At 44.7% G+C, this 1,153,433-nt stretch overlaps 8 protein-coding genes and 1 long non-coding RNA gene across 51 annotated transcripts; 4 read left to right on the top strand and 5 right to left on the bottom strand.

Annotated features, from left to right (window-relative positions):
* Positions 1-12,020: 12,020 nt before the first annotated feature.
* Positions 12,021-28,519, bottom strand: AMER2 (APC membrane recruitment protein 2). Of its 2 annotated transcripts, XR_007473206.1 has the most exons (2): positions 26,033-28,519; positions 12,021-12,157 (listed from the first exon to the last, which is right to left on the bottom strand). XR_007473206.1 is itself a non-coding variant. In XM_033409374.2 (1 exon), exon 1 carries the CDS (start codon positions 28,460-28,462, stop codon positions 26,645-26,647), a length of 1,818 nt encoding a protein of 605 aa, XP_033265265.2. In that variant the 5' UTR covers positions 28,463-28,519; the 3' UTR covers positions 19,266-26,644. The 2 variants fall into 2 exon arrangements, 1 of the variants encoding a protein (XP_033265265.2); XM_033409374.2 differs by lacking the exon at positions 12,021-12,157 and having other exon boundaries at positions 19,266-28,519.
* Positions 28,520-90,468: 61,949 nt separating this feature from the next.
* MTMR6 (myotubularin related protein 6) lies at positions 90,469-119,130 on the bottom strand. Of its 6 annotated transcripts, none has more exons than XM_049701306.1 (15): positions 118,758-118,914; positions 107,658-107,774; positions 105,761-105,923; positions 104,338-104,495; positions 103,768-103,896; positions 102,364-102,498; positions 101,593-101,706; positions 100,113-100,245; positions 99,032-99,141; positions 98,496-98,621; positions 95,901-95,950; positions 95,255-95,455; positions 94,742-94,873; positions 94,528-94,654; positions 90,469-92,688 (listed from the first exon to the last, which is right to left on the bottom strand). In XM_049701306.1, exons 1-15 carry the CDS (start codon positions 118,779-118,781, stop codon positions 92,428-92,430), a joined length of 1,980 nt encoding a protein of 659 aa, XP_049557263.1. In that variant the 5' UTR covers positions 118,782-118,914; the 3' UTR covers positions 90,469-92,427. The 6 variants fall into 6 exon arrangements, with proteins under 6 accessions (XP_049557263.1, XP_049557264.1, XP_049557266.1 ...); XM_049701307.1 differs by having other exon boundaries at positions 101,656-101,706; positions 118,758-118,913; XM_049701309.1 differs by lacking the exon at positions 94,742-94,873 and having other exon boundaries at positions 118,758-119,130.
* A 14,876-nt stretch (positions 119,131-134,006) lies between these two features.
* Positions 134,007-169,378, top strand: NUP58 (nucleoporin 58). 6 transcript variants are annotated; one of them, XM_033409397.2, is made up of 15 exons: positions 134,007-134,329; positions 138,670-138,812; positions 143,303-143,419; positions 144,050-144,187; positions 145,641-145,751; positions 147,441-147,465; positions 148,777-148,842; positions 149,161-149,335; positions 152,776-152,855; positions 154,848-154,966; positions 155,392-155,474; positions 158,626-158,827; positions 164,227-164,325; positions 165,919-166,014; positions 167,247-169,378. In XM_033409397.2, exons 1-15 carry the CDS (start codon positions 134,223-134,225, stop codon positions 167,414-167,416), a joined length of 1,731 nt encoding a protein of 576 aa, XP_033265288.1. In that variant the 5' UTR covers positions 134,007-134,222; the 3' UTR covers positions 167,417-169,378. The 6 variants fall into 6 exon arrangements, with proteins under 6 accessions (XP_033265288.1, XP_033265287.1, XP_033265289.1 ...); XM_033409396.2 differs by having other exon boundaries at positions 143,270-143,419; positions 144,059-144,187; XM_033409395.2 differs by having other exon boundaries at positions 134,008-134,329; positions 138,673-138,812; positions 143,270-143,419.
* A 19,570-nt stretch (positions 169,379-188,948) lies between these two features.
* On the top strand, positions 188,949-720,064 carry ATP8A2 (ATPase phospholipid transporting 8A2). 3 transcript variants are annotated; one of them, XM_033409347.2, is made up of 37 exons: positions 188,949-189,099; positions 277,739-277,883; positions 307,137-307,236; positions 307,708-307,806; positions 308,714-308,759; positions 309,800-309,840; positions 314,220-314,293; positions 316,173-316,242; positions 316,891-317,018; positions 318,190-318,301; positions 324,033-324,198; positions 327,018-327,145; positions 327,964-328,041; positions 330,500-330,588; positions 335,546-335,590; positions 337,976-338,051; positions 340,502-340,607; positions 340,963-341,045; positions 343,934-343,983; positions 344,931-345,000; positions 346,837-346,921; positions 348,144-348,283; positions 349,497-349,635; positions 360,018-360,082; positions 435,653-435,825; positions 502,907-503,090; positions 507,279-507,389; positions 560,150-560,224; positions 567,002-567,124; positions 569,084-569,162; positions 586,866-586,927; positions 587,586-587,642; positions 589,228-589,335; positions 661,606-661,694; positions 668,072-668,176; positions 703,538-703,629; positions 714,941-720,064. In XM_033409347.2, exons 1-37 carry the CDS (start codon positions 189,072-189,074, stop codon positions 715,036-715,038), a joined length of 3,519 nt encoding a protein of 1,172 aa, XP_033265238.1. In that variant the 5' UTR covers positions 188,949-189,071; the 3' UTR covers positions 715,039-720,064. The 3 variants fall into 3 exon arrangements, with proteins under 3 accessions (XP_033265238.1, XP_033265237.1, XP_049556867.1); XM_033409346.2 differs by lacking the exon at positions 188,949-189,099 and adding an exon at positions 202,001-202,164; XM_049700910.1 differs by lacking the exons at positions 188,949-189,099; positions 307,708-307,806 and adding an exon at positions 202,001-202,164.
* Positions 195,978-257,118, bottom strand: LOC125961885 (uncharacterized). Its single transcript, XR_007472981.1, has 3 exons — positions 256,750-257,118; positions 244,595-244,723; positions 195,978-196,022 (listed from the first exon to the last, which is right to left on the bottom strand). It is a non-coding gene; the product is annotated as an uncharacterized LOC125961885 (long non-coding RNA).
* A 16,708-nt stretch (positions 720,065-736,772) lies between the features above and the next one.
* Positions 736,773-742,249, bottom strand: SHISA2 (shisa family member 2). The gene is made up of 2 exons (XM_004281780.3): positions 741,917-742,249; positions 736,773-738,967 (listed from the first exon to the last, which is right to left on the bottom strand). The coding sequence occupies exons 1-2, from the start codon at positions 742,245-742,247 to the stop codon at positions 738,414-738,416; spliced, it is 885 nt and encodes a 294-aa protein (XP_004281828.1). The 5' UTR covers positions 742,248-742,249; the 3' UTR covers positions 736,773-738,413.
* A 38,156-nt stretch (positions 742,250-780,405) lies between these two features.
* RNF6 (ring finger protein 6) lies at positions 780,406-838,535 on the bottom strand. 19 transcript variants are annotated; one of them, XM_049700922.1, is made up of 7 exons: positions 838,105-838,504; positions 837,333-837,410; positions 832,634-832,840; positions 831,643-831,738; positions 827,813-827,931; positions 788,723-788,806; positions 780,406-781,626 (listed from the first exon to the last, which is right to left on the bottom strand). In XM_049700922.1, the coding sequence occupies exons 3-6, from the start codon at positions 832,824-832,826 to the stop codon at positions 788,750-788,752; spliced, it is 465 nt and encodes a 154-aa protein (XP_049556879.1). In that variant the 5' UTR covers positions 832,827-832,840; positions 837,333-837,410; positions 838,105-838,504; the 3' UTR covers positions 780,406-781,626; positions 788,723-788,749. The 19 variants fall into 19 exon arrangements, with proteins under 19 accessions (XP_049556879.1, XP_049556877.1, XP_049556876.1 ...); XM_049700920.1 differs by lacking the exons at positions 780,406-781,626; positions 788,723-788,806 and adding exons at positions 822,326-822,892; positions 824,062-824,179 and having other exon boundaries at positions 838,105-838,514; XM_049700919.1 differs by lacking the exons at positions 780,406-781,626; positions 788,723-788,806 and adding an exon at positions 822,326-824,179 and having other exon boundaries at positions 838,105-838,513.
* Positions 838,536-852,799: 14,264 nt separating this feature from the next.
* CDK8 (cyclin dependent kinase 8) lies at positions 852,800-1,004,837 on the top strand. 9 transcript variants are annotated; one of them, XM_033409443.2, is made up of 14 exons: positions 852,843-853,424; positions 905,283-905,358; positions 916,656-916,766; positions 920,051-920,191; positions 938,421-938,478; positions 940,810-940,941; positions 947,587-947,715; positions 950,140-950,209; positions 951,013-951,085; positions 953,675-953,772; positions 954,388-954,466; positions 954,590-954,748; positions 972,443-972,537; positions 973,354-974,520. In XM_033409443.2, the coding sequence occupies exons 1-14, from the start codon at positions 853,297-853,299 to the stop codon at positions 973,415-973,417; spliced, it is 1,413 nt and encodes a 470-aa protein (XP_033265334.1). In that variant the 5' UTR covers positions 852,843-853,296; the 3' UTR covers positions 973,418-974,520. The 9 variants fall into 9 exon arrangements, with proteins under 9 accessions (XP_012392880.1, XP_004281826.1, XP_033265334.1 ...); XM_033409441.2 differs by having other exon boundaries at positions 852,845-853,424; positions 947,572-947,715; positions 954,593-954,748; positions 973,354-974,511; XM_033409440.2 differs by having other exon boundaries at positions 852,847-853,424; positions 947,572-947,715; positions 973,354-974,508.
* Positions 1,004,838-1,059,565: 54,728 nt separating this feature from the next.
* Positions 1,059,566-1,150,110, top strand: WASF3 (WASP family member 3). Of its 4 annotated transcripts, none has more exons than XM_049701147.1 (10): positions 1,059,566-1,059,680; positions 1,093,334-1,093,428; positions 1,110,676-1,110,818; positions 1,128,122-1,128,256; positions 1,130,542-1,130,695; positions 1,134,261-1,134,378; positions 1,142,349-1,142,515; positions 1,143,307-1,143,570; positions 1,144,877-1,145,244; positions 1,146,974-1,150,110. In XM_049701147.1, the coding sequence occupies exons 3-10, from the start codon at positions 1,110,686-1,110,688 to the stop codon at positions 1,147,129-1,147,131; spliced, it is 1,497 nt and encodes a 498-aa protein (XP_049557104.1). In that variant the 5' UTR covers positions 1,059,566-1,059,680; positions 1,093,334-1,093,428; positions 1,110,676-1,110,685; the 3' UTR covers positions 1,147,132-1,150,110. The 4 variants fall into 4 exon arrangements, with proteins under 4 accessions (XP_049557104.1, XP_004281825.1, XP_049557101.1 ...); XM_004281777.3 differs by lacking the exon at positions 1,142,349-1,142,515 and adding an exon at positions 1,139,285-1,139,460; XM_049701144.1 differs by lacking the exons at positions 1,059,566-1,059,680; positions 1,142,349-1,142,515 and adding exons at positions 1,062,136-1,062,262; positions 1,139,285-1,139,460.
* The last annotated feature ends 3,323 nt before the right edge of the window (positions 1,150,111-1,153,433 follow it).

The raw sequence follows: 1,153,433 nt of genomic DNA, 5'->3' as shown, positions 1-1,153,433 counted from the left end.
GAGAGAAAGGGGCAGGGCACAACCTTTAAAAGAATGACATAGCCATAGGACATGACAAAAACTGGCTTGAACCAACTAGGTCCAAGATGGTGGAAGATTTGACTTCCAGTGGACCTTGAGCCTCATCATACACTCATTGTAATATATCAGCTAAATGACACACCCATAGGTGCCACGAGAGTTCCAAGGCTGACCATCAAAGACCAAAAAGTGGGGCTGGTGGCCCAATTCTTGGAAATCTCTGCCCCTTCCCCAAAATAGTTGGAATAATCTTCCCCCTCATTAGCCTATGAAATTACCCAGACCATAAAAACTAACCATGCCTGGGCTTCCCTGGTGGCACAGTGGTTGAGAGTCCGCCTGCCGATGCAGGGGACGCGGGTTCGTGCCCCGGTCCGGGAAGATCCCACATGCCGCGGAGCAGCTGGGCCCGTGAGCCAAGGCCGCTGAGCCTGCACGTCCGGAGCCTGTGCTCCGCAACGGGAGAGGCCACAGCAGTGAGAGGCCCATGTACCGCAAAAAAAAAACCTTACCATGCCATATTTCAGGGCCTCTTGCCTTCTGAGATGGCCCATGCTCTGTCTGTGGACTGTGTTTCTCTCTAAATAAATCCACTTCTTACCTATCACTTTGTCTCTCACTGAATTCTTTCTGCAATGAGACATCAAGAACCTAAGCTTCATTAAGTCTTGAGACCAGATGTGTGATCTCCATTAAAAGACCGTGGATTCAAGTCCCAATCTGAGGTGTGCGGTTTCAATGTGATCTGCATGTGAGCAAGGGTTTTTGGTTTATGTTGTCCGTTTATCCCAAGCACCTAGAAAAGCGTCAGCACATCGAAGGTATAACCGCAGTTTCCTAACATCTGCACACGCACACACACGCGCACACACACACACACACATGAATGTGAAGGCTCCCTCCTTCTACCCCCAATTCAAAATGTTGTTGACGGGTCTTCGTTGTGTCTTCTTCTGGGGAGGACCGGAGCTCTCCCTCCCTCAAGGCTGTAATGGTGCTTCACAGTTCCGGGCAACCCTCGCCTCCCCAGCGGCCAGCGAGGGCTTATCTGATTCTTGCTGTTGGCGTCTCGGATTTGATTCTGGCCCACTGGGTCCTGGGTTGGCCCTGTGGGTTACTTCTGCTTCACCTCCGCACTCGGGTCCCCAGACCCAGCTTGCAAAGGGCCCTTGCTTCTTCTTTGCTTCACTTTGATGTACTTCTTTGAAGCTCCAAACAGTAACTAAACATGACATATCTGGTTTCTGGTGTCTTCAAGCATTACAGCATCCTTTTCAGCTGTTCCTTGGTGCTAATGGTTGGTATTTGATGATATGCAACTAAGAGCTCTCAGGGAACAAAGCCAGCTGCTGGGTAACGCCCTTTGCACACCATCATATGGTCAACCAGAACGAGACTGGCCAAAAGGCTGCAGACTGGCTAAACTGCTGGGCTTGCTAACATGATAACTTCCAAACAGGCTTCACCTGAAGGGGCCGATACAGCAATCATTAAACTCTGCTTTTTTCTCTTTTAAGGAGTTACGTACATTCTGAGATTAACCAGGCCTGAGTACAATCATGTGTTTGTCTGGTCTCTGGGGCAGAGAGGCCGGGGGGCGATACAGAACAGGATGATGGGGGTGTTTGTCTCTCCAGGAGGCCTGCCCTGTCTCCTGTGAAGTTGGGCTGATAGAACTTGGCTGGTGCAGAGCCCCTGTAAGGGCCCTCATTTCTCTGCCTCAAAAGAATATCAACACACCTCTGCCCATGAAGACACCTGAGAACTGACAAACGCCTCGGTCCTGTCTTCCTTCTCAGTAGACAGCACCACGGAGCAGGTAAGAGCCTGGCTGGCAGCCCGTCACAGGGGGATTCCAATCCCTGCTACTTACTACCTGCATCGTTTTAGGAAAGTTGCATAAGTTCCCTAGCCTTCGGTTCCTGTCACTGTAAAACGGCAAAAGTTATCACCAACCACACAAGGCTGTGACAAGGTGGTGTCAGTAAGCATAGAGTGTGGAGGGCACAGAGACCCTGGGGGTTCTGTCCTGACTGTTCCCCCATGGTCATCGTAACACCTGGATGGACCCGCCCCGCCTGGCCGCCTCTGTGCATGCCCCGGGCCCCACTGGGCGGCATCAGACCCATCTCCCATCGCTGACCCAACTGCATGGGGCAATCACGCGAAACGTGGATTTTATTCAAGATTTTATGAGGATTCAGTAAAGAGGACTCAGCGCCCAGTGCACACCCGTTTAACACCTCAGAAGTTTCCCTCGACTGCAATCAGCCTCAAACCAGCTGGTACGGACCTGAAACCCCACGGCTTTGGCCCAGACATCTCGCTGGGGCTCTCCAGCCCTCAGGGGAGAAAGACACAGGCAACCCCGACGTGAGAAGCGACCAGCTTCTCTGACAGCTTCTCTGGGGCTGCTGAGTCCGCACCGCAAGGTGGGCTCAGGGCTGCCCATCCAGGCCCGCGACTGCAAGGCCCTACCTGTCCTGCCCTCCTCCTGTGTGCCCCTGGGCTTTAAGGGGACAACTGCCTTTCTGCGCCGCCCTGCCCCGGGGCAGGCGCAGTTTAATGAGAACACTGGACAGGCCCAGATCAACTCCGTCAGCCACGACGTAAAGCGAATCAGAGCAAGAGGCCGGGAGCGCCTGTGAGTAATCCAGCCACAGGTGTGGTTTCTGGCAGGACACAAGGTGCCCGCCCCCCCCCTCCTTCCCTCCGGCGGGTGCAGCTTACCTCCCGCTGCACCTGCCTGCAGGTCTGGATCTGTCCAGTGGTGGCAAGTGGAGCACGCGCTTTATGTCCTCCTGAATCTTGGGTCCCCCGCTTACTAGTGGGCGGGTTCCTTAACCTCTCTGAGCCTCAGTTTCCCCATCTGTAAACCACGGATGCTATCACCTCTCAGAGAACTATGGTTGAGATCCAGCACCTGGTACAACGCACATTTCCAACAGAGAGTGACTATTTGTTCCTGATTTGGGCAGAGCTGGGTTTGGGGTTCCCATGTCCACCTGGCGGGCTTTCCCGTGGGGCTCAGCCCCGCAGGCCTGCGTGCCGCCCTCAGGGGCTGCCACCACGGCCCCGGGCCGCAGGATTTCACTCTCATCACCCTTGCTTTCCCTCGTATAATTTTGCCGAGTCCCCCACCTCCAGGGGACATTGGGCCATGTCTGGAGACATTTGGGGCTGTCACAACCGGGGGGCCTGGGGTGCTACCAGCACCTGGTGGGTGAGAGCGGGTCTGCTGCTAAGCATCAGACAACGGACAGGACAGGCCCTGCCACAAAGAACCATCAGCCCCAAATGCTTGCGAGCTGAGGTCAGAGATTCTGAAACAGACCTGCATCCAGAAGGTATGTGCTCTCAGATCAAACGGCATTTCTTATTCAGGGCGGATGGGAAGACCGTCGGAGACAACTATGTACAAAGTGCACTTGTGGACAAGTCTCTGAAAAGAAAACCGAGAATTGTTATCGGGAGAATAAGATCTCAGTTGATTTTTCTTGCTTTTTTTTTGTGTGTGTGTGGTATGCGGGCCTCTCACTATTGTGGCCTCTCCCGTTGCGGAGCACAGGCTCCGGACGCACAGGCCCAGCGGCCATGGCTCACGGGCCCAGCCGCTCCGCGGCATGTGGGATCCTCCCGGACCGGGGCACGAACCCGCATCCCCTGCATCGGCGGGCGGACTCTCAACCACTGCGCCACCAGGGAAGCCCTTTTCTTGCATTTTAAATCTTCCCGTTGGGTTGTTCGGGCAAAGATAAAGAAGAAGAAATGAATTATTCTAGAGTGTGGCACAAGATTCAGCTGGTAATTGAAACAAGATAACCAGACTCAGAGATTCAATGACCTTTCAACTCTCCCCATTCACCCGATGGGTCAATTTGTCCGCATCCCCTGCCCGCTAAGAGACACCACCATTGGGGGAGGGGTGAGAAAGTCCATCCAGATGAAAATAACTTAAGTAGGGTTTTTATATGCATTTCATTTTTACTTCATTGTTCATTAAACCAGAAAATGACAGTGGCTGCCATGACCAGTTAGGTCCGTTGGGAAAAAAATTTCTGGTTTGACTGGTTTTTCCTTTAAAACAATTTTTTTTTCCCCAGAAAATGCTTTGCCCTGCCAAGTCATTCAAAACTGCCAAACTGATCTCTGTGTGAAACAGAACCGAAGCAGAACAGTAGCTCAGAGGGGGAAAAGTAAGCACTTAAAATCCCTTCCACATTACGGACAGACAGCTTCCATCATCAGAAAAGGAAAAAATAGGACCTTGATAATGAAATGAAGTGGCTGAACATCAGAAGTTGTTATTAAGTTGAGTGGAAAAACACAAAAGTTTAATCAGGGCAAGACATTGAAAAGTCCTATTCATTTGAGGCCAACGAACGGCCTAGATCCCCAACTACTATTAAAGAACTAGTTACACCCCACGTTTCTTGTTAGCTGAATGTGGGAGACATGATAACTGCTTTCAGTCACTTTCAGCAAAGTGTGCTAATTTGCATATGATTTACATACACCCTTCTGCAGGCAGATTATGTTAGTCACAAGCCTGAACTTTTTATTATTCTTTTTCTTCAAAGGGAAGGATCCACTGACTAACGGTGTGGGTTAGTTATAACAGCTTTTGTCGTTCCTGCCTCTAACCTCTGGATATTAGCAAGCTCGTGAATTGTCCTTCTGATGTTTTTACTAACACTGATAAAGCAAGGAAACATGACACTCCAACCTTTAATCTTGGAGACAGTTATATAGGATGGCGTTGAGCTGAGTTCCCCAGTAGAAAACACTGAAGTTAAGAAATTATAAACTATAGGGCTTCCCTGGTGGCGCAGTGGTTGGGAGTCCGCCTGCCGATGCAGGGGACACGGGTTCGAGCCCTGGTCCGGGAAGGTCCCACATGCCCCGGAGTGGCTGGGCCCGTGCACCACAACTGCTGAGCCTGCGCTCTAGAGCCTGCAAGTCACAACTACTGAGCCCGCGAGCCTAGAGCCGGTGCTCCGCAACAAGAGAAGCCACCGCAATGAGAAGCCCGCGCACCGCAAGAAGAGTAGCCCCCGCTCGCTGCAACTAGAGAAAGCCTGCGCGCAGCAACGAAGACCCGACACAGCCAAAAATAAATAAATTAAATAAAAAAAAAGAATTTGGATTTATTTCAAGTCCCATTTCTGGGATTCAAGTATCAGTATTTAAAAAAAAAGAAATTATAAACTATATTAATTTTGAAAGGGGAATTTTGTCTTGACAAAAATAAGCTTTTAGGCAGTATTCTGTAATGGGTACAGTTAATGTGATCTGCTCATTCTACCCTCTCTAGTCTTGCAGTCTTGCTGAAATAATCTGTTTATTTATTCACTGATTCATTTATGCTGCACTCCACAAATGCTTCTGGGAAGCACACACACATACAATACACGCACAGTACTTGAGGTGATAAAGTGGAGGGAAAAGACCAGGGAGAGATTAGAACACAGAATCCCTGCCATGCAGTGCTATGGAGTTCCCAGTGTGGGCTGCAAATCTGGTGCCAAGCTTCTTAGCAGCCAAAGCAAAAAGCACGCTCCAATTACTATAAGGGTCACAGAAAAAAAAAAGTTGTTCAGAAGTAGAGTGTTTCTTGATTGTGAAAACTGAAAGAACATTCTCTGTTCTGCCTCGTAATGGCAATTTCTTGAGGGATTTGGTAAATAATAGTAACATTTGTGTTTTCTGTTTCATTACTTTCTGCACTTATCTGTATTGTTTTCAGAATAGGTTAATAGAACACAATTTTGAAAAACCACTGCCCTAGAGAAACCCACATATATGCATGAGAGCGTTGCTGCATAGAAACAAAATAAATGTTCATCATTAGAAGAATGCATAAATACATTTTGATATTTCCATACATGGGAATATAATACAGCAGTTGAAATAAATTAGATCTACATTATTAACGTGGATAAATCTCAAAAATATGGACTCTTAAAAAGCAAGTTGGAATATGATACATATAGCATGATTTAATTGATCTAAAAATGTGTCTCCTTGAATAATACTAGATAGTGTCCATAGACACATATAATTAACAAGAACACATAAACTTGGGTGGGAAGGATACAGAACAACTTCAGGATAGTGATTCCCTCAAGGGAGCAGAGAGGGATGCTGGGGCAGTGACACTGAACGCCACCTGGGCATGCAGGGCGTCAGGGGACTTCCGCTGGACCTGTAGGCTCTCTTTAAACAAAGATATGAAATAAACAAGGCAAACTAATTAACAGTCTAATCTTGGTTGTGAGCGCTTGGATGTCTGTTATATTCTTCTCTGAACTTTTCTGTGTATTGAAATCTTTAATATTTAAACATAAAAAATTAAAACAATGAGAGGGAAGTTTGAGGACAGAGTTTGAAGGATCTAGACTGTCATGCCTAGGATTCTGAACTTTATCCTCTAGGCGTTAAAAGTATCTGAGCAGAGGGCAGCCTTGGCAGAGCTGTGCTCTAGAAAGATTATTCTACCAGCCACAGAGTCGATACGAAGGAAGAGGTCTGGAGGCAAAGAGATTTGCTTGGAAGTTGCTGCAAAATGCCCATTATAAGAGATAGGGTGCAGCCTACCACACTAGTTCGGGAACATACACGTATTTGCTTACAGTACCAACAGATAAAACATTATTCTCTCGCTCTTCCTCTGACACATACTTAATTCCATCCCTATACTCTGATATCTTAGTCTCAGAGTTATTCCACGGGAATTATTGGAACCCTCACTGTCCCATTTCACCACCGGGGTCAATGTTTCTTGACTCAGCTGTAGATCTTTGAGAGAGAAGACTTAGTTATTGTAGAGAGTGAATGAGAAAAATTCAGACTGAGGGTAGGGAGGGGATCAGGAATCCAGAAACATTATTGCTGCTATTAAAAATACCCTAAGGGGAGCAACATAAAATTAAAACTGAAAGCAGAGTTTATGTGAATTACATACCAATTCACTGGTGGCCCAGCTATTTTAAGTACCGGCTTAGCTACATGTGATTAACACGAACACATCAAATCTAAGAAGGGCACATCTCATCATTCCTTGTTCCTCCTTGTTTGGGGACCATTCCAAAGCATGTTGTTACACTTTTCCCAAGCATAAATGAGGAAGCCACGGGCCACACCCGCCTTTGTCTTTGGTCTGTGTGTGCCCCAAACGAGGGCCTCCAAGGGCAGGTTGGGAATCTCTCATGAGTCGGTGCACTGTCGATGAGACAGAACACTTTACATCCTGGCTAGAAGTGTCTGCAGTGGGTCTATTTCTACCAACATTTTGGCTTTCTCCCCTCAAACTCCAAGTGCTGCTAAAAAAAAGTCTCACAACTGTGCCAATGGACTCAGCTGTGTATTTGTGCTCTCTAACCCCAGGGCCGGGCGCACAATCCTTTAATTCATATTTCAGTCTCTTCTTCTGGGTCCTCACGGGTTGTTTCTGACTGTAGGTCATCTGAAGCTCCTCCCACACTCTGTTCCTGGCAGCAGAAGGCTTCCCGTTCTCTTTACTAAGAACATATGACTGTTTGTACTAAAGCAATGCCTGTAGTTCACATCAATTGTCTCCCTCCCCTCCATCAACCTCATCTTCCTCCCTCTTTGGTGATTGGTTTGACCACGGGTCCCAGCAGTCTTTAGGGCTAGAATGTGGGACCCAGATTTGGCTTTTCCTCCCTCTGAAATCTCCCAGCGATGTGATTGGATCAGAGGCAGTCACATGTTCTGGGGGCCAGCCAATCGGAGCCATTCAAATCCCTGGCCACGGTGATGGGCTCAAGGATGAACTTAAGATCCAAAGTGGTCTAGTCCAGGCCAATGCAGGACTGAGGCAGGATCTCCAGGAGGAAACCTCTCCTTTTTCACTGTACTTGATCCCAAGGAAAGGATCAAGTTGCCAGGGACCGGTCAGTGGCACTGAGAACTGAAGCCAACATAAAGGAGGGAGGGAAAGAAGCCAGTTCTGATGGCCTTGTCTGAACTCCTGGGTGCAGCCCTGCCCTGGACTTCCCATGGCATGACCAGTAGCTTTCCCTTCTGTTCAGGTCAGGCTGAGCAGGGTTTTCTGTCACTGTTGTTGGACAAGCCTGACTGATCCCGAATCCTCTCCACGCCCCAAGGCAGCCCCCGCCGTTCCTTGCCAGGCCCCACACACACACCCCGTCGCCCTCCTGCTTACCACAGAGAAGAGAAGCCATTAGGCACGAGGAGGGGCGGAAGGGGGGAGGGAAGGAAAGAAAGGAAAACAATTTCCCTTCTTTCTGAAAATCAATCTATCATCCTTTTTCTTTTCTTTACTTCGCGTGTTTGCTTCAAAAACATTCTATACCCCCCTGCACTTTCTCATCCTCATTCACTCCTCAGAACGCTGCAATTAGGATTCTGCTTCCACTTTCCTGAAACGGCCAAGTGCAGTGACCTAATTCCGATATCTCTCTCCTCTAGAACAGTCGATTCTGCTGATTTATCCTCCTCAGAATGGCCCCTCCAGCACCCTGCCCCCAGAGATCTCACTGCTCCTTCCCAGGGCTCCTTCCTCCACCCTCCATCCCTCAAGCCAACAGGGCATAGCCTTTTGGGGATTACAAGCCTATTGAAAATTTGACAAAGGCTGTGGTTTGTTTCCCTAGAAACATGTGCTTTGCACAGTATTGGTCAAGGTTGTTAGCGGCACACTGCAGACTCTACTCCAGCTAGTTTAATCAGAAAGGACTATCCTAAGACGATAGAGTTCCCACGAGGGTCGGGAGGGTAAAACTTCAGGAACCCTAACCCACGCACTGGAACCGCTCTGCCTCTGCCCGGGGAGAAGGCTTCCAAACAAAAAGCCACCACTGGGCTGCTGGCACAAAATTTCTACCAGCTCCGGCAGGAACGGCACGGGCAGGGGATGCCTGCACCCTGCTCTGCTCTCAGTCTGTCCCAGATCAATCTCACATGAGGCTCACGGGGTCGCACGAGGCAGCCCAGTTTCTCATCAAGGTCTGTTACGGCTCATCTTACTGGCAGGATCTGAATCCCACCCAGAAGCCGCGCTTCAATGGGGAACGGGAAATGTCATTTCCATCTTCCCAGCTCTGCACTGTAGGAAGGGAGCGTTACCTCACCAAGCCCCCGGAGCCGCCGTGCATGTACACGCAACGTCCAAAGACAAGTTCGAGAACCACATTTTAAATGTTAATGTTTCCTAGTGCCCTAGACAGGATCCTTTTTTTGGTCACAGGTGTCAGATGGCTACTGAAATCACCTTGACTACAAGAGGGGACTGATCAGCTCAGTCACAGAGCGAGCTTGGTCACACCACGGCCATGAGCCCGGGCACCAGGAGGGCTGGTCATCAAGTAGTGTTACTATCTCCTCAAGCCCTCTCATCTCTGGGTCTCTCCCTCCTCCTCTGCACTTGCCTTCATTAATAAGGCCCTTTTCAGGAATTGCCGACATCTCACTTGAATTTATAGCAAAAGCCTGAAAACGGGTTTCACATCGCCAGTCTTGCCCTTCCCATCCATCTCTGGAAAAGACCCAGACAAAGCTCTGCCTTCAGCTCTGCCTGTGGACCTGTCCCCTCACTCACTGTGGGATCCCGAGGAGATCGTTTCCCCTCCTTGGACCTCACTTTCCTCATTTGTAAGTGAGGGGGCTGGCGTTCATCATCTCCAAGGACCCCTCAGCCCAACAGTTCTGGGATTCTGGTTCTAACCATCCTGCCCCATTTAGCTCACAGGGTTGTTGTGAAAATATGAGAATGTCCTTGAACCCCCTGCCTTATTAGTTTCCAGATCTCCAGGCAGGTGGTTAATTACTATTCATTCATCGCGTCACAACAGATAACCGCTAATATTTACCGAGCGCTTACTGTGTACCAGACGTTTGCTCAGCTGCCTACATTCGTTAGCACTTTTGTGAGCTCATATAAAAGGGAAAGTCTCCCGACGCTCACCAGTTCTCAGAAGGCGCTCTGCCTGCTGTCAGAGGCTCCGCTTTTGCTGCCCCGGAGGTGAGCAGAGGCAGGAAGACAGAGCAGGTGAAGCGAAAGCTGCCCGGAAGCGTTCCCGCGCAGCAGGACCGCGGACAAACGAGGCCCCCGGGCCCCACTGGGGCGCAGCTTTCCGTAACCGCGTCCTCAGGGGGCAAAATTGCAGCCCCGCCTGCTAAGGCCAAGGACACGCGCTGCAAACCTCCCCAGGTGCCTTCGAGAACGTTCCTACGGCCTCCACAGGCGGGGACCACGAACCCCAGTGCAGCTCGCCCCCAAAAGGCAGGACGTGGCCCCCTTTTCACTTTTGCTCGCCTTTCTCCCCTCACAGCTGTTACTTTCAAATCAGACGGTCTCTGATGCTCCCATGTATCCACCTATCCTCGTGACCCTCCTCCTCTGAACCTTGGCCTCAGGCTGGGCGCCCTGGAATCAGGGACCCCGGGCAGGTGGCCCCAGGAGCATCCTGTAAGGAAGAGGAGACCAAGGCTGGATATGGTTCCTGGGGGTCTCCCCGCCGCCTGACCCCACGGGGGCCCAGGGCACATGCTTCACCGCGCGGTCTGTCCGGACTTCAGCCTGGGGACGACAGGGCTTTGTCGCCCTCCCGAGTCACGGCAGGCAGGCCCGGGACGCAGCTCCAGCCAAGCACGCTCGGAGGCTTCCTGGGCAGCAGCAGGGAGCTGTCTGTGAACACCCCTGGGCCCGGCAGGGCTCAGAGCACCTGCGAGCCTCCTCTCCTCCCCGTTTTCTCTACTTAATGACCTAGATGGCAAGGGTGGGGTCACTGGCCGCACGGATTTCTACTCAGGAAACACCTGCGTACGAGAGGCCCTGACTCGGCCTGTCTGGGGCTGGGCAACAGCGTGGTCCCTCGGAAGTCGGGGAAACCCAGGGGGAAGCCCGGGCAGGGGCGCAAAGAGAAAGAAACCCACGTGGCCAAGAAACCTAGACAGAGATGCTGGCCTCACACCCACGGCTGATGGTGGGGAGGGTGCAAAGCCCTGCCCCTGGGCTCAGGGAGGGGTGACTTTCTGGTGAATTACACATTCCAGAGCCCCCAAGGGGCACATGGAGGGGGCTTCCCCTGAAACCACATCCTGGCTTAATTGGGTTTCCCACCATTTGAAGGATGGCATTTAAACGCAGAGGCCCAGGCCACTCAGGCTGTCACTTATGTTAGTAACATAACACAATGGCATTGCTCTCTGATCTCCTTTAATTAAAAATGTATTAAGGGACTTCTCTGGTGGCACAGTGGTTAAGAATCCACCTGCCGATGCAGGACACACGGGTTTGAGTCCCGGTCCGGGAAGATCCCACATGCCGCGGAGCAACTGAGCCCGTGCACCACAACTCCTGAGCCTGCGCTCTAGAGCCTGCGTGCCACAACTACTGAGCCCGAGAGCCACAACTACCGAAGCCTGCGCTCTAGAGCCCGTGCTCCGCAACAAGAGAAGCCACCACAATGAGAAGCCCGCGCACTGCAATGAAGAGTAGCCCCCGCTCGCCCCAACTAGAGAAGCCTGGGCACAGCAATGAAGACCCAATGCAGCCAAAAATAAATAAACGAGTAAAAAAAAGTATTAAACCTGTGTATTTGTCCATGTTTGCTATTACACGTCACACGAGAATCCATTGAGATTTATGGTGTTGGTACTGTTATTATGTAACAGCTGTCGGGGGAGGGGGGTGGAACAATATAAATGGGTTTTTCTGATGTGAGCCAGGGAGGGTAACTGCAGACCACATCCTGAGTTTCCCTAAAATGTTAGTGAATCTCACCTGAGCCTGGGCACCTCCTGACTGAAGAGAGCCGGGCCCCAAGATTTTCCCTTTACAACCGGCCGGTAGAGAATGACAATCGGAACACAGCACTGGGGGGCAAGGCAGAGGGGGCCTGGGAACCACCACATGGGACTGGGTAAAAACATTACATCTTCTTCATATTATATAATTATGTCAAGAAAAATAAGATAGGACGTATCAGGGGAAATACGTACACTGACCTTCTATAAAACTTTTCAATAAAATCTCTTCGAGAACTGGCCTGAGAAATTCCAGCTTGCTCTCCTGTACGTAGCTCGTGTCTCTTGGGGTTTCAGCCTTACCTGGCTCTATGTTTCTTTTCCAGCTCGTGACAGTCACCATCTAAGAGAAAACGTGTTCACACAGATGGGTGATAAAAAATTGAAAACCACTTTGCAAACCTCTCAAACATTTATAACAGTTGAGATTAGCTTTCGACGGTCTAGGAGCTCTGCCTTTTCTTTCGTGATGGAAGTTCTTGGAAGAAGAGCGAGCGGATTTTGAACCCCGTGGGACTTTTTGACACCAGCGACTCCGCAGTGTGGAAGCTCTCCTTTGCTTGTCTCGTGAGTGTGAGAACAGCCACGCTGGGGGCAGCCACTCTGCTGAAAGTCCCCTCAGCCAGAAACAGACAGAAGCACGCAAGGTGGGTGGGCCGATGGCGGCCTGGCCTCCTGACCCCAAGCCTGGCTGTACCCTGGACTGTGGTGCCCTGCTCCCTGCCCTGTTCAGCCCAAACTCCACTCACAGCCCTACCCTTCGCCCATCAAATGGGCAGCAGATGCTGGGTCACCTTGCCTGCCCTTTCTAGCACTGCAGGGGGTCCCAGGTTTGTGGGTACCATGTGCTCAGGCCTGTGGGTACCATAGGATGATGTCAGGACCCCCATCCTCTGCCCCAGCCATACTCTAAGGACCCCCAAACCGGGGTGCTGGCGAGCCACTCCAGGCCCTGCCAGGCTGCCCAAAGGGCCGAGGAGATCAGGTCCTCCTAGTAGACCTCTGAGTAATATCCAGTTAAAGCCATAAGCAGTGAGTGGAAAAGTAAGTCTTTAAAAGCTCAGAGAAACAGCCTCCTAAAATGACTCAGATTCAAGCGTAGCTGGTCGGTCAGTTAGATATATAAGCTATGAGAATGGAGTATCAATTTTTATTTCTTTCATTATAGATAATAGAATAAAAATAATTTTTAAAAAGGTTTTATTTGGGCCTGTTGGAATCAAGCCTTCCTTTTCACCGTGTCCCTGCAACACTGCAATCCGCTTCTGATGCTAGCCACCCAAAATAAGCATAGTTTCGTGCCCCCTCTCTGCTCACCCACCAGGAGGCTACCCTGAGAAGCCTCAGTGCCCAGGGATTTGACTGGGGTTTCATTTCATAGGCATAAGTGATTCAAGCATTGGCCATGTGGTTGAACTCAAGGTCCAGCCCCTTCCCCTCCCAGGAAGTCAGGAGGTCAGCTGATATCACATGGCTCAGAGCCGCACCCCTCCAGTCACACAGCCGGTCTTTCTGGGTGACCATCCTAGTCACCTCACTAGCGTAAATTCGGGTGTGGCTGAGAGACCCACCATGAACAGCAAAGACACTCGTATAACTCAGGAAATTCCAAGGATTTCGAGGTTAACTCCCAGGAAGCAGGAACAAAGACCAAGCAAATTCTTGATTATACAACAATCCCTGACAACACTAGTTTATCAGTACAAAGCTCTCAGGGCAAGCCTCCCAGAAAAAGCAGATGTTATATGGATTTTCCCCTAAAGGAGAACAAATGAATTGCTGGGAAGGTAATTCTGGGCTAAAGGTCAGTAGGAAAGAAGGTTGTTAAGAGAACGAAGAGCAAAGATGGTAAGAAGAAAGAAAGATTTCGACCAAAATACATAGTCTGAAAAGAAGTGATCAAGTAAAAGATGCAAGTCCTTGGAATGGGAGCACTTAGACCACAGGGAAAAGGGTGGAACCAGCTAGGGTTTCGCCTCTTATTGCTGTTTAAAGACCTACAGGTGGAGGGTTATCACAGTCGGGAGACAAGCACCCTGGAGCAAAATGCTGGGCTTGGAGCAGCCAGTGGACAGGCTCCCCACTCAGAAGAAATTCCCTGACACCCACTGACCAGGCACATCCTGGTGAGTGTGGTCATGCATCAGGCCAAGAATGAGAAAACAAGATGTGACAGGAGGCTTCTGAAATGCAGTCCCGTGGGCAGAAGAAAGATTTAGACGCTTGTTAAGAAGCACATTACCATCTGGAAATAAGTATGAGACATACACCTATGAGAAATTTGTGTCTTCTGGGAAACACTAAGGTGCTAGCCACCGACAAAGATCTTTTTAGATTATCATTCTGCTCTTGCCTGCCAACGTGGAGGGCCTGGTAGACAGAGAAAGACAAGAAGCAAAGATGTCAAATGTGCAGGCCTTCGTTTTCTTCAAAGTGAGAAGCTTGAGAAATAACTTTACATATGTGTGAATTTTTTTCAGCGTATAATTCTGCACAAAAAGGAACAGACCATTTCCCTAAAGTTTGAGACCTTGATTCTGTGTCTGTTTGGTATCTTCTTCACTAAATATTCATTGCTTCCAAACATCTGGACATTTGGTAGCTGTAGACCCAACATTTAGAGAACTGTTTTTTTCATGTAAATCTTTATTTCCCTAAGTGAGGAGGAAGAATATGATTATTAAAACTCTTAACAAACACATCAATATTTCATCCATTCTAAGATGCGCATTTTAACAACTTACATCTCTAAAATTGGGCGCTTCTCTCAATCAGTGGTTTCTTACAATGATAACTGCCAGCACTTTTTTCTTCCTTCACGATATAGAAGAGAATGGTGTACCTATAGCATCTTAGATTGGATGAAATATGGTCAACTGCTTAAAAGAATGTTACGAGACAAAATGTTTTAAGAAACCCAGTGTCCACAACATCGCAAATCAACTATACTTCAATAAAATTTAAAAAAGAAAGAAACCCATTGTCCTAAGACCTTGAATGTTTCAAGAACATGACAGGATTTAGTGTTCGGATTCTGGATTTGTTAAGGAACCTTAAAAACTGCCTTAGGCATGTGAATCCACAGCTTTGAGATGTCATATGCTTCTCCTTAATCTCTTAATGTGGTGAATTATTTTAATAGACTCTTTTTTTAAGGTGAACCATATTTGCATTCCTGGAATGAGGATCGGTCTTACAGACGACTAGATTTCGGTTTTCCAACAGCTTATACAGAAATGCTGAATTCCATGATGGAGAGATGTCTGTAGTTTTCCTCTCTTGCTGATGGCAGACAATGCACTGAGGGTTTCCCTCCTTCTAGGAAAGAGGTTGGGTTGGACTGAAGTTATCTGATGACTAGAAGTTTGGTGGCGCACCCATTCTGCCATCTGGTTTTATGGTGTTGCTTTGTTTGGAAAGGCAGGAAGACGTTGACCTGCCAATTCAATGCCTCTCACAGTTTTAGGACTCCTTAGGTTATTTCTTCTCAAGTCACTTTCGGCAATTTTTTTTGGGGGGGGGGAATTTGTATATTTTGTCTAAATTTTAAAACGCATTGGCATAACTTCTATAGCATTCTTTATCTTTTTATCTCTGCTGCAGCTATAGTTACGCCCATCTTCTCATTCCATACCTTTCTTGTATCTTCTCTATTTCTTTCTTAATAAATATTATTAGATATTTTTCCCCCCAAAATCAATGTTTGTCTTTGTTCACCCACTTTAGAGTATTTTTGTATTCTGTTTCACTACTTTCTGTTGTTGTCTATATTACTTCTTACTTATACTTTCTATAGGTTTATTCTTTTTCTAATTTTTCTTACAGTTGATTAAAATGGGTTCTTAACTCATTAATCCCCAGCTTACTTTTTCCTAATCTAAGCATTTTAGGCTATAAAATTCCTTCTAAGTAACCTTTAGCTACATTTCAGATTTTAACATACAATGTTTTCATAATGATTACTCCTAATTGTTTTCTAATATTTATACTCATTTCTTTGACCCATAAGTTTTTGAAAGGTGTATTTTCTAAACATTTGCAAATGTATGGGGTGGCTTTAGTCATCTGTTTACTGATAATTTCTAGCATAGTTGTATCGTAGTCAGAGAAGATGTTCTGTATGGAGCTGATGTTTTTGAAACGTGTTAAGACTTAGTTCGTGCCTTAGGATGTGGTCAGTTTTCGTGTTTCATTTGTACTTGAAAAGAGTGTGGATTCTCTAACTGTTTGGTCCAGGGTTATATATGTGTGCAAATGTGTTGCTCAAATCTTTATCTTTAAAGATTTTGTGCCTGCTCGATCTTTCAATTACCAAAAGAAGGTCTACAAAATAGCCCTTCTGCTTTGACTGTGGATTTAAAGTCTCCCATGTGGCCCCAGCTCATTCTTCCATGTTCTAGGCCTCCAGGCATCAGTAGTTACAGCTGGGGATTGCTGGCCTCCCTTCCTGGAGAGCTCAACTGTGCATTTAAAGAAATAAAAATTAATTTTGTCAGGCATTGGTAAGTATTCTGTACAAGAAAAAAATTTAACTCTATCCAACCTTCTGTTGCCAAAAACACTTAAGATCTCTAAACTTCACTTTTTCACCGGAAAATGGAAATCAGAATAGGTTGGAGTTCCCTGGGAGATGACTCTGAGACACAGATTTGCACGGGCAGTTAACTGGGAAGTTACAGCAACCTTAGCAGCGGGGCCAGTGTTATGTCTCACCCGCACCCACCACGCCTGGCACACAGCCCAACACATTAAGTTCTAGATACTTGTTGAGCTGAACCAAAGCTGTGAATCCATTTACTGCCACATGTGATGGATATGACGTGTTGTCAGATGGACAAAGCTCGAAGAAGCATGTGACCTCGGGCCCGGGACCACGTGAACACCTGCCAGGGTCATGCCTGAGCTGCCCACGAGGACCAGAGACATCTAAGAAGTGGCTCGCTCCACCAAACAACTAACCCAAAACAGAGGCGGCTTCTGGCATGAGAATAACCACCAAGGACTCTGAATTAACTTCTAAAGGCCACCTTCACCCAGGGTGCAGGGCTAGAAAGACCTCAGGAGCTGAGAAGGAAACTAACCTCTCAGATCCTAGGACTAGAAGCCAGAAAAACATAGAAAAGCTGATCTGAAATGGGGAACCATCTCTGATGGAGCCCAAACACTCTTTGGGGCTTCTCCCCGGATAAACAAGGACAACGGGCTCTGTCGGCAGCCCTGAACCCTGGTCTTCGCCCAGGCGCCTTCTTTCTTGGAGACACCTCTCTCCCCACCCCACCACGTGTCACCCAACACCCCTGCTGGTCATGAGCACCAACATGCCCTCTGCAAGTGCAGGGCCTAGGTGGAGGGAAAGGTTCCAGGACACTTTTCCACTGCTCTGTTCTCTTGGGTTAGATTCCTGACACAGTTGCTTTCACGGGACTCTGAACTTGCAGCCTAAAGTTCTCCCTACAGTGAAAACAGCATAAAAGGTAAGGATTGTGGACACCCTGAAAATCCGCTGAGAAGCCCACACCAGAGGCTGACACCCATCCAGTCTGTCCAGAGCGGCCACCAACCCCCTCGATGTAGGAATAGATGGTGTGTCTCTGGCCTGGCGAGAGATGAGATGCTCTGAGTTTGAGAGCCATGTTGTATGAAAACGGTGTTATCCTTAAGCCCCAGAATCCCACATCCCAGGGCAGGGCGATGCTCACTGGGGGGGTGGGGAGCATTCAGGAACTGAGACCAATTCAGAGCACAGGCCTTGCTCAGCCGTTGCTTGAAACGGCAGAAGAAATTGCCCTTGAGCTTAAATTATTTCCTATCTCTCAAGCCCATACAGTTACTTTTTTTTCAGATGGAATGCACCACTGATTTCTCTCCACTGTACCGAGCCCCCCGGCTCTCTGCCTGAGGTTCTGCGTGCACCAAGTCTTACAGCCCGTTGTTTGGAGTCTAGGGCAGGAAGCCGCCTTCTGACTTGACTACCATGGTGTCTGATCATTGCTCTTGAGGCTGCCAAGACCCCACATACTCAGCTGGTGTCCGTGACGTCGTCCCCTCGTCTCCCCTAAGCACATGTAGGCTTTTCATTTCAGAGTAATGAGTCTCAGAGTAACACACTTCAGAGCCCTCTACCCCTCAGCACACTTCTCTCTCTTCACCAATCCGAGAAGTTTGATTTACCTCTACCTACATCAAAGCAAGTTCTCTGTTCAAGAGTATTTCAACTCTAACCCATGAAGTTTTAATGTTTATAAATACCCCCTTTTTAAAAAGCAAAAGGAGCTCAACTAACATATACAAAAAATACACTATGTCTTCAACTCCTATCTTTCTGAAAGTTAATCATGGTACGAATACCCTGTAAATTAAATCTCCTTATCCTCCTTGTATAGAGCAGGAAACTGTGGCTCAGAGAAGTTTGGGAAACTGCCTGGATTCACAGAGCTGGTAAGTGTCCAAACCAGAATTCAAACCCAAATTCTGTTTGGTTGCCAAATTCGGTCTCTGTTTACCAACTTCACCACCTCAGAGGCTTCAGGAAAGTCATGGCATCCCTGGGCTTTAGTTTCCTCGTGGCCTCATGAGTGTGTTATTGTGAAGTGCCTTCTGTGTGAATTCTAGGAAAAGCGGGGAAGAGGAGGGATGACATGGGCTGGGAAAAGGGGGAGCCAGCAAAGGCGTCCAGGTTTTGTGAATCTCTTGTCTCACTATTTGTGGTTCTATGTCCATTTACTCTACCTCTTCTCTGTACAAATAAGATCTCCCTTTGGAAGTTTATGCTAATCAGGTTCTAAAGATAAGTATGAGTTTTTTCTTGTCATTTAAGAGAAATGTAAGTAACTGCAGTGTGGACAAGCCCATTCTCGGGGAAGTGACTTCCAGACAATCTAGGCAGACTCCAATTCTTACTTTTCAAACAAGATGGCGCAATCTCATTATTCTTCACATTAGGTTTCAAAAGTACTATGGATTTGAATTATTAGACAGATGAAGTGAAAACAAGCCCCCCCAAACAAAACAAAACAGAAAACAGCTCTTCAGAAAGACTCCAATTCACTGCTCGCTGCAGTCACACACAGCAGGCGAGTCCAACTCAAGGAGAGTTATAAGGAACAGAGATTTTCTGAGTAAACGGCTCAGAAATCAGATCAGAGTCAGAACGAACAAGCTTTTCCAAAGGCACCTGCTCAAAGCAAACAGTAACTTTTCACCTGTTCACAAAGTGTGGAAAGAAATACGGGCCTCCTGTTGGTCACACACACACACACACACACACACACACACACACACACACACACACACACACACACACACACACACACACACACACACACACACACACACACACACACCACACACACACACACACAGTCATTATCATCATTAGTATAAATTCTAAAAATTGAAGAGGCTGGAAATAAAATTTATCCTGGAAGAATAACCACCGACAGAATTCACAATCAATGTAAAGGAGCAACAAAATTTATTGACTGAATTAAACACAACATTTCAAATGGCAGTGCTGTAGTTTCATTTTAAGATGTTTGAAAGAAGAAAAGTGCTAATTAGTCCAAGCTTCTTACATTCATTAAAAGAGTGACTATCAAAACCAGCAACATGCACGGTGATACATATGCACGAAATGGAATTATATCAACAAATATACAAAATACCCAAAATAAAATATTTACAGGTTTAAAAATATAAACATTGGTTCATCTATCCCATTAAACCACTGGAGAGGAGAAAAGAGAAAAGACCCTATTGCTATTTAGAACCCTTTTTGAAAACAAGTCTTAAAAACATAGAGTAATTTTAGGAGACAATTTTTGATGTTTGGGGGGACTTTAACATTCTATTATAAAAATAATATCTATAAACCTACTAACAACTTTCCTCCTGTGCACAAAAATAATACAGCCAAAAGTTTGTCCTCAGAGACATGCCTGACTTTCAGGAAAACTAATTCTAGAAATGGAGTTTCTCATTTGGGTTTTCTTTGTCTTTGTTTTCAAATAACCTGCAATTCCCTATATTACACTGAGATATTTCCAATAAATAACTTGGGCAAAACCTGAAGTTAGCAATGAGCCTGGTCCGTAGCTGGAGTCCATTAAAAAATGACAGGAATTTACTTTGTCTATAACATCTAAACCATTTTCCCCGATATTCTTGGTAAAAAGATCAGATCTTCCATGTTCAGTTAAATGTATCCTGGAAGCAATGAACATGCTAGATATTATTTTGTTAGAGTTTCTCCTCCTTTATTTAGAAATAACTGTGTAGTGGGGGATTTGTGGTTTGTAAGGTAGTTATTTGAGGAAGTTTATGAATTCCTCCAGGCTCCCTGGGTCCATTTCATCTTATGACATGATAACAAGTATTTCCTGTGTGTCACTTCAAGACCCTTGTATAATCTGACCAGATATTTTTAGTATTTTCTGTTTTAGTGTATTAGTCATCCAGATAGGGATCTGAGAAAGTTTATTATGCCTCTAATAACCAATGACCTAGGCTGTATTTTATTAAAAATCTATCTTCTCACATAGAGCAGAAAGTTACTCTACCCAATTACTGAATAATTTCCAAAAATAACCCCAGTTTACAATTCAACACAATGATCATCTGTGACTGAATTCTTTCACTGCTTCTCATTAAAAAAGCATTTCATCAAGCGTGGGTAGCCCGTATATGAATAAAACGCTTTTGTAGGGTTTTATTATTGACAAAGCAGTCATCAGATTATAAAATCTGTATGCAGACCTGCTAGCATGTAATAATGGGTGACTATGGCCCAAATTTTTGACTGGTCAGGTGTGGGGAAAAAAAAAAAAACCCTGCTAGCTCTGAGATCTACCTTTCAGGCTTGCAGGTACAAAAGGCATCAAATACTTTTTTTAAAAAACCAAGTTCACTTTTAACTGAAATAGTTGTCACTTTAATGGTATCCACCATCATAAAAATCTGGTTTGGTTCTTGCGGTTCAGAATTTTGATCAGTTTCTTACTAAATCATACAAAAATTGAATCACATGGCTAAAAAAAAAGGTTTATAATTAAAGCACAAGCAGGAGAGTTAGATTTCTGGTTCATATTCCGTCCACTGCTTGCTAAATGGGTGGCTTCGGACAAGGTATTCTACCTTTTCGTTATTTTCTGCCTCTGTAGAACAAAGCCGAGCCCCACCTTGCCTGGTTCTCGTGGACAGACTGTCAAAGAAAACAGGGCATCATCCCAGCTCGCAGTAAACACACAGCATAGGTTAGGCTAGTTCACTTAAATATAAAATACTCAAATTCACAGTGACTGACTTATAGGTGTGCAAAAAATATTAGCTGAATGAATGAATGAATCAGAAAATCTAGGCCAGGATTCAATGGTCGGAGACAGAACATGGGATGCGCTACTTTCCAAAGAGCCAGGAGCTTGTCTCTGCAGTTCAGAACTGTGTCAAGGCGAGGCGTCACGGGGCCAGCTACTATCTCAACAAACAACCCGGGACACCCAGAACCAGCTTGGGCTGGGCTTAAGGTAGAAAAACAAGTGAAACGTGCTCGACGTGACTGAAATCCTATCAGGGCAGAGGTATCATCATGACAACAGAAGAGATGTCTGTCTACACTTTTGAAGTTAATCCTCAAAAGGCAGGCTCCCTCCAAAGCAAGGCAGACTGTTTGCCTCTGGAACCCAGCAGCAGCCTTCCCCCGGGATGATGTGAGTACCAGCGTCTCAGACACAAAACCAATTCTCAGCTGCGGGACAGGGGGTGGCTTTTTTCTATTGAAAGTGAGCTGGTGATGAGATTTAGCAGCTCTTAGCTCCTGTATGACTGTAAGTCACTAAAGAGTGTCTATCCCTGTCCTAGGTGAAGAGAGAGAGAGAGATGGATGGATGCATGGATGGAATGAATGGGGGAGAAACAAACCAAAAGGATGAATTAAATATGCTCTGTGAGGGAGACAGTATTACCTAACCCACATGGCTGTGAGAGGGCTAGGTAAATATTTGTTAAACTCCTGGAAGGGGCTGACACGTAGTAAGTACTCAACACACGTTAATCCTTGTTGTAATTACTATTCCTACTCTTAGAGGAATTTGTGGGACTTAATCTACACCACCCTTGTTCAATCTCACCCCACCCTGCTCCACCCCACAGACTATCAGCAAAAAATACAAAATAAAAGTAGGTAAAATAAAATAAAGGTGTTTTTAATGAATATTAAGAATGTCTGATTACAGTACAGCTACTTGTGAGCTCCAAACTGAACGGGTTTTTATTAAGCATGAGATCCAGTATATGCCCTGTGAATATGTGTTGCGCTGAATTAAAGTAAGTATCAGTCATGAAATGTGCCCAGTTGCAGTTCTGGAGGCTTAGTGGCTATTTTAACCTTTTGTTTTGCAGCTTGAGAAGGAGCTGCTTTTCATAATCATGAAACAACCATTCTGAATCAGTCCTTAGAAGCATTATCTTCAGGGAGATAACATCTTTCCTTGTAAGTGGCTATTGTTACAACGGAAGAACTGTCTCATCTCCGTGGTCATCACAGTGAAAAGGCTGTAAGAAGCCATCCAGCACGGCCATCAGAGAACCTTCAGAGCAGCATGGGGTCGCGGAACGGGCGCCTGCCCCGAGGAGGGACCACATGGCCACGGCACCTGACACTGTTACAGCCTCCTCTCTTCACCAAGTGAATGCCAGCCTCTGGCTTTCCCACCTGAGAAACCAAGCTGCCATGCTAGCCTTTGGCTCCTGAACTGCTTTATAAACGTTTGTGCGTGGAGAATTGAAAATTCCTAAATAAGAACTGTGTTGTTCATCCCTCGGTCTGCCTGGCCAGGGAGAGGGAAATGGGCTTGGGCCGGGTATTTGGGTTTCTCCTCTTATTTCATTCAGGTACTTCTAATGGGCCGTCCTCAGTGGTGGAAAATAAGAGGCAACTGTGGTTCTTTTTCCATATGTTTAAGGGCATAAACTTCTTGGATTAATTCCTTAACAGTGATAGGGGAGCTAAGTGCGAGCGAATGTAGAAGCCAAGCACAGGGGGCCGCGTCCAGATAGTCCTAATTCAGGAGAGAAATCAGGAACGACTATAAACGGGGACTGAGTTCCACTGTACGAATGTCAAAACAGGCAAACGTCCTGAGCAGCGTCCCAGTACTGCTACCTGAGGGCACCAGGCAAACGTGATGGACACCGAGGGAGAAGACAGCATACGCTCACTAAAAGATCTCTTCATACACAGTTAACAGTAAAAGGTTGCTGAAAATCCCTCTGACAAAGACGTAAATAACGAAAACTTGGAAAGTCCAGCCAAAGGCGTCTTGGTCCCTAACGCCACCTTTTTACCTTGACAACTGTGTAGGCAAAGGGTTATATGAATATTCATGGGAGTGCCAATACCTGAACACTGCTTCTGAGATTAATGAATAAACCCTTAGACTCCTAAGTCATCGCTTCCATAGATCTCCCACACTTTGTATTTAAATAGGCAGATGATTTGTGGGAAATGGAGCTAAAGGAAGTCCGTAACAGTCTACATTCCATTGTTGTTATTAGGTGAAATAACACAAATCTATCTCCTCTTGCGATTACTCAAGATGCTACAGGGCTAATGGAAGCATGAGAGCATTAGCACTGAAGCACAGTGGCCAGGTAACGCAGACACTGAAGCCAGGCTGTCTCTGCGCAGGGCTATTGAGCTGACTGACAAATTCAGGGCCAACAGTCGATGTGACTTTTTCCTATAGAATTTGGCCAACTCTGACTAAAGGGACTTAATCAACCAAGTATCTCAGAAACACAGATACACAGGAAGGGTGTCACCAGCACCACATCCAATCCTTTCCTTAAAAAATCAGTAAATATGGCCAAATTAGACAATGCATTAATATTGGGTTGGCCAAAAAGTAACATCTTACGGAAAAACCTGAACAAACTTTTTGGCCAACCCATAACAATTGGAATGTAAATCCATTAAAATCCTAGGAAACAATCTCCAGGAACATGAATGAGAGAAAGTAGCCCTTGGTACAAAAAGGCAACTACCATCCCCTGTCTGCGGTTGGAAAAGGTTAAGACACACCTCCCTGTACTGGTCTTGATTTCCCATCAAGTGATTGAGGCCATTTAATTCATTGCCTGAATCCTTCATTTGACTGGTGTGGGTGGAATTCTTAGAGATAGAGTTAAAAAAACAAAACAAACAAAAAAAAACCATGGAAAATATATGGAAAAAAGAACAAAAAAGAAAATAGTTTAAATCTTGCATAAGTGGTTCACTGACAGGCAGGGGGAAAATAAAGCAAATGCTGCTGACATTTTCCTTTACTTATAAAAACGAGACACAGCACAGTGGGGTAAATGCAGAAGTACGTCCCAAAACCGTGAGTGAAAGCAAAAATACTTTGTTCCAGTGCTTACAAAATAGATAAGTAGGTTGCCTTTACTATTACAATATCCTCATGAGTCCTTCAGGGCCTCCTACCGTCCCTGTGCGACTGAACAAGTGAACAGATACAACTCTGTCATGGATTCATGCAGGGGAGACCCTCCTAACCCCTGCAAGAAGATGCACAGGAAGAAAATAAAGATCCTTTGTCTTACAGCTAGGAATAAAATGTATGTTCTTCCCATTCACCGGGGGGAAATGAATGTATCTGGAGTCTAAGTAGTACTACCAGCGTTGAATCATATTCAAATCCCTTTCTCAAGACAGAACTAATTTCTAAAACATCTCCAAGCGTACGGTGAACGCCTTTGTCTGTTAGTTGCACACAGCTGAGTGCATGAGCACGTGTGAGTGTGAGCCGCTTTATGAATTCTTGGTGGTGTATTCAGAGTGCTTCAGGCTATGTCTGCCTATCAGACCTCATCTACAGACATAAGGAAATTAAATATTAAAACACTACTTTAAAATCACATTAAGGATCTGACATGACACAATAAAAGCCAGTAATCTGAATAATAAAGAGATTTAGCCAATCTCTACCACCTCTTCTAATTGAATCACTGCATATTTAAAACAGGGAACAACCTGCTTTGTGCTACTGGCCCGGATCTGTATTCCTCTGACATCTGTTTATTTTGTTACTCCTTTCATATTATTAAAATAAGCTTTCATATACTTAACTTGCCTTTTTCTTTCCTTTATAAAACAGAAAACGAACTTAAAAAACGGGTACTACCAGTTCATTACTCAGGGAATCTCTCTGGAAAATGACAGTTAGAGAGAAGGGTGCGTGTCTCTTACGTGTGTGTATTTTCACTTGAATATGTGTAATCTTCCCGATACTGTGAATCACCTCCTAGTAGAAGCTCTGGTCTTTTGATTAAATACACTCAAATACATTTCAAAGAGGATATTCTATAATCATTAGCCCCTAAGAGCATTCTAGGAACGGCTTCAGTTTATCATTCAAACTATCGAGGCATATGGTAATGCTTTCTGAAATAAATATTTCATCTAAAATAATAGAAAACACACATATAAGTCAACCACTTTTCAAAAATAATCTTGGCACACAATGTTTATGATACATAAGCTTCCCAGTGTCATATTCTGAACATATGTGGCTCAGTCCTAAGTCTATAAAGCAGACGTCAAATGACAGGAGAAACTACATTTTCTATTGTTTTTCTTTATGTGTTCCTCGTTTTGGACTCCCCATACTGAGAAACGGTTGAATCCAAAATTGTTATAACCAAGGTAAAATCTCTGAAAACCAGGGTCTGGGGTGAGAAACAGACTCTTAACCCAAGACAAGGCAGAACCATTCCTTTGGGACATCAACACAATAGAGTTTTTTTTCCTGCACTGAAAGCCAGAGAACCCACATAAAACAAAAACAGAATTGCTTCCGCTTAGAGTACATAAAAGACCACCAATGGTTTGGGAACGGTTATCGTGTCTAGCTATGAAACCAGATTTTAAACTCGAGGTTAGTGACAGATTATAAAAGGTTGACAGCTGGATAATCTGTAAAATATGCATCATGTACACATGAAAAGGTTACAGTTTATAAACGCTAAAACACTGTGTCTGTTGGCGTTTAGTGCAATCTTTTCCTGATCTTGATCTCTGCACTGGGTGGAAAAAAAAAAAGGGAGGGAAACCTGCTCTGCTGAGCTTTTTTTTTTTTCTCTCCAAACAAATGATCTAAATAAACCCACCAAATCCAAACTCTCCTTGATCGTCCTAGTGGTAGATAAATACCTATTTGCATACCTAGCAACTGAAAGTACCGGGGGTTTCTGCCAATCAGCGATGCTTCCGCTCATCAGGTAAATTATCTGACTCAGCTTTGTAGATGTCTTCCACACAGTGATACAGCAAAGGGTCCTTTTTTTTTTTTTTTTCCTGGAAAGGAAAAGGAAAAGAAGGAAGGAAAGTGTCAGGAAGAGGAGGGCTCCTCTGATTCTCCCCATGGTTCCTGCAGGCCTGCTGGACACCGGCACAGCCAAACATCATGGCGTGACGCTTCCTTAGATTGGGTTAAGTTCTGTTTTCTGCAAAGGCAAGTAAAGGTGACTTCCTAGCGTTCAGTGCATTAAAGAAAAAAGAAAGAAAGAAAAAAAAGATTTTTAAAAAGGTAAAAAAGAAAAAAAAAGTGCTTGAAAATAATTCTCAGGGACTTATCTGGAGGGGAAATCCCGCGTGTGGCATCCCCTGCCTGGTGTATCCTGCCCCTGCTGGCGACACAAAGACCTCCTTGGTCCAGGCTCGGAGCAGGGACGGTCCGAAAGGCCTTTCTTTGAGGGGTGCAAAACTTGCTGCAGTGGTTTCCGAGGAGAGTTGTGTTCCTCGACAAGCGGCCCCTCCACCTCGGCCTCGGAGACCTCACAACTTTTTGGCACTGTCGTGGCACGCCGCGGCCCGGAGGGTGGTCCCGGCCAAGCCCCGGCTGCTGACCCGGCGGACCAGCACCTTGGACACCGGGATTTTGGTTCTGGGTAGCTCGCTCCTGGTTGGTTGCTGGTGCACCACCGCGTGGCTGGGTGGAAGGTTCGCGAGGTGCTTGATGCTGATCGGGATCTTGGAGTCCTTCAGCAAGCTCCCCGGCGTTCGCAGGGCACAGGTGACGGTGACCGGAGACACGGGCTTTAACCGGGACGAGCAGGACGTGTCCTCGGCGGCGGCGGGCAGGGCCGCGGGGCTTCCATCGGGCTCGGCGTAGAGGTCGTAGAGCGCGTCACCGCTGTCGCTGTCCCGGGGGAGGCCCGCCTTCCTCACGCCGCCGCCCGAGCCGTCCTCCCGCGGCCCGGGGGTGGGGGAGTCCCAGTAGCCCTCGTCGCTGTTGGGGACGCCTTCCTGCGGCTCCTCGTCCGGGTGCTTGGGCTCCTCCTTCGGCTGGAGCTCCGTGGGGAGCCGGTGCAGCCTCCGGCGCTTGACCGAGGACGCGTCCTTGGCCCCCTCGGCCCGTCTGGCGTCCTTGGGGGTCTCGGGGGCCACCTGCGCTTCGGGCGCCGCCGCCGCCGCCGCCGGGGCCGCCCCCTGCTGGGGCCCCGGGCCCTGGTCCTCGGTCTGGGAGAGCATGTCCCAGAACTCCTGCAGGTACGAGTCGTCCGCCTCGGCCGGGCTCGCCATCTCCTCCCCGCCTCCCTGGTAGGCCACCACGCCGGGGGGCTTTTGGGCGGGGCCCGGCTGGCCCGGCGCGGGGGCATGCCTGGCACAGCTGGGCCCTGCCTCGTCCTCGGGGTCTGCGATAATATCTCCGCAGCCTGTAAGAGAGTCAAAGCTTTTCAGTGAAGTCACGTCAGAGAACATCAGACAAATACGATCGGCCGATGGGTCGGAGGGTGGATCGGCCGAAGAAGGGTCGGGGGCGGCGGGCGCGCGTCCGCCTTCGGAGTCGGGCCGGGGCGCAGTCTCGGCCGGCGCGGCCCCGGGCCCCGCGGCGTCCTCGGCCGGCCGGCCCTCCCCGGCGCGCGGCTCGGGCTCGGGCTCGGGGGGCGCGCGGGGCCGCTCGGCGCGCCCGGGTCCCGCGGCGCCCTCTCCCGGGGCGCAGGCCGGCTCCGGCTCCCCCGCCGCGGGCTCACCTGCTGGCTCCGGCTCGCGCGCGGCCGCGGGCGCCTCCTCCTTGACGCACTCCAGGCTGGCGGTGAGCGAGCCCGGCCGCGCCAGGCTGCCCTGGGCCCCCGCGCGCCCGGCCGGCGCCGCATCCTTGGGCCGCCGGTCCTTCCTGCGCCAGCGCACGCCGCCCAGAAGCCCCCGCAGCCCCCGCTTTTGTCTGCCGCCGGCCTTGCCCGCGTCGGCCTGCTCCGCCCCGCCGCTCTCGGGCCGCCCGTTCTTCCGCAGGAGCGAGAAGAAGCTGTGCGACTTGGCCACCGAGCCGCCGGCCGCCGGGCCCGCGCCGCCCGGGGCCGCCCGGGGGGCCGCAGGGCCCGGCCGCGCCCCGTCCCCGCCGCCCGCGCGCGGCTCCTCGCGGCGGCCGCCCTCCAGCGCCAGAGCCTCGGCCAGCCCGTCGTGCGTCCGGCTGCGCACCAGCCCCGCGGGCCCCGCGCCCTTCCCGTCCCCTTTGTTTTTGACCCCGAAGATGCTAGGCATCGCGCCGCCCGGCTTCCTCTTCTTGAACAGTTTGAAGGCGGCTCTGTTAATCTTGCCCGACGGCGGCTCGGCGGCCGGCGGCTCGGCGGCGCGATCACAATGCAAGTCCATGTCTGCCGCGAGGGTCCCGGCCGCGGCCCGCGCCTTCCTCCGGCGGCCCCCCGCGGCCGCGCGCCCGCCGCTGACAGCCGCGCCGCGCCCGCCCGTCTCCATGGCGACGCAGCAGCCTGGCGTCAGCGCGGCCGCGCCAGCCCGCTGTCAGCCGCGCTCTAAATCAACCCGAGCCGCGCCGCCGCCGCCGCCGCCGCCGCGGGAGGAGCGCGCAGAAAAGACCATCTCCCCTCCCGCCGGGGCTTATATAACGCCCTAACCCACTTCGCGTCCGGCTCGGCTTTGTGCTGCAGCTCTTCTGCGGCGAGAGCGGGCGGCGGAGCCTCCTCGAGCTGATTGCAGAAATTAGAGCCGTAATCTTGCAATACAAATTCCATCCAGTCTCACCCACCTTCAGATTCCTCCTCCTGATCGCTCTTTTCAGAAGCCCAATCGTGGATCGCAAAATGCCCCCGACTGGACAAAGAAATCCAACCCAACACAAAACACTGATTTCTCTAACCACCGGCCCCGGACTTCATGACTCCTCATGCCTTTCCCACGCCCTGCATGTCCGTTTTTATCATTTGGGTACCAATCCCGGCGGGCACGGAGGATGTCTGTTTACATCTGTCTTGTCCAGGGCTGAGCACAGCCTCCGGGTCGATGGGGAACCTGGATCACTGAGGTTCAGATTCTTGCTACAAAAGCATCGGCCATCAGTCAGATACCAGTCAGCAACTCTGCAATGAAAGTGCAAGTTCCCTGGGGTGGAAGTTGACTGGTCCTTTGGGACAACCTTGGCTTTTATCCCAGACTCCAGCTACTGGGGCTGAGGCCACAGAAGACACCACCCAGTCTGACCGAGCTGAGGACGGAGGGCCCGGTTTGAGGTCCACTCCACAGGTGGTCCTTGGAGTCCAGGGTCTACCCTCTCCTTTTCCATCCAGCGGGACACATGCGTTACTCCTGCCCCTGCTGCTGCAAGCCCCGTTCACCACCTCCCAGGACTGTCCTGCAGTCCTCTCCCCTGTGGGGCAAGGAGAAGCCTGGCAGTGTCCCTGAGTGCCACTTGGTCTGGCTGCTCGGTCTGGGAAAAAGGAAATCTTGTCCCAGGGAACAGCCCCATGCGGGGATCTCTGCTATGTTTTGACTTTGAAAGTGGCTGCCAATTTGGAGAAGCTGTGCCTACATATAATCTATGTTTCATATTATTTAATAATACGTAATAAATATGTAATAATAGTAGTTATTACACAGTATTTATTGTTATTCATTAAATATTACTTAATAACACGTGGTATTTACATATACACAAATATCCATCTTTCCCCTAATCATCTTGAGCTTTGTTTTTTGTGCACTACTCAGAAGCCTCAGAAACCCCAACCCCATGGACTGAACTTGGAGTGTTCATAATAATGGTCCATAATAACATATGGACCATTGCAGCTTCTGTAGCGTGGAACACGGTGTGAATTTAGGCCTTGGGGTTACTAGTTGTATAGTTGCCCTCTTCTGTTGATTTCGATCAAAGACACTCTTTTAAAATTGAGAAATCAGAGTTTGGATTCAGGAAAGGGTTTTCTTCCCAGCTCTCTCCCACTATTTGCATGCATCTCTGCCAGGACAGACTGCAAAGCTGAGACCAGACAGACTTTTCCCAGTTCGAACTGACCACTTGCCCTGATGAGCCAGAGTCCTCATTGCCATAGGGAGAAAATAGGTATGAAGCACCATAAAGAGAAACCCATTTGTTATTTCTTCACAGCCTCTTGGGGGACATTGAAAACCTCTCAATTCTTTTACACACACCATGCAATTGCTTAGCTACGTGGGTTACTACAGAACTGTAGTAACCCTGGGGTGGAAGGCTAAATGAACTCTTTCATAAACTCTTGCAGGGTCTGAAAGAGCTGATGACTGGAATCAGAAGGAAATGAAGTGGTCTATAGAAACTCTCCCCTTCCCCATCCCTGAGCCTGAGATTTGGGAGAAGGTGGACCTGCTTTTCCACTGGAGACCTCTGATCTCACAGGACGGACCGAATGAGTCTCACTTACGTGAGAATCCTTGGGACCCCAGGAAGAAGTCTGGCCAGGACTTTGGGATGGACATCATTCCTTTAGGACACAGAACCTAACTCAAAGAGAAAAGGACAAAGCAGTCTTCAGCCTAGGGCAGGTGCCCTGGTGGTCCTGAGGTGGAAGGGAGCCCGCATGCAGGAAGCATCTAAGGGCCCCGGGGAAGGTGAGCTTTAGAAGCTGTGGTGTGGGTGGGGACCCGCAGATGTCCTCCAGCCCAAGGGCCTGGTTACAGGGACCAAGAGAGAAAAGAGGGAGGCCAGCTTACAAGGACTTCACCAAAAGGACCGACAGATGGGGAGACCCTCCGGCCACTCGGGAGGGTGATGGTTAGGGTCCAATCATGCCGGTGGGTGGCAGACTGAAGTCAAGGCCATTGTCATGAATCCCTGCAAAGGCTTCTCACACCTTACATTGCTCTTCACAGGCAAGCGTGGGGACGCAAAGATTGCACAAAATGGTGACTGCTTCTCTGAAAGACAGATCGTGACCGTGAAGATCATTTACCAGAAGCACCTCTGTTTAGGTTATGCTTTCTTCTCTCATTCTTTCTCCTCCAGCTTGCCACTGCCCCAAATTTAGAGAGTGAACAGAAAATTAGAGGAGAAGGGAATAGAGGAAGCGTCTCTGGGGCTTCAGGGTAAAGCTATTCCAAAATGGCGGGATGCCTCACAAATGTACACAGCGCATGCCTTCTGCTGGAGATGTGTGCACGCTCGTCTTTTCTGCACAAGGCAGTGCGTGCCATTGGAGGAGGATAATCAAAACAAGAAAACTGGAGAAATGCATGAGGAATCACTTGCGAGCCCACCATCACCACCACCATCACCACTACCACCAGCATCATCACCACCACCACCAGCATCATCACCATCACCATCACCATCAACTGCTTTCTCAGGTGTCTTCCAACCAGCCTGTCCCTTGCCTTTGTCCTAAGATTCCTGAGGGGAATTTTCCATCTCAAGGGAACCACCCAGAACATAACGTGGAGAAGGCGGGGCTCCAAGCTGCCCTTCAAGCCACGGTGTGGCTGCCAGAGGAGCTGCCCCTGCCCCTCCCCATTAAGGAGACCACGGGCTCTACTTTAAATTTGCTTCAGGTCTTTAAAGGGATAATGTTTAATCAATGAAGTCTGGAAATGATGCTTGACTTGGGACCAATACCTCCCATCCTCAGACCACTTAGCTGCTCTGGACCCCAGCCCCACTGGAAATGCCAGCTCCCCACTCCTGTCCATCTGTACTCCCACCCCCACGATTATTCTCCAGGGCAAGCGTCAGAAGCCCTGTGATGTAAGTGAAGACCTCAACTGTGCTCCAAACCAAAGTCCTTGTTATGGGGACTGTTAGGAACAGCCCCAGCTTTGCGAGCCTTGACCCTCAGCCAGCGTCTACTCTGTCCACAAATCCCAGGCCTGGCCCTGCCCTCTGAGGAATGCTGTGGGCCTCGTACAAGCTGAGACCACAAGAAGAAGTGCACAGTTGCCAGGAGAGACCTGAGTGGGTGCCCCTTGCAGGGAGCCTGGCCAGGGGTTACCGTGCCCTCCTTCCTGGGGAAGGGGTGCCGTGGACCAGGGCCGGGAGAATGGGGACTAGAGGGACCTCAGCACAGCAGGCCCCAAGCTAGATTGAAGGTCTTATGTTTTCTTTTTCATACTTTGATTCCTGACTTTCCCGAACATCAGCTTTCACTGTGGGTTAATAGCTGTTCCGGGTATATGTGTATTCAGAGGAGGAACTCATTTCTAACGAGTCGCGTGCAGGTGTAAAAAGCCCAGCACGACGCGTAATTTCCCACATTAACCCGGTGCACACTGGGGCTGCTGAGGAGAGAGAGCTTGTCCCATGAGGAGCGAGAACCCACGTGGGTTCTGCAATGACTGGGAAGCTCAGTGCGTGAGGTGGTCTGGGCTCAGCAGGTCATCACTCAGAAGATGTCACTCAGCCTGGGCCCCATGGGTTTGTACCTGGATTCTGGGGCACGGGGGTGTGCAACAGGAGACCAGATAAGAGCAAAATGAGCGCTTCTCTGCAATGCCGGGGATCCGGGCGCAGGGGCCATGCAGCAGCTGGCAGTGCTGCAATTGGGCAGAGGCCATGCCTCTCTGGTGGCTTCTGGTGATGGCTGCAACCCTGGCGTCCCTCGGCTTCTAGACACGTCATCCTAAACTCTGCCTTCACCTCCATGCAATGTTGAACTTACACCTTAGTCACACCTACAAAGACCCTGCTTCCAAATAAGGTCGCATCCACAGGTGCCAGGGGTTAGGACTTCAACAGATCTTTGTGGGGACACGATTCCACCCGCAACAAGCATCCTTGTCAGCATGGTGATGGTACCCCTCCCCTCCGTCCCTCAGCGCAGTCACCAGTGCCCTCGACACAGACACCCACGTTGGTGGGCTCAGACTGGGCGTGGGTGCTCCAGCAAGTGGGGGCCCTTGGCAGATTTCAAGGTCATGGGAAGCACTTCTGGAGTTGCCAGCAATGAGGGGACAGTACCACCGCCAGCCAGAGTGAACAAGAAAGAAAATGGGGGCTTCCCTGGTGGCGCAGTGGTTAAGAATCCGCCTGCCAATTCAGGGGACACGGGTTCGAGCCCTGGTCTGGGAAGATCCCACATGCCACGGAGCAACTAAGCCCGTGCACCACAAGTACTGAGCCCATAAGCCACAACTACTGAGCCCACGAACCACAACTACTGAGCCTGCGAGCCACAACTACTGAAGCACATGCACCTAGAGCCCGTGCTCTGCAACAAGAGAAGCCACCGCAATGAGAAGCCCGTGCACCATAACAAGAGTAGCCCCTGCTCGCCGCAACTAGAGAGAGCCCGTGCACAGCAACGAAGACCCAATGCAGACAATAAATAAATAAATAAATAAATAAATAAATAAATAAGAAAATGGGGGTGGCTGCGAGGACTAGGTCCTGACATCCATCTGTGAGATCCTGGGGTCTCTCGGGATTATCCAGAGGGGACGTAACTCAACGGTTCCCTTTTCTCCTGGTCTGCTACCTGGGTGGAGCTACTCAGAAAATATTCCATCCCCAAACTAACACAACATTGTTAATCAACTATACTCCAATATAAAATAAAATGTTAAAAGAAAAAAATATTCCATCCCAGATTGCAGAGTAGGGCAGTGTCTCTCCAAGCTGTCGGCACCAAGGTGGCCGCAGGGAAGCCAAAAACAGGCAGAATGAGGTCAGGTAGCAGAGGGCGTGTGGATGGACACCAGGCCCCGGTCACGGATGAATGCACATTCGGGAAGGCCAGACTCAGCCGCGGGAATCATGTCATCTTAGCAGGGACGCTAAGCAGAACCAGAACCCAAGATGTGGGCCCACAGGTGTTAACAGGAGGCCAGGCACCGGAACTCTCCAGCGTGAGCCGGAGAGGCTGCAAACAGCCACAGAAGCCCAAGCACCCGGCCGCTCGGTGTGCCTCTGTCCTCTCAAAGGAGCTCCACTCCGTATCAGCTTCTCCACAGGAAGCAGCACCACACACAGGGCTGGTCCAGCCCTCTCAGCAGGCAGACAGTGCGCAGGAACCGCCTGCACGGCTCAGGGAGGTCAGGGAGGCGCTCTGCCCAGGCACCGCCTCATCACGGCCACGCAGATGCCTGAGGGGTTGCTGGCTGCCTTTCTCAGCTACTTCCCTTCAGACTCGGAGATTCGAGAAAGTTGCCCTGCTTCCCTGCCCCGCCCCATGTCATAGCACCTCCCCCCCCACCCCCGCTGCTGCAATGGCCCAGGGACACACACAAGGGCGCTCACCTTCCTAAGCCCGTGGGGTGTCTCAGCCCCACTCCTTTGGGGCTGACCTGGAGGCAGTGCTAGCCATGGGCTACAAAGTTTACTTTGGACTTCAATAGGTGAGTCTTCTCTTTTTTCCTGCATCTCTGCCTACCTATGCTAGTCTAATTTCCTGGCCCTGTCCCATCCCTAACCCCCTACACACAACACACAAACACACTCGCTCTCATGTCTGTGTGTTCCAACAAGTCTGAACATAATCCCTGATGCGTATTGTCCTGCTTTGAACCACTGGAGCTCGGATACTAACCATCTGGGACAGTACTGTCCTCCCCCGTACAGCTAACGAAACATATGCACCCCGTGATGGCTGGGACCCCAGCTCCTCTGTGTCTCTCTGAGCTGCAGCAAATTGCCATGGTACATCACAAATGGTCAGGCAGTTTTCTATGTAGTGTCAGTCCTTGTGGCGCCCCAGGGCCCACCTCCCAGAAGTGGACCCTGACTTTTGGGAAACGAAGGTGGTGATGAGAGTGAAGAGTGTGGTTCTTCCCCTGCAGGTGAGTAGCTCCATCACCTCAATCAGAGGCTGATGCCTCGCTTTCTGGGGCCACCATCTCCCCCTTCTGAGTCTCGTGGGCTGCTGGGTTACTTCCCTCGGTTATTCTAAGGTGTTAACTTGGAATTGTGCTGGCTTCTAAAACAAACAGATCCCCCAGTATAATGACTCAACCCAGCGGAGGACTGTTTCTTGCTCAACCCCCAGTCCGGGGTGAGTGTCCAGGTCAGTGGAGTGGGTCGCATCCACGTGATCAAGCACGCGGGTCCCAGGCGCCACGGCCCCGTGTCTCCCCGGGGTCCTGTTGCCATCTGCATCCAGCTGACGGAAGGGAGAAGAAACCCTGGGAGAAGCTTTGGCTCAGATGTGGGGCATTTCACTTCCTTTCACGTTCTGTTGGTGACACCTAGTCATATGGCCGCATCTAGCGACAGAGAGAGTGGGAAATTCCGTCGGATCCGTGCCTGGCCGCATTCCTACGACTGGGGAAGGAGAGAAGAGATTCGAGCTGACAGCTGCCACAGACCCACCCACCCTGCAGCCACGCGGGGAAGGGAGTTCCCCCCCGGAGTTCACCTTCCTTCCCACCTCCTCTTGCACAAGCCGGCGTCTTAGATCCCAAGACCTCTGGGTCCCCAACTCCATCACCCACGTCCAGCTCTCTCATACCCTGCAGCCTTCTCCTTCAGAGAGAATATTTTCTGTTTAAGGCAATTACATTACATACATGTAATGCTTGTAATTACAAACATTACATTCCAATGTTTGAAAGAGACCGAATTAACCACCTGCCCATGGTTACTGCCACCTCCAGTACCTTAGGAAGGGCCTCCAGGTCACCTTAGCTCTGTCCATTTGCATTTAACGGAGCGTCTACCGTGTGCTGGGGGCTGGCATGAAGCAAGCACGATGCCAGCCCTGGATGCTGACCAGAAGACGCGTCACTGTGACACTTAGTTCAATGTGAAACGCTACCACCTGGTCAGACTGACAGGACCTTGTTCCCTCCCAGGTGCTGGGCCGGTATGACGGGGACATGGCAGCTTACACGTTAGATTTTTCTCCTTTGGAAAAAAAAAACCAAACCCTATGTTTACCTCCACGATGGGTTAATCCCCAAACGGCAGGCTTAGCTTGTGCCCAGATGCTGGCCACCTCCTGGGCCTCCTTGCTTTGGGCTCAGCCCCTGATCCGGCTTCACGCGGCTCCCATTTGTGTTTCCTTTGCCATCCACCACTACAAGGGTACTTTTTTTTCAAAAGACAGACATCTCAGCAGATGAATTCATTCTGGGATGTTTCCCAGACACACACCAGTGAGCTCATTAGCCCAAGCTAATACCAGGAGGCTTTCTTTCCCCCCTCCCTTTTTTCTTTTTTTCTTTTTTTCCAGTTTGCAGCAAAGCACAGAATCATGTGATCTCCTCGCGGCTCTCATTCCTGTCTGTTCAGGGAGCGGGGACTAAAATCACCCTCGGGGAGGGAGGGCTGTGCATTCTAAACACGCCTGCTTCTTCGGAGTGTCTGCTTTTGTTTAGGGGAAGACAGAAGCTCACACAGGAGATTTCTAGGTCACCTACTCTCTGCTCTAATGAAAGAAAAGTCATTACAACAAGCAAAAACCGTGGCCTGGGCTTCTTGGAGTGCCTTGTCTGATTAGCCAATGATTACAGCTCAGACGAGGCAGGGATGAACCCCCAAGGTGGCACAGATGGGGCACGCTCTGAAAGTACCCCCTGGGGGCCTTCAGACTGAGTGGCAAAGTGACCACCTGTCCCTGTCTCTTGGGTCAGTCTGTCCTCGTTTAGGGCGCCAGGACTGCTGCCCTTGAGGCCCATGTGTGGAGAGAGTGAACTGCCCCAGGCTCACCCAGGGCCCCTGTCCCCCTGCTTCTCTCTCCCTATCTTGTGCCCTGCCCTAGAATGACCTGGTAAGAAGTGTTCAGCTGAATTGCAAGCGACTTTGGGGTTGTTATCTCTCGGGGCCCTTGGGACCAGGGCTGGGACACTTTATCAGATCGGAACGGACAGGAAGTTTTCCCTGCCTTTTCCCATCACACTGGCCCCAGCTCACCCAGGCCTCCCTTTCTCTGTGAACTTCTGTGTGGGCAGCTCCTTTCTTGGCCTCCGTGATTCAGGGGCTACCTGGGCTATTTCTTTGTCTCAGAAGCTGGAGAGAAGTGAAGAGAGCTATGTTCTGTGTCTTTGTGCCTTTTCGGCCCTGCATTTGGGGAGGTCGGGACAGTCTGGACAAGGTCTGGGCAAGGAAACCCAGAGGTGAGGGCCTCGTGGTCCAGCTGTGACTTCACAGGCAGGAATGGGCTGCAAGCAACCCCTTCAGTAGTGAATACGCCACGTGGCTCTTCAAGGCCTTGATCTTACAGAAGTGGTGATGCCGGCCTCACAAGGAGCGGCCCAGGAACACTCGTGGCTGATGGGAAGGCATTACGGTGGATCAGATGCGTTGGCTGATCTCAAAATTGTAACGACTGAGCGGGATGAGGCCTCTTTCTTATCTGTCGACTCAAGAGCAGCGCATGGAGCACACTGGGCACCTCCTCCAGCAAGGTACAGCCCCCGCACAGCGGGACCGAGGACCTCGAGCTCCACGCCCGGCCAGCAGCTGCCTATGCGTGACTGGAAGGCTCCCAGGGGAGGGGTCTCAGCACCTCCCGAGGCAGCTCACTCTGCATCTGCATGATTCCATTGGAGGCGTTTTTAATAGAGTTGGATTATTTTGTACCTTCACAGCTCCCATCCCTCCCTCCTCGTTCTACCCCAGGCTTTACGGAACAGTGATTGTTCCAAGTGATTCTCATGCACTAAATTATTTAATCCCCACAGTCACCACGTGAGGTGGGCCCTCCCTGATTTACAGAAGAAACTGGGACAAAGAAATTAAGTGATTTGCTCCAGATCAAATAGCCAGTAAGTGGCCACGCAGCTGGCTCCAAGCCTACGTTCCCAATCACCGTCTGGTATACTTATTGCTGAACAACATTCCTCTCCAAAATGTCAGTGGCTTAAAACAAGGACCATTTGATTTGCTCGGAATCCTGTGTGTCAGATGTTTCGGCAGGGCTCAGCTGGGCAGATCTTCTGTCCCACTGGCACCAACTGAGGTCCCTCGAGGACCGAGGTGTGATGGCAGCTAGAACTGGGATGTGCAGGTGGCTTCACACACCTGGCACATGACAAGGACAGCTGACGTTCCACATGGCTGTCGCCAAATGACCAGTGTGTGCTTCTTTTCATGACAACTGGACCCCAAAAGCAAGTGTTTCAGCCTGCAAAGGCAAAAGCTGCACACCTGCCAAGACCCAGAAGTCACCTGACACATCCACCAGATTCTGTCGGTCAAAACAAGGCTCAGGGCGACCCAGCCTCAAGCAGAGGATGACCAAACTCCACTTAGTTATCAAAGGGTGGCAAGATCATAACACAAAAGAACATGTGAGATGAGAGACACTGTCTTGGCCACCTGGGGACACACCATCTACCAAAACCACACCACCACACCACCTCTCCAGAAGAGAAGTCCATGAACCTTCCAAATGACACCTCTCCAGATAGTCAAAGCTCTACCTCCCACGTCTCTCCGAGTCTCTGTTTGTGAAGTTAGCCTTCTTGCTCCTTCAAGTGTCCTTTATGAGACAGGGACCCACGCCATCCTTCTCCTCTGATGTGCTCAGCACTGAGTGTCATGGTCCAGGAGGTACCTAGGCGGGTGCAGGGCAGAAGGACCATCGTCTCCTGTGCTCAGCACTGAGTGTCATGGTCCAGGCGGTACCTAGGCGGGTGCAGGGCAGAAGGACCATCATCTCCTGTCTTGCAGCTGTGGATACTGGACCAGATGGGAATCGCTGACTGCCACACAGCCGCACGTGGCAATTCTGTCACCTGAAATCCCGTCCCCCACACTGCACTTGTGCCGTTGTTTCCAGGGACCCACGTTAAATTCCATCTTATGAAATCCAGCCTGGCTCTCTGATCCACTGAGCCTTTCTGGATCCTCATCTTGTCTGCCACCGTATTCACGCCCTTCCCAGCTTTCAGCCAAACCTGCATTTGACTCACGACTTAGCTCCTCCTTCTACATGTCCTGCCACATGACCAATAACACTACTGGCCTGTTTGGAGACAAGAACAAAGCTCTGAGAACCACCACCAGAGCCTGTTTCCACATCACAACCTAGACATGGATCGGCAGCTTTGCAAATGATGGGGCGGTTGCTAGGCAGCTTTGGCTTCACTAACTTGTCCTTTCATCCAACCCACCTCTTTCCGTTTTTGCATAAGAACCACCGCTGGCACTTTGCTCAAGTTCCAGAAACTTCCCGCTGTGTGCCTTCCCCAGGTGTGCCGCAACCGTGATCCTGGCAGAACGAGGAATTCAGTCAGTTTGACTTTCTCATGGAGCCCCTGTTGACTCCCAGTGATGGCAAGTTCCCCCCCTGCCCCAACCGTCCCTTTAGCATCCGACGGTGGACTCCTGCCCCCATCTCGTCCATCTGCTGCCCTGTCTGGACACCACTGCACCGTCCACCCATCTGAAGCCCTCCAGAACTCCTCCTGGGCTCCAGAGCCCCCAGAGAGAACCTCAGGGATGCGCTCATGGAATTAACCACAACACTGCTTACAGTCTGATCCTCTTATGAATCTGGGTCAGCAGATGTAAAGTTAGAGCACAAGCACTGCCAACTCCTTCCAAGAAAAGTGGGTCTCTGCTCCCCTCAACGTTTATTGCACGGCAAGCACGAGAAAGGCGCAGATGCTCCCTTCAAGCTGCTTACAGTCTAGTTCAAGGTGCATGCTAGTAACAATAAGATAAAAGAGACTATAATCGCCACCTTTACAAGGCTGGAAGTGAGCCATTACAGGGTTTGTAAGACAAATTACTTCTCCTTGGGCAGAGAGAAAGCTTCTTGGAGGCATATGGATTAGATCCTAAACAGCAGCTAAGTGCTGGCGAGGATGCAGAGAGATGGCTCCGGCACCGCTGCCTGCAGGCCTATACGTTCACGGACATTCCTGAGAACAGCCAAGTGACAATGCAACAGATCTCTTTAAAGCGCTTATACCATTTGACCTAGTGCTTTCAAAGTCAGAGGAAGTCATCCAAACACAAAGTTGTTCAAGCTGCTATTTAAATGATACCACCGTTGAATGGAATACTAGGCAACCAGCAAAAGACCATGGTGGACGCAAACCTGATCTCAGCTTAGGGACCTAAGAGGGTGTCCCTTGCTGTCTCAGATAATCACGGATTAACGTGCCCCGATTTTCCTTTCCACACGTTATGAAAATGCAATGCTTTCCCGCTCATTGCGTGGATGATCAAGAACTTCCTTCCTCCCAAATGCATTTTTTCTGTCTAAGCCCCTTGTCCAGGGCTGCCCAAACTCAGCTTCCACAGCCCCCAAGCATTTCATGGTTTGGGTGACTTTAGTGTCATTATGGGGATGTGCAGAGGGGCTTAGATGAGGCCGCTGGGTGCCAGCCCACTCTCCATTCCCTGGAGAAACGGACAAATCAGTCTCCACGCTTCTCCAGAGCTTTTTCCTCAAAAAAGGGGGCAGATTTTTCCCTAAAAGGAATTCTTGTATCAGTTGCTAATAATATACATTTCCCCCCCCCTTACATTATTGTATGAGGAATTTCTCGTGACATGGGAAAATGCTTATGATAACATGAGCTAAGCAGGAAAAAAGCAAGATACCATCTTAACATCATGCCCAGGGTAGTCTCAACTATGCAAAACGACGTGCATCCAGGAGGGACTTTAATCAGACAGTAGTGGTGGCCATCTCTGGTCACTGGACTCTGGGTGATTTCTATTCTCCTGTATGTCCATGGCTTTATTTTCCAAGTTTTCAGAGGTAATGAAAATATTTGGAAGTACCTGAGAGAATGGTATTACCATTTGGAAAAATTAAAAAGTCAAAAAGCCAGGAAAAGCCAGTGTGGGGCAGGAAAATGCGGTTCCTTCCCACCCAGGGCGCAGACAGGCTGATGCTCCGGCCCCGCTTGCTGATAACCACCGACCTCACGTGACCTCATGTGAAAGCTTGAGGGTCCCGATGTTTTTAAAGGCAGATCTATTTATATGACTCCTCCTCATCCTGTTGCCAGACTGTCCCCGGGCCACCTGATGCCTCGAGGACGTGGCTCCTGCCGGAATGGTGGGCCCGAGTCCCTGCAGCCCCGAAGGCGCACCTGCTAGTTCCCAGGCGCACAGAGCATCCTTTCTCCCTAGCGCTGGAGCCGCCCAATGAGGTTCTCACGCCCACGCGTTCCCTTCTTTCCTCAGAGCAGCAAAGCCAGGGCATTCACCAGGGCGGCTCTGGGCTTATTACCTGTGCCAAACGTGTAGCTTCCGATTAATCGACAGCCAAGGCCGGGATGCAGACGCAGCCTTGCGCAGCTGGCAGGCGCGTTTCCAGAGGAAACGCAAGCATCCGCGAGGATACGGAAGGACCGCTACGATCTCAGTCCGAAGCGGTTTCCCTGACTTTTCGCAGGGCATACCGTGGAAGCACACACACATCTTACTGTCCTGGACGTCTCGGAGGCAGCTGTTCACAGCTCGTCTGAGGCCAGACACGGCTCGTAGGTGGTGATTCCTGAGTAAGCTTCTCTCCTCCCTTCTGACCTCCAACAGGAAGCACGAGGGGAAAGAAAATGCTTTTCCTTGTTCAGAATGTGCACATTTCTCGTAGGTGGTGTGCGCTCTTCTTTTATTTCTTTAAATCATTACGAGAGGCTGGTTCTCTGGGCAGCCCAGAAGCGATTCTTCCTGCACCTGGGAAAGTGATGCTGTTCTGTCACTCGGGGTGAACAGCACTGCCCGTTCACCTGTGCGAATCCTCCAGGGGCCCCGCTCCACACCAGCACTCCCGCCACGTCTCCTGCCAACCGCCGCTCGCCCTCAGGCAGGACCAAGGCCGAAGGAAGCCAGGCAAGAATCCCCTGTCCTTGCGGAGACCCAGGGAAATACTCCGAAAGAAAGGGGCCCCACTTAGACATGCGGCTCCCGCCCCCTCGCCCCCGGGGGAGACGGAGGCAGCGCAGGGGCTGGCGGATCTGAGAGTCAGCGCGGAAGGAATACAAAAGAGGAAGAGGGAGGGGCTTGGAGAGAGGACCCTCTGGTAGATCGCGGACCAGGGCAGGGCCCCGACGGGCAGGGGTCTCCGCCTCCTTTCCGGTTCTTCCCACGTAAACACACTCCAGGTGTGAATCGTGTACCAGCAGCCCGTGTGGTTTGGGGAATACCTCAGCTTTCTCCATCAGCCGTCCCGTAGCAACCTCAACTCTGATGAAAAGGCAGTGTTCTGGGTCCTGGGAGATTTCTTTTTTTTTAAAAAAAAAAATTATTTATTTATAGCTGTGTTGGGTCTTCATTTCTGCGCGAGGGCTTTCTCTAGTTGCAGCGAGCGGGAACCACTCTTCATCACGGTGCGCGGGCCTCTCACTATCGCGGAGCACAGGCTCCAGATGCGCAGGCTCAGTAGTTGTGGCACACGGGCCTAGCCGCTCCGCGGCACGTGGGATCTTCCCAGACCAGGGCTCGAACCCGTGTCCCCTGCATTGGCAGGCAGATTCTCAACCACTGCGCCACCAGGGAAGCCCCCTGGGTGCTTTCTTTCGTCAGAGAGGAGGGACAGAAAAAACCCACAGCTAAGGAGCTGGAAGGAGAGAGGGTCAGCATAGAAGCTATCCAGAGAGCTGGGTTGATATCTTTGCTCTGGAGACCTTTAACTTGATGTCGCCCTCCCACACAGCTGGCTTACAGTGTTCCTCCTGGTTTGCTTGGCTGGGTTTTCTGTCTCTACTTCGTTGGACACTATGATTCCCAAGTAATAGAATGTACTGTTGCTGAGAAAGATCTTTGACAAAATTTGCATCACAGAATTTGGTTCCATGACCTTGCTGATCTTCATTTTTCAAATCATACAATAGTTCTGCATTTTTAGGCCTCCAGAATTCTATATATTTATGTCTTCCCGGCTATCTCAAAGTCATTCTGTGCTCCTCAAACCCTAGGTTAGTGTATCTGTTGGTATTTTTGGTTGGTGACAGTGCATTGCCGTTCATGAATACTACTTCTAGGGATGATATCTTGTTTTAAAATATTTTATATTGGATTGATTTACAGTGTTGTGTTTGTTTCAGGTGTATAGCAAAGTGATTCAGTTATACATATACATATATCTCTTCTTTCTGAGATTCTTTTCCCATATAGGTTATTACAGAATACTGAGTAGAGTTCCCTGTGCTATACAGTAGGTCCTTGTTGGTTATCTATTTTATATACGATAGTGTGTATATATTAATCCCAAACTCCTAGTTTATCCCTCCCCCAAATCTTGCCATGTTTATGTGTTATCAAGATCAAAATAAAGGTGCTCACCCAGTAAATAGTCCAATCCTGCATGCATTATGTACAAAACACACTTACTATAGACCTCAGCATCCTTCCTGAGTAGAAGGGTGAGGTAGGACCTGGGAGGAGAGAGAGAGAAGCAACCACAGCTCAGATGGTAAGTATGTGCCTGGTTCAGACCACAAAGCAGGGCCGGCTTCGTGGCATGGCCAGTGTCACAGGGCCCCCGCTGGGCTAATGGCCCACTGTCACGTCTTGAAATTGCTAATATATTTTGAACAGGGAGCCCTGCATTTGTATCTTGTGCTGGGCCCTGCAGATTCTGGAGCCAGCCCCTGCTGCAGAGCTCAAGGTACCAGGAATAACAGAAAAGGTCATTGGGGTCACTCCTGCAAACAGTGTTGGCAGTGGCTCTTTGGGTCAAAGTGAGCCAGGACCAGGGGGTGTGGCGCCCTGGGCTGCCCGCACAGTGGTCCTCTGAGATGAGCTTGGGGAGGGCCAGGGGCTGGCCAGACGGCCGGGCGAGCTCTCCCTTTGAGGCTGCGCCTGGCAACAGCTGCTCACCCTGCCCGGCTGAAGAATTTAGCTGCAAAAATCTAATTTGGAACTCCCTAATTAAGCTAATGAAGTCAAGCCATTTTAATCTGTTCTTGGTCCAGTCCTGTGTCTAGTCCCAGAGTAAATAGATGATGGTGACTTTGTGGCATATGTGGTTTTTTTTTTTTTTTTTTGATATATGAGCCAGGCAACATCTTTGTATGATTCTTTTTTAAACTTTATGAAAGGAACTGATTTTCCTTAGCCTTGAATGTTTGAGATGAGGTGAAACCATACTGCCTTTAAAATAAGTCAATCATGTTCTCATTTTTTATTTACTGACAACTGCAAACCAGTTGTGCTGAAATAGTCCCTTAGTCCCGAAAGACCCTTGTGAACCTCAGGGTTTTCTTGTTTAAGGAACATTTATGAACCATAAATGTCACTATACACAAATGTCTCCTGAAACGGGCTGAGGTTAGTGGAAGAGAGACCAAGCCCTTTTTGTCCTTTGTCCTCACAATTCTATAAATGAGGAAAATTCACTCATTAACCTTTAAACTATATAAATTATTTCCCTGAGACACATACATCTCAATAACATTGGGCAAGCCTATGAAATGCAGAGATGCTCGGTTTCATCCACCCGTCTTCCTGCCAATCATGATCGTCCTTTATGAGATATTTCCACCTTCTCTTCAAATAACTGAGATGAAGTCATTCTCTCCCTTTGGAGTTGATCGATTCATTTTCTGTATCTTTTAAACATGAATCCAAACAGTAGGCTAGTTCCAGGCATCATCTGTTTCTCTCTTTAGAGGGCTTTGTTTTCCACCCATGTAATTTAATTCCTAAACATTATTAGAAAATACAGGAACCATTTACAAAGAGCCCAGTTGGTTAACAATAATAAGAATAATGACAACAGCAGTAAGAGGTAATGTTGGTCGAGTGCCTACCCTATGCGTCAGGCACCAGGCAGAGGGCTTTGTATATATTATTACTTAATTCTCCCGATCACAAGAGGCAGGGACCCCCACTGCTGGAAATGAGGGAATCGGGGCCAGACCAGCTCTGCCCTTAGCCAGCGCCCAGCTGGCAAGCGGAGGGAGGATCTGGCCCAGGCAGTGCCAGGGCTCCAGGCATCGCTTGGGTTCTTTTCTGTAGGAAGATCTGTGTCCCCCGACTTAGCTCCAGAACAGCCAAGTGCTACCTGTGAGTTCTCCACATGCAGAGCGACGGCTGAGACAGTGTGAGCGCTCAGCGCCCTTGGTCCACACCACCAGGAAGAAAAATCTCTCACGTCACGGTTGAGCACTCTTTGCTACGTGTGAGGCTGGCAGTTCACTCGGGGACACAAAGATCAGAAAAACACAGACCCTACCTTCAGAAATCATATGCAAATCTTCCAGATTTCCTTTAGAGAGACAGAGCCCAACCATCCTGGTTTGCCTGGAACTGAGGGGTTTCCTGAGATGTGTCTTTTAATTTTAAAATCCCTGCCAGGGCTTCCCTGGTGGCGTAGTGGTTAAAAATCCGCCTGCCAATGCAGGGGGCACGGGTTCGGTCCCTGGTCCAGAAAGATCCCACATGCCACGGAGCAACTAAGCCCGTGCACCACAACTACTGAGGCTGCGCTCTAGAGCCCGCGAGGCACAACTACTGAGCCCACGTGCCACAACTACTGAAGCCCGCATGCCTAGAGCCCGTGCTCTGCAACAAGAGAAGCCACCGCAATGAGAAGCCCGTGCACCGCAACGAAGAGCAGCCCCCACTTGCCGCAACTAGAGAAAGCCCGTACACAGCAACGAAGACCCAATGCAGCCAAAAAAATAAAAATCCCTGCCAGACCAGGGTGAGTTGGCCATTCCATGGGTAGAAAAGCAAGCAGCATCACTGTGTATGTTGAAAAGAAAATACATGCACCTCTGTGTGTGGACGCTCCGAACAAACACCAGCTCCTTGCAGCCTTCTGTGTCTGCCCCATGCCCACAGAGGCCGAGGGGTCCCCGAGGTAAGCAGTGTGCTCAAGACTCACATCTTAGTGCTGTGAGTCCCTAAGGACCCAAGGTGAATAGGGGCCAACCTGGGGGAAGACAGGCCCAGAGGAGGACCTTCCAAAGCCCCGAGGATGCAGAGAGGAGATGGGAGTGAGGGTGGGGCTGCCTGCAGGTGGGAGCGCCCTGGGAGGGACGGGTACCCCTCTCCCTCACTCCCCCCACCATCTCATGACTCCCCCCGACGACACTGGACCCTTTCAACAGCGGGAAGCAGGGACCACTGCTCTGGTTGACCACTCCAGGACACCCCCTCTTCTCCTGCTGTTGACCCCAGCAGGACTGTTCTAAGAGTCCTGGACTACCTCCTGTGCTTTGCGGTCCCTCGCGGGCATTTGGACAAAGTTCACGAGGGCTGACGTCCTGGAGGGGCACACTGACCCCAGGACAGATGCCGCCCTGCCATCTGTCTCCAGAGAAGCCTTTGAGCTTCCATTTAGGTGGAAACCAGTATGGTGGACAGAGCCAGAGCGTTTTCATGAAGCCTTGAGAAGGAATCCTGGGGAACCAAAAATAACAGGGAAAGACAAATAGCTTTTCTTTTCTTTTCATTTTAATATTTGTTGCTGAAGAGCCCCTTGTTTATAACCTTTGGGCATGTGCTCAGTTCCCATGACAATGCCACGGCGGAGCCAAAATGTGAAATCAGACTCATTGTCAACCACAGATGTGCAGCAGGGTCTGGGCGGGGCTGCAAAAAGGAGGGATCGGCGTCAGCTGAGCACGAAACAGTGGTACATTCTGTGCTGTGGACCCCGGTAGCCACTACAGTCCAGATGCGGGCGTTTCACACAAGGCTGGAAAACCCTCAACAGAGGAGATTCTAGGGAGCGAAGAGGAGAATGCAGCTGAATTTGGGTGATGAACTGGGTCTGATTTCAGAGAGAGACAGGGTACTTCCCTGTGGTCAAGGCATTTGCTGAGCCAAGAACTAGTTCTTACTGTTGGGCAGTGGAAACACAACAGGGTCCTCTGGGAGGTAACAGATGCCCAAATCATATTAATACTTAAGCTGATTAAAGATTTATAGTAGCTCGGTTTAACCATGTCACTAGACTAACATCTTTTACTTCTATTTTTATTTTGAGGTTAAAATGGGAACCGCTGTGAAAACAAGCATGGAATTAATTTCCTGTCATCTTTTAGGAGGAATGTGACATCAGTACTATTGCTTGCACTGGAGGGCTCTCTGACTCAATAAAAATCGAATGTCGGGCACTACATTAGTCCTGCAGAAGGGTGACTCTCCTGGTAAACATCTATGATATGTTCATAGATAGAAGGTACAATATTGTCATCAGGCCAGTTCTTCCCAACTTCATCTGTAGATTCAGTGCAATCTGAATCAACATCCTAGCAATTCGTTTTGTGGATATTAACAAACTGATTCTAATGTTTATAGAATTAAAAGACCCAGAAGAGCCAACACAATATTAAAGGACAAGAACGAAGTCAGAGGACTGACACTCCCCAAATTTGAGACTTACTATAAAGCTATGGTAATCAAGACAATATGGTATTCGAGGGGAAAAAAGACAAACAGATCAATAGAAGAGAATACAGAATCTAGAAATATAACCACATGAATATAGTCAACTTTAACAAAGGCACAAGAGCAATACAATGAAGCAAAGATCACTTTTCAACAAACGATGCCAGAACAACCAACAACAATGAATCTAGACGCATACCTTACACCCTTCCCACAAAATAACTCAAAATGGACTGTACAATGCGAAACTATAAACTCCTAGGAGACAACATAGGAGACCGTTTAGGTGACCCTGGGTATGGCAATGACATTTTAAAGAACACCAAAGTAGCAATCCATGAAATAAATTATTAATAATCTGGACTTTACTGAAATTAAAAACTTGTACTCTGCAAAAGACAACATCAAGAGAATGAGAAGACAAGGCACAGACTGAGAAAAAAGTATTTGCAAAAGACATCTGATTAACAACCGCTATACAAGATGTACAAAGAACTCTTTAAACTCGACAACAAGGAAATGAACAACTGGATTAATAAATGGGCAAAAGACCCGAAAAGATACCTCATCAAAAAAGATGTACTGATGGCAAATAAGCATAGGAAGAGATGTCATGACGGAAGTACATACCTTTAGAATGGCCATAACCCAACGGAGACAACACCAAATGCTGGCGAGGCTGTGGAGCAACGGGAACTCTCATTCACTGCTGGGGGAAACGCACAATGGTGCAGCCACGCTGGAAGATGGTTTGGAAGTTTCTCACAAAACTGAACATATTCTTACCATGCAATCCAGCAATCACGCTCCTTGACATTGACCCAAATGAACTGAAAATTTATATCCACACAAAAACCTACCCACATATGTTCACAACAGCTTTATTCATAATTGCCAAAACTTGGAAGCAACCGAGAAGTCCTTCAACAGGTGAATGGATAAATAAACTGTAGTCCAACCAGACGGTGGAATGTTATTCAGCAGTAACAAGAAATGAACTGTCACCCGTGAAAAGATGGGGAGGAACCGTAAATGAATACGACTAAGTGAAAGAAGCCAATGTGAAAAGCCTACCTACTGTATGGTTCCAACTCTACAACATTCTGCAAAAGGCAAAACCATGGAGACCATAAACAGATCAGTGGTTGCCAGGGGGTGAATGGGAAGGAAGGATTTTTTAAAGCAGTGAAACTACTCTGTATGGCACTATAATGGTGGATATATGTGATTACACATTATGCATTTGTCAAAATCCATAGAATTTACAATGCCAGGAGCGAATCCTAGCGTAAACTCTGGTCTTTGGATGACACTGGGTCGATGCAGGTTCATCGACTGTAAGAAATATGCCACTCTGGTGCAGGGTTTTGATACTGGGGAGGCTGTGCATACGTTGGGGCAGGAAGTATACGGGAAATCTCTGCACTTTCCACTCAATTCTGTCAACCTAAAACTCCTCATAAAAAAACAGTCTATTAAAAAAATATATATAGCGAGGAAAGGAAATGATTAAAAGATGTGACTATATAAAAGTTAATAATATGAAATGAAAATTATAACCTTTCAAAATAAAATAACATCCTAAACATTAAGTCACTGGCAAACATAACATTGTAACATTGTAACACTTATGCTCAGGGTTCCAAGTATAATCTCCCCCAGCTGAACTGCTTCCACTCCCACATTTGCTGGGACACAAAGCACCTCTCCTCCCCGCCACCACCATCAGCTGGTCCTCGTGTCTCCATGGAGAGGGCAGCTGAGGAGAATCAGGAGGACGCAGACCTCATCTACGTCATGCTCTCCATCCTGAAGGAAGGACACCCCTCCACTCCCAGAGCCAGAGTGCCTGCCAGCTTTCCCTTCCTCCCTGGAAGGCCTTTTACAAAGTACTTCCCTTGGCTGTGGCATCTAGAAGCTTCTGTCTGGCGAGAAACAGCCTCTGATGTGGAGAAACAGCCGATGCCCTGCCTGCCTGGGGCAAGAGGGGGAGGGTCTGTGCTGGGGTGTCTCTATTTCTGCTTTGCAAATAAGATCATCTACACCATTTTTTGCGTTTTTTTTTTTTTTTAAGAGAAATAATTTCTGACATGAATGTCAAAGGATAAAAATTATGTGAGTAGGGACTTCCCTGGTGGTCCAGCGGTAAAGAATCCGCCTTCCATTGCAGGAGATGCAGGTACAATCCCTGGTCGGGCAACTAAGCCTGCGTGCCGCAACTACTGAGCTCGTGCGCCCTGGAGCCCGGGCGCCACAACTAGAGAGAAGCCCACATGCCGCAGAAAAAAAATTTATGTGAGTAGAGAAAGCATAGCTTCTTTGGCATCCGTGCTCTTTTTTTTTTTTTCCCCAAAACAATGCACTAGAGAAACACAACTGAGAGATCAAAGATATGTCAATAGATACAAATATAAAACTAGATATAGATAAGAGGAGATTTATTACAGGAATTGGCTCCCATGGTTATGGGGGCTGAGAAGTCTCAGGATCTGCCATCTCCAAGCTGGAGGCCCAGGAAAGCAGGTGATGCAGTTTAGTCTGAGTCAAAGGCCCAAGAAGGGGAGGGGGAGGCCAGTGGTGTGAGTGCCAGTCTGAAGACCAGAAGCGCTCATGTCGAGGGCAGGGTCAGCTGAAGCAGCACAGGCAGACTCCCCCTCCTTCCCCCTGCTGTTCTACTCAGGCTTCCGATGGGTTGGATGTCGCCCACCACATTGGTGAGGCTGGTCTTTTTTTTTTTTTTTTTTTTTGTGGTACGCGAGATTCTCACTGTTGTGGCCTCTCCCGTTGCGGAGCACAGGCTCTGGACGCACAGGCTCAGCGGCCATGGCTCACGGGCCTAGCTGCTCCGCAGCATGTGGGATCTTCCCGGACCGGGGCACGAACTCGTGTCCCCTGCATCGGCAGGCGGACTCCCAACCACTGCGCCACCAGGGAAGCCCGAGGCTGGTCTTCTTGACTCCACCCGTTCAAATGCTAATCTCTTCTGGAAACACCCTACAGACAGACTCGGAACTCCTCTTTTACTGGCTCTCTGGGCATCCCTTAGGCCCATGGGGTTGGCACATAAACGTTTGTTTCTTCACCACTAAGTTGCAGGCAACTTTCTGCAACAACGCCACACGAGTGAGCTTTTGCTGCCATAGTGCGGAGTAACAAACCAGCCCAAATCTCAGGAGACACCAACCAAAAACATCTGTTTCTCATGGCCAAATGCCCTTCCTCGCGGCCTTGCTCTTTTGATCCTGTCTCCCCAGCACTCGTAACTCCACAGCATACCTGGTGGGCCTGCTTGGTAAAGCTGGGGACCGGGGCTCATCTGCGGCCTGAAGCCCTGTGTCCCAGCAGGGCTGCAGGGCATCGGAGCCACAGACTCAGCACAAAGCTCGACATGAAGCAGTGGGTAAAATCAACCAGCTCTCTGAACGGCCAGATGCGGGGTTTCTTCCTTTTTGTCCACTGCTCCACGTAGTTCTATGTCCATTATTTCAATTCTCAGGGCGACGGTTGCATCTCAGATGCTGGGTTTGTGTGTGATTAGTGCAGTTCCTATTAGTAACAGCCCGTAGATCAGAATGCCCAACGTGCTGTCTCATGGGGACCTTCCATCCTGCTGCAGAGCTGGTGTCTGTCATCCACAGGGTACACAGTCAGCCTCTGGTCAACCGTGAGAAGGCTCCTGCCTACCCAGCTGAACCCTCCATCCTCTGGGTGACTTTCCTGTCTCCAAGAAGGGCGAGTCTCTCCTCTGTGTTTCAGAGACAACAATAATTATCACGACGTCCACCATTTGGGGAGCATTCATTAGCATAAGAATGATACGCGCACTCCTACTTCATCCTCATCAGAGCCCACTGGTAGGTACTGGCTATTCCCATTTTACAAATGAGAAAACCTGAGGCTAGAAATGTTCATTCAATTGCGCAGAGCTTGGCCTGAGTTAGAGCAGCTCCTGTGACTCTCATCAGCCTTGGAAAATAGAAGTCTTCCCATCAATTTTAGCACGGTCTTACTTCTCTGTAATTAAAAATGTCCAGTTCCATGTGCTATCTGAGGCTCCAAATTCATTTAAAGTGAAATGCTTCTCCATCTAGATTTGGTTTCTAAGTATCACTTTCCACTGAAAGGAACCAGGGCTCCTTGAAGAAATTACTTTGGTCAGATTTGGGGCAGGAAATGTACAAGATGAAACTGACATCCTGAGCGTGAACATAGGAAACCATCTAAGAGCCCAGAGTATTTTTAAAACGACCACAAGACCCAATCTGAAGGCTCATCAGTTCACGAAAAATTGGATAATTTGAGCGCCCAGAAGAAGGATGATGACAACCAAATATACACCAACTCATGGGTTCATAATAATATGAAAACAAACAAAATTAAACATACAAAGAACAAAAATCCCAAACCTACTGGTTACCCTTGGAGGCAGCTAGGACACCCACACATTATTCTGAAGACGGAATGTAAAGAAGACTCCTTTCCCAGCAGTTGATGGGGAAATTTCTTAATAGAAGAACCCAGATAATTAATATGCAACTAATTATATTCTTAGAAAATCACAATCTTGCAAAGAAACGGTGGAGCTTGGGAACGAGCATCAGTGGCTGTTAAAAGCCATCAGGAGGACGTGAAGACCTATCCCATGAATGCAAGGCAACAGGGAGTCTCGTTTGGTTCCTGATTTGAATAAATGAACCGAAGCACTCATTTTTGAGTCAAGGGGAAAATCTAACATGTGCTGCCTCTCAAATATTAGATATTATGGGAATACTGCTAAGTGTGGTTGGGTGTGATAATAACATTGTGGTGATTTTCTTTTTAATGTCCTTATGTATTAGAGACACATACTGAAGTGCTGATCAGTATTGTGATGCCATGTCTGGGATTTGCTTTAAAATCCTCCAGGAGAAACCACATTGGGGAAGAAGAGGTAAAACATAAAAGGCAGAATACTGATAACTGTTGAAATTAGGGGATGAGTAAATGGGGGTTTATTACTCTATCCTTTCTACCTTTGTGTATATGTGAGACCCATTTCCATAATAATTAAAAGAATTTTTTATTAACAAGCCAATGCTTCTCTCTAGCCCAGTTCTATTCTAGCCTGAGGACCGGAGTGAAAGGGCTCTTCTCCCCTCCTTCCGCCCACGCCTGATGTCTGGCTGGGAGCAGGACCAGAGGGGAAACAAGGGCAGGAAGCGTTTCACCTGACAGGTGCACTTGCATCTAATGCTGGTGTCTTGTGAACCTGGCAGGTGTACGAAGCTCACTCTCCTTCCAGGTAGGGGTGGATTTTACGTAATTATTGTTTAGAGACTCTCCTTTGTTGAGTCTTTTCACCCACTGGCCCCTTAATGTGGGCAATGCCCCAGGCTGGCCCTCATCTTCCCCGCCACAGCCACAGCCCCAGTCCCACAGGGTCCATGTTTCCAGCAGTGCACCCCCTGCCCACATACACAGACCCTCTGTCATTGTCCCAGTGTTCCTGCCTGGGACCTTGTCGGATGAAGGCCCTTTTAAGATGGCTCCAGGCTGGTTCTCTTCCATGTAGGCACAGCTCATCCTAGCCCAATGTCCCAGAAGCAAGATACAGGGTATTCCTTGACTTTGGGGTCTCTTCATTCGTTTCCTTTCCAAATTCTCCCAAGAGAGACAAATAGGTCCCCTTGACTGGGATACCATCTGGGAAGGGGTGGGGACAACAGAGGATCCTGACATTTTCTGGGAGCTACTGCTGTTTCTCAGCTAGGGGTTATCAAAAAAAAAAAGAACGTGTTCGACTTATGGACATAGAGAACAGACTTGTGGTTGCCAAGGGGGAGGGGTTTCAGGGAGGGAAGGATTGGGAGTTTGGGATTAGCAAATGTAAACTATTATATACAGGATGGATAAACAACAAGGTCCTACTGTATAACACAGGGAACTATATTCAATATCCTATGATAAACCATATGGGAAAAGAATATTTTAAAAAAGAATGTATATATACGTAAAACTGAATCACTTTGCTGTACAGCATAAATTAAAAGAACACTGTATGTCAACTGTACTTCAATAAAAAAATTTTTTAAATAAAAGAACCTGTTCCGTCTTCTCCTGTCATTCTTGCTTTCTGCCATGTATGCAACAAGCCTCACCAGACTACATCACCACTGTGGGCCTCTCAAGAAAGTCCCAAGGCATGTTGTGCCTGATGTATCAGTCAACCAGCTCTTGATAGCAAGTAACAGGACACCTGACTAAGAGCACATAAGCAATAGTGACCTAGTATTATATATAATAAGTATAGAGGTAGAAAATTCCACATTGATCCAGTGGTTTGATGATATCAGGGTTCTAGGTCAGCCTCTCTGCATTGTCTTGTTTTCTTTGTTTGTTTTTTCTCCTCGTGGTCCCAAGATGGCTGCCACAGTTCCAAACATCCCATCATCCACAATAATATACAAAGGCTGGAAGGAAAGGGTAAATTCACTTCAAGTACATCTGTTCTCATCAAAAAGGAAAATATTTCCCCCAATTCTCCAAGACTTTCCTTTACATCTCACTGGCCAGAACAGGGTTGCACACCCTCACTCCACTGCTGCCCAAACCCAATCACTAACGAAGGGGAATAGGATTCTCAGGATTGTCTTAGCCCAGACCCATCATGACTCATCCTCTGGAGCTGGTTCCATCTCCCCTCAGTCAGCCAATCCCAGAATGGAAATGAGATTTCATTACCCAAGGAAAAAGTGGGACTGGCTGTCAGTGGACCACGGGCACCAGAGACAAATACCACCCTTCGCCCAGGGCAAATCATAGCAACGTCAGGCCTTCTTCTTCGAAATGAAACAGTCACACTCAAGCGTGGTTTGGGTGATGGGACCGGAGCTGAGTCCTCCAGCCTTAAGAGGCTTGTCTCTGCATTGTACATCCTCTGAACAGGCTGTCACAGAGTGGGCCCCATGTCAGGGGGCCACACCAGGACACGTGCCCCGGCTGCAGGGTCCTCCGTCTCACCTGGGGATTGGCTACCCCGGCCCCTCCTCTGGGCAACACTGCCAGCCCGGCTTCCTCTCCCCTCCCACGTCCCCGGCTGGGAGGCTGGGTTTGCTCAGCCAGGGAGGGGGTCATGCTAAGGACTGACATAGCCACCAAGTGTGGTTTGGGGTATGTACAGGAGAGAGAGGGAGGTGGAGGGGGGTGGGAGGATGAAGGAGGAAAGAGAAAGGGCCGTTCCCTCTGGATTCATAGGGTCGCGTTTACAGAGTTTACTTCTACTTCTGTTTTCTGCTGGTTTATGATGAACACTTAAGCAGGTTAGAGCGTGGCTTATTTTATTATTTTTTAAAATTAATTAATTTATTTTTATGTTTGGCTGCGTTGGGTCTTCAGTGCTGCACGCGGGTTTTCTCTAGTTGCGGCGAGGGGGGCTACTCTTCGTTGCAGTGCGCGGGCTTCTCATTGCGGTGGCTTCTCTTGTTGTGGAGCACGGGCTCTAGGCGTGCGGGCTTCAGTAGTTGTGGCTCGCGGCCTCAGTAGTTGTGGCTCGCGGGCTCTAGAGCGCAGGCTCAGTAGTTGTGGCGTATGGCTTAGTTTCTCCGCGGCATGTGGGATCTTCCCGGACCAGGGCTCGAATCCGTGTCCCCTGCATTGGCAGGTGGATTCTCAACCACTGCGCCACGAGGGAAGCCCAGAGCGTGGTTTAATTAGTTTGAATATCCCTGCTGTGGACTGGGGGTTAATTTAATTTTCACCACTGGAATAGACTAATCGGATTCTCCTCTTGGGGAGTTTGAACGTGAAATACAGAGACAGAGTTAGCAGAAAATAGTGGAAGCAAAGTGAAAGACAGAGGCGTTGGGCAGTCCTGCCCTGAGAGCTGAGGTCCGTTCAGACTGAGAGAGACAGGCTTCTGCTCTGTCCTCCTGAGGCCACAGGACCCAGCCTCACGTCTCCATCTCCCCAAATATCCGTTAATGAGCCCTCCTTACACAAGGGAACCAGGTGAGGACCTTTTTTTAGCACTAAAAAGCTCGTTAAGATCTTAATCGGTACTTACTGTTTTCTAACCTTCTTCAATGTCTTGCTTCTCAATTTCGATCCCAAATCAGCAAGTGAAATATGTCCCAGTTCTCTGTTCGTGAACGACATGGTCGCCTGGGATTCGGCCTGGCTGGTGTGGCTTGGGTGGCCAAAAATGAAGTTCACTCCTTCGTCCTGTTAGGGAACCGCTGACCGAAACAGCCCGCCTTGGCCACAGAACGCTAACCACTTCCGCGAGTCGTCTCACCACAGGAGGTCCGCAAAAAGAACGCGGCGCTGCCGCCGACAACTAACCGCGAGAATTCGGGCGGGGCCGCGAGGAGGAGGGAAGAGACGATTGGTCCTGCCAGCCTCCCAGAAACCCTCGCGCTGAACTCCATCTTGGCCGAGAGATGCGCGCGCCACCAGGAAGGACCGAGTCAGACCAAATATGGGCCGAGGGAGATGATTGGCCAGAGACAACCCGTTAAGTAACCCCGTCACCGTAAACCCCGAGAATGTGAACCACGCGGAGAGCAGTTCTCCTGGGTTCCCTTACTCTCCTGCTCTCCGCCCGGGCCCCCCTTCCCAGTAAAGCCTTTTGTTTTGTCAGCACGTGTGTCTTCTCGGACAGTTCATTTCTGAGTGTTAGACAAGAGCCCGCCCTCGGGCCCTGGAAGGGGTCCCCCTTCCTGCAACAGGTCATTCGTTTGTTCAGCGTGTATTTAATCTGCCCTGGGTGTCACATTAGGGGATGTCCAGGGTGAGCAAAGTGGCATCAAAATGCCACAGGTCCATCCGGAATATCTGACGCTTTAGAGAAGAGCGCGGAAAGACTGAAACCAAAAATAAGTGAGCTCTGGAGGAAGAAAGATCACAAAAGATGCTCACTGGTTCCTGGGAAGAAGCAAGGAGAGAGGGCCGCGAGGCATCCGTGTCACGGTGGCGGTGGGAGGGACGTGGGGTCAGCCAGGCGTGCACCTCAGGCCCCAGGTAGGCGGTCCTCTCCAGACAGGCAGCCCGTCCTGGGGACAACCTGGAACTGATCCCGCCAGCACCCCCAGTGCAGAAAGGCCCCTCGGACCCTGGGGCTTCCGGCGGAGGCCAGCCCAGCCGCCGGCTCTGCGTGCCCTCGGGGATGGGGCGTCCGAGGACCAGGTGGCGAGAACAAGGTCTGCGCTCTGCACAGAGATGGCTGTGTGTTTGGCTTTTGAACCTGAAAAATGGTAGAGGTATTTTATAATAGCAAAGTGTTGTAAGTGGCGGGTCCACTTTCTGGAGGAGTGAGGGTGTGTGTACCGGGGTTCCAGATGTGTTCCAAGGGAAGGACACGTGACTTTGGTGTCAGATGCCAGGTGTTCCTATATCGAGTGGTTGGCCAAGGCTTCCCAGTTACAGTTTGGACAATTAAGAAGGATCTGCTGCAGCTAACTGGCTGCCTGATTCAAGGCCAAGATCACAGCCTGAACGCCGGGCTCGGCTGCTTCACTGACGTGATCCTTTGAGGACGTGGCATCACTCAGAAGTCCGCTCATTCATGTGCCTGCTCAGAATCCTTCTGACCCGGACATGAGAAATGGACTCTAAGCACACTTTCAAAAAGGAGACAAGAACGATTGGAATGATTTTTCTTACTTTTTGCAACAGTTGGACGTTACACTCAAAGAATCGCCTGCAATCTAAAAAAAAAAAAATGGTACTGAAGAACCCAGGGGCAGGACAGGAATAAAGACGCAGCTGTAGAGAATGGACTTGAGGACACCGGGAGGGGGAAGGGTAAGCTGGGACGAAGTGAGAGCATGGCATGGACATATATACACTACCAAATGTAAAATAGATAGCTAGTGGGAAGCAGCCGCATAGCACAGGGAGATCAGCTCGGTGCTTTGTGACCACCTAGAGGGGTGGGATAGGGAGGGTGGGAGGGAGACGCAAGAGGGAGGGGATATGGGGATATATGTATATGTATAGCTGATTCACTTTGTTATGAAGCAGAAGCTAACACACCATTGTAAAGCAATTATACTCCAATAAAGATGTTAAAAAAAAATAAAATGTGAAAAAAAAAAAAGAATCTCCTGGTTCCACGTAGGTGGTCAGGGCTACGGACACAGTGGGTCCCACCATCCCTGCACGGTCCCCACCTGCCGGGCACCCTGAGGCAGGACTGGGGGGCAAAAGCTCTGCTGACCCCAGGTGGGGACCCCGTGCCCCAGCCTCCTCCTTCACAAACTGGGGATCACGGTCACCCTACTTCAGGGCCCCTGCAAGGATGCGGTGACTGAGGCTTGTTGCGTGTTCAGCCTGAGAAAAGTCTTGCAAGTGTCATTGTTGTTCGCCAGCAAACAGGGTCGGTGTGCATGTGGGCCCGCGTGTGCGTTTACTGATTTACACGCATCCTCGTTGGACAAAGGAGGAAACTGGGGCTTGGCGGGTGAGGGTAACAAACAACGTCCAGGAAGTCGGCCTGGCGGTGTCAGGTTGTCCGAGTGTGGTTGAGATGCTCTCGGCCTTTCTGTCCACCAGGCCTGTCCCCCGGCACTGCCATGACCTGAAGGAGGAGAGAACAGCCCCCTTTAGAGAGCCAGTGGGAAACGTCAGAAGCAGCTGCCCTCGGCCAGCTTCACCCACTCTTGGGAAATGGGCACCACACAGTGGAGCCAGAAGGAGGCTTAGCCCAGCTCTAAGCTGGGAAACTGGTCCCTCTGAGCTTCTGATCCTTACATCAGATGAGAACAAGACTTCTTGCTATACATCATCTATAGGGTTGTAGTGAAGACTAAAGGAGGTGCTAAGCAGTACAGTTCCTGGTAAAGTTACACAGATGAAGTGTCGGGGGTTTGTTCTGGTTTTGCCCAGAGGTTGCTCTGAGCCCTGGTTCCCACAGAGCAGCCCTGGGACCTCGGTCCAAATCCCCGGCACCTCCCTGACTCTGCTTCCTCATTGGTGACATTGGCGTGAGCACACCCCCTCCCGGCAAACCCCAGCGCTTACATCCTATGCCATGATCCCCCATTTTTCTCCCTTCCGAGGTGTCGAAAATTGCATCTCTGTGTGCCCCAGAGCGCAGGGAGGATTGGACCTCTCCAAAGCTCGCATAGCTGTTTAAATTCCATTGCAGACTTCAGCCCTTCCCCGCAGCACTGGTGCTGATGAAACAGAGCAGAGCCTGGTGTTTCCTTCCCGGGGCAGCTCTCAGCTGAACATCCCAGGCTGGGAGTCGGCCTTCCCACTGCACGTGTGTGTCCTGTGTAGCTACACACATGGCTCTGATCTCACAAGAGCCTTTCCAGAGAGGAAATATCTGACTGAGCAAATGCTCCTGGGATAGTGATTCTGCAAGCTTTGATATAAAATAATATTTATGAAATATCCTAGGCTTTGGGTTGGAAGTGAAACATGAGGGTCATAAATGTTTCATCTCCCTCATTAGGCAAAGCGTCCTCGTGTCCCATAAAGTAGGTCTGCAGCTCCATCTGTCACATTGTTCTGTGATTATCTGGAAACCCGTAGTGAGTCCCTTTTGCAGGAGTGATGACTCAAGATGAAATTTATAACTAGGAAATGCAGAAGCCCATCTATCCTCCGATACTTACAGAAGTGCTGGGGACATGAAACAGAGGATGCTCTGGGGTTCTGCCCCAGCAGCTGCAGCCCACGATGAACCTGACTGGGGCATGTACGGCCCGTGCAGCGCCCCCCCCACACACCCCTTCCTCTGCCCCTCTCCATCCCTGAGCTGCCTGTCCCCAGGAGCCTCGGGCACTGCAGTTAGGCGGTGGGGACGGAATTTCCCAGGATTCAGTCAATCCAGTCTGATGGGATTACTGAAGCATTACCCTCAGGGACCTGCTCATTCCCTTCGGCAAAAGGCTCAGTCCTCATATATTATCCCCTCTTCCCGCTTTCCTCCCAGATGGCTGGGCAACCTCGTCTCCCCTGGGGGCCTCCAGAGACCCTCTGGTCCTGACCTCAGAGCAGCTGATGGGGCCAACCCCAGAGCAGCTGAGGACTTACAGGGCCTGTCCAGAGTGGGGGCATTGTGCCTCTACAGGGTCCTTGCTCTGATCCCTCATACCACACAGGCTTCCACCCATCGGTGAGCCCTACCAGGGGTATGAGGACATGGCCGGGTCCCAGCTTCAAGCTGTAGTGGAAGGGGCCACACGGGGGACCAGCGACAGTTACAAACTGCACTGGGGACCAGGCTTCACAGAAGAGGCATCTGTTTCTTAGCAGCAGAAGAGAGAAGATTGACATCAACACTGGTGACATCTCCCTTTATCACCGGTGGTGGTGCTGACTGGGACAAGCAAAGGGTTGGGGTCCTTTTCACTCTCAGAGAAGTGAGTGATCAGTTTGCCATCAAAAGGATGCTGTAAAGCAAAGATCCTGGATGTGACCTCTTCCGTGAAGCCCTCCAGGGCAGCACCAGGGGAGGGAAGCTTGACAAACTGTCACAGACCAGAGGAGGTTACAGAGACATGACACCTAAATGTAATCTAGGAACCTAGACAGGATCCTGGAACAGAGAAGAGTATTGGGGGAAACTGATGAAATTTGAGTACAGAATGCAGGTTACTAGTAACGTACCACTGTTGGTTCCTGGAGCAGACCCAGCTGTAGTAAGATGTCGGCAACGGGGGAAACGGGAACGGTGTGTCTGAACTCTCTGCATCTCTGTAAACTCTGACCTAAACCTAAGGCTATCCAAATATTAGCTGCTTTCTAAAAAATTAGATGAGTCACAACTAAAACAGTATTAACCCATTTATATAAATAAGACTAACAAAGAGACGGAAAAAAAAAGTCTAGGGCTCTCCTGGTGGCGCAGTGGCAGAGAGTCCGCCTGCCGATGCAGGAGACACGGGTCGTGCCCCGGTCCGGGAAGATCCCACATGCCGCGGAGAGGCTGGGCCCGTGAGCCATGGCCGCTGAGCCTGCGCGTCCAGAGCCTGTGCTCCGCAACGGGAGAGGCCACAGCAGTGAGAGGTCCGCGTATCGCAAAAAAAAAAAAAAAAAAACTCTAACCTACACAACACCTGGACCCTGTAATTTCAAAGAGCAGTTAAGACAGCACAGATGGAATCAAAAGCAGATAACGACTTCGCCAAACGTCAGTTACCTCAGATTTGGGACTTAGGATGCTGAAATGATCAGTGGCTGTACATGGAGTAATTAATTATAAAAGATTAACTAGACTATGATTCAATTTAAAATTAGAGTTTCGAGGTATGCTTCAAGATGGCGGAAGAGTAAGACGTGGAGATCACCTTCCTCCCCACAGATACACCAGAAATACATGTACACGTGGAACAACTCCTACAGAACACCTACTGCACGCTGGCAGAAGCCCTCAGACCTCCCAAAAGGCAAGAAACTCCCCACGTACCTGGGTAGGGCTAAAGAAAAACAAGAGAAAACAGAGACAAAAGACTAGGGACGAGACCTGCACCAGTGGGAGGGAGCTGTGAAGGAGGAAAGGTTTCCACACACTAGAAGCCCCTTCACTGGTGGAGATGGGGGTGGTGGGGGGAAGCTTCGGGGCCGCGGAGGAGAGCGCAGCCACAGGGGTGCGGAAGGCAAAGCGGAGAGATTCCCGCACAGAGGGTCAGCACCAACCGGCACTCACCAGCCCGAGAGGCTTGTCTGCTCACCCACCGGGGCGGGCAGGGCTGCGAGCTGAGGCTCGGGATTCGGTCGGAGCGCCTGGAGAGGCCTGGGGTTGGCGGCATAAACACAGCCTGAAGGGGGCTAGTGCGCCACGGCTAGCCGGGAGGGAGTCCGGGGAAAAGTCTGGACCTGCCGAAGAGGCAAGAGACTTTTTCTTCCCTCTTTGTTTCCTGGTGCGCGAGGAGAGGGGATTAAGAGCGCTGCTTAAAGGAGCTCCAGAGACGTGCGCGAGCCGCGGCTAAAAGCGCGGACCCCAGAGACGGGCATGAGACGCTAAGGTTGCTGCTGCCGCCACCAAGGGGCCTGTGTGCGAGCATAGGTCACTATCCACACCCCCCTTCCGGGGAGCCTGTGCAGCCCGCCACTGCCAGGGTCCCGGGATCCAGGGACGACTTCCCCGGGAGGACGCACGGCGCACCTCAGGCTGGTGCAACGTCACGCTGGCCTCTGCCGCCACAGGCTAGCCCCGCACTACGTGCCCCGCCCCCCCCGCCCCGCCACCCCCCCGGCTTGAGTGAGCCAGAGACCCCGAATCAGCGTCTCCTTTAACCCCGTCCTATCCGAGCGAAGAACAGACGCCCTCCGGCGACCTACACGCAGAGGCGGGGCCAAATCCAAAACTGAGCCCAGGAGCTGTGCGAACAAAGAAGAGAAAGGGAAATCTCTCCCAGCAACCTCAGGAGCAGCGGATTAAATCTCCACAATCAACTTGATGTACCAGCATCTGTGGAAGACCTGAATAGACAACGAATCATCCCAAATTGAGGTGGTGGATATTGGGAGCTACTGTAGACTTGGGGTCTGCTTTCTGCATCTAACTTGTTTCTGGTTTTATGTTTATCTTAGTTTAGTATTTAGAGTTTATTATCATTGGTAGATTTGTTTATTGAATTGGTTGCTCTCTTCCTTTTTATATAGATATATATACTTTTTTCCTTTTTCTCTTTTTGTGAGTGTGCATGTGTATGCTTCTTTGTGTGATTTTGTCTGTATAGCTTTGCTTTTACCATTTGTCCTAGAGTTCTGTCTGCCCATTTTTTGCTTTTTTCTATAGCATAGTTTTTAGCACTTGTTATCATTGGTGGATTTGTTTTCTGCTTTGGTTGCTCTCTTTTTTCTTGTTTTAAAATTACTTAAAAATTTTTTTTATTCTAATAATTTTAAAAAATTTTTATTTGGATAACTTTTATTTTTTAAATAACTTTATTTTATTTTATTTTTTTCTTTCTTTCTTCCTTTTTTTCTCCCTTTTCTTCTGACCCATGTGGCTGACTGGGTCTCGGTGCTCCAGCCGGGTGTGAGGCCTGTGCCTCTGACATGGGAAAGCCGAGTACAGGACATTGGTCCACCATAGACCTCCCAGCTCCACGCAATATCAAATGGCAAAAGCTCTCCCAGAGCTCTCCATCTCAACACTAAGACCCAGATCCACTCAATGACCAGCAAGCCACAGTGCTGCACACCCTATGCCAAACCACTAGCAAGACAGGAACACAACACCACCCATTAGCAGAGAGGCTGCCTAAAATCATAATAAGGTCACAGACACCCCAAAACACATGACCGGATGCAGTCTTGCCTACCAGAAAGAAAAGATCCAGCCTCATCCACCAGAACACAGGCACCAGTCCCCTTCACCGGGAAGCCTACACAACTCACTGAACCAACCTTAGCCACTGGGGGCAGACACCAAAAACAGTGGGAAGTATGAACCTGCAGCCTGCGAAAAGGACACCCCAAACACAGTTAAGCAAAGTGAGAAAACAGAGAAACACACAGCAGATGAAGGAGCAAGGCAAAAACCCACCAGACCTAACAAATGAAGAGGAAATAGGCAGTCTACCTGAAAAAGAATTGAGAATAATGATAGTAAAGATAATCCAAAATCTTGGAAATAGAATGGAGAAAATACAGGAAATGTTTAACAAGGACCTAGAAGAACTAAACAGCAAACAAACAATGATGAACAACACAATAAATGAAATGAAAAATACTCTAGATGGGATCAATAGCAGAATAACTGAGGCAGAAGAACGGATAAGTGACCTGGAAGATAAAATAGTGGAAATAACTACTGCAGAGCAGAATAAAGAAAAAAGAATGAAAAGAACTGAGGACAGTCTCAGAGACCTCTGGGACAACATGAAACACACCAACATTCGAATTATAGGGGTCCCAGAAGAAGAAGAGAAAAAGAAAGGGACTAATAAAATATTTGAAGAGATAATAGTTGAAAACTTCCCTAATATGGGAAAGGAAATAGTCAATCAAGTCCAGGAAGTGCAGAGTCCCATACAGGATAAATCCAAGGAGAAACAAGCCAAGACACATAGTAATCAAACAATCAAAAATTAAATACAAAGAAAAATTATTAAAAGCAGCAAGAGAAAAACAACAAATAACATACAATGGAATCCCCATAAGGTTAGCAGCTGATCTTTCAGCAGAAACTCTGCAAGCCAGAAGCGAGTGGCAGGACATATTTAAAGTGATGAAAGGGAAAAACCTACAATCAAGATTACTCTACCCAGCACGGATCTCATTCAGATTCCACAGAGAAATTAAAACCTTTACAGACAAGCAAAAGCTAAGAGAATTCAGCACCACCAAACCAGCTTTACAGCAAATGCTAAAGGAACTTCTCTAGGCAGGAAACTCAAGAGAAGGAAAAGACCTACAATAACAAACCAAAAACAATTAAGAAAATGGTCATAGGAACATACATATCAATAACTACCTTAAATGTAAATGGATTAAATGTTCCAACCAAAAGACATAGACTGGCTGAATGGATACAAAAACAAGACCCATATATATGCTGTCTACGAGACACCCACTTCAGACCTATGGACACATACAGACTGAAAGATAGGGGATGGAAAAAGATATTCCATGCAAATGGAAATCAGAAGAAAGCCGGAGTAGCAATTCTCATATCAGACAAAATAGACTTTAAAATAAAGACTATTACAAGAGACAAAGAAGGACACTACATAATGATCAAAGGATCAATCCAAGAAGAAGATAGGACAATTGTAAATATTTATGCACCCAACATAGGAGCACCTCAAAACATAAGGCAAATGCTAACAGCCATAAAAGGGGAAATCGACAGTACCACAATCATAGTAGGGGACTTTAACACCCCACCTTCACCAATGGACAGATCATCCAAAATGAAAATAAATAAGGAAACACAAGCTTTAAATGATACATTAAACAAGATGGATTTAATTGATATTTATAGGACATTCCATCCAAAAACAACAGAATTCACTTTCTTCTCAAGTGGTCATGGAACATTCTCCAGGATAGATCATATCTTGGGTCACAAATCAAACCTTGGTAAATTTAAGAAAATTGAAATCGTATCAAGTATCTTTTCCAACCACAACACTATGAGATTAGATGTCAATTACAGGAAAAAATCTGTAGAAAATACAAACACATGCAGGCTAAACAATACACTAGTAAATAACCAAGAGATTGCTGAAGAAATCAAAGAGGAAATCAAAAAATACCTAGAAACAAATGACACTGAAAATACGACGGCCCAAAACCTATGGGATGCAGCAAAAGTAGTTCTAAGAGGGACGTTTATAGCAATACAATCCTACCTCAAGGAACAAGAAACGTCTCAAATAAACAACCTAACTTTACACCTAAAGCAATTAGAGAAAGAAGAACAAAAAAAACCCCAAAGTTAGCAGAAGGAAAGAAATCATAAAGATCAGATCAGAGGGCTTCCCTGGTGGCGCAGTGGTTGAGAGTCCGCCTGCTGATGCAGGGGGCACGGGTTCGTGCCCCGGTCCAGGAGGATCCCACATGCCGCAGAGCGGCTGGGCCCGTGAGCCATGGCCGCTGAGCCTGCGCGTCCGGAGCCTGTGCTCTGCAGCGGGAGAGGCCACAACAGTGAGAGGCCAGCGTACCACACACACACACACACAAAAAAAAACAGATCAGAAATAAATGAAAACGAAATGAAGGAAATGATAGCAAAGATCAATAAAGCTAAAGCTGGTTCTTTGAGAAGATAAACAAAATTGATAAACCGTTAGCCAGACTCATCAAGAAAAAAAGGGAGAAGACTCAAATCAATAGAATTAGAAATGAAAAAGGAGAAGTAACAACTGACACTGCAGAAATACAAAGGATCATGAGAGCTTACTACAAGCAACTCTATGCCAATAAAATGGACAACCTGGAAGAAATGGACACATTCTTTGAAAAGCACAACCTTCTGAGACTGAACCAGGAAGAAATAGAAAATATAAACAGACCAATCACAAGCACTGAAATTGAAACTGTGATTAAAAATCTTCCAACAAACAAAAGCCCAGGACCAGATGGCTTCACAGGTGAATTCTATCAAACATTTAGAGAAGAGCTAACACCTATCCTTCTCAAACTCTTCCAAAATATAGCAGAGGGAGGAACACTCCTAAACTCATTCTACGAGGCCACCATCACCGTGATACCAAAACCAGACAAAGATGTCACAAACAAAGAAAACTACAGGCCAATATCACTGATGAACATAGATGCAAAATTCTTCAACAAAATACTAGCAAACAGAATCCAACAGCACATTAAAAGGATCATACACCATGATCAAGTGAGGTTTATTCCAGGAATGCAAGTGTTCTTCAAGATATGCAAATCAATCAATGTGATAAACCATATTAACAAACTGAAGGAGAAAAACCATATGATCATCTCAATAGATGCAGATAAAGCTTTTGACAAAATTCAACACCCATTTATGATAAAAACTCTCCAGAAAGTAGGCATAGAGGGAACTTACCTCAACATAATAAAGGCCATATATGACAAACCCACAGCCAACATTGTTCTCAATGGTGAAAAACTGAAACCATTTCCTCTAAGATCAGGAACAAGACAAGGTTGTCCACTCTCACCACTATTATTCAACATAGTTTTGGAAGTTTTAGCCACAACAATCAGAGAAGAAAAAGAAATAAAAGGAATCCAAATCAGAAAAAAAGAAGTAAAGCTGTCACTGTTTGCAGATGACATGATACTATACATAGAGAATCCTAAAGATGCTACCAGAAAACTACTAGAGCTAATCAATGAATTTGGTAAAGTAGCAGGATACAAAGTTAATGCACAGAAATCTGTTGCATTCCTATATCCTAATGATGAAAAATCTGAAAGAGAAATTAAGGAAACGCTCCCATTTACCACTGCAACAAAAAGAATAAAATACCTAGGAATAAACCTACCTAAGGAGACGAAAGACCAGTATGCAGAAAACTATAAGACACTGATGAAAGAAATTAAAGGTGATACAAACAGATGAAGAGATATACCACGTTCTTGGATTGGAAGAATCAACGTTGTGAAAATGACTCTACTACCCAAAGCAATCTACAGATTCAATGCAATACCTATCAAACTACCAATGGCATTTTTCACAGAACTAGAACAAAGAAATTCACAATTTGTATGGAAACAAAAAAGACCCCGAATAGCCAAAGCAATCTGGAGAAAGAAGAACAGAACTGGAGGAATCAGGTTCCCGTACTACAGACTATACTGTAAAGCTATAGTAATCAAGACAGTATGCTACTGGCACAAAAACTGAAGTATAGATCAATGGAACAGGATAGAAAGCCCAGAGATAAACCCACGCACATATGGTCACCTTATTTTTGATAAAGGAGGCAAAAATATACAGTGGAGATAAGACAGCCTCTTCAATAAGTGGTGCTGGGAAACTGGACAGCTACATGTAAAAGAATGAAGTTAGAACACTCGCTAACATCATACACAAAAATAAATTCAAAATGTATTAAAGACCTAAATGTAAGGGCAGACACTATAAAACTCTTAGAGGAAAACATAGGCAGAACACTATGACATAAATCACAGCAAGACCCTTTTTGACCCACCTCCTACAGAAATGGAAATAAAAACAAAAATAAACAAATGGGACCTAATGAAACTTAAAAGCTTTTGCACAGCAAAGGAGACCATAAACAAGACGAAAAGACAACCCTCAGAATGGGAGAAAATATTTGCAAATGAAGCAACTGACAAAGGATTAATCTCCAAAATTTACAAGCAGCTCATGCAGTTCAATATCAAAAAAACAAACAACCCAATCCAAAAATGGGCAGAAGACCTAAATAGACATTTCTCCAAAGAAGATATACAGATTGCCAACAAACACATGAAAGGATGCTCAACATCACTAATCATTAGGGAAATGCAAATCAAAACTACAATGAGGTATCACCTCACACCAGTCAGAATGGCCATCATTAAAAAATTTACAAACAATAAATGCCGGAGAGGGTGTGGAGAAAAGCGAACCCTCTTGCACTGTTGGTGGGAATGTAAATTGAGACAGCCACTATGGAGAACAGTATGGAGGTTCCTTAAAAAACTAAAAATAGAACTACCATACGACCCAGCAATCCCACCACTGGCCATATACCCTGAGAAAACCATAATTCAAAAAGGGTCATGTACCACAATGTTCATTGCAGCTCTATTTACAATAGGCAGGACATGGAAGCAACCTAAGTGTCTATCGACAGTTGAATGGATAAAGAAGATGTGGCACATATACACAATGGAATATTACTCAGCCATAAAAAGAAACGAAATTGAGTTATTTGTAGTGAGGTGGATGGACCTAGAGACTGTCATACAGAGTGAAGTAATTAAGAAAGAGAAAAACAAATACTGTATGCTAACACATATATAAGGAATCTAAAAAGAAAAAAAAAGGTTCTGAAGAACCTATGGGCAGGAGAGGAATAAAGATGCAGATGTAGAGAATGGACCTGAGGACACGGGGAGGGGGAAGGGTAAGCTGGGACGAAGTGAGAGAGTGGCATGGACATATATACACTACCAAATGTAAAATAGATAGCTAGTGGGAAGCAGCCGCATAGCACAGGGAGATCAGCTCGGGGCTTTGTGTCCACCCAGAGGGGTGGGATAGGGAGGGTGGGAGGGAGACGCAAGAGGGAGGGGTTATGGGGATATATGTATATGTATAGCTGATTCACTTTGTCATAAAGCAGAAACTAACACAGCATTGTAAAGCAATTATATTCCAATAAAGATGTTAAAAATAAATTTGAGTTTCATATCTTGCTGCCTTTTCTCCTGGGGAATCCCGGTTGAATCTATCTGTGAACTGTGAATTGAATTGGCAGTGACACCCGAGGAATTTGAATCAGAAAGTTCTCCTACAGGAAGGGGTGACCAGCCCGCACTTCTCCTCTCTTTGCTTTCGGCTACCTGATGGGACCTAACCCACCGGCGGCAGCAGCAGCGAATCCTAGGTTGTGGGAGCTGAACGGGGATTTACAGTTTTGGAGCTTGAACTCGGAAGGTGCTGGTGAAGATGACGTGGGTGATGCTGGGAGGGGCCGCATTTTCCCACGGCCGTTTCTCCACGGAGATGGTCCTTGGATGCTCACTCGGCCTTGGCAGCGGGGTTCCCGACTTCCAGTCCCGCTGCGTCTGAGTGGCAGCTCAGTGGGAAACCCAGCTCAGCACAATGAAAGCCCTGGTCCTCAAGGCTGAGGCAGGAATACACGCAGCTCTTTTCCCAGGCCTCCCGAGGAAGGGGGAGGGGCAAGGCCACGGGTGCTGTGAAACTGCCCTCTTTCCGGCAGGCGTCCCGCTGTTCCATTTCCCATCGCCTTCAGTAAGCAAGCATTCATACGCTAAAAGTGGTAACATCAGGGTTTTGACAGTGTGTTTGATTTTGTCTTCCTAAGAAAGGATTTGTGATGAAGACAAAGGTTCCTTTCATCCCATTCTGGGGAGGTTGGCAGGGAAGAGGTTACATCCCCAGCGAGGGGCTGAAATTTTATTCCAAGTGAGCTGGGCAGTCATTGGGAGGTGCAGCCATTCAAGGACGGTGTGTGCTCTGGAACACAAGAGGCTTGCCTGGAACTGGGGGAAAGTTTATGAGCTCTATCTTCTCCCTCATAAATTTTCATAGCGTGGTAGAAAATTAGGGTCAAAAGAAACAATTTCCCACGGTAAGATGGAATTAGGTTTTAATTTGGGAAGGGGGTCCTGGCACTCTGGGCCATCACTGTAGCATGATTAATTAATTAATAAATATTGATTTGGTATTGTACTAGGAATAATGGTGAACAAGACTCAGCCCCTGCCCTTAAGACGCTTATAGCCTGGTGCTGGAGAGAGGCTGTAACAGGTACTGGTTGGAAAAGATTTGCTCCAATTTCACCTGGCTTTGATAAGTTTTATTAACTCACCCCAAGTGGAAACATCTACAGAATGATACCCACATATTCCCTGGTACTGAGATCCTGCAGCTCTTTACGTGGTGAACACTCCTTCAAGCATCTTTAAAGTGTCCGTGATTTAAGAACAACTCTTTCTGTTGGCGCTAGTGAATTAACCAAGGTCCACACCTACCCACTCAGGTGCCGGGAAAGTTGGGGCACACACAGTTTGATTTGGTGAACACCCCTGTTCATCTTTCTATGTCTTTTCCACTCTCTTGAGGATTCCAAAATCTCTCATTCTCTCTCCCCACTCCATCCTCTCAGGAAAAGAATCTGAAACTTAACCCACACCGAACTAATGAACTAATGAAGCTCAAAGTGTGCTGCAATGAGGGGCAAAGTTGTTTTCATGGTTTTGGCCTAAGTTCCCCTAAATTCCACATAGGTGGTTAATATATGTGGCATAACAGAATAAATGAACACACAAGCAAAAAATAAAATAAAACAATAAGATGTATTGGAAAGCCCAAAAAGGGAAGGGGAGTTAGGCAGACAGAACGCTAGCATTCTAGTGCTCCAAGGAAGGTCATTAAGCAATCAACAAACACACACACAAAGAAAATATATTATAACAGCAAAAAATGTAGAGATTTTCAGAATCATCCAGGCCAAAGACGGTAAACAACCTGATCCCAGCACAAAAGGGGAAGCAGAGTTAGGCAGACAGAACAGTAGCACTCTAACATTCCAAGGAAGATCATTAAGCAATCAACAAACACACACAAAGAAAATATAACAGCAAAATAAGTAGCGATTTTCAGAAACAAAGATCATCCATCCCAAGAGAAGACAGTAAACTACCTGAACCCAACACGTGTACACACTACACTGCCCTTCATTCATTTTGCCAAAGCGTTACCATGGCCTGAGGCCTGCAGCAGCCACAGGCTCACAGGCGTCTGGAGCCACTGGGTCAGAAGGTGACCCTCCTGGCAGAAACCCTTTGACAGAATTTTGTACCCAGCGTGTGTGTTGCTCTTCCCGTGGAAGCTGAGCCTCTGATCTGGGATGTCGCTGCCCGGAGAGGTTAGGGCGTTTAAAGTCACCACAATCTCCCAATGCCTTTGCCACCTACCTGCACCCCCTTCTCCCGTCCGGTTCCACTCATGCGATCCATCACTTCCAGAGACCAATTAACTCTTGATTTCTTTTCCAAAAAGAAAAGCTTAAAGGTCTTAAATTATTCAACTTGCGCCAAGTGATATCGACCCCTTGAGTAATTCTCTTGTCAAGCTGCCCTTTAAACAGCACGAGAACACTGTGCTGTATTTTCACCACCCCCCTCTTCACCCGCCCCTGCACACACCCCTGCTTTATCCAAGTGACTCTCACCTTTAAGATCAGTTTCAAGCGGGGCAGCTTCCTCAGCCTGTGCACTTCCCCGTAGGCAGGTGCTGTACGGTAGACTTCCCAGAGTGAGGAAGAGGGAGAACCACATTGATGGGAAATCATAATAGTTTCTTAATGAAGAAGGTTCTGGTCCCACTTCTGAATTAAGACAAACAGTTTGGTTCGGACCAGACAAAGAATGCAGCAGCATGCTGGTGTGGAAGCAAGCTCTCAATTTTTAGATATTAGTTATCTGCATCCAGCCAGTTTGCTGATTCTTTATCAGGAAATGCTTCTTCAGTTGATTGTCTGGGGTTTTCTTAGGTAGTCAACAATATTGGCTGTGCGTTTCTCCCCCTCCTTTTAGGTAATTATATAGCTTATTTCCATTTGATATCTAAGTGCATTGCCCAGAGCTTCCAGGAAACGGTGAGTAATAATAACGATATCAGACATCCTTGGTTTACCCACGGTTTTAATGGAAATACTTCTAGGGTTTCACATTTAAGTCAGCTGTTGCTCAATAAAGCTACATATTCTATCCCACATTTGCACCTTCTTATCTCTAGTGTTTTAAGGCTTTTTCTTATCTCAATAGGGCAAGAGCCTTGAACTTCACAAATCTCTTCAGCATCTAATGAACTTTTCCTTTTAAGTTACCGATAGGATTTATTAATATATTAGTATTAGTGTAGTTATTCTTGTATTCCGGTAGTAAATCCTACATGATCATAATAAATGATTCTTTAAATGTGCTGTTAAATTTAATTTGCTAGTATCTTATGTAGGATTTCACACCTATGTTAAAAGGTCAGGTTGATCTACAGATTTCTATTCTGAAGTTTGGGGAAAATAAATCTTTAACAAATTTTTTTTAAATTTTTAATTATTGGACTATTCAAGTTTTCCATTTTGTCCGGTTAAAAATTTTTCTGTTTATTAGCATTTATTGTATTTTATAATCTTTTAAAACTCCTCCATACTTATTCATTCCTTCCTTCAATAAATATTGTGTTTAACTTTATAAACTCAATTCATAATAAGGACTCTGCCAGGGAGACTTGACATTTTAGGGGTTAAATCACTGCCTGGTGTTGATTTAGGTGCTGATGATACAGTCGTGAAAATTCCCAGAGATCTTTTCTGATGGAGCTTGCATCCTAGTGAGGGAAACCATAGACGAAGTAAACAAATTGATAGCAGTGACATGAAGATGACAAAGCGAGGGCTTGTGATGGGGACAGGAGAACGTGGCTGCCTGGGACACAGGGCTCAGAGGAGCTGGGGTTTCGTGGGAAGCAGGCCTGTGAAGGCCAAGGGCCAGCAATGCCAAGGCTCCAAAGCCAGAACGTGCGTGGTAGGTTAAAGGACAAAAGGAAGGGCAGGAAAGGGCTTCCCTGGTGGCACAGTGGCTGGGAATCCGCCTGCCAATGCAGGGGATGCGGGTTCGAGCCCTGTTCCGGGAGGATCCCACATGCCGCAGAGCAACTGAGCCCGTGCGCCACAACTACTGAGCCCGCGTGCTGCAACTACTGAAGCCTGTGCACCCACGCGCCTGGAGCCCGAGCTCCGCAACAGGAGAGGCCACCGCAATGAGAAGCCCGCGCACCGCAACGAAGAGTAGCCCCCGCTCGCTGCAACTAGAGAAAGCCCACGTGCAGCAACGAAGACCCGAGGCAGCCAAAAGGAAATTTAAAAATTAAAAAAAAAGAAGGGCAGGAAGGAAAGGCAGGCAGGTGATGAGCAAGGAGGCCAAGAGACAGGCACAGGTGAAGTCCCTCTTGGGTATCTCTGGAAGGCTGGATGGATTGCTAAGGGCAACGGGAAGATGCTGGAGGACTTTTCACATGGCTGGACAGGATCCACGCACACTTTCAGAAGGGCAGTCTGGCTGTGGTAGGGGTGTTGGGGCAGAGAACCAGAGAGGCTGCGGGGAGACTAGTTTGGGGTTGAGGCGTTGCATGGGCAGGAGGTGAGGGTGTGGCCACGTCCCTCCTCTCATTTTGCTTGTTCTTTTCCTCCCCTGAGTAGATATTCTGGAAGTATGCCTGCTTGATTGCTTTCATCTAAGAAACAGCTCTTGGCTTTCCTGATGTACTCACTCTTCTGATGTTCTGTTATCGATAATTCATTAATGGTGTTTTAGCCTCTGTGATTGCCTTCTGTCTACTTTTCCTTTGACATTCTGTTCCTTTTGCTCTCTTCTGAGTCTTAGCTCATTCGTGTTTTGCTTTCTTTAAAAACAAAAACATTTAGAGATTTCAGTGTATCCTATAAATCTGATAGATAGCAAAACCTTAGTTTCAGCAGACATTGCCAGTTAGGGCATTAACATCAGGGATCCAAAGTTCACTAGATCAAGGTCCAACATGGACAACTGTGATTGTTTTTGAACCCTCCCCCCTTTGAGTAACTCTCCACCCTACTGAAACAGAGCAGGACCCTGTGGTCCTCGCCCCCCATGTCCTCAGCCTTCCTCTTGTCTGTGGAAAAACTGTAGGCAAAGAATAAGTTTAAATCAGAGAAGTGAGAAAATGCAGAAACAAAGGAAAACAGCCCAACAAGACAAAACAATAATAGTTTAGTCAGTAAGCAAAGTCAGGGACCTTTAGTTCCTCCTCAAGGAATATTCTGAGCCCTATCCTGTGAGCTGTCTTATAGATACAAAAACCCTCACCAGATGGAAGAAGTTAACTACGTGATGACCAGACTGTAGCCATGACAGAAGCTGCCACAATTCCGAGAACTGGCCTCAAGGAAATGGGCACAAACCGACCCTGGAACTGCAGACGAACTGTACTTAAAACAATCAAGATGACGCTGATCAGACCACCAGTGACCAATTTCAAGATGACTGTCAGAGCCGACTGTGCTGTTTTCTGCAGGTAGCCCCTCCCTCCGTCTATAAAAGCTCTTGTCCGCTGGTTGTCAGTGGGGGGAGTCGGCCTTTGGACAGGAGTCTGCCCTCCCCGCTCTGGTTGTCAGCATCCGAAACAAAGCAGACCTTCCTTTCCACCAACCTTGCCTCTTTAGTGGCTTTTGAGCAGCGAGCTGCCAGACCCCACTTTGGGTTACACTATGGAACGCAGCCTGCCTAACCCATATTAAATGATCATCCCAGATGCCTTCCCAGTCCCCTGTGCCAGGACACGGGCGTTAGGCCCTAAGTCAGAAGCCAGGGAAGGGAGAACCAGGGCTGCGCACACCTGCTGGGAAGTGGCAGCAAGGGCCACCTTCACACACAGGGGCCAAGGAGCTGATGAGAGCTGATGGGAAGAGAAGTTCCACAAAGGAGAGACAACCAAACACGTCCAAGGTCCCTAGAAGACCAGATAAGGGGGGCAAAGAGAATTGGCCACTGGAGGTGGCAACAGGGAGGCCACGGGAGGGGAAGCCCTTTCCGATGGTGTGAACAGGGAAGGCCGGCCATCACCTGGAGGAAGGAGGTACCACGGAAAGTCGGAGGTTTGCGGGAAGGAGGCTGTGAGAACCCCCTGGAGAGAGACCATCCTCTGCTGCGCTTGCCAACTTTTTGAGATTTTCTGAACATCTGAAAATTTTTTAGCAGCCAATCTCCATGGCATGTGTGTGTGTGTTTGTTTCAGAGAATGCAAGAATACAAGTTAGATAAATTGCATCCTAGTCTAAAGCCAGTATGAGGAGAGAGAACCGTGGGTCGCCAGGAAGGTCCCCAGGTCCCAGGGTCTACGGAGGGAAATTCAGGACTGTGATCCCTCTGGTCCTGAGCAAAGCAGAACCATGCCCTAGATATGGCCTCATCTTCCATCAGGAAATTGGACTTCATATGTTTGGAAATTGAATTTCACTGATGTGGACGCCCAATATATTTTTTCCCTCCAATATAGCTTTATAACTGCAAAAGCTAGTGGAGGCTATCTAACAAACCCCATTTTGCTTTTGCTGAATACAGCACATCTCTCTCCTGGTGAGCACATGTTTTAGCTGTCTCCATCCGAGACCCCCGCTTCCCTCCGTGGGCCAATGCCTATCTTTTCATAAATTAATTAACTAATTTATTTAATTTTTGGCTGCATTGGGTCTTCGTTGCTGCGTGCAGGCTTTCTCTAGTTGAGGCGAGCAGTGGCTACTCTTCGTTGCGGTGCGCAGGCTTCTCATTGTGGTGGCTTCTCTTGTTGCGGAGCATGGGCTCTAGGCACACGGGCTTCAGGAGTTGTGGTGCACAGGCTTCAGGAGTTGTGGCTCGCGGGCTCAGTAGTTGTGGCACATGGGCTCAGTAGTTGTGGCTCGCGGGCTCTAGAGCGCAGGCTCAGTAGTTGTGGTGCGCAGGCTTAGTTACTCCGTGGCATGTGGGATCTTCCTGGACCAGGGCTCGACCCCGTGTCCCCTGCATTGGCAGGCGGGTTCTTAACCAGTGCGCCACCAGGGAAGCCCCACCAATGCTTATCTTTTTTTTTTTTTTTGCGGTACGCGGGCCTCTCACTGTTGTGGCCTCTCCCGTTGTGGAGCACAGGTTCTGGACGTGCAGGCTCAGCGGCCGTGGCTCACTGGCCCAGCCGCTCCGTGGCATGTGGGATCCTCCCGGACCCGGGCACGAACCTGCGTCCCCTGCATCGGCAGGCAGACTCCCAACCACTGCGCCGCCAGGGAAGCCCACCAATGCTTATCTTTGAAGGTACTCCCATCCTATGGGCGAGCTGGAAAGAAGTCAAGAACAAAAATATTTGATGAGGCTAAAAGCAGGCTTTCCCTGTCAAAATGCTGTACTTTACCACCAAAAGTGAATCCCAGACCTTAAAACCTTCCCTTGGAGCCCACACGCCCCAGACGACACTTGTAACCTTGTCGTTGGCTTTCTGGTGACTGATTTCCGGTGACTGACCCTCCCTTTTCCAGGAGTGTCTCCTCTCACACGTACAATGTTAAGTCCCCACGGCAGACAGCTAATCTTAAACTGAATCTACAGAGTGAATGCCAGATGCTAGAATCCTCGATTAAAGGGCTTTCACCCTATTCCTATTTACAAAAGGATATTTGACTACCTGACCCACATTCATTTTCCTGTCTGTGTTAACCACGAGGTGTCTACCTAGGAAGAAATAGACACAAAGGATCTGTGTTCCGAGGATGAACGACTGTATTTGATTTTGGACGTGCAGCTCGCCATCGAGTGGGGATGTCTGCATCGGCTGCATCGGAGCCCTGGACAGACTTCAGGATAACCCTTTAAATAGCTTACTCTCATCCTCTTCCCAAACCCACTAGGAAAACATTGTGCTGAACAACTGAACATCCTGCAGGGCGACCTTTGAGGCCATAAATAGATGATGAAAATAGATAATCCAAATAAATAAAAAATTCTTTATAGCTTTTATTTTAACAGGGCCCATCTGAACTCAAATCAAGAGGCAGAGCCAGAAGAGATGGCCTTTCACGAGCACATACATGGGCCGGGGGAGGATGAGCATGGATTAAGTGTACAGCCACGCAGAGCACTCGCCTTGTATCCAAAGGGTTTCTTCTCTGTAGTGACCTGTCCCCGTGGAGAGCTTCCCAAAGGCAAAGGTCCCCGGGGCCTATTTTCTTAAGTGACTCTGTTGCCTTTTGCATTGTAATCCCTCTCCTTTCCAAATCTTCCCGGACTCCCGGCATCAGTCCTGCATTTGACCCGTCACTGAGCGCCCACCGTGCACCAGGCCCTTGAGTCACATCACACACGACGCCCCTGTCCTCGCTCGTGACGCTGACGGTTTAAAAGGATCTCTCCAGGGACTTCCCTGGCGGTCCAGTGGTTAGGACTCCGCGCTTCCACTGCAGGGGGCACGGGTTCAATCACTGGTCGGGGAACTAAGATCCTGCAAGCCACGTGGCACGGCCAAAAAATAAAAAGAAATAAAATGAAAGGATCTCTCTGGAGCTGTGCTACAAGTGGACCAAAGGGCGGACCCAAGTCTGCTCCTGTCCATTCTCCTCCAGGAAGTTCCCAGGCAGCTCTGCCCAAGAGCCTTTCTACTCCATGGCTAACTCCGTTCCCCTGCCCATCTTGGCTCCCATGCCACCTCCTCCAGGAAGCCCACCATACTCACCCTGTGCAACCCACAGCCTCCCCGCCTCCTAAGCCCTGTTCGTCTTCGCAGCCTTCAGTTTCTACCATACATACACATTGCTTTCAATGGTTTTATTTATTTATTTTAATTAATTCATTCATTTATTTTGGGCTGCGTTGGGTCTTCGTTGCTGCACACAGGCTTTCTCTAGTTGCGGCGAGCAGGGGCTACTCTTCGTTGCAGTGCGTGGGCTTCTCATTGCAGTGGCTTCTCGTTGCAGAGCATGGGCTCTAGGCATGCAGGCTTCAGTAGTTGAGGCACACAGGCTTCAGTAGTTGTGGCTCGCAGGCTCTAGAGCACAGGGCTCAGTAGTTGTGGCGCACGAGCTTAGCCGCTCCGCGGCATGTGGGATCTTCCCGGACCAGGGCTCAAATCCATGTTCCCTGCATCGGCAGGCGGATTCTTAATCACTGCACCACCAGCGAAGTCCTCAACGGTCTTAGTTTATTGATGGCCTCTTCCTCCCCAGCAGCCCCCTCTGAGTCTCCTGAAGTGTCTCTTGCCCCAGCCATACCTTCTAGTTCCCTCAGTTCTTTTCAACAACGAGTGATTTTCCGCCTGTTACATGTCAGACGCTGACGATACAAAGATGAAATAAGCCTGAGTCCTTGTCCTGAAGGAGCTGACATGTTTGAGGGGGCAGGTGTGCAAACATCTCACCCCACGGTGCTACGCTCAAGATAACAGAGGTCTCTCTGAATTGCTGGGAGATCACAAGAGGACCACTCAGCCCCAACTGGGAGTGAAGGGAAGTCCTCCTGTTGATCATGAATTCAAGGATTCACTGGCCTAAGACGAAACTTGAAGGATGAGTAGAAGTTAGCCCAAAAGAAGGACTAGGTTACACTAGTAACCAATAAACTTGCCCCCAGCCGCAGGCGGGTCTCCTCAACCCCCAGCCCACGTCCAGTGACTCCCCAGCACACCTGGAGTAAAATCCAAGGACCTCACCTGGGGCCGCGCCTACCTGCCCACCTCTCCTCCCCGCGCTACCCTCCCACATGATAAAGGGTTTTTTACTTTATCCTGAGTTCTCTTTTTAGGAAGACCAAGTTAAAAAATAAGACTATGATAATATGACTTTTAATGAATGAATGTCCTCTTAGTTTAAAAAAAAAAAGGTGACGGAACAGTGATGGGAAGAGTGGGATGCGGGAAACAGGGGCGCCCTGCACCGCGCCTCGCCCTTCCCTCCGCCAGTGTGGGGAGAGAGCCACCCTGAGGCGATTAGACGCTAAGTGGGTGCCCTGCACTCCTCGACTGTTCATCGTTCACAAACTGCCCAGCGCAGACCTCTTTCCTGAGCCCTAGGCTCTCGGATCCAACTTCCCACTGACCATCTCTGCCTGCGTTTCCCACGGTGGCCTCTTAAATTCTTACGTGCAAAGTAGAACCTGTGGTCTCCCCTGTACACCCCGCCCTTGCAGCTTTATTTCTCAACTGAAACTGATAACACCACCAGTGTCCCTGTCAGCAGAACCCCTCCCCCTCCCCCAACCGCACTTGGATGGGCCTTTGAGACCTTTCCATTCTCCCCGCTGCAACCTTCCCCACTCCTTCCCCTGTTGATGGCCTGGAGGTTAACGTTTTGAGCGGATCCTTTATCATCTTCACCTGAGCTACTGCACCGGCTTCCTCACTGGGACCTGCTGTCCCAGCCTGGATATCCCCCCACTTTCCCCCTGATAGAGGCTTGACTGACACCTGTTGAGTGGGACGCGGCTTTGGGAGGTGCTCACGGGAGCCTGGAGGGAGGTGGGCGGAGCAAAGCCAGTACAAGGATGAGTTCCTGAGGTCACCTGGCTGGGCAGCCGGGCCCCTCCCACTTGTCAGGCATGTGCAGGTTGCCTCTCTGACTGTCCTCCGCCCAGGAGGGACCAGGAGACGCACTGACCCAGTGCCTCCCATCCTTCACCACTAGGGTGTGAAACCCTGCACTTTGGAGGCGCGGGGAAGGGGAGTGGAGCGAGGCACCAGGGGCATCGGACCCCCGCCCAATCGCATCCACCTTCCTTCCCAACGTCTTCCTAAAATAGAAACCTGCTCACACAGCCTCCCTTCATAAAGCCCTCCAGTTCACTGAGGCTCACAACACAGCACCACGCCCACTGGACTAGAGGATAAAGGCTGCCTGGTCGGGCCACCACTGCCCTCCCCACCTCGCCCCTCCCCCCAGACCCACCGCCCCGGCTCCGTGTCAGAGCACCTGCATCGCCTGCACTACTCGTCGTTCTTGTCCATCCTTCGTGTTTGTTCATCCGTCCACCTCTTCTCCTCCACCTGGTGGATTCCACTCATCGTCTAAAACTCAACCCAACTGCCACGTCTCCTGTAGAATCTTCCCGGCTCCTACACATGTCCCCCGCCAGGCCCACAGAGAATCAGCTAAGGCTCCGCCCACCTTGTTCCTATAACACAGTTACGAGGAATAACGCACACAACTCAGATTCCACCTGTCCACTGTCTTGATTACATGCCCGTCTCTCCCCTACCAGCTACCCTTGAGGGCAGGAACTCCTGTGTCTTATTTTTGTATTTTTAGTGCCTTAAACAGGGTTTGGCCCATAGGTCATGCACAATGTTTGTTGAATAACAGCATGAATTTGTCACTTATCATGAACCAGCCACTTTGCTAAGTGGTTGATGTGTATGTCACTTAAAGGCAGGCGGGAATCAAAAAGCTGCCCAAGTAAACTGCACCTGGGAGGCCACCACCAGTTGGGCAGGGCAGGCAAACATGGCCAGGCACATGCAAGAGCTGAAGACCCCCATCCCTCTACCGCTTGTCTTTTCCACCACAGACAGCAGCTTCCTCGCTTTGCCGTTCACGTTCTACCCTTTAAAATATAGTCCTGTGAGAGCAACTACTGTAACCTGTGTGAGTTCAAAATCCCCAGGAACTTGAAAATGCTTTCGAGAAAGAACTGGGAGGGGAAATGAAGAGAGAATAGGAAATCAGGGTAAAGCATTCGGGGCAGCAACGAAGGAAGAAAGCACCAAACACAAGCTCTCCGCAAGGAGGACGGCGCTTCGTAGCAGCTGCTGAGGAAGGGGAACATTAAACGTCTATTAACGTTGCCCGTTTTCAGAAACCACTTGGCTGGGAGCGCCTGACCTGCCTTCTGAAGCTGCGGCCCCGGCCCTTGGGCTACTGGGGCTGCCCTCAGAGCACACTTCCCAGGCCTAAGGAGGAGAGGACACCAAACTCAGGTAGCTCTCTCCCAACACTGTCGGAGGCAAGGGCGAGGTGCGGTATAGAGCACCCCTGTTTCCTGCATCCCACTCTTCCTATCACTTTTTTTTGTTTGTTTTTTTGGGTTTCTTGTTTTGTTTTGTCTTTTTTTTAACTAAGAGGAAGCTGTCAAACAGCACAGGGGCTCAGGGCCGTGGTGAAACATTCCCGCTAGGATCCTATGTTCTCATTATCTGGTAACAACACTCAGATTTTAAAAGCCTAACTCATTGCCAAGCTCTGTAAGATACTAAAATATTTAACTACTCTGCTAGGATTATGAGGAAGGGAAGGGAAAGCACATTGAGAGAAAAAGCATCATCCTAGAAAATTGGGGAAAATGACAGGCTATTTGAAAACTAAAAGTATCGTTCTTGGTACGTATCAATATTTTAACATGATTCTGTTTAATTCCCTTCCTTTTAACTCCATCTGAAACTACAAAGAAATAAACCTAAAAAGGCTGGGCTTGTATCTCCATCCACCATCCAATCAATAAAGCTCTCCTGCCCAGCTGCCTGCTACCTGGCCACGTGCCCCTGAACGGCGCATAAAAAGAGGAAGACGCCCCATCGTTTTAAAGGCTGACAGTCCGGGACCAAGTCCCCTAGGAGACGTTCTTTTTCTGTGTCCATTCCATAGGCTGTGTGTGCTCGGGTTTTTAAAATTGTTGGTCTTTAATATACTTCCATTCCTTTAATGGAAAAGTTATATAGATAAAGAATTTCTTTTCTTCCCAGTCATAAGCACAGTCTGCATCCATGGTCTCCACTTACTCTCTCCTTCAACTATAAAGTCGCTGAAATCTGATTTCTGCCTCTGCCATCTGATACTGAGACTGCTCTTGCCAGATGACAATGGCACAGAGAATTTCTACTCTTTAAATTAAACGACCTCTATGTGGCATTTGACATAGTAACTTTCTGAAACTCTACTCACTGGAGCCTCTCTTTGGTTTTCCAGAGCGTGCTCTCTCCCTCTTGCTGTTTTTCCTTCTGTCTGCTTCTCAAGGTGTCGTTCTCAGATCTATCTCATTCTAAGACCTCCCAATAAATTGTAGGCACACCCTTAGCTTAATCCTCCACTAGCAACCGGTGGCTTCCAGACTTCCCTCTCTAGTTGAGGTCTCTTCCCTTAATACCAGTCCCATGGTCCAATATTTATAAAATATCTCCACTTGGATGTCCCATTTCCAACGTAATATGCCTAAAACCAAGAGCTTTTTTCCCCCACACACCTGCTTCTCCTCTTCTTCTCCTTACCTGGGTGAGTGGTGGCGTCAACCCAGGGGCCCTACGAGAAACCTGGAAGTCACGCTGCCTCGCATCTGTGCACAGCCCAGGCCCTCAGCAAGCCCTGCCGCTCCCAGCCCTTCACCTGCTCAGCCCCACCCTCTCCACCAACCAAGTCTTACTTCAGGCCTTCATAACTGCTCTCCTGTGTGATCTCAGCAGCCTCCCTTTGACCCCCTCCAGCCCAGAGCAATCCTTCTACAATGCCAATCCGACCTCACGTCACTTGTGCCTCAAACTGCCTTTCCATCTTCGCCGACATAACATTCAACGTCACCCCTTACCAGTCTCTCATCATGCTTTTCATTTAGCTCACATTCTGAGCTACTTACAATTCCCCACAAAAGCCATGATCTCCCGTATTTCTGTGCTCTTGTTCTAAATGGATAACTTTTTTCTTGACCTGGCCACAACCTACAGGTTCACCCCAAGCCTATTCCGGTAGGCAAACAGTTCAAAAGGAAGCCTTTGACGACCCCTCCCCAAGCTGGGTTAGGATTCCTCTAGGCTGTAACGGTAATAATTTGCAGCAGCTGCAGCAGAAAATAACAAAACAACAGCTAACATTTACTGAGGGCTAATCAGTCCCGGCGGTTCTCAGACCTAAATGTGCATAAGAAGCACCTGGAAATATGTTAAATTCCAACGTTCAGATTCATCCGGTGTGGACCTGGGATCTACCTGTTTAACGATGTATTCTAAGCGGCTCTGACACAGTTGATCCAGGAACGATATTTTGAAAAACACTGAACTACTGGCTCCCCTGCAATTCACTCGAAACGTTGCTGCCTAATTGATATTCATAAAACAGCTTTTACAATTTTAAAACATCAAGTACTTGGCACCAAACACGATTATGTGCTTCACACGTACCTGTCAACTGTCTTAAACCCAGTGAGGCTGGTATTATCTATACATAAAGGAACAAAAGATTACAGAGATTAGCTGGAGCGGATTCACGCATGGGGGTGACAGGGGTCGAGCTTGGGCCTCGTTCCAGGTGACCATCTTGGGTCATTCACTACTATATGAAAGCAATAACCAAAAGCTTCAGCGGCGTCCCCATGACAGTCAGCTGCCTCAAATCCTTGGCCTGGATTTGAAGACGCTTAAGAGGCTGCCCCTATGTGATAGTTCATTTTATGTGTTAACGTGACTGGCTAAAAGATGCCCAGATAGCTGGTAAAACGTTATTTCTGGGTGTGTCTCAGGGCGCTTCCGGAAGAGATGAGCATTTGAATCCTTGGACTGAATAAAGCAGGTGACCCTCCCCAATGTGGGCGGGCACCATCCAATCCGTTGAGACCAGAATAGAACAAAAAGGTGGAGGAAGGGTGAATTCACTTTTTTTCCTTCTTTGAGCTGAGACATCCATCCTCTCCTGCCCTTGGACATCAGCTTGGGCCTTTGGACTCAGACTGGGACTTACACCCTCAGCCTACCTTTCCCCCTTTCTCAGGCCTTTGGACTTGGACCGAATTACACCACCGGCTTCCCTTGTTCTCCAGCCTGGAGATGACAGATCTTGGGGATGGATATGTCGGCCGCCATGACTGTGTGAACCACATCGGTTCTGGTTCTCCAGAGAAACAATACAGATTTTGGTACCGAGAGCGACTCTAGAGGAACAGAATTTTAAGGATAAGTTTTCTGAATTGGTTCTTAGGATTCTGGAATTTTCTCTCTAATCTGACTAGATTTAAAGATGCTAATGAGTCTATCTCCAGTAGTAAAGAGAGCACTGATGGTCCATGGGGTGAACTGTTTATAGAGATATGCCAAGTACCTGCATTGCATATGCTTAATCAACCACTTATAAGAAGCAAGGAGCTAAATGGCTGTACATGATACTTTCAAATATTTTTGGAAATCTAAGGAATGTAGTAACACTGGAGGGTTCCTCCTAATGTCCCAGGCAAAGTGGTGAGAGAAAAAGATGAGCTCCTAATTCCCAGTACACCGCGCCCTGAACACCCTCTGATAATTCTCCCATCCACATCTCCTTTCCTCTTATATTGTAAATCTCTTCTCTAATGCCTTCTTAACTACCACAAGTACTCAGCTCTTCCTTAAATAAAATCCTAAGATCTCACAAGTATCGGGGACTTGGTAAGATGGCCCTCTACCTCGTAGGTGAGGAAACCGAGGCTCCGCGGGGAAGGGCCGTACCTGGGGGCACAGTGGCCGAGCCAGGACGAGGTCCTGGTTCTCCTGGCCTGAGGCCGGTGCCCCTTCCACACAAAACACAGCCTCGCCTCACTAACCAACAGGACAAAATGTCTTGCTCTTCCTGAGGATGAGCTTTATAGAGCGATGGGAATGTTCTACGACCGGATGGGGGTTGGCACAACTCGATAAACTTCCTAAACATCACTGCACTGTGGACTTAAAACGGGTGAATTTCAGAGTAGGTAAACTGGGCCTCAATAAAGCTGTTAAGAACGGAAGCTTGCCCTAGAGAGTGGGGCAGAGTGGGAAGCGAGCGCGAACACACAGAAGGCCGACAGCAGTGCGCCGCAGCTACCGTGACTGTTTCCTCCTCGAGCTGGGGGTCCCCGTCCTTCCTGTCGTGTCAGCCCTCTTACTTGCCGCACTGGAAGGTAAGCTCCCTGAGGGCAGGGCGGGGACCCTCAGTGCCTTGTCCTCTCCCATCTCCCCAGCTGCCCACGGCAGGCCCTTCGAAGATTTGCCAAATGAATGAATGCGTGGGAAGCACGCAGCCTGTTTCTTACCATCCACTCGTTCCGGCACAGAGAATCTGGCTTCTCCCCCCCCCCGGCAGGGGCTGACAGCCTGCCCAAAGTCCACAGATACGGAGGGGCTTCGGGGCGGAGCTGGGAACCTAACCACTGCTCTCCACTGCCTCCCATAAGCCCCGAACGCATGTTAGCTGGTGTCATCACGAAATCTGCAAAAAGCTGGACTATCTGTGTCCCAAGAGAGCGCCAAAGTAATCCGCATCATTTCTTCATTAAGAGAGGGATGTGGACATTTTTTTCTAAAGCATAAGAAGGGTTTAGGAGTAACAGAGAGTGTGGATTTTGGACTCAGAACATGGAAGTGTGAGTCCAGACTGCTTGGCTGTGTGATGGTGGGCAGGTTCCTGCACAGAATGAGAAAAACGCCACCATCCTCCCAGGCTCACCATGAGACTTTAAGGGAACAGTGCCTGTGACGCACCCAGCATCCTACCTGGCACGCACCAGGCGCTCAAGAAGGGCCAAGCAAGACCCGGGGAGAAGGCATCAAAGGGGAGAAAGTCAGAAGACAGCACGAGTGAGAGAAGGCAGGGAGAAGGGCAGAAAGGTGGCGGAGTACATCTGTGTAAGTTTAAAACACACACACACACTTTAAGGGCGAGCATCCTGAGAGGCACGTTAGCTACATTAAATGGCTGCTTTGCGGGGACTGGAAGGAATACAAGGGAGATGAGAGGGTCACACAGAACGAGACCACGGCCTGTGTGAGCAGCTGGTGACGTGCGACCCAACTCACCACCCCACAGAGCTCTCGTTCGCGCTCACACACGGGCAAGAGAGAAGGAAAGAAAGGCCAGCCTCTCTGCCCATCGACTTGTGTCCCCAGACTCCCTGATGTTCTCTCTCCCGTCTACCAGCTGCTCACAAACTCTCCCCCCGCCCCCGCTGGCTCCCACGGGCCTAAGACCCTCCACAAATCCCCCCCGGCCCTCATCTGCCACAAACGACCCAGCCACGGCCCTCCTTCCCCTTCAGAGGCCAAGACCGCTTGCCAAGGGCTTGTGTCTTGACAGTCTGCCCGAAGTCTGCTATTTCTAAAGACCGTGTCATTGCACAAACTAAAGCTTCAGGATTTACACCTCCCTACAGGAACTGTCTTGCGGTTGGATCCCTTAAGAACAGAGGGCAGGAAAGCGATCCACTTCATCTGGGAAGCTTTGGGAAAGTAAACAGAGGAACAGAACTGGACAAGCGAGACCCCCCTGCTTAGGTTTCTGCTGCCCCAAACAGGTAGGCACGTGTGGCTCCTGAGCTCGTACGGTGCGGCAAGTCCAAGTTGGTATGTGCTGTAAGCGGAAAGTGTACCAGGTTGTGAAGACTGAGTACCAAAAAATATGTTAAATGTCACATTTATGACTTTTACCTCAACCACTTGTTAGAATGATAATATTGTGGATACACTGGGTTAAATAAAATATATCACCTGTTACTTTTTAAAACGTGGCTTCTTAGAAACACTAAATCCTTGGCTCGCACTATACTTGTATTAGAGAGCACTGGCCTGGACCCCTCACCACCGTCTTCAGTCACTGCTTTACCACAGGAACACCCTCTGATGGAAACGTAGGGCAATCTGGAAATCTGAATAATAGCTTCCCTGTCGCCCAATTTCACACTCATGGTGTTCAACACGTCTCCAACGCCATGTCTTTTACAGTATTCTGCCTTTGCTTTCAGATGGCTGGAATGAGTCTAGAATTTCTCATATATTTTACGTGACCCTTTTAGCCACAATGATTTTAATTTTCACATTTTTGGTAACCACATCAAAAGAAAAATTTAAGATGAGCTGAAGGATGATGGCTCGGTTTATGAATCTGAGAAATGCTTTTCTGTCCTCTTCCTTGCTGAAGTGTCAGGTTTTCATGGTGGTCACTCTTCTAGTTTACCAATGCATGTCAAAAGTCAACCATAAACAACAGCTGGGCCAAAGCCAAAGACATGGTAAGAAAAGAAACTACAGACCAATATCCCTTATGGACACTGATACAACAATCCTCAACAAATACTAGCAAACTAGTTCAACAGCACATTAAAAGGATCATAGACCATGACCAAGTGGGATTTATTCCCAGAAAGATGGTTCAGTGTATAGAAATCAATCAGTGTAATATACCACATTAACAGAAAGAAGGAAAAACCCACATAGTCGATCTTAATTAATGCAGAAAAATCATCTGACAAAATTCAACACCCTTTCATGATTAAAAAAAAATACCCAACCAATTAGGAAGAGAAGGAAATTTCCTTAATATGGTAAAGGCCATAAACGAAAAACCCATAGCTCATACCAAAAGATTGAAATCTTTTCTCCTAAGATCAAGAACAATATAAGGACACCTGTTTTCACCACTTCTATTCAACATAGGACTGGACGTTCTAGCCAGAGCAATCAGGCAAGAAAAAAGAAACAAAAGGTATCCAAAGTGGAAAGGAAGAAGTAAAACTATCTCTGTTCACAGATGACATGATCTTACATGTATAAAACCCTAAAGATTCCACATACAAAAATGGTTAGAGCTAATAAATGAATTCAGAAAAGTTGCAGGATACAAAATCAACACACAAAAATCCGTTGTGTTTCTATATGCTAAAAATGAAAAATCTGAAAAGGAAATTGAGAATAATTCCATTTCTAATAGCATCAAAAAGAACAAAATACTTAGGAATAAACTTAACCAAGGAGGCAAAGACTTGTACTCTGAACACTATAAAATGTTACTGAAAGAAATTTTAAAAAACACAAATAAATGGAAATTCCTTGTTCACAGATCAAGAAGACTGAATATTAAGACGTCAACAGCATCCAAAGCAATCTATTGATTCAATGCAATGCCTATCGAAAATCCCACAGCATTTTTGCAGAAATAGAAAAGCACATCCAAAAATTCATATGGAATTCCAACGGATCCCGAACAACCAAAACAATCTTGCAAAAGGTAAAAAGGCAACTACTGGGATACAAATCCAAATATATAATTACCAAAAGAAATGTTCTAAAGTATTTTAAAAATAAGACTACATAGTATAAAGACAAAAATTATAAAGTATAATTATACAAAGTTACACTAAATATACTCATAATAAAGACAGTAAAATATGGATGGCAGAGCTAACACCAGACACGAGTCCATGTTGATTATAAATGAATGAATTGAAATTCTGATGATAAAATACATCTGCACATTATATCATAGGGAAAGGGTTAGTCTCCCTAAAATATGAAAAAAGATCTTAAATAAAGAAAAAAACCACTACCACCTGCTGGGGAAAAAAATGAGAAGACATGGACAGGCAATACACAGAGAAAGTAAAAATGACCTTAAATATATGGAAAAAGAAAAAAAAATCGATGCCTTACCCATCAATGCCTTACCCATCAATATCTCCACCACACACACACACACACACACACACACACACACTCACACACAAATACACACACATTTTGAACTATTTGGGTAAAAAAGCAAATTAAAAAATCACAATTTTGAAACACCCAATGAAATAACTGATTTAGGCAAATATCAGTGGATAGGTTGTCAGGGAATAGGATGTTCATTTTGATGCCAAAACATTACCCTGCAGAGCACCTGCTAAGTCCAAAGGGAAAAAATGTACCTTTATATCGGTGAGATCAACCAAGCGACCAAAGTCAGCATCCTAAAAGTGAACAAGCCTGACATGATACCCTCCTGAGGGATTCAATGTGAAGTACACAGCATCTTTCCTGAAATGTTAATCTGAATCTCATCTCGTGCCTACTTTACAGGAGGTATAGCAGATAGAGGAACAAGTTAAACTACACCACGAGGAAACAGCTAGACAAGCACAGAGGGCGGGGTGGTACTTCACAGCTGGTCTGGCTCAAGGAGTCAATGCCAAGGGGCAGAGGGGAGGCGACTGTTGGAGATAAAGAGAGGAAAGAGCTCTGGCCAAACACAGTGACCCGTAACCAGACACGAGTGCAAGCACAAGTAACAGGCCACCTGAGGACGGTGAGGGACTGGTCTTTAGATGAAATCAGATTTGTTCTCCTCTTAGGTGTGCCAGTGGTTTCATCATTCAGGATGGACCAGGTTACCCACAGTAACAAAGAGCCCAAACTCTCAGTGGCTCAGGACGAAGGTCTATTTCTCACTCCCACCCGTGAAGCACCGTTTCAGAAGTAAGATGCTCCCCGATCTACTGCTCTTTGTACAAGACAAATTCAGCTTTTCCTTTGAGAATGAGAGACTCCTACTGATCAGGGCAGGTGGTTGCAGGCAGTGCGCCTTGGAGTGTGATTCTCCTGCCATTTTGCATCAGAATCTCCAAGATATTTTAAAATGCAAATGCTTTATCGCTATGTAAATGCTTTTTTAACCCCAGAGTCCCAACCAACACTTGCTGAATCAGAAACTCAAAGCTAGGGCCTTAGGAGTCTACTAAGTCTTATAGCTCCTGAAGGCTGCTTTCAGTTACACATCCCACTATTTTATAAAAGTTGCTGTGCAAAGGGTATTTTACTTGCTCAGTGATAACTAGAGTAGCATTAATACTGTTTATAAAAATGGCAGAAATTCGTGTTTGGTTTTTTTTTTTAATAAGACGGCAAACACTATAGTGTACTCTTTTAGAGATAGTCAACCATTCTAAATTACAGGCTTTTTTCTAGTACACGTTCCTAAAGCTTATAGTGACTTTAAAAAAAATTTTTATTGGAGTATAGTTGATTCACAATGTTGTGTTAGCTTTTGCTGTACAGCAAAGTGAATCAGCTATACGTATACATACATCCACTCTATTTTAGATTATCTCCCCATATAGGTATAGTGACATTTTTAAAAAGAGGTTCTACATTTTATTTAATTAATCGAGGTACGCTAACGCCAAATGGACAACTACAGAGCAGCCAACAGAATATCTCAAACCTGGGTAATGAAAATGGACCGATGTCATTCATAGTCTGCAACTGCAGGTGACTGCAGGCATTTCTTCCAACTCGGAATGCCAACTGGAAATTGTCCAGTATTCTGAAGCTGACCTTCTGCACAAGGAAAAAAAGTCAGAAAACACTGGTTACACATCCGTAAGAATGGCCAGAATCCGGATCACTGACGACACCAAATACTGGTAAGGACGTGAAGCAGCAGGAATTCTCATTCACTGCTGGCGGGAATGCAAACAGTAAAGCCACTCTGGAAGACTGACTGGCGGTTTCTTACAAAATTGAACACACTCTTACCATACACGCCAGCAATCATGCTCCTTGGTATTCAGCCACACAAAAATCTGAACACAGACGCAGGTGTTTATATAGCAGCTTTATTCGTAACTGCTAAAACCTGGGAGCAACCCAAATGTCCTACGATAGGTGAATGGATAAATAAACTGTGGTCCACCCGGACAATGGAATATTATTCAGAGCTAAAACGAAATGAGCTACCAAGCCACGAAAAAACATGGAAGAACCTTAAATGTATATGACTAAGTGAGAGAATCTGTAACCAATCTGAGAGGTTACTTACTGTATGATTCCTGCTGTATGACATTCTGGAAATGGTAAAACTATGGAGACAGTAAAAAGATCGGTGGTTGCCACGGGGTTGGGGAAGGGGAAGGATGGTGGAGCATAGAGGATTTTTAAGGCAGTGAAAATACTCTATACGATACGTAAAGGTCATTATACATTTGTCCAAACCCACAGAATATACAACACCAAGAGTGAACTCTAAGGTAAACTATGGACTTTGGGTGATTATGATGTGTCAGTGTAGGTCCATTGATTTTAACAAATGTACCATCTGGTGGGTGATGTTAATAATGGGGGAAGCTATGCGTGTGTGGGGCAGGGGTATATAAGGAAATCTCTGCACCTCCCCTCCAATTTTGCTGTGAACCTAAAACTGCCCCAAAAATAATGAGCTTAAAAGATGTTAACCTGACACTACCCCCGCCCTGCTACCCCACCAAATAATTTTTTTTTTAAAAAAGAGGTCTTCCAGCCATCTTTATTTAGCCACGATTCCCCAAGCTACTTCTAGCCTAAGCAACTTGTTCAAAACACCCCCAAATAAAGTCACATTCCTCTCTGCCAGGCAACTTCCTGTGTCTGATCACATCCAGGCCTGTCTCTGGAGAGACACTGCACCTTAAACGTACAAATTCGTTGGATACCACCTTCTATCAACAAGTTGAGAAGGACACAATAAAATACTGATATGACAGCAGGAAGTGACAGGATCACACAGAAAATGTAGGGACATTATCAACTATATCTGCTGAAACTTTTAGCGCACTATGCTTCTTTTAATATTTTGGTAATTACTTCTGTATATAATAATGATTATTTATCAACATCCCCTTTTGAAAAATTAACTGCTCAAACCTTATACTGTGATGACTGGTGTCATGTGCAGGTCCATTTGCTTACATGAGGGAGAAAAAACCCCACCACAACTGGATCCCATTTGTTTTTTCCAAAAAAAAATAATAATTCAATGTAAAACATGAACATTTAATTACCTTTAAACAATGTATGTAATAACGTACATGCTATACAATCCCAAACACACTGAACACAAATGCAATCTTATAAGACGTATACACAACTACTTTTTGCCAACATATACCCTGTAGGTCACTTAGGATGTTAGCTGGTTTCTCAGCCCAGGTGTGAGCATATAAACACACATATATATATGCCTCAAACTGAAGATTAAGATAATAAACCAAAGAGGTGAATGTAAGAAGTCTGCCGTGGAAGATGCTAAAACCACAATTAGTCACTGGAACCAAGTAACAAGGCACAATAGCTTCCCTTTGTGGTCACAAGGCTTAAGTTTCTCGTCCCAGTGCTTAAATATGGAAATAGACATGGCTAAATCACAAACTCTACTTTATAGTGCATTTCCGTCACTGTTTAAAAAGAAGTATTTTTCTTATTACATAATGCATTACAGAAAAGCATTGGAAAAATAAATAGGATAAGCTCATACAATAAAGCCTTTTTTTCCATTTGAAAAAGTTATTTATGTTCAAAATTAATATAACAGATGTAGGTGTAATAAAAAGAAGCATAAGGGATCCTATGCAGATTTCCTAGTACCCTTCAATCATATCTTGTGCCACCCATGTTAAGTTGTCCATTTTAAAGCCAGCTGGGTGATACCGTCAACTGAAAGTCATTTTCTTTCTTTCTTTTCTATTTTTTTTTTTTGGTGCTTTAATAATATGTACTAGTATAGAGAATAAAGTTATCAATAACGTGGCAAAATGAAACTCTTCCTAGCATTTAAGTTTTTTTGTTAAACATTAACTTTGTATTAGGCTAGCCTTAATTTTCCTTTTTTTCTTTTTTCTTCTATGTTAACAGAGAAGAAAAAAATGTTTCACAGAGAAAAATTCACGCAACCAAGCAAAATCTAAACTATCCGTATTCCCTTTTTTTGACCCCAAAATTCTTGGGTAAATTGAAAGTTTCTTCTAGGAAGAACAATTCACTGAGAGAGAAAACAGTTTAAAAATATACATATATGTACTATTCATTGTCTCTAAGAACAGTTTAGGGCTTTAGCTTCGTAAACTTCCATACTTATCAAAGGAATAAAGCCAACCACAGAACAAGAACCAACAGGATGCAGTAATCCATTCATAAGAGACAGTCAAATGTGCTTACACATATGCAAGAAATCAACAAGTTGTAAATAGTAAGTCGTCAAATGTAGCACTAAACAAATTATAAGCAGAACAAAACCGTCGGTTTCGTTAATTTTGACCACGAAAGTGGGACCAGCCAAACATGGGCTTGGCAGTGTCCTTCGACCACCGTTTTGTTTCCACAGGGGCACTGCAGCTCCTGCGGGGGCCAGGGCAGCTGCTCACAGACACAACCGGACCGACCAAGGGAAACACACAACCAACCATCTTGCTCTAGGCTCTAAAACTGAAGAGTGGTGTAATGAATAAACTGAGACTTTAAGGCTTCCTTAGAAGTATTTTTCATGGCATTTCAACAATAAACACCACTAATAGGCAAAATTTGCAAATATTCATAGTTACATAGCTACACAATTGAAAGTACATGCCATGTCAATTATTAAGTAAGGGACCACTTTGTCAGTTTTGTTTTCTGGCAGTCAAATCATACTTATGGAAGGCTATTCCTATTTGACTGTAATTAACATGTAAATCATAGACATGTCAGTTCACTAGTGTACAGTACAAACTGCATCTGCAGTAAGCTTCTTAAAGAGCTGAAGGTCATTCATTTCTTGCTAGAAATGCAGCTAAACTGCCTTCTCTCACAAGAGCAGTTAGCATCCTGACTTCAACTATCAACCTACTGGTAAACTCTAAGATCATCACTAGGCAAATTGCTTGGGTCACGCACACAGACCATCCTCACAATAATCCACTTCTCGCACCGCAGGCAGCCAGAAAACTCTCTCTGAGCCTAACACGTCATTCTGGCCACGCCATACTCCGAGCTGACCACAGCAGGCTCCGCTTTGGAAAACTCGTCTGCGTACTCGCTGTAGCGGTTATCTGCGGGGTTGCTGCCCTCTATAGTTCGGAGAGCATCATTCACAGGCAGCAGAGTCTGCTCCTTGAGACACAAGGAGGTTTTGAGGGCAGGTGATTCAGGACGAACTGAATTTAACAATTCCTTGGTGAGAACTCCATCTGTCTGCTTATTTTTATGTTGTTTAATTTGCTAGAAACAAATCCAAATTTGAAAAAAAATTACAAACTGTACACGCTACAGGTTCAATATATGTTAGATGAAAGTACACAAAAATCGAGCTTCTGCAAATGTTCTCTTTATGTACGATGCAAAATTAAATCTCAAAAAATTAAAATCTAGTGTAGGTGAGACATGGCTGAGAACCCCAACTGTGTACAACTTTTGCGATGGAAAACATATCTGACAGAAGATCACTAGGCCTTCATATCTGAAAAGCACACACATTTCCTAGAAACTATAAAAAGTAAACACTTTATAATGAGAGAAATATATATGTGAGACAGTCACCCTGAAATCACAGCTATATAATGTAACAAACACACACTCATTTAGTTGAAGGTGTGACGGCCTGAAGAGCTTTCTTATGTGGTTTTCCTACAATGGTTTGGTAGGTGAGCACAACAGGCTATAGAATACAACAGAATTTTTTTGATTTTAAGAGATTTTAAAAGGATTCTTTGGCAGAGTTCCACACTCTCTAGATCCTTGGACTGATCTCCAGACAACCTTCTTGTACCGTCTATATCTTGGGCTTGCCTCTCCTACAGGTCACTCAGGCAGTCATGACCTCCTTATCTGAGAGGTGACCAGCAACACTCCTGTCTGAGAGGCAGACAGGATAGTCTCACTGAGTTATAACAATTGGCCAGGATTTCTTAAAACATGGACTTACTGATCCTTTTTGTTACATATAATGGTAAAGAAACGTCTTAGGGTGGAGAAGGATTTCTTAAACAAGATATATAAAAAGGCATAAAACATAAAGACTGAGCAATTTGACTATATTAAAATTCACAGTAACTATATGAAACATACCATAAAGAAAATGGAAAAGATAAGAAAAGTCTGGACAAAGCCATTGGTGATACATTTAACTAAATAAGAATTCGTGTGTGGTATATAAAGAATTCTTATAAATCAGTAAGAAAAAGGCAAATACGCCAACAGAAACATGGTTTGAATAGGCCATTCGCAGAAAGGGAAAAATTCAACTTCACTCGTCATGGAAATCCGAAACTGCAAATAACTGAAATGTCTAGCAGAGCTGAATTGATGGACTGTGATACAGTCACACAAGAGAATACGATACAGTAGCTACTGATAAAACAGATGAATTAAAGCTACGTGTATCAACGTGGATGAATTTCAAAACAATGTAGAGCAAAGTGAAGCGTGACAGTGTGACAGCCTTCGTATAGCTTTAAAACGTGGTTTCTTAAGCCGAGTGAAGGGCACCTGGGCATTCATGTTATTTGTCGCCCTCTACATCTTACACATAACTACTTTCTTTTTTCAATATATAATAAAAATAATATTTCAAACCATATGCAACAATACTATAAATTGTTTGTGGATATAAACATATATAGAGGAAGTATAAAAATAGGCACAGGAATGACTAACACCAGATTCAGCGCAGCAAGTGTAGTGGGGAAGACTCAGTAGGGCTCACAGGGTCTGCAAATAGATCGATAATGTGTCTTCCCTTCAAACAGAAACATGAAAGGTCTGAATCAAACACTGTAAATCTTAAAACCTCACAAAGCCAGGTGGTGAATAGCCTGATACTTATTATATCTCTATTTCTCTATATATCATACTTCAAATAGTTCAATATATTTTAAAATTCAGAGAAAGCGATTTAAACTAACCTGTTCAAAGCACAGGAGACCTGATTTTGAAGCAACCGTGAGTACTTACAAGATTTCTATTGATACGTACACTACATTTACACTGAGAGCACCAAGTAAGGAAATAAACTAACTTAATATCCCAAATATATTACATCAGATACTTCAGAATACTTACAGATTCTAAGTCTTTAACATCTTTCTGTAACTGCTTATTTTGCTCATTCATATTCATAATTATATTAAACACAGACTGCCTAGGATGCAATGTTCGATCAAATTGGTGGTACATGTTTCTCCAAAACCTTTATGACAAAAAAAGAAAAAAAAATACTTCAATAAATTGTGTTGGAGAAAAATTGAGTATAAATACTTCAATAATGCCGGCTTACTTGAAATTGAAAGATACTGTATTTGGCTCCAAAACTGCCAGTTTCTGAGACGTGGAACTGTAGAGAGGATTGAAGTACTTCTCCTGGTCGTCCAACAGAAACGGCCACAGGGAGTACGTCTTCTCCTTTAACCTAATGGGATGAGAAAAACACGAAGATCTTCCCAGAGACGCTAACGCTCACTTTTATAAAGCAGGCAGTCATTTCCCATGTAGATTTAAGTTTTAGTTTTTACTCCTATTCACAGTCTAGCCTCACCTCTGAATTCTTCATACTTCCACTGTACATACTTTTCCGTATGTATGCTACACTTCAAAACAAACTTTAACTATTAACCCGAGAGTGTGAGGGGTACTCAGAGCATACTCAGCTTCAGAAAAACAGACAATAAAATCTTTACAATAAGACCCAGTTCTATATCATACTGTCAAGATAGTTTAAGTTCAACTATGATTTATGTTAGACCTCAGCTAAATAGGAAAGAAGAAAGCCCATTTCAATCAACTGTCTTACTTGAGTTCTTCTCTTTCCTTCTGACAATTTCCAATAAAGTTTCCAAATTGGCATGAATGAATATGTTCATGGATCTGAAGAAGAAACGCTTCATTGAATTCGAAGGCTTGTGGAAACTGTTCAGTCAAATGCCACACACATTCCAAGAACTGAGTAAACACCGGTGAAACTTCCTTTGGGTCACCATCCAAATGGCCACACCTAACCCCCCAGAAAGTACAAGCTTTTGAAAATGCCACTGAAAGAGGTCAACTGTTCAGGTATTGTTACATTTAAATACATATCCCCCCCCCCCCCGCCAAAAAAAATCGTAAAACATTGTTACATTGGCATTTTAAAAAAAAAAAACTGTCACGTTTTTATTGAAACAATTTACACCTATGAGTTTTTCAACCACAATTTTAACAGGTCTGTTACATTCTAACTACTACAATGCAGACAAAACATAATAAACTGCTATGAAAATTAACAAAAGTATCAGACTTGAAAAAAATGACACAAAAAGAATTAAATCGGGCTTCATACAAAAAAACACCACTCTCACCTCCCATCAGACATGGGAGTTCATGAAGAACAGGAACATTCAGGTACTCTAAATTAGTTCTACTAACTTTACCAAGTGCCTAAATGTATAACTGTGACTCACCTCTCCGAATATTTATGTCCAAAGGAGATCCAATCTTTTTCTATTAAAACCTTAACGAGAAAAAGTAAAATCCATTTTGTAACCACAATTCTTTTGTTTAGAATGGATTAAATCCTATTATCTTAAAAACAGCATTTACACTTTTAACTTATGGTGGCAAACAAAATGAAATTTTAAAAATTACAGGCAAAAGACAGCAAGAACCTGGGTGAGAGGCTGGCTTAACAAGGAGTGAAAATGATACATAAAAAGAAATACAGTAGGTCTTGTGACTTAAATTTACTTCAGTTGCATTTATTACATTTTAAGTGAAAAGTGCATGTTATAAAACACTATTGCATTTACATTTTTTGTATGTATGATGATATATGCACAGAAAAAAGGTTAGGAAAATGAAAATCAGAAGGTTACCAGTGGTTACTGGGTGGCAAACTGGGGTGGATGTTTAAACCTTTTGGCTTACTTGTACGTTACTTCTGTAATACTTTAAAAAAAAAAAAAAGGATGGTAAAGAAACCAATGAAAAGTTTATATTCAAATTCAAATGTTGATATGCGACCTCCTGAGTGCACTCTTTTCTGTTACAACTCTACTGAAATAATAGGTTTCTAATTATTTTCGGTCTAATCTAAACAACATTATCTTCTTAGTATTTACTATACTTTCTAATTTCGTTATATAATCACCAAGTACATTCTCTTCAATGTCAAAATTGCCACTTTTAGCTCCTCTGACTTTGTCTTAAATCTCTCCAGAAGGCCACGGCACGTGTGGGTAAAGATGCAGATTCTGAAGTCACAGTGCACGGGCTCAAATCCCAGCTTCCCCACTTCCACACCCGGCAACCTCGGGCACGTGGTCTGGGCTGTAGCCTCGGCTTCTACCCTGGGACCTTTGCCATTCTGCCACACACCCACGTCTGAAACTTAACTCAACACCGTTCTCACTCAACTCACTCCGTCGCTTCTCTCAGCACAGTCCATCCTGGCAACTGAGCGCAGAGCCTGGAAGCAATCCGAGAAGAGGCGTCTCCTCTCCCACCCACACCCAGTCCGCGAAAAACGCTTACTCCGCTGTCTCGCCCTCCCTGGAGGGGCCCATCGCCCACTCCTCCATCCGCGGGGCACTGCCTTAGTTCTGGCCCTCTTTTCTCTCCTAAGTCATCCTATCGGCTTCTATGCGGGTCTCCTAGCCTCCATTCCCACCGCTCTGCATTCCAGACACCATCGTTTTAAAAAGATGAGCTCTGAGCATGTTCCCGTTTCCCGCGTTTAAAGCCTGTTGCTGGGCTTCCCTGGTGGCGCAGTGGTTGAGAGTCTGCCTGCCGATGCAGGGGACACGGGTTCGTGCCCCGGTCCGGAAAGATCCCACATGCCGCGGAGCGGCTGGGTCCGTGAGCCATGGCCGCTGAGCCTGCGCGTCCGGAGCCTGTGCTCCGCAACGGGAGAGGCCACAGCAGTGAGAGGCCCGCGTACCGCAAAAAAAAAAAAAAAAAAAAAGCCTGTTGCTGGCTCTCACCCCCCAGCAGGGGGACGTCCAGATGCCTGCCAGACTTCTCCTCCTCGGGCCCTAGCCCACCCCGTTCTTCTGTGCCAGCCTCACCCCTCACACAGCCTGCACCCTACCCATCACCCGCTGGCTGCAGTCACCTGCAGGAGCCACGCTTTAGTCCTCACCGTTCCTCTAGCCTGCGAGGCTCCCACACGGTCGCCGGTCACTTACTGCACGCTTTCATCTGGACGCCCGGCAGACAGTGAAAGCCAAACATGGCCAAGGAAACATCCCTATCTCACATGCCCAAGGCCAGCGGAACCTTACTTTATTAGAAGCCCTTGCATTTGACCTGTCCCAGATGCAACATGCCGGCACCACGAAAACAACGGTTCTGAAAAGGGTCTGGCTGCATTAAACCTTCCCCTGCTTTAAGACAGCACTATGCTTCATAATTCTAAACTAATAAAAACTGCCTACCAGCTCTTCATTTATTTTACCTGCCCTGAGTTAAAACAAACTGTGAAAACAGGAGTTAATCTGACCATGCTCGTGCATTAAAAAGCACACAAAACCCAGGAGCCGGGGCTTCGGCGCCACAAAACAGGGAATCTGCTCAACTAGAAATCGCACCTTCAGGTTTAAAACATGCTCCCTAAAGTGTAGTTACAACTAACAAGTGAAGGTGCACTAAATAGAAAGCTTCCTCTAGAATATAGTTTACAAGTACTCTTATCTATGTCTTGTCTTACTACAATATTTACATTTGTTAGATAAAAATGAGGGAGAAATACTGAATATTTCTATTGCAACATTTTACGGGGGAAAAAAAACCTTTTAATCTAAAACTTTTTGTCAAAGAGATGGCACAAGTGGAAATTAATCTAACTCAGAGTTTCTCAACCTCAGCAGTACTGACATTTGGGGCCAGGTAATCCTCTGTTGTAGGGACCGTCCTGTGAATTATAGGTTATTAGCAGCTGGCCTCCACCAGCTGGATCCCAGGTACACCCTTTCCTTCAGCTCTAACAATCAAGATGACACCTGGAGGGGGACAAAATCACTCCTATTTGAGAACAGTGGTCTGGCCAAACAAGTCCTTACCATGAATCCTCTGATTGTCCTGTAGTAGGGATCCAATAAGAGAGAGCCCAGGGAACAGACCTGGGAAGTCCTGTCCCAGCCATCAGAGCAATGTACCAACACACTCGCATTTTCAACCATTATTGCCTGAAAAGAAAGACCACACACTTCGATTCTAGCAAAATCCATTTTAGGTAAATCAGTAAGTGCTATTTACTCAAAAACCAAAGTAGCAGGTATTGTATTATAAAGAAGAGCTAGGATCGCAATGATTATGTTGTCACAGCATAATCTCCAAGGAACCGGACAAAACACAAAGCGAACAAACAAAAAGCACAGACAAAAATGCCGTTTCAATGTGTTGGGGAATTTCTCTTGAAGTTCCTACATTAAGTGCTACATGATATTTTCAAGGTTCAAATTAAAGTGAACCTCGTTAAAGAGGTAAAACATAATAGAAGTTATCTGGCAGGAAAGGATACCAGCACCCAACAGAATAAATCCATTCCTTCCCAACCAGTGAAAGCCCAGATCAAACGTGAGTGAAGAAGGGTTACTTTGGCTAAGAAGATTGCAGCGTCCATAACGGCTTTGATGTGGCGCAGCCATCCTGCGTTCTCCAGACCCGAGTAGAAATCACTGACGGAAAGCCCTTTGGTACCATTGACTGCAAGGGGAAAGACATTTCAGTTAGAAAGGAGCTTGAGTGCCCACTTCTATTCAAGAGACCCCTGGGGAGCGAGGTGGGGAAGAAGAGAAGAGGACAAAATAAACAGGCAAGACTCTTTATACATGAACACATGCTATTAAAAGCTCAATAATGGATTTAGGTACATTTTTCTGTCATTCCTCATGCTTAAAAAAAAAAAATTGCTCCAATACCCTTTTTAAAAAAATTTTCAACACAAATGTGTAACTAAAAATAGTCTGAGGGGCTTCCCTGGTGGCGCAGTGGTTGAGAGTCCGCCTGCCAATGCAGGAGATATGGGTTCGTGCCCAGGTCCGGGAAGATCCCACATGCCACGGAGCGGCTGGGCCCGCGAGCCATGGCTGCTGAGCCTGCGCGTCCAGAGCCTGTGCTCCGCAACGGGAGAGGCCACAGCAGTGAGGGGCCCGCATACCGCAAAAAAAAAAAAGAAAAAAAGTCTGAGATTCCAGTTTTTTAAGTTCCACACCAAGACTGGAAAGATAGCTGAATATTTAAATGGAACACTGTCATAAATTAATCTTCACTGTACTGACTAATCAAGAATATCTAACAATAGCAATTTTTTGTAAAACCAGTAGAATTATACTGTCTAATAAATATAGTAGCCGCTACTGAAATACAGCTATTACACACTTGAAATGTGGGTAGCCCACAGTAAGAGGTAAGTATAAGAGACACACTAGCCAATTTCTAGGACTTAAAGGAAAAGAAGCAAAATATATCATTACTAATTTTTTACACTGATTACATGTTAGCATGTTTTTAATATATTAGGTTAAGTATATTATTAAAATTAATTTCAACTGGTTTTTACTCTTCTGAACGTGACTACTAGAAAATTTTTAATTATATAATTTTAAATTTTATAATGTGACTAGCATTACATTTCTATGGGACAAAGCTGCCTAGAAGGTAAGCAATAATCGTACCTTCCAATAATTTCTGAAGGCTGGACCGCATGACATGAATATTTTCAATTCCAACAAACTGAAATCTAATATTAGAATAGTTGTCTTCATTTTCATAACCTTTTCCAGCTGCTCTGTTGGCCATTGCATTCAGCTAAAATTTTAAATTTTAGAAATTTAGAGACAAATTGCTTTTACCTTTTAGTTTACCAAAACATCATGAAAACACTAAATAAACCACAATTTAGCTAGCAGAGTTTAAAGGAACTCATCAAAACTGAATATACGACCATTTTTTAATAAGTGAAAAGTGTCATATATGTTATTCATAGTACAGAAGGATCCTATAAAGTAACAAAATGATTGCTATATAAGAATCAGATAAGAAGTTTCCCACATATAATTCATGAAACTAATTCACATATGTATTTAGTCAGTTTTCCATATGTTTGTAATATTTTAAAATTTAAAAAAAAGAAAGAAATGTCTCCTGTCCAAACCCTATATGATTCAGTGTTGAGCAGAGCTGGGGAGTTTTTACAGAATGAACTTAGAAGATTGACTTCGGAACAAGCCTGGAGCACTTAATCATTCAGAAAGCCACAGGGACCCTGAAAAATCACATCTGAAACATGCACTAGATTGTTCCAGGTCCTCCATATTCAGGGTTACTGGAAGACCACACCCTATACGACACAGCATATGATGAGCTAGCCTGATACATCTCCAAGAACTGGGGCAAAAACAGCCCAGTTGCTAGGGAGAGAAGACTGCCTATAGGCCCACTGTCTTTGGTTATTAGATCAAATGCTATCAGAGGTTAAGATTTGGCATGGTTAATTCTTTCAGACTAGGATTTCATATGGTACGTCATGATAATTTGCTAAATAGTCTTATGAACTTGGATGAAACAGAACCTAAGTTGGAAGAAAATGTTGCTTTTCATGCAGTGGATTGGGGCCCAGGTAGGTAAGAAGTATAGTTAAATTGTGTCTACTGACCCACTGGTCATTCAGCACCTGTGATGGCTAAGGCAAGAGTTAGGTGTTTAAATGCTTCCACATTATTACCACTTGAGTTTAACTAGTAAAACGAACCAATCAAAGAAAGATCTATTCTCTGTGTAGGAGTCAATTATATAAGTAAGAGATATGAGGGCCTGAGAAACAAATCACCCTCAGACCTCATGTTCAGAAAGTCTTACGTTACAATCATCTTTTTATACCTAGTATTACCTAAAAATAGTTCTAAGCAATTAACCCACCCAGATTATACAAGGAGGTAAACTAAAATTTTTCTTACAAGAGGTATCACCAACACCCTTGAATTCTAAGAAAGGCTTTTTTTAAAACAAAAGAATATCAAATTATCAATTTCTAATTTTTAATACTTGTTAATTTATGCAAATTAATCTTATCTTCTGTTTTCTCCATTATCTTTGGTGAAATTGCATGATGAGAATTACTTCTAAAACAACTACATTCCTCTCAACAAAGCTCACTCGCTTTTTCCCATCGCTCTCTCTTATTTTCTCATCATTCCAGATTTTTGAAGAAATTCTCACTATAATTCTGCCAATGTCCTTTTGTGTAGCCCACCAGCTCTGCATGCGATGCTATAATAAAAATTAAAAGTAATGTTAGCTATTACCATTGAGGATTTTAATTACTTTAGTTTCAGTATCTTACATGAATTGGTTGTTTAACTGTGTTTACAAAAAGAAAAAGGGATTCTAACATTTGTTCCAATGATAAAAATTTATCCTGACATTATAGATACCTAACAGAACAACTATTTACTGTTCACTATTTATAATTCCCTAGTTCAATATTTCCTAAGTTAGCTCACTATCTATTCTCCTTATTTTCCTGAATATTCCAAATTACAGTCCATTATTTTAACAGCGTTTTGCCAATTACAAATTCCACCAAAAAAAGTAATAAGAATTTCTAATTTTCACAACACATACTTTTCAGTATTTCTTCACAATAACATAAGGCTTACATATCATCTAGAGGTCCCAATATAAAATTCAGGTTTCCTAAATTTGTATATATATCAGAAGACATAAGAAATCACCACCTGGGTTATTGGGAAATTGGTATCCTAAGTTGGTATCCTTTAAAAGACTGATTTCCTTAGTATCATTAGCCTCGGTTAATTTACAACTAGGATTCAGATATGTTAAATATGGACGAAGTGATCAGTTCCCACTAACTGAATTAGCAGAGACAAGTGAACTGCCAGACCATACTAGACTTAAGACACATACTCTGGGCCTGGTGTCCATGACATACATGTAGCGGTTGGCTGGGTTGGCTTTGCTGATGGCCTGAAGCAAGTGTTCATCCTCCAGGCACCGGGCACTGAATCCTGACAGTGGCTGACTACATCGACAAATGGCAGCCTAGTTTTAAAAAGAGAGGAAATAGATTATCCAAAGATGTCTAAAACACACCTCAAAGACATGCTTAAAGGAAAAAAACCCACAGTTAAAATCAAATGTGCAATCTATTTAAAAGTCAGGGAACTAAGATCCCACATGCCTCACAGCACAGCCAAAAAAACAAAAACGAAAACAAAACAAAAACAGAAAGCAAAACAAAATCAAAAAACAACAAAAAATCCTATAGCAAAAATAAAGGAGCCGGGAGATGGACTGGAGATAAGGTTGAGGGAATCTTCTAGAATGAGATAAAGAGGAGAGAATTTAGAGGGTATTAACTTCCTAGCATAGAAAGTTTATGCTAGGAAGCCCACTTGTCCACATCCACACACAAAAGTACAAAGAAAATTAACAAAAGAGAGGAAGCTACCAAAGAAATAGAGGGGCAATTTCCCAACTGAGTCCTGAGTTTCCACGGAGAATTTAAAACAACATGCCAAGGCCTGAAATCATTGTGAAATTTCAGGACACTGGGGGAAAAGAAAATTCTAAAACCTTCTCAAGGAAAAAAATCAGGCCACAAAAGACTGGGAGTCAGAACTGGCATCCATCCCTCAAGTTACCAGCTGTGAGGACAGGAAAATGATTCGCCCTCTCTGAACCACAGCTTCCCCATTTGAAAGGTACAGGGAATAATACCCAGAGACTACCTTATAAAGTTATATGAGGATCCCATGCGTATAAGACATTAAGTATGCAGTACCTCCTGGCCTTCTGTGGAGACCACAAAGGCAAATTGTACTGGGACGGGCAAGTCCGATTACAGAATCTCAGTGAAAAGACTCCTCCACCCATTCATACAGCAAAAATCCTTCTGATCTGAAGAGCTGACTATTAAAATGGGAGCCTGAAACACCCTTGGCTCTCTCCCTTTTCTCAATAGTTGGCTTTTCAGAACTATCTGGTTTCCCCCAAAACAAGCAGGATCAAAAGAGAAGCACAGGAAAGGAAGGAGAACCTATCTGTTCACAAATCCTGTTATTTTCAAGTCACTACTAGAGGAAGGAAGGAAAGGATGAGAGGGAGGGGAGGAAGATGACAAGTATGAAAGTTTCTGTGTTTCAGATAATTTTGTTTTAAAATTTCAAAAATGTAATCAAGCGAAAAGCCAGCATTTCTCTATCGGCAACACTGTAACAATGACCTCTAAATGTAAAAATGAGTGTTCTTTTGGACACAATCTGAAGAGGGGTTACACTCCATTTGTAAAATCAAAAGACAGCTTCCTACCTCCTTATTTTGATGATAGTAGGAAAGAACTGGGAACCTTCCCTTGCTCCGGAACTTGGAACTACCAACAATGATTGGTTTGCTTGCTATTCGGGGAACATAAAGTTCTCTGGGATAAGTTTCACAAATCTGTAAAACATCAAATAAAATATAACCATTCTACTCATAGTTCAAAAACCAAGAGGTTAAAAATCACCTTTAAAAACCACTACAGGGCTTCCCGGGTGGCGCAGTGGTTGGGAGTCCGCCTGCCGATGCAGGGGACGCGGGTTCGTGCCCCGGTCCGGGAAGATCCCACGTGCCGCGGAGCGGCTGGGCCCGTGAGCCGTGGCCGCTGAGCCTGCGCGTCCGGAGCCTGTGCTCCGCCACGGGAGAGGCCACAACAGTGAGAGGCCCGCGTACCGCAAAAGAAAAAAAAAAAAAAAAAAAAAAACCACTAAAACTTATTAAATGCAAGAACAGTACTTGGCAGTACATAGACAAGTCACTGCTATGACGGTCTCTGACACTCCCCTCCAGTATGTTTTCTGAGCTCCTCCAACAGGTGACAATGTTTTCTGAGCCCCTTACCTTGTAGTCGCGGTTGGCGTCGGACAGCTGCCAGTTGGAATTCGGCACGCCCATTCTCTTATACTCTTCAGCGAGGTCGACGAGCTGCCAACCTCGCAGCCTTTCTGAATCATTTTGTTTGGGATTGTAAGAGAATGCATAGAGATCTTCATATTTTGCTATGGCATACAAAACACATGAATGTCAAAATGCAATTTATAGGACCTAATACACTGCAAATGAAAGAAATTTTTCAGTTTTATCCCTCCATTTTAAAAAAATCTTCAGAGAGATAGCTAATACCTGAACATACTTGAACTTAGTATTTTCTCAGTTCTTTGATGCAGATGATTATACCTAAAGGCACACATACTGATCTGAGATTCAATTTACACCATCGGCAAAAGCTAGTAAACAGTACAGACTCATACATTAAATACTCTACTGCAATATTTCCTTTTCTTAAAAGTAAAAATTTAAAGATACAAGTAGACCCTTCCCACCCACCACTTTTCCCAAATGAGATGTAAAATGGAAGCCCAGCGCTTTAATGGAAAGCTAGAGGTGGCACATAGAACCTGAGATTGCATACACCCCAACAGGACAGCGTGGACCAAAATCGTCAAAGGCTGCTCAGAGCTCCAGAGAGCACCTGCTTCTGAACAAGGCCAAGCTCCAAAGTCACAGAACCATCCCCGCTGTAAGGGCTGCCCTGGGGACAGTGGGACCAACAGCACAGGCTTCCAGGGTTAGGAGAGCAGAGTGAGTGTGGACCTGCTCCCAGATCACTGCGACCCAGGTGTTCAGCACAAAGGAACATTCAGGAACCGGTGCGCTTTGCCTCCAGAGAGAGCTGTGGAGTCCAGCACGTCAGCGTAGGGGCGTAAGATCTCAGGGGCGTAAGCAGTGATGCAACTCCTCTCTAGGGCCATGTCACCCTCACTGCCACCTCTGCTAAAGCAGGGGTCACCCTCTCTTCCCTCTGCTCACCCCCTCAGGCTCCACTCCCTCAGATTAAATGTACTAGTCCCACTGCTACCAGAGGAGCCTGACCGTCCTTAACTTCTCGTTCAGGAATCAATTTCCAAGTCATTGCTCTCAGTTGTGGGATACCATTTAAAAAAAAAAAAAAAAAAGCTGTGCTAATGGTTTTATCAACTTTAAAGACACCCACGTAAATCTATGGTTTTTCAAGTCTGTACTACTATAAACGTTTCGCTCTTTCCTTCTTATTATCCCTTCTTTCCTTCTTATTACCCCTTCTTCTTACAATTCAGAGCAGAAGTTTCTCATTATTTCTAGGCCAAACTTTTTGGAACAGAGTGCACAAGACCTTGACTTAAGAGTACTTAAAGTACAAAATAACAATAATGAGATATTTTAAAAGTATCTTAGATAATCCATCTCATTTGAGCAAGTAAGCTTTGGTCCTGAAGAACAGTACCTTGTTTTGACAGCTGTAGCAAAGAGTTGTAAATATCGTGGCAGTCTCTTTCTCTGGGAACAATGAAATGCACAGTCCGGAAGTTCTTGCACTGGATCACAAGAGGGCATCCAGAAGTCGTGAGAGCTAGTTTCTCCACCAAGGCAATATGGTGGTGCAGTATCTACAGCATGAGAAAACGTTTGACCATCATTATAAACAAGCACTAAGTACCTTACTCGCTTCCCAGAGTGCGTAAATGTTAGAAACGCCCTCTTCAAATAAAGTCTCAGAGGTTATACGCTACACACCCAAACTGAAACTTTTAAATGACCAAATGCCCAAGCCGGAAACACACCCTGATACTTCCCCATCACTGCACATGTTCCACACACCATCAGACCCCGAGAACGGCATCTCCTAAATACCTCTGCACCATCTCCTTCTCTCCATCTCCACTGTCACGGCCCTAGTTGCAATGCCCCCACTGTTTCCCACCTGAATTACTGTAAAGAGCCTCCCGAATGCTCTCTCCACACCTACTCTTGACCCTCTCTAAGCCATTTTCTACAAGGCAGAGGAGTGACCATTAAAAAACAATTAAATAGTTATCATATGATCCAGCAATCCCACTCTTAGGCATATACCCAGAAAAGATGAAACCACTAATTCAAAAAGGTAACACGCACCCCAATGTTCACCGCAGCACTATTTACAATAGCCAGGTCATGGAAGCAACCTAAATGCCCATCGACAGACGAGTGGACAAAGAAGATGTGGTACATATATACAATGGAATATTACCCAGCCATAAAAAGAATGAAGTAATGTCATTTGCAGCAACATGGACGGACCTAGAGATTATCGTACTAAGCAAAGTAAGTCACAAAGAGAAAGACAAATATATCACATATCACTTATATGTAGAATCTAAAATATGATACAAATCAACATATCTACAAAACAGAAACAGACTCACAGACATAGAGAACAGACCTGTGGTTGCCAAGGGGGAGGGGGAAGGGGAGGGAAGGAGTGGGAGCTTGGGGTTAGCAGATGCAAACTATTACATACAGGATGGATAAACAACAAGGTCCTACTGCATGGCACAGTGAACTATATTCAATATCCTGTGATAAACCATAATGGAAAAAGAATATGAAAAGAATATATATGTGTGTAACTGAGTCACTTTGCTGTAAAGCAGAAATTAATACAACATTGTAAATCAATAATACTTGAGGCTAGGGAAGTGGGAAATAACATGACTAGATGGCTTTTTTAATTGCTTTTCTAAAATTTTATTTATAAAAATAAAATAAAAAGCAATAAAAAAAAAGCCACCTAGGGGTGGGATAGGGAGGGTGGGAGGGAGACGCAAGAGGGGGGAGATATGGGGATATATGTATACATATAGCTGATTCACTTTGTTATACAGCAGAAACTAACACACCACTGTAAAGCAATTATACTCCAATAAAGATGTTCAAAAAAAGAAAAGTAAATAAATAAACAATAAAAAAGCCACCTAGTCATGTTATTTCCCGCTTCCCTAGCCTCATTTCAGGTCCCTTGCCACATCCCTAAGTTCTGGTGACAACAGCCTTCTTTTGGCTCTTCCAATGCACCAAGCTCCTTTACACAGCACTGCGGTGCTCCTACCTCTTCACCCAGGAACTTCTAGTGTTATTTCTGGCCTTTGCTTAAAATTCATCACCGAGAAAGAATGCCACTCCACAATGACATCACTGTCTTATTAAAATAGGAGGGCAGGTGTGAACACGTGACTTTGAAAATTTTCTGGTTGAGACAAATACCCAACGATTACAATTTTTTGTGCATATTCAAAATAAAACATGAGCTAGACCATGTCCAATAATATAATTACAGTAAACAGCACAGCAGAGGTCTTCCTTACCCAGGTTTCTTTCTGATGAGAGTCTATAAACAGCAGATGTGTGGCCGTGAGATACAGGGTTCCTGTTAACGACTTGTTGCTCGTACTGAATCGGTCAAGCAATTTCACTTGCTCAACCTGAAAAAGAGAAAGGTGTTATTTCTCATTTCAAAAGTCGTATAAATTCTTTTTCTGTTATCCCAGCATTTAAATGTACATTTTCTCCTTCTGTTCAAAAACATAAGTTTATTTAATATTGAAAGTTAAATTGCACATATCTTGGGGAACATATAAACCACCAACAATATAAGTATTATTAATATTTACAGTTACAAATATAACCAATAGAGAAGAACTCTGTAAAAAAGGTAACATAAATATGGAAGGGAATGGGCTTCCCTGGTGCCGCAGTGCTTAAGAATCCGCCTGCCAATGCAGGGGACATGGGTTTGAGCTCTGGTCTGGGAAGATCCCACATGCCGCGGAGCAACTAAGCTTGTGCGCTACAACTACTGAGCCTGTGCTCTAGAGCCCTCAAGCCACAACTACTGAGCCCGCACGCCTAGAGCCCATGCCCTGCAACAAGAGAAGCCACCGCAATGAGAAGCCCGCGCACCACAACGAAGAGTAGACCCCGCTCGCCGCAACTAGAGAAAGCCTGTATGCAGCAATGAAGACCCAATGCAGCCAAAAATAAAATAAATAAGTAAATGAATTTATTTAAAAAAGAAATATGGAAGGGAACAGCAAGGATATGGTATAAACAAGCATAAACGTTTTTTGTATCCAAGAATCAATATCTTTTATTAAAAGCTGGCAAGTCAAGAAATAAATAAGGTTATTATCTAGAGTTAGGAAACTAAAATACCAGAAAAAAATCAATCAGGAAACAGTTAATAGGTTGCAGCCTACAACTTACTCTGCTCACGTCTGCACCCAGGATACTGCTCTGTGTCCAGCCCTGTGCTTTTACTCACCCCGTCCGCCCTGCCAACAGTCTCTCCTGCTCAGCTAAGTGAGAGGCATTCTTCAGGGCTCACTGATGTCCTGTCTTTTAACAGGAAGGCTTCTCAGTTAATTAATTAATTACTAATGTCAGCTTTGTATTTCTTCCTGGCTCTGCACTCCCTGGCATAGATTATGTTACATGTTGCTCCCTCACCCTCTACAGCTGACGCAGTGAAGTACATAGTACATCTTTATTGATAGTACATACACAGACACACACGAACACACACACACACACACACACACACACACGGGTGCCACTGGAGAGAGGGTTAGAGTTGGCCAAGAATTTGCAGGAGACCACTGTTTTGAACAGACAGTATTTATTACTATTCATTCGTATGGGGGGGGAGTAAAATAACCATTACCAACTTAAAAACATTAATCCACAGCTATAGCAGCAGGTTGTAGACAGTTCTTTAAATCGTGTGTTTTCAAAACCACATAGCTAACCATTATCTCATTAATTCTATGCCTTTACCTCATATATATTTTCTTTTCTCTTACTAAACCTGAAGGAAAAAATGCCCCCACTATGATTTCCAAAATAATCAGTAATTACCATTTAAAAGACTAATCAGGGACTGCCCTGGTGGCGCAGTGGTTAAGAATCCACTTGCCAAGGCAGGGGAAACGGGTTCGATCCCTGGTCCGGGAAGATCCCACATAACGCGGAGCAACTGAGCCCACGCACCACAACTACTGAGCTTGCACTCTAGAGCCCACGAGCCACAACTACTGAGCCCACGTGCCACAACTACTGAAGCCTGCGTGCCTAGAGCCCGTGCTCCGCAACAAGAGAAGCCACCGCAATGAGAAGCCCGCGCACCGCAATGCAGAGTAGCCCCTGCTCACCGCAACTAGAGAAAGCCTGCACACAGCAATGAAGGCCCAATGCAGCTAAAAATAAATAATAAATAAATTTAAAAGAAAGAAATATAAAAAAATAAAAGGCTAATCAGCTCCTCCTCCAAGATATTCAATGCCATAGTTTTTTTTTAACTTATAACAGTATCCATTCAAATAAGTTAAAATTTAAATGTAAAAAAATATCTGGTTTTGATACAAAACTTTACTGCATGGGTACGGCAATGAATTGAGTTTTAACACCTTCCTCTGGAAACTTAGAGACATGATCTAACAATGTATTCTAGCTCCAGTCCGAGAGCTGATTTGAGAGACAAAAACTGTCAGATCGTCACACACTGTCCTTTAAGACAACAGGAAAACGTCCTTCTTATAAACCTGAATGAAGACTGGAAATCAGCATCTATTTCATTGCTCAGGACCATTTCTTCCTTAAATAAAAATGTAACTTTATTATACCACATACTTCTCATCAAAACTTAAACACTGTTAAAACAATGGGATCAACTACTGTTGCCTCGTTAACTGTATGAGGTTCGGCTGCAAGGAAAGTCTGGCCAACCAACAGCGACCCCAGAAATATTTATCTCACCTGTCTTATTTCCTGCAGCAATTAAAACAAAGTGTTAACGGCTCTAGAGAAAAGAGAACTGATGAATATATATGGAGATAAAGGTTATCATAAGGTATCAACTTTACTCAAGCAAACAACCTGTGCCAACGTCACTATGCTGCACTTCAGATACCCCCAGAGAAGAGAAAAAAGTGTACTGACATGTAGTTTACAAAGGCGGGCCGGCATGGGGCGGCGGGCTGATTTTATTACCATTGAATTCAACAGTAAGTTTGTTTTTTACAAAAAAGTCCACATGAAGGGTTTGAATCTGTGGATTTTAAAAAGATCATAAATATTTCTTGTTTCCTCCAATCACAAGGCTTAAATAATAATTTCTCTACAAGGCACAAAACCGTGTACACACGATTCTCTACATGCAAGACAATCACACCCTCTTCATCTGGATCTTGACCCTCTCTTGCCCACCCCCTACTTGCTACTACTACTCTTCAGGGCTCCACTCTCTATAGGCAATCTCAACCACTGTCACTGTTGTAGTCTGTATGTTAGCGACTCCCAAAACCGAATGTCCAGCTCTGCTCTCTCCTGAGTTCACACTGTCTGCTGCACACACAACAATAAGAGTTCCTGACGTAGTGCTGAGGTCGTATCATATGCTCAGTACGACAATAAGTGTTTAAATGAACATACGTGACTTTTTTTAATGTTCACAAGCCCGTGCGGTAAGTACTATTACTATCCCCATGGAAACTGAGAGGTAGGTTAGGGAAATGTGCTAGCGTCAGCTGGGGAGTGGAACAGCCCAGTCTTAACCCTACATCAGAGGTCTGATTCCCGCCGCTCTATTCTGCTCTACTTGGACATCTTAAGGGGCATGTTAAGCAAACTGAGAACGAAACGGATTTCCCCTGACCTCTCACAAATATGTTCCTAATGCTGTATTTCTGGACTGAGTTAATGGTACTCCATCCTCACCCACGCTAGAAACCTCAGATCCATCCTATGACTTCCTGACCCCTAACATTCAGTGAATCACAACGTCTACCAATTTTATGGCCTGAATATACATATATATATATGTATACACACACACACACACACACATATATATATATATTTTTTTGGCTGTGCCGTGCGTCATGAGGAATCTTAGTTCTTAGTTCCCCAACCAGGGATCGAGCCTGCACTCCGAGTGGAAGCGAGGAGTCCTAACCACTGGACCACCAGGGACGTCCCATGGTCTAAATATGTTTAAATTCTGCTCCATCCACCATTTTTCAAGTGTTCCCACAGTATAATGAAAGTGTCTGTTCAAGGGTCCATCTCTCCCACCAAGGCTGTAACATGTCCCAGGGCAAGGACTGTCTCTTATTTGTGTCTGAATACCTAATGGCTAGCATAGCACCAGACACAGTAAATGTTTGTGGAACTAGGGCGAACTGCCACAGAGAAATTCCCCACAGGGAGAAACAGAAGGTGCCCGAAATTTACCAGTGGTCTCTTGCTGAAGTCATCAAGGCATTTATTAAATAGAGTTCTTTATAACATTATACTGTTCCTCACTTCTCTCTGCCACCTTTTCCCTACAAAGTAGGTGAACGGTAGACACCCATTCAGTAACTTATGAACAAATCTAAAGTATACAAATGACTAACAGAGTGTACAATTACAGTTCAGTTCCTTTTTTTTAAATAAAAGTGTGGACTCTCAGCCCCCTACCCCACTCCTCATTTCTTCCTCTAGGGCTGTACAATATTCCATGCTTCTTTCTGGCTGGGTGTCTAGCGAGATTGGAAATTCAGGTTGATAATACTCTTCCTAACGCTTTAAGCCTATTTCTTGATTTCTCCTAATTTCTACATCCAAAATTTTCTGAAATTCCCTTGGTTAGAGCTTTAATTTGGGTTAAACATACAAGTTTCAAAGCCTAGCTGTTCATCTGATTCATCTCCGAAACTTTACAAAAGTACAAATCCCACCTCCCACCTCCCACCACAGAATCGTCTCAGGACACGGAGACCAAGAATCTGTATTTTTAAGAAACTCACCAGATTGTTCTCGTGCACCTGATACTCCTTCTAATGTTAACTCCAAATGAATCACTCTTGCTCTTAACTCACATTAGGCTCTGTTCCTTCTCTATCTTTGCACTCTCTCCCCAAACAGTTAAGGCTCCGGCTTGCCTCATCCTCCCACTTGTTAAAAGAGCTTCTTACAACTTTAGCCATTTAAAATATACCACTGCGTTCCGTGTGCACGCACACACCCCACACACGTCTTTGAAGAACCTGGGAAGAAGATGCACATAAATATACAGAAAGAGAGTTTGCTAATTCGCCCAAAAATATGGGCGAATCAGCTGGAGGTCAATCTGTCTGGGTTTCATTTTCTTTATCTGTAGAATGAGGACAATAATCTCAACCTCAAGGGCTGCAGAAAGGCTGGATAACACATGTCAGGTACTTTACCCCAAGTCTGCTTGACAGATAGTAAGCAATAAAGTGCTCAAATAGATGTTTAACAAATTACTATTGTTAGTAAGCTGATAAGCTAAGTCGAGCCCTGACGCTCCTCTGTATTAAACTACTGCCCAGTGAAGTTCAAACAGAGAAAGGAAGGAAGAGGTACATGGACTTCAAAAGCAAACGCACTATTCTAATGTGCTCTATGGGCAGAAAAATCTATGCTTTCCTAATGTAAGTGTCAAAAGCAAAGATCAACAAAATTTTCTTGACTAATCCAGAGAAAACACAGAATTCTCAATACAGGAGGAAAAATGTAAAAGGGGAGCCATAATATTTTACCTGATGAAAAAGTAACACCTGTAAAGGTAGAGAAACTGCAGCAGGTAAAGGGACACGAGTGGAGGATTGTGGGCACGGCAGTCTGTGCTCAGATGGGGGTTTTAAGAAGATCTTTCCAATGGCAACATGGAGAGAACGCTGCGTTGGGAAGAGTCTGCTAGTGCAGTGGGCAGGCGAGAGGCTGCTGAAATAACCTAGGGGTGCCTGGGAGAGACGTGACACGGGCCTGGAGGATAAAGAAGCCCACCTGGGGGCAATAACTGATGTGAGAAGTAAAGGAGGAGAAACGGGCTTCTTGAGATGTTAGCTTGTCACTGGTGGCCATTTGCTAGGACAGAGGATCAAAGGGAATGTAAGTGTGAGGGAAAGAGAGTGTATCTCAACTATAACAATCTGAGGATTATTCATGACCTTAGTAAATGGAGGACTATACTCAGATCAAGGCCACATAACAGAAAATCATGACATTTCTCCTTCCATATGGCAACCTCTATGTGGATGTGACAGATAATAAATCTGAAATTATTCAAAAACATTTATTTACTACTTAAAGGTCTGGAGAATATAGAAGATCTTCTGATCTTCTATATTCTGAGAAACACAGATTATTCTGTTCTTGGCTGAAAATCCTAAGATAAATATTAAAAACACAGAAATCGGATCTTTTTCTTTGCTAAAACCATCAGCATACAAATTTCCAACCACAGACTTAGCCAGTTTCTCAACACCAACTGCTGCTTCTTATTTCCCCCCTTCACCGAGGAACTGAAAGTACTTTACAGATGTCGCTACAGATTTTTCCCAGTGTTTTCCTGGAAGTGTTCTCAGTCAGATATTTAGGCAGCACGTGTCTCTCTCCCCCCTCCCCTCCCCACCCTCTCTCTGTCATCACTAGCCCTGAGGAAATGCCAGCACATCACTTTATGGGCCATTTAGGGGAACTGTGGCCAACTCTGGGCCTGCAATAAAAGGTGGCCTAATGGTGTCTACGGCAAGTTCACATTTCAGCTGACTACAAGGCTGGAAATGAAAAGCACAGGGAGTCACACATACACGGAATCACATTCTGAAAATGCAAGACACCCATCTGCCCCTAAGAGGGATAAGCGGGCCTCTGGGACAGAAGGGACCAATGGCCTCCCCCAAGGTTCTGTGACCGCCAGCTGTATGTACCCACTCTGCAGCTACAGGCCGAGGCCAGTGAAGCAGGAAACGCCCTGTCAAGGCCTCTCTGGCTCCGCGTGGTCCCTCCTGACAGCCAGGCCTCCACCTGGGACTCCTGTAATCATTATTCCACACTCAGAGCACTGACACCGTGCCAGGAATTAGCTCTCAGAAAGAAAGAGCGCCAGGAGGGATAGACTAGGAGTTCGGGATTAACATGTACACACTACTATATATAAAACAGATAGGCAACAAGGACCTACTGTACGGCACACGACACTGTACTCAACATTTTATAATAATCTATAAGGGGAAAGGATCTGAAAAAGAATACATATATATATATTATATACACATACGTATAACTGAATCACTGTGCTGTACACCTGAAACTAAACAACGCTGTAAATCAACCATACTCCAATTTAAATAAATAAATGAAAATAATAAAATTTTAAAAAAAGAAAGGGCGTCACGTTGCCTTTGTGAAGTGGAAGGTAAGCATCAAAAAGGCAGAGGCTTTTGACCTTTTTTCTGGCCACGTATTCCCCAGCACCGACGACACAGTCTGGCTGCATAAATCACCACACGGAACAGACCAGAAACCCAGGGGCACTTTCCAGCCCCGGCCTACTCTGCGCTCCTGCAGCACTGGACGGGCTGCACTCGGGGGTCACCAGCTCTGGAAGGGCGTCCCTAGCCACCTCTTTCCAGCTGTCCTCTCCCAGGCCCGGCCCAGCACCCTCTACAGGATTTTACCACCATCCACCATGGTATACATCTGACTCATTACTTTGTTGATTGTTTCGTCTTCCCCAGCTAGAAAATGAGTTTTCGAAGGGCAGGGATTTTTGTGGTTGATTCAGCGCCATTTCCTCAGTACCCAGAACAGTGCCTGGCCCTGGGAAAAGGAAGGAGCAGAGGCGGGAGCAGGGGGGCAGGGGGAAGCAAAGAAGGAAACGAGAACCAGCAGGGCTGTGCCTGCCCGCCTGGGACTCTCCTCTCCCCTCTGTCCCTAACACTCCTTCCCTGGCCCCTTGATGAGTATCCCCAGGGCTCGGCCTTCACACTCTTCTCCAGTCTCCGCATGCTCTCCCGGCATAAACGCACCCTCAACGGAAGATCTCAGTGATCCCCTAAACGCCCACCACTCGCGAGCCTACATCTCCGGGGCACACCTTCTCCCTGACTCCAGACCCTCGTGATCAGCCACCTGCTAGACACAGGGCTCGTCCATCCCTCCCTTCCCTGCCTGCTCACACCGACCCACCTCCCTCCTCTCATCTCCTGACCTGACGCAGGGGAGTGTGGCAGCTAAGAGAACAGCACAGACCTGGCTTCAAGTTCCCAGCTCCACCTCTTCCTTGGTGGAGCCAGCTGTTTGAGCCGGGACAGGCTATTTCATTTGATCTCTGCAAGAGTCACTTTCCCCAGTTGCGTAAGGGGATAATACCAGTGGCAGTCAACGTAGCACTCTGCGTGGGGAGCACTCAGGTGCTCCTGAAAACGTGCTGGCTCTTATTTCAAAGACAAAATATCACCGGTCTCCTTGTTCTTGATCCATTCTTAGTTTTGCACACCCTCGCTCTCCATGACACGTAACATATATGTACACACACACGTACGACTGATCTCACACTCCAACGACAAAAAGGGGGAGCAAGCCAAGAGCAAACTGAGCGTTACTGTTGAAATAACTCCATTTGAGTCCCAAAGGGGTCAGATTTTCATGGGACAGTCCATGCTTTAACCAGCTCTAGGAAGCAGTCTTTCATACACGGATAGCTGAGGAAAACATCCTTCCATTCCATTCCGTGAAGTTCCACTCACATTAGAACAATACCATCGGCATCAACACATGATGTCAGCCGAAGCACCGGAGCCTGGCGGGGAAAGGAGGAAGACACACAGCTCCCATTGTTTCTTGGCAAGACTCTCTCCTATGGCAAAGTTGGAGCTCAAAGTGAGAGGCAGCAGCTACACTGCTGATACATATAGCCTGGAAATGCACTTTCAAAATTGCCAATTCAGACTTGACATCTTTATTGACGCTGTACAGTTGTAAACCAAATGTGACCCAAACACGATGATACATCTGTTCCTGAATTTTAGAACTATAAAGCCACTTAATTAGTAGTCAACTAAAATACTTTATCTGATATATCTCTGGTTAGTAAGCAATAATTTTTAAAAGTGACTAAAATCAGTACAAAAAAACAACAGCATATAAATATGATTTACTTATGTCAAGAAGAGGTTTGGGGAAGGAAAAGCTCTTAGAATTATTATTAAGATTCCTGAATTAATATTAATACATTTGAACAAAACAGACTGAAAGCAGAGAGATGATGGAAAGGTCATTATGTAGACTATGGAGTTAGACAAACCTCTACCCTCTCATGAGCTAAGTGGGCACTCAAGCCGATTTCCTCATCTGTAAATGGAGATAATGTCCCAACTGGCAGCGTCAAGAAATTAGTGATAATTCTGTACAAATTAACATATTTGTGAACTGTAAACACTGTGAAATCATACTGTCGAGTTGGCTATACTGATATACAGTTGCTCAATAAATGGCAATCATTACTTTAAAAATACAGTGGTCTGAACAACACAGAACAAGTCACTAGTTACACAGCACTACTTACAGTCAATTCTTGATCGTGACTAAACTACACAGAGTTCAAAACAGCTAAATAAACTGAAAGAAATTCGTTTCTAGTTTTCAAATGCAATTACTTTTGCAGCAAATTAACTGTCCAGGTGAAGGCTATGCATAATAGAAACAAAAAGTTGGCTATGTTCAAATCAATCTTTTAATAAGTTATAATTTAGGAGAATATTATAGTCTACACAACAATTCTCAGAATGCATTGTGAGGGCCATGCCTGCCCTGCTCACTGCTGTGTGCCTGTACAGTGTCTGTAAAGTGCCTTACACATAACAGGTACCTAGTAAATATTTGTTTAATTGCAGTCTACATACAGCCACTTAAGAGAGCAGGAGTGGTCTAATGCTAGAAAAATAACCCAGAGTAATAAAGGAGCACAGTAGAAAATTAATCTTAATACGAAATTAGTCAGAAATCTTTTAGTCCTTAAAAAACATCATAAAAAGACCTTACTAAACCACCAGCATGGGCCCACTGTGAAAGGGTAAGACTAAATCAGAAAACTAAAGAGAAGTCCATCAACTGGCAGTTACAGAGGAACATCAGGCCAAATGAAAGTCACCAGAAAGAATCGTAAGGGAATAAGGGAGGGCTGCTATGACTATAGAAATAAAAACAAAGATATATACTCATCATAAATTTCAGATGGAAAGACTTAAAATAAGCCAAGGGAGCCTAAAGATTTTCTAACATTCTGTTCCCTCTTACCAATCCCGAGGAATGGGATTTGTTCTGATTAAATTCAGCTCACTTTTACTGTTTTCCTATTACATGTTCTGCACTGTAGCAAGCACGATGAAAGGTGCAAAGATGGGGTTTAATTTGGCACAGAAGGAAGCCACGCGCATACAGCTCCTATCTGTGTGCACAGATAGTACAAAGACATCTGGAACCTGGGAACCAGGACCAGACCCTGATCTGATGCCTACTCTAGTCCGCTGCACCTTCTACTAGTTCGGTTATTTACTTAATCACCCTTCTATCTTCAAACTTTAAGCGGCAGCAACTTGAATTCTAGAGTTACTTTACTTTTCTGCTCTTAAAGGCACAAAAAGAAAATTTTTAAATGGGGTTACTTTTTAGCATCTTTAATTTTATTAGATATAGTACGTGCCATGTTAAAAAAAGTTTTAATATAAATCCATGTCCATCTTAAAAAAGTTTGTGAAACATCTGAATGACATAGATCTCACGTCTTCCCTGGAACAAATGAAGAAGACGGATGTCTGCTCTTTCCCTAAATGAGCTATAACTTGAGGATGGGCAGCAACTGACCGATGGTTTCCGCAAAACCCGGAGAATCAAGGTTCACAGTGGTCCTCGTCCCGATTCTGTTAGGCTCTGCGCGGAGCTTAAAAACATGCTATTCAGTTCTGACCTCGACTTGTTTCCTGCCCTCTCAAAGTGGAAGCTGAACTTCAACGTTGTCGGTAAAGTAACTTGGCAATATTTTGAGGTCACTTCCGTCCGTGTTCACAGTTGTACCAGAATCATAAGAATATGTTTGTTCTCAGAGTAAATGCACACAAAACTGAAAATCACACACAAAACTGAAGCACGGGATTTAATCAGCTCAGCTGGAGAGCATTTCCATCAGCCGTCCTCCGTAACTCGTCTGCCCAGCTGACTTGCCACTAAAAACACCCAAGTGTGAAACGGAGCCGGAAACCCCAAAACCCCAGGGAAGTGAGGTGGAGCCCAGCGCCGGTCCCAGCTCCCCCGACGCCTGCACCGAGCATCCGTGACCCGGGACCGCAGGACCCGAGCAGGGGAGGTGCACAGGCGCCCAGGTGTGTTCCGGGCTACCAGGCCGCAGCAGCCCCGACTCCGCCCAGGAAGCCGCAGCGCTGGGGGTCGGCCGCCGGCCCTACGGAACGGACCCCAGACCCTCCGCACCCAACTCCGGACCAGAACCCCGCCTCACGCCCGCCCAGGCCGCCCCGCGTCCCCGGCCCGTCCGCCGGCCAACCGCGTCCCGCCGCCCACGCCAGTCAAACCGCCCAGCGGCGAGCGGCCCTCCGCGCGCCCACCTTGGTTGTACGGATGTGCTCCATCCCGAAGACGCGTCCGCCGGCGGCCGCAGCACCTGCGCACCATAGAGCGGATATCCCGGGCCGCGGCGCCCCTGACCCGGCAGGCACCACCTCCAGCCGGCCGCGCCCACCGCGCACGCGCAGCTCGCTCGTCGTCTCCTGGAAACACTTCCGCAAACCGGGGCCGCTGAGAGGGCGCTGCGCGGTGGGCAGAGCGGTGGCGGCGCTGAGAGAGCGGCTACGGTATCGCCTGGGGCCGCCGTGAGAACCACAGCGTCTCCTATCGGTGGAGGTCTTCCAATCCCCGAGAGTGCGCGGTCCTCTCCTGGGAAACTGGCCAGCAATTCTCCCCCGTGGACAGGGTCGTGTGGACGTGCTGTGAGAGGAGAATTCGGTGGGTGAGGGCGAGACAGGGTGACACCAAATTTCAGTACTTCGTCTTTTGTCTGAGCTGCAGTTCTTCTCACAAGAATCTACTCTAAGGAAATAATCAGATGTATTTATTGTAGCCTTATTTGAATCCATCACAATCTCCAATATTATGGGATTGTTATGTAAAGTGTGGTATGTCCATACACTGTTGATATCAGCATACCTTAAAAATTATGTGAGTAGGGACTTCCCTGGTGGCGCACTGGTTAAGAATCCGCCTGCCAGTGCACGGGACACGGGTTTGAGCCCTGGTGCGGGAAGATCCCACATGCCGTGGAGCAACTACTGAGCCTGCGTGCCACAACTACTGCAGCCACGTGCCTAGAGCCTGTGCTCCGCAACAAGAGAAGCCACCACAGTGAGAAGCCTGTGCACCACAACGAAGAGCAACCCCCGCTCGCTGCAACTAGAGAAAGCCCGCGCACAGCAACAAAGACCCAACACAGCCAAAAATTAATTAATTATTTATTTAAAAATTATGTGACTAAAAGTAAAAGCTGAACAAACTGAAAAATCAGCAACTTTATTTAGATCTATGAGAGAACTGAGGTCACAGGGCAAACCACTGACCCCCAAATTAGAGAGAGAGAGAGAGACAGACAGACAGGCAAGTACAGAGAACAACACCTTATGGGAGCAGAAACCCACCAGCAGCAACCTCCCTGGGAACCAGTGCCGGGCAGGTCGTTTCACCCAGCACATAGTGTCCGACTATCCAGGAGACAAGACATACTAAAAGGCAAAAACACAGTTTGAAGGGAAAGAGCAAGCCTCAAAACCAGACTCAGCTATGGCCTAGATGTTAAAATTATCAGACTGGGAATTGAAAACAATTAGGATTCATAGGCTAAGGGCTCTGCTGGGTAAAGTAGACAGAATGCAAGAACACACAGGCAATGTGGGCAGAGAGATGGAGATTCTAAGAAAGAACCAAGAAGAAATGCTACAGGTAAAAAGAACTACGACAGAAATGAAGAATGCCTTCGATAGGCTTATGAGTAGAACACATGTGACGCAGGAAAGACTCTCTGAGCTTGAGGATACCTCTATAGAAGCCTCCGAATCTGAAAAAGAGAAAGGAAAAAGACTGAGAAAAACAGAACAGAATGCGCAAGGATTGTGGGACAGCTACAAAAGGTGTAACATACATGTAATGGGAATATCTAAAGGGGAGGAAAGAGAGAAAGGAACAGAAACAAATATTTGAAACAATAATGACTCGAAATTTCCCCCCAATTAATGTCATACACCAAACCCTCAGAGAACACCAAGCGGGATAAATGCCAGAAAAACTACAATCATTCTCGAACCATGGAAAATCAAAGATTACAAACAGAAATCCTGAAGAAGGCAGGGGCAGGAGAAACCCTTATCTATAGAGGAGCGAGGAAAAGAATCAGATCTGACTTCTCATCCGAAAGCGTGCAAGCAAGAAGAGAGGGGAGTGAAATAAAGGGTTAACAGAGGAGTCCACCAACCTAGAATTCTGTACCCTGTGAAATGCTTACATATAAGGGAAATTAATGACAACAGTGAAACAAGGGGCGGGAGGGAGAAGCTAAGATTAGTTTATTAGAAAGTACTCACACTTCAAAAACAAGTTATGCTGTAGAGGAGCATTACATAACAAAAGTGTTGATGCTGAATTACTGAGTGAAAAATAAAGCGGCTATAGAATGGTAGGTTCAATGTGAGTGTGTTGGGTCACTTTTATTTATTTAAAATGAAATACTGGGGCTTCCCTGGGGGCGCAGTGGTTGAGAGTCCGCCTGCCGATGCAGGGGACGCGGGTTCGTGCCCCGGTCCGGGAAGATCCCACATGCCTTGGAGCGGCTGGGCCCGTGAGTCATGGCCGCTGAGCCTGCGCGTCCGGAGCCTGTGCTCCGCAACGGGAGAGACCACAGAAGTGAGAGGCCCGCGTACTGCAAAACAACAACAACAACAACAACAACAACGAAATACTTAACATTTCTAGATGGTTAGGATAACAGGTGATTTTTGTAATTCCTCTGTTTCAGCCATGCTGAAGTGATTTCAGCCTGGAGTGATCTTGCCCCCAGGGGACATTTGGGACATCTAGAGACATTTTTGGTTGTCACAACTAGGAGTGTGTATCGGGCGGTACTACTGGCATCCAGTGGGTAGAGGCTGGGTCTGCTGCTGAGCACTTTAAAATACACCAGACACACCCCGCACCCAACCACCCACCAAAGAATTATCCAGCCCAAGATCTCAGTAGTGCCGAGGCGGAGGAGCCCTGCTCTATGTTCTCCAAGTGTTCTGTCCTAAGCCGCTTCACTCTGTTGTAACTAGAAAATACTATTTTTAAAACATCATCACCATTTTTACATCATCTTTCTTACTATGTTTGGTGCTACAAAGACCTCTCTACCCTCTAGGTTTTCTTTTCTAATTAAAATTTATGTTTTATTTTGCCAGTGTTTCATTCATTTATTTTATTCAAGTTGTCTTGGTGTTGCTTTGTTTTGAGTGCAGGCTATGTTTCAGACAGATTTTCAAAGCAATGGAGATACTCACGGGGCATACATAATGAGGATAAGATTGCCCGACCTAGAAAACAGCCTCGTACAGTATCACATCCAAAAGACACAAATACGGCTAAAAAAAAAATTGAAAACTAAAGCAGGTCTTTTCCAGAAGATCTTCTGAAAAAGCAGAAAAGGGTGAATTATATTGCATAACATACATCAAGACTTCCTTGATAAAACCTCTTTTTATATTATTTTCCCTCAGATTTTTGTCATTTTCTCCATTCCACATCCCCAAACACGTTATCCTCACAACATTATCTCCCTCGTCCCTTATCATTTCTCACTTTGTCTCTTTTACCAATTCTCATAGAAGGGTAATAATAATCATAACTAACGCTTAAATGATTACCAGGTGGCAGAAAGAGTACTAAGTGCTTTACCTGTACTATGGGGAAAATACTATCACCTTCCTCATTTTAAAGATGAGGAAAGTGAAACACAATGAAGTTAAGTAACTTGTCCAATATCACACAGCAGATAAAGCCTAGATTCATGAGATAAAGCCAGACAGTCTGACTCTAGATTCTGTATTCTTAATACTATTCTATATCGATTTGTTTTTCAAAATCCATATAAAAGTTTCAGTTATGGTAATATGATAGGCTAGGAAATGACTCTGCTTTTTTTAAAAACTAAAATAGTATCTAAAATAGAAAATCAGGGCTTCCCTAGTGGTGCAGTGGTTAAGAATCCACCTGCCAATGCAGGGGACACAGATTTGAGCCCTGGTCCAGGAAGATCCCACATGCCATGGAGCAACTATGCCCATGAGCCACAACTACTGAGCCCGCGTGCCACAACTACTGAAGCCCATGCACCTAGAGCCCATGCTCCACAATGAGAGAAGCCACCGCAATGAGAAGCCCGAGCACCACAATGAAGAGCAGCCCCTGCCCACCACAACTAGAGAAAGCCCGCATGCAGCAATGAAGACCCAACGCAGCCATAAATAAAATAAATAAATAAATAAAATATATTAAAATAAAATAGAAAATCAAATCCTGTAAAGCACCTATAATGTAACTGAGAAGAGAGTGAGGACTCACAAGTGCAAAATATAAGGGAAAGTGTGTACCCAGAAAGGTAAGCAGGATACGGAAATTCCTGCAAGAGGGCCATTTCCAAACCAGGTCAATTTAGTACCTGTTTTTTTTTTTTTTTTTTTTTGGCTGTACGTGGGCCTCTCACTGCTGTGGTCTCTCCCGTTGCGGAGCACAAGGCTCCGGACGTGCAGGCTCAGCGGCCATGGCTCACGGGCCCAGCCACTCTGTGGCATGTGGGATCTTCCCAGACCGGGGCACGAACCCGTGTCCCCTGCATCGGCAGGCGGACTCTCAACCACTGCGCCACCAGGGAAGCCCAGTACCTGTTTTGATGTTCTCACAGGACTTAAAGTCCAGAAGTCAAAGTCTAGAGCCCACCCCATGGAGGAAGTACAATGGGGGACTCTCCCTACATAAAGCCTGGGCCAGAAGGAAACTCAACCAATCCAATGCCCAGAATACTGTGGGAAATTCACCTTGACATTAAGAAACAGGAGGGGGGCAATAATCTCCTGTCTTGCAAATATTATAACCACAAAAATGTTATTAGATGAATTTGCAACCTAGATTCATACCACCTAAAAAAGTTTCAGAAAAACTTCAAGTTGTGAATATAGTTTTAAAAGTTTGGGATTAGTAGTGCCTAGGAATGTTATTAAAGCAAACTCAAATCCTTTTTGGGTGGAATGCCACTCTACAATAGGTTTTAAATAATTCTTACAATTAGCTTTCCAAGGAAAATTGTTAGTCACAATAAAAGATAACTAGCACACAAGGAAACAATTCTCAAGAGATAATTTGCAAGAACAGCATGAGTGGCAATAAGAGCTTTTATAACTATCAGGCTTAGTTTATAAAACAATTATGCTCAATGCTCATTATGTTTAAAGAAATGAGTCATGATGAAAATATCTGCAGTGTATGGGAAAAACAGTGTCTTAATGAGCAGACATGAAGAAGAACCAAATAGAACTTTTATAAATGAAGTGCAAAAATTGAAATGGAAAACCCACTGAATGGGTTTAACAGATTAGACACAGTAGAAGAAAGAATTAGAAAACTGGAAGTTACTTTTGGAAATTACCCAGAAAGGATTACTGAGAGACAAAAAGATTGTAAATAGGAAACAAAAGTTAAGAGAAATGGAGGATAGCATGAAAAGATCTAACATAAGTCTTGCCACAGTTTCACAAGAAGAGAATGGGGAGAGAGAGACTGGGGCAAAGATAATATAATACCTGACATTTTTCAGAATGCATGGAAGACACCAATCCACAGAATATGGAAGCTCAACGAATTCCAAGAGGAATAAATAAAAAGAAATCCATATCTAGACACACCGAAGTGAACTAGAATCACTATGGTGAATTTACTATGGTAACACCAAAGACAAAACTGGAGAGCTTAAAATCATCCAGACTAGAAGAGGAACAAATTACCTTCAGTTGATTAACAATTAAACTGACAGCTGACTTCTCAGCAACTGAGGAAGCCATATAACATTGGAATAGTATCTTCAATATGCAGAAGGAAAACAATGACAATCTAGAATTCTCTTCCCAAACTATCTTTCAAAAAATGAAAATGGAAAAAAAAAAACCCAGACATTTTCCAACAAAAAATACAGACTGAGAGAGTTTGCCATGACCCATATTAAAGCAAATTATTCAAAAGTATACTTAAGGATAAGGAAAATGATCACAGATGGAAGATCTAAGATAAAAAAGAAATGAAGTTTTTTGTTTTTAGAAGATGTTGGGGGTAGGAGTTTATTTATTTATTTATTTTTGCCATGTTGCGTCTTCATTTCTGTGCGAGGGCTTTCTCTAGTTGTGGCAAGCGGGGGCCACTCTTCATCGCGGTGCGCGGGCCTCTCACTGTCGCGGCCTCTTGTTGCGGAGCACAGTCTCCAGACGCGCAGGCTCAGTAGTTGTGGCTCACGGGCCTAGTTGCTCTGCGGCATGTGGGGTCCTCCCAGACCAGGGCTCGAACCCCTGTCCTCTGCATTAGCAGGCAGATTCTCAACCACTGCACCACCAGGGAAGCCCTGAAGTTTTTTTAATGTAAAGAAATTAGTAAATGTAAACAAATATTGATGGCACAAAATTTTAATAAAGTTTTAAGAAGTTTAAAAAGAAAAGAATTCAAATATATGAGTTAGGCATGAGATAAAATACTCTGAAATACTTGTATTCTCTTGGAAGATGGTAGGAGTGTTTGTTAATTTTAGCCTTAAAAAGTTATATTTACATATGTTTTAATTTCCAGGGTAACTGCTAAAATATAGAAACAGCACATAAGTTCCAAGTTAGTATGAGGAGAAAATGGAATTTTAAAAAGATGTATTTGTCACAGCTTAAAAAGAATATCAATAAATAAATTTAGCAAAATGTGTATAAGATCTCTATAGAGCGTGTTATAAAATTACCTGGATGGATGGACGGATGGATGGATGGATGGAGAGATAGAGAGTTAAAAAGATAGATACATAGATAGGTAGATAGATATTACACACACACACATACACACAAACACACACACACACACACACACACACACAGAGAAGACCTAAATAAATGGAGAGATGTACTTTGTTTACAGAATAGAAAACTCAATTTTGACAGTTTTTTGGAATACTGGTCAGGTATTTTGTTGAATGCCCCTCTACTGGAATTTGTCTAAAGTTTTTCTCATAGTTAGACCAGGGTTAAGGGCTTTGTGGGAGAAGACCAGACAGATAAAATGCCATTCTTATCACATCATAACAATATCAAGTCATATTGTCAATATGATTTATCATTGTCGTTGTACACCTTGATCGCCTGGCTGAGGTAGTGTTTGTCAAGTTTCTCCACTGTAAAGTTACTATTTTCTCCCATTTCTATCCTCTCCTCTCTCAAAGGAGCTCACTCTTCAAAGTCCATACTTAAGGAGGAAGGAGTTATACTCCCCATCTTTGAGGGCTGAGTTTCTACATAAGTTGTTTGAAATTCTTCTGCACAAGAAAATTTTCTGTTCTCTCCCATTTTCTTATTTACTCCATCATTTGTTTGTATCAGTATGGGCTCATGCATATTCATTTTATACTTCAGGCTATATTCTGATAGTTCTTCGTTTATTTTCGTGCTCAAATTGTTCTCGTTTTGGCCATTAGCAGCTCTTTCACTTGGCTCCTCTGTCCCTTTGACATACCCCCATCAATACTGGGGGTTTTCTTTGTTTGTTTTTAGCACTTCCTTACTTTCTGGCGCTACAAGAAGCTCCCACCTCATTTTGCATCTTTCCCACCTCAGCCCTTAGAATTAACTATTTCTCCAAAGAGCTCTGGTTCTTTTATTGAAGAATGATATTAGAATCCAAGATCTGGGCCTTAGGTATGCCTTTTCCTACTGGAATATTAGCAAGAGTTCTTTTTTTATTTTAATTTGTTTATTTTTGGCTGCGTTGGGTCTTCATTGCTGCACACGGGCTTTCTCTAGTTGCAGCGAGCGGGGGCTACTCTTCATTGCGGTGCGTGGGCTTCTCATCGTGGTGGCTTCTCTTGTTGCAGAGCATGGGCTCTAGGCGCACTGGCTTCAGTAGTTGTGGCTCGCGGGCTCAGTAGTTGTGACACACGGGCTTAGCTGCTTCGCGGCATGTGGGATCTTCCTGGACCAGGGCTTGAACCCGTGTCCCCTACACTGGCAGGCGGATTCTTAACCACTGCACCACCAGGGAAGCCCCAAGAGTTCTTTTTGTTTATATACATTTTCTGTTTGTTTGTTTTCTTTTCCTATCACCTTGTTCTGATTTTGTGGATCTCATCTCTCTAGGTACATAAGGTATTTGTTTGTTTGACTGTTTGTTTTTGCTTCCCAAATTATCTCCATTCCCTCAAGGTTTCTTTCTAGGTTTGTTGTTTTGGCTTCTGACTTTCATGTCAGAACTCTCCTCTAATATCTGATCATCTTTGATCATCCTTTCAAGTAGTAAAATGTTCATTGAGAACAATCTTTGTTGGAGAGCTTGATAATTGGCCAGGATTGCTACAGAATGATGGGGTGGCGATGTGGCACTTTTATTGGGGATCTTGCACATCACAACTTGAAGGTCTTGTGCATGGGAATGGACACAAGGAGCCCTGGGAACAGATGTCCTGTTAGCAGCAGTAGCAGAGCCTGAGTAGAAGCCCCAGTTGGACACCACACACAGGACGCAAATGATTCAGACCATCTGCTTCTCTGTTGCTAGCTCTCCCCCTGGTGAGAACTACAACATAACAAAGAGCCCCAATTCCTCTGTCACTACGAAGGGGTGGGTTCACTCAAGGGAAATGAGTAGACACTATAAAGGAGAAGAGTTTTGTTCACTGAGATTCATTTTTATTCTTACTAATGTTCATAAAGCATAGGGTCCAATTTAAGAGGACCTGTATGTGCACCAGTGTCCCTAAATTCTAACCTTCCCTAAAAAAGTTGGATCAGTAAAAATTACCAGATTAAGTATTTTCTGCTGTCGTTATCACGTTACTTACGCAAACAGTCACTTAATCCAGTTACAGCACCAACGGAGGAGTCCCCGAGACTTATAAGCTAACCTGAGGGAAGGCCAGCCAGCCAAGAAGAGTTCTGTCTCTTAGGGTTAGTCAGACTGGTGAATATCAAAATACCAGCTTGCTCACTGGCCATGAGAAACACACGTTAAAGTGGACAGCAGTGAGGGTCAGCGTATTCTCTTCCTATAAAGCTAAGTGGACACTTTGCATTGAGAAGCTTACTTAGCATGAATTCGGGCAAGGGAAATGACCTAAATGATATGACAGGCTGTTGTCATCCAGGCAAGATCCTGATGCAGCTGTAAACCCATCTGTAGTTGTGATGTACCAACTACAAGACAAGAGAGCAGTGTTTCTGGGCCAGGAAAGCCTCCGGGGGCAGCCCTGATGTCTCATTATTATAGGGGTATGTTACATATCCCCAACCTAGTTTCTGAACATCTCTGCGCTGAGACCCCATTTCTTTAGAAACACCACATGGTCTGCTAAGTTCCTATCAAGATGTAGCCTGGAAGCCATGCTATCTTTTGGAGGGAGTCTTAAAACATCTGTGCTTTGCTTAATTTTGTCTTGATGTATATATTTATAATTTCCTTTATTATCCAACTTCTAGGAGACACCTAGAATTTGCCTTATATGTGCCTACAAAGACTACTTAAAATAACATACTAGTTATTGATGACTTTAATAAAATATAATTTTCTTAATTGACCTTGCATTTAAAAATGGAGGGTTTTTTGCATCAAAAATTAGCAAATACACAAAAAGCAGTAAGTAAACAATCATGGTGGTTTGAAATAATGAGGAATCAGTCTTCCACATTCATTTCTCCCTAATGCTTAGTGTTTATTTTTACACTTTTTTTTAAAAAAAAACCCACTGAGTTCCCCTATAAAATACACAAGAGATGTCTGATGCTATGATTGTCATGTGAGAAAACATTTCGTATTTTAAAATTAAATGTTAATGCTTTTATAATTATATTTACTGCTTACCGTCTAATGGTATATTATGAAAGCAATCACACTTCCTAATCTGGGTGTTTCTTAAATAGAAATAAATCATTAAAAGAGCCAGAATTGGCTGCATTTCTCAGCTTTTATTTTTAGGTGGATTACTGCAGAAGCTGAAGCCTATGCTCAGAATTCTTTCTGGAATCAAAGCTGTGTGAATTCAGATCTCCTATCTGCCCCTTATTAACTGTGAATCTAGTAAAATTATTTAACTTCTTCAACTCCTGGTTTTCTTTTCTGTAGATAGCAATGCTTACCTTTATCCCCTCCATCGAGTTATTTGTTTTGGTTAAGCGAAATAATGAACCCAAATCCGTTAAGCATAGCAGCTGGCCTTAATAATTCTATAACTAACAGTTGTGCGTACGTGTGTATCAAGCGTTCTTAACTGAGTGCACTGCATACTGTATCCCAGTGATCATATTTGGTATTCTATAACCTGTGATTGAGGAGGCCCAGCCACGTGCATACCTCCAGGTTAGGCCACGTACAGGGCTGCTTCAGTCTCATGCTGAAGTTGAGACCTAGTATAATGTTTCCAGGTCAATGTGAACCTCACTCTCTCAGGATATGAGGGTTTGGAAGCTTGCCCCTTATTCTGTCTTGAAAGTTATTTGTAATTTTTCTGCTTTTCCTAACTGTGTGACCTTCTCTCTGAATCCTTAAGATAAGTGAATCTTGGTGATTTACCCCAGGGGCATATGTGTCTGCTCTTTCTGTCCATTTGTACCCGCTCTCAACTTTGGTCTATACAGTGGCCGGTCGTGCCCTACTCTGTGTAACCACTTTACTGAACCCTGGGCTCTTCAGGGGTGAAGCGGGCAGCAACTTTCTTTTTCTCCACGGCTGCCCTCCAAGCCTGCTTTGTCAGCTATCCCTTACCCTCTCCTCAGTAGGAGCTTGAGCTCGTAGAGAAGGACCGGTCATTCTTGGGTTTTAGAACAATCTGATTTTTAGGAGTTATAGGCTCATCCCACTTTCCCCCCATGTGCTTGCTAGCTCCTGCCTCTGCTCCCTGGGAATCGGGTCTTACTTGGCTAGCTCCATTATAATCTGGCATCACTGATGCATGAAGGCCCCCTCTTTCTCCCTCGGGCACTCAGTCAATTAGTTAACCCTTCACCCATCCTCTGGGACCTCCAGACCGCCTCATTGCCTGAAGAAGGTATCACCCTCTCCAGTTTGTTTCTTTCTTTTTTTTTTTTTTGGTACACGGGCCTCTCACTGTTGTGGCCTCTCCTGCTGTGGAGCACAGGCTCCAGACGCCCAGGCTCAGCGGCCATGGCTCATGGGCCCAGCCGCTCCGCGGCATGTGGGATCCTCCCGGACCGGGGCACGAACATGCGTCCCCTGCATCGGCAGGCGGACTCTCAACCACTGCACCACCAGGGAAGCCCTGCAGTTTGTTTCTTAATGAGCTAGCTCTTGGTTTCCGACATACTCAAGGGCCGGCTATTCCTCTTCTAGATTCGTTTGAAACTTCTCAGTATCTGTACAATATATCTGTCTTCTTATGTCTCCCCAACACGTACATACACTTGTGCTTGAACTCCGTTGAGAGGATTTCGATTGCTTGCAACCAAAAGAGGCCTAATTAAGGTATGGGAAAACAGATCAAAGGGAATTGGACAGGCTTGGGGGAAATTTTATCCATGCTATGGGAAAGTCTTAAGAATGCATTCCTGCTTCACAGAAGTGGATATTGGTCTACGAATATGTGCCAGAATATTAAATTAATATTATTAATATCAATTAATATTATCAATATTAAACAGCATTTATTGTTATATTCCAGTCCTATAGATGTTCTGGACCTTGGTTCATCTTGGATATTTCCTATGTTTCCCCGGTAACACATGTAAAATTCATCTTTTAGTGTGGATTCCTACTAAAGATGGTATCCTAAATTTAGAATAATAGGGACTCAACTATAATGGCTTAACACAGAAGTTGATTTTTCTCTGAAAAGAAATTGGACGGTAGGCAGACCAGGGTTGGTTCGGTGGTTCTATAACCAGTGTTCATACTGTTTTTCTGCTACATTCTCCTTAGCATATGAATTCCATTCTTAAGTTCCTCACGGCCTAATATGGCTGCTGGAGAGCCAGCCATGTGTCTTGAGTCCAGGCAGTGGGAAGAAAGAAGGAGGAGAAAGGCAAGAGGGATGTATGCCAGCTCTCTCCTCCTCTACATGAGCCAACGCTCATCTCATGTCTCCCACTTACATCTAATCGGCCACATTTACCTGTAAAGGAAGCTGGGATTCTGGTTAGTGTGCCACCTTGAACAAAACTGGGATTATTATTTATTTTTTAAATAAATTTATTTATTTACTTTTGGCTGCGTTGGGTCTTCGTTGCTGCGCTCGGGCTTTCTCTAGTTACGGCAAGCGGGGGCTACTCTTCACTGCGGTGGCTTCTCTTGTTGCGGAGCACGGGCTCTAGGCGCACAGGCTTCAGTAATTGTGGCTCGTCGGCTCTAGAGCACAGGCTCAGTAGTTGTGGCGCACGGGCCTAGTTGCTCCACAGCATGTGGGATCTTCCCGGACCAGGGCTCGAACCCACGTCCCCTGCACTGGCAGGCGGATTCTTAACCACTGCGCCACCAGGGAAGCCACCTAGAATTTTTTACAGTACTATTGCCTTTCAGATAATTCAGCTTGATTATAACATTAACAACGTCATCATACACAAGTAAATCAGCAAAAGATGGGGTTTCCTAACAGAATTTTCACAATATAAAAAATAAGGGGGCTTCCCTGGTGGCGCAGTAGTTGAGAGTCTGCCTGCCAATGCAGGGGACGTGGGTTCGTGCCCTGGTCCGGGAAGATCCCACATGCCGTGGAGAGGCTGGGCCCGTGAGCCATGGCCGCTGAGCCTGCGCGTCCGGAGTCTGTGCTCCGCAACGGGAGCCACAACAGTGAGAGGCCCGCGTACCACAAAAAAAATAAATAAATAAGGGGAAGCAAAATGGCTTGCTATCGAATTTAGAATTCAAATCACTTGCTTCATCCTCAGAAAGAAGTAATTCACATAGAACTGATACAAGGGTTCAGGTCCCATAATGCCCAGTAAGAATATTTGGAAACATGCTTTGGAATAGGATGTTACTCTTGTCAGGAAAGGAAGGTAAAGCCAAATTCCAGTGCTCCATGGTTTTGCCTGGCTGGAAGGGGTTTTATCTTACACAAGCATGAAGTTTACGTTATTGCCACCTTACTGTGAAGTTTTCAATTGAATAAACAAACAATTGGGCTTACAGAAACTGCTTTCTTTGGAATTTTATTTCTGTAGAGCATATGGGTGAGAATTTCTTTTCTTTTTGCTAATAGGACAAACAGAAGAAGGCATATAAGATTACAAAGCCTCTTTGAGGTCCAGTCTTACATTTGGTGCCTCTAGAGGCATGTGGTAGATTGTAATACTGTTTATCAAACATTCCAGTTTCCATTTCTGCAGTGCGCCTCTGTGTGGGATTTTGGGGTTTCTGCAGCAATAACTTAAACTACTCTGACAGATACAAGACATAAATGCTGTACTAAAAATTTTTTTAAATAAAGTTTAAAAAATAGTTTGTCGGGCTTCCCTGGTGGCGCAGTGGTTGAGAATCCGCCTGCCGATGCAGGGGACACGGGTTCGTGCCCCGATCCAGGAAGATCCCACAAGCCGCAGAGCGGCTGGGCCCGTGAGCCATGGCCGCTGAGCCTGCGCGTCCAGAGCCTGTGCTCCGCAACGGGAGAGGCCACAACAGTGAGAATCTCGCGTACCACAAAAAAAAAAAAAAATAGTTTGTCAATTTGAGTGGCTCACCTCCAAATTCTCATCTCTGAGTGATTTTCTTACTATTTTCTTTTATAAACTTATTTTTAGAACTGTTTTAAATTTACAGAGTTATTACAAAGAGAGTTCCTATATACCCCACACCGAGTTTCACCTATTATGAACGTCTTATATTCATCCCTACTACATATTTACATGCTCTTTCCATCCAGCTAATCTTACATGTGTTGGTAATTAACATATATGCATTTAAGTGCCAGGAATTTTGTTCTTACTAATTTTATGTTGGTATTCTTCAAAAGTTTTGGAAAGAATATGCAATGAAATTAACACATAGGTTGCCACTTTCTACCTTTTTACAAAAATCATCTGGATCTATCTTTTTTTGTTTCCAAGTTAAAAGTACCCTTTGATTTTATATCCCCAGTTCTCTTAGTGACCATCCTATACTCATCACTGATAATAGCATTCTCTAGACCACTGAAGCTCAAAACCCCACAATATTTTTTCTCTTCCTGTTTAATCACTATGAACTTTTTCTTTATACAATAGTTCAAATATGTCCCTTTTCTTTTTTATCATTCCCACAGTGACTGCCATAATATTTGAAATGCATTTAATTTTTAAATTATACACAGAGATGGTGTATTAGGCTGCTCAAGCTGCAATAATAAAATACCACAAACTGGGTGCTTAAACAACAGAAATTCATTTCTCACAGTTCAAGAATCTAAGTTCAAGATCAAGGTATTCATGGGCTCTCTTCCTGGTTTACAGAAGGCTGCCTTTTGGATGTGTCTTCAGAGGCAGAGAAAGTGAGTTCTCTGGTGTCTCTTACTGTTAGGGAACTAATCCTATCATGAGGGTCTCACCCTCATGACCTCATCTAAACCTTACTACCTCCCAAAGGCTCCATCTCCAAATACCATCACATTGCAGGGTTAGGGTTTCAACATGTGGATTTTGGAGGGACACAGTTCAGTCCATAGCAGTTGGCAATGCCCAAGATCAATGCAGGAGAAAGTGCTGCATTAAGGTGAGCTGTGAGACGTCAGGTTAGAAGGATCTGTGATATGTAAGACTCTGAGCGCCACACGGGAAGTCCCACGGTTTCTGATCAAGGCAGTGTCCTGGTGGGAATTGTTTTAGGAAAGCAAATACGGTGGTTGCTTATAAGACGTATCTTATTGGAAGAAATCTCAGGTAGGAAAACCCTCTGCTAGAGTAATGTAACAACCCCTGATGGGAAAATAAGCATCTGCATTATGAAGGCAGCACCTCAAACTCACCACCGCCTGCAAGCCTTTCCTCATCCTCCCGTCAGAGGGACTCTCCTCTTTAAAGCCCCATTTTCCTTATGTTTAAGGGTTGCTCACAGAACCCTTACATCGTTCTTGCTTCTGTACTTTTCTTATCCCGTCTAGTCTGTGCATCCTCCCTGGCAGGAGGCAAGGATATAAGCAATAACTGAGATTAAGCAGCCATAATGCAAAGGTTACGTCAGCACAGATGCCAAAACAGGAAGAACCGAGAGAGACACGGTCCCATCAAGATCTCCAGACACCGCCCCCTCCCCTCCCCTCCCCTCCCCCTTCCCTTCCCTCCCCCTCCCCTTCCCTCCCCCTCCCCTTCCTCCCCTCCCCCTCCCCTTCCTCCCCTCCTCTTCCCCCTCCCCTCCCCTTCCTCCCCTCCCCTTCCCCGTCCTCTCCCCTTCCTCCCCTCCCCCGTCCCCTCCTCTTCCTCCCCCGTCTCCTCCCCTCCCCTTCCTCCCCTCCCCTTCCTCCCCTCCCCTTCCTCCCCTCCCCTTCCTCCCCTCCCCTTCCTCCCCTCCCCTTCCTCCCCCTCCCAGCGGCCCCTGCGTGGCCGCCGGCCCCACTCACTCCCAGCGGCCCCTGCGTGACGGTCGCGCTTCCGGAGGTGCGTGCGGACAGCCGCAGTATACTTGAGCTGCGCCATCTCCACACCGTTGGGCGGTCTTCGCGTCCGCTGGGCTCCGCGTTCGCGCAGGGTCGCGGCTGGGTGGGAGCGATGCTGCCCGGCCCGCTTGGGCCTTGAGGCGGGAGCGGCGAGCCGAGCCACTAGTTTGCCAACCGCGCCGAGCCCGCAGCCATGTCCGCGGGGTTCTCCTTCGGGAGCAGCACGCTGGGCTCCTCCACCGTGGCCGCCAGCGGGAGCGGCACGGGAGGCGGGTTCTCCTTCGGGACCGCGGCGTCTAGGTAACCGCGAGCGGCCTCCTTCCCGGCGGGGCTGGGGCGTGTGGCCTGGGGGTCGCGGGCGGCTGGGGCGGGGGGCGCCGGCTTCCACGCGGAGGCCCGGCCGCGGTTTCGCCGCTTCTCTGGGCCTATCCCGGCGCCCGGTGAATGTCGCAGGGATGAATGGAGCTCAGGTTGTCGGATCTAAGCTCTTTTTAGAAAAAGAGACTTAATAGGAAATTGTAAGGGGGACAAAGACAAATTTCTCCCCGATAATTGAGACGCCATTGCAGGATATACGTTTTGGGACATTAATGATTTCGTGGTTATTTTAAACGCGCTTTCAAACCTTTTGTGCCTTATGGGGCCCTATCTGTCCTCTTGGTTTTTTTGTTTCAAATACTTGTTACAGCACTTTTCGGTGGTAGTTTTGAACAGTATGTGCAAATTAGTATATCACAGGTGAGGATATTGTGCTGACTCTCATTGTCTTTTACTTAAATTGTGAAATGTAGGCGCCATAGTCATCGTCTTTGTGCAGCCTGCTACCTCACCTCTTCAAGTGATAACAATTTGGCCAGCAGACGTCCAGAAAGAGGCAATTAAAATAAAGATCATTTTAATGATGCGAGGTTTGCTCTTTAGAGCTCAAACTTTTAAAGATAAAAATGGAGATCGTTAAATCAAATAGTGTGCCTAGAATGAGTTACAGGATAGCTCCCGGAGCTGGTAGATCAACAAAGCAAAAACCCTTCAATTTTGTCTGTATGGGAGGGGGTAGGGTGGGCAAAGACTACACGGTGAAGTCAGAAATCTGGAGTTCTCCTTAATAGCTCCTATGCTGTAAGTCTGTGCACTTAATCAGTAAGGCCTGATCATTTTAATGCTTTACTTGCCATTTGCTTCATTTCCAGGGCCACCACCCTGTTGCAGGCTCTTGTCATTCGTGGAACAAATGTTTGTTGAACGCATTCCTAAGTAGTAGGCTCCCCTTTAGGTGGTAAGATAAATAAGTCCTGCTCTCCTGAAGCTTACATGAAAGATCGTAATACTTAATGATTCCTGCCAGCTTCTCAACCAGTAACCTTCTCCTGTTAGATGAAAACTGCTCCCATCACCTCCTACTTTGATTAGTTCTCTGGAATCCCAGTTGCTGTCTCAACTGCTTTTACATCAACTTTTTTTTTTTTTAACAACGTTGTAGCCAGATTTAAAAAAAAAAAAAATTCCCATTGCCTCCCTTCAATGATTTTCCACTATCCTTGGAATGAAGTAAAATAAACCTTACCATGGTCTGCAAGGCCCAGTCTGGAACCTCTTCAGACATCCTGAGCCCATCTTCTCATTTTTGTTTGCTCCAATTCAGTGATTCAGACCCAACTGTAAAAGAAAATAATAATAACATCTACAGGCATACAGATAAGTAACTGACACAGTTTCAGCGAAAGATACTACCCTTACTCTTTGATATTTTCTATGCACTTTGATATTTTCTTTTTTTTGGCCTGATATATTTTTTTTTTTTTTTTGCAGTACGCGGGCCTCTCACCGCTGCGGCCTCTCCCGCCGCGGAGCACAGGCTCCGGACGCGCAGGCCCAGCGGCCATGGCTCACGGGCCCAGCCGCTCCGCGGCACGCGGGATCCTCCCGGTCCGGGGCACGAACCCATGTCCCCTGCATCGGCAGGCGAACTCCCAACCACCGCGCCACCAGGGAAGCCCTGGCCTGATATTTTCTATTCTGTTCCATTTCCTTATTTTAAAATGCTGGTTGTGAGCTATTAAATTGATTTTTTGCTCATCTCATGGGTCCTGATCTTAGTTTGAAAAACACAACTTGGGCTTTTTCTCAGTTCCTCAGGTGAAGGCCAAACCCCTTCCCACTTCAGGGCAGTTCCCTCTGCCTGGAATTGCCCTACCACCTCTTGTGCTGAGCTGATGCCTGCTTGTGGGACTCAGGTGCTTACATCGGAGGGAAGCCTTTTCTGACCTGTCAGTGTAGAGAGGTTTCCATCCCTTACCCTGTACCATAGCACTTATCACAGTTGTTTCAGTTCCTTACATTTTTTGTTGACTTCTTTACGCTCCATGATGGTGGAGATCTTTTCATGCTAGTTTTCCAGGAGACACAGTGGAGCTCAAATATGTATTTGTTGAATGCATGAATGATTGATAAATCTCTTTCTCTGGTTGGAAACTTCCTGAGGGCAGGGCCTGAGTCTCATCTGCCACTCTGAGTCCCTGTGACAGTGCCTGGCAGGGCTTTTATAAATACTTGTTGAATGACTGAGTAAATGAATTATTAGCAATAAACTAGAAAAATGTATACATGCTGTAGAAAGGCTTGGGAAATTAATAAAAGGAGAGACGGTCTAACACCTGCCCATTGGAGTACTGGTTTGGAGGCCTAACATTCTTTTGGTAAATGCACCTGGGTTAGGTTAGCTCTCAGGTCCACGGTAAGGCAAGATTCCATTCTTCATCTGGCAGGGTCTGCTGGCTTTTCTACATCATGTCCTTGTTGAGGAATTGGCAGATAATAGTCGTTGAGGCAATAATTGGTTAGGTCTGAGGTAGCTTTTTGTTTTTCTTTAAGTGAATATTTCTGCCACAGAAATTTCTCCTTTGCTTCTCTGGTAAAGTAAGATTTTACTTTGATATATTTTCTTTGGTAATGTTTTCAACTTTATGAACTTGTGAAACACTTCATTGTATCTTTACTTATCTTAGATTGTCAAGAAATTTTAAATACTTTAATTGTCTTAAAAATACATACTTTCACTGTATATCTTTTGTGTATTTATGGAATAGCAGTAAAAACATGGGATTACTGACTTGTTTGGGAGGAAGGGTAGCATAATAAACATTTCCTTAATTTGATTCTTCATAATTTGCCAACAAAATGTTTCTTAAAAATACGTTTTGGTTCAGTTGTGCTTTAATTCTGGGTGAGACCTTGCAGCCCTGCTCTGCCAGCCCCCTGTGCTTATATACACAGAGGGGCACGTACACACGTGCTAATAGGGAAAGACACAATTTGGGTGCACCCTCTCCTTTTTCCTGCTCAGTGTTGATGACTGATTTCAGGTTCTCCTTCCTTGAAAACTCCTCCCTCTCCGTTGCCCTCACAGTGGTTAACTGGCGTAGAGCCTTGTACATGATATGTTTAGTTGAATTTATAAGTGCTTCTTATGGTAACAGTAGCAACAGCATTTATTGAGTGAAGTTAATTTGCCCTTCGTAATCTCTAAATCTTTACCAAAAATCTTAAGTGGGTACTGTTATTCCCATTTTGCTGGTGAGGAGATAGAGGCCCAGAAACATCATGTCATACAAGTACCAGCACGTTGGAGAGCTGGTACCGGAGCCTGGTCAGAGCAGTACTGCCTGCCCCTTCCATTGAAATGCCGCAGGCTTTGAAGCTTTTTTAAAAAACTGACATGCAGTTCCGCCATGGTGTTTACGTCTATGTGGAAGGCCAGGGAGAGAAGTAATAAAGATACATATGTAGCATGAACGGGATTTCCCATTATGTTATACATGTTGTAATCTCGCTTAACTCTCCGACATAATTTTTGAAGTGTCAGATTGTCAAGATTTTTTGGCTTGTTTTCGTTTGTTCTACCATTTATAGGTAGCAAATTTTAGCCTCTGCAGCTTGCTAAGAACAGTTGAAAAGCTGTAAACTTTGTTCACATCACTTGTTATTATCAGCTGCTCTTTTCTAAGCTTTCAGAACCTCTGAAGAGGGTTTCTGCTGATCTTACACAGTCTTTTTAGAGGGGAGCTTTGCTTTGCAGCTTCCTCGTGCCAGGGTATGTCTATTCTTGTCCCTCATCCCCACCCCCAGGGCTGGCGATACAGCAACAGAGAGGTGGTGGGGACAGCTTCGAGTAACGTTCCTATTTCTGGGCATGTCTTTATGTGAGCAGTCGGGGAAGAACAAATGAGCTTAGCAGTGTGAATTGTACATACATAGTTCAGAAGGAAAATGATCCGTATTTGTAGGATTTCCTATGGCTGTTCTAAAATACGCTAGCTTTCAAACAAAAACTGGTGAAAGCAGGATATATGTGATCTTGTTTATGATTCCTTGGCATCTGAAATCCTAAATGCTATAGATTCTGCTTTTCTTGAAGACTGCTGTTGCATTTTTTAAGAATAATTTTGTATGTGGATTTATTTTTATAGAGAACAGAAAAATATTTGAACGTGGTTGGTTGAAGGTGAGTTGTGATTACTTTTGTATCCTGTGGAGATGTGTGAGGTGCTTAAATGGAGAAATAACCTCGAAGAGCTAACTTGCGTTTCCCTTAAATAAGTATTGGCTCTAGTAGACTTTATTTTGTGTTTTCTATGAACAAGCAGCCCTTCTGTGGGGCTCAGTCTTGGGAGCCTCGGGAGCACGGCAGCTCCAGTGACAGCACCTGCTCCTTCTGCTGGCTTCGGAGCCGGGCTCTTTGGATCTAAACCTGCCACTGGGTTCACTCTAGGAGGAACGAACACAGGTAAGGAGGGTTGTCAGATTCTCAGGGAGTGGGTTTGGGGTATTCATTCTTTGCAGGTTCTGTCCTGTGTCTCCTCCCTTTACAAGGATCGTCACTGGTGGTAGACCTAAAAAATGGTAAATACTGAGATGAAAAGGCAGACAGGGATGTGGGATCAAGGGTCAGAGATAGGGCCAGCCATTAGCTGTGACTTACTTCAGTGTAAGGAAGGACAACACACACATACATTTAAGAATTAAAGGAAATAAATCTATTTAAAAGTAATGAATTAAAGTAATTCAAGTTTATGTTAGATTATGTAATGCAGTGTTTTATCTTGGTGAAGATTGAGTCAAGTTTACAATTTGGACATTAATTAATTTAGCATATGGGACAGTCAGCTTCCTTTTTTTTTTTTTTTTTTTTTTTTTTTTTGGTACGCGGGCCTCTCACTGCTGTGGCTTCTCCCGTTGCGGAGCACAGGCTCCAGACGCGCAGGCTCAGCGGCCATGGCTCACGGGCCCAGCTGCTCCGCGGCATGTGGGATCTTCCCGGACCGGGGCACGAACCCGCGTCCCCTGCATCGGCAGGCAGACTCTCAACCACTGCGCCACCAGGGAAGCCCTCCTATTTTGCTATAACATTATAATTTACATACCTAAGAGATGTTTCAGATTTTTTTATTATTAAAACAATTGTTGCACTGGGAAAAGGGCAGGAGGTAAAGGTTTCTGGTGGGCATTTCAATAATAAAAAGTTTTAAAAAACAATACAGATATTTGGGCTTCCCTGGTGGTGCAGTGGTTGAGAATCTGCCTGCCAATGCAGGGGACACGGGTTCGAACCCTGGTCTGGGAAGATCCCACGTGCCGCGGAGCAACTAGGCCCGTGAGCCACAACTACTGAGGCTGCGTGTCTGGAGCCTGTGCCCCGCAACAAGAGAGGCCGCGACAGTGAAAGGCCCGCGCGCTGCAATGAAGAGTGGCCCCCGCTTGCCGCAACTAGAGAAAGCCCTCGCACAGAAACGAAGACCCAACACAGCCAAAACTAAAAAAAAAAAAAAAAAAAAAAAAAAGTATAGCATTGTCTAGAGTCTGTGCATGTACTTTATTTCTGATATTTAATTTAAAAAATACAGATATTTTGTTATTATAAGCCAGAAATATGCTTCACTGGATCCACCATTTTAAAAGTTTACTTCCTTATTTACCTCTATTCTCTGCCCTCAGAGTCTCTTGGTCTGTGTAACCACCTTTTGCATTGAGCTGCCAGCCTTGACTGCAGCACTTTCACAGCTACACAGAGACCGTGGAAGAACTGCAGGCGTAAACGTGAGACCAGCCAGTGTGCCTCTTGAGACAGTGCCGGTGTTTTGTTTGGACTAGCTTTTTTTCCTCCTTGCCGGATTTTGTTATAGGCAATAGTTGTTTGCACTTTACAACTCTTAATCCCTAATTGATCAAATTATACACAGCCTATGATACGAGAACCAGTGCTATAGAAGGAACGCTGTATTAGGCAGTGGTTGTGGTGGAAGATACTGTGATACGCGTTAGCCTTACCAGCAGTGTCATCACTCCCTGAGGGTGATTCCAAGTCTTGCCCTGTTACAGGCCAAAAGAATGCCATCTGCCACTGGTGATTAAAGTTTATTTCTCTTTTTGTCCCCAGGAATAGCAACAGCTGTAACTACAGGATTAACTCCGAGTAGGAATTTTTGAGGGAAGGTCCCAGATCTCTGGTTTTTCTACTCTTTCCTAATCTCTCACAGAGCTGGGCTATAGAAGAAACATATAAGGAACTGAATATAGATCATAGATACTGACTTTTCAAAGAACCTTTCGGTATTTGACTATTTTTAAAAAATCGATGATTATGTAATCCTTTTTCAGTTCAGAAAAAAAAATTTAATACAGAATTGGCTTTTTCTGTCAAAATTTATTTCACATTTATATTTTTCAGTCATTTAAGCCCTTTTAGTGAAAAAAGAACCAAACTTTAGGCCAGAAGTCTTGGAATTAAGCGCTGGTTGTACCTCTAAATAATTGTGAGGCCTTAGATGGTCATATCTGGCGGCTTTTAGTTATCTGTCAGATGAGGGTATTGTAATCAAAAGGTTTTGAATTCCCTTCCAGCTCAAAAATATCGTGGTTCTCTATTGTGATATGCTGCAGGGAATGTGGGTAACCAGGGTGACGGCACCTTGACCTGGATGCCAGGAAATGATGTGAAAGGACGAGAGGACAGTGAGGAACCGCAATTAAAGTGACTTAATTTAATTAAATGTAAACTTAAAATTGAAATAAATTAAAGATTGGTGAACTTTCCTCACTTAGATGCCACTTACATGTTATCAACAGAAAGCACGTCTGTCTACCACCAAAGTTTCGGACAGGACTGGTTACAAGGGCGAGCAGTTGGATCCTGTCCTGAGATTTTAGAGCCTGTGCGTGTTTCACAGCACGTTACTCTGGCAGGGACTTCCACTTGTGGCAAGGACGATCCAGAAGCATAGTTTCTGACTTCTTTTCTCTGAGTGCCTTCAGGAGAAGCCAAAATGCAGGTCATTCATAAATTCTCCGTTTAGTAACTTAGCGTAACTACTGGTTCCTGGCTGTGGCCGGGAGTCTACACAATGCCTTGATCATTGAGTATCAGCGGAAGGTGGTGCAGGACCCTGATGAGGTCAGGGGCCGCTGGGTGCCTGAGCAAGACCTTCAGCCTGTTGTGAGGCAAAGGGAGCAGGCAGGCCGAGCGATGGGTTCTTGTGTCATCTGACATGCGCTCTAAGAGACGCATGAAAGGCACTAGGAAGGCTGAGGAGGAGGAGAGGAGTTGTTGATTGGCGGGGCAGGAAGCACTGTTCCAGGCAGGAGGGGAGAGCGCAGAGGCCAGTCGTCAGAGGATCCAGGGAAACAGGAAAGGTACTTTGCTCGTGGAGTTTAGGATTCTGAGGGTAGGCATGGTAGGAAGAGGAGATTGGCGGAGCGGGTTAGGACCACATAGGAAAGGGTTTTGGGTACCAAGCCTTTAGAATCTATTTTAAAGACTAATGTATAGACTTAGTGGGAACCTTAAGTCGGGGGAATCGCCAGCATGTTATTTTGTTCTTTTTTAAAGTAACTGAGATAATTCCAAGAGTAGATTAGAGGTTGGAGGAGACTGATCATGGAGGTTATTGTAATAGTTCTTGAGAGAGAGATGGCCTGAACTAAGGTTTTTGAGGATGTTTGTAATCCAGGGATATCTCTGAAGTAGAATTGACAGGACTTGTACTGATAGAATACAGGGGAGCGAGGGAATGTCAAGGATGATTATGATTTCTGGCTTGAGCAACCACATTGGCCCTGGGGGATTTAGGAAATTTTTTTATAGGGAGATGTGTAGGGGTCCAGAGGGACATCCAGGTAGAGCTATAGCCTTTGGAGATTCAGGTAGATGTAGATTTAGACCCATGAACCTATAGTGAGATTCTGAAAGTGGGTGAGATATTTCAGGAAGTGAGGGAGCAAGAATGGAGCCATCGGGAGGAGCATTTAAGAAGTGGACAGAGATACACAACTAGTACGTGTAAAGCAGATAGACAGCGAGGACCTGCTGTATAGCACAGGTAACTAGATTCAACATCTTGTAATAACCTATAATGGAAAAGAATCTGGAAAAGAATGTGTGTGTGTGTGTGTGTGTGTGTGTGTGTGTATAAAACTGAATCACTTTGCTGTACAGCTGAATCGCTGTAAATCAGCTATACTTCAATTTAAAAAAAGAGGCGAGGGCTTCTCCGGTGGCGCAGTGGTTAAGAATCCACCTGCCAGTGCAGGGGACACGGGTTTGAGCCCTGGTCCGGGAAGATCCCACATGCGGCGGAGCAACTAAGCCCATGCGCCACAACTAATGAGCCCACGTGCCACAATTACTGAAGCCAGTGCGCCTAGAGCCCATGCTCCACAGCAAGAGAAGCCACCACAATGAGAAGACCACGCACCAGAACGATGAGTAGCCCCTGCTCGCTGCAACTAGAGAAAGCCCACGCGCAGCAACGAAGACCCAGTGCAGCCAAAAATAAGTAAATAAATTAAAAAAATAAAAAGAGGTGAACCGAGGAGGGAGATGGACAGAAGGGACTGGAGGGCACTGACAGACACGGAAGCAGAGGAGGAGGATTTCAAGCAGCAGAGAAGATGTTTTAAACAGTCTTGGAGAAGAAGGACTGTGTTCTGTTGAGTGTAAAGGAAAGGAGGGGGAAGTGCCGTTTTAGGTGTATTTAGAGGTAGGGCTGAGATTGAGTTTCAGTATTACCGCATAGATTGGATTTTCATCTTTAGTGTGCACCCTGATTTGGTGAATGGTTTTTCTCTCTCATACGTATATAAGTACATATACCTTTGTTCCATCTACGAAAAGTAGACTTCTAGGCTCCTGATTGATACCTGTGTAATACACATGCAGCTACGGCAAGCTGGGATATTTTTTTACAGGCCCACCGGCCACCACCTCTGCGTCCACGGCAGGCTTCAGCTTAGGCTTCAGTAAACCCGCGGCGTCCGCCACACCGTTTGCGCTGCCCATCACGTCTGCCTCGGCTGGCGGTCTCACGCTCTCGTCCGCTCTGACGTCGACTCCTGCAGGTGAGGCGTGTCGGGGAAGGGTGGCATTTTCTGGTTGAGTTCTTATTTCACTCGGTCAGTGAATGTAGGTATCCACCTTTGGTAAAGATAACTTCAGTTTGGGAGAATTTTTATTTCAGTCATTCAGCAGCGTTGACCTACTGAATTACTGGTTTGTGAAGATCAGCCTTGAGCATTAAAGCAGCAGAGGCCCTCTTGGAAGTTGGTCTCGTCTCTTTACAGAGCAAAGCAGGGGAGCGGGTGAGAGGGCACACGTGAAACTCTTGATGTCTGCGTTGTTTTCAAGGCGCACTTTGGTGACAGGGAAGGGTAGAGAGTTTGCATAAACCTTGCTTGCCTTAGGATTCATCTGGTTTTGAGTGTGGAGCTGGTGGCCTGGGTTGAAAACTCTATTACTGTCTGGAGTCACTTACCTGATACCATGCTGGTATTAACCAAAGCCCTTATTTCTGTCACTGGTTTTTGCTTTAAAGGTACTATTTCTTTCTGTTCTTAAGTATGTATAATGTTAGCTTTAGTGAGTGGTTTTTCTCAAGAGCCAGGTTTATCGTGACGTCAGTTTTTAAGAAGGTGTCTTGTGTTTTCTGTGATGCTCGCGCTCTTGGGGGCTTACGGGCTCACTGTTTATAGCGTCCACAGGATTCACTCTGAGCAGCCTGAGTGGGACGGCAGCTGCAGCCACCACTGCACCAGCAGGCCTCTCTTTAGGGGGAGCCTTGACGGGTTTGGGAGGGCCGCTTTTCCAAAGCGCAAGCACGGCAGCATCAGGTAACTGTGATATTTACTCTCCAGAAGAGTAAATATTCATGTTTAAATTTACTGTCTTTGTTTTGGTCTTTTGAGCAGATCATGTGGTCTCTTGAACCTTTATGTTTTCCTTTTAGTGTAAAAACTGAATTATAAAATAAAGTTGTTCATACATTATTGCTATATTTTAGAAATGCATTTTCTCAGCATTGACTGACTAGGTAAGGAGGCAAGAAAGAGCCTGTTTCCGGAGTCAGTAAACTATTCTATAGAGAAATTTGTCTTTTTAATAAACGGCAGTTGGATAGTCTTGAATCGTTTAGCCTCTAAATTCACTGTGGCACAACTTGACCTCATAAGCCGGGTTCTGGGAATGGCTTTCTGTTATAGATGTTAGGAAAGGGTGTTAGAGTGCTTTGAAGTCAGGACATTAAAAACAAGTATTAAATGATTTTATTATAGTCAATTTTGTAAGTGTCTTCTAATAAATCATTAGTTGACTATAATGTACATTTCTTTGCAGGATAAATAAACATCTTTCCCAAAGATTCCCATGGGAGCAAACCACAAAAATAATAGAAACAAGAGTTAGAGGGTAGTTTTTGTGTCTTGTTATTAAGTTTTTAGGTCTGTTCTGAATTTTGTTAGGTTCTTTGACACAATATTCAATGCTTACTTTATGGTTATGTTAACCTAAACGTGCCACTGATTTTTTAAAAATTCATAACATTCATTCAGCTGTGTTTTTTAACACATTATCAGGATTTAAATCCAGTTTTCATTTATCCCATGCTCTTATCCAGTATATCCTGCTATTTCCTGTTTTTAAAGTAAATAGCATCTTGTCTAAAAAGAACACAATTGTGTCAGCTTGAGAATGCATGGACTTATGTGATTGACCAGTGCAGGATCTTTGAAATTTTGCTTATTTTATTTATTTATTTAATTTAATTTATTTTATTTATTTTCCCCCAGCTTTGTTGAGGTGTGATTGACAAATAAAATTGTGAGATATTTAAAGTGTACAACATAAAGATTTGACTGTATACATTGTTTCCCCCCCATCAAGTTAATTAACACATCCGGTACTACATTATTTTAAAAGTATAGAATTCCAAAGCATGATTGGAAGACAAGATGTATTCACCTGAAAATATGCAAACTAAAACTGCTTTGATAGAGAGGGTTTAAAAACAACAAATAAAATCGAGTATCCACAAATATCCATGAACAGATATATTCTGGCCGTTTTAATAAACAAAATCACATCATTCAAACTACATATACCATTGAATCCAAGCGAGATTATCAGTCTTTGTCCAAAGCATGCTCTAGACTTGTATCTTACTATTTGTCTAAATCAAGAATGAAAATAATCTGGGATCCAACTTAAATGTATTTGAGTGCTTTGGTCAGTGGGGAAATCATTATAAAGACTGAGGAACTTCATGAGTGGCATCTGGCTTGTTTGTAGGACTTGGACAAAATGCTTTAGGTCTGTCTCTGGGAACTGCAGCAGCTACTTCAGCTGCTGGCAACGAAGGCCTTGGAGGTATAGATTTTAGCAGCTCATCGGATAAAAAGAGTAAGTAATGTTACTCTTAATTTCACGTTCTAACAGTCCTGTTTACGGAACTTAAATTCCTATGTCTGGAAGATTGTTAGTTAAATATTCAATAGTAAAGGTATTATTTTTAAGTTTGCATTATAGTTCACAAATTTTGTGTGTGTTGTGCATTTAAGATTTTATTTTTGTAGACAGATTTGTATGTGCATATGTCTTATGTAACTATCTTAATGCGTGTTTTAATATGCATTTTAAAAATCGGGACCGTGTACATGTTTTGTAACCTGTTCTTTCTCGTGTGATATATCACAAGTTTTAGTCAGTGTCCGTAATTCTTTACAAATATTTTAATGCTGCTTAATGTCAGTTTTATGAATGGATGTGTCATCGTGCAGTCAGCCACCATCCTGCGGTTAGTGTTTGTTTCCAGATCTTCGCTCTGGGAAGCATCACTGTATTGGGTATCCTTGTAGAGAGAGGCAACATAGTATGGTAGTTAAGTGTCAGCTCTGTAGCTGGTTTGCTGGCTGCAGGTCCTGGCTTAGCTGTCCCCAGGCTCTGTGACCTTATTCAGGCTATCTCGGTGCTTTGTAAAGTAGGGGAAATAACAGTCCCTGCTTCATGGGGTTGGTTTGAGGATTGCTGTTTGTAAAACCTTAGGAGAGCCAGGCACGCAGAAGATGCTGTGTGCTTTTATTATAAATTTTGTTCATATTTTGGTTATTTCCTTAGGGCAGATACCTAGAAATTGAATCATAGGCTTATAGGGAGGGACATTTTGGAGTCTCTTGGCATATATTGTGAAATTGCTTTCCAGAAAGGTTTTACCACTTTATTTATTCACCAACCAGTATGAAAATGCCCTTCTTGCTGTGCTCTTGGCATGCCTAATATTCTTTAAAAATTTTTTTCCAACCCAAATTCATTTTGCAGTTTTTTTGTGGTTGTTGGTTCTGTGTGTGTGATCTGCTTGTTGTTTGCTTCGCAACACCTATTCTGTTTCTGATGAAAGCATGTTCGGCTGGAGCGCGTGCGTACACACTGCACTGACCGCTTGGAAGAGCTTAGAATGGCATGATGCATGAAGTTGTAAAATATTCAGTGTCCTGTATCTGTATAGGGATTTCAGAAATTGGACATGGGTTTATTGTAGGAGATACTTGTTTTAAAGAGTGAATTACTATCCTAAAAGTTGGTAAAATCCTTTTAATCTTAGAAAATTTGGATTTATTTCTCTTTGAATGAAAAATTTTAAACATAAGGTCCTGTCTCTTGTTTTTACTTAATTTTCTTTGTAGTAACTCCATAATTCAGAAAATAGCCTTAGATGTTTTAGCAACTTATTTTTTTTTCTCAGGTGGAGCAGCCTGTTAAGAGGGCCTTAAAAAGTGTCAGATAAAGCTCTCAGGAGTTAAACTCCTAGGCAAGAAGATTTTTCAGGGAAGATAGTTGAAAAAGGAAGATTCTTGCCCTTGAAAGAAATGGATGCACATCAGCTACATAACTATTTATGTGCACATAAGCATGTCTGTAATATGCTGTGTTTAGAGTTCGTGACAAGTCGTGACATCACCTGCTGTTTAAGAGGCATTCTAAGAAATCCTTAACAATTTTTATTTATACCTTAGTTTGTGTTAACTTAAAATTTGTATTTGGAATACATTGATAAATAACCTATTTTTACACGAAGCTTCTTGAATTTTCTAGGTGATAAAACGGGAACAAGACCAGAGTAAGTTTACAGTTTGACTTTTAAAATATTTTAATTAAAGAGTTTTACTTATTAAACTATAGGCCAATGTATGGTTGGAAGTAAATGGAACCTTATAGGTATTTAGAAGAAAAATTCTTTTAAAGTTTTTGTCAAAAATAAAATAATAAGCATAGGCTCTGGAGAGATTATGGAAGGTCAGATCTTTAAGAAAATTTATAACCATTTATTTCTAGGAAATAGTTGGCTTTTCCCCTAATAATATAAATAAACACAAATATATGTATGTGTCTTTTTAACTTAGTAAATGTTGAACAACTCATGGAACTTTACTCTTGGAGCACTTTTTATTTATATATACAAATTAAAAATGTATATATACTGTTTATTTTATATATAAATTACTGTCCCAGCACCATTCACTGATATTGAAGAGGGAGAATAGCCTCCATGTACGTCATATATACATTTGAAGATCATTATTTTCTTGCCAATTGTATTCTCACATAATTTCTATTACATTAAATAAAACATTTGTAAGTAAATGACGAAGCTCCCGCCTCCCAAACATCTTGTGTGTATTTGTTACGTAAAGGGGGAAGCAGCGAGAGCCTGCCGTTTGCCCAGGGTTATGTCCCCGAAGTTGTACAGATCTGCGGCTCCCGCCATTACAGCCCAGTTACATTTATTCCTGTCTTCCTTAAATAGTCATCAATCCTTTAAGCTACTCCTAGGTCTTATTTTGTTGAAGAACAGATTGACATTGTAAACTATTGTGAGCAACTCATTGTGAGAAGTTTTTCAGACTTCCTTTAGTGAATGCTGTAATATTTTTGAACTGAATGAAAAGTCAGTCATGGAATTTTTGAGCTGGAGGAACTTAGATTAATATTTCATCCCGTCTGTAGTATTTTCTTATTTTGTTCTTGAACATTTAGTCAAATGCATCTACGTGTACTTATAATAGATGCCAATCTCCTTAGAAAAGAAACCTCCATGTCAGATGAATTGTTATTTTGTAGATCATGAAGTTTATTGTTCTTTATAAAGAACTTCAAAATCATCCAGGAAGACTGTAAATGGGGAATATTTGCTCTGTTTTCTTGTATCTTAACACATACTGTTGTAGAACTCAGCTGTCAGCTTTTTTTTCCTAACATCTTTATTAGAATATAATTGCTTTACAATGTTGTGTTAATTTCTGCTGTACAACACAGTGAATCAGCTATAGGTATGGAAGACCTAAAGAGACATTTCTCCAAAGAAGATATACAGATAGCCGTCAGCTTTTTATGATCTGTGGTATTAATGCGCCTGTGGCATCTTTCTTAGGGACAGTAAAGCACTGAAGGATGAGACTCTACCTTCTGTCATCTGCCAGGACGTGGACAACCTGCAGTAAGTGTGTGAGGTGTCATCAGTAGATGAATCAGACTGGAGTGCTGGGAGGCATTTCAGGGGGACCCTCTCCTCCTCCTAAGTGTTTTAACTTGGGGAGCATTGTGGTGCTTTTAGAAATCAGGGAGAACACAGAACAATGGAATTAAATAAATAAAGGAATTAAAATTCTGTGACTGCCATTCTGTGAACTGTAGGTGAATTTTTAATAGTTGCTTGTTAAAACACTTGGACTTAAAACTCTCACCAGTCTACTTTTTTTTCTGTATAAAACCAAAGGTGTATTTTTTTAAAACTGAGTTTTATTTATTTTTTTAGGAAATTTGTGAAGGAACAAAAACAAGTCCAAGAAGAAATTAGTAGAATGTCTTCAAAAGCAATGCTTAAAGTGCAGGAAGATATTAAAGCTCTGAAGCAGCTTTTGTCATTGGCTGCCAGTGGATTACAGAGGAACACTCTCAATATTGACAAATTGAAAATAGAAACTGCTCAGGTAAACTGACATTTCATTGTAGGATTTTTGTTTGTTTGTTTTTCAAATAGAAATAGGTCTTTTTAAAATTATGAAGTTTCATACCGACATGCTATAAGAAAACCGTACAGCGCATATACTTTTAAATTACTATACTAATAGTTACTGGGTTTTATTGAGCATTTACTATGTATGAGGCAGTATTCTAAGCAATTTAGATATATTAACCTAGTGATTTTTCACAACAGCCCTATGAGGTAGGTACTGTTATTACCTCAAACAAGAAAACAGGAGAGCTTTGTTTCCAAGAGCGTAGATTCAGACCCTGGTGACCCAGCTCTAAGCTTATGCTCCGACTGCTTTGTTTCACAAGTGTGCCTACTGCCTAAATTATTATATTATACAAGAGGGAAAAACACATTTTTTTTAATCTGTCAGTTGTTAAATATAAATTATATCATGCTTTATAGATATTAAGTTCCAGTGACTTGCTAGTTTCGTTAGGTCTTAGTTAATAAAAATGGTAATGAGGCTAATACCTTCTGTCACTAATGTCTACTTGCTTCTTGTCCCGGTGGTATAATATATAACGTAAAATATTTTCTTTACATCAGTGGGGAAGAATGATAGATGATTTACTTGTTTTATATTTCACAGTTATACAGTATACTTGATCTGATCGTGGCAATCTAGAAATCTTTCCCTAAAGTTTTCCCTGATCTGTTAATGAACTTTATGTGATATGCCTTTTTAATGGGTTTATCAGAGTGCTATGCTTTTCATAAATTAAGTGATAATATTTTAAGTAAAAATTTTTTAAGTGCTTTGTGTCTTTTTATTGAACTGTAATTGACATATAACATTATTAGTTTTAGGTGTACAACGTAATGATTCAATGTTTGTGTATGTTGTGAAATGATGACCACAAGAAGTCTAATTAATACCCATCAGCACAAATAGTTACAATTTTTTTTCCTCTTCAGATGAGAACTTTTAAGATCTACGGTCTTAGCAACTTTCAGATGTACAGTGTATTGTTGTTACCTGTTGTCACCAGGCTGTAGGTTGTATCCCCAGGACTTATGTATTTTGTATATACAGTGTAGTGTTGTTACCTGTTGTCACCAGGCTGTAGGTTGTATCCCCAGGACTTACGTATTTTGTAACTGGAAGTTTGTACCTGCTTATGTGTCTTTAAGTCAACTATTGGAGAATACTTCGTGACATTTTTAATAAATGTGTTACCAAAAAAAAGCTAATCTAAACTATGATACTTAAAGAGGATTCAAAGGCTTTATTGTCTGCTTTCACGTTTCCCGGTCACTTAACAAATGCTTTGGTTAAATATGAATAAAGTATTCCCCCATGTTTCCTGCCCACTTATTCTTCCCTTATCATCAGATATTCCAGATATCAGAATTCCTAGGAGGAACAGAATGTTACTTAAGCCTTTAGACTGTGGAGAGTGTTTTGACTCTGATGAAACATTATAGGAAATTCTAAATTTCATGTGTGAAATTTTTATGAAATTATATGCACAAGGTCATTATCAAAGTAATAGAGGAGGCAAACTCAAGGGAAAAAAATGAACACAAGAATGGGAACCATTGTAACTCTCACACTGGGTGATTCCATCCACAAGCACTTGTGAGACACTTGTCACATAACCAGACTTGTCTTTCAGAGACAAAAGGAGAACTCCAAAGTACTAAAGTCTCGTGGGGTAAGTGAAGTGCTCAAAGACTGAGAGAGAAGAGGGTGGGAGTCAAGAGTTCCCTTGAGGGAAAATGGCTTCTGAGTTGCGTTGAGGAAAGTTTATATGAGAACTCAAAGGGGTTTGCTCTGTGGTTTCTCTTATTTCAAATACACAGGGATTCGTGCTGTACCCACAGTCTCGTGAATTGCCAGTTGAAAACAGAAACATTCTGACTCCCTTAGTGAAGGAGTTATCCATCTTATTAAATCCAAAACCTTTTGTTCAAAGAAAGCCTTTCTGGGAAATAAAAGCAATTCTGAGGTAAGGAGCAGCGTTGAAGTTGTGAAGACCAGAACCTTATGGAAGCGAAGTCTTTCACATGCCCCGTTTGGGGGACATCACTTAAGAGTTCAGATAAGTTGCGTGGTTAATGTTTTCTATGGGCAGGGCAGGTGCCACGTGGTTCATTGAAGTTATATTGCTGAATCCACAAATTCAGAGAACCTTTTTAAGTATCTGTTATGTGCAGAGCACTTCCTCTGGCATTTGGGATCAAAATGCTTACAGTATCCTAGGGAGAATGAGCTAAAGCACTCATGTAAGTGTTCCAGGGACAAGGTGTGACGGAGTGCAGAGGGCTCAGTGGGCGCTTCCAGCCCCCCTCCGGAGCAGGATGGAGCGGTAGTGGCACACTCAGAGTTGAGCCTCCAGAGCTGCGGCGGTGGTTCCCAGGCCGCGAGGAAGGGGCAGGGTGACGGGGAAGGCGCAGAGGCAGGAAGAGGGCGTGTTGGAGGACCCGCAGGCTGTTAAGCGTTATGGGAGGGGGCCCCCGCCAGTGAGACCCAGGCGCGGCTCAGCGCTGGGCAGTCCAGGCTCTGGGCCCGTGTCCAGAGTCACAGGACGGAAGGCTGAGGTGGAGGGTAACACGGAGGTGGAAGGGACAGTTAGAGACCGTTAGAGACTTCACAGCTGGGCAGTAAAATGAGGGTAGAAGTTGCTGCAGGAGACATAAAGTTAGGATAAGAGACTTCTTTTTAAGTAAGGGAAACTTAAATAGACGTTGAAATAGAGGTTGCAGAAGCAATGAAATGATAGGAATGTGGAGTGTAAGTGGGTTAGACGCATTATGAGTCTTGAAAAACCATTGGCTGGAAGATAAGAGTGGCACTGCAGAGGAGTGGAAGGGAGGTTAAGTGTGTGAGGCATACAAAATTGGGCCCCTAGACTCAGGTCTCAGGTCTTCCAGCTACGTGGCCTTGGGCAAATTACTTAATGTCTCTGTAACTTCGTCACCCACTTTACAGAGTTGTTACTGAGGAGTGACCGTGATAATAGAAGGGGAGCCTGTAGCACAGGGCTTGGTACACAGTAAGTAAGTACCCAGAATGTTAACTGCTGCTGTCATCAACCTCAGGGTTATTACTACTACCTTGCTTTTTTTAAATAGTGTTTTCTATAGTTGTATTATTACAGATTTTAAAATAGTAACACCGTCTTTAACTGTGGATGAATTGACTTCACAAATCCTACAGGAATCCATGGTTTCTTAAAATAGACCATAAATTTATTATAAAGTTTGTTAAAAGTGTAGTTTGTCTTGCCTGGAAGGAGGTTTTAGCACCTTGTGAAGCGGCTTCATCCATAAGTTCTCACAGCATATGAAGCTCCAGGAATGGCGTTGTTGAAGTTTCAGTCCAGAGGTAGTTGGTATTTTTAGCCTAACTTTTAATTGACTTTTTCTTTTTCTTAACCTCTATTATATCAGGAGTTAAAAAATGCTGAAATAGCTTTAAGAACCCAGAAAACACCACCTGGACTCCAACATGAGAATACAGCTCCTGCTGAGTAAGTTAAACAAATGTTTCTCTCTTTAAAAAAACAGAACAGTAAAAACAGTATACAGGGTAGGGATTTTTAGTTTACTTTGTAGCAAGTCTGGGCACCTTATGTGGATTTTTAAATTTAATTCTCATCATAACTCTGAGAGGGTATATCATCCCCATTTTATTGAAGGGTAAGTGAAGGCTAAGGTCTGAGCTTTTACCCACTATTATGCAGTTGCACTTCATATTACTTACAGGGTCTATTCTACTTGATTACATTGTGCAGATAGTAGAAACTTATACCCATAAGGACTTTCAATTAAAAAATACTTTATGATAGTCCCTTCCTTAAACAGGGCATACTAAGTATAGTTTAGCTCTTTCACGTATTTCCATAACTTTTATTTGCATACATAATAAATCTTCAGGAAGAAAAATTACAAAGTGTAGATAAGTGAACCTGAAAAACCCACCTGTACCCAGCTTGTATATTCATGTGGTTTCCATGCATGTGGTATATGTCTTGCCTGTGTTGTGCAAGAGAGTAATAGCTCATATTCTCAAATGCTTGCCATATGCCGCACAGCGCGCTTGGCCCTTCACCTGCTGTATCTGCTTTCCCACAAACCCTCCACAGCTGTCACATTCCAGTCTTAGAAATGAGGAGCCTGCGGCATGAAGAGGAGAGTCCTGAGCTTCTGCGCGGTAGGGGTCTGGTTGACTCCTGGCCCCTCACCCTTTTGTTTTGTTTTTTCTTTTTATTATAATTTCAGATTTACAAAAAAAGTTTCAAGAATGAAACAAAGAATTCTCATGTATCTTCCATCCAGATTCCCTGCATGTTAACATTTCTACTGCAGTTTCGTTCCTTGCTCTCCATATGTGTAAATACATTTTCCCCCTGGACAGTTAGGGTTGTTTGCAGACATGATACCCGTTAATGCTTGAGTACTTTAGAGTGTATTTCTTAAACATAAGGATATTCTCTTATGTAACCATAGTACAGTGATCAAAATCAGGAAATGGACAATAACAGTGATACTCCTGATATCTTATTCGGATTAGCATGGGGTGAGCTCCTTCGTTGCACTTCCTCAGTATTTTATTCTGCTGTCTTGTTCTTCATGCTGCCATCAGAGATAATTTTGAGATGGGTTGAATTGTGTGATTTTCCACTGTGAAAAGCTTTCACAGTTCCCCATTTCTCGTGGAGTCGTGTTCAGACTGCGTTTTGTGCTATTCAAGGTCCCTTTTTATCTTTCTAGCATTCTCTCGTTAAATTTATCAGAATAGTGATTATAATTACGTACTCTTTCTGTAGCACACTGTAGTGTTTTCAGATTATAAATATCAGTAGTATTTCAGATTATAAACATAAGAACTGTAAGTATTTGGCTGTAAAATCTAGTTGACAATTGCACGGGTTTTTTTGAACTTTTTCTTTTGAATTTTAGACTTATAGAAAAGTTGGAAAAATGGTAGTACAAAGAATTTTTTTATATCCCTTACCTGCTTCCCTTACTGTTAACATATTACATAATCATAGTATAATTATCAAGAACAGGATTAATATTGGTACTATATTAACCAAAATACAGAACTTATTTGAATTTTACTGTCTTTTCCACTAATGCACTTTTTCTGTTCTAGGATTCTTTTCACACTGGATTTAGTTGTTATTTCTCCTTAGTCACTTCCAATCCGTAACATTTATTCAGTCTTTCCTTTTCTTTGATGACCTTGACATTTTTGAAGAGTATTATTTTGTAGATTATCCCTTAATTGGTATTTTTTCATGATGGAGTAAGGCTGTGCATCTATTTTTCATACCTTGATAACTTACAAGTTTGGGTTTTTGTTTCAATAATACCTCTGTCACTTAAAGATACATTATGTCATCAGACTAATTCAGAGGCCCTACTTAAATAAACAGGGGCATATTTTTGTTGGAATTTTGAATATAAAGGAAACAGTGTTTTAAAACTGATCTGACTTGGTAAATGTTATTGTATAGCTACTTCAGAATCCTGGTTCAGCAGTTTGAGGTGCAGCTCCAGCAGTACAGACAACAGATTGAAGAACTGGAAAACCATCTTGCCACCCAAGCGAACAATTCACACATCACCCCTCAAGGTAATATGCTTTCCGTGGTAATTTTTTTTTTAATAGCACTGTTTTTTCAGTTAGAGAGCTTAAGCTGTTATATAGTCGATATTCTAGATTATTACTAGTAGTTGTCTTAAACTGCCGTAAGACAATTTCCTTAAAAGTCCTCGATTAGATCTTTATTTCCTATAAATATAAAATGCTTTGTTATGAATTATTATGATGTAATGGCAGATGTCCTAGGGCACCCCACCCACCCACCCCGCCCCCCAGGTTACTGATGGAGGAATCCTTCTCTCAGTCTGTTCTGCTGTCTTCTCTCATCCATGGAAGTATTGGTGTAGTTTATTCATCCTGTACATTAACTGTACCAAAAATTGGACTCAAGTAATAGAAAAATGATATCGATTGTCGTATACATATTTGTGTGATAATATGATTTTCTCTTATAGATTTGTCAATGGCTATGCAGAAAATTTATCAAACATTTGTAGCTTTAGCTGCACAACTTCAGTCTATTCATGAAAATGTGAAGGTAAGTTCTCATTGCCTGTTCATCTATCTGGACAAGTGAAGTATTTATTTGTTCATTCACAGGACAAAAGTATCCATGCTTACTACAGAAATAGCTAAAATTATATGTAAGTGAAAAAGACTAAAACTAAAATAATCCAGATCACGCCCAGACACAACCATGGATAAGATCTTTAAAAAAAAAACAAGATCCAAGTGTCCTATGCACTCTGTTATTTTAACTTTTTTCATCATTGTGAACCACATTCCACGTTCATACACACACTTCTTCACCATCATCTTTAGTAGTCAGGATTTCACTGCATGTGTGTACGTAGTCTGTGTAGCCCGTTGTCTTCTGTTGGACATTGGGTTGTTTCCATCTCTTTTAGTTTATTTCTGTAGAAAGTAAACAGTCTTAGTAGCAAAATCATGTCTCACTGCTTTAATTTTATGTGTGTTTTAAATGTTTATTGATCCCTGCATAAAAAAAAGCTTGCTAACAACATTTGTCCCTTCTAAACACAGGAAACTGTATTTATTAAAATAATAAAAATAAAATAATTTGTCACTGAATATTTTGAACCTTGTGTAATATGTTCATTTTTAGAAATTATTTGGGTGAAATGTTAATATACATACACTTTTTCCATCAAGCAGATATAATTAAAAGTCTTTCTTGGAGTTACGTATAGTCGGAGAAAACCTTTAAAATTCAAAGGATCCAAGCCTGGGTCTAAATCAATCCCTAACTGTAATAGAATTCCATGGAGATTACCAGTATTTTCATTTTTATTTTCACTTGATGCATGGTAATAGAATTCTTTTTAAGTTAACCTCTTAAATCATACCATTTTTGAAGTGATAGCATACTTCAGACCTTTTGCCTTAACAGATTTAAAATTTTAAACCAAATCTTTAAAATAATTTAGTTTTAAAGGAGGAATTTTTATTAAATTCTCTTGAAACTTTGTCTGCAGTAAGTGTTTAGTTTTTTAAAGTGCTAAAGGTGATTCTCTGTTGGCACTTTGAAGTCTGTGTTCTGCAGATGTTTTTTCCCATTAAGTTCTATTATGAAAGTTTTCAAATACACACAAAAGTAGAGCACTATTATAATGAATGCTCAGGTACCCACCACCCGACTTGGGCCCTTATCCAGATCCTGCTGATGTTGTTTTATCAGTTCTCCACTCATGCTTTTTTCCCCTGGAGTATTTTTTTTTAATTAATACTTTTTTTTTTTTTTTGCGGTACGCGGGCCTCTCACTGTTGTGGCCTCTCCCGTTGCGGAGCGCAGGCTCCGGACGCGCAGGCTCAGCGGCCATGGCTCACGGGCGCAGCCGCTCCGCGGCATGTGGGATCTTCCCGGACCGGGGCACGAACCCGTGTCCCCTGCATCGGCAGGCGGACTCTCAACCACTGCGCCACCAGGGAAGCCCCAATACATTTTTATTTTATTAAAAAATTTTTTTCATTGAAGTACAGTTGATTTCCCTGGAGTATTTTAAAGGAGATCTGAGACGTATTTGTAAATATAGATGTTTTTTCAATGGCAGTTTCTTCTCTCTGGTTTGAAAACTACCTTTTTCGGTAACAGGGCCATAATACAATGAGACAGAGATTTGCACAAAAAGCTCCAGTTCATGTTGGATAAACTTTACCTGAAATTTTGACCTACTCCTTTTTTGAATACACATCCCAAGAACCAAAGGATATTCCATGATCAGATTTGACATTTATTTTCAGCTGCGTTTAGTAAACTGTAATTTCTAGACTTGTTCACCTCTTATAAGAGGTGTTTTGTTTTGTTCCTTTTGTGGTGTTATTAACAACACAGATAACCTCTTGAAACAGGCTTGAGCCACCTGATCAGCCAGGCCTCTGCAACATTAACAAAATTAGGCGTAAATTTTATTAATTCTGTAGGTAATGGCTGGTGTCAGTTTTTTGTGTTTTTTTTTTTTAAAAACTAAATGTCTTTTTTAAGTTTCTAAGATAGGTCATTATTTCCCATTATCTGAAGTAGAACTAAAATTTATGGGCTATTGATGTCACACGCTGCATGGTATGTGCTTGTAATTGCACAGAAAGAGGGAGGATGCGTTTGGGGGAGATCTGTTCTCGTAAGCTGTGGTTTCTGATGTCACAGACCCACTTCTGAGTGTATTTCCCCAGTTTCCAGCTCTTGGCAGGCCCACTTGCACACGTTGCGGAGGTGGGAAAGCTTGGGACTGGAGCATGATACACTGACGTCCACACGGAAGGAGGCGATAGCTTTCAAATGCTGGAAATACCTGTCACAACCCAAAGCCTCATGTTTAGTAATTTCCTGTAAGAACAGGTTGGAAATATGAAGATCTTACGTCTCTTCAGAAGTAATATAAAACTGATCTAAACTAAGCTCAACCCTTAAAGTATTTAATGATTCTAAGGTGAAACAGAATCCTTCCCATTAATGGCCTTAATTAAGGCAAATGTTGTATTGGGTAATCCAGCCCACTTTATGAACTTGGTAATTTTTCTTTCTTACTCTGAAATTATAAACTCTCTCTTTTCTTTTCCCCCCAGTTTGGTTACCTAAGCTCAACATGAGTTATTCTCATTGTAAAATAAACAATGTTGAGCAAGTAAGAGCCCTCTTTATACCCTCCAAACTCTCTCTGCTTAGGTGATGTCTTATTTTAGTATGTGTCACCTATGCCTTTTATTATTTATTTATATATACCGATAAAAGTATTTAACAAATACATATTTAGTGGGCTTTTTTTTTTTAAAGCTCTTTGAATCTAAAAGTTATCCAAAGTTTTGCCTTTGGAGGGGAAATTTTCATGAGAAACTGGAATATTTAATATTTAAAATGGAATTTTAGATATTACTTTGCTTGTCTAAAAGCTTAGCTAACTTATTTTAAAGGGGGCCTCCTGAAGCCAGAATATGTTAGGCAGTTGATCGTAAAGACATATGACTAAAATAGGGAACACAGTATACAAAGGTGTGATAGAACTCTCCGATCCATCACTCAGGTCCTTCTGATTTGAAGGTTAGATGAAGTGTGTAATGTTGGCAGTGTTTTTGATCTGTCTTTGCTAACTTATTTCATGGTTATGTTCATCCTTATATTATCCAAGTCAGCACAAAACTTGATTAACCTTTTCTTTTTTTCATTCCTGTAGGTGCTCAAAGAACAGTACCTTGGCTACAGGAAAATGTTCTTGGGAGATGCTGTGGATGTGTTTGAAGCCAGGCGAGCAGAAGCCAAGAAGTGGCAGAATGCGCCCAGAGTCACTACGGGACCCACCCCTTTCAGCAACATGCCAAACGCAGCAGCCGTTGCCATGGCTGCAACACTTACACAGCAGCAACAGCCTGCTACAGGTCTGAATGCATTCAAGTTATAGCTTCTTACTGTTAAAATGCAGAGAATTTATGTGCATTTTTATGAGTCTTCCTTTTGTGTTAGCACTGAAGAAATTTCTCTGAGTAGCTGTTCCAATACAGTCTAAAAATTGTGATGGACACAATTATAAACCATATACCTGATAAAAATGCAGGGTAGTCTTAGCAATAATTATACATCAATTAGATACTGAATATTGTGAATTAATGTTATTTGCTGTATTGCTATAAATGCCCTTTAGAACATGGTGTTCCACTACTGAATTACATTTAAGAGCAACAGATTCTAAAATTGTGACTGTATTGTGTATTGTTCTAAAGTCAGAGGTAAACCAGCCATAGGTTGGCATTTTTCGTACCTGATGCTGACGGGTGGTGTGCTCTCACATGCAGTGGTTACAGAATGCCCACACTCAGGATGAAGTATGTCTTTATCGACTGAAGTTGTGTTGAAGATCAATAGGTTTGTTTGATCAGAGAACAGGCCTTCTTAACCAAATTTGGAAGAAGGTACATGCTAGAATTATTTGTACCTTTTCAAAATGAACAGAACAGTGGCAAGAGCAGGAAAAAATGTTATGAGATGCTTTGGATTATACATGAAGAAGTATGAGCTGGGAGGTTGAGCAGATGAAAATAACTGGTGAGATACTGGAAAGCAGATAATTTTAGTCCATGGTTTAATTTCACTTCTTATGAGAGAAACATTTTTGTGGTCTAGTTCTGCAGTGTTTAGTTTGGTCTTGTATCTTTCAGAGATGATTACTTATCTTTTTACTCCTGTAGTCCCTATTTTGTCAGGCTTGAAGTGTGACAGAAAAATGTAGTCTTAATGGATACTGATTTTTTTTTTACTTGTTCATAAATTTTTGCGTAGCGCTTATTAGTTATTCTATAGCATGTGTGTTTCTGAGAGTTCCTTGTAGTCCAGTAGTAAATTATAGTACAAAAAAGTAAAAAACGTACATCTCTAGATTGCGTTCAGGCTGCCTCTACTAGGGAAGCATTCTCTGGGTTTCACTGTTGGCAGTTTAAAAAATTGTTCTTCACATTTGGAGATGACAGAATTGACTTACCATCAGTAAATGGTTGATGATGGATTTATGCCAAACCCTCCACGCTCCATGGCTGGACCCATGTGAATAGTGGCTGACATAAGGACTGTGTAGTAGTTCTCTAGCTGGCTGGAGTACAGGGTTGCGTTCTCCAGTTACAGAGGGAAAAGAAGTCACTGTGGAGTTGGTTCCTATCAGGTCATTATGGGATGGATAGATATCAAATCAACCCCATAATGACGGTCATCAGTTCTCATGATTATTTACCCAGCTCATCCAACCGACTACAGCACCAGTTTACTTTTTAGGGTTACTATTAATCCCAAAATAGATCAGAGAAGCAGGATTTGGTTAGGTGTTCTTTAAACATAAGGGATTTCTATTCTAATCAATAAAACTGGAGAAAAGTCAGTTAACTGCTGTGCTGTAAGGGAATTTAATTATATTCTGCGGTGTACAGCTAAAATTGAGGCAGAACCACCTGTCGGATTTTTGTTTTATACACTTTCTTACGTAGGCAGTTTTGAGAGGTTTGTAGGTTTTCACTCTCACATTTTGGGCTTGTGGGCATCTGAAGAAATACGTTCATTCTGTATGAGTGCCTCCTATGTGCTAGGCTCCAGGGACGTAAAGGTGAACAATAGAGATATGGTCTTTGCTCTCTGTGGTGGTGGAGAATGTTAGCTGAGTTTAGAGTCATCATCTTGAAGAGCCTTTTGCTCACGTGCTTCAATTTTTTGTGGACTTTCACCAGGCTTTGGGGAAACTGACTCCCTTGAACATTCCCTGCAGTTGTGAAGCCCACATAAGGGCTTTCTAATCAGGTGGCAGGAATTGTAATTTATTAACTTAAACAGTCTTACAGTGTTTTCATTTTGAGTTGTATGGATTTTTGGAACTGAGAAGCCAAACAATAGCGATCATTTTGTATCGTCTTCTTGTTTCCCACCTGTTTCTCTAAAGGTCTCGCATGCTCCACAGCCCATCCCTTTCTGTCTCTCCCCGTCAGGATTAGCTATTTCAGTCCTGTCACCACTAGAGTGAGACGCAGCAGCTCCGTTAGATGCATGCAGCCCATTAGAAATGCCCCTCTTTATTGCATTGTGCTCTGTACCCAGTGACTTATTCCTGTCCTGTGACTGATGAAATCTTTTTAAGTGCCAGTAACAAATTGTAAAGACCATCTAGATGAATCTGGATGAGGCTTGTGTGCTGTTTTTACACAGCCCTGTTGGTGTGTGAAAGGTTTGAGTTGTCAGGGGGGGATTTGCTTCTATTTGCATATGGATTCTTGACTTTTTAATGTAAAAAAGCAGGCAGCTTCTTAGGCTGATACCTTCTGAAGGTGCTTTCTGTGTAGTCTTTCTTGGAGGTGGAAGTATGGACATAAGTGACTTCTTGAGCCTTCTTCAATGTCTTTTAATGAAAAAAAAAATATGATAGAACCTAGGCCTGTGTGATTTGTGGTTATTGCTTCTGAAGGCTGAAGAGAACTGATGCCAAACTCCACAGGCTGCTTATGTATGAAATAAGCATCACCCGTGGATTGCATGACGGCAGATCTGGAGTGCACTTGTCCACCAGTGCTTCTGAAGCCTCTTAAAAAGCTTAAGACATTTACGTTAGACTTTTCGGTATAATTTTAACTTAGGATAGATTGTTTTAAGCTAATGTACTGGGATTAAGTTTTGCTGTTGTGTTTTGACACTTTTAAAAGTTCTTGATGTTTACATAAAAAGACTTTTCTCATATGACTTAGCTGCTGTTTTTAAGGAGAGCTGAGACATTTTGTTAGGAATTCCTACTTTCTAGCTTTTAAGTGTATGTTTGGACGTTTAAGGTGTAGTGTTAAATAGGAAACTTCTTCATTTTACTTCCTTGTGGTTTTATGATTTTGTTATATTTAATAACCAAAGGACATTCCCCATTAAATCAGTAAAATATTTGAAATTGGGGAAGACATTTTTTGTTTTTTAAGAAAAATTATTATTTTAAAAAATATGACTTAGGAATAACCATGCTAGTGACATTAGGTATCTTGAGTGATCATTGAAAATTATAAAAAAATTTTAGCACTTTAGTCCTTTTCCTGTGAATGCAGTTTTACTTTTAAGAAAGTAGAATTTATTCTGGAAAATATGAATTACAGTGCTAAACTTGATTTTGTTGTGTGTGAATATATTATTCAGTAACTTTTGTAAAATGTTACTCTACATGAAGATTTCACTTTGGGCAATCATTGGGATATGTTACTACTAACTTGGTTTTATTTATGGAACTAAGAGCCTCTCATTGAATGACTAATGACTATTCAGATTTTAAAACAGATTTCTTGAATTGTTTACGTAACATTTGCCTGAAGGATGTAGATTCTGCTTTCTAATAGTGAAAATAATTTATATGGTGGCCAGAGTGTAATATATGCTGATACTTTGGCATGGGAGATATTTATCATGAGTTTTTACTATTAAAAATGTTATACATTTGCCTACTAGTTTTATAAATGATGTTGCCTTCAGAATTTGTGTGAAGGTACAAAACTCAAAATATCATGTACCTGTTGTGCAATGGAAAGTCTTGTCATCGTTAGAGTTCTTGATTACCTGGATCCTGAATATTAATGACTAGAGTTGCTCTTAAAAGCAGACCCGCACACAACACGAAGCATGTTACTTGAGTAACTCTTGGGACTTGTAGGGCTGAGGGCTGTGGTGTGCATTATGCTCTAGGGTCTTCCACCAGCAGTGCCTCCTGTGAACATGTGACACTTAAGTCTCTCAATGTTAAAGAAACTGGACGTGTGTTTTCTACATATTACTCTCATTAGAAATAAGAGGGTAATATGCTTAGTTTCTTTTTCCTGTAGTAACATTTTACAAAAGAGCTGCTAGGCAGGTATTTTATTCTCAAACTGATCTCAAACTGGATGTAAAAATTTAACTCTTTTTTAATTTATTTTGTAATAGTGGTATAAGAACTCTGGCTGCTGTTAGTCCTTATTCTTTATTCTTGGGTAGAAGCTATTGGGAAAGTCCAGTTTCTGTCCCAGTCTAGCAAAATGTAGTTCCTTAGTTTCTTTTTTCTTTTCTTTCCTTTTTCTTTAATGTTTTATAATTTTACACTACCTTTTTGAATATACAAACCTCATTCTTCATTGAACAACTTGAAGGCTTTGATTTCTTTAAAAAGTCTAAATATCAATCTGTATATTACTTTGGCAGTTCCCTCAACTTTGAGATGCACTGATCACTGTGCTTGAAAAAGACAAGACTGAAGATTGTACTATGAAATTTATCAAATAATTTTCATAAATTATTTATCAAATATGAGAGATTTATAGATTTTTGTATTCTGCTTAGTTAAAAAAAAAGGTAGTTAAAAAAGGGAGGCTAGTAAGTTTGATGCTATTCTTGCCAAACAAACTCAGCCAAAATCTTTAAAGTAACAAATGGGAAAAGGATGACTAATCGTTCTGCATCTGAGTACATTTTCCAAGATGTTGGAAAGAAACTTCTGAATTGAAATCTTGAATGTATTGAATCTGTCAAGGTACACAGCGGTGCCTTTGTAAATGTTCATTCTCTATCTTATTTCATCAGGTGATAAGTGGTGTAATGTAGCAGAGCTTAACAGTAGAACTCAGTTATCACTCTTTGTGAACAAGTTGGAATTGTCATGTTACTGTGTAATTGATTTGCTTTAAGATGAACAATAAATTTAATAAAATAAAACATTGTCTTGTTTTTTATCTATTTATTTATATATCATTTATATTTCCTATAAGAAATCATGCCTAGTTTTTGGTACTTACTCTTATGAAGTAACATGATGGTTTTGCATGTTAGTGTCAGTCTCTTTTGATCAATTGAGACTTGACTCTAACAGTTAAGGAGCTTATTTTAAAAAGAAAAAAAGTAAAAACGTTTACTGAATACAGCAACTAGTTTTATCAGAAAACAAGCGGAGAGATCTAAAACCATTCTAGAAGTAGAACTAAAAGAACTATAATTTACAATACATTAAAGATTTCAAATTATTTAAACTAACACTCATCTTTCCGTGTGGTAAGCCTCTTTTAATTGTCTAGTGTGAACAAGTTAATTTTTTTAAATTTATTTTTGGATAGGTAAATCAGCTGGGACAGATAAATTAGGCTGGAGGGACATCCTGAAAACTAAGTTTTAGCAAATAGAATTTGTTAAAAGTAATCACTGTTCATTTTAAAAATAATTTCATAAAGTAACTTTAATCTTGAAAGAGTAAGGCAAATTTGTTTTTTTTTCCCCCCCCATTTTTTTTTTTTTTTTTTTTTTTTTATACCAGGGCCACAGCCATCTCTGGGAGTTAGTTTTGGAGCGCCATTCGGCTCAGGTATTGGCACTGGCTTGCAGTCAAGTGGCCTAGGTTCTTCAAACCTTGGAGGTACACTTTAACTTTTCTCGTATTGCATTGGACTGTGATACATTTGAATTGCTACCAGCCTGTAAACACTTCTAAGAGGATCTGCTCTTTGGGAAGTTAAGGTTCTATCTGGCAAAAAAAGGATTCTCCAAACATAATCAGTGCTTTCTAGTATTAGATTTAGAACTTAAAAAATCATTTCATGTCTGTGAATAGTAAATATAAAAACGTATTAAAAATCAAATGGTAGGGATGTTCATATTTTCAAAGGAATATGCTAAAATATGAACTTGAAAATTACTTCGTTTTATTAAATTAACTTAAAAAAATTAGTTGGAGTCCTAACTACTGCTGGACATACATTCTACTAAGCATCTTCTCTTTCTGCAAATGAACACTTTAAATGGGGACATAATTGTATTATAAATCGAACAGCTTGACTTCTCTCCATTCCTGAGCGCTTCTGGCATATTTGCCTTTATGCATACTTGTATACATAGGCAGTTAAGTTTATCTCAGTAGATTCATAAGTTAAGTCTAACTAGTAAGGTAAGTCTTCTGCAAAAGTATGTTAAATACAAATGCATTCCCAGTTCTCTGGTGTGGATAATTGAAGGTTGATTGTATTTTGACAGGTGCATTGTCATGTAACGAATAAGATTCCCTTATTTCCATTAAAGTATATCATTATAAGAGGGAAAGCCTATAAGCTATTATGGTTATGTAATATATTACACTCTAATGGGAATTATTGGGAGTATGGCAGACAGCGTAATTCCTATGATCTGTATTCCCGTTTGTTGCCATATTTCGTAGAGTTACGGGCAATAATACTGTCAGGCTCAGTATTTTAGATAAGCTGTTGCAGAGTAGCCGAAGATGAATCGGATTCCATTTTCTGAGCACTTGAAACCAATCTTCCAGCACTTGGCAAAATCCCCTCTTGCACTCTGTATGATGAAGACACGTGCTTCGTTTAAATTGTGACTGTAGTGTTGTTGGGAGAGAAGCCTCGACGCTCCCCCTCCCACTTTCTCAGCATTGCGTTGCTGCTTCTGTGGCAGGAGCCTGCTCTTCCTGAGTAGCTGTAGAGTGACCGACCCTTGTGTAGTCACACAGGGTTCCAGTGGTAAACTTCGTAAGTGAGAATGTCTTCGCAGGAAGCAGAGTAAAATTACTGTGTGTGGTACTTTGCATTGAAACTGTTGTGCGTGCCTTGCTTATTTATGAATTTAGTCTTTTTTTTTTCCTGAAATGAAATATCCTTAAGTAGATATGTGTCTATCTGTTCGACTAAAATCATACTTGAATGGTCACTGAAATTTCTAGTCCGTTTGGGAGAGAAAGTACTAATATGACCTTGTTTTTTATGGCTTTGTTCTTTAAAAATTACGGATCGGTCATAAGCTTAGTCTAAGTAGATCTAAATGTTTTATTTCAGAATTGATCTGGTTCTTCCAAAAGTCTTACGCAAAGGAGTAAAGCAGACCTCCTTAGTAAGGCCGTGGTTCTCAACACTGTTTATTAGACCACTGATAATTTGGGTATTACTTGTCAGTATCCTTTCACCTGTGTTTTTACCTGCCGTGTGTGTCTCTCTATCACCCCCACTAGGCTTTGGAGCTAGCTCTGGTTTTGGATGCAGCACCACAGGGGCCTCCACATTTGGATTTGGAACAACAAATAAACCCTCAGGAAGTCTTAGTGCAGGTTTGTGTGTTTTGGCCTGAACTTCAGGCAGATTCAAAGGTGCACATTATTTAATTTTAAAAGTATAAGTGTTGTTATTTCCGGTATCCAAAAAAGATGCCTGATTCAGTTTCTACCCACTGGATGAAGCCTGCAAGCCTAGTAATCATGCATAGCTTTCTCTGTCTCATATGCTGAAGGTCAGGTTTGTAGAACGTTTCTAACAACTTAAGTTTGATATAATAAATAACTACATCGTCTTTTTAACTAAGTAGAGATTATTTTGAACCCAAAGACCAGTTTTATGTTTAAACAGTTTTCTTCGTTATTACAAAAATGAACCCATTGCGAAAGTTTTATCATTATTCATTCAGGAGAATAGTTTCTCTTCTGAAGAGGTGTTCTTTAGTTATAAGCCCCCCTGATTTTAAGAATACCAGTCTTACAAATGATGATTAACTGGCTTCTTTGTTCATTTTTGACATAGGTATAATCTCTTGACGCTTCTACTAGAAACTTCCAAATTCCATCTACTTTTGCATTTGTTTCTATATTTGTAAATAATGACTTGTTTTAACGTGCAATTCTTAGGGATAAATAGCATGCCTAAAATAATAGTACCGATTAAAGTTTTTAATCGCGGGAATTTGAAGGAAATTCCATTTAAAATTAAGTGGTGTTTAAAATCAGTAGTTCCTAGGGAGTAAGATAATAGAGTTCAGTGGTATCAGGATTATAATATGCATCTATTAACATTTAGTTAGCTAGGCAGTAATAGTATTTGATCTTAATTATTGGAGGGCTCTGCTCTTCTGTGTAGTCATTGTCCTGGAAATTGTGGGTTAAGGCTTTCTTGGAGGACTTAGAATTGCAAGGGTGGGTCCAAAGGCTGTGAAAGTCTCTTCTTTACATTTTGATAAAATGTTTCTGGAGGGCTGAGGAGGAGGGTACCTTGGCATATTTAATTAACACGAAAGTGGCTGCCAATTTGAAGTTTTCTGTCGAGTTCAGTTATTTGTGTAAGGTTTCTCTTGCTCTGGATCACTAAACTTCTGTCTGTAATGGTGCCACTTAGTTGTCCGCTAAATTATTTTCCTGTAAAATTCCATGTTAGAAATTCAGGGCCCTAAGATATTTGCTATTTGCATAGGTTATATAGTCTTTCAGCTAGACACTTAGCTCTCATCCCCATTTTTTATGTTTGTTTTTGTGATTTAACTTCTGATATGAATATTTTCTTCCCTAAACATAAGGCTTTGGCAGCTCAAGTACATCTGGGTTTAACTTCAGCAGTCCTGGCATCACGGCGTCAGCTGGTTTGACATTTGGGGTGTCCAATCCTGCCTCTGCAGGCTTTGGAACAGGAGGACAACTCCTTCAGCTGAAGAAGCCTCCAGCTGGAAACAAAAGAGGAAAAAGATAAACATGGGTTGGTGTGTTGAGAATCCGTAGCAGCATCGTTCATTCTCTGAATCTATTTTTCTAAAGTTGAAGCAGGAACTAAATTGCATCCCAGGAGATGTATAAAGTTTTGATAGTTTTTCCTTACTTCTGGAATTTGAACTCTGTTCTCGTTTGCCGTGCTAAACAACTTTTCTCTTGTGTATCTGAAACCTACTTGTGTATTTTTCATTATTTTGATTCTCAGTGTAAGAAATATTACATCGCTGATTGGTAAAACCTACTACTATTTAACCTAGTGTTTTAGCAATGTTTTTGTTGATAAGGTTTACATTATGTGAATATATGCACATTTGTTTCTTATGTAGATGGTATGAACTCTAGGGCCTATACCAGAATCACTTTGTTCCTTGATAAAAGGCCTTCTGAACTACACTGCAGGGCATCTTGTGAATATGTATGTAAAATATATACAGGATAATACACACAATTGTGTGTGCATATAGAATATATATTTACAGACCTACAACTTTTGCCTCAGACTGTTCCCCTTTTCTAAGGGTACTCCATTTTTCACCTTTTATGCTTCAAATCCTCAGTGCTTGTAGAACAAGGAGCTAAAGGCACCAAGTCATTGTAGTTATTTGCTTAAAGACTTAGTGAAATGGTTACTGGTGTAAATATTGGCCAACTCAACTTCATTGCCCCCAGTCTCTCCCATTTTTGTTTCCATGTTAATCTCAGCAGCTGCTCCAGATGAGGGCTGCTGGGACTCATCAAACCGACTTCAACAACTTTATTATCCTATGTATCCTCATATCTGAAATGAACCTTCAAGAGCATATTTGAACTCCAGACTGGTGTTCTGGGGGCAAAGAGCTATTAAGCCAAACTGATTCTATGCAGGTGAAGGATGCACTATTATTTTAGTGGAGACTTTTCTAGCTCTTCCAATAGAGAGTTCTTTCTTATAGGGCTATCGATATTGACACCAAATGGAGTCGCTTATCAGCCTCTTTTATGTCTTAAGTAAGTGCTTAATTTGGAATAAAGAAACAGTATATTTTAAGAAAAAAAGTATTCTTTGTAGCCACAGTAAACTATCCCCCGTTTTAACAGTGAACAGAGAGCTCCAGGTAATAACATATATAGACATGTCAGGTTTCATCTGTGTGTTATTTGTATTAGTATTAGTGACAGAGAGTGGGTGAAAAAGAGAGCCCTTGGGAAGAGAACTGCCTTAGCCATGATTTCAGACAGAAACCGTTAAGTAGACCTGTTTTATCTTTCAGGTGCAGTTTTCAGTTGGGATGTGAACATGGAATTTCACTGAAAATAGTTTAATTTTTTTATGTAGAAGGTTTTGTACGTAATGTGCACCAAGTGAGTATTTTCAGAACCATTTTCACCAAGGGCACCTTTTTCTAAAACAGGTGTGCGCATATGTGTGTGTATATATGCGCGCGCACGCACACATTTTAGTACAGCGTTAGTTGGGTTTGATTATGAAAGTGTTGTCAAATCTGTTCTATTTATCTGCATATAGCGATGATTGGCTTTTGGAATTGAAATTTTTGCGCCTTGATGCATTAAAATAAGGAAAATGCTTTGTGTCTGAGCATGAAAGTTGTTTTTATTTTTGCATACTTCCCCAATACTGCAGTCACCAGATCCAGGTTTTGGGGAAGGGTAGGAAAACATGTGGTTTTGTGTTTTGAATTAATGTCAGAATTAAATACACATTACAGCAAGCTTTTTTTAAAAAGGACATTGCATTGTACTGGAAAAAGCTGGATATTTATATTTCTTGTGTTTTTTTCTTTATATATTTTACATTTTAATATGTTGACCATTGGGAATCTGTAACAGATCAATTTGTGACAGGAGTTTAAATGTGTCGTCACTGTGTCCATTGTCTCCACTTTGTCCAGAGCCTGTCATTATGTAAACAATAAAATTTACTGTGTCACTTGCTTTGAATCTTTATAGGTGTCAGTAGTTGTTATTCATATGTAATTTTCTTATTATTCCTCTTCTATTCTCTGGTTGGTTTTTAGTGTTTTGTTTTCACTGGTTTATACATCTTGCTCTTTTGAAAAAAAACAAAAGGCTGAATACAAGATAGCAAGTTCTTTGTCACTTGCTTTTGTCTTCTCAAAATTACAAAAACGTTTTAAATTATACACAAAAATATTGAGTAAAAAGTGAAAGTTGCCTTCAGCTCCTGGGCCCCAAACCCACTTTCTTCCCCACAGTGTCTGCTCTTTGTGGTTTGGTGTGTATCCTTTCAGATCCTTTTTAAAAATGCCTTTTCAGCTTGTGTACAAATGTTCATTCTTTTTCTCTCTCTCATTTTCTCACATTTATTGTCTCTTAGATTCTTTTTCTTTTTTTTTAAACAAATGGGTTAACAGTCTGTGTGTTCTGTGACTTCCTTTTTTTCCCCTTTAGTGGCGTATCTTCTCTGCGTGTCAGTCCGTGGAGATTGACTTTTTGCTTACTGTCCCGTGGCATGGACGCCCGGTGATTTGTTCCAAATGTTCCCTTTTCTTTCCAGTATTTTGCTTTCACAGAAGAGCTGCAGTGAATATCCTTGAACATGACTCTTGGTGCTTACGTTTAATGTTTCTCTGGGATCGATTGTAGAAGAGGAATTGCTGAAGAGGCATACAAGCTGTATGTTTTAATGTCAGACTGCCTTCCAAAAATGCTATATAAACAGACACTCCTGTGGTATGTGTGAGTACCCACTTCCTGTCTGCAGCCCTAGATAGTATCAGTCCTTAAAACAAGTACATGTGAGGTTGAACTTTTTAGCATGCATGTTAGCCATTTACATATTAACCTAGTTGCATGGTAATGTCCTGTGTCCGTTTTTACACCAGATCATTTAGGAGTTTCTCCTTAGGGTCTCTGTAGACAATGTGTGCTAGTATTTTTCTTATGAGACAGGTTGGACTTCTGGAGTCAGCTGGGCCCAGACCCCTGCCTCGAACCTGTGTGGTCTTGGGCAAGTTTCTTTTCTACACCCCAGCTTCAGCACCTGCCAAGTGAGGACAGTGAAGGCAGGTGGCTGTGTGAAGGTGAAGTCTACGTAAGGCACTTGGGTGCAGGACCTCTGACGCTGCAGAGGCATTTACCGTTCCCGCTCCGGTTCCCCAGCTGCTCACTATAGCTGGTTGCTTTATTTCGGTTCCTGACGGGGAAGCTGCCCTATCTTCTTTTTCTGTTTTTTTGTTCTGTTTTTGTGTTGGGTGGCTATTCTACAACCCTTATACTCTTTAGGATGTACCTATTTTGTCAAGTTCGATTTTTCTTAGGAAAAATCCTACTGGGATTTTTGATTAGGTTTATACAAATAAAATATATATCTGGGGAGAATTCACATCTTCATATGTACAGCATGGTATATGCATTTCTTAGGTCTTTTATTTCAGCAAGGTTTTACAGTGCTTGTTAGATCCCTGGTGGTTTTCCCTATCGGCATCTTAATTTTATTCCTCAGTGAGGAAGTGTATCCTACAGTTAGTACAAATGCAGATTAACTGTTCTTTTGTGATAACATAGTAAGCCCAACTTAATGTACTGCTAATCTCAAATAGAGATTTTCACAACGAGGGAAGCTGAATAGTGCCTTTAGAAGTTTTGCAGTGGGATACTTTCGTGTGCGACATATTTGGGTTGCAACGGTCTATCGCGAGATGGGCAGCATCCCCTTCCTCTGTGCCTTGCCCCCGCCTCTCACTGTGGGTAAGTCTGGCTGCGCTGTGCCTTTGGGAGCGCGCCACACGGTGTTGCTCAGGGGGCACAACTCTGGGGCTCGCTAACGTGGGCCCGGGGGTCTCATCTGAATCTCACGGTCGTGTCTCATTTGTTGTGTGTAGTCTGTTCGGGCAGCACACTCAGAACTCTGTATCCTTGACCTTGTTCAGTCTTAGTATGATCCTAGAAGGCAGAAATCCCGTGTGTCTAGATGGAGGAACTGAGGTGTAGGCTAAGCGGTTTCCCCAAGGCCACACAGCTCTTAAGTCCTGCAGCTGGGGATTTTCTGTGAAACAGGGATAGCAAGCTAACCTTCATGCCCATCCTTTGGAAGGCACCGAAGGTAACGTGGTTACATGATTTATACGGGGCAATAGCACACATACAGTAGACTGGTCCCTGCAGGTAAGGGAAGTACCGAGGGCCTTGGGGCCTGAGGGAGAACAGTCACCCTCTAGGGTGTAAGGAGTGTTAGGAAGACATCCCAGCTCCTGGCAGGCAGGGTGGTCTGTCCACCTCGGACAGGGTAAGGGGAGCAGTTTGGGCTGTTTGAATCTTGTAAGAAGTTTAACAAGAAAGCCTTTCCAGGAAGGCTCGCCTGACCCCTGTAACTGAAACGAACACCACAAACTCAGACTGAGTGCGGCTGGATCCTTTTCTTGCCATGCGGAGATGCACCTCAGTGGCCCAAGAAAACCATGGAAATGGGCTGCAGGGGCTGAGAGACAGCAGCAGATGGAGGATAGGGTAGGGATTACCAGAATAATTGGTCTTGGCCCAGAATATTTTTGCCTTTCTCACTCCTTCATTCAGTGCCCATTTTTCTCTTCTTCTTAATCTGTCAATTCAAACAAACAACCTACCAGGTCACAAAGGTTGCAGTGCTGAGGGTAGGCTGTAGATTTAAGTTGCAGAGAACTTGGTTTTGTCATCCTCACCCCTCTGAGTCCCCTGGTAGCAGGTCAGTTTACTTCAGTAAATACTTAGATTTGCCGTGTGTGAGTCGCTGATGGGAGCTTAGAGGGTACAGATATAACTTGTTTCCCTCCCTCAGTCCTGTGAGGTAGATACTATCATTCCTTTTTTACAAATGAGAAAACAGGCACAGAAGTTAAGTAGTTACGGTCACTCAGCTAGTAAGTGGATGGGCCAGAGTTCAAACCCAGGCAATTTTCTCAAGAGTCTAGACTTTGATGCAAATAAGTATAATGCAGGCTGGGCTCTTTTATTAAGTTATGGGATAAAGATACAAAAAAAATTCTTGTGAGCACGGAATAGAGATTCTTCAGGCTTGGGGGAGTCAGAAATTTGTTGTACTAGAAAGTGGCTTTGAGCAGTGAGTATGAATATGATTTATTTTTATAAAGTATTTACAATTTGAAATTAAACATTTTATTAAAAGTAATCATAAATAAGTGTGAACAGCATAAAGGGATAAAATTAAAAACCACCAATACCCCCGTCTCCAGAGGAAGTTCCTACGTTCCTTTTCATCTTGATTCTTGTTTTTCTTCATTCTTTTTAACAGCTGCATGGCATATATGCCTATATCCTGTTTAACTAGTTCCTTTGGTGAACACTTAGATGGTTTCTGGTTTTTTTGGCTATTAGAAATGATTCTACTAGGATAGGTGAAAATAGTATCCAATTTTATTGACATTTCTTTATGTGAGTTTGAACATTTTCATGTGGGTATTGGCCATCTTAATTATTTGTAAGAGCTCTTTGGATGCAATCACTTTCTGTAGAAATGTTTGGAAAAATTAACAATTTTAAATCTTTAGTCTTGGATTAGTGTGACTGTTTTTTAAAAAATCACATCACCCCATTTCATGTTGTTTTTAAACATTCTTAATATTTAAATTACTTGTCTTATGTATGGCAAATGTTTCACAGTTAATCTTTTCACGTCTGTTTATGGTCACTTGTTTTCGTTGTGTAGAAATTTTAATTTTCTTACGTTGCCAACATTTATTAGTCCTTTTGAAATGACTTCTGGGAATGAGTGAAAACTCGGTGGGAGGAAAAAAGAGAATAAGACCTTTTAAGTTATACAGTTTACAAAGTCATATTAATATTTCATTGACACATCATAACTGTATGAAGATGCCTTTACAAGATTCAGCTGGGTGGCTGGGGTCAGATTGTAATGGGCGTGTCTGGACCGAAAGACTTCACACCTCGAAGTTTTTGAGCCCTGCAGTAACATTAAGGTTAATAACGTTAACCTTAATAATGGTACGGTAATATCTCTTTTACAGATGAGGGAAGAAGCTAAGTAATTTGCCCAAAGTTATGCAAGTACGAAGTGATGATGCCAAGACTCAAACCCCAGTATCATAGGTGTCATTCTAGTGAAATCCTCTTGCAACAGGTGATCATACGGAGAGCACTTTCAGCCCAGTGTCAGATATAATTAAAATTGCTCATATATGAGTAGAATAAAATGTCATTGACAGTCATCCCTATTTTTGATGATATGTAAATATTTAAAGATATATTTTGTATATATTTTTATATCAATATTTTGCCCATTTGACTTTATATTATTAGTCCAGGGAATTTATTAGCCTTGAAAATAGCAGGATTTGTCTTCATTTTTTAATTCTTATTTTTTATCAGAATCACATAACAAGGTTTAAAGAGTCAGATGTCTCTCTAAGGTTCATTACAAAAGCAGCACTCTCCCCTTCCTCTCCTTTTTGAAGGGGCTGTTTTGACCTTGTTAAGCTTTCGGTCAACTGTTTCCAGTCCCACCTCCACTGCTATTTGCAGAAATACTAAGGCTTCCCCACTGCAAGCTTCACATTTAGCTTTCTTGATTTTGCTGAGTCAGTTATTCCCATTCCAGTTTCTAAAATGTCATTGCCTCTTTTCCTATTTTCATTGTCTCTGTGGTTTTAGGCCACTTTTAAAACTTTAATCTTTTTATGGTGGTAATTTTATTGGAAATTCATTTAATTTAAAATTTCAATTTTCTTTTCTGGAAGTTGTGATTGGTCCTTTAAAAAGTATGCCTGGGTCACTTTTTGGTAATCTCTTATTCCTTATTTACACTTTCTTTTCTTTATGTATTATTCAACATACTTATTTTATATTTGTCATTGGTAAGTCCAATACCTAAAGTCAATAGGGTCTGATTTTGTTACTTGTTTTCTCTGCTGTCTTTTGTTCCATGTGACTTGTCTTTCTCCTTGTGTTTCGTAATTTTTATTTGTGAGCTCATCTTTGATAGGAATTTATCAATTCTTTGAGGCCGAAGATGTGCTCCTCCAGACAGGAACTTCTGTCAGGCCCCTGAGGGCATGGCCAGCCCGGGTCCACTTTAACGTAACGTCTCACTCTGAGGATGTTTTGGACCATGTATGAAGTGTGACTTGAAACCATAGTCCCTGTTGAGAGTCAGCTCTAAGCAGTGAATTCTCAGAGCAGAATTTTCTTTCACTTCAGAGAGCCAAGGCTACAAGAGGCAAGTTTTCTTTGTCAGATACTTTATCTACATATCTGTCTATCTGCCTATCCTTTCTATCTATTATCTGTCTATCTATCTATCTCCCTCCCTATCTATCTATCTCCCTATCTATCTATCTGTCTATCTATCTATCTATGGTAGTGCTAAGAAAGGGGTTGGCAAACTATAGCCTGTGGGTGAAAACCAGGCCACTTCCTGTTTTTATAAATAAGGCTTTACTAGGGCACAGCCGTGCCCACTTGTTAACTGACCATCTGTGACCCTTCTGCTCATCCACAGCAGAGGTAAGTAGTTGGGACAGCGACCGCATGGCCCGTGAAGCCTAAGATCATCACTATCTCTGGCCCGCTGGAGAGAATGTCTGCAGACTCCTAGCGTAGACCTTTGACAGCCCTGTTCTGTAGGGGTTCTTTGATCTCCTTGCCTCACATCCTTACATCACTTAGGGTGTGGTCAAGCTGCTCTATTAGAGGACTCAAGGTACAGTGGCTTAGAGAAGATGGTTCCTCTTTCACACGGTGGTGCAGGGAGCTGTCTGGGGGTGACATGGCTGCTCGGGGGCCCAGACTCCCGACAGTGTGGTTCTGCCCTGTCTGCGTGGTGGGATGGATCTGCACTCAAGCTCCTGGAGGAAGGAGAGGGTGGAGAGGAGAGGGACACTTTTCCTCTGCAGAGTGTGATCCAGCGGTTGCACATGTCGCTTCTGCTCATGTCAACTGGCCAGAACCTCCTCGCAGAGCTGCATGTGAGGCTGGGATGTCTTTTGGTGGGTGGTCTCACACTCCCCTAAACTCCTGTGGGCAGAGAAGAGGAAAGAAGGGTTCCTGGGCCTCGGCTTGACTCCTGAACAGCTGCTGAGACTTGGCATCAGGGGCCACTACCAGTCTCAGGTACCCCTTCCTCAAGCTTTGACTTCATTTCTGGCTTCTAAGAATTTACCTTACTTTCGTGCTAACTCAGCTGCGAGTTTAAAAGGCATGTTTAAAATTATATCCATCACTTTCAGCTGTTTCGTATTTTTGGACATCTAATCCAAATACAGTTTTAAATAGAGGGCTTTGACTTAATTTTTATGGGCCTACCTTCTGTTGAATCTCGCTTATTCCTGATTTGGGTGTAAGCTGACCTGAATTGCATCTGAGCTCAGTAGTGATTGTAGTCTCCTTTGTCCATGATCTAGTCTATATTATTCTTTCTTCGGAATAACTTTCCTTCTCTTGGCTTTTATTTATTTATTTATTTTTTTCGGTACGCGGGCCTCTCACTGTTGTGGCCTCTCCCATTGCGGAGCACAGGCTCCGGACGTGCAGGCTCAGCGGCCATGGCTCACGGGCCCAGCCGCTCCGCGGCATGTGGGATCTTCCCGGACCGGGGCACGAACCCGCGTCCCCTGCATCGGCAGGCAGACTCTCAACCACTGCACCACCAGGGAAACCCGGCTTTTACTTTTTCACTCTGTTTCTGGTGTTGCTCTTTAGTTTTGGCTTCTGTGACTTTACGTTCAGAGGTTACACACTAGAGTTCTGCCACTTGATCTTTCTAGTCCACAGAATGTTTGCTGATTTTTAAAAATCAGATTTTACATAAAATTCCAAATCTCTTACTTCTGAGAACTCAGTGGAAGGATCTGGCAGCAGTGCCTCAGCCTTCCTGCAGAGGGAGCTGCCCCTTCAGCTGTCGCTCACCCTCCAGTTAGCCCCACTCCCCACCCCTCTCTACCGCCTCCTGCACTCACATCACTCTACTTACTGAATCATCTGTTTGCCACTGGCTTTGTCCACCCCTCCTTCCCGCTTTCATTACCACAGGAGTCCTCTCCACACACTCCCCACTGGTGCCATGACTTGTGTAGGAGGGTGGGGGAGGTATTTTCTACATTTCACAATAGGGAAAACGAACTCACACAGGGCAGGTGTCACGCACAGGCGTTAAAGTTCCAATGGTCAGTCTGTTCACAAATAAGCCTTAGGAAGGAAAATGTACTCACGTGTAGTAAATTCCTCAGTGCTGGGAAAGCATTTGATGTCAATCACTTTGAATGCGGTGAATCTGGAGCTCTGCAGTTTCAGAGTTGCAGAATCTGGAGCTCTGCAGGGCAGGGCAGCTGGCAGCAGGGGCAGGAGGGGTGGTTTCCTTCCTATCCCAGGGCGAGTTATAAATGCTGCACAGGTACTCAGCGCACAGTGTATGTTTCCTAACCTGTTGTGTTATGACAGCCTTCTGTAATGAGATGTTTTTTGTGTTTTACTCTTTTGTAAGTACGTTAATAACAAGGAATGATTCTTTCCAATCATTGTTTACATCTTCTGTGTTAGCTGCACAGAAGATTGGTCTAAAGAGCAAGGTTCTTTTAAATAATTTAGCCCAAAACAGTAACGTGCTGAGTATTTATTCCTCCTGGTCTCAAAAAGAATTCCTTCTGCTCCAAAATACTATGTTTTATTTACAGTTGGTTTAGAATGAGTGATTCTTCACTTTTTAAATCCTGTGTTTGCAGATAATAACATATTTCTGAACTATTATAAGCCAAGCAGGCTTTAATCTGTGCTGTCCGAAGTGGTGGCCACTAGCCCTATGTGGCTACTGAACACATGAAATAGGGCCAGTGGGACTGGAAACCTGAATTCTAAAGTTCATTTGAATCAATTTAAAATTTTAAAACTGACGTTCAGTTCAAATACTGGGCAACATTTAAGTGTGTGTGGAACTACTTGGGTACGTGAGTCTACTTTTTCAATTGTAAATTTTACAAAACCTAAATGCAAACCAAGTAGTTCTAAGGTACATTTAGCATCCAGATTGAGAAGCATTTGCGTATAAAATTCACACTGGATTTCAGAGACTTAGTGTGGAAAAAAATGTAAAATATTAATATTTGTATATTGATTTCATGTCGAAAAGATAATATATTGAGTTAAAACTTGATTAAAGTTAATTTCATGTATGTCTTTTACTTGTTTTAATGTGGCTAGTAGAAAATTTTAAATTACGTATGTGACTTTATATTTTTTGGACAGTGCTGGTTTAGATGATACTAACCATGGTCCTGGGACCATATATAGCTTATTATACACCAAAAAGAGAAATAAATTGCAGATTTTTAATTTGCTTCTTTTTAAAATAATCTCGAGGTCAATCGTTGTAACAGCCTCCTGTGTGGTATCCCTGCTTTCATTGTCTCTGCCCTCTCCACCAGCAGAATTCCTAGTTACCTTCTCAAAATGCAAATAGGATTATGGGAAGCCAAGCTCTTTGGCGCTCTTTGTTCCAAACTCTCCAGCATAAAATGCAAGCCCCTCACAGCCTCGTCCTTACTTTCACCCGCCCCTTGGGGCACCGTCACACCAAGGCCCTCCTAGAACTGCACATCCCTTCCACCCCTCTGCTTGTGCACGAGCCGTTTCTTTGGAGTAAATGCTGGCCTTTCAGTGCCATCTTGCCTCATCCTTCCCAGCTCCTCCTGCAAAGTGAATACACACCTTTGCACTCTGCTTAGACTTCGGGCCTCAGAGGGCAGGCTTCCCACGTCATGGTTTTGTTACTTGATGGTCTGTTTGTCGCCCACGTTAGATTGAGTAATCCCAGAAGAGGAGCCCTGTCTTGTGTTTGTTTTGGTTTGGTTTTGTATCCTCAATACTTATCATCTAGTTGGACTCCATAAATACCTCTGAATTAAGTAATTAGTGCAGTGCAGTGGGAAAAGGTTAGTTAACTCAGTGACCCATTGCCGACCTATCTCTGTCTAGACGTTGGAACCATGCTGCTGGGGTAGAATCTCTCCTCCACCACTAGTAGGTGTATGACCTTGGCCTAGTTTAACATCTTTGTGCCTCTTTAGTAAAAGAGAGTGACCAATACCTGTGTTCCAGGTTGATTGTGCAAATGGAAATGCGTTAACTTATGCAAGGTGTAAGCTAAGCATGTAGTAAATATTAACTACACTTCTCCTAATACAGTCTAAACTATTTTTCTTTTTCTCTCAGGCAACAAATCACGGGTTTTAACTGGATTTCGAAAACCCAGTGTTATAGAAACCAATGAACTAGGAAGAAAAATCCAGTTCTGAGCAGGCATTGAATCAGCAAATATCTACTTTGCAAGGAACTTCTGATTATCATTTTGGGAATCTCATTTAAGAACAGAGCTACATGTTGTAGAGTGTTTGGTCAAGATTTTTAGAATTCAGGAAAGAAAACTTGCCCCTGTTGTTTAAGGACAATGGGATGGAATATATACGAGATCCTGGGAATGTTTAAAGTGATTGCAAGCAGCCCACTAATCCAGTGTATGGAAGGAGTAGTGGAAAATTCATAGATGGGACAGGCAAAGTTGATATAAGAGACAACTGGCCAAGTAGAGTGAATTAAATGTGTGTAACTTTATGCAACTCATTCTTTTTTAAAAAAAGAACTTCACTGAGATATGATTCACATACCGTACGTTGAATGAAGGGTGCATTCCAGTGGTTTTTTAGTGTATTCACAAAGTTGTGCAATGTCACAATCTAATACTAGAACATTTTTGCCACCCCAGAAAGAAACCCCATACACATTAGCAGTCACTCCCCATTCCCCATCGCCACCGCCCCAAGCCCTAGGGAACCATTCATCTACTTTGTGTTTCCACGTATTTGCCTATCCTATTCATACAAATGTGACTATAGCTTCTTTCACTTAGCATAATGTGCCCTAGGGTCATCCATGTTGCAGGATGCAACAGTACTTTATTCCTTTTTGTTGCTGAATAATATTCCATTGGGTGGATATAGTCTATAATCAATAAAAATGATCAAGTCTGAAGAGCAGAAGAAAGATTGAAAAAATATGAATAGAGTTTTAGGAACCTGTGGTACAAAATTTATAAATCTAACATTTGTGTGTAAAGAGTCCCAGAAGAGGAGGAGATAAATGTTGGAGCAGAGACAACATTGAAAGAAAGAATAGCCAGAAACGTTCTCAATTTGATGAAAGACATACCTTTACAGATTCAAAAGGCTCACCAAACTTTGAGCAGAACAGATTCAAAGACAGTCTGCTAGATATAGTCAAACTACGTAAGACCAAAGATAAAGAAAATAATATTTAAAGTTACTAGAGGAAAATGACAATTTGAATAATGATGGATTTCTCCTGAGAAACCACGAGTGCCAATAGAACCACATCTTTAAAGCGCTGAAGGAAGATGTGTGTGGACGTAATGCTTACGATGACTCTGAGGCCAAGGGCCTTGGGGGAGGAGGAATTGGACCTCTGTGGTTGCAAGGTTTCTACAGTTCATTAACTCCAAATAGATTCGAATAGTTTAAGGATGTATATTATAATCCCTCGAGCAATCACCACCACCAAACACAGAAATACAAGATACAGCCAAAATGCCAAAAGATGAATTAAAATGGAGATGGAATGCTATGTAAGCTCAAATATTGAAGAGAAGGCAGTGAAGGGAACAGATGAAAACTTCTGGGGTGAAGGAAATGTTTGTTATCTTGACTGTGGTCACGCACAGATAAAGGCATTTACCAGACCGTATCACACTGAACACTTCACGTGTATGTGGTCTACTGTACACCAGTTTTACCTCAGAAAAGTAAAAGAGAGAGAGAATGGGAAGAAATTAGGGCAGCAAGAAAAGGCAACCCTTTTGAGGAGATTCTTGAAAAGTAGGGTAAGAATTGGAGGAAAAATTAGAATCAAGAATTTTTTTTCACATGCTAGAATAATGGTCTATTTGTATGTTGACTGAAAAGACCCAATGAGAAAGAAAAATTGGTATGCAATAGAGAGAGGAGAGAATTGTTAGAGAGATGTCCTTGGATAAATGAGGGGAGAGGGGGGTCTGTCTTAAGATTGGAGACAGCAGATCACAGTCACTCAAGGGGAGTGGGGTTTACGGGCATCCGTTGAGGAAGGTGGGAAGACCAGGTGAGCGCTTGTGAAAGCTGAGTGGTGATGCGGGTGGAAGTGTGGAGGGTTCAGAGAAAGTTATGAAATAATCACCTCATGACAGCGAGAGAGTGAAGAGATCAGATAGCCAGGCAGTACTGAGTACCCTTTAAGGTTGGCGGTCATGAAGTCAACAAGCCCAGTCAGCTCAGTGGGCATTTTTCTTCTCCACGTTCAGATGTTCAGATTTTAGTGTATGGAAGGTAGAGACTTGCACGAAGTCGGGTTTTAGGTTAGCCAAGCAGGTACAATAAAGGTAGAGAAGGACAAGGGGTTTGGGATTGTAGAATTGAAACTGGATAAGGAGGGAAATGAAGAGTTGAACTCAGTGAAATTAGAATCCGTGGGTTTTAGGTCCTACGGCAATGGAGGGATTATTTGATATTCAAGAGAATGTGCTGGAAAACTAGATGATGGAGGAGGATGTGATGACTGAGGCCGAGATTCGGGAGGTTTTCCAGTTACTCGTGATGACCAAGTTTAGAGCTGCGCTTGCCAACACAATAGTCACTAGCCTCGGCTAGTGGTTACGTAAATTAATTAAAAGTCACTGAAAGGGAAAATTCAGTTCTTCAGTCACACTAGCCACCTTTGAAAGCCGCACGTGACAGATGAACACCATATTGCACTGCACAGATATAGGGCATTTCCATCATCGTTGCAGCCCTCCCTACTGGACGGTGCCGGGCGTGTTGCCGTGGGAGTGGATGCTGACAGAATGAGTGGAGAAAGGGAAGTTGAGGAACCCTGAGTCCGGGGCACCGCATGGATCACGTGCAGGGATATGGAGTCATCCAGAATCATAGCAGGAGTAGTGTTGGAAAGAGTGGGAGGCACTCAGGAGCTGAGTCTTTGAGGAATGAGAAGGAGGGATGACCCAGGGTAGCCAGGGGTACAGCCCGATGGCCTGAACTCTGGAGCTCAGGGGTTCTTTGGAAGAGGAGAGAGACTGGCCCAGAAGCAGCCATGAGGGGGAGAAGGACAGGTCGACTGTCTCCTGGCCAGGTGCAGGGGATGAGGGGAAGGCTGGAAGAGATGCAGTGCCCTGGGGGAGAGGGGTTTCCATCACAGCCAGAAGGCGAGGGGTCTTCAGAGCTGAGGCTCTAAGGGGCTTGCTGATGACTGACCTCCATTGCCGAGGACACTGAATTGAAGAACTGGGGGCGGGGGGGGGGGGCGAGTGACAGGACTAGGGGTCAACGTGCAAGGTGTAATGTGTGTGAATGTGGGAGTTGAGGGGTAAGTGGGGGCCCTGGGGTAGTGCGGGTCTGGCAGGAGGGTAAAGGGCATCTCGGGCTTCGTGCTGCTGGTGTCAGGGCTGCAGGGTTGAGTGGTGGGACTGGGAATCCAGCCTGGAGCTTGCAGAATCCCAGTGAGCCCCTCAGGACCTGCGGCCTGGGGCAAAGCTGTTCTTCCTTTGAGCACGTGGGGCTCCCTCAGGACTCTCGTACACGGGAACCTGGACCAAATCTACAGTTTTCTTCACTTAAAAAATGTATTATATAATCTTTGATACATACAAAAAAAGGAAGAGCAGTTTACATGGGATAATAAAATAAATACAGGTATCCTATAAGAAGTCTATAATAATAACAAGCATATGATATATAATAATAACCACTAGGATGCATAATATGTATAAATATAAAAATAATAAAAGTATAAGTTATGAGTAATAATGATAAACACTCATGAAATCACCGTCTAATTTAGAAGCCAGAAGATGGTCAACGTTTCTGAAGCTACCTGTGTATTCTTACCTGACCCCACCTCCCTGGCTCCCTGCAGAAGTAACCACTGTTCTAAGTTGTATTCTCCCCTTTTCCTTTGATGGTTTACACGTAATTTTTAAATCCCATATGCATATTTCCCTAAACATTTCCTTTTCCTTTTTTTTTGATTTTATTTTTGGCTGCGTTGGGTCTTCATTGCTGCTTGTGGGCTTTCTCTATTTGCGGCGAGCAGTGGCTTCTCTTGTTGTGGAGCATGGGCTCTAGGCACGCGGGCTTCAGTAGTTGTGGCGCACGGGCTTAGTTGCTCTGCGGCATGTGGGATCTTCCCGGGCCAGGGATCAAACCTGTGTCCCCTGCATTGGCAGGCGGATTCTTAACCACTGCGCCACCAGGGAAGTCCTTTGCTTGTTTTTGAGTGTTACAAAAATGCTATCTTGTATGTAGTCTGCAAATTGCTTATTTTCACTCAACATTATATTTCCACGGTTTACCCATGCCATATCTAGGCATATCTAGGTTCATGAATTTTCACTAAGACATAACGTTCATTGTGTGAAAGTAACTGTCACGTCTCCTTAGGGTGGGCACTTTGGCATTCCTACACTGTTTTCTATGACAAACCCATGAACATTGCCACGTGTGTTCCTGACACACCATGTAAGAGGGTCTCCAGGGTGGTGTTTTTCAAACTGTGGGTCACGATACATTAGTAAGTCATGAAAACAAATTTAGCAGAATGCAACCAGCATGTGTAGATTTCAACCAGATCTGACATCTTTTAGTAATCTCCCGAATGGAGAACAGAGGAGGCGGCCTGGTTAGACACATGGGGATCCACAGAAAGGCCATACTCTGGACCAGGAAATGCAGCCCGTTCTAACAGGAAGGCCTCACACACGTTACCGTGGCAAAGCCGGGAAGGATCCAGAACATCAAACAGCAGGTTTCTGAAACTGTTGGGTCAAAGAAGATACTTAGCAAGAGAATGAATGTGTGATTTGTGCATAATTACTAAGCACTCAAACGAACAGAGGGCGCTTCCAGGAATGTGAAGAAAAATGATCAGACACAAATGGAAGTGGAGAGAGAGAGAGACACCTGGGTTCAGGGGAGCACCCGCCTGCTATGCCCCAAACAAGTGCCTTACGGGAGGCCCCCGCAGTAAGAAGTCTAAGCTGCCGGGTTAGATCCGGTGCAGGGTTGGTATAAAAGAAGGGAAGACTTCTGTATGAAGAAACAGAGCCCATCAGACTGCATCACACACAGAAAGAGCCAGCACTGTTTTTCTAAGCACTGGGGTATTCTGGATGGGGGTGTGAAATGTATTATTTTGTGCTGAGGGTCCAAAGGCGTGAGGAGTGTTTGAGTGTGTAGACGGTCAGTGTTGTCGTGGGACTTGTGTAGATTTCCATCCCCAGCGGCAGTGTTTGTGAGCCCCTGTTCTTTCACATCCTCACTAGTATTAGGAAAGAGAGATTCCTTAATTTTTGCCAATCTAATTGGTATTCAGTGGTACCTCCTGGTGGTTTTAATTTTGTTACTAAATGACTAATATGGTTGGAAATATTTTCGTATGTCTACGGGCCATTCATGCTTTCTTTTCAGTTAAATACCTGTGATATATTCTGCCCATTTTTTCTATTGTGTTTTTTTTCTTATTAATCCATAAATTCTAGCTGTTCATCCTTTGTTGGTTATGTGGGTTAACAATATTTAACCACAGTTTGTGGCTTGTCTGATAATGTCTTTGGATGAGAAGTTCTTTGTTTTAAAGTAGATGAAATCATTCATCTTTTTCCTTTATGACTCATGGATTTGTGTTGTTGTTTATTTTAGAAGTCTTTCCCTACTTAGAAGTCATAAAGGTCACTCCAACTGGAATTGACTTGTGTATGGTGTGAGAAACACAATCTCATTTTTTTTCACTTGGAAACTCAACACTGTTTATTTAATAATCTATTATTTCCCCGCTGCCTGGAGTGCAGCCTGTGTCATAGGTCAAGTTTCCTGTGTGTGTACATCTCTGGCTCACTATTCTGCTCTGTGGGTTTCTCTCTCCCAGCATCAATTCTACACTGACTTAACTGTTATAGAGACTAAATTATGAACCTAATTTCTGTAACTTCATAATAAGTCTAGTAGGTTAAATTCTCCTACTTGGTTCTTTTGGGGGTATCTTGCTTATTCTTGGCTCTTATAAAGTTGAAAATCTACCTTTCAAGTGTCATGAAAATTCCTATTGGAAACTTGTTTTAAATTTGATCAAGTCTGTGGATTAATTTGTGGATAATGACATCACATAACACTGAGTTTTCCTTCCAATGAGCATTGTATAGGGGTCTATTTTGGCGAGGTCTTTTTAATAGAACTCAGCACGAGTTCTTTGATTCGTGAGTCATCTAGAAAGAAATCTACATTTTCAACCATATTCCTTAAAATATGTATATTTATTGTTGTCATGAATTTCTAACTTAGTTGGATTGTGGTCATAGAATGTGGTCATCTGAATATTACATGTTTTGAAATTTTTGATATAGCACTTGTTCCATTTTTACAATGTATACTTGAAGAGAACATTTATTCTCTTGACCGTTGAGTGTGAGGTTTCAATGCCTATTAAAAATTAAACTTTTAACTGTGTTATTTAAATCCTCTACCTCTCTTGTTTGTTTGTTTGCTTTTGGTCCACTTGACCTATCAGTGATGAAATAGCAGTCATAGAGCATTTGCTATGTACCAGGCAACGTTCCAAAGTCTTTATATTAGTTACTAGGGAGTGATCTTAACTGTCCTGTGAGGTGAGTACTATTATTATCCTCATTTTACAGATGAGGAAACTGAAATAAATTGAGTAACATCTCCAAGGTCACACAGCTAGTAAGGACCGGGGTGAGGAATCACACGTGGCCTTCTGGCTACAGAGGGCATGCTCTGAGCTCCCACAATATTGGCGTATATATTTTCCACTACAGTTCTATCAGGTTTTCATTATATGTACTAAGGCTATTGTGGTCGGCAAATTGAATCTTTTCTCATTAGGCAGAACCCTTTTCACCTCTAGTAATATTACTATCATCTACTTCGTCTCCTATTAACATAATCACTCCTGCTTCCTTTTTGTTAATATCCGCAAAATGTTGCTTTTGCTTTCAGCCTTTCTGTGTGCTTATATTTTTGGCATGTCTCTTATAAACAGCATTTAGCTGGATCATTAGTTTATTTCAATTTGTATTTTTCTTGGTATACGTGTTTAAGACTACACATTTTATCATTATGTTTAACAGTACGTCATAGATTCTGATACTTAGTGCTTTTCAATATCTTGATTCTTTAGAAATTTTGTGGTTAAAAAAATTTTCCCCTTTCACCTAAGAGTTTCTTAAAGGCAAGGTTTTACATTTCCAGTGGAAGGACTTTTTAAAAATGCTTGTTTTGCTGGGACTCTTTAAAGGGAAAGAAGCACACAGACATACACTCAGGCCCACTCTCTGACTTCAGTCTATTGGGTGTGCTACGTGTGGTGAAGTTTCATCCAATATCCCAATATGAATAAAAATAACCAAACTAAAATGGACGGAAATACTGAAATTGAGATAAATATTTCTTCTCAATTTTTTAAAAGATTTTTTTGATGTGGACCATTTTTTTAAAGTCTTTGTGGAATTTGTTACAAATTGCTTCTGTTTTATGTTTTTTGGTTTTTTGGTCACAAGGCATGTGGGATCTTAGCTCCCTGACCAGGGATCGAACCTGCACCCTCTGCATTGGAAGGCGAAGTCTTAACCACTGGACCGCCAGGGAAGTCCCTAGAGGCAAATATTTCGTGACTGCAGGAACTTCTTGACTTAGTTTCCAAACAATTTCTTTTGTCTGAAGGTAAGACCATGAAAAAATAATGAGAGGCTACAGTCTTTATACTATATATATTTCTTGCAGCATGCGTTAATTTTAAACAGTGTTATTAGCTTCCTATTGTGGAGGGTGAAAGAAAGCCAGTAACCCCATCTCATTCCTCTCACTTCCCATCTTTCTATACCCAATTTTTATATTACAAGAGTCATATTGCTATTTTTTGTTGGTACGGTTTACATCACTTACCTTTCCAGAACGATGCTTCCACAGTTATTTAGTTGTAATTATAAAATCATTTGGACTTCACCAGTCTTTGTTGGTTTGCACTCCATTTTGATTCCTCTGTTGCTTGCTTGAATTTCATCTCTAGCATTTTTTTTTCCAGAAATCTCTATAAGTGCTATGTTGACTAGTTCTTACATCCTAATTGTCTTATTTTCCTTTAAATTCTTTGTTATTATTGCTTCCTTATGTTTTTCCCGTTCTCAAAAATAGAGTCAAAGCTCTCCTATCCCCCTTTCCCTGCATATCTGCTTACTGAAGCATCCACCATGTTGCACCAATTTAGATCAATTTCCATTTCCACACACAACTGTCATCTTGGGATTTTCCCCCTTAATCTCCTGGGTAAAATCTATGATTTCCTAAATCCTGTCTTCCTTTTTTTTAATTTAGTCCCTTGTTTTTCTGGAACACATCCTAAAAAACTCTGGTCACTTCCTGATGAAGGATGTATAAGAGGTAAACTTTATGAGTCATTGCAAGTCTGAAAATAGCATTATTTTACCTTCATTCATCTTATGTAAAGGCTTGGTTGGTATAAATTTTAGGTTAAAAATTGTTTGCCTCAGAAATTTGAAGGCCTCATTCCTTTGTTTTCTGGCATCAAGTTAATGATGAGGAAAGTTATCTCTGCCTGTTTGAATCTCATTTCTTTGAGTAATTTGCTTATTCCTTTCTGTGAGCCTGTTGCTTCTTCCCTTTCTTTCTTGATATTCTAACATTTCACAATATTTTGTATAGTTGTAGAGTTTTTAGTTTTTGTTTTGTTTTTTTTAATTCCCTGTGTTAGGCACTTGACTGGTCCTTTTAATGAGAAAACCCTTGAACACAACTCCAGAAATATCTCTTTAAATTTTTATAAAAAATATTTTCACCTATTAATTTTTTCAGTTTTCTCTTCCTGGAACCCCTATTAACGATCAGATTGATGTCCTAATTTTTTTATCCTGTTTTATTTCTCTAAATGTCTGGTTGCTGGAAGTTCTGTGCGTTGAGTAGGCAGGTGTGTCGTATGTGTGTTGGGGTCTGCGTCTGTGTCTGTGCTTGTGCATGTGTGTACAGGTATGCAAACGTGTGCATCCACACGTGTGCCTGCATACAGGAGCGTGTGTGCACAGTCTGTGTGTGCACACGCTGGTGTGGACTCCTCAGGGTTCACTAACTCCCCCGCTGTCAGTTCTTTCATCCGCTGTCCCTTGAGCCCGTGTTTCTGAGCTCTGAACCTTTCCCGGGGGTTCTGCTAGGCAGACAGGCTCTGTCCTCGACCCTGTCCCCCTCCAAGCCCACCCAGAGGCCATGGGATCTTCCAGCCCTCAGAGCCCAGTCCCTGGAGTAAAGGATGGTGTTCAGGAATAGCCGTAGGTCTCTGTGGGAATCGTACGGAGTAAAGATCCGCATTACAGGTGGTGTCGCCGACGAGGAAGAAATGGCTAGTCCAATAAATGGTGGGGACAACTCTGCTTGCCTTTCAGAAAACAATAAAACTGGACACCCCCGCCTCTTAGAAAAAGCAAAAGAAATTCCAGATGGGATGACGATTCAAATGTGAAAGAGGCGACCACAAAAATACTAAAATAAATGGGTCATTAAAAAAGTATAAGCTTGAGATAAAGAATGCTTTCTTGAAATGTCATGGAATCCGGAAAGCTAAGGGCTAAGATTAGAAACAATTTGACCACCTGAACCCTTGGGGCTGGCTGTTTCTGTGGCCTGGGTGGGCGAGCCCCTCCCATCCCCACGCCCCCTACTGCCTGTCCACCGAGGCTGGGCCACTCAGGCTCCGCCCCCAAGTGTGAATGTGGAGTTGTGGACACGGGGACTGAAAGGGGACGGTTCCCTAAGGAGACTGTCCAGTGCCTGGACCTCGGAGCGCAGGGGCTTGTCCTGCCTGAGGCTCTCCACCTCCTTCTTCTACCTTTGGTCATCGAGGCCGAATTCTCTTTCTGCTGAAGTTAGCCAGGGTCAGTGTTTATTGCTTGCACTCAAAGGACTCTAGTGAATTAGGGACCTGGATGCCGGGGTGGAGAGGGGAATCCCCTGCCCCGCTTCTCCCTCTCACCCCATAAAACATTCTAAAGCAGTTGAAAGAAAAACACCAAACTGGAAACACATTTACAGTAAGGATAAACGATCAACCAGAGAAAAACAGACGCAGAACGTTCATGGCCAATTCACAGGAGGAAAATACCAATAAACATATGAAAGGATGTGTAATCTTTCTATTAACCAAAACTATGCAAACTCTGAAACAATCACGTATTTAGCACCTCTTACCTGCGCAGTGGCAGAGTCAGCCACAGGCTGCGTTCCCACGCTGCCGTTGTCCCTCTTAAGGAAATCTTTTCGGTGAACATCCCTCTTCCCTTAACCTGGCTGGCTGTGTGGTTCTGTCTCCCCGCTCCCTGTTCGTCGGGTATCCCTGGCCCGCGCGGCGCTCTCCGCTTTCTCTAAGGCGTCCGCCCCTCAGTGGAGAGACCTCCCGAGGGCCGGGCCGGGCCTGCGTCAGGACCCGTGCAGCCGGGTTAACGCGGGTCGGCGCGTGTCCGCCCGGGGCGCTCAGATCGGCCCCCGCCTGCCACCGTGCACACCTGGGCGGTTCTGTTTGGGGGGCTTTGCCGCGGGTCCCCTGAAACAATGGAGGGCGCTGCGGGGGATGCCCGGGGTAAGAGGGGGCGCGGTGTGGGCCGCAGGGGAGGGGAGGACAGGAGGGAAGGAACGGGCACGGGACAGGGAGGGGAGTCATCGCCCAGGGCAGCCCGCCGTTAGGGGGGCGGGGGAGGGAGAAGCTTACCTGCGCAGGTGAGGGGTGCGCGCGGCCACGCGCGTGTGGAGAGGCGCCAGGAGGAGGGCGAGGGAGGGCGCGGGCATCCAGAGAGTGAGGAGGGGGCCGGGGGAGGTCGAGCGGGGGCGAGGCCGCGGAAGGGCCTACGCCCCCGTGCCCTCGCTCTGCCCGCCCTCACTCGCCTGTTCTCTCGTCCCTTTACCCGGTCTGTCTTTCCTGCCTCTCCAGGCTCCGGCAGTCACATCAGCGGGGGGTTGGGGGGGCCGGAGAGAGCGGGGTGACTGTGTGTCCGGGGCTGTCCTGGGGCGCGGGACCACCTGTTGGGAGGCGCCCCAGCCTGAGCGGCTCTGCGCACCCGGGTACCTGCGCTTAGCGGCAGGGTGCTCTGTTGTATCCATAAATGTGCACCCCGTTCTCCATCATCTGAGGGCGCATTGGATGGGCTTGTTTTCCGAAGTTCGGGCACAAGTGGTGCATCTTGCCGCTTCTTCGGGAGGATGTAAATGGGTCTACGTCAACTGATAGCTCACCAGCAGGGCTGCGCGCCCCTGAGACTTCCGCCCTCCAGCCTGACCTTGCGCCACCTGGGTCCCCTGTCCCCTCGCGTCCCCACCCGCGCCCACCTGGAGCAGCCTGGGCGGAGCCGACTCCCCCTTCCTCACCCTCGGGGCGCGCGGTGGCCCGAGTGCCCGGGTCACTCCGCCAAAATGCAGCCCAGAGCACTTGGTGGTTGAACAATTCAGGAAGAGCCTCGGTCCAAACATCCATCTGTCGTGGCCGCTCCTTTTAGAACTCCCAGCAAAAAAAGTAGAAAATAGTAAGGAAAAAAAAAATGTTTAAAATGAACGTTATATGAGCATGAATGTTTGTAAAATATAGCAAACCAAATATTAAACGTTAACTTCTCAAAAGTTAACGAGCTTTAATGTTTCTATTTTTTCATAACTTATGTATTGTTTTCATGAAGGTTGCTCCATTAGGGAAGGATGTTAGGAGCTTTTCCCCCCCATGTAAAATTGTGTCTTTTGAATCCCGCGTAATTTCAAGCAGCCGCTGTTCCCGTGTCTCAGCAACACTAGTAACAGAACCGGCCACACCTGTAGCTCTGACGCAGCTGAAATAAGCCCTGGGCTTAATCCCTTAAAGAAAGGGATTCTTGTGACTTGAGAAAAGAGATCATCTATCAATGGTAAGGCATAAGGTCCCTCATCCATTATAAAAACGACAGTTGAAAAGATGATGAGCAAATTCAAGAACATAAATGAGCCAGACCTCCCCCTCACCCAGGGCGGGACCCGCACCCCACCCTCACCTCTTTCTTGTTTTTGTGTCCCTGGCTCCTGAGTCTGCGCTGCAAGAGCTTCTCAATGTGGCTAAGATGACAATCACTGTGTTTACTATCATAATGCAATTAGCCATAAAGAGTGAGCAGGTCTTGCTACTCCATTTACTCTCAGGGGAAGCAAAGCACATTACATTTCTGTGCCCTTTTCTTTTTCATAAGGGTTTTTAAAAAAATTTATTTATTTTACTTATTTTTGTCTGCGTTGGTCTTCATTGCTGCGCGTGGCCTTTCATTAGTTGCGGTGAGCGGGGGCTAACTCTTCATTGCGGTGCACGGGCTTCTCATTGCGGTGGCTTCTCTTGTTGCGGAGCATGGGCTCTAGGTGCACGGGCTTCCGTAGTTGTGGCATGTGGGCTCAGCAGTTGTGGCTCGCGGGCTTAGTTGCTCTGCGGCATGTGGGATCTTCCCAGACCAGGGCTCGAACCCATGTCCCCCTGCATTGACAGGCGGGTTCTTAACCACTGCACCACCAGGGAAGTCCCTTCTTGCCTATTTTTAACATGGGTTGTTTGTCTTGTTGAACTGTTCTGTATAGTCTGTTGCCAGATATATGATTTGCAAATCTTTTCATAATGGCGTTTTTTGAAGTGCAAACAATTTTATCTTGAGGAAGTCAAGTTCACTATTTCCTTTTTATGGACTGTGTTTTTGGTATCCTATCTAAGAATTCTTTACCTAATCCAAAGTCACAAAGGTTTTCTTTGTTTTCTTATAGAAGTATTATGGTTTTAGTTTTTATACTCAGCTCTGTGATCTATTATGAGTTAATTTTTTTACAAGGTGAGATGTAAGGGTCTAAATTCACCTTGGTGTATATGGATATCCAATTTGTTCCAGCATCCTTTGTTGAAAAGTATTCTTTTAAAATGTATGAAGTGAAAAGACATTTACCTTATTCCTAGGTACTATGTAGATGTATTATAGTGTCCTCGCTGAGTTTGTAAGTCAGTCGGCATGTCCTGTAGTCACATTCATACCTGGTTATGTGGCTGTACTGACCGTGTCTACGTTTAACTAAATTAACACTCATGAAGGTAACAGTTGCTTAAAACACTGGGTGAGCATCGAGAATCACAGCAGTCACCTGTTAATTGCAAACTGGAAGCGAACTGCCGTTGTTTCTACAAGCTCTGCCTGCATGGCCCAGTTCACACCATGCTCTACCCTTCACTCTCTCTTTTTCACTGGACACTCATGCTTCCCTTTGTGTCTCGTCTTTCTTGGAGGCAGAGAGGAGAGGAAACTCCTCTAAGTCTTCCTGAGAAGCAGCCGGGCAGGGTCAAGACTGCCTTTCAGGCTGTGACTGCTGGTGGGAGGGGGGATGGCAGCTCTTTTTCCAAGACTGTTTGTTTCCCAGTGAGCTGCCTTCCTTATAGTATGGCTGACAGAGTGGTGCAGGCTGGTTCTCCTCAGCTGGTCCCTGGGCTTTGACGTCCTGGATGAGAGGTTGTCACTGCGCTCCAGGCCCCCCATCACTAGAGGAACAAACACCACGCCTGAAGGAGAGCCAGCTTCAAGATGCTTCCCATCCTTGTGCACACGTGTATACGCAGGTTACATCACAACCACACGTGCTCACGCCCCCACCTGAGTGCCTGCCTTTCTCTGGGCCTCCATACACCCCCTCTTGTCACTCTCTGGGGTTCTTTCCGTCTGAGCCCAAATGGAGCAATTCTGACTCTCAGGTCACGTGGGGACAGGGCTGTGACCACAGTCGGCAACCCAAGCACACGGGTCCCATCCTGACGGGCCAACCAGATGAAGGGCTGCCGTGCTCTCTGTTTGTGCAAAACACAGACAGTTGGATTGAATCTAAGGCAGTTTTCTCAGAATGGGGCAGAGACCATGCATATCAGAACCACCCAGAATGCTTGCAGACAGGCAGATACCCTTGGGACTAGAATCCACGACTTACTGAATCAGGTGCGGGTGAGGATCAGCGGTTCCTAAGTTCCTGGGTTTTGTAAGAGGTGCTCTTCTGTGCAGAAGCTTTACACCCACTGGTCCAAGGTACACAGAAGGACGTGTAGAGCTGTCCACAGTTGACTGCTGTTGTGAGTACAAGTATGGCTCTAGACCCTTTATACCAAATGGACTTAATTATTTTTGTCATCATTGAATTCCAGAGTTTAAAGAGACTTACTACTCATCTAAATAAGGCCAATGGATACGTAGTGACTTGGCTGAGAAACCCATTTTTCTTTATTCCACTGTGTCTCCTTAATAGCACAATCGTTCAAGCTGCCCAAATGGGACAACAAGCCTTTCACCGAAAGGTAGAATGCAACTCAGAGAAAGAATTGTGGGAGGCAAACAGGGAAAAAAGAATTACGTATTAGTTATCTTTCACTTTCATCTAAACATGAAAGGTCAGCTTCCTCTGGTGATAGAGAATATTCTGAGATCCATTAAAAATGCTGACTGACACAAAAGCGAGTCTGTAAACCTTGTTTTACTTGGCCTTGTAACTGAGTTTAAATTGCGAAATCAGATCTTAATAGAAATCACATATTTAAAAGCTTTTTATAAGTCTCTGAAATTTCCTCTTGCTATTTGGAATTTATCTTAGGTAGAAGGCTACTGCTTGGCTACTTCAGACTCTGAGCCCTAAACTTTCTCTAAGAAAAGGAAATACTGGAGAAAGTATTTGAGGAGCTGTATCATCCTTGAAGTTAGGAAGTAGTTACCTGATTTATGGAGAATTTTGTAAGTGACAGTGAGACACTGATGGGGAATTTTTAGTAGATAGGCATTCTCTATGTCCATGGTCTTAATTACTTCCCAGTAGAGCATCACATAATGGACCTAAGAAGGTCCAAGTACACATAGGATACAAGTTTAGGGAATTTTTGTTTTTGTGATGGGAACACCATGGCCAATATACCAGCTGATGCTCACAAACACATTTTATTTTTGAAGTAAAAAAGTATTCTTCGTCTAAGGACTTCCCTGGTGGCACAGTGGTTAAGAAAAATCCACCTGCCAATGCAGGGGACACGGGTTCGAGCCCTGGTCCTGGAAGATCTCACATGCCGTGGAGCAACTAAGCCCATGCGCCACAACTACAGACCCTGTGCTCTAGAGCCCACGAGCCACAACTACTGAGCCCACATGCCACAACTACTGAGCCCACATGCTACAACTACTGAAGCCTGCGCACCTAGAGCCCATGCTCCGCAACAGGAGAGGCCACTGCAATGAGAAGCCCGCGCACCGCAGCGAAGAGTAGCCCCCGCTCACTGCGACTAGAGAAAGCCCGCATGCGGCAACGAAGCCAAATAAATAAATTAATTAATTAAAAAAAATAAGATATTGAGACACTTTAAGAAGCTTTGCTGGGGCTTCCCTGGTGGCACAGTGGTTAAGAATCCGCCTGCCAATGCAGAGGACACGGGTTCGAGCCCTGGTCTGGGAAGATCCCACATGCCGCGGAGCAACTAAGCCCGTGTGCCACAACTTCTGAGCTTGTGCTCTAGAGCCCGCGAGACACAACTACTGAAGCCCGCACACATAGAGCCCGTGCGCTGCAACAGGAGAAGCCTCTGCAATGAGAAGCCCGTGCACTGCAACGAAGAGCAGCCCCCGCTCGCCGCAACTAGAGAAAGCCCACACACAGCAACAAAGACCCAACTCAGCCAAAAATAAATAAATAAATTTATATTAAAAAAAAGCTTTGCTGTTTTAAGTTGACACTCATTCATCTACACACAGCCTGTTCCAAGCAAATTTGATGACAAAGAGCAGAAGAGATGCAGAAATGGTGCAGAGATTTGTATTAATCAGTAATATTTTGGTTGCAAGTGATACTAACGGAGCTGGTTTCAGGAGTGGCTTGGGGAAAGTTTAGTTCCCCGCCCCCGTTAATCTCCATGATCCCCCCCAAAATCTACACTGTGAGTAACGCAGCCTTTGGCACAGTTCAAGCTATGTTCCCTAGCCCTTTCCTCCCTAAATCCTTCCTGTGTAGAACTTTTGCACAATTACCTGAAGTGCATAAAAAAGGAATTTATTCAATCACATGAAGTCCAGTGAGTGGCCTGGGCTTCAGAAAAAGCTGAACCGATCAGGTCAGACAATATTATCAGAGGGACTTCCCTGGCAGTCCAGTAGTTAAGACTCTGTGCTCTCAATGCAGGGGGCCCGGGGTTTGATCCCTGGTTGGGGAGCTAAGATCCTGTAGGCTGCATGGTGCACCCCCCCAAAAAAAAACCCAATGTTATCAGAAATGCATCTTAGAAATGCTCGCTAGACAGGGTCTCTCCCAATGGTGCCAAGATGGCTGCTGGAAACCCCCAGCTCATGTCCTCCTTATAACTTCCCACAGCCCCTCTGTCCTCAAGTGTCTCTCTGTAAAGCCCTCTGGCTTCCCTGCTGGGATCACCCTTTCCCCTGGAGGTAAAGCCCAGTTTCCAGGGAGACTTATTCTGGTTGGCCAGCACGCCTCTGATAATTGGAATATTTATAAATGGAATATTCCCTGCCATATCAGTAAAGAAAGGATGTCACAGTCATCAAAGATTGCAGCCCTCCAGCGGGAGCCGGTGAGCCCTGAGGAAACTCAGGATGTGAAATCACAGGATACTGGCCCCAGAGAGCTGAGGTGCACGTCAACGGCACGATGTCAGTGAGCCCAGACTCGTGCATCTTCCTGTACATAGAAAAGCGCTAAATTCCTTGACTTGAGATACCTGGTTTTCTTTAATTAACAATAATCTTTTGATGTTCCCGACTACCTGCCCTTTTGTTGCAAAACTTCTATATAACCTGGCTCCCCCCTCGCCCCCTCGGAGTGGTTTCTCAGAGTTATCTGAACGCTGTCTCCCGGGCTGCAGTCCTCATTTTGCCCCAAATAAAACTTAAGTCGCAACTTTCATGTTGTGCATTTTCTTAAGTTAGCACCACCCAGGGGTAATACCAGCTAAAGTTTTAATACCTCTCCTTTTAGATACGGGTGTGTGTGTGTGTATATATATATACATACATATATAATATATATGTGTATTTAAAAATAGATCACAACATATACAGTTGCATTTTCCCTTTGTTCATTTAACATTTGACATTCATTTAACATATTATGGTTTCTCAAGCCATTAAATAGTCTTCAAAAAATTTGCTTTTAAAGAGAATCATTTTCTAAAAAGAACTGTAAATTATTTAAATGCTCATTCTTTTGCCATTGGGCTTGCTTTCCAGGTTTTTGCTATTATAAATAACATTATTATGAGTATCCCAGTACAAGCATTTAAAATTTTCACTTCCTTTATTAGTATTTTAATTTTTTTTTTTTTTTTGGCCACGTCACGCAGCTTGCGGGATCTCAGTTCCCCTACCAGGAATTGAACTCAGGCCATGGCAGTGAAAGCCTGGACTCCTAACCGCTAGGCTACCAGGGAACTCCCCTGTATCAGTATTTTATTTTATTTTATTTTATTTATTTATTTATTTATTGCCGCACCTTAAGGCTGTGGGATCTTAGTTACCCGAGCAGATATCGAACCCGTGCCCCCTGCGGTGGAAGCGTGGAGTCTTAACCACTGGACCACCAGGGAAGTCCCTTTATTAGTATTTTAAAAGTTGAGGTATAGTTTACAGTGAAACATGTACATCTTACCTGTACAGTTTGATGAGTTTTGAAAAATGCATACACCCGATATCTACTCCTTTATAGAAAAAAAGAACTTTTCTATCATCCCAGGAAGTTACCCTTCCCAGTAAATTTCTGCACCCTGGCCCTGAGATATATTTTTGTCTTTTCTTAAACTTCATTTAAATGGGATTGTTAAAATAAAAATTTTCACAGACATTTTATAGATCAGTTTACTAGATCAAGTAGGCTTTTATTCAACAATTCACAAATCTAGCAGCATCCAATCTAGCAGATGGAAAGAAGTCCCAAAGAGCTGTACAAGGCGAGAGATTTTTTTAAAGTTGAGATATAATTACATATTATATTAGTTTCAGGTGTACAATATAGTGATTCAATATTTGTATATACTGCAAAATGACCACCGCAATAAGTCTAGTTAACATCTGTCATCACACATAGTTACAAGCTTTGTTTTCTCGTGAAGAGAACTTTTAAGATCCACTCTTTTAGCAACTTTCAAATATACGTACAGTAATATTAACTATAGCCTCCGTGCTGTACATTCCATCCCCAGGACACTTATTCTACAGCTGGAAGTTTGTACCTGGATCCCCTTCACTCATGTTTTCCACATCCTCCCCCCATCTCTGGCCACCACCAATCCGTTCTCTGTATCTATGAGCTTGTGTTTGTTGTTGTTTTAGATTTTACATACAAGTGAGGCACCATATCATACAGAGATATCATACAGCCTTGCTTTGACTTATTTCACTTAGCATAATGCCTTCAAGGTCCATCCATATTGTCACAACCAGCAAGATTTCCTTCTTTTTCATGGCTGAATAATATTTCACGTCATATATATATTATCTTTCTCTCTCTCTCTCTATATATATATATTTATATACACATACCACATCTTCTTTATTCATTCATTTATGGATGGGCACTTAGGTTGCTTCCATACCTTGGCTGCTATAAACAATGCTGCAGCGAACACAAGGTTGCATACATCTTTTCAATTTAGTGGTTTTGTTTTCTGCTGATAAACACCCAGAAGTAGAGTTGCTGGATCGTACGGTAGCTCTATCTGTAATTTTTTGAGGAACGTCCGTACCGTTTCCGTAGTGGCGGCCCCAATTTATACCCCCAGCAACGATGCACGAGGGCTCCCTTTTCTCCGTATCGTCGTCAGCACTTGTTATTTCTTGTCTTTTTGGTGACAGCCATTCTTACGTGTGTGAGGTGATCTCGTTGTGGTTTTGATTTGCATTTCTGTGATGATCAGTGATGTTGAACACCTTGCAAGAGGTGTTTATAGACCAGAGTGAGCAGGTACAAGGAAGTTATACTGGGCATTTGCTGATTGGTTAAAGCAGGGTAACTTAGCTTAAGGAGCAAAGGGAAGTCTTGGAGGGGTCAGGAAACTTGTGCTGAGCAGACAAGCCCTGATGGGTAGACTAGGCTTTCCTTTTCTGGGACAGCCAAGCATAGAGCATAGCAATTTAGTTAAGCTTTGGTTTGCTGATGTGGGGTTTAGCATGAGCGACTTATCTTGGGGCTAATCTGGTTACTTTAACATAACCATCCTGTATCTACTTTCTTGTGTCTTGCTTTCCTCCAGCGTCAGCCTTTTGAGATCCATCTATGCTGTTGTACACATTGGTAATTGTAAATTTGTTCCTTTTTACTGCTGAGTCATAGCCTATGAATATACTGCAATTTCTTTATCCATTTACCTGTAGGGTGGTTTCCAGTGTGAGGTTATTATGAATAAAACTACTATTAATATTCTCTTACAAGTCTTTTTTGTAAATAAGTGTTCATTTCTTGGGGGTAAGTACCTAGAGGTGGAATTTCTGGGTTTACGGAAGGTGGGCACTTAACTTCTACAGGAACTGCAAGTTTTCCAGGGTGGTCACAGCAGTTTACACTCTCACCAGCAGTGTCTGAGTTCTGGTTGTTCGTCATCCTCCACGATAGTTGGAGTCATTTATCTTTATTTCAACATCCTGGTGGGTGTGTGCTGGAATATTGTTGTTTTTTTTTTAATTGGAGTATAGTTGAGTTAAATGTTGTGTTACTTTCAGGTGTACAGCAAAATGAATCAGTTATACATATACATATATCCACTTTTTTGTAAGATTCTACTCCCATACAGGTCAATACAGAGTATCGAGTAGAGTTCCCTGTGCTATACAGCAGGTCCTTATTAGTTATCTATATAGTAGTGTGTATATGTCAATCCCAATCTCCCAATTCATCCCTCCCCCTGTCCCCCCCTGGCAAACCATAGGGTTGTTTTCTACATCTGTGACTCTATTTCTGTTTTGTAAATAAGTTCATTTGTACCATTGTCTTAGATTCCACACATAAGCAACATCACATGATGTCCGTTGTGAGGTGCATTTTCCTGATGATGAACAAGTTGTTCTTTTAGTGTTGCACTGTGGGAATTATTTAGACCTTCTAGATACAAGTCCTTGTTGGATGGACGCATCGTGAATGTCTTTTCCCAGTCAATGGATGGGCTATTGATTTTCTTGGTGGCGTCTTGATGAGCAGAAGGTTTATTTTTGATGATGTTCAATTTATTAGTTTTTCCTTTTATGCTCAGGGCTTTTTACGGTCCTGCATAAGAAGTATTTTCTCCTCCATTTTCTTCTAGACGCTCTATGTGCTTAGTGTTTTACACTGACATCTGTGATCCAGGTTGAGTTCATTGCTGTGTATGGGTAAGGGGTCAAGGCTTCTTTTTTCCCTATGGACATCAAGTTGTCACAGCAGCATTTATTGCAGACGACTTTTCCCCTCTTGAATTGCTTTAGTGCCTGTCAAAATCATTTCCCTCTATGTGCAGGCGTCTGTTTCTGGACTCTGTGCTGTTCGGTGCTCTGTCTACTCACATGTCCCCATCACAGTGTCTTGATGAGTGTCAGCATTAGCCTAAGACCTGAAATGAGGCAGTGTAAGTCCTTCTGTTTTGTCCTTTGGGAGCCCAAATGCCTTGTTTTCAGTGTGGAGGTCTTGCATATCTTTCATTAATTTTTCCATAAGTATTTTATGATTTTGGTACCATTATAAATAATATATATATTTTTTGCGGTACGCGGGCCTCTCACTGTTGTGGCCTCTCCCCTTGCAGAGCACGGGCTCCGGACGTGCACGCTCAGCGGCCATGGCTCACGGGCCCAGCCACTCCACGGCCTGTGGGATCTTCCCGGACCGGGGCACGAACCCGCGTCCCCTGCATCGGCAGGTGGACTCCCAACCACTGCGCCACCAGGGAAGCCCTATAAATAATATTTTATTAAAATTGCTTCTTGCTCGTTCTGGTTCCCCAAGTGGCTGCAACAGTGTTTCCAATCCTCCGGCTTCTCCAGAATCTTGCCGCTTTTCCATCAGTAGATGGGGTCTCTTTCCCGTCCCCTTGGACTGAACCAGCCTTTGTGGCTGCCTTAACAAACAGGATGTGGTGGAAGAGATGCTGCACGATTTCCAAGGCCAGGTTAGAAGGGCTGACATAGCTTTCACCCGCCTCCTCTTTCCCCGCACCACTGGATCCAGCCACCATGGTGTGAGGAAGCCTAGGCTACCCGAAGAGGCCACGTGTAGGGGTCCCAGCTGCAGCTGGCGTCACACGCTGGATGTGAATGTGAATGAGTGAATGAATGATTGAGGGGGACAGGGTCTGTGACAACTGCCCCTTTGTCATTGGAAAATAGATACTGCTGGTTCTACTAATAGATATCAATAGATATTGATAGTTCCATGTCCAGTGTGGCCCACTCTCTCTAAAAACAGTGTGTAAAAATGAGAAGAATCTGGACACGAGTCATCAGAATGCATTCGCAGAGTGCTTTAGGCGACCACCTAAGGAGAATAAGGATGTCCACGAAACGGTCTTCCTTCCCGGACGCTTCGCCCAATCCTGTCAGAGTGGCTCTTTAGTTAGTTTGTAAATAAGGACAGGAGAGAGGCCTTATGAAGAAAGCCTGAAAGGAAATTGGTCTGGGGACAGAGGGAAAGGAAAGGGATTGGGGACTGTTGGCTCCACTGTGTCTATATTGTTTTGTTCCCTAAACTGGAGAGTAGGGACATGCGTGATAGCTGTATGCTTATCTATACCTTTTTACGTGCCATATATATGCCATTCCTTTAAAAATGTCTATAGAGGGACTTCCTGGGTGGCGCAGTGTTTAAGTATCCACCTGCCAATGCAGGGGACACGGGTTCGAGCCCCTAAGCCCGTGCACCGCAACTACTGAGCCTGCGCTCTAGAGCCCATGAGCCACAACTACTGAGCCTACGCTCTAGAGCCCGTGTGCCGCAGCTACTGAAGCCTGCGTGCCTAGAGCCCATGCTCCGCAACAAGAGAAGCCACCACAATGAAAAGCCCACGCACCGCAACGAAGAGTAGCCCCCACTCGCCGCAACTAGAGAAAGCCCGCGCACAGTAACGAAGACCCAACGCAGCCAAAAATAAATAAATAAAATAAATAATTTTTTTTAAATGTCTATAGACATGACAGACATAGACATATAAAAGGTAGACATACAGATGTATACATGTATGAACATTTTAAAAAGGAAATGGGGTTTTAGTTTACGGTAAAGAAGGGCTTAAGAAATGGCTTAAAGTCTTATGTATAAATTTATAAAGAGAAACGCATTGCTAGGAATTTTTAGGATCACCCTCAGCATCTGTGACGACCCACTGAGGAAACATTTTCTCCCGCCCTGAAGCTCAGCTCAACAATTTAGAACATTCCTTCTTCCTCAGCTTCCTGCTAAAGACTCATTTCTTATCAGGAACCCATTTTGATTTGTTTTAGGCCCAAGATAGTCAGGCGGGAATCCTACTTGAAGCTGAAATTGTCAGCCTACAGTTTTCAAAACAAGTTGTCCATCCCTTCTGCATTTTTTCTAAGAAGATGCGAGTCAGAGGCCAGCGGGACGGGAGCTTGGGGCCTCATGGCTCTGCCTTCCCGGGCAAGAATCCTCTCTGCTGAACCCTGCTCTCCTTGTCAGCCCCTGGTGTTTAACTTGTGTTCAGTGAAGCTTCGCGGTCACATCGGTAAACGCAGGGGCCGGCTCTTCCTTAAATTGTTTTTTCGTGTGTGTTCACTCTGAGGTCAGAATTTTATCAGATATTAAAAAGATGCAGCTTTTTTTCCTTTTATTTTCTTTATGGAATGGTGCCCAGCAGGACCAAGCACAGTTTCAAAATTAACATTAAAGTAAAAACAAGCAAAAGTAGATCAAGTGACCTTGGACCAGTCACCTCACCTCTCAACGATTCTGTTTCTATGGAAGAAGGTGTGTGTGTGTCGCGCGCTAAGTGATGCCCAGAATTTCTTACAGCTTCAATACGCCACTAGCTAAAGGTGTAGGGAGGCTGCAGGGCTCGGGTGAGGAGTCCAGAGACCCAGGACCTTACTGAGTTCCAGGCCACATGTCAGGCACCTTAGAAATACCTGTTCGCAGAGGTCCCACCGTACTGGACACGGAAGGACAAACTGCGGCGGGATAAAAAGGAAAGTAGGAGCCCGAACGACTCCCACCTGCGCCCCCTGACAAGTGGCAGGCGGGGCAACCAGGTAGCAGATGGGCACAGAGAGAAACGGTCCCTGAGGGGCGCCCGGCTCCTAGGCGAGCCCCTAAAACACCGATCCCGCCTCCCGCGTGCCTTCTCCGCACCTGAAGGCGCCTCGGCCTGCGCGACGTTCCAGAGGCTTCCCCGGAGGCCGGGCCCCCCCTCCGCCCGCCCGCGCCCGGAGCCCGCAGCCCCGGCGCCGCCGCACTGGGCGCTGCAGCTGCGCGGACGACGCAGCCCCGCGCAGGAGGCCGCCCGCTCCCGGCCCGGCGCGCTCCCCATGGCCCTCGGGCCGCCGGCCCCGCGCCCAGCCCCGCGCAGCGCCCGCGGGGGACACGATGCCCAACGGCCCCGGCCGCGGCCAGACTCTTAAGATGTCCCTGCCCCGGAGGTCGTGGACCCGCACGTCCGTAGGTGAGAGCGGGGGCGCGGAGAGGGGGACGGTCCGGGCTGGGGGTGGGGAGAGGGCGGGGCGGGGTGGGGTGGGGAGGGGATGGTCCGGGCGGGGGGCGGGGCGGGGGGAGAGGGCGGGGGCGCGGTCAGGACCCAGCGCCCCGCCCCCCGCCCTCCCCCGCGCCCCCGCCCCGCCCCCGCCGGGGGCTGGGCGCCCCGACACCAGGGAGGCCTGGGCCGGGGGTGGGGACAAGGTCAGAGCCCGGGCGCCGGGCAGGTGCTCGTGAGGGCGGCCGCCACCCCCCCCCCCCCCCCGCGCCTGCCATTGTTCCCCCGCCGCCGGTGCCCGTCCCCACCGCGGTGGGTTCGGGGCGGTTTGCGCACCAGCCTCTCGCCCCTGCCGCCTCGCCGCGCGTTTTGCTGCAGAGCTGGGGGGTGGGGCGGCGGGGCACCCCAGCTTTGTGACTCCCTGGGGCCCCGGGGCCTCGCGCAGCGACGCTCCAGCCGGTGACCCTCCCCCCTCCCTGGGGACGCCCGGGCTGGGCCTCGGAGGCCGGTCTTTTCGAGCCACACGCCCGGTGCCCCCAGGGCGGCATCCCGTCCGCTCGCATCCTTAGGCGCCGTGTTGCGTTCGTTTTGTAGCATGTTTAGGGACCCCAGCCTTGTTGAGCTGGATGTCACGTGATTGTGATACTTGATGGGCTGTCGACACCCTTAGGGAATGAGAGGTGGAAAGGGATTAGATTTCATTCCGTTTCAGGACTCTTGGCAAGTTTGTAGGTCCATCTCTGATACAAGGAAGGTACAGGGTTTGCGGTTTGGAGCTGGGGTCGCTTGGAATCGTGGGTTTTGTTTGCTCTCTTGGAGAAAATAGGCCTATAAAAATAAGTGACTTTCCTATTCCTGTAGTTGAATAATGTGAGAGGAAAACAACTTATCAGACAGTTTAGACCAGTGTTTTGTAAACCTGAGTAACGTAAGGGCGCCTTCAGAGACATTTGCGGAGAATCCCAGTGTCAGAGGCTCCCAGGGCTGACGCGCTCAGGCTAGACCTGCTGCGGGGAGCCCGGTTGGGGGGCGGGCGCCGTCCAGGTGCCAGATGGTCCCCGCGTCGGTGCCAAGGTGTACGTGAGGGCACAGCTGCCCTGTGTTAGGAGGTACAGCCCGCAGCATTTGCTCACGCTTGGGCTGTGGGGTCTCAGTGAGAGCGGAGACGCAAAGATGGCTCGAGGGGTTTTGGTCCGAGAAACTGGAAGGATGTACCCTTTACTGAGATAGGGAGAGCTGCAGGAAGAGGAGGTTCTCCTTTTGGCGGGGGTGGTGGTCAGGAATTTGTTTTTGAACGTGTGAATCAGGCCGGTGTCCAGACCAGAGAAGGACGTTCACGATGGCCCACGGGCCCAGCAGGATGGGCTCTCAGGACGGGTGTGTAACCACGCCTCACACGGGCCCCGGTCTTGGAAGAGTCCCGAGTTTGTCTTCATGCTCTGCTCTTGCTATGTTGGGGGTCTTACTGATTTTTGAACAGGGGGCCTGCGTTTTCATTTGCCACTGGGCCCTGCCGCTTACGTGATGTGTATCCACGTGGCCAGAAAGAGAGGGGTCCTTGTGCAGAGCCCTGGGCACTCCAGCATTTCAAGGTCAGGGAGATGAAGGCAACAGCAGGGGGGCTGTGAGGGTGGCCAGTGAGCTCGGAGGGAACCCGAGAGGCGGTGTCCAGGAAGCCGGGGTGTCCAGCTGGGCCCAGCATTACCAAGCGCTCAGGACAGGTGAGGCTTGAGAACCGCCCATTTCTTCAGCAGTGGGGAGGGGACGACATGGGTGACCTTGAGGGGAGCTGATTGTGTGTAATCACAGGGAAGCGTATCTGTAAGGGCAGCTTCAAGAGAGACTAAGAGGACAGGTATTGGAAACAGCATGACCGGAAAACTCTTTGGGGTGAATTTTGTAACTGGGGGCGCGTGGCGGGGAGCACAGTGAAGGGTCACTGAAGGAGGATATGAGTTCTAGAAGGCTGTTTTAAGGCTAAAGCTACTGTTGCACAGTTGCTGGCATGAAGGTCAAAGGCAGGGCATTACAGGGAGAAGGAAGGGCAGGGATCTGAGATCCACGGTGGGTGGCAGCAGCATCAGGGCGGAGCAGTGCAGCCATGTCCAGAGGGGGGGGGGAGGGGGAGGGGCTTCACTGACGGATAGGCTGTGAGTTCAGGAAGACAGGGAGGAAGGTTTTAAGAGACGGTGGTCTGTTTGGGGTATTTACACATTGTGTGAGGAAGCGGGCGACCTGGACAGTGTGGGCTCCCAGGGGGCAGGCATTTGAACTTGGGTAAAGGGCCTGCTGGGATCAGTTTGGACGACAAAGACGGCAGATGGAAGTGGGGGAGGAGCTGTGAGGGCTGCGAGGGAGGGTCCTGAGCTCTGAGGCCTCTTCTTTCCACTCGACAGAGTGGCGAGGCCTGGACAGTAGCCCTGTACTCCTCCACGGGTATTTTTAAAAGAGCCTTTTCTGAAAACAAAACCATCCTGTTAGGATTTTGGTTAAAGTTGCATTCAATTTGTAGATTAATCTGGAGAGAAGAGACATTTTAAAAATGTTGAGCCTTCTTTTAATTTATTTTTATTTTGGGCTGTGTTGGGTCTTCGTTTCTGTGCGAGGGCTTTCTCTAGTTGCGGTGAGTGGGGGCCACTCTTCATCGCGGTGCGCAGGCCTCTCACTGTCGCAGCCTCTCTTGGTGCGGAGCACAGGCTCCAGACGCGCAGGCTCAGTAGTTGTGGCTCGCGGGCCTAGTTGCTCTGCGGCATGTGGGATCTTCCGGGACCAGGAATCGAACCTGTGTCCGCTCCATTGGCAGGCGGATTCTTAACCACTACGCCACCAGGGAAGTCCCCAAAATTACATTTTCAATTGGTGTTGCCGGTGCCTAGCAAAGGTTTTGGGGTTTTATATTGACTGTGTACCCAACAACCTAGTGAACAGTCTTATGAATTTTGATAGTTACGGATTCTCTAAATTTTTCAAGTGTAGATATTCTTATTATCTGCAAATAATAATTTCATTTCTTCCTTTATAATTGTTATAACCCTTATTTTTCTTATCTGATTATATTTGCTAGTACTGACAAAAGTTTACCAGAAGTGCCCTTTCTGCTTTGCTCTTAGAACGTTAAAGGGAATGCTTGCAGAATTTCATGCTTCTAGAGTATGATATTTGCTCTGAGAAGTTGGTTGTTGTATTACACTAGGGAGGTACTCTTGTATTCCTACCCATTACTCAGTTCATTAAGGGCAGAGGCTGATTTACTGTGTACCTTGAAGATAATCATAAGGGACCAGGAAGATGCTAAAGATTCCTGGTGGCTGTAGAGGGTGTCTTCCTTTTGTCTCTGGATCCTTGTGTTCATTAAAAGTGAATCATGGGGGCTTCCCTGGTGGCGCAGTGGTTGAGAGTCCGCCTGCCGATGCAGGGGACGCGGGTTCGTGCCCCGGTCCGGGAAGATCCCGCATGCCGCAGGGTGGCTGGGCCCGTGAGCCATGGCCGCTGAGCCTGTGCGTCCGGAGCCTGTGCTCCGCAACGGGAGAGGCCACAACAGTGAGAGGCCCGCGTACCGAAAAAAAAAAAAAAAAAAGTGAATCATGGCACACCTGTCAGAATGGCTGTAACGAAAACTGCTGACATCACCAGATCCTGGCCAGGGTGCAGAGAAACTGGATCCCTCATTCGTTATTGCTGGGCAGGTGAAGTGGTCCAGCCACTTGGGAGAAAATGTTGGCAGTGTCTTCCAAAGCTGAACCTGCAGTGACCATTTGACACAGCACTTGTACTCTTGGGCATTTATTCCAGGGAAACAGAAACTTACCTTCACACAAAAACTTGTACTTCAACATTCACAGCAGCTCTACTCCTAATCACAAGAAGCTAGATGTCCTTCAGGGGCTGGATGATTGAACAAAAACAACTGCGTCCACAGCACGGAACACTGCTCGGCAATAACAGGAACCAACTACAGCAGCTTGGATGGAGCACCAGAGAATTGCGCTGAGAGAAAAAAGTCCAACCACAAAAGGTTATATACTGTCTGATCGCATTTATGTAACGTTCATGAAATGACAACAGCATAGAGACGGAGGGCAGATTAGTGCTTGCCAGGGGTGAAGGAGGATGCAGGGGTGGGAAGGATGTGAGGGCAACGTGAGGATCCTTGTGCTCATGGGGATGTTCTGTGTTGACTTCCTGCATGTCGGTATCCTGGTTGTGATGTTGTCCTGTAGTTTTGCAAGGTGGTGCTGTCGTGGGAAACTGGGTAAAGGGTACACAGAAAGTTCAGTGTCATTTCTTACAACTGCATGTGCATCTGAAATGGTCTCAAAATAGAAAGTTTAATATACAAAAGTAAAGCACAGTCATTTCTCATCAAATAAACTAGTTAACTGTTACGTTTCAGGTCTTGTCATGTACTCCAATTGAAGACATATGAGTTATATCATTGTAATTTCATTGATAGGCTATTCCCTCAGGGCCATTAAGTTGTAGAGCACCTATTCTAGAACACCGCTGAGCCTCTGTGTTGGATGGATGTCACTCTGCCCGTCCATCTCTTCTGCCCTCTCCTGTCTTCAAAGGTGGTTTTAATTTTTAATTTTGTTTTGTTTTAAAAGGCATTCCTACATGGGCCTAGTTTTCCCCTAACGAGCATTCCTACTGGTCTTCAAAGGTGGTTTTAAGTTTTAATTTTGTTTTGTTTTAAAAAGCGTTCCTACATGGACCTAGTTTTCCCCTAACAATCTGACCCAAGTTTCAAGGGAAGGATGAGGAGAATTGGGGCAGCTGAAAGGGCAAAGAGCTCAAATGTAAGGGCTGGAAGGGATCTCAGAGTTCATCCCCTCATTTCACAGAAGAGAAAAGCAATCCAGTTGTGTCTTGTTTGCTGGTCAGCTTCTGGTAGGACCAGGTAATTTCCGAAGCCAGGGTGCTTTCCACTGTTTCCAACCTCCCTAGTTCAATATCAGACCTGCATTCACAGAACAAATTCATTCATTCTATATTCTTTTCTCTTCCTCAAGTGGAAATAAAGAACTGGGTCTAATTTCTTCCATTTTTTGTACTATCTATCCTGTGGGTACTCAATAAATACAGATTTGACCGAGCTTTGTCATGGATTATTTTTGGACTTGATCTAAGGGTCTAGATTGTGTTTGGAAGAGTCTTAGAGCTCGTGTATATGGGATTTAAAACATCGGGCTCTCAGGTTAGAGAGAAGTGGATTTAAATTCTGACAGCGTCATTTGCTACCTGTGTGACATTAAAAAGCTTCCTCTACTTCCGTCACCGATAAGGATGAAAATAAATTTTGTAGTTCACGGGATGGTTGTGATTAGCGAGTAACGTGTATAAACGTGCGCGCATTCATTACTCGACCCATTGAGAGGGCTTTATGATACGGTCGAGCTCGTATCGACAACACATCTGACCTTTCTCATGCTGCCTGTCATCAGCTAAGGTCAACTCCACCACCTAGACACTTACCCTGCAAACAGCAGAATTGGCAAAAACTTCAGTTGTCACTGTTTTCCCGTCTCCATCGTATGATGGAGGCCTTAACTAGGAGATGACTGCATAGTCCTCACTGGGGAATTTGTGTTCTTTTTGTGTCATTATTGGGTGTATGTGATTACCCAGCTAGCGCTCTGATTATGGATAGAGTTTCCATCCTCTGATGTCTCTGAAGGTTGTCACCTTCCGTGAGAAGTAGTCCTGCCTCCAAGGTCATTTTTTATCCTGCAGAGGTCAATAAGCACCTCAGCTGATGCCTTCCGTTATTTCATCATTCATTGATTTTATTTTTACAGTGAATGTTTTATCTTAAACCCTCATCTGACCAAGGTGCCGGCTAGACAAATTAAAATGATTCTCTAAATAATTAAGATTAAGTTAAAATAAAGTTCAAGTTAAGTTAGAATTATTCTCTAAAAAGTTTTCAAACATTTATGGGAGGGTTTGTACAGAACACCTTTAAAGATGGGTCTGTTCCTTTCCTCCCTGAATCTTGACATTGACTAAATATAACCTCTGGTCAATACCACACTGCATACAAGGTATTATTTACATCCATTTAGGTGTTAAAAGTGCTTAGAGCAAATGTTAACACCCATTAAGAAAGGCTAAAAATAAGAGTGATCTCATATCCGTGCCCTGGGAGTTTCTCCCCATTATCAAGGGGCAAACGCAGAAGCAGGACCTTGGAGAGAGCCCTCGCCTGGAAGTGAGGATGGCTGGTTGCACCTGCAGATACCCTGACAGCGCAGAGGGACACAGTCCCACGGGCACAGCTGCCTGGGTCTGCCCGCTAGCTGTGTTCCCCAGAGTGCACGTGCCGTTCATTCATCAGCAGTGGTCGTGGAGGCTCACTGTGTCAGAGTGTGCGTGCACATGTGTGTGTGTGGTGTGTTGTTTCCGTGTGCAGGTCTCTTGCTCTCACAGTTCATCTCTCACCTTGCTCACTGCCTCTCTGTAAGAATCGAAATCTGATGTATCATCAAATTTCACCCTAAAAAGCAATCTAATCCTGATTAACTTTGATCTCGAGGTTTTACATTTGCAAGGACGTTTTCCAGTCTCTTGTAATCTCATGCCAAATAATAAGCAAATGGCACATTTCCCACATTTTGATGGAGCGTTTGGGAGCCCCTTTTCCCTTTTCTGTCTCTGTGTTAGCCGTCAATGGCACTGAGGATGCCAGGATTACTGCAGTATTTTTTTTATTTTTTTTACTGCAGTATTTTAAGCACGTCACCGAGACTGATCATATGGGGAACTAGGGTAAGCGAACAGCATGAGGCGTCAGCACTTCTCTGTTCTGACATTTGAAATCGCATTCCAGACCCTAAGTACAAAGACGTTTGCTTTTTCCCCAGCTTAGATGACACCTTCCTACCAGGGAGAGGTTCATTCATATTCAAAGGGGGAAAGAGCTCCCTGCTGGGTGATTGATTTATTCAGGCCAGGGCGCTGCAGGATCAGGCCTCTTATCAACTATTTTTAGCCTCATCAAGATTATCCTTGTTTAAGACTCTTTCCCATTTTCTTTTTATTTTCTGTATTCTAAATGCACTGAGGAAACATAACTTTGGTTTTAGAGCTACAGAATTAAAAAAAATTTTTTTATTGAAGTATAGTTGATTTACAATGTTGTGTTAAGTTTGCTGTACAGCAAAGTGATTCAGTTATACATGCATATATTCTTTTCCATTATGGTTTACCACAAGATATTGAATATAGTTCCCTGTGCTCTCCAGTAGGACCTTGTTGTTTATCCATTCTCTCTCTATATACTAGTTTGCATCTGCTAATCCCAACCTCCCAATCCTTCCTTCCCCCACCCCTGTCCCCCTTGGCAACCACAGGTCTGTTCCTTATGTCTGTGAGTCTGTCTCTGTTTCACAGATAGGTTCATTTGTGTCATATTTTAGATTCCACATATAAGCGGTATCATATGATATTTCTCTTTCTGACTGACTTAGTATGATAATCTCTAGGTCCATCCATGTTGCTGCAAATGGCATTATTTCATTCTTTATTACGGCTGAGTATATATATATATATACCACATCTTCTTTATCCATTCATCTGTTGATGGACATTTAGGTTGTCCATCTTTAAACCCCCAAAGATGTAGTTACTATATATCTAGCAAACAAGCTGCGTGATCTTCTGTCCTGTGGAATCTCAGGGGACTCACTCAGCAGTGGAGTGCAGCCTGACCAAATTGCTAGAAGTGTACGATCATGCGGTTTCTGTTGTGTCCCCTGCCCTGCCTGTCCCTTCCCCAAAGTACCTGAACTGTTCATTTTTACTGGTTCAGGTAACAAATAGATGCTCTGGGTCCATTCTGCGCTCGTGTGCACGTGGACCCTTCCTGATGCTTGGGAATGCGTTACTCGGCTCTGCTTCTGAGTTAGGGTTCAGGCACTTTTTTCGGGGGAGGGGAAACACCAGCGTGGGTAGGTGACTGAGAAGGGGCCTCCCGTGAAAATGAATCGGGCTGGACGGAAACACAGGGCATAAGTGAAGACTGCGAACAAAGCGCACAGTTAGGGGCTGCTGCAATATCCCAGGTGGGAAATAATGATGGCCTGAACCAGGGCAGCATCAGAGATGAAAAGGGAGGGTGACTATGGAAACATGAGCTGGAGAGCTGGACACCAGGCAGGTGAGCGGCGAGGGAGGAGCTTTCTGGTAGTGGGGAAGTAGAAAGTTGTATTTCCATCTCGCTGGTCCGATATTTGTCCTTCAGGGGGCTCAGGATATCTGCACAGAGTCAGACGTTATCAAAGCTGAAGGCATCCCTCTAGGTCTGTGCCATCCAGTGTGGAGCCGCCAGGCGCACAGGGCTGCTGGGCACAGTGAATGTGAGTCAGAAGCAAAGCTTCTGGTTTTTTTTTTTTTTTTTTTTTTTTTTTTTGCGGTACGCGGGCCTCTCACTGTTGTGGCCTCTCCCGTTGCGGAGCACAGGCTCCGGACGCGCAGGCTCAGCGGCCACGGCTCACGGGCCCAGCCGCTCGGCGGCATGTGGGATCTTCCCGGACCGGGGCACGAACCCGCGTCCCCCGCATCGGCAGGCGGACTCCCAACCACTGCGCCACCAGGGAAGCCCAGAAGCAAGCTTCTTATAAGCAGAAAGTACACGCTGGATTTTGAAGACTTATTACGAAAACGGAATGTAAAACGTTCATTAATAATATTTTATACGTGTTATATATTGAAATAATATTTTGGCTATGTCAGGTTTAATAAAAAATATATCATTAAAATGATTTTCCGTGTTTCTTCTTTTTAGTGTGGCTACCGGAAAATTTCAGATTGCATATGTTTAAACGTTGCATTCTATTTCTGTTGGACAGCACGATGAGAGATCATCTTGTCCAAACAGTTTCGATCGACTGTCCATGGAATTACAGACTTTCAGGAATAAAATCATCCAGCAGTCCATCACCCGCATTTCCAGGCAGGGGAAGCAAGGCTGGGACGGGTGAAGCCAGGACCCGCCGGGGCTCCAGGGATGCTGATGGAGACCACGGCCTGTGTCTCCGGGCTCTGGCTGTGTTCTTGTCAGGGTTGTTTTGTCTTCCTCTTACACTGAGTGCAAATCTCCCCTGGGCACAATCTAAGATCCACCTAGAATTAATTTGGAAAACGAACTGGGTCATAATACTGCAAAGTCCTACTGTATTTCTTTGAACCTAATGTCTCATAAAACCTAGCTGCTTGGGAGTCTTCGTCGTCAGATATTATCCGTTGATCTTTGCAGGGAGGATCTTCAGACGTTATAGACTTGCGATTTATGGTGGAATGAACTTCTGACCACGTGCTGCTCTGTCCGGGGAGAGCAGCTGGCTCTCTTCACAACCAGTGGCATCGTCTTCCCAGAGGCCAGTCATTAATTGGCATTGAATTGGGTTTTTTTTTTTAAGCAACACATTTTTAAAATGTTTCCCTCTTAGTGTCTATTTTCTCCGTCACGTATTACTTTCTTCAATGAGGGTCCCAGAAAAAAATGGAAGAAGTAGATAGGAAAGAAAAAAAATCCAAGTAGGTAATGTTCAAACACCATCAGGCTGTGAGTGGTACTGAGTCTTGTTGAGAAAACAGGGTAAGTTTTATTACTGGGGGATGAAGTGAGACTTTGTAGGTTGTTCATGACTTTGAGTTTTTAGGAATTTCTTCTAAACTACACTGATGAAACTTTGGGCAGCGATCATATGTACAGTGCTGGTACCCCAGATGATGCTTGTGCTGTTATTGGTGGTCTGATAAGTTGCATCAGTGGTGTGTGGGTATTTTGCTTTAGGGATAGGATTTGACTCTTAGTCGGTAAGTCTGTATAATGAAGAGCTGTGCGGTCTGCAGTCTGTGATTTCAGTAGAGATCTGGGCTTTATGGGTGTGTCTGTGGAGTACGGCAAGGTGCTCAGGGTGGGAGTGGTATTCTGTGCTTCCAAGTCCCTCATCCAGGCTCTTCTATGCAGGATGGTGTGTTGACAGGACACACCAGGATAATGCCAGCAGTGTTATACTGAGGCCAGGGAGGTGGCATCTGGGATGTGATGACGTGTGTGTTAACTCTGAAGTTAGTGCTGTAGGGTCACATGGTGACAAATGTGCAGTGATACGCATCCCTGCCCGCTGTGGTCCGCTAACTCATTCCCCTCCGCCACCCCCAGCCCCTGCCAACCACTGATCTTTTTTACTGTCTCCATAGTTTTGCCTTTTCCAGAATATTCTTTTGTTGGAATAATACAGAATGTAGCCTTTTCAGATTGGCTTCTTTTGCTTAGTGATATGCATTTAAGGTTCTTTTCATGGCTTATAGCTCACTTCCTTCCTTCTTTCCTTCCTTCCTCCCCCCCCTTCCCCTCACCCCGCCACACAGCGTGACTTGCAGTATCTTAGTTCCCCCACCAGGGATCGAACCCACGCCCCCTACAGTGGAAGCGCAGAGTCTTAACCACTGGACTGCCTGGGGAGTCCCTCCTTCTTTATTTCTTTTTTTTTTCTCATTAAATTTATTTATTTTTGGCTGCGCTGGGTCTTCGTTGCTGCGCACGGGTTTTCTCTGGTTGTGGTGAGCGGGGGCTACTCTTCGTTGCGGTGCGCGGGCTTCTCTTGTTGCGGAGCACAGGCTCTGTGCACGCGGGCTTCAGTAGTTGTGGCTCATGGGCTCTAGAGCGCAGGCTCAGTAGCTGTGGCGCACGGGCTTAGTTGCTCCACGGCATGTGGGATCTTCCCGGACCAGGGATCGAACCTGTGTTCCCTGCATTGGCAGGCGGATTCTTAACCACTGCGCCACCAGGGAAGCCTGTGGGCAGGCTTTTGTGTCCGGCTTCCTTCACGTACTGCCTTTGTGGTTCACTCCTGTCTGTGGTTTCATCCCTGTGTATCACTGACAGGTATTTTCTTGCATGGATGTACCACAATCTGTTTATCCGTTTACCTGGTTATCCTCAGTTATGTCTCAAAGGCTGTATAGATCTAGATGGAGGTGGTGGTGGGAGGGGACAGGGCAATTTGGAGGTAAAGCGGCATGAGATAGAATAGAGTGAGTTTCTGAGGTACATCCTGCCTCTGGGCAGAACCAGTAACAGAGAGGAAGACTCTTGAATGGGAGGATTAGTCTGCATTTTTATTTTTGATAAATTCAGCTCAAGCATTTTCTCCCTCTTGTACTCCAACCAGCAGTAATTGTCCCCTACCCTGAACTCCTATCATTCTGTCTATTCTTTGCCCATCCATCCATTTGTCCATTGATCCGTTCTTCCATCAATTATTTACATATTCTAAAGCACAGGAAAATATATTCACCATCGCTAATTATTAGAGAAACGCAATCAAAACCACAAGGAGGTATCACCTCACACCAGTCAGAATGGCCATCATTTAAAAGTCTACAAATAACAAATGCTGGAGAGGGTGTGGAGAAAAGGGGACCCTCCTCACTGTTGGTGGGAATGTAAATTGGTGCAGCCATTGTGGAAAACACTATGGAGGTTCCTCAGAAAACTAAAAATAGAATTACCATATGATCCAGCAATCCCACTCCTGGATATAAATCCAGACAAAACTATAATTCAAAAAGACACATGCACCCCTAAGCTCATAGCAGTGCTGTTTACAATAGGCAGGACATGGGAACAACCTAACTGTCCATCGACAGATGAATGGATAAAGATGTGGTACATGTATACAATGGAATACTACTCAGCCATAGAAAAGAACGAAATCATGCCATTTGCAGCAACATGGAGGGACCTAGAGATTATCACACTAAGTGAAGTAAGTCGGAAAGAGAAAGACAAATATCATATGATATCACTTATATGTGGAATCTAAAATATGACACAAATGAAGCTACCTATGAAACAGAAACAGAATCATGGACGTAGAGAACAGACTGGTGGTTGCCAAAGGGGAGGGGGTTGGGAGAGGGATGGAGTGGAAGGTTGGGGTGAGCAGATGTAAACTTTTATATATAGGATGGATAAACAACAAGGTCCTACTGTATAGCACAGAGAACTACATTCAATATCCTATGATAAACCCAAAACGAAAAGAATATATATATCAAAATGAACATATATATATATGTGTAACTGAATCACTTTTCTGTACAGCAGAAATTAACACAACATTGTAAATCAACTATGCTTCAATTAAAGAAACTATTTAGTTATTCTATTTATTCATCATTCAGCAACATTTGTTGAAGGCCTCCAAAGTGCCCGGCGCTGAGCTATGATCGGGTTAAACAAACAACATCATAATCCCCGACCCCTAGAAGTTCTTAGTCTAGTGAAGGACATGGCAGGAAAGTCAGTTAACAAAACGCTATCCTAGAAGGATTTAAATTACTTAACTCTCCTTGTGGGTCCTTGAAGGCAGGAGGCTCACCTTACCTCTCTTTCAGTGCGTTGAACATCGTAGGCATTAAACAAGTGTGAAAGATAATTTAAGTTGAAGCCCTTTGGGTTAGTTCTGCTCTTTGGGAAAGAAAAGAAACCTACTTGTATCGATGTTTACGTTGTTGTCCTTGCAGGATGCCGTGCAGAAGGTGTCTTGGCCATGGTGGGCACCCTGGAGCAGCCTGTGTTAGGGGAGGCAGAGCTCAGGGAGGATCACAGTGGGCAGCAGGGACCTTTTCCTCAATACCTGTTCGTGGTTGAGAATGTGCTTTGCAAAACGCCAGCAAGCAACCATCTATCATAATGTACAATATATAAGTACACGGATTAAAAAATAAAGCTATCAGATTCCGTTGCACGGAGGAGTAGCCAGCATGTCCCTGGTTCCACTTTTTTAGTGCTGAGTCCACACAACGTGAGGTGTAGTCAGGCTCAGGCCCCCATCTGGGGAACAGAAACACTGGCCGGCTGGCGCCGTGGATTCGCCGTGGAGTCTGGGGTGTGGCGCTGGGGGCTGGACAGTGGCCGCTACCGGGTAGAGTGAGGAGAGGAGGGAGATCTGTATAGATTTAGGTCCCATACAACGTGATACGTTTTACTGAAAGCGTGGGTAAGGTTAAGAGGTGACAGTCTGAGTACACGTGGGTTCTGTTACTGCCCGGCTCCACGATGGGTCTTTTATTATTTAGCGTCTCTTTCTTATGATCACGTCTTCAGCTGTCATTAATTGTTGACTTTTATTCAATTCACTGAACAACGGCCACACTGGGTTTATACAAAGATGAATCGATTAGGCACTTAGTGCCGCCCAGCTGGGAAATGAGACGGGTCCCTACCTGCTCTGAGACGCCTGTTCTTTCCGTAAAATTTGAATATGTTCTTTGCCCTTCCAGCATTAGCAGAGTCATGAGGATACAATGAAAAGTATGCAGAAGCCCTTTAAAATGGTTCAGTATTATACAAACGAAAGGGATCGTTGTTCTTTTTACTGAAAGCGTTAAAACTGGGATCTGCAGATTACTGGCGTGATGCTGTCATAGAAGCAGCGTTTTCTCCCAGGCTTTGCCTCACCGGCGCAGGTGTTTGTGTCTCTCGGGTTATAAATCGAATCTGGGAAAAAGGCTGCAGCAGTATTATTAATAAACGCTTGCTCGGGCTGTAATAGGAGGCTTTTGTTCCCTTTAAGAGGCAGCCCAAAGCTTTTTCTGCCAAAATAACCATTTTTCGTCCTTATTCTTCTGCTTCAAGCTGTTCTTCTTTTTAGCAATGAATACACTTTAGGCCAGATTGTGAGTGACAAAGATAAGTGCTTTTTGGTTCCGGGGTAAAGGCAGCGGGTGTGTGCGAGAGGCAGGAAATCAGCCACGAGCAGGCGTCGTGGCCGCGGGGCCTCTGCCTGTTGGGGGATGTGTCTTTCTGAGTGGGTGAAAGGGCAGGATTGATTGAAAGTGCCCTTTACAAAGAGCTTGTCTCCCCTGTTGGTTTGCCGGGCTGGTGGCCCCTGGGTCTGCATCAAAACAAGCGGAGGGGGCTTCCCTGGTGGCGCAGTGGTTGAGAGTCCGCCTGCCGATGCAGGGGACGCGGGTTCGTGCCCCGGTCCGGGAGGATCCCACATGCCGCGCAGCGGCTGGGCCCGTGAGCCGTGGCCGCTGAGCCTGCGCGTCCGGAGCCTGTGCTCCGCAACGGGAGAGGCCACAACGGTGAGAGGCCCGCGTACCGCAAAAAAAAAAAAAACAAAAAAAAACCCCACAAGCTGAGGACTTGTCTCCGTTTGTCTCATTCTTTGTCTGCCTTTCAGTAGAGGGTGGCTGAGTCTGGCTGGGTGCCAATTCAAGGCTAGTGGAAATAGGGTCCTCTGAACTTTAAGTTCCCCACACCCACCTAGAGGGGCTTCCTTGGTAGAATGGTTCTTGTCCCATGAAACAGCCCACCTTGGTTAGCAGTGCTGAGCTGGAGCAGACTGGGGCCGGAGAGAATATGGAAGAAGCATCGCTAAGCAGAATTCAGGTTGAGCTGTATGGGTTATGGAGTCAACCTCCACCTTTGCCAGGAGCTCCCCGGGTGACCTGGAATCAGTTTTCATCTTCTCTGCATCCAGATGTTTTCCTTCCAGGCCAGCTTTCTCTAGAGCGAGGTGGGGACTTCCCTCTGTATGTGTGGCCACCATATCTTCCCAGAACCCAACGGGAACACATGGTCTTGAAATATATTTTTCTAACATATACTTCTTTTTTAAGGGACTGTCGCCCACTGACTTGAGGCATTTCCTAGCTAGTTGCAGCCATGACACTTTGAGGGTTAGGTTAGAGGAGTAGAGACCTTGAAGTTGGGAGTATCCAGGAAAATCCCACATCTATGATTCTATGACCTGCGTGAAAGGTATCAGTTCGCTTTATCACAGATGATAAATCTAGAAGCACAAGGAAGGAGGGGCCGCTCATCTGTGTTCTCATCCATCCATTGGGACGCTCGTTGATTACTTGCTGTGTGCAGGCCCTGATGATGTGCTGGGGGGCTGGGGGGATCCAGACGAGCCGACAGGCTTGTTCAGAGCGATGCGTAGGTGCCACGGCAGGGGGGGAGGGGAGCCCGGGAGGGGGCACCCAGACGTGGCGGCCAGAGGAGGCTCCACGTAAGACTGAGTCGTGTGAAGGAGGGTGTGGGTGACACGAGGGTTCAGGGCACCGGAAGCAGCCTGAGCAGAGCCCTGGAAGGAGAGCCTGCGGGATGGGGGGTGCTGGGCGTGTCCAGTCTGGGGAGCGGGAAAGCCCAGCCCCATTAAACAACTTGAACTTCTTCTGCAAGGTGGTGGAGGATCCTTTGAAGGACTTTAAGGTCCCACAATGGGATTTGCTCTAGAGAGTTTTGACTCTGGTTCCACTCTGGGGAAAGGCTTGGAGAGGAAAGGGATGACGTCCAGGAAACGGTTAACGGGAGAGGAATGCATGGGGGGCACATCCGGGCACGGCAGTGAGGGCGGAGGGAGGGATGCTCACGGGAGAGACTTGATGAGGTGTGGGGATGGGGGGAGACAGGAGGCCGGCCGGCCAGCCGTGCAGATGTCTGGTCGGGCACCTGGGTGGCTGGGGAGCACGGCGTTAGATGGGAAACCCATGTTGGCAAAGGCTAATTTGTAAGTCGCGGTGTTACCCCTGCCTACCCGGGTTCCAGGGCACAGCAGGCTCGCAGTGAACATTTACTAAATAAAGGAGAGATGGAAGGAACAGCAGTTTCCTCAGATTGCCGTGGTCAAGCTACTGTGAAAGTTTAAGGTTTCCATAACAGTTGAAGTTTCCTGCTCTTGAATCCAAGTGGGCCGCCCTCTCCCACCGGTCCCTCCAGAGCAGTAAGTGACCGGAGCAGCTGTGGCTGAGTTCCTCTCTTCTCCGCTGTCAATGCCTCACCTGAGGCCTCGGTGACATCTGTCCTTGTGGGCAGCCTGGATTGTTTTCACTGTCCAGAACTCTCTGGAAGTCATACATCCTCAAGGACTGCATACTGTGAGAAATCCATGAGCTTTTCCTGTCCGTTTATAGGTGCAATCCTGGCTGTTTCTTGCTGGCCTTAATGTGTCTGGTTGCACCCTGATGGTTCAGGAATTGGTCCCTCTGTGAAGAAGCAGCGTCCTCCTTTCCGAGGGGCTTTGGGGGCCCCGATGTCCAGACCAGGCCCATGTCAGGGGCGGGCAGTAGTGTGGTGACAGCAGAGGCTCGGGCCATCCCATCATGTTCTAGGTCCAAGGTCCCCTGGGAACATGCAAACCCTTCTGAAAGGATCAGGCCAGAGAGCAGTTGAGTGGGGATGAGATGTTGAGGGTGCGGGTCTGCAGGGAGCAAGAAGGATGGTCCTTCAGCCCCAACACTTGGCATTTTTCCCCGCCCTGGGCCCAGACTCCTGAGGGAGGGGAAGGCAGTTGGGTTTTATGCTCCCCTTACTCATGACCAAGAGTTAAAATCCACCAAGCAAGGAAGGCGATTTAAAAAGTCAAACTCTTCCAGCTTTCTGTGTCTTGGAAACTGCAATCCGAATCAGCTGCGGTAATACCGAAACAGAGTCTGAATTTGACACTTGTATCCCAAATTCCCAATGACGTCAATAGAACCTCCCTTCCTCTTGAGGTCTCGGGGAATGTATGGGATTGGGAAGTAGGGATTATTTCCTCTATAGGGGGCTTGTGCCAGGGTCTCATGGGGAAGACGACAGCAGCTGTTAAGACATTTCACAGTGGGGACGTGATCGAAAGGCCTGGAAGGAAGTGGTTAAATTGAAGAGGGTGTTTGTGGCTTCTGTCCCAGGACATGTGCATTTGCACCGGTGGTGGGAGCCGCTGCAGACAGAGCTGGTGTCATCACTCTAATTTTATTAACGCGGAGCTGGTGTCTCTCGTGGCCAAAGATAACGTTTCCACTGACGCCAGAGGGGCGCTCTCTCCCCTGGCATCAACAAGTGTGGTCAGGGCCCCTGGCACGTCAGCCCTGCCCCTCGGGTCCCGCTGAAACAAGGTGGAGAGCACTGAAGACCCTGCGGGGAACGCCCCGTTTCCGGGGCGGGATCACGTGCGGTGACGTGTTCATCTCGCAGAGAGACATTTTTCCCAGTCTTCCGTCAGTGGATAACTACTTGGTCGCCAGGTTTGTAGTATAGCAAAGTAAAAACTCTCCAAGTATTGTATTCACGTCTTATTAATGACTTCTATTTATGGGTTTTCTATACTAAGCCGTTACCTTCGACTCTTCTCTCCCCCCAGATATGCTTGACCTGATTTTATGAGGTGGATGGACCTAGAGTCTGTCCTACAGAGTGAAGTGAGTCAGAAAGAGAGAGACAAATACCGTATGCTAACACATATATATGGAATTTAAGAAAAAAAAATGTCATGAAGAACCTAGGGGTAAGACAGGAATAAAGACACAGACCTACTAGAGAATGGACTTGAGGATATGGGGATGGGGAAGGGTAAGCTGTGACAAAGCGAGAGAGAGGCATGGGCATATATACACTACCAAACGTAAGGTAGATAGCTAGTGGGAAGCAGCCGCATAGCACAGGGAGATCAGCTCGGTGCTTTGTGACCACCTAGAGGGGTGGGATAGGGAGGGTGGGAGGGAGGGAGACGCAAGAGGGAAGAGATATGGGAACATATGTATATATATAACTGATTCATTTTGTTATAAAGCAGAAACTAACACACCATTGTAAAGCAACTATACTCCAATAAAGATGTTAAAAAAATAATAATTAAAAAATTTTATTCTATTTATTTATTTTTGGCTGCGTTGGGTCTGTTGCTGCACGCGGGCTTTCTCTAGTTGCGGCGAGCGGGGGCTACTCTTCGTTGCAGTGCGCGGGCTTCTCATTGCTGTGGCTTCTCTTGTTGCAGAGCACGGGCTCTAGGCGTGTGGCTTCAGTAGTTGTGGCTCGCGGGCTCTAGAGCGCAGGCTCAGTAGTTGTGGCTCATGGGCTTAGCTGCTCCGCGGCATGTGGGATCTTCCCTGACCAGGGCTCAAACACGTGTCCCCTGCGTTAGCAGGCAGACTCCCAATCACTGCGCCACCAGGGAAGCCCTCTTGGCCTTATTTTAAAAGACAGTTTAATTTAGGGAATCCTCATAGCTCTCTCTTGTGCTTTGGAACAGCTCTCATGGTTCCTGGAAACTGATTTTCTGTCTAATAATTTTAATTTCTGATTATAGATGCAGAACAACACTGTGATCGTCTTGGAGTGTTGCACAAGGAACAGCTCAAATATAGACATAATGGGCTTTCTGAAGACATGGGAAGAATTATAACACTTTAATAAAGCACTATTTTGATGCTTGATTTTAGTACCTTCAATTATAGTTTGCAAATTTGTATCTCATCTTATGGAATTGTTATTTGAAATTCTTCTTTTTTAAATTTTTTCTGTTCTCTGACTGTACTGGTGTATGCTCTTTTTTTTTTTTTAACATCTTTATTGGGGTATAATTGCTTTACAATGGTGTGTTAGTTTCTGCTTTATAACAAAGTGAATCAGTTATACATATACATATGTTCCCATATCTCTTCCCTCTGCATCTCCCTCCCTCCCACCCTCCCTATCCCACCCCTCCAGGCAGTCACAAAGCACCGAGCCGATATCCCTGTGCCACGCGGCTGCTTCCCACTAGCTATCTACCTTACGTTTGTTTTGATATTCCTGTAAAGCTTACTTTTTCTGCAAACAACAATTTCTGGAAATAACACCAGCAGGCTAGACCCGCAGGCTGGCTTTCATCCTGTCTCTGCCGTGATACACTCTGTCTACTGAAGTATTGACTCAGTCTGCAGGCTCAGTACTAATGTCGATTGTGTCTATTTACAGAAAAGGGATTTGCCTGGGCCTCAGTTCTTTTGGGGGAGGAAGGAGACGGTTACGACGTTTGTTTCTCAGTCTGACCGTGATCATTACAGAGTGTGAAAAATACAAAACGAAAAGACGAGACCTCTGACATCCAGGACTCAAAATCTAAGATGAAAAATTCCAAATAGCATAGCAAATAGCGAGGTGGAAGTAAGACAGAGATGGTCAAATAGATAACCTGCAAGTGTAAATGGAGAAAGTGATTCAAGAGGATGATAATTTTGTTTTTGTTTTTTTAAATAAATTTACTTATTTATTTTTTTATCTTTGGCGGCATTGGGTCTTCGTTGCTGCGTGCCGGCTTTCTCTAGTTGCGGCGACAGGGGGCTACTCCTCGTTGCAGTGTGCGGGCTTCTCATTGCGGTGGCTTCTCTTGTTGCAGAGCACGGGCTCTAGGCGCACGGGCTTCAGTAGTTGTGGTGCATGGGCTTCAGTAGTTGTGGCTCACGGGCTCTAGAGCGCAGGCTCAGTAGTTGTGGCGCACGGGCTTAGTTGCTTCACGACATGTGGGATCTTCGCGGACCAGGCATCAAACTCGTGTCCCCTGCACTGGCAGGCGGATTCTTAACCACTGCACCACCAGAGAAGCCCCGATGATAATGTTTTATTTCGGGTTCTTAGAAGGATAAATCATGACCTTCAGGAAGAGACAAAGGTTTATACCAGGGACGTTGAAACTTGGGTCTAATGTGGTTACTGCCTCTGAATCAGAGGGCAAGTGGGGAAAAACATGGAAACTATTTTTAAAAATTAACATTCACCAAGGAAATAGGATGTACTGCCTTATCTGCAGGAAGGACTATGGGCCTTTAAGTTTGCCAACGGGGGTAGAAAAATTTTTCTGTTGCACCGACACCTAATCGTTTTACAGTGAGTAGCAAGGGCCAGAGAAGCCGCCCCTAGGGCAGCGCTTGTCCAGAATACGTGCGAAGCTTCGTGCAGCGGGGCTTCTGTGCGGCCCCTCCGCAGGGCCTTGGTTCCCAGCACACACGGGGCTGTGACACTTACACGTGCAAATGAGTTTGTGCAGAGGGCGCTTCTAGGGCCTTCTCCCCCTTCGAGAGCATGTTCCCTCCAGTTTCTGAGTGTTGAATTCACTTTGTCTTCAAGACCTGGCCAAAGGCTCTTTCCTCTGGGAAGCGTTTCCTGTCTCTTCTCATCTGTGTGGATTTAACTTTTCCCAAAAGCCCCAGTGCACCGTTGTCTATTTCTAGGGAGACGTTCGTTCACTGTCCTGTATTGATTTACACTCCAGTCTCTCCCATTGGTTGCTGTATCTTCTTCTCCCTTCTGTTCTCAGTGTCCTGTGCAGCGCACGGCACACTGTAGGCTCTCGGGAAATATTTGCTGGAGGACTAAATTAGTTCGAAGTAAACCGGAAAGATTGGTACCCTCACAAAGCAGACTGTGTTGAATCAGCCCACGGTTTTCAACTCCTCCAGTGAGCAGGGCGGGCGTGTGTTCTGCTAAGCCTGCCGTCAGGACTGGAGGGACGTTCTCTGCCACTGACCAGCCCTGCTGTGGCCTCACCCCTTGTCAACAGGCTGAGCCAACGTCTTCCCAGGAATTGCACTTTGGGAAATTCCAGGAACCGGCTATGCCCTCCTCCTGGGCCCACCACTTGCGTCCACGTTTCCCTGACTACTCCCTCCACCATCCTCTTTCCTGCTGTTCTCATCTTCCCGTGTGGGGTCCTGCGAGGTCCATCCAGCTGTTGTCAGCATCCTTGCTTCCTAGCGACTCTGTCTTCCAGGAGTTCTGGGCTCCTATCCACCTCCCCACCCCGATTAGATACTTCCCTTATCCCTTCTCTAGAAAGCTGCCCATCGGTCAATACTGGCCAAAGACAATGGCTTATTTATAATGTTGTCAAACATATTTTTTAAAACCCCTCTTATCAGCTTCACACCATCCATCCATTTCAAGGAGGAAGATTTCTTTTGCTAAGATGAAGGTTTTCTCCGCGCTCACGCCGTGTCCTCGTCAGCCACAGAGAGGATGTCCGAGGGTGTTTGCACCTGGTTAATGGCTCACAAGAGGCAGCTGGGACCAGGAGGGCGCCTGGAGTCTAACATCTGTGTCCTGCTTCTCCACTTACTAGCCTTGTGACTTTCCATAAGGCACTTAACCTTCTCAGCCTTAATTTTTTTACACATAAAGCAAGGTTAATAGTCCCTGTCTACCTTGGAAAGTCGTCATCTGTCATGTCAGCAAAAATGTTTCCACCATCGGGACTTCCCTGGTCGTGCAGTGGTTAGGAATCCACCTGCCAATGCAGGGGACACGGGTTCGAGCCTTGGTCCGGGAAGATCCCACATGCTGTGGAGCAACTAAGCCCGTGTGCCACAACTACTGAGCCTGCGCTCTAGAGCAAGCGAGCCACAACTACTGAGCCCACGTGCCACAACTACCGAAGCCCGCTCACTCTAGAGCCCATGCTCTGCCACAAGAGAAGCCACTGCAATGAGAAGCCTGCGCACCGCAACGAAGAGTAGCCCCCGCTCGCCGCAGCTAGAGAAAGCCTGCGCACAGCAACAGAGACCCAACGTAGCCAAAAATAAATTAAAAAAAAAATTGTTTCCACCATCGTTAGGAGAGTGGGCACAGGTATGCCAAATTCGGGGCATCCACCTAGCAGTGCCGAGTCGTAGCTTTGTAGTCATGACCCTGAGAAGATGCGTAGGAGGCACTGTCAAAAAGTTACCACATGATTCTATTTTGTGTAAGAAAAGGGTGTATGTGTGTCTGTGTATAGGTGTAGGAGAAAGGGGGCAGATCCCAGGAGGATGTGCAGTGTGGACGGGGAGTTGGTGTCACTTCCTTCCTGTAGATGGTGGGATTCTGGGTGACCTTTACCTTCTCTTTCTCAGCATTTAAAACAAATTAGTAAAAAGAACTATAAAATTTCCTGACAAAACTCTTCTCCTTCTTGTACTGTATACATGAAACGCAGTTTCCGTCTGCCTGTAGATCGGTTTCTTCTTGCCTGAGACCCAATGACCGTGTGGATTTCTCTTTAGCGAAATTGGCAGGGCGCGCTGGGAATGGTCTGACTTAAAATACGGGCCACTTTGTAAACTGAAGATTCGCTTGAGTGGGCTTGGGGTGGGACCGGGGGCACTGCACGGACAGACAGACGGCCACGCCAGGGCAGGTACAGGTCGGGTCGTGGAGCTGCGTGGAATATGTGAATGGCCGAGTCCACGCGGGGGTCCTTCAGGGCAGTCGTGCCGGGATTTAGTTAACGATGGGCCGAGTTTACCTGACCGCTCCTGCGGGCCAGTGAGTACACATAAAGCAGTAACCCAAAGTAGGAAATTGTTTACTGTAAAAAACTATAGCGTAAGCCACAGTGTTCAGGGACTGGGAGTGGTGAAAGGGATCTATTTTTTAATCATGGCTTCGTTTCCTGTGGAAACATGATTTGACTGTGCAGAGATCACCTGCTTTCCACAGGCTGGGCTCAGTGTATTAGGTGCCAAAGTGACCCACTTAAGGAAGGCAGAGCTTAGAACTTACCGTCCACCAAGCTGCTGGCCGGGTGTCTGCTGGAGGGCTCAGGAGAGGGGCCTCAGACCCCAGCAAAAGGCAGACATGATCACCTGGGGATGCAGTGCAGTTGGTCGTGGTGGCCAGAGGCAGCAGAGGCCTAGGTACACATGGACTCACGGGGAAGCCGCAAAGCTGGCTGGCCCCCCAGCCTGTGCTGTCTTGGGCCCACAGCATCTGAGCAGGACACGCATGGGTGTGCCCCCATGACGCCAGATGAATCCATTTGTTAGTTCAGTAAAACCCAAACAAAAATTGAACCTGTGCTAGCTTTTTCTTTTTTAATAAATTTACCTTATTTTTATTTATTTTTGGCTGCGTTGGGTCTTTGTTGCTGCGCGCGGGCTTTCTCTAGTTGCGGCGAGCGGGGGCTACTCTTCGTTGCGGTGCGCTGGCTTCTTATTGCGGTGGCTTCTCTTGTTTTGGGGCACGGGCTCCAGGCGCACTGGCTTCAGTAGCTGTGACACACGGGCTCAGTAGTTGTGGCACACGGGCTTAGTTGCTCAGTGGCATTTTCCCAGACCAAGGCTCGAACCCATGTCCCCTGCATTGGCAGGTGGATTCTTAACCACTGCGCCACCAGGGAAGCCCCCTGTGCTCGCTTTTATGTGAAGTACTGTAATAAATAAATCAAGTAGTTTGGTGGGAATATCTTTTATACTTTGCCATCAGACTTACTTTTCAAAAGATTTACAACCTGATTTGATCATCTAAGTTAACAACCGAGTCTGGTTAGTATTTTGGTTCTTATTTAAGCTAAAATATAGTGTGGAGTTAAACCCACTTTTTTTTTTTTTTTTTGGCCGCACCGCATGGCATGTGGGATCTTAGTTCCCCAACCGGGGATTGAACCTGCGCCCCTTGCGGTGGAAGTGCGCAGTCTTAACCACTGGACCTGCAGGGAAGTCCAAGCCACTTTTTTTTTTTAAACAAAAAAATGGAGGCCAGAAATGTTCCTTGACCAGTGATTGTGAGGCTGGCGGGGACCTTGGGAGAGGGCTTCCCACCTGGGGGACCCTCTCCTCCATCGCTTACCCAAGGCCTGGCGGTGCTTTCAGAATAAGGCTCTTCAATTTCTCGAAGGCCTTGCTGTTGCTATCCCTCAGTAACCCTCTGCTTTCATTTGTATTTCTTTGTTTACTAACGAGGGGTCATCATTTTCCCACAGGTGGGCTGAAAAATCTTTGAAAGTGGCTGGCGGGCTTCCCTGGTGGCGCAGTGGTTGAGAGTCCGCCTGCCGATGCAGGGGACACTGGTTCGTGCCCCGGTCCGGGAAGATCCCACATGCCGCGGAGCGGCTGGGCCCGTGAGCCATGGCCGCTGAGCCTGCGCGTCCGGAGCCTGTGCTCCGCAACGGGAGAGGCCACAACAGTGAGAGGCCCATGTACCGCAAAAAAAAACCAAACAAAAAAACCAAGCAGCTGGCCCTCTTCTTGCCTTAGTGACTTCAGTGATGAGAGCAGGGGATTGGTCAGCGTTTGCCGTGTGGGATGACCATGACCAGAGAGCAGACCTGTTGGAGAGGAGGAAGCTGGGTGGTCACTGACCTTTGACTTTCAAACTCTGACACTGAGACCCATGGACACCAAATGGCTTGTCAGGGACCAGGGCTGTGATTGGGACTCGAGACCCTTGACGCTGTGACTGTCTTCTTGAAGGACGGTATTTCTAAAGAGAAGTATCAGTTGCATTAAAGTACAGAAGTAAATGTAACACATTTTAGGAGATGCAGCTGGCCGCTGTTTACCCCAGGACAGAATCAGAAGCGTCTATTAATCAGTCCCTGGGATCATCTTACATATGTCGCTTTTCCATAAATTGAGTGCTTCCATGTAGCTAATTGGGGCTTCCTGTATGTTAATGACCCTCATTGTATATTAATTCCATGCTGCAAAGTCTCAGAACCACAAATGATGCTGAATGTCATTGCCGGATCTGCGGTTTATTACCTAATGTACATTTTGTTCTCAGAGCGTTGCCCTTGGTTGCTTTTAATTTATTTCCTCCTTGCGTGTCCTCACCACCACCCAGCTGTTATTTTATCTCTTCATTTGTTCTTTTATCAGTTCCTGGTGGCCCAGGGCACGTCAAGCAGGTACTATGTAAATAATTAACCAGGAGAGCGTACATATTTGAAATTTTCAGGGAAGAAGCGAAAGAGCGTAGTACTTTTGCAGATCAAGGAGATGATAAAGATGGATGGTTTCTGGGGAACAGATGCTCTGAATTCCTGCTCCAATACTCATGTGTCTTTTCAGTCCCACTTAGAATTCAGTCTAAAGCTCATGGCGGGTACAGGTCCTCCGTGGCTGGGCCCTGGGGACCTCACTGACTGTCCTGCCACCCTCCTGCTCTTGGCCTGCACGTCCGGCACGTGGCTTCCCCACCAACTTTCAAACGCACCTTTGCACGTGCTCTGGCCTCCGTCAGGATGCTCTGCCCTCACGGGGCTGACTGCTGTTTTCTGCATCTGAAATTGAACTCTGGGCTCACCCTCTATGTCCTTAGCCTTTATGTTTCTTTTGCTGAATATATGATAAATGCATCTGTGTGTTATCTGCCCCTAGACTAGATGGCAGGCGCCACGAGACAGGCATTGGGTTTTGATCACTGTTTCTGCTACAGAACACCAGTATTTGTTAAATGAATAACTGGGACCATCTGAGACCGTATTGCGATGATTAAAATTCCTATTAATACCGAGAGCTTTGCCGCACATTAGGGCTGAAAGGGTGTCGGCCACGCGCAGATCGTTAAATACTAGGGTTTGCTCTCATTGTCCCTCACTGGATTAGTTTGTGTTCCCTCCGCCCCACCTCCCCAAGCCCCAGCCCCACTTATACAAGCTTATCTATAGATTTCATATCTCTGGAAGACTCCAGGGCAGGTCCTGGTGCCAGAGTTGGAAGGTGAGCGCCCTCTGGGTTTTTCTCGTGACCTGGCATCTGGCGACAGCAAGCCGAGACAGTGTGTGTGGGTCCGGGGCAGCCCTGTGGTCCAAGTGCTTGTCACCTTGACGGAAAGCTGAGGATCTGGGACATCCCTGGTGGCGCAGTGGTTAGGAATCCACCTGCCAATGCAGGGGACACGGGTTCGAGCCCTGGTCGTGGAAGATCCCACATGCCGCGGAGCAACTAAGCCCGTGTGCCACAACTACTGAGCCTGCGCTCTAGAGCCCGCGAGCCACAACTACTGAAGCCTGCGTGCTGCAACTACTGAAGCCCGCACACCTAGAGCCCGTGCTCCGCAACAAGAGAAGCCACCGCAGTGAGAAGCCCGCACACTGCAACGAAGAGTAGCCCCTGCTCGCCACAAGTAGAGAAAGCCCACACGCAGCAACGAAGACCCAACGCAGGCAAAAATAAAGAAATTTATTTTAAAAAAAAGAAAGTGAGGATCTGTCTTCCTCTCCCCAGTTCTCTCAAAATGAGCAGATTCTAACCCCCTCGTGGTCCATTACTGTCATTCTTTGTGTCGCATGACAAGACATACATTGCCCAGGAGAAGCTTGAATTGTCCATAATTCTTGCAGAGTGACTAACTTCAGTACCCCTTATGATTAATCCCTGAGTGGTTTCTTGTCACTTTACTACTTTCTTTTTTTTTTTTGTGGTACGCGGGCCTCTCACTGTTGTGGCCTCTCCCGCCGAGGAGCACAGGCTCCGGACGCGCAGGCTCAGCGGCCATGGCTCACGGGCCCAGCCGCTCTGCGGCATGCGGGATCTTCCCGGACCGGGGCACGAACCCGTGTCCCCTGCATCGGCAGGCGGACTCTCAACCACTGCGCCACCAGAGAAGCCCTACTACTTTCTTTTATTCATGCGAGATGCTAACAGCAGCCCCTCCTCTATTTGGGTTGAAAATATTGAGACAGGCATGTATTAAACACCTTGAGGGAAGCAGCACCCAGGGCCCTATTTTGTACCTGTGGCCTGTGTTTCTCATATGATGGGAGGTCTGGGGCCGGTCCTGCTCGGAATCGTCACCAGGCTTAAAACTTGGGCCACCTCAGGGGGGCCGTTTCGGAAACTGGGTTCCAGATGAAGCGATGTCATTTATCAGCTCTTTGTTTCTTTCCACTTGACTGAAGACCCTGTCTTTGTCCCCTGGGGCCTTCTGTCCTCAGCTGTACAGAATTCATGGCCATCTCTGGAGGCAGGTGTGATTCTGTTTTCCCCAGTTTAGGCTGAACCCAGCATTTCCTTCTGTCCTCGGCCTGATGGTATAACGGGGTCTCCGCCTTCTGCGACGATGTGTCCTGACCACACGGCAGGTTTCTCCCCCCGCTCTCCCCCCCTCCCCGCGAAGATGCCTGGCCCTGTGTCCTGCCTTCTTGGTCTGGGCAAGATTTCGTCACAGTCTAGCTCTGTGATCTTGGCCAAGTTACGTTGACATTTTGTCCCACTCCATTGTTCACCTGTAAGATGAGACGGTTGTATCACACCCTCTGTCAGAGAATTCATTCATCCACAGATATTTATGGGCTATCGCTTTCTCGGACACTGGATAACTCGTCATTGATTGAGTCACTTATTCATCGACTCAAATTTGTTTCGGGAAGAATTTAAGGCAGCCAGGTGATATAGTATTTGCTCTCACAGCATATAAAGCACTTTCACATATATGATCCCACTTGGTTGTCATACCATTTCTGTGAGGCAGGTCATGTAGATATGATGAGCTCCATGGTACCGATGGGATAGAAGCCCCTTCCAGCAACCCGGATTTGATGATTCTGTAGTCCAGGCGTTCCACTTCGCCTAGTTAGTATAATGATTCCCTTTGAGTAATTCTCAAACTTCACTGGGTGTAAAGAAGGAGTTTGTTTAGCGTGGAGATTTCCCACTGACTGTTTGGGGTGGAGCCCAAGGATCTCCACCCCAACAAGGAATCGTAGCCATTCTGATCAGGGGGCCGTTGGCTGCACTTTGAGGAACACTGCCTCTGTGCTGATGGTACCAGACACAGCGTGGATGCTTACCCAGTGCTTGTTGACTTAATCTTTGGACAACCAGTCTCAAGTCAGTATTAACCATAGAAACAGAATTAAAACTTCTAGGTGGAGATTAACAGGTGAAAGTCCACTCGGCGGACAGAATGGGAAACCCACCTTTGTTACGGCCCCCAAGTGTCTGGAGGTACAGTTAACTCCCTGGCGCCCTCCTGGCCTCCTAGACCGCAGACACCCACACTGCCAATTAACCATTATCCCCCGCCCCTGTTCACAGCCTGTCTGCCCCTCTCTTTCCTGGGATGCCCTGGTGCAGGAAACCCATGAATTCTCCCACCAAGATCTCTCTGCCCGGAATGAATGACTCAATGACCACAAACCCACCAACGTGGAGGAAAGGGGACCTGAAGAAAAAGACCCCCCGCCCTCTGGAATAACACATCTGACGCGTGCGCAGGACCAGGGAGGCTCTGCATTGAGGAGGGTCTGCTGAGGTTTCCTGCAGACTTTGAAAGTCTCTGCGTGACGGGCAGGGCTGCAGAAGTTGACACACAGGGTCTTAGCCTGGCAGCTGTCCCACCTCCCCTGAGGGACTCTGGTCTCCTCGGGGACAGGGCTGCGCTGTCTGCCTCTTGACCTGTTACTACACTGCGTTAAAGGATGATTTGAAAAAACAAAAAGCTAAATCCAGACTCTCTTACAGAGGAGGGGGACCCGGTAACACGTTATAATCAGTTCAAAGCATAATCCAAAGGGCTGACACATTTAGAGTCAAGGATGTTGACATGCACCGAGGCAAAGCTGGCATGCTCCTCGATGGGAGGATAACTGCGCCATCCCTTGACGGCATCTCCCTGTCTATGAGAGAGCTGTTTTGCGTTGCCTTCCATTACCTGCAGTTCACGGAGCTCAAGGCCATGAGAGGCGAGTGTCAGATCCCCACGGAGGGCGTGGGCGCAACAATTCATAGTTTTCTGCTGAAGCACCATTTTCCCTGCTTTGGCTTTAGGTGTTAGTGTTCACAGTCTGTCTGCAGAAGGGAAGTGATCCTGAGTTGGCGGCTCTGAGATGTGTCACCCGGGCCCTTGTGTTAAGGCAGGAGCACATCCTCTAAGGAGGGAAGGGCCTTGAAGGTAGTGGATGGGGGAGGGGGAGGAAGGCTGTAGCACAGCCATGTGTATGGCCACTTGTGTGCACGTGTGTGGTGGAAAAGCTCCCAGGCCTTGTTGAGACACGCCACTGCTCTAAAGCCCTGGGTACCCGCTGTTACCAGTCAAGGCAGTGGCACCAGCCCCCTGACCTTAGGGACGTGAACACTCATCCTGCCGAATGGCTGGCGCCCCTCGGGGCTGTGGTCCAGCCGCGGAACTGTAGACCCTTCATCTGGTCATGCAGAAGCGCCGCGGTGCCTGTCGGTGAGGTCTGTGTGACGATCAGCTCAGATATGCCTGTGGAAGCACTTTATACATGATCACGTGCAGCCCATGTGTCGTGTGGTCCTGTCTGCGTTGTCACGTGGGTTATTACCTCCGTCCTCACCGTCGATTTTGGTCCTTCCCTGTATGAGAGTGGAGGAGGCAAGGATCCGGTGTCAGATCCTTCTTCTAGCTCTTTCTTCGTGCTGCGTGAACTGAACAGATCACCGAACTTCTCTGACTCCCCCGTGGTTTCATCTTTCAAACCGAGATAACAACATTCGCCTCCTGGGATCTTGTAAAGTTGAAATCAAAGGACGTGCAAATTGCCCGGCTCGCAGCAGGCCTTCTCCAAAGGCGGGTTTGCTTCCCTTCCGCCTCCTGTCGCCCCAGCTCTGCTGGCTTTATCCTCATCCATCATGGGCTGCGGCTGAGGGAGGAACACGGAGCCCTACAGCGGCCAAATCACAAAACTTCCACGAAGTTTAACTAACACCCAAGGAACCTCTCGCTAGGCTGAGTTTCCAGCCGTGGAGCATTGGCTATGATTCAGATCGGCAGTAGTTGGTGGGAACCATCACTGAGCTTGTTTTCTTCCATCAGCCACGATGTATGGAGTATTAGCACAGATCCTGCGCTGGCCTCTGGAGAACCGTAAGCCGTGATCACTTGCTTTGGGGATCTTATATTTAATTGGACATAAAGGCTTAACAGGGAGGAAATTCTACCAGAGTAAAATGGAGTCAAGAGCTGTGAAGAGAAGTAATGTAAATAACTGATAACAGCTGTATGGGTGGTCAGGAAAGGGCCCTGGTTCTCTACGTGCACAGCTTAACAATCCTGATAAAGGGCCCTCTTGACTAGGATTCTGCTGACAATTGCCAGGAGCAAAGAACTGAGGCAGGTGTGTGAATAGTTCTAGAAAGGGTGATCAGAGGTAACTCGCGGAGGGTGTGTGTGCATGCATTGGCCTGGAGAGTAAACCGTCTTCCCGGGGTTCTGGGTTTTTCTACTGAAGCGTTTCTATGGAAAAACCATGGCAGAAACAGCCTTCAAATGGCATCTGGGAGCAAGCATGTCCGAACTTGACTCATTTTGAGGGTGGGGAGAGGCCAAAGGGGATTCATCCTCGGGGCCATTAGAAAAGAACCGCTTTAGAATGAATTGGCTGGAAGAGGGTTGGTTCACGCAGGACCCCAGCTGGGGCGAGTGGCAATCAGAGACCAGGATAAAATGGGGCGGGGTGGGGGTGGGGGCTAGGGCGTGGTCCTGGCTTTGGCCGGAGCAGAGGGCAGGCTGTGGAGGAAGGTAGGTCTCTTTTGCTGGCATCTTAAAACCTGTTTTCGCAGAAATGTGATGTACCAAAGATTATTACATTGAATACTAGCCACGCTTTAGGTGCAGTGTTGTGAGTACAAAATAAAACTTGGGGCGATAATTGAAATGGGCTTAACATTGAATCTGTAAAGTTATATTCTTTAGTATCACGGTCAGGGGAATGTTGACCTTGTCTTAGGAGAGCTTGAAGTTTAAATGATGAATTTCAGTTTTAAGATTTAGCTGGGATAGCTGTAAACAGGTCTGTACAAATACCTTTTATCTTTAAATTACGTCCATGGAATGTCTCCCTGGGGTTATTTTATTTAAGTTGTGCCTTCCCTTTATTTCCAAAACTTTGCTTCAAGTTCCAGGACTGAATGTGAAATAGCTCAGATTTTCTCTGTTGTGTAAAGTATAAGACAATTCTAGAGGGACAGAGACCTCACATTCTTTAAGAAACGATCGCCGATAAAAGAAACTTTCACATATCGAGGTCTGGGGAAGTCATTCTGGCTTCACATGAGTTAACTTGAACTTGATGCTAAGTGAAGCAGCCTGTTTGTGGTCTATCAGACATATATTGTATATCTGCTGTAATTATTAAAGAAAAGGGCACATTGACCAGAAGTAAAGAATGTCTGTGTTAAAGAGAAAGATTAAATGCCCCTCTTCCTGGGATGCGAGTGCTGGTTACTCGTTTGATGATAAGCTTCCCTTTCCAGGTGCCAAGGCCGTGTTGACTCGCTGTGTACGTGCTGGTCTGTTGTTTTGAAACCTTGAGAAAATGTCTCCCTGACTTGTTTTAATGTTCTTTGTTCTGACAAGATATAAAACTGTGCTGAAAAGCTGCTTCTCCGGAGCGGTTTCTGGGAAGAGGGCGTCCGGGCTAGTTCTCAGCTGTTTAAAATAAAACCCTTTTCTCTTCTTATTACTGATTGCTTACTGATTATTTTCATTGACATCACCTTGGTGTAGAACGCACAGGTGACATTTAATTTCACGTGGAACATTAATGGGCTGGCGTTGTAGCGGTGCCCAGATGCTTGCTGGGCAGTACCTTTTGTTTTCGGGGTCCCTCCGGGGCCCTGTTCCCCGCTGTGGGGGGGGCATGCGACTGCTCTTCTTACATGTGTTAACATGTTTCTCCGTAACTTACGGTCTCTCTTGTCCCTCTAAAAGAAGAGTAAACTGTATGGCCCCCTGAAAATTACCCAAGTAATGATCACTTTTTACCTGCACAGACCTGGAAGTATACAGCAGGGCAAAGAAAACAGAAGTAGGTCACCTTGTGCCGGCTCTGTTCGGTGCCGTGGAAATCTGAGAGGAAGACTGTGTGTATGTTTACTGCGGAACTCTGGGGCCTGGCAGGGATGACAAAGGCAACTGAAGTCCTTCTGAGGGTACTTGGATCTCTCTTTTTGCTCTTGGCAAATGTATCACCATTCTTCCACCTCACATGGTGTCTAGAACGGATCCTGTTCCACGCTCCTTAGTCCAGCCCTAGCAGTTATATAATGGTGACACTGAGCAATTATTGGAAAGGGATAAAAACAGGTGTAGGGCGTAAACTCTGACTTCCGGTTTCAGCAAAGACATAATTGTCATTTTCTGGCTTGGTTCCTCAATTGTCGTATGACTTAGACACAACTCTTCTGAACCAATTGTGATGTAAAGAATTCCGTAAGACGCCTCCAGAGGTTCTTTGAAAGCCTGTAGTATTTAGCTCCATCAGGCGCTCCGGCACAAGCATTGGCTCAGCAGACGAAGGGATGCTTGTTTTGCTAGCACTGACTTGTTTTCATGCCTCACCTGAGGGCGCAGGTGAGGTTGGAGGGCGCCCGTGCTCGGTGAGTTGTTTGGCGTAGATCTTTCAACAAGATGATTTAAGGTCTCTGCTGCGTATCACGGACTCGGAGGGGGTGGGATTCGGGGGTTAATAAGGTGAAGTGTCCTCCTTTAAGGAGGACCCAAGCCAGGGGCAGCAGCAAGATATGCACACATCATAATAAAATAGGTATTGTGGGACTTCCCTGGTGGCGCAGTGGTTGAGAGTCTGCCTGCTGATGCAGGGGACGCGGGTTCATGCCCTGGTCCGGGAAGATCCCACATGCCGCAGAGCGGCTGGGCCTGTGAGCCATGGCCGCTGAGCCTGCGCGTCCGGAGCCTGTGCTCCTCGGCGGGAGAGGCCACAACAGTGAGAGGCCTGCGTACCGCAAAAAAAAAAAAAAAAAAAAAAAAAAAGGTATTGTGCTCCGTGGGGAGTGTGGGCAACAATTAGAGGAGGGGATGTGAGGAGAAGGTGTTGGAAGGGTAAGGTTCCGGCCGGCTTTGAAGATTTCTCCAGGTGGAAAACGGTGAGGCCAGTGGGCAGGAACAGCGCGAAATTGTTAGCACGTGGCGCCGTAGAGAGGTGAGTTGTCCTGGGGGCCTTGGGAGAGGCTCCTGAGTGTGGAGGGCAGTGGAGCTGGGAGGTGGGACCAGCTGTGCCCGGCTTGGGAGGGAGGCCTCCTCCATGGGGCCCGGTAGGGGAGCCCCTGATTTCCTCTCCAAGTGCTGCTCACCTGGTACCCGGTACAAGTGTGCGCTGACTGAACGTGGGATGGATGCCGTGTCTTCAGTCGCTCACCTTGCTGATTCCTCCCTCCTTTTCTCCTTGTGTCTCTTGCTATGTAGCTGATCATTCGGACAGGACAGCAGTTTTGTCCTGGCCTCGTGGCCTCTCTAATCGCATCCTCCGGCAAGGTTGGTTTTGAATTTCAGACACCTGCTGATTTGGGGGAGTAAATCGGTGCTTACTTCTGCTCTCCACGTGTGGCCCCTTTTCTGCAGGGACTTCGGAGCAGGTGTCCCCCTCACAGGCACACGCGTGGGCTTTAATGCTGTGATACTTAGTGTCAAGTGTATTGCAAAACAGTTGAAAGCATTCACGATTTCTTTGAAACTTAGTGATAAAATACTCAGCTAAAGTTCTTTGGTTTGGAAACAAGCTCACTTAAGCCACTCAATAAAATGACCTCGTTTATGTAAGTACGACACTTCCTGAATATTTTCATGATAGATCGTGTGCCTTTCACGGATAATTGGGATTCATCTCTTTTTCTAGCTCTCAGTGGTTTTCGATACTTGCAGACACAGCACATCTCAAAAAATTAAGGAACTGCCTGAGGTACAAACCCTGAAATACGTACTCAGTGTGAAAACCTTAGCCCGTGGGCGTCTTACCCTATCAGATGACTTGCGATGCACTCTGTGCCTGCTGGGTTTAGAGTATACATGTTACCTATTTGTATTTCCCCGAACTATTGCCCAAGATCATTCTGTTTTTAAAGCTAGAAGCTTCCAAAAATCGCAACTAGGAACCATCTGTGGAGGACACAGCAGGAGAGCTTTCTTGTTGCAGTCAGTGGAGATGCGGTTTAAAGGAGGGTGAGAAGCTGCCCTGAGGTCAAGGTCAGGGTTGATAGTGTCGTCCCCCTCCTCCCCCACCACCCCACAGAGCTTCATGATCGAACCTGAATCAAAATAGATCTCTTTAATCTTGGCTTTTTCTATTAAATCTTTCGATGTTTTAAACTTGGGGGAAGGGGTATGGGGGATAAAATGGGACTCGCTAAAGAATTAGGCGTATGAGTGTCGTTTAACTCCTTTCTGCTGTGATGCTCTACCTCCCAGAGGCACTCTTCTTTGACATGTTGGTGAAAATTTTACTCTTCAGATTTTCTTGGAAGGCAAGTCTTCGATAAAGTGGGACGTTTGAGCTGGTACTGGTGAGTCAGGGATGCTTTGTCTGGGCCTTGCTGTCCTGAATCTCCCTTGGCATCACTGATGGAGGTTCTGCTGCTTGCTGGGACGCCGGGGCTTGAGGGTCTCCTCTTTCTCAGGACCCAGAGGAGCAGCAGACAAGTGTGGGGAGGGTGTACGGGCTAACCACTGAAGGAAGCACGCAGGAAGGATGAGACACGCAAAGGACAGGACTTCATGTAAGGGAGCTGGCCTTCCTCACTGCTTTATAGATTCAACACAGTCTCAGTCAGAATCGCAGCGGTGTGCTTTGTGGATATCCAGACTGATTCTGAAGTCTCTATGGAGGAGGCGAAAGACCTGGAAAAACCAGGTCACGATATTGAAGGAGAAGAACAAAGTTGGGGGATTGGCACTGCCTGACTTTGTAATAAGCACTCCAAGGCTTATTACAAAACTACAGTCAGCAAGACAGTGTGGTATGGGCGAAAGGACAAATCAATCAGTGGAACAGAGTAGAGAGTGTAGAAATAGACCCGCACAAATACAGTCAACTGACCTTTGACCAAGGAGCAAAGGCAGTTCAGTGGGGAGAGGATAGTCTTTTCAACAAATGGTGCTGGAACAAGTGGGCATAACGTGCAAAAAAATCTAGACACATCTTATATGAAAAATAAATCAAAATCTAGCTTAATCAAAAATAAATCTAAAACATAACTATAAAATTCCTAGAAGATAACATAGGAGAAAGATGGTGATGGTCCGGCAGTGGCCAAAAAAACATCCATGGGGAAAGAAAGTTGGACTTTCTTAATATTAAAAACATCTGTAAATGACTGTTAAGAGAATGAAAAGGCAAACCACAGATGGAGAACACGTGCAAAACACATATCCAGTAAAGGACAGGTATTCAACATATACAGTGAACCCTTAAAATGTAATGGTAAGAAGACAGTCTGATTAAAAACCGGGCAAAAGATCTGAACAGATACCTCAGTGAAGAGAAACACATGGCAAAGAAGCATTAGGAATGATCCACATGTTATTAGGGATGAGATACCACCACACATCTGTTAGAACGGCTAAAATACAAGACACCGACAGCACCAAATGCCGACGAGGGTGTGGAGACAGGAACTCTCATCCACTGCTGGTGGGAACGCAAAACGGTACAGCCACTGTGTCGTACTACAGTACGGTAGCTCCTTACAAGATAAACATACTCTTGCCGTATGATCCAGCCATCACACTCTTTGGTATTAACCCAAATGAGTTAAACATGTGTCCACACAAACACCTGTACCTGAATGTTTATAGCAGTTTTCTAATAGTCATCCAAACCTGAAGCAATCCAGATGCCCTTCCGTAGGTGAATGGATAAACTGTGGTCCATCCAGACAGTGGAATTTTATTCAGCTATATAGATATAAAAAAAAGAGCTATCAAGCCACCTAAAGACAGGCAGGAACCCTGAATGCGTACGGCTAAGTGAAAGGAGGCGATCTGAAAAGGCTACATGCTGTATGACTCCAGCTATACGCCGTCCTGGATAAGGCGAAACTATAGCGACAGTAAAAGGATGAGTGGATCTTAGGAGCTGGAGGTGAGGGGGAGAGACGAATCGTTGGAGCACAGGATTTTCAGGGCAGTGAAACTATTCTGTATGATACTGTAATGGTGGATACACGTCATACACATTCAGCTAAACACATAGAATGTACAACGCAAAGTGTGAACCCTACCGTAAAGGGTGGACTCCAGTTAATGTATCACTACTTGTTCATCAACTCTAACGACTATACTTCAGTCATTCAAGATGTTAAGAGAAACAGAATGTGAGCGCGTAAATGGGAACTCTATACTTTCCGTTCATTTTCCTGTAAACCTAAAACGGCTCTTAAAAAAAACCCAGTGTATTAACAACATGAAAAGTAAAAAAAAAAACAAAAAAAAAACCTGGCAAACCTAACTGGCCCCATGTGGGGAAACTCCTGAAGCAGCGCTTAGTCACTGAGCTCTTCCTCTTGCAGAGTTCTCTGCGCTTGTTGCCACTGTCATGACACCGACCGCTGCTTCTTGGTGTTCATTTGTTCTTTGAGTGAAAGAGGACCGAGCATCAGCTGTGTGCCAGGTGTGTCGGATTCAGGGAGGAGCAACTTCTCCCTCTTGAGATCTTGGTCTGTTGTGGGAAAGAGCCATAAACGGGACTGGCACTTAAACCCCTGTGGTGCGGTCTTTAAAGATCTGAAGAGTCCTCTGGGTCCCAGTCTCTCCGGGATTTGGATTCTCCCAAATCCGGTGATGGTAGTTGCCTCCAAGGAGGGACGGAGCAGCTGAACGATGGGCCATTCTTCATGCTACAACCACTGGTGCCCCTCGAGTGTTTCCCTTCTAGTGTACTGATTATTCAGGAAATCCATAACCATGATAGGCGGCTGAGTAACAGGAGAGACCCCATGGTCCTGCCCCCACTTAGGGATGCATGTTCTGCCCGTGTGCTTGGGTGAGGCCACAGATGAGGCGGGGTACTGGTGAGTCAGGGATGCCTTGTGTCACAGGCCCAGCTGCGTCGCTGTGGAGGAGCCGTGAGGGACTCGCAGGGCGGCATTGTCATGGCCCGGGGCTGTGGGTCCAGTGTCGGTGACAGGGGACAGCCTGGGCGGGAGTCAGCAGGTGTGCGGTGGTCCTGATGGGGGTGGGGTGGGGGGTGGGCAGCAGACCCTGGAGGACAGGGCCGGCCTTTTAGAGGTGAGACCAGTAAGTCGCCTGAGAGGCAGAAAATCAGTGACGTCTGTGATGCTTTTTGTTTGAGAGCTTAGTTAAAGGGGAGATTTAATGAGGAAGGATCATTGAGTTTGGAGCTGGTTGGAGAAGCACATGGGACCGCCGGGTGGAGACGTCTCGTGACGGCAGTGTGGGCTCACGTCCAGGACAGAGACCTGGGACCAAGATGAGCTTGGGAGAGGATGGGTGTTGGAGCAGGGCGGGGAGAAGGGGGTATCGGGGCTCACGCGTGGGGAATATTGGGGGCGCTCGGGCGGAGAGAAAGGAAGGAAGCATCAGCTGTGAGGGTAACCGGGCACAGGGGTTCCTGGGAGCCCCCATGGGGTCCTTGCAGGAAGTGCGGGGTGCTCGGGAGGCCAGGGGCTGCGGGGGGCGGGGGGGCTCTGCAGGAGCTTAAGCTGATCTCCGAGGCTTTAGCTGGAGGCCGCTGCAGGGGGTTGAGGAATGAGTGGTCGTTACACAGGATCCCTGGAGACAGGGAGGCGGCTTGAGGGACGACCGGGGAGCTGGTGACCTCCTTGCTTCAGTGTGTCTTCCCTCCTGAGATGTGTTTTACAAAGTAGACATTCAGCGTGTGTGTATAGATACACATGTACATGTATTACTGTTACCGAGTCCAAGCTCACTCCGCTCGCCCAGGCCAGTGAATCGGAGATGCAGCTCTGAGGCAAGGAATACATACAACTTTACTCGGGAAGCCGGCAGACCGAGGACGCGGCCAACTACAGTCTCCAAATAAGCATCCCAGGGGGTTTGGATGCCAGCTTCTTGTACAGCACAGAGAGGGGGAGGAGATGAGGAAGTAAAGTGAAAAGGCCATACGATTTGCAAATATCCCCTGTCATGGCCAGCGTCGGGGAGGGGATGTGTTCATTTCTTCTTTCTTGCAGCCATCCGCAGGTGGACAGGGTCCGGATGTTCCCCTGAACAAAGGCACTTAGGTTTAACAGAGGGGCAGGGTTCCCCGGGGAAGGCCCTTATGTATAGACTGTATCCTTTTAGTGAACAAAAGCAACAGGAAGCAGCCATTAAAGGAAAGAAACAGATCCAACATGGAGTCAGGATTGGTTCTTCCGTTACATTACATATAATACACAATACATAACACTGATCATATTAGTTATATAAATGTCTGTGTTTATGTAATCTCCTATTTTGATAATAAAGGCTTTCAATGGGCCAGGAGACCTCAACACTGTTCATTTTGTATGCTTTCGCTAAACAGCCTTAAATCAATGAGTTCTAATAGTGACCTTTACTTTGGGAAGAAACCCCACGCAGTAACAACAAAATGGGCATTGATTTTTGTTTCCTCCGAGCTCTAGAAAACAATCCGAGGTTATCTGAGATTCAGTTTAGCTCTCGCCTGATTGCTCCTAATTTAATAGGAGGTGCTCCTTAGAAAAGTGCTTACAGCATTTTTTAAAGTTTAACTTGTTATTGTACTGTGACCTACTTATAGAAAAGTGCATCATTTTTATTTTTGATGATTTTAATCGCATACATTAAATGTACCCTTTTGAAGTGTACAGTTCAGTGGGTTTTACTATATTCAGAGTCCTGCAACCATCACCACTCTTTAATTTCAGAACATTTCCATCAGCTCCAAAGTAAGCCTGCTTACCCTTAGCAGCCCCTCCCCATTTCCGCCCTCCGCCGGGCCCCCACCAATCACTAACCTGCTTTGTCTCTACAGATTTGCCTATTGGGGACATTTCTTGGAAGTCCTAGGATACGTGGCCTTTTGAGTCAGGCTGCTTTGAAGTACCATAATGTTTCCAAGGTTTATTCAGGTTATAGCTGGGATTAGAACGTGATGCCTTTACTTACTGGTGAACAACACCCCACTGTAGGGTTGTCCCACGCGCATTGTTCATCCACGCCCACGATGGCTCTGTGATGTTTTCATTTTGTAGCGTTGGGCTAGGCTCGTGCAGGAGGAGACCCGCAGGAGCCCGCGCTCAGGCTCGCCCTCCGCCCAGCCCACATCTCTTTGTACTTGGGGTTCCTTTGCCCTTCGACCTCTGGGGCCCTGGAGTGTCCGCACGCTGGGGTGCTCACGGCCAGGGCACAGTTTTAGGTCTTATCTGCAGTGCACCCAGGATAGGGTGTTTCTGAGGACCCTAGGATGGAGCAGAAAGCCCACACAAAGTACATCCATTGCCTTTCTTTCCTGGGGAATCTTTAGATTGGCGAGAAACAGTGAATTTTTTTTCCTAGTGTGAACATGACACTTGAGTTCAGGGGCTTTGATGGTTTCTGGCAAAATCCTAGGGCTGCATCTGGCCCTATGTTGATGAGCAGAGGCCTGAAGGAGTGTCTTGGGCAGGAGCTCCCACTGTGAGCTGGGCTCCTGGGCCCCTTGGGGTGTCCCTGTGTTACCGACCAGGGTTCTGGACCTCCTCCATCAATAGAAATTGGTCAGGGGCCAGACAAGAAATTCAGGCAAGGCTTTACTGGAGCCCCTGCTGCAACCGGAGTTGGGGGGAGCGAGAACACACAGCAAGGTTCTCTCGCTCGCTCCCAGAGGTGGTTCCTTGTCTGGGGTGAGGGTAGGGGTGTGTCCCAGGGTTGGGCCACAGGGACAGCTTAGGTGGTCTGCCCACGCCCCTCGGGGGCCCTGTGTGCAGCGGGCGTGCGCAGCACCTCGCTTTTGCTCCCGGCTCTTCAGCAGTGGCAGCTGGGGTGTTTTTGCTCTTTTTCTGTCTTGTCCATAACTTGCCCCAACCGGGCATGCCTCTGTTTATTTTTAGTCCCATATAGTTTCTGTGTATTTTGTTGCTCAAGGAGACCTTTGTCCAGGTGCAAGCACTGCAGACAAGGGTTCCAGGTCCCAGCCTGTCTCGCTTGTGTATTTTTATCACGGTTTTGGAGAAATCTAAATCTGTCTGGAGAATGACTTCTAATTCTCTTTTCCTTTTGGTTTTATCTGTGAGAGTCGAGTTGTTGGAAGGTCTGTCCTGAGGTCCTAAGCTTTGGCCCCACGTCCTGCTGGGATTGCGTGGGGATGGAATACATGTTTATTCCTCGACTTGGGTGTGTGGGGGGGAGGAGGGGGGGAGGGGGGAGGAGGGGGGAGGGGGGAGGAGGGGGGAGGGGGAGGAGGGGGAGGGGGGAGGAGGGGGGAGGAGGGGAGGAGGGGGGAGGGGGGGAAGGAGGGGGAGGGGGGAGGAGGAGGAGGGGGGAGTGGTGTGGGGTTTCTCTGAATCTCAGGCTCATCCTGCAGTTCCTGTTGTTTCTGGTCTGTCTTTAGAGCGTCCCACGCGTCTATGAAAGTAAATGCACACCCTGGTTCTTGGGCTTGGGCTGAAAGGCTTAGTCCCACACAGACCCGTGGTGCGTTAGAACCGTGCATTTGGCAGTCGTGTAAGGGAAGCGTGCTAGACCGCTGCTTCCTGCAGCCTTCCTTATGTCGGGTGGAGGGGGGACTTCGTCAAAGATGGCTACGACTGGAGGCCGGCACCCGAAGTTGCGTTCGGGACACTTGGCCGCGTGTCTGTCCTTTAGGACTTGGGCCGGGGCTCGCCACCACTCGGTGCAGAGGATCGTGGGCTCTTCTCCTACCTCCCGTCTCATCCACATCAACTACCCCGCCAGAGTCACTGAACCACGCTTTATTCCATCCAGCCCCGCCCACCCCAGCCCCGCCCACCCCCCTGCCCCTTTGTCTTGTTGAAGGCTGTCTCTCTCCGACTTTTTACTCCTGCGTCAAAATGCTCTTGTCTAGAAGGCCTGAGTACAAATGAGCTCACTGCCCTCACACACGGGTTTTTTTTTTTTTCCCCAACACAGAGGTGGTCTCCTGGTGCCGACACGCCCCTGCCTTGTTGATCCAGGTGTGGCTTGTGTGGCATTTTACTTCTCATCTTGTCTCAACCCTGGTTGATGGGGGGAATTTGGGGGAAACAGCCACAGGACCCTTTTTGGATCCTAAATACCCTCTGTGGGGTGTGTTCACCTGTTGCATGCTGGGACACCTTGGAGGGCTGTGTGCTGACCTGACAGAGCCTGGTAGGAATGTGTTATGACCAGAGATTGACAGCTTCAGAAGCGGTCTGATCTGCAGGAGTTTCTGGCTATGGGAAATCCTTATACAGTCGATTAAGCCATGTGGGATATGTCTGCTGGGAGAGAGAACCAGGAAAGTTTAGTTTGCTTTTTTTAAAAATGTATTTTTTAAATTTATTTATTTCTGGCTGCATTGGGTCTTCATTGCAGTGCGTGGGCTTCTCATTGCGGTGGCTTCTCTTGTTGCAGAGCACCGGCTCTAGGCGCGCGGGCTTCAGTAGTTGTGGCTCGTGGGCTCAGTAGTTGTGGCTTGCGGGCTCTAGAGTACAGGCTCAGTAGTTGTGGCGCACGGGCTTAGTTGCTCCCTGGCACGTGGGATCTTCCTGGACCAGGACTCGAACCCGTGTCCCCTGCATTGGCAAGCGGATTCTTAACCACAGCGCCCCAAGGGAAGTCCCAGATTATTTATTTGTTTAGCTAGCTACCTGGGTCTTTGCTGCGGCACGCGGGGTCTTTAGTTGCAGCACGCGGCGTCTAGTTCCCTGACCAGAGATCGAATCCAGGCCCCCTGCGTTGGGAGTGCAGAATCTTATCCACTGGACCACCAGGGAAGTCCCTGAATGATGCTTGATGGTAGAAACTTAACCGTTAAACAGAACTAGAGAGTCGTGTATCTTTTAAAGTCAAATTAAAAATGGAATTTAAAGAACATACATTAAGTGAAGCTCCTGCTTTATCTGAAGTCTAAAGAATAGGTAGGGAAAGAGAGTGGGGAACTGTGAACTTTGCTTTACAGAGAAAGGAAGACAGATTTTAAACAAGTTGACACTCTGGAATCTTCATAATTCCCCAAAGGACATTGAACAGTCTCCAGTTTAGATATAGAATATCATATGGGTAAGACAGCAGTAATATTCTTTGTCGGATTGTATGGTAGTTCTATTTTTAATTTTTTGAGGAACCTCCATGCTGTTTCCATAGTGGCTGCATCAATTTACATTCCCACCAATGGTGCAAGAGGCTTCCCTTTCCTCCACACCCTCTCAAGCACTTATTTCTAGTCTTTTCGCTAATAGCCATTCTGACAAGTGTGAGGTGATACCTCAATGTGTTTTTTTAAATTGAAGTATAGTTGTACAATATTGTAAGTTACAGGTGTACGATATAGTGATTCACAATCTTTAAAGGCGATACTCTATAGATATTATAAAATATTAGCTATATTCCCTGTGTTGTGCAATATATCTTAGTAGCTTATTTTATACGTAAGTTTGTACCTCTTAATTCCCTCCCCGTGTATTGCCCCTCCCCCTTCCCTCCCCCCACTGGTAACCACTAGTCTGTTCTCTTTCCTTGTTGTTATAGCCACTAGTTGGTTGGATTTTTTAGAATCCACATATAAGTGATATCATACAGTATTTGTCTTTCTACAGACAGCAGTAATTTATTAATCCAATGTTAATAAGGCATTAAAAAATAAGATATAGGGCTTCCCTGGTGGTGCAGTGGTTGAGAGTCCGCCTGCCGATGCAGGGGACACGGGTTCGTGCCCCGGTCCGGGAAGATCCCACATGCCGCGGAGCGGCTGGGCCCGTGAGCCGTGGCCACTGGGCCTGCGCGTCTGGAGCCTGTGCTCCACAATGGGAGAGGCCACAACAGTGAGAGGCCCGCGTACCGCAAAAAAAAAAAAAAAAAAAAAAATACAGAAAACAACCCTTCTTATTTTTCTAATCATAAAATGTTCTCATTTTAGAAAATGAGAACAGAAAGAAGAATGAAGAAGAAAAGTCATCTCTATTCTTTTAAGATGATGATGATTTATTTTTTTATTTTTTTATTTTTTTGTGGTACGCGGGCCTCTCACTGTTGTGGCCTCTCCCGTTGAGGAGCACAGGCTCTGGATGCGCAGGCTCAGTGGCCACGGCTCACGGGCCTAGCCGCTCCGCGGCATGTGGGATCTTCCCGGACCGGGGCACGAACCTGTGTCCTCTGCATCAGCAGGCGGGCTCTCAACCACTGCGCCACCAGGGAAGCCCCGATGATGATTATTTTTTGATGTGGACCATTTTTAAAGTCTTTATTGAATTTATCACAACATCACCCCCGTTCTATGTCTTGGCCTTTTGGCTGCAAGGCATGTGGGACCCCAGCTCCCTGCCCAGAGATCGCACCTGCTCCCCCGACACTGCCCCAGCATTGGAAGGCGAAGTCCCAACCACTGGACGGCCAGGGAAGTCCCTCATCTATATTCTTAAAGCCCAAAGAAGGTAACTACTACTAACATTTTGGTGTCTATCCTCTTAACAAGAAATAATGAGTTTTAATTCTTTGCTTTCACTGGTTTTGCTATATGTTATTTTTCAGAGTCACAATTTTGTTTTAAAATCTTAAATCTGTGAATGTGTCTAAGGCATTCTGTGATCCTTAGTGGATTTTAAAGTGAGAGAAGAGATAATTAAACCTTGAAAAGGCAGATGAGATATGAGGGAAGTTCTGGGCAGGAGATTGGTTGCCTAGAAAAGTCTAGTAAATACTTAAGGAAGAAGCCCACTTCTAAAAACCTTCTCCTGTTTTCAGTAAGAGCTTTTAAGTGTGTTGTCAACTTTTTTTTTTTTTTTTTTTTTTTTGGTGGTACGCGGGCCTCTCACTGTTGTGGCCTCTCCCGTTGCGGAGCACAGGCTCTGTGGCCATGGCTCACGGGCCCAGCCGCTCCACAGCATGTGGGATCTTCCCGGACCAGGGCACGAACCCGTGTCCCCTGCATTGGCTGGCGGACTCTCAACCATTGCACCACCAGGGAAGCCCCTGTTATCAACTTTTGGGGATGATTTCTTTAGAAAGGTTTTCACTTTCTACAAAAAAAAAAAAAAAAAAAGATGAATTAGAAAATACAGTCTCTCCCAGCTTTGAAGCACGTTTGTTAGGAGATTCAGCCTTGTTTATGCTGAGGTTCTGTTTCTATGTGACAAATTATTTTTTACGTCACTATAGTCCTTTTGTGGAAGAATAATTTACCCCACCTATCAATATGGCATGGTATGTCACAATTGAAAACAAGCAAGAAAACGGGGTAAGAGAATAGGAGTAAGAAGTAAGAGAAAGTCCGAGGGCAGAGAAATGCACTTGGCTCAGGCTCTGATCACCCAAAGCGAAAAGGAAACATGATTTGTCACAAGAATTAGCGTCTGTTAGAGGAGAAGAATTCTGCCCTGGGGACGCTGAGCTGTTTCTGAGCCTAGGATGGAATTTCTCCCGTGGGAATCCAAACAGGTGCTGTGATCCGGGACCACAGCTTTCACACCATCCCTGAAGAAAACAGAACCATGTGTTGCCTGGGATGTACCTGCCAGCAGCTCTCCTGGTGCCCGCTGTGTGCCACGGCCAGGCGGGCACAATTCTGGGACCGTTCCTGCGAGTGGTCCCCATTAGACGGACCTGGAGCTGCGGCAGGGTCTCCCTACCAGGGAGGTGGTGTTCAGTCTTCTCTGGAGGTGGGAGATGCTTCAGGACAGAAGAAGTTACAGAGGGCAACGTTGCCGACTCTGATGTCCTGGCTGTCTTTGTGGGGAGCCACAGAATCGATCAGGCCATTTGGTATAAGAAAGAGTCTCTGATTTTTGCCGTCGAATTCAAGGATAACGTTTGCCGTTGCCTCTGCACATCCCTTGAGGCACGGCAGGCTTTAAAAATGTCACGTGATTCCAACTCTTTCCCTCCACTGTTCCCCATATGGTTTCGTTAAATATATTTAATTTGGGGACTTCTGTATATTTTCTAGATGAAAGTCAAAACCAAAAGCCATTGTGCTGAGAGACCTTTGGTGTCTGTGGAGTTGGAGGATTAAAATCCAAGAGCCATTTTATTTATTTTTAATTGAAGTATAGTTGATTTACAGTGTTGTGTTAACTTCTGTACAGCAAAGTGTTTCAGTTATACATATATACATTCTTTTTTTAAAAAATATTTTCCATTAAGGTTTATTACAGGATATTGAATATAGTTCCCTGTGCTATACAGTAGGATCTTGTTGTTTATCCATGTTATATATACTAGTTTGCATCTGCTAACCCCAAACTCCCAGTGCATCCCTCCGCCACCCCCTTGGCAACCACAAGTCTGTTCACTATGTCTTTGAGTCTGTTTCTGTTTCGTAGATATGTTCATTTGTGTCGTATTTTAGATTCCATATATAAGGGATATCATATGATATTTATCTTCACTTATAATCTCTAAATCCATCCATGTTGCTGCAAATGGCATTATTTCATTCTTTTTTATGACTGAGTAGTATTCCATTGTATATATGTACTACATCTTTATCCATTCACCTGATGGACATTTAGGTTGTTTCCATGTCTTGGCTACTGTGAATAGTGTTATGAACACTGGGGCGCATGTATCTTTTTGAATTATAGGTTTGCCTGTGTATATGCCCAGGAGTGGGATAGCTGGATCATACAGTAGCTCTATTTTTAGTTTTCTGAGGAGCCTCCATACTGTTCTCCACAGTGGCTGCACCAATCTACATTCCCACCAGCAGCGTAGGACGGACCCTTTTCTTTGCACGCTGTTATGAGAGGTGGTTAACCAGGGAGAATCTCCGTGGGGTGCACGTGTCACCTGTATGCACCTTCTTTGTAAATGACCTGACCGGTGGTGCTGCCTGGGTATAACTGGATTCTGCAGGGAGATCTGGTTAGTGGGAAGGAGCTCCGCTGTGGCCAGGGCAGCCTGGGTCTCGATGTAGCTCTCCCTGTGATCTGATCACAGGCTCTACGATGAATCCTCAGGCTGGGAAATACAGCAAGCCAAGAAGACTTCTACTGATGTGGAGAGTTTACTGTAACATAGCAGGAAATACCATTGAGTATTATTCCCCTCTCCCTTTGTTTCCCTTCCCTAATTTAGTAGGTAAAAGAGTTTTTTGTTGTTTGATTTTTCATTAAAAATGTCACCCCCCCCCCCAATTCCATGTGATCCTGTACTATCCACTGTGAACTTCTCATACTCAAGGGTTGTGTTTCCTGCCGGGTGAATTAGAGCAGGACAGTTTCAAGCCATAGTACGATTCTCCCAGATTATCGTGCAGATCAACCTTGAACGTTCCTAATACTCAGACACCCATGAACGGTTACTGCTGCCTCTGTCTGTACGTGTCTGTGTAGAGGACGGAGTGCCATGCCTGGGACCCACAGCTGGAGAAGATGCTGTTCTATAGGTAACAGACACATCTGCACAGCTGTTGAATATAGATGTAGCCCACACAAGGCATGGGTCACGGGGGACCCTGAGAAGAGCAGCAACTTTTTGAGCAGGTGGTGAGTCTGTAGCTAGCAATTCTTCATTCCTACGCCTTCTAGATACTGACTGTGGGTCCTATAGCTTAAAACAAAGCCAAAACAGCCTAGATGATGATTTAGGGAATTTTTTCTTTTTGCAAATGTTAGCCAGATATTTTTAAAGTGTATGTTGAGAGCCTTGAAATAGCTTTTGTAATCAAAATATTTAGATGAAAGCTTAAAATGAATTAGATGGTATTTAGAACAGAAGTGACATGTGAAAATGAGCTAATAATATTCTGTGGTCTTGGAATAGGTTTTTTTCCCCCTCAGTGGGCGACAGGGATATTATAAGCTCAAAACTTTAAGCTCCTGATTGGTGAGAGAAGTAATTTTAAAATACTGTTGACTATCACAATCCCCTCTTTTTTTTTTTAACTCTTTAGTTTAAATATGGTGAATTATTGTTAGGTATTGAATTTGCTTTTGCAACAGTGATGTAGCAGCTGCTAAAGTATAAAAATCCAAAGAACATGAGTTGAACTCTGAATTTCTGGGCAACTTCTTTTAATTGGTAAAAATTACAACTGTTAAACTGTAGCCGAGCAGACTCTAAGCTCTGTTTGTCAAGGTACAGTGCTTTCGGCAATTGAATGTTTGGGTCCCTACCGTACAATTAGAACAACAGTGTCAGGAACTTGTACAGCATTGATAGTGATTTATACCAAATCTGTGTGATTAGGATGCTGATACACTGGGTACCATGAAGTATTCCAGGAGCTCTCCTTATCCTGTCTGGTCTCCTGGCCTATCTACTCATTCAGTTTTTCTCCATCCTAACTATAACTTGGAACTCAGATTTTTGTAACCTGATACAAATTGTGATTCTTTCAGATATACTTTATATGAGTATTATTGGCTGACCGAGAAAATTGCTATTGTAAACACCCAACACTAAAATGTCCTGCTTTGCATATATACTTTTCGAACAATTAGACTAGGTTTTGTAAAAATTGAGATAATTGACCTATAACATGTTAGTTTCAGGTGTGCAACATAATGATTTGATATTTGTAGCAAAATGATCACCACAGTGAGTCGTGTTAACATGCGTCACACACAGCTAGAAATTTTTTTCTTGTTGTCTTACTGTGTGTAACAAATGAAACCTACTGCTCTCATAGAGACAGTACAGTGGTGGTTGCTACAGGAGCTGGGGGGAGAGGGGAATAGGGAGTTAGTGTTTAAATGGGGCAGAGTTTCCGTTTTGCAAGAAAAAGAGTTCTGGAGGTTGGCTGCACAGCGCTGTGAATGTGCTTAACACTTCTGTACGCTTAAAACATATTTATCCTAACCAGTTTTACCACAATTAAAAACCACACATGGGATTGTGTGTGCATATCCATCATGATTCAATTTAAAAAGTAGTTTATGGGGTCAATGCCAAAACTGTAATCCAGCCTCCCTCCCCATCGCATTCCCCATCCTCACTCATTAAAAAAATTTTTTTTGCTATTTTACATTTCTCCTTATAAAATACTGTAATTTATTTTCTTTATTGTCTCTCCCACCGACCCCCAGAATGTAAGGGCAGGCACTTCTGCCTGTTTTGTTCATTGCTGTAGCTCTCGTGCCTAGAAGGGTTCCAGGCACATAATAGGTGATCAGCCAGGATCTGTTGAGTAATAGAATATTGTAAGTAAAATAAAGTCACTTGAATGACAAATGCATTTGGGATATCTTATTTTTTTAAATCTTTTATTTTTGAGATTTAACATACAAGGCATACACATCTAGAGTACATAGCTCAATGAATTTTTGTCCATCGATATGCCAACACCCAAATAAGAGTATTTCCATCACTCCGGAGGAAGATCCCTTTCACCCCTTCCCAGACAGTCTGCTCCCTACCAGATGCAAACACTGTTCTGACTTTTATACCTAAAGATGTGTTTGCCTTTGAACTACGTATAAATGGAATCTTACAGGATGTGGTTTTTTTTGGTCTGGCTTCTTTTAGCCGCCGTGGGTCTGTGGGACTCAGCCTTGGGAGTGTCTGTCCTGTGATAGATCACCATATGTTTATCCACCCCTTGATGATGGGACGTGGGGTTATTTCCATTTTTTGCTATTTTGAGTAAAATTCTTTATATTTTTGTGGACATAACTTATCTTGGATAAAATGCGTAGGCGTAGGATTAACTCATGATGGGCTCGATGTATACTTTGAGAAACTGCCACGTGGGTTTTTTTTAACGTGTTTGATATGATTTGTATTCTCACCAGCGATTGTTCCACATTATGGTGAACACGAGTGTCTCATTTTTTTAAGCCCATGTGTGGGCGTTTCATGGTGTCTTTTTGTGGGTTTAATTTGCATTCTACTAGTGAGCGATGATGAGCATCTTTTCATGTGCTTACTGGCCATGGGGTATCCTCTTGTGAAATGCTGTTCAAGTCTTGTGCTCGTTTTGCTTTGACCTTTTATTGTTTTGCCTGAATTCTTTATTTTGGATGCAAGTCTTTTGTCAGATACACGTATTGCAAATATTTTTCTCCAATCTGTGACATGCCTATTTCTTTTCCCAATATCTTTCAATGAATGGAATTTATCAATATTAACGACGTCAAATTTATCAAGCTTTACTTAAAGCCTTTTTTTTTTTTTTTTTTTTTTGCGGTACGCGGTCCTCTCACTGTTGTGGCCTCTCCCGTTGCGGAGCACAGGCTCCGGACGCGCAGGCTCAGCGGCCATGGCTCACGGGCCCAGCCGCTCTGCGGCATGTGGGATCCTCCCGGACCGGGGCACAAACCCGTGTCCCCTGCATCGGCAGGCGGACTCTCAACCACTGCGCCACCAGGGAAGCCCTAAAGCCTGTTTTTTGTGTTTTATTTAAGAAAACTTTGCCTATATTGGAATGATTTTGAAACCAATAATCTAAGTAGCACAATAAAATAAGCTTGAATTAGACATTCTCATTTGAAAGGGAAAAAGTTCAGTTTAGACAACTGTGGAATCGAAACACCTTTCCATTAAGAATAAGGCAAAGACACAAGGCCTCTTTTCTGTGGTCTTTCACCTACACAAATAATTTCTAATCCACTTTTTAACTGAATATATTTGTGTAACATTGTGTAAGTTTAAGGTGTACAGTATGGGACTTTGATACATTATGTATTGTAATATGATTGCCAGTGTAGCGATGTTTATCCCATTACGTATAGTACAATAATATTATCTGTATTCATTATAATGTGTATTAGATCTCCAGGGCTTATTTGCTACTAGTTACAAGTTTGTACCCTTAAACACCATCAATCTTATCCACCCCTTTCCTCTGTTAACCACCATTTAATTTATTTATTTTTACAAGTTTAGCTTTTTTTAGATTCCACTTACAAGTGATATCGTGCATATCGTGCAGTGCTTGTGTTTCTCTGACATCTTGCTTAGCATAATGTGCTCAAGGTCTATCCACGTTGTTGCGAATGGGAGGTTGTCTTCTCATGGCTGAGTAATATTCCCTTTTGTACGGGTACCACGTCTTTTTTATCCATTCATTCACTGATGGGCATTTGGGTTGTTTTCATATCTTAGCTACTGTGAATAATACTGTGATAAACATGGGAGTGCTGATATCTCATCAAAATCCTGTTTTTATTTCCTTTGGATAAATACCCAGAAATGGAATTGCTGGATCATATGGTAGTCCTATTTTTAACGTTTTTGAGGAAACTCCGTACTCCGTAGTGGTTGGCCCAGTTTACATTCTCACCAACAATGTATGTATAAGCGTTCCCTTTTTACCACTTCCTCGCCAGCACTTGTTACTGTTTGTCTTTTTGATGATGGCCATTCTAACAGATGTGAGGTGATAACTCACTGTGGTTTTGATATGCAGTCCCTGATCTGTGATATTGAGCATCTTTTCATGTACCTGTTAGCTGTTTTGATGTCTTTGGAGAAATTTCTGTTTAGTTCTGCCCATTTTAAAATTGGATTGTTTGAGTTTTTTAAATTGAGTTGACTGAGTTCTTTATATATATATATATATATATATATATATATATATATATATACACACACACATACATACACACACAAATGTATATACACATGTATATATGTATATATATAAATATATAATTTTATTTATTTTAAAAATCTTATTTGAGTATATTTGATTTACAGTGTATTAGTTTCAGGTATACAGCAAAGTGATTATATATATACATATATTCATTCTTTTTCAGATTCTTTCCCATATGGGTTATTACGGAATACTGAATAGAGTTTGCTGTGCTATACTCTAGGTCCTTATTGGTTATCTGTCTTATATATAATAGTGTGTGTATGTTAATCCCAAGCTTCTAATTAATCCCTCCCCCACATTTCCCCTTTGGTAACCAGAAGTTTGTTTTCGAAATCTGTGAGTGTTTTGCAAGTAAGTTCATTTATATAATTTAAAAAATTAGATTCCACATATAAGTGATATCATATGATATTTGTCTTTCTCTGTCTGACTCATTTCACTTAGTATGATAATCTCTAGGTCCATCCATGTTGCTGAATATGGCATTACTTCATTCTTTTTTATGGCTGTGTAATATTCTATTGTATATATGCACCACATCTTCTTTATCCATTCCTGTGTTGATGGACATTTAGGTTGCTTCCATGTCCTGGCTCTTGTAAATGGTGCTGCTGTGAATATAAGCGTGCATGTATCTTTTTGAATTATGGTTTTCTCTGGATATATTTTGATATTAACCCTTTATCTGATAAGTGGTTTGGAATTATTTTCTCCCATCCTGTAGGTTGGGTTTTCATTTTATTGTTTCGCTTGCTGTGCAGAAGCTTTTGAGTTTGATATAGTCCAATTTGTTTTTTTTCCTTTTGTGCATTGGAATCCTGCCCCCCAAATATTGCCAAGACCAATGTCAAGCTTCTTCCCTGTGTTTTCTTCTAGGAGTTTTATAGTATGAGGTCTTCTGTTTAAGTCTTTAATCCATTTTGAATGAACTTTTGTGAGTAGTGTGAGATAGGGGTCCAGTTTCATCGCTCCGCACGTGTTACTCTACTTTTCCCAGCATCATTTGTTGAAGAGAATCCTTTTCCCATTGGGTATTCTTGGCTCCCTTGTTGAATATTAGTTGGCTGTCTATGCCATGATTTAATTCTGGACTCTCTATTCTGTTCCATTGGTCAGTATGCCTATTTTTTGTGCCAGTACCATACTGTGTTTATGACTATGGCTTTGTAGTGTAATTTGAAATCCAGAAGTATGATACCTCCTAGATTTTTTTTTTTCTTAGGACTGCTTTGGCTGTTTGGAGTCTTTTGTGGTTTCACACAAATTTCAGGATTGTTTCTTCTATTTCTGTGAAGAAAGCCTTTAGTATTTTGATGGGGATTGTGTTGAATTTGTAGATGGCTATGGGTAGTATGGTCATTTTAACCAATTAATTCTTATACATAAAGAGTTGTCTTTCCATTTGTTTGTGTTGCCTTTGATTTCTTTCAGCAAGGTTTTACAGTTTTTGTTGTACAGATCTTCCACTTCTTGGTTAAGCTTATTACTAAGTATCTTCCTGTTTTTGCTGTTGTGAATGGGACGGTTTTATTCATTTCCTTTTCAGATGCTTCCTCATTAGTATAAAGGAGTGTAATTGATTTCTGTATGTCGATTTTTATATCCTGCCACTTTACTGAAATCATTGATTAATTCCAACAGTTTTTTGACTGATTCTTTGGGATTTTCTGTACATAGGACCATATCCTCAGCAAATAACAATTTTAATTCTTTTTGGTTTGGATGCCTTTTTTTTCTTTGTCTTGCTTAATTGCTCTCTCTAAGGCTTCTAGTACTATATTGAATAAGAGTGGTGAGAGTGGGCATCCTTGCCTTGTTCCTGATCTTAGAGGAAATGCTTTTATATTTCCTTCCATTGAGTATAATGTTAGCTGTGGATTTGCCATATGTGGCCCTTATTATGTTGAGGTGTGTTCCTTCTGTACCAAGTCTGTTAAGGGTTTTTATCATGAAAGGATGTTGTATTTTGTCATATGCTTTATATGCGTCTGATATGATCATGTGACTTACCTTTCATTTTATTGATGTGATGTATGCCATTCATCAATTTGCTTATGTTGAACCATCCTTGCATACCAGGGATAAGTCCCGCTTGGCCATGGTATATCATTCTTTTAACGTGCTTTTGAATTCAGTTTGCTAATATTTTGTTAAGAATTTTTCCATCTATATTCATCAGGAATATTGGTCTGTAGTTCACTTTTCTTGTGGTATTCTTATCTGGTTTTGGTATCAAAGTAATGCTGGCCTCATAGAATGAGTTTGGGAGTGTTTCCCTTCCTCAATATTTTGGAGGAGTTTGAGTAGGATTAATATTAATTATTCTTTAAATGTTTGGTAGGATTCTCCAGTGAGGCCATCTGTCCTGGGGTTTTATGTGTTAGGAGTTTTCTGATTACTGGCTCAATTTCTTTACTAGTTATTGGTCTGTTCAGATTTTCTATTTCTTCCTGATTGAGTGTTGGTAGGTTGTGTTTCTAGAAAGGTATCAGTTTCTTCTAGGTTATGTATTTTGTTGGCATATAATTGTTCATAGCAGTCTCTTATGATTCTACATTTCTGTAGTATCAGTTGTAAGGTCTCCTCTTTCATTTCTAATTTCGTTTGAATCTTCTCTCTTCTTAGTCTAGCTAAAGTTTTGCCAATTTTGCTTCTTTTCAAAGAACAGCTCTTAATTTTGTTGATACTTTCCATTGTTTTTATGGTCTCTTTCATTTATTTTCACTCTGGTACTTATTTCCTTTCTTCTGCAGACTTTGAGCTTAATTTGTTCTTTCTCAAAATCCTTCATCTGTAATATTAGACTGTTTGAGATCTTTCTGATTTCTTAATATATGTGTTTATTTATCTAAACTTCACTCTCAGAACTGCTTTTGTTGCATCCTGCAATATATATGTTGTGTTTTCATTTTCATTTGTCTCAAGCTAATTTCTAATTTCCTTTTTGATTTCTTTTTTGACCCGATGGTTGTTTAGAAGTATGTTTAGTTTCCATATATCTGCAGATCTTTTCTCGTTGATTTCTAGTTTCATTCCATTGTGATCAAATAGTTGGTATAATTTCAGTATTTTAAAATTTGCTAAGATTTGTTTTGTGTCCATCCTGAGGTCTATCCTGGAGAATGCCCCATATGCACTTGAGAAGAATGTACATTCTGCTGCTGTTTGATGGAATGCTCACTATGTCTGTTAAGTTCATTTGCTCTAAAGTGTAGTTCAAGTGCAACATTTCCTTGTTGGTTTTTCTGTCTGGATGATCTATCCATTGCTGTTAGTGGGGTATTGAAGTCCCCTACAATCACTGTATTGCTGTCTTATTTCTCCCTTAAGATCTGTATCGCTTAATGTATTTCAGTGCTTGGGTGTTAGGAGCATATATATTTAAAATTGTCACATCTTCTTAATGTACTGACCCCTTTACCATTACATGACCTTCATTGTCTCTTTTATCCTTTTTGGCTTGAAGTCTATTTTATCTCATACGAGTATGGCTACACCTGCCTTCTGGTTTCTGTTTGCTTGGAATATCATTTTTCATCCCTTCACTTTGAGCCTATTTGTGTCTTTAGAGCTGAAATGGGTCTCCTGTAGGCAGCATATAATTGGTTTTTTTTTTTTTTAATCCATCCAGCCACTCTGTGCCTTTCTTCCCTCCTTTACATTTAGGATGATTATTGATATATTAGGATTTTACTGCCATTTTATCTTTTGTTTTTTGGTTATTTTGTCTTTCCATTGTTTTTTTTTCTTGCGTTTCTGTCTACCTTTTGTAAGTTGGCAGTTTTTCAAGGTGATTTGCTCAATCTCCTCTTTCATGTTTTAAGTCTCTGCTTTAGATTTTTGCTTTGTAGTTGCCATGAGTTTTACATAAAATATCTCATAGATAAAATAGTCCTTTTCCTGCTGATAGCAGTTAATCTTCATTTGCCTATGAAGGTTCCATCCTTTTACTCTTCCCCTTTCATATTTTTGATGAAACAAATTATCTCTTTATGCTGTGACTTCATTACCAAGTTGTAGTCGCTATAGTTATTTTTAGTGCTCTTTTCCTTTAATCTTGATGTTATAATGAAGAGTTTAATATACTATTCTAAAAAGTTAGAGTATTCTAATTCTGATTATTTTTCATCTTAATCAGAATTTTGTGTACTCTCCTATTGTTTCAGCTTGAAGAGCCCCATTCAGCATCTCTTGTATGGCAGGTCTGGTGGTGGTGAACTCCCTCAGCTTTTGTTTGTCTGGGAAAGTCTTTATTTCTCCTTCGTATTGAAGGAGAACTTTGCTGGACAGAGTATCGTTGTCTGACAGTCTTCGTTTTTCAATATTTTGAATATGTCATTCTACTCCCTCCTGGCCTGTAGATGTTCTGCTGAGAAATCTGCTGATAAACAATAGCCTAATAGCGGGGGTATTTGTAGGTTCTTGCCTTTTTTCCCCTGGCTGCCTTTAAAATCCTTTATCATTGACTTTTGACTTTTTTTTTTTTTTTTTTTTTTTGCGGTACGCGGGCTTCTCACTTTTGTGGCCTCTCCCGTTGCGGAGCACAGCCTCCGGACGCGCAGGCTCAGTGGCCATGGCTCACGGGCCCAGCCGCTCCGCGGCACGTGGGATCTTCCCGGACCGGGGCACGAACCCGTGTGCCCTGCATCGGCAGGCGGACTCTCAACCACTGCGCCACCAAGGAAGCCCGACTTTTGACATTTTTAACATGTCTTTTGGAGAAACTTTTTTTGCATTGAGATGATAAGGTATCCTGTTAGCTTTGTGGACTTGCGTATCCAGAACCTTCTCTAGGTTTGGGAAGTTCTTAGCTATTATTTCCTTAAATATACTCTGCTCCTCCTGGAATACCCATTATTCTTATGTTGGCTTTTCTAATGGAGTCTGATAGTTCCTGTAGGTTTCTTCACTTTTTTTAAAAAAAAATCTTAGTTCTCTGTCCCGTTCTACATGAATCATTTATGTTTTTCTGTCATCAAGCTCACATAGTCTCTCTTCTGTCTGATCTCTCTTTCCAATGTATTCAAATCCATTCTTCGTCTCATTTATTGAGTTCTGCTCCAGACTTTGTTGGGTTCTTGTTTAGAATTTCAGTCTCCTTGGTAAAGTACTCCTTCTGTTCGTTAATTTTATTCTTGAGCTCGTTGAACTGCCTGCCGGAGTTTTTCTGTAGCTCATTGGATTTCTTCATAACAGCTATTGTGAATTCTTTATCAGTTATATTGCAGTATTCCATGTCTCTGGGTTTAGTTGCTGGAAAATTGTCATTTTCTTTTTGTTTTACCATATTACCATGATTTTTCATGGTGTCTGATGAAAAGTGCCTGTGCTGACGCATTTGAAGTCATGCGCACCCTCCTTATTTAGTCTATTCTTTGCGTACTTTGGTTCTAACAGTTCAGCAGGTCGCTAGCTAAGAGTCTTTTTGTTTTCCAGGAGGTGGTGTTACGGCACAAGTTTCTGGTTTCTCTTCTCTGAGCTAACTCCCCGCGAAGGTTGGGAGTGGGCACGTTAAAAACAAAAACAGAAAACAAAGGGTGGCGGCCGAGTGGGGTGAGGTGTGTACCTGGCACCTGGGTGTGCCCACACCCAGTAAGGGGGTCCTTGAGTGGCGGGGGGATCCCAGAGGTCTGGGGGTGGTGCTCTTGCCTCCTGAGACAAACAGGAGATGCTTCCCTCCAGTCTTCTTTGTCCAGCCACCTCCCTGTCCTTTCCCTCCCCTGGTCCCTTGGTCTCTCCTGAGAGAGCAGCTGGTTCTGGCAGGTCCCCATTCACCGCCTTCACCTTGCAACATCTCTGTCAGAAAACTTGCGCTCCTTTGCTGCCAGATGGACGACTATCTCCTCTGCCACTGCTGGCCCCGTGGCCAGTTCCCTCGCTCTGCAGTCTCCTCCAAGGTGCAGTCCGCCCACTTGCAGGTGCACAGATGGGTGCATCTTGGTGTCCTGGTCTGCTGTGCAGAAGTGCTTTTTTCCCCCAGTTATGGGTGTCTGATTAGTTGTAAATCAAAGGGGAGAGAAAAAAGAAACGACTCACACCACCATGATGCTTCACGAATTTTTTTTAAACTTTGTTTTTGCTTAATGTTAAAAGAAGATATGTTCTTTTTGCTACAGAAAGGGGGTAATAATTTGAGAGCAGATAGATGTTCGACTTGGACTTGGAACCTTTGTCCTGTCTCTCATTATACTGTTGGGCAGATCTTCTCCGGTTTGCCCCTCACCTTTCCTTTGTGAACCTTCAACTGTAAGCTTTTTTTCCCCTCTTTTTTAAAAAATTGAAGTATAATTGACCTACAACATTGTTAGTTTCAGGTGCACAACATAGCGTGTCGATTTTTGTATACATTTCAAAATGCTCACTGTGATAAATCTAGTTACCGTCTGTCACTGCACAGAGTTATTATAATATTGACCATATTCTCCACGCTGTACATTTCACCCCTGTGGTCACTTACTTTGTAACTATAAGTTTGTACCTTTTAATGTCCCTCACCTATTTCCCTCCTCCCTCTACCCACCTCCCCTTTGGCAGACATGTTTGTTCTCTGTATCTGTTTCTGTTTTATGTTTGCTCATTTGCTTTTTTAGGTCCCACATATAAATGAAATCATCCATATCTGTCTTTCTCTGCCTGACTTATTTCACTTAACATAATACCTTCTAGGTCCATCCATGTTGGCACAAATGGTGAGATTTCATTCTTTTTTATGGCTGAGTAATGTTCCATCGTGTATATATGCCACATCATTATCTGTTCATCTGTTGGTGGGCACTTAGGTTGTTTCCATATCTTGGCAGTTGTAAATAATGCTGCAGTGAACATGGGGGTGCGTGTATCTCTTCAAGTTAGTGTTTTTTGTTTTCTTTGGTGGGGGGAAAAAAGTGGAATTGTTAGATCATATGGTAGCTGTATTTCCAATTTATTTTTAAGGAATCTCTGTACTGTTCTCCACAGTAGCTGCGTCAATTCACATTCTCATCAACAGTGTACGAGGGTTCCCTTTTCTCTGCATCCTCCCTAACACTTGGTACCTGTTGTCTTTTTGGTGACAGCCATTCTGACAGGTGTGATGTTATAAACTTTTATTATATCATTTTCCTAATGGGACAACCCAACAGCTAAAAGAAGTAGCAGTGTGGTCTTACATGTCAGAGTACATCATGATAGTTGAAAGTAGCCCCCATTGTGCAACTTAATTAGGTGGTAAAATTTGAGGTTACTGTACATGTTCTATTAACGTTGCTTCCAAGCTTTCTCTAGTGGTGGAGTTCGTTCTTTAATGCAGTCTTGTGGGGAAGCCACCTTGCAGTTGCACCAATGCCTTTGTGGAGGCTGTATTTCTCCTTTTAGTCTATTGTCAAACGAATTACCTGCTATGGTGAAAATTTGAAGGTATGGCTAGGGGAAGCTTTTATTTTTTTAGGCTACTTTAATTTTTTTTTAAACTTTATTTTTTTTAAGTTTTTTTTTATGTGGACCATTTTTAAGGTCTTTACTGAATTTGTTACAATATTGCCTCTGTTCTATGTTTTGTTTTTTTGGCCATGAGGCATGTGGGATCTTAGCTCCCCGACCAGGGATTGAACCTGCACCCCCTGCATTGGAAGGCGAAGCCTTAACCACTGGACCACCAGAGAAGTCCCTAGGCCATTTTAATTTTACTTTTGTTATGCTCAGGTATATAAAAAGACTTAGTTCTCAGAAAAAATGCCTGTTTAAAAATTTGTTTTTGTTTCTTCTTAGGCATTTTAAAAAATTCTGTACTCAAATTGTCAGATAAACTATAGCAAAGACTAAGATTTGTAATATGTATATTTTCTATTTCTTTAGTTTCTTTTCTCTCTTCCCTCTTCATTTCTCTCCTTTCCTTTGTGTTTAATTTGCTCTTTTTCTAGTTTCTGAATATAAAAGCTTAGCTCATTTATTTTAGACTGATCTTCTTTTGAAAGGACAGCTTTTAAAGCTTATTTTCTCTCTAAGCCATAGTGCAGCACATAGCCAGTGCCAGTCTGGATTTTCTCAGTGAACATACTCTCCTGAGACGATCTCATCCACCCTTTTCATGCTGATGGTTCCTTAATCTCCAGCCAGACCTGGCTTCAGCCTCTGTGTACAAATGCCCAAATGTATACTGAGCGTTTCCCCTTGAAGCGTTCACAGCAACCGCAAACTTGAAATGTCTTAAACCCAGCAAAACCCCTCTCATCTCATTCATCCTTTCCTCCCTCTGCATTCCCTTCAACCACTGACAACCAAACACCATCCTTTCCCTTGCAGTTCATGGTGTCGCACCCACTGTTCACGTCCCGAGCTGCGGTGTCATTCCTGCCCTTGCTTTCCCCTCCCTCTCTGAGAACCGCCCTGTTGATTTACAGGGACTTAGTGTTTTTCCGGATCTGTGAAGGGCAGGGACTGTCTCGTTCACCTCTGCCTTAAGTGCCGTTCTGGGTACAAAGTGGCCGCTGGTTTTATCGACTGAATTGATGTATGCTGACTTCAGTATTGATTTAAAAAAATAATTTTTAGCTGAAATGTACGTCTTCACGTACTGGTATAAACTCTTACTGTGCTTATTCAGTAGAGACCATATAAGAGAGAGAATGTAAATTCTAAAGAGGTCGCAGGAAAGGTTCTAGGGGAGGACTCCTCGGTCTCATGTAATGAGTGAGATTCACGTAGAGAATGGCAGGGTGTGGGGAGAAGCTTTTGGGCAGAGTTGAAGCAAAAGCATAAGGATGCCTGGTGGGTTACTGGGAGATGGAGTGAACTTGATGGGACAAGGTTGTGGATGTGGGCAGCCTGGGGATGGGAACCCAGTGATGACCGTTCGGTTACGGTTAGGGTTAGGGTTAGCTGGCGGTGACAAGGAGCCTGGATTCTGACCTTCCGCCCACTGCAGCCATTATTGTGAACTTGCACAAGTCAACCAACTTGTAAGATCCCTGCGTATGGAGTGAAGTTAATACCAACCTCCCGGAATTACTGTAAACAAAAGAGAATGTGAATATAGAGCACACTACGTGCTCCAGTGTCCGGATGGTATTCCTGGTACTCGGGTTTCCCTTGCCTTCTCCTCGCAGCACGGCCTCCTCTGTCCCTTCCCTCCCTTGTCCGCGTGTCCCCGCCAGCCATCCTCCCCTCATGACCACGACCCACTCACGGAAGGACAAGCTTTGCCTTTTCTGAAGGCACTCTTCATGACTCCTGTGGTGCTTGTAACACAACACAGTGTGTTTTCGTGTATCTCGCTTACGTTTTACCTACACAGCCCTGACATGAATGAGGGCAGGATCTGGTTTGACTATTTTAATGTGTCTTCTTCTCAGACTGCTGCCTTGCCTCCCCCCTGCTCCAAACTCGAGCGTTACTTTATCTTTATTCAGTTTGAAATACTTCCTAATTTTCCTTTTACTGTCTTCTTTTACCCTACAGTTTAGAAGTGTGTTTAATTTTCAAATATTTCAAAAATTTCCAAAGAGCTTTTCATTATTGATTTTTAATTGTGGTCAGAGCACACGTTTTACATAATTTCAGTCCTTTTAAATGAGTTGAGACTAGTAGAGTACAACTGTGGTTTCTCTTGTTGAATGGCCCACTGTGTGTTCTTTTGTTGGGTGGAGAGTTCTTGAAGAGCCAGCTGTGTCACGTTGCCTTATAATGATGTTCGAATTGCTACATACTTTCTTTTTTGCGGTACGCGGGCCTCTCACTGCTGTGGCCTCTCCTGCTGCGGAGCACAGGCTCCGGACGCGCAGGCCCAGCGGCCACGGCCCACGGGCCCAGCCGCTCCGCGGCATGTGGGATCTTCCCGGACCGGGGCACGAACCCGTGTCCCCTGCATCGGCAGGCGGACTCTCAACCACTGCGCCACCAGGGAAGCCCTTATAAGTTTTTATGGATCTATTTTAGCTCCAATGTAGTCAACACGGTCTGTCATCTCTGGCTCCTAGGAACTCTAACAATTTTCTGGCTTTGTGTGAACTCTGGAAATCTTTTCTCTGGCAGTTCCTTGGTCATTATTCTTCCCCTGATGAATTTTGCCACGCATATGTGCAAATTGGAATTTAGCCAAAGAGTCGAGGTGGCCGTATGCAAATTTCTAGAGGGTCTGTTTTGCATAGTCCCACCCTCCTCAGTTCACGCTCTGTAAATTCTCAGCATTTTGGCCTCATCACCCTGAGATGTCTGTCTCCTCAGTTTGGTGAGCCTGCCAGCCTTTTGTTTGGGTTCCCCCTTCATTGCACTTTTGCCCAGAAATTGTTTTCAAGTAGAAAGGTATGATCGTTGGGCTCACCTTGTTTGTTTCTGTTCTCTCAAGTTACTTCCCTACACTGCCTGTTGTTTGATATCAGAAAAAAAGTAGTTTCCTAGGGCTTCCCTGGTGGCGCAGTGGTTGAGAGTCCGCCTGCCGATGCAGGGGACACGGGCTCGTGCCCCGGTCCGCGAAGATCCCACATGCCGCGGAGTGGCTGGTCCCGTGAGCCATGGCTGCTGAGCCTGTGCGTCCGGAGCTTGTGCTCCGCAACGGGAGAGGCCCGCGTAACGCAAAAAAAAAGTTTCCTAGATTCCAGTTTTCTAATTGTTACAGTGAAAGGACACTTATTTGGACTTCCTTGTAAACCTCACGGTCAGAGACAGATCTCAACTGGTGTATTTTAAACTGTCAGTTTGTGAGATAGGATAATCTCATTTTACTGTATATTTCCTTGGTCATTGATGTGTGCTTTTTTTTTTGGTCTTAATTAGCTCAGACTTTCTGGGCTCGCTGTGGCATGGTCTGAGGGAGCCAGCTGATTAAATATCCTCTAACTTGGGTTGTTATTACAGCCGTGGAAAGTCACCCCATACCAAAAACTCAGGTGTCATGCTGGGTTCAGTTTTCAAAATCTCAATGTAGAGTTTGCAAGGCGGAGAGAAGGGGAAGAGAGATCCTTTTCTGTAAGCAAATACATCTTCCTGAACTTGAGGAAGTCCATGAGTTTTAATTGGAGAACTTAGTGGAAGTTTGCAACCTAGCTCTAATGTTAGTCACACAAGAGACAGCTGTGACATGGGGAGAGGAAAAGTACATGACTGCTGGCATCTCCCACCGTCAAGGGCTAAAAGTACAGCAAGAGGATGTTATGTTCTACAGGTGACATAGAGCATCATCCTGATTTTTTTTTTTCTTCACTAAAATAAGTCAATTCTGTTTCGGGGCTTTTTCTCTTTTTATAAACTTAGGACTGGTTTTTAGGTCCACTTGGTTATGATATTTTTGTGTAAATCGAATACCAATGTAGTATGCTTGAAAAATGCGCTATTAAAGATTGATATCCTATTTAAGTTTGTATTAAGTGTGTGGAAGTAATTCACTTGCTATAAAAGCATTTATAGGCACAGATGTGTTTAAGATACACTACTGTATGCTGTCGTATACATCTTATATTTTCAGAAAGATCTCAAATATTTAAAACAGCAAAGATCTTTGTTAGCTTGATCAATAGATACTAAATTAAGAATTTAAGCTTGCTTAAAAAGGCAGCTCTGATACATTAACTGTTAATTTACCAAAACATAATAGGCAACTTTTGAATTAAAAACTTTTGCACAAAGCATCAGGGCCCCTAGGAAAGTGTTATTCAAATTTTTCCTAATGACACAATGGTAACTGATCATGAGTGGCTATCTTGTGCTTCCTTAGGGCTGTCTTTGTGTCTGGGCATGAGGACAGTGCACTCCCTCTAACTTACGTTCTCAGAGGTTGCTGTGCTTGGTAAACGTGTGTGTGTGTGTGTGCGTTTCTGTGCCCTTCCCTGGGATGAGCTGTCACTTCTGACCAGTGACTAGTGTGCCTTTACTGTAGCAATCTTTTTCCTCCCCTTGTCTCTAATCTGAGGTAGAGCTGTATCTAGTCAGTCTTATTAGAAACAGGGATAAACAAATATATGCTCACTTCTAAGGCAGGACTAAAGTTCTCTTACAAGGAAACTCTTTGGATTTTAGTGCAACTCTTTCTTCCATGAGCTTGAATTTCTCTACAGGCATTTTTATCCCCAAATTGCAGCTGGATAGGCAGTTTGCCAGCGGGCTAAGTTAGAGCTGGGTGAAGTGTTAGTACTTAGCATTAGGATGTGGTGATTTTAGGTACAAATCGTCTTCCCTATTAAATTTTCCTTCAGCTGGAATCGAAATTACTTCTCCTTCTTTCGATACAAGCTGCAGGTTTAACTGAAGGGTGGGAAGGGCTGCGGGAGATACTGAGAGGTAAGAAGCAGACAGAGAGTAAGATAATTATCAATCATAACTGCTAACCCAGCGCTGTCCAGTAGAAATGTGAGTGTATTTGTACTTTAATAGTATACTTCCCTTGACTCAGTATATCCCACATGTAATCTCAACACAATCATTATAAAAATGGAGACATCTTACATTCTTTTCTTGAATACCAAGTCTTTAAAATCCGGTGTGTGTTTTACACTTGTGTGTATCTCTCTTCTGACCAGCCATGTTCCAAGTGCCCAGTCCTCACGTGTGGCCAGTGGCTACCGAGGTGGACAGCACAGTGGTAGACCCTGGTTGTTGTCTGATCTGCATGGCTCTTACCATTAAAGGTTTCTACCTGCACACCCAGATTGCAGTAAAAGTAAAGTGTTGAAAGTTTACAATGTAACGAAGTCCAAGCTCCTGTTGCTCTGCTCACTGCCCAACAGGGAAACAAATAGAGCAACAGGGTGTCGGGCAAGGAAGAGCGACTTTATTTGCAAAGCTGCCAGACGGAGAGGATGGTGGACTCGGGTCCCAGAAAACCATCTTGCCTGAGTCAGAATTTAGGCTTCTTCAACTAAGTGTCCATCGACAGATGAATGGATAAAGAAGATGTGGCACATATATACAATGGAATATTACTCAGCCATAAAAAGAAACGAAATTGAGTTATTTGTAGTGAGGTGGATGGACCTAGAGTCTGTCATACAGAGTGAAGTAAGTCAGAAAGAGAAAAACAAATACCATATGCTAACGCATATATATGGAATCGAAAAAAAAAGAAGATTCTGAAGAACCTAGGGGCAGGACAGGAATAAAGACGCAGACGTAGAGAATGGACTTGAGGACATGGGCAGAGGGAAGGATAAGCTGGGACGAAGTGAGAGAGTGGCATGGACATATATACACTACCAAACGTAAAATAGATAGCTAGTGGGAAGCAGCCGCATAGCACAGGGAGATCAGCTCGGTGCTTTGTGACCACCTAGAGGGGTGGGATAGGGAGGGTGGGAGCGAGACGCAAGAGGGAGGGGATATGGGGATATATGTATATGTATAGCTGATTCACTTTGTTATACAGCAGAAAGTAACACATCATTGTAAAGCAATTATACTCCAATAAAGATGTTAATAAAAAAAAAAGATGTTAAAAAAAATAAAAAGCAGTCTTCTTTGATACTAAAAGGGGAGGGAGTAAAATCAAAACATTTCCTTGTTCCCATCAGCCTCTGGAGGGGATGTGTTGATTTCTCCCTCCTGCAATCATTCACAGGTGGGCCTGGTCAGGATGTTCCCTGTGAGCCAAACAAGGGTGTTTTAGCTTAATGCTCTTTAGCTGGGGGGGGGGGGCAGGGGTCCCAGAGATGGGCTGTTATGTGTAATTTAAGCTTATAGGCAACATCCCTTTAGTGATGAACTTGTAACAGTATACAAAGGTTCTTCCTTATTACAACAATACCTGTTATAATGCACTTGGGAGAACTATCATGGAATAATCTTTGGGCTGCAGGCAATTCATAACTCTTACTTACCAGTACTCTAGCCAGGAAGTTTTTACCTCTTTGGGTAATTGACAGGGGTTTTTTATGATGCAGTCCCTCACCATGATACAGATTTGGGGGCAACCTTAAACACCTGGTAAATATTTTCACCATGAACCGTGACTCCACTGTAGGGAAAGAAGAGTTCGTTGGGTCAGCTAGTACAATATACCAGTAAATTGTTTTTGTGTGCAAGGAAAATATGGGACTTAATTTAGACTTCTGAGGTACAGGAGCAGTATGGTTGGAGGGAAGAGTGGACACAGGGATGCCCCTTGGAATCTGAGACTCAGAGTTGATGCTTATCAGTGCACTGAGCAGAGGGGTTCCTGGTTGGAATATTGAGTAAGTAAATACAGAGGAATTCTTGGGAGAAATGACTTTTGACAAAAAGAGGGTTGTGCATGCGTTGAGGAATTATAGTAGCTGATACTTAGATGTTTAATAAGTCTTGCGGTGTTGGAACCGTTTCATTTGACAATTATCACCATATAAGTTCACAGAATTAATTTAAAAAGTTGTGCTGGGCTTCCCTGGTGGCGCAGTGGTTGAGAGTCCGCCTGCCGATGCAGGGGATGCGGGTTCGTGCCCCGGTCCGGGAAGATCCCACATGCCGCGGAGCGGCTGGGCTCGTGAGCCATGGCCGCTGAGCCTGCGCGTCCGGAGGCTGTGCTCCGCAACGGAAGAGGCCACGACAGTGAGAGGCCCGCGTACCGGAAAAAAAAAAAAAAGTTGTGCTTGTAAAATTAGAGAGTCTTTGTTAAGTCTAATACCTTGCAGGAGGGCATATCAGTGTTTGAGGTCAGGAAGATTAAGAGATTCTTCTGAGGTTTGGAGGTAGGATTATGCCTTTGGATTAGACAGGCTTGAGTTCATTGTAACATGTGGTGTAGTAGCTGTGATGAGATCATTGCATTAATAGTGTCAGCATCAGGTGTGGGAGCCTGCCACAGAGTTCAGCTTTGTATTTACCGTAAGGGTGAAGTTTTAACCTCAGGGAGTGGCTGCTTGACAGCTGTGTACACCCATAGCGATGGGGACGGGAGAGTACAGAATTAGGAAATACATTACCTGGAGTGAGACTCTGTTGATGACGAGCTGTACCTTTCAGGTGGTTCCATCTTACGTTTCCCTCAAGGAATTCTTTTTTGGGGGGTTGGCTTTATTTCTTTCCTATCCTCCTATAAAACATGATTAAGTTTATTTATTTTTTAAAGTGCACATACTGCCTTTTAAAAAAATTTAATTAATTAATTTGGTTGCGTTGGGTCTTCATTGCTGCACGCGGGCTTTCTCTAGTTGCGGCGAGCGTGGGCTACCCTTCGTCATGGTGCGCGGGCTTCTCATTGTGGTGGCTTCTCTTGTTGCAGAGCATGGGCTCTAGGCACGCGGGCTTCAGTGGTTGTGGCTCGTGGGCTCAGTAGTTGTGGCTTGTGGGCCCTAGAGCTCAGGCTCAGTAGTTGTGGCACACAGACTTTGTTGCTCCGCAGCATGTGGGATCTTCCCGGACCAGGGCTCGAACCCGCGTCCCCTGCATTGGCCGGTGGATTCTTAACCACTGCGCTAACAGGGAAGTCCCCATGATTGTTTAGCTCATCGGCTTTTGACTTTGAAACTTCTGCTTAATAGCATCGTTTTTCGAAACCGATTTATTCTTAGAAGGTGATGGTAAAATTCAAAACAGAAAGTAAAAGTCTTTCTTTTGAACGTTACTTAGGCCAGCTAACATGCCAGCACGCACTAAGCATGGAGATGAAACCTGCATCCCTGCCAGCAAGCGTGACTCACCCGTGTGAGAGCAGGGCAAGTGTGCTGGACCCTTCTGTGTCGGCTGTCCCGTGTCTGTGGCTGGAACCAATTTCCTGGTGTCAGGGGTCTGCTTGACACCAGGGCAGAATGCGTGTGTATGTAGACCCTGAGCTGACGGGAGAGCTGGCTGAGGTCTGGGGCCTGCAGGTGTGTGTAGGAGGGGCCTCGCTTCCTGCTGCGGGTGAGTCTGAAAGTGGCTGCTTCCGAGGACGTCTGAGGGACGGGGACGTGTTATGCAAGTGAAGAAAGACCTAGCGGCTGCTTGTGTTGAACTGCAAAGAAACTCAACTTGTAGATACTGAACTCATTGCTGAGTTACTCTTCGCCCCAGTTTTTTCTACGAGGTGAGCGTGCTCATCCAGTGATGGTTACAGCAATGATAAGGGTTGATACAGATGAAATGCTTAGACAGGGCTCAGCAGAAGATAGTGGTGCTTTTTATCATAACGATGATCCTGTGACCTGAAAAGGTCGGCTGACCTGGTGACACCGAATTGGTGGAGGGGCTGGAGATCCAGGTTCCTCCATCTGCGTCTCCTTGGCATTGTGCTACCTTGTTAATGATTTTCCATATTTGAAACTTTCTCACGTCTCTGTCTGAGAAGAAACGTGATACACAAAATGTCGCTTCAACATGAGAGTCGGGAAGAGCTGTCGCACTGGGAGAGCATCTTGTGTACCTGAGGAGCTGGGAGTGAAGATGGATGACTTGGCCTCCGTGCTGGTTTGTTCAAATCTGCGCCTGCTTTTGGAGGTTAAGATCGTTGATGGAAGAAAAGCGTTATGTTTGCTTGTCACCACGGGTCATAGGACCCTAACAGGCTGGTCTGCACATGACACGGGATGGTGGCTGACGCACACACGCGTGCCTTTCTCTTGTATGTGGCATCTGACTTCAAGGCACTCAGACCCTCCTCCGCCCTGGGAAGGATTAGGAGAAACATCAAGGTACCTTTCAGAACGGGCAGGAATAGGCAAGCTAGGCTTTTGTTTCTGAGGAGACTTTGCAGATCAGTTTTTCTCTCCCTTTTGTCATATTTACAACAGACGTTGCAGGGGGCTTGACTCATCGTTTTCTACACTGAAGAGAGAGCTCAGGGGGTCTTTAAAGTGTTGTATGGCATCCAGAAGGATGATGTCAGGGCAGGACATTAAAAAGCTCGCCTCTGTTTTTGATCCTTAGCGGGTAGACAGGGGAGGGGTTGGGAGAGGAGAATCATCTGACAAGAGACATCTTAATTTTTCTCTCCTGGGGAAAGTTTGCCCAATCAGAGAGCCGAGGTGTGTGGGATACATGCGGATAAAACTGAGGGGTAATAGTTTTGTTTTCTTGCATTGCCCACCTGTACATTCAAAGTGGTCTGGAGCTGATTTGAAAGCCGCTGGCTCTTCCAGCCGGCAGGTCCTGCAGGGCTGCAGGTGGATGGCTGACGCAGGCAGCCCGGAGGCAGAGGACGGTGGGCTCTGTGGTCTGCGCAGAGGGAGCCCAGGTGAGAGGGAGCCAGCTGGGGACACGAATGCCCCCTGACGAAGCCAAGCCAGACCCGTCATGGACTGTAGCCCCTGAGGGTGTGGATCAGAGGAGGCAGGAGGCATCCGTGTCCAAGGACCCCGGCTCTTCCCTGCCCCCCATTTCCCCAGCGCCATCTGAAGGAAAGAAGAGGAAGAAATTCTGGGAGGCAAAGCATCTTTCCTCAAGAGAGACTTAACACCACTTACAGGAATTTTTGAAATTATCAAGTTGGATTAACTTCTAAACAAAACCGGGTATTTCCCCTTTTTCCCCCCAATTCTCTTTTGGGTGGTACCTTAGGGTCCAACTTGTAACTCCTTGAATTCAATCTACAGCGTTTTTCTCCGTCCACGTAAGACAGGATGTGAAGTGTTGTGGCCGTGTCCACTTTGTTTGTTGGATACACTTCCGGAGCACCTTCTGTGTCCCTTCAGTGGGGAGTGCAGGTGACTAAGATGAACGTGGGCCCCGTGCTCATGGAGCTTACAGCTAATGTTGGAAGACAGAGGACGAGCAAACCAATTTCCTAAGTGCAGTGAAAGAAAGGACACGGCGCCAGGGAAGAATGCAGCAGGGCATGCGGTAGGGATGGTTGCCAGGCAGTGCCATGGGAGGAAGTTGGCATAAAACAAGCCTAGAGGAAGAGAATTCTGGGTGGAAGGAAAAGCAGGTACCAGGGCTCTGGGGGGAACAGAGTTGAGGAGTGGGGAGAAGGCTGCTATGGGGGGAGCTTCAAGACCAAGGGAGAGATGGGTCACCAAGGATGCTGGAGAGGTGGGCGGGCTGTGAGACCACGTGCAGCGAACGTGTGTGCCTTTGCCCAGTCTTGCGGGTCTTCAAACTGCTTAGAACAGGCCAACTCCGACTTCACACTGCCCCCTCCTAGGATGAATTGTTCAGAGACCGCATTTGTGCATGTTGAATCGGCGATGGGATTTTAAAGTCTGTGTCCCTAACCTGAGCCCAGTTTTGAGGTCCCAGGAGGGATGGAGAATATCCATCCCAGCAACAGAGGGACTTGCTCCAGAAAATGCACTGGGCTTGTATTTTAAGCCGTAGCCAATCCAGCCCATATAGAAAAATCCTCTGAATTGAATATCTGAAGCATAGCTTTTCTTCTTTGTGTTTAGTTTTGTCTATTAAACGTATTTCCTTAAAAGCACATTTGTCTTCACGTAATCTACATGATGGATTTCAACATATCTAAGGTATAAAATGGGTTTCAAGGAACAGCCCAGTTTGCATTACTGTACTTACTGGAAACTAGGCTTCAGAAGACCGTGGCTCACCTTTCACCCGCCAGCTGGAGCCGGCCAGGTTGTGAATAACGCATCACTGGCCTGTGTCTCTGCTCCCGTGGTACCATTCCTGGAAGGCTTCGTGCTTTCTCTGCACATCCAAATCATAGCCATTCTTTTTTTTTAAATTTATTTATTGTTTTTGGCTGCGTTGGGTCTTCGTTGCTGCGCGTCGGCTTTCTCCAGTTGCGGCGGGGGGCGGGGCGGCTACTCTTTGTTGTTTCGGTGGCTTCTCTTGTTGTAGAGCACAGGCACCAGGCGCACGGGATCCAGTAGTTGTGGCACGTGGGCTCAGTAGTTATGGCTTGTGGGCTCTAGAGCACAGTCTCAGTAGCTGTGGCCCACGGGCCCAGTCGCTCTGCGGCATGTGGGATCCTCCCGGACCAGGGCTCGAACCCGTGTCCCCTGCACCGGCAGGCGGATTCTCAACCACTGCGCCACCAGAGAAACCCGAAACTTTTTCTTAATGAAATCGCCCTGGTTTTGGGCCCTGTTATGAGCCTGGCAGTCACCTTTGTCCTCTGAATTCCCAGATTTTTGTTCTCTCTGTTTCTGTTGCCTCAGCTAAGATGTAAGCTTCTGCCTTAAGCCGTGTGCCTTTTCCCTGCCCACTACCCGGCAGCATGCTTTCCGTCTAGGAGGTGCCCGTAACTTTGGGTGAATTAGCACCCCACAACATTTTAAATCATGGCTGCACAAAGCCTCTTATTTCCCTCCCCATCTCCTCTTTCCCTGAAAAAAGAGAGGGCTTCCCCGGTGGCGCAGTGGTTGAGAGTCTGCCTGCCAATGCAGGGGACACAGGTTCGAGCCCTGGTCCGGGAAGATCCCACATGCCGCGGAGCAACTAGGCCCGTGAGCGACAACTACTGAGCCTGCGCATCTGGAGCCTGTGCTCTGCAACAAGAGGCCGTGATAGCGAGAGACCCGCGCACCACAATGAAGAGTGGCCCCCGCTCACCGCAACTGGAGAAAGCCCTCGCACAGAAACGAAGACCCAACACAGCCAAAAATAAAAAAATATACATATCAAAAAAAAAAAAAAGAAACCCATCAGTACTTGCAGTAATGAGAGTTCCTGATCCATCGGTGTATTTCCTTGGAATTCACCGGTGGATGAAGATTCCATCGGATTCACCGACGGTGGAGATGGGTCATCGATGCTATATCTGGAGAGATGTGGTTTGTCCAGAGTGGGGGGTCTAGCAAAGGCCTCCAAAGTGTGTCTGTGAGGCAAGAAGACTCACATTTTGCTTCTGTACAGTGTTTTCATTGTGTTGATTTGATTAGGGGAGAGAATTGGCCCAGGTGCTTTCCCGGCGGCTGGATTGCTCTGCGTCTGTGTCCTGAAGGATTAGGAACATCTTTGTAAACACGGGGTAGAGGCCAGAGCTGAACTTGAAACTCTTTGGGAAGGGGAGTGTGTGCACGTGCGTGTGCCCATGCCCATGCACATACCTCTTGTTGCAAAGTTCTGTGATGATTGCACTAGTTTCCTGGAAATCTTTCTGGAGGCAAAAAAACCCACCTTTATTTACAAGTACATAAAAAAATTAGGAAGATGGCATAACCAACTTTAAAAAAAATTTCTAAAAATACCTTATTGAAATAGAGTTGATTTACAGTGTGTTAATTTCTGCTGTACAGCAAAGTCACTCAGTTATACATATATATATATTCTTTTCCATCATGGTTTATCACAGGGTATTGGATGCAGTTCCCTGTGCTCTACAGTAGGACCTTGTTGTTTACCCATCCAACTTTTAACTGACGTAGGAAAAGCCCAAACACCAATGTTTCCAGAAATTTTATGTCCTATCTTATTGATAAAGGGGAAATTTAGTCTAATTTCCCCTTGAAGAGGGTGTTGGGATATAGTCAGTTTAACTGTAAAAGAACTTGGTTTAAATGAGGGGGTCAGTGAAATCTGGCCTGCGGGGCTGGGGGCTGGAATGGTTTTTACATTTAAGACTTTTGTGTTTAAAAAAAAAAAAATGAGACTGAGGCCACATGTGGCCCAAAGCCTAAAATATTTACTACCTGACCCTTCGCAGAAAAAGTTTGCCAACCCTTGATTTCTGTAATTGATTTGTTTTGCGGATGAAGAAACCAAGGCTCAGGTGGCCTGAGCTCATAGGGCTGCTGGTTCCAGTGGAAGGGGAATCGGGTTCAAGTGTCTGCACATCTGGCTTCTCACCCAGCTCTCCTTGGACCTAATACACTTTTGTGATTGTTAACAGTTTCCCTTTGACTCCGTCATCCTAGAATTCAGTGATGTCTGCAGGGCGATTCTAATACTAGCTACCCAGGGTTAGTCAAACTTCACAGGTTAAGGACACAGTTCTCTAAGTCTGTCCTCGTTCAGACCCCAGCTGCAAGGTCTGGGGTCCCCGGACCACCTGCACTTCTGAGCAACTGGCTACAAATTCAGGGCTCCCACTGACCCTGTAGTTTCAGTAATAACTAGAATAACTTACAGTGCTCAGGAAAGAGTGCTATACTTACGATTATAGTTTTATCAGAAAGGGTACAAATCAGGACCAGCCCAAAGAGACAGCGAGGTTTGGCAGGGTCTCGGTGGGAAGCTTCCTCAGGACATGTCACCTGTGCTTTGGTGTCCATAGTTTTGTTGGGGTTTCATTACATGGGTGTTATTACTTGTCCACATGTTGAACTTTGACCAGAGAGAACTTTCTACCTGAGACACTTTGCTGCCTAACAGGGCGACCTTTGTTTTCCAAATGTTTCCTCCGCCTTCCCATGAAAGCTCTTCCTTCCTGTGTGTCCTAACCCCTCCCCTTCTCTTTAGCTCAGGATGTGTTAGAAGCTGCAATTTTCTGGCCGCCTCTTTTTTTTTTTTTTTAACATCTTTATTGGACTATAATTGCTTTACAATGGTGTGTTAGTTTCTGCTTTATAACAAAGTGAATCAGTTATACATATACATATGTTCCCATATCTCTTCCCTCTTGTGTCTCCCTCCCTCCCACCCCCCCATCCCACCCCTCTAGGTGGTCACAAAGCACTGAGCTGATCTCCCTGTGCTATGCGGCTGCTTCCCACTAGCTGTCTGTTTTACATTTGGTAGTGTATATATGTCCATGCCACTCTCTCCCTTCGACCCAGTTTACCCTTCCCCCTCCCCATATCCTCAAGTCCATTCTCTACGTCTGTGTCTTTATTCTTGTCCTGCCCCTAGGTTCTTCAGAACCTTTTTTTTTTTAGATTCCATATATATGTGTTAGCATACAGTATTTGTTTTTCTCTTTCTGACTTACTTCACTCTGTATGACAGTCTCTAGGTCCATCCACCTCACTACAGATAACTCAGTTTCGTTTCTTTTTATGGCTGCGTAATATTCCATTGTATATATGTGCCACATCTTCTTTATCCATTCATCTGTCAGTGGACACTTAGGGTCCTGCATTTTTATGGGATTCCTGTATATAGGTCTCCAGTCCCCGTGTCTCCCTCCCGCACCCCCAGTCAGGAGGTCAGGCTGATGTCAACTGGCTCAACCCCCAACTCTGCAGTCACCTGGTTTTTCTGGCAGGTCAGCCCCCATTCTAAGACTGTCCATGGTCCACTGTGAGTCACCTCATTGGCATAAATGCAGGTTGCTCAGAAGGGCCCATAGACACTCTTATTACTTGGGAAATTCCAAGGGGCCAGAGGCCACTCCCCCAGGAAGCCAGCCAGGGCTAAGACCAACCAAATTCTTTATTCTGAGACAATGTCCGAGGTCTGACTCTTTCCACAGAGCTGGTTAGAGGTGCTGCCCAAAGGCTTCTCACTTTCATAGGTTTCTGACTTAGGAAGACTAGAATATTTCCTTTCCAAGAATTTCTTCTGTGAGATAGTAAAACTCCTTTGCAAGTGAAAAGGGCAGAAAAATTTTCCTTCTACCCATTGAGGTTCTTCAGCTGGTCTAATAATCAAGTTGGCAGAAGACAGCTTAACAGAAAAACAGATCATCTCCCCGGGTCCCACGTCAAAGTTTCCAGAAGGCAGACCCTTAGTGGCCCGACGTGGACCAAGTAACTGTCCCTGGTGGGAAGGATGAAGGGGATTGCAAGACACAGACCTGCCTGCCGGGCTCCCTGTCCCAAGCGAGTGGGGAGGAGAGGGGTCAGGTTACCAGACCAGGGAGCAGTCCTTGGCTCTGGGGCTGGGCGGGGTGGGCCTCTTCAGAAGGCACACGCTACGTTAGCCCTTTGTGTATCCAGTTGACATGTGCTTACAGGCCCCCTCCTGTGTGCTGGGCATTACGCAGGATGGCGGGGTGGAGCCCGGAAATAGACAAAAGCCTTGCCCCCCCCAGGTCTTGGCCGTCAGCTGTTCCGTCTGTGTTGCACTGTGCTCATGTGTCTCCTCTTTCCTTTTACCTCGGCTTCTTTCTCAGTAGATGCTTCCTGACTTGCCTCTGTCTGCTGACACCGGGTGTGTGTACGTGGGGGAGTTGTAAACACACACTCTGATTTGTACGGTGGTATTTTCAAAGCGCGTTAACGCAGGATTCGTCTCATGAGTCTGAATTTGAAACCGTCGTCACAAAGTGCTTTGCCATGTATGGTACAATATTTTCCTTAGGCAAGACATTTTCAACAAATTGTGTTATTTTGAAAATATTAACGTTTTTCTCCAAAGGAGGATTGGGTCAAGATGAGGCCACTGAGGCAGAAGAAAGTTATCTGAGTCTTGGGGGTGGGGTGAGGGAGACTGTATTTCTACTTAAAATAAGTTCCAGATTTGGCCCTACTGTCGTACAGAAAGACGAGCTGGCCTGGTGCATGCCACGTACTTGGGACATATCTCACTTAGTTCTGTTATCACTAATTGTTTGTATCAATAATTTTTTCACCCTAATATTTATTATCCTACATTGAAATTCTTGTTTGGGCAAACTTGTTTCCTTTTTTTTTTTTTTTTTTTTTTTTGCGGTACGCGGGCCTCTCGCTGTTGTGGCCTCTCCCGTTGCGGAGCACAGCCTCCGGACGCGCAGGCTCAGCAGCCATGGCTCACGGGCCCAGCCGCTCTGCGGCATGTGGGATCTTCCCGGACCGGGGCACGAACCCGTGTCCCCAGCATCGGCAGGCACACTCTCAACCACTGCGCCACCAGGGAAGCCCCGGTTAACGTTTTTGAGAGCAGGAGCCAGCTCTTTTTTGCTTGTGTTCTCGGCTGCCTCTTACAAGGGATTCTCAGTTCTGACTGCCCGTTTGTGTCCCTTGAGGAGCTTTGAAAAGAAAAGCGTCAGAATTGGTCAAGATTGGGCCCAGGAACTAGTAAGTTTTGAGTGCTTTCTCGGTGATGATGTGCAGAGTTGAGAGCCACCGAGCGAAGACCACCTGGCAGTGCACCGTTTTGTCCACAGTAGGGTCACGGGTCTGAGCCCTCGGTGCAGGTCACTGCATCCCTGCCTGGAGGATTCAAATCGACCTTTTATTAGACTGAAGTAAAAGGGACTTATTCAGCCAGCGAATATGAGTGCCCGCCGTGTACCAGGCACTCTTCTGGGAGCTGAGGTCACTGCATTGAACAGAACATGTCTCTGCTGCCCTGGAGCTTTTGCTCTTGGACTTGGGAAGACAGACCATAAATAAATAGTGCCAGGTAACGATGATAAAGCCGTGGAGGAGAGCAAAGTGGGATGAGGGAGCAGAGCGGAAAGCAGCACTTCGATTCAGGCTGGCTTACAAACTATCCCCTGTCGGCCTTAAATCAGCAAATGCTTCAAAACCAGCCTACTCCGGCGGCTCCCGGGCCAGCCAGTCTCCAAGGACCTGCTGCCCTCTGCTGCCCCTGTGGATAAGCAGAGGCGGAGCAGAGGGACCCCGGAGAGCGGAGGCTGGAGGACAGGGTCTGAGGCTGGGGTCGTGTACTGAGACTTGCGCCTGCTCTGTGACCAGGGACCCGGCTGTGAGCACATCTCAGGACAGCACAGCAGCTCTCAATACCCAGTTTGATATTTGGGTGTCCTCTTCTTAGGATGAGGATTATAATGGGATTCTAACCACTTTAAAAAAGATGACATACTTCCATAGCCAAAGCTGTCTCTTTCAAAATGTTTCTGAACGTGCTTTGTAGCTGTGAAGTGGCTGTTTACTGAAGTGAGATGCCCGTTTCCTAAGTGATATGCAACACCTGTTTCTTTCATAGGTGGAAAGTGCGGCAGGTATTAGGGCAGATGCAATTTAAGGAAAAGCAGAGAAGACTCTGTCATCTGTAGGGCATTTATTTTTCTGTGGGCCTTGACGTCAGGGCCCCGCCCCCACCCCAAGGTCAAATCGCGAGGTGGGTGGCCCCGTGCAGTGAGGGACCTTGTCTTGTATTTGGAGGGGTGTGTGTGTGGAGGGGTGTGCACCTGGGCAGACATATTGGGTGTGTCATCGTTGTCCCTGCCGACACCTCCTCAAGTGAAGGTTATGGGGAGCTTTAGCCCAAGAGAGGCTCGGCTCTAGAGAGGCTCGGCTCTAGGACTGAAATCGCATCTTACGGAGATAGACTGGCTTGGGTCTTAACCACAGAAGCCCTGGATGAAGGCTCACGTCGCGCCCGCGAGCGGGGATGGGCGGGATTCTGCTCTCAGGTCGCCAGGCGCGTCGGGGGAGAAAAGCTGCTGGTTCGTTCCAGAAACCAGGGGACCAGCCCTCTGCACGGAGGGTCTGGAATTTCATTCTGGAGCACAGAGGTGTCTTCCACCGTCCTCTCTGGCGGCCGAATGCAGGGCACACCCCCTTAATGTGTCTCTCCGTTCCTCAGCGCAAAGAAGCCGGGAAAGCCTAGCTCGGGAATTCACTCCCTGGGCCTGGAGGGGGAGCTCGCCCCGGGGAGGGGAGGCTCTGGCCTCTGCTCCCCGCATCCGCTCGGCCCACGTGGCCCTACCTGCAGGGGTGCGCCCCTCGCCACCCCTGCGGGGACTGCGCTCCCCGCGCCCAGGCCCGGCTGGCCGGGGAGTGGGGAGGGGAGGGAGGGCGGGGCGAGGGGCGGGAGGGCCGAGGTTCCCACCCCCGGGAGGGGCTCCTCAGCGCTGGGGACCAGCGCGGGCGGGGCGGGGCCGACAAGCTGCGCGCGTCTCCAGGGGCCGCCGAGGTACAGCTGCGGCGCGTCGCCCGGAGCATCCTTTCCAGCTGGTCCCCGCCCGCCCGTGCTGCTGCCTGTGCCGGGCGTGACTTCTTTGTGTTCTGCTTTCTGACCGCGCCTCTTCTCCGCAGGACCTGTTCGTTCTTCTTCGGGCTACAAGAAGGCAGATGATGAGATGTCCCGGGCCACGTCTGTTGGGGACCAGCTGGACGCACCAGCCCGCACCATTTACCTCAACCAACCGCATCTCAACAGATTCCGTGACAACCGGATCAGGTAGGAGGCGGCAGCCAGCCGAGAGTCGCAGGAAGCGGTTAATTCACAGCTGGGATGTGGCTCGGCTTCCTCTCCTGGGCTTTTCCACGCACCTGGCCAGCCCCCCGCCCCTCTCTGCTGTCGCCAGCCCCCTCCGCTCCCCTCCCCCTCAAGCCTGGCAGTCTACACCCGCGTTTCCAATCGGGTCATGGGAATATAGCTCGTACCTTTCTCTCCTTTGCGTTGGTTCTGTGCTCAGGCTGGCTGTGAGCCCGGAGGACGTTTTTAGGCTTCCGTCCCTGGCAAAAATGAGGTTTCTCGTCTCTTCATCCCTGAGTGCCCTTCCAAGAATTCCCCAGCCCTGTTTTAAACCAACCGATAGCCCTCCTTAACAAGTTACCGACTGTCATGTGGAGAAGTGCTTTATACTGGAATCCCTCAGGTCACAAGAACTCGCATTCAGCTCTCAATGCCCAGGACCTTTGTTAAGAGGGCTTTATTTGCTGGGAAACTTTGCCCAGAGTTAGCGGGAAGATGGATGGACGCTAACATGTAAACGTCTGCTTTTTGCGGGCCGCTCTCTTGGGTACTTTCGCTACACTGGCTTTATAAAACCTCAGAACCCCTTGAAGAAGGCAGTCTTACCTTCACAGACTGACAGAGAAGGATGTTAAATATGGCCATTTAGCTACTAAATGGCATAGCTGGAAATAGAACCTAGCCTGCCTGACTACTAAACCCAAAGTCTTTCTGCTGTGCCAAGCTAGATCTTTTAGGCATGTGAGTTAGCATGTTTGCAAATTTCATTAAACTTTCAGGCTTAGACGGCTTTATCTCTGGGAGGGACTTCAGAGGATGTAGTTCTGTGCGTGGCTCAGAACACCATGCTCAGGTGTAGAGAAGGTAAGTGATTGGTCAGGTTACATACGGATTATTGACAAACCTGAATCCCAGGCCAGGGCTCCTTTGTTATGTGTTAAGCTTTGTTATGTGTTAAGTGTTCCTCTGCAGCCGTGGCACTTGAGCTTAGCCTGACATCTTTCTTCAGAAAGGCCTGGCTGTTGGACATTATTGTAGCTTGATAGGATTTGGGATAAAATAATGGTGCATATACTATGCAGAAGTGACGCTTTCATTTATTGAAAGAGTGTTAGATGATCCTGGATGGCTCTGTTTTGGGTTTTAAGAATGACCGTTGGGGCCTATTTAATACTTAAGCGTGTAGCTTGGAAGAATAGCTGAGACCGAATTCAAGGCTGAGTGGGCTTGGTTTAAGATACAGAGCCTCAAGCGCTAGTTCCCGCTTCACCCACTAGGATAGCTCTAATCAGAAAGACAGTAGCAGGTGCTGGCGAGGATGTGCAGAAATGGGAACCGTCCTGCATTGCTGATGGGAATGAAAAATGGTGTAGCTGCTTTGGAAAACAGTTTGTTTCTTAAAAGGTTAAATGTCAAGTTACATATGATCCAGAAATTCGAGGTGTATATACCCAAGAGAAATGAAGACGTATGTCCACACAGAAACTGGTATAGAAGTCCCTAGCAGCATTATGATGGTAGGTAAAAGTGGAAACCGTCCAAATGTCTGTCGACTGACAAGTAAGTGAATAAACCGTGGTACATCCATACAGTGGAATATCATTTGGCCACAAAAAAGAATGCACTTCTACAACATGAATGAACTTTGAACACATTATGCTAGGAGAAGCCAGTAATAGGCCTCCTGTATGATTGTATTTATATGAAATACCCAGAGGAGGCAAATCTACGGAGACATAAGATTAGTGACTTCTAGGGCTGAGGAGTAGGTTGGGAAAAGAGGAATGACTGTAACGTACACGGGGTTTCATTGGGGTGATGGATACACAACTCTGTGAAATATACTTAAAGCATCTGCAATCCGGCACTGACATTATAGTTTCATTTCCTTAGACTTTCTCGTGTGTGACCTTAAGATATTGTCAAGTAGTATTTTTGCTTAGTTCCTATTAATTTCGGTATCCATTTGTGCATGCTTAAAGCCGGGAGAATGAAATAGGGGTCTTTGTTTTTTGTCCGAATTCTCTAGTTCCCATGGAAGGTGAAGCTTTTTAAAAGCCTTGGTAGCGAGGCCTCACAACCTGTTCTGTAATTAAGACTCACATTGACTTTAAAATTTTTTAAATTTATTTTTTATTGGAGTGTAGTTTATGTACAATGTTGTGTTAGTTTCTGGTGTACAGCAAAGTGATTCGGTTATACACACATATATATATAAATCCTTTTTCAGATTCTTTTCCATTATAGGTTATTACAAGATATTGAATATAGTTCCCTGTGCTGTACAGTAGGTCCTTGTTGGATCTGTTTTATATATAGTAGTGTATAAAACACTGCTAATTTATCCCTCCCCTCACCCCTCCCTTTTGGTAACCATAAGTTTGTTCTCTATATCTGAAGGCTCACATTGACTTTTGAAACTGATTTTTATTATTAATCAAAGAGATTTCCAGCGGCTGCCTGTTATACAGTTTCATTTGTACTCTTTTGGGGGTGGGGGAGGGCTAAGTGGGAGTATACCGTGGGTTGGCTAGGAAGAAAGTAGGTAGACACAAACCATTCCATTTAAAGCCTTGTATGTGAATGTATAATTGAATTAGTTAAATATGTTAAATCTTACAATTCATACAGTTTGAGTTCATGGCTTATACTGTGAGCATAGGTTTCAGAGTCTACTGAATAGGCTCTAAGAAATTAAAGTATGGTGCCGGCTGTTCTAGAAAATGGTCTTCCAATACTCACTTTACCTCCACTGTATATTTAATTAGGAACTACTGCTGGTGATGTGACTCGTAGTTCATTAAAGAATCGATTTTAAAGCTTCTTGGCATATAGTTTAAGGATTTTACAAAATGTTGAACAATATTGTTTCAGCACTTGAATATCGCTGAAATCGTTTTATAAAATACTGATTTTTTTTAAAAATAAGGCTTTTTGTCTTCGTCATGGCTGTTTGTTGAAAGTTGATAAAGCTACTCAAAGGAGTATTTTCATTAAAGGGAGTTGATAAAGGAGTTATTTTTCTTAATATAGTTTTTCTTGGGAAAACATTAATGGTTTTTCCCGGAAGCTGGGGCGTATGGAGTGTTGATCCCAGATAGCTTGCATCTAAACTGAGGCTTTTGAAAAGAAGGGACCACGTGGGACAGATGGGGTCACGCTGGTCCATGGAGTGGGGGTGTCTGGTGTATCCGATGCCCTGCACCTCCGTAGGCTGGCCGTCCCTGGAACCGAGCTCTCGCACTTACCTTCCCCACCCGAGGCCATCTCTGGCTTGGAAGCTCATGATGGTGGGGCAGTTGCTGTGTGACTGCCTTCATGGGCAACTGGTGTTTTGACTTCACAGAAGGGGTTGGAGTTTGCCAAGGCGGGATGTGGTGGTTGTGCGTTCGGGGAGGTTGGCGAGGGGCAGCATGGTACCATTCAGGGCAGCGATGGACGGTCCGGGGTTAACGTTTGGACTGGTGTGTCCATCCAAGAAGGAAACTCCCCGCCAGGCGAGTGGGAGTGAGAAGGTCACTGCCGGGGTTAACTGGCTTTGGCAGCCCCAGGGGAATGCCAGACATGGTGACTCAAATTCCAAGCAATTCCTTGAAATTCTGGAAGGGTTCGTGCCGTGTCAATGGATGTCTCTCTAAACCTTGTTCTTGACGCTGCAGGTAACACCAGCATTTGATCTGAAGCTGTGGTATGTTGAAGTTTTCCATTATTGAAGCCAATGAATTTGGATTATCAAAATCATAGAGAAATAGAACATGGTCTTTTTCTCCTAGGCATTGATCTTCTAGGACCTTAACCGTGAAGACAGTAACTGTCTTCAGTCATCCAGCAATGACTAGATTTTACAGTGTAATTATTACATCTACACATGAAAGATTGTATATATGTCTACTTGACAAGATTCCTTTTTTCTCAAGTGTACAATCACATCTCCTTTAAAATTTAACAGCTTTATTGAGAAATAACTCACATACCATATAATTCACCCGTCTAAAGGATACAGTCCAGCGGCTTTTACTGTATTCAAGGTTGTTCTAAAGTTGTGGTGCTGGTTGTACATTTTATCACTTCCAGAGGAAACTCTGTGCCCCTTAGCTGACATCTCCCCATCCCCTCCTCCCCGGCCTGAAGCAACCACTAATCCACTTTCTATCTCTGAAGATTTTCCCGTTCTGGACATTTCATATGAATGATACCATTTCCCTTTAGGCATTTTAAGTGAAATATTAAAAGCTTATAGAAAGCTTGCTATCTAGTGGAACCTGGTGGCGAATAATTAATTTTGTGTATCTAAATTTTAAAAAATGTTTCAAGTTACACAATTTTTCTCCCGGAAAATACCTTGAAATGATTTCCTGGTCAAAGGAATGGGCAATATTTATGTCATCAAGCTCAGGCACGTGCAGTCTTTTTATGTGACTATCGAGCGTGCCATTTAAAACAGTGAGTTTCAAGGCTGTCAAACGCTTTTCTCCAGTATTTGAAATGAGGCCTTCAAAGCAAGTTAGGAATGTTTACAGACACTCAGATGTGAATGAGTCATTCATTTCAGGTGGGAGTTAAAGACGGCGAAAATCTTCATTAAAGCAATAACTCGAGCTTTGTCAAGCGATTGCATTGCTTAAAGTTGCTTTGCCTTAAGAGAATATTGCTTCATATGAATAGTTTGCTGATCTTGTCAGGATAAGTTTGGAGTAGAATTTTGCCTTTATAGAAAGGAGAATTGAGAACTGGGTGGTAGGTTTAATAGCATCACGGTTTCATAATATTAGGGTGGGATCCTGATGCCTGAGAGGAGATTTTTCTTTTACGGAGTGAAGAGAACAAAATCATCTTCAAAAGCAGTTTGTACCCGAATAGCGGTGGTAAATGTTTGTATATGGTACCAGATCTAAGATCATGGAGGGCTGCGAGGACGAGCGATTCTCTCTAAACGGCTAAAGCCGCAGAATTTAGGTAGGATCTGGTCATCCCACTTAAGGTGCTTACAGTTTAACAGAGAAACCATACCAAGATACCGGTAACAATCGTAACTTCCTTTTGATTCACGTGCAGATCGTTGTGTTAAAAAACAAGGTTTATAGATCTCACGTGAGACAGTCATCCTTGTCAAGTTTGGCAAAGGTAAAGGTATATAAAATCCTTATCAAGAATAGTTGATGATGTTGAAAGCATTCCATTTGCCTACTTTAAAACGGCCTCAAGATTTTCTTCCATGTATGCTGTTTTTTCTTGATCTGTTTATATTTTGAATAAAACTTGTATGTTCTTAAGGCATACAACGTGATGGTTTCATACACAGAGCAAAGTACTACAGTCAAGCTAATCAACATATAATCTCTTCACATAGTTAGCGTTAGCTGTTTTTAATTTCAAGGCATATACTTGGTTAATCTCCAAACCAAGCACTCCTAGCCTATATTTTCTGAACATGAATGTCACAGCACATCAAGAATCCTTACTTTTATACGTGCCAGTAGCAAGGAAGGCCACAGAAGATGCTTGTAATTAGAACACTTATTAGGTCTGCACCACTGGACAAGGCTTTGGAGGCATTTTGCAGATAAAAGCATTCAAATCGGGGGCCTTTGGCGCTGTTTATTTCAGGTAACTATGACGTGCTTGAGCTTTCTTGAAATGTAGTATTTTTAGAAACAGAAGCATGTCAGCCTTGGGCCGCTTTTGTATTTGATGTTTCTAAGGAAACAGCAAATGTCTAGGAGAACCGACTTGGACGGGTGAATTGCTTTATCGAGTTGACCCTTGTATGGGTAGATCTGGTGCAGATTTTGAATTTGACTAAAGAAATGTCTGTGCCATTCCCATTTATAAAAACAGGCAAAGGTGTTGGGTTTGAGTTCTAGTCAGTCACTTATTTTCCCCTCCCCTAGTCCCAGATTCTGTTTAACTCTTACTGTCTGTCTGCTGTGAACTTGAGCGCTTCTGACTCTTACTGATAAAAAGAATTAAGCATCAGGATTTGTGAAAAACACAAGTTAAAATTAACCAGAATTGGAGACGACTACGGCGATGTGACAGCTACACACAGTATCAGTTCTAAATCAGACCTTGGCACAGAAAAGGTACATTGGAGGAAACACTGAACTTATTTTTTAAATTGAAGTATAGTTGATTTACAATGTTGTGTTAATTTCTGCTGTCCAGCAAAGTGATTCAGTTATACACATGTATACATTCTTTTTCATATTCTTTTCCATGATGGTTATTGAATATAGTTCCCTGTGCTATATACAGTAGGACCTTGTTGTTTATCCATTCTCTACGTAATAGTTTACATCTGCTGATCCCAAACTCCCAATCCAGCTCTCCACACCGCCCCTTGACAACCACAAGTCTGTTCTCTATGTCTGTGAGTCTGCTTCTGTTTCATAGATAAGTTCGTTTGTGTCTTATTTTAGATTCCACATATGAGTGATATCATATGATATTTGTCTTTCTCTTTCTGACTGACTTCACTTAGTATGATAGTGTGTACTTGCAACTGTGTTGCTGCAAATGGCATTATTTTGTTCTTTTTCATGGCTGAGTAGTATTCCATTGTATATATGTAACACTGGTGAATTTTGAACTCTGTAGTTGGGGTAGTATTGTGCCAGTGTCGTTAAATTAGTTTTGATCATGATTCTAAGGTAATAGGAGATACTGACTTCGTGGGGTGCCTGGGTGAAGGTTTATGGCAACTCTGTACTATGTTTGCGACTCTTCTGTGAGTATCAACTTATCTCAAAGTAAAAATACACTAAAAACCAGAAGTATCTGGGACAGTAGGAACTAAATGCTCAACTCTTGTCTTTCTGTTGGATGCTTTGGGCGATGTTGGGTCCTTACTGGGGACAGATGTGTGTTTGAAGGGGTGGTGGTCAGGGGAGACTGGACCAGTATCTTCACATATCCACGGTGCCGATCAGATGGGAAGGCAGCATCCCCTTAGCTGGCAACAGTAGGGTCTGTTTGCAAACGTCCGATGTAGTTGTGTCGAAGTTGAAAAAGTAGAACCGTGGGCTGCAGAAAATTCTGCAGTCAGAGTTCAGTCATGTGAGCTTTTGTGTAGTTATCTAGAAAGTAGCGTCTAAGTGTTCATTCTGCTACTTCTGGCTGAGTCACTCAACAGACAGCAGAAGCTTACTCAGAAATGCTAATCAGCAGCCCTTTCAAGAGGGACAATGCCTCGTGAGAACAAAAGGGGAGGTCTGACCATTGTTGGGAGGGAGGGAGGTTTTACAAAGAAATTTCCTGAAATCCATGAGGTTGGCTTTGATCATCTAAATGCTGATCTGCCCTTTTCTCCTAAATGAACGCCAGCTCTTCACAACTCAAACTGTAGGCTTTTAGATACCCTTACCTTTGATTAGATGTAGTTAGGAAAGGATTTGGGGTTGAGTTTGGGATGTTGTGGTTGGTCCTTCAGAGCGATTATTCTCTGTATCTTCAGTATTTGTCCTCCGTAGGCTCCTGGAGAGGTTCGGCTGGCTGGGGCTTTCAGACCTGCCTGAGACGAGCTGACAGCTGGGGAGAGGGCCTCGCTCTGTCACACAAGCTCTACAGCCATATCAGTGGTCTCCAGAATATTTTGATCACATGTCCCATCAGTAAAACTTTTTACCATGAACCTGGAATGTATCTATTTAACTATCTGTCTATGTGTATTACTGTCATTATCTGAAGACCCAATACGTATTTACCAAGATTCTCAGTTAAGAATTACGAATGTCAATCCACATTGTTGGTAACTTTCTTGAGTTTTGAATATTTTCGGCTGATTTATCAGATTTAATTAAATTATCCTAACATTTAACCTGGAAAAATGATTTTGAAGAGCTTTTATTTCCTAAAGGTGCCAGTTGTACTGTTTATTTGCTTGTCATTCGTTTATTATTTTCAAAACGCGGTTTGCTTCATTGCGTGGTTCTTTTTTTTTTTTTGGCTGCTGTGTTAGGTCTTCTTTGCTGCGGGCAGGCTTTCTCTAGTTGCAGTGAGCAACGGCTACTCTTTGTTGTGGTGCGCGGGCTTCTTGTTGCAGAGCACGGGCTCTAGGTGCGCAGGCTTCAGTAGTTGTGGCTCATGGGCTCAGTAGTTGGGGCACGCGGGCTCTAGAGCGCAGGCTCAGTAGTTGTGGCGCACGGGCTTAGTTGCTCCGCGGCATGTGGGATCTTCCCGGCCCAGGGCTCGAACTCGTGTCCCCTGCATTGGCAGCCGGATTCATATCCACTGTGCCACCGGGGAAGCCCATTGCATGTTTCTGAAGCCACTTGTTCTTTTTGGGAGAGTTAGTCTAGTTGACAAGCGCGCCTAGCTGGATGCAGACACTGAAACATGCAGTAATAAGCTGAGAGAACGGCCAGGGGAGGGCACCTTTGTCGCTCCCTTAGTCACTTAAGCTGCCAGGACAAAATACCATAGCCTGGGGGTTTAAACAACAGAGATGCATTTTCTCACAGTTCTAGAGGCTGGAAGTCCAAGAGGGAGGGTGCCAGCATGGTCAAGTTCTGGTGAGGACCCTCTTCCTGTCTTGTATACCACCACCTTCTCGCGTGGTGAGGAGAGAGAGAAAGAGAGAGAGAGAGACCAAGCTGTGTGGTGTCCCTTCCTGTGAGGGCACTAATGCCATCATGAGGGCCCCACCCTCATGACCCCATCTCAACTTAATCACCTCCCAAAGGCGCCATCTCCAATACCATCACGGGGGATGCGGGTGGGGTTAGGGCTTCGACATAGGGATTTTCAGGGGACACAGTTCAGTCCACAGCATCCCCTGACCCCCACTGTTAGGGCACTTCTCCTTCAGCTGTGTTACAGAGGGTCTTGGGGCATTCAGTAAAGGCTATTGAAGCTAACTTTTTGGAGGTACATGTACATATAAGCTCTGATACATTTCTCCTACACCCCAGGGTGGAAGCACCTGCTCTAGATTCTTTTCCTTGGAGAAAACCTGTGTGGTCCGACCCAGTCTGACCTTGACCTTAGGCTTCAGCAGCACTGAGACACATGACAGTAAGGAGGCTGGAGCACCGTTTCCAAGTCTGCGCTGGTCTGTGCTAGGGACGCACGTCAGCCCCCGACTGTCAAGACTGATGCTCCGGCGCTGGGCGTGGGTCATGGCTCTGCAGGGCAGGTCAGTGGCAGAGTGGGTGTGGGTGAAGCTGATGGTAGATGACCAGGGAGCTGGGTTGGAGGTGAGTAATGGCTCACATCGGGAGGGCATCCAGGCATGCGGGAGGCACGTGCGAAGGGCAGAAGGTCTACCAGCCATGTGTGTGCCTTTCCAGAAACAATGCGGATGATACCTGAGGTGCCGAGAAAAGCCAGGCCCCTGGAGGTGAGTTAGCTGCAGAGAGGAAGGCTTTTAAAGGGGCAGGTGACAGCGTTACATTGTTTCCGGGACCCTTCTGGCTGATGCAGTTATATAAAGGAATATTCCTTAAGTTATCCAATCAAAAAATGACTCCTTTATTTCTGCTCCTGTAAAGAGTGGAGGTTTCAAAAGTATTGTCTAGCATATGAAATGTGTTACCAAGCTCTGACAATTTAAAAAGAGCTCTTTATTTGAAAACAGTAAGGCTATATAGGCTGAGTAGTGTCATACTTACTTCCCCAGTATTCCATCTCTGTTACAACTGCCTCCTGTTAATGTTTCATGTTACCTTTACAAACCATTAATCATTCTAGGGTTGATAGATCAGAATAAATTGAATTACCTCATAAATGACTATGGCAGAAGGGCAAACAGAAACGTTGACTTCTCTCAGTGTTACTGTTTTGCTGGACAGCTGCCACTAGGATTTCAGTAAAGTTTTGTTCACTATGTTTCCTTAGATGTTGCAGGAGAAATAATTTTAAGGAGAGGAGGGAGTGTGTGTGCACGTATATACAGAGTTATTCTCTGTATGGAGGTCTTGACATGGGTCAACCATGTTTATAAGCTCAGTATTGTCAATATTATGAAGTTGGGAAACTCCAAGGCCAAAGAAAACACCATGGGAGATTCCTTCTGATGTCTTTACCAATCTCCTTCCTCCATTCTGTGTAAATGTCTGCGTGCGCACACGCGCGCACACACACGTACACACATACACACACACGCACATACGCCCGAAATGCTCACTTAATGCTTATAATTCATTTGCCTACAAAGGAACATCTGTCTCCATTGAGGGTTGGAGAAGTTATCTATGATATTTTTGCCCTTAAAACTGTACCTGATAACTCCAAAACTACATTGCTCCCATTAAACCCTGAGGGCATGTTGAGAAAACTTCATGTTACTGACCATTTTTTCATGTTTCTCATTCCAAGTTCTGAGGACCATGTGTTTTGAGATTTGCGGTCCATTTGATAGTAACTTTCTTTGGATGGTTCATGGGCACAATGCAGTGCTGCAAATTTTTTTTCACAAGTCATACGCTTACCTAGACCAGAAGCGATTTTTAATACAGTGCTGGTGTTTGCTACGGAATAAAATAAGTGTTTTATAGAAACCAACCCCTGATGTTTAAGGATTTGGGAATAGTGGATTGCTTTATAAGAAAGTTAGCTCAGTTAGGTTTTAAATCATAATACTTTCTATGTAAGTAGTTCGCAGATATTAATGTTCTCCACAGCCAAGTATGTTTTCTCACCTAGCAGCTGAAGATAAATCAATTATGCATCGCGTGTTCTTTTGAACTGTTGGGCTAAGGGACCTCATGAATTTTGATATTTTGAGATACTACAATTAGAAAAAATGAATACAGTAAGAATGGCTAGGCTTTTTGAGAAACTCATATGCTGTTTACTTTTTGAAATACATCGGGTATTTAAAAAATTAGAACGACCTAAAAATGGGTCCACATATGTCCGTGGAATAATAATGTTTATAACATAATGAATAGAGCAGTAGTTGAGTGATAGAGCTTTGTTGTAATGTCTGAGATGTGTTCTCTGCTTAGTAAGACTTTGAAGATAGTTGCTGACTGAGGGGGCAGGGTGTCGGGGAGAGATGGATTGGGAGTTTGGGGTTAGCAGATGCCAACTATTATATATAGAATGGATAAACAACAAGGTCTTACTGTACAGCACAGAGAACTGTATTTAATATCCTACAAACCATAATAGAAAAGAATATGAAAAAGAATATATCAACATATATGTGTAACTGAATCACTTTGCTGTTCAGCAGAAGTTAACATTGTAAATCAAGTATACTTCAGTAAAATTTAAAAAAAAAAGTGAATTGTCTCTGAAACCTTTTTGCCAGGTTGATGTAGCCCATAAATGATCAAATGCATTTTCGTGGAATCTTTGCGAGACAGCATCAGTGCCGATGGTCACTTCATGCTTGCACTCCACAGGCCGTATTGCGCTTCCCATCTCCTGTCGCATGGTTGGAGAGACCAGGATATATAGATCATTTTTTTAAAAAACCTTACATTGCATAAGAAAAATCTGTTTATTTGGTCTCGGGTGGGGCTCTGATTTCTGTTGGAAACTAGCACGTGGTGATTTTGTTGAAGGCGATCCTATTGTCACCCGTCCTGCAGTGCGTATGTCACGGGATTATTGTGAGGATTAATTAATTAATATGCAGAATTACTGAATTAATATGCAGAAAACACTGTAAACAGTGACTGAGTGCCTTATGAATTTTGATGTTCCCGTCATTTGCATTTTAGATAGTATGTTTGGCAATAACTTTCCACTAAACTTTGTATATGATCACTTGAGTTAAAAAAAACAAAACAAAACAAAAACCACCAGGTTTGGTGTTGTGTTAGTAGAGATTAAAAAATAATGTGCAGGGCTTCCCTGGCGGCGCAGTGGTTGAGAGTCTGCCTGCCGATGCAGGGTACACGGGTTCATGCCCCGGTCTGGGAGGATCCCACATGCCGCGGAGCGGCTGGGCCCTTGAGCCATGGCCGTTGAGCCTGCGTGTCCGGAGCCTGTGCTCCGCAGCGGGAGAGGCCACAACAGTGAGAGGCCCGCGTACCGGAAAAAAAAAAAAAAAAAAAAAAAAAAAGTGCACCTTGAGTAGGCTGAGTGGATGTAAGGAACAAACACAAACATTTTCGTTTTGCTTAAACCTGATTTTTAAGATTTAATTTTAGTGTTTGCCTGAGGTTATCACAGAGAATTTTAAATTACTAAGTACTTACTGGAAAAATAGTTACAGAAAAAACTAGCAGTGTAAACTTTTTTTTTTTTGAATAGCCCGAGGAGGAAAGGCAATCAAAGTGAAGTAAAGTGGGCGAAGCAAATCTGGTCTGTAGGTCTTGGCTCTCCTGATTTCTGGCTGAATGACCTGTGCCAGTAATTTCCTGCATTTCCTCATTTGTCAGATGGCAAGCACATTTCCTTGAAGGTTTCTTGTGATCACATGAGGCTCCAAGTGTGAAAATGTCCAGAACGTGATGCACCGTGGATATCGCCTCTCCGGTCCTTCATAATATGTCATGTAGGCCTATCGCTTTTTTTCTTTCCCTTTTTAATTGTGCTAAATACACGTAACATAAAATTTACCATCCTCATTCTTTTAAGTATACGGTTCAGTAGGGTCAAGTACACTCACGTCATGGTGCACACAATCGCCAGGACGCTTCATCTTCCCAAACTAAGACTTTCTATCCCTCCAGCCTCCCCACCCACACTCCCCCTGACCCCCACTGTTCTATTTCCTGTCTCTCTGAATCTGTCTACTCCGGACGCCTCCTGTAATCTTCTTACTGCCCTTTGAAATAGTAATTCTCCACCATTGTTGGGAGTTTCAGGACTCTATCAAGCTGTCATTGTTTTTATGGTGTCTCCATCCTTTGATTCTCCTGTGCTTGATCTTACGTCTTGCTGTGTACCATGGTACAAAAAAGCCCCATTTTTCAAAATAGGTATAAAAGTTTAAAGGAAACTCAAATGACTTATTTTCTTCCCTGTTTCTCCCGTCGACTTTACCCATTTTCCCCTGGTGGTCCTGGGAAAGTTGGGATATTCCTGGACCAGGAAGGAGAATTGAAGGCTGGGGAAGAAGCTTGGTGGGATTGGGCATGGGCTTTAACCAGACCTGCCTTGTCAAGCAGGTGGGTTCTCCTGCCCCGGTTCAGGCTCTCTTTCTCCACTTGTTACGGTGACCCCCACCCCTCAACCATTTCCCTTCCAGGGGGTTATTTTTCTAGAACAGTGAAGGCTCTGGGATTCTTCATCCAGGGACCATTTCTACTTGTGTTGCGTCTTCGGTAAGGTATGCAAGGCTGTGCTCATTCTACCCTTGGATTCCCGGTCCATCTCCCCCTGTTTCTTCTCATCCTGTCTTGTGGCTGCCGCGAGATGCTCCCTGGGCCTTTAATCACGCGCTTTCCCTGGAGTGCTTTCTCCTTCCTTGCTAAAGCCTTTCGGTCTTTTAAGATTTGGGTCTCACATCTCTCTTTTTAAAAATATATTATTGAAGTATGGTTGATTTACAATGTGTTAATTTCTGCCGTACGGCAAAGTGACTCAGTTATACATGTATATATACTTTTCCATTATGGTTTACACAGGAGGGTCCCACATCTCTTAAGAAGAGTGCCCTTCTTGTCTCGCATCTCCCACCCCCTTGGCTGTCCAGCCCACTCCCAGCCCCGCAGCACTGCACTGAATGACTTTCTTCCACAGGTGAAGGTCAGAACTGAACAGAAAATAGGAATTGGCTTCACACGTTGTTCTAAGATTTCCCTTCCTACTTAATTGCTATTGAACAGAACCGAACCCCCAAAGCAGTTACTTAAGCCTCAGAAATTTGTGTTTTGTGTGCTTTTTATGTTTTGCTTTTATATATAAAGTACTCCTGAAAGGGGGGTGCTGAGTTAAATGCTTTTAATGTCAGTTCTTCAGACGTAACAGATTTCTGTCTGTCCTCAAATGCAGGTGCCTTTGGGATTTAATGTGATAGCTGGCACCCTTAGTCATTTCTATCCGCTGAAGTTTAAAATGTGTTCATTTGGCAAATTTATTTTTAGTGTCTAGTACACACCAGTCACTGAGCTGCCGTTGGGGATGTGATGGAAAAGCAAGGCATTGGTGACTTGTTTCTTTTCCCATGTTGCTTTAGTTTTTTGGTGGGTTTGGGTGCAGGTGATGACTTAGGGATCACACGTGTTATCCAGGCCTGGATCAGCTAGTTCCCCTCTGCTTTCCGGCTCACACCCTCAGCCTCTTAGAAAAGGAATTCCAGGAGCAGAAGACTCAGCGCAGCCTTCTGGTGTGTTCTTTCTGAGTCGTGCCGTGTGGCACTTTCACTACCACGGCACCTTCCCCTTAGGCTCACCTTGCGGTACAGACTGCACCCAGGTGAGGGGGCCAGGCTCCCACATCTGAGCCTGCACCCCTAAGGAGAGGCCGGAAGGGAGGTGTGGGCGAGGTGGAGCTGGAATCCCCAATTCACAGGAAAAAGGTACGTAACTCACCTGAACCCCACAGTTTGTGGAGGACCAAGGAGCCACCTGCCCGAGGTGCAAACAGTAAAACCGACTACAAGTCTGTCTGCTGTGCCTTGTCCTCATGCACCAGCATTGGTCTGCAGTGTCGGCAATAAAATAAATACACGTGTGTGCTTCAAACTAGTGCATTTTTATTACTTTTAAATACATGTTATATTCGACATGGGGATTAGGAGCAGTCCCAGGTAACCCTCTGGCCCCCAGTGCACGCAGACTAGATTTAATAAAAATCTTAAAATGGAAACATTTTCATAATTATTCCTCGTTTGCAAATTGGAGACCAAATCAAGAAAATAAAAAGCTACCATTAGTGGTGTGATTCAGTAGTTGTCTAAATTATATATTTTTACAGATGTTTTGGTTTTGTTAACTTTCACCTACGAGTTACTTGACAATTATTGACGTAAATGTTGGAGCAGCCTATAACCAAAGGATCAAAATTCAAACTGTTATGTAAATATAAAAATGATGGAACAGATAGTTGTGCTTTTTTTTAAACATCTTTATTGGAGTATAATTGCTTTACAGTGGTGTGTTAGTTTCTGCTTTATAACAAAGAGTTGTGCTTTTTCTTGTACTATGATTTTAGTATTTATTGGCATGATCAGATAAAACTTGATAAAGGCAGTGTTTGCTGCTTCCCGGTCAATTTTATATGTTTTAGTTTCATGATTGTTACTGAATGTAATTTTGCCACACGGAGGAGGGGACTACTAAAACGCAATCTTCTCTGGGTCTGTGACCCAGCGGAGGCAAGCTGCCCCTCTACCATCGTCCTGGGTCTCAAGCTGCCCTTGACCGTGGGCTGCATCTTCTCCTGCACCTGTGCAGCTGTATCTGGCCATAGCATCCTGTCTTCCGGGCCTAGGTTTCCTCTTGTGTCAAATGAGGGGCTCGAAGTAGATCTTTCAAGCACCGTTCTGGCTGTGAAATCCTGTGGTGACTGTATCCTGAGTCCGTGGCCTGGCTTGGGGGAACAGGTTCCGTTGACCTGTTGACCAGTTCCTATTGCAGCTCCCACGCCTGCTGTCCTTAGTGCCTGAGGCAGGCGGGACCCGTGTCTCTCGCCCGTTGGCAGGTGTTGCAGGTGGTCTGTGAATGTGTCACGGGTTCCCTGTTGCTTTGTTCCCTACGACTAGGAGTGAGAGATTTGCTCAGGTCTCCCTCTGCATTTGGGAGGAGATAGATTCTCTGTAGGCTCCAGAGTCTTACATTACATTCTTCTATGTTCGCACCCATCCAGTTAGGAGACTAATGCTATTACCAGACTGTCACAAATTTGGGGGTCAACTCGCTCCTGAGTTTTGCCTGACATGCTTTGAGCTGTGTCACTTAATACACAGGATTTACCATGCTGGTGGTGACATGGCTGCAGTGAGTATTTTGGCCTTAGTCATTGTTTTGGCCTTAGACTTAATTTTGACGTAATAGTGCAGCCTTTGCTTTCTTTTTGTTCACGTTTGTGTTTGTTGCTCATGAACTGGCTCTTAGTTTTTCTAAGTAACAGAGTCCCCACCGAATCCCACCCTCTTCTTCTGTTCACTGGGGGCGCCTGACCTCTCTGTTGTCACTTGTTCCATCTCCTATTTTTGCGTTTTTTCTGGACTCCTGGGCGTGGCCACTGGCACCCGTCATAGAATCACTAACCAAATGGGAAACGGGGGGCGGAGCCATCAGTTTGGACCACACTGACCTTGCACGTCTGGGATGGGTAGGCAGGTGTGTCCAGAGGTAAATATATTGGTCCAGGGAGGGCTTGTGGTAGAGGTCAAGGCTGGAGGTGGATTTGGTGACCGTGCACACACTGGTGGTGATTTGAGATACGGAAGTGAGGGGACAAGACCCTTGGGGATGTTGAACAAGAGGGTCCTGTCTAAGGGCCGCTCAGCGAAGGAGGGGACATGGTACCTGGGGAGGAGGGTACAGAAGCCAAGGATGGCCCTTTGAGGAGGGAGGTGGGTAGGGACCCTTCCACAGAGATGAGTCGATGAAGAGAGAGAGGCTGATGAAGGGGAGAAGCTCGGGCATGACTTTATATAAAAACAGATCTTGCCAGGAAGAGTCGTGAGCATGTTTGAAGGTTGAGGGGTCAGCAGTGAAGGGCGGGGGCGGAAGGCTGAGGTTTTGGACCGTCGGATGGTACGAGAGCCTGGTGGACGTGCCCGGGGTTAAAGGGCAGCCCGTGGACTTGGACGCGGACAGGAGAACCGTCCCTTCCTAAGAGGATGGGAAGGGCTGAGGCCCGAGGAGCAGCGGCAGCTAGGGAGCTGGGGGTCGAGGTGAATCAAGTCCTGTTTCCCCCACGGCAGGGGGAGGGGCACAGCTTCAGAGGGAAGGAGCCAGGCTGGTGGGGGGTTGGTTAGAGGTGGGGGGAGGGACCGGAGCAGCGACCTGGTGGTTGGGGGAGGGAGCTGACCTCCCCCCCCCCCCACCCCGTGGCCCAGAGAACCCAGGGAGCCACATGTGGGTCACTGCACCGCAGTGGAGGGCCCGCTGGGCTTTGCTTCCTTGAGGAACACGTGTTAGTGTTTTTTTAAACCTTTGGGGAAACGAAAAACCCCAGTGAGGTAAAGAGATCAGCCTGGATTGGCCGCAGTGACTTCTGTGTGTGCTGGAGACTGTCCCGAGGGGGCTTTGTGCCTGGTGGGGGGGCTTTGACCTTCCTGCCACTGCAGAGGATTGAAACACGCATAAATGTTTTATTAGGTTTCCTGGGAGCCCAACCGCTGCCGCAGCAGAGAAGGTATGGAGGCCGCTTTGGCAGAGACAGTGAGGGAGGCGGCAGGTACGGCGAGAGGGGAGACAAGAGGGGACGCAGCCTGTGTTCTGTTTCTTTGTTTCCGCTTGTGGAGGGCCAGGGACCCTGGTACCTGTGGGTTTTTAGAAGAGCTTTGCTTCTCTGATAGTCACAGGACCTTCATCTCTGTTCAAAAAACTGAAAACAGAAGGATAAAAAGTGAATTGAAGCTTCTGACATTTTTATAACTGTTTGCAAACACAGTCACCACTATCTTCCCACTGATTCTTTCGGACGCCTTCCGTCCACGTCCATCCAGCAGCGAGTAGGCGTGATGCTCCGGTGGTTTCGTTGGTCACAGCGATGTCCTTGGGCTTCACTTGTGAGCTCCCCCTGCCCCTCCTGTCCCCTGGCAGCTCTTTGCTAGGGGGTGTCCCGGAGATGACTGTACTCTTGTCCCAGCGCCACCTCCCTCCTTGCAGGATCCCCCTTCCTGAACCGAGTTGGGTGTTTGCTCAGCTCTCCCCTTGGCTGGCATCTCCCTCCCCGACAGCTGTGGGAGCCCCGCTGTCCTGGCGTGTTGCTCTTAAGGACTATAAGGGTCAGATTTGGGTAAAAACAAAACAGGACCTGGGGAGCTGAGAATGGTGCTGTTGCCACCCTCCGCTTCCTCCCTGCAGGGTGGCACCTACCCACCTCCTCTTAGCTCAGAAAAGGCCAGAGTATCTAATGACCTCAGGATTGGCCAGTGGTTAAGACGTTGACGAGAGGTTTGACTTGGTTTTAAGAAGCAACGGGATTTGCTTTTGCAAATGTTGATGGAGGGCTCCGGGGGAGGGGGAGAGGGACCTGGAAGCGAGGATGGAGACTGGGGTCCCTTGTCTCCCACCCTATTTTTTCTTAACATCTTTATTGGAGTATAATTGCTTTGCAGTGGTGTGTTAGTTTCTGCTGTGTAACAAAGTGAATCAGCTATACATATATCCCCATATCCCCTTCCTCTTTCGTCTCCCTCCCACCGTCCCTATCCCACCCCTCTAGGTGGTCACAAAGCACCGAGCTGATCTCCCTGTGCTATGCGGCTGCTTCCCACTAGCTATCTATTTTACATTTGGTAGTGTATATATGTCCATGCCACTCTCTCACTTCGTCCCAGCTTACCCTTCTCCCTCCCCGTGTCCTCAGGTCCATTCTCTACGTCTGCGTCTTTATTCCTGTCCTGTCCCTAGGTTCTTCAGAACCTTTTTTTTTTCAGGTTCCATATATATGTGTTAGCATACGGTATTTGTTTTTCTCTTTCTGACTTAACTTCACTCTGTATGACAGACTCTAAGTCCATCTACCTCACTACAAATAACACCATTTCGTTTCTTTTGATGGCTGAGTAATATTCCATTGTATATATGTGCCACATCTTGTTTATCCATTCATCTGTCGATGGACACTTTTAGGTTCCTTCCATGTCCTGGCTATTGTAAATACAGCTGCAATGAACATTGTGGTACATGACTCTTTTTGAATTATGGTTTTCTCAGGGTATATGTCCAGTAGTGGGATTGCTGGGTCATATGGTAGTTCTATTTTTAGTTTTTCAAGGAACCTCCATAACTGTTCTCCATAGTGGCTGTATCAATTTACATTCCCACCAACAGTGCAAGTGGGTTCCCTTTCCTCCATACCCTGTCCAGCATTTATGGTTTGTAGAATTTTTGATGATGGCCATTCTGACCGGTGTGAGGTGATACCTCATTGTAGTTTTGATTTGCATTTCTCTAATGATTAATGATGTTGAGCATCCTTTCATGTGTTTGTTGGCAATCTGTATATCTTCTTTGGAGAAATGTCTATTTAGGTCTTCTGCCCATTTTTGGATTGGGTTGTTTGTTTTTTTGATATTGAACTGCATGAGCTGCTTGTAAATTTTGGAGATTAATCCTTTGTCAGTTGCTTCATTTGCAAATATTTTCTCCCATTCTGAGGGTTGTCTTTTCGTCTTGTTTATGCTTTCCTTTGCTGTGCAAAAGCTTTTAAGTTTCATTAGGTCCCATTTGTTTATTTTTGTGTTTATTTCCATTTCTCTAGGCGGTGGATCAGAAAGGATCTTGCTGTGATTTATGTCACAGAGTGTTCTGCCTATGTTTTCCTCTAACAGTTTGATAGTGTCTGGCCTTACATTTAGGTTTTTAATCCATTTTGAGTTTATTTTTGTGTATGGTGTTAGGGAGTTTTCTAATTTCATTCTTTTACATGTAGCTGTCCAGTTTTCCCAGCACCATTTATTGAAGAGGCTGTCTTTTCTTCATTGTATATCCTTGCCTCCTTTATCAAAGGTAAGGTGGCCATATGTGCATCCCACCGTATTTTTATTTCTTGCCATCACTTTCCTGCTTCCTGTAGCCACGTTCTAACACAGCTTCATGTTGTGCGGACCTTGATCTGAGCTCACAGCTCAAGCTTCCTGGTTAGTGCGTTTTGTACCCGCCCCGGATTTGAAGCCTCTGAGCATGGGGTGAATTGAAGCTTCTGTTGGAGAACGACTGAGGACCGTGGTCTGGCTCAGACTGGATGGGGCAGTGAGGTCTACCTGGCAGAAACACTGCGGTGACGACCGGCCAGCAGAGGGCGCTGTGCTGCTGCTGGTCTGAGGTGTGCTCTGGGCTCTCCACCCGCAAGGCAAGCACAGGGGTTAAGGGAATACTTATTTGATGTGGCCAACCTAGAGCTCAACGGTCAGAGGAGAGAGAATTGCTTTCCCTGCTCTCTTTCCCCTACCCCTCACCCCCGCCCACACTCATACTCACACACACAGTTGAAATGATTGTGCACTGGGTAGATGTGAATAGAGAAAAGCTTGCAGAGAAGGTGACCCCTTGGGCTGTTGGCTCAGAAGAGAAGGATGTGGTTTGATGAGAAGAAGAGAGATGTTCTAGGAATTTAGCAGAGGATGAAAGGAAGCAAGAGAACTGAATAAGAGCTAAATATGCTACAGAATAAAGTGACTTCCATTTAAGGGGGAGGAACTTTACTCTCTTTTCTCCCATGGGCTGAGTTACAGGGTGAAGACTCCCGTCCTGAAAGCCAGACTGCTCTTCTCAAAGCAACGAGTGTGTAAACACTTTGTACTCTGGGTGCCAGGCTCTGGGTGTTTGCTTCTCGTTAGACTCATGGAGGGCAGGTTAAAATTCCCTTCCTTTTATCCGTGACCCGGGGCGCAGTTGCTGCTGGTGGAAGGAGGTGATCGAAGGGATTACTATCAGATACGAGTGTAACTATCTCATTTTGTGGTGGGAAGCAGTATACGAGCAAACTAGGTCTTCAGCCTAATTTCATGTTCTAATAAACAGGTCCTTATGTACAGCCATTCCTGAAATTAGCTGAACATCCAAGAACTGATGGCCCCTTGACAGTTACATCTGGTACTATTAATTTTTATTTAAAATATTTATTAAAATAATACATAAGGTAGTTAAAAGTTCCAATACTGTGGAAGCTTATCATGAAAATCAGTAGCTTCCAGCCCTGTCTCTCCCATTCTGGTTCTGTTCCACCAACGGCAACCACTGTTTTTAATTCTTTTGGTGGTTTCCACCGTATTTCTAAGTTAGGTTTAGAAGAGATCTCTCTGAATTCTCTTATAGATGAAGATTTAACTTACTTACTTCAGGGTGAATTAGTGAAGTCGTATATCATGTTTGTCTCCTTTCTAGTATAACTTATTTTTCCTGTCTCATTTTTCTCCTGGAACATTTTTGTTTTTTACATATCAATTCTTATTTTTTCCATCAGAACACTGTATATTTTGCAACCTTTTGTTATGTTTTATTATTATTATTATTTGCGGTACGCGGGCCTCTCACCACCGCGGCCTCGCCCGTTGCGGAGCACAGTCTCCGGATGCGCAGGCGCACCGGCCATGGCTCACGGGCCCAGCCGCTCCGCGGCACGTGGGATCTTCCCGGACCGGGGCACGAACCCGTGTCCCCTGCATCGGCAGGCGGACTCCCAACCACTGCGCCACCAGGGAAGCCCTTTCTGAGTTCTTTGAGCATCTTTATGGTCGTTACCTCGAACTCTTTCTCAGGGAGATTGCTTTATCTCCACTTCCCTTAGTTCTTCTGGGGTTTCTTCTTCCTTTGTTGGGGACATATTCCTCTGTCACCTCAGTTTGCCTCATTCTCTGCTTTTATTCCTATGTATTAGGTAGGTTGGTTATGCTTCCTGATCTTGCGGAAGTGGGCTTATGTGGGAGACGCCCTGTGGGTACCAGCGGGACACTCCCCTCTGGTCACCAGAGCTGTATGCTCTAGGGGTACCCTTTATGTGGGCTGCATGGGCCCTTCTGCTGTGGCGGCGCTGACTACTGTCGGTGTGCTGGTGGGCGCAGCTGGCCCCTCTTCTGGTTGGTTGCCAGGCCCTGCCCTGTGTAGAGGCTGCTCGCGGCTGGTGGGCGGGGCCGGGTCCTGGGCCCTCTGGTGGGCAGGGCAGGGCCGGGTCCCGGCACTGTTAAGCTGGAGGAGGTGTTTCACAGCACTGCTCACCAGCCCCAGTGTCCTTGTGGTGGGGTGAGCCCCCAAACTGGCTGCTCTGAGTGTCCTTGTCCCCAGGTACCTCCTTTCTCTCCAGGAGGCTCTCCAAGGTCAGTCCTGCCTAATAGGTGACTGTGATGGTGAATTTATGTCAACTTGATGGGTATTTAGTCAGACATTATTCTGGGTGTTTCTGTGAGGGTGATTTTGAACGTGGTTAACATTTGATTCATGGACTGAGTAAAGCAGATTTCCCTCCCCAGTGTGGGTGGGCCTCGTCCAATCAGGTGAGGGCCTGAATAGAACAAAGGGCTGAGTGAGAGGGAACTGTTCCTTCCTCACAGGCTTGGTGCTGGGATGTCGTCTGTTCCTGCCTCTGAGCTAGAGCTACACTGTCGGCCCTCCAGGGTCTACAGCTTGCTGAGTGCAGATCTTGGGACTTGTGTGAGCCCATACATGTACATATACATCCTATTGGTTCTGGTTCTCTGGGGAACCCCAACGAATGCAGCGACCCTCTGCTGTCTTGAAAAGGGGCTGACCTGTCTTCTCTGGTAGGTCAGGCTGCCTGCCTCACAGCCCAGGGCCCTTCCTCAGGCCCCAGGCCCCTCTGCATGCCCCTCTTTTCCCATGGCTCATTCTCAGAAGGCATCTTAGAGGCAAGGAGACATCTTTCTTGCCAAAAGCAGAAAGGAGTCTATTTTGGGGGTGGGGGTGGGTGGAGAAACTCCTTAGCTGATAATTCCGCTCCTAGATTTTAAAAACGTGGCAGTATATTTTTACACAGTTTTGTACTATTTTAATGGTGCCTGAGTAGGCAGAAGTGATAAATGTGTGGGTCCATTTTACAGTTGGGAGTCAGAAGCCAGGTGCCCTTGCGATTGGCCTTTATGCTGTCGAATCCCATACCTAAAGACTTAGGCCCCTCGTGTCTCTGTGTTCAGTTTCTGACCAGCGCCTCCATGGGTGTGCTCACTTCCGGGAACTCCAGCTGCATCCTTAGCTTATCCGGCATTCAGGAAAGTGCACAGAACCCAACAGGAAATTTGTAATTAACATCAAACATTTGGGACTTCCCTGGTGGCGCAGTGGTTGGGAGTCCGCCTGCTGATGCAGGGGACACGGGTTCGTGCCCCGGTCCGGGAAGATCCCACGTGCCGCGGAGCGGCTGGGCCTGTGAGCCATGGTCGCTGAGCCTGTGTGTCCAGAGCCTGTGCTCTGCAACAGTGAGAGGCCCGTGTACTGCAAAAAAAAAAAAAAAAAAAAAAAATTAAACATTTGGATGAAGGTTGGCAGTCATGTGAGAAACAGACAAAAATAAAATGATAAAGGAGAGACAGACTTGCTTTACGTTCAGCTCCAAGTGAGGTTTGTGTGTGTCCCACACCAGTGAGCTCTGCACCCTGACTCCACCTCTGCTGGTCTCCCATGTAGATGTCACTCATGGTTGGAGCTCCTGGGCTCTACCTGCTTGGGAGTGACCTCTTGGACAGTCATGGTGACCTCCCTTTGCGACCAGCAGCGACACTGCCTCTGTGACTGAGGGCAGAGACCTGCAGGATGGATTTGAGCGCTTCTGCTTCCTAACTTATTTTCAGAGTCATGTCACACCTTTGACTTCCAGGGCAGCCTTAATCCTTCCCTGTTGTTAGGGCTTGTTTCTCTGGGTTTGGAAAGGATATATTGAATTCTCAGTGAAGGGCCAACGGTGTTGTAATTCAATAGACTGACCCGTAGTGCTTTTCTTTGGTGGCAGTGGTGGGATTGGGCCTGAACTGTGACTCCTTCTGTACTCGTCTGCCTTTAGGCCAGGTAGTTTCATAAGAGGTATTTGCTGTATCTTTTTACTGAAGATGGGAAATCCCATGGAAAGGGATCCTTTGAGATTTGCCATGTAAAATTGTGTCAGAGTCTCAAACTCCTTTTCTTCTGATTTTATAGCAGAAAGTTCCCAAGTTTTCTCATAAAGCAAACGAATCAAACCTACTCTTCCACGGTGCCATGTTTAAAGATGTTAGCCGTAGGCATGTCTAATGTCTGGCCTTCAGAACTGCTTGCCTAGGAGTTTTCTTCACCGAAAGATTCGCCTGGCAGCGAGCTCCGTGCTCAAAATGTTGCCTTCTCTCTGTTATCTTCTTTTCAGCCCACGTTTCTATGTGAGATAAATTGCCTTGTGTCCAAAGCTATTCATTGAATAATGTATTGAGTAGAAAAACCAAATTAGAAATGTGATAGGAACAGGGCACTCATGCTGTTTAATGGGAATTACAGGGGTGTCTAATTTCTGAACTTATGTTCAAAGGTATATTTATAAGCTGATCGATTAGGACTCAGCCCATTTTTCTCATTGGATGTGTATTGTAAAGACTAGGCTGATTTTTCAGCCCGCATGGTCTATGATGAAGGGCTGTGAGTAATTACAGCACTCTCAGTACTGGTCCAGGTCCAGTGGCTGCATTCTGGGAACAGGTTATGAGGCCAGGCAGTATCAAGCACATCTTTTCCAGTTGTAGACAAAGAAACTGGAAAAGTGTTGAAGATAAACACGTCCACGTTTGGGAATGAGCTTATTAGTCTGTTCTTTGTAACTGGTGAAATTTCAGTAGCTCAGTAAAATGAAGTAAAACCTTCTAGTGAGGTGGGCCTATCTTGACAATGGACGGGCCCTGGTGATCAGGGATTTTTGCGTTCAAGGTTTCCAGAATATAATTTGGGAGGGGCGACTGACAATGCGTCAGGAGTCCACGGCAGGGGAGAGGACCTGTCCGCGGCGGGCTGTCTGTCGGCACGTCCTCCGGGGCGAGTCCCAGGTGTGCGGTGAGGCCCGTCGTCAACGGGAGTGGCAGGGGGTCCCCCAGGGGCTTTGTATATACTGGTCTCATGGCTGTTTCTTAGGGGTTGGTGTGTAATGTACTCTTAAGGGATAAATGAATTAAGCTGTTTATGAGGACATGAATGGCCGTCGTAGGCCGTGTCTTGTACCTTCAGTAATCCGGAACTCCTTGCTGAGCAAACATGTGAGAGCAGAAAGGTGGAAGGTCTCCTGCAGGGAGCTGGGAGAGGGAGGGTTCCCAGAACAGGGTCATGGAGCCACTGGTCAGCTCACAGAGTCAGCTTCTGTGAAGGGGTTTAAAGGGGCCCCCCGGTCTTCCAGTAAACACTGAATGCTGAGGCTACCTTGGGCACGTACGAGAAATGTATTTGTCCACGTGAGGCCAGAGAAGGAAGACACCCCAGTGTGGGTTACCGTTCACATCTGGAAGGAGAGTGTTAAGCTAGTTTGGTTCCTGGGTTTCCGGAGGCTTGTGGTCCAGAGAAGTTAGTCTTTGGGCAGCTACTGCATTGTCAGATTTGCCTTTGGAGAACAGCCGTCAACTTGGATTTTTTCTCCCGGCTGGAAAATTGCACTCAGGCATCACCCCGGGGTTGGTTCCGGGGCTGCCCTCCGGAGGTCAGATTCTGGAAGTGCTTTTGTTGTGACAGGAGGGAGCCCCTGGCCCACGTGTCTCCAGGCCCTGTTTTCTGATGCTTGTTTCCCATACTCGCCAGCTCCTAAGAGTTTCCACGAGGAACGTGCCCACCACACACGTAGCCAGGTTCCTTCCCTGCTGGGTCAGGGGCCCGGAGAGAGGTTTGCAGGTTGGCCTTGTCGTCAGACCTTGTCTTATCCTCGGAATCCTGCAGAGACTTCCTGTCTCCTGAAGACAGAAAGGCCAGTGGGGACATGAGCTGCAGGGCCTGAGTCAGCCCCATCGCCCCGCCCCCCGGTCCCCTCCCTGTCCCTGCAGCGGGAGGACGGCGGCTGCCCTCCCTCTCAGCGTTTTTGTGCGCGCTGTTCCCTCTCTCTGCAGATTTCTTTCCTGTGCATCCACGTGGCTGGTTCCTGCTTCGTCACCTCCCTTAGGCCTTTGCTCACAGGTCACCTTCTAAGTGACACATTCCCTGATCACTGTCGAAAATAACTTCTTCCCCTGCTCCCGCCCCCCTCACCCCGCAGTGTCCTCTTCTGTGTCCTCCATCCCTGGTCTGTTTTCCTCCACGGTATTCTTCACTATCTATCCTGCCGCATATTTTATTTGGTTTTAAAGTGTCATTTTGTCTCTAGAATGTAATTCCCTTGCGATAATGCTTTTGTGACCCTTTGATTCCCCGCAGTGCTGGGCACGGTGCCTGGTACATAGATAAGGCTCAGTAAATACCTGTGGAAGGATGGATGGATGGATGGATTTTTGACAAGTCCCTGGTCGTTCTTCATGTCACCTGATTTCGGGAAACACTGATCTAACAGATACTTAGAGGGAAACTGGGTGAACCATGGGAAACAGTCCTGTTTTCTCCTGGTCATTTCTCCCCGTGCCCCAGGCCCTACAGACTCACTAAACGCCTGAGATGTGCTTGCAGCCAATGCCTGGCCAGGCCGTCAGGGAGGCTGACACATGCAGTTTGAGGAGGAATCTTCTGGGGTAACGAATTCAGCTGGCGAACAAACTCTTCTGCTGGGAAGCTCTTCATTCACCCCTTTCATCCTGTCAATTTTCTTTCCCCCGGGGAATCCAGTTACATTGTATCCTGTTCAGCTGGGTGGAACTCAGATGGGTGACTCGAACACATCTACCTCCTCAGGGGTAGCTGCCACTCAGGGTGGGTCTCAGACCAGCACCTGGGAACTCATTAGAAATGCAGAATCTCAGACCCATTCCAGACCCACTGAATCGGAATATGCGTGCGGTGGTTAATCTTATGTGTCAGATTGGCTGGGCCAGGGCGCCTGGACATTTGGTCAAATGTTATTCTAGGTGTTTCTCTTAAGGTACCTTTTGGATGAGGTTAACATTTATGGATAAACTGGTGGGCTTTGAGTAAAGCACATTGCCCACCGTAATGTGGGTGGACCTCATCCATCAGGTGAAGGCCTGAATGAACAGAGACTGACCTCCCTGAGGAAGAAGGAATTCTGCCAGCAGATGGTCTATAGACTTAAATGGCAACATCAGATCTTCCCTTGGGTCTTCAGTTCTCCAAACCTGTCCTTTTGGTTTTTTATGGAGGCTTCATTGCAGACACGTGATTGGTAGAATCATTGGCTGTCGGTGATTGAAATCTCCAGCCCCTCTTTTCTCTTAGGAGGGAGTGGGACTGAAAGTTTCAACCCTCCAATCATGTGGTTGGTTCCCCTGGCATCCAGCCCCCATCCTTAGGTTACCTAGGGACTTTCCATGAGTCACCTCATTGACATAACAAAAGATACCTTTATCGCTCTCAACACAACAGATATCCCAAAGGTTTTAGGAGCTCTGTGCCAGTAACTGGGATGAAGACCAAATATATGTTTCTTGTAATAAATCACAGTATCACAGCGCCTTCAGAAGAAGGCTAGAAATAATTCTGTCTTAAGGATGACTCTTAATCATTGTGTATTGCAAAACACCAGGCTGTGACACCAGATCTTCCCTGCAGCAGTGGCCACAAATGGTACATGGAGCTATCCCATCCCATTCCTTCCCCACCGCCCCCATCATATGGCCTCAGGCTGCTGTGTGTTTTGAGTTGTCAGTTTTTTAAAAAATAAATTTAATTTATTTATTTATCTAGGCTGCTTTCGTTCTTCGTTGCTGTGTGCGGTTTTCTTTAGTTGCGGCGAGCAGGGGGCTACTCTTCATTGCGGTGCACGGCCTTCTCATTGCCGTGGCTTCTATGGTTGCGGAGCACGGGCTCTAGGCACGTGGGCTTCAGTTGTTGTGGCTCGCGGGCTCAGTAGTTGTGGTCCACGGGCTCTAGAGCGCAGGCTCAGTAGTTATGGCGCACGGGCTTAGTTGCTCCACGGCATGTGGGATCTTCCCGGACCAGGGCTCGAACCCGTGTCCCCTGCATTGGGAGGTGGATTCTTAACCACTGCACCACCAGGGAAGCCCGAGCTGTCAGTTTTGGCATTTCATTCGGTCATTCCAGGTTTGGTCACCGTCAGGTGTTATAGAAGTACATGTGCCTCAGGTGCTCTGTCTTCTGAGCGCCTGGCTCTTCTCTTTGGTGCTTCTAATTAATGTGTATTTTAAACCCAGAAAATCTCTCAAGACTGTACTTCAGGTAAGAGGTGGCTTCAGAAGGTGAGCTCAGACTCGGCAGGTATTTTTATGGATGAGGCTTTGAGCAGCTAAAGGAGGTATGGTTCGTTTTATCCCTCAGGTCCCCAGTGTATGCCTTTCCATTATCGCACTGTTCGTTGATGATCTGCTATGTGCTAGCAACATACAAAGTAGAAGTTGTTTTAAAAAAAAAAATCAGGTGAGTAAATGTTAAAGATCTTATTGCCTTTATTCAGTGATTTATGAGTTCGGCAGTATCCCATCGAGCAGATAGAGTAGCTCTGAGGAGTTGTACAAAGTGGAAGACTTTTATAGGTGAAAAACAGTGGGACAAGGAAGTTACTAGCTAAGAGACAATTGTTTGGGGCAAAGTCACATTCCTTTGGGGTGTATCAGGTTGATAACCTCCCTAGTGCTGACCAGGTGATTCCAGACTGACTGGTTAAGATTAGATTCCTGGAACAGGCTGAAGCTGCAATTAGGTCAGGCATCGAGTCTCAGTCTGATGATGTGGGCTGAGCACAAGTGACTCCATTTTGGGTCTGTTATTTGTTTTTTTAACAAAGTAAACATTCGTACTGTTCCAAGAATCTATTCTGGGGGTACATAAATATAATACGAAGCAAAGCAGAGACTATATTACGCAGGTGTAAACATCACCCTGTGACTTGGAGGAAGAAGAGCCTTTGCGAATTGGACCACACTTCATGGGAGGGCAAGATTAGTCCTGGAGACACGGCGTGGAAGGAGAGGATGTCTCACATGGAAGTGGAGTGTGAGTGAAGGTGGCTGAATGAAGGATGTGTGGAAGGGGGGTTCATTCAGGTGTGGTTGAGCATAAAATGTCTGTGTTGAGTGTCCAGAGGGACACATTGAACTGTCAACCACACGCCCCCGTTACCAGGGCGTGCTTGATAGAGTGGACGTTCTACGTTGAATCAGCGGCTTTGTGATAAGAACTGTAGTGACTCAGCAATCCTGGGGTAACAGTTCTACCTTGGTTTGTGTGAGTTACTAGGCAGATGCCTCACCTCTCTCTGTGTTCGTATATTACTGCTTTGGGAACATGTGCCTCTTTCTGTTTTGTGATCTTTGATACGTATCTTTATCTATACAGACATCGTGTATACGCTTAGTGTGTTCATAGCACAAGGCTCCTAGAAGGTGGGTACATTTCCCTGGTTACACCGTGTGAGACTAAATGAACACGTATGTATCAAAGTTTGAAAACAGAGATCCCATTAGAAGATTTTCTTAGGAAAGGTGTCTTTTTACAAGACGGAGAGGGCCAGCACAGCAATGTTCTTGTCCTGAGTTTTGAAATATTTTGTTTTTACAATCACTTGTGTAATTTTGGAAACTTTGTTTTCCTGTGTTTTAGAATTTACATCCATAACTGATAGCAGCGTTTTCCTTTGTCCTCACAGTACGGCCAAGTACAGCGTGTTGACGTTTCTACCTCGATTCTTGTATGAGCAGATCAGGAGAGCTGCCAATGCCTTCTTCCTCTTCATTGCCTTATTACAGGTGACATTTTTTTAAAAAGTTACTTAAAATTCATAACCTTAATTGTATGCAAAATAAGATCTTGCTAAAAAGGTCACTTAACCGAGAAAGGGTCATCAGACTTGAATGAAATGTGCCTCCTTCATCCAATTACTGTTTGCTTGAACAAATGGGATCTTTGCATAAAGGGAGACTTCTTTAGGTATATCCTTCTTTGCTTAAGGATAATTGCAGTTACGAAAAGAGGCACTGAAAGAAGACTGTGGGATCCGACTTCTAACCCTCTTTTCTGATCCAAACACAAAACGACGTTGGGTAGAATTTTAAAAATATGTAACGGACTTAGCTAGCTCTTAAAATAAGGTAATCGCTTTGTAACAGAAATGAATGCAACAGAACTGCAGAGGAGCGAGGAGTGTGAGCCATATTTTCTTTTTCTTGGAGAGGATTTTAATTTGCCAACTTCCCGCTTTTGGTCTCTCTGTCTTACAGCAAATTCCAGATGTTTCTCCAACAGGAAGATATACCACCCTGGTGCCATTGATCATTATTTTAACAATCGCAGGCATCAAAGAGATTGTAGAAGATTTTGTAAGTTTTTGCTTTCAGATAATAAAAACATTTATTGAATGTAACTTACAACTTATTTGCTGCTTTGGATATTTTAAGACAGAAAGGTTGGTCTATAGGCTAACTAGGCTCAAGTTTCATGATGGTATTTTTGGGGACAGAATGTGTGCACACAGTGTCTGAACTATACAGTGAAACAGAAGTAGTTCAATCTGTATTTCCTGATGTTAGGTTTATGGACACGCTTTGATTTTTATTGCCGATGTTCCTTACATCCTCCTTGAGAGCGTGCTAGTCTGGGTAGCAAATGGAGGACTGAATTGCTGTCTAGTGTAGCAGCATTGAGATTACTTTACAAGAATCTCCTCCCTCCTTATACTTCAGTGCATCTCCAAATTCATCGGCTACAGCCATATTCATGCTCTTTCCTGTTTTCTCTCTGTCCTCTTTTCAGGCTCTTCCTTCTCCCCTTCCTTTCTGTCTGTCTCCCCCTCTCTCTCATACATGCATGCACATTTTTCTGGGAATAGGTAAATGAATAAATGCAGTACAAATCAAAGCAGAGGTACTTTGCCCCCAAAGTTCTTTATCAATAAAATGAGTTCAGTTGTTTGTTGTTAGTTTATCTTATAGAATAATTCTTTTAGTTCGATCTAAAACAATCAAGGGGTAGAAAGTTTTATGCTTCCAAGTGTTTTTTCCTTGCTGTAACCAAAATACAAGCATTTAAACCGCATCTACATGTACGGTGTTAGTCTCTGAATTTCGCGAGTGGCGCTGGATCACGACCATTGAACTGAACTTTAGGACGTTAGTGGAGCTGCCCGTTGGTTTCCTTGTCTTGTTTTTTGCTGGATCTTATTGTTCGCTGTTTCAGTTATTCACCTGGAACTTTTGAAACTAACACCTTTTTTTCTTTCTGTAACAGAAGCGACATAAGGCAGACAATGCAGTTAACAAAAAGAAAACGATAGGTAAGACCCCAGGCTGACTCATTTTTTCCACTAGAAAACTTAAGAAGAAGACTTGCAGTTAAGGAATTTTAAATAAGTAGTTAATGGTGTTGAGATAAATTGAGGGAAATCTTGGACTTCCCTGGTGGCGCAGTGCTTAAGAATCCGCCTGCCAGTGCAGGGGACCACGGGTTCGAGCCCTGGTCTTGGAAGATCCCACATGCCGCGGAGCAACTAGGCCCGTGCGCCATAACTACTGAGCCTGCACGCTAGAGCCCACGTGCCACAACTACTGAGTCCATGTGCCACAACTACTGAAGCCCGCGTGCGTAGAGCCCGTGCTCTGCAACAAGAGAAGCCACCACGGTGAGAAGCCCACGCACCCCAACAAAGAGTAGCCCCCGCTTGCCGCAACTAGAGAAAGCCCGCGCGTGGCAACGAAGACCAAAGGCAGCCAAAAATAAATAAATAAATAATTGAGGGAAATCTATAAGATACTTTAAAAATAGCAAAATGACAAACAAATCCAACAAAAGGTGAGTCCTGGTAATTAAAATCTGAACAGGCTTTGTGTATTTTAGAGTTTTAGAAAAGGTTTTAATTTTCAGGAGCTAGACATATTTTATGTCCATAAAAGTCAAAGCGTTCATAGCCTTGGTTTATAATTGCCCCCGACCTCTATCTGCTTATTGTTGCATTTCTAGAATGGTAGCTCTGTGTTAATGCGGGCGGGGGGGCGGTGTGTTTATGCGAGTGTGTGTGTTTTGGTGAATCTTGTAAATGCAAGGTGATTATTTTCTTCATATGGGCTAAATGTGAATGATGTAACTTATTTGCAAACATGAATATTTATGTGTATGCATTCCTCTCTATACGGTACGTAAGTACCTAGTTGGGGCTCTGTTTTGGGCAGTGATGATGTTATACGTTTATGTCTAAGGATATGGTATGTTGGAATTAATCAGTGGAATTTTAAAAGGAGCCTTTTGGATTTTGGAAAGCTGATTTTATGTTGATTATCATCAGTATTAACCGATACTTGTTTTGTTTTTCTTTTGCAGTGTTAAGGAATGGTATGTGGCATACCATTATGTGGAAAGAGGTAATAACAAATTTTAAAGATATGCCAGAAAGTACTGGTTTGGAGACCTGTAATTCATTGCTAGTGTTGATTTTGGTATAAAGTTTGTGTTAAGACACGGGCCATGTCCATGTCATGTAAGTGGTGCAGTGTGGTTTTTCCCTGAGGCTTTCCTGGAACGTGGGTGCATGTTTCCTCTGTTGCTGCATCTTCTAGAAGCCATTCCCTGTGTCAGTTCAGAGCTGGGAAATTCATTGCCCCTGATGGATATTTCAGAAATTTCACATCATTTTCTAGTTTCTGAATCCAAGTAAAGAAGCGTTTTCCCTTGGTCTTCTGTTGTTCTCTTTATCTCAGTGCACTCTTTTAAAGACTTTTTTTTTTAACTTCTGAAATTCTCACTTCTGACATTTTTGGTGGAAAGAGTTTGGGTTTATAATTAGCCCTAAATGGAAGAAGTGGTAGACTGGGGGCTGGGAACCATCCTGGGTGGGTTCTGAGGCTGAAAGTTGCTGCTTTTAGCTTTACAAGAGCAAGGAGTGTTTGCCTCGCTGGAGTTATGGGGTCGGCGGGGTTTGAGAACGGCGTGGTGATTTGGTTGTTACTAGTGATAAACAGAAGATTGAGAAGAAATACCCCGTGCCACCTGGGTGTTCTCTGGCTGCTAAAATTAGCTTTTTCAGTGAGTCTCTGCTGTGGCTGGAACTTAATGGTCACAAGATGTTTTTGGAGGGTGACTCTCATGCCTCCAAGACTCAAAGCTGATTAACATGATTTCAGAAGAAAACTACATTTTAGAAGAGTAACATATAATAGTATCTCTTGCTAAACATTTAATAAAATGTTTTAAAATGCCTCTATGACCTTGGGAGTCTGCAGGATGCCTGTGATGTGGTAACCGCAGCCTTCCTTTTGGCTGTCATTTTCTTTTTACTTTGTTACAGGAGATCCATTAAGCCCCTCGGTAGTGTTTTGTGGCAACACCTTAACCTGGTAGCCATCCGGAAGCCCTGTGTTGTAAATATTAATTGACCTCGCTCTCACTGGGAAGTGTGGTGGTTCTCGGTCAGGTGCTCGGAGTTTCTTGCCTTCACAGATGGTAGCAATGCTCCTAGCGTGCCATGGGAACTTGAGAACTCCCACGGCACTTAGGAGTGGCCTCTCTCCCCGATGTTCCTGTTGCCACTCCCCTCCCCAGGAAGGCGCTCATACTGGCAGGAGTGGAGGATTATTTGAATTTGGGCTGTTGACACTACTTGAAACAGTAGAATATGGAGTGATGATCTCAGAATTCTGGATCTAGGAGTGGATGGCTTCAGACCCCTAAAGCTCATTACTGTTTCCTACACACATTTGGAGAGAAAAAAACCAACCCATCAACCAAAATACCTGTTACGTTTTTCCACCTGCATTTTTATTTCAGTTAAGAATGGATTTTGTTGTTTTAAATGGAGCTCTTAGTATGTGCCAGAGGCAGTGTTAGGCGCTGGGGATGCAGATAAGAATTAAGCATGGCCCCTGCCTTTCTTTTGCCTTTAAGCTGGATACGAACTTCAGATGTACAGGGGCTCTGAAATTTAATGTTTACCACCCTTCTTGATGCTGAGCCCGATTCCTTAGACTTACCCACACACTTTGATAAGCAAATCAAGGCACTAACAGGATGACTTTTAGCAGCATTCCTTTGTCCTGATAAAATATTAAACACAGTCACCTGTCAGGCCGTTTTCCTGGATTGTAAGATGCAGTGGTTTTTTTTGTTTTGTTTTTTTTTTAATTCTTGATTTCAAAGAGATGAGTAACATGGGTTAGAATAGGAAACAGAAAGCGTAGTGCCCTTCTGTTACTGAACCAAACGTAAGTCCGCTTGCCCGCCTGCAGTAAAGCCAATCTGCTGACACGGAGTCATGGTGAAGGGAAGTGCAGTCTTTTTTTTTTAGATTTCTGAATAGGTATATGCATGTGCTTTATTTTATTATTATTTTTTAATCTTTATTGGAGTATAATTGCTTCACAATACTGTGTTAGTTTCTGTTGCACACCAAAGTGAATCAGCCATTTGCATACACATGTCCCCATATCCCCTCCCTCTTGAGCCTCCCTCCCACCCTCCCTATCCCACCTCTCTAGGTCATCGCAAAGCACCGAGCTGATCTCCCTGTGCTATGCTGCTGCTTCCCACTAGCTATCTATTTTACATTCGGTAGTGTATATATGTTGATGCTACTCTCACTTCGCCCCAGCTTCCCCCTCCCACCCCATGTCCTCAAGTCTATTCTCTACATCTACATCTTTATTTCTGCCCTGCAACTAGGTTCATCAGTACTATTTTTTTTTTTAGATTCCATATATGTGTGTTAGCATACGGTATTTGTTTTTCTCTTTCTGACTTACTGCACTCTGTATGACAGACTCTAGGTCCATCCACCTCACTACAAATAACTCAATTTCGTTCCTTTTTATGGCTGAGTAATATTCCATTAGCATTCTTCACAGAATTAGAACAAAACATTTTAAAATTCGTATAGAAACACAAAAGACCCCAAAGAGCCAAAGCAATCTTGAGAAAGAAAAATGCAGTTGGAGGAATCAGGCTCCCCAACTTCAAACTATACCACAAAGCTACAGTAATCAAGACGGTATGGTACTGGCACAAAAACAGACATATAGGTCAATGGTACAGGATAGAATGCCCAGAGATAAACACACACACATGTTTATGACACCTAATTTACGACAAAGGAGGCAAGAACATACAATGGAGAAAGGACAGCCTCTTCAGTAAGCGGTGCTGGGAAGTGCAGTCTTTATTGCAGGTGCCAAGCAAGGAGTCCAGGTGGCTAGTGCCCAAAACACCCAAACTCCCCAAAGGGTTTCAGCAAAGCATCTTTAAAGGCCAGGTGAGGGAGGGGCATCCCAGGGTAGGTGATCAGCTTGTGCACAGTTCTGTGATTGGTTGATGGTAGTAACAGGGTGGTGTCACAGGTTTAACATTATCGTCCTTAGGTGCCAGCAGGTCTGGGGGCTATGTGCTCATGGTCATCAAGTAGTTAATTTCTCCTATTTGGTGGGGGTTTTAACATCTGTAAAACGACCCAGGGAGTGTGCATCACATGCTGTTATCTAGGTACTTCAGCCAGGAGCTAAAGCAGAGGATGTGGGGGAGAGGTTTGTCCTGGGAAGGCCCCATAGGGTCCTGCTCAGTTAGACTTTGAGTTTTGAAATTATATACCAGGAACAGCCTTGCTTGCGCTGTCAGAGAACTCCACCATCCTCACTCTCACACTCATGGTGCCCATTCGGTTACGCTCAAGGCTAACACGTAGCCGTGCCTGCTTCATGTCTGGTGCTGGCATATCCCTCCTTACTCATTGCAACAACCCTGCAAGGTCAGTGGTGGCGTTTCCCATTTTATAAGTGAGGACACTGGAGTTCAAGGAGGTGGAGAGCCTGCCTGCCAGGCTCTGTGAGTTCATGTGTGTCTGTGAAGCTCAGATCTGAGCCTGGGCCTACCTGGCTTGAAAGCACATGTCCTCTCCAGCCTGGTGTGTCTGTGAGGTTATTTAAAGGCCCTGTGGGCCCTCGGCCGTGGGCTTGTGTCCTGCAGACGAGCACCTGTTTCCGTGGCTTGGGGGCTTCTGTGATTCTTTTCTGGCAATTTCTTGAGGCCACACGAATCTCTTTCATGTGGAGTATTTCCAGGGGACCTTTGAGATGCATTGTTCCTGCATGAATTTAGTATTACCTTTTAATCAGACCACTGGGCTTCCAGCCCGATGGCTTGGTTTTGAGTCCTGGCTCTAACACGCACTGGTTTTGTGACCATGACCCAGTATTTCACTTTGTATCTCAGTTTCCCCAGATGTAAAACAGAAGACATTTGCCTGTGTTAACTCAGTTGATCCCCACAATAACCCCATGAAATATGTGCTGATGACCTCGTTGGACAGATGGGAAAAGTGGGGCGCCAGAGTTTGCATGAGTTGCTCAAGGTTTACGTGCACTAGGAACGGGTCCCACGGGGGATTTGACCCAGGCGTCCAGGCAGGCTCTCGAGCTGTGCACTTAACCGCTTACCCTGCTGCCCACAGCTGTGGGGATAGATGTGCATGTATCTGTAAGCCAGTGAGAAAGTGAAACCTGATGGTTGTTTTGACTCATCTATTTTCTCCTCCTTTTTTTCTTCTTCGTTCGGCATCATTGCAGAAAGGCAGCATTGCCTTTTGTCTGTATTGAAATGTTCCTTTTATTCTTGTCGAGGAAAAGAATTTGAGCTCCTCTGCCTTAAACTTCACGGCACACTTATACAGTAATTTTTTTCTCCCGACGTTTAACCACTTTTATCACCATTTGCGCTTCCCTGTCTCTCATGTTTCTCGGTCCTTGTTCTTGTGTTCTAGGTAGCCGTGGGAGACATCGTGAAGGTCGTCAACGGGCAGTGTCTTCCCGCAGATGTGGTCCTGCTGTCCTCCAGGTCAGGGGGCTCGTGGCATGGTTTTGAAATCGGTGTTGAGAACAATGGAGTGTTACCTAGTGCCTGCAGAAGCCTCCAGCTACCCTCCCTGCACCCTCTGGGTCCCCACCCTCTCCCCCACGTTTTCTCCCTTTACTCCTTTGCATTTTTTTGCCTTAACCCTGAGTTTTCTTTCTCCCATTCATTTCTTTGTACTTTTTTTCTGACGTCTTTTTATATGTATTGATTCACTTTCATCTCGTGGCTGTTCTGGGCTATTCCTCGTTTGTGGGGATACATTCCAGAGCAGTGGAGTGATTTGTTCGGTAGCATCCAGGTCACGGCGTGTCTGAAACTTCAGGAGCGGCTCTGGTGGGTCCAGCCAGCAGCCTTCTCCGCAGAATCGAATGCCTCCCCTTACGGTAGTTCAGAGACCCACAGGCACTTCTCAGTGTGCACATGACTTGCAGATGGTCCGTATTTTGCCCCCTTTCTGTCTAAGCACCATTGCCATGTTTTTTGGGTAATTTTGTGCTACAGAGGTTTCATCACCAAATGGTGTAAACGATAAACAACACAGTCCTTGACTTTTCCTTGGATGATACGTAAAAGTAGATATCAAAGAAGGAAAGCCAGAATCAGGATACGAGTAAACTTCTGTTTGAGCGCAAGATTAAATTAGACGATGCCAGGACTAAACCTCCCTGTACTGATGTGCTGCTGGGCATCAGATCTCCCACCGCATGTGTTTGAGTGCAGACAGACTCTCTTTTATGGGATTGAATCACTTATTTTGTCAGATTTTAGGGCTTAGCACAAATTTTCTGCTTGAGATAAAAGGTTTAATAAAAGGACCCCAGGTCTGTAGAGGGGGAAAGGCCCCATATACATGGGGCAGGATTCATGTTTGTCCCTATTGATTAGTAACAGAGAAACTCTCAGAAATAGTAAAACGTTGATCACTTGAGATAGTTTGGGTTATGAGTTTTGGGTGTGACCCTCAGAAAGCCAGCTTTGAATAAGGATTGCCTGAGCTGACATCACATTTTCCAGGTTCCCTGGTGTTTGTCCCGAGTGGCCCGTTGAGCACATGACCCCATTTAATCTTCCCAACAGCCCTTGACAGCCTTACTTGGTACATGAAAAAACAAGGGCTACAGAGAGATCGTTGAACTCGCTGAGGCCACACGGCCAGGAAGGGCAGTGCCAGGAGATTGTAAGTGGCTGGTGGTCATAGAATCTTGTTAAACCCTAACTGTGCTCCCTGGACCTGAACATCCAAGTAGGAGTATAGTATCTGCCGTGCTTATGTTTAAGCACGGCAGGTGCTATACTCTGTATCTATTCTTTGAGTTTTCTGTCCTTAAAATCAGGTGTTTTGATTAAAAAGTTGCCTGTGGACACAGTAAAAACTGCAGGGAAGAAAAACCCTGCCAAGCCTATGCCTTGATTTCTCAGTTCCTCTGGCCGTAATCTCCTTCAGAAGGTGTGTGTGCTGGCCTGGCCTGGCCTGGGTGGCTGTTTCGGTCAAGGGCAGGCCAGCCTCTGACTTTCAGGGTCACCTGAGCCCACTGGGCGGTCTTAGCTGGGACCTCTTGTTTCCTATCACAGGCCTGTCCCCTTCCCATGCATCCTCTGTTATTTCTGTCCACTTGGAGTCGGGCGGCCGTTTTGTGGGGCCTGTGTGGGTAGATCATTGGAGAGACAGCTCGTCTTGGCGCTGTGCTCTCCACACACCTGTCTGTCTGTCCTGTCTGTCTCATCAGTCACTCTTCCTGTGGCGGTCAGTTATGACATCACTCTGAAGGGCCGGTCAGCAGAGTTTCCATGGTTGAGGCTTTCTGAGCTGTGAATTGGTGGAGGGGACCTTACTCAACTTTTTTTTTTTTTCTCTCCTTAGTGAACCTCAGGCAATGTGTTATGTTGAAACAGCCAATCTCGATGGGGAGACGAACCTTAAAATACGTCAGGTAAAAAGTCACCTTTTATGACTTGCACTGTTATGGGGCCCAAATGGCGACGGTGCTCCCCTCACGTACCAGTCAGTGCTTTTTCTGGAGTTCAGTGAAGCACAGTTCAGAGTTCAGTGAAGCACAAACTCAGGACTCCACCACTGTGCTGACACATCCGTGCTAAAGTCATAATCGACACACCCAAACCCTTTACAGAAAGCACACTCCATTAGCTGTACCCTAACGTGGCCATAAACACAGAATAAAGTACCCCTTTAACATAGTGTGATATCTGGCACCCTGTAACTCTTCTTTAAAGAGAAAAAAATGCCTAAGTCAGATATCTCAGATAGAAAAGAAAGATATGTGGACAGAATCAGCCAATGCAACTTGGTACAGCAGAAAATTTGTGTCAAAATGAGTTATTAATTGAAATTTAAAATTGTTATTATATATTGAATTCTTCCAAACCTTTTGTATTAGGTTGCTGTGACCGAAGCTGCCTGTGAAGTCCATCCTGAAGGGATGGTAGCTTGAGGACCCCACCCAACTATTCCATTTTAGTTGATTCATTATTTCCTTTTGACTAACAGTAGGGATATGCTGAGTGTCATTCGTAAACCTGGAAGATTGTGTTCAGTTTCCTCTTTGGGTTGAACGTTTCAGGGTGTGAGTCACACGGCTGACATGCAGGTGAGGGAGGTGCTGATGAAGTTGTCTGGGAGCATAGAGTGTGAAGGGCCCAATCGCCACCTCTACGATTTCACCGGAAACTTGAACTTGGATGGGAAAAGGTATCGCTTCCTCGTGTCTTAGTGGATTTTCTTTTAATTTATTTTTAATGTGACTAAGAATTATAGGAGCTTTGGCAAATGTCAGTCTGTTTTCTGCTTTCATAATATTTTTAAAACAGATCTCTTCATGTTTAGCTTAGATATGGGAGACTGAGCTTTTCTTGAAACACCGTTTTAATCCATTTAAACCTTCCCTTAAATTTAAGGAAAGACCTGATTTTTGGCAAGGAAATATCCCGAGGGTCTGAAGTGAGGTTCACAGAACTGGCCTGGTCTTTCTGTGTGTATTACTCGCCAGGGAGGAGAGTAGTTGATTTTGGCTGCGTAAAATTGTCCAGAAAAGCAGAAGAGAGATGTCTGAAGCGTGTAAGAGCTGACATTTATTAGAGAAACATCTTTTTTCCCTTCGCTGTCTTCTAAGTAGTCTGTGTTTTTGGCAAGTTGAATGGAAGGACCGGTTACCCTGCCTTCAGAACGTTCACTGCCCTGTTGTCTCTATTCTGTTGTCTTTGCCCTCTTGGCACTTATCATTTGAGTCATTTTTTGTCGTTACATTGGGGCGTGGTTTCTCTCTTCTGCTTATCTTCAACCTGCATGCTCCTTACCAGTGGTCTCCACCTTTATGTTTTGAACAGACCCAAAGGGAAGGACCCGATCACGGGAACCAACCCAAAATAACTCTGACAAGTCTAAGTGTGGCACCCTTCTCGGTTTCATGTAGTACACAGGGCTGTTCTGTAGGCTCCCACTTTAAAGTTCTAAATTATCACTCAGACTTTTATTGAATCATTAAGTTAGGTTTGACACATTTGTTATTGTAGCTTTTTTTTTTCTCAGAGTCTAGAAACTGACTTTCCCAAATGAATAAACTTCTGGTTATCTTAATTTCCTTTTCAGATATTGAGTTTCATAAGAGAGTTATAAGAGACACAATTTCCTTTTAACGTTTTATAGGAGAAAAAAAAAACCTTTTTCTGTGTTGATGAATGGATGAGATAAACCTTGGGTAGATGAAGCCAGGGGTAACCTTTATGGCCCCTGTGTCCCCGTTAAATAGTCCAAATTTGACTAAAGGAAACGGTTGATGTATTGTGGGTTTATGTTTAAGGGGAAAATTCATGCTCATTTTTTCAAAGTGTCATTAAATATAAATGTTGTTTCTTGTTTTTAGCCCTGTTGCCCTTGGGCCCGACCAGATCTTATTACGAGGTACACAGCTTAGAAACACTCAGTGGGTGTTCGGCATAGTTGTTTATACTGGACACGACACCAAACTCATGCAGGTAAAACATTTCTCTGCTGAAAAACAATGCTGATTTCAGTCGTTTTTTCTGTTTTTTATGGAGTCGTGGGTAGAGAATGCAGGTGTTGCATTTAGGAACCTTAAGCTTTGTCTGTGAACCTAAATGTGGAAAGGAGGTGCTTTTCTTTTGGTTCCTAGGTAGTTCCTCCTGAATTTCTGTTACTGTATCGAGTATTTGTTACCCCTTGCCTGAAATATCAACAGTCTTTGTTTTCTGGATTTAATGGGACAGTCAGGCCTCCCCTAGTTTATCTTCGAACGCGAGGGGGGATTTGTTCTAACCTCTTTATTTCTCTCTTTACTTCTCCTCCGCACCCCGTTAATTCAGATTTTATAGGAAGTTGTCTTATTTAACTGAATTCTAGGCAATTGAAAATCAGTTATCTTTGAATTCATGTTTATTCTTCATATCATTTACCAAAGAGAAAAAAATACTAAACTGATTTTCTTCTTTCTCCCTGTTAAGTTTTAAAAATTGTTATCTGTGACCTTGTAGCCCACATTTCTTTTATGACGTATTTTTCCGGACAGCTTTGAAGTCCTGCATAAATCAGTGCCCCTACCTGTCATTTCTTACATTTCTTCGGTATCACTTGGTATCTTATTTTGCTAATGGTCGCTGTCAACGAGGATTGGTTTTTCAGCTTGTCTGCCCTTTTGTGTGACTTCTAAAGTACAGATCTGGCAATATTTCTTGATTTAAAAGTGTTTCGTGGCCACCGTGCACCATATCTTGTGCCAGGCTGTGTGGGTACAATAGTGAAGGCACAGTCTCACCCCTGGGAACCAGGCAGACTTGGGAGTGGTGGGGATTACAGAGTGGAGAGATGATCGTGTGATGCGTGTCGTTACGGGGTGCTGGGGGTCCATATGGAAGGTCATCCAGCCCAGGTTTGGAGGTGTCAGTTGACCAGATACTAAGAAGCACATTTCAGATGTCAAGTTGAAGAAGGAAGGCTGTTGTGTTGGTTCACTCAAGTGGTGTAGGAGGAGAGAGTTAACCATTGATTAGAACCGATGGAGTGATAGAGCCCTGTGTCCACACCAGCTGGGTAACGCAGTGCAGACGGGGTGGGCGGGGGGTGGGGCAGAGAGACTCACTGGAGTTGAAGAAGATTGTTGGAGTTGCTCCATGACAGGCCTTGGTGTGCAGGGGGCTTGGTTTTGATCTTCTGGGGCGGAGGGTTTGTGGAGCGGACAGACCCAGGGGCAGGAAGCTGAAGCGGAGCTGTTGGAGGCGTTCAGTGTTGAGGGGTGAAGGATGGAGGGACCACGGCATTTGGTGAAGATGGGACGCGGCCGGGCCGGGGTAGAGACGGATGCTGTAACCGGTGGCTCAAGTCTTTAGGGAGTGGGGGGGAGGGGAGAGCTGGTGGACTTGCTGAGGGAAGAGGCAGAAGGGCGTGTAGCCAGATGGCAGGAATTTTACAAGGGGGTTTTTAACACGGCGTTAGAGGCAGCAGGTGTCGGAAGTATGACCGGACCCCGAGCATCCGTTCGGCAGTGCTGTCTTCTGAAGCGCGTGAGTCTGTGCGGAGCAGCCCCTGCTGGGGGACCTCAGGGGAGGGGTGTCCTCGGGGTGGGGGGTGAGGCAGGAGCAGGAAGGAGGGGGGAGGGCCCGGGGACTGCGAGGCCGCACATGTGGTGGGATGGTTATAGAGGAAGGTGTGTGTGTGCGTGTGTGTGCGTGTGTGTTCTTTGTGTGTTCTGTGTGTGTGTTCTGTGTGTGTGCGTGTGTGTGTGTTCTGTGTGTTCTGTGTGTGTGTTTGTGCGTGTGTGTTCTTTGTGTGTTCTGTGTGTGTGTTCTTTGTGTTCTGTGTGTGTGTGTTCTGTGTGTGTGTTCTGTGTGTGTACGTGCGCGCACTGACTAGGATGTGTAAAGTGTCTTGGGTCTGAGCAGCTGCGTGCAGACTTTCTCTGGGTGACGAGCCGAGCCCCCTGCCACCTAGTGAGTGTCCTCAGACTCCCCCAGGCCAGCACCCGCCGCTGCCGCCTAACACTGGGAGCCCCGCTGACCACAGATCACTTGTGTTTTTACAATGAAGTGACAGATCACAGGGCGCTCGCTCAGATGCGGGCAGGGCCCCAAGACTAGTTTTCAGATTGTGCATTTTACAAATGTGACCACTCCCCAAGATTCCTTGTACCCTGGAGGTTTTTTTTTCAGGGTACGATGCTGTTTCCCTAGATCGTACGTTGGTAATACAACTTTGCAGCTGAGGTGTAAGGAGAGCAATGAAGTGACACCTAAAAATAATTCCATCCTCCCTTCAGGGAGCAAGGTGTTCACTAAGTTACCCCGTGACGTTTGCATCCCGTGAGTGTGCTGGGTGCCTTCCTTGCACCTACATGTGCTAAACCTCTTTGAATGGCTTATTACATGTTGACTGCTCAAGTACAGAACACTCCAAAGCCCCAGGAACGACCACAGAGAGGAAACACAATTGCTTTAGGGTTCTTCTACTTTTTTTTGTTTTTGTTTTTGTTTTTTTGTGGTACGCGGGCCTCTCACTGCCGTGGCCTCTCCTGCTGCGGAGCACAGGCTCCGGACGCGCAGGCTCAGCGGCCATGGCTCACGGGCCCAGCCGCTCCGCGGCATGTGGGATCTTCCCGGACCGGGGCACGAACCCGTGTCCCCTGCATCGGCAGGCGGACTCTCAACCACTGCGCCACCAGGGAAGCCCCGACTTTTTTGTTTTTTAAACTCTCACCTCAATGCCTTCTACTCTCCTACTTCAGAGTTCCCTCGTTTCATGTTGAGTGTAGTTACCTGCAGAAATATTTCAATGTCTGATGTTTCTGTCAGTTGATTTAATGGGAAAGAGAGATTGTCACAGTAATTCCAGCAAACAGTGCCCCATGCATTGCTCCAAGAAATTCTCATGTATTAACTCACTGATTCCTCACAGTGACCCTATGAGGAAGATACTGTTTTTGTTTTTGTTTTCTAGATGAGTACACTGAGGCATCTCTCAGTAAGTTAGCAAAGTTACATACCCAGTAAGAGAGAGAGCTGGGATTCCAACCCAGGCAGTCTGGCTCCCGAGTCCTTGTCTTAACTAGTACTCTGCTGACTGCTGTCTTAGAAGGGAATCAAATGTGTAAAATTCAGGCCAGATTTAAGCTTTTTCAAAATCTGACATTTTGGTCTATTTCTATTTCGAACTCCAGTACTCAAAAGTAGTATTTTCTAAGGATTTTGGAGAAGAACTTTTAATGCTAGCAGGAATTTGACATTACAAGCTCATCACTGCAAGGTGGAATGCTCAGGGGATGGGGGTGAGTAGCTAGAGCCTGGCTTTCCTAAGTGCATGGGCTGAAGCCTGAAGTGTTGGGTCGTTGCTCTTGTATTGGATGAAACATAACTTTTCTTAATCCTATTCACTGGCCAGGATTCAACCACTGGGAAAGGTCAAAAGTCAATAAACTCATGGAGTCATAGAAGTAACGTTTATTGTAAATTTTTTTCTGCTTGTGCCTCCAACGAATGTTTATTAAAAGTAAGATTAGCTTTTAAAAGATTGGGGTAGGCGGTCTTGAAACTGGTCTTCTGGCTTTTGCCGTGAGGCCAAAGGTGATGTGTCGACCCCATCGACCTTGAGATGATATTTGATTGGTAAGTTGTCCTTTACTGATGGATTTCCATTTAGATTCTAGAGGAATATTTTTAAACGTCTTTAAAGGACAGATAATTCAGCGACTTAAAGTGAAGTGGGAAAAAGAGCATACGCAGAGGAACGGCAGCCGTGCTGTTTAGATACTTACAGGGCTGCACAATCACCAGCGTTGCAAGTCCCCGACTCCCCACCCCTGCGGAAAGCCATGGCCATGGTCGCAGCAGTCCTGGGTTCGGGGATAGAATTCAGATGAGTTTCAGCCACCTTGTGGTATGAGCTACTCGATGGAATGTAGGAATGAATGGCCGCCCATTTTCATCTCGGTTTTGTTTTCATGTTGTGACTTTATTTGTATCCTTATATTCGGAGACATTTGCATCCTAGCTCTGTTAGGGATCAGGTGGGTTGGGAAGACGAAGACAGAGTGCTAACTCAAGTCTGGCCCAGGGCACCATTTTTCATGGCCAGTCAGTGCCTTGCAAGCATTCAGATCACCTGATCTTGCGTATCAGTATTGCCTGTGAAGGGACAAGGCTCATGACTTGTGGACGGAGACAGTGGACTGAAGCTCCCGCCATCTCCCCCGTCCACTCCTGGCTTCTGATCTAGTCCAGGGTCTGTCCTCCTCCAGGCAGGGGTTGTTACCATCTGCTGTGTTACACGTTAGTTTCCTGTCGCTGCCACAACAAATGACACAAACGTAGTGGCTTAAAGCAACACGAAGCTCTTAGGTTCCAGTTCTGTAGGTCGGAAGTCTGCTCTGGGTCTCACCCACATCATGATGTCAGCCAGGCAGCCTTCCTTTCTAGAACATTCTAGGAGGTTCTAGAGGAGACCCCATCCCTTGCCTTCTAGAGGCTCCCGGAGTCCCTTGGTTTATGACCACCTCTCCTCTGTCTTCAGAGCCTCTTTGGCCATTTGTCTGTACTCATATCTCCCTCTGACCATAACTGGGGAAGGATCTCTTCCTTTTGTGCTTTTAAAGACCTGTGTGATTAAATTGGGCCCATTTGCGTAATTCAGGTTAATCTCCCCAAGTCAAGGGCATTGATTTAATCACACCAGAAAAGCCCCTTTGCCATACACAGTAACATATTCATTGGTCCAGGTATTAGGACCTGGATGTCACTGAGGAGGGCGGTTACTCTGCCCACCACAACTGCCTTCAGGAATTTTTTTAATAAAATGACTTTAAGTGAATAACTGTCCAGGGCAAACAGTTCTATTGACTTTTCCACTGCTGAGGGGATATAGTTCCAAACCTGCTGTGCAGTGGTCCTTGAATCTGGTTTTAATGGATCTTTCTGGACTCACTCCCGACACTGGCTTGTTGTCTAGCTGGGCTGGTCTCCCCACCGGCAGTGAGAAGGCAGGCCTTGAGCATTTACAGATGGCTGGGCTGTGTTTCCACTTTCGTCGTAACTTCCTGCCCACATTCTGTTTGTGGTTTAGGACCCCGTTCAGATTTCCACTGGCCACCAGAGCTTCCCCGGCTCTTCTTGCTCGTTTCTTGTTCATAGTTTTCCAAATGGACTCTTTATCCATCCATTTATTTTGACACCTGTTGTTCTATTTTGCATTATTGATGTGTGTGTGTTTGTGTATGTCTTTTCTCAGATTCTGAGCCACTGGGCTTCAAATAGCTCTCTGTGTGTTAATTACAGAGCTACGTCATTGCCTTGAAGATTCTAGATTTTTGTGATATAGAATCTTGGTTTCTCTTGAAGGAGCAGCCGCCTGATTTCTTTTAAACTGGGCTTAAATGATTTGGAACCTGTATTCTAAGATCGTGAAAGTAGCTAATTTTATGCTAAAATTAAGAAGTACGGACTGTAATTGTAAGAAGTACAGACTGAGTCATGCAGAGTTGAAATGTGCCCTTTGAAAATGACAGTGTGTCTTCTGTGTTCTTTATTTAAAACTAGCTGCTGATTCAGGAGCATAGTACACTTCTCAGTCTCATTGGTTATTTGACAAAAAGATAGTCTTTTACTTTTTCTGTGTTGAATGTGGTTAACTTACCTCCTTTGCTCCCTGATCTTTGCCCCCAAGTGTGTTCTGTGACCCTTACTGGCTTTACATGCTCTCGTACAGAATTCCACCAAAGCGCCTCTCAAGAGATCGAATGTGGAGAAAGTAACTAATGTGCAGATCCTGGTACTCTTTGGCATCCTCCTGGTCATGGCCTTGGTGAGCTCGGTGGGAGCCCTGTACTGGAATGGGTCTCAAGGAGGAAAGAACTGGTACATCAAGAAGATGGGTAAGTGGCGAACGGACTCCTTGTTGAAGCTGACCATCCTTCCAAGTGTGATGTACGTGTGCGGGCCATGCCCTCCTTCTCCGCCCGTTGGCTGTTGTAGACAATGCCCACCCTTCAAGAACCGAAAGATGAGTCACGTGGCGCAGTGAAGGTGGACACATTTGGGGATCATTTTATATTCAGATGATTTTTTAAAGATTTTATTTATTATTTTTGGCTGCATTGGGTCTTCGTTGCTGCGTGCGGGTTTTCTCTAGTTACGGCGAGTGGGGGCTCCTCTTCGTTGCGGTGCGCGGGCTTCTCATTGCGGTGGCTTCTCTTGTTGTGGAGCACGGGCTCTAGGCGCACGGGCTTCAGTAGTTGTGGCTCGCGGGCTCAGTAGCTGTGGCTTGCGGGCTCTAGAGCGCAGGCTCAGTAGTTGTGGCGCATGGGCTTAGTTGCTCCGCAGCATGTGGGATCTTCCTGGACCAGGACTCGAACCCATGTCCCCTGCATTGGCAGGTGGATTCTTAACCACTGTGCCACCAGGGAAGCCCGACTTTTTTAAATCTAAGAGAAAGTATAGAAAATATGTAATTATATGGTCTTTTATAAGTTCCTATATAATTACCTTTATTGCCCTCTGCTTCTTTACGTGGATTTAATTACTGTCTGGTGTCACTTCCTGTCATCCTGGAGGATTTCCTTTATTATTTCTTGTAAGGCAGACTGGATAGCAACAAATTATCCCAATTTTTATCTTAGAGTGTCTTAATTTCTCCTTTGTCTTTTTTTTCTTTTTTTCTTTTTTCCCGCAGTACGCGGGCCTCTCACCGCCATGGCCTCCCCCGCTGCGGAGCACAGGCTCCGGACGCGCAGGCTCAGTGGCCACGGCCCATGGGCCCAGCCGCTCCGCGGCACGCGGGATCCTCCTGGACCGGGGCACGAACCTGCGTCCCCCGCACCGGCAGGTGGACTCCCATCCACTGCGCCACCAAGGAAGCCCTCCTTTGTTTTTGAAGGATAGTTTTGCTGCTACAGAATTCTTGTAGGAATTCTTGGTTGACATTCTTTTCTTTTCAGTACTTTGAATATACCGTCCTCTTTCCTTCTGACCTCCACTGTACCGATGAGGTCAGCTGTTACTCTTACTGAGTTTTCCCTTGTACGTGAGTCATTTTTTTATTGCTGCTTTCAACGTCTTCGTTGGTTTTCAGTAGTTTTGAGTTTATCCTTTTTGAAGTTTGTTGAGGTTTTTGGATATGCACATTAATAGTTTTCATCAAGCTTGTTTTTGACAGTTTTGTCCAGTTTTATTGCTTTTTGTTTTGAGAGAAGAATTGCCAATCTCCTTACACAGCAATTCCAGAAAAATAAAATTTAATGACAAAATTTTTTTGAATAATAAATTTGAATTTTAAAACTTTGGGATATTTTCTCGGGATGATTATTATTTCCATCTTTCTATATATTTTAATTAAACTGATGGAAACATCTTTTTCCCCTTTTCTAGTTATGTCATGTAGAAAACTCACACCTTTTGAACTGCCCAGGAGCGTCCTTGTCGCTGCTTTACAGATGTGGGAAATGTGACTGGGACCTCAGTTGGAGCTTGGGTCAAAATCCTTGATTTTGGTTCTTAAAATCTAGATTTCAACTGTGTTGTATGTTTAGCTTCAAATGTGAAGACAGATACATTTGTTTACACATTAGTTCCAAAATATCATGGTCTGGATAAATAAACAGCATTGACACTATACGGGTATACAAGCTTTGTGGAAACTCATTTAAATTGCTCAGATAATGTCAAACTCCAGTACAGGGTGTGTGATTTACAGTGGAAGAATTAATTAATTTATTAATTAATTAATTTATTTTTGGCCCCATTCATAATGCTTTGTGCCTTGTTATCTTATTTAAAAAATTTTATTTTATTTTATTTATTTTTGGCTGTGTTGGGTCTTCGTTGCCGTGCGCGGGCTTCTCATTGCGGTGGCTTCTCTTGTTGCAGAGCCTGGGCTCTAGGCGTGCAGGCTTCAGTGGTTGTGATACGAGGGCTCAGTAGTTGTGGCTCGTGGGCTCTGGAGCGCAGGCTCAGTAGTTGTAGCGCACGGGCTTAGTTGCTCCATGGCATGTGGGATCTTCCCGGACCAGGGCTCGAACCCGTGTCCGCTGCATTGGCAGGCGGATTCTTTTTTTTTTTTTTTTTTTTTTGCGGTACGCGGGCCTCTCACTGTCGTGGCCTCTCCCATTGCGGAGCACAGCCTCCGGACGCGCAGGCTCAGCGGCCATGGCGCACGGGCCCAGCCGCTCCGCGGCATGTGGGATCTTCCCGGACCGGGGCACGAACCCGTGTCCCCTTCATCGTCAGGCGGACTCTCAACCACTGCGCCACCAGGGAAGTCCCCTGTCCTTTTTTCTGCATCCGTTTTAGTTAGCTGCCCTCTCTCTATCCTCCAGGACTTGTCTGTAGCCTCTTTTCTTCTGGGCGGCCTTCAGTGACTGGGCCTCCGCATCAAAACCCTTGTGCCTCGGTTTCCTCAGTGCCCTGTGAAGGCCTTGTTAGCCCGTGTGCCCTGCGGCACGGTCACCCCCCTACCCCGCAGCCTCCTCTGGGAAGCCAGCTCTCTGTTGGAAGCAATTGTGGCATCACGGTCTTTGTATCCACAGTTCATGCCACAGAGTAGGTGCTCAGTAACTATTTTAACTTGAATCTCTAAATGTATACTTAAGCCAATAAACGTTTTTGTGAACATCTTTCAGAAAAATTCCAGCAGCGTAAAGTACAAGGAAACTGAGCCGAGACTAAGCTATGCAGATATTCTGGTTTTCTTCCACAGACACGAGCTCAGACAATTTTGGATATAACCTGTTGACCTTCATCATCTTGTACAACAATCTGATTCCCATCAGTCTACTGGTGACCCTCGAGGTTGTGAAGTACACACAAGCCCTCTTCATAAACTGGGTGAGTGTCACACCTGGCTGGAAGCTGAGGTGCTGGGCACGTGTCAGCTGCCATTTCCTAATACCCTCCTGGAGCCTCAGTGATGGAATTCAGCTCCCAGAAAAGGAAGAATGTCGTTAATTACGATTCAGTCTGGGAGTTGAACTGCCTAGAGAATGGGCAAGGGTGTCCCTGAGCCAGTGGTATCTGTGACTAGTCACCTAATGTCTTCTTGGGCTGTGAAATGGGCAGGGCAGGGGCTCTGAGGAGAATCAGTGGAGAAATGGAGCAGAATGTGTAGCAGGTGCCTGTCTTCTGGTGAGGGGGGATGAAGTCGCTGCAGCTGTTCATGCTTTAAATTCTCCTTAGTGCTGAAGTAACGTTCTCTTAAGTGTGTCTACTTACGTGTCGCCTCTCTGTCAAAATTCATGGTGACAGTAAATTTGGATTCTGTTGCAAGAGTCGAGGTGGAATTTTCAAGGAACTGCCATGGCCATTAAGCAGCAGACCTCAGCAGCCAGTATTTGGAGACCAGACACTTGGATGTGCGTTTTTTATTTGAGCTTCACAACAATCCTGTGAATGAGGCGTTCGCTAAACTCGGAAGTGTGAGTTAGTCTAGGTCAGGAGATGATCACCTTGAAGCCAAATCATCTAGACGTAAATAAATACCATGCTTTCCTCTGTATCTGTGTTTCTCTACACTAATAGACTCTGTATTTTCACCCCCAGATGAAAAACTAACATTTATATTGAGTTGTATGTTTTTAGTTTCTTCTTAATCGAAATGAGGAATCGATGGTAGATAATTTCTGAAGTGCCCCGCCTCTCTCTTTCAGGACACAGATATGTATTATCTAGGAAATGACACTCCTGCCATGGCCAGGACATCAAACCTTAATGAAGAGCTTGGGCAGGTGAGAGCCTCTTTGGGGACTTTGGGAACGGTGTATGAACACGGTGGCAGACGAGTGTTGGAAGAACCATGGAGAGATTTTGCAAAAATAGTTCTCCATAAAGGTGGTTTTGATGTCTAAAAGAGCTCTGTAGTACTTGGAGGTACTATTAAATACAAATGTTAATTGATTTTGACTTACTTTTTGAGGCATGGGTATATCTTATCAGCTGGAAGTTTCCTGCGACAAATTTAGTGCAAAAAAATACAGTGCAACATTACTTTGGACTCTTAAAATTGTTAATCAGGGGCAAGTAAAGGGAAAATAATGGTTAAGATCCTCGGATATTGGGTAATCGTACAGAATATGTGGGGGCTGATTTGAAGGACATAACTCCATACAGTCTCTCACGTGTTCCAGGTTTTATCTCTGGAACATTTCAGGGAACCGGTTTCTTTCCCACCATCACCCTTAAACCCCTGCTGCCTTTACTGATGCATTGTGTCTTCATCTTCTGTTGAAATCACTGCAAGGAGTACCTCTTTTGAATGCATTGCAATTACAGATTATAATTTCATTTTATAAATCTTATGTGAACCTCCCAACAACCCCGGGAGGCGAGTGCGGTATGTGTATCAGATGAAATTTACCTCCTGTTTGAAGCCTTCTCCAGACTTCCAGGAAAGTTAATTTATCTCTCTTCAGTGTTTCCATAACAATTTTTCCAAACATAAATACAGTAAAGTAAGAGGTGTGGTAGTAATATATGTCCATTTCCATCCTGGGGCTTTTGAGCCCATTCAAAGGTGTGGACGTGCCTGAGACACGGTCTTTGGTCGCCTCTGTCATTTTAGCACAGTGCTCACTATGACTGTGCTCTCAGTTGCCGTTGAACTGGACCTGGATGATTGAACGATTCAACATACTCAAGCACCCAGGATGAAATAGTTCATCCTAATTGGGAATAGGGAAAGTTTTCATGGGGGAGTTAGTTTTGAGTTGGGACTTAAAGGATAACTTAGTGTTCAATAGACACAAGGATAGAAAATGCTAATAATTCCTTATTATAAAATGTCATTTTAAAATATTTTCATATCATCTTTAAATTTTTTAAGAAAGAGGCAGAAAGAAATACTGCTATTGGAAGGCTGATCCCACTGAGCTTTTTGTACCCCTAGACTTGCTGCATATAAAACTTATATAAAAACTTACTATTTATAGTTAAAGCATTCACTATCCACAGTGTACTGATTTCATATTTCTAGGTACTATTTGACTTCTTTAGGATCATTAATAATCTTTCTTAAAGGGCCTTGAATTGCTTTAAAAATAATTCTCAGTGTATTTGCTTATAGTGTATCAGTAAGAAAAAGTACAGTACACACTTCATGGTATTAATCCCTCTTCTACAAAGCGGGGCAATGTGGCTTCCCCAGAACAGTTCTTGGGGATCACTGGAGTCTCCCTCACATCCTGCCGCGATCATGACCCCTCTTTAGAAAATCCCTGAGAAACTGGAATCTTTCCTGGAGACAATTCTGTTGATTCCTCCCTCTCACCCATCCATGATGTAATTTCCCAGAAAGTTACACGTAGAATGATGTTACTTATCTTCTGGCCAAAACTTTTATTTCATAGACATGGAAATTGAGTCCAAGTAGGGTGAGGTGGCTTTTCCTGAGCCCACAGGGCTGGTTAGCATCCAGAGCCTGACCCGGGCTCTCTTCCTTTGTGGTCCTGAGTCCTTTCTCCCCCTCCCTCTCACAGCATCCACCTGGGGGGACGAAACTCACACAGCACATGTACATTTGGGTTCATCTCTTTTGCAGTTAATCATGTCAAAATGGTTTGCTTATTAACCTCCACAGGAATTTCTCTTTTCACCTTTGTATATCGAGAGCTCAGTGTGTTATGTGTGTACAACGTCGTGCCTTGGAAAGTTCTATAATCTGTAGCAGTTCCAAGCTGCCTTCACGTAACCTCACTGTGATCGTGATCGAGAGGCCTCGTGTTTGTTCCGTGCTGTTTCAGGATAGGTCTTCTTAGCCCAACTAGGGGATGGATTCTGCGAAAGAAATATATTGTGGTTGCTAAAGTCTGAGCTTGTTGTCTTGACATATTGGACACAAGAACGAATTCTGTATAAGTGTCATTGAGATGCCTAGTGGCAGGACTTGGTTCTTACAGATCTGAAATGGATCCAGAGCTGTTACTGAAGCCTCCTTTGTACATTTCCACACAATTGGACTCTAGAATTGGTTATTGAAATGGTTTTTAAGTGGCCTAAGCATTAAAGTATATTAATTTTTTTAATATATAATTATTACGTATAACATATATAATTATAAAATATATTTTGCTCGCTTAAGGGAACTTACCTTTGAAAACTAATACAGATTTTGAAAAACACAGAAGAAAAGACTTCATTTGTTGGTCTCTTACATTCTTGGTGTATGTTTTTTCCTTTTCTCTGATTTAGGTAAAATACCTGTTTTCTGACAAAACTGGAACTCTTACATGCAATATCATGAACTTCAAGAAGTGTAGCATTGCTGGGGTAACCTATGGGTGAGTGTCTTGATCACTTTCTGAAAATTTTATTTGTATTCTTCCAACAAAATAAGTTTATTTTTAGCTGCTTAGTCAAATACCTTGACTTTCTGATACTTTGAAAGGACATTTATAAGGGATGTAGATGTGTAATTACTGCTGACGGTGTTTAAAACTGAATGGGTCCCAATTTAGACCAGTTAAAGCATGGTTTATTCCTGCAAATACTAACCTAGTGAGAAATCTCAAGGAATCTATAAATTTATATTTCTAATCTAATTATACATTTCTTACTCATGTTTCGATCTGAACGCCATTTTTTTTTAAATTGAGGTATAATGGACATGTAAAGTTATATTAGTTTTAGGTGTACAACATAAGGATTTGATATTTGTGTATATTGCAAAACAATCACCACGGTAAATCTAGTTAACTTGTCAGCATACATAATTAGAAATTCTTTTTTTCTTGTAATGGAATTTGTAAGATTTACCCTCCTGGCAATTTTCAAGTTCGCAATAGAGCATTTAAAAAATTTTTTTTAACAGTTTTTTAAAAAAAATTATAAATGTATGTACTTATTTATTTTTGGCTGCGTTGGGTCTTCGCTGCTGTGTGCAGGCTTTCTCTAGTTGCGGCGAGCGGGGGCGACTCTTCGTGGCAGTGCACGGGCTTCTCGTTGCGGTGGCTTCTCTTGTTGCAGAGCACGGGCTCTCGGCAAAGGGCTTCAGTAGTGGTGGCTCACGGGCTCAGTAGTTGTGGCTCGTGGGCTCTAGAGTGCAGGCTCAGTAGTTGTGGCACATGGGCTTAGTTGCTCCACAGCATGTGGGATCTTCTCGGACCAGGGCTCGAACCCATGACCCCTGTGTTGGCAGGTGGATTCTTAACCACTGTGCCACCAGGGAAGTCCCTGTAATAGAACATTATTAACTATAGTCACCATGCTGTATGTTACATCCTCATGCCTTATTTATTTTATATCTGGAAGTTTGTACCTTTTGACCCCCTTCACCCATTTCACCCACCCCCATCCCTGCATCTGGCAATTACCAACCTGTTTTCTTTATCTTTGAGCTTGGTTGTTGTTGTTTTTAGATTCTACGTGTAAGTGAAATCATACAGTATTTGTCTTTCTCTGTCTGACTTATTTCCTTAGCATAATGCCCTCAGGGTCCATCCATGTTGTTGAAAATGGCAAGGTTTCATTCTTTTTTATGGCTGAATAGTATTCCATTGCATATATACCATTTTCTTTATTCATTCACTCATCGATGGACACTCAGGTTGTTCCCATGTCTTGGCTATTGTAAATAATGCTGCAATGGACATGGGGGTGCATAGATATCTTTTAGAGATACTGTTTTTGTTTTTTTCAGATATATACCCAGAAGTAGAATTGGTGGGTCATATGAAAGTTCTATTTTTAATTTTTGAGGAACCGCCATACTGTTTTCCATAGTGGTTGTACCAATTTACATTCCCACCAACAGTGCACAAGGGTTCTCTTTTCTCCACATCCTTGTCAACATTTATTTCTTGTTTTTTTTTTTTGGTAATAGCCATTCTAACAGATGTGAGGTTTTGATTTGAATTTCCCTGAGGATCAGTGATGTTGAGCATCTTTTTGCATACCTGTTGGCCTGCTGTATATGTTCTTTGGAAAAATGTCTATTCAGAACTTCTGCCCATTTTTAAATTGGATTTTTTTTTGCTATTGAGTTGTATGAGTTCTTTATGTATTTTAGATATTAACCCCTTATCAGCTTTATAATTTCTAATTTAGGATGGGAGCAAATATTTTCTCCTGTTTGGTGGGTTGCCTTTTCATTTTGTTGATGGTTTCCTGTGCTGCGCAGAAGCTTTTTAGTTTGATGTGGTCCCACTTCTTTATTTTTACTTGGCTTTTGGTGTCAGATCCAAAAACTCATCGCCAAGACCAATATCAAGGAGCTTATCACCTATGTATTCTTCTAGGAGTTTGACGGTTTCAGCTCTTACATTCAAGTCTTTAATCCATTTTGAGTTAGTTTTTGTGTATGTTGTAAGATAATAGTACAGTTTCATTCTTTTGCATGTGGTTGTCCAGTTTTCCCAACAGCATTTATTGAAGAGACTGTCCTTTCCCATTGTATATTCTTGGCTCCTTTGTCATAAATTAATTGATCATATATGCATGGGTTTGTTTCTGGGCTCGCTGTTCTATTCCATAGATCTATGTATCTGTTGTTATTCCAGTACCATACTGTTTGGACTAGTATAGCTCTGTAATATAGTTTTAAATTAGGGCACGTGATGCATCCAGCTATGTTCTTATTTCTCAAGATTGTTTTGGCAAATCGGCCTCTTTTGTGGGTCTGGATAAATTTTAGGATTGTTTATTCTGTTTCTGTGAAAAGTGCCACTGGAATTTTGATAGGGATTGCATTGAGTCTGTAGATTGCTTTGGGTAGTATGGACGTTTTAGCATTATTAATTCTTACAATCCATGAGCATGGAATATCTTTCCATTTACTTGTGTCTTTTAAAACTTCTTAACGTATTACAGTTTTCAGTGTATAGATCTTTAATCTCCTTGGTTGAATTTATTCCTAGGTATTTTATTTTTTTTGATGCAGTTGTAAATGGGATTTTTAAAAAAAATTTATTTTTATTTTTGGCTGCATTGGGTCTTCGTTGCTACATGCTGGCTTTCTCTACTTGCAGAGAGAGGTGGCTACTCTTAGTTGCAGTGCGTGGGCTTCTCATTGCAGTGGCTTCTCTTGTTGAGGAGCACAGGCTCTAGGCGCACAGGCTTCAGTAGTTGTGGCTCGCAGGCTCTAGAGCGCAGGCTCAGTAGTTGTGGCACACGGGCTTAGTTGCTCCGCGGCATGTGGGATCTTCCCGGACCAGGGTTCGAACCCGTGTCCCTTGCATTGGCAAGCAGATCCTTAACCACTGCTCCACCAGGGAAGCCCCATAAATGGGATTTTTTAAAAAAAATTCTCTCTGTTAATTCTTTATTAATATATAGAAATGCAACAGATTTTTGTATATTGATTTTGTATCCTGCAACTTTACTGAATTTGGTTAGTTCTAACAGATTGTTGGTGGAATCTTTTAGGATTTTCTATATATAATATCATGTCATCTGCAAATAGTGACAGTTTTACTTCTTCTTTCCTATTTAGATGCCTTTTACTTCTTTTTCTTGCCTAATTGCTCTGGCTAGGACTTCTAATACTATGTTGAAAAAAGAATATGAGAGTGGGCATCTTTGTCTTGTTCCTGATCTTAGAGGAAAATCTTTCAGTTTTTCACTGTTGAGTATGATGTTAACTGTGGGCTTGTCATATATGGTCTTTATTATATTGGGGTACATTCCCTCTGTACCTATTTTGTTGAGTGTTTTTTTTTTATCATATATGAATGTTGAATTTTATCAGATGATTTTTCTGCATCTGTTGAGGTGATTATATGATTTTATCCTTCATTTAGTTAATGTGGTGTTGTCATACTGATTTGCAGATATGAAATCAATCTTGCATCCCTGGAATAAATCCCACTTGATCATTGTGTGTGATGATCCTTTCAGTGTATTGTTGAATTTGGTTTGCTCATATCTTGCTGAGGATTTTTGTGTCTATGTTCTTCAGGGATATTGACCTGTAGTTTTCTTTTCTTGTGGTGGTCTTTCTGGTATCGGGGCAGTGCTGGCCTTGTAAAATGAATTGGAAGTGTTCCCCACTCTTCTATTTTTTGGAAGAGGTTGAAAATGGTATTAATTCTTCTTTGAATGTTTGGTAGAATTTGCTAGTGAAGGCTTCTGGTCCCAGACTTTTGTTGGGAGGTTTTTGATTACTGATTCAATCCTTTACTAGTAATCAGTATGTTCAGGTTTTCTGTTTCTTCATGATTCAGTCTTGGTAGGTTGTATATTGCTAGGAATTTGTTTCTTCTAGGCTGTCAAACTTGTTGGCATATAATTGTTCATAGTAGTCTCTTATGATCCTATTATTTCTGTGATGTCAGTTGTAATGTCTTCTCTTTCATTTCTGATTGAGTCCTCTTTTGTTCTTGGTGAGTCTAGCTAAAGGTTTCTTAACTTTTCTTTTTTATCTATAAATTTATTTATTTATTTTTGGCTGCATTGGGTCTTCGTTGCTGCACGTGGGCTTTCTCTAGTTGTGGTGAGCGGGGGCTACTCTTCGTTGCAGTGCGCAGGCTTCTCATTGCTGTGGCTTCTCCCGTTGTGGAGCTCGGACTCTAGGCCTTGTGGGCTCTAGAGTGCAGGCTCAGCAGTTGTGGCACATGGGCTTAGTTGCTCCGCGGCATGTGGGATCTTCCTGGACCAGGGCTCGAACCTGTGTCCCCTGCATTGGCAGGCGGATTCTTATCCACTGAGCCACTAGGGAAGTCCCAAGTGTTCTTAACTTTATCTTTTGAAGAACCAGCTTTTAGTTTCATAGTTTTTTTTTTCTCTATTGACTTTTGAGTCTCTATTTCATTTATTTCTGCTTTAATCTTTATTTCCTTCCTTCTAACTTTGAGTTTCATTTGTTCTTTTCTAGTTCTTTTAGGTATAATGTTACGTTGTTTATTTGAGATTTTTTTTTGTTTCTTGAGGTAGGCATTTATTGCTATGGACTTCTCAGAACTGCTTTTGCTGCATCCTGTAAGTTTTGGTATGTTGTATTTCCATTTTCATGTGTCTCTAGGTAGTTTTTGATTACATGTTTGATTTCTTCATGGATCCATTGGTTGCTCAGTCACATGTTGTCCAGTCTACACATATTTGTGAGTCTTCCATTTTTTGGTGATTGAGTTCCAGTTTCATACCCTTGTGGTAGGAAAAGAAGCTTGGTATTTCAGTCTTCTTGAATTTACTAAGACTTGTTCAGGGCCTAACGTATGATCTGTGCTGGAGCTTGTTCTTTGTGGGCATATCTGTATTTTTGATCACAGTTTTGTAACCATTCTGTTTCTCTCTCTCTGTCAGTCATTTTCCAGAATTGGCAAGGGAACCATCATCAGATGATTTCTGGTAAGTAGATTTTAGCAGTTCTTGACACTTCAGTGGGAAAGACTTTGGAACAATTTTATATTGGCACTTCTGACTTGAATATTTTGAAAATAAAAGTTGCATGTGTTATTTCAAGAGAGAACCAGAATAAAATTGAAACATGAATGTGGTTTTAAAAGCCCTGTGGTACTACAAGGCTTTAACAAAAATATCCAGCTATCGGTCTGATATATCCACTCACTTTCCACTTCTTAGCATAATGTCTTCAAGCTTGTACCATACATGTTGTAGCATGTATCAGAATTTCATTTATTTTAAAGGCTGAGTAATATTCCATATATGTATATACCACATTTTGTTTATTCATCTGTTGATGGGCACTTGGGTTATTTCCGTCTTTTCGCTATTGTGAATAATGCTTCTATGAACGTTGATGTACAGGTATCTGAGTTTCTGCTCTTATATATTTTGGGATTATGCCTGAAAGTGGAATTGCTGGCTCATGTGGTAATTCCATGTTTAACTGTTTGAGGAACCACGAAACTATTTTTCATAGCAGTTCTACCATTTTACATTCCTGCTGGTAATGCACAGTTTTCCCACGTCCTCATAACACTTGTTAATTTCTGTTTGTCTTTCATATATATAGTAGCCATCCCCATGGCTGTGACGCGGTATCGCGTTTGCCTTTTTTAGATATATAATAGCCGTCCCAATGGCTGTGAATTGTGGTTTTGATTTGCATTTCCTTTAAGACTAGTGGTGTTCTCTGCTAACGTTTTAAGATTTTTACACTAAGAAAGCTGATTGCTGGGGCCATGTATGTAGGGGGACAGCCAGGACTGTTTTATTAGAGGATCTCTGATGTTAGCATCTGTGTGTCTTTCTTTTGAGCCGATCAGTCATCTTCTTGCAAGAGGACCTCTCCAGTTTCCTGCCAAGCGCTGTAAATCTGGCTGAAGGTGTTATGGGAACTGCGTGGAGGCAGAGGGCTGTTGATCATACCTTTCACTTAAAACTCCGGTTTAGGGAGGATGCTGTATCCTGTCCACCTGTGCGCTCAGTGTTTCTGGGTCCAGGGCTCCTCTGGTTTAGGCTCTCTGGAGGATAGACCTTCATTTCGTTCTGGGGGCAGAGGGTTCAGGTGCCTGGCTGCCTGGGATGAGGGAGGTTTCTCACAGACTCAGTCTTGGTCAGGTGGACTTGGAGCCTGTCCTGTTTTCCACCTTCCCTTTGTCTCACAGGTACCTCGTGCTGCCACGTCCTCAGCTTCCACCAGGGTCCTGCTGGGGTCAGCAGCTTGCATTTTAGGTGCTTCCCCTTGCAAGCTGTTGGTTTCTGTTTTCTCTGCTGCACTAAACTCTGATATCTATTCAGCATTCCGCTTGACATCAGCTCTGCTGTCATCTTGTCTTCCCTTGTCTTTGTCCTGAAGACAGGGTTTCAGGAAGAAGGGAGCACACTCAGCCCTTCGCGTCTCGTCAGTGTGACGGCGCGGAGCCATCGCGTCACGTTTCCTTTTTTGTAATTATTTGCCCCCTTTTTCTCTTTCACATACAAGCTCTGGCCACGAATGGCTGCATAGATACATTTGCCACAATTCCTCCTGTTTTACATGCTTGGAGCAAGCACGCTGGGGAGTTCTCCCTGGTAGATGCAGGGGCCAACAGAAATGGTAAAGCCATGGCGTTCATCCTTGCATCTCTTCTCCTTGTAACTACAGATCCTCCTCCATTTACAATGGAGTTATGTCCTGACGAGCCCATCGTAAGTTGAAAAGATCAGAATTCAAAAGTGCATTTAATACCCCAAAGCTACCAAACATCACAGCTTAGGACAGCCTACGTACAGCGTGCTCAGAACGCTTAACGTTAGCCCACCGTTGGGCAGTATCAGCCCATTTCATAGTAAGGCATTGAACAGCTTATGTAATTTATGGACTACTGTACTGCAAATGAAAAGCAGAGTGGCTGTCTGGGTCCAGCGTGGTTGTACGTGTATGGGTCGTTCTCCCTCGTGATGGTGGGGCTGACTGGGGCTGCGCGTGTCGCCCGGCATCACGAGAGAGCGTTGTCCCACGTGTCGCCAGCCTGGAGAAAGATGAGAATTCAAAGTTCGAAGTACGGTTTCTACTGAATGCATATCAGTTTTGCACCATCATAAAGTTGAAGAATTGTTAAGTCGAAACATCGTAAGTCAGGGACCATCTGCATTTTGTTTATAGTCGGGTTAAAGATTTACTGCCTTGAGGTTTGAAATCATAGCGAGTATTTCAAATCTTGAAAAGTTTAATACAAAGTTAGACGCTTTTTAGGTGTGGTTCTTCCTGAAGACGGACTCTTACTAGGTGTGAGTTATCTTGAAGGAACTTTTGAGCTGAGTAAGTATCTTCTGTTCTCTCTTCAGCCGGATACCTCCTCCGCCTAGTGACTCATGTGACTTTGATGACCCCAGACTCCTGAAGAACATTGAGGATCATCATGTAAGGCTGCCGTTTGCTTCTAGAACTTTATTTTATTTTTATATGTTTATTGGAGAATACTGGATTTACAATATGTTAGTTTCAGATGTACAGCAAAGTGTATCAGTTACACATATACGTAGACCCACTCTTTTTCAGATTCTTTTCCCGTGTAGGTTATTACAGAGTAATGAGTTCCCTGTGCTATACAGTAGGTCCTTGTTAGTTATCTGTTTTATATGTAGTAGTGTGTAGAGATTATCATACTAAGTAAGCCAGACAAAGAAAGACATATCATCTGCCACTTATATGTGGAATCTAATAAACGATACACATGAACTTATTTACAAAACAGAAGCAGACACACAGATCTCGAAGTCAGTGGTTACCAAATGGTTACCAAATGGTTACCAATGGTTACCAATCTCGAAATTTATGGTTACCAAAGAGGAAACACGGGGCAAAGTGCTAGGAGATTGGGGTTAACATATACACGCTTCTAGGACTTTAAATAACTTGTGATGCAGTTTCATTCATGTATGTGTGTCATGTCTTGAAAGTTACCATTTTGGCGTCTGGGGAAGAGATGTGACCTCGCTTATATAGTGTTAGTGCTTTAGGGATGTGATCAATTTGTGGTGAACACTTCGCAGAACTTAAAGCCAAATTAAATACCTAGTGAAGTTATAAAGTAGCACATCACGATCAAGATGAGTCTTACCATCGAATCCTCTAACATTTCAGATTTCTTTTGCTTTGTAAGGTTTCTGCAATACTAGTTCTTCGTAGTTGTGAATATAAGACGCCATGTATTTTGAAAAGTAATTACAGTATCCTTTGGCTAGGATCATTTAGGAAACAAAAGTAAGATATAGCAACACGTAGCATTTACAGCATCCTACTACGTGCTAGGCATTTGAAGTATATTTCCTTTAGCACCCGAGTCACCCCAGAGAGGTGATGGGAAGTTGCATAGAAAGATTGACTTGGCCAAGAGTCACCTGGCAAACAGATGTAGAAATGAGAGTCAGGACCTTGGTCTGTTCACTTCTTAACTGTGATGTCACATTCTGAACTATTGTAACAGACCAGGATTTATTGCCGGTTCATCTGAATTCATTTTTGTTCTAAAGGCTATTCTGAAAAACACCGACTTAGAAAAGTATTCAGTGATCAAAGCATTTCACAACCAGTTTAACCTGTATAAATTAGACCTAATAAGACTCTTTTCTGAAAAACATTTTAGTTTTAAAATTAGGTAAACTCAAGCAACATGAAAACTTTATCTTTCCCAACTTTCGTGAAGAGATAGATATACTTAAAACTTTCTCTGAATTTTCAGTGAGGAAGCCTCCTTTTCTCTATTTCAGTTAGTCCGTATTTGTTGATGCTAAAACTTTCCCAGCAGTGGTTCTGAGATGGGAGTGTGGAAGGCACCCATGCTCCCGGGCTGGGATGCAGGGCCTCAGCCCTGGTGATTCTGACAAAGTGGTCCCAGACCTCACAGAGGATGCTGCTGAAGGCCGTGCTCTGTGTCATGGTCACAGACACTGATACTGTCCTTTCCTGTATTTGATCTTAGAGGTAGACACAGCTACTAGGGTAGAGCAAACAGAGGAAGGAACAACATCTCAGAAGAACCGTCTCTGGAGAAGAGTAGTTTTCATTAAGGTGGTCAAAGAAACAAGCACCCCGTGAGGCCTTGCTTTCTGAAAGAGGACTCAAGCATCCTCAAATAGTATTTAGGTTGAGGGTAGTAATGCGGGTGGGTGACTGAAATGGTCTGTTTGCGTTGGGATGGTGGAGGGGCAAGGAGAAAGTGCAGGGTGACAGACAGGCCTGCAGATGGCTCTGAGTCTAGTTTCCCGAAGTTTGTTTTCCTGCCATAGATCACTAGGTGCTAAAGCAGCAGAGGAGGTGAGAAGAGCTAGTCCCACGGAATCCCAGTGTTGTCTTAGGAACAGCACCAAACAGTTTAGACTGTGAAACAGCAAACTGATCAAATAAGAGACCCATTCACTTAGCAGACAGTGTAAGGGCCTAGTTGACATCAGACACCTTGCCAGGTAGTAGGGGAAGAGACCGCATTCCAAGACGGGGTGTTAACAGGCTCCTCGATGAAGCAACTGGTAAACTGAATCCCCGAGGATGCACAAAGAGAGGGACTGGCTGACAGCAGGTGGAGGATGGCCATGGGCCAGCGGGAAGGGTCGAGCTCAGTTTGAAGAGCTGCAGACAGAGTGGCTGGTGGTGGGTTCAGGCTTGGGGGGTGGCGAGTGGCAGGAGATGGGCCAGGTGGCGAGCAGGTGCTGGGTCCTGGGGCACCTGGGGTCCACACTGGGGCTCCCGACCTCTGTTCTCACGGGAGCAGGAAGGCGTCCGGGGTTCTAAGCGGGAGGGTGCCTTGAACCTGACTCTGGTGTACGTCAGCGGTGTCCCGACAGTCGGGTGACCTCGGCTTCCGTTTGCAGCCCACAGCCCCCTGCATCCAGGAGTTCCTCACCCTCCTGGCCGTGTGCCACACCGTGGTCCCCGAGAAGGACAGAGATAACATCATCTACCAGGCCTCCTCCCCAGGTGAGGCCTCCTGACTGGGTGTGCCCTGCTGCTCCCCTCTCTGGGGACCTGGGTGTTGGGAGGTGATGCGGCCCCGCAAAGCCCCCACTGCGTGCCCCTGGTCTCACGCTGGCTGCAGAGTGCCCGGGGGGACTAGCTCCAGGTCCGTGGCTTCTGCTCTGATGGAAGCGCTCCTTTCAGGGTCCTGGTTGGGGGAGAGTAAGTGAGCGCCTTCTAGATCCTTGGTCTTTACTGCACGAAAGGCCAGGCCTCTGTCGCCGGTGTGGATCTCGTTCACGTGAAAGATAACACGTGCTAAACAGAATCCTGTCATTCCCAGAGACTAGTCAATGCCTCATCAATTCTTTATTGACAGATGAAGCTGCTTTGGTGAAAGGGGCTCGAAAGCTGGGCTTCGTCTTCACAGCCAGAACGCCCTACTCTGTCATCATAGAGGCCGTAAGTGACACCCCAGGGCACCGCCGGACGCTCTTGGTCACCCGCTTTTTGGAAGACTGTATGTTAGAAATAGCACATCTACTGTACATATGAGAGCTGAGTTTTTGGTTTGTTTTTTCTCTGTGAGAATATGTCGTGTGCTTCTGTCGCCTCAGTGTTGTGTGTTGTTTTTGCGTCATCTCTCTTAAAGGCGCTGTCTGCAGTCTTTCATCCACTGATGTGGAGTAACGCGCAGTAAAGAATGCGGGAAGCCTGCTCCGGGTCCCGTAGTTGTTGGGAAAAGCTCCACAGCCTCCTGTCCTCGGGGGCGGGTCTGCGTCTGTCTCCCTGAAGCCCTCGGTCACTGGCTCTGGTCTCCTGGGCTGACAGAGGAGGGAGTTGGCACTTAAGATCTTTTTTTTTTTTTTTAATATGGGTTTTCCCCCCCTGAAATCAAGAAGTTTATTTTATGATTTTTTTGAGTTTCCCTTTCAAGGAGCCAGAGGGAGAAATCTGGGGAGAAGAGAAAGTTTGAATCGGGAATGAGGTCAAATAGGGATCCTTGGGGTGGCAGCAGGGACACGGGTGGTAGGTGGGATGGGCGTTCTCTGTGTTGGGCAGTTGGAGGGGCCGTGCTCACTGCTGCCCGGGTGGATGCGCGTCTCCGGGCAAGTCCCCGCCTGCTCGCCCCTGTGCTGTTCCCACCCGCAATCTGGGGAGGACTCGCGGGTTTTTACAGCTCTTGGCGTTCTGCATCCTTAAATCCCTGGATCTCTTGAAGGCATTTGAAGTTCGCTTCCATCTGGTGTAATAACTCGATGTTATTCCTCACCTGGCGGCAGTCTGTTCTTTCTTTTCCTTACGTGCAAAACCTAAAAAGTATCGTACCGTGTACAGAGCGCCCATTTCTCGGCATTTTCAGTTTCTTCTTTACAGAGTACGGAGATCAGAGGATGTTTATTTGTGCTTGATTTCAGCCAACACAGGGAATTTAGCTTAGGGAAGCGTACAGTCGCTACAAGTTGGGACAATGTACTGACAATATAGAGTTTCCTCCGTGGAAGCTTCTCACCAGTGGTGTCGTCTTCACCTCCAGTTTGAGGAGATTTTAGCCTTCACGGCCAGGTTTCAGGTGTGTGGGTGCTGCTGTATTTCTCCGCAGTGCAGCCATGGGGATTGGGAGGGGCGATGGAGTAAATAGACCATGTGATTAGATAAGATTTATAAGTAACAGTAACTTTAAAAATCCTATTCAACTGTGAATACCGGGGGATCCTCAACCCACAAGTCCTCGAGGTGGTTACCCGCTACTTACAAGAAGTGGTTTGGGACTTCCCTGGCGTTCCAGTGGTTAAGACTTTGCCTCCAATGCAGGGGGAGCGGGTTCGATCCCTGGTCAGGGAGCTAAGATCCCACATGCCTCATGGCCAAAAAAAACCGAAACGTAAAAAAAAAAACAGAAGCAATATTGTAACAAATTCAATAAAGACTTAAGAAAAAATCAGATGCAAAAGTGCATACTCTAAAAAAAAAAAAAACGAAGTGGCTCTACTGATCATCATTCGGTCTGTGGGGGCCGTGAGGGTGTTGATGTGACATCGGCACAGAGGCGGTGGGCTCCCGGCGGTCACGGCACGGGTGCCGAGGGGGTGGCAGCGGTGACCCTCTGGACGGGGACCTGGCAAAGCTGGGCCAGGCTGAGGGGAAAGGGAACTGGGGCTTGCAGAGAGAAGGGGGTAAATGCTGACGGAGGCTGGGTTAAGTGGCCCATTCATTGTGTTTTAGGAAGCGAAGGGGCGGGGCATTGTGGAGGGGACAGCGTGACTTCCCAGTGCTTTGTGTGTCAGCCACACACTTGGGGATCTGTGTGTTCCTTCAGTTATTATTTCTCTCAGACCCAGGGGACAAGGGAAAGGGCAGATTCGATTAAAAAGTTTTCAAATTGTGCACACATAATCTGGAATCTCGTGGAGAAAAATTAAGAATTTTATTTATTTTTCTTTTGCGGTACGCGGGCCTCTCACTGTTGTGGCCTCTCCCGTTGCGCCGGACGCGCAGGCTCAGCGGCCATGGCTCACGGGCCCAGCCGCTCCGCGGCATGTGGGATCTTCCCGGACCGGGGCACAAACCCGTGTCCCCTGCATCGGCAGGCGGACTCCCAACCACTGCGCCACCAGGGAAGCCCAATTAAGAATACTGACGTTCCGACTTTGAAGAACCCGAAGAGAAAAGGCATTTGATGAGTTGCCCTAAAATCTGGTGCAGAGTTATACTCCTTTGTTTCTAAATCCAAAATTGAAAACGTTTTGAATTCCACGCTTTTTCCCCTAAATTTGGGGTGTGGACATTTGGTAGGGAAGCCTAATGGAACTCCCGTGGGGCCACTTCTGTTCTTTATGAATCTCACTTGGTGGGGATAGCCGTGCATCTTGCTGCAGGAAACATGTGTTGTATTACAGGGTGTAGTGCCTGGGCCCCCTGGGGATGTAGTGGCACACGGTGTGCACGTACTTCTGCGAGATGTGTAAAATTCTGGATTCGGAAGCATAACTGGCCCCAGGTCTCGGATGGACCTGTGTAGCTTGTGTCCCTTATTTGTATGTCTTGGAAGTTACTCTGTCATCAGCTACTGTGACAGCCACTCCTGCTGGAGGAAAAGGAGACGCTTCCACCAGAAGGGGGAGCTATGGTCCCACCAGACTGACGGGGAAGACAGTACTTGGCGGAAGGTGTCTGCAGGGGGATGGATGGATGGAGGGAGAGCGAGAGAGGGAGGGAACAGGAGGGGAGGGAGAGGAGGGGAGGGCTTGGGGAGAGGCATGGATAGAGAGGTTTATGATTGGGGAGCTGGTTGTTTTGAGATTTTAATACTTTGCACTTCAGGTAAAAGCCTGTTTTTCTTCCTCTAGATGGGACAGGAGGAGACATTTGGAATCCTTAATGTCCTGGAGTTTTCTAGGTATGTTTCTCTTTTGTGCACTTGAAATAAACTGTCCCTCTCTATCTATCTGTCTACCTGTCTACATATACACACAGTAAGTCCCCTATATACAAACTTCAAGCTGTGAACTTTCGAAGACACGAACGTGCATTCGCACGTCCAGTGAGTTAGCTCATGTGTCTGTAAGATTAAAAATGTTTTCTTTATCTTTTGTTTGTTTTTTATGTATTACTTGTGTGAGAAGTATTATAAACCCATTACAGTGTGGTACTGTATAGCGGGTCGTGTCAGTCAGGTACCTGGGCTAACTTTGTTGGACTTACGAACGCGCTGCCTCAGAAGGGAACTCATTCGTATGGAAGGGACTTCCTGTATATATACAGATGGGCGAGAAATGAGTCAGTGACTGAGGGCGGGTCCCTTTGAAAGCTGAGGAAGGAGGTGCCTGGGCATGTGCTTGGGGCTGCGGCTGGGGAGGAAGCCAAGGGACCTCTGCGCTAAATCGGGAGGTCCTCGGAATTCATCATTTCTTTCCACTTCAGTCAAAAGAAGATACGATGAGATGCTTTGGAGTGGAGTGGGTTTATACTGCATCTTGCATTTTGCTACTTACTGGGCAGGTAACTGAACATTTTTGAGCTGTGAAATAAAAGTACGTGGACACAGTGTGGTCAGGAGCAAATTAGACACAGAGTAAAGCGCTCAAGTTGTCCATTTCTGTCTCTTCTTCTATCATAGAGCTGTGCTAGTGAGTTTCCACGGCAGGGAAAGGAATAGGTTTATGCCAAAGAGTAGGAGATACACAATTAAAGTCTGACTTTGAGGACAAAGGTAGGGAAGACGGAGCTTGGCCATTTGGGGGACAGCCAGACCACCTTTTGGGTTGTTTGGTGTTTAATCACAGGATGTGGTCCTAGAAAACAGACCAATGACAGTTTTCTTTCCTTTTTGTTTTTACCCTACAGCGACAGAAAAAGAATGTCTGTAATTGTGCGAACCCCTTCAGGACAGCTTCGACTCTATTGTAAAGGGGCTGTAAGTACTGGCTGAGGTCTGCACGCCAGGGACCCCTGCTGCTTCCCTGACTGCTGTTCTCAGCATCCTTGATGGTCGCCCAGGGTTGAAAGGCTCTTTCAGTCAGCCTGCCGCTGACTTAGTAGTAAAAGCCCCCTGAAGATGATGGGGGTTCAAGCCAGCGTGGCAAGGAGGTCGGTGGAAAGCTTGCTGTTCATCGGTAGTTGGTTTCAGAAACAGTAGCTGGCCATGTCCTGCAGAATCCTTAGAGTGTGAATTCTGATTCCTGTTTTCTATCCTCGTGTGGTGACTTTGGAAGATTCAGTCAGTTGTATCAACCTATGATCTTTTAAGGACTCTGATGTGTTTTTTTTTTTTTTTTTTTTTTTTGGCGGCACGCGGGCCTCTCACTGTTGTGGCCTCTCCTGTGGCGGAGCACAGGCTCTGGACGCGCAGGCTCAGCGGCCATGGCTCACGGGCCCAGCCGCTCCGCGGCATGTGGGATCTTCCCGGACCGGGGCACGAACCCGGGTCCGCCTGCCTCGGACTCTCAACCACTGCGCCACCAGGGAAGCCCTCTGATGTGTATTTTTTTCTGTAGCAGCTATTCTCAATATTCGTGGTTTAGTTTTTATTCACTACAGAGGCTGGCTGGCGGGTTTGAGGTAGTGTCCATTTGTGGTCTATTATTACTGCCCCCTCCGGTCATTTCCTATGTCAGGCTTTCTGTCCTGTCTGCCTCCTGGTCATCGAATCTAAATCTTTAAGGAAAGATGCTACTGTTCATGAGCCTGACCTACAAAACTACATTCTGTCAAACTGTGGTCTTATGTGTTGAGGGAAAGACTTATTAAGCTCATTTTTTGAGACTATGTCGGGAAATATGAGGCTACGCTAGGATCAGTGATTCGTTGGAAATCTTACTCGTCTTTACCAATTGTGGGAAGAAGTATTTGAGGACAGTGACAGAGCTTTTTAAAAAGTGAGTAAAAACGTGTGTGAATTCTAAGGCATCTGATCTGGACTCACAGAGGTCCAGATTATATTGGATTAGATTGGGAAAGATTAGATAATTACGTTAGATTCTGTTCTCATATGATACTCTTTCTTACCTTTTCGGTTGTTTATTTGCCATTGTGTTCTGAGAACCACAGCAAGGCCAGAAGGGGGTCAGTGTGAGGTACAGAGGAAGGGGGGCAACCACAGAGCAGAGTCAACAGGAAATGCTGCAGGGGTGCATTTAATTTGTTATAGGATTTAATTCTCCTCAAACCTGCCTCCCCTAAACCGAACTAAATTTCTTAGATTTGGGGGGGGCCCCAAACTGCCATTTATCACATGTTTGTTGCATGATCCGTAGCCTGCAATCCTCCAGCCCTGCTTGTGGGTCATGGAAATAGTCCCCAGGTGATGAGCTGTCCACACCGTGTGTTCTCAGCTGAACCAGGTTCTGTGCGGGGTGGGTCGTGCCCTCCCTGGGTGGGAGCTCCTGCAGCATCAGGAACGGAGAGTACACTTGAGCAACTTAGGGTGTGTGTTTTATGCTTCCCACTTCTGCAAAGGGTGTTACCAAAGTCTGGTGTGAGCTTTGCAAATCGAGGTGAACGTCGGCCCCGTTGTGTCCCTGATTATTCATTCTCCTGACACCCAGGGTCCTCCCCGGCGTGTTTGTGTGGACGCATACCCGCCCCCAGGTTGTTTTCCAAAGCTCATGACTGAATCCAGCCAAGAACTGTGTTTCCCCTCGCCCACCCAGGTGTGCGTTGGATCCACACCACGAAAACAGAGCTGGGCTCGCGGCGCTAGAGCGTCAGCTGACCTGAGGTTTGCCGGTCATAGCGTTTCCCTGTTTTACAGGATAACGTGATTTTTGAGAGACTTTCTAAAGATTCAAAATACATGGAGGAAACACTATGCCATCTGGAGTATTTTGCCACGGAAGGTGAGTGGAATTTGGAAACGTTATTTCTGCCCTTGGAGTTGTGCTTTCAGGGGGCAGTCGGGTGAGCCTTCGTGTTCACGTGTCATTTTTGTGCAGCACTTGGCTTGCTTCAAAGGCGGGTCATTTTCTAGTGCCAAGCCCGTCCCCACCCTCTGCACCGGTGGCAGTGACGAGAGTCGTGGCTGTAGACCGACTGCTCTGTTACCTAAACGTCATCCGCTAACTCTTAACCAGAGGGACGAGGGTGAGGCAGGCCAGCCCACGATGCTACGCAGAATCGCCCTCCAGTTTTGCACTCCTTTCTCGGAAGACTCACCTTATTTCCCAGGCCCTCTCTCGTTTCCCTTATGACACTGGCTTACCCTAGACTTCAGGCAAGAATAATCCACTGTACCCGTGGAGAACAGGAAGGGAGTTCTCAGAAGGGCTTTAAACAACACTCCTGTCAGGCTCCCCTGCACGTGGATGTGATGAGAGCTTGAGTGCCGGCTGCTGCCTCGTTGCCTTCCTGAGCCTCTCTGGCCGCATGTGTCCACGTCTGTGCACACACAGGCACACGCATGTACACCAGAGAACACACGTGCACACATAGGAACACATGCACACAGGGACACACACAGAGACACATGCACACAGGGACACACACGCACACACAAGCACGGCTGCTTGAAAGCCTGTGTGTTTCACGTGGTAGCACACTGGGCCTTTACTGCTGTCGTGAAACACACTTCCCGTCTTGCCTCCTGGCTGACGGGAAGTCATTGCTTGCTTGCTTTTCTCATTCCTTTATTTTATTTATCTTTTTTAAAATTCCCCTTTGATTTTCTTCCCCTTGTTTGTCATTTTAATGGAACTTGGGTATGGATGGAAGTGAAATCGAATGTTCATTTACCCTGCTTCCCTGGAAATGCCAAAATTACTTTGAGAATCATAGAGCAATTCAATAGGTGTGATGTCTGTGCGTCCCTCCTCGTGTCCTTCTCTGCTGTGAGGAGTTCAGTCTCATGGCTTTTCCTGTTCCGTCATCATCTATAGAAGCAGTGGTTTATATTAAAGTAAGGTCGCTTTTCAGTTCATTTTGAGTGTGTGCACGTTGACTTAGAGTGACCTATATAGTGGATGGTCTCTTCCATTTTCTGCAAACGTGGTGTCCCCTGGGGATAAGGCACCCTGCTTGTCCGTCACTAGGGCCCTCACCGGGAGACGCGGGACTGTTTTGCAGGCTTGCGGACCCTCTGTGTGGCTTACGCCGACCTCTCTGAGAGTGATTATGCAGAGTGGCTCAAAGTCTACCAAGAAGCCAGCACCATCTTGAAGGACAGAGCTCAGCGGCTGGAAGAGTGTTACGAGATCATTGAGAAGGTAATTGCACGTGGTAGATGCGTTACATTACATGCCCGGTGACACCTAATGAGCCAAAAAGTTTTGGTGCAGAAACCTTTTGGCTATATAGTGATGTTCTCTGATCTTGTAAGTATCTTAACTCACCATTAGCTTTTCATCGTTTCTTTGCTTTAAGAAACACTCAGTGTTTATGAGCTCTCCGAAAGGTCTAGCCACCCTCTGCTAAGTGTTCACGTCTTAAGAAGTATCAGGTCAAAAACGGCATCGGCGACTTTCTGGGTTTGCCTGAGATGAGGTGTAACGACGTTAGCTGGCCCTGCTGAGTTTCCTGAGCAGTCAAAATGCCTAGGCTGGCTGGACATCGTACCTACTAAATGTTTTCACGCTTGCTGTCCTCTTTGAGCTTTGCCGTTGCCGCTCCGCGCTGCCCATGTGATTTTGTTATTTCAGTTCCTCCCAAGACATGAGGTAGCTTCCCACAGATTGAATCCCTCGAATCTGGGAGCTGGATTTCAGCTTTTTCCGTTTCATGTCAGCAACCACTGGTCCATCCATCTTCCAGTTTCAGTAGCTTTGAAGTCATTGCTTGCTTGCTTTTCTCATTCCTTTATTTTATTTATCTTTTTAAAATTCCCCTTTGATTTTTTTCCCCTTGTTTGTCATTTTAATGGAACTTGGGTATGGATGGAAGTGAAATCAAATGTTCATTTACCCTGCTTCCCTGGAAATGCCAAAATTACTTTGAGAATCATAAAGCAATTCAATAGGTGCGATGTCTGTGCGTCCCCTGGCCAGAGGTGGGCACTCGGGAGGTAGTTGGCCTTTTTGGTCACTGAATAGTTTTTTCTCATGTGTTAACTGTACCACAGCCCTTGACTCATGAGTGGAGTGAGAGAGAAGCCTCAGTCCTGTTAGTGTCCCCAGGATAACTCACCCATGTGCTCTGCTGCCAGGTGGTTTCCCAGGTGGTTTCCTATCCCAAGGTGCCCGTGTACCCAGAAGTAGATGGCATGTGCTGGCCCGTGTGTGTGGAGGGGTTCTAGCCCTGTGGGTGGTTTTGAGATGCCGCACATGTGACTGTCATTAATTATCTGCAGACAAAGGTTTAATGTGGAGGAAATGAGGTAATTGTCTCAGAACACTTTGACTGCCTTTCTTTTGTCAGAGTTTCGTCATTCATGCTGCTCTTACGTGTGTCCCCATCTTTAATGGAAGCTGTTTTTTAATTCAGAATTTGCTGCTGCTTGGGGCCACAGCCATAGAAGATCGTCTTCAGGCAGGCGTGCCAGAAACCATAGCAACTCTGTTGAAGGCAGAAATTAAAATATGGGTGTTGACGGGCGACAAACAAGAAACTGCAATTAACATAGGTAATTCATTTAAAGAATAATTTCCCAATGCTGATTTTTGTATTACGTTTTTGAACCGTCTTATAGAGGTGCCTAAGGGCTCCTCCGATGCACTGACAGAAGTGTTTTATAGCATTCTTCATTCACAAGACCGAGAAAAGGTTAAGATGCTCTTATGAGCATTATCTGTCCGTTATAAACAATAAGACCATGACACCTTCCTGAAAAGTATTAAACATACTTACAGAGGCCAGAGAATTCAAAAGTTGATGAGAGTTTGATTTTCTTATTGATTTCTTCACAAAAATTTAGTCTCAGAGACTAAGCATGTTTTCATTAAGTTGAGATATGCATTATTATTTTATATAGCTATAGCCATTATAATGATTTTTAGCAATTCATAGGTTTTTCTAATAGGCTTGAACCTTTCCCTTCCCCATCTGGGTTGGCAACCTCTGCCTGCTAAGCATCGCAGAAATGAAAATTGAAGAAAGGGAATTTAAGCCCAGATTACTTCATGAGTGTTAAAGCAGCAGGTTTTAAGTTTGAAAAGGACTTGTGAAACTACTAATTTTAAAAAAACCTAATTTTTTTTAAAAAAATTATTTATTATTTTATATTTATTTTTGGTTGCGTTGGATCTTCGTTGCTGCGCACGGGCTTTCCCTAGTTGCGGCGAGTGGGAGCTACTCTTCGTTGCGCTGCACGGGCTTCTCATTGCGGTGGCTCTCTTGTTGCGGAGCACGGGCTCTAGGCACACGGGCTTCAGTAGTGGCGGCACACAGGCTCAGTAATTGTGGCTTATGGACTCCAGAGCCACAGGCTCAGTAGTTGTGGCGCCCAGGCTTAGTTGCTCTGCGGTGTGTGGGATCTTCCCGGACCAGGACTCGAACCCGTGTCTCCTGCATTAGCAGGCGGATTCTTAACCACTGGACCACCAGGGAAGTCCCAAAAAATCTAATTTTGATTGTTTGAATTGCTTTAAAATTATCTAGGACTTCTGTCACCCTTGTGTCACAAGCTCTGGTGCATAGGTGATAAAATGAAAGGGCTACATGACTTCTCATGTGTGGATGGGAATAGAGTCCATGTCACAGCTCACTGCAGGAAGAAACATACAGAAAGAACATCTGAAGTTGAGTGACTGGTGTCCTATTCAGAGGAGTCTTCCTTGGAACGCGATCAGCTGGTTCCAATGGAGCCCCTTCCTTCAGTCTTTTCTTTTGAATCAGCCCCGACTCTCAGAGAACCTCAGTTATAGACAATGCCTACTGTCTGGGGTGGATTTCCTCTTTTTTTTTTTTTAATAGACAAAAAAAGCCACTTAATCATTTCTTATCAAGACTGTAGTCCTCTTGGACTCGCACACAAGTGAGATTAAAGTCCCCAGAGACTGACATGTGATTCACAAACAGTCTCTGAAGGATTAGATGTAGATGTTGTACCTGTTGTTTCCCAAACACATATTTTTGGAGAAAAGTGTGGTGATATTTCTGTGTAGACCTGTCACTACTACTAGATAATAAAAACCCATTGCTTACAGCTGTTTGGTGATGTCAGCAACATTTTTATAGATGAAGGATAATACGTTTGCTTTCGGTGGAATGTCTCTTTCTGTGTATATACATCAGCCCTTCAGGTATTTCCCATGTAAATTTGGTCTAAAACACCTGCTGTTGATCCACGGCTCCTGTTCACAGAGGGCGCAGAAAGCATGAGAGCAGTGATGCTGCACCTGCCCCGCCCCTGTCCTCCTGTCCTTGTGTCACACCTGCATCTATCAGGGTCTAGCCAAGGTTAGGTAAACACAAGTGAAAGCAGAGTTCCCCAAATCAACCCAGAAAACACGAATGGCTTATTATTCCCGAAGGAAGGTGTTAGTCGTTGCTGGAGTGAGGCTTGTCTGAACCTCACAAGGTGATTGATACCTCTCCAGTTTTTTCCATTAACAGCTATATTATTTTGTGCTTTTTTCAAAGAAGGTGTAGCAGTGTTTGTGGTTTTGGTTTCAGAAGCACTCATATCCATTAGATATTTTAAAATTGACCTTTTAAAAAAATTCTAATCCAAGTCGGAAAAGAAGAAGTAAAACTGTCACTGTTTGCAGATGACATGATATTATACACAGAAAATTCTAAAGATCCTACCAGAAGACTACTAGAGCTAATCAGTGAATTTGGTAAAGTATCAGGATACAAAATTCACAGAAATCTCTTGCATTCCTATACACTAACAATGAAAATTCTGAAGGAGAAATTAAGGAAACACTCCCATTTACCACTGCAACAAATAGAATAAAATACCTAGGAATAAACCTACCTAAGGAGGTAAAAGACCTGTATGCAGAAAACTATAAGACACCGATGAAAGAAATTAAAGACGATACAAACAGATGGAGAGATATACCATGTTCTTGGACTGGAAGAATCAACATTGTGAAAATGACTATACTACCCAAAGCAATCTACAGATTCATTGCTATCCCTATCAAACTACCAATGGCATTTTTCGCAGAACTACAACAAAAAATTTCACAATTTGTATGGAAACACAAAAGACCCCGAATAGCCAAAGCAATCTGGAGAAAGAAAAACAGAGCTGGAGGAATCAGACTCCCGGACTTCAGACTATACTACAAAGCTACAGTAATTAAGACAGTGTGGTACTGGCACAGAAACAGAAATATAGATCAATGGAACAGGATAGAAAACCCAGAGATAAACCCACACACATATGGCCACCTTATCTTTGATAAAGGAGGCAAGAGTATACAGTGGAGAAAAGATAGCCTCTTCAATAAGTGGTGCTGGGAAAACTGGACAGCTTACATGTACAAGAATGGAATTAGAACACTCCCTAACACCATACACAAAAATAAACTCAAAATGGATTAAAGACTTAAATGTATGGCCAGACACTATAAAACTCTTAGAGGAAAACATAGGCAGAACTCTCTATGACATAAATCACAGCAACATCCTTTTTAACCCACCTCCCAGAGAAATGGAAATAAACACAAAAATAAACAAATGGGACCTAATGAAACGTAAAAGCTTTTGCACAGCAAAGGAAAACATACACAAGACAAAAAGATAACCCTCAGAATGGGAGAAAATATTTGCAAATGAAGCAACTGACAAAGGATTAATCTCCAAAATATACAAGTAGCTCATGCAGCTCAATATCAAAAAAACAAACAACCCAATCCAAAAATGGGCAGAAGACCTTAATAGGCATTTCTCCAAAAAAGATACATAGATGGCCAACAAACACATGAAAAGATGCTCAGCATCACTAATCATTAGAGAAATGCAAATCAAAACCACAATGAGGTATCACCTCACACCAGTCAGAATGGCCATCACCAAAAAATCTACAAGCAATAAATGCTGGAGAGGGTGTGGAGAAAAGGGAGCCCTCTTGCACTGCTGGTGGGAATGTAAATTGATACAGTCACTATGGAGAACAGTATGGAGGTTCCTTAAGAAACTAAAAATAGAACTACCATATGACCCAGTAATCCTACTACTGGGCATATACCCTGAGAAAACCATAATTCAAAAAGAGTCATGTACCACAATGTTCATTGCAGCTCTATTTACAATAGCCCAGAGGTGGAAACAACCTAAGTGTCCATCAACAGATGAATGGATAAAGAAGATGTGGCACATATATACAATGGAATATTACTCAGCCATAAAAAGAAACAAAATTGAGTTATTTGTAGTGAGGTGGATGGACCTAGAGTCTGTCATACAGGGTGAAGTCAGTCAGAGAAAAACAAATACTGTATGCTAACATGTATATATGGAATTAAAAAAAAATGGTTCTGAAGAACTAGGGGCAGGACAGGAATAAAGACACAGAGGTAGAGAATGGACTTGAGGACACGGGGAGGGGGAAGGGTAAGCTGGGACGAAGTGAGAGAGTGGCATGGACATACATACACTACCAAACGTAAAATAGCTAGCTAGCGGGAAGCGGCCGCATAGCACAGGAAGATCAGCTCGATGCTTTGTGTCCACGTAGAGCGGTGGAATAGGGAAAGTGGGAGGGGGACGCAAGAGGGAGGGGACATGGGAATGTATGTATCCATATAGCTGACACACTTTGTTATACCGCAGAAACTAACACACCATTGTAAAACAATTATACTCTAATAAAGATGTTAAAAAAATTATATTCTTTATTTTATCTTATTTTTTAATTGAAGTATTGTTAATTTACAATATTGTGTTAGTGTCAGGTGTACAGCAACGTGGTTCAGTTATATGTACATATTTTTTCTTTTCATATTCTTTTCCATTATGGTTTATTATAAGATTTTGACTATAGTTCCCTGTGCTATACAGTAGGACCTTGTTGTTTATTTTATACATAGCGCTATATATAGTGTGTGTATCTGCTAATCTCAAACTCCTAATTTATCCCTCCTCCCTTTCCGCTTTGGTAACCATAAGTTTGTTTTCTATGTCTGTGAGTCTGTTTCTGTTTTGTAAGTAAGTTCATTTGTGTCATATTTTAGATTCCACATATAAGCGATATCACATGGTCTTTGTTTTCTCTGACTTACTTTACTTAGTATGATAATCTCTAGGTCCATCCATGTTGCTGCAGATGGCATTATTTCATTCTTTTTTATGGCTGAGTAATGTTCCATTGTGTATATGTACCACTGAATTAGGGCATCTGTTGAGGATGCAGTGTAGACATCTAGACACGGTGTTAGACTTGTCCACGTCAGACCACTGGTGACGGCTTTGAGCAGCCCGAGGCCATGCTCCAGATCCAGGAGGATTGTAAGCCTGTGTTCTAGTCCCATATTCCTCATACCTTCTGTGATATGAACCATTATTGGTCTGTCTCCCACAATATGGATTGGGTATTCTGTACGTTTTAGTGCATTCTGTGTGCACATTAGGGTACCCAGAAGGTATTTGGGAAGCAGATCAAGTATCTAGTAGTTCTACTTCTAGATGAAATAAGGAGAAGAGTGCTGAATGCCACGCACTGTGCTAGGAGTGCTTTCCCTACGCTGTCTTTGGTCTTCACATGTCAACAGTCTTAGAGCGCCGGGGGCTGGGGGACGTTCAGAGTTTACAAGGTCATGCTCCACTTAATGACCAAGCTAGTTCATGCTGGGTCTCAGGGCCAATCACTCCTGGTGCAGGGCTCATTTTAAACAGATTCATGAAGCTTTCATGAAAACCCTCTCTGAAATTTGAGTTAGAAAACCGTGGAGAAGGGTACTAAATTTCATCCATTCTAAGACACCTTGTTTTCATATTTCACCGCCTCCAGAGTTGGGATGTCTTATGATTGTTGACTCTTACAGTTTTAACTGGCAACATTTCCATTTAGAGGTGTTTGGTGCTGTTGGCTGTCTTTAGTATTTGCTCTCTCTCTCATTTATCTATCATCTGTCCATCCATCTATCCTCCAATGCATCTACTCTCCATCCATCCATCACCTATCCTCCCTCCATCCATCACTTATCCTCCCATCCATCTATCACCTAACCTCCCATCCATCCATGTATCCTCCCATCCATCCGTCTATCCTTCCATCCGTCTATCCTCCCATCCATCCATCTATCCTTCCATCCGTCTATCCTCCCATCCATCCATCTATCCTTCCATCCGTCTATCCTCCCATCCATCCATCTATCCTTCCATCCGTCTATCCTCCCATCCATCCATCTGTCCTCCCATCCATCCATCTATCCATCCATCCATCCATCCATCCATCCATCCATAATCTATCACAGTTTGAGAATTTAAAGTGTAACTTTCAGTTCATACCTTGAAAATAAATACTTAGCCAAATTAGGTTCCAGGATATTTGTGTCTATTATGAGGCGATGAGTGTTAGGTAGATGCAGTCATCCTGCGTGTGGCTTTGAGGTCCTTTGGAACTGACACGAAGCCAGGACCCTGCTGCGCCGTGCTTGGATTTATGCTAACTAACTGTGTTTCCAGGAGTTGGAAGTTGTCTTTTTTAGCTTAAAAATTTGGCATCACCTAGTCTAAAGTGAAATTTCAGCTGTATAGCCTTTGTGAGTCATGTAGTCGTCACTTCCTTGCTATGACTGGATAAAGCATCTCTTACATAGTTAGAAAATAGATGTGAAGTTTTCAGAGTCTATAATATTTTTTCTAACGGAGATAGGATGAGTGAGAACAAAATCCTAGTGCATATTCCATTTTAAAGTCATAGCATTGGGAATCGCTTTCACAGTGAACCATCTGAGTTGGAATTTGGCCGCCCCTCCCCCATGTTTTGTTACCCATTATTTGATCCCTTTAAACCACTTCTATAGTCTTAGAAGTTTAATTTCTGACCGTGAGTAAATGTGGACTTGCCCACCCTATTCTTGTCCATTGGCAGGGAGGCAAGTCCGGTTTTCAGGTGGGGCTGGGGGAACACGGCCACAGCCCCAGTAATTTTCACAGAAAAGTCAGGTGTGTGATTTCTTGATTACCTGCAGCTCTGTTGTTGCCAGGTGCTCCCCTATAGGCTTGGGGCACTTATGTTCCCTTATTGGGGACTGAGTTAATTTTGAGACAAACTCGAATAAAATAGATGAGAAAATACCAGTTGTGCAGTGTACATGCTGAGCATGGCTGGTGTTAGTAATAGTTACTCATTAAATGTTAGCACAGCATTTGTCATATTACAGCTAAGTCCTTTAGGTAAGTTTAATATTCCCTTTGAGATAGGCATTATCCCCTTTTAAAGATAGAACTGAGGCACAGAGATCCCAGGTAACTTAGCCTGGGCCGCACAGGTGTGAGAGCTGAGAATCTGAGCATATGACCATGACACGTGATAATTCAGTTCTCGGAAAGATAGGCGTCAAAAAGATCAGGGAGGGCTTCCCTGGTGGCGCAGTGGTTGAGAGTCCGCCTGCCAATGCAGGGGACTCGGGTTCGTGCCCCGGTCCGGGAAGATCCCACATGCCGCGGAGCGGCTGGGCCCGTGAGCCATGGCCGCTGAGCCTGCGCGTCCGGAGCCTGTGCTCTGCAACGGGAGAGGCCACAGCAGTGAGAGGCCCGCGTACCGCCAAAAAAAAAAAAAAAAAAAAGATCAGGGAAGGCTTTGCAGATGAGATAGGTTTAGATCTTGATCCTCAAGAATCTGTTTAAGACAAATACGTAAAGAATGAGAATAGCATGAATCAGGATGGCCTGGTTTGGGGGAAGATCAGAAGGTAAGGTGGAGGCAGCATGTCCCTACCTGTGATGGTGCCTTTCTGAGAAGCATCTGAGGGTCTGGAGGGAAGGGTGCCCAGGTGTGCTTCTGTGGATGAGTCCTTGATATCCTGGTTCTCAGATGGGGAGGGATTCTGCTCTCAGCATCCTTGATCGAGTCTGGAGCAGATGAAGAGTTCCATTCCTGACGTCTGTCCGTGTGTTTCATACACTTACTTTCAAATATTGAGTGACCAGATTCTCCCTGAAATTATTTACAACCAACAACACACCTGTTGAGGGTTTGGAACCAAGGTGAATCCCACTGAGGGGTAACCTGATGCATCCTAGGTATATGGTTAGTAGGAATCAGTCATTGTTAATCCTTCCAAAAGTGTCTCCGAAGCAATCTAGGTTGGGATATCTTCGACAATATATGCTTACCTCAGAAAAAAGACGCTGATTGCGAGATCCAAGAGAGGTTTGGGTTGGTCCTATTTTCTAGTGTGAATGATGATTTTATTTTCTTAAAATCAAGTCCTGCTCTAAGGACCATAGATGCTGTAATATTTTAATTTCTTTGAGTGTTGATTATGCTCAGGTAGTAGAAAGACTAAACACTTTTGTGGTGTGCTGTTAACTTCAGCTGTAGTGAAAAGTGAAATCCCAGAGGTTCCCTTCTCAGTCATTTTATGGTCATCTTGTTAGATTGTGAGATTAAAGAAATAGACCACAATTTACAAGTGTGGATTGACATTTCATAGCTGGCTGTTCTCCAAGAGCTGATCTCATTTTATCCAAAAACATTAGAAATCAAGCACACCGAACTTGGATTGACATAATTTAATTTGCCATGTTAGCTAAGTCACATTTAACTGTGTTAAACCCCCATGGTCTGTCTAGAGCAAGTGTTCTGTGTGATAATTAAGCAAAATCTTGCTTCGTTTTCCAAACTAAAAAAAAAGAACCTGTTTCTTCTCAGAAACCTTGAGTTTTGCGTATTTAAATTCATGAAAGTGTCAGTGGTTTTACTTGTTACCCTCTCCCTTGCAACGGCTAGAAAAATACTTCGAGTTTTTCCATAATATCTTTATGCAGCTTCAGTTGTCAAGTGGCATTTTACTTAAATTGCAAAATATAAAATCAAGCGGGAAGCGATGGCTTAAACATTTCAGCTTGCTTCTGCAACCGCTGTTCATATCAAAAACTACCAGCAAATCCTCTTGTGTGAGTTATACTAAATTTGTAACAGTCTCTATTGCGTGAAGTTGCTGGAAGTTTCTGGGGCAAGGGAAGAAAAATGATGAAAGTTCCAATATCCCTGTTTGCAAATGAAAATAAAATATTGACCTCCCTTCTGCACTTAATCTAAGAATTTATAGAAAGGAAGAATATATTTGTAAGATTTTAGTGGGAAACAAAGTTCAGTTATTTCCATCGTGCTGTGCAGAATTTTCAGTGGCATTCTGGGAAACTCTCATTTCTACTCATCACTATTGTTAAAATACAGACTTGAACAAGTTTGAAAATGTGTGGAAAATTGTGCTGTGTTTCCTCCCTTTAGTTTTCCTCTTAGAGGTTGAACAGGTATTTGCCCATGTGGTCCTGTGATTTTAAACTATTCAGTTGTTTTCGCTTTGCAAGTGATACGTGAGGTTTTAACCAGCAAAATTATCTCATTCCCTTCACATAACTGTCATTATGGAATAGATCTTCAAGGTATTGCTTTAAGAAAATGACAGTTAGATGAAAAGTCATAATTTTGTGCTTTAAAATTTGTGTTCTCAGGTGGTTTATAATAGTCCTCTCAAATGATACTCATCAGTGAAGGATACACTTCATACATTCCAAAATAAACACAAATATTTATTTTCTACCCCCCCAAAAATACCCCAAGCTTTCTCTCATCTTAATTGTTGTCTGTCTTGAGTTCTGTTTTGTGCCTGTTAGTTGGGTTTCTTGAGGATGAAAAGAGGACCTTCTGGGTAGAATTGAGCACGTGAACGCAGCAGTTCTGTGACTTGTCCGCTAGTTAAATGCTTGTCTCCTTTTCTAGTTAAATATAGCATCTGTGGGAAGGGGTATTTTGGCTCTTCTGCGGAGGAGAACCCAGACTCCTGTTGCCTAAGCATGGGTTACGGCCCTTCCTTGAGATGGTCACCCGCGTCCTTGTTTTGAAGGTTGACGTTCTTTACGCGGACCACTTGTTCCCTGTTTCTGTGATCATTGGTCCATGATCGTTGTAAGGACCACTTCTCTAGGTGGAAGGACTGTTTCTTTGACTTTTCTCGATGAGCTAAATTAAGATGGAGCTTGGTGAAAAGCACATGTTGATGGCAGCTCTCTTGAGGGGCACCAAGATGGTGGAGGGTGATTTGAAAGAGAGCCCAGGGCCCCGACAGACACCCCTGGACTTGGCGTTGCCTGGGGCCACCGCCTCGTTCTCCCCAGAGTGTGGGGAGAAGGGGAAGAGTCCGGAGAGGCTCTTACCTTGGTCGTTGTGTCACCAAGCATCTCCACCTGTCACGCGTGTACTGCAAAGTCTGAGTAGGAAACAGCTTCGTAGAAAATACGTTTGCCTTCCGGGAGGAAAAGTGGAAAAGAGTATCTTGCTGAAATTAACCTACAGAGATACCATTGTCTAAAAATGTAATGGGAATTGTTAAGAATTAGCATTGGGATACTCTTGACTCAGGTTTATTTCTTGCAGTGGGGGTTGCTTTGAGCTTTCGCAGGAAAAGTGACTCTCTGGGTATCATAGGCTTCCTTAGAAGCCTGCTGTGAGAATTACCTGGCTTTCTATAAAGCAAGTGAGGGACCTTGGTATCACGGTAGGCACATGTATGATGCTTGAGGAGCACCGTTGATTCCGTTTGTCTTCCTAAAGCGTTTGCTTTTACTTTAGAGAACCCGAAGCTCATCCTAATACAAAGATAACAGGGATAAGGAAAGTCCACAGAAAACTGATGAGTATTTATTTCAGCCATTAGTTATGAAGACCCTCCCGAGAAGCGCTACTAGAGCTGTCTGCAAGTCAGAATCCGTGTAAGCTTTTCCTCCCCACACTTGCTCAATTCCTCTGTGTGAGCCCATAGGCCAAACACGGTGATAAGGAAGGTACAGGAAGGGAGGCTGAATTCGGGGGACCTTGAACGTGGTGAGTTCCTGGTGGGGATGGTAAATTCACGTATGTTGCTCCTTCTTTTATTCTAGGCTATTCCTGCCGGTTGGTGTCACAGAACATGGCCCTTATCCTTCTGAAGGAGGATTCTTTGGACGTAAGTAGCTTTAAAAAAGTTGTATTTGATATCACTGTGTTAAACCCTTTGTTTCTGCTATGACTAATAATCAGAATTTAAATTTTTTTTTTTTTTTTTTACTAAAAAAGCAATTATAAAACTACTCAATGTGTTTTCTCTCTTTATTTATGAACGGATGTCATAAAGTCATTTCTTTAAACATCAAAATGGTAAGCTCTACCTCTGGTACCAGATATAGGAATTTATGTATGTTTTTAGGTGATGGCCATCATTGAAATTCACTTTGTCTTCAGATTCAGCTACAGTTTCTGTCATATTAGAGGAAGGAGAGAAGGTTTTTGTGAGAAGCACACTCCATATATAAAAAAGTCTTTCTGGCTAGCTGCATGGTTGAAAGCATACTCTCCCAGTACTGATAAAATGGACATTAAGAATTTGCAAGGTCTGGAGAATAATGTACATCCATGTTAGAGTTATGGTTTGGAAAACGTATGATATTGATGGTTGCAGTATTTGTAAACTTATTTGCTTATCATTCTGTGATTCTAAGAATGTTCCTCACTTTGGCAAATCCTAAGTAGATGACTTTATACTCTTGATTAAGGGGTACCATGGATGTTAAGAAATACAATAAATATTCCAAACTGATATAAAAACTAGTAAGCCCAGAAAATTGCTTTGCGATAACACATTATTTTATTCACCTAGAACAGTGCATTTAAAATGGGGTAGTTTTAATCTGGTTTGACTTCCTGTTAGGATTTCCATTAAGGGGCGATGTTCAACTCCTGGTGGTTGCTAGGAGACTTGTAGGCGTTTCTTTGTAGTACAGACACTCAAGATGATATTCACGTGTCAGGAGTTGATGACGTTTACGTCGTAATGGGATGCACAGGCTCTTAGTTCCCCAACATCCTAGTGCCACTGGCTCACGGAGAATGGTACAGATGTGTACCCAGCCCGTCATGGCCTAAAGCTTCTGCTGAGACCCTGGTTGGGAGCTGATTTGAGAGTCCCCAGTGACCTGCTTTGGTGGCTTGACATGAAGATAGGAGCTCAACAGTGAGATTCCACCTGTGCGTCGTTTAACAAGAGCTTGTTCCTGGCAGGCACCTACGGCCACACTCGCAGTCAGCGCCACTGCTCAGAGCAGATGACAGGGTTAGTTACGCTTGTAAAGGGAGGCTCTGATGGTGAAGCGAACGAGACAGGGACCAAGGAAGTGAACCACGAATCAGAAGCACTGGGCCTGGCTTCCTTCCCTCATCTCCTGTGTACGTCTGAGGGAATTAAGGGGGTCACCTCAACGACCATCAATTACCTGGCATCCACCCCCTTCAGTTGACCTGTACGTAGGTCCAGGCTAGGACCCCAAATGCTTGTAAATGCTCAGGATTTATCCCTGTTTTGAGTGTTTCAACTGTTACCAAAATAACATCTAAGCTCTGTAATACAGAGATCAGTGGTCTTGGAAACAAGGCAGGTGATGAAGTGCACGCCAGGGGGGCACTAGATGATATGTTTAAGATACCAGTAGAAAACGTCATTTTCTTTTTTCCTCCTGTTTTTTTTTTTTTTGGTTAAAAAAAGTACTGTGAAATCACAGTATTGCTGATAGCACATGGACTGGCTCTGGCACACCCAATCCTGTTTCTGGTGTGCTAACCAGGGATGGGTCTGGGAGGAAGGGGAGGAGGGAGGCGTGGGGTCCCACAAATAAGAAGGGGTGATGCTGGGACCCTCACTCTTCCATTTGCTTGGAGCTCATTGTGAAATCTTGCCGTTTGTGTTACTGGTTAAATGGGTTTACAGACTATATTTAGTTTCGGTTAAACTGACTCTTACAAGGTGCTGGCTTGAAAAGATTTCTGTTTTTTTTAAAAAAAAGGTATTGAGATTACAGTAGTATAAGCAGAAGCTGCAATGGTGTGGCCTTGCTGGACACGCACGCTGCTAGTTTAATTTTTCTTCGGCTGCTTGATGAATTAAAACAGTGATCAGATCTGACAAGCTAAACAAATTTCAGTATTCTCCCTAAGGCTACTATCATTAATCATGATTCTTGCCCTAAATGTATGATGGTATCTTGAAACCTTAGCTGTTGCAAAATGAAGCTATGAATTAGTGAGACTTTAAAAACGAAGAATACCGAGTATGAGAATGAAAATCTACAATGTTATCAGCAGTTTATAAAAAAACATGTAATATTCAAATCAGTTACCCTGTCAAATTTCACAGCACCTACTGCTGGCTTTTTTTTTTTGGCTGCATTGGATCTTCGTTGCTGCGCGCGGGCTTTCTCTAGTTGTGGCGAGCGGGGGCTACTCTTCATTGTGGTGCGTGGGCTTCTCATCGCGGTGGCTTCTCTTGTTGTGGAGCATGGGCTCTAGGTGCATGGGCTCTAGGTGTGCGGACTTCAGTAGTTGCAGCGCGTGGTCTAGGGTTCGCAGGCTTCAGGAGTTGTGGCACACAGGCTCAGTAGTTGTGGCTCGCGGGCTCTAGAGCACAGGCTCAGTAGTTGTGGCTCCGTGGCATGTGGGATCTTCCCGGACCAGGGGTCGAACCCGTGTCCCTTACATTGGCAGGTGGATTCTTAACCAGTATGCCACCAGGGAAGTCCCACTGCTGGCTACTGAATGCTAGACATCTTTTGATATTTGTTAGTAAAAGACAATAAGGGCCAAGCCATTTGAGGATCATTTGTTTTTTGTGCTGCAATAATTAAAATGAATATGGATGGAGACATATAGAAAAATTTGCCAGCATTTTCTAAGAAACAAATGATTGAACTAACCATGAAATTTATTTGGAGGAAAGTGCAGTTGTTTTTAACATGTTAACCTATAGAATACACAAAAAACTAGTTCTGATGAGCCATTAAAAGGAAGATGAATGGGTAAGGATATACTTGAGCAAAATAGTCATTCTTTAACCCAAAGTTTTATGAAATAAGTACGTGTAATCAGTGATGGAATGAAAATGTAATCATGTAAAATTCATTAATGGCATGTATGGCAGAGACTACACTTCCCAGCATCCCTGGGTCTGGGTGTGGCCGTGAGATTTAATTCTTAGAACCTTGCAGGGAGCCCACTGGCAAATCAGGGATGAGGTTTGTAGAATCCCCACTCCTGTATCACAAGCTGAGTATGGAAGGGTAGGTTGGAGGCTGAGAGATGTTAATTCAGTAACTGGTACAGAAACTAATTTGAAGTATAGAGGAAGTTAAAACAGGAAATTAGGTGCTTGCCAAATTATTGGATAATCCTGAAGGCGCAGACGTCAGCAAGGTAGGCTTCAAGTTCATATGTCTGTGGCTCTGTTCCCAAGGTCAGGACTCTGTTCTGCTTCCCCAGGGGACTTGAGGCAATCACAGCTGATGGTCCAGCTGCCTTGCTCCTGTGAACCTGGGACTGGGTGAGAGAATGTGGAAAACTTCCCCTGTATGAAAAGGAATTCCTCTGTCTCTGCAATCTTAAGCAAGTGTATCTTGTTGCTAGAATTCATCCAGAATCCTGCTGATAAGGGATTCTGGGAAATGTGGCTTTTAGCTTTCCAGTCCCTGTGATATATATATATATATAAAAAAGAAGAGGATGAAAATAGATGCTGAGAGTCAATCAGTAAACAGTATCTAGCACTGACTCATTTATAAGCAAGGGAATCAGGAGGACACAGAATGCTATAGGATCTCACAGGTATGGTTGATGTTTCACAAGTTAGACCTTTAACATACGCTAGGTTCTTTACGGTACTTTGTAACGACATGCAGGGTGACCATGGACATCTTGTGGACCTCAGAAGTTTACTCTTTTATTTCCGTTGTTTTTGTCCTCATGACAAAGAACCTGACAGTCATCAGACTTCAAAGTGATGCAGAATTGCATAATGGTTAAGGGAGCCCGCTCTGGGCTGCCTGGCCGGGATCACACCCCACCTTCTGTACGTGGAAAAGTCTTTGACCCACAATAAATTCTTAAGTCGCAGTCACTATTTCTCTTCTATGTTCTTTATGTCTGTGAGTCCCTATATAGATATAGAGAGAAATATAGAAATAGATAGATATACATATATATATATATCTGAAACACTTTATGTTTTTCAGATTACTTTCCATTATGGGTTATAACAAGACATTGAATATAGTTCCCTGTGCTGTACAGTAAATCCTAAAAGTCCAGTTTCCTAATTTGATCTTTTCTGTGACAGGTGGCTCCATGTTCAGTTACTTAAAATATGTTTAAAATACCTACATACAGGCACATATTCATACCCACAGGCACAGTGCCATTATTTGTTGCTACAAGAGGTGATGTTTATGTGAGCTGTGCTGAGGACTTTTTTGGTGGGGCGAGAACACTTTGAAAAGGTACGTTTAGAAATGCTTGCGTTAGGTGACTTTCATTGCAGCACATGTGGGTCCCATATCTTAGGCAGTGAACTAAACTGCCTCTCTAGTAACAGATGCTCACATCTGTTGAGTGCTTATTCATGAGTGCCAGGCCCTTTCTGGGAACTGGCTCTCTTCATCCTCCTAGTAACTCCTGAAAAAAGAAAATTTCACTGCCTTTAAGTCTCGTACTAAAAAATATATATATATACATATATATATTTTTTGCAGTACGCAGGCCCCTCACTGCTGTGGCCTCTCCCGTTGTGGAGCACAGGCTCCAGACGCACAGGCTCAGTGGCCATGGCTCACAGGCCCAGCCTCTCCGCGGCATGTGGGATCTTCCCGGACTGGGGCACGAACCCGTGTCCCCTGCATCGGCAGGCGGACTCTCAACCGCTGCGCCACCAGGGAAGCCCCACCACCTCATTACAAATAGTTCAATTTCATTTCTTTTTATGGCTGAGTAATATTCCATTGTATATATGTGCCACATCTTCTTTATCCATTCATCTGTCAATGGACACTTACGTTGCTTCCATGTCCTGGCTATTGTAAATAGTGCTGCAGTGAACATTGTGGTACATGACTCTTTTTGAATTATGGTTTTCTCAGGGTATATGCCCAGTAGTGGGATTGCTGGGTCGTATGGTAGTTCTATTTTAGTTTTTTAAGGAACCTCCATACTGTTCTCCATAGTGGCTGTATCAGTTTACATTCTCACCAGCATTGCAAGAGGGTTCCCTTTTCTCCACACCCTCTCCAGCATTTATTGCTTGTAGACTTTTTGATGATGGCCATTCTGACCTGTGTGAGGTGATACCTCATAGTTTTGATTTGCATTTCTCTAATGATTAGTGACCTTGAGCATACTTTCATGTGTTTGTTGGCAGTCGGTATGTCTTCTTTGGAGAAATGTCTATTTAGGTCTTCTGCCCATTTTTGAATTGGGTTGTTTTTTTTTTGATATTGAACTGCATGAGCTGCTTGTAAATTTTGGAGATTAATCCTTTGCCAGTTGCTTCATTTGCAAATACTTTGTCCCATTCTGTGGGTTGTCTTTTTGTCTTGTTTATGGTTTCCTTTGCTGTGCAAAAGCTTTTAAGTTTCATTAGGTCCCATTTGTTTATTTTTGTGTTTATTGCCATTTCTCTAGGAGGTGGGTCAGAAAGGATCTTGCTGTGATTTATGTCATAGAGTGTTCTGCCTATGTTTTCCTCTACGAGTTTTATAGTGTCTGGCCTTACATTTATGTCTTTAATCTGTTTTGAGTTTATTTTTGTGTATGGTTAGGGAGTGTTCTGATTTCATTCTTTCACATGTAGCTGTCCAGTTTTCCCAGCACCACTTATTGAAGAGGCTGTCTTTTCTCCATTATATATTCTTGCCTTCTTTATCAAAAATAAGGTGACCATATGAGCGTGGGCTTATCTCTGGGCTTTCCATCCTGTTTCATTGATCTGTATTTCTGTTTTTGTGCCAATACCATACTCTTGATTACTGTAGCTTTATAGTATAGTCTGAAGTCCGAGAGCCTGATTCCTCCAGCTCCATTTTTCTTTCTCAAGATTGCTTTGGCTATTTGGGGTCTTTTGTGTTTCCATATAAATTGTGAAATTTTTTGTTGTAGTTCTGTGAAAAATGCCATTGGTAGTTTGATAGGTATTGCATTGAATCTGTAGATTGCTTTGGGTAGTATATTCACTTTCAGAATGTTGATTCTTCCAATCCAAGAACATAGTATATCTGTCCATCTGTTTGTTTGATCTTTAATTTCTTTCATCACTGTCTTACAGTTTTCTCCATCCAGGTCTTTTACCTCCTTAGGTAGGTTTATTCCTAGGCATTTTATTCTTTTTGTTGCAGTGGTAAATGGGAGTGTTTCCTTAATTTCTCCTTCATTGTTAGTGTATAGGAATGCAAGAGATTTCTGTGCATTAATTTTGTATCCTGCTACCTTACCAAATTCATTGATTAGCTCTAGTAGTTTTCTGGTAGCATCTTTAGGATTCTCTATGTATAGTATCATGTCCTCTGCAAACAGTGACAGCTTTACTTCTTCTTATCCGATTTGGATTCTTTTTATTTCCTTTTCTTCTCTGATTGCTGTGGCTAAAACTTCCAAAACTATGTTGAATGATAGTGGTGAGAGTGGACAACCTTTCATTGTTCCTCATCTTAGAGGAAATGCTTTCAGTTTTTCACCATTGAGAACGATGTTGGCTGTGGGTTTGTCATATATGGCTTTTATTATGTTGAGGTAAGTTCCCTCTATGCCTACTTTCTGGAGGGTTTTTATCATAAATAGGTGTTGAATTTTGTCGAAAGCTTTTTCTGCATCTATTGAGATGATCATATGGTTTTTCTCCTTCAGTTTGTTAATATGGTGTATCACATTGATTGATATGCGTATATTGAAGAATCCTTGCATTCCTGGGATAAGCCCCACTTGGCCATGGTGTATGATCCTTTTGATGTGCTGTTGGATTCTGTTGGCTAGTATTTTGTTGAGGATTTTTGCATCTATGTTCATCAGTGATATTGGCCTGTAGTTTTCTTTCTTTGTGACATCTTTCTCTGGTTTGGGTATCAGGGTGATGGTGGCCTCGTAGAATGAATTTGGGAGTGTTCCTCCCTCTGCTATATTTTGGAAGAGTTTGAGAAGGCTAGGTGTTAGCTCTTCTCTAAATGTTTGATAGAATTTGCCTGTGAAGCCATCTGGTCCTGGGCTTTTGTTTGCTGGACGATTTTAAATCACAGTTTCAATTTCAGTGCTTGTGATTGGTCTGTTTATGTTTTCTATTTCTTCCTGGTTCAGTCTTGGAAGATTGTGCTTTTCTAAGAATTTGTCCATTTCTTCCAGGTTGTCCATTTTATTGGCATATAGTTGCTTGTGGTAATCTCTCATGCTTCCTTGTATTTCTGCAATGTCAGTTGTTGCTTCTGCTTTTTCATTTCTAATTCTATTGATTTGAGTCTTCTCCCTTTTTTCTTGATGAGTCTGGCGAAGGTTTAGCAATTTTGCTTCTCAGGGAACCAGCTTTTAGTTTTATTGAACTTTGCTACCGTTTTCCCTCATTTCTTTTTCATTTGTTTCTGATCTGATCTTTATGATTTCTTTCCTTCTGCTAACTTTGGGGGTTTTTTGGTTCTTCTTTCTCCTATTGCTTTAGGTGTAAGGTTAGGTTGTTTATTTGAGATGTTTCTTGTTTCTTGAGGTAAGATTGTATTGCTATACACTTCCCTCTTAGAACTGCTTTTGCTGCATCCCATAGGTTTTGGGTTGCTGTGTTTTCATTGCCATTTGTTTCTAGGTATTTTTTGATTTCCTCTTTGGTTTGTTCAGCGATCACTTCGTTATTTAGTAGTGTATTGTTTAGCCTGCATGTGTTTGTACTTTTTACAGATATTATCCTGTAATTGATATCTAGTCTCATAGCATTGTGGTCGGAAAAGATACTTGACACAATTTCAATTTTCTTAAATGTACAAAGGCTTGATTTGTGACCCAAGATATGATCTATCCTGGAGAATGTTCCATGAGCACTTGAAAAGAGTATTCTGTTGTTTTTGGATGGAATGTCCTATAAATATCAATTAAATCTATCTGGTGTATTGTGTCATTTGAAGCTTGTGTTGCCTTATTTATTTTCATTTTGGATGATCTGTCCATTTGTGAAAGTGGGGTGTTAAAGTCCCCTACTATGATTGTGTTACTGTCAATTTCCTCTTTTATGGCTGTTAGCATTTGCCTTATGTATTGAGGTGCTGCTATGTTGGGTGCATAAATAGTTACAGTTGTTATATCTTCTTCTTGCTTTGATCCCTTGATCATTATGTAGTGTCCTTCTTTGTCTCTTGTAATAGTTTTCTTTTAAAGTCTATTTTGTCTGATATGAGATTTGCTACTCCAGCTTTCTTTTGATTTCCATTTGCATGGAATATCTTTTTCCATTCCCTCACTTTCAGTCTGTATGTGTCCCTAGGTCTGAAGTTGGTCTCTTGTACACAGCATATATACGGGCGTTGTTTTTATATCCATTCAGCCAGTCTGTGTCTTTTGGTTGGAGCAATTTATCCATTTACATTTAAGGTAATTATTGATATGTGTGTTCCTATTACCATTTTCTTAATTGTTTTGGGTTTGTTATTGTAGGTCTTTTCCTTCTCTTGTGTTTCCTGCCTAGAGAAGTTCCTTTAGCATTTGGTGGAAAGCTGGTTTGGCGGTGCTGAATTCTCTTAGCTTTTGCTTGTCTGTAAAGGTTTTAATTTCTCTGTGGAATCTGAATGAGATCCTTGCTGGGTAGAGTAATCTTGGTTGTAGTTTTTTCCCTTTCATCACTTTAAATATATCCTGCCACTCCCTTCTGGCTTGCAGAGTTTCTGCTGAAAGATCAGCTGTTAACCTTATGGGGATTCCCTTGTATGTTATTTGTTGTTTTTCCCTTGCTGCTTTGAATATTTTTTCTTTGTATTTAATTTTTGATAGTTTGATTAATATGTGTCTTGGCATGTTTCTCCTTGGATTTATCCTGTATGGGACTCTTTTCACTTCCTGGACTTGATTAACTATTTCCTTTTCCATGTTAGGGAAGTTTTCACCTATAATCTCTTCAAATATTTTCTTAGTCCCTTTCTTTTTCTCTTCTTCTTCTGGGACCCCTATAATTCGAATGTTGGTGTGTTTAATGTTGTCCCAGAGGTCTCTGAGACTGTCCTCAGTTCTTTTCTTTCTTTTTTCTTCTGCTCTGTGGTAGTTATTTCCACTATTTTATCTTCCAGGTTACTTATCCGCTCTTCTGCCTCAGTTATTCTGCTATTGATTCCTTCTAGATAATTTTAAATTTCATTTATGGTGTTGTTCATCATTGTTTGTTTGCTCTTTAGTTCTTCTAGGTCCTTGTTAAACGTTTCTTGTAGTTTCTCCTGTTTCCAAAATTTTGGATCATCTTTACGATCATTACTCAATTCTTTTTCAGGTAGACTGCCTATTTCCTCTTCATTTGTTTGGTCTGGCGGGTTTTTACATTGCTCCTTCATCTGCTGTGTGTTTCTCTGTCTTCTCATTTTGCTTAACTTACTGTGTTTGGGATCTCCTTTTCACAGGCTGCAGGTTCATAGTTCCTGTTTTTGACGTCTGCCCCCAGTGACTATGGTTCGTTCAGTGGGTTGGGTAGGCTTCCTGGTGGAGGGGACTGGTGCTTGTATTCTGGTGGATGAGGCTGTATCTTCTCTTTCTGGTGGGCAGGACCATGTCCGGTGGTGTGTTTTGGGGTGTCTGTGACCTTATTATGATTTTAGGCAGCCTCTCTGCTAATGGGTGGGGTCGTGTTCCTGTCTTGCTGGTTGTTTGGCATGGGGTGTCTAGCACTGTCGCTTCCTGGTTGTTGAGTGGAGCTGGAGATCTCTGGGAGGTTTTCACTGTTTGATATTACGTGGAGCTGGGAGGTCTCTGGTGGACCAGTGTCCTGAACTCGGCTCTCCCACCTCAGAGGCACAGGCCTGACATCCGGCTGGAGCACCAGGACTCTGTCAGACATATGGCTCAGAAGAAAAGGAAGAAAGAAAGAAAGAAAGGAAGGAAGGAGGGAAGGAAGGAAGTTATTAAAATTTTAAAAAGTATTAAAAATAAGAAAATTATAAAGTCGTAATAAAAGAAAGGAAGAAGAGAGCAACCAAAGCAAGAAACAAATCTACCAATGATAACAAGTGCTAAAAACTATACTAAAAAAATAAAAATAAAAAAAATAAAACGGACAGGCAGAACCCTAGGACAAATAGTAAAAGCAAAGCTATACAGACAAAATCACACAAAGAAGCATACACATGCACACTCACAAAAAGGAAAAAAATATGTGTATCTATTTATATAAAAAAAAGCAACCGAATCAATAAACAAATCTACCAATGATGATAAACTCTAAATACTAAACTAAGATAAACATGAAACCGGAAACAAGTTAGATGCAGAAAGCAAACCCCAGGTCTACAGTTGCTCCCAATATCCACCTCCTCAATTTGGGATGATTCGTTGTCTATTCAGGTATTTTCCACAGATGAAGGGTACATCATGTTGATCGTGGAGATTTAATCGCTGCTTCTGAGGCTGCTGGGAGAGATTTCCCTTTCTCTTCTTTGTTCGCACAGCTCCCGGGCTCAGTTTTGGATTTGGCCCCACCTCTGCGTGTAGGTCGCTGGAGGGCGTCTGTTCTTCGCTCAGACAGGATGGGGTTAAAGGAGACGCTGATTCGGGGGCTCCGGCTCACTCAGGCCGGGGGGGAGGGAGGGGTACGGAGGGCGGGGCGGGCCTGCGGCGGCAGAGGCCGGCGTGACGTTGCACCAGCCTGAGGCGCGCCGTGGCGTTCTCCCGGGAGAGTTGTCCCTGGATCCCGGGACCCTGGCAGTGGTGGGCTGCACAGGCTCCCCGGAAGGGGGCTGTGGATAGTGACCTGTGCTCGCACACAGGCTTCTTGGCGGTGGCAGCAGCAGCCTTAGCGTCTCCCGCCCGTCTCTGGGGTCCGCACTTTTAGCCGCGGCTCGCGCCCGACTCTGGAGCTCCTTTAAGCAGCGCTCTTAATCCCCTCTCCTCGCGCACCAGGAAACGAAGAGGTAAGAAAAAGTCTCTTGCCTCTTCGGGAGGTCCAGACTTTTCCCCGGACTCCCTCCCGGCTAGCCGTGGCGCACTAACCCCCTGCAGGCTGTGTTCACGCCGCCAACCCCAGTCCTCTCCCTGCGCTCCGACCAAAGCCCGAGCCTCAGCTCGCAGCCCCGCCCGCCCCGGCGGGGGAGCAGACAAGCCCCTTGGGTTGGTCAGTGCCGGTCGGCAGCGATCCTCCGTGTGGGAATCTCCCCGCTTTGCCCTCCGCACCCCTGTTGCTGTGCTCTCCTCCACGGCTCCGAAGCTTCCCCCCACCTCCACCCGCAGTCTCCGCCCACGAAGGGGCTCCTAGTGTGTGGAAACCTTTCCTCCTTCACGGCTCCCTCCCACTGGTGCAGGCCCCGTCCCTATCCTTTTGTCTCTGTTTTTTCTTTTGCCCTACCCAGGTACGTGGGGAGTTTCTTGCCTTTTGGGAGGTCTGAGGGCTTCTGCCCGCATTCAGTAGGTGTTCTGTAGGAGTTGCTCCACGTGTAGATGTATTTCTGGTGTATCTGTGGGGAGGAAGGTGATCTCCGCGTCTTACTCCTCTGCCATCTTGAAGATCTCTCTGCATTCACATTCTTAAGTATTTTACAAAAATGATTGTACAACTCATACAGGAAGTCTCAGTGGCATTTTAGAGAATTGGTTACCATTCACCTCATGTCCTGTGAATCCAAGGCCCCAAACTAACAAATCAGTGATTAAAAACAGTCATTATAAAAATTTGTACTCTTGGAAAATTTTAAAACTACACTTATAATTCAGGACTCAAAGAGGAAATCACACTGGAAATTAGAAAATACGTAAAACTGAATGATTGGAAAATACTTTGCATCCAAACTCATTGGATTTAACTTTCCCGGAGAGAGAACTTTGGAGCATCACTGCTTATCCTACAAAAGAGGAAATGCTTAAAATTAGTAAAAGCTGTTCATCCAGTTGAAGATGTTAGCAAAAGACCAAAGATCAACAAAACTGAAAGCGGATTCTTCAGTTTTGTTCAGAAGGCAAACGAGATTAACACACGCAAAGCTGGTCAAGGAAAAAATTAAGAGTGAGAAAAGAGGAATAACTGCAGCTAGAGAGAGCAGTGATTAGAACAATGTGAAGAGCTCTGTGTACGTAAATTTGAGGCTTAGGTGAAATGGGTAATTACCTAGGAAATACGTAAAACTTTAGACTTGAGGAAATGGGAAACCTGAATAACCTTACATCCGTTAAAGAAATAGTATCACTACTTCTGATTTTTCCTCTCAAAAGAACGCTAGACGCCCTTGCGATGTTCATACTCTAATTTTGTCAAGAATTAAAAGAGCAGATAGTTGCAATTTTATAGAGTCTTCCAAAAAATACAGAAAACAGTCAATCCTTTTCAATGTAGGTTGATGTTTAAAGTAACCTTCAGATCAAAAGCAGTAGGGGCAGAATGATAAAAGTTGCCGTTCAATCTCGGCTGTGAAGTTAGAGGTAACAATCTTTGATAAAAGACTGGCAAACCAAATCCAATAATATATATATATATATATATATATATATATATATATAATCAGACATATGATGTAGTTGCATTTAATTCCAGGAATGTAAGCATGTGTTTTCTTTAGAAAAATGTGTTATTAATATACTTTACCTCATTAACAAATAGAAGAAAAAATACAACCATCTAATTGAATGCAGAAAAAATTTAGTAATCATTTATCTGTAACCAACAGTAGCAACAAACTTTAAATCCTGGTGTAGGCGTGGAGTTTCTTAACCTGCTAAGGTGATTCTACCTAAATTCTTTGTCAAACATCATTCATGGTCAAGTGATAGACTCATTGCTTGTAAAGCAGAGAGATGGGCACCTTACCGCCAGTAGTGCCTTTTGTTACTAGATGTCCTTTTTTTGCTGTATGTCCTGGGTTGCAAGATGGTTTTTTCAAATAAGCAAAACGTTAACAATTGAAGCTTCATTACTTCTCCTTTATCCACTGTTTGGAATGTTTGGGTACCTTTGCCATCCATGTGTGTGTATCCATAAGCTATGTAGAAACTGGTTTTGGACCTTTTATTTTGTATGTAAATGATATCATAGTTTATGTATCTTTGTGAAGTTTGCTGTCTTCCCCCATGTTTTTTGACATTTATTCGTGATGATCAGTCTAACTGTAGCTCTTTGCTGTACGGCATTTAAAACTTGCTGGTAGCCATTTCAGATTGTTTTCCACTTTTGTATTGTCATGAGTGCTGCGGAGGACGTTGTATGTGCGTGTTCCCTGAGCCTAGAAACAGGAATCCAGCTGCTTACTGTGCACATCTTCAGTACTACCAGGTAATGCCTCATTTCTCTCTCGAGTGGTTCCACCAATCTCACTTTCTCCAGGAGTGCGTACATGTTTCCATGGCTTCAAATCCCCATCCACACAGATGTTCCATCCGTAATACAACGGGCAGAGAAGGATGTCAGTTTCCTCTTCTATCTTTGCTGAAGGGTGGCGGTCACCTCTTAATGGGACTTATTTTTTATTTTTATTTTTTTGCGGTACACGGGCCTCTCACTGTTGTGGCCTCTCCCGTTGCGGAGCACAGGCTCCGGACGCGCAGGCTCAGCGGCCACGGCTCACGGGCCCAGCCGCTCCGCGGCATGTGGGATCTTCCCGGACCGGGGCACGAACCCGCGTCCCCTGCATCGGCAGGCGGACTCTCAACCACTGCGCCACCAGGGAAGCCCTTAATGGGACTTACTGATACTGCTTCCTGGCTGTCGGACAAAGTTTGCAGCGTATTCCTCTGACCTGATGTATCACAAGTTCTTCTGGGACCTGTGTGACAAACTGTATTATCAATATGTGAAACATTATTCTCTTTTTAAGGATGGTGGACTCAATACGTCCTCCATACCTTTTTGGTGGTCTTTTTTTTTTCCTTTGTGGTTAAATGGTTTCTGAAGCAACCCCTTTTTTCCGCCGATGCATGAGTATGAATCCTTTCCTTGTTTCCATTCTTCAGTGACCACTTAATGAAATCTAAGTTTTAAGAGCAGTATTTGATGTACAGCTTACCTTGTCAAATTCTCCAAGTCCCTAAATAGTTACCTATTTGGGGATCTAGAGAGAAAGTGATACTTCTAGGAGGCACCCACTTCTGGAACATTTATTTTCTGTTTCTGAATCATGAGTTTTAGGAATCACCCTTTGTTCCTTTGAAAAAAAAATTAGCAAAATCTGATAGGTTGAATTAGGTCATAGGGGACAGATTGTCGTGGCCGACCGGCACACATGGCTCCTACTGAAGAGGTAATAATAGTAACCCTTTGACACGTGTGGCAGCTGCTACCAGAGTCTCCAACCAGGATCTGGGCTTAGACGGTGGTGCACGGGTAATTTAAGCAGTAACCTCGAGATTAAATATGTCATTGGCAATGATTTTGTAGAATAAAGCGAAAGTCTGCTGTATCTTGAGAAGGAAATTATTGCAGACATATAAATAGCTTACTGTACAGTTTAATTATAGTGTTAGTAGGAGACAAGGCTCAATTGATACGTCTCCACAAGGAGATTCACGTAGGACTGAAAATCCTGCATTTGTACGGAAATGACAAAAGCTATAATGCCAGATGGAATGTAAAAACAGTTTCGTTTCCTTGAAGTTAATTTTTTTTGACTGTAATTATATGAAGAGTTATTATTTCATGACCATACAGTTTCTTTATCATTGTCTAATAGATTAATTTGAAGGTCTTTTCCTTGTTGTTTATATGGCATTTGCAGTATTTAGATATTAGGTTTTAGATTTAGAGGTTGATTATTTTTGTATCTTTTTTTTCTGGCTGTGCCGTGTGACTTACAGAATCTTCATTCCCCGACCAGGGATGGAACCTGGGCCACGGCAGTGACAGCACCGAGTCCTAACCACTGGACCGCCAGGGAATTCCCTTTGTATTTTAATTTATTTAAATTTTGGGATTTTCTGTTCCATTGAATCTGAGTTATAACCACTTTTCTGTATTTCAGTTCTTTCCATTGAGAATTGACAGTAGGAAATGATTGGAAGTGTTTGGTAGAATAAAACTAAGATCTGGTTTATCTGACAAAAACTCTTAAGTTAGGAGCTGACCTGATTCTTACTTGGTGTTACCTCGACGTTGTTGTTCATTATGGCTTTCTTTATGAATTTCTCATTTTTGTGAGAATTCCATCATGCAGTTTACTGAATTACTTCTCTTTATATTTCCCCATGGTTTTTCTTCATTACTGCAGATTTGGAAAAATCAGAGTGGTCGGGTGAGAATATTTGAAGTAACACCCTTGCTCCCTCACTCTTCCCTCCCATGAGCTTCCCCTCACCAGTCTTACGTCTAGACTTAAAATATGCACAATGGGTAAGAACTAATAGATACAGGGAAAGAAAGGAGAGGACTTCTTACTGTTTGGCAAGATAGCAATTGGTAGTGTGATGCGTATGTGCTTAGGATTTGATACGCTAAACCCTTTCTACCCATTTAATCTACCAACTCCTCTGCCTCATGACACATTGTTTATGTTAGCTAATCTATGGGTTCCTGTGTTTTATATTTTGAATTTAAACAATGCAGAAACTGATTATTGGTCTGTAAATTACGTGCAAGTTCCCAGCATGTAAACATGTCATATTCATGAAAGCAGTGTTAGAATTCAGGGCATAGGAGCTGAAAGGCGATGTGAGCTTGGGTGACTATTTAGGTGTACTTTGAAAGGAGATTCCTTAATGTACTTAAGAATTGAAGCTGTTGATGGCATAAGTCCCTATGTTTAATTTCACTTAGATTTCGGATATTTTCATCTCTGCATACGTGGGTATAACTGGCCTTGCTCTACCACTTCTAGGACTTCAGTAATTTTTTAATGTTTAAGTAGGACAGGCAGGTTGAGAGTGACTTGCCGTGGTACCTGCCCCAGGATTGGCTGACAGCATACGTTGCACGTGTGTGGGATAACTGTGTGCACAGACCTCCGAGGCGTGAGGCGCTGAGGACTCCGGTAGGGCAGCATGGGAGGGGAGGGTGTGGAAGAGATACTGGTGTAGGTGGTTCTTTTGCTGGGTGGTGGATCTGCTCCAAGACTGGTCAGTGCCATCAGGAAGGCTCCGTCACCTGCGGGAGAGAGTGTGCCAGGCTGGGTGTCAGGACGGGAGGTGGCGTCCAGCGGCCCCCATGTGCACAGAATGCTGGCTTCGCCTTCTCTTGTCACCTTGGTGAGTACTTGAAAACCATTTATTAGGAAATTTGTTCGTTGGAAGCTCTAGAGCAGTAAAGAATTCCCTTAATGGGAGTAAAAATTGATTTAAAAAGACCATGTCTCTTTTTAGAAATTACAGGACTTAAGGTTCTCTTGGCAGTTGAAATTTCCTTTTTCAGCAGGACCTCTCTGCGGGACAGGGGATTTCACGCTGCTGGTGGAAAGGTGAGGCCCAGAGGTAGCTAGTAGCTACCGTAAGTCTTTTTACGGAACAGCGTGCTCCTGGACTACATCCCACATTCGTTTTTATTAGGTTCTTGGATGATGGGAAAGACCTTGCTTTATCAGGTGCTTAGACCTGAAATAGAAAGAATTCCCAATTCTCTAAATGGCACTAATGTAATTAAAACCTTGAGTTTCTGTTTTACAGTAGTGGTAGTTAAGGGTACCCTAACTAGCCCTCCTGCTGAAAATAAGTAAGACTTCTGAATTAAAATATTTAAATATATATATATTTTTTAAAGCACTGAAGAGAAGATAGGTCAGGGATTCTCAGGTAAAACTGGAGGAAGAGAGTGAACCCAGGAGGTGAGGGGGCACTTGTCCTGACAGCCTTGGGGCCAGAGCGAGCTGGGGTGAAGCTGGCTTCCTGTGGGCCTGAAACCTGGGCTCTTTCTCCTGTCACATGCAAAGCACTCACAGAACAAGGTCTGAGAAGTTGAAGGTTGAGTTTTATACAGAGAGAAAATGATCTTGGGCAGAAGGCCTGAGTTGCACAACAGACTAAAAAGCAAAGAAAACGTTAAAACCTAGATTAATATTGAATGTATTCAGTAATACCTGGGGGATAAAACGTGGATTTGAAATATAATATGACAATAGCCTACACGTTGCAAAGGGTGGGAAATAGATACTAAGTGTTGAAAATCCTCCTATTGTTTGGAAATAGTTTTCAAGCAGAAGTGGCTTTACAGTTGAAAGAAATCTTATGACTAAAACATTTTTTTTTTTTTTTTTTTTGCGGTACACGGGCCTCTCACTGCCGTGGCCTCTCCCGCTGCGGAGCACAGGCTCTGCACGCTCAGGCTCAGCGGCCCACGGGCCCAGCCGCTCCGCGGCACGCGGGATCCTCCCGGACCGGGGTATGAACCTGTGTCCCCTGCATCGGCAGGCGGACTCCCAACCACTGCGCCACCAGGGAAGCCCCAACTAAAACCTTTTCACTCCCTTTGTAATAGAGTAGCGGAACAAAATGTTCAAAGTAGGCACAGTGAATCCTATTGCTTGATACCTGTCATCAGAGGGGAAAACTGCAAACCAGTGAACCAGTGGTGACGTTCATTTTTACTGAAGTATAGGTTCATTGACAAAGTTGTGTGTTTCTCCTGTACAGCAGTGATCTGAAATACATATATATTTCTGCGTATTCTTTTTTCATTACAGTTTATTACAAGATATTGAATATAGTTCCCTGTGCTATATAGTAGGTCCTTGTTTACTTATCTTATATATAGTAATATATATATGTTAATCCCAACCTCCTAATTGATCTCCTCCCCACCCCCATGCTATCCCCTTTGTTAGCCATAAGCTTTCTATGTCTGTGAGTCTGTTTCTGTTTTGTAAATAAGTTCATTTTTTTAGATTCCACATATAAGTGATAGCATATGGTATTTGTCTTTCTCCTCCTTGCTTAGTGTCAATATGATAACCTCTAGGACCATCCATGTTGCTAAAATGGCACTTTTCATGGCCGAGTAATATTCCTTTGTATGTTGTACATTCCACATCTTCTCTATCCATTCCTCTGTCGATGGACATTTAGGTTGCTTCCATGTCTTAGCTCCATTGGCGACGTTTTAATTTTTTTTTCAGTAGAACTGTGTGAAACTGTAGAGGGAAAAGAGACCTCAACAAAGAAGGCTCAAGAAATATATGATCTTTATGATGGGAAGTTCTTTTGAGGGAGGTAAGGTGAGGATTGAACAGTGTCCCTACAGAAGGATTATTGGTGTTGCTCTCTGGCCTGTGTTTTGTTGCTTCCATTGCTGTGTTAGAGGGACTGGTCCAAGCGTCTTCCCCACTGGCCTCAGCATCCCCAGGGTAGCCATCTTATCCTCATTATCCTTGAGTCTGCCCCCTTCTCCAATACACAAGAAGGTACCTTGAGATGTGTCAAGAAACATTTACTTAAAAATCAGGAAAGAGGCTCTTAATATGGCATGTGCGTTAGTAAGTATAAAATCTACTTATGTGTGTCAGATGTCAGATTTCTTATTCCCTGGGCTGAGTGTTGGTGGAAACATTGCATGACAAATTAACCATTAGATTTGGCCTACTTTTGATTGCATCTATTTATGTTTCTATTTTTATTTTCTGCACCTTTTCTGCTATTGGTGCTTACTTGCCATTATCTTGGGTTTTTAGAAAAAGGATGTTTAACTCCCTAAAGAATTATCTCAGGTAGATAATGCTTCTAAATGTTGATCTTGGAAATTCTCGAGGGACTTTGCAGAGCTAAGAGATCAGTTCCTTTCTCTTAAGTATAATTTTCTTGGGCTTTATTTCATGCATTTTTATTTTTTACCAAAATGTAATTCACATATAGTAAATTCACGTAATGCCTTCTTATTCCTGTATTGTAAGACGTATGTGCACATGGAGTTTTTATGTTTAAAAGTTTTGAGACAATAAAAGAAGAACATTTCTTCCTCTAAGTAAGCTTGTACTTTTTGTTTTAAATTGTAAACATGCGGCAAATACGCATTAATTATAAATTCATTTCAATGGGCAAAATATATTTTCTGTACGCCCTTTCTCTAGGGACCCTGGTTGGTCATTTCTGATTCTGAGTTTGTGTCAAAGTCTATATAATGGCAATGAGTCAGTGATTGAAAATAATTACTCAAATAAAAGACTGAATTGTAGAGGAAAAAATAAAGAAAAAAACCCCTTTATAATCTATGTTCTTCCCAATCAGAGGTGTTGTTGACAGATTTTCATAGTGTTTTTTTTTTGGTCACACCCAAAATCATTCTGCCTTTTTAGAGTGAGGCCACTGTTTTTTCATTCCAGCTAATGTTGCTATTTACCAAATCCAGTCTTCATACAGAAGTAGGAAATTGGGGCGGGTGGTGAGGGTGGGAATGCTTATATGACAATGGATTCCCCGAGGAACCTGAAGATCTGTTTCTTTTGAAGTGTGGAAAGGTTGGTGTCAAAATTGGAAGTTGTAGAGAACAAGTTTGCACTGAATCTAGAACATATTTACCTCAAAGGTTGACGTCTTTAAAACCCACAGCAGACCTTGAATTTTGACCTGTGGACATGATTCAATCACACCTTGACCCTGTGTTATTTTTATAAATTAAGACGTTCAGGGAATTTATATGCCAAGTGGGAGATGTGTAAGTGGAGCTAAGCAGACTTTTGGCAACTGGCAGGTTTAGTTTCTTATGGAGAGAAATAAAGAAATGAGAATGTTCAGAATGAGCTAAGTGGCCTTGTGAGGGGTGATGGTGAGTAGAAGCCAGGAGAAGAAAGGGTATCACGAAAGAGTGGGAATGTTGATGCAAGAGAAAGACAAATACTGTATGATACCTCTTATATGTGGAATCTAAGATTCAACACAAATGAACTTATCTACGAAGCAGAAACAGATTCACAGACACAGAGAACAGACTTGTGGTTGCCAAGGCGGAGGAGGGTGGGGGAGGGATGGACTCGAAGTTTGGGATTAGCAGATGCAAACTATTATACATAGAATAGATAAACAACAAGGTCCTACTGTAGAGCACAGAGAACTATATTCAATATCCTGTGATAAACCATAATGGAAAATAACATGAAAAAGAATGTATATATGTATAACTGAATCACTTTGCCATATAGCAGAAATTAACACAACACTGTAAATCAACTATACTTCAATAAACTTTTTCAAAAAAGAGTGGGAATGTTGAGGTGTAACATGATTACATTTGAAACCTAGAAAAGCAATGAATCTTGTCCTGCCCCACTTCTCCCCGCTCCCGTACTTTGGGAAAGTGTTATAATCTGAAACAAATGTTTATAGAACTTACTGTAGGGTCATTACAGACCTAACTTATCATGTAAGAGAAAAATGGATTTGCAAAGATTTTCTCATTTAAAAATTAGTGTGTTGAGCCTGTTAGAAATATTCTCAATCAAATACCTTTCTTTGTTTTGTTTTGTTTTTGCGGTACGCGGGCCTCTCCCTGCTGTGGCCTCTCCCGTTGCGGAGCACAGGCTCCGGACGCGCAGGCTCAGCGGCCATGGCTCACGGGCACAGCCGCCCCGCGGCACGTGGGATCTTCCCGGACCGGGGCACGAACCCGCGTCCCCTGCATCGGCAGGCGGACCCCCAACCACCGCGCCGCCAGGGAAGCCCAAGAAGCATATTTTCTGATGGGAGCTGTCTTGCTTTTTCTTCTCTGTTTCTTTTCCATTTGACTAGTTGGCATATCCCTCAGTTTTCTTGGCCTTTGCTGGTCTGTACAAGCCCCTTAAGAGACTGTAAGTTAAGTCAAGGGGCCAGGGTTCCTATTATCACCTATGTATACCTGTGGTTTATGAGTACAGAAGTGAAAATGGAGAGGAATTTGGAGGAAATTAAATTATAGAAACTGCCTCGGGTTGATTGAGTTATAACCTTAACGCTCTAATTTTTTGTAACTGTAGACAAGTCCTTTACCTTTAAAAATGTCATCTCAGTTTAATTTACATTTTGCTAAGTTGTTAGGAGAGCCAGTGGACTTTGACAAATACTTGATGTTAGTCTTTCTGTATATTTTTAACAGCACCTGTATTGGAAAGTATTGCCTGAAGGTTGAACAATGCACTTCCCAAGCGCAAATTACAGTATTTCCCCAAATTATAAGTACGAAGGGCACTTGAGTTATGTATGCAATTATGTGTTGATGACATTGGTGATTTGCTATGAGTTGGGTCAGTACAAGTTGTATGAATTACACTTGCCCAGGGGTGGTCCTGTCTACGTGAGCTGCTTTTCAGAAAAATAGTCAATTTACCCAAATAAAGTGATTAGTACAATTTTCCTGGTGACCGCCCCTCTAAGTTTTCACTTCTCTTTCAGCTCCTGTAAGTTTAACAACTGTCTGATTTTAAAAGAGGTCCCTTCCATGTGCACTAGTGTGTTGCTTGTGGCGTACTTGAATTGGCCAAATCTAGAAGGTTTTTGCATTTGAACTGTCTCTAAATGCTCAAAAAGGTTATACTTTAATGGTATAAGGAAAACTTCACAGCAACAGCGGACTGTGCGTGATCAGTTATATGTAGTCACATTTGGGGTAGAAAGAACTTTTAGTAGGAAGGGCGGGCGATGAGAAGATAGACGTTTAGTGACGGAAAGAAAAGAGATCGGTGTGGATCCAGACACGCACTTGCTTCAGCTTCCGACAATCAGACACTGTTCCTTAGGGGGACACCTGAGCTGTGGTTCGTTGAGAAGAAAGAACCTTTTCCTTTTTTGTTTTTCCATTAAAAAAAAAATTACTTTATTGAAGTATAGTTGATTTACAAGGTTGTGTTAATTTTTGCTGTATAGCAAAGTGATTCAATTAAGCATATATATTCTTTTCCATTATGGTTTATCACAGGATATTGAATATAGTTCCCTGTGCTATGCAGGAGGACCTTGTTGCTTATCCATCCTACATATACTAGTTTGCATCTGCTAATCCCAACCTCCCAATCGATCCCTCCCCCACCCCCCTCCCGCTTGGCAACAAGAAGTCTGTTCTCTATGTCTGTGAGCCTGTTTCTGTTTCATAGGTAAGTTCATTTGTGTTATATTTTATTTTATTATTTAAAAAATTTTTTTTATTTGGTTGTTTTTATTTTTGGCTGTGTTGGGTCTTCGTTGCTATGCGCGGGCTTTCTCTAGTTGTGGCCAGCGGAGGCTAATCTTCGTTGCAGTGCGTGGACTTCTCATTGTTGTGGCTTCTCTTGTTGCAGAGCATGGGCTCTAGGCATGCGGGCTTCAGTAGTTGTGGCACACGGGCTCAGTAGTTGTCGCTTGCAGGCTCTAGAGCGCAGGCTCAGTAGTTGTGGCGCATGGGTTTAGTTGCTCCGCGGCATGTGGGATCTTCCCGGGCCAGGGCTCGAACCCGTGTCCCCTGCATTAGCAGGCAGATTCTTAACCACTGTGCCACCAGGGAAGCCCTGTGTCATATTTTCGATTCAACGTGTAAGTGATATCATATGGTATTTGTCTTTCTCTGTCTGACTTCCTTCACTTAGTATGATAATCTCTGGGTCCATCCATGTTGCTGCAAAGGGCATTATGTCATTCTTTCTTATGGCTGAGTAGTTTTCCATTGTGTATATGTACCACATCTTCTTTATCCATTCGTATGTCGATGGACATTTAGGTTGTTTCCATGTCTTGGCTATTGTGAATAGTGCTGCTGTGAACATAGGGGTGCATGTATCTTTTTGAATTATAGTTTTGTCTGGATATATGCCCAGGAGTGGGATTGCTGGATCATATAGTAACTCTATTTTTAGTTTTTTAAGGAACCTCCATACTGTTTTCCATAGTGGCTGCACTAATTTACGTTCCCACCGACTGCATAGGAGAGTTCTCTTTGAGAGAAACTTTTTATCACATCCCTCAAATGCAGTCCCTGAAAACATGGTTTAATGAAAAGGGTATAGAAATGCAGTAGGGCGAATGTGACTTAAAATAACGTGGCTCTTACACCCGAAGTTTCCTGCATGGTGTGAAGTAATTGTCTGAAATTACACATGCTGCTGTAGTGATTGAACTCTAGCTGCTAATTGAGCCATCAGGTTTTAAAATACACAGACCTCAGCAATTCAGAGATGCTTAAATTACACGTTCTTGTGGGAACCAGCATCCGTGGGTTTGAGCAGTGGGGAGGCGGGTCTTGGGGAAGCAGGGTGATGGGTGTCTCGTTACAGCCTTGCTGCCCTGGAGCTTGTGTGGGTTGCTGCTCCTCTCCTAAGAAGGGAGATCTGAGCCTTCATTCCATCGCATGCTTGGAAAAAGCCAAGGTCTCTTGAATCACTGGACTCTTACTTTGAATGTTGGGTTGATCTCCAGGTAACTGGAAATTAAATGACTTATGAACCAAAGAGCACGCATTGGTACATAACTCAGTTCTTTTGATTTAACTCTCCCAGGAGCTCTGTCTCCATCTCACACATGGAGGTATCAGGCTCAAAAGTGACTTATCGACGGTCACACAACTAAGTAGAATTGCTGACACTGGCTCTCCTGGTTCCAATTTTTTTTTTAATCTTAGAAACTGTATCTTAGCTATTCTGAGATTTCAGATGTATTACAGTCAAAATCGAATCTACAGTGATTCTGATTTTCCAATCCAAGCTCAAGAGATGAAGATTGGATGCTCCTTAAAAGAGGTTGAATTCTTCGGTTGAATAAATTTACTGAGCACCTACTAGGTGCTGGGTGCGATTTTAGGCAACAGGGAATAAAAGGGTATAAAGGACATAGAAGGTGCCTTAAGGCACCAGAAGCAGGTCACGTGGGGCCCTTGTAGGACACAGAAGGAGGCAGGAGTATCCTAGACATTCTAGAACTTGAATTCTAGAAAATGTGGTGTGATTAACACAAAGGATCAAAGCAAAGTTGTGTGACATTCTCTTAACGAGAATGAATGGCTCCTGGGCTAGTGGGCCTTTACTGTAACGTGACTGGAGGAATTAACATTAAGGAAAAAAAAAAAGCAAAGAGAAAAAAGTTGGTATAAAAGGAAGAAGGATAAGCGTCCTTAGAGGCCGATAGCATGGATGTTTGAATCAAGCAAAGGGAGGTGCCCAGGAGGGTCCGGCCGCGCTTTGTGGAGGTCCTTCACAGACCTAGCCACACCGTCTGATGCCGTTAAACGTTTAAATTATAGGAGGACGTTCCCTTGTATCCTGAATCCAAGTTCACCAGGCAGCCTTCTGATAGACAAGCTTGGCTAATTGGGTCAGCTCAAGCCGTATGCTTGGCCCATTTGACAGGTAGCACTTTATTGCCAGGTAATACACTTGCATCTTGACTCCTAGAACTTTGTGAGCTTGGGTGGCATCACCAGCCCTGGTCGCGTCTGAATCCAACAGGACGGAGTGTGCGTCACTGCGCTGAAGGCTAGAGCGGCCTTGCCGGAGGAGAGGACGCATTTCCCCCTGCCTTCTCCATCCCAGTCAACTGGGTCACATTGCACCTAGGGGAAAAAAAATTATGTTTTCAATTTTTGTAGCAAGAAAAGACACTTGATGTCACCTACGCCTTCGTGATAGCATTTTTACTAGTCTTAATTTAAAAGAAATTAACCTCTGTTCTTTTTGATGATGTAATTAGCTCTTCTAAAAAATAAGTTTGAGTCAAACGATGTCTGGACTTGAAGGCCACCACAGTGTGTAGCCATGTGTTCCTGCCGTGAGGACTTTCTTGGGGCCCAGGGACAGGCTCCACAGCTGACCAGGTCAACCCTGTCCTCAAGACGACCATGGGCTAGTGAGAGCGACAGACCAGTCAGGATAAACATGATAGAAGAGGTACAGGTTGGTGAGTCACAAGCCACAGCAAGGTCACCTGCAGGGGAGAGCATCACACCCAAGATCGGACGAGGGGCCAGGGTGTTTTTGATGTAATATTTACACTAAGATACGGCAGAAGAGGTAGTGTTGAGGGTGGAATCATGTCTCCCAATAAAAGCCCTAACCCCCAATCCCTCAGAGTGTGACCTTATTTGGACATGGGGCCTTGGCAGGAGTAATCAGAAGGGCCTGAATCCGGTATGACTGTGTCCTCGTGAAAATGGGAAATGTGGACCCGGACACCCCAGAGAGAAAGCAGTGTCAAGACACAGTTTCACACTGGGGAGCCCTGAGGCCAGCAGAAGCGTGAGGAGGGCTTAGAACAGACCCTCCTTCACAGCTGCTGGAGGAACCAACCCTGCCGACACCTTGACCTTGGACTTCTAGCCTCCAGACATGTGAGACGATGATTTCAGTTGTGTAAGCCGCCCAGTGCATGGCACTTGGTTACAGCAGCTGGAGCAGACTGATACAGGTAGTGTTGCCCAACTGGAATTAGGAAGGGAAGAAAGGGTATTCAGACGATAGGAGTCAGGGTGAACAAAGGCAGGGAGAAGTGAAAACAGTGCAGTGTATTTGCCAGCGTGGACTACAGAGATAGAGCCTGGTAGTGGTGGCTGGGGGTAGAGAGACACTTTTTTTCCTTGGGAAATGGTCACCACGATAAGTGCAGTTAACATCCATCACCTGACATAGTCACAATGTTTTTTCCTTGTGATGAGAACTTTTAAGATCTACTCTTTTAGCAACTTTCAAATATACATACAGTATTATTAACTATAGTCACTGTGCTGTACATTCCATCCCCAGGACTTATGTATTTCGTAACTAGAGTTTGTACCTTTAGACCCCCTTTACCCATTTTGCCCACACCTCACTCCCCTCCCCACCCCACCTCTGGCCGCCAGCAATTTGTTCTCTGTATCTGTGAGGTCTTTTTGTTTAAGATTCCATGTGGTTGCAAATGGCAAGATTTCCTTTTTTATGGGTGTATAATATTCATATATATACATATGTATATATCACATTCCCTTTATTCATTTCTCCGTCAGTGGACATTTAGGTTGCTTGCGTATCTCGGCTATTGTAAATAACACTGCAGTGAACATGGGAGTGCACATATCATTTTGAGATCGTGTTTTTGTTTTCTTCAGATAGGTGCCCAACGTGGAATTGTTGGATCATGTGGTAGTTCCAGTTTTTAATTTTTTGAGGAACCTCCATCCTGTCTTAAGTAGTGGGTGTATCAATTTACATTCCCACCAGCAGTGCACGAAGGTTCCCTTTTCTCCACACCCTCTCCAGCACCTGTCATTTGTTGTCCTTTTGATGATAACCATTCTAAGAGGTGTGAGGCGATCTCTCATTGTGGTTTTGATTTGCATTTCCCTGATGATTAGTGATGTCGAGCATCTTTTCATGTACCTGATGGCCATCTGTATGTCTTCTTTGGAAAAATGTCTATTTAGGTCATCTACTATTTTTTAATTGGATTTTTTTTTTTGCTGTTGAGTCATATGAGTTCATTATATATTTTGGATATTAACTCCTTATCAGATATGATTTGCAAATATTTTCTCTCAGTTGGTGTATTACCTTTTCATTTTGTTGATGGTTTTCTTTGCTGTGCAGAAGTTTTTTTAGTTTGACGTAGTCCCACTTCTTTTTGCTTTTGTTGCCTTTACTTTTGGTGTCAAATCCAAAAACTCATCACCAAGACTGATGTCAAGGAGCTGACCGCCTGTTTTCTTCTAGGAGTTTTATGGTTTCAGGTCTTACATGCAAATCTTTGACCCATTTTTAGTTAGTTTTTGTATATGGTATAAGATAGTGGTCCAGTTTCATTCTTTTGCTTGTGGCTGTCCGGTTTTCCCAACACCATTTATTGAAGAGACTGTCATTTCCCCATTGTATATTCTTGGATCTTCTGTCATAAATTAATTGACCGTGGATGCATGGTTTTATTTCCGGACTCTGTTCTGTTCATTAATCTCTGTGTCTATTTTTATGTCAGTACTACATTGTTTTGATTACTATAGCTTTGTAATGAAGTTTGAAATCAGAGAGCTTTGTTTTCTAGTTTTGTTCTTCTTAAGATTGCTTTCGCTATTTAGCGTCTTTTGTGGCTCCATAGAAATTTTACGTATTTTTTTCTGTACTTCTGTGAAACATACCATTGGAATTTTGATAGAGATTACATTGACTCTATAGGTCACTTTCAGTAGTATGGACATTTTGACAATATAAATCCTTCAAATCCATGAGCATGGAATATCTTACCATTTATTTGTGTCTTCTTTAATTTCTTTCAGTATGTCTTGCAGTTTTCAGTGTACAGGTATTTCACCTCTGGTTAAATTCATTGCTAGATATCTTATTCTTTTTGATGCAGTTGTAAATGGGATTGTTTTCTTAATTTATGTTTTTGATAGTTCTTTATTAATGTATAAAAATGCAACAGATTTTTGTGTATTGATTTGTGTCCTTCAACTTGACTGAATTAGTTTGTTCTAGCAGTTTTTTGCTGGAATCTTTAGGGTTTTCTATATATAATATCACGTCACCTGCAAATAGTGGCAGTTTTACTCCTTCCTTTCTGATTTGGATGCCTTTTATTTTTTAAATTCATGCTAAATTATTTTCCTTAATCAGTCATTCAATCTTTTTTTTTTTTTGCGGTACGCGGGCCTCTCACTGTGTGGCCTCTCCCGTTGGGGAGCACAGGCTCCGGACATGCAGGCTCAGCGGCCACGGCTCACGGGCCCAGCCGCTCCGCGGCATGTGGGATCCTCCCGGACCGGGGGACGAACCCGTGTCCCCCGCATCGGCAGGCGGACTCTCAACCACTGCGCCACCAGGGAAGCCCTAGTCACTCAATCTTGTAGTAGTCTTCATAAATTACTTCTGATCTTCTTTGGGAATATTCTTTCACTTTGAAGTAACAGCTCAAAACATAAACATCCTTACTCTGTTTCATTTGCTATTTGAAGAGCTGCCAGCTGTTTTGCATTAGGCCGGATGATATGTTTAATGTGCTGAAATTGACTGTAGCTTTTGGAGAGACTACCTTCTGGCGTGAAGGAGGTAGTATAGACTAGACGGCAGGGCCTATCAGAGTGTCCTCTTGTGTTCAAATCTCTTTTCTCCTTTCCACCCACAGGCTTTCCCCCTGGTTCATCTCTCTGCTTAGGCCACTGTGGCTTCTCTTTTCCAGTATAAAACCCCTGACCTCAACAGAAGAAATGCTGGCTTAACATACAACGTAAATTGGTCTTCTTTCTATGACAACTTGTATACTACTATTTTTATTATTTTGATATTTGAGAGAGAATTTAAGATGTGGGGAAAAAGGGGTAATGTAATATTGCAGTTCACGTGGCAGCCACAGTTTAATTTTATGGCAAAATCAACGGCCTTAGAAAGGGTGATGTATTTATAGTACTGAAAGCTTTGTGTTGGCAATTCCTTTCCAAGAAAGCCATTCCTGTTATTCTATCATAGACCTGCACACCACCCTCATTCTGTTAAAGACAACTTTTTCTTTTTTTCCTTCCCTGAACAAGCAACTGGGAGGGGAAACCATGCCTAGGATGTTTTGGTGCTTGCCTTCTAATGTTTTATTTCTAAGTGAATTGAGACCATATGGTCACATGAAGCCAAAGCTAGGTGGTTCAGAGGTTTAATTTTGTGGCCTTGAAGTGTTTTAGTTTTGCTCACAATTAGTGGGAAATCATATGTTCACAGAACAACTTATAACTCACACAGACCCACTGGCGAAAACGCGCAGTCCAGTTACGGTCATGTGTCCAATAGAAGTGGCAGGTCTCCGTAGAGATGGCCAGTCAGAGGACACTAAGCCCTTTCCCTCTTTATCTGACGACGTTTATTTGGTGCGACACTGACTTCCCAGTGTCAGTTCCCTGGCCGATATGCCGCGGCCCTAATCCTCATTTTACACGCACCCGTGTTCATCCCGCATGGGTGAAGCTTAGCTCCAGGCTAACGATATTAAGTGATGGAGCTGTGCTTTGCCCATGCAGCGAGCTGCGTTTTATGTCCTCCAGTGGATAGAAAACTCCTCCAGATATTTCCTGGAGGAAATGGCTCTGCAGGAAGTCTGCATGCAGCCCTTATGTTGACACGTGTCAAATATGCTTCTTAGTAATAGGCGTCGGTGATAATCAGACAGATGTAGTGATGACTGAGAGCTTGGGCAATCTGATTAGCTGACAAGCAGGATGTTTATGAACACGCTAGACATACCAAAGGCCACTGCATCATTTATTGAGAAGTCCTTAGAGTTCTACTTCTCATCCTTCATTTTAATTTACAAGAGCAGTGACTGCTTCGGGGACTGACTTGGAGAATTTCCTGGGGCTTAAGTCTTGTTCAGGGGCCTTTGACTGTGCTGAAGGCCACAGCCTTCGCCGTGAGGGGCCTCTCTTGTTGTAACTTAATTACAGCATTTGCGTCTTGAGTTGTGTTTTCTTTTTTCTGTTAGACTTATATATTCCTTTGCTTATCTCGATTTAGGTAACATGTCTGTATAAGTTGTTTCTTCTGCTTTATTTTTTTAAATTCACTTTTATTGGAGTATAGTTGCTTTACAATGCTGTTAGTTTCTGCTGTACAGCAAAGTGAATCAGTTACATGTATACATATATTCCCTCGTTTTCAGATTTCCTTCCCATTTAGGTCACCACAGAGCATTGAGTAGAGTTCCCTGTGCTATACAGTAGGTTCTCATTAGTTGTATGTTTTATACATAGTGGTGTATATATGTCAATCCCAATCTCCCAGTTCATCCCACCCCTCCTTCCCCCCTTGGTATCCATAAATTTTTTCTCTACATCTATGTGTCTATTTCTGCAAAAAACAAACTCATCTTGAGTTGTTGACAGTGGGTTTTCAGACTGAGAGAGCTTAGTGCCATTTCCTTTTCAGTTTCTGACCCAGCAAGCGAAATACTTTCCCCAAGCATCAATCACATACTATATATGTGATTTTTTCCATGGGGAAAAACTTGTCTTCAGAACTTACAGTGGCAGTGCCCCATTCTGCAGGGATGGAGATGCTCACTTGAGTTGTCCACTACCATGGCAACCTCTAGTCACGTGTGGCCAGTGCGCCTGAGGACCTGAACTTTCTACTTTATTGAATTTATGTATAACTAACCGTGTGTGGCTGGTAGCTACCATATAGGACAGTGTCGATTTAGAATATTTTTTTAAAGACCTGAGACAGTTCTACCTGCTGGTAACTGTCATGTGCTTAGGTCCCCTCCATGATACGTTTATATTTTTGGTCCTAAGTTGATGTGAGGAAGAGGCTTCTGTATTTGATATCATCTAAACTTTCTGTTTATGCAGCGTCCTTTTGTCCAGTGCTGGTTGATGATGATATCGACTCTCAAAGAAAAACCTTGCTGCTTGTATGGGAAGAGAGTAACCTGGTGGGTACTGCTTCATTCACAAGCAGGGGAGGACCAAGGCTGTACCTGTCCTGTGCATGATACTTTCTCAGCTGAGGCCGATTTACCTTATAGTGGCTGTGGAACATTATTACAGTGTTTTGAAAGAGCTTTTAGAAAATGCCACTACCGTCAACATAGGTATCATCTCTCCACTTCTTCCGGCTTTGTGTGTTGTTCACAGCTCACCTGGTTTTTGCCCTAAAGCTCCTGTCCTTCACCTCACGCTCTCTTGTACCTGGTTGGCTTCTGCAGGCCGTGGATGAGGTCACAGCACGGGATTGACTCACTGAGGGGGGGAGGGGAGAAACGGGGTAGATGGATGGTGGAATCCTGGGCTGTATGGGGGCAGCCCTGTGGAGAGCAGCTTTCATTTAGCAGAGATTCGGAGGAAGAGTGGGCATCTATGTCTTCCGTGATGAGGGGCCTTCTTTTTCTTGTTTTTTTCAGATTTTTTAAAAAATTATTTTTATTTTTGGCTGCGTTGGGTCTTTGTTGCTGTGCGCGGGCTTTAGTCGCGGTGAGCAGGGGCTACTCTTTGTTGTAGTGCGCGGGCTTCTCATTGCGGTGGCTTCTCTTGTTGCGGAGCACGGGCTCTAGGCACGTGGGCTCAGTAGCTGTGGCTCGCGGGCTCTAGAGCGCAGGCTCAGTAGTTGTGGCACACAGGCTTAGTTGCTCTGCGGCATGTGGGATCTTCCCGGACCAGGGCTCGAACCCGTGTCCCCTGCATTGGCAGGTGGATTCTTAACCACCACTGTGCCACCAGGGAAGTCCCGAGGGGCCTTCTTGAGTCTCCAGCTCAAGTGGGGAGCTGCTCTTCTCGGGGGAAGCGGGGTCCTCTGCTTACCCTCCAGGTTGTCGTCACTTCCCCAGGGAGGAGGTTCCGGAAGACACTCTCAGAGTCGCGCGGTTTATCTGCTACTGACGGTGGTGATGCTTTTATGCTTAGGTGATGAATTGTTTGTAATTCAACCTTTTAAGTGAAAGCGCTGAGTCATGGGGGGGGTATATTTAGTGTCTAAGAATGTTTGACTGATTTCCAAAGTATTGAATGAAGAAGGGGCATCCTGCAGATTGGTTTGCTCGAGGCTCTGCTTATCCCCATTAGCAAAGAAAGATGAAGTTAGGTTCCTCTTGAGCTTGGTGACATCCGTTACAACACCCTTCAGAGGTCGATGTTGATCTGGCCGAGCGCGCTCTTTTTTACAAATAGAGTCAAGATTGAGGTTCGAATGTTCACGCCCGGTAACTAACGCCCTCTCCTTCAGTGTGGCATGTAGAGAAGTTCATTGCTTCCTGGAGTGTTCATTGTATATTCCACGTTCATTGCTTCTAAGGGAATTCATCCTATAGTATGATCTCTAAAAATGAAGCATGGATAAAATCTATCACCAGACTCAGTGGTTTGAGTTACAGCCTTGACTTTTTTTTTTTTTTTTTCCAGAGAACGGGGTAGGAGGGAGAGGGAGAGAGAGAACGAGAATATGAAACGCATCAGAGCGCGTGAGCGCGATCACCTCTTTGTCTTTTTACAGATCTTAGATGTAGGCATCAAAATTAATTTCTTACTTTGCCCTTTCAGTGACAGCAGTAAGATGACAGTGGTCACAGTGATGATGACGATGATGATGATGATGTGATAGCCACTTGATGTCAGTTTGTCTTTGGGAAAGTTCTGCATCCCAGGAATTGAGGTGTGGGGTAAATCGGATGTAATGTAGCATCAGCTAAATCAAGATCTTAGTGAAGAGTACCTTGCAAGTACCTTTGTTGATGGAAAAAACACTTGAATATTAAAAGCGGTCAAGAAAAAACGAACTTGAACGCTGTCTCTCAAAATCTACAAAACTTCGCCAGAAAATGTAAGAGCTGAAAGGATTAACTCAGTCAGGCTCGACATGGACCTGCGCTGTCTCTACTTTTAGCTCCAGATGTTTCAGTAGACGGCGTCTCCAAATGAGCTGTCAGAAAAGCCGTCAGGTTTTCTCTGGGGACTGTCTCTACAGTTGGGAACTGTGCTCCTGATGGAGTAGGCATCAAATCAATTGGACTCATGAATATTAATCATTTCTAAAAGGTAAATACTAAGTCTCTAGCCCTTTAAAATGGCGACATTCTGCTTCGACGACAGTAAGCGCTGTTAGGAGTTGTGTGTTCAGTTTGTCCGCCCTATAAAGTGATCATTCAGAAATAAAATTCTAACACATCGTAAACTCAAGCTACATCTAAACTATAACAAAAATTCAAATTTTAATGAAGTAGTTTTTCTTAAGGCTTTTCAATTATGACTACAACGATCTCTTAAGACTCTCGTAGGAAGTTGGAACTGATGTTTTCTTTCAAATTCTCCCGTACCAAATAGTGGCATATTGAAAATAAGTCTATCTTTGGTTTGCTTTTGCTGCTGTGTCCTGTGGTAGTGCTTTTTGCTTTCAGTGGAAAACATTGGAAAGAAGACCTGTGCCATGCCCTTCTTCCACTTGCCGCCTCTGCATCTATTCAAGTTGACATAGAATTACGATTTTTTTTTTTTTTTTTTTTTTTTGCAGTACGCGGGGCCTCTCACTGTTGTGGCCTCTCCCGTTGCGGAGCACGGGCTCCGGACGCGCAGGCTCAGCGGCCATTGGCTCACGGGCCCAGCCGCTCCGCGGCACGTGGGATCTTCCCGGACCGGGGCACGAACCCGCATCCCCTGCATCAGCAGGCGGACTCTCAACCACTGCGCCACCAGTGAAGCCCCAGAATTACGATTTTAACTCGTTGTTCTCTGACCAGCATAGGTCTCCTGGGGAAGTTAGGACTATTAAGACTCACCTCATTGACACTTACCATCATGGTTAGCCATTGGTTTGGAAGCTGTAAACACAAAAAATACAATTACCCAGTCATTTGCGAACACTTATATGTCCAGAAGTTTCTCTGAGGAATGTTCCTTCTACTGATAATTTTTAAAAAGTACCAGGAGTGGGCTTCCCTGGTGGCGCGGTGGATGAGAGTCTGCCTGCCGATGCAGGGGACGCGGGTTCGTGCCCCGGTCCGGGAAGATCCCACATGCCGTGGAGCGGCTGGGCCCGTGAGCCATGGCCGCTGAGCCTGCGCGTCCGGAGCCTGTGCTCCGCAACGGGAGAGGCCACAACAGTGAGAGGCCCGCGTACCGCAAAAAAAAAGTACCAGGAGCAAAACTAGGAAGAAAGTGAATTTGCATTGCTGTGTGTGTGCTGTTTCTGACTAGTGTTTGTCAACTTTTACTCAACTTTACTGCGTGGTAGGGGGGCTTTGCTCTGTGCTGGGGAGACAAGCCCACGTCGCCACGCTCACCAAGTTCAGTTCAACGGAGGGGGACCCACGTAACGTTTTAAAAGTGCAGACTCATAACCAGACATACAGAGGGCTGTGGAAATAAGGGGGGATGCGGGACAGAAGTGGGCTAAAATTGGGGAGGGTTATGTCTGAGAAAATGAATTGGAGAGAAAGCACAGGGGGAAAAATGAGGTGGGAGAAACTCTTCCTTAAAGGAAATTGCCGTCATGTGGGGAGTGTCCTGCTAGGTATTTGTGCTGCAGGCTGTGAGCAGGTGCGCCTTGAGAAAGAGTGATTGTGGCTGGGGGGATTTGTGGGCGCCATGTCCCAAGTCTCCTGTTGGAGATTCTCTAACCACACGACTGTGCTGAGGTCTCTGAGATGTCCCCCTGCCAAGAAACCTGCTGCAATTGGTTTCATCCGGGGTTTTGCAAACTTAGTTGAGCATGGAATCCTTGTAATTCTCCGAAGAGTAACTTCTGTTCTGTGGTTTGGGGAAAGCTATCTGCTGGGGTGTGAGAAGCCTGCAAAGCTGGGCTGAGCCGGGCTGGCGGAAGCCTTGATCAGCCATGGTCGCTCCAATTTTGCATTTTGCCTTTGTGTAGAACTTGTAGTGTCTTCACAACCCCTATCACAGCTGTTCCCAACCTTTTTGGCACCAGGGACCGGTTTCGTGGAAAACAGTTTTTCCATGGACTGGGAAGGGGGGCTGGGGATGGTTCAGGAGGTGATGCGAGCGATGGGGGAGTGATGGGCAGCGATGGGCAGCGATGGGCAGCGGCAGATGAAGCTTCGCTCGCTCGCCAGGTTCCTAACAGGCCATGGACCAAGACCCCTGCCCTGTTGGAAACAGAGTTGCCATTATTCCCAGAGGCTCTCTGCCTTGGAGAAGGATAAAAAGAAGTGGCCAGCCTCTTATTCTCAGGGGACTCATGGCTTAGGGGGAAGGCAGACATGCAAGCTACCTCGATACACAGATAATTGTCAATAGAGCTTTTGCAGAAGGCTCTAAGCAGGGAGGATGCTTCCCAGTGACGCCTGCTGTCCAGATTTGCACGCCTGGAGGGTGGATGGAGGGGACACAGTGGTCCCAGGGTCGTGGAATGGTGGAGGTGCAGGGCTGAGACCTTGGGGATTGGCAGGAAAGATGCAGAAGGTGAAACCGATGGGATTGGGGGAGTGGACTTGGGGGATGGGATAGGAATATCTTGGGATGCTGAAAGCCTCTATCTTGAGCAAATTAATAGTAAATATTCTCCCTGGCCAGAGGCAGGGCTTTTTTTTTTTTTTTTAAAACTCCCTGCTGTGTCTCCAGCTAGATTCCTGCCTGTTACAGGGCAGAGGTCAAATCATATGAATGGACTGATTAAATTTTATAATGTGCAAAGTCCTTCTACAGAATATTATTGATGACAAGACTCAGTTCACATGAATGATGTCACAACGTTTCGATGTGCGTGTGCAGACCCCGTGATGCCGCCAACCACCAAATTTGTAAATTCTTTCTTCTAGGTATTTCCTATTTGGAGTTTACCCAAATGTTCATAGCTCTCCAGAAGATACCATCTTCTTACTGTTTTTTTGTAAAAATATATAGTATCAAGAGTCACAAAATAGCTATGACAAACTGTGAGACCTCCACAGCCATGAACTCGGCACTGACCGTTGGGGCACCTTCCAATCCCGAGGAGCTGGACTTGAAAAGGAAAGTAGGGGGAAGGTGGTGACATTTGCTTTCCCCCCTCTGTACCCTGAGGATGAGGCAGCATGGAGTGTACTTTAGGAATTGTTCTTGGCCTCAAATCCAACAAAACTGTCAGGGGTGACTAGAAAGCAGTCTGTTTTGCTTACTTGTACTTTCTAGTGAATTGCTTCTAAAGACTGTGGCAGAGTTTTGAAAATAGTCGCCGTCATGTGAAGCCACTGCGCTGAGTCACTTGTGCAAGATTGAGAATGTGGGGATCCCACCCTCTGTGTGGTTCCCTGGGGTGGCAGACCTTCTCCTGGGAGAGCTCGGTCCTGCCCTTGGTCTCTGCCCCGGGCTTGTAGCTGTAGACGGTCGAATCCCTGTGTCTTGCCTTTGTCCCTGGGGCCCCCTTTTAAGGCTCTTTGCAGGTGACGCCCTGTAGGTGGTTCGATGACATACTTGTCACTGGCATGTGTTTTGATGATGCCGTGAACCTGAGGTGTTTTCAGCAGATACGTGCTCTATGCGGGTACCTTTTGGCACCCCACTGTGCTCAAGGAAAGCCTCCACAATTGGCCCCAGTCCCGGGTTTGCAGTTGCCTGGTTTACAGAGCAGCGGGTCGGGGAGATGCAAACGGGTGGAAGGTATTAACCTCTCAGTGAGACCTGAGTGTTTTACAAGTGGTATCTGGGGGCGGAAGAATCGGAGTGTCTCTTATCTTACATGGTGACGAGACGGTCTGTCACCCTGACAGTGGGCTCATATCCTTGCTTCTTTGGTGGATGTCCTGACCTCATTCAGAGAATTAGTATTGTTGCCGTCAGACACCATCGGGGGTGCACTGGGGTTGCCAGGAGAGAGTGACGTTGTGCACTTGTGACATGAAATACTCCCCAGTGCAGTGACCCCTCACGGTGGGGAGTGAGACACACCTGGGGGTGGGGGACAGCAGCTGTCTGACATCACTAACTGGGCACAGATCCCTCAGGTCCGTAGCGTCCACGTGGTGTTCCCCAAGCTCACAACCCCAAACAGATCGCTGGAGGAAGCAATCTATGATCAGATCCTGCAACATCGTTAGTTGACTGTCCACTTCCTGTAGTTTAAATGAATCTTTGCTCAACGTGATTGTAGGGAATGTGGCGGGTACCCCACGTAATTTATATTTGTTTTAGAAATATTTGTGTCCATACAGGCTGAAAGAATTGGGAGTGCCAGCCATTTTACCAGCCAGTAGGACGTCAAGGTTTAGGTCACTTGATTTCAGCATCTGTTGATGAGCAAGCTCTTGCTTCCAAGTGCAACAGCGCTTGTTAGTTCCAAGAGTCTCTCAATAAATGGAATAGGAAATAGGAAGCAGGAAGTCACAGGCAGAGTCAGTGCCTGGGTTGAAATCCTGACTCCGTCCTGTGTAACCTGGGGCCCGTTACTTCAACATGCTGGGCCTCAGTTTCTTTATTTGTAAAATGGGGATAACACAGTACCCTGAGAAAGCTACGAGGACTAATAGGCCCACGCGTGTAAAGGTATGGATTGTATCTGCCAAAGCATGAGCACCCAGATGTTAGCCTACGTTACTATGAAGCAGTCCCTAACATGTAGCCTCACTTACAACCAGGATGCTGACTTAATTGATTCTTAGTGAATTGCGCAATTATTTTGGTTTTTCTTTCCTTAAAAGTCCCAATGGATTCTGCTTACTGAAATTCATAACCGTATTAAAGTATTTTTTATTCATTACTTCAGAATTGAAAGTATCTAAGGAGGTTGGGAAAAAGCCAGTGTAGAAGCTACACTTGTTTTTTGTTGCGGTACGCGGGCCTCTCACTGTTGTGGCCTCTCCCGTTGTGGAGCACAGGCTCCGGACGCGCAGGCTCAGCGGCCATGACTCACGGGCCCAGCCGCTCCGCGGCATGTGGGATCTTCCCAGACCGGGGCACGACCCCGTGTCCCCTGTACCGGCAGGCGGACTCTCAACCACTGAGCCACCAGGGAAGCCCTACACTTGTTTTTTAACCCCAGAAAACCACGTAAAATGAATTGAGGATCAAGCTGTGGACTTCAGGTCAGGAAACCAAAGTGGGAACACAGAGCAGGAAATGTTTGTTTCTTCCAGATGCCTCGTCTGGAGACGTGTGGGGTGTTGAGAACGGCTAAGTCCTAGAAGCAGTACAGTTTGATGTGCACACTCCCCCCCATCCTAGAAACCGACTTTGTGTCTCTTTCTGTGAAGCGGGAGTAGCAACTGTTAACTGAACTCAGGTCCGTCCGGCTGCTCACCGCTCGAAAGCCAATATCGAGAGGCAAGTGTGGGTAGAAAGGAAAGGTTTCTTTATCCAGGAGGCTGGCAACCTGGGAAGAAGGCAGACTCATGTCTAAGGCCAACTCCCCCCCGTCCCAGCCAATCAGAGGTTGAGAGCTTTTAAAGGGGAGTTTCAGGGGTGTATAGGTGGAGGGAGGGGCTACCTGCAGAAAACAGCACAGTCGGCTCTGACAGTCATCTTGAAATTGGTCGCTGGTGGTCTGATCAGCGTCATCTTGATTGTTTTAAGTCCAGTTCGTCTGCAGTTCCAGGGTCCGTTTGTGCCCATTTCCTTGAGGCCAGTTCTCGGAATTGTGGCAGCTTCTGTCATGGCTCCAGTCTGGTCATCACGTAGTTAACTTCTTCCGTCTGGTGAGGGTTTCTGTATCTACAAGACAGCTCACAGGATAGGGCTCAGAGTATTATCTGTAGCCCTTGAGGAGGAACTGAAGGTCAAGGTCATTTGTTTAATGACTAATATTTCTTTGTTTTGTCCTGACCATTTTTCCTTTGTTTCCATATGTCTTCATTTCTCTGATTAAATTTATTCTCTGACTAAAATTTGTCTACAGACAAGGAGCAGGGAGGGGTAGGACGTGCCGGGCTGTGGGTGTGGGCTGTCCTGGGAAGGCCCCGTAGGGTCCTGCTCTGTTTCACAGACTCAGGTGCCTATGGGGTGGGATGGTGACATGCGTGAATGTGGTGGCCAGGTGGGGACTGTCACCAAGGCAGAGCCTTCTCCTCCTAAGGGAGCAGCCACTAACCAGTGCCGACCATTTGTTTCATGTAGGAATTCAGGGCCACTGTCCCAAAGCCTGATTTTTCAAAAGAAGGCAGAAACCTAGATTTTTACATAAAATCTCTTGATTTTGACATGTTGGAAATGATGTTTCAGGAGTACTGCGTGGCCGAAATGAATCAGGTCTGTAGATTAGATCCAGGCTTAAAGCCCTCAGCTGACAGTCTCTGAAATTGGAAGAAAACATTTATGTTGCATGTAGCATGCAAATACTGACGATAACCCGTGATGTTACTAGAATCTCTGAGTCAAATGACCCGGGTGGACTAGTTAAGGTTATTGTGGGATGCCTGGTCTTGGTTATTTGGGACACACCTGCTGTGTGAGTTAATATGTAGCCTCGTTCAGAGTTTCTCTGTAGAGCAATTGCTCCAAGTCAGACATGACCCGGAGGTAGCAGGTGCCGTTCTGTAATATGCTTGGCATGCATGTCTTTTGCCTTTTAGTGATGTTTCCCTTGTCAGGATTCAAGGTTTGGTTCTCCTGTTCTTTCATGTTCCACTGACCCTATCATCTTGGAAAAGATTTCAGTTTTATGGCTCGGAGTCCTGAATTCAGGGGAGGCTTGGGAACCGACAGAGGCACCTGAATGTGTGGGACCCCCTGACCTCCCGCCACGGGCATGGATGTGCAGACCATCGTCTTAGTGCATCACAGCTGGTTGAACGACTGATTGGCCACTTCGGCAGACAGTTACTTGCCTTTCGTTAAAGATTCCCTAAGTTGTATTATTTGAAAAATGTCTGCGAATTTGCAAGTTGACCATATAGGCAGATACACGTGAGGAATTACCGATGTCCAAGCCACAGATGTGAGCATGTGCTCTCCTCCCCTGGCTGACTGCTCTGCTCTTCCTGTTGAAGATTGTTCCTTACTTTGGTCTTTCCATCTTGTCGATAAAATTACCAAGACCCCCAATCATAGATTTGCCTCTGCTTCCGACAGCTCCCAATCCAGAGCAAACTCACGCTTCCGTGAACCTGTCCCCAAATCACCTAACAGAACCCAGATCGGTCATAAGCCCCTCCTATACATCTGTTTCGGAGCTCCCCCCTCGCCAAGTTCCCTTAGCCTGCTGGTCCCCTGATTCCCATGAGCTACTACAGTCTGTCCTGGTGACCTGTGGATGAAGGGCATTGATACCTATGGAAGAGTTGCCGTTATTCCATCGTTATTACTTTTGGTACTTGTGAAAAATTAAAGGCAGAAGGATATATTATAGGAGGAAAGTTTATAAAGGAAGATGAATGGTAAAAAAACTGAATGAGTGATCCATTTCATTAAAAGCTGTTTCACAGACGGCTTCCCTGTCCAGGTTGTGGGACCTGGGGGGTGGCCCCTTCAGGATCTGGGAGAGCCCGTGAGTCTCCGGGGGCAGATCTGCAAGACGTGGTGATTCTTAGACAGGCGGAGCAGATGACCCTCGGCAACCTAGGTAGAAAAAGTTCTTTCTAAAAACTATCGATTGTGCGGTTTACGATCATAGCAGGTTTCAACCTGCTGTCCCAGTCTGGAACTTGAGACAAGTTAAGATCCACAAGCATTTAGTGGTCACGTTTCATTTCATTAGAGTTTGCTGCCAGGTCATGCTTGGGAGGCCAGCTTTCATGCCAGGTGCCTTTCAGCCGTTGCCATGGAGAACCTCCGAGGAGGTGCTGCCTTTTCTCCAGACCAGCTTGCTGGTAGACCCGATGCCGGGGGCTTACCCTGGGCCAGCCCTCTCTGCACCGCTGAACGTAGGACGCTTTGTTGCTGATGCCTGAAGACAGAGCAAAATCTGTGAGTTGGTAGAGTTAGGGAAGCGGTTTGGTAGGCTTTTCCCCAAAGCCAGAGAAAAGCATTTTTAGCCCTTTATCAAGACAGTTTTTTTTTTTTTTTTTTAATGTAAGCTAACTTTTATTTTTTCAGGTCACTTTTCTAGGAAACGTGCAAGGTCCTCTCTCAGGCACTGGCAGCTCCCTCTGTGAGGCAAACGCGAAGCTTTCCCTCGCCAGCTTTATTATGTCAGTGAATTAATAATGTTGTAAAGACGGCATCAGAAGTCAACTTGGCAGTTGTGCCTTTGGGGAAAGTTTCGGAAGAGTGACCTTCCATTTTTAATAAGCATGTTATTCACATTTAGAATTAAATTACTGAGAGCCAAGATACCCTCTTGATTTTGCTATTAGCCATTTTCCCCCTTTTATTTTTAATGAACTAGAACCAGTCGAAGCCAGTTGTTGCAGGCAGGATGCAGTCAGAAAGGAGCTCAATCTTTTACTGCCAGGACCTGTATTTCAGATAATTTCAGCTCTTCTAAATGTTAGACTATTAAAAGTCTTCTACACAGTATCCATTTATTTCTTTCTTAATTAAATTGGGATGGGAGAACCCATTTTGTTACTTTCTCTATTTCTATGTTTCAGTGCCCTTCGGTCCTCACCCTTAAGCTTCCGTTCCCTAAAGTAAAACACATCTTCATTGAAATCTTGTTGTGATTCTAAAATTCATGTGGAAAATAAATGGGCCAGAAAGGCCAATAGTATATTCTGAAACAGCAAATCTGGGGAGAGGGCTTAACCCATCAAATACTAGAGCCCAAGTTAACACGCTGATCCTTAAGCAGAAACCCTGAGGGCAGCTGAGAAATCGCCAGCTCGCACGTTGAGTTTATTTTGATATCAAATAATTACTCCCAAGTAAGACATTAGAACTTACCGTGAATGATGTGGGCGTAGAAAAATGGTAGTTCGGAGCCACAAATTTAGATCCCGTACTGTAAACCTGAAACAAAGGCTGCCCTGGGTTATCTAATGATGACAAATGGTCAAGCTGCAGAAAGCATCGTAGAAAATGGACTGTGCTCAGGAATGAAGCAACAAATCAAGACACAAAGCTAGAAATATTCCCTTATAACAGACCTCCTTGAGAGCAGGGCCTGTCGGGTAGTCTTTTGGTTTCTGGCACCTAACACACCTCCTTAGGAAAAGCCCACACAGTTGCTAGGGTAGTCACCTACCCTAGCTATAAACGAATGCTACAAAGGAGGGGCCGGTGTCCGAACTGGTCTGTGTGGATGTGTTAGAAAATACACAGAAAATATTTTCAATATGCTAAGGTGATGACATTGTGGATAGTTTTTTAATAAAAACTCCTTTAGCGTATTTCAGAAAGTTGGGACAAACAGTAAACTTAACAGTATGATTTATATATGGCTTTTAGCTTATAGAAAGTCTTTGAGCCAGCAATAAGGTATTTACCTTGTTGTCTCTTTCTCAGGTGGATGGTAGTGACAGGATTTGTTGAGTTCTTACCACATGCTGGATGCTTTTAAAATAAATGTCTTTGCTCACAGCAACTGTATGAAATGTCTTGCGGTTCTGAGTTCATGTTAACAATAAATCTGTAATGAGAGCTGATTTGTGTGTGTGGATACACACGGGTCTGAGAGAGAGAGAGTTAACTTGATATGTTCATGGAGGATTTAGATTCCTCTGCTGGATTGGGAGTTCCTTGAAGTTCAAGAATATTATGATACACGGGTTCAGTGACACAGGAATGTACCTGGCCCACCTATCAGATACTGACTATAAGACCATCTGTTCTATTCTGCCATTTCCCCAAAACGTGCTGCTGCCTAGAGCTCCCCCCGCCCCGCCACCTAATTTAGACGAATCTATAAGCTGAAAAAAATGAATGGTATTAAAGATCAGAATTATTTTTCTACTTTTCTTGATTCAGGTGATATTGGTTCATTCATTTTTTTTTGTTGGCATATTGATGGGTCTTTTGGTCCTGGTTAGGATAAACAATTTTTTTTTTTTTTTTTGCGGTACGCGGGCCTCTCACTGTCGTGGCCTCTCCCGTTGCGGAGCACAGGCTCCGGACGTGCAGGCTCGGCGGCCATGGCTCACGGGCCCAGCCGCTCCGCGGCATGCGGGATCTTCCCGGACCGGGGCACGGACCCGCGTCCCCTGCATCGGCAGGCGGACTCTCAACCACTGCGCCACCAGGGAAGCCCCCAATTTTTGTTTTTGACCACAATTATTATGTAGATCATTGAGTGGAGCCTAAGAGTTATCTTTTTCTTGTTCATTAGCTCTTGATATTTCAATTATATACTAAATCAAGTGAAAATTCCTTGAAGAGAGCAGCAGGGAAATGCTTAGGAACTTAAGCAGGATTAAATCAATTTGCATAGCTCTGGAGAAGCTGTTTTTCTTTCTACCATTTGTGTAAAGCAGAATTTAGAAGGTATGAGATGTAATGTCTGAATCATGAACCATGGGCCCTACCTATGGCATCTGTTTCTAACATCCCGATGGGCACTGACATTCAATTAAGCACATTGTTTGGGAGTGAGGAGGAAATTTGTTGTTTGTATAAAGATATTTTAAAAATAAGGCATCACATTTTAAAGTAAAAAGGAAGGATTAGATGCTAATTGAAGTGATGGTGTGAGGCTGTGATTGACACGCGTGGAATCATTGATTTGAAGCAAGAACCAGTAGAAACAGTGAGGATTATGTACTTCGAGCATCTTTGTTTCCAAGACACTTGAAACGCCACAGGGTGGCGATTAGCTGAAGAACCCCCGAGGTCAGCCTGTCTGAATTTGAATGTGGTTCTCCTTCCTGGCTCTGTGACCTAGACCATGTTTCTTAAACTATCTGTGCCTAGACTTTCCCTGTTGTAAAATGGTGGTAATAATAACAGCAACCTCGTAGTATTGTGAGGATTAAAGTGAGTTAAAATAGGCACATGTTTAAAAAGAATGATAGCATATTGTCAGCACCATATGTGTTGGCTCCCATGACTTGCTGTGATTAATGTGCAAAGATTTCCTAGGACACAAAGGAAGCTCACAGCATCAGAGATGAAGTTATTTATGGGCTGCATCCTTGATAAAGTTTAGTAGGTGCCTGTGATAAACCATAATGGAAAAGAATATAAAGAAGAATGTGTGTGTGTGTGTGTATGTAAAACTGCACCACTCTGCTGTACAGCAGAAATTAACACAACATTGTAAGTCAACTTGACTTCAATAAGAAAAAGTTTGGTAGGTGCCCCAGCATGGTTCCCTGGTTTTTTAGAAAGAAAGAATCTGTAGGCCTAACGTGTGGCTGATTTGAGCCTAAATGCTGACCGCCTGCCTCTGTGTGGGATTCTGGTTCCCCGATTAACTTCGTTGCTCTCTAGCTCTGCCTATTGAATACTTCTTTCTTAATTGTATTGAACAGGAGAGCGGTCTTACTGATTTTTAGGTTCTTTGGTATAAATATAAGAATGTTCTTGAAATGGTCTGCGAAACTGACAAAAAACGGACTGGAAGTCCACAGCAAGTCGCTGCAAACGGAAACGATTATTCTGGGAAGCATGAGTTCCCAATCCCTGTTCTAAAAGTGAATTAGTGATTAACCTGGGGGAAAAAAGGATCCCTTGGCAACAGACCTTACACATCAAGGTACCTACGTGCAGCTGTCTTTAGGCTGCACATGTCCCTGAAAACTGTTAGCTGAGGGATCTAAGAAGGTGCCCTTGAAAAGCTTCAACCTGCGTCTGTGCTGACGGTTCTTTGGGGAACCGGGAATATTTGCTTGCAGCATCCTGTTATAATGAAGAAGAAAACCCTCCTATGCAGATACGGGCTCCTTTCCAAGTACTCTGTCAGTGAACAGAGGGCAACAGCCCGAGTACAAAGGAAAGGGATCACCTAGAACGCACAGAGCAGGTAGACAGTGAGGAGGTGGACTTTTAACCACCCACACTGCCCGCCGTCATCCCAGTGAACGTGCTCTGGCGTCCAGGATGGCACGTGGAGGCTCCCGCAGGCCTCTGGAGGAGAGCGAGGCTCAGCCAGGGTCACACACACACAGGAGGGCAGAGCCAGGGCTCCCATCATTCAGTCTGGAGTAACTGCAAACCTGCTGAAGCTCCTGAATGGGCAGGTTTAATAAAACTCAACGAATGCGTCTGCACGTTAACTCAGTGCAACTGCGACTTCTGCATCAATATTTTTAATTGAAGTACAGTTGCTGTACAATATTACATAAGTTACAGATGTATAATATAGTAATTCACAATATATTTTTCTATTATTATTATTTTTTTGCTGTACGCAGGCCTCTCACTGTTGTGGCCTCTCCCGTTGCGGAGCACAGGCTCCGGACGCGCAGGCTCAGCGGCCATGGCTCACGGGCCCAGCTGCTCTGCGGCATGTGGGATCTTCCCGGACCGGGGCACGAACCCGTGTTCCCTGCATCGGCAGGCGGACTCTCAACCACTGCGCCACCAGGAAAGCCCTAATTCACAATTTTTAAATGTTATACTCCATTTATAGTTATTACAAAATATTGGCTATATACCCCACGTTGTACAATATATCCTTGTAGCTTATTTTATACAGAATAGTTTGTACCTCTTACTGCCCTGTCCCTATATTGCCCCTCCCCCTTCCCCCGCCCCCTGGTAACCACTAGTTTGTTCTCTTTCTCTGTGAGTCTTTTTTTTTTGTTATGTTCACTAGTTTGTTGTATTTTTTAGATTCCACATGTGAGCTCATACAGTATTTATCTTTCTGTAAGTTATTTCACTGAGCATAATGCCCTCCAAGTCCATCCATGTTGTTGAAAATGGCAGAATTTCCTTTTTTTAAATGGCTGAGTGGTATTCCATTGTGTATTTATACCACATCTTCTTTATCCATTCATCTATAGTTGATGGACACTTAGATTGCCTCTGTGAACATTGGGGTGCATGTATCATTTTGCATTAGTGTTTTTGTTTTTTCTGGATATATATTCAGGAGTGGAATTGCTGGGTCGTATGGTAATTCTAGTTTTAGTTTTTCTTAGAAACCTCCATACTGTTTTCCACAGTAGCTGCACCAATTTACACTCCCATCAGGGTGTATGAGGGTTTCCTTTTCTCCACGTTCTCAGCAACATTTGTTTGTGTTCTTTTTGATAATGGTCATTCTGACAGATGTGAAGTGATATCTCGTTGTGGTTTTGACTTGCGTTTCCCTGATGATTAGCAATGTTAAACCCTTTTTCATGTGCCCATTGGCCATCCATATGTCCTCTTTGGAAAATTCAGGTCTTAACATCAAAATCCTCTTTGTCTATTCAGGTCTTCTGTCCATTTTTTCATCGGGTTGTTTGGTTTTTTGATGTTGAGTTGTATGAGCTGTTTAAATATTTTGGATATTGACCTCTTATCGGTCATATCATTTGCAAATCTTTTCTCCTATTCAGTAGGTTGTCTTTTTTTGGTTGATGGTTTCCTTTGCCGTGCAAAGGAAAGTTTAAGTTGGTCCCATTTGTTTAATTTTGCTTTTGTTTCTCTTGCTTTAGGAGGTGGATCCAAAAAAATATTGCTACAATTTGTGTCAAAAAGTGTTCTACCTATGTTTTCCTCTAGGAGTTTTATGGTTTCTGGTCTTACATTTAGGCCTTTAATCCATTTGAGTTTTGTGTGTGATGTGAGAGAATGTTTCAATTTAATTCTTTTACATGTAGCTGTCCAGTTTTCCCAGCACCACTTATTGAAGAGACTGTCTTTACTCCATTGTATATTCTTGCCTCCTTTGTCATAGATTAATTGACCATAGGTGCGTGGGTTTATTTCTTTGCTCTCTATTCTGTTCCATTGAGCTATGTGTCTGTTTTTGTGCCAGAACCATACTGTTTTGATTACTGTAGCTTTGTAGTATAGTCTGAAGTCAGGAAGCATGATTCCTCCAGCTCTGTTCTTCTTTCTCAAGATTGTTTTTTGGCTTCTCAGGGTCTTTTGTGTTTGCATACAAATTTTTTAATTATTTGTTTTGGTTCTGTGAAAAATGCCAATACAAATTGAAGAATAAAAACCATAGGATCATCTCAATAGATGCAGAAAAAGAAATAGATGCAGAAAAGAAAACTCTCCAGAAAGTGGGCCTAGAGGGAACATACCTCAACATAATAAAGGCCATATATGACAAACCTACAGCTGACATCATACTCAATGGTGGAAAGATGAAAATATTTCGTCTAAGATCAAGAACAAGACAAGGATGCCCAGCCTTGCTGCTTTCATTCAACATAGTATTGGAAGTCCTAGCCACAGCAGTCAGATTTAAAAAAAAAAGAAAGAAAGAAAGAAAAGGAATCCAAATTGGAAAGGAAGAAGTAAAACTGTCACTATTTGCAATGATATTTGAGATTTTATTACTGCTCACCCCACCCACACCACTTTCGGGGTGGGTGGTGGGTTACATGACCCTCTGTCTCCTCTCAGCTGGTTGGACCGTGCATGTCACTATCAGGAAGTGTGTCTATAAGTTGCCAACAGAGACACGGATGCAGATGGACTCAAAAAACGAGCTATGCCAACAAGAGTGCCCCAGGGCACAAATATTCAGTTACAAGACATAGTAGTTCTGAGGATCTGGTGTACAGTATGGTGACTGTGGTTAATAATATGGTATCTTATACTTGAGAGTCTCTGAGAGTAGATCTTAAGCATTCTTATGATACACACACACACACACACACACACACACACACACACACACAGAGTCAACTATGTGAAGAGATGGATGTTAACTGTCTTGATCTTGGCAGTCATTCCACAGTGTACGTGTATGTCAGATCATCATGGTGTACACTTTAATTATGTATAACTGTATTTGTCAATCATTCCTGAATAAAGTTGGGGAAGAAAGAATGCCGCAAGACACTGTTCAAGACAGAGCAGTTGCTAGGGGTCAGTGGTTGCTGGAGCTGGAAAGTCAAATGAAGTTCAGGTCTGTTTGGCGAGGATGGGTCCCGTGAAGCCAAAACTGGGTAGGGAGAGGGAACCAGTCAGTAAAGAAGATATAAAAAGCCCTCCAGAGAGAACCAGGGACACCGTGGAAGAAGACACGTGAAAGGTTTTTTCCACATTCCCATAGCCCACCAGGTTGTGGCTTCCCCAGGCTTGGCTTTCCTTTTCTCCTGCATATCTAGTGACCTTTTTCCTTGAGGGAACACGTGACATAACTAACTTCCTTGGATGTTATCCTAACTGCAAGGAAAATGACAATTAAAAGACATCTGTTGCATGTACTCAGGAAGATCCACCCTTTGGTCTGGAATGTTACAGAATCACTAAAATCATTTCCCGTAGCATCATAGGTAAAGAAAGCCTTTGAGACTGGGAGCAAGACGGGCGTGGCTTCTTCCAGGGTGCACACGTCCGGGACAGGAACAAGAGGCCATGGTTGGCAAAGTCCTGGAGGTGGAAGTCTCCACGCACGGTGAGGTGCAGGGTAACTATTTCCTGATAACTAGTGTTCAAGTTAATGTCTAGCTTTTCAGGGTAATGTCAGTGGACCCGGAAGTCACGACAGATCGTTCAGCTTTATCGAGTATTTCAGAATATGCGGGTCAGAATTGGGATGATTTATCTTTTTTACCAAGTGCAAGATGCTATGTGTAAACTTTCATTCCCTGGAACATGGCTTTCATCCGGCTTTAGCTGCACACGTGAAATATGGTCACGGTTGTGGGTCTCACGGGGAGGAATACTCATAAGTGTTTGCGCAGTCGTGCCTGTGTCAGGTGAGGGCTTCATCCAACCTTGAATTCCAGAAACTTGGATTTTAAAGTTGCACGTGGTAACCATGTTGGCTAGGTTTTGAAATCCAGAGCTGGATTATTAAGCCTTGTTTATTCATAAAATGTGTGGTAGAAATTTTAAGGTTAAGAATGGTGTTTCTTTCCTTTGCCTTTTATTGGCTGGGGGGAAGGACATCACGGGATCATAAACATAAAATGTTTACCCAGGCCAAGGCGGGTTTGCCTTCCTGTTTTCAAAAATTGACATGGTATGACATAGGCCTTAACCTTCATGGGAAGAGATTCTTTGGAACATTTAAATTGTCAAATCTTAAAAACATTAGTTTTAAAATGAATGATTTCAGGTTAAATTTCTCTGCAATATTGGGGTTTATTATCATAATTACTTGAAGATTTTGGCTTAAAAGTGGGTATTGTGGGGATTTTCCCTCTTTTCATTGTTACACATGTTAAGCTCTGAGATTTTGACACCAAGCTGCAGTATGAAAATGAACATGCATTTTAACTTTGCTTTCAGGAAGATTAGGGCCAAGGAGCAAAACTTCGAGATGGAATTGCAACTAGGTTATCTGGGTAGGGGCAAGGTTGAAATGATTCTGGGACTTCTGGTATCTCTGTAGAGGAATGATTTTGCTCCATCTGTTCTTACAAGGGATAAGCATTGGTTATTTTCTTTATATGACTAGCAGAAGGAAAACAAAATTAGAGCTAGTTACTTTTTTTGCCAGCTTACTCTTCCATTGAAGTAAAATTCACATAACATAAAATTAACCATTTTAAAGTGGACAGTTCAGCAGTATTTAGCACATTCAGAATGTTGTACAACTGCCACCTCTGTCTAGTCCCAAAATATTTTCATTATCCCAAAATAAAACTCTGTGCCCATTAAGCAGTTACTCCCCATCCCTTTCTCCCCACAAACCCTGGAGAGCACCAGTCGGCTTTCTGTCTGTGGATTTACTCATTCTGGTTATGTCATAAAAACTGAACCATATACTAAGTGACCTTTGATGTCTGACTTCTTTTACTTAGCATCCCATGCTGCCTTCTTTTGTGTTTGATTTTTTTCTAATTTATTTCTCTATATTTTAACTTGAGATATAATTGACGTATATCATTATACTAGCAGGTGTGCAATATAATGATGGGACATTTGTATACATTGCAAAATGATCACCACAGTATGTCTTATTAACATCCATTCCCATACATAGTTACAGAAAAAATTTTTCTGTGTGATGAGGACTTTTAAGATTGACGTGTATAACCTCTCTCACCGTCAACATCCCCCTCCAGAGTTAACGACTGATGAACCTACACGGACACATTATTATCACCCAAAGTCCATGGTTTACCTTAGGCTCACTCCTGGTGTACATTCTGTGAGTTTGCACAAGTGTATAATGACAGGTGTCCATCGTTACAGTATCATATGGAATACTTTCCCTGCCCTAAAAATCCTTTGTGCTCTACCTATTTATCCCTGTCTCTCCCCTACCACCTTTGGCTAACACTGATTTTTTTTTTTTTAACTGTCTCCATTGTTTTTCCTTTTCCAGATGTCATAGAGTTGGCATCATACAGCAGGTACCCTTTTCAGATAAGCTCCTTTCACTTAGCAATATGCATTTAAGTTTCCTCTGTGTGGTTTCATGGCTGATAGCTCATTTCTTAGCGCTGAATAATAGTCCATTGTCTGGATGGACCAGTTTATTCATTCCCCTACTGAAGGACACCTGGGTTGCTCCACGTTTTGGTAATTGTGAATGGAGCTGCCATAAACATCCACGTGCAGGTTTGTATGTGGGCATAAGTCTTCAACTCCTCTGGGTGAATGCCAAGGGGTGAGATTGCTAGATCGTGTGTAAGAGTGTGTTTAGTTGTGTAAGAAGCTTCCACGCCGCCTTCCAGCGTGGCTGCAGCGTTTGCGTTCCCACCAGCAGGGCGTGAGCGTTCCTGTTGCTCCACATCCTCATCACCGTTTGCTGCTGTCAGTGTTCTGGAGCTTGGCCATTCTAACGGGTGTGGGTAACTACTTTTTGAAGGCATGTATTTCCACTTTGAGACCTGAGTAGTCATATTTTATGTAAACATGCTGTCGTTCAAGCAGCCTTTCAGAGCCTGGGCATGTCTTCCTGCCTGGGGGTGACTGAATCGGCTGTTCTGCCCAGCAGCCTCCTGCCCCGGGGTCAAGGTCCCAGCTGAGAGGATGGAGTCTGGGCTGAGGTGTTGTCTTCCCCTTACTTTCTCTCTCAGCTGACCGACCCTCGGCCTCGAACCTGTGTTGTCATGGTGGCTTCCTGCATCTTGCCTCTTCATCCTTCCCTCCACGTCCAGTGTTTCTGCCCGTCTCATGTTTTTTTTTTTTTTTTAAATTAATTTATTTATGCTTGGCTGTGTTGGGTCTTCGTTGCTGCACGCGGGCTTTCTCTAGTTGTGGCGAGCAGGGACTACTCTTCGTTGCGGTGAGCGGGCTTCTCATTGCAGTGGCTTCTCTTGTTGCGGAGCACAGGCTCTAGGCGCGCGGGCTTCAGTAGTTGTGACACGCGGGCTCAGTAGTTGTGGCTCACGGGCTCTAGAGCGCAGGCTCAGTAGTTGTGGCGCACGGGCTTAGTTGCTCTGCGGCATGTGGGATCTTCCCGGACCAGGGCTCGAACCCGTGTCCCTTGCATTGGCAGGGGGATTCTTAACCACTGCGCCACCGGAGAAGCCCCTGGCTCCCATTTCTTTTCTTCATTCTCTAAATTCCTTTGTCAGCAGCATTTCTGGAGCTGCCTCTTCTGGTTGCCGGGCACTGGCTAATTTACTCTTCCGAGTGTGCGTGGATTTGACCCTAGGACAGGGTCAAAATCTGTACCAGTGGGTCCCGGTTCTGCCTTCTTGAGCTAATAGAGTCAATCTAATTTCCCTTGCATATGATAGCTATTAAAACATTTCAAGACTGCGAACATGCTTATTTAAGACCGGAAGAGCCTGGGTCACAGAGCAAGGAGGCGATTACAGAGGGTGGGAGCCACAGTGGGACAGGGCAGGCTCAGGTGGTTTGGGAGACTTTGGGGACATGTATAATCCAAGACAATGTGGGAAAGACAAGGGCGCAGGACAAAGACAAAAGCTGTTCACGTGGTAGTTTTCATGGTCAGTATGCCCTGAAAATAGTCTCTCCAGCTTCCGTCTTCAGAAGGAAGATATGTGTGGTGTTTCAGATTGAAAAATCACAGAATTCCCACAGTAGCACCATCTTTCCACTTAGCCCCTGTCCTATCGGGAGAGGAGGGCCAGAGGGGAGACAGGCACTCTTCCTGACCTCTAGCTCCTCGCGTGGCTTTGAGATCACACTGTCTGTACCTTTCTGTGGCGATCCTTGCCGGTGAATGCTGACGGCCTTCTATACGTTTGTAAGGAATTCTACTTGATAATTCTTGTTGAACTTCAGAGATTCTGGATCGGTTACAAGGTGACCCATGATGAGACCAATTGCTATAACTGGAAAGCAATGACTCTGATGTCTGTACACCACACAGGAAATTGAGTCTCATTACTCTAATCCTGTCGTGTATAATACGGATGTAATTATAGGAATGGAAGTAAAAAAAATAACCAATGTGATACTGAGAGTCATTACAGCCTTACCGACTAATTTACTGTAATTTCATGACATTTTACAAATTGGCATTTATTGCTCCCTGTTTACCCTGCTTTGTTCCCCTAGTAAGCTCGCTTTCTTACCTCAAACACAAATGGAATTGTGGTCTCCCATCTACCCTACCAGAAAAGCTCTTGGTAAGTGGGGAAAACGGTTTAGGCTTACAAAGAATGATTCACAACACCGGAGTTTAAAAAAAGAAAGAAAGGAAAGTGACTACTGAACTAACAGAAAAGAAATCCCGTACTTCAGAAGATGTGTTTATTTGCTTGTGTAGTCCTAGTTACACTTGGTTCCACAGGGGGATGGGAGAAAAATAAAAAGTGATTTTAGGGCTTCCCTGGTGGCGCAGTGGTTGAGAGTCCGCCTGCCGATGCAGGGGACGCGGGTCCGTGCCCCGCTCCGGGAAGATCCCACATGCTGCGGAGTGGCTGGGCCCGTGAGCCATGGCCACTGAGCCTGCGCGTCCGGAGCCTGTGCTCCGCAACGGGAGAGGCCACAACAGTGAGAGGCCCGCGTACCGCAAAAAAAAAAAAAAAAAAAAAAGCGATTTTAGGGGAAAAAAGTGAAAGACGGTACAGAACATTGGGTGGAAATTCTGTAGTCCGTTTGCTGCTTTGTCATCCTGAAGCCTGTGTTTTAAACTATTTTTTTGTGGTGCAGCAGAAGACACCCAAGAGCTTGACTGCAATCATGGAATCCCGTTTGGTTTTGTTTCCATCATGGCCATACCCTGCCTGAAGAATGATGTCTTAGGTTAAAAGCTGTCCATCCAAGGATCTCCATTTTCTGCCCAAAGTAATCTTTCTGCGTTCACATCTCTCTGTGATGTGAACACATTCATCCTGGTCGAGGTGCCTTTCCAGGGGTCCCGTTGAGGGTCCAGATGCATGCCCCCAAGAAACTGTATCTGTTCTGCAGGGACCTAGGGCAGGCTCTAAGCTTGTTTTTTTTTGTTTTCAGCCATCTGTGGGGGGAAGCATGCATATTTTAAGTATTTTATAAATTATGCCTCCTCACATAATGTTTTTTTCAGTTCCAGTCCGTTTTAGGCCCCCAGTCAAGTCATTAGGTCCTGAGTTGGTTGAAACAAATTGGCTTTCAAATGTCTCTGATGCCTGTTGGCCCCTGTATTTCAGCATGAGGAGGTTAGAATGGGTTCCCTGCCAGGGCTGCCCTCGTGTTTCTTTCTCTCCTAGGAGGTGGTGTATTTGTCACTTTACAATCCCTGAAACACACTTAAGTTTCTTACTCCCTTTTCCTCTAAAGAGTTATAAAATTCCCGTCGGACTTGGAGAGCAAAATGAGATGGAAACTTCGAAAGAAAGACTCTTCTCTGGCACATTCTCCGCACCCCGAAATCCTCAGCAGTACGTTTCTTCCCAATGCTTGGTTATCGAGAGTGAAACTTGCATCAGTTTTCAAAATTACAATGTGACTGTAGTTTTAAACGGCACGGAGTTGGGAGTAGTGCTGAAGGGAGCCGTGGCTTGAAGGCTGAAACCACATCTGAATCATTTCCCACTTGCCTCCCGAATATCATTTCACTGGTGGGCTTTTGAACGTATCAGATTCGCCGGTCGTGTTTCTGAGCGGTTTGAAAGCAAACTGCAGTCAGTCACCAAATGAATTCAAGGAGCCGTGGAAGGACCCTTTTATTCTTTGCCCTTTTCCGTCTCTGTTTTCATGGGAGCGTTCTGGAACCAAATGGGGTGAACCTGCTTTCTCTCGCTCCCTTTGTCCCTCATTCCGATTGCTCCCTGAATGTATCTGCCTTGCTTGTTAGCGTCAGGCTTTACAAAGAAGGTGAACTGATGAAACAGACACGGTCCCCACGAGGTGGAGGGGGAGGCCTGGCGAGGTGGAATTTGGGGAATGGCAGCAACGTACCTTACGCGTCTGTGGTGTCCTGAGGATTTGGGTCACGTGACCTGGAATGCCAGGTGGCTGTCTCCAGGGCCACTGCCCTGCAGTTGTCAATCTTGAAATGCTTAAAAATGTCTGACATTCTTCCTTTCCAGAAGGCGTGCTGTGTGTACACATCCTTGCTGTTGAAATCAAGCCTGGTGGATATACGAGTTGTAGGACAGTACAGACGGAATCACGGCAGGCCAGGTGCACAGTGGCACCTTGGGAAATGCCTCCAGTTTTTTTTTCAGATGCCAACGACTATGTGGAAGTTAGGCATGTTACCAAGTAGTTTCTCACTTTCATATTTTGGGAAATGTGATGACACAACCTTGGCGCACGAATATCTCTTGTGCTTTTGATAGAACGTGAAGTCATTCCACCAGAAGTAGGACAGGATTATGAAAGAAAGATATCGTATGCACACATTTTGGAAGATCTGGGCATTAATTTTTGTTCTGATGAGTGTACTTTAGAGAGGGAAGGTGTTTGGAAGAGTGTTGAAAATATTCTCCTGGGCTCTGCTGGAGTTTGTGGGTTGAATAAGCTTACCTTCAATTAGCAGGCCTGAGTTGTCCCAGTGAGTGATGGAGAGGCTCCAAAAAGAACACTGTATTTTACTTTATTTTTTTATTTTATACTGGAATTTAGTTGGTTTACAGTGTGTTAGTTTCAGGTGTACAGCAAAGTGATTCAGTTATATATAAATACACATATATACACTCTTTTTCAGATTCTTTTCCCAGAATATTGAGTAGAGTTCCCTGTGCTATACAGTAGGTCCTTGTTGCTTATCTATTTTATATATAGTAGTGTGTTTATGTTAATCCCAAACCTCTAATTTATCCCTCCCCCCAACCTTTCCCCTTTGGTAACCCTAAGTTTGCTTTCTATGAAAAAAGGACATTTTAAATGGAAATCCCCCAGTTGGTGCTTTCTCCCTTTGATTTAGGTTACATAAATCCAATTACTATAATTATATTACTTATTTACTTGTTTGTTTACTTATTTGAAAACTTGGAGTGCCTTGGAGGGTAAGTCTTCTGACAGGTTAGAAGATACTGGTTGTCAGCTCATGGTCTGATTGGTGGTACAAATCAGAGGACTGAAGTTTCAAATTAAGGACTGTGTTTCTAAATTGAGAGCTCAGGCACAGAGATGTTCAGATGTCCTTAATGTCCACAGGTGTCAGGGGCAGGGAGGTGAGCTAGATTGTTTTTTCCCCTGCGTGGCTTAGCTATTTCCGAATTTGCTATACTCAGTAGCTCTTCCCTAAAGTTGAGTTATACGGGCAAAGTCCAGACCTCTGTGTGAGGAGAGGGTGGTAAAGAAATAAGTCGTTTCAGGGGGGTGAGATCTAACTGGCTCAGGGACCGCTTGTGAACTCTCCCTCAGGACATCCTAACCATTTCCCTGGCAACAGTTGAGTTTGTTGATACGTGAGCATATCATAACACCCCACGACCTCTACCCAGCCTCCCCACGCTTCATCAGAAACAAATCGATTGTTTTACGTGTGCCAAAATAAGAAGGTTGAATTTTGCCAAAGTGGAGAGGGAAAACCGGGATAGCCTATTACATGATTATTTTACATTTTATATATTCTTCCTAGAAAATAATTATTTCGTATTTGACTTGACAGAACGATGAACTTATTAGTAGGGAATCAAAATCTCTTACTGGGGGCTTCCCTGGTGGCGCAGTGAGAGTCCGCCTGCCGATGCAGGGGACACGGGTTCGTGCCCCGGTCCGGGAAGATCCCACATGCCGCGGAGCGGCTGGGCCCGTGAGCCATGGCCGCTGAGCCTGTGCATCCGGAGTCTGTGCTCTGCAGCGGGAGAGGCCACAGCAGTGAGAGGCCCGCGTACCGCTAAAAAAAAAATCTCTTACTGGTAGAGTTATTCAATAGGAAATTCAATTTGACAAGTTAAGACTCCCAAACAGAAAAGTGTCTTATCTTCTCTAGTCTTTTTTATTTTTATTTTTTTTGAAGGGATTTAGGAAACTCCCTACTCCTTTTTTTCTTTTTTCCCTTCATTTTTCTTTTCCTAGTGCCTTGGTGATAGGACAGAGTGCTTTCTTCTCCTTTCTAGAGAAAGAGAAATCTGTCCACATCACCTCCAGGGCCTCCTGGCTAGCTTCTCTCGCTGGGTCCCCAGCACACTGTCTGCCTGCCTGCTGGACCAGCCTCATCTTTTTAAAAACTTCTATCCTGGCATTGACTTAGTCTAGAAATCTGCTGCCCACTCCAGCTGCCACCAGCCACATATGGCTATTTAAATTAGTTAAACAGAACGGAAATATTAGCTCCTTAGTTGCGTCAGCCACATTTCAGCTGTTCACTGGCCACACGTGGACAGAACAGAAGAACATTTGTATCATCACAGAAAGTTCTATCGATGATGCTGGTCTAACACCCGTAACGGTTTCCTGTTTTTTAAGACTTTACATGTAAATACCTTAGCCTGGCTTCTGTGTGACTTGTTAGAAGGTGGTCAGGAAGCTCCACGGGCTGGAGCTCCCAGGAGACTCAGAACGGGAGAGGCGTCACATTCCTTTTTCAAGAATGAGTGGTGCTCCAACAGGCAGGAGGTGGTGGAAGGTGGTTCTGGGGAAAAGTGTGAATGGGGAGATCAATTTAGGAAGCGTAGAGGATCTTGGTCTTGGTAAAGTCTAAGGGGAGTAACAGGCAGCAGGAAAAAGACGGCCTGGGTTCTCTGTCGGGGTTTTTATGGGAAAGTGTCTTGTCATGATTTCAGTTTGTGTTTGAATTCAACCATCTTTAATCTCCTGTGTCCTCAAAAAGAGAACTTGAAAGAGTTTATCCAATAACTGCAAATAGGATGGGAGCAAGGATGTTTGTAGATGATGCTTCAGAGGGAGGAGAGCTGGTGATGAGAGAGGTCCAGAGATGCTGGAAGGAGCCCCGTGATAACGCAAGGCACACAAGAGAGGAGGGAAGGGGGAGCAGGGCGTGGGGGACACAGCAAATACCACAGGGGGTTATGAGGCAAGGGGTGTCTTCGGAGAAAGTCAGCTTTTCATGGTGGCCCTGTTGCAGGAATGTAAGAAGTTTAAGATCAGTGGAGGATGGCTCCTGCCTGCTCAGGTCCCTGGGCTGAGGGAGGTGGGGAGGGGTCATGGAGGCACAGGTCGTTCGTGGTGGCAAGAACTTGGCCTTCAGCTCTGTGTGGGAGGTTGAGCTTCGCCCCACTGAGCAGTCATGGCCTCTGGTGCTGAATAGATTTCCAAGCCTAGGGTGGTCATCTTACAATCATGGAAGAGGTTGGGGAGAAAGGGACAGGTACTCCATGATGGGGCTGGCAGCAGCTGGAGGTCGTGGCCAGGAGCCTTGCTGAGTTGATGGAGTTAAAAGCCCCGCTGGGGAGCTGCAGAGCTTACTGGGTTACCTAGACCCAAGGCACCGAGCGATCACTGCTGGTTCAGCCTCGTGCCTCCCTCCAGGTGCCGGCTCCTCCCCCTCCCCCGAGAGCAGCGCCTAGGGGTGGGGATGGGCTGTTTGCAGCAGAAGGGCAGGGTTGGGGGAGCCAGCCGGGGCGAGGCCACTAGAGCCCCATCCGGGAGACGCCTCCCAGGTTGTGGCTGTCTGCCGGACACGTGTTCTGTGCAGAGAGCTGGAGTCGGAGGCGTCCGTTGGAACGATGATGACTGTGCAGCAGTGTGGCCGTGGGGTCAGGACCTGAAGTCCAACCTGGGGTTGAGAGCTTGCTCTGCCTCTGCTCTGTGACCTTGGGCAGGTCACCTAACCTCTCAGGCCAGTTCCTCTTCCCAAGACAAGGAGAATAATGCTCACTCTCCCAACCACTGCAGGCTGACCTGGGGATGAAAGGTGGTTGGTGTGGAAGCGTTTATTTTATTGAAGTCTAGTTGATTTACAGTGTTGTTAATTTCTGCTGTATGGCAAAGTGATTCAGTTATACGTATATGTACATTTTCTCTTTGTGTTCTTTTCCATTATGGTTTATTACAGGATATTGAATATAGTTCCCTGTGCTCTACGGTAGGACCTTGTTGTTTATCCGTTCTCTATGTAATAGTTTGCATCTGCTAATCCCAACCTCCCACTCCTTCCCTCCCCCTTCCCCCTCCCCCTCGGCAACCACAGGTCTGTTCTCTGTGTCTGTGAGTCTGTTTCTGTTCGGAAGCATTTTATAAGTTGTAACACGTGACGAAAATGCAAGTTATCTATCTGTAAGTTGGGCTGCAGTTGGTAGAGATTTGAGAAGAGGTAATCAGGGGCAGATATCTTTACAAGATTCACAATGAATTAATGAGCACATGAATCTAGGGTATGGTAATGGAAAAAAAGTAGACAATAATGGAAAGTTTTCTAGGAAGAATTTAAAAATTACGCTTGGAAACCAGTTAAGCAATTTGGGGTGGGGGAGGAGGGGTGGGTGAAAGAGAAGGAAGGGTTAGGAAAGATAACAGGATTCCAGTTTGAATGACTGAGAGTCTGGGGGTGAAATTAAGTAGAAAGTAATAGTCGTGCAGGGACAGACTGGAAATCTGGCAAGGACCTTGGCTGTGGGCTTAATGAGTTCCCGGTGCTACTGGGACCTCCTGCTGGACAACGGCAAGAGGATACCCAGCTGTAAGCACAGAGGGACGTTGAGGCTGTGTTTGGGAGCCAACCAGCAGAAGCCGTGGAATCGACTGCTGTCACCGGGGTAGAGGTGCAGCATCAGAAGGCCGGAGACAGACTCCGGGGGGAGATGATGGGATGTGACATCCTTTGGGGTTAGGGCTTCCTGGATGCATTGGTAGCTTCCTCTGCTGCCTGAATCCTGGCCCTTGTCACACTTAGCACCATGTGTTCCCTTGTGCATATTCCTGACACACTCTTCATCTGGGAGCGGGGGATTCTGTTCATCTTGGGTACCATCAAATCTTGAACATAAGTTAACTGCCTAGTAGCACACAGTAAGTATTTGCAAGTCTTCTGAACGAATGAATGAATGCTCTGAAACTAAGGTGGGAATTGGGAGGGACCATCAGGGGAGGGCAGGGTCAAGGTCACCATCCTGGGCCCCTTCCAGGTCGAGTGACATTCTCTGAGACCACGTGATCTTGGTAGTGTCTTTCTCCTCTGATGCTCTGTAGACGAGAGCACCAACTGTTGATGGTGGATTAGGAAAAATGAAACCCAGAAGGTCAAGGGGATTAGGGCAGAGTCGGGATTCGTATTTGTAAGCAGGGTCACTGCAGATGGGATCCGTCAAGATGAGGACTTGCTGGAGGGGTGGGCCCTGTCCTCTCACGGAGAGATGCGTGTGCACAGGGAGAGTGCGGGCGCAGAGGCCGCAGTCAGCAACCCACCAGAAGGTAGGAAGTGGCCGGAAGTACCCCACCCCCCCGCTTCAGGGTTCAGAGGATTCTGGCCCTGTTGACACCTCGAATTCAGACTGCCAGCCAGAGAATGATTTTCTGTTGTTTAAGCCACCTGTTTAGGGTTAGCTATGGCAGCCTGGGAAGTGATATGGCTAAAGGGACGTGGGCATGAAGGTCATGGAGGCCATGCTCCAGGTTCAGAGGACAGTGTGCAGAGATGGAGGGAAGGAACGTGCCAAGCGTGGAAAGCTCTAGATGAGGGGCGTGGTCTGTAGCCTCCACGGGTCGCGCCGTTACGAGCTCTGTACCCATTTCTCTGAAAGTAAAGTGAGGGGCTCACGTGACCATCACGAAGGTGCCTTCTCCATTCATGGTTTTACTCATCTCAGCTGGCAAGAGGTTCCCGGCACGTGGGGTTTCTTTGCAGGTTTTATAGAAGGGGCTCCGTGCATCTAAATGGGCCTGAGGTCTTCAGGTTGACAGGGTCCAGTGTGCCAGCCGCCCCCTGGTAATTGTCACTGCAGAGAATGTGATCAAACAGCCTTGGGATGTTTTCTCTAAAGAGAGGGAAACAGCTGGTTTTGAAGGTGAGCTTGGCCTCAGTGCTGACGTTTTAGAAGATTCGTCCTGTGTTGGGTGCAGGGTGAAATGTTTGTGTTCCCCTCACTTAGTGTTTCCTTTAAGTTTCCATGCTTGTGTTTCTTCCAGAGATGGACAGGTGTGTGATTCGGGGTAGCAGCGCGGCCTGTGTGCATTCCTGCCATCCTGGCCGCCGTGGGCTCTGGGCAGTGGCCCCTCTGTTGAGTCCAGTCGGGGAAGGAAGCCAGCGGGGAGCCCTTCTCGCAGTTTCCAGGGCAGCTCCAGGAGCAGCGGTTTCTCCTGGTGGGAAGAGGGATGTGGTCCACTGAAACTGTGGACGGGCCTGCTTCTCCTCCACAGATCCGGCCATTTCATTCCTTCTCTTTTTACCTCCCTCCTGCCTCTTACCAAAACAAAGCAGGCGGCTCCTTGAGAATACCTCAGAATGATTTACTTGCTGAAAATGTGTGAAAACAGTGATCTAAGATGGCAAGGAAAAAGGAGACCCTCAGCGGTCTGTTCCATTCCGCGTACTTTTCAGAACAGAGGGGAGGAGGGTAAAGCTTTGGGCTGACGCTGGGGCTGGGGTCTGGTTCGCCCTCTCACTGATAAAGGGCGAGCCTCTACCCAAGTGACTGTGTTTGACTGTAATCGAGGCCAAAAAGAACACTCGGGTCCTCGGCTGAAACGTACAAGAAAAACACGTCAAACAGAAGCAAAACGACCACACGTCGTTCTCTGTGCGTGACTACATGTGCGTAACTGTAGCCTCAGGAAAGCTGATGTTTTGGGGAAGAAACTTACGATTGCTGTTCTTTGTAATTCAGACTCTATTACAGTAAGAAGCGTCACTGCAGTTTTAATGAAAATGTGGGAAGATTTGGGGAAGCGTTGCTCTCGGGCAGCCACACTGCGTTTCCAAAGTCGGCCTTCCTAGCCTTCCCTCTTCCCCGTGGTCTGTGGTTAACTGGACCCTCCCTCCACCCTCCTCTCCAAACACCTCACAGGTTTGAGAGATGGTGACCAGGATGGAGTAAAGCCCCTCCCCGCAGTCTGGCCCTGGGGCCCCATGCGCCCTCTGGATGGAGTGGCTGGGTCAGCCTGGCCTGCTCCCCGGCCGCTGTTTTCCTTAGTTGTGTTGTTGCTTTAATTGGCCGCACTTCTCTTCGTCTGTGATGAAAACTCACACGAGAGTCATTTTCCCCACCTTCTTTATTGGGGTTATTTTCTCTGCACAGGGTCCACGGCTGGCGAGGTGATCTGTGCCCGCTGCTTACTTTGTAGGCAAAGCTGTCACCTGGTAGGTTTCTGCAGGGCGACTGATAATGTTACACCCTGAGGACTGTCGAACCCGATTGGTTCTCAGATGCAGGATGTCTTTCCCCAGAGTTCTTGGGCTGCAAGCCCTGCTCTGAGGATTCATGTGTGTGGATTGGTTGACAGCAGCATTGAAGGTTTTTTCCCCGGGCTTCCCTGGCGACGCAGTGGTTAAGAATCCGCCTGCCAGTGCAGGGGACACGGGTTCGAGCCCTGGTCCGGGAAGATCCCACATGCTGCGGAGCAACGAAGCCCGGGCGCCACAACTACTGGGCCTGCGCTCTAGAGCCCGCGAGCCACAACTATTGAGCCCGTGTGCCACAACTACTGAAGCCCATGTGCCTAGAGCCTGTGCTCCCCAACAAGAGAAGCCACTGCAGTGAGAAGCCCACGCACCGCAACGAGGAGTAGCCCCGCTCACCGCAACTAGAGAAAGCCCGCGCACAGCAACGAAGACCCAAAGCAGCCAAAAATAAAATAAATAAAATAAAATAAAATAATGAGCTCCCCCCGCCCCCTGCAGTGGATGGGTGAGTTACTTGCGGGTGGTACTCTCACAGGGCCCGGAGCTCAGGCTGACTTGCTGTCCAGGCCGCTTCCTTCTGCCTGGTTTCACACATATTAATGACTTTTTTTTTTTTTTGCGGTACGCGGGCCTCTCACCGTTGTGGCCTCTCCCGTTGCGGAGCACAGGCTCCGGATGCGCAGGCTCAGCGGCCATGGCTCACGGGCCCAGCTCCTCCGCGGCATGTGGGATCTTCCCGGACCGGGGCACGAACCCGTGTCCCCTGCATCGGCAGGCGGACTCTCAACCACTGCGCCACCAGGGAAGCCCAACTTTTTTTTATACCTAACAGTCTTGCCTTGAATTGTAATTTTTTTAATATTTATTTATTTTCTTTATTTTTGGCTGCGTCGGTCCTTCGTGGTGGTTCGTGGGATCTTTTCCACACGGTGCGCAGTCTGCTCGGGTTTCTCTCTAGTTGTGGGACGGGGGCTCTGTATTTTGCGGCACGCGGGCTTATTTGCCCCGCGGCACGTGGGATCTTAGTTCCCTGACCAAGATCGAGCCCGTGTCCCCTGCACTGTAAGGTGGAGTCTTTACCACTGGACCACCAGGGCAGTCCCTTGCCTTGAGTTTTAAAGAAGACATTCTTACTGCAACTAGAGAGAGACTCTGTGGTCATTTGCCATGAAAGGTTTGAAAGCTCTAATAACAGAAGCCATAAAATAAACAAATACTAAACATTAAAGTGATCTCTAAATACTGACTTGGATAGGACAGAAATAGCAAAAGACCATAAACAGAAAGATGACTTGCTAATATTACTATGTGAGGCTATTTTAGTAATGGTGCCTAGGGTGAGACAGCCGAGGAGACCAGTGAAGAGGGAGGCTCGGTGAACACATGGCCCTCGGGTGTGAAGCTGTGTCAGCTGCCACGTCCAAGGGGAGGTTCTGGCGGGGCGTGTGGACGAGTGATTTCTGCTGCTTCTCTGCATTAGCCCTGTCTCTACGGACTGTGGCTGGTCCTTTGGGTTGTAAGTCTTCTAGACACGTGAGATTCTCAAAATGCTTGATTTGGAAGAAGAGTCCTATAGGTCTCCTGGACTGAGTGTGTATTTCTGGGTGAATATTGGTGGGTGGCACAGGCACGTTGCAATTGGCCACAGACCCCACCACTCCTTAATGTCAACCGTACTTGTATTACCTGCCTGGTGCCCTGACATCATTTATCTACATGGGTACCAGAAGTACATTTTCAAATTCTTCCCCAACCAGAAGCAAATAGATAGTGGTCTCCCGGAGATCATCATTTCCCACATATTTCTGGTGTTGGTAATTTTTCTTTTATTCTGGAGGACAGGGTGTAATCTAGCAGAGCTACATAGTGAATCTGAGCCCTTGTGAGTCCTCGGGCTTCTTCAATTTGGGAATAACTTAAACCTCTAAAAGCTGTCTTGGAGGAGTTCATTAGGCTTTGAACTACGTCCGAGATCAATTCTATTCGATTTATTTAGTTGCCCTTTGAACAACGCAGGGGTTAGGGGCGCTGACCCCCATGTAGTCGAAAATCTATGTATTACTATCTCTGCCTCAAAAACAAAGGAATTGATAACTCACCCAGGGGCAGAGAGCTGAAACATTTGGGGTAGAATCAGGACTCAAAGCCTCGTTCTTTCGATTTCACATATAGTGATCTCTAATGGAACACAAACTTTTCCCCACAGTTAATTGAAAGATCTGTAAAATGATGAAAAGACAGGCACTATATTTTTTGGAAAACCATCTCCAGATAGGTGGACCCACACAGTTCAAACCCCGTGTTGTTCAAGGGTCAGTTGTATTTGTATTTCTCTCTCCAGCTGTCTTCTGACAGTGGTGGACAATGAACAGTGAAACGCTCAAAACTCGGAGAGGAAATAAAACTGGTAAAGGATAGACTAAGAAGGCTTAAGGCCAGGATTATAGATTAACCGCCTAATGAGCCCTTCCATGGGTGACACCGATCTGAAGGACTGTGTTTAGCAGTGTGGGAAGCGTGTATGTTTCACATTTGCGGAGGGCACAGTCCTGGTATTGAATGATTCGTGTTTCCCCTTTTTCGATCTTCCTGGAAACATTTTTGCCGCTAGGTTTCCCTCATTCCCCAAGTGTTGCTGAATTAACACAGGCCTTGGAAACCCCTGAACAGTCCTCTCCGTTCGACATACTTCTCTTATTTGTTCTTTTGAACGCGTTGATCTCGAGACAGGCTGCAGCCTGAGCCTGGATGGTAGCGATCTGATGGATTCCTCCCTGGCTCCGGCTCTGTGGTTGCAGGCCTTCTTCTGGAAAGGCCGTATCAAGTTCGTCCACTGTTGTGAATGAAAATAATCCGTTGGTGAAAGCACAGAATTAGAAACCTCTTGGTATATTTATTTCTGTGTCTCAAGAATTCTGATTTAAAGCAGACATTATTTCAAGTAATGTGAACAGTAGGTCGTTCAGAAGTCTCGGATGAATCAATGTTTTCTTCCCTTCTCTCCAAGAAAATCTATTTAAAGCAAAGGTCAAATCTGGGCTGGATTTAGAACCTAGTAAATGTAAGTCTGGAGAACAGAGCCGCTTCTCTTTTTTTTATTCTCTACATAGTTTCAAGCACTAGGGACGCTCTGGTCTCCTGCAAATCATCATTTCCCACATATTTCTGGTGTTGGTGATTTTCCTTTTATTCTGGAGGACGGGGGGTAATCTAGCACAGATACCTGGTGAATTTGAGCCCCCGTGAGTCTTGGGGCTTGTTCAATTTGGGAATAACTTAAACCTTTAAAACTTGTCTTGGAGGAGTTTATTAGGCTTTGAAGTACATCTGAGAAGGATGGATCAAGGTACCTCGTGTAATTAACAGGCTCCAAAATTGAACCGTATGTCCACCCGCCCTCCGCTCCCCTCATCCCTCTGGCCTTCTCCGCCGTCTCCATCTCCACAAAGGTCGTCCGGCTGTTGTTGAAGGTGACGGCCCCTCCCACGGCCTGGCTTTGTTACCAACCCCCCACCCCGGTATTTCTGCTCCTGAAGTCTTCATCTCCACTCTCCCTCACCCCGGCCTCACCGTGTGTGGCTCTTGGCCCAGCCCCTGGCCCAGACTGCACTCCGCACGCAGGGCTCCCTCCCCTACGCCATCCTTTCCCTCGGGAAAGATTGGAGCATATCTGCGGGTCAGCCACCTGAGCCTCGAGAGGTAGCAGTGAAAGCATCAGCGGAGAGATCCCTCCTCCGCAGGAGGGCAGATGGTGAGAGGGTCCGGCAGTAAATGGGGCGAAGGTGGGCTTGCTGAGTGCCCTGAGGGTAACACAGGTCCTTGAGCTGAGCCCTGAGTCAGTTTCCTTATAGGATGCAGAAACTCAGCTTTCTGGAGGGATAAATTAGGAGTTTGGGATTAACAGACGCAAACTATTAAATATAGAATGGATAAACAACAAGGTCCTACTGTAGGGCACGGGGAACTATATTCAATATCCTGTGATAAACCATAATGGAAAAGAATATGAAAAAGAATATATATGCATAACTGCGGGCGCAGTGGCCGGCGTGGCTTCCGAGAAGCAGAGCCCCCCAGAGCAAGGCCGGGTGTTCCCTGCCATCCAGCTGGCCTGCCCGCCGCGGTCTCGCAGGGAACAGGGGTTTCCTCTTAAACCAAATCTGCTCTGCTCTGACCCCCAGTCCCGGGCCACCCCCCCCCATCCTCCCGTGCCTTTCCCGGTGATGCCCAGTTTATCCACCTGCCGAGGGGCTTACGCTCAGCCCCGTCTTGCCTCTCGGCCTCCGCCTGTTCAGCGAGCACCGCGTGTGCTTTGCTTCAGCGCCTGTCTTGGTTTTGTCTCTGTCATCCCAAAGAAGGCGAGACCCTCATCACGTGAAGGCCCCTTAGCTGCAAGACGCGTGTCATCCGGTGGGCATTTTACACGTAGAAGCCCGCGTCAGCTCCCTGCAGCCTCTGGGAAGGGGTCCTCCTGCTTCCGCCTAGCGCAGCCCGCCGGCCTGTCCCCCGGTGCACTCCAATGCACGCCTGGGGCCCCCGCGCCTCACAGGCCTTCAGTCCTGCGGCCTGGATGTGCGCACGCGGTGATTCTTGGCACTTGTGTATTGTCTGCAAGGCTCTTTCTTTGTCTCTGGGCCTCTCTACCCCCAGAAGCGTATGCACATAATAGACCCTTAATGGGTGAAGGTGACACGAAGGCTTTTTGTCCTTGCTCTGTATTTCAGTGTCAACTTTATCTCCATAACCCTGAGTCCTTGCCAGTCTGCGGAGAGCCTGGTGAGGAGTGTCCCAGGCTGCCCGCCCTCGCCCGCCCTGGTTGGTCATGGGGTCTGCCTCTCGACCAGGCGCCCAGATGAAACACGACGAGGCTTCCTCCCCCCTCCGTCATCAGTGTGGAGGTCTCCCGTGGAAACGAGACCTTTCCTACACTTCTACTGATTCATGTGGTCTTATTTATTGATTTTGAAGACGTGTGTGTCATGGAACATGCCCCTGACTTTTCTGACTGGAGGCGATCGTTTAGGAAGTGTATAAGTGTGTGACAGTGTCCCACGCCGACGTGAGATGTTTCCCTAACAGAGCAGAGGTTGGTAGGCACATGACAGCCTGTTCTCCCCAACGACAGCGATTCCAGGAAAACTGAAGAGGACCCATGGACAGGCTCTTTCCAGAACCGGGCCAGGGTGGGTCAGCTGTGGCTGGGGAGTATGTGGGCAGCAGCGAGGCCCAGCCCTTCGTGTCCCGTGCTTTCGCCTCCATGGACCCAAGATGGGAGCCCAAGGGCCCATTTTCTCGCATGGCTACACCCTTCACTGCCTGTCAGCACGGCCTGCTGCTGCCACACGTGCATTTGGGGATCTTCCATGATCTGCCTTCACTATTTCTCTTTCAGAAATGTTTTGGTTTTTTACTGTTTTTCTTGTTCACACCGGTCTAAACACAGTCTGGACACATTATAATTCCTCTAAGAGTCCAGAAGCCTTTAGAAGTAGGAAGTGCAAAGGCTGTATTATCGAAATAGTAACGTGAAAAGCTTAAATCAACCCAACGTCGGGAAATTAATATTATCATGTTTATTTTCTTACATGGCATCCATAAGGTTTATTTTTAAGGTTAGCGTATGTTTATTAAGACATTGGTCTTATCATACAGCAAATAGGTAAGTCAAGCATTGAGATGATTTTGTGGTACCTACGATGTGCTCCCTATGAGGGCGTAACAGATGTTAGCATTTGTCACTGTGGAGCAAATGTAGATCTTTAGTTTGCAATTGGTATTTTATCTTTTCTTTAACTGAAGTATAGTTGATTTACCATGTTGTGTTAGTTTCAGCTGTACAGCGAAGTGAGTCAGTTATACATACATATATATGTATATGTGTATATACGTATGTATTCTTTTTCAAATTGTTTTCCCTTTATTATTATTGAGTACTGTAGTACTCAGTATTACAAAATATTCAGTATAGTTCCCTGTGTTATACAGTGGGTCCTTGTTGGGGTATTTTATCTTTTTGTGTGAGACTAATAGCACTCTGTCTTCCTTGGCCAAAGTTTAGCTGACATACTTAATCACACAGTTCATTAAAAATACTCCAGCAACTTTTTCTGCAGTACTTTGTTTTAAAATTTCTAAACTCGGTCACCATTGTGTTTGCTTTGGGCATTTTATAATTCGTCCAAGAATCAAGGCCACTTTAGAAATAGTTAAACCAATGACTCTATTATAGATATATAATAAAGATATGTTAAAAGTTAAAAATGTAAATCTCCAAAGGTCAGGAAATTAAGTAGTTAAGTTGAGGTTGTTATGTTGACAGTAAAATTATTCCTGGTAGGGCTTCCCTGGTGGCGCAGTGGTTGGGAGTCCGCCTGCCGATGCAGGGGACATGGGTTCGTGCCTCGGTCCGGGAAGATCCCACATGCCGCGGAGCGGCTGGGCCCGTGAGCCATGGCCGCTGAGCCTGCGCGTCCGGAGCCTGTGCTCCGCAACGGGAGAGGCCACGGCAGTGAGAGGCCCGCGTACCGCAAAAAAAAAAGAAAAATTATTCCTGGTGAGTGTGATGGTTCTTTTTGGGAGGGGTGTGCCCGAGAAGCTTGGAGTGCATAAGGTACTTTAGAGATTAATGTGTTATTTGTGACTCTTTCAGAATCACTGACAGTACTTTTTTTTTTTCTGTTGTATGAGTTCTTTATTTTTAATTTTATTGAAGTATAGTTGACTTACAGTGGTGTGTTAATTTCTGCTGTACAGCACCGTGACTCAGTTATACATACATACGTTCTTTCATATTATTTTCCATTAGGGCTTATCACAGGGTATTGAATGTAGTTCCCTGTGCTCTGCAGTAGGACCTTGTTGTTTATCTAGTGTGATGATTTTAAATGTGATTCATTGTGTCCCCAAAATAGACAGTGACTTCCTGAGATCCATTCTGGACAGATGTGTGAGAAGCAACTGTTCCATGGAATTAGAGAGGGTCATTTTATACGCAGCTGAGGGATCCCTCACAAATGGGGATGTCACATTCTTCCTGCGGGAGGGTCCCACTTTGAAATCATTTCTTAAAAAGGGTTATCTCCTTTCTTAAAAACTGCAAAAAGATTCCATAGTAGAGGTTCAAATAGCAAACGCTTTTTCACGCATCTGCATTATTTTTGAGATCTTATTATACACAGCTATGCAAGAACACATTTGTTTAGTATGTAAAAGGATTCCTGGCGCTAAAATCAAAATCTAGTTTTGTGGCAGAAAATAAATTAAGCATATTAGGTGTGCTATTTAATATCCTTTGAGAAGCGAAAGAAAGTACATATTTTCAGGGAGGTTTTTAACCTCGGTGATTTGAGCTCTGTCACAACTGTTAGTCAAATTTTCTTTCAATAAATAGTGGTGATTGATAGTTTTCAAACTTTCTAGGCTCTGAAGCCTAAGGGAATAAATGGTCTCTTTCTTAAAAATGATACTTGTTGGTGAGCAGCTGCTGCCCAGTTTCTTTCACGTGCCCCACTTACTTTATATCTCTTCTAATCTTGCTGGGGATGCCTTTCCAGGAAAATGTGGATCTTTGAGAGATGGAAGATGTAAAAAGAAAAGAAGAAACTGAAAAACAGGGTCTCCAGCCCTAAAGAGAGATTCTTGGTGCTAGCCTCCGTACATGGTTGTTATTACCCTATATAAAAAATATTCCCCGTGGGCTTCCCTGGTGGCGCAGTGGTTGAGAGTCCGCCTGACGATGCAGGGGACACGGGTTCGTGCCCCGGTCCGGGAAGATCCCACATGCCGCGGAGCGGCTGGGCCCGTGAGCCATGGCCGCTGAGCCTGCGCGTCCGGAGCCTGTGCTCCGCAACGGGAGGGGCCGCGGCGGTGAGAGGCCCGCGCACCGCAAAAAAAAAAAAAAAAAAAAAAATTCCCCGTGTATTACGGGAATTATTCCACTGTGCTTAGTTGTATGCCGTGCAATCCCAGCAAATAGAAATCCATTTAATTCATTAAGCATTAAAAGAGATTTGACACCGTTAGTCATTTGGGAAATGCAAATTAAAACTACTAAATCTAACACAACGCAGCCATTATTATGTAAGGCTGAAGTTAAACAGACTGCTAGTGTCAGTGTCGACAAGGAGGCGGCATAGCTAGAATGCTCAGACGGGACCGTTGAGAAGGCAACGGTGCGGCCACTTTGGAAAACAGTCTCATGGTTTCCATAAAGTTAAACAGGCGTGTGCTCTGCATGTATCTGTATAGACGGTATGACAGAGTAATTTCAATTTAGGTATCTACCCAAGAAAAATAAAAACATGTTCACACAAAGACTAGGATACGAATATTTATAGTAGAATTATTTGGAATATCCTAAAACTGGAAACAGCCGCAATGTATAATAACAGGTGAGTGGACAGTTGTGGTATAGTCATACATTGGAATACTACTTGGAAACAAAAAGGAATAAGCTATTGATAAGTGCAAAAACTTTGGACAGATCTCAAAGGATTCGGCTAAGTGAATAGGCCAGACAGAAAAGACTAGCAACTGTGATTCTGTTTGTGTGGCGTTCTAGAAGGGGCAAAACTATGGTAACAGAAGTGGATCAATGATGGCTGGATGCTGGCGGTGGGGGAGGGGAGGGAGTGCTTGCAAAATGGCTCGGGGGGGACATTCGGGGTGATGGAAGTCTTCTGTATTTTAATTGTAGAAGAGGTTCAAAGAAGCTGATTAACAAAAACAAAACAAAAGCAAAAAGACTTCTGTAGAGGTTATATGCTACTGTGAATTCAGTAAATTGAGTAGGTTTACACTGAGAAGATAATTTTTTTTTTTTAATCAGAAATGGAAACCTTCTATGGGAGGTAGAGACGGCCAGTGTAGAGAAAAGCCTGATGGGGGTGGTGATAAAAGGTGATCTGAGGGTACCAGGCAGGCACCTGGGTACCTGTAGCAAGAGTCCACATTATCTCTTTAGGATGTTTGCTTCATGCCTGTGAAGTATAATCTCATCTTCCTTGAAATGATTTGTATTATAGGAAGTCCTTGAAACATGACACATTTAATAGGTTCCTCTTATCTACAGATTCCTCTTCTCTTGAACCTGTGGTCTAGAGGATGAGCATGACCGTTAGAGGCTCACAGGCCCAAGGTTCATTCAGGAGAAGGTACTTTGCTCCTGAACTTTAAGGCTGAGTGTGATTTGGTTGAGTTGCTGCTCCTGAAACTCGAGCCATCCTGGCTTTTCAGCATCGTCAGCTCTGAGCCCGTTGGAATTTGCAGAACATCAAAGTGAGGGCTGAGGCAGCTGCTGCTACCACGGCGACTCAGAAATTCCTCAGGACACTGCCGAGCTCGGGGAAGGAGACGGTGACCTGCCTCGACAGGGTTCACCGCTGCCGGCACTGTTTAATTTTGAGGAGAGATTCCTGCTATCTGCAAATTGGTAAAAATGCATCCGGGTTCTAGAAAGGGTTGTCTCTCCCGCTTTGTTTATTGAATCTAAAGTGATTAACAGTAGAACTGCCTTCCAGGTCCCATCTGCTTGCAGGCTGAGCGGGGTGCACTTCAGCTGTGCTCAGGGGCCATCAGAGGAACCTCTGATCTGTGAATCAGCAGAGAGACAACCATTTCCCGAGATCACAGGGTAGCACTGTCTATGGTGTTTATAGAATCTTATTTAAAAACCGGGCAAGGCAGAGACAAGTGCTGACCTTACTGATAAGAGGCGCAGGGTTCATCGTACAGCATGTCTGGGGAAGAGTGTCTGGCGTGGCTCAGAGATCAGCCTTTACTCAGAGTTGCCCACTCTTGGCTTTAAGTCATGTGTGTTTTCAATTGTGAAGGAAAACAAAATGGAAGAACATGTATGCTAAGCTGGAAATATATTTTTTCAGAATAATGCCTAAAAGGCAAATTCTAATGAAGAATTTCGGGATGTTTCGTAACTTTCAGGAAATGAAGCCCCAGCCCCAGCTCCCTATGCCCCCGCTAACAGCCAAGTCCATTGTAACTTCCGTAGTCGGTGTTTTATTAAGATCAGAGACTGCAGTATAAGTTTTAGCAACTAGGCTAAATAGGCATTAACAGGCCCTGGGATCCAGCCACACTTTGTAACGTCGTTCCTTTGGGAAAATAGAGTCTAAGTGCCCAATAACTAACTCACCAATAGACTTTTGAACCACGGTCCATTTGAGAATAAGGAACTGTTTGGGATATTAACACCTCCGCTTGGCTTGCTGGAGAATTGCACAGAAGGGACCTATATTCTGCCACACGTGTGTGGTGGGCCGAGCTAGTCTGGGTTTGATCAAAGATTATTGCTGAGTGGGCATTGAAAACGTAGGAATTAAAGACCAAAGTAGAGGCTGGAGACAAGGGTAGAGTTGGAAGGATGAATCTGGAGGGAGTTTAGTGGCAGGAAAGGTTTTCAGTCTCAAAGGCACAGGTGTGATTCTGAGCAGATGAACTGCCGGGAGAGCAGGATGGTTCAGGTAAGGGGGAAGGTTAGGCCTCGAGGACATTGAAGGCAAAGAGTCCGGGATACATGGAATAAGAAGAATCAAGGACCGGTCGTTTTTAAGGAAGATGTAACGTAAAAATATACCAGGAAGGCTGAATAGCCCCCAGGAGGGTCAGACAAACAGAGGCCTCGAAGATCAGTAAATAATCTCTTAAAGATATTACAGTGAAGGCTCAGCTTAGACACATCAGTTAATTTAGGGAGTCAGCACATGTATGGCACGCCTGCCTTGCGCTCTCGTGATCAGAGATTTTTGGCAAAAGGAGTTTCTGCCTTCATAGAATTTAAAATTTAGTATAATTCCAGCTAAACACAAAAATGAGCCACACCAGGCAAGGTATGATGCTGGTGGGGTCTACAATCTGCCCATCAGGAGAATATTAGGTTTTGTTTAGTTCATTCTTTTGTGTGTGTATTTGCCACCCTGATTGTATTGTAGGACTTATGGGGGTAGATACCATAGAGCATAGTAGGAACTTCAGTAACTACATCTTGGTTGGTTGACGGTAATAGGTTTGACTCATGTAATTGTTCAGTTGAACCCATTTATTAATGTACTGTACTCTTTACCAGCGTGTGAGAAAGCGCCTGGTCAATGGAATATAAATGTGAAGTCTCTTCTACCTGTGTTGCGTGATTTAGGAATGGTTGGTGTTCTCACTGCAAGTGGACAGCTTGGCCGCCATGTTTCTACAGGGTGCAGTTCAGCACCGCCAAGGGGTCATTACTCCCATGGGCATCGCCTGCTCCTAGAGGCCTTGCCCTGACCACCTGCCACTCCCAACCCCGCCATGCATTCACAGCCTTGTCTCCCGTGTTGTGTATGCTGTCCCTGCAGTTACGATGTTAAAGTAGAAACCTTACTCCAGGCAGTAAACGTGACAGCTTGTTGCTTGCGCACTGACGGTACCCACATGGTCCTTTCATCTCTAGATCCGCTCGCCAGTGAGTTCCAGGAGTGACCTTTCGTCTTAGTCAGCTCGGGCTGCTGTAACAAAAGTACCATGGCCTGGGTGGCCTAAACACCGGGAATTCACTCCTCACGGTTGTGAAGGCTGAAAGCCCAGGATCAAGGTGCCGGCAGATCCAGGGCCTGATGAGGGTTCTCTTCCTGGTTTGTCTTCATGCTGTGTCTTCATGTGGCCGGAGGGGGAAGCTAGGGTTGAGGGGTGGAGGGAGGAAGAGGGATCGCACAGCCAGTAACAAGACTGATGCTGACACTGGGACAGCGCAAGCTTTACCGAACGGCCAAAGAATGGAGAAGCGGCCAACTGGGTTGAGAAGCTGACACGTATACCAAATACATAGGAGGGTCAGAGTGAAAGGGAGGGATTTGGAAAGAGGAGCAGGAATATTCAGGGGTTATCCGGGAATAGGGATGTGTTTGGACCCGGAACTGATGTAATACTCCTTTTCAGTCGTCGTTTGGGTTTTTCTGGTTGTTGTCATGGCAACTGTCAACTGTCCTGGCACTGGTGGGTGTGTCATTTAGCAGCTAACGAGTGTACAGTGAGGCTCAAAGTCCACTGGAAGTCAAGTCTTCCGCCATCTTGGGCCTAGATGTTTCTAAGCAGTTCTTGTCAGCTTCCTCCTGAAACTTAGATAAGAGCTATTGGTTTCCATTCCCGGGAAGGGCAGGGGTATGATTCCGGGGCAACAGCCTTGGTAACATCAGGAACATAGTTTTCTCAGCATGTTTCTCCCATCATATTCCCTTTGCTCAGGCTTCTTCTGGTGGTACCCCTCCGCATCATGCCCGAGCCTCCCACAGTGATAGGTGGTCAACCACCAACACTTGGACCTCCCCCAGGAAGAAGAGCTGTCAGTGTCTGGTCTGTCCTCGTGCACACTCCAGAAATAATCCCAAGCAGAGAAAGTACCCTTCATAATATCACTGCCTCTGTGTAGCTCCACTGGTGCTGTGTCCCCATAAAGAAGAGCCGTAGGCAGGGTCTGCGCACCTCAGGGACTTGTGCCCTCAGCCTCTTCCTCGAAGGACCCTGGGCTGGTCTGAGCCTCTGCCACGGCGCCGGCTTGCTGTCCGTGGACCAAATCTGCAAACCGGCCTGATTGCTTTGGCGAGACATTTCCCAGGAGGGTTTTCTGTCTGCTGTGCTTGGACCCCGGCAGGCACGCCCTCCAGAGTTGCCCGGACCTGTCTGATTCCCCCGGTGACACCCCCAGGCTGCCAAGCTGGGGTTTCCCTAAGTGGGTGGAATTTTCTTCTCTACCCAAACTCTAAAGGGCAGGCTGTTTGCACAGATAAAGTAAACATAGGTGTTTTGTTTGAGATTCGGGATTACGCAACTAAGCAAGAGTAAGAAGTATAAAGTGTCCTTTATTTTTACTAAAAGTCAATTTAACTTGTTTTCTTAGAGCATTATTTTATCAATTCCTCTATTATTGCATTGACAAAGCAGGCGTTGTCACTTAGGGCATTTATTCACTGTCTGAAGTGGCGGAGGTGTGTGTTTTCCTTGGTGTAGGAAGTTCTCCATGAATAAATAGTAACAGGAAGAGGAATGGGTTTTACTGGATGCTAATTATATGCCAAGTAGATTACTCCGAGTAGCTCACTTTTCATAAGAAAAGTGCTATGACGTGAGTATTCGAAGTGAGTATCCTTAGCTCGAGAAAACTGCTGTTTAAAGAGGTTCTGTATTTTGCTCAAGGTCACAGAGGTAGTAAGTGGAGAGTTGGGACCAGACCCCAGGCCGCCTAACCATAGCACCCCAACTGTGCCTTAGGTGCATCTTTTTAATATTGTCAAAGTCTCTTGTTTAAAGGGTAACCGAGCAGTAAGATCGTATATTCTGCTTCTCACTTGGTGATGGTAGCTGATCCTCAGTTTAACGAGGGCTGGAAGAATCCCTGTTCATTCCACATATTTCTTTTTTTTTTTTTTTTTTTTTGCGGTACGCGGGCCTCTCACTGCTGTGGCCTCTCCCGCTGCGGAGCACAGGCTCCGGACACGCAGGCTCAGCGGCCATGGCTCACAGGCCCAGCCGCTCCGCGGCACGTGGGATCCTCCCGGACCGGGGCACGAACCCGTGTCCCCTGCATCAGCAGGCGGACTCTCAACCACTGCGCCACCAGGGAAGCCCCCGCGTATTTCTTAATTGTAATTTATGTTACCAGATGATAGATGTAAATATAACTTAATAGCCAAAGGACAGTTGTCCAGACGGAATGATTTCAGCTGACCTATGTGCTTCCCTGATTAACTTAAGCAAGCTTTTTATCATGAACCAAAAATTGTCTTTTATATATTATATTTGAACTTGATATCCTATTCGTAATCACAAATTCCGTTGGAAGATCAGAACGTCCTTGTTTTTAAATCTCAAAAGTGGTTCTATGCTTTAATTCCATCTGATCGTAGACATCACACCAAAGCACTTATTTAGGTTGGTAGCAATGTTTTAAAACGTATTGGCAGTTTAATTTATTGGATATTTTTTGTAACATGAAAAAATTATCAGTTCGTTTCTTACTCTGATGATACGTGGAGAGAAATGGTTTAATCTGCAGATCTCAGCAGAGAATGGAAATTCATCTTTTGTGTTATTTTTATATCCTCTAATATCTTTTGGATGCTTTAAAGGTGACCTTGTGTGAACTGAGAGATGCTTGGCATTTAAGCTCCAGCAACGTTACCTCTTCCCAAAAAATGTATTTGTTTTTATGGAGTTTCCTGTTCTAGGGACACCAAGAATAATATGTGTGTAGTGTAAAGGAGGGGAGAGAAAGATAGTCATCAGAACCTAAGCAATTAAAGTTCCAATGGAGAAGAATTTGGATAGACGGCAACCAGAGTAGGTTATTGTAAATATCAAATGTAAATATCACTATGTGATATTCCCTAGCAGTCCAGTGGTTAAGACTTGGCCTTCCAATGCAGGGGGTACACGTTCTTTGGGGATCTGAGGTCCTGCATGCCTTGGGGCCAAGAAAATCAAAACATAAAACAGAAGCAATATTGTAACAAATTCAATAAAGACTTTAAGAATTGTACACATCAAAAAAAAAGCTTAAAAAAAAAATTTCACGATGGGGATGTTTTCACCCATAGCACAGACCCAGAGGGCAGGCCAGTGTCATGTAATGTGTAAATATGCCAAGTTGAGCGCTGTATGTTTTACATTAGAATGGGCATGTTTTCATTTTAAGGAACGTACTTTGGATTTCTGGGCCTTTCTTTCTGCTTTTTAAAAGCTTCTGTTTTTGATTTATTAAAATGTGACACGTCCGCCCCCCCCCCCCCCGCTTGTTTCAGGCCACGCGGGCAGCCATTACTCAGCACTGCGCTGACCTTGGGAGTCTTCTGGGCAAGGAGAACGACGCGGCCCTCATCATCGACGGGCACACCCTGAAGTACGCGCTGTCCTTCGAGGTCAGGAGAAGCTTCCTGGACTTGGCCCTCTCGTGCAAAGCGGTCATATGCTGCAGGTAGGCTCACGGAGGCTGCCCGAGACTCATATTCTGACTTGTCTGAGTCCTGGGTTTATGTGAAAGAACCATTCATGGGAATAAGCTTTGGGGAAAAAAAAAAAAGCAAAACAATAATACACATTCAACTGTCCACTCACAGACTGCGCGCAAGGCGGTTAGTGGTTTTTGCATTTTTGTTTTGTTTGTTGACTTCTGAGCAGATCAGAGTGATCAAAGCCAGGGTCTCTGGTCATATTCACAGAGGTAAAATGAAACACTCGGCCTCCAGCTCGTGGGATGTTACAAGGGTCCCAGGGACTTGGTTCCTTGGTTCCGGAAGGATGCTCTCAACTTCCAAGTCTTGTGGGGTTTGGATGCCTCTTTCCTGAGGGACCGTCGGTGCTGCTTTTCAGTCCACAAGGAGCTTTGGCTGGGGACCGTGCTGTGACAATTTTTGTTTTAAGGTCTAACCAGATGCCCCTGCTGGCTTTTCTCGAAATCTGGGAAGGGTTTTTAGGGTGGGATTGTTAACAACCCATTGGCTACTGGCTATACAAGGTCCAGTTTTGATAGAGATTTGAAAGTCAGGCAAATTATAGGCAGACCTGGGAGATACTATCGGTTTGTTTCTAGACCACCACAATAAAGCGAATATTGCAATAACACAGGTCAGGAGAATTTTTTGGTTTCTCAGTGTGTGTATAAGTTATTTTTACACTATACTGTGGTCTATTAAGTGTGCAGTAACATTGTGTCTAAAAAATGTACAAATAAATCAGAAATATCTTATTGCTAAAAATATGCTAACCATCACCTGAGCCTTCAGCGGCGGTCATTTTTGCCGTCCAGGGTTTGAAATATTTTAAGAATTACCAAAACGTGACACAGAGTCACAGAGATACAAAGTGAACAGATGCTGTTGGTAAAAAGAGCACCAGTAGATTTGCTCAGCTCAGGGTTGCCACAAGCTTTCCATTTGTAAAAAACACAGTGTCTGGTGAAGTGCAATAAAGCAAAGCACGATATAAAGAGAATAAACTAAGTAAAGACGAGTGGCACCCTCCCAGTTTTGCAGCAAACAACTTGAAAGGTGAGAGGGGAGCTTCCCGTTTCTTAAAGCACTGTGTTCAGGCCGCGCCTAGTGTGTGGTTGTTAAATGCTCAATGCATGTTGCTGGATTCATCATTTCACTGCTGCCTGTTCTTATATTTTACGGTTATACACTTTTCATACATTGTTTCCTTTGATACTTTCTCAGAAGCCTGTTATCAAGATGCTTTGAACTTCCTTGCTGTTTTAGTCTCTGAGGAGCGCCTCCTGCGGGTTTGAGCCTGGTCCAGTTAGAATATCCGTTGTCACATTGACAAGTGGCCTTGGCATTTCTGCCTTACCCGAAGGCCCTGGTGATGCCACGCGTCTCTGCCCAGCCTGCAGGACCCTGCCTGCTGGGGATGCCCAGCCAGTCTGAGGGCAAGCCCCACGGCCCTGCCATCAGGAAGGTCTTCTCTCCCAGGTCTCCCCAGCCTTGCCCCCTCCCCCTACTGGTTTCTGTACGAGACCAAAGAATCTGTTCTCACTGTCCCCACGAGTACACCTCCCCCCAGAGCCCTGACCGTCTGTCTTCACATCATGATGTTCCGTGTCTTTTCTCTGTCCTGATCCCTTTTCGTAATTTGGAACCTGCCACCGAAGGCCAGGGAGCGCTGGAGGCTGGTGGGGCCTCCCTGCTGGAGAGAAGTGTTGCTTTTGTGCGTGTGGCTGTAGGACATCTGAGGACCGTGGGGGCAAGGAACAGATGCAAATGCGCTTGAAACGATGGATGAGAAGCCCATTTTGCCTGGAAGTCAGGACGCTCAGTACAGCTCTGAGGGACCTGAGACAGTGAGGGATGATCAGAGCATCTGGAAATGAAAGACCGTGCTTCCTGGTTTTATGGTGGTCCCCTCCCTTTTTAATTTATTTTTATTTTTTGTTTTGTTTTTGTTTTTGTTTTTTTCGGTACGTGGGCCTCTCACTGCTGTGGCCTCTCCCGTTGCGGAGCACAGGCTCCGGACGCGTGGGCTCAGCGGCCATGGCTCATGGGCCCAGCCGCTCCGCGGCATGTGGGATCCTCCCGGACCGGGGCACGAACCCGCGTCCCTGCATCGGCAGGCGGACTCTCAACCGCTGCGCCACCAGGGAAGCCCTGTTGATACTTTTTGACTATTATGAGTAATGCTGCTGTGAAGATTCATGTACGAGGTTTTGTATGGATTTCTGTGTTTATTTCTCTTGGGTACACACCCAGGAGGGAAAGTGCTGGGTCAGGAAGTAACTGTATATTTAACCTTTGGAGGAACCGTCTGACTGGCTTCCAAAGTGACTGCACCGTTTTATATTCTCACTAGCAGTGTGTGAAGGTTCCAGTTTCTCCACATGTAGGCGAACGCTTGTTATTATCCATCTTTTGATTGGGTATCCTAGTAGGTGTGAGGCGATTCCTCATTGTGGGTTTTTTAAAATTTTTTACTATTTATTTGGTTGCGCTGGGTCTTAGTTGCGGCAGGCGGGCTCTGTAGTTGCAGCTCACCAGCTCCTTAGCTGCAGCATGCATGTGGGATCTAGTTCCCTGAACAGGGATCGAACCCGGGCCCCCTGCATTGGGACTGTGGAGTCTTATCCACTGCGCCACCAGGGAAGTCTGTCATTGTGGTTTTGATAGGCACTTCCCTGATGGTTGATGATGCTGAGAATCTTTTCATATGCTTATTGGCCATTTATATATCTTGTTTGGAGAAATGTCTGTTCAAGTCCTTTGCACATTTTTTTAATGGGATTATTTGTCTCGTATTATTGAGTTGTAAGAGTTCTTTATGTGTTCTGGATAAAGTATTTATCAGATATATAATTTACAAATGTTTTTTCTCCTTCTGTAGGCTGTCTTTTCATTTTCTCAGTGGTACTGTTTGTAGCACAAAAGATGTTAATTTTCATGAAGCGTTTTTTCTTCTGTCCCTTGTGTTTTGGTGTCGTTATCTAACAAGCCCACTTTTCTGAGCAGTTGGCACCGCGCTTTCTTTCCTGGATTCCACTGGGAAGGTTTAGATGAGGGACATACACAGGGCAAGAAGGCTAGAAAGAATGATGGGGAAGGACTTGCTCACAATTTCCCCCTTTGGGTCTACGTCGTTAAGTGGCTGGGTAGGCAGCACCTGATGTCTACGAAGTGTCACCACCCGAGGTGGTCACTGTCTCACGTAGAGCCTGAGGTCACGGTGAGAAAGTCAACGGTCCCCAGCAGTTGCCACATTAGGGAGTCGTCACCGTGCTGTGGCGGTGAGCAGAGACACACCACACCAGAAACAGCAAGAGATGCGGAAAATCTGGTAAACTGTAATCCCTAGCACACATGCTCTAACTTCATGGTTTTTCAGAGGGAAATCAGAACGAGTCCGTTTGGATTCTCAGGGGAGAGCCAGGAATGCCTTCCAGGCTCTATGGGAGTACGCGCTCTGCTTGCCAGGTGCTTGATACCAAAGAAACACATCTTTTTCCCCTTCTGACTGTGCCCGCGCTCAGAGGGCTTCGTGTGTCACATCACGCTGTACCCCTAACGGCTCCACAGGAAGGCGTTCAAACTGGACTTGGCACTGAAAGAGGAAATTTCAAATTAAATACGGTTACTGTCTACAAAATAGAAACACGAATTGAGAAAAGGAATCCAGGATGGTGCACTATTTCACCTTCAGGAGACGTTTCTTGGCTGGTCTCATACTTCAGATTAAGGAAAAGAAAAAACCCACAGACTTTTAAAAAATTTTTTTTAAAGCACTCACTTTTCAGATGTGCTTTCTATTCACTGAGAATTTAAACTTAAGTTAAATTTAATATGTGACTTCAAATATAAGGTTCACCTTTTCACACTTTTCATCTTTAAAATGCAATAGTTATAAAAGTTACCCTTTTCTCCAATAACAAAGTAGTTTTTTTTTTTCAGAAAATAATTTTTCAGTGAAATCGTGATGCACTGTCTCCCAGCTGTATTGATTCAGAGACTGGCAAAGGTTGTGTGAAAATGGATAAATACTTTTAAACTAAAACAATACTTCAGGCAGCAGAAAGAGGGAAAGTCTAAGAATTTGTTAAAGATTTTGCTGAGATTGGAATCACACTATTTTGCTAATTACACATTGCTATTCCCGAGTATTTTACACGTGGTTAAAATCCTCAAAAAGTCATCGTCTGGTCAGCGGAACAGTTACCGGTCAATGTGGACGGCAGTTTACTGTTGTCTGGCAGGGGTGTTATTTGTTGAGGTGTAAACTGGTTTGTCCAGTAAGATCTTTATTTTAGGCTTGATATTGGCTGTTCCTGGGCATCGTAGGAGAACAGAGACAAGACTGGTCTTTGCCTTAAGTGCGAATGATGAATGTGTGTCTGTAGCCCTTGCCTCTCGTGCACGCCCCTCCTCCTTGAAATCAGACCTCCTCCAGGAAGACCTCCATCTTGCCATATGCACAGCCTCTCAATTCCTTTCTGGATTCGTCCTCAGCCTCTGATATCCAGGGCTCCCCTTGGATTCTGTTTCCGTGACACCCCCCTCTTCTCCCTAGTTATGTATTCCCCCATGGACTCTTTCACAGCACCTTGGAAATGCTGTATTTCCAAGGGTTTGCCCTTGACCCTGTTGTATTCCCACCCTGCGTCTTTCTCTGGCGCGTGCCCTCTGCTCATCCACCTTCTCCATCAGTGATCCTCAGCACTAGTCGTAATGGCCAAAAGGTGGACACAACCCGAGTGTCGATCGATGGATGAATGGGCAAGCAGAATGCGGTCTGTCCATACAGCGGACTTCTTTTCAGCCATAAGAAGGAATGAAGCACTGATACGTGCTACAGCGTGGATATACCTCGAAAACATAGGTAGGGAAAGAAGCCGGTCACAAAAGACCACGTATTATAGGATTCCATTCCTATGACATATTCAGAATAAGCACATGCATCCAGAGGGAATGCAGATGAGTGGTTTTCAGGGGCTGGGGGAGGAGGAATTGGGAGTGACTTTCGAGGGGGTACGAGGTCTCCTTTTGGCGATGATAATGTTCTGGAACTCGATAGGGGTGATGGTTGCACAGCATCGTGAACGTACTAAATGCCACTGAACTGTTACACTTTAAGTGGTTAATTTTATGTTAACTTTACCTTAAAGATATAGGCAAATGAACACAAGAACGCATCCCTTGAATTGAAATGTTTGTTGAATGAAAAAACTGAAATGTTGGATGGAAGTTTTATTTATTTGCACAAAATTTTTGTTGAGAGACATCAAACAAAGAAGGTCGTGAGCCCCAGATCGTACCCCAGAACAATTAAAGCAGAAGTCTAGGAAGTTTACGAACTTCCAGGTGGTTCTGATGAGTAGTCAGGGTTGAGAGTAGATGACCTTCCCAGTCTGCGTGTCCAGCGTGGCCTCTTCCTTGAGCTCCAGATCTGTAGATCCATCTACACCTGGGATTGTTCACACTGACGTTCTTGGGCACCTTTAGTTGGAATGCGACTGAGCGGGTCACCATCCTCTCTGGTCCCCGCACTGCCTCATCCCTGCTGGTCTCCCCACTGGTCCTCCTAGTTTACTGTCTCAGTGATACAGTACAGTGGTACTCCTCTCCGTTGCCAGAGCCTTCTCATAGCGGAACAGGCAGGATGTTATATCCAAGGGACTTTTAGAGAGACTAAACCGTATAAACAAATTACGATGTCAAGGTCTGAAACTGCAGTCTCGCGATTTGTTGATCTTTGATAAGTGTTGTCTTGGTTTCTATAAATGAGGAAATAAGAGCCTGAGACAAATTATATCATCTTGCCCCCGGGTTCAGCAGGTGATAGAGGCATTAGCTGTGCTTCCTGGATCTGAATGAGATCAGGGCCTCTGCTCTTGAGTCATGTGATTGTCTCTGCCAGCAGAACCATGGTCCCATGTTTATTACTGTCAAGACTCAGTGTCAGATGACAGGTTTGGCTTTTAACACATTTTTCAAAAAGTAGAATTTGTTTACACCGATTTAGCATAAAGTCTTGTGGGATTTACCATTCTCCAGGGGGATAACAGTCATGTAGAAAACGGGTAAACCGTTTTCAGTGTGTTGAAGAAGGAGTTCTCTGTTCTCTCTTCCTTGTTTTCCTTTACTTAAAACGACCGTCTTTCTTGTTTTCATTTTCCCTTTTTCTGTGCAGCTCTTTATTTCTGTCAAAATGGGGATCAATTTTGTAGGCACAGATGGGAGCTGGGGGGACACTTCGACCTCTTGAGAACATTGAGAAGTTTAAAAGGTTTGTATTGTCAGGAAAAGAGTCATGAAAGAGTCATCAGGGCTCCCCTTGTGAGGGAGCTGATAGATGGCCTCACTGCAGCCCCCTGCAAACACAGGAGATGCTCAGGGCCCCAGTGCCGCCACCCGGGCAGACGTGATTTATGGCTTTGAGTCTCTGGGCAGGAGATGGAGTGGAAGGAAAACATCACAGCAGAGATTTCCCCCTGATTGTGCAAATTAGGGACCTCAGAAGACATCGTTTATTTTCTCCAATGTGTTTAGACTTCTGTCTTTCAGGATCGATTTGAAGATAAACATGTATGTACTTACTCTGATACCGCAGGAGTAAAGACACTCCAGAGGAGAGGGCTGAGGGAGAACAACCAATGTTTCCAGAAACTTTCGGGGCTGATTTTGCTAACTGTAGAGTGATTTATATTTCTTGTGGAGAAAAGTTAGAAAGGGCAGATAAGCAAGAAGAAAAAACACAGCATTCACAGTCCCGTAGACTGGAGATCATTACTGTTAGCAGTTGGTATTTAAATGGAGATCTTTTTCAGTTAAAATGCTTTTTCTTGAAAGAGCGTTAGCCAGTTCACAATATGTAAAGTGAAAAGATGCTACACAGTTTCTACGGCAAATAGTAACATAAAATGTGTTTTAAAAAAGCTTTGTAGTGTTCTGTTATGAAAACACAACGGTTGGTTTAATTTATTCCTAGTTGTTGAATATTCAGGTTAAGAGGGCTTTTTTCACTATTTTAAGTATCACTATGAGTAAGATTTTTGTAGCTCAGTCTTTGCAAGGACACATGATGATTGCCGTACAATAATAACGCATTCAAGAGTAAGCAACATAGGGACTTGCCTGGTGGCGCAGTAGTTAAGAATCCACCTGCCAATGCAGGGGACACAGGTTCGATCCCTGATCCGAGAAGATCCCACATGCCGCGGAGCAGCTAAGCCCGTGCGCCACAGCTACTGAGCTTGCGCTCTAGAGCCCGCGAGCCGCAGCTGCTGAGCCCGCGTGCCTAGAGCCCGTGCTCCGCAACAAGAGAAGCCACCGCAACGAGAAGCCCGCGCACTGCAACGAAGAGTAGCCCCCGCTCGCCGCAACTAGAGAAAGCCCGCGCGCAGCAGCGAAGACCCAACGCAGCCAAAAATATATAAATAAATTTTTTTTAAAAAGTAAGCAGCACAGAAATTTGCAAAAGTATCTGTGCCCGTTCCCTAGGAAAGCAAAGGGATGTGTCTTAGGTACAGTCAGTAGCTCACTCCCTGCCTGGTTGGGAGACACGTGCTGTCCCCTGTTTAGTCAGCAGAGCTGGACTTTGTTAGTCTCACTTGGAAAAGGGAGCAGATGAGAGATTATTTTGTGGCAGGACACATATGAGCAGACTCTAGAGAGAAACTGATGCTGCATTTTTACATGCTGACAGTCTGTCGTTCCCACGCCTGGCTCGGTCTTATACCCATTTTGTGGACTCTCTGAAGCCTCTGACGCCCTTATCCAAACCCTGTGCATCGGTCCTTCCTGGGGACTGCTCCTGTGGAAAGGAATTGCCTCTTCCCACTTGGTGTCCACTCCAGCTGGAGGTGTGATGGACGCTAAGACATCTCAGGATGCTGTGCATTTGTTGTGTGGTATCTTTCAGCCTGTGAACCATCCCCAAGAATCGTATCAAAACAGAGTTCAGACACACTAATTAAAATTGTACCACCGATCATGTTTTGATTGGCCTCTATGTTGGTGGGGATCCAGTCATACAGTTGTAAAAATAAAACTTTTCTTTGGTTTCTTTCATGGTGTGATTTCTCAGCATCCTACATGTTTAGTTAAAAGTCAGTTCCCTCCTTGGATCTTTTATTCCAGAGAGCGTTATTAACTTGTCGAGGTTGTAAGCCTATCCTTGGGTTGTTTGTGTTATGGCTTAGTGTATGTTTGCCCATTTGTTGATTAAATGCAATTAAGGGAGAATTCATTTTCAGACAGGTTTTTGGGGGTGAGCTCTAAAATGAATGCTATTATTTGAATGATTGCAGCAATTTATGTGGTCCTAACTGGCCTTATTGTTAGTCTGCAAAGATGAGTGCTCAGATGTAACAGGTCTTGGGCAGCATGTTGAATGAAAACAATTTCCAGAAGCCCAATGTGTAAGAAATGTTTTTCCACCCACAGGTTTTACTAGTATTTCTCTGGAATGAAAATTAGGCGGATGAAGATTTTGGAGTGCTGAAAAAAATCGCTTGTGTTAACCATTGTAGAGACTGGCATATTTGGAGATTTCGGAGAATTAATCCAGAGTAGAAAAAGGAATCCCTTTCTAAACATTTCTAGCATAGAAAAAAATTCTTATTAAACTTTTGTAAACCAAAGATAATTTTGGTGATGACTCATGTTTAGAAGTTAAGGACTGTTTTCATCTTAAATAACTATTTCAGGAAATAATTTATGCTTATCATTCTGCGAGATCAACTTTTGACTTTTAGGGGTTTCTATTATGTTTGATTCTCTCCTCCAGGTAAAAGTTACATGTTATCACTATTTATTATGTTTTTTTTAAAAGATCATTATTGGAGTATAGTTGCTTCACAATACTGTGTTAGTTTCTGTTGTACACCAAAGTGAATCAGCCATATGCATACCTATGTCCCCATATCCCCTCCCTCTTGAGCCTCCCTCCCACCCTCCCTATCCCACCCCTCTAGGTCATCGCAAAGCACCGAGCTGATCTCCTGTGCTATGCAGCTGCTTCCCACTAGCTATCTGTTTTACATTCGGTAGTGTATATATGTCGATGCTACTCTCACTTCTCCCCAGCTTCCCCCTCCCAGCCCGTGTCCTCAAGTCCATTCTCTATGTCTACGTCTTTATTCCTGCCCTGCCACTAGGTTCGTTAGTACCTTTTTTTTTTTTAAGATTCCATATATATGCATTAGCATACAGTATTTGTTTTTCTCTTTCTGACTTACTTCACTCTGTATGACAGACTCTAGGTCCATCCACCTCACTACAAATAACTCAATTTTGTTTCTTTTTATGGCTGAGTAATATGTCATTGTATATATGTGCCACATCTTCTTTATCCATTCATCTGTCGATGGACACTTAGGTTGCTTCCATGTCCTGGCTATTGTAAACAGTGCTGCAGTGAACACTGTGGTACCTGTCTCTTTTTGAATTATGGTTTTCTCAGGATATATGCCCAGTAGTGGGATTGCTGGGTCGTATGGTAGTTCTATTTTTAGTTTGTTAAGGAACCTCCATACTGTTCTCCATAGTGGTTGTATCAATTTACATTCCCACCAACATTGCAGGAGGTTCCCTTTTCACCACACCCTTTCCAGCATTTATTGTTTCTAGATTTTTTGATAATGGCCATTCTGATCGGCATGAGGTGATACCTCATTGTAGTTTTGATTTGCATTTCTCTAATAATTAGAGATGTTGAGCATCTTTTCATGTGCCTCTTGGCCGTTGTATGTCTTCCTTGGTAAAATGTCTATTTAGGTCTTCCGCCCATTTTTTAACTGGATTGTTTTTCTTTTGATATTGAGCTCCATGAACTGTTTGTATATTTTGGAGATTAATCCTTTGTCTGTTGTCTCATTTGCAAATATTTTCTCCCATTCTGAGGGTTTTCTTTTTGTCTTGTGTATGGTTTCCTTTCTGTGCAAAAGCTTTGAAGTTTAATTAAGTCCCATTTGTTTAATTTTGTTTTTATTTCCATTACTCTAGGAGGTGGGTCAAAAAAGATCTTGCTGTGGTTTATGTCAAAGAGTGTTTTTCCTATATTTTCCTCTAAGGGTTTAATAGTGTCTGGCCTTAGATTTGGGTCTTTAATCTATTTGGAGTTTATTTTTGTGTATAGTGTTAGGGAGTGCTCTAATTTCATTCTTTTACATGTAGCTGTCCAGTTTTCCCAGCACCACTTATTGAAGACGCTGTCTTTTCTCTATTGTATGTTCTTGCCTCCTTTGTTGTAAATTAGGTGCCCATATGTGCGTGGGTTTATCTCTGGGCTTTCTATCCTGTACCATTGATCTATATTTCTGTTTTTGTGCCAGTACCATACTGTCTTGATTACTGTAGCTTTGTGGTATAGTTTGAAGTCAGGGAGCCTGATTCCTCCAACTCCGCTTTTCTTTCTCAAGATTGCTTTGGCTATTCGGGGTCTTTTGTGTTTCCATACGAATTGTAAAATTTTTTGTTCTAATCTGTGAAGTATGCCACTGGTAGTTTGACAGCGATTGCAATGAATCTGTAGATTGCTTTGGGTAGTATAGTCATTTTCACAATATTGATTTTTCCAATCCAAGAACATGGAATATTTCTCCATCGGTTTATGTCATCTTTGACTTCTTTCATCAGTGTTTTATAGTTTTCTCAGTACAAGTCTTTCACCTCCTTAGGCAGGTTTATTCCTAGGTATTTTATGCTTTTTGTTGCGATGGTAAATGGGATTGTTTCCTTAATTTCTCTTTCTGATTTTTCGTTGTTGGTGTATAGGAATGCCAGAGATTTCTGTGCATTAATTTTTTATCCTGCAACCTTACCAGATTCATTGATTAGTTCTAGTAGTTTTCTGGTGGCATCTTTAGGATTTTCTATGTATAGTATCATGTCATCTGCAAACAGTGACAGTTTTACTTCTTCTTTTCCAGTTTGTATTCCTTTTATTTCTTTTCTTTCTCTGATTGCTGTGGTTAGGACTTCCAAAACTATGTTGAATAAGAGTGGTGAGAGTGGACATCCTTGTCTTGTTCCTAATCTTAGTGGAAATGCTTTCAGTTTTTCAACGTTGAGTATGATGTTTGCTGTGGGTTTGTCATATATGGCCTTTATTATGTTGAGGTAGGTTCCCTCTATGCCCATTTTCTGGAGAGTTTTTAATCATAAATTGCTGTTGAATTTTGTCAAAAGCCACTTCTACATCTATTGATATGATCATATGGTTTTTACTCCCTAATTCGTTAATGTGGTGTATCACATTGATTGATTTGCATATATCGAAGAATCCTTGCATCCCACTTGATCATGGCGTATGATCCTTTCAGTGTGTTGTTGGATTCTGTTTGCTAGTATTTTGTTCAGGAGTTTTGCACCTATGTTCATCAGTGATACTGGTCTGTAATTTTCTTTTTTTGTGATATCTTTTTCTGGTTTTGGTATCAGTGTGATGGTGGTTTCGTAGAATGAATTTGGGAGTGTTTCTCCCTCTGCAATTTTTTGGAAGAGTTTGAGAAGAAGGATTGGTGTTAGCTCTTCTGTAAATGTTTGATAGAATTCGCCTGTGAAGCCATCTGGTCCTGGACTTTTGTTTGTTGGAAGATTTTTAATTATGGTTTCAATTTCATTACTTGTGATAGTATCGTCTGTTTGTATTTTCTAATTCTTCCCGGTTCAGTCTTGGAAAATTGTACCTTTCCAAGGATTTGTCCATTTCTTCATGGTTGTCCATTTTATTGGCATATAGTTGTTTGTAGTAGTCTCCTATAATCCTTTGTATTTCTTCAGTGTCAGTTGTGATTTCTCCTTTTTCATTTCTAATTTTATTGATTTGCATCCTCTCCCTTTTTTTCTTGATGAGTCTGGCTAAGGGTTTATCGATTTCGTTTATCTTCTCAAAGAACCAGCTTTTAGTTTTATTGAACTTTGCTTTTGTTTTCTTCGTTTCTATTTCATTTATTTCTGCTCTGATCTTTATGATTTCTGCTACTGATTTTGGATTTTCTTTGCTGTTCTTTCTCTAGTTGTTTTAAGTCTATAGGGTTAGATTGTTTATTTGAGATTTTCTTGTTTCTTGAGGTGAGATCGAATTGCTCTTAACTTCCCTCTTAGAACTGCTTTTGGTGCATCCCATAGGTTTTGGGTCATCATGTTTTCATTGTCATTTGTTTCTATGTATTTTCTAATTTCTTCTTTGATTTCTTCAGTGATCTCTTGGTTATTTAGTAGCATACTGTTTAGCCTCCATGTATTTGTGTTTTTTTACAGTTTTTATTTTCCTGTAATTGCTTTCCAATCTCATAGTGTTGTGGTCAGAAAAGATGCTTGATATGATTGCAATTTTCTTAAATTTTCCAAGGCTTGATTTGTGACCCAAGATGTGATCCTGGAGAATGTTCCATGAGCACTTGAGAAGACAGTGTATTCTGCCACTTTTGGGTGGAATGTTCTATAAATATCAATTAAATCTATCTGGTCTGTTGTGTCATTTAAAGCTTGTATTTCCTTATTTATTTTCTCTTTGGGTTATCTGTCCGTTGATGTAAGTGGCGTGTTAAAGGACCCTACTATTATTGTGTTACTGTTGATTTTTCCTTTCATGGTTGTTAGCATTTGCCTTATGTGTTGAGGTGCTCCTATGTTGGGGCATAAACCTTTATAATTGTTATATCTTCTTCTTGGATTGATCCTTTGATCATTATGTGGTGTCCCTCCTTATCTCTCGTAACAGCCTTTACTTTAAAATCTGTTTTATCTGATGCAAGTATTGCTACTTCAGCTGTCTTTTGATTTCCATTTGCATGGAATATCGTTTTCCATCCCTTCACTTTCAGTCTGTATGTGTCCCTGGGCCTGAAGTGGGTCTCTTGTAGACAGCACATATATGGGTCTTGTTTTTGTATCCATTCAGCCAGTCTGTGTCTTTTGGTTGGGGCATTTAATCCATTTACATTCAAGGTTATTATCAATATGTATGTTCGTATTACCATTTTCTTAATTGCTTTGGGTTTGTTTTTGTGGGTCTTTTTCTTCTCTTGTGTTTCCTGCCTAGAGAAGTTTCTTTAGCATTTGTTGTAAAGCTGGTTTGGTGGTGCTGAATTCTTCTAGCTTTTGCTTGTCTGAAAAGCTTTTGATTTCTCCATCGAATCTGAATGAGATCCTTGCTGGATAGAGTAATCTTGGCTGTAGGTGTTTCTCTTTCATCACTTTAAGTATATCCTGCCACTGCCTTCTGGGCTGCAGAGGTTCTGCTGAAAAATCAGCTGATAACCTTATGGGGATTCCTTTGTATGTTATATTTTGTTTTTCCCTTGCTGCTTTTAATATTTTTTCTTTGAATTTAATTTTCATTAGTTTGATTAATATGTGACTTGGTGTGTTTTTCCTAGGGTTTATCCTTTATGGAACTCTCTGTGCTTCCTGGACTTGGGTGACTATTTCCTTTTCCATGTTAGGGAAGTTTTGGACTGTAATCTCGTCAAATATTTTCTCAGACCCTTTCTTTTTCTCCTCTTCTTCTGGGACCCCTATAATTTGAATGTTGGTGCATTTAGTGTTGTCCCAGAGGTCTCTGAGATTGTCTTCAATTCTTTTCATTCTTTTTCTTTATTCTGCTCCTCAGCAGTTATTTCCACCATTTTGTCTTCCAGCTCACTTATTCCTTCTTCTGCCTCAGTTATTCTGTTATGGATTCCTTCTAGTGTATTTTTCATTTCAGTTACTGTGTTGTTCATCGCTGTTTGTTTGTTCTTTAGTTCTTCTAGGTCTTTGTTAAACATTTCTTGTATTTTCTCATCCGTGCCTCCATTCTATTTCCGAGATTCTGGATCATCTTTACTATCATTACTATGAATTCTTTTTCAGGTGGATTGCCTATTTCCTCTTCATTTATTTGGTCTTGTAGGTTTTTACCTTGCTCATTCATCTGTGACATATTTTTTTGCTGTCTTTTTTTTTTTTTTTTATGAGTGGGATTGTGTTCCTGTCTTACTGGTTGTTTGGCCTGAGGCTTCCAACACTGTAGTTTGTAGGCTGTTGGGTAGAGCTGGGTCTTGGTGCTGAGATGAGGACCTCCGTGAGACCTCACTCTGATGAATATTCCCTGGGGTCTGAGGTTCTCTGTCAGTCCAGTGATTCGGACACAGAGCTCCCACCGAAGGAGCTTTGGCCTGACCCCCGGTGGTTCACTTGGGGGTTCCTCCTGTCTCCTTGGGTGTCAGGGTCCACCACCAGTGGCCGGCAGGTGCCCTAGTTGTGGGGAAACACTAACTCGGTGTCTTCCCACACCACCATCTTGACTCCACCCTCATCACTATTTATATATAACTCCTTTGGGTGAGAAATAGAAAACTAAATTAACCCGTCCACTTGGTTGCTTGTGTTGTGAGCTAGCAAGATGGTTTGGTAGGGAGATATATATAGTACATGTGATAGAATGTGGGCAAATATTTTAGTATAGGTTGAGCATGCAGGAAAATCCTCTTTAAGTAACCCACATTAAAAGGTGGTACTTACAGTATGATAACATGACAGAAATATCTCTTGAGGGGCATTTAATAATAGGGTTTGAACTATAACAATATGCTGTGAAATTAGAAACACGTCTCTTAGAAAAACATTTTTATTGGTTATGAAATTGGTGTGATCACATCACTTTTCTTCTATAATAGAACTATCCATGTGAACAGTTCTGAAAAGTGCTTTACATGAAAAGTGCTTTACATGACGGGGATTCTGTCTGGTTGGTGCCCTTCACACTAGTGGGTCCACACAGAAGCTCAGGTAGAAAATGGGCAGCGTGAGGAATGAGGACCTTTTCTCTTTCGGCCGTAGTCTAAGAATTATGGCGATAGAATCCCATGATCTCCATCCCTCTGCTCTGCTGCTTCCAACACACTGGGACCCACAGGAGATGCCGGAGGTGCTCAGAGACACGTAACGTGTCACGTTTTTTCCCGTGTTTCTTCCTCCCCCGCCTTTTCATGAATGGTTAATTTGTCGGTGCCTGTTATTTTTGACGATACTGCTTGCCAAACGAAACAAGGTGTTGTTAGGTCAAACTGTGGTCCAGGATTCTGAAAGAGAAGCTCAGAATATTTGGCATCTTTCCTACTAGAAGAACAAACCAGGGGAGGAAAAGTCAAGAACAGAGCTCAGTTAAACATGTGCAGTATGTCGTGAATGTTTGTCTCCTCGTTTCTCCCTGTGGTAGGGTTTGTACTTAAAGTGGTTTTTTCTTTTTCCCGTGCAGTCGTTCTGAACGTGTTTCATTAATGCAAGAAAGTGTCATGTTCACTTTCACTAGGATAAACATTCCACTTCTTCTGACAGCATCGACATCTTTCTGCTTGAGAATATGCAAAGCAGCTCTTACCTTAATTGGTCCCAAAGAAAATTATGTTTTCCCTTTCCCTGTCTATACATCTGACACTTGCCCTCATTTATCACCTCCTGAATTATCGATGCCTTCCCTTTCCTGATTTGACAGCCAGGATTCCTCTTATGACTTTGAAAATCGTAAGGACTACTCCACCCTGAAGCTTTACTGTCCTCCAGTTTGAATAGGAAGGGCCGGCCTTGCAGTTGCAACTACCCGCGGACTGCAGGCTTATCTGTTTCTGATTGTTTTTTCCAACTTTATTGAGGTCTAATTGGTGTACCAAAAACAGCACATAATTAACATATACAGTTTGGTGAGTCAAGATGCATATATCCACTCTTTTTACCGCCACCATAATCTGGGTGATTAACGTATCCACCACCTCCCAGAGTCTTCTTGTGTCCCACTGGTATTTGTGTGTGTGTGTGTGTGTGGTACGCGGGCCTCTCACTGTTGTGGCCTCTCCCGTTGCGGAGCACAGGCTCCGGACGCGCAGGCTCCGCGGTCATGGCCCACGGGCCCAGCCGCTCCGCGGCATGTGGGATCTTCCCGGACCGGGGCACGAACTCGCGTCCCCTCCATCGGCAGGCGGACTCTCCACCACTGCGCCACCAGGGAAGCCCCCACTGGTTTTTTCGTTTTTGTTTTTGTTTGGTTCGGTTTGGTGTAGTAAGACTGCTTAGCGTGAGATGGACCCTGTTGACAAATTGTCAAGTGCACAGGACCTCCTTGTGAACTGCAGGCACTGTCTCTGGAACTTAATCCTTGTGTATAAATGTAAATTTGTACCCACTGGACAAAGCTCCCCTGCCCCCCACACCCCTCCCCTGGTCACCACCGTTCTGTTGTCTATTTCTGTACCTTTCACTATTTCAGACGCCTCGTGTGAGAGCAATTGTGCAGTGTTTGCCCTCTGAGACTGACCTGTTTCACCAGCCAGATGTCTTCTGGGTCCATCCTCCCATCACAAGGGTAGGACGGCTTCTCTCCTTTGAGCCCCTGTGATTCCATTTCTTACTTGTTGAACTCGAGAGAGGATGCAAGACAAGAGAAGAACGTTTTCGTCTTTCGTTTCTCAGAGTTCTTGATATTTTATTTCCATTTAGTCCCACTTAGGGTCACAAGTAAATTGTCAACAGGAGATAAGCCAGGTTGGTGAAGCAAAGTTGCCGAACTTTGGAATCCCTGGGCTTGGCTTGAGCTCTCTGACGGGTGATTTCTGAGCTCACTGTGGTCCTCTGCACAGCTTTGCTGGGTTAGCAGAGGCTGAGAGCTTCTGCTGAAAGGTCTGGTTCCTGTTGTTTCTTGTTAATCAGGTAACTGAGGTTTGTCCACGTTCCCGGGCTCAACAGTCTCCAGCGGCTGAGTCCTGATAGCTCCGCAAATGAGAGACAGGCAGACAGACAGGCAGACAGGCAAACAGACAGCCGCTCGCCCCCCGCAACATCCCATCAAAATCTTGACATCTGGGTCATCTGAGAAGACCAGAGACAGCCTTTTTCTCTTGCAAAGCAAGTACTCCTAGGGGCGTCCTTTCAGTTGGGTGCACCAGTCATTAAAGACCAAAGTAAACACACCAGCATGAAGGTAATCCTTTCGCAAATATACAAGCGCCAAGTTAAAACCATCTGTCAATCGTTGGTGCATTTTTCCTTTTATTTGTTTCAATGAATAGATGTTGTTTGAAAATACCAGAGCCTGAGAAATTAGGAGTCCTATGTTATCACGGTATTTTGCCAATGTAGAGATAATTGAGCCTTAAGTCCTTATTTTGTCTTTATAAAATCATGATGAACATATATTATTTTTCCTGAGACAGAAGATAACAAGAGCAAGGGAATATACGCTTATTTGTACATCACCGAACAAGTGAACGTATAGGTATATGTTCAGTATTTTTTCAAACCCTAATGCTTCACATGAAAACAGGAATTTTGAATGATCAAATCTGGGAACAAATACAAGATTAATATAGAAGGCGGTGAAGTCTGTTTGAAAAATGGAAGAAAAATGTTAATGATGTTCATTTACTTTCATGACACTTGGGATATGCGTTTCTATTCCTATATAGCTGTAATTGTACATTAACCTATGTAAGTGTAAGCATAGCTACTTAAGAATAATAAATAACAAATGCATTAGGGCTGGTACCAACATTTCATAAATTTAAAAATTTTTTTTTTTTTGCGGTATGCGGGTCTCTCACGGTTGCGGCCTCTCCTGTTGCGGAGCACAGGCTCAGCGGCCATGGCTCACGGGCCCACCCGCTCCGCGGCATGTGGGATCTTCCCGGACCGGGGCACGAACCCGTGTCCCCCGCATCGGCAGGCGGACTCTCAACCACTGCGCCACCAGGGAAGCCCTTAAAATATTTTTAGTCAGAGAAGTTAGAAGGCAGGGGTTTGCTGTGGTCCTATTTGTGTTTCCTGTATTTAAAAACTGCAGCCGAGTCTTTAGCGTGATTCCATCCTTGGGGGCCTTGCAGTTCCGCTTATCTACCTGAGACTGTCTCAAGCTAAAGATTTCTTTGGATTCAGTGTCATGTGTATTTAGCTAATGTTGAGGAGAAAAAGAGGGCTTTTTTTGTTGTTAACCATCTTTATTGGAGTATAATTGCTTTACAATGGTGTGTTAGTTTCTGCTTTAAGAGGGCTTTTAAACATCTTTTTTTTTTTTTTTTTTGGAATAAACTGGTTTTAGTGGGATTGCACAGGTAACCACATTGCCCCACATCACAGGGCCGCCCAGGCTCTTCGCTGTGACCCAGCTAAGCAAGTGTCTATCAATGAAAGTTGATGAATAAACACAAACGGTACCATCTGTGCCTGCCAGGAGGACTCAGTGTGCCGGGAGGGCCAGCCCAGATATGACAAATAGGAACACAGTGTACAATGCAAGGTGCCGTGAAGTCAGATCTCGGGAGCTAAGTGGCCTTGTTGGTTCCAAGGGGAGGGCGTTGGTGGGAATACTAGTGATATTGACACTAACACTTGTTAGCACTATGTCCCGACCCTCTGTAGACAGCTACCGTCTACCACTTCTGAGAACCCCTGAAACGATCCCACAGAGAGGAAGCTTGCCATCCTGATGGTACAGTTTAGAGACCTGAGCCTCAGAGAACTGAAGGCGTTGCCCCCAGGTGCCCTGTAGCTCCAGCGAGCGGATCCAAGGTCGGAACCCCACGGATCCACCTCCAGAGGCCGTGCTGAAAGGCTTTAAGGATGATGGTGAGGAAGGTGAGGGGTTTTGAGCAGTTTCACAGAGCTGGCGTGTGTGTGGGGGAAGGCAACAATGCGAAGGTCAAAATAGACTCTGCGAGGTCTGAGGCCCTTGCAGTACTTTAACTTAGTGATATTGAACTAGGGTAGTGGTAGCCTGAGCCTCTGACACAGAGTAGGGATGCAAAAAGCTGTCAGATGTAGTTTATCGATTTTCTGCAAGGGACGGGGATCCAGATTCTTGGTCATTAAGGAGTTAGAATCAGTAACTCCTAGTGATGGATGGAGTGTAGCGGGGTTGGTGGGTGGAAGATGAGTTAAGACTCACTGTAGGACGGGCCACGTCAGAGGGGACACTGGAGGGAAATTAATTTCCAGCATTTCGCGGTGCTGCGCACTCTCCAGCAGCTGCCGTGCATTTGGGTCTGTGCAGGTGGGTGTCCGAGCCCAGAGTCCCCCAGAGACAGCCTGTCGATCTGTCAGAAGCTAGAGAAAATGCCCCCCTGTTCCATTTACCGTGTAGCTATCACGTGCCAGATGCCAGTTTTTGGCCAGTCACGATAGGTTGTGCAGCTGCAGGGTGAAAATGAGACTCCGGGTTACACACACAGTCACCCTTAGCTTACATACAATCTAGTGGGAAACAGTAATATGAATAGCCATAATATGGCTTTAGAAAATACATAAAACGACTCATGTAGATGATGAGAATTGATCGCAAATTAAATACCGTAAAGCTGCAAGTTCCAGTATCTATTATTGGAGTTTGTCTAATCGGGGGAAGTTTTCTGGAGAAGGTGAATTCCCTGTGCAGCTTGTAGAAGGTGATGGAAATTTTTAACACGGGGAGAGGCTGTCCTTCTAGACGGGCCAGGCTGGGTTTGAGAGGACAAGACTTCAGGAGGCATGTGCATCATATTAGGTGACATCGGTCTTCTAGGACACTAGGTGACATTGTCATCGTCATTCATAGAACAAGTTTGTCACCCTTTTTGACTGTGGGAGGAAGTTCAGATGTTTTGTAGTCGATTTTGAGGGGCCGTTGCTTTTCTGTATTAAGTCTCTTGATGCGTGAAGTAGCACCTATAAGCAGCCCCTGAAAGCATGTGACCTCTTGTCCTGACTTGTTTTGCTTCCATCAGGTGTAGTCACCAGGCTCTTTGGCTTTGGGTTTGTGAGCCAGGCTGTTGGACCAGTTCCCCATGAGAAAAGGGTCCTTGAGCTCCTCTGGGTTTGCACAGAACCATGGGGGTCTTCACCTTCAAGGCATGGAGATCTTCACTGGTCAGTGATGCTGCCTCTAGGTTTCCAGAGCCAGGAGGACGAGCCTTGTAGGAAGTCCCTATTTCTAGCTGCAGGCTTGGAACAGGAGGAAAAGTCGAGAAAGGTGAAGGGTCCCCCATAATTCAGTCCCTCTGTCAAGGTGGCCGAGAGGCAGGGCTTTGGGTGAGGTCAGACGTGCTTGCTGAATCGTAAGCCTATTCAGGGTAGGATGCACGTGCTACCTGTAGCAAGGCCAATCCCGTGGGTTTGCTGAAACCCTTACGGACTCAAGGGGATGAGATGACAGAGATCTAAGTGGCTCCCCTCATGCTTTGCCCAAGACCAAAGACATAGTGAAAGGAAATATAAGTACTGTGGACATAATTATGTCCTCCTGAAATTCATATGTTGAAGCCCTAGCCCCTAATATGACAGTATTCAGAAAGAGAGCCTTTAGGAGGTAATTAAGGTAAAATGAAGTCATAAAGGTGGGGCCCTGATCCAATAAGATTAGTGTCCTTGTAATAGGCACGAGAGAGCTCTCTGCCATGTATGCACACAGCGAGAAGGCACCATCTGCAAGCCAGGAAGCAGCTCTCACCAGACACCCAACTGGCCAGCCCCTTGATCTTGGACTTCCAGCTCTAGAACTGCAGAAAAAATAAATTTCTGTTGTTTAAGCCACCCAGTCTGTGGTACTTTTTTATGCCAGCTTGAGCCAACTGATATAGTAAGCTTAGGTTTCCATACTGCCCAAACTAATTAATAAAATCCTCAGCTGGAGTTCCCTTAATCAATTCTGAGTTTGTGTATGTAAAAGGATTGGGGGGAGTTGTGAATGGTGGGTGTGGAGAACTGCATGAGTAGGAGATGATAACCTTAAAAATATTTCCTTGCAAAATAAACCAGAGACTGCTTTGAATCGAAAATGATGCCATTCCAACAAAGGATAAGTTACTTCAGCTGATAGAAGCCAAAGTAAGGAATATCTTCATGGAACTGAAACTTTAATACTGTATTTAGTTTACTATATCGATCTTCCCTTAAAACTATCCTAAGATTAACTTGATTTATTTTGTCTTAAGTTTAGCAACTTAATCCTTAAAAATAGAGATGACGATCACTGTACAGAATTCCCTCCTTTCCCAAAATGCTGTCTGTTTCTCTTTTACTAAATTCCCAGCTTTGTCAGTTCATTCCATTTTTCAGTTTTGATGTAAGCTTTGAGAAGCAGAAATTGCCTCTTCTGTTTCCAACTTGAAAGGCACGTTTACAATTCTGTGTGACAAATTTCAGCGTTCTCGCCTAGTCTGTGGTCTCTGATGGGACTAAGGAGTGACTTTCATTGGCTTAGAAATTTTCACCAGTTTTATATGTATTACACTCTTCAAGCATACCTTTATGTATGAAAAGGTACTGATTCAGAACAAATTTATATTAGCCCACTTTTCAAAATCCTGAAGTTAGTATGATTTTGAGTACTACAGCTTTCATGTAGATATTTTATGGAAAAATAAATCTCTCTTTGCCCTGAACTAAGATTCTCAGTCAAGGTTCTAGAAAAGCCCAGTCTGAATCTAGTAGTTGCTAGTGATTGATAAGTTTTTCCCGTTGATACCTTAGTGTCTTTCCTGTGACTATTCCAGCAGATTTAAAAGTCTTCTGAAGAGTATTTCAAATGTAGGTCACATTGTGTGTCTTGAGTTGAAAATCAGTATGAAATCTGCATATGTGTTGAATGAGTTAAAGGTATGTGCTGCAAAAATGTTTCCTGCCCAACACCTCCCTGGGGCTCCCTGTGTGTTCTGGGGGCTCAGCTGTATGGGGTTGGGGGGTGGAAACAAGATCAGCACAGCGCGCATCTCCATGGTCTGGAGGACAGTAAAAACCACGCGGCTTGAACAGTTGTGAATTTACTATTCGGTCTCTTGTATTTTGGTATATAGATACCTTTGGTCTTAGCTTCTCTCCTGCTGTAGCTGATGCAGATTTCTCTGGTTACCCTTAATGATCTGCTTTGATTAGCCCAGAGTTGGGTTAAAAGAGAAGCCATATGCCCAGCTAAGAAGCCTTCTAGCGGCTTCTCATCTCTCTGAGAATAACATGAAAAAACCTCGGTGGATACGCCTTCCCCCTTGCCTACCAAGCCCTGGCCTCTTTGGCCTCCTTTGTGTTCCTGGGGCTTTCCGAGCAGGTTGCCAGCTCAGGAACATTGAGGGGTCTGTTCCCTTTGCCTGTAAAACCCTTACCCTACAAAGCAGCATCCTCACGTGATGCAGATCTCTACTCTGATACTGCATTCTGAGTGAGGCAGTTCTTAAACGCCTGGCTAAATTAGCACCCCTTCCTCTTTCCGTAGCTTTCTTCTGCTTGATAGCACTTGGCACTACCTGACATGCTGTAGTTTTGTTTAATGATTGATAGTCTTGTCTCCACCCAACAGAATGTAAGCTCCATTAAAGCAGGGATTTTGTCTGTGTCCTCTGTGCCTACCTGATGTCCAGCACAAGGTGAGCGCTCAGTAAATACCTGCAAATAATGAGTGGTGTGATACCCTCCCTAAACCTTTATTTTCTTGGAGGCAGTGGACACCCTTCTCAGGACAATTGCTGAAGTTGTGCTGATAACATTGAGGATGTAACACTGGGAAAGAAGATGTTTATGCTCTCAGAGTTGAGCTTCTTCTCCTTGCCTTATCTTTCCAATTCAGGGACACCTCCTTAGCTGCGTTTATGTCCAGGTTCTGGGCTACCTTCCTGTAGGAATTTGACACCTAGTCAGAATACAGAAGCCCAAGGGGGCAACAAAGAGCTTTTGTATCCGAATTGGCATTTGATTCTGAGGGCAGGGTGCTCATAGAATCTTTCCTTGGGCTCTAGAAATAGGAAAAAAAAAAAAAAAAAAAAAGAATTGACTGGAAATTTGAATAAATGCTTCCTTTGAAAGTCACCTACCTTATTTTTATCTTTCTCATTCTCCTGTGCCTTCTTAAGGCTGAAGTTGGCTTCATTTGTAGCTAATACCACTGAAGACTATGGTAAAATCAGTTCACTAGGCTCATGTTTATTGAGCAACTACTACGTATATGCGTTGCATTGAGGAGAGTGATGTAAGGTGAGGCTGGGGAAGCAAGTTGGGGCCCATTCCAGATCTTGTTGGAATTTGGACTTAATCCTCAGCACAAGATGAAACCTTTGAAATATTTTAACCAAGGACTGATGTAATCAGATGTGTATTTTGTAATACCAGCTTTATAGAGACTTAATTCACATACCATACGGTGTACACATTTGAAGTGTATAATTTAATGGTGTTTAGTATCTTCACAGAGTTGTACAACTATCACCACAGTCCATTTTAGAACATTTGTGTCACCCCCAAAATTTTTATCACCTTTTCATCCCAGTTTACTACCCCACAGCCCTAGGCAACCATTGATCTACTTTCTGTCTCTGTAGACTTGCCTATTGTGGGCATTCTGTGTAAATGGAATTACATGATATGTGGTCTTTTATGGCTGGTTTCTTTCAGTTAACATGATACTTTGAAGAGCCATCCGTGTTGTGGGACTTCACGTCTTTTTATTGCCAAATAATATACCATTGTATGGATATACCATTAATTGGTGGACATTTGGGCTGTTTCTACTTTCTGACTGTATGAGTAATGCTTCTATGAACATTCAAGTCCAAGTGTTCCTATCCATGTATGTTTTCAGTAGCCTTGAGTGTATATCTAAGCGCGGATAGCTGGGTCAAACAGTAATTCTACGTTTAACTTTTTGAGGGTCTGCTAGACTGTTTTCTAAAGTGACTGCACCATTTTACCCACGGCAATATATGAGCTCTCCAATTTCACCCCATATTTGCCCAGAAGTGTGAACTGTCTTTTTTTCATTATAGCCATCTCAGTGAGTATGAAGTAGAACCTCACTGTGGTTTTGATTTGCATTTCCCTGATGACTAATGATGTTGGACATACTTGCAGGTGCTTACTGACCGTTTGTGTACCTTTGTTGAGGAATATCTATTCAGATCCTTTGCCCACTTTAAATTTTTTTTAACATCTTTATTGGGGTATAATCGCTTTACAATGGTGTGTTAGTTTCTGCTTTATAACAAAGCGAATCAGTTATACATATACATATGTTCCCATCTCTTCCCTCTTGCGTCTCCCTCCCTCCCTCCCACCCTCCCTACCTTTGCCCACTTTTAAATTGGGTTGTCTTTTTATTATTGAGTTGTAACGTTATATAGTCTGGATACATGTATCTTACCAGACACATTATTCGCAATATTCTATCCCACTCTATAGGCTTTTTCACGTTCTAGATGGCATTGTTTGCAGCACCAAGTTGCTAACTTCGGTGAAGTCCAGTCTGTCCACTTAATCTTTTGTTGCTTGTGCTTCTGGTGTCACGTCTAAGAAGCCATTGCCTGATCCGAGGTCATGAAGAATTATTCTCCTGTTGTCTTCTAAGAGTTTTATAGTTTGGCTCTTACATTTAAGTCTTTGATCCATTTTGAGTTAGTTTTGTCTATGGCGTGAGGTGAGGGTCCCATTTCATTCTTCTGCGTGTGGCTGTCCAGCTGTCCCAGGACCATATGTTGAAGAGACTCTTCTATCTCCATTGAATGGGCTTGGCCAGATTGATATTTTTAAAAAGATCACTCTAACTGGTGGTGTGGAGAGTGGTCCAAAGGAGGCGTGAGAGGAGAGGTGAGGAGATCAATTTGACACACACTTATTTAGTTCTTGTCATGTGTTAAACATTATTCTAGACACTAGAACTATGGTGATAAACAATATGGTCAAACATTACCCTGGCCTCATGCAGGTACAGAGGACGAAGATGCAAACCTAACATGAAAAAGAATAAAAGCAAATGAGATGATTACAAACCGTGGAAGAAGAAACAGCGATGTTGCACATTATAAATGATGTGGATATTGAATCCATAAAACGCGAATTGCTTGTTTATTTTTTTCCCTTTAATTTCAAATGCGTTTCCGCACTCAGGCTGAACACACCAAGTCACACACAAGTTGGGTAGAACGGAGTCAGAAATAGTCGTGTGGAAAGAAAGATGTCTTTAGTTGTCATTGCCCCGTATGTGCTATTTACACCTGTGAGGGTTTTTTTTTTGCGGTACACGGACCTCTCACCGTTGTGGCCTCTCCCATTGCGGAGTACAGGCTCAGCCGCTACGCGGCATGTGGGATCCTCCCGGAGCAGGGCACGAACCCGTGTCTCCTGCATCGGCAGGCGGACTCTCAACCACTGCGCCACCAGGGAAGCCCTACACCTGTGAGTTTTCATTTAATGTGTGTTTCCAACTGCTGGCAACATTACCAGAGATGGGCAGACTGAAAGAATGACCATTCTTTCATTTCTTCATCTCATTCATTTATTCATCCATAGTAAATCAGATCTGGGTAGCTTGGATTAAGGAGGTGAAGAGAAATCAACAGATTTGAGGGAGGTCAGGATGGAAAATGGAGAGCACTGTGTAATCACGTATGAAAAGTAAGAGTGAAAGGAGCAGACTGTCAAGAACGGGATCAGGGATGCAACATTCTGAGGGTAATAATAGCTATTTAATGCTGAGAATGAGCTCTCTACTGAGCACTTTTCAGGCATCATTTCACGTGATGTCCAAAAAAATCCTTCCAAGGTGGGTACCATCACTACCACCACCGCCAGACAAAAGCCATGGCTTAGGGAGATGAAGTCACTTGCCCTAGATCTCAAAACTATGAACCTTAATAAATAATGGCGCCTTTCACTACTTTGATGAACTTCCTTTTACCTTGTTGAGCTCTTCTTTTCTAAACGTAGCCAAAGATTGAATGAAAGACTATATAATAGCTGTAAGTAAATCTTTAATAGAGAAAATTCTGAGGGAAAGCTGACCAAAACCAATACATTTCCCATAATCTCACTGACTCTATGTAACGTATGAGTGTCTTTTGGCGGATTTGCTCTCTTTGGGGGAGATACACCCTAATCTGAATGCTCCTCTTTGTATAATAGATCCTAGTTGTTAGAGCCTGTGCTCCGGTGAAGTCCCTTATGGTGTGGCAAGGGCCTAACGCACACAAGTTGGATTGAAGAATTGAGATCAAGCTTGCTTATCTTCGGCATTTTAATTTTCTCCCTTTTACTACATGATGTATATTTTAATGATGGTGCTTAAAAGTGCAGGCTAACAAGGAAAAGGAAACGATGTTGTGTGTTAAGGACTTGGGGATTCGATGGCAGGAGGGCCTGGGCCCTGGCATATGGGGCCTGTTCCTAAATTATGTCACATGTATCCCAATACCTTATTTCCTTGATGTTGGAAGTGGATAGGTGGGATTTGAATTTGTGTGGTGTTGCACTATTTGTTTTTTTGGGGCAGGATAGTGACATCAGGAAAGTTGGATTGAGATCACCTCTTTGTCATAATGATGAGATACTACAACTATTTCAAAACTGAGCATTTTTGTAATTCCTTGAGTTGGAGCAAATCTTGAGTTATAATATTTATTAAGGAGCATTTTCATATCTCAGAGACTCAGGGTCAGAAAAAAGTTCACTGACTAGATATAAATAAGTAGAGTTTTTCGTTTACCCTTCACTTTTGAGCTTTGTTTCCTTTTTATTGTCCTGTTACTCTGAATCAGGGAAAAGAAAACAGGTGCTTTTAGCCAAGAATAACAATGAGAGATTGAAACACCAGTAAATTGTTTTAAATTGATTTTTTAAAAACTTGGTTAGCCGTAAAGATGTACGAACATGGACTGTTTTATTTAGTGATGGTAAAGTGTGGGAATGTTTGTTCTGTTGTAACTGGCTTTTGGCTTCAATTAGAACAAACTGAATGAATGGGCAGAGTTGGTGCAGAATGGCAGAGGGAGTGAAAGTAACCGGGCCCCTGTTCATGTGTAAAAAAACACACGTGGACACCCGGTGGCATTTTTCTGTGTAGTTGAGGGTTTCAGAGACTGTGCCTTGTTCTGCCCCTTTGAGTTAGAACGTGTGTGAAATGCTTGTCCATCGGTTTCCGTGGGCGCTGTCACCCCAGGTTTCCTCCGCTGAGCCCTGCCATCCTGTGACTCCAACTCAGTGCCAGAGAAAGACTTCATCGTTCGTCTCCAGGCTTCAATTCGGAACGTCTCCCTATTTAATTTCTTCCAAAATGAAACAGTTGCACAGCATCCCTGCCCTGTGCTGGTTCAGCAGCTGCCCGTTCTCCTTCAGGGATGACCAAACACATTTTAATTAGCTCACGCTCAAAGGAGAGGGAAAATCAGATGCACCGTCGCTTTGGCATGGTTGCCTTTCTCAGACCAAGGAAATGGGTTTTTTTTTGCAGGGCTGCAGCCTGCCTGGATCTGTGCGGACAGTTGCTGTCGGGTTGAAGGTTGGCTCTTAACTTGGAAAAAACCAATCGGTGGGTAGGCAGAGGGCTGGACAGATAAATGATTCCCTGGGGGTGGATTTCAAGGACATCAGCTGCCTCCTGCATTTCAGGTGTAATTCTGTAGGCGTTGCTGACGACAGTCTCATGTTCCCAGCTGCTCTGTGAGCCTGCTCCAGGAGCATCCTCAGAGCCTTTCTCCTCTCTCTTCTCCCGCTTCACCATCCCCATTAGCCGTTCTTGGTTCTCGTTGGTTATGTCTTTAACTTCTTTTCCATTCATTCATCTCTGAGCAAACGGTGCCGTGGCGTCTGCTGAGAACTTGGTGCGCCTTCTCTCTTTTTTTAAACATTGTACTGAAGTATAGCTGATTTACAATGTTACAGTGTTGTGTTAATTTCTGCTGTACAGCAAAGTGACTCAGTTATTCATGTATATATTCTTTTCCATGATGGTTTGTCACAGGACATTGGATGTAGTTCCCTGTGCTCTACAGTAGGACCTTGTTGTTTATCCATCCTGTATATAATAGTTTGCATCTGCTAACCCCAAACTCCCAGTCCCCTGGGAGTTCATCCCCTTAAGCAGAAACCCTGTGCCCGAGAGCAGCCCCGGCACCCAGCCCTTAGCGGCCACTCGTCTACCTCTGTCTCTGTAGACTGGCCTCCTCTAGTTATTTCATGTAAATAAGACTCATAGCACGTGGCCTTTTGTGATTGGCCCCTCTCACTTAGTATTGTGTTTTCACGGTTTGTCCGTGTGCCGTCACGGATCAGAATTTCCTTTGCGTGGCGGAATAATACCTCATCGTGTGGACTTACCCTGTTTTGTTTTGATCGGTCGATGGACATATGGGCTGTGTTCCACCCTCTGGCTCTGACAAACAATGCTGCTGTACATTTACGGACAACTCTGTGTGTGGACATGTTTTCATCTCTCCTGGGTGAGTACCTAGGAGTGGAATTGCTGAGTCGATGGTAACCGTATGCTTAACTTCCTGAGGAGCTGCCGGGCTGTTTTCCCCCGCGGTCGCACCATTTTCCATTCTCACCGGCAGACTTTCTCTACATCCTTGAGTCCACAGGTGGTGAGACTGGGAAGAAATCATAAGGATTGGTTTTCTGGCTCATAGACAGTTCTTGTGCTTCTTAAGTCCTGTCCCCATCAGGACCACCCGGGATCAGTCTGACGATACCCGTGGCTGAGTGTCACCTGCTGGGGTGATGACACAGCACGCGCTGAGCGCTCATCATGTACTGGGTGTTATGCAAGACATTTTATGTGTTATTTATTTCATTTCCATGGCTACACTATTTTTCTAGAAAGAAAACTGAAGCTCAGAAGGGGTAAGTGACTTGACAAGCACTTACGGTTTCTGAGCTCTATGTTTACCCACGGTGTATAGAGACAAACACATTGAATAGGAAATGAAGGCAAAATATTTTGGACCTGTTTATATCAAAGGCATCAGTGGTGCTTATTAGTTAAAGAATCCTTTAATGAGAATTCTCTTCCAAAGAGAAAAGTTTTCCAGTTTGGGGGAGATAGGTCATCATGTTCTGTGGTCCACAAGCTGAGGCACACTGTGTTTGGAAGACGGGCAGGGCTGGGGGAGCCTCAGTGGGTGTGGGGATCGTGGCAGGGATGGGGGTGGGAAGGGCAGGCACGATCTGGAAGCTGGATGGTAGTTTCCTGTTGCTGCTGTAACAAGTTGCCGCAAATTCAGTAGCTGAAAACAGTGCTCATTCGTTTACAGTTCTGGGGGCTCCAGGGGGAGATGCTCTTTTCTTGCTTTTCCCAGCTTCTGGCGGATGCTGAATTCTGAAGAGTCTCTTTAAATAGTAAACTCCCTTGGGCTTCCCCGGTGGCGCAGTGGTTGAGAGTCCGCCTGCTGATGCAGGGGACACGGGTTCGTGCCCCGGTCCGGGAAGATCCCACGTGCCGCGGAGCGGCTGGGCCCGTGAGCCATGGCCGCTGGGCCTGCGCGTCCAGAGCCTGTGCTCCACAGCGGGAGAGGCTGTGGTGGTGAGAGGCCCGCGTACCACAAGAAAATAAAAATAAAAAATAATAAACTCCCTGGCTTGTGGCCCCTTCTCCCATCTTCACAGTGCACCACTGCAGTCTGCTTCTGTCATCACATTGCCTTCTCTTCTGCAGTAAAATCCTCAGTGGACATTAGGGACCACATTCAGAGCCCACACACCCAGATAATCTCAGATAATCTCTCCATCTCCAGATCCTTAATTATCTCTGCAAAGGTCCTCTTTGCCACGTAAGGTAACATTTACAGGTTGCAGGGATTGAGATGTGGACGTAGACTGCCATTCAGCCTAGAATGGTTGGCTTGATGGATTAAAGGAGTCCTTTTCATGAGAAGTCGGAATTGCCAGGGTCTGGAGGACGTATCCAGCAACAAGGCAGGAATGCCAGGACGCTCCTTAGGGAAGAACAGTTAAGAATCGGCCAGAGTGGGACTTCCCTGGTGGCACAGTGGTTAAGAATCCACCTGCCAGTGCAGGGGACACGGGTTTGAGCCCTGGTCCGGGAAGATCCCACACGCCGCGGAGCAACTAAGCCTGTACGCCACAACTACTGAGCCTGTGCTCTAGAGCCCACGAGCCACAACTACTGAGCCCACGTGCCGCAACTACTGAAACCTGCATGCCTAGAGCCCGTGCTCCGCAACAAGAGAAGCCACCAGAATGAGAATCCCGTGCATCCCAAGGAAGACCCAAAAAAGCCATAAATACATAAATAAATACATAAATTTATATTTTAAAAATCGGCGGGAGGGGGAGGGGCTTGGGTGGACACGTGTGTGCATTTCAGCCCCCCTTTCCTTTGTCTTGATGTGCAGTGTAATCCCTGGTTCCTTTAACACTGCATCGCCGTCCTCCTCCAGCTGGGGTGCGGTGTGGTATGGTGTGTGCATATTTGTTGTCTAGGACTGGGGTGAGCAGAGCCGCACAGAAAACCCGGCCCGTCTCAGGTACATTTTTTTCTCGGCTCTCAGAGGAAAGCCTTTATGTATAAATTAACCTAACTGTGGTATGATGGAGACTGTAAAGGTCACCTGAATTTTCAAGATAAACCATGAAACCTGAAACCTATTGAAGCTTAACCCTCACGTGACAAACTTTGGTCCTCTGAGAACTATTGTTTACTGCACTGGAATATTACAGGAAAAAGTTTAGAGCTTTTGGGGTTCTGTCGGTTTCAGGAAGACATCAGTTTCCACAAGATGCTGTGGACCAGGGGAGTGATTTTGTCCCTGGTGTTACTTTTGTTCTCACTTGTCAAGGGCAAAGCGACCACCACGAGGTAGGGAGGTGTTTGCAGTAGTGAAAAGCGGATATGGCGGGCATTTGGAGAACTTGAGAACCTGTGTCCTAGAGGACTGGAAATGCTCATGGCTAAAGCCAGCCCTCACCTGGAATAAACTTCCCCAGAGGGAAGTTTCCAGATTTACACAGGGGACCAGTAGTAAAACACAAACTATAAAGAGTCCTCCAGCAACAGAAACACGTGGGATGTTGTCCTATATAATATTTCACACTAAATGTAATTGTAGATTAACTTTTATAGAGAAAACATTTATTCAAGCCAGATATGCTTAAATCCTTTCATTTCCTCCAGTGTGACACAGCGCTGGGAATATGCCCCCTTTGTAATTTCCTACCGGTTGGCCTCAGTTAACGGGCAGAACGTTAACTCTGCAAAGGCTGCAGATGGGGAAGGACCCAGACGGAAACCTTAAATTGGTCAGACCCTCAGTCTGGCCTTGAGGCTTGTGTTCTGAGGTCCCAACGTCGCAGCCCACCTGTGGTCCCTGGCACGTTTCCCAGGTGTGGCCCCCGACCCTCACACTGGGCATGGCGCGGCGTGGCCGGGGCACAGTGGGCGTGGCGTGGTCAGGCGTGGCCGCGGCGTGGGCATCCGCGGGGCATCTCCTGCTCTCAGTCCACACATAGTCTGTCGAACAACCGCGTACTGTGTCAGATGAGTTAAACCAAAACCCGTTTTCGTCGTCGTTACCAATCATCAAAATTTGGAACAATATTTATTGTTTGTTCATTTATTTTAAGTCATCACTATTAATAATTTATTATCATTAGGATTTAACAATATCTAAATATCTTGTGTGAAGAAACTTATAAATGAGGAGGGCGTGGTTTCTGAACCATGCCTCCTCCGCTTCCCAGCTATGGGGCCTTCAGCAAAGAATGGACCGGAATCGTGGGTTTTCTCCTGTGCGACGTGGGGACATCCATCTCCCAGACACATCCGTGCAAATGTGAGGTGCCCAGCACGCTACCTGGCTGATGGTATTACCTGTTTAATAATGGTGGTAGAAGCAGCAGCGAGGTCTTTTTTTTTTTTTTTAAGCATCTTTATTGGAGTAGATAGAATTGATTTACAGTGGTGTGTTAGTTTCTGCTTGCAGCGAGGTCTTGCCCACTGTTTCATCTATACTGAGCTGCTCCTTTTGAGCTGAAGCCACCAGGACAGATGATCCCTAATCTATGATGGTTCGACTAACAATTTTTTGACTTTACGATGGTGGGAAAGTGGTTTGTATTCAGGAGAAACCGTACTTCGAATCTCGGGTGTGGATGCTTTCCCAGGCTGGCACTCTGGGGTCTGAATCTCCCTCGTGATGCCGGGCAGTGTCGGTGAGCAAAATTCCCCTGCGATCCGGAGGGAAGCGCCCGATACACCGACTGCCGTGCTGGATGCGGACAGCCATTCTGTTTTTCACTTTCAGCGCAGTATTTGATAAATTACACAAGGTACTCAGCATTTTCGTATGAAATAGGCTTTGTGTTAGAGGAGTTGGCCCAACTGTAGGCTAATGTCAGTGTTCTGAGCATTGAAGCAGGTGGTACTAAGCTGTGATGTTCCGTAGGGTATTAAACGCATTTTCAGCTTACCGTATTTTCAACTTGGTGATGGGTTAATCAGACCATAACCCCGCCGTACGTTCAGGAAGGTCTGTACTTAAAGGTCATCTTGCTTTTCAGGACAGCTTAGGATATTTGAGCCATGAAATGGACAGATAAAAGGTCTTTGCCTTAGAGAGAAAATGGACTTTTTAAGTGGTTGGGATTGCGTCACACTATTGCCAGCAGACATTTGAGTTGAGCGTCTGAAATCCGAGTGGTGAAGCATCTGAGCCTCCGAAAAGGGCGCTGCTGTGTCCCCAGGCATGGCTGCGCTGAGAATGGAACCGCCGAGATCTTACCTCCTGTCTCGTGCTGTTGGCGTGGCTGTGGGTTTTCAGGCTGAGATGCTCACTGCATCCACTTCAGGGAGTGTGGGGAGATCTGGAATTAGCATGTACGTGTGGGTGTGGAGGTGTGTGCGAGGTTCCCATTGCGTTCTCCTTGGACAGTGACTGCTGGGACTGCTGGCAAACCAGACACATCTTCCACAGGCGAGCAGTGCCTTCTCTCTCGGAGCTCTGGTGTCCTTACGGGGTCCCCAGTGTCATCCCCTGCTGGTTTGCCCTCCCTCTTCACTGTCCCTCCTGTGCTTCTGTACCTCGGACATGCTGCTGCATCTCCCTCACGTCAGGGTAAAACCAAGTTTCTCTCTCCCCAGCCCAAAGAGCTGGGCTTTTCCAGGAGGAAAGAACCCCCTACTGCAGTCATTGGGTTTGGAGAAAGGAGGCTCTTTTCCCCCAGAGCAGTGTTGGGACGTTGGACGTGCAGATGGGCCTCTGCGGGCGGTTACTACTGATGGGTTTGCAGGGATGAGCGGCACTGCATGATGGGAGAGCATCTGGACCGGGGCTCAGAAGATGTGGGTTGTGGCCACATGGACATTGTCACTCACCATCAGTCCTTGAACAAACTGTTCACACTTCAGGCCGCCCCCTTCCTGGTTGTGAAATAAAAATAGTCTCCACGATCTCCAAGGTATTGTTTGTTGATCAGAAATTCTAGATATTTAAATTTCAATACCTAAGGTAAATAAATGAAGTGTCTCCTGAATTTATTTTGGGTATGTAGTTCGTAGCCAAGAATATTCACGCATGTCAGTGCATCATTAAGGAAGTGCTTTTTACATTTTCTGTGGAATTATATTTGACTTGAAATGTTTTATTTTCGCGGCGTCCTGACTTGTCAAGGATCTCAGCCTGTCTGCGAGCCGAGTCGGTCCAACAAACAGCAATAACACAATGGATGCCCCCTTTTATGAGTCAGTCAGTGAGGTCTCAGAGGGATTAAAAATTATGAAAAAAAATACATAATTTGTCCCAGTAAAAGAACTAACTTAGGGCTGAAAAGAATATCTTATACTCGGTATTATTGCTGATTTGTCCCACAGGTGTGAATGAAGCCGGAAAGAGCATGAACATTTGGAAGTTATTGAAAATTTATTGGACGCGTAGTACAAAACTCCCACCCTTCCTTTGTTCCCATCCAAACTCTAGAATTATTATAGTTGGCTGGGGTTTTTCTTATATCTCAGTGGTGTCATTTCCCACATGTGAGAATATTGAACGGGGAGGATCTGAGAATAACAGGCTGTGAAACGACAGTTTTACACGCCTTTAGGATGCAATACGGACAGTGGGATGCGTGCATCGTGAAGTCTTCAAGCCAAATAAGGAAAGAAGCTGACTTAACAGCAGGTGTTTTGATGAACAGAGAAGTTAGTTTATAGCATAATAAAGAATGGCATGAAGGATTATATTGCCCCAAAAAACAAGACAGATTTTTGGGGGGAGGGGGAGCAATTTCTCCCTCCCCCAACTGTAAAAGCAATAGATATTTACTATAGAATTTGAAAAAAGTGCAGGAACTAGAAATCACTAATGGTGCCCCGTTTTCAGACATTTCCTGTTATTTCCTTATTAACACTCTTTGCATGTGCTTGTGTGTGTGTTCACACGTGGGTCTCATTTTTCTTGGTGTACGCTGTGTCTGTCATGCGTTTTCCACAAGGTCAGATCGGTCATCAGTGGTGGGAGAAGGTTGCAAGCTTAGGCCAGCAGGACTCAAAAGTTATACTCTTCCCACTAGGGAACCTTTCCCTTTCCATTCATGCTGATCCAGTAGTTATTTATTCTGTTCTTTGTACTTGGTCAACTCTCGTACTTGCTGGATTATAGTAGTGTTTCCAGAGGGTGTGCTGTCCAGTGGTTGCAAGTATGGAATCACTTAGTCTGTTTTACGCATGAGCCCACTTTAAACAAAAGTCAGTCCGTTATGATCCAACGGGGTACCTTGAGAATTTATCAGTTCCCTTTCCTTTCTTCAAATAGAACCGCCCAGATTCTCTCAAACTGTTTAAGGACCTCCTGAAAGTACAATTGTAAGCCACACGTAGTGTTTAGCACCCTTTGATGTTGGCAAATTATTCCTTCTACCTAATTTCAATACCTTATGGCATAGCTTACCCCATTTCCTTTAGATTTTTCTTCATTGGAGATGGAGGACAGCTGGTCAGCTCTTTTGTAACGTTACCTTTTCCCAGCGTACAAACAAGATCAAGTTCCCTCTAACTTTCTCTTCATGTTAAGTTTCTTCTTTTGTCCTCTTTTACCATGACGGACTGGCTGTGGATACCTCGAATATCGTGCCCGCCGTGTGATACGCGTTCCATAAATACGTTTGATTAGATAAACTTCACTATTGGCTGTGAATTGCTGTGTAGATGAAACATCACCTTCCTTCCGAATTACCTTCTCCCCACCTTCATCCCCATTTCTGTCTTCCCGGTTCATACTACTCGGAAAGGCCCCTGTGTCCAGTTGGGAATGGAAGTAGGCCCATTGCTAAGATAACACTTGGGAAAGCACTTGGCTCAGAATTCGATCAAGCCCTCACAAATGGCCTTTCCTTCTCCAGTTTGTGTCTGTAGGGTATGAAGTGGGTAGTAAACTGAGCCTAAAACAGTGGGAAGCATAGGTTTCTCTGTTTTCAACTCGTGTAGTACTTTGCAGTTCACAGAGCATTTCGTGTCTTAGCAGGTGTTTATTGAGCACCTATTACGCACTACAGTGGAACTTCGGGGTTGCTCAAAACAGCTCTTACCCCGAGTTCACAGCCCAGCAGAGGGGACAGTGCAATGAATAGTCATGACCCGTTGTGATCAGCTTTCTAGTAGCGGTGAGATCAGGGCACGATCATGGCAGAAAGGAACACGTGATCAGTTTCATCTGCTGGTCAAGGGAGACTCAGGAAAAGGTGGTTGACTTGGGTCCTAGCCCAACACCTAGAATCCAGTTTCATTGATTTAGTTCTGTGTTTCCATCCCCCTCACAGAAGGTGGGTATTGTATCTTCCATCTTGGAAATCCTAGCGCAGGTTGTTGGATCTGTGGATGTGAAGGCAGAGCGAGTTTAGATGTTCAGGAAGTGTTGGGGACCGTATCTTAGGGGACGCCCGTAAGAAAGAAGAGTTGGAGATTCTTATGCCAGAAAAATGCCTTGACAGTGGCAGAAGGGTGAATGAGAGGAAGGCGAGGTATGGGGGAGGGGAGGAAACCAGGAGGCTTTTGCAGCGTTCCAGGGGGGAGTGGATGGAGGGGCGGCAGCGGTGGAGCCGGGGGAGGGGCTTAGAGAGCAGAGGTAAGGCCGACCTCACTGTCACAGGTGGATTCCTGGGTGTGGATGGACCACACTTCCATTGATTCCAAGTGCGACGTGAGGGTGATGGATGATAGGGGAGTGGTCACTTGTAGACGTTTGGAGAGTGGCCTGGGAGACACCCACGTGTCTCCCGGGACACAGTGTGCATCGAGGGTTGGCAAACCTTTTCTGTAAGGCGTCAGATAATAAGAATCCTAGGCTTCGTGCAGCTGTGGACGGTCCATAACAAACGAGGGGGACTGTGTTCCAGGACAGCTGTACTCCGAGGATGGGCAGGGGGCTGGCTTTGACCACGGGCTGCAGTTTTTTGATCCCTGGTCTAGGAGATCATCCATGTCGAGATTGCCATTGAACGTGGCAGTGGCTGAGACCCTGTGCTGTGTGGCTGTCTGACGCAGAGCCCTGGGGGACACTAACCTGCAAATAGAAGTGGGGAGAGGCTTCAGGTATTTGCGGGGTGGGTGTCGAAGCCAGCTGTCACAATGACAATCTGAGTGCTGAGATAACGACCTTGTGATGCCCGACAGGCAGGAGGGATGTGTAGGGGAGGCGTAAGCCAGGAAGGAGGGTCACAGGTAGCTTGAAGAGTGAATAGAAGGTGGGCAAGTGAGCACAGGGATCTTTACCCCAAGTTTAAATACAAGGAAGTGGACCCTCACAAAGGTAAATAAAATTACTCAAGCCTGGGCTTCCCTGGTGGCGCAGTGGTTGAGAGTCCGCCTGCTGGTGCAGGGGACACGGGTTCGTGCCCCAGTCCGGGAAGATCCCACATGCCACGGAGCGGCTGGGCCCGTGAGCCACGGCCGCTGAGCCTGCACATCCGGAGCCTGTGCTCTGCAACGGGAGAGGCCACAACGGTGAGAGGCCCGCGTACCGCAAAAAAAAAAAATTACTCAAGCCTGAGACAAAACTCAAACTCAGGTGTTTGCGTACAGGTTTTTGTGTGTTTGTTTTACTATACCCACCTGGGCCCTGGCGAATTCTTTGGGTTATTTTGTTAAGTCCCAAGTTAAGAGAATCCTTTCGGGCTTGACCAAGAAGGATTAGTTACCTGTTGGTCTGCTGGATGCAGGTCAAAGCCTCTCTCCTACAAGTACTGGATTGGCCGAAAAGTTCATTCGGGTTTTCCATAACATGTTACAGAAGAACCTGAACAGACTTTTTGGCCAACCCAGTAATCCACGACAGGCTCCATTCCTATTTCAGTGAAGTATCACGTTCATGTCCAGAGACCAGACGGCCCTTTTTGTACCTAGGATACCGCGGGCTGAGTCCTAAGACCAGGTCCTACCCTGGGCCCAGAGCATTAAGCATGCCAGCTTGCTTAATCTTTATATCAGCCCTCTGACTTCAGAAGTGTTATTTCCATTTTACCCACGAGAAAAGCCTCGTAGACTCCAGGATGCCCCCAGAGTAAGCGGTGGGCTGGGATTTAAACCCCCATGTGCCAGAGACTTCTGACAAGCAGGCAGCATGGACGGCAGATTCGGAAACACAGATGTGATGTTCCTCTTGCCTTATTTGTTTCTCTTGTTTCTGCCTCTTCCCCCTGCCCCCCACCTCCTTTTCTGACAGTTGCTCTGGTTTCATCTTTAAGCTGTGGAATTTTTCATATCCTGTGTTCTCATCCTGAGGTCTACCGTCACGGCTGGGCTGGTGCACTTAGCCAACAGAAATGATGGAAATGGGTTGTGATGGGATGGACGTGGGCAGGGGGCACCCAGGGTAGGAAGTAGAAAGGGATTCTCAGTGAAGGGTGGGAAGGGGGCTGAGCCTGGAGGGCCCCTCTAATGTGTCTGCGTACTCTAAACACATCTGTTTTCAGCTGGCTGGCTTCTGCTAACAGTTTCTCAATTTACATATGTAAGAACTACAGGCAAACATGGCTGGAACCAAGGCGCATGCCACTTGGATCCTTGCCGGCTTTTATTTGGGGCTGACAATTTTTTGGATGTAATACAAGATTTATAGTTGTTTGTTTCTTCTAATGAGGTGGCGAGATAAGGCTGCATCTGTTACAGCTGTTCAGCACAGGATATCTGAGTATTGGTTTCCAGTTTAAAAAGAAACATGACACCTGAAAACAGAAAACTTTTCAGCTCTGAAAATCGTGTAGATTATTGAGCCAATAATTGGTCTCATCATGAGTAAACTTCTCTTCCCAAGTTGGCGAGTGTGGAAGGGAGACATGAGGCATGAAAGGGTAGACTGGCATGTGAAACTGGTGAGTAAAAGTTCTGCCTTTTTTTTTTTGAGCTTCTGGGGCAGGAGAGTCACATCCCGCATTTGAGGAGGGGAAGGAAATAGACTGGGGTTTCTCTCTGATGCCTGAGTGAGTGCCTCCTAGTCACAGGATGAATGCTGGGGTGCCGTTCCTCACACCACTTGCCAACACAGGTCCCAAGGCATCAGCGGTGCTGGGTGGGGGGGAGGTGTTCTCTCAACCCCTTCATTATCCTAAATTGGGCTTGTTGATCTTGTTTGCAGGAGAAATTCTTTTCTCCCTCAGTCAAACCGTATTGAAACAGAGAGAAACAGGAGCAGAAAGATTTAAAGAGTGAAACCAGTGGACGTTAACTTCTTCCTCTGTAACTAGGTAAACCGAGAGGTGCAAGCAGTCATGACACAGAGAGAAGGAGGCTTTCGTTTTCTTCGGTTTATTTATTTATTTATTTATTTATTTTTTTTAGTACTTTTGACCCTGTTCTATTGCCAAGTAAGTTCAACTTGGCTTGGAGAAGAGCCACACAGATGGAAAATAGTGGGAAGACAGTAAATAAATGTACCATAAATGGCAGGGTTACCACTGCAGCTTGACGTTACAGGGATCTGTAGGATCTATCCCATTTTATTTAAGGAGGCATAAACTTTGTGTTAATGAGGTTGGCAGATGGTCCTGAATCCGGAGATTTCAAAAATCTGGAAGAACAGATTATAATTATACCTTAAGGATTAAAAATATAGGCAGGAAATAACAAAATGAGATACAGCTTGCAAAACGCGCACTAATACAACGGGGGAAAAATAACGTAAAATGCAGGATCCAAGTGGACAGAAGAGATGTGTGCTAAATTGCCAAAGAAGAGCAGTATTTGGAAGTATCCGTTGGGCTGTGCAGTACACTGCAGTGGATTGACCGTTAGGGGCCACCTCTAGTGCTCGTCCTCAATAAAGAGCTGATTTAGTTTGCAGAACGATGACCGGCAGTGCTGGCTTCAGTTCCCATCATTTCACCGTGTTAGGAGTTAAGGAGATTGGAAGGCAGCCATTGGGAGGATACCACTAGGGAGCGTGGGAATGGAGATGAGGACTGAATGGAGACCGTGAGAGCAGGGTATGTTGGAATAGATGGACCTCAGTGAAATTCAGGAGGCAAAGTCAACAGGATGAAAATCCAGGAAGGGAGAAGGAGAAGTTGAAGATGGTGCCACTGTTACGGCAGCAGGTGAGCACCCACACGAGGGAGCTTAGGAGGCAAGCCAGACCTGGCAGGAAAGATACAGAGTCCCTATTTGTCGAGTTGCAGAGGCTAAAAGGTATATTCAGCTGTAGGGGTTTCTAGTATCCAAACAGGTGTTTAGGTCCAGCTGGGTTAGTCTGTAAAGAATGACGTGTTAGTGATTGATACGAAACATCAGTTATTATGTTGTAGAGACCTTTAGCATTTCATCCTAAAAGGGTGAAAAGTATGAGAATCTCAGACACCTTGGGCAAAGCAACGGAAGCCAATTACTTAAGCATCTTTTCTCTTTTCACGAGACTATGCTTCTTCACCTTTCTGAACTATGGGTATGGTAAATAACGCTATTTTAATCATCAGAGATTTAAAAACATGTATAGCTGCTAAAAATTATATAAGAAAATAACTTTTTAAGAACACACAGGTTCTTATATTTTAGTTTTATAGGAAAGACCTTTGCCTGAAAAAAATTAGTTCAAAAATCCACTAATTCTAGCACATCATAGAAATTTTGATGAGTACTGGATGTAAGTCTAACGTTCTCGGGATACTGAGGATGTGCGAGGTTGAAATCTGATGGTTGCTTTGTTTCTTAATGTATTGGAACTTTCTCCCCCATGGTAATTAGCAGTTAATGAGCAGGATACCCAGAATAGAACTGCCCCCCCAAATAGCCGAAATACACATGCAAGCAAAATTTTAGCTCTTAAGTTTAAACGCTTAGGGAAGTTGAATTACTGACCTTCAACGAAAATGCAACCTTTACAGAATGAGGGCTCATTGTCATGGTATTTGTGGGGAGAGCGCTGGACCCCGAAATTGGGAGAATTGTTTTCCGGGGTTGGATCTGCCCTTTAGATGTGTGAGCTCTGAGAAGGCGCTGGCTGCTCTGCGCACGTCTGAGCCGGTTACCTGAGGGCAGGTGCCTGCCCTTCTCTCCTCCTTCCTTGTAGACTTTCCGGTGTGGATGTTCATCGATGGAGATCTCAGCAGCCTTCCTTCCAGGTCTTTCTAAGAGTCAAATTCCTAAGGGTGCGTATGAGGTATGCGAGATGAACTGCCTGTGTGAAGTGCATTGTAGCATGTCAGCAGTGACCACGGGACTAAAGCAGACAGCATGTAGGGACACGTGGGTTTCCTCCTAAGAAAGAATTAGGATAGGTCAGGGGCTGAGGAGTCGCTGAGGCTCTGTACTTTGCAGAGCGTTTCCTGCCTCTTCTCACCACCATTAGTGTCTCCCTGTTGGCATCGTCTATTTTATTTTATTTTATTTTATTTTATTTTATTTTATTTTATTTTATTTTAGCGGTACGCAGGCCTCTCACTGTTGTGCCCTCTCCCGTTGCGGAGCACAGGCTCCGGACGTGCAGGCTCAGTGGCCATGGCTCACGGGCCCAGCCGCTCCGCGGCATGTGGGATCTTCCCGGACCAGGGGCACGAACCCGCATCCCCTGCATCGGCAGGCGGACCCTCAACCACTGCGCCACCAGGGAAGCCCTATTTTATTTTTTAATTTTATTTTATTGTTACTATTTTTAAAAATTTTTATTGGAGTGTAGTTGATTTACAATGTTGTGTTCGTTTCAGGTGTACAGCAAAGTGAATCGGCTATACATATACATATATCTATTCTTTTTAGGTTCCCTTCCCACATGGGCCATTATAGAGTATTGAGTAGAGTTCCCTGTGTCGTACAGCACGTTCTTACTGGCATCGTTTATTTTAAATTTTCAGGAGGGGGATCTGTAGTCGGCTGTGATTCCCACACATATTTGACACTCCCCCTTTTTTACTGGCAGTGAATCTTTTCGATCATTTACTCTGAGGAATGTGCCTCGGGAAGGGAAGTCATAACCAGGGATTTTACAGTAGGTAGAGGAAGCAGAGGTTTGGAAATGGCCTTGGGAGGTTTAGGAGAAGGCGGCTGCTGCCTTTTCAGTCTGAAGGATGTGGAATGTGAGGCAGTGTGGTGGGAGCGCCCAGGTGGGGGGCACCCTTGTAGCACAGGCCTTCCAGGGGGACCCAGGTTCCAATTTGGGAGGTGGAGGATTTTCCAAGAGGTGAAAAACGTAGGGGTGTTAAGTGTTGAATCGTCTTGCAAAATTCTTATGTTGAAGTCCTAACCCACCCAATTCCTCAGAATGTGACCTTAATTGGAAATAGGGTCATTCTGATGTAATTAGTTAAATTAAGGTGTAGTTAGTTAAATTAAGGCGCCTTAGGATGCACCCTGATCCAGGATGACTTTATATAAAGGGGTAGTTTGGACACAGATAAGCACACGGGGAGAATAGCATGCGATGATGAACGCAGAAATTGGAGCAATGCTTCTGCAAGCCAAGGAAGGCCAAAGATCACCAGCAAACCACCAGAAGCAAGGAGAGAGGCTGGGACGGCCTCCCTCGCAGCCTCAGAAGGAACCTGCCAACCCCTCCACCTAGCCTTGCGCCCTCTTGCACTCTGAGACAATAACACTTCTGTTGTTTAAGCCGCCCAGTGTGTGGTACCTTGTTATGGCAGCCCCAGCAAACGAACACAAGGGGAGATGGTATCACGAAGGAGAAGTTCTTGCAGGATTCTTGCAGAGGGGAGGATGGTCCCCTCCCGAGAAGGAAGCACAGAGAATCAGCTTAAGGATGTGGAGGAGACGTGCCCAGCGTGGGCGGCCATTTCCAGTCACATTTTCCATCTGCAGTGGGAGATGCCGCATCAGCTTCAGGCATATGCTGGCTTGGGAAGGAAACATTAGACCAGCGTGTCTCTCGGGGTGTCAGGCAGCACACTGAAAGAGTTCTGCCCTGATTTGTTCGAAAGCTTTCAACAAGTTGATCCATTTCACCCACTTCACCTGTTGCGGAGTTTTTCTTAACCTTAGCAAGAATGCTAATTAGTTGTGAAAACCTATATTGATGAATGAGGTGAAGGCCCTTGAGGAACATGCTTCCTATCAGTTAACAGTTGATTTATTCGTTGATGGACTGTCCTTGGTAAAAGCATTTTGGGTTAGAAGGAAGGTATTTTGAAATGCTGTAGGCTGTAAGTTAATCCTGTGACTACATCTATTAGGAAAGAAAAAGTATATACCGTCCTTTAGCATAGCAGCAACGTTTAAAGCCATTCATTACCTTCTGTTGTGGATCTGGTTTACTAGGTTTTACAGGCTAACATCTTCCAATAAGTGCCTTGATCTTGTAACGGGGAAGAGACTGACATCCCTTGACCCGAAGTATGAGTTTTCTTAGACTGTTGCCCAGTCTTTCTAGCTTCTCAGCTTGTAAACCAATGTGAATGCAGCAGATTTGATTTGACCCTGAAACATTAGGTAGAATAGTTTTCTTTTTCTCCTTCACTTGCTTCCTCCTTCCCCCACCCTTCTTGCTCTTTCCTTCCTGCCGCGTGTGTGTGTGTGTGTGTGTGTGTGTGTGTGTGCGTGTGTGTGTGTGTGTGTGTGTGTGTGTGAGAGACTCTCTGTGAGGTTCATTCTACCCAAATATGCAAGGGTATGGGGTCAGAGACACTACTGGGAAATGAACACTCTACGTGGTTTCGCACATTTCATTTAGAATGCACTTTCCTTGGCCCTTTCAAGGGGACCAAGATGGGCGAAGGGGAGAACTTAATTTGTATCCATGTAGTTCCACATTTTGAGATGATGGGATCGTTTCAGTTCCATCTGTGGTAGTAATAATTAGGAAGTAATTGCAGGCTGTTAATTAGATTAAGAATCGAGATGGCACTGTGGATCCTAGCTCAGCTGTGTCCTTATTATGCGACCTTGGTTAGAAATCTCAAAGCCACTGTGGTGAGAGTGACCTGCCTCAAATAATGTAACAATAAGCACAAGGCCTGCTGTGAAATTAACGGTGCGTCCGGCTGGAGAGAAATACTGGAGTTTTCTTAATCTTTTTTTTTTCTTTCTTTCTTTTTTTTTTTTTTTTGGTGGTACGCTGGCGTCTCACTGTTGTGGCCTCTCCCGTTGCGGAGCACAGGCTCTGGACGCGCAGGCTCAGCGGCCATGGCTCACAGGCCCAGTCGCTCCGCGGCTTGTGGGATCTTCCCAGACCGGGGCACAAACCCGCGTCCCCTGCATCGGCAGGCGGACTCTTAACCACTGCGCCACCAGGGAAGCCCTTAATCTTTGCTAATTAGACACAGGTTGCATTTCAGAGGAAAGGATCTTAGATATATTTTCTGAGGATACGGCCCCATGTCCTGCAGATAAGAAAAGGGAAATTGTAAGTCAGAGAAAGACAAATACTGTGTGATATCACTTATCTATGGAGTCTGAAGAAGCCGAACTCATAGAAATGGAGTTGAACAGGGTAGTTGTCAGGGGCTGGGGAGATGTTGGTCAGAGAATACAAACTTGCATTTGTAAAATGAATAAGTCCTGGGGACCTAATGCACCTAACAGCATAGTGATTATAGCTAACACTGCTGTTGATACACTTGAAGCTTGCTGAGAGTAGATCTTAAGCGTTCTCTCCACAAAAAAGAAATGGTAATTATGTGATGTGACGCAGGTGTGAGCTAAGTGAATCAGTTTTACAATATATCAGTGGACCAGATCAACATGTTTATATGCCTTAATGTTGTATATCAATTATATCTCAATAAAGCTGGGGGGAGGGAAATTAACACCGTTTTGAGAAAACCTGTAGTGACTTTATGGTTGTACTCAGTGGTCGGGAGGAAGAAGGGAGGAGGACGCTAGGTCAGGGACCACCTGTTCTGCTTTGGCTTCGGAATTTTCAAGATTAGATGGGAGTGTGGATGGTGTATAACTCACCTCGCTTCTTGTTTTCCTGAGGCTAGTGACAAGCCCTGTGCGTTACGCTGCAAGCCGATTGGTGTCAGCGGGAGTCGTGTGCCAGTGACAGGGGAGCCGGCCTAGAATTCAAAGTCAATTATACTATTAACTCACCTTTCTGTAGAAAGGTATAGACAGACTATAAAAGTCTGTCTTGTTCCCGGTAACCTATACGAGGTGCTTGCATTTGATTTGGTATCATTTTCAGGACTGTCTCATGAGGACTTAGACTGTTTCATTTCCATTGATGCTCTGGACTCCATCCACCTGTGACTGGGTGTGGAGTTCTCCTGGTGACTGGGTGTGCTGGAGAGTTTACACGGAGAACACTATGAATTCAGGCGGGATAGAGTTGATACTTAGATGGGGTAATAGGGTAATATTTAAAGAATGAAATGAGTATTGCATGAATGAAATAAGTGCTGGTATCCATTTCTAATGCTAGTAGAGCTTTTCTGGCTTATTCTTTTCGAAACCAAAATTGTTCTTAAGCAAACAAAAAACACCTGAGTTTCATCCTCTAGTTCGGTTTCCTAGGAATGCAATATTTTTTTGGTGCCTAAAATGGTATTTTAGTCAGAGAGAAATAGTATTGTAGGGATAGGTCTCCCTGGATTGGACAGAATTGCTGAGCATGGGGTGAGAACCGCGTCCCCCCTGCCCACGTCTGTGCCCTCTGATGTTTTCACCGCACTCTGGGTACCTTTTGGGGCTGAGTTCTCATTCTTGTGCGGTGACACTGTAACAGTGTCATTCCGTACCCAAGAGACAGCTGCCGTTGAAATATTGCTTTTCAGGAAAGACTTTAAAATCCAGATAAGGTCATTCATATTCATCATGTTTCCAGCTGAAACTAATGTGCTCACTGACGTTCTTAATGAACTAATGATAAAACCAATTCAAGTCCAAAAACCTAAAAAGAAACAAAACTCCAGGGGTAACAGGGAAGACTGATTCAGAGCTCTCTGGCTGTCAGTGTGCTCCGCCGCGGACATGGTCTTCAGGCAGGGTAGGTGACACGGCGTGGGCATCTCCCCGGTTACCGAACTTGGGCAACGAGAAGACTGTTGCTCGCACACAGGCAGGTGAAGTTCCTTAGAGTAACGCTGTCACAAGAATTTGAATCTGGACTTGGAAGGACTTTAAAACGGTCCTTTTTGTACACATAATGGTGTCTTTTTTTTACGAAAACACTTAAGATGACTTTGTATATTATAGGTGCTCAGATGTTTGTGAAATTACATTAGAGTTGGAAAGAAATGAACCCAGGTTGAGTCTACTGTGTTCCCTGCTCATTCGTTGGAGATCTGAGGATCAGGTACTGAAAGGAAACTTGACCAGAACATTCTCTGCTCTAGACGGACACTCTTTATGCCTCAACAACAGTTACAATAAACAGCAAAGCATTTCCTCAGTAACTAAAACCTGACAGTCCCAGCTCAGGGTGTTTAGAGAGAATCGCATTTGAGTCTGAACTGTTTAAACAGGTCAGAGTGAAAGCCGATTTTTACCACCGGAGCGAAAATCACTGTGGAATAATTTGTAGGTATTTCTTAATTTTATATCTTAAACATTGTGGTGTCATCTCTAGCTCTTCCATCTGGGCTTTCAAAATACGCCTGCAATGGGAGCATCTTAGATCGGAGGCATTTATGAGTTCATTTTGGGGAATCCCAGAGTCTGTTGGGGATCATGTTCACATTCCTTCTCTTCCTCTGTAAAATGAGACCCTTCTTCCTTGTGTTTCCTGATCTCACCCAAGAGTTTTTCAATTATTTTTTTTAACAAAGGAGGATGAAAAGCTTTGGAAGAACAATTTTTGGTTTTCTGTATACATAGGAGAAATCAGAAATAGGAGTCAATAGAAACCCACGTCCATCTCATCTATAACCCATTTATTTTCTCCATTAGTAGTAATGAAGGATTTGAGCCTGCTAGAAACAGCTTAAGCGGGAAAACATGCTTATGCGTCCATACTCTTTGGGCTCACATATCTTAACAAGAGGGACAGGATTGGGGACAGGTCAGTAAAACAGTCAGTTTTCTGCATTCCCCAATTTCTGTGGTCTTTCCACATAAGGGTTTAAGGGATTCGATTTTAATTTTTTGGCAGAAGTAGTAAAGGGCATCGTGATGTCTTTCACACACCAGGGAACCTCTGCAGAACAAACGCTGCCCTTAAGGCTGCTTGGGAAGGAGCCCTTAGGGTACGTGGGATCAGTGTGAAACTGGGGGTGAGGGTCCAGCAAGGAGGGGAGCTGGCCATGCGGGATGCATCCCAGGTAGAGGGACCGCTCTGCGGACGATCTAGTGCGACCAGTGCGGAGTGTGCAGTGAGGCATGTTCTGTGGTAGAGTTTAAAGATACACGCTCCGTGTACACTGTTGCAGTTCATCTTAAAATCCTACGAGGCGTGCCCCATCATCCTCATTTTATGGATTAGGAGAGAGTAGCAGTGAGTAGCCCCAAAGACACAGCAATAAATTTAAAAATAATATTGAATTAGCTAAGACATGTTCCCCGGGGATATAAAATTAGCCAATTTTGACTTTCCGGTAAGCTGACATTTTTAGCTGGCTTTATCCAGATATTTTTCCACAAGTATATAAATGACTTTTGTTTCATTACAGAAGGTTCGTTGGGTTTTTTAAAAAATTGATTCAGCTGATCACTGAGAAAATCCGAGGGTTCGTTCCTAACATATTTGTAGTTCATCGTGACTTGGGAGTCGGTTTGGTTTAAATTCCACTTTGTTGGTTCAAAGAAGAAAACATGAGGTAGAGATCCACGTGCACTCTATTTGTTATAGCTCTATGTTTTCAAAGCAGGACATGTAGCTAGTATTGCACATTTGTAACTGGGCTAAATGGTTTGAGAAACTTTCACTCATAGTAGTACAGTTACTTTTTGAGGAAAGGAGACAATGAGATTTCCCCCCCATGCTGTTTCATGTTGAAGATTTTTCAACAAACTGGACAGCCTCCTGCCAACCCGTTTGGAAGGATCTTTGAAACTGACCTGACTTTTCTCCGCACCACACATCTGAATTTTCTTAAGCTGTTGGAACTTTTTCTCTGTTTTAAATGTTATATAAACTCTTTGGTTGGACCCTTGAGTGAACTGTTATGACATTTAAGGGGGAAAAAGTCCTATAAGCATTAATCAGTGGAAGCTATTTGTTGCTTTTTCATGCGACCCCATCCTGCTTTCATCCTGACACACACCAAGCTAGAGGCAGTGGCTGCTTGTTTAATTGTTTTAGTAAAGAGCGTGGTTTGATCTCTCTCGTGCTTTCAGTCCTGGTAAATTAATCAAAAGAAGTTACTGCTGTTCTGGGCATTAGCGTGGGTTTAGATGTTTCTGCTTCAGAGCCTGTTCATCAACTAAGATGCTTTTAAGCCCCCAGAGGAGAGTAAACAGTATGGCTGCGGCCGCCTTGAGGTGACCCATGACTTGTGACCCGCTTACATTTGGGAAGGAGCCTGTTTGTATTAGCAGTTATTTCTGGTTTGGGTTATAGCATTTTCAAAATGTCTTCTTCTCTTTCTCTTTTAACCTTTTTTTTGTATTTGTGAAGCGTCAGCCCCATCGTCATTCCCGAACGTACATACCATGGGCATTTCCTTAGACCTACTGTAGAACACAGGGAACTATATTCAGTATCTTGTAATAACCTGTCATGGAAAAGAATCTGAAAAAGAACATGTATATATATGTATAACTGAATCACTTTGCTGTATACTTGAAACTAGCACAACATTGTACACCATACCTCAATTGAAACATAAGACATGGAGGTCAAAATACAGGAACCCCGGGCTTCCCTGGTGGCGCAGTGGTTGAGAGTCCGCCTGCCAATGTAGGGGACACGGGTTCGTGCCCCGGTCCAGGAAGATCCCACATGCCACGGAGCGGCTGGGCCCGTGAGCCATGGCCGCTGAGCCTGCGCGTCCGGAGCCTGTGCTCCGCAGCGGGAGAGGCCGCAACAGTGAGAGGCCCGCGTACCGCAAAAAAACCAAACAACAACAACAACAACAAAAATACAGGAACCCAGTTTGGTTCTATGCTGAGATTTTTAGGAGGTTTGAAAGCTCACATAGGTAGAGTAATCAATGTTTGTCCTTAAAAGGCAGTGAAGTTATAACACCATGTGAGAGAGAATTTATAGGGATAGTTTTTATTAACATCAAATTCTGGGTCTTTAGGGGTTTTTTTCCTTCCAGTGGATAAAAGTTGACACTTTTATTATCATTGGCACATTTTGTGTTGTACTAGGCGCTGAGGATACAAAAGAAAATCATCTTTGCCTGTAAGAACTAGACGACAGACACATAAATGGTCACTTCAGGGTGATGGGGTGAGGATTCTGATTGAGCCTATGTACCAGGGGACAGCAGGAGGGTAGCAGAGGGCGGCTGGGCTAGGCTGGTGGGTAGACCGGAGGTGGAGAAGCATCGGGGCAGACCTCTCCCAAGGAGGAGGTGACCTTGCATCTGGTCATCACAATGGATAGAAGTTAGCTGAGGGGACACGGGAGACTGGGGAATTGGGGGAGGAGATTTTGTCGGGAGAAGAAGCGGGCACAGGAATGTGGGTGGGCGGGTGTGGACAGCGTGTGGTTCTGGTTGCTTATGTTCTCAGAGAAAGAGGCGGTGTCTGGAGGAAACAGCCTTATGCAGGGAATGGTCAGGAAACCTCGTTTTTTGTTTGTTTGTTTGTTTTAGAAAAGGGATTTACTGTAATTTAATACAGTGGTCCGAGTTCGGAGAAAGGAAGGGAAGATTCTGTGTTCGAAATATTAATTTGCAGCCCAAATGCAGAAGAGAGTCAAACAAAAGAGAAAGTGAAACGAGGTATACGCAGGAAAACACAATTAGAGGTATAAAATGTGATGCTCTCTGCAGAGTCCATGACTGTTGCATATTTTAAACTTTTGTGGAGGTATAATTGATAGACAAAAGCTGTGTGTATGTACAATTTGATGAGCTCGAACACATGCAAACACCCATGAAACCATCACCGCTGTCAGGGTACCAGCCACACACATCACCTCTGAAGCTGGTTAGGAAGCCTTTTGAATGGCGAGCTGCTGAGCCGGGGCTTGTTTCTGGAGGGGAGAGGTGTGGTGTTTAAGACAAGGTACACTGGGTAGACTGGCATGATGAGCAGAGCAAGGCTGCAGGGTAGACAAAACCCATTGTGTTTGTTCAGATTTTCTTTAAAAATGGAAAGAACATTAAAACAAGAAGTTCCGGTCATTTTTGAGAAGAATGAATTACTCCAGATAACTGTAATAGTGTCTCCTTAGTTTCTGATCTTTTATATCTAAGTTTACTTTAAAAAATAATTAGTTGCGTGTAAAGAGCTCCTACTTGTGTCTATAAAATTTCTATTTTGAAAGAGTTCCTTGGGGAAAAAAAAATAGAAATCCCTTGGGGAATTGTGTTGCTAGTTCAGGAAAGCGATATAGTAACAACATATCCATTTTTCAAGCCTGAGAATGTGTCGTTGTGTTGGTCCAGAGTCTAAAAGTGAAGTGAGTTTTCTGACTGCATCCCAGTGGATTAGAAAACCAACGGAGGCTCTGGGGCACTGACTACACGGTGCCCATGAGCTCGGCCAGCACCGCTGTCTGCAGGGGACAGACGCACATCTTCCTGGTGAGGTTGAGCTCTCGGCGTGCATCTGATTTATTTGGTGGGGTTCCTGAGTCTCCTGCAACCTTCTCTGTGGTTATTTGAAGGTAACTAAGTCAACCTCCTACACCCGTGGTTTATTTTGAAGTCAGTCTCACCCACAGACGTTTAGCGAGCCTGAGACTATGGGTAAGAAATCGTGCCCATCGTGAAAGGGATGGAGGTACGGTGCAAAGAAACGTCCGCATCTTGTTCTCTTGCTCCTGTGCTTTGTATGTGGAAGGTTCGGATGCATCTCTGATGAATTTCCTGTAGGGTAATATAACTCAAATGGCCAGGATCTGGGCCAGAGGTGGTCATTAAGGGAGTGTGGAATTAAGTGAGACCTTAAAAAGTTGTTAATCAGCTTTTGTTTTTAAGAAAAACACGGGCGCCGTACTTGCGAGCACAGTCGGGGCTGTGCTGACACTGTGACCTGCCTACTATCCGTTTGCTTTCTTAGCAGAAGTTCCTGGAGTTGAGTTGCGTGTGTGGTTGTGTCCCCTTCCCTTAATGAACACAATACTCTGCCTTTCTCGCAGACCACAGCGATGTGCAGCTGTGGGCCTGGAGGCTCTCATTCTAATGCAATAGGTCCGTCCACAAACACCATGAGTGTGGACCACGTGCCAGGTAGTGTGGTGAACAATGGCGTTATGTTGGGGAACAGCGACCCTGGTGCCGCCTTCAAGGGGGGGATTGCAGAGCGAGAGTCGGCCTCCCCATGTCTGTGATGCCGTTTCCCAGTTTGTCTCTTAGGGACATGTTGTCTGAGAACTCGCAGCCCCATCAGGGGCCCGGAATGATGCTCTGAAGTGAAAGGGCTTCCTGCCTGTGAAGGGTCTCTTTTTCCCCTGAGCTTGGTGAGCAGGTGTGCACGAAAAGAGGTACTGCACCTGCGTCAAAATGGACCCCCAGAATTCCGGAAGAGTCTGTTTCCTTGGTTAACGTGCATCTGGAAGAAATAGAAAATGGCTATTTCCCAATTATCATTAAGGTGTGTTAAGCCAGCATTCGTATATATTTTTCTCTCCTTCATTCACACAAGAACTTGGAAGGAAATTGCTCCCCTTGCATTTAGCACCGTGTCTGTGTGACTTCTTCCAAGAGCCATTGGGTGCCCTGCAGATACATTTGACTCAGTGGGGATTGATGGCCCCACCTTACCCCTGCAGGACCTAGGCAGTGGGGCAGCTATCTCTACATGTCCAACTTGCCTGCCCCATGCATTTATATTGGTTGACCAGTTGGCTGGATTGTTGCATGTATTTTCCTTTGTTCTACTGATGACCTGAACTTTGTAACATGCTGATTAAAAAGTCCCAAAATGTAGAATGAAAACCAACAAAGCGTGTCTGTGTCTCATTAAACTAACTGGGCCAGGCCTCTGCTCAGGACATCCGTGGGCAAGTCACACAGAGCAGACACATCCCCGTGCTGACGGCTCAGACCCATCAGACCATCATCTTCCCAGGAAGCAGTGGTCTCTGTTTGCTTCTGAGGAAAACTCCAGCATTTAAACATTTCAGACGGAGAAATGTGATTGTTTTTTTGTTTTTTGGGGTTTTTTTGGGGGGTGGTTGCTTTTGCTAATATGACTTAATAGGCTGTAGCTAGCTTCTTGGAAACCAAAGCATCTTTTCAATAAGGCTGAAAAATCTTTTCCTTTGTCTGAAAATTAATGCCTTCAATTTTAAAAGAACTCTACGTGGAGGTTTGTAGCTCACACGAGCCCCAAATGAGTAAAAGGTCACCCTGGAGAATTGTCTGACGTGACAGAGGCAGGAGGCCTTAGCTCTTAAAGTTGTTTGGATCAAATATAAAGAACAAATTCGAGTAATAATTTAATTTCTTTCTGTAATTTTAATCATGTCAGAGATGAAGTGCTTTTCAGATTCTGTTATTTTTTACTCTAATTGCAGATTCTCTCTGATATAAGAGAATAATTGCACATTTTATTAGGTTTGTGGGTTAACTGAGAACAGTCATCTGCGGGAGGGGGTAGTTCTCTTTTTGACTTGTTCACTGGTGGTGTTTTACGTAGTTGCGCGTGTGTGACGTTTTTCCTCTATCAGTTTCTATCCATTTTCTTTAGGACGCGTAGACTTCCACTCGCATCCCTTGCATCGCAGCGGAGTCATGGTTTGCTACTCTGTCCTGCCGCCGGAGCTGAGAGCAAGAGGAAGAACGCTTTGGGGTCGGGGTGTGCGTGGAGAGAATCACACTTCTGTGTGAGACGTTGCTTGAGGAGGACGTGGTGCTTGTGGTAGCTGCACGTTGTCGTGTTTGTAACTTACTCTGGTGAACAGTTGGCATTGTTTTAGGGCGTGAGGACGGAGTGGGCTAACTGCCCATTTCTAATCATTCAAGAAACGCTGATGTTATTACAGTTCCATCTTCGGACTCAGGCCTCCGCCACTTAGCCCCCCACGTCCCCAGGGACAGAGCTACTGAGCGAGGGGTGCTGGCAGTGACAAGGTGGCTCACTCCTCACTTGCTCTCTGCCGCGTGCCTACCCTCCCCCCAACACACACCGGAGCCGCTTCTGCTGCCCGAGTCCCGTGGGCAAATGAGCTGCAGCCCTTGTGGGCCGAACACTTGGTTGGATGTGTGGACGGTTGAAAAAGGGAAGGCCTAATCTTCACCCTGCAAGAACTGGAAATCTTTTTTTTTAATAACTAACTAGATAAAATTTAATTAATTAATTTATGACTGCGTTGGGTCTTCGTTGCTGCACGCGGGTTTTCTCTAGTTGCGGCGAGCGGCGGCTACTCTTCATTGAGGTGCGTGGGCTTCTCATTGTGGTGGCTTCTCTTGTTGCAGAGCACAGGCTCTAGGCGCGGGCTACAATAGTTGTGGCGTGCAGGCTCGGTAGTTGTGGCTCGCGGGCTCTAGAGCGCAGGCTCAGTAGTTGTGGCGCACGGACTTAGCTGCTCCACGGCATGTGGGATCTTCCTGGACCAGGGCTCGTACCCGTGTCCCCTGCGTTGGCAGGCGGATTCTTAACTACCTCACCACCAGGGAAGTCCAAGAACTAGAAATCTTGTTGGTGTTCACTTACATTCATATTCATTAGGTATGAAAATTAGCGTAAATTATTATACCATTTAATGGGTTGGTACAGAAAGAAACCCTCTACTAAATCATACACGGAAACAATCCAACACAGGACTTTAAGGGAAGGGCTGATAAATTCAAACAAGGACAAATCAGCCAAAATTTTCTTCTGACTCTCATCCCATCTCCATCCTGAAGACCCCGAGAGGCGCTGAAGCCAGAAGCTCACAGAGGATGTTCCCAGCCAGGGCTGGCGCAGAGCTTGTGGGGGCATCCTCAGCGGAGAGGGGGGCTGCTGGTGCTTGGCGGTGAGTCCAAGAGTCAGGTAGACACTAAGATACGGGCTTTTTCTCCTACCTTTCAGAATGCTTATCCACGTTAGCATTTCTTCGGTCTTCATGGCTGTCTTGTGAGACCGATGGCAGTGGTGACACCCCCAAATTACAGGCAGGACACTGAGAACCAGGGGACAGAGTAATAACACTGTTGGGTCCTCAAGGTTGGGGGTGGAGACCGTAGCCCGGCCTCATGGCTCAGCAGAACGAAGTGAGAATTCCAGACGTGTGTGTCCAGGTAGCCAAGAGTGGGACACGGTGGTGAGTGGGCAGGCCCTGGAGGTAGACAGCTGTGTCCAGTCCTGTCTCCGCCACTCGTTAGCTTTGTGACCCTGCACACATGTTGATCTTCCTGAGCCTGGCCTCATCACCCCTGAGATGGTCAGGATACTGGTGCCGGTTTCTCAGCGTTGCGGTGAGGGTGACATGAATCGTCAGTGTAGGGAAGGTTACTGATGAGTAAACAGTACTTCCTAAATCACCACCTGCTGCTCCTATACTGTTGTTATGCTTTTTGTTGTTATTAGAGTCACATATTTTTGCTTTCAACTTAAAAGTGTGGATTTTAGAGCGTGAGGAGCAATAGAAATCTTCACTGTTTCCCACAGAGGAGGAGAAACAGAGCCAGGGAGGTCGTCCATCTGGATGCACAGAGGCCAGGACCCCATTTAGGCCCTGTCATCTGATTCCTCTCACGTGACGTGTTCCCCGCGGAATGCAGCTCGTTCATTCATTCACACGTGCTCATCGCTGGAGCTCCCTTCCCCACGGCTTTAATCATGGGAACCCTGAAAACTTATAGGGAAGAGAACAGCCTCCAGGGGATGGGGAGGTGCCTGTCCAAGGAAGGGTGGAATTTTCTTAGCAACCACAGGACCACAGAGGCTTCTGTTGATGAAAATAATCAATGAACAATCAATAATAAGAATAGAAGAGTTTTTGTTGATCCAGACTGAGGACTACAGCCCAGAAGCCAGCTTCCCAGATTTCTCTGAGAAACTTCTCTGGAGAAGCAGGGTTTTCAGCCCAGTTTTACGTCTTGTCAGAACAAAGAACGTTCAACAAGTCAGGGAGACATTTCTTCAAGGTTTCCAAAAACAGACCAGCACGTACACCGCGAGTCAGCACGGCCTTGGCACCAGGGAAGGAAGGCTTATCATCAAAGGAGTAACCAGCGCTGGCGTCCCAGGAAGAGGGGCATTTAATCTTTATGTTGAATGTGGACATTCTTTACTTTTGGTCAATGTGTGCTTTTCTTTAATTATTAGAGCAGATGTGCAGTGTATGTCTGATAGACCACAGACAGGCTGTTTTAGCATCAAATTCAGGTTACCTCCTGTAAAGCCAGAATGACTTCCCCAGACCTCAATATGTGAGAATTTCTTTTTTTTTATTTTAAAGAAACAGCGTTATAGAAGATATAATTTCATATACCATACAGTTCACCTCTTTGAAGTGTACAATTAATGGTTTTTAGTATATTCACAGATATGCAACCATCACCACAATTTTAGAACGTTTTCATCACCTCAAAAAGAAACCCCATACCCTTTATCTATCACCCTACTAACCCACCAAAGTACAAACAGGAAACTGAGAACCAGAGGACAAAGTAACATTGTTGGGTTTTTGTTACATTGCTTGAAAAAAAAATTACGACACCGAAGGTATTGCTGCTTTAGATTCTATCTGTAGTGTATACCAATTCAGTTTAATGAGACTGTGTGTGTGTGTGTGTGTGTGTGTGTGTGTGTGTGTGTGTGTGTGAAAATGAAGGGGAGAGAGCAGGTGTTTGCTGTGACTTTGTTCACTGTGACACTGCTCTAGCCGCCCCCTCTGTCACATTCCCTTGATTGGGGGCCAAGTTTGGTCAATGAGTCCCATTTTGGACTGTGAGTCGGGTGGAATCATAAGGTTCCTTCCCTGTTGTGGGCCGAGTACTCAGAGCCATCTGCGTAGAGCTGGGAGCCCCTCTCTAGGAGCACCCCCCGGTACATCTCAAGTTTCTCATCTGGAACTTTCTTCACTCTAACCCCACGCCCCCCCCCCCCCCGGATCTGGTACCAGCCCTAACCCCTCGGTCAGGTGTCTGGGGAGCTCTGCCTTGGTCCCCTTTCCGAGCTCAGCATCAGGTGCTCTGCCCTGAACGCGGCGTGGTCCCACCGGACGAGGTGGATGTAGCAGGTGCTGGTGGCATCGACCCCACTTACCAGCCTGTAAACAGCAGCCTTGATATTTAGGCAGTGGTACAAGAGGTTACAAAATGTGGTAACGCCATACACGTGGCTGTTCCTGAATTCATTTCCTCTGAAACGTACCAGGTAGAATCAAAGGCTATGATTTGGGCTTCTCTGAACAGGCAAATGAATACTCTTAATCTTGCACTTTCTTTAACCAAACTGCAAGATGATCATTATTCACTTAGTATGATAAGTGTGTCCTTGAACATGAAATGAAAACTGTTCATTATAATTAAGAAGGAGGAGAAAGAGACCTGTGTTTTTTAAAAAATTGTTTATTTATTTTTGGCTGCGTTGGGTCTTCGTTGCTGCACGCGGGCTTCTCACTGTGGTGGCTTCTCTTGTGGTGGAGCACAGTCTCTCAGCACACAGGCTTCAGTAGTTGTGGCACGCGGGCTCAGTAGTTGTGGCGCACGGGCTTATTTGCTCTGTGGCATGTGGGATCTTCCCGGACCAGGGATTGAACTTGTGTCCCCTGCATTGGCAGGTGGATTCTTAACCACTGCACCACCAGGGAAGTCCTGGGACCTATGTTTGAAGTCCCAAAAAAATCATTTAAGAAATGGGTAATTCAACAAACACTTGTTTGTTACCTGTTGTGTTTGGTGCAATGGGATTTGAATTGAGTAAAGCAAGTCCCTAACACCGGGTAGCTCAGAGCCCAGTCATGGAGACAGAAGTACACAGCTGACTGCGTTGCAGACCAGACTTTATCCGAAGAAGCACTATTACAATGGCCTTGATCAGTTAGAAGACCAAGTTACAGATTAAGCCTGTGGTAGACTCAGCGGGCTGCTCTTATAGTTCATTTCCTCTGGGGGTGCACGGTGTATTGGGTTTCGTGTCCTCTCTTTACACAGACCCACATGTGGATGGTCACGATGCCGGTGTGCCCACCAGCCCAGGACCTGCTGCCCCAGGTGCTTGATGGCTAGCCATCTCTCTCTGCCACTGTCCAGGACTTTAGCAGATGACCAGAACCATCACGACTGATTTTCGTGTTCGGTCTGGGGAGTGGTAGAATGCTGCTGTTTCTTTCCTTTTTTTCCGCAGTCCCTTTATGCTTTAGAACAGTTTCAGGTTCAAAGCAAAACTGAAGGAAAGGGACAGAGATTCCCCTATGCCCCTGCCCCACACATGCATGGCTTCCCCCACTGTCAACATCCATCCCCCGCCAGAGCGGTACCTTTGTCACAACCAGTGACTCTGCATGGACACGTCATAACCACTCAGAACCCATCGTTGACGGTAGGGTGCACCCTTGGTGTTGTATGTTCTATGGGTTGGGACAAATGTACCTCTTGATTTTGACAGTCTTACGTGGGTGGTAATGAAACAGAAAAGCATTATCCTTTCCTGCTATCGACACCAAGAATTAGTGGCTTTTATGTAATATAGGCTTTAGCTTTGAGAAGGGTCTATGCTATTTGGAAGAAAGAGCTTTGTTTAATTTACCTCCATTCCCACCCAACAAATCCCACTTCGAAATAAAAAAAATAAAGGGATGGAAAAGAGAGAGGCATTCATCTGTGCACTAACGCCCTGGATGTCAGAACCTAGACTGGCTACCGCTACCGCCATCCCCGGGGCTCTCAGGGCTCCTGGCTGTTTGGATTGGGACTGGGGTGAAGGTCGGCGGTGGACAGCTGCCCCCTTTCTCAGAGTGCAGGTAGTTACAGCTTGGCCTGCTTGTTGGATTGGTAACCAGGTGGCCTTTGTTCCAGGCACCGGTGACAGGTGAAGGGCAGGTGTAATTAAGATCATTCGCTCAAGCACGTTGCTCGTCATTCATTTTCAGCGTTGCATCAGCTCGTGCCGCCTGGTCCTGATGGGGCCACAAGTTTGCTCCAAGAGCATCAAAACTCAAGCCCTTCTCACCTTTCCTCTGGGCTCTGTTTCCGGTACCCACCCGCCCCGCAGCAGAGGCCAGGCGCGCTGTTTTGAAACAGTAGTGAAATTTACAGTGGGGAACAGTAAATGTATGTTAACTTCAAGGAAGGCAGACACTCCTGAGAGGGTCTTGGGGGCCTTAATAAAGCATTTCAAGGAAGTGGAGTATCGAATTCATGCTTTTTGTGCTAAAAACATTAAGGTATTTAAATGTGTTATTCTGATCCCTGTTGCAGCCTGGGAACAGGAGAATCCAATATCTTTTATTTAAATCCCAGTCTTCCTCGGCCGCGCCGTTCTTTTGAGCCTAGTACAGGAAGAAACAGAGTCTATAACCAGTCGACGTCGGTGAATATAAAACTGTGTGTAATTCACAACATACAACCTAGTAAAGTTTTTATAAAATGCGGTTGCCCAGATCTTAATCGATTCGACACCATTTAATGGAGATGTTAGGTTTCCAGAAGCCAGCCTCCTGTCTGAGCGCCCCTTGAATTGCTCTGTTTCCCAGACACATGATAAAGTTGTCACGGACGCAAGGACGGATGATAAATTCTGAACCCCCAAGCAGGGTATCCTGATTTCAAAGGGGGCCCATTCTCAATTGCAGAGTAAGCTGATCTTCAGCAGACGGGGTGTCCTCCCTTTACCGAGAGCCCTCTGAAAGCCTGAGCTGCCCCGGCAGCGTTTACGGCCGTGGCGCAGGATCAGGTTATAAGGGTTTTTGTTCACTTAATAAGGAGGATCAAGTTCCCTCTCGACTCGCAGCGTTACATGGTCTGCACCCCTGAGGCTGGGGAGGATGGGGCTTGGGGGGGGGGGCCGTCACCCGGCAGGTAGTCATTGAGGTCGGTGATAAATAGATTGCTTCATCTCAGTTGGTAGCATCCTTCCCTTTGAAATTCCTGTTTGTTGAGGAAATTTTTAGAGTTTGGAATCAAGTTGTAGAGGCTGTATTAGGATGACTTCAGATGACTAGAAGATCTGGTCTTAAAATTCTTCATCCTTAAACGCTGGGGGATTCATCCTAGTGAAATTGCATGAGCGAGTTTGTTTTTCAAGGTCCAAACGTAGGAGGATCAGGACTGTATTTTGTGCAGTGCATGTGTGTGTACAGCCCTGAGATATCAGGGACCCCTTCAAACTTTATGTGATTCTTAAATATTAAACATTGAATGAGGTAAATGAACCTTTTAAACAACGAGGATGTTATTAGTAGTAAAGGTTAATATATCGTTATAGTGGCAAATTTATATAAATGGCATTTTTTAAAAGTCTCTCAAGGTCTCTTTTGCTTCCACCCTTCTTCCCCCTCCCTTCTCGTTCCCCTTGTCCCCTTCCCCCTTTCTTCTCCTCCCCCTTTTCGATAGAGCTTGAAGATGAACTCAACTGCTGCTTTTGAAAGTTGAGTTATACCTAAAGAGTCTTTTCTGGAGTGTGGAATCATTCACCCTTAATATTTTTGAAAAATGAATACTTAGACCGTGTTGAAAATCATCTTTGCACTTACAGGACGCCATGGATACTTTAAGCCTTCTGCAGTTTGAATTTAATCTATGCCCACATATATGTATTAAGTTCCTAAAATGACCACAGAATTGCTCCACCAGGATATAAAGCAAGATGGCAGGGCATCTGCCTGCGTCCTGCCCCACCCGGCGCAGTCAGAATCGTCCTATTGCGCCCGTAGTATGCACTCAACCTTCAGTGTGATCAAAGGGAGGCCGCCCTATGGCCGAAACTGGCAAAATACCGGAAATGTTATCAGAACTTGTACATTTCAGCCGTACCAAAATAAGTAATGCCATTGGTATATCTGGGCCCTTGGATTCATTTCTCAGCAAATCCAGTGGCATGTTGGCCTGTATTTCCTAGGGTTGACTGAATCACATCAGGTTCGTAGTTATTTCATGCAGATATTCATCACCAGTAATGAGATACAGGCCATCATTTTATTCAATCAGCAAGTTCAGTGCTTACTCTACTAACCACTGAGTTGAATAGTTATTAACAGGGCAAAGGTACTGAGGTATTCGAGATTGCAATAGAGTGTGATTTCAGACTTAAATCCTTGTGCAAAGAGCAAATACACGGTGAGGTGCTTAAATAGAAAGACTTTGGAGGATTTGTGCCACCCGGCATCCCCAAGACCATCTGTAAAGACTGGGTAAGCCCGTGTCTGCTACGCCTTCAAAGTGCTTATGCAAGATGATACTCAGGGACTCGCTGTTGGCTTATAATAGTCAAAGCATCGTGATTGAGAGAGGCCGGGGAAAGAGAGCAGGCTTACGTGCTGGCCTTTCCCGGGAGAGCCCAATGCCAGAGAGCGTTGCCAGCCATATGTCATTAAGAGCTGTCACAAAAAGCCTGTAATAAGCCTATAATGTTTCCAAGGATGTTAGTAGAAAACAGAATCAAGACCATTTGCTTGTTTGGTCAGGAAGTTTGCAAACAGTGTCCATTCCTAGACCACAGGAAAAGTGGGGTGTTTTTATCTGCTTCTGAGGGTGGTAAGTTTAGATCTTATAGAGGCATCTGGTCATTTTGGGAATGCTTTCATTCACCATGTTTCTCGGTCTGTTACTTACATGGAAGTTAACATATTTTTGTGTGAGTAGAACTATATTTTTTTCCTCTTGTTCATAGTTACGGTTAGAGATGTAATTAGTCTTAGAATCATGATTGTGGTAGTTAGTTCCCATTGATTGAAAGCCCACCGTATGAATCGTGGATGGGCAGTGAGGCTGGGGTGAGGGACGGGCAGGATGTGAAGGAAGGAAAGGTAAATCTAAGAGACGAACAAACACATCCCACAGAATGGATGTGGCCAATTATACTGAAAATATAGAGTTCATAGAAATAAATACACCTGTTAGAAAATTTGGGGATCAGTCCTTAAAACATTGGTGGCCCCCCCATGTGGTCTGTCATCCTTTCTGCTCTTTTATGAGGCAGCCAGTGAGGTTAGAGAAAGAATAGTAACTTCAGTCCTACGGCATTTTGTAGGAAACCCCACCTTTTATATTACCAATCAGATGTGGTTTTGAAGTTTGTTTTTAACTTTTATATTGGAGTAGAGTTGATTTACGATATTCTGTTAGTTTCAGGTGTACAGCAAAGTGATTCACATACATATATCTATTCTTTTTCAGATTCTTTTCCCATTTAGGTTATTACAGAGTATTGAGCAGAGTTCCCTGTGCTCTACAGTATGTCCTTGTTGATTATATCAGTGTGTATATGTTAATACCAAACTCCTCCTTTATCCCTCCCCCCTACCTTCCCCCTTTGGTAACCATAAGTTTGTTTTCCAAGTGTGTGAGTCTGTTTCTGTTTTGCACAGAAGTTCATTTGTATCATTTTTTTTTTAAGATTCCACGTATAAATGACATCATACGACATTTGTCTTTCTTTGTCTGATTTCCTTCACTTAACATGATCATCTCTAGGTGTATCCAGGTTGCTGCAGATGGCATTATTTCACTCGATTCCAGATGTGGTCTTGAAATTTTTAAGGATCGAGAGAAACGCCAAATGATTGGAGGGTCTCCATAACACCTTAATCTTCAGGGGAAATGCTGGGGTAGGACAGAACCCTTTACTGCTGAAGCCGCCATGGCTAGAAACCCTCATCCCCGAAAGACCCCTCGGGTGGGGTGCCGCTTTCTCAAAGCCTTCAGCTCGTGGACGGCATTTTCCTCTGCACGTTTCCATCCTGCTTTTAGAGTGTGTTCTGCACTAGCCCCCACTTGTGAGGCTGCCTCTTGGTCAGGCACTGTATTCTTTGGAAAAAACCCTGGAGTGCTCGTTGAGCTGTTGCGTCTCTCCAAGGCACCATCTGTCATGGCTTCCTCATGGATTGGGTTGGTCAAAAAGTTCGTTCAGGTTTTTCCGTAAGATGTTAACCCAACCCAATAGAATACAGCCCCTCTCTACTTGTAAGTTTTTATGATGAGGGAGCACCTCAGTCTCCTCTAGAACCATTGAGTGATTGAGTTTAAATTTCACTTCTTTGTGCCCACAAATAAGCCAGCCCATGGGCTCCAATTGGGTTCCACCAGACACGCCCCCATCCTCCTGCTACCCGTCTGCCCTGAGTCCCGCCTTTGCTGCTGGGCTCCGGGGCCCATCCCAAGCTGCTTTTTGGAGCTTCAGGCTGTGGTGAAATGCACTGCAAACTGGGACATGTGGTTAAGTGTGACGGCCTTACACATTTTGGGTCGGAGCACAGACGTAAGACATTCCAGAAGAGGGTAACTGTCCAAGAAGCCTGGACCACTGGCCCTACGTAAGTGCACCAGATACATCTAGAGAAAGAACACAGGGGTCAGAGGGACGTTAGTAAGGCAGCCATGGAAACATTTATTAAACAGGTATATGATCGTGCAGTTATTTTTAGATTTTAGACTCATATGTTAGGTGTTTGTATATTACAAACTCTATATGATATTAAATTTTTTAAACTATATGAAATTTTTAAGGTTCTACAATTTTTAAAACATTCAGGATAACCGGCTGCTTATAAGAAATTAGGTGTAATGCTTTTTTCAGTGGTTTTTTTTTTTTTTTGCCGTACATGGGCCTCTCACTGTTGTGGCCTCTCCCGTTGCGGAGCACAGGCTCCGGACGCGCAGGCTCAGCGGCCATGGCTCACGGACCCAGCCGGTCCGCGGCATGTGGGATCTTCCTGGACCAGGGCATGAACCCGTGTCCCCTGCATTGGCAGGCGGACTCTCAACCACTGCGCCACCAGGGAAGCCCATCAGTGGTTTTTTAGTCAAAGAAAATCTCTTTCATGGGATAGTATCTTTAACGGAAAAACAGAAACTTTCACAAATGAAATCATATATGTTGGCTTCTGCATCATTAAAAAAAAAAAACCTAGGAAGTCTTGTATACCTTATTTTGGTTAGTATTTTTCCCTCTCACCCACATATGTGAGGCACTCGGACAGGAAGCTATTTTAAAGGAAATTCCAACCCAAATTTGTACTTAGATGGGGTTTAACAGCAAAGAACCACCTACATATGTCAAGCTTGAAATAAAAGAGGATGAAAATCACTGTTTCTGCTAATTAATTTTGTTATTCTTTGAAAATTTTACATGACTCTTGTGCTATGGAAATATAAACTTAGCTAATTAAAACGCTGAGCGAGAGAGAACTTGCTATCCTGTCCGAAACGGCGCAGGCTGCTTCAGTGTGGTCTACGGACAGCAGCATCTGGGTCACCAGGAACTTGTCAAAGTGCACATTCCTGGGTCCCACCCCAGACTTCCCGAATCTGAATGTGTACTTTTACAAGCTTTCTAGGTGGTTCTGATGGTCCCTTAAATACTGAGACTCAGTGATCTCGGGCAGTGGTCTTCAGACGTCCATTTCAGTCATGAGGACTGTCCACATGGAATAAAGAAGTTTGGAAGTCGAGTTAGTGGACGTGTGTAGTGCGTCTGGTTGATTGGTAGGTGTTGTGGTCCTGGTCGAAGTTCTCTTGGGTGCCCCTGGGTGGAGAGCCTCGTAACACCCCTGGTTCATCTGAGCTCAGTTTACAGATCAGTCATGGAGATCCAGCCCCTTTTTGACAAATGGGGCAACTGAGCTCTGAGAAGGGAAGGGATTTGGTCAAGCTGGATTTTGCAAATATCAAAATTTAGAAACTCTGGTGATATTGCAAATCCGAATTGAAAAGCTCACTCTGAGACCAGGGCTTTTGTAGATCAAATAAATTAGTGCATGGACACTAATCTTATAAAAGTAGTTACCAAACGTTTTACTTAACGGTTATATTTGAAATAACTTTTAAAAGTGAGTTTTAAAATTTCAGGAACATGTATCATAAAATGAGGGACTCCAGGATACTGAATATTTTTAAATCAAAAGGAAAATTTGTTTTGTATGTTAAAATCTGCTGTGTTAGCTTAAAAAAGTGGGTAGAATACCTCTCCAGGTGATTGAAGATCTTTGAGTTGATATCTTTATTCATAATGCACCCAAATAGGTTATACAAGTGACCCCGCCTAGCTTGGCTCAGATATGGTCTGGAATTCTTATTAGATGGGTTGAATGTATTCTGCGCTGGGACTACTTACTTCAGTGTGACTTGTGATTCCAGGTCACAAATGAAGAGTTAAAAAGAGCTGTTACTGCTTCCTGGTAACTTGGTCTACTAAAATACTGCTTATGGCTTCAGTGTAGTGAAGCCTCTTCAGTTCTGTAAACATTAGCTGTTTGACACCTGTTTTGAACCCCTCGTGTGTGTTAGAATTATGTTTTCTCGAGGCGTTACAGCTGAGGGCGTAATGAATTGTGGATGAGAATCTCATGCTTCCAAAACACTGCGATATGACTTGGTTTATTTACCCCAGTCAGGGTTTCTCTTTGCTTTTTGCTTTTTGGGAAAAGGCAGCTTTGGGACTTGCATAGATTTTACTTTAAGCCATCAGGACTTCCCTGGACCTACCTGAGATACGGATCTCAGAGAGGCAAGCGCAGTGAGCCTGTTGGACTTAGTACTGTCTCAGCGTTGGTTGGCTTACTGCTAAAACCCCAAAAAGAAAAGCGACAGCTGCAACCTCGGATTTTCTCAGCACCCTCCCTGGTCCACCACCTCGGCCCTTCAACCTCCCAAAACACCATATTCGCATGGCTGGGCGTCTGCCCCTGGGCTCCCTTCTCTCCAGACCACACCTGGTCACCTTGCTTGGTCACCTGGGTGGCACATAGCATCTCAAGGAGCTGCAGCCTCAGTCCAGTCCAGTGCTGTTGAAGAGTCTGTTCACGCTCCCTTGTGATGTCTCTGTGGAAGCAGAGATCAGGATGAAATGATGGCGCTGTTAGGTGAAGTTCTAGCGGGTTGGCCAAAAAGTTCGTTCGGTTAATGAATACGTTGTTCAGTAAAGTTGGTGAAAGTGAAAACTGTCTTTTATTTTTACTTAAAACTGAATGAACTTTTTGGCCAACCCAAGGCTTCAAGGAGTGAATAGTTGTCCTTGAAGAGTGATTGATGTCATCACAGAGAGGCACGATGAACGCAGAGATCCCCGGAGTCCCTGCATTCACGGTACCCTAGTGTCTTCCTCGTTGCTTTGTAAAGCCCCTAGGCCAGACGAAAACGGAACAGTTTCTAACTCTTGGGTAGGTAAAGTCAAACAGTTGAAGAAGGATTCTGTCCTAACCACTGAGCAGACGTTTGAAACAAGAATGCACCTCAGTGCAAAGAGATGATACTTAATTCCTTTCATCCTTAAGCGACCATAACCATTTCCGATGGTAAGGTGGGGGGCACCTGTAGGGCACTGTTGAGCTTCTCAAACCTTGACCTAAGCGTGGGTGCTGCCCTCCTCACTTCCTGTTCCACAGTGACCTTTCCTGGGGCATTTGCTTTGTATCCCAGCGGCCATGAACACTCAGCTTCGCAAAGCTAGATCATAAAGAGGGATGTAGAGTGAGCTAATGCTGAAACTGTGAGCTCTTTCCAGCTGGTGTTTTGTACCACCCCACAGATGCTGTGCTTCCCTTGGACATTGGTAATTACCCCTTCGGTACCCCAGGGGCGCACACACATGGCCTGGGAATCATGGGTCAGATGGCGTGCACTTCTCAGGTGCGTCCGTTTATTTTTTCCAATAATTGAGATTTTTGGGCGAGGTAGGAGACATTTGTTTCACACCTGCTAGGTAACATATGGCTTCACATAGGTACATCACAACCATCTCATGAGGTGGGCGGTTATCATTTTCCCCATTTCATTGATGAAAGACAAGAACTTGTAGAATTAGTTCCCTGTTTAAATCATTAGTAGGGGGCCCAGGAAAAGGTCATGCTCAGCCATTTAAATTTGAATCCTCTGCTGTTTTCTCTGTACCACATTTGATCTCTGCTTCTATCGAGTTCAACAACGGGACGAGAAATCACATTTGTGTAGCAAATGAGAATTACTGGCTGCGTCTGCCAATAAGAAATTTACTTGGATCCAGGTAGCAGTTGCGTGCACTTGGAGGGAACAGACAGAGCTTACACGCCTGTATGTTAACATTGTTTAATTGCTTTCACATAGTCGACTGGAAGCTCAGGGATAAACAGTGAAAGCTTCCAGTAATTTCCTTTCAGGCTACATTAAAGTAGGTCTGTCATCTGCTACCAGAGAGATGGTGGTCTGTTCTGTTCTGCTCTCAGCTGTCTAGAAGACCCTCCATGGAAGCTCTTTTTAAGGTCTGCAGCTTGCCTGTTAGATGACGGATGGAGGACCCGACTGAACCAACAGAAACTGGGCTTTAGGAGGAAAGAGGTGATGGGTGTCATCATACTTCAGCCTTGTTAGTATCTGGAAGAAGAGTTACATTTGTTCTGCTCTAACCCGAAGGACACGATTAGGACTTTTAACTATGCTTATCAACAACAAAAAAGCAATAATAATTTTCAGTGGTTGCAACTTCCCCAAGGAGGCAGTAAATTCCAGCCCATCATTGAAAATACCTGTGAAAATGATACAAGAGAGAGTAGGTCACATGACATGGCTCCTACAGCCCTTTCGACACTTAGATTCTGTTTTTACAACTTGTTCGTCCTCATTTCTTTGTAACGAGCAAAGGCTTCCAGAATACCTGTCTGCGAGTTCAGCTTGCTGTCTCACCAAACACATTTCCTTCCAGGGTTGGTGAAATTGAAGTTTTCTGTTGGAAACAGGTATTCCTGTAGGTTGGAGGCCACATGAAAGATGCTACTGAGAGAGTCTTTGAGGGTCCCTTCTAGCTTGTAAGCGCAGTCCACACGTAGGTGCGGAGGTCTGTCTCCGGGAAGCTCAGAATGGTCTTTTGCTGTGTGTGTGTGTGTGAGAGAGAGAGAGAGACAGAGTGATTTAGGGATTTACCTGTAAATTTCACAGATCAAGTATCAGCTTACCAATTTAAAATGTAGAATAGGTCAGTCCTGATGTACTAGTGGTTTTATCATGTTGTTTTATTATCTGGTCTTATAGTCTGAACAAACACTTTCTCATAATTAACGCTGCTGTGCTTTGGACCCCGTAGATTTATATTGGCTCTTCCTCCCAGGGGGGGCTTATGGAAAATAGCCCACCTTCGTTGATTCGCTGTGCAAACAACCCCTCTTAGGTACTGGCTACTTCACCTTCTCCTTTGGGGCCATGCTTGTGCGCAGTTCAGTTTTTATAGACCTGCTGCCCTGGGGACTGCCCTTCCAACGCTGCCCCTATCTCTGGGCTAGGGATGGAGGAGTCTGTCTTCTTTCCTCTCACACCAGTCCTCTTTCTGCACTTCTCAAGCCCTGCCAATTTTCGTTCCCTTCTCTGAAAGCAGGTTTTATAGAAAATTCCCTTGCCAGCCTGGGTTATGTATGACGGATGGCAAAGCCAAACTGGGGTCTGTGCTAGTTTTCTGATTTATCGGGAAGGCACATCCTAAGACCTCTGGAACCAGCTTAGCTGCCTTGGTCCTTCGGGAGGGCACACGTGCCCAGGAGGAGTTTGCACGTACGGCTCCTGCTGAGCGGCGCGATTACCAACGGGCTGTGCTTTAAGTTAGTCTGAGTTGTGTATTTCATCTGTGAAGTTGGCAAATACTTGAAAGCCACAAGCTACTGTTTTCTGAAAGCTTCTTTGCACATGAGCCTAAAACGTCTGTATTGAATTTGGAAATTGTCCAGTAACTGCCCTTTTAATGCAGTGAAATGTAGATTACAGCTGTTTCCTCTGGAAAGACGCATAGAGTCGTAACTCCTCTCTCTTCTCCTCCAGAGTGTCCCCTCTGCAGAAGTCGGAGATAGTGGACGTGGTGAAGAAGCGGGTGAAGGCCATCACCCTGGCCATCGGGGACGGTGCCAATGACGTCGGGATGATCCAGACGGCCCACGTGGGTGTGGGCATCAGTGGCAACGAGGGCATGCAGGCCACCAACAACTCGGATTACGCCATCGCACAGGTCAGTGGTGTGGTCGACCCGCCGTCCCACCTTGTCGACAGGGTCCGCTGGGCACGAAGGCCTGGCTGGCGCTTGACCTTCAGTGCAGCCCTAGACCTCTGCCCCCACTTTGGAAGCCGCGTGGAGGAGAAACCACCAGTGTATCTGGGTTTCTCTGTTGCCTCGATCTTGTGCAGTTACGAGGCCCTGTCCTGCGGTTTGGGTCTCCTTTCCAGCTGTGGGGCAGGCTGGGCCTTCTGTCGTCCAGGTGAGATGTCATTCCTGACAGATGGGTCTCAATGATTTTATAAATAATAATCTCTTCCCCTCAACTCTGCAGCTGCTGCATGTCCTTTTCTAATGCCATCCCGTGCCCAAGGATGGCTGTGCTCGTAGCATCCGTTCTCTGCAATTCCTATCCTGATCTCCCCTCTTCCAGAAGGTGCTGGAACCCTCTCTCAGCAGCTATTTAAGGTCAGGGGGAATCAGGGATTCACTGCCGCTGCCCTCCGGGGCTGTGTCCAGGGCTCTCCAGGACCACTGCTGCCAGGTGGAGTGCCGGGAGCGTGAGCCCTGGGTTTAGGCGGCAGTTCCCCGGCGGTCAGCAGCACATAGCCTCCGGCAGTTCAGCCACATCCAGCCCGTTCCTCTCTGGACCGTACGTTTCAGCAGAGGCTCCTGACCTCCTTAGTAGTTCCTGTCCCGGCAGCCTGAGGCTGAAAGAAATGTCCACTCCACAATGACAGCCCAGAAGTGAAGGAAATATACCCAACCTCCTGACCCCTGGGGTGCATATCTAGACCGTTGATGCTGCTTGACCGTCAGGAAAATCTAGACATCGTGGAGAGCACAGACTGTTTCCTCCTGTCTCTGGGTCACAGTGTGCTGGGATTAAATGCCTGCTCGTTGGCTATAGTTCCCTCGTATTTCTCCACTGTTCAGTCTTTTGAAGAATGTGTTAACCTAATCACGTGGACACAGTAATGATGGCTTTTTCCTCCTTCAAGCTGAGCTGTGGGGCTGCATCTTAAACACGGAGGAGCTTGCGTCAAGCTGGTCCTCTGCGGCTTTGGGAGCTCCACCTCCCGGAGCGGGGCTGTGCCTTAGATCCCATCTCCAACTCCCTCCCAGCTGGTGGTTGTGCAAACACTGGGAAGAACTGCAGGGTCCTCATGGCTCCGAAAAGTGCATGAAATCAGCCTTGTTCCTTTTGGGTTTTTTTTGTGTGTGTGTGTGGTACGCGGGCCTCTCACTGTCGTGGCCTCTCCCGTTGCGGAGCACAGGCTCCGGATGTGCAGGCTCAGCGGCCACGGCTCACGGGCCCAGCCGCTCGGCGGCACGTGGCATCCTCCCGGACCGGGGCACGAACCGGCGTCCCCTGCATCGGCAGGCGGACTCTCTGCCACTGCGCCACCAGGGAAGCCCCAGCCTCGTTCCTTTGTTGATTTCAAATAAATCCTCAAGATGATTGCTGAAGTCGGTAGGAAGAATGAATTCCAATTTTACAGGTGGGGAAACTGGGGCTCCTTCACCATAGGTGACCTGCCATGGGTCTCAGGCCCCAGGGTCAGAGAACAGCGGACCTGCACGTGACCTTGGGGAACCAGCCCCGCACACCTGCCCAGTTACTTTGCCGAGTCAACTGCTCCAAGGCCTGTGGGACTCATGCTTCCCGCAGTCTGTCAGCAACTGTAGATTTTATGCACCCCAGCATTATTAAATACTTGAGTTATAGCATCATCTGGCTGGCAGGATCTTTAGAGATTTCCTAGGAGCTCCAGGCAAATATTTGTCTGTCTTTTTCTTTCAAATGTCTAGGGAAGGGAGATTCCATGACTTGCTTTATTGAAACTGTACTAATAGGATGTGGCATCTGGAGCAATTGGTCTTTTCAGATTATTAAAGGCCAGTCAAAATTAAAGGCAAATCAAAATCAAGGGAGGGCGGAGAGGGGAGCAGGACTTTGTAACTCTAGTTAGGGGTTTTCTTGCCCATCCAGCGCAAGCCAGAGGAGGGGAGCTGACGGGTGGAGCTGACGGGGGGCCCCATATGGCCGCCATCCCTCCTGCCCGCCGTCCCGTTCACGCTTAGGCAGAGATCCCGTTATTCGGGGGCTGCGTTCTCCTTGCCCTACACCCTCTCCACCCGACAGTTTGCTTCCTCCGCCTTAATTGCTAGGTAGGAAATGCCGCAGTTTGCTGAATTCCTTTAGCTGAAGTTAATAAAACAATCAGTGTCTTGGGTTGAAGTTAACGCCTTGCCCTGGGTCTGTTTATTTTCATGTGGACGAATACATTTTTGATTGGGTTTTCCAGAACGTGCCCTGGAGAGTCGTTCCAGAAGGGAAGAAGTTAGCTCGAAGACTTGTCCTTGGGAAAATGAGGAAGTCGGCAAAGCTCTGCTTCTATTTCTTCCCCACCGGCCCCTGCTTCTGTCCGCAGGAGCGGCCCTGGGACTGACGGCCAGCCCCGTCTTGCTGCTTTGCCGTGCGTGGGCCGCCCGTGTAGTGTTGGGTCTCCAGCCCTTGGCTGCCTGCCCTCCTTGGGAGAGAGTCATTTGTGCCCCCTGCCTTCTTAATGTTTTTTGAGAGACCTCATGAAAATAGCATTTCGATTTAGGATCTGTTTTTTGTTTTTTTTTTTCCTGAAAAGAAGTCACTGTAGCGCCCAGCCAGCACCTTCGGGATGATTCCAGCAGATGTTCTCTGTACCCATTGAAGGCTGAACTCCAGGGGGTCCAGGTCAAATGCAAACTTCCTTTTTATTTGTTTCGCTAGTTATTTTATGATTCCCCGTTCCCCTCTGGAATCCTTGATGAGCCTTTATGGAGGGTTTTATTTTTCCATATGTACCTACTCCTCCCATTTTGGGGTCTCATTCAGCTTTTCGAGCAGCACGTAGATGAGACATCTGCCTTCCCCGATCTGCAGAAACGCGCCGAGATGCGATTCACGTGGGACTGAGCCCCTCTTCTTAGCGCTAAAGCAAACTATTGCATGCCTTCCTCTTGAAAGAGTATTTTTAAAAAGATACTATATTTTCAGGAAGCCTTTCTTTTCTACAGATAGTTCAATATAATCTCAAAAGTCATCTGGAACGAATACGAAATTTACAATAGCACCAGGATTTCTAGTATCCGTGGATGTTCTCACTCCAACCTGGTTATCTCTCCTGGGAAAGTAAACAGAGTTTGAGTTTGTGGACTTCCCTACGACTCAGAACAGGAGTTAAGGTTTTAGTTCAAGGCAACCAAGGAGGGATTCAGCACCAGGCCAGGCCAATTGAATATACTGTGAATTTAAGCAGGGCTGCACCCACAGACAGTGCGTACACGCCAGAGTACACCCAGGCTACAGCCCAGAGAAACAACCCATTTCCCTCCCTCCAGGCCCTTGTTCACACTTTTGGGGACCTTTGGGAAAGAGGACAGAAAGAGCAAAGCCAGGCTAAGGGGAGGGGAGGCTGAGGAGATATGATTGGAGTGGTGACCCCCTGCCACAAGGAGGATTCAAGTATTTTATTGGAATATTGCTGAATATTTCAGACTGTGAGAGCTAAGCTGTTACGTCACTCTGAACTTAGTAGCCGCTGCCTGTGGGTGTTTTGTTCGGATGGATGACTGCGTCGCGCTCCAGCAAGAGGGGCCGTGTACTTGTCGGAGGCCACAAAAAGGGGAAGGACGTGGGTATAGAAGTGGCGGGCAGAGTGTGTGTCTGCGTCTGTGAGTCTCACTGTCTTTAACCTGCAGGCTGACAGCGGAGACAGGTAGCGCGTGTATGTGCATCCCTTCTGTTTCCAAGGATACTGGTGCACGAGTGTCCCTGTCCCTTGTTCCTGTTGTCATCATAAAACCTGTGATTCAGCAGAAGCATCTGATTCCCTCTGCTCTTTTCTTCCAGTTCTGATGGGCCACCTTCTTTTAATAATTAAGATCCTGAAAAAGAAGTTGCATAAATAGATTTTCACAAGAATAGCCGTTCGAAGTCCAGCTGTGCGTTTGGGGAAAAGAAAAATTCTGTAGATTTAAGAGGAGTTTTTAGTCATCCTCACCTGGCCTGAAAGCTCTGCCTTTAGAGGGAATGATGTTCTTGGGTTACCTGCAGAATCCGGTTTCCTCCACTCCCTGTCAGTCTCCTCCTCCAGAGGACGTTCTGTGATTCTCCTTCCCAAGTGATGGGCTCTCCTGGACCCTTTTTCTTTCCTTTTTCAGTTTTCCTACTTGGAGAAGCTCCTGCTGGTTCACGGCGCCTGGAGTTACAACCGGGTGACCAAGTGTATCCTGTACTGTTTCTACAAGAACGTGGTCCTCTACATCATCGAGGTGAGTAAGGCTGCTTCTTCCTTGAAGAGGACAGCCTTTAGGTAATTAGGTCATTTCAAGGAAGGATTTTGTTCAGGGATAAGTAAAAAGATACTCCCCTGATGTATCGAGACCTGTGACACACACAGCCTCTTTGAAACCGGGGACACCTTCCAGGTCCAGGTTCTCTGGATCAAAAGCCAGGAGTCCCGGGATGCCTTCTCCACACTGCACGCCCTCCTCCCTCTGCCCAGCGGACAGACGGACAGGGGAAGGCCCTCCTCTGCATGTCCCTCCTGTCACTCACACCCTCCTCCCCCAGGTGGCCAGAGCCTGGGCAGCAGCCGGTGGCTCCTTGCTTGGTGGGCACGGAGACATTCCTAGGCAACCCATCTGTTTTTATCTTGAATGAAAGGGCTTCTGGCTGCATGTCTCATGGAATCTGCAGGTTTCCTGAGCTTTCGTTTATTGCTTCGGGGATATTTAGATGCTGCCACTGCAGCAGGGAGGGTGTGGGATTGAGTGGGAGGAAGCCAGGAATGTAATTAAAACTCTCTCAATGAACTCACTGGGTTGTCAGCCTGTTTTTCAAGATGCTGATTCCGTTGTCAGTGAAATAAACGTGCTGTCTGGGACTAGCAGGGCGGATGGGGCCGAGGGACAAGTGGAACAGGCATTTCATGTTTGGTCCCAGGGGCACCACCAGCCACCTCGTTCCTCCTTTTGAAGAATAGCTTTGCTATAAAGGCGTGGCCGTCATGACTAAGAGATTTCCAGACGCGTTTCCTAAAGAGGAAGCAGGCAGTCACTCTATGGGACCATAGAAGAGCCATGGTCATTGTGTGTGGTGCTAATATCTCCTTCCATTGTGGGTTATTTTGTGTCTGATTTCTCAACTCTTGGCAGAAATAATAAGCGAGGCATATATCCACCTTTTCTGATGTGGTCCCTTAAAATCCTCAACTCAGATCATTGAACAAGTGGTTTGCTCATGGAACTGTGATTAACCATTTCTTTACCAAATTGTCTGTTCCTTCCAGTTGAATATGCAGGTCAGACTTAGAGGTTCACATCACTCACTCTCTAACTAAACTCCTACCAAGTAATTTTCCCAAGTTGCGCAGGTTGTGCACTGCACAAGCCTGCCCAGCCAAAGCGGTCAGTAGGGCTGAAACACAGGAACACCTAGAAAAAGAGATGCATTTTTCTAATCTGCACAAAGGGCAGCCCGCTTGCCTTGTCTGCTCGTCTCGTGCTGCCGTGTTCACCTCAACCCACTCCGAGTAAGAACTTTGCGATGTTACACGTAATGGACTTTGTAGTGTCTGTCTTCTTCCTGTCCACATTTTGACAATTCGCTTTAGGCGCTTAAAGATGTTTGCCGCCACCCCCCCATGGCATTTTTTGCATCTGTGATAGGAGTCACTCCTGAATGTCACTTGGGGTCGTAGATAATTAGTGCTGTGGACTGAAGTGACGCGCATTGGAGTCCCCGTCCCACATAACAGCCCAACTTTCACGGGCATTTTCATCTCCTGGAGGTGCTGGCTTCAGAAGATTTCTCAATAATCTGGTTTTCCTCACAATCAGCACATTACAGATAGTCTAGACTTCTTATCAAGACATTCTCCATGAAGCCCCAACCCTTGAATTTTCCAGAGCTTCCTTGGGGGCCCTTCTTAGTCATTTACACCTACTATCTTGCCTTTTTCCTTTTTTAAAAAAAAACATCAAGGGGGCTGAGGCTGTGATGAGTACAATTTCAGTCTGTCTGAAAAATGCTGTTTGGAACACTTTCAATTCTGAAAGTGCTGGGCGAGTTCCTTACATTAATATTTCAATTGTGGCCAAGCAACAGGGATTAAATGGCCTTTTCTAAACAGCCTTTTAAACATTCTTTACAGGATGAAAAATGAATGAATGAATGAATGAATGAATAAATGTCTCCACTGATCCATGCCCAATTTTCTCCTTAGTATTTCTGGGCAATCTTAATTTTATTTATTACTTATTTATTTGTTAGTTTATATTTTTGGGGGGGGTGTTTCAATTTTGTTTTATTTTTTTAACATCTTTATTGGAGTATAATTGCTTTACAATGGTGTGTTCATTTCTGCTTTATAACAAAGTGAATCAGCTATACATACACATATATCCCCATATCTCCTTCCTCTTGTGTCTCCCTCCCACCCTCCCTATCTGACCCCTCTAGGGGGTCACAAAGCACAGAGCTGATCTCCCTGTGCTATGCGACTGCTTCCCACTAGCTATCTATTTTACGTTTGGTAGTGTATATATGTCCATGCCCCTCTCTCACTTCGTCCCAACTTACCCTTCCCCCTCCCCGTGTCCTCAAGTCCGTTCTCTACATCAGTGTTTTTATTCCCGTCCTGCCCCTAGGTTCTTCATAACCTTTTTTTTTTTTTTTTTAGATTCCATATATATGCGTTAGCATATGGTATTTGTTTTTCTCTTTCAAACTTACTTCACGATGTATGAAGGACTCTAGGTCCATCCACCTCACTACAGATAACACCATTTCGTTTTTTTTATGGCTGAGTAATATTCCATTGTATATATGTGCCACATCTTCTTTATCCATTCATCTGTCAGTGGACACTTAGGTTGCTTCCATGTCCTGGCTATTGTAAATAGAGCTGCAATGAGCATTGTGGTACATGACTCTTTTTGAATTATGGTTTTCTCAGGGTATATGCCCAGGAGTGGGATTGCTGGGTTGTATGGTAGTTCTACTTTTAGTTTTGTTTTTTTTTTAACATCTTTATTGGAGTATAATTGCTTTACAATGGTGTGTTAGTTTCTGCTTTATAACAAAGTGAATCGGTTATACATATACATATGTTCCCATATCTCTTCCCTCTTGCGTCTCCCTCCATCCCACCCTCCCTATCCCACCCCTCTAGGTGGTCACAAAGCACCGAGCTGATCTCCCTGTGCTATGCGGCTGCTTCCCACTAGCTATCTATTTTACGTTTGGTAGTGTATATATGTCCATGCCACTCTCTCGCTTTGTCACAGCTTACCCTTCCTCCTCCCCATATCCTCAAGTCCATCCTCTACTAGGTCTGTGTCTTTATTCCTGTCCTACCACTAGGTTCTTCATGACCTTTTTTTGTTTTTTGGCTTAGTTTCCATATATATATGTTAGCATACGGTATTTTTCTCTTTCAAACTTACTTCACTCTGTATGACAGACTCTAGGTCCATCCACCTCACTACAAATAACTCAATTTCTTTTCTTTTTATGGCTGAGTAGTATTCCATTGTATATATGTGCCACATCTTCTTTATCCATTCATCTGTCAATGGACACTTAGGTTGCTTCCATGTCCTGGCTATTGTAAATACAGCTGCAATGAACATTGTGGTACATGACTGTTTTTGAATTATGGTTTTCTCAGGGTATATGCCCAGTAGTGGGATTGCTGGGTCGTATGGTAGTTTTATTTTTAGTTTTTTAAGGAACCTCCATACAGTTCTCCATAGTGGCTATATCAATATACATTCCCACCAACAGTGCAAGAGGGTTCCCTTTTCTCCACACCCTCTCCAGCATTGATTGATTGTAGATTTTTTGATGATGGCCATTCTGACTGGTGTGAGATGATATCTCACTGTAGTTTTGATTTTCATTTCTCTAATGATTAATGATGTTGACCATTCTTTCATGTGTTTGCTGGCAATCTGTATAGCTTCTTTGGAGAAATGTCTATTTAGGTCTTCTGCCCATTTTTGGATTGGGTTGTTTGTTTTTTGATATTGAGCTGCATAAGCTGCTTGTAAATTTTGGAGATTAATCCTTTGTCAGTTGCTTCATTTGCAAATATTTTCTCCCATTCTGAGGGTTGTCTTTTCATCTTGTTTATGGTTTCCTTTGCTGTGCAAAAGCTTTTAAGTTTCATTAGATCCCATTTATTTATTTTTGTTTTTATTGCCATTTCTCTAGGAGGTGGGTCAGAAAGGATCTTGCTGTGATTTATGTCATAGAGTGTTCTGCCTATGTTTTCCTCTAAGAGTTTTACAGTGTCTGGCCTTACATTTAGGTCTTCAATCCATTTTGAGGTTTTCTTTGTATATGGTTAGGGAGTATTCTGATTTCATTCTTTTACATGTAGCTGTCCAGTTTTCCCCACACCACTTATTGAAGAGGCTGTCTTTTCTCCATTGTATATTCTTGCCTCCTTTATCAAAAATAAGGTGACCATATGTGCGTGGGTTTATCTCTGGGCTTTCTATCCTGTTCCATTGATCTATATTTTTGTTTCTGTGCCAGTACCATACTCTCTTGATTACTGTAGCTTTGTAGTGTAGGATCCTGATTCCTTCAGCTCCGTTTTTCTTTCTCAAGATTGCTTTGGCTATTCGGGGTCTTTTGTGTTTCCATACAAATTGTGAAATTTTTTGTTGTAGTTCTGTGAAAAATGCCAGTGGTAGTTTGATAGGGATTGCATTGAATCTGTAGATTGCTTTGGGTAGTAGAGTCATTTTCACCATGTTGATTCTTCCAATCCAAATACATGGTATATCTCTCCATCTGTTTGTATCATCTTTAATTTCTTTCATCAGTGTCTTATAGTTTTCTGCATACAGGTCTTTTGTCTCCTTAGGTAGATTTGTTCCTAGGTATTTTATTCTTTTTGTTGCAGTGGTAAATGGGAGTGTTTCCTTAATTTCTCTTTCAGATTTTTCATCGTTAATGTATAGGAATGTGAGAGATTTCTGTGCATTAATTTTGTGTCCTACTACTTCACCAGATTCATTGATTAGCTCTAGTAGTTTTCTGGTAGAGTCTTTAGGATTCTCTATGTATAGTATCATGTCCTCTGCAAACAGTGACAGCTTTACTTCTTCTTTTCCGATTTGGATTCCTTTTATTTCTTTTTCTTCCCTGATGGCTGTGGCTAAAACTTCCAAAACTATGTTGAATGATAGTGGTGAGAGTGGACAACCTTGCATTGTTCCTCTTCTTAGTGGACATTGTTTCGGTTTTTCAACATTGAGAAGGATGTTGGCTGTGGGTTTGTCATATATGGCTTTTATTATGTTGAGGTAAGTTCCCTCTATGCCTACTTTCTGGAGGGTTTTTATCATAAATGGTGTTGAATTTTGTTGAAAGCTTTTTCTGCATCTATTGAGATGATCATATGGTTTTTCTCCTTCAATTTGTTAATATGGTGTATCACATTGATTGATTTGCTTATATTGAAGAATCCTTGCATTCCTGGGATAAACCCCACTTGATCATGGTGTATGATCCTTTTAATGTGCTGTTGGATTCTCTTGGCTAGTATGTTGTTAAGGATTTTTGCATCTATGTTCATCAGTGATATTGGCCTGTAGTTTTCTTTCTTTGTGACATCCTTGTCTGGTTTTGGTATCAGGGTGATGGTGGCCTCGTAGAATGAGTTTGGGAGTGTTCCTCCCTCTGCTATATTTTGGAAGAGTTTGAGAAGGATAGGTGTTAGCTCTTCTCTAAATGTTTGGTAGAATTTGCCAGTGAAGCCATCTGGTCCTCGGCTTTTGTTTGCTGGACGATTTTTAATCACAGTTTCAATTTCAGTGCTTGTGATCGGTCTGTTTATATTTTCTCTTTCTCCTGGTTCAGTCTCAGAAAGTTGTGCTTTTCTAAGAATTTGTCCATTTCTTCCAGGTTGTCCATTTTATTGGCATAGAGTTGCTTGTAGTAATCTCTCATGATCCTTTGTATTTCTTCAGTGTCAGTTGTTACGTCTCCTTTTTCATTTCTACATCTATTATTTTGGGTCTTCTCCCTTCTTTCTTGATGAGTCTGGCTAATGGTTTATCAATTTTGCTTATCTTCTCAAAGAATCAACTTTTAGTTTTATTGATGTTTGCTATTGTTTCCTTCATTTCTTTTTCATTGATTTCTGATCTGATCTTTATGATTTCTTACCTTATGCTAACTTCGGGGGGTTTTTTGTTCTTCTTTCTCTAATTGCTTTAGGTTTAAGGTTAGGTTGTTCATTTGAGATGTTTCTTGTTCCTTGAGGTAGGATTGTATTGCTATAAACTTCCCTCTTAGAACTGCTTTTGCTGCATCCCATAGATTTTGGGTCATCGTGTCTCCATTGCCATTTGTTTCTAGGTATTTTTTGATTTCATCTTTGATTTCTTCAGTGATCTCTTGGTTATTAAGTAGTGTATTGTTTAGCCTCCATGTGTTTGTATTTTTTACAGATATTTTTCTGTAATTGATGTCTAGTCTCATAGCATTGTGGTTGGAAAAGATACTTGATAGGATTTCAATTTTCTTAGATTTACCAAGGCTTGATTTGTGACCCAAGATATGATCTATCCTGGAGAATGTTCCAGGAGCACGTGAGAAGAAGGTGTATTCTGTTGTTTTTGGATGGAGTGTCTTATAAATATCAATTAAGTCCATCTTGTTTAATGTATCATTTAAAGCTTGTGTTTCCTTATTTATTTTCTGTTTGAATGATCTGTCCATTGGTGAAAGTGGGGTGTTGAAGTCCCATACTATGATTGTGTTACTGTCGATCTCCCCTTTTATGGCTGTTAGCATTTGCCTTATGTATTGAGGTGCTCCTATGTTGGATGCATAAATATTTACAATTGTTATATCTTCTTCTTGGATTGATCCCTTCATCATTATGTAGTGTCCTTCTTTGTCTCTTGTAATAGTCTTTATTTTAAAATCTATTTTGTCTGATATGAGAATTGCTACTCCAGCTTTCTTTTGATTTCCATTTGCATGGAATATCTTTTTCCATCCCCTCACTTTCAGTCTGTATGTGTCCCTAGGTCTGAAGCGGGTCTCTTGTAGACAGCATATATACGGGCCTTGTTTTTGTATCCATTCAGCTAGTCTGTGTCTTTTCGTTAGAGCATTTAGTACATTTACATTCAAGGTTATTATCGATATGTATGTTCCTCTTACCATTTTCTTAATTTTTTGAGGTTTGTTATTGTAGGTCTTTTCCTTCTCTTGTGTTTCCTGCCTAGAAAAGTTCCATTAGCATTTGTTGTAAAGCTGGTTTGGTGGTGCTGAATTCTGTTACCTTTGCTTGTCTGTAAAGATTTAATTTCTCCGTGGAATCTGAATGAGATCCTTCCTGGGTAGAGTAATCTTGGTTGCAGTTTTTTCCCTTTCATCATGTCCTGCCACTCACTTCTGCCTTGCAGAGTTTCTGCTGCAAGATCATCTGTTAACCTTATGGGGGTTCGATTGTATGTTATTTGTTATTTTTCTCTTGCTGCTTTTAATATTTTTTCTTTGTATTTAAATTTTGATAGTTTGATTAATGTGTTTTGGCGTGTTTCTCCTTGGATTTATCCTGTATGGGACTCTCTGTGCTTCCTGGACTTGATTAACTATTTCCTTTCCCATATTAGGGAAGTTTTCAACTATAGTCTCTTAAAATATTTTCACAGTCCCTTTCTTTTTCTCTTCTTCTTCTGGGACCCCTATAATTTGAATGTTGGTGTGTTTAATGTTGTCCCAGAGGTCTCTGAGACTGTCCTCAATTCTTTTCCTTCTTTTTTCTTCATTCTGCTCTGCAGTAGTTATTTCCACTATTTTATCTTCCAGGTCACTTATCTGTTCTTCTGCCTCAGTTATTCTCCTATTGATTCTTTCTAGAGAATTTTTAATTTCGTTTGTTCTGTTGTTCATTATAGTTTGTTTGCTCTTTAGTTCTTCTAGGTTTTTGTTAAATGTTTCTTGTATTTTCTCCATTCTATTTCCAAGATTTTGGATCATCTTTACTATCATTACTCTGAATTCTTTTTCAGGTAGACTGTGTATTTCCTCTTCATTTGTTTGGTCTGGTGCATTTTTACCTTGCTCCTTCACCTGCTGTTTGTTTCTCTGTCTTCTCATTTTGTTTAACTTACTGTGTTTGGGGTCTCCTTTTTGCAGGCTGCAGGTTCGTAGTTCCCGTTGTTTTTGGTGTCTGCCCCCAGTGGTTAAGTTTGGTTCAGTGAGTTGTGTAGGCTTCCTGGTGGAGGGGACTGGTGCCTGTGTTCTGGTGGATGAGGCTGGATCTTGTCTTTCTGGTGGGCAGGACTGCGTCCGGTGGTGTGTTTTGAGGTGTCTGTGAACTTAATATGATATTAGGCAGCCTCTCTGCTAATGGGTGGTGTTGTGTTCCTGTCTTGCTAGTAGTTTGGCATAAGGTGTCCAGCACTGTAGCTTGCGGGTCGTTGAGTGGAGTTGCGTCTTAGTGTTGAGATGGAGATCTCTGGGAGAGCTTTCACCATTTGATATTGCATGGAGCTGGGAGGTCTCTGGTGGACCAGTATCCTGAACTGCGCTCTCCCACCTCAGAGGCTCAGGCCTGACACCGGCTGGAGAACCAAGACCCTGTCAGCCACATGGCCAATGTCACGTGGATTGTGGAGGGTCTGGCCCTGTGATCCAGTTGTTTATAGTCTCACTCCAGCTGCTTATCCAGCAGAGCCTTCTCCCTGCTTGGCACTTTTGTGGTTGCGCTGCCTTTCTGATGCGCAGCGGGTATCATGTGCAGATTCCCCAGGTCATGTACGTCTGTGCTATTAACCTAAGCTTTACTGCCAAGTCACCAGAAATCTCTGAAAATAACTAGCTTTTTACGACAGCCATTACCTCCAAGCTTCTTCTCTTCTCTCTTCGGTGGAGCCTTCCTGATCTTAATTTTAAAACCAAGAAACAGAATCCTTAGCTGAGCACAGACAGTTCGAGCATTCTCTCAGACAGCCTCTGCCATTGCCGAGCAACCTCTGTGGCGTCAGCGTGTGCGCTTCAGGTGGAATTCCACCATGGGAAAGTACTACTTGTATGCTGTTTTAGTGTGTCTTGAGCTGAAAGATCAAAGATTTTTGTAAGTTGACTTTCTCATTTGCAATGAATAGTGTTGCGTTCTAAGGGTTATCTTGTAGTTAATTACTTATGTGAGAATAAATTAAGTATATTATGTATTTTTCTGAACTGGTTTTCTTGTACATCAAGGCGAAACCCTTTGTGATAGCCAGGACGTTCTCATCTCAGAAGCCCTTTGATATTCTTAACTAGCAGTCATTTAAGAATACAAACTTAAAATAATATGCTAGCTAAAAAAGGTATCACGTGTGCATACACACACGTATATAGTCTTAGCCATTATTATGAGGCTCAGCATATGATTTGAATTAGCAATAAAGATGGTACGGAGAAACTAGAGCCTATGATGTAGTACTGTCCGCGCACTTGGTGTACTGACCTATAGAACCGGATTTCTCTAGAGAGGGAATGCATGGTGATACTCTCACTGCAATACAAGTCTCAGTCTGAAAGTCCCTCCACCGCTAAATCCCTTATGTGTATTCTTTTCTGATTTTTCTCTCTGTGTTTATAGAGATGTTTATATATACAGACAAATCAGTGTTTTACACACACATCATCCTGTTTTGTGATACGTCCTGCCGCCCCTGTTCTACTTACAGTGCATTTCGGAATCATTTCCCATCACTACATAGAGATCTATTGCCTGGTGTTTCACACTGTGGTGTTCTACAACCTGTTCAGCCCTTCCTGTGTTGATAAATATTCAAGTCATCTCCAGCTTCACCCACAAAAAGCCTTGTGGAATTACACCTTTCCCTCTAACCAGGCCATAAATACTCCACCAAAATGATGTTGATCTAATCAGACCATTTTCACTGCAGTGCCTTGAACATAATCCGTGCTCAATTCATGTATTATTATCTGTACCACACGTTCCTCCTTGCTGACAGCTCTTAATGCTTGTGTGGTGTGCCATTTGAAATTTATTCAGGCCAAAGCAACCATTGGTTCAAGTGCTTAAAAACTAGGAACAAAATGGTGGAATCAGTGATTTCCTAGGGGCCCTATTAATGGTAGAACTAAAAGTATATTCCGTCTTTGTTTTCCATCCTCTCTGCTACTACCTTAATTTAGTACTTTTTTTTTTTTTTTTTGCGGTACGCGGGCCTCTCACTGTTGTGGCCTCTCCCGTTGCGGAGCACAGGCTCCGGACGCACAGGCTCAGCGGCCATGGCTCACGGGCCCAGCCGCTCCGCGGCATGTGGGGTCTTCCCAGACCGGGGCACGAACCCGTGTCCCCTGCATCGGCAGGCGGACTCTCAACCACTGCGCCAACAGGGAAGCCCTAATTTAGTACTTTTTACCTGGATGATAGCAGAGACCACTAGCTTTGCCCATTCAAACATCTATAATGAAGCCAGGATGAACTTTCTGAAACATACATCTGACCAGCTCCAGTGCCTGGCCCAGTGTCTGGAGCATGGGTGCCCCAGAATGTCGGCAGTGAGTGAGCGAATGAATTCCACTACTCTCTTCAAACTCCTCAAGGGTTCTTGTGTCTTTTGATAAAATCCCGTCTCTCCCTCGAGCCCCTGGTGGTGTAGACCCTGATGGTCCACACTACATCTCTCCTATTTTGTTTTTAATCAGTGTTATTGAAGTATAATGAATATACAGTAAGATACACCATTTTTAGGTGTACAGTTCCGTGAATTAAAGCTGGGTTTTTATCACTAGAAACTAACTGGCAATATTCTGTCTGCCTTCCCACAGACGATGACAGACAAGAATGTCACAGAGAGTTCTGTGGGTGGACGGTGGTGATGGTTGCGCAACCGTGTGACCATACTTAATGCCACTGAATTCCACGCTTGGAAATGGTTAAGATGGTAAACTCTATGTGTATTTCGCCACCATTTTTTAAAAAATGCTAAAACGTTAAAAAAAAGAACGTCACAAGCGCTCGGCTGTTTTGTTCACCTTGAGGGAAACAAAAAATGCGCATCAGCTCGTTGAAGGCTTGAAAGACAAACTTTGCATGTACTTTTGCTTTGTATTACAACCAATTAAATGCTACGTTTAGTGGCTGTGACCAGATGGACCGTATTTCTCAGAAGGTGAAACCTTGCTGTGAGGCTGGACTAGGTGGGACTTTCCAAGCTGGCCACGCAGGTGGGACTCCTGTCAGCCAGCTGGAGGGGAGTGTGCCTCGTGTGTGTGCGTTCGGGCCAGGAAAAGGAATGAAATTAGCAAAGGCAAGGAGGTAGGGGTACGGGAGTGGCCAGAGGAGGGGCCTGAAAACCAGACGGGAGCTTTGTGGCTTTTGGAGACTGGGATCCCTTTTTCATTCCGGAATAGGCAAGTTCCATAGTCAAAGCAATTTCAGAAAATGTGTCTTTCAATACATTGGGCACATGGTAAGCAGAGACCTTTAATGTAATTTTGTAGTTTTAACCTGGGGCATGAATCATGGCCATTATGATGGTGAGAAGTTGATGGTTCCTAATACAGGGAATAACCATGACACATAGATATCGATGTGAAAAAAAAAAAATGGGAATTTTATACCATTTAGAGTTTCTACTTATTTTTGGCAACATATATGAGAAATTTTAATGTTTTCCTGGGGTCGTTAAACTGGTATGGGATACGAGCTGGGAGATGGGATGCATGTTAGCCTAGAGGTCTGGAAATATTATCACTGAAATAGAGATTTAAACCGTCGCAATTTCGGGTCGTGGGATCCAAGATGAACAAGACGGAGCTCTGGCTCTTGGAGGGGACACAGGTGAGAACTCCCACCACTCAGTACCATGCTGGGCACTGGCTTCCAGGAAGATGCTTGAGGTGAGATCGATCAGAAGGGTAGCTCTTCCCTCACAGCCGGGGAACGTAGGGGCCTCGGGTTTCCAGGCTGAAATGAGTTAAGACCTGAAGGTTGACCAGGGGCTAGAAGGGAGGGTTAAGCCTGTGTACCAAGGAGAGCCCGCACCTGCCTTTACCATCCCACCCGCTGCGTTTATTCCAGCTCTGTGAGGGGTGTCAGGAGTCATCGGCAGGGTAAACAACAGGGAAAACGTGCACTTTGCTGGGGTTTTACGTTTCAGCGGGAAAGCGGCTGCAGAACTAGTTAGACGTGGGCTTAGGACCGGGCTCTCAAAGCCTAGTTGGTCGCTGCTGGTCCATAGAGCGGGGAGTTTGTTAGCAAAAGGCAAGGGGGAGGGGTGACGGGGAGGAACCGTCACAAAGCCGGAGAAGGCTTAGGTCTGGAGGGATGCCCCTACCAGATACCCAGCACTTTGAACTTTATAAAAAGAGACTCTTACTGCTTTTCACAGGTGACAATATATGCTTTCTGAATGATGTTTTCGCAGCTGCTTTACCTAAGAGGATCGTTATAAAGATCCCGTATTCTGAAAAAAAGTATTTATGCATGGATGTTATAATATGGAGTCTCTAACTCCATAAACTGTTTAAGCCTCCCTGGAATTAAAAAAAAAAGAAGTGCAAGTCCAGAAACAAAATCGATGCGAAGGACTCATGGGGCCCACGTGAACTTGGAGAGCTCTGCCGGGTGCGTTGTTCCAGGTGCCCGCTCTTCCCCCCCACCTGGCGCTGTGGCAGAAATAAACGACTCAGACCCAGCAAGGGGTCCGGCTCCTCACATCTGCGCTAACGCTCACAGATTCCAACTTGCTCCCCTGGCTAAAGGCTCTCCTGCTTTCAGAGGTGGCGCTGCACAGGCTAGTACCGGGTGCTTGTCTATTCACCAGCTCAGTGGCCCAGGCAGGACTGATGACACAGCGCTCAGTAAACAGGTAATCGATTGAGCAAGTCTTCAGTAGAGGCCAGTCTAGGAATCTATTGGGCTTTTCGGTTTCATGGGTTTTTTAATTAATTTATTTTTTTGGCTGCGTTGGGTCTTCGTTGCGGTGCGCGGGCTTCTCATTGCGGTGGCTTCTCTTGCTGCGGAGCACGGGCTCTAGGCCTGCGGGCTTCAGTAGTTGTGGCACGTGGGCTTCAGTAGTTGTGGCACACGGGCTCAGTAGTTGTGGCTCGCAGGCTCAGCAGTCGTGGCTCGCGGGCTCTAGAGCACAGGCTCAGTAGTTGTGGTGCACGGGCTTAGTTGCTCTGCAGCATATGGGATCTTCCCGAGCCAGGGCTCGAACCCGTGTCCCCTGCACTGGCAGGCGGATTCTTAACCACTGCGCCACCAGGGAAGTCCCTGCACGTTGTTTTGATAATCTTTTGTGGGTCACTCGTCAATTTGAGAATTGCTTTTTCATAACACTAGGTATTAACTGGAAGCTTTACCTCCTCATTAGCCTCAGCTAATTGGTTTCCCTTATTCCTTAGAAGGTATTTATTAGTAAGGTATGCCGCTGTCCTGTTTTACAAGGTATAATTCACATGCACAGAATTAATGCTTTTTAGTGTACAGTTCTGTGAGTCCTAACAAATGCATCACCACACTCAGATACAGAGCAGCGCCATGACTCCCCATACCCCCCCAGCCCGCTTTGTATCGGCCGCTACCCTCCCACTCAGTCCCTAGTTTCCGATGCCGTAGTTTTGCCTTTCTTAGAATGTTGTAGGCATGGAACTGGACGGTGTGTGGTCTTCTTATGCTGGCTTCTCCTCTCAGCGTAATGCATTTGAGAGTTGTTGAGAGTATCAGTAGTTTATTCTTTATTGCCGAGTAGTATTCCTTTATACGAATAGGGTTTCCCATGGTTGGGGAGTTCTGGAAATCCAATCCCAGTGGGTTGAGAACCAGGGACCAGGAAGTCAGTGAACTCCAGGTAATATCGTAGTTTAAGGAAGGGCTGGAGTAAAGTTTGACTAGCATGACACTGGCCGTAAAAAAGCAAGATGACGGTAGTGGACAAGTGCGTCAGCCTGGTGAACGCCTTCTGCTTAAGCCCTCTTGGGGAAAAGAAAGGCCAGGAACCCACAGACTTGTCTTCCTGGAGCCACGCTTCCAACCGCTGTCTGGCTGGTGTCCATTAGCCGAGGGCAGCATCATCACGGCCACGGTTGGGGGCTCCCCCGGGGGCTTTGCCTCCAGCTCAGGACACGCAGATTTGGGCAAGCCTTGGGACCACTCACAGCCTCAGCGTCCTTCTCTGTAAAATGGCAGTAAGAAGGTACAGACTTCCAGAAGTTGGTGAGGATGAAGTGAAATCACATTGGAAAGCCTTTAGCATGGTGTCAACCATGTAGCAAGCTCTCACATCAGCCTGTAGCATCCTTTTAAGGTATTTCATATTTGACAACCTTACAGCTCTGCTGTGGTTATGGGCGTGAGGCTCTTCTCGTCCCTGCCCCCTCCCAGAACAGGAATCTAGTTTTCTTGTCCACCCTCTGCCGGAAGCCTTCCTGGGAGGAGGTGAATCTTCCGACGCTTGGCCCTTGTTATGTAATCGTCAACTCTGCAGCTGTGTACGACCACTGTAGGGCAGAACCACCACGATTAAATCTGTCAGATGAACTGGAAGGTTGCTTGCTAATAAATTAACTGTTTCCCAGTAATGTGGGTCCTTGTCCATAACTGAGAAATAATTCTTCTAACATCATCTGTGATCTGATCTTCTCCCCTGACCTAGAGCGGCATTTTCAGATATCATTAAGTAGCCTAGACCGCTTGGTGCTCACACGCTCTGCTCGAGTTACATCAGCAGCGTTTAAATGAAACATTCAGACTCGTCCCTTAAAACTTCAGCCTCTCAGCAGTCCACTCTGCTGGAATTTGCTGGAAGGAATCCACCGGAGAGTGGAGATTTGCCAGTTTCTTTCCAATCCAAGCCCTCTCGTGGTGATTGAAGATTGCTCTCCAGGCTCTAATGGAACCAGATGCCTGTCTGCCTGCCTGCTTCAGAGGCCAGACTAGCACTGCCTCTAAGTGCCTACTGACTGCCTGAAAGCACACCCTCCTTTCTCCTTGTGTACGAACCGGGCGGGAGCTGTGATGTCAGCAGAGATCCTGTCAGTGCTTTCAGGTGGGTAAAGTGCTGTCTTGATCTTGGGTGGTTTCCAACTATAACCTTGAAGTGTCCAGCAGTTCTGTCAGTTACACCTGCCTTCAGGGTGCTTTGAAATTCACTTGCTTTGGGACACTCCATCGTGAGAGCAAGCCGCGATGAGATACAGCCTGGCCACCAGTATGTGTTGGTATGAAAATGGAAAATAAGTTTTGCTGGGTTCTTGCGGCTGAGAATACTTTAAATCTATAAACCTTGGGTGTGTTTTGTATATCCTGACTTCTTTGGTGGGGGAGGAGACTTGCCAGAGAAACTTAACCCAAAAGGCAGTGCTGTACAACATTCCTGTGCTGTTTGATAGGTCATGGTAGAGGCCACTGGGGTCCGTTCATAGCATCATTAGCTGACGTAAAGCATGCATTTGACTCAGTAATTGTTTCTGGAAATGTTAAAAGCTCATGGTGAGTATTTGCAGGATCTTGTTACTTTATCCCCGAATGTATCTGAAAAGACGGATGGAAGACTCACCATAGGGAGGTTATACAGCAGCTTTGGGTTTTTCTTCCCACCGGAATCACACCAAGCAGATGGCCCTTGTTTTAACACAGGTCTCCTGGGCCCGTCTTTCTAGCAGTTCCTCCTGGAATAAGCACGGCCGCAGACTCACAAGAGCCGTGTACCTACACATGCCCTTGGGGGGTTGCTTTTCCTTCCTTTTTCTGTTTGTGTGGTCTGATAGAAATCTGTCTGTGATGGAAATGCCCTGGGATTCCTCCCCCAGGAACCCTCACCGGATGCCTCTTCCTGCGTCTCTCCTCCTTGTCGGCTACTTCCTGTAACCGTAGCCAGTGCCACGGTTACCCTGCCTCTAGCCCTAGTCTACATGGATAGGAGTCAGGACTGAGGGTTCTGCTGCTTCTCCTTTTTTTCCTGTTTCTGTAGCATCTGTTACAATGTATAACCCCACAAGGGATATCTGCCCATATCAAAAAATGCTTCTCAGTGGTTTCTACACAATGAACATAAATGGAAGAAAAGAACCCTACATTCTGTTTAAAACAGCTAAGTCTTTGTTGTTGCCGATTAAGTTGGTAGAAGGAATTCTAAAGAGTAAAATTAAAATGATATTGAAAATCAAGTTTCTCTGTCTACGATGAGTTATGAAAAGATTTTTCTTAAACATTAATTAAAAAGGTATAATATTTTAAATGAACTGAAATATACTAAAGCTATAAAGTCAGTGTGAATAAAAAGGAAGATGTTCCCCACTCTTGGATAGGAAGAAATATGTACACACATACCCTGAGACATACACACATGTACATACATACATATCACACACGTGCATATGCGTACACATATATCTACGTATATCGCAAAGTGTCAGACCTCTTCTGCACCCACTTTTGTGACATAACAGTATATCCCAGGAATCTCCCCACATAATGCTAGAGGGCCTCCTCAGTCTTTTTCAATAGCAGAGTGTTCAGTTAGTTTTAAAAAAAAAAAAAAAAGCAGAGTGTTCAGTTAGGTAAGTAGTTTACTTAACCAGTCCCCTATTGATGGACACTTGGGTATTTTCCAACTTCAACATTTTGCTTCAACAAATTATGCTGCAGTGCTGGATAAGTTCCCAGAAGTGGGACTTCCATGTCAAAGGGCAGATGCATTAATAATTTTGATAAATACTGGCATTTTCCCTTTTTAAAAAAAATTTCTAGCAGTTCTTTCTATTCTGGGGAGATTACCCCGTTGTCAGTGGCATGAGTTGCGATCGTTTTATTTTTCACTGTAGTAGTAAAAGATTGGAATCATCTTAAACCGTTCACTGCGGGTAGGGACCCCTGGGAAGGAGGCTCTGAAATGGCGTTAGCTTGAGGGGTGTTCATTGAGATCAGCGTCTATCGATGGGAGGGATGGAAGCACGAGAAAACTGACTCGGGTAAACGCGTGAAACCCTGGGTCAGACGACTGGCCGGGGCAAAGCCAGGAGGAGACCACGGACCCCTGCTCTTGGTAGAGCCGCAGCAGTACAGGCTGCTTCTTCCAAGGACGGCATCTTAGAGGAGACCACGGCCCAGGAGAAGTCATTCCTAAAGAAACGAGTTGGGAGTAAGCCAAGTAAAGCAAAGAAGGATGGCTTCCCTAGGAACAGGGTATGCAAGTGAGTCTGGAGAATTGCAAGGAGCTCTGAATGGTTGCAAGTAGGGAATGAAAGAAACGTCCTAAAAGGCAGTGGGGGAGAAAACTGGGGTGATGTCAGGTAAGGCTTAGATGCATGTGGTTCAGGGTATTTTAAATACAGTAACGGTGATGGGATGAGCTCTGCACTTCTGCAAGATTGTTGTGGTAGCTCTTCATCTTGGTGGCTCATAACAGAGCAACAGATCGTATTCTCCAAAGAGGGCTCCACCAACGTGTCTTACGTCCCATTATCTTCATACAAAGATCTTCTGTCACTTCGGTACTGAGCAGTGGCGGCTGTGTTTCCTTCCCCTGATTCAGGGTGGACCTTTGTAACACCCTGAAGCAGTAGATGTTTCTGAGTCCACGCTCGTACTGCTTACTGCACGACGGGCTAATCAATTGAGAGATGAGTCGCTGAGGAACAGCTGAGGCAAGGAACAGCGACTTTATTCCCAAAGCCAGCAGACTGAGAATTCGGTGGCCTGGTATCCCAGAGAACCATCTTACTTGAGTTGGAGCTCAGGCTGCTTTTATACTAAAAGGGGAGGGGTGTGGCCAGTTGTTGCCAACTTCTTGGCCATCGGAATCCTTTGTTCTTGCAGCTGTCTGTATAGGTCAGGTCATGATGTCCCTGTAAACCTCCCACAAGACAAAGGTTATTCTCTGTTCTGCAACTTTTGATCTCTCTATGAATGATACCTTCAAAGGTCAGAGCCTTGAGAATGGACTCTCCTGTATATTTCAGGCTACAGGCAACATTCTTAACTTGTAGCCAAAGCAATAGAATACAAAGGTTAAAGTAAAAGAAATAGATCCGGTATGGAGTCAGATTTGTTCTTCCCTATTACGTGGACACTAGGTGACTTCCAAGGATAGGACATAAAAGGGACACCATCCTTGGAACCCAACTGTCCTATTGTAGGAAGCCCGGGGCACACAGAGAAGAAACAGAGCTTTCTGGTCAACAGTTCTCTGAGGCCTCGGCTGCCAGCCACATACCAGTGAGTAAGCTTCAGAGGACTCCAGCCCCCAGCTGATGCCAGGGCAGCAGAGACGTGCCCCCTGCTCAGCCCGACCAGGTGCAGATCTGCGAGTGGCATTCACACCATTCTTGTTTTGAGCCACCGAGTTTTGGGAGTAACTTGTTTACTTACCGCAATCACTGGAACAAAAGAGCTGTGCTGATTTTGATTTTAATTGATGTCCCAACAGGCCAACAAGTTTCTTTATCTCTTGGTTCCTGTTCCTTTGAGCCAGTCACTTTGAGGAACCCTGTGTTATATACAGATGCTCAGTTCATTGAAAAGAAGCCTAGTTACAAGGCCCTTGTCACCATGAGGTTGCAATGATCCAGCACGAGGCAAGCTGCCCAGTGCCCTGGCTACCCTGGTGTCCTTTCCAACTGGACCTGCCGTGACACTAGAACCATCAGTGCCCCGATGACAGAAAAGTACCAGGTTTTCCTCTTGCCACACAAGTCTATGCAAAACTCATAGGACCGTGTCAAAACGCATAGGACCGTGCATGGAAAAGAACCAATTTCACTGTATGTAAATTATATCTAAAAAAAAATAAAAATAAGGGGAGAAGGATTCTACTAATTACTTCTTGATATTTGAATCAGGCCAAGTGTCATGTTTATCAGAAGGTCTTTCATTTATATGGAGCTTCTCCCCTCCCCTTCCACACACACACACACGCACGCGCGCGCGCGCACGCATGCGCGCGCATTTTCTCTCTCTCATAATCCCACACACTTCCTTATAATCATTTTTGTTGGGTAGGCCTGCGAAGGCTGATCTGTGCATCCGTGCCTGCATTTTAATGCAACAGATAGAGCTGTGATCAGAATATTGGTTCTATACCTTATAAACCTGGGGAGCGTTTGACCAAACTAAACTTGGTCTCCTTCACGACGGCCGAATCCTGGGAAAGTAATGCACGCCCTTCATCTGTGCATAAGTGAAGAGCACCAGGGCATTTTCTTCCGTGCTGTTTTCTCATCCCTGCGAGGTTACATGGTTCAAAGGTGTTGGGGCCGCAGTTTGCTTATGTACCACTGGGCTGGCAAAGGTTTATATGCCTCATTAATTTTGAGTTGTAAGAAAATAGTTAAGATACTCATCTTTCTGGACATTTCCTTAACCTTCAGATATGAATATTCTAGTAAATCATAAACCAGAACTCAAACAATGCAAACGCTTTTCCCTCCCCGCTCAGTGACAGCTGAAGGAATTTCCTTAGGATGACAGATTGTCAGCACATTGACATAGATTGTTTTAGATGTATATTTTTAGGGGGAATGAATGATTTTTCAGTGAGCTTTTCTCCAAAATATAATAATAGGGAGAAGGATTGTTATTCCATGTGTCAAACTTACAGAATTATTTTCCCTTTTTTGGGGTTATGGTCAATCCAATTGGTAATTATTGACAAGTATTTTAGGAAAGAAAAAGGAAATATGGAGTTTGCTGGAAGACATTCTCACATCTACAAAAATAGACCTGTGGATAAATAGTAAAGAAGGCATCTCAATCTTATTGGCTCAAGACAGAAAAATTTTTTTAATACTTTAGAATTGTTTCGGGTCCTTTATTGTATCTTATTACTTGGATAATGTGTGGGGAAAGGAACTGATGAAAACTTGGTAGATAGAGAGGACACTTCTTTATATTTATTTGTGAAATTGAACTAAAATCTGGAGTTGGTGGGACAGTATTTCCCTAATGTATCTGTTTTTAAGAACTGTGACCACGTCGTGAGATCCTGTGTAGTTTACTAGGCTAAGGGGCTAAATTGTGTGGTTACGTATGACTCAGTTACTACCCGGAAGTTGTGGAAGTTGTTCGGGAAGCAGGTTGTGTGTTGTTTTTTTGCCCCTGAACGTTTGGGACCATCTCGTTGGCAGTGGCCATCTCGTTGTTTTGTACTGCACAAAAACGTCACCTGCCTGGTAAGATTTTACAGGAGAGATCTTTGAGGACACGGCCCAGGGAGGTGAAAACACCATAAAATGGATGAAGAAGGTAAATTTTGTGTAGAGGAGAAAGCAGTTTTAATTTTTCTCTGGAAGATAATTAACAGCTTCCGGGCACCACGAGTCCTTCAGCGGCTGCCTCCCAGCAGCGTAGGTTCCTCAGTGGCATCGTTAGTGGAGCTTTTTCAGGTGAATCCAGGAACGTCCTGTGGGAATGTGGATCTTGCCCCATAGAACTCCAGCTCCGGAGGCCCCATCCACACCCAGGAGATCTCAGGTCTCCGTCACCTGCCCTGCACCACCCTGACCCTGTCCGGGCTGTCCGAGCAGGAGACTTTGTCCTACCCCTTAATGGAAAGAGGGGCCCCGGGGCACTAGTACCTCATTGGCTGCAGGAATGAGAGAGGCCTAGGGTGGTAATTTAAAATAATGATGATGATAAATCAAAGAAGAATATGAAAACAAAACGACTGAAACACACTTGCAGATAACAGGTTCCATTCACAGCTTTGCTTCTGACCCCAAAACTGTACCCCTTGGCTGGGTTGTGCCCTCGGTCTTAGCCTGTGTCACATTCTTCTTTTTAGGGTAATGTGGGTGGGAAACCTTTTGACACTTTATTTGCAGTTACTGCCCCACTATAAACCTGTATTTTAAAATATGATGACTGAGCATTTATAATGACCACGAGAAAGCTTTGTTAAGGTAAATAGTGGCATTTTTTTATATCCTATAAACTCAGCTATGCAAATACACGTGCATATAAAAAAGGCTAGAAGGGTAAATATTAACATATTCCCGTACTCATCTTTGAGTAAAAGCATGGATGATTTTTCTATGGGTTTTACAGACATTTTGTTCTAAAATAGTATGTTGACTTTATATGCAGAAAAATGTCATTTTAATTTGTACATGTGTGAATAGATGCTCTACGGAAGAGGGTTAGGAGAAAGACAACCAGAAGTTGTAGCTGACATGCATATTAAAAACAAAATCACCCCCCAAATCCATAGAAACTAAAGTAGGCCATGGTGGCAAAAATTAGGCTGTTACAGGGAAAGTATCACTTAGAGCATCTTCTGTGGTTACAATACCTTTTGCTGTCAGTAGTACATATTTATTTACTAACAGTTTTCCCCGAAAGATAAATGCTATGAAGTAGTTTTTCAAAACTTGGCTGGGTTTCATGAACTCTCTTCAAGGGTCTCTAGTGGACATTAGGTAATTTATACCTCTACATGAGTTGAGTTCTAAATGCACCCAAATATAATAATAAAAACTGGCCATGGTGAGGGGTAAACAAAACAGCTGTGTTGTAAAACCCGTTACAGTCATTCATTTTATCTTGCTTTTTGAGTGTCAGGTCCAGTGCTCTTCAGATGTGGACATTGTACCCAAGGACTGTTTCATTCCCATTTCAGTCAGCTGTGTTGCCTTCTGTTGAGTTCTTCTCTGTTAATTTGCTCCTTTTTGGTTTTCAAATGTGCTTGTGTATCTAAAAGTTTATATTGATACTTAGTGGTGACTGGTTATAATAATCAGTGGTGAGCTTTAATCCAAATAAATTGAAGGGAACGATTTCATCTTCAACTATATAGACTATTAATCAAGCACATATGCGTATTTGATGGGGAAATTTGACGTATAGGTCGTCTTACTATAGCTTTTATTCAAGATCTATTTTCTACTATGTCTTTTAAGTGTTGGAGGGCCCAAACTAGTGTTATTTGATGGCTTGAGTGTTTGAGAGTAGAATATCAAAGGACGTATTAGCTGTTTCAGTGCCACTCATAATAGCACATTTTTGAAGTGCTAAGGTTTGTTTAACATCCCATGCTGAATTCATAAAAAAAAAAAAGTAATGGTCTTGATATTTAATTATAATCAGAAGAGAAGCAGTGTAGCGTTCACAGATTGATTCTGTTAAAGCATGAACGGTCGTCCATGGGAAGGGAGTCTTGGTAAATCCGACCTATTTAGAGATACATGAGTCCTAGATGCTTACATAATTTACGCAGATCAGGTCTATATCCAATAATAAAAAATCCCTTTTTGCGTTCCACAGTTAATTTTATTTCAAAAATTCTTTCCCACATGTTATTTTCCCTGTTGTGTTTTGCTGAGGCTGCGATGCCCTCAGCTCAAGGTTCTTTCTTGAGAATCTCCGATTGGTGGACACTGCAAATGGCCACAACGTGTTGTATAATAAGCCTCCAGATTAATATCAAACTATGTTTGTTTCATTTGTACTGGAAGAAATAGTAGTTATTCTCCTGGGAAGACACTTATCATAAAATGATGGGTGATTCACATATCTCTGAAGCTCCCTCAGGAAAGCATCTGTTATTTGCGGAAATGTCTTCAAATATGTGTTTGGGGGTGAAGCACGGGAACACGGGGGGAGGTATCCACCGTGGTGACTTAGTACACGTGACCGTCAAGCAGTTGTGTACTTTGATGTAACTCTGTCCACCTGGTCTATTGAAGCTAAACGTTTCTCCTTTTATAGATGAATTTTTTTAAAAAATTGTCCAATCCTCAATGGAGAAAGACTCTTTGAAACAATTTTAAATGCTTAGTAAGAAAATGTTATGAACTGCTGTGCACTAGAGCAGTACTTGAAGGGAAGGGGTATCAGAGACTGATTACAAGGAAGAGGCTGGAGGCTGGCTTTGGACTCGAGCTCCTATTGGGTAATCTTTCTGCATTTCGGTGTCCTAATTATAAAACAGGACTTCAATGCCCTATTGGGTAGTTGCCGCAGTTAAATGGTATTGACATATGGGCACCTGCCGCAGTCGAAACTACTAAGCGCGCTCCCATCCCAAATATGGAATCATTCTGGCAGATGGTTAGATGGGGCACGACACAAGTTCATCACTTGAAAATCGTTTTAAACAGGTCTGCCTCCCTGGAGGGCAGACGGGGGCTGAACAGGAGCCTGGAGAGAGGAGTCCAGGTGAGACTTGCTCCTAACCGCACCTGTGTTCAGATGAACATGGAGCTTTTTCTCTGTATGTTTAAGGACTCCTCCCTGAGCAGCTCTCATAGGCAAGGATTTCAGCTGCTCTTACCGATGGCAGGTGAAGCCATTTTAGGGCGCGGCAGTAGCGTTGCTAACAAAGGACCAGTCTGCTCCTAGGAGAGCAGAACAGTCACCCTTGTTCATGAAAAGAAAATTCGGACCGGGCTTCCCCGGTGGCGCAGTGGTTGAGAGTCCGCCTGCCGATGCAGGGGACACGGGTTCGTGCCCCGGTCCGGGAAGATCCCACATGCCGCGGAGGAGCTGGGCCCGTGAGCCGTGGCCGCTGAGCCTGCGCGTCCGGAGCCTGTGCTCCGCAACGGGAGAGGCCACAACAGTGAGAGGCCCGCGTGCCGCAAAAAAAAAAAAAAATCTCAAATTGGATGACAGGTCAGTCCTAAGAAGCCAAGAAAAAGATACACCAGAAATTATGATGCAACACCTTGAATCTGGTCCAGGTGTCTTATAGAACCCTTTTCCCAGTGATTTTCAGAAATCTTGCATATGATTTCAGGTGCAGCTACTCATTTGGGCCTTGAAGGAGTTGTGTGGCGGCTCCCGAACACCTGAAGGCACTCTGTGGATTGTTTTCTTAAAGACTGTCCCTAGGGAGGAAACGGCTGCGCTGAGAAATGAGCTCTCACAAAGGACGTGTGTGTCTCAGGGCCGGGAGTAGGACGAGCCGTTAGAGTTGCACTGAGCTTTTCCATCTCCAGTCCTGCTTCCGCCTGCCTCCTCTCGTCCACACTTGGAGAACGTGACCTTTGTGATCCTCAGTAAACAACAGTGAAAAGAACTGCAGCGTGTTGTTAGGATACGGTTTCAGCAGCCAAAGGGGGCTCAAGGTTCTGAGATCTCCCTTTACTAAAAGCTGTCGGTTGCCAACTCTGTCCTGAGCCCGGGCAGGAGCAGCAGAATGCATCTTTGCGGGTGGAGAATGACTGAGATTTTGACCCTCAGCAAAAGTCCGCTTCCATTCAGCCCCAGAACCTGAACTCTGAGCCCTAACCTTGCTTGCTTTTCTGAGGTCTGTCTGGAGGAACACATTGGACAGTTGTCGAAATAAGCTACATCCAGTTACAGCCAGGAAAGGATCTGCCTGTGAAAGGGGATTAAAATGTGCCGGGTGGGCACTCCACTTCGTGCCGTCCTCCCCTTTGGGCTCCCATGGAATCCGCACTCCCTCTCCTGGGACGGCTGTGGAGCCCAGGGTATCTCTCTCCTTAAGGCGTTTTCCGTGCCTGGTAGGCTGTCCAGACACGCTCACCTGGAGTGGTTTAGCATTCTGACCTGAAAAGACTCCCCTTGTCTCTCAGCTTCAAGCCACATTCTCTAAGGCTTCGGGATTGCTACATCACTCCAGCCAGCGGCCAAGCACATCCCTCTTTTGGAAGCTCACGTGGGTAAACTTTACCCAGTGCCGCTCTTAAATATCTGCCTACCGTGTCCCTCTCTGTGGGTGGTGCTCTCACGAAGGTGGCCAGTAGTTTCAGGATGATCAGGGGAGGAATTCCTTCCGAATCTTACTCCTTCCTCTTCCCAGAGGACTTGGACTTGCTATTGGGTGATTTTTAAATACACTTTGAAACTTGAAGATCATTAAGTGATTGGATGTGAACGGATGTCACTTGACGATTTAAATGTTAAAAATGTGATCTCTGTGTTAACCTCCATTAATGAGAGATTCGTCATCTGGATAATAGAACATAGAAAAATTTTGTCTTGCGTTGAGACGCCTCCCATGATTGTTAAAAATAGGCGAATATCCTTTTAGAACTTGTCTTTACAAATACACACAATGAATAATTGCAGTGGAACAAGTAATCAGGACTCAGTCAGGGAGGCTCAGTTTCTGTAGGACAGCTTCACGGAGACCTTGAAGGCCAGCAGCTCTGTTCCCTTTGTCGATCCCCTGGGAGCAGGCAAGAGCGGTGAGAGATGGGATGATGAATGCCCCGTCAATGCTTGCCGACTTGTGAAAAATAAACAAATTGAATGAAATAATGCCATTTGCAGCAACAGGGAGGGACCTAGAGATTATCATACCAAGTGAAGTAAGTCAGACAGAGAAGGACAGATACCATATGGTATCACTTATGTATGGGCTCTAAAAAATATGACACAAATGAACTTATATTACAAAACAGAAACAGACTCACAGACATAGAAAACAAACTTCTGATTACCAAAGAGGAAAGGGGTGAGAGAGGGATAAATTAGGAATTTGGGATCAGCAGATACAAATTACTATACATAAAATAGATAACAAACAAGGTCCTACTTATAGCGCAAGGAAATATATTCAGTATCTTGTAATAAGCAATAATGGAAAAGAATCTGAAAAAGAGGAAAAAAATATATGTATATCTGAATCACTTTGCTATACACCTGAAACTAACACAGTACTGTTAGTTTCATTATATTTCAATTTTAAAAATAAGTAAAAAATTGACAAATTAATTTTAGATTTAGGAGATATGAATTGCATGTTTTAATTGAAAAAAAAACAATAACCCCAAGTAACCTTCATTTCCTACACAAAATATAGGGAGGTGGTAAATTTTCATTGTCCTTTTCTCAAGTTGAGTTGAAAATGGCAGATTGAGAAGCAACAGAAAACGTAACCACTGGGGTTCTGTTACCATTGTGCACTCCAGTTCTGATTTTATTTGTAAAGTAGAAGGTTTAGACGCTAGATATTAACTTAGCAGGAGAGAAATCTGAAAATCCACTTATTTTTAGTTTCATCATAAAAGTAAACCTCCAGCCTTCCACATGGAAACTTTGTCTCCTCTCGCTGAGAGGAAGAAAAGTGAAGTTCTGTTTCCCTTTCATTCCATGCATCCCTTCCAGTGGTTACCGCCGTGCTAGGAGTGCAAGTTGTCATAACCGTATAGTACAAACTTAACGTGAAGTGATGAAATACACGTGCAGAAAAGGGAGTCGTGTTGTTCTAATGAGAACTAATTTGTATGCTGTGGAAAGACTCAAAGGTGAGATTTCCTTTAAGAGATAATTAGATAGGAGTAAAACAACAGAAAACTGGTGGATTAAAAAAAAATCATGAAGGATTTACACTCAGATTGCCTTGCACATTTTCTCTTTACCTTAAAAAAAAAGGGAAATGGAGCATTTTGTAACTTACTAGTATCGACAGGTTGTGGTATCTATGTGTGATAGAGAAAAGGGGGCTTCAGCCAGGAGAGCAGTTCCTGACTGTAGAATCATAGTTTGGTGAACAAATTTACATTTATGTATTCCAAGTTAAATACAGTATTTATGTATCAGATTTGATTCATTTTTCAATTAACTGACTTATGCAGATCTCAGCAAAATCAGATGACAGGAGTGTAACAGATTGCTAAAATGAGTTTCATAATATAATCGAAACTGAATATCAAAATTATAATTCAGTATTTGGGGAACAGTTAAATCTATAACAGGGCCATTTAAGAGAGGTTCCTGGGGCTTCCCCGGTGGCGCAGTGGTTAAGAATCCGCCTGCCAGTGCAGGGGACACGGGGTTGAGCCTTGGTCTCGGAAGATCCCACATGCCGAGGAGCAGTTAAGCCCTTGCGACACAACTGCTGGAGCCTGCTCTCTGGAGCCCGCGAGCCACAACTGCTGAAGCCCGCGCACCTGGAGCCTGTGCTCCGCAGCAAGAGAAGCCACCGCAATGAGAAGCCCGCGCACCGCAACGAAGAGTAGCCCCCCACTTGCCGCAACTAGAGGAAGCCCGCACGCAGCAACGAAGACCCAACGCAGCCAAAAATAAGTAAATAAATAAATTTTAAAAAAATAGAGGTTCTTGATGTCAATTTAAGGGCTATCCCATAATATATAAATATACTTGTGTATTTTTTTTTTTTTTGCGGTACGCGGGCCTCTCACTGTCATTGCCTCTCCCGTTGCGGAGCACAGGCTCCGGACGCGCAGGCTCAGCGGCCATGGCTCACGGGCCCAGCCGCTCCGCGGCATGTGGGATCTTCCCGGACCGGGGCACGAACGCGTGTCTCCTGCATCGGCAGACGTACTCTCAACCACTGCGCCACCAGGGAAGCCCTATTTGTGTATTCTTAAATAGTATATTTATAAAGACTTGGCCCAGGTATAAATTTGATTTAGCTGCAGTCATTTAATAAATATCACGCAGATTATATATGCTTCCTTGCTTTCGTGCTTTTGTCTAAATCAGCATCTGAACCCAAATGTCACTTGCCTGTTCTCCATATTTTAGTATTGAAATTCTACACATCCTTTGAAAACCAGCTCCCATGTTATCTTTACCTGAAGGTTTTCCTAGGTTCTCCATGTGAAACTACAGGGGACTCATGAAACTGTTGCTGGTACATTGGCTTGTTACCTACTATTTGCCTTGGTTAGAATTGATCCCAGTACTGTGATTTGGGGGCTGTATTACAGACAAGGCATCTGAGAATGTACTTGCACTTGGATGTATGTTTGTCTATGGGCAGCACCAAATCTCCAGTTTTTCTGAAACACTGTCTTTAGCACTTTTACTTAACCTGCATTTAAGAGAGCTTGCACGGAAATACCGCAAAGAGCAACAAGAACTTAGGTATTGGAAGAGACAGCAAATGATGGTCCAGAGCAAACAGGAACAGATCCGTCTTTTGAGGAAAAAGCACATTAATAATAACATGCTGTTGAAGTGATGCCCTGCATGTATAGTGCACTATGTACTTTGACAAAACGGACGTTTTGCTTAAATTTCAAGAGCTTTTTAGTTTTTGCCAGGATATTTTTAAATGTTTGTATTAATTTATCATCATTTTCTTGGGGGCGGGGGCTGTGAAGAAGGGTCACTTTGGTGATATTAACATAGAGGGGATTCTGGGTTGGGAAGCAGTGTTAGTAAATATTACAATTTTTATTAAAAGTGCGAAGATAGAAATAAGTGCCTACTTGAATGGTGCCTACTTGAAAAGCTATAAAATTTAGAACCTACAAGGGATGAGGAAGCGAATTTTAACTCTGAAATATCATCTCCGTGTGTTTTGGAGTTTAATTTTCTGTGATATTAGCCAATTTCATATCATGAGTTTTGTAGCTTTGTAATTGTATTGATCTAACAATTCAATACAGGAAATGGTTGTGTCTGCATTTATAGGACTAGTAGATGGGGCTAGTTTCTCTATCATTATTGTGGCCCCAAAACTGTCAAAAGCTTTCTGTAAAATTCTAAGTCTAAAAATACCTTTAAAAGTGAACTTCTTCCCTTTTTCTTTTAAGACAGGGTTTCAGTTGGGCTGGCCTTTTGCTATAAAGGGGCTGCTTAGGGAGAGAGAGTCTGAACCTGGTGCGGCCTGAATGCCCGGCTGTCACAGTCTAGCTTTGGTGACCCTTCTTAGTGTGTAGAAAAATGAATTCTGTGAACTTAAAATCACAGCCCAGGGAGACTTCTAGGATAAGAAAAGGCAGAGGCTAGCTAAGGTTTAAGAAGCTTGTTTAGGAGAAGAATGAGGTGTTAGACAGACACAGCCACCAAATTCTTAGCATCGATTAATAGTTCGGAATCATTCAGGTCTTGAGTCCAGAATGTAACCCTTTCCAACTCATCGTCATTAAACATTCAGTCGCCAGCTTCTGTTTTCTGGATTGTTACTTTTCAGCGCGTGTTTTAGGTGCTTGGCTAAGGATTTTGTTAAAATATCTTTTCTTGTTTGAATTCTCATATCCTGCAAATTCTGACTTTGCTTTAGAGATAAATACTTAAAGGTTGCTTCCTTTTTCTTATTTACCCTTATTTAAGAGTAGGGAGGTGATATATCTTTGATTTGATCATAAAAATCTGTAATATGTATAATTTATTCAAAAGCAAAATTTGCTTTTTAAATTTCCACATGCCTGGGATCTAAAGCTGTGCCTATAGGTAGAGTTTCTACTCGTATTCCACACTGAAAACCACACTGGCGTTTCAGAAAGTAAGTACAAATTGTGCTTACAAAATGGCATGTAGCGTCTAATTTTGAAAACGTGGAAATATTTAAGTTACTGTCTTGATGAAGCCTCCAACTGTTACAACGTTAAGTGCTTACAATGATCTGAAGACATCCATAGATGCTAAGTGATTGCTAATATAGCTAGCTGTATTATTTGGGGGGCTGTTTAATTCACTGCAGGTATGTCTCGGTACTTAAGAGAAAGTGAAAAATATTGCAAATACTTTAACCTCAAAAACAGTGCCAATCTGCACTTCCTCTAATGTGGCATTTGCTACTTTGGAGAGCAGATCACGACCAAGCTCTGGGGATGCCGTGGGAGGCCGTCACTCATTTATTTGAAGACTGAGTCTATTTCAGACCCTGGAGATAACTCGTTCCACACACACGTAGGGCAAGTTCCCTGCTTGAACTGAATCTCATAATTTACAGTAGAACAGATCATCAGAGAAAAGGGAAGGGAGGGGAAACCAAAGACACCGCAAAGAGCATGAATGAAGAGGGAGTAAGAGAGAAGGAGGAAAGAAATCTTGAACTCCAGATCTTAAGCGTTCACTTGGGGCCATGCAGAGAGAAATCAGGTTGGCTAAAAAGTGACAAGCTGATTTTAGAGGTGTTAAAATTGCAGTGATGGGTTGGGAATTGGGAAGGGATGAGTAGGTGGGGCACAGGGGATTTTTAGGGTAGTGAAAGTATTCTGGGAAATACCGGCATGATGGATACATGACATCTTGCATTTGTCAAAACCCGTAGAACTGTGGAGTAAAAGGGTGTACCCTAGTGTAAACTGTGTACTTAGCTAATAAAAACGTATCAGTATTAGCTCTTCAGTTGTATCCACACTGATACAAGATGTTAGTAGGAGGGAAAACTGTTTGGGTTTGTCCCGGTTGTGTGAGAGTTTTGTTCTTTCTGTTCACTTGTTCTGTAAGCCTAAAACTCCCCTATAAATGCTATTAATTATTCTTTTCAATTGCAGAGTGTAGCTGGTGGTTGGTGAAGGGTGAATGTTAGAAACACAGTTTGAAAGTCCTCTGATGTAAAGAGGCTTTTGGGGCTTCGGGAGTAGATGAGCTTCAAGTAGGGAGTGATGAAAGGATGACATGAAGGCTCAGCACCGCCCCCCCCCCATATTCCCACAAAGGGGTCTGGGTCATGACAAGGAAGAGGCGAGGACCAGAGAGGAATGACAGTAAAAATTGGAGGAGTATCAGTGTCACATCACATCACATCACAGCAGCCAAAGAGGAGATGAGTTTGCAGGGTTAGAACGGATGCTCCGAAGATAATAGGGGATTTAAATGGCCATTAAATCTGATGGTTCGGTGGGGAGAAGTCTCAGTGCTTTCGGTACCATCCTAGGTGGAGTTGGGTTGTAGAGCTTAAGCCTCAGTTGATCTGGATATGGAAGCTAGAAGTACAGATTTCTTTTAAGAATCTATAGGGATTCTAAAAGGTTTCCCTGCAGGGAGTTGAGGAATGGTTGGTTTTTTTTTTTGTGGTACGCAGACCTCTCACTGTTGTGGCCTCTCCCGTTGCGGAGCACAGGCTCCGGACGCGCAGGCTCAGCGGCCATGGCTCACGGGCCCAGCTCCTCCGCGGCATGTGGGATCTTCCCGGACCAGGGCACGAACCCGTGTCTCCTGCATCGGCAGGCGGACTCTCAACCACTGCGCCACCAGGGAAGCCCGAGGAATGTTTTTGATTTCTTATTTTATTTTAACTGTGGAAGACAATCTGTTTACAGGAAGAGGCAAAAGAGCTGAAATTCTGGTAGAAGCTTGACATTTGGGAGAAATGGTAGAAAAAGATGGAAATGGAGAACATTTTCTGATTAAGAAGTAACCCTGAAAGCGGAAGGAGTTGGAAGATGGAAGAAAAGGGAAATATATAAGGTGGTTTAGTGTGCCTTTCATCAGAGATTGGGAGTTGCAAAGAAATTGATAGGAAGATTAAAGTTATATCCTCTCTATATCTTTAATGCAGTAAGAGTTTAACCTGGGCTTCCCTGGTGGCGCAGTGGTTAGGAGTCCGCCTGCCGATACAGGGGACGCGGGTTCGTGCCCCGGTCTAGGAAGATCCCACGTGCCGCGGAGTGGCTGGGCCCGTGAGCCATAGCCACTGAGCCTGTGCGTCCAGAGCCTGTGCTCCGCAATGGGAGAGGCCACGGCAGTGAGAGGCTCGCATACCGCAAAAAAAAAAAAAAAAGAGTTTAACCTGTCTGGTAATTATTTGGTGTTTGAGATGTTGGTCCAGCTGAAGCATGGCTGCGAGTGAAGTTCTGAGGCATTTTCGTTTCAAGTCCCCCCACGGTGAAGTGCTCCGAATATACTGCATATAGACAGACATCATTTTTAATTCAAAAGATCCCTTAGAAATTATGCACAACCCATTCTTCCTTCAAGGAAGGAGAAAGACATAAAGAAGGCTTATGTAGATTGCCTGAAATCACATGGCTGTTTGGGGCCGAATCAGGACTAGAATGGAATTCGTCTCTCAGGTAATCTTCTGTATTTCTTCTATGACATCACTGCAGGTGCGGAGCATTTGAGCTGATCCAATGAGATCCCTGGTAGGCGGCTGTAGATAGATAGCTGATATTGGAATGAGAGGTGAGAGCTAAAAGCAGAGTTTTTTTTTTTTTTTGAAGTATAATTTACATACCATAAAATTTTCCCTTTAAAGTATACAGTTGAAGGTGTTTGGTATTTTTACCTGTGCAGCTATCACCACTTTATAATTGCAGAACACCTCTATCACTGCAAAAAGAAACCCCACGCCCTTACCAGGCGTCCCACATCATGCCCACTGCCCCACCACCAAAACCTCTGGTGTCCTCTAATCTCCTTTCTGTCTCTGTGGATTTGCCCGTTCTGCACACTTTATGTATGTGGAATAATTTAGAATGTGGCGTTCTGTGCCTGGCTTCTTTCATTTAGCATGAGGCTTTCAAGGGTTCATCCATGGTGTAGCATGTGTCAGTACTTCATTTCTTTCTATGGCAAAATAATACTCCATTGTATGGATAAGACCACAGTTTGTTTATCCATCTGACAGTTGATAGATATTTGAAATGTTTTCACCTTTTGTCTGCTATGAATAATACTGCCATGAACATTCATATACAAGTTTTTATATAGACAGATGTTTTCAATTCTCTTGGTGTGTACTAGGAATGGAATTGTTGAATTGTGTATATATTGAGAGAGAGAGAGAGAGAGATAGTAACTCTGTGTTTAACCTTTTGAGGAACTGCTAAATTGTTTTCCAAATTAGGTGCACCAGTTTACATTCCCACCAACAGTGTCCAAGGGTTGCAGTGTCTCCATTCCCTCACCAACACTCGTTACTATCCTCCTTTTTGGTTATGGCCATCCTAGTGGGTGTGACGTATATCATTGTGGTTTTGATTTGCGTTTCCCTGATGACGTCAAGCACCTTTTTATGTGCGTATTGGTCATTTGTATATCTTCTATGGAGCAATGTCTATGCAGATCCTTTGCCCATTTTCTCCCCTGCCAATCGGGTTGTCTTTTTATTATTGAGCTGTAAGGCTTCTTTATATATTCTGAATACAATTCCCTTATCAGGCGTAGGATTTGTAAATATTTCCTCCCATTCTGTGAGTTGTCTTTTCACCTTCTTGATGGTATCCTTTGAAGCACAAAAGTTTCTGATTTTCACGAAGTCCCATTTTTCTTTTTTGTCCATTGTTTTTAGTGTCATATGTAATAAACCGTTGCCTAATCCAGGGTCACAAAAATGTACTCGTGTGTTTTCTTCTAGATGTTCTATAGGTTTAGATTTAGGAGTATTGTCCACTTTGAGTTAATTTTTGTATATAGTGTAAGGTAGGTGTCCACTTTCGTTCTTTTGCATGTGAATATCTACTGGTACCAGCACTGTTTATTGAAAAGACTATTCTTTCCCTCACTGAATTGTCTTGGGATTCTTGTTGAAAATCAGTTGACCACAAATAGAATTCTCAATTCTATTTTATTGATCTGTATGTCTAACCTCGAAATTCTTTAAATGAAAACCAATAATGGGCTTCCCTGGTGGCGCAGTGGTTGAGAGTCCGCCTGCCGATGCAGGGGACACGGGTTCGTGCCCCGGTCCGGGAGGATCCCACACGCCGCGGAGCGGCTGGGCCCGTGAGCCACGGCCGCTGAGCCTGCGCATCCGGAGCCTGTGCTCCACAGCGGGAGAGGCCACAACAGTGAGAGGCCCGCGTACCGCAAAAAAAAAAACAACAAAAACAAAACAATAGTGAGACAATTAACTGAGTCACATTACTTATTCCGTGTGAAAAAGAGAGGATGGAAAAATATCTGTAACCCTGTCACTGTGAATGTTTTGCCGTATTTCCCTTGAGTGAGACTTGGACCATTTAATTCCTTTACGGTTGTTATTCTTACCTGTTTTTTCTTTTTTAAAAAAAAAAACTCACTCTGCTTGCGTTGCTCATTTGTTTTCCTGCACGCTGCAGAAGACGGAGCACACAAATCAGCAGGACCACTTTATACACACACACACACAGGAAGGGGAAAAGGGTCGTTAAATTTCCTTTGAATATTCTGTACTTTGTTGTTCCCTGATTCACTGAGTGCAGTACAGGGGCCCTGCACCAGCTGTGCACTTAAGTCTGTCTCTTAAGACACTTTTAGAAATATTTTCATGAGAGCTTTGAATCACAAGTTCCCTTAATTTTAGGGCAAGAAGTAAGAGCATTCTGAACAACACATAAACCTTTTTTGAACCTAAGTTCAAACTGGTTTCTTGGCCCCCAAAGATTTTTTTATACCTAAAATACCTACTCAAAGCATATTTATGCTTGAAATTTTTTTTTAAAATCCTTCGGTTACCTATACTTTACTACACATGATTTAACTTTTAGGTACCTCTGTGACCTTACAAACAAAGAGATCTCTTGAGAACCAAACTGGGAATCCGTATTTTCAGAGAGCTGAGAGCTTTTCAAACAGTTGAAAGAGATCGAAGAAATTCACATCTCTGGAGGAAGGATTGTGTCCTCCTTAAGAGCTACACGTGAAAAACACATGTAATATTTTAAAATTTATTGTTCCAGTGAACATTCACATGCCGTAACTTAAATGATCCATTTTGCCAATGACTTGGCTTGTATGTGAAATACTAGCTTAAAATGATTAGACAGGTTAAGACTGCTATTTCAAATTAGAACCTGCATTCTTTTGTCCTCTCAAACTTAATCTGTCCAAGAGAGGTGTTGATTCTTTCTTCTCAAAACCTACTCTTGGGACTTCCCTGGCGGTCCGGTGGTTAAAATTTTGCCTTCCAATGTGGGGTGTGCGGGTTTGATCCCTGGTCGGGGAGCTAGGATACCACGTGCCTCCTGGCTGAAAAACCAAAACATAAAACAGAAGCAATATTGTAACAAATTCAGTAAAGACGGTAAAAAATGGTCCACATCAAAAAAAAAAATTAGTTTTAAAAAAACTCAGGGCTTCTCTGGTGGCGCAGTGGTTAAGAATCCGCCTGCCAATGCAGGGGACACGGGTTCGAGCCCTGGTCCGGGAAGATCCAACATGCCGCAGAGCAACTAAGCCCGTGCCCCACAACTACTGAGCCTGTGCTCTAGAGAGCCCATGAGCCACAACTACTGAGCCCACGTGCCACAACTACTGAAGCCCGCACGCCTAGAGCCCGTGCTCTGCAACAAGAGAAGCCACTGCAATGAGAACCCAGTGCACCGCAACAAAGAGTAGCCCCTGCTCGCCGCAACCAGAGAAAGCCCATGCGCAGCAACAAAGACCCAACGCAGCCAAAAATAAACAAAACAAAACAAAACCTCCCTTTCTCCTCCCCTCCCCCTCCCACCTCCCCTCATGGTCCACCCTTGTCAATCCCTCAGCCTCTTAACACCACTCTCCCAATTACTTCTTTTTTCTTAAATTTTAAAATTAATTTTGGCCGTGTTGGGTCTTTGTTGCTGTGCGTGGGCTTGTCTCTAGTTGGGGTGAGTAGGGGCTACTCTTCGTCGTGGTGCATGGGCTTATTGCAGTGGCTTCTCGTTGTGGAGCACAGGCTCTAGGCACGTGGGCTTCAGTAGTTGTGGCTCGCAGGCTCTAGAGCGCAGGCTCAGTAATTGTGGTGCAGGGGTTTAGTTGCTCTGCGGCATGTGAGATCTTCCCGGACCAGGGCTCGAACCCGTGTCCCCTGCAGTGGCAGGCGGATTCTTAACCACTGCACCACCAGGGAAGTCTCCCCAATTACTTATTAAGATCCAGTGGAATTGCCCTCTGTTCTGTTACATGAACAGACTAAACTCCCCTTCCTTTTTAACGGGGCTGATCCGTCTCCCTTTGAAAGGCTGATGTGCTCCCCTCCAGCTCACAACACCCTGTTTATTTTCTTCACAGCCCTGATGCTCTGATTTGTATGTTTACTTCCCTATTTCCTGTGTCTCCCACTGGTCCATAATCACCTTGGAGATAAGGATCTTTCTTTTCCCCTAAATCTCCAGCACCTGGAGGAGAGCCCAGTACATGGTTGGAGCTCCATAAATATGTGTCCAGCACATGATCAAACAGTACGTAGTGAGTTATAACCAAAAGTCAAACTCCTGGAGAGTCTGCAAGAATGAGTCTCTGTGTAGAGCCATAATTAATGTATCGCCACAGAGCGGACCGTCTACACCGCCTGCTTCCTGGGGAGCCCACTTAGCCTCCACCATTCGAATGCAATAAAGTTGTTTCAGTTCTGTTCGGTTTTGTTTTTCCTTGGGCTTTGAGCCCCCAGAATTCATTGTCATGGCAGCTTTCCTTCAACTCCGTTGCTCTGTGACCTTCATTCGGTACTGACTTCCGGGAAAAGCAGTTTGTCTGAATGAGGCTCTTGTGTTGTTTCTGAATTTAGCCGTGCTTCCGATCTCAGTGCTGATGAACTGATACAAGATTCTATTTCTTTGGATAGCAAGTTAGAAATTACAGAGTGAACGAGAGCCCTGACCCTGCCGGTCCATCCTCGTAGGAGCTACCCCCCGTCTCTCATGCCACAGCTGAAGTGGGATCCTTGTTTTGGGTCCTTGGCAACCTTGACCGTCCTTAATAGCATTTGTCACATTTGTGGTGACAAAATTAATTGTCCAGGCTGTAGTTGTCCTACCCCAGCCTAAAAAACTCCTTGAGGCCAGAGAACACATCTGTCTTTTTTTTTTTTCAGTCACTCTATCTCTAGTAAGCATTCCTCTCCAGCTTTAAAATGCTGACATCTGTGATTCATGGGTCCGTCTTCCAGCAGCAGTGATATGTGACTTTGCTGTGATGTTAAACAAATATGCAGAAAGCTCAGATACGGGGACACAAATGGCTCCACGAGAGGACTCAGGTATTAAGGAAGAGGTGGGCTGCAGGGAGAGTGAGAGCAGGCAGGAGAAGCCAGATTGAACCTTCAGTTGCGGAAGTGCGGGCAGGTGGCTTATTTCCTGGGTTGGCTCCTTGAATTTTTTTCACAGTTCTTGATGCGATTATGGTATATTAGTTTATACCCTCAAATCTTTGATGATCTTTTCCAATTTCTTGGAAATATCAAAGAATAGAATTATCACCATCTTCACATTTTATTTCATCCTTCTGTTTTCAGTTTGCCCTGTTAAGTCTTGTTAGAGTTAAGGATCTTAAGGGATGAACTTAATAGTTATACAAAATGTTTGCCTTTTGCCTCACCTAAGAGAAAACAATACCCATAACTGTATTGAAAGACCTCTCGTCGTTGTTTTCTTCCCTCTTAATTATATAAGCTATGCTGAGTGGGATGTAATAACATGATTTTAAGTAGATAATTAGTGTGTGGAAGGCACTTGGCAATGAAGTATACAGCAACATCAGTGGTATAACCTTGGCAGTAGAAAAATGTAATCCAGATGTCAATACAGAAATAAAACCAACATCAGGTAGTCAATAATTTGGGAAATAATGTTTCTGGGAAATATAGTCAATTATACTACATTTTCGAATCAAAATAAAACATGTAGTTTGCTTAAACCTTAAAAGTCATAGTCCCAGGAGGCATAGGCTATGTGTGTGCATGTATATACATGTATACATTGGGAGTTTGTATATATTTACATTCCATTAAAAATGGTAATCCTTCCCCCTACGTTTATTTCTCCTCTGATCATAATTCCAAAAGAAAAGCCCTTTGGGATGTATCTCCTGGAAATTATCTTTCTGTCTCCAGTGAACACGCTTGTGCTCTGTGTTGGCTTCTCTACTTCACACCTTACCTTTGACCTCCTGTTTTGGTAGGTGAGGAATTCCCTCCCATCCAGCCCTGCCCTACCTCCCCTCCTCCCAGGGTAGTTACATCTATCATTTTATTAATGCGCGGATCCATGTTAACCGCTTTAAAGTGATGTAAATCATGTTTGCTCTAGAGCCAAGGAGTATGTTAGGATTATTTTTCCTTTCTTGCTTAGGTTTCAGTTTTGCCTGTAGTTTCTAAAAACCGTTCTTTTTGTCTCTTGCCCTCACTGAATTCTACATACTTTTTTTTTTTTGTTTTTTTTTTTGCGGTACGCGGGCCTCTCACAGTTGTGGCCCCTCCCATCGCGGAGCACAGGCTCCGGACGTGCAGGCTCAGCGGCCATGGCTCACGGGCCCAGCCGCTCCGCGGCATGTGGGATCTTCCCGGACCGGGGCACGAACCCGTGTCCCCGGCATCGGCAGGCGGACTCTCAGCCACTGCGCCACCAGGGAAGCCCTCTACATACTTTCAATACTCTGCAGAATACTCTCCAGGTGCTCTATCCTATCACGTGTTTCCTTGCATCTCCTGCCCACCTCCCTCTCCCTTCTGAAGCCCTGTCCTCCAGGCTCCATCCAGATCTCTTGTTCTCAGGACCTTCCTCCTGCTACTGAAATTTGTTTCCTGGACCCCTTGTCATCTTTATTCTCAACTTCTTCACTCGTGTTCCCAATGCACACATATCAGTAGATTCTTAAGAAGTATTACATAGGTGGTGTATTTCTGAGACATTGGATAACCAGAAATATCTATTCTGTGATTGTATTTGGTTGGTAGATGGGCTGGATGTAAAATCCTAGGCTGAAATTCTTTTCCTCTCAGAATTCTATGTGTTTTTTTAACTTTCTTCTGGTTGGCTGGAGAGAAACTCAACGCAATTCTGATTCCCAGTCCATGGTATTTAGACTCCAGAATATTTTTCTGTCTTCTCTGTATATTTAATGTTCTGAAATTTGCAAAACCTGGGGAACGGGAGGGATCATCTTTCTTTTATGTGCCTTTTCAACCTAGAGACTGGTTTTCTTTAGTCTGGGAAATTTTCCTGTATTATTTTTTTTTGTAATATCATCCTCCATTTTCTGCATTTTGTCTTTCTATAGCTTAGTCATATATTGAACCTTCTGGATGTATCTCCCAAGCTGCTTATATTTTCTTTACTATTACTCTGTCTTATTCTTTGCTCTTTTAGAGATTCCTTGTCTTATCTGCTAGCCCCATTATTGAGGTTTTTAAAAAATATTAATCTTTTTATTTCTTTTTAATTTACAAGTGCTTTATTTCTTTCTCCCCCTACCTTTTTTTAAATAAATTATTTATTTATGGCTGCGTTGGGTCTTTGTTGCTGCACACAGGCTTTTCTGTAGTTGCGGCGAGCAGGGGCTACTCTTCATTGCGGTGCACAGGCTTCTCATTGCAGTGGCTTCTCTTGTTGCGGAGCACGGGCTCTAGGCGCGCAGGCTTCAGTAGTCATGGCTTGCCGGCTCTAGAGCACAGGCTCAGTAGTTGTGGTACATGGGCCTAGTTGCTTCGTGGAATGTGGGATCTTCCCGGACCAGGGCTCGAACCCGTGTCCCCTGCATTGGCAGGCGGATTCTTAACCACTGCGCCACCAGGAAGCCCCTCTCCCCCTACTTTTAGAGTAACATTCCGATCTTAGTTTATAGGTGTAATATCTTCTCATATCTCTTTGAGGATGTGAAATAAAATTTATTTGAAGTTTTCTTTTGTTCCTGTATTTTTCTCTATTTTGTCTAGGTTTTTTTTCCTGTTTTTTGAAAGTTCTTCGTAGAAGCTCCAATATGTGGTTTTAGGCTTTCTTTAATTAGCTCTTTTATTTCAATATTTACATATTGTAACGTTCATCAAATACTGTAAACATTGAAACACTGAATAAATTAATACATTTCAGATGATCATAAAATTAAAGTACGCTCGTAGTAATTTGGCCCTGCAGTGAAAGGTGACAGCATTTTCCATGGTTTATCACATTTATTTTCCTCTCCTGAAAGAATTTCCCAAAAAAGTTATAAAAATAACTGAGAACAAACTTCTTAGCAAATCTAAATATTGACAAGCACTGTGCCTGTCCCTTCATATCCTGTTGTGAAAAAGGGTTTTCTATTGTGCAAGTATAAAGAACGCATCATTATTACCATGTACGTGCATACATCCTTGGATAGCAATCAGGAGGGCTTTCTGTGGAATGAATTCTTGAATTTTTCCCAGCTGTTAATAATTAACTGTGTTATAGATAAGATTCGAGTTAAATTGTATATTAGCTTATTTAGTGGAAGTCTAAGATTGACAAGTATCTGTAGCAAGAAAGGCTATTTTGAGAATTTAACTCCCCGTAAAATACATACCAGGCTGTAATTAGTGCCGTCAGTCCTTGCTGTTACTCTGTCTACATTAATGTTCTAGGCATTTTAGCAAGACTGAAAAATATTTCTGCTGGTTGTTAGACTGTTATTCTGAAATCATAAATACATACACTTAAACTAGACGAGTTGCTATATCGATGCCTCAAAATTATTTTAAATTACGTTCTAAACGTGAATAATGCCATAATTAAACAAAAGGCGATAAAATGCTATCAGAGTAGTTTGATTGCTTTGAATTTATTGAGGAAATATTCCTTCTGAAAATAAAAGCTGAGAAGAGGGGGAAGAAAAAGGAAAAAGTGTTCAAGGAGGTTTTGCATGTGAAGCTGTAAGTCTCGTTCACCAGCGTCACTCTCCCCTGTACTGACACCTTCGTACGGCCTGGGGCACCTCTGAGAGAGGTGCCGCTTCTGTTGATATTTCCCGTTCTCATTCATTCAGAGATCCTGAGATTACACCTACTGAAGCGGCTCTCAATTTGGGGCATTTGAGGAAGCTGCCACTTGTCAGGGCCCCAAACTGATCGTTAGGAACTTTGCACATCACAGCTGGGACAAAGGGCAGGGTAGGCGAGTGCCTTTACAAAGTGCGGCATGATTTCAGCTTTTGTCTCATGTGGTGTTTGCTATGATTGTACAGACAGGGTTGTTGGACTCACTTGATCTCATCTGTAACCTTTTTCCCCATAGCTCTCTACCACAACCCCCAGAGCAATGGTTCTGGACCCGGCTTTGTGCCTTGCTCTGGCCGGTCATGTATAAGTGAAGGCCTCTGGGTAGACTTCCAGAAGTGCCTGGCCCGTGAATAAATATTTACTTAGGGTTAAAATAAATGAGCTTTAAACTTTAAGTACCATTTATAAAATTTAATGCACAGTGCCTCTGCTTCGCTTCTGTCTTTGGCCCTTGATCTGTAAATGTTGCTGTCACCCAGAGGCCCGTCCATGGATTTCCTCTTTCTTCCTGACACAGTGTCCCTCACTGGATGACTTCTTCTCCCGTCGACGTGATTACTATCTATTTACTAATATTACAAACATTTTCCTTATATAGCTTCTCCCCTGAGTATCAGCCTTGCACTGTGAATTTCTCCCTGGAGAGCCCCCAGGTACTGCACATTTCACACGCCCCCAAAACAAACTCGTCTTCCGCCCTCTCACCTCCAAGCTTCACCTCTGGTTGTGGTCGTTGGTTACTAACCATTAGGGAAATGCAAACCAAAACCACAGTGAAATACCAATTCACACTCATTAAGGTGGCTACTATTTTTTTTTAAAAAAAAGACACAGAAAGTAACAAGTGTTGGTGAGAAGACAGAGAAATTGGAACCTTTGTGCCTTGCTAGTGGGAAAGTAAAGTGGTGCGGCCACTGTGGAAGACAGTATGGAAATTCCTTAAAAAGTTGAACACGTAGCATTACCGTATAATCCAGCAATTCCATTCTGGTCATATGCCCCAAAGAATCAAAAGCAAGGACTTGAACAGTTACTTGGACATCCGTGTTCACAGGAGCATTATTCACAGTATCCAGAAGGTGGAAGCAACCCAAGTGTCCATCGGCGATTGAATAGATAAGCAAAACGTGGTCTGTGCATACACTGAAATACTATTCAGGCTTCAAAAGGACTGAAATTCTGCTAATTGCTACCACATGGATAAACCTTGAAAACATTATGCTAAGAGGCATAAGGCAGACACAAAAGGACAAATATTGCCTGATTCCATTCATATGAAGTAACTGGAATAGTTAAATTCAGAGAGACAGAAAGCAGAACAGTGGTTACCAGGGACTCGTGGGAGGAACGAATGAGCAGTTGCTGGTTATGGGAACCCTTTCAGCTCGGAGCGATGAACACGTTCTGGAGATGCGGTCATGATGATTTTACAACAGTGTCAGTGTACTTAATGCCACTGAACTGTACCCTTAAAAACGGTTCAAATGGTAAATGTTATGTACATTTTACCACAATAAAATAAGTAAAGCTATACTGAGCGAGTCTTTTCAGATATGTAGACACACAGTTTTCAAATTTCTCTAGGGCAATGTGTGCAGCGCTGTTCGCAACCTTGAAGAACAGCTGTCCAGTGTCCTTCAGAGTCTGAAGCCAGCCCTCTCCTCTCACTTCATTATCCTTGTTCTGGCCACCTGGAAATTCACAGCTGCTATGATTACATACAAGTCTTTCCTCTGCCTTTAATAGTCCTCTGCCCCCATGAGCTGATGATGGAATCCGACACTTCCAGACCCAGCAAGTACCTACCACCTTGGGGAAAGCTGTGGTGAGTCCTATAGACAGAACCCATTTCCCAAAGAACTTTCCCATACTTCTGTTCATTCCAAACTTGTCCTCAACCAGAGTGAGGTCTTTAAGGGCAAGAACGGTGTCTGCTTCACCTTTGTGACTGCTGCACGTAGCACAGCATAATTTGAAGCAGGGTCTTAGTAAACAGTTCGATAACTGAACTTTTAAAAATGCATATGATTTTTCTAATCCTTCTCTGAGAGAGTAGACAGACCTTTTCCCCCACTTTCCAGAACAAATAAATAAGGAAAAGAAATGTCACACCTCGCCCAGGTTGCAGGCATCAAGTGGCTGAAGGGGATGGAGAGACGGTATCAGAAGTCTTGCCTTCTTACATCCCTGGTCTTTGGAGCCAGGCATTAAATCTTACCATCCATATGTTAAGAGCATTCCTTTATTGGTTATAAAACACACGTTCTCAGATATTTGCCATAGGTCCTATCCATAAACGGAATGATCTTATACATATTTCTGCTACCTCTTCTGTAATAAACCCCCTGCCACTGTTCCAACACCAGGAGGTTGGAAACAACTGTGTCATTAATGGACGGGAACAGATCCTAACCAGTGATCCCAGATGAAAGCTTCATTATTTCATTACTAGCCTCCAGGGCGATTTGGTCTCCTAACACTGGAGCACGGGATTCGGGCTGAGAGTCTGAGCCTTGAACTATTAAGAAATGTACGTAGTCCTTGACACAATTTGGAGCAATTACATTCTATTGTGCCAAGAATTCCGTATTAAAGATCGATTTAATTGTGCGTACTGCATCTGGTCGGTATTATGATCTTTTATGGGAAGGAAACACGATTCTGTATTTACCTGATGGTCCGTAGGATAAGCATGTCATTTGGTAGCCCTGAAAAATTAAGGAAACATTGAAAGTGTTTACGAGATTTCCCTTTACTAACTTGTGGGACTTTTGAGCTGTAAGATTCAACGTCTTACATCGTTTGGGATTTTAATGGAAAAGAAAATGTTTCAACTGAAGCAAGAAAATTTCTACGTGCGCATCATATGCTATATTTATTTGCATGTGCTATTCCTCTTTTATGCTTTTGACATTCTAATCCCTTTAAACATAACTTAGATGGTCATGTTAGTATGAATTGGTGTTTTTTTATTCAAAAAATCTGGATAATGAAAGGTGAGAGGCTTACTTTTGTCTGCTGGGTCGATTTCAACCATATTTAGCGAAGGACTGTGAGATTTCAGCTTAAAATATTGCAGGGAAATGTTTTTAAAACCAGAGTGATTGCATTTTGTTATGTGGTGTGTTTTTCAAAGGAATTTATATCTTAATCTGAAAAGGAGCCTTAGCTTCCTTCCATGGCATTAGAGGCGTAAGAATGAGATCAGTTTGTTAATAAGTGTTTTTGAACTGCTGACGTGCTTATAGTTGTGACGTATTTTGTTCCTGTCACAATCTTAAACTGTCAACAGCATGGTTAGTTGCCTTAAATATTGATTGGATTCTGAATCGCCTTAACTTGTTTTTTTTTTTTTTTAAAAGTCACTGATTTGTTAGGTAGGGTCTACTGTTACTAACTATAACAGTCTGTCAAACACCTATTTGGTAGCAGCCACAATATCTTTGTCTCTGTGCCCTGATTTCCTCATTTGTGAAATGCAGACCATGCCTATCTGTTAGGGTTGCTAGGAGCTTTAAATGAGATACTGTGCTCCATTTAGAAGGTTCTGCTCGAAGGTTCTGTGCAGAGTAGGCATTAAATACACATTAGCTTTTATCATCATCATCAAAAACAACAATGACGGTTCTGTAGTGTGTGGTTTTCTTTCCATTCGTTCATTAAAAATGGAAGTTTGGGAAAGGTGTGGGGAGGAATAAATTAGGAGTTTGGGATTAACAGTACTCTCTATAAAATAGATAATCAGCAAGGACCTACTCTATAGCACAGGGAACTCTACTCAATATTGTGTAATAACCTATATGGGAAAAATATCTAAAAAACAATAGATACACGTATATGTATAACTGAATCACTTTGCCGTACACCGGAAACTAACACAACATTGTAAATCAGCTATACTCCAATATAAAATAAAAAGTTTTTAAACATGAAGCTTGGGGTGGGGGGGGATTAAGGAAGCTGCCCTGATCACGTAGCAATTCAGTGAATGGAATTGATATAATCTCTGGCTGCATGCATCTCACAAATGGTGGGGTATACAGGTAACAAGGCAACAGAAAGTACCGGAGAGAAATGAACACGGTGAAGTGACAGAGTAACAAGGCCTTCTCCTCTACATAATTCTTGAAAGGAGTGCTTCTTTGTTGTATGGTAGCAGTGTATAAAGGAAAAGTAACTTCCTCTCAGCTGCCTTTATTTCTGCACTAGTAGTCAGTAGCTTCCATGCTTTTCTTTGCATTCATGAAAATACGTAAACATGTGGCATTTTTGTTGTGGTTTTACAAGAAATGGATTCTGTACCTGTTACTCTGTAACTTTCTTTCTTGCGTTGGTTTGCCTTGAAAAAATCCCTAGAAGTTTTGTAAGTATGTGGTGTTTGCTGCTAGCATTGGGCCTGTCCAGGACTGACCCATAAAGAAAAAACTCTCCAAAGATTTCAGAGACGAACCCAGCCTGTTTATTACCACAGTCTTCATTTAACTCTGGCCACTCAATCCCATATTTATGGGGCAAAAGATACTGGAGGGGGGCTTCCCTGGTGGCGCAGTGGTTGAGAGTCCGCCTGCTGATGCAGGGGACACGGGTTCGTGCCCGGGTCCGGGAGGATCCCACATGCCGCGGAGTGGCTGGGCCCGTGAGCCATGGCCGTTGAGCCTGTGCTCCGCAACGGGAGAGGCCACGGCAGTGAGAGGCCCGCGTACCGCAAAAAAAAAAAAAAAAAAAAAGATACTGGAGGGGAAGTTCCTAGGCTATCTTGCTACTACTGTTATTTTTGTGCTGTTATTATTTTTAAATTTCTGATCATCCTTACCCTATAATAGCATCCTGGTTTTTCTCCCTTAATTTCCTGTCTACCTACCTAATGACTTAACCTAGTCACTTTGCCTTTTCTTTTGTCAATCTCATACTGTTTCTCTGGCGTACATTCCTTCATTTACATACATATAGATTTTACATTTTAAAAGACAGGATTGCTGCATTTATCCCCTAATAAAGAACTTTAAGGGGTTTCCCCCTATGCTTTTTGTTTTGTTTTGTTTTGTTTCCCACTGTTACCAGTACTGCAAAACAAGATATGTTTTTATATACAGGTGCTTTTATTTATGAGAAATGAACTTCTAAAAATAGAATTTCTAGATGAAGTGTATGCGTCTTTTTTATCCTAATGCATACTGCCAGATCGAATTCCAAAAAGATTGTAGCCCTTTGACTTTTAAACAGATACCTTTAATCAGCTCAGACCTGACTGCATATCACTAGATCATGATGTTGCTGCCACTTTAGTGAGAAACCGAATGGCTAATTTATTTAATTACTCTCTGTAGGGTACTTTTCCACTTCAGTCCTCTACCGTGGGTCTTGGAAGAGCCGAGTAAATTGAGGAACAGGTCCCCCCATTCCCGGATGAAGCAATCATCCAAGTATGTGGCTGGGAGCTGAGAATCTGAGTGGCAGCAGGTCCAGCTGCCAATGTGGTACAGTGGCGGCTGGGACCCCTAGACAGGAGTCTGTGCAATTAGCCGGGACGGTTACTGCATTTTTGGCAGTGGGGCAGCAGTTAAAGCAAAAAAAGGATCTTTTTCCAAGAAGGAAAAGCCATTTAATAAGTTTGGGTCAGTTCGCTCATAACAGCGCTACATTTGAGCAGGAGAAACCCCAGGAGCTTGGCAAACCATCACTACTGGCCAGTATTCCTCCCAGCTCACAAGTCTGAGGCCGTCCGGGCAGAACCTGGCTCTCTGCTTTGACTGTATCCATTTAATAGCATTCCTAGTTAACAGAGTGAAAGCAGAGGAATCTTTGCCCCCTTAATCCAGAAGAGGAAGATTTAGTGGCTGTGGAAGCCGTGGTCCGAGTAACCGCACAGCAGAGGGGGCGGGCAGTCTGTCTGTATCGCGGACTGTGTGCTTGGGCACGCAGCTTGAAGCCGTGGTCCTCCAAAAATGACATTGATGTTCATGAATGGCGCAATGCTTTCTTTTTTGTAGATGAATCAACATTTGTATATGACTAACCACTGTGAAAGTCTGATTTTATAGTGTGTCAGGGAGCCATCGTGTACCTGTCCTGTGAATAAATAAAGTAAAAACTCGGTACGTTTACATAAATATTTTAAAATACAGTGTGTCCTCCTACTTCTTCCATTTCACCTAGGGAAATCTTGCCAAAATAAAATCAAGTTTGAGTCTTTACAGTGTAAGAGAAAACCAGCTCATGGATTTTGAAATTAGAAGATGAATTCTGTTTGTTTTGTTTATTTAGGTTTTAATTGTTTCTCTCCCAAATAAATCTTTCCAATGAAATACACAGGTCTGATCACCTAATGATGGATTATTTGAATGAAGGTTGAAATTGAATTGGAAATGTTGAAAATTAGCTGCCTTATACTTTTCAAAAAGCCGCAGCACCTGCAACTGATAAAAATTAGGACAAACATATCAAAAATCTTTGAAGAAACATGTGGTCCAGCCAGTGCCAACTTGGACAGGATCAGAACACTGGCTGCTTAGAGGAAATATCTCAACATTCAACTAATCAAGGATGTTAATCTGAAGTAAAGATTGAAAATTGTGACATGGTTAGGATTGCTCAGAGCAAAGGTTAATGCTGACAAAGAGAAGCTTGATTTCTTAGGATCTTTTCCCCTTACTGTGTATTTTCAACAACTAGAATGTCATAGTTATATGAATTCACTCTCAGTCTTTAAACTGATTTCTCATTAATAATTTATCAAGATCTATTTCTGGTTTAGGGATCTAATTTTGTCAAGTTCTGCATTCACATGCATTGCTACCACGGCCTCTGAAGAGTAAGGCCTGTGGTTCTATGCATGAGGCGTCAGGCCAGAGGGTAGTTACTCGAAAAGAAGCGAAGATTTCTGAATCCTCACCCGCTACACACAGATTTAATCATGGCTTCCTGCAGTCTGTCCCGTGGCGTTATTTTGCTTATAACAAACACGTTACAACATTATTTCGAAGTTTTATCAGGTTGACCTAATGAACCTATTTCTTTCATCCAGGGTTTCTCAGTAGTGGCACCCTTGACATCTTGGACCAAATAATTCTTTGCTGTAGGGAACTCGCCTGGGCATTGTAAGGTATTTAGCAGAATCTTTGGCCTCTACCCTCTGGTTGCCAACAGCGCCCTCAAAACAGTTTCCAGACGTTGTCAAGTGTCTCAAAGGCAAAATCAACCCTAGTTGAGAATAACTGCTCGCAACAGTTATCTAAATAAAACATGAACGTGTTTAAAAAGTTCAAAATAGTACGAGAGGTATGAGTGAGTCTCCATTACTACCACCTAGAGAACACTTCTGCTCCCTCAAGATAATGAACGTGAACAGTTTCTCATGGGTCTTCCGGAAAGTCGCCATGCGTATGAGAGTGTATACACCTGCTCTGCATAATCATGACTACTCAACATATACCCTGATATTTTTCATGTTATACTATATCAGTGAGAGTTCTGTATTACCATGCTCACACACCTATATTGCTCTTTTTAATGTCTACATAGTATTTCATCGCTGTGGATGAGTTATATCCATTTAACTAGCTACCAATATCCATGCAGGTTCTAACTTCTTATCCTTCCAAATAATGCCATGGTAACATCCTTGTATTTTTATGTTGACTACTATGTGATTATAGCTATAGGATATAGAGTATGTTCCTAAAAGTTGGAATTGCTGGGTCAAAGGAAAACTATATTAAACATATTTGTGGACAATGCCATATTACCATCTGGGTATAAGGGTAGCTGATTTCTCTGGTTATCAAGCTTTTAAATCTTTGCCCATTTGTTGGGTAAAAAATGATATCCCGGGCTTCCCTGGTGGTGCAGTGGTTGGGGGTCCGCCTGCCGATGCAGAGGACGTGGGTTTGTGCCCTGGTCCGGGAGGATCCCACATGCCGCGGAGCGGCTGGGCCCGTGAGCCATGGCCGCTGGGCCTGCGCGTCCGGAGCCTGTGCTCCGCAGAGGGAGAGGCCACAGCAGTGAGAGGCCCACACACTGCAAAAAAAAAAAAAAAAAAAAATGATATCCCTTTGTGTGTGTGTTTCATAAAAAGTGAGATTTCCTACATTTATAAGTGGCTTTGTGTCCTGTGATCACACTGCCTCTATATTCTTTCCCTGTTTTCCTAACAGCTTGTTGGCATTTTCTTTCTTATTTGTAGGAACTCTTTATATAGTAAGGAAATTAGATCTTCACAGACGTTACAAATATATGTGTACTGTTTATTCATCTTCTTTCAACTTTATTAATATTTTTTGCTATAGAAATGAATTGTTTCAAATTTATTCCTCTTTTTGTTTGATTTCTGAGTTTGTCATACAGAGAGTCAGTTTCACATACAAAAAATAACTTTTTTTCCTGTTTTCTCCTAATGCTTTGAGTTAGTTTTTTATGGTTAAGTGTTCAAGCCATCTGTGATTAGTTTGAGTATATGGAGTGAGACCACGATACTCTACAGGGATAACTTTTCCTATACAGAATGGTAATTTATTATATGTTAAAGGGTATTTCAACAGAGTGAGATAAAGGTGGTTTATTAACCAAGTGCTGTTGACATAACTGCCTCACATTTGGGTACAAGGTAATGAAGCTGGGTCCATACTTGGTGCTTGCAGGGAAGCAGTGGAGGGCCACTGCAGCTCCATGAGGAAAGGCAGTGACCTCAGAATGGCGGGCGAGGGCCTTGTCCACTGTAGGGCTTTGTAAGTTAGGGTCATGAATTCAATCTTATTCGAATAGTGTTTCTTTTTCACATTTCTCTTGTACTTAGCATATATTTGGGGGTTTATATTTTTATCCATTCAGCATTTTTAAATGTATTATTAATATAACACATATTTGGTATTACTTCTGTCATCATATTTCATGTTATGTTTTCAACTCTTGATGTTTCCTTGGTTTCTACCTTTTGCTGAAATTCTCGTCATGCTTTATTTCCCTAAGGACTTGTGAACATCCACTGCTGACTTCTGGTGTTGTCTGCTGTGCCCGAGAAACATGAAGCCAAACTTGACTTTTCCCCTCGTAGGCTAATTGCTTTTTCTGCCTGAATATATTAAAAAACTGATCCTATAAAATTTTAAAACTCATTAATTCATGTATCAGGGTTTGTGTGGTTGTTGATCTTTTGGTGGCCTTTGTTTTGTTTCCTGGAGACAAAAGGTGTCTTCTCTATTTATTGGCTGATTAAGGTTTTAGAATATTTCAGGAATTTTTCTTCTATTATATCTTCGAACATTTGTTTCCATGCTTTTTTTTATACCTTTTTAAAAATAAATTTATTTATTTTATTTATTTATTTTTGGTTGCATTGGGTCTTCGCTGCTGCGTGCGGGCTTTCTCTAGTTGCAGCGAGCGGGGTCCTCTCACCGTCATGGCCTCTCCCATTGCAGAGCACTGTCTCTAGGTGCGCGAGCTCAGTAGTTGTGGCTCACGGACTCCAGAGTGCAGGCTCAGCAGCTGTGGCGCATGGGCTTAGCTGCTCTGTGGCGTGTGGGGTCCTCCCGGACCAGGGCTCGAACCCGTGCCCCCTGCATTGGCAGGCAGACTCCCAACCACTGTGCCACCAGGGAAGCCCTCTCCTTTGTTTTTTTTTTTTTAAGGTACACCTTTTGGGGTTTTTGTTGTTGTTGTTATCTTTGGAAGGCAGTCAGTTTCTCTTAAATTCAATGTTAACTTTTGTTCATTGCTCAGTTTTCTCGAGCCTGCCTTACCCTACCCTGACTGCTTTCAGCAGTGTCCATTCTGGGTTTTATTTCCATGACCTTAATCTGTCACATCACCCTTTCCTTATTTGTTTCCTTCTTTGATATCTTACACATCTCATTTTAGCTCTTGTTTCAATGAAAGACCACATGTTCTTTAGCTCTTTTCGCCTCGTCAGGAGCATTGAAAATATTTTTCTGTGCTTTGACCTGGTTCTTTCTGTGGAGATTGTTTCATAGTATTATCATTTATTTATATGTCACATTCTTCTGTTTGTATTTTTTCTTTGTTATTTTTTGATGATGCCTAGGGGAGGGGGCTTCACAGTTTTTTCAGAACGCTTTCTCATCAGTGTCTGTCTCTTCCGCACTGGTCACCTGTCACTCTGTAGTAATGACCACCTCCCTCGCCACCATTTCTTCTCCTCAGCATGCCTCACAGGGAATTTCTGTGCATCACAGGTTTCCTGTTAGGTGAAGTTGCATTTCTTTCTTTTCACTTTGCCTCGACTGGTATCAGCTGAGTTGATTGCTCTCTTTGCTCGGTCCCGTGCCCTGCCATTCTCCTCAGTCACTTCTGGGGGGAAAAGGCATTTGTGTGTGCATTGCCCTTGAACTGCGGTTTGCCTGCTGTGTTGAATTGCACCAGGGACCTCAGCCATGACTCATACCTGCCTCTGTATCGCACCCTCTGAATAAGCGCTGATTCAGCTCTTTCTGGGGTTGTTCCACCTCTTTGTTGGAAACCTTTTCCCTCGGAAGGTTTTGTCTTCTGTTGACGTCCTCCCTTGATTTGATCCTACTTCATCATATTTTTCAGCCTCTATTCTATGTCATTTGTAGTTTTAATAAAGGCTATCGCATAATTTCCTTGAAAATAACTTTTCTATTTTCAATTGTTTTCCTGCTTTCTATTGATATTAGGGAGGGGAGGACAGTAAAAATAGTACTACTCTACCTTCAGCAAAAGGCACTGCATTAACTGAATTAAGCAATAAGATAGTTGTGTTCAGTAGATATTTATCAATGTTCTCTGTATTGTTTGAATAGAAAAGTATAACACAATCTTGGGAAAATTAGGTTAAGACCCTTGAGGCACTTTATCAGTATGCTTGAATCAGGTGTGGACCTGGACTCTCATTGCACTAAAAGTTTGGTTGGAGTACTGATTGCCGAGACCTCATGTGATAGGGAGGCCGTGCAAATAAAATTGTTGTTTTAGGGATGGCTAATATTTGAATAGGTGTGGTAACAGCATTCTGAGTGCAGAGCAGAGCACAAACTTCTGATTCTTTGTTCTCCACCAATATTTCTTCACTGAGAATAGCCAGGCCTCATGGGGACCTCTGGGGAGGTAGTTGAAATGAAGAGTAAATTTTTGAAGGGTTTTTGAAGGTCAGCAAGCTTATCCTAGATTTCGGAGGGATCCCTGGTAGTCCTTTGAATGAGGGAGCGAGATGATGAAAAGCTGTGCTAAGAAAACTCTATCTGGCGGTTGAATTGAGGTATTTCGTTCGATCCCACTGGGACATGGTGAGTGAGTCCCTGTTTGTACCCGGCATCCTACTGGGTACAGTTGTGCAAATCTGGGAACAATTCCTGGCTCAGGAAACTTAGTCTGGGGGAGCCAAGAAACTGACTTAGAAAAATCTGACTTAGTAAAATGTCAGTAGCAGAGTTAATCTCAACCCAGATTATTATGGGGTGGCTGTTCTGTGTTGCCAGAGTCCTTCCACTGTAGTAATGGATTCAGTCTGTCATGATGTTACACCACTAAGGTGGATTCTGTGATTAGCATGGGGTACATTAAAGACTACCCCACATCACCGGGATCCTGCTGTATCATATAAATTCAGCTGAATTTTAAACAGCGGCGTTTTGTATCCCGTATTTCTGTATTTACTTTTTTCTAAATCAGGTTTCCATTCAGCCTCCTTATGGCTCGACCATCTTCCGCTTCACTCTCACCACCTCCATATCTTCTCCTAATTATACCTGGTAATGGTTCCTTCTCTAAGATAATTTTTTTTCTTTTATAAATTTATTTATTTTATTTATTTATTTTTGGCTGTGTTGGGTCTTCGTTGCTGCACACGGGCTTTCTCTAGTTGCGGTGCGCGGGCTTCTCATTGTGTTGGCTTCTCTTGTTGCGGAGCACAGGCTCTAGGCGCGCGGGCTTCAGTAGCTGTGGCACACGGGCTCAGTAGTTGTGGCGCACGGGCTTAGTTGCTCCGCGGCGTGTGGGATCTTCCCGGACCAGGGCTCGAAGCCGTGTCCCCCTGCATTGACAGCAGATTCTTAACCACTGCACCACCAGGGAAGTCCCAATAATTTTTTTTTTTTGTCGTTCATGTCCCTGGCACTTTGCTCTGCAGTTGTTTTTATGTCAGTCTTGCCTAATCAATTAGAGTTATGGTCTACTTGAAGATATAATCTGTACTTAATTTATTTATACATCCCATGTTACTCCAAAAGATGATTTGAGCATGTTTCTTTCCTATTATTGTGTGTTGCCCTTTGCTGAGGTGGTGGACATTTGATTAAGGAGGGTCAGTATTTTATGAGCTAAGAACACACATGACCAACAGAGGAGTTTCTGTGGTTTTTTATTTATTTTTATCTATTTGAAAGTCCTACAAAGATAAATCATATTTATCAAGTCAACTTTATAGGAGAAAGAACATGAAGTTGAGACCCTTCCAGTATTGAGAAAGTGTTGACACAAAACATATTAGATGTAAATTAAACATAAACTGCTTTTCTGTAAATATGTACGTGCTACCTCTTAAAGTCGACGTACGCCTTAAATTTTCGTTAAAATATTGGTATTTGTGATACTGGGAATCTGTATTTTATGAAAGAGCAGCGGCTGCGATCCTCCGGTGCTTTATCTCGCGGCAGCTGTGTCCAGCTGGTGGTCCACATTCCCCACTACGCCTTCGGTGAATGGAAGCATTTAGGTCCATATTGATACAAAACTTCATGAACTTTTTTCTCTTTCAGCTTTGGTTCGCCTTCGTTAATGGATTTTCTGGGCAGATTTTATTTGAACGTTGGTGCATTGGCTTGTACAACGTGGTAAGCATTCTCCACTTCTCTCTGATGGCGTGCAGAACTAAACTGTTTGTGTCTGGGAAGTGTATCTAAGTCCCTCATCTGCCTCCATGGCAGGCAGCACAAATACATCTTTAGGGCCTTTGTTGCTGCCCCACATCCTGCAGAAGCCCAAACTCTCCACACATGGTTTCAATCATAGCAGATCATTCTTGAATAACCCCATGAAATTATTAACCCATATATCTTGAAAATAGACCCTTGTTACCTCCTGACTAAATGCCCGGGCAACATTTCCATGTTTTTAGCTCAAGAAAAAAATTTCTGAGCTACGTCTAAACTCATTCCACTCCATGATTTTATTTCTGAATTCTTAAACCTATGCGAATATACAACGTGTAACCTGGTGTCCTTTTTGTCCTTCTTAAAAGCGTATCTGTCCTTGTGGAAGAATGTTTCCTCCCACAGTTAGTGCTAAAATAATGAATTCTGACTTCCAGCTCCCATGGTGAATGGTAATCAGCTTATTTGGTATTTTTCATGATTTTAGAGCTCTGTTTTCATTACTCGACTGTAATGAATTCAAAAGCTAGACATAAATATAAACTATAGACCAAGATGACTGTGTAGCTACTTAGGCTTTTTTTTACTGGCAAGGGGTATAGCTTGGTGCTGTAGAGACCTGAGTACGCCACATTTCTGGAGTTGCACTTTCACCACTGCTTTGGACCCTAACTCTGACATTCTCTGCCCTGGGGGAGTTTATACTCTGAAGCAGCCAGCATAGGTAGACATAGATGGAAGTTACCAGACATACAATGAGATAAATCGTGGTGCTGTAAGTATTTACAGTTTGTATATACATTCGTGGCTGGCTATTCAAATCATCCATTCTCAGACTCCTCCCCCCCACACACACCCTTTTTTAGTAGCTGCTGTGCTAGGTGTTATGTATAAAATGCTGCATACAACACGCTGCTTCAGCCCTGCAGAGCTCGACGGGTTCAGAGGGTCACACGTGTAGACTAAGATGCCACTGAACCAAGTTCAGATCTTGGGTTTAGGCAGCATTCCGAAGACGGTAAGTGTGTTACTCACTACAAAGTACACTAGTACATTTGTTGCTAATAATTATGCCCCCAAAGACAAAACTGACAGGTGATGAGAGCAGGGCTGAATTGATGGCCGCGTATCACCTATGCTTGAAAAGCTACTCTGACCCCCTACCACATGGAAAGGGGCTCCAGGGCCTTCCCTTGGACAGATGGTTAACTTTGCAGGACTTAAAAGTGTCTTGAGTAGGTTAAAATTATGTGACCGTTTAGGGGGAAATATACTGACTGCTCCGTAGTGATTTAGTGTTGGGAGTGGCCAACCCAGGCCCACATACGTACTTGTAACTAGAAGGCTGGGACCTAGGAGGCTATGTTTAGTGCTAAGGACTGAAATACATGTCACTGGTTACACGATAAATGGATCTTAGCCTTCTTCTCATGCTCAGGCAGGAGTGCTAGGTTCTTTCCTTAGCACCCTGCAGTCTTGGGCAGTTCAGATTCATCCAACAAACTCGTATTGAGTGGCTATTACACATGAGATGCCCATAGGCTATAGGATGATGTTGGTCAAGATATGGTCCCCAGACCACTTGCAGGAGAAGCACCAGGATTTCTCTGAAGATGCAGATTTCCCAAACATCATCCTAACTTAACGAAGAGTTTCTCAGAGGTACTGAGAAGCAAAAGAAAAATTTAAATAAAACTTTCTAGCAGTGGTTACCCACATTAAAGTTTAAGACCCACGATGACCTCTGATCCCTAGGGTTGGGGATATGTTTTATCCCCTTTGTATCCTCCAGATGAGGGACGATACGGCAGCAGAGAAGTGAATTCCCAGGTGAAATGGCCCTGTGACCACGGGTCCACGGTACCAGTGTGGGAGACGGTCACCAGGGAGCGGTGGCAGAGTTGGGACAGTCAGATCCAGTGGGGTCAGAGGGTCATTGGCCTCCACAGTCAATCACTGGAAGGACCAAAGCTTTTGAGGACTTGGAAGTCTGCCCCCATAGCAATTGTCTTGGTAACTTTTGTTTGAAATAACTAGAAACTTAGAGAAGAGTTGCAAGAAAGAGTACAGAGAACGGTATACCCAGACTCATCAATTATTGGCATTTTGCCTACCACATGCGTCTCTCTCAAGACACGCACACATGTGCGTACGTAGGCTCGTGTGCACATACACTCCAACACGTATATTTCTGAGCCAGTTGGGAGTCAGTTAAGACATAATGCCCATACTGTTCATCGTGTAGTGCATAGCTGGACCATTCTCTTCCATAACCACAGTATAATGATCAAAATCATACAGTGTAACACGGATACAATACTACTGTCTAAGCCCTACTACCCCGTATTCCAATTTTGTGGTTACTCCTCTGTTTAGCCTTTGCTTCCACTCCAGGTCCCTCCACAGTTTGTGACATCTGAGACATTGCTACTGACCCCTCTTCTGGGCTGGAGTCTCCCTTGCCATTTTCTTTTTTTTTTTTTTTAACATCTTTATTAGAGTGTAATTGCTTTACAATGGTGTGTTAGTTTCTGCTTTATAACAAAGTGAATCACTTATATCCCTTGCCATTTTCTGCAAGCAGTATTGCTTTTTTCCTTTTCGGTACTTAACCCTTCATGTTTGATTCCCCAAGCCAGCTAAAGTAGAAAGTCATCGTTTCTCAGTCTCATTCTCAGAGCAGATTACATAGCATTGAAACTCCTCCATCTCCCAAGGTCGTGAATCAATGCCATCCTATTAGATGCTCATTATATCCATAGTCTAATTTCTACATCATTTTAGGTTATGAGTAGAATGAGACTGAAGAGGCTACCGGTGACAAAAGCTACCACGATCAGATGGATTTTAGCTACATGTTATCCACTTTTTAGTGAAGAGATAACTCTTTTGAGCACTGTTTCAGAAAATATCTCCTCCTTAATTTTCAAGCCAGCAGAATTTGAAGAAAACTGAGCCAGTCTTATAAACATAAATATAAAAATTGTAAATAAGGTATCAGCAAATAGAATTCAACGATGAATCAAAAGAATAAAATATTTGACAAAGGATTTATTTCAGGAATACAGGAAGCTCAAAACTTTTAAATGTTTCTAAGTATCACTGTATCAGCCGAAAAAAGGAAAATGTGATCCCATCCGTAGATGGTGCAAAAGTCTTTGAGTCAATTCAGCTGCCCATTCCAAAGTAAGGACCCTAAATAATATATATAGGAAAGAAATAAGTCAGTTAACTATAATGCAGGCTGTTTATTAAAAAAACCAGCAGCATATTGCCATAAATGGTAAAATTCTAAAATGATTTCATTTTAAATAAGAAATTAGTCAGGGATTCCTGCCATCACTATATAATTCAGCATTGTTTTGGAATTTTCAGCAACTACCAAGAAAATTAAATAACTATTACAAATACTAGGAAAAAGTAAAATATTTCTGTGTTTATACAAATATATGCACCAAAAATGGCCATGTTAAATATGTTCATATATGACTGTACATCTAAAACACCCGAAACATACCAGTAAAGAAATACTAGGATTATAAGAAAATTTGATAAGGTGGCCAGATTCATAATAAATATATAAAAACCCATAGTTGTTTTCTGTCCTGGCAATCACTAGCTTTTTTTTTTTTTTGATTCTAACAATGAGCGCTTAGAAATGCAAGGAGAATAGTAATTCCTTTCAAAATAGCAATTAGAATTATACATTTCATAGGAACAATTTTTATAGTACTTCCATGAAAAACACCCCAAATCTTACCTAAGTATATGCAACAAGATTTAACCAAATGGAAAGTCATACTATTTCCTTGTATGGGAAGACTTAGTATCATTAAAAAACTTAGTATCAGCCCTTCCAAAATTAGTATATAAATTTATGTGATTCCATATAGAATCCCAGCGGATGATTGTTTCGGGGGTGGGGGGAGAAGGGAATTGCGTAAAATGATATTAAGGTATGAATGGAATTAACAGGCATCTAAGAATAAATATGCAAAGCATGTTCAAAAAAGACCAATCAGAAAGGTGGACTTATCTGAACATCTGACTATACTATAAAGCTGCCATAACCACGTCAATGTGGTACTGACAGAGAACTGGACAAATAAGTCAGGGAACTTAGCGCTAAAGTTGGTGGTCCAGGGAAATGAACATTTTTTCAAAGTAAGAGTCAAACCTTAGGTGGATACTAATTTTTCAAGCTGGAGAGTATTAAATAGAATATAACAAGCATTGCTGACAGGGAAGCAGGGAGAAGATTGTTGTCCTTTCTGAAGGGAGAGATAAATAATGGGAACCTTTTCTGAAAGCAGCATCCTCTAAAGTTTAAAATACATGGATTTTTTTACCCTTACAGACCTGCTTTTGGGAACCTTTCGCATAGAAATAAAAGATAAAGGATAGATGTTACAATGTGTTCTAGGTGTTTATTACATGATGTTTGTGGCAGTGAAGAACTAGAAATAACATGAATGCCTGTCCATAGGTGATGGTTGAAAAACTATGATCCATCCACACTGTGAAATATTATGTGAGCCTGAAAAAGGCTGCTTCGGGGTCAAACCCAGGGTACTTGGGGACTTCCCGTGGTGTATTGTTTATTGAGAAAAATAAGATGAGAAAATGTGTTTGATGTCTTGTTTCTGTAAAACAAATAATGATCCCGAGCAGTGTGTGTGTAGAGGGGGAAGGGGTATGCTACAAGCTGGGTGGTTGTTAGCCTGGGGATGTGATGGGGGAGAGGATTTGAAGTGGGAGGAAGGAGGAAGTAAGTGAAAAAAGGAAAAGAAAAAATAAAGCTGGCTGTGTAAAGAGTACGCAGATAGCTTCTTTAACCAAACAGTGAGGGCGAGTTTATATACTGAGTGTGCAGAGCTTTTGAGATGCTGTGGGGTGCTCTGCTCTAGCGTTTGTTATTGTGAGATGTGAATGCCACCGCTCTGGATCTTGTTCTCCCTGAAATCTGTAGAACATTGACAGCCCAGGGCTGTTTTCCTCTACGCTCCCGGGTGAAGATGGAGCTGCTGGTGAGTTTTATGGGCCTCACCCCACCGCAGCTCTAGTTGCTTTATCCCAACAGACTTGGAAAAGGCTGACTCCTCTGGTCAGATGTTCAGGCTCCCGGGAACTGGCGTGCAATCAGAACTCTCGTAGAGACGCACATCCAGTTCCCACGGCCCTGAGAGCTCGCTGGGCTTGTGGGTACAGATTTGCTTGATGCTGATGCAGAGTAGGGAGCGACCCGTGCACACACCCGAGGAGAAGGTGGTCCTCGGGTCTGCCCACCGCCTGGGCTGGATGACGTGCTTGTACCAACCCTCTTCTTCAGCTATGTCACACGCTGTAGAGGACAGGTAAAGGTAACAGTCTTAGGAAGCACCGTTCAAGGGACTTCCCTGGTGGTGCGGTGGTTAAGAATCCGCCTGCCAATGCAGGGGACATGGGTTCGAGCCCTGGTCTGGGAAGATCCCACATGCCGCGGAGCAATGAAGCCCGTGCACCACAACTACTGAGCCTGCGCTCTGGAGCCTGTGAGCCACAACTGCTGAGCCCACGTGCCACAACTACTGAGCCTGTGCTCTAGAGCCCGCGAGCCACAACTACTGAGCCCACGTGCCACAACTACTGAGCCCATGTGCTGCAACCATTGAAGCCTGCATGTGTAGAGCCCGTGCTCCGCAACAAGTGAAGCCACTGCAATGAGAAGCCCACACACCGCAACAAAGAGTAGCCCCCGCTCGTCACAACTAGAGAAAGCCTGCACACAGCAATGAAGACCCAATGCAGCCAAAAATAAATAAATAAATTGATTTTTTTCAAAAAAGGGAAGTACCCTCTGCCCAAGAGCTCGTCATCCTGGGAGGTCATTCTGTCTCCATCCCAGCCTTGTCTTGTGCCGTGTCCCTAGCTAACCGCCGTCCTGAACGTCCTAGAGCTTCCCCACAAACGTGCTATCCGTGTTTGTGCCTCAGAGCTCTGTGACGGGTGCTCCTTTCATGGGGGTGCTTCCCTCTGCATCCCTCCCACCAAATCCTGCAGGTGCAGTACCTTACAGGGCAGAAGCTGTTTAGTCCAAGCATCCTTCCTTGACTCCCCCTCTCCTCTCCCCCAGGAGTGATTTTGCAGACTGCTATGTTTTAAGTTTGTTTTATGCCTGTTGCCAGCTGCCCCGTCCCCAGCTCTGCAGCAGACGGAGTTCCTAGCAGTCAGGGACCTGCTTCCTTGCCTCTTCCTCCTTCTGCTTCTAAATCTCTCTTTCCCTGGGGATTATCACAATACCTGGCCCATCATGCATTCCCCTTAAAAGTCCATCAAATGAATACGTGGGTGAAGTACATAGTGCTTCCTGAAATGTGAGTGTGAAATCAGGATGGAAAGTTGCACCTGGGGCCCCAGCACTCACAGGAAAACACTGCCGCGCTGCACAGAGCTCACCACGGTAGGATTCTAAGTCACAGCTCATCTACAGAGGAGGGCAGTTGTTCCTGGAACAGACTTCCTGGCTAATCAGATACTTAGGATGTCGTTTTTAGCGTTCAGTATATTCATTTGATGCTGATTAGGCAACAGTTTAAAATGGTCTTTCGTTCGTTTGTCGGGAGGGTGTCCGGGGAGTCGTGAATCACTGAACCTCAGGTTTGGACTCAGTCGAGAGTTAAGTCATCATCGCGTAGACCTGAACCACCGGAACCGTGGGAAGGAAGGGCCTCTGGTGATGGCGCACTCTTGTCTACGCAGATTTTCACGGCGCTGCCCCCCTTCACTCTGGGCATCTTCGAGAGGTCCTGTAGCCAGGAGAGCATGCTGAGGTTCCCGCAGCTCTACAAGATCACCCAGAACGCCGAGGGCTTCAACACCAAGGTAAGCCACGCGTGCACAGGGCCCCTCGGAAGGCACAGGTTCTGTGTCCTGTCCCTCAGCGCTGGTACCTGCTCAGAGGGGGCGTCTGAAGGGAGGTGAGGCCCCGGGTCTCTCCCGGTATCTCAAGCACGGTGAATTCAAGCTGCCACATCGGGAAGGAAGCGTCCGTCCCTTCCTGTTCAGTAACGCCTTCTGCTTCCCTGTGTGGGCCCCCCATGACCATGTGGCCAGCGGCCCGCACGCCCCGGGACCTGTAGGATCCAATCGTCCCCCACCCCATAGAGCCCTGTCGCCTGGCACGGCCCTCCCTCCGTCACTGCCTGGTTCTCAGGGACAGGAAAATGTCCCTTTAGCCAGTGAGGAAAGTTGGCCAGAGGTGAACACAGGAATCGAGTCAGGCGTGGGTATTATTTTCAGTCTGGTGGATCAGGAAAGAGAAAACATCTAGACAGACGTGGAGTAGGCAGTCCTGAGATGAGCCTGGCTTAGGTGTTACAGGGGTCCCGCCATCAGGAGCGGCTAAGGAGTCTGGTGTGTCACTGACCCGCCAGCCACAGCTAGGAGGGCAGAGGTGAGGGCCCCCGGCTGGAAGGGGAAGTAGGTACCCGGCTGGGTTGGGAGGCAAAGATGCCCACGTGCCTGCATCGCCGTGTTTCCGTCTCCGGTGCTTGTGCAGGAGGGGAGTTGGAGGCTGGAACAGAGGCTCGATGCCCAGCTCAGTTAAGACACCATGTGCCGGTTGTGTGTGATTAGCCTGCGTGGACACCAACCGAGGCTTTAGGGAGGATGCCACGGGCATCCTCGGTAGAGAGCAGTCTCTGAAGGCTTCGTTTTGAGCCAGGTGTCGTGCTTGTCTTCCTTCAGGGCTGCCTCCTGTGTGGGAAAGTGTAACAGGCATGTCCACATCTGGAAAAAACACAAGGGGATACTGCTGGTTCTAGCGTGTTCCATGCACAAGGAGACGGGGCTGACTAATTATATCGGTCCTTGTTCACCATGGCTCTGTCAATGGGAAATATGGCCTGTTTATTCCACATTGTTTATGTAAATCGTTACAACAGAGTTTGAATTCAAAGGCCACGTAAGAAGAGAGGTAGGGAGGGGACCCACTGGAAAGGGAGCCGAGCTGAGGATGCTCGGAGACGGACCTGCAAGCATTTTGAAGATCTGGGGGCGGGGGGACAGGGGGCATACAGAGAGCAGGGAGAAGACAGGAAAAAAATGAGCATTTAAAATAGGAAAATCCCACTGTCTTACAATTTCTCATTATTTTCTGTTGTCCCATCACTACTTAAGATCCAACTATATATATATATGACAATTCCCAGAACAATTTGTAGATTTTTAAATCAATTCTGGCTTTAGTAATTCTGTCATCTCAGAGTTAAAAAGATGAATGAAATGCATTTATGAAACTATAAGTTAGAAGAAACTAAACTTCGTGTTCTTTTGTTTGACCTTTCAGGTGTTAAAGAGAACTTTTAAATGTGTATGATATTCATCTAAATCCTAAAAACTGAAAAACTGTGGGAGGGATTTTAAGGGGTAAAACGAAAGAGTGAGCGTGCTGTGTAGGAATTTACATTTTAAATGTTTTTCATGCTTTCAGAAGTATGGGTTCCGTCTCTTCATTAACAGCTTGACCCCATACCCTTTCTCTGGGTGACTATAAAATGTGGTCTTTCTTTCCGTTCTAAAGGAAATGCATCGTCATTTATTTTTTGGATGTGGATAGATTGTATGTTGTCCTGTTTATACGTGAACATCTCTTTAGGTCCTTGTACTAGAGTAGTATTATCTGGAGATAGCCCAGTCGTCTGTATGTAAAAAATTGGGGTTTTTTCCGCCTTCTGGAGCTGGACATCGCAGCCAGCATCCCTGACAATGAGGGGCTTGTTGAGCTACACAGAGTTCAAGAGTGTGGGCAGCTCCTGACTCGCCTGGTTTGTTTTCCCTTAGGTTTTCTGGGGTCACTGCATCAACGCCTTGGTCCACTCCCTCATCCTCTTCTGGTTTCCCATGAAAGCGCTGGAGCACGGTAGGTAATGGCTTCGAGATCCAACTCTCAGCGGGTAGCTTTGCAGCCCCTCAGCGCCAGTTGTTCACAATTTTCTTCCCCAGTTCTGCAGACCCAGAGATCACAGGAACAAATTTCAAAAGAAAAACATAGGAAACATCTGATGGGCTTATTACTAGCTTGTAGGTTTCACCCATTCTGGCTCGGAGAACCCATTTTCTTTCCAGTTGCCTGGAGAGTTTAAATACTAGGAATTCTAAACTTTATTTTTAATAACCATTTGAGTCAAGGATCTCAAAGAAAAGCACTGTCCTATAATGAAACATCGATGCCTCTTGTGCACCAATTTGAAATTTTCTGTTAATTACTTGGGCTTTCGTTTTCCAAGCCTGACATAACTCTATGCCAAATAACTCAAATCTCGTGAGAGTATTATCTTATGCCCAGTTTTCCGAAAGTCTCCTTTCCTTGACGTACGCTTTTCAAGCAAACGTTTAAAGCTTGCTGGAGGACTGATTCTCCCTGTTGGTTTCAGTCTTCCCTAAGCTGAAGGAGGGGTGTATTTGTTCATACTTCTTAATACATCCACAATGTGACCTCTTAAAGAGACATACCTTTTAGTCTCAAAAAGTGAAAATGTGTTACAAGAATGCTACTTTTTACCCCTCAAATCATAATAATACCCCTGGGGAAAATCACTCCAAATGTTGACTAGACAAGGCCTTTCATTGTATAGAGAACCAACAAATAGGAAGTTTCCAAGCTTCTTTGTTTCTGTCAATGTTTTTCTGTGTTTCAAATGGACATGATTCATCCTTACTGACGTGCTTTAACCTGTCAAATGCATGCCCAACAAGTGTGTTATATACCCTGTGACCTTTTCTCTCAGTTTCATCCGATGCCCTTTTCCTTCAAGGGTCCCTAAGTCTCTAAATCAGAAAATACAGTTTTCTGCTTCCAGCCCCACCCCCAAAGGGGCATTCTAGTGGAATCGTTCTCTTTGAATGATAAAGCTTTCCTGTGGTTCATCTTCACTAATAGTAGATTTAATTTCTTTTGAAATGGTTTTGTGAGTAAGGGCTCACAAATATAAGAGTGTTGACTGTGGTTTGTTTTAGAAGCTCTGACAGTCTGGTGATAAAGCAGCCGTCATTGTATCAGGCTGGGCTGGGGATGGGAGGTAGTGTGTCTTGTGTGTCTCGTGAGCCCAAGAACAGGTTTGGCAGGTGTTCTCTCGGCCAGGAGCCCAACCTTTCGTCCTTAGGAAGAGACAGGCCCCCCACCCTCTTATCTCGGCATAGACTTTGTCCCTAAACGTGCGGTGCTTGCCTTTGGACTCACAGAAGTTTGGCGCGATGGTCATTCACTCGCCTGCTTCAGAAGGAGCGAGCAGGGCCTGTTTTCAGCAAAGACAATGTTTTCTGATCCCGAGTCATGAATATGTGCTTTGAGATTGTGGTTTGTAGTTTATGTTGGGATCATTATTGTTCACCTAGATTCCATCCTGTAAATCCATTCGTTCTCCTAACATGGTCTGTATTTGAAAGGGGATAGACCCCAAACAGTTACTAATTTACCTAAGAGATATCACCAGGTGAATTTCAAGTCGGTTTCTATCACCCTTACCTGCTTCCCTCAGATTAGCAATTGGCCAAGCAGCTGAAAGAATGATTTTTTTCCCATCTTTAAAATCATCATCACCATCATGGTCAGCGTCATTATTTCATCATATGCCTTCAGCACAGAGGTTTTCTTTTGGTTGTGTTGTAAACAGTAACCTTTTTTTTTTTTTTTTTTTTGCGGTACGCGGGCCTCTCACTGCCGTGGCCTCTCCCGTTGCGGAGCACAGGCTCAGCGGCTGTGGCTCACGGGCCCAGCCGCTCCGCGGCATGTGGGCTCCTCCCGGACCGGGGCACGAACCCGTGTCCCCTGCATCGGCAGGCGGACTCTCAGACACTGCGCCACCAGGGAAGCCCAACAGTAACCTTTTGAGGGAAACTGTTGAAGGTGAAATAAATAGCAAACATTAAGCGTACTTAGCAAAGAACAACCGGAGGCCAGTTGGTGTTCTTGGTCACTAGTTGATGTCCTCTAACAATGGAATGACTATGTTAGGATGAATTTCTAAATTCTCACTATTAATAGACAGCGAAATGATTATTGTTCCTTAGCGCTGTTCATTCATGTGATCCTTATGTCTGAGACACTGTGGTAGGTTCTGAGGGTGGTGGGTAAATGACTCAATGCGGGTCTCACCCTTCAAGGAGTTTGCCGTCTGGTAAGTCAGCGGGTAGTTCTCTCGCAAGGCGGAAAATCATTCTCAAGTAAAATACAGGTAAAGTGCTCTCGGACTGTAGAGGGCTGAGAGAGACACCTTCCAGGTGGGATGATTCATGGCTCGTTCGAGGAGATAATGTGTAGCCTTAGCCTGAAAGTCCAGGCAAAGGGGGATGTGGAGGGTTAGAGGAAGAGGCAAACGAAGGAGAGCGATTCTAGACAGATGTGGAGAGCTTGAGAAGGTCATCCCTTCCAGGGTGGGAGGCAGGGCAAAGTGGGAGAAGGCAGGTGAAAGCCGGATTGCCGAGGGCTTGGAATGCGATGTTGAGAAATCGGGACTTGCTTTGGAGGCAGTGAACAGTCAGTAGAGTTTAGATGAAGGCAAGTATTGTGATCAGAGCAATTTGGGGAAAATGAATCCATCGTATCTCGTTAAGGTGAATGGTAGAAGGCGAGCTGGTGGCGAGAATCCTAGTTAGGTTTCCTGATCCAGGGGAGCCCAAGGAGGGTCAGACCCAGGGACTGGGAATGTGTTTAGAGAGGAAGGAGCATGTTTAGAGAAGAACTTGATCAGCAAAATTACTGCAGACCTATGACGTGCCAGGCGCCGAGGGTGCGGTGGACATAAGAGCATGTCTTGGTCTCCGGGGGCTTCCATAAGGTCAGAGCTGGCCATCAGGAATCACACACATAATTGCTTCATGGCCAGTGTGCTGCGTCCTACAGGCTGCAGGGGGAGCTTGTAATACCGGGACACAGCCTAGTCTAGCGGGTCAAGGAAGCATCTTCTCCAAGGAAATGACACTTGAGTTCTTAAAAGATGAATAGGGGATGATCCAGTAGGGCTGGGAGGTATGGGTAAAGGCGGGGAGAAGAAGCATTCCTGGCTGGGGCCACGAGCACACAGGGCTGGTGCTGCCGAGGAGCTGGGAGAGCCCGTGGGCAGTGGCTCCCAATGGGGTGGGGGTCGGGGGGTGGGACTCGGGACCTCGTTCAGCCTCTGGTGGGCGTTTCCAGACACTGAGCATCCCTGGCCCTGGTCGGTGAACCCGCCCACCGTCACCCTTCTCCCTATCCTTGTGCAACTGTGAATCAGAACACGTCTGCACACATTTCCAGCATCCCCTCTGGGTCTGCAGCAGCGTCCCTAGTCGCTGTAGCATTCTGGGTGTTAGGTGACAGTCAGATCACCGAAACCCACATGGGGACTTTTTTTAGTGAAGGGTTTAAGGTAGGAGGGTTACACCATGGGACTTGCCTCTGAGGAAGATAAGACAGCCGTGTGGAGAAATACATAAGGTCTGGCAAGAGCGTGGGTTTTGTGTGTTTGTTTCTTCGGGGAGTGGGGGGGGCAGACGGAAGTCAGAGGTGAAAATCAAGGAAGCTTGCAAGTTTGAGGAGAGCCGGGATACGGCAGCTGATCCGATTACTTACGTGCTGATTGTCCTAAATACAAATGCGCTCCTGTTACACTTTGAATCGCCCCTTAGAAGGATGCAGTCACCCTTCTCCCAAAGAAGCGTGACACCAGTTTGAGACGAACTGGGGCACTTTCAGAGTATGGGGACCCTGATCTCACAGAACCGTGCCTTTGGGCCCCACTCCAGCGTCAAGTCCTGCTGGAAATTGTCCATCAGACACGTGCCACACTCTGAGCCCTGAGGGGCTTTGCTCGACCAGGGGCTGAGGTCTGCAGAGTAGCTTTGTTCCATTGTTTCATGCTCTGTGGACTGTGTCCCGAAGATGGTGGATTTTACCGGGAAATTCTCTCCGGTCTCCATGGAGACAGGCTTAGGTACATGCAGTGCTGGTCACTTCCCAGCATCATGGTTGGGAAGAAACGTTTCTAAGAAGGTGTGAGCCTGTTGTTCATTCCTTAGGAAGCTTCCAAGAATTTTGCCTTGCTTATTTTTGCGTGGTTTTGGATAGAATTTTCAAAGCGTTCCTTGGCTGGTGGAGTTGGTGACGATTCATTTCAAGCTTCCAAATACATTTTTCCACTCCAGCAATTCCGTAAATCAGATTTCTTCCAACCATCACAACCTTACGCTCACGGCCACGGCTGGCCTGTAGCTCCCACCCTTTGATCTGAAACATGATTTTAGGTTAAAACCAGAGACATCACCTTTGCAGGGACCGAAATTCATCCAGACCTCGGTGTCAGGCCACACTCGGGCTTTCCATGGGTGTATCCAGTCTGCATATTTGAGCAACCCTCCTTGAAGTGGAATGTGGTTATTGGCAAAAGGACGTAAAATCCGTTTTGATTTTAAAAAAGGAAATTTTCAGATTTTTCTTGATGAAATTTAAGAGGGAGGTGATGGGAATATACTTACCAGCAGAGAAAAATTCCCGAAAAAAAATTGTTCTTGACTCCTCACAGTGCACACTCTGGAAACCATTCCCTCCTCTTTCTAGAAGAAGAAATACCCTGTGGATACTTTGAAATACCATGTGGGTAATTATTGGCACTAATTAAGCAACAGGGTCCCTGAACATTCTTGGAGAAGGCTATTTTATACTTTTGAGGAAATGTGCTATTGTAAGACGAGGCATGTTTTATAAACTGAAATAATAGTGCACATGTATAAAATGAGATGTAGGGTACTTCTCTCTGCCTGTGCCATTATTGGGTCATTTAAGCTTGAATTATTTATGACCTACACCTATTACTGTAAACTTGGTTATTTTATATCATGTCAGTTTCACGTTCAGCTGAGTTGGGGCATGACTGCCATTGTTCCCCGAGATTGCAACTTCTTAAAATCAATGACTCATTCATTGAAAAAGAAAAGATAAGTGAGTGTGTCCTCTGTGCAGGTCAGTATTGGTAGATGGTAGTGCACATAACAGGCAAGTTCCCTGCCCTCGTGGAGCTTACACTGGACAAGGCAGGACTGAACAAAAAGAGAGGACAGTCAAGGTCAAATGGAGTGCATACCAAGGACCACTAACCTGGTTCCAGCTTTAAGGATTGCCCCCCAGAGGATGTGACAGCATAGTTGAAGGATGAGCAGGAACAAGCTCGGAAAAGAGTAGGGGGGAGGGGTTTCGGTTACGGGAAAGAGCATGGGGTGAGAGGGTGTGACTCCTAGTCAGAGAAGACCCCTGTGGCTGGAGGATTGGGGAGCAAGGGACGATAAAGGATGGAGATCGAGGAGTCAGACCATTTCCAGCCTGTTGGAACAAGCGAGCCTTTTGTAGTGTGAGTTTACTGGGAGCCACTGATGGGTTATAAGCAGAGAACCACGTATCTAATGAACTTTGGTGGGACCACACCGGCCGAGATGATTGTCGGCGTCCGGCTGGTTGGCTGTCGTGTGGTCTTGTGTCGTGACCGTGTCAGAGAAGAGGATAGATCTGAGGGCTGCTTAGGAGGTAGAACTGGAAGGATCTGATGTTGTATCCATGAGTGCTTCCCTAGTCTGCCTGGTTGTAGGAGAATCTGCTCTTCTGTCACAAAACTTACCCGTAAAATACTATATTTTAAAGCATTTTAAAGTAAGGTACGGGAAACAAGAGCCGGTGTTTTCTTCCCGTTGCAAAGTCAGTGACCGTACTGTCTACCCATTGTAAGATATAAGGTAAATGAAGACGATCCAGGGACGCGCATTCAATGCTAAATGGGACAGAAGAGGGGAGTAGTAACCCCACGTGGCCTCTGCATCTGGGAGAGCCACTGAGAGGACAGGGTAGTATGAACAGTCACAGAATCCTGAAGCACATACATGAAGTGCATGGGACTTGCTCTCTAAAAACGAGAAAGACAGAACACTCTAGAAGCTTCTTGAATTATACAAATGAAACTATAGCTAGCGTAGAAATCTGAATCACTAGTTGCTAACCCAGTCACTGGAGTACATTCAAAACCCAGTTTCCAAATTCAGAATGTCTTCTTCTGTTCTGGTTACCCTTAAACACGGTGAACTAGTAACGTCAAGTCCGCCTCGCGTGCCTACAGCACTGTTGTTTGGAAACACAGAATGGGGCAGAAGGGCCGTGGCTTTCATGCACTCAAATGTCTCTTACGTTTCAGTGTCTCTCTTAATAAACTCTGAGCTACATATATTTTCAACAGTTGGGTTTGATGTAATGTTGTAAGAAGCGTGAGTCAGAGTTCCCAGATTTCACCCACGTAGCTTCTATGGGGAAGTTGAATCGAGGTGTATTAAGGTGGGAATAGCTGCTACAACAAGCAGCCCCCAAATATCAGGGCTGTAGTCCGGTAAAGGCTTATTTCTGCCTCGTGTACCGATCAAACGGAGAAGTGCATTGTACGTGGGTGTGTTGACTATATGTTCTTATTTTCTGCATTTGTGATGCCCTGATAGTTGGGCCCATGATCCTGGAGAGACTCTGCTCCCAGGGTTGGCTAATTCCTAGGGAGAGCAAACAACTGTCCCACAAGCACGCCTTTGCTTCCCAGCCAACCATTCCGGCTCCCACACCCCCAGCCATCTCTGTACCTCACTCTCTCATCCCAGGCCAATATCCCCTGCCCTAAATCACCCCCAGGCCAGGTACCACATAACTAGGGATCGACCTAAAACCCAGAGACTGTTGAAATAGTTCACACTGTCCAATCCTGAGCTTAAACAGTGTACCTACCCTGCTTTAGTCCATTTTGTCCCGTGAAAACCCCACTAGAGGCTCTGGGCCGTGCTCTCCCCTCCTGCCTCCGGACTGACCCTGGTGCTTTCCCTTGGCCCTGCCTGACACCCCATGCATCCTGTTTCTAGGATCCGTGAGTATAAACTCCTTCCTTCACGATCGTCACGTCCACGTCTGTGTGTCTCTCGACACCTGATTGAAACAAGCCCGAGTTATTCTCAATACAGTGGCGCTCCATCTGTGCGGGGCCCCTGAGTTCACCCTCAGCCTTCGCGTGGGGATGGGAGAGAGCAGGAGAAGGACTGCTTGCTCTCAACCTCCTCTGGCAGGAAGCGATCCATCACTTCTGCTCACGTCTGATTGGCAAGAGCTAGTCCTGGGGCCCCACCTAGGTACGAAGAAACGCGGAATGTCGTTAGACTATGCTCCCGGGAATAAAAAAAAGAGTCCGTGCCTACGAGGTGGCTGTTTGACATTGGCAGGCGATCGAGTGCACTTTCCATCATTTTTACTTCCTTTTTCAAGTCTATTTTTAGTAAACGAGAGTGAAAAAAGAGATTGAAATCTGAGTTTCATACCCTTAACTTTATCCAGCAGAAATGTCAGTAAAGAGGAGAAAATCCAGCAAAAGGCTTATATAACCAGGAACTTAACCCAGTGCTGGTTATGAATGTAATTATAATCACTAACACTTGTATAAACTCTACCTTTTAGAAACTCTTTCCAATAGCTTATACCGCTCTTTACCAAGAAAGGAAAAAATAACGTTTCTCTTTGTGAATACATAGTGTTGGAAGCAGAAAGAATTGTTTCAGTTGTAGTACAGACAGTACAGACATTGGAGCGGGATTAATCCTAAGCTTATTTGGAAATTAGCTACTTGAAACTTGGAAGACGTTTTCACTCTTGATATTCATCTAATAGTAGCTGGTTGGCATCATACCTCCTCTGAGCCTCTGGAGTCTGAAGAGGCCCCAAGGGTGAGACGGGGGGAATGGAGAGCCGGATTAATATGCTGGAATCAGGCCTGCTCTGAACTAGTGCTGCTGAAGCTTCTAGAAGCAAAAAGGGTGGGAGAAGGGAAACAGGAGGAACTTGGTATCTGCTCTGCAGCCAGGATTCTTGGCAGGTGTCCTGACGTGGAGGGAATGGTGCCACCTCCCCTAATTCTCCTGACGGAGTCCTATGTGAGTGAGATACCTGTGATTTTTTTTTTTTTAACATAAAGTTTTTTATTTTTTTAAATTTTTTAAATTTTTGGCTGTGTTGGGTCTTTGTTGCTGCACGTGGGCTTTCCTCTGGTTGCCGCGAGCGGGGGCTACTCTTCGTTGCGGTGCGCGGGCTTCTCATTGCGGTGGCTTCTCTTGTTGCGGAGCACGGGCTCTAGGCGCACGGGCTTCGGTAGTTGTGGCGCACGGGCTCAGTAGTTGTGGCGCACGGGCTTACTTGCTCCGCAGCATGTGGGATCTTCCCGGCCCAGGGCTCAAACCCCTGGCCCCTGCCTTGGCAGGCGGATTCTTAACCACTGCGCCACCAGGGAAGCCCTACCTGTGATTTGGAATCCAGGCACCCCACGATTTTTACTGCACTAAAAACACACACATACGTTCACCCCATCTGTTTTCCTGATTATTAAACCCTGTCCTCTCTGGCTGCACAGCACTATGCTATAACTTAGTTTCAGATTTTGCTTTTTGTCAGAGCCCTTTCTGAATACGTTTTTGTGGTTTAGCTGGGCCATGATGTAATGTGTTTAATGAGCATTTAATTGAAATGGCATCCTTATAAGATGTCATCAGCCTAGCCCTCTGGAAGCATCTGAGGTAAGTTCCTTTATCATTCTGTTTAGAAAACGAGACATACTTTTGTTACAAACCGTGGGTTTTCCAACAGATATTTTCAGAGAGCTTTTTGCATGCAGCGTTTGGGGTCATCACTACTCACGCGAGGGTTCGTGTGGGTTTGTCCCCACTGTTCACAACAGTCTGTTTTAGTGTCTGCGTTTCTAAACCTCATTTGGCTAAACCTACATCATGTCAGTCCCTGGATCCAACCAGATTTTGCAAATAATGTAAGTCTGGACGAACAGGCTGGGTCTGAGGGTCCTGAAGCCAAGGCATTGTATCGGCTTCTAAGAGAATGACTGGCTCTCAGGATGCGGCTTCTAGCTCTGGTATTTTGTAATAATACTTTCGATGTATAGGGTCGGCACCATCCTTGTATTAGGTTTTACACCACACGTGGCCACAGCTGGTCATTCTAAATGTGACTCAGTCCTTTATCCGACAAAGCAGTTGGGAAACCTTCTCGCTCGTTCAGGTTCTTTACTCTGTGGAACTCCTTCCCTGGACTTTTGGTCCGGCAACGTTTCAGCTCTCACGTGGGTGGATGTGATCCTCCGCCTGCCAAGGCCTGGCTGATCTCACACGGTTCAGTGAAACGCCGGCGGTGCCGACGCAACGGGCAGCCGGATTCTCCTTCCCTCTGCCCTAGCTCTGCTGAGCCTTCGTGCGCTAGCGCGAGGTTTCCGTTGGGAAATACTCAGCATCCTGCTGGTTAACAAAGGTCTGGTGAGATCACCTGTCTCCACCTGCACGTTTGGTGGATCTCTTTTACAGGGACCTTTTTTAGAACCTGGTGTGGTCTGGCCCGTGCTGACCTCACCATTCTGGCCACTGTAGCGCTCCTATCCCACACCCCGCCCCGCCCCGTGCATCTCAAGGTTCTACTCCAGCAGGGCAGGAGTCCACCTCCGTGCGTCTAGGCGGGCCGTGCGTCCTTTTGTGCCTGAACTGTCCTTTCCCCCTCTCTGCCCCCTTCCTCCCAAACATCCCTCTGTACCACCCCATGCTGCTTTGTCTGCAGTAATCTTCCTATCGTTTACATAGATGGTGGATAAGTGTTGTTCTGAAGGCTGGCTTGGGGACCCAATTTCTCATCTTGGCTTGGGGGTTCTTTTTCTCCTATCAAAAAAAAAAAATCACTTGAGATTTTAAATATCCAACTAAAATGAAAGCGGCTAAACCACAGGAAAGTTGTTTTCCTGAGTGGAGTGGTGGAATCCTAACAGTACTGTTAAGATTAAACAAAGTGGGAAGAAGTAATTTGTCAGCAACGTGCTTCAGGAATAAAGTCGACAGTCCAAACGGGCTTTTCCAGCCTGGAATTATCAGCAAAGCTGTATCTTACTAATGCGTTCCTCTGCCAATGATTGTTTAGGACTTCAGATCTTTTCTTCAGGAGGAGGTTATTGGCAAATCTTAACAAGGAATGATGCCCGCAGGTATTTGCCTCTAAAACAGTTGAAGTATAACCTTTAAGAGAAGACTGTATTCCGTGGGAATTTCCCCAACAGGGTGGGCAAAGCAATGACTTGTGACTTGTTTAGTGGATGCTATCTTTTCCGAAGCTCTTGACGTGTCCCAGAATCTCAAGTTAGTTTGGGAGTTTCTCCTCCAAGGAATAAATTATTCCCAGGTGGTATTAGTTTCGATTGGGATAGGAGATGCTCTTTCCTAAGCAGAAAGCTAAAATGCAGTGTTGAGTTATCCTTCCAAAATGATGAGCTGAAACAGTAGGGTGATCCTGCTTCACTAAAAGTTATCTGAGGTGCATCCCGATTGGTTCAAGTGCAGACATATTATGTAATGCCAGTAGCACTTTACTGTCATGGCAAGGTAGAAGTTCATGCATTATAAAATTCTAGAAGCTGCGGTTGGAAGATGTCCCTGGGTTTCACTGTCTGTTCCTTCTGTTCACGCCGAATTGCCAGCATGGTGGTCCGTGGTCTTAAGTGTCTCCATGGAGATGTTCTCTTCACCAGTGAGCTCTCAGTCCCAGAGGTAATCACAGGGTTTACCCACTTGAAAGGCCATCAAGCGATGGCAGTCACATCCCCTTGTACCAAGGCCTCACCCTGTTTCTCTGCTGATGGTGTGAATTGTGAGGTCCCACCACACTCTCCCCCTCGGCCTGACCACAGAGGAGGGGGTTCCCTTCGTTAGTCACTCTTTTTTTTTTTAAATAAATTTATTCATTTATTTATTTTTGTCTGCATAGGGTCCTTGTTGCTGCACGCGGGCTTTCTATAGTTGTGGCGAGCGGGGGCTACTCTTCGTTGCGGTGCGCGGGCTTCTCATTGCGGTGGCTTCTCTTGTTGCGGAGCACCGGCTCTAGACGCATGGGCTTCAGTAGTTGTGGCACACGGGCTCAGTAGTTGTGGCTTGCAGGCTCTAGAGCACAGGCTCAGTAGTTGTGGCACACGGGCTCAGTAGTTGTGGTTTGCGGGCTCTAGAGCGCAAGCTCAGTAGTTGTGGCGTGTGGGCTTCGTTGCTCCGCGGCATGTGGGATCTTCCCGGACCAGGGCTCGAGCCTGTGTCCCCTGCATCGGCAGGCGGGTTCTTAACCACTGCGCCACCAGGGAAGCCCCTCATTAGCCACTCTTACTTTGGGGTATGTTCTCTCTACTTATTCCAGCTCCTCTGTTTTCTTTCCTCTAATGCTGTGATTCTCAATCTGGGGAATTTTTCCCCCAGGAGACACTGGCATGGTCTGGAGGCGTTTTTGGTTGTCACAACTGGCATCTAGTGGGGAGAGGCCAGGGGTGCTGCCAGACACTCTGTAATCACAGGACGGTGCCGCCCCCCAGCCCCGCAACTAAGAATTACCTAGAAAAATGTCAGCAGTGCTGAGATGAGCAGCTCCGGACTAATGAACTCAAACTAAAAGGCCAGATCTCAAGGGGCTACTGCTGCTTCCCGCACTTGTGCCCTGGGTTGTACAGAATCTCTGCCGTGTGAATCTCATTTTCTTTCCACCTATTTCTCTGCTAGAAAGTTCCTCCCTGTTAGGTGTTGGTATTTCAAAAGAGTTCTTAGTCTATTTTTCCCCTTGAAGTTGTCTTCTTTTCTTCTTTGGGGTCCATTTTTCTAACTCAGTTAATGAAAACAATCTTGTATTACAAAGCTTACAGTTTCTCACTAAGCGTGTGACCTTGCATGTCATTTAGCTTCTCTTTGCTGCCCCAGTTGCCTCATCTGAAATATGCAGGCCATAATACCATTTCATAGCATTGTTAGAGCATTAAAGAAGTACTTACTCACGTAGGTAAAGTGCTTAGAACAGAGCCTGTCTTATACTTAGTAACATATGTTATCTATTTTCCATGTAGAATTAACAATGTCTAACAGTTTTTTGTTCACTATTTCTATATCCTTAAAATATGAAACACATTCTAAGCCCTCCATATTTAGACAAATGCTTTGTATATTTAATTTCTTTTAGTACATGAATCAACCAGCATTTGAAATATTACTATCAAAAGGAAATTCACAAGTTGTCAAGCCATAATTGTAAACCTTGGTTTTCAGCTTAGTCTCCTAGCCCTTCTAACTCTTTCATCTGACCAGAGTTTTCTCTAGACTCTGTCAGGGCTTCGTGTAGGCAGAACTTCAGGGCCCTCAGATCACTGCTTTTCTCAATGAAAGGGTCTTTTCTTCATTCATGAACACATAGGATGAGACTGAGGTTAGGAACTCCATCCTGAGCTAAAATGGACAGGACGAAGCTCTGAAGCTCTCAGGTTTCTACCACTGAACCCCTGACTTAGCAGCTAAGAACATGGACCTTAGAATCTTAGCATTTTCTACCTAAAAGAACCTTGGTGATAATTCAGTCATCATTGTCTGTATCTGATAGAACCACCCCCATTTTGTAGGTGTGGACGCTGAGACCCAGAACCTAAAATGTTAAAATACGAAATCATGGCAAAGCTGGAACAAGAGAGTGGGGCTGAACAAGGTCTTCTAACCCTCATTACTGGGAGCTTTTTCTACTAACCCAACTCCTTCTCTCCACCTCATTTTTCCAAATATCCTTTTGTCTCTCTTCCTAATAGCACGTGCTTCACTGCTGTCTCTTCTTCCTGTAGTAAATTTCAGACATCGATCGCATGGTACCGAGTTTTCATGGGCCACGCTTTTCATCAGCGTTCCCGCGTTAATATGACCTAGTGAATGATACCACGGTTCACCTCGTTACTCAGACCCCAAACCTCAAAATGTCTGTTGATTCTTCCCATTCTTTCTCACCCCCACCCAGATCAAAAACAAATGCTGTCATCTCTCTGTTCAGAATACGTGCCAAAAGTTGTCACTTCCTTCTGCTTCCAACATACGCACTGGCCTGCAGTGTCCACCAGAACTTGTGTGATGGTGGAGATGTCCTGCATCCGTGCTCTCCGGGACAGTCGCCGCAAGCCACGTGGCTACCGACTGAGCATCTGAAACGTGGTTATGTGTGACTGAGGAACTGAATGTTTTTAATAACAGCTTTATTGCTATATAATTTACATACCATACAATTCACCTGATTTGGGGGGCGGGGGTCAAAACCACAATGCTAATGATTTTATAAGGATATTACAATGCGGCCAGGGTTACCAGAGGACGACTTGAGACCCCTTCTGTGCATGTGTCTGGCCGGGACCTCCTCTCGACCACAAGAATGAGGGGGCTGCGTGGGCTGTGCAGTCTCTCATCCAGTGAGGGCTCTTCATCCTGATAGTATTATAGTTTATCTCAAAGGGTCAGCATGAAACCAACTGCAGCAGGTCACCCCAAAGCCTATCTGTTTCCTACCTGGCGGTGGCGCGCGCTCCACGGTTTCCATGCTGCGGAGTTTCTCGCTCAGATGCTACAAAGTTTCTGTTTTAGATGCTGTTCCTCTATGAGTCATGGCCTCATTAAGTGCAGAACAAGGAAGTGGCTTTGCTTTTTGTCTAATGCCTATACATGAAGAGGCTGTCCTTGGGCCCCGCCCTGTCTTGCCTGCCTCACACCCATTTAAATTGTACAGTTCTATGGTTTTTAATGTATTCACGTGGTTTTGCAGCTATCACCTTAATCAGTGTCCAAGCATTTTCATCACCCCCAAAAGAAACTCCATATCTATCAGCACCCACTCTCCATTCCCACCCAAACACCCTCAGCTCCTGCAACCACTAATCTACTTGCTGTCTCTATAGATTTGCCTGTTGTGGACATTTCACACTGGTAGAGTCATATGATACATGGCCTTTTGTGACTGGCGTCTTTCACTTAGCGTAAGATTTTTCAAGGTTCACCCATGTCGTTGCACGTACCGGTACTTTATTCCTCTTAATGGCTCAGTAATACACCCCTGTATGTATAGTCCACGTTTCCTCCGTTGATGGACTTCTGACTGCTGTGAATGATGCCTCTATCAACATTCATGTGTGAGTTTTTGTGTGTTTCATTCGTGATTTTATCTCTCTTGGGTGTGTACCTAGAAGTGGAATTGTTGGGTCATATGGTAACTAGGCATAACGTTGTTTGTTTGCTTTTTAATTTTATTTATTTATTTACTTATTTATGGCTGCATTGGGTGTTTGTTGCTGTGCACGGGCTTTCTCTAGTTGCGGCGAGCGGGGGCTACTCTTCGTTGCGGTGTGCGGGCCTCTCATTGTGGTGTCTTCTCTTGTTGCGGAGCACGGGCTCTAGGCACGTGGGCTTCAGTAGTTGTGGCTCGCGGGCTCAGTAGTTGTGGCTCACGGGCTCTAGAGCACAGGCTCAGTAGTTGTGGTGCAGGCTTCAGTAGTTGTGGCACGTGGGCTCAGTAGTTGTGGCTCACGGGTTCTAGAGCACAGGCTCAGTAGTTGTGGTGCAGACTTCAGTAGTTGTGGCATGTGGGCTCAGTAGTTGTGGCTCAAAGGCTCAGTAGTTGTGGCACACGAGCTCTAGAGCGTAGGCTCAGTAGTTGTGGTGCACAGGCTTAATTGCTTAGCAGCATGTGGGATCTTCCTGGACCAGGGATCGAACCCGTGTCCCCTGCATTGGCAGGCAGATTCTTAACCACTGGGCCACCAGGGAAGTCCCTAGGCATAACCTTTTGAGGAACTGCCTGACAGTTTTACACAATGGCTGCAGCATTTTACTTTCCCACCAGCAGTGTCTGAGGGTCCTAATTTCACCGCATCCTCTGCCACCTCTTGTTACTATCTATCTTTTTTATCATAGCCACCCTGGTAGGTGTGAAATGATATCTCGTGGTTTTTGGTTTTGAATTTCCTTGGTGTCTAATGACGTTGAGCATCCCTTCGTGTACTTGGACGTCGGTACCTCTTCTTTGGAAAAGTTTCTGTGCAGAGCCTTTTCCCACTCTTAAATTGTGTTGTCTTTTTACCGTTGAGCTGTAAGAGTTGTTTTTGTATTCCGGATACAGGTTCCTGATCAGATAAATATTTGCAAATATTTTCTCCATTCCGGAGGTTTGTCTTTTCACTCTCAGGATGGTGTCCTTTGAAGCACAAAAGTTTCCAATTTTGATGAAGTCTAATTGACCTACTTGTTTCTTTTGTCATGGCGCTTTTGGTGCCAAAGCTAAGAAACGATTTCCAAATCTAAGGCCATAAAGATTTAATCCTATGTTTTATCCTCGAGCTTTTTGGTTTTCGTTCTATGGTCCATTTTATGTCTACAATTCAGAGGCATTACATTCGGAATGTTTTCAGCCCTCACCAATAATCTATTCCAAAATCTTTTCATCACCCTAAATTGAAACGCTGTACACTTGCTGCAGTAATGCCTCATTCCCCCCTCCTCCCCAATCCCTAGCCGGAACTGAATTTTTTTATTGTATTTTAATTAATTTAAATGTAAACAGCAGCTCGAGGCTACCATATTGGACCCAACTCTGCATGCCACCAGTATCATCCTCCTGGATGGATTGCTCCAATCATTTCCAAACTGGAATGGCATCTGTTATTATTCTGTTCTTGGTCGTCCAGGATCTGTTCTCCCATAAAAGCTGGACTATTCCCTCAAGAACGTAACTCATACCATTTTACTCTCTGGTTTCCTGTCGTAGTTAACAGAGAAATTCAAGCTCCCCACTATGACCTACGTTAATTGGCCCCTTCTTACTGTCTGGGCGCTCTCCCCAGAGTCTGCAGCCAGACTGGCCTTTGTGCTGGTCTTTGAGCTCATCGTTGCTGTCTGTATTCAGACTGTTGGCCAGTCCTCTGCCTGGAACGCTCTAGCCCAGATGTTCACTTAACTCACTCCCTTGAACTATTGCGATCTGCTCAGATGTTACCTCCTCAAAGAGATTTTTGCGGGACTCCCTGTCTAAAGTAGCAGCCCCGTCTGTCTCTATTCCATACCTTCTACGTCTTTGTGTGTTTTTGTCTTGTCTCCCTCACTGTACTGGGAGCTCCACGGAGACAGGGATCTTGTCTCTCCACTTCCCGCTTTAAAGTAGGCTTTAAATAAATATTTGTCCTGTAAATAAAAGACTAATGTTACCCCTTTCACAGCTATCATCTCTGTTAGAATCAAAGCAATGGTCTCTGGTCTAATCTCAAGTGTTTCTTTATTGAGGCTTTTCTTTAAAAGTGTCGTCTTTATTATTAAAGCAATCTTAGGGCCAGTTACTAAAATGCAAACCCTTACAAGTTTTGAATAGCTGTTTGCTAATACATCAACTTGTGGCCTTCTCGAGCTTAACGTAACCTCTTCTTTACTTTTCTGATCATTGTTTTCCTTCCTTCCTTTTTAATGAAGTCCTGCCTGAGTTCTGATTCTCCCTTCACCATGTCTCCCCTAGGCTTTGAGATTAATCGTTTTGAAGTCAGTGGCCGCCCTAGGATGACTGTCACGGTCCCCAGGAGCAATCCCTGGGTTTAGGCCAGTACCTAACGCAGCCCGTGATGTCACTTTGTGGGTTCATCTGTCCTTATCCACAAATTTACTTATCTAGAATTAGCAGAAAGGGCCTGCCCTGTGGCTGGATGCAGGGTCCCACCATTACCAGATTTTCCCTGTGACGGTACTTGATCCTTAGGGTGTTTGCGAAACTAAAAGGATCTTGATTCTTTAATAAGAATCAGATTCTTCAACAAACAGTTGGGTAAATTGGTGAGCCCAAATATGTGTGTACAACAGCTACTGGGTTGGAAATTTGAACAGAAAAATCCCTATACACTTGGCCTGTAGGCCACAGATGAGCATAAAAGAGAATAAAAGGGGATCGGCAGTGTCGCCCAAAGAAACTATTTCTGATCTTAAAACAGGCTTTGACTCCTCAGGGTACAGACCAGACTTTTCACAGCAGGCTAGCGGACCCAAACTAGACAATTCTCTTAGAGTTCTGCCTTAGTGATTGTAACGTACGCTGTCATAGTCATCCTTACGAAGAAAAAATTGGAAAGCTATAAAATTAAAACTTCGGAATCCTAGTTGTATCGTCTCGGCATCTCTCACTGGGTTGTCTGCATTCACCCGTTTATAGACTCCAGAAGTTCACGCAGAAGTTGACAGAGAACACAAGTGGTGAATATTCTTTTCAATTCTCTGAGTTCAGTAATCATGAACTCATTTTGTATCATGTAGCTATCTTCTGCTGTTGGCCTATAATTCCAATTTAGCAAAAATTAAAGGCGACTAGTAAATGAACACGTGGAAAAGGTCTAATACTGGCACCCACAAAGATAGATTCATATGTTTTTATACTGTTCCTTTTTCTAACTGACAAAAGGGAGATTTGAATCTGTACGAAAATGTAAATTTCCACACAGATCAAGGGTTTGGTTGTTCGGTTTGTTGGAAACCTGGTTTTGTTTGTTTGCTTCACTTGGCAAAAATATAAGGTGAAAAAATGCAGAGTTAGAAAAAGGAGGCATTAGAATCGCAGACAATGCAATTTTCGAAATCCCCTTACATTTTGATCAATGTCTCTAAAGTGCTGTTTTTACATTCTGAATAAAATAGGTTGCAGTGCTCTGCTCTGAAGGGTAATTGTAACCTCTTTGTTTTTCAGATACTGTGCTGGCCAATGGTCATGCCACAGACTATTTATTTGTTGGAAATATCGTTTATACGGTAAGTTTACCTGTTTATTGAATCTTTCTTAGATGGCATGTGTGGGTTTCACCTCTCCCTCTATATAAAGCCTTTGTCATTATGACTTATTTCACATCTTTAAACTATATATTAGAGATTCCTTATCTTGCCTGGCAAAAGGAATGAAGCTACTCTTTTCTATTTCCTACTCTGTCTCCGTATTTCTGTTCGCCATCGGTGTACAGGGAGCCAAGATTTGGCAACACGTAGAGCTCAGAGTGCTTGTGAAATGCTTACCTCGTATTTGAGTGAAGATTATGCAGAGTTAAGATTTCTGGACGGGTGATCAGCAGATGCCCCCATTCTTCAGATGACCGTTTCACATGTACTTGGGTGTGGGGGGAAGAAAAATAAAACCAACACCAAGGGAAGGCGATTTCTCCCAAATCTTCCAAGCTAAGAAAAGGGCAAAGTAACTATTACTTGTGAGAAGTCAATCACTAAAATGAGGGCTTTTCTTATAAGAACCTGCCTGTAATTTTCCTAAAACTGACCCCCAGAGAATTAGCTACCAAGATAGCACTTTCAAAGTCCAGACGCCACGGAGAAACTGCCTCTGGGGAGGATTTGGGATTTCTTCTGAGAAGTGAAAATCAGTGAGGATAACGCATTTCCCAAATTCCTCTTTCTTTCACAGTATGTCGTCGTTACTGTTTGCCTGAAAGCCGGTTTGGAGACTACAGCTTGGACAAAAGTAAGTTTTCTCTAGAATTATTTCTCTATCCACTATAGATATTTTTTATGGTGTAGTATCTTTTTAAGCCCCAGGAAAACAGTAAACAATATCTAGCTGCCTTATTTTAAATTTTGCGTGTAAAAATTGTGGTTTGATCTTTATCAGGGCACATTTGCCATCCGGAGTTCCCTGATGATTCGTTTGCTGAGCACTTAATACATTTCTAAGCTGTTAACAGTCAGCTCATTTCCAATGTATATGTGCATTGTATTAAAAAAAAAAAAATCACACACACAAAGAAAATACAGGAGGACAGAAAGAGGAATTTTTAATTTCCATAATTTTACCACCAAGATATAGTTACTGTTAATATTTCCTGTACAACCTTCCAGACTTTGTTCTCTGTGTATATTTTTAATAAGACAACGTATTACAAAACACAGAGCCTGGGCTTCCCTTTTGGCGCAGTGGTTAAGAATCTGCCTGCCAGTGCAGGGAACATAGGTTCGATCCCTAGTCTGGGAGGATCCCACATGCTGCGGAGCAACTAAGCCCATGCGCCACAACTACTGAGGCCGTGCGCCATAACTACTGAAGCCCACACGCCTAGAGCCCGTGCTCCACAACAAGAGAAGCCACCGCACCACAATGAAGAGTAGCCTCTGCTCGCCGCAACTAGAGAAAGCCTGCATGCAGGAACAAAGACCCAACGCAGCCAAAAATAAATAAATTTAAAATATATATATATATAGATGTACTTCTACAAGGTCATAGTTCATGATTAAAGAGTATTGAGTTTTATCAATATCCCATCCCTTATTGAATCAGTCCCCAGTTTTGGACATTTTGGTTATTTCTAACTCTTGAGGATTATGGCCAATGTTTCACGTTCGTCTCTGCTGTTTAAATAGGCTTCTGATTCTGTGCTCATTAATTGGGGGTGGGGTGGGAGGTGAATGTGGAAGCAGAGAATTCGTTGAGAGACAGAGGCAATGAATCCAGGTGAGAGGGGCTAGTGGCTTAGCCTGGGACGTGAGGAGGTGGCGAGCAGTGGTCAGATTTTTTAAGCAGCTGGCAGAGGCTCATCCTGGATTAGATCATGGAGTGTGGCTGAAAAGAAGTCAAGGATCGACCTAGCAAGAGGACAGAGGAGAAGAAATTCGCAACTCAGTAGATGCTTAGAGTGTTATCGCTAAGGGATATATCCATTCCACATTTTTTAAAAGTTCTTTGGAAAATGAACAGTCACAGTCTCAAAATAATAAATAAACCCATCTTGTTCATTTTGTCTGTCCCACGCCCTCTTACCAGAGCAATGATACCTTATTTATTCCACTCCAAAGTGGAGTGAACACTGGCGAGGGACAGAAAGGAGCCTGGTGGCACTGTAGGATGGGTCTACAGGATGGTCAGCTGTGGTGGAAAAAGCACTTTCCTCTTCAGGATAGTTTGGGGCCACTAGTCACTTAAACTCTCAACCGGTGTCTAGTAGAAATCTTTCCATAAAGAAAGGTGGCGTGGACCCAGGGCTGCTGCCGCGGCTGGTGCAGGTGGCTACTGGCTCAGCAGAGAACCCTGCCTGAGTGTCTGTTTTCTCCTGTAGTTCAGTCACCTGGCCGTCTGGGGAAGCATGCTCATCTGGTTGGTGTTTTTTGGCATCTACTCAACCATCTGGCCCACCATTCCCATCGCTCCAGATATGAAAGGGCAGGTGAGTGCTATTAACTGTGGGCTTTCCGTGTCTCTGGACAGGTTGGTGTTGCCAGCTTCCGTCAAAAGGTATCAGATGGGAAACAAACCAAATCAAAGCTCCTGGAAGAGGTTGTCCAGGCCACAGAAACAGCCTTGGAAATTATAACTGTTACGTCAACTGTGGACTTAATGACCTACCGTGTCCCCATTTCCTTAATGAATTGCGTGTTAATTACAGGTCTCATGTGTACAGTTCACGGACTTGGGAAACAGGAGATGTTTTGGGTCATTCATAACCCCATGATTATGCTGATTGTAGTTTCGATGTTGGGTGTTATTATACTTTGATTAGGTGATAATTAGTCACCTGTGAAGGATAGATCTAACCACTCTACAACCAGATCATTAATTAAGCAGAATATCTCACTGTTCATCTCTTAACTGGAGAGGCTGAGATTGAAGACCTTTACGCTAAAATCTAAAATCCTTTAGATTTTATTTTTTTCGTCTTTTATATTATCTTTGTCCAGTGTTTGAGATGGAGCCATCACCACTGACACCCTGGGTCTTAGGATCCCACAGGATCGGGTCTGAAGAGGACCTTGAAAGCCCTGGGTTTCAAATGCCCTCAGTTTACAAATGAAGCTGTAAATTTTGTTTTACAGGGAAATTTTTCAGGGTTTACAAAAGAATGTGTGATTGGTAGTAAGGGACACAGAACGTTTATGAAGACGTTGCATTTTCTTTTTTCTTTACATTGGAACTCCTTTGGAGATCTCTGCGCTGGCGGTCCCTGGCTGGGCGTGTCCCTTTTCACAGGGCAGGCGGTCGTGGGGCGAGGGCAGCGTCCCGACTCTAGTGCATTCCCCGGGTTCCCAGGACCCCGAGTCTTCCAAATGGCCAGAAGCCTACTCGCCAGGCCTGCCTGGTCCTCTCCCCGGATCCAGGCCCGGAGCGCACCCTTGGGCCCAAGGACAGCTTACTTTGTAGGGGGGTGATGTGTGCTGGGTCCACTGGAGGATTGCTCTGGGACACCCACCCACGTTTGCATGAGGACGCTTGTACCGTGAGTCAGAACCAAGCGTGGGAAGAGAAGGACTGTGGGTTGGGGGCTTCTGCTGGTTCCTGCCCCAGGACTACACAGTTTAGGGGCAGGCCTGTGCATGGTACATCAGGCCACCATCTTTGCCTCACTTACTCTGCAGAAATGAGCCCAAACTCTGGGCCTCCCCAAGTCTAGATACATGCCCAGCAGCTGTTCCACGTGAGGCCATACTGGGTGGGCTGCTTGCCTTTTTTACTTGGTGAATCCGCCGATGTACCCCAGGGTGTCTGGGACCTCCTCTGAGTGTGGGTGCTGAGCAGACAGATGTGTCCTACAGGGGTGGCTTGTGTGTCCCCAAATGCATCGTTGCCTTCTCTAAGGCACGAGGACAAACACATAACACACTTTTCAATTCCTTTCCAAATACAAGCGATGGAGGAAATTACAGAGCACTGAATGAATCAAGAAGATTGTTTTGTGGCAAAACAAGCATTTCCCAGCAAAGATACTTGGTTCACTTGAATCGGTTCTGTTTTAAAGCAAGAAAGGTATCCACAGTCATGATCACTTGGTAAGGTTTGGTGCCTAGAATACCTGCTTCATGGTCTTTCCTTTTGGTGAAGGATGGATGTGGCCCGATGAATATTTCATTTGGGGGATTTTGTGGTGCAGGACAATGAAAGGCACCGACTGCTGTGGACAGTTTCCGAAATTAGAGAAGAGTGACAGCTGATAGGCTGGAGTCAGCTGACAGGTGACTGGCGACAAAGCCCACTCCTTTGACAGCCCCTCCCAGTGCCCTCCACGGAGGGATGCTCTAGTGACCCCTCTGTGTACGCCGGCACCAGGGACTCCAGTTCAGACATTCAGATGGTCACCAGCCCATCAGGAGGTTGACTTTTGAAGTGTGGAGGGACCATTTACCATGTAGTCACTGACACGCCACGTTTTCAGTGTCCGGGTTGCATGCCTTGTGGTTTGAAGGCTCAGCATAAATGGTGAAATTTCCATAGCTGGGGACTTCCCGAAAAAACCGAATGAGCTGTTCCTACCATCCAAAAGCAAAGAAACTGTAATATTAAATCACATTTCACTTGGGTATAAAAAATTTTTTTTTAACATAAACCACGTCGTTTCAACGTTTTGGTTGGTTGGTCTGTTTCCATGAGGCCGATGATGTCGTTTTGAAATCAGCCATCGCTGGCTGAGACCGAGGTTTTCGTTAGACATGGAAGGAGATATGACTGTAATTTTCGCATTCCGGGGCGGCCGGGTGGGTAATCCGCTGTCTGTGTTGAAAGAGCTCTTTCTTTTCTCTCATCTTGCTCCAGGATGGAGCTCTCAGTGGAGACAGGGTGTCAGAAAACAATGTCAAGGCCAACTTTAATGCTCCTTCACCTGGTGTCTGCCGCCATCATTCTCTGAAAAGTGGTAGGGAAGTCTTTTTTTTTTTTTTTTTTTTTAAACGCTTATGAAGAATCACTTGGGTGGAGAGTAGCTAAACAAGCCTGAAGTCTCAGACAGGCTTTCTGCTGTCTCCAGAGGGGTGATGTACTGTCATAAAGAAAGAGGGGCCGTCAGTGGCAGGAGGCAGCTCCTTTGGGGGAAGTTGAAAATATGGCCGAGCCACGTACATCCCTTTCGTTCCAGGCTGGTGCTGTGGACTAAATGCCTGTGTTCCCCTCGACTTCATGTTGAGAAGCCCTGACCTCAGCCTCCAACATGGAGGTAGGGCCTTTGGGAGGGATTAGTGATCTGAGGAGAAGAGGCCCGAGAGCCAGTTCACTCGTTCTCTGCAGTGTGAAGATACAAGAATCTGAAAATATATGTACCCACGCATACATGTAACTGAATCACTTTGCTGTACACCTGAAACTAACACAGTATTGTAATGCGGCTAGGCTTCAAGTTTTAAAAAACGCTTGACAGAAACAGCAGGAAAAAAAAAAAGATGCAAGAAGTTTACACGTCTGCAACCCAGAAGAGGGTCTTCACCAGAACCCAGGCAGGCTGGCACCCTGATCTCAGACATCCAGCCTCCAAAACGGGGAGAAATAAATTTCTGCTGTTGATAAAGCCACCCACTTTGTGGTATTCTGTTTCAGCAGCCCAAGCTGACGACGACGGTTGGTGTATGCGTAGGAGTGATGGTATTCTGGAAAAAGGCTGCTTTTAAAAACTTAGTGTTGTTATTATTATAAGAATGTTTCTAGTGACTTTTATAAACCATTTTCTTGTCGTTCATGAAGCAGTAGGGTTTTGGCAAAGGAACATGGTTCTTTTGAGCTGTGGAATTAAACTAGTGTCTGGTGGCAAACGGCATTTCTCACTTAGGAGCCGGAGATAGACCTCACACAAAATGTTCTGTCTCTTTGTAGCATCCTAAACTGTTGAAAAGATACATCGTTTCTGCTGGGGTTTCCTAAACCAATTCGATTGACTGTTTCTTTGTCTCGTCCACGATATGTGGAGTTTTTCTCATGAGGAAAAGGCAGGTTTTGCCCTGAGTGCAAAGGGAGGGAGGGCTGTAGTGTGGGGGGGATTTTCCACCGTCAAAGCATCTTCATCTTCCCTGAAGCACCTCACAGTGTGGTCCGTGAAAGCCAACCAGTGAGTCACAAAGTCTCAGTGGAAATTTCTCAAATCAGGAGTCCTCTGGGGCTTCCCTGGTGGTACAGTGGTTAAGAATCCACCTGCCAATGCAGGGGACATGGGTTCGAGCCCTGGTCCGGGAAGATCCCACACGCCACGGAGCAACTAAGCGCGTGCACCACAACTACTGAGCCTGAGCGCTAGATCCCGTGAGCCACGAGTACTGAGCCCGCGAGCCACAACTACTGAAGCCCGCATGCCTAGAGCCCGTGCTCCACAACAAGAGAAGCCACCGCAATGAGAAGCCCACGGGCAGCAACGAAGACCCAACACAGCCAAAAATAAAGACAAATTAATTAATTAATTTAAAAAATAAAATAAAAGAGTCCTCTGTATCCTTCCTCTCCTGAGAACAGTCAGCGCTTGTGGGACCTTCAGGGGGCACCCTGTTTTTCCATTTTCCTAGGCCCACAGTGAATTCACCTAAAGTGAATTAGAAACTTAGAAACTCTGGTTGTGTCTGTCCTGGGTGATGCCACAGCCCTCAGCTGGGGAAAAATATGTGATGAGGTTTTTCCATACGGCACCGTGTGTTTTCCTTTCTGCCAGTATCATCACCATGGGTTATGTAAGCTTCTCCATGATGGGTCCCCATAGCCAAGGCCGGTGGGTGGAAAACTATCAACGTTCTTTAGCGCAGAGTTGCCTGCTGAAGTCGGGTTTTGAATTAGAGAGGTACGAAAACTTGATCTACACCTGGATCAGGAAATGGGCTTTTATTTTCTTCATGTATTTCTCAAGGCTTACTCTGGGGGTCTCTGAGGGTGTGTCTTATTTGACCTTTGTTTAAAAGTCAAGAGACTTGCCCCAACTAGCTTTGGAGCCTGTGGTAATCACTTAACCTGCTTTAATTTCCTTATCAGCAAAGTCAGAATACTGTTACCCGACCTAATTACCTCAGAGGACTATGGTGGAGATATAATAGGAGTACCTGTGGGAATAGTAAGACATGTCTGTTCTTCTTTATCTTGCAGTGATTAATTATTTTCTTGAGACTTTGTAAATAGGAATATTGGGACTTAAACTCCCATTTCTTTTGGCTAAAGAATTTCAACATTTTATAGGTTCTTTCTGATTTTGTTTTGTTGTTGTTGTTTGTTTTATTTTTAACATTTTACAGGTTCTTGATGTGAAGTTTCTTAGTAGGGTCCACTGACCACCTACCTCTGAATCACCTGGGCTGATTCTTAAAATGACAGCCTGCTTCCCCACCAAAAAAAAAAAATGTACTTGAAACACACACAGACACACACACTCACACACACACACACAGTCAGAATCCCTGCACCTGGAGCCCCAGCCTCTGAATTTTGATAAGTCTTCTGACTATTCTTCCATTTAAAGTTAGAGAGCCCCTGCTCACAACACCTAAAATATGACCCCATGACAATGTTCAAGCCAGTGCTGGGGGTTCCAGGAGAAGACAGCATCTCTAAATGTCCACCAGGGCCCTGTTCCTCTGAGCAGTGGGTCTGTGAGGGCCGGCAGGTGGTGTGGTGTCAGCTGTAAGGCCCCGGCTTTCTAAATAGAGGATTATACCCGAGGGCGTTACATCGTTCGCCATGGAAAAATACTCCTCACCCACTCCGATGCTTTTCTTTTAAAGTTCTTTTCATGGCTAGTAAAAGAGGGGGAAAACCTTTCACTTCAAAGCCTACAGACTGCTAACTCTGTCTGCAGTGCCACGCTCCAGGCTCCAGCCAGCTTCTGACATAGGGCAGCCTTTTTTTTTTTTAATCCTAAATCCAGGACTGAGTTTACTTTTGAGTTTTATATACACACTTTGTATACATAGTGCAAATCCCGATGGACTAAAAGTGGGCAGGACGAGGGCTGGTTGTCACGGTGCCGCCCTTGGATCAAAGAGATTAATTACTCATCTTCCCTACGTGCTGGCTTTCTCCTGGGCTTTGCAGCTGAGCAAAATCTCAGGCCTGGGTATTTTCCATATAAATATAAAAAGAGCGTTTTTGTTTCCAGGTTGCATGTACTCTAGGAAGTAAGCCGAGAAGCAGGGGTAAGGGCCATCTCTGCTCGGAACATTCCAGAACATCTGTGTTGGCCAGAGGCCAGCCGGAGGGCCAGGAGAGGACCTGTCCTCAGATTAACTTTCGTGGCGTGGGACATGGTCATTTGTCCCCAGTACCCATCCTGCTTCCCCCTTTGGTGAGGGGCCCAGTTTGTACCCCATTCCAGCTCCTGTGCAAGCACCCAACTGCTCAGGGAGCCCTTTCCACCCCTAAGTGCAGCAGGGAGCTTGATCCCAGCCCCATGCTGTCATGGGTGGTTCAAAACCCTGAAGGAGACGCGAGGAGACATTCTCTGGGGGTTTCTGGCAAAGAAGCATGTTCGCTCCTGAAAGAAACCCATCAGAGACGTGACCTGTCATGCGCAGCGGGTAAAGTTGCCTGGGGTTGTCGTTCACCACAACGAGGGACACTAGCTCCAGAATCCGACTGCTGCTACGAAAGAACTGATAGAAACAGCAAAAACAGGCAAAGTCTCTTACACAGTTGTCCAGATAGCGGATGCCACCGGCCTCGAAGGCTACCCCCCGAGAGGGCCCTCCCAGGAGCGTCCTGCCAGGGCGGCCTAGCCTCAGTGAGAAGCAGGTGTCAGGAAACACTCTCCAGCCTCCTGTGGATGTGGGGATGTTTCTCTTATGTTCACAAGTATAAGGGCAACGAAGGAAATAGGTGATTTTTAAAAAACAGGCCTAAGGCTTTAATATCGCATGTTATATTATACTCAAAGTTAGGTGCTTGTAGATTTATTTAAGGATTTGGTAACAAATTACTCGAGTGTTGCAATTATGAGTGTTTTAGATGATAACATCCCAGAAACACCTAATGTGAATATCGTAAATTCATTGGAATTATCTTTAATACAGCAATATTGGATAGAGTTGGTCCTATTTTCCTCAAAGAACGTATTTCAGGAGCATGGGGCCCGGCTAGGGTGAGAAGCGGCCAGCCTGGTAAGGTAGGAGGTCCTACCACTCGAGACTTGCCTCTTGGTTTGAAATAACTTTCTTGTGTGCGGATCGTGGCCAGATTACTGGCTGAAGTCCAGTTTGCATTTTGGTTTTCAACTTGTGCATTGTGTGTGATAATAAGACTGACTTACAAAAAGGAACATGCTGTGTTTCTGGATGACATTATTATCTGAAAAAATAGCGATATGAACAAAATTAAGAAGGTAGGGACTTCCGGGTTTCTCCGTGTCTGTACCTCTTGTCACCCACATCCAGGGTCCCTGCGTTCATACGCGTTTGCCCACATCCAGGGCCCCTGCGTTCATACGCGTTTGCCCACATCCAGGGCCCCTGCGTTCATACGCGTTAGCCCACGTCCAGGGCCCCTGCGTTCATACGCGTTAGCCCACGTCCAGGGCCCCTGCGTTCATACGCGTTTGCCCACATCCAGGGCCCCTGCGTTCATAAGAGTTTTGCCCCCTTGAAGCCTCCCCACACTAAGCCCTAGAAAAAAATTACAACTACAACAAAAAGTTCTTCATTGATAATGAAAAGAAAAATCAGAAACATTCATATGATCAGGGCTATCCAGTGGAGTTCTCAATATAAATATAGGCCTATAGATATTTGGGCTCTGAAAATCAGAAAATTCAGGTATCTGACAAGAGTTCCATCCGAAAATGGCTTTTGTAGTCGCTACATGTCATGCCAAGCTGTTTCTTTTTTTCTCTTCCTGATTACCAAACAAGGAAGAAAGTGTGTTCTATGAAATCGTTCGCCCCTCAGAGTGATTCCAGATTCTCCCTACAGGCAGGGATGGGACCGGCAGCCGCTGGTTCCTGGTTGCTTCCTGCAGGTCCGCAGGATCAATCAGATCTGGGTGAACGTGGCCCGACTCAAACTTCTTTCCTATTCACTGCAAATCCTAACGGTGAAAGTGGGATTTGAACTAGATTAACCTAGTGCCTAAGAAATTTATCAAGTTAAGTCTGTTGTTCATAATAGCCATAATTGTGTTATTTCTGAACCTTAGTTTCGTCAGGTGTAAGTAGTAGATAATATCTATCTTTGGAGTTAATAAGGACATGAAAGAAAATAAGGCATGTAAGTAATAGTAGGTGATGTCTATCGAGAAAGTACTATGTCCCAGACAAAATATATGTTCATATACGTATGTTCTGCCTGTGAAATTACGTATATAATGAGTTAAGCATTAGCTCATCTGACAATCGACTCTACAACCGTATGAGCAAACGAGGGCTTCGAAAGAAAGAACCAGTACCTCGGTCAGGCTGGGGAGAGGAGTAGCTGGGAGTCCCCTAGACCTCAGGGTACGAACCCGCACACCTTGTCATGATGGCCAGCACCTAGGGTGATGGTTGGTGCAAACCAGGGGTCAAAGAGATGTCAGTCACTCCTTCTTAAAATTTTGCTTTTATTAAATTGTATCTGAAGTGACTTGCCCTGCAGTGTAATAGAATCTTTCAAATATAAATGTAGAGTTCCTCTTTTTCAGTGCTTTACGGAAAGCCCTCATTTTCTTAGCTCTGCCTCCGACCCTCTGCACCGTTCTCTCCATTTTGGCGGTTTGTTTTATCTTGGCCTCTCGTTTCAAGGATGCTGTGCGCTAATTCGAGGCCAAGGCGGCTTTGATTGTGAGTTATTTTTCTCTGGGGTTAAAGGTCTTGTGGTGGTGTTGGTGTTTGCCATTCATTCTGATGTTAATTTTTTAAATATCTGTCAGCAAACTGAAGTACACGTTACACGCTGATTTTGTTTGTTTGGAACATTTATACGCCGTGGTCGCAGAGTATGTTTGATGTGGTTTTGAACTTTTCCTTTCTCCAAACATGTGGAGTTGTGCATGGGGGGCCTGGGGTTGAGGTTCTCTGCAGGGATTTTCTTCTCAGACATCTGCGGAGGGAGATGCCTCGTCTGGTGACCAGAGCTGCAGTTCGCCCCACCTCACACTCCGCCAAAAACATGCGTGTTCTTGATTTTTGTTCTGTGTAAGAGAGAGAGAGGTGTCCGATAAAGGCCACTAGATAAAGGATTCGTGCAGGAAACGATAACAGGGTAGGTTAGACTAAGAAGGGAGAAAATAGAATCATAGCACGCTAGGGAGCGTGTGCCCAGGTTTCCCCATTTCGTGTAAATGAGGATGCAAAGCTCTTGTCGACAGCATCCGGAGCATCAGAATAGTGGAAGGACTTAAAGGAAGTGAGAGCTTCAGGTATTGTCATTGCCTTTGGCACTGCAAGATATCAAATGTTCAGTGAGGAAATCGTATGCTTTTTGAACCGGATTAAGCAGCTGTCGTAAGTCTTTGGCATTGCTTTGGCTAAAGGCAGGAAAAGAGAAATCTAGGTTACCTGTGTCTGCAACTATAGTGCACTTCCATTCACAAGTTTGTTTTTTGTTGTTCAATTTTTTTTGGCGACACCATGAGGCTTGCAGGATCTTAGTTCCCCGACCAGGGATCGAACCCTGGGCCCCTAGCAGTGAAAGCGCCGAGTCTTAACCACTGGACCACCAGCGAATTCATTCACAGATTTTTAAAATTATTGCAACCTATTTTTTTTTTTAATTTTTAAGACATTTTATTATGGAAAATTTGAGATGTACACAAAAGTAAACACAAATCATTAGTGCAGGACAACGCGTCTCTTATAAGGAGATGACCATTGATTTCAGAGTCTTACTTGATAGAAAGGCAGGTCCGTCCTTAATCCGGCACCCCGTTCTCCTTTGTCTCCAACCTTGTTCTTTTCTAAAAATCTAATATACAGGGCTTCCCTGGTGACGCAGTGGTTGAGAGTCCGCCTGCCGATGCAGGGGACGCGGGTTCGTGCCCGGTCCGGGAGGATCCCACATGCCGCGGAGCGGCTGGGCCCGTGAGCCATGGCCGCTGGGCCTGCGCGTCCGGAGCCTGTGCTCCGCAGCGGGAGAGGCCACAGCGGTGAGAGGCCCGTGTACCGCAAAAAAAAAAAAAAAAAAAAATCTAATATACATTTTATTTATTTATTTTTCCTAATTTATCCCTACCCCCCTTTGGTAACCATAAGTTTGTTTTCTATGTCTGTGAATCTATCTCTGTTTCGTAAATAAGTTCATTTGTATCCTTTTTTAGATTCCATATATAAGCGATATCATATGATATTTGTCTTTCTCTGTCTGACTTACTTCACATAGTATAATAATCTCTAGGTCCATCCATGTTGCTGCAAATGGCATTGTTTTGTTCTTTTTTATGGCTGAGTAGTATTCCACTGTATATATGTACCACATCTTCTTTATCCATTCATCTGTCAGTGGACATTTAGGTTGCTTCCATGTCCTGGCTATTGTGAATAGTGCTGCTATGAACATGGGGTGCATGTATTTTTACAAATCATGGCTTTCTCTGGATATATGCCTAGGAGTGGGATTGCAGTAGCTCTATTTTTGTTTCTTAAGGAACCTCCATACTGTTTTCCATAGTGGCTGCACCAATTTACATTTCCACCAACAGTGTAGGAGGGTTCCCCGGTTTTGATAAAGGATAGAGACAGAAAGAAGGGCATATTTAGATGTGCAGGTCCTTCCCAGGGTGCTGTGAAGGCAACCCCACCCACTCAGCCCAGCAGCAGCAACATGGGTGCAGCGGTATCTCCTTGTCTATCACCTGCCCTACATCCAATTCCCCCTTTTCTGGTCACAGCCCCCCAGTCCCGTCCCCTTTTTCAGAACGCGCATTCAAACAGTGCTGGTTCTACCTCTGCTCTACCTCTGGGTCTGGACCGGACACCCAGGACTAGTCAACTGCCAGCTTCATCTCTTGGACCATGGCCATTGATTCAGGGACAGCATGATGACCCACCAAGGCCACTTAGAGAAATTCAAGGATTTTTTTAATAGAAACTAATAGAGGAAGGGGAAAGCTCTCTTGCCGCTGGGTTTGTTTTATATCAGGGATGTCATCAGCCTGGAGCTGCAAGGGGCCACCACCAAGAGAGTGCCTGGCTGGGGATGAATCGAGCACATGTGCCTGGATCCAGCTCTGCCTGAAGCTGGAGCTGTCTCTGAACTTTCAGATACACTAAGTCAGTATACTCCCTTTTTTGCAGAAGACAATTCAAGTTGGATTTCTGTTACTTCTGTAAAGAGTCCTAATGAATGAAGAAATCATTAAGTTACAGATACAAAAGGTAGAATCAGCTGGGTCAAGTTAAGGTAGTGAGAGCTCTCCTATCTCTGCTGGAAAATTCGTTATGTTGCAGAAAAGCAGCTGGTGAACTTTCCCTACTGTGCATCTTCCAAGTCGGAAAGTCAGGCTACCAAGGGGCTTTACCTCCTTTTGTGGCCTTCCTATGCCCCTCCCCTGCCGGCCCCCACCCCCCCAGGAAAAAGAAGACATGTTTGGGTAGAACTGATTGTTCAAAACAGAGATGGAGGGAAATTGAAGTTTTTCTAGGAGGGCCTTCTTTCTCTCTGCAGCCAACAATTCAACATGGCTCAGAGTCACGTGGTCCTGAGCAGCACTGTGCAGCAGACGTATAATGGGAGATGCATCATAATTTTGAATTTTCTAGTGGCCGCATTAAAAAAAGGAAAATGAAACAGGTTAAGTTAGTTTTATTAATATAGTTAGCCCAACATTTCCAAAACAGTATCACTTCAACATATACTCCACATTAAAAGAAATTACTGAGATAATTGACATCGTTGCACTATATCTTTGCAATCCAGTGTGTCTATCGGATTTGCAGCGCATCCCAAGGCAGACCTGATCAATTTCAAGCGCTCAATAGCCACATCTGGACAGACCGTGGCTAATGCATTGGACAGCCCCGCCCTTCACCAGCAGATTCACTCTCCAAAGCTAAATTTAGTGCAGGCAAGATGAAGAGGTGGGAAACGCAGGCCCAGATAAGATTGGGGCTTGGGAGAAGCCTGGCCTCAGGACCTTCCCCTGCACCAGGGTGTGAGTTGCCGACTTTGATTTCCGTCACCTACAATGAAAAGGGTCTCGGCTCTCACACAAGGCTTTCCCCTAAAGAATAAAATCTGGGCACCCCTGAGCTGTTCGTCTCTGCTTATTAATTGCTTCAAGCAGAGTTTATCAAGCAAGATTTACGAAGCGAGGGTCTGACTTCAGGTAGTTTTTCCAAAGTATTGGCTAATTCCCCAGCCACATCCTCCTGAATGTGGGAGGGAAGAGGCCAGGACAGGGGCCTTTGGTTTCTTTTCCGACCTGCTGCAACCAGCTGAGCAGTTGTAACATGTGCCGCCAAAAATAAACTAGGTCTGTGTCAAACAGGTAGTTAATTTGTTCAACAGGTGGCAATTTCTAAGTAGGATTTCTTAATTCCTAAGATTGTGCGAACACTTCATCCTTTTTCTCCTTCTGGAGTTTCAGGCCCCTTCCCCCATCATTATGCTGAATCCACACCCTGTCCTTCTCCTACCTGTGTCTCCTTCCATCCAGTTCTGGTCCTGCCTAGTTAGTTGCTATGGCATTTCTTGCCTGGACTATTGCAGTAGCCTCGTGACGAGTTTCTTAGCGTGCAGTCTGTCTGGCCCCATCGTTCTACTGCAGCCAAAGTATTTCAAAACGTAAGTCTGATGGAGTTGTTCCCCTGGCTTCTCGTTGCCCGCAGGGTAAAGGTCCAGGCCACATGCCAAGCCCCTAGCCCTGTGCAGCCCTCAGCCTGCTCCTGCCCTACCTGCACTGGCCTTCCCTCACTTCCCGGCAGGCCTTGCTTGGGCTCCCACAATGCGTTTGCACCTGCTCCCCTCACTTCCTGCATGCCCTGGTCTCCGCTTTCTACGTAGCTAGGGCTCGCCTGGTTTCCAGACCTCAGGCGAGTCATCACTTCCTACAGGTACCTCTCCTCGTGTCCCTGACAAGGTGAAACCCTCACAGTGCGTGTTCTTGTAAGACAGTTTACCTCTCCTCCCTTGCATTTACCGCAATTAAAAATTTGTGTATGAGAATAATACCTTACACATAGTAGGATGGCCACTATTAAAAAAACCCTCAAAAATAGCAAGTGTTGGCAAAAATGTGGAAAAACGGAACCCTTGTGCACGGTTGGTGGGCATGTAAAGTGGTGCAGACGCTGCAGAAAACAGTATGGAGGTTCCTCAAAAAATTAAACACAGAAATACCATAGGATGGAGCAGTTCCACTTCTTATTCCCGAAAGAACTGAAAGCAGGATCTCAAAGAGCTATTTGTACACCTTTGTTCATAGCTTCATGATTCACAGTAGCCAAGAGGTCGAAACAACAAATTGTCGACAGATGATCAGATAAACAAAACGTGATCCATGCAGGTGATGGAACGTTATGCGGGCTCTAAAAAGAAAGCAATCTTGTCACACGCTACAGTATGGATGAATCTTGAGGACATTATGCTCAGTGAAAGAAGGCAGTCACAAAAAGACAAATGCCATATGGTTTCCCCTGTATGGTACCGAGAGTCGTCAAAATCACAGAAACAGAAAATAGAACGGTGGTCGGCAGGGGCTGGGGGGGAGGGGAAATGAGCCGCTCGTGTTTAACAGGCACAGAGTTTCAGTTTTGCAAGATGAACACATTTTAGAGATCTGTTGCACAGCAACGTAAAGATAGCTTACACTGAACTTAAATGGTTAAGATGGTAAATTTTATGTTCTGGGTTTTTATCACAATCGTCAAAAATTTATATTTATGTGATTTCATGACTAATATCAGTTTCTTCCTCTAAATTGTAAGTTTATGAGGAGAGTAAATGCTCTTCAGTATATCCTCGGTACCTGCCTCTCCTCTTTTCTGGCACTCAGTAAATATTTAAATGAATGAATTAATAAAGTAAAATTAAACACCTCTCCTGTAGAATTGGAGAACGGAGCTGGCTTGGTGTAACAGGTGCTTCATATCTGTTTGCTGAATTGTTAACAAAAGCAGATGACAAATACTCAAACATTTGGGAATAGCCTAGCACAGGATGTGCACGTGGAAGTGATTGATTAATTCATGAATTTAGCATTTTCTGAACTGTGCTCAAAACACCAGTAGCACGAACCATGCGTTCTTCCCACCCAAAGAAGGATTTTCAGTTAAAAAATATTTAAGAACATTTCCAGTTAAAAATCCTAGTTGAACTATTTTAGCTGCATGGGTGATATATGCGGTATACTGTCTGTTGATGTTGGTATTTGTAAAGGGTTAATAATAAGGTTTAATTACCTAATGGAAATGATTGTTTTGGAAGTGATATTACAGAAAAGACAAATATGAAATCGAGATGGATTTTGGAGTACCTAGTTTAAGGAAGTACTAAGCTAATCATTTTCCAACAGTTTTATTAAGGGAGATAAAACTGATGAAGTTAGTGGATCACAGATAGTTTTAGCAGAAACGTAAGTTCCCTGGACCAATACATCATTGGACAGCATTTTCTTTATTGTGTTGAAGGGGTTGGTATTTTTGGAGTAAAAAGTACAAGCACATAGTTGGAGAGGAGGTTTTGGTCAAGAAAATGTCAAGCTTAGGTAAAGTTTCGTTAGCAGCTGGCCTGTGATAAATCTGAGATGATTTCATGGAAGAAACAGACCTTCTCTGGGGGTTTGTGCCTTACTCAATTAGATGGGGAAGCAGTCCAGGCTCGTGACTTAAAGCTGGAGTGGATCTGACACCAAGAGCCTCGTTGGGACGTAGAATTTTAGTGTCAAGTAAAGTGATATTACAAGAAAAGAAAAAGTTTAAGATTTGAAATTTGTCCCCAATACAGCATCTTCATGAAAGGCAAGAAAACCAGTAAGTAAAGTGATTCTGTGTCCAGTAAAACCAGAGGAAGCAGAGGTGGGAAAAAGAGAAGGATGGAGGGAAAAGTGATTGATACAGGAAGGACATGAAAAGTCTTAGTGTGATGGAGAAGGCCAGGTGGGGCAATGCAACTGGAAGGAGAGGGTTTTAAATTTTCACCGAAGGAAATTACAGGGCTGTTGAGAAATTTTCCGAGACATGGCATCAGGAAAGAATGAGGTTGACCATAAATAAAGGTCCTGTAATAAGTCAGAATTTTACCTTCTTACGATCGATGTGGGAAAATTAATTCTTAGAAACAAAAGGAAAGAGCATAGGAGTTTTATTTTTTGTTAACTTTCTGATGACTGAATCGTTTTAAATGAATTAAAAAGTGGGCCTTGTCTAGGCTATAAAGAAAAAAGGAATCCTCCTTCCACCGTTCAAAAATAATTAAATATTACATTAGAACATTATAATGTTCTATAATATAAACAATATAATGTTCTATAATATAAACAATATAATGTTCTACAATATAAACTTATTGATTCTAAATGAGATTTTAACAATCTGAGACGATCATGATTTTGGAAAATAGCTTATTATGACAGAAGAGTTTGTTTTGAACTGGAAACGTAAGATGAAGAAGCGACTTTAGATAATCAACAAAGCTGTCTACTTGGCGATTTGTTCCTTTTGTTAAAAGAAAAACTGATCCTTTCTTTTTACAGTGGTTCAGTTTTAGTGGAATAATTTAACAAAGGTAGTATTCTCTTACAAGGCATGAACGAGAATTCTATCCAAGCCTTTTAAAACCTTCTTCTGGCGAGTAGGTCTTAGTGAGGGGTTGCCATCTACTAGATGCCATTTCAGTCCACTTTCCCTCCTAAAAACTTTTTTTTTTTTTTTTTTAAGAAAAGTAATTAGTCCTCAGCTTCATTTATGTAACTACCAAGATTGGGAGTTGGCATCTTAGAAAGTTGCAGTTTGGGGGCAGGTGGGGCACAGAGGCCCCCTCTTTATCCCCTAAGCTTCCAATAGGGTGGAATGAGCTTCCGAAACTCAAAACTGTAAGCAGTGAACATCTCATAAAGTGATGTGTTTGAAGCTGCATTGTTTGTGAATTCTCTGTCATTTTACTTTGTTTCACAGAAAGTTGTTTATATTCATTAGTTTTATATACATCTTGCCTTCTTTCAGGCCAGTTCTTGATTTTCCCTTTGAAGTCCGGTCATGGTCGCCCCGTGTTCTTCCGTCTGACTCTGGGTCCCAGTCAGTGGTAGTTTCTGTGGGATGTCTCCTCTCACGATTCTTAGAGCAGGTGCCTTTCTGAACTTCTGTACACTGCTGTAGTGGCTTAAGTTTAAATTTTAGTTTATAGATCACAGTTTTGCCAAGGTGTCTCCTACCCAAATTCTCTGTCACCATGAATTCTGAAGCCATTCTGTAAGCCCCTTGGTCCCTCAGACATGGCTTGGGAAGTACCCTTGCTCATTAAGGACCCAAGAAGGACATAATCGTAAAATCAGAAATTAACGACGTATAGACATATAATTATCTATAACTTGTCAGTGTCCAAAGAACAAATTTCCTTTTCCTTTTGCTTCAAGGAAAGCCAGCAGCTAATCTCTGGAGGGTTGCCTCTCGGCAAACTTGCTCCATGTGAAGTAGCTAAATGTTCCACCGGATTAAAAAGTGTAATCTCTCTGTTTTTTCAGGATACTGTCAAGTCGGGAGCAACAAAAAAAAGAAAAAGAGAAGGGAAAACATACGATTAACATTATTTCATCATATTAATTAAAACACTGTAGTAGTTTCAACTTGAGCAACTCAGTCACTAAAACCAAGGGAAGTTGCTCCCCTATTCTTTTTTTTTTTTTTTTTTTTGCGGTACGCGGGCCTCTCACTGTCGTTGCGGAGCACAGGCTCAGCGCCCACGGGCCCAGCCGCTCCGCGGCACGTGGGATCCTGCCGGACCGGGGCACGAACCCGTGTCCCCTGCATCGGCAGGCGGACTCCCAACCACTGCGCCACCAGGGAAGCCCGCTCCCCTATTCTTAATCCTTACAGTGAGACCTTAAGTGGGAATGAAAGGTTTGAGATGAATTTCGGCTTTGCAGCAGAATCTAGGCATCGTGAGGATCTTTCTAGAATACCTTTAGATCAATTCATGTAAATTTTCCCGAAGAATCTTTACCATTTTTCTCTCCCAAGAGTTACTAAGTATCGTTACAAGTTCTGTGCCCCTAATGGAAGATGCAATCTCATCTACCCATGCGTGCCCCTCAAAAGCTATTCAGGATAAGTTAATCTTTTCAACAGAGCAGCCAACTTTTCCAGCAAAGGAATTTGCAGTCTTTGTGGTTTGGGTAAAAAGGTGGTTCCTTTTACCAGTTTCTCGATGCAGTATGTTTCATGATAAATTCAATCTTTCCTCCAAAAGAAAATTCCCCAACTCTACTTTTCTGTGCAAAATTTGACTTGAAAGCCTTTCTCTATCGAAGCAGCCAGATACGGAGTTCGTGCGGATCTGGGCAAACGGTTTTGGGTCCAAGGTTAACGATATTTATTGCTGGAGGTATTACATGTATCTGTATCCAGGAAGCACAAAATCCAACACGTTGACAGTGGTTTTCAAATATATTAATTTACTTTCTTTTGTCTTAGGGGCAATGTTTTTCTCCCCGCTCCCTGTTTTAATCCTTTGCCACACTTGGTAGAATTTGGAAGGATTTTTGCCAGGGGTAATGAGCAAAGGTAGACAGTGTGTGAATTACACCGGAGATCTGCTGGTTTCACTGCAGACTTCAGAGAACGTTCCTTGCACTCTGACTGTGACACGGCGTGCAGGAAAGTCCTCCTAGGTCTGCCCAGTGCAATAAACAGACCTCCTGCATCTAACCGCATCCACGCTGAAGTTTCTTATGCGGGCTTCCTTGTGCTTTCTGTGTAAAAGTTAAGGGTCCCAGCATTCCTACTCCAGCTTCTTTAACTCCTACGCTTTGGAATCGGCATATGACTGTTTAGGGGTTGATACGCCTTGCGGTTTAATAGGACTCATTCTGTGTTATTTATGCACACACGGAGAAGGTAGAGGAGGGAAACAGATCCCCTGTGGACATGCTTCTGAGAAACCTTACGTTACATCGGATTTGTTAGACGGATCACAGGGTCCCATTTGCCTTCGGTGACTCATTGAGGACATCTCGTATTATATGCAACACAGGTGAGTTTTTCAGTAACCCCTGCAGCCCCCAGCCAGCAGCCTGAGCATCACCGGAGGGAGAGCGGTCTTGTTGGAAATACAGATTCTCAGGCCCCAGCCAGGAACTGCTGGACTAGAATCTGCATTTTAACCAGAGCCTCGGAGTTCATGGGACACAAAAGGGAAAGAAGCCCTCAGCTAGGTCCCGGCCACCAGAGTACATCCCAGTAAGATCTCCTGGGAACGTGTGGGGCAGAGAAGGAAGGAGTGCGGGGAGGGCATTGGCTGAGTTAAATTATGCTCATTAATTCAATTTGAGGCAGGAATGTGTGTAAATAAACACTGGCAGCTGCAGAGGCTCCGTTTCCTGCAGGGCTCAGGCAGGAATGCAGGGGCCCGAGCCGCAAAAACCTGACTGGGGATCAGTCCGATGGTCCTGCAACCATGAGATAATGACGGAGAAGATGGTCTTACGCCTCTCGTGGGAGGGAGGCTCTCAATACAGCGTCAAGTGCCAAACCAAGTGGAACTGGAGAGACTTTGCCGGCGGAGATCAAATCTTAACGATTTGAAAAGATGAAGCTCCCTGGACTGCCCCCTCCTCTTCTTTTAAATCAGTACAGATTGGATTTCCAGGGGTTCAGATGAGTAGGACAGTGGCCTGTCCCACACAGCCTGTCGGCGTGTCCAAATAAATAACCTGTTTCACAGCCCCTCTTACCTTACAAAACTGAGTCCCTGAGAAACAGGAAGGGGAAAAATTGAGTTGAGCAGGGTGAGAGCATAAACCTATCAAATGCTTCCAGGGTTGGTTTTTGACACTTGATGTCCATGAACTGTTTTGGGGGCCGAGCGATCATCGCCGAGTCCTATTTGTTAAACCCCGAGTGACACGGTGGGCAAGACGCTTGCCTGCGTGTTATTGGGTTGGCCAGAAAGCTCGTTTGGGTTTTTCCGTAACATCACCATCTCCGGGAACACCCGAACGAACTTTTGGCCAGCCCAACACAAGGCGGTTCTCGTGCTGTCGCGTGTAGGACCTCGTTCAGTGTTGTGTGTTCTAAAGAGACCTGTTTCCCAGCTCAAAATGACCCTTGTCTCCACTGGACCGAGGAGCCTTCGCTTCTAGTTACTTTATCCCTTTTGCACACACGGCCTTTCCTGCCAGGGGAAAGGGATTTCCAGGGGCCAGCAAGGCGGGAGATCAGTTCTTCCGGCTCGTCCATCAGGCCCAATGTCAGTCTCTTTTACCTCCCACAGCGTTGTGGCTGGTGGGCGATTGGCTAGCCGAGGGGCAGTGGTGTCTGCTCTGCCTCCTGGGGCCACCGTCTCCGGGGGGTCGTGCCCGGGGGCTCCCGCAGACCAGGCAGGTTGAAGGGGAGGGGTCTCCCCTCCCTTCCACATCACAGCTCAGGGGCTCAGCAAATGCATCTCCGTCCTCAGGGGTTAGGATGGCGGGTGCACAGTGTCAGGAAGGAAATCATTGCAGGGTTTGGTTCTCTCGCTCATCACCTCCTCCCCTACATCCAGGGACTGGTTGACTTGTGGCCAGTACAGTCCCCTGCTTCTGCCCTCAGGAGGAAGGAAGAACATTGGCTCCAGCCTGACCTTCAGGCTGGCTTCCTCTGGGACGCGGGGATCCTGTGCCCTGATGGGCTGAGCTGGGTCCACGGCGAGCCCTCTGTGGATGTTTGCCACTTTCCCTTCCTCATCTTTGCTGTCACTGTGGCCTGAGAAGGTCCTGCTCGCTCTGAAAAGTCAGACGTGTGGGATGAACGGGCTGAGTCAGAGCCTCGGGGAATTGTGTCTCCCTGCGGCCATGGCTGCTGTCACCCGCTGGCCTCCCTTGAGTCTGTTGCTGGGATGAGGTCATAAATCTCAGTTAGCTCTCGTTCTGGAAGATTCTCAAAGTGGACGTGGTAGCGTTTCCCCGACCCTGTCCCTCTCACCTTGCATCCTTCCACCTGGATGAGGCCTGTTCCTTAAGGAGGGGAATGTCAAGGCTGACGGTCAGGTCTGGTCATCGTCCCCAGGGATGTCGCTGTGCCTTTCCAGCTCATGGTCAGAATAGAGGCAGCTGGTCTGAGAGTCACCAAGGGCCTCAGTAGACCAATCCTAACCCAGAGAATTCTTACTGCCCCCTGATTCTGACTATGCTAGTTTCTTCTTATTAATTCTATAGTCTTGTTTCCCCTAGAATTAAAAAAAGTCATAAGCTGATAGGAGGGGAATTTGATCAGGGTGTTTACAGAGTTGAGGCGTTTTTCCTCTTTTAAAATTGGCCTTTTACCCAGCCACAGGGATTGTTTCCGTGCTCTACTCCTTGATGGTGTGTTTATTTACCTAGACTCACAGAATTCTCTCTTGTCCTGAGTAATCCAGTATTCACTTGTAATAACCAGGATTCCTATTGAAGGAAAGGATTTCTGTTCAAGAAAAGCAAAGGGAATTGAAGGTTCAAAATTCCAGAGAGAAAGTGAATAAAACCCTACCAAAGAGCACGTGGGAAAGTCTGAATTAAGAGAGCGATCTCCAAATTAACACAACTCTGTAAATCAACTCTACCTTCAATAAAATTTTTTTAATTACATTAAATTAAAAAAAAAAAGCAATCTCCCAGAGCAGCACGTTACTGGATCTCTACGGATACTCCATTGTTTTAAAGTTGCATTTGATCTGAAGGAAGTTTTTTCACTAAGACTATTCCAGTAGCTAGTTCTGAAACTGACAAGTCATGGAATATCGTCTCTTAGATTAGGTTGTGTGTTTATACACCTGTATGAATCAACAATGTTAAGTTTTCCACGTTACCTAAAAGGACCGCTGTCCCACACCCCAAAGAAGTTGGGATTTCAGGGTGATGACGGTGGATTAAACTGCTGCTGGGATGAGGTCGTAAATCTCAGTTAGCTCTCCTTCTGGGAGACCCTCAAAGCAGACGCGGTGGCTTTGGGCTCTTGCTGGATTTGGCACATGCGCTTGGTGTGTTTTTTCTAACAGAAGGGCATTCTGCGCCCCTACTTGCCATCCAGCGTCTGTCGTGCGTTGCCCGCCCTTCGGCCTCCCTATCTTTGGTCACGTCTGCGAGCACAGCCTGCCTTTTGTAAACAAGTCACTAAATCCACACGAGGGTGTGACGCGCCGCTGGTGCCACGCGTGGCCTTACGCGCTCCACGCGCGCTGGGTGCCGACAGCGGGAGAGGGGAGGCCCTGAGGGCTTGACCTGGTGGGCAGAGCGCCTCCCGGGCATGTGAGGGCTCCGTGCCAAGCAGCAGCCCGGAGCATCTCTGTACCATCTGGTGGCCACCGAGCGGCGTGTAGGAAAAACGTCCCGAGAACTCAGGGCCTTCTCCGGAGGGACCGTCAGAGATTTACTGCCATGAAAGTGGAAGACGATGAGGAAAGCACGATGAGGCTTCCATTTGCCGGGTCCTTATTAGCGTTCCGTAGGCTTTACGGACGCGCCATTACTGGTTATTCATTACAGAATTTGCAAAGAGAGGGGCATCCGCTTAGGCCGTGAACAACACCCGGTCAACCAGCAGACAGAACGCTTTTCCGTGGACCAGTTGACTCTCCATAACGTCCAAGGGGTCTCTCTAAACATCCATGCTGTGGGATCACATTCGTAGAAAGTTCAAAAACTGGCCAGACTGATTTATGGTGTTAGAGGTCAGGGCAGGGGTTATGCCTGGGTGGAGGGGGAGGGAGACATGGGAGAGGCCTGAGGAGTTTTCTGCTGAGTTTCTGGGGCGTTTCATCTGAATGCCGTGTCCACAGAATTCATTTTGCAAAACTGAAAACTAATTTGCGATGTACACATGTCATCCGTGCACTTTGTCGTGTACATATTTCACTTTGATTAAAAGTTTACCTTTAGGGCTTCCCTGGTGGCACCGTGGTTGAGAGTCCGCCTGCCGACGCAGGGGACGCGGGTTCGTGCCCCGGTCCGGGAAGATCCCACATGCCGCGGGGCGGCTGGGCCCGTGAGCCATGGCCGCTGAGCCTGCGCGTCCGGAGCCTGTGCTCCGCAACGGGAGAGGCCGCGACAGTGAGAGGCCCGCGTACCGCAAAAAAAAAAAAAGTGTATATTTAAAAATATGACATGAGAGCATAAGGAAAAAGTTCTTTCCTCAATCCAACTTGCATTAATAATAAATTCGGACGAGAGGAGGCTGCAAATTTAAGTACAATAGGTATTTCCTTTAGCACCAGAGGTGGGAACCTGCGGGCTGTGGAGCTCCTAGCCACTCTTCCTGTTAAGCTTTGGGTCGGCTTTTGAGGGTGCCGGGTTGGTCTTCTGGCTTGGTTTTTCTTTTAATGATAAGCATATCAATACGGTGTTTGATCTCAGTAGAACGCTTTTGAGTAAATGCTTCTGTTGCTGCTTCTGCGGTGAATACCCTTAAACATTCCTTTCAATACGCTGGCTCGGAAATTACCACCATGTGGGTGATGGTCATGGGAGGGGGTGGCGTTGCCCATCGTGAGTGGGCAGAGAGACAAGAAGAGAACGGCTCGCAGGGAACACAACATTTACAAGGTGCCTTAAACGGCCTTCTGCTCACCAAAGGTAGCACACATTAGCTAGGTACAGGGATGCCTCTAGGAAGGTGGGTTGAATAATTCAGTCCCCTTTTCTCTTTATAGAAATGAAACGGCTTTGTTGAGCATCTTTTCATGTGCCTTTTGGCCATCTGTATGTCTTCTTTGTAGAAATGTCTGTTTAGATCTGCTGCCCCCTCCCCTTTCCCCTTTGGTAACCGTAAGTTTGTTTTCTATGTCTGTGGGTCTATTTCTGTTTTGTATATAAGTTCATTTGTATCATTTTTCTTTTTAGATTCCACATACAAGCGAAATCATATATTTGTCTTTGGCTTACTTTGCTTAGTTTGATAATCTCTAGGTCCATCCATGTTGCTGCAAATGGCATTATTTCATTCTTTTTTAATGGCTGAGTAATATTCCATTGTATGTATGTGCCACATCTTCTTTATCCACTCATCTGTCAGTGGACACTTAGGTTGCTTCCATGTCTTGGATGTTGTAAATAGTGCTGCTATGAACACTGGGGTGCATGTTTCTTTTTGAATTAGCGTTTTCCCCAGGTATATGCCCAGGAGTGGGACTGCTGGGTCCTAGGGTAGCTCTATTTTTAGTTTTTTTTTTTTTTTTTTTTTTTTTTTTTTTTTTTTTTGCGGTACGCGGGCCTCTCACTGTTGTGGCTTCTCCCGTTGCAGAGCACAGGCTCCGGCCGCTCTGCGGCATGTGGGATCTTCCCGGAGCGCGGCACGAACCCGTGTCCCCTGCATCGGCAGGCGGACTCTCAACCACTGCGCCACCAGGGAAGCCCTATTTTTAGTTTTTTAAGGAACCTCCATACTGTTCTCCATAGCGGCTGCACCAATCTACATTCCCACCAACAGTGCAGGAGGGATAAATTAGGAATTTAGGATCAACATATACACACTACTATATATAAAATAGATAACCAAGAAGGACCTACTGTGTAGCATAGGACACTGTACTCAGTATTTTGTAATAACCTATAGGGGAAAAGAATCCGGAAAAAAAAAAATGTATGTGTAACTGAATCACTTTGCTGTATACCTGAAACTAACACAACATTGTAAATCAACTATACTTCAATAAAAAAATAAAATAAATGAAATGGCTTTTTACCATGAGATCCTTTATCTGAAATTTGAGAACAATACCCTGACTGAGAGTTTAGTAGCACTCCAGTTTACTTCCGTAAAGAACTTTAAAATACTTTGTGTAAATTTTCTGAAACTGGACGACAAGGAGAATTTCTTCTTTTTTTTCCCTAAAGAGGGAGTGCAGAAAAAGCTAAAAAACTAAAGGAAAGCCACCAGATACAGAGGCCACGTGAAGCTGCCACTCTAGAGGGTCGACGTGCTGAGTAGATTCAGGCAACACAAGGGCAGGAGCTGCGTTGTTGAACCAGCTGATGTGTCAGCCTGTGTGGGTTCGGGGGGCCGTTCTCAGAGATGGAAGGTTGATTGGAATAGATCAACTTTCCCCATATGTTAAGTTTATGAAAAAATACTATTTCTGAAGCTTCCCTTTCTCTTTTTCCCCTTAAAATGGCATTTTTTCCCTCTATGACTGCACAAGGGCTGTGCCAAGAAGCAAGCTTTTTAAGCTCCGTCCATAAGGGGGACTTCTTTCTGCAAAGGAGTAATTAAGTGTTATTCGAAGACCATTTCAGACCATCATTTCTTTTACTGTCTTCTTGTTGCTGTCCTAATCTTCTTTCCCATTTCTGACAGAGACCCGTGTCTCTTTATTGCTCTTAAATTTGCTTTCTCATTTGTCAAATATATCATTGAAATGATTTTTAAACATAATGAAAGGTTTCATGATTTCAGGAAGTTGAAATTGCCCGGGGCAGAGCATTGCATGAATAACTTTTGTTGCAATCGCCTTTTCCTCTCTCTGTTTCTTGGCTGGAGGACTCTTGAAGACATGGATTCATTTCTCTTGAGAAAGTTTCTGAGATGTAGTCTGATCACAGCTCTGTTCACACTTCCTTGAGGCTCCGTGGCAGATGAAGAAAGCGCTCTTTAGGAAGGACAATTATTTTAGGCTCAGTTTGGGTTTTTTATGCAAACCTTAGCTCTTTTCCTGTTGGATATTATCAATACCGTTTCCGCCCCCTCCCTCCCTGATGCAATAGCCTCTTCTTCGCCTTCATGGTGGTTGATCTCCTGGCAGGACTTGACCCTGAGCCTTCTAGAAATTCTGTCTTTTGCTTCTGAAACGTAATTCTCGCCTATTTCTCTTAACTGTTTCTTTACCACTATTTCCTACCCCCTTAAGGAACATCCCTTAAGTATAATTGGTCTGAAGGATTCTCTTCTCATTTTATTTTATTTTTAGTTTCTCTTAGGTTACAGTATATATCCAAAGTCTTCAATAACAGCTCCCAACTATGTATCTTTCAGCCAACACTTGATAGTTGCCTACAGCTGGATTTACTTTGAAAATGGAAACAGGTCTTTTCCACCTTTTGTATCTCTTTCAATACCTAACAGAATACCTGGTACGCAATAAATATTAGATGGATGACAAACGTGCCCACGTTGGTAGAAGGTTTTTAACTTCTATGTTCAATTTAACGATCTTATTCTAATGAAGTATTCCCCGAATAATGGCGTGTTGGAAGATAAAGAAGGCTGTTTCCTTTCCCTGGTACCTAGTTACACTTCTGTCCTGATGCCACGCTCACCATTGGTACCTTTTTACCTAAGGTCCCACCTATCAGACTCCCTGTAGAAGTGCCTCTTTGGGGATCAGGCTGACACCTTGCAGAATGTTCCTTTTCCTTGATTCTTGTGGGACTGACTGATTTTGAACTTAAGTCCGTGGTGCAGAAATGCTAAAACATTTGGGAACCTTTTTTTCCTAGCGGGGAGCCTTTTATGGCCAGAAGTGAATCTCCCATAGAGCTGAAGAAAGACCTATGAAATTTAGCTTTTAAGTCCTGTGGAAACAGAAGGTATTGCTTAGAAAGGACGTGGCAGATGTAATGAAAATTTGTTTTAAAGCATTTCTCCCAGGTTAAGTCATGTTTGCCAAGTTATAACGTGGAACGCATTCTGACGGCTCAGCAGAGCTCACGGCTGAGGGTGTGCAGTGGCCACAGGCGGGGAGGGGAGGGAAGGGGAGCCTCACGTCTGAGAGCAGCATCGTGCTTCTCTTCCTGAGTCGAGCAAACTCCCTTGTCTTTGAGATTTACTTTTTTTTTTCTTTTTTTTTTTTTGCGGTACGCGGGCCTCTCACTGTTGTGGCCTCTCCCGTTGCGGAGCACAGGCTCCGGACGCGCAGGCTCAGCGGCCACGGCTCACGGGCCCAGCCGCTCCGCGGCATGTGGGATCTTCCCGGACCGGGGCACGAACCCGTGTCCCCTGCACCGGCAGGCGGACTCTCAACCGCTGCGCCACCAGGGAAGCCCGAGATTGACTTTTGTCTAATGAAAAATGTGTTTTAATAGACACTGTACTTGACTCTCACTGAAGAAAACCAATGGGTTTTCTTGAATGTGTATTTGCTGTTTCTTTAGGGAAAAGTTATGCCACTCAAAAATGATCATGTTAAAAAGCCCACAGAATCCGGAATGGAATAGAAATGGGGTTGCTTCTTAGATCTGAACCATTTGATCCTGTCACCACCCACCTTCATCCTTATGAATTAAAAAAATCTGTCTATCATGGATAAACAACAAGGTCCTGTACAGCACAGGGAAATATATTCAATATCCTGTGATAAACCGTCACAGGAAAGAATATGGAAAAGAATGAATATATCTATATATATGTGCGTAGAAGTGAATCACTTTGCTGTACACCTGAGACTAACACAACATTGTAAATCAACGATACTCCAATAAAATAAATTAAAATAAAAACTCTCGACATCAGGGGACTAACTCTGGAGGGACACTGCCGTCTCTGCCTCTGTGCTCAGGTGTCTGAGCGTTTCTCCAGGAAGGACCAAAGTGTCCCACGCTGGGAAAAGGACAAAAAACAGAAAGACCAATGATGGTCTTCTTTTGTCTGACACGTTGAGAAGAAATCCCAAGGTAACGTGTCTAACAGATGGATTGGACTGGTGTTTTTTTGTCGTTTGCTTGATTTTGAGGCTTCGTGTCCTTTTAGAAAATGCGTGACCTTGAATGTCTTCTCATTTTTGTCAGGAGGTCATGTCAGTTTGGGTGTTTACCATGTCGGGCCTCTCTGGACGTGGTGTGGCATCTCTTTGGTTATAAGAGATTTATTTGGGCTCGAGGAGAGGAAGTTTCCTGATGCCTGTAGAAAGTAAGTGAAAAGCCATGGAAACTTTCTTTTCACTCTCCTTAGTGACTTTTCTTGTCCCTTCCACCTGTGTCACTGAGATGCTCGGGGAAGGTCTGTGCACACAGAGTGCAGGGCTATCTCCCCTTTACGGCTGGAAGCTTCTCCTGCGTCTCCTCCCCTCCTCTGCAGTGGCCTCGTCACAAGCACATGTGACTTGTATGGGGTCCCAGGCTAGGTTTTCTTTGTGTGAAGCACAGAGGTGTTGTTTTGTGTGCTCGGTGGGTTTTTGCATGCCCATGAGGACTGGGTCGTTAAATGACTCCTGATTGAAAATATTCTTTAAACACTACCCGGGTCTGAAAGCCTTTCACACCAGCACAATGTGTTACGAGGTGGTTAGTATCAGGCCGGCTTTTGGACTGTTCCCATCAAGCATATTGGACATTTCAAGCAGATCGTGTCTTAGTGTAGGTCTGGGGAGGGTTGTTTCTGACAAGCATGGAGGCAGGCTTTCCCTGGTTCCGGTACGATTGCTGGAGCTCACAGAGCCAGGACACCCCAGAAGGCCCAGGACACCCTGGGATTGCCCAGCATCAGCGTCTCTGCCCCTTGCCATGTGACATGCCACAGCCTGGTTACCCTCTCAAGCATGTCTGGCAGGTGGAGGATTTAGGGTCCAATTTATTAAGGGTTTTGTGAGAAAACACAGGTGTTGGGAAACTCCTATGATAATTACTTGGTAAATGACACTTACTATAGGATTTTTCTCACTTCACAGTGTCAGCCTATCTGAAATAGTTTGGGAGTCTTTTCTGTCAAAAACTCTGTATGTAGTCCGTTCAGTACAAGTTAATCCATGGCTACGATGTCCCAGGTACTGTCCTAGGACCTGGGATTCAGCCAGGATGGAGGCTGGGACCCCTTTTCTCCTGGAGCTTCTCTCCTAGTGACGTCAGGCAGCCACACATGAATAGATATATAAGCAGGAGAAACTATTGTTAGCGTTACTGTGCAGAGAATTACAACAGCAAGTGACTTCCTCCCGCCTTGGCTGGGGTCTCCATGGCCTCAGGGAGCCCAGGGAGCTCAAGCCGGAGGTGAAGGAGGGAGTAGAGGGTATGGGGCGTGGCATGTTCCTAGTCAGAGCAGCGGTTGGTGGGGCTGGAGTGCGTGCAGAGGACGGTGGCGGGAAAGGGATGCAGAGGGGTGAGCAGTGGCCAGACCATGGAGGCCTTTGTAAAGGACAAAGTAAGAAACTTGAGTTTTATTCTCAGTGCGATGGAAAGGCTTTGAAGAGTTTTCAACAGGCATACTACACGATCTGTTATATACATCTTAAAAGATGAACCTGCCGCTGTGTGGGAGAGAGATGGTACCCTGGAAGGAGTGGAGGCGGGGAGGCACCCCGGGATGGCCCAGCCTCGGCCAATCAGGTTAGGCAACGATGACTTGGAGTGAGTGGTGGGTGGAGGTGAGGGAAATGTGTCCAGGATACACGGAGCTTGCACAAGGATTGGATTAGGGGCTTGGGGAAGGAGAAGAATCCCAGACACCTTCCGGGTGTTGGCTGGTCTGAGCAAGTGGGGAGACGGTGTGTGCTGCTCAGCAAGGCGGCAAACACTGGGAATGGTGTGGGTTTGCGGGGGAATCCCTCTGTTCTGGCCGTGTTAGTTCCGTGGGGTTACGTGGAAGAAGCAAGAAGATCAGAGAGCATCTTCGTGGAGTTTGGGTCTAGGTGAGAGAACAGTCCTGGAAGCAAACGGCAGTATAATTAGTGCTGTGCTCAGAGGTGGGCCCCAGGGAATGACTCTCCATTGGTCTAAGGAGGAAGGGGAGAAGCTTAGGGGGCGAAGAAAGACAGGGTTGGCGACTAAATGAGGCTGATGAGATTTGCTGAAGGTGCCAGGCTTCACCTGGAGGAGGAAGCATCTCTGGAGGCTTCTGCCAGCCTGGGTGGTACTGGAAGTGGGTGATATGAGCGTTGGACCAAGGGATTTCGGAAGTAGCACACGGAAGCTGAGCGTTAGTTTGAAGAGCAGGAAAGAGGGAAATGGACCGAGCCGAAGGGGCTTTGGGAATCTTGAGGAATTGGAGAACTTTCGTTAAGTAAGGAGCTCCAGCAGCATCTGTGTTCGTGTCCAAGGGGGAAAAAAAAAAGTCACACGTAGTACTTGGAGTTGAGAAGTCTTCTATGCGTGCGTGTACCTTTAAAGGAATTATATTTTATACTCGGGAGATGTACATTTTTATGCAAAAAATTCATCATAGCCATGAATTTGTATTCATGGCTGTTTTAGATACATATAATTTAAAGTATGATTTGCAGAAGAAACTAATCATGGCTGTTTTAGATACATATAATTTAAAGTATGATTTGTAGAAGAAACTAAGTCAACTAGATAGGATAAAATAAAAATTTTAATTACTCGTTTTCCCATTATTTTCATATACAGATCTTAGAAGCAGGAACCGTCATTTCACAAGTCCCTTTCTGAGAGGCGTAAATAGCCCTGCTTTAAACTGCCGTTGATAACAAAGAAACTGCTGTGGGTGGCTGAGATTTCAAAGTCAGATTAGATTCCACTCCAGAGAGGCCTCTTCTAGCCTGTTGGCTGGGAAACTCTCTCCAAACAGGATGTGGTGTTTATTTGTAAATGATCATTGCTGGTTCTGACAATAGCTCATCCCTGGGCACTCAGAGGGACGGCTTTTAAACCCATAAAGATGGTTTGAATGAAAATGTCATATGTGCAAGCGTATAAAATACTAGGTGATCTACCAAACTGGAAGATGACTAACTAAAGATAATTCCAAATAATTTGGTTATATTGACCTAGATTGGGGGTCCCTTAAGTAAGTAGCCTAGTATTTATAGCAAAAGACAACAAGATTAAAAATTCTTGGCAAACAAATGGAACAAAAACATGGAGTTTGAAAAAGAACAATGAAAACGTTGAGCAGGAAAGGGAGATTCCTCAGCAGACCTGTGGGAACCCATCTCTCCCGCCACCATCTTGGCCTTTCAAAAGGCAAATTCAGTTCCTGCCAGAAGGCATTCTCTGACTGCAGAGTGATATGATAATGGTCTATCTGGTCTTCGTTTTTACTTACACATTGAAGCTTCAGTAATATCTCTTTACCCGCCTCCCCAAAGCCTTGGGGGAGGTTGGACATTTTTCTGCACAAGCCGATTGGGTTCTTTGTCCAAATGTTGGGCATTTTTGGAATAGGAAATCCAGCTTCTATCCATAGAATCGCCGTATCTGGTGGGCAAAGATGAGTGTAGATGCTACGTGTCTGTATTTACGTTTTGGACCATGATTATTTCAAACAGTCGCTTATATTCATTCGTTGGAAATGCTCGGTCGCATCATAGCTGCAACGTCAACCACTGCTTTTAGACCATGACCCCAAGTCTGTGTCCAGCCCAGACCTCGTCCTGAGCCTCAGGCCCACGCTGATTGCGTGAATTTCCAGCTTTTTCAACTGGTCACTTCCTCCTGAATGACTCTTGGTCTCTAGGCGTCTCAAAGTCAACAAAATAGTAACTAACTTTACAGCCCCTGCACACACGCACACAGACACACGCACGCGTGCAACAGAGATGAGGGGGCGAAGCAGAACAACACTTGCCTCTCCTGCTGTGAACCCCGTCTTGCTTTCACGTAACCCAAACCAGGGACCCATCTCTGGCTTCTCCCCTCCCTCGCTCCGCACAGGCACGCGTCCCGAGGTGGGCAGCGTGACCCTGACCTTGCTGTCCAGTTTCCTCACCTTCATAGGGTCTGGCTGCCACTTCTGTCCTTCTTCCCTTCATCTCAGCCCTCCCTACAGCGCGCATCGGGGTCCCACCGCTCTCTCCAGCCCCGCTGCCGCCCACCTGGTCTCCCTACCTCCGTCCTGGTCCCTCTAAGTCCGTCGTCAACACAGCGCCCAGAGGATGGTTTGGAGCCTGGGTCACTCCTGTCCCTCCTCTGCTCGGAAACCTCCAGCACTGCCCGCCTCACTCAGAGCAAGTCCCTGCGATGGTCCAGGAGACCACTCGTGACCGTCCTCTGCCACTGCCTGCCTTACACACTCTTCTCTGCCCCGCTGCTCTCACCATTCCACCACCTGAGGTAAGTTCCATCCTCAGCTTGTAAACCGACTAGTCGTCCTTTGCTCAGATGTCCCTGTCCTGGCGCTGTCGCCCTCCGGGTCATCACTCAGGTCCTCAGCCTGGCCTCCCTCCACATCCATGGTGACATGTGTGCGTCACCCCCCCACCCTCGCTGAATTTTCATCCCCGCTGTTGCTCCCCTTCTGATACTCCGTGTAGCTTCCTTTTGTCTTTGATTTGCTTTCCCACCCGCATCAGCTCTCTGACGCTGCGACTTTTATCTATTTTATTTACTGTTGAGTTCTCAGCTGAAAACAGGAACTCAATAGATGATTTAAAAACAAATGCCGGGGGCTTCCCTGGTGGCGCAGTGGTTGAGAGTCCGCCTGCCGATGCAGGGGACACGGGTTCGTGCCCCGGTCCGGGAAGATCCCACATGCCGCGGAGCGGCTGGGCCCGTGAGCCATGGCCGCTGGGCCTGCACGTCCGGAGCCTGTGCTCTGCGGCGGGAGGGGCCACAGCAGTGAGAGGCGCGTGTACCCCCCCCCCCAAAAAAAATACTGTTGTGTAGATTGTACCTCAGACCTGTTGAATCAGAACCTCAGGGTTTGGGGACCAGAAGTTGATATTTTTACAGGGTCCCCAGGTGATCCAGGCCCCAGCCCAGGTGGAAAACCATCACTGCCAGAGAGAGAGATCTTAAACCGTGGGTGTCCCCCGGTGAAAACCTGCAGCAGCTCCCCGTTTTCCCCGGAGTCACTGCCCAGAGTCCTTAAGGTGACAGCCAAGACCCTGTGCAGATGGGACCCCTGGGGACCCCGAGTCAGTCCTGCTGCTTGCCTGCCTGCCACCTACAGAAACATCGTGTCTTCCCGGCGTGTCACGTGGCTTCCTGTCCAGGTGCTTTGTCTCTGCCCCAGCGCTTTCTCCCCTACTCTCTGCATGGTTCAAGTTTTGATTCAGATGTCCGTGGTTAAGTGTCATTTTCCCTTATGCCCTCTTTTCTCCACAACTAACCCAGTAATCACTGGTTACTTTTAGAGCAGCTGGTCTGGCCTATCCTTGTCTTATTCCATTACAGTTAGACTGCTGCCCGTCGGACTCTAAATGCCTAAAAGATTATGGGAGCATCCCATTGCTTTATCCTCGACATCTGGCACATTGTTAAATACAGTTCTTTAAGTAGTGCACCGGAAGAACAATTATCTTGATGATATGAGATACCTTTATTGGGTTTTCTTGAGTGTTTGGTGGTTGGATACACGTGCATACGCGCTCACACACACACATCTCTAAGGAGAAGTGTGTGTGTCCAGCGCTGACTCCTTGGTCCTGAAGGGAGAGCCCAGGTTACCCGCTGTTCCCTTACTGTCCATTGCCTGCCTTCTCCTTTTCCTAAATTTAAGCTCTGCTGTTCTCTTTTTCAGCAGATGACCTCAGGAGGTACTTCTACATGAAAAATATTTTTAAGGAAGACTTTCTAAGGGACACCTCTTGTGTATTCACTTCTAAACAAATAAGATTTTTCTCTTGCTCTCCAGATTTAACTTTTCTTCCAGTTCTCTGATCCTACCATCTATCACTTTGTAATGGACCTTGATTCTGTTTTCACCCCTATTCCTATGCCCTTCCCCTCCCCGCTCCCTCGTGTCTTTTAATATTCTGGTCTCTATTCTTATTTAAAACAGAAGAATGGTTAAAAAAAAAAAAAAAAAAAAACCCTGGCTGACCCCCTTTGCTGCTTGCTCCTCTCCACTCCTGTCTACTTGGGGAGCCTGGAGCCTCTGTTGCTCAGTTCTTAAGCAGAGGTCACTGTCACCAGCTAAAGTCCGGCCTCTGCAGTCCCCCAGCTGGTCGCCCTCTGCCCGCTGACCAGCTTCAGCCCCCTTGCCGGCTGCTTCCCTGCAGGACGCTGCCAGGCCCCTGTGAGCTGCGCTCTCCTGGGTCCCCATCCTGCATCTTCCAGGATCTTCCCCCCTCACCCTGCGGGGCTGCTGTGCACAAACGAGAACTTAAAAGAAAGCCCGTGGGCACATCCGCGTTCAGCACGTGCCGCTTCTCACTCTCCTTTCCCCTTAGTTCTTTGCTGATCGTCAAGAAATCCTCTCTCCCAGGGTGCCCGTGGTCCCCGCTCCCTCTTTATTCCATCCCAGGGGCACCTGCCAGCCGTGCCCCTCATGGGTTCTGCCCTGCCCTTAAACTTTACTGTCTGAAACTTATCTTTTCTCTTCTTCACTCCCTTTTAAAACAGACGCCCCCTTAATTTCTCTGTTGTTGTTGTTCATCCTCCGACTCATGTCCCAAGTCTCTGATCACCTCTGTTCTCAGCCGTGATTTGCCTTCACAGCCAATCTGCCTGCATCCTGTCGAGTCTCTTCCCGCCTGAGTGTAAACTTTCGTGTCCTTTATTGCTTCCTGCAGGGCAGGAAGCTCCAGTCTCTTCTCTTGGGACACGCACAGCTACACCCTTGACTTTTCTGAAAGCCCGTGTTCATTATGTCCCTCTGTCCAGAATCTGCGGTGATTCCCTTATTCCCCTTGCACTCACCTCCCCCGTGTCCCAGGCTCCCCACAGCCCGTCCCACTGTACGCACCCCTCGGCACCCCCTGCCCAGCATCAGTGTCCCCTCCCTCCTTTCTGCTCTGCCTTTCCGTGAATTCCGCTGTGTTTCTGTATGAAATGGTCTCCATCTTTCTCTCCACCCAGACACCCTGCCCTTTCTTCCTGTTCCTGTCCTTTTGTGAATACATCCTACCCAAATCTTTGCTTTCCTGTTGCTTTTCCTACTTAATTATGGAGATGACAAAACGAGAGCCTTTGGATAGGAGATCCTGGCTCCTGTGACATGGTGGCCCCCGGCTGGACCTTGCGTCTTTGTTTCTGCCTGGTGAGCGCATCGGGCTTGGAGCACAGCTCCTTAATCAATACGGGTTGTCGAGCAGTTAAAACAGGGTCGAAAACATTCAAAAAACTGGTATATTGTCACATCCCAACAAATGATAACTTGGAAAGAGGACTAAATTAAAATCAACCCCCCCCCCCCCCGTTTTGCTCACCATTTATACTAACACTTGTTTGGAATCTTGGCCTCCTTGGTGGGTTTCTCTGCAACAGAAGTCTGAGATTTCTTTACATCTCTTGCTTGACTCATTTATACAATAAAAGGGTCTGTTGACTCAGCCATTCAACAGTCATTTCGTGAATACATATGATAGGGACCTGCAGATCTCTAAGGCCGCTTTCAGCGGTAAATAGCAATCAATGACATTTTCTGAAGACAGTCAAATGCAAACCTTACTTGATCAGCAGGCCTCTGACAGATTTTTATTATTCCCTTTTTGCCATTACAAGCTTTCCACATGCCCTCTTCCCACCCCCAATCCCCCCCCTTTTTTTTTTTCTCTTGTCCTACCTTTATTTCCCATCCAAGGTTTGGCCCCTGTGTCTTTGGCTATCAGATATCATACTACATTCTTAAATAAATGCAGTAGATTATAGAGTAAAAAGAGATTTTCTCAGAGTTCTGTGATGGACCAAAGTGTGACCTGGTGAAGCTGGCTGTGAGCAGAAGTGGGGTCGCACAGGTTCTTTTCAGGAGTTAAGCTGTCCTGTTGCATTGCTGTGTCATTTTAAGACTTTACTTATCTCTGTATCCTTGATAGGTTTTTTTCGGATAATGGTTCTCCGATAGCAAATCAACTCTATGGTCTAGTGTCCCCCCGACACACCAGACTATCAAAATTGAAATAATTTATATAACTGCCATGATTTGACATAAACCTTAGAAATCTCCGTGGGAGCTGGTGTCTCCATGCCTCATGGCTTCCTATTGAGATACACTCTCTTTGCTCCTGCGTCTGTAGAGCAGGTCTTTCATGCACCCGTGTTGATAGTTTCTTTTCTTTTTAACTGAAGTATAATTCATTTACAATGTTGTGTCGTTTCAGGTGTACAGCAACGTGATTCAGTTATACATACATAGGTATCTATTTTTTTTCAGATTCTTTTCCCTTATAGGTTATTACAAAATATTAAGTATAGTTCCCTGTGCTCTGAGTAGGTCCTTATTGTTTTTCTATTTTATATATAGTAGTGTGTATCTGTTAATTCCAAACTCCTCATTTCTCTCTCCCCACCTTTCCCTTTTGGTAAGCATGAGTTTGTTTCCTATGTCTGTGGGTCTATTTCTGTTTTGTATATAAGTTCATTTGTATCATTTTTAAAAATATATTCCACATACAAATATCATACGATATCTGTCTTTCTCTGTCTGACTTACTTCACTTAGTATGATAATCTTTAGGTCCATCCATGTTGCTGCAAAGGGCATTATTTCATTCTTTTTATGGCTGGGTAGTATTCCATTGTATAAATATACCATAATTCGAAGAGATAACACGCACCCCTATGTTCCTAGCAGCACTGTTTACAATAGCCAGGACGTGGAAGCAACCTAAGTGTCCATCGACAGATGAGTGGATAAAGAAGACGTGGTACATATAGACAACGGATAGTCTCTATGAGTCACCCATCCTGTGTGCCCACAGCCGGGCAGCTGTATTCTGGGCACTCTGGTCTGTGATCACAGTGACATAGGCGAGCTGAATGGAGTTTCACCCATTGAGTTGTCTTATCCAGTTAGGGCTGCAGAGGAGCTGAGGATTTCCCCCATTGGTCCTTAGACTGCTCTTGGATACTTTCCTGCTTGCAACTTCTTGTCTGGTGAGAAGGTAATGAAGCAGTGATTGGCCTCCCTGTTCCGAATAAACAGGGTGTCCATGAGGCCCCAGCCCCGTGGGTGTCTTGTAACAGCATTCCACAGCAGCTGTGCCATTGTAAGGCTCACTGCGCTCGACAAATTCCAGACGCCCCACGGCTGCTGCAGCACTAAATGGTGAATTCAGGCTTCACTTGGTTTAAGCCTCAAGGGGGCTGAACCAAAGCTGACATGACTGACTGTTCAGACAACAAGTTCCAAAGAGGGAAGACAGTTCAAATACCAACTGACTGCTGCTCTCCTCAGAAGCAGTTGACCTCAGAGGAGCAGCTCTCAGGCCATCGTGATCCTGGCTCCGCGGACTTGGGCAGCATTTTTGTTTCATGGCCCTTTTATAGTGGGGACAGTTGACTCAGTGATTTTGAATAATTTTAGTGTGTGATACTTAACTTTTATTTAACAAGCCAATAAAGTAGAACATATTCGTTGGGAAATAAGAGGAACAAACAGTGTTAAGGAGTATTAATAAAAGTAAATACACGTGGCGTTAAACTGAACTTATGGTGTTAAATTTTTAGATTATGTAAAGTATACCTTGAACTTTGAGGATTCTTATTTATCAGTAATATCCATGTATTAAATCTTTATTTCAACCTGATATGTTTAAGCTGAGTAGGAAAGCTTTGCAAATAGACATTGGAGTTGCTGATTGATTTATCTTGTAATTATTTATTTACTTTCCTACAAAAGGAAATCCTGAGTACACATTTATGTTACTATAATGAAATCATTCCGAGGGAATAGTTTCACAAGCTTTGTAACATGAGTTTCTAGAATAATGTAGCTGGTAACGTCAGGCAGCTATGATGCGCTATCCATGTCATATTCTGTTTTATACTAATGTTTAATCATGTTAGCCACTTTTAAGTGTACAGTTCAGTGGCATCAAGTATTCCCACTGTTCACTTCCAGAATTTTTTCATCTTCCCAAACAGAAAATCTGTACCCATTAACTCCTCACTCACCCTCACCCCCAGCCCCTCTCTGTCTTTCTCTATTTGCCTAGTCTAGGTACCTCGTGTAAGTAGAATTATACAATATTTGTCCTTTGCGTCTAGCTTATTTCAGTTAGCATAACGTGTTCAAGGCTCATCTCTGTCATAGTACGCATCAGAATTTCATTCCTTTCTAAGGGCAAATAACATGATTCCATTAAATGCTTCGCAGAGGAGGAAAACAGTTTTCCTTCACCCTCTTAGAGTCCCTAGCTGGGTCTGAACATTAAACTGAAGAAGACAGATTAGCAGGAGAAACGCATACAGATTTATTCATATAAGTTTTATGTGACTCAGGAACCTTCATAAGGAAATGAAGACCCAAAGAAATGGTTAAATCTGAATGTTTTTATGCTAAGTTTGGTAAAGAGTGGAAAGTTGTGGAAGGATGTGCTGAGCAAGGAGTGTGAGCTCAGGGTGGTGAACTGGTGGGGGCACTCAGCAAGGCCTGTCTGTGGTGATCCCCTCTGTGTCCACGCTCTTCACTCTGGGTGTGGAGGGTCCTCTCACGTGAAGGTCCTTAACCCGCTTCAGGGGTGCTGGGCAGGAGAAGGTCAGAGACACCTTCCTGCTTCTGCCATTTTCTCAAACTCCTTGAACTTAAACTATTCGTTCTGCCAAGGTGCCGTATTTGGGGATAGCGTGCCCTGAACCCCATGAGTACAGACCACGTTTTGTTTATCCATTATCTGTTGATGGACATGTGTGTTATTTCCACCTTTTGGCTATTGTGAATAATGCTGCCACGGACATGGGTGTGCAAGTTTCTGTTTGAGTGTTGGTTTCTCTTGACATGGGCCTCACTCACTCTCTTTTTCTTATGATAGTTAACGTTTCTTGTCAAAAAGTATTTCCTATCTCTTCCAAAAGTGGTCCAGGACTGGCCTTTCTGCTCTTTTCCCGTGAAACAATTCTTCCACTGGTATAAGCGTCCTATGTGAAGGTCTAGGTTGACTGGTTCAAGGATTGTGTAAGTCTTCACGCCTCCTTGTAGACACCTTCTCTACATGATAGCCACCCCATTCACAGCAGCTACAAATGATTAGTAAATATGGAGGGAAGACTCATTGTTGCAGGAAGGAGGACCCCTTCCAGGGCCTGAGGGCGGGCTCTTGTCTAACACTCGGAAATGAACTGTTCAAGGAGACACACGTGCTGACAAAACAAAAGGCTTTACTGGGAAGGGGCGCCCGGGCGGAGAGCAGGAGGGTAAGGGAACCCGGGAGGACTGCTCTGCCACATGGCTTGCAGTCTTGGGGTTTATGGTGATGGGGTTAGTTTCCGGGTTGTCTCTGGCCAACCACTCTGACTCAGGGTCCTTCCTGGTGGCACGTGCACATCGCTCAGCCAAGATGGATTCCAGCAAGGAGGATTCTGGGAGGTTGGTAGGACGTGTGGACTGGCATCTCCTCTCTCCTTTTGACCTTTCCCGTATTCTTCTGGTTGGTGGTGGCTTGTTAGTTCCCTGTTCCTTACCAGGATCTCCTGTCATAAAATAACTCGTGCAAATTGTTGCTGCCTTTGCCTGGCCAGGGCAGGCAGTTTCAGTCAGTGTTTCCCCTAATATAGTCATCCCCCTTTAGAGGCAGCTGAGGTCTTTGAAAGGTGTAGGTGTCAGTGTGATGTTTCACTGGTGAACAATAGATTCCACTGTTTTCCAGGAAGTTTGCCTTCCAGATATTGTCAATGTGAACCTCCCTGGAGCCTCAGCCACTGGAGTCCTTGTTTCCAGGCTGTGGTCCTCAGACCAAGTGGCCCCCAGGTCCTGAGGGTCCCTGCAGAAGGGCAGTCTTGTTCAAGCTCCTACCACACGTGTGAGCCCAGCAGTGTCAGGTGGAAAGCAGTGCCGGGAGCCAGCTGATTCGGCTGTGGCTTGCTCTCCTCTCTCCTAATTCCTATGTTTGAAAAGCACGCAACGGAGGCCATCTTCTATATTTAGCTATGCGTTGATCTGTGTCGGGACCTGAAGAAAGTGTTTGTGTTTTCCAGTTAGGAAAACGTATACTGTTCTTCTCCCAGGGTTGAATGAAGGTGGTGGTCTTTGCTCCATATCATCGAATATTAACACATTAACAGTTGAGCTTAGGACAAAGAACTGTGACCTTTCAAATGACCTGAGCTGTCTGCTGTATGTCACATTTTGCCTTTTTAGAGAAGTGCTAATTCATGTTAAGTCCGCCTGAGAGATTTGTTTAATGAGCAGATTAAATAGATGATTATCCCTCTCTTAATTTTTTTTTTTTTTTTTTTAAGGAAGGGCTTCTTGTGATGCCCCTCTTCTATTTGGCAAAGGAATACAGAAGGGTCTTTTTAAAATTACCCCTGCAGGGTCACTGGGACCCAAGCTGTTTGCTTCATTAAACCCCCCGGTGGTTTCTTTAAAGCCAGCCCCCTCCAGACAGCTCTGACACAATTGTATCTAAATTAGCATCTGAGTGACCCCCTTTCTCTCCTTTCTTTCAAGCCGCAGCTGACAGGGATTGGCAAAAGATGTTAATTGGTTGGGCCTGTCTCGGAACAATAGACTTGCCAAGTTGACAAAAGGACTAATGTTTCTTTCAATATGCACCCAGATTCACATAAGTACCTCTTTTAATTACCAGGAATTATTGTAATGCCTGGTCAATGGAATAATTGACCCTCAACAGCTAGGGCTTATGCTGTAATAAATAATGGCACAGGCTTCAGCAGAGTCACGGGTACTAGGGTGATTGGCAGGGACTCAAAAGAGATTTTCTCAGCCAGTGTCCTGTGATGTACCAAGGCAGCCCAGTGGGAGTCCAGGAGAGGGGACTCATTTGGGCTTCACCATGAAGAAATGTGCTGAGAGCCATTAGAATTTATCCTTAGAATCATAAAGGAAAGAGTTAGTAGCTTGGCAGTCCGGGACCCATGTGGTCAGTGATAGGGCGTGGGTCAAAGGCTCCAGCACAGGTAGGGACATTCCAAAGCGTTTGCTTCTCCGCAGGAGAACCCAAGGTTCATGTCCAGCCTACACCTCGGTTCCCCCTTTTGTAAAAAGGGACATTTAAATTTAAGATGTCAGGTTACATGCGTCCCCCAGACCTAGTGTGACCTCATTCCTTATTATCACAAATCATTAGATAACTTATAAATAATTGTGTACAGTATTGAGGTTCTTGGAGATTTGTTTTGAAAAATTAACTACGTTGGGCTGGGCTGGGCTGGGCTGGGCTGCCCTACCTAGTAAAGTCCTACTGGTCAGTTTACATTCTAGTTCTCAGCAAGGTTAGTATTTCAAACTAGCATTCCTCCCGCATCGTAATATCGATTAGGGGCTACCTGGTGTTCACATTTCAGGTGGAGCGTTTATTTAGTGATTCTAACAACCGAATCCGGGTGGGAGGTGTTTGTGAGACCACAAAAACGCTGTAGTGCGTTGGATAAGGTGTGGCCCTTGAGGTGGGACAGAGCCGGGTCCCCCTCGCAATTTAGCTACATTCAGCCCGTATGCCCTTAAGCAGGTACTAAAATGTCTGAGCTTAAGTTTCAGCCTTGAGAAAGGGGTAAAGGGGTAAAAATGCCTACTTCCTAAAGTAATGGCAGAGATAAATGAAATGAGCTCATCTTTTATTTCATTCAACTCGGCACCAGGTAAATAGCACAGGTAGGCCATCTGTTACACTTATCGCCCCGAAACTGCAGAGCCAGGAAGCGATGGAGATAAATTTGCACCAACTCCTGTTTGACTCTTAAACGCTATGCTTTCCCAGTATGCCTCACTGTCAACTCATCACTAGAGTTTCAGGGAAAATATGAACACACTTCAAAAATGTTGAAAAATAAAATAGGAAAGCTTATTTCCATCTTTTAAAACAGCAGATGAGAAAAAATGTCAATGAAACATGACTGAAAATTCATAAGTAGTATTCTGATCTTTTTGGTCAGGAAATTCTTTTCCTTTCCTAAAACTAGGATTTACTTATTTCTGGCAGGTTTCTATCAGGTGAAGGAGAACATTTAAGCAAGACATTGATTGTTCTCAAGGTCGCTATTTGTTTCCCACCGGGAAAAGCCACCGTTTACAAGCTAGGTTGCAGGGTGCGTGCTAATGCCTGAACCTGGTGTCAAGAATCTTTTCGGCTTCAAACGTCTCCATCAGAGTTCTTGTTTGTGTTTATCTGGATTTTTGATCTGGTGAGAAAGTTGTCTTGAAGAATTAAGTTCTCTTAGGTTATCGTGGATAAATATAAAAAGTGACTGCCTTCGTGGCTCTCAATACCTGAGGGCTCTTCTGTTGACACCCAAATTATCTCTCTTGCCTAATTCCCTTCTATGCCTCTCTTTCCATCTTACTTGCTGGTTCTTCTCTTCCATTCTGGCCTTTGAGTGCCGTGTTTGTCAGAGTTGAGTTCAGTCCTTCGTGGGTTTCGTAGCTCTTCTTCTGGTCATCTCTTCAGTTCCCATGTTTCAACTAAATAGAAGTGCTGACGTTGCCGATATAGATCTCCAGCCCCCCCCTTTTCTGTGAGGACCAGACTCGCATCTGTAAGACCCTCTCACGCTTTTTACCTGTGTTTTTATACGGTCACCGTGGAGTCAACTCCTCAGAAATCAAACTCATTGACTGCCACCTGTGGGCCTGTGAGCATCAGTGTTCATCTCCAGGCTCCGACGTGGAACGTGGAACTTTTCTTATATTCTTACTACTAATCCCTGGCCTACACATCTGTCTTTTTCCAGCTCCATCCTTTCCATCACCAATATGTCCTGTAAATCCACTCTTCTCCGTGGTGTCAACTGCTACCGTGACAGTGGTGGCCGTCGTCAGCTTTCACTCAACTGGAACAATTACTCTGTATGGTCTTCGTGTCATAGCCTCCTTCGCACTGTGCCTTACTCTGTATTGCAATCCTGTCCCTGCTTAGAAACGCACTAAGGGTCACAGCGATATAAAGAGCAAATCCCAAGCTCCTTGGAAGGGCTTTCAGGATCCCCCCAGTGGAGCCCTACCACCTCCTTACCCAGCATCTTCTTTCACTGCACCCTTTGCTGGAAACTTGCTGTTTGTTTCCAAGCTCCTGGTTACGCTTGTCTCCCTGGGGAAACACCCCCCCATCCTTCTTCCTCAGCTCTTAAGACTTGGCTCACCTGTCACGGACCAAACGCTCATCAGTTGTCAGGGTTTCACCATGAGGGGTGTTACTACCTGGTTGGGTCTTCTCCCGTCTTCTGAGCAAAATTAATCTTTCTCTCCGTGCCCACCCATAGCTCTGAAGCGTTCAAACTGCTAGAAGAACATCTATTCCACTGTCTCATCATTAATTTGTTGTACCTTAGTCAGGGTCTAACCAGGAATACAGAAGCCAGGCTAATTATTTTAAACAGCGTTTTTTGTTTGTTTGTTTTGTTTTTAAGACGGGGACCATTTTTAAAGTCTCTACTGAATTCGTTACAATATTGCTTCTGTTTTTATATGTTTTGGGTTTGGGCTGCGAGGCATGTGGGATCTTAGCTCCCCCCGACCAGGAATCAACCCCGCACCCCCTGCACTGGAAGGCGAAGTCTTAACCACTGGACCGCCAGAGAAGTCCCTGATAGTGTTTTGTTTTAATTCAAATAATTGGTTGTGCAAGTAATACGAGGGCTCAGAGGGTAGCCAGAGGTGAACCACAACAGAAAATCCCCCCCCACCCCAGGCTGGAGAGTGGAGGGAAGGGGCTGGACCACTCCCCGGAGCAGCAGTCCTCGCGGGCGTGTCCAGGAAGAGCAAGGGTGCAGGGGACACAGAGCCACTCTGGAGACCTGCAGGCAGAGGGAGAAATCCTGGCTTCTCCTTGCGTCCCACCCGCTCGTCTCTTACCAGAACCTCCCACTTGGCAGGACCCAGTTGGAGCTACTGGAACCTGCAGTCTTCAGGCGTCAGCTCCATGCAGCAGAGCAGGGGCAATGCAGAAGGGACTTGAGGCAGAAGAGACCAAGCACAGGCAGAGGCTGTATCTGTCTCCCTAATATGTTTTGAGCTGTTGAAAAACCAGGACCTCAGGACTTCCCTGGTGGTGCAGTGGTTAAGGATCCGCCTGCCAATGCAGGGGACACGGGTTTGAGCCCTGGTCCGGGAAGATCCCACTTCTGGTGGGCTCCCACTGAGCCCACGTGCCACAACTACTGAGCCCACACGCCACAACTACTGAGCCCACATGCCACAACTACTGAGCCCACGTGCCACAGCTACTGAGCCCACGAGCCTAGAGCCCGTGCTCCTCAACAAGAGAAGCTACCGCAATGAGAAGCCCACGCACAGCAACGAAGAGTAGCCCCTGCTCACCGCAACTAGAGGAAGCCCGTGTGCAGCAATGAAGACCCAATGCAACCAAAACATAAGATAAATAAATAATTTTTTTAAAAAAACCAGGGACCTCATCCTACTGGCTTTTGTAACCACAACCCCTAGCCCCAAGTAGGGTTTAATAAATATTTAGTGAACTGAATTCTCAAGTTTCCTTCCAGGACTAAAATGATCCTTTCTCTACCCACGCTTTGCTTCCATTTATCATCATGTTGAAACAAAAACATGAAACATTTCCATGAAATTTCTCTTTACAAAATCATAGGGTTTTGTGTCATTATTTACTTAAGCCCAGGCTTTCATTCCATCTCGACTCTGTTCCTTTATTACCATTAAACCGATGCTATTTATCAGCTCCAGGTTTGGTTCTGAAAACATTCTCCACCAACTGTGAGTCCGATGAAAATAAAGGAAGGGGAATGGAGACGTGGGTTTCATAAATGCTGACAATGTGAGAGAAGAAGAAAAACATGATGTTGTGGGCAATTTTCACATAACTCATCCTAAATATGCCTTTGAACTGGCTTCTTCCCAGGCTGCTGCCAGGCTCCCCTGGGCCACTCAGAGCCGACCTTCCAGAGAGAACAGGCCCATCGTGGGCAGGGCACAGCAGGTATGGGGCAGAAGCTGTGTAGCCAAGCTGCCTGCCTCCCTCACTGGTCCTGTTCCGTCAGAGGAGACATTCCAAAGAAGAAAGGTATCCCCAGGGCAGTGCCCATGGCCCTGGCATTCAGAGATCACCCTCTTGCTTATGAATCAGCCTTACCCGCCTGATGTCACCTGGCCACTGCCCATCCTATAGATTGAGTCCGTCAGACACAGGGTTCAACTTAAAATGGGCCACGGATGAAATAGATAAACGACAAGGACGTACTGGGTAGCCCAGGGAACTATGTTCAATATCTTATAATAACCTATAGTGTAAAAGAATCTGAAAAAAAATATATGTATATACAACTGAATCACTTTGCTGTACACCTGAAACTAACAAGCACAACCTTGTAAGTCAGCGGTACCCCGATTTTTAAAAATGCACCATAGAATCTACCCTTTGAAGCATGTAGCTGAGCAAAGTTGCAGGAAATTTTAGAGAACATCCCAGCCCTTTGTTTCCATGAGGAAATCGAAGCCTGGACACGAGTGACAGTCCTGGCCGGTGTCCGGACGGCACTGCACCTGACCTAGAATTTGACTTGGGTCATCCCGAGCCCCTTGTTGTGCAAGTTCCAGGGGTGGTTTTAAACCTTCACTGTGAGTAGCATATTGCAGTGGCCTGTCCTTATTCGTGAATGCATTGGCTTCTCCTTTTCCTATCTGTCTCCTCTTATTCCTAATTATTTGAATTATTTTTTTTCTCTCTACCTCTTTTATTAGCTCATGTTGGGTCTGGACTCAGAGGTTGTTTATTCAGCACTTGCTGACCTCTAGACAATGTCCCAGGCTCGTTTCCTGGCTTTTCCAGCACCTGCGTCCTTCCCTCAAGTCACTTGCTCTCACTCCTAGGTCCTCAAGTCTCACACTCACTCTGACTCGTTAGTGCGTGCACAGATGGTACTCACCTCCAAAGGATAGGGTCTAGGCACCCAGCCCTGGGAGCACCTCTCATGTAGATAGAGTTTCTGGGTCTTTGAGAAGCAAGGAAAATCATCATCCAACTCGCTTCCTGGCCCGAGCAGGTCTCCTCTGCTTTGGACATTGATTATGGATACAGCTCCTCGAAGATGACCCCAAATGTTGAGCATAGTGACATTATATTCTCCTCATTTTTCTTCCTTCCCTCTTTTTCCCTTCTCTTCCTTTCTTATTTCCCCATTTAAAGACTTTCTAAATCTGCAGAGAACCAATTTGAACTCTGCTTCTGCAGGTTAGATTAGTAGGCGTCTAATTCGAGCCAGATACTCTACCAGTTGTTTTACATTGAGTGTATCCGTTCCTTACGGTGACCTTGAAGCACCAGTTTTATCGTCTGCACTTGATGAAGAACTTGGGCAGTAGAGAGACTGAGGAACTTGCCTGGCCTCACAGAGCTGTTCAGGTGCAAAGCTGGACCCGTCCCGTCCCGGGTCTGACTGGTTGGGACCAGCTCACGACACCGTGTAACTCACTATACGGCATTTTACCATTATACAATCAGTGGGTGGCCAGGCTAATTAGAATTCATATAAACTATAATTTCAGGAATGATCACTAATTAATTTTGACAAATAATTTACTAGAAAGTTCTGTCTTGGTGAGGTTTAAAACTAACATGCCTTTCACTGTGCTGGTATATATTTAAAGAAAGACATGTCTTCCCCCACTCCCCCCAGTAAATATAAAAACAATTTCTCCATAATGGAACGCATTTTTTTTTTTTTTGCAAAGTGACTCAGTTATACGTATATATTCTTTTTCATATTGTTTTCCATTATGGTTTATCATAGGATATTGAATATACTTCCCTGTGCTATACAGTAGGACCTTGTTGTTTATCCCTTCTATATGTAATAATTTGCATCTGCTAATCCCAAACTCCCAACCCATCCCCCCAGCAACCACAAGTCTCTTCTCTGAGTCTGTTTCTGTTTCGTAGATATGTTCATTTGTGTCATATTTTAGTTTCCACATATAAGTGATATCACATGGTATTTGTCTTTCTCTTTCTGACTTTGCTTCATATGATAATCTCTAGTTGCGTCCATGTAGCTGCAAATGGCATTATTTCATTCTTTTTTTTTTTTTTTTTTTTTTTTGCGGTACGCGGGCCTCTCACTGTTGTGGCCTCTCCCGTTGTGGAGCACAGGCTCCGGACGCACAGGCTCAGCGGCCATGGCTCACGGGCCCAGCCGCTCGGCGGCATGTGGGATCTTCCCGGACCGGGGCACGAACCTGTGTCCCCTGCATCGTCAGGCGGACTCTCAACCACTGCGCCACCAGGGAAGCCCTATTTCATTCTTTTTGATATCTGAGTACTATTCTATTGTATGGGATACATTATTTTTAAATGTTAATTGTATCATAGCACAGGACTGCAATTGAATAAGATGCCTTATTTAACTCTAAAATTTCTTAAATATCAGAAAATACATTTTTGTGCTTTGAGTATCAGAGGCCTCAGAAGACTGTTGACCATGAAGAAAGAAGGGAGAAAATAAGAGAAGGCGGGTATTTGCAGAGGATAATTATCTGTAGAGGTACATATGTTTTTAGAGTCAGTGAATTCATCTTTTATGAAGTGGAAATCCTGGCCAAACCACATAAACAGACATGAACTGATTGCCAGATAAGGAGCGTTTTAGAAATGAGAGGGCAGTGGTGCAACCCGTTAGGGGAGGTTTCCCAAAGCCTTCCGGTAAAAAGAAAATACTTCAAGATGCTAGAGAGGCATGAGGGATGGATAGGAGGTTATCCTGGGGAGAACATCAATTACTAAAATAGGAGGGAGGGAAATTTGTAACAGGAAATGAGGAAGCCAAAATGTTACATGTGTTCATGGGACTGTGTCAGCTTCCAACCATGTGATGTTCAAGGTTACTTTTTGGTGGTGACCACATGGTTGCAGAGAGAGCCGGCTCCCTGGTTAATAACAAGAAAAGGACCAATGTAGTATGGACCATTCCGTGGTGTGAAAATGGGGTCCATTACCTGTGGCGCCAAAGGGAAACCTGGAAAGAAGAGCCCTTTTTTTGTTTGTTTGTTCTGCGTTACGCGGGCCTCTCACTGTTGCGGCCTCTCCCGTTGCGGAGCACAGGCTCCGGACGCGCAGGCTCAGCGGCCATGGCTCACGGGCCCAGCCGCTCCGCGGCATGTGGGGTCTTCCCGGACCGGGGCACGAACCCGCGTCCCCTGCATCGGCAGGCGGACTCTCAAACACTGCGCCACCAGGGAAGCCCCGAGAAGAGCCCATTTTCAAGCTGAAGGGAATGAGTAGAAGTGTACATGATAAATATTACAGTGGCTTATTTTATGGAAGATTTGCTCTAATTTGTGAAAGTTTTAGGCTCCCTGCTAAAATTCATTAATCAGTACACGGGAGACTTGGATGCAGTGAAACCAATGAGAGTGTGATTTCCAGTATCACGATTGGTACTTGACTGATGCCCGTCCGTCCCCACCTCCCCGCACCTGTCCTGGCCATTTCACTTCATTTTGGACCCCTCCTGTACCATGGTGTTAGTTAGGGGATTACCATACTTAATATGGTGATTATTTTAAATTAATTTCCCACGTATTCTTCATAAAAGAATTATTAAAGAAAGCAAATTGCTACCTCGGGTTTAGTACTAGAATGGAGGTTAAGCAGTAGGAAAAAGAGGTTTCAAATACTATTCCTCAGGCTCCCCTGGTGGCGCAGTGGTTGAGAGTCTGCCTGCCGAGGCAGGGGACACGGGTTCGAGTCCCGGTCCGGGAAGATCCCACATGCCGCGGAGCGGCTGGGCCCGTGAGCCATGGCCGCTGAGCCTGCGCGTCCGGAGCCCGTGCTCCGCAACGGGAGAGGCCACAACAGTGAGAGGCCCGCGTACCGCAAAAAAACAAACAAAACCCCACGAATACTATTCCTCTTAGGCAGGGCTATTGATACATGTTTTCTTAAAAGTCAGCGTGAGCACCTGTGTTGCTTGAGATCTTGTAAGTTGACGAGTTAGAGGATGGAGCCAACCAAGATGATGAACTTGCCTTTTGAACTTGAGCTAAATGCTTCCTTGAAAGTCAATGACATTCACTTCGAAAAGAATGATGTATTTTTCTAGATATGAGGCCATCCATGTTTTTAATATATTCTCCAAAATTTTACATTGTGCTTTTTACTGGAAGGGTTCAAGTGAGCTTATAGTAAAGATCAAGAATTAGATGTAGAGAAAAACTACACGTGTTCATCTGGGGGAAAACACCCACCAGGTCTTGGCTAGAGCATCCAGCATTCTGACAAATGACTCGTACTCTTCTCCTTGATTCCTTACGTGTGATCTTTGAGCTAAAGGGGGGACAGAAGGGCTCGTGAATACTTCTTCAGGAGTAAACTGGGACGTGAGACTATTCACACATCAGGACTTCTGGCTCTGTCTAGATATTTTACAGGTAATATCTGATGAATGCTATCTGCATACACACACACACGTTTTAGTAAAATAGAGGCACGCTAGTCCATTTCCTGGGACTGTTAATAGCATTTACTTATATCGGTAAAGGGTGGTCATTCCCACGTGCCGGCCTTCCTGCCCCCAGGACCTCCTGCTGGCTGGACAATAGACATAGCTTGAGGGCTCAGAGCCTTGGCCACAGTTACAGTGGTTTTCCTTCAATGAGCGTTTATTTCATATACACCATTTCCAATGCTCTGTCCTCTGTACACTTACAGTTTAAGTGACCAGGAATTAATTATTTTATAAATTTATTTATTTATCTTTGGCTGCGTTGGGTCTTTGTTGCCACGCGTGGACTTTCTCTAGTTGCGGTGAGCGGGGGCTACTCTTCCTTGCGGTGCGCCGGCTTCTCATTGCAGTGGCTTCTCTTGTGGAGCACAGGCTCTAGGCGCGTGGGCTTCAGTTGTGGCTCGTGGGCTCTAGAGTGCAGGCTCGGTATTTGTGGCGCACGGGCTTAGTTGCTCCGCGGCATGTAGGATCTTCCCGGACCAGGGCTCGAACCCGTGTCCCCTGCATTGGCAGGCGGATTCTTTTTTTTTTTTTTTTTTAACATCTTTCTTGGAGTATAATTGCTTTACAATGGTGTGTTAGTTTCTGCTGTATAACAAAGTGAATCAGCTATACACATACATTTATCCCCATATCCCCTCCCTCTTGCGTCTCCCTCCCTCCCACCCTCCCTATCCCACCCCTGTAGCTGGTCACAAAGCACCGAGCTGATCTCCCTGTGCTATGCGGCTGCTTCCCACTAGGTATCTGTTTTACATTTGGTAGTGTACATATGTCCCTGCCACTCTCTCACTTCATCCCAGCTTATCCTTCCCTCTCCCCATGTCCTCAAATCCATTCTGTACGTCTGCATCTTTATTCCTGTCCTGGCGGGCGGATTCTTAACCACTGTGCCACCAGGGAAGCCCCCAGGAATTAATTTTTAAATATAAAACTTTATTTGGTTATCTTTATGACTTTTTCCTTGATTATAACCTTTTTACTATATTTTGAATTTTATTTTTAAAATATTTTTCTTTCAAATACTGAAGTATCCTTGTTATCATTTGTATATGTATGTTACATATTCTATTACATATTATAAAAATAACACTAAAACCATGGGCCAGTGTTAACACCTTTTAACCTTTAGGATTAGGGGGATTCTTAGCTGAGCGTACGGTCTCCTTATGAACTGTATTCAGACACTGTAGGCAAGAGATTGTGAGTATCTGGGTTCTGGTTTTGTTCTTAGGATGTAAGAGAATTGAATGTGTTTGAGCACTGAGGAGACTGGGCCAGGGAGAGGCTCATTCTCTGAGCTCTGAGTTAGCAGGAGGCGCTGGGAGGGGTGGGGAGCCTCTGCTCCCCTCGGCTGCAGTCCAGAGAAACTCCGGAGTGGCATTCTTAAGGAAGGTTTACCCTTACTTTTTCAGCCCCCCGCCTTTTTTTTCCCGGCTGCACCGCGCTGCCTGTGGGATCTTAGTTCCCCGACCATGGATCCAGCCCGTGCCTCCTGCGGTGGAAGTGTGGAGTCCTAACCACTGGACCACCAGGGATGTCCCTCAACCCCCTTTCCTACTTCCAGTTCACCCTTACCTGCCAGCGCGGGCAGCTGCCCCCATGATGTCTTTGAAACTAGTGTCACCCAAGTCTGCGACCAGCTCCTAATTCCAGTTCCAAAGAATATTTTCCATCTTACAGACGTCTCTGTAGTCTGTTGGTTTGTTTAAACTCACACCTTCCTCTGCTCCTTTGAAGCCGTCTTGCCCGGGATGCTGTCCATTCTCCAGCCAGCCCTTCTCGTGCTCCATCCTGGCCCCTCGTCCTCTTCAATCGCTTCTCTGCGAAGCCTCCCTCCCCGGGGTTCCGTCTTCAGCTCGTTCTTCCTGCCTCGTCTCACCTGCTCCCGTGGATGCCGCTGCTTATGTGCTGATGGCATCCAGGTCGAGTCTCCGAAACGTTAGCTCTCTAAGTGCCGGACTCAGTGATCCAGCGTCTTCCCGACTTCCCAGCCCGGATGACACACACACACCCCGAGCCCAGCGTGCGGGAGAGAGTCCTCACCTCCCCCGGCACACCCACACCTGCCGGCCTTTCTGCCTCTTCTTAGAAAAGGTGGCTTCACCACCTGCCAGCCCACATGGCCAGGAGCCACTGTCCTCCCTGGCACCAGGGTAGTCATCACCGAGCCTGGGGATCCTGCATCCGAAACACTGGCAGGTCTCCCTGCCTGCTAGCTGCCTGGCTCAGCAGAATCGCACTGTTTCTGGCCAAGGTGGCCCCAGGGGTCCCCATCCCGCAGTTTTGCAGTTGGCCCCAGCATCTCAAGTTCCCAGCCCTTCAACAGACTCCTTTTCCCGAATGTTCCCAACATATTCTTATTTCACTTTTCTTTACGTGCCAGGGGAAAAGCAGTGAGGATTCAGAGGGCAGAAACTCTGTCTTTCTCCTGGCGTTCCAAGAAGCAGCACTGTCCTGTGTTCCCCACTCCTACACACACAATAAGAGCAACGACTCATGAATAAGATTAACAGATTTCAACAGCAAGGCTACAAGACTTTGCTTCCAACAGAATAAGCTAGCGTAAGCAAATTTCAAGGCGAACATATTGTTGAATCTTTTTTCCCCTTTAAAATATATAAGCGATGATCAGATATTAGAAAAACTGAACTGAAAGTAATTCATATCTGTGTGTTGTGTTTAATTAATTTACCTGTAAATCTCGCGCTTGCATGAAAGACTTAAAGGCCAAGATATGCTCTTCTGTTGGGATATGGGACATTGTGGCACAGTTCCATATTTTATAGTTTGAAGTGTAGTTCTTGGTGTTTATTTGATCAGATGTGTATAAAAGTGAAACGTATATTGTACTAGATTTCTAACCCAGAAATAAGTTAAATAACTTCTTGAGGCAGTGAATATTTTCCTTCTCTGGTTTATTTCTTCAACTTCTGAATTATAAAAACAGTGACACCCTTGTTGTGTGAAGTTTGGAGGGTGAGAATTAGCTGCAGTTTCAGAGTTTCAGAATCGAACAGGAAAATCCTGGCGGGGTGGTTGCCCGGATCTTATCTGTAACATAAGGAGGTGAAACTATACCTCGGAATGGACGCGTTCTTCAACTCTAAAATAATACGAAAGAGTCTGTCATCTTAACCAGTAACATGCAATTTTGAAAAAAAATCTCTCTGGTCAGCTCACTATTGCTTGTTAAGAATTTTTATTGTAAACATTCAGAATTTGATTCCAGCATTCAGAATTTGGCTATGTGAGTGCTTCTTTCTGAGTGGGGCCCCGTGCGAATGTATAGTTTAGGATGAAAGGATGATTTTACAGGAACGGTTGGTCTTATTGTTGTAACATCGTTTGAGGTATTAATAGTGGCTGGTGACAGGATGATGAGACCTATAGATCCTGACGTTGCAGTGAACCACAAAGAGAAGGAAATCAGTTGACGACTATCCCATTACGGAATTGCAACTCTTCCTCGAGATGACAGAAAGGAACATGTGTTTGCAGTCAGTGGGCAGGGCCGTGGGTTTCCTGCAGGCAGCTGCTCGCTCCTTGCCGGGACGGCCACCAAGTGCTCAGAGGTTATAAATAAGCAATTACTGGAACCCCTTCAGAGACCACGCAGAAGGGTTAGTGACTCCTGGCATTCTTTCTCTGGCCTGCTGTTAGAATCCGACGCCACGGCGCATACGCCTGTGTGTGTCCAGAGATCCCGCACTTCCCAAACCGAAGGGGGGGGATCGGTCTGCTACACATTTGTTGCTCATCTGTCGCCATCAGGCAGCTGCCAGCCAGGGACATGTGCTCATTCTATCCTTGTAGCCTCAGTCCCATAACTGGACCCCGAGCCTCACCTGTTAGAAACCCAGGGAGCGCCTTCTTTTCTAGGGGCAGTCTTGGACTCTGTGCTGTGTCGGTCCAGATCTGAAGGTCGAGTCTCTTCTTTGTGTTGTCAACGTGAAGGGGAAAGAACAGGTGGGGTTAAACAGATCCAGACTTGGCTACCCTGTTTACAAAGTCAAGAACGACCTAGAAACACATGTCTTGGGAGGAACACGGTGTAAAAGAGAGCGCCCCTCCTCACATCAGAAAAGGTTGGCAGTTATCATATTTGGCCGAACAACGCAGTGAAGTTTTCCCATAACCAGATTCGCCAGCATCGCCCTGCCAAGAGCAGCAGCGATCGACTTGCCAGTTCATGGAATCTCCTAGAAGAGCCTTTTTTTTAAAGTCTTTTATTTCACGTTCAGTGAACGTTGACTGTTTGCCCTCCACCAGCCAGCACTCTGCTGGGCACCGCAGACGGTAGGCGAAGCTGTGGCCTCCGCCGCCGAGGGCTGGTCTAGGCGCTGAAAAGCATGAGATGCACAGGGCGTGACATCTTCTTATGCTGTTTACCGTTACCTTCTCTCAAGTTAAGAAGTTACCCTCTCAATGTTGATGCCATCCAGGCACCATTTATTTCAGAAAAATGATTGAGACTGAAATTGCACTGATTGATCATGGGACTGCTTCCAGTTATCCAGTTCAGATTCCAGCCTACCATCTACTTACATCTACCTACCATGTACTTACATTGTAGCCTGGGGATAACTTGACTGCTGGCCTCCATTTATCTTCTGTAAAATGGGGATGATGGTAAGTCCCCTGGTACCTGGAAGTTATCAAAACAAGGGATTGGAGGTCCTGTGAGTATTAAAAATGCTGCCCACATCCAAAGAAGGAGTACTTGATGATGGCTTTGGTCTTCATCTTTCTGTAGACAGAGGGGTTGAACCATTTAATTCCTTTCTGGCATTATTTTTTCTAAGAATATCATCTAGATAGGATTGTGTGATTCTAGCATTTTCTGTGAAGTTATTCTCTGGCTGCATAAGACATTCCAGAAAATGATAGTATAGTTACAGTGTCTGGCTTTTTAATTGGTGAGTTCGTATCATTATCAAAGGGTCCTTCTTTTCCAGATAGCTGGCATGGGTAGGGAAACGACTATTACCTGGTCAGCAGCCCTTCAACTCACCTTCCCGTGTCTTTGCAAGAATCAAATGGGTTGGTCATGTCTATGGTTTACATCCCATCAGACACGCCCTACCCCTTCCCAGTTTCCTCGCGTGCCTCTCCCCGACCCACAGGAGAGTAACAGAAGGTTTGACAAGAGCAACTGAACTACAAACAGAAGACGACCTGTTAACATCCACGTTCATTTGCTAGGGATGCTGTAAGAAAGTACAACACACTGGGCGCCTTAAATAACAGAAATGTGTTGTCTCACAGTTCTGGAGGCCGCAAGTCTGAGGTCAAGATGTTGGCAGGGTTGGTTTCTTCTGAGGCTATAAGGGAGGATCTGTGCCAGGCCTCTGTGTCCTACCTTCTGGTGGTTTGCCAGTGATTTCTGGCATTCCTTGGCTTCGAGAGGCATCACTCCAATTCCTGCCTTCATGTTCACATGGCTTTCTCCCTGTGTTCATGTCTATGTCCACACTTAACCTTTTTTTTTTTTTTTTTTTTTGCGGTACACGGGCCTCTCACTGTTGTGGCCTCTCCTGTTGCAGAGCAACAGGCTCCGGACGCGCAGGCTCAGTGGCCATGGCTCACGGGCCCAGCCGCTCCGCGGCATGTGGGATCTTCCCGGACCGGGGCACGAACCCGTGTCCCCTACATCGGCAGGCGGACTCTCAACCACTGCGCCACCAGGGAAGCCCTCACCTTTTTTATAAGGATACCAGTCATATTGGATTAAGGTCCCATTTTAATGACCTCTTCTTAACTAATTATATCTGCAATGGCCTTATTTCCAAATGAGGTCACATTTTGAGATACTGAGGGTTAGGACTTCAACATGAGAATTTGAGAGGGATGGAGTTCAACCTATAACAGTATCTTAAATTGATTTTTCATTGAGATATTTTTGGTTCATACTGTATATAATTCTCATTAAGCACTAACCAGGGGCTTCCCTGGCAGCACAGTGGTTGAGAGTCCGCCTACCGGTGCAGGGGACGTGGGTTCGTGCCCCGGTCTGGGAAGATCCCACATGCCGCGGAGTGGCTGGGCCCGTGAGCCATGGCCACTGAGCCTGCGCGTCCGCAGCCTGTGCTCCGCAACAGGAGAGGCCCGCGTACTGCAAAAAACAAAGAAAAAAAGAGCTAACCAGGTAAAAGACTGGATTGTGTTTTTGTTTTTTGCAAATGGTGTAGTACTTCTGTTTCACAGAAGCGTCTTCTCTCAGGTAGTTTTGGGGAATCACAAGGACTTTAAAATGTTTGCTGTTTTTACGGAATTCAGGTAAAAAAAAATTATTTGGTGGGTCTCCTTTCTGTCAGGCATTGAGCTATGGGCTGAGAATATAAAGATGAAATGCTTGGCCATTGCCCTTAAAGACTTAGAGAAAGAAACAGCATATAGTAAATATGTTCTATGTAGTGCATGAAATATATACATGGAACAAATTACCTCAAACTACAAAAGAACAGAGTCAACTTTGGGGCAGAGTCCAGGAAACTATGGGAACTTCTTAAGTGTAATAGTGACTCCCCTCAGCCAGCTCCTGAGGGAAATAGAGCTTTTCCCCAGGATTTCAGGGGCAGGACAGCATTGCAGTAGGAGAGAAGAGGTTCTAGGACCAGAGAGATGGGAGAGAGGGCAGGGGGGAGGGGCAAAGGTAACAAATGCACACAGAAGGGGAAGAAGTGGGATCAGTTCAGGACGAGAAGGTAGCTTTGGACGAGAGAAATGCCTTATCGTCTAAGACGAAAATGCAATTCTTGTGGGTGTGATTGTAGGTACACTGATAAGTATAAAGAAGATTTAGCTTGAAGATTTCAGGCTAAAGTTCTCAGTTGTTTTAGGACATCTTGCACGGTTAAATCATCTTTCTTCAACGTCAGTATGAGTGTGTCTGTCTCAGCTTCATCTTGACGTTTTGATATGGTCCAGATTCTAAATGAGATGTAAAGATCCTCCCCGATCTAGCTCCTGTCTGTGCCAGCCCTCCCTCGCTCTCTGCTCTGCTGTATTAGTTCCTGGAACATTGCAGGCTCTCTCCAGGCTCTGAGGCTTTGCCCGCCTCCCGTGTTACCTGATCAACTTGCACTCCTGCTTCAAGTTTCTGCGGAGAAATGGCTCATTCAGGAGAGTCTTTCCTGATTCTTCCCCTCTCCTTCCCTCAACTGCCATCCACTCCAGATGCCCTGTTGCCCACTCTGTCACTTTCAAGGCCCTTATCATTCACTTAACATCCTTCTTCTCCAACAGAGTGGAGGCTCTGGAGGGCGTGACCTGTGTCCCCACTGAGCACATGGTATCTCTAGCATGTGACACTGTGTCTGGCAGATGATGGGTGTTCATTGGAGGTTTTGCTAAATGAATGAATGAGAAACACATGAACTGATGGATCATGTCTCAAAAAATAAGCTTAAAGTTTGAAAATAAAAATCAATTATTAGCAATAACAAAAAGTTAAATTTTAAATTACTGCAGAGCTAACATAGTTTTATTTAGTTAACAGAAATGTTCGGAAGAATGAACTAATGAACTGAAAAATGGCTTGGTAGTAACTTTCCTTGACTCCAGAAAGCCCTGGAGGACCACGGGGACAGCAGGCAATGTGCGTTCCCAGATTCTCCTGGACTTCCCTCTTCTCTGCTGATTTTCTGTTTCCTGTCCCTCCTGCCCACTCTCCATCCTTTCGCCTTCCTTCCTTCCTTCCTGGTGTCTCTGGTTCAAAGTCTGTTCTAAGACGAGCACATCGTCGCTAGTTCAGTACTGGGCTCCCCTGCTTCACCACATGTCTGGTCCCTGTGCTCGGGAACTCCACTGTCATGGTATTTTTCACCTCCCTCCCGTGCTACTCAACACACCAGAAAAAGTTAAGATTCAGTATTGTATCACTTTCACCGGACAAAATTTAACGGCTTCTTCATTTCAGAAGCGTTTGGTTTTTCTCATTAAAAAATAGACCAGGTTTGATGTATGGCGGTCCCTGAATCATACTTAGTCCCAAAATGGGCAGGTAGCTGTCTATGTCAGCGTTCTGAACTTTTGTTGTCGAAATGCCAGTTAGTGTTTCTCCACCCATGGGGCTGCTCTTGGGCCAGCAGGGCTAGAAAAGAAGTAGTCTGATGCTCACTGGAGTAAATGGGTTCACGTTGGGAAATGCATCTTGGCACCTGAAGATTTAAAAGGTCTGAGTATTCATAAGGTCTTACCTAAGCCACTCACTGGTTATTAGTTCTTCACATTGAGATATGTAAATCCTCAGAGGTGCATGATATATCCGGGCTGAATACGTGTGAACCTTTAAAAAAGAATTGGCACATTGAGTTTTCAGCTGAAAACTCAGTTTTCTGTTCCTTCTCTGAAGTGTGTCTGCTCACAGAGCACTGCCGTCCTTCCCCACGCCACTGTCCAGCTGCGTCCAAAGCCCAGATAGAACTGTGATCACCGTGTCTCTAGAACTGCGTTTGATTTTGCTTTATGTTTATTACCATTGCTCTTCTTTTGCTTCAAACATTTTACACGGATGAAGACGGCTTTGAAAGCAGAACAGCCGCATTTGGTATCACTGCCTTCATTTTTCTTATGTTTTGGCTTCAATCACAGTGCTTTTAATATTCATGAAGTCTGAAAAAATAAACATCCTAAGACTATTTCCTCTGAATGGAAATGTTATGGTTTCAAACCCCAGAGAAAACAATTGGGAAGTTCTACAAACCCACATTTTCTCCCTGAAAGTTGGAAGGGAGCTCCAGCTTGGCAGAAGGAACAACTTCCCTGACACTTCTGGGCTTCCCAAAGCAGATGGCGAGGGGGCCTTATTAAGGAAGAGGCAAGGAGACAGAAGACGTATTTAAGGAGACTCCCTTTGGAATAATAGATACCAGAATCCTTTCAATGATTATGTAATTGAAGAAGGTAGAAGAATTATTTATTCCATTTACTTCTCTGTGTTCACATGGAAATTGTTGACAATCTTTCTCAGTCCTCTCTCCTTTCTTTACTTTAAGCCTCCATTGATATTTACACCCCAAAATTAGCTCAACCAATCCCTTAAATATTGAAAGGGATAAAGAGGAAGAATTTCCCACAAATTTGAAAGCCAACCTATTAAGAAAAGTGAAATGATTATTCTAAATAGTTAAAAGGAAATTGATATCAGAAGAGGTGTTTCGATCATAGAACATAGTCCTAGGCTTCCTGTGCTAGTCAAGCCTGGTGGATCACTCCTTGTGCAGACGCTCTACCGTGTTGCCCAGTGGGACATTCCCGAGGTCACCACTTCTCTCCCTCCCTCTCTCCCTCATGCTTTATCAGAGGACAGTCCCATGCCCCACACTGGTGACTGAGCCGTCACCACCTTCAGTTTTGTGTTTCTCTTTCTCAAAACTCCTCCGTATCATGTGTTTTCACCTTATTTCTTAGGAACTGTGTGATCGCTCCATATGCTAAGACTCTTCCCTAGGTCACCATCTGCATCCCCATGGCTGACTCAAGTGCCAGTAACAGCCTCTTGGGTTCCCACCACTTCCTGCTAAGGATGCTAAGAGGACACATATCTGGGTGGCCAGCCTCCCTGGTAGCTGGAAGTGGCCCTGTGAGCCACAGGTAGCCAGTGGGCACTAAGGAAGTGGGCCAGGGCCTTCCTGCATGACGGGAGCTGGGTGGGCTACCTCCACTTTCCTCCTGGAAGGCAGATGGAGTGTCTCGTGCTACTGCCGCCCTCTTGGGGCCATGAGGCCACAGGCGAGAGGAAAGATGAAAGCCAACAATGAGGGTGGTGCTGCCGAAGGACGGGGAAAGCCCGGGTGCTCCAGAGCATGGAGGAGCAAATACCTTCTTCCAGAAATATTTGGGGAGAAAAAGCAAAATCGGCCACTGTTTGTTGTTTGAGCCACTGTTGGTTGAATTTTTAGTTACAAACACAACCTGATACTCCCTGTCCCCAAAACAAAACAAGTATAAGAACCATGCCTAATCCTGGGACCTCCTGTACGTTTTTAATTTGTCTGTCTTGATCGTCTTTCTCGCTAACATGAGCTCCCCAAGCATCTTACTTGTCCTAAGTCTCCACCCCGTAAGTTACTCTGTGCCCTTCTTCACCCCCAGGCTTATTGAGAGAGTAGCCCACGTTACCCAACGCAAGTTCCCGTGCCCGATACACAGTGAGGCGAAAGAAACTGAAACATCGGAGTTTGGAGCAGAGAAAGGTTTATTGCAGGGCTGAGCAAGGAGAACGGGCGGCTCGTGCTCAAAAAAACCCCAAACTCCCTAAAGTGTTTCAGCAAAGCTTCTTTAAAGGCCGGGCGAGGGAGGGGTGTATCCAGCGCACCTACCAAGGGAGACCAACGAGACACAGTCTCCTCCAGAATCTCACATTATAGTGCAGGAGAGGAAACCAGTCACCGTTTCTGGACCGCACAGGATGAGAGCCGAAATGACGATGCAGCGATGGCCGGTGGTGTGATGTGACTCCCTCCCCTCCGGCAGAAAAAGAGTGGGACCAATGGTGGGCGGATGCTGTGCAGAAGGTGGATCTCAGAGAGCAACACGAGGGAGGAGGCCTGCCATCATCCCTCCTTCTGGGATGGTTCGAACGAGAAATGCCAGCCCACTTAGGGATTCCCGGTACCTGTTTTGTCGCAGCTTCCCCCAAGCAAGAAACTTTCTCATCACTTGAGTAATCACGGCCCCTCCCCACAAAGCAAAATAAATGGAAAATTCTTCCTTTAGGTCGACTCTGAGCATCTGCTGAAACGGCCCGAGCAGAGATCAAACTGGAAGGCCAGCACTTAGCAGCCCTTGGCATCAAAGGCCACAGGTTTTCTTTCTGCCTAATTTTAATATGCTTGTGAGCCTTGGGAGGCTTAATTAAAACTGCAGGGGAGCCAAAGTCAGCACAGAGAGGAACCGTTTTGATGCCTCAGAAACGCAAGCAAACAGAATCTGGCTTATTCCATTAGATATGCTTCTAGGATTTGTCTTGGGTGTTTGCATTGCCCGAAGCCTGCTGGGGAAGTCAGTCACGGGCTTTAGAGCTGAAAGGAACCATATTTCATGCCCCCCAAATTTCACTTTTCATCCTCCCGGTTAGGTTTCCCCACTCCCAGTGCGTTATTGTGAGCCGTCGATGAACTTTTACTCTGACTTCTGTTTACTCAGCTTTCCTTCTGCTGATGCCGGATTACACGACAGGGCCAGCCCAGTTTTTCTGCCTGGTTTGGCAGTCATGATATCGGATTTCTTTCCTACTTCTCCCTGATGGCCTTTGCTTCAATAAGACACGGGGTTGCCTGAGAGACACTGTAGTCCACGGTTCAGAGCACGGGGTCTCCCAGCTGGACCACTTCTTGTCTGTGTGACCTTAGACGAGTCACCATCTCTCTATGCTTTGCTGTGTCATCTGCCAGAGGGGGGTCGGGGTAGTGGAAACTGTGCCAACATCATAGGGTTTGCTGTGTTAATTCAATAAGGAATTCGTGTCCAGGGACTTAGCGGGATGCCTGGCTCGGGACGTGTGTTCAGTAAGCGGCAGCGGTTATCGTGATTATCCCGGGACACAGGCAGGCACACCCCCATTGCTGCAGCCAGTGGAGCCAGGAAGGGCTGTGCACCTGGGTCCCCTCAAAGCTTCAGAGCTCTGAGCTCACCCAACATAAGAGGGCCTCAAGGTCGCAGGAGAGGCTCCACGCGTGGGCACACGCAGGCTGAGGCCAGTGGAGCGTGTCCACGTGACCGGCCTTCCCAGCAGGCCTCCTCAGTGACCAGGGCAGCTGCAGAAATTCAACTGCTGGGGCCAGTTGGTTGTTACGTGACGGGGCTCTCGCTCTGAAGACAGCACTCAAAGAGTCAGGTTTCCAGGGGAACTAGTGCCAGGATCACGGTCCCGGCGGTACCTACAGGCCAGCAGCCGTGTCTCCCAGGGCTGGGGTGGTCCGGCCTGAGAGCACAATGCCAGCCCCTCAGAGAGGGTCACTCCTCAGTCACTGGCTCAAAAGGGACCCACAGGCTACGGACTAACTTGATCTAATTGCTGGAAAGCCACCCAAGTGGGGAGGTTTGCCTAATGCCAGTGGAAGAATCCTTAAGAGTCTGGATGAAAATACTTAGTGTCAGTTGCTAAAGATTTAGGAACAGGTGGCACCTGGTTGGTACTTGTGTGCCGGGCCTTAACTTCCTTTCCACATGTTTATACTCCAACCAAGCCGGCAGTGTAGAACCTGTAGGGTATATGGCTGGCCTCTGTCAAAGCGGGTTCCCCTTCACTGTCTCCAGTGAACCTGTTAATAAGTGGCCGCCTCTGACATCAGCTGCTGAGGACACAGGGGTGTAGAGAACACATCTCTACCATCAGGAGGCTTTCAGTCTAAGGAAGAAGATGAGGAAACAGGGCAGCATCTTTGAGCATGAAGCAGAATCACAGGGCTTCCCTGGTGGTGCAGTGGTTGAGAGTCCACCTGCTGATGAAGGGGACACGGGTTCGTGCCCCGGTCCGGGAAGATCCCACATGCCGCGGAGCGGCTGGGCCCGTGAGCCATGGCCGCTGAGCCTGCGCGTCCGGAGCCTGTGCTCCGCAACGGGAGAGGCCACAACGGTGAGAGGCCCGCGTACCGCAAAAAAAAAAAAAAAGCAGAATCACAAGACACAGTGGAAAGGGGGGTGCACTCTGGGGTCTGCGGACCCGGATCAGATGGTGGTTCTTACCACCATGTGACCTCTTTGGACCAGACTTTCCACATCTATGAAATAGAGGCTATGGCTATCGTTGTAGGGCCATCCGTGTGTATTAACTTACGGGACGGCGAGTGGCCAGTACGGCGCCTGGCAGACAGTAGTCATGTGGACAATGGCAGCAATAGAATTGTCACCATTATAGAGGGATGCAGGGGAGGGATGCGTGCCATTCTGCCTGGAGAACCCACGAACTGGGTCTTGGAGGGGGAAAGAGGAGTTCTCACAGTCAGAACAGCGGCAGAGGCGGGCACTGCTGGCTGAACCAAGAACGAGATGGGCAAAGGCCAAGGAAAAACGAAACAGAACCTTGAGGATTTGAAGAGACGTAGACAGTTGAATGTGGCCAGAGAGCGCGGGGCAGGGGATAGAAAGCCAAGGGCAGGGTCTTGAATGAAAAAACACAAATGGCCTCAGATACCCTTGTAGACAGTTCGATTTTGCCAACTTCTGCAATGTACTAAAGTCCAGTGCCGGGTACCGTACTAGGCTCTTTATATATGGTGCTCAGTGCCCAACAAGCAGCCCGCAAGGATAAGATGGCCCCAGTTTACAGATGCGTGCACGTGGCCTCAGGGAGCTTGTCACGTCAGCATTCAGCTCGCCGTGTTGACTTTGGGGAATCAGGCAGGCTGCCCAGCTGAAGGACACGTTGTCTCTCTTGATAGTTCGTGTTCAATTGTGCTGCCTTATTTTCTCTTTCATATTTATTCATTCCCCCTTGGATGCATTTGGAACCAAACGGTACCATAACTAAATAGAACGCGCCGTCTCCACTGATGATGAGGCTTAGTTAGAGGTGTTGGGTCACCTTCCCCAGCTGGACCGCCTACCGGATGAAGCGGGGCTGTGCTTCCCTGTCAGAGGTGTTGCACTGATGCAGAGACTCATGTTTACTTTGCGTCATATTCTTTCCAGATTAATCAAACATCCTGTTAAAAACAGCACGATAGGTATTAGGCTTGAGCCCCAGATCAGGCAATGTGGGACATTTGGTTGAGATTGAAGCTGTGGATTTCATGAAGTTCTGCGTGTCACCCAGAGAGGAGTAAGCCCCAGGCCAACCTCAGATAGAGCATCTTCAGTTAAAATGTGGAGAAGGACAGGTGCGCATCGACCCTAGGAATCGGGGTATGTAACGCACCCAAGGACCCCGAGCTCTGTAATCCTCACGGCTGCTGTCCACCTGACCCCTCGAAATGCTCGCCACGCATTTATTTTGAACAAGTTCTGAACAGGTGTTTCCGCTGCGCCGCCAAGGGCTTAGCTGAGAGCCTCGCTGCGTCCGGTGTGCTCAGCTGGGATCACAGGGCTGTTGCCGAGTGAGCCTGTCGGCTCAGCTGTGCGATGCTGACGGCCAGGACTTGCCAATTCCCCCGCTGGTCAGCGCTGGACACAGAGCAGATGTTGGGGATTACAGGGGAGGATTCGGGGAGGCCGTGGGCCCGGTGTCTGCGGAAGTAATTCATTGTGGGGACGTGGACAGGCCCTGCTGAACCTGCAGTGAGAAGTTCTAGGAAAAAGCCTCCGTGGGCCTGCGGATCCGGACTCCAAACACATGTTCTCCTGGTGTCCTTGAATTGAAAGAAAAATCGTAAATCATCATCTTCAAGTCCGTATGAAGCGAGAAGGGGAGAAACCCTAGTCCCACAGATGTTCATTTAAACTCTAATCTGTGAATTAATTAGCGGGACCGTGACATGGAAGCATCAGAGTCGCTTCCTCTGATTGATTCCATGTGAGTCACTGGGAAACAGTTGGCAGAGCCCTGGAAGGTTGGCCGTCCCTCCCTCACCCAGCTTCCAGGAACGTTCCTCTAAGGCTGGCCTTGATTTACCCCAATGTAACACAGAGCCGTTCCTCCCTGCCCGTTTCTTGCCATCCTGAAGTTCCTTTGTCCCCCTGCTCCACCAGCGGTATTTTTATTATTGTCTAAACCCTCAGCCCGCTTCCCAAGACACTGTGAGTTAGAGGTCCAAAGCGCACAGTGCTGTAGGTGACAGTTTTAGTATCTGCCAGTAGACCACCTGTGCACCTCAGCGCTTCCTGAGCGCTGCTCTGTGGAAAGCTAACCAGAAGACAGTTACCTGAAGTGCTCCCAGGTGATGCCGTGGGTTTAATGAACTTCAGTTTGAGCTTTCTCATACAATTCAATTGCATTGGTCAGTACATTTCAATGTGTTATTGGTTTAAAACAATGAAGTTATTTAAACAGCCCCAAAGAAAGGAATGCTCTGATTAGAATCATCTCAACCAGTGAGGGTCATCGAAGAAAAATTCAGAAATAAGGCAAAGTGTTTAAATAGGGATTCTAAGAGGAACAGAACTCAGGAAACATGTTTTTTTTCAGATTTTTCTCTTCCATTGGTTTCATTGCCAACTTGTTTATAGCCTGTTAAGGATTTCAGTAGAAGGAATTACAGGCAAAGGTGTACGTTCAGCTATTCCCGCCTTAGAGTTGGTTTGAATTTTTTGTTTTTGCTTTCTTGGGGGCTACATATAAATGTTTGTGCTAGGGAGAAAGCAGGTTGTTAATATGGAGAACAAAGGAATGACGATGGCTTACTAATAAATGTTTTTAAAGAAAAAAAGAGATAAAGGAAACACAAAATTATATATCATTGGCATTCAATGCCGTAGTGAGTAAATAAGTAAAACTATGAGGAAAAACAAAGTGGATCCTTGAAATAATAATTGTATTATTCAAAATCTCAAATGCGTTAGTAGACTTCATTCATGCCGTCAGCTAGGAATTTCCTTTTTTAACAGAGACTCAAAGTAACCTCATTGGCTTTGTTTTTGAAATAATGGGAAAGAAGGCTAATTATCGTATTTGTTTCTCCTCTGAGAACATCTTCATTTCTCCAAAATTAATAGAAATATAAGAAGACAGTTCTCAAAAAGCACAAGAAATCCCTCAGAGCCTTGAACAATATTGAGGGGAACAAAGACATAAGAAAAGAAGGTCTAAAATGCCATATGATATCACTTATATGTGGAATCTAAAATACAACACAAATGAACTTATCTATGAAACAGAAACAGACTCACAGACACAGAGAACAGACTTATGGTTGCTGAGGGGGAGGGGAGGGAAGGAGTGGGAGGTTGCGATTAGCAGATGCAAACTATTATCTATAGAATGGATAAACAACAAGGTCCTACTGTAGAGCACAGGGAACTGTATTCAATATCCTGTGATAAACCGTGATAGAAAAGAATATGAAAAAGAATATATATATGTATAACTGAAAAATAAAATCTTTGTGCTGAACTCTTAAAAAAAAAAAGGTCTAGATGATTTTATGAAGAGCAAATGGTATCATATGTTATTTACATGATAACCCAATTCTAACATGGGAGGATGCTGAAATGTAGTAGGCTTTCCATAGAAGAATCAGTCAAAAGCGTTCATGTGCCATTGTATCTAAGAATTTTTAAACTTGGGAAGCTGTATTGAAAAGAGGAATTGAAATATATGGGAAAGGGAAATGTAGCTGATGTGTTTCTATTAGAGCGTGATGAAAAAAAATTGGATCTGTTTTATGTAAATTTTCAACAGTGACCTGGTAAAGAAAGTCAAAAGTACATTAATTAAATTTACAGAGTCAAAAAAGGTGAGGACCCAGGAGGTTCGATGTAAAAAATACAGATGGACTGAGGGAGATGAGAGGAAATGGACAGACTTTTAAAACAGGATATTCAGCTTGGAAATATGCATGCGAGTACGATGGGGAATCCTAGCCGAAGACAGATAGCTGGTTTAAAGGAAAAGTTAATAAAATGTTGAGTCTGAAAAACTATACAGACCAAAGCCAGGAAATTACACAGGTACAGATCCCGCAGTAAATGTAAATTAGCCCCATCGCACATAGGTAGTATTTCATATTCCGGGTTGTGAGGTTAACTTTCACGCCTAAACATGCGTGCACGTGTGTCTTTTGTCTGAATTACGGTTGTAATTACAGGAACAAAGGTGCAACCAGGATGCGCAGTGGGTCTCCTGCTCCTTTCCCGAGTCACCCAGGAGCCTGGGAGCCCAAGGAAAGAGCGAGAAGGAGAGAAACTTTTGTTCCAAGTCAGTTGATCACCGGAAGAGCTGGGATCATGGTTCCTTAACGATTGTGAAGCGGCCTTGTGTGTCCCGGGGTCGTGGAAGGCCGTCCACAGCACCTCTGAGTTAACATTGGCCCTTGAATTTCCAAAGCCACACGTTCCATGTCATCCCCTCTCTGCGGCCCCCGCGGGACCACTCTCCACCCTCCCCTCCTGACTTCTTACCTTTCAAGGCTCTTTCTCCTCCTGTCCCACCCGCACTGCCGTCTCAGGTCCTGGACAAGCCCCATCCGGCCCTCCTCCCTCCCCCATTTCCTCATGGTATGGCTGCACGCCTGTCCTCAGCACCCTCCCCCTCGTCATCCCTAAAATCTCCTCACCTTCAGAACACAGCTGCATCCTGGACTCCCTCCCCCTGAGATTTCACCAAGTCCCGGCTCCTTTTCCTTCTCCCCACCTCCTAGTATAGGAATCACCCGGACGCTGATCTCAAGCCTTTCCTCACCCGGTATTCCCTTTCTTTGTGATCTCATTTACCTCCACAGGTTCACCCGTCACTGTGTACAAATGACCCCCGAATAAATAGGGCTAGTCCACCTGTCTTGTGAGAAGGTGTGGGCCCCGGGGTCAGACGGCTGGGTTTGTTACCAAGTCCAAGCTCGTACTGCTCTCCGCACACAGGCCAATACGTCAAGAGACAGGGTGTTGGAACAAGGAATAGTGACTTTCTCCAGAAAGCCAGCAGGCCAAGAAGATGCTGGACTCACGTCCCAAAGAACCATCTTCCCTGAGTCAGAATTCAGCCTTCTTTTGTACTAAAAGGGGAGGGAGTAAAGTCCTGGTTCGGCCTCCGGAGGGGATGTGTTAATTTCTTCCTTCCTGAGGTCATTCGCACGTGGGCCAGGTCAGGATGTTTCCTGGGAGCTAAACAAAGGTGTTTTGGCTTAATCCTCATTACCTGGGGGTGGGGGGGGCAGGGGACCCAGAGACGGGCCATTATGTGTAATTTAAGCTTCTAGGCAACATCCCTTTGGTGATGAACTTGTAATAGAATACAAAGGTTCTCCCCCATTTCAGGTTCGAACCCTAGACCCTTCTTGCCTGACTGACCTCATCTGTAAGCTGGGAGTGACCATACACAGCACCCACCTCACAGGGTTACGGGGAGGAGGGAGCCAGCTCATTGGGGAAAAGGGCTGAGCACACGGCAGGCACAGGTGTCTATGGCCCTTTCCTTGTTGTCATGGCCGAGCTCATCTATCGCCCCAGGGCGGTCATCATTGTGAGCTGCAGGCTCTCTCCACAACCAGAACTTTCTGAAAGTTGGCCTCGTTCAGCCTCAGAACCTGTGCTTCCACCTTCCCCTTCCTTGCTGGCTCCTGCTTCTGCACTGGGCTCCGTGCCCCCTGCCCATTGCCCTCTGACCAATCAAGGCTCACCTTTGTCCCCCTGGCTATTTTAGAGACCCCCCTTTTGGTGGAATTTTTCAACATGGCGACAGACTTCACACGTAGAGACAAAGGATGTGGAATTATATCCCCAGCCTAGTCCAATGTTGACATGCTCCTTGCCTCATATCTTTTCGAAAAGAAAAAAAAAAAATGTTAGCCAAGCTGCTGAGTGCCCTTAGTAGCCCTCCCCGTCTCATCCTCCTTGAGCTAGAAATACTCTCATTACTTTCATGTTACTATTTTCATGCATGTATTATGTAGGTATAAACCTGTAGAAAATATAAACAGTAGGCAATGTTGATTTTTGCAGGGTTTTGAAACTTCATATAGGTCGTATCATATACACCCTCCCCCTCGACACTGGATTGCTTTGGTTTTTTTCGGAACTGGGTTCTGAAGTTTATCTAGAGTGATGTAAGTGTAGCTGGCTCATTTTAATGCTGTTTTTGGTTCGATAAATATGCCAAAATGTATTTCTTCTCCTATTGATAAACATTTAGGTTTTTGACTTCTGGTGGAGATCAGTCACCAGAAATGCTGCAGCGACCGTTCCTGCACATGTCTGCTTGTGGACACGTATGAGTCTCCCCAGAGCATACGTGTAACCGGGATTGGAATGTGCACTGGAAGTCTCTCACTCTGTGGCTTTTCTTTAAACATTGTTTCTGGTGTCCCTTAGAGCAAAAGTTTTCCCTTTTAATGCGAACTCCTCTTTTCCTGCAATGTTTCTACTGTTTTGTATCAAATTTTCTAAAAGCTAATGGGGGTCAGAAAGATACTCTCCCACCTTTTCTTCTACGGGTGTTAAGGTTTTGCTTTTCACCTGTCCTGTCAATGCCGGCCAGGATGCTTTGAAGACTAAGATGTTGGTTTTGCTTCATAGGTACCAACCTTAATAAGACTTGTCCTACCGAGGAATAGTGAGGACCTCAAGACCCACTCAGACCCACAGGCTGTCCCGATTCTGAGCCGTCGGTTAACGGACGTGTGCTGTGTTGTCTGTTCACTGGGCCCCAAGACGTGGGAGTCTGTGCTTCACTGAGTAATGAGGCACGTCTGCTCGCTGAGTCAGCACGTGGCATCGTGCTCTGGAACAAGGACATTACCATGAAAGAGCCCAGTTTTTAAATTCATCATTTAAAAATGTTACATTTTAAGCAGAATAGAAGAAGACAAGGGTCAGAAGTGTTGCAGCAGAGTTAATTTATGTTTGGAAAAGTCAGAGTAGGACTTCTGGGATAAAAATGGAAGCTGGATTATATACATCTAAAGGCTTGTAATTTATTAAAATAAAAGTTATTGAAACACTGGCAAATATAGTAAAAAGAAAAAGAATACTAGTGAATTATGAGTAGACATTAAAGCCACTGTCTGTTAAGAACATGGCTCTCAGACCACAGGACAGGCCCTGGCTCTAGACTCAGAGAGACCTGGGTTCACATCCTGACTCAGCCCCTTACCAGGTGACCTTGAATTGGCCACGTAACCCCTGAGCCTTCATTGCCTCATCTGTAAAATGGGAACAGTTAGTGTCTCTCTTGCAGGGGTTTTTGGGGGGCTTAGAAATCATGTACGCGGGAACGCCCAGGAAGAGAGGTTTAATAGAAGAGAGGAGAAGCAGAAACCAAGACCCACCTCTCACTTGTGCCTGAGGCCAGCGGTGTCGCTTAATTCAAGTAGGAAATGCTAGGGGAGGGGTTGGAAGAGGGGAGGGTTGGTTTTCGGCTACTAATACACAGGTCTATTATTTGGGAAACCCTCGTGGGGACTTTGGAGCTGTTGCGGGGTGTGCTAGTGGATTCTTACGTGCATGCAGCAACGTATCCCTGGAGACGAAGAAAAGGTAGCTTAACAACACGCCCTACGTTCTGTGAGCGGGTGGAGATGAAGCCTTGAAGGGCTGTGCGGTCTCCACCTGTAGGTCTCTCCAAGGGACCGTGAGGCTGGCACGTAACGAGGGCTCCAAACCACTGGAGGAGGGAATGCAGATGGACTGTTGCTGTGAAGTTTCTAGTTTCATGAAAGAATCGATCCACTTTAAAAGTAGAAGCACACACCTTAATTGTTCAGTTTGGTCCTTGGGATGGGTCGTTGGCCATCCTCATCTGGTTATCATAAATTCTTTGTGAAGTCAAGTCTTTTCTCCCCAAGAACATTTTTTTTCTGTTTAAAAAAAAAATGCAATCTGAACTTTGGTTAGAGAAGCCTTAAAAAGTAACGGCAAGAGTGAGAGAGAGAGAGAGAGAGAGAGAGAGAGAAATGCAGAAGGAATCCCTGGGGGGCCGCGGGCTGCTGCTCAATTTCAGTTGCAGTTGTCAGAGTTAAAGAAAACAGTGGAGAAAATGTCTCATCGAGGGGTCCCCGGACTGCTCTGCTCCGGAAAGGCAGCTGAGGGATGGAGCGCAGCCAGCTGGCTGGGGCTCAGATGCCGGGTGCCATGCGCCAGCCCCTGAGCTTATTCACTGCTTCGGAGTCATTTTACAGGCGGAGCTGTTTCCAGAGCATCACAGGGCCCTGTACAGATGTTTGGGGGTTGGGGGAGCCAGGTAGACTTCAAGGAAGGAAGAAGCGTGTGTTTATTTTGGAAGGTTTGGTCCAGGGCTCCTGGGTGTTTGGGGAGATTGATTGTCTGTGAGCACAGCTAACAGGGTGCTGGGTACCACAGCCCCGCGAGGGAGGTGCTTCTGCTGTCCTGATCTTAACGGCGGGGGGGAGACTGAGGAACGCAGAGGGCAGTGGACCCGTGCAAGTGTCACAGTCTAAAGCTGAGAGGCACAGTTCTGTCCCAGGTCCGTCTGAACCCAAAGTCCTCGCTCTGCTCTACCTGCTCAGATGCTGAAAATCCCCCAGAGCAGCAAGAGTTAGTAGCCCGAGGGCTTCCCTCGTGGCGCAGTGGTTGAGAGTCCGCCTGCCGATGCGGGGGACACGGGTTCGCGCCCCGGCCCGGGAAGATCCCACATGCCGCGGAGCGGCTGGGCCCGTGAGCCATGGCCGCTGAGCCTGCGCATCCGGAGCCTGTGCTCCGCAACGGGAGAGGCCACAGCAGTGAGAGGCCCGCGTACTGCAAAACAAAAAACAAAAAAAAAGAGTTAGTAGCCCGAGGCCGCTGCCTGGGGGGCAGGAACTCTGCTCCCCAGCACGTGCTCACTGTGACTTAGGGGGAGGAGGAGAAGCACAGCGGCCCTGTCCCCACGGAGAATCCTTCTTGTCCATGCTGTATCCGTTCTGAAAGTAGACTGAGAAGCACCCCAAGAGATCCAGTGGGTGCATTTGGCACCTAAGTGGTTAACAGTCATTGTAGCTAAAGGTGTTGCCCTTCTTCCCAGTGGGGCTGTTAGCACATCAAAAGGGTACTTTTAAAACCTCACCCAGTAGTACAGGTGAGAGGGGAGGGGAGGGGAGGGGAGGGGAGGGGAGGGGAGGGGAGGGGAGGGGGGAGTAATTGAGTGTCATGTGTCACCTAGCCCAGCTCGGTAAACACTTTTTTATTATTACTCTGAGAGAACAAGAGCAATCTGACTACATTTCGATACCAAAAGCTGTGGCCTTAGCAAAGATCTCAGCACCTCAAACCTCAGTCAATGTGTGAAAATCAGGATAGTAGAAACCTCTCTGGAGACACACCTTTAAAATGAGTTACGTCCATTATGTGTTTTAAAACAGCTCCAAGTTTTAAAAACCAGTGACAAAACAACAGTGCTTCCAAATTTCCATGGAACCTTTGTCAACTGGGGAGACGCTCCCTATTTTCAGCAGGGCAGTTCAAAGGTCATTTTCCTATTTTCCGTCAGCAATGAGAATTCTTATGGAGTTTCATAAACTATTTTAAATAGTACACATTGTTGGAACATGTTATTTTTTTCTTGAAAAAATATTTTTCCAGCTTTATTGAGATAGAATTGACATATTGTATGTTTAGGGTGTACAACATGTTGATTTGATCCACTTATATCTTGGAAAATGATTGTCACCATAGCATTAGCTAACACCTCCATCCCATCACAGTAACTATCATTTCTATAAAATCGTATTCTTAAATGACTGTATTCTTTGCAAAATACACCAGCCGATGATCTAGGATGTAGCCCTACAAGTGTATCTTTAAAGCCACCTCCTGTTGCTGGGTCAGCCAAGGATGGATTAGAGGGGGAAGGTGGGACTTGCAGAAAGAAAGGACCTGGATAATCCAAATCCTTCCTGTGGTTCGCTTGGGCCACTGGCGTGGGGCGGGGAGGGCGATGAGTTAAATTTTTTGTATGTGTAAGTAATACATTTTCTGTATGAGAAATGGGAACTAGAGCTAGCCAAAGAGATATGAAAAGAAAACTGCAACGCACTCCCTTGATAGACCATTTTGTGCCTTTTTCCTGACGTGCAAGCACACAGGGGGCACACGGGTTGGTGGTCTGCACAGTCTCAGTGGATCAAGGTCTGGACCACTGAACTGCATTTGAGGCCCCGGAATGTGTGTGGGTTTTTTTTAAGGTGAGGAAATTCCAAAACAGAACTTACAAAAACTATTATATGTATTGATGTATACTGACATATATACAGTGCTTAACACTTAAAGATGCAGCGTAACTTTTGGGTGGGCAGCATCAGGAGATCACACCTCAGGTTTAATTCTGAGACTTGGGCCAATCCTGCGTCCTTTCCCACCCCTACCCTTGTTGCCGGGGGAGGTCCCCTTCAGACGCTCAGAACCCATCCGTTTTATTAGCAATATCGCATCACACCTCTCTATGTCAGCATTATAATTCTGCATCCCTTTAATTGCTACACAGAAGTCCACTGGGTGTAGGAAGCACAGTATAGTTAGTAAGCCCTCTTCTGGGACACTTATTTCTTACTTCCTTTGACGGTACGGCACTACGTGAATACTCTTGTACTTGCTTCTTTACTCAAGTTCTTACCTGTGTCCGTAGGATGCATTCTGAGATGGGTAATAGACGGGGCAAAACGTACTCACGTATTTTTAAGGTGTTAAATTGCTCTTCCAGAAAGCTGGCAGTCTTGTTTTTAGAAAAGGGAAGCAAGGGCTCCAGGGCCAGGGTCGGTGTTCAACTTTACCCCAGATCTCACTGCTTCTCAGTTTTGCTGTCATAAAGTTCCGACACCACAGACAGGGCTACACGCTGGGGTTCAGTGGCAAGACTGACGTGGTTAGGTGTGGGCTGGAGCAGAACACATCGATTGCGGTAGAATCCAGTGGTGAGCACTTAGAAAAGAGAAACCAGTGAATGTGAAGGCTTCTGTCACACTTAACTTCGGTCCCTGTCCGAGTAGTTGGCCACTGCTACCAGCTCCACCCTCGGGCCTCGCTCACTCAAAACAAAGTTTAAGGACTCTGCCTTCCTGGCTCCGATTCTGTTCAGAGCAAAATCAACTCTCCCCCTCCCCCTTCCTCCCTCCCCTCCCCCTCCCTCCCCTCCCTCCTTGCCTCCTTCCCTCCCCCTGCCTTGGCCCTGAGCCCTCTTTTCAGGTCCTCACCTAACTGACAGCTGCCCCTGTAACTCTTCCTTAAGACCCTCTCCCGCTTCCTCCCAAATTCTCTGTGACCCTGCATCCTGGGAACTGGGAGTCTCATCATCGGAGGCTGTGTCTCCCCCTGTCATCGCCTTCCCTCTGTCCCTGTAGCTGTTGAAATCCTGCTTCTCTTCCCATCACATCCCACACTCTGTCGCTAAGAAGTCTTCCCAGGCTTCTAGCCTTCCTCTCACCCCCAGAGCATATGAGCATGACACATCCATTCCACGTGTGATGTAGGAGACACCACCCCATTTTAAGTTCCTTGAAGACAAGGACCATAACCTGTTCACCTTCCTCCTCTGGGTGCTGAGAACCGCTCTGCCCTGCACCCAGGTGTGGTTACATCAGTGAAGGAGAGCAGTGAAGCACCAGGAACTGATGGATACGTGGGTGGTTGCAAGGCGCCTATGGAGTGAAGTTTATTTCTGTGGAGTCTGGCGGCTCCAGCATTTCTCCAGAGGAGGGGTTTAGGACAGCATATTCTGACCAGAGTGGGGGTTCGAAGCGCTTTAGAAAAGGAGACAACACTCGTCAAAATATCAGGATGGAGACAAGAGCTGATGAACATCGCGGCAAGGCGCTCACCCTGCCGGTCCCCTTCCCGTTTTTCCTGGGTGTATATTTCAGCTTTCACTAGTTTAATACCTTCTATTGCTTTTGTGTGATGGGGCGTGTTACACTGATTAAATTATCTCTCTCTCTTTCTTTTTTTGAAAGAGCATTAATGCACATGTCACTTCTGTTTCTTGCAGGCAGCCATGGTCCTGAGCTCTGCGCACTTCTGGCTGGGATTATTTCTGGTTCCTACCGCGTGTCTGATGGAAGATGTGGTGTGGAAAGCGTAAGTGAAAGATGAAGTGGTACCCCAGGTCTTGTCCAATGCCCTCCAGTTAGTCCTCAGTGGGCCCCAGCGTAGGGTATTAGATGCTGTGGGACTTCTGAAGAAACACATCTCCTGCCACCTGCCAGAAACGGATATAAAGGATTTGGGGTTGTATCTTTTTTTTTTTTTTTTTTCTTTTAACCTGTGCTTCACCTTAATATGAGAATATAGTCAAAAAGGAGTCAGGCTGTGTGAAGGTCAAGAGAGATGTTGCTTGTACACGATTATAGGGGAGAATTTCTAAGTTTAGAAATTCTATCAGGTTTAAGGAACATAACTCAAAATTCATTTCTCCTTCTATCTAAAAAGCAGTGCTCTGTGATCACAGATAGAACCTGGCTTTAAACCCCATGCTTTAAGGGAAATTGTATGTTTATGGAAGTCATTTCAAATCACCAAATACTGGAATCAAGTGTTCTTCATTTCTCCAAATAATTCCCAGTAGGAATCCTTCAAATATCATTCTTCTGAAGTGTCCATTTACAAGTCTATGAGAAGATTAATCACAAGGATGAAATTATAACATAGGTTCGATAGAAAATAATTCATGCTCGATTTTCGTTTATACGTTTCAAAATATATCAACTCCTAAGTATCTTATGTACAATGTAAAAAAAAAAAAAAGCTACTGAGTTCCAAGATAATGTAAAGTATATTTCATCTGCGAGGAAAAGATGGAATACTCCAAAATGAGGTCATATCGATTTTTATTTGGGGTAGGCCTGATGATACCTCCTACAGTTGCCAACTTCCCTGAAAATTGCAACTCCTGGACTGGCTTTACTTTGGGCAAAGCATAATTATTTGGGGCCCCTGAGGTAGAGAACTGAGACTTCATTCCAAACCTTCCAGGAAAAGACATCAGATTTCATTTCTCTCTCTCCCTTCCTCCCATACTCAGTGAGAATTGTTCTTGCCTGACAGTTAAGGATGTTTTTGGAAAAAATCTTCATCTTGGCATTATCTTGACAACCGATGATACCTAATGCGGAGAGGGAAGGGGACAGAGAGAATTTTATAGCACATATTTTAGGTGGTTTTTTTTTTCTTCTCTTCACTAAGTTTGACAACTGTTAGTGAACATTAAATAACTCTAATTTCTTAAATGCCTTGATTTACCACTGCTTCCATGGTATCTGCTAAAACTGTGTTCTTGAAGTAGCAGGATCAGAATCCTTGGAAATGAAGTTATAATGCCCAGGAAAGATGTTTTCTTAATCTAATAAATGAACTGGAAGAAAATGTTAGTTCTAGGATTTGCTCTCGTCACATAGCCCAGTTGCGGCACAGTATAGTTACCTTTGCCAAATTTCTTCAATTTTGCAAGCTCATCAAGTTAGTTTCAGGTAAATAGAACGTGGTGTTGGTTACGTCAGATCACTTTTCAGTGTACAGGGGTTGAGCACAGTGATTTGATTAGAAATCAATCTCATTTAATTCAACTGTTAAATTAATGTCATGAAAAACAGTTTTGGTTGAGATCGAGATAATTGCCAAGGGAGATGCCGGCAGAAGTATCTTTCTGCCATTTCAGAGAGTGTGTCTCTGCCTCTTCATCTGCTTTCTGGATCTTTTCCAATACATTCCAAGTAGACGTTCCCAGTCGCCATGAAGCAAATTATCTATTCCCTCCAACAGGAGTTGTTTTTGGTTTTTCCTGGCACTGTAAAATTAGTGCTGTTTACATTTTAGCAAGGATACATCAAATGACACCGCTTCCAGCTCTGCCATCTGGAAAGAGTAAAAGTCATTTCCTTTCCAAGGAGCTCGCCAGCCAGGTAGGAGCAGGGTATATTGTCTCATCGCACCTGCAGTGTCTGCCCAAAGTATATGCCCAATTTATAACATACAGTTAACGTCTACACTATGCTTAGCCCTCTCTTCAAAAGCAGGAATTGGGCCCGTTTCTTTGGACATGTTCCCTCTGATCACAGGGCCCATGTTTTCCTTCCTGTCATACTCCCAGCCTGAAATATTCCTTGTTGAGTCAAGGAAAATCAGAGGCTTCTCCCAAGAAGGAAAGCGTACTATGAGTTGCTTACCTCTGATGAGACCACGCTACTCAGCTGTCATTTCTCCTTCTTCAGCTTTATAAAATGTGTCCTCTTTTTCCTTCTGGCACACTGAACACAAATATTCATCCTGATTTTCCAGAAAATCGCCCATTATTTGGTGCAAATTTTGGGATGTTTCTTGACACGCGATGTGCTAGGCCGCACCTTGGACTTGAGAGAAGAGTTTGAGTTACGTGGTGGGGAGTCGGGGAGTAGCTGGACAATGAGGCTGTGGTGAGTCAGCTTGGGGCAGCATCCGGAACCTTCTGTAGATTTGCGATGGTTCTTTCATCTTACCTTGGACCGATCTTTTTTTTTTTTTAAATATTTATTTATTCAGTTGCTCCGGGTCTTAGATGCGGCACGCGGGATCTTCATCGCCACGTGCAGGCTCTGTAGTTGCAGCATGCGGGGTCTGGTTCCCCGACCAGGGATCAGAACCCGGGTCCCCTGCGTTTGGAGCGCAGAGTCTTAACCACTGGACCGCCAGGGAAGTCCACCTTGAACCAGTCTTAAGGCTTTTTGGTTTTGTTTTGAATTTTGATGGCTAACTCTATTTTGAAAGAGCTTTTAAATTCCAGCCCAAGGCAGGCCTGCCCTTTCACATATATTGCTGTATGCTCTGGTTTGCTCTGTCTTCCTGCATTTTCCCTTTTCCTTGTCCAGTCTCTCTCCCATTTCAGGACCTGCATTGTTAACAGTAAAGAAAAAAAAAACAGCATGAGGTAACTCGGTCATTTTTTCCATGAAGTCTATCGAGTTTCTGAATGAAGATCCATTATTAGTCTATCTGAAGTCAGATTTGGACACCGTATAATACCTCCTCTGTTATCCTGTTAACCAGAATTTTCATGAGGGACCAAACTAACACATCTTTTATTAAAATAACTGATTGATTGTATGTGATACCTGGCTAATGAATATTTTTATTACACGCATGAAGTTTAAATTGCCCAGAACTATTTTAATATCCTTTAGCTTACGTGCTTCCAAAATGTTTACCTATGACAGCATTTTTAGGTAAGCTGCCATGTACTTACGCTCATTGAGGAGAAATTCATTTATGTTGCTTTATAAAAATAATACAAAACTCAAGGCCACGGAACTTAGGAACCCATCTCCTCTTGTCTAGCTGTATCTCTGGTACCTTACCAGTCAGCACACGATGCATTCAGCAAGTCCAGAATGACTTCATTTCCTTATTATAATCCCAGATAGGCAGTTCAATGGAAATAAAAGGTAATAAGAAATTCCTGTGTACAACGGGGGCCTTGTTTTTTTTTTCATACTTTCTAACTGGACTGATTTCTTTGAAGCACATTGCATTTATATTTTCGTCCCCACTTAGAATTTACCATTTCCTTCTGACTTGCTTTCCTTCCGTAAGAAAAGAAAGAAAGAGTCCAGGAAAAAAGTTTCAGAAACAAGAAGATGAAAAGTGCAAGATTCTAAGCCGACTTATTTATTTCAAAAATCCCCGATAACCTGGAGATGCTCCTGTTCTATCTGAAGGCTCGCTGTGGGTCACCACACTCCCTTACAGGGGCTAAGTGCCCCTACCTGAGCCTTCAGTGATCACCTGGCCTCCTGACGTGGGGTTGGGTGAGCAGTCCTGGACCCCTGGGAACCAGCTGTCCGCAGGTAATGGGAGAGATCCAGTTTCCATGCCAGCGGCTAATGCTTAGAGCCTGGCTTTTGAAACCTGTAAGTATTAGATTTTAGTCCATTCATACGCAGACTTTGACAGGGGAGGTCTTAGAATCATTTCTTTAAGTAAGGCCTTATTGGGTAAAGGTTCTTGAGAAAATGGTTTTATTCCACTTTATTTTTTAAAAATTCATTTATTATTTATCTTTGGCTGCGTTGGGTCTTCGCTGCTGCGTGCGGCTTTCTCTAGTTGCGGCGAGCGGGGGCTGCTCTAAGTTGCGGTGCGCGGGCTTCTCACTGCGGTGGCCTCTCTTGTTGTGGAGCACGGGCTGTAGGCGCATGGGCTTCAGTAGTTGTGGTGCACGGGCTCAGTTGCTCCGCGGCATGTGGGATCTTCCCGGACCAGGGCTCGAACCCGTGTCCCCTGCACTGGCAGGCGGATTCTTAACCTCTGCGCCACCAGGGAAGCCCGAGAAATGGTTTTAAATTGCTAGCGTCACCTGTACGTACAGCAGTGCTTCATGCAGAAGGACTGACTGTGTTCTCATACTGGTTAAGCTCCCAGGCTGGCTCACGGGAACTAGCCTAGTGGAAATATTGATACTATAAAATTGGAGGGTATCCATCTTGGATATGGGTGCATTTTCATCCACTGGGAACGTGAACAATGCCCAGGAGCATCAAGATACTGAAATTATTTCCCTCTCAGGCAGTTTTGTGAATGAGTGGAAACCGACAGCTCCAGCACAGTGGGTCAGGCTCTCTTTGCTCTTGGCCCAGGCTGGACATTTCCAGTGTGCTCTGCGCCCTGTGGTCCAGGCTTCCTGTTCCAAGCCCACTTCTTTGTGTCACACTTCCCCCTAGCCCCCAGCCCAGAGGAGAACACTGGGGGCTGGTCCAGGGGTTAATGAACCCTGCTTGCTCTGTGGGCAGGAGGGTGCAGAGCAAGGGAGGATGATGGAGTGAGGACAGTCCTGAAACAGTAAGCGAGAAAGCTCATTCTCTAGGACGAACCCGACATGCTCCACGGGACCCACGTATCTGGCGTGAACCCGTGGAGTGGGGCTGGCTGTTTACGCAGCTGGCTTTTAACCACACAGCCCCAGAAACCCGTGAGTTCAAAGGTAAAGTTTGGGCCCAGCGTATTCATTCATATTGAACGGTATCAACTGTCACATTCTTTTTGACTGTCTCCTTTCCAGCAAAAAGTTAAATGTTTTCTCATTTCTTGTTTCAATGAAAATTCCGCCATCTCCGCTTTGAACTGCAGTATTTTACACCCCGGAGTCTCAGGACATTGCTTGGTGTGGTTAAGGAATTATGTGTGAAAACCTGTGTGGTTCATTTCTCTTGTTTCCTCCGGGGAAATTAATGACGGACCCGTATACAGAGTCTCAGCCCCGATTCTCCCTCGGAGATGAACTTGGGGTGTCAGCAGATGACCGGGCGCTGTCTTCACAGACTTCCTTTCCTTGAAGGTGGAGGGCAGACGGCAGTACGTGTTTCCGTGGAACAGCTCACGTCTCCAGAGTGTTCCATCTCACTGTCCCACGTCCTTGAAGATGCGCTCAGTTTTGTTCTGATTCTGTCTCTGAGTCCGGCTACTTGGTGGGCTCCCCACATGCATTTGTACGGAAACTAACGAGCTTTTCAGAAGAAGGAACGCTGCCCTGGGCTGCTCCGTTAGGGCCCTCTTGCTTTTTATAGTTTTTCTTTTCCCATTTCTAACCTGTGTCTCCTTAAGTGCCCTTTCTTCCCCTGTATAGTTTCCAACCAGCTGCTCTCTGTTTAATCTCAATTTTAGGAAGACCTTTGCAATCGGACACTTATTGGAACATTGTTAAGGTATTTCTTAGTTTAATCAGGAAAGGGTGCAGGTAGCTCTTCCTGCAGGTCAGGAAGCAGAGCCCGTCTGCAGTTTACACGGCTGGAAAGGCCAGACCGTTTTGTTACCCCATCTCTTGTCTCACGCCGCCGAGGCCTGCAGACGTGGGCCCTGATGGTAAGTCTCTGCAAGGGAAGAAAGGAGATCTGTGTCCAGATAGTTGTGTTGACCCAAATTTCAGGTCAAGGGTTCGGCACGATGACCATGAACTCTGGCATCATAATTCCCAGTCCTGCTGCAACAGTGGCTCTTTTCACCCTAAAAGGAGAGAGAAGACTGTTCCCCCGCCCCTGCCCGCCTCCCCGCCCCCCCCAGGCTCCTGATCTCACCGTCAGGGCACAGCCCGAGGGACCCACATGCATCCCCTAGGGTGAGGATTAAAGCATCTTCTGGGTTTTTTGGTCCTGCAGTGAAAAGCTTTAGAGATTGACCCACGACTCTCCAGGTACCCCGGGCTTCTGTCTGGACGCAGGGGGCCTCAGCCAGCTCTGCAGTGACAGGCGATGCTCTTTAGGGGGGCAGCTTCTGACCCTCACGGCCCGAGTCTGTTCTGCAAGGACTTGGGGTGCTTCCCAGGTTGCGGAGGCGGAGGCCTTGCCATGCACGGGGACAGTGAATGTTCCATGGTGTCCCCAGGCCTGGGGCCGGGTCAGCGGGCATGAGATATGGCCCACGAAGGGAGCAGCTCATCTTCAAGGCTGCGTAAAGCTCACGTGTCATGTCCTTCTTGTCTCTTCCTTGTGACACAGGGCCAAGCACACCTGCAAGAAAACACTTCTGGAGGAGGTGCAGGAGCTGGAAAGGAAGTCCAGAGTGATGGGAAGAGCGATGCTCCGGGACAGTAACGGAAAGAGGTGGGCAGCCCCGGGCCGATGCCCTGAGGATCCCCTCTCCTTTTTCCCGCCTTTCGTTCCCCGGTTTCCTTCCCGCTTCTTGGTGTGCAGCGTGAGAGGGGCTGCGTGAGGTGTAGATCTCGCCCTCTCAGGGGCAACGTGAAATCTGACTTTTGGGTCCCTGGCTCTGCCCCTGGGTGAGATGGGGGTTTATGTGGGGTCTGGACATGGGAAAACAACCCACGCATGGAAGATAGAAAGAGTAGCGTTGTGACCTTCAGGGGAAGTTCTGTGTTGGCAGTATTAGCAGAGTGTTTAAAAACCAGGCCCAATTCTGACACTAAAGTGTATCTGCCCTGAAGGTTTGCTGGCTGAAGAGTGCGTGTTACTTGTGTAGATTTGGTTACAGTTCATTTCGGGTATACCCGGGGTTTGTTTTGTTTTTAATGAATTTTTTTTTTGCTGCTGGTGCTGAGAAAGCATCACGTGACCTACTGGCTGGTCCAGGGACGCAAGGGCTCCCGACCCCCCTTCTTTCTCATAGAGCCTCAGCTTCCTCCCCCCACACCTAACTGCTGGGCACGTGAGTAGGTTTTGTTTCATCGCATATGTTAAAATGTTATCAGATTGCATTCGGTTAAAATTTACCGAAGAAAATTGACCTGGGCCCAAGGAGAATTTGCAGGGTAGTAAGGAGACTCTTGCTGCCTTAGGGACATGAATGTCTGGGAAATTATGAGCACAACTCTCCTCTCCGTGCTTAGAAGGAACCCTGTAGCCAACTGCTCAAGAAACAAAAGTCTAGAGGTTGAATACTTCTGTTGTTTTTATGTTCTGTTTTGTTTCTGTTCTGTTGTACATCTTTCAAAGCAGTGAAAACAAAGCATTTTGTTTGTTTTATTTTGCTTTTAGGAAAGACAATCCAAACATTTTGAGAAGTATTCGGAATATTATCTCAAATGACTAGATATTTTAGGAAAGGGGTTGAAGAGTATGGAGTTGAAGTTGTGGTTTCTGTGTGTGCTTGTGACTTAATTTTACTGAGTCCATTAGTATACACTGTATGGCAGCTGTGCTTGTTGTTGTGAGTAGTTATCTATCAACGGGACAGAGTCACCGCCTGAAGCTTGAAGTCAGGACTGGGGCGGGCGGGGCCGGGCTTTAAGGGGGTCTGTGTGTAACTGTTACACGGGCCACACAGGCTAAGGGTGAGCAGGGCTCTTCTCCCCATTAGACATCGGGAAGCCTTTCTCGATGACAGGATGGGCTTTGAGGACGGGCAGATGGTAACGGACAGAAAGGATGAGGGCGTGTTTGCGGCAGACGCCTGGGCAAAGGCTTGAGTCGGACGTGTGGAGGGAAGGACCGCGTGCGTCCACAGAGCTCAGAGCCCGCGTTTGAATTCTGGTCCTGGTGACCCACACGGCCTTGGGTGAGAGATTTCCTATAACGAGACTGTCCTCATCTGTTCTAGAAGAAGGTGAATGGCCGGCTGGTGGGGGGCATGTTGTGTTAGGGTTTTAATGGAACAAGGCGTGTGACGGCACATTGACCCATGGAGACCAGCACAACGTCGGGGGCCGGGCTTCAGTCTGGCAGAAGGGTCGTGATGTTGAAGGGTGTCGTGGGCTGTCAGCCTTGAGAGAGCTTGCGGATGATTTAAAAAAATGTAATTTTTAAAAAATATTTATTTTTTTATTGAGGTGTCGTTGATTTACAATGTGTGTTAGTTTCAGGTGTACAGCAGAGTGATTCAGTTATACCTACGTGTATATATATATACACACACGTTCTTTTGCAGATTCAAAAAGAATGTAATTTCTAAATGCCCTTATCCTGTTCAAAATTCACTTTTACATGTTCAGATGGATCAGAAGACAGCTAGAGTTTAAACGTGGTCTCCTGCCTTCTACGTTCTGGGATCTCTTCCGTGGGCGCTCTGTACACTTGCGACGGTGGTAGTCGATGGGAGGGAGTGTCTGTGAGCGGCTGGGTGCAGGAGGTCCTCGAGGGGTCACGGCCTCCTTTCTCTCTGTCCCAGGATCTGGCCTCACTTTTGTGCTCCTAGGAAGATAATTCAGGGGGCCCAGGCCTCCCACCATCCTCAGTGCCACCTCCCCGCACGTCTGCCTTCTCCCTCCTGATGTCCCCCAGGTCTCCTGGGTGGTCCATGTGCAGCCTGGGGAGGCAGCTGCTCTCTTTGGGAGAAGACTCTGCCCTCACAATTGTTCCTTCATCACCTGCTTGGATTCCGGAGCTGCTCCGGAGCTGCTGCGGGCTGGGGGAGGGGTGGCCAGCGCAGGAGCGCGGGCAGAGATTCCCGCAGCGCTGTCCTTCCTTCCGGAGATTCAGGCACTGACTCCCTCTTTGAGAGACCCTGAGTGTTCTGTCTCTTCTCTCAGCTCCCCGTGCCCGATTCCCCACCCCGTCAGATGTTTGGGTTCATCCGTGCATCTCTCTCCCACTGTCAGTCTGGCACGTAGGGGAAGCTCTGTAAATATCTGTTGACTGAGCGGAAAACGCCAAAGTCCAGTGAAGAGAGGAAGGTGAACCTGCAGCATCCGTGCACCTGGTGCCCCGGGGCATTTGCTCCTGTTGAAAGTGGCCACAGAGGGATACAGGCCATCGCTTGGCCTCTAGTGACAGGGCCCTTCATCTTGTGGCTTGAGAGTAGAGCTCACGTGGAAGCACAGATGGGGAGGTGGTCCTATCTGTGCAGAGATGCACAGGCCTGGAGCTGGTCCTCCCAACTCCCACTGCCCCAGTACCCAGGCATCCTGCCTCCCTGACCATCGCTGTTCCTCAGCTCAGCTCTGACGCCCTTCCCGAGGGCCCCTCGAGGACAGCCTGCCAAGTCTTAAAACCCCGATCCAAGTGGCTGGCAGATAGTCCGGCGTTTTCCTCAGGAACGTACTCACAAGAAATAGAACCAAAATCTTTATGCATGAATCCTAAAACCCCCTTGTGCCCAATGACCATTTTGAAATGGTAGCTGGAGATGCTTAAGTGTCCCTATGTGCCCTTCATTCATTCAGTAAAATACTTGAACATTGTAGTGATCTTATCTAAGCCCCCAAACTTTTTCATGATTTTGATAACCCTTAAAATCTCACAAACCGGCTTCTGCCCTTTCTCATGAGTAAATCGGCTTCCAGTAACCTGTGTCATTTGGGCATCAATCAGCCTGTTCTCATGACTTAGAGAAAACAAGCTGATAATGAGAAGGGGAATTAGATATCTAGAAAATATCATCAAGTAAGAGATACCAAGGGAATGAACAAAAATGGGTCTTTTTGATTTTTAGTTGGGTTTTTCCGGGTGGAACACTTTTCTCGCTGTGGAGTGTGTGTAGCTTAGAGATGCTAGAAACTTAGAGATATTTAGATCGTTGAGAATACCTTTCCCCAAACCATCTTCCCAGTGATCTTTCCCAAGAGACAGCCCTACTGTTCCGTCTGTGGAGCAGTCTGTCACGCACACCATCACTTTGTACCATCTGAAAAATGAGCAGGTAAGTGGAAGAATTCCTTGTTTCAATATTTGGTAATATTTTTTCCCTCTTTACTGCTTTTTTTTTTTTTTTAATTGAAGCACAGTTGATTTACAGCGTCGTGTTAATTTCTGCTGTACAGCAAAGTGACTCAGTTATACATATACATCCATTCTTTTTTATATTTTCCATTATGGTCCCTCTCGGGATATTGACTATAGTTCCCTGTGCTACACAGTAGGACCTTGTTGTTCATCCCTCTTTATGCCCAACGTGTAACTCATTCTTTTTTTCTTTTTCCCGCTGGAAGAAAATCTGCCAATGCTCACTTACATTAAAAACATAATTCAAACAAATGCCTAAAATGTCATGTAAGATGACAAACTAGTTGTTTCCCCTTAAACTTTTTTTCTTCCTTGGTGTGTGGTAGGGGGTGTCCTGGTCTTTTAGGTGTTTCCTCAAAGCGAGAAAAAAGGTTGAATGTATTTGATGAAAACACCTAGTTTCCCAGTTATGCTTAGTCTGGATAAACAGCAAGGAGACCCTTGTCTTGTTCTAGACCTTCTTTCTGCTCATCATCGTTGGTGGGAGGGGAGTGGGGTGGGCCCTGCGCTGATTTTCTCCAGTTTCAAGGTCAAGAGTTCTGGTTGCTGCCCCTGCCTTGGGCCAGCAAGGCAGTGGGATTCCCTTTCGCTTAAGTGCTTTCCCCGAGTACAGCTTATGCTGAGCCCTGGGCAAAGGAAGCCGTGCGGCTGGTCCTCCCCGGGCCGCGAGCCATCACTGCATCCCCCGTGTGGCTTTCTGTCCTTTGTGAACATTGATGCACAGGCTTCCTGCCCCCCCGGCCTGAGCCAGCGCTCACGGGGAGATCTAGACGGCCACCCACCTCTCGGGAATTCCAGAGGAATCTGATCCGCTCCTCTGTCTGCGCCACGGCCCGTGTCCACCCAGCTTCCATTCCATCAAGGCTACTCCGCACAGCCAGGGTGCTGTCCTCACTGACGATCCGGGCCTCCTCATGGAGTGTTATCTGCCAACAACCAGAGTCAGAGCCTGAAACACATCAGCAAGATTTTCAGACAAAGGAAAGCTTGTCCACTCCCCCCGACCAGGCCGTACTCTCCCAGGCTCTTTTGAAACCAATTACATTAAAAAGAAAACACAGGGCTTCCCTGGTGGCTCAGTGGTTAAGAATCCGCCTGCCAATGCAGGGGACACAGGTTCGAGCCCTCGTCCGGGAAGATGTCACATGCCGTGGAGCAACTAAGCCCGTGTGCCACAACTACTGAGCCCACGAGCCACAACTACTGAGCCTGCGTGCCACAATCACTGGGGCCCACGCACCTTGAGCCCGTGCTCCGCAACAAGAGAAGCCACCGCAATGAGACGCCTTCGCACCACAATGAAGAGTAGCCCCTGCTCGCCACAACTAGAGAGAAGCCTGCACGCAGCAACGAAGACCCACCACAGCCAAAAATAAATAATTAAAAATAAATTAAAGAAAAAAAGAAAACACAAAAACTTCCCAATACATTTTGAGTGTGTACTCAACTAAAAAATATCCATTATGCTTTGGTCTCGGGGGCTTCCCTGGTGGCGCAGCGGTTGAGAGTCCGCCTGCCGATGCAGGGGACACGGGTTTGTGCCCCGGTCCGGGAGGATCCCTCATGCCGCGGAGCGGCTGGGCCCGTGAGCCATGGCCGCTGAGCCTGCGCGTCCGGAGCCTGTGCTCCGCAACGGGAGAGGCCACAGCGGTGAGAGGCCCGCGTACCGCCAAAAAAAAAAAAAAAAAAAATCCATTACGCTTTGGTCTTTAAACAGAAATCCTTTGATGTTTAAAAATAGTGTTGGTATCATCATATCTCCAAGTCAAAATTGGTACAACTGCTGAGTCAAAGATGAGTATAAACAAGGCTCAAAACAGGAGATACATTTCTCCAATATAAGCCTTATGTCATTTCAGGAAGAATACTTTTGTCCTCAAAGTATAGGGTGTGAGCTCTGTCTTCCTTTTGTTTCCCTCCCACCCCTTCTCCCACTTTTTTCCTCTAAAATACCTATTAGTCATTTTATTAGCTAAAAGTTTAGGAAACTATGGCATCAGTTTAGCGAACCTCTCCAGGCCAGGTGGCAAATGTCTGCCTCCAACACCTGCTTAAGATTTATTTCACTTCCAGCTGCATTTTTTCCATCGATGTGTCATGAAGCTGAGGACAGAGCAGAGACTGTAGAGACAGACCTGAATTGAGCTCCAGGCCCTGCCACTCACTGAGCTGTGTGACCTGGGCTGAGTTACTAACGTCTCTGAACTTTAGTTTTCTTATCATCAATTTGATTTGAGGTTTAAATGAAATAATACATATTAAATCTGTAGCATATGTAGGCTTTCCGAAAGCGTTAACACCCCTATGTCTCTAACTTAGAAGCAGAATCAATTCAATTTCGCTGGCCCTTTGAACACACATGGTTTTCCCAGAGGACTTGGACAAAGGAGTCAGATCCCTGTCCTGGAGGGACCCAGACCTGAGGAACAAATGCTTCCTCTCCAGACACACTGACATAGCCCCCTCGTTTCTGACTTCTCCCACTATCCTGACCTCTGCCTGGGCTTCCCTTAGTACATTCATTTTTCAAGTTTTCTAAATTATTCAAATATTCAACATACATGAGAGTAGAGAGACTAGGACGACGAATTTCTGTGTACTCATTGCCCGGATTCAACACTTACCAAGATTTTGCCACAGTTGCTTCATCTAGCCCCTTTTTGCCCCTATTTTTTGGGGGGTGGGGTGGGCCATGCTCGTAGCTTGCAGGATGACCTTAGCTCCCCGACCAGCGATTGAACCCGGGCCCCCTGCCATGGCAGCTCAGAGCCCTAATTAGCCACTGGACCACTGGGGAATTCCTCACCCCTATTTTTTCTTTGCAAATCCCAGACGTGACAGCATTTCACCCTTACATACTTCAACATGTAGCTCTAAATATCTTACATTATAACGTGTCTATAACTAATACATCTTATCCTTGCTTGTGTTGTGACATAGAAACACTGTAACTCCAGGGCCTGTTATCACATCTAATAATTAACCATCATTCCTCTGTATCGACTGATGCTCAGTCCGGAAAGAGACCTTCTGGATCATCTCAGCCCTGTCTTTTTAGGGTTTCATTAGATTTGTTTTAGGAGCTAGGCGAGGCCCACACGTAATGTTCTGGGCTGTGTTCCTAAGCCTCTTAATCTCTGGAAGTGCCCCCTTGCTTGTTTTTAATGCCATGGGCTTAACAGAATTAGATTTTTCTCATCATCACCGTGGGCAGCGAATGACAGTCTCCTCCTATGCAGAGGGGGCAGCTTGGCCTTTGGGAGGTGGACTCACCTGCCCAGGTGGCCCAACTAAACAGGGGCTGGACCCCATCTCTGAAGTCCAGGCCTCTTTCCAAGAAGCCAAGATACTGACAATCACCCAGGTGTTTCCATTTCCAATCTGACCTACATGAGAGTCCCCGGGAAGCGGCGGAGCCCTGGAGGCCAGGAGGGGTGCCCGCCCGGGGGCAGGAGCCCCGTCAGAGGCCGCAGACCGGGGCCTGCCGTTGGCCAGCCTGATGGGGTCTTGAGCAGAACTCTGCAGGAGCCAGAGAGTCGTGGTGCTGGTGGCTTTAGGGCCCTACATGTAGAAAGAACATGGAACAGACTTGCTGAGAAAGTGATTTCCAGCCAGCATCACCTTACTGGGGGCCAGCGCGTCTATAAAAGAACCTGAGTGTGTTTAATCCCGCGTGGGGAAGAACCTTGGGCAAGGCCTAAGTCCGGCAGATATTTTAGTTGAGAGACCAAGGAGCCTCCTCAGGAAAACCACCACCTGGGGAGTCAGCAACACTCCCAGGCGAGACCAGGGAAATCTCAGGACAGGCGAGGAAATGCATTCGTGGGACAAAGAGAGTGAAATGACAGGAGGGCTGATGGGATTACCCAAGTGAGGATTTCTGGGGACTGTCTGCATCCTGGGCACAGGAAGGAAAGGATGAGGGAATAAACTCTTAAGGAGGCGAGAGGCCTAATTAGCATTTGATTAATGAACACCTGAGCTGCCGCGGCGACTAAAAATAATCGGCTGTAATTTTACAGATGTTCTATCCTGAGGGCCTTTTTGTGGTTGTTACGGCCTGGTGTTTAATAATTAAAACAACTTTTCTGAATACCATGTGTCATTCGTTTTGAAACAAGAAAAGGATTTCTCATCCACCTTTGAGTGGTGTGTTAGCTGTTCTAGAATCTGCCCAGAGCCCGGCCACTGCCCACGGCTTGATGAACGATGACAGCCTCTTTACAGGATGCCTGGAGAGGGCCGGGAAGGAACTCTGTTTCCTTGCAGTGTAGGGAGGTGACAGGTTCAGCGTTGGTCAGTGGTTTGCTGGCAACAGTCCTCATCCTATTTCTCGGATGACTTGAATACATTTATTTTTTGGATTATGACTTAAGTTAGCTCAGTGTCAACTTTCTCTGCCAAAAGTTGGCAGATAAAGTCATTTTTACATGAAGTTAATGTCAGTAAGTAACTAGCGCTGATGGCTCACTGCGTCCCTTTTAAACTAACATGAAATATTTTAATCCTTTTTTTTTGAAAGTTGATTTTATTTAAGCTATTTGATCAACAATAGAAACAATCAGAGGTAGACTTGAAATTTTTGTTTTTGTTGTATAGGTCATATAATTTGAATAGTGGTGTTTTACATTCCAAGCAGGGATTAGTTCTTTGGGAAATTCTTAGAAGATCTTGGCTAATTGCTTTTCTTTCATCATCGGTGAGTTGTTTGTCTACCCTGTCTTCGCTACAGCTGGGAGGGGAGCAAAACATCCCAGCTGGCCCAAAATGGGTGACCAGGAACTCCTGCTTTGAAACTGAGTCACAATGAGATAACTTCCAGGACGAACCAGATCCTCTGGCCTGTTTCATTCCTCACTTCTTGGGGAGGCCGAGGAAAGAAGTGTAGACTTTGCGACACCCTGAAAGTACGGGTACAGAGTGCTTTTTGGAGTGCGTGCACGACAGTTACTGATTCCCCTGGTTGTACTGGACTGTTGGAGGGAAGGAGAAGTCGAGGCGTCCTGCTGCACATTTTGCATTCACGGTCGATGTCTGCTTCTGCCCCGACACTTACTCTGAACACATCGCCTGGGTCCCTGGTGTGGTCGGTGGTGTCAGGTGAGGTGGCCCCCATCTCTGTAGCTGGCTGGCACTTGGAAGGCCAGTCTAGGCCCATGTGGTCACAGGTGAATATGACATCATTGGCCTTGTGGTTGAGAAGAACTTGGAGAACATGTAAAAGTTACAGCTAGGAGATGGTCACCGTAGCGGGCATCACTGCATTTAGCGATAGATTTATTTGTGTCTCATGATAGTAAATCCTTCCCTGGGCCAGGACACAGGACACAGGAATGACTGCTAACCATGCGGCCTCGGTTTTCAGCCACTCAGGGAGCCCAGCAAAGTCTTCCTAACAAGGCAGTGGAAAAAGGGATGTTCAGGGTTTATTCTCTCTCTAGTAACTAGGATCGGTTCAGGGCGAGGTCGGTGGTGGTAACTGGGAGTTCACACTTGCAGATGAGTCACCACGTTGGCTTCATAGCAAATAGAACCAGTGATGTCTTAATCGGGGCCGCGTCGGAAGCGAGGGCTGGCCAGGCCAGGGCGCAGCTCGGAGCGAGAGAGACAGTTTCCCACTGTGCCGGGTCTCACATGGTCCCGTGAAGGTAACAGACGCAACACGTGAATGAACAGGAGAAAATGAGGAAAGTGAGGCAGAGCTCTGTCCTGGGGCATGACTGGCCGGGCTGGAGTGGGCAGGAAAGCCTCCCAGGATGACACTTACCGAGACCCAAATAAAAACAGTACACACGGCCACCCAGATGGAGGTCTGGGGAAGGAGCCCTGCTGGCTGCAGAGAGGTCTGGTGGGAAGGCCAAGGGGGCCCGCCTGGTCTGGCCCGTGCCTCCGAGGTGCGGGCAGAGTCTTCTAGGCAGCAGCAGGGCCCACGTCACTCGGTCCCTCGGGGGTCTGTGAGCCAGCCCAGGGGACTAGGGTTTCAGCCGCCAGAGCCATGGGAAGGGTATAAGCAAGGGGAACGCAGGACCCGGTTTTCCTGAACACGTGATTCCCGTGATGTTTTAAAGCCATGGAATCCCATACCTAAACTAAAAAGTTAAGTATATCTTCTTTGGAGAAATGTCTCTAGGTCTTCTGCCCATTTTTGGATGGGGTTGTTTGTTTTTTTGATATTGAGCTGCATGAGCTGCTTGTAAATCTTGGAGATTAATCCTTTGTCAGTTGCTTCATTTGCAAATATTTTCTCCCATTCTGAGGGTTGCCTTTTCGTCTTGTTTATGGTTTCCTTTGCTGTGCAAAAGCTTTTCAGTTTCATTAGGTCCCATTTGTTTATTTTTGTTTTTATTGCCATTTCTCTAGGAGGTGGGTCAAAAAGGGTCTTGCTGTGATTTATGTCATAGAGTGTTCTGCCTGTGTTTTCCTCTAAGAGTTTGATAGTGTCTGGCCTTACATTTAGGTCTTTAATCCATTTTGAGTTTATAGATTGCCAACAAACACATGAAAGAATGCTCAACATCATTAATCATTAGAGAAATGCAAATCAAAACTACAATGAGATATCACCTCACACTGGTCAGAATGGCCATCATCAAAAAATCTACAAACAATAAATGCTGGAGGGGGTGTGGAGGAAAGGGAACACTCTTGCACTGTTGGTGGGAATGCAAATTGATACAGCCACTGTGGAGAACAGTATGGAGGTTCCTTAAAAAACTAAAAATAGAATTACCATACGACCCAGCAATCCCACCACTGGGCATATACCCTGAGAAAACCATAATTCAAAGAGTCACGTACCAAAATGTTCACTGCAGCTCTATTTACAATGGCCAGGACATGGAAACAACCTAAGTGTCCATCAACAGATGAATGGATAAAGAAGATGTGGCACATATATACAATGGAATATTACTCAGCCATAAAAAGAAACGAAATTGAGTTATTTGTAGTGAGTCTCTCATACAGAGTGAAGTAAGTCAGAAAGAGAAAAACAAATACCGTATGGTAACACATATATATGGAATCTAAGGAAAAAAAAAAAAAAAAGGTCATGAAGAACCTGGGGTAAGATGGAAATAAAGACACAGACCTACTAGAGAATGGACTTGAGGATATGGGGAGGGGGAAGGGTAAGCTGGGACGAAGTGAGAGAGAGGCATGGACATATATACACTACCAAACGTAAAATAGCTAGCTAGTGGGAAGCAGCCGCATAGCACAGGGAGATCAGCTCGGTGCTTTGTGACCGCCTGGAGGGGTGGGATAGGGAGGGTGGGAGGGAGGGAGACGCAAGAGGGAAGAGATATGGGAACATATGTATATGTATAACTGCTTCACTTTGTTATAAAGCAGAAAGTAACACACCATTGTAAAGCAATTATACTCCAATAAAGATGTTAAAAAAAAAAAAGTTAAGCAAAATACCGAAATATAAAACGGAAGATATTTATTAGTATGAATTTATTATAAAAATTCAAATTAACACATGTGTTTGTTTTAAAGTCAGTCGGTGGTGACACTCAGATGATTTTCAAAATGACAAAAATCTGAAATTAATATCCTAGGGAGGACAGATGTCTTATCTCTATATCCAGTTTTTCTCTACTTTCTTTTGGGTTGTACCTAGAAAAGCCTCGATGTACAGAACTTGGTTGCCAAGTTTAAGGGTTTCACAGTTCACCCTGTAACCTCAGACAGTTTTTCTTTTTTTTCTTGATTATATTTCATATAATGATTCATTTGCTTAAATTAATATATAAAATAATATTAATATATATTAAACAATTACATAATTTTATAATTATTAAATAATATATAAATATAAAGAACACATAACATATAAATAATATAAATTCGCTTAAATTTCTTATCAAAAATGTACAAGTCATATAAAGAAGCAACCAACAGTTTCCGTAAGCACTAAACTCTCTAAAATACATCCTGATAAACTGATGGCTCTTGTTGCAGAATTGACTGCAGACAGGAACAGGGTCAAGCAAAGCACTCAGTTGAATAGGCTCGTTGTCTCTATTATTTTACATGAATGGACACATAGAATGCTTTCTTTAAAATAGCGATATATAGTTACAACCTTTCTAGTAAGTGACTGATTTGTAAGATCAACTATAAGAACCTTTAGGACTTCCCTGGTGGCGCAGTGGTTAAGAATCCACCTGCCAATGCAGGGGACATGGGTTCGAGTCCTGGTCCGGGAAGATCCCACATGCCGCAGAGCAACTAAGCGTGTGCACCACAACTACTGAGCCTGCGCTCTAGAGCCCGCGTGCCACAGCTACTGAAGCCCGCGTGCCTAGAGCCCGTGCTCCGCAACAAGAGAAGCCACCGCAATGAGAAGCCCACGCACTGCAACGAAGAGTAGCCCCCGCTCACCGCAACTAGAGGAAGCCCGCATGCAGCAGTGAAGACCCAACGCAGCCAAAATAAAGAAATATAAATAAATAAATTTTAAAAAAGAACCTTTAATGTGAGAACTTTCGGGAAGCAAGTTAACTTGAAACATTTGTGGTTTCTGATATATTAAGATTTAATATGAGGCTCCCCTGGTGGCACAGTGGTTGAGAATCTGCCTGCCAATGCAGGGGACACAGGTTTAAGTCCTGGTCCGGGAAGATCCCACATGCCGCGGAGCAACTAAGCCCGTGCGCCACAACTACTGAGCCTGCGCTCTAGAGCCCATGCACCACAACTACTGAGCCCATGTGCCACAACTACTGAAGCCCGCGTGCCTAGAGCCCGTGCTCTGCAACAAGAGAAGCCACCGCAGTGAGAAGCCCGCGCACCGCGACAGAGAGTAGCCCCCACTCGCCACAGCTAGAGAAAGCCTGCATGCAGCAAGGAAGACCCAGTGCAGCCAAAATTAAATAAATAAAATAATAAATAAATAAAAATGATTTAATATGAATTATAGGAAATATTTATACGTGCTTATTTTAATTAAATATTTTTAAAATATTTAAGGTATAGGGACTGTAATTAGACTATGGTTTGAAAAAATAGTAAACAGTAACCTTATAAGCATATATTATCCTTGTATTTCAATTCAGTCACCAAATCCAGATGCACATATTCTGCAAAAAACTTAAAGTGTTCATAAGAATATATGCTTTAGAGAGAGTAAAGCACAATTATTTCAATATTACTTATACATCTAATTTAGTAATAGAAAATGAATAACTTGAAGTTTTGGTATTTAAATTAAAAAGTAAAATTTAGGCAAGAGTTTTACGTGCACTCGTTTAATTTACTGACAAATATAACTTTTCATTACTAATGAAATTTAAAAAATACAAATTCTACTATATATTTCTTTTTGCCAGTTCATCAGAAATAGTCATGAATTTTAGGTATTCGAGGTATTTCTCGAATGATAGTTGTTTTGTTCATTAAGGCATTGATCATTCACCCAGACCTTTTGTCTTCCTGGCTCTGTGTTACCTATTCAGAAAGCATTTGCTTTTTTAAAAAGCACACAGGACAGGAACTTGCTGGAAGCACTTTTGTCATGTGCAACTCTGGGCTCCAGTCCAGGTGTATTTTTCGCCATCGCAAACATGTAGGAAACAGGAGACCAAGCCCTCTGCCTGTTCCATCCAGGCAGCATCTTTCAGTCTTTCTTGCAGCAGATGAAAGATGCTAAAGCACTCGATAGCAGAGATGTCTGGCTGGGCTGTGTGCAGGCCCGGTGGCCACCATGCTGCATTCTTTGACCGACATCACAGATATTCTTTGTCCTGGAGCTTTTGAGACCCAGCGACTTCCCAAAGTAAAATCCAAGCGAGCTTCTTATTTGATAACCCAGGGAAACGCTGCAGCTGCATTTTCACTCCATCTGGCCTCTGCTTCTTGCATCTATAAATCGTGCTGGCCAATGGCTGAGGACCACGTTTCTGCAGTCCTGCAAGGTTTTTTGCTTCAGCTTCTTCAGTGTTGGGCAAGGAAAACACCCTCTCGTCCTCAGAAACAGTTGATTTGTATCTATGCCGTTTTGTAAAGAATGTCTACGGGCAAAGTGCGCCATCTGATTCCAGATAAAGAACTGTCTTGAGCATCTTGAGGAAATTCGCCTGCTCAGCCCAGCAGACGTCCTCCTTTCCTCCTTTCTTCTTTGATCCGTACAGGCGACTTTTTCTCCTTTTCCCTTTTTGTGTAATATTCTCAAAGGACGAAACCACATCATTCCATCAGCTTTACTTCATAGCTGTGCCACTGCTGTGTTCCCTGCCTTTGTTTCTTTCTTGAACGCGGCAGCTTCTACTCTGCAGAGGTCTCATGGTTTCTGAGTTTTGTTCGTTTATAGCCCTGCTGGAGCGTGCCCAGCCTATGACGTCAGTAGACATAGCATGTAGGCTTGGAGATGCACCTGCCGTTGATCCCTTTGGACATTCTGTGCTGCTTTCGTGTTCATGTCAGCAGCAAATACTTTCACATACCTAACGACAGATTGATATACGTATTAGGTCCACACACATACACACGTATACTCAGCCGGCATTTCTCATCTACCTCTACCATTTACAAGAACAACAAAAGATCATCGATTTCTATTTTTTTATTGAAGAAGTATAGTTGATTTATAATACTAGTTTCAGGTGTACAACAGAGTGATTCAATATTTTTATAGACTCTCCTCCATTTAAAGTTATTACAAGATAATGGCTATAATTCCCTGTGCTGTACAGTATATCCTTGTTGCGTATTTATTTTATACATAGTAGTTTGTGTCTCTTAATCCCCTCCCCCTATCTTGCCCCTCCCCCCTCCCCTCTCCCCACCGGGAGCCACTAGATTGTCTTCTGTATCTATGAGTCTGTTTCTGTTTTGCTGTATACATTCATTTGTATTATTTTTTAGATTCCACATATAAGTGATATCATACAGTATCTGTCTTTCTCTGACTCATTTCACTAAGCATAATATTCTCTAGGTCCGTGCATGTTGCTTCAGATGACACAATTTCATTCTTTTTATGGCTGAGTAGTATTTCATTGTGTGTGTGTGTGTGTGTGTGTGTGTGTGTGTGTGTGTACATCACATCTTCTTAATCCACTCATCTGTTGGTGGGTACTTAGGTTGCTTCCATATCTTAGCTATTGTAAATAATGCTTCTATGAACATTGGGGTGCATTTATCTTTTCTAATTAGTCTTTTCATTTCCTTTGGCTATATACCCAATAGTGGGATTGCTGGGTCGTATGGTAGTTCTATTTTTAATTTTTTCAGGAACCTTCATACTGTTCTCCATAGTGGCTGCACCAAGTTACATTCCCACCGACAGTGCACAAGTGTCCCCTTTTCTCCACACCCTCACCAGCACTTGTTACTTATTGTCCTTTTGATGAATGACTGTCATCCTAACAGGGGTGAGGTGATAGCTCACTGTGGTTTTGATTTGCATTTCCCTGATGATTACAGTGTTGAGCATTTTTTCCTGTGTCTGTTGGCCATCTGCATACCTTCTTTGGAAAAATGTCTGTTCAGGTCTTCTGCCCATTTTGTAATTGGGTTCTTTGTTGTTTGATATTGAGTTGTGTGTGCTGTTTATATATTTTGGATATTCACTCCTTATCATTCATATCATTTGCAAATATTTTCTCCCACTCAGTAGGTTGTCTTTTCATTTTGTCGATGGTTTCCCTTTGCTGTGCAACAGAACATCTATTTTCTGCCATTTATAGGAACAACAAAAGAAAATGAAGTAACAGCAGAAAAACCAACCCTAGAGTTTACAGTGAAGTTTATAATTTGTTCTCGCAAAAGTTTGGGTCAACCATCTGTGAGCAGTGCAGGTACATAATACTCCCTTAATTTTTTTTCTTCTATAAACCATTACCATTTATGTGCAAACTCTTACAAACGTTTTGCACAAAACATCTGAGCAAGTAGTATCCTGATATTTTTCAAATGCCTGTGAGTGGGCATATATCCTGTTGTTCAAGATCACGTTATCAAAAGGGGTTTCTCTGATGGAACCTTGGTGCGATTTCCTCCTAATTCTCCAGGGCTCGGCTTGGATAAAAGTAGAGCTTCTGAGAGTTTTCCCCACAGGGTTGCTCATGTGTTTGCTCACCCGGAGACGCCTTCATGGTGATACTAATCCAGGCAAGAGCGTATACTGAGTCCTTGCATTTTGCCAGAGATCATCCCGGGCAGTTGAAAAATAGAAAGCGTAATGGAATGATGGCAGATGAGTAGCCGGAGAACGGGAATACAGAGGAGAAGTGTTTTAACACAGCGATGGCGAGATTGCCAGGACAGTGCGGTGCAAACTAAAATTTGTTACCAGGGGGTGAAGCGGGGCAAGGGGATTCTGGCTGCCGGGAAACGACTCAATAGATGTAACGCGTTATCCGGGCGCAGTGAAAAGTTCAGTACGAAGGGCTGAGAGCCCAGCATGGTGGTGAGAAGTTAGGTTGGATCGGTAGGTAAGGGCCAGATCACATGACCTGTGATGCGGCCACAGGGAGCCACTGAAGGCCTCACTTACCAGAAACAGCTGTAGACTGAGATCCTGTGAGTCAGAGACTCTGACCTTCCTTCATCCGGGTCTGTGCAGTGTGTTCGTGCAGACACAAAGTTTATATGTCCCCAGGATTCCTCCCCTAAGCAGGGCTGTCCTGGGACATGCATATTTCACCCCAGAGTGTTTGAAGGTCACCCCTCAACCCCACCCTAGAACAACTTCCGATACACGAAGGTTTTCTTATCGTGGCCTCACACCACTTTTGAGGAGAAAAGAAAATCGTAGGTTAGTAACGGCCTTGCAGAGTAGCACTAAGCAGCCAGCCGTGCAGACTCACAACGCTGCCCTCTGGGCTGACGGTGAACTGCCCTCCAGCCCTGGGGGGTTCATGGCAAGCTCTTGTGGGGAACGTGGTCCCCTCAGGCAAGACCTAATGCGTCTATTCAGCGAGTAGAGATAATATGTGCTGCTTACAGGAACGGAGAGGGTGATAAAACCCAGATTACTATTACAGATTACATCCGAAAGTGTGCTTTAAAAAATAACTGCTAGGTGTACGTCACAAGGTCAAGAAAGAAAGGCCAAGTTCCATCTCTCTGTCACCCCTGTCCCTTCAATTCACTCTCCCTGCTCTCTCCTGAGCAGACACTCTTGGTTCCTTAAATCTGTCCTTGGGCCAGTGGTTCTTAGCTATTTTGGAACAAGAGCTCTCAGTGTCAGTAGAGCTGCTTCACTTGCAGACAACAGAGGCCCCGTCAGGATGGGCAAAGTCCCTGACTCGCCTCACGTGCCGTCCTGCTGCAGGGCAGCCCTGGGTGGTAGATCCCTAGCCAGGAATGTCATCAAGGACCCGGTTTCTTTCCATCCTTTTTATACCGGCCAGGGTTCCTGGCCTTCCCCAATCGACAGAAATTGATCAGAGTCCAGACAAGAAATTCAGGCGGGGCTTTACTGGGGGCCCCTGCTGCAGCCGTGGGGGCAGGGAGCGAGAATAAGCACAGGTGCCCTTGCTCACTCCCCGAGGGAGGGGGAACTTGTTCCTTATATGGAGAGAAGGTAGGGGTGTGTCCAGGGGTCGGGCTGGAGGCGTGGCTTAGGTGGTCTGCCCACCCCTTTGGTGGTGGTGAGTGCAGGGGGCACGCGCAGTACCCTGCTTTTGCTCTCGGCTTTTCAGGATTGACAGTTGGGACTTTTGGTCTTTTTGTATCTTGTTGTCCTTAATTTGCCCCAACTGCTCATGCATGCAGTTATTTTTAGTCCCATATGGTTTCTTTGTATTTTGTTGCTCAGAGAGGTGTGTCCAGGTGCAAGCACGGCAGCCAGGGGTCCCAGGTCCCAGCCTGTCTCACTTTCACTTTGCACCAACGCTTTATACTCACTCTGCCCTGAACCCTGTCGTGACCCCATGTGCAACTTTGTTCTCAACCAATGGGGAACGGAGAGCTTTTTCCAGAAAACCAGTTAACAAGCTCCTCTTTTCCTTGATGGGACCATCCTGAGCCAGTCCTACATTCAGGAAAATTCTGTGGTGGACGGTGGCTAGTCCTGGACCAGCAGGATCCATCCGTGTGGGAAGCTGGGGTGTCTCTCAGTGGGGGAGGGAAGAAATGGGTGTCGGGCTAACAATGGCACGTCTCCTTCAGGCCTCTGATAATCTGATGGAAGCCGCGCCCCGTCCCCCTGCCTGTCGGTTCTGCATTAGGTTTTTAGGGGATTCGACAACCCCCTGAAGGCTGTTATTCTTTTTTTTAATTTTTATTTTATACTGGAGTACAGTTTATTTACAATGTTGTGTTAGTTTCAGGTGTACAACAAAGTGATCCAGTTATACGTGTACATGTATGTATTCTTTTTCAGATTCTTTTCCCATTTAGAGTATTGAGTAAAGCTCCCTGTGCTCTACAGTAGGTCCTTGTTGGTTATCTATTTCATATGTAGTAGTGTGTATTTGTTAATCCCAAACGCCTAATTTATCCCTCCCCCCAACCCTCCCCCTTTGGTGACCGTAAGTTTGTTTTCTGTGTCTGTGGATCTGCTTCCGTTCTGTGAATGCGTTCATTTGTGTCCGCGTTTTGGGTTCCACATACAAGTGATGTGATATACATCGTGTTCGTCTCTCTCTGTCTGACTTATTTCACTGAGTATGGTCATCTCTAGGCCCATCCATGTTGCTGCAAACAGCGTTTCGCTTTGTATGGCTGAGTAATACTCCACTGTATATATAGGAGCCACATCTTTGTCCATTCATCTGTCAATGGGTGTTATTCCTTATCTTAGAAAAATAGCATCGCTTCCCAGAGGCAGAGATGCACATACCCTGAGATGTCAGCATTCTCCTGTATGGTGTATTCACTCAGGAAGTACAGGGATCGAACCCTGGAGATAGATCGTGGTTTTTAGTTGCTATTTCATAATCTTTATGGATGACCCAAAGAGAGTCCAGGTAATGATATATGAAGAATTAATTTCAAACTTTCAATGCATTCTTTAAAAACTTCATACTCCAAAGGGGTTTTCTTCCCATTGGGAAAGAAAAGGGAAACATGTTTCCCTCTCCCACACCCCGTGTACTTTTCTTCTTCACCACAGCTTTCACATGCTGTCCCCACATCAGTTGCCATGAATCTTCCCACAGACTGCTGGGTACCAAGACTACGGTAATCCAGCCAGACCTGTCAGGACAGCCGCACCTTGTGGGATCCAGGTGAATCTTTTCAGTGAGGGCTCTTCTTCAAAATGGAAAGCGTGAGTCAGTGATGATGGAGATAGTCATCTTTTTTTTTTTTTTTTTTTTTTTTGGCGGTACGTGGGCCTCTCACTGTTGTGGCCTCTCCCGTTGCGGAGCACAGGCTCCGGACGCGCAGGCCCAGCGGCCATGGCTCACGGGCCCAGCCGCTCCGCGGCATGTGGGATCTTCCCGGACCGGGGCACGAACCCGCGTCCCCTGCATCGGCAGGCGGACTTTCAACCACTGTGCCACCAGGGAAGCCCAATCATCTTATTTTGAAAGCTATGGTTTGCCAGAAATCCCAGCTAGGCTTAGCACCTCTCCTGGCTGGAGGAAGACAGGGCCTCACAGGGGGTGCCCTTTGGTGCCACCTATCCGTGTGCTTATTGGTTTCCAGAAAACCCTGCTTTAAAAGTAGTGAATGAAGGCCCGGCGACACGTGTGTGGGGCTGCCTCGACCCCGTCTGCACCGTGAAGACACTTTTTAAAGATGAGGCCCAGAGTGGCCTTGAGGCTTTGCCTGGTCGCACCTGGGCCACCCGCCAGGTGGAGGTGGAGTCACGCCTCCTGTCGCCTGGGCCCCCATCTGGACAGCCTTCAAATGGCACAAGAGAGCTGCAGGTGAAGTTGCCCTTTCCGTTTACCTTAACGCTCAACAGCCGACCCCCAAATAGGAGGCCCTGTGCCTCCTACTAGCTCCTGCCTGTGCCACGTGGTTATTCTTTATCTTAGTCCCTGCAGGCGTGGCCTCAGCTGAGCACGACCGCACACGTGCCGTCTTCTCGCGGCTGAGTTGAGCCCACTGTTTACAGCCACCTTCTGCGGAGGAGGACGGGGTTCAGTGTTTTCTGGGTGATGCACACGTGTTTCAAGAGGCTTTAGGTATTTAGCCCAGCTGCTTGGCCACAGGAAACAAAGTTGCAGGTACCCAGAGGGGATTCTGGAAAATGCAGTGTCAGCTCCAACTCCAGAACAGCTCCGCCGGGTAGTGGAGACCTGTCCCCCGGTAGTGAGTGAGGGGGGCCCAGCCGAGACCCGGAGCGGGGCCGGCAGCCTCAGCCCGCGGGCCGGCCCGTCCCCGCAGGTCACACGGCTCGGATGCCACCTGTGCCCCGAGCGTGGAGATGCTGGGCTCCAGCACCTGCGCAGGGCTGGGGACAGATCGGGGCTCACCCCGCGCTCACCCCGTCCCCAGTCGCTGCAGCCCTGCACTGCGTCCCACGTGGAACACAGTCATCCGAAAGGGGGCGCAGCTCGTGGCTCTTCCTGAGTCTCCCCAGGACTTGTTGCCACTGTCCCCTCCTCCACGGGGCTACGGTGAAGGAGGACTCAAGGAGATTCTCCCACGTGCCGGCGGTGGCCCAGCTGGAGTCCGGGGGACTCAGGACCACGAGCGCATCCCCCCGTCGTGACGGCTCCTTTCCGTGCCCCACCTGGTTCCAGAACGGGCTTTAGGCACCTCAAGACCATGAATCAAGTGTTGTTCTTTAAAAGCCAATTTCTTGAGGTCCTCCAGCTCTCTCCACGGGCTGGGCTGAACAAGGAGTGACTCGCCCGTGGCCTGAAGTCCTGTAGACACACACCTGAGGCTTCGACTGCAGGGCGTCCTCGGTCGTTCGTATCGGGAGGGTTCACTGCCCTTCCCACAGATCAGCAGGGAGGCAGCGGCCGTGGCCCTGCGTCCACCGCATCCTCGCCCTCCCGGGAGCCCTCCCGCCCCGGAGCACCTGCCCGCGATGCCCGAGAACAGAGGACAGGCTGCACCTCAACCCTTACTGTCTTTAGTTAGCGTTCAGGCGGTTAACCGGTAGAGAAGCTCATCTTTCTTTAATTACTTCAAGAACTGAGTCGGGGGACCTCTTGGCCAGCTCTGAATTATTGTTTGTTTGGACGCTGATTTGAAATTGGTCAAGTCAGGTGTTTATTGCCCAGACCCCGACCCTGTGCGTATTGGAGGGGATGCTAGGGAAAGAGGGGCAATGGTAGGGGACAGTTATTCTACTGTAATTAATTTGCAGCTTCGTGGGCCTACTAGAAAGTTCGCTACTTTCAAACAAAATAACTGTCAGGAGAGACACCAGTGGTTTCAAACGTGCTTCAGATCTTCTGAAGCTTTAATAGGCAAACTGTATTTTTTGTTTAAGGGCAAGTTCACATTCAAGGAATTTAACTGATTTAAAAAATACTGTTAAGTCCTTATCCCCACGTCTTAACCTTCATATATTGGCTACTTTGTCAAGGCACGTTTAATTTTCAGTATTTTACGTGACACAGCCGCCAGCTATTCCCTCGGGAAATGAAGACTCCAGCCCAACAGGCTTCACTGTTCAGAATCCACCCTTGCTACGCGGCTTCAGTTTCCCAGGGCTTCTCTCCAGCACCCTGCGCTACATCAGTCCATCCTCCAGTTGTTACCTGTAACCATCAAACACCTCAGGAATCACTGCTGCCTTTTTTTTTTTTTTTTTTTTTTGCGGTACGCGGGCCTCTCACTGTCGTGGCCTCTCCCGTTGCGGAGCACAGGCTCCGGATGCGCAGGCTCAGCGGCCATGGCTCACGGGCCCAGCCGCTCCGCGGCATGTGGGATCTTCCCGGACCGGGGCACGAACCCATGTCCCCTGCATCGGCAGGCGGACTCTCAACCACTGCGCCACCAGGGAAGCCCACTGCTGCCTTTTTATAAACATTCTTTCCGGCCTCGCAAGCTCTCTTGTCTTCCCTCCTTCATCACATTCGCAGGCTGTCCTACAAAAAGGGAAAACTGAAGCATATTTTAAAAAGTTAAGAGTTTATTTGAGCAAAAAGCAATTCGAGTCGGGCAGCAGCGAACCAGAAGTGGAGCTGGGGAGAGACTTGTACCCGGAGGAGGGGAAGCAAAGCAAGGAGACATTGACTGGCCGTCGCTTCAAGCCCAGTCGGCCGTTCGTGATCACGTGTCCTGAGATTTCAATTCCTAAACTTAGGGAAAAGTGGGATGAAGATAAAGCAGGGAACGGTGTAGAGAGAGGAGAGGATTCTCCTGTGACTGGTGCAGGGGCTGCTCTGAGTGAACTGGGGGAGGGAGCCGCCTGGGAGGCAGAGAGAAAGCAGTGCAAAGGCCCTGGGGTGGGAAGCTATCCACCCCAGGAAAGTGTGTTCCAGGATTGGCCAGAAGGCCATGCGGCTGGAGCAGAGGGAGGGAGGGGAGGGCTGGTGGGAAGCTGGGTTTGAGAGGAAGCCTGGGTCCTTTAGCGTATGATTTTGAGTAGGTAAGAGGCCAGTCCAATGGTGGAAACAGAACTTGAACAGAACTTTCTGCTCGTAAAGCTGCATCTTCCTGATTAGCGTGGCGCTTCACCGCTGTGGTGCTGTTCGGGCTTGTCCTTTCCCCAGATGGCCCATCAGGAAACGCACTGAGCCCGGACCATTCCCGACTTGTTCCATTACACCTGGGGCTTCTCAACCCACCCGCACGGCCGTTCCCCGAGGCCTCTCTGGGTCAGCCAGGTGCCCCTGCTAATTTATCTGTTCCTAACAGCCCCATGACTCTGACCTGACCTCTCCATGGGCTCTCCGACTGGGCCACGGAGCTCAGCTCCATTCGAGAGGAGCCTCCTACCTCACTGCAAGTCCTGGGATGCGGGAATGGTTTCCATATGTGCTGGGGCTGTCATTCAAAGTCGACTTTGCCTGCTCGCTAATGAGGTCAGACGGCTCTGCGGAGGTGGCCGGCCTCTCTCTGGGGCAGTCCCAGCAGGGGCTGGAGGAAGGCCTCCCACCACTCTAACGCCGCTCTGAGACGTATCCTTCTTTACAAAGGATAACTGCAGACAAACACGAAACAGAGGCGAATGCCTAAAACTGAGAAGGATTTTTGTTTTCATTTAAACTTTTTATTTGGAGAGAATTGCAGCTTCACATGCAGTTATAAGAAATACAGAGAAATCCCATGTACTCTTTAGTTTCCCCCAATAGTAACATCTTGCAAAACTGGAGAACGGTTTCAAAACCAGGAAACGGACATGGATGCAGTCAGGGTACAGAACATATCCGTTGCCACAAGGTTTCTCATGTCGTCTTTTTATAGCCGCATCTACTGTCCATCCTCTGCTTAGCTCTGGGCAACTGTTAATCTGTTCTCTTATTTCTATAATTTTGTCATTAATCTGTTCTCTATTTCTATAATGTTGTTTCAAGAATGTCACATAAATGAATCATACAGTATGTAACCTTCTGGTAGTGACCTCTGTTCACACAGCATAGTTCTCTAGAGATTGATTCGCCTCGTTACGTGTATCAGTACTTTCTTCCTCTTAGTTGTCGAGTAGTATGTCGTGTGCCAAGCTTTGTTAAACCATTCACCTGTTGAAGGATATCTGGGTTTCCAGTTTGGGGCTATTATGAATAAAGCTCTTATAGGCATGTGTGTACCAGTTTTTGCATGAACGTTAAGTCTTTTCTCTGGGATACATGTTCAGGAGTGCAATTGCTGGGTTTATGGTAGTTGCATACTTAGGGTTTTTTTTTTTTTTTCCGTTAAAAAAATAACAACCTTTTATTTAGGTCACAATTCTGTGGATTGGCAACTTGGGCTGCACGTTAGCCCAGGCTTATCTTTTATTTTTTGGAGATACAATTCAAATACATAAACTTCACCTTTTAAAGTGTAAATTCAGTGGTTTTAGTATATTCAGAAGGATGTGGTATGTTTGGTGTTTTTAAGGAACTAGTGGTCAGACCACTTTACATCTCCACCAGTAATTTCTGAGTGATCCAGTTTTCCAGATCCTTGCAGGCATCTGGTATTGTCACTATTTTTTTTTTATGTTGACCACTGTGATAGTTGTGTAATAACAGCTCACTGTGGTTTTAATTTGTATCAACTGATATGATCGTGTGATTTTTGTTCCTTGCTTATCTGTACTATCAACTGTTGAGAGGAATACTGACTGATTCACCTATAATTGTGAATTTATTTCTTTCAGTTTTATCAGTTTTGGCTTCACACATTTTGCAGCTCTGTTGCTTGGTGCATAGACGTTTAGGATTGCTGTGTGTTCTGGTCAAAAAGGTCAAAAAGACTGACCTTTTTGATATTACATAATGTCTTTCACTGTCTGGTAATTTTTCCTTGCTCTGAAGTCTACTTTATCTGATGTTAATATAGTTACTCCTGCTTTCCTTTGGTTAGTGTTCATGTGATGTATCTTTTTCCATCCTTTTATTTTCTGTCTTCCTATAGCAATATATTTGAAGTGAGTTTCTTGTAGACAGCATATCACATTGCTGGGTCATGTTTTGTGATCCACTCTGTCAGGCTGTGTCTTTTAATTGGTATATTTAAAGCATTTATATTTAATGTATTATTAATATGTTGGGGCTTAGTTAACCATTTTATCTTTTGTTTTCTGTTCTGTTTTTCATTTCTCTGTTTTCTTTTTTCTTCCTTTTCGTGTGTTATGTGCACATTTTTTAGGATTCTGTTTTTACTTATCTGTTGTGTTTTTTAGTGTGTCTCATAACATAGCTTTTTTACTGGTTGTTCTAGGCGTTATATTATATATACATAACTAATCACAGTGTACTGGTGCTGTCATATTACCAATTTGAATGAAATACAGAAACCTTACCTCCTGTTATAGCTCTTAACCCACCCACATTTATAATTTTCTTAAATATTTTCTCTACACATATTTAGACCCACATCAGACAGTATGTAATTTTTGCTTTAACTAGTCAGACTTAATTTGGAGAATTCAAGAGGAAAGGGAAAGCCCATTGTATTTACCCATAGTTTCACTTACCATGTTCTTTCTTCTTTCCTGATGTTCCAAAAACTCCTTCTTTTATTATTCCCTTTTTGTTTTTAGAACTTCCTTTAGAAATTCTTATAGGGTGTTTTTTTTTTTTTAAGGATTATTTATTTATTTATTTTTGGCTGTGTTGGGTCTTCGCTTTGTGTGAGGGTTTTCTCTGGTTGCGGCAAGCGGGGGCCACTCTTCATCGCGGTGCGTGGGCCTTTCACTGTCGTGGCCTCTCTTGTTGCAAGGCACAGGCTCCAGACGCGCAGGCTCAGTAGTTGTGGCTCACGGGCCTAGTTGCTCCACGGCATGTGGGATCTTCCCAGACCAGGGCTCGAACCTGTGTCCCCTGCATCGGCAGGCAGATTCTCAACCACTGCGCCACCTTCCCTATAGTGACAGACTCTCTCTGTTCTTTCCATCTGAGAGTGTCTTGCTGTCTTCTTCATTCCTGAGAGATATTTTTCACTGAGTTGACGGTTTTCCTTCAGCCCTTGACAAATATTATGCCACTTCTGGCCTCAGTGATTTCTGATGAGAAATCCATTGTCGTTCAAACTGGTTTTCCACTATAGGTAAAGGGTCATTTCTCTTTGGCTGCTTTTAAGACCTTTTCTTTGTCTTTAGTTTTCGGACGTTTAATTACAAGCTGTCTTGGCCTGGATTTATCCTAGTCAGGATTCCTGTGGCTTCTTGAATCTGTAGGATTAGCTCTCTCACCAAATTTGGGAAGTTTTCACCTTTTAGTACTTGGAGTGCTTTTCCAGCCCTATCCTCTTTCTCCTCTCCTCTGGGACTCTGAAGACCTGAATGTTATATTGCCTGTTATATTCCCACAGGTCCCTGAGACTGCTCATTTTTCCTTCAGGCTGTTTTGTTTCTGTTACTCAGATTGGATCATTGCTACTGTTCTGTCTTCCAGTTTACTGATTATTTCCTTTGTCCCCTCTACCCTGCCATCAAGATAGCCCAACCACTAAGCTTTCAAGTTCCGTTATTGTATGTTTGAGTTCCAAAGTTTACAACTGGTTCTTCTTATACCTTCTGTTTCTTTGCTGAGCCTTTCCTCTTTTTTTCCATTTGCTTTCAGCATGTTCGTAATTGCTCACGGAAGCATTTTTATCGTGGCTGTTTTTAAAGTCTTGGCCAGATTATTCCACCATATCTGTTATCTTGACGTTGGCGTCTACTGATTTTTCTTTACATTCAGTTTTAGGTCTTCTTGGTTCTTGGTATAACAGCTTTCACATAGAACCTGGACATTTGGGTGTCATGTTATGTGACCCTGGATTTTACGGCAGGCTCTCTCCTGCTAGGTAGAGGTCATCCAGATCCCCTACTCGGTCTGTGCTGATGCCTGCAGAGAGGGGGTGAGAGTTCCTGCTCTTCACGTGGTCTCCACTGACACTGCAGGGGGTGGGGAGGGGTCAGAGGTATGGGTGTGGCCTTGTCACTACTGAGGAAGGCTGAAAGTCCTGATTCTCCCTTAGGCCTCTTCTGATACCGCTCCAGTGAGGAGAGGAAGGACAGAAGTCCATTCTCCCCATGCATCTCCTGACATTTCTGCTGACGCCACAGGGTACCAGAGGCCTCATTATCAGCTGGCAGGGATGAAAGTCCCAGGTTCCTATTTGGCCTCCTCTGTCACCACCTCAGTAGGGGCTCTGGAGCACCATGTAGCAGCCTTGTGAGGGTGGACATCTGGGCTCCCCACTTGGTCTCTGCTGGCTGGACCGGAGTGGAGCCACAGTTTTTTTCTGGGGTGTTTGGCTGGAGTAGAGTGATCATGGTCTGAAAGTTTTCTGTCTTACGAGGCCACCGCTTTCCTGCTCCTTTGGCTGAAGAGAAGAGGGCTTTCTTCCTGGGCTCTTTTGGCTGCGCCCCCCGGGCATTTCTGGGTTGCCAGGCATTTCTGCTCCAAGTCTGGAATCTACGAGCCAAAAGAAAACTCGGGTTTCTCATGCTCCAAGGTTCATAGCTGGCCTTCCTTCCTATCTCCACCTTTCCAGTTCTCCATCTTCACCTTTATATTTGTTTTACATGTAGAGTCCAGGGTTGTCAGTTGTACTTAACAGGAGGAAGAGAGAAAATACATCAACTCCATCTTGGAAGCAGAAGTCTCTCCGGACAGGAATTTTTTTTTAAGTGTTTTTTTTTAACCTTTTAAAAGTATATAGATTATAGTAATGCAGTTCTAATTTTCAGGAGAAGCCATTTTGCCAGTTTTACCTAAGTTGCTGTTTCAGGTGAAAGGACAGTGTAGTTGGTGGCTACTACCTTCTATTTTTTTTGGACCTTCCTCCTAACCTCACTGCTCACTGGTTTACTTACATTACCACATCGCTAGCAGGCACAGCGGAAAAGGATTACGTGTATCTATCGTTGCTTTTGGATCTTTTCAGTGTCCCCTGCCTCTCGTTTTGTTAAAGTCTTCCTGGGCAGTCCCATCAATCAGCGCAGTTACCTCATACACACCACCTCTGTTCTGAGCCAGGGATGGTTGTCAACAGACAGATCCCACCTATTTCTGAGGCTGCAGATCTGCTGCTTCCCCTGTCAGACTCACTGCCTAGTTTGGTACTACCACTCCTTGGTCTTCTTTTTGGCAGGAAATCACCCAGTCCACACTGTACGAGAATGAGATTTCTTCCAACACTCAGAATGGTCCCCTTACCCCACTTTCCAAAGCCTTGTCTAGGAGAGAAGAAAATCACCGTGCTAAGACAGGGCTTTCTTCCCTCCAGTTCCCAGTTTTGATAGTCGGAGGAGACTTGAGGCCAGGAAGGACTACAGGAATCTACCTTTTTACTTTGGGGATGGGATTTGTATTAAATTAGTTAACCTTGAATGCTATCCTGTCCTCAGCCAGACTGTCCTCCAACTGTTCTATGCAATCTGAATTCTTTTCTTAACTAAATACAACGTCCTGTCTCTGTAAAGGCCACGGAGCTGTTTTAATTCTTGCTCACAGTGTTGTCCAGAATTTGGAGGGGGCTTCCCTCCTCTCGGAGAGAATGAGGATGATGTCCCTGTTCTGTCTTTTTTTTTTTTTTTTTTGCGGTACACGGGCCTCTCACTGTTGTGGCCTCTCCCGTAGCGGAGCACAGGCTCCAGACGCGCAGGCTCAGCGGCCATGGCTCACGGGCGCAGCTGCTCCGCGGCACGTGGGATCTTCCCGGACCTGGGCACGAACCCATGTCCCCTGCATTGGCAGGCGGACTCTCAACCACTGTGCCACCAGGGAAGCCCTGTTCTGTCGTTTTTAAAGAAGCATTTCTCTGGTAAAGAGGAATTTTCTCAGCTACTGTTGGGAAACCGCTGTCCTGAGCTCAGTGCTGGGCAGTGTCGACAGACACAGACACACGGTGCAGGATCCACTGATGGAGACACACAGGAATAAGATAGTGAGTCACGGTCCAAACCAGCCGTGCAGAGCACAAGTGCGGTTTTGTGTGTGTAACCGTGTGCCCTGTTCTCAGCCAGGCGGACACTGTGAAAACGCAGAGAAGGCGTAAGACCTGGTCCCTGTCTGAGGACGAGTCCTCCAGAGGGACATGCCCAGCTGTGTTGGTGTTTCTGGGAATCTCCGCTCACAAGGACCCCTCCCCGCCTGCTCTCTGCGGTTCCTGAAGGTTCAGGGGCCCAGGGTGGCATCTCCCGTATGGCCCCCCCCCCAATACCTCAGAGGTAACTCGGGGAGAATAATTTACTACCATCTAATAGAATGGAATTTATGAAGGGCTCCTACCTTCAGGGTAGAACACCTATCTTATTGGAATCTTAGGCTGGAAAACCTATTCTGATTTGTTTTATGCTTGCTATTTTCCCTCATTACATAACTAAGGTGAGGGTTTGTTTTTTTTTGTTGTTTTTTTTTTCTCTCATCCTACAGAGGCCTGGGCAGGTCTGGAATATGATTGAGCCCAAAGTTTCTCATTTCCTAATGCTCAGATTATAATGAGTAACATAAGTTACCAACTGAGGCTATGAAGTCTCATTCCCTAGGGATCTTTAAAAGTGGGTTAGAGGGGCTTCCCTGGTGGCACAGTGGTTGAGAATCCGCCTGCCAATGCAGGGGACACGGCTTCGAGCCCTGGTCCAGGAAGACCCCACATACCACGGAGCAACTAAGCCCGTGCACCACAACTACTGAGCCTGTGCTCTAGAGCCCGCGAGCCACTACTGAGCCCACGTGCCACAACTACTGAAGCCCACGCGCCTAGAGCCCATGCTCTGCAACGAGAAGCCACCGCAATGAGAAGCCCACGCACCACAACGAAGAGTAGCCCCCGCTCCCCGCAACTAGAGGAAGCCCACACGCAGCAACGAAGACTCAATGCAGCCAAAAATAAAATTAAATAAATAATTAAAGGAAAGAAAGTGGGTTAGAATTTCAGCAGTCTGATAGCCTGGTAGGTGTCTGGCCCTACCTGAAGGAACGGGGACTTTGATTCGCTTTTATCTTGAGGAACCTGTCAGATTTATGTTTTGAAGACCATCCAGCCATCATTTAACAGTAAGTTTCTAAAAATACCTATTTGTTTTTGGCTGCTTTGTGGTGTCAGCTGTGATTCCTACCAGCTGTAACTACTGACAAGACCAAAAAACAGATTTGTAATTATTTGCTCTATTCTCCACGTTCTGCTCTGTGCCAGTTACGCGTGTGTGATTTTAGCAGGAACAGCCTCCTGACAGAAACGCGGACGTAAAAGTTTATTATTCTCGCGAGTAACGCTTGCCAGCTCTCTGCTCCTTCCTGACGCTGCTTGTTCTTTGAGACAGGAGTGCACCAACCACCTCCCTGGAGAGGCGCTGGCTTCTCAGCAGAGCCTGCCTTAAGGGGCTGTGTGAGATGGGCTTTCACCACTATCACTGGTGTTTACCTGCACCTTCCATATGAGGGGACAGATCTCAGGCAGCACCCATGCCTAAGCTGGGATGGAAAAAGGTCAAAGCAAGCACCGAACTCCACCCCCACCATCGGAGAAATAAACCATGAAGATGACATCGTTACCAACCATTCAGGTGATGGGAGGGAATTTACCTCCAATTCAGGACCCATTCCTTCTCCTGTTTTTTATTTTTTTTAATTTTATTGAAGTATAGCTGATTTGCAATGTTGTGTTAAATTCTGCTGAACGGCAAAGTGATTCAGTTACACACATATATACATTCTTTTTCAGTCTTTTCCATCATGGTTTATCACAGGATACTGAATGTAGTTCCCTGTGCTCGAGTAGGACCTTGTTGTTTATCCATCCTATGTATAAGATTTACCGTTTTAAAGAGTACGGTTCAGTGGCGTTTAGTACCTTCATGATGATGTGCGATCGTCACCCCTGTCTAGTTCCAGAACATTTTCGTCTCCCTGAAAGGAAACCGCGGATGCTTTGAGCACCCCCGGGATGCCCCGCCCTCCCCGGGAACCGATGCTCGTTCTCTGTGATTTGCCTGTTCCAGACATTTCATATGAATGGAACCGTGCAAGACGCAGCCTACAGCGTTGGCTTCTTTCACTCACCGTGAGGTTCTCAAGGTTTTTCCGTGTTGTGCATGTGTCATACTCTGTTCCTTTTTGTGGCTGAATAATTTTCCATCGTATGGACAGACCACACTTTGTTTATCCATTCAGCAATTGATGTCTGGATTGTTTTCATCTTTTGGCTTTTGTGAATAATGCTGCTCTCGATATTGGTGTACATGTGGTCTGAGTCCATTTTCAGTTCTTTTGGCTAATGTGACCTAGGAGTGGAATTGCTAGGTGAGACAGTAATTCCATGTTGAAGTTAGTGAAGAACAATGGCTGCACCATTTTACAGACCCACCAGTAATGTGCCAGGGTTCCAGTTTCTCCACATCCTCTCCAGTACCTGTTGTTATCTGTTCTTGTTTCACTTATAGCCATCCTAGTAGATGTTAAGTGCTATTTCTTTGTGGTTTTGACCCGCATTTCCCTAATGACTAATGATGCTGAGTATCTTTTCATGTGCTTGTTGGCCGTTGTGTTTCTTCTTTGGATAATGTATCCAAATCCTTTGCCTGTTTTTGATTTGGTTTGTCCATCTTTATGCTGTTGAGTTGTTGGGATTATTGATATGTTCTGGACTCTAGACCCTTACCAGCTATATGATTTGTAAATACTTTCATTTTATGGTTGTCTTTTCCCTTTTTAAAAAATTTTTTATTGGAGTGTAGTTGATTTACAGCGTTTGTAGTTACAGGTGTACAGCAAAGTGAATCAGTTGTACATATATACATATCCATTCGTTTTCAGATTCTTTTCCCATATAGGTTATTACAGAATATTGAGTAGAGCTCCCTATGCCATACCAATAAGTCCTTGTTAGTTACCTGTTTTATATATAGTAGTGTGTATATGTCAATCCCCAGCTCCTATCACCTCCCCCCATGTTTCCCCTTGGTAACCGTAAGTTTGATTTTGAGATCTGTCTGTTTCTGTTTTGTAAATAAGTTCATTTGTATCATTTTTATTAGATTCCACATATAAGTGATAGCATATGATATTTGTCTTTCTGACTTACTTCACTTAGCATGGTAACTCCAGGTCCATCCATGTTGCTGCAAATGGCATTATTTCGTTCCTCTTTTATGGCCGAGTATATTCCACTGTGTATATGTACCAATCATAATCCCTTCCTCTGTCGATGGACACTTAGGTTGCTTCCATGACCTGGCTACTGTAAACATTGCTGCAATGAACACTGGTGTGTATGTATCTTTTCGAATTATGGTTTTCTTCAGATATATGCCCAGGAGTGGGATTGCTAGATCAAGTGGTAGTTCTATATTTAGTTTTTTAAGGAACCGCCATACTGCCCTCCATAATGGTTGTACAAATTTACATTCCTACTGGCAGTATAGGACGGTTCCCTTTTCTCCACACCCTCTCCAGCATGTATTGTTTCTAGATTTTTTGGTGAGGGCCATTCTGACCAGTGCGAGGTGAAATCTCATTGTGGTTTTGATTTGTATCTCCCTAATAATTAGCGATGTTGAGCATCTTTTCATGTGCTTTTTGGACATCTGTCTTCTTTGGAGAAATGTCTGTTTAGGTGTTCTGCCCGTTTTTCTTTTAACATCTTTATTGGAGTATAATTGCTTTACTGCCCATTTTTGGATTAGGGTTTTTTTTCACTTTCTTGATAATGTCTTGATGAAATCCGATTTATCTATTTTTTCCTTTTGTTGCCTATGCTTTGAGTGTCATATCTAAGAAGCATCGCCAAATTCAAGGTCGTAAACATTTACGTGGTTTTAGCTCTTATATTTTGGGTCTTTGATCCATTTTGAGCTACTTTTTGTATGTGATTGCAGGTAAGGGGTCAACCTCATTCTTTTGAGTGTGAAAATCCAGTTACTCCAGACCCATATGCTGAACACACTTTCCTCTCCTTATGAATGGTCTGGGTACCCTAGCCAAAAGTCAGCTGACCATAGACATATGACTCTTAACTACATTACAGTGATTTATATGTGTATCCTGATGCCAGTACCACACTATTTTTATTACTGTAGTTTTATATTAAATCTTGAAATAAGTTAGTATAAGTCCTATAACTGTGGTGTTCCTTTTCCAGGACTGTTTTGGCTATCTGGGGCCCCTTGTAATTCCCTATGAATCATAGGATAAATATTTGTTTCTGCAAAAAAAAAAAAAAAGACTGTTGGAATCTTGCCTAATTGCTTTAGTTAGCACTTCTAGTAAATTCCTTGAGTAGAAGTGGTAAAAGCAGGCATCCTTGTCTTGATCATAGAGAGAGTTTTCAGTCTTTCACCATTGAGTATGTTGTCAGTTGTGGGTTTTTCATAAATGCTCTGTTAATGTGGAGGAACTTCCCTTTCCATCTTAGTTTGCTGAGTATTTTTATGATGAAAGGGTGTTGGATTTTGTCAGATGATCTTTCTGCGTTAATTTAGACGATCATTGATATTCTTCCTTCATTCTGTTAGTGTGGTGTAGTATATTAATTGCTTTTTGTATGTTGAATCACCCTTGCATCACTGGGATAAATCCCATTTGGTAAGGTTGTGTAATCCTTTCATTATAATGAATCCGGTTTGTAGTATTTTGTCAAGAGTTCTCTTGTTTATAAACCCAAATCTCATTTCCCTGTGCTAATTTGTACTCTTTTCTTTTCGTCTCATTAACCAGAATTAACCAAAGCAAAATATCTGATTGTGTTTCTTTACTTTTTCCTATGTCTTTGTGAGTAGATTGCTTTCAAACCATCTATACATAATAGAATGCTATAAATGGTAAATGTTATACCCCTTTCTAGCTTCAGCTTTTCCAACACTCGCAGGACATGGTACAAGAGTGGAAGTGGAGGCTATGTCTGAGTGTGTGCAAGTTGTAATAAATAGCCATGTACCTTGATTAACGCACCTGGGTGAAGACCACAGTGCCTTGTGATGCCCAGATTCTCTGGAGACGGTGATTAACACAGGGAAGAGGTAGCTGCCCTGTGTACCCCTACCCCCACCCCAGCTCTGTCCTGCGCCAGCAGGGGACCTGCACTCGCGTGTGGACAGCCCAGTCCACACATCCCGTGCTACAACCACCCTCTGGCCACCCCCCAGGCCTCCGAGCACGGACCCTGGCTGTGTGGTCTACTTCTAGGGAGACGGAGCTAGCGAGGGGGTCAGGTTGGCCTTGGATGCCAGCTTGGGCGTTACTGGGCAGGGACTTCTAAGGTCTCGCGTACTTGGGCTGGGGGCAGGTGTGGGCTCTTGGTGGACATGTCTCCTTGGCCCCATGTCCCCCTCCCCACATGGGAGGAAGGGCTGCAGGACACAGCAGGGTCATAGGGTGGTGCTGTCATTGGCTAAAGCTGAGCAGGTTGGTGGATGTTCACTGTGCTAGTTTCTGTGTTTGTTTGAATATTTCATTATAAAAAAGAGAGAGAAAAGCATACACCGTCCCATGCGGGAATTAGAGACATCTGCCCAGCACAGTGCCCTGTGCCCTTTGGCGAGGCTGAGGCTGTTTCCTCAGCCGCCCAGCTAGAGACCAGGATGCATGATTTCAGAGAGCCCTTCCCGTCCGTGGCTCTGTGAGGTTCTCACGAGCCCCAGCGCTAGGAGGACCTTCTGGACCTGAAACGTCAGAGGGTCCAGGAGAGGCGGGGTGGAGCGCCCAGTCTGTCCCCTCAGTTCCTGGGAGATATGCCTTCATCTCACCAGGGTCCCAGCGGGGAGGGCCTCAGGGAGCCCCTTTCAGCTGAGCTCGGAGCTGCCTGGCAGTGCCTTCTGTGCAGGAACCGTGGCCGGTGCGGGTCACACAGGGAGGACGGCCCTGAGAGCAGCCAGCACGGGCGCTGCGGACGTCAGGCGGCCACACGAGGACCGCGCATCTGCTCATCCCTGTGGCCCAGGGCGGTTAAGGTGGCCCCTGAAAGGAAAGATGAGAGGGAAGGGAGAGGCAGTGTGAGGGGACAGAAAAAGTGTGTGTTCTCGTCCGCCATCTTCCCAACGGGGGTAGGCTGCGGCTTGCCCTGAGCTGGTGATGAATTAAACGTTGTTCTTTCAGCCAAGGTGATCAGAAACTGCTCTCTTGCAGAAACCCAAGAGCATAGTGAACTTCAGCTCATAGGACTGTTGAGAGTAGCCGGGCCCTGCTCCCCCTGCAAAGGCCCTTGGGGGAGCGTGAAGTACAGGCCTGGATGGGCTGGGGGGAGGGGCTTTGGACCACAAGCAACTGCAGCTCTTCCAACTTCCGTGCCCTCAAGTTCCCAGACAGCAGACTGGGGATGTACGCCTTGCCGTGGCAAAGTGCTGCACAGCAGGTGGTTGAAACAACAGAGGTGTATTTTCCCACGGTTCTGGAGGTCAGAAGCCCCAGAGCAAGGGTGTTCCAGGGCTGGTTCCTTCCGAGGGCTCCCTCCTCTGCTGGCAGGTGAAGGCCGTCTTCTCCCTGTGTTCGCACATGGCCGTCCCTCAGTGTGTGTGTCTTAATCCCCTCTCCTCATCAGGACCCCGGTTAGCCTGGATTAGGGCCACCCCGATGGCCTCATGCGACCGTTAAAGGCCTCGTCTCGTAATGCAGCCCCATCCTGAGACCCTGGAGGGGTACAGTTCAGCCGTTACAGAGCGTGCCGGCCAACCCTGTACACCGCAGTCTGTTGGGGGCAAGCCCGGTAACACCCCGGCAGCAGGAAATCGGGGCCACTCTCGAGCATTTCCCAACCCCCCCACCTTTGGTTGGTCGTAAAGCCCAGCTGTCCTCTAGGGAGAACCTCCGTGTTGCCCCAGAGCAGCGGCAGCCTTGGAGGAGGGACCATTTCAGGAGAGGCAGGAAGCACGCCTAACCTTGTGTTTTCAAAGAAAACTGACCTTGGTTTTCACTGTGGTTCAAAATAAGCATCAGGTTCTGCAGAGGCAACTGTCTCTGGCCGGGTCCTGGGGCACCCAGGCGAGGCTCCAGGCCTGGGGGGCAGGTGGAATGGAAGCTTTCCGTTCACCGGAGCAACAGCTCACTCCTTGCCCCGGAGGCAGGGGCCCTGGTCCCCTTCCGTCAGGAGGCAGGTGGGGCTCCGAGGGCCGTGTAGGGACGGGGTGCGCGCAGAGCGGGTTTTCAGAGGAGGGAGCCGCTCTCGAGGCGTCCAGGCAGCATCTGCTGTAAATAGAGGGGCAGTTGGCGAAACGGGACACGTTCTCCTTGACGTGGGGCAGCCTTTTCCCGGTCTGTTTCGTGTTACGACCTGAAGCCATTCCTTCTCTGAGCACCTTCGAGAGGTGTCCGCGTGGCCGGAGACTGACCGTGTGTGATGTGCCCCCAGGACCAACGAGCGAGACCGGCTGCTCAAGAGGCTGGGCAGGAAGACGCCACCCACCCACTTCCGGGGCGGTTCCCTCCAGCAGTCAGTGCCACGTGAGTAGCCCGCCGGCACGTGGTGCGGACCACTGCCAGGCTCTACACCCGGAAGTGGAAATGGTGTATCTGGCCCCAGGCAGGTACACCCGGTGGGTAGGCGATTCCCCGGGATCCAGTCAAATGTCTGAACGACACGACCCGTAAACTTCAGATCTGATGTGGTGCAGCTCCTGTGGCAGCCTTCCCATCAGATTCTTTCTAAGATTGAAGTGATGCTCCTTTTACATGGTTGCCCCCAAAGTAGCCCTACGCTACTGGCATATTAATCACAACAATGGCAATCACTGGGGAAAAGTCTCTGTGGTCTTCCCAGGAAGGCTGTGCCCCACGCCGCCCCTGCAGCTGGAGGCCAGGCCCCGTTCCTGCCAAGCAGGGTCTGTGGGGATGCGTCAGAGCCCAGAGGAGCGGGGTGGGGGTGGGGGGCGGGGAAACGCCAGATGGAGCTCGAGGAGGGGATGGGCTCACCTGTAATCCAGCCCCTGGGCTGCCGGGCAGGCGAGGGTGCTGCAGCCGAGTGCAGGGGCCCCTGCGCAGGCAGCCTCCCTTCCGCAGCTGAGGCCCTGGTTCCTGCCTCGTCCCCGCCTGCACTCCCATCTCTTCACTTCTGCTCCCCTTTCTCTCCCTGAGTTGAGCCGGAAACAAGGGGTAGAAAGTGAAGCCTCACTGCACCCTTAGGACAGGTACTGGAGGATCTCTGCCCGGCTCAGCTGAGCTCCATCCCCCCACGGTGAACACATCTTTGCAGACTTTCTCAACAGAGGGAAGGAAAGGAACAGGTGGGACGTCATGGCCGTCGGTGACCGCCCCCGCCTGGACATCCCCGTGGGAGAAGGGGCTGCAGTAGCTCCCAGCAGGGCCCACATGCCCCGCATTCTCTGAGGCTTCTCGTCCCCAAGACACCTGGCCAAGAGCCTCAGGTCGGCACACTAAGTGGCCCCGCAGAGCCCGGGCCCCGGACCCCAGCCACGGCCTCTGATCCTCGAGAGAGGTTGAGTCCAGAGGAGGCTGGGTGGCGGGGTCCCAGCCACGAGGTCCGGGGCTCCACCTCAGAGCCGGGCTGCCTGCGGTCCCGTCCCAGCTCTGCCACTTTGTGACCTTAGGTAAGTTAACCCCGCTGTTCCTACACCTGTAGAACAGATGACGTGAGAACCTCCCTGCGGTTACTGGGAGGATTCACTGAGATTGTACACATAAAGTGCCCGGAACAGAGCCTGACGGCGTGGAGTCCAAATGTTAGGTATTACTTGTCTTTTCTGCCACAAATTGAATAACTTTAGGCCACTTATGTATTTCTCTAAACGTCTGTTTTCTCCTCTGAGGAGAAAAACAGAATCATCTGCATCTTACACAGCCTGTGAGGCTGCACGGTGATGGGCACAGAGAACATGAGTACTCGTTCCCTAAACGCAGGGCTCGTGCCATGCAGCGTCCGACCAGAGAAAGAACAGACACTGAGAGCAAAGGCGGCGCGAGAGCTTTCGTGGGAGTGCCATAAAGGGTCTTAAAACGACTACAAAACGTTTTATGAACTCTCAGTATTTTGAAGGACCAAACCAAAATTCTGATCAACAAATACAAAAAACAGGCAAGCTGCTAAAATCACACCACATTTTAAAGGCACTCAGCAACTAGGAGTAGGACCCTAATGGATACCAGGGTGTTTCAGTCACGGACCACCAGAGAAGGCCATCAAGCATCGGGCGGGGCTCCTGGCCTCTGCTTGTCTCCGGCCTCAGTCTTCCCAGGAAACCGGAAGGAAAAGCCCTAGTCTTGGAGCACTTGTTCTGATGGACCACCCGCACACAGTACTAGCAACCGAGCTCATTGTTTCCTACACGGTCTAATTTCCTTACCATCCACACAGTGTTCCCAATTTCCCAAGTGCTATTAGGAGTCTTTTCCCAGACAGGAAATAGCTACTTTCATTAAGATGTTATGAGAGCTCCGATTCAAAAAAACGCTATTTCAGGGAAGTTTTATTCCAAAATAATGAAAAAAAAAAAAAAGACATGATTTTATGGACTTCACCAAGTGTTCTACCAGAGGAAGACAAAACAAATAAGAAATGCAACCTGCCCTTGCACCTACCCGAATTCTATCCCCGGATCCTGGCCATGGCTGAGCATTTAGGAAGGTCTGGTCCATTGAGTGCTTTCTCCAGGCCCCCATCATTCCTTCCTGGCTGTCAGGACTTCCTGAAGATGAATGACTGTGGGAAATGCTAAGAGCCAGGGGCTCCCTCTGAGTTTGGATGCAAATAATGGCAGTTAAACGTCCCTCAGGCAGGAGCTAGTGAAGGGATGGTGTTTCTTTGTCAGGCTGGGCAGGCGGAGGCTGGCTGGGTGATTATGGTCCCTGCTGTACTGCTCTAACCCCCCATCAGGCTTTGTTTCTAAGAGGAAAATATTTATCTGAATCACAGAGACGCCCATGCTCCCAGGACCACCCTATCAGGCCACTCTCCTTTTTTTTTTTTCCTGGATGCGCAGGCTCAGCGGCCATGGCTCACGGGCCCAGCCGCTCCGCGGCATGTGGGATCTTCCCGGACCGAGGCACGAACCCGTGTCCCCTGCATCAGCAGGCGGACTCTCAACCACTGCGCCACCAGGGAAGTCCTCTTTTCTTTCTTAAATTCAAAGTCCACTTAAGCTCAGAAGAGACTAAGAACATCCTGGTGCCCATTTTGGAAACATGATGGTGGATGCACCCAGGGGAGCTGGTGGAGAAGCCCTCTGGTAGTGACCTCTGGGCACCCTGCTGACCCTGGGAGAAGAGATTTGCTATCGAACCAGAAGCTTCCCTCTGCTGTCCCTTAGGACAGATGCCTAGAACCCTTCCCACTCCAGAGGGGCTGAGTTAGTTATCCCACTGGACGGCCCTTGTACCCATGACACAAACAGGAGCTGCGGAGAGCACTGCAGCTGGCTTCCCGCAGGTACAGGTGGATCTGAGTGGAAAACAACGAATAAATAAAGACAGGGCTGCTGCCCCTTCCACTTGAACAGGGGTAGACAATTCCAGATGCTTTTCCCAAAAGGACAGTCGCAAACAATGTTCATGTTTACGTCTCAGCAAGTCCCCTTCATTCCTTCCCCTGCCCCCCACCCCCTCCCCACAAAAAAACACATTAAAAGGCAGGTAGTAACTGCTCTGTTTGGGCTGACTGTCAAGATAGGCTCCTCCGTCCCTGGCCTGGAGCAGAGGCCTCCTCTCCGGGCGCCAAGCGTAGAATTAGTCCCAACCACAGGAGAGGGCTCTGTGGCCTGGGCGGCACCAGCCAAGGAACCATGCTGGCGCCCATGTGGTGGATAAGAGCTGGAAGGACCTGGGCCTGGCCCAGTCCAGCCCATTCATTTTACAGAAAAGTAAACCAAGAAGACGGAGAGCTTAAAGGGCCCCGGTTCTGTGTCCAAGTCACAGCCAAGCGAGGATTGGAATGAGCGCTTCTCACTGGCGCCTCGGCCCTGGGCTCAGCTCTACCTTGAAAGCAGGGCAGGGGGATGGCCAGCTAGGGACAGAGAGCCCCACGGTCACCTACCTCCCTGGGGAGGGAAGAGCTACACGGTGTCCCCATCTCTCGGGGTCAGGGCCCCTTCTGCAGGGAAGCGTCCCCCTGGGTGGCAGGCCCACCACCCAGCAGCATGGGGGATCCGAGGACAGCTCTGGGGCCAGCTCAGGAAACAACCGACATGCCCAGAAACATCCCCTTGAGGAAACTGGAAGGTGGACGCTGTCCAGAGCCCAGCCTTACTGCTGGAGGAGACAGGGCTATTTGCTCGATTTGCCCTGAAATGGCCCAGGGAGAGGCAGCTGGTCTGGTACATCGTGGCAGCCAAGACCCAGCACAAAGAGCATGCTGGGGCCTGGACACCAGGGCTGCAGTGCCCACAGCACGAAGAGCACGCTGGGGCCTGGACACCAGGGCTGCAGTGCCCACAGCCACACAGGTTTCAGAAGGCCTCCTCGTCCACCGTCACCTCCACCCCACAGCTCAGAGGTGAGAGGAGGCATTTCCTCTTCAGATCCCAGGAAGCCCCTGAGGCTGGGAGACCCAGCACAGCCTCCTTGTAGGAAGCAGTGGGCCGGGAGGAAGCCCAGGAGTGCCAGGGCCACCCAGGGCAGGATGAGCCGCCTGCCTGCACCGGCTGGAGGGGCTCACGCTGCCCTAGGGCTGCTGTCCCAGGGTGGGGCCTTTGGGCTGTGGGTTTGGTCTTGTTAGAAATGCAGGTGAACAGCTCGACCGACGCCCCATGGGGGCACCTGTGTTCTCGCTCTTTCACTCCCACCTGCTCCCTGCTGCCCAGCCGTGTCCTCAGTGGCTCCCAGGCCACCTCTGCAGCTCAGCCCACACCTCCTGCCTCCCAGGGTGGCCCTCCTGAGCCCCGGGGTCCTCTCAGGGCTGAAAGGCATGCTCTCAGGAAGAGCTGGCCAGCCAGCCCTGGGGGGGAGGGAGACTTGGTTTACAGTGTGATCAGAGCAGGAAGTCACTTCCTCTCCTCCATCCCACAAGGACTTTTTTAGACAGTGTTACTGTATGTCTTTATAGTCCAGAAACTTTCCTTTTTAAGCCAAATGTTTGAGTAAAGTAAGAATCCAGGATGAAGGGTAACAAGATGGCAGAGTAGGAGGACATGAGCTCACCTCTTCTTATAGAAACACCAAAATCACAACCAACTGCTGAACTACATCAACAAAAAAACGCTGCAACCTACCAAAAAAGACACCCTACATCCAAAAGCAAAGAAGCCACCACAACGAGACAGCAGGAGGGGAGCAGTCTTGACAAAATCAAATACCATACCCGCCGGATAGGCAACCCACAAACTGGAAAATAATTATACCACAAGTTCTCCCACAGGAGTGAAAGTTCTGAACCTGAGAAAATATTTGAAGAGCAAATAGCTGAAAACTTCCCTAACATGGGAAAGGAAACAGTCACCCAAGTCCAGGAAGCACAGAGAGTCCTAGGGACAATAAACCCAAGGAGGAACATGCCAAGACACAAACTGACAAAAAGAAAGACAAAGAAAAAAAAAGCAGTAAGAGAAAAGCAACAAGTAATGTACAAGGGAACTCTCCTCCCCTAAGGTTATAAGCCGATTTCTCAACAGAAACTCTGCAGGCCAGAAGAGAGTGGCATGATGTATCTAAAGTGATCAAAGGCAAGAAACTACAACCAAAAATACTCTACCCAGCAGGGCTCTCATTCAGATTTGATGGAGAAATCAGAAGCTTTACAGACAAGTAAAAGCTAAGAGAATGCAGCACCACCAGGCCAGCTTTGCAACAAATGCTAAAGGAACTTCTCTAGGCAGCAAAGAAAAGGCCACAACTAGAAACAAGAAAATTATGAACGGAACAGCTCACCAGTAAAGGCAAACATACAGTAGAGGTAAGAAACTGTCTGCACACAAATATGATATCAAAACCAGCAGTCATGAGAAGAGGAGAGCACAAATGCAGGATATTGGAAATGCGTTTGAAATTAAAAGACCAGCAATTTAAAACAATCTTGTTTATATACAGACTGCTATATCAAAACCTCATGGTAACTGCAAACCAAAAAGCTACAATAGATACACACACAAAACAGGAAAAGGAATCCAAACACAACACTAAAGTTAGTCATCAAATCACAAGAGCACAAAAGAGGAAGGGAAGAAAAAAGACCTACAAAAACAAATCCAAAACAATTAACAAAATGGCAGTAAGAACATACATATCAATAATTACCTTAAAGGTAAATGGATTAAATGCTCCAACCAAAAGACACGGGCTGGGTGAATGGATACAAAAACAAGACCCGTACATATGCTGTCTACAGGAAGCCCACTTCAGATCTAGGGACACATACAGACTGAAAGCGAGGGGATGGAAAAAGACGTTCCATGCAAGTGGAAATCAAAAGAAAGCTGGAGGAGCAATACTCATATCAGACAAAATAGACTTTAAAATAAAGACTATTACAAGAGACAAAGAAGGACACTACATATTGATCAAAGGATCTATCCAAGAAGAATATATAACAATTGTAAATATATATGCACCCAACATAGAGTCACCTCAACATACAAGGCAAATACTAACAGCCATAAAAGGAGAAATCAACAGTAACACAGTAATAGCGGAGTAATAGTGGGGGACTTTAGCACCCCACGTTCATCAATGAACAGATCAGACAGAAAGTCAAAAAGGAAACACAGGCCTTAAATGACACATTAGACCAGATGGACTTGATATTTATAGAGCATTCCATCCAAAAGCAGCACAATACACATTATTCTCAAGTGCACATGGAACATTCTCCAGGACTGATCACATGCTGGGCCACAAAGCAAGCCTCGGTAAATTTAAGAAAACTGAAATCATATCAAGCATCTTTTCCGACCACACCACTATGAGATTAGAAATAAACTACAGGGAAAAAAACTATTAAAAACACAAACACGTGGAGGCTAAATAATATACTACTAAACAACCAATGGATCACTGAAGAAACAAAAGAGGAAATCAAAAAATAGCTAGAGACAAATGAAAATGAAAGCGCAATGATCCAAAACCTATGGGACACGGCAAAGGCAGTCCTAAGTGGGAAGTTTATTGCAATTACAATCTTACCTCAGGAAACAAGAAAAATCTCAAATAAACCACCTAACCTTATACCTAAAGCAACTAGAGAAAGAACAAACAAAAACCCAAAGTTAGCAGAAGGAAAAAAATTATAAAGATCAGAACAGAAATAAATGAAATGGAGACAAAGGGGACACGGGTTCGTGCCCCGGTCCGGGAAGATCCCGCATGCCGTGGTGCGGCTGGGCCCATGAGCCATGGCTGCTGAGCCTGTGCGTCCAGAGCCTGTGCTCTGCAATGGGAGGGGCCACAGCAGTGAGAGGCCCGCATACCGCCAAAAAAAAAAAAAAAAAAAAAGGAGCCAAATAAACAATAGAAAAGATCAATGAAACTAAAAGCTGGTTCTTTGAAAAGATAAAATTGATAAACCTTTAGACCCATCAAGAAGAAGAGGGAGAGGGCTCAAATCAATAAAATCAGAAAGGAAAAAGAAGTTACAACAGGCACCACAGAAATACAAAGGATCATAAGACTACAACAAGCAACTGTATGCCAATAAAAAGGACAACCTGGAAGAAATGGGCAAATTCTTGGAAAGGTACAATCTCCCGAGACTGAACCAGGAAGAAATAGAAAATATGAACAGACCAATCACAAGTACTGAAATTGAAACTGTAATTTTAAAAACTCCCAGCAAACAAAAGTTGAGGACCAAATGGCTTCACAGGTGAATCCTATCAAACATTGAGAAAAGAGTCAATACCTATTCTTCTGAAACTATTCCAAAATTGCAGAGGAATGAAAACTCCCAAACTCATTCTATGAGGCCACCATCACCCTGATACCAAAACCTGATAAAGATACCACAAAACAAGAAAATTACAGGCCAATATCATTGATGAACATACACAAAAATCCTCAACAAACTACTAGCAATCCGAATCCAACAATGCATTAAAAGGATCATACACCATGATCAAGTGGGATTTATCCCAGGAATGCAAGGATTTTTCATTACCCACAAATCAATCAGTGTGATACATCACATCAATAAATTGAAGAATAAAAACCATACGATCATCTCAATAGATGCAGAAAAATCTTCTGACAAAATTCAGCACCCATTTATGATAAAAACTCTCCAGAAAGTGGGCAAAGAGGGAACCTACCTCAACATAATAAAGGCCATATACGACAAACCCACAGCTAACATCATACTCAATGGTGAAAAGGTGAAAGCATTTCCTCTAAGATCAGGAACAAGACATGGATGTCCAGTCTCACCACTTTTATTCAACATAGTTTTGGAAGTCCTAGCCATGGCAATCAGAGAAGAAAAGGAAATGAAGGTAATCCAAATTGGAAAAGAAGTAAAACTGTCACTGTTTGCAGATGACATGATACCATTGGGTTGGCCAAAAACTTCATTCGGGTGTTTTCAATAACATTCTATGGAAAGACCCAAACGAATTTTTTGGCAAACCCAATACATATAGAAAATCCTAAAGATGCAACCAGAAAATTACTAGAGTTCATCAATGAATTTAGTAAAGTTGCAAGAGAAATTAAAGAAACAATCCCATTTACCATCACATCAGAAAGAATAAAATGCCAAAAGTAAACCTACCTAAGGAGGCAAAAGACCTGTACTCCAAAAACTGTAAGAAGAAAGAAATCGAAGATGACACAAACAGATGGAAAGATATACCATGTTCTTGAATTGGGAGAATCAATATTGTCAAAACGACTATACTACCCAAGGCAATCTACAGATTCAGTGCAACCTCCATCAAATTACCAGTGGCACTTTGCACAGAACTAGAACAAAAAAGTCTTAAAATTTCTATGGAGACACAAAAGACCCCAAATAGCCGAAGCAATCTTGAGAAAGAAAAACAGAGCTGGAGGGATCAGGCTCCCTGACTTCAGACTATACTACAAAGCTACAATCATCAAAAGAGTGTGGTACTAGCACAGAGATAGAAATATAGATCAATGCAACAGGATAGAAAGCCCAGAAATAAACCCATGCATCTACGGTCAATTAATCTATGACAAAGGAGGCAAGACTACACAATAGAGAAGACAGTCTCTTCAATAAATGGTACTGGGAAAACTGGACAGCTACATGCAAAAAAAAAAAAAATTAGAACATTTTTTAACACCATACACAAAAATAAACTCAAAATGGATTAAAGAGCTAAATATAAGACCAGATACCATAAACTTCTTAGAGGAAAACATAGGCAGAACACTCTTTGATATAAATCGCATCACGTTTTTTGGGGGTTTTTTTTGCGGTACACGGGCCTCTCACTGTTGTGGCCTCTCCTGTTGTGGAGCACAGGCTCTGGACGCACAGGCTCAGCGGCCACAGCTCACGGGCCCAGCCGCTCCACGGCACGTGGGATCTTCCCGGACCGGGGCACGAACCCGTGTCCCCTGCATCGGCAGGCGGACTCTCAACCACTGCGCCACCAGGGAAGCCCCATCAGTATCTTTTTTGATACGTCTCCTAGAGTAATGGAAATAAAAACGAAAATAAACCAACGGGACCTAATTAAACGCAAAAGCTTTTGACAGCAAAGGAAACCGCAAACAAAACGAAAAGACAACCATCAGAATGGGAGAAAATACTTGCAAATGATGCAACCGACAAGGGATTAATCTCCAAAATTGACAAACAGCTCATATGGCTCAATATCAAAAAAACAAACAACCCAATCAGAAAATGGGTAGAAGACCTAAATAGGCATTTCTTGAAAGAAGACATACACATTTACAAGAGGCACATGAGAAAATGCTCAACGTCGTTAATTAGAGAAATGCAAATCAAAACTACAATGAGATATCACCTCACACCAGTCAGAATGGCCATCATGAAAAAAGTCTGCAAACGAGAAATGCTGGAGAGGCTATGGAGAAAAGGGAACCCTTGTACACTGTCGGTGGGAATGTAAGTTGGTGCAGCCACTATGGAGAACAGTGTGGAGGTTCCTTAAGAAGCTAAAAACAGAGCTACCCTATGATCCAGCAATCCCACTCCTGGGCATAATATCTGGAGAAAAACATGGTTTGAGAGGATACATGCACCCCAATGTTCATTGCAGCAATGTTTACAATAACCAGGTCATGGAAGTAACCTAAATGTCCACTGACAGATGAACGGATAAAGAAAATGTGGTACATATACAAAATGGAATATTACAAGGCCATTAAAAAGAATGAAATAATGCCATTTGCAGCAACATGGATGGACCTGGAGATTACCATACTAAGTGAAGTAAGTCAGCCAAAGAAAGGCAAATATCCCATGATATCACTTATATGCAGGATCTCAAAAACTGGTACAAATGACCTTATTTACAAAACAGAATCACAGACTTAGAGAGTGAACTTATGGAACCGGGGGTGAGGGGGTGTAGGGATAGATTAGGAGTTAGGGACTGACATGTACACACTGCTATATTTAAAATAGATAACCAACAAGGACATAGCACAGGGAACTCTGCTCAATACTCTGTAATAACCTACATGGGAAAAGAATTTGAAAAAGAATAGGTACATGTATAACTATCACTTTGCTGTACACCTGAAATTAACACATTGTTAATCAACTATACTCCAATATATCAATAAAATTAAAGATTTTAAAAAGAGAAATCCAGGACGATACATGGGCAAGATTTCTCTTTTCTTCTCCTTTAAAGGATATGACGAACTAACAGCTCCAGTAACAGCCATAAACATGCACAGACAAAAGGCATGCTGCTGCCTGTGACGTCTTTTGCTCAGAAGGTCTAATCCAGCTGCAGGACGTTTCCGTACCCCTGACCCAGAAGGGTCGGCCAACAGAGAGGGACTCCTGCAAATGTCCCTCCTGTGGGAAGGGCCAGTTAGGAGGGACAGCCCTGCCTTGGGGTGTGAATGCCAACCCCGTCTCAGAACCTCAGGACGGAGCTGCAGGAGAGCGCCGGCCCTCGGGCAAGTCATGACATCACCTTGTGCCTCAGTTTCCCCACCTGTGACACGGGAAGAACTCTCACCCATCTCATAGGGCTGTCGGGAGGAAGAACTGAGCTATGTGTGCATAATACATACAACAGTGCCTGAGACACGGAGCATTCGATAACTGTCTGCTACTGTCACCAGCATCATTACTGGAACTGATTGTAAAAACCAGTCTTTCTGTAGCCACTGGGCCAATCATTAAATTCCTCTTGACTTTATCTAGTGATCTTTTTCTTTATTTACCCAAAAGTAAACCCGCTGCAATGTATTATGGTCCAAATCCATGCGATTTCAGTGAGGCAAGCTCCCAGCACTGTGTGCACTTTGCCAGCCTTTACCGTTAGCATGTGCCTATTTACCTACCTGGCATGTTTACAGCTTCATAAATTACCGACTGGCCTGCAGCTTCGGGCAGATTGGGACATTTCCGGCGCAGAATGACTTTGCCTTTCCCCTTGACTGGTGGTGGGAAAGTGCAGCCGTGGACCAGTGACCCACTGATTATGCTTCACAGGCAGAAATGGGAGGCCAGCCCCGAGCCGTGCCCATCCCATCAGCACAGAACCACCCGGCCTCTGCCCACTCTTGGCCACCCACCCCTTCAAGGGGGTCACGGGTCTCTGGACCCCCATCCAAGGCTGCGGAGGCCAGTGTGCAGACGCTCGGCTGCAGCCCCCGAGCAGCCTCTCCTGGTCCCCTAACCAGCCCCGCTGTGCTCTTCTTCCAGATGGGTACGCCTTCTCGCAAGAGGAGCACGGGGCCGTGACCCAGGAAGAAATAGTCCGCGCCTACGACACCACCAAACAGAAATCCAGGAAGAAGTAAGACGTGGTCTCCAGGTGGAGCCTCCGAAAGAGATGGTCTGCTGCACCCAGTGTTAACACGTGCTTGTCAGAAGACACGGGTGTCAGTGGCCAGAACACCGGAAACACATCCCGTGGCCTTAGCCCACCCATTTGTTAGTTCTCGATGCCCTCAGAAACCTGGACACGGGCCGCAGGGGAAGCCACCTTCCCCATTCCCACTCGTCCATCCGCAGTGCTTGGCCTGACTTTTGTTTACGCTGTTCCGAAGCATTCAACTGTGCCCTGTGAGGTGTGAAATTAAAAACATTATGCTTCACCAGTATTTCAACATCAGTCCCGGCGGTTCTGGGAGAAGACAGAGTGGGTTTCACGGTGCATGAGAAACCCACCTGGTGGGGCTGCAGTGGGCACGCCGACTTCCTGTGTTGTCAACGCACAGATTCGGTCCGTGGTCAGCGTGTAAACCTCACTGGAGGCAAGCTGCCAGCTTGCTTTGATTCCCCCCTTTGTTTGTATGAAGTTGGCATAAACGTCCTGATTGCAGTGAAATCACAACATAGATATCTGGGTGGTAAACCTGAGAACGATTATTGGAACCTCAGTCACATTCCCAGCAGGGCGGGCCCGTCGGGGTCCCCATGGTCCCTGCACCCTTGCTGCCCGGGCGCCCCACACTCAGACCTGCTGCATGGCTGTTCCCACGCTTGGTGCATGGTGGCAGCGGGCACTGCCCAGACCCCCGCCCTCCCTCCTTCTCCCCAGATTCAGATATGGATGCCAGAAACCCCTTCCTCTATAACTAAAGAAACGTAGCGATTCACGTAGATTCTAAGTGTCTGTTCTATCTGCCTCTTTCTGACGACAGGGGAGCCTGCAGGTCAGGGCAATGGTGGAGCCGCTGGGGCCCTGCCCGCCTTGGTCAGGCTCTCAGAAGTCACTTCCCGGCCTCCAGACCCCTGGACCTGGGCACCTGCTTAAATTAGAACCCACGCTTGTTCTCTTGGGAGCTCAGAGCACATTTTGCCTTTTGAGTGAATTTATAGCACATCATCCCAACGAGGGCGCACACCTGTCGCTCCGGAATCCGAGCCGATGAGTAACCCAGTGGGGAGAGGGAGGGCCCCCGAGGCTGCTGAGGAAGACGACCGTTGGAGGGAGACACTTTTCCTGCAAATCTCAGTAGAAATTTCTGAAACCAAGCCCTGAAGCCCAGACAGTTGTCACGATCAGCCTCAGGTGTCCATGGACATGGGTTTTAAGTGAACAGAACTCCAAACATTTCAAGGAAGCAGCCTTCCTTACACTGACAGGTTTTCCTTCCTTATCCAGCCAGTGCTAGGCGCAGGCGGCTCTCTGCACGTGAGGGGCCCCGAATCTCAGCCGAGGAAGGGGAGTCGCACGTTCTGAATGGGGACCGAACCCGGAGGCCCTGGGGCGGGAAAGCGGCACCTGGAGCCCTTCCTAAACGCCCGGTCTGGAGGCACGTCCTCTGCTCGCAGCTTTGGCGGCCGGACCAGATTTGGGGATTTGACTTAACTTCACCACTTCCGGGCAGCTGCTGCTGCTTAAAACGGCACGGCCCCCCTGGGGAGGGCTGAGCTAAGTCAGGAAATGAAACAACAGGGCATCCTGCTTCCTCCCCATCATTTCGGAGCACCCGCATCTCACCGGGCATGGAGATAATCTAGAGTATGATTTGCGTGGACCACAAAGACGAATCCCCCGCTCGTGAGGTGACGGGGACCCAGAGAGGGCTCCAGGGCGAGCAGGACGACACAGCGAACAGGCAGGTCCAGTTGCCACTCCTCCCTCCCCAAGGTCTAAGGCAACTGAAACGCTGGAGCAGCCAGCAAGCTGAGTGGCTGAAGGACCGTCATGCAGGAATCACAGCAGAATATGTGCCTGTAATTAACACAGCGGAGCAAGGTGGGCGCAGGGATAAAGTCCTGAGTGCAGAGGAGACACGAACATTCTCACGGAGTCCTGTGAGGCACCCTGACGATTCAGTTTCATTTGGGACCTAAGCCTAGTTGGAAAAGGGAATTCAGACTCAGTTCTCGGTCAAACACTTGGCTCGTTCTTGAACTTAAAGCCTTCCGAATCAGATTTGTGAATTACAGTGTGCGCTTATCTGGGGCTTTTTGGTTTTTATTTTTTACATTAAAATACAGTTCAGACTTTTGAGTATTTTAAGTGTATTTTCCAGTTCCCTTGAGAAGCAGACTAAACAGTCTTTGCAGTCATGAAACATGCACACAGAAGCAAGCAGTGGAGGGATGCCTTTCTATTTATTCTCCCCTGTGATTAAGCTACCTTGTAGCCAGATGACTAAATTGGGTTCTAGGAGGAACAGCTGTCACTACGTGTGATGTATGACGTTCAGCCGGGCCGACTCGGGGGCCGTGTCACTTGTCCTATCTTTAAACTGAGGTCAGAGTGTCACACACAAGCGCTCCCCCGGGGAGTAGGGTGGGCCAGACTTAAGCTGCATACTGTCAGCTCAGTGGAGATGCCACCTGGGACTTGTCACTCTGCAACACACAAAGTGACACACGGGCTGGCAGGTCGGCACCGCGGAGCCAGACCCTGGACTGGGCTGAAGTGGCAGGTTCCACTCAGGGCCAGTGGCCTAGCCCGTATCTCGGCAGAATATTCCAGGCTTCTTGACCAGTGTTACATTCTCTCTTCTTGCCCTGTGCTTTGGAGAAAGGAGATGCCGTTTCTTTAAAACTTGGAGTGATACCCTAACACGCGAGCCTGGGCTTGCAGCTCACAGCTGAGAGCTCTGCTGGCCTTTCCTTCACCTGACAAGGCTTTAGGTCTTGCTGTAGGGAGCTGGCAGTGAGAATCTGTAATCACTTGTCAAGAAACAGTGAATAACGAAAAAGTAAGTGTAAGTAACTAATATCTGAAAACGCACATGGACATACATCACGGACTTTACGGTTGGATGTTTTTTTTCTTAAAGAAAGCTCTAGTCTATAATCTCACCGTTAAAACAATGACCCTTTATCCTTTTGAACCATAAGGAAGAGAATATTCTATCATATTCCTGCCCCTGGAGATGTATGCCTTAGACCACAGGTTGAACAGAATGTTTGCAAAACTCTGCTGTGGGATAAGGTAGTCCTTGGTTTTGAACACGTGAAAGAACTACACACAGTTCAGCCAGGGTTTGAATTACTGCCCAGGGTCATTGTCCCAAAGTAATTCAAGGAGTGACTTAGGCTCAGCATTTGAAATGTAGCCTTCATCTCCCGGGATCCATAAAATAAAAAACTTGAACAGGGGAAAAAACTGTGGTTAAGCAGAGCCTGAAATAATAATATGGCAAAGAAATGAGTTACCAGGTCAAGTTAAAGGATGGCATCCCCCATGGTATTCATTAAATACTTCTTCATGCAAATGCTTAAGTTAGAAAGTGTAATAGTGATGGAGAGAGTGAAAATAAAGACCTCCTCCAAAAAAAAAGGGGGGAAGCAATACAGCGGTTGGCTTTGAGGCTGGTTCGTCACCGGCTCGAGGCAGTTCTTGGTCTCTGTCAGCCTTGGGGGAGATTATTTCACCTCACACTAGCCATCTTTCCCTCTTGAAGAGCTAGGAGAACAGGTAGAAGATTTTCCAGTGGGTCTCAGAGGTCAGGACCCAAGTTCCTCTGTAATGACATATTAAAGTGTTCTTCCCAAAAGGAACAGACCTGGGATACCCGACTCGACTTGACGTGTTGGACTCTTCATTGAGTTTTTTTTCAGCATCCCCAACTGTCCACTACCCACTTCCCTTCTCTTTTACAAGAGCTCCATTTAATGCCAGACTTCCAACTTGGGCTGTTTAAAGCACTCTTGGTTTGGTGGGTCTGAGTGAGGGGTGAAGGGAAATCCTCTCAGTGGAAAGAAAGGTCTCCGAGCCCACACAGCTCTCAGGGGCCAGAGCTAAGAAACCACTGGGACTGCAGAAGAGGGGCAAGCTCCCCCGTTTCCCCACACCAAGCATAACCCGCAGCTGTCACCCTGCAGAGCACCTCTGCTCCCCTGACCCAGGGGAGACAAGAGAGCCATTCTTCTTACACCCAGGCTGGCTCATTTTCAAGTGACAATCTCTTGCCCTAGTTGCCTTAGAGATATCTACTCCCAGGCATCAGACCAAGGAAAACAAGCTCCCAAGATTAGCCCGACGGCATTTCTCCTGACCTGGCTACGGAAAGGAGACCTGTTCGTTTTAAAAGTCGGGAACAAAGTGTCAGGTGGCTTTGATTTACAACAGCAAGAGGAAGAAGAATGTTGAAGGAATGGCGCTATCCAAATAACCCTGCCCAGGAAACCCAGGGGTCAAGAGAGCTTATCGAGAGCCTTTCACGGACCAGCTCGACAGTGTTGAGAAAGGGCCAGAAGGAGGAGGGACGCCTGAAGACCAGGATGTGAAGCCACTTCCGAGGGCACTGGAGCCGGTCGTATTCCTGAAGACAGCTGGGCGTGCAGCTCCAGGGAGATCAGTAGACACCAGGTACAGAACTGAGAAGGAAAAATCTGCCCTGTCATACAGTCTCCCTCCTTCCAACGAGATCCCTGCACTGGGGAACACTTTTTCGGCTTTTCATTAATAAACTCAATCCAAGTCCTGACAGCCTTGCTCCGCCCTCCCTCTCCCGCGGGGCTGAACTGGGAGGCGGGCTGGGCCACTGCCCCCCAGCCTCCCCCCAGGGCCTGCAGCCGCAGTGGGCGATGCATCCTTCCTGGGCTGCTGTCTGAGCATGCCATGATTGTGGTGTCTTCCTCATGCAGGCAAAGCCACGTGCTCTCCTGTCTGCTGTCACATCTGTGCTCGCATCGCTGAAATACCGTTTGCGCCAGGGAGGTTTTAATCTGTCTATGCAGAGGGAAGGGGGCAGTGGAGGCACGTTTAATTGGCTCCCAGCAGAGCGGGCGGTGGGGGGGGGGAGCTTTTTTATGGAGTCTGGGGTTCTGTTCCCTCCCTCTAGAAGTGTTACCATTTTCACATCCTATTAACGTCCTCTGGTTGTTAAATTACAGCAGCACAGAACAGTGGAGCTGGGTTCCCTCCTGGAGTGAATGCAGATGAAGGGCATTTTCCTGGTGTTTTTAGGGGGGTTGGAAAACGTAGTGATTCGTGGCTTTAATCAGTCCGTTGACTGGTGTATGTCTGCACAAACCTGTTTCAAATAAATCTTTTGTTAAAGTAAATGATCGGACCCCGCTTTATTTGTGAATTTCCTTCCCACTAATAAGCGGTTACTGCCATAGGGACTCCGGACTATGACACAGAGGCTTTGTCAGCAGGTACTTTGGGTCTGTACCTGCATACATGCATGCTCTGCCCGCCAAGCTGACAGCCTGGAAACGCTGTGAATGGCAGGAGTGCAGGGGGATCTGAATGGCAGATGAACAGGAGCTCGGCTGCTCTGAGCCCAGGGCCCTTTCTGAGAAGGGGGCCAGAGGGCCACTCTGAGTCTGATGGATCAGGAAAAGGGAAGAACTGTGCACGGAAGGGCTTCTCCCTCAGTTACTTTATTCCCTTTGGTTCATCCAGTTTCCCTGCAAACTGAGATGTGGGAAGTTCAGATTCCGTTGGCCAGCGTGAAGTCATGACACTGTCATCGAAGGGGGTCAGAACATGCCACCCCCAGATAGGCCACGTTGGCATAATGATGATTTTGAGCTGAAGGCACCTAAGAAGTAGCTCTGCCCTCCCCTTTCCACCTAAACACAGGTCCTAGCATCCCCGTGAGAAAGGGGCCCTCCCTGCACCAGGAAGAGAAGGGCGTTCTCACTACCAGAGACGGGCACGGACCCAGACAGACCACCTTCTGCAATAACCCTGATCTTCCACGAGCTTCCCTGCCACTGCCCCGCAGTTTGCTTCCACTTAGCCCAAGCCCCCTGGGTCACATCCCACAGTCTCTCTTTGTGTAAAAAGGTAGATAAGCTACTGGGTCTAACGGCTTTTGGGGGGGTCTTCATTTTCCTTCTGCAGACTCCCACGTCCACCTAAAAATATTAAGTAAATGTGTATGCTTTTCTCCTGTTTATGTCTGATGTCAGTGAATCTCTTAGACCAGCCGCAGACCTGAGAGGGCAGAAGGAAGTTTTCCTCCCCTGACCTTATTTCAAAAGAGTGTGAAGAGACCTCTTGGGTTCCCTGCAGGCACAACACGTGGCATTCAGGCAAGAGTCCACAGCCTTGGGGCTCCCTGGGGTGCACAGTTCACACCGCGGAGACCACATGGAACCTGGGGCACCCGGGCTCAGGGGGAGCTGAGGGCCCAGAAGTTGGCCCTGGAAGCGTAGAGAAGGGGGGGTCCTCACTGGAAACCGGCCTCAGGCCCTGGCTTTGGGCAGCTCTACGCTTCCTGGGAGTGGGGGACAGGAAGGAAAGAGAGCCTGGAGACAGCTCCCTGCAGAGGCTTAAATCCAAGAAAACCTCTTAATTGCCCACTTCAAATTTATTACAATTTCCCTCAGCAGACTGGTTCTGAGACAGGCTGGGAGCCGGGCAGAGGCAGGGCCGCAGGGCCGGCACCTGGACACACCTCTCCTCCAGCAGGAAAATATAAAGAAACTCTAAGGGACTAAAAATAACTGCATGCACGTGCAGTCGGGGCAAATTACGGACAAAAAAATACAAAAAGACCAAAAAACCCAACTGTCAATTCTGAAAAGCCGAGCGCAAAAGCAGGGTACTGCGCGTGCCCCCTGCACTCAACAACACCAAAGGGGCGGGCAGACCACCTAAGCCACGCCTCCAGCCCGACCCCTGGACACACCCCTACCTTCTCTCCATATAAGGAACAAGTTCGCCCCTCCCTCGGGGAGTGAGCAAGGGCACCTGTTGCTTATTCTCACTCCCCCCCCACACACACCAGCTGCAGCAGGGGCCCCCGTAAAGCCCTGCCTGAATTTCTTGTCTGGCCTCTGATCAATTTCTATCGACTGGGGAAGGCCAGGAACCCTGGCCAGCATCAAATCCTCCCAAACAGGCCTTGTCCCATTAGAACTGAACTTGGGTAGCCGTCACCACCTTGGTGGCCACATCTCCAGGCACATCAGGGACAGGAGGCCAGCCGCACTTCCAGGCAGAATTCTGCAGCTTTTCCTCTGCTCTACGTAGGCCTGCGCCCCCAGCAACCCGCGCCTTTTGCTTCATCACGCAAAACAAAACGATTGAATACAATCAACAGGGAAGTGTTAAATTCCAACCTTTGCCATCTCTCGGTCGTGTCTACAAAATCTGCCTTTGCCACTGTGCTCACCAACATGAACTTGAACCACTGAGGCCAACGGCAGCTGAAGACAGTGTGCAGACCCTACATTTCTGCCTAAGGCAACGTCCTCTAGGACAGTTCTCTCTCCGAAAGAGACGCAGGATACTTTGGAAAATCATTCAGATTCTGCTGTGTATCTTCTAAATGTTTATGCACAATATACATAGCTCGCGGGGTTGAAGTGTGGTCAGAGGAACACGGCACGTGGCAGGAGCCTGCTCCAGCCTCTAGTATCTTCTGCCTACATTCTCTTCCACGAAGGACTCTTTCAAGGGAATTTTCCAGCAATTGTGGAAAAGCCAAGCAGTTCATGTGCCTGGGACTATATAGGTGGAGGTCGGGGACTTTATCTTTTCCCAGAGGAGGAGAGAAGAAAAACCCTCCACCTACCGAAGCCAGAAGCACCAAATACACAGTCCAGCTCCTAAACACTAAGCCTTCGCTTATTTAAGGCAGGCCACGCACATAAATAGAAGGACTTGAAATTCCTGAGGCTCGGCCTCAGAGCACCGTCTTCAGCTGCTGTCTCTCTTGGCAGTGAACGGGTCCCTGACCTCAGACTGCAGAGTGATGGATGCTGAAAGGGTGCAGGGCTGTCCTAAGAGCCACAGCCTTGGCCGGAGCCCGGAACTGGTCTGTCCCAGTTTCTACAGGATTGCTGTTAAGAGTTGTTTACGAAGTTTAATGCTACCTGTAATCTCTCCCCTGAAGAACATGTTTTGACTTGAAATACAATTAATTGCTGAGAAGCTCCTCCTGATTTTCTTCTGGCAAAACAACTGTGCATATATTACATTTCATTTAATATAAAACCCTTCTGCTGACCTGACATCTTGCCCACGGCCAGGGGACAGGTGATTGTCCCGCCACTTCCCAAACGGCCCTGAACGGAGGGTACCAATGGCTGGTATGAGCCGAAACTGAAGAGCCCTTCAGCTGCAAAGTCACTTTTTTCCCTTCCCAGTGTTCTTAAGAGAAGCCACTGCAGGCAAATGACTTGCAAAGGTGGCTGCAGGAAAAGCCCTTGAATTTGTTTCAACATTCCGTTTAAAACTGGGTGGGGGGGGGGCGGGAGACCCTCCTGCATCAGTAAAAGAAAACACCTCGAAGCACATTTATTTAATACTTTAGCTGGAAAATGTTTTATTGGAATCCCGCTTTCCAAGGTATTTGGTGACCAGCCCCAGTGGGCTCGCTGTGGCCCCATCACCACTACCTGCCCCGCGCGTGAGGGGTCCCCGGGACAGGCGCACTGGACGCTTCTGGAATCGCGGGGACACAGCGCGCGCACAGCCTGATTCTGAGGGAGGGAATGAAGGTGACACATAGTCCACGAACACAAAAGAACAAAACCTCTTAACCTCGAGAATCTGGCAAAGCAGCTCCGACAGCGCCACGACGGCACGCGAGGGCTGAACCCACTGGACGCTTCTGGAGACGCGGGAGCCCCGCTTCTGGCAACTGCGTGCGCAGGGGACACGGCTCCGGGCCCCGGCGGTCCCAGCTGGCCCAGACAGCTGGCTGAGAAGCCGGGGCCTCTCGGAGGAGGCTGCGGAGGCGCCGGCGCGCGGGGAGCGGCCCCGGCCGGCAGCACAGGGGGAGAGCCGGGACCCCGCGGTCCACGTGGGCAGCAAGGCCCGCTAATGACCTCGCGCCCGGCCGTCCAGGGGCTTCGGCCTGCGGGGCTGTCACGCACCCTGCCTCGCTGCTCCTGGGAACAGGAGCCGTCTTCCCGACCCCAGAGAGAAGCTGGCGACCCAGACCAGGTCCCCACCTCTCCTCTCGGAGCTCATCTTCCGGGGGAGTGACAGACCTGGGGCGAGGGACGTAGAACCCGACACCTTGGCCCGCGGCACAGACGCTGCCCCGACAAGACCACCCAGCTCCGCGGGTTTGTAACAGCCCCATTTCCTTTCCCACGCTGTGCTGGCTGAGATGCCGGTGAGGGTCTGGTCAGGTCGCAGCGTCCTCCGGGGCACCGGCGCCTGCGGAGCTCTAGGGTCCCTCCGATAAAAGGTCTAACGCCGCCACGAGGGCTTCAGGACCCCATCACCTCCCAAGGCCCACCTCCGAACACATCCCACGGGGAGCGCAGTGCTCAGTCCCAGCCGAGGGTGGCCGACCACGCCTGGGCCAGGTCCCGCCGCCCCGCACATGGTTTAGTCTCGCTCAGCCAACGCCACTGTCCTCCTCTTGTCAGACAACCTCTGAAACCTTCTGTAACTGGACGTCCCCATCGGCCGTACAAACAAGTGACCAGAGAGGGGACAAGAGTGTCCCTTCCCCACCCGATGGCCGTCCCTCTGTTCGCCAGGGAATCAACACCCCATCCAGACCTCTGACCGCCCAGGCCCGAGGCCCAGCCGGCTTTCCTGTGCGCCCTTCCCCTCCCCCCAACCCCCAGGCCTACGAGCCTCCGGTCCTCAGGGGCCGGTTCCCGTAGCCACCCCTGGGGCATGTCCCAGACAGCAGTGCTCGCAGCCCGTACCCACAGCCCGCACGCCCTGCAGTGAGATGGATTACAGACCCGAGCCCCATCCCTCCAAGGCTACTGTGAACTCCCCCGACCCCAGAAGCCTGGCCAGTTACCGCCTCTGTGACCTCGCGCAAGTCGCTTAACCCCCCCTTGCACCGCAAGTTCCTTGCCAGCAGGATGGGGACCACGCTCCCTGCTGACCCACCGGCAACGGTGAACAGCGCTGCGGGCTACACCAGCACTGCGACGACTCGACTGCCCGTAGAGATGCCGAGACACTTCCACCCCAGTTGATAACTAGCCACGTCCCCTGTTGGTAAAGCGTGATGGGTACCACACCATCACCACCTCTGGACCTTGCCACCATCCAGCAACTAACAGGTAATACCCACCGGGAGTGGGGCGTTCCTGACCCTACAAGGCACTTGTCCTTTATGACAAGTCCATACTACTGCCCATGAGACTGATAAATATTCTTAAAATCACATCTGGTTGTGAGACTCTCCACTCACTCAGTCCAGAAGCATGTTCGACACCCGCTATGAGCAATGATGCAAACAGACAAAGCATCCAAAGAGCTCAGCCCAGTGGAGGGGACAGACACGTCAATAAACAGAACGCAGTCGAGGAGCGTTTTGGTTATCTGTTAGGGAACAAACCACTTCAGAACTCGGTGGCCCAAAATAACAACAGGTTTCTCAAAATTTAAACAGACTTACAGTACAACCCAGGAATTTCACTTGTGGGAATATATCCCAAAGCACTGAAAGCTGGGACTCAAGCCGATATTTACACACCCAGGTTCACAGCATCATTCACAATAGCCAAAAGGTGGAAACAACACCAATGTCCAGCAACGGATTAATGGATAAACAAAATCATCTACCCATACAACGTAATATTAGTTATCCTTAAAAGGAGAGGAAATTTTGACACATGCTACAACATGGATAAGCCTCAAAGACATTACACTAAGAAACAAGCTAGATGCAAAAGGACAAATATTGTAATGACTTTATATGGTGTACCTAGAGTAAGCAAATTCACACAGAAAGAAGGGTGTATCAAAATACACCTAAGGCAAAGGAAACAAAAGCAAAAATAAACAAATAGGACCTAAGTAAAGATTTTGCACAGTAAAGGAAACCAGGCACAAAATGAAAAGACAATCTACAGAATGGGAGAAAATATTGTACATAATACGACTGATAAGGGTTAATATTCAAAATATAGAAACAGCTCATACAACTCAATATCAAAAAAAACTGATAAAAAAAATCGGGTGGAAGACCTAAATAGACATTTTTCCAAAGAAGACATACAGATGACCCACAGACACATGAAAAGATGCTCAACGTCGCTAATTATTAGAGAAATACAAGTCAAAACAACAACGAGATATCACCTCACATCAGTCAGAATGGCGATCATCAAAAAGTCTACAGATAACAAACGCTGCAGAGGATATGAAAAAAGGGAACCCTCCTACACTGTTGGTGGAGATGTAAATTGGCCTAGCCACTGTGGCAAACAGTATGGAGGTTCCTCGAAAAACTAAAAACAGAGTTACCATGTGATCCAGCAATTCCACTCCTGGGTATATATTTGGGGAAAAAAATGAAAACACTAATTTGAAAAGATACATGCCCCTCAGTGTTCATGGCAGCACTATATACAGTGGCCAAGACATGAAAACAACCCAAGTGCCCATCAACAGAAGACTGGATTAACATGTGGCACTCACCCGCGGGCACACACACACACGCACGCACACACAAATGGAATATTACTCAGCCATAAAAAAAGAATGAAATATTGCCATTTGCAGCAATGTAGATGTACCTAGAGAATATTATGCTTAGAGAAACAAGTCAGAAAAACACAAATACTGTATGGTATCACATGTGGAATCTGAAAAATAATACAAGTGAATGTATATGCGAAACAGAAACAGACTCACAGAGAGAACCAGTGGTTCCCAGTGGGGAGAGGGGAGGGGGGAGGGGAGTAAAAGATATTTACAGACTACCATGTATAAGCTAGATAAGCAACAAGAATATATTTTATAGCACAGGGAATTATAACCATTATCTTGTAATAACTTTTTGGTTTTTGTTTTTTGCGGTACGCGGGCCTCTCACTGCTGTGGCCTCTCCCGTTGCGGAGCACAGGCTCCGGACGCGCAGGCTCAGCGGCCATGGCTCACGGGCCCAGCCGCTCCGCGGCACGTGGGATCTTCCCGGACCGGGGCACGAACCCGCGTCCCCTGCGTCGGCAGGCGGACTCTCAACCACTGCGCCACCAGGGAAGCCCTGTAATAACTTTAAATGAAATACAATCTAAAAATACTGAGTCACCACAAACTAATATTGTAATCAATATTAGTCAATCAACTATTCTTCGATAAAAAATTATGAAATAAAATCTTCCCCCAAAAACGTGGAATGGTGGTCGTCAGGGTCGGGGTGAAAGGGGTACAGGGAGTATTAAGGGTACAGAGTGTGAGTTTGGGAAGATGAAAAACTTCCAGAGATAGATGGTGGTGAAGGTTTAAAACAATGTGAATGTACGTAATGCCACCGAACTGTACACTTAAAATGAGTTAGAATGGCAAACTGTATGTATATTTTACCACAATTTTAGAAAAAAGAAAAACAACAATCATTTCTTTTGCGCTTAAATCTGTCATTTGGGCAAAGCTCAGCGGGAATGACCCACCTCTGCTCCGCGACGCTGGGCCCTCAGCTGGGACGACTTCAATGGCGGCCGGCCGGCGCCTCCATCTCTTCACCCTGTCTCTGGGCTTCCTTGCTGGCTTCTCCGCGTGGTCTCACCTTGTCACTGAACCAGGTCCATCTGCCCACCGCGTCAGGAGCCACAACACGTGGGACGCCAACGTCTGCAACAAACACGGCTTACCCGCAAGCCAGCCAAACGCAGAAACCGCGGCACAAGCCGCACACCCGCTCACGGGAAGGCGAGGGGCGGGGGTACTGAAGGGATGAGGGACGAAGACGCAGGCGCGGGGGGCGTGGGGGGCGGGGAAAGGGGATTGGGAGGTGTGTCGTCGCGTTCTGCGCAGGCGTAACTAGACTGCGGGCCTCGGGGCACGAGCTCAGGGCGGGGCTTTGGGACCTCTCACTTCCAACAGCCTCGGAGCCTGTAACCCTCACGCACGCCCCCGTGGAGGGTCGGCGGTCCTATCCAGTCTTAACAGGCTCCACGTGAATTAGACACAGCTGACTCCAAGATCCTAGAAAACATCTTGTTTAGGCTCCGTGCCGCATGGAAGACACGCCGGTCCTTCGTAACAATTCAAACGACCTTGATTGGTGAAGGCAGGTTACAGGTGAAATGCATCTAACTAACGGTTACCTGCGGTTTCACTCTCATCATAGCCAAAGGTCATCTGCGGCAGCTCAGGCGTCCAAGAGACAAGAAGTAGAAGCTGCGCTAAGGCCCGGGTCTGGAGACGGGCACCGCATCACTTCCCAAAATGCTGTCGATGCAGAAGCCACAAAGCCCACCCAGATACCAGGGGAGGGGACTGACACCCCCACCCCCACCCCCCCGCTTCTCCATGGAAGAAGGCGTTTCGGAGAATTTGTGTCCATTTTTACTCCAGCATAAGGTGGAAGTGAAGTGTGTACAAGGTACTGAAGTACTGAGGACACAAGATGCTTCTCTGGGGATTCAGGAGACTTTCCAGGGAAAGGAGATGATCTCCTCCAGGATGAAGTAATGGATGTGAGAACATCTTACAAACCATGAAATTGTTTCACCGATGCCTGATCAATGACAGTAAACGCTGCATGAAGACTAAGGTTTTGCAGCTGCTTCCCAGTTAGTAAGATGCAATCACAGACCTCTCACCCTCCTAAAGTCATTACGGGACTGTGCGCGGCTAACGCAGGAACACGTGTAGCGCGCACGTGAAGAGATGTGCGTGCCCTTCAGGAACCAAGTGCTCTGTATTCCACACAAGGCCACCAACGTGGCACTGTACGCCGCCGCCATATGCAGTGCACTCCAAGGGGAGTCGTAGTCATGAGTTTCCATCACGGCCAATTCATCTTCCGCTAATCGAAGTGAAACGGGGCAGGACCCTATGATCTATGCCCCCCCCATGTCCTCAGCCTTTTTTTTGTCTGTGGAAAAACTTTAGCCAAAGAATAAGTTTAATCAGAGAAGTGAAAAAATGCAGAAACAAAGGAAAGTAGTCAAATAGGACAAAATAATAATAGTTTAGGCAGTAAGCAAAGTCAAGGGACCTTTAGTTCCTCCTTAAAGGGCTACAGATAATATTCTGAGCCATATCCTGTGAGCTGTCTTATAGATGCTGAAACCCTCACCAGATGGAAGAAGTTAACTACATGATGACCAGACGGTAGCCATGACAGAAGCTGCCACAATTCCAAGAACTGGCTTCAAGGAAATGGGCACAAACCGACCCTGGAACTGCAGACGAACTACTTAAAACAATCAAGATGACGCTGATCAGACCACCAGTGACCAATTTCAAGATGACTGTCAGAGCCGACTGTGCTGTTTTCTGCAGGTAGCCCCTCCCTCCGTCTATAAAAGCTCTTGTCCACTGGTTGTCAGTGGGGGGAGTCGGCCTTTGGACAGGAGTTCACCCTCCCCCACTCCACCCCGGTTGCCGGCCTCCAAAATAAAGCAATCTTTCCTTTCCACCAGCCTGGCCTCTTTATTGGCTTTTGAGCGGCGAGCAGCCGGACCCCACTTCCGGGTATAGTAGCGAAGGTATGTGGGTTCAAATACCATTTGTCAAGCACGGTTTTTTCTTATAACCCCACTGTGAAAAAGACAAGGTGCCGAGTCAAATGACGGTTTGGTACTTCTCGATAAATGATGGCTGAATGAGTATTGATCCTCAGACACTCAACGAGGGGTGTTTTTGTTCCAATACACCTTCCATTAGATATAAAACTTCTTAACACTAAAACTAATAGAGAAATACTGTACTGGTTAAAAAAAGAAGAAAAATGAAAACTCTCACTAATCATAAAAGCGAGGAAAATTCCATCCCAGATCACAGCCTTCCAATTTATAATTAGGAGAAACTGTTTTGAGATGGCTCTGGCAATCGCAAACTTCAGCCAGCCTCACTTGGTTGTGTTGGACCAAATATTTGGAGTCACTAAAATCTAGTGACTAAAATCTAGACAGAGCAAGAGATAACCTTCTCGCCAAGGTCCCCATAAGAAGGGTCCAAGAATAAAGCAGACAGGATGAAAGTTCCTGTTCTATCTCAGGCATTGTTAACTGAGCAGCTATTTGAACATTTTTGTGATCAAAGGAAAATCTGTGTGCGAGTCCACGTAACGCCTCCTTGTATCAGACAATGTATATACATATACGTAAGTGTCTGTAAATATATATGTGTGTATATACGAGTTTATAAATGGTATTGCCTTGGCCTAAAGATACCTCCTATTAAATTCCTTTTGAAGTACGTGAAATCTTTATGTCCACTTCTTTCTTTCTACCTCTGCAATTAATAACGGCGTGTGTAGTGTATGCGGGCCCTGTACTAGGTGCTGAGGTGCTGTTCATTGATGAGGTCTTGACTTCTCTCCTCAAGGAACTCACCACCCCAGGGGACACGCACACACTAAATGTGGTCCCAGGCAGCATGACACAAGGGTACAAGCCAGTGCTATGGGGACGGAGAACAAAGAGGTTCACACCGAGCGTGGGAAAGAGGGGCAGAGGACAGCACTGTCCCCGCCCCGCCCTCCAGCCCTTCCGGCCCCGCGGCCCGATGTCTAAGGAATATGGGAAAAGACGAGAGCAGAGGAGCAAAGGAACCCAGCAGAACGCGGCCAGGTGCGGTCTTGAAGACGGTTTCAAACGTAACCCGAATCCCCGCCACTTACATCAATCAGAGTCCCTGTGAAGCAGTCCCCGGAGCCACTCGCGTTAGGAAGCTGCGTGCAGGCACGGCTGCCCCGTGGGGAGAGGGGACCCGTGTCCCACATTCAGCAGCTGGAGCTCAGAGGGGCCCCCGGGGTCGTCACGCACTGGTCCGGGGCGGGAGAGGGCTCTGAATGCCACTGTCACCGCCTCCAAAGAGCTCTTCCTTCCAAGGAGTGTGCGAGAGCTGCTCCGAAAGGGATGCCTGCGAAGACCACCCGCCCCCCAGCCCGGCCAGGGGAGGCCCCCGAACTCGCCTCCGACTGAGCCTTTAGTCTCATTTCCGCATTAGGATGGGACGGACATGCTGCTTTAAGTTCAATCACCGGCGACAGACACGACCGTAGCGAGTAGATTGACACGTTTGCAACACACACGTCAGAAAGGTGACGAAGATCTCAACAGCCATTGGAGCCGCAAAGCAGCGTCTCCGCTGCAGAGATGCCGGTTCCTGGCCCCCGGCCCCTCCCTCCCAACTCAGCCACGTGAGCCTGGGGGCCTGCACAGCCCCTCCCCTGGGCTTTCGGGCCAACACTGGGCCCTGCCAATAGGGGGCACTGGAGGGAACCCGAAAGGCCGGGAGCAGGGGGCGAGGCCAGGCTGGCAGCTGCGGTCAGTGCCCACCATCCCGGCCGTCACCTGGCAGCAGCTGGCACCCAGCTCCAGGTTTGGGGGGCATTCCTAGAACCAGCCTCCTTGTGTCCCCCCAGGCACCAGTCCACAGGTGCCCCCTCTCTGAGCATGACAGGTCTTCAAGCTTCTAGATTCCAACACCCCAACTTCTTCCCTGCGTTTTGGCCCTGGGGTAGTAACTGCTTCGGGCAGGTAATGACACTCTCTCTCTCTCTCTGTGTCACCTCAGCGTCCCCTTTTGCGGTTCCGGGCCTCTCGCACCTGTTTAACCAATATTTACACAAATTTTCTCTGTTAAAAATAACTGGTGTGACAATGGCCATATCTACTAAGGCAAATGTACAAATGTATCTTATGACATAGCAATTCTACCCCTGGAATCCCACCCAAGGGAACTGAGTGCTTATGTCTCCCAAAAGGCATGTTTAAAAATGTCCCTAACTGCATATTTCTAACACCTGCAAACTGAAAATAACCCGAGTGTCCATCAATAGTAGAGTCAATAAAAAATTACAGTATATTCCTAGGGTTGAGTACTACACAGCAGTGAAAAAGAAAAATACAGCCCCATTCAACACTGGTCATAACATTGAGACACAAAAGAGTACATACTCTGTGATTCCATTCATACAAAGTTCAACACGAGGCAAAGCTACTCTATGGTGACAGAGCACGCTTCTTCCAAGGGCGCTATCAAGTGGATTTTTTCTATCTCTTGATCTGGGGGATGGTTCACTGTGATGTAGGTTTAAGATGCATGCGCTCTGCAGTGTGGAGGGTATAATTCAGTAAAAAATTAAAATAAAATGTTTCAGTCCAGCTTCCGGACTGAAGCCTGACTGCTTCAGAGCGATAGCAAGTGGCAGAGTAGGAAAGCCTGGTAGGAACCGCCAAGCCTAGTAGAGACATGGGAGGAGAGAGAGCCTGGGATTTCACAAAGCAACAGTGGCACAGAAATAAGGGAGGCTCTCAGGGCACAAAGAGTGGGACCGTCTCCAGGGTCAGAGAAAGCCAGTTCCGTACAAGTCTGCTGGGCGACCCCAAGACACAAGAAATGTAGACTAACCTAGGTAAAATTCATTAGTTGTTGAAACAAAAATAAGGGAACTCTCCTAAGCTAGTTCTCTTATAAGGAGCTATGTATGTATGCACATATATATTTGACATATTTTGTCAATATAAATTATATATTTCTCTATATTGAGCAGGTTAAAAATATCTGACATTATATGTGTATCATAAAAACCTATTGGATGCCACCAGCTCTGTGCGATGCTACTTCCTATGTCCCCACACCAACCCTAGGAGGTGGGTGTTAATCCCCTTTTACAGAATTCACACCGAGGTTCCGAGCCTGGAGAGTCCTCCTCCAAGGCCACACCACCGGTGGTAGCGATGGGTTCGAACTTGGGTCCATCCATCTCCAGCGGGGTTAGACAGAACCAGTTACATCTGCGACAGGGAAAGCTAAGCACTGCAAACAAACTCCAGTTTCAAAATACCAGTCAAGGGCCGAGAGCGGAGTCATGGATGAGATAGCCTCATGTAATAATCATTCCTGTTTCAAATTTCCCTGGGCGCCTTCTGGACACATATGTGTACACACATGTGGCAGTCTTATATACATGTTACAGATGGCGATCAGTCTTCTATGGCTGTTATGTCTACTGAGTAAATAATGTCTTGTGTAACCCATGATTTTTCTAAACGGAAAGACCTGCACTTCAAGATGGTTGAAATTAAGATGCCGGTTTTATGCTTAAAATCAATCTGAAGGCTGCCATCATAAAGTTTTTACCCCTTTTTATCCTCTCTCGTTTAAAAGTTTTTTTTTTTTTTTAAACACGAATTCTGTATTTCTTGTTCTTGATTTGAATCTATGTCCTTCAATTTTGGGGTATAAGTGGTGAAGACATTCAACTGTGAAAAGTGAAATGACCATCACAGCCAACGCCTTACATAAAACTTTGGAATTTTATCTCAAAGGGATTCTGTCGTGGTGCTGTGGGTTATAGTTAAGATTCAAAAATACCTAACAATTTAGACAGCAGGGACTGTTTTTCTAGGGTTTTATTTTTCCGTTTTTCACTGATAAATGATTCTATCCAGAGGAACAGAGGATAAAGGGAAGCCAATGCAGACCACTGCAGGACACGTATTTGCCCAGCGTATTGCCATGATTTGCAGGAAAGGGCGTTAACTCTGTCGTCTTTCACTTACCCCCTTCAAGGCACTTGAATCACAATAACATCCGAGTTTTGAATTAAGAAAAAAATTTCAGAAGTCAAAGAAATTTTCTATATAAGTATTTTGGAATGAACGGGCTGATGAAAATAGCTCCTCTCTGGCTCTTAAAAAAGAGAGAGGGCGGAAGGATGGAGCTGTCCTCTGGGCTCTACCATCGGAGAACGGGAAGAAAAGGAGGATTAAGGTTGGTGATGAGTGGGGTTCTCACTCGCATGCACGATCCATTCCCTCCTTGCAATATTCAGGCTGCTCCTCTAAAAATGCAAGGGCTCTGAAAGTGGAGCCCAAAGGGCGTGCCCACCCCAGCGGCCAGGTTCCGACCCACTTCCGGGCTCCCAGGCCCTTCTCTGGGCAGGCAGGTCCCAGGGCGTCCGCACCCTTCCCTGGGTTGTTAAAGCTCCTGCTGCCACCCGCTCTGGGTCTGGAAGATTCCTCCACTCAAGACGATGCAGCTTCCTCGGGCGCTGTGATTTTGCTCCTGTTCAAGGGGCAGAGGACATAAGCAAAACACGGAAGTGATCACATTTTAAAAGCTCCTATCCAAGCGCTAATCAGGCCCGACCTTGCTTAGCTCTCGAGATCAGATGAGATCGGGCGTGTTCAGGGTGGTATACAGACTTCCAGACTTAGAGAAGGAACTTAAGGTTACGGGTGTTGGTGGCAGAGGTGAGGACAGTTAGGGAGTTTGGGATTGACAGATACACGCTGCTACATTTAAAGTGGAGATGGTTCTACAGGGACCTACTGCAGAGCACAGAGAGCTCTGCTGAATATTACGTAACAACCTAAATGGGAAAGGAATTTGAAAAAGAATAGATACATGTATACGTATAACTGAATCACTTTGCTGTACACCTGAAAGTATCACAACATTGTTAACTATACTCCAATATAAAATAAAAAGTTCAAAACAAAAATGTTATGTAAGCAAAAGACTGCTGTGCATCTGCAGGAAACACCTGGTTCACCGGGCAGCAACTCAGCAAGTCCAGCAGGGCGGGCAGGTGCCCGGGATGCTTGCTTTCTGTCCTGATGACTGACAGGGTCGGTCTGGCTTCTGGGTCTGCAAAACCCCTCTTCCCACGTCTGCCCCCCTGACCCCAGGCACAGGCTGGGAGTAGATGGACAGTGGGATCAAACACCCAGGACTCCCGTTAGTGCCGCAGTTCTGACAGGCTAGAGGAGGGCCAGGCTAAGTTCCTGGGAAGTCACAATGTTAAAAGTCCATTAAAGAGAACCAAACGTGTTCCTTTTAGGCGCTTAGGAAGGTCACGCAACTAAAAGCAAGCAGCCGTGCGTTAGCTTACACCACGTTCATGAACAGCTGAGGGAATGTGGGCTGGGAAGACGTTATGCAAGCAAAAGACTGCTGCGAATCTGCAAGAAACACCGAAAAAGCCTGGGAGAGAAAAAGGGGGGACGAAGTGTGATCGCTGTTACTAGGTAGGGGCCACCCAAGGAGAGAGCGGGGTGTTCAAACCTTCTGACCCCCAACTGTAGCGCCATTTAAACTTTTCTCCCCGCGTCCAGTCCCTTCGTGAACATCTGCCCGATCTGCCTCGCCAACCCCGTTCTCACCTTCGTGGGTTCCTCAGGAAATGCTTCTGGAGGAAACTTAAATCCTAACTTGTGACAAAACACGGAGAAAATCCAAGTCACAGAATTCATGGAATAAAACAGTGCCATCTTGAAAAAAAACGAGCTCAAGGTAAATTTAATAGATGGACTATGTCCTCGGTCTCTCCTCCAGGAGGCTAATCGGAAGAGGAAGGCTGGCTTGAAGCTGAGCATCGCAGAGTAAACACGCCGGGAAAATGCATTTATTTGTCTTAATGGTCTTCTCGCCACTTCGGATGTTGATATTCTTGTTAAATTTTAACTTTCCCAGCGGCAGCAGAAGTGATAGGAGATGCCGAGTTTCCGGGCTCTTAGGTGGACACAAAGAACTGGTTCATTCTTCCTTGCAATCAAAGGGTCTGACTTTCCTACACAAGGGATACAAAATGCCCCCGCACCCCGAACCATCATGAACCAACCGACACTGAAGGCTTCCATACAGAAGACGTGCAACAGCAAACCATTTTCTATCTGTACGTGCCCCTTTCGTTTTTCCAACAGTTTACAATATTTCTACGGGGTGCAGGTTACACCTTACAGGCTCTGATTTCCTGACAGTAAGGAAGGTATACCGAAACCAGGTATTTGAACGTTCTTACTTCGTCACCTAAACTTCTCCAGTTCTGAGGAAAACTGAAGAGATTTGAGGTTGCTTCTAGGGATGTTACATGTTTTGGAAAGACCAAGTAGCATTCACTAAGTGAAAAACTCATTTCTTTTATTAAAGTGCACTTTGGCTTGAATCACGATATTGAAAAGAAGTTACGCTTAGACGATCCCGTAAGGAGAAGCGAGCACTCTCCATCCCTGTGTTTAGAAAAGGCTGCTGAGAACGTCGCAGGGGAGACTCTAGCACCAGGAAAGAGTGGACTAGATTGGGGACTGGTGAACCATGGCCTGATGGCCAAATCTGGCACACTGGGTTTGCACAGCCCTAGAGCTTAGAATGGTTTTTACATTTTGAAATAGCTGGGGGAAAAAAAATCAAAAGTAGAATATTTTGTGACATGTGAAAATTATATGAAATTCAAATTTCAGTGTCCATCCATCAGGTTTTATTGGAACGCAGCCAGGCTCATTTATGTACCTTCTGTGGCCGCTTCTGTGCTGTAGCGGCAGAGCTGAATCGTTTCAGACACAACGTGCAAAGGCTAAAATATTTACCCTCCGGCTCTTCACTGAAAAAAAAAGTTTGCCAATCCCAGGCTGGGTGATCTCTAAGGCCCCTTTCACCTCCAAATTCCTAAGCACTTTACTTCCTTAGATAAGCTGGACTCCTCCATCAAAGATAATGTACAGAACACACGTTAGCCTGCTAATATAATGACCCCAAAAGAACTGTTTGTTTTGTGCTGTCAGCGTTTCCCATAGAGCACGTAAAATACCGACTGACTCAGAACATACTATCGACTTCACAGATATCAATCACTTTTAAAGGTAGGCTCTCGGTTCTAGAAGGCAATGTTTATGACTTTTAGCAATTTCCCCCTATTAACAGGTTTAACAGACCATCTGAAAAATTACCAAGTAGAATGAAAATGAAAAAACCCAACTCCTCTAGGAATTCATGCCATAAAACATTTATTAATAAGTAAAAGGATTTTCCCCTGCCTTTGGCTATTAAAAGATTTGATGGGGTATCTTTGTTGATACCAATTGCCAACAATGGTTTTACGTTTTTCAGTCATGAGATAGACAGAGATACAGACAGGTGATAGAAAAGGTAGACAGACCATAGACAGATGGCCATAGATACAGATATAAATATGTGTAGAAGACCATACCTTACAACCGTTTAATTACAAATCTTGGTTTTGCTAGCAGTTGGAAATTAACTTCAACTTACTTCTTGTAAGGGAACAATGCACAAATAAATTCACTTGAATTTCATAATTCAGAAGACTAGTAATGAATACAGTGCTTGTTGAGGACTAAAAGAGAGAGGAAAACAAGAACTAACTTTGTGGGGAAGAAAGGCAATATCTCTTTGAAAAGCTCTTCTCAACTTGATAGTCTCTCTTGCCTGAAAAACAAGACATTTTGATAACGGCAGTGTAAAAAGCCTATGATTTGCGAAGTAAATCGAATCTGCGGTTTAAATTTCATCCCAAGTCTCAGGTTTGGGCTGAGGAGCGATATTAAGTCTCTCTCTCTCTGCAAGCGTTTCTTTGAGCTTTTCTAGGGAAGACAAGAAAATGTTTTATCAGATCTAGGCAGAAAGGCTGACGTTCATTTATAACAACAGTAATTACCCGCACTCAGTACTATATGGACACGGAGGTCTGAACACCAAACAGAGTGAAACGCCAAACCACACCACACAGCAAAATGAAGAGTCATCTGGAGAAGGGGCAGGTGATAGTTTATGATTTCAATATGAAAACACTTTATTACTCTTCTCAGATGTCAATGTGAAGTCAGAAATTTAAAAGATACAATCGAGAAGGGGCTGAATGGTTTTATTACTACACCATCACTCTACTTCAAGATTAAAATAATCCCAGAGTTCTGAAATGTCATCAGTTAAGTAACTATACAATTTCTTTCAGCCTCTTTTTAATGTAGGAAATCACTTTGTAACAAGATCTCTACACAAGGTAAAAAAGCACAAAACAGGCCCCAAAAAAGCACAAAAATAAACAATATATATATATCTTTTTACAATGAATTAAGGTGTGTCTGGGAAATACTGAGATCAAGGACTAACCTCAGAGTCCAGATTGGTTTCCTTTTATAAGAATTGTGCTCTTAGCATCCCCCCTAAAACTTGGGATGCTTATTAGAAACTGGCCCAGGTAAAAGGGAGGGAACAACTATTCTGATCTTGTACCAATACAATAAAAAATAAAAAAGAAGTAACAGTAACGAAATAATAAAAACAATCAGTTTACAAAATCCTTCTGACAGCCACACCTCAAGGGCACTTAAGGGCGCACATGTGTCACACAACCACTGGCGACCACACAGCCATCTCCAGGGGATGCTCTTCTCCATCATAAATCCATCATGCACTGGGATGAAACATGTCCAGAAACGCTCATTTGGAGAAAGATGTTTTCATACAGTTTGGGGGCAAAGCAAGCCATCCAGCAGAATTGTGCCACAAACACCAGCGATACGCTGGGACTTCCACGTTGAGAATCCTTCCCAAGCCCACAGCTTCTGCCTTCCTCTGTCTGGTACCGGACCCCGGCCTCACCTTGCGTTACACAGTCACGGCTGGGTACATCTTCTGTTCGCTGTTAGTGTGAGGGAAGGGGGCCTGTATCTGCCTGTAGCCCGTCTGCAGCCCGTCCAGGAACGGCGGCACCGGGGTCATAGGCACCGAGTCGTGCTGCACCGTGTACCCCACGAAGGGGGGATGCAGGTACTGCCCCTGGTGGGGCACAATCTGGGTGGCCTGCTGACAGTTGAGCACGGAGAAGTTTGTGGGCATGTTGACGTATACATTGTTCATGGTGCCTTCGGGCAAACAACAGTTGGTCTGTGACCTGGTCGGGGGCCCCCGGGCCCCCGAGTTGGCGCTGGAGCTGGAGCTGGCGGCCGTGCTGGACTGGCGGGAAGAGGAACCTCGGGAGGTGCTGGCGCTGGGGATCATGGGGATGGTCTCCACCATGCGGGGCCCCCCCGGGGCCCGGCTCTGCTGGGGCTCCTGCTTGGGCCGCAGGCATCTGCAGCAGCAGGCGGCCACCAGGGACCCCAAGATGATGAAGGCGACAAACACCGACCCGACGATAAGGAAGGGCACATAGATGGGGACTGAAGAAAAGGAAAAAGACAAACTGTGATGACTTCCTGTAAGGATGCAGTAAAAATCGGGGATGGGCAGCGGAGATGGATAAATGAACAACGCTGGTACCCAGAAGCCAGGAACCTGGGCCAGGCCGGTGTGTGCGCTTATTGGCCGCACACAGGAAGCACCGTCCTTTATCAAGTGCTTAGGGCTGGGGAGGGGGGCGCAGTAGGGCCTGCCTACTGCAGGCAGGCAGCGGGGATCAGCCCCCAAAGCAAAGCTGTTAACACTGACAGCTAGACTCACCAACTGCAACGCTCATGGAGGCAAATACCCGATTTAGCAAAAATATGAGTTGAACGGTTTAAGACTCTTCTAAAATCCCTAGAGTAACGGAACTGCCCACATTTCAGTCTACCCTAACAGTTTGTAGGGTCTGCACAGAAATGAGTTGAAATTACTTCAAAGTCTTTTCTCCCCCCAGAAAATTATTTACATTTCTCGTAAACCTCTTTGAACTTTTTTTCGCAGGTTCTTGTTTCATAGGCAGATAAATCAAAAATTTCGGGCAGACCCTAGTCACAGCCATTTCCGAAAAGAGTCTGTAAGATACAGAGGTCAAAGACGGGTTTAAAAAAAAAAAGCCCTCCACACACACTTAGCTGAAGGCTGGTCCCTGGAATGTGGGCCTGGCTGGGGGGAGGCTGTCCAGGCAGCAGGTCAGCATGAAACAAGGTACCGAGGAGGACAAGGCTTGACATCTGTTCCAGAAAGAGCCCGCAGTGAGCCGAGGCCCCAGGCAGGACCACGTGGCTGGGGCGGAGCTGTCAGGTCTGCAGTTAGGACACTGGATTCCGTGTGAAGAACCACAGGGAAAAGCCCGCAGAGCGAAAAGCAATGGGCATCCTACTTAACAAGGAAGGTTTATTCCAGAAAATAAAACTGTCAAGATAAAAATAGACACTTTACTAAAATCAGTAGCAAACTCCAGTTACCAATTCTTTTACTTAAAAAGATTTTTGGGGTGCCGTGGGCCTAGCACTACCGAGTTTCAGAAGCTGGACACACTGGCTGATGGGGACCGAGAATCAGGAGGGAGGGGTCTGTGGAATCCCACCCTAGATGACCAAGAACCCATGTCTTTCGACGCGTTCCTGCCCATCTCCTTGACTACTCGATTAGACGCCACGCGAGGACAGGGATTGGTCCCGCTGGTCTTGGCAAAGGGCAGTGCCAGCACGTGGTCCAGGGAGACGCTCAGCTCTCCCTCGCCTGAAGTCACACACGCGCAACGCCCTCTGTCCGCTAGGGCAGCAGCCGTTCTAATCACGCTCCTTGGACAGAACCGATATTCCTGCAGTCAGTGTTTCTAGAACATAGTACCACACGGAGCCATGGAGAAATGATGCCTTGTAAGTAAACATACCTTATCAAATATGTAACCAAAGGCTGACGATTGAAGGCTTCATTTTCTAAATTAAAGATACCAGCCTTATATGTTATCAAATAAACAAATAACAGTTAGAAAAAAAAACCAAAAAAACACCCCCAAAGCAGTCTAAGTCCATATAATGAGTTTGGGGGAGAAATCACTGTTCTCTTTCCAGGATTTTAATTGGAAGAGTAAATAACTCAGGGCAGAGAAGGCAGTGTTCCTGGAAGCCCTCGGCTCTGCTTAATTAGACATGCGCTGTCCTTCTTGAGTGCAGAATTTTTAGGAAAAAAGATTCAAAAGTGGAATTTAGAAAGCATCCCCACATACCACGGCGTCTTGAGAAGTCGGCTGCCTACTGATTTGCCCACAGTCATCCCAACTTCTAGGAGGCCGGCAAAAGCCCAACTTGGCACACACAGAGAAGGCAGTCAAGCAGTGTGCCCATGGCTCGTCCCCCCAGGTTTATTCGGGAGGCCACACACCCCGCTATGCTGCGCTAAGACGACACCTCTTCTGGAATTCCCCTCCCTTCTCCTCTTCAGAGTCAAGGCAGCAGCCGACCAGTAGGAGTAGCTAATAAAATGCGTGACTGCAAAGGGAAGGACTGAAACGAGCCGCCTCTCGGCAGCCCCAGCCAGCTCTGTGAACAGGGACCAGCGGGGCCCTGGCTCAGGCGGCTGGAACGCTGGGCTGGGGTGCGGGGGAGATAGTATTAATATAACAGTCCTCTCCTTCTCATAACGGGCGGAGACGCCCCTCCGGGCCATGTGTGCCCTTCCACCTCCACCCGGACCACATCCTCCCTCCCAAACACATTATGGGATAGGCCCTCAAGAGAAGGGTCTGGGAGACTGGTGACAAGCGGAGGCAGTAGAACCTATCAAATGCTTTCACGCATTTGTCTCTCCAACTCTAACTTGGGCAAAATCTGAAAAAATACAGCTAAACAATCAAGGCCACAGAGAGCAGGGATGGCACGGCTCTGATGTCACACCTTCCGAGTCCGACGTGGTAAGGAGGCCAGGGTGCGGGAGGTGCATCTTAGGGAGGGACAGACTCTCCCCCGGGGGCTGGTAGAGACCATCACCCTCGGGAAGACCCAAGGAGCGGCCTTCCCTCCGAGGAGCCCTCGGGTTCCCCGGCCAGCCCTCTCGCTAGGGGGCGCCGCCGAAACATGACCCCGTCCTCGGACTTAGACCCATAGAGACAGGAGACCCGGGAGGGGGCACGGAGACCCCTGGGCAGGAGGCACGTGGGGCTGGCTGCGGCCCGCCATGCTTTGGATGTTAGGGTTATTTCCGGAAAACCCAAGCCAAGCCGCTCTTTAGCTGACAGATGGGGAAACTGAGGCCCAGGGCGCTGAACCGCTGTCCCGTTCCACACAAGGTAAAGGCTGCGCCGGGACGCAGGCATCGCCTCCCGCTCCAAGCTCCTTTCCTGAAATGGCAGGCTCCGAATTCCCTCCCCCTCTCCAGGCTGCCGGGTCCCGCCGGCGAGGCAGAGCCCTTTCCTCCCCTCTCTGCTCGCCCGGCCCGCCTACCTGCCGAACCGTCGGGGCCGTCTTTGTCCGCGCGGCCGGGCTCGCCGGCGCCCTGCTGGCGGTCGTTGTCGCAGCCACCCTGGTCCAGGCGCGCCTCGGCGCTGGAGCAGCAGTAGCGCAGCGCGCAGCTGCCGCAGCAGATGGTGGCGTCGCCGCCGTCGAAGCGCTCGGGGCACTGGAAGCCGATGCGCCAGACGCCCTGCGCGTCCATCCAGCCGTGGCAGTACTCGCCGCTGGCCCGCGCCCCCGCCGCCAGCAGCGCGGCCAGCAGCAGCCGCAGGAGCGAAGCGGCGTCCCGGGAGGAGGCGGCCGGGCGGCGTCCGCCCCACATGGCACCACCCTGGGCGCGGGCGGCGCGTCTCCAGAGGGCGCAGGGCCGACTCCGGGAGGTGGCGGCCCGGCGCCCCGGTCCCGGCGGTGCTGAGGCCGGGACCTCTGCGCTGAGTGTCCCTTCCGCGGCGCCTTCCGCGCGGGCCCCCGCCCCCCCGCCGCGACGTCCGGGAGCTAAGCCATGCCCTCCCTCGGCCGGCGGCCCGGCCCCAGCAGGAGCTGCCTGTAACTCGTGGGCACTCGCCGATGGAGCTCTCCGGGTGCGACTCAGAGGGCCCCCGGGGCTGCCCTTCCGCAGCCCCCGGAGGCTTCACCCGCGACAGGACCCTCCCCGTGCATCCCCGAGGGGACGCTCGCTGGGGCCGGAGGACCGCTGGGCGCGCCGCTTCGGACCCGGAGCCAGGGCGCTGCCGCACAGTTTAAGCCTCGGGGTCCTGCGCGCTAGTCGTGGCGCGTCTCCTGGCTTTATTCCCCCCTCGGGCGGCTTGAAGAGGCCAAGGCGGCGGGCAGCAGGCACAGAGCTCCGGGCAGCAAGTGCAGCGGCCGGCGGCGCTCAGCCTCCTGCGCTCCGAACTCGGTCCGCATGGCTCCGGCCGCGCCGCCCGGGCCGCCCCCTGGGTGCAGCCACCACGTTCCGCTCCGCGGGCCGGACGGTCGATCCTCCCGGCGCACGCGGGCGTCCGGGACGCGGACGAGAACCGACGCGCCCTGCCGGGATCCCGGGAGCCAGCCGCGGCTGCTGCTGGGCGCGGGTCCAGGCAGGCGGCTCGCCCTGCTCCCCTCCTCTGCTCTCCGGCCTCGGCGCGCTCCGTCTGGCTCCCCCTCCACCCCCCGCCGCTGCGCCCTGGGTAGGTGCGCACCGCTGGACGCCTCCCACGGAAGTTTCGGCCCCCGGGGCTGCGGAACAAGCCGATCGCAGCAGCTGCCCACCCACCCGCGCGCCCGCCCCCCGACTCGCCCGCCGCGCCGCCGCGCCGCGCTCTTAAGAGGGACTGGCGCCGCGGGCGCGCATGCGCGCTGGGGCCGCCCCGCCCTCGCCGCCCCAGGGGCCGCGAGCCCTTCACTTTCGGGCTGGAACGGCCGCGGGCCGTGGGCTGCCGGGTAGAAAGGGCGCGGGAGACAACGGCGCTCGAGCTAACACAGCAACAGCAGTAACGGCAATAAGGGCCAACTCAACTTGCTCATTGCAGGTCTTAGGCGGCATTCACAGTTCGGATTCTCACAACTTCCCAAAGAAGGATGATAACTGCGCTCCATTTACAGACGCTGAAGTTGCCACTTAGACTCACTGTCCTTCCAGTTCCCAGCCCGATGTCCAGGCCACGGCCGGTCACTGGCCTGGGGCTGCGTGGTGGGCTCGGGCTTCTACTAGGTGGGGTGGAGACTTGCCAGATTAGGCCGCTGTCCGGATGATCTGTGTCGCTTTTCTTTCTAAATTTGGGCAGAGCGATTTATTGGATTTAAGCAGAAAGGTGCCTCGGCTCCACATTTGGCCCCGATGGTGTAGACAGCTGCGTGAAGAAGCAAACAAGGCTCCGACAGACCAGCAACGCGGCTTTGAGGAGGAGAGATTAATAGCTCCTGCCTTGCGGAAGCTGAAACAACAGGTGCTGATGCTATTAAAGCCGCCGTGATTATTTTTAAAGGATCTGGTGACCCTTCCGACACGGTCTGGAAGTCAGCGACCTGACATCTAGGCCCAGCCCGACCAGAAAAAGAATCTTGCACTTTTCTGGCTTCAGTTTGTTCATCTTTAAAGTGGAGCATAAGAGGTGCTGACCACTGAGGTTCCCCCCCAAGTCCGTGTCTATGGAACACAAAGCAATTTTATTCACAGCAAAGACGCCGCTGTTCAGACATGGTCGGGCACTTGGGCGGGCCGGGTCACCGCGCGGACTGGGGCAGGTTGGCTACCCTGCCACTCACCCCACGGAATCAAAAGGAAAAACCGACCCTACGCCCTGGAAGCAAACACCTTACTCTTTTCAGTAAACCTCTCTCCAAGCACTGCACTTGATTTCATTAGACTTTGTGGCGGGGGGAGGGGTATTTTTAGCTTCATAAAATTATGTATTTTAAATGCACCGGCCACGAACTTTTCTAAACCTAGGAAATGAACGAGATTTTAATATCGAATTATTCGTTCCACAACTACAAGCTAAGCGGTTACAGTATACCGTGTTCTGTGTTGGGTCCGGGGGGTTCTCCAAGAAGCCAGACGTCGTGGCCATTTCCTTCAAACAGAGATGAAAGTCTCTGGAAATTGGACAGAGAGACAAAGAACTGAATAAGCAAAAATAGCACACAAGTATTATAAAGCTACGATCGGTGATGTACAGGGTCAGTTTAAGCACATAACCTGGGGGTTATGTGCTGGATCCCTGGAGGCGAGCGGGATCAGAAAAATCATCAGAGCAACAGCACTTGGACTAGAAGAAGCCAAGGGAAGACTCAGTTTTTCAGATTGAGTCTTTTTCTTAGAAAACATTGGTACTGCGAGCTAACGTGTATTGAAGGCTTACTCCACGCCAGACACTGTGCTGAGTTTTACGTGCACATTTAATCCTCACAGCAACCCTACAAAGAAGACGTAACTACTCGCCTCACTTTGCTGGTGAGGATAACTTGCCCAGTCCTTACAGACAGAAAGTCACAGTCTGCCTGAACTCCAAAGCCTACCCACCACGCTGCTGGTCACCAGTCTCCACCACAGAAAGCCCGGAATTAACTGCTGACTCTGCACAATCACCAGATGGCGAGGCATCATTATTTTCCTACGGCACCAGAAAATGACTGGGGTGGGGTTCAGAGGGTTAATACTTTATTTTATTTTATTTTTTTTTGCCTTTGGGGAAAAAATTAATGCAAGGGAATTGTCCATTTCTTCAGACAGTACTTATGCCATATCCTCCTTCCACTATCCATTTATCCTCTTCTCCAAAGCACCCATGATTTGTCAGTTTATTGATGAAGAAAGCACTGTTGGCCATTTTCATACTGAAATTGATTTATGACCTGGTAATGCCAGAGCTTAAACCCAAGAAGTTTTTCCCAAATGGTTCAGAACCATTAGAACGGTTAGTCCACAATCAGCAGACTTGGAAGTGCAGAGCTTTGAGCAAATTCATCCTCTTGTTTTTACTGCTGTGTTCCCTAATTCCCTAAAAGTGAAGGAGAGGCCTGTTTCGTGGTTACTCAATGTGGTGGTTGCTTGTCATCAATGCTCAGAGACTTTATACCACTCTGTTCCTCCCTCTGACTTGATTTTACTTTTTCTTTGTGTATCTAGTACGTTGTATTGAAATTTTTTATAACATAAGTTGTCAAGTACTTACTGAGCATCTCTGTGGGAGGTGCCACTGGGTCATATTAAGGTGGCGATGTTCCTTCCATAAGGAATTCCCTCACCATCCTTGACAGTCTTAAACTATTTTACTAGTCTTTTCTGAGCAACTGTAACTAGTTATCAAAACATACAGGTAGTAGTAATAATTTATTATAATCAAAACTAAATGTCAGGCAGTCTGCCAAAGTAGATTTAAACACCTATGAAGGAGTGCCCTCCTCCCTCTTAAAAAGTTGAATTCTGTAGATACTAACTGCAGAAGTATATTTTCAGTTTATTTTGCCTTTCAGTCTGTGCCTCTCTCTCTCTCTCTCTCTCTCTCTATATATATATATATATATATATATATGAATAAAATGCATTTTATCACCATCTACCGACTTTGACCTTCGTGTTTTTGATTGCTCGAACTGAACTTGATTCTTATTTGGTACCTCTGTTTTGCCTTTGGACGTTTTCCTCTTCAGTTTGTTAAGATGTTTCTTAGTACCTTTCACTCTGCTTGTTCATATGGGATTCCTAGCTGTGACATGGGCTGCAACCAACCCCATTTTAAAGCACTCATGTGTAGCATCAGCATATATGGTGAAAAAAACGACGTAGTCAGCTTTATCCCTGAATCAGGCTCAGTGCGGCAAGAGGCTCATGATTGCGAGAGGCACGAGGGGGAGGAAACCACTTCAGGTTGCTTGATTCACAATCACTGTGATATGTGTGTCTTTTGAGTGGAATGAGGGCAAAATCACACACACTGTTTACATCGTTATTTCTCCCTCTCATTATTCTTTTTCCACCAAGCTCCTACACAGTAGTTGAATTTACGTAATGCGAATGTGCAAATGACATACTTTCTTGATAAAAGAGAGCAGCCGGAGGAGCTAAGTAAAACACTTATCCTTCTAAAACATAGAAAATCAGTTGCTCAATATTAGTGCATTGTTAACTTCAATTGTAACAGCTAACAGAATGTTATATTTCACCTCTAGGGAAAAAAAAAATACAACTGATTTAAAAACAAACTTCTGACATATCTTTAAGAGTACAAGTACAAAGTCATAGGACTAAAGAAATGATTACTTATAACTCGGCTAACTGGAGTTGATGCAAATCGTATGGAGGTAATCATATTTCCTTTGGCTGGCAGTTCTAAAAGCTGCAAGATCTACAGTGATTTTCTGTGTATTTCAGGAAGAGCAGAGGTTCCTACCATCTGCACACCAGTCAGCAGTCTGTTTAAGAAAAATGGCTTTCCCTGGGTTCATTCACTTCTCTCCCTCCTCTTTTATAAACAGGAGTAGTACTGAAAACTCACATTTGGGTTTACCAGAAGTTCTTTTAAGTTAAAGTGTTTGTGTTAACAAATGAGACCGCAAACCCAAACAAATATGTTAATTTACATTTCTTTTAATTTTGTCTTGTGGTTTACTTAACCTCATCTGAAAATAAAAACGGTCATAAAATTTTGAAAAAAAAAATCTGCCTTGTTGCTTTAAAAGTTTTTCATCTTTCATCCTCCTGTTTTTTCCTTGTAATTAATATACTTTCAGAAAAGTAATTTCCATACTTAAAATTCTTTTTCTTCTCATCTACTATTAACGTGAAACATCTGACATACTCTGCTCTCCCTGCCCCATCCTCACCCCTAACCCCAGAGTTTTTTGTTTTGTTTTGTTTTGTTTTTTATTTTGGGCTCTGTTGGGTCTTCGTTTCTGTGCGAGGGTTTTCTCTAGTTGCGGCGAGCGGGGGCCACTCTTCATCGCGGTGCGCGAGCCTCTCACTGTCGCGGCCTCTCGTTGCGGAGCACAGGCTCCAGACGCGCAGGCTCAGTAGTTGTGGCACACAGGCCTAGTCGCTCCGCGGCACGTGGGATCTTCCCAGACCAGGGCTCGAACCCGTGTCCCCTGCATTGGCAGGCGGATTCTCAACCACTGTGCCACCAGGGAAGCCCCTAACCCCAGAGTTTTACTGAAACATTTTTATGTTGATTTTGATGTTTACTATTGGTATATTTTCTTTTTCAAAATACGGAGTTAAAAACCACCCAGGACTTCTTCCAGTAACGCCAGAGTATCTAAAAGGGTGGCGTAAACAAAATCAACATAACGTCCAAAAGCCTGCAGCAAGTTTTCGCAAATCATATAGCTGAGGAGAGTCTAGTATCCAGAGTATATATACAACTCAACAACAAAAAGACAAACAACCCAATCAAAAAACAGGCAAAGGACTTGAATAGACATCTCTCCAAAGAAGACACACAGCAAGCATATGGAAAGATACTCAACATCATTAGTCATTAGGGAAACGCAAGTCAGAACCACAATAACACTTCATAGCTACTAAGATGGCGATGGTAATAATAATAAACAGAAAATAACAAGTGTTGGAGAGCATGTTGAGAAACTGGAACCCGCACTTTGCTAGTTGGGAATATAAAACCACTGTGCATAACAGCTTGACGGTTCCTCAAAAGTTGGACACAGAGTTACCATGTGACCCCTCAGTTGCACTCCTACGTATACATACCCCAAAGAGTTGAAAACATATGTCCAGCCTGGCTCAGCCAAAATAAAAATAAATAAATATATATTTTAAAAATAAAATAAAAGATAATTGGACAATATTTTAAAAACTGTACACAGAGCATCACTATTTATAATTGCCAGAAAGTAGAAACAACTCAATGTCCATCTACCAGTGAACAGATAAACAAAACGTGGTCTATCCATACAACTGGAATATTATTTGGCCATAGAAAGGAATGAAATACTGACACCCGCTACAACATGAATGAACCTTGAAAACGCTATGGTAAACCAAAGAGGCAAACACAAAAAGGCACATAATATATGATTCTGTTTATATGAAATGTCCATAGCGACAGAAAGAAGGTCAGTGGTTGCCTGGGGCTGGGGAGGGAGGGCAGAAGGGGAAGTGATGGCTTGATGGGTACAGGCTTTCCTTTTGGGTTGAAAATGTTCTGCAACTAGAAATGGTGATAGTCGCACAACCTTGTGAATCTACTAAACCACATTAATGGTAAAATCGATCTTATGTGTATTTTACCACAATAAAGAAGAATCTAGAAAAAAAAGATTGCAGCTGTGAAACTGGCCATCTACCTGTGATGTCCCATGAAGGTCCTGAAGCAGGTTCACTAATCCAGTCTCAAAACTCTATTCTCCTAATGATGAATGGCACTGAAAGATGATCAGCTAAAAAGTTCTGCGTCACAGTCAGATACTTCTGAATGTAATTCCAAGCCTCTAAGATGAATGTTGCAAAACCTCCGTTATGGACTTAAATTATGTCCCCCCCCCCCAAATTCATAGGTTGAAGCCCTAACCCCCGATGTGACTGTATGTGGAGAGGCAAATACAGGAGGTGCTAGGGAGATAATCAAGGCTAAATGAGGCCATAAGGCCCTAAGCCAATAGGACTGCTGTCCTTCCAAGAAGAGGAAGGGACGCCAGGGGTGGGCACGCACAGAAGAAAGAGCAGTAAGGACACAATGAGAAGACGGCCGTCTACAAGCCAAGGCCGCAGGAGAGACCAAACCTGCTGGCACCTTGATCTCAAACTTCCAGCCTCCAGAACTGTGGGACATAAATTTCCATTGTCTAAGCGCCCTAGTCTGTGGTACTTTGTTATGGCAGCCTGAGCTGACCAATACATTCTTCCTTCCCTGCTCCTTCTAACCTACTGATGGCAGGAATGCATAAGACAACTGAGGTCTTCCTAAAATGTGAGGCAGCTTGGGTCATAGCCCTATACCTGTGGACCGCAGAGGGAGGAGCTGCAGTGACTGGAGTATGCGCTAGAAACAGTTTGAGGAAACTAAATATTCATTTAGAATATGGTACTTAAGGTAAACGTATGCTGATTCAAGATGGTTGGACAATTCTACTCCTGGGCATATGTCCAGACAAAACTTTAATTCAAAAAGATACAGGTACCCCAATGCTCACTGCAGCACTATTCACAATAGCCAACAACCGTGAACAACCTAATGTCCATCAACAAACGAATGGATAAAGAAGATGTGGTATACATCAATATATACAATGGAATAGTACTCAGCCATAAAAAAGAATGAAATCATGCCATTTGCAGCAACATGGATGGACCTGGAGATCCTCATACTAAGTGAAGTAAATCAGACAGAGAAAGACAAATATATGATATCACTTATATATGGAATCTAAAATACCACACAAATGAACATATCTATGAAAGAGAAACAGACTCACAGACATAGAGAACAGACTCGTGGTTGCCAAGGGGGTAGGGGGTGGGAGAGGGATGGATTGGGAGTTTGGGATTAGCAGATGCAAACTATTATCTATAGAATGGATAAACAACAAGGTCCTCTTGTATAGCACAGGGAACTATATTCAATATCCTGTGATAAACCATAATGGAAAAGAATATGAAAAAAGGAATGCATATATATATAACTGAATCACTTTGCCGTACAGCAGAAATTACACAACACTGTAAATCAACTACACTTCTATAAAAAAAAAATAGGCTGGAGAATGGGGTTGGATACCACGGATCCAGGTTCAATTTCTCCCGGAATGGTGTATTCATGTCTCTATTGATATAACTGGGATTATGATTCCTTTTGTCTTGCTGTCTAGACAATAACTCCTTGAAGGCACAAATCAAATCCTGTTCATCTTTGGGTCCCACAGTGTAGACTTGGAGCAGGCTTGGTTTATGAAGCACGTGCTATATGCCAGGCACAAAAATACTGAAGTGTTACTTTCAAGGAATTGAATTCAATAAAATGCACCTAATTACGAAAGCCATTCTGAGTGTAGCAATTTGGAGATAAAATATCTGGTAAGACTAGGGTCCTAAACCTGGCGCTGGGGATGAAATCCTTGGCCAGCGGGTTCAGAGGGAGGGAATTTCTAGTCGGAGCCTCCCAGGGCCCCGCCCCACAGGATACTTTTGAGGCTTAAGGTGAGAGTGGTTTGCAACGAAGGGAGATGAGCAAAGGAACAAGCTGTTTCCTGGGTGTCACCTGGTGACATGGAAACGTTTGCCGTCCACAGAATCGGTGGCAGCAGGTTGCCTCCTTTGCAGTGTTGGTGGCGGTGGACATCACCAGGCCTTCCACAGGCACGAGCCAGGTCACCGAGGCTCTGGTTAGCACTGAGAGCCAGGGCTGGCCCATGATGCTGCCAGCCTCCGTGGGTACCACAAAGGCGAGTCTAAGAAGCACAGGGTCACTCTGCGGGGACTCCCACACCAAAGAGGAATTTCCGGGTGCAGCGGGGCTGGTCCCTGCAAAGCAAGACAAGGTGGAGTAATGTCTAATATTACGTCCCATGAAATGATGCTGTTTTACACAGACCTGGAATTGCATATTTTTAATGGAAATAATTCAAAAGGCACTTTGGGGTCATAGGTTCCTTGGGATTTCTGACCCTTAAGATCATTGTTTTTATATGCCTGGGTCATCGTAAAAAAAATCCCAATCATCCTGGGTGTTCAGATTTGGCGTAAACAGGAATTTCCTTCATCAAAGCTGCCCCACCAGTCTCCTGGTAAAAACATAAAAAGATAAAAGGACCACTGTGCTGCTTATTTGAGCAGAAACAGAATGATGGGATTCACAGTGCAGCCTCACAGCCCTCGTAATTATCCCTGTCCAAATACTTTAACTTTCTGAAACCAAGCCCTCCCCCCATTTTATGGCATCAACCTTTTTTGGGGGGTACCTTTTGGATTAGTAAGAGATTTTCTTTGGCTTTTGCAAGAAGTCAACCTCTCAGGAAACAACTGAATTAAACTTCATATTTGTTTAAAAGTCCTTGGATAGTGCCTCACATCTGCGTTTCCTCAAAACGTCTCTGTTGAAAGAATAAAGGGAGAGCGCCCTGCATTGTGCAAGTATTCAAATGAGCAGAAAAGGGTTTGATGAGTTCCATGTCCTACAAATGTTAGCGTCCCAATTACACCTTAAGACTTGTTAAGTATTTCAGACCACTTTGCAGCTTTACAGCACTGAGAACACTTCTTGCTTGATAGTGTAAGTTCTCGTATAATGTAACTGTTCTCTGGACAGTCTCCAACTTGCTAGCCTTCATTACCTAATTAGAAGAAAGGTTTTTTTTTTTTTAATGTCTTTATGTTCCAAAATATGCTTGAATAGCTCTAAGACTGAAGCTCAGTCAGCTAATAAGGACCCTTGACTACTGAGCATCTGGTATGTGCCAGGCATTGTGCTAACTTCTTTGATTATCATTACAGTGTCTCTCCTAATAAGTTTGTTATTTAGTAAGCTAAAAAAAAAGGTTTAAATTCATCTACTCTTCTAAAATTTCCAAAGAAGTTAAAAAGGAATTTCCAGCCTACGGAGAATGTCATCCAATTAATCTTAACACAAGTAACATTAGGATTCCTTGCCCAGCCTTTATTGTCAATGAAGTGGTTTCTAATGTTACACAAATGAGATGTCCTAGCAGAAAGACGCCAATCACTGGCATTCTTAATTTCTGTTACCGATTTCCTTTTTGGTGCACAGCAGTTTGACTTTGTAAGGTATACATATTTTCAGTTCTTTTATTTCTGCAAGTAGCTTGACTAGCTTTAAAGACACGAGGTCCAGAAGAAAATATTAGAAAAACAGAAAGCAGAAAACTATAGAAAGACTTCAGGTGCTGAGGAAAAAAAAAGGTGACGGAGTTTGCTTCCAAACTCCCTTTAACCACGCAAAGGATTATTTTAGGGGGGCCCTTAGTCTCCAGCACAGAGAAGGCAGACCAGAGGAAGCGGAGTCGGGTCACAGAAAGTGATATTTAAAGCACACTCTCTAACCAGTGTAGATGCAGAAGCAGTAACACAAGAGAATGAAAAGAGGGGATGAAATTCCCCAGCCCCTAAGTTCCTTAAGAATTTATTAAATAAACTCCAGCCTCGGAAGGACGAGGGGTGTCTTAGGATAGCCGTGCCATAGACAGGGCCAGGACTAGTTAAATTCTTGAGATTCCTACTAGTATTCCTTGAATCTTACTAGGCAATGTCAAAGCGTTAGGCTTATAAGGAAAACAGCAAACGCGGTTCATCTTTGTTCTTTGACGTCAATCAAACTTCCTGACATCCTTCAGCAAAGAAAACATTTTAAAACCAGATGAGATGGCTACCCCTAGAGAAATGTATCTGGTATCCCATCCCTGTAATATTTTAATTAAAGTTTGGGAATAATATGCATTTTTAGCACTTTTGAGTGTTGAGGGGAAGAGAGAGTGAGAAGGTGAGCCCCTGCTCAAGGGCTACCTTGAGACCTGGTCTCTGTCCGTCCGCTGAGGTAATGAGAATCCAACTCCTGCACATTCGGAAGGCAACCAGAGTGAGTTTCAGAATTAGGCAATTTACATTTATAGACCAGGTCAAGCAAATTGGACAGTTTAAGTGAGCACTGAATGAAGGGGCACATAAATATGTTGGGGCCAATAAATGGTCATATTTATAGAGTGCAGTAAAAACCAGTATCTCTCACTCCACATGAAGCGGTCGTGCCAACTGGATTGAACACAGTGGTCCTGACACTGAGAGCTAAAACCACAGGAGGGGCAAACCCCACTGCTGAAATTGAACTTCCAACATCTACGGTACTACTGCAGATGCACTTGCATATCCGATATCCTCTTGGTAGAGAACGAATACCAAGTGCCCAGAAACAAAACAAACAAAACACAAGCAAACGAACAAGCAAAAAAAACACCCGCTTCCTCCTGAACTCATCGATACGCTTCCAGAAACTGTATGGGGCAGCCAAACTCAGCCTGAGTTTTGAGAAAATATAATCCATATGTTGCTTGATAGGAAGAGAAAGACTAAGACAGACTCCAAGTAATAAAAAAAAATGGGTAACCGCCTCCAAGCAGAGCCCTCAACTGCTGCTTTCTTCATTATGGTGGGTCCCGCTTTGGTCGTCTTGGAGGTGAAGCTACAGGTCAGGGCTGGTTTACTCTAAAGTCTGAGCGTTGGAACAGAGCTCCAGATCTGGAGGCACAACCACCTGTGGGTCCTGGCGTGTGGAGCAGATGCTCTGACACACGCTGGAATTACAGTGGCTGAGTCATGGATGAGGAGTGAGCTCACGACGCTGGAAGGCTTTTTAAAAGACAAACAGAGAAAGCCAAGAACCAGTGCCTCACCTTTCCCCACGCCTCCGTGGAGGAATTCTGACACTCTCTGCCGCGTCTCCAGCTCACTGGAGACGCCGAGATTCCCTGGATCATCGACACTTGGGATTCAGATCACTGACACATGTCAAATCTTCCAACTCCCCTAATGAATGCTCATGATGTATCATTTCACAATTACCTGTAGATTTCAGCCAACTCCAGTAGTTGAGTGTCTTTCCCTACAAAGTAAGCTAAGGGCAGTGTAAGTGCTGCTTTTAACCAAAGGATAAAATCAGGCCATGTCTGCTTGACTCTATAAACTAGGAAAATTGGTTTTTTGTTTGCTTTTACTTTTTACTCGCAAATAATTTCAAACTTGGAGAAAGAGCTGCAGAAATAAGAACAGCTAAAGCACTCTGCTCTATACCCCTTTACCATGGTCGACGACTGTTAACATTTGGGCAATCTGTTTTATGGCCAGTGACTCACAAAAATGGATGAACCCTGCTCCTTCTGATTTGGGATGATCTGCCACACAGACATGTACACCAAAGCGCCAACGTTACTAATTGTACATTGCTTGTTAGAAGGGAACCAAACCCCATTCTCTCATGCTGGTGATCGATTTACGCTTTTTCCCTATTGTCAACAAATTATTAAATTTAAATCTTATGCTTGTTAACACACATTATTTGAGTACCCATTCCTAAGAGCTTGGCTAACTTCACACGTATTTTGCTACTGAACTTTGGGCTCTAAGTGCTAAATTGAAAAGTATAATTCCAGACCTTTAAAAACAGAAAAAGATACGAAAGCCATAAACTTTCCAAGATTTCCTGTCTTTGGCTCTTGGGCGCCACCTTCTGGCTAAAAGTTGAATGTGAGACGGTTAAATTGTAACCAATTGTTACAATCAATTAAGTAACATAAAGCATCCTGGGAACGAGATTTAAACAAAAAAGAGGCTCTGACATTATACTAGTGAAAATGGACTAAATCCACAGGAAAAAAGAAAGATCAGAAAGAAGATGACTAGGAGGCTGAAATGACCCCTCTGCTTACCTGGAATGTCAATCTGGTGTTGGCCAAGGGGAAGGTGACGTGGGGGTAAACGCTGGGCACCAGTGATAGGGAGCAATCAGCAGCCCACCATGATTTTACTTTAAATCTTAAGCAACCTTCCTCCAAGTCACAACTCCTAGATCTAGGCTACTTGAAGGCAAGACCCCAGTCCAATTTGCCTTTGCGTCATCCATAGACTGTACAGCTTCTTGTTGAATGAGTGAAGAATGAGAAATAAGTTTATTTGTCCTTGGTTAACATGTGCAGGCATATGCTGCTAAAGTTTGAACCTGAAATACACAAATACTAAAGTAATACATCATTACAGTACACAATAGCTAGACATCTAGTAACTAATAGCTTTAATTTATTTATTTTTTGGGTGTGTTGGGTCTTCGTTGCTGCACGTGGGTTTTCTCTAGTTGTGGCGAGCGGGGCTGCTCTTCATTGCAGTGCGCAGGCTTCTCATTGCGGTGGCTCCTCTTGTTGCAGAGCACGGGCTCTAGGCGTGCGGGCTTCAGTAGTTGTGGCATGCGGGCTCAGTAGTTGTGGCACGCGGGCTCTAGAGCGCAGGCTCAGTAGTCGTGGCGCACGGGCTTAGTTGCTCTGCAGCATGTGGGATCTTCCCAGACCAGGGCTCGAACCTGTGTCCCCTGCATTGGCAGGCGGATTCCTAACCACTGCGCCACCAGGAAGTCCCACTAATAGCTTTTCAGTAGCCAAAATCATATATCAATAGATCTCTCTATTTAGTCACATTTTAAATTTGCTCCTAAAATCCAACTTATTTGCAGAAACACATGATCCACTTAGAATCCTACTAGTGTAGACCTGGAATGGGCTATAATAAGTATGTACTTTACATCCAAAACCAATAGTTATGCATTTGGTTTTGAAACATCATCATAAACAATTATACAGATTCCATCTATAGATTCCATACGTGTCGGGAGCCCGTTCTGGGTTTAATCATATTTGCAGCACACCGTTAAAAGAGGTGAAATAATTGTCATGATGCTGTGATAGTCACAGCAGAGTAAAACATGGAGGTTTGGGTTCACAGAGGCAACAAGGCTTGGAGACAGCCTTCTACACAATATTCAATTTAAAACTCCAAGGGAAGGGATCTTTTTTTGCACAGACATTCCCCATCTTAACTTCCTGCCTGCTCTGACTCCAGAAGCTTTGGTGATAAGTTTCACTAGGCATCGAAATACAATGTCATAATATGACTCATCCTGACCAAAGGCTAAAATAGTAGGAAATAGTACCTGGCATCAACTGAACACCTACTGTGTGTCATACCTTGTCTACACACATTGCCTCACTTAATCTAAACCCCATTTGGCAGTAAAGTCACACCCAGAGCTCAGCCTCGGCTTTGCTGTGCAGCTGGAATCTACTGAAAATATTAGAGGCTGTTTCAACGGTATTTCCCTGAACTTGTGTGTGATCCAGGGTCATCTGCGTGCATAGGTTACCACCACATTTAGTCACGTTAATGACATCAGAGATACAAACAAGGTGCGACATTTAGATTTGTTGTTAAGATTGAAAGACAGTATTTACTTGCAAATATAGATAAGCATTCTACAATGAAATCTGGGGTGAAAGCCTCTTTTGTGTGTTTAGAGGTTGGAATTCTACCAGTCAGTTGAATTATAAATCTATATTTGTTATTACAAGACTACGACGAGTGTGAAAACTGTGAAGATTAGGTAAAAGAAAGCATGTTGGCTTCAGGATACATATCCTTTGTGAGTCAGCAAACGAAATGCAAATTTAAATGATAATATGTAGCAGAAAAATAAAGATTAATAAATTGTATCATAATTCTAGACCTTGTTCAAGTGTTTTGGTAAACTAGCATTCTTAACATTAAATAAAGTGGTATTTAAGAACTATATTTATTGGGCTTCCCTGGTGGCGCAGTGGTTAAGAATCCGCCTGCCAGTGCAGGGGACACGGGTTTGAGCCCTGGTCCAGGAAGATCCCACATGCCGAGCAACTAAGCCCATGTGCCGCAAATACTGAGCCTGCACTCTAGAGCCCACGAGCCAAAACTACTGAGCCTGTGAGCCACAACTACTGAGCCCGCATGCTGCAACTACTGAAGCCCGTGCTCTAGAGCCCGCGAGCCAAAACTACTGAGCCTGTGAGCCACAACTACTGAGCCCACGCTCTAGAGCCCATGCTCCGCAACGAGAGAAGCCACCGCAATGAGAAGCCCGCGCACCGCAATGAAGAGTAGCCCCCGCTCGCCGCAACTACAGAAAGCCCACGTGCAGCAACGAAGAGCCAACGCAGCCCAAAAAAAAGGAACTGTATTTATTGTTTTTTAAAAAAATTCTACGTAAGTCATAATCCTTTTAAGAAAAAGTACTATTGGGAAATTCTTTCAATTTTGTATGGGTGCTTTAAAATCAGCGTGGCAACACTGCCACCTAAAATTTCACAAGGAAAAACTCCCAAATTATTCTACAATAATGCCCATGTGATAAATTATCTCTGATCCAGACATAACGAAGACTAAAGTAGAATATTTATTTTAAAATGAGTTAAATACCTTGCTTCTCTACCAATCACAGGTGAAAGTGGCTTCTATCTAGTGTCGGAAATAGGTAGGTAGCTACCAGAAAGGAAATCTAGCAGCTGACGGTGGAAAAATTATTGTTTCTTCACCATCATGTCAAATTTATAACATTTGACTGATCAAACTTTAATAACAGAAGCATGTTAATGTCGTAGGTTGACTGAAAAAGCAACTCGAATTCTCTACCCCTCCATATGGTCATAGCCTTTGTGATGCAACTTTGAGGCCCTTCCCTTCGAGAGGTGGAGACTATTTTCCCGGCACGCTGAACCTGGACAGCTCTATGATTCACATTAGCCAACAGAATGCAGCACAAGTGACAGATGTGCCAGTTCTGAGCCTGATCTCTACAGGCCTTGCTGGCTGCCATGCTTCAGTTCTCACTCTTTAACCCCACCACACCCTGAGAACAAGCTCAACTGTCTGCTGGAGGATGAGGGACCACACAGAGCAGAGTCGTGATGCTGGAGCTGACACCACCCTGGACCGCCAGCCCCCAGGTCACAGAAGCCCTGTGAGAGAGCAGACAGGAGCCCAGCTGAGATGCCCCGGGGCTGGCCCAGATCAGCACCACCGCCCAGAGGACCAAGAGCACAGTGAACCGTAAATGCTAATTATCGTATGCCGCCCAAGCTTTGTAGTTACTGGTTACATAGCATTATCGTGGCAATAGACACCGGGTACAGTTAATGATTACTTTCTAATAGCAATATCAGGGTTATTCGTTCATCCCAGAAATCCATTTCGTGATGGCGATATTTGGCTTTGGCTTTGGATATTTGACTTTGCCATGTGACCGTTTAGGAGTCAGCCCAAGCACGTGTGTGGTGCATCTCTATAGGGTAAGAGTTACTGTCTCCAATTTAGAATTACACGCGCACGCCCATGCACGCACACGCACGCACGCGCGCACACACACACACCTGAGGCCCACGAGGGTTTGGAAGCTTTCTCAGGTCCAAGTCAGGTCAATCTGACTCCAGAACTTGAGTTCTAAAGACTGAGCTACATTCTCTCTCTCTGACAGCCTCTGGGATGAGCTCAGCGAGGATGGAGAAGTTCACTTTACAATAAGTCACCCTATGACCTGACGGACAGCTTATTCCTGGTAGGAAATTAAGAGAGCCCCTCCGGGGCTTCCCTGGTGGCGCAGTGGTTGAGAGTCCGCCTGCCGATGCAGGGGACGCGGGTTCATGCCCTGGTCCGGGAGGATCCCACATGCCGCGGAGCGACTGGGCCCGTGAGCCATGGCCGCTGAGCCTGCGCTTCCAGAGCCTGTGCTCTGCAACGGGAGAGACCACAACAAGTGAGAGGCCCGCGCACAGAAAAAAAAAAAAAAAAGAGACCCCCTCCATTTGCTATTAAAACTAACCTGAGCTTCTGGGAAAAGGGAGTCTGGATAGAAGAAAGTGTTCTATCCCACCACACACTGGCTCAGATGCAAAATTAAAGTGCCTTGAGTTCATGAAACTTACATACCAAAGATACCTTTAAAAACATGTTTAAAGAAAGGAAATTTGTTACAATGATGATTTTCTAACACAGTCCTGTTATTCTCCCGACACACTTAGTCTAAAATTAGGCAAGAGCAATTATCTGACCATATGGATCTTAGTCTAACATTGGAGGGAAGTGTTGGTGAGTGAAGCAGAGTGTTTGTAAGGGACACAAGGAAACAAACTCTGTTACATTACTGAAATGGCATTGATTTATATGTTTCAGGTGTACATTTTATTTCCACTTCTGTCTACCCTACAATATGCTCACCACCAAAAACTTAGTTCCCATCGGTCACCATACAGTTGACCCCCTTTACCGACGTCACCCTCCCCTCAACCCACCTCTGGTAAAGCCACCACTCTGTTCTCTGTATCTACGTGTTTGTTTGGGGGAAACAAACTCTCTTGTGAGTAAATATTTGAGTGAAAGAAAGCAAACTGATTGGCTAGAGAAGAAGTTCCAACGATGGTTTGTTTCAGGACCAGCAAAGCCACTGGCGTAGCCTGGGAATGGGTTAGAAATGCAGATTCTCGGGCCCGACTCCGGACCAATGGAGTCAGCACTCTGGAATGAGGCCCAGCAATCCGTGTTCCAGGGAACACTTCCGCAGCTCCGATGCCTGTGGAGGGTGAGGAAGAGCGGGTAAGAGGTGTCCTCCAAGGCGGACTTCGCTTCTTCATACACTTTAAGTCTGCCGCTTGTGCTCAGTAAGAGAGGAAACCGGCAGCTCTGACCTTCCCAGCTCTCTGCTCCCGGAGGCTTCTGGGAGAGGTGGGGTCCCCTTGGTCCCCGCTCTCTGCTCCCGGAGGCTTCTGGGGGAGGTGGGGTCCCCCGGTCCCAGCTCTCTGCTCCCGGAGGCTTCTGGGAGAGGTGGGGTCCCCCTGGTCCCAGCTCTCTGCTCCCGGAGGCTTCTGGGAGAGGTGGGGTCCCCCTGGTCCCAGCTCTCTGCTCCCGGAGGCTTCTGGAGGACTTGGGGTCCCCCTGGTCCCAGCTCTCTGCTCCCGGAGGCTTCTGGGGGACTTGGGGTCCCCCTGGTCCCAGCTCTCTGCTCCCGGAGGCTTCTGGGGGACTTGGGGTCCCCCTGGTCCCAGCTCTCTGCTCCCGGAGGCTTCTGGAGGACTTGGGGTCCCCCTGGTCCCAGCTCTCTGCTCCCGGAGGCTTCTGGGGGAGTTGGGGTCCCCCTGGGCCCAGCTCTCTGCTCCCGGAGGCTTCTGGAGGAGCTGGGGTTCCCCTGGTCTCAGCTCTCTGCTCCCAGAGGAGCTGGGGTCCCCCCGGCCCGGTTCCTGCACAGTGCAGGGAAGGGGGGGGCAGGAGTCGGCGCTGCTGGCCTCATCACGTGGCCCTACTCGTTAACCCTAACCCTCCGGCCGCCCTGACAAGCTCAAAGCACCTGGTATGTCACGGCAAACTATTCCCCAGCAAAGTGCTTTGCCTCCAGCTGTGAAATTGATTAGTGGCCTTAAAATCCCGGAACAGTCTCCACTGGCAGCTGTAGTTGCTATTTTAAAACTGCAGAAGAGTATGTGAGAGGGGGAGGGGATTGTATATTATGTACCGGAGAAGATTAAAAACAGAAAACAACAAACCCTTTTCTCCCTCCAAGTTAAGGAATCGCACACCCAGTAGAAGAAACATAATTTTATTTCCTACGTTAGAGTTTTTTGTTGGAATAGCCTAACTTTTAGTTAATTGTTATAAAGCTACTTCCCAAATCAGTATCAAGAAATTCAACTGGTGGGGATTTAACAGATTGTGGAATTAGAAGATGAGAAGCAGCTGGTACAGATCCGAGGGAGGGTGGGCTCCTTGCTGATCGCTCGGCCAGGGCCAGCTGTCTACTTGCATTCAGGAACTCTGCCCGAAATACGGGACGGCAATCAAAAGTGCCTGATACAATAAACGTGATGGGTTCAAGTGATGACTCAGATCTGGAATGTTTTTCCCTCTGCTTTCCATAAGAATGAGTTTTAAAGGTCCAGTTAAAACGTGTGGATCATTCATTGCCAGAGAACGTCAACTAAACCTGCAGAAAAGTTGAGCCGTGGACCTGGCCAGAACTCTATTTACCCAGCAAGCATTTACTGAGCATCTACTATAGGGAAGACATGTGTGAGGCGCTGGTAATGTGAGTAAAAAGACACTTAGTCTACAGGATGGAGACAAGACCGTGTGATGTTAAAAACAACTGGCCGGGGGCTTCCCTGGTGGCGCAGTGGTTGAGAGTCCGCCTGCCGATGCAGGGGACACGGGTTCGTGCCCCGGTCCGGGAGGATCCCACATGCCGCGGAGCGGCTGGGCCCGTGAGCCACGGCCGCTAAAGCCTGCGCGTCCGGAACCTGTGCTCCGCAACGGGAGAGGCCACAACAGTGAGAGGCCCGCGTACCGCCAAAACAAAACAAAACAAAAAACTGGTCGAAGCAGAGCTCAGAGGAGACTGGAGGAAGATCTCTAGGCTGGGTGAAGGAGGGGGACAGGGCATCTCAGGCAGGAGGGGAGCCCCTGCAAAGACACATGGGTCTGAAAATGGGCGGTGGGGAGTCCTGACCGGAGGAGCACATGCGGAGGTGCTAGAGCCCAGGGCAGGGAGGAGAGGTCCGGCAGGCAGGTGGTGCTGGGGTGTTCAACCACCTCTAGCAGAGGTGCCAAGGTTACGTCATCGTTTGATAACTCTACCGGGAGTCTGAAGATGGCCTGGACAGGTGAGCTAAAGAGGGCAGGGAGCTTGATCAGGGACCGCAAGAGAAGCAAACTAACATTTGTCTCCCATTAGTTACACGACACATCCTAGTTGCTCCCACCATGATGATTATTTCCCCAACCAAAGCAGGCAGACACTTCAGAATCTCTGAAAGGGGCAGGCATAAAATTCGCTGTTTTAAGACCACTGCCTACTTGGAAGATGAAACAAACCATTTTTTCTGAAATTTCCCAATATCATACAAGGGACAGGAAAATTACTTTTAATCATTGGGTATATGGGGTTAAAAATGTTGAACAGTACTGTTCCCAAAGCACGTTTCATAAATTCATCCAGGTAAGGAATATTTATTGAACACAATAAAATGCCTACCATTTATTTACATTTTGTTTTGGCTACCGGTGGGGTTTTTTTTCCCAGTTCCTATTTTCTAGGAAATACTTCCTACTCTATGCATATTTTTTTTCCTAAAGCCCCCTTTGAACACATCCTAACATTCTGAAGAAGAAGGATGCGGCCTGACCAGAAGAGAACGCACTTCCAGGCCTCAGCTGCTGCTTTGGGAGCTAATTATGTGAAACAAATATTCATCTGTTGGGCCAGATGTTTGATTTGCAGTTAATACACAGCCAATTAGATTTTTACCGAGTGCAGGGGGAAAAGCCAGTTCATAACAGGAAAATATGTAAACTGTGAAGAAAACAAACGCAGATCTCATAGGTGGAAAAGCTACAGATGTAACACTGGAGGTGTGTTCTTTCTTCATAAACTAGGGAAAGAGCTGACCAAAGGAAAAAAGTCTCTCCTGCCCCCTGGTGTCTTTCGATCTGCCTTGCAGTATTCTAAAATTTCTGAATCATTATTTCAGGGGAAATGATTCCTGTGGCTTTCTCCCTAATTCAGAACAATTCCTAGAACAGCAAATGAATTTTCATTCCCCATCCTTACTTATGAGATAGCTTTTTAATTATTATAATAATTCAAGTATCTATTTAAGTACGACAAGAGGTCGGGTGTTTGCTGATGGCTGTGTAGAATTGGTAATTTTGAATATTGCTCTAACCTAGTATAGATCTAAGACAGACAGTCAAATAAGCAGCTCTCAAAACAAAGCAACAGAAAGAGGTCATTAAGGAAAGAAATCCCATTTCAGAGAAATAATCAAAATAATGTGATCAGAAGAATGAAGAGAATGGTTTATATTTGCTGTTACCACTTGTACTAGAAGCTTCAGAAATTTGATGTTTAAAAAGTTTAAATATCTACAGAACATGAACAAAATTAAAGGCCAGACAGCAGAGTTTGGGAAAGTATTTTTCGTGCACGTGATTTTTGGTGGGAGGAGGAAACAGAACACAGGGCTCAAACAATCGATTTCCCTACTTGCCGCGTCCAAAGCCAAATGTCCATCTTCTCAAGCCTGAGGCCTGAGCCCCCCAGCACCACGCCAGGTGCACGCGAGATCCCGGGAAAGATTCGTTTTTGCACAATTTGGACTGACCAAGGCAAATGACGCGGCATTAAAGAGGTCCCACACATACAAATAGTGATCACTCCGCTACATCACGAAATAATGCCATCTGCGGCAGCCTGGACCATTTTGAGCAGCTGACTCTTCCTACGCTGGCGTAGATGTTGCTGGGATTTACCTACCCAGCCCTCTAGCATATTCCTGCCGGTCGGTCTCCATCTACTTCCTCCACCTTTCCAGCTTCCCTACACCCAGATAAGGTCACAAGGCACTGCTTTTCAGAGAACAATTTGTGTGTCTGCTCAAAACCTTCCTAAGGCTTAACAGCTAACAAAACGATGAGATAACTCAACTGTTTTCAAAGAGAACCTACTGAAAGGCAGAAGAAAATTAATAGTGTCAAAAAAAAAAACAAAAAAGGAAGAAAGAAAACTGATAGTGGCCCTTTATTGAATAATACCCCCCCTCCGGTTGACTTAAGTTAACCCAAAGAATCAGGAGGATTTGCTTACATTGAAGCGAGAAGTTTTAAGTCCACAACTTTGATGTTTTCCTGGCCCAGGGAGAACACTTTCACAACACCAAAGCTTCTGCCCGCTTGACAGGGGGCAGGTGAAATCCGCAGCCACGTCTTCCTTTTTCCAAGAATTCAAAGAACGTGAACGATGCCCAGCAGAAGAACCTTCAGCTGTGCATACTAAATGAACCGAGAAGCACACTCACTTTTAGGAACCGGGGACAATTTTAGTTGTATCGTCAGTGGAGGGCAGCATGCTCCCCACTGTCTAAACCCAAAAGCTTGTTTCCCTGAAGCCTTACTCCGCGCCCAGCGAAGCCCAGGGGTTCAGGGCTCCTCGCTGTGAATGCCACCCAGCGGCTTCCAACAGCAGGGGCTGAGCCCTGGCCAGACTGCAGGGCCACCCCGGACAGGGAAACCCTAAGCATGTAAAACGTGTCGGACGTGGCTGTCCTCAGGCAGCTCAGCCAGACCTGGGCGCCTAAGGAGCCGGTGAACTAACGACCGGCTTGCGGGTGTGTCCGAAGCCCCGCGCCCTCCCCGCATGGACGGTGCAAACCCACCCGGGCTGAGGCTCTCCGAGGGCGGGGCGCCCTTGCGCGTGGGAACCCCCGCGGAGCTGGTCAGCGAACACGGACGCGTGCGGGAAGCGCCGAGTTTCCGACTCCGCGGCCTGGGGATGGGCAGCGAACCCGCGTCTCTAACGAGTCCCAAGGACGCCGCGCTGTCCGCCCCCGCGCAGAACCGCCGCGGGCTTGGGTCTCGGAGGAGGAGGCCGAGGCCGGGTGGCTGGTGAACGTGCCCGGCGCCGCTTCCTCGCCTCCGAGCTCGGCGACCCGGGGTCGGGGGACAAACGGCGCCCGGTGGGGTGTCGGGGCGCTTTTCCCCTCTAGCGGACTCACGTGCACGTGCAGGCGGCGCACACACCTGTGCACACACCGGCGCCCCTCTCCTCCTCCGGTAACCGCGGGCAGCGAGGTTGCTCACCCGAGGCTGCCCGGGGGGCGCGGAGAAGGGAAGGCCCGCCCCGCCCCCGCCCCCGCCCCCGCCCCCGCCCCACCATCAGCTCGAGCCCCGCCCCACCGAGTCCGGCCCCTCCCCTCCCCGCCGGCCCAGCGTGACCCCACTCACCTGGCGGGGCTGGAGGAGGCCCCGGGTTGGTAAAACGAGACGAGGGTGTCGCGAACTTGGGCGGCTTAGCAAGAGCTGGGGCAGGGTGTGGCTGGCGGGGACGCCAGCTGCCGTGAGCCTTGGGGGCGCTTTGGGAGGCCCGCTTCCTGCCCTCCGGGTGCCCTGCTACCGGGCGAGCGGGGAGGACGCGCCAGCACGGCGTTCACCTCCGGGCCTGCACCCGGCGCGGACGACCACCCTCCCCCGGGCCGCGCCCCTCCTCTTCGCTCGACCCCGCCCCGCGCCGCGCCCGGTTGGTCCTGGATTTCCGGAGCGTCCTGGGTCTCTCCAAGTCCCCCAGCCCCCTGCAGGGAAAGGAGGGCTCCCAGATGTTAAAGCTCCCAGGGACTCCAAAGGATGGCCTCCTTGTTCCGCACAAACAAGATTCTTCAGAGGTGACTTGTCCCAGGGTGTCTTAAGCAATTTCTGTTTTAGTTTTCAAAGTATGGAATGTGGCTGGTCTTTCTGGGCACGATTCATAAATGTAAAAACTTAAGATAACTGGATAAAAATGCCAACTTGAGGGGTTAAAAACTCGAATTCAGGGAAGACCTGATCTTGTAGTTGCCGTGGGATCATTCATTTCCTGGTGAATGTTGCATTTCATTCTACTAGGTTGGGGGTCCGTAGTGGACCAAGCACCCAAAGGCGGCCTGTGGCTGGCCTGTATTGACCGGAAATGGACAGACCACCCGTTCCACCTAGTGTCCTACTAGTTGAAAAACCAACCAAACAGCGGCAACGGACAGGAAGTTGGAGCAACCAGCCTTGGGAAGCACAGGCTGGCAATAGACTGCACACAGGTCTTTAGTAAGTTCGTTTCCACCAGGAAACCTCCAAAATAGGCTTCCTGAGCAGAAATAAGGCTTCAACGGGGAGCTTTGGAAGAAGAAATTTCTCCAGATAATTTACGTAGGATGGTCCATAGTTGGGTTACTTTTGGGTCAGGAAATCTTCTCCTCAGTGAGCCTTACTGGCTGGGGAAAGGACATTTTTCAGGGAATAGGCAAGACTCTGTCAAAGGAAAGTATGTATGTAATAATTTTTCCCTAACCAGACTGTAACCTGCATGATGTCAGGCAACGTGTTTTTCTTGTTTCCTGCGGTTACCCCTAGCGAAAGGTGCAGTATGCACTATCTACATAATAAATATTTACTGCAAACACATAAAAGCGTTGATGAATCGTAGAATGAGTCTGGCATTCCTGAAAGTCACTCATGTAACCCACATGTCAGCGAGGACACCCTGTTTATTCACAGTTCCTTCATACTAACTCAATTGCCTTCCACCCTCCCACCCCCATCCCCTGGTACCTGCTCAACTAGATCACTGAAAGGACCCAGGTTTTTTCCATTTCTTTATCCACCAACCTCTGAGGGCTGGCTTTGCCTCCAGGCCGGCTCCTCTCAAATTAGCGGCTTATGGTAGCCTGACCAGAGCTGATATGTTTCTACCAAGGATTGGACTCTTTCCACTCATTCATCTATAGGATGTGTTTGTCCCTATCTCTCCATTTATTTACGTCACCTCTCATTTCTCCCAGCAATGTTTTACGGTGTTCAGTATTATTTTGTTAAATGTATTCCTACATGTAAATCCCTACTGTAAATAGTATTTTTATTTATGATTTTGTTGACCCTGTTGATCAGTTTGGGGAGAACTGACATCTTAACAATAATGAGCTTTCTGATCCAAAAACATGGTATCTCTCTTCATTTATTACGTCTGCCTAGTTTTTTTCCATCAGTGTTTTGTAGTTTTAGTATATAGATCTTGCACATATGTTCTTTAGACCTATACTTATTTCCTGTCTTCTGATGCTATTATAAATGTTATCTTAAAAGAAATTTCATTTTCCAGTTGTTTGTTGGTAACACATAAAAATGCAATTGATTTTTATACGGACCTTGTAGCTTCACAATTTCTGAATTTATTACTTTTTAAATAGGTGATTAAAAACCTTAACAGCTTTATTAAGATATAATTCATATACCATAAAATCCACCCTTAAGTTCATAATTCAATACTCTTTAGAATATTACAGAATTGTGCAACTACCACCACCTTCCAAAGGAAGAACATTTTCATCATCTTCAAGAGAAGCACTGTGGTCGTCAGCAATCACTCCACATTCCATTCAACCCCACGCCCCCAGCCCTAGGCAACCACTAATCTACTTTACATCTATAGATTTGCTTATAAATTTCCTGTGAACGCAATCATGTTGTATGTGGCCCCTTATGACTGGCTTTTTTTACTTAGCATAATGTTTTTCATGTTCATCCATGTTGTGTGTAGTTCATTCTTATTAAAGCTGAATAACATTCCACTGTATGGCTAGACCACATTTTGTTTATCTATCTGTGAATAACTTTTTTGAGATGTTTATTGGGCTTTTTCTCCCAGTGTTTCCTTGTTGCCTTATTTCCATTCAAACAGGTGTCAGGCTTTTTAGTTCATTTGCTCAGAAGGGTTGCTTGGCAGCACAGAAAACAGAGGTAGTTTACAAGAATTCTTGGTCTTGACCTCTAAAAACTCACTAAGTAGAATAGGATTTGAGAAAGGGGGCTCTACCCTGGACTAGAGGAGGGATTTGAAAGACACCTCTTTGTTCCCTCAAAGTGTGCTGGGGAGACGATGTTCTCTAGGACAGGAATGTTAGACCACAGGCGTGGGCATCTCAACCTCCCCAAAGGTTCCAATGCCCCATACCTGGCACAGAACCCTCATCAAGTGGCCCAAAGAAACCGTGTGTCTTACTGGTGACCTGTGTGGGCAGATGACAGAAGGATGGAGGAGCCAGTGCTTTGCAGTGTCTGAAACCCTGGGAAGTTTGTACACACCTAAGGCAGAGCCACAAGAGTGATTGGGGTTGAATTTTCTACTAGCCCTAATGTGGGGGGTACCCAGAGGGAGATTAATGAGATATGGTAATTCTTGCACACCTGATTTTGAGGCCCAAGATTAGTCTATGCTACACTCATTATGTGAGTTCACTGAAATCAAGACTACAGTGCCCATTCTATACACATCAAATATAACTCAAACATGACAGGACAGGACACTCTACTTAGAAAGATGTTTTATATGGTGCCTTGTACCCTTAATCTGTCAGTTTTCAAAAGATAGTTTCTGTCAGACCCCTTTCCAATTAAGCAAGACAAGCTTATTATGCAACATAACATCCTTTACCTTTTTTCCCCAAAACAACTTGTACCAAAGTTTAAATTTTGGTAAAACATAGTGCTTTTAATTTTATACTTTACATTGAACTGACAAATTATCTCACAGCCACAGAAAAATAAATAAATTAGGTAAAACACTGAAGGTAAATTAAGAAAAAGCCAATAGGTTTCCTCCATTATTTATACCCAAGGATCGTGACTCAGTCGATACATAAATAACAAACTGACCAGTCACAGAAAGGGGTGTTGAGGAGTACTGGCTCATTGTAGCCATCTCAGGGAAGGACCTATAAGTGCGGGACCCGGGGACCCAGATCTTACTCGGTGATGGACGTGGAAAAGGCAGGAGTAAAAGTCCTCCGGGGTTTGCTTTTGGTAGCGTCATAAGAACGGACTAGTTCTTCCTGAGAAATCACAGCATGTTCTACTTGAGAAAATGCGTACCCACCTAAGAGAGCAAAGCACAGGGGGCTCTGTTAGACGACTAATACATACAAGTGAACATTCTGGTGACAGACATCAAAACTCCCACTGGACTGGGATACAGTGGCTATGTCAGCCAGGCCAGTGACGGAGGCAGGTAGTCTGGGGAGGGCTTGGTGACGGTGCAATTTGCAAACCTGGCTGCATTAGAACCACTTAAGAAGCCTTTTCTACAGCCTTCTTTCTGGGGCCACAGTTGATTTGTGGGTGGCTGGACATCGGTGTGTGCTTTTTGAAGTCCTCCCAGGGGTTCTGATGTAGTGCCAGGCCCTACATGAGAAACGTGTCCTGGAGGATGCAGCCTGGCTGAGGGGCTGGGTGGCTCATGCCTGTATATGGGGCTTGTCTGAGCAGCTGAAACCGTGGCCCGGGGTCCCTCGTTTCATTTTCCCACCACCATTCAAGAGGAGAGGCCCTAGAAACGTCTGAGTCTTGAAACTGAAACTTACAACTAGAACCCAGAAAGGTAGTTTATGAAGCTGAAAACATGGTGGGGGACAACAGACAATATTAAACTTGGTAGAGAATCCATAATGCTGGAAATATTCCTGTTTTTGGATATAGCATTCTTGGAATGAATCAGTGAAACAAAAAAAATCCTGTTCTCATGGAGTTTACAGTCTAGCCACGAAGACAGATAATAAATAAGAATGCAATAAAAAGTGAACAATATAGCACCCAAGAGTGTGCTATGAACAAATAAAAAAGTAAACTGGAATCAGGGGTGAGGACTGTGTAGCAAGAGAGCCGTCAGGGTAGGCTTCATTGAGAAGTTGATATTTGGGCAAAGGCTTGAAGGAAGTGAAGGAGGGGGCCCCACAGATGTATGAGGGATTCGCTTTCTAGGCAGAGCTGCCAGCCAGTGCAAAGGCCCTGGGGCAGGAGTACTCCTGGTACAGTGTGAGGAGAGCACAAAGGCTGGAGTGGGATGAGGCAGGAGGGAGAAGGGTAGGAGACAACACCAGGAAAGTGCGGCATCCAGATAAGTCAGTCTTCTCGGGCACTGGCAGGCTTTTACGTTGAATGTGATGGATGGCCATTGCAGGGTTTTGGGCAGAAAATCGATGTGCTTGGGCTGACATAATTTTAATGCATCACTTTGGTTGCTGTCTGAGGGGCAAGGGTAGAAGCAGGAAACTCCTTAAGAGGTTTTTGAAGCAGTGTAGACATACGACAGTGGTTCAGACCATGTGCCAGCAGTGGCGTGGGTGAGTGGGAAGTGACCAGACTGAATATAATGAGATGGCAGAGCCAATGCAATGGAAAGGAAGAATTAAGAATGACTCCAAGGGACTTCCCCGGTGGTGCAGTGGTTAAGAATCCGCCTGCCAATGCAGGGGACACGGGTTCAATCCCTGGTCCGGGAAGATCCCACATGCCGTGGAGCGGCTGGGCCCGTGAGCCATGGCCGCTGAGCCTGCGTGTCCGGAGCCTGTGCACACATGAAAATAATATAGTATTGTAAATCAACTATACTTCAATTTAAAAAACAATACATAAATAATAATTTTTTTAAAAGTAGCAAGAATATATTATACAGCACAAGGAAATACAGTAGTTATTTTGTAATAACTTTAAACGGAGTATAATCTGTAAAACTACTGAATCACTATGTCGTACACCTGAAACTAATATTGCAAATCAACAATACTTCAATAAAAAAAGGAAGATTCACTTCCCATATTCCATAACCCTTATATACTACACACTAGAGAAAACATGCTTTTTCAGAAGCAATAAAGGCATGGCAAACTTTCAGAGCCCGTGAAAAATGCAGTTATGGATCTCTTCTTGGGTCCATTTTCAGGAAAACAGAGGCCCTGCTGCGGGGCGCTGTGCCAGTGTGGCTGTGAGGACGGTAGCCCCCCGGAGGCAGCACGGCGGGCTGCAGTGTGGAAGCCACGGCCCCGCTGCCCCCAACACGGAGAGGAGGGCGGGGACGGGTTTCTTTCACGTTATTTTGTTCATGTGGAGACAATGCTAGTGAAAAGTTTTCTTTTTCCACTTGCTTCAACCACCAGTGATAAGTGCAGCCGAGACACAAAAGGAAAGAGCGTGCGTCTGCGAGAACAAGGCCCTTCCCGTCCCTTAGTGGGATTTCAGGAAGGCAACAATAGCCTTGGGACAAGATTTCCCGTGTCAGGAGGAAGACAGCTCAGAAGCCCAGAGATTTCTGGTGCCTTTAATCACCAGGAGGGTCTGGAGCCGGCAGAGATGCACTTCAGTTCCAAACAGGATTTTTTTTTTTTTTTTTGCGGTACCCGGGCCTCTCACTGTTGTGGCCTCTCCCGCTGCGGAGCACAGCCGCTCCCCGGCATGTGGGATCTTCCCGGACCGGGGCACGAACCTGTGTCCCCCGCATCGGCAGGCGGACTGCCAACCACTGCGCCACCAGGGAAGCCCAGGATATATTTTTTTTAAGCACAGATTATGTCAACAAGTTATCATGATATCATAACAAAAAATGTTAAGCAAAAATGTTAAATCAATTTTATGTGAGCAAAAGCTTAAAGCAGGATTATGTAACAGTATTTTAAGTGAGATAAATACAAAAAAACCTAAACTATCAAGCTCTATGTCAAAGATAAGATCTAACTCCTCAAGTAAAGAAAGCGTTATCTCCTTTCTTACCTCAATGATGTATAACACAACATTCTCGTACAAACGATACAATATGCATCTGGTCACTCGAAAATAATGCCAAGTTCCATGCACCAACAGAAGCTTCTCTAAGTAGCTAAACTAAAAGACAGAAATAATGGTCAATGGAGTTCAAAGGAACCTACCACTTACAGACAAACTCCACAAAGTGTTGTTTTCCCAGCTCAGCAGTTCCCACTCTGGAGGACAGAAGCAGAATGAAACCTATTCCCAGACAACCTGACATGACTGTTCACTATAAAGGAATTTTGTTAAAGCTTTATAAAGTTAACTTTTATCATTAAAATAAATGAATAAACATCACTTTTTTGCCCAGCAAATTCTGTTTGGATTTTCACTTGTCACCTACAAGGCTTTGAATTTAATGTGATCCACATCTAGGACCTTAATCGTGAGAAGGGGGTCAGGATTATTTAATGAAGTAAGAACCTGGAAACAAGAACCTCTGTCACGGATGTTTCTGTCTGATCAAGTCTTATAGGAATCGTAAGACTTATGGGAATCACTTCCCCCATTTCCTGTAATAAGTATATAAAGAGAAAAAGTAAAATTATAAAGGAGGTAACGTGTGACCTCTGCAGCACGCCTCAGCTGCCTTACCTCATCTATGTGTTCCTTTTCCACAGCACTTTGCACCTTCAACAAGTGAGCAGGGCTCACTGCTCACTCACTGCTTACACCCAGGATTCATGCCTAAGATGTGGGAAGCACTCAATAAACATTTTGGGGGATGAATATTTGGGAGAATTATTCCACAAAATGAGACAATTCAGTAATTGTGACCACGAAAATTAAATACCTCCAAGTGGCATAAGGTGGTACATATGGGAAAAATAGCCTTTCAAAAAAGACTGCTTAAGAGTTTGGAGGGGCTTCCCTGGTGGCGCAGTAGTTGAGAGTCCGCCTGACGATGCAGGGGACACAGGTTCGTGCCCCGGTCCGGGAAGATCCCACGTGCCGCGGAGCGGCTGGGCCCGTGAGCCATGGCCGCTGAGCCTGCGCGTCCAGAGCCTGTGCTCCGCAACGGGAGAGGCCACAGCAGTGAAAGGCCCGCGTACCAAAAAAAAAGAATTTGGAACATGAGAGTCAGGATGGCGGGGGGAGATGCTGAGTCATAAAATGTGCAGCTACACTGAAATAAGTGAATTCAGGAAGGCGGCCAGCTTTTGTTTTTGCCTAGAGCTTGCTATTAAACCAGTCATTATAGACAACACTCCTATTGCCCCAATTTTTAGCTTTACACTGATTTATTTGCAGGCGGGAAAAAGACATTTGAAGTCAAAGTTGCATTTCCTGGGATGGTTTTAAAATATTAAGAAGTTTAGGGAGGAAGAAACAAATACTCTACTCTTTTCTGAGAAGAAAAAGATCTAGGTTGTGAGCAGAATATTACACTGATCCTCTGAGGAAGGGAGAGTCATGCATTGCAAGAGGCAGCAAAGGAAAGACGGCTGGACCCTCTGCTCCAGCCCACCTGAGGCGGGGTGGGGGTGGGGGGGCAGATGGGGAGGAAATGGGAGAATGGCCACTACGGCCCTGGGAACGAGACTCACCCTGGGGGAGTATGAAACAGCCCACACCGTGGAGGACACCCTTCTGCCCAGCTCCGGTCAAAGAGCTGCTCTCAGGTAAAATCGAGACTGAAAAACAAACAACAAGAAAAACGGATGGAGCTCAAAGTGTTTTCATTAACCTGAAATAGCATTTTAATAAAAAGGGGTCAAAGCATGAGTCAGATCAGTCTCCCGCATTAGTGACTGGCTTGGTGAGGCGACTCAGGGCGGGTGGAAGGAAGAAAAGAAAGCCTGGAATCCTATACCATCTGCCTGATCACAGCTGCAGCTGCAATTCTAAACCCTTTTAATATTTGGTATAAGAAGAGAACTCTGGAATTGCCTTCCCTAGAGAAAATGGTGAACAGATATTCCCCGGGGGCCCAGGACACCTGATTCCGGCCAGCTGTGTGCAGCTGGGGTGTTTACTAGGTCAGTGTTTACAGCACATGTAATTGCTGAGCCCACAGGAAGCATGCATCCCAATGGCATTGAGCAGTGAAGGAAACAGGTGAGTGTGGTGCGAACACTCCTGTGTTTACAGACAGGAGTGCTTTGATGGTAATCCACTGACACTTTCCTTAACTCCCTCGTACATAGGAGCCCCGGTTTTCCCATCTATAAAACCAGGACACTTAATCCATGAGTAAAGAGAAGATTCTAGAACTGACCTGATTCAGACATCGAGACCATATGCTTTCCATCTATGTGGCAAAGCCCTAACAATCCATGCTGTTACCACTCTAGTTTTAGGCATCCACTTACCTTTGGACAGACTACTAAATCAGCTAGCCTCTCAGGGACAGCCACCATAAGAACAGCCCCCTAGGGATGGCCTACCTAGAGGCCCAGGGTTATTCCTAGGGAGCTGCTCAAGAATTACATGTGGTTCCTGAATCCAGCAAGAATGAGAGCATTACTGCTCATTGCTCAAATATGATTAAAAAAATTACGTCTATTAAAAGCCAATATTAAATTATTAAAACATTGTTCCAAAAATATCTTAATTGTTCATTAAAATATTCTTCAAAAGTAAAAATATTAAAATGTAGACACAGGAGGTGTTCTTGTTAACAGCAAAGTATGGTGCATAAACATGCAGGAGGTTTAAATCATAGGACCATGCACTCTTCTTAAACGCCTTCCCAAAAATGCGACAGCCACTGTGGAAGACAGTTTGGCATTTTCTTACAAAACTAAACATACCTTTATACATACCATACAACCCAGCAATTGCGCTGTTTGATGTTTACCCAAAGGAACTGAAAACTTCTGTCCACACAAAAACCTGCACACTGGGACTTCCCTGGTGGCACAGTAGTTAAGAATCTGCCTGCCTATGCAGGGGACATGGGTTTGATCCCCGGTCCAGGAAGATCCCACATGCCACGGAGCAACTGAGCTCATGCGCCACAACTACTGAGCCTGTGCTCTAGAGCCCACATGCCACAACTACTGAAGCCCGCGTGCCTAAAGCCCGTGCTCCGCAACAAGAGAAGCCCCCACTCGCCACAACTAGAGAAAGCCCGCACTCAGCAACAAAGACCCAATGCAGCCAAAAAAAAAGAAACCTGCACACTGATGTTCATGGCAGCTTAATTCATAACTGACAAAACTTGTAAATAACCAAGACGTCCTTCAGCAGGTGAATGGATAAACAAACTGTGATACATCCAGACAATGGAATATTATTCAGCACTGAAAAGAAATGAGCTATCAAGGCTTAAAAGATCTGAAGGAACTTTAAATGCATATAACCAAGTGAAAGGAGCCCATTTGAAAAGGTTACGTTCTGTGTGATTCCAACTATATGACATTATGGAAAAGGCAAAACTATGGAAACAGTAAAAAGATCAGTGGTTTCCAAGGTTTAGGGCAAAGGGAGGCATGGATGTGTGAAGTGCCGAGGATTTTGAGGGCAGTGAAACTACTCTATGACACTGTAATGGTGGACATGTGTCACTGTACATTTGTCCAGACCCACAGACTGTACAGCACCAGGAGTAACTCCTAATGTAAACTATGGACCTTGGGTGATAATGCCCTGTCAGCGTAGGTTCATCAGTTATAACACACGTACTGCTCTGGTGGAGGATGCTGATAATAGGGAAGGCTTTGTGTAGGGGGGCACAGGGATATATGGGAAATATCTGTACTTTCTGCTCCATTTTGCTGTGAAGCTAAAACTCCTCTAAAACCACAATTTTTAAAAATGCCTGCCAAGAGGCAGTGTCTCCTTCAAAAAAAAAAAAAAAGGAAATAGGGATATTTTAAGTCTTTACCAAGAGACGCCACAAAGTAAAGCACACAGTACAGACTGGAGAGACTGGGGATTTGGAGGTTATATTAGTAGAGCTACAGATTCTCAGTGGCAGCAGTTTTGCCAACTCCAGAGCTGGTAATGGGGAGATTTCATTTATGCAAAGTGCATAAGGACAAAACTAAAGAGAACCCCAAATGTTGTAATAGGAAAGAATCTTTGTATTCTATTACAAGTTCATCACTAAAGGGATGTTGCCTAGAAGCTTAAATTACACATAATGGCCCATCTCTGGGACCCCTGCCCCCCAGGTCATGAGCATTAAGCTAAAACACCTTTGTTTAGCTCACAGGAAACATCCTGAGCAGGCCCACCTGTGAATGACTGCAGGAGGGAGAAATTAACACAGCCCCTCCAGAGGCTGACTAGAACCCAGAAGTGTTTGACTTCACTCCCTCCCCTTTCAGTATAAAAGAAGCCTGAATTCTAACCCAGGCAAGGTGGTTCTTTGGGACACAAGTCCAGCATCTTCTTGGTCTGCTGGCTTTTCAAATAAAGTTGCAATCCCTTGTCCCAACACCTTGTCTCTCTATTTATTGGCCTGTATGTGGCGAGCAGCATGAGCCTGGCCTCGGTAACAAAGTGCTGGTAGCTTCTTACAGAAAGGAGCTTAGAGGGTGAGGTACACCTCGGGGGGTGGATCCGAGGTCTTCAACCCTCTCCACGCCCACCTGACCACCCATGCCACTGACCTGTGCGATGGCGTAATCTGAGTTGTTCGTGGCCTGCGTGCCCTCGTTCCCACTGATTCCCACACCCACGTGGGCCGTCTGGATCATCCATCCCCGATGGCCAGGGTGCTGGCCTTTCCATGTTTCTTAACCATATCTGCTATCTCAGCCTTCTGGAGGGGAGATAACCTGGAAAAAAAAAAAAAAAGACAAACGACCATGTTTTAGTGTTCTGTTTTGGTTCATTTTACTTCATCCTGTTCTGAAAGGCTTTACCAAGGAGTCAGCAATAATCTACACACAGCCACATTCAAATGGCAGTTACTGGTAAATTTCCCGTTTCATTAAGTAAGCTTTTTACAGATACAAGAAAGTTCCTACCTACCCCCACCAAAAACAAAAAGCAAAATAAAAAGTAAAACCAAAAAAACACAGAGTCACTGCTTTAACATCCCCAAAGAAATACACAATATTAGTTGCCCAGTTTACATGGAGTTTGCCATTTTCCCCACCACTACCTGTTGTCTCATGCTGGCCTGCTATATTAATTTACATTATCTACATACGTGAGAGGAAGACGTGGAGGGCTACTATTTCTGAAACTGTATGAAGGCATGTACCCAAAGACTGGAACACAGAGTAGCCTCTGAAAATCAAACTACTTGAAAAATACAAGGAGACATAAAAACGAGAAGGTTATCAGTCGGGAGAGTCAAGGTCATGCTGTGGAAACAACAGCAACAAACAAAAGCTAAGTGACTTAACAAAAGTTCGTTTCTTTCTCCTGTGATGTGTCCGTTGCAGATTAGGGGACGTCATTGATACCTTTTTTTTCGGAGACAAGCTACAGAAGCAAATTTTATATTCCTAAAAAATTTCAGAATAGCAGACCCTGTCTACCCATAACATATTTACAAATATGCCAAGGAAGGAGGGCAAAACTTTACCTCTTATTTATCACTCATTTATTCATTCACTCAGCAAGCTAGACACGCACTTCATCAAAAATGATAAGGGCACACAAGGGTTTTATATTCTAGTAAGCAAATGGCCTCAGTTATCATTCTCTTCCCACAGAACAGCTCCTAAAAACTAATTTAAATTTAACCTTTTCGAACTTCAGGTGAGATTATTAAAAACTGAGGAGAGAGAAGGGTTCCTTGATTAGAACACACTCCAAATTTTAAGGCAGAAGCACTGTTGGTAAAAACTTTTGCTTCCTAATGAAGAGAATATAATGCATTACCATCACTACATTGTAGGTATAATATGAAAAGTTTCTGAAGTAGAAGATGTTAGAAACCATTTATAAGCCTAGTTCCCATCAAGAGACACTGGTTCTTTTCCTGAAATACTTGCAATGAAAATAACTTCACCATTTAGACTGATGATCACTTTCATATTTAGACTGTGATATTTGTGAAGGGGAAAAAAACTAACTCAGTTTGATTAATCTCAAGTGTGGCTCTTCATGTCTTAATTCAAATCTTAATTCCATCCTCTTGGCAACCAAGTTCTCCCAATATCAGGGACCAGCCAGTAAGCCTTCTCTGCCCCCTGCCACACACCCTCAAGTCCTTCAAGCACTTCTTCATGCAGTTCTGCACCCTTTACCAAAGCTCCAAGTCAGCTCTGGTCCAGGATAGTCCAGGAGAGCACTGGACTATCAATTCTGATTTTGGAGCTCCCCACCCATATATGAAAATACAGCCTAAAATAATATTAGTCTTTTAACAACTATCTGTTAGTTGAGCTTCAATCAATAAAATATTTTAAGTCATGTTTCCATATGTGGGCATTAAGCCAACTCTCCTTAATCCTGGAATTGATTATACCCAATTAAGAGTCTTTACAGTCATGTCTGGAAAAGTTCATCTTGTCATTCTATTGGCTGAAACAGCACAGAAGTTCCAAAGTGTTCTATTTCACAATATCTGAAATAAGGGGGAGAAATCTACTAGGGATAGAAAAAAAAAAGTCAATATGCTATATAATGCAATAAGAAAACATAATCCTAAAACACAGTAGGAATTCAAAATAGACATTGAACAGCTAATTCCTACCCTTTTCAACTGAACAGACATTATTACTTTCCAAAAAAATCAAAGAAACTTATGACAATTATAAATCAACAACAAACAGGATATCCCAAAAGAAGAATGTAAACTATTAAAAAATGGAAACTCTAGGGATGAAATAATATACTATATGAACTTCAGATCTGAGATGGGAAAAGAAAGAATCAACTAATCTGAAGTTAGACCAGTTAAAAAAAAAAAAATCTATTCCAAAGAAGAAAGGGAGGAAAACTGAAGAAAAATGCACAGTGCTTCTCTCGTCAACATCGAGCATTCAATCATATATGTAATTGGAGTAAAGGTAAAGGAAAACAAAAGCAGCAGAAAAATACTTGCAGAAATAATGGTTGAAAACTTTGCAATTTGGTTAAAACACATTAATTTAGGGATACAATGAATCCAAAGTAGAATAAACACAGTGAGAACTACACTTAGTGGCAACATAGGCATACTGCAGGAACACAATGACAAGGAGAAAATATGGAAAGCAGCAAGAGGAAGATGATACATCACATACAGGGCAACAACAATAAGATGACCTTCTCGTCAGGAACAATGGAGCCAGAAGACAACAGAATGACAAATTCAAAGTATGGAGAGAAAAAAACAACCGAGTATTTACCCTGACGATAGATTTAAGTTAGAAATCAATAACAGAAGGAAGATAGAAAATACCTAAATGTGTGGGAATTAAACAACACACATTTAAATAGCCCATGAGTCAAAAAGGAAATTGCAAGGAAAATGAGAAAATACTGTAGCTTGAACTAAATGACAACATATCAAAATGTGTCAGCTGTAGTTAAATCATTGCTTAAGAAATATTTATGTCTTGAAATGCTTTATAGTAGAAAAGCTTAAAATCAACTATAAAAGCCTCTACCTTAAAGAACTAGAAAAAGAAAAAGAAATGAAATCTAAAATAAGGTGAAAGTAGAAAATAATACAGATATGAATATGTTGTATTATATATTGGAATATTATATTATTATATATTATGATTATACACTATATGACTATATTATATATATTAATGTTATATATATAATATATATGTACACATTATATATGCTATATATATCAGAATGCAAATAGAAACTGGACAAACCATAGAGTTGGCCCTTTGAAAAGATCAGCAAAATGGGTGAAGCCCAAGCTAGACTAATCAAGGAAAAAAAAAGAGAGGAGTAAACACAAATTATCCACATGAGGAAGGAAAGAAGGAATACTGCCACAAATTACACAAAAGTAAAAAATAAAATAACCCTGTGAAGAACTTTATGCCAACCTATTTGACAGCTAGATAAACAAATTCCTTGAAAGACACAAACTGCTGAAACTAACTGAAGAAGTAGAAAATATTTAAATATCTGCTGAAGAAATTGAATTATTCATCAAAATCTGTCAAAAAGAAAGTCTAGGTCCAGATTGTGTCAACAGTGAAATGTATCAGACATCTTAGGAAGAAATAACACTAATACTACAGAATGTGTTTTAGAAAACAGAGGACAGAGGAACACTTCCCAACTCATTTTATCAGGCTGGAATTGTCCTGATACCAATGCTAGTCAAAGACATGAAAGGAAATAAAACCGCAAAGAAGTATCCTTCAGGGGCATAGACTAAAAATTCTTAATGAAATTTTAGCAGAATGTGTAGAAAAATAAAATTAAATCATAAAATTTTAAAGCCATGAAGGATGTTGGAGACGCAGCCTCTCTTCTTTTTTACTGCCCTCCACTCCTCTTTTAAGTAACAGTTTCAGCCAATTCCATACCCAGTTGTTTTCACCAGCTCAGCATACAGGTCAGTCAGCAGACTTCACTTTTACGTGCATTTATGTTTACCGTTCAACTGATGGGGACACTTAAGAGTGAGGACACAGAGAAACCAAGGCACCGGATCACATAAGCCTGGATAATTGAGAGTTGGAGTCATAGTTGTGCCGGCTGGTGAGTGACCCCTGCAGAAGCCGGAAGGGAAAGAGAGTGAGGTCAGGTTGGTCATTCCGCGCTCCTCCCTGCAATGTCCTCCCCATCTGGTTGTCTGTCCGCCACAGCTCACTGCTCCTCTCAGGGCAGCCCACTCTGCAGGACGCTCTCCTTTCAGGTCCCAGTGACCACGACCTCCTCTGATCCCTTTAGACCTAGGGCTACAGCAGCACTTTCACTGTTACCAGCATGTAAATAATCCCTCTGTTTTGCTTCTCATTTTAGGGTCCTGACAGCAAGTGTTTACTTTCAGAGCCAATGAGAGATGATGCCCCATTTCTGGGAGAGAGCATATGCAAATCTTCCTCTGGACACAAACCTATGAGGATGTGAGGCTCGGGTCTGCCACTGCCAAATGGGAACCAGCCTGTGGATAAAGCCTGCACCAGATGAATCACACAGGAGACACTGTTTGAGCCCACATCAAACCCTAAGTGAAGCCAGATTTAGGACAAACCACCAATAGTCCACGCAAGCCAACTGCTGGAATATCCATCCTTAGAGGCAAAATCAGCTGCTGTGTTTCCCCTCTCTGCTTCTCTGGTACATCCTTTCATTGTCCCTTCCAGTTTCCACCAGCATGGGTAGGGAGTGAGAGCAGAGAAAAAGTGAGAATTCCTCAAAATACTGTTATGATGCAAAAGGAAACCCGGTTTATCAAATCTGAACGGTTGAAAGAAACCATTTTGGCGAACTGATTATTGATGAGTTCACTTGCTTCTCTCTTTTTTTTTTTTTTTTTTTTTTTTGCAGTACGCGGGCCTCTCACCGCTGTGGCCTCTCCCGTTGCGGAGCACAGGCTCCGGACGCGCAGGCTCAGCGGCCATGGCTCATGGGCCCAGCCGCTCCGCGGCATGTGGGATCTTCCGGGACCGGGGCACGAACCCGCGTCCCCTGCATCGGCAGGCGGACTCCCAACCACTACGCCACCAGGGAAGCCCTGCTTGCTCCTCTGGAGGTCAGTTCTACCTGCAGAGTTTTCAGCTATGTGACCTAATAAATTCCCTTTTCGCCTAAGCTGGATTTGAATTCAGCTTTCCATCATGTCTGTCAGCTCTAACTGATAGAAGACTAGGTCACAAAGAATCCTGAAGGCTAAATAAACTACAGACAGCTCAGGGGAAAGCAGAGTGAAGAACAGAAGTTGCTGAACATTTTTAGTAGATGCTGAATGACAGTGAGCACAGAAGGACATTTAAGGGAGGTGTGTGAAGCGTAGAGCGGACCGCACTGATTGACGAGCACGCCTGTGATAATATTGACGAGTCCAGTGCCCTAACACGCTCTAAGAATTGGTCCATTTACTATTTTTACTGAGGAGCAAGGAACAACTATTCTGTACATAGTTTCATGATTTTCGCAGTTCCAGGCATCTTGGTTGTAGATGATTTGCTTTTTTAAAAGAACAATGTTTTTGCTTGCACTCCTATTCATAACTTCATTTTCCTCTAGGTGTCAGTGAATTGTTTTTAAATTTGCCCCTCACTGGAAATAAATGGAGGGCCTTTGTTCTACCTGAAAGACTTCTTTCATTTGGCCATTACATCGATGAACAATGTACCACTGAAAAATTATAAACTGCTTTTGAATAAATCTTAAACCTGACAATATGAATTAAATTCAGACTTTTCATTTCAGTTTGAGCAAATATTTTCCCAGGAAGGAAATTTGTCTCTACAAAAACTTATATTTCCATGTCTATATTTTCTTCACATAAACAATATTAAATATAGCAGGAAAAAACACAACAGTGAATATATTCTTACCTACCACATAATACTGCTCTGCATGAGAGGGCCAAATTAAGGAAGCTCTTCTCAACTTCAAAGTGGAGGCTATGCGCCAATGTTTTACCATCAATGATTAGGGCCAGGTCATTTTGTTTACCTAACAAGTCTCCAAGCTCTTGGCAGTTCTGATTAATCACTTGTTGTGTTGCCTAAAACAAAGAGGGGGAAATTACGTTATCTTTATCATTTTAAATATAAATGAAAAGACCTTTTGAGTCTAGATGATAGATTAAGGCGTATGTTTAGCTCCTTCTTCCCTGTGAAAATCTCACAGAATTGAAATTTAAAAGTAAATAAATAACATGAAAAGATGTTTGAGATCATTAGTCATCAGGTAAATGCCAATCAAAACCACAATGAGATACCACTTCATACCCACTAGCATGACTAAAGTTAAAAAGTCAGATAATAACAAGGGTTGGTGAGGATGTACAGAAATCAGAACTATCACACACTGCTGGTCAGAACGTAAAATGGTGCAGCAACTTCGGAAAATAGTCCAGCAGTTCCTCAAACAATTAAATGTAGAATTACTGAATGGCCCAGCAATTCCGCTCATTAGTGTATATACACTCAAGAGAAATGAAAACATATGTCTGCACAAAAATTTGTATATTAATGTACAAGCAGCAGCATTATTCATAATTAACCTAGGAGTGGAAACAAGCTGATGAATGGATAAACAAAACACAGTATATCCATAGAATGAAGTATTCTTTAGCTATAAGAAAAGGTATGAAGTGCTAATGCATGGTACAACATGGATGAACCTAGAAAACATGGTAAGTTAAAGAAGCCAGTCACAAAAGACTGCCTGTTATATGACTTGGTTAATATAAAAGTCCACAGAGGCGAATCCATAGAAACAGAAAGTAGGTGAGTGTTGTTCAGGAGTGAGGGGAAGGAGGGTGAGGGAGATGACAGCTAAAGGGTACGGAGTTTGTTTTAGAGATGATGAAAAGTTTCTAAAATTGATTCTGCGGATGGTTGCGTATATCTGTAAATGCATTTAAATCCACTGAATTATCTTAAACAGATTAATTTTATGCCATGTGAATTATATCTCAATAAAGCTGTTTTTGAAAAGGTATGTAAGTAGGAGTGAATTCTTAGTTGGAAAATATGGAAGGGTGCTAATAGCAGACGAGGAAGTTTGGGGAAATTTTGGAAAAACTTTAAAAGATAGGAACAGAATAATGGGGTCGACCTCTGTAAAACTGGGTATCAGGTGTCTAAGAGAGAAGGACTGTTATAGAGAGAAGGATTGTTGTAGAGACTCGATTTAAGATGCAGGAGTCACCTCCTGTACCTTATTTTTTTTTACCCCATCCTTTCTTTCCTTCAAAATTCACATAAACTGTTGAAAGCTCAAAATTCTACACAGATGACTCCCATGCCAGTGACAGAGTCAAAAATTCAAGTAGTGGAGTAGTTCCACCAAAACATGTAATAAAATTTTAAGTGATATAGACTAACAGTAAATAAAATTCCTTCGTCAAATGCAAGTAGAATTAAAAAAAACTGAAAAATGTCAGTTATCGCCATTTATTGAAAGACTGGTGGACCTGATGAGTGTACCAAATATTTATTGAGGTATCTGCTTTATTTCTACGACTCACTAAAATGAATGCCATAAAGTAGTAAATCGTATTTAAGAGTTTATTATTTAATTATTTTTCTGAACTATAATTTTCACTTATATTCAATGATCGATAGAGGAGATTTAAGATCTCTCCTTTCCTTAACATATTAATAAATGAAATTTTAACAAAATGTGCCACTTGGGGAAAAATTTTTAAAAGCACAACAGGTATCAAGCACCAAAAGATTTACTAAAATAATCCTCAAGCCTCTTTTTCTCAAAAGGCCTTCATTACTTATTACTCAAATGCAATAACTGTGTGTGTTTCCTGAATTAAAAGGTAATTTAATAATCCTTGAATTACTGAGGTCTTTAGATAAATTTGAAGGTCTAACAACAGATGGAATCCAAAAGCATGAAATTGGATTTCACACTGTGTAGGAACTATTAAGTGTAATATAACGTATACATCATATTACACATTTCCACCTCTACTCTTTCCACACAGTTGACTGGATGTCCTGTGAATGGTCTCACGTGACTGCAATTGTTCTTTCCCCCAAATGGAATCTGACAAAATTGAAGGCTGCCTCTACTTTAATAACTTTTCCCACATTTCATTGATTACTGAACCCAAAACTTGGTGCTTTTCTAATTACCATATTGTTTTCAATTTTACAATTGCTTAGGAACACTAAATGCTTCAAGCTACAACTGTCAGTTTTAATGTCTAATTTTTTTCTCTCGTCCCTAATTTATTTATCTGTCTCTCTTTTCCACTGCTTCTGCTGCCAGTACCAACAGGAGTTAAGCCAATTCTGACATAGTTCATTCTAGAATGTGATTTTGTGACTGACTTTCTGAAATTAATGACGTAAAATACAGTTTGGTAACCGGCAGCACATTATACGGGAAAAGTGCTTTATATGCTTCAATTATGTAAAACAAGTACATCAGTAATTTCATAATGATTATTTAGGGATAACGAGCTTTGAAAATGATATAACTTTAAAGTTTACAGGAACTTAAAACATGAGAAAAGCTTAGAGAGACAAAGTACCAGGATCACTATTTAAACCACAATATTTAAGTGAAATAAAGCCTTTCAAAGTAGGCTACACTAAGACTAGCTTCTGGATAATTCTAATTACCTATGTAATCGAGACCAAAATGTTCACAAATTTTGTAAACACAAATTTGAACATATGTCTCAGTTTCCTTTGGTGTATATAATTTGGAGAAATAAAAACTATACTTCAGATTTCATCTAATACGCTGCTCTATGTTATACTTTTAAAACCGTCATTAATGGGACTTCCCTGGTAGCGCAGTGGTTAAGAATCCGCCTGCCAACGCAGGGGACACGGGTTCGAGCCCTCGTCCGGGAAGATCCCACATACCGCAGAACAACTAAGCCCATGTGCCACAACTACTGAGCCTGCGCTCTAGAGCCCACGCACCACAACTAGTAAGTCCACACGCCACAACTACTGAAGCCCGTACGCCTAGAGCCCATGCTCCGCGGTAAGAGAAGCCACCGCAATGAGAAGCCCACACACTGCAACAAAGAGTAGCCCCCGCTCGCTGCAACTAGAGAAAGCCCACGTGCAACAATGAAGACCCAACGGAGCCAAAAATGAATTAATTTTTTAAAGGCCTTATTAATAGTACAAAAGCTATATACAACCCCAAACACATGCAAACTAAATTGAGAAATAAAGAAAAATGATAGAAAAGATACCATCACTATTATATGCTATGAAGAGGTAAGACATGAATTGACTACTCCTTAAACATGATGAGATTTCTTTTCTTCTATTATGTTGAATACTTTATTGAGGTATAATAGGCAGACAGTAAAATGCACAAATCTTAAACGTACAGCTCAATGAAACTTTATACACACACACACACTTGCTTCCAGTTAAGTGACTGCTATACATGTAATAAAAGTGTTTACTCAGAAGAAAACTTAAAGTTCTAATAAAAAGTGATTATTTGATACATAAAAATCAAGAAACTGGGGAAAAATGGTTTAGATTAAAAATATACACTTAGTGAAATAGAATATAACATAAAAAGCAGAAAAAAACCCCATGAAAATCTAAAGTTATGTAAATCTATGAGTAAAGTATAAAAGACTATTTTTATCTTAATTTCTTTCAAACACACTGAACTGTTTAAAGCAAAAATGATACCATTGGCTTATGAGGATTTAACGTATTAAGATAAATACATTTAAATGAGTGTATAGGAAAACTATAAAAGTTCAGTAGAGGGTAGGAAATAAACCTCTACGATTCTAGGTTTCTGTAAGAATGTCACTGGCGTTCTTACACCAAAAAAGCTGAACGTACTGAATATCAACTCCACTTGCATCCGTCAGAGAACTGAGGTTACAGGACTAACTGCCACCCCAGACTCTGGACAGACGTGTGGACACAGAGAATTACAGCTGAGATCTGTTTATCTGGAGCAGAAGCTGGAGCCATGAGCGAGTAGGAACACTTAAAGGGTAATTCTGAGGAATTGTTGGAGGCTGAGTGTGGACTAGTACGAAAGTGAGTGTGATCTTAGCGGGTGGCCCTCACACTTCTGTGCGTTTACCTCTGAGAACCTCACAGTGAGATTCTCATGGTGAAAAGCTAAAGCAATTCCCCTCATGGCTCAGCAGAAGGAGGGGAAAAGTAACCGTTTTGAAATATGCCCAGAGCATTCTCCACTGCAAAAGCCTAGTCTCCCAGGTTAAAGACTTTACCAGAACCTTATCCCACCTGGAGGGAAAGGCATTTACCCAACCCCAGCCCCCTCGGGCCTCCCTGTCTCACCTAAGGGGAGAAAGAAAGCACTAAGAAACACTTATGAAGACACAAGGGGCACAGTTTCAGTTAAAGACTGAGATTTAATCGTAAGATTACAGAACACTTCCCCTCCCACATACCCTAACACCACACCCACAGGGCTGTAAAAACACTAACTGAAAGGAAGAATGTCCTTTATGGGCTCAACAGTAGACTGGACACAGCTGAGGAAAGAGTTAACAAGCTTAAAGATATGTCAACAGAAACTTCCCAAAGTGAAATTCAGAGAGGAAAAAAAACCACAACAGAATATTCAAGAACTGTGGGACAATTTAAAAGGTCTAACATACAAGCAATTGTAATACTAGAAGGAGAAGAAATAGAGAACAGAAGGAAAAGTTTGAGTACTAATGACTGAAAATCTTCCAAAATTAACTGCAGACACAAGAGCATAGACCCAGGAAGTTCAGAAAATACCAAGCAGGATAAATGCCAAAAATCTACACCTAGGCATATCATATTCAAAGTACATAAAACCAAAAACAAAGAGGAAATCTTGCAAGAATCCAGAGCGGGGGAAAAAATCCACCTTACCTGTAGACGAATAAAGATAAGAAATGATAGAATTCTCATCACAAACCGTGCAGTCAAGAAGAAAGTAAAATATTTAAAGTATTGAAAGAACAAGAAACCCCAACCTCGAATTCTATATCCAGTGAAATTAACCTTCAAAGTGAAAGAGAAATAAAAACTTTCTCAGACAAACAAAAACTGAGGACATTCATCGCCAGCAGATCTGCCTTGTAAGAAATATTTTTTAAAGTTTTTCGTAGAGAAGAATGATCATGTCAGAAACTCAGACCTACATTTTTTAAAAGGAAGTGTCAGAAAAGGAATAAATGAAATCTATTTAAAATTCTTTAAAAATGAGTCTAAGAAAATGATACAGTAAAAAATATTTAACAGAACTAGCCATTTAACTTTTAAGGGCAAGGATGTTCAATACTGAATTCCAAAGTTCTTTCATTCTTTTTTTTTTTGCAGTACGCGGGCCTCTCACTGTTGCGGCCTCTCCCGTTGCGGAGCATAGGCTCCGGACGCGCAGGCTCAGCGGCCATGGCTCACAGGCCCAGCGGCTCCGCGGTGTGTGGGATCTTCCTGGACCGGGGCACGAACCCCTGTCTCCTGCATCGGCAGGCGGACTCTCAATCACTGCGCCACCAGGGAAGCCCTGTACTGGCTTCTTTATACATCACCAAGTACTGCTGATACTCTCAGTTAAATCTATGTAGGCAACACACAGAGTTCTCAGACCTGCGCGAGAGGGATAACCTGGACAGGCTTCCAGGGATCAGGGAGAAGGAGAAATTGAAAACAAAATCCAAAAGAGTTTCAGAGCCCGTGGGACAGAGAAGGCCTTCGTGTGGCCCTGCCGGACCTGCCCTGGCCTCCCTACTGATCCTCCTTCATCCCCTCCCCCTTGCTCACTGTGGTGCCCCGCCAGTCCTCTTATTTCCCGACACTCGGACTTGCTTTTCCCTCTACTGGAACACTTTTCCTGGAGAGCCCGTGGTTCTCCCTCCCTTCCTGCAGTCTCTGCCTAACTCACCCCATACAGAGAGCACCCCATCCCTCTGTTCCCTTCATCCTGCTTACTTCCTCTGCATAGCACTCATCACCCCACGACATCATCTATTACTGGCAAATTCCCACAGGGCATTAGCTCTCTCTGTTTTGTTCACTTCTGTCCTGGAAGCTGAGAACAGTGCATGGCACTGAACAGATGCTCAATAACTATTTGTTGAATGAAGGAAAGAACCAATGAGGCTTCAGTTTCCAAGTTAGTATGCCAGAAAATCACCAAAATAACAGAAAATGAATCTAAATCCCATTTTGCAAGGACTTGTTTGAAAAACATTTTTTCCTTACACCAGACTGTAGTATTTTAGGCTAACTCCTGTAAAACATTCAAATACTTAAGGATTCCCTAGAAACGAATGCTCTGCAGAAGAGCTATAGAAGTTGTTATTCTGCTTTGAGCTCAATTGTAATATAGTTCCCATACGCTTCTACCTATTGTAACCTGCTTACAGCACAGGTATATTTTCAGATAGCAGTAAAAGGCCCAAAATGCAAACTTGCAAACTATCCATACTTTCAGACAAGACACATGTGTCTGTAGGAAGCAGCAGCTTATAAACTAAAAGGAGAAAGCGGGCTACAGCTTTCAAGGTATTATTAGCTTTACCCTTACTTGATATTACACCTTACTTTGCAAAGCTTCTATAAACCTTTCAGTAGATGTGGTCCTTATTCATAACTCACTCAAGGAATTTTCTTTCCTTAAGAGATGGATGATAAGTCAAAATCAGAAGGATAAGAGAATGGCAGGAAAATATCAACTATGTCAGCATTCTGAGTTATATGCACAAAATAATTAACTTCAAAATACATAACAAACTGGAAAAACCTCCCTTTTTCTCCGACTATAGGCGTAGTTCCTACTACAGCTTGATAAAAGGTAACGCTTAGCAGATAGAAACAGATAATAGACTGAGGATGTTGCCTTAGGAATAAAGGAAGAGCCACATAGTAAAAACATACATTTTACTGTTTGTGCATAAGCACAAAATACTGTTGGAAGTGGGAGGACGGGAAAATACTAGTAATGCCTTAACAGGGTTTGTTTGGGGAACCATTTATTTTTAAGCAAACAGAAGGCACATAAGGTCTCACATACCATCAAGCTCCCCCTTGCCCACCTGTGGGCCTGAGCATCAGTGACATGCATTGAGGCTACAATTTCAACAGTTGAGAACAGCATTACGAAAGGGAAGTCGATTCTAAACAATTTTCACTAACCTTCTTTGGCAAAACATTCCAGATGGGCTAAGTCTCCTCCACAAAGAGAGAATCTTCTGAAAGTCTCTCATAAATCACTGAATCCTATAGAAAACACACACAAACACACAAATATACACACTGTGATTAACATTTAAGCATGACAGTCTAAATTATAAATACTATTCTGTAATTTTATTGTTATAGCTAATAGATGTGAAGGAGCTGAAGCAGCCCCAGTGAAGGCACAATTCCAGGAAAAAATATGCTACATACAGAGGGACAAAGACAAGGAACACAGCAGATTTCTCATTGGGACAATGCAAGTGGGAAGCCAGCGGAGCAAAGTCTTTACAGCACTGAAAGAAAAAATGGTCAGCCTGGAATTCTATACTCAGCAAAAATTGATTTCAAGATGAAGATTAGAAAAAAATGAAGATGAAATGAAGATTTTTTTCCAACTTAGGCTGAAAAAATTTATCACCACCAGATCTACTGTATAAGATATGGCAAAGGAACCCCTTCAGATAAAAATCATTATACCAAATGTTAACATGGGTCTGAAGAGCACTGAAAATGGTATTCACATGAGTATATATACATTATTTTTCTTGTTATTTAACACTAGAACCAACTACATGATCCCTAGAAGAAACACACTTTAAAGACACAAATGGGTTAAAGGAAAGAAAAAGCTATACCATACTAATACTAATCAAAAGAAATCTGAAGGAACAAATTGGTAAATCGACCTAGATCAAAGTTACTAACTTCTGATCTTCAAAAGATACAGTTAAGGAAATGAAAAGTTAAGCCACAGACTGGAAGAAATATGGGAACATATGTATATGTATAACTGATTCACTTTGTTATAAAGCAGAAACTAACACACCATTGTAAAGCAATTACACTCCAATAAAGATGTAAATATATATATATATATTTGCAAGTAATATATCTGATAAAGGACTTGTTTCCAAAATAAGTAAGAACTCTCAAAACTCAATAAGAAAAAAAGTTACTTAAAAAAAAAGTTAACTATTTAAACACGTTTTAACAAGGAAAATAAGTGGATGGTGTGTAAAAAAGAGTTGACATGGCAGATCAGAGACTGCTATCCTTAGAAAGACCTACTTACAAAATTGGCCCTTGGCTGGCATCTAGAAATTTGGCTGGTAAACAATTCTCTAAACTGATACAAACTTTCCCTGTGTGGCCCCCATGGGATTCCTCCAGACACTGCTCATGTCTTTTCTTTTGTGATCTAGCTGTATATCTTTCTTACATTGCTGTAATGAATCTTAGCCATGAGCACAACTATATGCTTAGTCCCATGAATCCTTTTAGAGATTCACTAAAAGCATAGGGGTGGTCTTGGGAACCCCCATCACAGATGGCAAATAAACATATGAAAAGATGTTTGCTATCATCAGTCAGCATGGAAATGTAAATTACATTCACAATGAGGTACACACCTATTAGAACGGCAAAATTAAATAGACTAACCAGGCCAAGTGTTGGTGACAACTGCTGGTAGGAATGTAACTACAATTTGGTGGTTTCCTAAGAAGCTGAAATATGCCTACCACATGATCCAGTAACTTTACTCCTAGTTATTTATCAAATAGAGATAAGACCATATGTCCATACAAAGAGTTGCAAACAAATGCTCATAGGAGCATTCTTTGTAGTAGCCCAAACTGCAAACAAAATGTCCAGCAACAAATGAACAGATGAACAAATGCTGGTATATCCATTCAATGGAATCTACTCGGCAATACAAAGAAATGAACTACTGGTACAAGCGACAACATGAATGAATTTTAAATTAATTATGAGTGAGAGAAGCCAGACAGAAAGTCACATACACTGTATGACCTTGTATAAAACTTTAGTAATGGAAATGAATCTACAGTGACAGAAAGCAGATCAGCGTCAAAACTTAACAAAATGGGGCTTCCCTGGTGGCGCAGCGGTTGGGAGTCCGCCTGCCGATGCAGGGGACGCGGGTTCGTGCCCCGGTCCGGGAAGATCCCACGTGCCGCGGAGCGGCTGCGCCCGTGAGCCATGGCCGCTGAGCCTGCGCGTCCGGAGCCTGTGCTCCGCAGCGGGAGAGGCCACGACAGTGACAGGCCCGCGTACCGCAAAAAAAAAAAAAAAAACTTAACAAGATGTACATTTTAAATATGTACCATTTATTTTATGTCAAGTTTACCTCAGTAAAGCTGGGTTTCTTAAGGTACACACGGTAGTGAACAAATACATAGGTGCTTTATAAAAAGAGATTTACAGACGTAAAGCGAATTCCTGAGACACCAAATCCAAGCACTTTGGGCTTGGAACTGGGATCAACATTCCTGCTACAAACCCTTAGCGTCAACCATCTAATCACTGGTTCTCAAAAAAACAACTGAGTGACAGCAAGTTTTCACTGACATAAAAGTTTAGTAAAATTATGGTGTGAGCCACCACAAATTTCAATGGGCTCAGCTTGGGCGGGGGGGCGGGAAGCCTTCTCGGTTGCCCTGAGATGGACTTTTCAATCTTGGGTAATGCTGTTAACAACCAGTGATAACAGCGCATACAAAGTAACAACGTTTTAAAATATTGTGGGAGTTTGGGGGTTTTGTTGAGCACGAGCCACTTTTCTCCTTGCTTGGCCCTGCAATAAACCATTCTTTGCTCAAAAAAAAATTTAAAAATAAAACATTGTGAAGTTGTAAAAGGCTTCCTGTAAGTTGTTGGAACATAGAGGGAAGGAGTTACATGAATAATGAATCCCACTGTGTTTATATGCAATGTCCAAGAAAGACAAATCTATAGAAACAAAAAGTAGATGCGTGGCTGTTGGGAGCTGGAAGTAGGACTAGGGAGTTACTGCAAACGGGCAGGAGAGATCTTGTCGGGGTGATGGAGACGTAAAATCGGATTCTGATGATTGCACAGCCCTGTAAATGTGCTAAAAACCATCGACTTGTACACTTAAAATGAGTGTTTTCATGGTGTAGAAATTAAACCTCAATAAAACTGTTCCAAAAAACCCCCAAAAAACCGAATCCCAGAACTTACAGCCCCTTTGCAGTAGAGCCGGAGCTGTCTTGTAGGAGTTCGCACAATTACAGACATCCTCTTTCTACTACTAAAACAATGGAGTGTATTATTAGTTTCTAGTTTCCTCAGTACATGACACTAATACCCACACAAAAAATTCAAAGTTCAAAGAATTCTAATCGAGTCCTCAGCTGCTCATTGCTGAAAAGGCCAGCATGTTTCTTGCCAGCTTCTTCTTTCTTCTTTACCTGCTTCCTTTAACTGAGATTCTAATTATAAATCTCCACCTTCTTCTCCTACTATTCTTTTCTTCCATGGAAGTTTACTGACACAAATATATGTAATAGATTATATTATGATATATTATATTAATATAATTACAGATATATTATGTTATTTTATATTAATATGTATTATTATAACATAGTACATGACATATATAATGTAATATACCTTTCTTATGTTTTATATGTACAAATATTACTTATAATATAATACATAAATTTTATATAAATGTAATATATATAATATAATCATGAAAATTTGACGAGGAAAGGGGAAAGCAGCCCTGGGTCTGTGTATTATTCAATCCTCACACCATCTTTATCAACTAGGCCGTCCTGCCCCCACTTTGCTGCACAGAGATGTTAAATTCCTCCTCACCATCTCATTCGCCCACGCTTCACCCTCCTGTCATCGTTCAATTATCAGCCCAAGTCCCACCTCCCCACAAAGGCTCCCAGGCCCCTCAGAGATAAACCTCCACCACCAGTGGTACTGCTGTCTCAATCAGATACTCTTCAATATTCTTTATCACCCTGCTAACGACTGGGAATTACCTTGTTTGTTTACTAAAGCAGGGGACCCCACAAACAGGTGGTCCACCCTAGTCCTAGAACAGTATTCTAGAAAAATATTTGTAGCTGCATAGACTGCAATTCTCCCCATGAAGACGAAAATACGTTTTGTTTGCTTTTTTTACATTCTTTAACTTTTCTTTCACCTCTGGAGGCACAGATTGGTTGACAATACCAAGGACTTTGGAACCAGATAGACCTGGATTTGAACCCTGATTCTGCCACTTATTTGCTTAGCGACTTTGGGAAGGTCATTTAAATGGAGCCCCAGCTGCCAGTCCTTCAAGTGCAGTGACCACCATTGGCCTAGGAGGACTGCTCTGTGTGTGTCCAGCAGACCAGCTGGGCTTTCAGTCATTAGTTCCTCCACATTTTCAAGCTCTTCCAACAGAAAGAATTTTATTTTTCTTCAGGAATAAGATTGATCAAGAAAAGGATGTTCAAGCTTGGAAGAGAAGTAAGAGGTTCATAGAAATGATTGCCGAAGGAGAGAAGGAAGATCTCCTTCAGGGAGAAGAAATCCCTAGTGAAATCCAAACAAGCCTCAGAGAAGAGTGTTCCAATTAAAATAACAGTAATAATAAACACTCATACCAAGTGCTCTATCAGTTTTTACTATGTGCCGGGCATTGTGATTTAATCTTCACAACAATCCTGTGAGGCGGACACCATTGCTAGCCCCATTTTATAGATCCAGAAACTGTGGCACAGAGAGGTTAGGTGACCAGGAAGGTCATGAGCTAGGAAGTAACAGAACCACAACTACGACCACAAGTGATCCTTTTCCCTCCTCTGTCCCCCAAGCTTTTTTCACCCTCTCACCCTCCTCTCCACATGCACCCATGCTTGTCGTCTCCCTTCTCCCCTTCTTCCTTCTCTGGTCCGCTGGCCCCTGTCAATATAGCCACCAAGGAGCAAAATGAGCCGCTGAGACGGCAACTCTGCCAGGTCACCAAGCAGAGAGTAAGAAAAGATGTTTCCCACCCCCCAGGAGCCCCATGGCCATGCCTGCCGAAATCACAGTCTTCATCTGTCCCCACCTCACTGCCAACAGTCTAAGCTAGAGCTCCCACCCTCCAGGGATGGTCCCGGTGACCAATCTTACAGTGGAACACTTCATCTAGAAGGGACTTTCCAACAGGGATAAAGGATTAGCAATTGTTTTAAATACTTAGAAAGCTGTTAGAACACTACTCAAAGCAAATGAATCATTTAAGTGTTACCTAACTAGGAGAGCAGGTGTTAATGACAGGAAATGACTGCTCTAGTGGTAGCAGTAGTCAAATATTAAGAAAGGAGAAAATTAGAATGAATACTGAGATGTATTTTCTTGTAACAAAGTTCTTAGAAAAATCTTTCCTAGGACTTTCTTGGCTGTCCAGTGGTTAGGACTCTGTGCTTCCACCGCAGCGGGCACAGGTTCAATCCCTGGTTGGGGAGATAAGATCCTGCATGCCACCTGGCATGGGCAAAAAAAAAAAAAATCTCCTAGAGAGGGGGTAACAACAACTTTTCTGAGGTTTAAAGGGTTTTTTTTTTTAATGTCATTGGGAAACAAGACTTTAAAAATACAATTAAAAAAAATCATCTGGCTTAAGGAAGAACGAATGATTTACTTATTAATTTCCTTTTCTAATTTTTCAAATTTCACATTAGAAATAGTGAAATGGTCCAAGAGATATGACTTCATGAGTCTGGAGGAAAATCCAATGGAAATAAAACCATCACCAATATCCTGACAACATGCTTTGGGGAATCAGGCCACAGATGCTGAGGTGTAAGAGGAAAGAAGGATGCACATTGTTTGGGAAAAAATTAATCAAATCACTGTCTATTTTTAAAGAAACAGTTTTTGGTTTATTTGTGAAAATAATGTTCAATATCCATTTGTTAAAAAAGAGACAATAGGCCCAAAATGGAGTCGTGTGCTCAGCCCACATCCCCAAACTGAGACTCAATACCTGACCTAACTGCAATTTCAGACTCTCCCAGGAATCTAATCTCAATCAGTCAGTGTGGAATCACCTGGTCAGCACTAGTGAGGTAACCTGAGTGACAGACCTCAGGGTTAGGAAGATGACCTTGTCCCAAACAATCTACTTTATGCTCGTATTCTCTTGGTCCCGCCCCATCTGCCTATAAAAGTCTTCCACTTTGTACAACTCCTGAGAGCTACTTTATCTGCTCGATGGGATGCTGCCCAACTCATGAATCACTGAATAAAGCCAGTAAGATCTTTAAAATCTACTCAGTTGAATTTTGCTTTTTAAGGCAAAAATCTATTCACCAAATATTTATTGAGTATTTGCTGGATACCAGCCCCTGCAGGAGGTGACTCCTGCCCTCCTGGAACTTACAGTCTAGTTAGCGACACAGTTGTTAAGTTGTAACCCAGATTTGAAATCGCAGCTCTGACTATGACAAGTGCTAGAAAGGAGAGGTCAAGAACCTGCACCAATTACAAAAGGGAATTTTTACTAGAGAAGAGAAGACTGAGCTGAGATGAAAGGGCACGCAGAAGCTAACTAGAATTTCAGGATTCTGTATTAAGGTTTTGAGTTACATTGCCAAATCTCAGTTGAATAGTCACAGAAAGAGCCCTGGGAAATACACAAATAGAATGAAAAGGCAGCTTACCTAGAAAATTCCAGGACAATAAGAATTTCAAATGTGAATTCTTCTCCCATCTACAAGAAGATAAGACAACATATTCTTACCTGAGGAAAAATGTATTCATCTCACAAAATAACTCATTCTCCCAATCACAAACAAGTTTTACCCTCCAAATACATATCTTTTTCAAAATATAAATCTTCCTGCAAGTCCGATGAGATAATGGTGCCCTCCTCTGGTAAGAATATTGTTTGCAACCTAGGCAATATTAGCAAAAGTGCTTCTGACAGTGACAATTTAAGACTGAAACACCTCTTCTCTCTTCCATCTAAAATCCGAGCGATTAGAAACATTGTATAACACTCTCATGTTGTAAGGTTACAAGCAGTAAGGGAGAAAATCAGCAGACAGAAATGAGAACAAATAAATCTTTTAATAAAATTGCACGGATCGAATGAAATCCTTAATGCTTAGATAATTTGAAGAGGTAAACATGAAAAGAGGTAGCATGCTAAAAAATGTATCAATGAAATATGCATTCTTTTCTAAATTTTTCCAGTTACGGCCTCTTGGATTCCTGTAACCATGATCAATTTATCTCTGCATCTACCAGCTCTCAGCTTCACCACTGCAGAAGTTCAAATGTGATGTATGATATTTATATACATATCTATGTGATATAAAGATGAATTAATCAGTCCATTCTAGCAAGGACTCAACGTCTAGTGAGCATCTCTAACCATTGCATTACTACTAGGAAAAAAAACAGTGCATTGGGGCTTCCCTGGTGGCGCAGTGGTTGAGAGTCCACCTGCCGATGCAGGGGACACGGGTTCGTGCCCCAGTCCGGAAAGATCCCACGTGCCGCGGAGTGGCTGGGCCCGTGGGCCATGGCCGCTGAGCCTGCGCGTCCAGAGCCTGTGCTCTGCAACAGGAGAGGCCACAACAGTGAAAGGCCCGCATACCGCAAAAAAAAAAAAAAAAAAAAAGTATTTAGAGAGCAAAGATGGTATTCTTTCTCTTTAAACACTCAAATTACGTGAGTTTTTAGAAAACAAGAAGTTCAGTCTATAAGAATTCTATATGTAATATTTATTTCTTTCAGAAGCCATACTCTTCTCTTTGTTGTACACTGGAGGTGAAATTCTATGGTAATACACAAAGTGAACTTCAAGTCATCAAACCTAAGAAATTCAGAACTCCAAGTTCATTTTCCTACCACAAGAAATCTCATTAAAAGTACCTAGAAAACACTAAGTAGATAGACACTGATATACTGATATATATATATATATCAGATGAAAAAGAAAACCAAATCCAAAGCCATTTTAATCATGATCACAAGTATAATACTCGTTTTAAAGACAAATGGAAATTCTGTAGGTGATCATTTCTGTCCAACAAATACTGCAAAGCAATGTGGAGTTAAACAGTTTTAAGATCTTTGTATTATTCAGAAAGAATAGATGGATACCAACTAACTATTTGTTAAATAAAGTCACCAGAAATGATAATAAAAGGCAGAAGCTTTCATGTAAGCTTTCAAAAACATTTATCTGTTTTTATTTTTAGAAACAACTGATTTTTGTATACTGATTTTGTATCATGCAACTTTGCTGGATTTATTATTGCTTACAGGTTTTTGGTGGAGTCTTTAGGGTTTTCTATACATATCATGTCATCTGCCAAAAAAGACAACTTTGATTCTTCCTTTCTGATTTGGATGCCTTCTATTTATTTTTCTTGCCTAATCACTGTGGCTAGGACTTTCAATATTAAGCTGAGTAAAAGCAGTGAGAGTAGGCATCCTTGTTTTATTTCTGATTTTAGAGGAATAACTTTCAATTTTTCATTGAGTATAATTTCAACTGTGAGCTTGTCATATACACCCTTTATTATGTTGAAATATGTTCCCTCTGTAGCCACTTTGTTGACATTTTTATCATACATGGATGTTGAATTTTGTCAAATGCTTTTTCTGCATCTGTTGAGATGATTACATGATTCTTATCCATCATTTTTTAAAAATGTATTTATTTAATTTATTTATTTTTGGCTGCAATAGGTCTTTGTTGCTGCATGCAGGGTTTTCTCTAGTTGCAGCAAGTGGGGGCTACTCTTCATTGTGGTGCGCGGGCTTCTCATTGTGGTGGCTTCTCTAGTTGCAGAGCATGGGCTCTAGGCACGTGGGCTTTAGTAGTTGTGGCATGTGGGCTCAGTAGTTGTGGCATGCAGGCTCTAGAGAGCAGGCTCAGTAGTTGTGGTGCATGGGCTTAGTTGCTCCGCGGCATGTGGGATCTTCCCGGACCGGGGCTCGAACCCGTGTCCCCTGCATTGGCAGGTGGATTCTTAACCACTGCACCACCAGGGAAGCCCTCCCTCATTTTGTTCATGTGGTGTATCACACTGTTCGATTTGTGAATGTTGAACCAGCCTTGCACTCCTAGAATAAATCATCATGATGTATGATCCTTTCAATGTATTGTTGAATTTGATTTGCCAATATTTGGTTGAGGATTTTGGCATCCAAGTTTATCAGGGATATTGGCCTGTAATTTTCTTTTCTTGTGGTGTCCTTGTCTCTGCTGGTAAATGGTGAAACCAGGATTCACACTCAAGAAGTTTAACTCCAAAATTCTGCCTTTCACCATGATTTATATGTGGCCTCCAATTAATTGAAAGAAGGAAAATCATAATCTAGTAAAAAAAATATATTGAGAACAAAAAATAGATAGAAAAAACTTAACGATTACGTCTTTCTCCTTTTAGATACTATACAACTGTGAGAGTTGTTGTACCTTTTTTTTTTTTTCAGCTTTACTGTAGTATAATTGACAAAAAATCGTGGCAGTTCTTAAAGGTGAATTTTAACTTGTAAAGATGCCAGTGTCATTTAAAAGGTAACCAACATCTGTCTGTTGGTAACCTGGCATCATTCCTGCCTCTTGCTATTGAATGGCAGGGTCTAGAGGCCCGAGGCTACCTTTCTCCCAATCTCTTGTCACCAGGTTAGTTTCTACCATTGAGAGGAATTTTCAGTAAAGAGCTAGAAGTTCTACTGCTTCCCTTCTGGCAGCTGTGGGCAGATGCATGGGTTTGGCAGGTATGGAATTTTGCAGCACTTTCTGGATGCTTCCCTGTGGGTCACCTGCCTTAGGGAGGCATAATCACGGCCACCTCCCAGGCTCCAGGGTCCCTGTGGCTCCCTCAGAGATAAGTGAAACCCTGGGAGCTCCCCACAGCTTTTCCTACCTATCCCTCCAGCTCTTCCACTCTTTCGTAAGCACATAATAACCTGTATTTGGTCTGTTCTACTTGCAACCCATGATGCAATATTATTAATATCTGAACAAACTGTACTCCTGAAGCTCCACGTGTGTGTCATACTATCTATAGCCCATGGCGACATTTAGCATTTGAACTCCGCACATGCTCTCCCTGAATCCACCTTCTGTGAAGCTCCCATCACCCTGCTCAGCCCTGGAGAGGCCCTCATCTGCCCAAGCTCTTCATTAAGATTGGATGCTCTGGCCATGGCGTACACATTATTTCCCTTAAAATGCATATCTTCATCCTGCAGGAAACAAACAAAATCGCCAAGCCACACAATCAGAACTTGGCTCAAAAAATTTTCAGGAAATCTATACTGCCCCTGATCTTCCAATGTACGTGACATTTAGAAAAAATTCACAGGGAAGAGTCAAAAATACTTGGTTTTGGACCCGTATGTGTTAGTTTCTCACATAGGTTGGCAGTCGATTCAGGAGAAGCAAAGTCATGTGGAAACAAACATCGAGGTGATTCGGAAGACGTGGCTTTCAAATCCTGGCTCTGCCTCAGACACGCTGTGTGGCCTTGAGTGCGTCTCAGTTACTACATCTATCAAATGGGAGCAGTAACAGGGACCTTGCAGCACTACTCATAGAGCTATTGCAAAAATCAAATGAGAATACAAATATTTGAAAGGACTTTGTCTAATTTTGTGGTTGCTAAAATAATATTCTCTTCCAAATGATGGTAGTTCATTGACCTATTGGGAGAATCATGTTCAGGTGACATCCAGAAAGAATTTTATTTCAAAGAAAAATATTTTTAAAAACAACTAAAAATTACAACCCCACATTCAAATTGGAATATTTGTTCAGTCACAACTTACGAAGTATTAACTTCAGTCAGCACATGGTTGTCACCTAAGAAATCTTTTTCTTAATTTGAAGGAACTCTGGAATGGCTTTGTTTCTGTCATTCTTGCCAAGCTCTGTAAATCTATTGTAAGTCTAATGGAATATAATATAATATAAATGTTTATGCACCCAACATAGGAGCACCTCAATACATAAGGCAAATACTAACAACCATGAAAGGGGAAATCGACAGTAACACAATAATAGTAGGGAACTTTAACACCCCACTTACACCAATGGACAGATCATCCAAACAGAAAATAAATAAGGAAACACAAGCTTTAAATGACACATTAGACCAGATAGATTTAATTGATATTTATAGAACATTCCACCCAAAAGTGGCAGAATACACTTTCTTCTCAAGTGCACATGGAACATTCTCCACGATAGATAACATCTTGGGTCACAAATCAAGCCTCGGAAAATTTAAGAAAATTGAAATCGTATCAAGCATCTTTTCTGACCACAGTGCTGTGAGACTGGAAATCAATTACAGGAAAAAAAACTGTAAAAACCACAAATACATGGAGGCTAAACAGTGCGCTACTAAATAACCAAGAGATCAATGAATAAATCAAAGAAGATATAAGAAAATACATAGAAACAAATGACAACAAAAACACGACGACCCAAAACCTATGGGATGCAGCAAAAGCAGTTCTAAGAGGGAAGTTTATAGCAATTCAATCTCACCCTGAGAAACAAGAAAAATATCAAATAAACAATCTAACACTACACTTAAAACAACTAGAGAAAGAAGAAGAAAACCAAAAGTCAGTAAAAGGAAAGAAATCATAAAGATCAAAGCAGAAATAAATGAAATAGAAACAAAGAAAACAATAGCAAAGATCAATAAAACTAAAAGCTGGTTCTTTGAGAAGATAAACAAAATTGATAAACCCTTAGCCAGACTCAAAGAAAAAAAGGGAGAAGACTCAAATCAATAGAATTAGAAATGAAAAAGGAGAAATCACAACTGACACTGCAGAAATACAAAGGATTATAAGAGACTACTACAAACACTTATATGCCAGTAAAATGGACAACCATGAAGAAATAGACAAATTCTTGGAAGGGTACAATTTTCCAAGACTGAACCAGGAAGAATTAGAAAATATAGACAGACATTTCACAAGTAATGAAATTGAAACTGTAATTTAAAATCTTCCAACAAACAAAAGTCCAGGACCAGATGGCTTCACAGGTGAATTCTATCAAACATTTAGAGAAGAGCTAACACCAATCCTTCTCAAACTCTTCCAAAACATTGCAGAGGGAGGAACACTCCCAAATTCATTCTACAAAGCCACCATCACTGTGACACCAAAATCAGAAAAAGATGTCACAAAAAAAGAAAATTATAGACCAATATCACTGATGAACATAAATGCAAAAATCCTGAACAAAATACTAGCAAACAGAATCCAACAACACATTAAAAGGATCATATACCATGACCAACTGGGATATATCCCAGGATTGCAAAGATTCTTCAATATATGCAAATCAATCAATGGGATACACTACATTAACAAATTAAGGAATAAAAACCATATGATTATATTAATAAATGCAGAAAAAGATTTTGACAAAATTCAACACCCATTTATGATAGAAAATGGGCATAGAGGGAACCTACCTCAACATAATAAAGGCCATATATGGCAACCCCACAGCAAGCATCATACTCAGTGGTGAAAACTGAGAGCATTTCCACTAAGATCAGGAACAAGACAAGGATCTCCACTCTCACCACTCTTATTCAACATAGTTTTGGAAGTCCTAGCCACAGTAATCAGAGAAGAAAAAGAAATAAAAGGAATACAAACTGGAAAAGAAGAAGTAAAACTGCCACTCTTTGCAGATGACATGATACTATACAGAGAAAATCCTAAGGATACCACCCGAAAACTACTAGAACTAATCAATGAATTTGGTAAGGTTGCAGGATACAAAATTAATGCACAGAAATATCTGGCATTCCTGTACACCACCAATGAAAAATCAGAAAGAGAAATTAAGGAAACACTCCCATTCACCATCTCAACAAAAAGAATAAAATACCTAGGAATAAACCTGCCTAAGGAGGCGAAAGGCTTGTACTCAGAAAACTATAAAACACTGATGAGAGAAATCAAAGATGACATAAACAGATGGAGAAATATACCATGTTCTTAGATTGGAAGAATCAATATTGTGAAAATGACTATACTACCCAAAGTAATCTACAGATTCAATGCAATCCCTATCAAACTATCAATGGCATTCTTCACAAAATTAGAACAAAAAATTTTACAATTCGTATGGAAACAAAAAAGACCCCAAATAGCCAAAGCAATCTTGAGAAAGAAAATTGGAGGAATCAGGCTCCCTGACTTCAAACTATACCACAAAGCTACAGTAATCAAGACAGTATGGTACTGTCACAAAAACAGAAATGTAGATCAATGGTACAGGATAGAATGCCCAGAGATAAACCCATGCACATATGGTCATGTAATTTAGGATAAGGGAGGAAAGAGCGTACAATGGAGAGAGACATCCTCTTCAATAAGCGGTGCTGGGAAAACTGGACAGCTACATGTAAAAGAATGAAATTAGAACACTACCTAACACCATACACAAAAATAAACTCCAGATGGAATAAAGACCTAAATGTAAGACCAGACATTATAAAACTCTTAGAGGAAAACATAGGAAAATCACTCGTTGACATAAACCACAGCAAGATCTTTTCTGACCCATCTCCTAGAGTAATGGAAATAAACACAAAAATAAACAAATGGGACCTAATTAAACTTCAAAGCTTTTGCACAGCAAAGGAAACCATAAACAAGACAAAAAGACAATCCTCAGAATGGGAGAAGATATTTGCAAATGAAACAACAGACAAAGGATCCATCTCCAAAACATACAAACAGCTCATGGAGCTCAATATCCAAAAAACAAACAATCCAATTTAAAAATGGGCAGAAGACCTAAATAGACATTTCACCAAAGAAGACATACAGATGGCCAAGAGGCACATGAAAAGATGCTCAACATCACTAATTATTAGAGAAATGCAAATCAAAACTACAATGAGGTATCACCTCACGCCGGTCAGAATGGCTATTATCCAAAAATCTAGAAACAATAAATACTGGAAAGGGTGTGGTGAAAAGGGAACCCTCCTGCACTGTTGGTGGGAATGTGAATTGATACAACCACTATGGAAAACAGTATGGAGGTTCCTTAAAAAACTAAAAATAGGGGCTTCCCTGGTGGTGCAGTGGTTGAGAGTCCGCCTGCTGATGAAGGGGACACGGGCTCGTGCCCCGGTCCGGGAAGATCCCACATGCCGCCGAGCGGCTGGGCCCGTGAGCCATGGCCGCTGAGCCTGCACGTCCCGAGCCTGTGCTCTGCAACGGGGGAAAGGCCACAACAGTGAGAGGCCCGCGTACCGCAAAAATACAAAACAAAACAAAAAACTAAAAATAGAACTCCATATGACCCAGCAATCCCACTACTGGGCATATACCCTGAGAAAACCATAATTCAAAAAGAGGCAGGTACCACAGTGTTCATTGCAGCACTATTTACAATAGCCAGGACATGGAACCAACCTAAATGTCCACTGACAGATGAATGGATAAAGAAGATGTGGTACATATATACAATGGAATATTACTCAGCCATGAGAAGAAACGAAATTGAGTTATTTGTAGGGAGGTGGATGGACCTAGAGTCTGTCATACAGAGTGAAGACAGAAAGAGAAAAACAAATACCGTACGCTAACGCATATATATATGGCATCTTAAAAAAAAAACGGTACTGATGAACCTAGTTGCAGGGCAGGAATAAAGATGTAGACATAGGAAATGGTCTTGAGGACACAGGGTGGGAGGGGGAAGCTGGGGCACAGTGAGAGTAGCATCGACATATATACACTACGGAATGTAAAATAGTCAGCTAGTGGGAAGCAGCAACATAGCACAGGGAGATCAGCTCGGTGCTTTGCGATGACCTAGAGGGGTGGGATAGGGAGGATGGGAGGGAGACTCAAGAGGGGATATGGGGACATATGTATGCATATGGCTGATTCATTTTGTTGTATGATGGAAACTAACACAGTATTGTGAAACTATTATACTCCAATAAAGATCTATTAAAAAATTATTTTTTAAAAAAAGTATGTAGTTCGAGGGACTTCCCTGGTGGTCCAGTGGCTGAGACTCCATGCTCCCAATGCAGGGGGCCCGGGTTCGATCCCTGGTCAGGGAACTAGATCCCACATGCCACAACTAAGAGTTCACATGCTGCAAGTAAAGACCCCTGCAGGCTGCAATCAAAGATCCCGCACACCGCAAGTAAGATCCCACATGCAGCAACGAAGATCCTGCGTGCTGCAACTAAGACCCAGCGCGGCCAAATAAATAAATAAATAAATATTGGAAAAAAAAAAAAAAAAGAGTATGTACTTGGAAATAAGACATCCTGTGTCCAGATTCCAGTTCAGCCACTGATTTTGCAGATTTGGACAAGTTTTCTTAATTTTTTCTGAACATCAATCTCATCTATATAATTAGGATAACACTTATTGCTACGGGTTGTTACAAGGATTAAATAAGATTATATACGTACAGCACTTAGTCCAGTTTCTGATACATACGTGTTTATTAAATAATATTTATTATTATATCTCATGCTATTTCCACTCTCCAGAAAGTTTAACTAAGTTGCCTAAAGTAGAGGAGCCAGAATTGGCCCGCTGGGCTCCTGACTCAATCTTCACTTCATGCGTATGTTTAGACGTAATGATTTACAAACCCAGTATAACATAAATATATCACAGTGCTAAATGTATATAACCAAGGGTTTCTTTTCTTTTGGCTTGGTCCTCCTTATAACCCCAGTCAGATTGTGAAGCTTATCCAACCCTACTAGTGCGTGGTGAGCCAAGGTGAGCAATTAATTTTAACGTTAATATTCTGAGGCCAATATTGACATTTGATAGCAGATACTGACCTCATGGCCTGGATATGGACATTGTCTTATTTGTACTGCTATCCCTGACCACTCAAACAAACAAAAGCACCTGAATGTACGGGCTGGAGCCACACGACTCAGGGTCACCAAGTCAGTCTCTATACCATCAACCACAAAGCCAAGCATTCCAAGAAGGGAAAATAGTATCAAAGGGACAAAACTAGTATCAACGAATTCCTTGTTATACAGATTCAGAGATCTATTAGTTCCCTGAATTAACCACGAGCATTAATTTCCTGCGGCTGCAGTAACATGTCACAAGCTTGGTGGCCTAAGAGAAATGTATTCTCTCACAGTTCTGGAGGCCAAAATCCACAATCAGTTTTAGTGAACCAAAATCAAGGTATCAGGGGGTCTGTGCTCCCGCTGGAGGCTCTAAGGAAGAATCTGTTCCCTGCTTCTTCCAGCTTCTGATTACTGCCAGCATTCCTTGGCTTGCGGCCATATCTCCAGTCCATGCCTCCGTCTTCACATGGCCTCCTTCTCTTTTTTCCTGTATCGAATCCCCTCTGCCTCTCTCTTATTTAAGGACACTTGTGATTGTATGTAGGGCACACCCAGGTAATCCAGGAGAACCTCCCCATCTCGAGATCCTTAAGTCAATCACATCTGCAAAGACTTTTCCAAATAAGGTAACATTCAAGGTTCCAGGCATTAGGCTGTGTATATCCTGGGGTGGGGGGGGTCGGGGGCCTGGAGCACTTTCAGCCTATCACAATGGGCTCACACTTCCTAAAGCATAACTCTGTACTCCCCGAAAGGTCTTGTTTCTAACATGTAGAATAGGCCCCTCTAATGCACAAATGTGCATTCTTTACCATGATTTAACAGGAAATGCCTGAAAACCCAACCGTGACCCCTAACAGGAGTCTAATATTTGCTCCCATCGTTCTTCATGCAACAATGCCAGCTGTCTGGTGAACTGCCCTCTGGCCAACTGTTTAACATTTCCCTGAAGAGTCTTCTCACATACACCCCACTGATTACCTTCATTTCCTCTAGCACAGAAATCAGTGAAAGGAATACATTATAGGAATACATAGCCTTCAGAAGAAGTGTTTTTGAAATGTGTAGCTTCAAAGAACAGAACAAATCTCATAAACGACTGACCTCTGGAAGTACAGCCTCTATGAGATGCCCAACCAGCCTCCTAGGGGAGATAATACCTGCACCCCTTCAGTTTCACCAGCAGTTACAGCTACAATTTCCTTTAGACGAGCGATGACCCAGTGGGTCCTAGAAAGTTTGAGTCCTGTGAGTTTTGTAGTTGCCTTCTGTTGCCCATGTATATTTTGAGTGTGGATATCATTTACACTGAAGTAATTCAGGCAACCACACTGTGCTGTAAGACGAGGTGAAAACACAGGAATCTCAATCCACTGCACTTTTAAGGTCCATGTAGGATTGATAGATCACAGATTCCATCCAAAGTGATTTATCTCCTAATCTAACAAAAGTACAAATAAAACAGAAGAAGAGCCTGGAGAATGCATCTAAAAACGTGCTCCTTAGTCACTAACTGTTGTGACTAAGAGCACAGAGCCTGGAGGCCAAACGCCTTGCTTCAAGGGGGAACTCTATTCAATATCCTGTGATAAACCATAAGGGAAAAGAATATAAAGAAAAGAATGTACGTATATGTATAACTGAATCACTTTGCTGTACAGCAGAAATTAACACAGCACTAAATCAACTGTACTTTTTTTTTTTAAATCTTAAAAAAAAAAAAAATCTCAACAAGCACTGCAGCTCCCTGGCCTGTGACCTTGGGCAACCTTGGGCGGTGGAGTCACTCTTACGGATGAAGAAAAAGGGCCTTGTGAGGTTACGGTATTAAACGAGGAATGTGACCCTTTTGGGTGCCAGGCGCTCGCCTAAGCATTCAGATTTTTAAAATAATTCTCGAATGGTCATTCAATAAATATTTGGACGAGATGAACTTTCACTCAAGTCCAACGTCGACACTGAAGGCTGCGATGAAATGTCATGTGAACGTTGTGAGCCGTCTCCACAGGAAGCAAGGCCGTCCCCAGGGTCCCCAGCCCGGCTCCCACCACCAACGACCGCAGGGACCCGGCGCCCGAGCACCCAGCGCAGCGGCCGCCAGGGCGCGGGCGGCTTTCCCACGGGAGGTGACACAAGGACACAGCCTGCCGGCCGCTCGCTCTGCCCACGCCTTTTTCCCTTCACCTTCTTCTTCAAGCGCACCGGCCACGCGGCCGACGCTGCTCCCTCACAGCCCCCGCGAGGCAGGGTCACAAAGGAGGAAACCCAGGCCGGGAACGGCCGAGCTCGGCTTTTCCTCAGAGCCCGTGCGAGGCGGCTTCCCCCGTGCGTCCAGCACGCTCCTCCATGGGTCTGCGGCCGCTGCTCCGGCAGCCTCCCCGGGCGCCCCGGCTCTTCGGGACGGGCCGCGGCCAGCGAGCAGCAGCCCCACCGGCCTCCCCTGCGCCGCGGGTCTGCCCGGCTCTGCGCCTGCGCAGTCGGTGCGCTGGGGGCCTCGGCGGCGCGCCTCCTGCCGGCGCATGGGGTCACAGGTTGGCTGCCGGGAGCTCCGGGGAGCGAGCCAGGGAGGCCCCACGACCAGGTCGCGGAACCATCACTCAGCACCCACCGCGGTTCCGTCCCTTCACCCAGGGTGGGCCACGCCCCCGGGAGAGAAGAGCCGTCGCGGTGCCCGCCTGCGGCTGGAGGAGGCCCAGCTAGGGCTCCACAAGCTGTTGGTGATGATACACTGATCTTCTAATTAAAACAGTGTCCTCTAATTCTCTCCATCGTAATGGCACCTTTTCCCGTGTGTAATTAATAAGTGAGCTGCTATTTTCAGAAACTCTGGTAACATGCAACTCGATATGCCGTAGAGCCCGAGTAAAACAACATACCCCAAAAGAATTCCTTTGGTGACTGGAATAGGCAGAGGGATGGGAGTGTTGGATTAGGATGTGGGCTTTGACATAGCAATTCTGGGAGATTGGTACCCTTGGGGAACTGTGGTTGGATTGTGCACTGCCTGCGTAATATTCCTGCCTGACACGTGTCATGGAAATGAAGTAGAGAAATACAGTGAATTGTGAAGGAAGATTCTATGGGAGGTGAGAACCTCAAAATCAGTGGAACATCTAAAGCAATTCTACTCTTTCTTCCCTCCTTTCCCTACCTTGCCTGGGCATTTGTGGGCATTTGTGTATATTTGCTGGTGAGTTTGTCATTTGGTAGACAGGGTGAGGGCTCAGGACTCTTATTTGCTTGTGATCATTGTCTCTTTACTTATATCCCTAACAGACTGCAACTTGAAAATAGGGGCAGTTTAGACAGATTCTAAAACATAATCGTTTTTGCAGAAGTAGAAATGAAAAGGTAAAATTGAATATGTTGATCAAGTACCAAAAAATAGCTCTGGAGAAATAAATAACGGTTAAGTGAATTATTTATCTACACAACTGGAAATTGTAAACAATTAGTGAACAATTGCACTTTTGACTTATGTTACATGTTTCACTCCTATCTCTCTCAGAAGGTGTAGCTGACTTTGCTGGAAATTCTCATACATAGATCTGTAATATTTTCCTAGGACGATGTTATGATTGGTCTCCCCCATTTCACCCGTACATAAACGCATTTCAGAATTTGTTCAAACACTGAACTATTTAAGTCCAAAAGACATGCTGTATAATAGAAATCTGTTATGCTTTTACCCTAGAAGTTCTTAAGGCTTAAAGTATATAAGACTTTATTTATATATAAATGTATAAACGTTTATAATATGACATAATTATATTATAAATGTATAATATAGTATAGATAGATTATATATATAATATAAAAGTCAGTAGGGAATATCCCACCATCAAAACTACAATAATATGGGACTTCCTTGGCGGCCCAGTGGTTAGGACTCCGGGCTTTCACTGCTGTGGGCCCTGGTTGGGGAACTAAGATCCCACAAGATGCACAGCGCTGCCAAAAAAAAAAAGAAAGAAAGAAAAAGAAAAGAAAGAAACCTAAAATAATATAATTCAGTTGCCTTCAAAGGTGAAAATTCTGTAAGCCTTGAAACATGAGAACAGATTAATTATTTTTCCGTTTATAGAGTAGTGACCATGGTGTTATAAAGATGGACACTCAGTTTTGAGACATTTATACATGCGTATGTTTCATTGTTTCCTGGTCCAATATAAGTGCATAATACGAGTACCTCTGCATTTTAAAGAATGTGCTGGCTTAAAACAATGCCTCGCTTTATATTTTCCTTGAATGAAAATAGTGTAGACCAGGAATGCTGAGTATACGAGAGGTCACAAAACGGTAACCCTGTGAAAGCCTGAGGAATTCGGGCCATGCAAAGCAAGTGTCTTTAGCTGCCCTCTACCAAGAGAGGGCAGCCCTCTTCTCACAAATTATCTGCATGGTGGGCTCCAAAGCATAGTGCAGGAAAAAAATTTTAGAACTTTTATTTATAGCTATTATTTTTATCTTAGCTTTAAAAAGCTTCTGTTTGGTTGTGTGTGCTTTATAATAATATATAAATATATATGAGCATGCACTACACTTTTATAATTTGTAAATAAATAAATATACATATATTTGGAGTGCAAGAAAAAAAATTTGTCAATGAAAGTAAGGTACCGTGGAAAAAGTTTAGAGGCCGTGATTCGAAACTTGTCTCCTCCGGGGCAAACTGCAAACCTTGCACGTTCCCAGAATCAAAGGTCTGTAATCACATGCTTGGAAAGTTCTTTTGTACCTTCAATACATATTTGGGTAATATCCACTATGTCCCACCTCCTGCGAGGTTCTGAAAGTACAGTAAAAGGCAAAAGAGCCATGGTCGTCCCTTCATGAACTTTACAGTCTACTAAACATAAGCATTGAACAAATAAACACAAGATAACATTTTTTAAAAAATGATATACTGTTAAGTGCCAAGGAAAATAAAGTTTCGAGAGGTCAGCGAAATCCTTCCGAGGGAGTGGCATTTGATCTGAAATCTAAAGGACGAGAATGAGGTAGGCAGAGAGGAAGAGGAGGAATCTCAGTCGTGGGAAACAAGGCAGAAGTGTCAGCTGAGCGGAGATCTCTTTTCGCTGAAGAACTGTACAAGGTCCCTGTGCCCGGAGCTTGCGGGGAGGGAGTGAGGCCCGCCGGGTGGGGCTGGACCGGGCCCCTGGGGACCCGGAGACCGTGGAAGCGTTTTAGACTGTACCTAAAAATGCAACGGGGGAGCCAGTCACAGGTTTTCATCAGGGGTAGAAATTCAAGTTCACTTACGGAAGCTTCCATTTCCATTTTTCATGCCCTGGTTGCCTAAAGCGTGTCCGAGAGTCAGGACATAACACGCTGCAGGTCAAGATTTCAAAACAAAGTGAAAAAAAGAAAGCAAGCAATCAAGACTCTTCTGGAAATTTGAACGGCCGGAGCGTGTGCAGCTTTGAACAGTTAAAACCCCCCCAGACGAGGAGGGCGGACTCTGTCTTGGAGCTGGAGCTCCGGCCGCGCCGAGGGGCGCGCCGCCGCTGACACCAGCCTGTCAGGACGCGCGCGCGCCCCGGCCCCGCCCGCACACACTCGCGCACGCACCGGGCTTGAGGTTGGGACTCCTCGGCCGCCGTCCGCGCTCGGCCGTCCCGCCTGTCGCGGCACCGCCCTCTCCCCCAACGTAGGCGGTGCGGGGGCGGTGCGAGGGCGGTGCTGGCCCGCCTTTGCCCCCCCCAGCCCCGCCCCAGTTGCCAGAGCGCCGGCGCGAGGCGGGGAGGGGTGTGGCCGGGACTGACCCCCCACGCCCCGGCCTCTTGCCCACCCACGCGCCGATCCGCGACCCTGGCGCGGGGGCTTCCCGAGGGCCTCTACTGGTCCGAGGTTCGGTGCCGGACCGTGCTCGGGCCACGAGCCGGAGGACCGCTAGTCTCGCCGCTGTGGGCGCCTCCGGCCACGGCTGCGACGTGGGGGTTCAGCCTTCGGACTGGGAACCCGCAGGAGACGCCTAGGAAGGGGAAAGGCCTGGAAAACTGAGCCGGCTCCAGAAGGGGTGAACGTTTGGTGGGCGGGCGAGGCTGATAGCCGTGCGGATAGCGGGATACGGAAGTTCTCGAGGTGTCTGGTGTATCGGTACAAATGTCCGCTCAGGTGTGCAGGAAATATCACGCCTCTTAACTTTCTGGATCTCAGTTAATTTCTGACCACTCTGAGCTACATGTAGCCCACCCTTCCCTGCCCCATCTGATGGATTGCGTAAAAAATTAAAATTACCGCATTTATTCTTGGGGTTCCCTTTCCCAGGGGTTAAGCCAAAGTCTGGAAGCAGTGACTTTGTGGGTAAACTCATGGTTAAGTAACTTACCCAAGGTCACGTTGCCAAAAGTGGCCCTCAGGATTCAAACCCAGACTACTTAGACTCCAGAGAGTCTTGGTTGAGTCATGCTAGATCCCTCTCTGAAATGTTTAGCTTGAGCCCTATTTGAAGCTGGCTTGGACCACAGTGCCCTGAAGTATAAGCACACTGGACTAGAAGTCACCAGGTGACCTAAAACAAGACTGCAGTTTCCCCTGGGAGAAGTGGGGTTAATGTCCAAGGTCTACAAATGCTAGGGAGTGTAAGGTCGTTTGCAGGCCACGATCCAGCCCATACTAACGGTGACGCAGCAGCTCCAAGGTGAGGTGTCCTCATCATTGCTGATGGGAAACTAGATTCTACAAGAATAAATGGTCGGTAGACAAGGACAGATGAGAAATGCTGACGGTGCAAGGGAGGCAGTTATGACATCAGTCCCCCCCCAGCCCAGCCACCCTCCCACCCTCCCTTCAAACAGACATAGACAAGAACTTAGTCGTGCGGCACAATTAGGGAAGAGAAGCGGACTCCTTAGAGGAGCGAAATCTATGGTCAAAGCGCTACTGATCACTTTCAGAGAGTGCTGAGTACCTACTCCTGGAATTATCAGCAGTCCCACTGAGCCACAACTACTGAGCCCGCGAGCCGCAACTACGGAAGCGCGCCTAGAGCTGGCGCTCCGCAACAAGAGAAGCCACCGCAATAAGAAGCCCGTGCACCGCAACGAAGAGTAGCCCCCGCTAGCCGCAACTAGAGGAAGCGCGCGCAGCAACGAAGACCCAACGCAGCCAAAAATAAATATTAATTAATTTTTTAAAAAGAAAAAGAAAAATTCCCTCCTATCAGAAAAAAAAAGAGAGCAGGACCTTCCAGTCACTGCTTAAGGCACCCAGAAGAGCAGACTGGGGGAACTTTTAAGTGAAATCTGCAGCTCTTCTCTCCCTCTCTGTGGGGACCTTAGTTGGGCAAGACAGAACAGATTCCCGAAGAGGGTGTTGGCTGTATGCAAACTGATTTGCAGACTCAGAGGCCTGCACTCCCCCAAGGTAAGAGGGAGTTTTTTTAAAATTTAAGATATAATCAAAACGGTTCCTATTGTAACAGATCCCTGGATGGAAATACGCGGTCTTGCTCCATCACTCAAAAGCAAATGACAGGCTCAGTTTGGGCATAATATCAATGGCTACATTGTTTATGTATCTATATGTTCATATGAAATTTCATAACTCATGCCAAATAGGAAATGGAGGTTTTAAATTGCTTCAATTTGGACATTTTCACCTAATACCCCAATGCTTTCAGAAGGGAAATTGTTTCCATTTAAAGGCAATTTGCACCAGTCTTACAGAAATCCTGCCTCTTTTCATAGACTGGGCTCCTTTCATAGACTCCAGAGAGTAGGAATTCATCTAGCTCATCCCCTGGACTCTTGGATGATGGAACTGTAGACTGAGTTCTAGACAGGTCACAATCATCCATTCTCATCTTTAAGCTCTTTAGAGATGGGGATTTCACAGTCTGCTTAATAAATCACCGCCATGTTTAATAACCCTCACTTTGGGAATTGTTTTCCTGGTTCTAATCCAATCCCTCCTCCGACAGGTTAGCATTATGGAGTCTCAGATCTGGAAAATAATCTTAAAGGTCATTGTATTCGTTTTCCAACAAACCTGATGGATTAAAACACATGACTTTATTTTCTTACAGTTCTGTACATTTAGAATTCCAATGGAATTCAAATCTTCAACACATGTCACAAAAAAATCAGAGTGAGGGCAGGGCTATGTTCATTTCTGGAGGCTACTGCTGGAGAGATCTTTACTGGCCTTTCTGACCTTTTAGAGGCTAACTGCATTACCTGTTTTGTGGCCCCCTTTCTCCTTCTTTAAAGCCAGCAACGTTGCATCTCTCTGACCCTTCTTCACATCATCCTCTGACTCTGACCTCAGCCGGGAAAGGTTTTCTGATTTGAAGGACACATGTGATTGGATTGAGCACCCCTAACCCCTGCCAATAATCCAGGATCATCTCACCATTTTAAGGTCCTTATCTTAATCACATCTAGGAAGTCCCTTTTGCCATGTAAGGTCACAGTCACAGGTTCTAGGAATTAGGACATGGATAGCTGCAGGGGCGGGGGGATTATTTTGTCTACTCCTTTCTGCAAGAAGGAATCCCCTGACAGATGCTGCTCTGACTCTGAGTACTTCCACCGATGGGGAGAGGTCACTGCCTTATGAGGATGCCAAGGGTAATGTTCAACTCTAACTCTAATCTAGAGGTAATAATGACCAGCTCTAAATATCAGAAAATTTGTATGTTCAGTCCCAATAGTTCCCATACGTAGTTCTTTGCCTTCAGAAGCACAGAAGAAAACCCAACCCAGTATCCCCACTTACACACCTGCCACATGAAGTTCTTAAAATATTTGAACACAGCTAGATGATTTCCCTTTTACTCATTAGTTGAACATACTGAGAACCTATTATATATGCGTGCTATTCTAGGCTTCAGAGATACAGTAATTAACCAGCCAAAGTCCCTAATCTCATAATGCATTCCTTCTGGTGAAGGAAACAGGTGGTTAATCCAACAAACAGCATTAGCACTGCCCTGAGTACCATCAAATCAAGGGTACCAAAACAGCGTTTGAAAGAATTGGATTTTTTTTAAAAAAATCATCTAAATAACAATTACAGGGCTTCCCTGGTGGCGCAGTGGTTAAGAATCCGCCTGCCAATGCAGGGGACACGGGTTCGAGCCCTGGTCCGGGAAGATCCCACATGCCGCGGGGCAACTAAGGCCGTGCGCCACAACTACAGAGCCTGTGCTCTAGAGCCCACGAGCCACAACGACTGAGCCCGTATGCCACAACTACTAAAGCCCACGTGCCTAGAGCCCGTGCTCCACAACAAGAGAAGCCACCGCAATGAGAAGCCCGCGCACCGCAAGGAAGAGTAGCCCCCGCTTGCCGCAACTAGAGAAAGCCCGCGCACAGCAACGAAGACCCAATGCAGCCAAAAACAAATTTATTATTTTTAAATGAAAAACTTTATAAAAACAGTAACAATTATAGGAAGAAGTTAGAAACTTTGTACACATATTGTATATTTTAGGGTTGTTTTTGCTTTGAAGTATAATGGGTGAGCATCAAAACCTCACACCCACAGTCCTCTGAAAATCTTACTCTAGGCCTGGGGGAGAGAAAATTTGAGTGAGAGAGAAGTTTCAATTAGAGTAAACAAAGATGACTTCCTGAAAAAAGTCGATCCTTCCAAGATGAGTAGAGTTAGATAAATAAAGGCTAGAGGGAAGACAGCAGCCAGATAAGAGGAGAACTGGGGCAGATAAGCCTTTTAGTTTGGGCGTCCAGCTGTGGGTAGGGCATATTTTGGGTGTTTTACTCTAGTTTTAAATAGAAGTCTTCTCAAAGGCACTGAGAAGACTAGGAATTCAGTGGCAATGGGGTAGCACTGCTCTGGCATCTCCCCACACTATCTGTAAAGCTCCTGGAAAACAAGAGGCTACACCTCTACAGGCTACAAAACTTGGAGCTAAACAGCCTCTAGCTTCCTGTGACTGAGTTTACCTGCGTCTCCCGCAGAGCTCCAGGGGGTGGCAACCTATAAAATCAGGAGGACGCTCCGGTGGGTGAAGATCATCGAGGTGTTTGTTCTTAGTCACTTAACTTGAATTCTCCCCCTTTTCCCACGGTCTAAATTCAGCCCTGCCGTATGCATGCTGGGAGCTGGGAATAGATTGTGTAATTCGCATTCACGTTCTGTACTGCTGCTTCCAAAAGATAGATGAACTGAAATACTGTAAATAAAGCTAACTAATTTTCACTCAAATTTCCGACAGAAAATGAAAATCTGCTTTTTTCAATCCAGCTTCTAGAGGTTCTGCGGCTGTTACTGTAAAGTTGAAAGTTCATTGGTGGAGTGAATTATCTTGACTCCACCTCTCCATTGTTTGGGAATGGATACATTTTGTAATCAACATTTGAGGTCTCTCCTTCCCTTTGGCTTTCTTATTTGGATACTTTGTTGCAAAATGATCTTTGAAGTTTGTGTATTTTCTTTTAGGCGTGTTTGCCTTTAAGACTCAGAATAAGACTCAAATTCTGACTTCTTTGGCTGCAGATCAACTTCAGCCATATTTCCCAAGACCTTCTTAATGACTACTGGAAGTGTTTCTGGCATTGTTTTGGTTGGATATAAATTTGTATCCTTTGATGATACTTCATTCTCAGTGATTCTTATTTTTAAATTTTGTTTGGTCCCTAAGGGGGTGTGCTGAGTTGAAACTTGAAATTGTATTATAAGAGGGGGCAGGGTCTAAAATGAGAACTAAAAGGTGGTACAATGCTGTCTGTGTAAACAGTGGAATGATAATGATATCATCCTTTCAGTTCTCTATAAGGTTCTGGAGAACTCTGATGGCTCTCTTCTTTTACTACCTGTATCAACTCAGGGAACTTGGGCACGACTACTAGCAAAGATCAGTGGTTCCCATTCCCATAGGGCAAAGTGTAATCCTTCTGGGGCAGGTGACCACAACTTGCTTTATTTCCTTATTTGTACATGAGTTTGGATCATAAAAGATACAACATGATTGAGACAATTTGAGCAAACCAAGCCCTACATATTTTTTTAATAGATCTTTATTGGAGTATAATTGCTTCACAATACTGTGTTAGCTTCTGCTTTACAACAAAGTGAATCAGCCATAGGCATGCATATGTCCCCATATCCCCTCCGTCTTGAGCCTCCCTCCGACCCTCCCTATCCCACCCCTCTAGGTCATCGCAAAGCACCAAGCTGATCTCCCTGTGCTACGCTGCTGCTTCCCACTAGCTATTTTACATTTGGTAGTGTATATATGTCCATGCTACTATCACTTCGCCCCAGCTTCCCCCACACCCGCCATGTCCTCAAGTCCATTCTCTATGTCTACGTCTTTATTCCTGCCCTGCCACTAGGTTCAGCAGTACCTTTTTTTTTTTTTTAAGATTCCATACATATGCGTTAGCATATGGTATTTGTTTTTCTCTTTCTGTCTTCACTCTGTATGACAGACTCTAGGTCCATCCACCTCACTACAAATAACTCAATTTCGTTTCTTTCTAAGGCTGAGTAATATTCCATTGTATGTATGTGCCACATCTTTATCCATTCATCTGTCGATGGACATTTAGGTTAGTTCCATGTCCTAGCTATTGTAAACAGTGCTGCAATGAACACTGTGGTACCTGTCTCTATTTGAATTATGGTTTTCTCAGGGTATATGCCCCGTAGTGGGATTGCTGGGTCATATGGTAGATCTATTTTTCGTTTTTTAAGGAACCGCCATACTGTTTTCATAGTGGTTGTATCAATTTACATCCCAACAACAGTGCAGGAGGGTTCACTTTTCTCCACACCCTCTCCAGCATTTATTGTTTCTAGATTTTTTGATGATGGCCATTCTGACTGGTGTGAGATGATATCTCACTGTAGTTTTGATTTGCATTTCTCTAATGATTAGTGACGTTGAGCATCCTTTCATGTGCCTCTTGGCCATCTGTATGTCTTCTTTGGTGAAATGTCTATTTAGGTCTTCTCCCAATTTTATTTTATTTTATTTTATTTATTAATTTTTTTTTTGCGATACGTGGGCCTCTCACTGCTGTGGCCTCTCCCGTTGCAGAGCACCGGCTCCGGATGCGCAGGCTCAGCGGCCATGGCTCACGGGCCCAGCCGCTCCGCGGCACGTGGGATCTTCCCGGACTGAACCCGTGTTCCCTGCATCGGCAGGCGGACTCTCAACCACTGCGCCACCAGGGAAGCCCTGTTTGTATATTTTGGAGATGAATCCTTTGTTGTTTCATTTGAAAATATTTTCTCCCATTCTGAGCATTGTCTTTTTGTCTTGTTTATGGTTCCTTTGCTGTGCAAAAGCTTTGAAGTTTAATTAGGTCCCATTTGTTTAGTTTTGTGTTTATTTCCATTACTCTAGGAGGTGGGTCAAAAAAGATCTTGCTGTGGTTTATGTCAAAGAGTGATTTTCCTGTTTTCCTCTAAGAGTTTTATAATGTCTGGTCTTCCATTTAGGTCTTTATTCCATCTGGAGTTTATTTTTATGTATGGTGTTAGGTAGTGTTCTAATTTCATTCTTTTACATGCAGCTGTCCAGTTTTCCCAGCACCACTTATTGAAGAGGATGTCTTTTCTCCATTGTATGCTCTTTCCTCCTTTGTCATAAATTAGGTGACCATATGTGCATGGGTTTATCTCTGGGCGTTCTATCCTGTACCATTGATCTATATTTCTGTTTTTGTGACAGTACCATACTGTCTTGACTACTGTAGCTTTGTGATATAGTTTGAAGTCAGGGAGCCTGATTCCTCCAACTCTGTTTTTCTTTCTCAAGATTGCTTTGGCTATTTGGGGTCTTTTTTGTTTCCATACGAATTGTAAAATTTTTTGTTCTAATTCTGTTAAGAATGCCATTGGTAGTTTGATAGGGATTGCACTGAACCTGTAGATTACTTTGGGTAGTATAGTCATTTTCACAATATTGATTCTTCCAATCTAAGAACATGGTGTATTTCTCCATCTGTTTATGTCATCTTTGATTTCTCTCATCAGTGTTTTATAGCTTTCTGAGTACAAGTCTTTAGCCTCCTAAGGCAGGTTTATTCCTAGGTATCTTATTCTTTTTGTTGCAATGGTAAGTGGGAGTGTTTCCTTAATTTCTCTTTCTGATTTTTCGTTGGTGGTGTATAGGAATGCCAGGGATTCCTGTGCATTAATTTTGTATCCTGCAACCTTACCAAATTCATTGATTAGTTCTAGTAGTTTTCATGTGGCATCTTTAGCATTTTCTATGTATAGTATCATGTCATCTGCAAACAGTGATAGTTTTACTTCTTCTTTTCCAATTTGTATTCCTTTTATTTCTTTTTCTTCTCTGATTGCTCTGGCTAGGACTTCCAAAACTATGTTGAATAAGAGTGGCGAGAGTAGACATCCTTGTCTTGTTCCTTATCTTAGTGGAAATGCTTTCAGTTTTTCACCATTGAGTATGATGTTTGCTGTAGGTTTGTCATATATGGCCTATATTATGTTGAGGTAGTTTCCCTCTATGCCCATTTTCTGGAAAGTTTTTATCATAAATGGGTGTTGATTTTGTCAAAAGCTTTTTCTGCATCAATTGAGATGATCATATGGTTTTGATTCCTTAATTTGTTAATGTGGTGTATCCCATTGATTGATTTGCATATATTGAAGAATCCTTGCATCCCTGGGATAAATCCCCTTTGGTCATGGTGTATGACCCTTTTAATGTGTTGTTGGATTCTGTTTGCTAGTATTTTGTTCAGGATTTTTGCCTCTATGTTCATCAGTGATATTGGTCAATACTTTTCTTTTTTTATGATATCTTTTTCTGGTTTTGGTATCAGGGTGATGGTGGTTTCGTAGAATGAATTTGGGAGTGTTCCTCCCTCTGCAATGTTTTGGAAGAGTTTGAGCAGGATCGGTGTTAGCTCTTCTCTAAATGTTTGATAGAATTCGCCTGTGAAGCCATCTGGTCCTGGACTTTTGTTTGTTGCAAGATTTTTAATTACAGTTTCAATTTCATTACTTGTGATAGGTCTGTTTATATTTTCTAATTCTTCCTGGTTCAGTCTTGGAAAATTGTACCTTTCCAAGAATTTGTCCATTTCTTCGTGGTTGTCCATTTTACTGGCATATAAGTGTTTGTAGTAGTCTCTTATAATCCTTTGTATTTCTGTGGTGTCAGTTGTGATTTCTCGTTTTTCATTTCTAAGTTTATTGATTTGTGTTCTCTCCCTTTTTATTCTTGATGAGTCTGGCTAAGTGTTTATCAATTTTGTTTATCTTCTCAGAGAACCAGCTTTTAGTTTTATTGATCTTTGCTATTGTTTTCTTTGTTTCTATTTCATTTATTTCTGCTTTGATCTTTATGATTTCTTTCCTTTTACTGACTTTGGGTTTTCTTTGTTCTTCTTTCTCTAGTTGATCTCGGTGTAGGGTTAGATTGTTTGAGATTTTTCTTGACCTAAATAGACATTTCTCTGAGTAATGTAAATTTTTGTGGGCTGGCCTGGAACAGAAGCCTTTTCCTCTTGCCTCAAAGTACAAACGTGTGGTATTATTTCCATGGTAAATGTATTCTGAATTTCCAAAAGAAAATCTTACCAACAACTTTTAATGTACTGATACAAGCTATTTGTAAGCCAGCGTCTACCTACATACCCAAACTTTTATCCATTACTTATTAAATACATAGAGTGACCTGTTGTGTACCTGGCCTCATGCTAGGGGCTGAGGATGACTTCAAGAAGCTCACGGTTCTCAGGGGAAGACAGAGTGTAGCCAAAGCTCCTAAATGGGGGATGACATGATGCTCGGCACTTTTACCTTGGCCCCTTCCTCCATAAAAAATATCAAAATTATATTCTACTGCTGTGTTGGTATGATGATAAATGTGATACAGGTTACATCATAGTTACATATACATATATATTTTGATGATTTTAAAAGAAATTAAAACATTTTCATGGGCCCCTAAGAGGTAGTGCGGGTCCCAGACCTCGTGTCTGCTGTGCCCTGGAGACAGGACAAGAGGAGCATTTGCAGAAGCGATGCTGGAGGTGAGAGTCGAAGGATAAACCGGAGTTAACCAGAAAGGCCATCACAGGAAGAGAGAACAGCATGGTCACAAACTTGGAAGTGCGAAGGGCAAGGTGAGGACCCCAAGAGGCACCCTAAATGGTAGAAAATGAAGTTGCGAAAGGTAGGCAGAGGCCAAAAATATAAAGATCTTATATGTTATTGTGAGAACAGTGAGGACGTAAGGGAGACAGCTGGGGATGTGGACATGGGACGCACCCAAATGAGCCTGTGGGAGGACTGCCCTGAGAGACTGCAGGGGGGTTGCCGCCACTTACGGGGTGACGTGGGACACGAGCACGGCCCTCATTGACCTGACACAATGGGAAGGAGACGATGAGGATTCCAAAGGATGCAGGCTGCTCAATTGGATGTGAGGAAAGAGGCAGGAATCCGGGTTCTTATTTATCCCCTTCTCAGCCCTTTCTTTAGTGCTTGACTCCCCGTCAAACATACACCAACTCAAGGCAAGCAACCAACCAGCTATGGGAACAGCCACCGTCGGAGGGATTTTTCCTGATCACTCTCCCATTCATCGACTGGACTAATTCCTCCTGGTTTTTGACCGTCTCTCCAATCCCTCCTGTTCTGACACCCTATTTAAACCCAGTTCTCCACCTCTGAGGCTTATCAGTGTATTGATCACAATTTTGTACTTGAACTTTGACTCTGCACTCACAGCCATGAGGCGGAGGTTCATTCTGACCCCTTGGAACCATCCTCAGCAAGCCAGTGCCACCTGACCTCCCCACAGGGGAAGGGGATCAGACGTTCCTGCCTTCATTGAACTGGTGAATGGCAGAGGCATTGAGCTCAGAAAAAGAAAGTGAGTAACACTCTGGGTGAAGATTATTTCAGTTCTGAATATACTGACCCTCAGGTTCCAAAGGGCCAGCCTAGCAGACGTTAACCAAGGCTGTCAAAATGCGGTCCTGGAGTACAGGAGAACGTTCTGAGCTAGAGGTGGAGATGTGATGCAGGAGTGTGCAGAGAAGAATTCACGAAGCCTCAGACGTCCTCGGAAAGCCCTGTGTGCAAGGTTGGCCCTTGGCTAGCATCCAGGAACTTGACTTGGGGGTGTCCCCACTGTTCCCTGACAGGCGTGTCTCGATGGGCCTGAACTATCTGTGCAAATCATCTGGTTTATGCTGAACACCTGCTTCCCTTCCAGGAGCTTGGAATTTTAGTACGTGCCAGGCAGAGGATGCCTACACGCCCAGCCCTCAATAAATCCCGGCCACTGAGTCAGTGATGAGCTTCCGTGGGAGACAACATTTCTCCCACATTGTCACATTCGATGCTGGAGGAACTAAGTACGTCTGTGTGACTCCACGGGGACAGGAGTCTTGGAAGCTGGCCTGGCTTCCTCCAGACTTTGTCCCATGTGCCTTTTCCCTTTGCTGACTGTGCTTTGCCTCTTCCCCTGTAATATATCTAGCTGTAAGCACGACCGTATGCTGAGTCCTGAGTCCTAGCCAACCACTAACCTGGAAGTGGTCTCAGGAAACTCCAACACAGGGAGTTGTCAGGAACACCAGGTAATTCAGTGCTGGGAATTAGAATGGAATTGATCCCCTCGCAATCTACATGGTTGCAGTGGACCGGCCACATGACCTGACCCCAGCTGGTCAGAGTGCAATGGTCCCTTTGCCTCATCCTGCAGACAAAAATGAAGATGGTGCCCTCGGATGGTAAAGCACACTGGTCTGAAATGCAGCAAAGGGTCAAGGGAAGATTAACGAAAGGCTCCCGGCTATGCCAGAAACAATACCTTATTTAACTGAGAATTAGAGGCATAGGAGGATACTCCTAACAAAATTCGAAAAACAAACAAAAACCTAAGGTGTTACGGCCATGGCTATTCCCCCAAGCAAATCAAGGATAAGACAAGATTTCTGGCATTGGATGCAAGACCCCAAATGAAGTTGTTAAGGACCTAATTAAAGTTTTAAGGAAGCTGTGCTGTCACAAAAGCCTCAGCCCGTTCCACAGAGTTATGACTGTTCAATATTGCAGCAGTTCCCGAACCAAGCACGCATATCAAATGTGCTCACCAGCACCTCTCAAACCCTCCCGCCCCTGCCTTCAACAGTGCCGCCACCAGCGCCAACAGGGAACTCCTCCCTCGGGGCCTCTCTGAAGGAGCCCCGACTCAGGACCTGAACCAGCCGTATTGGCTGACCAAACACGTCCAGCTAAGTGAGGCAGCAAAGAGATGCCATGAGACCGTTTCTGTCATTCATCCTACTAAGCTTGCTCAACAAGGCCTGGTGTATATTCTGCACCAGCAATCGATGTGCTCAGGGACACGTCCTTCCCCCTTTCTAGTTTGATCTTGATTCCACTTCACTCTAGCAGGTAGATACAAGCTACACTGATCATTTATCCCATAAGCTGGATGGTGAGGAGTTGAAATTAAACCTGATCAAATCCAAGCTAATGAACTAGAGAAAGCCCGCGCGCAGCAACGAAGACCCAACGCAGCCAACAATAAATAAATAAATTTTTAAAAAAGCGCTTATTATCAAATCCAAGCTAACGGAAGAACGGACACCATCCAGAGAACCTGAACTCAAAATTGTGTCACTTCACACTACAGAAGCTACACGTGACCTTGGACCGTCTCCCACCGGGAAGAATGTGAACATGTCTGAAGCTGCACAGAAGACAGTTGGATTATAGTCAAGTAGGAACATTTTGTGATTAAATATGTAATTGTCTTCAAATGAGACATTAATAGAGGAAAAATACGTCTGAAAGTGTTGAGTTTCCGGAAGAAGTGTGACTGTTGTTTTTTTAAAAATGAAAAAAGAGAAAGAAAACTATAGGGGCCAACTCAAGAGTCTTCGGAGATGTAATGCTCAAAATAAAACAACAAACATACTTGCTGTAAGTATTTATGGATCCCCAGTTATCACAAGGGCAGATACATCAGGGCCTAATACACTCAGTCACTGAAAAGCACCCCCAACCTGTCTGACGACATCAAGGAAACGAGCACCACTGCCACTCAGTCACGTCCTTTGGAACATGGAACATTTGGCCCTCTCGATGAGAGATGGCTCTGGCTTCCTGGGAAATCTGTGCATCTGTGTTGAGAGATATCCCAGGTCTCTGATTGCCAGAGTCATACAAGGTTGAGGGAGAGACCCTACAGGAGTCTGCTGCCACTGCAAAGGTAACAACCACCCACTTCACATGGCTCCTATTTCTACACCATTTCTTCCTCCTCTGGCCAGAGGTTATTCAAATGGAGACATGTAGGAAGATGAGAAGTTCACTGTAAGTTCTTGTCTGGGAGAAATATTCACGGAAAGGCCTCAGACAGCTTATTAACTCTGACCTTAACACAGCATCTTCAGATGCCTCATTCATCTCTTTGCTGGATTCATCCTCATAGTATAGATTCTGTTTCATATCTTTCAGGAGTGGTCCTTCTCTTTTCATTCTTGGGAAAGAAAAGGTGTATTTGCACATGGAAACAAACACATGATATAACAAAGTTACAAAATTAGACAAGTATCTTTGGGAAGGAGTTAGGCTGAAAACTTCCCAAAGCATTTCAGCTTCTCCAGGATGCAGGGTAGTGGAAAGAGCACAGGCTTTGGAGGCAAATGGTCCTGTGACTGACTTTCTAACTCTGCCTCCTACCATGTTAAGTGGCAATAATATTTCAAGGAGAGCATGGGAGATTTAAACTAGGAATTCATGTTAAAGACTGAAAGAAACACAACCTAAGAGTGAAAGATAATCAAGTCGTAACAATGCTAGTCGAAATTATAAAACTCTGAGATACAAGAAAAAGAGGGTAATAGGATGTAATACGTAGGAAGGCAGCTAGGAAGCTGACAGTTTAGAAACAGAAGTTCACAAGACAGCCACACTATATAGAACAAGCTCTAAGGACATGTCATGGAAAAGAGTCAAATGAAGAATTTTTTTTTATAAATTTATTTTATTTTTGGCTGCGTTGGGTCTCCGTTACTGCACGCGGGCTTTCTCTAGCTGTGGAGAGCGGGGGCTACTCTTCGTTGCGGTGCGTGGGCTTCTCATTGCAGTGGCTTCTCTTGCTGCAGAGCACGGGCTCTAGGCGTGTGGGCTTCAGTACTTGTGGCACATGGGCTCAGTGGTTGTGGCTCATGGGCTCTAGAGCGCAGGCTCAGTAGTTGTGGCGCACGGGCTTAGTTGCTCCGTGGCATGTGGGATCTTCCCGGACCAGGGCTCTGCAATGGCAGGCAGATTCTTAACCACTGCGCCACCAGGGAAGCCCCCAAATGAAGAATTTAAATGATTTGTTCCTTTCTTTATTGGAAGCACAAGGGGTACAATCCTTGCTGAGTAGATGCTATAAATAGACAATGAGCCTTTGTGTTTGTCATCAGCCTTGTTTACTGGGAGATGAATGAAAATATTAAAGAAAACACTTCTTTGTTCCCAACTAGGGTACCCATCTACCAAATTCATTAGGCTTTCCTGCTGCCTTCAGGGACGTTTCCATACAGTGCACAATCCAATTCTACTTCCAGTGCCTACTCGGGAATCCCTTCACGTGCTGGTCCTCCCATGTCTTGCAAACGACTGAGGATCAACGTGCTTTTTTCTCTTCTTTATCCTTACTTTGTTCATTTCCCCTTTTGTTTTCCTCTTGATTTTCCGAACTGCTCAAACCAGGGGAGGTAGAACTTCCTGAGGAAGGTTCCATATGAGCAGTAACTGCTGGATTTAGTCTCTTGTCCTATTGGGGACAAATGGTGCCACGAAAGTGAGTGTGATGGGTACATGAATACGGCTCCATTTCAGGTCAATGTCTACACTGGCCGAGCTTGTAACTTGTCCGCCCTCCTCCACTCAGAGATTCTCCACCTGTGAACACATGACTCTCCCACCTCCTCACAGTGAACTAGAAACCAAACAATGTCTTCTTTTTTTCAACATTTTTATGCCCTTTTCTTTCTTTCCAGTTTCACTTCCATCAACCTAGGTTAGATAATAACTGATGATGATGATAATTGATAGTAAAAATTGATCATAATATTTCCTTTATTGGTTTCTTGCTTCCCATCTCTCTCCACTCCACCGCGTTCTGCACACTGCACCGCACCAATCTTCCTGAAACATGAAAAGTGATCTTACCCTTCGCCAATACGATTTATCAAGAGCCATCTAGACTCTGTAGAGCAAAAATCCCGTAAGTCTGGTATCTAAAGCCTTCAAATCAAACTCCCCAGTCCTATGTCCCATATGTGACCTACAGAAACCGTTTACTCCAAACAAAGTCACCACCTTTACTAAAACCTCTCACTCCACGGGCTAAATGCACCCCCTAACAAGTCCTGTGCATGCATCTTACTGAACGAACTACATATAATCACTAATTGGAAACAAAAACTAAACCTTGAGATATACCTAAATTTCACAGAATCGGCCTTGAGGTATTTGTTCTTGTGATTTTGTCCAAGTGGTATCACCATAGCAAACTATGTCATTTATTCATAAACAAACATCAAAGTCAGAACAATAACTCATTGTATTGCTCGATTTCCAATTTTCTAAGAGCAAGTATGTCTTTCCCATGAAGACAGGGACTTTGTCCTCTACTGAATCCTCTACACCAGTAACACTGCCTGGCATCGAGTTAGTGCGAAATAACTACTTCTTTCAGTGAATAAACCACGGTGGACCAATAGAGAAGAACAGTTGACACATTTTAATATTTATTGGTAGAAACAGATCTTCAATGCATACTTTGTGTTTTAAAGTCTACATTGTCTTAACTTTTTTTGCTGTTGTTGTTATTGTTTCATTTGGAGTTTTTTGGTCTCCAATTGAACTTAACATATTATCTATGCATTTGATTCTTTATAGACCCTTGTTTTTAGATTTTAAACTAAATTTGAAAACCATGCATATTGTATATCTTACTTAATGTAATCCAAAAAATTGTTTGCACTTTCAAAAAGGTCACAAAAAGGTAGAACTCAAGTTAAATAACCTGTATGTTCTAAAATGTCCACGTTCCATTTCTGAAAAAAGAAATACTTGTTCAGTGTTATATATTGCTTGCTGTCTAATAAGTCAGATTGTCAGAGACGCTTCATAAATTATGTCTATTTTTAAATATCTTAATCTACTTCCTCCCAGAGATGATCCTGTAAGTATTAAACATTGTGCCATATGCAGTAATAGCCCAACAGTTTAAAATAAGAACCAAACTGGTAGTTTTTAGACTGAATACGTTAACCTTAAAATTATATACCTATATATACACACGTGATATGCTGCATATTAAATTTAATATTTCAAGTAACTTTAATGCATTTAGCAAACATTCAGCCAAATATTCTTTCATGAAAAGATACTGTCCTTAGAATAAAAAGTTAAAGAAAGGCTTATTTAGACACCAATGTCTGGACATGGTACGAAGCCTGAAGGTCCAAGCAAAATCTGCTGGACTTCTCAGAAAAAGAATATTGATTTGTAACCTACTGAGTTGTGCAGATACAAAAGTGCTTAGCATGACAAAATTACCAAAATAAAAACATTTTAAAAGTTATTTGGTTCTAGCAATATTAACTATTCTGTACTTTAGGATAATTTAACATTTGCATTTTAAATTTTCTATAAATTTTCTCCTTTTAACAAGTTAAAAAAGCACACAAAAAATAGTTCAAACTATAATCATCTGTTATTTTTCATCCTGGTTAGCTCATCACAAATAATTCAACAAAAGAATGCCTGAATACTCAGCTCTACTAAGATGCAACATTTGACTGGATCCAGCATGTCACCCGTTGTTTGCTGTACTGGACCCTAAGACAGGCTGCCGACAGATAGGACACGTGCAATTCTCTGAGAGCCACCGGTCGATACAGTGGATGTGAAATTCATGCATGCAAGGTAACTGCCTGAGCTTGTTTCCAGTTACGTAGTCACTGATGCAAACGCTACAGATTTTCCCTCGTTCACTATCGATACTGCTGTGCTCATAGCTCCGGGTGGAAAGATTGTCAATCTGCTCTTTGGTTAAACCACGCATGCGGTCATCATCCTCCCCTTCGTTAAGCAAGAAGTGAGCGAGGCGAAGGATAGGTAGGGTGCCAGTTTCCACCAAGTTACTTGAATTTTGCGACCGCCTGCCACCTCTGTTTGGGGCACGAGGCGGGGTGTCAGGGCTGTCTTCTCGGGTCCACCTGCCTTGGGGGGACCCTCCCCTGTGCTGGCTGACGGCCTCACCGAGGAGACTCACTTCTGAGTGTGTCTCTGGCCGACGCTGACCACTTCTCTGCGCCTCTGACTCCGATTCGGCCTCCATTAGAGAACTCAGTTCTCCAAATCCAGTCATGATCTGCCTTAAAACTGATCGAAGAGCCACTGATGATGGTTCAGCGAGCTCATTCTCAGAAATCCTACGAAGAGGAACAGTTATGGTACTAACGTAGGTTCGCATACCTGAGCGCTCTAAACGAGAGATGGTGCGCCGAAAGCCCCCACTACTGCTTTCGATAGTGACTGTGTTTGCTGCCAGCCCCACCCTAGATCGAGTTCTATTTGCAATACTGTCCCAGTCTCTGCTTTCTCCAGGACGAATCCTTCTCACTTGAAGGTCCAGTGTGATTGTTGGGTGTCGTCGTGCAGCAGTGGAGGACCTGCTGGACTCTTCTTCTTCTACTGTGATTCTTGACACAAGTCTTGAGTTAGAGAATGGAGTATATGCGGTACCTCTGCCTTCTCGGCCTGGCTCTAGAAAGACACGAGTTATACCTCTCCTCCTAACAGACCGCCTACTAGTTTGCTGAAAAGGTCTACTTTCCCTTTGTGAACTATGATAAACAGTGCCACTTTGCCTCTGAATTGGTGACCGGCTTCGGCTATTGAAAGTAGACCGTAATCTTATTGGCTCTAATCTTTGGTTTGTGTTCCTCACTGTGACATTAGTTCTAGCCCCATTTTCCCAAACATGGGCTGCTCCAAATCGCTGCCCCTCCCTTTGCCTGAGTTCACTACCACCTGATGGATTAGCGCGTGCAGCACCAGTTCTAGGGGTGCCAACTGCCCCCCCAATTCCATTTCTTAATCTTCCCAATGCTGACAAAGATCCTTCTACTGAACTCCGCCCCCTCGATCCAAGCCTAGTTCTCGGAACGTTGGCACTACTACCACTGAGAGCCCCTGCGGCTTGGCTCCTGGTTCGCCTGGCCACAGGGCTACTTGATCTCTGTGGCCCATCTGCGGTGTGATCTTGGCTAACATCTGAAAGTGGAACGCCCACATAATCTTCGCCGTCCATTTCAAATCCTCTATTCTCGTGATTTATGTGGATTTCCAGACAAAATTGGAACTCTCCACTGTGTGGGTTTGTTCGACTCACAGCTCTCCAAGTCTGGTTCCCATTCTGTCCACTTCGAGTTGCGTTTCCCGTGCGACGAAAGGTGTTGAGCCATTCCAGCAGAGACTCTTCATTTGAACTTTCTCGAGGGACCCCTGAGTCTGGAAAGCAAACCAAATCAACTTAACATCAATTCCTAAAATCTATCTTTAGATCTTTATTGAAAGCCTGTAAGATAAACTACGTTTTTATTAAATTAAAAATATAATTAAGAACATCTGTGCATTTTAATGAATGAAAAACGGCCAAAAAGCTGAACTTTCTAAAAGAAAGGTGTATACTATAAGCATACTATAATACACACTGTATCAAAATTATAAAATTTTAAATACTATTTGTGCAAAGGTGTGAAGAAATCCTCACTCTTGCTTTCTATATGCCTGTTATTGGCAAAATATTAAGGCAAATGAAAAATATATCCAGTATCAAAACTGTACATTTAAATTGCTTTATTGGGACTTCCCTGGTGGCACAGTGGATAAGACTCCACGCTCCCAACGCAGGGGGCCTGGGTTTGATCCCTGGTCAGGGAACTAGATCCCACATGCATGCTGCAACTAAGAGTTCGCATGCCACAACTATGGAGCCCACCTGCCACAACTAAGACCCGCTGCAACTAAATAAAAACTTTAAAAATTGCTTTATTCATATGGCAGTATCAATAAAATACAGTGGCAAAACTTATGTATCATTTATCTTGAATTTTTAGAATTCTTTGGTAAAGGTAACTCAATCTTTTTTGCAATTAGGTATTTTGGCAACCTTAAGAATTTTATCCTATTTCTCAGAAACTGCCCAAAATGTATAAGTCAAGAAATATGGCTTCATGAGTAAAATGTTAGAACCACATCATATCTTCATGTGAGGATAGGAGACTTCAGGCATGTTACTTAAGTTCTCTGGCTAAATCCTTATCTGTAAACTTGATAATAATAGTATAGATGTCAAAGGATTATCATGAGGATAAAATAAGACACTGTATATAAAATGATTAGTATAATATCTGGCACATTGGAAGCACTCAATAAATGTTAGCCATTATATATAATACAATAAAATACATTTTCTGTTCATTTAGAACATGAGCTGCATGAAGACAATGAGTTTTGCCTTATTTTACTCACTGTTAAATCCCCAACCTCTACAACAGTATTTGGGACAAATCAGACTCTCCATTAATACTGTTGAATGAATCGATTTAGAAATAAATGTGCCCTGGGACTTCCCTGGTGGCGCACTGGTTAAGAATCCACCTGCTAATGCAGGGGACACGGATTTGATCCCTGGTCCAGGAAGATCCCACATGCCGCGAAGCAGTTAAGCCTGTGCACCACAACTACTGAGCCTGCGCTCTAGAGCCCGCGAGCCACAACTACTGAGCCCATGTGCCACAACTACTGAAGCCCGTGCGCCTAGAGCCCGTGCTCCACAACAAGAGAAGCCACCGCAATGAGAAGCCTGCGCACCGCAATGAGAAGCCCGCGCACCGCAACAAAGAGCAGCCTCCGCTCACTGCAACCAGAGAAAGCCCACACACAGCAACGAAGACCCAACGCAGCCAAAAATAAAATAAAATTAAAAATATATACACATTTAAAGAAAGAAAGAAAGAAAGAAATGTGCCCCTAATAAACTTCTTTGAGTATGATAGTGCTACTGTGGGAAGCTTTAAGTTTTCCATTTTAACCAGTGGATTATATAAAGTACAAAACTCAGTGAAAAGCATTCTAATGCACGTTAACTACACAGACTTTACCAAGTTCGCTCTTCTCAAAAACAGTTGTTAAATGAGTCTGCTTTGATTTTATTTCATTACTGCAATCTCTCATAAAAAACGTTTTTAAATATTAAAGTTAAACCTGTTAATCAGCTGCTGGCATTACTAAAAACAGCAACCGCAGCCACATTCTAAAGGTATAAGCTACTGCACACGTGACGAGTACATTCTCCATTAAAACATATTCAAAGGACCAGTATTACCAGCTATACCAATATAGTACAATTTGCATATCTAAACACAAAGAAGAAAAAGGGTTAACATCCACTTTCCATTTTAATTTGCAAAAAGATATAAGTAAAGGGCAGGTAAACATGAAGTCATTCCAGATGCCACTTCTTTCTTTAATTACTAGAATATAGTGATGGCAGTGTGTGAAAGAGGTCACTCATGTCTCACAAAATCCGTCACCCCATTCTTCCACTGGAAATGCACTGCAGTGTCCTGTGAACAACCTGGCATCTGGTGTGGCCACGGGACTAAGTTCTCATCAATGGAACGGGAGTAGAAGTGAGAGAGCTCATTTCCGGGCAGGGGCCTGGGCCTTCTCCTGGAACCTGGAACTGCCAGCTGGAACCTAGAAGTGGCTGTGACTTAGCTTGATCATGCAAACCATACCTGGAGCAGCAGTCAGTGCCCAGTGAACCTTTCTGCAACAGTGGAGATGTTCTGTACCTGTGCCGTCCAGTACAGAAGCCACTAGCCACAGGGGACTATTAAACACTTGAGTGTGGCTAATGTGCCTGAGGAACTGAATTTTCAATCTTATTAAATTTAAATAGGCCCATGTGGCCGGTAGCTACCGCACTGGACAGCACAGTTGTAGAAGCACTGTGCTGGCTGCGTGGGTCCCAGAAGGCTTTATGGATTGACGTGTGTCTGCCCTGGACTGAGCACAAAACGGAAGTAAACTTCCATCTCATCAGCCGATGCGTTTGGGGTGTTTAATAGCCTTCACCCTAACCAATACCATGATCCTGATGTAATATGTGAAACCACTACTAACGAACACCTCTGGAGAAGGAAGTAGAACTGGTAAGAGGGACCTTAAAGTTGGCTTTACTTTTAACTCTACACTTCTGTTTAGTTTGAATTTTGTTTTTTTACAAGTGATTTGTTTTTTTGTTTTGTTTTGTTTTTTTTGCGGTCCACGGGCCTCTCACCGCTGTGGCCTCTCCCGTCGCGGAGCACAGGCTCCGGACGCGCAGGCTCAGCGGCCATGGATCACGGGCCCAGCTGCTCCGCGGCATGTGGGATCTTCCCGGACCGGGGCACGAACCCGTGTCCCCTGCATCGGCAGACGGACTCCAAACCACTGCGCCACCAGGGAAGCCCCGATTTGTTTTTGTGTCTTTTTTTTTTTTTTTTTTTCCTGCGGTACGCGGGCCTCTCACTGTTGTGGCCTCTCCCGTTGCGGAGCACAGGCTCCGGATGCATAGGCTCAGCGGCCACGGCTCACGGGCCCAGCCGCTCCGCGGCATGTGGGATCTTCCCGGACCGGGGCACGAACCCGTGTCCCCTGCATCGGCAGGCAGACTCTCAACCGCTGCGCCACCAGGGAAGCCCCCGATTTGTTTTTTTATAAGAATTTCTTATATTATGACTTAGTGTCTGTTCAGTAAAATGACACAACACAAAACCAATAAAACAAAGCAACAAAAATAGGTTTTCCTGACTCAGTCTTTCTGTATTGTTCTGTATAAATTTTTAGAAGCTAAGTTTAGTTATATAACTTAAAAAAAACAGTAGTGTGTAAAGTCTAAGATTAAAAAGAACTCTGCTGGTAATTAATTGTATACTATTTCATACACATGAGCTCCCTGAAGGCAATGGGTGTGTAAGACATCTTTATATGCAACCCCTGTCCTGTATTACCTAACTATACTGCTCAGCATATAATATGTAAATACTACCTGAATGATTATCATATTTAATCTGGAAAACACTAAAAACAAACATTGTACAAGGTCCTGTAAGTTCATTTCTGCAATTACTCCAATCAAACCTGTTCCTTATGGAAAGGAATCTACAATACCTCTGGTGTTTGTCCCATTTCTCAAGTCAGGCTGAGATGCTAGCTGTTCCTTGACTCCATCTAAACGTTGCTGTAATTCTTCTGATGTTATTTCTCCTAAAACAATGGAAAAGTGCCCACTAAAGTTAAAATCTTTAAATTACTAAGTTTTATGAAAACTCATGAAGGGTAAGACTAATCTTTAGCAATCTGTAGAAGACATTCTATTGTTTTCATGTTCTATAAATTGAAGACAACAAAAAACGTTTATTCATGCAAATACACATCATTTTCGTTGTTTCATTTATTAATGTTTTATTTAAATTAAAATAAGATTTAATTTGAATCATTAATGAAGTGCTCCTAGTTGATATACTTAGAACCTATAAGCTATAATTCTGTGGATTTTCGTCAGAGTTAAAAAGAAATTAAGAAGGGAGTACTTCTAGAGAAAATTTCAAATCTTTATTTACTTGAATTCTACCTAGTTCATTATATGGGTAATGAATGTCCTTCATTATATATGTATACAGAATGCAAATATGCAACACACAAATATATACGAGCATACAGTTTCAATTAGTTCATCTGTGAAATTAATTTGTAAAAAATTAATGGAGCACATTGAACTTTTTGGGAGTCATTAATTCAGCTAAATAAATAAATAAATGATAAGACCTCAAATGAGTTAGAATTAGGTTTTAAATGAATATTTTATTTGTACAAATATTACTTAAGAGACATAGGACTTCATAAATATCTGACACTATCATGTATGTTAACCTGTTGGTTTGACACTTGTGTAACAGTGCTATATGTTCAATATTCTTACCTACTTATAAAATACAGAAGTAAGCCAGTGATTTTCTATGTTGTTATGTTACAATGCTCTTAAGGTCACAAAAACAGTACACTATATTTTGAGAGAGGGAAGATGGGGTAAAAACCCCTCCTTATTTTGAAACTTCTAATAATGCTGAAAAAGGTATTTCCGCTTTTACCCATCTCTTACCAGGGGTGCCTAAAAGATTATGGTCTCTCATTAGCCGGTAATCTTCGTCATTGAGATCATTAATAAACTGATAATAGGCTTCTTCTCTGTGGAGACGCTCTTGTTGCCACCTTCTCTCGTTTTCATGATGATTCTGGTCTTGAGATGAGGTTTCTTCACCACCACCATCTGGTCTAGATCTAGACCAATTCATGCTGAGATTCCTGGCTTTCTGTTCAAACAGTATATACAAAATTCAAGGTATTAGCCGTGGACTACACATGGCTTCATATTTTAACTTCGTTTTTTCATTTTCATTTTAAAATTCTGTCCGCTACTCAAATACTTCATATGCCAAATCTTGCAGTGAAGAACTTAACATATAAAATGAATAACAGCTCCTAGGTGATAGAACACAATTGGACCTACTTCTTTGCCTAAAGCCATCCTCTAAGTCAGACTGGATTTGGTTTCACCGCACATTTCTCACAGCTGAAAATCAAAGTGATTATCTCATTTTCTACGTCTTTGACTCTCCTGCTGGCCCCAAAGCCCTCACTGATGTTCCAAATATCTGGGTATTTCACATGTTCCAAATATCTGGGTATTTCACATGTTCCAAATATCTGGGTATCTCACACGTTCCAAATATCTGGGTATCTCACACGTTCCAAATATCTGGGTATCTCACACGTTCCAAATATCTGCGTATCTCACACGTTCCAAATATCTGCGTATCTCACACGTTCCAAATATCTGCGTATCTCACACGTTCCAAATATCTGCGTATCTCACACGTTCCAAGTATCTGCGTATCTCACACGTTCCAAGTATCTGCGTATCTCACACGTTCCAAGTATCTGGGTATCTCACACGTTCCAAGTATCTGGGTATCGCACACGTTCCAAGTATCTGGGTATCTCACACGTTCCAAGTATCTGGGTATCGCACACGTTCCAAGTATCTGGGTATCTCACACGTTCCAAGTATCTGGGTATCTCACACGTTCCAAATATCTGCGTATCTCACACGTTCCAAATATCTGCGTATCTCACACGTTCCAAATATCTGCGTATCTCACACGTTCCAAATATCTGCGTATCTCACACGTTCCAAATATCTGGGTATCTCACACGTTCCAAATATCTGGGTATCTCACACGTTCCAAATATCTGGGTATCTCACACGTTCCAAATATCTGGGTATCTCACACGTTCCAAGTATCTGGGTATCTCACACGTTCCAAGTATCTGCGTATCTCACACGTTCCAAGTATCTGCGTATCTCACACGTTCCAAGTATCTGGGTATCTCACACGTTCCAAGTATCTGGGTATCTCACACGTTCCAAGTATCTGGGTATCTCACACGTTCCAAGTATCTGGGTATCTCACACGTTCCAAGTATCTGGGTATCTCACACGTTCCAAATATCTGCGTATCTCACACGTTCCAAATATCTGCGTATCTCACACGTTCCAAATATCTGCGTATCTCACACGTTCCAAATATCTGCGTATCTCACACGTTCCAAATATCTGCGTATCTCACACGTTCCAAATATCTGCGTATCTCACACGTTCCAAATATCTGCGTATCTCACACGTTCCAAATATCTGCGTATCTCACACGTTCCAAATATCTGCGTATCTCACACGTTCCAAATATCTGCGTATCTCACACGTTCCAAATATCTGCGTATCTCACACGTTCCAAATATCTGCGTATCTCACACGTTCCAAATATCTGGGTATCTCACACGTTCCAAATATCTGGGTATCTCACACGTTCCAAATATCTGGGTATCTCACACGTTCCAAATATCTGGGTATCTCACACGTTCCAAATATCTGGGTATCTCACACGTTCCAAATATCTGCGTATCTCACACGTTCCAAATATCTGCGTATCTCACACGTTCCAAGTATCTGCGTATCTCACACGTTCCAAGTATCTGGGTATCTCACACGTTCCAAGTATCTGGGTATCTCACACGTTCCAAGTATCTGGGTATCTCACACGTTCCAAGTATCTGGGTATCTCACACGTTCCAAGTATCTGGGTATCTCACACGTTCCAAGTATCTGGGTATCTCACACGTTCCAAGTATCTGGGTATCTCACACGTTCCAAGTATCTGGGTATCTCACACGTTCCAAGTATCTGGGTATCTCACACGTTCCAAGTATCTGGGTATCTCACACGTTCCAAGTATCTGCGTATCTCACACGTTCCAAGTATCTGCGTATCTCACACGTTCCAAGTATCTGCGTATCTCACACGTTCCAAGTATCTGCGTATCTCACACGTTCCAAATATCTGCGTATCTCACACGTTCCAAATATCTGCGTATCTCACACGTTCCAAATATCTGCGTATCTCACACGTTCCAAATATCTGCGTATCTCACACGTTCCAAATATCTGCGTATCTCACACGTTCCAAATATCTGCGTATCTCACACGTTCCAAATATCTGCGTATCTCACACGTTCCAAATATCTGCGTATCTCACACGTTCCAAATATCTGGGTATCTCACACGTTCCAAATATCTGGGTATCTCACACGTTCCAAATATCTGGGTATCTCACACGTTCCAAATATCTGGGTATCTCACACGTTCCAAATATCTGGGTATCTCACACGTTCCAAATATCTGGGTATCTCACACGTTCCAAATATCTGGGTATCTCACACGTTCCAAATATCTGCGTATCTCACACGTTCCAAATATCTGCGTATCTCACACGTTCCAAATATCTGGGTATCTCACACGTTCCAAGTATCTGGGTATCTCACACGTTCCAAGTATCTGGGTATCTCACACGTTCCAAGTATCTGGGTATCTCACACGTTCCAAGTATCTGGGTATCTCACACGTTCCAAGTATCTGGGTATCTCACACGTTCCAAGTATCTGGGTATCTCACACGTTCCAAGTATCTGGGTATCTCACACGTTCCAAGTATCTGCGTATCTCACACGTTCCAAGTATCTGCGTATCTCACACGTTCCAAATATCTGCGTATCTCACACGTTCCAAATATCTGCGTATCTCACACGTTCCAAATATCTGCGTATCTCACACGTTCCAAATATCTGCGTATCTCACACGTTCCAAATATCTGCGTATCTCACACGTTCCAAATATCTGCGTATCTCACACGTTCCAAATATCTGGGTATCTCACACGTTCCAAATATCTGCGTATCTCACACGTTCCAAATATCTGCATATCTCACACGTTCCAAATATCTGCGTATCTCACACGTTCCAAATATCTGCGTATCTCACACGTTCCAAATATCTGCGTATCTCACACGTTCCAAATATCTGCGTATCTCACACGTTCCAAATATCTGGGTATCTCACACGTTCCAAATATCTGCGTATCTCACACGTTCCAAATATCTGCGTATCTCACACGTTCCAAATATCTGCGTATCTCACACGTTCCAAATATCTGGGTATCTCACACGTTCCAAATATCTGCGTATCTCACATTGCCACACAAATTCTACGCTTGCATTATGCACGTTCTTTACTTCATAAGCAAAGGACTATTGGGTATCAAGAGGGTATCATTTACATTTATTTCCAGTAAGGGTATTCCTCGCCAAAAAAGTTCATAAATGTAATATTACCCCCCCTGCACTTTGCTGAGGTAAAAATAACTTAGCTGAACAGACCTGGAGTTGATTTCTCTTACAGCCAACAGGAAACAATACTCTGTGCACAGCTCTGGGGATTGTAAAAGCACGTAAGAGCTTTTGGGTTTCCCCATAGGAAACCTTGTTCCTAAGCCTGGAATGGTTAGTCCCGGAGGTCTCTGAGTGCCAGTGAAACTTCCTGACCTCGCTAGGCAAACACTGCTTTTGGATTATACTGAAATGTCATTCCTGAGAAGTTTACTTTTAAACCATAAGGAAATCAAGGGGGGAAAGTAATTGTTTCATAAATATCTTAGAATTTCTTAAACACGTCTATTTACTAAGTCGTTAAAGCTACAGTTCTCAACTGGGAATGCACATCAAACACCCTTGAGGAAATGTTTTAAACTACAGATGCCCAGAGCTCACCCCCAATCCTAGGTCAGAATTTTCCAGGGTAGGGCTCAGGTCTACCTTCGAGAGCTAATCTGGGTGTTCTGTGGCTGAAATAAACCATTCCTTGACAATTTCTGGTATGTCACTAAAGGGTATGTGTAATACAGCACATGACTTAATAAAGGCTGCAGGATCGAATGACTAGGTGACCAGGGGAGCAACTTCGGTAACTAGGACTCAGTGTTTAATAAGCAAACTACTTTAAAAACAGAGTGAAATTAGCCTACAAGTCTAAATTATTGTATGAGTTAGCAACTAACCACTCTCATGCACATTCTGACATTAAATTACATCTTCAAAGGATTTTTTCACGGTGATCCCTATGTCATTTTTTTAAGGAAAGATCTAGTAGCACTATCCAGTCACATGCAAATTAACATTATCAAAAACTACAGATTTCTTCCCATTATCAGAATAATTAGGACTAGACCATCATTAGCAAAGAGCATATTTGGTAGGTACAGCAGTAATAAGCTTTCTGTATTAAACAGTTTAAATATCTGAAACCTATCATAAAGTCAAGCTACTTTAATATTATTCAAAACTTTAAGAGCTTCTCCTTAAGTGGTAATTTTCTCGTGCAATTAACCACAATTAAATCCACGTGAATACCTTACTTGCCTTTCCACATACTTTTAATATATGCAATGGTATCCATCCTTCCACTGTTTGTGCTTTTTTTGACAGCTGCCCATCTGAAGCGATAAAAGAGAGTCGAATTATTCAATAAGTTGCCTCTTTGAAGGCTAGGAACGGCTAGTCGTCTTCCAACTCTACTGTAAAGTTAAAGCAAAATCTCCAGTGGATTCTGTTACAAACTCACCTAGAAAATGAGATCCCCAAACAATTAGGTCATGGAAATCTCCCGCACGGCCCGTTTCTGCCACAACAGAAACTAGGCCTTTCTTTCCTCCACCGTCACCCCTCTTGGGATGACAACTCCTCTCTCAAGGCCTTCCTTCCCACCCCGCTCCCACTCGGGGGTTGCCAGGCTTAGGGGCCTCCAGCTTACTTCTAAACCTTCACTCGCTCGCCACCCCTGCCCTCCGTCCCGATACTGGTTCTCTTCCTGGAAGTTGCGACAGAAGCTCGCGCCGGGGTAGGGCCCCCAGTACAATAAACAAACTGGACTCGTGCCCAACCAACCTCTCCCCAACCGGTCCTGGAGTAACGCTTCGCTTAGCGACCTAGATTCCCACAAGGAAGCCAGTGACAGCGGGGCCTCGGAGCCAATCACCGGCCAGGGCAGGGCATCTAGACCGCAGGTAGCCAATCAGGAGAGGCGGGGCCCAGGGAGGGCCTGCGGTCCCCGCGTCTCCCGGAAGCCGCGGAGGGCCTGGAGCTTCCCCCGAGCTCACTACGCCGGGGACCTGGCCGTCTTCCCGCTACCTGGAGAGAAGCGTGCGGCCCCGGAGGCTGTGACCGGGCGGCGGGCGGAGCTCGCATCCGCGCCTCCGGAGGCCGCTGCGCCCTCTGCTCGTCTGCTGAAGAGAAGCCTGCTGCAGCGGGACGGTCCAGCCGGAGCGGAGGCTCTGGAGGAGGGACGGCAGGCCCCACCCGTCTCTCCCTACGGCCGGGCCGCCCCCTGCGCGACAGGAGACGCTCAGCCGCCGCCGGGCGCTAGCCTGTACGAGTGGAAACTGCGTCCGGTGGGATCCCGGATGCCGCGTGCCGCGTTCCGGGTTTCGGCGCTCGCGCCAGCGCTGATGTCACGTGGACGCCTCTCCAGCCGGAGTGCGGCGGCCCAAGGACGACTTGGGCTGGAGTGCAACCCAGCGGTCTGGTCTTGTCCCTTGACTGCCTGGGTACCACGTAGCTCACCACCCAGGCGCTTTCCCTTACTGCCAATCGGAAATTACAAACCCTAATCAATTCTCGAGTGCCTCTACTCGGGTTTCAGTGAAAAAAGTGAATTCCCGCTAGGAATGCACTTTGAACCCACAACCCCTCCCCACAGTCGTGTCTCTGGTTTTATTTCTGAGATGTGACGCTTACCAAACTCGCCTCACCACTAGTTACGACCTTGACTGAGTCCCTGCCCAGCCTGGTATAGGCTCCCCGACTTCCCTACCCTCTAGAAGATTTAATCATTGCACCGTGCGCACCGTGCTGTGATTCTTCATTCGTTCGTTCATTCATTCATTCGTTCATTCATTCCTGCCTTAACTTTGGAGGAGCTAATCTATCCCGGCTCTCATGCTTAGCGCCTGGGTAACAAACTTTAGCATCCATGAGCTACCAGTGTAGTACGGGTAGAATGGACAAGATTTTTTTTAAATCGGCATATTGTTATAGATACGAAAATGGAAATATATAAACGATGCAGTCTTCAAGGCCCTTCACGATATCTCTGCTGTATACCACTACAGACTGGGTGCTTCTTGGCATTCTGGAACTACTTGAAGTTCAATTAAGCAACCCCCAACCCCACTTTTACCTAATTTCCTTTATCTCCCAGGACTCATTTCATATCTCATGGTCAAGGGATTTTTTTTCTGATACCTCTGAAGTGGCACTCTAACCCCATCGTCCAGCCACGCATAAAACTAGGCCCATGTCCCTAGTACGGTGGCTCTCTTAGCTTCCTCTGTATAATTATTTTAGCACTTACTCATTTAACAAATATTTACTGGGTGCCACTAGGAATTAGGTGCTCATGCTAACAGCAGAAGATAAGACAAACCAGGCCCGTGCCCTCCTTTTGAATGGAAAAAGACAGCCACTGAACGAGTACCTACAATGATTTTCTGTTCAATTATAGTCCTCTCCCATCTAAGAGTCCAAACTCCTTCAGTTCAAACAAATGGATTTATTCATTTTTAGAGTCCCAGAGCTCAGCATGGCACCTGGCACAAAATGCCCCTCAGCCAACTGCAAGGATGAGCAGAGAAACATGCAAACTTGTTACAAACAGGATTAATGCATGTTAGTACAATGACCTCAGGAATTCCGAGTACACGTCTGAGAAAATCACACGTGAGATATCCAAAATTCAAGCAGAAATCATTTTAAATACCTATACGGGTTGTAATGAGTGTAATACGCCATCAAGTGCAAATACTTTAAAACGTTAAACCGAAAAGACATGTATATATCCTAAGAGTCAAAATATACAAAGTCTCATCAAGTGATTTACCTGGTGGCAGGCTGCAGATTTCTGTGGATAGATAGTCAGGTAATGTATGGAACTTTAATCCAATACCTTGCTTCAATTTTGTAGCCCAAGACAAAGTGACTATAAAAGGGTTCTACATATGATAATTGGGACAGAGAGGTGGATCATTCTGGATATCTGTATTTCCAGCTCTCATAACCTGCCAAAATCTTTGGTCTAATTAACCTCGTTTACTGGGATGCTACCTGGCCTTTTTAGTGTGTAGGCGTCTTTTAACTCCAGGACTTTTTACAGTGAAGAATAAAAAGGTATAAAAGAAAACCATAACATTAAAAGGATTTTCTGTATATTTGCTATTTTATGTACTTATAGTGTTTAAGTGATTTTGGCTTCTTAGAATGACAGCCTTAATTAAAATTTAAAATCCAAACTGAGATGTTGATTTAGACTTTTATGTTTAAATCTTTTTTTTTTTTTTTTTTTTTTTTGCCGTGCCGCCTGGCTTGCAGGATCTTAATTCCCCCACCAGGGATTGAACCCTGGCCCACGGCAGTGAAAGCCACGAGTTCTAACCACTGGACCACCAGGGAATTCCCTTAAGTTGAAATCTTAATAAGTTTGTGGACAGTATAAGAACAGCTAAGAGAAATTTAGGCTCATCATATTGTTTTCTGATTAATTTTAAGATTATTATTTAAGGATTCAGGAAGACATTAAATCCAACATTTGAAGTACTTATGGATTCAGGAGGACATTAAATCCAACATTTGAAGTACTTATGAATGAAAAAATATTACATTTATAAACAGTTTAAAATGTTTGTTTGAAGATGATTAATTAAATAAGTATTAATTAAATAAGTATGTGAATGAGATCTAAATTTAGTCAGAGTCTAATTCCAAATGACTGTTAAAGTTTACTTATTACTAGAATAATGAGAGCTGTAAACTAGATTTAAAAGCCTAAGGTTTAAGTAGGGCATTGAATTGGAATTTGATAAGTTGAATATTAACTGTTTAAAGCAAAGATTTTTTAAGAGTATTTTATTAATTTCCTCTTAAAATATTTTTTTAAAAGAGCTTTATTGAGCTATAATTTACATACCATAAAATTCACCCATTTAAAGCGTACAATTCAGTGATTTTTACTATATGCACAGAGTTGTGCAGTCAGCACCACAGTCTAATTTTGGAATATTTTCATCACCCCTAAAAGAAATCTCACACCCATTAGCAGTCATCCCATTCCTTCCCACCCCACTCCCAGCCCCTGGTAGTCACTAAGACACTTTCTGTCTCTGTGCATTTGCTTATAGGACATTTCCTATGGATGGAATCATGCAAGAGCAGCCTTCTTCTTTTTTTTTTTTTTTTTGCGGTACGCGGGCCTCTCACTGTTGTGGCCTCTCCCGTTGCGGAGCACAGGCTCTGGACGCGCAGGCCCAGTGGCCACGGCTCATGGGCCCAGCCGCTCTGCGGCATGTGGGATCCTTCCCGGACCGGGGCACGAACCCGTGCCCCTGCATCGGCAGGCGGACTCTCAACCACTGCGCCGCCAGGGAAGCCCGAGAGCAGCCTTTTACACCTGGCTTCTTTCACTTAGCCCTGTTTTAAAGGGCCATCCATATTGCAGCCTGGGTCAGTGCTCCATTCCTAAAGAGAAACTTCTTAATAGCCTTTTTCTGCATATGAAAACCACCTCCAAGGACACCCCCTGTTATGGGTTGAATGTGCCCCTCCACTCATATTCTGAAACCCTAATCTCCCCCCCACCCCTCCCCCATCTCAGAATGTGACTTAATTTGGAGATAGGGCCTTAAAGTGTTAATTAAGTTAAAATGAGGCTATTAGGGTGAGTTCTAATCCTATCTGACCAGTGTCCTTATACGAAGAGGAAATCTGGATATATGAAAAGATACCAGGGATGTGTGTACACAGAGGAAAGGCCATGTACAGGCACAGCAAGGAGGCAGCCATATGTAAGCATAGGAGAGAGGCCTTAGAAGAAACGAAACCTGCTGACAGCTTGATCTTGGACTTCCAACCTCCGGAACAGTGAGAAATAAATTTCGGTTGTTTAAGCCGCTCAGTCTATGGTGTTTTGTTATGGCAGCCCTAGCAAACTAATGCACCCCTTACATCAACAGCTTAGAGTTTTACTCTATCAGAAACTCCTCCAGATAGAAGCATGTGCCCAGGGAAATGGAGCAGTCGAACTCCTAAACCTGTGTTCCAGAGAAGTCCATCATTTCCTTTCAGAGAACCTGCCAGCTGCTTGCAAGGAACCACTCTAGACCATGTGACCCCACCTCTCTGGCCATGGCTATTTGAGATAAGGTACATGTTCCAGATTTTCTGGGAATTTGGAATTCTGTCATGGAGATTTTGTCAGTTAACTGTGAGTGAAAGAACTGAAAGGTCATAGAGATGAACAGGCTAAGACCTCTCAGATGGCGGCCATGAGCATGTAAACAGTAATTAGAAAAGGAACAGAGAGCTTGCCAGTTCCCTAGGGGCTCCGTTACTTTGTCAACAAATGGGTCTGTGTGATTCTCCTATTCCTTTACATCATCCTCTGTTTGGTTTTTTTTTGTTTTTGTTTTTTCTGCGGTACGCGGGCCTCTCGCTGCTGTGGCCTCTCCCGCTGCGGAGCACAGGCTCCGGACGCGCAGGCTCAGCGGCTATGGCTCACGGGCCCAGCCGCTCCGCGTCATGTGGGATCCTCCTGGACCGGGGCACGAACCCTCGTCCCCTGCATCGGCAGGCGGACTCCCAACCACTGCGCCACCAGGGAAGCCTCATTCTCTGTCTTTAATTAGGTTATTTTACTGGGGTTCTTGCAGCTAAAAATTCTTCCTCTGAATCAAACAGGATTCAAGGCAGGATGCAAAAATCACTTTACATTTTTAAAGCAGAAAGGTATTTATTACAGGGAATTAGGTACCTACAAAATCATTGCAATGGACAGAGGAGTGTGGGCTGTGGGTTGAGCCTCAGACCAACTCCCACATACGTTCAGGACCGACCTCAGAGGAGAGCTACCACCTCTCAGGTTGCCACTGGAGTCCTGGGTTCAGGAATGTCCGGCATCAGCTGCTGTAATACAGCGATCTGGAAGCCAACAGCAGAAATCCTGTCCCCAGAGCCATGGGTTATCTCTTAACACCGTCAAAGCTGGTAACCATGCTGAATCACTACTGCAGAAAATCCTCACACTCCAGAGCCTTGCTTACCAACAGGAAAACAGCCCAAAGCGGGTAGAAATACAGCTTCTCCTTCAGCTCAGTTTTCCACATCTTGTTGAACCCTTTTAACTGGCAGAACCTAATCTGCATCCAGAGCTGTCGTTGCAAGGATGCCTGGGTAACGTCATTTTTAGTGTTCCAGGCTTTATACAAGATGGCACACCAGAAGAAGGGAAGAATGGAGGTTGAGCAAGGAGGTTGAAAGTACCCAATGTCATTCTCATCAATCTCACCTATCCAGTTCAGCCAGAGACTGTCATGGGTCAGGTTCTCTAGAAACAGAGCCTGAAACAAGGATTCTTGTTCAAGTGATTTTATGAGGGGAGTGCTCTCTGGAAAAGGCGAGTGAAGGAAGCAGGATTGGCCAGGAAGGCAAGGAAATAAGAATGAGCCTCAGCTGATCCCACACAATTCACCAGCAAGTGTTAACCAAGAAGGCCAGCTTTTTGTACCCCCATTACCCCTGGATGAGGTCTTCGATGCAGGAGGACAAGAGAAGGTGGCATCTGGAATGGTTATCCAATGCTCACAGCAGCTGGGGTACAGATGCACTAGCTTATAAGTGGGTTTGGGCAGGGCGCTGTCTTCCACCTTTGCAATGTTCAGATCGCTTGCTTTTTGCATAAAGGTACTCCATCTAAGCACAGTTTCTCCAGAATTCTTATTAGCCACAACATCTGGGAAATTTTATAAGAGGAGGGTGATGGGCCAACCTACAGTCCCTGCTGCTGCAGCTGGTCCCAAGGCCATAACTGATACTATTATACATGATGGTTTAGTTTCTAAGTTGCCCATAAAGCTTAAGTGGTAATTGATTGAAATTCATTTTTCATTTTATTTGATCCCCTACTGTGCCTGACCTGTAGGTTTATCCTTTTCTTTTTTCAGTTCCTTCTTTGGTTATCTGTGTGACCTTTTGCAAATTACTTAATCTCTGCATGCCTCAATTTCCTAATCTGTAAAATGAGTATAACCATAGTACCTACCTAATTCTGAGGATGAAATGAGTTAATGCCTTGCACGTAGAAAATATTCTATAAATATTAGCTGCTATTACTATTATATTATCATCTGTCCTAGGTTGGCTCCCTCCTACCCCCAGAAAAGCAGAACCTTAGACAAGGATTCATGTGAAAATGATTTAGGAAGTGTTCCCAGGAAACACCAGTAAGGGAGCGAGGGAGTAGAATTGGGAAAAAAGAAGCCTAAGTCAGGGTTTTAATACCAGTTCAGACCTAAATTCAGCGGGACACAGGAGACAGTGCAAGTTACCCCAGTGTGGTCCCAATCAGAGGTCATGAGAGCTGGAGTATTCATACTTGCACTCACAGTCACTAAGGTGGGGGTAAGCTTAATTCCCAGAACTTCAGTTTTGTGTGTGAAAAGGCGTTCCAGTAGCCTAAGGGTGGTAGCTCTACAAAGAGAGAAAGAAATCTGAGCGGATATGGTCCGAGCATTGACTTGGCATCTGCTACACCATCAACACTCTCATCATCATCACCATCACCATCACCAACATCACCATCTCCATCTCCATCATCATTGTCAGCACCACCATCACCATCATCATCACCATCTCCAACATCACCATCTCCATCTCCATGATCATCATCACCACCACCATCACCATCATCATCATCACCATCTCCATCATCATCACCATCACTGTCATCATCACCATCATCATCATCACCACCACCATCATCACCATCTCCATCATCATCACCATCACTGTCATCATCATCACCACCACCATCATCACCATCATCATCACCATCACTGTCATCATCACCATCATCATCATCACCACCACCATCATCACCATCTCCATCATCATCACCATCACTGTCATCATCATCACCACCACCATCATCACCATCATCATCATTATCGTCATCACCATCACCATCTCCCATAAATCACACAATGGTACCTAGTTGGAAAGGCATTGTGTTAGGTTCTGGGGACAAAAAGAGCTATAAAATGCAGGCCCTGTTCTTCTACACCTTAGAATCCCATTGAAGAGACAGGATAAACACACAAAAAGAAGTATATGCAAAGTTCCAAATAAGTGTAAATGGTATTGCTATGGGAATGTATTGGCATTGGGTGATAAGTTAAGATCCCAGCAGTACCTGAGTTGGATATCAAAGAGGGGATAGGGTTTAGAGAAGTAAAGAAGAAAGGGAGAGTGTGGATAGGGAAGGAGGGGAATGACGAATGTTTCAGGGAGAATCAATAAACTTGTCCTAATGTAGCGGTTCTCAACCTTGAATGCTCATTAGGATCACCAGGGAGCTTTAAAAATCCCAACACTAGGGGCTTCCCTGGTGGCGCAGTGGTTGAGAGTCCGCCTGCCGATGCAGGAAACACGGGTTCGTGCCCCGGTCCGGGAAGATCCCACATGCCGTGGAGCGGCTGGGCCCGTGAGCCATGGCCACTGAGCCTGCACGTCCGGAGCCTGTGCTCCGCAACGGGAGAGGCCACAGCAGTGAGAGGCCCGCGTACCGCAAAAAAAAAAAAAAAAAAAAATCCCAACACCCAGCTGTAGCCCAAGTCAATTACACCAGAATTGCTAGGGTGATTCACCAGGTGTTTCCAGGGGACACCCAAGGTCGAGAACCACTGTTTTATTTGATGGGAAGCAGCACAGGGGCAACTGGCTAGAACCCTACTAGAGATAACAGAAGAGCTCAGACTGTGGGAAACTTAGCTATGTGGAGCTGATTAATCTAATTCTAACGTTTCTATTGCAAGCTGCCTTAAGGTATTTTCATAAGTCAGGCTAAAGTAAATACAGAGGCTGGAATATTAGAGGAAGGAGTTTGAACTTTATGCTGTAGGTGATGAGAGGTCACACAGGGTCCTTGAAGATTTCTGAGCAGAGTAATGATGTAAATAAAACAGCATTTTAAAATTTAAACAGGATGTAGGGTTTCAGAGCAAGAAGGACAATACCTGATGGAACTTGACCTTGGCTGGTAAGGGGCAAAGGCTACTAAGGGTGAAAAAGTCCCAGAGGTTCTGGGCATGGAGTTGCACGGAAACAAATAACCCCAGGTATCAAGTATCAGGTGGTTGCAGAAATGACCTAAGCGTGTTTATGTTCGGTAGAAAGAGACCTCTGTGGCTCACAGGAGATCCAGGTTTGCACAGAAACCAGCCATAAAAGACTCAGCTTTTCTCGTGATTGGGTCTGAGTAACATAGTCCAGCTACCTGGAAGGTGAAACATATTGGAATGAGAGGAGAATCCAGAGTAATGTTACACCTTGAAAAACTGAACACAAACCTAAATGGTGTTCTAGAGATTACTTGCTACGCTGTTGTGTGGCAAAGTATATTTTGAACTGAAAATTAAAGTCATATGCTTATTCAAGGAGAAAAGGACAAGATTATAGTACTGAATATCAATTTAAAGAGGTAAACTTTCTTTAATACTTATAGAACGTGAAAGCAGAATTCGTCATCAACAAATGGGAGAGGTTTTCAGTTTGGGATGGTCTTACCGGTCACTGGAATGGGAATCCCTCAGCTAAGAAAAGGAGAAATCATTTTTAACCTGTTATATTACTTTTTCAGCTGTCTGTTTTATTTAGTATGTATTTGATGGAAGGATTTTGGCCTCATACACAGATATTAGTGAAGCAAGGAATGAGGGTAGGTATTTATTTTTAAAATTACTTTGCAAAAAATTAAATGAAAAACTTCAAGCTAGTATTAAGATGTAAGAGGGGAAATCCTGTCTTCATTTTCCTCCTTACCCAGCTTAATGTCATGGTCTGTTATTCTAACTACTCTGCTGCCAATAATCCTCACTCCCCGCCCCTCATCTTCTTTTCATCATACCCAGCTGGCAGGGCCTTAACCCCGGATGAATCCAACATCTGTCTTTACCCGGTCTCCACCTGGGCTGTTGAGTGCTGGTGATGAAAATCTCACAACAAGGCAGATGGATATTGATACAATGCATAGCTGCACCTGCAAACGGGCCCTTGACATTGGCTAGAAAGTCCTACGATGATCTGCCAGCTATCTCTCTGATTCTGCCGAAAGATTGTTTTCAACCCACAGCCTTTTCAGATATGAAACCATTGCATTCTCTCCTTCCACCCCGTCTGCTCATTCACAGCAGGTGAACTTTTCTTTTACCTTCGAGAGAAAACCAAAGCCATCTGCAAGGGAACTAATTGCACCAAATCTACAGATTCATATGTATCTGTGCCTGGGGAGACTGAAAGGCATGGATAATATTCTGCACTTCCTACTAACAAGAGGTGGACTCTACTTGCCCACGCTTTGAATCTGGGCTGGTCTTGAGTCTTGCTTTCACCAACAGAATGTGGCAGAAGTGACGTTGTGTCAGTTGTAGAGCTCAGGCTTCAAGAGACCTTACGCTTTTACCTTTGCCCTTTGAGAGCCCTCCCAGGCAATGTAAGGAAGGGTGAGATTGACTGCTGAGAGGGGAAGTGGGTTAAAAGGCTCTATAACCTGCGCCTGCCCACCTCTTTGTCCTTACCTCACACAACCTCCCCCCTCACTCATGACACTCCTATCACACAAGGCCTTCTTTCTGCTCCCTGGCTCCCAGCTCAAGGCCTTTGCACCTGCTGTCCCTCTGCTCCATCCACCTGGACCACTTTGCTCCCTCCCCTTAGCAGGTTTTGCTTCTCATCACTCAGATCTCAGCTGAAGCCTCATCTCAGAGCGTCTTTGGCCATCCACCCAATTTAAGGAATCTCCTCATGGACCCACTTTCCATTCATTGCCCTGTTTCACTTCTTTGTGGTACTTCGAGCTTTCTCCCTTCTCCTGTGAGCTCCCTACCCCCTGCTTCCTCATCCCTCCAAATGAAGGCGCTCTCATATTCTTATATGACCCTGCCTCTGTGGCCATACTTCACTGGTCCAGGATGGGCCCCTAACCTAGTTGGTCCAGAGCCCTTCCTGGGATTTTCAGAACTGGAATTGAGAAGCAGAATCCATTATTCTCTAATGACAGGCATCTTACATCAAATTCAGCAACTGTTAGTGGTCATGTGTCGAGTCATGTGGAGCAAATGACTCTGTGAGAACAAATGACACTCACATGATGAAGGGGAGAAAGGAAGTTGTTTTTGAAAGAGTTTTTTTGGTTCTGACTGTTTCTAAGGTCTGAATTAAATTCTGGATGCTTATAGAGTTAGTTGAGAAACTTTCTGCATCAGGATTTTCTTTGAAAAATTATAGAAGACTAGAGCGTTGATGGATTTAACTTGCTATTTCTTGTGTCTAACATTACACTCAAATATAGATGCTTAATATGTGCTTTTCGATAATAAAGGTGATGTGTATTCTACCTGCAGGAAGGGAGAGTAGATATTTTCCGTTTAAATCACACTTTGATACTGAGTGAGAAAACGGAATTAAAAGTTGTAGAGACAGCAAGTGATCACCACTGAGAAGGCCCAGTAGGACTCTCTTACGTTCATATATCACGAAGCACCAAATCCTTCTGCATGCTGCCAAAACGTATGTGTTCAGAGGCAGGACTGAGGAAAAATGCCAAATGGTTTAAAAGGACTGCCCCCTTTTATTATTATTAAGGTCCATTTCAATCTTTATAGAAACCAAGCCAGTGAAACACATTCTAATTCTAAATAATTATGCAAACTATGTCCTGGGCACTGTGGGGAGACACAAGATAAGTTACAGACTCAGTCATTAAGGTGTTTATTAAAGGAAAGATATTTTTTTTAAGTACATAAAATAAATGACTACAATACAAGGCAGCTGTGATGTTTCTATGTGAGTTACAAATAAAGTGCAATGGTGCCAGGGCTGGGGTAGGAGTTCACATTAGAGAAAGTTCATATTCAGTTGTAAGAACCAGGAAAGGCTGCATGACTAACTTAGGCATTTGAGCTGTATATTGGAGGATGGGTAGGCCTGCAAAGGTCAGAGATGGTATGAGGAAGCATCCCGCCTTTGAGGATTGGACAAAGGTATACTTGGCATGAGCACGAAGCACACTGAGCAGCTAATGAAGGCCTGAGCTCATAGGGTTGGCAGGAAAACAACAGAACGTCTGTCTACTGGCATCGCTGTGCTGGGGAATTGGGAGGTTCAGGACACGGTATGGTATGTTCAGTTTCAGAAATTTTACGTTTGCGATGACAGCACATTATCCCCTGAGGCTGAACAGGAGGCAGTGGAAATGTGGGGCTGGTGTCTGAGAGGCATGTTTAGACTGGAGATGTTAAATTTAGAATGAAAAGAACCACATTTTAAGAAAAGAAGCATGAGCGTGATTTGCGCATTGTCTGGGACATGGACCAACGAGGGTCACAGACTCTACAGTGTCACTGGAGGTCATCGTGGAGCAAAGAGACATGATATCAGGATGACCGGAGGCTGAAAATCAAACTGAAACAGCAGCTCTTAGGTCCCTGATGTGTTCAATTCAGTCAAATAACAGTTAAGTCTGAACCTGATTCTTTGATCTATAGCAGGGTCCCCAACCTTTCTGGCACCAGAGACCAGTTTCATGGAAGACAAGTTTTCCACGGACGGGGGTGGGGATGGTTTCGGGATGATTCAAGTGCATTATGGTGAGCTGTGCACTTTATTTCTGTTATTATTACATTGTAATATATAATGAAATAATTATACAACTCACTATAATGCAGAATCAGTGGGAGCCCTGAGCTTGTTTTCCTGCAACTAGATGGTCCCATCTGGGGGTGACGGGAGACAGTGACACCTGAAGTGTGTTGCTTATGTCCAGTCTACTCCGTAAGATGCAGCTTGTCACTTGCCACTCACGGATATGAGTCTGCAAGCAATTGCTTTATTATGGTGTCTGTGCAGTCAAACCTCTCTGCTAATGAGAATCTGTATTAGCAGCCGCTCCCCAGCGCTAGCCTCACCGCCTCAGCTCCACCTCAGATCATCAGGCGTTCAATTCTCATAAGGAGCGTGCAACCTAGCTCCCTCACATGTGCAGTTCACAGTAGGGTTCGCGCTCCTAAGAGAATCTAAAGCCACTGCTGATCTGACAGGAGGCGGAGCTCAGGTGGTAATGCGAGCGATGGGGAGCGGCTGTAAATACAGATGAAGCTTCGCTCACCTGCCCTGGTTCCTAACAGGACACGGGGTTCCAGTCCATGGCCTGGGGGTTGGGGTCCCCCGATCTACAGGAAATCCTTCCCAAAACCAGGTTCCCTCCCTCAAGTTTTTGGAATACAGGCATGTGCCCCAAGGGCTTCCCAGCTCATTGCTTTGGCTCTGCAGGCTACTTCTTATCTCCTGTAATTGAGTCTCCGGCTGCTGCCCTTTCCTTTCCTCCAAGCCTGGACACAGGCTCCACAGGTAAGACCCAGCTGATATCTCGGGGATAACAGAAGAGAATTACCACGCAGAAAAGAAAAACCTCAAGCTGGATATTAGATAGTACTGCTCCTAACACATTAGCCAAGCTCCCCTTTAAGGGGCCCTCGTGGCTCTCTCTTCCTTTGCTCCCCATCGTGATGCTCCTTTAAGGGGCCAGCTTACCTCACACCACCCTGTGCCCCCGACCTGGAGTCCAGACCCCTAACTCACACCATAGCTGCAGAGAGCAAAGCAAGCCATTCTCTTCCCTGGTCCTAGGCTGGCGTCCTTTCCTGTCCCGGGATTACTCATAGTAAGAACACTGTTAGTTAGCTTGACTATAGTAATCATTTCACTATGTATATGTGTATCAAAACATCACGTGGTACCTCTTAAATCCATACAATTTTTATTTTTAAAAAACACTCTGTTTCTTCATGGGAAGGTCTTATCTTCATCCACAGGGTGGACAGAGTCAAAGCAGTAGTCAAAAGTACAGTTTAAGAAGCCAGAGACCTTCAGGGTTCAGGAATATCGTGTGCAGGGGCTGTGGGAGACAGGTGCAGGGGTGAGGTGGGGCAAGCCCAGTCTCATGCTTCTTCACAACCTTTTCTCTAGCGTGGTGGTTTGGTTTCTCAAGATCTATGAGTAAATACTTGGACAAAAAGACAGCACTGAAGAAATACAAAATATATATGTTTCAGGAAGTCTATTCTAAAATCATATTTAGGAAAAAGAATTGAATTCTGTAATTATGCAAAGGAGCAGTCCCGCTAGAGAATCACCCAACTGACATCACTGACTGGAAACATATAACGTCCCATTCATGAAAGCTTAATTTTCTGGTGCACTTACCCTAAGCTGAGGTCTTTTATATCTCCATTTTGCAAAGAAAGGAATTGAGGGTCCAGGGACATACTGCTAATAAATGGCCCATCAAGATTCAAACCCAGGCCCACCTAACTGGTCAGTGTGCTTAAACGCTAAACAGTATTTGATGTACTAGGAAAACCAACTTTGTTTAAACCAGTGGTGAAGTCACTCTTTTCTCCAGGGAAATTCTGTATAAGATCCCTTCTGAGGATTTTTCATAAAATGGTATCATGGTCATCATTTGTACATAGATATTTTGGACACAAACATCCTTACTCATTAATTCAACAAATGTTTACTGTGCACCAAAATCAAGCCATGATACTAGGTGTTATGGAAGATGCAAATATTACTTCCTATAGGAATTTATAATCGAGCAAGGGAGAGGAAATAAAAGACAAAACAGAATTTGATGAGTACCGCAGGAAAAATGAAAAAAATGTGTGATGGAGGTTAAAAATGGGAGAGATTATATGTCCTTTGGGAGCTGGGGAGCTTTCGTGGAAACGATAGCGATTGGGAAAAGTAAAATAAATATAAATACAAAATTAACATAAAATCAAAAAATGAAAAACAGACGTCTAAATAAGGGGGATAAAACAACATGAGGGATTATTATCAAGATATCAGGACTCCTGCAGCTGACACCTTTCCTACCTCAAAATTATCAACGGTTTCCATGGATTTAGATCAATTGCTGTAATCATGGCTAAAAATTGCTGCGCGTATGGGCAGTGGTGCAGAGGTCATACTCAAAATAACGTCCCCTCTGAAAGGATGGGGCGCACTGGGATGGTCGTCTGTCACAAGACTGGTGCTCTTCAGGAGCAGCGTAGCCACACCTCGCTGACTCACTTTTACTGATGTTTGTAATGTGTGTCAACACATTGCTATCTTTGTGCAGCCCTTATCAGACTGTGAACGACAAGAATACACCAAATAATAGTCTGTGAGCTGTTGACCAATACTTCGACTTTTTTTGATAATGATAATGCCCTTTAAACTCTGGAGTTCGGAAGTGGCGCAAAATGTGATTCTAATACAAACTAGCCTCCCTCACACTTGAATTTCTTTGGTTAAGTTTCTAGCCCAAATCAGACTCTAAAGACATCGCTGTAAAAAAAAAAAATATTTTTTTTCCCCTAGAGATTGAAACGACTCACCTCCCCTTGGACTACGAATCCCATCATGCAACGCTGCCAAAACCCCATCGCGGGGGGGGTGGAGCCGTAGGGGGGGCCGGCCACGGCAGCGGCGCGTGCATTCTGGGCGTTGTAGTCTGGGGCCCCAGCCGCCGCCGGGACGCCTCACGTGGTGCGTGTGGCGGCCGCTCTGGGCAGCGGCTACCGCGCTCTGTCCGCGCAGCCCTCGGGGAGCGGGTCCCGGTGGGGGAGGCCGGCCGGCCGGCACGGCGCGGGCTGCAGGGAGGGCCGAGCAGCCCGAGGCTTCGCGACGTTTTTGCGACAGCGCGGCCGTGTTCCGCGAGTCCCCTCCCTCCGCTCTCTGAGGAGGTACCGGCTGTTGTGCGGCGCTGCCTTTCTGTCTGAGTGGATGGGAGAGCGAGCGAGCGAGCGAGCGAGCGAGTGAGTGTGAACGTGTGTGAGCGCGGCGAGGCGCGAGCGCCCGAGGGGCAGTCCGCCGCGCCGTCCTGCCGCTGCCCGCCGCGGGGGCCGAGCGCGCGGCCGGAGCGCAGGGTCCGGCGCCCCGCAGCCCGCGGGGACAAGGGCAGCGACCGCGCTCCCCGCCCCCAGCCCTCGTCCCTCACCCTTCTGCGCCCGGGGACCGCGCCGTCCCCCCCGGCCGGCCCCCGCCCCACCGCCCCCCTGGATGTCCCCGGCGCCCTCGCGGGGCCTCCTCCTGCCGCCGCGGCCGGGCCGGCGTTGCGGCCGCCGGGCGTAGAGCGGGCGGGTTCCCGGGGGCCGCGGCTGCCGGAGCCTCCCCGGTCCCCACCCCCGCCCCGCGGCGCCGCGACCCCGCTCCCCGGCCTCGCAGGCCGTGACAATGGACTATGACTTTAAAGTGAAGCTGAGCAGCGAGCGGGAGCGGGTCGAGGACCTGTTTGAATACGAGGGCTGCAAAGTTGGCCGAGGCACTTATGGTCACGTCTACAAAGCCAAGCGGAAGGATGGGTGAGTGTCGGCGTCGGGCGGGCGGCGGCGCCGGGCAGGTGGGCAGCCTCCCTCCGGCCTGGGTCCGGCCGGCCGGGCTCGGGGAGGAGCTGGTGCCGAGGGGGCCGGGCCCGTAAGAGACCCGGCGAGCCGCTGCCTCTGTCTCTCCTGGCGCCGCTCGTCGGGCAAGGGAGCTGTGTACTTTTTTTTTTCAGGGGTTTCGGTACAGATTTCTTTAAAATTTCGTTATGAAACGTCAGTTTAAATGATCTTTAAGGGGGGTCGATTTATTATGGGAACCTTCTGGGGCTTTCCTCAACCGCCTCTGGACTGACATCCATCAGTGTGGAAGGGAAGCTGGGATCCTTTTCCCCCACCAGTTTGTGATTGATTTACGATCAAATTCGGATTTTATTTTGGGGAAAAAAATCAGCAAGTCAGTGTGGTTCTGAAGAGTTCCTCTTGGTGATCACCTGCCGCAGAAACGTAGTAGTTACTCTTTCGATATCATTAGCTGTGAGTTTTACCTAGAACAATGGGGGTTTGGTGCAGGGTGGGTGGTGAGGAAAAAGGCTGATGACAAATAGGGGAGTCTTGTTCAGGCCGTTCCCCCCAGATGTAGCAGCTGGCAGTGAACTTTCAATAATCTCTTTGCTTCAGATATTCTTCCCGAGAAATATTAAGTCTATGACTGGTAACGCTCCCAATTTAGTTTCCGAAACGGGCAGGTGAAGTGTTCATTTTTCCTTTGTCACTAGGTGAATAGCTTGTGATATTGACAAAAGAGAAGGCATTTCTTAGTTGAGAAAATATAATTTATTAACTCCTGTTTTCCTCTTCTAAAAACGGATGTTGTCTTTATCGCCTTTGACACTGTAGGAAACTGCTGGAAAGAGAACGTCAAAGCTTGTTATATAATCTTTAGATTTTATTATAAACAAAGTAGGTTTACTTGAACATCGCTGTTAGTTTGGTTAGCTGCTATTTAACGTTTAAGATAATTGCTTTTTTCCCCCCAAATCACACAGGAGGGTATGTTCAGAACTATATTAGCACTAAAAAAATGAAACCATTCAAAAAGCTGAAGTTACCTGGGTTGGGGGGGAAGCCATATTTATAAATACTTTAGTATTCTAAATATTGGCGAAGGAAGGATCTACCTATTCAACATTTTTTCTTAGATTTACTGAGATATCTTTCTAAAATAACTTAAAATGGACTCTAAGAGGAAGAAGATAGTAATTCTCATTAATTTGGAATGTGCATTTCAGTGCTTACATGCAGCAGTAAAGCAGTACTGGTATATGCAGAAGGTAGGGATTTGAAAACTTGATACTGTGGGTGCTGCATGTCTTTAAAAGTACTCTTTAGCAGAATGGATAGTCTGGTGACACTTGAGAAATCAGCTTCTGGAGATGTTGTTGACTGTTGTTTAATTATATTTCTCATTGAAGTATTACTCTGTAATAACGTACATATTTAAAAAGTTATCCTTGTTAACTTCCCATACAATATTTTTTAAAGGACTTACACCATCTCCCTGTCCCCCAATATTATGTAATTTGGGGCATATTCATAAAATCCCTGATCCCATGAGATTAGACATTGTAGTGCATTTGACAAGTCTGTCATCTTTTTTATAAAATTCTGGTGATCTTAATTTCTTTCTAATCTCTCTGAGAAAAACCAGTGCTATTTTCATCAATTACCAATTTAAGCTAATAAAACATACAAATTTTATTAATTTTGAATTTACATTTTATGAAAAACTATAATATTGTTTACTAGCAAGAGGTACTTTTGACCACATTTTATATCTCATGGTCAAGTTTTAATTTAGGCTAAGAATAATTTTAGAAGATTAAATTATACAGTTTAAAATTAGCTGAATGTATAATATATGAACACTTCTTTGTCATTCATGATAACCAAAAAGTAGGTAGCATTGCATTTTGGAAAAAGTTAACTTTTTGTTTGTAATTCTTTGGGCTTGTTTTCCAGTAGCCTCTAATGATTTTGTATATAGGAAGAACTGTTTTTTAAAAAATGGATGAAATGTCAAGAGAGTTTTAAAATTACTTAAAACAGTTTTTGTGCTCCAGAGGGAATGTTTTTCGGCTTCTTATAACCTCACTCTGGTAAAATGAAGCATTGTATTTATGAAGCTCTTTTGATCTTATGTCAGTGAAATGTAATTTAGTGCATTTTAGTCCTGGTAAAATAAAATTTGTGGCTGTTTAATCTTTTATAAAAAGATGATGATCAAATAATTTGTTTCTAGTATTGATTTACTTTCAAATGAAATTATATATTCTGCAACTGGAATTTCAGAGAACTCTAGGAACCCAGACAATAACACCTTCAAAGAGAATACTGAGATTTACAATAAGATGAAATAAATTTCATTTAGATATATTTGGCTATTAAAATGAAGGTATCTAAATGTATCCTTTCAGTTGTCCAGTGAGCATCATAGACATGAATAATTAGTAATGGAATTTAGACCAGAGGAGTTAGCTGCTTAAATTATTGTTTTAGGAAATAAAACAGCTTGAAAGGTCATTTCTTTGATTTTAAGTATTAATAATACTCTCCTGCTAGTATACCACACTTTTGGTAAACTCAGCATTTTAAGGAATGTGGGGAAGGTGGAACACTTTATTTGAGGCATGATTATATACATGGAAAGGGGGCCTTTTATAGTTGTGTTATTTTCAGATTCTAATAGAGTTAAAACATAAATGCACAGTAAATCTTGGGAATAATTCACTCTCGCTGTCACCATAAATGAGATAGAGAGTGTCCTTTGTGTCTGAACACCAAAAGGGTACTCAGTGGGAAGCAGGGGGATTCATTTTCTTTCTGAGTCAATTGCATTTCCTCTTTGCAGAATTTAGGCAACCAAACTTATCTTGTTTAAAGGAATGGAAAAGTGTGAGAACCAGAAAACAGTTTGTGTTTTTAAATTCTAAATTCTCATTATTGGCACTGAACATTGTAGAATTTAAAAATTAATTTGGGGTAAGAGTTTGATTTCCAAATAAGAAAAGCAAAAAGACTTTTCTTGAATAGGGTTCTTAGGCTGCTGTACTCTGTGTTCAAAAGAACAGATACTATATAATTGGGATTGTGTGTGTGTGAATGTGAGAGAGAGAGAGAGAGAGAGAGAGAAATATACAGAAAACTTTTGTTGGGGCACTTTTGTAGACAGCACAGAGATTAGTAGGCAGTGGTAATGATAATAATAGCTAAGTTACTGAGTAAGTCTTAGGATCTGGGCAGAGCCCTTTACAGCCATCATCTGTTGAATCCTCACAAGTACCATACAAGTCAGTTGTGTTTTTTCAGTTTTATAGTTGAGGAAACTGAAGTTTTAAAAGGTTAAGCAAATTTGTCCATGGTTACATGACTAATTAAATGTCAGAGCTGGAATTGGGGGATTACAGGCTGGTCTCTTACTCCACAGCCCAGGCTCTTAACCATTATGCTTCATATTAAGATAAATATAAACATAGACATGGGGATTTGGTGTTTTAGTGGGTCATTCAGAAAACATGAATGCCTTATCACAGGACTAGTCTTTTCAATTAACTGATACTTTTTTAGTATGTTTCTGAACAGCCCTAGTTTTTCTAGTGCTGCAAAAGTAAGTGTGTAGCTATGTGGTGTATACACACACACGTATACGTGTATGTCTGTGTGTGTGTGTGTGTGTGTGTGTGTGTGTGTGTAGGACCAGACTCTAATAGGGCATGTTAGGATGTGAAAATTCTTCATGTAGTGCAAAGAACTCTAAGTTGGGGAGACTGGAGAACTGAGTTTGAGTTCAGACTCTGCCTCTGATCACCAGTATGACCTTGGGCAAATCATTTGCCCTTGTAGACCTTTGTTTCCTTATTTCTAAAATTACGGGGTTTGAGTTGATCATTTTTAGGGCCTTCCTAGTATTATAATTTGAGGAAGTAAAAATATAAAATACTTTTGCAAGATCAGGTAAGCAACCACTAAGACAAAAATTTTACTTTAGACAGTAATACGCATCCATGTTTCTTAGTCTCATGCTTTAATGTGGGTTCTCATCAACTGCCAAAAAGAAAATAAGTAGCTTCCAAAGACTTGTCAGCTCCCTTACCTAACATGCCTTGTACCACTGTGGCATTCCCTCCTGTTTACATCTTAAGGTGTGGGATTTATGTGGCTGCTCCCATCCTGTGAACCATTCATTTGGTGGCTAGCACGAGGAACGCTTCTGATTTGATCTGCACTAGAGCTTTTAAGTCAGCTTTAATTCCTTAGCTGTGATCAGAACTTGGTTGGAACCCTTTATTTCCCCTGAAGGATTTGAATAGTTTTTCTTCTGAATATTGCTGAACCCTGTATCTAGGCTCAGTTTGATTTAAGTATTTCTTTAGATGTCAGAAATGCCAAATACAACATGTAATAATCCCCATCAGTGGGGATTTTGCATGCCCAATAAGGAATATTCCTTATAACATTTAAAAAATGTGATGGAAAGGGACAAGTAGAATATTCACTATGCATTTCTTATCTACTTGCAGTTGAATTTATCTGCCTGAATACTCAGTGCATTCAGATCCACTGGGTAGGCCACTTTGAGGTTTCATGCTTAGATCCCATTTTCTTTTTTTTTCCTTTTTAAAATAATTAATTTTGGGCTGCGTTGGGTCTTCGTTGCTGCGCGCGGACTTTCTCTAGTTGCAGCGAGCGGGGGCTACTCTTCATTGCGGTGCGCGCACTTCTCATTGCGGTGGCTTCTCTCGTTGCGGAGCACGGGCTCTAGGCATATGGGCTTCAGTAGTTGTGGCTCACGGGTTCAGTAGTTGTGGCTCGCGGGCTCTAGAGTGCAGGCTCAGTAGTTGTGGCGCACGGGCTTAGTTGCTCCGCGGCATGTGGGATCTTCCTGGACCAGGGCTCAAACCTGTGTCCCCTGCATTGGCAGGTGGATTCTTAACCACTGTGCCACCAAGGAAGTCCCAGAGCCCATTTTCTTAGTAGCAAACTGGCAAATTAATTCATTTTGCATTTGCTTATTTGATTATTTTACTGTTTCTTCTAACATTGGAAGAAATCCATTCCCTCAGTCACTCAGCGAATATTTACTGGACCCTTCTATCTGCCAGGCACTGTACAAGGTATTGAGAATGCCAAGATGAATAAAATATTCCATTATTTCAGAAGACACCTACTGAGGAAACAAACGTAAATAAACTATAGCAATTTAATAAGCATTATGATAATTAATACAAGGTGCTATTGGAACACAGACATGGAAGCTCCCAACTGCTTAGGGTTTTCAGGATAAACCTCTCAGAGATGGCAGCACTTCGTTGAGTCTTGAAGGACAGGGAAGATTTCATCAGAAAGGGCATTTCTTTTTTTAACTTAGTTTCTTTTCTTCTTTTTTTAATTTTAATTTTTTGGCCACGCCACAATCCAACCAGGGATTGAACCTGTGTCCCCTGCATTGGAAGGGTGGAGTCTTAACCACTGTACTGCTAAGGAAGTCCCAGAAAGGGCATTTCAAGAGGAATAGGACAAAGGTTTTTTTGTGTGTGTGCTCTTAAACACCCCAACAAATTTTGTGGGTCTGAATTATTTCTTCCCATGCCTTTCCTCGCCGCACCTTTTCTGTTGCCGGCATCTTTGAGCTCCTGCTGCTTGTGTAGTGCTACATACATGTGCTACAGGTGTTCCGTTGTACCCACTGGACATGATGAAGTCTCTGTGATTCAATATGGGGATACATTTATCAGCATGTACTGAGCACCTTAATTGTCTCTGTGGCAGTTTCCCATCACAAGAACATTGGTGAATCAGGGTACAAGCAGCCTCTGAAATCCAACTGTCTGATTTAGGAATATCTCTCATATGTAAGACTGCCATGGCAGAACAGTGGCTCTGGATAGCAGATGACTCTCCTTTGGCCTCACCTCCATGAGGAGTAGGGATCCAGAATTTTCTGTGCTGCTGAGATGGTGGTGGCCAACAGGTCGGAGGGGAATTCCTCTTGTTGGGACTCTCAGTTGTGTGAGAAGATGGTAGGGAGGTGGCTTCCGGCAACTGAATTTCAGCTAGGAAAATAGAAATAATGACAAATTATTAGAAGTTACTGTAGGTCATTTGCAAGCTTACCTACTTTTTCAAAAATTAGTTCTCTTGGCAATTGTGTTCAGAATTATGATTTACAAACATTTGAAATATGATCCATATGTAAGTTGGGACTGTATATGCCAAATCAGTGTTGATAAATATATATTCTTCCCTGTGGCTGGTGTCATCTTTTTTGTAGTGCCTTGTATTGTTGAATCCAACCCTCGTTGTCTCTTTATGTTTTTATTCTTTTTCTGTTCTTAGCTGCTGCTAGAGAATGAAAATCCTACTGTCCTTACCTCTTTCAGAACAATTTGTAAATCCTTTCCTTCACAGCAGCTTAAGTAGGCCTTGGCCATCCATCTCTTTGTTATTTAGAAACTACTGTGGTATTTTTTGTCTTAAAATATCTGTTGTCACCTCAAGGCAGTTCTTGAAGTTGTCACTAAAAAGTGACTTTCACCCGTTAGTTTGATCTTAATGCTTAAAGACCTTTAAGTTATCATTTTCTCAAGATTCTTCAGTATAGTGATTGTCAAAGTCACAAAACCAGTCCCTGCTGTAGTAGGCTGCTTTTACTGATAGAGTTATGTCTTGTCCTTCAGGTGTGTTGTCACAGAAAAAATGCTGAGAATCCCCTTTTTAAAATTGAGATATATCACATACCATAAAATTCACCCTTTTAAAGTGTGCAGTCTACTGACTTTTAGTGTATCCACAAGGCTATGCAATCATCACCACTACCTAATTCCAGAACATTTTTATCGTGTCAGAAGAAACCCCGTATCAATTGGTAGTCACTCCACATTCCCTCTCTTCCCAGCCCCTGGCAACCACTAATCTATTTTCTTTCTCTATGGATTTGCCTATTCTGAACATGTCATGTAAATAGAAATATATAGTATGTGGCCATTTGTCTTTTACTTAGCATAGCGTTTTCAGTGTTCATTCATGTTGTGCATGTGTCAGTGTTTCATTCCTTTTTATGGTTGAAAAATATTGCTTTGTATGGATAGACCACATTTTGTTTATCCATTTATCAGTTGGTGGACATCTAGGTTGTTTCTACTTCTTGGCTATTATGAATAATGCTGCTATGAACCTTCATGCGCAAATTGTTGTGTAGATATATGTTTTTGGTTCTCTTAGGCAAATACCCAGAGTCATATGGTAACTCTATGTTTAGCTTTTTGAGAAACTGCCAAACTTTTGAAAGCAGCTGATAACCACTTTTGAGTGGCTTTACCTTGACTTTGGTTTAGAACCATGATTTGTCCTCTGTCCACAAAACCTGGACACCTTAATTCCCAGGGCACCTTATTAATCAGTAGCCCACCTTATTCCCAGGAAGTGTTCACACACTAGTCTATTGTGGCGATTCTGCAATACAGACTAATCCAGCTGCTCCTCCTCCATCAAATCAGACCGCCTTCCGAGCTTGTTCTCAGGCAGCACCTTGTGCTGGGAGCAGTTTTCCCTCAGCTGAAATTGGTTCTAACATTTAGCTTCAGAAATCTTAACTACTTTATCTTAACATACAACTCCAGTAATTCTCTCTTCACTCACCACCCCGCAAAACAGTTAGTTCTTCATAGATATATTATGTAACTACATTAGTGTATATGTGGTTAATGTTTATATGTCCTTTGGGTCTTTCTGGTGAAGGTTTATGGGTTAGATATTATGGATTTCCTCTAGGGCAGTAATTGTGTTCCCCTTACTTCCTGGCATATTGTCAAATGTCGACAGGTATTTAATACTTTTTAATTTTTGGTGTACCTAAAATTCATATTTGAAAATTTTCCTTTTAAACTTGCTAGACTTAAAAACTTGAGCATATTTTGGAATAGAAAAGCAGCGCCTTGTGAAAATACCCTGAGAAGCAAAGTTTGATGGGCTGGTTAAATTGATACCAGGAACAGAATTGAACAAAACCAAAGGCCAAAGGCAGATGCAAGCTTTGTTAATTGACTGAACCAAATAGAAGTCCCAGGTATTTGAAAAATTGAGCCACTACAAAGAATAAAGTATTTTCTAAAGTATACCTTGTAAATGAATCAGTTTACATGGGGATCACACCTATATTTCTAACCTTAAGGAAAATATAATTAGTCTCTGAACCAGAGTTGACATTTAGTTTGTTTAAACTCTGTGGTTGTTTCATATTTGAAGTTTCCTTTTGTTATGTGAATAAAAAATTATATAGTTTAACAACTACTCAAGGTAACTCAGTTACTCCTCTCTCTAGATAAGCTCTTTAAAATCCATAACTTTATTATAGCCCATGAATTCTAACAAATAATCCTAAGGAGAGGAATTCTTCACATCATGATGCCTACTCTGGGTGTTTCTGTACACCTGAATTTTATAGCTTTTCTAGAGAACTAAGGGATTTTAAAAAAAAACCAAAAACCCAAACTTGTCAAACAGTGGTATTATGGTTTATATTAAGCAAGTCATTATTTTAGGGGAAAGAGGAGGTAGGTATTGAAAAATTATTTTTATGAGGCTTCTGTTTTAAGGAAAGCCGATAAATCGTGCAAAATTTAAGCTCGTGTAGAATAAATACATTTGTTTGGAGTTTTTTCACTTTATGAAAGAAGCCCTTTAAGTAAGGGAGCTCTCCTAGCATACTTATCCTGTGACTCAGTTTGCCAAAAATTCAGTTTATACACATTTTCCAAGAAAATGTTAAGCACAGAGTAAGGAGTATTTGTATTTGTTTTCTAGTGCTGACTTAACATTGAAGGTTCTTTTAAATGTAAAATTAAGTCATTTAAATATTTGATGTTCCATTATAGTCTCTCTTTAGCTGTAATTTTGCGGGAGGGCAAATATGTGTATTTACAGTTTATTTGGTCTCTGTTCATTGAATGTCTAATGGGCCAGGTTCTGTGCCAGGTATAGGTGATTCAGCAGTGAACAGGCCATAGTTGTAAGTCGTTAGGGAACTTAAAGACTTTGAGGGGCACAGGCAAGTAAACAGGTAATTACAATACAGTGGTATACAGCTGTGATGGAGAAAATGATTAATGAAATCTACTGTGACGTTATTTTTTTTCATTCAAGAATATTATGCGGGACTTCCCTGGCAGTCCAGTGGTTAAGACTCGCGCTTCCAATGCAAGGGGCGTGGCTTCGATCCCTGGTTGGGAAACTAAGATCCCACATGCTGCACAGCCAAAAAAAAAATAAATAAATAAATAGATCCATCGGATGGAGAACGTTGATTTTTTTTAAAAACATATTATGCATCTTTCCATGTCAGTTAAATATAGCTCTAAATCATCAGTTTTAATTATTGCTGGCATCACATTATACACACACACACACACACACACACACACACACAGTAGATATGTATCCAGTTAACCAGTTCTCTAGTGATAGATGAAATATAAGTAGTCTCTAAATTTTAGCCATTGCAGTTAGGGAAGTACCTCCTAGAAAATATGACTACAGTTCTTCAACATAGTATCAAGCTCTTGCAGTGGAATTTTAGGGTCAAAGATTGTATACTTTCAACAGCTGTATTTCTGTTATAAAATAAGATTGGATTATACAATTAATAAACTCTCAGGATAAAAATTCAAACAGTGTGTAAGAATATGCCGGAAGATCATTGTCAGCCCCTCTTTGTATATATGCGTATGGGAGCAGATACATGTCTGGATCGACTTTAAAATTTACTTTACTATTTCATTCATTTTGAGCAAATAATACATGAGTATGCAAAAAATGTAAATATACTGAGGAAGTGAAAACTTAAGTCTTCTCACCTCTGTCTCCTCCAGGCACTCATTTCTTCTTTCAGAGCTGTCCACTGATACGTTTCTTGTGTATGCTTTCCAGTTTGTGGACACAAACATCTTTGGACTTTATGGTATTATTTTTCATGCATAACTCTTTTATTTTTATAAAGTCACATTTATCAGTGGCTGCTGGGTTATGTGTAAGAATTAGTTAGAAAGGACTTTATGTCATCTTTAAACACAAAATGTATGATGGCGTATATGTATATTTTGTTCCTTGCTTTTCTCAGTTCATATGTTTTAGAGACTGGTAACAGCACATGTAACGTAATTCATTTCATCAGCTCGTCATTCTTTTTTATGAACATAATGTAATATATATATCCAGTTGAAGGACATTTAGGTTGCTTTCATTTTTTTTTTTTATGCCCTTAAGCAGTACTGCAATAAATGTCCTTTATATCAGTCTTTCCACACAACATTCTCTCAGATGGAGATAGAACTTCGCAGGTACCCAGAAAGTTCCCCACAGGGATATTTGCTGTGGATGATACCACTGGCAAGGAGCAAAGTCTTCATGAAGCAAGAGAAACTCCCTTGCTATATCCACAGGGAGTTTTATCCCTCCTGGCTTCTCTCAAAAGTTCTAGAGACTGATCATCACGCCCAAGCACAAGTTACTGGTAACGACCCAGTACATAACTGCTAGACTGCTGCAGTGCAGGTCAGTTTCCCCGGAATGTCTCTTTAACAGGCGTAGGCTTCAGGCTCTTTGGAGGTCCAATCTTATGCACCATTTATACTCCCATCAAAACTCCCAAAACAAAACTTAATCTGGAAGGAAGAAATGGAAATAAATATAATAATGACATGCTTGAGTCCTGGGGTTAAATGCATTGTAAAGTTGGAATTGTTTATTCTTTTGGAAATTTTGCCTTAGGTTTTCTTTCCCCACATAGTCCTATGTATTTTAGATTACTGGTTGGCATAAAAAAATTGAGTCTTGTGGATACTTAAGATTACAGTCATTATTAAGTTTACATGTTATTTTATGTTCACTTTCATCAGATGATCTTTCTCTCTTGTTTCCTGTTGCTTGGCCTTGGTCATCCTTTCATTTCCTGACCAGCACTGACCTTCCTATACCCAGTCTTTTCCTTTTCTCCCCTTTTTGGCTTGCTTTTTCTGTTTGATACTGATTTTGGCTTTGGCCTTGCTCCTTGTCACCAGTCTCAGTAGGATTCCCCTCTGGACTGGCCTCCTTTTCTGCTGCCAATGGAATTTCTTGACTTTGTGTATTCAGCAGAGGGAATTATTTATGTAGGTAAGCAGGCAGCTGATTATCTACTAGACAGTTCTGATGTATTTTATTAATTTGGAAGAGACTTTTAGAAAGTTTTAAGTACTGCTAAACATAACTCTTTCTTCATAGACATAATTTCTCCTCAACAGAAGTTGGAAAGTACTTACTCCTTATAGATAGATAAGAAGCTGAAAAAGTACGCAAACATTTAATCTTTTTATCTGAAAATCTATTTTAGTACACAAGAGTCCAGGGCTGCTTGAGAGTTTAAACCAGGTACCCTGTAGCCAAAAGTTACTACTGTCCTGTTTTAGCCAAGACTAGCTGACCTGCAGAGCCCCTTTAGGTTTTTGACATGTGCTAGGCTTGGACATGCAGACGTGGAAAACATAAGGAAGTCTGTCAAAGTAGCACACACTTCACATATTTCATCTGTTTCTCTTCCGGATTTTTTTTTGTGGGGGTGGGATGGGACCGTTCAGTTTCGGAAGGTGATTCAACCTGATCTTCTTTAAGTACTTGAAGTTTTCATTGCAAGCAAAAACCACTAACCAAGTATACCACTTTTTAACCTTTATTTGACTTGGATCATGTAGCGTTTGCCCTATTTCTGTTGCACTTTGTGAGAACTGGACTCACTGAGTTTAAGTATGCTTGCTGCTTTTAAATCAGAATGCAGTACAATTACATTTTTCCTGAGTGAGATTCTGTGCTATGATTACCCCAGAAATGCTTTGGAATGTAAGATAACATTTGCCACTAGGTATTCATTATTTATTTTAAAGTATTTAAAAAGTAGTTTTGATTTAGTTACAGTGTACTAAGTAGGGAAATTAAATACCAGTTGTCTTCATGGAGGAAATATTAGTAAAACCTTTTAAGAAGTTACACATTTATACTTCATAAGGTTTTTTAATAGCTTTATTGAGATATAATTCACATACCATACCGTTTACCTGTTTTAAGTATACAGTTCACCATCTTTTAGTGTATTTACAGAGTTGTGTGGCTGTCACGACAGTTTAATTTTAGAATATTTTTATCCCCCCTAAAAGAAATCCGGTATCCATCAGCAGTCATTCCCCTGTCCCTCCAACCCTCCAGCCTTGAGCAGCCACTAATCTGCTTTCTGCCTCTGGATTTGCCTGTTCTGAACATTTCATTTAAATGAAATCATCTAATATGTGGTCTTTAGTGATCGGCTTCTTTCATTTAATATAATGTTTTCAAGGCTTATCCATGATTTAACATGTATCACATTTTGTTTAGTCATTCATCAGTTGTTGGATATTTAGGTCATTTCCACTTTTTGGTTATTATGAATAATGCTGCTGTGAACATTGGTATACAAGTATCTGAGTCCCTGCTTTCAGTTCCTTGGATATATACCTAGGAGTGGAATTGCTGGATCATATGGGAACTGAATGCTTAACTGTTGAGTAACCACCAAACTGCTTCCTCAGTGGCTGCACCATTTTACATTCCCATTAGCAATGCACAAGTGTTCCAGTTTCTCCACATCTTTGCCAACACTGATCCCGCCCCTTTTTTTTTAATATAGTTGTCCTTATGGCTATCAAGTGGTATTGATTTGCATTTCCCTAATGATGAATTGTACTTATTGTATCATTCAGTATCAGTAAATACTTCTCATGTACTTATTGATCATTTGATTATCTTCTTGTAAAAACATATTTATATCCTTTGCTCATTTAAAATTTGAGTTATTGGGCTTCCCTGGTGGCGCAGTGGTTGAGAGTCCTCCTGCCGATGTAGGGGACGCGGGTTCGTGCCCCAGTCCAGGAAGATCCCACATGCCGCGGAGCGGCTGGGCCCGTGAGCCATGGCCGCTGGACCTGCGCGTCCGGAGCCTGTGCTCCACAACGGGAGAGGCCACAACAGTGAGAGGCCCACGTACCGCAAAAAAAAAAAAAAAAAATTGAGTTATTTATCTTTTTCATTATTGAGTTATAGGAGTTCTTTCTATACTCTGGATACTAGACCCTTATCGGAGAGATGATTTGCAAATGGCCAATAAGCACGTGAAAAGATGCATCATCAGGGAAATGCAAATCAAAACTATGAGATATCACTTCATACCTGTTAGGATGGCTACTATTTTTTTTTTTTTTTTTTTTGTGGTACGCGGGCCTCTCACTGTTGTGGCCTCTCCCGTTGCGGAGCACAGGCTCCGGACGCGCAGGCTCAGCGGCTATGGCTCACGGGCCTAGCTGCTCCGCGGCATGTGGGATCTTCCCAGACCGGGGCACGAACCTGTGTCCCCTGTATTGGCAGGTGGACTCTTAACCACTGCGCCACCAGGGAAGCCCAGGATGGCTACTATTTAAAAAAAAAAAAAAAGTGTTGGCCACTTGTATATCTTCTTTGGAAAACTGTTCAGGTCCTTTACCCATTTTTTAATCTGGTGGTTTGGTTTTTTGTTTTTAGTTCTCTGTATATTCTGGATACTGATTCCTTATAAGATATACAATTTACGAATATTTTCTCCCATTCTGTAGGTTGCCTTTTACTCTGTGGATATTGTCTTTTGACACATCAATGTGAAAAATTTTCATGAAGTCCAATTTGTCTATTTTTTCTTTTATTTCCTGTGCCTTTGTTGTCATAATCCAAGAAATCATTGCTAAGTCAAGGTTGTAAAGCCTGTAGTTTGTAGTTTTAGTTCTTTAGGCCATGGATCCATTTTGAGTTAGTTAGCCAGATTCTCTCCTAGAAAGTTTGAATTAATTCATCCTCTCATTCATAATGAACAGGAGTAATGTTTGCCACTCCCTTGATCAGTGTTTTTATTATTTAATCTTTAAAATAATTTTCTTTTAATCTTTGTAAATTTGATAGGAAAGCTATGGAATCATGGTTTTATTTACATTTGTTTCATTAATATTTAAACTTACAGTTTCTTGTTTTTTCATTATTTAATTTCTTCAGTGAATTGCCTGATCATATTTTACCCATTTTCCTATAATAGTTTTCTTAAATTTTTTTTTTGTGAAGTACTTTGCTTCTTGGAATATTAAATTCTTTTATTCATGTTGCAAGTATTTCCAATTTTTATTTCTCTATTTATGATATTTTAATATGTAATCATCTGTCATTCTTTCTTTGCTTCTTTTTTTTCCCCATAATATTTTAATACTTTTCCACTTTTAAATACTGGTTTTAATTTTGTGATTGTAACATGGAAGATCCAACTTTATTATTTTTCTTTTAAATTTATTTAATTTATTTATTTTTGGCTGTGTTGGGTCTTCATTACTGCACCCGGGCTTTCTCTAGTTGCGGCGAGCGGAGGCTACTCTTCATTGTGGTGTGAGGGCTTCTCACTGCAGTGGCTTCTTGTTGCAGAGCATGGGCTCTAGGCATGCGAACTTCAGTAGTTGTGGCACGTGGGCTCAATAGTTGTGGCTCACAGGCTCTAGAGCGCAGGCCCAGTAGTTGTGGCGCAAGGGCTCAGTTGCTCCGCGGCATGTGGGATCTTCCCGGAGCAGGGCTTGAACACGTTCCCCTGCATTGGCAGGCAGATTCTTTTTTTTTTTTTTTTTTTTTTTGCAGTTCGCGGGCCTCTCACTGTTGTGGCCTCTCCCGTTGCGGAGCACAGGCTCCGGACGCGCAGGCTCAGCAGCCATGGCTCATGGGCCCAGCCGCTCCGCGGCATGTGGGATCTTCCCGGACCGGGGCACGAACCCGTGTCCCCTGCATCGGCAGGCGGACTCTCAACCACTGCGCCACCAGGGAAGCCCGGCAGGCAGATTCTTAACCACTGCATCACCAGGGAACCTCCCAACTTTATTATTTTTAAAAAATATCATCAGGATCATAAAGGTATTTAGAATAGTTACACTCCACACACTCCCAAGATACTTTAAAATGATTGTTTTGAGTTTGTAGATGAACAATGACAATAATCCAAATACATTGTGTGTACAACTTGGATCAAATACTGGTGAAAGTGTTTAATTGGACAAACAACTGATAAGCTTAAAGATAACCAGCACAATTTCACAAGAGAACCAGCTCAGCCCAACTAAGATTTTCTTAATAGCAGTTGACACTGATGTTGTATAGGAGTACAAATTAGTTAATGAAACTGAGCAAATGGGGGCCCCGTTCCTCCTTTCCCTTTTTTTGTATTCCTGCATCCCTCCCAGTCATCCTCTTCCTTGGTCTGGCTACCCCTGTGGCGAACCCAAATCAAGAGTTGCTGTGATCACCCTCCACCAGAAAATCAGGAGCCCTGAATTCCAGGTGAAACACTGTGCTCTCTTGAACTGTACAGTGGACACTCAGGGACAAAACCCCTCATCACCAATATTTTTCAAGTTTCTATCACAGTACAAAAGAGTAACTGAGTAGAAGAGAGAGTAAGATGATTTATTTTTGCTTGGGGAAGAGAAGTGGGAAATAACTGTGGATGAGAAAACATCATGTATATTCAGTATGTAGGAATTAGCCATATGGAAATAATTCTAGAGGGCCTGAATGTTGTCTAAAGGGCTGGTACCTCTCCAAATTTTGATCTCTTTTAAACTCCTTTCATATTCCCCAACTCATTTCTAAATCTGGTTGGGCAGGATTAACCCTAGTGAAGTACCAGTGCAATTATCTGAAGGTAAAATGTATCTGTTATTTTTCTTCTTTTTTTAATACAGATATTTTTACTGTAATCATTTTATTTACAGAATAATTTGCAAAAGTATATCGTTAACATATAGTGCAAATGCAACTAATGTAGATTTAGACACTGCTCTGTAAACTTTCCATACCTTTGTAAAATAAAGCTATCCAATTTAGTCATGATAGTTACCAGAAATGGCAAACATAGAAACACAGTGGGTATATAAAAAGATTCCCATCAGTGGCCATGGAGAATTAACCTTTCCTCCCCAACCCTCCCATACTCCCACCCCAATCCCACAACTGATTGTAAAATAAAATATACATTTGAGATTTAAACTTCTTTTTTGAACATCACAATATAAAATGTTAACTGGTGATGTAGTAAACTGATAATTTGTCTCATTTGCCTTAACTAGCGTTACCACCATATAGGCACTTTTCCTCGTAGTCAAATTATGAACAGCATTTTCTGTAATAAGGCATATTCCATGCACATCATTTAGAGAAAGGTAAATTAAAAAATAGAAAAGATTTATGGAGCATGAAATCTGCGTGCATGTAACGTAAGCATATATTTTATATGTACTCTCCTCTCTGTACAGAATAATAAATACCACTATATCTGATGCAAGTAATTCACTTCCAGGATTGTGTATATTAAGTGATCAGACTAATCCCATCATTAAATTATCACCTTGCACTTATCATTAAGACTCCATTACCATGTAGGAAATACATACAGGACATGTTCCACGTGACATGACTTTCTGCTTTACAAAATGGGTCTGGTTTCTGTGTTTCTGTAGAGGTGAACAAGTCAGCAAAGCGTCTACAAAATGCCTCTGATTTATGTAAGCGCATTTGTGTATAAATACAATGAAGATTCTGAAGTGGGCAGTCATTTCTACTTCAGTGAGTACAGTTCCCTGCCTCTACTCCATGTTTCAAGGATTTTCAAAGGGGCCTAAAACTAAAAATGGTTTTTTACATTTAACTTCTTACAGCAACTAAAGATCAGTTTGAATCACATGGACTTCTTTACTGCCCTGCTGAAGTTTCTGATCAAGAGGCAAACAGGAACGGTGCCCACATTTTCTATGCATAATTTGCAATGAACGTATCTTTTTTTAAAAATTATTTATTTTGTTTATTTATTATTTTTGTCTGTGTTGGGTCTTCGTTGCTGTGCGCGGGCTTTCTCTAGTTGCGGCGAGCGGGAGCTCCTCTTCATCGTGGTGTGCGGGCTTCTCATTGCAGTGGCTTCTCGTTGTGGAGCGCGGCTCTAGGCTCGCGGGCTTAGTTGCTCCGCGGCACGTGGGATCTTCCTGGACCAGGGCTCGAACCCGTGTCACCTGCATTGGCAGGTGGATTCTTAACCACTGCACCACCAGGGAAGCCCGCAACCTATCTTTTAAACTGACCCAAATTATAATAACTAACAAACACATATGTTACTGAATACTAGAAATATTGAATCAAGTGTCAAACTCAAACAGCGAGATTTGCTGGAACATGTAATACCGTATATCCTCTCACAAATTTCAGGAAGACATGAGCTCATTTTATTCTGATCATTTTACCAGAAAGTAGTTTATACCTATAAGGTTATACAGATGTTTCTCTTTGAAGGCAGGCAGAACCAATTTAGGAAATTACCAAATTGTGTTTGTAACAAACTGAAAAAAATCTGTAGCACACAGTACACAACTAAAAATACAATAGAAATATAAAGATATCTGGAGAAAAAAACTAAAGCTCTTCACTGTTTCTCCATCAGAACCGAAGTTCTCCATGGGAGTAAGACTATAGAAAAGGTGAAATCACAGGATATCGACAGCCTTCAGTTATTAAGAGACACTTTGCATGACAATGTGAATTATGATAGAAATCAGCAGCAATGAATTCTATGATTATACAAAGCACAAAAGTCAGATTCTGGACACAGACTTGACTGTATTTATGATATTTGACTCTATGTTATTTTAATATGTAATCATCGGTCATTCTTTCATTGCTTCTGATTTTTCTTCTCTGTAGACATTTTTTCTTACATTTCCTTCTAACATTTTTAAAGTTTAAAAAAATTTTGCAGTTAAATTATTTAATCTTAAATTTATTTAGTATAAGATGTTATTAGGGTTCTAACTGTAATTTTTCTAGTCTTGTTAATACTGTTGAATAATTCTTTTACAATTGATTTGAAATGCCACCTTCACCATTACCCTAAGTTCTCTTGAATACTGGACCTTGTCTACTGGTTCATTGATCTATTCCTGTGTTACTCCCCTATTGTTTTAAGTCTTGCAGATTTATAATACCTGGTAAGACCATACCCTTTCATCACTCTTCTTTAAAAAAATGATAGTCTTTCTCTTCCTTTTATTTATTCCATAAACTTCCCTTCCATTTAAACTTTAAAGTCAACAATTTAAATTCTAAAAAATATATTTTTTTACTTGGGTTTAAACTGTGTTAAATGTGTTGATTAATTACTCTCCATACTCAGCGGTATGGCTATGTTTTTTTCATTTGTTCAAATTTTATCTTAATGATTTTGATAAAGCTTTGTAGTTTTCTTCATATAGAGCCTACATATTGTTTATTACTGTGTATTTTGTTTTATTTGGTAGTCACGCATAAGTTCATGTGTCATTTGGTCTCATGTAATATTTTTGACATACTAAAAAATGATTCTTTAGCTATTTATTATACAATTTAAAAAATATTACCCAAAAGTAAAGACAGTTCAGTGATTCCCCATTAATCTACCTTTCTACTGTTCTTACCTAGTTAAAATCTTTAATTGTATTTGTGACTGTTTCATCTTATATTTTTAAAATACTTATTTTCTCATATATTTAGTTCTGAACACTTTTAGTTCACTGTCTTGGTTTTTCTAGGTAGATATTCATAACAACTGCAAATACTGACGAATATTATTAATTCCTTTCTAGTACTTCAACTTTAGAAAATCTGATGTTATTGCATTGACTGTAACTTTTTTAAAAAATTAATTAATTAATATTTGGCTGTGTTGGGTCTTTGTAGCTGCGCGCAGGCTTTCTCTAGTTGCAGCGAGCGGGGGCTACTCTTCGTTGCGATGCATGGGCTTCTCATTACGGTGGCTTCTCTTGTTGCGGAGCGTGGGCTCTAGGCTCGCGGGCTTCAGTAGTTGTGGCATGTGTACTCAGTAGTTGTGGCGCATGGGCTTAGTTGCTCCGTGGCATGTGGGATCTTCCTGGACCAGGGCTCGAACCCGTGTCCCCTGAATTGGCAGGCGGATTCTTAACCACTGTGCCACCTGGGAAGTCCCGACTGTAACTTTTTAATAATGGTAGTGTTGCGGGTATTTTTGCCTTACTTTTGATTTTAAATGGGAATGTTTCTAGTGTTTCCCTGTTAGGTAAGAACTCTTATTTTTATTCTCATAACATTATTAGCTATGAGATGGATGTATGCAGTATACCAGCTTGAACAATTCATTTAATCTCTTTGAGCACTTTGGATTTTTTGTCTGTAAAATAAATTCATCCCACAGAGATCCTTTGCGTAGTATAATAAGACAAGACACGTAGAGAAAGTTTTCAAGCTCTCATAAGAGCTTGAAAAGTTACATGTAAGTTACATATATTTTAATGTATTTATTAAATTAATCTCACTTGTTCAGTCATTTGTGATTCCCTGTTTCTCCATTACCCAATTATGTTAATTTATATTTTTCAAGAAGAATTTGTGATGTTTATTAGTAGTTAATTTTCCTAAATGTCTTTTTGCAGATGGTAACTTATAGTGCTTCTGCCTGCAATGTCATGGTTGTGTTTCTGAGCAATCTCTTATGAAAAATCCCTTATAAAAACAGCTGTTTCACTGGGGTAAGGGGGCTAGAGGGTTTCTGTTGAACTTACTGTGATACAAGTATTTTTATAGTTGTAATCTAAAAGGAATACGTCTGTTGACTAAAAATGATAGGAATAAACTGAATGTTTCCTCCTTTACCATGTAATCTACTCAGAAGGTTCTTAGATTCCCCTATCATCTTTGTCCTTGACTGTGCAGTCTTGTTTGTAATACTGTTACCATTGCCAGCGGTAAAAGAATAAAAGAATGCTTGGGTAAACAAAACAATTCCACTCCAGAAGAACACCCAGACAGTCAACAATGCATCTGTATGTGGCTGTTCTTTGCATGCAACTGTTATTTTTCCTGTTTACTCTGTGCTGATTCCAGTTTGCATCCTAATAATAACGCCTTTGTGTGGTGATTTTTTACCCCTAATTAATCAGTGATGTTATAACCATATTATGTTGTAAAAACTCATGCTATAAGAGACTTGCCTATATTTGCCAGTACAGGCTAAATAGTAAGTACTGTAAATATTTGTTGATTGCAAGTGACCAGATGACCCATTTTGTAGATTGAGATACTGTTATTGTTCTAGCTCAGTGCAGGTGTTGATGCTCTGCTCAGTAAACTGTGCTTATTGATAGGATCTAGTTGTACAAATACGTTTGTTCTTCTTAAAGCACTTGAATGGCTTGAAAATTCCAGGGGGAGGGTGTCTCTAGAAAAACACATGTATGGAGGTGGGAGTTGTGCAGATGAAGCAGTAGTCCCCGCTTATCCACATGGGATATGTTCCAGTACTCCTGGTGGATGTCTGAAACCACGGATAGTAATGTAACCCTGTATTTACTATGTTTTTTCCGTATACTAACATACACAGAGTGGATACACTGGGCAAAGGGATGATTCTCATCCCTGGCAAGATGCAAGATTTCATCATGACACTCAGGACTGCACACAGTTTAAAACTTATGAATTGTTTATTTCTGGAATTTTCCATTTAATATTTTCGGACTGTGGTTGACCACGAGTAACTGAAACCGCAGAAAGTAAAACCACTGGTAAGGGGGGACTACTATATTCACTGTACCATTTAGATCATGTGTTGAAAATCAAGTAGAAAATGTAATCCTACCGTTGTACAAAATCATAGTACCTTTTTACTTTTGACGAGTGTCGTCACGTTGTAGGAAGACAAGAACTAGAATAGGTTTGGAGAAAGGCAAATAAAATGATTGGGAGAAGGGTACCATAGTATATAATCTAAAAGGATTTGGTCTTTCAGCTTGGAAGTTACAGGGTTGGATTTGACATATAGTTGGTCCTCGCTACGGTGGGGAGGGGGTTAGGGTCGTTTCTAGGACCCCTTGGATGTCGAAAATCGAGGATGCTCATCTCCTTTTTGACTTCCCTGGTGGTCCAGTGGTTAAGACTTCGCACTTCCGAGATACACCAGAAATACATCTACACGTGGAACAACTCCTACAGAACACCTACTGAATGCTGGCAGAAGACCTCAGACCTCCCAAAAGGCAAGAAACCCCCCACGTACCTGGTTAGGGCAAAAGAAAAAAAATAAACAGAGACAAAAGGATAGGGACGGGTCCTGCACCAGCGGGAGGGAGCTGTGGAGGAAAAGTGTCCACACACTAGGAAGCCCCTTCGCGGGTGGAGACTGCGGGTGGCGGAGTGGGGGAGCTTCGGAGCCGCGGAGGAGAACACAGCAACAGGGGTGCGGAGGGCAAAGCGGGGAGATTCCCGCACAGAGGATCGGTGCCGACCGGCACTCACCAGCTGAGAGGCTTGTCTGCTCACCCGCCGGGGCAGGTGGGGCTGGGAGCTGAGGGGTTGGTGGCGTGAACACAGCCTGCAGGGCATTAGTGCACCGCGGCTAGCCGGGAGGGAGTCCGGGGAAAAGTCTGGACCTGCCGAAGAGGCAAGAGACTTTTTCTTCCCTCTTTATTTCCTGGTGCTCGAGGAGAGGGGATTAAGAACGCTGCTTAAAGGAGCTCCAGAGACGGGCACGAGCCGTGGCTAAAAGTGTGGACCTCAGAGACAGACATGAGACGCTAAAGCCGCTGCTGCCGCCACCAAGAAGCCTGTGTGCGAACACAGGTCACTATTCACATGCCCCTTCCGGGGAGACTGTGCAGCCCGCCACTGCCAGGGTACCGGGATCCAGGGACAACTCCCCTGGGAGAATGCACGGCGCGCCTCAGGCTGGTGCAACGTCACGCCGGCCTCTGCCGCCGCAGGCCCGCCCCTCACGCAGTGCCCCGCCCTCCCCCGCGGCCTGAGTGAGCCAGAGCCCCCGAGTCAGCGGCTCCTTTAACCCTGTCCTGTCTGAGCAAAGAACAGACGCCCTCTGGCGACCTACACGCACAGGCGGGGCCAAATCCAAAGCTGAGCCCCTGGGAGCTGTGAGAACAAAGAAGAGAAAGGGAAATCTCTCCCAGCAGCCTCAGAAGCAGCGGATTAAATCTCCACAATCAACTTGATGTACCTGCATCTGTGGAATACCTGAATAGACAACTAATCATCCCAAATTAAGGAGCCATGTGGATGAAAGGCTCTTGGTGCTGCAGCCAGGAGTTAGTGCTGTGCCTCTGAGGTGGGAGAGCCAACGTCAGGACACTGGTCCACAAGAGACCTCCCAGCTGCACATAATATCAAACGGCGAAAATCTCCCAGAGATCTCCATCTCAACGCCAGCACCCAGCTTCACTCAACGACCAGCAGGCTACAGTGCTGGACATCCTATGCCAAACAACTAGCAAGACAGGAACACAACCCCACCCATTAGCAGAGAGGCTGCCCAAAATCATAATAAGTCTACAGACACCCCAAAACACACCACCAGACGTGGACCTGCCCACCAGAAAGACAAGATCCAGCCTCATCCACCAGAACACAGGCACTAGTACCCTCCACCAGGAAACCTACACAACCCACTGAACCAACCTTAGCCACTGGGGGCAGACACTAAAAAAAACAGGAACTACGAACCTTTAGCCTGCAAAAAGGAGACCCCAAACAGAGTAAGATAAGCAAAATGAAAAGACAGAAAAACACACAGCAGATGGAGGAGCAAGATAAAAACCCACCAGACCTAACAAATGAAGAGGAAATAGGCAGTCTACCTGAAAAAGAATTCAGAATAATGATAGTAAAGATGATCCAAAATCTTGGAAATAGAATGGACAAAATGCAAGAAACATTTAACAAGGACCTAGAAGGACTAAAGATGAAACAAACAATGATGAACAACACAATAAATGAAATGAAAAATACTCTAGATGGGATCAATAGCAGAATAACTGAGGCAGAAGAACGGATAAGTGACCTGGAAGATAAAATAGTGGAAATAACTACTGCAGAGCAGAATAAAGAAAAAAGAATGAAAAGAACTGAGAACAGTCTCAGAGACCTCTGAGACAACATTAAACGCACCAACATTCGAATTATAGGGGTTCCAGAAGAAGAAGAGAAAAAGAAAGGGACTGAGAAAATATTTGAAGAGATTATAGTTGAAAACTTCCCTAATATGGGAAAGGAAATAGTTAATCAAGTCCAGGAAGCACAGAGAGTCCCATACAGGATAAATCCAAGGAGAAATACGCCAAGACACATATTAATCAAACTGTCAAAAATTAAATACAAAGAAAGCATATTAAAAGCAGCAAGGGGAAAACAACAAATAACACACAAGGGAATCCCCATAAGGTTAACAGCTGATCTTTCAGCAGAAACTCTGCAAGCCAGAAGGGACTGGCAGGACATATTGAAAGTGATGAAGGAGAAAAACCTGCAACCAAGATTACTCTACCCAGCAAGGATCTCATTCAGATTTGTTGGAGAAATTAAAACCTTTACAGACAAGCAAAAGCTGAGAGAGTTCAGCACCACCAAACCAGCTCTACAACAGCTGCTAAAGGAACTTCTCTAGGCAAGAAACACAAAAGAAGGAAAAGACCTACAATAACGAACCCAAAACAATTAAGAAAATGGGAATGGGAACATACATATCGATAATTACCTTAAATGTAAATGGCCTAAATGCTCCCACCAAAAGACAAATGGCTGAATGGATACAAAAACAAGACGCTGTCTACAAGAGACCCACTTCAGACCTAGAGACACATACAAACTGAAAGTAAGGGGATGGAAAAAGGTATTTCATGCAAATGGAAACCAAAAGAAAGCTGGAGTAGCAATTCTCATATCAGACAAAATAGACTTTAAAATAAAGACTATTAGAAGAGACAAAGAAGGACACTACATAATGATCAAGGGCTCGATCCAAGAAGGAGATATAACAATTGTAAATATTTATGCACCCAACATAGGAGCACCTCAATACATAAGGCAAGTACTAACAGCCATAAAAGGGGAAATCGACAGTAACACATTGATAGTAGGGGACTTTAACACCCCACTTTCACCAATGGACAGATCATGCAAAACGAAAATAAATAAGGAAACACAAGCTTTAAATGACACATTAAACAAGATGGACTTAATTGATATTTATAGGACATTCCATCCAAAAACAACAGAATACACATTTTTCTCAAGTGCTCATGGAACATTCTCCAGGATAGATCATATCTTGGGTCACAAATCAAGCCTTGGTAAATTTAAGAAAATTGAAATTGTATCAAGTATCTTTTCCGACCACAACGCTATGAGACTAGATATCAATTACAGGAAAAGATCTGTAAAAAATACAAACACATGGAGGCTAAACAATACACTACTTAATAACGAAGTGATCACTGAAGAAATCAAAGAGGAAATCAAAAAATACCTAGAAACAAATGACAATGGAGACACGACAACTCAAAATCTATGGGATGCAGCAAAAGCAGTTCTAAGAGGGAAGTTTATAGCAATACAATACTACCTTAAGAAACAGGAAACATCTCGAATAAACAACGTAACCTTGCACCTAAAGCAATTAGAGAAAGAAGAACAAAAAAACCCCAAAGTTAGCAGAAGGAAAGAAATCATAAAAATCAGATCAGAAATAAATGAAAAAGAAATGAAGGAAACGATAGCAAAGATCAATAAAACTAAAAGCTGGTTCTTCGAAAGGATAAACAAAGTTGATAAACCATTAGCCAGACTCATCAAGAAAAAAAGGGAGAAGACTGAAATCAATAGAATTAGAAATGAAAAAGGAGAAGTAACAACTGACACTGCAGAAATACAAAAAATCATGAGAGATTACTACAAGCAACTCTATGCCAATAAAATGGACAACTTGGAAGAAATGGACAAATTCTTAGAAAGGCACAACCTGCCAAGACTGAATCAGGAAGAAATAGAAAATATGAACAGACCAATCACAAGCACTGAAATTGAAACTGTGATTAAAAATCTTCCAACAAGCAAAAGCCCAGGACCAGATGGCTTCACAGGCGAATTCTATCAAACATTTAGAGAAGAGCTATCACCTATCCTTCTCAAACTCTTCCAAAATATAGCAGAGGGAGGAACACTCCCCAACTCATTCTACGAGGCCACCATCACCCTGATACCAAAACCAGACAAGGTTGTCACAAAGAAAGAAAACTACAGGCCAATATCACTGATGAACATAGATGCAAAAATCCTCAACAAAATACTAGCAAACAGAATCCAACAGCACATTAAAAGGATCATACACCATGATCAAGTGGGGTTTATTCCAGGAATGCAAGGATTCTTCAATATACGCAAATCAATCAATGTGATACACCATATTAACAAATTGAAGGAGAAAAACCATATGATCATCTCAGTAGATGCAGAGAAAGCTTTTGACAAAATTCAACACCCATTTATGATAAAAACCCTCCAGAAAGTAGGCATAGGGGGAACTTTCCTCAACATAATAAAGGCCACATATGACAAACCCACAGCCAACATTGTCCTCAATGGTGAAAAACTGAAAGCATTTCCACTAAGATCAGGAACAAGACAAGGTTGCCCACTCTCACCACTCTTATTCAACATAGTTTTGGAAGTTTTAGCCACAGCACTCAGAGAAGAAAAGGAAATAAAAGGAATCCAAATCAGAAAAGAAGAAGTAAAGCTGTCACTCTTTGCAGATGACATGGTACTATACTTAGAGAATCCTAAAGATGCTACCAGAAAACTATTAGAGCTAATCAACGAATTTGGTAAAGTAGCAGGATACAAAATTAATGCACAGAAATCTCTGGCATTCCTATACACTAGGGATGAAAAATCTGAAAGTGAAATCAAGAAAACACTCCCATTTACCATTGCAACAAAAGAATAAAATATCTAGGAATAAACCTACCTAAGGAGACAAAAGACCTGTATGCAGAAAATTATAAGACACTGATGAAAGAAATTAAAGATGATACAAGTAGATGGAGAGATATACCATGTTCTTGGATTGGAAGAATCAACATTGTGAAAATGACTCTACTACCCAAAGCAATCTACAGATTCAATGCAATCCCTATCAAACTACCACTGGCATTTTTCACAGAACTAGAGCAAAAAATTTCACAATTTGTATGGAAACACAAAAGACCCCGAATAGCCAAAGCAATCTTGAGAATGAAAAACGGAGCTGGAAGGATCAGGCTTCCTGACTTCAGACTATACTACAAAGCTACAGTAATCAAGACAGTATGGTACTGGCACAAAAACAGAAAGATAGATCAGTGGAACAGGATAGAAAGCCCAGAGATAAACCCACGCACATATGGTCACCTTATCTTTGATAAAGGAGGCAGGAATGTACAGTGGAGAAAGAACAGCCTCTTCAATAAGTGGTGCTGGGAAAACTGGACAGCTACATATAAAAGTATGAGATTAGATCACACCATACATAAAAATAAGCTCAAAATGGATTAAAGATCTAAATGTAAGGCCAGAAACTATCAAACTCTTAGAGGAAAACATAGGCAGGACACTCTATGACATAAATCACAGCAAGGTCCTTTTTGACCCACCTCCTAGAGAAATGGAAATAAAAACAAAAATAAACAAATGGGACGTAATGAAACTTAAAAACTTTTGCGCAGCAAAGGGAACCATAAACAAGACCAAAAGACAACCCTCAGAATGGGAGAAAATATTTGCAAATGAAGCAACTGACAAAGGATTAATCTCCAAAATTTATAAGCAGCTCATGCAGCTTAATAACAAAAAAACAAACAACCCAATCCAAAAATGGGCAGAAGACCTAAATAGACATTTCTCCAAAGAAGATATACAGACTGCCAACAAACACATGAAAGAATGCTCAACATCACTAATCATTAGAGAAATGCAGATCAAAACTACAATGAGATATCATCTCACACCACTCAGAATGGCCATCATCAAAAAATCTAGAAACAAGAAATGCTGGAGAGGGTGTGGAGAAAAGGGAACCCTCTTACACTGTTGGTGGGAATGTAAATTGATACAGCCACTGTGGAGAACAGTATGGAGGTTCCTTAAAAAACTACAAATAGAACTACCATATGACCCAGCAATCCCACCACTGGGCATATACCCTGAGAAAACCATAATTCAAAAAGAGTCATGTACCAAAATGTTCATTGCAGCTCTATTTACAATAGCCCGGAGATGGAAACAACCTAAGTGTCCATCATCGGATGAATGGATAAAGAAGATGTGGCACATATATACAATGGAATATTACTCAGCCATAAAAAGAAACGAAATTGAGCTATTTGTAATGAGGTGGATAGACCTAGAGTCTGTCATACAGAGTGAAGTAAGTCAGAAAGAGAGAGACAAATACCGTATGCTAACACATATATATGGAATTTAAGGGAAAAAAATGTCATGAAAAACCTAGGGGTGAAACAGGAATAAAGACACAGACTTACTAGAGAATGGACTTGAGGCTATGGGGAGGGGGAAGGGTAAGCTGTGACAAAGCGAGAGAGAGGCATGGACATATATACACTACCAAACGTAAGGTAGATAGCTAGTGGGAAGCAGCCGCATAGCACAGGGAGATCAGCTCGGTGCTTTGTGACCGCCTGGAGGGGTGGGATAGGGAGGGTGGGAGGGAGGGAGATGCAAGCGGGAAGAGATATGGGAACATATGTATATATATAACTGATTCATTTTGTTGTGAAGCTGAAACTAACATACCATTGTAAAGCAGCTATACTCCAATAAAGATGTTAAAATGAAAAAAAAAAAAAAGACTTCGCACTTCCACTGCAGGCAGTGTGGGTTCGATCCCTCGTCGGGGAACTAAGATTCCATATGCTACGCAGCGTGGCCAAAAATTTTAAATAAACAAATAAATAAAGTGTAGTATTTGCACATAAACTATACATATCCTCCCATATTTTAAATTACCTGTAGATTACTTATAGTAATGAATACAATGTAAATCATATGTAAATAGTTGCCAGTGTGCAGCAAATTCAAGTTTTGATTTTTGGAACTTTTGGAATTTTTTTTCATGAGTATTTTTCTATCCACTGTTGGTTGAATCCGCAGATGCAGGGCCTGTGGATACTGAGGGCTGACTGTAGAGAAAACTGTGACTATATAGATAGGTTGAATGTGGGCTTGTTTCTAGATCTCAGGCTTATGACGTGTTGTTTCCTTCTATCCCAATCTTGAAATATGACAGTGGGATAGAAGCTCTACAGTACTTTACTTTGCTGCTGAAAACATAATGAATTTCTAGGAAAGTTTAGATGTATTCATGAATGATAGATCTATAATTAATCACTAAATGGAATTTGGGGCTTCATCCCCAGTCTTCTGAGGTTTAAATCAAGGGGCATAAGCCTACTTTCCCATATGGGTGCTGTTTCAAATATGTGGAAGAGGAACAAAACTTTGTGACCCAAGATGTAGAACTGTGACCAGTGACTGAAAACTAAAGAAGATACACTTTGTCACTGTTAACATGAGGAGCAGTTTTGTAACAAAGTTGTCCAAACATGGAATGAAAGGTAGGGAATTCTTTCTCTTTACACATGGCTTCAGTATATCCTGAATGACAGATTGATGGAGTTGTAGAGGAAACTCAAGTATAGTCCTGTCAGCTCTGAATTTTTATAATAAAATATCAGGAACCGTAATCAGTTGGAGAACATTGGACCAAACGGGCTAAATCTAGAAAAAGTACGGTAAGGTAAGCTGAAACCTGCAGATGGTTGCTTTACCTTTAAAAGTTAATGAGCCACAAACTTGCTTTACATTTTTTAAACAATACTTAAATTTTTAAAAAAATAATGAAATGGTCATAGGAAAAGTATAAACAGTATATACGTAGTACACAGAAGGGCATGAAGTGGAAAGTAGTAGCTCTGCACTCCTCCAACCATCATGTTTACTTCTCCAGCTAGTAGTAAGGGAAAGGGAGGGTGGAGAATCATTCCACGGTGCCTGGCCTGAACAACTGAGTCAATGATGGTGGTGCCATTAATGAAGAGATGAGGTAAGACTTGGAAGAACAAGAAGCTGTGTGGGGCAGTCTTATTAAATTGTCTTATATTGTTTGTCTGATTTAATTCTTTATGTTTTGAATTTTGATTGGCCTCTAGTGACATCTTGTCTTCAAAGATGTCAAATTATTTCAAAAGGAATAGGAGCTGACTTGAAGAGGGTTTTTTGGACAAATTCGGGTTGATTTGAGCATCAAAAAGAATAATAGATTATAACGTGTTATATAAAGAATCCATGGATCCCCATTGGTAGTAAAAAACGGAGGGGGAGAGAGTTCTTTACACAAGAATGCCAATCGATAAATGTAGAAGGAATGATAGAATCAGAAAAAGCATTTTGTAACTCGAAGTGTAATACTTGATTCAGGCAAGAATCATCTATGGATACTAAAGTCATTTGGTAAAAGTTTCTTGGGAAATAGAATACTTCTTTTGTCTCAAATATCACCTCACAAATAATTTACTACTTGTAAAGGAGAAATGTCCCTTTATTTACAGAGAGATCTGACAGTCACCAGCTTAACAAAATTATCAATCTCAGCATCACAGGTAGTGGGAGAGCCCATATCGTGTATCTTCCGATGTGATGCAATAAGAAAAAAAATCACCTATGATGTATTCTCACCCAAATGTTTAACTTAAATCCATAGGTATTTATTATACAATTCCTTCAATTCTTCATTAGGTTTAAAATTTTTCAAACAATAAATTTTTTGGAAGTGTTGACCTTAAAACAGCTGTTTTGCCAGCAAAAATGGGTTTATTTGGGAATAGTAGAGAAGTGCAATTTGGGACAAGCAAGCCATAGCAAAAATCAGGCAAATCCGACAAACAAAGGAGAGGAACGTTATAGAGAAAAAGGAGGAAGTTGGGAGGGTTTGTTTTGAATGAAAGTCCATTGGAGAAAAGTGAGAGTTCAGGGTGATGACATTTTCTTATTGGCTGAGTTGCTGGGGTGGTTGATTTGATGTAGGAGATGCAATGTACACTTTTCCTGTTGGGGCCTGTACTTGATTCTTTCCTGTTGATGACTGTTCTTTTTTTTAACTTTTGGGTTGTTCCACATGGCATGTGGGAACTTCCCTGACCAGGGATCAAACCCGTGCTCCCTGCAGTGGAAGCACAGTCTTAACCACTGGACCACCAGGGAAGTCCTGATGAGTATTCTTTTGGGGTCTGTAATTGATAGTTTTTCTCTATTTGAAGTCAAGTGGCACTGCTTAAAAGCTTCCCCTTCTGGCTTCTGACTCCATTTTAGTGAGATTTCCCTTTATTAATTTTCACAAAAGCATGACTTTTAATGACTGTATCATAATTCTATATAGCTGTATATGACAATTTGTTAAATATAAATCTTTCAGTGAGATTATTTTTATAAGTATTTTTATAAATTATTTTATAGGGATGATTTTTATAAATGGTGGTTTTAAACTTTCAAATATTCCTTTGAAACCTATAACAAAGGTAGCGCTAAAAGTAACCTTGAATGACTATGTTACTTTATGAATATTTCACGTATTTCTCCTTGGAGATCCTGTTCTCATTAGCAGCTGAGCCCTGAGTGCCGCAGAAGACTGCATTGATAAAGCTTTGGGAACAGTGAGATGGGGGCACTAGCAACTATACAGGTCCCATGGTTCTATAAGAGTGAGTAGTTCAAAGTGGTTCCCGTAGGAACCTGGTGTTATCTGTCTATAAGTTAAGCCATTAAGCCACAGGTGGCATGTAGTGGTACCTCAGTGTGATTTTTTTTTTTTTAACTGATAACTGGTGAAAGTGAGCACCTTTTCATATGCTTAATGGCCACTTGAATATCTTCTTTCGTGAAATCTCATTCAGATCTTTTACCTGTTTTTCTACTGGTTTGTCTACCTTTTCCTTACTGACCTGTAGGAATTCCTGATCTTTATTGAGTATTTATGTATTGCAAAAAATTTTCACAGGTTCCATTTGAGGACCTCTGATGCCACAGACTGTCCTGAGAGCCTCAGAGGTTAACTTGGGTAATTTGCACCCAGGCTTCTCCCAATACCCCTTCCTTTTCCAACTCTGGAGATAACCACTGGCATTCTGTACTAGCCTTTTTGAACCTCTTTAAAGATTTAGTCTTATCCTGTCACGAGGGCTAGGATCCTAGTGAGGGTTGCCTGTCTGCCATAATGATCAGCCGGGACATTTTCTTCTACCTTTGTGTTATCTCTCTTTGTTTAATGGGCTTCTATCTTTATAATAGTTATCGTTTTAGGAAGCATTAATGTCTAAATCAAGAATCCTCATTGTTTCCAAGGCATTGCAAAATTATGGACTACCCAAAAGCATACCACTCTCAATTTATATATATTAATCCTTTTATCTCTAGCTAAGCAGCTAGCTAACTGGCAAATTCTGGTGAATGCACTTACTTCTGTCATCTGGGCATATTTTGCCTGTAGCAAGGGGTCACATTCTAGGCGCTGAGATGAGATGTGTCCCAGCATATTCTGCCTCATATTTTCTTGTTTCATTCTTAATATATGACCCATCAACAATGAAGATTAAGTCTGAATTTTCTAGAAGAGTTTCTGTTAAGTCTATTTGGGGCACAGTTAGCCAACAGAGACTAATTTCCCCTTTTTTATGGAATGGAGGAGTAGCAAGGATCAACAAACTTCTTCTGCCAGACAGTAAATGTTTTAGGCTTTGTGGGCCACATAACAGTCTCTGTTGTGTATTCTTTATTTTTTTTAAAGAATCCTTTAACAGTATTAAAAAAACATTCTTAGCTTATGGGCAGTGTGAAAACAGGCTTTTGGGCTGAATTTGGCCCATGGACCATAGTTTGCTGACCCTTGAAGTATTACAACAATGAATGGAAATGTGTGAGGGATAAAGTAATAGGATTTTATATGAGCTTATCCTCTTGCTGAGACATACTCTGTCTTTCCAGTGAGCAATAAAGATTGTGCAGCAGGAGGACCTTGGAGTTGAAAGAAGATCCTCAAACGAAGTGGACAGAAGACTTTGACTACTGTGGCTATTCTTAGACAGATTGGGTAGTCTTTTGCCACTGGGTCAAGAGAAATTTTAGTAACCTCTTGATCTCTTATGACTCCCATGAAGTTAAGTCAGTACATTGAGGGCTTGTTCAGATCTCTCATGGATGGATTGGTAGAAAAGTTTATGATGATTAGGTAATCTCAGAGTAGAAAGTTGCTGAAGTGCTCATTTTAAATTGCAAAAGATCTGTTCATGTTTAGGTTTCCAGGGAAGAGCTGTAATCATTGAGGACTTGGTTAAATCATTTAATAATCATACAATTATAGGAAAATGGGAACCCATTGCCTGCAGTAGTCAGTGAGATCTAGGAGTCTTTGTAATTGTCTCTTAGTTACATGCCTTGGAAAGTTTTGAACAATTTGTAATTTGTCAATAATAAGGGATCTACCTCCATAGGATATATCATGTATTAGTTAGTATACTTTAATAATGTCATAACTTCTTTTTGGAAATCTTATGTCCTTTCTGAGCTAAAATAGAAAAATGTAATCAATCTTAGATCTTACCTCACCCTTTTTTTTTTTTAATATTTATTTCTTTAGGCTGTGCTGAGTCTTAGTTGCAGCACACAGGATCTTTGTTGTGGCATGCGGGATCTTTAGTTGCAGCATGTGAACTCTTAGTTGCAGCATGCATGTGGGATCTAGTTCCTGACCAGGGATCGAACCTGGGCCCCCTGCATTGGGAGTGCAGAGTCCACCAGGGAAGTCCCTTACCTCACTTTTTGAACACAACGAAAGATCGGTCACCTATTAGACTAGAGTAGAAGCCCATGCAAATTTAAGATCCTTGAGGTACTGGTTGAGGACTTGCTGAAAAATTGGAGGGTGCCTCTGTGAACTCTTGGGGCATAACTATCCAGATGTATTGTTGACTTTCCCAAGGCAAACAAGTGTTGACTATTTTGATCTAAAGGAACACTATAGAAAGACACAGATCTACAAGTGTGAAATATACAGCTTCAGGAGGCAGTGAAGATAATATTTTGGTTTGGTTCTGTAGGAAAGTGAGATGGGAGGGGAAATGAATTATCCTATTTGTGACCCTGAGATACTGAATAAATTTATATCCCTTTCCATTTTGTTTTTGTTCTAAATCATGAAGATGGGAGTATTACAAGGATTAGTGTGAGGTATGAGTTCTTTGCAAGGTTTTCAATTGTTGGTTTTAGTCCTTTTAGCTTCTGCTTTTAGAGAGTATTGTCTAAATTTGGGTAGACGTTTGGATGAGGTAATCCAGGCCTTGATGGGTTTAGCCCTAATAAAGCTGCCAATATCAGTAGACTTTCCCCCCCACACACACAAAAAGTCAGACTCCTAACAGTGTTGAATTGGGGCTTGGTTTAAATAAGGAGACACCAGTAAATTAGCTATGACCTGATTATTGGTTAGGAAGATTTCAAGGAATGGGCCATTAGGAGAACATTTAATCTAGTAATTCCTTTTACCAATAGATTCCTCCCTGTTAAATTCCCTGGAGTGGTATCATATAGGAGAAAGAAAATGTTCCTGTTAAAGGCCTGCCAGTGAGTTGAGGGTAGTATGTGAGAATGTCTGAAGGTTATTAGAGGTGCCACCACTGAAGTTGTTTGTCAGCTCCAAGGGAGAGGTTCCGTAATAGTGGTAGGGTTTAATTAAGATTGTTACAGCACTAGCAGTAATACGGATTTTGCAAGGTTGTCCTTTAATATTTAGAGAAATTTCTCCTTGTGAGTTTAAGGATAAAATGTGACATTCTCCATCATATCCCCTTCCTTGATCACCCACTTTTTTTTTTATCCTTCACTTTCTTAACAATGGCAGAACTATTGGTTTTCCATTGTCCTTTCTAATTATAGTATCTACAAGTGTCTTTATCAAGAGACTCATTTATTAACTTGGAGGTTCTATACTCCTGCTATTCCTTTGATGGTTATTCTAGGTATTAAAAGATGCATCTTTGACTTAACCATGTGTAATATTAATTGGTGCATTTACTCTTTTCCCAAATAGTACAAGAATATTAGAGCACTTCAACCCCATTTACTCCCCCCATCCCTGACTTAATATGACAGTGTTGTATCTTTTAATTCTGTAAGTTTATACTCTACAAGATATTACCATTGTTGTATACAGTTAATATTCCTTTAGAATTACAACCATTTTTTCCATTTCTTATTCCTTCCTGCATTATTGTGCTTCCTTTTTGGATCATTTTCTTTCTACCTGAAGAATACTCCATAGTATTTTGTTTACTGTGGTACTCTTAACAAATTCTCTCTTTTAGTTTGTCTGAAAATGCCACCATTTTACTGGGTGTAGAATTCTAGATTAGCAATTTTTTGCTTTCAGTATTTTAAGATATTGTTACTCTTCTGTTTTGTGTTGATTCTGTCAAGAAATCAGCTGTTGGTCTAATGAACTGTTCCTTTGCAGGTAATGTGTCTGCATTATCATGCTTCGTTTTGGATCATTTTCTCTACCTGAAGATCACCCTTTTTACTTAGGCTGCTATGATTCATAATGCTTCGTGAATCTGTAATTTATTGTCATTAGTTTTGAAAAATTCTCAGCCATTGTCTTATTAAATATTGGTTGTACCCTCTGTCTCTCTTTTGTTTCTTTCTCCTCTCTTGATGGGATCCAATTATATGCATGCTAGCCCTTCTCATCTGTATTACTTATGTCTCTGATTTTCTCCTTCATGGTTTTCATCATTTTGTCATTCTATTCTTTATTTTGAATATTTTCTTATGATATAGCTTCCAGTTCATTAATAATCCCTTCTGCTGTACTTCTTCTGTTTTTAAGTTCGTCCATTGTATTATTAAATGCAGTCATTTTTTCAGTTTTAGAACTTTTTCTTTTCTCCTCAAAAATCTGTTGTGTTCTTTTCTTGGGCATTTGAGATTCTGTCAGAATTCTCAGTGTTTTATCATCTTGAATATTGTATGCTTAGTTAGCCCTTACGAGTCTATTTGTATTGTTTGCAGTTTCTGCTAGTTGTTTTGTCTCCTTGTGTGCTTGGTTATTTTTAACTGTGTTTTAGACATTGTGTTTGAAACTTTTCTGTCGAAATAACTTTATGCCTAGGAGGTAGTATCTTCTAACAATGAGCACCTTTATCTGGTGCCTGAAGGAGCTAGCAATCTGGGACTACATTAATCTGTTTTCAAGCTTTGATATTTGAAGCTGAGCTTCAGTCCTCGTGAGAGTCAGTATAGTTCTTGTTTCTTAGAGTACTGCTCTTTAGGGTGTCAATCAAAAGTGCATGGGCACTCCTTGACACCCTTTCCTTCTTTCTCCTTGGCTTTAGTGGTCCTTGGACTGTAAGTTTTATCTCCTTAGTCGTGCAGGGCTATCAGAGGCATCATTCAGCTCCTCAATAGCCTCTTTGTAGAGCTAAACATATCTCTTTGGCTATCATTAAATCCTGAGTTAGCTTGTCAATTATCTACTTTTTGTACCATATAAATTGTTTTTATTTTATTATAGTTTTTCTTACAGTCTCAGGCCAGTGATATTCTTTTTATTTGTTTGTTTGAATAATTGGAATCCTTTTTTTTCTTTTCAAATGAAATGTTTTGTAGAAAAGTAAGAAGCAATAAAAAGAGGATCTGTTTAGGTTGAAGCAGGGCCAAGGCCTTGATTCTTCTGTACTTCCTTCCCTTTTCCCCTTACTGCTCCTGAGTGATCTCATTAAAATCTTAAGGCTCTGTGAAAGTTTAAAAAATTTGTCTTGAAAGAAAACCTCACATCAGAAGCCTTTAAACATATTTGAGGCATATAAAGAGACATAATAAAAAACATAATGAACACTTTTATTTTTCTACTTAAGGAATAAAACATTAGAAAGTTCAAGCTCCTTGTGCGCCCTTTGTGGGAGGGAGAGTAATGCTTACCCCCACAGAAGATGTCCATGTCCTAAGCCCCAGAGCCTTTGAATATGTTCAGTTAACTGGCAGAGGGAAATTAAATTTGCAGATGGCATTAAGGTTTCTTATCAGTTGACCTTAAAATAGGAAGATTATTCTGGATTAACTGAGTGGGCCCAGTGTAATCACAAAGATCCTTAAAAGTGGAAGAGGGAAATGGAAGAGATGTGGCAGCAGAAGCCAGGTCAGAGCGGCATGGTATGAGAAGGGCTTCACCCATTGTTTCTTGCTTTGAAGATGGAGGAAGAAGCCCATGAGCAAAGGAATGTGGTGGTTGCCTCTGTAAGTTGGAAAGGGCAGGAAACTGATTCTCACCCAGGGCCTCCCAAAAAGAGTGCAGCCTGCTGGCACTCTTCATCTTAGCTCACTGAGACCCATGTTGGACTTCCAACTTACTGCTCTGTAATATAATACATTCGTGTTATTTTAAGCCAAGTTTGTAGTAACTTGTTAGAGCAGCAATAAGAAGCTAATACACCCTCCCTGATCAAATTTACATCTCTCACCCTAGAAGTAACAAACATGCTGCTGTTAAAATTGCTATGGATGCCTTTATCCCTCCATACCATATATGTGTTAAGTAGTGCTGTGAATGTGTTTAAACTTCATGTAAAGGGTATTGAATGGTACTTACCCTGTATCTGTCCAAAGAATTCTTTTCATCTTGCAAAAACTGAAACTCTGTCCCCATTAAGCACTAAGGCCCCATTCTCCCTCCCCCAGCCCCTGAAGACCACCGTTTCATTTTTTGTCTCTAGTACCTCACGTAAGTGGACTTACTGTATTTGTGAGCCATAGGTTTTTAACCTGTTCTCTCCATCATATTTCCCTCATTTCAGTTTTCCCCACATAACAGCTGGTGTGATCTTCTTAAAATGTCACTTTGATCATGTCTCTTCATTGGCTTCTCATTGCATTTTGTGATGACTCACAATCTTTCACATGCCCTCCCCGTCCTGGGTGATTGGGCTTCACCTCCATTGTCACCTCTCATCATTCCCTTCCCTGTTGGACGAGTTTCAGCCCCTCCTAAGCACCAAGTTCCTTCTTGCCTCAGGGAACCTGGTGCCTTGTGGACTGCTGATGTTAACATCTGGAATAAGATCTAGCAAATAATAAATATGCATTAAAACAGTTGAATAAGTGAAAACAAACTTTCTATCTATATTTTATTGGAAAAAAGGGGGCCACCCAGCAGAGATTTCTCATCCTGCCTTCTTTTCACCTTAGACCTTGTTAAAGAGCTACCTCACATTTTCTTTGTTCTTTACTGTGGCTTTCTGTTCTAGTTCTCCTCTTTGCCCTTTCTTCTATTACAATGCATTTGGCTTCAAATAATAGAAAATTCTATCTCAAAATGATTTTTCAGTAAGGAAGTTTCGATATCTTACAAAACCCTTAAATCAAGATTTAAGGCAGCCTCCAGCCATTCTCCAGGCGCAGCACCTCACTGTTGTCATTGAGATGCCAGGCTCCTTCCCTCTCTGTCCTGTCGCCTTCAGCATTAGCTTCATCCTGAGGCAGATCCTCTCATGCAGGTAAAATAGTTACAGGCACGTGGGGCTCCGCTTCCTAAGAGAGAGATTCTCTCTTCCAGAGGCTCTTTGATGATCAAGTCACGCCCCCGCCCCTCCTTCTCAGGGAAGCCACCCAGCAGTCTTCACATGACTCATTGGCCAGAATTGGTTCATAGCCTGTCTCTGAACTAATCATAGGCAAGGGAAGTAAAATTACTTTTGGACCATTCTGGCTCACCTGGGGGCTAGGGAGGGCTCATCTTCTTTTTTTGTTTTTTTTTAATATAGTGCACCAAACCTGTCTTGCTCCTTTTTTAAAAAAAAAAAAGTTTTATTTAGTTGTTTTTGGCTGTGTTGGGTCTTTGGTGCTGTGCACAGGCTTTCTTTTAGTTGCGGCGAGCGGGGGCCCCTCTTCTTGGCGGTGCGCGGGCTTCTCACTGCGGTGGCTTCTCTTGTTGCGGAGCATGGGATCTAGGCGCGTGGGCTTCAGTAGCTGTGGCGCACGGGCTCTAGAGCGCAGGCTCAGTAGTTGTGGTGCACGGGCTTAGTTGTTCCGTGGCATGTGGAATCTTCCTGGACCAGGGATCAAACCTGTGTCGCCTGCATTGACAGGTGGATTCTTAACCACTGCACTAGCAGGGAATCCCCAGGGCTCATCTTCTTTTGAGGCACATAGTTACATTAAGGAACAGTAAATAAACCTGAACAAAACAGCATTCTGTAAGAAGGAATCAGGAGGAATGGATACTGGGTAAGTAACCAACAGTGTCAACTGCATATATGCTGTGCCAGACCCTGTGACAGCAAGTATTTGTCACTTTTCCTTGAAGGTGTCCCTTCTCCTTTCTAACCTCTAACCCTCTTTGTATGATCTGGTGCTTCTGTGCTCATCTTGTTTTGATCCTTCTTACCTTTCGTAAACGTCGGCATATTACTTTCAATTTGTATGCAATTGAAGTTATCAGTATAAAGTAGACAGTTATATCTCTAAGATCTTTGTTATAATCCTCATGTTAACCACAAAGCAAAAACCTACAGTTGATACACAAAAGGTAAAGAGAAGGGAATCAACACATGCCACTGCAGAAAATCATTGATTCGTTAAGGAAGTCGGCAAGAGAGGTTGAAGGAATATGGGAATTACCAGTAAGCCAGAAAACAGTTATTAAGGTGACATTAGTGAGTCCTTATCTATCAATAATTACTCTAAATGTGAATGGGTTAAAATCTCCAATCAAAAGACATAGAGTAACTGAATAAATTAAAAAACAAGACCCAACTATATGTTGCCTATAAGAAACTCCCTTTAGTGTCAAGGGACACACATAGGCTCAAAGTGAAAGGATGGAGGGCTTCCCTGGTGGCGCAGTGGTTGAGAGTCCGCCTGCCGATGCAGGGGATACGGGTTCGTGCCCCGGTCCGGGAAGATCCCACATGCTGTGGAGCGGCTGGGCCCGTGAGCCATGGCTGCTGAGCCTGCGCATCCGGAGCCTGTGCTCCGCAACGGGAGAGGCCACAGCAGTGAGAGGCCCACGTACCACACACACACACACAAAAGTGAAAGGATGGAAAAAGATAGTCCATGCAAGTAGAAACCAAAAGAGAGCAGGAGTAGCTATACTTAAGTCAGATAAGACAGACTTTAACTTGAAACCTGTAGCAAGAGATTCTTTAAAAGTCAATGGTAAAGGGTTTATTTCACCAAGAGAATAATATAGCAATCATAAATATATACCCCCCAACATTGGAGCACCCAAATATATTAAGTATAAACTAACAGATACAAAGGGGGAAATATGATACGATATGGTAAGGGACTTCAGTAACCCACTTTCATCCAGGCAGAAATCAGTAAGGAAAGATTGGACTTGAACCATACTTTAGACCAAATGGACCTAACAGACATATATATATATATATATATCACATTCCATCAAACAGCAGCAGAATATACATTGTTCTCAAGCACACATGGAACATTCTCCAGGATAGATCATATGTTAAGCTATAAAACAGGTATTAGCAACTACCACAAGGGTGTGACTCCCTCTCTGAACCTGCCTGTGTGTCTATCCACACGTATTGTACTTTTTCCTCCTAATAAACACTTTACTTGCTTCACTACAAAAAAAAAAAAAAAGGTTTTAGCAAATTTAGGAAGATTGAAATCATATCACCTGACTTTTCTGACCACAGTGGTATGAAACTAGAAATCAGTAACGGGAAGAAACCTGCAGAATTCACAGAATGTGGAAATTAACACACTCTTGAATAACCAACCAATGGGTCAGAGAAGAAACTGAAAAGGAGATAAGAAAATACGTTGAAACAAACACAACTGGAAATACAACATATCAAAACTTTTGGGATGTGTTAAAAACAGCTCTATGAAGGAAGTTTATAGTGATACACACCTACAATAAGAAACAAGAAAGATCTGAAATAAACAACCTCACTTTACACCTCAAGGAACTAGGAAAAGAACAAACTAAGCACAAAGTTAGCATAAAGAAGGAAATACCAAAGATCAATGCAGAAATAAATGAAATAGAGACTAGAAAGACGATAGAAAAGATCAATGAAACTAAGCTGTTTTTTGAAAGATAAACAAAACTGACAAACCTTTAGCTAGACTAAGAAAATAAAGAGACAGGATTATTCAAATAATGTCAGAAATGAAAGACGAGATATTACAAACGGTACCACGGAAATACAAAGGATCATACGAGACTACTATGGACAATTACAAGCCAACAAATTGGATAACGTAGAAGAATGGACGAATTCTTAGAAACATACAACCTACCAAGACTGAATCATGAAGAAATAGAAAATCTGAAGAGACCAAAACGAGTAAGGAGATTGAATCGGTAATTGAAAACCTCCCAACACAGAAAAGCCCAGGACCAGATGGTTTCCTTATGGAATTCTGCTAAACATGTAAAGAAGAATTAACACCAGTTCTTCTCAAACTCTTTCAAAAAATTGAAGAGGAGAGGATCACTGTTAAATTTATTTTTTGAGGCCAACATACCCTGGTACTAAAGCCAGGTAAGGACACTACAAGAAAGAAAAACTACAGTTCAATATTTGATGAATATAGATGCAAAAATTTTCAACAAAATATTTGCAAACCCAAGTCAGCATTACATTAAAAGGTTTATGCATCATGATCAAATGGAATATATCCCTGGCATGCAAAGATGCTTCATCATACGCAAATCAGTAAGTATGATACACCACGTTAATAGAATGAAAGATAAAAATCATATGATCATCTTAATAGATGCAGAAAAAGCATTAGACAAAATATAGCCTTTTTTTAATGATAAAAACTCTCAACAAAGTGGGTATAGAGGGAAAGTACCTCAAAATAATGAGTCATATATAACAAGCCCACAGCTAACATCATACTCAATGGTGAAAAGCTCCAAGCTGGTTTTTTTCCCCAAGTGGGAAATTAATTTTTCCCACTACCTTTACATTTTGGGATTAATCTAGTTCTGATAATTATGGGTACTTCCCTCCTTTCCTGTAGTCTTATTGTGCCTTTTCTCTTGGCTTCAAACCACTCAGAATGTTAATTTGTTAAATCATAGGTTTTATACACAATTAAAATTTTTTCACCTCTTTGCTCTCTTTCAGTTTTATACAATTGAAAGATTATAGATATGTGAATGCTACAAATAAAACTTGAACATTCAGGTGGTCTTTTGTTTTAAGGTATCAGACCTATTTTTTTGTTGTTCATAGAATATATGACAACAGCTTTAAATGAAAAGTTTTTGATAGCTTATATCTGCTCATTGCCAGATAAGTTGTTAGTTAGACACTGACAGGAGCAGAGTTTGAGAGTGTGTGTGTGTGTGTGTTTGTGTGTTTTAATGACAAGCAAAATAGTGTGTTAGCTCATGTAGATAGAGGAGGTGTGTTCATTCACACGTGACCCATTTGCACTGTGGTGAAGCTGCCTGAGAGTATTTTAACTGGAAGCAATTTGTAAACGAGTTGGTAGCCACACTTTCAGAACAAACTGATAGAGCCTTGTGGGGAGATATTTTCTGGAATGACTGCCTGTGTTTGAGGTCCAGGTTTGCTGCTGTCTAGCCTTGTGACTTTGGATTCTCTGTCCTTGTATGTAAGATAGGATAATGATTGTAAGTTGTTGTGAGTCATTATTAAACACAACTCTTGCTGTATAAGGGATAATCTGTCATAGCTATGTAAACTGTATAATAACCATGGTACATTTTTTCTTCATGAAACACCTGTATAATTATTCTCATGTCTATTTGAGTTAAAATAGTACTATGGCCAGTTAGTAACTTAACTATACTAAAAAATTATTTTCTTCTTCTTCTTCCTCTGTGTATACATATACACACATGTATATTGGGATGTATATCTGTATATATCTCTCTGTATATATGGGTAAGTATACATGTATATATGTATACACTATATATGTATACATGTACACACATTTACACATGTATTTTAGATATATTTATGTACGTGCATAAATATTTATACAGAAAGCATGTATGCATCCTCTCTATACATAACTACATACATGCAAAACACATTTTATGTAAATTGTTCCAGATCATGTGAGGCATGGACTTTAACATGCGTTTATCTTAAGTGCTTAGTGTAGTACTTGGTATGTGGAAAGTGCTTGTTACGCGTTGTCATCATCTCCTGGGAGTCCCACTCTTTGTCTCCCTGTCTGGAAGTCACATTTGTTGAATATACACTTGTGGAGAAATAGGCTTTCTGGTATTTGGGGAAGTTGGGGGCAGAGGTATGCTTCCCACTCCTGGGAAATGTCTCTGCTTCCTCCCCGCAGGTGACCTTGCTCCCAGAATTAGGAGAACACAGGGCTTATAAATCTACTAGTAGAGTGATTTTTTGCAGAATGGTGTGAAAGTGCCAAATACAAAAGATTACTATTGATATTGCTGCAAGACTTAAGCTTCTCCAATCTGACCCGACCCCGACCGGCAGCTAGTGCCCCCCCAGCCCTGCCCACTTGGAGATATACTGCATCTTTTCTTATTCCGTGCAGCCATCTCGTTTCTGGTGAGATGTTACATCCTTAGCTAATTACAGTGAGTCCCTGGCCAATTTTACCTTATGTGTGATTGAGGTGGGGCAGGGCTGGAAGGAAACGGGAGAAAGAGACAGGTTTCTTCTTTCCTGTGAAGCCCAGCACCTGTATCTGGGATTGTTCTTAGGCAGCTGGCTTGAGTTTATCACTCTTTAATTCCACTGCTGTTCACTTATGTATTGAAAATAGCAAAATTTATAGTTTGGGTACTTGTTATTTGATTTTTGGATTATTGACAATAGCTTCCTAATTAACATTCTTGCCTCCAATCTTTTTTTTTTTAGATTTTGAGATTAATTCTGATTGAGGTTGACAATTCTTATTCATTATGGTATTCAACAAATATAAAGTATAACTGCATGGATTTAATACACTTTATAAAAAATTGAAATATAGTTGATATACAATATTATGTTAGTTTCAGGCGTATAACATAGTGATTCAACTTTTTTTTCTTTTTTTAACACCTTTATTGGAGTATAATTGCTTTACAATGGTGTGTTAGTTTCTGCTTTATAACAAAGTGAATCAGGTATACATATACATATATTCCCATATCTCCTCCCTCTTGCGTCTCCCTCCCACCCTCCCTATTCCACCCTTCTAGGTGGTCACAAACCACCTAGCTGATCTCCCTGTGCTATGTGCTTGCCTCCAATCTTGATCCTACTAGTGTGTGCTGATGTTGTGTGATTTTTAAGTCTAATCTAATCAGATCTTAATTTTATTGTGTTTAACATTGTCAAATATCTATGTAATTCTGTTGAAATTTTCATAAATTTTACATATCTTTGGCATTTGCCAAATTTAACTCTCCTCCCACCATAATTTTTTCCCCGTAATTTTAGGAAGTTTTATTTTTGTACTTGAGTAGTGATAGTTCCATTTAACTGATTGTTTTTGCTGTTTTTTGTACATGGAATTGAGTTGAAAATACTGCTCGATACATGGCATCCTGGCATTGTCAGTCTGTACAAGGCCCTACGTTTTTCTTTATTTTTCATCCTCTCATCTCTGTCCCATTCTCTTCTTCCATTATAATAGGCTCCCATTCTTATGAATTTAAAAGGTAGATTAAGGGAAAAACATTTATAGGGTACCTTAATAGCACATCAATCTTGAGTACTTATTCACAATAATACTTGGAGTACAACACGTTAATATTTAAGAAATGTTCAGGTGTATTCACATGCCCGATGTAATGCTACTTTTAAGAAGAAAATGTTTGGGGCCAAGTAGAAATAAATTAGGCAGATATGCGAAATAGCAGGGAAGACCAGTTATTAGGGAGGAAAATATTACACATTAATTTCTGTTTTCATTGTTGCTCATTTCTTCTAGCACGAATATTAAGGAGAAAAAGAATGATTATATGACCAGTGTCAAAATATAGTTCTTGAAGTCAGGATGCCTGATTATATAACTTTACTCTTTGTAGAGTTATGTTCAGAAAAATGACACTGGGAAGGTGATCTAAGAAAGATAGGTTGGTAGTTGTCTTTGATGGAAACCCCCTACATTTAGTGATATCTGATCATGTTACTGTAATCTTGTAACTAAACAGACAGAAAGGACCAGGAGTTTCTTTCCAGTTTCCAAGGTTAGAAATACTTTTTAAGCTCTGCATAGCTTTTTTTCCAAACAAGGTAAAGATGTATTTGAAGTATGAGAGCTAACAAATTGAGCTTAAATCCCACAAGATAATGCAGAGGAGAGAGATTCATAGCTAGGTTTACAAGAAGCTTTGTAACTTCTTGGAGTTTGGCCTCTGGAGTTGCCAAGAGACTTGAAAGTACCTCCTGTTGGGTCTATCTTGCTCACTGGTGTATCTCAGGTACTGTAGCTGTGCCGAGCACAGGAATGCCCCCAAATCAAGAATTAGTAGGTCTAATAATCTTTTAAATAAGCTTATGTCATTAACCAGCAAGTTAACTTGTGGATTTCATTTGTCAGAATGATCAAAAGAGCAAAACATGTTAACTACGACAAGGAATTTTAAGCAAAGTATAGCATGGCTAGTTAGAATGTGTTCTCTAAGAGCTGACCCGATGTAAATTAAAGGGACTGGTGTTTCAATTTGCTTTAATGCATTGTGACTTCATGTAAGGTAATTGGGCATCATGAATGTTACAGGCCACCGGAATGCACCTGTAGGAAAGTTTACTTGCCTGCTGCAGCAAGGGCAAGTGCACAACCTGGGAACCAGAGCAAGTGGGGCTTCGTCGGTAGGTTTGGGCTGAATGATTCTAAGGAGAGATTGGGAAGTAGACCAGCTCTGCATTGGATACTGTTGTGAGGTGGGGTCAGTTTGGTAATTGGGTATCTGAGTATTCTGTTCAGAGGTAGGCGGAATGAAGCAGAGCTGGGGACTCATTGGTAAGAGAGCAGTAATCACTCAAAAAAGGGCCATTTTAGTCATTTTGCCATTCTGGTGTGGCCTTGGGCAAAACTTTATTTCCTGTTTGCCTTTTCTACAGAGGCCTTGCTGCTAATCTGTTAGGGATATCACAATCTGATTTTCAGTGGGGTTTATTTTCACTTTCTTAGTCCCTCTTTTTGGCCAGATTCAGCCATTGAGGATATTGTTCTGTGAAATCCAGATCTTCTCTGTGCTGGAATTCTGTTGATCAGGAGACTTCAGAGAGTCTCATCTACTGTTGGACTGCAGTCAGTTCTTTGTGACTACTTTTTGTTGTTGTGGGGTCAGTTATTGAATCATGCAAAGCAAAAATGGCTGTGCACATATAAGACTCTGGAGATCACATTTGAACTCTAGAACACTGACAAATGCTGAGAGATTACGGACAGTTTGTAGTCTACTTCTAAGCCAAGAGCCAAGGTCCCAAGTGTGGTTTTGGTGTAGACAGAAACTTTCCTAGGTTTGACATCAGAGGGGCTGTCTGTCTTATTTACTATTTTAGTTTACCATTTTATGGACTTCCCTGGTGGTGCAGTGGTTAAGAATCTGCCTGCCAATGCAGGGGACGTGGGTTCAAGCCCCGGTCTGGGAAGATCCCACATGCTGCGGAACAGCTAAGCCCGTGCACCACAACTACTGAGCCTGCGCTCTAGAGCCTTCAAGCCACACTACTGAAGCCTGCGCGTCACAACTACTGAAGCCCATGCACCTAGAGCCCGCGTGCCGAAGAGTAGCCCCTGCTCGCCACAGCTAGAGAAAGCCTGCGAGCAGCAACAAAGACCCAGTGCAGCCAAAAAGAAATAAAAAACAAAACAAAAGAAAGAGTTGCTTAGTAGTTGAGTGTAATTGCCCAAGAACTAGAGTGAGCTGAGTTGCACCCAAAAGAAAGTGGCTACAATCTCAACAGTTGGCTTGTTTGCATATTTTAGTGAAATCCTGAGCAAATTGCAGCCAGGTATGAGACTCATACAAGGAGTGACTGGGGATGCAAAGAGCAATATTATAGGTATCATTGTTAGAGATAACAAGTATCTGTTAAAAATTCAGAAATTTAAAGCAGCAGAGAGGAAGGGAAGAGCTGGCGGTGCGGGAAGGTGGGGAAAGCATGCAGATTAAAGCCTGACTGTCTTTGGTTCTGGCCATTTAGATTTTGTTCCGTAAGCCCTGGGGGTGGAAGCTCTCTCTCTCATGCTGCTTGATCCAAAGGTCTTGGGTATAAGCTTTCTCATTCTAAGACCATCTTCTGGACGATTCTTAGCAATCCTCAATTTGGGGTCTCTGGCTGGACAGTCTTCCAGTAACTTGAGGAAGTGTTGTGTTGTTGTAATTGAGAGCTATGGATCCAAGGAGTTTTACTGCAGAATATGGCAAGGTCATTTCCATGGGGGTTCAAGTACAGTCTTTCCCTAATGATGCTTCAAAAATAGCCAAACACCTAATCCGAGCGCATGTAGAGCTGATTAAGTGTCTGGCAAGGGAAGATAGTTGTTTACATCAGTGATAAGGTTGAACAGTTCTGGAAAATTATTTTGTTAACCAGAATTATTATGTCACATAATTATCATTTCTTTTCTGTGATGGAAATAATTAAGATATAGTCTCTTAGCAACTTTGAAGTTTGTAATACGGTATTGTTGTATATAATCACTGTGCTGTGCAGTAGATCTCCGGGATTAGAGCTCCAGGATTTTTTATCTTCTTATTGCAAGTTTTACTCTTAAACAACATCTCCTCAGTCCCCCAGCCCCCAGCCCCTGGTAACCACTATTCTACTTTCTGTATTTACGAGAGACTGCACATATAAGTGATATGCATGCAGTATTTGTCCTTGTCTGTCTGACCTGTCTCACCTAGCATAATGCCTTCAAGGTCTACCCATGATCCATGTTACCACAAATGGCAGGATTTCCTTCTTTCTCGTGGCTGAATAATATTGACCCTTTTTAAGTGGCCGTTACCCATCTTCACTGGAAGCTTGTAAAATCTACTGCTTGTCTCCACTTTTCTGAAATGCCTAAATATTGTCTTGATGTGCATCTGTTTTAATTCATTTGTGATAGGAACTCACTGAACCCTTCCAGGTTTACAAATCCTGTCCTTCAGTTTGGGGAGTTTCCTTGAATTACTTTGTAAGTTTTCTTCCTCTCTTTTCTCTGTTCTTTTTTTCTGAAACTCCTAATTATTTGTGTGTTGGATTTCATGGACTGGTTCTCTAGTTCCCCTATTTTTATTTCACATTTCTCTAACTTTGTTTTATTGCTCTGTTTTCTAGGCTCTCTCTTCAGTTTATCTTCTACCCAGCCAGTTCTGCTTCCAGATGGATCTTGTCCTCTCAAGTCTCTGCTTTGGAGGATTTGGCTCTGCAAATCTAATTGGTTCTCAGCTTTCTTTGCTATCAGCTTCTTATTTGGTTTTCTTGGATCCTTGTCATCAGCTACTGTTCTACTGTTTGTCCACTTACATTCTAGTTTCCAAATTTTTATGCTATCTTCTCTCTCATTTTTCATCCTTATGGGTTTATGTCTTTAAAATTTTTTCTTTGCCATAGTCTTAGTAGGGTGTTAGGAGGGGAGTGAAATTTGATATGTGTTCAGTACTCTATTTTACCAAAACACTACTCATTTTTTTTTAACCACTCCTTTATAGCCATTTTATATTTTTGACTTCCCCTCCCATCTGTTAAAGGCAAGTGTTCATCATGGCTGCGCCCTCTTCTTTTTGGTCTTCTCACATGACACACTTTCTCTCAACTTTGTTTATTTATTTTTAAATGTGATGTTTTCTTGTCATACTCATTTGTTTTGTACACTCCTTGAAGTGAAGTATACATATTCTGCACCCTTTGGAGAGAGCTGGCATGAAAGTCCCCCTCCCACCCTACCTCTGTCTGTTTCTAAGGTAGGCAAACCTCAGGGCTGTCCATGTGTTTCCATGATTTTAAGCTGCTGCCGGTCTTTGCTGTTCTCTGAGCATGCCAGATCCTGTCTGTGCTTCTGTATTTTTATACATGCTTTTCCCACTCCCTGGGATGCCTCATATAACTACTGATTTCTTTTCCCAGCCCCTCCTTCCTTTCCTGACAAACTTCTTAAGTCTTAAGAATCTCTGCTTAAGTAGACTCTTTCTGAAGCTTTCTTTCATCTTCCTTCAACCCTTCAAGGTATAGTTAGTTGATCATTCCCTCTGTTTATGGTACTATTATATAGAGCACTGTACTGCAGTTATCACTGATACAATCTGACTACTTCGACTGGATCATGACTGAACGTAGGGAACGAATCTTTTTCCTCTCCAGGGTGCCTTTTTACAAAAAAGTGTTGTGTGCATGGCTAGAGAGATAAGTGTGCTCTGTAAACCACAAAGCACTATTATGTTATGATGGTAATTATTATTAGGTGATTTTTAAGAGGCAGTTGCATTTTTGATAATCACATCTTTTCAAAGTTTTTTTGTTCTCCCATTTTACCTTTCTTTCTGATAACTTACTTTTATAAAATATAAAACATTAACTACTTGGGATGGGGGAGAGAACTGATTGCAGATTAGAATTTTTTAGCTCATTTTGAAGACATTTTCACATGGCTGTCTTTAACAAAGAGAAAGTCCAGGGGGTGTTGTCAAGGAGGTGAGTTAGTCTCTGGTTTAATTTATTTCCTTCCCCACCGTTCTCTCTCTCTTTCCTTAGAAGGCTCAAGTCTAAGAAGTTATCCTCAACAGTAGATATAACAGAACCTGTTACACTCCTGGGTTGACCATCTGGTTAAATCAGTACCATGCACATGAACTGTCTAATCTCTAACAGATTTATTCTGATCCCAATTTCATTTTATTTTTGTGTCACCCTCTTTAATGTCTCCTTTAATTCTTTCAGAAATCATTCAGACTTGGTGAACATTAAGTACAGATATTCTTAGTGTATTTTTAACATAATGTGTGCCCATGGTGCTTTACAGGAAAGTACTTGTAAATCTGATTGTCGTAAAACAAATCTTTTTTCAGAAAAATAATGTAATTGTGATTTGTTTTTACAACTAAGGATGTGGTGTAAATATGTTATAAAAGGAAAGATAAAGTTACATAAACTTTATGGATAACTTAAAATGATAAAGTATTAAACTTACTGATTTTATAAGGAGTTACTCATCTGTTCAGTCAAACCTTAACTCCGGCTCTATCACTCTGCCCTTACTTTTAGTTGTTTTTTTTTTTTTTTTTTTTTGCAGTACGCGGGCCTCTCACTGTTGTGGTCTCTCCCGTTGCGGAGCACAGGCTCCGGATGTGCAGGCTCAGCGGCCGTGGCTCACGGGCCCAGCCGCTCCGCGGCATGTGGGATCCTCCTGGACCGGGGCACGAACCCGTATCCCCTGCATCAGCAGGCGGACTCTTAACCACTGCGCCACCAGGGAAGCCCCCTTACTTTTAGTATTTGACCTCATTTCCAACATCAGAAAAATAATGAAAGCCATCAAAATGAGAACTCCCCTGACTTTTTGCTCTGAACCAACTTCTTTGCACCGGTATCTATCCTTTCCTCCCTCCTTTGTCTTCCTGTTAACAGTGGAAGACACATTTCTCCTTCTCGCTCTGAATCTAATCTCTCCCCAGCATTTCAGTCTTTGCTCTTCTCGTTTTTCCCTCTCATCTCCTTTTCTCTGGGTTCTTCCTTTCAGTACTTAACATAATCAAGCCTCTTACATCTTAAAAAAAATTCTTTAACCTTGTGTATTCCTCCAGCTGCTGCCTTATTTTATCACCTTCAAAGAATTACCTACTTTTATTGTCTCAGTTAACTTATGCCCCCTTCATTCCCCAGCCTTCTGCAGTATCTGCCAGACGTCACTGTGACTATTTTTGCCTAGTCCAGTGTCCCCTGGTGACTTGATCGTTGCTAAATTCAGTGTACACTGCTCGCTCCTCACCTCACTAGACTTCTCGGCGGCTTTGGATACTGTTTACTGTTCTGCCCTTTTTGGAAAATCCTTTTCTTACCAGTCCTGCTCTTTGGTCTCGCCTCATGTACTCTCCTGGCTTGGTTGACAGTGTGCATATGCTGACATCTTCAGCTTTCTCTTGAGCTTTAGACGTGCTCATTCAGCTTGCCATCCCCACGTAGGTGTCTCACAGGTACCAGACTCAGCCTGCGCACAGTGGAGCCATCATCCTCCTGTTCCCTTGGACCTTTTCCTCCTGCTGTGTTTCCTGTTCCGGGGGATGATGTTGTGTTGGCCTGTTCCCTGGGGCAGGAGTCATTATGTCTGACCCCATCTCCTTCCTCATTCCCAGGGTTCTGTCCTTTGTGCTGCTGGTCTGCCTTCCGTCGCTCCAGTCTGTCCCCTTGGCAGCAGCCAGCATCATCTCCCACCTGAGTAGTTTGGACACTGTGGACTTGGCTGGTCTCTCGGTTTCCTGTCTTTATTTACTGCCCCCCAACATTTAAAAGGCCGCCAAAGCAGAGGAGGATTGATATTCTCCTGTTTAAAAATTGTTAACGGAGCGTCTCCTCTTGTTCTTGGAGTATAAAAAGACTTTTATGATCTGGTTCCTAACTGTATCCCCATCCTCATCTCCCGTTGTTTAATGTATGTTCTTCAAGTGCTTTTCCCTCACCTCATGTGCCCTCACACTTTGTTCCCCTCTTAACACACACACACACACACACACACACACACACACACACACACACACAGAGCACAGTTTTCAAAGTGCGATCTGAGAAGCTCTAGGTGTCCTCAAAATCCTTTCAGAGGGTCGGCAAGGTCAACACTGTTTTCATGACAGTGCTATGTTATATGCCTTTCTTCATGCTGATTCTCACGAGTGTACAGTGGGTTTTTCTCAAAGGTGACGTGACACGTGATGATGCCATTGCTCTGGTGGATAATGGATATGTGCTTTCGTAGGTTGTGTTTTTTAAGAGTTCCCATTTTTCAATTCTAAGAGGGTTAATATTGATAGAACAAACAGAACCTCTTCAGGGTCCTCAGAGACATCTAAGAGAGTAAAAGGGTCCTGAGTCCAGAAAGTCTGAGGACTGCCATTTGGGCCTCAGTGAGATGGGATTTCCTCTGAGAAGGCTTTGCCTGGGTCTCCAGGCAAAAGAGTGACTTTTGGGTAGCTCTGCGGTTCGTACTTGCTCTGTCACAGCATTATCATATTGTCTTGTGGTGGGTTAGTTATCTCTACCGCCAGTAGCCACGGAAAGCTCCATAAAGGAAGGAATTCCCTTGTATCCCCAGGACTTAGCACAGTTCTGGAGACACAGTAAGTGCTCAGTAAACATATGTCGAGTGAATCCCTTTGAAGGTATTTGGGGATATGAACTATATAACATGTTTTAAATCATAACCATTTTGTACTTTATGAATGATGCATTCATTTCTTAATTTTTTTGACACCCCAATATCCAAATGGGCTTTAAGAGACCGTGTTTTATATATGCACGCACACACGCGCGCGCGCGCACACACACACACACACACACACACACAGGAAGTGTATACATATTAGAGCAGAAAGAACCTATTATTGGAAGTCAGGAGCTTCATTTCTGAATCTTTCTCTTCTGCAAATAACCATAGAGCCTTGGACAAGTCTTTTTATTCCTTGGAATCTAACTTTCCTCATCAAGTAATGGGATTGGAATAGATTACCTGAAGTTTCTCCCATATGAAATTATGTGATTATATGTGAAAGGTGTCGAAGTGTATGTGATTTATATTTATTTTTTATTTTATTAAAAATGCACATACATTTAGATTTATGTGTATATTAAAATAACTTTGTTTTTACAGGAAAGATGATAAAGACTATGCTTTAAAACAAATAGAAGGAACCGGGATCTCTATGTCGGCATGTAGAGAAATAGCAGTAAGTGAAGCTCTTTTTATCATCGTTACTGTCAGCTGATTTATGGGTGTCATCTATATAGGTCTCTGAACTGTATTTGTCACATACACACATTAATTGAAAGTTGAGAAATATTTTTCATATCTACTATCTATAGCAAAATATATTTGTTTTTTAAAGAGAAGTAAAGGTGGCATGTAGTTCTAGTAAAAATTTCTATGTAAATTCACGTATTTGGGGTTAAGTAAATCTCAGTTGTTTATGTAACTATATGTTTTTCCAAAAAATGTCACTAAATAGTTAAGGATCCAGTTATTATTATTTCATTGAGTGCAATAAAATTGTTTATTATGTTATATGTTAATTCATATAAAATTAATATTTCTATTTTAATAAGATGAGATTAATGTCGTTACTTATGAACTTAAAATGAGATTATTTGATTTTCATTGTATCTGTCTGTTCATTTGAATAAGTAAAATTATATACCCCCCCTTTTTGGAGGCATACCATTGCCATATGGTAATTAGAATCTCAATTTGATTCTGAAGGAAAATATTCTTCATGTTAATGCATTATTAAATAATTATTCTTACATTTAAAGTGAGTATTCTCTGAGACTTTACTTCAGCTTTTACTATTGTGAAACTATGGGTCCAAACTTGTCTTTTCTGTCTTTAATCAGAATATTCTAGAATATATATTGTAATAATCTTTACTTTTATTGCTTTCAGCCCTCTGTCTACACAGATATAGGCTGTTGCGACCTGGAGGTATTAATTTAAATAATATTACTCTTTTAACAGATTCTATACCACTGGGTTTTCAACTAAGTCATTTATTGTGTATCATGTTGACAGGAACTAGACCAAGAAGAAGTAAACATAGAACACGTAGAGCAAGTCAGGATCCCTGGCCTTAAGCGTTTGCACACTGATGAGGAAAGGCTTATAATTCTTCTAATAATAGGAATGGTGTGCCGAGCACTGTGGTAGCAGGGAATAGAGAATGGGAAAAGGGTATATGTATCTAAACTAGAGAATCAAGGAAGGTTTCAGATTTTGGAGGACACGTAAGAATTACCTCGATGAGGGAAGAATAGGAATGAGATGGAGGGCATTCTTCACGAAAGGTATGCTGTATTGGAAATTATATTTCATTTCATTGATAAAATTCTTATACTCTTGTATCTTGAGGCAAGATATCTGTACATTAACTGTCAGTTCTGCAGTCGCTTTTAAAGAATTAAAATCTGTTGAACTATGGTCAGTGATGTTGGGCATCATGATAGGGATGACCTTTAGAGGGGCAGGGAGGAACCAGAGGGGAGACAAGAGGGAGCTTTCAGGGTGCTATTCTGTTTCTTGGTTTTGCTTTGGGTCTGGTCATGTGGGTTTCACATGTGAAAACTCACTGAGCTGTTCATGTGCTTTCCTCTGTCTTTATTATTCTTCAGCAAAAAGTTTTAACATCAAACAAAACTCCATTCATTTCAGGAACAGACATTCTTAGCTTTTTATCTATTTTGATAACTGTAAATGCAGTTAAGCACAATAAGGAGTATGAAAGCTTATTTTTAACGTACTTGATTGTGGTTCTTCAACCTAAGGTGAGCAGAAATTTTTAATTTTGATGAAGTCTCATTTACTAGTGTTTTCCTTTTATGACTATTGTTTTCTGTGTCTGGCTGAAGAAATCTTTATCTACTCACTAATTGTGAAGATGTTTCCCTTTGTTTTCTTCTAAAGCCTTACAATTTTAGCTTTACTTCTAAGTCTATGATCTGTTCACTTCATTTCTGTTTGTAGTCTGATGTAATGTTTGAGCATCTCCTCCCCTCACCCCATGTGAATGTACAATTGTAGCATCATTTTTTGAAAAGATTCTTTCCCATTGAATTCCTTTGGCATCTTTGTAAACAATTAAATGACTGTAAGTGTTGGACTATTTCTGGGCTCTATTCTGTTCCATTGATCGCTTTGTCTATCCTCAGCCAATACCAGATAACTCTACTTTACATACAGCAAGACTTGAAGTGAAGTGGTATAATGCCACCAGCTTTATTTTTTGTTGCAGGATTGTTTGGGCTATTTTAGGTCCTTTGCATTAGCATGTACATTGTTGAATTGGCTAGTAATTTTTATTTCTAAAAAATGCCTGCTAACATTATGGTTTGCATCAATTCAGGGAGAATTGAATCTTAATAATATTGAAACTTCTAAGCCATGAAAGTATGTGTTTCTTTCATGGCTTAGAAAGACATACTTTTCCATTTTTTAAGGTTTTTAAAAAATTTCTCCCAACAATGTTTATAGTTTTTTAGTGTGGAGGCTTTACACACTTGTTAAATTCATTCCTAAGGATTTTATGTTTTCTGACATTATTATACATGGGATTATTTTTAAAATTTTGTTTTCCACTTGTTTGCTTCTGTATTTGCTTCTGTATTCAGAATTGATTTTTTAAAAATATATACATTATATTTCTAAATTCACTGGTAGGTTTGGTGATGTCTTTGGGATTTTCTACATAAGTAATTGTGTCATCTATGAATAGGAATAGTCTTACTTCTTTCTCTCTTTATGCTTTTGATTTTTTTCTTTTGCATTGGCTAGAGCCTCTCAGAAGATGTTGAATGGTGGTGAGAGCAGGCATCTTACTTGTTCCCAGTCTTGGGGGAAAGTGTTTTCAGTGTTTCACCATCAAGTTAAATGCTAGCTATAAGTTTTTTATAGATACCATCAGTCAGGCTTAGGAAGTTCCCTTCTATTTTTTGTAAATGGTAATGAATTTTATCAAATGCTTTTTTTCTACATGTCCTGAAATGACTATATAGTTCTTCTCTTATTCTGTTATATTGGTAGACTACATTGATTAATTTTCTAACATTTACCCAGTTTTGCAGTTTTGCAATAATCCCTGCTTGGTTATATATCACTTGATTTGATTTACTAATGTGTTGCTGAGGAGTTTTAGGTCTTTTGAAGAACGTTAGCCTGTGATTATTGTGCTTGTAATGTTTTTGTCTTTGGTATCGAAGTTGTGCTGTCCTCACGGAACAAGTTAGGCAGCCTTTCTTCATCCTCTGCATTCTGACAGAGTTTCTGTATGGCTGCAGTTATTCTTCCTTGAATGTTGGACAGAATTCACCGACCAATATTATTTCCCTAATAGATATAGCGCTCTTCACATTTAATATTTGGTCTTGTGTATGATAAGTCCTATTTTTTATGTAATTTGTTCATTTTGTTTGTTACTGAATTTATTGGCACAAAGTTGCTAATAATATTCTTATTATCTTTTCACAAATGTGGCTCCTATAGTGGTGTCCCTGTTTCATTGTGGACTTGTGTTCTCTGTCTATACCATTGATTTTTGCTCTTATCTTTATTATTTCTTCTACTTACTTTTAGCCTGCATTTCTTTTTTATCTTCTTCTTCTTTTTTAAAATATTTATTTATTTATTTAGACTGCACCAGGTCTTAGTGGCGGCACGTGGGATCTTCGCTGTGGCATGCTTAGCTGCGGCATGCAGACTCTTAGTTGCGGCATGCGGACTTCTTAGTTGTGGCATGCGTACTTCTCAGATGTGGCATGGACTCTTAGTTGCGGCATGAATGTGGGATCTAGTTCCTTGGCCAGGGATCGAACCCAGGCCCCCTGCATTGGGAGCGTGGATTCTTACCCGCTGGACCACCAGGGAAGTCCCTCTTTTTTATCTTCTTAAGGTGGACCGTTAGGTCATTGATTTTTAAAAACAGTTCTTTTCTAATATAAGCAATTAAAACTATAAATTTGCCTCCAAGTAGTGTTTTACTTGCATTCCACAAATTTTGTCACATTGTATTATTATTATCATTTAGTACAAAATAATTTCCATTTTCTTTGTATTTTTTTTCTTTTATTCATGGATTATTTAGAAATATATTGTTTAATTTTTAAATATGTGAGGCTTTCCAGATAATTTATTGTTGTCAACTACTAATTTTTTTCTGTTGCAGTCAGAGAAAAGAGACTATATTTTAGCAATATATACTGAAATATTTATAGATGAAATCATATGTCTGAAATTCACTTCAAAATAATTCAGGGTGGGGTGGGAGGAGCGGATATGAATATCGATAAAATGAGAGAGGCTGTGAGTGGATGATGATACATGGGGGTGGTTCTATTTTACTATTCTATTTACTTTTGAAAATTTTTCTATAATAAAAATTCAAAAGGAAAAAGGATCCCATCTGTCTGACAAGTCTTCTCAGACCTCACATTTATTATGGAAGTCCATTGTCTGAGAAGTCTGGTTTCCCCACCAGTCACCTCCATTATTCTCTTACGATCTACACCCAGTTTGTTCCTTTCATAGCATTTATTACAGATTATAATTACAAGGAGTTTCTTTTTATTTTTTGTTAACTTATTTTCTGTTTGTGGTCCTACCTCTGCCTGACTGGAATGCATTTCTTCACCAGTGTGTGCTAGCTCTCACGCATAGTCTTTTGTTTAGTAAATAATTGTAAAAGGGAGGGAAGAAGGAAAGAACTCCGAGACTTTCTACTGAAGTGAAGAGCTTTGCATGTCTTCATCCTCACTGTATTCTAAGAGGCCTGCTCTGTATTTCCAGAGCTTCCTGTGAGTCATGATCCCTTTAGCTTAGTGGTGTTCAGAACTCTTCAGTGGGCTCTCGGTGTACCAAGGGGCTGCCTTGTAGTTCAGCTGCTGTTAAAGCTCACATCTGCTTTAACCTAGGCACCTCAGGTTTTTTAAATTTTTCTTTAATTAATTTGCAAGAATTCAATTGAAGAAAAGTTTCCACAGCTTAAAAAAAAACAAATAATTTTGGAATAATTTTACTGATGCTTTTATAGTAATTTCAACTCAACTCTCATACTTAGGGCATACATTTAGAATTTATTATTTTTGCTATATTGTAAAATTTTAATATTAGAAATCAATGTTATTTTGAGAATATTAGAGGTTTTCTTACCTATTTCTCACTCACCATGTAAGTGGTATTTATTGACAAGATAGTTTTAAATGCTATTTATTTTTTATTTGTACTTTTAGAGTTCAGATTAAGGGTGATATTGTGTGGCATTAATTAGAATGAATTAAGTTTATGACGAATGATGTTTTAAAACATTTGTATTTTTACCAGTGATCTTAGTACTCAGGAAATTATAGGATTTTATTCCCAGTAGAATTAGGAAAACTTAGGTGGTTTCTGTGATGAAACCATTGTATAAATTTATTTAAACCTTTTTCCGTTAAACATTTTTGGACATAAAATTTTCAAAAAGGCAAAAACATCTTATACAGTGCCAAGAAGAGGCATCTGCAGCCCATGGGCTCTGTGTGGGGTGCTGAAGCCCATCAGGTATGAAAACTGCTCGCCACCCCCAGTGTCGGAGCACCCGCCTCACGGGGTTCCATGGAGCACTTAAGACCCTTTCCGGGTTACCTGAGCTCCCATTCTGGCTTTACCACTCAACTGGCTTGTAGGACCCAAAGCAGGTGATGTAATTTCCCCGTGTTGTAGTTTCCTCTTTGTACAATGAGAATAATAGTTATCTCATAGGGTTTTAGTGTGTGAGGAGCGTAGGTCACTTCTGGGACACAGTAAACTCTGGGTGCACGTTAGTTCCTCAGTCAATGCCAGTTAGCACTGCTGCAGCCACAGCACGCGAACTGCCTGCTCACTTGAACTTGTCTGCTGCCAGAGGACTTCAGCGGAAGGTCTCAGCACATTTTATATCCCGGCACCTAGTGCAGCATCTGCCGCAGGGCCTGGCATGTGGCAGGCATTAGCTCTGCTAAATGTAGCCCAGCTTCCTGGTCTTTTGGAAGTGCTTCAGTGTAAATATTTACTTAGAGGCATTTCGCCACTGAGACTCTCAGCTCCATCTCCAATCCCGCAGAGACCCATCTCCCAGCATAGCGTGTTGTACTTACTCAGTAGTAATAGCTATTTACTGTACTAGTTTGCCAAGGCTGCCATAACAAAATACTGCAGACTGGGTGGCTTAAACAACAGGAACTTATTTTCTTACTGTTGGAGGCTGTTGATCCAAGATCAGGGTGCCTGCAGAGTTGTTTCTTGTGAGGCCTCTCTCCTTGGTTTGCAAGTGGCCACCCTCTTGTGGCCTCTTCATGTGGTCATCTCTCTGTGCGTCTAATCTCCTTTTCTTGTAAGCTCACCATTCAGATTGGATTAGGGCTCATCCTACTGACCTGTTTTTAACTTAATTGCCTCTTTAAAGGCCTTATCTCCAAATAGAATCATTCTGAAGTTCCGGGGGTTAGGGCTTCAACACAAGAATTTTGGGAGGACAGCCCATAACACTTACCATTACTTACTACCATAGTAATAGCACTTACTATTAAAATCATTGCCCTCAAAGACTTAATATTTGACTAATCAGATTTTTTAAAAATAAAAGTGGATTGATTTTTTGATGAAAGCATTGATCTTAGCCCACAGTTTAGAAGCCAAAGGGTGTGTTGTATGATGCCCTTTAGTTGGTGTATTTTCTTTATTCGTGAACTCAGTTATTCATGTCTTTACCAGGTATTTAATGAGCACGTACCAGGCAGTGTGCTAGAAACTAGCAGTACGGTGCTGAGCTAGACACAGTGCCTACCATTGTCCAGTTCATAACCTAGTATATATTTAAAATATCTGTGTCTCTGGATGATAAGCATTACTCCCCCTGGGTGTTAGGTCTTGGGACGTGTTGTTGTTAGACCAAATTACTGGCTCTGTATTTTAGAAATTAATTAATTTTGAAAGCATTTGAATCCTGATTCTAGCCACTACCTAGGAATGTGACCTTGAGCAAATTATTTAATCCCCTTACACCACCATTTCCTCTTTGTAAAGTAAGAGTATAAATATTTCATAGGGTAATTCCTGATTAAGTGAGATGGCGCATGTTGTATGCTTAGCCCCATACTTGGCGCCTAGGAAGAGCTTAATAAAATGGTTGCTGCTGTTTCCTTTTTAATACAAGAGCTAAACCTCATCTTGGAGGTGAGATGGAGGTGACATCTAAGAATAGCTTTATATGTAGGTTTCTAATCATTGGAGAGAGCTTTTGCCAAAGCTTTGGAGTTTGTTATAATTTCTACCCTGCTGATTTCCAGAAAGGATTTGAAATAGCTGCCCAGCTGAGAAGTGTGTTCCAGTTGTGAGGTAATGGAGAAAACCCTGACCCAGAACTGACGTGCACTTAGGGCCAGGTCCACTCTTCCAGCCAGCTGGCTGAGCTTGGGCGACCCTGAAGTCCAGGCTTTCCCGTATCACATTCTTTGCCTTGTTTATTAATTAGCAAATGGTCAGTTTTAGATATTGACCTTAAGTTTCTGAGAACTTGTGTATATCTCTGGAGTTTCATAAGTTGTAAATTATATTCTAAAAGCAGAAATATATAACTTGAATTTAATCTTGCTCCTGAATAAAATAACCATCACTTTCCAGAGAGTAATCATTAATATAAATGACTTAATATATAGTCCATTCATAGTCTTTCCTTTGCTGAATTCATTTCAGAGCCCCTAATATATTGTTAACATTACATTTACCTTGATACTTGTTTTGGTGAAGAGTGTTCTTAGAAAAGGTACTGAAGTCCTAAGTTCTAAAACCTTGACTTTCTTACATGTCTGTCATGTATTTGGAACACATTTGCAAGGCACTAAGTCAGTTCTAACTGATAGAGACAGAATATCAGGCTTCATGAGAAGTTTTTTCTTGTCATTGTTGCTGTTGTATTTGTTTTTGCATGGTGGGGTGGGAATGCTTTTTAACTTACGGATCATTAGTGCCACTTGGGTTATTAAATGGAGATAAAATAAGGAGATGAAAGATTTTAAATAGAAGAATGTCTTTCTAGGAGATGAGAAAGGTTAATAAACCCATGCAAATGTGTTCTACTTGCAAGTTTCTGTCTGTATAAGCTCTTTATTATTTCGTGAAAAGTTTACAAAATTTTATTCAACTTTCCTTTGTAATTTATAGAAAAAATAGGTACTGTATCTCACAGAGTTACAGATCTTAGTTCTTATCTGATATTTGGTGGCGATGAATTTTGTATTTTCTATTGTTGCTGTTACAGTTGTCCCTTTGCATCCATGGATTCAACCAACCATGGATAGGAAATATTGGGGGGGGATTTCCAGAACGTTCCAAAAAGCAAAATTTGAATTTACCATGCTCCAGCAACTAATTACATAGCATTTACATTGTAATAGATATTATAAGTAATCTGAAGATGATTTAAAGTATAAGGGACTTGAGCATTGGGGGATTTTGGTACCCTCCTAGGGCAGGGTGGGGTTGAGGGGTGATCCTGGAATCAGTCCCCCTCAAATATTGAGGGACGACTGTAGATAGTTTTTTAAAATAATTACAAGCTACAGATTTGTTTTAAGTTTAATTGTTTTGTGATGTCAAAACATAGGCAACTAGTAGAATGGGAGAAAATATTTGTAAATCATATATCTGCTAAGGGATTAATATCTAGACTATGTAAAGAATTACAACTCAATAGCAACAACAAAAAACCCAATTCAAAAATAGGCAGAGAGGGTTTCTCTGGTGGCACAGTGGTTAAGAATCCACACAGTCTGAGCCCTGGTCCGGGAAGATCCCACACGCCGCGTGCAACTAAGCCCATGAGCCACAACTACTGAGCCTATACTCTAGAGCCCGCATATTAGATATTAGGCAGGAGACTTGAATAGACAACTTCTCCAAAGAAGATATACCTGTAAGCACATGAAAAGATGCTTATCATTAGTCATTAGGGAATTGCATATCAAAAGCACAGCAAGATACCACATCATACCTATTAGGATGTGACTATTACAAAAAGAAAATTTAAAAAGGTAAATAAAAGTTGGTGAGGGTGTGGAGAAATTGGAATTCGCATGCACTGCTGAGGGGAATGTAAATGGTAGAACTGCTGTGAAAACCAGTTTGGTGGTTCCTCAAAAAGTTAAACATAGAATTATCATATGATCTAGCAATTCCACTCCTAGGTATTTACCCAGAGAATTGAAAGCAGGGCCTCGGGTACCTGTACACCAATGTTCATAGCAGCATTATTCACAGTAGCCAAAACGAGGAAACAACCAGTGTCCATTAGCTGATGAATGAATAAACAAAATGTGGTATATAAATGGAATGGAATGTATTGGGTTGGCCTAAGAGTTTGTTCAGTTTTCCCGTAAGACAGCTCTAGTAACACTGAGTTGTCTTTAACTTCATTAGAATCAATTTTGTTAGATTGTATTGTGACAGCTGTCATATTAGTGTGCATTTAAAAAAAAACATCAAAATTGGTGAGTTTTTGTGTAGCCTTTTAATATTGAAGATGGAAGAAAAAAGCAACATTTTTGGCACATTATGCTTTATCATTTCAAGAAAGGTAAAAACACAACTGAAACGAAGAAAAGATTTGTGCAGTGTATGGAGAAGGTTCTGTGACTGATTGAGCGTGTCAAAAGTGGTTTGTGAAGTTTTGTGCTGGAGGTTTCTTTCTGGACAATGCTCCACAGTCGGGTAGACCAGTTGAAGTTGATAGCGGCCAAATCGAGAACTTAATTGAGAACAATCAACGTTACATCACTTGGGAGATAGCTGACATACTCAAAATATCCAAATCAAGCGTTGAAAATCATTTGCACCAGCTTGGTTGTGTGAATCGCTTTGATGTTTGGGTTCCGCATAAGTTAAAGAGAATAAAACCTTCTTGAAGGTATTTCTGCATACGATTCTCTACTCACATGTAGTGAAAACGTTCCATTTTTAAAACGAATGGTGACGGGTGATTAAAAGTGGATACTGGGGCTTCCCTGGTGGCGCAGTGGTTGAGAGTCCGCCTGCCGATGCGGGGGACACGGGTTCGTGCCCCGGTCCGGGAAGATCCCATGTGCCGCGGAGCGGCTGGGCCCGTGAGCCACGGCCACTGAGCCTGCGCGTCTGGAGCCTGTGCTCCACAACGGGAGGGGCCACAGCAGTGAGAGGCCCGCGTACTGCAAAAAAAAAAAAAAAAAAATGGATACTGTACAGTAATGTGGAATGCAAGAGATCGTGGGGCAAGCGAAATGAACCATCACCAACCACACCAAAGGCTGGTCTTCATCCAAAGAAGGTTGTTTATATGGTGGGATTGCAAGGTAGTCCTCTATTATGAGTTCCTTCTGGAAAACCCAACGATTAATTCCAACAAGTACTGCTCCCAGTTAGACCAACTGAAACCAGCACTTGACGAAAAGCTTCCAGAATTAGTCAACAAAATGCATGATCTTCCATCACGATAATGCAAAAACCACATGTTTCTTTGATAACCAGGCAAAAACTGTTACAGCTTAGCTGGGAAGTTCTCATTCATCCGCTGTATTCACCAGACGTTACACCTTCGGATTTCCATTTATTTCGGTCTTTACAAAATTCTCTTAATGGAAAAAATTTCCATTCCCTGGAAGACTGTAAAAGGTACCTGGAACAGTTCTTTGCTCAAAAAGATAAAAAGTTTTGGGAAGATGGAATTATGAAGTTGCCTGAAAAATGGCAGAAGTAGTGGAGCAAAACGGTGAATACGTTGTTCAGTAAAGTTCTTGGTGAAATTGAAAAATGTGTCTTTAATTTATACTTAAAAGCCGAAGGAACTTTTTGGCCAACCCAATATTTGGCCATTAAAAAGCTATGAAATTCTGATGCATGCAACAACATGGATAAACCTTAAAGACGTTATGCTAAGTGAAATAAACCAGACACAAAAGGGCAAATACTGTATGATTCTACTTATATAAGGTACCTAGAATAGGCAAATTCATAGAGACAGAAAGTAGAATAGAGGTTACCAGGGGCTGAGGGGGAGAGGAAAGTGGGGAGTTATTGTTTAATGGGTACAGAGTTTCTGTTTAGGATAATGAAACAGTTCTAAAATGGATAGTGGGGACGGTTGCACAACATTGTGAGTGTACTTATGCTTCTGAATTGAAAATGGTTAAAATGGTGATTTTTTATGTTATGTATATATTTTACCATAATAAAAACATTAAAACAAAACAAAAAAAGAAACCAACTAAACAATAGCAACCATACAGACAGATTTACACAGTTATATCTTTTCAGTGTCTTTTCTCCACTGATTTTTACTCATTTTTATGGGCATCTCAAAATTGTATGGGTACTTATTAGAATTTTAGGATTGATTGCCATTAGGTTTGTATTGCCTTTGAATTACAAATGGTATGGGGTTTTTAATGCTATTTTTATGGCAAAGATTTTTAATGAATCTCCTTTGTTTTGCAGTTACTTCGAGAGCTTAAGCATCCAAATGTCATCTCTCTTCAGAAGGTGTTTCTGTCTCATGCTGATAGGAAAGTATGGCTTCTGTTTGACTACGCTGAACATGACCTCTGGGTAAGGTGAATTGTTGGTGGACATGGAGCCATGGTTTCAGTTGGGGATTAAGAGGGACTGACTGAAAACAATTTTGGGAGCTCATCTTCGTATGAGATTTACATTTTTTTTTTTTTTTTGCGGTACGTGGGCCTCTCACTGTTGTGGCCTCTCCCTTTGCGGAGCACAGGCTCCACACGCGCAGGCACAACGGCCATGGCTCATGGGCCCAGCCGCTCCGTGGCATGTGGGATTTTCCCGGACCGGGGCACGAACCCGTGTCCCCTGCATCGGCAGGTGGACTCTCAAACACTGTGCCACCAGGGAAGCCCTCAGCAGATTATTTTTGAAATAGGATTTACAGAAGCCTTAAGTAACTATAAAATTTACTCCTTTATTAAATATAACAGCTACATTTTTTAAAAAAAACCTGAAAGGCCATCTTGGGGATAAGATTAATGATATATATAGATGAAAATCTATAATAGGATAGCCCAAATAATTTTGAAACATACAAAACTTATATCCTGATCAATCTTGGGTGAAGAACATGTTAACACAGATTTCAGTTTAAAAAACAAAACAAGTAAACAAAACCCAGTATTACGTCAAGTTAATTCATTAGCAACTACTTCAGTACTGTGAGATATATTTTTCTGATATTTACTAAGTAATAAGGTCTTTAAATATTTCACTGTGTTTTGCATCCTATCTGTATTTACTAAATTAGCGTGACTGTGCATTTATTGAGCTAAATAAAAGAGAAAACATGCAAGGGATTATAGTATCCTGGCTCAATTTCAAAATCTTCAAAATAATTTATTCTTTCATTCAGCTGTAGTTCGTAAATGCAAATACAAAATTTTGAAATAAAACTAGCACAAATCCTAGTAAAACTGTTTAAAAGTAAATTCACCTTCTGAAAATAGTTAAATAGTTTTAAACTCTTTTGCTAATTTCCAGAAGTATCCTCATTTACATAATTTTAACTTTAACAGACTTCAGAAACTGAAACTTATTTTGGTGTCATATGCTTTCAGATTTAGAAAAAAAAGTTTTCATACTGTTTGTAGATTCCTGTTTTCCATGACTAAATGTGGTTTGATTCAAATTATTTTTGTAAGTTGTCTGGAAAGAACTGTTTTCAAACAGAAAATAGACACATGAAATTTTCTCTCTGTTTTATGAAACTATTGTCCAGGGTTCATACTGGTTGTAAATATTTTTTTCTTGTTGGCTTCTGTTCTTTTAAAAGAGATCTAATCAAATTAGGATTCTGTTAATAAAAATTCATTACATCAGGGTGGCCAGTATTGAATTGAACATTCATCATACTGAAATCTAACACAAAATCAAATTATATAATCCAAATTTATGAGAAAATATCCAGGCTGGTTTGTAAAGGCGATTTGTAATAAAACATAGTTGAGCATAGGAGATCGCATTGTATTCACTATGGTTTCTCACAAACTGGTATGTAATATTTAATTTTATATGTAGGTATAATTATGCTTTCACAAATTATACTGCATGTAATGTTGTGCATATAGTCACCATTGGCTTTATCATCATCTTATTAATACTCATTTAAGCCAAATAAGTACTTTAAATGCTCATTTTAATAAAAACCAAATGGTGATTCAATTTTATTAAAACCTATTCTTTATCCATTTTATTTTCTTATTTTAATTTGGATATTGAAATGAATTAGATGGGGTAAGGCAGCAGAGGGTAAGAAAACAGTTGCAGTAAAAAGATCATTTAAAAAAATCACTTAGGTGTTGGTGAAATCTTATGGTATACATATTGCATATTTGTTATATTGCCCTGGAATAAAAATGAAGGTAAAAAATTCTCTTACTGTAGTTTTTTGTAGTTATAAAATATTGGTTAAAAAGTAATATGTAATACCCTAATGAGAATATAACTAAAGAAGTGGTATATGGCATCAGTTGGTTATCTTACCTCCCTAAATATTTGTTCCTTTCATTCTTACTCTGGCAGGTTTTAATTTTTTTAATGTATTTTAATCTTCTTTTTTTTTAAGCTCTGAGGGCCACTGGTTCTTCTTAAGGTGAACAGACTTGATTGTCACATCATTTCTTAGGATAGGTGACAAACAGTCTAGATTATTAAGAGTTATTGTAGCTCTGTTTTGTTTGCCTTTTCTTAAATACTTTAAAAAAATTACTGAGAAGGAAGTTAACATAATGTAATGCTGCTACGAAAGCATAGATTAATCATACTACATATGTACTGACTGATACCCCTTACCTTCTGAAATAAACCTTTGCTTTTTATTTTTTCTTTGGAAGATAAAACTCCTTCACTCATTAGTCATTAGTTATTTCTTACCCATTTTCTACCTCTATATCATAAGAAAGTAGAAATGAAAAGGTTAATGTATAATATTAAATATCTCACTCCTCAATTATTTTTATTAAGTTCAAGAATACGCCTGATATTCCCTCACAAATACTGGTCAGGAGTCTGCTCTTGCGCATGTTAGACACAGGCATGTGCACAGTGGTGCACACAGCAGAGTTGGCTGCAGCTGACTTGTAGATTTTCTTGCAGTTTAAGAGAACTTTAATTAAAATGAAACCTGTCAAGAGTTTGAAACATTGTATCTTGTTTCTGTTGAGGTACATTTATTTGTAAAATGATTTTTCTGTTTATAAAGTGGTATTGTGTTTACCGGATGTCCACTAACATTATATTGATACCTAGAAACCTTTGATGGATGTTACAAGGCTGTTTTTTTTCCTCGTCTGAAGAAGCTTTCATATTTCTAATTATGTCCAGTGTGAATTGGTCATTTACGTGTTATTCCTTTGTGCTTGGGTGTACTTAATTGAAATATTTTCCCATTTGCTTTCTTTATAACTCATGTATTGTAAATAGGTACCACATCTATGCTATGTCAACCAGCCAGAACTCTATCTGTTCTTTTTTTTTTTCATTTAATCACTGCAGAATAAAAAATACTCTTTTCTTGAAAATTTTCACCAGATAAACAGGGGTCAAGTAACTCTGAAAGTAATTTTTAATTATACTTTAAAAATAAAATCACATTACTTCTCTGTTGTCATCATTTATTTTCTGAGACCGTATCATATGCTTAGGAAATGACATTTTAGCTCTAGTTATTTGGAAAATTTAAGGTTATTTATGTTATCCAGCAGAACGTGAAATTATATTTTCAAACCTTTGGAAATCCCTGAGTGTTTTTCTGTTAGGAAAATATTATATATCAAACTGTCTTTCCTTTTTTAAGCTTCTGGTGATATTTTTCTTTGTTTCAGCATATAATCAAGTTTCACAGAGCGTCTAAAGCAAACAAGAAGCCAGTACAGTTACCTCGGGGAATGGTGAAGTCACTATTGTATCAGATCCTAGATGGGATTCACTACCTGCATGCTAACTGGGTGTTGCACAGGGATTTGGTAAGTTGAAATATAGTTAGGTTTAAGCCAGAAAGATGCATTTGGAGTTGGATGATTTTTTAGTTGTCTCTAGATATCAGTGCTATACAGGCCTGCAAACCTTATAGAGGAAGTGGGAATGCTAGTCTCAAAACTAGCCTAGCCTTGTGCTTTTGTGTAATGCATCCTGCTTCTTGACATACGTTAAGCTGGTGCTGAAGAGGTGAAAGAGGGCACATTTGTTTTGCTAAGCTTTCGGGGTTTTCTTCAAGTCTGTAAATAACATATTGGCCTGCTTTACATTGAATATTATATGCCAGGCAAACTCTAGAAGTTGGTATGTTTATGAGTAACTTGAAAATAACCCTTTGGAGCCTACTGTATCCTAAGTTGTATATTAGAAGAGGAGCATTCATCTGCTTATTTTTAAACCCACTATGTTAGTAGCAGTCTCTCTGCCAACAGCCTTTAATAATCATGATTGAGTACATTATTGAGTGCCTTGTCATGTTAAGCTGCAATAAATTTTTACGAATTTAGAAACTTCAGAAACTGACTTTATTTTTATTTCACATGGCAGAATAGTTTATGCCCTTTTTTAAAAAAACCCATATAGCATTAAATTGGTGATTAAATGGTGCATTGTTCATTAAATCTTCATAGATTTAAATTATGTAAATCTCAAATTCCCCTTTTCCCCTTTCATATTGCGTAATGTAGTAACTCTAGTAAAGTGTGCCTTCATTTCAAACAATTATAAACACAATACTGGAAGTGATGACTTGGTCTCTAGTCACATGTGTACATTAGGAAAAAACCCGTCGCCAACTTGGAGGTGGAGCTGCTCTGCCCCTCACGCAGATATTCTTTCCAGGCTGCTCTGAATGCTCTCTGCATTCAGTCTCTGGCCTTCAGTCAGGTGTTTTAGTTTCTAGTTCTTTCATCTGTCTTCAGTAAATCTTGAAATAAGTTTAGTGGTAGTTAGTTTATCTCCAGTTGTCAAATCTAGAAACCATTTAGAGTAGGACCAATAACACATCAGAAATTTGGTTGAAATAACTTTTTCCCTTATGCAAAAAATTTTCCTTTATTTTTAATAGAATTAGGTTATTTTATTTATAAACAATGAATTTATAGAACATGAATGTGAAAAATCCTTTGTCGTGGGCTTCCCTGGTGGCGCAGTGGTTGAGAGTCCGCCTGCCGATGCAGGGGACACGGGTTCGTGCCCCGGTCCGGGAAGATCCCACATGCCGTGGAGCGGCTGGGCCCGTGAGCCATGGCTGCTGGGCCTGCGCGTCCGGAGCCTGTGCTCCGCAACAGGAGAGGCCACAGCAGTGAGAGGCCTGCGTACCACAAAAAAAAAAAAAAAAAAAAAAAATCCTTTGTCGCTCTATAAAACTGAATATAAATTTCAGCTTTTAGGGGTAGAGTGAACTTAGGGAAAAACTATTACTACTTTTGAGTTACTGACCTTTTTTATGATTCTAAAAGAATAGAATCTGGTTTTTCCCCATAGAGTTAATTATGCTACGATAACGCTACATTTTCTTTCTAATGTAAGTATTGGTCATCACTAAAATATGTATGTTCATTAGATGAATACAAACTGATTTTTAAACCAGTATTTAATTTTTATGTTAATGTATAATATACCTGAACTACTCACATTAGTATTAACTACAGTAGTGAAAATAATTTCAAAGTCTGATTTCTTTTGTGTCTCTCTTGGGAGAGCTCTTTCTATTGATACGGCCAGAACAAGTTGTCTTTGGCACAGAGACAGTATAGAGCAGGTCATCTCAGAAGTCTCTGTTGGTGGTGTACCAGGAGACAGATGCAGTGGAGCAGTGCACTTAGGTGCAGGTGACAGAGGGATGCACTGTCTGTAGCTGATTTAAAAATAATAAACAGACGAAAAGTAGTTACTTTTGAAAAATTTATTTATTAATTATTCTTGGCTGCGTTGGTTCTTTGTTGCTGCCCACGGGCTTCCTCTAGTTGCCATGAGCGGGGGCTACTCTTCGTTGCTCTGTGCGGGCTTCTCATTGCAGTGGCTTCTCTTGTTGCAGAGCACGGGCTGTAGGTGCGCGGGCTTCAGTAGTTGTGGCACGCGGGCTCAGTAGTTGTGGCTGGCGGGCTCTAGAGCGCAGGCTCAGTAGCTGTGGCGCACGGGCTTAGTTCCGCGGCATGTGGGATCTTCCCAGACCAGGGCTCGAACCCGTGTCCCCTGCATTGGCAGGTGGATTCTTAACCACTGCGCCACCAGGGAGGCCCGTTACTTTTTATTGTTACCGTATGCTGGCAATTCTGAACAGTATCAGTGATAAAATATTCCTGTTCACTGAGGCAAACTGTTCCTACTCCTGTGCCCTTCTTGATATGCCACTGCTCTCTGTTTAAAAGTGTGTTCATCCAAAATATTTTGTAAAATGTAAGCGGTTGTTTTTCTGCTGCTGCCTCCTTTGGCTTTCCCATCTGAAGTGTGGTTTCCTGTACTGTCTGTGTGTGACTTCTTAGTGATCCTTCCAAACTCCTGACCCTTCTGTGCATCACAGGCACACTGCACCATCGTCTCCTTAAAACGATAACCTCTGTCCCAGGCTGGATCTTACTGTTTCAGGTACCTGCCTCTTGAATTATTCTTTAGTTCTTGAAGGAAAGATTCATTACCATAGTTTTTTAAAAAATATGTGCTCACCTTCCTGCCAGCTGAAAATTAAATTTTGGAGTTTGATATTATATAGTTTTTCAACGATAGCTACATAAGATATTCATATATGGAGTAATCAAGTATTTACTCTGAAGAACATTCTTTAGAAGCTGTATGATATGCCTTTTTTTAACCCCTTCTCAAATAGTTATGATTTGCGGATGAGATATTTACTCTATGAGAATGAATATAATTACGAGTTAATTATATTCTTTGCTCCTTTCAGTCAGGTTTAGATGAAATGAGACGATACCAACCTTAATAGATCTATGTAGATATTTGTTTGTTTGTTTATTTATTGGCCGTGCCACATGGCTTTCAGGATCTTAGTTACCCAAGCAGGGATCAAACCTGTGCCCCCTGCAGTGGAAATGTGGAGTCCTAACCACTGGGACCACCAGGGAATTCCCTACATAGATTTCTAATGTTAATAATTGAACCAATTGGTTAAGTTGCTGACTTGCCACAAGAAACTTCATATTAAGGTGGATAATTGGCATAGACAGCCTAAAAACACCATTTGAAAGTAGCCCAGAATGTTACTGAAGCTTTTGCTTAATAGCATTGGCTTTATTATTAATAGAAATACTGATTTGAGATGATAGAGTTATGAAGTTCTTTGATATATATAGTTGTTATTTAATAAATAAAGATTAATTTTGTCACTACTAATGATTATGTAGTAGCAGATCAGTAACTCAGTAACTGGGATCTGTCATCCTTGGCAGGAAATAGAGATCTAATAATTCTGGAACTCTTGTTGGGCTGAAGGTGGTAATGTGTACACATGTGTGGATGTTTTAAGAAAAACGGGCTAGAAAGGGAAAACATTCAGTATTTATTTTGTGAGATAATTTATGAATCCAAAGTAAACTTTTTAGTTTTAGAGCATTAAAATATGTATGTATAAGTTGGTTTGCTTATACACTTAATCTGTTTGCTGTAAGTAGAGAGAAATAAAAACAGAGGTGTGTGTAAGTTAGCTATGTTGTTTCCTTTGACTACACCCTTCTCCTTTCTTCTTTTTTCTCCTCTCCTTGGAAATTAAAATCGTTTGACTAATAGTCTGTAGTCCTGGTTCTGGCATTACCATCTGTATTAATCAGCGTTCTCCAGAGAGACAGAATGTGTATATATTAGAGAGAGTGAGATTTCTTTTAAGCAGCTCCCTCAGGCAGTTGTGGAGGCCTGGTTAGTCAGAATCTGCTGGGTAGGCTGGCAGCTTTGACAGACCCAAGGGAAGAGGCGTAGTTGAGTCCAAACTCAGTCTGCTGGCAGAATTCCTTCTTCTTCATGGAGGTCAGTTTGTTTTATTAAGGCCTTCACCTGGTGGATGAGAGCCACCCACGTTATGGAGGGTAATCCCCTTAACTCAAAGTCCACCCATTTAAATGTTAATCTCATCCAAAACCACCTTGACAGAAACATCCAGGATACTGTTTGACGAGATACGCAGGCACTGTGGTCCAGCCAAGGTGACAGATAAAATAAGCACCCCATACAAGTCGGTTAGCCAAGACGCCCGTTAAGGTAATGTGAGAAAAGGCATTGCTGGGTCACGTCGTCCATCCACCCCACCCCACCCCCGTTATCTGCTGTTTATTTAAAATAGGAGTGTTCTGTTGGCTTAAGGAATACTAAGATTTTTTTGCCAGATACCATAAAGAGAAACTAAGTGTGAAATATTATGAAAGCTTCAAATAAAGATATGTTTAAGTGACTCAGAATAAGGAAAGGTTTGAGATCTGTTAGCCTGATTGTATTGAGTTCGGTGATTTTTTTCTGAGCCCAGTCTAGTAAAAAACTTGAAGCACCAAAATCATATTCGATACTTTTTGTGTAGAAGCTAAGTTTGATTTGGCAGTAGTGACTGAACTCTTTCCTGTGAGAGGTAGTCCTCCTGGATTGAGTTAAAGCACACGGACAGAGTGTGAGAAGTTCTCACTAACAGTGACTCCATTGTGACCTGTGTGAGGACATCCAGCCAGTTTACTCTATCTGGCCTCTTTCAGTAGAACTGATGTTTTGTTTTTTTGTTTTTTTTGTTTTTGCGGTACGCGGGCCTCTCACCGCCGCGGCCCCTCCCGTTGCAGAGCATAGGCTCCGGACACGCAGGCTCAGCGGCCACGGCTCACGGGCCCAGCCGCTCCGCGGCACGTGGGATCCTCCCGGACCGGGGCACGAACCCGTGTCCCCTGCATCGGCAGGCGGACTCTCAACCACTGCGCCACCAGGGAAGCCGAGAACTGATTACTTTTTATAAAACTTTCTAAATTTAGGGATGGTTTTCTTGTGAAATCGTGAAATTTCAAACTCAGTTAATTTTTCTTTTCCTAGGAGATATTCTGTGATAGATTAAGAATTTGAAAAACGCTTGTCAAACGTATGCATGCTGGTGTTAGTGAACTAGAGATTAAAAACACCAGTACAGGGCTTCCCTGGTGGCGCGGTGGTTGGGAGTCCGCCTGCCTTTGCGGGGGACACGGGTTCGTGCCCCGGTCTGGGAGTATCCCGCGTGCCGCGGAGCGGCTGGGCCCGTGGGCCGTGGCCGCTGGGCCTGCGCGTCCAGAGCCTGTGCTCCGTGGCGGGAGGGGCCGCGGCGGTGAGAGGCCCGCGTACGGCAAAAAAGACCGAAAAAAAACACACCAGTACAGTCTGACTCCAGTCTCCTTTTTTTCTTTTCTCTCTTTCTTTATAGTTATTTTCCAGCCAACCCCAAGGTTGCCCTGCCTTCCTGAATCCCTGCTCCCTTCATCTCCAGCATCTGAAATTCTATTCATTCTTTAAAGCTCTGCTCCTGCTACCTCATCAGTAAAGTGCACCCCTCTTCCACCTCCACTCCCCCACTCCCACCCCAGTCACACTAGCTGGGAGGGAGAATGTTTACTTCTACACCCTGTAGCAGTTACTTTGAACTACCCCTGGGGCACTTGCTAGTTTTGGTAATTGTATGTCCTCTGTTTGATGGTAAGTCCTGAGGGCAAAGACTGTGACTTTGTATATGTTTGTATCCTGCCCAGCGCTTAGCAAAATACACATTAGTGTATACAGTATTGCTTATATTTGTTGAATGAATGAACTAGCCCATTTGTAACAGAAGCAAAGTGGCCTCCAAGGTTATTCTCCATAGCTTATCTCTGATATTACCTGATGCTGGTCCATATCTGCAGACACACAGAGACTCTGCTGTGTTTCTTCCTTTTACTCCCTCTTATCTCTGCTGTGATTCAGTGCAGTGGAACAGTGCAGAAAAAGTTCTTTTCTATTTATACTACATTTTAAGTCCTTTCAGTAGCCTTCCTCTTTCCACCTAAAAGAGCTCAGCTCGCTCTTAGCAGTCAGTTCAGAGACCATTCAGCTAATGATACTGATCTGTTGACCTTTTCCATTGCACTCTTCCTCTACCCCATATTTTTGTTCCTCCCACTGAGACCTATTTCCTGGCCCTTTGTCTGTTCTGATGTTCTTCTCTTCATGTCATTTATTTTTTCCAATTTTCCTTTAATCTTAAGGGTCGAACATTTCCATCATAGTTCGTTTACATCCCTCACTTTTTTTCAAGAACGTCTTAAAGTACCTTCTGTGTGAATTATTCTTTAATTGTAGGTGAGGGGCCCATACCTCCCTTCTCCTATACATCCCAGCTGTTCTGAACTTGCAGCTCTCATGTTTCACTTTAATACTACATTTAACTGACCAGTTCATTACTAATCACAATGTAAATATTTTAATTTCTAGCTAATAGTTGTTCATTTTAAATTTTCTAGTGAACTCAATGTTGGCTGAATTTTGTGCTTTTTGTTGAAAATATTCATGCAGTGTATCAGATATACCATAGAAATGATTTACACTCAAATCAGACTTGTATTTAAGTAAGTATTAAAGACTTGGGCTTTTGACATGTTTCCTAAGGAACTTAATAGAAAGTGGAGAAGTAGTTATGATGACTGGCCTATTTACCATTAATTTTCTTTAAGTATATATCAGGTTCTCATATGGTCATTAACGTGTTCTACTTTAAAAAAAAAATCTAATGTCCAAAATTTCATTTGAATTATTACCTTAATGGTTTTATCATAGTGTTAATTAACTTGGAACTACCAGACACATAGGGTTGTATTTTTGTCCTGTGGCACTAAGTGGATAATATAACATAGTGTATTATATTATATACTATAATATAGTATTAAGTGAGATATACTGTAATATAAGTTTCCACTGTGTTGTTTTCTTTTTTCATTTAAGCTGAATTACAAGGCTGTATACAAACTTTGGAGTGTTTTGGAGTATTACAACTAGCTGCTAGTTTGTCACTCCTGCCCTAAACCAATTCAAAGTAGTTTTTTTTTGGGGGGGGGGTATAGCTCAGTGGCAGAGCATTTGACTGCAAAATAGGCTCTTTGTTTTTTTGTGTGGTTGTTTGCCATAGTAAAATTTCCTAGAAAATAAATCTTTGTAGAGATTTCCTTTGGAGTATCCCAGTGGGGATGTGCTATCATGTGTAGTATGTGATGTGACATAGCCCAGTGGGCCATTGCATAAACGTATTTAAAAGATGCTGGAGCTATTTCAGAGCTTTAATCTGACTTATTAAAAACAAATCTGATAGTGCCGCTGCCATGCAGTTTATTTTAATTATACTGGGTAACTTGGAATCACTTGGTGGGGTTTTAGCTGTTTGGTGAAGGATGAGTTGGTTTCCTGTTCAATACAGTCAAAATCTTGGAGTGAGCCATTGACTCAAACTCAGTTTCATAGGGCCTACTTTATGAAGGCACCTAGTTGTGTATTGATGGTAACGTGATGAATTATTGGGGTATTTTGGATCTGATTCTTCTTGAGTGAGATTGCCTGCTTTATTAGTTTTGCTTACTAATACTAAAGTTTGCCCACAATGATATGGTTAGTTGGTTTGTTGGGTTTTTTAGATGCATTTTCTTTCTTTTTTTTTTTCACATCTTTATTGGAGTATAATTGCTTTACAGTGTTGTGTTAGTTTCTGCTGTATAACAAAGTGAATCAGCTCTACGTATATATGTGTGTATATATATATATATATATATATCCCCATATCCCCTCCCTCTTGCGTCTTCCTCCCACCCTCCCTTACCCACCCCTCTAGGTCGACACAAAGCACCGAGCTGATCTCCCTAGATGCATTTTCTTATTGACTGTTGAGCTCTGTACAATAAGTGGAAGACTCAGAAGGAAAGAGATTAAGTGACCTGATTCTGGTTACTTAAGAGAACTGTTTTCAAAGCTGGGTCACTGAATTTAGGGAATTTTTCCTCTAGATCAATGATTTTTAAATTGCAGGTTGTAAAAGCCATAAATGAGTTGGGAAATCACACAACACAACCAGCCTTTTTATTTTTTTAATGGAGTAGAGTAGAATAGAGAAAATATCAGAGTGCATCATATGTCTTGAGGGAAATTATTGTTTCATGAAACTTTTGTTTCAGTTATACATGGGTATATGTGAATGTGGTCATACAATATTAAGTGATTTTTGTTCCTGTGGGTTGTGTTCAAAAAGGTTTGAAAGCTGCTGCACTAGACTGTTTCCCAAAAGGTCCTTGATATGGTTAGGAAAAGAGAACATCAAGGAAAAAAAAGTAGTCAAATCTTTAGAAAACACTTTGTCCCAAATTATAAGTACTTTAATGTTTTATGCAAATTTCTTGACATTGATAATAAAATATTTTGAATAGCCATAGGCCTGTAGGAAATATGTTTTTCTAAGTAGGGTTTATTTACGAGTAGGAGAATTTCAGGCAAATTTCACCTTCCTCCTTTAATACCTTTCTAAATTGTCTGCATAGTTTGCAGTTAACATATATTATTGTTATATGGAAGAAAACAGAGGAAGATTCTATTTAGTCTTTATTAAAAGTTCACACATAATATTGAGTGTGCTTTAGTGTATTTATTTTATGGTAGAGGATGATTGCTATTAAGAAAAAAAAGAGCCATGCATACACTTTTTTTTCTGCCTAAAAAAAGAGGACAGTACCTTCTTCAGGGTAAAAAAAAGAAAAAAGAAAAAAAAAAGAAAGAAAAAGGCAGAAAGGACCCTGCCACTGTCCAAATGCTGAAAGAGGCAAAGCAACAAAATAATTGACCAGCTGGGAAGAAAGGAGCCTGCGTTCTTGGCCTCTATTCTAACTGCTGTTGCCCCTTCTCTGTGCTTAGCTTCCTTGAAATGAGTGTTGGGAATATATTAAGCATGTTTCTTTACAACAGAGCTTTTTTGAACAAAAATGCTTTGTGACTGTCAGGTTTAATCACTGCTTATTACTTGAGATTTGCTTCATTTACTGGGAGTGAATGAAAGTAAATAAATCTCCAAGGATTTACTCTAATTTTCTTATTTGTCTAATTCTATAACTAGTAAAACATGTAAAATTGTGATCATAAAATTTAGGCTTGAAGATAAAGCATAGGTTTTATTGATAAGAATGGGTTAAGGCAAACTTAAATGAGGTTTGCATTAATTTTAGTTAACATAATGAATTGTGTTTATTCTATAGTATATTTACTTAAATGACCAATTGGGCAGTTTTCTTTCTTGGAAGTATTTGATTGTTTGTAAACAGTCTGTTTGATTTCTTGATATGTGCCATGTTTGTGTAATTTTGATATTGATGTTGAGCATACACAGTGAACTGCGTTCTATTGTTTTACATAATGAAAAAGTGGCCTACTTAATTTTGCTGTATAGCACAGCTGCAAATACCGTACCTGCTTATATGGGCAGATTACAAGTTGATTATGAAAATATTACGTTACTTAGTTTGCATATTGCTTCTAATCTACTTTCTTTAGAGTCTGAGTCTTTTCAGACACTTTATCAGCACAATGCTAGAATCTTTTAAGTCAGATTTCTCACCAATCAAGAACAGATATTCTAAATAATTTAATTGAGTCTTTAAAAAAAATGGAGTGTAAGATAATATCTTTGAGTAATCCTAAAAATTGACTAGAAGTAGAGGATTATCTGAGTTTTAAGTCACATACATTGGTATCTTTTCTCTTTTTTTAACATAAAATGGAGCCAGACCTGTCTTTTCATCTCTTTGATAGAGAGTCATCTGAAGTATTAGGACTGTCTGGCACATAATAAGTGTTCAGTAAGTGCATTTTACTTCAGTCCATCATCACATTGCCCTAGAACTATGAATAAGTACCTTAGGGGCGGGAACTTTATCCATTTCATTTACTGCTGTATCATTATTACCCAGAGTAGCACATATTAGCTGCACAATAAATATTTATTGATTGAATAACTGGATTCTTATCAATGCTACCTTCAAAACATATCTCAGATTGAACTACAGTAAGACGGTCCTATAACTGAGATTTGAATGTGGCGCAGTTGGCATTGGTCCCAGTCATCTGACCAGTGTCTTTTCTCAAATAAGAGTGACCTGTAGTGCTTGTTTTCAGGGAGAAACAGCTGTGGGAAGAGACAGCCATGAAGGGAAGAGCAAATTAGCAGAGATTCTGGAGTCCTCCTAGTGTCTCTGGGTCAGTGTCTCTGGGTCAGTGTCTCTGGGTCAGTCCAATGAACAGGTGCCAACTAACAGGGAGATTCCAAAACCCCTCACTGCCAGGATATGGATTTGGATTTTCCAGGTGGACTTCCAGGTGTGCTCATTCGTGAATTCCTGTTCATTAACCCTACAGTAACCTGACCTCCCAGTTCGTACAGTTCACACAGTTGAGTTTTTTGCAGTCCACTTACTGCCTCTTGACTTTGCTTCTTATCATTTCTGTCACTACTGTTCTAATCCATGGTACCTGGATTACTGAAAAAATGTCCAAGTGAATCTTCCCTACTTGCAGTCTTATGTTCCTATGGTCCAGTATCTACATAGCAATCAGAATGATCGCTCTAAAAAGCAAATCACACCATGTCATTCCCCTACCTAAAGTTCCTCAGTAGCCTCCTGCTTGTGAGACAGGTGTACTCAAAGTCTATCCTAAATATTTATTATATCTTCTTGCTGCGAAGACTGGAGAGCTGCAAGCTGCAGCATTGTTTTATGTATCAGTAAGATAGAAAAAACATGCTGGCAACTTGACTGTCATACCATGGAGGTTATAAGACAGAACCCAGTCACAGAAATATTAAAATTTTAAAAGGAAAGTAAAAATACATAAAGTGCATTTTTCCCTTGACATTTGGTAACGGTAAGTAGCTAGGACTTAATTACTAGTGCAGTGGCAAATGATTGAGGTAACTGTTTTTCTGTCTTTAGTAAGAATTGTTAAGTTTCATCATTATGTGTGATGTTTGTTCTCGGGTTTTGGTAGATACCTTTTATCAGGTTAAAAATGTTCCCTTCTATATCCAATTAAGTTGTTTGTTTCTAAATCAAGAATTGATTTTATTAAATGCTTTTCTTCATCTTTTGAGATGGGCATATGGCTATTTCCTTTAATCTGTTAATACGGTAGCTGACATTTATAAGGTTTTATTTCAGTTTTAATGTTGAACCATCCTTGTCTTAGTGGGATCAGCCCTACTTGGTTTTGATTTTCTTTTCTCCAGTTGCTGTTGGATTCCCTTTGCCAATACTTTATTGTGTCTATATTCTCAAGTGAAGTTGGTCAGTGATCTGTTTGTACTCTTTTTTTTGTTATCATGATTATACTAGCCTCAGAAAATGATTTTAGTCTCTGGAATAGCTTGTATAATAGAGGAATTACTTATTCTTGAAAGGTTGGTAAAAGTCATCTGTAAAACTGTTTCTGGTGCATTGAAATGAGGATGGATGATTTTTGACTATCATTTAAATTTCTTTAATAGTTGTTAAATTATTCTGGTGTTCTACAAAACCCTGGATAGAATAAACATTTTAAAATAAATACAAATTACTGTAATTGACCCTGGAAAAAGTAGAAAAACTAAATGGACTGGCAACTATGGAAGACTTAAAGACATTTGTCACAGGGCTACCTCTAAAAAAATGTAACAGATGCACATTTTTCACAGTTGCTTCAACCATGAAGCAACAGTTAATCCTGCATTATATAAACTGTTCCAGAAAGAAAGTTTCCTTAATAACTTTGTAGGAAGAAAGCATAACACTGACACAGACCTAATAAAGATAGTAGGTCAGTGTCATGTATAAATATTTATGCATATATCCTATATAAAATATTAGCAAATAGTATCCAGAGGAATGTTAAAAGAATACTACTGTGCTCCAAGTAAATGAAGTTCATTTCAAGAATGTGAAGATGATTCAATCTTTGGAAACCTATTAACAGAATTCATATTAATAATGCTAAGAGAATAACACTGTGGTTATCTCAATAGTTATAAATATAAAACTTTTGCAAAATTCAATGTTTGACAAAGTTTAATATTCATTTCTGATTGAAATTCTTTATAAAAATAAGGAAAGAAGAAAACTTCTAAGCATAAAAAGTGTACATACCAAATCAACAGCTGTTATCTTTTCTGTTACCTTTTGTTATCTTCTCTGTTCTAACCTTTCTGTTACCACTATTATTTAACAATGTCCTGGAACTTTTCTGGTCTAAAAGTAACCTAAGTAACTATGATAGGGGAGGCTAAATAAAATAGGATCAATACAATAGTACTATGCATTTATTTATTATTTGTTCACTGTTGAGTGAACAAATACAGGAATCAAAAGAGCCTTTCTGGGCTTCCCTGGTGGTGCAGTGGTTGAGAGTCCGCCTGCCAATACAGGGGACACGGGTTTGTGCCCTGGTCCGGGAAGATCCCACATGCCACAGAGCGGCTGGGCCCGTGAGCCGTGGCCGCTGAGCCTGCGCGTCCGGAGCCTGTGCGCCGCAACAGGAGAGGCCACAACAGTGAGAGGCCCGCGTACCGCAAAAAAAAAAAAAAAAGCCTTTCTAGGATATTTATATAAATGTAAATAATATAGAGAAATCTGGAATTATGTCCACCAAAATACTTGTAATGACCTAACTCTGTGAGGTGAGGTTTCAGATAAATTTTACTTTCTTTGTACTTTTCTGTATTTTAATTTTCTACAAGATGTGTATTTTTATTACTTTAACTCTTAAAAAGCTATTGCTAATAACAAACAGTTTTTTAATCAATAAAAGGCGTAAGTAACTAGAAGCTAGAAAGGTGATCAAAAACAATTAGGGGCATTTCATAGGGAGATGTAGAGAAATCATTTTGGAGGTATTATCCAATCATGCATGGTTACCTCGCCCCCCAGAAGTCTTCAGTTAAGAATCACTTCGGTTGTGAGTCACTATTAACAGATTATAGTGTTAGCTGTCATTATAATGTATTTTGGACTTTTAATATATCAAGCATCGTATTAAGTCTTCTATGTGCATTAGTAACATTTATCTTTGCAACGCTGACTTGTCATTATTTTTATCCATATTTTATAAATGAGAAAATGGAGGTGAAGGTCATAGAACTAATAGCTGATAGCATCCTTGATTTTCTTTTAGCCTGTTCTTAACCATTTAACCATACTTCCTCATCTTCTGAAGAAGTCTATTATATTCCTCAAATGTTTAGGGGAAGAAAAAAGTTGAGAACTATTGGTCTAAAGTCTGTGTCTATTCAAATATAGAAAAATATTATAGTATCAGATAAAGTATATTTTATTTCAAAAGACTGAAACATATTTTGTAACAGCAGAATGATTAAAATAATGGATATACACCAAAGAACTTACGGTTTGTTCAATTTGGCAGCTGTACAAAAGGAAATAGAAATATGTAATTGTGTACTTTGACATTCTTTAAATCAGATTTTGACAAAATTTTTTAAATAAAGAATGAGCAAAAATTATAGAATGAAGCAATGTGATATAATAGAATTGCTTGGCATTTAGGACTATATAAAAGAACATATTTTAAAATAAACATTCACTGGGAATTCCTTGGTGGTCCAGTGGTTAGGGCTCCAAGCTTTCACTGCCGAGGGCCCAGGTTCAGTCTTTGGTTGGGGAACTAAGAATCCTACAAGCCGTGTGGCACAGTCAAAAAATAAAAAGAATAGAAAAAAAAAGAAAAACCATTTGCTAAAAATGTATGTCTAGAAAAGTTCAGTGTGTACTAGAAGATGAAGATATTCATGGTAAGTATTCACAAAGACACAAATTCTACATTAATCTCTCAACACAATAAAAAAAACAAGTAAAAGCAGAATTATATTTTTTAGCTATTAGACATCAATTGAAAATGTGCCATTTGAGATACAGATCAGTGTGTGTCGTAGTACAAAATGATTAACAGCCAAACTGAAACAAAGTCATTGAGTGTCCAGAAAGTGTGCCACCAGGTTGTGTTGTTTATAGTGTGTAAGTTTAGTTCTGAAAAAATCTTGGAGAACAGCACTTAACGGTGGTTTCTTAGGGATCCCTGTCTTCTTTTCATAGACAGATCCATTAAAAACCAGCTTTTCTTGTTGACTCAGAGTCTCCATTTTGCCTTGATAACGTTAGTGAATATGAAGACTCTGGTTTTACTCCTAGAATAACAAGTTGTTAACTTGATAGAGATGCCAGTGTTCTGCACTTCCATACCTGTGTGAGGTACCTCTGATTGGTGATGGAAGTTTCCAGACCAGCCCAATTCCTGTCTTTCTCAAGATGCAGCTCCCTGCGGTCCTTAGTCTTCTACCAGAGTTGGCCCCTTAAATGAAACCAGTTTGCCATCCCTGCTGTATGCCAGAATCATCAGTGTGCTGTTTCCCATAGTGACAGAGCCTGGAGGACAGAAAGCCTCTACAGGAATGGTTATCTCTGTAACACAGACATCTTGCTTTAGGAAATGTCATTGGGGTTTTTTTTTGGAGCACAACAACATAAAACAAGAAGAAAAAACATGAGACTGTAAAACAAGGGCATGTTCTTTTAATTACAAACAGTTTTTTTCTGGGAGAAATAAAGCAAGAGAAGGCTATCGTAGTTTCAAACAATCAAATAATTATACTTCAAACAAGTATCTCATTGATCTATTTCATTGTTCAGCAGGCAGTAAAGGGTGTTCTGTAATCATTTCTGTGCATAAGATAACTATTCTCGAAGATGTTATCATGATGTTATACTACTTTTAAGTCATGTTGGACCTCTGCTCTCTATAGCAACAAATAGTTTAATGGAGTATGTGCCTCATCAAAATGTCACCAGCAAAGTATGTTTTTTTTAAGGTGATTATGTCTGATGGCACATGAAAGATCGCAGACTATTTACCAAAGTCATGGTTAGTACTGATTGTTTCATCAATTATCACCAGTTACTTGGATGCTTTGGCTCTAGAGCTTAAAACTGCTACCAAATTCTCCCACTGAAAAAAGAAAGAAAAGAAATTAGCTTTTTGGAGAATATAATATTGTTTCAATGTGGCATTAAGTACGAAAACAAAAATTATCCGTCAGGTCTTTAGAAGACTTCCTTAAAACTGATTAAGCAACAAAACAAATACTGACAAGAGTATTCATGATCTCTATGGCTTTTTTGCCAGTTTCTCTTGAGATTTCCATTAGATCACATTCACAAAAGAAATTTAGTGTGGGATGCGTCTACTAAATCAGAGTATCACGCCCTGGGGCATATGGATACCACCGTGGGAGACACCATGAGGAGGGACTCGTTGTTTATAAACAGTTTTATTAAAACAGCACTTAAAACCATTCTCTTTTGTTTATGACTACATAGCATGCCCAAACTGAACTTAAATCCATTAATTTAAGTGCGCGTGGTGACTCTCGGCCCCAAGATCTACTTCAGATCATGCAATAGGCAGTGAGTTGTCTTGCAAAGCAAGTTTTAATTATTAGCTGGAGCTTTGGCCCCAAACCCTAATACTAGGAAAGACTTTGACAGAGAAGCTGTTCCCCACCAATGCTGAAACCCAGGCTTGGGACTTGGCCAGTCCAGTGAGTCTATAATAAAATGAAGACCAAGAGAGGGAGTTTTTCCCCCTTTGCCTAGTAGCAGGCTGACCAGTACCACCCATCCCAGGGCTTCTCAGATCTGGGTCCGGCTGCTGAATGAGTAAGAAAGCAAAAGAGAGAGAGAGAGAGCTTTTCCACTCCATCTAAAATAGAAGGAGGAAAGTGATGCCCATGTGTGCTTGTGCTTTTGCCAGATATGGAAGTAATCTTTTAGGAGCACTTAAGTGCTAGAAAAATCCATCACAGCAAGCCAGTTAATCGGCTTGTAACTGTGGAGGAGGGAGTGGGATTCGGGATGTGGTGGAGGAGTGATGGGTGGTAAAAGAGCCTTTAACGCTTAACTCTATGTGGCCTCATAGTTTGAATTGTTTATAATCAGAGCGTATTCATGTATTACTTACATCATTAGAGGGTAGGCGTGGAGAATCAGGTTTTCCCAAGTAATGCAGAGGAGAGTTCTTACGGTAGAAATAACGGGCTAGCACTGACATAGTTGTGTAAGGTCTAGTCACAGAACGCTGCAAACACACATGTGGCAGGAGAGTGGTGGAAGGCGGGGCAGGAGAGCTCAGTGGGTAAGAGCTTGTAGGTGCCTGGCATTCCATCATAAAGACTTCTACCTTATTCACAGGCGGTGAGGGGCCACGTAAAGGTGAAATACTTTAGTAATAAAGCACAGCAACAGCATTCAAAGAAGCTTTGAAAAGGTCGTCCCTGCCTCTGTTACTCTAACCTTTCTTGTTCTTCTAGTCCTTACTCAACACTTTTTTTTTTAACCCAGTTGTAATCACAGTCTATATATAATTTTCTGTTCCACTGTTTTCCTAATAATTTCCTCTGTTACTGTGGAAGATTTTAAACAAGGGAGTGATGATGTGATCAGCTTTGTCTGTTACGAAGGTAACCCTGGCAATAGTACAGAAGACTGAATTGACGGGAGGAGAATCAAAATGGGGTTCAAGAGATGTCTAGGGAGTCGTGCCCTGATGAACCATGAGAAGAGAGTTCTAGCCCAAATATCCAGTCCCCTCCTGAGCCACACTGTGACTGAGAGCAGGCCTTTCCCTCAGCCAGACCGACGGGCTGCCTCTTCTCTTGGAGGGCGCCCCCCCCCCACACGCTGTCGGCGTTTCACACGAATCTCTGAGACCTGGCTTCCTCTGAAGCAGGCTGAGCTCTGCAGTGTCCCTGATGAGCAGCTTTGTTGGCAGCTCCACGTGGCTCACAGGGAGTGTTGTCAGTGCTGCGCTGCCTCTCCGTGCTTCACCAGCTATCTCAGTGGGCGGGAGCGTGTGTGTGATGATGGACATTCTGAAAACATTCTCTTGAACAAAACATTATGGTTACGGTAATACACGTCTATTTAAAGCTTGCTACGTAAATTACCTTCAGAAGGGTCTATTAGGAAGGGGCACTGCACTGCTCAGAGACGGGGCACATCCTGCTACTGCCCCCCACCCCCATCTCCGTGATTGTACTTGGGGCAAGTCATGCACTCGCTCTGGTGCCTAGTTTCCTCATCTTAAAAACTAGGAATTTTCAGCCTTTGAAATGTATGTGCTACCATTTCAGCAGTGTTTTTTCACTGAGGATAAAAAAATAATTTTGGTCTTTGGTAGTTGGTAGAATAAGGTACTGTAAGTTACGTTTTATCAGTAATAGCATAGGGGCTGTCATTAAATATGGTCAGGGAAGCCTGTGAATTGGTTACCACTGTAAACAGCCTTCATTAAAATCTTTAACTTGATTCCAAGATTGCTTTGATGGGTATTTGAAAGGCGTCGTGATCTGGTTTCACTTTTATTCAGCAGACTGGTAGAACTGCAGTCAGAGCAGGCCGATGGCAGGGTGGCAGCCTGAGAGATGTTTGGGGACTGCCTCTTCCTCCTTTCCCTCTCTCCTCCTTGAAGAGGGACAACCCTTCTGTGTTAGTATAGTAGACACCACTGTGACACATTTTAGATGGCAGTTAACCTTGTTATTTCTAGAGACTTAAGAACTGTTTGAAATACTACTTTTGTAAAATCTCACTTTAAATGTTAGCTTCCTTTTTTATTTAAAAATGAAAACCTCAAAGATGTTCAGGTCATGGAAAATTCCTATTACTCTGCTAACTCATTTAGAAGAGACTTTATTAAATTGATTTCTCTATAATTTATTTGAAACATAGGTACATATTATGCGGTTTGCAAAAAAGGGTATCAGGTGGTCCCTTCCCTATAATTAACTTGCTGCTTAGTGTTAAATTCTATTTGAAGATACATTTTCCCTTGAAGTTGCAGGACATTTTATGTAACTGAAAGAGTTAGAAGGAAGCACAGCATTTTAACTTTCTGCCAGCTGTTCCGCAGTAGTGAAAGCAGACTGATAACAGGGCCAAGAAAAGCCTTAGCTCTGCCTGGAGAAAAGCACTGCCATATTTGGCCTTCATGAAGTTGCATATTGCTTTGCATATATACACATAAAGTTTCTTTGGTGACTTCCTGTGTTTGATTTTAATTTTTGAGTAAATGTGGTTTTTTTAAAGGTGGATTTATGTTATATTGGCATATTGTCTATTTAAAAGAAACCACTACTGTCTACTGAAAAAAAACACTATTTTGTTTCCACAGAAACCTGCTAATATTTTAGTTATGGGTGAAGGTCCTGAGCGAGGAAGAGTAAAAATTGGTATGTTATATCTTTGATAAGTCACAGTGTAGCACTCTTTTAAAACTTTTGCAGGCAGCTTTATCACTTCTAATTTTTGCTGTAATAATATGCATTTATTCATATAGTTCCATGTGATCGAAGCCATTTCTAAAGAGTATACATTAAAAGTGAAAAATGTTTCACACTCTTGAAAGGTGTCAGACAATCTTTAGAGACTGAAGTGTTCTAATTATAAAATAAGCCATGCAAGTTTCTTAGAAATTTTGCTTTCATTAAAAATAGCCTATAGAGGTGAGTGGCTTCTATCCATGTTAGAAGCCAGCCTCACCTTTAGTCACAAGGGCATACAGTGTACTAGTAATTATACCATCGGTTCTGTTTACCTGAGCCACATTAGATGAGAACATATGCCTCTGTTAGCCTCATCTAGATTAGGAATTACAAACTAAGGATACCACTGAGGCTGAGTAGGTTCTAATGAGCCTTTGCCTGAAGGGAAAAAATTAACAAGCGTTCTCTACCCCGGCATGTTTCCTAATAGCTCTGTTTTCTTATATATCAATGCAAAATTTTACCCATTCCTGGTCTGATAACCTGTAAGGATAGAACTAGATTTATTTTTCCTAACTGGTTATTTTTTCATTGTCATTTCCGAGTTGTGTTTGTCACATTTATTCAGTTTGTTTTGTGTGTGGATAGAAGAAATGTAGTCACTAAATTATATTAATTTAAGAGCAGCAAGCAGGCTTATGGGAGTATGTAACAAAGTAAATAGGGACTTCTGATTGTAAGATTTAATATGCATTAGAATTATCGGCTGATTTGTACCACCTCCCCAACAAAGAAAAGCCCAGGCATTCTTAACCCTTCTTCCCTCCCCTCCCCTATAAATTCCCCAAGTCTCATTTTCTACTTCTAATTAGACTCTCGAAATACTCTTGATATAAATTTTGCAAGTGTTTTAGTAGTGCGAACATTTGACGCACCTCGAAATGCTCCTAGTCATTGACTTGCTTTGAGAACCAGGCCCTGTCAGTGCTTACCATAGTATCAAACGCCTGTTAAGTCCTTACATGTGCTTTCAAAGGATTTCATCCAATCCACCTTGGTGGTATCAAAGTCAAATGTAAGTTCAAAGCATGCAAAATCTAAAAGACCCAGCCAAACAGTATTTACAGATGTGTTCTTTACTGTAAGATTTAGGGGAATTTTATATGTTAAAAGTAATCTAGTTTGGAATTATACTTCTGTGTAACATGTATGATGTTGGCAGGTTTGGGGGCCACTAACGGCTTAAAGTATTCACATTTAAGAAGAAATATTAGTTCTTCTGTAAACCAGTATTTAGTAATCCGACTCATGGTTTTAATTCTTTGCCAAATTTCTGTGGGGTTTTTTTTATCCTCTGTAATTAAGTAGATTAGATTGGGGCCTACTTCGTTAAAAATATATATTAGGAGAGCAAAATTAAACAAATGGTGGATGAATCTTGAAATTTTCGAATAGGTGGTATGAATAGTGATTGTTCATTCAGCGTGTGTTTGGCAAAAGCAATGTATAATGACACTGTACTTGATGCTAAAAGGGGGAGAGAGATGAAAAAGAGACAGTTTTTGCCTATAAGAAGGTGGCAGTTTATTAGGAAAAATGTCCATGCCCGAATTACCACGCTATGTATTAAACCGTGTGAAATGCCGTGAACTGTATCTCATTACAGCTCCAGCTCTGAGATACGAGTTTAAGACATTTGTCAAATCACTTAATTTCTTCTAACCTCAGTCTCCTCATTTGAAGAAGGAGGTGATTGAATTATATGATCTTTAAAGTCTTTTCCAGCTTAAAAAACAGGCATGATTCTTTAAAGAAAAAACTCCACCCAAATAAATGGGGGGAAATAGTGGTATTATTATACTGTACAGTCAGCTTCTGATTATACCAGTGAACATGCTTATTGGTGCAAATAATGGAAAGCCTCACCCTAACTGATCTAGTTTCTTGGTGCTTGTGACCAACAAAAAGAATGGGAATGCAGCTTCACAGCCCTGTCCCAATGGTGGTAAGACAGATGGAAGGAAATCTGCCTGGAGGGGTAGGGTCACCCTTGACCTCTGGCAGCAGAGTGTGTCTGTAACCCAGTGGAAGAGTGAGTGACAATAGTTGGCAATGAATGAAGATCTCAAACTTGTTTTATATTTAGACTCTGAAAGGGGTGAGATGTTGTGTTGGTTTTGTTAGTTTTCTCCCCCCGGAATTCACATTTTTCATATCTTAATAATAATAGTAAAATTAGAGTAATCAATGAAATTTGTAAAAATCTGTGTCCTTAGCATTGCTGTTATTTCTTTACAGCTGATATGGGCTTTGCCCGATTATTTAATTCACCTTTGAAGCCTTTAGCAGATTTGGATCCAGTAGTCGTAACATTCTGGTACCGAGCCCCAGAATTACTTCTTGGAGCAAGACATTATACCAAAGCTATTGGTGAGTAGAACTAATTAAAATTCCATGACTTTTTAAAAGTGGCTTTGTTGTTGTAAAGTATACATATTTCTGTATATTTTTAAATCAAGTAATATAGAAAATTATAAAAGTAAGAGCAAAAACTAACATAAAATTCTACTCTCTAGAAATACCATCATTAGCATTAGGGGTGTACCATTCCAGACATCCCTTTCTGGTAGATAAATAGATGCTAAAAAAGTTTTTAAATATATGGGACTATACTATGAATTCTAAGTAAAAAGTATTTTAATTTTACTTGAAGAGAGAAATAAATACAGTAAAATTTCTTAATCGTTGAACTTCAAACAAATGTTTTCTTTCACCAAAAGAAATACTAGCTTCTAAAAGATCCCCTTAAAATTAAGGAAAAAAGATTATGAAAATAAGTAGGCGTTTAGAACATCTTAATTCACTTTTCAATTTTTGATAGTATTGATTATCTCCCTATTTTGAAGAATTAGGAAATTAGTGCTCTTCTACTTCTTCCCCCACCAACCTCTCACTTTATAGTACCATTGTCATCATTATTATTATTACCACTTTGTTGATGTTTACAGCATTTATTTTCTGTTTGCAAACCATAATGCCCACTGTTGTTTATACTTAGGCTGCATATTCTAATGGATTTGATGTTCAACTACCACAATCCTTTTATCACAACTTTTCCATTAATGACATCTTTATTCTGCTTCATTTTATTTGGTAGAATGTTATCATCATGTAGTTTTTTCTTACGTGTTTTGCCTTTCTTTTTTCCTTTTTTGTGTGCCTTTATTGCTTACTTAACTTGTTCTGTGTTCTCCAGGATGGTGTTAAACCCATTTTTATTTTTTTGGGATAACTCCACCCACAAGTCTTCTATATTTCGCTCTATTCTGGATTGGTTTTCATCCCAGTTTTTCCTTTTTTTATTCCTCTGGGTGGGATCTATTTCTTTCTGGATTTCATTATTTCATCCCTTACTTTGCTACAGCATATTCTTAAGTAACCTATCTTAGAGGTAAATTTTCTAGTTCTTGTATTTCTGAAAAAAATGCCTTCATGATACTTTCCAGTTTGGTAGGGATTAAAATTATAGGTACAAAATGATTTTCCCTCAGAATTTGGTGATGTTCATCCATTGTCTTCTAGCGTCAGTGTTACTAATGGAAAGTCTCACATTGATCTTGTTCTCATTCAGTGGTGAATTACCTGGGGTTTTGTCCTTTCTGAAAACAAATAGAACTTCTCACCCTTGTATTTCACAGTGGTGTGCTGGCCACTTGGTAGGCACATTCAGTTCGAAGTTTATGTCCCATGTCTGTGGGAAATCCTCTTGAGCTAGTCTTGATTGGCTCCTCTGTGTTTTTATTTCTCTTTCCTAAACTGAGGATAGGCAGATGTTGGATTTCTTGGATTGATCCTTTATACCACTTTTCTTCTCATGCTTTTCTGCCTTTGTCTTTTTTATTTCTAAGAACCCCTTCTTATTCTCTGATTATTTTTTTAACATATTGTATTGCTTTATGGAAAAAAAAAAGCTTCTTAAATACACTGTGAGGACAGTGATAAAGATGCTTTTGAATTGTTTGTAATTTGCTATATTTCTGGAATAATTATCTGTGTTTTCTTTGTAGTCGCTTTTTTTTACTGATATGTCTTGTTCTCTCACTTTCATGTGGCTGGTGTTCTTGAACTGTTTGTTGACCCTTGATGTCTCTTTGCATTTGAGAATCAGGTTACAAAAAGCTGCTTGGGAACTTAGTGTACATGGATCAGAGGGCTCATAGATTGGCAGGCTTTACTTCAGGGTGATCCAGCAGAGAACTGCCATTAACTGGGGAATCCTAAATGCCAGTATGCACATGTCTTTGCACTGAGGACATTCAGATTCTTTCAGGGAAGAATCTCCAACTTTTGGCCCAAGCTTTGTGTACCTGGTAGCCCCAGGGCAGTAGTGGGTGGGGAGGGATCAAGTGTTCAAAATACAGACTTTGTAGCTGATTCTCCGAGCACAGAATCTCCCCAGAGCAGTGTGGGGCAAGTCTGCTTCCCACTCAGCAGTAATACTGCGGGCTGGGGCCTTCTCTGAACTGTTTGCAGAAATGTTTTTATTTGTATCTCTGCTAGATCAAGTCTGCATATGTCCAGTCTCTTTTCATCCATATCTTAGTCAAAATACTCCCTCTTCAGAGAGAACTTCCTTGGTCACACCATCAGCCTTACCCATCACACTTCCGTCTTCCTGTCTGAAATCCCCTAAATGGGTAAGCCTTGACCAGCTGTTCACCACTGGAGGCCATTACCTGCATGGTGAGAACTGAGTACTCTGCTGAGTGAGTGAATGGGTCTTGTCCCTGATGGTCTCCTCTGGTTCTCTCTATTACTGTGGATTTGGACCTTTATTTCTTTGCTGTCATTTCAATATATACTCAAGAAGAGGAAAGGAAAAATACTTGTAATCATTCCCCCATATTAATCTTGAATCCAGCATGTCTTTTTTCACAAAATCTTTTATGTTCACTAATCTTTATACCTGCTTTGAGATCACATTTTATTGTATAGAAAAATAAAGGTAGATTAAGTTAGGTATAAGACTTTTCTGTACTATACCATTGCAACTTTTCTAAAAATCTAAAATTATTCCAAAATAAAATATTTATTTTTTTAAAAGTCAATTAGGAGGAAAAATAAAAGTTATTGAAGCTAGCCCTGTTTTTGAATGTATATTACTACCTAAGCACACATTTATTTGGTTATCTTTTTTACAAAGGTATTCTAAATGGTTAAGCATGAAAACTAATATGACACATAGATATTTTTTCCACCTAGAAAATGAATATTTAAAAGCAGTGTTACTTTTGGTAAGACATATTAAGAGGCTATACAAATAAGGAAATAATTACCTAATTTCAGCTGCTGTTAACAGAAAACTCAACACTGAATTGATTTAAATTGAGTAAAAAATAAACTATAACATAGGTTTGTGACTCTGGCTCATCATTTATTACTTTTTTCTTAAGAAATCTATATTTTATTGTGAGCATTGAGAATTGTATAAGCTGTTATTCACCAGGACAGTCTGCAGTCTAGCAGTTTTAGGTTAGGGCTGTTTGTCACAAAGCTAGACTACCAGCTGTTAGATAGATTCCTTTGTTCAAATGGCTTTATAATTTAGCAAAGAGAAGGGCTTCCTCCTTCTCATCAGCATCAAAATTTATTGGATAACTGTTAGACTTTTTAAAACCAAAATGAACGCAGATTATGTCGTTTACCCTTAAGGGATCTCCATCCAGTTGAGACAACAGTATGACTGTGTGCATAAACTATGTTGTCATCTTTGAACAACAGAAGTAACCAAGACTAATGCTCTGACTTGTAGCCTTAGCTCTGCCACTCGGGGAGGGGGACGGTGTTTAGGCAAGGTGTTTAGTCCTTTATGGCCTCATTTTTTGAAGATGAGAATTTAGCCTAAATCATCTCTCAGATCCCCTTCAACTCTGAAAGTTCTGTGACGTTGGATAGAAACCACTGCCTTCTGAGGTAGCGAGAGCACAGAGGGAACTGACTTGAGGGCAGATGACTTGAGACCAAGGTCAGTCCCAGTCCCTCCGCATATGCCTGGCCTGGCCCAGAGCAATACTGGAAAATGCTTTCTTCTATCAAAATGTTTGCTCAAAAAAGTGATAATGTAGATATCTTACAAATTGCTTTTTTGTTTGAGAGAGAGACAGAAATCATATATAAGCCATTTTTAATACAAGTTTTAAAAAATAGAATCCAGGAGTAGAAAATGAAACGTCTTCCTTGCTTCCAGTCTCTCTCACACGGTTCGTTCCTCCAGCTCCACAGGTGGGTAGCCTGAGCATGCAGTAAAGCACTCAGCACATCCCCACCACCACCCTGAAGGCACTTGCCCAGCGTTTTGACTTCCCTGTCTGGTAGTTGTAGTAGGCTCAGCAGATAGAAGAACCTTCGTGGTTGAATTTACCTATTATTTGCTGGATGTACGTTCATTTTAGTGGTCTCATTTAGAAGGGTTAAATCTGCCAGTGGAGTTTGGTGGGTTATGTTAGACTGAAGGTGCTAAGAAGAAGCAAGAGAGCATAGGGGAAATCTGAGCACATCAGCCAGCATGTTCCCACCCTCGTGGCGAATAGATCTTAGTGCTGCGCTCATTCACTCCATTGTATGGAACTGCAAGCCGAGTCATTGAACCCAAGAGAGAAAATGATAGCTTAGTCAACACTGTGCTCCTGGGGACAAAGTTTAATTCAGTTTTGACTGTTGGGGGTTTTGTTTGATTGACCTTGTGGAGAAGGCTGAAAGAGGGGTATCAATCTTTAATTAACAGTAAACTAGGGCAGTCTTAAAAGTTTTACTAAAGTCTGAACTTCAGTGAAACCGGGAGGATGTGAATTTACTCTTTCATTGAGATGGAGGCTAACTGTTAGTATACTTGTTGATGAAAACAAATTTAACACATCTTTCCTCCCCCCATTTGGTTCTGTGTAGCCCCCAGTTGCGGTCCACTTTGCCTGGTTAGCTCAGTAGCTACACATGAACATCACATACTTTGAGAAATAGATGGGATTTGTATGTTTTTAATTTGGAAAGTCTTTCTAGAAGGAGTTTGACAGGTAGGTGAGCAGGAAGGGACTTTCCCTTGGCACAATCTGAAAAAATAGGCAAGATAGGAGAGACTTGTTTACAAAGATTTAGAAATTTATCCGAAGTAATAGCCTGATCAGCTAACTCAAATTCGTGATTAATGTCTGGATTTGAAGAAGGGAAGGATGGTGAAATTGATAGAAGGTGAAAGATAATAGAAAAGATAGGAAGAGAGAGGTTATTTAGGGTAAAGTTAAGCAAGGTTCAGTAAAGTAATTATGGAAATCCTACTTTCCTGACTTTTTTTTTAAAGCAACATAGGATAGCTAAACTATTTACTTACCTCTCATCTTCCTTTACATGTTTTATTTTTTTGTTCAAGTTTTCATAACGAAGCTGAGTTGTTACAGTGTCTCTTGGGTGCTATGAGTAGCGTTTTACAGATGCAGACTGACCCCCCCCGGCCCTCTTGGTGACCCCACTCAGCTTGCCTATCTTCCCTTGGATTGAGATGATCAAAGGTCAGCTTCCTATGGGATAACCATGTATAAAGAATAATCACAAAATAATTAATTTTCCCGCTTACTCTCTGGTAGTAAAACGAAAATAGCTTGGCTTTTATTTCTTGATGAGACTTTTCCATATGGTAGTGTTGGCCAGACTTGGTTCTCTGATGGGGGAGAAAACTGATGGGCAGACAGTGTCATTTTTAAAATCACTTGCTGTAGTCTCATTTGTCATCTTAAAGTAAATAGATGTTTAACTTGTTACTTTGAAATGTAAGTGTGATAATTTTACATTAAATTAAATATCTATATTCCAGTTGTAGATTTTAGGAATTTTCAGTTATTTATAAATTAACATTTTTCCCACTTTCTATTTAAGTGACCATTATTAACATACCTGACTAATCGGCCTTAATAAAATAATGATGTTACTTTGTCCTTCTGTAGTTGTGTTTACCACAGTATTGGTTAGGTCAGTGAGAAACCACTTACTGAGTGGCTGCTGTGTGCACAGCATTGTGCTGAGTGTAGGGAAGTTACCATGGTCGATTTAGGGATTTGTTGAGTAGAAATGGAGGCTTGCAGCTTCAGATTCCAGGTTGGCATGTATATCTTTCCACTGCCAATAGTTCTCTTAGTAAGAATTTAATGTGAATGAAAGTTAGCCTGTATCTTAAAGTGAGTGAAGGAAATTTGTTGTATAAAGAGGAATCCATTTGCCTGGCTTTTAAATAATTCTTATGAATTTGTCACCTCTGTGCCTATTTAAAGGTAGTATTTTGCCCCATATTCTCTTGTCTTTATAAAACACTTAAACTTGCAAAGTCTGACTCTGCTATAGCATGGAGAAACACTTGAACAAGAAGCTCTTCCAGTATAAATACTGTTTCATTAGAATATTTGAGGCTAGGCATTGTCTTTTTCTTGTTGGAACAGTACCTTGCTAACTAGTGCTAACATGGCAGGATAATTGTTAAGCTTCACAAATTAATAAGTACATAAACTAGATAGGAATAAAAAATATTTTTTACCTCAAAAAATGGTGCTGATTGTTTTTGGCAAGTATGCACAATTTCACAGGCTGTTTGGGTTTTCTGTTTGTTTATTTTTTCGTTTCACTTTATTTGTTTATGGTTCCCATGTTCCATCTGCAGCTTTGTATGTATTTCACAGATAAGGTAATGTTTGAAGCACTTACACTCACCAAAATTTTTAGGTAATAAATTCGATTAAACTTGGACTGAGACCACTGGGTGGGATGGAGGTTTAACAGGGAATGAAACACTGGGGTGGGTGGGGTGGGAATATGTATGTACAGACAATATTCCTTGATATTTATAATTGCTAGGAATTAATATGGCTTATTAGGGGAGAAAAAGAACTAAAAAACACTCCCTGCCAACATAAAAATGCATTTTCTTTTGGAAAGAACCACTTTATTTTCCTCCTTTCTTTTTTCCTTTCCTTTTTTTTCTTTTCTTTTCCTTTTTTTTTCTTTCTTTTTGTTTTAAAGATATTTGGGCTATAGGGTGTATATTTGCAGAACTACTAACGTCAGAACCAATATTTCACTGTCGACAAGAGGACATCAAAACTAGTAATCCTTATCACCATGACCAGCTGGACAGAATATTCAATGTAATGGGATTTCCTGCAGGTACACATTATGTTTTTGTTTTTGTTTTTAAATCACTGTTGTTTGAACTTAGATATCTTCATTGGAAAGGTGTATATTTTTAGCTGATGAAAGCTATTCTTACTCAATTCTCTGTGTTGATGACTTGCATTAATCAAAGACCCATAGAAATAGCAAAATTTGTAGAGTTCACATATTAGCATAAAATATTTAGGGGTTTCTTGAATTTGCAGGGTGTATTTTTGTTTGGTTTTGGGTTTTGTTTTGTTTCATATTTAAAATGATTGCAATATCTGTATTTAAAAGGTGCCTTTAGTTCTCACCATTGGAGATGAAATAAAATTCAGTAGTATATATTTTTGTCTGGCAATATATATAATAATGTCATTACTTGGTATTTGATTACAAATTTTGAACAGTATTTCTATTTAGGGCACTGTGCAGTACATTGTATTGAATAATAGCGTTTTTTGCTATATAACTCTTGTCAGTAAGAACATTCTTTGAAGTTAGAACAGTCAGGATGGGAGTGAAGGGCTCACATTGCACAGTGGCCATGCCTGCACTGATTGCAGCAGGGAGGGAGTTGTTGGGTGTCCCGTCACAGGCTTTAGATCTCTAGCTGCATCCCAGTCCCTTGTGCCACAAGACAGCCGTTCATCACCCACCAGAAACTCTGCCCAGAGGTCCAGAATAAAGAAAATTTGTTTAAAACCCCTACATAGTTCTGGCTAGTCAAGTACTTATTAGACGTTATTTCTTATTATGAATTTTTCTTAGGTCAGTAACTCAAAACTAATACAGAAATATCTGGGAGTTATAATTCCACATCCCTTGTAAGTGTTAATTATCAGTAAATGCAGAATAACTACCTTTCTCCAAAATTGACTGACATTTCTACAAAGATTGCTTTGTTGTGATGGGAATTTCATTTATTCACTAAATATTTATTGAGCACCTGCCATGTTTCAGGCACTGTGTTAAATATGAAATATTGTTCATATAACAGACATGACTCTTGCCCTCTTGGAGTTGACATTGAACTGCTCTAAGGAGAATGTTGAGAGAATGGGAGTAGTTTGAGTAATGGGGAGAATGGCCTTTTCTTCCCACCTCTGAATGTACCCATCATTTCAGAGGCCCCAGGGGAAAGAGCATGGCTTACAGGGGTGGAGTTGGGGGGCAGCCTCCATTGGTGATGGTTCTAAAATAGTTCTTAGTATGTGGTTCCACAGTTAGGGTAGGCTTAGCTTATAAGGAACCTAAAAGGCAGGCAGCAAAATTTAGACTTGTGCTAAAGAATGAGACTCTGTGATAAGTCCTTGAGAACTAGTGACATGGCTTATGTTCAATCTTAGATTAGTATGGCAGGGGTATGTAAAAATCAATTTAAGAAAGGTAACTCAAGTCAGGAAACCAGCTGCTTACCTGTAGCGGTACTCCAGGTATAAAGTGATTTGGTTGGAGAAGAAAGAATAAAGATATAATTTTTGACAGGAAGCATGTAATTGAGGAAAGAATAAAAGATTATCTCAGGATTTCTAGCTTGAGAAATTGAACAAGGAAGTAGTTAAGGAGAAAATGCCATTTAGGAATTTAAAGTATGTGTTTAGTTTGCAATATGTGATATCTGGAGGTTAGGTAGCAAATATTTTTATAAGTCAGTTGAAAGAAAAGCAAACCTCTGAAGGTCATTTAAAAGCTGAAGTGCTGTGAAGCTACCTGGTAGAGTGCGGGCACCTGTGGGCTCGCAGTGAAGTGCCCTGAGGGTGACAGCAGGCTTCTAAAAAAGCGTGTGGTGTCTGAGTAGCTCTAATGCCAGCAAGACTGATCTAGGCATTTCCCACCTAATGTATCCAGTAGCTGGAAACTAGCCAAGGCACCAGCTGACTTGTTAATATGCTAGTTGCATCCTATTCTGTTCCATCTCAAAGAGCTGCTACTGCTTACCTTGATGACCACATAAACCAGTGTATTTAATGAGGGGAAAGTGAGGAGGGCCATAGGAAAAGAGGTACAGCTTAAAGCTACTGAGGGGGAAGATAGTACACTTTTTGTTGAGGAGATTGGGTGCTGATTTAACCAAGAAATTTGGTGGAACAAAAGTGGTTTTACAAATAGAAATAGAACTATTAAATAACAGAAATATTTGTTTATAACTTGTTCCTCTGTTGTTACAGAAATTGAGGTAACTTATAGTAAAACATGTAGAAAGTAGGCATTCAAAAAGTAAAGTTAAAAAGAGATAGATTGAACTCAGTACAAGGTATGGGGAATTGCATTTACATGTTTAAGATGTTTACTATAGCTGACCATTTATTTGAAGTCTGTGCTTTCATGGAAGTTAAAAGTATAGGACAGGTAATGAAAAGTGAAGTAACCTTTATTAAAATTCTTGAGAATAGGAACCTAGACAATATAAAATTATATCAATGTATTTCACAGATAAAGATTGGGAAGATATAAAAAAGATGCCTGAACATTCAACATTAATGAAAGATTTCAGAAGAAATACGTAAGTTGGAAAGAAAATAGACCTTTTATTGATTTTTGCTTTTCTAGAATTCTTAGTATAAGATTGAATACTCAACATGGTAGAATACTCAACACAAGATCATTCTATTAAATAATTTTACTTATTTAGTCTAATAAATACTTTTGCATTATGATAGTCTTCATTTCTTAAGATGTTTGAATGGTGATAGAAAGAAGGTGAATATCTTATATTAGCTGATTTGGATATGAGAAAAAAAGTTCATTTCTTTCCATATTTATTACTTTCTGGAAGCTGTGCATCCATGGAAAGTATCATAGCTGAAGCAGTAAGAGACTGAAATAAACAAACCTTGCTGATAGCCACCTGCCTACCCACCCAGGTTGGTTGTAAATTTAAGTACGTTTTAATGGAGAAGAAGGAATATTTCGTTTATTCTCAATGTAAGATCAAGGGGATTGGGAGAGGGATTTTATAGACCTGTGACAAATTTTTTTAAATTTGTATTTATTTTAAACTTACTAATAAGGCTGAGTTAAACTCTTGACCCATATGTTATTTAAGATAATTGTTGAGATAGCATTCATGTGAACAAAGCCAAACAGTGTGTCCATTATTCATGAAATTATCTTGCATTTAATCCACAGTATCCATTCAGAAGTGACTGGTGTGAATACTGAATGGAATATAAAATTGATTGAATACCATTTTCAATATATGTTCTGTGTTGGTTATCATTAAAATAATTCTGTTTGGAAAAACTTCAGCCAATGTAAAATTAACCTCATATCTAATATAGCTGTTTCATAGTATTTCTCTTTCAGGTATACCAACTGCAGCCTTATCAAGTATATGGAAAAACATAAAGTTAAACCAGATAGTAAAGCATTCCACTTGGTAAGCATTAGAGAAAAGTACTAAACAGTACTAATGCATTTTTTTCCCCCGGTAAGCCCAACTGAGGCTTTTTTGAGTCAATTTCTGTGGTTACTCAGCACTCTTAGAGTTCTTTAATAGTAATACTAATGCAGAGATCTCGTTGGTGCATATAGTAAAGATATCAAATACTTGTTTTTCTAAACCCATTAATTAGAAAAATTAATTCGAATTTCTAATTAATTAGAAAAATTAATACTAATTTTTCTAAACATTAATTCACAGACTTAATGTTTGGTTACATTAGATTTTCTAAAGAGAGTCAGTGTACCAAGTCTGTCAAGTCATTTTTAAAATTCCATTTATTGGTTTTCATCAGTTATTTTAAAATTTCCAAGAAGAATCAAGATGAAAACAGAAATATTTCTGTTCAGAAATAAGCTTTACAGATTACCTCTTTATAAGTTTACCTCTTATAGACTTGGCTGTTAAAGGTCCTTCAGGGACCTTTATGTGCTTTTTCTGGAAGGATATGAGAAATGTAGTATATAGATAGTATATAATGGAAAAATGATTTGACCTAGAATCTAAATGAATCTGCACTATCAAGGTAATTTGTGACATTATATTCAACTATTGTCAATTTAAACTTGTTTACAGTAAACTTTCCATTTTTACATCATAACAATTAAAAATGTTTTTCAGTTTTCAAAAAAAGTAATATAAAGGGGGAATTTGGGGAAGCGGGTTATATTTTGCTTGGCTTTAAATTCTTCTAATCCTTTATTCCCAGTATTTTTAAATGAGTTCATTAAATGGGAATTTTTTTACTTTGAAAGGATTAAGCTTTCCTTTATTACAGTACCAGGCCCCTTGGCAAATATTTCTTGTATTTCTGCTTTTTCTTCTCCTTCTCCTCTTCTGCTTCTGCATCTTCTTCAGTAATTTTTTATCATGTTGTGTATCATACATTTCATATCTAATCAGCAATTTAAAAAGCAGTGCTTAACTGACCATATTACCACACAGTGTATTATTATCCAAATCATGGCTTCTTATAATGTACTTAAAATAGTACCCAAATTGGAAGGTAAGTTAGATCCTTCAAAGTTATGGCCTTATTTATTCTAACAAAATAATGATAATAGTGGTAGAACAAAAGTCACAATTTAGGGGAATTATCTTACGTCCCCCCAATTGACTGCTACTCAGTCTAGTCTGAGGAGACTCTCGCTACCACCACCACCAAAAAGTGTAGAGCGATAGGCTTCCTTTACAGCTTACTTGCTTGTTTTTACTAGGGTGACCTATCTTGGGTGGTTCCATCTGAAAGCTCTAATACAATTCCATTAAAACTGTTGAGTATTTTAAGTAGCAAATGCATGCTTTTCCTTTCAATCTCAAAATAAATTGTGCTACCACTGAAATATCAGCTCATTAAAATTAAAGTCTCAGCATCCCAGCATTTCATCTGCATTTAAAAATATTTTCTGTCCGTTTGTTCTCTGATTGTGTCATCTCCCACTGTCTCCACATGTCTGCTAGTTGCTTGGTTTTCAGAGTATGGTCATAGGTTAGCAGCACCAGAGACATCTGGGAGTTGTTAGGAAGTGCTCCAGGGATGGCTCTGGTGTACTCTAAAGCCTGGAAAACACTGCATTAGATCAGAGATCTAAGCTAAGAGACTACTGTTTAGATCATCTCTTAAATCACATATTTACATCAAATACTCTAGTTCATAGAGCCTTCAGTAAATTATATTTCAGCCAAAAGATACTGAGTTTTCACGTTAGTGTGACATTGCTTTATGTAATAATAGTAATAATAATGGCTAACACTTATATAGTGCTTTCTTTGTGCCCAGCACTGCTATAATTGCTTTCCACATATTAACTTGTTTAATTCTGAAAATAAACTTATGATAAAAGGTACTGTTTTTAATCTCCATTTGAGAAATGGGGTTACAAAGTAGTTAAGTAACTTGTTCAGAATCTCTCAACTAATAAATTCATAGCTACACCTCTGCACTTTACGAGCTCTGTGCCAGCCACCACATTTATTCAGACCAGCGCGGCACTGTCAGGAGGACTCAGATGCCCGTGCTGTCTGGTAGGGCAGCTCCAGCCACGTGTGCTTGCTGGCATGACTGAGAAACTGATTTCTTAATTGGTTATTAATTAATTAATTTTTAATTTGGTTTAATTTGGTTATAATTCATTTAGATTTAAATCTAAATAGCCACATGTGGCTGGTGTATTATTTGTGTTATAATAAGTTTTCCCCTTAACAGAAAATACAAGAATTTTAGTCCCATTTTAAATTGGATATAGCAATTTAGGGAAAAGGTCATTGGTTTAGAGTAAGAAGACATAAGTTTAGTTACTTCTTGTAGGAGAACCAAGTGAGATAATGAGTCTTAGAATGACTAAAATGTGAATTATTACATTAAATGGAACAATTGGGAGTTTTTTTTTTTGTTAGTTTGGGGGAATAAATACCCTCCAAATTCTGGTGTTATTAATCAAAAAACATATGCCTCCCAAAAATGTGCCAAAGAGTATAAAACAAAGAGAAGTGATGCAGTGATGTGTTTATGATTTGTGGTTTCAGCTTCAGAAGTTGCTTACCATGGACCCAATAAAGCGAATTACCTCAGAGCAGGCTATGCAGGACCCCTATTTCCTAGAAGACCCACTTCCTACATCAGAGTAAGTGATCAATTTATTAACTCACTAGCATGATAGACTTTTTTGCTGCATGCTTTATTTTAGTTGTCAGCTCCAAGTTGCCATTGCTCTTACATGGGGACCCAAGGAAATCCTTATGAGAAGTGAAAAATGAGCTCTGATGACTGAAGTGTCGTCAGGGGTTTTACAGCTGTCACTCCTTCAGACTCCCTGAGCTGGCTCACTGCTTGCAGTTACAGTATTGTGTTCCAGTTGCAGACTCCATTCCCAAATATATTTGTGTTTCCATACTCTCATTTTAAATGCAGTTTGGAGAGTAAAATAGTGACATTCCAGCTGGAATCTATCTTTTGGTTGTGGTGATGAAAAAGGAGCCTGGGATCAAAGAAGAAAGCTGAGTCCTATCAGATGATTATTGATTACTTTTATACAATGAAAAGCCCTCCCCTGACCTGCTGTGATGTCACTGCTTAGAAGAAGAGATTCATTGTGTCACAGCGGCATGAAAGGTGCTTATATCACAAATAAGCAGGCAGAGAGTCCATCTTAAAAGATGAAAACAAAAACCACTTAAATGCAGCATTTGAAATATTGATTAGTATACCCGAAATCACTTTTCTTTTTTCTTATGATCAGCGTTTTTGCCGGTTGTCAAATCCCTTACCCCAAGCGAGAATTTTTAACAGAAGAGGAGCCTGATGACAAAGGAGACAAAGTAAGTATTAAAGTGCACTTGGCCGCTTCTTGTTTGATTCGGTGCCACTCTGCCGTTTCCTGGCTTGGACATGTTCTGTTCTCCTCCTGAGCTGAGCTTTATTTTTGTGTTTAACCACTTGAGAAGAACCAGCAGCAGCAGCAGGGCAATAACCACACGAATGGGACCGGCCACCCAGGGAATCAAGACAGCAGTCACACCCAGGGGCCCCCGCTGAAGAAAGTGAGAGTCGTCCCTCCTACCACTACCTCAGGTGGACTGATCATGACCTCAGACTATCAGGTACTTCCCGTCTGTTTCGCATTGACCTGCCTTGTCAGTATTGCATGTGGGCTTGTGACCACTGGAAAATGCGACGTCGTTAAGAAAATACCGACCTTTACATGCCTGGGAAACACGTTGACATGAAGAGTTATTGGCATTGAAAGCACTTGGTGGTACAGTAGAGGGGGCTTAGCCAGACTTGACATGATCAGACGTAAATTACGCCATTCATTAACTCTGTGACCTTGGACAAGGCTTTAGCTTCTCATCTGTAACATGAGACGGGCGAAGCCTAACCTGCCGTTGCCGTGGGAACAGCTGTGGTGAACTTCAGCACCCAGCGTACAGTGGGCGCTCAGGAAGTGATGCCTGTCGTTTCTGAAACCACAGTGATTAAGGACTCAGGCTTCCAAATCCCAGCCCCGCCACTGACTTCTGGGCAACCTTGAGTAGGTGGTTCAGATGTTCTCAGTTTCCTCATTTGTCGGATGGATGTGGATGATGGTCAGCGTGAGGCTGTGGTCAGGATTCCATGAGCGGATGTGAGCTAAGGACAGTGGCCGGCCCGACTGACAGGCATTTAGTAGATGACACCACTCACCTATTCGTTCTTATTATCGTCGTCATCATTAGAATTCTTAGTAGCGTTCACAGTGCACAGGACACACTTCCTGAGTGCTGGTGGTGGTGCTGGTGGTGACTGTAATCATGGGAAGAGCTTGCTGAGTACTTACCATGTGCCAGCTCTTCTACTAAGTGTGAAACAGACATCATTTCCTCCAAGCGTTACAACTCTGTGAGGTCAGCATTATTGTCGTTTCAGAAAACTGAGGCTCTAGAGGTTAAACCCCTTTCCCGTGTTCACCCCACGAGCTGGAGGCAGACTCAGGACGCAGACTCAGATCTGCTGGGGGTGGCTCCGATGCCACTTGTGGATCCTCTCAAGTGACATGGTCAGGTCCTTTGCCGACAGACCCATTTTGAACATCGTGTACTACCTCCCTGCTGGTTCTAATCCTATTCTCAACTGATCTGGATTTCAGTGTGGAAGCATACTGAAAACTTGACCAGTTAGAGTTATTTCCCTACTAAAAGAGAGAAAGAGGTCTTAGTAAACTAATACGGCTCCCAGAGCCTGCGGCTCCACCTCAAGAACTAGATATGAACTCTTTGCTGTGGTTAACGGGAGGTCCGGCCCACCAAACCCTGGGAATCATCGTCTGCCCGAGTAGTAATTGTCCTCCTGTAAGCTCACAGACAGGCGTCTTGTGGGTTGATGTTTGCTCCACTACCTTTTCCTCCCCACCTGGAGGGAAAGAACGCACCTGTCGGCACGAGGATTGTTTGCACGCCCAGGTGGTGCGTCCTGAGCGTGAAAATGGAGCAGGGTGGAGCATGCTGCCGTGCTTCTGTTTGTTGACATTATTATTGTGGTGGTTTTTGTGGGTGGTTTCAAAAATAGCATTTCTGACTACAATTTCACATGTCCACTCTTTTTAAAATGTTATTTTCGCTAGGGCTGGCAGAATTTCAAATTACATGATTTATTAAACATGCTTTGAAAGAAGAAGGTATTAAATCACGGTTAATCTTTCGTAGTGTTTGTCTTGGGGAACTAACAGTATGAGAGAGAGGTGCAGGCGTGGGAATAGCAATAGGAGAGATCAAAACTAGAGGACTCTGAACGCTGCCCCTTGCACTGTTTGTAGAATTGAGAATACCACTCTTCTTACATTTTAATAATTGTAACTTTACTTTTGTATATCACTTGTAGCAGAAAGTAAGATTCATTAATGTAAAGGGCGTAAAAATATCTAATGCTGAAGAAATGATTCTGCGGTACCCTTTTTTGTCATATTCATTTTTGTTCTTTAGTCATGCGTGTGTGCTGAGAGTTTTCTATTGAAGAAACAAGCATGTAGATTAGCTTTGAATTTCTTAATGTACACATCGAGTTCAAGAGTAAGCATCCCAGGCAAGTTAGTTATCATTTATCAGGTAGATACAAAACAGCATAAAAGGGAGTTCCTGTTATAGAAAAAAACTGAACTGCACAGCACAGTAGTAAGACTCAGCTTAGTGTTATTTTACCAGAAATACTTCTGACCTTCATAAAGAAAAGCTGATATTAAAAGATTTGGGGGTTTTGTCATTTTAATTCTAAAGCCAATACATAGCACAAGACTTTTAAAATTCTTACTGCCGTAAAATAGAAGACATTTCAACCACACATAAGCCTTGCTGGCTCAGGATACAGCCAGCGCATAGAACACCTGAGTCACATCTGCCCTCCCTCTCCTTTTCCAGCGTTCCAATCCACATGCTGCCTATCCCAACCCTGGACCAAGCACATCACAGCCACAGAGCAGCATGGGATACTCAACTACCTCCCAGCAGCCTCCACAGTACTCTCATCAGACACACCGGTACTGAGCTGCATCGGATACTGTCCATGCACTGTCGCTGTGCTGCAGGGCTGCCTGCGGCTCTCGGCGGGAAGCTGGAATGGGCCATGAGAATGTACTGTGCAGCCACGTAGTCAAATGTCCGGTAGCCGAGTTCCACCACTTTTCACAGATTGGGGTAGTGGCTTCCAAGTTGTACCTTTTTGGAGTTAGACTTGAGAAGAAAGTGCTAGCACAGTTTGTGTTGTGGGTTTGCTACTTCCATAGTTTACTTGACATGGTTCAGACTGACCAATGCATTTTTTTCAGTGACAGTCTGTAGCAGTTGAAGCTGTGAAACGTGCTAGGGGCGAGCATTTGTCGTTGTATGTGGTGAATTCTTCCAGTGTAACAACATTATCTGACCAATAGTACACACACACACAAAATTTTAACTGGTACTTGAAACATACAGTATATGTTAACAAAGTAACCAAGACTCAAAATGAGATTATTTCGGTACACCGTTCATTTTAGTGTCTTAACAGTGGGTTGATTCGTTTTCTACATTAATCAGTGTTTTTTGACCAAGAATACTGCTTGGAATTTTTTGAAAGTACAAGAAGCCACATAGTTTTTCCAGGAAGGTTTCAAAACTCCCAAAGATTGATTTCCAACTTATGAGTTTGTTTTTACTTTTAATCTATGACTTGACTGGTATTAAAGCTGCTATTGATAGTAATTAAATATGTTGTCATTGATATAAACCTGTTTGGTTCAGCAAACAAACTAAACTGATTGTCATAGACGGTGTTTCATTTTTCCTGTTGGTGTTGCTGACTTGTGAGCATGCTTTAAAGATGAAAAAAGCATGAATGATAACTTCCTTAAAAAGGTGCGGCATCCAATTCAGATACTTTGTCCTGATTTGAAAGCTGGTTGGTGTAGTGCTACTAAAATTTTGTTCAGTTCATTTTCTTTTTAAAAACTTGTTCGCACGTTGTTTAGGGTGCCCTTACTTCAGCAAAGGAGAAGGAGTAGGAGAGCCTTAGAATTTTTGAGGAAAAAAGAAAACCTATAACATACAATGTACTGTATCAAACTATTTTACATGAATGACACAAGTATTCTGAATTTAAAGAAATTGAACATTGTTAAAAACAAGGTGTTATGTAATAAATTTATTTTTCATAAATCAAAATATGGAGTCAATTGTATTTTTATATACACAAAGGTGTTTTATTTTAAAACGTGCCTTAACAGGTGGCCTCCAAATAAATCTCTTCAGTTGTTTTCATTAATAATATCTAGATCTTCTGCCTCCATAATGAACTAATGACTTATGGTTTAGATACGGATTCGTTTCTTTGTTACACTTAGTGCTATAATACAAGATGTGAAATAGACACCTTTCTAGTAGAGAGAAATCATAATGAGCCTTCCATTTCTAGAATAATGCCAAATTCTGTGATATGCTGAGCCTACTTTGACTCTTTTATCCCAATTATTTTTACTTCCTCCTTCGACACAAAATACAGAAGATTAAGAAACTACCATACTCCTTTTCTTAAAAATTCAACTCATTCATATAAAGCTATTCTAAAACATGTTAAGAACTGAGGAATTCCGATAATGAGTGGCCTGACCCTAACGGTAACGGTGGTCTTTAGGAGCTGAACCCGTGTTTCCGTGTTGAGTCTTCCCACCCCAGTTCTGCACACGATGCCCAGATCTGGCTACAGAGTTCCCCCGCTGTGTCACCACCGTCAGTCTTACCTGTATTTCCCTTCCGCTCTGATTGTCTTCTGCTTTTTTCTCCCTGCCTTTAATGAAGTGCTTTTAAACTTAGTGTGTATGAGAATCATCTGGAGTTTTCTGTCTTCTCGGGGTCTGGCCCCCGAGGTTGTTTTGGTAGGGTTGGGGTGGAACATGGAATCCTCGATTTCAACAGGGTCCCCAGTTGGTTCTGATGCAGTAGTTGAGGGACACGCACGAGGAACGCTCCCAGGCTGGTCTAAAGCTTGAGCAAACAGTAGCAGTTAAGTGGCTCGGAGAGAGGGCTGCTCTGTTGACAGCCATCTTCTCCTGCGTGAATTTCAAAAAGCAAAACCCACAATAACAAGTTCCACTTGAAGTGTTGGAAACGTCTCGGGCACGGTCCTCAGATTTCTTTATTCCTTTATCAACCCCCATTCGCTGAGCAGCCCTGCCCAGTCTTGCTGGTGACCATCAAATTCACAAGTCCAGCCTCTTTCCTCCCTGAGCTGCAGACTCATATATTTAACTGCGTCTGTGACAGACGACAGACACCCACACCTGCTGTGGTTCTCTAGCCTGCTCCCTGGCTCTGCTTCTCCACGAAGCACCTCTCATCCACACCTGACTGCTTTCTGTCCCTTCCCTGTTCCATCCCAGGCCTCTCCTCTTCACACTTGCTCCCTGGCTGCCGAGTCCCAGATTCCCAGCCCAGACCTGTCTGGCACATCTGACCCATGACTCAGATTCTCTCTAGACTGAATGTACCCAAACTTGCCTCCTGCCTCGACCGTCCAGCCTGCCGTCCTACAGACTTACCCGCCTTCCCAGTTGTCCGAGCCACAGGGAGACCTTGGCTCCATACACGCGCACGCCCACGACCCCCTCCACCCCACACCCGGCTCTTCCTTCAGTGGCTCCCAGCTGCTGTCTCCTCCCCCTTCCCCGCACCTGTCTTGTTCGTCACAGCAGCCTGGGCGGTCCTCCTGCCGTTCCCCCTCTCACCCCCATCCGTGGCAGCCAGACCCCTTACTGTGCCCAGCAAGGCTCTGCGTGTCCTGCCGTGTCTTTCCCACCCCGTCACCTGCTTGCTCCAGCTCCAGCGCTGTCCTCGCTGTTCCTGGAACCTGCCACGCGCTTGTGGTCTCGAGACTTCTGCACTTCCTATTCCATCCGCATCTGTCTCTCCCCAGCTTCTCAGCTTCCTCCCTCACCTCTTTCAGGTCTGCTCAGATCTTATCTTATTAGAGGCTCCTGCCTTGCACTGTGTATAAGACTGCAGTCTGTCCTCGTCTCCCCACACCAGCCAGCATCCTGCCCCCTTGGCCCGGCTTTATTTTCTACATGGCACTGACCATCACTAACGTACACTTGCCTCTTGTTTTTCCTCGCCCCGCCCCAGAAGGTAAACTCCACAAAGGCAGGTTTTTGGTTTTGTTTTTAAAATGGAAATATTATTGACATACGACACTATGTAAGTTTAAAGTGTACAGTGTGTTGATTTGATACTCATGATTCCACCTATATGACATTCTGGAAAAGGCAAAACCATGAGGTCGGAAAACAGAGCAGTGGCTGCCGGGGTGCAAGAGTGAGATAGGGATTGACTGCAAAAGGACGTGTGGGAATTTCTCTGAGTGATGCAGCCGTTCTGTATCTTGATTTTTGCTGCGCAAGTGAATGCAGAAATCCTCAGAACTGTGTAGGTGAGTCTTAGTGGCTTTAAACTCAGCCTTAATAAAAAACAAATAGGAAAAAAAAAGCCTACAAAATCCAGTGTTGGCAACTGGAATGCTCATACATTATTGGTGGGAATATAAAAAACAGCCATTTTGGGAAACAATTTGATGGTTCCTTATAAAGTTAAACGTATACTTACCATATGACCCTGCAATCACACTCTATGGTATTTACCCAGTGGAAAGGAAAGCATGTCCACACAATAGTCTGTACATGCATGTTCAAAATACCTTTATATTATAGCCCGCAAATGGATGTCTATTAACAGATGAATAGATAAATTGTGAGATATCCATGCAGTGAAATAAATTATTCAGCAATAAAAATGAAAGTTTGGTAGAATCTTGATTGTAGTGGTGGTTACACGTGCGCATATATGCGTTTTTCAAAACTCATCAAACTGTACACTTTAAATTGGTGATTTGTATGTAAATTGCGCATTAAACTTGATTTAAAATTTAGTATTTGTAAAGCTTTAGCACATGCCTAGCTTTTAAGCGTGCATAAGTGTTAGCTATTATTAGTGTTTTCTCCAAATGGAAATCCGACTTTTTTCTTAAGACTTATAGTATGACCTAGTTCTAGCAGGTAAGTTAAACTTGGAGTCATTTCATGACCAGACGTTTCCTAGCCTCTCACGAATCAGCTTAGAGTGTTTCAATGAGCGAAACGGAGAGCTAGCGCATTGATAATCCCAAGGCTGGAATATTCAAAGGTCCCCCTGAATTCAGTAGTCTTCATTAAGATTTTTTTGTTTTAATTCTGCAAGGGTTTGGGGCTCCTGCTTTTCTAAAGTGTTACTAAACAATTAATACAATCTTCATCTCATGTATGAATTTGCTCATAACCTGAATGTTCTTTGAGCGAGCAAGAGAGTTGAATTCACTAGATATTTACTGAGCATTTGGTAAGTGTTTGATAGTCCGTTAGGACTTGTAGCCAAACAGAACTGAAACAAACCTCAATCGCCGTCCTCAAACACTCAAGGAACTACATTTACAGTTAATTGAGGAGTCAGGATACACACAGGAAACACAATAGTGGACGCCATGACGGGATCAAGCACTAAGCAAAGGGCTGGAACCATGACTCTCCCGTCTTGAGAGGAAGTGGCACTGTGGGAAGGGTTTGGGGTGGGGAGGATTGGTGTGGAGCATCTGAAGAACACGGGGCTTGGGGTCAGAAGACCTAGGTCTTGGCCCTGCCGCTTACTTAATGTCAGCCTTGGTCAAGTCATTCACCTTTTCCAAGCCCCTGTCAATAATAAGAATTGTAATCGTAACAATGATGTTTTCACTGTCACAGAAACACCAGAAGGCATTGCGTAGAGCAAACTATGCCTCACGCTTCAAAGTTGCATAATTAGCTTTATTATGTCGCCTGGACCCTAAAGTTACAGCGAATGCCTACCACATGACAGGCACTACGTGAAGCCTTTTACACATAGAATCACTCCTCACGAAAGCTTTGTGAGTTAGGTAGTATTTTCCCCCATTCTGCAAATGAGAATAATGGAGTTCTGAGAGACCGTGCCCTGCTCAAACTTATTCAGCTATGTGACCAAGTCAGATTTGCTTTACCTCAGCTTCCAGGACTCAGAGAAAGGAATAAGCCTAGGAATGTCATACAGGGTGAAGTGTGCATCTGTCCAGAGCACAGAACATGTCCTGGGCAGCAGGAGCCAGAGATGAAATAAATAAGCTTGTGGGCTGCCAGCGAGGGCTGTTTTATTTTCAAATGAAGTCATTTCTTGGTGTGCTTTCCCATTTAAATTACAAAGTACAAAAAGAATTTGTATTTTACCAGTTACTGATAATGTCTGTTGAAAGCATACTCAACAATATAAGGGATCTTAAAACCTGCCTCTGGGTTCAGTAGGCCCTAAAATCTGCTTGATTAATATGCGGTAATTGCTTTTCCAGTTGAATTTCTGCACTGGCGGAAAATATGCTCTACATAGGCAAAAACAGACAACTACAATTTTTCTCTGATGTCGTCAGAGGCTTTCACTGTGCCAAGTTACGCAGGACTCCTGTGCACGTCAGACTCCTCCGGGCCCCTTCTACCTCCAGCTGCTATTACAGTGACTGTGTCCACATGGGCTGCAGCCATGTTCGGGCAGGTGCTTTGCCGGGGCCCGCGGCAGTGGAGCTTCTCTGATGCCTCATCCGTGCAGAATGCTCGTAGGACCCACTCTGAACTCAGGATACGAGGGGCAACTGATGCCCAGGGTGTTACCCTTGACCAATGGATTAAAAGAATCAATGGCGGACTTCCCTGGTGGCGCAGTGGTTAAGAATCCGCCTGCCAATGCAGTGGACACGGGTTCGAGCCCTGGTCCGGGAAGATCCCACATGCCACGGAGCAACTAAGGCCGTGCGCCATAACTACTGAGCCTGTGCTCTAGAGCCCGTGAGGCACAACTACTGAGCCCACGTGCCACAACTACTGAAGCCTACGTGCCTAGAGCCTGTGCTCCCCAACAAGAGAAGCCACCGCAATGAGAAGCCCGTGCACCGCAACGAAGAGTAGCCCCCGCTTGCCGCAGCTAGAGAAAGCCCGCGTGCAGCAACGAAGACCCAACGCAGCCAAAAATAAATTAATTAATTTATAAAATTAAATTGAAAAATAAAATAAAGAGTTAAAAAAATTAAAAAAAAAAAAGAATCAATATATAGATGCTTCCTCCTTTGATCTCCCAAAGCAGAACAGTTTGGAGAGGCATTTCGTAAGGGACTTTAGAAGGTCTTGACAGAACTGAGCCCCAGTCACCCACGGTGGCAGCCAACCGAATAATGCATCCTTGAATTGGTTTTCCTTCCTTGTTCTCTCCCTCACCTGACACTACTGCTCCCTGAGATCACATTCACACGTAAATCAACTGCGCACAATGCTTTGTCTTGGCTTCTGCACTGGGGTAGCATGGAATCCAGGCTAAAAAAGTGTGTTCAAAAGATGTCAGCGGTGAGGAAGCCATTGTTGGTCAAGTAGGTCGTGCTAGGCTATGCTTCGCAGTAGTATCAATTTACTAAGATTTTCCCTGTGGTGGTTTGGGATGAGCTACAGGTGGGTCATTGGATTGGATTATGAAGAAGTTGGGGCCCTTGAACAGTATGGGAACAATATGTGTGTGTGTGTGTGTGTGTATACAAAGAAGATGTGTGTGTATGTGTATTTTTACATATATACACACACTCATCTTCTTTATCCATTCATTCATTGATGGACACTTAGGTTGTTTCCATACCTTGGCTATTGTGAACAATGCTGCAGTAAACACGAGGATGCAAATACCTCTTTGAGATACTGATTTCATTTCCTTTAAATAGATACCCAGAAGTGGGAATACAACTGTAGTTGTATTTTTAATTTTTTGAGGAACCTCCATACTGTTTTCCATAGTGGCCGTACCAATTATTGGGCTGGCCAGAAAGTTCAGGTTTTTCCATAAGATAATGTAACAGAAAAACCCAAACAAACTTTTTGGCCAACCCACTACACTCCCACCAGCAGGTGCACAGGGACTCCCTTTCTCCACACCCTCACCAACACTTGTTATCTCTTGTCTTTTTGATAATAGCCGTTCTAACAGGTGTGAGGTGATATCTCACTGATTTGCATGTTCCTGATGAGCAGTGATGTTGAGCACCGTTTAATATACCTGTTGGCCATTTGTATGCCATCTTTAGAAAAAGGTCTCAGTTCTTCTCTCCATTTTAAAGTTGGATTCTTTGGTTTTTTGATATTGAGTTGTGTGAGTTCTTTAAATATTTTGAACATAAAACCCTTTCCAGAGATATGATTTGCAAATATTTTCTCCTATTCTGTAGGTTGCTTTTTCATTTTATTAATGGCTTTCTTCGCTGTGCAGAAGCTTCTTAGCGTGGTGTATTGGGTTGGCCAAAATCTTATGGAGAAACCCAAATGAACTTTTTGGCCAACCTGATACTTCCACTTTTATTTTACTTTTGTTACCTTTTCTTTTGGTTAGTGTCAAATCCAAAAAATCATTGCCACGACCAATGTCAGGGAACTTACCCTCTCTGTTTTCTTCTAGGAGTTTTATGATTTCAGGTCTTAAATTTAAGTCTTTAATCCATTTTGAGTTGATTTTTGTGCATGGTATAAGATTGGGGTCCAGTTTCATTCTTATGCTTGTGGCTGTCCAGTTTTCCTGACACCATTTATTGAGGAGACTGTCCTTTCCCCATTTGTTCTATATTCTTGGCTCCCATGTGGTAAATAAGTTGACCGTATATGCACAGGTTTATTTCTGGGTTCTCTATTCTGTTCCATTGATCTATATGTCTTTTTTTCATGCCTGTACCATATCGTTGTGATTGCTATAGCTTTGTAATATATTTTGAAATCAGGATGTGTGATATCTTTAGCTTTGCTCTTCTATCTCAAGATTGCTTTGGCAATTGGGTCTTCCACAGTTCCATACAAATTTTAGGATTATTTTTTCTGTTTCTGTGAAAAATGCCTTTGGTATTTTGATAGGGATTGCATTGAATCTGTAGATTACTTAGGTAGTATGGACATTTTAACAATATTAATTCTTTCCCAAAAATGATCAAAGTGTCTTTCCATTTATTTTTGTCTCACTATCCTTCATCAAATCATATAGTTTTCAGTGTACAGATCTTTCACTTACTTGGTTAACTTTATCCCTAGGTATTTTATTCTTATTGATGCATTGTTAAGGGATCATCTTCTTAATTTCTCAACCTAGTAATTTTTTTAATTGGATGCTGGATATTTTGAATTTTGCTTTGTTGGTTGCTAGACCTCGTTATATTTGTTCAGTGTTGAATTTTGTTTTGGCATGCTGTTAAATGAACTGGATCCTTTTGATACTTGTTTCTAAGCTTATATATCAAGTCTAGAACTGCCTTTAAGTCTAGGGCTAATTAGTCCCCACTGCTAAAGAAATGTCCTTCTGAGAATTCTGCCAGAAGCCCCAGCTACCACTCTGACTGGTAGGACACAGACTATTCTCAGCCCTGTGTGAACTCCAGGAAGTGGTTCTCAGCCTCTGGTAGAGGCTTCTCATGCATCTCTTTGACTTGAGGGGACCCTTTTGCAGATCTCCAAAGCTCGCTCTCCGTGCAGCTCTCGCTCTCCAAAACATTGCCCTTAAATTCCAGCCACCTTAGCTTCCATGCAGTGCAACTACCATCTGCTCAAAACACCAAGCACACTGGACTTTATTCAGATTCTTCTTTCCTGTACTGGGAACTGCTTTCAAGCAGTAAGCTCATGCAACAGTAAGACTCACTTTGTTTCTTGGGGAAACAGTACTTGTGCTGTCCATTGTCTGATGTCTGAAAACCAGTTTTGAAATATATTTTGTCCAATTTTTGAATTGTTTAAGGGGGAAGGGTACACCTGGTCCCATTATTCCATCTTGGCTGGAAGCAGGGGTCACACCCGGAAACAGTTTGTTAGGTGGGTCAAACATTAGGCAGAGTCACAAGTTTTATTAGCATCATGATATAAGTGAGTTTGAGCTTGATAAGACAGTCCGTACATTTTCCTAAAATCTGTGTACTCTGTGTCATACATGACCAAACATAAGGCAGTCTGGTATATAATGGGATCCTCTAGTTTCCCAATGAGAAGATTAAAAAAGGAAAAGCTTAGATGGATAGATAGATGATATACAGATGGATGATAGCGATTTAGACATTGATATAGATATCCTTTAAGAGATGGAGATGGAATGCTTAAATATCTGCTTTCAGTTATAAGTATGTAAAATTACACATTAGATAAACTAACATGATTTTAGAATATTGCTTTTTCCTGCTCTCACTTAACATGAAATAATTTTATTCAATCACTTATATGCGTCTTTGGCTTTAGTAATTTTGTCCTTGCTATTATCTCTTTTTGAGTTTCCTAAAACATCATTTTATATCATCAAAGTTGTATGAAGCGCGGCCCTTTTTGACTTTCAGTATATGTTGCTCTCTCTGGAAATTTTACGCAGGCCACAAGGAAATGGCTTGCCTTTCTGTGCTTGTCTTTTTTCTGTTTGTTTTCACTTAGTGATCACCACATGTAAAACACTTACTTTGTGGCTTTTGTAAGTGATTTTTATAAGCATTGTTAACAATATAAACAATTGTAATCGAGTGTCACAGCCCCAAGAATAATTACTAAATACTAAACCTGTTCAATTTTTTTGTCTCTGTTTTTCAAAATCCATTCCATCAAATGACCTCTATAATCATCCAAAACTAGTGTTTTAAGGTCATTTTAGACTCAGCTTGCAAGATAAAATATAGGGTGTCCACTTAAACTTGAATTTCAGGTAACCAATAAATACATTTTGGTGTAAAAATGCCCCACATATTGTTTGGAACATACTTATACTAAAAAAAAAAAAATGTTGTGTATCTGAAATTCAGATTTAACTGGGCATACAGAATGCCCAACTACAGATTTTTCTTTGTCAAATCCGATGATCCTATTTTAGACCAATGCCTACCTCAATTAATCTTTCTAAGATATTGCTTATCAGATGATTCCTTCTATTTTGAGTGATAATATTGAGAGACGACCTCACTTTATATTTAGGCATGAGCAGTAATGTCCTCCATCATTGTCTTCCTAAGTATGTAATACCATAAGCACTCTTAAATATATTTCCAGGCATTTTCCTTTGCTGGAAGGTGGAAGTTAATTCAGAGAATAAAATATTAGAAAACTCAGTGCACCAATTTTCTGCATATGCCACCAGAACCCGTATTACTAATTCAAGCACGATGTCCTTAACACGGGTTTGGACTGGGTGAGCGTGCTCACTTTTCTTTTCATATTTTCAGCTTTATTTTCCCTGAGCCTTTCGGCACACGGACAGTTTTCAAAGGCAAATGTCATCTTTCTCACCACCATCCTGACTGCACAAAGTGTAGGTAGGTATTTCCTAAGCCACACATGCTTGCGAGGCAATTTAAATAGCAAGTCGGTAGGATCTAGGAGGAAATCTAGGATTAAAGAATCTCTTTAATCCAATTGACTGTTTTTTCTTTGTTTGTTTTACGAAAACATAAGTCTTGAGGACTGAGTTTCTTCATAAAACTAAACATGTTTTCTTCATTTATTCTTGGGCATGGTCACAATAATGCTTTCATTTTCCCCTGCTATATTATTTAGAAAGAGTAATTGAGTTTACCCCAGTACTGCGGAATCCTGGTGGGGTGTCAGATCTTTAATAACTTAACTCGTTCTGTCACTTTATTGAATTAGGAGGAAAAAATAATGTTTGCCACTTTGAATCCCATTTTAGAATCTATGAAAAACTGCTAAGTTCATCTGTGCTTCCTGAATACCCTCGGTTAATATCAAATTGTACCCAGCTTGAATCATTTCCTATGATTCAGAAAATCATTTTTGTTCCATCCCCAAGGATACAAATTGGAAGTAAAGTGATAAAACTTGGAAGTAACACAATAAAACATCCCTGGGAAGCATGAGAATCTTAGATTAACCACTTGGAGGGTTTAAGTTCTTGCCCAGATGTGCTGGAAATATCCTTTCCACACAGTGAAAATATTCACTGCCTTCTTTAATGCAGTGATTTTCTCTGGCTTGCTTGCTTGCTTTCTTCTTCTCCTCCTCCTCCTCCTTTTTACTTAGAAAAGCAGCTGCTGATCTTGCTGGCAGATGACACTGCTAGTTCTGAGGAAAATTCGAGAGCTCCCCACCTTGGAGGCTCTGATGCAAGGTGGTAGGGGGAGCTGAGTGCTTGGGCCAGAAACTTCTTCATGCCCGGGCTTAAAAGGCATTTCTTCCAACACATTCCTATCCCTAAAGAGCATCCCTGCTTTCCTTTCCAGCACAGTTCTTCCCCTACCAGCCAGACAACTGACATTAACCAGAGCCCTACCAGCCCTGTCACCCGCTCCCACACCGGTGACTCATTTTATGCGATCGATTTCACATTCTTAAAGAAAGAATTTTTTAAACTATAATTTAACAAATGGCACTTCCTCGGTGCTCTGGTGTTTCCATTCTTAAGGGCAAGTGTGCCCGGGGCCAGTGCGTTCACAGCATCCTCTCTCATCCTGTAACTATCAAGCCAACTTGAAAAGATGCCCAGCGGTCTTTCCTTTACAACTTGATTTCTTTCACAGTAGTTTATACTGAATGATGACCTGTGGTCCAGAGTGAGACTGAAAATGGGCCGTCTGCTCCTTGCCCAAGGGAATGGCAAGTTCTGGAGGAAGAAATGTGGAACTGTGTTCCGACCTGTGCTGGTCTCTTGGGGAAGCACTGGGGCAAATCAGTCTGCTGCTCTGGGGCTCGGGTTTTCCTGCATGAAACAGGGAGCGTGGAGAGTAACAGGTCCAAACAGGAGGACTCCAGGGCCGCTTGTGAATCCCAAGCTGTCTGTGTGGACCGCCCACCCTCTGCGAGCTTCACAGGAGCAGTACCCAGCCTGATGTGCTTCCCCGAGGACTCTGGCACCCAGGGGTGGCACCCGGCACGGCGGCAGGCAGAGAGGGGGCATTTGATGGTTAAACGTCAGTTTAACTAGTTCATCTACAAAGATGATGTTTACAGCTACAGTTTCTAGTCGACGTTTCCCCCCCCACACCCCACTGAGCAGAACTCAGGATAAGGGGCATCGGGCAGCAGGGAGAAGGGAGCAGTAGATGCAAGGTCAAATGTCTTCACTTCTGTGGTTATTTAAAATAGATTTTCATTGCTTTTTCTCTTCCTGGGGGAAGTTGCTTAAATATCAAAAATTTTGATTTTCGTTATCTACTAAAAGCATGGAACATTTCCAAGCACAGTTAAGTACTTGCCTAACATCGTCCAGAATAAATAACCAGGGACATAATTCCCCTGCTCCTGTTACCTCGCGTGGCTCTGCACCACACAGGTTCTCTGGGCTTGAGCAGGGTGTGGTTGCTTTTGTCTCCAATCCTAGAAAATGTTGTGTTCCTTTGTGTTGGGATAAAAAAAAAAGGGTGTTCTGGTCCCTTTGAGTCAAGAAAATTCTTTCTTGCTTTTTAAAAACAAAAATTTATCTTATTTTTTTTAATTAAAGTATAATGGATTTACAATGTTGTGTTAGTTTCGGGTATACAGCAAAGTAATTCAGTTATGCATATGTATATATATATTCTTTGTCAAGTTCTTTCCCATTTTAAGTTATTACAGATATTGAGCATAGTTCCCTGTGCTCTGCAGTAGGCTCTTGTTTATCTATTTTATAATATAGTAGTGTGTGTGTGTTAATCCCAAACTCCTAATTTATCCCTCCCCTGCACTCCTTTCCTCTTTGGTAACCATAAGATTGTGTTCTATGTCTATGAGTCAGTTTCGGTTTTGTAAATACGTTTGTTTTATCATTTTTTTAGAGTCCACAAATAAGTGATATCATATGATATTGGTCTTTCTCAGTCTGACCTACTTTGCTTAGTAGGATAATCTCTAGCTCCATCCATGTTGCTGCAAATGGCATATTTCACTCTTTTTTAGGCTGAACAATATTCCACTGTGTGTGTGTGTTGTGTGTGTGTGTGTGTGTGTGTGCGTGTACATCTTCTTTATCCATTCCTCTGTCAATGGACATTTAGGTTGCTTCCACCTCTTGGCTATTGTAAATAGTGCTGCTGTGAACATTGGGGTGCATGTATGTTTTCAAATTAGAGTGTTCATCTTTTCCGGGTGTATGCCCAGGAGTGGGATTGCTGGATCATATGGTGATTCTGTTTTTGGTTTTTTAAGGAAACTGCATACTGTTCTCCATAGTGGCTGCATTTACATTTGGCTCCATTTACATTCCCAGCAACAGTGTAGGAGGGTTTTGCTTTTCTAATTTCACGATACCAGTACAGGCGGACCTTGTTTTATTGCACTTTGCTTTAATGTGTTTCGCAGATACTACGTTTTTTACAAACTGAAGGTCTGTGGCGACCTCGTGTTGGTCAGGTCTGTCAGAGCTGTTTTTCCAACAGCATTTGCTCCTGTCTTCCTGTCTCTGGGTCACATTTTGGCAATTCTCACAATATTTCAAACTTTTTCGTTACTGTTACGTGTTACGTCTGATTATGGTGGTCTGTGATCAGGAATCTTTGATGTTAACACTGTGACTCACTGAAGGCTCAGACGATGGTAAGCATCTTTCAGCAGTAAATTATTTTTAATTAAGGCATGTCCATTTCTTTAGACATAATGCTATTTGACTTCACACTTCATAGACCGCAGTATGGTGTACACATTAACTCACATGCACTGAGAAACCCCACATTCATGTGATTTGCTCTCCTGTGATCTTCCCTTTCTTGGTGGTTTGGAGCAGAACCCGTGCTGTCTCTGAGGTCTGGCTGTACTTGGTTTGTCTGTGCCGAACATAAAGGAGCCCAAAAGCCTGAAAGCAGCCCTGGAGGCCAGTGTCGCCTTCCCCCCTGCTTCCCTGCTTCTCTGTCCACTGTTCACCAGGTGCCGTCAGGTCCCCACTCCTGCTCCTGTCTTGGGGGTGAGGGTATCAAGGGCAGGGCACCTACTTCCTCCCCTGTGTTCTCCCTGGCTCTTGTCTCCGTAAGCCAGCACGATGCCCCACGCTCTGTGAGCATTGAATACGTTCCGTAAAGACACAGTGGGCGCTGACATTTATAAGTGCCTTGTTCATGTCAGCCACCATCTCACCATCTCATTTAATGCTCACAGCCATCCTAGGCCACAGACCCTATTATTATTCCCATTTTCCAGATGAGGAAGCTGGTGCTTAGGAGGTTCACATTTTACCCAGGATGCACAGCTCCGGCAGAGCCAGCATTCCACTGAGGCCCAGCTGCCTCTGGACCTGGCATCTTTACCTCCACAGTGAATCAGTGATGTCATATTGTTCCATTAAGTCAGTGGAGAGGGGGGCAGCAGTCTTGGGACAAAGCTGACCCCGAGGATGGCAGAGCAGAGACCACAAGAAGCCGGGGGGCTGGAGGTGGATCTACCACCCTGGAAGGCTGTCCCCTCGCTGGACTTGCAAATTCCATAACAAATAGCCTTACTCTTTTTTTTTCTTTTTTTTTTTTTGTGGTACGCGGGCCTCTCACTGTTGTGGCCTCTCCCGTTGCGGAGCACAGGCTCCGGACGCGCAGGCTCAGTGGCCATGGCTCACAGGCCCAGCCACTCTGCGGCATGTGGGATCCTCCCGGACCGGGACACGAACCCGTGTCCCCTGCATCGGCAGGCGGACTCTCAACCACTGCGCCACCAGGGAAGCCCTAGCCTTACTCGTGAAGCCATGTTAAGTTGGTGTTTGGCTCTTTGTAATAGAAAGTACTCTTACTGACATATACTGGGCAAGCTGGGTCTGCGGTCCTTCATTACTGCTGCGTCTTCCACTTACCAATTATTTACAGAGGTGCTTCTTTTCCGCAGGAACATATTCATTAATGAAATGTTAGCAAATATTTATCATATACCAATTGGAAATCAAACTACACCAATAGATGATTCAAAATGTGTTCACATGCTTTTGTTCTCGTGAATATATTTTTTTTCCTGTTTTAACTTCTGTGTTTATTTCATGCCCCTAAGAGTTTATGAAACTGTCCGGCTCTACATGGAGAAAGAGGTAACATTCATTTCTTGGTGGCGCACCACAAGCGTGCTGTCTGGGCAGAAAGCCCTTTTACACGCACTTGCAGGCTGATTGATTTCTTTGCGAGCTGCACAGTCGCAGCCTTGTGGGAAGAGTCCACCACGTTCAGACAGCAGTGACAGGTTTAGAAATGGTCTGTCTTTGTCCAAGCCGAAGTCTCTTCTGGATCCTTGATTATGTCTAAATGGTGCTCTTATCCTTACACAGAACCCACCTTCTCAGTCCACCAGGAAGCACTTGATTTGTTTCCCAGCCCCGAGGATGGGAGAAAGCAGCAGTCTAAAGGGTGATCACACAGCCAGGTGAGCTGTGGCTTGGGAGAAAATGGGTTTGAATGCTGAAAGAGTTTGGTATTATGCTAACCTATTTACTAAGGAGTCTGCTCAGCCCTGCCTGGGAAATTGGATGGGCAGGCAGGGAAGGATTCCGGACACTTCCATATGGGGACACTCCGGGTAGCTCTAATTGTCCTGGCTGGAGAGAGGGGGGTGAGCAGGCAGTCATGAGCCGGCAGTGCCCATGGTGCGTGTGACCTGGAGAAGACAGACCTACAGATGTGGGTGAATGAAGGTCTTCACAGCAAGCCCAGCTCTTGTGGGGGGAGCACCTTGGGCTCCAGCGCCCACAGAGGACTGATTTCCCTAGTGCTGTGGCTCAGGTTTGCTTAAGTGACAAGGACAGCCAGCGAACAGGACAACGGGACCAGGTGTTTCCTGGAGGACAGGCACCCTGATGGAGTCTTGACCAGGCGAGATGACCCTGGCCCATGGTCCTGACATGCCTGCACCCCTCTGTGGGTTTAGGAGGGCCCTGTCCCCACACAGTCGGCAAGGTGAAGACTGAAGACAGACAGCGGCTGTGATGTTAGAGTCTCCTAGGGCTGCCCTTAAAACTTCATTCATTCCTTGGGGCCAGCCAGACATCGTGTTAGATTCCAAGGATGAAGGAGAATAAGTGTGTGTGTTTGTTGGGTGGGTGAGGGGAAGGTGGTCTGTGTTGCGAGTCGAATAATATTTTGCATGTGCTAAACTAGCTTCTTATTCACAGAAATGTTGTCCTAATCCGTTCCTAAAATGAGAAATTTTATAACACAAAGTCATTCCATTTGTAAACACCAGGGGCTTGAGAAATAGGCCCACGGAGGGGCTGGGAAGCCTTAGAGCAGCTGGATTCAGCTTCTGAAATCATCCTCCAGATGTGCGCCAGACCCCGCCCAGCCCCTGGAGAGTGCCTGCCGCATGGCCCCCAGGCCCCCTCCCGGAGGTTTCCAAGTGAATCTCTCCCACTTGCTGTGACATGGCCTGCAATGTCCAGCGGAGGCCAGAGTCAGCCCACACCTCTGCGGATGAAAGAGTGTCGGGACTTTCTGGAGGAAGTAGACATGGCTTGTGACAATCTTTTGGAAAGAGAGGGTCCCCAAACCGGGACCAGGACAACCGCAGCCCCGCTGGAAAGGCCAGGCCTCTGGTCTCCGTCTCCGAGCCTCGCTCACCAGGTGTGTGCCCGGGAGCCTGCAGGACCGCTGGGCCCCCTGGTCCCTGAGGAGCCTCCAGTGCAGACCCTTCAACACTATTTCCCAGTGAAGTTACACACGCAGACCCAGAGGAAACTGACAAGAGTGGAAGATGCTCATCCCACAACCTTAAAATTGCATCCCATCCCCACTCCTCACACCCACCGGGCCCTAGGAATTAATCTGTTTTTTTTAGTGCAGTAATTATTTTGTGACAGGCACAATTATATGCATTGTATCTGTGCAGGCGTGACAAATCTGTTGATTTGTTAAACTGTGAACTGTTAAAATACGCCAATATTTTTGTAACTGCTTTGGCATTCTTCATTTTAAAAAATATATCAGGTGATTTAATAAAAAGTAAAAAAGGAATCGGGCCTGGCCTTTTTGAACCTCAAAGAGGTCCTGCCTGGCCTGGGTGGCAAGGTTCACCCAGGTGGAGAGAGGCCTTGCTCAGAGTGGGGTCCCTGGGCCAGTAGGTCTGCCTCGCCTAGAACTTGTTCAGAACACAGACTGCGCCTTTGCATAAGATCACCCAGTGATTCCTAACAGCCGCAGGGAGCACAGAAGATGTGTCCAGCGCTCTGTCCCCCAGCACTGGGCCCCTTGCTGTTTGGGGTGAAGGGGTGAGCCCCCTCCAAGGCAGCACAGAGCCCCCCAGGGAAGGTGAAGGTCATGGAGACCTGGGCTCCCAGATCCAGCCACTCCTCCCTCATTCACAAAAAATTATACTGTTACCACTTACTGACTTTTATTTGTCAATAAAAGCTCTATGGCAATTTGCTTTCTTTCTTGTTTTATAAGTCAAATTCCTGGAGACAGAAAGTAGAATGGTGGTTCCCAGGGCCTGGAGAGCAGCGGAGATGGGGCCTTCATGCTTAATGGGGACAGAGTTGCAGTTTTGCAAGATGGAAAGAGTTCTGGAGACGGAGCGGGTGATGGTTACACAACAAGGAAAATACCCTTAATGCCACTGAACTGTACACCTAAACATGGTTAAGATGGTAACTTTGATGTTACGTATATTTTACCGCATTAAAAAGAAGCGTTGGGCTTCCCTGGTGGCGCAGTGGTTGAGAATCCGCCTGCCGATGCAGGGGACATGGGTTCGTGCCCCGGTCTGGGAAGATCCCACATGCCGCGGAGCGGCTGGGCCCGTGAGCCATGGCTGCTGAGCCTGCGCATCCAGAGCCTGTGGTCCGCAACGGGAGAGGCCACAACAGTGAGAGGCCCGCGTACCGCAAAAAAAAAAAAAAAAAAAAAAAAAAAAGAAGCGTTAAGGAGGTGTAGTCAGTGGGACGCAGTGGCTGGTTCCTGGACAGGAAAGAGGAAGAAGCAGCTGTCCTGCCCGGCTCCTCCGGCTGTCCTGACTCACGGTTACACCCTCCACTTTCTCTTCCCAAAGCTGAACACTCTCACGGTCACCAACAAAGCACCTACAGAGGCTGCACCCGGGACCAACGAGGGCCCGGGACCTGATGGAGAGGACAGTGCGGGGCGCGGCTCAGCGGAGCCCGCCGCCGCGGGAAGGATTCTACCTCCGCGCGCGCGTTTAATGGGGGAGGCTGCCGCCGCGGAAAGGTTGCCGCCGCCGCGGGTAGGATTCTGCCGCCGCCGCGGGAAGGATTCTACCGCCGCGCGCGCGGAGAATGGGGGATGCTGCCGCCGCGGGAAGGATGCCGCCGCCAAGCGCGCGGAGAATGGGGGATGCCGCCGCCGCGGGAAGGATGCCGCCGCCAAGCGCGCGGAGAATGGGGGATGCCGCCGCCGCGGGAAGGATGCCGCCGCCAAGCGCGCGGAGAATGGGGGATGCCGCCGCCGCGGGAAGGATGCTGCCGCCGCGCGCGCGGAGGACGAAGGATGCAGCGGCGGCGGGGCGGCTGGGTTCCCGGCGGCCGAGGCCCGGGCAGAGGTGTGAGGGCTGTGGTTTGGCGCCACCACTTCCAGGCCAGGGCCCCGCGTCCTGTGTCTCCCCTTTGTGCTCGCGGGCTTCAACAACCGCCCTGAAGTGGGAGCTGGAGGAAAGGGGGCCCCTGGGCTCCCCAGGGCGGCGTGGGGTCGGGGGAGCAGCTACTGAGGCCTGAGGGGCGGGGCTGGGGAGGGATGGAGAAGGGGGCGGGGAGGAGGGGCCCTGGGGGTGGCCGGGAATGGGGGGGTGGGGGTGGTGAAGGGTCCCTGAGGAGCAGGGAGAGCTCCGGAGAGGCGTGGGCCAGAGGACCAAGGTGGGAGTCCGTCGCTTAGAGGCCGGGACGGCTATTGGACCTTGGCCTCCAGGAGGGTCAGATACAGACGCTGCCCTACAGGGCTTCTGAGGGGAGTAGAGGAAGGAGCGTGTGGCCCCAGCTGAGGCTCTGCACTTGGAATCCGGGCCGGGAGAGGAGGAGGCAGCGCAGAATCAGGCAAAGATGCAGAGGGTTTTGCCAGCTGCTCGGAATCTAGATGGCCTTCCCTTGGGCTAATGTGGTTGTCAAGAGAACCCTTTCCTGTAACCCTTGGGCAAGATCCAGGTCCACAAATCAAAGAACAGGTCACAGAGCTCCTACGCTGTCACAGCCCCTTGGCCCGCGCTCACCTCTGCATTCCCAGCCATCTCCCAGCCAGTGTTCCCCGGGCCGTGTGGTTACCACTGAACAGTTATCTGCCTGCTTTGCGGAGGAAATGAGAGCACGCCACCCTCCTGGTGCCGCCCACTCTCCAGCAGCCTTTGTTGGGTCCGGTGGAGACTGGCTGTTCCCTGAGTCCAGCGGCCGTACCTCCTGAGCTCCCACACCCTGTCCTGTGTCACACGTGGCACCCTTGCCCAGCATGCCGACCCCTTGGCCCTTGGTCTTCGCCTTAAAACTCCTGGTGGAGCTTGAAGACACTTCTAGCACTTCTGTTCCTGACCCTGGTCACCCCACCCTCCCCGCCTGTTAGCTCAGCACCAAGTCACTGCGTTATAATGGATTGTAAACCCACCTCTCTCCCCGCAGACTGTGGGCATTCCTTGGGGTCAGACCTACTTCGGTCGAGCCTGGTGTGGGGAGGTGGCGTTTCTTGCTTCTGTGATACGCAAACCCCAGGGCCCTTAGCCAGGCGGTTTCAAGGGCAGGCACAGAGGGACACTGTGATGGCCCGAGCCTCACAGCTCAGCTCAGCAGGCAGGGCTGCCCCAAGCACTGTATAAAGTAGCCGCCAGCGCCCCCTTTTGCAGATGAGGACCTGAGAGGTGCCACTGAGCAGCTGCAGTGCAGGAATTTGAAGACGGGTCACCCACAGGTACTGGCTGGGAATCCAGCACTGTGCCTGGGCAGGGGTTGGTGGTCCCAGAACCTGCAGGGTTGGGGGCGCCCGGATGCCCACTGTCTGGGCAGTGCCCACCCACCCTGCAGGACAGATGCCTGGGTGCTGGGGCGGGTCCTGCTCTTTCCGTGGTTGCCCAAAGCTCTGGTCGTGGCATCAGCTTTTCCGTGGCCTTAAAATGATTGCTATGTTCAGTTTGTATTTCAGCTCGTGGAAATGAGGAAGAAAATCCTGGTTGTATCAGGCTATAAATCTAGTGTTGTTCACTCCTAATTGCACATGGGGGCAGAGATGTTTCCACAAGTAAAATTCACAGGTGATCACCAAACCCAGGGGTTACCGAATACTCCAGTGTCAGACCCTCCAGAGTTCACAAACACTAAGCAAGACAAAATGGGCCCACAGGGAGCGAAGGAAGAGTAGGGAAGGGTGTGAGTCAAATTCCTAGTCTCCACCCCAGAGATCTGGCTTCTAGGCTGCGCTCAGGAGTCTGTATTTTAAATTCCCTGGTGATTTGGATACACCACGACTTGGAAGCCAGTGGCTTGAATGGCCCAGAAATCGGCCCCGCACCCCAGGAGGCCTCACCTCCCCATAAAAATGTGAGCGGATGGCCCAGGCTACACAGAGCAGCAGAAGGAGTGCGTGGGGAGTCCAGCCCCGGGGTGGGGTGGGGTGAGGCGGGGGGCACAGTGCTGACGCAGCCGGTAGCCTCGGAGGACTTTGGTTTTCCTATCTGAGAGAGAAGAAAATTAGACGAATTTTCCTGTTAGGAATTTATCTGATTCTATGAGACTTGAATTTCTTATTATTCACTGAGGGTGAGGATATTTTTAAAGGAATGGGGATCAGTCCCCGGAGGGGAATTGTCATGTGTTTAGTATCTCTTCTGGGTTCTGCTAAGGAATCTGGCAAGACCTTCCGTCCAGCTCTGTCATCTTCCTTCCCTTCTGATCAGAGGGCCAGTTATGCTGGTGACCCCTGACCCTCAGGCCTTTCACTCTTTGCCCAAGTCTCAGAAATCTTTCCTGACTTTCCTGCTCTTTCTTTCCCTGGAAACACCAGAATGGCCATTTTCAAACCTGGCTGTATATTAGAGTCACCTCTGGAGTTTTTATGAAATATTAATACTGGGGCCCTACCCCCAACAATTGAATCCAAACTTTGGAGGTGAGGCTGAGGCATCTGCATTTTTAAAGCTCCCCGACTATTTGAGATGCACAAGATGGTTGGACCAGCTCCCCATGGTTGGTCTGGAAGCAGAGTGACTGGGTCTCCAGCCACTACTTAACCCAAGTAAGAGGGAGCGAAAGTGTAGGGTTGAATTTGCTGTGTTGCCAGGTCCTCTCTGCCCAGGTCCACATGCCAGCATTTTAGATACACCAGATCAATAGTTACAGGATAAAGCATCACATATACTGTCGACGTGAAATGAAAGAGCCAGGCCAACTGGCACCACCACACACCCAACCGGCTGACCCGAGTCACGTCTCCTGAGGTTCAGTTTTCTCATTTGCAAAGTGAGGCCAGCATTTTCCTCTGGTTATGTGATGGATCAAATGGGATAATGTATATGAACTGGCTTTAGAAACTATCAAGTGCTATAAAAATTGAGTGGGTTTAAGCACCTTATATGTAGAAGGAGTTCACATATTCAACTAAAATTATGTCAGTTCTTCCCAAATTGACTGACATGTATGTATTGAGTGCAATACCAATACTAATCAAAATCCCAGCGAGCTTTTTTTTTAATAGAAATCAACAAACTGCTTCAAGAATTTGCATGGAAATGCAAAAGACCCTGAATAGTCCAAACAGCTCTGAAAAAGAAGTACAAACTTGGAGGACTCACATTCCCTGGTTACAAGCAACAGTAGTCAAAATAGTGTCAGCGGGGCTTCCCTGGTGGCGCAGTGGTTGAGAGTCCGCCTGCCGATGCAGGGGACACGGGTTTGTGCCCCGGTCCGGGAAGATCCCACAGGCCGCGGAGCGGCTGGGCCCGTGAGCCATGGCCACTGAGCCTGCGCGTCCGGAGCCTGTGCTCTGCAACGGGAGAGGCCGCAACAGTGAGAGGCCCGCGTACCGCAAAAAAAAAAAAAAAAAATAGTATCAGCGTAAAGACAGGCAAGTAGTTCAATGAAACGGAATATTGAACTCCAAAATAGACCCATAGATAACTGGCCATTGGATTTTTGACAAAATTACTAAGGCAGTTTAATGGAGAAAGAATAATCTTTCAATAAATGATGCTGGAACAACTGGAGAGCCACATATATATATATATATATATATACATACACACCTTTATCTCATACCATTGATAGGAATTAACTTGAAATGGAACACAGATGTAAATAAAAGGCAAAAGAGCTGAAACTATAAAACTACTAGAAGAAAACAGGAGAAAAATCTTAGTGACCTAACATAGGCAATGATCTATTAAATAGGACACAAAAAGCAAAAATTAATAAATTAGATTTCATCAACATTTAAAACTTCTCCTCCTCCAAAGATAGTGCTAAAAAATTAAAAAACAAGCCACAGGCTGGAAGAAAGTATTTCCAAAACATGTATCTGACAAAGGACTTACATCCACAATGGATAAAGAATGCATACAGCTAAATGAAAACAACCCAATGTTTTAATAAAATGGACAAAAGATTTAAAGTATGTTTATAAGTGAAGATGTGTGTGTGGCAGATGAACATGTGAAAAGATGCTGTAACCTTACTAATCAATGAGATACCTACTAGAATAGCTAAAGGTAAAACGTCTGTGGCAAGGATCTGGGGTGACTGGAACTCCTGTGCACCGATGGTCAGAATGAAAAACATTACGGTCACTTGGGAAAACAGTTTGACCATTTCTTATAACATTAAATATACACTTACCATGGGATCCAGGACCTTCACTCCTACCATATGTCCACAGCAGATTGCACTCAAATGTTCTTATCAACTTTGTTCATAACAGCCCCAAACTGCACATACCTCCAATGATCATCAACCTGTGAATGGATAAACAGATTGTGGTACATCCATACAGTGGAATACTACTCAGAAAGGAAAAAGGATGAATTAGAGATGTGTGTGTTGGCATGGATGAATTGCTAAAATATTCTTCTAAGTGAAAGAAACTGGACACAAAGGCTATAGACTATTTGATTTCACTTATGTGAAATTCTAGAAAGGCAAAACTCTGGTGATAGAAAGCAGATCAGAGGTTGCCACGGGTCAGGCAGTAGGAGTAGGGGGATTGAATACAGAGGGGCATGAGAGCACTTTTGGAGAGATGGAAATATTCTCATGATTGTGCTGTTAGTACCTAACTGTATACACTTGTCAGTACTCACTGAATTGTTTAATTAAAAATGGTGAGCTTTGTTGTATGTAAATTATATTTCAAGGAAGCTGACCAAGAAAATTACTGAAGTCTTCTGCCTGTGCTGCAGATAGAGATCTGTACACAGGATGGAGAAGTTGGTTCTAACCATGAGAGGGAGAACAGGCTGGAGGGTGTTTGATCCAAGTCTTGAAAGATGGATAGATAACGATTTGCCGAGTAATAAAGGAGAGAAAACAATTTTAGGCAGCGTGGGCAGAAGAACAAAATCTCACAAGCTGGAAATAGCCAGACAGATTCTAGGAAATGCAAGTGGTTGGTTGAAACCTAAGGTTCCAGGAAGAGCATGTCCGGAAGTGAAAATGTGGGTGGCAGTACAGCTTGAAGGGTCTCATACCACATACTAAGGCACTTAGGTTATATCCTATAAACAAAAAGAAATTGCTGAATAGTTTTAAGCTGTAATAAACATACTCAGCTTTGTGTTTTGTAAATATTACTCTGGAAGCAGGGAGGAGGACAGATTGGAGTGGACAGCAAGATTGAAGGCTGAGAAACCAATCAAAAGACTAATAAGACGAAAAAAGAAGCAGACTCACAGATACTGAGAACAGACTAGTGGTTACCCGTGGGGAGGGGAGGGAGGGGTAATATAGAGGTGGGGGAGGGGAGGTACAAACTGTTGGGTGTCAGATAGGCTCAAGGATGTAGTGTACAACACAGGGAATATTTTGTAATTGCAATATCTTGTAATAGCTATAAATGGAAAGTCACCTTTAGAAATTGTATTTAAAAAAAGACTATTGCCATCATTCAGATAAGATACACCATGAGTTTTGTTCTGTGGCGTAGAATGATGCAGAGGGAAGAGTGATGAGAGGCATTAAGGGGGTACAACTGGACAGAATGTGTCTGAGGGTGTGCATAACAGAAGGAAGAAAGGCAAAGAGGACTCCTTGGATTCTGGCCTGGGTGACGGGGTGGCTGGTGGTGACTTTTGTCAAGATTGTGAATACAAGGAAGAGTGAGTTTGGGAGGGAAAGATGAGTTCAGTTTGGGGCATGTTGGGTTTTATAACGGTCCGTTCTAGTAGAGTGTCTGAAAGGAAATTGAATACCCAAGAGTAAAATTCAAGAGAGAGATCCAGACTTGATGTGTGGTTTAAAGTCATCCACACATAGATGGCAGCTGAAGCTAAGGGGTGAATGAGGGTGAACGCAGAGGGGCAGGTTATGAAAGGGATGAGTGGAGAACGGGAAGTCTTCATAGGAGCTGAGAAATGACGGTCCAAGAAATAATGGCGCAGCTGAAGCAGGAAGAGTGTGGTGGGGAGAAGCAGACCAATGAGGGAGATGTTAGAGAAAGATGGTCAAACACTGTCCAGTGCCACCTAGAGGTCAAACATGATGAAGACAAGAAAGAGGCCATTGGAACTGCCAAGCGGGAGGTCGTTGCTGTTATGTGCCAAGGTGGTTGCTGTGACGTGGTGGCAGAGCCTGATGGCAGAAGGCCAAGCTATGAGTGAGATGGAAAGAAATGTGGACAGTCAGCAGGCAGTTTGGCTGTGACATGAAAGAGAGAGGAAGGTAGTGAGTAGGTAGGGAGAGGTGTAGGATCAAAGTGTTTGTTTTATAAAATATTGGGAGACTTGACAAACTTCATTGGCTGTTGAGGAAAAGCCAGTGGAGTAGAAGTTGAAAATATACAAGGAAGGAGTGACCACAGGACTCCACAGGAAGGAGTCCACCCTCAGGTGCACTTTTGTGGTCCATGCTCTGGACCCTTCTCCCTCCAGCTCGCCCCCCATCACTGCTCCATGGCCCTTCAGCGATCTCTGACCATTGTGCTCCTGCAGACTGGTCTAGCTCCTTCTGTCTCCCCGTACATGCTCTTCTCTCTCCTTGGAAGGGTCTTGCCTCCGGGCAAAGCCAAGCCTTCTTCTGTTCAGCATTTTCTGGCTCTACAGGCATGCCTGGGGGCTCCCTCTGCTACGTTCCTCCTACACTCTCTCCTACTTCGGTTACAGCAATGATCTTGTCACAGTAGAATTTCTTGCTATGATATTGTGATTTATAAGAAATATACATTTGGTCATTCAGATGACCAAAATATATTTCTCATCTCTACTGTGGTTTTCTTCCATGGTTCCTGGCTCACAGCTCTGACGACCTTGGAATTTCCTGATCAGTAAGAGCCATGCGAGCATCTCTTGTTACAATATTTGGTCTCTTGTCCTCAGTTCCTGAAATTGCTTCAGAGCCATCAAGGTGAAATGGGTATCTTGTTATTCATAATAAGCCCCTTGCCACCGCAACTGGGTTTAGGTTGACGAGGTGACTTTTGGAAGGTACTTAGGATGGGGGCTGGTTGCCAGGGGAACCAACCAGGAAATGGGTGGAACTTTCAGCCCCACCCTCTGATTTCCAGGGAGAGGAGAGGGGCTGGAGATTGAATCAGTTGCTGATAATTTAATCATGGTTTGAGCAATCATGCCTATAAAATGAAGATTCCACATAAACCCAAAAGGATGGGGTTCGGAGAGCTTCTCGGTTGGGGAACCCAAACCCTTCCATGTGCCACCTCGTTGGGGACTTGACCCTCCTGTATCCCTTCATCTGGCTGGTGGTTTGTATCCTTTAATATCCTTTTTAATAAACTGGTAATCTAGCAAGTAAACAGGTTTCCTGAGTTCTGTGAGCCACTCTAGCAAACTAGTTGAACCCAAAGAGGGGGCTGTGGGAACCTCTGATGTATAGCCGGTCGGTCAGAAGCACAGGTGACAACGCAGACATCTCCGGGCAGATAGGGTCAGAATTCAGTTGAATTATAGGACACTCAGCTGTTGTCCAGAGAATTGCTTGGTGGTGTCGGGGGGGAAACCTCCCATCCACACATTGGAATTGGGTCCAGAACCTCATTACTTGCATATCTCTTAACTAGACTGTAAACTTTTGAAGTTAAGGACTGTCTTTTCATGCTGTATCCCTAGCTCTTGGAACAATGATAAGTTCTTAGTAACTTGATGAATGAATGAGTGAATAGATGAATGAACGCATGAATAAGAGAATGAACAGCGGAGAGAGAGACCCAGGACTCTGACCCAGTGGGCCAGCACCTGCCCAGCATCCTATGAACAAGGTGTTCTGTGAGTGTTGTTTCATTTAATCCTCACAGTAACTTCGAGGTCAATACCACTAGCTTATTAGTTAGTCCTCACTTTACAAGCAAGGGAACCGAGGCTTAGAAAAGTGGTTGTCCAAGGTTATACGGAATCTCATTTGCAGAATGGGGCTCTGAACTCTGGCCTGTGAAGGTCTCTGTCTATTCTGCATCTTTCACATCCAGCTCCTTGAGCCTCACGGTCTCAGTAAGTGATTAAATGCTTGGATTTTTGAGCCAAATAAACCCCGGGCTCAAATCCCAGCTGTGCCACTTAGGAGCTGCTGTCCTTAGGCAAGTTCCTCAACCTCTTAAAGCCGCAACACTATCTGTACATGGGGGTGATGAGATGATGGTGGAAGCAGTGGAGGAAGCAGCAGCGCTGCCCTGAAGTGTGAGACCTTGTGTTCAGAGCTCTTTGCACAGTGCCTGGCACGGGGTGAAGTCTCCGTACATATTAACCATCGCTTTTATTGCTTTTAAAGGGAAATAGATTCAGAAGTTTTCTTACAGCCTAGATCTATTCAAATCCTGGTGAACAGACTCACACCCCTTTATAAACCAGGGTAGCAAATTATTAGTTCACGATAAGAGTGCCAAGCAGGTCAGACACCAAGTCACCCTCCCTTTCTCCCCGCTGGGGACAGTGGCATGGACACACTGAGAAACTCTTATTACCCGCTTCGCAGTTTTTCAGATTCTGTTATGACTATTATTCCTTTCTTTGAAATGTCGTCCTGGCTTCTTTTCACAGAGTGTCACGTTTCCGAGTTCATTCACATTGAGCTGGTAGTGAAAGTCTCCTTAATTTAAACCTTCAATCAAAGAGGATGACCCGTCCCTTTTGAGCCCAAGATCTTGGGCTCTGTCTTACTTTGAGAACGGAAGTCCCTCCCCCGTCCACTGATGACACTGTTTATCCTCAAAGGAGAGAAAAGCAGGTTTTCATTTATGGGCCAGACGATGTATCATATAGAGTTGGGAAGACTTCCCCGCTGGAGATCTCAGCAGCAGAGGGCCAGGCGTGTAGTCAAAAGACATCATTGATGTGACGGGAACAGAAGCCAGTGCCCTCAGCTGCCCTGAGGATGTCTTTCCGGAGATGTTTGTCTGGTCTGACATTTCTGACATTTGCAAGTGGGACTGCCATCTTAAGTGAGGAAGCAGTTGGTAGCTCTCTCCTCCAATCGGCCCTGAAATGGCGTGAAATCCCTTTGTTTTCAACAGCCCACAAGGGGACCCGAGAGATGTGATGTCCTTACAGGAAGGTCTTTTTTTTTTTTTTTTTGGCCATGCAGTGCAGCATGTGAGATCTTAGTTCCCCGACCAGGGATTGAACCCATGCACCCTGCAGTGGAAGTGTAGAGTCCTAACCACTGCACCGCCAGGGAAGTCCCACAGAAAGCTCTTAAATCACAGCTGGGTCCTGGCCTGAGAGCTGCCAAGTGTGTTCTGTTCTGTCCTTCTCTCTGTCTCTCTATTTTTGTCTTTCTCTGCACCCCCCTTGTACTCTCTTTGTGTGTGTGTGAACCTACGCTTTAATAAAACCTACCATGTAGGTTAAATATATTTAGGATAAAATGTACTTTTATCGTAACTCCTTTTAACATTAAATAAAAATTCGGAAAGGTCAAGGAATGTGTCATGGGAGTATCAGGAAAGAGCAAATCTCAAACACTGTATCTGAGAAAAGATGCTTCCAATCTGGATTTAGGGGTCCAGTCTCCACAGAACCAAGTTTCCCATCTTAGCCTCACATTCTGATGATTTTTGGACTGTTCATTTTCCCCTAAGTAAGAAAACACAGAGCGTGTTATATGTGAGGTCATGTTCGCTCAGACCGTACTCCTGGTGATGGGACTGAGGTGTCCTATAAGCTCAGAGATTCCACCACAAGCCTTCACATTGACAGTGATGACATTTCTAAGGCATTAGACACACCAACCCAAGGATATACCACACCATAGTGAAGGCGTGGCTTTCCAACTTCAGGTAAAGGTATTTTTCCTTCAAGCATAATTTGTTTTTCAGGTTGGCCTAATTTCTTTCCTGGCTGAGCTGTGGAGTTGAAGCTTACTGGCCCACCAGCTGGGTCAGGTGGGTTAGGGGATATCTTCACTCCTTCATCCAAGTCCATGAGATGATGCTTCCAGCATCCTGTCCTCACAATCCCACATCCCCCATAACCTCCGTATCCCCACCTGCCCTAGTGACACCTGGGGCCTCACGAGACCTTGGAAGTGCTTCCCCTCCCTTGGCCCACCTCCTATCCTTCTACCTTGACCTACTTTCCAATCTCTTCCTGCATCCTATTCATCTACCCAGTAGAAACATGCTCGCCTTCCCATCTTAACAATTGGCGGTGGGGGGCAGGGAGGCGGGGGTGAGGGGGCGTGGCTGATTTGTAGTCTTTGCCAATGTCTGTAGTGTAAACACTCCCATTGTGAGACTGTTTCAAGCCAGTTGTAACACGATGCTCATGGAATTCCTGAAAATGTAATAATCAGCTGTCCCCAAAGTAGGGGGGTTCTGGGACATCACTGCAGCCTTCCCTTGACTCTGCCTTACTTGACCCATCTTTCTCTCCCTCTTGGTGATGAAACGTCTCAAAGAGCAATCTACAACCATCACTTACACTTCCTGACTTTGTGCCATCCCAAGGCCTTTACAATTGGAGAGGTTTTAACCTGGTCAGGATCATTAGTAATTTTTGTTGTTGTTACGAAAGTTATCCATGCAAAATCCAAAAGCAAAAAAAAATTTCATCCACAAGAATGGAGTTTGAAAGAATTACTGTCGATGAGCTTTGAATCGCAAGCCTACGTTCTTGTTCCGCATTTTCTTTAGCGTCTCTGCACCATCGGTCACTAGTGACCAGAGGTGCCCTCCTCTTCTGCCAGGGGCTCTCTTTTCTGTGGCCTCCCCGAGGCTGCACTGTCCCTTGCTTCTTCCTCCCCCACTCCCACGATGACCTCGTCCCAGAGCTCTGACCTCTGACGTCTTTTCCCTTCATTAGCTCCATCGACCTTGACGTTGGTGACTCAAAAGCACACACTTCCACGCGGGACTTCTCCTGAGCTCCAGTGCCATGGCTCAGCTGCCTGCAGGTCCTTTCTGAATAGTCCAGAATAGAATCCACCAGCTTGACATCGTCATCTTCTCCGCTGTCTGCATTTCCTCTTTCTGTTCAAGGGGCTCTGTCCTTCCAGCCTCTCAGGCTCCAGTATCATAGGACTCCTCTGCACTCTTCACCCACACATCCTGCTTGTGGAATCTCCCAGCTACCTTCTATTCACTTGCACCTCCACACCAGTACCTACTGGCGTACCTTCTGGCCTCTAGAACTGGTAAGATTCCTCTCCAATTGATAAGAAACCCAGCTCTAAGATTCATAATTGTAAAGCTTAGCTCTGACCAATCTCACCTTCCTGCTCAAATACCTTTGATTACACCTGAGGTTTACACATCAAGGCCCTCAATGGATGACCCTGGTCACGTCCCAACGTTATCTCCCGTGCCAGCGTTCACCTGCCCCTGAACTTGGTCCACGTTGGTCCCTCTGCCTGGAGCCCCTCGTCTCCTGTTCCTCCATTTCTAAATCTACCCATCTTCAAGTTCAAAGGCCACCTCTTCCGTGAACTCTTTTCTGAGCTTCCCCAGCTGTAAGTAATTGCACCTCCATTCTCTGAGCTCTCAGAACACTTTTCTTTTGTGACACATCACTTTCTGCCTTGCATTAGAGACGTTTGTGAAAGGAAGGAGGAAAACTTAACATTTATTAGATCATTCATCGCATTAAGACTTTTTATTAGCTCCTTCAAGGTTTACACAAGGTTTACACCTGGGAGGTGTATACTATTACTCCTTGTTACAGAAGATGAAACAGTTGCTCAGAGTGGCACTCTGAAATTGAATTCTGATGGCAGCCTTCATATCTGTGCTGTTTCCACTCCATCGCGTGTTATGTCTAACCTCCTCTGGATGGTAACCTCCTTGAGAGTAAGGACCGTGTCTGTTTCATCTTTACACACCTCAAGACTCCTGGCGCTGGGCTCGGCACCCGGCCGGCACTCTGACGGCTGTGGGACTAGATGAAGGCTGAGCTGACTGACTGGTCCGTGCACTGCCCTTTCCCAGCCGTGCTGCGCATTGCAGCTGTGCATTCCAGAGTTACACGTGCTGTAATGACCTCATAGCCCATCCAGTTTAAGTGTTTTTCCCTGTTCTCTGTGTCCTGCTTATGTGTCTCTCTTTGATTGGCAAGCTTTGAAGGAGGCAGACATGGAATCTGCGGTACTCTTTTGTTCAGATCCTAAGCATAACAATCAACAGATGATTCCTGGGGATGGAAACAAGTTGTTTTTCAATTTATTGATGATGATTTTGTGCTGCTTTTTGGACCAAGTCTACTTGCATTTCCTCCACCTCATTTTTAAAATTATTGATTGATTGATTTTGGCTGCACTGGGTCTTAGTTGCGGCATGTGCGGCACGTGAACTCTTAGTTGCGGCATGTGGACTCTTAGTTGTGGCATACATGTGGTAGGGGATCTAAAGCCTCCATCTCATTTTAACCACAGAAATTGTGGCTAGAGTCCACTGTGACCTCACTTTTGTATGAACATTATTAATGCTCAAGACCCCCAGCCTATTACGACCTATTTTACTCCTCCCTCCGCGTTCTCCCCCCTTCCCCTCCCCCCACCCCCAGTGGCCCAGAGCCCTCCCTCCGTCTCTGCGCGTCTGAGCAGGTACAGGGGGAGGCGTCCTGCCAGCCACACAAGTGGTCCTGACTTCCTCCGCCGAAGCTCCCCTGCCCTTCCTCTCTGCTGCTTAACTCATCCTACAGGCTAGCTGGGACTAGACGACTGTTCACGGAATTGCTGCATTAACTCCTTACTCCTTCCAGCTGGGCAGTAGCTTTATGGCGTAATTCAGTTGAAGAAGTAACTATAATGGCGGGAACTCAGGCACCACGGTGTCCTGTTGAGAAAGATGTTTTAGGGCAAGAGGACTCTCCTGCGGGCCCTCCCGTGGCACCGGCCGCCTGACTGGCTGGTCCCGTCCACACACCATCATCCGCCTCCACCACGCTGCGCTTGATTTGCGGCAGGAAGTGGCGAGGAGCCAACGTCCCATTGCTGCCCTCTTACGCATCTGACGCACAGTGACTCACACATCGGGTTGATAACACCGCCGACAAACAGAAAGGTGATTCCCCCAAGAGCAAGCGTGATCCACGGGCCCCGTGGGGCTGCGAACTCCCCCGGCCTCAGGACGTGCTGAGGAGCCTCCAAGACCAGGGGGACAGGGCTTCTGCTCGGCTGACTTCTCTACCAGCGACGCCCCTGACAGAGTGACATGGTGCCGCGTCCTGCGACCCCCGCCCCCAGTGCTCTCTGAGGCCCACGACGGGGCCCCCCAGAGATGCCAGGGCCCGTGGGCAGGGCCAGAGAGGGAGGGGGGCCCACGCTTCCCTGTCCTGCCCAGGGTGGGTGAGCATGTTCCTGCAGGTCCTTTTGCTTTTCCAAGAGCACCAAAGAGTCTCTGACTCCCTGGGTGTGTTGCTTTGATAATTAGAAAATCCTTGTCTTGCCTCCAAATTCCTGCATAAATCCCATCCAAGGCCCCGGGTTGATGGAGGGTGGATTTCATGGGCATCAGAGGCCCTGAGCAGCTGTCATGGGTTTTCTGACTTCTGAACGCACGTTCGTTCCCACGGAGAGCTCCAAGGACATCTAAGCCCTTGGATGTCCCTCCTCGCCTGTCCTCTTTCCGTCCCCAGTGTGCAGGCTGTCACGGGTATTGTTGCATCTGTTAGGGGCTCGTTCAATAAAAGGTTGTCCTTTTTAATCCAAGGTTAATGCAGTGTGTTCTTGTTTGTTTGTGTATATTTATCTGAATCTCAGTGTATCGTGGGATGAAATGAAACAAGTAGAATCGGTCTGCGGTGACTATGGGTGATGCGGTTTCTAGCCTCTTTTTGGAGATGAGAAAATGTTTATTTGTGTCAGGTGACATGCTGAAAAAAAGTGGCTGTTCCTGACGGAAGGGTTAGGAACTGGCCAGATCATTGTTAGACGTCATAGACAAGAGAGGTAGATAAATAGATAGAAATATATATACATTACACTTACATTTTATGTGCCTGTTGTATCGATCTGTCTATGTAATTATAGAGAGATGCTAATTTCAAGTACGAAACGATGGCAGTTCAAAATTTCTTTTTCTTTAAGGAGAAGGCAAACCCAGGCCAGGCTGGGAGACAAAGGAGTGTGGGCTGTTCTCCCAGTGGAGGTGGGGTCTGATCTCCTGCACGATTAGGAACAGTTGTCGCGTGCTGGCTCCTGGCCCTGGCACTGAGGATTCGCACGCAGGCTCACGAGTTCAGGAGGGAAGCGGATGTTCAGGGCTGTTTCCAGCGCTGGCAGAGGCAGGCCCTGGCCAGGGCTGTGCTCACAAGGCAAGGTCATGCCAACGCCCCAGGGGAATTCCCCCAGCCTCTGGCGGGGCAGCCTTCGCCAAGGTCTGGCATTCGTGCACTTGACCTTTCAGGGGTATGTGAGCAGGAAGTAATCCCAGCAGCCGCATCCCTGAAAGGGCAGAGCAGCAGTGCTGACTCTGCCGGCAGCGTTCAGGGGCAAGCGGCTCTGAAACGCAGCCTTTGAAGCCCTAACGTTTTGAACAGTATCTTGATCTCTCAGAGGCATCATAAAAAAGCATAAATGTGATCTTCAGAGGCAAGATCATCTAATTCAGATGCCAGTCTCAGGACCAGCTGCATCAAATAACCTGGCAAACTTGCTGAGAATACAGATTCCTACCTCCCATGCTGGGTTCTGACATGGTAGGTCTGGAGCAGGCCCTGGGAGCTGCGTTTCGGTAAGCTGCTGTACAGCTGGATTTGGGGACACTGGCCTGGTCTAACTCCCCCCATAGAATCATAGAAATCCCTTCCACGATATTCCTGAGCCAACAGCATTGTTTCTCTTCCTGAGCTGAAATCTGCCGCAGAGAACTGTTTACCCGTCTGCCCTGGTTTACCCCTTGGCACAATAAATGAAAGCCTTCTGAATGTGAGGGTTTGGGGACACAGCCCAGGGCAGGGGGGTCGGTCGGTTGTGAGTAGGAGTGTGTGTGCTGTGTGTGTGTGTGTGTGTACAAAAGCATGCACCTTGCATGTGTTGGGGGATTGACCAGAGCAGGAATGAGGCAGAAGGGAAGCTGACATTTAGAGATCAAATGGGGGCTTGGTGCATCCAGGTCCAGCAGCCACTGAGGTTGGGGAGGATGGACAGGACAGGTGTGCACAAGCCGGGCAGCGCCGACACCAGACCAGCTTATCCAAGCGACTCCACCTGGTGGGGAGAGCCTGACCTTCAGAAATGGGGGCTGGAAGAGAGAGGCAGGCAGCCAGCCTTGGGTACCAAATGAAGTTAAGGAAACCGGTCTGGGGAAACCTCAAAATACCCAGGAGACCTGAGCAGAAAGAAGTCAGCCGTCCCTCCACGTAGGGAAAGAAAAGGAGCTCCTGGCTCACAGTGTCAGAATAGTATCAGAATAGCTTTCAGCGCGCAGCTGTAAAAACAACTTCTAGATCCCGTTCATTCGTGGGGCAAGGGCGGTCACCCGCACGGGCCCCTTCATTCTTGCGGGGGCAGGCAGGGACTACACATAGGGTTGGGTCTCACTGGGGGCTTCTGTGCTTCCAGGATGGGGCCGGCGCCACGTCCTCGGGCCTCCAGCTACCTCTCAGTTTTCAAGGACTCTTTGCCACCTTGGTTGAGCACCTTCAGTCAGTAACACAATATTCCAGAAGCTGTCTAATCAGTATGGAGCAGAGTGGAACCAGTACCTTCTTTGTTCTGGACACCACTGCTAGCTTTGTAGCCGCCAATCTCCCCAGTCAACGTGGCGGTCCTATAGTCAGACTGGTTTACGCTGACCTTGTAGATGTCTAAACCCTCTAGAACATTGTCACAGAACCTCTCTTAAAATCACATCTGAATGCAGGTAGAGACTTTACATTTTTCCTTTCTCAATTTCATCTTTTAGTTTTGACATAGCTTTTCTAGGTTTTGGCGGTTTCTCTGAATCCCGGTCTACCACCGACATCTTTCCCGTACCCCACAAGTTGATGTCACTGGCAAACTGGATCAGAATGACCACAGTGTCCTCCTGTAAATTCTTAAAAGGAGTTTGGACAATGTAGAATTGATATAAATCTTTGTGGTGAAGCAGTATAGAGACCTCCCTCCACCTTGATGTTGAAAATGTAATGTTCTTCCACCAGCTACAAAGTTACCCACTTGGACTGTGGAGCAGGGCACTTTGTAAATGACTCAGTTACAGCATTTATCAAACTGTATCATCATCACTTCTTTACACAGCTGTCTCACTCACCAGGCTGTCTCACTCACCAGTTTCTCCAAGGCGAGGACCGTGTTTGATCCGTTTTTGTGATTTCAGTGTCTAGCTCCGCGCAGTAGGTGTGAGGGGTATGTGGTGTGGATAACTCATCTGGCTGACATTTCCCCAACTTGTCTAGAGATGAGAGGAAGCCTAAATCATCCTCTTGTCCAAATGGAGACACTCTTTCATCCCACAGCCTTTCGATCTAGCAAGAAATGTAATGAAGTATGAGGTTAGCTGGACACAAGTGAATTCCCCAGAATCATTCATTCTTCTCCTTAATGTACATGAAACATTGGCTTAGTAACATGACATTGGTTTGTTAATCTAACCTCGACGTATGTTAGTGCTCAAGGTCACACTCACTGTCTGTGGTTTGGTGTCCACCTTGTTCTTGCCCCCCGACCCCGCCAGTATCCTCAGTCCTTTGCCTCTCACCATCCCTGTGATTTCTCAAAGACTCCTGTCTCTGTGCCGCCAACAAGCCTCCCCCGGCTCCCCAGAAGGGCCTCACTTGGACCTGCGTATCTGACTTGGTGGAAAGCCCTCAGTGCCAGGTGCCTATTCCCTCTCCTTTCTTGGACCCCACTTCGCTGTTCGCCAGGACTGGAAGTGGGTCTCTGGGGCCGGGTCTGGAAGTAGGGGGTGGGGATGTTGCCTGGGGGCCTACGCCCTCTCATGCGTGGCCTGGGGCAGGGCCAGGAGACACGGAGAGGGGCCTGCAGGGCACTTTTAAACATGCCCTGCTGGGACTCTTGAATGACCGTGTGGGGAAGAGGCCTCCACAAAATCACGGAGACTGGTTTTCCTGCTCATGCTGGGAAGGGGGAGGAGGAGGCTTGATGTGATGGAGAAAATGTGAAGAAAGTGGCTTGTCTCCCCTCACGAGCGCCTCAGAGCTAACTTACACCATCTCGTAAGGCTTCCTCCCCTTCCGGCTTTAAGATCATTTTCAGTGAGAGAGAAGAAGACAAAGGGAGAAAACTAGGATTGAGTATTTCTGTCTTCTCCAAGCTCTCTTCTGCCATCGGGCCACTGGCCGAGCACAGCGTCAAAGATTCCAGGCTTAGGCTTCCTGAATCCAGTCTCACAATTTGCATTACTCCGTCCTGCAGGTCCATTCTCAACTGTATGCTTTGATCTCACACATTCACTTAACAAAGATTTACCGAGCACCTGCTGTATATGCTGGTGGTTCAGCCCTGAACAAAATGGGGGAAAAACCCCAGAAACCTAATCTTATCTAATGGATAAACAAGGCAAACAAGTAAATACTTGACGTGTTGGGGGCGATAACTCGGTGCAGGAGAGCACAGCAGAGGGGGGACTGGGTGCTGGATCTCGAGGCGCAGGGCAGTGGAGATTGGAAATAGCCCATCTGGGAACATCTCACGGGGAGGTATTAAGTCACCTCACAGGTAAGGGAGGTGGGGGGCAGGCCATGCAGGTGCCTGGGGGGAACCACAGACCTGGGGTACAACACACTTGCTTGTTCAAGGAGGCCAGAGTGACTGAAGTAGAGAATTGAAACACGTCCCAGTAAACTTAGAATTCCCCAGAGACCCTGCTGGCATCTCCTTCTCTGTGTCAGAAGAGACCACCCTGAATTCTGGTGCAGGAGTGCTTCAGGGGCCATGGAAGTAAGTGGCTAGGGCTCTGTCCCACCCTAGGCGGCCCCAGATGGCTTTCTGAGTTTTTTTTTTTTAACTTTTCTTTTAATAAATTTATTTATTTTATTCATTTTTTTTTGGCTGCATTGGGTCTTCGTTGCTGTGTGTGGGCTTCCTCTAGTTGCAGTGAGCAGGGGCTACTCTTTGTTGCGGCGCACGGGCTTCTTATTGCAGTGGCTTCTCTTGTTGCAGAGCACGGGCTCTAAGCGTGCGGGCTTCATTAGTTGTGGAGCACGGGCTCAGGAGTTGTGGCTCGCGGGCTCTAGAGCACAGGCTCAGTGGCACACGGGCTCAGTTGCTCCGCGGCATGTGGGATCTTCCCGGACCAGGGTTCGAACCCGTGTCCCCTGCATTGGCAGGCAGATTCTTAACCACTGCACCACCAGGGAAGTCCCGGCTTTCTGAGTTCTTGATGGCAGGCCATCCACTGTCATTTCATTCATTGATTACACACTTAACTACTGAATGCCCATTGTACAGCCACGAACAAACATTCCCAGCCCTGACCTCATGTGCTTGAGAATGCCAAAAATACGAAGAATTGTTCTGATGGAGGCCATAAGGGGTGAGGTGGCACAGAGAGGTCTAGGTGGCTTCTGGCCGGAAGAGATGCCCAAACCCCATCTTGAAAAAGGGACAGGAAGGAGTGGGCCAGGCAAAGGGGTGGGGAAGAGATTTCCAGTGGATCATGCCCAGGGCACCAGGGGTCCTGCACTTATTCAAGGCACTGTCTGAATGGTGCCGGATGTCCGGAGGGGGTGATGGTGTGGGGTTGCTGGAGGTGGGGGGATGGCAGGGGGATGAGAGTGGCCTGGTCGTGTCTGGTCCTATCACAGAAGACTGCAGTATGAATAAAGTGGATGTCACCCAGCAGTGTGACAAGGGGAGGGACACAGCAGGGGAGAGGCACGGCCCGATTTGCCCTCTCTGATGACACGAGGGGAACAGATTGGAGAGAAGCACAACGGGCAGCAGCAAGACCCGTGGGAAACGAAGGTGTCCTGAACGGTGGTGTCCCAGGGCCTAGACAAGTGGACAGACTCAAGACGAGGCACCCGATTGGGGGGGAGGGAGGGGCGAAGATGACACCCAGGTGTCTGACTTGGACACGGTGGGAGGCGGAGGCGCCATTTCTGCTAGCGGCGCATCTCTTCCAAGCTCTCACTTGTAGCCCAGGTTTGCTGGAAGCACAGTCAGAGGACTCTGACGCCCAAGACGCGCGGAGGGCGTGTGCTCTCGGGAGAAGGCAGTGAAGGGAGGAGGGCCGGGATGCTGAGAGCTAGGAAGGCTGTGGTCTCGGCTGGGAGCCCTGGGGCAGAACCGCACGGAATTGTTCGCACCTGGAGGCAAAGGGTACCCCTCTGTCAGTCGGTCATTGGCTGTGGGCTGCCTGGGGGAGGGACGGTGGATGCTTCTAATCCCCCGGGGTGAGTTGGATCTGGTTCTGCCAAAGACAAGTCTCCCAAGAAGGGGACACCTGTGAGTCCCTAGCAGCCAATATTCCTGGGGGCTGGGGGGCGGGGTGTAGGGAGCCGGCTGCCCCGGTCCAATAAGAGGGGCCTGGGTGGGGCGTCCACTCCGCTCCCAGGCTCTTCTGCTCTTCCATTGGCTGGGAAACCAGATGACCAAACTGACTTGGGGGATGTCATGGCATGAATGTTTGTGTTCCCCCCAAGTCTATATGTTGAAATCCTAACCTCCGACGAGATGGTTTTAGGAGGTGGGGCCTTTGAGAGGTTATTAGGTCATGAGGGTGGAGCCCTTGTGAAGGGGATCAATGGTCTCATAAAAGGGACCCTAGAGAGCCCCACACACATGTGAGGAGACAAGGAGTGTGCAGGCTGCAACCCAAAAGAGGGCCCTCATCAGAACCGGCCGGGCTGGCACCCTGATCTCGGGCGTCCAGCCCCCAGAACTGCGAGAAATAAATTCCTGCTCTCGTAAGCTGCCCAGTCTGTGCTGCTTTGGTGCAGAAACAGGGGATGTACCAGAGCAGAGCGGGTAGCTCTCACTGGGGGCCCGACTGACTTGCTAAGGAGCGCTTTTCAAGGCTGGCTTTAGAAATCGCTGTTCCTACTTCGGATTTTTTTGCTTCCCATCCAGTTCTTGGCTGTGTTCGGTATGGTTGAGTTTGCTGAAAAGGTGAGTTCTGAGGAAACGAGCTGTTGTCTGGGTCCCCGACAGACTGTCCTGCTTTTAGGGTGCAGGGTCGTTATGGGGGAGTGGGGGCCCCCGTGGCACAAGTCCCCAGAAAACGCCGTTCCTGGCGTGGTCTATGGGGACAGCGCCCCCAGGAGTCGGGCGCCAGGACCTGCGCCGCCCCGGAGGGCGGGGCAGGGTCTGGACTCGCCCCGCGGGGGGCGGGGCGGAGGGGTCATTGGGCGGGGCTGGCTGCTCTGCCCGCTCCCCGCCCCCCCGCGCCCCCCTCCCGGCCTCGTGCGTGGCCGTGACCTTGCCTCCAGCTGGGCTGCCCTCTCTCACTGCATCGCTGGGCCGTGTCCAGGTTGCCGTGGGAACCAAACCGGAGCCCGCGGAGCGGCCGCAAAGTGAACCACTTGTGCAGGGCGGGCAGGATGGGAGGGACCCGGCTCTGTGCCAGGGGCGGGGAAGATGGCCTCGCTCCCTGCCCGGCCGGGCTCGGCTCGCACCCCGGGGTGTCACGCGCGGGGCGGGGGCGCGCGGAGAGGAGGCCTTGGGATGAGCGAGGCTGGAGCATTCTGCATCCGCGCGGCAACATCCCCGCCCGGGGTCATCGCCAGGGCCCGGCCGGCGCCGCCCATCCCGAGATGCCCGCTTCGGGGGCGCAAGAGGCAGATTACTTCTCCCCGCAGCACCCCGCGTTTGCGGTTGGTTCCCAGGGTCCTCTGGCATTCGGTGACCACCGGCGACTCTGCGGCTCCCCTGAATGCCTCATCTCTTGACGTTCAGTCTAATTACCGCCTGTTCAGTTCACCTGCAGTGACCCCGCAATATACACAAGAGCTCAGTCTGGCAAACACCTTTCGTCTTTGTAACTGGTTTCCTTTGTGGGCTCCTTTTCATGCGCCAAAACAAGAGATTTAAAAACAGACAAACAAACAAAACCTCTTGTAATACATAATCACTGTAGAAAAATTAGATAATACAGGTAAGCAACAACCAGAGATACGATTAAAATAATCCAAATCTTTCCACCCAGGGACAACCCCAGTAAGATTGATTCCTGACTTTTAAGGTAAATATGTATGTCCTTTTTAAACAGATTTCATTCACATTATACACATGGCTCTTTGCTTTCCCGACACATATATGCTGAACATCCTTCCCAATAAGTAAAGATAGAACTGTGATCCATGGTATCTTTTTAAATGGCCGTAGAGTACTCTTTTGCCACTATAGACAGATTCAGTGTGTTTTCCAATTATTTAGGAGGTTTGGATAACTCTTGCTGCTCTGAACAACACTGCAGTGAGCAGTCTTGTGCGTGTATCTTGGTGCACGTGTCTGCTTATTTCCTAAGAGCAAACTCCCAGAAAGGGAGTAACATAAAGATTGTGTATCTTATGAAGACTTTTGCTGCATCTCTCTGGATTGTTCCTTAAGTGTACCTGTTTATGGTCCTTCCAATCTGAGAAGGTGATCATTTTCCTCACACCCATGCCAACACTGGTTATTATTCTTTTAATTTTTTTTCCAAACCAATATATGAAAAATGCATTCCTGTAATGTTTTCTTCCATTTGTTTGATTACTCATGAGAGTTATCACTTTTGACACTTCTTGGCCATCTGTATTTCTTATTTCATTGAGTGCCTCTTCATGACTGCTCTTGGCCATTTTCCCATTAGGGTGTTACTCATTCTTTGTTGTGCAAGCTTTCTACAGTCAACTTTCACACACACCGCCACCCAGAGCACACCCCCCTTCACGCCGGTGAGAAATTCCTGTGTGGATACTCTGGTGGAGAAGCTGTTGAAGTCAGGTTCCTTCCACAGGACCGTTAAAGGAGAGCGGTTGCTCCTTGAATGCAGGGCGTGGAGCTGCGAGGCTCCTTGTGTCTACTGTTGAAATTGGTCCTAACCGAGAGGACCGAGCTTGGGGGGCAGCAGACGCAATGTTGGTCCTTGGCTGGACACCGGACCTAGAAGCTGCGAGGTGGGGAGGTCGATTGTGCTGTACTCACCTGTGTCGGCTACGCTAGAGGTCCCCGGGCAGGCAGCATCATCATTGCTCAGAAGCCTCCTTGGCAATGCAGATTCCCAGGCCCCGGCCCAGGAGACTTGTCAACACTTGTAAGACTTGGTAAAATATACAGACATAATATTTACCGTCTTAGCTGTTTTTAAGGGTACAGTTCTGTGGCATTAAGTACATTCACACTGTTGGGCACCCATCACCACCATCCATCCACAGAACTTTTCATCTTCCCAAACTGAAGCTCTGTCCCCATTAAACACCAACTCCCCATTCTCCCTGCCCCTCCCCCCCAGCCCCTGGCAGCCACGCTTCTACTTTCTTTTTTTTTTTTTTTTTGCAGTACGCGGGCCTCTTACTGCTGTGGCCTCTCCCGCTGTGGAGCACAGGCTCCGGACGTGCAGGCTCAGCGGCCATGGCTCATGGGCCCAGCTGCTCCGTGGCATGTGGGATCTTCCTGGACAAGGGCACGAACTCGTGTCCCCTGCATTGGCAGGCGGACTCTTAACCCCTGCGCCACCAGGGAAGCCCTACCCTTCTACTTTCTGTCTCTATGAATTTGCCTACTCTGGTACCTCAGATAAGTGGAATTGTACAATATTTGCCCTTTTGTGTCTGGTTTATTTCACCTAGCACAATGTCTTCAAGGTTCATCCATGTTGTAGCAGGTGTCAGAATTTCCTGCCGTTTCAAGAATGAATAATATTCCATTGTATGGATGGACCACATTTTGTCCCTCCATTCATCCGCTGATGGAACTGACTATGTTTTTTAAAATATTTATTTTATTTACTTATTTATTTGGTTGCACCAAGTGTTGGTTGCAGCAGGCGTGCTCCTTAGTTGCCGCCAGTGAGCTCCTTAGTTGCGGCTTGCCAGCTCCTTAGTTGTTGCATGTGAACTCTTAGTTGGGGCATGCGTGCGGGATCTGTTTCCCTGACCAGGGATCAAACCTGTGCCCCCTGCATTGGGAGCACGGAGTCTTAACCACTGCGCCACCAGGGAAGTCCCCGACTACATTTTTAGGTGCAAGACACACAGAGTTCCCTGGGGGCGGGATTCAACACAAATTGTAATCAGCATTTCTGGGATGGGCCTTGGGCCTCTGCAGCAAGTTCTGGACCACTTGCCCTACAAACCAGGCCAAGTCTTCATCCGCTGTGTCCCGTCACACTTATAAAAATAAGCCACAGCCCCAAGGGCTGGTCTCGGCGAGTGAGTCCCACAGATCTTATAGAAAGCTTTTGAAAAACACAAATTCTCCATTCCCCACTTTCCAGCCAGTTTTACCCTCCACCCACCACCATCCGACAGCAGGACTGAGTGGGTCTGAGTGGATCTGAGTGCCTCTTAGCCACGGCCAGTCCTCCTTAGCAAGTTGAGTTCTCAACCCCCCATGGGACTCTCCCCTGCTCCATTCACTGCCCCCTACCCTGATACCGTTTTTATCTGTTATATATATTTGACTTCTCTCATTTGGAGTAAGGACTCTGAGGCTAAAAGCCTGTATTCTGTATTCACTCATTCCACAAATATTTATTGAGCGTTACTCTGTGCAAAGCACTCTTCTCTCTGGGTACAGAGGATACAGCCGAGAACAAAAGAGACAAAAACCCTGACTTTATTAGCTTTCCTGCTGTGGGGGACATGGACCGTAAACAAGGTGGACAAGCACGATTTTGGCTAGAGATACATATTAAGCATGAAAAATAAAGCAGGGGAGAGAGATAGGAATTTGGGAGGTGATGCTCACCTTTTAGAGAGGGAGGCCAGAGCAGTCACCACCCTCATGGAGGTGACCGTGGGGTAGAAACGGGAGGGAAGGGAGGGAGCCGGCCACACGGGGTGTACGTAGGAAGAGCAGCACATGCAAAGGTCCTGAGGCAGGAGCCTGCTGGGTGCTTCGTAGAAGCGTCAAGGAGGCCAGTGTGGTGGGGACAGAGCAAGTGAGGCAGAGGAAGGAAGAAGATGAATCCAGAAAGGCACCAGTATCAGATCACATAGGGCCCCACAGACCAGCGCTGTCCCATAGAAATACGCCAGCCACGTGTACTTTTCCATTGTCTAGTTGCCATACTAAAAAAAGGCAAAAAAGAAGCAGGTGAAATTAATATATTTTATGTCACCCAATATATCTGAAATATTATTATTTCAACAGGTGTTCAGATTACTCACGAGACAGTTTACTTTTTTTGTACTGCAAGGTTGGAGGCTCTGGGGGTAGGGGAAGCAGTTGCATTCTAAACAGAGACAAACAGATCCCTAAAATGATTCCTCACATAAGCACCTGGATCCTGAACTAAATGAAACTAGGCGCTTTACAGTGTCCTTTTGAGGAAGAGAGGATAACACATTTGCTGAAATACTTACGTATTCAAGAAAATTCGGGGGGCGTTTAGACAGTGAAGTCGTGGTGAAAGAGACACAGAGTTACTCTCCGCTGGCCGCTCAGCACATCGGGATGGTCCCTCTGCCTGGCCTGGTTGGGTCATTACGTTTCCCAGGTCGGAGCTGAGGGTCAGAAGCAGGGTCTGTCCCCAGAGTAGGTTAGAACCCAGAAGAGGGAGAGCAGAGCCCCTCTGGCTCCCTTTTGTCCTTGTTTACACAGGCTGTCCCAGGCCTTTGCGGTAGGAAAGACCGTTATCAAAGGAGCCATTTGTCATTCAATGCTTGCTTCCCGCTGCCGGGCCCAGGGTCAGCGTCTCAGGACTCAGTGGGGCTCATTCTGTCCTCACCCCCATCAGATTCATCCAGTATCCAGGTGGGAGACACCAGGATGACTTGTTCATGTTTTCTTGATAATCTAAACAGAATGCTTTTTAAATTTTTTTTTAATATTCGATTTTTAATTTTTTAATCATAGTTGATTTACATTTCAGGTGTACAGCAAAGTGATTCAGTCATATATATATTCATATATATAGTCATATACATACATTCTTTTTCAGATTCTTTTCCATTATAGGTTATTACAAGATATTGAGTATAGTTCCCTGTGCTATACAGTAGGTCATTGTTGATTATCTATTTTATACATCTATATGTGTATCTGTTAATCCCAAATTCCTAATTTATCCCTCCCCCCTTGCCCCTCTGGTAACCATAAGTGTGTTCTCTATGTCTGTGAGTCTATTTCTGTTTGGTAAATAAGTTCATTTGTATCATTTTTTTAGATCCCACCTATAAGTGATATAACATGATATGTCTTTCTCTGTCTGACTTACTTCACTTAGTATGATAATCTCCGGGTCCATCCATGTTGCTGCAAATGGCATTACTTCATTCCTTTCTATGGCTGAGTAATATTCCATTGTCTATACATACCACGTCTCCTTTATCCATTCCTCTGTCGACAGACACTTAGGTTGCTTCCACGCCTTGGCTGTTGTAAATAGAGCTGCAATGAACACTGTTGTGCATTTAAGCAGAATGCTTTTGATTTTCCTGGAGTCTGGCCTCCTTCATGCCTTGTCACCATCCCCAGCCCAGCTCAGGAAGCACAGCCAGTGGGGACATTTCCCCTTTGTATGAAAAAATGAAGGTGGGTCCGGCCATTCCTAGAGCTCAGAGTGGCAGAAGGTTAAGACAGAAGCATGGAGTCAGACAGAAACCACGGCTTTCCTGGAGGGCAGGTGTGGGACGGGGACTCTTTCTTTACCAGGTGTGCCTGTAGGTGATGTGGCTGACCCGTTAGCACCTGTGCCCTGTCCCCAGATTTCAGATTCGGTAGGTCTGGGCTGGGACCTCAGGGTCTGCTTTTCTAACAAGTTAGCACCTGTGCCCTGTCCCCAGATTTCAGATTCGGTAGGTCTGTGCTGGGACCTCAGGGTCTGCTTTTCTAACAAGTTGCCCTGTGACGCAGGTGCTGCTTGTCCAGGGACCACGCTTTGAGAACCACTACTGAATGGCGTTCCCCTGTGGGAACATCCCACCACTGATGTGTCCGTTCTCATGCTGATGGGCGGCTGGGTTTCTGGTCTTGTACTGTTGCAAACAGTGCTTCTCTAGACAACCTTGTGCGTGTCTTTGGGGGAGAAGCCTTAGAATATGCGCACGATCAGTCTTAGATAAGCGCAGTTTCCCGAAGTGGTTGTATTCATTTACATGCTCACCAGTAGTTTACGAGGGTTCCTGTTGCCCGCGCCCTCACCAGCACTTGATGTTGCCCATCGTTTTTCTTTCAGACATCCTGGTGAGTGTGCACTAGACTCTCGTGGTGATTTTAGTGTGTTTTTCCCTGATGATGTGCCTTCTCCCCCTCTGTGGGCGGCCTTTCCACCCTCTTCAGTGTCTCTTTAAAGACAGAAGTTCTTAATTTTAATATAGCCCAATTTACCAACTTTTCCTTTATGGGTAGCACGTTTGAGTTTTTCTTAAAAGATCTTTGCCTGCTCCAAGCTGCCACATATGGCTATTTTGAAGCAGGCGTCCAACATTCACTCGGAAATGTAAGTTTAAGCACGATCATCCCCAACCTTTTGGATGCAGAGCTGTCAGCCGTGGTGTGTGTACTTCTTATCACGTGTGGTCCCCAGGTTTTCCCATTTGTGCTCCATCCACATCTTCTGTGCTCCTATCCTGCTCCCCTCCTTCCCTCTCAGCCCTGGTCCTTCCACGTGGCCTCGTAGAGCTCCAGCAAGAACACGCCCCCTCCAGCTGGCAGCCCCCTCCTCTTAGACCCCTGTTGGGCTGTGGTCCTGGCCTTCCTTTCGTGAGCGTCCCCTAGGATGACGATGGCGGTGGCCTGCTCCATGGAGCCCAGGGGACACAGCAGCGACCCCAAGATGACCGACTGGCCCGCGTGTTCCTGGGTCAGACATGGCCCCGGGGTCTCCTTCTCGGGCAAGGGGGCCTCCCTTTCAGGGAAACACCTCTGTGTCTACTGCCAACTAGTTCACTGCTGCCCCATCTGGATGTCTGAAATCCCGAATGTCATGGCTGGATTTTAGAATGGACGTCAACCTCCTAAAGTTGGATTAGGGTCGAATTCAGTTCTCCCCGTTTACATGTGTCCCCAGCCCCCCGGGCCATGGCAGTGTGGGTCCTGGACAGAGCCTGGCCCACACAGGGAAGTGGGTCCAGCACATGTGTGTTTGGAGGGAGGGCGACGTGTTGGCCAATGAGAGTGCCCAGGTGGATGCCGGGGCTGGGAAGGAGATACTAAGAGGGAAAACCACAGAGAGGTGTCGGGACCAGGGACACACGAGTCAGGTACTGGCACACGTGGCTTGAAAAGGCCCCTTGGAATGTGCTCCGTGTACTTACGACGCACTTTATGATCGCTTGCGAGGGGTTCACCCACAGGGGTCATGTCTTGTTTCTGACACAGGAAGCATCATCCTTTGAAGGGGTAACAGAGTTCCTGAAAACACACTTCCTTCCCCGACAAAGTGGTAGGTGAGGAAATGGCCTGAGTACATTCCCCTTACAGATAATTTTAGATTCCCCCTATTAATGGGCAGCCAGAGGTAGGAAACAGAAAATTCACACTTATTTAGGTGTTACTGTGTAAAGCATTAGATGAATTTTCTTCCCTTAGCAGATCTGCCAAGTCGAGTGTTAACACACGTTTGTAACGCACCCATGGATGGGGTGCTGGGGCAGCCACAAAGAAACCAGCCGGGGTGAGAGCCACGTGGGGCTTGCCCTCTTCACAGGACACCTGGCAGGCGCTTCACCTGAGTCAGACGGCCATCAACCCTGCAAGAGGCCCCTTGGGAGGTAGGACACACGTGTAGAGAGCAGATGCTCAGTGGTACCAGCTGTTTAACCTTCTCATCAGTGGGGAAGCTTGTTCCCAAGTAGCAGCTGTAGGAATCAGTGAGGGCCACCGTGACAAATACCACACACCGGGTGGCTTGCACTGCAGATGTTTATGTCCCACAGTTCTGGAGGCTGAAGGTCCAAGATCAAGGTGAGAGCAGGGCCGGTTTCTCCTGAGGCCTCTCTCCTTGCTCGCAGATGGCCGCCTTCTCCCTGTGTCCTTAGCTGGTCTCTCTTCTGTGCACCGTCATCCTGGTGCTTCTTTGTGTTATAAGAACACCAGGCAGACTGGATTAGGGCCCACCCCAAAGGGCTCATTGTAACTGAATCCCCTCTTTAAAGGCCCCATCTCCAAACACAGCCACGTTCTGAGGCACTGGCGTGGGGCTTCGACATAGGAATGTGACACGATTCAGCAGCCGCTCTCCTGTTTCCTGAGAGCTCAGGCGAGCACGGAGGCAAAGCGCAGGAATCAGGAAGGCATAACCTTTTCTAGACATTATATGCATTTCTACCTCTGTCCAGTAGAGGGCAAACTTTTAAAGTGCTCATTTTAAACCATTAGCCTTGACGTCTAACCCTTTATTGCGTGAATAGTCTCTTTTAAATAAAAAAAAATGCTCAGAGACAGATAAGATTTGCGCTGTTTATTAACATCACGTATTAACAGTTCAAGTCTCAAAAGGCCATTCTTCCCTTTCTTTGAAAGTTTGGCATGATGAACTAAGATAATTTTCCATTCCTGGGTGAGGATGTCTTGACAATTTTAAAAATCAGTTCAAAAAAGAAGCTCTTTGTTCCTATCACCTTTTAGTGTAACTCATATAATTTCAGTTTCATGATTTCATCTTTTAAAACCTTACGAGAGTTAAAGAGTCATCATGCAAGAGTGGAAAGACAATGCATTTAAGTCAGTACTGAATTTATTGCTTGTTTTATTTATTTATTTATTTACTTATTTATTTATTTATTTATGGCTGTGTTGGGTCCTCGTTGCTGCGCGCGGGCTTTCCCTAGTTGCGGTGAGCGGGGGCTACTCTTCGTTGCGGTGCACGGGCTTCTCATTGTGGTAGCTTCTCTTGTTGCAGAGCATGGGCTTTAGGTGTGCAGGCTTCAGTAGTTGTGGCACGCAGGCTCAGTAGTTGTGGCTCACGGGCTCTAGAGCGCAGCCTCAGTAGTTGTGGCACAGAGGCTTAGTTGCTCCGTGGCATGTGGGATCTTCCCGGACCAGGGATCTAACCCGTGTCCCCTGCATTGGCAGGTGGATTCTTAACCACTGCGCCACTAGGGAAGTCCCTATTGCATGGTTTATTCAATTATTCAATTATAAATTGAATTTATTCAATTATTATTATTTGAATAATAATTCAATTATTTGAATTAATGAATAATTATTCAATTATTCATTCGGTCAACAAGCATTTGCTATTGAATGCAAGGCAACGAGCTGGGTGCTGGATTCAAGTCCTGATTTTGCCATTTGGTGGCTATTAGGCTATTAGGGCAAGTCAGACTTTCTGTATTTCCACTTCCTCATTTGTATAAGGGGCCTGATACCGACCGTCAAAGACTTCTTGAGGACTCAGTACAGTTAGGTACTTGGGGAAGTTTGGAAAACTTCAGGATGCAAAGCCCCTGTGAGTAGTTCCACACTTGCCAAGTTTAACCTCCGCCTTGTAGAGCAGTGTTGGGCCGCCTGCTTCTGTATCTCTGGCTGTGTATGCTGGGGCTGGGATCTCACCTGAAACCTGCCGACCGAGACCCTCTGGGGGTCATGCCCAGCACAGCCCGCCTGGTAGGCTCACCAGCTAAAGCTTTTTCAGCTGGACGTCTCAACCTCAGCGCTCCTGCCGCGTGGCTGGGTGATTCTCAGCTGTGGGGCTGCCCAGTGCATTGCAGGGTGGTGAGGACCATCCCTAGTCTCCAACCACTGGATGCCTGCACACCCCTCCCCCATTCCCACTCCCCACCCGTGGTGACAGTAACCACACATCTCCAGACATCACCAGATGTCCACACTGCCCTGGTGGAGGAGCCCTGAGCTGGAAGCACAGAACTGTCACGTTGCCGTTGAGCAGAGCCGCAATCCCACCCAGTTCCTCTTGGGGGCAGCTCGCTCGGTCCAGCCCATGGCATCCACGCTGTCTACATGTCACGTCTAACCTACTCGCGAGCACGGCTACCCTTCATCACATGACCACGTGCCAGCAATGCTTTGCAGAAATGAGCTCTGGGAATGCTTACAGGCCTTATTATGCGTTTATAAGCGAGAAGCCCGACGTCACAGGTGAGTCGGGATCTGCCTCTGAACTCCTGGCTTTCAGCATCTCCACACTGCTAGCAGTTAATCACTCCCACCTTGCGTCACTCTCCTAATCCATTGACAGGCTCTTCGAGGGAGGAGAGGCGCTCTGGAAGCCCGCTGTGCCTGCCCACGAGCTGACGCCTGGCAAATACTGTCCGTGGGTTGACTTAGCAGTTTCTCTCTGGGTACTTACCTTTCAAAAACTGTTAGTGAATTAGGGGCATTGGTCTCCTGTGGACCCTGTGTGGCTCCCGCTCCTAGAAAGGGTCGTTATTAATGGCAGAATCATTCAGCTATATTTAGGGCGACGGCCCGCATCCTGGGGAGGCTGTGGAAATCTTCACCTGTTAGGGGTCCCCTGGGGGGCTTTCTTATTGTTTAGTGGGCAAAATGGAAGTAGCATTAAATCTGATGCCAGAGCTTCCATCTCTTGATACTTGGGTACAGAATGTCCGTGTAACACACGTATATCAGGAGAGAAGCTGAGCACCAGTCGGAATTGACTGTCGGCCAGAATGAACAGGCTGAAAAGAGAGTAGACGCTGCAAGAGCTCCAAGGGGGTTAAAGGAGCTGAGAATCAGTGGGGAAAGTTCCACAGTCAGCACAGAGCACCAGAGCTGCAGAGGCTAGAGAGGGGGTGAGCAAAGGGTCCCGGGCCTCAGGGTTCCCATCTGTGCAGTGGGCACAGTGCTGCACCTACCTGGCGGCTGCGCTGGGAGGGTCCCTAAGGGAAGCAGCATCTGCGCATCACCGAACAACGCCGAGCACTCAGTATGGACCCATGGTGGTTTCTCTTCCCTTCTTTCATCTGCCTTCTCATGCTGGGTTTTCCCCTTCAGCCCAGGAGGGCCTTCCCCCGTGTTTGTGCCCTGGAAGGAGTGTGTGGGTCAAGCATCCTGTTGCAATGGTGGGAGGGGGTGGAGGGTGTCGGGGGGAGGGGCTCTCCCTCCCAGTATGGGGGCTCCTGGGCGCTGGGGCTTGAGGCAGACTCGGGCGGATTGGTGGTGGCAGCTCTTTTCGAAGGAGAGTCCTGGGCCCTGGCCAGCCCAGCAGAGACAACAGACAGGCTGCCCGAGGCCCCGGGGGGCATCCTGGACCCCAGACCCAGTGGCACCGGCTGGGCCTCTTCACCGTGGGCACCGAGGTCAGAGGGTGGTTCTCGTCTCACCCTGGCTCCCAGCCGGCTGCTTTGTGCTTTCAATCACCTTTGCCTGAAGAGCCTTACGTTTTGGGTACTGTTTGAAAATATTTTATCAGTTTACACATGATCTAGTGCTTATTTTCCTTATCGTTCTAAGTCTTTACATTTTCTTCCGGTCTTTGGTTTATAACTTTATCCATTTTTAACTGCCTTCCAGCCACTGTTTATAATTTTTCTCTTCTCTTTATTTTGCCTCAACTTTTATCTTTTTTTTTTTTGCGGTACGCGGGCCTCTCACTGCTGTGGCCTCTCCCCCGTTGCGGAGCACACACTCCGGATGTGCAGGCCCAGCGGCCATGGTTCACGGGCCCAGCCACTCCGCTGCATGTGGGATCCTCCTGGACTGGGGTACGAACCCGTCCCCTGCATCGGCAGGCAGACTCTCAACCACTGCGCCACCAGGGAAGCCCTCAACTTGCATCTTTTAAAAATTCCTTTTATTGTGACTTATAAATCATTTAAATTTCTTTAAGCTCACACCCTTTTCTTATCTACATTTTAGTTTTTACCTGTCTTAACCATTTTTCCACAAAAACAAATGATCTTTCTTAAATTTCCATCTTACATCTTGTCCTTCTTAATCTCTTTTTTTGGTTGTTGTTGTTCCTTTTAATGTCTTAGTTTGGGGTCATTTCTGCTTTTTTTGTTTGTTTGTTTTTTTGTGGTACGGGGGCCTCTCACTGCTGTGGCCTCTCCCGTTGCGGAGCATGGGCTCCGGACACGCAGGCTCAGCGGCCATGGCTCACGGGCCCAGCCGCTCCACGGCATGTGGGGTCTTCCTGGACCGGGGCATGAACCTGTGTCCCCTGCATTGGCAGGCGGACTCTCAACCACTGCGCCACCAGGGAAGGCCTGCAAATGCATCTTAAGTCATCCTGCCCAGCCCGCAGATTTCACCACTGTCGGGCACCGTGCTGTCCAATAGGGTAGCCGATAAGTCTCTATTTCATAGGTTTGTTTGGGGGGGATTAAAGGGATAATCCTCACAAAGACTAGCACATGGTAAATATCCAATAAATGCCAATCAAGACATTGCTGATTTTATTAGTCAAACTGACAGATAAGGAACCGGGATCTGTGTAATGGGACAGCACAGCCTGTACTCCAGGATCGTGACTTTGTACTGCCTCACCCTGAGTAAGAGGCTAAGGGGTAGAGCTACTGGGGGTGGGGGGGTTGCAGGGGCACATAATCCAGTTTTTAAGAGTGAATCAAGTCTCACATTGAACACCAGGAGGGGGTTCAATATTTCCCTTTAATCCGTGTCAGCTTTATTGGGTTTGAATCACCACTGCCTTCCCGTCTTCCTTTCTCCCAACTCAGCGTGTTTGGCCTTATGGCCCCAGCAAGTGACACGCTGATTTTAACGTGAAATCTGTCGTCCTGGCAAGTTAAGAGGACATCGGGAGAACAGGCTTCTCACGGAAACGGGCACATAGAAAGGGAACGGCAAGTCCCCAATCAGTGCAGAGGCAGAAGGAGGCAACGTCCTGCTCTCAGTGAGTCGGGGTCTCCCGATGGAGATGGTGGGGGAACCGTCCCTGTGAGGCTAATGGATCTGCAGGTGTCACCTGTCAGCCTCCACCTCGATCCTCGAGAAACACACGGGAGAGGATGGGAGGACAGAAGGACTGGACACTGAAACCGTCGTAGGACTTTTCAAAATGCGGAAACAGTGAGGACCTATTGACCACTAGGCTGAATGTAACACGGTCTCTCTTTGATGATCCGGAGGACCATTTAGTATCGTGCATTGACTCAGGGTCATTGCACAAAACGAAAGTCACTGTGTGCTGGAAACAGACGGATGTTCCCATAAACACAAGAACTGTCAACAGTTCACAGCTTCCTGGGCAACAGGGGTTGAGTGGTTAATAATCTCTTCTATTTACCGGGCACCCTCCGTGCCAGGAGCAGTGCAAAGTGCTGTCCTTACATTTTCTGATTGAATCCTTTCGGCCACCCAAAGAGGTTTGTGTGATGAGGAAATTGAAGAGACCAGATACCTCGTATCCAGCCACACAGGTAAAATGACAACAGCTGAGACTGCAACACAAAAGTCCCTAATTTAAAAGCAATTGCTCTTAATTGCCGCACTGCACCGCCTAGAAAAGACCAGATGGTTATGATGAGTGAAAAGAAGTGGAGAAAGAGGCAGAAATAAGCCCCGGGGGTGGGGGGCGGGCAGGGGTGGGAGCAGGCCAGCAAGGCCTCTGTGAAATTCCTCACGCACTGGCTTCACCTCCAGGGAAGGCTCTCCACGTTGGAAACGATGATATTCACACAGGACAAATGCTGTTCCGCATGAAAATGCCAAGAGCTGCTCTAAACGAAGGGTTCAAGCTCATGTCAGGTGAGGGGGACCTGACTGGATAAAGAAGATCTAGACACTCGCCCTGTTTACCTTGTGGTTATTGTTTCCCATCCGTCCTATTGATACCCATCCTCTGAGACCAGCCTAGTATTTATATTCTGTTCACAAACCCAGTCCCCCAACCTCCCCATGGTCTACTTTGGATGACTTATACTTTGTCCGTCACATGCCCTGGAAGGAAGCAGATGGGACCCTCAGGCTAGATGATTGAGGAGAGATGATGGGGCTGTCCACAGAGATTTGGGCAGGGTTGAGGGAAACCAATGAGATTATGGTGAAGGTGTCAAGGCTTCCTGGGTCACCTGCCCTAGAAGGACGGGGAACAGAGAGCAGATTCCAGGGCCCGGAGAGGGGGCTGTGGGCAAGGTCACCCAACCTGAGCGGCTCCCACAGGGGGTCAGCAATTATTCCAACTCAGTTCCGTCCCCTGAACCCTGCCAGTGTCACCAGGCGAGACCTGCCATTGTTCCCGGGACCCAGGGCCAGGTGGGGAAAGATGGAAATGGAATTGGGTGGGGCTAACAGAAGGACACACAACACAATCCTCTACTTCCAAGAAGAAAAAAGGAAATTAAAAAATTTAAAACCAGAGCAAAAAGAAGGGATAGGGGCTTCCCTGGTGGTCCAGTGGTTAAGAATCCGCCTACCAATGCAGGGGACGTGGGTTTGATCCTGGTCGGGAAACTAAGACCCACCTGCCTCGGGGCAACTAAGCCCATGGGCTCTAGGACCCGCACACCACAACTTCTGAGCCTGCTTGCCGCAACTGGAGAGCCCGAGTGCCGCAACTAAGACCCAATGCAGCCAAATAAATAAATAAATGTAAAAAGAAAAAGAAAAGAAAAAAGGGATACATTTTTTTTTAAAGATCAAAACAAAAACCACGGATTGAGAGGTTACAAACAAGCCTTGAGCAGAAAAAATCCCGAAGACTATTGGATTGAGCCTGGCACATACCTTATACACATTTTAATTTATTGCCAGTAGTTAAACATTGGGAGATTTCACACAGAAGTCTGGATTTCCTGTTTTCCTTGAACAATTCTAAAATCCTACGCAATGATCCCACAGCTGGACGGGAGACGGAGACATGCAACATCGGTTCCTGAGGTCCCCGCCTGCCCGTCTGCTGTGTCCACTCGCCTTGGACCCCAGTGGGCAACTCACACCTGCTCAGAGAGGCTGATGGAGCTGAGTGGAAAGATGAGTCTATGCTTTTGGGAAACCGTTCAGGGCTCTGGCATCATAAAGGTAAGTACACCAATTCATCAGAAGAGGAAAGTCTTTCTAGTTCCAGTTTCTGAAAGACACAGCAACTCCTTTTTCTCCTGCAGCGTTTGATGCCCACAAGAAGCTCACCCTCAGAGGAGGGAAGGGAGATGGGGAGTGACAGCAGAGGAAAGGACTGTCAACTCATGCTGCAGACTTCCCTGCTCTCAGGGTCTCGGGGCTGCTCGAGACCCTTCCACGCTCCGCACGGCCCCTGGAGCAAGGGTCCTCAGCAGGGGGAGGTTTTCCACCCCCCAACAACCAATGTCTGGAGACACTTCGTTTTTTTTTCTTTTTTGCGGTACGCAGGCCTCTCACCGTTGTGGCCTCTCCCGTTGCGGAGCACAGGCTCCGGACGCGCAGGCTCAGCGGCCATGGCTCACGGGCCCGGCCGCTCCGCTGCATGTGGGATCCTCCGGGACTGGGGCACGAACCCACGTCCCCTGCATCGGCAGGTGGACTCTCAACCACTGCGCCACCAGGGAAGCCCTGGAGACGCTTCTGATGGTCATGACTGGGGAGATGCTGCTGGCATCTTGTGGGCGTGAGCCAGAGATACTGGCGAGCATCCCTCAAGGTACAGGACGGCCACCTGCCCTGCCCCACAATACACTCCTCCAGCCCCAGATGTCAGTAGTGCCAAAGCCGAGAAGCCCTGCTCTGGAATAAAGTCCAGATCCATTCATTGCACTTTCAACCTCTCCAGTGCCTAACCGGCTTGTCATCAGACACCTCCTCCCTCACCTCCGCCCCCCTCTACCCCCGGCCCACACTTTGCTCTGCTGCCCACTCCTTCCGTGCTCTCTCCTACGTTGGGGACTTTGCATATGCTGTTCCTTCTGCCTGGAGCACAAACACACCACCTTCATCTGCTCAGGGACAGTCTACAACCCTCAGGTGTCACCTTAGGTATCAGAGCAGTTCCTTTGGGGTGCTCCTACGGCATCTCCAGGCTACTAATAATCACCCTCCATTGTCACCTCTGGACTAAATTTGACCTACTGTGTCTGCAGTACCTGTACCTGATGGCCACTCAACACTGTTGGATGAATACATGGCCACACCCTCATCTCTAACCATCTTACAGAAACCAAGTTCAAGTCCTATAGGGCTCGAGTTTTGTCTCTAACATCACCAGGAGGAAACGAGCAGCTCCTGGGAGGAAGTGAATGAGTTTGAAAGATTCACTAGGTCACTTCCCAGAAGGAGCGGGCTCTGGCACGAGCCTGCAATTCCCCCTCTCACGAGAAAACATTTGTTTTATAAGTTGTTCCAACTTGGCTTTGAAAACCCAAGCATGCACGCAAGTTAATTACCACTTGGCATTAGTCAGCCTGGATTCACAGAAGTCCTCGCTCTTACATATTTATGAAGAAATCCATCGACCCGCATTTTTCTAGACGGGGCAATTTCAGACACTTCCCGTCTCCAAGAAGTCATTGCTAATATCGAATTCCAATAGTAGATGAAACTGTGGCTGATAGCCAGTAAAAGATGCTTTAACCCCAATCCTCCCTTGATAGCCCAGCAATTTGTGAGCAGCCTAACAGGCAGAGGAATTCATTGAACTCAGAAGCCTGTTTCTTTTCTGGTGAGGAAGGATGATGGCCCTGAAGGAACCACTTTTGGAACCAAAGTTGCTTACATTCATTCGCCCTGTGCTCGCAATGGAATGTTATTTTTCCAGAAGACCTGAAAGTGTACCTGAAGTGACAGGGGGAGCTGCTCTCCAGCGGGAAGGCAGACGCCATTTATAGACCTGAGCCCAGCAGGGCAGGCTGGGGCTGGTGGCATCCCTGCCTGGTGCCAGTCGGACCTCAGGTCCTTGGAGACGAGAGAGCCGCTGGGTTGAGCGTGGTCCCTAGAACTAAGTCCATTGTGCAATTAACAATCGGTGTCGCAGACTCATGGGCTGTCCCAGCTCCCAAACAACTTGGAGGCCACATCATCCACCACTCTACACAATGTGTTTCATAGATGAGCACCCCAAACCCCGCAGGCCTGAGTGATGTCCCCTGGGTTACATGGGATGTCAGAGGCAGAGAGGGGACCAGTCCAGTCTGTTACCCGCCCACCCTGCCACCCCCCAGCACTGCCCTGAGGACAGGACACAGCCCTGCACGCTCGGGGCTTAGGCAACCAGCCCTGGTTTTAAGTGTCTGTCTTAGTCTGTCTGGGCAGCTATAACAAAACTACTAGGTGACGTAAACAACAGACATTTATTTTTCACAGTCTGGAGGCTGGGAAGTCCAAGATCAAGGCACCCACAGATCCGGTGTCTGGTGAGAGCCTGTTCCCCGGGTCGCCAATGGTCACCTTCTCCCTGTGACCCCACCTCTCTGGGACCTTTTTTTTTTGCTGTACGCGGGCCTCTCACTGTTGTGGCCTCTCCCGTTGTGGAGCACAGGCTCCGGACACACAAGCTCAGCGGCCATGGCTCACGGGCCCAGCCGCTCCGCGGCATGTGGGATCTTCCCAGACTGGGGCACAGAACCCACGTCCCCTGCATCCGCAGGCAGACTCTCAACCACTGTGCCACCAGGGAAGCCCTGGGACCTCTTTTATAAGGGCACTAATCCCATTCACGAGGGCTCCCTCCTCATGACCTTATCACTTCCCAAAGGCCCCGCCTCCTCACATCATCACCCTGGGGGTTGGAATCCAGCCTAAGAATGTTGTCAGGGCACAACGTCCAGTCCCCAGCACAGGTGCAGGAGGGACCTTGGCCACACAAATGCTCAGCAGGAGACACTTAGGCACCTCCCAGGGCTGGCTCTGCATCCTCCCTGCTTCCCACCCGCCCTTCTCTTCTCCTGAATCAAAGACAGAAAAGCAAAGCGCAGGAAGGCTTCCCATCGCAGACAGCGCTGTGATGGCCTGTAAGTCACTAGGCTGCCTGAAGTTCCTGGCGCCTTCAAGTCCCGTGTGCAGCCCATCCTGCCTGCCTCTTTCAGACAGTGTGACACGTGCCATTTTCTCTTGCCAAAATAAATACCTGTGAAGGGAACAGTGTCAAGGGGCCTAAGAGGCCTTTTTTTTTTTTTTGTGGGGAGGGAGTGTCAGACACCCCTGGATGAAGGGCCAGACTAGGCGAGAGGAACAGAGCTGGTGGGTTTCCATTCTTAGAGGCACAAACGGTGTGACAGCTGGTCCCCAGTCTCCACGACCCTGTTTATTTCCACGGGCGGTGAGGGAAGTAACTCCTAAGTAATTAGAACCATCCCTGGTGTTGGGACTGTAGGGGATGAGCTTTCCTGCAGCCCAGCTTTTCTACCCAGTGCTTGGGGCAGGGGGAGAGGCATGAGGTCTGGGAGGATGGTGCCGGGCAGGGGAAGGGTGATGCGATCCCCAGGCCTTCCCGGGTCTGGAGGCAAAACTCCACCCCTCACGGCAATCCTGTCCTTCATCAGTTATGCTGACACTCATTAAAATGGGCTCTTGATAATAAAGTGGGGGAGGGCTAAACAGGGAGATGGACCCACAGGGTGTATCAATCCCGCTTCCTCTGCAAATTGACGTGAAATATAGATGATGGACCTCAGGGTGTTAAGAGAGAAAAGGCCATGTTCACCCTCATTCCATTTACTAGTCAGACGGGAGGGCCGACGAGAACCTGCTCCAACTCGGAGCCAAGAAGCGTGGTTCCCAGATTCGTTGAATTCTGCCTCATCGTTAGCTTCCCTAAGAATATTTGCTTTCTAAAAACTTTTTTAAAAATAGGGCTTCCCTGGTGGCGCAGTGGTTGAGAGTCCGCCTGCCGATGCAGGGGACACGGGTTCGTGCCCCGGTCCGGGAAGATCCCACATGCCGCGGAGCGGCTGGGCCCATGAGCCATGGCCACTGAGCTTGTGCGTCCGGAGCCTGTGCTCCGCAACAGGAGAGGCCACAACAGTGAGAGGCCCGCATACCGCAAAAAAAGAATAATAACAATTATTTTAGGGCTTCCTTGGAGATGGGTAACTTGATTTTCTCAAAAACCAGCTTAGTCTATTTGGTCCTTGGTAAAAAGGTCAATCTCTTCCCCAATCCAGTGTGCAAGTAATCTGGGAATTCACCTAAGTAAATAATCCTAAATCCTGAAAACTCTGCGTTCACGACTATGCTTATTATAGCACTGCTTACTAGCGTGAAAGAACAGTAAACACTTTAAATGCTTAATGGCAGGAGAATGGTTACATAAACCCTGTAAATCCCCTGTAAGGAATATTATTCAGCCATTACAAAAGACAAGAAGATGGTAAATTCACGGGAAAAAATTAGGCTGTAAAATTGATAGTATTCGTGTACTCGATAGAGACGGAAAAACACCTGCCATCAGATTTGCTACAATATAACAGTGATGGCAGAAGGGCGGCAGGATCATGGATGATTTCTTTCTCTTCTAAATTTTTCGTTCCATAATTAAAATTTTATTTATTTATTTATTGGGCCTCTTGGATTGTAGGATCTTAGTTCCCCAACCAGGGATCGAACCCGGGCCCTCGGCCGTGAAGGGGGAGAGTACTAACGACTGGACCACTGGGGAATTCCCATCAGTTCCATAATTAAATTTTTATAACAGAAAATATGAATATAATTTTCCAAAGGAAAAATATTCCACTGACCGCCTAAGACAGTTAGCTCTTCCAGACCTGGGAGGCAGCTACCTGACTTGAAAGGAAGCCAAGTGTAGAGGACTTGGTGGTTTAGTGATTCAGCGGGCGTCTCCCAGGAGTCCACCAGTGGGAACTAGTCACTGTGACAGCTGCTGCTTGTTAGTTGGTGTTAATAAAGTGTGGTTTCTAGAACTCCTGCTGTTCTCTGTGCCGGCTGGTAGCATGCAGAGTCTCCCATCCAGAACCACGTGTTAAGACAACCAGAAAGTACCTAGGAGTACTTTCAGGGCAGTGAGGAATCTGAGAATCATGTGATGGGGCAGCTGAAGTTGGAGCTGGGTGTGCAGAGCTGGGGAAAGAGATGCCACGGCCAGCTGGTTGTCCTCAAATGTTTGGGAAACTGGAACCTTGTTTTGTTCTTAACATCGAATCCCTCCTTCCTGGGGAATCGATATCTTTATCCAGGAGTGATCGAGGAAGAGTCACTGCTCTTATCTGTTGCCCTGGTTTTGATGCTCTGTGTGCCGTGTGCTCTTTCATACCAGTGCCAGCCCGCAGTGGGACCTAACTCCCTTCTATCAGCGTGGATTTGCCAATCATAGACAGAACTCTTCCTTTGTAATTGCTTAAATTCAGATATTAACTATGCAGCTCTCGGCATTATTTCAATAGATACAGTTGCTGCCCTTCCTACTGTGCTACGGCACAGATCCTTGCTCTGCTAGAATTTGTCATTCATTCATGCTGCAGATATTTTCATGAGTGCTCACCACATGCCAGCCCTGGAGCACTGCATTCCCCAAAAGGGACCATGTCTTTGCCCTCAGTAAGCTTAAGTTCTAGTGAGACAGGGAGAGTTAACATTTACTAGGTATGTGAATGTATTAACTTGTTCAATCCTCATCCCAGCCCTACTGGATAAGTACTACTAGTATATCCCCATTTTAGAGATGAGGAAATGGGGGCACATAAATGCTGAGCAACCCATCCAGATAGAATGAGGGTCCTCCCTCTTCCCCATGGGCTAGATTTGCCTCTGTGGGGTGAGATTCCGGAGAGGCCCGTGCTTCTCCTTCTCCTGCCTGGAAATTACTTCTCTCAGACCGCAGTGAGGTAAGAGGTGTCAGAAAGACTGTGGGTGAAAAGAATGACTTCAAAGTTGAGTACTACTTGGAAATCGATTACCTCTAAATGGCTTTCTGTGTCGCATTATCATAGGGACTCAGCGTAATAGCCTCAGGCTTCCTTGGGCCAGCTTGTGGGAATATCAGTTACCTTTTTTCGAGTACACGAAAATATAGGATTTCTTTTCTTTTTAAAAAATTTATTATTATTATTTTTTATCTTTTTGGCCACACCACGCAGCACGCGGGATCTTAGTTCCCCAACCAGGGATCGAGCCCGTGCCTCCTGCACTGGAAGCTCAGAGTCTTAACCACTGGACCTCCAGGGAAGTCCCAAGGATTTCTTTTCTAGTGAAATGTTTTCTTACATGGACCGTAGTTGGGGAAATATTGTCTTAACTAACAGGGATAACAGCTAAACGCAAGGAATCAGCACCGTGATCAAAGGGCCCCTGCTGCATACAAACCAGGAGAACGTGGGCAGCTGCCTACAGAGGCTAGAGGGGATTCGAACATGCCAACGAGGAAAGCTGACTTTTCAGTGACAGTGTAGATTTCATGATAACCGTTGTTACACTTATTAATTCAATTACTAACTTTTTAAGGACATGAAGCTAGTAGGAAATGCTAGATGCCCTGTTAATATTACGTTGCCTGCAACATTTTGATGGTTTTCTGATACACACCCAGTCTAAGATTTTGGAAAAAAATCCATAATGAGGAAGACAAGTTTTTCCCTAGCCTTTGGTTTCAAACTGAGCAAGAAGGCTTCCTATTTAGGGCACTCCTATAGAGCTACTTTTCTCTTAAGGTTTATATACCTTCCTTTGTTTTAAAAATGAATTTATTTTTTTACATTAACCTCATATTTCTTGCATGCCTACTACGTGTCGGGCATTTTTCCGGGCACTAGGGATCAGAGATCAATAAGGCAGACAAAACCCCTCATGGGGTTTATATACTGGGGAGGGGGAAGATGGCCAGTAAAAAGCATATGAGTGAGTGTATAATGCGGTGTTGGTTGATAGTGACCACTCTGGAGGAAAAGTGGTTACGCTTTGGAGAGCGTGAAGCATTAAAGGTGGTTGTAGATGGGTCACCAGTGTCTCTGGGGAAGTGACACCCTGTAAGTTTGAGTGACAACAACATAAGGTTCACACTGGACAGGCACCAAGGCCATTTCCATGCAAGCCGTGTGACCTTGGGCATCTTACAGAGCACCTCTCTTTTCTCATCACGAAGATGGAGATAGTAATAGTATCTACAAATTTTGAATTCTCCTACTTTCCTTGCCTGCCAGTTTTTCTTATATATTTTCTAAACAGACAGCAAATGGTGAACATGTGCTTTTCCAAATAATTTTTCTGAATTATCCCAAGCGAACTTATCCAGTTGGGTATGTGAATGCAACTCTCACAAGAGGTATAACAATCGGTTCACATTTTGATGTACATGTAATTCATCATTATATATATATAAATATGTATAAGCTTTTAATTTTGAAATGATTATAAACCTCCATGAAGTTGCAGGAACAGGACAGAGTCCCACGTACCCTTCACCCAGCTTCCCCGTGGTGACAATCATTAGCTTAAAGTGCTCATGGGGGCGGGAGCTGTGGGCGTCAGGGGCATGGGGGGGTCTTCTGTGGTTCAATCATGTCCTATATTTGGGCCTGGCGATGGTTCCGTGAGCATTTGCCCTTTAGGTGTCAAACTGTACACATCAGCTTTGTGTCTTTTCCAGTCAGTTCTATTTTGCAATTTGTTCAGGGTTAACAGAGAGAGCATGAGGGTGCAGGAATGAAATCTCCTGCTGATTTTTTCTCCATTCCCCCATGAGGCCACTAAAATGACAATAAAGAAATTGTTTGAAGTATAAACTCACGAGGAAAAAAAAATGAGAGAGCAGATGACAGAGTATTTCAACAAATATTTGGAAGATGAAATGAGTGGAAACCAATTTAGCAGAGTGGGAAGCCTGACACCTTACCATAACCCCCCCTCACCCCACCACCCAATGAAGGCAGGAGGGAACTAGGACAGGTTGGGAGATGCAAAAGACCCATAAAAATAGTTACCTGTAGAGGAAAGGGGGATGGGTGGGAAAAGAAGGAGCCGAGGTAAGGCGTCTCAAAGTACACACCTTTCTACAAGTACTTGGATTTTTTTATCACTGATTTTTTCTTTTTTTTAATCGAAGTGTTGTTGATTTATAACATTATATTAGTTTCAGGTGTACAGCATAGTGATTCAGCATTTTTTTATATTATACTCCATTTAAAGTTATTACAAAATAATGGTTCTATTTCTTTGTGCTGTACACTATATTTGGTTGCTTCTTTATTTCATTCACAGTAGTTTGTGTCTCTTAATCCCCTACCCCTTATCTTGCCCTCCCCCCTTCCTTCTCCCCACTGTTAACCACTGGTTTGTTCCCTATGTCTGTGAGTCTGTTTCTGTTCTGCTATATTCATTTATTTGTTTCATTTTTTTAGATTCCACATACAAGTGATAACATAGAGTATTTGTTTTTCTCCATCTGACTTATTTGCTAAACATAATACACTCTAGGTCCAGCCAAACAAGTGTCTGGATGTTGATACAGGTTAAGTGGTCATCTATTCACAAAATGAAGGCGAGGGAGACGGGGTGCGGGGCAGGTGAAGCAGCAGGTGATTCCTGCCGCGGGGCCGCCTACCAGGTGGGTGGGGGACAGGCCCCCGCCGCCCTGCGCCTCGCTCTCCGCAGAGCCAGGGGTCTCAGGGACGGGCCCCGGGAGCAAGTGAGGTGACTCTGAGTGCAGTGGACCACGGGAGCGCGCGGGCATGAGACCCTCTCCGGCCTCCTTCCCCACCTGGGGGGCCGTTCATGCCCCCCACCACAGCCGGCCCAGCGGAGGGCTTCTGTCCAGGTGAAAAGGGCTGTAGAAGCAACAGAGTCCCAGCTCAGTAAGACGGCCAGCGTGCAAGGGGGCCACTGTGACCGCCGGCTCTGCATCGCTGCACGGACCCACCCGCCACCTGGGCACGCCTCCAAGCCGCTGCACACAGGCAGGCCGGGGATGCTCGGGGGCTGAGTCCGGTCCTCCCGCAGCCCTGCCCACCCACGCTTCTTCATCCACTCCTCCTAATGTGAGCCTTCCAAACAGTGTCTAGTTTCCCTCCTTGTCTTTGGGGTTAGTTAATATTTTTAATAATTAAACTATCTTTTAGAGTGGTCTTAGATTCACAGCTAGATTGGGCAGGAGATGCAGAGATTTCCCATATACCTCCTGCCCCACGTTAGGCAGCGTCCCCCGCCCCCCAATAAACATCCCCACGGGAGGGGTGCATTTGTTCCAGTCAATCCATGAACCCACATTCACACATCCTCATCCCCCAGAGCCCGCAGATTATACCAGGGATCACTCGTGGTGGTGTACATTCTCTGGTTTGGACAAATGTGTAATGACATGTATTCATCAATATGGTATCATGCAGAATATTCTCACTGCTCTAAAAATCCCCTGTGCTCTGTCTGTTCCTCTCTCTCCTCCCCCAATCCTTTTACTTCTGATCTTTTTACTTCTTCATAGTTTTCCCTTTTCCAGAATGTCATATACTTGGAATCTTTGTTAATACTTAGCAGGGTGTGGGAGAAAAAGGAGATTCAAAAGTTGGCATTGGGACTTCCCTGGTGGTGCAGTGGTTAACAATCCGCCTGCCAATGCAGGGGACACGGGTTCGAGCCCTCGTCTGGGAAGATCCCACATGCTGCAGAGCAACTAAGCCCACGAGCCACAACTACTGAGCCTGTGCTCTAGAGCCTGCGAGCCACAACTACTGAGCCTGTGAGCCACAACTACTGAGCCCGCGTGCCTAGAGCCCATGCTCCGCAACAAGAGAAGCCACCGCAATGAGAAGCCTGCGCAGTGCAACGAAGAGTAGCCCCTGCTCACCACAACTAGAGAAAGCCGGCATGTAGCAAGGAAGACCCAACGCAGCGAAAAATAATAAATAAATAAACTTATAAAAAATATAAAAAGTTGGTGTTTAATATGTCACGTTTAATCATTAATCATTAGAGAAATGCAAATCAAAACTACAATGAGATATCATCTCACACCAGTCAGAATGGCCATCATCAAAAAATCTAGAAACAATAAATGCTGGAGAGGGTGTGGAGAAAAGGGAACCCTCTTGCACTGCTGGTGGGAATGTGAATTGGTACAGCCACTATGGAGAACAGTATGGAGGTTCCTTAAAAAACTACAAATAGAACTACCATATGACCCAGCAATCCCACTACTGGGCATATACCCTGAGAAAACCAGAATTCAAAAAGAGTCATGTACCAAGATGTTGATTGCGGCTCTATTTACAATAGCCAGGAGATGGAAACAACCTGGGTGTCCATCGTCGGATGAATGGATAAAGAAGATGTGGCACATATATAGAATGGAATATTACTCAGCCATAAAAAGAAACGAAATTGAGTTATTTGTAATGAGGTGGATGGACCTAGAGTCTGTCATACAGAGTGAAGTAAGTCAGAAAGAGAAAGACAAATACTGCATGCTAACACATATATATGGAATTTAAGGAAAAAAATGTCATGAAGAACCTAGGGGTAAGATAGGAATAAAGACACTGACTTACTAGAGAATGGACTTGAGGATATGGGGAGCAGGAAGGGTGAGCTGTGACAGGGCGAGAGAGAGGCATGGACATATATACACTACCAAACGTAAGGTAGATAGCTAGTGGGAAGCAGCCGCATAGCACAGGGAGATCAGCTCGGTGCTTTGTGACCACCTAGAGGGGTGGAATAGGGAGGGTGGGAGGGAGGGAGACGCAAGAGGGAAGAGATATGGGATCATATGTATATGTATAACTGATTCACCTTGTTATAAAGCAGAAACTAACACACCATTGTAAAGCAATTATACTCCAATAAAGATGTAAAAAAAATATATGTCACGTTTAAATGGAAGGTAAGTGAACCCCATTTTTCTACTAACTTTTCTTTTAAAATCGAAAATGAATTCCCTAGGAAGTAAAAAAGTCTTCTGTAGGTTGAATTCAAAACCTGCGGGAGAGGGTTGGATATGGACAGACCCAGGGCCTCTGGAGCTTTCAGCCCTGGGGCCTTCGGCAGTGCTTCTGGAGATGGGCAGGGTCCACCCTCGGGGTGGTCACAGCCTCCGGCGGAAGCAGTCAGGCCAGAGTATCATGCCCCCATCCACGGTCAAAACCCTGTTATATGTTAAATTGTGTCCTCCGAAAAAGAAATGTTTGAGTCCTAAACCCCCAGGACCTCAGAATGTGACCTTGTTTGGAGACAAGGCCTTTATGGAGGCGATCAAGTTAAAATGAGGCCATGAGGGTGTGTTCCAATCCAGCGTGACTGTGTCCTCTTGAAAGTGGGAAATTTGGACCCAGACACACACACACACACACACACACAGAGAGATGATGACCTGAAGACACAGGGAGAAGACGGGCACCTACAAGTCAAGAAGCCCTGAGGCCACCGGCAGCCCAAGGAGGGGATGCGTCCTGGAACGGACTCTTTCCCACGGGTTTCAGAGGGAGCGAGGCCCTGCTGACCCCTTGATCTTACACTTCTGGCCTCCAGGACTGTGAGACAGTAAATTTCTCTTGTTCCCAGCTGCCCAGGTGGAAATTCCAGGTGATGAATTTCCTAAAACTAGGTTTGTTAGTTTCTGGTTTGAAGAGACCAGATTAAAGAGGGGTTTGTTTTGCTTTGTTTGAATGGCATTGGCTTTTCAAATACAAACACTGACCCCAGCCAATCTGGACAATTCCTTACCATTTCAGCTAAAGCAGGGGTTTTCCCCTCTTTGGGCAAAGGGAAAAGAAAAAGACAAGTAGTTAAATATCAAGGCCTGTCTTCTCCTGGGCTTTGAAGATGAAGAAAAGCAGCTTAATTGGCTCTGGCCTGTGTTGGGGGTGATTTGACATTCTTTTTAAAAATAGATAGCCGGGAACATTGTCTCCTATTGAAACGCAGCTCCCTCAGTCTCTAGTTTTAAAGGCACCCCCTGCTTCCTGAGTGTCCCCCGGACGTGTTCATCTGCTCTCCAGGACCAGCTGGAGACTCAGCCTGGCTTCCCCTCTGCTTACTCTCTGCCAGTGCCTTCTCTTTCTCTCCATCATTGTTAGGATTTTCCCCCTTTCAAGATCGCTCTGATACAGCACAGGGAACTCTGCTCAGTATTCTGTAATAACCTATGTGGGAAAAGAATCTGAAAAAGAATAGACATGTGTATAACTGGATCACCTTGCTGTACGCCTGAATCTAACACAACATTGTAAATCAAACACACTCCTGTGTAAAATAAAAAATTTTAAATATATTAACATTTGGGTGAAAGGTACATGAAAAATCCTTGTATTATTCTTGCAACTTTTCTGTGTAAGTGTGAAATTTATTTCAAAATAAACATTAAAAAAAAAAAAAAGATCTACCTGAATCCCCAGAAGTTTGGAAGAGAACAATGCACTGCTCTGTCTTAACCACACTGTCCCTAAGTCCTGTCTCCACCGTGGCTGGAGGGCACCTAGGTTCTCTTCCACTCCCCTCCTCAACACCCCGCCCCCCACCCCTGCCCAAGCAGCAGGCAAATCCCTGTCTCTGGTGCTCCCTCCAAAGGCTCAGAGCTGACCCGGGAAAGGCCGCAGACCTCCTGTAGTCCAGTCCTGCTATAGCGTGTTTTTCCACATCATCAGCATCTGATTGCCCTGGCTTTGCAATTCATGGCATTTATTCCAAACCATCTCCGGAGGCTTTAGGGGAGCCTTACCCTGGAATTTGAAGAGGAAGGGGACATTTTGAAACCTCCTTAGCTCTCGGCGTGTTTTCTATTAGAAACCCTAGGCCATAAAATTGCCTCATTTGGGTATTTTTTAAACGCCAAGTTCTGTGCCCTGATAGCTTTCAGACCACGGCTCTGTGTACACAGTTGAATTGTACTCTGAGGAAACATAGGAATGATTATACGACCAGATCTGTTTATAACAAAAGACCACCGAAGACATGTCCTTTTCACCTCAGCTTAATTTAAGGCTGTCCCAGAAGCTTCTGGAAATAGGGTCTATCTGCTGGGCTTAGGCACTTGACCCAAATGGCGAGCCTGAGGGCTTGTGGGCACGTTTAAAATTCTTGGGTTCTTTCACAGGAAATGCTAATACTTCGAAACATGGCATCCTTTGTAAAGGTTTGTGTTAAAGGGAAGGCGGTATATAAGGAAGCAGTCAGAGTAACAATCCCGTTATCACAAATTACAGACCTCTTTGGAATTGTGTTTGATGCGAAATTATAGTCTGTCTCCAACTTCCTTTTTGCAGCTGGGAGCTGTTTACTATTGAACCATGCAACCTTAAATTACAGAGAAGATGGAAAAAAAATCCTTGTTCGGGCATAGTCTGTACTCATCTTTGAAGATATCTTGAATTGAGCATCACATAACATTCCTGTTAGTTATTATATAGGTTAATTCTAACTACTTCCTGGTTGCTTGGGTAGTTTTGAAAGTGGTGTATGTTCATATATAAGAAAAATCTGGAAATTCCGGAAAAACTTCAAAGCTGAAATAAAATGGCAGTGATCTGAAAACTAAAATCAAGCTTTTAACCTTTAAAAAAAAAAATCAACGTCATTGTTAATTTCCCTTCAGACTTTACCCGGGACCTGGCAAAAGAAAACTGCCGGAAGGTCAGCCAGATTGCAGTGGGGCAGAAAATCTGTAGACTCTATTATTACAACTGACTAGCACTATTTGGAAATCAGACATAAATAACGCCAAGGAGTTAAGGAGGTGGGAAGGACTTGGCCATCTCGCAGTGCCCGCCCCGGACCATCACCCAAGAGCTGGCGGCCCTTGGAAAAGCATCTTCATTTTGGAGGTTTCTGCTCCCTTTTCTGTAAAAAGAGATGATCTTTAAGGTTCCTTCCAGTTCTAAAAAGTTCTGTTTCTAGGCCAATTTCTGATTCATTAGCTGACATTGGGTGCTCATAGGAAGTCTTCAAGGAGGAACTGAAAGTTCATCAGCGTCATGAAAATTTGATTCAAGAGTTCCCAGGTATTCTGGGCTAGAAACTGATGCCTTCAAGGAAACTTAAATCAATCAGTTGTCCTCAAGCAGGCGAGGATGGCTCCTGCTCTTGTGGGACACAGTAAACATTGAGTCGTTGACAGGCTAAGTGGACGAATGGATGGACGGACGGATGGTCCTTGAAGTTAAAGACGGAGAGGCAGGAAAGGGCTGAGGAGTGTTTAAAAAGGCAGAAACATGTCTGGAGAAGCTCCATCGTTTTCCTCTCTGACTTCTGATCCAACAACCTCCTAAAGGCTCTCTTCATCCAGGTTCACCGCAATAGGAACCACGAGACCAGTTAGCATCCCTGCTCCAAAGCTTTCCAGGGCCCTGCACTGTGTGTAAGGTGAAGCCCTGTTGCTTCGTCTGACGTGCCAGAACGTGTCCTGGCCAAACTGTCCACGTGAGTCTTCTCCTTTCCTCCAGCCTGTCAGAACACTGTCCTCAGACCCCTCCCCGCCGGTGCGCCCGTGCCTGTGCGCTTATGCTTTTCCCAGGCCTGCAAAGTCCTCGGTCCTCTCCCACCCACCAGCCTCCGGGGGCTGACGTGTGCGCCCTGTTCACCTCCTCACTGCCCCTGGCCTTCCTGGATTTCACTCATCCATGTGTGAAATGGTGATTATCCCCCCAATCCCCACTAGATGATAAGCAGCTTGAGGGTTAAGTGTTCCATGTAATATTCCCTTCCCCACAGGACACAGCATTGTCTGATTAATAGAAAGCTTTGTTGCCGTCAATGAGGTTTCAGAGGCGCTTGTAGATGTACAGAGTCATTTCAGATAAATTTTATTAAAGTGAAGGGAGGCTGCCTTTCTGAAGGCTATATAAAAATAGACTTTTAACACCAGAATTCCCATCTGAGTAATAAATTGAATTACATATTGGGATTAAAAAAAGAGGTGATATTGGTTTTTCATTTCTTCTGCTCTCTGTTTCCAGGCAACATTGAACTTGTCAAATAATAAAGTCTAAACATGGCTTCCCTGGTGGCGCAGTGGTTGAGAGTCCGCCTGCCGATGCAGGGGACACGGGTTCGTGCCCCGGTCCGGGAAGATCCCACATGCCGCGGAGCGGCTGGGCCCGTGAGCCAGGGCCGCTGAGCCTGTGCGTCCGGAGCCTGTGCTCTGCAACGGGAGGGGCCACAACAGTGAGAGGCCCGCGTACCGCAAAAGTCTAAACAGAAAGCTTTGAGATATATGACCTTAGTTCGAAAATCGTGCCCTTGACTGGCCAGACACGTGACTCAGCACGATGACTAGACGTTCCTGAAAGGCCAGCCCTCTTTTCTTATATTAGGGTTTTCTTGTTTTGTTTCGTTTGGAGTGATTTAAGGAAGAAAACTTGGTGTTGAAAAGAACATAGGATTCGGAGTCACGTACTCTGAATAATGCAGATCCTGAGTGTATTGCTGCGAGGTTGGGAAAAGTCATTGACCCTTACTGAGCTTTGGTTTCTCTGTCTCTGAATTGGTCGTGACCAGCCACCCAGGCTACCTCACGCTGATGTGATGTGTGTGTGACGTGACTGCAACGTTGACCGAATGATGAGGATGCCTTTGATGACGATCGTGATCGTCACCATCCCAGGAAGCACTACACAAAGCTCAGGGAAGGAGAGGCGGCCCTTGGAGTCTCTGCCTGGCCAGGCCTGCGGGAGCATCGCACTTGCTCCCGTTGGCAGCCCCTGCCTGGGGCACAACCCTGCATCCCGGGGTCACCTTGCCGCAGCCAGAGTTAGGATCAGCTTGGCTGTACCTTCTTGCCTTCCACCTCCTTAATCCTTGGCCAACACGCTCACTGCAACCCACCACCCACTTTGGCCCTTGGCCTCTGGATTAAACCCTTTTCCAGCCATTGGGACCAATTTGGGGTGACAGCGAGAATGGCGAGCGGTTCCAGCCCGATTCTGGGCTAAATCAGAGAGAGGTCCTTGCCGTTTGTCCTGTGCTTGGTTTTGAGCCCTGATACACCCCAGCTCTGCATGTGGCCTTTCGGTTCCTGTTAACACAGGGAAAGAACAGCTGTCCTTCCTGTGCAAACGGTGAGGCCTCTTCATCCCTTGTCTGCGTTGGGGCAGCACAAGATCAGGACAGAAGAAATGTGAGAGCCATGGAGAACCCCTGAGGCTGTGCGCTTCCACTCACCCCTCGGGCCTTCAGACTGAGGGTCACCAGGAGAGATTTTTAAACATTTTATTGGAGTCGAGTCGATTTCCAATGTCGTGTTAATTTCTGCTGTACAGCAAAGTGGCTCAGTTATACATATACATCCATTCTTGTTTTAATATTCTTTTCCATTATGGTTTATCCCAGGATATTGATTATAGTTCCAGGAGAGAATTTCTAAATGAAAGGAAGGAGAGCTGGATTTATTAGAAAGCTTTCTCCTCCTTGCAAGGTAGAAGGAGCCTTTATCTCCCCACAGAATACGCCATTTCAGGAGAAAGCTAAACCGTTTTCTACTCTGACAAAATAAAATATTCCTTTGTCAGGAATGGGAAAACCTCAGACGAGGCCCTTCCCTGCCAGATGTGAGGGTGATTTCTGTATTTTCTGTCCACTTTTAAGTCAATTCATATCCCTTGCACATTTTGAGAGCAACAGTGGAGATCTCTTCTGAAGAGAGATTTTTCAAATGGCATTTTAAGCCCTCAAGGCTGGCTCCCGAGGTGGACTGGACAGCACCTCTGGGTTACGGCTGGGACAGCACTCTTCTGGAAGATTGTGTTATCCTGAAGCATCATTATTCTCCTCCCTGACCCCGTGAAGCTTACGAGACAGGCCCAATTATTGAGCCATATGGCAAAGAGAATTTTGGGTGAACAAATTTGTATTTCATTAAGATGTAACAGCCTCATAAAAATGTGATAATTAAAATGTAGATGACAGTAGGTGTGCTTGTTGGAAGCTGGCTTGTAGCTTACCAGCTGGTATGTCCCAGGTGACTTGTGTTCCACGAGCAGAGGTTTATAGGCAGGTAATATCTTCAATATTCTGTTCCATCCATTTTCCTGTTTGGCAATATTTCTGATTCATTGTATGACCCCCTCAGGTCAGCTTTATTTTACAGAATTTCTTAGGGCATACGTCTAGGAGTACAGTCTATTGAAGGGCTTTTTGTTGTTTTTTAAACATTTTTCTTATTTACTTGCATGAGGCTCTCCTCCAGGATGGGAGAGAAGAACTAAGAGTGCTTTCCTCATGTAATTCCCCTCTCAGCTTGGAATGGCAAATGCTAAAAGCAGCTTTGCTGTGCAGAAGGCTTCTCCACCCCCAGCCGGGGAGGTTAGAGTTAAGTTAAAGCAACAGGAGCTGTTTTTCAGCTACAGGCTGGACCGGGGGAGGGAGAGGTGAGCGTTTCCCTCCTCTGCAGCCACCGCATCCCCAATCTGCTCTTTCTTCCTTTTCTCGGCCTGTCCTGTTCCCCCCCTGGACCAAACCTACAGGGTCAGAGGCGGGAGGAGAGGGCCAGGAAGGGACGAGCACAGGAGGGGAGGTCCCCAAGCTAATTCTCTCCTGCCAGAGGTGCTTGAACACGGGGACCACTCGGAAGCATAGGGACCCCTAACTCTGAGCCTCCTTCCGTCACGTGAGTGTCATCTTTCCTCTCCTCACCACCGCCCAGCAGCCTGCAGGTTCCTCAGAGCGTCTTTTTCTGAAACTAACCGGAGGGAGATGTTAGATCTAGATTCCAATTAAGGCCACCTCTGATTGCACCAGACAAGCCCCTGCTGCGGAGGAAACAGGCTGAGAAATCCGAGATTCAGGAGGTTGTAGAGGAAAGCGCAGATCAGGACCAGGAGACGCACGTGAGCCTTCTTCCTGTGAAAATTACATGAAATGGGAACTACAGAAGTCATCGAATAAAAATTCTATGATACCACCCCTTCCCAACCATGACTTAGCATTTGAGTAAACACGTTGGGTGTGAACTTATTCTAGCTCATATGAGAGAGGAAAGCCAGGTTGATGATCAGAGTAGGCGTCCCATAAGCGTTAGATTAAATTAAATGCATATGTGAGTAAATGAATGATTGCTCACACGAATGAATGCCAGCGGCCTAGTCCCTGCCCTGTTGGAGCCAAGGCAAACATACACGAAACACGACACCCGCACTTGCGTCCCAACCCACGTGGACCGCCGGGGAGGTGTCAGCTTTTATGCTGGGTCACCCAGAGGGCTTGACTGAGCGCGGGGGCTTCCTTCTCATTAGCGGAAACCCAGCAGCCCAGCAAGGCTGAGTGGCTTCTCTGGGCCACTGTCATTCATGAGTCAACACTGTGTGAATAGAACTGTGTATCCACAAGGAAAAATAGGTCCATGCCGGGATTTATTCTTTAGTAACTTTTAATTTGAAATCACGTAATTTCAAATACACAGAAAAGTTGCAAGGATAAGAATAGTACTCAGAGGGAATTCCCCGGCGGTCCAGTGGTTAGGACTCTGCACTTTCACTGCCAAGGGCACCAATTCAGGGCACTGATCAGGGAACTGAGATTCCCCAAGCTGTGCAGCGTGGCCCAAAAAAAAAAAAAAGAAAAGAAAAAGAAAAGAATAGTACACAGAATCCCCATATCTCCCAGATTCACCTGTTGCTAATGTGTTGCTCTATTTGCTTTATTATTTGCACATTCTCTAACATACATATATTACCTTATATTGCATTATATTCTATCATATCATATGTAATAGGAGCTAGAGATGACTTTCTCTGAAGTATTTGAGAGTCAGTGCCATATATTTGGCCCCTTGACATCTATATACATCAGTGTGTGTTTGCTACAAATGAGGCTGGGAGCAGCCTCCTCCACGGGCCCTGCCTCCACGTGGCTAATTTGGGCTTCCTCACAGCATGGCGGTCTCAGGGATGTCGAACTACCATATTGACTTTTTTTTTTTTTTTTTTGCGGTACGTGGGCCTCTCACTGCTGTGGCCTCTCCCGCTGCAGAGCACAGACTCTGGACGCACAGGCTCAGCGGCCATGGCTCATGGGCCCAGCCGCTCCGCGGCATGTGGGATCTTCCCGGACCGGGGCACGAACCTGCGTCCCCTGCATCGGCAGGCGGACTCTCAACCACTGCGCCACCAGGGAAGCCCTACCATATTGACTTTTAAGAGGGAGCACTTCACACAGCAAAGGCAGAAGGTGCAGATCTCTTGAGGGCCAGCTCAGAAGTCACATGGAGTCATTGTCACCTGTGAGATTGGTCCAGACAAGCCACAGGGCCAATTGGGTTCAAGGGCAGGAGAACACAACCCCACCTCCACTGGAGAAGAATTGGTGGCCATCTTGAATCCACCACGACACCCACCACTTTCTATCTTGTGGTCTAAGCACTTCTGTACGGTTCTCTGTCCCCGCTAAACTCTGAACAGCAGCTCTCTGGGGACAGGGCTCCTGTCTGACTCGCCTTATTAGCCTCTCCCTTGGTGCTCAGCTCAGTGCGTTGCACATAGAAGGTGCTTACTATTTATGGAATACATATTGATGAAAAACAGACTTCTCAACAGTATAACCTCCGCACATCGTTTCTAAGGACCCTGAAACCCTAGGAAGGCTCTTTGATGGTCCCCCGGTCACAGAGCCCCATCTTGTTCATCCCAACGGCAGGCAGGCCTGTGGATCAGCGTTCCACAAGGGCACTGCGACTGGCGCCTACATGGGTTACTAGCTGATGGTGGGAACGTGGCCGGGCGTCGATCGTTGGCTTTCTCTGCCATTTGGTGCCTGTGTTTTTGAGTACAAATCCCGCCTTGAATGGTTAATTGGCTTATCTGGGCCATAATGGATGCATAAAATAAACCAGAAACATATCTTTTCCCTACAACTGCTAACAGAGTAAGGATGCCAGGTTGAAAATACCCTGGGAGAGACATGGAGAGTAGAAGGATTTGTGGTTCGGTAGCAGTGGACGTGGCTGAAAGGATGATCTGTCCACTTCCTCCTGCCCTCCCTGATCCACTGTGACTGTGCTTAGCAATCTATAAAGTCAGCGAGGTCAGCAACTCCTCAGGGTACCTAATGCAGCTCTGCTCAGAGGGGTTCATCACTTCATTTAAACTAAAGCACAGAGGGTTCGACATTTTCCCCTCAGGTACCAGCACGGCCCCAGCCCTTATGGGAGCCACAGTGTTGGTAGATTCTGTCTCACGGGCCAATTTGCTCAACTTCAATTTTGGTCCTCAAGACAATTTTTGTTCTGACGTTTAAAAAACTGCCTTGCCTGTCTGTGGGCCCTGATTTTTGTGATGGTTCTGAATGAATTCTGACAAATTAGGGTATCTTTCTGGATCTTGATAGAGATGTAGGAAGATTAATTGCATCTGTCTTCTATGAGAGTTACAAAGTCAGCAGAATGCTAGTCTGGGAAGGCAAAAAGGGAAGCGTTCCTGACAGCAACTCCATGGAACAGACAACACATGTGAAAGACCCCAGGGCTCTCTGATAAGGTGGACAGAACACAGCTCAAAGGTATAAATGAACCTCACACTCTGGAGCCCTGGGAAACAACTAGTGACGCCTGTGAAGGACTAGCCATCATCTTGGCTAAAAAAATCTCATTTATCTGGCAGCCATCTCAAGTATCTGTGACACCACCAAGATCTAGGAAGGAAGTTAGAGCATCTCTGAAAAGTTAAAAGAGATGTCACACCATTTGTGACAAAAATCCATGAATCTTTAGATAGAATTCCAACAGACTTGGTTATTTGGTGTTCAACTCACAGCCAGTGAGAAGCACCTTTAAGAAGAATGCAGGGCTCCCTGGTGGCGCAGTGGTTGAGAGTCCGCCTGCCGATGCAGGGGACGCGGGTTCGTGCCCCAGTCCGGGAAGATCCCACATGCCGCGGAGCGGCTGGGCCCGTGAGCCATGGCCGCTGAGCCTGCGCGTCCGGAGCCCGTGCTTCGCAACGGGAGAGGCCACAACGGTGAGAGGCCCGCGTACCGCAAAAAAAAAAAAAAAAGAAGAAGAATGCAGAAGACTTCTAGAGGCAAGAACATGAATAATGGAAGGACATCACAGCCTGACAGAGTAGGAGGAGAAAAAGACAAAACCAAACCAAACCCTAAAAGCAATGAAAGTCCTCACCAAGCACAGCATCCTGGGACCAGCTGGGGGAAAGGCAGAGAGCCCTGTATTCTCAAGTCTGTGACAGCCTGGCCGTGCCCCATTCCAACCTGATATAAAACTAAGATGGGCAGGGCCTGATGGAATCAACAAGGGGATAAAATACGCTCATTGTACTGCATTTATACATACAGCTTAGAAACGTATTCCGCCAAAATGACTAGACGTTTTGAAAGTTTTTCCACTTAACGGAATAGATATCTAAAAAAATGTATTAACTAAGTCTATTAGTCTTGTAGGACTGTCATAACTGACTGACTTCAACCTGACATCTTAGCATAGTTCGTACAAGATTCATACATGTTGCTGCGTGTAGCAGGAGCGGTTTCTTTCTTTCTTTCTTTCTTTTTTTAGGAGTGGTTTCTTTTTCCCGCTGAAGAGTGTTCTGTTTCATAGATGCCCTACACTTTGTTTATCCATTCCCCAGTTAAGAGACATTTGGGGTGTTTCAGGTTCTGGTAATCATGACTGAGCCCACTCTAAGCATTTTTATGCAGGTGTTTGTGTGAATGTAGGTTTTAATTTTTCTGGGGTAATTATCTAGGTGTGGGATTGCTGGCTCATAGGGCAAAGTGTGTGTTTAGTTTGTAAGGATCTCCCAAACTGTCTCTCCAAGGCAGCTCGCCATCCTGCGTTCCCGCCAGCCACGTACGAGAGTTCCGGTGGCTCTGCGTCCTCACCAGCGCTTGACATCCTTGGTTTGGTTGCCCTCCTTTTAAATCATGCTGGAGCGTTTGGACTGAATCCTGGAAGTCAACGGGGGCACGGCTGAAGGGATGTGGGCAAGAGAGCGGCAAGGTGGGATGGGTGTTTCAGGGAAATCACGCCCTCATCAGGGAGACTGGTGAGGGTGCTGTTATTCAGGAAAGAAACCATGAAGGTCTGAATGAAGGCAGCGGCAGAAGAGGGGAGAAGTTCCAAAGATGTTTAAGGAGATAAGCCAGACTTGATCTCCTGGATGTGTGTGTACGAGCGGGTGGGGAAGTGCAGGAGCCGGATAAAGGCAATTGTTTTCTCAACACATTTGTCAGCGGCTTCAGAGTAACTAGAAAAGAGGATTTCCTGGTAGCTCTACTAATTTTTTTTTTTTTTTTGAGGCTGAGTTAGTTGTGTTGATGCACGATGCAGCGCAAATACGGGAATAAAGTTTTATTAGTGTTATTAGTATTTATTAGTGTTATAGGCTGAATTGTGTCCCCCAAACTCATATGCTGAAGTCCTAACCCCCAGGACCTCAGAATGTGACTGTATTTGGAGAGAGAGGTGATTAAAATGAGGCCATTGGGTGGGCCTTAATCCAATATGACTGGTGTGCTTATAAGAAGAGGAAGAGACACCAGACACACACGTGCACAGAGAAAAGGCCACGTGAGGACAGAGAGGAGGTGGCCATCTACACCCCAACGAGAGAGGCCTCAGGAGAAAGAAACCCCTACCTTCTATTGGTTTGTATCTCAGAGTTTGAGAAATGTTGGTATTCTCACCTCCCTCCTCCCTTCACCGGGTCACGGGCTCCCTGGATGTAGTGTGACCTCGTTAGTGTTCACTCCCTATCACCCAGTGCAGCGCTTGACTCCAGTATTTGTAGAATGAATGACGGAACAGAAAAGTCTTTATCTCATTTGGCGTCCTGAGAAACTGTAGCTGCCGGTGCCACTGGAGGCTCAAATGAGAGACACAAATTTTATGAAAACTATATTCAGGAACGCAGCTTCCTTCCATAAAATGTGCACAGTGCAGGTGAAGCAGAGCCAGCAGAGGGAAACGCTGGCTTCCCATTAGTTACAGATGGCTTCTGTCTATATTCCAGATGTAAGTCCTATTACTCTTTGCATTGATCATCACGCTGTAACAGAGAGAAACATTTTGCTGCCACTTCTACCTGCCTCTGCCCCCAGGCACCCCTGCCCATCACACGCACACACAGCACACTGCACTCCTGGCCTGGCATGCCTCTCCCCACTTCACCCTGATAGCTCTTATTCATCTCATAAGACCTTGCCCAGATTTCAGCTCCTCTAGGAATTCTCCCATGACTGATTCAGACGAGATCAAATGCTTCTTCTATATGCTGGCTTTACACGCTGTGAGTACAACTATCATATCATTCACTACAGGACATCACAGTTACCCATTCCCGAGGTTGTCTTCCCAGTATGCCATACATCCCTTGAAAGCAAGGGCCTGTCTCTTCCATTAAAAAAAAAAAAAAAACTTTATCCTTGGCGCCTGACACAATGCCTGGTATATAAGTCGTGCAATGCAGGATAGCTGTTATCATTTTAAATCAAACAGTAGTAAATCATGGGAAGGAATGGTAGGTATTATACATGTTAGTATGAGTTACTTATAAACTAAATAATTTTTCTTTTCCATTTCCCTTCTTTTTCTTCTGCTGATTTCTTCCTAACATAACTTGTTTTCAAACTGCTGAGCTCTAAGATTGGCGAGAAAAAAAATGGGAAAAAGAGAAAAGAAATAAAGTTAAAGAGAGCGAGGGAGGACATAGTTAGACACACACACACACACACACACACACACACACACACACTGAGGATTGCTGAGATAACCGCATTCCATCACTAATTCCCTTAGCGCTTTGTGGTGAAGTGTACGGTGTCCTGAGCCTCTAAAAATAGGGCTACAAAGCACATCTCTTTCAACAAGGGGCTGAATGTATCAATTAATGCTTACAGAGTACTTTGAAGATGAAAATTTACACACAAATCCTTATTAGTATTGGCTATGCTCTGTACAATAAGCCTTAGATGTGAAATTTACACAACAAATCAAGTAACATGGTTCAAAAATAGAAAAGCCATGTACAAAGTACATATTCATCATTCACATTAATCATATAAAATCAAAAACGCTCACTCCAGACTGGACTGCCAATAATCTGAATTTTTTTTTTTTTTTTTGCGGTATGCGGGCCTCTCACTGTTGTGGCCTCTCCCGTTGCGGAGCACAGGCTCTGGACGCGCAGGCTCAGCGGCCATGGCTGACGGGCCCAGCCGTTCGGCGGCATGTGGGATCCTCCTGGACCGGGGCATGAACCCACGTCCCCTGCATCGGCAGGCGGACTCGCAACCACTGCGCCACCAGGGAAGCCCCAATAATCTGAATTTTAATCCTTTGTGTGCGTTCGATTGTTGGCCCGGGGTAGGGCTTTGTGATGTATATTTTAATGTACTTCTAGAAGATTTTCCTTTTTTTGTTAGATACATTAAAAAAACCCCATTCGGATGTTTTTTTCCAGTGAAGGAAAACGTTGACAGCACTAAAAAAAATTCATATATTTCATTTTATGAGATTTGAAATGCTGGGTTTTGCCATATGCGTCCATTGTAGACATGACAACTATTATAACATAGAGGTGACTTCTTCTGTCACTTTTCTTCAGTTTGGATAAGAGTCCTGTATAAGAAAGAGCTATTGGGTTGGCCAAAAAGTTCACTTGGGTTTTTCCATACAATGTTATAGAAAAATCCGAACGTACTTCTTGGCCAAACCCAATATTTTCACTTCTTTGAAACAGGGGGAAACTTACAGGTGATAACACTGCTGCTTTATGGTAACAGCCTATTGAATGTTGGTCTCCTGCCTCGGATGGTTGCTTCATGAAGCCAGGAGCTCTGCCTGCCTTCTCACTTGGTACTTGCCACACAGCAGGTGTTCAGCAAACACCCCACTCAAAGGATATGGATGGAGGAGGTGGGTGCAGACAAAGTGAGGACAGATATTAATGATGTTAGTGCCGTCTAAGCGAGCGGGAGAGACTGATGGGGAGCACACAGTACGGAAGGCTATAGCACAGGTTTCGACCTTAAACAGCAGGTCCCAGTTTGCTAAGGTTGCTAAATCCGGCTTCAAACTACTCAGTTATGTACATATGTTTTTGTTATTACTTAAACCTATGACCTGAGGAAGAAGGAGGAAGTGTGGTCATCTTTGAAACTCTTTGCCTTAAAGGACAAGCATACGGATTAGGGTAAGTCAGGTAGAAATCTGGGCTCTCTGGAATCCAGTCTTACTCGTTTTGGGGTGCCAACCGCACCTTGGGTGGTATCTTGCACTTCTTCTTTTCTCAGTGTGGTACGTGGGTTGTGTTGATTTTATCCCTGGCTACTGTTTATGGAGGCCTTACTTTTTGTCAAGTTGAGCTCAGCATGTTACAGGCGTCACCTCTGATCCTCACTACACTGCATGGAAGGCATCCTTACACCCATTTTACAGAATGAAGAAACTGAAGCCCAAATTCCGCAGAATGTGGATTTAAACCCACTTACTCTAAGTGATCCCTTCCCTAAATTATGCTATGTCGGGGGAGAGACTGCGTTTTGGATTTAAACATGTGACTTGAACACGTCATTTAACTTTTATGAGCATCCGTTTTGGCATCTGTACAGTGAGGTGTGAAAACAGTTAACCTTTCAGGTCTATTTTCCTCTAAAATTCTACCAGTAGAAGGAGGCAGCGATGAGGCTCCCTGCTGTGATGGAGCTGTCCATGGTCCTGACAAGACTGGTACCAATAATGCAATAATCAGCTTATCGAAGGAAGGAGCGCAGGAAGCCCAAAACGCCTCCATTAATAAAGATTTGCTGTTATTCTCTGGGTCTCTTAAGTAATTAAGCATGCCATCTCCTACTGCTGGGTGTCTGGGTTATGCCGGGAACCAAACCTCTGCAAATCAAAGATGCAGGTAGATGTGCACACACACTCCTTTCCCCTACAAACCTGAAATGCCTGTGTGGTCCAGCCAAATGAGCTGTAGAACATTTTGTCTCCTTTTTGTATTCTTTTGCCTTGAATTACAGATTCTTTCTCTGTGAAGCAGATGTTCTTGGACCTGATTTTCCAAGCTTAGCCACCCTAAGAACAAAGTGAGATTAACTTAATGAGTTCTCTAAGAAATCAAATAAGTTCCTTTATTTTAGAATATTTTCATTGCTTCTCTCATTTATGCACATAGATATGTTTCTATAAAGGGATATATATTTACTGTATAAGCAGTAATATCCATGTCATTTCAAAAAAAAGATGTAGTGGATACAGGAATGTTGAAAACATGAGATGAGCACCCACCCATACTTTTCTCTGTGAATCATGGCTAGTTACTGAATTTTGTACCATCATTTCTTATCATTTACCTTATACATAACCCTAATGTATAATTTAACTTGTAAAATAGCATGAATAATAAACCTCTGGTATTTTGAAATCTTTTTACTCCATTATGACATTTGCAAGGTTATGGGGTTTTTAAAAATTAATTAATTACTTTATTTTTGGCTGTGTTGGGTCTTCATTGCTGCGTGCAAGCTTTCTCTAGTTGTGGTGAGCAGGGGCTACCCTTCGCTGTGGTGCACTGGGCTCTAGGTGCGCAGGCTTCAGTAGTTGTGGCACGCGGGCTCAGTAGTTGTGACTTGCGGGCTCTAGAGCACAGGCTCAGTAGTTGTGGTGCACAGGCTTAGTTGCTCCGCGGCATATGGGATCTTCCTGGGCGAGGGCTCAAACCCGCGTCCCCTGCATTGGCAGGTAGGTTCTTAACCACTGCGCCACCAGGGAAGTCCCAGGTTTTGGGGTTTTTTTTTAAGCAATATTTAAAGGCCTAAGGAGATCTTTCCAAACATACTGAAATAGTGTGTCCCACTGACAATTAATTATAAGCTAGAACTACCTTAATAAAGATGTACTGGACTGCAAGAAAATAAAATTCTAAAAGCAACAAGTTGTCAGATTATGAGCTGGGCACTGCTCTTAGTGGTTGCCTGAATCTCTGTTTGAATTGTGTGTTCACACACATCTGCATATATATAAATATGGTTTCACGCTTTCAAATACACACATATATATTTTCTTACATGCACGTATAAAGTAAACATATGACTGAATCTAAGCTATTTGCATATGGAGCCAGGGAGAATTCATTTTTTTTCCCCCCAAATCATCTTCCTGAGTGATTTGCAAGGGGAAGAAGGTCTTCAAAGGGAGAATTCTGAAGGTGCTTGGAGCAAACAATGAACGAGGTAAATTCTCAAGTCACGCCAAGGAAAAGAAGCAGAAAACCTCGTACCCGGTGCTCATCCCAGCCCCAAGGGCTAAGATGGGCCTTAGGGAGAGGAATATTTCCCCAATTCATGCACAAAAAGAAAGGCCCTAGGGCTGGGAGGCCTGAACGGAACAGGAGGCTATTTTGACTCCTAAAGAGTTTGCGGTTCTGGGAATGTTGGAAGCAGCCCCCTGGGAAGAGCCAGCGTCACCCTGAAGGTTGTGGCAGAAACTACTGCCAGGAGACAGAGGTGCCCAGCACTCAGGGTGCTGTCCACAGCCCTGGCCAGGTAGCAGCACGGGGCAGCTGGTACAGACTGAATACGTTCCTCAGAAGGCAGCAAGGACCCGGGACGGCGTTAGTTTAACTGTGTTGGGGGAAACGATGTCAACCTCCAAATCAGTTACATTTTTCACATTATTATTTTTTTAATAGATCTTCATCAGAGTATAATTGGTTCATAGTACTGTGTTAGTTTCTGTTGTACACTAAAGTGAATCAGCCATATGCATACATATGTCCCCATATCCCCTCCCTATCCCACCCCTCTAGGTGGTCACCGAGCTGATCGCCCTGTGCTATGCAGCTGCTTCCCACTAGCTAGCTATTTTACATTTGGTAGTGTATATATGTCAGTGCCATTCGCCCACTTCGCCCCAGCTTCTCCCTCCCACCCCGTGTCCTCAAGTCCATTCTGTACGTCTACATCTTTATTCCTGCCCTGCAACTAGGTTTGTCAGTACCTTTTTTTTTTTTAGAGTCCATATATATGCATTAGCATATGGTATTTCTTTTTCTCTTTCTGGCTTACTTCTCTCTTCATGACAGGCTCTAGGTCCATCCACCTCACTACAGATAACTCAGTTTCATTCTTTTTATGGCTGAGTAATATTCCATTGTATATATGTGCCACATCTTCTTTATCCATTCATCTGTTGATGGACACTTAGGTTGCTTCCATGTCCTGGCTATTGTAAATAATGCTACAATGAACATCGTGGTACCTGTCTCTTTTTGAATTATGGTTTTCTCAGGGTATATGCCCAGTAGTGGGATTGCTGGGTCATATGGCAGTTCTACTTGTAGTTTTTTAAGGAACCTCCATATTGTTCTCCATAGTGGCTGTATCAATTTACATTCTGACCAACAGTGCAGGAGGGTTCCCTTTTCACCACACCCTTTCCAGCATTTATTGTTTGTAGATTTTTTGATGATGGCCATTCTGAACGGCATGAGGTGATACCTCATTGTAGTTTTGACTTGCATTTCTCTAATAATTAGTGATGTTGAGCATCTTTTCATGTGACTCTTGGCCATCTGTATGTCTTCTGTGGTGAAAAACATACAGACCTTCTATTTAGGTCTTCCGCCCATTTTTGCATTGGGTTGTTTGTTTTTTTGATATTGAGCTGCATGAGCTGTTTGTATATTTTGGAGATTAATCCTTTGTCTGTTGTTTCATTTGCAAATATTTTCTCCCATTCTGAGGGTTGTCTTTTTGTCTTGTTTATGGTTTCCTTTGCTGTGCAAAAGCTTTTAAGTTTAATTAAGTCCCATTTGTTTATTTTTGTTTTTATTTCCATTACTCTAAGAGGTGGGTCCAAAAAGATCTTGCTGTGGTTTATGTCAAAGAGTGTTTTTCCTATGTTTTCCTGTAAGAGGTTTATAGTGTCTGGTCTTACATGTAAGAGGGAAGTTTATAGCAATTCAATCTCACCTCAAGAAACAAGAAAATCTCAAATAAACAATCTAACCCTGAACTTAAAACAGCTAGAGAAAGAAGAACAAAGAAAACCCGAAGTCATTAGAAGGAAAGAAATCATAAAAACCAGAGCAGAAATAAATGAAATAGAAGAAAAGAAAACAATAGCAAAGATCAATAAAGCTAAAAGCTGGTTCTATGAGAAGATAAACAAAATTGATAAACCCTTAGCCAGACTCATCAAGAAAAAAAGGGAGAGGACTCAAATCAATAAAATTAGAAATGGAAAAGTAGAAACCACAACTGACACTGCAGAAATACAAAGGATTTTAAGAGACTACTACAAACAACTATATGACAATAAAATTGACAACCACGAAGAAATGGACAAATTCTTGGAAAGGTACAATTTTCCAAGACTGAACCAGAAAGAAATAGAAAATAGAAACAGATGTATCACAAGTAATGAAATTGAAATCGTAATTAAAAATCTTCCAACAAACAGAAGTCCAGGACCAGATGGCTTCACAGGTGAATTCTGTCACAAACATTTAGAGAAGAGCTAACACCCATCCTTCTCAAACTCTTCCAAAACACTGCAGAGGGAGAAACACTCCCAAATCCATTCTGCAAAGCCACCATCACCCTGATGCCAAAACCAGAAAAAGATATCACAAAAAAAGAAAATTATAGACCAATATCACTGATGAACATAGAGGTGAAAATCTTGAACAAAATACTAGCAAACAGAATCCAACAACACGGGAAAAGGATCATACACCATGATCAAGTGGGATTTATCCCAGGGATGCAAGGATTCTTCAATATATGCAAATCAATCAATGTGATACACCACATTAACAAATTAAGGAATAAAAACCATATGATAATCTCAGTAGATGCAGAAAAACTTTTGATAAATTCAACACCCATTTATGATAAAAACTCTCCAGAAAATGGGCATAGAGGGAACCTACCTCAACATAATAAAGGCCATATAGGCAAACCCACAGCCAACATCGTTCTCAATGGTGAAAAACTGAAAGCATTTCCACTAAGATCAGGAATAAGACAAGGATGTCCACTCTCACCACTCTTATTCAACATAGTTTTGGAAGTCCTAGTCACGGCAATCAGAGAAGAAAAAGAAATAAAAGGAATACAAATTGGAAAAGAAGAAGTAAAACTGTCATTGTTTGCAGATGACATGATACTGTACATAGAAAATCCTAAAGATGCCACCAGAAAACTACTAGAACTAATCGATGAATTTGGTAAGGTTGCAGGATACAAAATTAATGCACAGAAATCTCTGGTATTCCTATACACCAACAAAGAAAAATCAGAAAGAGAAATTAAGGAAACACTCCCATTTACCATTGCAACAAAAAGCATAAAATACCTAGGAATAAACCTGCCTAAGGAGGCGAAAGGTTTGTACTCAGAAAACTATAAAACACTGATGAAAGAAATCAAAGATGGCATAAACAGATGGAGAAATATACCATGTTCTTAGATTGGAAGAATCAATATTGTGAAAATGACTATACTACCCAAAGCAATCTACAGATTCAGTGCAATCCCTATCAAACTACCAATGACATTCTTCACAGAATTAGACCAAAAAATTTTATAATTCATATGGAAACATGAAAGACCCTGAATAGCCAAAGCAATCTTGAGAAAGAAAAAAGGAGTTGGAGGAATCAGGTTTCCCGACTTCAATCTACACCACAAAGCTACAGTAATCAAGACGGTATGATACTGGCACAAAAACAGAAATATAGATCAATGGAACAGGATAGAAAGCCCAGAGATAAACCCACACACATATGGGCACCTAATTTACGACAAAGGAGGCAAGAACATACAATGGAGGAAAGACAGTCTCTTCAATAAGTGGTGCTGGGAAAACTGGACAGTCACATGTAAAAGAATGAAATTAGGGCACTCCCTAACACCATACACAAAAATAAACTCCAAATGGATTAAAGACCTAAATGTAACACATTATTGTTTATATTTACTTAAATTTTAATTTGTAGCTATGTTGGTAGTGCATGAGTATACACTTCTTTAGAAAGCATCCAACAGTTAGAAAAAGAGTAGAATCCCTTTTGTTATCACCCCTGAACCTGCTTCCCTTTTCCTTTCTTCAGAAATAACCACAATTTATTCCTGCCATATTACAGAACATTTTTCCAGAAGAAAAATTATTGACTGAAACTCAGTGAGAATACAAGTTTTAATATTGTCTTTTTTTAAAGAAACACCTGAAATATCTAGAGTTTAGACAATACAAAATGGCAAAAAAAAAAAAAAAAGAGGGGCTTCCCTGGTGGCGCAGTGGTTGAGAGTCCGCCTGCCGATGCAGCGGACGCGGGTTCGTGCCCCGGTCCGGGAGGATCCCACATGCCGCGGAGCGGCTGGGCCCGTGAGCCATGGCCACTGAGCCTGCGCGTCCGGAGCCTGTGCTCCGCAACAGGAGAGGCCACAACAGTGAGAGGCCTGTGTACCACAAAAAAAAAAAAAAAAAGAGCTTCCCATGAGATGTTGGAAATATTTACTCTGTAAGCCCAGCTTCATAAATTCAACATGTCTCAATGGAAGGAAAATGGCGTGAAAGCTCTGGGCTTACATGACTAATTGATGTGCCCTCCGGAGTGTTTCCTGGAAGAAAGAAAGAAAGTGAGGGAGGGACAGAGAGAGAAAGGAAGGAAGGATGGAAGGAGGGAAAAAAGGAAGAAAGAAAGAAAGGGAGGAAGAAAGAAAGAAAGGGAGGAAGGAAGGAAGGAAGAAAGAAGGAAAGAAAGAAAGAAAGAATCTCAGTCCTGAGGTTGTATCTATATAAGGAGGCCTCTGCCAGTGTCTAAGCACTTTTTCCCAAAGGCTGTTTAGTGTTCCACACCGATGACTCAAGTTAGGCGAGAGGTAGACAGGTGGCACCTACCACGGGTGACCTGTTAACAGTGTATCAGGAGACTGGATTTTCATAAAACATGATAAAATGCCCTGGTTTGCAGTGTTTCGCAAGGCAGACATGATTCCCCAGGCACAGAATAAACAGCCAGGGCTTCTGTGTGCTGGTTAATTCCTTTCTCACATGTTTTAGTGGAACCACGGACTACCGGGATGTAATTCCACGACTCAGGTGCTCTGAACATTCTGTAATCTGGTAAATGGTACTTTCATGGCCGAAAAGAGTTCACGCAGCTTCCCTCTGGCTACCATCCAGGGCAGAATCCTTGGCACCGGGCATCTCGTTCCTTTGACCAGATGGACGAGATGCGGGACTCTGGATGGGTGACCTGGCCGCTCTCCGGAGGTCAGGACAGGAGACTGGATCCCTTCACGGACGTGGGAATGAGTCAACAGAGAATGGGCGGGCGCCCATGGTGGATACACCTGCTCTTACAGAGCCAGCACCTTGAGCGCCCTGGCAGGACTCGAGGACAGGCCGGTCGCCACGTGTCCTGTGCTTTGCTGGCACTGATGGCCTCTGGAGGAGAGAGCACCTGGCTTTCTCTCTTTGTCACCCATGCCCAGGCAATCGGTTCATGGCAAGTTTGAGCAGAATATTTCTTAGAAGTCGTCTGGCAGCCAGATTGTTTTTGGACTGATATCATTTTGAAAGGATCTATTAAAGGAAATGATTAGTTGGGGATTATGATGACCACACACCTTGGGGGCGGGGGAAATGGGTCCATGACCTGCTGCCCTGAGCCTAATTCTGGACAGCCCTGTTGTGTGTGTGTGTGTGGGGGGGGTCCGGAAGGATTTGGAGAGAAGAAGAACCCCCGAGTAAACTTACAAAGCTGGTTTACTCCATGAGTAAAATACTCTTAACCAATGGCCTCCAGGCTGACAATCAGGTCGATCTATTCAACAACCGGGGAACTGTGCAAAATGAGGGCAAGCAACAAAACACAGCCCAGGCGCTGCCCTCGAGGGACTGACAGTTACTTACTGCTGTCCCGCACACCGCGCAGGCCTGGCCCACGGCATGTGCTCAGTACACAGGCGTTAACCAGGAAGGCAGGAAGGATCCGTCACAGAACACGCCTGCAAGCGGGGAGGGCAGGGATTCAAGGAGGGTTTGAAGAAGGGTTTGTAGCATTTTGAGAAGCACACTTGGCCATGTTTGAGAGCACTGGCTTTGGAGTCAGGCAGGCCTGTTTCAAATTCTTTTTTAAAAAAAAATATTTATTTATTTATGTATTTTGGCTGCGCCGGGTCCTAGTTGCGGGGTCCTTGTAGAGGCTTGCAAACGCTTAGTTGCAGCATGCATGTGAGAAGCTAGTTCCCCGACCAGGGATAGAACCCAGGCCCCCTGCACTGGGAGCGTGGAGTCTTACCCACTGGACCACCAGAGAAGTCCCCTGTTTCAAATTCTTACTGCCGCTTACAAACTCTGTGATCATGGGCAAACTGCCGAATAGTTCCGAGCCTCAGTTTCCGCATCTGTAAAACGGGGTCAATGATACTGACCTTGCAGCATCGCTCTACAAGTGAAAGGAGATAACATATGTGAAGCCTTTAACACACTCGATAAGTAGAGACAATTATTACCATGTAAAAGATATGACAAAGTGATGTGTTCAGGGAACTACAAGCAGCTTAACAAGTGTGGATCTGGCCACGTGTGCGTCAGCCGAGAGCAAGGAGGCTGGAAGGGGGCGGGGCCGCCTCGAAAGAGCCTTGTGGGGCAGCGTTTGGGCTCTGACCTAAGTCCAGAGAGAACCGGTGGAAGGTCTGGCTGGGATAGGAGTGAAAGCAGGATGGAGGGGAGCGGGGAGAGGGGAGGAGCCCTCTCTACCCTCGGGTGCTGAAGTGTAAACACAGGGAAACACGGCTCTTTGCTGAAGGCAAAGGAAGAGGGAAGATCACCAGCTCAGAAGTCCTCGGCTCCCAGCCCGCAGGCTGTGTCACAAGATCTCAAGGACATTTGCTAACTTTGCAGGTACGTGTCTTCACACGGAGGGGCGTGTGCCTGTTCTGGGCTTTGACTGGACGCGTGGTGTGGACGTGCAGCCGTAGGACGCAAGCTGCGAGGAGTGCTCACGGTGGGCGTCACTGAGCCGCGCTCCTCCGCTCACGCTGCGTGTCCCGCTTGTTTTCAAGGAGATCTATGAAGGCTCTTATTTTCCACTTCCAGGTTTTCTGTCATCTTCAGAGGTGAGTAAAGAAGATGTGGGGAATACAAACACTGATTAGGGCCAAAAAACAAAGGCAAAAACCTCTCCAAAACGAGTTCGGCACACCAGCTCTTGGACCCTGGAGGATTAGGGACCTCAGTTTCTCCAGCTGTACAGTAGTGGTCCCTGCCTCCTTAGGACCGCTGTGAGGGCTCACAAGAGAGAAGCTGCCTGGAGCACGGACGCCGTAGGAGGTCTTCAGTCTGTAGGAGCTGAACTTGACAACGATGGTGAAACAGACCCTGACACCTGCCAACGAGGATTCCGAGGTGGGAGCTCCAGGCACAAAAGCAGTAAGGACGATGCATCTCTCCCTTCTGTCGCTTAAAAAGAGAACGAGACCAAAAATAAACCCAAATAAAACAAAAAATTTCCATTCAGGGCCTGCTCTGTGCAGAATTTCAAAATAGGCAAAATTTATTTTTGTCTTTCACTACCCTGAATTAAAAAAAAAAAAAACCCATAACATCAAATTTCCCTTCTTAACCATTTTAAAGTGAATAGTTCCATAGTGTTAAGCATATTCACATTGTTGTGAAACCAGTCTCCAGAACTTTTTCCATCTTGCAAAACTGAAACTCCATATCCATGGAACACTGACCTCCCCCGCCCCCCTCCCCCAGCCCTGGCAACCACCATCCTACTGTCTGTCTCTATGATTGCTCTCGGTATCTCATATAAGCGGCATCATGCAGTGTTTGTCTTTTTGTGACTGGCTTATTTCACTTAGCACGATGTCCTCAAGGTTTATCCATGATGTAACGTGGGTCAGGATGTCCTTCCTTTTAAAGGCTGAATAGTATTCCACTGTATGGAGGGACCACACTTTGTTTATCTGTTCATCCCCCAAAGGAAACTTGGGTTCCTTCCACCTTTTGGCTACTGCGAATAATGCTGCTCTGAACATCTATACAAATAACTCTCTCTCCTCTTCCTCCCTCCCTCTCCTTCCTTCTGATTTGTAATCCAAGTTTCTGGTGATTTCACCCTTTACTCAACATTCTGTCATCAGGAAAGGAGATCTGAGAAATCATTAACACCTTGGTGCAAATGTGATTAACGTGTTATCTCTAAATGAGAGTGAATTTTAAAAAGAGAACCTAAGGGGAAGGCACATAAGGAAATGAATACAGACTGTTGGGTTTCAGGCTGAGGTCTCTGGACGGGGGCTGTGTGGGCCTGTGGACTCCCCGGAACATCTCAGAGCGGACTAGGGGTTCTCCACCCATGAATGCACAGCTCTGTTCCCATCAGACCAGAACTTCCTTGTCTTATGTGCCAATTCCAAGCTGAGCCCATCTGAAGCATCAGACTCACAGAGGAAATCTAAACATTAAGCCTCCACGCCTCTTAATCATTTCATTTTACACCAGGAGGGAAAATCCTTATCAGATACTCATTCTACTCAAATGACGGCTCAAGTCAAAGCCCGGAACTCTCCTTCACGCCGAGCCTTGGCCTCGCTCTGGCTTCTCAGGAGCCGGACCTCCGGCGTGTTTCTAATCCAGCCGCCGTGGGTTTACTAATCTTCTCTTATCTTTTCCTCCTGATGGGCTCCTGCTCTGCTCTCCACACCTGTCAATTCACCCCCCTCCCATCATTCACCACCACCATCGTGTTGTTGCCAGAAACGCAAACCCTCCTACAGCCCAGGACGTGCAGGCGAGGAGATGTTTTTCCTCCTACAGACTTCGCACTCTGTGTTCTCAGGAAATGTTAATACGCTGCAGGCATTCGTGGCTGTTCAGTGAAGTCTCGCTCTTCTTTCTTCAGTGGTAGGCTGTCAACTTTAATCAGCTGCGAGACCTGCGTGCTTCCTTTCGCGATGCCTCTCACATCCCTCCCCCGCTCTCCGCTCCACGCAGGCTGGGGGTGTGGGCTTGCCGGGAAGACGACGGTAGATGTGAAAACAACTCCGGCGGCAAATGCAGAGTTTGGAAGCGTAGCCTGGGCTAATTACCAAGCGGTGGGGTGACCAACCGAGAGTCAGGTGAGCGGGACCTGTTGAGTAGGGATGAAGGTGGCAGAGGATGAGGGTGGGTGCCAGGTTCAGGAACAAACGCAGAAGAGAGAGCAGGAACCAGAAACCCAAGGAGGAACTGGATCCTGGAGATGGCGTTCTGCTGACTGCTTTTTTAAAAAAAATGAGTAGACCACTCAGCTGTGTTTTGGGGATATGTTCTTTCTTTAAGACTCCCCATTCCCAATGAAAACCCTCACGGTATTTAAAAAATATCTTTCTTAGACCAGTTACACTAGAGTCTCTGAAGATGGGCAAACCAGAAGCTTCCCAGGGGATGTCAGAGAAGCCAGAATTAAGCACTGCTTGATCCTCTGCCCCTGCATCCGTCCTCCATACTGCTTCCAGATGAACCTTTGTAGTGATGCTTTAGGACCTCCTGTGGCTCTCCATTGACTTCTGAGTTGGCCGGGTTCCTCGTCCTCTTCTTTGAGACCCTGGATGTCCTGGCTGAGCCCACCTCCACCCAGTGGCCTGCCTGTCTTCCTCTCACTGCCCATCTTGCTGTTTTTCCCGCAGTGTCCTTGGACGTGATGCGGGGAGCCTGCTTGACTCCTGCCGTACGGAGGCCCTGGGTGGGACAGGCCCAGGTAAGGTACAGGTGTGGGAAGGACAGCCCATCTGGCAGGCAGAACACGGTGTCTGAAGCCATGTGAGCAAACACACTGAAACCCAGAGCAAGGTTTGGAGGGGTCCCGTGATGGGGTGTGTGTGGAAATGTTCAGGTTCCAATAGACAGGAAGTCCACAGATCAGAGCCGGCGCCCAGCCAGGGATCTGTGGTCCTACAGCCCTAGAGGGACTACCTGTCAAGCCTTGTTGGGCAATGAGAACAAGGTAGAATGTCGTGCCTCTCTGTGCCTGGTTTTTCTGATAAGAAAAATGGGATAAGATTATTTTATGGATAATCTCAGAGGAATATTTTGAGGAATAACTGGATCATATTATGTAATAAGTACTTCAAATGGTGTCTGGTATGCAATAAGTATGCAATCAGTTAGCTCCTAGGGAAAGAAGGCGGGCAGGGCTGGGTTGAGGACCCACCTGGCCCTCTAACACCCTTCAGGTTCCTCCTTTTTATATCTCCGAAGTCCCACCTAGCCTTTCTTTTCTTTATTTTTTTTAAAGCGATTTATTTTATTTCATTTTTGGCCGCTCTACGCAGCAGGCAGGATCTTAGTTCCCTGACCAGGGATTGAACCCTCGCCCCCCGCAGTGGAAGCGCGGAGTCCTAACCACTGGACCACCAGGGAAGTCCCCCATCTAGCCTTTCAACTCCATCTCAGACGCCACATACTTTACTCAAGATTTCCTCTTCCGAGCCTCCGACCAGGAGTGACCGAACCTTCCCCTGCATCCGTCTGTCACTCTACACCAGGTACTCTGAATGTGCCTGCCTTCTGCCAGTCAGTTGGGCACTTGTTTTATTCCTTTTTGGAACCATATGCCGGGAAACTGTGCCACGGCTGCCAGGCTGTAGTACACATGAATTGTCTGAGTTGAATCGCACGTTTTGAAGACAACCAATTGGCCCTACAAAAATGCTACCTGAAAGCTCCCAGCTGGGCACCTGTGAAACGCGGAGGTTTAGTGCTTTGAAGCAACTGTCCTTCACTTGTTGCTTCACACCTGTAAGGAAGATTAATTGCACATTCAAAATCTGATCGTTGGTCACGTGTAAAGCCTGGCCGTTTCAAAGAGTTCCACCATTAAGATCTTCGCTACCTGCAAGGTCGGTTGCAGATAAGGTTGCAGGTTGACAGAGTAAACCAGTATCTGGCCAAAAACTTGCAAATGTTTGGGATGGCATGTCGGTGCTGAGCAGTGGTGGCCTGTCATTCTCGGCCCATGTTAGCGCGAGGAAGTGGGCTGTTTAGGTGGGGCTGCGCAGTCAGCTGCATTATATTTGGAGAAGAAAAATGCTAGACTTGCTAGAGTTGTGTTTGACACTTACCTCCTGCACTTCTCGGCAAATAAACTGTAAGTCGTTTGTTGTTCTCCATCTAGACCGTACTTCCTTCTCAAATGTTTTTGTGTCCCATTTGCCGGGGAGCCGCAGGATCTTGATTGTAGGACGGCATCAAAACCTGCCAGTGAGTTGGTGGGAATGAAAATGGGTGCAGCCACTATGGAGAACAGTATGGAGGTTCCTCAAAAAATGAGAGCTACCATATGACCCAGCAATCCCACTCCTGGGCATATACCCAGACAAAACTATCATTTGAAAAGATACCTGCACCCCTATGTTCATAGCAGCGCTATTCACAACAGCCAAGACATGGAAGCAACCTAAGTGTCCATCAACAGATGAGTGGATAAAGAAGATGTGGTAAATATATACAAAGGAATACTACTCAGCCATAAAAGGAATGAAATCATGCCATTTGCAGCAATATGGATGGATCTAGAGGTTATCATACTAAGTGAAGTATGTCAGAAAGAGAAAGACAAATATCATATGATATCACTTATATGTGGAAGCTAAAATATGACACAAATGAACCTATCTATGAAACAGAAACAGGCTCACAGACATAGAGAACAGACCTGTGGTTGCCATGGGGGAGGGTGGGGAGGGGAGGGAAGGAGTGGGAGGTTGGGATTAGCAGATGCAAACTATTATATATAGAATGGAAACACAACAAGGTCCTACTGTCATAGCACAGGGAACTACATTCAATATCCTGTGATAAACCATATTGGAAAAGAACATGAAAAAGAATGTATGACTGAATCACTTTGCTGCACAACGAAAACTAACACAACATTGTAAATCAACTGTACTTTAATAAAACAAACTTCAAAAAACACCAAAAGCAAAACCTGCCAGTGAGACGTGGTCGGCAAGGCGGGTACCTCTTTGCCCAAGGCTGTGTGTTAACCACACACACTGACGTGAGCGTGAGGGTTCGAGGCCACACAACGAGCACGTTTCGTCTGGGTTAACTGGCCCTCTGCACCACCTCCTGCCCAAAGCCCACTGAAAAGTGACCAGCAAGGGCTGTTGTTGCCCTGGGCATAGAATAGGTGCTCAACAAATGCTTATAGATTGGTTGCCTTGCGACATTTATTCAATGTCTGGAGGGAACAGAAACGGTGTCTATGCATGAGGAGCGTATGGGTTTAACAGGAGAAATAATTTCTGAGTTGGGCTAGAAGGTGTGAGCCTGTAAAGCAGGTAAAGAAAAGGAAGACGTGAAGGAAGGTAGCACAGGGCTTTGGGACGTCACGGCCCGTGGATTCCTGTGTTGAAGCCTGAGCCCCACCTCTTGGGGTCACCTCTGGGCAGCAGGACGCGGGGGTGATGTGGAGGTGATGGGAAGGTGTCTGTCCTGGCTTTGACCCAGGGTTTTTGTTTTTCTGGAAGCATTCCTGCCTTTCCCCTGGGCTCTTGTGACCCCTCTGCGTGTGTGGGAGGGGTTAAAGCATGGATGGATGGATGGATGGATGGATGGATGGATGGGTGGGTGGGTGGGTGGGTGGATGGATGGATGGGTGGGTGGGTGGATGGATGGATGGGTGGGTGGATGGATGGATGGGTGGGTGGATGGATGGATGGATGGATGGGTGGGTGGGTGGATGGGTGGGTGGGTGGGTGGGTGGATGGATGGATGGATGGGTGGGTGGATGGATGGCTGTCTGCTTAGTTTGAAAACAAACATGGGAAACTAGGAAACTATGTAGGTCAAATGGGTAAAGTTATTGGGAATGAAGATGGATCATTTATTGATTCAGAAAGCCTTTAGCTTTCAGTTATAATTGAAGAAATACAATAGGGACCATTCAAAGAGATGATGACTTCATTGTGAATCATATGAAGAGAACTGTCACTGTTGCATGGGGGGGCGCTGAGATGGGGAGAGGAATAGATTCATGCTGTGTTAAATTTCAGCTCTAAAGACCCGACTCTAGGGCAAGGAAGAGAGGCAGTGTGTGGACTCCAGGTAAGAAGCCAGGGCAGCACTACACAAACAGGGCTGCCAGGTCCCAGAGACTTGAGGGTTTCAGGTCCTCAGTCCTGGTGTCTGGAGCCATGTTTTGTGTCACCTGCCTGAAGCTTCTCTCTCTTTCAAACAAAACAAAACAAAACTGGAATTACAGACAGATCATGGGGCACTGCTGGTATCCCCAGCCTGGCTGAGCCTGACCTCTTCTCCTGGTGTCCACTGGCAAGCGAATGGGAAGTGTCTTTTTTTTTTTTTGCGGTACGCGGGCCTCTCACTGTTGTGGCCTCTCCCGTTGCGGAGCACAGGCTCCGGACGCACAGGCTCAGCGGCCATGGCTCACGGGCCCAGCCGCTCCGTGGCATGTGGGATCCTCCCGGACCGAGGCACGAACCCGTGTCCCCTGCATCGGCAGGCGGACTCCCAACCACTGCGCCACCAGGGAAGCCCATCTCTGACATTTTAACCTCCTCTCCTCTTCCTTCCAGTCCAGGACCAAATCCTGGGGCTGGACCCCTGTCCCATGCCCCACACCCACGTTTTCTCTTTGCTCTCTCTGCTGCTTTCCCGGTTTGGACCCTCGTTACTGTCACTAACTGTGAGAACTTAATAACTCACCTCCTCACCTCGGGTCCTTCCTCTCCAACCCACCTCCCGTCCGGACAGGGCAGGAGCCCTACCAAAGCACAGGTGCTCATCCTTTCAACTCCTTCCTGCAGCGCTGGGCCAATTTGCTCGCTCACACACGTGGTTGGATGGATGAACTGCCTCTGGTGGGTCCTCACCATCTATGCAATAATGTCTGAATTTCTTAGCAAGACATTCATGACCCTACAGAGTTAAGTCCTAATCTCTTCCTCCTGCTTCTCCACCACTTTCTCCCATTTCTCCCCAACTCTGCCATTTCCCACACCGGGGCGTCCTCCTCCAACATGTCGGCTTGTCAAAATGACATCTACCCTTGAAGGTTCAACTTGAAGGTTATCTCTTCCATGCTTCCACTCGGATAGATCTATTTCCCCCCTTCATGATGTTCCAGTGGAATTTAATTTATAATTGACTTCTCTCCTAGAACCTACTACCTTTCTTCCTTGACTTACAATGTTTGCATTTGATAACATTCCTGGGTTTCCCCTTCCAAGCTGGAGGGATGCTCCTTGGTGGCAGGAGGAAACATGATACTTCACTTATCGCCCTCCAGAACACCTTGCAACCTGTCTCCTTTTAGAAAAGTTTGTTGAATATAATTAGCGCTTTGTAGTAAGTAAGAACACTTGACTATCGCTTATGGGTGGTGAGGGCTAGTGGACCTGACACGGGGAATCGCAAAGAGGAGTCAAACAGCCCTTTCCACCCAAAATGACTCAGACTGGGAGCTAAGGCAATGAGGAAATATTCTGGGATTTATTAAAATAAAGATCCTCTATGACCCCAGGCAAGTTATTTAACTTCCTTGAGCCTTAGATGCCTCATCTATCAAATATCTTATCTTCAAGGGCTTTTCTAAGAAAAAAGTAAAATGTAAAAAGCACCCAGATCTGTTAAGCTCTTTAATTTTTATAGGAAAAGCCATTGCGTAATAACCCACATATAAATGGGTTTGGAATGGTTAACTAGCAAAACTCCTAGGCCCCAGTGGTCAAGGGGAACGTCTGATAACAAAGGCACGTTCCTCAGGTAGCATTCACCTGGGAGCCGTTTCCTTCCGTCAGAGCCCTGGTGGCTTCTCTAACTCGACCTCACCACACACGAGACCAAAGCCAGCCCAGCAGCTGTAGCGGGGCACTCTGCAGTCTGCAGTGCAAGAGACAGCTGTATACTTGTTTCAGGAGCAAATTAGGAACAGTAATAACCCAAGCAGCAAAATGAAGATTCTGTAGTTTAATAACCGAATTCCGAGCAAGTGCTCTTCAATTTTTGTAATAATATGAAAATAATGTACATGTGGATCTAAAAGCAACATCACTCCCAGACAGGAATGAACACATTCTCTGTGGGCTCCAACGGGACCAGCACAGTCATTGCCCTCAGCGACATCAGTTTACAGGGTTTGATTTTTTTTTAATTCATTATTGCAATACATAGGCTCATCCTATACCCAATTTACTATCTGTTTAAATACGTCTCGTGGGCTTCCCTGGTGGCGCAGTGGTTGAGAGTCCGCCTGCCAATTCAGGGGACACGGGTTCGAGCCCTGGTCCGGGAAGATCCCACATGCCACGGAGCAACTCAGCCCGTGCGCCACAACTACTGAAGCACGCGTGCCTAGAGCCCGTGCTCCACAACAAGAGAAGCCATCGCAATGAGAAGCCCACGCACCGCAACGAAGAGTTAGCCCCCGCTCGCCGCAACTAGAGGAAGCCCGCGCGCAGCAACGAACACCCAACGCAGACAAAAATAAATAAATAAATTTATTTTATAAATAAATAAATACGTCTTGTGAACTTGAGTCCACGTCATAGCTTTGGTTCAGTCATTTCCAGGTAACCCTCTGCATTGTTTGTAAAATACTGACTTAAAACAGATTTCCTTCAGGTGGAGAAGGGAATAGAGCTGATAAGTAAGTGCTGTCTGGACAGGGAGAGGGCAGAGAAGAGGAATAATTAACATTCCCTGAACACTGGCAATGGTACAACCACTTTTATGCTCATTTTATCTGAGGTAACTGGGGGATCAGAGACACTAAGTTACTGTCCTAAGTGAACAGGGGTGTGGAGTGCAGATCCTGAGGGGTTCATTCAAGAGCTCACGCTGTCTGCAGCCCATCCCCCCCTGCCTCCCAAGGTTCTGAGGCCCAGAGTGAGCAGACAATAAATGGCGTCTAATTATGGCCCGTGCTTATCTTGCTGTAACGCACTTGGCAGCCAGGTAACTTCAGATCCAGATGCTTTCCCCGCAGCAAGGTCAGACTGTGAGGCTATCGGATGAGGGTCAGGAGAAGCTGACCAGTGTTGCGGGGCTGGGGCAGTGTGGAGGAGGCAGGACACACAGGCCCGCGCTGCCAGGCTGCCCACCACCCAGACACCTTCCCTCTTCCTGGTGCTGCCGTGATCAGCTTCATGGCCTTCGCGGGGGATGGAAGCCTGTTTCCCATGCGCTCACCATGGAAATTTGTAAGACTGATGTCTTGGAGCCCTCTGTCTTTAAGTGCTGTTTGGATGGCTCGGACATTAGTTATTCCTCTGCTATCATGAAATCCATTCAACAAATATTAGTTATATGCCTAGCATGCCGTAGGGGCTGGGAATTCAAGATGGATAAGAAACAGCCTCTGCCCTATAGGGACTCCCTGTTTGGTGGGGGACAGTGAAATAATTGTGGGAGGAAAGGCAGGTGGAGGGGTACCATGTGAGCGCAGAGGCAGACGTGGATAGATGCAAGAAGGCTCCGGAGAGGGTGCCGTTTGAGCTGCCTTGTGAAAGGTGGGCTTCCCAGGTGCAGAAGGGAAGGGCACCACAGGTATTCAGACAGCCCAGGCACATGGGGAGAATGCTAGTAGTTCAGGATGCTTTAGGGAAACTGGTTGGAGCTGGAAAATGATTTGACTTATCTTGTAGACGGTAGGAGCCTCTGAAGGTTTTTGAGCAGCAGAGAGGTGCAATCAGATCTATATGAATTTTAAAAATCACCCGTAAAATAATGTGAAGACAGGCTGAAGAGGAATAAAGCCAGGGTACATGTGTTAGAAATATTCTACAGCCCAGAAGGCAGTGGCAGTGACCTCAGCTTGGGTAGTGGCACTAGGAAAGGAGGGCAGGGAACAGACAAGGGACGTACCAGCTGTGGTCGCAGAAGAGTGGGTACACGTGGCCATTTTCATAGCTGTCCTGGTTCATTGGAAAAATAGCTTTTCCTCAAAAATATCACCGACTCTCGAGTGACCCTGGTTAAATAACGTAATTTCTCTGTGCCCCATCTGTAAAATGGGCGTAATTCCATGTACTGAATAGATGTTATGAATGTTAAATAGAGCAAGCACATCATACTGCAAATTATGAATTGTCAATATGTGTGAATTATTTTCACCTTCCCGTAATTTTCCTCACTTGAAAATAAGGTTAATATCACTATACTGCCCTGCTCTCATGAGATAATTGGGCTAATATTCCGACTGAAGATAAAGCTCCTCATTTTTCTGGGGTAGATTTTATTCTTGTGAGATGTGGGTATGTAGACATGTGTATTTATCTCACTCTAGTGTCAAGATAAAAATAGATACTATCCTTCAAAAGAAAGCTAAATAAGTGAAGTGTGTTTATGAAGATTTATGTGTGGAGCTCAATTAACTCCTGAGAACTGAGGTATTTATAGCCATTATTTCACTTCATTCTAAGAACAAGTACAGATGAACATGTCAAAAATGCCGACAATTATTGTGCTCTTATAATTTGATTTCTTACGTATTCTAATTATGTTCTTTTTAATTAGTAACCACTCTTGTTCTTTTGCTTCCCCTGAAGTGAGACTGAATTCACTTCCTAATGCAAAACAGTTTGTAATTTTTACGTAAGATGACATGCTATTAAGTAAAAAGAATGACAATTGTTTTTCCACTAAAGACTTCGTAATGACAAAAGAGAACTTAAGTAACTCACTGAGTACGTATCTCATTTATAAAGCGTCTTGAAAAAGTCACCGTGTCATCACTCCCAGATTCATCTGATTCGAAGTAAAGATGACACTAAAGCTGCCTACATTTTAACTTTGGGAATTTATCCAAGATTTTGACCAGGCAAGAGGGATGTGGAACAAAGATGGCACATTTCAAAAGGTTTAAAAAAATATAGCTGTGAGGATCTCATTAGGAACATGCTTGAGAGCTTGTTCAGTTGTTATAATAACACGGGACAGCGTGCATTCAGCTCACTGGCGGGTCAGGACCAGCTGCACCACGTGCTTCACACACATCATTTCACGGAACACGAAATGACGGATCGCTTCACATCACCAGAATTCTCTTGAGCGCGATGCGTTATCATCACCTCCCATGCTCCCAAATTTAATTTTCCTGCTTCAGCATATCAGTTCCTGGGGATAAAGCACCTATATATCAGGTTGGACAAATATTTACAGGGGAAAAAAAAGGGAGTAATGAAGTCTTGAGAAGTTAGAGATACCTAGTCTCTGTGATCCCATTTCGTAGGCTCTGCTTGTCTCTTATTATAGAATAAGACATTTTTGTTCTTGCAGATACATGCTGAAATATTTAGGGTACAGTGTCTGGGTGTCTGCAATTCACCTTCAGTGGTTGAGTAACAAAAAACTTCTTGTGTGCAGAGAGGTAGAGAGACAGAGATAGATAAAGTGGCAGTGGGAGACAGGGAGGGAGACAGAGACTGATAAAGATTGAGGAAAAAAAGGGGCAATGTGCAGACAATTGGTAAATCTTTTACCCAGAACTAAAACTGAAAAAAAAGTATATGTGAAGAATTTTTTAAGATTTAGCAATAGTTGAAGGGCAATAGGATTTGTCTGTGAATGCATTCAAGGTCCATAAATAAAACAAAGGTGACATCTCCAAAGCAAATTTTTTCTATTTATAATGGTAACCTCAGTATGTTGACATTATTACGGTAACTATGATTCCCATTTAAAAAAATGATTAACAGACTTTATTTTTTAGTAGAGTTTTAGATTAGATTAGCAGAAAAATTGGGCAGATAGTACATAGACTTCCATATACCCACCCGCTACCCCTCTAGCCCCTCACACAGTTTCTACTATCATTAACATCTTCTTTTAGTGTGGTTACAATGAATGAACCAATACTGATGCATTTTTATTAATTAAAGTCCCTAGTTTACATGAAGGTCCCTTTTTGTGTTATACATTGGGTTGTACAGTCTATGGATTTTGACATATGTATAATGACTAGTCCACCACTATAATATCATACACAGCAGTCTCACTGCCCTAAAAATCCTCTGTGTTCTGCCTGTACTTTCCTCCCTCCTCCTAACCCCTGGCAACCACTGATCTTTTTTTTACTGTCTCCATAGTTTTGCCTTTTCCAGAACGTCATATAGTTGGAGTCACATAGTATGTAGCCTGGCTTCTCTCATTTAGTAATATATAGTTCAGATTCCTCTATGTCTTTTCATGCCTGATAGCTCATTTCTTTTTATCATTGAATAACATCCCATTGTCTGGATGTACCAGTTTGTTTATCCATTAACCTACTGGAGGACATCTTGGTTGCTTCCAGTGTTTGGCAATTATAAACAAATATTTGTATGCAGGTTTTCATGTGGACCTACGTTTTCAACTCATTTGGGTAAATACCAAGGAGCTCGATTGCTAGATTGTATGGTAAGACTATGCTTAGCTTTGTGGAAAACTGCCATGCTGTCTTCCAAAGCAGCTGTACCATTCTGCGTTCCCACCAGCCATGAATGAGCATTCCAGTTGCTCCCCATCCCTGTCAGCATTTGGTATTATCAGCTCTTTGAATTTTAGCCATTCTAGAAGGTATGTTGTGGCATTTCATTGTTTTAGCTTGCAATTCTCTGACATATAATGCTTATTTGACATCTGAATATTGCCATCTCTATTTTGATGAGGCATCTCTTCAGATCTCTTGCTCATTTTTATACTGGGTTGTTTTCTTATTGCAATTTGAATGGCTTAAAAAAAAAGTGGGTCATTTCATGAATAAATAAACAGGAGTGAATAGAGAATGTCATTTATTCAGCAACTGTGGCAGAAACTGCATTCCCCTTTTCCCTTACTAACGGAACCCTCACATTGCTGCAGACAAGGTCCCTGGCTTATATTACTTAGTATTTCAGACTCTTTGGCACTCAGGGGTATGTCACAGTGTGACACAGGTCTGGCCAATACGAAGCAAACAGAAGGTGCTGGTTGGGGCTTCCCAGAAAGGTTGTTAAGGGGAAGATTCAGTTGGTGGGCATCTCTTTGATCTTACGTCCTTTACCCATCCCCCTACCATTTTCCAGAATATGATACAATGTCCAGAAGGGGAGCAGCCATCTTGTGAGAGGAAGACAAAGCCACATGCTAAGGACAGCAGAGCCAACGGGGAGAAGCAGCCTGAGATATACTGACACCCTGGAGATATTGCAGACCCTCCAGGCTGTCTCCAGACTTCCTGTCACGTGGTAAGAAGCAACCCCTGTTGGTCTGCACTTTACTCAAGTTTCTGTTACAGGCAACCAATTTACTCCCTGATTTGGCAACATTTTTCCAGCTAAGTATGAGGCATTAGCCCCTTAAGGCAACTGCTCTGAGCAATTTTACTTAAAGGGCTGGTTCACAGAAGTACTATATTTGAAGAAAATTCTCTACATTATGGACACAATACTAAGGGTAGGGTTATATTTACTACATATTCAGCACTGCACTAGACATCACGGGGGAAGGAAACTGTAGTATAAAATAAGGACCTTACCCTTATGGAACTTAACATCTAATTAGAGATAAAACCGACTTATATGAAACAATCCTGAACACTTCAGGACAGTACAATTAAGGGCTAATAGTGGGTGTGAATTAAGTGTAGCAGCAGTTCATATAAAGTTGGGGGGGGTCACTGAAGACAGGAGAAGCAACGGAAATGTGATTAGCAATCCTGAAAACAGACTCTGGGTATCTTACACCTTCACATTTTTGAATTCTAAATCAATGACCTAAATATAGACCTGGAAGCTATTCCCCTGGGTAAATGAAGATAAAATGAAGGAAAGCCATTTCAACTTGAATAACAAGTCAGCTTTGAATGCAACGGAAATTTATCACCCTACTATCAATATTACAAATACACAGCACTGTAATAATTCACTAAAATCCTGTTTACCTTATTAATGACCAGAATATTTCATGTTGACATGGTATGGAAATTAAATATATGTCACCTTAAAATAGAGCTTTAAAAACGCTTCCTTTGGAAGTAATGTAGGTTAATAGATTACACATGAAGAGGGATGCATGCGTTTTCTTCTGCATTTCTGGTGCTTCAAACTTTGCTAAAATTGTTATCAGCTGCTATGCATTTTCCCTAGCATTTAGTTGCTGTTAGGAGCCGGATCAGATGTGGGTAGTTATCACATGTCTGTAAAGACAACCTGAGTTAGTTTTTCTAGGACTCTTTATTGAGATTTGAACTTATTTCCTAAAAGCTTTTCAATTTAGTGACCTTATTGGTAAACCAAAAAGCATAAAGGCAAGTAAAATAAAAATAACACTTCCATTTTTAAACCCCTTTCCTTCAGGACCTAGGAGAACATAATTGGCTTTTCCTTTTTTTCTTGTCTTCCTTTCCTTCCTTTTCCTCCTCCCTTTTCTTTCCTTAAGCTTACCCCCGAGTCATCAATCAAGTCCCACTGCCAGGGGGCTTGGCTGGGCAGTTTAAGGGATACCCTGTATTTAATAGGTTTTGTGGATTCTCTCACATTTGGGCGGACGGAGACTGAAGTCGGGGGCGGGGGGAAAAGAAGAGAGGAATCTGCAGAGGGAATGAGAAGATTCTGCAGGCAGAATGCTGACGGATTTGAGAAGGGCATAAGACCAACCGAGGGCATGGCTGTAATCCTCTCAGGGTTGTGAACCCTCAACTCTGCAGCACACAGGTAGATAGATGGACCTCTGTCTCCAAGAGCCCTCAAACCCAGGGAAGGTTAGAGTATGGGTGGAAACCCAAAGGGACTGCAGTGGTACATCGTTAGCGGAGGTGCTGCACGGCCCCCAGGCTAAACTCTGCCCAAAGAGTCCCTACCTGTCCACTCCGGGAGGGACTCCGGCTAAAGCCTCAGCCCGACCCCAGGGGCGGAGGACGAAGGGCTAGAGCCACCTCCTCCGCAATCCCCCGCCCCCCGGCGCCGACGCGCCGCACTCCTGCCGCGCCCCCATTGGCCGAGGCGCTCGCCAATCCGGGAGCAGCGGCCGGTGAGCCGGCCCTGGTTGGTGGAGCCGGCGCTGGGCCCCCCTCTCGCTCCGGCCTGGCCCCCCGCCGGGAGGGGGCGTGGCCGCGGCCGTGGCCCGGCCGGAGGCGGCGTCGCTGGCGCCGCTGCGTGCGGGGCGGTGCGGAGTGGGGGCGCCGGGCGGCCGCGAAGCGGCGGGACCATGGAGCTGAGAGCGCGGCGCCGGCGGCGGAACCGCGGACCGGTGAGTGCGGGCTGCAGCCAGCCGGCTCCCTGTGCCCGGCCTTGACCCCTGCGCTGCTCGGCTTCGGGCTGGGCGGCTGCCCCGCGGGCAGAGGCGGGCGCGGGCCCCGCAGCCCCGCGGCCAAGTGAACTTGCTGCATTGCCCGGGCGCTCGGGCGGGCGATGGGGCCCACTGCGGCCGCGCCGCCGCCCGCGCCCGCCCTGCAGCCCGGCGCATCCTCCCCGCCGGCTCCCGCGCCGGCCCGGGCTTCCCGCCGTCGCCGCGCGGCCCGGCGCCGTTCTCGCCCGCGCCGCCCCCCGGCCCCGGTGTGCGCCACCCGGCTGCGGGGCAGGCGCCCGCCATCCCGGCCGCAGGTGGCGCCTGGGCCTCGGCCCGCGCCGCACGCGTGGGCCCGGGGCTGCCTCGCGTCCGGGAGCCTCGCGTCCCTCCGGGCTGCGCGCGGTCTCGCCGCACCTGGCCCAGTCCCCGCGTGCCCGCCGCCCGGGTCCGGCCCTCTCCCCTCGGCTTCGCCCTCCCCGCGGCCGGTGCCCCCTCCCCCCGGGGCTGCGGGCGCCCGTGGTGCTGGTCCCGGCCTCGGTAGCCGGGCTGGGCTCCGGGTGCCGGGAAGGGGTCGGCAGACTGCGAGCGGCCCGCTGCGGGGCGCGAGGACTGGGCGCGCCGGGGCCCGCGGGCCGGGATGCGTCCTCCCGGGAGGCTCTCCTGGCGGGGCCTGGCTCTCGCGCCTCCTCTGCGCCGGGGCTTCGGCGAGGGGAAAGCCTTTGCCTCTCCGTGTGTGCTCCGTGTGTGCTGCTTAACCGGCAATGGCGATTTCTTCTTGGTTCAGCTTCTGTGCAAGGGAGAGTTCCCTGGTGGAGAGCAGAGTTCTTAATTATTAAGAAACTCAGCTGTGGGTTTAAGGATGAATGGAGCATCTCGTTTCTTAGCTGCTATTGGGCGGAATAGGAATTCTTTCTCATTTGGGGGTGAATTTTAAATTCTCAGTTATTACCAGCAGTAATTATTACGTTTTTAACAACTGACAATTAAAAAGGCCTGTTTTTGCTTTGAAGCTCTTCAAATCAAATGCATCGTGGGGCATGAAAGATTAAGAATCGGAATCCACATTTTTTAAGGGCAGGAGCCAGCCATTAGAAATGTTTTGCATCTTAAAAAAAATTAGGTTTGTCTAAAACTTAAAATGTCTGCTTCTCTGTCAAAACTAGGTTCAAAGTGTTATAATTGACTTACTTCTCTGTTGCCTCTAGGGCAAATTCTATTGAATGCTGGTGGCTTCTTTTTGTACGTGCTTTACCCAACTTTCCTTTTCTAGCAGTGAAACAATGCAGAGATTCTTTAAAGCTAGTTCTTTTATCTACTTGAGAGGTTAAACGAAAGAAAGCCGGGTTTGGCCTTTCCCATAGGCAGTTCTCATTGTGCGTCTGGTCTCCTTCCTAAGAGCGTCCACGTCATACTCATTTTTCTTCATTTTTTAAAGACCTCCTTAATTGATATTCATGAGAGTTGTGTCTTTTCAGATGTTTCAAGCTCACTAGGTTGGAAAGTTTGGTTGGCTTTATATAGTTACCGTCTGACCTGTAGTCTCTGTTTTCTTAACACAGTGAAAAGAAGCTCGTTCTGGAACTATCTCCTTATAAAAATTGTTCTTTCATGTCTGGTTGCTGACATGAAGTTGCATTATAGCATTGTTTTCTCTGTTTGCCTCAGATTTATGACCTAATAGGCAATGATGTGCTACACCATTTTTACAAAATTCTGAAAATAAAGGTGAAAAAAAGACACTTTGCCGAGCGGTCCTGCCAACATTATAGCACCCATCTCTTCTCAGTGTGTCCTTGTAGACGCGCCTTAGCCTTCCCATGGAAGCCTTCATGTGGCAAGGAACCTTCTGGTTATTGGAACGTTTTGATTGAAATAGTTGCCTGTTATAAGTATTCAACATATAGGTCGTGGGCCACTGCTAATGGTCTTTTAGAGTTCCCAGGACTTTCTCTGGAGAATATTCGAGATTGTGTTTTCCACTCACAGGCTGCTATCATTCCTTATGTTTTCTTGGGAGCGCCTCCATATGGCTGGACAGACTGCAAATGTTCGACTTCTCTTTTAAGTCCTCTTTTTTCCTAAGGCCTGGTTTTCCTCTTAGAGGGCAGATGTTCTCGGGAGCTGCTCGTGGCGTTGGGACCCATGCATGCCTCTTCCCCGCTGGTTCTCTACCCCTGCCTTCATTTAAGGCTGGTAATGCAGGAATATCGTAGACCAGCAATGCGTAAATAACGCATGTTGTAACATACATTTACTGTCACTGTAGAGGTAAGTGGAGCCGGAAGTCTGAGTTCCCCCTTCCTCCTGGTCCTGTCGCCCCCCGTCTGGTCCTGTTTCTTTCTCCAGGGGTGACCGCACTTAATGCCATGGGGTAGTCACCTTTTTTATTCAAAAGCCCTTTAGTGGATGCCTGCGAAGTACCGGGCGCTGCTATTTCAATACTAGGATTGCAGAAATAAGAGACGACAGCTCTGAGGATGCTCGTGGTGTGCCGATACGAACAGTTCGCGTGCAACGCGGCGGCTGCCGAGGCAGAGCCCGCGGTGAGCCCGTGGAGCATCCCGTGAGTGGCCGGACCCACTCATTGGCCCGCTTTATTCATTCAGCGAACTCCAGGGTTCACGGGGTGTTCGGGGACACAGGGGAACAAGGCAGGTGCCTCCGTGGGCCCCGGGTGAGCTCCCGGTTCGGCGGCATCTGCGACCGTGGGAGCCGCTGGTCACGGCGCAGTGTGCTCCGAACGGGCCCTCGCGGAGCTCCCAGGATGACCAGAAACCCGAGCCTGGGGACGGTTCGGAGAGACGAGGAAAGCGCCCCCAGAAGTGCCAGGGGGAAGGAGAGAGTACAGAGGCCTGTCGGGGACACGAGGCTTTGGAGCAGCTAGAGCCGAGGTTAGGGCTGCGTGGGGGGAGGGGGCCGGGGTGCCCCGTGGCAGGAGGAGGGGTGAGCCGGGCCTCCGGGGCCCTGCGAGGCCCGTTAGGATGGGCCTGGCCTCCCTGCTGGGTGACCAAAACGGCCAGAGCCTTCCGAGCCGAAGAAGGACGCAGTCAGACGTGCCCTTGGAGAACGGATAGCGGGGCAAGGCTGGAGGGAGGGGAGCCTGAGGGGGTAGGACGGCGTGGTCGGCACGCGTGTGTGCGCGCGCGTGTGCTGGGAGAGCGAGGGCACAGGGCAGTGCCGAGTTGTGGCCGGGCGGCTGGTGGGTGGTGAGGCCGTCCTTAGGCCCCAGGACAGCGAGCAGCCGCCGTTTGGGGGAAAGATGCTGCCCTTGTCAAGTTCAAGGTGCCTGCGGGACGCAGCGGTCAGTGGCTGCACTGGGATCCGGATATTGGGAGGTGTCTGGACTGGAGGCACGCGTGTGAGAGTTCTCAGCACCAGTTCCCAAACTGTTTGCCACAGTGAACTCGCAGGGAGTATGAGTTCGATGAAGGACACTCAGCAGTGCAAACAGCTGTCAACCCTGCGGGACCTGCCTGCTCGGTTTCTCCAGGAGTTTATGTCACGTTCCTTCTGATGACGTCATCTTTGCAAAGCTGGGGTTTCACTGGTTGCTGTTCTGCGTGCAGATCGGTGTGGACCAGGGAACGGGGGAGGCGCTATCCAGTCTGACTCCAAGGTGTGAGAAATTATGCTGTTTGTGTTTTACTGAAGAGAGAAGTGAAATACCCACTTTCTCTCAGTTGAAGTGTGCTGTTTTCAAATGGGTACTAAGTTGCTAGGACATAGATACTTGTTATTTGCAGTATCTAATGGTTCAATTACTCAGTAGGCATTTGTCCTTGCAATCAGGGCTGAGCGAACCGGTGCAGTGAGAAGAGAAAGTTCTAGAACCTCTGCCTTTGTTAATGGAGTAGATTCAAGAAGCTTGTGCAGAGCATGCGTAAAGAAAAGGAGTGGGGAGAATGGGATCTGAAGGACTCTTGTGTTTAAAAGATAAGCTCCCACACTGAGACCGAAAGGATTGGGTGTCTGGGAAGCCATGGTCCAGGAAAACGTCAGCAAAGAGGGATGATAACAGCCAGGTCATTGTAACATAGCTGACGGCAGTGATGACACAGTGATGGGGACAGGAGTGAGAGGGCTGGTTTGTAAGAGGGCTTCCTAGTGAGCAGGGGCCACAGAGTGTGCTGGTGCTGAAGGGTGACAGGGGAGGGTGGGTGAAGGGGGACCTTTTTTTCTTTTTTAATGGAGGGATTTGTGTATATTAAAGTACCAAGAGAGAGAGGTTGCTAGACAGAGGTTGCTAGATGGTGGTTTCAAAATTTCCATTGGTTTTAGCCCTAGGATGTAATTACTCATTTTGGCAAGAGGCATCACAGTGGAGCCTTATTGCCGTGGATTAAGGGGTGGTGGTGCTAAGGAGGTGAAGCCAGTCAGGGGAGGCTGGATTTTGAAGAGGAGAGAAGGGCCTTCACTAGAGAGGAACGTCTGGCGCAGGGTGGAATGTTTTTAACAGTGACTTTATTTTCTCTTATTAAAAACAAACTTTTTAGGATGCTGTTTTCCTTTTAAGGCATGCTTTTCCTAGGGTGGGTGGTCCTTCCAAGGGTGGGTTTATGTGCGCACAGCCTTGTCTTTTTCCAGGTCCTGGTGTCCTCTGGGGTCACATTATCTGTGACGTCCTCTCCGTTGCTGCCCTGTCCTGGCAGTGCTTTCTCAGCCACTTACCTCAAGGCCAGTCTTGTTTGTTTGGTGTCAGAGCCTATCCTCCTAACTTAATAGATGTCCCTAGATTAGAATATTTTTCCATATACTCGGATTTCAGTCCTGATCTTTAGAGCCACCCTGTTCTGTTTCTTCTTCCCCGGACCTGTGCCTGTTCTCTTTGAGGTTAGCTCTTTGCTTCTGTTGACTTTTTTTTTTTAAATTTTAAACATCCCAAACATCCCAGGGTATTTTCCCACCTTTCAGGTCTACTAGAGCCTCTGGGCCTTGACCCTGAGCACAGCATCTGGGATCATTTCTAAACTTTGGACGAGTGACATTGTCCCTTGCTCCTCTTGTTGGGATGCCCTTTGACCTTCTGGAGCAGTGGTCTTGAAACTAATGTAAAGACGTCTTCAGCTATATTCTTGAACTTTTTCAGTGTTTTATTTATTTTAATTTCTTTCTTTCAGTTTTTGCTTTCTGGTTCTTTTCAGGAGGTCCACACGTGTTTGAGTGCCTACTGTGTATCACGCTCGTTACTGGTGATAACAGTGTTGATACAGCCAAGGTCCTGTCGTCAAAAGCTAGAGAGGTGAGGCAGAGGGTCGATTGTCCAGCTCACGTAACTATAAACTCCCTTCTGGTCAACAACCAGACATCGTGGTGCCTGTTTCGTAGGTGTGTCTGCCTTTGTCAGATAACCTCAGGTAAAGACCTCGTTAGGTCATAGCCTTAGCTCACAGTGATAACACACATTGTCTTCCCCCAGCGGATGTGACCTTTGGTCTCTGAGTACTTCTGATTTCTGAAAACCGTATTGGGCCTATAAAAGTTGTGCTCCAGCGCAATCCAAGGATTGCATCGCCTGCTACAACCGTTGCATTTTAGTTCATCTCATAGCATCCTCCCATGAGTGCTGGTACTTGTTTTTGTGCACGTGAACAGTTCAGTGAAATTCTGTTGCAGTATAAAAGTGTGGATGTGATTGACTGTGAACCACAACCCATGTAGCCGTATTTTATCAGCTAAGTGGATGTAACAGTGTATTCTTTGCCATAGAAGAGCTTCAACAGATACTTTTTCATTGACTGAATATGTCATAAGTTTTGATTCATGACCTAAGCAGAACACTACCCCTACTATGTAATTTTAAAAACTTGATCTGAGTCATCTTGCCCTACTAATGTCACACTTATTTTTTCAGCTCCTCAAAATATGTGTATGACACAGGGGGTTTTGGTTTTTGCCTATTACCTTATGTAGTCCTGTGTTAGGGAATTACCTAGGCAGATATCAGCTTTCAGCTGACTTTGTAACTCTTTGCTGGGTGGTATTCTTTCCTCAGGTTAGAGTGAATGCTTAAGGAGAGGCCATGGATTTGAATTACTCCCTGTGGTGCATGGAAGGAATAGTGTCTAAACAGGAGGGAGCAAAATGTCCCATCCAAAGGGAGGATGACATTAACCAGAAGGTTGCAAGGAGATAGAGCCTGTGCTCACGTTGGTCTCATCCTGTGCGAGGCTGTCCACAGCCTAGAAAGGGGAGGAATAGATTCACTTTCCATCTCTGCAAAGTAAGACCTTAATTTTGGGGGCATGATTGTAATTTTTCAGAATAGGACCTTCGTCTGTTTCAATAGAAATAGGAAAACATTTGTTTTATAACCAACCCTGTAGATTTAAAACATATCTTGGTTCTTAGTTTTCCATAGGATTTGTCTCCCGTTTTTGTACACCTTTTAGAGTTAACTACCTTGATTATTGGTTTAAAAACCAGCAGTCACAGAAACCCCCAAATTCCCCAGTCACCTGCCTTCAGATTTTAATTACACACTGCAAACAACTTTGTTTCCAAAGGCTTGACTAAAGTGGGAATTGTTCTTTGAGATATCCCAGGGAGGAAGATTATTAAAACGTTACTTCTTTTTTTAAAAATTGGCATTGTAATTTTGAACGGTTACAAGGCTTATCAGCGATAATGAAGTCCCCACCTGAGCTGTAATTAAAAATGCACAGCTTCTGTGCTGTTTGTCCACTGCATCACATAGGCTAATTAAAGCCTTCTTCCATTTCCAATATGCCCAGTTCCTTCCATTCTGCCCCTCCAAAAAAAAAGATTATGGCCATGACAAAACTTAGGGTATCATTTGAAAGAATTGTGTTGGGGCTCAGGCATTAAAGGGTTTAGGACAGAATTTTTCTTTTAAACTACATTTATGGCTACTTTTTCTGCTATGCAGTTTAGAAGTTTGTGGCTTTATTTCTTAGGCTATTTGGTTGCTACTGATAGTCAAATTTCATTTGAGACAAACAGTATTGCCCTGCATTTTAATATTTACTCAGCATTTTTTCTCTTTTTGGACACTGATATAACTTCGATCAACTGTGTATAAGTAAAAGTTGCATGTACAGTTTTTTTTAATGGAATGTATACTTTATCCAATTTTTTACTGTTTGAGATGCTTATGATTTTATTGGACGTAAGTGGTGGGAGCTTGTCTGTCTTGTCCCCCATTAAATAAAGATTTGAATGAACTTATAGGAAATGCTCATCATAATGAAGCTGTATATAAATAATGAGAATCAAAACTACATGAGGATCAGGAATGAAAACAACAAAACCTGTACTTTCGGTGATGGCTGAGCCTCCCAAGTTGGTGTTTTAGGTGTGGTGGGCTTACGTGAATAATGCAACGTGTCAGTGACTCAGCACGAGAAGCATCTCTAGCCTTGCAGTGGTGTGTGTTGGAAGCCCTGTTGGAATTCAGTTAGTTTATTCCTCCACTTACACATGATTTGAAGGCTGTTGTATTCTGCCTCCTATATTAATGCTGGAAGGCATGGATCATACGTGGATTTTTTTGCTCTCCTTGTGTATGTTTTGGAGGGAGAATGTATGAGGAGATTTGGAAGCAGGTGGACAAAATCCTCTGAGCCTGAAAGTCCTGCCAGGCCAGCATAATCTTAATATCTAATATCGTCAAGGATGTTACAAGAAAAAAATCATAGGACAGTCTCATTCATGAACATGCTTGCAAAAATCGTAAAAAATAACAATTAGATCTATCAACATAAAATGATAATATATCATGAACAATTTGTGTTTATTCTAGAATGCAGTGTCGGTTTAGCATTCAACAAATCCAATGCATCTCACCATATTGATGGAGAAAATATACAGTCATCATTAGATGCAGGAAACACTAAAATTTAATATCTATTCATGATGAAAAACTTTTAAGCAAACTAGGAAGAGTATCGGTGAGAAAACTTAGAGCAAATATCATATTAGTGTTGAAATAATGAAAAGTTATCTTCTAAAATTGGAAATGAGATAAGGATGCTTGTAATTACCACATTTATTCAGCATTATATTGTAGGTTCTTGCCAGCACAGTAAGATAAGAAAAAGAAATAAAAAATACTAGAGTTGGAAAAGAAGAAAAAAATTCAGTATATGCAGGTGAAACTATTGTGTATGCAGAAACGTCCAAAAGAATCCGTGTAAGTTATTAGACTTAAGGTGTGTCTTTAGCATGGTTGCTAGATTCTCTATAGCCGTAAACAATTAGAAAATGAAGTTAATAAAGGTACTACTTATAATAGCATTAAAAATCCAAATATATAGGAATAGAACTTGTAAGAAATTTATAATACCTTTACATAGGAAACCGTAAAATATTTAGAGAATTTAAGGAACAGGTAAGAAAAGAGGGAATATACCATGTTCATGGTATGAAAGGCTAAATATAGAGATGTCCGTTCACCCTAAATTGATATAGATACTGTTCAACCCTAGTCCATAGCATGAAAAAATCTTAGGAGGTGGAAATTGACTATCTGTTTCTAGAATTTATATAAATGTAGAGGGCAAAGAATTTCAAGACACCCTTGAAGAACAACAGGTGGCAGGACTTATCAGATATCAAGAGTTTATAAAGTTGTAATATTCTAGACCATGTGGTATTGTCACAACTGTGGGCAAACAGATGAATGAAACTGAACAGAAAGACCTGAAACAGAACCAAACATCTGTAGACATTTGATTATGTTAAGTGTAAAATAGTTTGGAAAGGATGGTCTTTTCGGTCATTGGTGTGTGATCCTTGAGATGGATGTCCATAAATGACATTTGACCCCTACTTTATAACATACACAAAAATCAATGCCAGACAGACTGTAGATCTAAAGATGAAAGGTAAAAAATAATATAGGGTAGCTTCATGGCCTAGAGCAGGGAAAAATGTCTTAAATAGAAAGCCCTGACCGTGAATGAATAGATGCTAAATTCTTTGTTGGGGGTTTTTAACCACAAATGGGTGTTGGATTTTGTGAAAGAAAAATCTGTATCTATTGAGACACCCATGTAGTATTGTCGTTTATTAATATGACATATAGTACTAATTGAGTTTTGGAGGTTAAACCAACTTTGCATTCTTCGGATAAGTCCCGTTTGTTCATGGTATGTAATTCTTTTTCTGTGTTTCTAGATTTGATTTGTTAATATTTTGTTGAGTATTTTTGCATCTAATTCATGAGGGATATTGATCTGTAGTTTTTTTTTTTTTTTTTTTTTTGCGGTAGGCGGGCCTCTCACTGCTGTCTGGCGTTGGTGTCAGCATAAAACTGGTTTCATAGAATGAGTTAGGAAGTGTTTCCTCTTCTAGAAAAATTTGTGAAAGATTGGTATTTCTGTTTTAGGTATTCACCTGTGAAGTCATTTGGGCCTGAGGTTTTCTCTGTGGGAAGATTTTGAATTACTAATTCAATCTCTTAACTTGCTATACATTTATTCAGCTTATCTCTTTTTAAGTCAGTTTTGTTAATTTGTATGTTTCCAGGATTTTTCCTTTTCATCTAAGTTGTCTGGTTTGGTGGCATAAACTTCTTGAGAGTATTCCCTCGAAATCCTTGTGAAGTTTTTCTGGTTGGTAGTGATCAATGTCTATTCTTCTTCTTTTTTTTTTTTTTTCTTTTTTTTGCGGTACGCGGGCCTCTCACTGCTGTGGCCTCTCCCGTTGTGGAGCACAGGCTACGGACGCGCAGGCTCAGCAACCATGGCTCACGGGCCCAGCCGCTCCGCGGCATGTGGGATCCTCCTGGACCGGGGCAGGAACCCGTGTCCTCCGCATCGGCAGGCGGACTCTCAACCACTGCGCCACCAGGGAAGCCCCTCAATGTCTATTCTTCATTCTTGATTTTAGCAGCTTGTGATTTTTCTTGTTTTATTTTTTGTGTGTGTGTGTGGTCATTCTAAAGGTTTGTCAGTTTTGTTAATCTCCTAACGTCTAGGTAGAACTTAACCTCAAAATTGTCGAAAAATGATCTGTGACTGTGTTTTACTTTTTATTTTTTTAAAGAGAGGTGAAAAGCATTTGTTTTAAAATTAACAGTCATCTTTTCAAAGAAACATTTGAGAGCTTATCTGAGGCTAAAATGTTATTCAGTAATAATTTGGTTTGGTAAGTTAAAAGTGAGAGGAAAAATGGAAATGAGTTTAAAGGAAAGATGGAAATCATCTATGTACCTATATATGTTGACTGTGTTTTAGACTATAGAATTTTAGAATGATAGTTGTGCGGAACTGTCTTTCTATTGTGAAACTGTAAAACAACAAGAAGAGAGAAACTAGATTAAAATACAAAAGTCAATAAAATATCCAAGCTAGAGAAGGGGAAGGCTGGTTATGATTCATTATAAGCAAATTATTTAATGATTGTTTTTTTTTTTGCTTTCCTTTTATTGAGTAATTTGAGATGATAGACAGACAAAATTCAAATATTTTAACGTTCCATGGATTACACAGGTGAGTAGCCTGATTCCAGACAAACAGTAAACTGAAGTGCCAAGAATGGGTAATAAGGTTGAAAACAACAGTTCTCTTTCGCTGAGGAGACATTGATATTTTGGGTTGTTTTGCAGATAAAACAAAATCTCACGTCCATTATCACCGTGCCTAGTTTACCATTATTTTTTTGTCTCTTTGAACTTTTGGGGGAAAAAGAATGAAAGACAAGGAAAGCATTATTCTCTTTGTATCTTGCTCCTTCTTTGTCCCCACCTTACGGTGATCTTTAGACATGATATACACCCCTGTGATGACCCTTTTCCACCAGGAGACAGCATTCCCAACGGTTAGCGTGCCCACTGATTGTGCATGGTCATCAGAAACGAATGAATGAGCCCAGAAAAAATGAAACTGAATCATGCCGAAAAACGTGTGATTTCTAGATTGACTGCGTTTCCGAAACCTTAGATGTTGAAAAGTAGAGATGCCTATATTTCCAGTCATTTCTTGCTGCGTATTTTTGGCTTTCCAATATGTAAATTTGCATTTAAAAATAACCTCTTACTTTTTCCATTTAGAAGGATATTAGGATAGGTTTTTATTAATATGAATATGTTCAAAAGTTGGCTTTCATGCTGTTTTTCCCTCAGAAGTGCTGTAGCATAAAGTAGCTTAAACATTTGCGCAGTTGCTGTTTCTGTCTGGAACATCTCAAAGAACCTCAGTGAATGGACTCCCACTTTCAGCGGGCTTTGTATAAAAGCGGCCAAGCATTAGACGCATATGCGTTTGTAGGTCCAGTTAGCATTCAAATATTATTTCTGAAGTGTTGGATTTCATATAATACATTTTGGTGCTTGTTGACTTTTTTTTTCCCCCTTTAATTCTAGTGTCAGCCTCAAATTATTTCTGGTAATTTTGGAATTTCTTTCTGTTGTTTTTAAAGATGATGTTTGTTTTGCACGCATTGGTCATTGGTGAAATGAGGAATCCTTCCTTATCTGGATGAATGGAATGTGATTTCTTTTCCTAAGTTGAGTGAAATTTGATTCATCCTGGTCTTCTCATGAAAGCACTAAAATAAATCATAAGGTTCGGCAAATTTCATTTAAATTTAACTTCCCAGAATTCCTGAAGTATTAGGGATATGAACAGTAGTTAGCTAAATCACATTTTAGGAAAGTTGAATAAATAGAAACCCAGAGAGGTTTGAGTTGACCAGAGCTTTTTGATGTTTTCCTTCCCTCTCCCCCAGATGTACAAACGGTAAATGCTGTATCCTAAGATTATGTTTTATGCTCTCACTGTTAAATCTAGCATAGTTTTATAACTTTTTTAGTCACTCCTATTTCCTTGCTGCCATATGTAAGTTGCGTATTGCTTTAGTTTTCTTAATTTGCTGAGATATCCTGTATGTACGTTTAAGAAGTGTATTATTTAATAGACTTACCACCCCGAGTTTCACTTTTGCTGCTAATTGCTCCTTTTGGAAGGAAAACAAGCGATAAACTTTGAAGGAAGCAGTAGGAGGTGGGTTAGCTGTAAGTGTCGGGGAGGGCAGGGGACAGTCCTGAGTGACTTGCCAAGTTTCAGAGAAGTTATGATGAAGAAATCAGTTGGAAGCTTTCACTGTAGTTCCAACCAGAGTTACTCCCTTCTGGCTGCTTGGCATTCTGGTGAAAATTTTGTTTAAAAAAAAAAAAAAAAAGTTACAAAACTACTGCTCTGTGGGCAAGGGGTCCCAACTTACATTATCAATGGAAGACGATCAGAGCTTCTTGGCTTTTTATTTTTAATGACCATTTACTAGAGATTCTTTCCTCGACAGTCATTTGCTATGATGCTATGCCAGCTAGGCTCTGGAATCAGAACAGAGGGGCCATTTGGAACATTGAAGAAAGAGGAATATGCCTTGGGGATTATTCAGCCCCTGCTTTGGGATAGGATGTCAGTAGGTGTGGACTCTGTGTTTGCTGGAATTGCTTCCGGGTCTTAGAATCAGGAGTAAAGGCACTTTGGTTTAGTAGTTGGTAGATGTGTGGCTTGTGGACACTATTCTGTAAAACCTTACATTCCCCTTTACAGGTTCTTGAACCAGATTTGTGGCTCACCTGAAGCAGATTTGTGGCTCACCTGAAGCAGATGTGCAGGATCTAAGGGATGCCTTCTGTATGTGTCTCATTTCTAGCTCATTTAATGCTTCTATTCTTATTTTCCTTTTCTTTTTTTCACCTACTTCCAATAAATGCTGTCTTGTTTCTGGAACACAGTGGGATGTGCACAGGGCTGGATGATTGAGTGCCTCTCAGACCCGATGAGAGACAGAATTGCAACCCAGTCAAGAGCCGGTGTTTGGGGCCAGACTGATTTGGGGTCACATCTTGGCTTTGCCGTTTATTAGCTGTGTGGTTTGGGGGCCATTTCTTAACTTCCGTGAGCCTTGACTTCCTTGTCTAAGAAAACAGCGCCTGCCCCGCAGAGTTGATGGAAGGAATAAAGGAAGCCACGTGAATACTGAATGAAGGGTCGACTTCTGTACTGAGAGTAAAAAATCGCCCAGGAATCGGCAGAAAAAAGAACAATAGCAACAGCAAGAAAATTCCTAAGAAACCTTCAGACCTGTGTGTGCGTCCTGGGACCACACCTTGGAAGAGAGGGCAGAACAACCTAGATGTCCTTCTTAGCTGTTAACAGATCTCCTAAGAGGGTCAATACCTTGAGGGCATAATTAGTCACTAAGAAAGCTGTGGAAGGGCACCTCTATGGACGTTTAAAAATGGGGCAGAAAGAAATGAATGCTAAGTGATAATTTGCAGCCTGGGGTCTTAGTGAAAAGAGGGTAACAGCTAAGGTGCCGTGGCTTGGACAGAGTTCGTGTGGGCGATGTGTGTCAGCTCTCAGAAGAGTGCACGTCTGATGATTTACGTGTTAGGTGTCTTCATTACGTGATCAAATTTGATGTCTACGGCAGTCCTCTACGGGAGCTTTTTATTCAGATGGTCCCGGATCACTTGAGGGCAAGTTCCAGAGGCAACAGAGACAAGCAAGGATGGGAAAAAGTAGGATGATTTTCCTTAATGGATGAGACACAGAGAACTGCTCCTGGGCCTCAAGCAGCGGGTGAATGGGTAGTGCTGGCTGAGGACCTGATGCAGCGGGGGGCCCTTTCTCCTGTGCACCTGTTGTTATTCTGTCTGTGCCCAAAACGGTCCCACAGAAGATGCAGAGAAGGCCGTAGTCAGAGTCGGCACAGGTGAGGGGGAAGCAGGGCCCAGGGATCCTCAAACCCAAGCAGAGTTCTTTTATGTTAGGTGGTGTTTTCATTAAAAATTCCTTGTTCTATTAAAAAGCATTTTTTTAAAATTATGAATTTGATGATATTTCCTGTTTTTGTCGCTTCTTTGAGCAGTTTTTCAGAAAAGTGGCCCTAAACACACTGTACTGGGGCTTGGGAGCTGTCTTTAAATTATCCTTCTGTAGAATGTCCCTTCTTCCTCCTTAAAGCTGTGACAGTCTTGTGAAGCCACTCTTGCTTTCTTGAAATTTGCCTTTGTGGTCGGGAGGCTGTGTCAGGACCGTTTCATTCCCCTCAGATAGTGGGAGCGGATGGTAACAGGCATCCGGAGTGTGGGTGCTGCCTCAGGAGCCCGAAAAGGTTTGGAGGGCAGAAGCCACGGCTCATCAGGAAGTGATCTGCTCAGAAAGATCCTGAGAACTCAGTTCAGTGAAGTTCCTTTTGGGCTCAGGGCAGTGAATCTCTGACCTCCTGGAAGATGCTGCATTTTTTCCTAATGTTTACTTAAATCTCTAACTTTTAAGTGGTACCTCTGGTGCTCTCCTACCATCCCCCTCCCTTCCAGGAAAAAAAAAAAGACACCCTTGGTTTTGCAGGATTATGGAGATCTAGCAAGCATTATAACACAGGTACTTCATCATGGCTTAGTCACGGGGACCAGTAAATTAACAGAATGGCACGGGGACCAGTAAATTAACAGAATGGGGAGCCTTTCTCTTGCTTTTTCTTGAGGGCTGATGGTTTCTGCTGGAATACAAATGAAACACCTCAGGATTTTAAAGATCTTACTATGAAAATCCTTGACTGTGGCAAATGAGGGTGTCTTATAATTCACGGGAAATACTTGCTAAGAGTGCTTCTCTAGAGCGCTTATTTTTAGAGTAAAAGTGTGACTTTAATTTCCAGTACTAGGCAGTGAACGTAATTTTTCTGAAACAGTATTCATGGGATCTAGAATTAAGACTGTATGGCCTCTGTTAACCTAATCTGTAGGTGATACGTTCACTGTAGAATATTGAGGGTCTGGTTGTTAACCAAAGAATTATTTATTCCAGAAATTATTAAGGATAGCTTATTGGGATTGACTTATAATTTCATTCATTTCTTTATAATTAACAGATAAAAGGATGATTTGAGTTCAGTCATTCTTCAAATTAAAATAAGGAACTTATGAAATATTTTTCAGTTTTATGTTATCTGGGAAGCACTCATGGGTGGCAAAGAAACACGTGAGATAATTATTCAGGAATTTTACTTGCTAGTATCTGTGCGTTGAAGGTACATATAGAACAAGAGGTCTTGGCATCTCTTGCAAAGTCGGAATTGCCCTGTAGATGATCCTACAGAGAGTCAGAACTGTTTCAAAGTCTTTGTAAATGGAACGAAGTGAAAACAGTTCCTCCTTTGATAGTTCTGATGGCTGGTGCCATTTGGCCAAGGTTATGGAGGAGAAGTAGCGTCCAGCCTCTGGGAAGAGATGGGGGGGGAGGGGGGGCTGGGCAGATGCCTTCTGAATCAGAGCTTTCATCGTGAAATACACAACGTCCTCCCAAGCGATAGTGTGGGAAGCAAAAGAGGAAGAAAAACTTTGAAAAAATTGACAGAAGTGAGCAAATACGTAATTGTAACAGGTAATATTTTCATGTCAAAGAGAAAGAATGAATGGATGAGAATTTGGTGGAATACCAGATAGGGATAAAGGGGAAAAGTCCACAAGAGGTAAAAATTGCCTGGTTTCTGGACCAATATGATACTGAATGATGACTGAGTTTAAATAGCAGCTGTTTACATTTCCCTGCAGATGGAGCACCCGCTCAGCTGATGGGCTGTTACGTGGTGCCTTCCGGTTTGGGGGCCGAGTCACTTAGGTATACCCGTAAACTAATTTTTTAAAAATCCCATGGTTAGAAGGGATTTGCTTATAAGTAATACATTAGATAACTGTAATTTTGCTTTACTCAGTCACGTGGGGAAATACGAAGATTGAAACATATGTTGCTGCTGTCGATAAGGACATCCGTTCCTCACGGTTTGTTTCGCGGATAAATTAGATGGTAAGCTTCTGGAAGGCAGAAGACTGGTTCTTCTTCATCTTAGAGCTGGCTTACATGCAGGAGGCGCCCAATAGTGTCTGTTGACATTGTAAACTAGGTGAGCATTCACTGCTGAGTCTGCATGCTGACTGTCAGACCATACATCCCAGAGCAGACTTACTCTGAAAAAATGCCTGTTGCTTTGCCACGTGTACGTTTTGCTAAAGTTAAACTGTGGCCCCCAATGCCTACGAAAGACTTACTGTGTTGCTGATGGTTTCTAGTGTGAGTAGAGGTCACAGCTGAGGGTAGTGCTGTAGAAATCTCACTCCACAGGCCTAGGCGAGGTCGTTTCCATGGATTCTGTGAGATTTAATTTTTCATGGTTTTAAAACTATCTTCTGAGGAATCTGGGATTGTATGGCAAACAGAAGGAGTGCTGTGCTTGGATGGCAGAGAATCTGGGTTTGTCTGATGGTTAGGATTGTAACGCTCCGGAGGGGCTTCATTCGGTGGGTGACGTTGGCTTTGTTTGTCTGATTTTCAGTAATGAAGTAATATTTGATTTTTTCAAGTAGTTTAACATTTGGCTTCTGTTGTTCAATCATGTTTCACAAGACCTTCTCCACTGCAAGATTATTAAAAAAAAAAAAAAATCTTCTGTGTTTCTTCTGGTCCTTTGTTGGTTCCATTTGGAACTTCTTTTGGCATGAGCGGTAAGGACGGACTCCGTTTGATTGCCCTCCCCCCGTGGATTGTTACAGTAGCATTTAATGAATAATCTTTACTCCAGTGATACGAAATGCCACACCCATTTTATATTGAGTTCCTAGGTGTTAGGAGTCATTTCTGCGTTTCAGCGGCACACTGATTAATCACTGTAGCTTTACAGCGCCTCATAGCCGATAGGGATGCCCTCTACTCTTCAGTCTTCTTTTTCAGAATTCCGGATCTTTGCTTGTTTTCCCGTAAGAACTTGAAGATCGCTTTGTCTAGTTCCTAAGAGGATTGTTGGGGATACTTAGAGAAAACCTTCCTCTGTGCTGAGTGACGCTCTGGAATCTTAGAACCCCATCTGTGTCATAAGTCTGGAGACTTGTTTTTAGACTCAGTTCTGACGTGAACTGGCTCTGTAATAAGAAAAAAGAATTAGATTCATGTGTTACTATTTTACAGGTGTTTGCAGGTGGCTTTTAAAGAATTACTGTGTACTCATGGTTTTCTTCTTTACTTTCTCAATCACTAGACACAGCTATTGTAAGAATCCTTAACATTTCTTAGCCTCACAGAGGGGTCCTCGTCCTTGCAAAAGTTGGAAACAACTGAATTAGAGTACTCTAAGCTCTTTTTTGTTCTAAAATCCAGTTCTAAGTAAATGAAAGGTGGTATATCATCAATCCAATCAAGGATTGAATTTAAATCTTTGTAGCCACTGAAAGGGCTACTCTACCAAGAGAAACTGCAGAGATGGTTCTTGGCAAGATCATTTGTCTGTTTCTTTCTTTTTCTCTGGAAGCAGTTGGTGTTTTGAAAGGAAGCATATTGTCTAGATTTTCAAAGTTCTCTAAAAACAGGATGGGGGAGTGCGTTATTTTCGAAGCATGTAACATGATTGCATCTTCAGCAGAATTAAGTGCTTTGAAAGCTTGAATTCTTTGTGTTGTCATAGTTGACTATTATGATTGAAATAAGTATGTATATATCTTCTTCCCTTTCTGAGTGTTCATTGTGAGGTTGGGGGAGAGCCCTGGACGAATGATTATGGGAGAAGACAAGCCAGGCTATGTTAATTTTCTAAAGTCAGACTTCACATTTTGAAGGGCACATCGCATCTATAGTCTGTAGAATTCTGTAACAGGTTGGAAAATAATGGAACAAATGATGAGAGAAAATTGGCCTTCATCTGTTGGCGAACGGCAGTTACCATGAAATTAAAGTGAGTTTTAAAAATGAGGAGACGATAATTCTTTTTTTGCCCCCTTTGGAAAATTACTTTCAGGATTCGTTGATTTTAAAATTGTTATAGGACTTAAAAAAAAAAAAAACCTCAAAAAATTGACCAGAAATCCTATAATCCTATCAGAATAATACTCTGAAGCGGAGGGGGAGTTTGGGGATTTGTTGAATCTAGCTGCACCAGACCCCGTCTGTTTAAGAAACATAGCTCATCATGCTCTTAAACAGGAAGTCAATATGGTCGTCAAATAAACTGGTTGAAATCGGAGTTTAGGAAAAACGAGGACATAAGCAGAAAATAATCCTAGAGTATAAATTTGAAAAACTCAAAGTGAAAGTCGGTTCACTGAATCCAGATGCCGTTTGTGTGCTAAGCAGGAAGAGAATATGCCAGGAACTCGGGACTTCTTTAGATGAAGCTCTCGATGTGAGTTCAGTTTCCTTCGTTCCAGCTCACGTGATGAGACTCCACCAGAATCGGGCTCTCAGATCCCCGTTCCTGGGAGGGAAGCCGACTGGCCCGTTTTGGGTTGTGTCCGTCCTGGTCACCGCGTGGCCAGGAAGTGTGGGGAGTGGGGGGGTGTCACGCTAACCCTTCCGGTTTCCGCCAGCGTTAAACAGCATCCCAAACTGACTTCTGTGTCAGCTGTCAATCACAGACTACCTTTTGGGAAATACATATTTTTTCCCTTAGATTCTAATTTGATCCTGGGCACCCTTTGCAGTCTAAAAAGAGCCTCATTTATAGCTTCTGCTTGTGCCAGTGAAGTGTCAGGGTGCCTGAGGAACCCCATCCTGGCCAACACGGGGGTTTTCGTGTTTCAATCCTTGCTGATACGGTTAAGTGAAAAGAGTGTATGGCATCGCGGCTTTCATTCGCATATATGGATGTCACTCGAGGTCGGGCGTTTCTTCACGCCTGCTTTTCTGTTAATCGCTGGATGGAGTGTGACGTGGTTCTCTTCTGTTTTTGTTCAGCTGAATCTCTGGGCTGCAGGGAGTCTTCTGTTTTGTTAGAGGAATCGTTTGGGAGAAGTTTCAGCTTGTTCCATCAGGCATCAAATATAGCACTAGGAATGGTTCATCTCGAGACTGCCTCGGGCAGAGGGAGTGGGCAGGTGCCAGCAAAGCACAGAAGGAAGTGATGGGGGAGGAGCGTGTCTGGTGGGAACCGCTGTGATGGGTGCATCGGTAGACCACACATTGAGCCCAGTGGGCCTCAGGAGCTGTATGGTCTAGACCAGGGGCCCCCAACGCCCGGGCCACGGAGCCGTAGTGGTCCGTGGCCTGTTAGGAACCAGGCCGCACAGCAGGAGATTAGCAGCGGGCGAGTGAGCGAAGCTTCATCTGTATCCACAGCCGCTCCCCGTCGCTCCCATTACCTCCTGAGCTCCGCCTCCTGTCAGCATTATGGTGAGTTGTATAATTATTTCATTATATATTACAATGTAATAATAATAGAAATAAAGTGCACAATAAATGTAATGTGCTTGAAAGGTCCGGAAACCATACCGCAGCCCCTGTCCGTGGAAAAATTGTCTTCCACGAAACCGGTGGAAGAAAGGTTGGGGGACTGCTGGTCTAGACAGTTCCTGATGCCTCAAGTGACAAAATTCCGTGAAGGTCAGAGATTCCAGCCTGGCGCAGCGTTGTCCATAGATGGATGTGTAGGAGGGGTGGCTGCTTCAGCATTAATGGTGGCTTTTAAAGAGGAAACTCGGTACCATGATAATACTTAGGGAATGATTTTGCTATATCTGGTATTTAAATCTTCCCTTTTGTTATTTCTCCAAAGCGCCACAGAGCTGGGCAAATTTATGTGTGTACCTCTCTTGAAATTAAATTAAAAACAGTCCCGTTGGTGGAGGTTGGGTTGGAGTGAACCTTCTCCCTCCGAGAGAACGTTAGACCTCGTGCTTTGGATTGTCTTGAACACAGAGTCTCGTGGCTTAGATGTTTCTTTAGATTTTAGCATCCGCGAGCACTGTTGTCGTGCCTCTTATACTGAATTGGAGCAAAGCAATGTCCCGTTTCTGCATTAGTTCCTTGACTGCCCCCCCCCCCCCCCCCCCCCCCCCCCCCCCCCCCCCCGCCTACCCCCAGTGCCAGCGGATGTGACCTCATCAGCTCAGGTTACAGGAGTGAATGGAAAATGTAAACATGCCTTTGTTCTTGTGTGTGTAACTTTCCCTCCCCCTGTGAATGAACCCAGTTCCTTTGGGGAAACTGACGCTGAAGGGCCCTGTCTGAGTAGCGCAGCAACAGGGTTTCTCATTACAAGACGCTGTCAGGGTATTCTTGGCCGTAGGCCGGGGTGCTTGGTTTCCATCCTGTTCATTTCTTATCCGTGATCCTCTGCTGAGAAGGTCTCCCCTCCCCATTTAATCATATTCAGAAAAAAAAGGGTAAACCACCTGATACCTGTTTTTAATGGTTTCTGTACTGGTGAGGTTGCTGCCTCTCACTCTCTGTAGAAAGATGTAACGTGGTATTTACTTCTGCTTCAGTCATTTTTTTGGAATGTTGACCTTTTTTATTTGAGGAAAACACTAAAAGGAGGCGTAAGGTGGAGAATTGATGATTCTTTGAAAATGTCTTTCTCCCTACAGATCTCATCTTTAAATGTAGATCTTAAACCAGAAATATCCCCTAAAAATCTACTCGTGGAAGGTGATCTGGCTGAGAGTTAAGTACAGGCAGATATAGATGAGGTTACTAGATGAGATCACCCAAGAAACGTTCCAAATAAATATATCAGAAGTCTGATAATCTCACAATTCTCTAGTGTCTTCTGTATAAAAAGTAGGAATGAAATGCCACGCAAACTCCCAGCAGCTAGCTGTTGACTCCCTGTCACGCTCCGTGTACTGTCGGAGTGAGGTGACCAGCCCTGAGAGAGTTTCAAATCCAGGAGACACAGGATCCGACTTGCCTGTTGACAGAATTGCTCTGGCTCCCGAGTGGAGAACAGGCTATTGGGAGCCAAGGGTGGAGGTGGGAGATCAGGTTGGGGCCAGCAGAGTCAAGGTGAGAAGTGGAGACCAGGCTGGGGGGCTTGGCGGAGCCATAGGTGAGAGCAGGGAGCAGAGCGAGGGCACTGCTTTGAAATTCAGGGCAGTGGTCTGGTCTGGTGATGTGAACTTGGCGGTTGTCTGGACTGGATGAGATCTGAGAGGAGGGGCTGTGATGGAGGAGAGCAAAGGTCCAGGGACTGAGCTGTGGGCCCTTGTGTTCTGCATTAACCCCCAGTGTGCTCAGCTGCTTCTTCAGGGTGGGTGGCTGACCGCCTGATGGAAGGAAATATTTATCAGGGAGTAGCTTAGAAGGACCTAGAAGGAAAGAGGAAGTTGGTTTTCTCTTTTGCTTCCTACGTCAGAGTGATTCTAGATTGCTCCGGGCTTTGCCTGATCTCCATAGGATAAGCTTTCCTGTATTATGGTTTTAATGAAGTTTATGATGTCACCTACCTCTGCAAAATGCTTTATTTAACCAACCTCCATAATATAATATCTCATTCTGAAACTTGACTTTTTAAAAATATAAGTAATTAGTATGCATTTAAATCTTACTTTCCAGGAAATATTCCAGAATACAGGGAATATTTGTGTGGCTTTTTGCAGTAGTTTTCCTCATGGAATTATATAGTATTTTTACTTTACAATGTTTTCTCAATTTCTCCATACCTACTATGAGGACATTCTTACCAGTTATCTGCTGAAGAGTAATTGTTTGGAGGATAAATGTCATCCGAGTTGTGCATGTGTTTTAAGTATAGACGCATTATTTTTCAGAGCGTTTGTGTAAGATGTTGTACAGCTCGCGTCAGTATTCTCAGTGCTTTCCTTCAGTTTAGTGTTTTCACAAATGCTTAAGGAATGGAACATTTTGCATTTGGGGAACTGGTCCTTGGTTTCTATAGGGGATGTTGTGATTTTGAGGGAGTCCCTGCCCTATAATATTGGTTCAATGAATGAATGAACAAACTTAGGTAAGTGAGTGTGTGTGTGTGTGTGTGTGTGTGTGTGTGTTGGAGGGGGGGTTGATCTGTCGTGAAAATGGAAAGGTACCAAATACCGTCCTAGCTTGTGTTTGGAAGGATCACTTCTCTTGTGAAATTACGGAGGAGATCGTTTTGGTCCAGAGCAGTCCAGCGGGGGCACAGGCCTCCGTAGCCAGGCTGCTTTCGTGCACTTCCTGATTTTTATGTTTGAGGTTGAGAAAGGGGAGAGCTTGTAAGTTCTGCCTCCTGGGGATGCTGAAGGGTAAACCATAAAGGGCCCGGACACTTTCCGGTTATAACAATGCCACCTTTCTTTTTCTAGACCATTTATTAAGCCACCTGAAATTTGCTTTTGGTTTTCAGTTGACATTATTTTTTACTATTAATCTTGCAGTTTATTTATTTTAAGTCAATTTCAGGTACTTTTTATAGTTGATAGTATTCTTTTTACATCACCTGTTATGTTTGCCTTGTTAGCATTTATTTCCTATGAGGTTCTCTTGCAGATTTATTTATTTACCCTTTCTGGGACACTTACCAGTAGAATCCATGCTCCACAGAAATAAGGACTTATTTCTTTTATTGCATTTTCTCCCCAGTACCTAGGTGCTAGTACATAGAAGGTATTCAACAAATAATTCTTTCATAAGTAAATACTGTATATACTATTTTGTATGCTTTCGCATGTAATCTCATGTCATAAGACTTTTATCACATAATTTAAAAGTCTTCTAAAATGCAACGTAGGTATTGCATAATAATTTATTTTATAGATCTAGCATAATTTACTTTAAATTAATTCTTTTGTTTGGCATATTTAGTTTCTCTTGTGTTTTGTTATCACAAGTAACACTAAGGGGAACAACTTTATGTATAAATCTTTGCCCATATTTGTGTTTATTCCTTTAGGATATGTTGCTAAAGAATTAGTAGTTTAAATAATTTAAATAATTTAAGGCTCTTAACACATACTGACAACAAAAGTGGCACAATTTATGCCCCCACTGACATTTTAGGAGATCCCCTTCTCCCTGGAATTTGGTCTCTGATGCCATTTTCTCCCCATCTCGTGTTCATTCCCCTTGGCCTTGCCATCTGTTATGTCTCTGTTCCATTCCCTCAATTACAGCAGTGCTGGAGGCTTGTGACTTCTCATTCCAGCCTCAGCTCTGCGTTCACTGGTGATCTGGAGGTCCCCTGCACGTCAGTTCTCCACCTCCAAGCGTGTAATTATTGTCTTTCCATCGCGACCTGCTCTCCCCTGCTCTGCTCCCTTTTTTTTGTTTGTTAGTTTTTTTCTTTTCTTTTTTTTTTTTTTTTTTTTTTTTGCGGTACACGGGCCTCTCACCGTTGTGGCCTCTCCCGTTGCGGAGCACAGGCTCCGGACGCGCAGGCTCAGCGGCCATGGCTCACGGGCCCAGCCGCTCCGCAGCATGTGGGATCTTCCTGGACCGGGGCACGAACCTGTGCCCCCTGCATCGGCAGGCGGACTCTCAACCGCTGCGCCACCAGGGAAGCCCTCTGCTCCCTTTTGAGACAGATTAAGGTTGGAGGTGGGGGAGTGATTCTCAGTCCTTCCCTTTTCCTGTTTATTCAGTGGTGATGAGTTACTCTCCACAGGCGACTGAAATTTTGTCTTCCTTTCTGGGCGGTAATCATTCCCCTTGTTCTGTCTCCTCTCGTGGGCTGTGTTCTTCCTTCTCACTGTGTGCGCTGAGCCGTTCAGCTCCCACACCCCAGACGCAGCCATGGCAAGGTATGACTGGGGGCTCGGGAGACTTGAACGTGACAGCTGCGTGTGTCAGTCTTGTTTGAACGCACAGGTCACCTGTGGGGGGACGTTTATGGACCCATTTGTTACAGCGGCTGCTACTATACTTTCCTCAGGGAGAAAAATAACTGATGTTACTTGTTGAATTGCTTGTGTAATCTTCATGTCAGGTTTAATATTACACAGAAAGCTTTGAAATAGATTTTGATTCTGGAATATGTAAAAATCGTCATGGTGATCGGAAAAAACCCAGCCGTCTGCTATGCGGCACTTACATCTGCTGTTTCCATCTGATAATGTGCAGATTTCCTAAGTATTTTTGTATATTTATGTAATAATTTTTTGGTCCAAATTTAAGATTCAGCATATTTAATGAAACTAAACAGTAATCCTGATTTGGTTATGATCTGTTTGGTATCTGACAGCATGTTGACTGCTGCCTGTATGGTATTTTAGGAGGTTGTTATATTGTTTAGTCTGAGGTTGAGGAGGGAAGGACATTGTGTCACTGGGGGGGGGAGTCAGAGTGACTGCTCTGGTACCTGTGTTACGTCTGTCCTTCTCTTGAAGGAGTTGTGGACATGCAGAACTCCAGGTCTAAGCTGAAGATAAAAACGTAGGCTGGACCCCTCTCTCGGTCAGTTGTAGAGCTCCGCAGGTCCCCGCACGGGCCGACTGTGGTTGATGTGAGGGTGGGCTGGGAAGCCAGGCTCGAGAGAACCAAGTGGGGCTGGAAGTTCAAGCTGTGGGTCCTGGCGGGAACAGAAGCCAGGTGAATATGGGAGTCAAGGCGGGGCACATCAAGCGAATAGACCCCATGGAGACACCCAGTGGGTCCCCTTCCCGGGTGCTCAGGAACCAACACACAGTCAGAATCCAGGGACCGTTTACGGGGGTGGGGGAGCAGCAAAGACTCAAACCAGTTGAAGATGTAAGGCAACTTTAGTCATTGCTAAGGAAGCCTCTTTTATATTTACTTACGATGGCCTGGGACAGACTTCCAGGATTTTCCAACCTAGTTGCAGCTAGGAAGGTGGGCCGAAGCCAAGAGTCATGCCATCGTTGGGGTGCTGGAGTTAGACCTTGGTCTCCTTGATGACTCTCTGATCAAGAGATGTTGATCATGGCATCATGATCAGGTGGCATCATGACAGTAATTCAGTGTATCCCTGTGATGTGTGTGCTATCATTCTAGACAGTACGAAACGTGAGATTCCATTTTTACCCTCCAGGGCTTCTAGTTGAGTTGAGAAGACAGAGCCTGTGCATTGGACGTAAGCCTCAGTGGAAAGGAGAGGTGCTGGGAGTCACCTGGGTTCTGCTCATCCTGAGTTCTGTTGGACTTGGAGGATGGGAATTGTGTGAGTCTTAGGAGGGGCTGAGTTTGGAATACGAGGTGGGACTTAGCGTGAGCAGGACGTAGGTGAGGGCTTGTCCCACCTTTACAAGCTGTTTCACTCTCAGAGCCTGCTTCCTCAGTTGTAAGCTGGTTAAAGTAATTTCTGCCTTGCTTGTTTGTGGCAGGGTTGTTGTAGAGATTAAACGAGATGATTTACGTGAAAACCCTTTGTAAACGGCACCATGGATTCAAATGTGAGGTGTTACTAATAATTTGCCATTTGCAGCGGGAGCCTGTTGGATCACAGCTCTGTTCATTCATCGTATGGAAATGAGACTGTATTCTTGCAGTCAGAGGTGTTTAATGAAGGTCATGATTAGATGTTGAGGAAAAGAGTGAAAGAGACTGTTTTTAAGTAAGGTTGGTGTATGTCTGAGTTTTTACTTATAAACTTATAAATACATAATTAGTGTTGAAAATTAATGTTTAATATGCATCTGAAGTGCTTTACATTTTTGGTTAATAAAAAGAGGAAATATATTTGAAGAGTAAGTTACTGAGCTGTGAAAAAAACAGGAGTCCATTTAGTAGCAAAATTACACGATGCTTCTCATTCCTCATTCTAGAACAGACTATTTTTAGCATCTCTTTGAATCAGTGGTGAAATTCCAGTTACAGGATTCAGTAATTAAAGCAGAGAAAAATATAACATCGTTTAGGCAAGAAAATCTTTTTACTTGAGTTGGACCTGTTTCAGGGTTTAGACTATTATCCTCAGCCATCCCCTGCCCCCTCCGGAATCGTTGGCTTGTCATCCCTGTGGGGTCACAAGCAACAGGAAGGGTGCCAGGACCTCGGCCGAGGACACAGTGTCCCGTTTCTAAGAAGGGATGTCTTGACGGGTAAGCTTGTTGTAACTGTCATCTGCGGGACTCTGGAACAAGTGTTCAGGGGTCCCGAGGCCTCCCCCTGTTTTCCTGTCCTCCATCCCTCCCCAATGGTCAGTTCTGTCCCTCTGTCTCCTGCATCTGTCCTGCCGCTCCTTTGTTTTTTCCGTTCTCCAGCTGCCTGTGAATATTGCGAAAGCAAACGGCGTGCTGCTGCCAGTTGGTCCCACTCCACATTTGTGTTTAGTGGTTGTGGATTGTTCCATAATGTTGCTAAACAGCTTTCTGAAAACTTGCTCCCAGTCAGCAATCTTTCTTCAAGCTGGAAGCCTTATTTTTATCCTGTGCAAGTTATTATTATTTTATCTTTTTATGCCCATTCCGCAAAAGCTCATTAACTGTTTGGTTGCCCTGAAAGTGGTGTTCTGTTGACCCCAATTCTCCTGCTGTTTCCCTGGGCGGAGCGCAGCCCTTGAAATGGTGACCACGGGGCCAGCACCAGGTCGCAGGACACTGCTGGCTGAAGTAGGTCACGGAGATGCATGATGATTTTTTTAACCGAGTCATTTGAGGAAGTTCACTTACTTGACAGATGTTTTTTGAGTGTTGCTTGTGTGCCGAACATTGAGCCAGGAATTAAAAAAAAGAAAATGAGAAAGGTCTTTGATAGTGAAGAGTGCAGTCTTAGGACTCCGGTGGTGGCGCAGGGCCAGACCTCTCTGCGATGAGTGTTACTATATATATATATATTTTTTATAAAAGCTTAACAGTCGTAGGTAGGCAGAAGCGACACATAACTAGAAAATGCACTTTTGCTTTGAAAACTGACTGTTTACCGTGAATTTCCGAACCTTTTCCGCCTCTGAGTTCTTTGATCTCGTGGCAGCGCGGTACTTTGTGTTGCAGTGATGGTAACCAGGCAAACGGGTAAGACCAGAACTAAATCTGGGCTTCTTCAGTCATCTTGCTTTTAGGCTTTTGTGTGCTCGTTTATTGATTCACTGTTTGTTTTGTTCTGGACTCAACACTGTTCGGGAGGCTTCGGAGCTCCTTTCTGTGTGAAGCCCTGCGGGCATAAGGACGTGGGTGACCCTCTTCCCACGCTGGGGGCCGTCACAGTGCCCGGGCAACAGGCAGGAGTGGTGCCGGGTCAGTGATGGATGTTCTCAGGGGCTTGTTACCACGTGTGAGGCCAGGCTTGTTCCAGGGGTCACTCCTTTGATTCTCGCTCTCGTTGTATTTCGGGGAATTTAGGCTTAAATAACCTGCCTTGGAGGGTGTAAGTGGGAGCCAGTGGGAGCCAGTGGGAGCCAGTGGGAGCTGAATCCTGGCTTGAGAGCCCACTGCACCATGGCATCCTGTGTCGCCTGGCTGACTTGGTGGGCACAGAGGAGGGGGCGGACTCTGCCGGCAGCTGAGCAGAGCTTTGCGGTGGAAGTGACCCCTCGCTGGTCAGAAGGTAGAGGGCAGGAGGGCAGGTGTGGGGAGATGCAGGTGTGTGGGGGGGAGATGCAGGTGTGGGGAGATGCAGGTGTGGGGAGATGCAAGTGTGGGGAGGGGAGGTGCACGTGTGGGGAGGGGAGATGCAGGTGTGGGGAGGGGAGATGCAGGTGTGGGGAGATGCAGGTGTGGGGAGATGCAAGTGTGGGGAGGGGAGATGCAAGTGTGGGGAGGGGAGGTGCAGGTGTGGGGAGATGCAGGTGTGGAGGGTGTGTGCATGAAGGCAGTGTGGGGAGGAGTGATGGGAGGGAAGCTTGCAGACCCTGCCCAGGAATTGGCCTGTCCCTGTGGGGGCAGGGCGGCGGTGTCAGGGACCCCAAGGTAAAGCCGATGGAACAGGCCGACTGGCCGCGTTAGCAGAGGGTGTGCTGCTTCCCTCGGCTCCCCTGCTGTCCCTGCGCCTGTGAAGGGCAGACTGGAGCACTGGGAAAGGCCAGAGTGCCTTCAGACCCTTGGAAGCTTGCAGAGTTGAAGGCTTTGGTAGATTCTCTGGTTTCAGAGGGCAGAACAGAGAGCATTGGTTTGAAGTGTTAAAGATACAGGCTTTAACCGAATACAGAGCTTGGGTTCTCAACGAGAGGTTACGCATTCCTCTCCCTGAACAGTGTTCACGAGAAGCAGCCAGGGATGGGGCAGAGGGGAGTCCGCACTGGATGGCGGGTGGATCTCTGGGCCCTTACAGCTCTGGCCTGCGCGTATCCTGCAGCTGCCCAGGCAGGCAGTACACACTCTATTTTATGAGCAAGCTCTGGACCTGGGAACTTTTGGACCCCCTCGTGATGTCTTCATGTTTAGGTGGTGAGGTAGCACTTGTCTTTATGTTTACCTCGCATCCTCTGTGCGTTTCAGAGGACAGGAATCGGTCTCTCGATGTCGCTTTGCTCCGCACGCACATTATAAGTCTTGTTTATTGAAGCCGGCATTGGTCCTTTCCTCCCCCGACACCGGGCACAATCTCTCTTGCCACTTGGCACTTTCGGACCTCAGTGTGCTGTCTTTCTGTATGTCATGTCCCTGCTGCCTGATTCATGGCTGCGTTGCTCCTGTATTGTAGAAAGGAACTAAGTGTCTGAACAGATCATGGGCGGTTGATGTGGCCCAGATCTTGATCTGCGTTATTCAATTCTCTGGCCGGGGACCGTTAGCCCAGAGGTATGGGCCAGCTGTGGCTCTCTGCACAGCCATGTTATATCAAGAATTGATCATTTTGTCTTCCTATTTCACTAGGTAGTTACTGTTCATCAGGTTAAGGGGAAGAAACTATTGTTTTATGACGCTAGTATTTAGGTCTGTGGTACATACTTTTTAAATGAACAAATTACTTAAAACTGGGAGAATTAGGGCTTCCCTGGTGGCACAGTGGTTGAGAGTCCGCCTGCCAATTCAGGGGACGCGGGTTCGTGCCCCGGTCCGGGAAGATCCCACATGCCGCGGAGCGGCTGGGCCCGTGAGCCATGGCCGCTGAGCCTGCGCGTCCGGAGCCTGTGCTCCGCAACGGGAGAGGCCACAGCAGTGAGAGGCCCGCGTACCGCAAAAAAAAAAAAAACTGGGAGAATTTTTCATTTGCACCCTCATAGAATAATGAATGTGGTTTTATTAATTGTTAACTGAATGTGTCCCTAGCTGGGAATGGGCTTATATGTAGGGGTTAAGTCAGTGTCGACTGACATTGTTTCTGTGTTGTGTACAGCAGTACTCCTACTGCTGCTTGTTTTACGGGCACACACGCGCGCGCACACACACACACACACAGACATCCCTCCTCAGCAGGTAAAGCTCTCTGGGCACCAGGACCGTGTCTTACTCCTCATCCCTCCTACGTGAGAGCTCACTTACGCGTTGAGGTGAACTGCGGGGCCAGCTAAGTGTGTTCCTTGTGGCTCTGATCTAAGTGATGCAGGGCAGTTCTAGCCGTGGGAATTGAAGTTCAGATAACCGACTGAGAGGCCGAGCAAGGCAGCACAGAGGCTGCTGTTTTGTCGTGTTGTTGGACACGCTTCTAGCTGAAAACATTCCCGTTAGACGTGCTGATGAGTGTTTCTCTGAAGATAATGGAGTCTGCACGTTGCAGAGTGTCTAATGGTCTTGTAAGTAGAGCTTTGTGCATAGTGAAGAACGTTGATGACACGACCTCCTGGATGGAGAGGAACTTAGAATCTGAGCCTGGTGAAGAAGGTGGCCCCGGAATGCAGTGCAGAAACTGCTATCCTGGACCACGTGTGTGTGTTGTATGTACGCGGCTTCCCATTTCTGGAAAACTGGAATTCAGAAGCTTAGGTGAGATGGCAAGGACCAAAATAGTAAACAAATCCTAATACAATCAGATTAGGATAATATTGGCAGATTACCAGTGAGTTACTTAGACACAACCTGTTCTCAGGTTAAATGTTTTCATGTCACAGAGTTCTTTCTTTCATGTTGACTTTGGATGTTGTAGGTAACTAAGAGGAAAGGGCATATTCCTAGGAAAAACTTTATTATCATTGACCTTTTAAAATGCTCTCTAGAACAAAATAAGGTATTTCATGAGTAAATTCAGTCTTTTCTCTCATCAGAGTACAGAAGAGTGTAGACCAAATGTCAGCTGAACTGCTTAGGAGCTGAAGGGTCTGTAATGTATTTGAAATTACCTGACCTCATGGTAAAGCTGCTACTCCTCTCCCCTCCCTGCTTCCTTTCATGTTTTTAGAAAATAACATATTTTACTAGACAGCAATTTATCCTGGCTTCATTGATTATCTTTAATCTATGATTATTTTCTAAATTATGGTTTCAGAAATATAGTTTTTCCTTTTCCCCCCTTTTCTCTGTCTCTCTTTTGTTTGCTTCAGAGTCTAAGGAATTCGTAGTGCAGGGAATTGTAAGGTAGCAGTAGTGTTTAAGGATGAGGCTGCGACCTGGGGCCAGCATGAGTACATGTGGATGCTGCCATGTTGAGGGCATCACTCAAGACCCGAATGGCGAGGACACGCACCTCTTGATGGGATTTTAAAGGGAGGAACCCTTTAAGACCACCCACTTTGTTACTCTGTCCGTTGGCCTGTTCGTCCATCTATTCAACAAATATTTGCGTGTCCGCGTCCCTTTCTCTTGGGGATCCTTTTCCCAGGTCTGGTGACAACCCCTCAGCTCAGAATCTCGAGTCTGCAATGTTAAGAGCTGCACTGTTCAGTCCCGTAGCCACTAGCCACGTATTGCTCTTCAAATCAATATTAATTAAAAAGAAATAAAATGGAAAACTCAGTCCCTCAGTCACACTTGGCACAGGTAAAGTGGTCGGTCGAGTGCTCTCTGTGACTGGGCCCACCACATGGGCCGGCGTCCACGTGTGGAACACGCCCATCACTGCGGGGGGCTGAGCCTGGCATTCCCGCCTCTGCTCCTGGGCTCCACCCTGAGACCCCTCGGTGCCCATCCGCTCTAGCACTCAGTGCCCACCTCTCCCAAGTTCATTCCCATTCATAAATTCTCCCATCTTATTGTAGGTCTGGGTCATCTGTCATCTGAATTAAGGCCACAGTGTTACCAGAGCTGTGAAGCCTCCCTGCCCCACCCCACCCTGGCTGCCCCCTGCCCCTCCCCCCCCGCTCTCGATACCACGCACACACAGTTGTCACATTGAATACCAATTCCTTGTTGATACAGCCTTTCTTCTGGGGGATCAAGAGGTTCTTGGGGGTGCAGGGTTGGGTTTTGGCTGTCCAGGGTCGGGGCACACGAAGCCCGACACATCACCACAGCAGGCAAGTGTTTATTAAACTGATAGAGGGAGGAACGGTGGGTGGAGGAGGCTCCACAGGTTGCGCTGTAAAGACTGGAGCCAATTTGGATGCACGGAAGCCACACGAGGAGAGGCGTTCGTGGCAGGGGAGCATCACAGATGCAAGCCAGCTGGCAGGAAGTTAAGGGTGGCTGTGCTCCCAGGTGCAGCCGGAGTGGCATGTTCAGCACCATGGCCAGGGCTTAACCAGCGACAGAAAACATGTAAATCCTGGTGCTTCATATAAATGTGTTTCCCTGTGCTAATGCAACACCTCTTAGTAGAGGTGCTGCGTTTCACACTTAACAACCTTAACCTGTACCTTCAGAGGAGTTCAACATACGCTTTTCCCCTGTAAAGTAAGGCAGCACATTCACAGAGTCCAGTTAACTCTTCAAGACCTTCGTGGTTCCTGACTTAGGTTAGACGGGTCATCAGCTCAGTAGGAAAGAAAAATGCACGTATGCACGTCCACAGGAGGCCATCTGATACAGTAATTAAGAACAGTGATGGTGGCCAGACAGCCCTGTCCTGGCTCTGCCTCTTCCAAGCTGTGTCGGCCGGGGCAAGTCACCTTCCGATCCTCAATTTCCTCATTTTTTAATGGAGATGTTACCTGTGTTGACTGAAGAAAATCACACAAGCTAAATGCTTCGAGTTTTGTTTTATTTGGGAATTTACCGAGGACTATAGCCCGGGAGACAGCCTCTCAGATACTCTGAGGAAGTATTCCAAAGAGGTGAGGAGGGAGCCAGGATAGGAGTTTTTGCTGGCGGGGGTGGTGGTGGTGGTGGTGGTGGTGGTGGAGGAGGTGGGGGGTTGGTGGGGGGGGTGGGGGGTTGGGGCATGTAGTGGAACATCTAAAGATGACTGCCGATCACAAAAACCAAACATCTCAAGTTAATGATTTTAGTGTCTTTCTATGTATGGGAAGATGCAAGGGTCTGGGCTCTTTGAAATTCTTCCTTAGATGTGCATCTTAACTATCTAGGACCAGTATCCTATTTTTCTCCGTCCTGAATCCCCTCAGGGCGCACCGTCAGGGCAGCTGCAGCGGCTGCTAGCTTGATGGCGGGCAACATTTTTCCGTCCTGCCTTGTGAAGATTAAGTTAGTCATAGGTGACTCAGCCCTCTGCTTAGTCCTCAGTAAGGCATTCACCAAGTGGTAACTAGTAACAAAATTCTACTTCCATAGCCTTTCACACAAATGGGAAAATTCATAGTTGTGTTTCCCAAAGGAAGAGTTAACACATGATTGCGAATGTAAAGGGGCGTCCAGGGCACACACGTTTGGATTGCCCTTAGGTACAGTTAGTTGTATAGTCACATAGTGCTGGTTACTTTCAAAATCATGCAAATAAGGTGATCTGGTTCAGGTGAAATTTGGCCTGGATAATCTAAAACCCAGGGATGCTTCTCTGTATTTGGAAATAGGATGATCACTTATGCAAACGACAGGAAAAAGTCACTTTTGCATTTTGCATCATCAAGTGCTGTCCAGCCGCTCCGAAGGAAGGGAGAGAAAATCATGTGCTGCTTTTAATTTTAACTGAGCAAACTAGGAGGACATGTGTAGTATTATCGAATGACCTTTCTATTTTTTTTCACACTTTCAAAAGGATGGTGACAGTCTTAACTGTGGACGTTCTCGTTATCCGCTGGCCCACATACAATTCACGCACAGCCAGACAGTCCCTTCTAGACTTCAAGTTGCTTTCCTTTCCTATGGAGATCACACCCCCTCCTTTCCAGGGCCTGCACGGCCTTTCCCCCTCCCCCCACCCTTCCTTGACCTCCCACGAAGCTTTTGCTATACCCCAGCCCACTTCTGGGCTGCCCTGCTCTTTCCTGAATCTACCGTGTTGTATTATAATTATCTACGCGCATCAGTCACCCTTGCAAGACTCAGTTCTTTCATGAGCAGGCGTTTTCTCGGTCATTTTTGTGTCTGCAGGGTTTAAAGGCGGGCCAGCTTACGCAAGATGCTTAGAAATGTTTTGCCGAATGAACGAATGCTTGTTCTCTACATGTTTCTTAAATGTATTCTCCTAAGTGAATGGTAACTCTATTTGGGTAGGAAACTGTACTATATTTTTGGTACCACAAACAGTGTTTATCTTCAGATAACTCTGTAGGCTTGCTGTTAATATCAGTTATCCTGGAAACACTTTCTAGGGTCAGTTCAGCCGGTTTTAAGTCGTCGTTACTGTTTTATCCCCACATGTACTATTAAAATATTTGTGAAGTGATCACCAAGATTTTTATTGACTTGTGTTCTTATGCAAATGATCTGTATTCAGTTAATTGTGGGCGGTCACAAACCTAAAATGTGTGTAAGCAGTTCAGTTGAATAGACCTGTGGTATACTGGGCTTTTTTGTTTTTCTTCCCTTCAGCTGTTATTTACTAGATACCTTGAAGTTAATTTCAGAGCTTATTCCAGGATAGAGAGTGGGAATTATACCGGAATTCACATTCCTTATTAGCTCCCTGCTTAAACTAACTTAAAAAGGACTAGTTCTGGGACTAGAGCTCCCTTGACGAAATTATTGGAATATGAAATTTGAATTTAAGACTTTCTTGGAGACGTGAATGCATTTTGCTTGCCGGTATTTAATTTTTTTTTTTCTTTCTTCTTAGTTTTAATTTTGATTGCTGTTACTACTGATATCTGAGCCAAAGTGGTGATGCTACCTGAGGGACATTTCTGCAACCCATAAGTCAACAGTTACACGGTAAGACTGTGTGCCTTTTACCCTTAAAGCCATTTAATTTCTATAACATTATAGTTTAGAATTTGAAATGGAGTAGGATAAAATATGTTAGTGTTTCAAAATATTAAAATATCAATATATTTTAATATATAAATATTAACAGCAGATAATATTTTAGAGCTTTTGGTCCTAATCAACAGTGAGAGGTTGAAAGAGAAAAACTATAATTTGATATATTCATTTCCTATTAATTTTTACGTGAACAAGTATGGATATGCAGTTTTTGACTCATTAAACTGGGGTTTCATTCCCCCCCTATATATCTTGCCCATTTACTTTCTGTTTCCTGAGGTTTAACCAGTTCATTATTTTTTGGATCTTGTTAATAACGAGTGGGTATGAGAAGCCAAGATGATAAAACTTAAACCTCCTCAGGTGTTACTGTAACTCACTCTGAAGTGAAGTGGTGATTCCAACAGTGGCTCAAATGAGGTTTTGAATTATTTACGGGTTTAAATGACCTGTATTTCCCTATCTTTGAGGAATGCCTCAAGAGTAATGAGGATGGTGTACTAGGAAGGCAGGTCCTGCTCGGAACCTCACTTTCCTTCTGTACAAAATTCTGCCGTCTGTCTTGCCTGCTTTACAGAGTGAAAAAAATCACTTGATGTTTGGGGAATTGTCCTTTTTTGCATTAAGGGTAGAGGGAGAATAACAAGTCTTGGTTCTGAGTTGGTATTGAGAGAGAACGTACTACTCTTGATATCTGTGTGTGGGGCACGCCAGAAGCCTTGACCTCTAGTCCTGCCTCACCTTGACCTTGGCCATAGCACTCCAGTAACTTCCTATCAAAAAACTGATGTTGATTCCCATACTTTCATGTTACAGGTAATTTTCCAGGAGTATGTCTGAATTCTTTGACCACAGCAGAATTAAGCTAGAAATCAGTATCAGATGTTTGGGAAATCACCAGATATTTTGAAATTAAATATCACATTATAAAGATCCCACGGGTCAAAGGGGAAGTCACAAGGGAAATCAGAAAATATCTTGAATGAAAATGAAAATATAACATATCAAGATTTATGGGATGTGCCTAAAGCAGTACTTCAAAGGGAAATTTATAGTGTTAAAGGCTTATATTAGAAGACAGAAGTTTTGAAACAATAATGTGAACTTTTACTTTATCAGCTCAGTGCTTTATATCCACCTAGAGGGTGGGATAGGGAGGGTTAGAGGGAGACGCAAGAGGGAGGAGATATGGGGATGTATGTATATGTATAACTGATTCACCTTGTTATACAGCAGAAACTAACACACCATTGTAAAGCAATTATACTCCAATAAAGATGTTAAAAAAAAGAAAATAAATTAGAAGGCAGGGAACTATATTCAATATTCTGTAATAAACCATAATGGAAAAGAATATGAAAAAGAATATATATATTTATAACTGAATCACTTTGCTGTACAGCAGAAATTAACACAACAGTGTAAATCAACTATACTTCAAAAAAATAAATTAAAAAAAAAAAAGAAACTAGAAGGCAAGGAGCAAATTAAACCCAGAACAAGCAGAGGAAGAAAATAATAAAGATAAGGGCAGAAAACAATGAAATAAAAAACAGGAAAAAAAAATAGGAGAAAAATCAGTGAAACCAAAAGCTGTTTCTTTGATGAGATCGATAAAAGTGACAAACCTGTAGTCGTAGCGATCAGGAAAAAGAGAAGAGAGACCATCAATCTAGATCCTACAGATATTAATAGGAAGATAAGGAAATATTATGAGCCACTTAATACATACGATAACTTAGATAAATGGACAAATTCCATCAAAGATACAACCTACCAAACCTCACTCAAGAAGAAATGGATAGGGACTTCCCTGGCGGTCCAGTGGTTAAGAACTTTGCCTTCCAATGTAGGGGGTGCGGGTTTGATCCTGGTTGGAGAGCTAAGATCCCATGTGCCTCACAAGCCAAAAGGCCAAGACATAAAACAGAAGCAATATTGTAACAAATCCAATGAAGACTTTAAAAATGGTCCGCATCAAAAAATCTTAAAAAAAAAAAAAAAAGAAATGGGTAACTTGTATAGCTCTTTATTAAAGAAATTGAATTTGTAGTTAAAAATTGTCCCCAAAAGAAAGCTCTGAGCCCAGATGGTCTCATTGGTGAATTCTGCCAACCTATTAAGAAAGAAATAATACCAATTATATACAAACTCTTCAGGAAACAGAAGGAAAGGAACACTATTTTATGAGGTCAGTATTACTCTGATACAAAAAACGGATATTTCTCCACAAAATATTAACAAATTAAATACAGTTTATATAGAAAGGGTAATATATCATGCCAAAGGACCATTTATTCCAGAAATGCAGGAATAATTCACAATATCAACAAACTAAACAACAGAATTTTTAAAACCCCTATGATCAACTCAATAGATGTAGAAAAAGCATTTAACAATATTCATCATCCGGTCATGATTAAAAACTCAGAAAACTAGGAACAGAAGGAAACTCTCAAAAAAGTTGGAGTAGAAGGGAGCTTCCTGAACTTGATAAAAGCTGTCTATGAAGAACCTACAGCTGATATTACAATTACTGGTGAAAGACTGAATGCTTTTGCCTGACATTAGGAGCAAGGCTAGTCACTCAACGTTCTTATTCAGAATTGTCCTAGCCAGTGCAATAAAGCAGGAAAAAGAAATAAAAGGCATATGGTTAGGGAAAGAAGCAAAAGCAAATTTAGAACTCCCCTAGCAAGGAAGGGGCCTGAGAAATGTTGGTTTAGCCAGCCAGCCTCTGTGATATAGAAGGGAGAGCAGGAGTTGGGGAATAGCTGTTGAATGCCAGCACATAAAATCTACTACATTTTGGGTTCTGTGGTCATGATCTGAAAATCATAAAAGCAAGGCAACATTTATATCACTTGTGGGTTTAAATTACTGTTCTTTAAAGTTTTAAAAGTCAGCATAATCTATTGTGAGAGTCTTATTTCAGCATCTTCTTCTTTCCGTTGATATAACTGGAAAGCCACGTGTAGTATTTAAAAGTTACACATTGGTTTAAACTTCATTAAATAGCTTTTGTTTTTTAAGTTAAAGAAAAAGGCTATCTGAAACAATATAAAGATGTCCTCTAAAATTTTGTGAGGGCAAACAACGTTATTTGTTAAATCTGTTACAACCCTCACTTAACTTTGGAGGAGTTAACAGTTCTTAGACTATACAGACGTGTTTTGCGTAATAATATAAGACACATATTGTGCCTTTTAATGGCTGCTATGTAATTTCCAAGTACTTGCTCATTTTTGCGGTGGTTGGCAGTGTGGGACTGAGGGAATCTTGAGTCGTGGTCCCAGTTGTCTGGGAGAATTATGACAGGACAGCATCTCTGGGTGGTTTTACTGGAATCATTTCTAAGTCTCTTGCAATGAAATTGTGTTTCAGCCTAAGTAGAATACTTACAAATATTAAACAAATTTAATAATTGTGTGCATTTCGTTACATGTTACCGGCCCTGTCACTTGGTGCTCGGTACTTGGTATAGCACAGGGGAGGAGTGTAGATTTAGAAGTTATGGAAGATCTTGGGTCCAAATGCTAAAAACATAGAGGCTTAATTAAGCTTTGGAGCAAAATCCACGTAAATCCTTGATCCTCATTTCCCTTATCTGTAAAAGGAGGATAATAATCTTGATAAGCTGCTGAAAACATTGAAAATATTCCTCAGAGCATCTGAGAGACCGTGGATCCTCAGATGGTGATGCTGGTAGAGGGTCTTAGTTGCAGAAACATCATAAGACTTTGGCACCCACCAGAACTTTTTTTTTTTTTTTTTTTTTTTGCGTACGCAGGCCTCTCACTGTTGTGGCCTCTCCCGTTGCGGAGCACAAGCTCCGGACGTGCAGGCTCAGCGGCCACGGCTCACGGGCCCAGCCGCTCCACGGCATGTGGCAGAACTGGTTTTGAGTTTAAGTTCTTCTACTTATGAATCATGTCACTTTGGATAAGTTAATTTTTGAGCCCTGAGTTCTTTATCTGTTAAGCGAGGGCAGTGCCAACCCATAAGGTTGTAGTGGGGTGTAAATGACATAACGTATATAATAAAATGCTCAGGTATGTAAAATGTTCCCATTTATCACCTGTAACGGGGTTACCATCGTTAGCTTTATGATTTTGTTTCTTTGGTTGATTTTCTATAAGGTGAACTAGAAACCCCGAATGGTCACGGTTCACCTGTCGGACTGTGTTGAGAAGAATGAAGCCGATAGATGCCAGGCTTGATGTTTGAGACCAAGTGTTGCAAACGTTAGATATTTTACTAGTATTTCTCTGGTACTTGCATAGTGCCAACAGTTGGGAGTGGTTAACTAAAATAACCATTCAGTTTATCTTAACTATCTTTCATGAACACAGCTTCTAGTTGCCAAAAATATTGCCACCAGGATGCTTTTGGTTTCTAAAAATACAGACTCAAGATCTGTAGCGTGTCTGCTGGGGACAGTTGGTAGGTTCTACAGCTTTTCTGCTATTTTGACCTTATTTCAGGATGTCGTTCGTATGAGTTGCCAACGTTTGGCTATTTTTGACCAACAAAAGTGGAAGCTCCATATGGTCCAAGTGGGTATTTCAGGCTCTGCTGTTAGTGTTTTCTTTACACACTTGGTAAATGATCTAATTTTGTATCTTATAATTTGTTGTTTCCTCTAGGAGCTTACATTTATTTTTAACGCATTTTGGATTTGCTTCATTAATTTGTTTGGTGAACGTTGTTCTCAAGTAATTGGTGCAAAAGAGTAGGACAGAGAAAAATAAGTGCTGCATCTTCCGTAACAAAAAGAGGAGATGCTGCCTAATCTTCGAGAAGACTTTCAATTTATGGTCAAGTAAATAGAAACAAAAACTAGAGGCTTTTGAGAATTAAACCTTGAGGTCATAGGTCGTACAGGTAGCGTCTGAGTCCCTGAAGATTCTCTGGGATCCGTTCACCCTCGCAAGTGCTAAAGCCACCCTGGATGGTTATGGCTCCTGAGGGTTTATTCATGTGTTTCATGTTATGAAAATAGCGCAGTGTTCACTCAGCTTAATGTTGTGTTTATAAAGTGTCCATGGGTCATATGTTTATTGTACTTTGAACAAGAAGCTGACAATTTTAGTTTTATTTAAAAGGGCATTCATGTAACAGATACTTAGTGTGGGTCATAAATAGTGACAATAACATCGCGTTGAGCAGCTTGTGAGCCTTTCCTACACATCACAGTGTGATCGCAGCCTGATTGTGGTGCTGCTAAACCATTCTTCCCCTTCTTGTCCAGCTAACGGGAAAAGGGAGGCAGAGTTCGTTTTCTAATGTGTCAGGTAAGCACTGATTCCTTCACAGGGGTAGCATCTGCGGTTTGGGATCCGCTTTACGCTGTTTGTGGCCTTGGTGTACCATGTCGTCGGAGGTCTCATCGGAGCCCTCGGAGGGAAGCAGGCAGGCGTTGCTTCCGTCTTGGAGGTGAGGACTGGGGTGTAGTGGGCTTGAGCTCCTGAAGAACTTGGGTTCTGCTCGCTGGTCTGGCTTGCTCGGCTGCTGTGCCAGGCCCAGGCCCCTTTCAGGACGGCTGTCTGTGCTCACTGTTTGCACTGACCGTCCCTGATGGTAGAGCGGGGACACATCCACTTTGGAGGATGGAACTCTGTAGGAGGAAAACTTTTCCTAGGAAGTGAGTTAGCATTTCTGTTTGCTGTATTCATCGAGCCATTAACTGTGGCGCCTGACGAGTTGCTAAATTTATCTTCTTCTGTTTTTTTCTGTCGTGGTCTTTCGTCCCGTGTCTGTGGCTCACAGTAATTCTTTCTCCCTGACCATCGTGTCAAAATCTAAATATGAAATAATTTTCCAGGCATCTCCCAATTTGTATTCTGCTCTTATCTCTTATCCAACCCCACGGATCCAGTTTTTGAACTAATTGGATAGTTTTATTATTGAGTTTTGAGAGTTCTTTGTATGTTTTGCATATAAGACCTTCGTTCAATAAGGCGTAACTGGCCAACAGTAAATGATGCATGTTTGAAAGGTGCAGTCTGGTGAGTTCTGACCTGTGCACGCAGCCGTGAGCGCGCACGCTGTCGCCCATGGAAGGTTCCTCCGGCCTTTGTCACCCTCCCCCCCCCCACCGTCGCTCCCGCACCTCCAGGCAAGCACGGATCTGCTCTCTGTCGTGAGATTGGTGTGCGTTTCCAGAATGTTACTGTAAAGGAAAAGCAGTCCTCTGTGTGTCTCCTGCTTCTTCACTCTGACACCAGGCGTGTAGCGTCCCCACGGCAAGCAGTTTGGTGACACCGGCCAGGTGGCTTGCAGTTCAACTCGGTTCTGACGTTTATCTGGTGGAGAGAGCACCCATCCCACAGGTGAAGGGCCTGTCCCACAAGATCCCCCCAGCCAAGCCCCCCAGCTTCCTTTGTTACCTGCACTCCTGGCCGAGTGGCTGTAAATCCAAGGTTCCCGTGACCCCGTCTGAGCCTGATGGTGCAGAGAACTCAGGAAACCAGTTTACCCACTGGATGGGTGCCCAGGCTGTTGGGAAGGACCTCCAGGGATATGAGTGAGCGGCTCGATGATGAGACACAGAACCCCGTGAGTTTGGGGTGCACCACCCTTCTGGCATGTGGATGCCTCCGGTTCACCAGCCTAGAAGCTCTTGAACCCCATCCTTTTGGGGGGTTTCTGGGGGCTTCGTGACAGGCACGATTCGTTAGATCATTGGCGGTGGGTGACTGAACATGGTTTCCAGCCCCTCTCCTTTCCCCAGAGGTCTGGGGGTGGGACTGAAAATTCCAACCTTCTAATCACTGGGTTGGTTCCCCTGGCAACCAGCCCCCATCCTTAGGGAAGGTCCGGAAGTCACTTCATTCACATACGCAAGTGTGGTTCAAAGGGGTTGGTTTGTGTCAAAAGACCCCTTTATAGCTCTTATCACTTAGGAAATTCTAAGAGTTTTAGGAGCTCTGTGCCATTAGTGGTGATGAAGACAAAATACGTATTTGTTATTATAAATCACAGTATCATAGTTACATAGGAGGAACCCTACAGTGTGTACTCTTTTTTTGTCTGGCCTTTGTTCAGCATAACCATCCGAGATTCATCCTTGTTGTTTCCCGTATCAGTAATTCGTTCCACGTTGTTGCTAAGAAGTGCAGTTTGTTGGGCTTCCCTGGTGGCGCAGTGGTTGAGATTCCGCCTGCCGATGCAGGGGACGCGAGTTCGTGCCCCGGTCCGGGAAGATCCCACGTGCCGCGGAGCGGCTGGGCCCATGAGCCATGGCCGCTGAGCCTGCGCGTCCGGAGCCTGTGCTCCGTAACTGGAGAGGCCATGGCAGTGAGAGACCCGCGTACCGCAAAAAAAAAAAAAAAAAAAAAAAATGCAGTTTGTTTATCCACTCACCCGTTGATGGGTTTTGGGGTCGTTTCTCTTTTGGATTGTTTTTGGCTTTTGCAAATCAAGCTGTATGAACATTCATGTACGGGTCTTTGTGTGGGCATGTGCTTTTTTTTCTTTTTTAATTAATTAATTAATTTGGTTGTGCTGGGTCTTAGTGGCGGCAGGCGGGCTCCTTAGTTGCGGCATGCCTGTGGGATCTAGTTCCCTGACCAGGGATCAAACCCAGGCTCCCTGCATTGGGAGCTGGGAGTCTTAACCACTGTACCACCAGGGAAGTCCCTGGGCATATGCTTTTATTTCTTCTGCATAAATTCCCAGGAGTGGAATGGTTCCTAGGGTCATTCTGATAAGTGTGCGTTTAACTTTTTAAGAAACTGCCAGACTGTTTTCCAAAGTGATTGGGTTGTTTTACATCCCCTTCAGCAGAGAGTTCCGGTTTCTCTACATTCTTACCGATGTTTGGTGTGGTCAGTGGTTTTGCCTTCAGCCATTCTAATAGGTGTGCAGTGCTATCTCCTTGTGGTTTTAATCTGCATCTCCTTCATGGTTAATGACTGATGGTGTGAAATGTCCTTGAGGTGCTTATTTGCCATCTGTCTGTCTTCTGTGAAGTGTCTGTTCATATATTTTGCTCATGTTTTTAATTGGATAGTTTTATTATTGAGTTTTGAGAGTTCTTTGTATGTTTTGCCTATAAGACCTTCATTCAATAAGTGATTTGTACTTTCATCCATTTTACTAGCGATTTTCCCCCCTTTACTCTAGAATGAAGCTTTTGGGAGTGACTGGGATTATTTTACAGTCTAGATCTCCCAGGTTCCATTTATCTTAAAAAAAATTTATTTCAGTAGCTGGTTTTGTCTGGCTGGTCAAAAACAGTTCCCGGTAAAAGCGTCTGTGAGGTTCCTGGATTAGTAACGTGAATCAGAATAAACTTTCATGTGCAACAGAGAAATAGAAAACAGGTGTAGGCTCAAATATAAAGTATATCCTACAGTCCTAAATGTACTGAGTGATTATATGGATACCAAGACACTATAAAATGACTTAGAAATAAAATACGAATATATTTTTAAAGCGGTTTACATCTAAAAGGAATTTAGTAATTTGTTGATGAAAAATTAATCAATAGGCAATCTAAGAAAGAAAGAGAAAATTTTATTCAGGCTATCCTGAAGATTATAACCCAGGAGGCAGTCTTTTAGAAATCTCTGAAGACTCTGCTCATCGGAGGTCAAAGCACACGTTATATAAGTTTTTGAGACAAAGAGTCGTACATCACAGGAACATATTGACAGTTTGTGAGCCCAACAAGGCGAGTAGTGGGTCACGGTGACCTCTTGCAGGATTGAGAAAGGAGTGTTACTCCTAAGTCATTGTGTCACTGGCACCAGTAGGAAGTTGCTTTTTTTGGGTGAGCAGGCATTCCTGTGTCTTTAAGGGGATCCAGTTAATATAATGTGTGATACAGATGCAAAGTGCACACTAAAGAGGGGGTAAGGTAGTGGCTCAAATGGCAGAGAAAATTTTATGTTTAAACATTTTCTTGTTCTGCCTTAAAAATAATTTTATTTCATCACTTTAAATTGAAAAAAAAAACCAGTCCAAACTAAAGAAGGACATAACACAGCTTAAAAGTCAATTTCAATATAGATACGCAGATAACTGGTGGAAGGTTCTAGAAGAGAAGCTTTCTTGAGCCCCATGGCCACCCCCGCGATGCCCAGGAGAGGAGGGCAGGGCAGAGACCACGGATTGTTCTTCACTTACTGGATGCTCTTCACCACTTGCTTCTCCATATCCCACTCGTGGTAGGTTATTTTCTCCACTTTTTCTGGCCTTGAGGTTTCTTTCTACAGCAGACAAAAACAAGACAGGAGCCAGTGGTGAACACGCTGGTGCAGAGGAATCTCAGCCTCGACCTCTACTCTCTGCCTTTTCAGTTAGAACCAGATGTTAGCGTCCACCTGAAAAAATGTCCAGGTGATGTTTTGTAGCCCATAAAAGACAAGCGACCGTTTCTTATCTCTGAGCGTCCTCCAAAAATAAGCACTTGACAGGGGTTTCATATCACTATGTTATTCCATAAACATACATCTGCTTTTTTCCCCTGGGGTACTTATTATTTACTTGTTGAGGCTGTTGAGCAAAAACGAGATGATACTTTTCAACCCTTGGAAACGAACTGCATTCCTCCACCACCTGACGTTTCCTGAGTAGCCTCCGTGTGCCGAGCGTGCGCTGCAGGGTCGGTGAAGCGGTGTGACTTCCCCATCCCCCAGTGAAGTCTTTCCAGTTGTGTGTGTTTTTTTTTTTTTTTGCGGTACGCGGGCCTCTCACTGTTGTGGCCTCTCCCGTTGCGGAGCACAGGCTCCGGACGCGCAGGCTCAGCGGCCATGGCTCACGGGCCCAGCCGCTCCGCGGCATGTGGGATCTTCCCGGACCGGGGCACGAACCCGTGTCCCCTGCATCGGCAGGCGGACTGTCAACCACTGCGCCACCAGGGAAGCCCTCCAGTTGTGTTTTAATTTCCCAGGTATGAGAAATACCTTAAACTAGTGCTTGTCACCCTGGATTGTAACTTTATTGATATGCCTGCCTCTCTCACTGAACCATTACTTCCTCCAGGAAAGGGATTTTGTCTTATTTTTGATGTTTATTCTTTGTATTTCCATTGGCTAAAGTATAATAAAAATGCACAAGGTGTTTGGAGCACAGTTTGAATCCAGTATGGCTATTTCTGGAAGCCAGCTGTATATCTAACTGGAAGGAAAGAAAGCGCGCCAGAGCTCGGGGGCCCTGTGAGAGCAAATCTGTTTCTTCGGAGGAGGAAACCGAGGCCCACCTTGGTTAAGAAACCTGCACAGGGTCACGCAGTGCTGGTGGCAGAACTGGGCCTGGAACCCAGGGCCTCCGGTTCCTCTGCGCCTTTCTGTCCCTCATCATGCAGGAGCCTACAGACCATGTTCTAGTAACAAAGCCTAGACATTTATCCCAGTGAAACACAACTGTTACACTTACGCAGTCTTTCCCCCACTTCGCCCCCCGACTTCATCACGACTTGCCTCTGAAGCTTACGTAAAAGAGGTGAGGCAGTGTCGCTCTAGAAGACCACAGAACAGGGTGGGCGCTGAGGAGGCCCAGGCTCTTCCTCTGGCTGCGGGAATGTGACGGCGTTGGGGGTACCTTCCGGGGAATGTCAGCAGGCAGGCGGGGTCCCGTAAAGCCAGGGAGGAGCGGACACGGTCCTTGCCCCTCACAGTAAAAGGGGCACAGCGGGAAATATGGTGGGAATCAGAGGACCGGCTCTGTGTGGGTGCAGGGATGGGGCCACATGTGCTGGGATCACGTTTTTTCTGAGGACACAACTCCTACATACAAGTCAATGTGGTTAAAAATCCAGACATGTGCAGTAGGCACACGTGTAGTCTGCTGGGTGCAGGAGAGTCTGGGCGTGTGATTTCCTCTGCTACGTGCTGCGCTGTAACTGCCAGGCGTGTGGCAGTCGGAGCAGAGGTTACCAGCACGTCGGGCAGAAAAGACAGCATCATTAGCACCGTCAGGTTCTCTGAGCTGTGCGTGTTCTCCAGCCTCAGGAAGTCTTTATGGCTGCAGGGTGGAGACAGAAATCCATCACAGTTTTGTCAGTTTTAGACACTCAAACAGGGCCATCAGTAACATAGTTTTAAATATGTAATAAGGACTTAGTGCACTTTCTTTAAGTTACACTCTGCATCCAATCAACCCTTTCTACAATCGTAATATAAACTGGGGAATGATCACAATCGTGGGTTTCTGGGCCATAAAACAAATCTCAGCAAATTTAAGGGAGTTAAAGTCAGACAAAGCATGTCCTCTGAACACAATGAAATTCAACTGAAAACCACCAGCAGTAGGATATCTGGAAAAACCCACTCATTGTGTTTGTATTACTAAGTCGACTGCTCGCCCAAAAGAGATCTTCCAGATGGTTCACATGGACAGGAATGGCTGTGGAAAGGGACATTCTGAGAACTTCTTACTATTTTAAACATCTGTGGAATTGCTTCTATAATTTTTTTTAAGAAAAACAAGCATTCCAATTAATGATGCTGTAGGAAAACTGAAGAGTTTCAGTATATGGAATTCTAAAAAGAGGTTAAATAAGTTACTGGAAGATAGGAAAGTTTGAGTGAAAGTAGAAAACACATTGATATGGTTCTGAAATTCTTTAATCCTTTGACTTTAATCACAAGAGTACTACTTGGAGAAGTTAAATGCCAGTTTGCAGACATTTCGTTGCATAATGAGTAAAATTACAGGAAAAATTCAGGTTTAGGTTAATTGTACAATAAGCAAAATTAGATGGGAAATATTAAGTATCTTATTTCAGTAATGAACGTGATATTAATATTAAAGTAATAAGATCTTACATGTTGTTGCCCAGCACACGTTTTCACGCGAGCCTCCACACGGCCTGTAAGGAAGCCGCGGAAGGTATAATTAGTACACACTGACTCGGGGTTATTTTGAAAAGGTGACACAAAAATCAAAGTCTAATGTCCGCGTTTATTATTCTGTGTCCTTATGGGATCCCACCTGCAAAAGTTTGACGGGGGATGTGCCTGTGTGAAAAGAGGAGAGGAGGCTGGAAGAGGCATCCTGCGTGATGCACGTCCGACCCCGAGGTGGGGGTGTAGGAGAAGGTTCCGTCCTGGTTGGCTGAGGTCTGCAGGAGCCTGGGCAGAGCCACTGGGAGCCCCGTCGCTGTCTGGTCTTTGCTGGTTCCCCTCAGCTGTCCCGTTCTCATTTCTTGCTGCAGACTGACCGTCAGCCTCCCACTCAAGTGGTGAAGAGTTCTCCATCTCTGCTGCTCCAAAGAGCAGCAACTAATCTGGACATCGTGGTCCCACTTCCAGGTTCCTGGGGAGGGACCCTGGCCTGGTTTCGGTCGTGCCTTGGAATCTAGTTCACAGTTGCGTGAACCAGGTTGTGTCTGTAAACTGAGACATTTCCCAGAAAAGTTGGACAAACTGCAGGCTTAGCAGTAAACCTCATGCTACCTCGGATAGTCCTTGAGCATTTGATTAGCAGTGTTAGATTTTTTTCTTAGCACGCAGGGTGGCTTTGAAGAATGGTTGGGACGTTCCAGGGATGGGCTGGTGAAGCACATGGAAGTTGTTTGCTGCTGACTGGTTGGATTCGCTCATTCCATGTCTGTTTCTGTAACTGCAGAGCGTTTTCAAGAGAATCGATTGACTCAACATTTTCTCCTTTACCTCTTCCTTGCGCTTCCATTTATTCAAAACTGGATTCGTGTCAGATAAAGGCTGTCTGGGAAAAAATACATCTGTTAGAGTACTTCACACTGACAGGAAAGCCATAAAAGTCATTGCTGGGTGATTAGAACTTTCAAAAGGATCTGTGAAATGCAACCCTTCTTCTAAAATTATACAGACGGCAGCATGTCCTCTCTCTCTGTTGTCTTGTGTATTTAGACAGGTGCGGGAACCCCACATCTAGGTATAATGACAGTGAGAAGTGAAGGCTGGGATTAATTAGAGCTGAAATACTGAACAACAATAGGCCAGGTGCCCAGGGAGGGGCAGATAGACATATGTGTGTGTATGTATATGGGCACGAGGTCAGCAGGCATCATTGGGGTGCTCGAGCCATGGTGTGGGCTGTGAAGGGCTTTGTGGGGAACAGAGTCGATAGACTCAGCCCCAAAATCTGGGCAGTTTACGGTCTGCCCTGCGGGGAGAGACGCCGTCTGTGCTGGCCCAGTGCAGGCACACCGGCTCTGCGGGCTGCTTGGGATAGTAAGCGGGGAGCTGTGTGAGCGTCTGACAACGCAACCTCTTCTGAATCCTTCTCAGACCTCTCACTGTTTAGAATATGGTGTATTAATAGGAAACGCGAGGTGTAGTGAAGCCAGTGGATCCAGAGACAACTGCCACTGACAAGAGAGTGAGTCGCTCCCAGCTCCCAGGGGCGGGGGCCCCACGGGGAAGCACCAGGGCCGTCGGAGGCAGAGGGAGTGGGGGGGGGATCAGGGAAAGGAGCCTGTACTGTGGATTTTCTCGGAGGCACGGGTGAGGCAGGGTGAGCGGGTTTAGGAGCAGCTCATTTGAATAATCTCAGGGGCTCTGGGGTGTGAGGTCACCCCTGGTGTCTGGCGCGCGGGTGATTAGGGCAGGCAGAAGGTGGCCTGCTGGGAGCAGTGGAGGTGGTGGCGAGGGCCCTGCGCTGGTGGGTTGGATGGGCAAGGCGAGTTCAGGATTTGGCCGGTCCCGGGAGGGGCAGCCCCTGCAGGCTGAGCCTGGGCTCAGGTGTCGAAGCATGAGAATCCAGAAGAGACAAGATGTGGTTAATGCCCCTGCAGAGACTTAAGCTCTTCTCCTTTGTGCCCTGATAGCATCACAGGCGAGTGTTCGCGTGGGCGCCTTCAGCACGTCTGTCAGGGACACACGGAGGCTCCAGGCAGCTCACCGATGCCGGAGGGGGTGTCTCAGGTGTAAACGTGAAGGACTTCAGCGGGGGCGGGGCAGGGCGGCAGGGCAGGGGAGGCTCCGAAAAGGCTGGTGTGGTTTTCAGGACGGCTTGTGGGAGACGGCGGGGTTAGCTCCAGATACGCCAGGACGACGACGTGACGGCACATCTGACGTCGGAGAGCCACCCAGTCAGGGAAGGAGGGGGAGGTGATGACCGCTTGGCCTGCTTTGCACGTGCAGGTGGGACGTCTGCGGGGTGCGTGTGTAGTTAGGATTTTGTGTATCTGAACGACGGCGGATCCAAAGAAATATGGGTGGTGGGCCGGGGGGTGTCAGACTGGCAAGTTTTGGGGCTGTCAGAGGTCGAAAAATATGGGGAAGGAGGGACATTCCATCTTGAATAAATACAAATGCACGTGGAAGAGAATGTTATATACACAGTCGGCGCTCAGCTCCGAGCTCATGTCTACCCCAAACCCTTGTACAACCCTCTTGTGAGAACTTACTCGAGAGCTAGTTCACGTGTGGGCCGTTCTCACTGAGCAGCATCCTGAGCAGGTGGGTTCAGAGCCTTGCGGTCCCGTCCGCATCCCTTGCTCACCTGCGTCTGTGGAAGCTGCGCCCCCCGCCCCGCCCCCGCAGTGCTCGCCGCCTCTTTATGTACGTGGTAGTTGCTGTTGCCTAATTTCCTTCTAGTTCTCCAGTCTCTGCTGATTGGTTCTCAATATTTTTCTTTCCTATACTTTATGCTTTTATTACGTTTGTTAATGATTTTTCTTTTTTTCCTTATGTGATTTTCTAGTTTATTATGACTCGTTACCAGCCTCTTGCTCTAATTGATTCTCCCAGGAAGAAATGGCATATATCATAGTTACACGTCTGACTAGAGACTAGTGTATCTAGAATTTTCCTAGTTTAACATGCTTTCCTTGGATGTGGACCTCTTCTTTGACATCATTTCTTTTTTCTGGCACTCTGGGAGATTTTTAGTTTATTTTTATGCATATAAAGGTTCTCTCGTCACCACCTGGTCCCTTTCTTATTCTTAATAATCACGAGATGTTTCAGGACGGGGTGGGAGACAGTGCCCATGTCTTCCTAATGTCAGCATATGTGTACATTAAGAAAAACAATTTTAGGAACGGATGTAGAAGTATGGCTGACATCACTGAGATGAACCAGACTCTAACAGTTCCTTTGGGTGCCCGACTTCCCCAAACTAGTCCCCCAAATAGGACTCAGATATCCTCCCATCAGTGATGTGGCTTTGGGACATCCCAGTCTGATGCTCTGGATGGGAGAGGGGAATGGGATGGCCTTGGAAGGCCAGTGAGAGCATCATGAGGCCTGTTAAACCCACCCTGCCCAGTGGACACCGCAGTGTCTGCACGGAAGGAGGCCCACAGGCTTTCAGTTGAAAGGGTCGGGGGCTTCTCCACACTTCTTCCAGTTTCTAGATAATTCCAGGCCCTTCTCCTTTGGTACCTCTCAGTCTCCCACTTGACTTTATGAAGGTGTTAGACGTCAGCATCGGGCCGGTACACAGTCGGTGCTCAGTGTTTGATGGGTCCACGGCTGTTGAGATTACGTGCAGTTCTGCCTTCCTTTTTTTTAAGTTGAGGCATAGTTGTTTTACAGTGTTGTGTGAGTTTCTTCTGGACAGCAAAGTGAAGTAGAGTTCCCTGTGCTATACAGCAGGTTCTTATTAGTTATCTGTTTTATACATAATAGTGTGTATATGTTCTTAGACATAATTTTAATGTAGATATTGTTATCCGTCTTCTGTGGTTCAGCCTCATTTTCAACCAGTGAACTGTTCCTTTTTTATTGTTATAATCAGAGTCAGAATTAACATCATAACAACATATGAGGTATAATAAAATTAGTATAATTAGTCACATTGTTTGAGTGTCCCTATATGCCAGGCCCTGTTCTAAGTGGTTTATTATGTAATAACGCATTAAGTCCTCACTCCGTGAGGTAGGTCCCGTTGTGATCCCCGTTTTGTGGGGAGGAAAGGAAGGCATGGAGGGGTGAAGTGATGTACCACAGGCTGTGCACCTAGGTTGGTGGATGAAGTAGTATTTGGGTTGGAAGATGTGGTCGGTGTGCTCAACCAGCCCCTTAATGGACAAGAGGCGGAAATAGTCGATAAAAACACTGGCCAGTTGAGCAGAACTTCTCCTCTACAGCTGCCCCCGCCTTTCGCCCTCTGCTAGAGCCCTGTGAGGTAGCCCCTGTCCACCCTTCTGATTTCAGCTCAGCAGTCAGGTCCACAGAGAGGCTGCCCAGGGTCCCCCAGGGGGTTTCATAACCTGAGTCCACTGACCTGGGCGGTTGGACCGATGTCTCACTTCCCGGGGGGGGCGGGGGGGGCCTTGTCTGTTTCACTCACCACGGGGTCCTCGTCACCTTGCACACTGCCCGGTGTCGGGTCAGTGCTCAGCAGGTGTTTATGGGATGCGTGAACAGAGGTAATGGAGAAGGGAGGAAGGAAAGAAAGATTTACCGTGTGCCTCGCTAGTTCCGGCTTCTTGAGGTGAGCCGTTGTACCAGTTGGGAATTTAATTCAGTAACAGAACACCCAGCAACAGTGACTTAAACAAGGTATTATTTGTCTCATGTAACGAGAATTGCTCAGACGCCACCAGGCTCCTTGGCTTTTCTGGTGCTGCTCCTGTGAATTGGGCCTTGTGGGCACCCTGTCAGGGTGACAGTGTGTCCCAGTCACTGAGTTTTCTCCTGCTGTAGGGGGCAGTAGATTTGCTGTATAGGTGGTAGGCTTGAAATTCTATATACCTCCTTAAACAAAACGTTGAGATGTCATTGGATGTATAACGTACTTTTTGAGGAGAGAAGTGGATTGAATTCCCAGGATAACGGGGAAGGCTTTCCTGAGTGTCTGGTGACCCTTCGCCCAGGTAGGTGGGCTCCGTCCTGCTCCCTCCTTGGCAGCCCAGGTTCGGCCTTTCCTGTGTCCTAGTCTGTAAGCGCTGCCTGTGGTTTTGGGCTGTTGTGTCCTTTCCTCTCTTAGTACGTGTGGGCTTGTGCCTTTCCTCTCTTGTCATTTTAGCGGAGTGGGGGAGGGTAAAAATGCACGTATTCAGTCGCTAATGCTTAACTGGAAATCTCGCGTACATCCCTTTTCTATAAAAGTGGGATTGTGCTGTCCATATATCTCTGAAGTCTATGGCATTCATGTAAGGAATTCAACATCTGTTGCATATTGAGCCGATTCTCTCACATAGAAATGATAGGATAATGCGGATTCCTGGAAAAGAGTCAGTTTTCCAGGGAGTTGAAATTCTAGGCTTGTTAAAACGTGAATATGAGCTTTTAAAACTGTCTTTTTAATTTTCAGATTGTGAGCCATGCCTTTAGTGAAGAGGAACATCGAACCCCGGCACTTGTGCCGGGGAGCCCTGCCCGAGGGCATCCCCAGTGAACTCGAGTGTGTGACCAACAGCACCCTGGCCGCCATCATACGTCAGCTGAGCAGTCTGAGTGAGTGTCTTGCCTTGGGACTCCTTTCTTCTGATTACCAGTGACATATTTCAACAAATTAGCAAATTGATTTCAATTCAGTAGTTATGTGATTGTCCAGAGAAGAGGCCTGCAGCTTTGAAGGAGAGAGCCTCCCTCCCTCCCACCCTCCCTCTTGAATTTCCCAGCGTGCAATCAGCTGTGGCCTCCTCCCTGGTCTGGTGATACCAGCTTCGTGTGACGAAGTTAGCATTGACAAGTTCACAAGTCACTAGGTACCACCAAACGTGTAGATTTAAAGTAGTGTTCATTTTTAAAAGCTTATTAAAAATGAGGATAAAATAATTGGCATTTTCAAAAATGTGAATTATGCATTAAACTTGGACAGGACTAATTATTTTTCAGTGTAACGAATTGAAAACTAGGTCACACCTGTGATATGCCCGGTGTTAGAATAGAGGCTCAATACATGTTTGTTGATTGAATAATATTCCAGATGAATCAAAGAATCAAGCCCCAAGCTAGTGAGACTTGCTGATTTTAACCTACTGAAGGTTAAAATGCAGGTATTGACTTCCAGATTGAGGTCAGCAGATGAGTTGATGGTTACACGTACGCAGTGCCATGTACACATTACATACACAGATTATAGAAATATAAGCAAACACAAGCGTAAGGAAGAGAGGACTTCCTGTTACTCTAATTTTGAACATGAATATGAAATACCTAAGAAATATTCCATTTCTTAAGACTCACATATGCATGAAAATGCTTTTCCTTCAGAGCTTTTTGAAGTTGCAGTCTTTCTCCCTAACTTTTACATTTACGTCGTGATCTTATTTTCTCACTTCGTCCCACTCCTTTTCAGTTTAGATGGTTCACACTGCATTTTGGATGACAGGTTTTCACAGTTAAATTTTCAGAACCTCTGTTAATAATGAGAAAATCCTCCATGAAATTTCACATCCTGGCCGCGTCAAGCCGGGGAGAGTGGTTTTAAAAACAACTCAAGTGCTTTTATTTGTTTTGGAGAAGAAACACTATGGATGAGTATTTTTTTTTTTCTTTAGAAGAATTGTAGCGCATCATTATTGGTATATTTTTGATATATTATGTCTATAATCATTGGCTAAACAAAAGTAATTTGGAAATTGCTTAAAATGTGCTTCAAAATAGATTTCTTCTGGAATCTGAACTAATTATAATTGATTTTTGGTAGTGGTGGTTGGCAAAATGTATAAATTCGTATAATTACAGGAGGATACCTTGTGAATTATTGAAGGGTGAAAGTATTTCTGTGTGCATTCATATATCTCCATGAGAATGTTTTTTCAGTCTCTTGTTTTCTTATGGCTGAAACGTCTATTGGCATAAGGTCTAAGTGATGAAAACCAACATGAACTGTTGAGGTTTTAATAATCACACCATGCCTCATGCGCAGGGTTACATCAGAGGTGCCTGCTTGGCCACAGTCTCTTCTAAGTGAAACTACCCGCAGGGTACGTTTTGTTCTGTAGAGTCCGTGTGTAGGCACAATGATCACAGCCCCTCTGAGGATGTCTGCATCCTCACCCTGGGAACCCGCAGATGTGCTGTGTGACCGGGCAAGGGGAGGATTAAGGCTGCTCGTCAGCTCACCTCACGAGAAGGAGGTTATCCTGGGCTGTCTGGTGGCCCCATGTAATCCCGGGGCTCTTTTAAGTGGGAGGAAGGAGTGTCAGAGTGATAGGATGTGAGAAGGATCCATCAACCGTTGCTGGTCCGAAGAAAGGAAAAGAGGCCACAAGCCAAGGAGTGCAGGTGGCCTCTGTACATTGCAAAAGGCTGGGAACTGGACCTTCCCCTGGGGCCTCCAAGGGAACAGAGCTCTGCCAGCGCCTGGATTTCAGCCCCGTGGTAACATTTCACACGTCTGATCTCCAGAGCTGTAAGATGGTAATTTTGTGTTGTTTTAATCCACTGAAGTTGTGAAAATTCGTTACGGCAGCAGTAGGAAACAGTGCACCACTGGAGCCGTGGTGACGCTCTGTACACACATCCTGCTCTAGCCTCGTGAGTGGACCAGGCATGGGTCCTGGCCTCAAGCACAGTCCAACCCCAGTCAGCCTGCTTCAGCCCTGATTCTCTGCTAGAATCACTGGGGGAGCTTGAACAGAAGATGCTAGGAATCACTGCAGGGATCGTGATTGGGGTGACCTATGAAGTCAGATGCTGCGTGTCTGGATCGAAAGGCCTGTCTGGGCCAGTCGTGTTCTGTCGGGAAGTTTGAACTAAGACGCAGCGCGTGTGCTCGTTTATCGTGGGATCTACCGCTGGGGTGTGGCCCAGGACCGAGAGGTCCCGGTGGCCATCGCAGGCCTGCGTGGTTATTGCGGGGGGTGGAGGGAGCCCGCAAGGAGCTAGAGGAAGCCAGTGGGCGAAGAAAGGCAGGAGGGCGCAGGGAGAGAAACAGGCGCTGGGCACGAGCGAGGCCCTGGGCCGGCGAGGCAGGAGGGTTGCACTGATGGCCCCACGCCCGGTCAAGGAGCCGCGTGGCCGGTTCACGGCAGACCCTCACAGGTGCCCAGGTGCCTCGTGCTCGCCGCCCAGGGAGGACGGGGGCGCGAGAGCCAAGAGTGCAACTTCAGGAAACGAGGATGGTTGTTAATTGGTGGTGGAGCAGCAAATTACTGATAACCAGTGATTTATTTATTCCTGTTTATTCACTCGGTGCTCCTCTAGGTGCAGCCTACAGCAAATAAAGTCAACTGGGTCCCTACTTAGAAGTTACAAAAGCGTATATAATTGACGTCAATATGGTCATACAGTAGGCAACATGCAATTATGACCTGCCATAAACTCTCGCACATGATGAGTGACGTCTACATTTTGGGTGAATCTTTAGTTTTTGTAGCTTTTCTTCCCACTGAGTGGAAATATAGGAGATGAGAAAAGGTATATGCAAAAAAATTTTTATGATCTAAAATTGTTAAGGAAAATAAGGATTTAAAAGAATGTTTATAAATCAATAAAGCAATGTTTTTTTCCTTTTTTTCCTGGACATAAATAGATTCCCTTTTTTAAATTTTTATTGGAGTATAGTTGCTTTACAATGCTGTGTTACTTTCTGCTGTACAGCAAAGTGAATCACCCATACATGCACATATATCCCCTCCTTGTGGATTTCCTTCCCATTTAGGTCACCACAGAGCACTGAGTAGAGTTTTTGTGTTGTTTTCTAATTTTCTAATCATTCATCAGTTATTTTTAAAGTGAAGTTTTAGGAAAGTATGAGTCTGTCATATTAAAATTCGTCTATTACTGAGGATGAATTTTCAAGATGAAGTCAAAACAGAGTCTATTTTTTTATTCCTTTGAGTTTCTGACCGTCCTTCAGTAGGATCCTGCCCACCCTGCCCCAGCGCCTCCACTCCCAGATTAAGACAGGTGATGTACAGTCATCTGAACTTCCTATAAGTGATACAGAGGGAGGCTAGACTTTGTCTACAAAGGCCATCTTGGGGGAATCCCAAGGGGAACTTTAGGGATTTGCCTTGATCCTAGAGTGGTCATACCTGCCTGAGCAGCAGACTTGTCCTCCTGCCGTAATCCAGAGTAACTAATTCTCTAGTGGGTCTAAGGAAGGAAGAACAGACCAAGGGGCCAGAAGGAGTTTCTTTGGTCTTTTCCAAAAAGGAAGACTAGCAATTGAGAGCCCGATTCACCAGATCGTTCTGATTCTCATCACATCTGTGGAGGAACAGTTCAGAGTCATGAGGGTTTAAATAACTTTACATCAAACAAGAGAACCTGGTCCTGGTACCAGATAGGCCTTTGAAGCCCCAGTGACTCTACGTAACTTTGGGGAAATCTTTAGGTTCTTACCAGTTACAGTGCTCCCACTACATCCAAACTAGACACTTGACTTTAAAGGGCCAGAAATTTTGTCAGAACTAGATATTTCCCAGGCTTTTCAGGGAATTGTTTCTTTTCAATGAAAAAATATTGCTTATTGGTATTGAGTATAAGAACAGTCATAGAAATGAGGAAGAGGAAATTTGTAACTTGAACAGCCTTATAATTAGAGAATAAGTATCAAAAGCTTTCAAAGCTTTGTCCAATAAAATAAAAAATTAGTGTTTTCAGATTTTTTTCCTTTGAGTGTTACTAACTTCTAATATGAGTGACGGTGTGGGGAGGGGAGTGGGAGGGAGAAGGAAAGCCACTTTTTAAAGTGGTTTTGGTTAATAGTGTGTTACTTGGCCTGTTGGCCATCTGTATGTCTTTTATGGAAAAATGTCTGTTCAGGTCTTCTGCCCATTTTTTGATTGGGTTGGTTGGTTGTTTTGATATTGAGTTGTGTGAGCTGTCTGTATATTTTGGATAATAATCCCTTGTCAGTCATATCATTTGTAAATATTTTCTCTCACTCCATAGATTGTCTCTTCATTTTGTCAGTGGTTTCTTTTGCTGTGCAAAAGCTTTTAAGTTTAATTAGGTCCCATTTGTTTATTTTTGCTTTTGCTTCTTTTGCCTTAGGAGACAGATGAAAAAAATGGCTGTGATTTATGTCAAAGAGTGTTCTGCCTATGTTCTCTTCTAGGAGTTTTATGGTTTCACATCTTACAATTAGGTCTTTAATCCATTTTGAGTTTATTTTTGTATATGGTGTGAGGAAATGTTCTAATCTCATTCTTTTACATGCAGCTGTCCAGTTTTCCCAGCACCACTTGTTGAAGAGACTGTCTTCTCTGCATTGTATATTCTTGCCTCCTTTGTTGTAGATTAACTGACCATAAGTGTGTAGGTTTATTTCTGAGCTGTTTATTCTGTTCCATTGATCTGTGTGTTTATTTTTGTGCTGGTACCAGGCAGTTTTGATTACTGTAGCTTTGTAGTATAGTCTGAAGTCTGGGAGGGTGATATATCCAGCTTTTCTAATTATTAGAGAAATGCAAATCAAAACAAGATATCACCTCACACTTATCAGAATGACCATCATCAAAAAGTCTGCAAATAACAAATGTCAGTGAGGATATGTACACTGTTGGTGGGAATGTATCAATAAATTGGTGAATTCACTATGGAAAACAGTATGGAGGTTCCTCAAAAAACTAAAAATAGAATTACCATATGACCCAGCACTTCCACTCCTGGGTTTATATCCAGAAAAAATGAAAACACTAACTTGAAAACATACATGCACCCCAGTGTTCATAGCAGCACTATTCACTACAGCCAAGACATGGAAGCAACCTAAATGTCCATTGACAGAGGAATGGATAAAGAAGATGTGGTACATATATACAGTAGAATATTACTCAGCCATAAAAAAGAATGAAATTCGGCCATTTGCAGCAATATGGATGGACCTAGAGAACATTATACTTAGTGAAATAATCAGTCAGAAAAAGATACTGTATATCACTTATATGTGGAATCGAAAAAATAAATGAATGTATCTAGCAAAACAGAGACTCACAGATATAGAAAACAAGCTAGTGGTTACCAGTGGGGTAACCACTGGGAGGGGCAAGATAGGGGTATGGGATTAAGAGATACATACTGCTAGGTATAAAATAGATAAGCAACAAGGATATATTGTACAGCACAGGGAATTACAGCCATTATCTTGTAATAACTTTTAATGGAGTATATAATCTGTAAAAATACTGAATCACTATACTGTATACCTGAAGCTAAAATAATATTGTAAATCAACTCTACTTCATTGAAAAAAAATTAGTGTGTCACTTGGTTTTCCAGTAATGGAATATTGATATTTTTTTCTTCAAATAATGACAGTTTAGTGTAGCAGTTAACATTAAATCAGGAGTGCTTTTTCATCGTTTTCCTTGATTAATTATCTGAGTGCTCTTGTTCTTATCAGCTAGTTGCTCAATTAAAATTACAGTGTCTTGGGCTTCCCTGGTGGCACAGTGGTTGAGAGTCTGCCTGCCGATGCAGGGGACACGGGTTCGTGCCCTGGTCCGGGAAGATCCCACATGCCGCGGAGCGGCTGTGCCCGTGAGCCATGGACGCTGAGCCTGCGCGTCGGAGCCTGTGCTCCGCAACGGGAGAGCCTACAGCAGTGAGAGGCCCGCGTACCGCAAAAAAAAAAAAAAATTACAGTGTCTTGCAATCAAATTCCTACTGATATTATAATGTAATTTTAATATAATTTGCTTTAAAAAGGAAATAGGGCGTTTGTACCAAGGATGACGCAAATCCACTTCAATACCTCCCAGGCTGGTTTCCACTTCTTTCACTTCGTTCTTGTGATTATAGCTGTCTTCCCTTTCCTTTCTTAAGAGTATGTCACAAGGAAAAGAGTTAGACCTTAGGTGCCTCCCCTGCCCCAAAGTTTTTGGTTATATTTGATGATACTAATAAGATCATATAGAGAACTTAGCACAGGACAACACAAAGGAAAAAAATTACAATTTTTTTATTAATCAGGAAATCATTGATAATGCTTTGTATATATCATTATAAAAATGATACCTCACACATATGGTTTTGTAGCCTATACTCACTTGTATATAGTAAACATCTTCGTTGAGTCTTCTAAGACACATTTTTAATAGCTAGAGGTTACTGTGTTATATTGATACAGTATCATTAACCATTATCTTGCTGTTGGACATAACTGTATGTTTCTTTGTCAGGGAGGCACTAGTCTTTTTTGGCACTTTTTTTTTTTTTTTTAAGATTTCTTACATCTTATAGGTCATCAAACTTCCTCACAAAGAGCTAGGATCGTTCTTACAAATGGTCTAAAATTTTGAGACTCCATTAATTTTAAATGTGAGTCTCTGAAAAAAGTTATTACAAAATCTATTTTCTATTAATTTCTATATTGAGTACTTGTATAAATGAGAAAGAAATTCTGTTTTCTTCTCAGATTTTAATTAGTGATTATTTTTTTTATTGCTACTCCTTATGGTATGTATTATGTCTCGTATCAAACCAAATGCCAAATCGTCATAAAAATGCTTCCTTGAGGGCTTGCAGTATAATACATCTGCTTTATGTAATTGGATCTGAAATTCAGGGTTGTATTAATTGATTATACCAAGTGCAGTTCTAGTCAGAATAGAGATTTAAGTATTTTGAAGGCATGCACTGAATAGATTTCTTGGATGGTCTTAGCCAAATGGGATTTTTGAAGTGAAAGGGAAGATGTAAACACAGTATATGCAAGAAATAGGTCATAAGTTCATTTCCATGCAGGTTAAGGCTGGGTTGAGGTACTTTAAGAGGAAACGTGTGAATGTAGTGGACAGAGCTGACTGGAAGAAACAGCACGAATTTTTTAAAGTTTACTGCTTCAATCTGAGATAAGTATTTGCATTACTTGTGGATAAAAATAGGAAGCCAGTGAAGAGAGGTAAGAGAAATGTGTACTTAGGAAAGTATAAGGCACAACTCCGTCAGCCGTAGAACTGGAGGTGAGTATAATGAGAGTCCCCCACAAAGGCAGGACTGTCGGGAATCCAAGCACTTACCGCCCCACCTGGAACATCGGAAACACTTCCTTCACAGAAGAAACGACGAGGGGGCCGTTTCTCACTTCTTGCCCTGGACAGGTTGCGACATAGCAGGATTTAAGTGTAGACTAATTGTCCAGAGCACAGGTGGAGAGCTAGCCACGTCCGAATGTTCAGTCAAGTCTGCCGTCAAACCTCTCTGCTTTTGTCATCGGTATTCTTTCCATTTCGTGAGTTCATAGGCTTATGGTAACGTGTCTTCAGTGACTTACAGGTGTCTTCCTGATGGTTGTGATTTACACTGTTATTATCATCTAAAAACTTTGAGGGAAGATTTTCAAGGATTTTAATGTTGTTTTCTAAAGTTGTCCTAACCATGATCACTCCCCTCTCAGGTCCACGATTGTGATTACCAGCGTCCTGAGTTGAGTCGTGTTCCTCCTCGACATAGCACCTTTCATAGGAGTAAATGTTGTCTACTTCATTCTTTTTTTTTTTTTTTTTAAAGAAGATGTTGGGGGTAGGAGTTCAATAATTTATTTATTTATTTTTGCTGTGTTGGGTCTTCGTTTCTGTGCAAGGGCTTTCTCTAGTTGTGGCAAGCGGGGACCACTCTTCATCGCGGTGTGTGGGCCTCTGACTATCGCGGCCTCTCTTGTTGCGGAGCACAGGCTCCAGACGCGCAGGCTCAGTAGTTGTGGCTCACGGGCCCAGTTGCTCTGCGGCATATTGGATCCTCCCAGACCAGGGCTCGAACCCGTGTCCCCTGCATTAGCAGGTGGACTCTCAACCACTGCGCCACCAGGGAAGCCCTGTCTACTTCATTCTTGACTAGTCTTTTACACACGTTGTCCAGCAAAAAATTAAAATAGGAGACACATGGGAAAGGAGAAAAGCATGACTCATAATTAAGAGAAAGAGAAGTTAGTAGCAACAGGATCCACAGATGACTCCAGCCCGGCGTTTCAGGAACTTAGAAGCCACTCCCACCTGCATAACAGGAAAAGAGCTCAACAAACCGAAATCCACCAGCTTCTCTTAGATCCTTCAGAGAACTGAGGTCACAGGACAAACCGCTGCCCCCAAATTTGGAAAGACAGACAGATTCTGAGAATCACAACTCACCAGGATACAGAAGTTTTGCACAACACTCCCCCCCAATCTGACCTGATGGAGCTTTACAGAACACTAAACGCCCACCTGTAGAATACACGTTCTTCTAATGTTCCGTCCACATGGAATGTTCCTCGAGGTGGGACATATGCTTAGCCAGAGAATAATACATTTGAAAGGACTGATACCATAAAGAGTGTGGTGTTAATGAGGAAATAATTACAATAACCTTTTTAGATACTTCTCACATATTGGAAAACCAAGCAATAGCTTCTAAATAACTCCTTGGGTCAAAGAAGAAATCAAAAAGGAAATTGCAAACTGTCTCTAACTGTGTGGGTAATGAACACACAGAATCCCCAGTGTATTTGTGGGATTAACGTAAAGAGGTGCTTAGGGGGAAATTTGTATCTTTAAATGCTTGTATCAGGAAAGAAGAGAGATGTCAAATCACGAGCGTTCCTCAGGTGAACGCTCGGTTGCCTGGCAGTCCTGCTGAAATTCCTTCGCCCGTTAGTTTTCCCCGCCCGGAGGTGCCTGTGTCACATCTTCTCTTTCCACCCCAAACTCTGAGCTGGTGGTTTGCTTATTTCCCTGGGAAAATAAGAGCATTCAGGGGAGAACCAAACAGCCCCCTCCTGCCAGGTCAGCCCTCCGACCTGCCTGTGCACCGGCGCCCTGCCCCCCCTGCTCTGCAGTGCTGACCCCAGGACTCACTCCAGGACTGGGTTACGCTCCGTCTTTCCCGTGTCCTCCACCCCACCCCCGTCCGCATCATTCCTACCGAATGTTAACACACTGAGAAATCACGCTCAGGTCATCCTCTCCCCGTCGCCCCATTTCTTGCTCCCTTCACAGCAAGCTTCCTTGAAAGAACCACTCCTGCCTTTACCCTCCCCCCGCTTGTCTCTTGTCCCCACTGAAGTTCTGTCGCATCTTTTCCTGAGACTGTGCTTGTCAGGGTCACCCACAGTGACACCCACGTTGCTAAGTCCCGTGCTCAGTCTCAGGCGTGTGGCCTGATGCCTGAGCACCGTTCGACCCCTGATAACTCCCTCCCCGTCCTGGAGGGCTTCCTTACCTGCCTCGGGCCAGCACCCTCAGGGTGTCTCTCGCCTCACGAGCCCTTCTGCATCGTTGGGCCCCAGGGTGTAGCCACAAGCCCTCCCCCGCTCCCGGTTCCCAGGCCACCTCACCCGCCGTGGCCCGAATACCACCTTCACGCTGACGGCTTCCAAACGTACGACCTCTCCCCAGACCTCAAACTTGTGTGTACAGCTGCTTCCGGAAGCATCTCACGTGCAACGTGATCAAACCGAAATAATGATTTTCTTCTCTCTTCCCCCCCATGTATCTTAGCAGGTGGGGGCTCTGCTCTTCCGGCTGCCGTGGTCTTTCCCTTCTCTCTTCCTGCATCTTCACAGTGTGTTCTGAATCCGCACACCTGCTCCTACCTCTGTTGCCGCAGTTCTGGTCCCAGCTGCCCCAGCCCTGCTGTACGGGGGCCCTGTGGGACCTGCCCGCCCCACTCTGGTCCCCCCACCGCAAGGGAAGGACATCCCTTTCTCCGTCCTCCTCCGCCACTCGCCCTCCTCCCTGAACGCTGTCCTCACCTGCAGCCTGTCTCTGCCTGGAAGGTGCCCCCTCACCTCCAGCCACCGTCCGCCCAAACGTCACCTCCTCAGAGAGGCCTTTTGTGACCACCTGAGTGTCACCCACTTCCTACCATATTCTCTTGCAGTTTTGTTTTCTTCATACCACTTGTCATGTGATGGATTGTGTGTTTATTTATGGTCTGTGTGGTATTGTCTGCATATAATAAGAGCTGTGTTCATTGCTGTATTTCTTCAAGTGACTAGCATAGTGCCTGGTACACAGTGGGTGTTTGATACATATTTGCTGAATAAGCTGAAAATGCATAACAATCAGCATCTGTTGTCTTAGTTCTTATAAAATGCTTAGAAAGGGTGTTGTAAACAAGTGTACGAAAAAGTTCACTGTGGTTAACTATGCATGACATTTTTTACTTTTTATTGTTCTCCGAGTTTTGCAAATTTTCTTCCATGAGCTTGTGTTGCTTTTATATACCCACAAAGACATTTAAGAGAATCAGGCTGTATGCTATGTTTTTGTTTTTGTTTTTGGTACGCGGGCCTCTCACCATTGTGGCCTCTCCCATTGCGGAGCACAGGCTCCGGACGCGAAGGCTCAGCAGCCATGGCTCACGAGCCCAGCTGCTCCGCGGCATGTGGGATCTTCCAGGACCGGGGCACGAACCCGTGTCCCCTGCATCGGCAGGCGGACTCTCAACCACTGTGCCACCAGGGAAGCCCTGTTTTGTTTGTTTGTTTGTTTGTTTAACTTTTATACATACATATAAATACAACAAAGACACAAGAAATGAGTGTTAGAAGTTGCTGTCTTAGATTGGACTTTGGGCCGTTTTTCCTATTGTTTACGTTTCCATATTTTCTACATTTCTTGTGAGCATGGATTACTTTCATAGTAGGAAAAAAGTGAAACTTTAAAAAGGAAAAAAAAATAACGTAGGGCCCAATAATTATGACATTATTTCATGGAATTCAGAAGCAGTTGGACTTTATTACAGACACAGTAATAAATTTATTTTTTGTTTTTGTTTTTGCGGTACGCGGGCCTCTCACTGTTGTGGCCTCTCCCGTTGCGGAGCACAGGCTCCGGACACGCAGGCTCAGCGGCCGTGGCTCACGGGCCCAGCCACTCCGCGGTATGTAGGATCTTCCCGGACCGGGGCATGAACCCGTGTCCCTGGCATCGGCAGGCAGACTCTCAACTACTGCGCCACCAGGGAAGCCCTATTTTTTAATTTTTAATTTTGAAATGATTTCAGACTTACAAAGAGGTCAAAAAGAGTGTGAAGAATTCTCAGACTTTCACCCACATATTATTTTACCTCATCTTTTCTTTTTCTCAGAAATTCCTCTCTTTTCCTCCTGCCCTGCTTTCTCCTCCTCTGTCCCCTCCTGTGTCTGTGTGTACATACATGCATACACATACATATGTAGTTCTTATATATACAAACATATATCTATTTCTATCTTTCTCCTTTAGTCTGGAGCAGTTCCTCAGTCTGTCTTGACTTTTATGACTTGACATCTTGACATTTTAAGGGGAACCAGCCATGGGTTATGGACCATTCCTTGGTCTGTCTTCTGATGCTCCCTCACGACTAGATTTAAGATGTTCTCAGGACTGTCACAGAGGGTTGACACCTCCTACTCAGGGCATTCTATCTGGAAGCTCACGTTACTGGCTTGTCCCCGTAACTGCCCCTGTGAACTCTGATTGCTTGGTTAACATTTTGTCTGTGGGTTCCTGTACTGTAAAGTTTTATCCCCTATGTAATTAATAAGTGTCTTGTGGGGAGGCACTTTGAGACTATGTTCTGTCCCAGTTCTACCCAGTAGTCTTAGCATCCACGGGTGGTCCTTGGCCAAAGCACTTATTATTGGGGGGTCACAGGATGGTGATTTTTGTCATTCCCTAATTTCTTCTGCGTTTATTAGTTGGAGTTCTGATGTAAGTGCTTTCACTTCTTTGCCTGTTATTCATTCATTCATTTATTTACAACAGTATGGACTCATGGACTCTTATTCCGTGGATTATAAGCCGTCATCTTGATTATTTGTCTTAGTACTCATATTTTCCCAGACTTGGCCAGTGGGACCCTTTCATGCTGGCTCCTGTGTCCTTTTGACATGTCCCCACCACCCTCTGAATACTTCTTTGCTTTTTTTGAAAAGCACACCAAGATATTCTAAGCGCATCTTGTACTTTTTCACTCTCATCCCTAGAATCAGTCATTTTTTCAAGGAGCCTCGTTCCTTTTAGTGGAAAATGGAAAGCCAAAATCGTGACGAACCCAAGATCAAGGTGCTAGGTGTACGGATTAAAATTTCTGAAGGACCTTATTATGACTGGTGCCTTGTTCCGCAGGAAGGACTCTCACAGACACACTGATTGTTCCCCGAAAATCCTAAATACAACAGAAAATCCGCACATAATTTTGATGCTTTGGCAGTTGGGAGGCGCACTTCGCGACCTGACACACTTGGACGTAAGCTCGTGGTGGTGCCAATAAATCTGTAAATGGATCCTTTGTCAGTAAAGAATGAATAAATGGTGCTTACCTCTGTGTGGTCTTTAATTCAATTCAGAATTATTTTAGTGTAGCTATTATTGGACTTGCCACTGGAAGAGTGAGTACAATTAAGCTTTTCGAATAAGTTGCAGTTTGCAAAACGGAATGCTGTAATTGCAACACTTTATTCTTGTTCATCGGAAAATATAGTTCTTCCATTTCCTTCTCTTCAGTCACTCGTCAGCTTTCAGCAGCTGGAAAGGATTAAGTATGCAAGCCTTTAATTTCTGTTTCTTTTTATAAATTGAGAACTTCCAATGGGAGTATAGTAGCAGTTGTATGTTCTTTTCAAGTAAGGTTAAGCATGGAAGGTAAAGGGCCCGTGTTATTGACCCTTTTCAACTTATTTAGCATCTAGCAGAGTGTGCTTCTCAGCAGTGCTTGCTGTGCTTTGAGAATGCTGATGTCTTCTGCAAGAGGTTGTGCTGTATATGCCTGTGTTCTTGCTGGTATATGCTGTCCCTATTAATTAGATTTCTGCAGAGTTGAAGGGAAAAGGGTTCTTCTGGAGTTGCACTGGAATTTTTTTTTTTTTTCTAACCATGAATGGGCAAGTAGAAAAACAAAAATCAGTTGGTTCCATTTTGACTATGTCTGGCATTCCAAATAAACAACTCCTAGACCTGGATCTAAAGCATTCGGAACACGGGCTCTGTCTACAGGTCATCCCGGTGAACAGGCAGGCATTTTCCCAAATGGGCTTCAGAAAACAGTATTTCTGAAAGGTGTTACTGGTGTTTCCAGGCCCAGTCAGTTTGAAAACAGGGTGTGCTAGGGGCTTCTGCAGAATCCTAACACACACGAGTGTATTAAAGATTTTAAGATGCCCTGAGGCATAGATACACGTTTAATCCTTCTAGTCCAGCATTTCCCAAACTTACATGAGCAGGGAGCCATTGTTGGCTGTGTCCTTGTTAACAAGAAAACACTGGTACAGGTTATGTGTTTTTATTCAAGAGATACTGAGCACAGGCTCAGCACAGACAGTGCAGAGAAGCAATGCAGATAAGGCATGGCTCACACCCTCAAAGAACTTCCGTCAATAAAGACAAGAATAGGGGCATGTGATGCGTCCTGTGACTGAGGCGTCCTTTGGGTACAGTAAGTCCCTGCCATGTGAACAAGTCCTGTTCTGAGAGTGCGTTCGTAAGTCCAATTTGTTCATAAGGCCAACAAAACCTAGGTACCCAGCTAACACAGTTGGCTATACAGTGCTGTACTGTAATAGGTTTATAATACTTTTCACACAAATAATACATAAAAAACAAACACAAACAACAAAACATTTTTAATCTTACAGTACAGCACCTTGAAAAGTACAGTAGGACCAGCCACATCATTGCTGCTTCTACACTTGCTTCTGGACATCCTGGGCTTGAAATAAAGGGACTGTACTGCTGTACTCCGTACAGTACCGCACAGTAAAGTACACAAAAGGACAACCACACGTAGAGGACGCACGCACGTGACCATGTACGCCAGACACGTGAACTAACTTACACGACTGGACCTGGGGACGCATGTTCGGGTCTTTGAAATTTCACAACTTGAAGGTTCATATGTAACAGACTTACTGTATTTGCGAACACAGAGAGGGGCCTCTGATCTCACAGACCCCAGTCTGCATCTGGAAGGATTGATTTTAAGTGTATGCATTTTTATTCGTTTATTCAAAACTCTTTTTGAGCACCTGTGATGAGCCAGGCATGCCCGAGACCTTGGCGACTGAAACAGCAGCACACAGACCGGGGAGAGACCTCCTCTCCGGATCGTATGTCCTAGTGGCAGGAGCCAGGCAGGAAACAGGATGAATAAGTACGGGTGTGTAACTTACTACGTGGTGGTAAGTGCTCGGGAGAAAAATACAGCCCGGCAGGGACGGGCTGCCTGTGTGTTTGTTTACGTCTGTGAGTGTGGGCGGGAGGCGATGGTCTTAGCTGTAGTTGCTGGAGAAGGCCTCCCTTAGAAGGTGACCTTGGGTCGAGCCCAGGCAGGAGGGACAGGAGATGTGAGCCTGGGAAGGAGCGGGCGTGGCCGGCGCAGCTGAGCGTCAGCAGGGGCCGGTGTGGTCCGCGTGGGGCGTGGGAGGGAGAGGAAAGCAGGGGATGGGCCAGCGAGGCAGATGAGCCGGACCACGTAGAACCTTCTGGGCCGTCACTGGCCTTCAGCGTCTTCTGAGCGAGGTGACAGTGCACGGGTTCGAACCTGAGGAGGGACTAACAGGGTCTGTGAGCAAGTGGGGCAGGTTTCGGCGTCCTTGCGTCCTTCTGGAGCCCAGAAAAGGGGCAGCGCTGAGGTGCACAGGGCCCCCCGTGTCCTGCTGAGAGCCTCAGGGGTGGCGTTGGGCCGCTGGGAGCCGTGCAGGATGGCGCAGTAGCAGCGTGCCGCAGGGATTTGAGGGCGGAAGGTCAGTCTGGGGGCAGAAAGACAAAGCTGTTGATGTAATTCGGGCGAGAAACAAGAAGGGCCAGAGCCGAGGGGCTGGGGGCGTAAGGGGCCGAGGTTTGGTGTCAGTGGCCGTGGAGGGAGGGAGCTGTCCCGGAGGACTGTGTTCTCGCTTGGGCTTCTTTCGGGGTGGTCACTGCCTTTCCACGTGGGGGTGCACGTTTGAGTTAAGGTGAACACGAGTTCCTGTGAGAACTTGTGCTGGCTTTGAGAGTCTTACAGGACATCCATGTGGAGATGCTTATGAGGTAATTAGATGCTCAAGTCTCGCTCAGGAAAGAGTTGACGAGGCAGCAAACAGACGTTAACTCTGGTGCCACGTCTAGCTGCAGTATTTAAAACATATGTAATTTGTGTGCAGGCTTTTTATTGAACAGACCCCTCACCAGAGAAGGTGTACGGATGGCAAACAGGCACATGAAAAGATGCTCCACATCATATGTCATCGGGGAGGTGCAAATTAAAACGAGATATCACTACACACCGATTAGAATGGCAGAAATGCAAAACACTGACACCACCAAGTGCCGGCAAGGGCGTGGAGCAACAGGAACTCTTGTTCATTGCCGGTGGGAGTGCAGCCACTTCGAAAGACTGTTTAGCTGTTTCTTAAAGACCTGAACATACTCGTACCGTAGAATCTAGTAGTCATGCTCCTTGGTATTTACCCGAGTCGAAAACTTAGATCCACACGGAAAGCCGCACCCAAATGCTTATTCATAATCACCAAACACTGGAAGCAGCCAGGATGTCCTTCAGGAGGTGAACGGGTAAATAAAACTGTGTTACTTTTAGACAGTGGGTTGTTATCCAGCGACAACAAGAAATGAGTTATCAGGCCATGAAAAGCACGGAGGAACCTTAAGTGCATATCACTAGGTGATAGAAGCCAGTCTGAAAAGCCTCCATACTATATGACTTCAATCCTATGACATTCTGGAAAAGGCGAAACTATGGAGACAGTAAAAGCAAGATCAGTGGTTGCCAAGATGGGGTGGGGTAAACAGCGGGAGCACAGAGGATTTTTAGGGCAGTGAAGCTACTCTGTATGGTAACTACAGTGGTGGATCCCCGTCATTATATATACATGTCAAAGTCCATAGGATGTCCTACACCAGAGTGAACCCTAAGGTAGACTGTGGACTTGGGGTGATAATGGCATGTCAGTGTGTGTTCATCAGTTATAACACACGTGCCATCTGGTGCAGGGTGCTGATAGCAGGGGAGGCTGTGTGTGTGTGGGGCAGGTGTTACGTGGGAACTCTCTGCTTTCCAGTTTTTCAGTGAACCTAAAACTGTCTAAAAAATGAAATCTAGTTAAAAAACAAATAGTGGTATCTCTGTCCGGGGAGAGAGGATGCAGGCATGCCTTGTACACTCAAGTAGGTAGTTATTAAATGCTTGTTGAGAGAATAAAGGAATAGCGGTCGGATTTGGAAATTCATCGTAAGATACTGATTCCTATCTTGCTTGTTAAACTTTCAGAAATGTTATTAATTACACTTTAAGAAAAATTGGGAAGTATGTCTAGCACTCACAAGCATGAAGAGGTGATCCACAGAGAAAAATTTAACTCAGGATTCAACATGTCGACTTTTAGGGAGGGCCAGAGTCAGCACTGTATACCTAGATTTTGAAATATGAATTAGAAGACGTTAATGCTATTGGAAAGTTCTCGGCACCATATAAGATGTCTAACATTTCTGATTGTGAATGAGGTAAAATCCTAAGTTTAGAAAACAACATAATTTACTGAATTACCTTGGGAAGTAAAGGGAAACCGTAGGTCCTGAGATGTTTATACATGCAGCATGCAAAATGAGAGAGTAGTTTTTTCTAAAGAAGTTTAATGGAAAGCAACTGGTGGGATAGCTCATGGAACAATCAAGTAAAAATTCTGTACCATTTTGGGGCATTTTAAAATTCTACAACTTTGGGTCAGTCTCAGATATGTGTGAACATGCCTAATAAATTTTGAAAACTTCTACAGGCCTTTGACTGTGATACTTTATTTTTGTGATCATTTGCGCAAAACCCCACGTGTTGAGATTGGAGTTTGGCTTGGGTGAGAATGTGGTTTCTGACCAGGTGGCCTTTCCCGTGCGTTCCTTCTCCAGGCAAACATGCTGAAGACATATTTGGTGAGTTGTTTAATGAGGCCAACAACTTCTACATCCGAGCAAATTCTCTTCAAGATAGAATCGATCGCCTTGCTGTCAAAGTCACCCAGCTGGACTCAACAGTGGAAGAGGGTAGGTAACTGCCTGAGAGCTGTGAGCTGGAAATGATGCGGACGGGACAGGAGTGGTTAATCGCAGGGTAATTCCTGCTTCTTCCTTGGGGTCGTATGCTGTTATTTCATCTTGTCTTTTTGTAGAAGAACGATGAGGGGGAAAACCCACAACAATGGGGTTAATTAGTAATTAAGAGAGTCCTATCTTGTCTGCCTTGTGTGCCACACGCTCTTTTTTTTTTTGGTTGGTACGCAGGCCTCACACTGTTGTGGCCTCTCCCGCTGCGGAGCACAGGCTCAGCGGCCATGGCCCACGGGCCCAGCCGCTCCGCGGCATGTGGGATCTTCCCGGACCGGGGCACGAACCCGCGCGTCCCCTGCATCGGCAGGCGGACTGTCAACCACTGCGCCACCAGGGAAGCCCCACACTCTCTTTTTAAATAAACTACACATGTAGTATTTGTTTTAAAGGACTCTTTGAATGCATTCAGTATTAGAAGTCCTCATGGACGTCATTGGTAGTTATTGGTAGTAAAGATAATTTCTTACCTAAAAATCACAGACTCTGTCCAGCTAAGGGGGAGGGGGAGCTATCACCTGCTGCTGTCCTTAGGGCCGAGGCTTCTAAGTCATGCCGCTGATCCTGCTGGGTTAACTACCCAGAAATAACATTTACTGAAGGCCTCTAGGCTTCAGGGTTTTAAAACAAAGTTAGTGTTGACAGGCGCTGTGTAGTTAATTGATGGTCATACCCTGAAATTGGGGTAGTTTCAACAAAATGAATATTCAACAATTCCTTTTAAAATTTTTCCACTTGCTGTCTCTTTTGAACAAAAGACTGAAATTAGACTGGAAAAAATCTGTCCCCCAAAATCAAGATATGCCATTTTATATTTACTTTGAAAAGTTATTTTTACCTTTATATAAGGGTACTTACAATTCCTCTTGTTGCATTAAAACAATCCTAGCATCTGATTTTTCTACTAGGCCTTTAATAGTAGTAGTAATAAGAAGGTTTTCTTTTTTTTAATATAGTTATTTATGGAATTCATCCCTCATCATTTAAGAAAAACATGTTTTCTCATGTTCAGATCTTTTTCAACGGTCAAAATTAAATTAGCAAACTAAAAATTTAACAGAAATGTAGAACACTGATATTTTAATGTCTGTTACGAGCATTTCTTACTGACTCTTCGAACAGTAAGTAGCAAGCAGAGGCTGTGCTCTTTTTAATCTGATTTTTAAAATTTATCTCTTATTTTAAAAAATAAAAATTTGAATAGCTGCTTGGTCTATTCAGATAAGAAATTTTTAACATTTTAAATTAATCATTCACTTTTCAAATGGTATCACAAGTGTTTTTTTAAAAAATATTTGTCTTCAGTTTTTTTGTTGGTTCTTGCAGTTGTAACGCCTGTGATAAACCTTACACTGGAGAAGGTTAGTCTGTAGGTTAAATCTCATGAGATTCTACAGCATATCTCATATCCTTAAGATTTCTTGCCAATCAAGATTTTACCTTATTACTTTCCTTGCCATGGATGTAACTGTAGAAAAATCCCGCGGCCGAGTTAGGAAATCTGTGCTCTCCTTGGGCCTGCCACTGTTCTGCAGGGTGACCTTGGAAAGGTCATTGAACACCCCTGACCGTCAGCTTCGTTGGTCCAGTGGGTTAATGCAACAGTTTACCCACCTCAAAAAGTCTGTGTGGAGGTCAGATGAGTTGAAACCTGAGATGTAACATGTTGTACAAACTCAAGAAATGAGGATAATTAGCCTGGTTCTCATTCCTTAGTGCAGATTTGTATCATGCTGCTTAGTTTCTAGGACTACAGGTAGGTTGAAAAGCTTTGCCCTCTCTCTTTAATGTTAGTGTCAGAAAAATTTAATGCAGTTTTTACATTTGTGTGTTTTTTGCAGAAGTATTTCCCACATGGATTGTAATTAAACTGGTATTAACTGTTTGAGTGATTTTCCCCCCTAAGATACATTGTGTTTACATTCCTGTTATACTCATAACTCTACTCCTGTGTGGTTTCTGAGAAATGCTATTTGAGTAAAGAATGATGCTCTAATATCAGGTTCAATGAAATCATTATATCGCTACAGAAGAAGGAAAGGCGCGACTTACAGAGATAACTGTTTATCAGAGGGAGGGAAGGCATGTACTATTTAAGCATGGTTTTAAGTGAACAATAAAAGACATTATTTGGCTATTCTAGGAGATGTTTATGATTGTGAGTCAAATTATACTTGTTTCTAAAATATTTCCATATAACCCGACTTGGACTTTTCTCTAAATAGTGTCACTACAGGATATCAACATGAAAAAAGCTTTCAAAAGTTCCACAGTCCAAGACCAGCAGGTGGTTTCAAAGAACAGCATTCCCAATCCTGTTGCTGACATTTACAACCAGAGTGATAAACCGCCTCCTCTGAATATCCTTACACCATACAGGTACGGCCTTGTGTATCCCCAGAGCCTTTTCAGCGTAAATGAGTTGAGAGGGGCGAGCAGTGCGGTGAAAGTATCTTTTCAGACTTTGAGAATGATAATTGCGGTGTTAGCCACAGTGAAATTAGTTATTTACAGAATTGCTAAAGTCTGAGTCTTTCAAAATATAAATAAGTTTACCAAGAGAAGTGGGAGCGCTCACGTTAGCTTTTAAACGCAGATCTCTACAGCAGAAGTGGGCACATTATGTAATAACCCTGTGGGATTGTGGTGTTCCTCGCATGCAAAATCAAGTTTAAAGGAACTGCATAATTCACTTCTAATGCAGCAAAACACCTGTCTCAGCATTTCAGCCCTGCAGACGTTTGTTACTGAATTCAGAAAAACATGTTCTACAGCATTGGAGGTTTCTAAGAGTGAATATATCGTCAAGAAATTAACCTTCTGTGTGAAGTGGTAGGACACATTATTGGGACCAAACTTCCAGGAAAAAGAGTAGAAAATGTGCAAAAAATGAATATTAAGAAACTAACTAAAAATGCCCTTTAGAACTCCTCTCCTCCCGCCGGCCACATCCGTGTGTTCTTTCCCATTTCATGTACTTCCCTGTACTTCCCTGTCTTTTCACCCCACTGTCGAGCTCACTGGTCCAGCTTCTGATGAGCTCAGTCAGGCTGGTGGTGGGGTCCCCACGGTCCCCCAGGATTAACTCTGCTGGGTAGTACCCCTGCAGAGGCCTTCCTGAAATCACTGTGTCCTTCACGTCCATTATTGTCCTCCTGGGCCCAGTGGCCCTTCGCAGGGAGTGCCCAGAGGTTTTTGGGGTCTGAATTAACTATCCTTTCGCAGGGTCCAAAAGGAGACGTTTGGAGCTGTGCTTTGTTGCGGCTCTGCTAGTAAAGCAGTAATTCAGACTGCATCCCTGTCTTTCAGCATGGACAGAAAGATTCTCCAAAAAATGTAATAGAGATTCCATGGAAACCGTGATGGGAGAGGACCAGGGTACCACATTTTTATACGAAACAAGCACACTTTTCTGGAGGTTTTAGCGCACTCACTTAAAGATGTAGATGAATAGTGGTATTGTAAGCCTAACGTTTTAACTTGTGACTTTGCTTTTGTTCAATTGACATTTTTCTGGGACAATTTCAGTTTTACTTATTAGCCCAGAGCCATGAGAACTTAGTAAAATTTTCCTAAGAAACCTCACTAAATACTTTGTTCTAAAGGAAAAAAGAAACCCAGAAAATTCAACGAACCACTTGTATTTGATTATTCAAGATCATGATTAAATATTTGTGGTGATTTAAAATGTTTAATTGCATAAGAAATGAATCGACCTTTGTATATTATATTATTGTGTGTTTACTCAGTTTTATGGAAAAGAAAAATGTCTTTGACTTTTTAATAGTATTTAAGAATAGTAGTGCCAGCTCAAATCTACTTTTTATTAATACAGAAATGTTTGGGGTAAGAGAACACATAAACTTTTGCATTTGGACTTAAATATGGCACAGTCACAATGCAGAGTCTTAAATATGAGATGCACAATGTGACCGAAAAATCGAATGTTTAGTTGCGATAAACATAGGACATTTCTGCCTATATCCTGATGTCAAGGTTAACATTTGCTTAAGTTATTAAACATATTTATTCCATTAAGTATTAGCTCCATGTTTGAAAAAAAGAAGGTGCATTTTATACGTCTTAAAATTGCAGCAAGTTCCTGCTCAGTTTTTCTGTCTTCACCTATATTGAAGGCCTAGTATCTTCGGGAAATAATTTATATTTTTCACAATAATGTTATTAATAAAATCTCAATAGTGCAGGTTGCTTCTCACTTAGGAAATTTGGAAAAGAAAGGATTTTAAGTAATTAAAGCTTAAAGTACAGAGTGAATTGTGCTGATTTGTTAGCGACTTTAAGACAGAGCTACCAGATGACCCTCATGAAAGCCTGGGTCTCTTTATTTGATGCTGAGAAGCTTACAGAACACGGCATAGCAGGAACTTCAAGACCATGTTTCCTTGAGTAATTCATGTCACTTTCTTTGACTGTGTGGCTACAAACTCTTTTCTATACTCATTTCTCTGATTTTTTTTTCTTTCTCTGTATGCCTTAAATGACTAATTGAAATGCTAATTTTTAAAAATAAATTTATTTTGGGCTGCATTGGGTCTTCGTTGTGGCGAGCAGGGGCTGCTCTTCGCTGCGGTGCGCGGGCTTCTCATTGTGGTGGCTTCTCTTGTTGCGGAGCACGGGCTCTAGGCACACGGGCTTCAGTAGTTGCAGCACACGGGCTCAGTAGTTGTGACTCACGGGCTCTAGAGCACAGGCTCAGTAGTTGTGGCACATGGGCTCAGGTGCTCCACGGCATGTGGGATCCTCCCAGACCAGGGATCGAACCTGTGTCCCCTGCATTGGCAGGCGGATTCCCAACCACTGCGCCACCAGGGGAGTCCCTGACATGCTAATTTTAAATGTAAATGTTTTGCCTTCTCTTGAAGGTAATATACAGGCCAGATACTTTTTAAAGCATTAGTAGAATAAATAGAGTGTTCCCTCCTTATCATGATTATTTTGAGCTTTGCTGTCTATTGATTTATATTACAACTGTGGATTCATATTGGCTGCATTCTTATTGGCTTTATGATAAATGAATAACTTATATAAAGACTTGGGGCTTCCCTGGTGGCACAGTGGTTAAGAATCCACCTGCCAATGCAGGGGACACGGGTTCGAGCCCTGGTCCGGGAAGATTGCACATGCCGTGGAGCAACTGAGTCCGTGAGCCACAACTACTGAAGCCCGTGTGCCTAGAGCCGGTGCTCTGCAACAAAGAGAAGCTACCGCAGTGAGAAGCCCGTGCACAGCAACGAAGACCCAATGCAGCTCAAAATAAATAAATAGATTGTTTTAAAAAAGACTTGAAGTATTTTTTAGAATATAGTAATTGCAGCAGTTCTTGACAATGAAATGGCTACAAGTGAATTTTCTTTGTCGGTTACTTCCATTTAAAAAAATATCTAGGTCATCATTTTTTATCCTAGTTACATTTATACACCATGAACCTTTTGCTCCTTTCCTAATTGAATTGTAGACATTGGGCAAACCTGATTAAGAGAAAAGCACAGAGTACTTGCTAATTTTTATCCTAATAACATTGTCGCTCCAGAGTAGAAGTGAATGTATATATATACTAAGAATCCATCCATCTGTGTGTGTGGCCCCCATTGGAATAAACAGAACATACCTTGAAATAACTGTGGAACTAAATGTTGCTGTTTACGAGCCATATTGTGATTTGGGCAGCACTTTGCTGTACCGAAATCTAAATTTGCAAGAGTAGTTTTTACTTCATTATTCTAGAAAAAAAGTGCTGTTCTTGCATGTTCACACATTTTTCCAAATAAGGAAAATTGGGAGACTTAACAGTGTATAAGGACAGTTCAAATTCCTCACGTAGATGTTACCATCTCATGATTTAGAATTAACATTAATGTTTACCCTGTATGAAACTCTCTAACGACCTTTTCTCCCCCCCGACTTGTAATACATTGGTTTATAGAGATGATAAAAAGGACGGGCTGAAGTTCTATACTGATCCTTCCTATTTCTTTGACCTCTGGAAAGAAAAAATGCTACAGGACACAGAAGACAAAAGGAAAGAGAAAAGACGTCAAAAGGTAAATAATTCTAGTATGGGAAATGTGCGTATAAATGGGATTCTCCCTTAGAAATTAGAAGTTTAAAATCAGTAAATTCTTTAAACGGTTGAGATGTTGAATTTCGTGAAGTTGTTTTAGAGGTTGCATTTGTCACATGAAGATACCATTCAGTCTAACACAGTAATACTATTTTCAATAAATACTGTTGATTTGTTCTCTAATACTTGCTTTAATAAATACAGTTTTGTTCGTAACTGTGGTTTATAACTTTTCTCTTGCTCTTCAAATTTCGTAAAGTAGTCAACATTCCATATCAGTTAGAATTTTCTGCTTTGGTCTTTTTAACATTATTAATTGTTGGGTTGTCACCTAACTGTAATTAAGACCGTGGTGAGAGGTTCATATTGGATTGAAAAGCGTGTGTGATCTGCACACTTGGAGGAGGGTAGTATTTACTAAAAATGAGATTCCCTTTGGTGGGGTGGTCGTAGGCAGGAGAATTGCAAGTTGGAAGGTTGAGAGACATCTGTACTGCAAACGCTCTTGGGAGGACAAACCCACTCTCAGATTAAGGAACTTCCGTTTTGAAAATTATCCCTTTGGGGCCCAGAAATTAGACTTAAACCATTGAAAATCAGAGTTAACTCTCCAAAGGCAGATATTTGCCAAGCCTTTTATATGTGAGCTGTGTTTTAAAAAATGACCACCTGCTTTGTTTGACAACTATTAGGGTGTGTGAATTAAGAGCTTAGCACGTTGTGGGCTGGCTGCCTGAAGGTTCTGAGACATCTAGTAGGTGTATTGGCCCAGTAGAAGTGACAGTTCGAGATGGAAGAGAACTTGAGATTTGAAAACAGGATTTAGGAAAGGGAACATGGAAATAGGTTGCAGACTGCAAGTGTGAGAGGTTACCACGAATTCTGGGAGAGAGTTCCACAGACTGGGTTATCTGTGTGCACTTCTCGTGCTGATGGGTTGGGGAGATTTAATGGGAAATCTTCGAAGAGTTGCTGGGTATTCACGTGGAGAAATAGCCAAGCAAAGAAGCTGCAAAGTGTTCAGGTGAAGAAAAAGAAGACACTAATCTCTCCAAAGGAAAAGGAACAGATTTAAAGCCCTGTTGGTCTGAATCCCCGAACTCTTTTATGGTAACAGGGCAAACCCCCAAGTACTTTTAAGAGGACTCTCCTTTAAAAATCTCCTGCTTTTAAAGTGGCCTCCCAGGATTTCCTAGAAGCATCAGTGATACTTTTGACAAAAATATTTAACTTTTTTGCCACTGTTCTTTAGTCTTAATCTACTCTGTGTGGTTACTGTGTCTTCAAAGTTATTTGTCATTTCCTTGGCAGTTTTGTCTCATTCCATATTCCTCAAAGACGTAAAATTCTGATGAGAATTTCTTATTCATTCATTTATATAACGGTTCTTTTTTGAATGGCTTGTAAATGCTGTGATGAAAAAGAAAGGATTATCCCCCTCATGGAGATGAAAATATAGCGGGGGAAACAAACATTAGATAATCATGCTGTCCTTTGGAACTCAAAGAGGGAAAGAAATTTGAAAATTTTAATACAAATCTGCTTTATATAGGAACAGAAAATGAGGCAAGATATCCTTAATTTCCCAGGATTTTAGAAACCCAAAAGTCACTTTCACTTTGGAACAGACAATTCTATCTGAAGGAAGAATTAGTTTAGAAAATTTGGGGATAAGACATCCATTGTTTCTGAACATTAAATTTCCTTGGTTTGATGGTCTAAGAACATTTTTTTTAAGTTATGCAAATAGTTATGTCGTTGTAAGGCTGTAGTTGCAGTGCTGGGAAGGAGAAGCCTTGGGGGAGGTGGCAGCAGCAGGTGGGGTGACAGTGCAGAAGGTGAGGTGGTGAGTTGAGGAAGGCCCCTCGGTGTTGCTCACTGAGGTGCAAGGACTGAGAGCAGAAGTTAGCTCCGCAGAGTGAGTGTGTGTGCGACTGTGCGTGCATGTACGTGAGAGGGGATGCCGGAGGCGTGCTGGGCAGACCGAGGGGCTTTCAGGTATTGATAGGAGCAGCTAGGATCATCCTGGGGCAGGAAACAGCCTGCAGTAGCCTCAGGATTTTAACCTAGGCAGCGTAGTTGAGATGCAGATGCCTCATGGTTAGCATTTTATTATAGTTGGGGTGTGTGTGTGTGTGTGTGTGTGTGTGTGTGTGTGTGTGTGTGTGTGTGTGTGTGTGTGTGTGTGTGTGTGTGTGTGTCGGGTGCGTGTTGATGGGTAGATTGGAGGCTAAACCATTGTAAAGAAAGTGGCAGATATAACACTTATCCCTGAATATGTCAGCATACATCTCTTAAAAGTAAGGGTGATAGTTATCAATTAGTGTAATACAGTGACGCTTGAGTGAGATGTATATTGGAACCCATTGAGGTCTCCCTTCTTTGTTCTCTCTTTTGGTTTTAAAAGTGTTCACACAATACATGCCAGTTGTAAAATGCCCCACCTACCCTGAAGTAAAACACATTTGTGTAGAAAATTTGGGGGTGAGTTTCTCCCTTGCCCAGGCATAACCACCCTCTGGTAACACATGTGCATACTTTTCGGCCTTGTAGGGCGTTCATAAATACATGTGTACACACTTCACAGAGTATTTTTTATTCCTAGAATTGACCTGTATACACACACACACAGACATATACATACAGTGACGTAATAAAGGTGGACTTCATGCTTTTTAATAGTTGTGTCATATTCCAAAGTTCGGAGGCTTCATAAACTATTTACCCATTACCGAATTAATGAATATTTAGGTTGCTTCTAAATTGTTGCTGTTACAGCACTGTAGGGGGTACCTGTACTCATGTGCACATATTTCGTCAGAGTAAATTCCCAGAAGTGCAATGTGAACTTGAAAATTTGAAAGATCCCATCTTATTGCTCCTGACCCTTTAAGGACTGAACCAGCTTATACTCCTAGCAGGCCTCCTTCCGTCCTGAAGATTATTATTATTATCTGGCATTATCTTCATTTATTTAAAAATTAAAAAAAAATTTTATACAGTTTTTGAAGGTTACTTTCCATTTACAGTTACTACAAAATATTGGCTCTATTCCCCATGTTGTACATACATCCTCGAGCCTGCCCTACACCCACTAGTTTGCACCTCCCCCTCCCCCATCCCTACGTGCGCCCCACCGCTGGTAGCCACTAGTTTGTTCTCTATATCTGTGAGTCTGCTTCTTTTTTGTTACGTTCATTAGTTTGTTGTAGTTTTTAGATTCCACATATAAGTGTATCATACAGTACTTGTCTTTCTCTGTCCGACTTACTTCACTGAGCATAATGCCCTCCAAGTCCATCCATGTTGCTGCAAATGGCATTATTTCGTTCTTTTTTGTGACTGAGTAGTATTCCATTGTATATATGTACCACATCTTCTTTATCCATTCATCTGCTGATGAACTATTATTATTTTTTGATGAGCTTCCCCACCCCCCAAAAAATCAAATACGAATTGCACATCTTTCTGTGTCTTTATTAACACTTGGCACGTGTTCTGTGAATTTCACGTTCACGTCGTCTGCCAGCACATCACTTGAGCCTCCTGGGTACCTGGGCTAACGGCTCCCCTCCTCTCCCATGGGCCTCCTCTCCTCCTGGACACCTGAGCATCTTTCTGCCCGGCATCCCTGCCTCTCCCCGTGGACTCTGTCCCCAGCACAGGGGCTCCTCTCATGTGCCAGCCCCGCCCCTCTCAGTCTTCATGGTTTCCCGTTGCTCTTGGGATAAAGAACAACATTTCTACGCAGCCTTCAAGGTCTTACCCACCGTTCGCCCGAATTCACACTCGCCTTCTGTCGCTTCTCCTGGCGAGATGCTGTCCCATGGCCTCTTGCGTGCGTCTGCCCCCCTCCTCTGCAGGACTCAGGCCTCCTCACCCTGCAGAGCTCGTCCCAGCCTCTCGGGCACCCTCCCTGACTTCCAGACCGGACAGCGTTCTCTGTGTAATACAGTCGTGCTGTTGCACATTTCATAATTGTGCATTTACCTGTGTGACTCTGTGGGCTTCCCCGCTGGACCTCAAGCTCCATGAGGGCAGATCCGTGTCTTCTTTTGTTTGCCGTTTGTACCGTCCGGGCCTGGCAGGTGCTGGGACGTAGTGAGCACCATCGCTCACCTGGACGTGATCATTCAGTCCGCGTTTACTGAGCATGGAGGTGCCGTGAGGGGAGCGTAGGACATAAAGGCGCATAGTTCACCTCCCTAAAGGTCAGCAGATCTCACGGGGGAAGCAGGAGGGACGTAAACACACGTAGAAGTAACTGTGCTCACCTTTAAAGAAGCACCTGCGTAGGACCCAAGTTATTTATCGAAGACATTTTTGCTGGCAAAGTAGGGCTGGAGCAGGAATGATTCTTTGTACGGGAGGGAAGGTAAGTTCTTATCTTGTTTTTTTTGTTAAGCTAGTTGCAGGGTTCGCTTAAATATTCTGCAATAACCTTTTCAAACTGAAATGGAGCATTTAAAATTGTGTTTTGAAAGATGATTGCACGTTAACAAGTCAGAATGGTGTAGGGGTGGGAAACGATTTCTCTGTCTGGTGCGGGCAGGTATTTCATGTGTATAATAGGGATCTAAAAGGTGTCGTATATTGAAAACGAGCTAAGTCCTAGTGAAGTGAGAATTCTTGATCCAAAATGATGGTAAGCGACTCTTGAAGTTGCAGCACGGTAACTCTGATGTGTCGACGTTAAATCGTTAGGTATGTGTTATTTTGGTCGGGTCTGAGTTGGGTAAGCATGTTAGAACGTTCTTGACCCGGGAGTGATGGAAACGGGCCTGCCTTGCCTGCACGCCAGGCTCGTGGCTGCCGGGGCCGCTGCACTAACCCGCTCTTTTCCTTCCCTCTGTCTCGGCACGCTTGCCTTCCTTCCCGGACGTCAGGAGCAAAAGCGCATAGATGGCACAACCCGGGAGGTGAAAAAGGTTAGAAAAGCCAGAAACAGGCGCCAGGAATGGAATATGATGGCGTATGACAAAGAGCTTAGACCCGACACCAGGTTGTCGCAGAGCGTACACCACGGAGCATCTTCCGAGGGATCCCTGTCCCCAGACACTAGGTGTGTGTGCGTGTGCGTGTTCGTGTGCATGTGTGTGTGCAAAGCCGGCCTTGGCTTCCCTGTAAATGGAAATGCACGGTAGCATTGTGCTTCTCTGGCCCACAGTGTGTTTCCAAACTTTCCTTAAAAATGAACGGTATATATGCTTTGACTTCGAAATAATAGTTTACAGCAGTTTTCTGTGACGTTGGGTTACTGTGTGTGATTTTCTGTCTCTCTGGCTTAACTCGAGCATTCCATTAACCTAGATGTACTGTTTTAACATTGATTCTGAATTTGGGCATCGTAACTGCCTATGACTGACCCTTTTAATTTTAATAATCATTTAATTCTCTCTCCGCCTCTTTTGCTTAGAATGTTGCCTTTACTTTCACTTGGTATCTGAACCGATTGGTAGGTGGTAGCTGATGTGATCAAGGAATAACTGTTGTTCTTTTTGATAACCTTTTCTAAAAGTGATGAACAAAGATTTTTTTCCTTCAGTTCGCTAATCTTATGTATTCTAATTGCAGGAGGAGAATTCTGTGGAAGTTTATTTTAAAAATTTGTTAGGAATTAAGTAAAAATCTCTCTTGCAGATGTGAAAGATGTGGTCAGTAAGCAGCATTTATCCCAAAAGGGCTTCACTGAAGGAGAAGAACTGACCAGTCAATTGTAACTTACGGTTAATTTCCTATTTCTGCTTCTGTAAAGTTGGAGTCTTCCGTCAGTGTTTAAAAATGTGAATAGAGAATTCTTACATGATTCAAGGATGTTTCACAAACAGCAACAACCTGGACCTTGCGTTAGATCTGGGTTTTTGGGTTTTTTTATGTTTGTCTTTATTAACCTCAGCGTTTAGCACAGACTGACAGATGGAAGATGCTTTTGATATTTGGTGGTTACAGCCCTATAGATACTCCTACCCCACAAGGGCTGTCAGTCATTGCCTGTGAGGCAGGTCTAGGTCATTTTTCTGTACAAGCTGCGATCGGTTAGCTATCAGAGAATTACTGGAGCTTTAACTGAGCCCTGGCCTCAAGTTTTAATCTTTATGTCAGTTTATTTCTGTGGAAAGTAAGAATGATGACACACTTGTGCCCATAGTTCTTTGGGTGGGAGAAGTGCTCGAACTTGATCGGTCCCAGGAGGGCCATTTGGGTTTTGTTTTTTCCCAGCTAACTTAGTTGTGACTGTTGACTCATGCAAAACATATACTTTGCAATTCTCCATATATTCCCTTTCATTTCAGTAGGTAGATGGAAAATGACTTTTTTTAATCCCTCAGTTGAATAATTGATATTTATTCTAGAATCTGAGATTAGATTGTGCCATACTGGGTGTACAATTGATCCCTTAAATTATTTTGGAAATTTTTATTTTTTATTTGACTAAAGCATATCACTATTTTTCTTATTATGAAATAAGATAAACTTTCCATGTTTGCAAATTATAGAAAAAATTAAAGTATTCATAATCCTGTTATCCAAAGAAACCACTTTTTTTGCATTTTAGTGTATTTCTTTCTTTGGTCATTTTTCTGTAAATGTGCAAATTTTTTTTTTTTTACGAAAGTGAAATCCTGCTCTGTTTTCTATCTTCTGATTTTTTAACTTCTTGTATTCACGTTTTAAGTATTACTTAGAAACTTGGTTTTTAGTGGATGTATTCAGGATAACTGAGGGAAATTTGAGTATCAGGTATCATGGTACGTGTATAAGTTGTTCATATAACTTACATATTTTAAGCTGATTGCATGAACTGATGATAAGTTTTACTCTCTTTGTAGATGGTCAGGGATGGTTTGATTCTAAGCGTACGTTTAGGATGAGACTTGATGCAGTGCCTGTCCACTGCTCTCCCCAGCGACCCGGAAGCAGGATGCCTCCTTGCCCACCATCCTCGCCCCTTTCCTCCTCCTGTCCTGGGTGTTGCAGACGCCCGACTCTGCCCACCCTCCCACCCACAGAACCCTGCGGGATTCGTTTGATTCTCCCACTGGGTCTCCACTGCTTACACCTACTTCCTCCTGTTTCCATCTTGTCTTCACTCCTCCAAGTTCTCTTTCCCGTAACAGATAATTCCTGACGCTCATGCAGCTTCAGGACCACCCGCTCGTGCCCACACTAGTGCCGTGTCTTCTGTGGCTGATTTCTGCCTTCCTGTAGGGGTCCTTGTCTCTCAGAGGTCACCCCCCTCCTCACCTCTCCTCCAGCCCACCGGTGTCCCCTGTACTTGGGCAGTGACCCCTCGAGTGACCGGTCCCGTCTCCCACCCACCCTTCGTCAGAGCCCTGTCCTTCCCGCTCTCCTGCTGTAATTCTTGATGTCGGACCTTCACCGCCCATTCCTTTCCTCCGTCCGATTATGCCGTTTGTATTGCCTCCTTTCGGCCCTTTATCACCAAGCTGCTTTACAGGACAGCTTTCCAAATGGTGCCAGAATATTCCCAGTTCCTGGCTTCTCATCCCCTCAGGAGCAGTCCGTGTTTTGTAGACGAGTCCATTTCCCTTAGAAAGTTATGCCCAGTCTATGACGCAGGCCCCCGACAGAGCCAAGCACCCATTGTCAAGGACTCCAGAGTTTTAGGTATTTACGTTTTTAAAATAAGATAAATCTAAATACAGGTCAGAGTCTTCCCCCGTTGAAAATATTTTTAACTCTCTGACCAGCAAGCGGTTGCCACAGTTCAGAAGGCAGGCACACGCGCACTGTAAGCTAGAGTTCATAGGGCACTTAGGGGAGAAGAAAGTGAGTTACAGGTTATTATTATATTGCAATTAGGGAAGGAAAAAGAAAAAAGCCAGTGATCTTTTGCCATTTAAAGAACTTTTCTGTGTGGTGTGACGCTCCAGGGACGCTACTGTCTGAATTCCAAAGACCCGATGTGTGTTTGCCTCTTTCCTTCAGAGGGAGAGACACAAGCTGAATCCTAACAGAAACCAGCAAGTAAGTGTGAGAAAAGTAAGAACGAGAAGAGAAGAGTGGGAGAGAAGGAAGATGGGCATTGAGTTTATGAGTGACGCCAGGAAACTGCAGCAGGCAGGGAGCTCGGGAGACGACAGGACGCCCAGAGGGTTTGTCGCTCCGCTTGTTCTTGGATCGCAGCCTCAGCAGCCCCCTGCTTCGGCGTCACGAGAGGATGTGCCCCCTGTACTGACCACGCGTCCCGTAACCCGGGTGACTAACACCGTGTGACGTTGCCGAGCCCTCCCCTCCCCCAGCGGCCGGGTACCAGCAGCCTCCTGAACCCTGCTGACTAAAATGAGACGCGCATTCCTTTCAGAGTTTCCCTCCCACCCGTGCGTTCAGAGACAGCAAGAGGGCCTCTGCGCGTGGCACCGCACTCCTCCTCTCCTTTTTGGCTAAATATGTTTCTTCTGTTTAAGAAAACCGCGACTCACCGTATCGCATCCTTGATTTCTTTTTCTGTTCTTACTGTTAATATGTATCCGGTTCGTCTGCCCTTTGATAAGGTCTCATCATACGCTGTCAGTTTCGTTGCACTAAAATCTTAGGTCTCCGATGCCATTTTCAAGTTAAGCACAGTGTGTCTTGCAGCCTCTCTTAGAAAAGAGTCGGCTGCGATGTTGAGGAAGGGGGCTCTGCTGCCTGCCGCTTGCCCGTCCGTGTCCGTCTGATGCGCTCACTTCAAAGCTGCGGCTCTGAATCCGCGTAACCCTGGCGCTTGCTGCCAAAGTCGTGATTACATTGTCGCTTGTGGGCCTAGACCTAGCTGATGGGAAAGGGAAAAAGCGTGTGATTTCTGTGCCTTGGCCATGTTATTATTCAAATACATGCTGATGCCTGGGAGGGGAAATCTTTTTCACTTACGTCGTTTTCTCCCACCCCTGGTTCTGGCCGTCAGGTCCCACGCGTCGGACGTCACGGATTACTCGTATCCTGCCACCCCCAACCATTCTCTGCACCCGCAGCCCGGGACGCCTTCCCACGGAGCCGGTGACGCACCGCCACGCGGGCCGGCAGCCCAGGCCCCCGAGCACGAGTTCCGGCCCCCGTCGGCCTCGGCCAGGCACCTGGCCCTGAACCGGCCCCAGAAGCCGCCTCCGCCCCCGCCGCAGGCCGCAGAGGCGTCGCAGGCCCCCGCGCCCCTGGCTCCCACCGACTACGGGTAATTCCCCACTCCCGGGCTCTGACCGTGCCTTGCCATTGCACTGGGGTCTTGCTGTGCGTGGTGGAAGAATTTTCACTGAATAATCACACTGTGGAGGCCAGGATGCAGCCCAGAATGACCGGATACGGATACTGTCAGTCGTGAGAAATCCTGTGTGAAAAAATGCAGTGTCATGCTGCTCCCCCTTTTTATTACAGATAAACCTCAGGTTGGTGTCTGTATTCGCAAACACACGTTCCCTTTATGTCTGAATGACTGAGCCAAGGCATTGACAAAGGATGAGCTGCCGGTTTTGTGAGCCTGTCCCAGATGCTCCAGTGTTTCTCTGATATGCTGGGCGAACCGCAGAGAACGCGTATCTCAAAGGAGAAAGCTATACAGTGCAGCGCTTGCTACACTTGTACATGTAACCCGGACCTCTTGGTACCCAAATACACTTCTGCCACCAGGTCCTCTTGTTTTCTGTCGTTTGGGAAAAATTCGAACACCACCGAAACAAAGACCCTCCTGTTTAGCGTTTGTTCGTTGAAGCCCCCGCCTGTGTTTTGATAGGCTGTGGTTTTCGCACCACCTCAGTCTTTAAAGAGTTAGCCCCTCCGAGTCAGCGCCCAGGGAAGTTGAAAATGTGTTTCCATCGACAGTGTTTTTCTTCACTCCAGAGCAGCGTGGGTCACGTTCTGAATGTGTGTCCCTCAGCTCCCCAAGGTTTTCTCCCGTGGTTGGTTCTCTTTAAGTCAGGATCCGCAGAGTGTGTTCTGTGGCTCCTCCCAAGCATCAGGCAGAGAGGGTTTGCGGTCCAGCTGGTTTGGAAAGCTCTTGGCTAAACGGAACTCAGCAGATTTCTTGGCTGGAGGGGTTTTCAAAGCTTTGGATGTTCTGATGGGCGTCATGGGCTTGGGGAATTTCCATGGAGACGTGATATAAAATACAGAAGTGTCCAATCTGATTGGCCACAGAACTCTTGTAAGATGGGTTTTCAAGCCCCCACTTCTGAGATGCCTCGTGCAAAGGATGCATTTGTGCTGCCTTCTTACCTCTGCAGTCAGCTGTTCCAGTGTTCCACAGAAAGTTACGTTTTCAGTGGTTAACTTTCTGGTGTACGTCAGTAGATGCTCTTGAATTCCGACCTAGGGATTTGTGTGGTCCTGTGGTCCAGAGCGTGGATGTTGGTGTCCTGCAGTGTTGTAAATTCAGCTGCCAGTGTGCGTCTTGTCCGGGGAGGCCCCTCTCCGAGGCGTGCGGGAACTCCGAGGTTGGGACCCTGGGTTGCTCTTTGGTGACTCTTGTTTCGTGTCTCCGCCAGGATGCTCCCGGCACAGATCATGGAGTATTACAACCCCTCAGGACCCCCGCCGCCGCCGCCCCCGCCCATGATCCCTTCCGCACAGACTGCCTTCGTCAGCCCCCTCCAGATGCCCACGCAGCCCCCCTTCCCAGCGTCCGCCGGCCCCTCCTACGCGGGTCCTACCCACCCTCCCTCCGGTGGGCTGGTGGTCACGGCCCCGCCCCCCCCGGGCCCCCCGCCGCCGCCGCCGGGTCCTCCAGGTGCCGGCTCTTCGCTCTCCCCCTCCCCGATGCACGGCCCGCCGGGAGCCGAGGCAAAGAGGCCGGAGGCTGCGCAGCCGCCCGTGAGCGACGCCCGGAGCGACCTCCTCGCTGCCATTCGGATGGGTGAGTGCGCGTCCCGGGACGCTGCCCCCTGTCCCGGCGGCTGCAGCCTCGTCTGCTTCCAGGGACCCCCTCTGCCCCAGAGGGCCGGTAGAAGAGGGTTGAAGGAGTCTTGTTTGGTTTTCTTTTTTCTTAATAGTGGATACATTTTTTTTTCAGTGCAAAGTAAGCTCAGTGATAAAGCACTGAATTCAGGAAAGCTTTACTTGAGCAGAGATGGATAATAAAAATGATCATTAGTTAATTGGATCTTTTCTCTCTGCGTTCTACTCTAAGGGCTAAAGTATAAATGAAAGAAAATGAGCTCATGTCAGTGATTTAGTTTTTTTAGAAACCTAGGATGTAACTTACTTAGCCTTTTCGTATTTTTAGTTTGATGTGCTAAGCCAGTAGATTTTCAACATTTATTTAAGTAGCAAAACCCTTGTCAGGTGAAGGTCCTACACCAAACCCCAGAGCACGAAACCTTAAGAAGTGGAGCGTCTCTGGTCAGATCAGGGCGGGGAGCTCTTGTATGCATTGACGTTACTGACGCACGATGATTTTGTCAAGAAGAAAGTCCCAGAGTCAGAATACCTCACTGATCACGCGTTCGGGGTCCTGGTAGGGGCCTGGTAGGGGCCTGGTAGGACAGTGTTTTGCTTTTTGACACCTGTGAGCCTTGTCCAATGAGAGGGATCCGTCACCTGGATGTGTCAGAGGAAACCTCTGAGGGGTCCACATCGAGGGACGTCCTACAGAAACGTGAAGGTCGTAGAACACAGAGACTAAGGGAGGTTAATGAAACGTGGCGAGTAATGTAACAGGTGAGATCCCATGGCGGATCCCAAACCTGGTGGAAAACTTTTTTCGTTTGTTATATTAGGTCTATTTGCAAATTTTAAATAAAATTCATAGAATAGATGGTACTATTGTATCTCTGCTGCTAGTATGATTTTGATCAATTTTTTTTTTAGGAAAGACACATGAAGTATTTTAGGGGCAAAGGGACATTATATGCCACTTAACTCTCAAATGGTCCAGAAAAAAAGTATGTGTGTGTGTGTAAATGAGAGCGAAAGAGGATAAATTTGGTCAGATGTTATCAGTTGGGGAACCTGAGTAGGTTATATGGGAACGTTTTTCTGCTAGTCTTACGGGTACTTTATAGGTCTGAAATTACTCTGAAAGAAAAGGTTAAGGAAATAACACAGCACATTGTTAGATATCCCATTTTGTTACTTACAAAAGTAAGAGAGTAAGGTGATTGCGATCTCATACCCATTTTCAACGGTAATTGTTGAAGTTGAGCTTTCTCACTTACTTCGCCCGCTTAGCCAGAAGCTTGGCTCTGTTTCCCAAGCCTTTGGGTCCCAGGCTGTCCAGGAACATGGTCCCCTATGGGGGCCACTGGCCACCGTAAATCTACCTTGAAACAGCCTCTCGTGCCCGGTGGCTGCCGGGTCAGGCTGTGCCGTCCTGGAGTTTTCTTTCACGGTGCTCGTGTGCGCTGAAATTGTAACTGACTTTCTTACATTTCAACGCACCGCTGTAAAGAACCTTATGACTTTGCACATTCCTTTTTTCTTGCTCATGAAACTCTGTTTCCCAAGCTTCTGCCCTCAGATTTCTCAAGCTTTTTCTGAGGGTGTCAGTGGGGAGAACAGCAGCCGGGTGGACTTCCCTGTCCGTTCTGTGTGATTGGAGCAGTAAGCCGAGGGGTGTCGTTCTAAGCCGTGTCCCGTGTATCCAGGAATTCAGCTGAAGAAGGTGCAAGAACTGCAGGAGCAGGAAGCCAAGCGCGAGCCCGTGGGCAACGACGTGGCCACCATCCTGTCCCGCCGCATCGCCGTCGAGTACAGCGACTCGGACGATGACTCGGAGCTGGACGAGAACGACTGGTCCGACTGAGGCTGGCGCCCAGGGCCCCGGGCTGGGGAGTGTGCTGACGATCTCTGTGGCCCCGGCGCCCACGTAGTGGTATTATAATCCCGTAGCTTAGCGACTTTTGTATCGATAACGTGAGATTGCTCTTGCACATGCAAAAATTCTGGGTTTTTCAGTATTTACTGTGGAATACTTAAGTGCCACGAAACATAGCAAACCGTGCTGCACACGAGGAAATAAGCTGTCACTATTGCATTGTCCCGAAAACAGCCTTCTGCTTCCTTCCTCCTGGCCACGAGAGTACTTAGTGCAGTTTGGGTTCACTCCCCTTGATCATTAGAATCCTGCAGACTCGCTGTGTGTTTGTGAAGCTGCCTGATGTCTGGTCTTTGCAAGATTAATGACTGTGCGTCAGACTGATGTCTTCCCATCCGTAAGAGATACTGTTTCCACTTTTTTTTTTTTTTTAAATGTGTTTCAGAAGAAGTTGGTTCTAGAGAGAAAGATTTGACAAGTAGGAGAATTAGACGTTTCTGTTTTCAGTCTCTTGGCCTGGTAGCGTCTGTGCGTGGGAACGCTCCGTTGAAGAATTGCGTTTCCTTTGCTCCCTCTTGTGAAATGGGAACATGGCCCTTTGCAGGCAGGATCCCCTGTGGGCATCCGTGGAGTCGGTGCTTGTCGAGGAGTTTTGTAAGAGGTTTCAGCAGCGCAGCCGTAATGAAAGTGGAGATCAGCCCTTCTTCCTTCAGGGCCACTGCCGTGTGCGATGGCATGCAGAGCCCTTGGCGGTCCTTGCAGCTCGGGTGCCAGCCTGCCCGGCCCCGGGTGGCCCCGCGTGCAGAGCCCTGCACAACCTCTCTTCCGGAGCCATGTGCCAAGTGAGGCCACGTGGAGGCCTCGGTGCTGCAGAGGAGGGGCCAGGCGGCACCTCGCCCCACCTGGTCTGAATCCTGACAGCTTCAGTTTAGGCGAGAGGAGACTGGGGCAGCTTTTCACCTTTCCTGGTGCGATGGCCAGTTAGGGACCCAGCACGAGTAGGGCCTTCGCTCTGTCCTAGAAGCACATCGGTCCCTTTCCCACACGGTCGTCAGCACACGAGGCTGGACCAGGTACCTCAGAGGAGAGTCGCCCCTTCGCTGGAGCAGGTCATGTCCCTTCCTTGTCCCCTCGCACGTGGTGACACGCGAGCCCAGACAGATTTTCCTGCCCAAGGCAAACCCCTGGGAAACTCATGAATGAGAACTTACATTCTGTAATGCTGGGTGAAGGGTAACTGCTTGTGTGGAAGGAATAAACATCCCAGGCTTTGATCTCAGATATAACTTCACAGATGTACGAGACACTTTACCCACTGAGCAGTTCTTTCGTCTGTACCGTGTGTCAAACGGACTGTGGGTCCTAGTGACTCTCAGTTGTGGCCCAGGAATCTGTAGCTGAGACAGAGGTGTTTGGGTGGATGGTAGAATGTCAGCAGGACCCCGACTGCCGGGTTTTGTTAATGAGTTCTCCTCAGGACGTCACTGGCCCCCCCCATCACGTCTGTGTCCCCGAGGGACACTTGTGGCCTGTGGAAGGTCGTGGTCATCCTGTAAGGCCAGCCTGACGGGCTTTTAGTCACCTAGGTTGGAACTCTGAAAAGCCTCAGGTCTGTATTACCTTTCCCAGTGCCCGGGCCAGGTTATCTGAGTCTTTTCAGCTAAAGCCAGCTGTCTGGGCACGTGGTTCTTGATTGAGTGTCTGTGTCTTGGAGCTCCTCACCATACGTTTATTGCCTGTAAGTAGTAGCTGTTAATGAACTTTTCAGTTTCTCTCTTTAATTTCTCTCCTTTTTTTCCCCAGTGTGGAGGCCAACTGTGTTGGCATTTTCCTTGGGACTTTTACCACTTTCGATCGTATTTTGTCTTTCTTATAATATTTCGTCTTTAGCTTTACTTTGGATAAGGAGTCACCTGTGTCATTCTAGAACTTGTACTTGTAATGCTTCTTTGGTTTTTCTTATGGCCCTTCTGTCCTCAGGATGGAGAGAATGTGTAAAGCTACTATCCGTGTCAGGATTTCTTCTGTTTATATCTCATCACGATAAAATTAGTGGCACTTTATCCGTAAATATTCATGAGCCTGTTAAGTATTGGTTGTCTTCCTGTAGTTTAATTAGCAAGTTATTTTCAACTTGATATTCTGACTAGTGAAAAAGCTTTCGCCCTGATGTATTATGTAGCCTTTAACAGAAGGGGAGAGGACTGAAATCCAGTGTAGATTATTTTTTGCAGTATTTTTCTCAGCGCATTTGATTTATTCTAAAAATGAAATCCAGACTTTTTCTAATATGATAGTACATGAAAAGGAAAAAGTGACTATTTTGAATTGTCCGTTCTCATTTGCAAAAAGTATTTACAAAACAGATGGAGAAAAACATGTAAATGCATCCTTCATATCCATGGATCTTACATTTTACAGTAGTTGTAAGGTTATTTTAAATTGTCCCGTTTCCCCCGGCGTGTATTTAGTTTAATTTCTTACAAGCTTTTCCTCATGTCATAGATCAGGCAGAGGGATGAGAAGATTCCTCAGAACCACCCATGATGTGGTTGATTTTCTGTTCTTGGCCCCAAACCATAAGATTTGGTCACTTTTGGTTTTCTTCAGTAGAAGTATACTGTTGGAGAATTAGCATTTTCATTTCAGTAAATTTTTAGAATATCGAAATCTTTTCTGAGCACCAAGTGGCTAGGTTGTGAAAGTTTTGTAATAATTTGCAGCTGAAATTCATGATACATTTTCATCCATTGAACACTCATGGGAATGCGTCAGCAACAGTAGCAAGTAATTTTTGTTTTCTAAACCAGAGTCTGTCATCTTGCAGTATTACCAATGCTGTTGTACATTGAATTTAAAGTGGTATAAAAAAAAAACCTCCTAGTAAACAATTTTTATCTGTTTGTATATCTTACTATAGATTATGTACAAGTAACATCTAAATAAAATTACACTTTTAACCCTAAACACTTTTGCTTATTTATAACAGTGTTGTATGTTTAATCTTTGGCGGGGAGGGGGGAAAAGTTGGGGGTTGGGTGGGGCTTTTTTTTTTTTTTTTTTTTGCGGTACGCGGGCCTCTCACTGTTGTGGCCTCTCCTGTTGCGGAGCACAGGCTCCGGACGCGCAGGCTCAGTGGCCATGGCCCAGGGGCCCAGCCGCTCCGCGGCATGTGGGATCTTCCCGGACCAGGGCACGAACCCGTGTCCCCTGCATCGGCAGGCGGACTCTCAACCACTGCGCCACCAGGGAAGCCCAAGGGTGGGGCTTTTAATTAGCATTTTCATTATTAGGTAACAGAAGATACTGCTCTGAGTTCCACTTAAATTTCTGCACAATTCTTGTGTAGCCAAGAATTCAGGTTGGATTCTCGAGTGAGTCAGGAAAGCACTGGTACAGTTAGAAAGAAGAAGCCGTTCCCAGAGCAGGAAGCAGCCTGCCCAGAAGACAGAGGCGTCTCGACCGCATCCAGTCTCGGTTATCATAGTGACTGATACCCTGGAGCATTGATTGCTTCTGAGATGCTTCCATTTAACCTTTGAAAGGGGCATCCTCTCTGCTTCCTGTGGGAGGGAACGGAGTGAAGATCAGCTGCTGGCCCGGGGAAGGTTCTCGGGGGATCTGGACTGCAGCATTGCAGGGGGTCGGGGGGTAAGAGGGGCGCCTTAGCGGGAGCAGGCTGGCGTCGAGGCTGCTGTGGCCGCTGCCCCGAGCTGCCCGTGTGTGTGGTGTGCTCCGCGTGTGCTACGTTCCTCTGCATGTCCCGAGACCCTCCCGGCACGGCCCGACCCCTCGATGGTGAGCAGCTGCTTGTGCAGTGATTGGATGAATGACAGATTTTCCAGTTACTTTTTTTTCACCAAAAGTTAATTGTGTGCCATTTTTACAACATGAAGCATTTTGCCAGGTACCCCGTGTTTCCTCCTTGTCCCTGGACGCACGGCTCCCACTCTGTCTGGGTGTGTTCCCAACAGCCTGGGCTCCGCAGCACAGACGTGGGGCCTCGTGTTTACTGTTACAGCCTGTTTGTTGAGCACAGCACCTGGTACTTCCTAGGGGTCCACACATCTTTACTGACTGATGGTCGTTTGCAGAAGAAAGAGCAGAAGAGAAGCCTTCGTCAACACACACTCGAAGGCTTAAGAAGAGTGTAAATGCAATAACCCGCGTAAAGTGCACAGAACTGTGCCGGACACCTTGTCGACAGATGGGAATGTTGGCCGTAGGCATCTGCAGGCCACTTGCTGAAGATGAGGCACAGGTCAGTCTTAACCCTCATGGAGCATCTCGTCTAAAGAGAAGGACGTCATATGTTGTCAAATAAGTAATTTCGATCATTGTCTGTGTACTTTAGTCAGGGGTGAGGTGAGGTCTGCTCAGTCTAGACTGGACCAGGGGAAGCTGAGGTCTAGGAATGGACAGAAATTAGCTGGGAGCCAAGGGCAGGGAGGGGGTTTCTCAATAGCGGGGACAGCATTGGTGTTTGCTGAGTGGGAAAGACCGTGACAGGTGACCATGGAACCCAAGTATCAGTGAAATGGAGCAAGAAGAAGGGGGGTGTCATGAGATGGGGTACAAATAGGGTGGAGACCTTCCTGGGCCCAGTACTCAGGACCGAGGGGGCTTTTTGGTTTTTTCAGCTGCATCAGGTCTTCGTTGCTGTGCGCGGGCTTTCTCTAGTTGCGGTGAGCGGGGGCTACTGTTTGTTGCGGTGCGCAGGCTTCTCATTGCAGTGGCCTCTCTTGTTGCAGAGCACGGGCTCTAGGCATGCAGGCTTCAGTAGTTGTGGCTCTAGAGCGCAGGCTCAGTAGTTGTGGCGCACGGGCTTAGTTGCTCCGCAGCACGTGGGATCTTCCCAGACCAGGGCTCGAACCCATGTCCCCTGCATTGGCAGGTGGGTTCTTAACCACTGCGCCACCAGGGAAGCCCCTGAGGGGGCTTTTTAAGCCACCACAGCTGCAGCTTCAAATGTATAGAAAATCTCTCCATATTTGCAGCATGTTGGTTATTCATTGATCTTGACAGCCTCGTGCCTTAGTACTAATACTCTATGTAGCGTATTAGTTTTACTTAGGTCAGTTTTACTTATTTATTTATATTATATTTAGAAGGCTTCTTAGTGCTAGGCTAGTCCAGCTCCCTAGCCTTAAAGATGGGGAATCTGGCCATCACTTGGGTTGCAGAACTTGGTCTCTTAAGTCTTATTTTCAAACGGTGGCACCCCTGTTCCACAGCAGACCTGTTCAGTAAATGCCCACGCACCCGTATCTATCCATCCACCCATCCATCAATCCACCTTATTTTATGCATTTCAAAGTTCCAGTATACTTCACCCCTGAGCACTTCAGTATATCATAAATTAGAGTTTAATATTTGTATTTAATGTTTTAAGGTAAAAGATACTTAGAGTGAAATACACACATCTTAGGTATACCATTCAATGAGTTTTAAAATGTGTGCCCTCGTGTAGTGCAAATCCCATCAAGATAGAAACATTATCCTCACCTCAGAAAGTTCTCTCGGGCGCTTTCAGATTCAGTTCTCTCCTATTCCAGTCCCCAGAGCAACCACTGTTCTAGCTTTTTGTTTGTTTGTTTTCCATGGGTTGATTTAGCCTGTTTAGAACTTCATCTAATAGAATAAAACAGTACGTGCCCTTTTGCTTCTGGCTTCTTTGAGCATAATGTTCTTGAAATTCATTCACGTTATTGCATGTGTCAATTGTTAGTTCCTTTTTATTGCTGAGTACTGTTCCTTTGTATGAATATACCACAGTGGGTTTATCCATTTTCTTGGATAAGACTTAACACAAGTCCCTTCTGGACATACGTGTTCATCTATCTTTGGATAAAAGTCTAGGAGTGACATTTCTGTATTGTAGGTAGGTGCCTGCCAGACTTTTGCAAAGTGGATATACTGTTTCATCGCCATCAGCAACGTTGCTCCACATCCTTAGATGTGATTTTCTTTGTATTTATCCTGCTTGGGGTTCACTGATATTGAATCTGTAAATTTATGTCTTTCATGAAATCTGGGAAATATTTGGACATTATTTTTTCAGATATATTTTCTGCCCCTTTCCATACTTGCCTTCTTATACTGCTGTTACAGGCAGACCTCGTTTTGTGCTTTGCTTTATTGCACTTCACAGATACTGAATTTTTTTCAAATCAAAGCTTTGTGGCAACCCTGCCTCAAGCAAGTCTGTCGGTGCCATTTTTCCAACAGCATTTGCTCACTTCATGTTTTGCATCACATTTTGGTAACTGTCTCAATATTTTACTTTTTCA

This window comes from Orcinus orca, chromosome 18 (genome assembly GCF_937001465.1).
Source record: "Orcinus orca chromosome 18, mOrcOrc1.1, whole genome shotgun sequence".
NCBI classification, from domain to species: Eukaryota; Metazoa; Chordata; class Mammalia; order Artiodactyla; family Delphinidae; genus Orcinus; species Orcinus orca.
This window is presented reverse-complemented; position numbering and strand designations above follow the sequence as displayed.

What these genes read in the sequence shown, in the direction of transcription:
- AMER2 (XM_033409374.2), bottom strand. Translation starts at nt 28,462, where the DNA reads ATGGACTTGCATTGTGATCGCGCCGCCGAGCCGCCGGCCGCCGAGCCG.
- MTMR6 (XM_049701306.1), bottom strand. Translation starts at nt 118,781, where the DNA reads ATGGAGCACATCCGTACAACCAAG. An exon ending in CTGCAATCTTCTTAGCCAAA is followed by an intron (nt 98,622 to 99,031) that starts GTAACCCTTCTT and finishes CTTTCTTTTCAG; the next exon opens with GCAATAATGGTTGAAAATGC. An exon ending in ACAGTATCTTTCAATTTCAA is followed by an intron (nt 94,655 to 94,741) that starts GTAAGCCGGCAT and finishes TTTGTCATAAAG; the next exon opens with GTTTTGGAGAAACATGTACC.
- NUP58 (XM_004281784.4), top strand. Translation starts at nt 134,223, where the DNA reads ATGTCCGCGGGGTTCTCCTTCGGGAGCAGCACGCTGGGCTCCTCCACC. An exon ending in TGAAAATAGAAACTGCTCAG is followed by an intron (nt 149,336 to 152,775) that starts GTAAACTGACAT and finishes CTATTATATCAG; the next exon opens with GAGTTAAAAAATGCTGAAAT. An exon ending in CTATTCATGAAAATGTGAAG is followed by an intron (nt 155,475 to 158,625) that starts GTAAGTTCTCAT and finishes TCATTCCTGTAG; the next exon opens with GTGCTCAAAGAACAGTACCT.
- ATP8A2 (XM_033409346.2), top strand. Translation starts at nt 202,089, where the DNA reads ATGCCCAACGGCCCCGGCCGCGGCCAGACTCTTAAGATGTCCCTGCCC. An exon ending in CGAACCTTAAAATACGTCAG is followed by an intron (nt 316,243 to 316,890) that starts GTAAAAAGTCAC and finishes TGAACGTTTCAG; the next exon opens with GGTGTGAGTCACACGGCTGA. An exon ending in AGAACATTGAGGATCATCAT is followed by an intron (nt 338,052 to 340,501) that starts GTAAGGCTGCCG and finishes TTCCGTTTGCAG; the next exon opens with CCCACAGCCCCCTGCATCCA.
- SHISA2 (XM_004281780.3), bottom strand. Translation starts at nt 742,247, where the DNA reads ATGTGGGGCGGACGCCGCCCGGCCGCCTCCTCCCGGGACGCCGCTTCG. An exon ending in CGGCCCCGACGGTTCGGCAG is followed by an intron (nt 738,968 to 741,916) that starts GTAGGCGGGCCG and finishes CCTTTTCTTCAG; the next exon opens with TCCCCATCTATGTGCCCTTC.
- RNF6 (XM_033409317.2), bottom strand. Translation starts at nt 832,826, where the DNA reads ATGAATTGGTCTAGATCTAGACCAGATGGTGGTGGTGAAGAAACCTCA. An exon ending in TAATCTTTTAGGCACCCCTG is followed by an intron (nt 831,739 to 832,633) that starts GTAAGAGATGGG and finishes CCATTGTTTTAG; the next exon opens with GAGAAATAACATCAGAAGAA. An exon ending in AAATGGGACAAACACCAGAG is followed by an intron (nt 827,932 to 831,642) that starts GTATTGTAGATT and finishes TTTGCTTTCCAG; the next exon opens with ACTCAGGGGTCCCTCGAGAA.
- CDK8 (XM_033409440.2), top strand. Translation starts at nt 853,297, where the DNA reads ATGGACTATGACTTTAAAGTGAAGCTGAGCAGCGAGCGGGAGCGGGTC. An exon ending in AAAGCCAAGCGGAAGGATGG is followed by an intron (nt 853,425 to 905,282) that starts GTGAGTGTCGGC and finishes TTGTTTTTACAG; the next exon opens with GAAAGATGATAAAGACTATG. An exon ending in TCATGACCTCAGACTATCAG is followed by an intron (nt 954,749 to 972,442) that starts GTACTTCCCGTC and finishes ATCCTTACACAG; the next exon opens with AACCCACCTTCTCAGTCCAC.
- WASF3 (XM_004281777.3), top strand. Translation starts at nt 1,110,686, where the DNA reads ATGCCTTTAGTGAAGAGGAACATCGAACCCCGGCACTTGTGCCGGGGA. An exon ending in AAGAGAAAAGACGTCAAAAG is followed by an intron (nt 1,134,379 to 1,139,284) that starts GTAAATAATTCT and finishes CCCGGACGTCAG; the next exon opens with GAGCAAAAGCGCATAGATGG. An exon ending in CCTCGCTGCCATTCGGATGG is followed by an intron (nt 1,145,245 to 1,146,973) that starts GTGAGTGCGCGT and finishes CCGTGTATCCAG; the next exon opens with GAATTCAGCTGAAGAAGGTG.